Source organism: Phyllostomus discolor, chromosome 7 (genome assembly GCF_004126475.2).
Source record: "Phyllostomus discolor isolate MPI-MPIP mPhyDis1 chromosome 7, mPhyDis1.pri.v3, whole genome shotgun sequence".
In the NCBI taxonomy this organism is placed as follows: domain Eukaryota; kingdom Metazoa; phylum Chordata; class Mammalia; order Chiroptera; family Phyllostomidae; genus Phyllostomus; species Phyllostomus discolor.
In genome coordinates this window covers 114,287,239-115,440,671 of record NC_040909.2, presented here as the reverse complement: position 1 = coordinate 115,440,671, position 1,153,433 = coordinate 114,287,239, and the positions used below count along the sequence as shown (strand labels likewise).

The 1,153,433-nt window shown below is 40.0% G+C and overlaps 10 protein-coding genes, 4 long non-coding RNA genes, 2 other non-coding genes and 2 pseudogenes across 59 annotated transcripts; 8 read left to right on the top strand and 10 right to left on the bottom strand.

Moving 5' to 3' along the window:
• Positions 1-102,727: 102,727 nt before the first annotated feature.
• On the top strand, positions 102,728-102,891 carry LOC114514913. Its single transcript, XR_003686141.1, has one exon. It is a non-coding gene; the product is annotated as a U1 spliceosomal RNA (small nuclear RNA).
• A 70,028-nt stretch (positions 102,892-172,919) lies between these two features.
• On the top strand, positions 172,920-244,456 carry LRP12 (LDL receptor related protein 12). 2 transcript variants are annotated; one of them, XM_028533809.2, is made up of 7 exons: positions 172,920-173,285; positions 209,198-209,254; positions 230,180-230,315; positions 233,855-234,057; positions 235,743-236,847; positions 238,387-238,519; positions 242,158-244,456. In XM_028533809.2, the coding sequence occupies exons 1-7, from the start codon at positions 173,207-173,209 to the stop codon at positions 243,022-243,024; spliced, it is 2,580 nt and encodes an 859-aa protein (XP_028389610.1). In that variant the 5' UTR covers positions 172,920-173,206; the 3' UTR covers positions 243,025-244,456. The 2 variants fall into 2 exon arrangements, with proteins under 2 accessions (XP_028389610.1, XP_028389611.1); XM_028533810.2 differs by lacking the exon at positions 209,198-209,254.
• A 7,215-nt stretch (positions 244,457-251,671) lies between these two features.
• On the bottom strand, positions 251,672-253,365 carry LOC118501757. The gene is made up of 2 exons (XR_004904413.1): positions 253,144-253,365; positions 251,672-252,989 (listed from the first exon to the last, which is right to left on the bottom strand). It is a non-coding gene; the product is annotated as an uncharacterized LOC118501757 (long non-coding RNA).
• A 287-nt stretch (positions 253,366-253,652) lies between these two features.
• Positions 253,653-323,024, top strand: DPYS (dihydropyrimidinase). The gene is made up of 9 exons (XM_028533854.2): positions 253,653-254,056; positions 268,828-268,986; positions 271,061-271,240; positions 272,475-272,664; positions 281,615-281,771; positions 282,984-283,125; positions 286,386-286,528; positions 317,508-317,715; positions 322,325-323,024. The coding sequence occupies exons 1-9, from the start codon at positions 253,793-253,795 to the stop codon at positions 322,385-322,387; spliced, it is 1,506 nt and encodes a 501-aa protein (XP_028389655.1). The 5' UTR covers positions 253,653-253,792; the 3' UTR covers positions 322,388-323,024.
• On the bottom strand, positions 258,871-277,127 carry LOC118501758. The gene is made up of 3 exons (XR_004904414.1): positions 276,783-277,127; positions 265,258-265,267; positions 258,871-258,881 (listed from the first exon to the last, which is right to left on the bottom strand). It is a non-coding gene; the product is annotated as an uncharacterized LOC118501758 (long non-coding RNA).
• LOC114514938 lies at positions 263,780-263,883 on the bottom strand. Its single transcript, XR_003686156.1, has one exon. It is a non-coding gene; the product is annotated as a U6 spliceosomal RNA (small nuclear RNA).
• On the bottom strand, positions 315,801-316,446 carry LOC114514787 (annotated as a pseudogene).
• Positions 323,025-343,101: 20,077 nt separating the features above from the next.
• On the bottom strand, positions 343,102-360,994 carry LOC114514853 (dendrocyte expressed seven transmembrane protein). The gene is made up of 4 exons (XM_028534060.2): positions 360,949-360,994; positions 349,627-350,668; positions 344,617-344,925; positions 343,102-343,479 (listed from the first exon to the last, which is right to left on the bottom strand). Exons 1-4 carry the CDS (start codon positions 360,981-360,983, stop codon positions 343,405-343,407), a joined length of 1,461 nt encoding a protein of 486 aa, XP_028389861.2. The 5' UTR covers positions 360,984-360,994; the 3' UTR covers positions 343,102-343,404.
• Positions 360,995-394,818: 33,824 nt separating this feature from the next.
• Positions 394,819-858,327, bottom strand: RIMS2 (regulating synaptic membrane exocytosis 2). 39 transcript variants are annotated; one of them, XM_028533552.2, is made up of 34 exons: positions 858,106-858,327; positions 775,864-775,896; positions 775,378-775,464; positions 763,161-763,371; positions 752,843-752,854; positions 719,903-720,213; positions 642,329-643,254; positions 626,564-626,772; positions 624,963-625,082; positions 622,675-622,774; positions 621,672-621,795; positions 620,006-620,052; positions 616,751-616,863; positions 605,947-605,994; positions 601,898-602,028; positions 598,634-598,805; positions 596,434-596,587; positions 586,862-586,930; positions 581,112-581,268; positions 579,518-579,634; positions 572,596-572,661; positions 563,507-563,686; positions 562,496-562,605; positions 561,680-561,712; positions 547,222-547,311; positions 524,150-524,250; positions 502,643-502,815; positions 501,555-501,803; positions 463,478-463,719; positions 403,643-403,784; positions 399,890-400,002; positions 399,466-399,567; positions 398,080-398,219; positions 394,819-397,656 (listed from the first exon to the last, which is right to left on the bottom strand). In XM_028533552.2, the coding sequence occupies exons 1-34, from the start codon at positions 858,279-858,281 to the stop codon at positions 397,438-397,440; spliced, it is 5,277 nt and encodes a 1,758-aa protein (XP_028389353.1). In that variant the 5' UTR covers positions 858,282-858,327; the 3' UTR covers positions 394,819-397,437. The 39 variants fall into 39 exon arrangements, with proteins under 39 accessions (XP_028389353.1, XP_028389354.1, XP_028389357.1 ...); XM_028533553.2 differs by lacking the exons at positions 501,555-501,803; positions 547,222-547,311; positions 561,680-561,712; positions 572,596-572,661; positions 605,947-605,994 and adding an exon at positions 538,212-538,244; XM_028533556.2 differs by lacking the exons at positions 501,555-501,803; positions 547,222-547,311; positions 561,680-561,712; ... (2 more) ...; positions 775,378-775,464; positions 775,864-775,896 and adding exons at positions 538,212-538,253; positions 626,889-626,956.
• LOC114514417 (60S ribosomal protein L36a-like) lies at positions 683,657-684,061 on the top strand. Its single transcript, XM_028533592.2, has one exon. The coding sequence runs from the start codon at positions 683,692-683,694 to the stop codon at positions 684,010-684,012; it is 321 nt and encodes a 106-aa protein (XP_028389393.1). The 5' UTR covers positions 683,657-683,691; the 3' UTR covers positions 684,013-684,061.
• Positions 819,849-822,734, top strand: LOC118501756. The gene is made up of 2 exons (XR_004904412.1): positions 819,849-820,271; positions 820,517-822,734. It is a non-coding gene; the product is annotated as an uncharacterized LOC118501756 (long non-coding RNA).
• Positions 858,328-903,284: 44,957 nt separating the features above from the next.
• On the bottom strand, positions 903,285-930,683 carry DCAF13 (DDB1 and CUL4 associated factor 13). Its single transcript, XM_028533838.2, has 11 exons — positions 930,515-930,683; positions 923,944-924,143; positions 923,283-923,390; positions 919,477-919,566; positions 917,687-917,842; positions 914,719-914,796; positions 912,563-912,645; positions 910,438-910,602; positions 907,172-907,307; positions 905,486-905,649; positions 903,285-904,220 (listed from the first exon to the last, which is right to left on the bottom strand). The coding sequence occupies exons 1-11, from the start codon at positions 930,582-930,584 to the stop codon at positions 904,133-904,135; spliced, it is 1,338 nt and encodes a 445-aa protein (XP_028389639.1). The 5' UTR covers positions 930,585-930,683; the 3' UTR covers positions 903,285-904,132.
• Positions 930,684-930,743: 60 nt separating this feature from the next.
• On the top strand, positions 930,744-946,772 carry SLC25A32 (solute carrier family 25 member 32). Its single transcript, XM_028533839.2, has 7 exons — positions 930,744-931,264; positions 935,827-935,977; positions 941,337-941,422; positions 942,791-942,951; positions 943,312-943,425; positions 943,764-943,909; positions 944,946-946,772. The coding sequence occupies exons 1-7, from the start codon at positions 931,111-931,113 to the stop codon at positions 945,079-945,081; spliced, it is 948 nt and encodes a 315-aa protein (XP_028389640.1). The 5' UTR covers positions 930,744-931,110; the 3' UTR covers positions 945,082-946,772.
• A 7,770-nt stretch (positions 946,773-954,542) lies between these two features.
• CTHRC1 (collagen triple helix repeat containing 1) lies at positions 954,543-965,218 on the bottom strand. 2 transcript variants are annotated; one of them, XM_036031335.1, is made up of 4 exons: positions 965,007-965,218; positions 961,334-961,555; positions 959,315-959,531; positions 954,543-955,068 (listed from the first exon to the last, which is right to left on the bottom strand). In XM_036031335.1, exons 1-4 carry the CDS (start codon positions 965,112-965,114, stop codon positions 954,926-954,928), a joined length of 690 nt encoding a protein of 229 aa, XP_035887228.1. In that variant the 5' UTR covers positions 965,115-965,218; the 3' UTR covers positions 954,543-954,925. The 2 variants fall into 2 exon arrangements, with proteins under 2 accessions (XP_035887228.1, XP_028389768.1); XM_028533967.2 differs by having other exon boundaries at positions 964,962-965,216.
• Positions 965,219-992,700: 27,482 nt separating this feature from the next.
• On the bottom strand, positions 992,701-1,023,442 carry FZD6 (frizzled class receptor 6). 2 transcript variants are annotated; one of them, XM_028533966.2, is made up of 7 exons: positions 1,023,263-1,023,442; positions 1,021,948-1,022,280; positions 1,004,018-1,004,214; positions 999,797-1,000,814; positions 997,410-997,558; positions 995,709-996,134; positions 992,701-994,173 (listed from the first exon to the last, which is right to left on the bottom strand). In XM_028533966.2, exons 2-7 carry the CDS (start codon positions 1,022,122-1,022,124, stop codon positions 994,005-994,007), a joined length of 2,136 nt encoding a protein of 711 aa, XP_028389767.1. In that variant the 5' UTR covers positions 1,022,125-1,022,280; positions 1,023,263-1,023,442; the 3' UTR covers positions 992,701-994,004. The 2 variants fall into 2 exon arrangements, with proteins under 2 accessions (XP_028389767.1, XP_035887227.1); XM_036031334.1 differs by lacking the exon at positions 1,023,263-1,023,442 and adding an exon at positions 1,022,791-1,022,878.
• A 39,357-nt stretch (positions 1,023,443-1,062,799) lies between these two features.
• Positions 1,062,800-1,141,351, bottom strand: BAALC (BAALC binder of MAP3K1 and KLF4). Of its 3 annotated transcripts, XM_028533958.2 has the most exons (3): positions 1,141,041-1,141,345; positions 1,076,716-1,076,882; positions 1,062,800-1,064,127 (listed from the first exon to the last, which is right to left on the bottom strand). In XM_028533958.2, the coding sequence occupies exons 1-3, from the start codon at positions 1,141,198-1,141,200 to the stop codon at positions 1,064,017-1,064,019; spliced, it is 438 nt and encodes a 145-aa protein (XP_028389759.1). In that variant the 5' UTR covers positions 1,141,201-1,141,345; the 3' UTR covers positions 1,062,800-1,064,016. The 3 variants fall into 3 exon arrangements, with proteins under 3 accessions (XP_028389759.1, XP_035887226.1, XP_035887225.1); XM_036031333.1 differs by lacking the exon at positions 1,076,716-1,076,882 and having other exon boundaries at positions 1,062,947-1,064,127; positions 1,141,041-1,141,351; XM_036031332.1 differs by lacking the exons at positions 1,062,800-1,064,127; positions 1,076,716-1,076,882 and adding an exon at positions 1,112,219-1,113,095 and having other exon boundaries at positions 1,141,041-1,141,351.
• On the top strand, positions 1,101,532-1,103,885 carry LOC114514785 (annotated as a pseudogene).
• LOC118501754 lies at positions 1,133,243-1,134,587 on the top strand. Its single transcript, XR_004904410.1, has 2 exons — positions 1,133,243-1,133,634; positions 1,133,836-1,134,587. It is a non-coding gene; the product is annotated as an uncharacterized LOC118501754 (long non-coding RNA).
• Positions 1,141,352-1,153,433: the final 12,082 nt, after the last annotated feature.

Here is a 1,153,433-nt window from a genome sequence, read left to right as displayed (position 1 = left end):
CTTCCAACAATTTTGCATCAGGAAGGAGAGATACGACTCTTTCCTAGTTCTCCTAAAAGGCTGGCAAGGCAGTCAGTGACAACAGGGTTAAAATGGAACCTGCGGATTATCTGTGGGTTTCAATTATCGTTGTTACCCTCATTCTATCCTGTACAGAGAATTGGGAATTGGCTATGTCAAGGCTAAGTTGACACACATCACAGAGGCTATACTGCAGCCTATCTGCTCATTAAGAGTTTTTTACTGAGTATGTCCCACTGATCTTCCACTTCTTGCAATGCTTTTGATGTGGGCTTAATTCTAAGTTCTGACAGAGGAAAGGTCTCACATCTACGGTCCCCAATGCAATCTTCACATGACTGTCAAAAACGCGACTATTTTTCCCCGGGCTTAAAGTGCCAGCTCCAAAAAAAGGTCAAGGATTCTCCCTGGGAACATCAACATTCAAGCACACACTTAAGATCTTAATTTTATCTCGCACTTTCTTTGTACCTCATGTTAATTTGTATATCCTATTTCCAGAGGCCCAACCTGTGCTGAGCACATTCTAAAAGCGGAGAATAATAACGCAGTTCTTAGACCCTTTATCAGACCCAAGTCTACCTGCTGTGCTACAGATTTAAACCTAGGCAGTGTATCAAACCAGTCACCTCAACGAAAGTCACTTTTCTTTAACAATTTTCACATTTACAATGATTTTCTTATTTTCATCCTCAGTAGCTTCTGTTTTATTTAAAGAGCAAAATGAAATCTTTTAACAAGTCTTTCCCCCATTTTTTATCAAAGAAATGAAATGTTTCTCCACATGTGACATAGTTTTTCTTTTGGTTTTAAAAATTCTGGTCTAAAAATTATGTAAATAATTTCCTTCCTACTACATATCTTGTTATATGTTTAAAATTATCACTATTGAATTGCTGTAAGAATTAAAGTGTCCTTGAACTTCAGAATTTCTCTAAAAATAACAGATGTAGATAGAAATACCATTGGCAATTAGTTTTTCTTAACAACACTTCTGTAAAATGAAGAACTTTTTTATTATTTTATGTAGTGGTGGTAAATTGAGCAAACTGTGTTTTCACTAGAAGTTCTGCAATTTTTATTGTCATCCTAGGCTTCACCCATAATTCATTTCCATATCTTCTTCTTTTTTAAACTCTAAAACTTGGAATTAAAGCAAGTTGTATCATTTGCTTGGCCCTAAAATGATCTAAAATTGCATAGGACCAGCTTCTCAAAGTGTGGGCTTTTACAGACACCAAATGTGGCTCAATTCTAGTTATGTGGCTAGTTATGCAACTAGTTACACAATGAGCATTTTGTTGCTTTACAGTTACACACACACAGGCACACACACACAACATGCACATCAGGGTACATATGACTAGGAACACATTTAGGTGTCCATAGTTCATTGCTTGTGTGTAAAAATACACCAGATTGTATGAAACAAAGAGCAACTACGATTGTTGTTACCATGACCAGTCTTTAGGAATTCTGTGCACAAGCAGGGTGATATTGTTGAATTATACTGCCAGAAGATGAGACTTTTCACCCCAAAATGAGTAAGGGGAAAGAGCCTCCAACAATTGTTTCTTTCCTCCTCCAAAAAAGATAAATTATTTAAACATTCAATGGGGGATGTTTGCAAAATCCGAGCAGCTATGGCGTGGTGTAGAGCAGTAACCAGAGAATCGGGTTAGAGCCTCAGCTTTGTCCAGAAACAGCCTCTGAAACTTTTTGGACTCAGCTGTTTCCCCTGTTAAAAGAAGTTGGACTTCCATGAGGTCTGGGTTCACATCACCTTTCAACGTTGTGATTCCATTCTCGGTGTCTACAGCGGAGCAGTTAGACCCTCGGGCTTCGGGATCTTCTGCCAGAGAGGAAATTCTCACTCTGATGCTTATTCCGTGTGAATTGGGTGAGTTACTTCCTTTCCAAGGCCTAAGTGTCTCATTGTTAAAAGGGGGATTCAGGGTGTGCCGGAGCTGGCCCACACGGAGGCAGGAGAGGACCGTGCAAATCTCTTCCCACCTTTATGTTCAGTTACATCACCCGAGTGCCTTGAACCAGCCATGATGGGAAAACCGACACCACAGAAAATTGGCCAGAGCCCCAAACAGAGCTTCCCACTTTCCCCAGAGAGCCAGCTGTTAGACATTCACCATTATCTCACTGGCGATAATGAGTATTTACTTATTGAGGGTGTTTTTTAGTACTATAAGAAATAATTCATGCAAATACTAAATCATGTAACACGTTCCATAAGTATTACTTTTATTTTATTAGTGGCCATTGTCTATTTTAAAGGATGTAAGAAAACGTGATACTACTCTCACAAATCTTGCTGATTCTAAAAACAAGTAAAGCTTTTGCTCAAGTTTACATGAACCTAACTTTGGCTCAGTCCCTGAGTTCCTAGGCCAGAAAAGGAATTCCACACCCATTTCTGTTATTCACAGACCCTTTGTTAAGCACTATTCCCAGTAGACAGTTTTTCTCTTTACAATTTAAACGATGACTTCTCCTCTGGGGTTCTACAATCTGCATACGGCCAATGGCAGCCCAGTGATTTTTTTTTCTAATATGGGGAAGGTGATTAAATTATTTCACAGCCAGCCCTGGTCCTCATCCAGTGCTCTCTGACTCAAGTTTACCTTGTTGTTCTAGCCAGAAACCCAGGAAACCTCTTCCATTCCTCCTGCCCCCTCAGTCAATTTCACCTCCGAAATATCTCCACTCTGTTTCTCTCTCTCCATCTCCCCTCCCACCACCCTTGTTTGTGTCCCAGGTAACTGCTATGAGGACTACTGAGAATTTTCCTCCCTGGTCTCCTCCTCTGCCCGGGGCCCTCAGTTCCTCTAGCATGCCCACCTGCCCCTGGAAACTACCAGGGCCTTCCGCCTCCCCCTGGGATAAACATGTGACCTGCCCCTGGTCCACAAGGTCCCACTCGGACAGCTCTCTGCCCACCCCTCAGCCTCCCATTAAGGGCCATGCTCCAACCACACTGACCTTCTATCTGCTTCTGATTTAATGAGTCAGTCTTCCTCTGTCTGCAATGCTCTTCTCTCCCTGGATCCCCCTCCCTGTTCACTTTACCCCTCAGACCTCACACACAGGGCTAGCATCGCCTTGTCAGAAAATCCCTTCCTGAGCTGCAATGCTCTTTCTTTTCACACACCTCTCAAAAGACGTCCCAGTCCTTCAGAGCACATATCTGCTTGTAATTTCCCATTCATTTTTTATTACTTACGTGACATCCCTCTTCCCCACTAGACCATGAGTTCCACAGGTTAAATGTATTTAGCTAATCACAATATTCTCAGTGACAAACACAGTCGCTGGCACATACAGGGTTGAGTGAAAAAACAAATTACTAGAGTAAACTTTGGTACATCCAGACAATGGAATATCATTCAGTGCAAAAAGGAAATGAGCTATCAAGCCCTAAAAAGACATGGAGAAAACCTAAACGCATATTACGAAGTGAAAGAAGCCCATCTAAGGTTCCATACTACACGATTCCAAGTATATGACATTTTGAAAAAGGCAAAATTATGAGCACATTAAAAAGATCAGTGGTTTCTTGAGGTAAGTGGAGAGAGGGGGATAAATCAGAGCACAGAAGATTTTAGGCAATGAAATTACTCTGTGTGATACTATCATGGTAGATACATGTCATTATACATTTGTCCAAACCCATGGAATATACTACCCAATCAGTGAAGTCTAATGTAAACTGCAGACTTTGGGTGCTAATGGTGTGTTGATGTTAAGTTCACCTATTACGATAAATGTACTACTCGAGTGGGGTCATTGATAATAGGGGAAGTCGGGGAGCACATGGGAACACTCTGTACTTGCCACTCAATTTTGCTATGAACCTAAATGGCTCTAAAAAAATAAGTCTATTAAAAACAAACAAAAAGCACATGAATGAATGAGTGATGAATGCATGATCTTAACCAATTCATTCCAATGGTCCCCCTGGCACTTACAGTAAAATGCAAACTCTTTGCCACCACTGAGGGAGCACCACAGGATGAGGCTCCTGCCAGTATTTTTCCCCCTCCTGCTAAACTCAGGTGACCCTGACCCCACTCATGGTCCCCAAACATACCAATTCAGGCTTGGCTTGCTCTTAGAAAATTCTTTTCTCTAAGAACTGTCACATGGCTGCCTTCTTCCATCTTTCAGGTGATTAGATAACTCCTGTGTAGGGCCCCACAACATGGAGGATGCCCCAGTGACCCAGCCCACATTGCAAATCCTAGCCAAAGTCAGCCTGTACTTGCAGGAAACCGAACACCAATGACAGTCCTCTGACTCAGGGTGAGCTACCTCGCCTAAAAATAGGACCTGCTGGCTCCATAAGGAAACCCCCAGCCTCCTAGGCAATCCTAGCCTGTGCTTCCACGTTGCCTCTCCTAACGCTCTGTGAATGCATCTTGTCCAAAATGCCCCAGGAAAAGGGCTCCGCTGCTTGTGAGGCACTGGACTTCTGCCATCACACATTGTTTTCAAACTCGTGACAGAATTGTGTTGGTTTTGTCATTTGACACACGTGTTGCCTCCTAGGAGAGGTCTCCCCTATATAAGCGAATCAGAAGTACCCCCTTTCCCCTGACTACCCAATTTAAAATAGCTCCTTCCACCCTGTTTCATTGTATGTATAGCATTTCCCTACATGAAGTAATCTTAATTATGTATTTCTTTGCTTTTCTTATTGCCTTACCCACTAGATGATAAATTCTACCAAAACAGGGAACTACTTTGTCTTTTTCATCACTGAACACACAGCACCGAGGCACCTGGCACAGAATAGGTGCTTAGTGAGTATTTGTTGAACGAGTAAATAAATGTCCTTTGCTGCTTTTTATTCTCCTGGATTCTTTTACTTCTTTATTTCTTCTCTACCTTCCCCTTTATCCACCAGGCAAAAACATTCAGTGTCTGTATTTATCTCTAACATGGGTTTATTAAACTCAATCTTCTCTTAAAGGTTTTACACCCATTAAAATTTTTTAACAAATCAACTTTCTGTTAATAAAAAAATTATTACAGATATTTATACACTCTAAAAACATTTTTGGTGTGCACTTTTCACAAGTTCCTGGAAATCTCTTGGGTGTAAAGAAGCATCCTCTAAGACGGGACGGGGTACTTGGTCTCACCCCACCATAGGCAGTTGTGCCCCTGAAAATAAAACTTTTGGTTAATATGATCTGAAGTACATAGAGTAATGTAATTGGCTCTCTTTTCGATTGATGCTATGATGCTATTTGGGGAAAGAACGAATGTGTCCCTAACATGGATGAGACACTAGGCTGCAAAAACTACTGGGTCTGTGCGATCTGAGGGAGGGATTTCCACGCTCATTTTCCTTCACAAATACAATAGCAATTTTTCTCCCCTACCCTATCATTCTGCATGTGTTTACATCCATAGCTTCACATGAGTTTCAAAAAAATCAAGGTGCAACTGGACTTAGAAAATGCTTTCAAGGCAGCATGCCCTCCCCTATTTTTTCTCTTTGAGATAATCACATAATCTCTTAGCAACCCAGTTTCTTTGCATGCAAAATTGGAGAATTATTCTTCCTTTCAATTTTGGAGTATTTAAAACAACAAAAAAAAGAACATTTAGAATAGCAAAATCCACCAGCAAGATAGTAGAAAAGGCTGAGGCGTTCTTCCCTTTCTGAGACAACTTTCCTGGGAGTTGTTTTTTTAATTCAAAGAATCCACTGATCTTATCGCCACTTTTTTCTATTTCCAGCTCACTAATAAACTTTTATACGTGTTCATGTATTCACCTATTCAATTGTTGTCCAATTCCTGGGCATTTACCAGGCACAAAAATTGTTAGACTTAAGTTAGCACCACAAAATCACAACTTTAAGTTAGGGTATATTTTAGCCATAAATATGTAAACAGAAGGTTGAAATTTTTCATTTAAACTGATCTTCAAGTAAACACTCAGTTAGGACTGCAGTCCTTGAAGAGGCTAACTTCAGCTGTAATGAAATGCAAATAACTATGTTAATGCGAATGTTAAAGCTACAAATTCAAACATAAAAAAGTCAAGAAATGCAAAAGTTAAGGTTCTCCTAGAAACATTAACTCACTCAAATTGTACATATAGAATATTTCCAATTACACAGAAGACAGCGAAATGTGATCATTTAATGTACTATATGTACAACCTGGGTAAGTTAATGCTGTTATGAGAACGTTAAATTTTACAACCCCTGACTCTGTTTTAAAAGTTACTGCCTGAATATTGCAACATTCCCATGCTCATAATGCTATTTTCTTAAAATAGAAAAAAAAACAGAAGAGGAACAAATGTCAATGTATTGTCTGCCAGTCAATGCAGGGTTCTAAATTTAGGTTATATTTTGGTTAATTGGTAAGACAAATATATGTTTGGACACATCGTAAAGTTTTTTCAATTGAATATTTTTAACTTTGCTTGGATTAACTGGATGGTATATTGTGATATTCTAGGTTACAGATTTATAGAAATGTATAATCAATGTATGTGAAGTTTCATTCACTATTATTTATATATAATAAGTCAATTATTCAAAGAATGAAAATTCCATCCACAGAGAGAGAATTTTTATCAAATGACTTTTTAATGAAACTCCATGATTATTTTTTCCCTGATCTGAAACCACAGCCATTCTTAGTATAGATTTCCTCAGGGCCATATTCCCTTCCACTTTGGGAGGAAAGCATAGTGTTTTTGTGTAAATATTTTTGAAAGCTGAAAATAATATATTTCACTATTTCAAATTTAGCTAGCACCTCCTACAAATATTCAGCAGTGCAACAAAATATTTCATGAATTGCGTAAGTTTTGATCGGGTAAGTCTGCCTCAGTAAAACGGTGGAGGGGCAAATACAAGAGAAAAGCAATATGAAAGAAAAGCAATAAATGTGCAAGGCAGGAAAATCTGCAGGAGTAGATTCACAACGTCTTGCGTGAGGACTGACAGGGGTTCTGTGTTTTGTGCAGGGTCTTCTGGCATCACGTGTGGCCGGCAATCCACGAGGCACCACATGACCCGGGTCCTACACAGCTAAGGCGCTCTGGTGGACAGAGACTTCAAAACCACAAGGGCAGTGAAGGCAGGACTGAGAAAAGCAGGATTCTGTGCTGTGAGCACAGCATGTATGTTCTAGATTGATTAGTCATTTCCAGCTCTTTGCTGAAAGCCTTTGATTGCTGCAATTTTCTACAGTGTTAGTGCCCCATTTAAAAAGTGTCAGGTTTTTGAACTCCCAATGTGAACCTGTATTTTCTTGTCTTTTGACAACAATTATTCAATCAGACTTCTTTTATGAAGACTGGTGAGATAAAGACTTCCACAGTCTGAAAACTATCGTGTCATGCCTGGGCAGCTTGATCTTAGATGGCATGCTGCAGATAAATTGGTATGTTCTTCCGTGAACACAAGGCATTTTGTGTACCACCTCTCACCACGGTTGGAGTGCCCAACATTATCTCCAGCAGAGCCCCCGGGCCCCACCCCAAGCCTGCTGTTTTCTCTTTGAAGGACTCGTGCATCCTCAACACAAAGAACTGTAGTCAGAATCAGGCTGGGAGACAGGAATTCAGGCTCTGAACAATCCACTTCACCTCTTTGTCCTCTGTCCACAAAATCAGTGTCGTCCTATGAATTTACCTCACAGAGTCTCTGGGAGACTGTATTTACCAATGCTTGTTCATGCTTGGGAAATCGCAAAATCAATCAGAAATCCCAATTTGAATTGCATATTAATTGCTTACCTGTTCATTTGCCGCCTCCCTGCCCCACCCCACCCCAGCCCCCAGCCCAGACAGTTAGTGCAGTCTTTTTACAAATGTTTATCCTCGTATTGAGGGGTTAAAGTTAGACCGCCTGGAATGGTTCCACAACTTTAAAGGCTTAAATCAGTGTTGAAAGTGGAGATTTCACAAAGTAGAAGACAAAAAATTAATAAACAAAGAGGTGAAGACAGAAATTCTTTTTCTTCATTTCTAGTTGGAACGGCTATTTTTTACCGCTAACTGGAATATTTCAACATTTGAAAAACATCAAAATAGCTAGAATTCATAAGTCTGGGAAGGGGAAAAGAAAGCACTTCACTAAAGTGAAGGAAGTTCAGCATTTGCAATGTAATTCAAATTGCACTTGTAATTCAGGTCCTGGAATTAACCCACTCAACCAAAGCTTGAAAAGATTTAGATTTACTCGGACTAGCAACAATACAATACTTCCTTACAATTGCACAACCACCCTGTCTTTTGGTGATACATCCAATACACTCTAAATTATAATTCTAAAACTCAGTTTGTTGTTACAAAAAAATAAAAATCTGTGCATCATATCAGAGTCTGTCTTGTGGAAATTCAAAAGGGGGAGGGGAACTCGCAACACACTTTAATCAGGCTAGGATAGCACCAGAGCCCTGCCTATAAATACTTTTTCTAAAAAATGACTTTTACCACAACTTTTAACTGTAGAGAGGTGAATCTGGAATAGAATTCCTGTATTTTCAGCCCATTGACTACCATGAAAAGAGTAACTTTCAAGGCATTGTGATGTTTGAGGTACTATTCAAGTCCTCCGGGCTGCCATTTTATTTTTCTGGGGTTGATTCCACCAGGGAAACATCTCTTCAAAGGTGGGAGGATGAATAGGTCGGGGAGGTGGATTCCTAGCACCACGCGTCCAGGCTGCCTGTCCATGAAATGATGTGAAGGTTTTCCATGCAGGAAATTTAGGGAAATCTCGGCCATTTTTATCTTTACCTACTTTGACAACAGTTCAAAGCACCCAGGAAAAGTGTTTTGTTTTGTTTTGTCTGTTTGCTTGTTGTTTCATTTTGTACTCAGAAAAAAAAATACACTATCAAGCCTTTTAAAGGAGAGTTGTAATTTTCCCCCTTTTCAAGGCATGGATATTTTCTGACAGTAATAAAATTTTGGTAAATTTTATGATATTTTAATTTTTAAAAATCTTTATACAATTTTCAAGCCGGGCTATGAATGGCATTCCTTTATTTTAGCTCAGTAGCGCACACACACACACACACACACACACACACACAAATAGAAAAACAGGCCAATATTAGCGAATGCCGTCAGGTTGATATTCCTATACCAGGCACACCACTCAAGTGAGAAACTCAGAGGCAATATTTTGAACTACCACATGTTGTGGTTTGTTGTTTGTTTGTTTCCTTGTTAAGAACAGCAACACAGCATTTCCTGACATTCTGAAAGACTGACATAGGATAGTGTAAAATGCCTCACCTTACAAATCAGTTCTTTAGTGAGGAATAAAACCTCTCATTTTACCTTTTTAATCCTATGCAAAGCAACATAGTTTCCTATTTATTTAGCTTAGTGCTTTCTTTCTATTTAAAACACTTATTAACCAGAGAGACCTCAATGACATGTAAATTTTATTTTTTACGCCTTGTAGATTAAAATACATCTATTTCAGCCATCATTGAAGAAAGAAATAATTTTTATAGTCCATTGTATTAAAAAAAGATTTATGACAGCATTCAGTTATGACAAGAGAAGGCAAGCAGCTTACATACAATACTAAGAGGTGGCTTTTTTTCTTTCAGAATTTTATTCAAATTGAACAGAACTATGTCCTGAAATATATGAAGGAAGCCAAGTGACTTTGCCTCCCAGTACATTGTGACTGATAGTGAGTCACTAAAACAGCAGGTAAAGTGTTCTTTGTTAAGCTTAATCTGTGATGCTTTGGTATTTGCATTATACTATAATTAAAAAATACAACTCCATTCCAGGAGACTTCTTTCCTGTGTTGAGGCAAAATATTTAGGGACGCATTTTTGAATCTGGCATTTGTTTGCTTCTAATTACGTGCAGTGTAGTTTAAAAGCAAATGGTGTTTATATAAAACGTCCAGATCAAGCAAATCTATAGAGACGGAGTAGACTGTGGTTCCCTGAGGCTAAGGTGGGGGCCACTGAGGAGTAAAGACAGAGCAACAGCTAATGAATGACTGTAGGGTTTCTTTTGTGGGGTGATGAAAATGTTCTAAAACTGATTGTGGTGATGGGTTGTACAACTCTGTGAATACAGTTAAAACATTGAATTGTACATTTCAATGGGTGAATTGTGTGGTATGTGAATTATATCTCAAAATTATTGTATTACAAAGAAGGAGGAGGAAGAGTGGGGGAGGAAGTGGAAAGAGGAGAAAAAGAGGAAGAAGGAGAAAAAGAACAAGAAGAACCTGATCCCATAGCCTGGTCCCTGGAAAAAAAATTAAGTCTTGCTGCATGGAGAGAAAGATGTGTAAAGGCATAATTAGAATGACAACGTAATTTTAAAAAGAAACTCTCTGCCTAGGAGAATCCCTCACAGATTGTTTGAACCAAATCTTAAAATAAGAAAGAACTTTCTGACTGAAGGAACAGTACATGGGAAGATGGGAGGGTCAAGAGGCAGGAGAGAGCTTCCGTTTCTAGAAAGAGAATGCTTTACCTCCAGAAGTCAAGGAGTCAGAACCCGAGGAGACCCAGGGGGCACCAAGAAGACGTGTGAAAAGGAATTACCTGAATATTTCTACCTTTGTTTAAAGTTATAAAGGCAAAGAGTCACCATTCATCACAGTCAAAGGTTAATGATAAAGGCATCAAATTGTAATTAGGTGTTTATTTTCTTTATTATCATATTCTAATCACATATTCTATACAGGACAATAAGCAGCTTTGGCCTATGTTTATGCTTAGTTGTTTTAATAAAGAGTTCTATTTCTTCAAATGGATTAATAACAGTTAAGTGGGGAAAGCCTGTTAAACTCTTTCTCTTTCTTTCTCTCGAAAGCTGACTACTTAACTGCACCCATGCTGAGGTTGGCCACTTGAATCAGGAGACCAGACAGGAGTCACCGAGTCCTCTTTACAGAAGCACACTTTCACAGTGTAAGAGACACAAGCAAACTCACTAAGCACTCAACTCATAAACCCCAAACTATTGCATGATGGCAAATGCTATTTGGGCTTTTATTTTTCCCCCTTCTAATATTTTATTTATTTATTTATTTATTTATTTATATAATCAACAGGGGAAAATGTCCCCAACGGTGTCTATTTTTTTAATGTAACCTTTATTGTATTTTTCCCATTACCATTTAGTCCCCCTATACCCCTTCCCCCAGCAATCGCCACGCTGTGGAGAAGAAATGTCTTCGGCAACAGCAAAACTAAATGATAACATATTGAAAGAATTTTAATGCCCAGATTGGAAAAGGCTTATTACATGCAGATCACTTCAGTGTTCATAGGTCCCCGAGCCTGACTGGTCTCAGTCCCTGGAGACCGCAGGCCTAGGTACAGCAGGACTCCTGCTGTGTCCAGAGCCTTTGTTCAGGTAAGAGTCTTTCCCCTTTCTGTCTCCTTTGTTCTCTTCTCATGGCCTGTTTCTCAGCATTGGGAACAGTGGAAAGATTCCCCGGGGAAACAGAAGTTCACTTACTGTCAAAGGCTTCTCACAGCCAGTCCTGTGGTATGTGCTTAGGTGCACAGCCCTCTACATGAAGCTTCGCTTCTTGAAAGCAGAGAGCCACCTACACAATGTCTTGATCGTTTGGTACTTATATCAGGCACCTCTCGTTAATCCTTCTGCAAGCCAACAAGATACGCATCATTATTATCAAGCCAAAGACACAGATGAAGACAATGAGGCTGCGCTGGGCTAGGTAGCTTGCTTAGGATCAGGTATATCAAGGTGGCAGATCCTGGATGGATGCCCAGATGTGTCTGAAGCCCACGCCCAAATTCTCAACTACTCCATTGTCAGCTTATTACCCAGAAGGCATGGGCTTCATGTCAACACAAGCAGAGGGCAACTGGGAGATGGAAGAAATGTCTTCCTTCCCCCGAAGGAACTGAGAAGCACAGTAACTAGAGAGTAACCGGAACTCCGGGCCATGGGGTGACCCACGAAGAAACTAGACAGCTGGCACGCCCTGCATGGTCCCTGTGTGAGGCCATCCTTCTCACCCACCTCCTGGCCAGAAAAACTGGAATGTCCTTACCTGCTGTGGTTAAAAATTGGCATTGCTTCTCCATTGCTGTACTTTTTTTCCCCTCTATAGCACATTCTTTTCTCTTTTTTTCATTTGATGTCATCATTCCACAAATATTTATTGAGGTCCTACTATGTGCCAAATTCTCTTCTAGGCAGAAAAGAGGACAAGAGCAAGTCAAACAAACAGAGGCTTACTGTCATATACTTTACATTCTCGTGGAGTTAGATCAGACACAAACAAACGACAGGATGTGTCTCTCGTCCTCTGAGCTGCTCCAGGGTCACAAGTCACTTTCAAAAAATTGTCACGAATTCTTGGAAGGTCTGATATCCAAAGGCTTGAGCTTTATAAAGGAAAAAAACTTTTCCAAATATATAGAATGAAAATATAAAATGTATGCTAAAGAATTTTTGTTGAGCCCTGGTTGGCGTAGCTCAGTGGATTGAGCGCGGGCTGGGAACCAAAGTGTCCCAGGTTCGATTCCCAGCCAGGGTACATTCCTGGGTTGCAGGCCATAACCCCCAGCAACCGCACATTGATGTCTCTGTCTCTGTCTCCCCCCCTCTCTCTCTCTCTCTCTCCCCCTTCCTTCCCTCCCTAAAAATAAATAAATAAAATCTTTAAAAAAAAAAAAGAATTTTTGTTGATCATCCTATAACAGGTCTGTAGGTGAGAGCTACCTGTGACCACTACACATGTCTATTCGCTGTGAGCAGAAGAGCAGTTCTTGTGAACTGCTAAAGCTAACTATTCACGTTCACCCACACAGACTCAGAGAGCCCCGTCTTAGAGAGCCGCAAACAGGTTGGTACGGCTACGTCTGTTCCTGCCTTTCCGTTTAAATCAGTTAGCTCGTTGATATCAAATGGAAGACAATTAATTTACATTTCCCCATCATTAGGGCATTTAAATATACCAGTCTTCTAACAACTGAAAGGTACAAAACAGACATGACGTGGTCTCCAAAAATGAGACAATCATCCCAAGCTTAAAAGAGATGGTGTCAATATTTTGATAAGTGATATATGACCAACTCTGAGGAAATTTTGATAAGTAAAATGTAGATAGACAGAGAAAAAGTTTGTATGAGCTCTTTTCCATACAAAATTGAATAGCAAAATCTGTTTATTATGGGGAAAAGATCATTTAAATTCTTTTCCATGAGATAGTCGTAAAAAGAATACTGTTTTTAAAATGTATACACAAAGGAATCTGATGACCTTCTATTCAACAGTACCCATTGTCAGGAAATATTAAAGAAAATTGTAATCCACTTACTTTAAAACCCATTTGCTAAAATTCAGAGCCCATAAGAGTATGACATTCAGAATCTTTTCATGGTTACCCTCTCTTTCCCTCCCCCAAATTTCACTTTCCCTTGAGGTAAACTTTGGCAGAAAACTGCAACTGAGAAAAGATGCTACCAGTTCATCTTTTCTTACACAGCAAGATCGACATTTCAAAAAATAAGAGCATATTTTCGAATGAACAAGGACCTACTCAAGCAACTGGACTTATATAATAAAAGATCAAATTTGATGAAATAAGGTCATTAACTTATTAATAGTTTAGTAAAAGATTAAAGAGTTGCTTTTGAAATTTTACCAATTACCTTCAGTTAAATTTTAAACCAGTTCTTATAGTCAAAATCTATTTTTTTTTTTTGTAGAAGGAGATCAAAATCCAACTGTTCGTGTCTGGAGCCAATTAAGTTCCATTTTGAAGGCACAAGAGACATCCTTGCTTTTCTAAACCTAAAGGTGCTTTATTAAATGATGCTTTAGGCAGCTTTTTCCTATTTTCAATAAGTTACATTTGCTAAAAGCCATTATGAGGAGACATTTGTGATAAGAAGCCATGTATCTCAATTGAAGCGTCATTTGGCTGAACAGATCTGAGAAAAGTCAAAACATCAAGACCAAAGTTGTACGCTTTTGTTTCTGTAAATGTAAAGGTCTCCGAACTAAGTTCCTGGGGCATTTTTAGTTACATGATAACACAATTAATTCTGAAGAAACAGCCTGCAACACCTGCAACTACTCTTACTCACAAGCCTTCTGCGCTGGAGGCGAAAGTGTCGTTTCACCCCTATGGTTTAATGCAACTGCAGTTAGCCAACTTTTTAAAAACTGGTTGACAATTTATTGAACTTTTTTGTGACAGGCAAAATGCCACACACCTTGCATTTCCTCACTTAATCCTCCCAATGTTTTCATCCTTATGTTTAAGGGGAAACACCCTCGGAGGCTCAGCAGCCGATCCCCCAGGCTTACACAGCCGGTGAGGGCAGCCTCTGGAAGGAAGCACGGGAAGTCCCCGATTCCAGAAGCTGCACTGCTGACCGCTGACCTGTATTCTCACGTGAACAAGTGGAAACCACTCACTGTCTTTATTATTGCTTTTGTCGAAACAAACCCAGTATGTGCCATCTGTTTACCAAAAACTCACCAAAGACGTTCTTGTGCTTCAGGAAGGGTAGTTAAAATTTATGACCACTCTTTCCAAAGCAATTGATGAAAATGTGCGCCAAGGCTAAAATATCTATATTTGCATCTTAAAACATCATTTTTAAAAAAATAGAGGGAAAAGAACAAAGGCTATTAATTTTAAAGTAGGGGTAATTTGGAAACCACGATGACAGCACTTCATTCCTGTGTTGGTGAGCTTCAGACAACGGCAGTGCGCTGTGGTGGTATCTGGGGTTTGCACTTTAGACACTGCCATGGGCATGCTGGCTTAGATGGCTTCATTACTCGCCCTCATTATTAAGTAGCATTCAATTTCTGAGTGTTGGAATGCCAAAGAGCATAAAAGAGAGACAAAATATCAGTAAGATCTAAGGGTGAAATGGCATTTTTATATTGCTATGAAGATTGCTTAACTCTAGTGCAGTACTAATGATCATTTCTGTGACTAAAAACATCCCCTGATGATTAAATATGTAAACTCTCATCATTTCAAGCCCAATAAAGACTTTATACGATTTTTCATACATCTTGTATTTCCAGCAATTTTTTTTCATTTACCCACATAAGAATCGACTCTGGTTAGAGTAACTATTTTCCATTTTATCTAAAGCGGTATATCACTTCAGAGTGTTTGGATACATATATACAATTCAGGTAAATATATGTAAAGACTCATAACATAGGAAGGAAAAATTGTATTCTATATAAATGTTGATTTTTGTTCTTCATGTTGTTCCTATAAAGCATCCTTTCTCATAATACTAGAAGGAACCTCTCAGTAGTCAGGTTCTTCCACATTGGATATTTGGAAATTAGAATATACTGTATAAAAGACTCATGGATAAAGCCAAAAGGGGGTAGGATTGAAGGTGGGAGGTGGGGGTGGGTGGGGTGGAGGAGAGTGGTGGGGAAAATGGAAACAACTGTTCTTGAACAAAAATAAAAGAAGAAAAAATCATCCTTAAACTTTAATTATGGTTTTGCTTGTATTATCACAAAAATTAGGAGGGAAAAACCACTGATCAACAATAAGGGATTGTTTTTAATAGAATACAAGGCAGTCATTAAATCTGAACTTATATATAAATGCTTACTAATATAGAGACATGATATAGCATTTGTGAAAACAAATGTCATAAAACAGTATGTACAAAATAACTTCTATTTGTAAAAATTGTACATATATTAAAAATACAGACATATATACATACACGTTAGAGAGCCCATAGACCTTTGATCGAAGGATACACAGAAAGGTATTAACAGAGTTTATATCTAGGGGGCAGGATTACAAATGATTTTCAATTTTTTTCTCTTGACATGCCTGCGTTGACTAAAATATTTGTCTCTAATAAACATGGTTTACTTTTGTTTAAGAAAAAGGAAGGAAAACCACATAAACAAACCAAAATACCTCCCTTGACGAAATAATCATTTCAAGTCTGAAAGTTGAGACCCTTCCTGGACAATGTTCCATAGATCTGAAAACTGGTTCAGAGTGTGGCCCAAATAACAAAGCCCCTTCTTCAGCCACAGCCAGACCCTGGGCCTCTGTCTCTGGCGGGAATGGTGCAAACAGACCTACTGCTCAGGGCTGGAGCCCTGAGATGGGCGGGGCAGCAGCACTGGCCTCCCTGGCTGCCCTGTGGGTAGGAACTGTGGCTGGTAAGTCGAGGCAGTGAGACGTAGAGTCCATATCATTCTTTACGACACAGCTCTCAAGAAGCTGAAAAGCACCACACAAAACAGGAAAGCTGAGCTGGCCTCCACCTGAGACCAAATCATGCAGGTTCACTCATGCCATCGGTTTGAATGTGGAGTCCCTGAGACTCGCAGGACCGCCACCCTGAGTCACCAGCGTCATTTCCTCCAGCATGACGCCCCATGATTTACTTTTTTTTTTCACTTTCTTCTTTTCTCCCCTTCCAACCGAACTCACCTGGAAGTAGGAGAGTGCCTATGTGGAACAGGAATTTTGTTTTCAGGAATGCAGTTCTCTGGGTACCATCGGAACAGAGAGGCTGGCACAAATCCCGAACTGCATGTTTTATTATGCGGGCTTTTTTGTGTGTTTCTTATGAACTGCGCTGAGACACTCAAACTCATTCCAGATAGCAGCCAAAGAGAGACGGCCACATTGTCCCTGAAGAGAAAGTCAACACATCACGGGCGAAACTGCCCAGCTCCTGGGTTTGCTTGAAAACTTATACGCGAGGACAAGCTGCTTCGGTCTTTGTTTTCAGCCAACTGATTTTATTTCTGAATGCCACGACTGGCTTGACAAACAAAGAGAAGGCAGAGTTTTTTTCCACACCTTACTTCTAGATTTCTCTCTAAGGTCAAACTGTGTTTAAGCATGAAATCCCTTTGGAATTTCATCCAGAATGGAGGACAAAAAGCATTAACTTTCACTGCTACAGTTTTATAAATAAAGAGACTGAAACTGCTTATTCTATGGAAACTGAACAGTTGGGTTCACTTTTTGGCCGCCGCAGAGCAATTCCTAGTGAGGATTTCCTCTTTTAATCAGTTATATGTTATAATGACAGTCTCCGCAACCAGCCACACCCTGTGAGGGCAACGTGAACAAACACTGGCGGCTCCTGCCAGAAATGAACTCCAGACCAATGGCTCGCAGCCTGCACATCAGAGGGGCTTCCCCCTGGGACCCCAGACGAGAAATTAATTAAGCGAATACATTTAAAACTAAATCCTTGTTACTCCAAATTACCATCCCCAAAAAAGTTCAGCGAAAAACGTGAAATGCCAGAATTGTAAACTTGCATTATATGTGTATTCAGATCCGTGGTAAATCATTCAAATAAAGAAAACCTGAGATAAAGAAAGCCAGCGAGGGATAATTGACTCAAGATCCCCATCTAGTGACGTTATGCTGAATAGCAGGATGTTGGTCTGCATTTCTGAACAGGCCTGGAAAGTCAAATGCATTAGGCATTTACTGGGTTCATTGTTCGGAATGCCTTCCGTTATTGCCCCTTTTAAAAAAGTATCCTCAGAAACAGTTTACCCCATTACACAATGATGGCGATTCACCTGTGAGCCTGGTTTATCTGTCTTCGACAGGGTCTGTGTCCTGGGATTCATCATTTATTCCCCAACTCTTGTGGTCCCTGGTATAAGAGGCTGGAAACTCTTGACAAGAGTTTAAGTCATCTGCCCTGACTGGCGTAGCTCAGTGAATTGAGCACGGGCTGGGAACCAAAGTGTCCCAGGTTCGATTCCCAGCCAGGGCACATTCCTGGGTTGCAGGCCAGAACCCCCAGCAACCGCACATTGATGTTTCTCTCTCTCTCTCTATCTCCCTCCCTTCCCTCTCTAAAAATAAATAAATAAAAATCTTTAAAAAAAAAGAGTTTAAGTCATCTGAGAAAAATTGAACAGTCGCATGTGACAGTGCACACAGCAGTGAGACAACATTACTTCGTGTCAAAAGTTGCACTGGGGGCCCTACTATGGCAATGAAAAGGAGAGGCAGAGACCAGACAGTGCAACAAGAGGATACCGTGAAGTGAACCAAAGTACTTCTCCCATCAGAGCCAAAGTGTACACACTACACGAATCCCTTATACAAAGTCTAAGAACAGACAAAACCACTCGATGGTAATAGAAGTCAAAATAGTCAAAATAGCTGTCCTCTGCAGGTGGGGACAGGGGAAGGTGGGTGGGTTGGTATTTGACCACAAAGTGGATGAGAAAGTGTTCCAAAGTGCCAGAAAGTTCTGTATCTTAATCTGGATGGTGATTATTACATAGGCACATACATATTTAAAATACTCAACTGTATATTTATGATTAAATTACTCATGTTATACTTTTCAATGCAGAATATATCTCAGTAATAAGTTTTTATTTTAAAAAGACTTTTCATTCATTTATTTTTAGACAGAAGGTAGAAAGGGAGAAAGAGAAAGAAAGAAACATCAATGTGTGGTCACCTCTCATGTGCCCCTACTGGGGACCTGGCCTGCAATGTGCCCTGACTGGGAATCGAACTGGCGACCTTTAGTTTGCAGCCTGCGCTCGGTCCACTGAGCCACACCAGCCATGGCCAGTAATAAGTTTTTTAAATGGCTCCATAACTGTTGTCTTACCCCAATCCTGAGAGGTAACAACCACAGGATAACATTTTTGTAGCCTGGTAAGACGCAGGCACCACACAGATTTCTTATGGATGCTCAGGAACTTAGGTAAGAAGTTGGGTATCAATCAACCTTCAACATCATTACCTGAAGGAACTGGAAGTCTTGTTACTTCTATAATTTGACTGAAAATTTTATGGCAACCCCTTAGCCAAGATCTGAAGCCAAAAAGCAGGGAGCAGTTGAACTTCTTCCTGTTTTTTGCAGGGACAAGCCCGTTTTCTGGGAGGAGCTGCGAGAAGGTCTCTGAGAGCCACTGGTTGGGGCAGAGGGCGGAACAAAGCCAAGTGCAAAACTGAACAGGTGTTTAGATTTGAAACACGGCCACCACAAACAAACCCTGCCTGTCCTTCTTCGGAATGGGTGCACTGTAATTTGCGGGCCATGGCATGTCAGAGCTGAGAGAAAACCACAACCCCCTACTCGTTTCAAGAGGAGGCCCAGGGAGGCTGCAGTTAGTCAACACCACACGGGTGGTGAAGGGCTCACAACACAGCCGGCCCTCCACCCAGCCTTTCTAACTCCGGGTCCTTCGCATTTCTGGGGCCTCAAAAACTCTGGAAAGCACATAAGGAGGTCACAGCTCAAGGCCTTTCAATTTACAGCAGCTTTCAGAGATCATATTGCAAATGTCCCTCATCATTTCCCTTCTAAATTTCTTTCTTACTCCTTGCATTCTTTCATGCCTCCATTCCTTTGGTTCTTCCCTCCTTCCATGCTTCCTTCCTTCTGTGCATGTGAGGGAACATATATAAAGCAACCAGATTTAGATGTTCCCTTCCCTCCTTAGTTCCCTTCTGCCTTTCCTAATTTGTAGCCCCAGTTCTTAAACTAACTCATAACATGCCCTAGCCCTACCCAAATTAATCTACTGTCAATATTCCTTGGGTCACTAGAAATGCATTTGTGAATATGTATGAATGGTATGCAAAAATCTGTGTGCTGGTGGATCACATGTTTCATATCTTCTGCAAGGAACTCCATTAGGCTTTGTAATATTCATCAAGAATTATTAAAAATATTGATGATAATGCTGTATAAACTGAAAGTAATGTCCAAGGTGGCATTACAAAGGATCTACAGTATCATCTATGCTGGGAACAGCTCATCTCCTCTCCTCACAATTCCGTCTCCCTCCCTCCTAATCAGCACCCAGGAAGACCCCAATGAGGGTCAAAGCCAAGGCCACCATCAGGGGCAGGGTTAGCAAGCCGGGCTATAGTCAAGCCCAGCAAAGAGGCTGCAGCCCTGGCTTCTACACAACTAACAAAGCATCGGGGACCTGATGAAGCTTCTCTCTCTGGGGATGGCCCCACCATGGGAAGACCAAAGGGTGAGGTGACCCACTGCTCCGGAGCAAAGAGTCAGAGACCCCTCGTGTTGCCTCCTTTCCCTCCGGGTTCTCTCCTCACCACAGAAAGAAGGGATAAGAGCACAAACACAAGTTTAAGGTTTCGATGTAGGAATAAGAGTTCTTAGTGTAAGCCATGTAAGACTAAGCAGGCCTATTAATAATATAACAAATGAATCAGTAGTTAGTATGCATGGAGCAGTGACTCTGTGCCAGGTGTTGTGTTTAGTGCTTTGCAATCATTTTCCTATTTAATCCTCACCACAGCCCTGTGAGGTTAAGTGCTATGTTCCTCAGAGATCAGAAAACTGAACAGTGCAGTGGATTTTCCTAACTTGGCTGAGATTAGAAAGGTAGGAAGTGGCGGAATCTGGATTTTAACCTAGGTGGTCTTACCTCTGGTATTTCCATGTAGCCCTACCCTGTCCCCCAGAACCAGGGACCCAGCATCAAGGGCCCCTTAAGTGGCCTCTCCTCGCAGCTCCTTCTGGAACTTACAAGGGTGGTGAAGAGCTGTTTGAGGATTCAGAATCCTTGACCCCAGCAACCCCTCCTTCTTTTCCACATCCGAACATGTGACCACTAAACATCTGTAGTCCTGCCACTTTGTGGCTGGGCTTAGAGCACAGTGCTACTCTGGAGAAAATTTCGAGAGTCTCTCGTAAGAAAAAAAATGTCAGGACTCTCTTCATGCCCTGGTTTGCCAATAAATGCAAACATCCCCGTACATCTTCACTATGAAAGGCGTCTTGCAAATGTATTTGTCAGGGCCGAGTGGCTTCCCGAGATGGTCGACACTCACCATGGACCATCTCCCAGTCTGTGAAATAAAATGATCATTTGTATTACCTATCTCTGAGAACTCTGAACTCTCATGAGGAACTTTAAGGAAATATCTTTGTTACTTCCCTGTATATGAAAGAAAACATACAGGAGAGACTTGACTTATCCCTGCCCCACCCCTCCAGAAATTTCTAGAGTTAGTTGGTAGTTAACAAAGACCCAACCCATTCCTTCTTTACTTCTCTCTCAGCCACAGTGACAGGTAAGGCTCGGGCCTCTCACATTTATAACATGGAAAGTTGTCAGCAGTGATTGAGCCTGTAGACTTTCTAATCTGGTGTCTCCCCTCAATCATCCAACAAAGGCCCTTCCCTTACATCTGATCGGGCCATTGTAGACGTTATGACTGCTCCTGAACCAGAGCAATACACTGGCTGGCTTAGGCCTGTGTTATGCCATCTTTGAACCAAAAATTCTATCAAGGAGGTGCCACTTTCTGAAAGACTGAAGAACCATTCTTGGAGGTGAGGTGGGCTGGTTTCGTTCTACCAACCCATATGACTCCTCTCAACGGTTGTGATGGTGGGGAGTGTCCATACCCCTGAATCTGGGTGTAGTTAGAAGGGAAAGAGGAAGGTGTCCGTATTGGGTAGGAGATGAACAACTGTCCATTCAAATACACAAAGACCTGAAAAAAAAAAAACAGCAAAGATTAGGAGTAGTTATCTCAGTGGTAAGATTAGAAGTAATTGTTTGATCCTTATTTAGGCACGTAATTCGTATGCAAATGGTGAAAAATAGTTATTTTTAAAGCAACTTGTAAACAAAGTATTTGTCAAAAGTGGAACCAAGTGAACAAATACCAAGAAGAGGGCAGATCTCTAAAATGTGATCCTGCGAGAGGCAGAAGTATCACATTCAAATACACAGAGAACGGATTTCTGACAGTCTTGCCGACTGGCCTGTGGGAGCGAAGATACTCTAACCAGGAGGTGGGGAAGGAACAGCTTAAGGACATACAAAAGCCAACCTCACGTCGTGTGAGATTGCTACAGCATATCGAACTGCAGCCAGACAGGTTACAGCAGTAAGACAGAAACCAGTCCTCAGGTGAGGATGAACCATAACAATAACTTAGCCAATATTTGTTAAATTTACTCCATGCAAGTGCCTGTGTGTCTGATTGCGTTGAATACCCACACTGGTGCTTTGAGGCGATGTTGCCTTCCCCTGGAGGACACGGCATGGAGGCCCAGCCTGCATTTCCTCAGCACATGTCTTTCCACCGGGGTCAGCACAGGCCTGCAAGAGCCAGCACTCCTCTGCCTCTGGAGGGGGCTGCAGGTGCATGGGGCAGGCAGAACGTTACAGACATCCCATCCCTGGCCGTAACCCTCAACAGTACATCCCATCCCTGGCCGTAACCCTCCACAGTACAGAACGGTACCTGACAAACAAGTGCTTCTCAAGTATCAGATACTTGGACGGGGTTAACTGACAGGCATGCTTCACACAGGCCAGGGTCCGAGGACCCCAGTGTGATCCGGTCTCAATTGCTCACCGTGCCACCAGCTCACGCACACTGCTGCCTTGGTGTCCCTTTTCTCCACGCCTCACTTTCCCATTGCCTTTGCTTCCTCGGATCCCAAATATGTACATCACAATTTTGTCTCAGGGTCTGCTTCTGTGGGAATCCACTTAAGACACACATTTTAAAAATAAAGCAACTGGGACTTAACAAGTGAGTGACTCGCCCAAATCACACTACTAGTGAGCAAACACCAGATTGCAGCCCACACTGACCACCTACTCTACAATGTTCTCCCAACCTCAGCACGTGCACACCTGTGGGTTCTAATGTGCATGGATGGACTGCTTTGTTTTCATTTAAATGTACATTAAAGGTAATGCACTGTGTCATCAAATTTAAGACACTTTCCATTTTAATGCACACCAGTAGTTTATATTCTGCTAAGGAAAAAACAGCTGTGACCCAATGTTTTCTTAACACTTAACATTTTTATTTTATTCTTACTGAAAGAACTCTTTGAGGCTTCCTTGGACATAGGATTTTAAAAATAAATTATACTTGAGCATACATAAAAAATACAAGCAAATTGAATAGGCTAAATATTCCTTAAGTTTCTTTACAATCAAGTGTTGAATTCTTCTGAGCCACTTGTAAACGCAGAGGCAGCCATGTGAGGTTTGCCCCACGATCCCACCCTCTGTGTCGGGGATGGCCGAGGGGAAGCTGCGTGCCTGCGGGGGGCTTGCTCTCCGGGTGCCTTCAAAGTGTCTTCCACGCCACTGCCATCCATTCAGATTTTCACCTGGTGCTGCCACTTCTCGCCAGAAGGTGTCAGGCAAGACAACTAGGTCCTGCCTGCTGCCTGGTCCCTGACATCCATTGTAAAACACATCCTGACTTCAAACACACTAACAATGTAAGAAAAATGCATATCATACATCTAATGAAATAAGGTATGCAAATAACACATCAAATCTCTGATACATGGGTATTTTGCTTGAGATGAGCCTAGAATAGTTTGTAAATGTTTCAAATATGTGTAATATAAGGGAAATTTTTGACTTAAAAAATACATAGGCAAAATGATATGGCAACAATTGTGAATAGAGTCAGTGTCTGAACTTCGCGAAACACAGCATCGCACCATGCCCCGGCGCCTGAGAGCAATGCGCACAGCCGCCGGCAGTGGTCGCTGTAACCAGGAGTGCCCCCTGTTCCCGTTACTGTCCTGACCCCCACGCTGGGCCCTATTCCAAAGGCTCCCAACAATCACACAGATAGCATGAAAGAGGGCTTCAAATTACCATTTGAAACATGATTAAAACTTGGAGATGGGGTAGAAGAACATATCAAAAAAAAAAAAAACCCACAGGTCATAGTTCAAATTAGGATTGTGAATAAGGAACAACTCCTAGCAGCATTTATTTAAGTTCACACTTATTTTCATTGACACTTTTTAATGTAACTGCAGGCCCTTTTTTGGTAGAAGTTTAAATTTCATCATTGAAGAGGAATGGTACATCGTTTTGCCCACAAAGTACATCCACCCAGTAGTTTCCCCTGACAGATGTTTCCATGGCAGAGGGACTTAGACTAATAAATAATTAGTCTCATTATCCCTAATAATTGAACTCAAACAGAACCCCAGCTGACTGGATTTCTTCATAGTTGCCCCTTTAAGACATTAACTGAAGTTCGGAAACAGACATATGTTCAAGTTGAAATCTGAACAGAGCAACTACTAAAACGCGTGGTTATTGAAGTCAGCCGTGATGCTGGAAGGAAGTGAGGGACGGTGAGAGTAAATGATCTGATGTGCGCATGTCCCACAGGCCACCTTCGTTAGGGTCCCCTCCCCAGAGCTAATTAAGGGAAGCTAAAGATGGAAAAGAGAAAGACCAGGCGTCACACCTTCGCATTTCAGGTCGGTCAAATGTTGTAAACTTTTCCAGGCCCCTGAGTAACATAAAAACTTAGTGTTTCTTCTCCACTGAAAGCATTCTGGTTGGTTTTTAAAGATTTCTCCCCAGATCTTCCAACAAATGATAAGAACCACAAAAGGCCTAAAATGGTTTGATGACAGGATGTAGCAGTAATTTTTTTTTATCTCACTTTACTTAAAAAGCAAGAAAAGCAGACAACAGGGGATTTTCTCTGTCAGAGATTGGGCTCTTGTCTTCCTTTCGTGGCACCCACCTTTCTCCTGCCCTGCCCACTGCCATTGAATATTCAGCCATGCAAATGGTTAAACAAATGAAATGACAATACAGGGAACTATCTGAACAAAACTATCCCATATCTAAATAAATTCCAAACCTTTTTCAAAACTATCAACATGCACTCCCCCATGCTGACAAGGGAGGCCAGCAGGGCCAGGTGCCCTGCCCTCTCCAATCAATGGAGGAGACTATTGCTCCTGGGACATTGCAGTACGCAGGCTGCTCTCCAGCTGTCCAGACTTGCCTCTCCTCCTGCGGGCACCGAGCCCCAGAGGATTCTTCATAGATGTACCTTCCCTGCGTCTCCATCCACACAACTCCAGAAAAGCTGAGCCCCCTCTCCCTTCTCTGAGCATTGCGGCCCAAACCCCTTTCACCATGCCAGCGTCACCCTCCCCTGGCTGCTACCAGTTCTCAGCCCCCTTTCTCAGGAGCGGTGCCCTGGGTGAAACAGGAGCCGCCCTGCTGGAAGTTTAGCAACCACTCCAGCTCAAAAGGTGGCTCACAGTTAACAACTAATTAACTGACATGTAAGTTCATCCCCCTGGCCTTAAGGCGAAACCGACTTGGTGGTGCAGTTCATGCTGGGGGCAGGTAGGCCTAGGCTGCTGCTGGTCTGCTGAGACCACATCCTGGCTTAGGTTTCCTGCTGCCCCGTCCTGCTCCCCCCAGCCCCCTTCTTCTGAGAGAGCTCCCTCAGTAAACCCTTCACAGAAGAACCCTGTCTCAGGTTCCGCGTCCTGGGAACCCAGCCTATGATATTACTCCTTCACCCCCAGCTGCTTCTCTTTACCCCCCGCCCCCGAAGAGGACCCACGTGTCAGGACAACGTTTGAGTCCTTGCTAAGCTATCCCTGTCCCTGGGTATTTCAGTTAAGCAAGCTACTGAATTTTTTTTTTGCTTAAACCACTTTGGGTTGAGTTTTGAGGTGCTTGTACTAAAAGGCACTGCTATACTGGAAGACAGTCAGGAGTATGTCCTGGTTCATTTATTTTTTCAATCCAAAAATATTTATTGAGCACCTACCATGTTTCAGTTACTTTGCTGAGATATATGGATATGATAGTAGAAAAGGCAGGGCCGCTGCCCCCAAGTAATTCTCAGTCTTCGAGGAGACCATAACGACAATGCAGGGCGGTAAGTGTAATACAACAGGGTGTGTTATGGGGACACGCAAAAGGAGCGACTAACTCCTTCTGATGGGCACAGGTCAGGGAGCAGGGATACCAGTCAGGGAAGATTTTCTGGAGGAAAGGGGAAGCTAAATATCTTGACCTAAAACTTAAAGGAAAGCAGAAGTCATCTAGGAGAAGAGCCTTTCTGGCAGAGGAACTAGATGGACAACAAGCAAAAGCAAGAGAAAGCCGGGCACCCTGGGGGAGTCCGGGAGGACTGGTATGGCTGGAGTGTGCACTGTTCACCTGCCTGAGTGAGTATTCTGCCTGGGGCCTTCCTGGGGCTGAGACGCAGCTGGAAGCCTGAGGGGAACAGGCAGCCACCTCGGGGTACAGCCCTCCACCCAGTGGGATGAAGCAGCTGACACGTGCCAAACCCCACCCCTGCTGTGCAGTTCTGAGAGGGGAGCCACATGGACCCTCAGATGGTCCCCAGGAGATAGAGCCCCCATTGCCCACCAGAGGAAGCAGCTAAAGCCTGGAATGACTTTTTTTTTAATTTCTCAACCACACTCTCCTGGTTTCCTCACTCTACTCCTGGGGACCACCTCCTAAATAAACCACCTTCACCCACAGTCAGGGCTCACATTCTGCTCTCTGAAGAACCCAAACCAAGCCAGCACGCTGAGCACTTTGGACTTGCTCCCCCGAGCAGTGCGGAGCCAATAAAGGACTTCAAGCGAGAGATTGATGTAATCGCCACTGCCCTTGAGGGAGATCCATCCTGGCTGCCGGCAGAGTATGAATCTGATCAAGAAATGACCATGGCCCAGGCTAGTGGAAAGAGAGAGTCGAGACTGAAAAGAAAAGTGGACTTGACAAAGGCAATGACTGACGAGGTATGGGGACTGAAGGAGAGGACGGAATCAAGAGCAGCAGGTGGGAGAGAAGCGCTTGGTCTCAAAGAAATCTTCAAGGGCAGCTTCACACTCTAAAGAACAGTCAACAGGCATCTGACCTCCAGGGCCTCGCTACTCATTTATTCAGAATCGCCGTTTCGTTTATGTGCCAAGTCACAAGGGAGATTTCTTCCATTCTCTAGTGTGCACAGCACTATAACGGGTTTCATAAAACACACACACACACATAAATGGGCCTGATCTAAAGCAGTTTACAATCTACTTGAGGAGAAAGTTGCACTTGTAATAAATAAATGAGCAAATGTAAGGAATGTAACAATTAAAGGTAATATACATTTTAAGGAATTTGTCCAAAGCAAAAAGAGTGGTGGTAAGTAGGGGTTGAGTTTTAGGGTGTGGATGAGCATGAATTAATAGTTTATTTACTTATTTCCTGGTATATTATTTAATTATTAAAACAGTCCTTTGTAATTGTTATTATTAATACCATTTCTGTGGAAGAATTCCAAGAGAGAACAATAGTAAATGTGAGCGTGTGTGTGTGTGTGTGTGTGTGTGTGTGTGTGTGTGAGAGAGAGAGAGAGAGAGAGAGAGAGAGAGTGTGATTCTGGAGGAAGTACGCTGGGGTATGCTCTTAGAAGGGAAGAGAGGTGGCTGGAGAGTGTGGAGTCCATCATGGATTGTCTAGAGTTAGAATAAGGTGGTATGAATTTTACATCAACTTGACCGGGCTAGGAGATGTCCAGAGAGCTGGTAAAATATTATTTCTGCGTGTGTCAGTGAGCATGTTTCTGGAAGAGACTAACATTGCATGCTAGTAAGGATAATCCACCCTCCCCAGTGTGGGGGGGCATCATCCAGTCCATTGGGGGCCCAGATATAGCCGAACGACAGGAGAAGGGTGAATGCTCTCTCTCTTGCTGAGCTAGGATGCCGATCCTCCCCTGCCTTCCACAGCAGAGCTCCTGTTTCTCAGGCCTTCGTGCTCGGACTGAATTCTACCACCAACTTCCTGCGGTCTTGCAGACGGTGGGCGGTCTGACTTCTCGGCCTCCATGACTACATGAGTCAATTCCCATAATCCCTCTCTCTCTCTCTCTCTCTCTCTCTCTCTCTCTCTCTCTCTCAACTCACACACACACACACACACACACACACATGCAAGTGTATCCTATTGCTTCTGTTTCTCTAGAGAACACTAACCAATACAAACAGGTTGTGTAAAAAGAGACATTTTACATTTCCAGGACAATGGAAGACTGCTAAACATGTTCATAAAATACAGCTCCAGGAGCTTCACGCCACGCACACTGGATTGGGAGCAGACACTCAGGAGACTATTAAGAAACTAGAGCATGGAGTCACGAAGACGTGCACTCTCTGCGTGAGAACATTAGAGACACCCGGAGAAACATCTGAAGAACACTTTGGTGCAGAAGGAAAAATTAAGGGAATATGTAGGTTTAGAATAAGTTTTGGAAGGATGGTACACTTAATGAGACAGAGAGTGAGGCAGTTTGGAATGACAAAATAGAGGGCAAGACGGTGGCTCTCGGAGAGCCTTCCAGGGTCCATTTAGAACAGGAACAACTTTCACCCGCTTTGCCTCTCCTCCAGCTTCCACGTGGGACGTGCGTGCTGTCCGGCCCTGTGTGCTAAAGCCCAGGAGGTTCCTGCTGAAAGAATGGGTGATGCACAAGGAACGGGAAACAGAGACGGACAAACAGCATTTCCCCTCCACTCCATCATCTGTTCACTACCATCTGTTCACTTGTGTCCATGGGGCCCACAGACCAACCTCGGAGATGCTGCGGATTCGGTTCCAACCACCGCAGTAAAGCCAGTCACAGTCTTTGTGCTGGTGGAGGGCCTTGCCCTCGATTTGTAAAGCATGCAGCATCTGTGAAGCGCAGGCAAGTGAGGCGTGTGGGAGGATATCTTACTCACAGGATGCTGCCTGTTTCCTTTCAGAATCAATCTCTCAAAATCTCTATCTCTCCCCTTCAACCTAAGTCCTCTGGGTATTTGCAATAATAATTCCAATAGTTATTTCTGTGTTATATGGAACCACAGCCCAAATCTTCCCTTCACAGGGGGACCAAAACATTTCTTTCTTCCACCTTCCTCCCTCAATAAGCCAATAGTTAGTAAGGGCACAACAGCACTGAGCTAGCACACTTTGGAGGGGCGTCCAATGTTTTGGCATCTCTGGGCCACACTGGAAGAAAAAGAGTTTCCTTGGGCCGCACATTCAATACACAAGCACTAAGGAAAACTGATGAGCAAAAACAAAGGTTTTAAATAAATTTATGATTTTGTGTTGGGCCATGTTTGTAGCCATCCTGGGCCACATGCAGCCCACGGACTGTGGGTTGGACACCCCTGAAAGGAACACCAGTTAGGACTCATTTATTCCCAAGGACAAGTTAACAAAAAGATTAAAAGCAACAAGATAAACAGTGAGGATTTACTTTACTCACTTCTCACTTCATAACACCAAATAAGCATCTTCAACAAAGAACAGGAGTCACAGAATGTGGTGAGGGGCTTATAGAGTTGCCCCGGTTGCATTTTCCCATGGTCCTCCCACTCCTGACTCTTATCACATGTTTTCACAAACAGAAAGGGAGTGTGCCTCGCTCTTCTAACTCACCCAACTGGACTAAACCATCTGAACAAAGAGACTCCGCCTTCCCCACTTTTAGGTCTTTAAAGGCTCCAGGCACACGTCTCTACTCAGAATAAACACTCCATTAGTACATATTCACAAAAGGAATGAGTGGAAGGAAAGAATGAAAATCATCGTTGTTTCAAAATCTATAAAATAAATACTTGAAAGCAGAGGAATGTCAGTGGCCCTTTCCCTTCCATTCTGGCGACTCTCCATGAGATTTCATGAATCTGGACGTTGCATTCTCAAGCTATAAATCTCAGGGCACTCGGCACATTGTGAAATACAGGAGAATGCCTGTGATGGATATTTCTGCATCTCCATTTCAACGTGCAAATTCTGAAGTGGGCAGAATCTAAGAAAACTTAAACTCTCTACTTTCTCCAGTGAATGTGTCTACATCTGCACACAAACGCAGCTTGTAGGACTCGCAGGTTTTAGTTGCAGAATGAGGATGAAGTCCTGTTGACAGCCGGAGCCGTGGTTCACAGGTGAGCGTGCGCTGGAAAACACGCGCCATCCCAGGAATGTTCCTTGTGGGGATGCTGACTGGTGTTGCAGACTCTAAGAATCACTTCCCAAAGTGCAGAAACCACTTCAATGCTCTGATGCTTTTCCCCTTGTCCCCACCACCCACAACAACGTGCCTGTCTCTGCATGAAATTCTACATGGGGGACCCATTTCTTTGAGTCTCCAGTTGTAGATCATCGTCCATTTGTTCCATGAATAGTTAGTAGAATCTACTGTGTTCCTAGGACCATGCTAGCGATGCAAAGGCAAATGAGACGTGGTCCCTGTCTTCAAGTGACTTAAACCTAGTGAAAATACTTTTAAGACAGAAATACCAGTGAGGACAGTTGTGTGTTCAGCTGTTATCAATGCCATCTTGTCGTTTTCTTGTTTTCGTCTTTTGTCTGCGAAAAGAGTGAAACTGCCTGTTAGGCTCCCAAAGAACTTCCTCAGGATCCCTTTACTTGCAGTATAAGGTTTGAAACACCAGATGGCACGATTGAGTATCATACCAAATAATTAAGTTCTCTCAGTTTAGAATATTAAAAAGTAAACAGAGGCCCTTTCAGTTGCTAGATGGGATGCTGCCCAATGCGTGAGTCCTTACTAAAGCCAATTCGATTGTTTTTTAAAGTAAAAAGAGCATGGCAGAACACATGTCCCTTTACGTATCATTTATTAATATACGTTGGATGAAGTCACAAAATATCTGCATATGCAATAATTAAATATAACAATAACAGAATAAAAATTCAGCAATCGTATCCAGTGTTCTTTGGGTGGGCTTTCAGTCTTTCAGTCTTGTGAATGCATTTATTTTTACGTTCTGTTCGTTTGGAAACCCCTGGGTCTCCCAGGTCTTTCCTAATCAGGTGCCAGTCTCTCCCTTACTCCTCCTCTGGGGCCTTGAACACCTGACACTAGTGATGCTGCCCCTTTCTGTCCACCTCCCTGGCCGCCAGTGCCCTCCCATGCTGCTACCCTATCAACCTAACTCTCGTTAAACTCTGTCTCACCGCAGGGCTTGTATTCTCCCTTTCAAATCCAGACATTCCCTGAATCTAAAACATAGACTCTTAAATCAGTGCTTCTCCATTTGGGACAGTTTCACTCCCCAGATGACTGGACAATGTCTGAAGACATTTGAAGACAGTTCATATTTGGAGGCGATGGAGAGGCCCATGGCACATAGAGGCTGGAGGCCAAGGATGCGGCTACATGTGCTGCGGTGCACAGGACAGCCCACCGCAAGGAAGCAACCAGCCCCTGCTGGAGAGAAAGGGGACAGGACTAGTCAAAGACCATGTATGGATGACCCACAGACATGGACAACAGGGTGGGGATTGACTGTGGGAGCTGGGGCGGGGGGGGGGGGGGGGGGTGCGGGCTGGGCGGAGGAGACCACAGGGGGAAATTCAGACAACTGTAATAGAGTAACAGTGAAAAAAAATTTAAATAAAAAAATTTAAAAGGTTGAGACACTCCGCCTGAAAAGAGGCTGGCGGAGGGGCAGGGAGAAAGCTGCAGTCACAGGGGGCCTGTCGACCTGCGAGTCTCGTCTCCTTGTGGCAGAGACGTCCATGTCACGGTCCAGGTGACCTGTCGTCTGTCAGAAGCTCCGTTTTGCAGATTAAAAGTCATAACATAGTTCAAACATAACCTTACAAATACCATTTTCATGCAGATCAGAACCTTAGTGTTTCACACTTTATTAAGAACTAGTGGACGGCTAGCTGGGAGCAGGCTGCCAGCCGCCTGAAAAGAAGCCTTTCACGGTCACGGGAGAGGCGGGAAGCCGCAGCACGCACATCTCTGCTTGGCAGGTCCCCCGGACAACGGCGAGCCCGACCTCAGTCCAGTGTTCCCAGAATGCAGCTGCCGCTGAGAAACCCCCCTCCAGCCCTTGGGTTCCGAGAAACGGCAATGCACAAAGCTCCCCCAGCCCTCTCACCGATTCCTCCTGACTGCCCACCTGTCCTGAGGACTCCTTGTACACTGGCCTCTCTAAAACTCCTGGTCTTCTCCCTCTTCTTTCAGATGGTCCTCGCTAGGGAACGTTTTCTGTACTGTGATAGGCTGCATAGATCATCTTCTTGATGGTCCTTCACGCCCTCCTTTCTAACCCTCTGTTCTTTCCCCATATTTTCAGCAGCCTGGGGCAGGGCTGCTCACAGGAACACTCACCTCCAATTCTCCAGGCTGTCCCAACCCGGCTGAGAGAAATGCCATCTGCCTTCCCTCAGAAAGGTTAAAAGGCAGATACCACCGGTCCCTGAGGTTTGTAATGAGAGTCCCACCCAAGTCCAGATGTGGAGATTCTATCTCACTGTCACTGCCCTGGTAAGAACCTCCCACCCCTCCGGGATGGGTGGGCAGGGGTTGACACACAGGGCGATGAGGATAAGAACCCCAGGGGACAATGCAGAAGGAGGTGAATGGAGAGCCTGGTTGGACCACCCTCCTCCAGGAGCTGTGCGGAATGCAGGGGAGGCAGGGGAGGGGTGGCTCCTCTCCCCTTCCAAGCTCTGCACACACTTCCCCTAAATAGCCGCCCAGGTGGCTCCCCACCTCGTCCCTGTGGTCTTTACCCTTAAGCTCTCTCCTTCAACTCTCTTTCTCATCTTTACTGCTGCACAAACAGAAAGTCCAACCGGCCCTGGGTCTTTCTTTTTTGATTCTCAAAAACATAGTTCAGAAGTCAAACAACAACAACAACAACCGCCCCCCCAAAACTAACTCTTCTCTTTGCATTCCTGCACTGAAATTCCAATTAGCTCCTAGTCTGCCTTAGACAGAATGGGTGCGGGGTTAGAAAGTGTGGGCAGGAAGGTAAGAAAAGCATCAAGATCAATCCTAAGTGAAACTTTCATACTAATTCTTTCAGAGTTCAATGACGCTGACTCTGTAGAATTAGCAACTGGGTGGACATGAAGTGCTCACAAGAAGGAAGAGGAAAGAGGACTCCGAAGTGTGCGCCAGGGCAACCCTGAGACCCCAGGGAATGCTGGAGACAAGGAGGCAGAGTGGATAGGTAAGCCTCTGAGCCGGCTTGCCTTCACAATGGCTCCCCAGGCAGAGAACCACCCGGGAAGTTTGGCAATCGTATGAGGGCATCTTAATTTGCGTGTCAGGGTTAAACAATCTTTTCCCATGACAGCAACTTTTTAAATAAAGGTTGATGTTCACAATCTGGATTTGAAGGGTTGTGTATGGTGGGGAAAAGCACAGGATTTGAACTCCAAGCCCTTGGATCGGCTGATGCTCTCGCTCAGCCATCCACCCACTGGGAGTCCTTGGCCAAGGCAGCATCTTGTTCCTTTATTTCCTCATCCACAGGGGGAAGTGGGGTAGCTGAAGAATGAATGCTCAATAAAAGTGTTTTGTTTGGCTTTGTTTCTTTACTACAGCACAAAATGCATGTATGTAGTTGCCATAGAAAATTGAGCCGAACTAATCTAGACACAGGGAAACTGAGGACTTTATGCCAAATCTCCCCAGTGAATGACGGAGTCCCAAGTCTCCTGAGCTTGGAATAAATAAAATAAAATGAAGATGTGCTGCCCTTTGCACACACAGTGTGCAGACCCGGAAGAAAAATCGATCCTTTAAAATAAAAGTCTCTTCTGACTGAAGGATTTAATCGCCGCTTCTGCCATGGGGTCCCCAGCTCCCCTCCTCCAGGGTTCGTCCTCTGCAATACCAGGAAGCATGCCCTAGGGCACCTAACAAACTCAGCGAGGCTGTCTGGACTTTGACCACGTTCAGATTTTGAGCAGTGGGTCTAGGGTATTTTTATATTATAAAACACAGGTACCGGGTACATTATAGTACAGAATGCAAAATGTGCGTGATGCTTGGGATAAAGCTCAGGACTTCAAAGTAATCTCAAAATCATAGCATGCCATTCGGGGCCGCACAGTCCCAGATGGATGGACACTGTTTTCAACTCTTGTTTGCTGCTGTGTGTACCTCAGTGGGAAAGCCTGAACAGTAAGTACTCTTACTGCGTCCCTCGCTCTCTTTCCACCGGTGAAGACGTAATTGTCAAGTTGGTTTTACCTCTGCTTAGGATTCATATTCGACATACCCAGAAATTGTCTGTTCTCACCGTTAGCTGCTTATGGCACCCCAATAGTTAGGGAGTTTGCACAGGTCGCCTGATATGCTTTTGTTCACATTTGTCTTACTCTCATCTCCTCTCATCAAATCTTATAAACCTCAGTTAGAACCAAGACTGTGCCTAACTTTTCTGGGTCTCCTAGGCGATGTGCACACCTCTATCTTGCATGTAATAGGAATTCAAGTAAAAATTGAACCAAACCAAGGACTGCAGAAAGCTAATTGTTACCACTGGCTTTAACAAGTCACACTGTGGAAACGTATTATTCAAAAGTCCTATTTTAGAGCACATTGCCAAACCTAATTCTCATGAGAACTTAGTGAGGTGGGTCAAAACACAGGCACAAAGTCAGAACTGGAAACCATATTTAAGAACAGTTTTTGTTTAGATGACCAATTAAAAAATATTTATTGAAAATTTACTATTCGCTAAGCACTCTTGCTGGCTTTGGGAAACATGATAGATAGATAGATAGATAGATAGACAGTAAGATAGATGATAGATAGATAGATGGATGGATGGATCTTCTCATGGAGAAAGAAGAGACATAAAATCATTAAGTAATCACCAATGCACTAATTGCTGAAAGAAGTTCAGGAATCCATGGTAACACATGCAAGGAGGCTCTATTTAAATTAGTGACTATTACCTTCCTACCTGCTCTGGACAAGATCTCTTTGAGATGCCTCGCTCCTATTGCCTTAAGTCCATGTTATGTCGGGGGAAAACAATGAGCCTGGGAAAGTGCTAGAGCTGAAGCATCAGAGGAGCCAAATAATGGGAACACATATTTGGCCAAAGAGCTGTTTAACAACTCAGCCAGGCTCACTGGGGGCAGACAAGGTCCAACATAGCCTGATTAACATGAGAATGTGCATCTTCTCTATTTTCCTGCTTGCCATAGGCTTGGATTTTGATGGAGCAATTTTCCGGGCTTAAACACTTGATTGCTACTAATGACCAAAGCAATCGCACGACTGTGTTTAGGCTTCATTTGCGGGTATTTAACATAACTTCAAGTATGGATTTCTCCAAACGCACTTGCTATTTCATTGAAGCTAATCTATAAGAGCATCCAATGCTGGTGGAATAATCACAAGCAACGCAAATGGCCCCATATATACACTTATCTCCACCCCACAGAGCCCTTTTATTACAGAACACGATGACCGACAATTACTGACACCCATTTGACAGGTATTCTTCCCCTGCAGCCTTGCTTCATTTAAAGCATCGGCAGAAAAGGAAAACTAAATTTGATTTTAACAAATTCCCTGGCTTTTTAAAAAGAAAGCTCTCCCCTTAATTTGCTCACTCTAACAGAGGGTGAGTGACGACTGCCAAATGCTTGACTGCAGTTGGGTGAGGGAACTTCTCCTAGGGTCCACCAGGGGCCGCTGTTCTGCAAGCAGTGACTTCAGTAGAGGACTCGCCAACCACCTCCAAGCAGGACGAAGCTGCTGGTGGACGCAACAAAAATATTTCTTCCAAAATGTTTTCTAAACTTGAAAACGCTTTGCTAAGTGAAAGGAAAAAGACACAGAGGCCACATATTGTACGATTCCATTTATAGGAAAGACCCGGAGTAGGCAAATCCATGGAGACGGGAAGCCAGTTGGGGTTTCAAGGACCAGGGAAAGGGAGCGGGGAAACGACAGGGACTGCTTAACCGGTTCTGGGTTTACTTCTGAGGGGATGACAGAGTTCTGGAACTGAAGAGCGACGGTTGCACAACACTGCGACTGTGTACGATGGCAGGGAATTGCACATTTTAACATTAAGATGGTAAATTCTGTGTTATGCACATTTCACCACAATTTGTTTTTAAAAGCTGTTTTCAGGGGTTCCTTGCTTGTTGGCATTTACACCTGTGCTGCTCCTTATAACTGTCTCGTGCATACCTCATAAACGGACCCTGAAAGGCCGTCAGGTCTGTGTCTGTTGCACCTCGCTCCCCGCTCTGGAGGAAGTTGCTGACCTGAGTCGCCGCTCTGACATCACGGGATGAACCTGGAAAGGACACAGGCTTCGGCAGCGCTCGGATCTGATTTCGAACCCTGCGTCCCCCAGTTATTATCTGTAAGGCCTTGGACAAATTCTCCAACCTTTCTTAAAGTATTCTTTTTTAAATTTTAATTTTTTCAATTACAGGTTACATTCAATATTATTTTTTATTAGTCTCAAGTGTACAGTATAGTGGGTAGGCAATCATATATTTCGGAATGGGGGTAATAGCCTTGCTTCCTACGAGGTTTAAATGAATAGGAACTAGGAACTCATGTATCTCTTACACTCAGTGCAGATCCATTTTCATTTTACCAGTGTCCACTGATGCATACAGGGGTCCAGCTTTCTTCCAAGGTCGGTATTAAATACTGCTTCCTGTACGAAGTTGTTTCTGATACTTTCCCTCTTGTTGCACCTTTCTATCTCTTTAATTTCCATAATACTGAGTTGATACCTCTGACGTTTACCTCATTCTACTGCCTCATACAACGACCATAGTGTGCCTTTGACATCGTCCCCAGTCTTTCCTTACACACAACGTGAGTGCCCTAAGTAAGCATGCTACCTTACTCGTCCGTCCTCTGTGTGGCACCTGTCGTTAGGGCTGCCTCCTGGCGCAGCCCCAGGGTGGCATTCACATTGTCCCTGGCAACTGCCGCCTGTAGATGTGTGCACTTCGCAGGCCTGCCAGCAGGGGCGTTAGTTTACCCTCTGTGGTCTACGTATTACTGATCTGTAGATCGGGGCTTTCTGCCTATGGAATCCACTCTCTAATGCACATTATACAACACAGATCAAAATGGAGAACTCCTAGTGGAAGAAAGGGAGGGGACAGGATGGAGTCTGACCTTCCCAGCACCCCACAAACCTACCCCTCCCAACAAAACTTTGATGTACCCCCAAGGAGCCCAGGGACTAGGCCATCTCTGCGCTGACGGGGAGAGCGGACAGTTCCCTCCAGACGTCCTCAGCGCCTACCCGGTGGCCGCAGCAGCGAAGGTATGTGGTTCTCAGAGGCTCAGACACCTGAGATCAGTGGACCCTGTGAGCTGAGTGTGAACATTGCTCTCCTCTTCACCATGAACGGGCATGGGGAATGTGAGATAAGAAATAGGAAGAAGCTCAAGAAATGATATATGACACCCATAAAAATGTGACTCAAAACTTGCCAAAAAATAAAACTGAAGGCAAGTGTAAAGGAAACAGACAGAAAATCTTTGCTCTTCCAGCTCAAAATGTCACCCTCTTAGGGGTGGGATCTAGGTAGGCAGCGGTCCCTGCTGAGTCTACTGTGGGCTAGATCGTGAGCACTAGCTCTGACTACACATTATGACAAATCCAACATCTAGGGGCTCGTCCACAGAGGGGCTCTCATTGTCGCACATCACCACAAGTCAGGAGGCCAGTAGCGTGGGGCTGATATGTTGGCTCCACGGTACTGCCAGAGCCTGAACTTTCTCCCTGGCCACCCTTACCATATATATGCCTTTGTCCTCATCCCTGTAACTGAATGCCGCAATGTCGGCATCATGTCAGTGTTCAGTGCAAGAAGAATAAAGGCAGTTCCCTCAATGTCTGTCCCTTTACCGAGAGGGCAAAGGTGTTTACAGGAACTCCTTAAACACATCTCCCTAGTGCCTTCTTCAGAGTCCACAGTACACCCCTTTTAATAGTCTCACTGATAGCATTGCACGACTTACACGCCCAAGCAGCTGCCATTTATTGAGCAACTACTATGAGCCAGGCACTTTGATGACCACTTTACATGCATTACCTCATATCTTCCTCTTCTGTTACTTCAGGACTATTTATGGATGCCTACTATGTAAAAGTAGTAAAACTCAGCCTAACTGGAGGGAGCCCAGTCATCTCTGACCCAGAACATCTACATTTCTGAAGATTCATTTTGAGAGCTAAGCCATGAATGAATTATAGAGCTTTTCCTAAAGTTTTCTATCCTGAGATCATACGCACACATACAAACAAGTCAGGAACATTCTGTTAGAAAGGAGGAGTTGTTTTTCAGATTTTATTTGAATCAAAGGCAGAACTTTCTCTTTATCAAAGCTGACCCAAAATGTATCTAATCCGACTTGTCAAGTATCATGTCAGCAGTTCCTCCACGCCATTTAGTTATAACATTAATGAGAAGGAAAAAAAAAAGATTCCCGGCAGGGGCCACTGTCTGCATGGAGTTGGCACATTGACTTCACGTCTGCGTGAGTCTCCGCCGGGTGCTCCGGTTCCCCCCACATCGCAGAGGTGTGCACGTGAGGTGGACTGGCACGTCTGTAACTGTCCCGGTCTGAGTGACGAACGTGTGGCTGTGAGCGGCCAGCGCTGGAAGGACGTCTATGCAGGGCGGGTGCCTGCCTGGTGCCTTGAGCTACAGGGGGAGGTCCCAGCTACCCACAAACATAAACTGGAGTAAGCAGGTTGGAAAACAATCGTTTTACTTTTTTTTCTTTATCTTTCTTAAATGTGTGTATGGTTCACACTTACTTTAGTGTTTAATATTATGTGTTTGGGGTCTTTATTTAGAAGTTTGCTGACCAAAAATATGCCATAGGAGCTTAACCCTTGTTTATATCAATTAGCCTACGATAAAACCGATTTTGTTAAACGTTGTTTTGCTTAACGCTGCAGATTCCAAGAACCTATCATCGACATTAAGTGATGACTTACTGTAATAATTTCAGCTACACATATCACTTTCTCTCTTTATTCCGAGAGCCAATTAATCTGAAAGCTCGTCTCTTTGCATATGTTTCACATTTGCAAAGAAAAAAAAAAGAGATGGGAAATTTCCACTGAGAACTCCGACATGTGTGTGTCTGTGGTTTTTCTTTGATACATGTGCCAGGAAGTGAACAAATCAGCCAGGGACTCTGCCCCCCAAGAAGCCTGTATCCGACTGGCCACCTAAATTCTGGTTGCATGTAACTATATTTGCCATCTAGAAAATCTAGTCTTATCTTATAGTCACACCTTGTATATGTCACTACTGTTGTTTATCGCTGCTTCCTGAGTAATAACGTTAGGTGACGGATTTAATGCTCAGACTGGACTCCTTTTAGTTCAGAAAAAATGGTCTCGGTCGGGCTAACACTGGGCCGAGCTGAGCGCAGAGAATCCTCAGGCAATATTTCCTAACAACAAGGATAAGTGGCAGCAAGATTTCAGACACAAGCCACTGTCTTCAGATGTTGAAGAGAAAAGAAGAGAAGATAGCAAGGTTCCGGAGGCCATTTGCTCTGCTGGTTGACCTAGTCCATTTGTATTTCACTGACAGGGCCTTCTTAAAGCTCTCCTCAACGCACCTGAGTCTCACATCCAAACGGGGACATACCCTCTACCTCCGCTCACCGTGCCCTCCTCCTGGCTGCATTTCAGCACTGCTTCCTCTGTTAGCAGGCTTTCTCCACGTCCACACCACGGCCAGAGAAGTCTCTGCTGTGGGGGACCACTCCGTTTGCTGGAGGATTTCCAGTGGCATCCCCGACCTCTGCCCACTACACTTCAACATTACCCTTCCAGCTGTGATAAAAAAAACTGCCTTAGCCACAACCACTTGTCCCTGGGGGAGGGGCAGAGTCTGCCCCAGTTGGGAATACTGGTCTATGCGTGACTAGGAGAGAAGGTGGGAAAGCACCAGTATACACTGGCTTGTCTGCGTGGAGACAGATGGCAACCTGGGTCTCCCCCACCCACCTAGTAACAATAAGGCAATTATGTGAAAACTGAGATTTGAGCACCCACTCTATGCCAGGCACTCTCCTAATGCTTTACTTTAAGCATCTCATCTTCAGCACATTCAGGCCAGAAGCATATTTCCAGCCCTATGCTGAAAGCGAGAAGGAAAGAAACTGTGTATAGTAGTTCCCCCTTACCTGCTGGGGGTATATTCTAAGACCTGCAGGGGAAGCCTGAAACCACAGAGAGCACTGAACCCTGTGCATCCGCTGCTTGTTTTCCTATCCAGTTGTGCACCGCACAGAACCGTCGGCAATGGACTGCAGAGCTGATGGTGGTACACCACGTGGCCTCGGTGCACCGTGGGCTAAACCACCTGGGTTTGCATGAGTGCATTCTAGGATGTTCTTACAGTGACATAATTGCCTAACGGCACATTTCTCAGAACACGTCCCCGTCCTTAAACCGCGCGTGATGTATATACGTACTTGTGATAGAGTTTAATTTACAAATTAGGCAATTTCATGGGCAGAAGTTTTATCATTACCATAGATCTTTGAAACATCGGCATATAATTTTTTCTTTGTTAAGTCAAGAATGTTCATCTTTGCACTTAAAGGAAGAGCTTTACAGTCTTTCCTTGCCATATTAGAATTACCAGCCTCCCTACTCTCGTGCACCAGGGCCCCTGTTAAGTAAAATAAGGGTTACTTTAACACAAGTGCTGCAGTACCTTGAGAGTCAGTCTGATAACCGAGAGGGCTGCTGAGTAACCAGCAGGCAGGGGGTGCGTGCAGCAGGGACACGATGGACAAAGGGGTGGTTCACAGCCCAGGTGGCCCGGGGCAGGACGACCCCATCTGTGAGAGTTCTTCACACTACTCGGAATGAATGCACAATTTAAAATTAATGAATTGTTTATTTTTGGAATTTCCCATTTTATATATTCTGACTGTGGTTGACCACAGGTAACTTAAACCTCAGGAAGCAAAACCACAGATGGGGTGAGGGGGGGGTGGCTACTGTACACAGTTTAAATAAGTTGCCCTGAACTCGCTGAAACATGGCAGACTCAATGGGCTGAAATTTGGGTTGTCTACCTCTAAATCCTCTGCACCTTCAACTACACCATGTGGCTCTAAGTCATTGGTTCTTCTCTCCTGCTTATGATCTGGTGTGCTCACCGCTGTTCCTAAAAGCTGACTTTCTTGCCCGAGTCCACAGTGCGTGCAAGTTCAGTGCTTGGCTGAAAATGTCCTTTGTACAATTCAGCCCAGAAGAAGCTATAAGAATGCAACTTGGGCTCTGAGTTTTCCAGTCCCCGCAGACAGCAGTCCTGGGCAGGAGGTGAGAAAGCAGCTAAGAGAAGAGTGTTCTGTAGAGGGAAGAGCTCTGACTGGGTCTCACGGGCCTGAAACTGATCCCATCTCTGCGACTTTCTAAGTGCACGGGCTTGAGCAAGACCCTCTCTTCGTCTTAGTTTCCTCACCTGTGAACTGAGGATGGTACCGAGTTGATGAAACGAAACAGCACGAGTAAACACTTGGCATGGTGCCTGGCATATAGGAAGCATGAGAAAAATGTTGGCTCTTACAATTAAATTTAACCTTCTATTTCTCCTAAGTGATTCAGGTTTGTCATCAAGGTCCAGAACATTGATCAAAAACTCTTTCCTCTATTCTTTCTCTAACACAGACTGCTCTTTTTTTAATGGTGTTTTCTTTTCTTTTTTTATTTAACTATATTTTATTGATTTTGCTATCACAGTTGTCCCATTTCCCCCCTTCACTCCCCTCTGCCCTGCACACCCCCTCCCACCCACATTCCCCCCCTTAATTCATGTCCATGTGTCGTACTTATAAGTTCTTTAGCTCCCATACTATTCTTGCCCTCCCCCTGTCTATTTTCTACCTACCATCTATGCTACTTATTCTCTGTACCTTTTCCCCCTCTCTTCTCCTCCCACTCCCCTGTTGGTAACCCTCCATGTGATCTCCATTTCTGTGGTTCTGTTCTGTTCTAGTTGTTTGCTTAGTTTGTTTTTGTATTTGTTTTAGGTGTGGCTGTTTTTCCCTATCACAGAAACCAAGGGTTTTCACCACTCTCCCCCAATCTCTGACTCTACCCCACTCTATCCCTTTTGTTTATGCCTGTCAATGGCATTTGCTTCACAAGGCAGATAAAGGCCATGTGGAGTACATTTTCCTTCATTCTTTCCACTCTGAACTTATTTGCAACCCCTTAGCAATTGATATCAACATCAATATATTTATACTTCACCACCTTTGATTCTTTCTTAGAGATGAGATGAATCTCCTCTTTAAAACCAAATCCATTCTCTTTTGCCACCTTCTAGAATTTCTTCCATGGGTAAGCCCCTTCCTCTCTCTCTCTCTCCTCTGTCCTTAATCTTATCCTCTCACCTAGGTTTCTCCCCTCCACCAGCAAATGCAGAACATAAGATATTAGTCTTCAGGCTGAATTTCCATAGCAATCATAAATTTTTACTTGTCTTGTGTGTTTATTTGGGATGGTTTATGAGGATACCCAGACATAGAGAGAGAGAGAGAGAGAGAGGGAGAGATACAGCACCTCCTGAGGCTACTCTCCATGTAAATGAACCTCCACCTTCTTGAAAGAGAAGTGGGCATTCCCCTCTCCTATTCACCACTCAACCTACTGCACTCTGTTTTCTGTTTCTTAAGTAAAGAACATTTGGAATAAAAGCCCTGATTGCAGCTCTTCCCTTAGTGACTATGTTTGACAAGTCCTAATTTTTGTGGAGAAATTTTCCCCCACCCAAATCCTTCTTCACTCCAACACTGGAGCTACCACCTTCTTACACAAGCACATCTACTTGGTCACAGTGAATAATCTAGTGTGCATGAGCTTAGCCAATGATCCAGGCCCCTACTACAGTGATTGGTTCAGTGGGTAGTCATATGACCCAAATAAGACCAATCAAAACTCCTCCCGAGATTTTTATACTGAAGCTGCAAGGGGAAGGGTTTTCTCCTCTCTAATGGTAAAACTACAGGAGTGGGACGCTGAAGTTGCCAGTAGCCTAGTCTTCATGGAGAAGCTTACCGAGAGAATAAAACCGGCAGACAGAGAGAGGCTGAGCTAAGAGAACAAAAGATTGCTCTGCCAGAGCTGCAGTCCAGCCATTTCTTAGAACAGCTGCATCCCTGCCCTATCCGTATTTTGGATATAGAAGCCAGTAACTTAACCCAAACGTTATACCCTTAAAATAGTTTGAGTGGGTTTCTGTCAGTTCTAAAGAGGAAAGACCTGCTTCTCCTCTGGTTACTATTCTTTCCTTCTTTTTCTCCTGGTCCCTAACATTCCTGACATAGAAGTCTGCACTTATCATTTCTAATTTTTCACCCTCCATTCAGTGCCAAACCCATTGCAATATGACTCCCCTCTCTGCAACTCTATTAAAGTGGGATTAGCACAATTGAATAGAGACCTCCTAACTTCGAATCCAGTGGCCTGTTTCAGGTCTTTATCCAATTTGGTCTTACTACAGAGCTGACACAATAACCCTATAGGCTTCTTGTAACCTTCCTTCCCAACAGACCACCCTCTGCTGGATCTGGTATAGCATCTCAAGCTTCTTCACAGGAGGTCCTGCTCTGGCAGCTGTGTGAGGCCTGGTGGATCCCAGAGTCCACCATTAGTTCTCGCCGCACTTGACACGCTCTCCCTGGAACATCTCATCAGTGCTTCAGCTTCTCTCTTTATAACTTCTGTTTTAAGTTTTAGTTTTATTCCTTCCTCTAAGCATCAGATTCACACAGTAAACATTTCTACTTGGATGTCCCACAGGCATCCAAAACTAATCTTATCATTCAATTCATGACATTGCCTGTACCCTGTTCACTTAATAAATATTTATTGACCATCAGCTATGAGCTAGGCACTGTTCTCAGTAATGAGGACATATCCATGACCAAAGTCATTACACCAGTAAACCTGTAAAACCTGGTTTCCTTCTTCTCCCTTCAAGCCAGTAGGTATCCAACTATGTGCATTTTAATTTCAGAAATACTCATATATCCTAAATGCTGCCCCTTCTCTCTATTCCTGCTGCTACCCTCATTCCCTCACTGCCCTCTTTACTTTTTTTAACAGCCTCTTATTTGCCTCTGAAGACCTTCATCCTCCAATTCATTCTCCACACCAATGTCAGAGTTTTCCTCATAAACAGAAAAATTTTATTTTCACTCTTTTTCTTCAAAATCCCTGCTGGCTCACTGTCACTGGATGATAAAATTTAAATTCCTTATTTAGACACATTCATTTCTACCCAATCTTTTCAGAATTTAACTCTTCAAATTCATGTATGCTCCTCACACTACGTCCATCCCTTTGCCTCCCCGCCTCCCCTGCTCCTGGCACTTTCATGTTGGGAACCGCCCTGCCTGGTTTCAGGAGCTATAACCACCCCCTGGCTAAGGCTGAGTGAGACATCTCCAGACCAGAGACCACTAAGGAGACAAGTTTATCTCCCTGGCAGGAGCGCTGCTTCTGCTCCTTGCCTGGCCCCCAATGCTTAATCAGTTAGCCAGTGATGGGTAAGATTCCCCAAGGGAAGAACCACCTAAGATAGGCATGATCATGTGGAGACCCCAGGGAAGGACTTGGGGGGCTATAGAAAGAGGGGGTGATCGACCCTCACCCCTCAGCTTTGACAAAGCCTGAGTCCTCATTCTGCCTGCAAAAAGTCTTCAATCTCTCGGCTGCCTTGTCTCCTCTGCCTGACTCAAGCCTGTAACAATGACAAGGGGTGGTGCAACCCTATGCTGGGAACTGAGGACTTCCCTGGGGTGATTAGACCTGAGAAAGGATACGTAAAATCCTGTGAAACCTGCTTTGCTGAGGAAGCTCTTAATTAGATTATAAAGGCCCAGGCAGGAAATGAGTTTAGTCCCTTAAGTTTTGTAACTTTTTAGGTGATAGACCCTGACTCAGTGTGAGCCCTTTTAGCTCTTTGAACATTATCTATTCATTTGATCCTTACTGCCTGACAATAATTAATGAACTTTACCTGCATTTCTGTGCAATTTAAAAGCCAATAAAAACACTGTGAAGGGAAGGATTGTGTCACTCTCCTTTGAGAGAATGGCCAGGCTGCTCCGAGGCACTCTCCCCTTGAGAGTGTAGCCATGCCGTCCCTTTTCCTCCACAGGACTTGGTAGTCCATGTGAATTTATCTCATGTCTTATCCATGACACGGTGGACACTGTGGGCCAGTGTCTGCATCACTTTCACATCGCTGACCCTCTGCAAGTGCTGAGCTGTCATCTAGAAATGCCTTTTTTCTCCTCCCACTCCTCCCCCCCCACCCCCACCAGTTGATGTTCTACTCGTTCTCCCCAATCCTTTAAAGTGCCACCTGTGACCATGCTCCTCGAGCCATTATTGTTTGCTCCATTTTTTTTGGTTTTGGTTCTTAAAGCACTTTGGTGATAACATATGGGGCTTAGATCATTTTAAAGTATATCCACTTACAAATGTGTCTCTTTCACAAAACAATAAGCTCTGTAGTCCATTCCTTACTGTGTTTCCTATAATCTGTGTAGATCTACAGATATGTTAGCATATGCATGGTCATAATAAGGAGGAGGACAAGCTACAATATGACCACCACTTACTTAATTTTCTCTTAGTTACAGTTTTGGATAACACAAATCACTATCATGAGTTTGAGCATAAAGGGATTTAAACCTGGTATTAAGGGGCTTACATAATTTGCTGGAAGGGCTGGAGGCGCAAGCTCTAGGCTGAGCTCTCGGGAACAACCCCCAGCCCAGAATCACACATAATGAGGAAAGTGGATGCTGTGGCTACAAGAAGCTACTCCCTCAGGAAGCTGATGACAGCTGAGTCACCTTGCATCTGTCACAGTCTGTGTCATCAAAATGGGCACTTAACTTTCTGCCAATATCTCTCCTTAACTCCATTCTGTATTCAAGTCTTTTTTGTGTGCATGTAATTGATGAAACAGAAATCACATCAAGAACTTTCACTGCAAAGGAGTCTGAAAAATGTCCCTTAAGCTTTCCATTCCCTGCAATGAGGAGGGTACTCCATAGGGAGTGTGGGATGGGTGTTAAAGAACCAATTTGTAGTACCCGTAAGTATCTGCTATGTGGCAGGCACTTCACCTACTGGGTAAGATATGTACTATTACCCCCACTTTACCAGTGAGGAGTCGGAGGCTCAGAGGCAGTAAAACCTTCTCCTCGATAACACAGCTGGTAGGAGAGAACTCTAGTTCAATATCGAATATGCCTCATTTCCAGATAGCCTCCTTTCTATCGTGCTAGTTATTTAAAAATGCTTTTGTGAGAGACATCTCACAGAGGTCTATAGGAAATGAAAAAAATAAGACAACAGAAATTTAACAAAGTCTATTTCTTGTTGTTACCATCTTGTCACCATTACTCTAGATTTTAGGGAATATGTGTTTGTGGTAGAAATCTTTGTCTTTTCACTAAGGTCTTTACTTTGTCTTTTTATTAATAATACAGTTGGGTCAATGTGAGATGCACAGAGCCTGGTAAGAAATACTATTCTTGGCTGAAAGTTCATGAATGCCAAGTGCAGACCAAGTGACCACGACTCCTGAAAACAGTCAGCTTATTTCCCTCTTAATGTGCCCTACACACCCTCATTCTGACTCATCAAGACAAAATTACGCAAGTCAGCATCAGTAGTGCACTAAAAGTGCATCTTCTTCCTCTACACTGAAGGTCCTTTCTGGGGCCTTTGAGTCATTTATTGATCACTCTTAGTGTTAAGAAGTTTGTTGAATTGACTGACCCCAAACAGCACAGGCAAGAGAAAATTCTAAGAAATATATTGAAGGCTGAGCTCAAATCACATTACCTAGCTAGAGAAATGCTGAGAAGGAGCAGCAACAGACAGACCACCCCTAAATGCCATCACATCACTACTCAGAGGGTCTCTAGAACCCCAAGGTAGAACTCTAAAGAGTACATGACCGAAGGGTGAAACAGAGCCCTTGGTCACAAACAGAGAGCCAGGCTGCCCTGCGGGCAGAGGAACATGGCAGTGTGTGTGAGGAAGAATGCTGGGCTAGGAGGCAAGAAACCTCGTATCTAATTTTTCTTTGTAGAGGCCAAAGGAGACCCAGGTAGGCTTTTGTCCAAGAGAATCAGTGTTGCTCTGTAGTATAAGGACCAGAGATGCATGTGGGTGCTTCCCTGGAACAGCAATAGGAAATACCAAAGAAGGATAAAAATCTTCTGTCATCAAAGCTGAAGCCCAGGAATGCCAAGTTCTATCAACAGCTCAAGGGACATTTGAATAGTTACAAACTGGAGACAAAAATAAAGGAATTAGAGATTAAGTGGAGACAATAATGTAACCAGGAGGAAATGTAAGAATTGAGTTAAAGCTTGGAGTGAATGACAAATCATTCGACTTTTAGATTATGTGAGCCTCATTTATATTGATTATTGAATTCTTGAGTTATTGTCTTGTCTTTGCAACTTACCCTCCCAAATCCTAATTCAGGAAGGCGTCACACACTCCGCTCCACCTTCCTCTCCTTCCAGTTTAACCTGCAACACCAGCTTGACTCCACTTGTCTGGGACCTCAGTGGGAGCTTCACCAACACTCCCATGCTGCCAGGTCTTCCCTGGCTTGGTGCCTGGCTAATTGGAAAGACATCTTACCAAGCGTCCCAAAAAGCAGCTTCACTACGTTCTGAAGAGGAACGTATAGTAAAAAGAATCGAGCACAAATAAGAACAGACACAAAATGCATACCCTAACCTGAACTGGACTGAGCCATTGGTCAGGTAAATTCCAAGGATTTGGAATGGGGGAAGGGCACTCTAGGATGACTTTGAGGCTAACAGGATCATTCTATGAAGAAAAGGTTGAAAAACATTTGGCAGCATCAGGAGAAGACTGAGCACTCTCCTGCTTCCAATGAGGAGTCTCAAACCTGCCCGACCCCTCACTGTTTCTAACACTAGTCAGGGAATCGGATGAAACTGGAACCTTTCTTGCAAAATCGACCAGCTCCCTTCCCACCACCAATTACCATCTCTCCTTTTTAGACTGGGCATTCAAAATTTCCAGTAGCAATATCCAACACACTTCGGGGAGATTGGCTCTAACTCTGGGTCCATTGACAACAGAAGTCAAAACAGACTTTGCTTCTAGTCCACAGTCAAGAACCAAGCCTTGGCACCATCTGTGCCACTGTGACCATTCATAGAGCCCATTTTTGTGCCAGACTCTTTATTTCATTATCTTATTTAATTGTCACAACAAGCCCATTAAGTAAGTACTAACACTGTCTTTGTTTTTCAGATGAGAAAAATGAAGGCACAGAAAAATTAAGTAACTTGCAATAACTCACAGCAGCTATTAAGTGTCGGAACAGAGGTTAGAGGCCAGGTCTGACTGATCCAGGGTCTGTTCTCTTAATCACAATGCTGCGTTTCCCCTAGTCAGCTGCAGGGAAGTAAAAACCACACTGGAACAGATATAACAGCCCAAACGGGGCAGTGGCCTTCCTTGGAAGGTAAAAGAAATCATAGCTAAAGCAAAGTAAGCCATAGTTCCAAAAGAAGCTGTATATAATTTGCCTCTCTCTATCTACCTACTTCTGGAGTTTTGGATGTTACAAAAAGCCTGTGCTCCAAACTCAGAAGCAGTCAGAAGTGTTTGTCTTCAATCTGTCTTGTAAGTTGATGTGTAGAAGAAAGAAGTGAGAATATTAACAGCTCGGAGTTTGGGGGCACGAACCACGTGGCAGGTGTTACACTCTAGTTTACACATGTTGCCTCATTTATTCTTCTCCCAGCCTGGTGACGCTGGCACTGTAGAATCCCTGTTTTATAGATGAATATGCAGAGAAAATGAATATACAGAAAAGTTAAGCCATGTGGCTAGTAAGTAAAAGAAAAAAGGTTTCAACCTGGGCAGTGTGATCCAGTGCCTTCTTAAGAAGTTTCTGTGGCCAACGCAAACTGGATGTTAAATGACACTGTTTTGTTTTGTTTTGTTTTGTTTTCAGCAGAGGTTCCCACCATTCTCGCATTTTCTGCAGGACCGACTGAGTCACTGTGCTCTGTCACCTGAGTTAGCCCTCCCTCCAGCTCCAGGCTAGATGAAAGACATGAGGAAATTCAGGGAGGGTTTGCAGGGGTAGGGAATGACAATTATTCTGGGTTGCATCACTTTCCTTCCCCATGTGTCACCCATCCTTAGCTGAGAGCTGGGAGGTAACCCTGCTCATTGCCATGTTGAGCCAAGGGAGGAGGCTTCGAAAGAATCATTTGGGGAGCAAAACACACACTTTATGCATTTTGAAGGACACAGGAACCAGGTGTCACTTACACCTGAGCCTCATGTGAGCCTCATTTAGTCTGGGGAGAGTCCGGGACCACCAAACTAGTCCAGTGTTGGGGGATCCCTAAGGGACCTTTGGAGGAAAGAGTTAACATTGGACATTCACCATTCACAGATGACCCCAAGCCATAAGACTTTCCCTGTCCTCCCAACCCCTATAATCAAACCTGAAGAAGCCCACAACAGTAGATGCTGATAACTGGCGAGACACGGGGGCAGTTGGAACAAGGAAGAGAAGCTGACGATTCTCTGCTGGCCCACCACAGGCCTCCAGGCCTGAGGGGGCGCTGTGCTCGGAGAAAGGGGGAGCTCTAAACTTTCTCCAGAAACAAGACCCCAGTAGAGAACTACGACGAGGCCTGTGCTCTTTAGAGCCCACAGTGGAATAAGGTAAATGTAGGGTGAAATTCTGCTTACTCACGTTCTAGTTACATGAGTTGGGCAAGAAATGTAACACAACTTTATGTTTCTTGAACAAAAAAAATGAGAATGTGGGTTTTTTATGAGAATTACAGGAGATACTGCATGCAATCTCTTCTATTGCCTGATACGTGGTAAGAAATCCATAAATAATAGGTGTCATTACTGTGACTGCCTGTGATATCACATTATTCTCCCAATAAGCCTGTCTCTCAGAAGCCCCAGCAGTTTTTTGCAGAAGAGCCTGCATTGCAAGAACAGAGTCACATAATCAAACAGTGTCGACTTGGGGGAAGGACAGACGCTGGGCACAATTTTAGCTTTCTCACTTGTGGATTATGGGTGGTATTTACTTTCTGAGACAGTGTCTTCATCTGGATTCTTCTCTGTCTTATTCACGTTTTGTTTTGTTTTGTTTTTCTCCATAGCCTGGAACACTTTAAGACAGAAAGAATAAATATTTATTGAATGAGTGAATTCCTCATAAAGCGGTAATAACAACACCTATCTCACACTGATCAGGAGATTAGAGGAGATAATGCATTTGGCAAGATAATATATCGGCACATTAATTTTGGTCTTATTGTTGCTTTTTCAGGAAATTTCAAAAAATGAGGAGCCAGCTTTTCTTTTCCCCTCCTCCTGCTCCCGTGTCCTAGTAGAAGAAGCCTCTGTCTTGGACTCCAGGACACAGAGGGAGAAACCTCTTGGGTTGCTTAAGCTTCTCTGAAGAATCCCCACACACAGGCCCATCCGGGCAAAGTGGGTCCTTGGAGGGGAGTTAGGGAGAGGAGATGGGAGCGGGCAGGTGATCTGAGGAAAAAGGGAGGGCCCTGCCTCCAGGTACTGGGCAAACTAGACCTTGGAGAAGAGCAGAAACCTGCTCCCAAAGATGGGAAATGCCCTAATGGAGGTGTTCATGGATGAGTGGGGATTTAATACCAAGCACCTCAAGGCTGGGCAATGTCCCAGGGACTGAGATGACAAAGAGAGAAGATACACAAAATAAATATCTTAATAACAATCAATCAAAGATTAGAGGCCTTTCCCTAGCCTTCTGTTGCTGCAAATCCTGAGATTATGGTATTCCCCCTCGCCCACCCCCCAGGGAGTGGAAGAAGCCTATTCCTCTCCAACAAGAATTAAAATTGAATTTCTCACCAACCCTGGCTGACCTGGGCCAACCCAGCTATAATCTGACTTAATTTAGAGAGGAAATACAGCAGTTGTTGCACAAGAGCATTGTGGACTTCATCCATATAAGTCCTGCATATGCACAGCACCTGATCTAATGTTTGGTGTCCAGTAGAAGCTTAGCAGATGTTAGTTCCCTCCTCTGACTGACTACAAAGTTCAGTGATGGTCGTTTGTTGATCTCGGGGTTGATAGGAGAAGGCTCCTGCATCTCCACTCCTATAGCCAGCTGCATGTTCCCCCAAACTTCTCCACCCACTGTCTTTTTATTCCTTAAAGACATTATGCAAATACCCATCTTTCTGCCCCTTCCTTGAACCTGTCTTCCTGCCTCAATTATTAGACCTTCTTTCTATTCCTCAAGGTCCTGTCCACCCTCCAAATATCACCTCCTGTCTGTATTCCTTTACAAAGACTTTCCAGTGCTTATCAAATACAGTGCTAGTACTTAATAAAGGCTTTGTTTACTCAGACATGTTTCTTTTTAAAATTTTTATTCAATGTATTTAAATTTAAAAAATAAGCTGTTCACCCATTTCTTCCATCTCCTATTCCCTGCCTCTGGCAACCACTAACCTGTTCTCTGTATCGATGAGCTTTGTTTTGTTTTGTTTTGGTTTTTGGGGTGGTTGTTGTTGTTTTGGTTTGGTTTGCTTTGGTTTTCCACAGTGGTTGCACCCATTCATTAATACATTCCCACCGATAGCACTCAGGTTTCCTTCTCTCTACATCCTCACCAACTCTTACTATTTCTGTCTTTTTGATAAGGGCTATTCTAACAGGTGTGAGGCAGTATCTCATTGTGGTGTTGATTTGCATTTCCCTGATAATTAATGATGTCAAGCCTCTCTCCATGTACCTATTGACCATCTGTATGTCTTCCTTGGGAAAACGTCTATTCAGACCTTGAGTGTGTGAGTTCTTTGTGTATTTTGGGTATTAGCTCCTTATCAGATATCTAATTTGCGGTCATCTGTCTCATTCAGTAGGTTGTCCTTTTGTTTTGTGGAGGGTTTCCTTTCTTGTACAGAAGCTTTTTAGTTTGATGTAGCCCCACTTATTCATTTTTGTTCTTTTTTGCTTTTACTTTTGTGATCAGATTCAAAAAATCATCACCAAGACATATATCAAGCAGCTTACTGCCTATATTTTCTTCTAGTTTTATGGTTTCAGGTCTCGAGTTCAAGTCTGTAATCCATTTTGAATTAATTTTTGTGTATGGTGTAAGATAGTGGTCCAGTTTCATTCTTTTGCATGTGCCTGTCCAATTTTTCCAATACCGTTTACTGAAGAGACATGCTTCTTGTTCAGATACTCATTCATTCAACAAGTAGTTTTTTGAGTGCTTACTATAATCTAAATTCCATGAGAGTCCATTTTTTGGCCTAATTTGTTCACTCCATATTCCCAATGCTTATTACAGTGTTCTATGTATTTTATATGTCAAAAATATTTCTTAAATGAATGAATAAACAAATGCTGGGCATACAATGGTGAACAAAAGAAACAGGTTCTTGTTAATAATTATGGTTTTGTCTTATTAATGATGACAATGGCAAGTTTTTCTTCTCCATGACTCAAAAATGATAACATCCCCCAGTTCTGGTCTAGACACTCTTCTCTGTCCGTACCCACACCAGTGGCAACGCCATCCACTTCTGCAGCTTCAGCCACCATCTCTGTGTAAGTGAATTTGTTTCATTAAGGATTGATTTTCTTCTTGCAGGGAAAAAGATAAAAATAACTTCATTTCTGTCTACATAAATGGACCTAAACCAGAGACCTACACATCCTTAGGCTAAGGGTACAACTGGCTTTCAGGTCACCAACTATTCTTCCAAGATACAGAAGAGATGAAAGAAGATCCATAGACAAAGATGCAAGTTAGTGTTGTGCATTTTCACCAATCCAGGTAAATTCAGTTCATGCTGGCAAAGGAAAAAAAATTGTACATAAGCTTTGGGGTGCTATTCACAGCCATGAGATCTGGCAAAGCAGGAAAGGCACTCCCATGAACAGGCCCAATAGTGTAACAATAGCAGGCCAGGCAGACATTTCGTGTGTGTTAACTTAGTTAATACCGCCATCCTTATACGTTATTCATACCCATTTACAGATAAAGAAACTGAGGCTTAGAGAGGCTTAGTAATATCCCCAAAGTTTATGGATTCTGTGAATGACTGGGTTGGACTCAGCTGAAGCCAAAGCAAACGTTTTAACCACTATATCGTATTGTCCTTGAAACTATGAAGTGGTATTTGCCTGGAGGGGCAAAACTCCCCCCACCCCCTGTAGGATTATGTCAGACATACCTTACCAAGACAGCCATGAGGAACAAATGTACATTTCTAGTTCTGACCTCCCTTCTGAGTTCCAGACCATGTTTCTAACTGCTGGGCTCTGAAGAGCTTCACCAGATGGTCCCAGCAGCACTTTTGGCTCAAGCTGGAATCATTGCCTTGCCTTCCACACCAATTTCTCTTTCAGAATTCTCTAGTCCTGTGAATATCATCCATGTATTTTCATTCATCCTGTCTGAAAAAATAAATATCTGTTTTCACTCTTCCCACTCCTGTCCACTCTACCCCAAATTAATTGTCATATCCTATAGATTTGACTTCTGTAATATCTTTTAAACATGACCCCTTAATTCAATTGCTACAGCGTCAATTCTGGTTTCCATCCATCACTGTGTAATAGCTATTAGCCTTCCAACTGTTTATCTTGCATTCTGTCCATACAGCCTTTGAAATCTCTCTGAAATCTATCCAGAAAGCCTTTATTATCATAGTCTTCCTGAGCACAATTCTAATCACATCACTACCCTATTTATAAATCAAAGCTTCCATGGTACTACTCACCCCCTGCAACTGCATACCAGAATTCATACAAAATCCCTCACCTGCCATTTTCCTCCAAGACACCTCCCAAGATTTTTTCTACAATAGTTTCTTCCACAAATAGTTTCTCGCCAAATGACTCTGTATGTACAGATTCTCCTGCCTATGAAGTCGTCTCATCCTTCAAGGCCCGCAGCAGAGGAAACTTCCGTGAAGTTCCCAGGTGACCGCCTGTGTCTGCTTCTAATGATGATGCTGGCCTTAGCCACCACTCTAGACTGCTCTGCCTCAAACTGTGTTTTCACTTGGGGCCCTCATTTATAAACAGCTGTCCCCAATCACAGTCATTTGCATCCATCAGACATGTCACAGAACATTAAACCTCAAATGCAAAGGTAAAAGTTCTCTTTCTCCAAGTAGACGTGTTGGTCCCTATCCTAATGTTCCTCACATCCACGTCATTAAAACGCGCCGGCAAAGTTGGTCCTTTCCAAAAGCACAGAGAGCGTGCTCCATTTCCACCGCTACCTATCAACAGCTTAGTAGCTATTTTCTCATTGTAAAACCCTGTATCTTATTTGGTCACCTCTCAGGAAATGAATCTGGAATAAAATAATGAATTAATAAATCAGTTCTCCTTTAGTTCATGCTTCCTTGGCTTTTTCTCTCACTCGAGGTCTCAGGAATTTCTCCCACATCTGAGTGCTACATTTTGTGGTGTTTTATTAGCAAAAATGCATTGCAATCTCACATTTGGCCTATACATATTGGGGGTATGTGGTTCAAGTCCTCTTGAAATCCAGGCGAAGGAACCTGTATTTAATTTGGTAAGCAATAGGGAGTATTGGAAACCGTGCACGTAATTTCAAAGTAATAAAAGACTAATTCTTTATCAAGGCTACAAATTTGGCATACTATACACTGGTATGTTTTAGAGTAAGGGATGTTCTATTAATTTGTTTTCCTTTACAAGATGCTACTGGTAAGGTTTTCATGCCTACAAGACAGGATCAGTGTTTCCATAAACTCCTGTAAAAAAAAAAGTTCCAGATTGGAGAATTTTCAAATACTCCTCCTCACTTTTGCCAATCGCATTTTTAAAAAGATAGTATTTACATATTCAAGGTGAAATCTCAAGGAAGTATGCCTCATGCCCAGTATTACAGAGTAATTATATCTACATTTTTGAACTGGCACCATCTTCAAAATATGTCAGCTCAAACTGCGCAATAGAAGTAGGTATGAATTAGCCGGCCTAATTATCCAGACTTGTTTAGACTAATCAAGTGGTGAAACTGCTTCAGTCTGTTGGGTTTTCCTTGAACAAATAACAGTAAAACATGAACTTGTTATGACTAGTAAAGTACACAAACACAATTTGCAACAAAGAAAGAAATTCTGTGTTCCCTGAATGCAGGTCTTTCTCATAAAGCCTGGTGCACAGCCGAGCCTGCCTGCAAAGGTACTTTGAAGAAAAGTCTGTCTCCTTCCAGCAGAAAATCAATACTGCATGCTGGAGGGGAAGATGGAGAGTTAAACCGTCCTCCCATGGGTGAGCGAACACCACCTCCGTGCTAGGCATGGCGAAGCACACATCTGCAGGCTGCAAGGCAGACTCCGAATAAACCCTTCTCTGAGCAAATTGGTGAGGCGACGCGAAGGCTCAGCCCCAAGCTCGCACCGCAGACTCAGAGCCCTTTGCCTTATATAATTTCATTTCTGTGCAACTACACATCAGCGTGCACCTGCAAAATTACATAATGTGCCATTTATCCAGCTGTTATTCCAGCAAACCTATTCTTTGCACACCGATTTGCCTGCCTGCCTAATAAATCCACAGGAAGGCAGGGAGGGAGAGGCAAAGTTTTCTCCATCACACTGTGTTCGTTCTTGGCCTCTCCTTTATCTCAAAGTACCTGTCCCTCCCACCGTTAGAGAAAATCACAGGCCTCAAAGATCCAGTGAATAGGAGCTTTGCCTAGGTCATTTACAGGGCTATCACTACTTTCTGAGAAAGATAAATGTTTTTCACATCCTTTGTGTCTTAACCTGGTTATGTCTCCTTCTCCCAGGTCTAAAACAAAGCTTCCCTTCCTCTTGGTATCTCCCTCACTGCTCTCCCGTTTTTCCTGAATTGCTGGGATATTTCTGGCTTCTCCCCACGTTGAGTCAGACTGGAGTAAGGGTTGCAGAAAGCTTCTAACATCATCTCTAAATACTAAAGGTAGGCAGGCTCCCACCGCTCTCAGCAGCCCACATCCTCAGGCTACTATTTTTCCACTACAATGATGATAAAAGATAAGACATTGTTCAAGTGTTCCTAAGCTGGGAACGGCCTGAAAGCAGGGCTTTGAAAACACAAAACATTGCTGGTTCCCAGGCACAAAATTCCCGTCTGTCTTTGTGCCACCAGGAAACTCTTCAGCACCCGGGGCAGAAGGGAGCCCTAATTACTCAGGGTGCGTCAGATGCGCTGTGAGAAACACAGAAGGGACCTGGTGCATGACGAGGAGCTGGGTGAGTCAGGGGGCAGAACATGCTGCCGCTGCCTTTTCCCACCACAGCTCCCGGAGCGCTGCTCAGAGGGAAGCACTTAACTCTTCCTATTGATCTTCTTCACGATTAATTAAGCCAGAATGTAAGCTAATTTCTGAGCTATTAATCTCTCCTAATATTGAGTGATGCCTGTATATGTGCTATTCAGATAATAGCATATGAAGTAAAGGAGAAGGCGCATGTACTTGGGTTTACATAGGAGTCATGTGTTTGTAAATTTTTGATGAATTTTAAAAATCATCTCAAAGCTCTTGGGGGCTTCGCTACTTGAAAACATTTTACTGTATGGCTGCTTAATGAAACACAAAACATTTCTGTTCATATGGTTTTTCCCAAGGTTTTTTTTTTTTTTCAAATAAAACATAATTTTCTCACTTTAAAATGAGCATAGTAGTGTGTTTCTTCAAACAGAAAATCCTGAAAATTTCCCTAGATTCCTGTTCAGCAGTCCTCATTGAGGTTCAATTTTGAATACTCTACAGCCAAATTCTGCAATAATCCAGGCCTAACTTCTGTATCTCACACAAGCCCTAGAGTTTGACATGCCCGGGAGAATGTCGCAGCCCTGTTTTAGGTTGACGCACACCTTTGCGAGCTGCCCTTGCCCACAACTGCAGTCTCTCTTAAGGCACAAACAAAAACATGGGGAATACCTGATATCTTCCGATCCCAATCACCTGGTGCGCGCGCACGCGCGCGCGCGTGCTCTCTCTCGCTCTCTCTCTCTCTCTCTCTCTCTCTCTCTCTCTCTCTCTCTCTCGTACAGATTTTTAAGTCACTTTAATAGTGAGTTCTCTAACCATTAGAACCTCCTAAAAATGAAACGAGTTTACTACTGAGATGGCCATTTGCTTCTTAGTGAGGATATTCTGCTAAAATCTGGATATCCACTCATCAGATGGGTTGCAAAAGTACTTTAGAGATTGAAGGTCATCTTAACCAACTAGTAAGATGATTTCCTTAAGTTTGTGTGTGTATGTTTGTACATATATTTTTATCATGGTAAAATAGACCCAACATAAAATTTACCGTTAGGCACATTTAGTATAAACACTCACAGTGTGGTGCAACTCTCACCTCTACCGAGTTCCAGAACACTGCACCCTGTAAGGAAACCTGTACCCACGAAGCAGTCACTGCCCTTCCTCCCTCTCCTCTTCCCAGCCCCTGGCAACCAATATCTGTTTTCTACCCATCTCTATGGATATTTCATATAAATGGAGCCATACAATCTGTGGCCTTTCTGCTGGCTTCACTCTTGTGTCATCGGCAGCCCTGCTGTACACATCACCAAGTCAATTGCTTTGAGGTCTGTCTTTCATTTCCATCCTCTTCCTTCCCTTCCCAGCTGCTCATCTGTGTTGTCGGCGTGTCATTCTGCGTCAGATCGCTGGTCTGGGACTACTGCCCCCCTCTGCCCCCAGCGCCACATTGCCAGCCTTTCTTGGAGCCGCCTGTGAAGCTGAAAGAGCAGCAAATCACCTTCAAACTTCGCCAAGGTTTTCATATTTTAAAAGGAGATCTGAGAGGCACATTTCCCCTTCCTGACAAATTTAAGTGGTAATTAGCTGGTAACAGAAAATCTCCCCCGAAGTGTCACAATGCGCTTGCGCCTCACAGAGCCACCCTTGCCTCAGCTCCAAGTGCAAGGTGTGCTTAGGGCCGCGGAGCTCGCCTCCTTCCAGACGTTCACCAGTAAGCAATGCACATGCATGGCCTGCATTTCCTGGGGGATAAGGGGAGCGACATAAGGAAGAGCAGACTGCGCTGTGCTGGCGAGAGTGCTGGACTCCAAGCAGCAAGATCCGGGTTCAAATCACATCTCTGCTATTTGTTAGAGACCTCGCCACGGGCAAGTCAGGGAACAATCTGAACCTTAGGTTTAAAAGGAAGGTTGTTTTACACAGTGGCTCACCTCACTAGATTGTTGCCAAGATCCAAGTCCAGAAACAATCCTGTACACAAAAAGCTCCCTGCAGATTGTGACCAGATTCTCCAAATGCCCACTGGTGTATAAGCATCACGCAGGCAGGAACTCTGGCGTGATTTCTGCTTCCAGGCCTAATGCATCGTTCAAGACATAGCAAACACTCACTTCATAAGATTTGAATGAATTAGCGAAAGAAAGAATAGTATTATTAGTAGTCACCAGGACCACACAGTTGGCCTCAAATGAGCATCTCTAGGTAACTATCCAGATCATCTTAGTAACCCAGTTATCACAAGGCAGCATCTTATTCCATTAGAGTTCTTCTAAACGATACTAGACTTAGAAAGGAAACAAGAAACAAGAAATGATATTAGACTTAGGAAGGAAACATTCATTTATGTAATAGGAAGAAAAAGATGACTTCAACTGGAGATGAGCTCTTTTTAGGAGCTAAGAAATGTGACTTGTAGTTTACCTTGTCTGGGACTCGGTCCTCCTGGTGTCTCCCCACGCTGTGATCACGCCTTTACTCCACGCCCCCAACACAAAGCAATTTACTCCCTAGTGGGCGCAACGTCCTTAATGCTATGTTTTCAAGTCTAGAGGCTTCTCCCGGACTGGAACTAGCTAACTTCTTCTTCCCTGCCATCTTTCCCCTCCTTCCTTTCTTATTTCTGCAGTAATTTTTTTTAATTTTTTGTTTTTAAACAAGCTATTTGCAGTATAAGTCACAAGATTTTCATGTAAATCCCTGACATCATATTATTTTAGCTTAAATCATTGAATTGTATACTTTTTTTAAAAAAGACATTTTGTCACACAACCACAATGTCATTGTGAAAACTAATAAAATAACAGTAATTTCTCCTTTCATCTAGTACCTACTCCACATTCAAGTTTCTCAGAAGGAATCAAAATGTTCTTTGACAGTCAGTTTCTTTGATCCAAGGTTCGTTTGCAGACTTTCATGCACTAGCGATGGAAACTTTGTGTTTGCTATTCTGCTTCTTAGCCTTTAGTGCTGCTGGAACTTACTGCCCGTGGGTACCCAGTGAAGGGGTTTGTCCATGACAGATATTTACTGACCCCTTGCATGTGCCAAACAATGCCTTCATTGCTGGTGATGCAAATATAGATAAGACAGACTTTTTTCCTCAAAACCTCAACATTTGAGTGAACCAAAATAAATGCTGAAGTACGAATGAACACAATCAAGGTGAATCTATCAAACCCAATATCTGCTTTTCTCCCCTCTAGAGAAGGCTTTGGAGTGGAGCTTGATGAGCTTTCCTATTAGCAGCATCAACAGATCACTTCCTACAGCTAAAAATACAAATTGCAAGTTCCATTGTATGAGCAACACGTCAGAAAGTTTGCTGAACACACATTATTTTCTGTTGTTGGTTTAGAGCTGCTCTTCATGTTTTATTTTCAGAACGAAACTGGGCATTTGAATAGGAGGTCGCCCTGTCCGATGGCAGAGCAACCCATCGTTTAGTAGCTTTCTGTTGTCTGCAGCGTACGGGGCCTCCTTCTTACACAGCCTGTCAGAACCTGTGTCATCTGGCCTGGCCACTTCTCTGGACTCATCTTCTGCATCACATCTTAGGCTTCACCAAAACTGAACAGTTACTGTTCTACCCCCCAAAACAGCCTTTCCCCATGCACGCCATGACCATGTCCTTGGCCTTCTCCAGGTCTTGTGCCATTCTTCTGCAACCTTCCCTTTTCATGTCCTCTGCCCTCTACACCTGGCCCCTACACACCATTTAAAACTTGGTTCAGCTGTTCCTTCCTCTAGGCAGCCCTCCATGACCCTACTTGGGTTATGACACCCTTCCTTAGGCTTCTAGGATACCATGTGTAAATCTTGTTTAGCACCTAGCAGGCTGTGCTAAAATGATCTGCTGACATTCTGGCCCCTCCCCTGCCCCTGGACCTGACACCACCCTCTCCAGGGACAGGACTCTGTACCCTGTGTCTCTGCTTCCCAAGGGCATGGCCAAGGTCTGGCCAAAAGAGGCCCTCAAGAATTCTCTGGGCAGACTTACTAGAAGATGACAGCAGTCATTAAATAGACAGTGGCAAACACGTGAGAGATCAAGACCATGATGTTCTTTTCAACCACTTGTTGGAACTAAGAAAAAAATGAATGAGAATATTCTGGTCTACCCCTCATATTTGTCAGGAGAGGAAACCAGTGCTCAGAGAGGACATGGGCACGAGTGTTTGTGGGCAGCCAGCCTGTCACTCAAAGTCCCAACAGAAGAGAGACAGCATGCTTGAATGGGATAATTCCAGGAGGGGGTGGGTGTGCTTGTTTTACACAAGGACTATTTACAAAGGTAGGGGGGAGGTATAGGGGAACCACCAGACATAGTTTAGTGACCTGAAGCCAGAAGCAGCAGAGGGGCCGGTGACCATTCTAAGGCTAGGGTGACCAGCTTATTTCCATTTACCCAGGACTGTCCCAGTGTTAAACTCTAAATCCCACATCCTGGGAATACTCTCAGTTCCAGCAAACCAGGATGGTTGACCACCCTTCCTAATGCTGAGGTGGAAAGGAAGAGAACAGTTATTAGAACATGAAAAGACAGGTAAGCCCCTTAGGAGGAAGCACTGACCTTCAGACAGGGAGGAGAAACTGGACCTCACTTTCCTCCTTCCTCCTAAACTCCCACAGAGGCTCCGCATTGGACTTTCCATGAGCCAAAGCCAACCAGAAGCCAGGTCCACACTGGCCAGCCTCCAGGGAAGAGACCCCAGCCCACAGACACTCAAAAGAGCCTGAGGAAGATGCCCAACTCCCTATCCAATAGGAACCTGGCAAATCAATGCAAATAACAAGATGGTGTTACCCAAACCCTCAACCCCTCTCCAGGATTTCCAACAAAGTGGGGACTGGGGGACTTCCAACAAAGTGGGGACTGGGGAGAAGGGTACATTTAAATTCTCATGCTCCTCCCTGGCTCTCAGCCCTTCTTCAGTCAATTGATCACCTTGCCACCCATGGATTTTATCTCTGGTAGGCACCTCACAGATCCAGATGTAAGGTGCAATCCCTTCCTCAAATTCCACACACAAAAAAAAATCCACTCACAGGTGGATTTTTGTACAAAAAAAAGACAGTTTTTGTACTTATCAGACCATATTTGAAATTTGGAGGGAGACCAAACAAGAGTTTACATTGCAGAAAACTTCAAGTTGAACAAAGCGTTCCTGTGCTCGAAAGCCCTGCAGCCCATCCAACCACTCAGAACACTTCCCAGGCTACCTAATGCTCGGTAATCCCTCAGCCTCTTACCACATCTGCATGCTTCTCTCCATTCTTCCACCTCTTCTCTCATGCCCTCTTTTGACAGTACCAAAAAATGCCTCATGTTGGGCAATTTGGCATTGTCTTCTGGGTCTTTGCAGGACCAGTCAACATCCAAGCCCTCCAGACCTCCCGTCTTCCCTAGGGTGGTCTGCCTGCCAGAGCCAGCTCTTCTCCTGCAATGGATTCTGCTGCCATCTGTCAGTCAAGAAGTTTTTTTTTTTTACCTCCTTTAGTATACTATTCTAAAGAAAGCAATCAAATTTTTTTAGAGTTATACAGGCAAAGAAGACTTTATTCAACACTATTGTAATGTTCAAGATGGAACTCAGCTCTCTTGAAGCAAAAGATGAGATGGGGTGAGCTGATGGAAGAGTACTGGACGATAGTAATGTGGGAGGTTGGTCAATGTAATTAGATCACCCGTGTTTGCCAACTGCTGTTTATTAGAGTCAGGCTCCTACCCCTACCACAGACACTGGGACATAGAGGGGCTGTTTCCTTCAATAATCACGTCTCAGAGGAATGACTGCCAGCATCTGGAGAAAGACATTCCTGAGCTGCAAAACTGACAAGAGGCTGAAAGAACATTTACGTACATTTTTTATTGAATTTATTGGGGTGGCACTGGTTAACAAAATTATACCTGTTTCAGGTACATAATTCTACTACACATCATCTGTGCATCCTACAAAGCCATAGTAATCAAAACAGCATGGTACTGGCATAAAAACAGACATATAAATCAATAGAACAGAAGAGAGAGCTGAGAAATAACCCCACACCTATATGGTCAATTAATACTTGACAAAGGAGGCAACAGATACAGTGGTGTAAAAATAGTCTATTTAATAAATGGTGTTGGGACTACTGGACAAAAACATGCAAAATAATGAAACTGGACCACTTTCTTACACTTAACACAAGACTAAACTTAAACGGATTAAAGACTTAAATATTATGCTGAAAACCCTAACTATCCTAGGAGAAAACATAGGCAGTAAAATCTCAGACATTTCTTGTGGCATTATTTTTTTGTGATATATCTCCTCGGGCAAGGGAAACCAAAGGAAAAAAAAATAAACAAATGGGACCACATCAAACTAAAAAGTTTTTCCACAGCAAAGGAAACCATCAGCAGTTGATTTTTGTGTAATCCTTTGAGAAGTTTATTAATCAACTTGCACAAAAGCCTGTGTCAATGGCTTTCTTGTCTCATAGAATTCAGTGCTTCCCCGAACATGTCCCAGTGCACCACCCCACTCAAAGCTGGCACATTTGAGTATCTTGGAGTCCTTGGAGCAGCAAAGCCTTGGCATACTGAGCTCATCGTTTTCTTTCAAAGGCTGATTCAGGCAGCTTAGGGTCTCAGCTCTTTAAAATTGCATTGAGATGAATCTTACTGCATACAAGTTGCCAGTCCAAATGTAATTTTGATTTCCAAACTCTATAAGTTTCCATATCTTAAAGCGTTAGATTAAAAATGCCATCTGCATGCCTAAGCCTTTTACCAAGTTTACTTTTGGCCTTAATGGAAGAGCAATTGTGGGGGGGAAAAAAGGCCAAGTCCTTTCAAGAATGCTCAGGCTGTTAGAAGCTTCCTTTTCAGTTGGCGTGACTTGATATAAAAAGCTAAAGGGAAGTGGATGAACCCGGCCCAGAGCTCTGGGGACCTGCGTCTAGTTTATACCATTTCTTTTGTAGATAATAAGAGAATGTACTCACTCACAGCTTGACTTCAAGGTGGGGAAGGATCTAAAGGGGACTCCAGAGCACTGGGGAGAAGTTAAATTATCACCGAGTGATTTATATCACAGTGTATGAAATTTCAGAGCTTCTGCATTGCTTTACCTTAATTGAGACATTAATATTGTATAGCTATATTCATCTTTTGGGCCTACTCTCAGATTTGTTTTTGCTGTCTTATTTGCTGAATTCAGTCAACTTTAAAGATTTCTATAAGTTAAATACAATTTGAAATTATATCTATTTCTATACTATTATCCACACAATTTATTGTTTAGTAATAGAAGTTTTTTGTTTATTTAACGTTATAATCTCAGTATACAGAGTTAGGCACAAAGGATGAGGTTTGCAATAGAAAGCATCCCTAAGCTTTAGCAGTAGCTCTGTTAATGGGTGTGTGAACTTTGGAGATTGAGCCCCAGCTGCTTTGAGTTGCTTTGAGCTGTAGATTATAGAAACACTGCTAGGAACAGCTAGGAAACAGTAAGTGTTCTTAGGGTTTAGGCCCCTTTTAATTGCTTTCCTGCTGTGTCAGGATGCTGGATCTGACATCCCTACAATTCTCTTGAAAAGAATCCTTTCCCACATGGTCACAAGATGTTTGTGGCCACTGCAGCGCTCTCATTTGGCTATAGCCAAGGGCAGGAAGCAGGTGGGTAGCCAGGTGGTTAGAAAGCGCTGTCCTTGTATATACTACTCTCTTTTTATCAATGAGGAAAAACCCCTCCCCAAGTTTCCCCACCCTCAATACACTTCCTTTACCATCTCATGGGCCTGAACCAGGTCTAGTTTCACGGGAGGCCAGGAGAGTGGGTGACTGTGTCAGACAGCAGACAGGGCAGCTGGTTTTCAGGCACAGCTGTCCCTGCCAGCCTCGCATGACCAAATGAGACCCTCATGGGAAAATCCCGAGGGCTGCTCTATTTGTGCCTCTAGCCGAGCCTCATGACTACAGTAATATAGAAGTACTGATATATATCAAATCGAGCAGTATTCTGCATAATTCAATTGGTGACTATAAGGAACCCCACCCCCTGAAAGAAAAATAGAAAATGAATACGGTAGAAGAGTCAGAAGTGCTCAAAGCTGCCAACCAAATAATATCGTAGGCCTTTTATCCTCCAGGAGATCACTTATTAATAAATCAAAAGAGGAAGAGTGAGCAGCCATCCTTTCACAAGATCACAGCATGCTCTGCATTCGGAATAGATTCTCCCGATGAATTTAAATCAGACAACAAAGTGCTAACGGCCTGTGTGTCTCCCTGCACAGGCCTCGCAAAGCCCTCTCAGTAGCCACTTCCGAGTTCACTTCCTGAGCACAACCAGAGCAGGGCTTGGTGCACGAAGCTGAGTTAGTCAGTGCAGAAATTAAGTTCCAGCTTAACACTAAGCATTTGGTGATGTGTAGAGATATGCATCGTGAGAGAAATGTCACCAACTTGGCAGACATAAATGTCTGAAAGAAAACATTCCAATAGAATGTACTGAAACAAAATTCGAGCAACCAGCCAGGCTTTCCGAAGCGATCCAAGCATATCCAGGGGGTGGGGAGAGCAGACAGATTAAAAATATGAGATACTTAAAATTCCAAACTAATGCCTCTCCACTGATGTATGGAAATGCCACATCTGGGGTTGTGGGAAATGTCACATCTGTGCTAAGCAAATTTAGGTGAGGTATTCATTAAATGCTTTTTGGTTGACTACTTAAAGGATTTCTTTCTACTACCAAATATCCATCAGCTTCTCAACTTGCTCATTCCTATCAGGGTTAGTAATCCAATCAAACCCAGGGTTAAAACATTTCCCCCTGCAGTTTAACAGCCACATACATTTGCTGTTCATTTAGCTAATAGCCCTGGAGTCGGAGGAGAACAAGCGGAGACCTGTCTTTGCTTCCTTTCCTGGACACTTGAGGGAGCATAGGGAATGGAGGTGAAAAGGTGAACAGATAGGAGGCAGCACACCTTAGAGGCAGGGATGAGCAAAGGAGAGGGACTGTGGCAGAGGCAGTGCAGCGACACCCCCACCGCTGCCCCCCAGGCAGAAGATGCCACAGCAGGCCAGCCTGGGCACCCTGGGGGTGCAGGAGCCTCCAAGCAGAGTGCTTGCAGCCCAGAGCCTCCAGATACCTGGCACTCAGCACTGCTGAGTGATGGGGTGGGGACCAGGGGGGTGCTGCTCATAGCCCTGTCCAAACACAGTGGAGACCCTAAACCTGGAACCTTTTGCCACCCCACCCCCAGAGATATCTGGTAATGTCTGGAGACATTTTTAGTTGCCATAACTGGGGTGAGGAAGCTGCTGGCACATAGTGGGTAGAGTCTAGGCATGCTGCTAACCATCGTACAATGCACAGCGCCACCTCCAGCCAAGAATCGCCCAGCCCCTGATGTCTGCAGTGCAGGGTTGAGAAACCCTGCCTCACACCGTGAGAGGGAGAGAGAAGCCGAGGATGGAGAAGAGGGGTAGCTGCATGTTGTTCGTCTCTGGCACCAGGACTCAGTAAGTGATATTGAAAGTTAGAAACTCATTCTAAACCCAGCTTTACTGCTAACACACTTGAGAAGCTTAAACTTGATCACACTCCTTCTCTCATTCTGCCTCAAATACCTAGTAGGGTTGTTGTAAATAATTCATATATTAATTTCTGAGTTTCACTACAGACTCCTGTTGATACTACTTATCTCCCAAAATTTTTCAAGGACAGGATGAAAGAATGCATGTCAATCTATTACGGAACTTAAAACACTGCAAGGATAAGGGACAAAGAATTAGAAAGTTGCACCTGTGCTTCATATACAACTAAATGCTAATATTTCAGGAAAAAAGCAGTGTACCCATTTTCTTATTGACAGTTTTCTATTCATTAGAGTAAGATAATTAAGTTATACAAATATTTATTCTCCGCTGTACTGCTCATAGAAGCGAGTAAAGGTTTTTTTCCTTTGCAATTTTGAAAAACAGGGTTCAGTCTTAGGACCCCTTCTTGTGTCTGTCTGTATCCATCCATAGGAGGACTCATCGTTGTCCAGACCCAAATACCAGCCTACACCTGTTTTCTCCAGCCCAGAACTGTCCGTGAGATACAGGCGCATGGATGCCATTTAAATATGTACTTGGTGTCTCAGACTCAGCATGTTTACATTTAGTGTGTTCAGGTTGTCCCTAAATGCTAACTGTGTCCTTCGAGTTGCTCAGGCCAGAAATGTAGGAGTCGTCCGTGACACCCCCTTTCTCACACCACACATCCAACACGACGGATAACATATCCGGAGCCGAAGTATTGCCTGTGCCCTCCACCATATTAATCTCATCAAAGCTCCCATCGCCTTCCCCTTGAATTGGTGTAAAAGTTTCCAAACAGCCTCGCTTCAGTGGATGCTGAACAGATCAGCCAGAGTGATCCTATTGCAAAATAAGTCAGATCTTATCAGTGCTTTGATGAAATCTCTTCAGCCTCCATCTCAGAGTAAGAGCTCCAGTCCTTTAAACACCCTCTGAGGTCTCACCTGCCCTGCCCCTCCTTCACCTATTTGGCCTTATGTCTCACTTCCCTCCACTCTTCCCCAGCCTCCCTAGCCTTTCCTGAAGGTCTTTGCTTTAGCTGCTCCCCTTTCTGGACTCCCCACCCTCACAAGAGGCTCAAATGTCACCTCTTCACTATTCTAATTAAAATTGCAACCTTTGTCACCCTGCACTCACTCACTTTTGCCCTTCTCTGCTTTGTTTTTTCTCTATGGTAATACTTTGTATCTCACATGCTACTTTTGTTACTTAATTATCGCTTTGATTCCCTTCCCCACTAGAATGAATAAAACCCAACGATGGTAGGATTCCTTTTTGTTCTTTATTTATAGCAACTACATCAGCGTTTGATGCATAGCAGGCACTCAATAAATATTTATTAAATAAATGAATGAATGGACTATTCACACACACAGACACACACACTTCCCAAAGATAAATAGTAATTCTTGGAGGAACAGTCTAATTTTATAGAAGAAACTGTTCACTCATGTAATTTAATCTGTACGGCATTCCCATCTGAGCATGGATATACCAGTTAACATCGGCTCTCAGAGCAGCCTCAGTTCCCCTTTCCTGACTTCACTGTGTCCGGAAACCTGCAGATTCATACAAAACAAGGCCCATGATAATACTTGTCCTACACAAACATTATCTTCTACCACCTTCATTTGCAGAAAAATCTGGCGAAAGTCTGTAGTTACAATTTCCCGTTGCTTTGAACAAATCAAATTCTCTAGCAGAGTGTTTTTACCAATGCTCCTCAAATTCTTTGTCAGCTGAAGGGCTGCAGAGTAAGTGTTTTTAGGTCATCGAGAGGAAGCGTTTGAGGTGTTGGGATGGAAGGTGGGCTTTCCCACATGCATGTAATGTGGCCACAGCTGTTTAGATGATGTATTTGAAATGTTAAAAGACCTTAAGAGATCACCTGCTTCTATCCAGGCTGGTAAATTACGTGGCCTGAGGTCTGTGTGGTTTGGTGGTTATTCAGAATTTGGGATCAAGTTCCTTCATCTCTCAGAGCCTCTGTGTGCTCATTTGCAAAAGGGAAATAGTCATACTATCTCAGTACCCGCCAGGATTGGAGATGGCTCTCTGTCTCGACTGAGCCTTACTTTATTTCTTTTAGTGCAGACAGAAGGAAATTGCAGGACTCTGGGAGTCAAAGACCCGTCAAGAAAGTTTTCTCTCCCTTTATTTGCCAACTGAGAAAATGCTGTAAACATTCCGACATTACCCTCACTGCTCCCATCTCTCTGCCAAAATTGAAGTACTTTTCGGTCTAGCAGCCCTTAAGCCTCTGAACTGGAACAGCTCGTTTGGTCAGAGAGAAGGACCAGAGCAGTTCACCTGCAACCCTCATACACCTCGAACACCATCTGGCAGCTGCTTGGAAGGCAGAGGATGCTCTGGCCCTTTAATAGAGTCCCAGGAGGAAATAGTGGACCACAGGAGACGACAGCCATAGGTCTCTCCTGTCATTTAAGGGGTATTTATTTTTTGCTGTTTGTTCTTTCATAGAAACGTGAAAAACAAGCTAGCATACTTTAGAGAGATTTTTCCCAGGAAATTTGCAAACACTGCATGCTCTTTTTTTCTTTTGTACTATGTATTGCCTATCTTCTGGGGAAGGGCACTATAAATGGATCTTTATAACATCTTTACTAAGAAAAGCAACAACTGGCACAGCCTGTTCACTCTAAATGCTTTCTGAAAAATAAAAGAAAAGAAATAGAAATTACATGGTGAGTATGTGTGGTGGGGGTTTTGGCAGAGAGGTGTTTAAAGCCCATGAAGTGGATTTTACCATAAGAGCTAAATGATAATTGCATATTTCATAAGGGTACTATGAGGGTTTGATAAAATCAATATATTGATGCAGAGACAGTGCCTAAATACTCTGCACTTAATAGATGCTAGCTCCCTCTGTCCCTCTCTCTTGTCTCAGAGGGACGGCTAGTGGAGTGAATACTTCAATAGCTCCCTAACATTTCTACTCCCCCTAAAAAACGGAGCCAAATGCGAGGGTGCCCTTTCTTTCAGGAGTCAGCAAGAGTGAGACCAGTGCTGTTGGATTCAGGATTTGTTCTTTCTGCGGGCTGGTTTTGGCACACGCACATGGAGTCACACTCACAAATTAGAGGAGTGACAAGTGAAAATCAACTCAGACTCCTTTTAACCATAGAAATGATTCTTTCTCATAACAGAGGACCAATTAAATGAGTTATGGTACATTCCTACCATGGAATATCAAGCAGATGTTACCAAGGATGAGATAGATCTCGATGAAGAAATGTGACCCTGTTTTACCCACGTGCCTATGTGTATGTTATATTGTAAGCATGTGTGTGTGAAAGGGCACAATTCAAGCAGTTAAACGTAGGATGCTTGATGGGAAAAGAAAAGTGGATTTTCACTTTTTATGTTACACACATGGCAGGAACTTTAGATTCTCATTGACCAGTCATATGCTCCTCCGTTTCCCCATGCAGTTAGGTGGGACCATGTGACTGGTCTCTGACTTTGAAATGTGAGCAGAGTGACACGCAGATCACCTTCTGTCTGGGACACTCAGAGCCGCGAGTCCTCCAAGCAGTCTTCCTGCCACAAAAATGGAAGGGGCCGGAATCACTCAGTTACCCAAGGAGGACAACTTCCCCGAAGGGTCTCTAACTTAAACTAAAAATGTATTGTGACTTTGTGTGTGTGTGTGTGTGTGTGTGTGTGTGTAGGAACTTCTTACGTAAAGCCACAGAGATTTGGGAGTGAGTTAATGTAGTATACTACTCATATATTGGACATAACATATTACTCCCCAAATTTAGCAGCTAAAAGCAACTAAACCATTCTATCTCAGGAGCGCTTCTGACTGAGGACCTTCATGAGGCTGCAGTCAAGGTGTTAGCCAAGGTTATAGACATCTCAAGGCTCTACTGGGGCCAGGGGGTCTGCTTCCAGACTCACTCGTGTGGCTGTCGTCAAGTCTTAGCTCTTTGGTGGCTGCAGCCACAGACATCAGCGGCCCCGCCATAGGTTTGCCCAAGGCAGGGTAACTTACTTCCCCAGAGGGAAAGCTTTAAGAGCGAGGGAGAAGAGGCTCCGAGATGGAAGTCACAGTCTCTTCATAACCGAACCTCAGAAGCAGCATCCCATCACTTCTGCCTCATTCTCTTTGTTAGGGGTTAGCCACTAAGTCTAGCCCATGCGCAAGGGAATCAGAATTTCAGGACAGTGACTCTCAGGAGGTGGATCACTTGGGCCACCTCGGAGGCTGGCTACTGTGTGCATCACAGCTTAGCCTGCCCCGAACAATGCAGTATTGTTCTCTATTCTTGGGCATCATTTACAGCTAGCATGCCTTCCTTTATAATTTCAGAACCAAAGATTAAAACCTAATATTCCATGTTTTTAAAAAGCTATACAGCTAGGATCTCAGAAGGGTTTTTTTTCTTTTTTTCAAAAAAAAATAGCCACTTAATGTGATAGCCCAATGGTAAAATTACCCATTTTCCCGCTACTCAAAGTAGCCCATTACTCTCCAGTTCTTAAGTGCACATCCTAGGAGTGGCTCATTTCATTCCTTCTCCATTTGTGCTTTTGTCACAGTAAAGAAACTTCCTTTGGTACAATCTAAGCTACTGGGAGGTCCCTGAGCATTTTCTCCAGAAAAACACTTTCCATTTCCTAAGTGTTAATTGTATAGAGCAGTAGCCTCTAAAGTAAAAATACAAAGCGACCCAGACAATAGCTCCCATCCACAGTTGGGTCCCTGAAGTTTACACTAAGCTATGGAGATTCTGCCTTTCAGTAAGTAGCTACAGATCTGCTCATGGCTGCTGCTGTCGAGATGCCTCATGGTCCACCTTCATCTCTGCCATTGATCTTCAAAATCTGGAGACACTAAAACAACCATTAGGAGACTGGGCTACACTAGGACTACACAGCTCACCCACCAGCAGGACTGGGATCATCTTAAGGAATTATCATTCATTGCAGGTACCTGTCTTTCTCGATGGAACCAAAAAGAAAGACAATGAATATAATAACATAGCAAATGTCTTTAAATAAAGGGTAAGGATAAAATTTTTAAGGGGTTTCCTCCGTACTTGGAAGGAGAGGCCTAAACAGGCAACAGTCCAGAGACATTTTTAGTGAGAGAAAATTCCAAGGTACAAAGAAGCTGATGTAGGAGACGGGATGTAGGAGATAGGGAATACGATCAAACAGAACAGGGGATGTTGGAGAGACAAGACTGACCTTGATGGTGTAGTGGGTTTTAATTCTCTAAATCATAGTCATCAAATTCCTTGCCATTTTGAGAGTGGACACGTTTTGACCGTCTACCCTTTTTAAGAGCTTGGTAAGATTCAAGTGAATCAAACAGCATGGTAAAGTTGGCACACGACTGTAAATCATTTTTAATAGTAGCAGTTTGAAAAATAATGGGTCCTGTGGGAAGAGAGTGAGGAGTTTTCACCACAGCTGGGTAGTCCCTATAATTTCTCTCAATTTTCCTCTAAAAATCCCACATCAGCAATGTAATTGTCTGCCTCACTGTCTCCCTTCCACCCCAGATGGAAGAGAGAGAGCAGTGAAGAGAATAATAATGTGACATTCAATAAAGTGTTCTTGGCGAAGCCCCACGCTGGGCTGGGGAGTGGAGGCAGGACCTAGGGGAGGGCACTGCTGGGCACTGTCCTGTGCTTCACACGGTCAGAGTGACTCAGCGGAGCCCCTAAGAGGCGAGAAGAGGGAAGATTTACAACACTGGATTTTGTCACTATACTCCTTTCAGAGCATTTCAACTTGTGCTTATTTTACTTGTAGTCTCGCTCAGGTTCCATTTGAAAGAACTTTGAGATGAAGGAAGGAAGGAAGAAAGGAAGGAAGGGAGGGAGGAAGGGAGGGAAAGGAAAGGAAAGGAAAGGAAAGGAAAGGAAAGGAAAGGAAAGGAAAGGAAAGGAAAGGAAAGGAAAGGACAGGAAAGGAAAGGAAAGGAAAGGAAAGGAAAGGAAAGGAAAGGAAAGGACCCTTACCGGAAAGGAAAGGAAAACATTTTTTAAAGAAATTGTCTGGAATTTCTATACCAAAGACCAGCCTTAGCCTTTTTGTTCTTTCTTCCATGAACTGAAATTCTTTTAGGCACAGGAAGGGGCAAATATCAGAAGTAGTAACAGACTTGTATTTTGATAATAGCCCAAGACCTTCCTGAGGTAGCAAAGCAGTTCACCTGAATTTCTGCATTTGCCTTGCTTCCCTCAAGTCTTTTAGCCTTAGAGTCTGCAGGTGGATTCAGATTTGTTGATAGTATTTGTTAGGGGTAAATGCAGAGGCATGTGGCAGATAATCTAATCTAATCTAACAGTGGTCTAAACAAAATAAAAATATGGCAGTTCCACAGAGTTGATAAGGATCCATGTATCTTTCTTTTTTAATATTTTTCATTGATTATGCTATTACAGTTGTCCCATTTCCCCCCTTCATTCCCCTCCACCCTGCACACCCTCTCCCACCTACATTCCCCCACTTTAGTTCATGTCCATGTGTCATAAGTTCTTTAGCTTCTACATTTCCCATGCTATTCTTACCCTCCCCCTATCTATTTTCTACCTACCATCTATGCTACTTATTCTCTGTACCTTCTCCCCCTCTCTTCCCCTCCAACTCCCCTGTTGCTAACCCTCCATGTGATCTCCATTTCTGTAGTTCTGTTCCTGTTCTAGTTGTTTGCTTACTTTCTTTTTGTTTTAGGTGTGGTTGTTAATAATTGTGAGTTTGCTATCATTTTACTGTACATGTTTTTGATCTTTTTCTTAGATAAGTCCCTTTAACATTTCATAAAATAAGGGCTTGGTGATGATGAATTCCTTTAACTTGACCTTATCTAAGAAGCACTTTATCTGCCCTTCCATTCTAAATGAAAGCTTTGCTGGATAGAGCAATCTTGGATGTAGGTCCTTGCCTTTCCTGACTTTGAATACTTCTTTCCAGCCCCTTCTTGCCTACAAGGTCTCTTTTTGAGAAATCAGCTGACAGTCTGATGGGAACTCCTTTGTAGGTTACTGTCTCCTTATCTCTTGCTGCTTCTAGGGCTCTCTCTTTCATTTTTATCTTGGCTAATGTAATTATGATGTGCTTTGATGTGTTCCTCCTTGGGTCCAACTTCTTTGGGACTCTCTGAGCTTCCTGGACTTCCTGGAAGTCTATTTCCTTTACCAGATTGGGGAAGTTCTCCTTTATTATTTGTTCAAATAACTTTTCCACTTGTTGCTCTTCCTCTTCTCCTTCTCCTCTCCTCCTCCTATAATTCAGATGTTGGAATGTTTAAAGATGTCCTGGAGGTTTCTAAGCCTCTCCTCATTTTTTGAATTCTTATTTCTTCATTCTTTTCTGTTTGTTATTTTTTTCTTCCTTCTGGTCCACTCCATTGATTTGAGTCCCAGTTTCCTTTCCATCACTATTGGTTCCCTGTGCATTTTCCTTCATTATACTTAGCATAGCCTTTATTTTTTCATCTAATTTGTGACCAAATTCAACCAATTCTGTGAGCATCCTGATCACCAGTGTTTTGAAGTGTGCGTCTGATAAGCTGGCTATCTCTTGGTTGCTTAGTTGTATTTGCTGTGGAGCTTTAATTTGTTCTTCCGTTTGGGCCTTTCGTTTGTTTGTTTTGTCGCACCTGTTACATATGAGGGGAGGAGCCTTAGGTGTTCACCAGGGCGGGGCAACCCAGTCGCTGGGTTGTGACGTTGTATGTGGAGGTAGGGCCCAAGAGGGAACAGTGGCATTTGCTCTGCTCTCTATTAGATTTCAGTCCCTTCCACCACTTCCCCCAAGCAAACTGGGCCTTCCTGGTGCTCATTCCCATGTGGGTGGGCTTGTGCACATTCTAGGACCCCATGGGTCTCTCCAACGAACTCTCGTATGAGGCTGGGAGTCTCTCCCAGCACCTCAATCCCCACAGGTGTTTTCAGTCAGTGCCCCAATGCTCTATTTCCTGGCACTGGGCCCTGGGTTGCTCGGTCTGTCTTGCTCCCCAATTTTGCCTTGTTTATTTGTATGCAAATGTGGGACCACCTGGTCAGCCTTTCGTGCAGTGCCTGCTTTACAATCACTACCTCGCTGGGTATGCCCATTGCCACCCCATGCCCGGGGTCTGCCAGGCACTGCCTGTGTGCCCAGGGTCTACCCACTGTGGTCTTGCGTACCCCAGATGCCTTAGGTGCCCAATGCCACCGCTTTTTGTGCCTCGACCCCTCTCCGCCTGGCTGCCTGACTCCGCCCTTCTACCAGTCTGGATGATTGTGTCTATTTTAACTCCTTGGTTGTCCAACTTCCATAAAGTTCAATTTTCTGTCAGTTCAGGCTGTTATTTTGTTTCCAAATTGTTGTTGTCCTTATTTTGGTTGTGTGAGGAGGCACAGTGTGTCTATGCCTCCATCTTGGCTGGACAGGATCCATGTATCTTCTAATTCACTGTTCCACCATCCCTAGGACCTGGCTTGCATCCTCTGCTCAAAAGTGATTAGAGCTTTAGGACCAAATCTGGTTTTTCAGACAGCAAAACAGACAAAAGCGGACACATACCAGTTGTCCTTTGGGGAGGTTTCCAGGGCTGCCTGTATCCCTCCACAATGATGCTGTATCAGATTCCTCTTGTGCTTCTGGCTGTCTGACTGCCGTTGGGCTCAGCAGGTCTGCTTCAGACTGCAGGTCTGACCAGCCTTGGCACCACACTGCAGTTTGGACGCAGGTCTGCTTCACGTGTGTTCGTTTCGTGTCCCAAGCTGACAGAGTCAGCAGCTTCTTGAATCCTGGTTTTCCTATGGGGGATGTCAAATGTTCCTAGAAGGACAAAAAGACATTTGCCATGCCTCCTAGGGTCTAAACTTTGAACTGGCAGGAAGTCACTTCTAATCACGTGTCATTGGCAAAAGCAGGTCATATGGCCAAGTTCAATATCAACTGGATGGGAAAGTATACTCTTCCCATAAAAGTAGAGGGAGAGAAGTGAATAATAACTTCACAAATATTACACTACCTGTGCCAAGAATTCCCAAGACCACTAATAGGTTTGGTGATTCACTAGAAGAACTCACAGGTAATTAAAATTTATTATGCTGGAAGGCTACAAAGCAAATTCAGCAAAGGGTAAACTCCACAGAAAATCAAGTGCAAGCTTCCAAGAGTCTCTTCCAATAGAATCATGTAGACACAACTTAATTCCACCAACAACAAGTTGTGACGACCCATGCAAAGTGTCATCAGTCAGGGAAGCATGACTGAGTCTGGGGTCAGGTCTCCCACATTATCTTTCAGCTACATCACATTGTTGCATCTTTCACGCTCATCACATAGATAGGTCTACAAGCCCTCCGAGGTTAATTTGGGGTGTGGGGATAAGCAGAAGAATGTGGACATCCCAATGACACAGTATGCACATTCAACTGATTCAGAGCATTTATTGAAAGGCCATTCCTTTCCCCTGTACTTCAATATCACCTCTGTCTATAATCATCATTTAAAATACTTCTGATTATTAAAAATACATAAATAAATAAAAGTTTTTGTTATTGGAAGAGCTCTATTAGAACTATTTGATTAAACTTATTACATATCACTGTTTAACATTTCAGATATACAAAAGGAAAATAAGTAGATTAAATATTCCTAAACTTCTGCTCATTCAGAGTGTGACTCTTCACCTTTGCAAATTTTCAACTCAGTCACTGATGACTGTTTGTCCAAAAACTGTGGTCCTCTGTGCCATCAAGAATGTCAGCAATGCAGCAGGAGAATGCTCCATTGTTGTCCCAGAATTAGCTGCATATTTTGATTTCAGTGTGAAGACAATGACAACTTTAGCTGAGGCAACAGTGATTTTAAGATTCATCCTAACTTCAGAATTGTTAAAATATAAAAATATGTGTGGCTTAAAATTACATATGTATATGGTTCTTAGGTCAGATGACTAGAAGCCTGAAACAGACATTCAAGTGCATGGTATATTGAGGAAGTACATCTCGAGGCAGAGGAGAGCGGGGGTGGAATCCTGTAAGGAAGGGAAAGACTCAGGACAGGGAAGGCTGGCAAAGGAGCTGAGCAAGAATGTGATCTCCAGAAAAGTCTGGGTCTACCTTGCTCCATGCTGGAGAGTGAGGGATGGCAGAGAGGGCCCACAGACTTTTGTACCCATGTCAGTCAATCATTGGCTGCCAACAGCAGAGGCCAGAGTAGGCCACAATCTCCCCAGCAAGGTTCCTCTCCTAGACCAGAACAGGTCTTCCAAGAAGGGATTAACTGTGACCTACTATCAGCAGCTGAAGAATGGGAGCACTTATAAAGGGAATCCAGGGTCACACAGCTCGTCTAGTGCAGAGTTGGTTATAGCAGTCTGACTCAAAGGCCCTCGCCCTTAATTTCTATACTGTCCTATTTCCAAATAAACTCAAACGCGTAATCAAGGGCACTATTTATATAGTGGAAAGGCAAAGCCCCTTGAATACTCAAAGCTGGGCAAATAAGCAAGACAAAAAGATGATATTCATTTTTAAAGTATTAATTATTTTTCCAAGCTCACAATTTTGTGTTGCCTTCCATCCTGGGTTGCTTGTTTGTTTATTTTTTAGATTTCTGGACAGGTCTTTATCTCGTCTTTAGGGCCAAGGGAGATTGATAAAAGTAATTATTAGTACTTCTCCTTGCACCTTTAACTGTGAGCAGTGATCCCTGTCTTTGGTTTAGCCCTCTTGGACAGTTACACGTCTCCCTCCAATGTCTGCCACGGCCAAGTAGCACTTAAGACTTTGTCTTGAGATCATGAAGGATCTTTGTAACACATGGCTGATTTAATTATAATGGCAATGATAACTTTGCAATTTTGGTTTTCATTAGTTCCTTTCTTTGACATTCACAACCATTGTCTTCCAACACATCTCAAGCAGCTTTAAATAGCATCTCACAGGCACAAACATCAGAAGGCTGAGTGTCACCTTGTGCCCATTTGATTGACTTGCCCTCAAAACAGGCACAAGCATTGGGTTTTTGAAAAAGTGTTTATTCTCATAATAAATTCTCATCTTGTTTTTTGGCTTAAACAAACCATCACTAATTCTTCATTCTTTCACATGCCTCCCAAACCTCCATAACCTCATCCCCTGAAAAAGAAAGCATGACCATAAAGTGACGAGCCCCATCAAAACCAAGTCAACATATAAATCTACGGCCCAAAATACAAACCAGTGACCAAAGAGGCTTGCATTGGAATCCAAAAATCAATTGTGGGGTACCCCAGACTTTTCTCACAATGAGTCCTGCAACCTCAAGATTATCAGGGTTACCCAGGAACTGTACTAAATTCCAAGGTTGATCTTGTGGTTGCACCTGGAGAAAATCTGAGCCTTGTAACTAACTGTATGCTTCATAACTAAGCCAAGTGATAAGCTATCCAAAACCCCAGTGGTCCCTTGATGGCACATGTAGCAGAAAAAAAAGGTACTAAAATGTTGGCAGGAATAAGCATTAGCAGCTGGTTGGGGTGGAAGTTTGTAGAAGCCAAATCACTCTAAGGATAAAGCTAATCTCCATCTTGAAAACTGTGTTTAGCTTTCGGTTTGTAACTAAGACACCTAGTGAAATGCGTGAACTCACATGTGTGCTTCAGTTCCCCCAGCTCAGCATCTTCACTGTCCTTAGAAAGAGTCAGGGTGGGGGCAGAGGCACTGTTGCCCCGAAGGACAGCTCAAAGGAAAAATTAAAGGGGATATAGTTCATCTCCAGTATCTTCGAGGTTTCTCTTTCAGTGATTTTTTTTTTATGTGACCAGTGCCTCTTCTTCTCCATGGATACCTGCACTCTAGACTTATTTTCCCCATATTCCATGTGACAACTCAAAGGGACTTGAGCAGAAATCAATGCCTCCTGTAAAGAAATAGAGTCTCTAATGGCGGACTTCTAGGCAAGGATGGCAGACTTCTGGAGAGTAGAAGGTCCTTCAGGGTTCATACTGATGGTGATACGGGATAAGCAACACCAATGACAAGAAACACACTGCTGATCTGGAAAGTACTGCAGATGAAGATATTTTTAAAAATCTTTAACTCCTACTCATATTCCTATGTTTCTCCACCTACCACTGTTGTGTTTCTTAATCACCATAGGAAGGAGGAAAGCTGAGGGCTAGGTTTCCCTGTTAACGAATGTAGACACATAAGAGTAAAAGGATTTACTTCCCTGATATGAGGAAATGGAGCAATGTTGAAATTTTTAAATACATTTTATTGAGTATGCTATTACAGTTGTCTTAATTTTTCTCCCTTTGCTCCCCTCCTCTCAGTACCCCCTTTCCTCCAGCAATTCCCCTCTTGGTTCGTGTCCATGGGTCATGCATATAAGTTCTTTGACCTCTCCATTTCTATGCTATTATTGACATTCCCCTGTCTATTTTGTACCTACCATTTGTGCTTCTTAGCCCCTGCACCTTTTCCCCCATTCTTTCCCTGCCCTCTCCCAGTGGTAACCTTCCAAATGATCTCCATATCTGTGATTCCGTTCTTGTTCTGGTTGTTTGCTTAGTTTGTTTTTTAGATTCAGTTATTGATAGTTGTGAATTTGTTGCCATTTTAATATTCATAGTTTTGATCTTCTCTTTCTCAAATAAATGCCTTTAACATTTCACGTAATAATGGCTTGGTGATGGTGAACTCCTTTAGTTTTACCTTGCCTGGGAAGCTCTTTATCTGCCTTTCAATTCTAAATTATAGCTTCGCTGGATAGAGTAATCTAGGTTGTAGGTCCTTGCTTTTCATCACTTTGAATACTTCTTGCCAGTCCCTTCTTGCCTACAAAGTTTCTTCTGAGAAATCAGCTGATAGTCTTATGAGAACTCCTTTGCAGGTAACTCTCTGCTTTTGCTGCTTTTAAGATTCTCTCTTTATCTTTAACCTTTGGCATTTTAATTGTGATATGTCTTGGTGTGGTCCTCTTTGGGTCCAACTTGCTTGGGACTCTCTGTGCTTTCTGGGCTTGTATGTTTATTTCCCTTGCCAAATTAGGGAAGTTTTCCTTCATTATTTTTTCAAATAAGTTTTCAGTTTCTTGCTGTTCCTCTTCTCCTTCTGGTATCCCTATGATTCAGATGTCAGTACTTTTGGAGATGTCCCAGAGGGGCATTATAATACCCTTATTTTTTTTTTTATTCTTTTTTCTTCTTGCTATTCTGGTTGAATGCTTAATTTTTTCATGGGGATTTATACGCATTGTAGTGTCTTTGCTTTGTAAGCTAATAAACAAATCCCCTTGATCCTGTAATAAACTATTTCAATATTTATGAAGCACTTAACAGAGTGCCTTTCCAAATATTTTCTCATTTATCTTTCCACAACTCTGTGAAATAGAATGACCTGTGTATCATTATCCCCACTTTAGAGATGATGGACAGGCCAATGTTTATACAAGAGTTAGGCAGATACCTCAAAAGGTGGCCCAGGCCTCTGGCTGCCATCTTACAATCCTTACACCATGTCTCTTCTGATTTGTGCAGTAGCATGAGGACTTAATGTTTGTGCTTCTACCTATGATTCTGAGGTTTGAGCACATACTGAAATCTGTGACAAAATTTACCTCATCCTCTGTTTTATGATCCTGGCATCAGAAATTGGAGATTGGTTTTATCAGCAAATCTATTCAAACTAATTTCATATATCTTCATTTTTCTCCTTTTTAGTTCCATTGATTTTTTCCTAGGTCAACTGACTTGATCCCTCTTCCTTTTGTTAAGATAAAACACTTAGATGAGTTTTCTTCTCCACCTGGGAAAAGAGTGAAGTGAGACATTGAAAATACAAGATAAAGAGGAAAACAAGACAGAAAAATCTTATTATTTTTGATTACTTACATTTCAAAAGAGTGTTTTTGTGGAAAAGCCACTCTGAATAGCTTCTTTGAAATCTTGGTAAACAATAGTAAATGATTATTTTAGTAAAAGGGCCACTTTGAAGATTTCAAGAGCTGACATGTGAGTAGGAGTTGAATCCAAGGAAAAATATGGTTGCTATGGGAAGTCAGTTTGATGAGGTACACCCTTTCTTTCCTGAAAATACTGACTTAGCTAATAACTAGTACAGAAAAACACGTGTATTCTATGCTTCATCAATAGAATGGGTGCTTTGTGAATATAAAAGATAAATACCCCACCCTCAGAGACAGACAATAATCCATAAAGAAATGAATAATTCAATTTTATACTGTGTTGGTGCTGTAGAAAAAGAGAAAGTAGAGCAGAGTATGAGGAGTTAGGGGTACTAGTGTTTACAACTTACAGTTTAAAGTGGGGCAATGGGGTAGGCCTCAGTAAGAAACTGAATTAAGCGAAGACTGGAAAGAGGTGAGGCGGTTAGCCAGCATAAGCCAGTGCAAAAGCCATGGGGCAGGAGTATGCTTGCATGTCTGAAGAACAGCAAGGAAGGTACGTGTGGCTGGAGTGAAGGTACCAAGGGGGCACATAGCAGGAGTTGAGATTCTAAAGGCAATGAGAGCAGCTTTTGTTGGGAATCAGAAGCCATTGCAAAGATTTGTGCTTTTACTCTGAGTAAGAACCACTGTGGTGAAGAGACACAGGCAGGTTGACTGGTATCACTCCACAGCTATGTTGAGAATACTAGGAAGCAAGGGCAGAAAGGATGAAATTGGAGAGACTGGTGTGGAGACTACTTCAGTTAATAAATTCTTAATCTTCTCTTTTGGTAATAGAACTAGTTTTTATTACTCCTTCTGTAAATTCTTCATAGATGGTCTGACATCTGCCTTAGAGTGTGGAGATACTTGAAAACTCATTTTTCTCAGCTTTGAGGCCTCACACAAAACATCAAGACAGGAAGCATCCTATTTTAACACCCTATTACATTCACCTTATGTTACTGGAAAAGGCTTACCCTCAGGCCTGGCTATCCCAATGGGTCACCCAAGGGGTCAAAACAAGGGTCAGTATGTGATGAGGGCTGAGAGGGCAGTGACGAGGGAAGAGACTGGAGAGTGTGGTGGGTCCAGGTGGAGAGCCAACAATGATATTTAGACCAGGTAGTAGGAAAAAATGTATTTCAGATTTTATGATATAATCTGGAATGTGGAAGATGAATCTTTCAAGTTAAGAGAGCCTGAGCAAAGGCAGTGGCCCAAGAAACAAAAGAAGGGAACAGAGTCAAGGGACATTTTACAGATGGACTATAAGGGCTGGAGTATGATTATCATGTAAATGACCAAGAAAAGAAGAGATAAAAATATGCAAAGAAATTGCAGGACACTGATATTATGAACAAACTAAAAAAATACAGGTTTTGGACCACAGAAGGAGGTCAAGGCTGATGACCATCTTGGTTTTTTTCTTCCTATCAAGACTCTTCTTCAGTTAACTAATGCTTATCACCACGCCACTGCTTCTGCATCTCAAACATATCATGCTAGCAGAGCTTGCACATAAGAAATCAGATGAGTAAGGAAGCAGAAAGAAAAGGTAAAAACTGGGAAAGTGCAGGCAGGTAAGAGGCCACATCCCCCGAAACTTGTTATGATCTTGAGTGATTCTAGAAATGTCATCAACAAGTCAAGCAGAATACCAGAGTCTGAAAGGCCAGACTGAGCACAGAGAATTGTTGCTCTGGGATCCCAGGACAATAGCCCTGTGTTCCCTGCCTTGTCCCATGCTGCCTGCCCACTGCAGATGGTGAGCCCTGGTCTGTGAGTGTCTGTGGCAGCTGAAAGGCAGTCGGGAGCCTCGGGGTGGCTCCTACCCTGCTCCTGCTAAAGCTGTTTTCTACCAGACTTGCTCTTCCACACACCATATTTCATCATGCAATGAAACCATTATTTTCCTTTTAGAATACTTGCACACATATAAGCACATACAGAAAATACAAAACTGGCTTTAAAGGACAAGAGACTTCTTTCTTACACAAGAAGGTATTGGGGCAGTAGAATTCCTTCACTGCCTTTTTCTGTCTTTCATCATTGGAAAGAGAAGGGGAGGGGGCAGAGAGGAAGATGCACTTCAGGGAAAGAAAGGTGTGAGTGGACTAAAAGGGAGGTGGAAGGGCAAATCAGAGAAGAGAGTCAGGAAGAGGGAGGGGAGAGAGGAGAGCCAACAATCTGAGTCAATTAAAACACCTAGGAGCAAATTCTGCCTGATGAGAGGGAGGGAGGGAAGGAGGAAGGGAGGGAGGAAGATAAAAGAGGTGAGAACCATCCTCATACACAACCTTCAGTTTTACATTCCTGCCCCACGTAAGGCCAACTTCAAGAGCCTGCCCAGAGTAAGTGACAGAGGTGGGACGTGCACCTCCTTTCTAATGGTGCCTGGACTCAGAGAAAACAGGTGTCGCCGTATTTATTTTCTGATTTTCACAATCCTGATCCAACGTTTCCAGTGCACATCTGCCTCTCAATTAGTCTAAAAGCACCAGCTCACTCTTCTGCCACCTCATCTCCTCCTAATTGTTTCACTGAGTCCTTCTCTCAGACATTCTGGCTGACTCCTGTGTCCCAGGCCCGGCCACAGTCCATTTCGGATCGTCTGTGCCGTAGGCTGAGCAGTCAGACACATGGGCATCACCCCACCGCGGCGTCCTTGTTTGCTCTCTGTCCTTCCTCGGTCGCAAGCAGCTTGAGACTACAGCGTTATGTCGGGAGTTGAGTGAGTCTCAAAAGGAGTTATGTCTGCATGACTTTATCCCTGAGGTTCCAGAAGGCAGAGACCCTGGGGTTCTACAGGCACCTCCCGGGAGGAAGGACACTGTACTGGGGAGAGGGCGTTTCTCTGTGTCCAGAGCACCTAGGGCAGGTCCCTGCTGAGCTGGGTACGAGCAACCACTTCCTTCAGCTCTCTGGGCCTCATCTCCTCATCTGCAAGACTATGATGGTTTTGTTAGGATCAGACTGGATAGAGGGTTTTGTTAGGATCACACTGGATAGAGGATGTGAAACCGCTGTTTAAACGGAAAACACTATACCAGGAATGTGTAATCGGTGCCTTAGAAAAGCCCAGGATACCTCAGAAGAGCCCCAGTGGACGAGGCAAAATGACTGAACTGGCTGCCTGGCTGCCTATCACCAGCTCGACCCAAGGGGCTGAGCTTTTAGTACAGTTTTCTACGCTATTTAATTCAAAGAAAGGGGGTTCAAAAATTAACCTTAAAAATTTTTAATTTTCAATTTTCAATTTTTAACCTTAAAAATTGGAAAATTGCTGTATTTTACAAGTTATTTCTTTTTTCTTTTCTCCTACTTTTCTCCTGCAGAATATTCCCAGTTAAGACAAACCCCTCCTTCATTCTTGCTTTAAAAAAAAAAAAAAGAGAGAGAAATGGCGGTCCTTCCTCCACTCCAGCCGCCATCTCCCCCATCCATTTCCCTTCCTTCTGTGAGCCCCTCAGAGGGGGTGAAAGGCAGAGGTTCCCCACCCCCCATGAAGGGCCCTATGGAGGCCCCAGAATGTTCCTCCAATCGCCCCTCCACTTTGTCTCCTGTAGGCAGCATCACCCATTTCCTTCCATCTCTCTTCCTGGGGTTCTGTTCCAGGCCTCAGGTCACCGTGCCTGCCTCGGGCCAGCTTTCTCCCTGACAGAGCAGCGTACAGGCATACTGGGTTTCCAAGGGCTGCCCCAAAACTGAACTGCCCCAGGGTGAACTTCAGAGGGTCACAGAACAAAAGACAGGAAGGGTTGGGGAGGAATCCATAAGGAAAAGGCTGAGGATGGAAAGAACGAGAGACTTGAGCAGAAGGCGGGTAGGACCTCATTCTCTGACCACCCTGTCCTACTAACTGCTTCCCCACAGGGGCACTGCCCTGGGCCTGCGCGAGCAAAGAAGCAACAGGGAGTCCCACCCCTGACACCCACCCAGTCTTCCCTCCCTAGGCAAAGCCCTGCAAAAATGTGTGGTTTGATTAGTGGTGTCCTTTCCCACCCCTTTGGACTCCCTCCCCCCAGCGTTACCTCTCCAGATTCATTCAGGCTACAGTGTTAAGTAGCTTAATGAGTTATGTCTCCTGAGAAGATTGGTACTTTTAAGGAGGCAGCTCAGCTAAATGACCTTTTTTTTTTTTTAAGATTTTATTTATTTATTTTTAGAGAGGGAAGGGAGGGGGAGAGAGAGAGAGAGAGAGAGAGAAACATCAATGTGCGGTTGCTGGGGGTTCTGGCCTGCAACCCAGGAATGTACCCCGGCTGGGAATCGAACCTGGGACACTTTAGTTCCCAGCCTGCGCTCAATCCACTGAGCTACGCCAGCCAGGGCTTAAATGACCTTTAACACAAAGGGTGCTACGTAAAACATAAGGCATCAGAATTAGACCAGCAAGGGAGACGACCGGCTGCTGCAAATCACAGCCCCAGAGTGAATTCTGCCTTCTCTACCCATGACAATGGAGTGAAGCCAGCACCCAGCACCAGTTCCTTTGCTGACAATTCTTTCCGTATCCTCAGGTACACTTATGCCACACATCCCAAACAAGCCTCCTTCTAGAAAAATGTCCTAGCTCTTCTTGCAGGGAGGAGGTTGACTGCAAGCCCCCCTTCCACAGCCTCCCCTCTGCCCCCCCCCCCTTTTCTGTCTCTGAATTGTACCAAGTTCTAACTAGAGAGCAGTAGCTTCCGAAAGCATGTAATAAAGTGAGATCCCTTGATTGAACGGGATGGCTTGATTGCTACTTTGATGAGAGTGCCATTCCTCTAATATAGAGAACTGCAGAAAGCATTGGAAGGCATTACATGACCTTCCATCCCGCCCCTAGGACAACGATATAATTAACTTGCTTAGTCACCCGACTTCCCCTGGAAAAGATTTAGAACTCTGGTCTATGGGCATATTTATGGCTTCTATGCCTTGGAATAGAGAGTTGTTATTTTCTGTAAGAATTGCAAACATCTTTATGTTTATTTTAAGCTGTCTGTTCTCTGCATTTGTAACTCGTTAAGTGTTAGTTATGGCTTATCTGGGACTTAAGAACAAGAAAGAGGCTACTACTTCTAAGTGCAGTAAATAATGAAATATGTAAGCTCCAGCTGGGTAAAGAAATTGTAAAGCTAAAGAATTCAATTTAGTTTCCAACTCCCTCTGGGCTACGTAACCTTACAAACCCTCTGAGACAAATCTCAGAATTCCAGCAGGGTTGAAATGGAATCGTTTTTAAACCATTGCTTGAATTAAATAGGGATGGGGTACCCAGGATTCCACAGGATAGTCCAAGGTAATACGATAATTTCCCACCAGGAAATGTATTCTTGATCTAAGAAACAAACTACCCCTAATATAATAGTCTCAATCTATTAGAGAATCTCAGGAAGGCACTTTTCCCCAAACTCAGCTTCTAAATAGAGCCCCACTGACCCCTTGTCTACTATCATTGGAGCTTACAATGCTAAGCTCGTTTAATATTTTCTGCACAGACTTACTCCAGGATGCCTCAAAGTCGATTGTGACCTAGATGCCACTGTCACAATCGACTTTTGGTTGGTTATCTGGGAGACTCCCAACACAGCAAATTGAGGACAAACACAAAATTCTTTCAGTCATCTGGAAGGAGACAAGAGGACCGTCCTGTCCCACAGGGTTGGCGCTGTAATTTGGCATCTGCACCTCAAGCCCAGCTAAGTCATGCCGCCTTGCAAAGATGCCTAATGAAGTGGCCAGAAGTGGAACAAATGCAGTTCTGCCCTCCTGTGCCTTGGATGTGGTTGTGAATATGTCTCTATAGGAAAAGAGCTAAAAATACTTGGAAAGTGATAATAATTGTTTGCCCTGGAACAAACACATAGCCAACAATAAATAACCTACATTATTGTAGTAACTCTGGCATTGCTGTGTACAGCATACAAAATATGTTCACATACATTCTGTTATTCAATTATCACAACAAACCCATGAGGACAAATGTTCGACCCCTTTGTGCACCCACAAAGGGGTTGCACAAGGTCATACAACTACCGAAAAGTAAAGCTCAGTTGAGACTGATGGATCCTCATTCTGGTTCCTGGAGTCAGCTTTTTAAGAAATCCGAACTCAGGGGATAGATAAAACTGTCTGCCATACCACTGGGGATAGAATTAACCAAACGAGAGAAGAGAATTGTCGGGATGTGAAAACCCATAATGGGCTGGAGCAAGTTATATTTCTAGATGCTCAGAAGGAAAATTTGCCTAAATGAGTGAGTGATTCACTGTCTGTTAGGGGCTGAAATTGAATACAGATTAGGTGCTGACAGAGAGTTGCTAAACTTGAAGATCAATCAAAATAAGATCAATGGCTTATGCATTCATTTTAGGACATACATTTTAGGACTTCTGTAGGGTAGGGCCGCATGTTAAAGACACTTTCATGGGGTGGATCTTAGGAGAGAAGATTGGACTAGTCAGATTCAAGGGAGATAGGTATCCTATTATTTGCTTCTAATCTTATCTTTATGATGCACTGATGTGGACCCTGGCTCGTGGAGTCCACGTCATTATGGATGAAATATGAGACAAATTCACATGGACTACCGAGTCCTGTGGAGGAAAAGGGATGGCATGGCTTTTGCTCCCAAGGGGAGTCATGGCCCTTGTTCCAATGAGCTTTTATTGTTTTACTGGGCACATTACAAGAAGATCCTCATTAACTAAGCACAGGCTCACTTTAGGTGGTTACCTTATACAGAAAACAAAGGAGAGGATGCTGGTAATCACATCACAGAAGAGGGATATTAGCAAATGAAAAGGCAAAAGCAGTAGGACTGGTTACACTCCTCCTTGGAAGGTTTAGCATGGTTTTAGGAAGTTACTTTGCATTAAATGTCCTCAATTCAGGGTGAGGGAGTTTTAGCAAAAAGCAAGACTCATAGCCGCTTAAGTACATTGCAGGCTTGATTCCCCATGGGAAAACCTATCCGTGGGTGTGGGCCCTGTGCATCTCCCAGTGGGAGCTGGGTCCATGCCACACAGAGCGGCCTCCCACAATGCACAAGATAAAGCCAAATCTAGAAATGTCCACTAAATGCCAACCTAGAAATATTTACTGCTTGAGAGTTTTACATCATTTCAGGCAACTGTATTTTTAACAGACTATTAAAGCAATTATTTTCTAATAAAAAAACTTTGTAAACTATAATATGCATACAGAAAAGCACACTTAATATAATTATATGAGCATCCGTGTCAAGAATATGACCAACAATCACCTCAGAGGCCCTCTCACCTTTTCTTTAAACCAAAACTCTTCCAAAGGGTCACCTTTCTCCTCACTTCTAGATTTGGTCCTTTTCTGTAAAATACACCAACCAACCTCCTGTTAAAATATTTCATTTTCAAGCACCTTTCAACTGTGTGAAAGATTAGGAAGACCTCAAATCATTACAAGTTTCCAATAGACTGCTATAATAACAATCCACTCAGTAGAGCTGAGGCACATAAGACCTATTTTCTCAGGCTTTTAATTCTTCATGGAGACCGCAGGGGTGACTGAGAAAGGCTGTACGTACATGGAGACAGTCAGATCTGACATCTGGATCGTCAACTTTTTCTCAGAAAGAATTCTTTTGTAAGAAGATAAGCAAGAGTAAATATTTTCAGACCATTTCAAAAAAATGCTTTTGAAATCTCTGCTATAGGAGGTTGGGTCAAGCTCTCCATTTCCATCTGTCTTCACGCTTTCTGTTAAAATCTTGATCTATTGTTCAGCACAAGGATTATTCCCCTGTCAAACCCAGAGCTACTACATATGTGTTGTTAGAAATGTAGTTAGTATTCAAGGCACTAAGAGAAGCCCTTTCTAAATTAAATGAAATTTCAGTGTGGTTATATAATACCAAATCAGATTGTCTGATTTTAACAGAGATTTGCTTAAACTCAATTTTATATGTAATTTTCTATTTGTAGAAACTAATAGAAGGAAATTGTAATAGACATGAAAGAGAACAGGAATCTTATAGAGTTTGTCATATTCTGCTATGTATTAAAATGATAACACTGATTTCATGGTCCACTATTTCATTAAATTTCCTGCTGTTATTAATGCTTTTATAATTAAAATAGCTTTAAATTTAATTCAGAACTTACTACATATTTACAACTTTCTCCTAATGCTCGGCAGTCAGATTTTGGAGAATTTCCCCCTTAAAGGGATGTGATTAACCTTTGCACCAGAGCCTCTATGTGATTTTGACAACCCAAAGAAACAGGAAAGAAGAGCTTATTTGATGAAAATTTGCATAAAGTATTTCCTAGCGGGAACGATTACATATCAAATAAGGTTAGTGTGCTCTAGGGGATTTCCTTTTGCATTACCAGTCTGTTGAGGGGCTATCATTGAGTGCAGCACTGACTCCGAATCTTTTGAAGCTGGCATGTTACATGTATGTGTGTGCATGTATAAATATATATATGTTCCCCTTCTCTATTCACTTGTGATATTCCCTTTATTATTCATTATAAATGTTTGTGTGTATATACTACATATATTTCATTGTATGCATGCATATTTTTGTCTACACACTATATATAGTGCATATATATATAAATTCTTGTGTCTATACCCTATATATGTATATTGTGTGAATATATATATTCATATATAGTTTATAGGCACATTTACATATATACATATAATACCCAGGTGTAGGGTATAGAGACATAAACATTTATAATACAGGAGATATCACAGGTGAATAGAGAAGAGAAACAGAAATGTGTTTTTATATAGTATGTTTATATGCAAACATATGTTACCTTACAAGATTTGGACTCAGTGCTTCATTCAATATGCACACATATGCATATTGAATATGTTCTGTGTTCTCTAGAGTCATCTTTGATATTTCCTTTGTTATAAATTAACATTCTGTAAACGAGTAGTAGGTGAATCAAAGGTGATAGACAGATTCTGATTCACTTTTCTGAATCCTTGTGCCAGTTCTAAATAGCTTTGTGATACATTCAAATATCAGTTAAAACTAATGATAGCCAACACTTACTGAGTGCTAAGTTCTAAATATGCTGCTAAATGCCTTAATCCATACAACCACCTTACAAAGTAGTTGCTATTACAAGGCTCATTACACACATGAGAAAACTAAGACTTAGCAAAGTCAAGTGCCTTGGCCAAGTCCCACAGTTATAAATGACAGAGCCAAGGCTCAAACTCAGATTATTCTAATGACAAAGCCACATGGTCATCCACTCTGCTATAATGCCACCTTCATGCTCTTAACCTCTATACTACTTACCTCTCTTCTCTGTTCTAGAATTTGCATGATAAAGTCCTTGGAGTGTTCTGCCATATTAATTTTGGAATTAAGTAGTAATATCTCCAAACACTCTATTTGGATTTTGATTAAAATTACATTTAACATAGAAAAATATTTGAGAATTGATTTTTCATAAATATTTAATCTTCTTATGCAAAAATATAGCATTGTTTTCTATTTGTCTTCTTTTTTAATCTTAATAAAATATTGCACTTTTTCTTCATATATGTCAAAAGTACTTTTCCATAAGTTACCCATGCATATCATATTTTTATTGCTATTGATAGTAAGATCTCCTTTATTATGATATTAAATATCTACTGTAGTTACTGTCAAGAACCATGTAGCATCTGAGGTTTTATACTAATTACAAGCTAATATGCCAGCCTGTTACTGTTTCATGAATGCTGGAAGAAGACACAAGACTCCTGAGTAAGAAAAAGAACTTTACTGTACACAGCAAAAGCAGAAGCCAGAGTGTCAGCACGATGCTCATGGGGCTTCTCCACCTCCCTATAGGAATCAATTAAAGGACCCCTCATGGATGCTGCACATAATAGGCAGCATCTACAGAACACTGAGACAGTGGTATTCTCCACTTGCAGTGTGAGCAGAAGGAAGTCTGTTCTTTGCCTGAGTGGCAATGTTATCTCATCCCTCAAAGATATTTGCTGCAAACATAAACCTGAGAGATGGCCGGGGTACAGAATGGTCAGGCCAGTGCCTTGTATTCTTGGCATCTCCAGCAAGCATGCTACTAAGTCTAATTCACGTTTCACCTCTAGAGTCTAGCACAGGACCTGGCATAGGGTAAATACATGTAATTATTAGCTTTCCCTTTTTTCAGGACCAAAGAGTTATTACCAATAAGATATTCATGAGCTTTTGACTTTGAGATCTATCTCTTGTGAGAATGTGCATCTTAAAGTTGCTGACTGTGTTCTGCTAATGCTCTTCAGCCACTAGGAAATCTAAAGAAAAGGCATTATACAGCACATGTGAGAACATAGTTGCTAGGGGTGTAGGAGAGACAGCTGGCCACATCTATCACAGGAGGTAGAGCATCAGTAGCTGCACAAAAGCAGAGCAGTGGATATTGTGTGCACGTCCAGATGCTGAAGGCTGATGGCTCAGCTGAGACCCTCTCTAGAAACTGTCACCTTTCTGAAGGGTCATTGTAGCTCCCGAGCTCTCTGTGGGATTGGCCGAGGACTTCTGCATTGCCCCAGTAAGCACCTCCTTCACTCCCTCCCAGGGAGGGGCTGCTCCCAAAACCACTCCCCAGTGAACTTCCTGCTTGAAACTCTCCATCTCAAAAGCTATTTCCTGGAAAACCCCACCATAAAGCACAGGTCTTACAATGTGATAGAATTTTATATTTGTGGGCCTATGGAAAGTACCCTATTAAAATATTTCTCCCTTTGCTTCGTGTTTTGAAGGCTTTGGAATTTTTTAAATTGTGTTATCTAAATGCTTCCAAGAGTCATATCTGAACCTACTATTAGCTAAAATGACCAACTGAATGAACAAAAGGACCCCATATTTTCAAATATTTTGTTTCTTCTTCATTTATCAACAGTGTAATTCCCAATCATAACTAATTCAACATGAATGAACCAATGTTCAAAAATGAGCTGCTACTTATCATTTAAAAACAAAGAAACTTGGTTATTTATTAGTGTGTGCACTTATATTCCAAAGTAAATAAATGATGTTTAATCCTGGTTCCTTTTTCATATACTGAAAATAGCATATAGGATCCCATTATTACCTTCATGTGCCCCAAGAATCTACTCTTATTTCTCTCTTTTACTTCAGAAATAAGGAAGCAAAGAAAGGAGCAGAAGCCAAAATGATGATGTTTCATCAACAGGACATCCATCTGTGATTATCACATCTACAGGTAAGTTGAAATAACCTGCTGATTTAAACAAATGTGTGCATGTTCTTTTTAATAAATTCATTAAGCTCTCTCTTCTTTGTCATAAACTGGCTCTTTAGTCAAACCAACAAAATATTAAGACCAGAGAATCAGGATCAACTTGTTGACTGGTGTCAATATCTGAAGTGCCAACAGGAAAACAAGGATTTCTGCAATGGTTTTGTGAAATTATATTAATAAAGATGGGTTTTGATGAAGGCATATCCCCCACTGGCACAACTAACTTAGAGCACAATGGTGAGGTAGGAATTGCATTTATGGAACCCTCCACTAGCCCCTCTATTCCTTCCTTCTAGAATTTTCATTCTCCCAAAGGACCCAACACAGTTCTGCTTCTCTGCCCTTCTTTTCTTCCTATGAGAACAAATCAGACATGAAAGTATGTCTGGGAGTCTGTAAGAAATTCTCAAGTGTTGGGAACTGCCCTGCCTGGTATCAGAAGCTGTAACCCCCGCCAAGGCTAAGGCTGAGGGAATAACTTTGGACCGTAAGCCAGCAAGGAGACAAAAGCTTATGTCCCTGGCAGGAGTGCCACTTCTCCTCCTTTTACTTCACCCTGCCTGGCCCCCAATGCTTGGTCGGTTAGCCAATGATGGATAAGATTCCCCAAGGGGGAAATAATCTAAGACAGGCACAATCACATGGGAGGCCCCCAAGGAAGGACTTTGGGGGCTGCAGCAAAAGGAGGTGATGGACCCTCACCCCTCGGCTTTGACATAGCCTGAGTCCTCATTGTCTGCAAGAAAAATCTCCTAATTTCTTGACTGCATTACTTCCCTTGCTCCACCTAAGCCTGAAACAATGACAGAGGGTGGTGCAGCCCAGTGCTGGAAAGGGTGGGTTCCCCAGGTGATCAGGTCTAAGAAAGAATATGTAAAATCCTGTGAAACCTGCTTTGTTTAGAATGCTCTCAATTAAATGATAAGGGTCCAAGCAAGAAGTAAGTTTGTTCCTTAAAGTTTTTTACAGCCCTTTCACCCTGACTCAAAATAGGCCCTCAGACTTCCTTGGTATCTATTGTTTGATCCTTACTTCCTAGCAATGAGTAATGAGCTTTATCTGAATTCTTATGCAAATGAACCCAATAAGAGCCTGCTCAGGTGGGAGAAAGGCGGGCTCCCCACTAGAGAGAGTGGCTGTTTCGCCCCTATTTCTCCACAGGACTCATTTGTCCATGTGTATGTTTTTCTTGTGTTTTGACAAGCCATTTGCAGTGTTCTGTGGTCACTGCCAGTTGGTGGTCGTGACACTCAAGTTATTCAAATACCTAAGAAGCTTTTTAGAAACACAGATGTAGGTTCACTTCATTCGAGATTCTGATTCCTGCCCAGGTTTGGGGTGAGGCTCTGGAATCTGTGTGCTTAACAAGTACCCCAGGAGTCTGGGATGATCAAATAGATTTGGGAACCACCAATCTCAGAATTTTATTCTTCTCAAGTGTTTAAAATTTTATGGCTAGAGTTCTCAAAGGATTTTCATTTTAAAGAGCCTTTTAAAGAAAGGCAATACTTAACTCAAAGGAATAAGTCATAGATAAAGCTATTGGGAGGGGGTTAGGGGGTAGAGGGATTGAGCAAAAAGGAAAAAGGACTCGTGACATGGACAACCGTGTGGTGATTGCAGGGAGGAGGAGGGTATAAGAGGGTTAAATGCTAATGGAAAAAAATACAACAAAAAAAAGGAAGACACTTGATGTGGTTTATAAAAACAAAAAAATAAATTAGAGCAAAAGGTGGAGAGAATATTTCAGGCAATAGGACAATAAATATCCAACTTATCCAATGAAACCCCTCAGAGATCATCTACTCCATCTGCCCCGTGAGGTCCACTGATTGGCCTTCACAGTCATTCATGCTTGCCTCACAATGGCCAGCTCGGCAGGCCCGGGACAAAGGGGAAAAGAAGGAAATAGCTGCTTCTCTCTTTCCTCCCCTCAACTCTCTCTCCCTCTCTCTGTTCTCATCCTTTCTCTCTTCTCTCTCTCTCCCCTCCTCTCTTTCTTCCTCTCTCTCTTTCTCATTTATGTACTTGTCCTTTCTTTTTTGAGAAAGAAAAAAATAATCATCATGAGATGCTGCAGCTTATAAAGGAATTCAAAGGACAAAATTAAGTTAAAGAGATCAAAATTAAACTGTTTCCATAAGGACAGCTACCTAAAATGGCCCAGTTATGAAGAGCTGCGAAGGAGGCGGCAGCCGCTTCCTAGTGACTAACACCAGGCAAATAGCTCCCAGGCTCTGGAACTGCCTGTGCGCGTCCTCGCTGCCCACACCCGCAGGCCGGCGGACAACGCAAGGTCCCGGTACCAGCTGTTAAAAATAAACTGTGAGCTCTCCAAGGAAAGACAGTCTATGCATGGAGGACACACTGTGGGGCCTTCAGCCAAGAAACTCTCTGTCCTCTGCACTGAGAACTCAGTGGGCACAACTGCTCCAGTGCTCCGACCAGCCCCAGAGAGACACCCAGCCAGAGACTGCTCCTTCAGAATCTGGAAAGGGGTGAGGGACAAAGCAGCAATAGGTCAGGTTCCCTGCGTGGTAGTCGCTTTTGTCTTGGAATTTTAAGGAGATACAGAGCCAGCCTCTGATTGGGTTAGAAATCAAACACCTGCAATTTTCTTGCAGTTGACACATGGGTTCAATAAATATCCCCACAATATTCCGTGCATATTTTTCTCTGCATCTTGAGCTCATGGATACTTTAAGGGAAGATTAATCCAAGAACTTACCTCGTTAAAATACTGCATTGGAAGATGTGTTTCATACCCAAGAATCCTGCTGATCCTCTTTATTAAAAGAGGATCACTTTATAAAGAGAAAGGAACTCTTTAAGCAGTGAACAGAGCTGAATATCACAACATTCATTTAAGCTCAAGACTCACTTTACCCCCATGGTATTTACCATCAAGGTTAGATGATCCCTGAGGAATTTACACGTGGGCTCTGTGATCTACGAGGTTTCCTGATCTTTTCCAAAGACAGAGAAACTGGAAGGATCTGAAGGGAGAGAAAAACAGCTGAGTTGCCCTACCCCTCTCCTCAGCCACACTGTGTTCACACAGGATTAAAAAACCAAAAGACAAGCACTTTTCATAGGTAAGTACTGTTCTAAAGCACATAAACCAACCACACTGGGAGGTGGGTGCTATTGGGAACCCTGTTTTACAGGTGAGGAAATTGAGGCAAATAATTTGCCCTCGTAACTTGCCAGGGCGCCACCAAAGTCCACCCTGTGGTCATTCAGGATATCGCTTATTTATCGAAACTCCCCCACAGCACTTCTAGTCCTGAATGCCTCTGCCCAGCTCGTCTTCAGTATTCTTCTCTGGCCATACTGAATTTCAGTGTCTCCCCCGGGCTCCCTCGTCCATCTTAAAGGTGTGCATGCTCTAAAGGGGAGTTGGCACGGGAGAGCAGAAACAACTTTCCTTGGCTTCAGAAGAACCTGCTCCTTTCCTGATTTGACCGCATTTGCCTGAGTCATCTTAGGCCAATCTGAGCCTCTGTGTTCTCGTTTTCAATGGGAGTTGTTATGAAGCTCACAGGCGATAACATATATGAAAAGCAAATTGTAAAATGTGGACCAGCGTGAATCATAATTATTCATAAAATGTGAGATGTACTCAATAGGTAGGAAAGAAAACACTACCAGTCGTGACACAGTCAATCTATTCGGTGGAAAACTAGATTATGTTGACAGTTGGGTAAGGCAGTAAAACAGACTAGGATATAAATATATTTCTAGATCCCCAAGCCAGGAATATTGAAAGCAAGTAATGAATAAATCTTTGTGATCGTAAGTTATATCTGTATAATATTTTACAGTTTCTAGAGCTCCTTGGCGATGGTGTTTATTTTATTATACAAAGTTATGTGATACAGGCAGGGTCTTGTCAAGTGCAGTGTGTGAGCCGGGAACGTGACTGTGGTGGCCAGACGTGTCCAGATAAACAGTCACTGCGGTGGCCTAATGACGAGTCCTCAGGGGAGCCTGAGCCCTTGGAGTAACCCGACTTCTTGAAATATTATAGTGAGAGAATGCGAGTAGTGGGGATGTCTCAGAGATATTTCCCCACCCTCACTCCAAACCCTCATTTTTAGATATTTTTGGGAGACAAGGGTCCTCCAGGAACTCTCAGTGTGCAGATTCTTGTTGTCTATGTAATTCAGAAATCACTGGGCTGGAAATGAAGGCACGGCCAGCTCCTACCTGGCTTTCTGGGATTCTTTACCTCTAGACTTCAGGATGCTAGCACAGGTTAAGCGGTTTCACTGAAGGACCCTGGGGGCAAAAAAACATTCATCCCGTGACGGCAAGATCATGAAGAAGCCTCTCAGAGACCTCTGTGACTTAGAGGGCATCAGAACCAGAATCACAAGCCTATTGGGGTGTTTTCAGCTACAGGTATCAGAACACCCAACTGTGAGGTCTGGTTTAAAACAAATATGTATAATCTCACATAATAATCAACTGTGTCTCATACATAATAGGCTCTATAGAAGTATTAGGTGCTATTATTACTGGTAATAATAGCTATTGCTATTATTACTCTCATTATAATGAGAAAGGCAGGGCAAGGAGGCTCCCGGTGCAGAAGCTGAGGGCCCCGGGTGTGTTACTTCTTTGTACCATGTGACGTGGATGCCACCCCTCATGACCCCTAAACAGCTGTCGTGGTGCCAAGGTCACATGAAGACAAATTATATTCAGAAAGGAAAAAAAAAGGGTGCTTTCTCTTTTCTAGGAAGAGAAGTCTTTCTTCAAAACCCTTAGTGGACATCTCTTTTGGTTTCATGGGCCAATACTGAGTTATTTGCCTAGCCACTTAACTTGGTTGTTAAGAGAGACTGGGAGAAGAGTAATTGGAATTTTCTGCAGTGGGTAAAGGGCTTGTCCAGTAAGAAAAGAAACAGGACAGCTCCTGGAAGAGCAAATAATAGGGTCAGCCATCCATAATACTAGGCTAGTTCTTCCGGCAGATGCTGCTCAGAAAGCATGGGAGCTGTGAGCCCTGTACCACCCTGCCTTCCCTTGGAGACAGGGAATTCCAAAGAGAGAAATGGATGCTATTGGACAACTTGGGGTTGTCATAAGGAGCTTCATACTTAGGAGTCAGTCTTTTCTCTTGCACCTATGATAGGAAAGGACAGTAGGAGCCTGGAGAAAAGGCATCACCCATTCCCCCAGCAAGAAATCAACATAGTACGAGGAGCAGAATTCCTTGGGAAGTGGAAACTTCTGTAACAAAGGTTCCCAGAAATAGAGCAGAGGTCTCAGAGCATAGCACCTGCCTGTCACACGGACAGCCCTCAGCTGGATGATGCCGGAGAAAGGGACTCAGCAGGAGGTCACAGCCACTGGAGGACAGGGAACAGTCAACATCCGGCAGCCATAGGAGTCCCTGGTGAAGAGAGTAGCTAATGCCACATCCTTCCCTGCCCCACTGCCTAGTAAGCTCTGACAATGGAGAAAAGGGTCCATTCCAGCCATTGAAAAAATAGAAGAAATACATCAATCTCTAGGAGAAACTGTTATTGTAGAAATGACTGGATATTAAGGCAACCTGGTTCAGACAGGTGATTTTGAGGAAAGAGACATAGGGGTTGGATTCCTGTGGCTCCAGAGTAAAGTGTTATTTTAGTTTATTTCCCCAATACACCTTTTTGGGATTTGTCTGCAGGCAGGCTGAGCACACTAATGGAGAACCTGGACCTCGGCGAGACCCAGGCAAACAGCTGACTGGATAACAGCCAACGATCAGAAGGTAGGAAGGGGTTGCTCACCAGGCTGGTGGGTATCAGAGAACACAGCCCCTGGTTAAGAACTAACACTCAGCCCTGGCTGGCGTAGCTCAGTGGATTGAGCGTGGGCTGGGAACCCAAGTGTCCCAGGTTCGATTCCCAGCCAGGGTACATGCCTAGGTTGCAGGCCATAACCCCCAGCAACTGCACATTGATGTCTCTCTCTCTCTCTTTCTCTCTCTATCTCTCAATCTCTCTAAAAATCCCTTCCCGCTCTAAAAATAAATAAATAAAATCTTTAAAAAAAAAAAGAACTAACACTCTACTGTCAGATAGATTATACTTCAAATCCCACCTACTGGCTGTATGAGCTCTGGTTCATTATTTAACCTGTCTAAGCCTCAATATCTTTACATACAAAAAGAGAATGATGATTATACCTCCTTAGAGGGTTCATGTAAGGATTAAATGAATCAATATATATACATTTCTTAAAACAGTAGCTTGCATATATAAATATTAGTGACTCATTATTAGAGAGCAGATGAAGAGAAGGCCTATGCCATTGTGATATTAAACAATGAATGACAAACTCGACTGAGGAAAGTCAGGTAACAAAAGGATCGAGTGCAGTGGGTGGGGATTGACAAAGGAAATTTGGAGGCTACAACCTTTTTTTGCCCATGATACAAATTGTTTTTAATTGCATTAATTTGGCTTTTGTAAGGCTACATCCCTACACCAGTGATGAAGGTCAGACTTTGGGAGAGGGTTAGATCACCTGCAGTGTTAATCACAACTCCTGTGAACCTCAGCGGAGAGAAGGCACATGTGCTCGCTCAACCCCCTTATACTACCTTGAACAATACCTGTGTAAGGGGAGGTTGCACATGCAAATGAGGACAACACTGATAACTGTGGAACCTGAGAACACCTGAAAGATTTGGTCTCCAAGAGAGGAAATGAAGCTCATGAACTCAGAGACGGCTTGGCATCCTAGGCAATTCTAGATCCCAGTTGCCTTGTCATCCCCTCCACTGAGAGGATGAGTCAGCTTTTTGCAGTGTCTCCTTATACCTCTCCCACTGCTACAAATACCTGTGTTTCCTGGTTTCCTTTTACTCATCACTTTGGTTGATGTATTACTTCTGCTGGCTCACAATTTCTGTTATTCATGATCTTTCATGGCCCTTCTGCCCTATGGCCTTGCTGCCTTTATTTTCTAGATATTGTTGTTGTTGTTGTTTTTACAGAAATTGTGGTCTGTCCAATGTAATCCCCACTCCTCTGCTTGAGCAACGCCCTTGCTCCATGACCTAATAGCTTATAGATCATCCTTGGTCTGTCCACATCAGGCCTGATCAGCCATAGCTAAGAAGACAAGGTCCCAATGGTGCCAACAAGAACATATTTGCTTAAAGAACTGCCTGGAACCTTTCTTCAGCAAGGGAGGAAGGTGGTCTCTGTAAGAAGGTATTCTGAAGCTTGGCCTATCCTCTGCAGTAAGTATCTCAAACTAGAACCTTCAAACTTCAAAAAGGTTTGAGTTTTAACACAGAAAGGACATGGGCACTGGACTGGGCATAAAAGAACACCAGAGGCCCAGGTACACAGACAGGGACCAGACAACACTAAGCCATGTCTCCTAGGACACTCAGAGGGAGAAAAACCATACTTTGGTGCCAACTGTCTCTTAGAATAAAGACCTTTGGAGGGTTAACAAAGTATATTGATATTTCTTTTGGGATAGTAGATACTAAAACTATCATTTAGAGAATTTATTATTATTGAGTTGTTTTCTTCTCACATTTTGAAATTTTCTTCTTCCTCGCCTTTGAAGAGGCACTTGTGAAAATCACAGCCTATCTTACCAATGTTAACAGATGGGCCAAGGTCAGGGAAGACGGTGCATGCCCAGGGTGAGAGCCACGCGGAGAAGGTGAATCTCAGGGTCTCTTGCCCTAGAATCTGTTCTCTGGGGCTCCTATTTGTTTTGGTCTTTGTTTCGCACAATCAAGACTGGCCCAAGGAGACATGACAACTAAATGTACTTGGTATCCTGAGTGGGACCATGGAACAAAAAAAGGGCATGGAGAAAAAATGAAGTAAATCTAAATAAACTACAGACTTTAGTTATTATTAATACAGGAAACGTGACATGAGGTGGGGAGAGGCATATAGGAACTGCCTGTACTAGCTGCTCCCTTCCTCTGTAATTCCAAAACTATTTCGAAAATAAAGTCTATAATTTTTTAAAAAAATAAATATTCACCCCAGCAATACATAAATTAGACACTTACCCAGCCCCTTGCATAGCAAGTAACTTAGGACTCCCAAAATAACCCATACTTCTTTATAAAGATAAAAGATGAAATATGCAACTGGGGAAAAAATGTTACGATCACCATTTGTTGGGCTGGCATTTGACCTTGTGAAGCATCAAGAATCCACACTGTCTTCCTTTTCTCTTTGAAATGCAACCCATAACTTTCTAACAGGGCCAGGAGAGGCAGCACCCTACAATTCTAATGCCATCCAGGGCTCTGACCTTCACATCTTCACTAGGTGACTACTTGACTAAAAAAATAAGTAAACAAATAACAGTAGAAAGTGCCAAACAAGCGGCACGTGACAGAGCGCTGGAACAGAACAGTGAGTTCCTCGTCTTAAAAAAAAACACTAACAGAAGCCTTTTCAGACATAATCAGCTCAGGAAAGAAACGGCAGAACAGAATGAACATTCTAATTCAATTTATATTAGTATATTGATGATGCATTTATGTAGTGCTTGTTTTTGCCAACACTGTCGGGCACATCAGGCTAAGTTCTGCACAACAGAGTTCGGAATGCTGGAAAGGAGAGCTGCGCTGTAAAATTCCTCACCTTCAGACACCTTTAAGGGAACCCACAAACACCACCGTCTTGGGGAGCTATTGCTTGGGAAACATAGCAACCTCTGGAGAAACGTGTGTCAGGGTTCCACTTCTCACTTTTTTCCACTGGTTCTTGAAAGAGGATGGCCACACACTCGTCTTCCCAGTCTTCAAGGCCAAGAATGGGAAAGTAAAAGCCCAGTGAGGTGTCATCCATGCTAGGGGCATCTCTCAGAGGCTGACGGGGGTCCACGAGGGCCGCCCCCGAGGAGTGCCCACGGCTGCCACACCTGCTGCCGTTTCAGAGCAAACCTTTCTGTCCTTATCAAGGTTATCACGGTGGCACCGCTCACTCCAGTCTGCCAGGGGTAAACGGGATTTTTATTTTAAAAACAAAACAACCTCATAAATGTCCTAAAAGCCGGAAATGAAATAAGAGTCCGGCCACGCAGGAACACGAACTGCGGGGCCTGATAGTTGAAGTTACACCTTCCATTCCTCCGCGGGACCCTCGGTCTCTCAGCCCTGCTTCCTGCTGGCATCTGTCCACCGCGGTCCCTCTGCGGCAACCTGGCTCTCCAACAGTTCAGCCCTCATGGGCCTTTGGTCTGTCGCAGCGCCAACCCTGGATCCCAGTCCGCGTGACCTTTCAGCTTAGGCGCTCATCGTTTGCCTCTGCCTTTCAGTGTCTCAATTCCAGACCTCCCTGGGGGGCGGGGAGTGACATCCAGGACATTTGGGGTCCTGTGGCATAAAAAAGACCTACCTCTTTAAGGAACTGAGGGTAGGAAAAAGGTGGCGGGGAGAGTGGGGTCTCTAAGAATGGAATGTGATAAGGGAGAAAGTAATTAAAATTTAATTTATATTATTATAGTCATAATGTGTATTCCTTATAGAAAAGAGAAAATAAGATAAATGCACACTTTTTAAAATGCCTGAAATCCCACTACCCAAATAGAACTCCTGCAAACAATTTGCACAACCTCTCAGAATTTTAAATATATACATGTATTCATAAACACACCAATATTTTTAACAAAAGCAGAATCACTTTATACACATTACTTTAAAACCTGCTTTTTTGCTTCAAATTGCATGTAAATATATTGAATATATTCATGCCAATGAAAATACTATAAATCAACATCTTTTTAAATTGTGGTATAGTATTCATTTCATGGATATGCCCTTATTCAAGCAGGCACCGTTTTTTGACTTTTAGGTTGTCTTGGGTTTTTTTGGTATTAAAAACATTCAGCCCTGGCTGGTGTGGTTCAGTGGACTGAGTGCCAGCTTGAGAACCAAAGAGTCACCAGTTCAATTCCCAGTCAGGACACATGCTTGGGTTTTGTGCCCGGTCTCCAGCAGGGGCTGTGCAAGAGGCAACCACGCATTGATGTTTCTCTCCCTTTCTTTCTCCCTCTTTTCCCCTCTTTCTAAAAACAAATAAATAAAATATAACAAAAAAAAACAGTCAATCAACATCCTTATACACCTATGCCTGTATAATCTCCTGAAACACTCATTATTATAAATTCTTTTAATCTTGGATAGAAGGCATGAGACATATGACCAGAGTATTTTGCACAAATGTGATTCTGATGTACATTCCCAAGGGGACTAAATCTCTATTTGGTCTTAGTCCCATTTCCAGGACAAAGTCCCTAAAGCCCTCGGAATTTACTTTGGCTATGTCAATGAAGTGAGTTTTGGAGTGCACCTGAGGGTAGGGGCTGGTTACCAGTGGAGCCAACCCTCTGATTAGAGAGTTGGAACTTTTAGTCCCCTCCCTGCATCCCATATGTCCTGAGAGTAGAGAGAGGCCAAAGATTGAATTTAATCACCAAAAGCTAATGATTTAGTCAATCATGCCTGTGTAATGAATCCTGCATAGAAACCCAGAAGAACAGGGTTCAGAAAGCTTCCGGGTTGGTGAAGACATGGAGATTTGAGGTTTGGGGAGAGGGGCACATTGGAAGCAAGGTCACAGAAGCTCCACATCCTTTCTCTATACAACTCCCTATACAACTCTTCCCTCTCCCTATACAACTCTTCCATCAGGCTCTTCCTGAGTTTACTCTTTTATAACAAATGGGTCATCTGGTATGTAACATGTTTCTCTGAGTTCTGTGAGCCGCTGCAGCAAGTTCATCAGACCTAAGGAGGGGTTGTTGGAACCTCGGATGTACAGCCAGAAGGTCAGAAGCACAGGGAATAACCTGCACTAGTGGCTGGCTTTTGAAGAGGTGCCATGGAAGGGCAGTCTTATGGGACGTCTCGGTCCTGTGGGACCAGACACCATCTCCATGTAAATAGTTTCAGAATTAAGTTAAATTGTAGGACACCCAGCTGGTGTCGGAGAACTGCTTGGTGGTGTGGGGAAAACACCATGCACAACGGAATTGGGAGCAGAAGTTTACCTGGGAATTACCTTTCTCTTTAAACCACCTCAGTTTCTTCTTATCTGGCTTATTTACACATAACTTGCCATTCGTGTGGCAACTTGATCTAAAATTGTATGGGTTATAGCTCCCTTTAGACCAAAGATACTGTATCTGTGACTCTCCGTGGCCAGATGCTTTATTTGAGACAGTATTATGTTCAGTCTGACCTTTTTCTTCCTCGCTGCCTTTGTAACTTGCTCAAATATTTGTACTGAGCATCTGCGTTTCCTTTACCAGCTGGGTTGAATCCAGAAGTGTAGCTTTCCTTCTCTGTGTGAAGCTGTCAAATATAGCACTACCAAGTTTAACCCAGAGAGTTTACTGAATATTCATCTTTGGTCAAACAGTGCAGATCTATCTACTGAAAGAAATTGACAGAGCCTGGTAATTTACCTGAGGACTTTATACTGGGTCAGGCTCGGCCATGATGGCATCCTCTTTTTCTTATTCATTTGACTACCCATTCATTTATTTGTTCACTTATCCATCCATATTTGCCAAGGAGAATTAAGCTATAATTCTCTTGCTATAAAGACTTATAAGCTATAAATCTCTTAGGGGAGATATTTTGATAGAGTCATCCTGAGATAGAACTTCTAATATTAAGTGGTTCAGCAAGGACAAAGGAGAAACACGTGGGTATTTATTTAATAAATGTAGGTGACCAAGGACAAAATACTTTAATGGTTTTTAATAAAAGCAATACATGTTTATTGTATGAATTTCCTCAGATATAAGGAAAATCATCTGTGATTATATAACCCAGAAGTAATCAATAGGAGTAAAACATTTATTTCTATTTTATGAAATCCAACTTCAGCATGATCCCAAATAATGTCCACCAAAGAATCACATCCAAAAGAGCCTTTAGGGTGTAACTGAAAACATCTTCAAAATGGTTGTTTACATACTCTCCTGGCAGGAGAGACACCATGATCACGGAGGTGGTTTTCCCAGGGCGAGGCGTATCCATTGCACTCCGGATGTGCTGACTCTTGCCATTTCCCCAAATGTGGGAAACTCGACCACGTAATTTGTGCTAGTGGGGCCCTGTGTACGTGCTCTCCCTTGAAAAAAATAAAAACATAAAATGGTTGTTTACATGAAAGGAATGATACTTAACCACCAGGAAGAGAAAAACAGTGGGCATCTGAGCAGTGCTTTTAGGAAGGAAGGAGGAAAGGAAGAAAGAAAGGGTGGTAACATGACCAGGGAGAAGTAAAGATGAAACAGAAAATTATACAAGGGAGAATGGAAATCACGGGTGTTTACAAAAGCAAAGGGAAGATAAAGAAGAAAGGGAAATAAGTGGCCAGCTCAGAGTAGATCCTTCTATTAGTCAGGATTTTGTAAAGGTTGCAAGTGATAAAAACTCAATGTGAAGCAGAACACATAAAAAGGGGGCTATTCTTTGCTACCTCAGTGGTGTATCTCTAGTAACTGAAGGGAAGATTAAACAAACAAATCCATGCAGAGTTAAGCTGTGCCTCCTGAACAATGGGAACCAGGGACTGAGACACCACTAAGATTCTTTTAGTGCATCTCTTACCTTTGCTTTTCTCTTGTATGATGTTCATCATCATATCCCACTGCAGACTGCCAGACGCCGCATGATAGAAAACATAACTGCCCAGAGCACACAAGCTTCGTACCCCAGGCCTCCCACAACCTGTGAGGGACCGACTTCCCTTAGTTCCAGTCAGGAAAATCTCAGAGATTACCCTGATTTGCCCACTTTGGATAATTTGTACACCCCTGAACCAATCATCTGTGAGACTGATTTGACAAATTTGCATCATCGAAAGATAGGTGATGGCAAGTAAGCACACGGAGGCTCCCTCTAGAATCACATGGTTCCAGTGGAAGGAAAAAGAGTGTGGGATTTTTTTTCTGGAAGTCTCTGGACACACAAACTAGAGATTTTCATGACTGTCCTCAAAGCAGCTCGATGTCAAACCATTTGGAAGAAGTTGAAGAGATAACAGCAGATCATTGTAGCTTCCTGTTTCCCTAGAAAGCATAAAACAGTCAGGCAATGGGTCACGCCACCAGTACCTGTTTGGTTTCAGGACATTTCATTACATTTCTAGAAGTATCCCCCTATCCCCCTAGTATAGTGTGTCAAGAAACATTCAGTGCCCAGGTATACAGATTCCTTCAAAGCCAATTGAAGCATTTTGTTGCTCAAGAGTCTTTCACAAATTGCAAACTTTGAAACTGGCCCTCTAATATTATAGTTCATAAGCAAGGCAGACTAGGAGAGGGTGTGTGTGGTGTGGAGTTTTGAGAAAAGGTGGCACCATTGTTGGGTGCAAACTCCCTTGTGTTGAGCAGTTTATGTCAAAGCCTAAGGAGTTACTCCTGAAGAACTGAGAAAGTGAGTAGGAAGTCAGCATGACATTAGAGAGGACGGGAACCAGCCTGTGGGTCAGGTCTTACTTGGAACAAGCAGCCCTGGCTTTTGTGGAATGCTCTGGAATCATTCATTGACCCTCAGAAAAACACTATGCACCCAAATCTGTTCTATCGCTTTCTTTCTTCTCCCTCCCTCCCTTCTTTCCTTCCTTCCTTTCTTCCTCTCTTTCTCTCTTTCTTTCTCTCTCTTTTCTCATTCCCTTTCTATCTATCTATCTATCTATCTATCTATCTATCTATCTATCTATCTCTGGTTAGGCATCTTATTTCCCTTTCATTTATCTAGGATCCGTTGGTAAGTGAAGTAAGATTTTGCTTGAAGGACATGCCAGCTCTCTCTATGACTCAACTTTTTAAAAAACACACCATCATTCTAGTTCATCTGTCTTGCTGGATTATAAACTCCATGAGAGCAAGAATCTGTTCCCTCCCTTTCTAGGCTCTTGGTGAAGTATGGCTAGTAGGGCTCAGTAAGCACTTGTTAAATTTATTTAACATATAATCATAAAATAATTGGACATAGTAACAATGTCTACAACTAAAGGAGGCTTAAAACACATTCTGTAAGTAAGATTTTGCTAATCCACCCTTTCAGTTACTTTTAAATCATATTGAGTTCACGTCAACCAATATTTATTAAGTGGCCTCTTCTCCACAATTAATTGTCTCAGCACTCATACAATGTAAGTTCAATAAAATGATCACTACAGCTCCAAAAAGATGGATGCTCACAAGAAAAGCTTAGACTTTAAGAGAAATAAAGAGTAGGCAAGCTAAAGTGTAACCACTATTTGCTGTCAAGATGTGGGGGATGAAGCTGACAGATTTGGGCTGGCTGCAGATCTCAGCCCCCTTCCGCATCAAGAAACCCAACAGGCGAAACCCAGCATTTTGCTGCTGCTCTTGTGGCTGTTTTAAGAACAAGCAGAGTGAGTCAGAGGGCCATTATTTTTCTCCAGTGTGTTACCCAGAGAAGAGCATGGAGAGCTACTCCATTTGAAGAGTCACAGTTAATGTGGAGGCATTGCCATATATTAACTAGATTATTCAGGAACCATTTGCAGACCATTTAAAACTCCAATGTGCTTAACTGCACATTTGGACAGTTAACAGTATCATCTAGCTTTCATTTTTCCTTAAGTTACTCATTTTTTGTGTGGTTAAAGCCTGTTTCTTCATTTGACAAAAACAAGTTTTTTTTTTTTTAATTTTTTAACTCAATGTCAGATGCCAAAGAAGGAATCCTTTCCCTTCTCTCCAGATATGATGCTCCTAATGTTGAAAAAATTTCAGGGGAAATGTAGCAAAACTAATCTAAACAAGGACCCTAAACTTCCCAGGTCATCCAGCTCCAGAAATGCCATGAGATTGAATTTTTGCTTCTTAGTCATCCCGGGAATAAATAGGTATGACACAGGCTCTGACTTTATGAGAGAACAAACAATATTCTACAGACATATCACAGTCCTGTCATCATCCATGACAGATGTGGGACCTAAGGAACAGTAAACAGAACTGTTAGTCCAGCCACATCTCATGCATCAATTCTGCCCCTGCCTCCCATGGAGGCCTGGTTCTCTTTGCCTCTATTGCACATAAAGGAGCCAGAATTCCTGCAGCCTCTCCTCCTTACCCGTGTTCAATGTTCAAAGAGATGATTATCATCTTCCAACCTTCCATCAGAAAAATAATATCAAATGCCAGTTAGAAATTGAGATTTATATATATATATATATATATAAATGTACTGTATTCACATATATGTATTATATCTATACTATGTTTGGATAGTATAGATATCCAAAATAGGTTAATACACACACACACACACACACACACACATATATATATATATATGTATATATATATGAGTATAGGTATATAAATGTTTTCTTTGGCATTAGATTGTGAACTGCTAAAAGCCCCTGACTACTTAGAAGGTTTATTCCTTCACGCTATTCCTTTGCTTTTTTCCTTTCATTTTCCAATTTTTTCCCCACTCTCTAAGCTTTAGTCACATTAGCTGACTTCCAGCTCCTAAACCACACCAGTGTGTAGCTCTCCTTGGGACTTTAAATGTGTGCTTCTTTTGGACAGGAATGTCCTTCCTCCCACCCATGCCATGAACATTTGCTTAACCATATACTACTACTCTTCGTCATTGCTTCATAACATTTCCTCAAAGAAGCTTCCTCGGAGTCCCTCAGACTCTGTTCTGGTCTGTGACTTTCTTGTTACCCACTTTCTTCAGATGTCCCTTGAGCCTTAGGAATGAGACACTGGAAAGCTTTAGAAAGCTTGAACACATGGTGGCACTTGTCACCTCTGGGCTTTACTGTAGAGTGATCTGACTGGACCATTTTATTGGCCAATCCCAGATGCCAGCATCCATCCAGACGGGTCATGTTCCTAAGAGAAAACCCTTTCAGCCTTCTGCCCAAAGGGGCAGAAGGAATACAGGCTTGGCTGCCAGTATTCCAGAAACCATGTCAACCAAGACTGGTGGGAGTCTTGGCATTTAGTATGTAAATATTTACTCAGTTGTCCTATTCTCAGTAAGTCTCTGTATTAGTTTCCTATTGCTGGTCTAACAAATTACCACACACTGAGTAGCTTAACACAATATACTTTTATTGTCTTACAGTCCTATAGTTAGAACCTGAAAATATTTCACTGGGATAAAATCAAGGTGTCAGCTGGGGTGGGTTCCATTCTGCAGCCTCTATGGAGAATCTATTCCCCTGCCCTTCCCAGCTTCTAGAGTCCGCCCACTCTCCTGGGTGTGGCCCTCTTCCTCCATCTTCAAAGATGACCAGTCAAGTCCCTCTCATGCCACCGTCCCTCTGGCCTCCATTTTCTGCTTCCCTCTTCCACTTATAACACTTGTGATTATATTGGGGCACCCAGATCATCCAGGATGGTCTCCCACATCAAGGCCTACTAATTAGCACCCCTAAGTCTACCTGTGACCTTAATTCTCTTTTACCATGTAATCTAATATAATCATAGGTGCTTGGGATTAGGATGTAGTCATTTTGGGGTCCGTTATTTTACCAACACAGCATCTCAGTCCTCAGTTGTGCTTAGGGCAGCAACAAGTCCAGAGACCTTTGGTTTTATCCTCTTCATGAACTAAATCTGTTTTCTCTGTGACAATATATAAAAGGGGTGGCAATTAATGACTAGAAAGACTGGGGAATAGGTTTTGAGGGTCTAACTAGGATGCTTCTTAAAGAGAATTTCAACAAATCCTCTTGTTTTTATCTCTACCTCTCCTGCTCCATTTTATAAATGCCTAGTATATATACCAAATATACTAATTCATGAGACTTTGGAAGATTTCTGGATTATATTAGTACACTGAGTTGCTTCTGGGCTTTCTCCACAGCCTCTTGGGGGATTCAGCTTTCTCAGCTGTCTTGAAGTCAGTTGCCACTCATGTGTTTCCTTTCCAGCTTCCAAAATTTTGTTACTACTCTTTAGTTCTTCAACCTTGTGGATTTGTCCCTTTGGGATACATTTTTTAAAAATCTCTAAGTATTCCCCTTCTCATAGTCATGTACATTTTCAACTCCTCCGATTAAGATATGGGGCCAATTTTTTCCATCTCTTAAATCTAAGCAGGCTTTTGCCAATAGAATTAGGGAGAAGAGACAATATGCCAGATCTGAGGGGAGACCTTAGAAGACCTTACACATTTCCACTTACTTTCTTGAGATCTTCTCCTTGTGTATATGAACAAGCCCAGTCTGGCCCGATGGAGGATGGTAGCCTGAGTCAGCCCAGTGGTTGCAGGGGAGGCCCTAGAGATGAGGGAGCCCAGCCAAGATCAGCAAACCTGAATTTGACCTGCAGCTGCCTGAAGGAGTCCTGCTGAGACCAGGTGAATCAGCTATGGGAGCCCAGCTCACACTGCTGCTCCATAGAATTGCAAGCTAAATAAAAGGTTGTGATTTTACGCTATTACATTTTGTGGTATTTTTGTTATGCAACAAAAGTTAACTCATATAACCTTTAAAACCTATTTATTATTATTTAGTAGAAATTTAGGGACCAAATGTTGATCCATATGTTCAGCCCTCCATGTTTTTCTAAAACTCTTGCTTGATTTCTCAGTATGAGACCTGTGCAGTAGAGCTATGCATAGAATAGACATCACATCAAAACTTAGTTCTGAAAATTTATCCATTTATTTTTCCTTCATTCACCTGATTTTTATAAAGCAAAAACTTTATCCAAGACACAGCTGACACAGCTTTTTGTTTAGGATGATCCCTGTTGGCCAAAGAAGCAATCACCATGACAATATTTAATATTCCATTTGAAACCCATTTTTATTCCAGATTCCCACCAATAGAAGGCACTGTCTTTCCTTATCTCACCCTCCGGTCATAATCTCTTCTAGTATTCTCAAACAGGAATGGCTTTAGTATCTTTAATCACAGGTTAATATAGAAAATAATTTTGAAATGTGGCTAGTTAACAAAAATTAAAATCAGTTCTCCTGAGAGTTTTTTTGCTAATTTTGCATAAATGGTCCATTTAAAATTGGGTATAAATAGCCCATCTAAAATGGACTAAAGCCTTCTAACAAACTAGCAGTACATAGTACATAGTTCAATGTTTAAAATCAAAATAGTAAGTATTAAGATCTAAAATTTTTAATTTATATTTTTAATATGTATAGAACCTTGTTTTGTTGGCTTTCATCAATTTATTTTATTTTATCAACTCTTTATCATCTTAATATTTATTTATTTTTCCAGTCTGATCATAAAAGAAATTATTCAAAATATCATAGTGAGCCATTGAATAGAACAGGCCTTTCACACACTTAAAGGATGATTGCTGTGACTTTGGCTCTGATGGTCAAAACAAAGCAAGGTATGTCTCTAATCAATACAATAATTATTGTATCCCATCCTAGTTATGTTAGGCTCAGGAATATAATCATCATCGCAGAGGAACTTTTAATAATTCCCCTAAGCACTTAGCTTTTGTTAATTCAGTCACAATTAAATATGCTTATTTTAGCCCTAAATTCAGTAATAATAGCTGATTCACAGCCTTTGTAGCCAAAATAAAGGATTTCTGAGCAATAGATAGCAAAAAATCAAAGTTAAAGGATATGATCTTCTCCGGATCTTGGTTACTAATGGATTTGATGTTTTTCTTGCATCTACCAATGATCATTATCATTTCCTAGATAAAATGCCAAAACTTTGGATGTAGCAACTTTATGGAACACATGAAAGATATAGATATGTAGATACTTTATAGGAAGAAAATACATCATATACAAAGCATATGGAAGAACCAACTGCCAGTGAGAATATATGCTAAAAAAATGGTAAAAATGTCTATAATAAGAGCCCAAAGAGGAAACTGATGAATAGTAATAAAAGCTAGTATGTTGGGGAGCTTTCTATTCTATGCTTTCTCAACAATCCTACGAGATACATGTTATACAGGGTCCAGCAGAGTGTGGTTGGGAGGGTGCATGAATGTCTTGCATGAGATGGACAGCAATTTGAACATTTCACCTAAAATGTCATTTGGTGTGCTTGAGCGTGATATTGTTATGTTACAGAATTACATGCTTATGATTTTATAATAAAAAAGGGGTGTTATTTGTGTTGGACCCTGTAGATAAGGTAGCTGAGAAACAGAGTATTGTATAACTTTTCTAATATTGTATAGCTAGAAGCAGGTGGAGCTGGGACTAACACCCAGGCTTTCAACCACTGCTGTATACTGATGAATATTCCACTGCAATATCAAACTGTATGCACATTGCTTTTCATGGAATTTGACCTTCTCTAACCCAGCTTCCTCTGTTAATGCTACAAACTCCCTACAAGACATTTTTATTAGTGTGAGTGAATGTGGGATTATGTCATCTTCTCTAAACAATTCTTTGCCTTGATGATTCTTCTCAAATGCCCTTCCATTAGCCTGCTTTTCACCTTTTGCTTTCATCTGACTTTATTTTTATAAAATACCAATATCCGTGGCCTGTTTTACTAATTAGTGAAAGGATGCTATGCTTTCATGATTATTGCAGTAGTCATAATCTCTTTTATGTTGTGCAGGTGCGTAGTCAATGCACCTTTTGAATTCGATGGAGTGTGGTCTTCCTTCTAATTGCAGTAAATTGGTTTCACTAATCACTTTGAGTTGTTGGTCAACATAGTTATAGATTTCTACCAGGTGTTCTACAAGAAGATAATTGCTTAACAGTACAGAGTGTCTCAACAGTGTTCATTGTAAAACAAATCCAAAGGTAACCCGGAATGCTGGCCTCATAGTTCATTCACTCATTCATTCATTTACTTGTTCAAAAAAAAAAGATGCAATGTGTATCATGTGTTCCAGGCATTGAACTAAACACTGGGAAAATAAAAGGCATAAGATATACTTCTGCCTTTAAGAATCTCACAATTCAGCAGATATTGTAATGAAATAAAGTATTTTATGAGCCATGAGAAAAAAAGAGATACATAAAAATTTCCACAAGAGCCCAGAAGAGTGAATCACTAACTGCTTTGGGGTTGTGAGGTCAGAGTCAAAAAGGAGATAAAGACATGAGCTAGGTCTTGCGGAATGTGTGAGAATTCACCCATGGTGGGGGATGGAGCAGGTCCTGGGAACATCAGCACATTTTATGTGGTTCACACATAGGGTTCACATGGGGGAAGGGTCTGGAGATGAGGCTGTGTCAGTAGAGTGGATAAAAACTCTAAAGGATCTTTTACTTTAGGGGAAGAACTTAAACTATTGTTCTTATTAACAATGGAGAAGCACAAAACAAAGCTTTAATCAGATGGAACACATATCGCATTGTCTTGTAATTTTCTGTGTACAAGTCTGTCTCCCCCACTAGGCTTGTCAACAGGGCCTTCACATCACAGCTGCTCTACAAAGTTAAATGAATCTCAAATGAGTGGATTAATGAATCAATATTTTTTCAAAGATAACTTGGCCAGCCATGCACACCATAGCTTTGATTAGGGTCAGTTGGAAGGCAAGGGGACCATTTGGAAAACTTGTATTTGTGCAGCTATGACATGAGAGACAAGCAAAACATGACAATGAGAACAAAAACGCAAAGCTATCTAAGCACTGTAGTGAAATGGGCCACCAGCCACTCTCCGTACAGACCTTATGAAATCCTGAGAACAGGTGTGAAGAAAACCTTCAGAATACTGTTGTGCCAGTCACCCAGCTGATAGAGGGGTGGGCACTTACCTGTTCTGCCACCACCTTCATGAATGCTCATTACCTCGCTTGGGACTGACACTGTCAAATTTCCCATAAGTAAATGATACCAACAGGTCTTTCTTGAACTTAAAACTGTGTCCTTTGTTGTAACCCACATGTTTCATCAAATACTTTAGGTATAATCACATTGTTCTGATATGAAGTCTATCCGAACTGTCAGGAATTCAATCTGTGTCTTTTCCTGGTTTAATAATGGTGACTTCCAACATCAGCCAAATTCTGTGGCAGCAATAGCAATAGTAACACTAGGCAAAAAGTCTTATAAATAATAGAGAGGCTGAGAGTTGACAACACATGGAGAATGCAGATAAGAAACCACAGTGAGGCCTCCATGAACATTTAAGTGTCACACTTTATAGTCAGAGCAGGAAAATTTGATGGCCCAAAGAGCTAAGGAATAAATGAAACCATCACAAGGAAAGCCCTTAGAAAATGTAATAGACCAACAGTAAAAACCATTACAAAAGGTTTTCACCTTCTTACTACATTACTACATAACCATTACCTTCTTACTATAATACTATTAGCACTATATATTTTTAAAGATGAATAGAAATTATTTTTTTACCTGACTCTTGGAAACACCTCTTAAAACAAAGGCAGAAGAAACATTTTTTAAGTATACTATTTTCACTCTCTAGAGTTCTTCCAGTGGACACAAATTGTTCATGATTAAACCTTTTTCCTCCTTAAACTCAAACCAGGAATATAAGCAGTGATTTTTCCTCATTCCCCCACCATCTTAGAAGCTCAAAGGGCCTTGAAGTTATACTATTACCAGATATCTTGCCAACAATAAATTTTCTCAAGCATGAAAATGAGGAGTGGAAAAAAATCAAACACGAACAAGTGAATGTTTTACCATTTGAAGCACAAATATGATTAATTCCCATATCATACACTCATAAACAAAAGTACGATCAATATTAGGCCTCTGTGCTGACACAGAGGCACATGACACTTGAAAAATCATCAAGCTTTGAACAAAAATGAAAAACCAAAAGGAAAGAGTTGGTCTTGCTTAGAGATGATGAGTTTGGCCTTGAGCGATGCTATTTCTAATGGAAAGCAATTACCCCTTTGTTGGTAATTGTCCTCCCTCATTCTCTATTCATTTTTAGATAAGAGTTTAACAAGATGAAGCATAAAAATCAAAATGCTAAAAACCTATAAAAACATGGTTTTAGTGTTCACTTTGAGCAATTAAAAAAACAAGACCACTACTAAATAATTCCCTTCAAAATTGCTGTTTCCATAGAGAACTCTTTTGAGCTTTCATTTCAATCTTCATTCTTAGTCTCTACAGGTTAGTAGACCTGTGTCAGAACCACACTCTTGAAGATTCACAAGAAACAGGGTAATTTCATATTTAAAACTTGAAAACTCACCAGCCTAAATATGTACACTGTGATAATCATGACAGCCCCTTCAAGGTGATCAGTAAAACCAGGAGTGTGCACATCTGTCTAATTGCCATTTCCATCCCAGCTGACTCATCTGTGGGGCCAGACAAGCTGAGGTTTGCCAGCAGGGTCACATGCCAGGGTGATACCTTGGCATGTAACCTTCCTATCAGTGGAATAAGCAGCATGTTCAGATTGAACAGAAGTTCAGAAATAGGCTCACAGATTTTCTTATGAAGATCTAGCAGAAAACCATATTGTTTCTCACTGCTCGTCAGCACCAGCCTTTAAAGATGCCTTTAATTATATTTTTGGAGAAAGAGTCACATCGATCAGCCCATAGGTTGGCTTGTTAATTTTACCAGTGAATCAGTTGATATGGAAATGTTGTTTCATTTAAATAGCTGTATGTCAACAACGAACTTTCAAAAATACCAACTGTTCACACACATCAGCTCTCTCTTTCACACTGTCACACATGCACATTCGAGTGTGTCTGTGTTTGCATGCACAGGAGTGAAAGGGGGGTTTGTTTCTACGTGAGATGAGGGTGTGACATTCCGCTAGAGATGTCAAACAAGTGCCTAGACACTTGGCTCTGGCATCAGGGAGAGAGTATGGAGACATGGGAGTCATCTGCACAGAATTAACAATGGGAGATATGTCAATGAGTAAAGTCGTAAGCGGAAGAGAAAGGTAACTTTGTGAGTGCTGTTATTCTAAACTTTGCCTTTATTTCAAATATAGGAATTGAGTTCATAATGTGGTGAGCATCAGTGCCTGTTTTTATTAATGGGGGATGTTTGTTCGTTTGTTTTTGTTTTTGCCTGCACAGCCTCCATTCCCATTGGAGGATCAGGTGGGATAACACCGCCCCGTTTCTCAGGAAGCACACCTGCCGACTCCAATCAGTGCCAATAAAAATCAGTCCAAAGACTTTTGCTATCAGGAAAGATCACCCACTTTTCACAGCAGCTGCTGAACTGGAAGCAGTTGTTCAGTCTCATCTTCTCCACCCCTTGGAGAAAGCGTTCCTGGGGATGGTGTTAACAGAGAGGAAAGGACGGGTAGCTTCCAGGGGCAGACAGAGGGCTGCCGGGTGGCAGCATCTGGTCCAGCAGACCAAGTTCTTCCTGAAGCCGCCATACCTCTGGACTGTTCACTTGCCACTGACAGGATCCTGATTAATACAAACATTAATACTTGTGGAAATGAGTCAGCATCAGAGTAGGAGGAAAATGAATCATAGATTTAGAGCTGTTCAAAGAATGAAGCTGTTTTTTGTCCAAAATGTGAGGTTTCTGTAATTTTACTTGCTTGTTTGCCTGGGGGATATAAGTATTCATCTTTTCAGAGCAGAGATATAAAAACACAAGCGTTCAGAGTTGTGGGGAAGTGACAGAAGATGGAATCTCCCGAGAGAAGCCAAGGAGACAAGGATCTGGGGATCCTCTACTGCAAAGGCCTCTCCTTGCTCCGAAGGGCTGCCTCTTAGCAGCGTCCCCCCAGCAGACAGTCAGGGTTAGTCGGTCTCTACCAAGATCTTTTCTCAGGCTTACTTAAAATACACATAAGAGATTTTCCCAGTTGTCAATATCTCGATTAACATGTTTCTCAATTCTCAATCTATTTATCTATACAACCTCTCAGGCAAAACCCATACACTGCATTAAAAACAGTAATATATAGAAGGTTTGAACTTATTTGGTGTCCGTATTATGTAGTAAATGCTCAGAAGAGAAATGTCAACTTAGCTTTCATGTGTCCTGATGACAATTTAGAACCGTCAGAATCCAGAATTGTAACTGTTATCATGTAGTGAGCCCTACTGTATGCCAGAGACCATGCTAAGTGCTTTAATCCCAGCAGCACTAAGGGGTTGATATCCTTATCCCATTATGCAGGTATGGAAAATGAGACTCGGATAAAGTGAGTGACTTGCCTAAGTCACAGAGCAGTGAAATTACAAGCTACATTACTGTATGCTGAATTCAAACCTGGTGTTCTTAACCGACTACCTCTAGCACCGCGTTAGGGTCTATGAGTGGACCACATTTGCTAGTAGCATTTGGTTTGCAAAGCTTCCCCCAGGACCTAGGCAAACATGAGGAAATGTAGGAAGAGAAACTTACAACATTCTTTAAGCCTCTACATCAGTGGAGTTTAAGATCTTACAAAAAAAAGAATGATGAGCTCAGAATTCATTGCCCCTCACACAGTGTCATATCTTTACCTTAGCACCTATAATAGTACAATAATTAGTTACTTCCTAGTTTTCTTCCTCATTAGGCTGTGAAAACCTAGAAGAGAAATGATGCTCCATTAATCTCTGAATCCCTCGAGTCTGACTAAATTATTCCCATAAAGAGGGAGTTTAATACATTTTTCTTGACTAAGTGAATATACCCTTAAGAGGTCCCTTTCTAGACTGTGTGTGTCAGATTCTTCCTGAACAAGGATGAGGCAGTGGAATTTCCCCTCACCATCAGAGCCCAAGAAAGGACCACTGGGGCAGTTAAATCTAGGATACCACATGGTTTTCAGTAAATTTACTTATCTAATGCAATACCAAAGGACTCACATTTTTATAGCTGTAAAAGTATGACTTGTTCATTGTAGGAAAAACAAGAATAATGAAGAATTTTTTATCCACCCATAATCTTACTGACCAGAAATAGCCACAGTTAACACTTTGTGTGCGGGGGGAGGGGGGGGTTCTTCGCAATCTCTCACATATATGTGTTCATACAACTATACATGTTTATATAATATATTTCCTCTTAACATGATATTATGACATTTTCCATACATTTACAAAATTATTGGAAACCATTTTAATAACTACAGTACATTCTATCATATGGTTATTTCAGAATGCATTTAATTCCTCAACAATAATAATAGTCAACAACGTTCACTGAGGAACTACCCTGTATGGGTCTTCAATGCCGGCTGTGGAGGATATAGCCATCAATGTTGCAGGTGTGATATACATGGAGTTTATAATCTCCTCTTGTTGAATATTCTGTTTGCTATGTTTTATTATTTTAAGAGTGTGATGTTTTTCTACAAAAATATTTCTGGACAATTTTTATTAATTATAAGCTAAGTCATTAAGAAATACATTTTTATCATGAATATGTATTTTCATATATTTGTGTGAGTATGTGTGTAGGTACACACACATATATAAAATAATAGTATTAAAATTTTACAAAACAATACTAATTCTCACCACATACAATGTATTCCTATTTTTCTACTCTAGCCTGTTTACAGTTCTTTTTCAAAATGACTGGTCTTGCCTTACTATGTTGATTTATGGCTCAGTAATAAGTAATGGCCCGCAGCAGAAACACCACCTTGGAGCATGGTAAAGCACCATGGTGTTCACTAGAAGACCTAGTAAGAACTCTAGCATCTACTAACAATCAAACTCAGGTATCAGCTATAGAGGAATCTTGGAGCTTTCCAAAAAAGTAAAAGACTCTAGCAGATCCTTAGAAAAGCCAATGTTAGAAGAATTGTTACCAGCAGCCAAAGAAGCCACTAGAAGCAATTGCTATCTCTCAAAGCTGTCACTTAAGTAATAGGAACAACTAAAGGGAGGAGCCCTAGCTAAGAAGAACACGGCGGATAACCAGCATGCTCCAGGAGGCTTCACCGCCAGGATCCTCCTCTGATGAGAGGAATCATCACGAGCAGCTGAGTCAGCCCTGACAGACGATCTGAGGTTAACAGGAAGGATCATTAAAGCATCACACAGAGAGAGTATCTGGATGGAGAGTTTTAAGTGCCCAGAAATTTTCATAGACTTTGTCATGTTTGAAGTCAGGACAACGTTTGATTTTCTTAATACAATGGTCACCAAGAATGAAGAATAACTATTTTCTGTCTGGGAATCCAATAAGGTTAGAGGCTCAGAAAACCACAGAGACACTGAGCTATAAGGCTTTCAGTTGCCTGGAGCCCAAAGAAGAGGGTAAATGGCCTCCTAGCAAATGCGACAGTGAGCACAACCTGCTCACTCAGCGAATAGACAAAGTAGGGGAGGGGGAGAGTTGGGGTTGCAGGGAATGTGGCGGGCTAAATATTTTAAGGGGAGCTGAATATTTTACAATCTGAAGCAAAAATATGAAAAGTATAGAGTTTCTAAATTCAGACACAGGAACCAGCCATTCTGGCTTGCCTGGAACTGCCTCAGTTTTACCCCAGAAAGTCCCACGTCCCAGGAAGCCCCTCAGTTCCGAGCAAACAAGCACAGTTGGTCACCCTGAGGTTGAATCCAGTTAGTCTGCAGCTTCCTCATTTAGTTAACACATATGGGCTTCAGTTTCTTATCTTTAAAAGCGGAATAATACCGCTTACTCACCACCAATGAAAGGAGATCATTAGTCCTTCTTAGCCGTTCTGGTCCTGCACAGACGCGAGGGTTTGCCTCACAGCCAACTCTAGCCACAGTATCACCTAAGCTCAGGATGCAGGCCCCTGACTGAGGAATGCAGCTCTAGGTGGAATGGAGTTAGCAGGGCTGGAGTACAGGACTTTAGTGCCCATGGCAAACCTTTTGCACCTCTCCTAAGTTACAGGTCATTTGGGCTATACAAAAATTGTCTGGAAGCCAACCTTTCAAAAACAAGGGCAAAATGTAGTTTTTAAAAAGAAGAATAGCTGATTATAATTTTGCAACTATGTTCTGAAGTATCTGTGACAAATACGCAAGCTATCCAGCTTGTTTTGCCTTAAAAACAATAAAAATTGTGCATAATTTCATGAGATGTAGCCTGTCAAGTGTAAAGAAAGGGATCTCATTCCAAGAGAAATGCTGTAGACGATTCACATGTTATTGCCTTTACATTGTCTCTCTCATATTCCAGGCAGCTTCTTGCCTTGTTTGGACTCGCGAAGCCAGCTATTTTTATCTGAATAGTTTCACTCTCAGATTCAAATGTTCCAACAGAGTTAATGGTCCCTGTTTTCATTATTGATATAGGCCATGACTAAGTCACTTTATGTTTGTATTTTTACTTCTTACCACAAATTTTTTCTATACAATGACTATAAAAATGATTTAAAAGTGATTCAAACTTCCCAAAGTAACAAGAATATTCTCTCCAACTCTTATGCCCCAACTTTTCAAAAGTCTGATCTAAGAGAAACTCTTTCAGGGTAACATCAGATGAAGCTATGGCATAGATTCATGATGGGTTAACATTGGTGAAACGTAAACCATTAAGCAAATACTGTGGTCCAAAATGCAGTCTGGGGACATTCAGTGAAGGGCAAAAGCAAACCCATAACAGCCACTGTGATGGCCATGAGATTTTTTCCAGAGCAGTGATGCACAAATCTTAGGAAATACACGAAGATCTTAAACTCTACCCAAGGCAAGAAAAAAAAAAGAAGAGAAATAAAATGTTAACTTAAATACTGGGAGAACATAAAATTTAAGGAAAGAAAAGCTTCAGGACCAAAAAAATTGTCAACCATAACACCTCAAGAAAAGGAAAGCATTCTTTCCCCCATTCTATATGTGCCAGCCACTGAATTAGCTCCTCTCTTTGCAAGAATTTTGTGAGATAGGTATTAAAATCCACAGTTAGTCTTAAAAGGATTTTAAAAAAACAAAACACTAAAAGAGACACAAGTATCCAATGACTGCTGGGCTTTGAATCCATGTCTACCGATCTCCAAAGTACATATATGACTCAAATCAATAAAGATGGAACTGATTTCAAAAACTGATTTGCATAACTTCCATTTATCAGGATTTAAATATTATTTAACTTGACTTCTTTCTTAACTTCTAAGCCAAGTTCCTGCCAAAGTCCCTTAGGCTCACCCTCAGACTGTGAACACTCATTCATAGAAGGCACACGTAATTTTCCCAGAGGCTACATATACCACATCGGAATGGGCCACCATTGCCAATTAGATAGCAGGTATTGTCTTTGGAAAGAGAGCCTGAGCTGGCACCCGTCTTCTACTAGGTGTGGGATCAGGGCAAGTCATTTATTTTTCCCAAGCTGCAGCTTCTTCATCTGGAAAATGAGGACTGTAATAGTATCTATTTCTAGATGTGTTTGAAGATGAACTGAAATGGTATTAAAACAATTAGCATCGTGCTTGGTATTTTGTAGGGTTTAATCTGGTTAAGTGTGTACAGTCATTTGCAGGGATTTTGAAGTTAGGTCATTTTGAAGCAATCTACAAACCTACCCTGAAACAGAAATCCCAGGATTAGTTCAGGTGGATTTCACATCCCAGGAATGATGAGTGCTTACTGAGGCTGCTCTGGCTTCACAGAATCGAGCAATGCCTGTAGGGACCTAGATAAAGATTGCTTCATGTTGAGTCTTGGGCACTTGTTGAGACAGACCAGGGAAGCTAATTATACCCACCTTAGTGGGCTGAGCTGGAAGAACAACAACACAGCAGCTGGCAAAAAGGGAGCACTGCCACGATCTTCCATCTGTCTGAGACTCTGGGCCTTGCCCTTGCCAATCTCTCACTATGTGCAGCTGAGTCATGCCGCTTACCTTAGTCTGCATCTGGAAGAATATACCTTCATTCATCCAGGCACTGTCCCGGGGACCGGGGGTGCTGAGGAGACTAAGGCAAGTAAGGAGCGTTTCCTAAGCAGCTCCTATTCTAATCAGGGATACAAACAAATTAAAAAATGTGATTTTCAATAGCAATGAAAGTTATCAAGGAAATGAAATAGGACATGGAATAGAAAGTAATGGGAGGGGTTAGAATCATCTTAGAAGGCATGTCTGAAGGGTGACATCTGAGCTGAGACCTGAATGTTTGAGAAATTAAGTGGCGATATAAGAAGAAAAGGAGAGGAGGGCATTAAAAGGTCAAATTACCTAAACACCACTATGGAAGACCCTGGAGTGGCTCAGAGACATTTATAAGATTGTAAAATAAATGCATTTAATGCAATTCATAAGGAAACATCTTATATCATAAATAAAAAATTAACCATCAAGATGTGCCAAGTTCTTTTTTGTCCAGACATGTCACTCTATCTCCTTATATTTCCTTCCACCTCTGTTAAAGACCTAAATCCTGTTCTTAACTGAAAAAAACCTTTTATGTCTATAAGCCTCATGGTCTCATCCATAAAATGGAAATAATGTCTCCAAGTTGTTCCATGGGTTTGTGTATAGGGCACTGTTCCGAGTGGTGTGGGAAATGTAGCCCAGCCCCCACTCAGAAAGGCCAGTGGAGAGTGAGTCAGCACACAGGACCCACACCCACAGATAGGTTCTTCTGTGGGGAATCAGGCCTGCATTGTACCTAGGCTGCTATGAAACTTGCTTTTGCTAAAACTCCCTCACTTTGAATTGAGGCGGCAAATGCTTACTGCATATCCTTAAAGTAACTTCCTAAAATCTGTGCTAAACCTCCCAAGTATACAGCATAACCAGTTCAACCACTTTCCCCCTTGATCTGTAACTTTCTTCTCTTTGAAGTAATTAGCAACATTCTTTCTTTTGTTATCTGTAAAAGGTAATCACCTACACAGAACCTGTGTATAGTAAATGAGGACCATCCTCAAGGTAATGTACCTAGAAAAGCAATAAAAGCCTGTCCAGGCAGGGGTCAAGACCCTCTCTCACTTAGAGAGAGGCCATGCCGTCCATTTTTCTCCACAGGACTTCTGTAGTCCGTGTGAATTAGTCTCTCGCAGCCACAACACACAGATCCTGCTAGCCAGGGTCTGCATCAGGGTCTGCATCACTTGTGGTAAGGACTAAAACAGAAAATGTACACAAAATGCCTAGCCCAGAGAAAGCTGGTCAACAATAGCAGCCACGTGTTTCTAATCCATCTGAGAAAAAGGACAAATTTATGCGGCTTTGTATAGACATGGGACAAACTCCTAATGATGTTTTTAGTGTATCCATGTAGGATTTATTAAAAATAAAAGTTTAACCCTGGCTGGTGTGGCTCAATGGATTGAGCACCAGCCTACAAACCAAAAGGTCACCAGTTTGATTTCCAGTCAGGGCACATGCCTGGGTGGCAGGCCAGGTCCCCTGTAGAGGCCACTAGAGAGGCAACCACACATTGATGTTTCTCTCCCTCTCTTCCTCCTTCCCTTCCCCTCTCTAAAAATAAATAAATAAAATCTTTTCAAAAATAAAAAATAAAAATTTAAATACCTGAAATCTTTATATTAACATAAATATAAAAAGACCATAAAACCAAATTTAAAAAACACACAACATGAGCATTGGAGAGTCAGGAATGAATGGGGAGAATAAAAAATAGTGACATCAAGCCTCCAGGGAATAAAAAAAGCAAATCCCAAGGAGGAACTGCACGCTGTCTTGCCATCCAGGAAAAGCACCATGTCCCTGAGTCATAAGTCTCATGGGACTTGTCCCTGGAAGATACATCAAGGGGCCCTACTAGAAATACGAACAGGCCCAGATTCATGTTTTCCCAGGCACAACATTACTTTCCATTCCCCTCGGTTTAAATCAATTTGGATGTATCGTGGGCAGAAATACTATGGCAGAGAACTGTGGTGGTTATTTTTCATTGATTCCACAAACATCCCTTGAAACCCTCCAGTGCCAGGTACGACACAGGCCCCCGGGGTTGTGAGAATTGGGAGCTCCCCTTCCGTCTCTCGCAGCAGTCAGGGCAAGGCTGCTGGGTGCGAGTTCCTGCTGGAATGACATCGGTTCACGCAGGGCTTGTGCACGAGTTCCCGAGTCAACTGTGAATTAGAAGAAATGGAATGTTAAGCCATTGCCATAAAGTTAATAGTTAATTAGTATCTTCCCTTTGGAGTGTGAAAAAGAGTGAAAGCCTGGTTAATTCTCAGCTTCCCAGAGGAGCTTTGAGAAAACTAGTCAGTTACCTAACGAGGTAAAATTTTTCAACGCTGTTTAACATTCAAGAACTGTCCATGGGAGCCAGCTCTGGCTACTACTTAGTGAAACTACCGGGGCGCCATCAAGAAAGATTTGTGGTTTCAACATCATCAAAACATGCATTTCCAACAAAAATAAAAATCAAATGGGAAGAAAGAAATGCTATTTGGGGCTTAGCAAATACCTCGATATCATCTATAATTCACACTACAAAACCTTTAAAAACACAGAGCATATCAAAAAGCAAAACATTCACTCAGTAGTGAAATCAATATAGCGTACAGCATTTCAACATTGTGCATTACAAATACCTCAGTTTTCTTTCCAATGGCCTTACTGTCTGCATTTTAAATGGTTGTTTTCTCAACCAGAGCCAAAGTTATGCATTTTTTATCCAAATTAGTCTTTGGTAAGCTACAACTTCCCATCATTGCCATTCATTTTGATTAAATAAATCTAAACCCAAAACACTCAATATAGACCAGTTTGGGGAGAAAGGGAGTCTTATGCGCAAAATGTGTAACAAAAAGATTCATTCTGGGTTTCAATAAGGGAATCACTTACACAAAGGTATAACAGGTAATTTTAGAACTAAGTCACTTTCACAGAACTTCACAATAAAACAAGAACTACAATTCCACACATAAACACAACAGTAGATTTAGCATGTGGTATTTTACCTGGTCTTTAATAGTGAAGTAGGTATTGCTATCCCTGTTTTACAAATGACAAAACTGAAACGCTGAGGTTAAATAAATTTTGTAAGTCATTTAGCCAGAATTCAAGTGCATGTCTGCCTGGTTTCAACATCTATGTATGTGTACAATATCGTGTTACTCATATGGCCCACAGCCCCCTTTCAGCCTTCCCCATGTGATGACACAGGCTCAAACCAAACCACACCTACCGTCTACATGGTTTATATACAACTAAAGACTTGGATGGGATTCTAGAAATATCTCATTAAACATCTGGCCTCAGATGAATATATAACATTTCCCTTCAATGCTCAAAGGTGACAGTAATTCCACTGAAAACTACAATCTGGTAGATTCTGTTTGCTAAATAATATGTTATTTTTAATGCTGGAAGAAGAATCATGATGTTGTTATTTCAGGATTCTTTTTGTCCCATTGATGGGCAGGAACCACATTCATTCCTCAAATTTATTCTTTTGTATTTATAGCAGTTTAGAAGAGTCTTGAGTTCCATAGCATTAACTTCAGCTTTGGATTTCAAACACCTCGGGAACCCATCTAAAAGTCAAGAATCTGCCCTGGCTGGTGTAGCTCAGTGGATTGAGCGCGGGCTGGGAACCAAAGTGTCGCAGGTTTGATTCCCAGTCAGGGTACATGCCTGGGTTGCAGGCCATGACCCCCAGCAACCGCACATTGATGTTTCTCTCTCTCTCTCTATCTTCTTCTCTTCCCTCTCTAAAAATAAACAAATGAAATCTTTAAAAAAAGTCAAGAATCTTTTGATCACCAAGTGACAGAAATACAACAGAAATTGGCTTAAGTGAAACAGTGAAAGCGCTGGCTTGTGCAGCTAATAGTCCAGAGGCAGTGTGGCTTTAGGCTCAGCTTAGCCGCGGAGGCTCTTCCCGTACCTTGGCAAGATGGCCACCAGCACCTGCAGGCTCGTGCTCAGCCAGCTTAATTACCATAGCAGAAGGAGAGCGTCTCTTTCCGATCAGGGCCAGTGAAAGTCTCAGGATTGAACTTCTCTGGATCAGCGGACTGTTGAACTGATGCCATAACTAGCAACTCAAACAGGCTGATTTGCTACACTTAAGTCGCCTGTGGATGGCATGGACCTCAGAGGCAGCGGTGAGTGGAGGGTTCCAAAGGGAAACTGAGATACATTCGCCTGGAGAACAAAAAAATGGATTCTGAGCCGACAAAAATAGCAAGTGTGTGCACTGCACAGTTCTTACTGTTATTGTTTGTATGCTATTGATTTCTTTGTTTGCTGCTAACATAATGAATCATAGAAATTCATAAAATACTTTCCTGTGAAGTAGCTTCTTGTTCTCAGAACAACAGAATCAATTCAGACTAACCAGTTCAAGAAGTCCTTGGTACACACATTCTCACAAGAATGAACTCAAAATGCATTAAGGACTTAAATGTAAGACTCGTTGACCATAAAACTCCCAGAAGAAAACATAAAGAGTAAAATCTTGAACATTTCTCTTAGCACTGTGTTTTAAATATATCTCCTCCTCAAGCAAGGGAAACAAAAGAAAAATAAACAAATGGTACTACAGCAAACTAAAAAGATTTTGCACAGCAATGGAAATAATCCACAAAACAAAAAGACAACCTACTGAATAGAAGATATTTGCCAATGATACATTCAGGAAGGGTTGATATCTAAAATTTATAAAGAACTCATACAACAAAACACCTCCCCAAAAACAATCCAGTTAACAAACGGGCAGAGGATTCAAATAGACACTCCTCCAGAGAGGGCATACAGATAGCCAATAGGCCAATAGACCTATGACAAGATGCTTAATGTCACTAATTATCAGGAAAATGCAAATTAAAACCCCAGTGATATTTCATGTCATACCAGTCAGAGTGGCCATCATCAATAAGTCAACAGACAAGTATTGGTGAGTAAGTAAAGAAAAGGGAAACCTCGTGCACTGTTGGTGAAATTTCAAATTGGTGAAACCACCATGGAAAACAATATGGAGGTTACTCAGTAGATTAAAACTAGAACTGCCTTATGACCCGGAAATTCCACTTCTGGGTATATGTCCAAAGAAACTCAAAATACTAATTCAAAAAGATACATGCACCCCTATGTTCATTGCAGCATTCTTTACAATAACCAAGATACGGAAGCAACCCAAATGTCCATCAATAGATGAGTGGATAAAGAAATGGTGTATATATATGTACAATGGAATATTACTCTGCCATAAAAAAAGACTGAAATCTTACCATTTGCAACAACACAGATGGACCTAAAGAGAATTATACTAAGTGAAACAGTCAGACAGAAAAAGAAAAAAGATTTTACTTGTATGTGGAATCTAAAAAACTAAATAAATGAACAAACAGAATGGAAACAGACTCATAGATACAGAGAACAGACTAAGGGATGCCAGATGGGAGGGGGTTGAGGGGATGGGTGGAAAAGGTGGAAGTATTAAGAAATACAGATAGGTAGTTACAAAACAGTCATGGGGATATAAAGCACAGCATAGGAAATATAGTCAATAATATTGTAGTAACTATGTACAATGCCAAGTGGGTCTTAGAATTATCAGGGGGATCACTTTGTAAATTATATAATTATCTAACCACTATGCTATATACCTGAAACTAGTATGAAATAATATTAAATGTCAACTTTAATCAAATAAATAAATAAACATTTAATCTTTGAATTAATCACAATGTAAAAGAAGTACTCGGTATATAGCAAACCCTTCATTCAATGAATGCCCAGTTACAAACATTGATAGTGTCGAGCTCTGAATGGTTCCCAATGTCCATGGCCCCGTAAGTATAAGTTCAATCACTTCCTACCTGGAGACCAAGCAAGGCCATTAGGTAAAAGGGATTCTAGGAGTAAGGATTCAACACTCTGAGATTCAGCACCAGAGTCTGGTTTTGGTCTTGCCTCTTTCCTGCCTTGTGTCGTAACTCAGGTATGCTTGACTAGGGAGCATTTTTGAGGCTTTAGGAAAATAGATGAATAGGAAAGAGATAGGCCAGAACCCTTTGTCACAGGAAAAGTTCAGCAGCAGTCTGAGGAACGCCAGCAAACATTGTCTATGTTCATTGTATGGACTAAGTCCTTCACATGCAATAAAGATAAAGACACCGAGACCCACGACAATGAAATAGTTTATTCCAGGTCAAAGAATTAGTCGGCAGCAGGACCACCATTTGAAAGCAGATTCCACACTTCTTTCCAACAAATGTTCCTTATGCCCACCACCTGCCTACTGCCTTTGCAGGCTCCTGAATTCCCCTGCAAGGCTTAGCCTTGGGTCTCTCTAGGGCTGCCTGAACTGTTCTAGTGAGTGAGCCTCCTCGTTCTATGGCTTGAATCCTAGGCCAAATGTTCTCCTAGAATTTTTAGCTGGATTTGTTCTCTTGCTCATCCACCCAGGTTTTCTTTCTAGTGAATCAGGGTGAGCTTCTCAGATTCTATTATCTCCTATTTTGCTGAAGTTAATTAAATTAACCTTCACCAAGTTCCAGGGGGGGTCACTGTGACCCTCCGTTGGCTTCACGGATGATCTAGCCAGCAGAAAAACAGGTCGTCATGCTTTCTTTCTGGTAAAAACCTTCAACTTCAGGCTTTTGATCCACAAATGCTAAGTGTGAGCCCCAGTGTAAAAAGATAAGATTGTAACCTATGTAATTTTAAAGTACATTCTGTTGTTGATAAAATATCCAAGAGTTGAGAATTACAGCAGCTACTCTGGAGAGAAGCCTGGCCATAGAAAGAATTTTGATATACACGTGGCCTTGAACCTGGAAATCCTGCTTCTGGGACTCTAGAGAGACAAAAGCTGCAGAGTCCAAGGATATATTACAAGAATGTTTGTCAGAGAACTGGGAGAGTTGGCAGAAACTTAAAACACCCTACATAGGGGAGGAGTGGCATAAATCATGGTACATTCAAGCTGAGAATGCAGCCCTTGAAAAGAAGGACCTAAATCAATAACTCGCAGGAAAATCTGGCCCCTTACACCAGCCCAACACTCCAATCACCGTGCACTTGCCGGCTGACAAGTGGACCCGAGCCATGGACCATCCTTACATGTTCCTTACCTGGTCTCACCCCAGCTGAGCTCTACCCATTTCTAATTTCCTGGCTCACAGTCTCACTTTGAACCTGTCCTTGACCCTTGGCTGCTTGGTACTTGTTCATCCTAACATATAACTCTCAATGCTCCCCGATGACTCTAACTGCAGCCCTTTAAAAGAAAGAGTTGTGTCTATAAATACTGAGCTACAGAAAAGTCTGGGGTGTTGTAGAGGAATTGTATTATAGGACATCATTCTTGGAAATCCAAACAATACCCAAAGAAATAGATATAGATATAGACATTTACATTTGTATGAGTTTGAAAAAAGTTGTTAAAACAATTTTTTTTTTGCACCAGGTTGTTTTACCTTTCAAACTCGGATGGTGAGAATGGGATTGGAAATGTGATAAGGGTATATTGTTATATTTTCTAAAATTAGAAATCTTTTAATCTATTTCAAAAGTTAAGTGATCGCATATAGTTAATATGATAATTTTGAAAGAAGACTCTAATAACAAAGTTTTAAGGGACAAAAGTCCAGTAAACATTCCCATTAGGCAAAAGAACCATAACAAAAAACACCCCCTTGTTCAACTTCTGGGACACTGTTCACCTTTGTGAATGCCATCCACTCCCACTTCCCAGAGGCCATCTCAAGAACACAGCAGAAATGGTGCTCCCTGGGGTGAGACAGTGCAGCAGCCCAGGATTAGCCATGCCAGGCAAAGGGAAGGGCAACCGAAAGACAGCGGGAGGTGATTCTGTAAGCAGGGTGCCGAGTCTGGCACACCCTCAGAGGGGAGGGAAAGGTGGGGCTGCTCGGGACAGCACAAACATCCAACCCTGGAGTTCGCTAGCAGTTCCCACCCTGTTTTTCTCCAAAAGAAACATGACAGGTATCATTCTCATTCACGACACGCACCCATGGCCACACTGCAATTTGATGAAGCCCAGCATTACAGCAATCCAAAATTACCTTTTGGTGATAACTCTTAGTACATTAGGAAAAGTAGTAGTTAGCAAATTTTCAGCATACCTATGATGGGCCTTGGGTTACATGCAATTCCCCAAGCCCCACTTGTAACACTGTACCTCCCATTTCCACTAAGAAAAAAACCTCAAATGCCAGAGAGACTGACAAAATGTGGAGAATCGATCTGCTGTAATTCATATTGAAAAAAATATTTCACAAACTCCAGCACCTTATTACAAGTAACTGATTTCATGAGACACCCCTAAATGTGCCCGTGCACACCTAGTTGATAGCAACGCACCAGGATGTCGCGACTCCACATCAGAGAGCATTAATTAGGCAAGTCGTGGGGTTCCGGGCAGAATCCTGAACATGTCTGACAGAAAAGGAGTTACATGGTGGAAATGATGTTTTAGACAGTTCCTTTAACAATAGTGGGGAGGACAGTGACATGTCCTGTCCCAGGCCCACCTGACACTTCAACCAGCCTGCATATTCCCATTGGCCAACAGACGCGACCACGGATCATTCCTGTTAGGCTCCTCACCCAATCTCACCCTGACCTAACGACCCAACTTCAAACCCTTCACTCATCCCCCAGCTGAGAGACTGCCTCGGGCCCTCTGGCCTTGGTATTTGGAGCCTCTGATATCGAACTCTCCGCATTCCCCAATGGACTCATGTTTCAACCTGTCTACTCATTTCCTCCACTCGTAGACCACTTTCAGGAGGACAGTCTGTGCTGGTCTTGTCCCTTGATGGAAACCCCAGCTGGGCCAGGCTCAGGCCTGTGCTAAGGAGGTGGCTGGAATAAGGAGGAAAAGCAGAAACCAAAAGCAAAACAAACAAACAAAAACTGGCGAGAGCTTTAAAATTACAAGAATGCATACCAGAGACAATGGGGAATAAACTGAATTTAGAAATATAACACCACACAAAAAAGAGTTGAATTGACAATGACTAATTCTCAGCTTAGAAATGAATTGTGAAAAGTTTACTGAAGTGCTAAGTTAGGTAAATATATACCACATACACACACAGAATAAAGAACATAAAATGAACTTTCAGTATTAACTCTAATCCCTCCACACTTGGGAACTTATTGAAGATAAAACCCCATAGCACACATGCTTTTAAAATATAATTCTGAAATATTCTTCTTTTATCTTTCTTGCCTCCATTAGAAGGAACAATTTCTGGTTTCGGGGCTTTTACAAATTCTCTCACTGCATGCCATTGCTCAAGTTCAAACTGTAAACACAGCACCTTAGGGGTCACAAATCACCCTCAGTGTTTTTTATGGGGTCTTTTTTCTCTTTGCCCAAATTGTACCTTAAAAGGCACCATAAGGCATTGATGGGCACTGTGCATGGTGGCAATAAAGACACGAACGTCTTACCTGCGGCCTGCTTTCCAATTTTATGGGCCCCTCCCGGCCCCTGTTTACACTGATATTATCTGCCCAACTCCTGTATGCATTTCAGATTATTAGCTCTGGTATTATCTTTATAGCTTTATCTATATATCTTTCTATCTGCTACGACTCAGATCTCGACAAGATGGAATTTAAACTGACTTCACTCTCCTCCAGCATTCCCTCTCCAAGGTCTGCTGCGGTGGCTGCCTCTTCTCTAGGGCTTCTCTCCCTGCCTGCTCCTTCCTTCCTCTCTTTGCATTTCTCCCTCCCTTGTTCCTTCCCACACCTCACCCAAAAAGTATTCAGACTGACTACTACCCGAGAAGCACCCCCACAGCCCCAGAGCCGTGCCTCCACCTCAGTTACTGGGTGACACTCTTAGGCACCAGCCTGGGCCCAGGCCAACCAACTGTGGAGGGACACTGTATAGCAGTTTCATGGCCTCCCCTCTACGATGCCTGAAGGGAACTATTTCTCAAAGAGGCTAATGCACTACAGCTTTTGGAAAGTCTTTCACCCAGCTCCGTGCAATTACAGATCACATGACTGTGCAAGATTAGACACATATCTAATCCAGCATCTAATCTCATTGCATCACCCACAAACCATCGGCATCACAAAGTGTTTACATTACTTATCCTCAAGCATAAACTGTTTTTTTTTTAATTCCCAACGTTTTATGTCTCTCTGCTTGGGGAAAAGAAAATGTAGCAGCACTAATAACATTTTAGTTTGGGTGAGAATGGAATGGACACTGTTTGCAACGGCAATTACCCGACTCCCCTGGTAATAAATGTAATAATCATAAAAATCAAAATTAATAAACGATAGTTGCAAACCTAAAGACTAGTCATCAGCACATTGATTTTCCTACGTGCCAAACTAGCAGTGTTGATTATTTGCTGTTGAGACAGGCTGCATTAAGGCAACCATCTGCTGTGTTTGATTTGATAAGTGGAATTAAGACAACAAGCAGCCAGTTTATAGTCAGTACAACTTAAACTTATGTAACAAAAGGCAAGTGATCTTTCATGTGGGGAGAGTGAACAGAATATTCTCCAAGGATATAACTTGAATTAATGCCTTTATCCATAACAATTCAAGTTGGATTTCTGATTTGGATAGTTTTGTCCCCAACTGGCATAATGAAAGCGGAATATTCACACTTTGGTGACTTGAACATTGAATCGTTGCATTTTATCACTCACCCAGGCTTCAGCTGTGATAAGAAGCAAGCTTTCAAGGCCAATTAGGTTATTCAATAATTATTTTTACCTTCCACCCCCATGCAGACTCTCAACGGCTTCTCGTTTCTAGCGCTTCCCATTGATGATGGTATTAGAGGATTCTTTGATTCTTTCATGGCAGGAGCGAGGCCATCCTCCTGCAAGCTCTTTAAATAGATTGTCAGCAGTCATTCTGTCAGAAGTAGAACTTAAAAGCACTGGTAGCTAGCTAGGAGCAGCTGCTCTGCTGAGCCAAACAACACAGAGCTCTCCGAGTCGAAACAACGCTGTACAAGATGTGCTGTTCTTGAAAATGCCCTCTTCCCTGGGACCTGACGGATTCTTCCATGTTTTATGTATGTATGTATACACGGATTTTTAGGATTAACATGGTTGTGTTTCCAAATAGTTGTAATTTTTCCAAAGCTTGAAAAATAGGTCTTTTTCCACTTTTATGGGTAATTCCCTATTACTGCCTGCAAGAGTAATCAAATTATTTTTATCACTTCTTCTAGGTCATTAAAAAGAACATTCATTGCAAGTGGCCCCATCATAATAAAGCCACCAGCATTGCCCTAGACAACCTCTTGCTCTCCCAGCTCACAACAGGACCATCTCTCATTGGGCTTTGTGTGCCTTGCCCCCACTCCGATCCCTTCCCCACACAGCAGTTCAGGGCAATCTTTTAAAACATGTCACCTCTCAGCTTGACACCCTTGATGGGCCTCCCCTTACATGTAGGAGAAAGTCTAATGATCTGTAACCCCTTTTGAAAGGCCCTCCTCGAGCTCGTCCCTCCCTAGAGCTGCAGCCCCATGTTGTGCCACTTTCTTCTCTCACTTGACAGTCCAGGCCCCTCGGCCTCCTTTCCGATCTTAAAACATGACAGAGTCCATGTCACCTGAGGGTCTTTAGATGTATATGGGGAATGGAGACTATATCCTGAAGCTTGAGCTTTTCTAGCTTCACACTCACATCCTCCTCTTCCCTCTGGTGTCTTCATGACATGTAACACGATTAATATTTGCCGACCGGCTCCCTAGTCTGACTCTGAGCTCCAGAGGAGGGCCGTGTTGGTCCTGTTTACCGGTACAGTCTCTCAACGGCTATTTATGGAGCAAGTGGATACGTTTTTTAATAATAGGCTTGCATTTAAGTCATTTAGTATTTAATTACAGATTTTTTAAAAGACAAAGAAAACATTGTTTTGATTGTAGTAATGATAGAAGTTTCAGTTCAGAAAAACATAGCTCTTTCTCCTTTTCAGTCATCTCAGTAGAGCATGTCCCCTCTCCCCAGATTGACAATATATAGAAAATACATTTCAATATAGAGAAAAGCATCTCAAGTTTTAGGCATACCCTAAGGAGACTGCCTAGTTCTTCCATCAACTGCGTACATATCTGATAGGACCCATTAGGTCATCTTTCATTTCTCATGGGGTTCAAAGGACATAGTTTATACAGCCTTTGAGCATGAAAATACTACGGAGTAAAGCAGGACAGTATCCAGTGGTAAGCTAGTAAACAAATGTTTAACAACAGGCCGGGGACAAGGGGAACAGAGCAGTGACCTGCAGCACACACTGGTTTCTGTGACGTAAACACTCCCACCCTGGCCAATTTCAAGCTAGCTGTGTTTAATAAATGACTTGCAAAACTCCTGAAAATTTAACAATCGACTCTGACAAGCCCACATGAGCTTCTCTAGCATATCGCTGGCTATATGATTCCACAAAATGACCCAGTTTTTTTAAACATACACCCACACACTCACACACACCCTCCCACCAACTCACAACTGTATCAGATACGGAATAACTCAGTTAAATTCACTTTCAAAAGACATGCTCTGTGCAAGATAACGTGGAAGACAAAAAAAAAGGAAAATAACTTGTAGGTCCAGAGCATGTATTTGTCAGTTTACTGTGATAAAGTCTATTTTGTAATTATTGGATTTCCTCCCTCTATTCCCATCTAGGGTCCACCCCAAGGCAATTTCACAGCTTAGACCCCACAGGTTTCGCTTTATCCAAAACTTCGAAGTAGTGGGACAGTGAGTGTTAAATATCACAATAACAATGTCGTCCTAGTTGTTAAGATTGACAAAGTTTACCATTCTAAACACCTCCCCCCCACACACACACCACAATTCGTTTATCCTGAAGTATACTTGAGTGTGTCCCATGAGCTACTTACCAGACTGATGGGCTCTGAAGATTCAGACAGACGTAAGCCCCAGCTTCAAGGAGTTCACAGACTGATGAGGAGAGGGACAAGGACAATCCCTGGCAGAAAGTCCTGGGATGGAGGTAACCACAGGGGCCTAGACAACACACAGAATGTGTTTGTAATACCACCAACGGTGAAGAAGCCAGTACTGAAGATGTTGGTTAAAGAATGAATAGAAATTGACTGGGGGTGGGGGGTTAAAGAGAGGGCTGGGAAACATTCCAAGGAGCAGGAAGAAAAGTACAGGTTATGTGCAGGGATGCTGCCGTCTTGATGGACAGAACTGAAACAGTGTAGGAGGAGAGCGGGAGAGAGTGTAGGAGGAGAGTGAGATGCAGAGACAGGCAGAGGCACAGGCTGGGTTTGCAGAGATCCTTGGGTGCCACCGAAGAAGCTTGGCTTTTACACTGAAGACAATCACCAGGGAGTACTTAAGGCTTTTCAGTGAGTGATGCCTTAGGAAGATTATCCCAGCTGCCCTGACCAGCGTGGCTCAGTTGGTGGGCATCATCCCTCAAAGGAAAAGGTCCCTGGCTTGATTCCTGGTCAGAGCATGTGCCTGACTTGTGGGTTCAGTCCCAGGTCCGGGTGTGTTCGAGAAGCAACTGACTGATGTTTCTCCCTCAAATCAATGTTTCTTTCTCAAATGGATGTTTCTCTTTCTTTCTCCCCCTCTTCCCTAAAATATAAAGAAAATATTTTTTAAAAATAAAACCATAAAAAAAATTGTCCAGGCGACAGTGAGGACACTGGATTGGAGTGATTTAAGAAGGTGGGAGACTGCCCACTGGGCCGTGCACTCAGCCCAGGAGCCAACTCTCCCTCCGTCACCACGTTCCCCTGAGTTCTCTGCAGCTCCCACGTCACTCCCTTGTGCATGGAAGGTGCCGGCCTGCGCTCTCCTTTGGTCCCCAGTGCTCTCCCAGGCCCACTCTATGAAACCACTCCTCATTATGAGTCAGCATTTGGCATCATCAACCTTAGAGAAGAAAAAGGCTCAGGCTTCAAAAAGATAAAGGCATCTGCACACAGCACAGACTTCAGTTTTGCCAAGGGACTCTCGTAGCTGTTCTGGTTATCTATCACTAACCCACAGAACCCCTCTCAGAAGATGACAATCATTTTATCTCTCAGGACTCTGAAGACTGACGAGATGCAGCCAGCCACCTGCAGTTCCGGTCCAACACGCAGGTGCAGTCAAATGGGGCCCGGGGGTGGAATCTCCTCCAGGCCTTCTCACGCATGTGTGTGGTGGCGGGCGGCTGCTAACTGTTGATGGGAGCCTCAGAAGGAGCTGTCTCCTAGGCCTGTGTGGCCCGGGCTTCCTCAGAACATGGTGCTAGATTGCACAGTGATAGGAAAGGAAAGTCAGGCCTTTTCTCGTCATTCACAGAGTGTCACAGTTGCCACATTCTATTCTTTGGAAGTGAGTCACTATGGCCACTCCACATACAAGGAGAGGAAAATTAGAATCCACCTCTTGATGGGGGAAGTGCCAAAGAATTTGCAGAAGTGTTTTCAAACCATCACAGCTGCTTTTGTGGTTTTGACCCGAGCAAGGGATAGCCATTTTCTGGTGCACCAAGCAGGAAGTGATAAAATATAGCCATAACCAACAATTTCTAGAATACATTGAAAGGGAGCAAAATTTCCCATAGATGCCCTCTGCTAGAGGTTCAGGTCTCAGAGGATTTGACTAGAAGATAAATACATAAAAGCAAAAGCTGAGACCAAGGACACTCTCAAGAAGCAGACAGCTAAGGGGGATAAGAAAAGCACCCCAGCTGTTCCCTGAGCACTGTGGGAGACGGGCTCATTCGATGTCCAAAGTGAGGAGAATCTGAAGACCAACAGCAGAGTCTTTTTGCTTTGAGGTACGTACATACGTATAGCAAGTTCTGACTAGTTGTCACTATAGATTATGGGTTGAATAATTCTCCAAAAATGCCTTTTATCACATTCACGAAAGTGAAATAGAATGCCACTGGCTCCTGTGTAGATACTTGGACCCCAAAATGAACAAAACTAGGTAAGAAACTTCCCAAACAGAATTTTCTTTCAACAAGATTTATTTCCGTCCAGGTGTAATATAATTTACACATCTACTTTCTAAGCTGAGGAATATTTGAAATTCAGAAAGCTTATAAGTAGGTTACACCCGTGTAATTTATAATACCAAAGCACCCAACAGTGGTTTCATTTTTTTTTAATTCTGAATAGAAGAGAGGAAAAGTGAACACACTAGTCGTGAGAGAAAGGCTGAAGGGAACTATTCCTTCTACCTGGTTTTGGCAGCACTAACGGGAGGTGAAAAGAAAGCACTTCTATTTTTAAGCCTATATAGATTGCCTACGTTTTCTTTCCATTCTTCAAAGAAAACAGTTTGGGCTAAAAAAAAAAAAAGGAGAATCAGAGACTACTCCCTAAATTCAGCAATTCTTGGTAGCCCTATATTTATTAATCTAGTAAGGATTAGTTTGGTAAATGGTTCTCAAATTTTAAAGCCCCTAAGAATCATCTCTAGAACTCACTAGCAGGGCAGACTCCTGGCATCATCGCAGAGATTCTGAGTCAGCAGATGCAGCATCACCTGCGCCGGTCAGTGTTCTAGGCAGGAAGGATACAACCATGAACGTGGCCAAGACATGGACTTCACGGAGCTGACATTCTAGGCAGGGAGATGGGCAAATAAACATGTGAAATAAGCTCAGGCAGTGATGTGTGCTAGAAAAGAAAAATAAGCATTCTCAGTCGGTAGAGAATACTGAGTGATACTAATTTATTTTAAATGTAAGTGTCTTCACTGCTTAATAAATATAACACATCTAAAGAAAAAAGGTAAAACATTATATGTATAAAATAGAAAGTGAAAGGCCCTTGAGAGATAAAAATCATTAAATTTTGCCCATTTCTCTATGCTGCTTCTTGAGAAGAAAAAGATAGGAAATACTTGAATGTAACTGTGCAGAGATCCTCAGATTTATTTGTTTCTTTAGCAGTTATTTATTAAAGACCTATTATGTGCCGACCACTATTCGAGGAATGGGGGACAAAGCACTGGCAGAGGCAAAGACCCTGCTGTCCCAAGGCTGACAGTCTTTCTAGTGGAACAGAAGCACAAATACTAAATAAGTAACTAATATAATTTCAGGTTGTGATAAATGTTATGAGGAAAAACTCAAGCAGGGATGGAATAATGTTCCAGGTTAGATTAAGGGGTGGTGGGGAATAAATAGAACCAAGAGTGAAAAAAAAATTCTTGGCAAATAAAAACAATAACATGTTATACCAGAAACAGGATAAAAACAACAAACAACGAATAGAGAGAGACATCTTCAAGTGAAAAAAGGGAACTGAATGAGCTCTTGTCAGCTGACCTTGGCTTTCCCACTCCAGTGGAAGGTCTTGTCCTAGGGCCTTGACAGCAACCTGGGAAGAGACCTGGGGAGCCTGGGCTGAAAGTAAAGCTTTAGAACAACTGTAGTGAAAAACCTGACTGAGACTCAGTAAGATAGAAACGAAAAGATCGCTGAAAAGCAGGAAAGCATCTCCAGCCTGAAAAACTTGGTGCAAGCTCCTGCCACTTCTCTCTGAACCGCTCCTGCCCCGTCCCCCACACCCCTCATGACCTCCCATCTCATCCCCCACAGGCCCTCCGTTTCCTCTCCACCCTGCAGCCTGAACGCTGTGTTAAATGTGGGTCGGGTTTCACCCATTAGGCTGAGTTTTCACAGGGCTCTTCCACGCTGGAAACTCATGGCCTACAGTTTTAGGAAAATCTTTAAAAATATTTCTCCTCTCTATTTTAAAATCATTTTACTGTGAAATATAACATATTAAAAACCGTAAGTTTACAATGGAACATATTTACAAGTGACAATCTCTGTCCTGCGTTCACCACTCAGGGCGAGACTGGAACCCCACGAGCTTTGAGGACCCCGGGGAGACTAACTGAGACAGGCCACTCAGGAGGGGCCTCTCAGAGAGAGAACATGTGTAAAGACCTGAACTGAACAGGAAGATCTGGGGGAAATGCCATTCCAGACCGAAGGAACAATATGAGTACAGTCTCTGAAACAGAAAAATCTTGACCTGTTCCGAGAACAGCAGGACGGCACAAGAGACTAAAGCAGAGTGCATGAGAAGTGTGGCTGAAGACCAGGTCAGACAAGGGCACAAAGCAGATCCTAGGGCATCACAGGCCAATGATGAGGAATTTGAACTTCATTCTGAGTATGATGCACACCACTGGGAGATTCTGAGTAGTGGATTATGTGATCCGATAGACCTTCTGAAACTACCATTCTGGTTTCTATGTGGGCAGAAGGTACAGTGAGGAATCGGGGAGACTGGTAGTCTAGACAGGAGGTGGTGGTGGCTAGGGAGGGAGTGTTTGAGATTAAAGTGATTGGATTCTAGATATTTGATAAGATAAGACAATAGGATTTGGTGATGGTTTGACTATAGGGTGTATAAAAAAAAAAAGAAAGAAAAGGTCCAGATGACTCTGAGGTTTTGAACCTGAACAATTAAATATGAAATGGTTCCACTGATTGAATCAGGAATACCCTGGGGAAGGAGCAGATTTAAAGACACGGGACATAAGTTTGAAATGCATATTAGGTATTCAAGTGGAGATCTGAGGAGGCCATCAGATGTTAAAGATCGGTGCCAGGGGAAGGGTCAAAGGAACTCGACAGTGGAAATGTTCGCCTGGGAAGTGAGAACAGATTAAGGAGCAGAGGAACAAGCCCATTGGTTCCCCACAATGTATAGATAAGGAAGGGGAAGGGGGAAGTAATCAAGAAAAAATAAGCCACTGAAGTAGGAGAAAAACCAATTCAGCATGCTGTCTCTGAAGACGAATGAAAAATGATGTTCAAGAATAAGGAAGAGGCCTCCTGGGTAAAGGCTGCTGAGAAGGTTGTTAGTAAGTAACCCTAGCAACCTAAAAAAGGTCAGTTTCTTGGAGTGGTGGGAACAAAAGCCTGACTGGAGGTGACTGGGAGATGAATGAAAAGAGAAAGTATAGAGAGCTCTTCGAAGGGTTCCGCTAAAAGGTAAACAAATATGGGACAGTAGCTACATGGGGATAAGGCACCTAGGGAACCACTTTAAGGCTGGAGATACTGTAGCAGGTCTGTATGCTGACGGGAATGATCCAATGGACAGGGAGCATTGGGTGTGGGAGATTCTGCGCAGTAATTGTGATGACTGTCCTTGGGTGGGTTAGAAGGGACAACACTCAGGACACAAGAGGAAGAGTTGCCTTACATAGAAATCAGGACAATCCATCCCTCCTGACAGGAAGAAAGGCAGAGAGATAGAGACTTTTTTCATGACCCCCTGTGAGTTCGATGGTGCTGGACCCCAGCCACATTTTGAGAAATATTGATTTAGAGAAGAACTTCTTACATAAGGAAGGAAAATAGACTCACTCATATGTCACTGTGGGATGAGGGTTGGGGAGCAGGATGTGAAGAGAGTAAAAGGACTTTGCAAAGGTTCAACCTATGCTTCAGCTTCACCCCTAAAATGGAGGTGCAGCATCCAAGCAAGAAGGGGTACAGTGAGGTTTTGCTCCCACCACTCAGATGCTACAGAGAGCGCACTCCAGCCCCGCACCCGCCTTCACCTCCTGAAGGGTGCCGGATCCCTTCCCCGTCGTCCCAGACCAGCAATGTCTAATGTTCTTGGGGGCACTGACTGGAATGAAGATCCAAAGAAAGCTTTGAACCTTGTCCTCAAAAAAGAGTTACACAGTGACTAGAGCTCTGGTTGCAAACCACAGAACCACTTTTGATGACACAAACAAAAATAATTTCTGGAAGCATATGGGAGAGGTCACAGATACAAAGGGGAAGCTGACAAATTGACTTTAAAAATAGGAATCAAACAATTCTAAAGGGTCCCAGTTTTTTACGGGAATTTCTCAGAGCAGCTCTGCTAGAATAAACAAACTCCAAATGATTTTTTTTTCAGTCTTGCATTACTTGGATTATGATTCAAATTCCAAAATGCGACGGCTAAGTTAACTCATCGCGGATCGTAGGCCTAGACCAGGACAGGAGAAGTGTGGGGCACCTTCAAACAGCCTTCCAGAGGGATCCACTCAGGAAGGAGACTGACTCCAAAAAGGGGGTAAGGGTGAGCCTATCACTACAAGAATGTGGAACAGTGTGCTAGAGCACCACAAATATCTCATGTTCCAACTACACGTAAATACAGCATTTTGTATGTACTTTAACCCCAGGAAACCCTTACATGTATCTTCTGGGCGTCTTGCCCCAACAGGTCAAGAATCCCTAGTATAAATATAACTACTGTGCATTCTTGGTTATCACCTCAGTGAATACATGGAGCACTGGATTATTCTGGAAAAGGGAAAGAAAGTGGTGGCTTTTCTTCCCCATCTCCTCCCGCCCCTCCCAGTCTGAACCACTTGGGTTGTTCACACCCGGAAGACGGAGAAAGACGGCGCTCAACTGTCAGCAAGGCTCTACTGTCGCCCACATGACACGGGCAAAGAGCTGGAGCTCCGACACGGAGGATGCGGGTGTGCATCCCATTCCCACCAACCACGTGCCGAGGGGACCCCCGCTGGCCGTGTCTTTGAGGCTCAGGTCTTTGACCCAGAATTTCCCTATCTGCCTGGACAGATATTATGAGGTTCATGTAATTACCCCTGAATATATTTTTTAAACTGTAAAATATAAACTAGTTTTATGTGTAATCAGTATCTATGTAGCTATAGATCTAGATAGAAAGAAAGGTAGATAGATAGACAGATAGATAGATAGATAATAGATACGGTAGTACCTCAATGGTTATCAATTCTGGTTAATAAAAGAAACATCTGGAAACTTTTTAAATTCAGATTCTCAAGTTTCTTCCTAGACCTACTAAGTCCAAGAGTGGGGAGTGTATGAGTGTGCATGCATATGTGAAAGCTTCTCACATTATTTTGGAGTTAGCTAGATTTGAGACCCATCACATTTCAAATCTTAATTACCCAAAGTGATCTGCTATGTGTTGATGATTCAGGGGGAAAGAAAAAGCAATATTACTACTTCTGAGACTATCTAGATTTTGGCTTGACAAAGAAATACATTATTAACTTATTCCACACCATAAATATAGCCAATCATGTACAGCCAGCGAACCCAACAGCCCCACTGAGGAAATGCCAGTATGGTAATAACATGCTTAGAACAAATTCTGCTCTCATTTATATGCTGAGAACCATTAAAGATTTTACAGCTCATGATCATTTTAAGCACCATCAATTTATGACTATGGCTGTTTCCACAGTTTCAAAAATCCTGCAGAGAAGTCTACAGATTCCTGCAGTCCTTTAACATGGAGGGGAAGTAATATATTCTTCAGCTGGGGGAAAATGAGAGAAATTACCATATTTTAGGACTATAAGATGCACCAGACCATAAGATGCACCTAGGTTTTAGAGGAGGAAAATAGAAAAAAAAATTTTCCATAAAATATTTGATAACCTGTGACCCTGCTCCACCACTGCCCACCCCCCACAGCGAGCCAGGCAAACTACATTTGGACTATAACACGCACCTCCATTTTCCTCCCAAATTTGGGGGAAAGGTGCATCTAATAGTCCAAAAAATACGGTAATGAGAAAGTAAAATACAAAAATTTGTTTAAGGTTCTGGGCTTAGCCATAGCAGCATTGTCTTTAACTTCAGATGTGGCTTTATAATTAAAGTATGAGAACTCGTTTTTTCCATCGTTCTTAGAGGAGAAAGAAATTGCAAGGCAGAGGAGACTTTCCATACACACATAATTTCCTCCATCTTCTCCAGTCTTGGCTCTGTACTGGCCTATACTTGATCTTAATATGAATGTCCTCGCACTATTTCACATTTTTTAAATTGCTACATCTTATAACATGAGCTGTAGATAAGCTTGACAGAGGTCCTGTGATCATTCTTGTGGTGAGGACTGTGTTTTCTACCCCAGGGCGGTGTTGGCTTTAGGTCTTTTTCCTGAGAGAATAAAGGCAGCACATTCCCACGTGGAGCTCCTGCATCACCTTGCAGGTGCAGCTTCCAGGCAGGGGCCAGCTCCTTCCCAGCTGCCATCTCCTAGACAGAAGGCCACCTTAGGGATGCCAGTGTGGACTCAGCAATGATGTAAATTAGGATGCTGACCCTCGACTGAAAATGTAAAGTAACAAATGAAAATCCTCCTTGTATAACTAGGCTGCCCCCCGCCGGCCCCTCCTTACAGGTTTAGGTGCAAAAGACGGCCCTCGGAGCTGCACCATACAACACTGAAGCCTCTCATCACAGGTTAGAAAGTGTTCAATGTCTCTTCCTCCTGGATCCCCTCCTGTGAGTGCTCAAAAGCCCTCCAGCTGTTTTCTGGAGTCCAGAGTCCCAAGTGGTCTACTGTCGAATCACACTGAGGCTAGAATTTACAGGAGCTCCCTTGAGGTGGGTAGAAACCCAGCAGGAAAGAAGGTTGGGTTTCCCCAGGGTTAACAAAATGCTGCTTTTGCCACCAACATCTAGATAACGTGTAGGCCCCTGATGTCGTCACTAATTGCTAATACTGTCACTAATACTAGAGTTCATGGTCCCACCTGTAGTGACTTAAAGAGCCACTCCTGGTGGTTCTCACCTTGTTATTAGAACCTTGAAGTTGGAGGATCCTACTACCTCTACAGGAAGCTGGCTGCTCTGGGATAGTGATTCTCGACCTTTACCCTGTATCAGAGTGACTTGAAGGACTTGTTAAATTACAAAATACTGACCCTGCCCTAACTGGCATGGCTCAGTGGATTGAGTGATGGCCTGTGAACCAAAAGGTCACCGGTTGGACTCCCAGTCTAGGGACATGCCTGGGTTGCAGGCCAGGTCCCCAGTAGGGGGTGCTCAAGAGGCACCACACATTGATGTTTCTCTCCTTCTCTTTCTTCCTCCCTTCCCTTCCCTCTAAAAATAAACAAATACAATCTTAAAAAAAAAATACAGACCCTCACTCTCAGAAACTTGGATTCACTAGGTCCAGAGTAGGACGTACAAACATGCATTTCTAACAAGTTTCCGGGCAGTGTTCGTGCTGCTGTTTGGTGGGTCACATTTCCTCGGAGTGGTAGCCTTGCCGAAGGCCTTTCCCAAGAGTGTCTGAAGAAATTCTCCATGTATTTCTGCTGTTACTTCTCTAAGGACATAAACCCCTGCTGGTCCACCCCAAAGAGATAAAGCTGGGCTGAGCCACCTCTGCGGTAGAGACTCCTGGCTGAACTATGCTGGTTGTTCTTGGAAAGAGGAAGGCCCTCCTCTGGCCTGGCTTCCTGGCATTGCAGTTCTTAGAATCAGCCGCCCAGACACCAAGTCTGTCATCTGCACAGAGGTCTGAATAGTTTCCGGTGCCCAGTGCCTCACAGAGCCCAGAAAAATCACTGCTCTTTACCTATCTTGTTGTCCAAGTGAATCCTGTGGTTTTAAGTCTTTCTACCTTCTATAGCCACTTTATCTCAAAATCTTTTCACCGAAGTGTTTATGCCTACTCTGGCCTTACACAGAGACCTCTAAGGCTGCCTCCCGAGGCTTTTCTAATGTTGATCTTTGTGGCATCTCTATCTCTTCTGCCCTACAGAGTCCCTGGCTGGGTTCGTAATGCTATTTAGTTCACCCTTGTCTTAGCAACCTTTCAAGCTCCACGTTTAAGGTGCCTGAAAGAAACGAAGTGTAACTAAGGGTTCTTAATATATTTTATCACTTTGAGTGATAAACTGTAGTTAATAGATACAGTACATTTTTTTAGTGAAGCTGTGTGCAAGCATGCATGCATGCAAACAGAGGAAAAAAGAAATTACAGCAAGAAAAAACATTCAAGGTTTTCCTTTGTGAGGAGACTGCTGCGAACGCCCACAGTTCCGTGAGGAATGGTGGATTGAGCATTAAGTTATCCAATAAACAAGAGCTGTCTGTGACATTGTATAATAGCACAACTCCTAACAGTTGGTAGAGGTAAGCATCACAATGTTAAGCACAAATGTGAGCACCTACAAAGTACATAAGAAGACAGGTAAATCTTTTTTTATGATTGTTGACCTTCGTTATTTCAACATGGTATTTTATTATACATGCACCCCTAGTAGGCTCGGAAATAAATATTAATAACAACAAAAGCCTTGCATTCTGGCCGAAACATTTTCTTATTTGATGTGTATAGAGTTTTACATGCATAACAATGGCAAAATTTGCTCAAGGTTATTCATTATTGGTGTTTACTCTGTGAAATGCCTTAAGGCACTCTCAGCGTAAAGAGTGTTATATAAAATATGTTTCCCATTCCTTTGCTAATCTAATGGCTAGAATACCTTCTGGTATGGTTTAAGGTGAAAATAAATTACTTATCAGCATCTTTCACAGATAAAAAGCAATAAGGTAGCAAATAAAAATTAATAAAATGTTTTTATTGCTGTGGGGTCAATGGACATGGCCCCTCCCCCTCCCACGACTGGGGGCTGGTCAGACAGCCAGTGGCCAGAAGGAATGTGTATTGTTTTGGGAATGGATTGTAACTCCCTCCTTACCTCCTTTTGGGAGTGGCTTCTTGTCCTGTGACTGCTCCTTGCTGCATGCACACGCTGAGGAAACGTAGTTTAGAGTCACATGTAGGACACGTGCCCACTTTGTCTGGGACCCCTTATGAGGAGCCTAAGACCAGAGGAGGTGTGGTCTCTCTCGCACCAACCTGCTGCCCATAGGTGCAGTCCCCAGCAAAGGGAGTAATGAACCATACGTCCACACCGGCTAGTCCTCCGGGTGGCTTTTTTGGAACATCAGGAACACTTAAGCACCTTCCAGGTTTGGGGCTTCTGTGCTACAACTATAGGTAAAAATAATATTTTATTTACTAATTTAAACATTATAATTTCAATTAAAGGTCATTAATAATTTTTAAATTTTATCTTCAAAAATGGTTTTCTTTATTTGTCACATTTTTACAAAGCAAGCTTTGATTTTGTTTTCATTCTATTGTACATGTAGGAGTTAAATTATGCATGGGTTGTGCCTGTATGAATTTTTTCTTCTGTGAAATGTAACAAAGAGTTTTATGCACAAAATAACAATGTAGATTTCAACGAAGTGCCACAAGAGGAAGCTCCATCTAAACATCGTCTGCAAGTACATAGGCACTGCCAACCGCCCACTTGGGGAGACTAAGCACTCCCAACACAGGTAACCACTACCCTCACCTACATAGTGATCCCCTCCCTGCCTGTTTTCAGATTTACCACCTCGGCTCGCATTCCCTAAACCCTAGAATTTAGCTTTGACTCTTTTTTGAACTTTATGTATATAAATAGAATCACACACCATGTATTTTGTCTGGCCTCTTTCCCTTAATATTACGTTTGGGAGATTCATTCATAATGAATTTGTAAATGTAATTCATTTTCATTGCTGAAAAGTATTCCACTGTATGAAGCACCACTGTTGAATCATTCTATTGTGCGTGGACATTTGGATTGCCTTTCGTTTGAAACTGTGAAACACTGTAGGTGTTTGAAACGATAAATTTTTTAGTAAATCAATAGTAGTCAGAAATATTGTACAAAACATCCCAACTCCACACCCTCAGGGTCAAGCATGTGAGGCTGGCACAGATGTGAGCATCATTACTAAGTAGATAAGGAGACAAGTAACCTTTCTACATAACTCTTGGCCCAGACATGCTGGCAGTTCTGTTGAGATATACCTGGGCAAGAAATTCCTGAGTCGTAGAATATGTGTGTCTTCAACTTTCCACAGATTATATTAAAGTGTTGTTAATATACACTTCTACCAGCATTAAATAGGTGTTTCATCCAGATTGCAGTTCAGATTTCATCTCTTTTGAGCATCATTTCTTGGCCATTCTAGTAAAAGTGCGGTACTGCGACCCATCCCCTTACTCTTTAGTCCAGTACTCTAATTTATTTGCTTTAGCCACTTCCCTCCATCTGAAATCATCTTATCTGTTTGTGCTGTCCTCCACTGGGAGGTAAGCTCCCCGAGAGAAGGACTTTCTCCTGCCTGTGACTAGCACATAATGTCTGGAGCATAATAGGCTCTTGATAAATATTTGAGTGGATAGTTGGGAACTTCTTATACCTCATAAATATTCACAATAGTGTCAGTAGAAAAGACTTTACAGAATGTAAACTTGGAATCTCTTTCTTGCAAGGAGTTATACCTTTTGAATAGGAGTTTCATGCTCTATGTAATATATTTAATAGCTAGAGTTCAGGAGAATAATTATCTATTTAGATTGCCCTGTAATATGGCCATCATGACTTGTTGAATAATTCCCCTGTCTTATAAACACAGAGGGCACCAGCATCTCATAGCTACAGTAAGAAAACAGATGCCTACAAATCAAGGCTTCTTAGTTTTTTAAGTACAGTCCATAACAATCAATTGATATGCCTGCTATAAATAATAATGCATGGTTTCTCAAGGAATGTGGTATGTAATTGATCCTCTGCTCTGAAGAAGCTATAGGCCTGTGATTTGTTGATATCTATGGAATCCCTCAACCAACTTTATTGTCTTTTTAGCTGGCACTTGAAACCAAAGTTCATGAATCTTTATTGTTCATCCAGTCTCTCTGGAATAGAGAAGTAGCAGTGTGACTCTGGGATATGCTTGTCCCTGTCTAGGCATTTCTACTGTAAGGCCACGGTGACAAAAACCCACCGAGGTAGCCAACTGTGAGCCACCTGTGTGTCCAGAGCCATGCCCAGGTAAACCCAAATACTCCAGGCAGGTACTGATGTATTAGACTACATTTTCACAATTACCTTAAAAAAGAAAAAAAAAGAAAACCAACACAATAGTCTATCCCCAAAGCCCTAAATAACCAAATACTAGTATGGCCACATATTCGAGAGATATGTTTATAATTTCAGTTCTTGACTGGTCCATAGTTGTGTTTTTTTTTTTAAGAAGAGCTGACCATGTGACCTTACTACTCTAGCCACAGTTAATTGGACCAAGGATGGGTGCCTGGAGCAAGGCTGTCCAGGGACATGTGAAATGGTGTGAGACCTCTGCCAGCTGGGCAACTCTACATAGGAAAGTAAGACACTAAATATTTCATGTTATCTCTCTTGGAGGAGTTTACATGCAGGGCATGTGTAGTATTGCAGGAAGATGAGGGAACATGATAGAATATGTGATTTTAATTATATAAAGGAAATATAAATCATACTTTTATTTCTTCTATAATCCTGCAGATATTAAATTATTCATGAGGATAGAAAATAAAAACTAGAAGCATTATCTTGTTGAGAGATCTACTAATCTCTGATTTAAGAGCTTGTGCACTGAATTCTGCTTGGACAATGACAAAGTCGTCAGTCAAGACAGAAGGCGCAGCAGACAGAAACCCAGAGGAAAAGCAGGAAGTAGAAGCCATGAGACAGTAGTAGAAGCCATGAGATCGTGGAAGGCGTAAGTCAGCAAAAATCAGGAGACAGCAAGTAGGACGGAATGTTAGCTTTAGAGCTAAAGAGGTTGTGACTGAAAACAAAAAAGGCAGAATCATAATGGTGAGATAGTAAGGTAAGTAAGACTACTGCTGAGGAGACGAAAACTATCACTAGAATCACACTAAATCACAAAAGCTCTTACAGTTTTCCCTGAGGTCTGACTGCATGGCTGGAGTGTTTACTGGTCTTCCTTTCATTAAAAATGTGGGGTGCACAACAAATGCCTGAGGCGTAAAGTAAAAGTCTAACTCCAAAGCCTAAGAGTTTCTGATCGGGTGGATCCAGGGCATTGCTTAGAAATTCTCATTTTATATATCTGAACTTGATGAATCACCCCTTAAGAAACATTAATTTAAGGCATCCTGAAGTTGTATCTATTCCTGGAAACTGGAAAGAAAAATCTACCTATTATACATCCCATGTGTGACTTTGGTTTTACAAACATAGATCAGAGTTGGAGCATCTAAAACATATTGCTATATTGGTTTTATAATTATTTTCACATTAAATCTGATTATTAGAGATGCTACTACATTTCAAGCATTTCAAAATAAAAGGCCCTCCCTATCCAGATCTCAACGGACTGTAACAGGCTTGTCTTCTGCTGTTCTCTGGAAGAACTCTGTTCCAACCAAATGAATTGATTCCCAAACACAGATCAAATATTTTTTATGTCTGAACCTATTCATGTCCCAACCATCCTATCCCCACTTAGAGGAATAGTGAAGAAAGAGACCTAGGGTTGGCCTATATGGAATATCAGGCGAGGACAGTGTTGGGTCCCACAAGACTGAGTTTGGGGGTTGTGATGGAAACCAGCACTTCCTGCTAGAGACGCCCATCAGGCCAAAAGTCAAGGCAATAGCGAAGTCCAGGTCCACTGGTAAATACCAAGTGTTAAAAGCAATACAGACACTGGAGGTAGGGATCCGGGCAGAGGTCTCAGAACTAGAAGGATATAAAAGGCAGAAATAGAGTCCGAATAAGAAAGTACTCGGCAACCCCAAGCCAAATGGCACAAACACCACTGGGTAGTTTTTACTTAAGTTAATAGGTTGGGGGGTCCATGGTGAATGGATGACTCAGGTCAGTTTAAAGACCCTTGTATAATAACCCACCTCCTAGCAACTTGCCTAAATCTCAGATCCTCGTAGGCCTGGAAGTTTCCCAAGATAGCCTCTGCCCAGATCCTATTTGAAGGCAGAATTCCCTTATTTATGTCATTTGACTGGAATGTTATCATCTACTGTGTGGATTGATGATTCAATATCCTCATCTGTAAAATGGGGATTACAATAGCACCTAATCTACAAGTTAGTGACAATTAGAAGAATTAGTACATGATATGAGATAATGTTTATGTACCTAGCACTTAGCAAGCACCAGAAAACCGTTCATTACTGCTGCTGCGCTATTGTTTTTTAATTGTCATTGTTAATATCATTAACTATTATCTATGAACAATAAATTATTTTGACATCTTTCTCTTTTATGATATATCGCTTTATACCAACTTCTCACTGAAACTGTAGTTTCCCTCCACCTGCTACAGTGCAGACTGAGCTCCCTTTCAGTAATTCCCCTGTCTGATCCTGGTGCCTCACCCATGCCGTGGTCCGTATGTTCGTGTCCCCACAAATGCCCGATGTAACGATATGTTAAGATGGAGCCTGAGAGGCAATTAGAGCGTGATGGCAGAGCTCTTGTGATGGACATGAATGCCCTCACAAAGGGAACCCAAGGGAGCCCCCTCACCCCCTCCACTTTCTGAGAGTACAATGAGAAGTCTGCATCCCAGAAGAGAGTCATCATTGGACCATGCTGGCACCCCAATCCCAGAATTTCCAGGCTCCAGAACCGTGGGACATAAATGCCCGTGTTTATAAGCTTCCCAGTGGTACTTTGTCATAGCAGCCGAAGTAGACTAAGACAAGCCACTGTCTCCGACTTCCTGACAGACAGTGCTACCTGGCCCCCCGAGTAACGGATCATTCCCACTCACGTCCCCAGGCAGCCGAGATTCCTTCTCCCTTCTCCCTTCCCAGACACTTTGAAGGGCTAACTGAAATATGTCCTTCTTCATGAGCCTTACGTAGCCTAAAGGGTTTTCCTCACTCTCTGGAATGCCTACTATATGTAGTCTGAATAATTAATCTACCAATTAATCACTTACTGCCTTGTGAAACCTTTTCAGCGAGTGTCTTGAATTGTTGTCTAAATTATGTATTATTATTTAATTTATCACACATCTGTCTTGTGTACCTAATAAGATAGTACCCCCTAGATGATAGCAACTATCTCTTATGCATCTTTGTATGCCCCCTAGCTAAGCATCATGCTTTTCACAGACCTCTATAAATATATGTGATTTGATTTGAAATATTTAAGTTTGAATACCTTAAAAGGCTACACCATTCCATATCCTGAGGAAATCTTTAAGATTTAAAGGGTCCATTGAGGACTAATCCTATAACTGAGAGAAGAATAAATTGCTTACTTTTAGTCATAGGTGCTAACTTTCCAGGACACTAAGTTTCTATTTAATCAACTTATAAATAAATTACTTAAGGGATCCAGGTAGCTAAAAAAGGTTAATTCCTGTTACTTCCCCCTATGATCTAAACCAGGCCTCTCTTCCTTGCTCTGAGCAATGCCAGCCAAATCCACCTAGTGCTCATAAGATACTGAGAATTATATTTACACAGAGTAACCACATGGACTGAACTTACATAGCTGGACACAGCAATCCTATAAACTGTGGGACTGAAGCGCAGTGCTGGAACCCCGTTGCTGTTGACTTACCATGACATTGATATCACTCTTCCCTTCCTCTTACCCCATTTTCTAAGATGCTCATGTGTAATGCAGAAGAAAATGCAGAGGAAAAAGAATGAATTCAATTGCATTTGCTATTAATTGATGCTGGAACTGCACTCAGGAGTAGGGATACAAAGAGATTTAAAGCATGAACATATCACACCTGCTTCATGGAACTGCCCTCCTTGTTGAGGGTGAAATGGCAGGGAGGAGAAGAGAATAGGAAACATGTGAGCAATTATGTACAATGTGGTATCCAGAAGGTATCCAGCCATATAAGGTGAAAAATAGAGAGATTTATTGAAAAAAGATACAAGACACAGGAAACATTGTACATAGGACAATGACACTTCAGTCCCCTTCAAAGTAGGCACCTTGGGACCTCACACAGTTTCCCCAATTGACATCAGGTGGCCTGATATATTTTCCTGAATCTCATCAGTGGTCTGTAATCTCTTCCCATTCAAAGATGGTTTTAGTTTTGGGAAAAGCCAGAAGTCACAGGGCACCAAAACCGGGCTGTCAGGAGACTGGGTCACCTGCATGATTTGATGTTTTGCCAAAAAAAAAAAAAAAAAAAAAAACTCTGCATAAGATGTGCTGCATGAGCTGGAGCATTGTTGTGATGAAGCTGCCAATCACCAGTTGCCCATAGCTGTGGCCTTCTGATTCATCTGGATAGTTTCCATGGAGGAATGTTCAAGCTTAACGCAAAATTTGATGCAGATGTGTAGCTCTACTCACTCAGTCACTTTGAAAGCAATGGCCTCACGGTACACAGGCTCACTCACCAGCATCTACAACCCCCACTGACTAGTATGGTGAAGTCGTCCTTGTTCACACGTGCACATTCCAGTCCACTCTCCTTGGCTGCCAGGTTACATCAATGTTGTGCAAGCGGTTCTCATTATATTAACAATGGCTGGACTTTCTCCAGACAGACCTCATACACTTTAATAGTGACATTTGCCAAGTGTTCTGGGAAGGAAAGTGAGGAGTCCTGCAGGCTTTAGAAGTGGGAGCAGCAGATATCTGATATGCCTTTAGGGGTTACTAGGAATTCTCAAGAGGGACAAGAGGAGAAAAGGCATTCCAAACAGAGAGAGATACAGAAACAAAAAAAATAATGGTTTTACTGGAAAATGACAAGGAAATGCAAGACACAGTGAGACCTCAGACGTGGTACTTTACCCCAAGTCTGAATTTCATAGACCAAAAAATAAAAAATGAGGCCAGGGAATGTTAGGTCACACAACTAAAAATAGAAAAACAAATCTTGAACCTGCTTCTTTCTGACCCATGTGAAATCTAGTGCTCAGCCTACCTCAATAAACTGCATATTTAATAGAAATTCAGTGCAAAAGGGGGGATTGGTAAGGGAATGCTGCTCAGCCAGAAGCTCCCCACCACACGTCTCCCCACCCACCACCTGCCACACTAAGCAGTATCTTTGAAATGTGTGGTGAAGAGAATGGTTATTCTCCTAGTAAGATGAACAGCCCCACAGTCTTTTACACGACTCTTCTTCAGTTTCCAAAACTACTGAGCTGTACTTGACTTGTGAGCCCTAAAACTACATGGCACTTCACTAGAGATTAGGTCAGTGGTGAACTCTGACTAGTGAGAGGAACCACCTGCTTCTACCTATGACTAAACATCTTGTTATGACTTTCAAAATATAACTGCACAACATCACTTATGAGATTAGCTGCTCTATTTGGCTCCTCCTCTTCATCTCTTACCATACGTGAACAAAGCAATCCACAGGGTTCTCCTGCCTATGCAGTTACATGTTGTTTGCTTTACATCTCTTTGTGTCTTCTATGAGTTAAGTGCAAGGAATACAAAAATTAACAAGACACTGACCCCACCATTAAGATGCTGAGACATAGCCAGAGAAGCAGACAAGTAAACAGCTACAAGGAACACTAAGATAATGACTTACTTCCTGCAAAGGGAGTCAGCAAAGGTTTTTATCTTGAGAATCAGGCAAGATGAAAATCACAGGAATCCCTCCTAACCTCATTTCATTTTCTTTGAAATAACAACTTCTATAACTACAACACAATAGGGTGAAAATTACAATAGACTATGGGGACACAAAGGAGACGGTATTTAAACTGGGCCCTAAAGAATAAGTAGGAGTTTTGTTTTAGTTTTTTTAATGTCAGGAAAATGTACTAGGCATTTGAGGAACATGGAACATGAGGATGCGTTGCATCCAGACAGACTTGCTTCTTCCCCACCCTCGCCCCCTAAAACTATCCTTTTCCCGGTGTTCCTGGTCATAATGAGCGACTCTCAGTTACACAACCAGAGGTGAACGGGTCAGCCTTGATCCTTTCCTGGCTGCCATCCACGTTCCTTCTGCATTCAGTCCATCAGCCCGTTCTACCTCCCGTACACACATCTGTCTCCACGGCTGCCACCCCAGCCTCGGTCACCGCCGTCTCTCACCTGGACTCACCCATCAACGTCTGAGTGATCTCCCTGCTCCTAATGTGTCCCTCTCCAGTCCAGTCTTCATCCAGTCAAAATACTCTTAGGATATACTCATATATCTGTATACTCATGTAATGCCTTATTTAAAACAAACCCTCTACCTCCCAGAACATTTAGAATCCAAACTCTGCAAGGCCTCACATAATCTCACTCCAACCTCTTGTCTCAGCCCGTCTAGCCCCTCCCTCCCTGGACTGCAGCTGCATTGACCTTTCTGTGCTTCCTAGATCCTGCTAGACTCTCTGTTCACTCTCCTGGGAACCCTCATTCTTTACTTCTTCAGGTGGTTGCTGCCTCATCTTCTCTCTGGATAGTAAATGTGCCTTCTTTAAAGAGGTATTCCCCAGCCTCCATTCTCTATCACAGAACCACTTTTATAATTTCCTTTATAGCGCTTTATAACACAAAATACCGTTATTTTGTTCATGGTTTTGTTTACTTATTTATTCTCTTCCTCTGTTCAAAAGTAAGCTCCACAGGGTCAGAAGCCGTGTCTGACTGTCCATTCCTGTGACCTAGTGCCAAGCACGGTGCCTGACACTTGGGGCACCCAGTACAAGGCTGCCGGGGGAGAGAAGGAGGGAAGGACAGAGACAGGGAAGGAGAGAGGAGGGCGGGAGGATGGAAGGAGAGACGAACTATAGCTAACCAGAAACGAATGGTTTGATTTTCAAGAAAACTTCAGAGCAAATTACATAAGGAAACTAGCTTCAGCTTTTGAAGTTCTTAAAGACACAACAGAAGAACTTCTGTGAGCAGACATTTGGGATTTGCTTATAACACCAGCGCCCGCACAACTGAGAGAACTGAAGCTGGCAATTAGGCCAGCAATCAGGGTTTCTCAGCTCTTGTGGATTTAATAACCCTTAATTTGCAAATGCTTGTGCCAGAAAGACTGCATCTTAAAAAAAGAAATAGAAAACATGAAAACAACTAATAAACAGCACCAGTGTTTGATTAAATATCAGAGGGCTAAAAATCCTGAAGAAAACATCTCAGTGATTCAGTATATCCTAATGAAATAAGAAGGGAATTAACGGACTGGAATGTTTGGCAGGAAGCTTTAGGCTCAGGGTGTCCAATGTTTTGGTGTCTCTGGGCTACACTGGAAGAAGAGTTGTCTTGGGTCACAGGTTAAATACACAAACACTAATGAAACTTTTGAGCACAAAAAGGTTTTAGGTAAATTTACGATTTTGTGTTGGGCCACACTGGTAGCCATCTTGGGCCACACGTGGCCCTCGGGCTGTGGGTTGGACCCTCATGCGAGAGGATGCTTGGAAGAACGGTGGTTGGGCCAAATCTCACCTCCTTGCCCTAAGTCCCAGAAGAAGGGGCCTGCTTCTTGTTCTGGGCTCACCGCTCTACCTGGGTTCCCGAATCCATTGCCTCCCACATTCTCTGGTAACTTGCTGCAAAGGTTATTTTCTCTTTCTCCTGTACTTCAACATCTCACTCTCTCCATAGGCTCCTTTCAGAGTCCAAAGAAGCTCAGGTTCCCCTGTTTTAAACTATTCAGTTTTGGCTTTTAATTCCCCACTAGCAATCCTCTCCCTGGTCAGCAAGCTCTTCCAAAGAATAATCTTTCTTCCCATGTGACTCTACAGTGAATTCTAGTCAAGATTCCACTCTTATGACTCCCTTGACACACTGCTCTGTCAAAGGTCATGTTTGACATCCTAACCCACTGGTCTATTTTTATTCCCGTTCTTGACCTCTCTGCATCACCTGACCGTATTGACATCTCCCCGCATGCAACAACTCTTTCTTTGGTTCACAGGAAATAATTCTCTGGAGTCCCATGCTGTTGCCACTCCTTGGTTTGTATTTCAGCTTTTCTTCTTCCCCAGTCCTCTAGTATTGTTAATACCCATAGATGACTTTTCTATTGCTTTCCAGTATTGACATTCTTCTACGTTATCTTAGCAACTCCTGCAGCTTCAGTCGCTTGATACACATGTGCAAATAACACCCAAACCATGCCTCTGCATGCCTCTGATGGACCTCTCTCACGTGGTCCAGAAGTGTTTATTTTATTGCTTAGATTACTCACAGTCATCTCAAAATCAGCTCTAACCTGAGCTCGATTATTTGTGCCTCTTCCGAACTTTCCCCACCTTGGTGAATGACCCATATCTAGCCGTCACTCAAACAATCCTGGGGCTCTGTCTGCCTCCCATCTGACATCCCTTTTGTCCATCCACCATGTTGGAGTCAGAAATTTGTTTTTCTCAAACTGCAGTTTCTTCGATATGACCGCTTCTTCATATTTCTGTGTCTGCTCACCCACATTCTTTGGCTTGAAGTGTCTTCGTCCTTGTTTACTCACTGATAAATTTCTTCGTGGAGATTTCTGAATGCTCCCAAACCAATAAAAGTGATGGCTCATCCTTCACTCCCACGGCATTCTATGCTGACACCGGTCGCGTCACCCCAAACACTTCATTGCACCTAAAAAGTTAAGTATACTATATTCGAAGTTTTCCTAACTCCATTTTAGATTCCTTGATGTCAGAACTGGAACTTATTCAACTTTCTACTCCCAGTGAAAACACAGTGTGCAGTACATAATTGATGACATATGTTTGCTGAATGAGTGACTAGTCCTTACAGTGTCCAAAGAAAAAAAAACACTCACAAAACGTAGTCTCTTGCGTCTAAAAATGACAATGACATAGCGTGTTAACAATTCATTGCATCAACACTCATCTCTACCTCAAAATGCGGTTCTCTCTTTAAAATATAATCCTAACCATAATAATAATGAACTATTGAATGCCTGTTGAGTAACATTTTCCGAGACAAATGGAAAGCACAGGTTTTCATGGCTGCCTCTAGATGTGCAGTACAACGCAGTAAGGTAAGACCCTCTCATTAGCTACAGCACCTCCGTTCCTGCCCCATATAGAAACAGTGTGCCCTGCTTTCAGTGTTCCCTCCGGCTACAGTTACACACGTGTGGGCCCTGAGCCAACCATGTGCTGCTGGGGCATCAGAGTGCAGAGAGCAAAGAGCAGAAGCAGCACTATTTTACATTGACATTCTGTGCTTTTGAAGGCAGCCTTGGTCTGGAGCCAAGCTCACACTGGGGTTCTACTGAAGATGCTGTTCAGCATTTAAAATCTTGCCTTACTTAACTTTCTCCTCTTTCCTGAAACTAGTTTAACTACCTGAATCTGACCCATTTCTTGCTCTGGCCTTTAGATATTTTATGAGGTAATTCCAAGAGGACATGCCCTGTATCCTACCAGCAAAAGGAGACAGCAGCTCATTAAGGGGGAATTCACTGGAATTTGGCAGGAATAACAAGGACATAGCCCAAAATGAGATCCCCAGTGGCAGAGATCAGACACCAAGACTTACAAGGAACTACTTATAGCTACAGTCAAATCTTAGAACTGGTTCCTTAAGATCAAAGATTACCTGACCAAACGGGAATTTGCGGATAGAGTTTTAGAAGTCGAGATAGGGAGAAGAGACCTGTCAGAATCCGAAGAAGGAGGGCATTGCAGGAATTATGTAATTCCCAGTAATGTGCGGGAATAGAATCATAGCAGGAACACAACTGTCGGATTCTGAAGCCCATGATCACTGAGCAAATACCCTGAATCCTCAAGGGTGCTGGTAAAAATCAAAGTTAAGTTACCTACAGAAAACACCTTGCCCTCAGCCTCTGCCGTGAAGGATGTGGTTACTGTTCATTCATTATTATTATCTCACTTGACCCCACAAGGTCATCAGCCACTTTTCCCCTGAGATTTATCTTAATTGGTTCAACAGTTCACTATCTGAAGAAGCTTTGCAAACTCTTCAAACCCTGCAACTTCACCATGCTCGTCTTCCTTATGAATTTTTTAAAGATGCTGATGGAACGTTGTCATTGCTTTTTTTCTAGGGAATTTCACTGTGACTCTTTCTCTGTGCAGAGAATCTTCTGGTATACTCAGCCTTTCTCCAGTATATTGAAATAATACTACTGTGATTTAAAACTATAGTCATCATTGTACAGTGACTCTGCTTTGTTCTGTTTTGATCATAAGTTCCTGTACTCCTTCCAGATACACCTTCTCCGTGTCCTCGACGGGCTTCTCTTCCCCTACTCAACGTCAACTCTTAGAATTCCAACACTGAGCCTCCCGCCCTCTGAACAGACCTGGAATATGGTATTTTGTCAGAAGCTCAATGAAGTCCTTAAATATTATTTATTAAGTGGCTAAACATTCAGAATGAATCAATTTCAACTCTCTGGTACTAACGAGCTGACGCGATGGTACCTGGGCATTGTTTTCTCCAAACCTCCACCAAAAATCACATGTAAAATATCTTGTTAGCGTATCCATCAAAGCAAAAAGATATGTTTATAGTGAGTATAATCTTACTAAAAGTAAATGGCCTATCCTAAGGAACACATAAAGGAACAAAACATCCTTTAAAATTTTGTCATACACAAAAGATACATACATACATATGCACATTTCAGAGAAGCTTTGAAGAGATCCACAAGAGGAACTTTGTTCATTTTTATCACACTTGTATTTTGAATTTGAAATTATTTATTTCACCTAGGAAATGAGCAACAATTTTAAACCACACTCCATGTGATATATATTGCCACTCCATAATATTCAATATAAATTTAGCAACACGGAATGTTTCAGATACCTAATTGCCTTAATATTTTACCAGACTGATATTCCTTTTTTAAAAATTGGTTATAATATTTGGAGAGTTTTAAAATTGAAATCTGAATAAGAGTATGCATTTCTTCGCTATTGTTCCTTTATCTGTTTCTCATGTGTTGCTATTGTTCCACAGGACACGTGTGCACACGAGAGCAGGGTGTCTGCCAGCCGGACAGACCGTGGCTCCTGGACACAGCAGCACACGATCGGGATAATCAGGACTGAGATCGAGTCCTGCCTAAGTGATAATTCTCTCATTGCTAAAATTTACTCTTCATAGTAAATAGTTACACTCACTTAAAAGAAAAGAGCCAGGAAGAATTTGGAGTAGAAATGGACTCTTTAAGGTTCTTAAATTTGGGGTTACAAATTTCATAGCATTATATGGAGGAAGTCACAATTGCTTGCAACTCAAATGTTGAAAAAAGCTGATGAAGATGAGTTGGTTATTAAATATGGAGAAGAGAATCAGAAGGATGTAGACTCAAAAGGTTATACTTATTTCGTAGATTAAACACTATCTTTGCAATTGCTGGTGGCACTTGTTTCCAAAGAGCAATCCAATTTCTGATTTCTGCGTGCGTGGTCAGACTGTCTTTTATTACTATTTCTCCATGGTCCATAGATACCCTTCATGATGCTGAATGGTTCTCCAGTGTCTTCGGTGTATTTCCTCCACACCCCTTGTCTGCATTCACTTCACTTAATTTTCATACACAGTAAGTGCTTAGAGTTCTCATTACAGAGCTCTCATATCTTTCAAGAGCCATCAAGAACTTTACTCTTTAAGAAAATTTTTATATTAATCTTGTTAAAGCCATGAAATTTGGACCTGTGAGCCCCGATTTTGTCACTTTGTAAACATGAACAAGTCATTAATCTCTTCGAATGTCAGTTTCTTCATCTGTAAAATGGGAATCATAAAGTGGCATCTCCTTTATTTATCCAACCAGTAACTAGTTGGTGATTTGGGCACACGACTTAACCTCTCTGTGCCTCCGTTTCAAATAAGAATAATAATAATACCCATCTTGTAAAGTTGTTTAAGGAATAAATGAGACAATACCCACCAAATGTGTAAAACAGATACATGGTAATTAGTCAAAAAATAGCAACTCTGGTTATTGCCAAAAAGATAAAATGAATGAGCGTATGCAGCATGACCGAGTGGGAAGAGGTACAGCTTCGGAGTTCAACAAACCTGGGTTCACATCATGCCCAGACTTTTATTGGCTGTGACATCTTACACAGATTGCTTCACTTCTCTAAGCCTTAGCTACCTCAACTGTAAAATTCAAAATTATGAATGTCAACAATAGCATGCATGAAGAGTAGAGTGAGTATCCAAAAAACAGTGGTAATTGAGTATTAAATGAAAGTAGCTTGCAAAATAAAATCATTACTAAAATAGTACTTAGAAAGTCAGGCTTCGTTCGCCAGTGGGTGGCCCTCACCATATTCAGAACAAACCTATTCTCTGCCCAGAACTAAACGGGGGCAGACCTCAAACATACAGCATAATGTAATTCCCAAAAGTCAGGAGGGTAGCTTCTTGTCAGCCAGGCCTGACATGCTAGGCCAGGTTTGGGATTATGCAGTAAGATAGCCAGTCCTATCTGCTCCAGTAAAGTTGGTGGAAGTAGGATCTTATTTTAGAAATGACACATCCATCAGTCCATGACAGAATTCATGGTGACCAGAAAACTACTCATGATCATTACCATTGTTTCTATTTTTAAAATCAAATGTCCAGTATTTATTATCACACGGCATTTTTCTAAAACTCTTTTTATATTTTATAAACAAGGAGTAGGAAAAATACAAAAATAGCTCTATATTTTTATCCAACAAATTGAAGCATAGAAGGCCCTTTTGCTCTATCACATGTGGCATATAACTTATTTAATGGTTAAATGTGGTTTATAACTATTAACAAATATAGTCCACATATATAGCTAGAATGCCAATGACTGTAGCTACCATGCGGTAACTTACTCTAACAATTGAAAATTATGTTATGCCTCTCTGTTGGGTTACCTAGGTTTCTGATTCTGGGACAAATCCTACTCCTGTATATCAGGGCAAGAAAATGCTGTCGTTAAGTAGCTAATTGACTCAACATTAATTTGGGGTGGATGAACTCCTCATTCCCCATTGCTGTGCCTACAGCATTCTCCCTCTTTCCTTTATTCCATTTCCCCCTAACTTTGATTCTCATGTCTTCAGACTATTCCACTGTGATGGTGAACTTGGTAAATATAATTAACCTATAATAGTTAATTTGGATAATTAGGACTACACCATCATGATGTGTCACCGTGGTATCCAGATAGTTGGTGAAACACCAGTATGGTTGTTGCTATGAAGGCATTTTTTATATGAGGTTAACATCTAAATCAGTAGACTTTTAGTAAAAAGCAGATTGCCCTCTCCAATAGGGGTGGGCCTCATCCAATCAGTTGAAGACCTTAAGAAAAATGATGAGATTTCTCCGGGAAGAGGCAATTCTGCCTTTGGACTCAAACTGCAACATCATCTCTCCCTACGTCTCCAGGCTGCCAGCCTGCCCTGCACAGATCAGACTTGGACACACCAGCCCTCACAATCAGGCTCAGGGAACTCCCTATTGGTACAATTGCATATATTTGTTCTGTTTCTCTGGAGAACTGTAACCAATGAACCCAGCTTGAGGTGCATGATTAGGTCACATTCAATTTTGTTTAAAACCAACCAACTCAGATTTCTATTTTGATTTATCTCAATAATGCATTTCCTTCCTCAACAGAAGGTCTCTCCCCCATGTCCCAGCCACAAGATAAGTCAAAAACTCCCATTGGCTGGGAAATTGGATCCTCTCCATCTCCTTCAGCTAATGGTCTTGCTTCCTATTTCACTGAGAAAATAGAAGCAAACTCCTGCCATTGGTCCATATACTGTTATCGGTCCATATCCTCTGCCTTCCTCCCAGTGCACCTCTGTCTGAAATCAACCCCTTCACTTATCCACCAATCCCATCCCTTCTCACCAACTCCGGAAATTCTCCCCCTCTCTCTCCTCATTAAGTTCCCTTCTCTTTGGCTCAATGGGAACAGCATGCAAATATACTGTCATTGCTTCCCTCTTAATAAGTTTTCGAGAAACTCTTTAATTACACAACCCCTTTCAGTTAACATCTAAATTCCCTGTTCCCCTTTACAACAAAGTGCCTCAAAAGAGTTGTCTGAACTTGCTGTCTCCAATTCCTTTCCTCCTATTCTTTTCTGATCCACTCCCTTCTAGTTTTTAACGCCTCCGTTCCATTGAATCTACTCTTGTCCAGGTTACTGAAGCCCTCCATGTTGTAAATCCAATACTCAGTCTTCATTTTACGTGATGTACCAGCAGCTTACATCACAGTTCATTGTTCTCTCCAACTTGAAACACTTTCCCTTGGTTTTCAGGATACCAGCATTCTCCCAGTCTTCTTCCATTGGCTTCTCCTCGATTTCCTCTTGCCGATTCCCCCGGTTCTCCAAAATGAGGTGGACCCCAAGGCTAAGATCCCCTCTCTTCCTCATCTGTCTTCCCCACACATCACTCCAGCCCTCTTTACCTTTCTCTCAGGCATCTACTGATATCTGGCTAACTCTTTCTCCTCTCCACAGTCTTGGTTTAAATGTTATTTATTTGTTTTGCTCTGTGTCCTCTTCCAATAAAAGCTACAATCCACAAGAACAGGGATTGGGGTCCTCTTTATCTAATGCTTTATGCCCAGGGCCTAAAGCATTTTGACACATTGTAGCTGCTTAGAATGTTTGCTGAATGATGGTCTGGTATAACTATGTTCCCACTATCCCTGTGATGCAGGAACAAAAATTCCTTGCTCAACAAGCGCCGTGGCGCACACCTGTCGTCCCAGCTACTCTGGAGGCTGAAGCGGGAGGATTGCTTGAGCCCAGGAGTTCTGGACTGCAGTGCTCTGTGCAGATCAGGTGTCCGCACTAAGTTTGGCACCAATATGGTGACCTCCCAGGAGCGAGGGTGCCACCAAGTTGAACCAGCCCAGGTCGGAAAAATGCCTTGCTCAGTTTTCCTACAAATTGGAGTCTTCAAAACCTGTTGATATACTTCCCCAATGTTGAACATGCTCCTGCCACTTTGGCTACTGAATGCCTGCCACCTGGATCGCACCAATTGTGTACCCCTTTTCTGGATAAACAGGTCCTTCTGAACATTTTATTAACAGTACTTATCTCTGTCGTGAGTTGAGTGAACTATTGGGCTGTTCAAAGAACATCGAGGAGGCCAGTGTAGCTGCAGCAGATGGAGCCAGGAAGCCACCATGGCAGCAGGAGATGAGGTCAGAACGGCACCTAAGGGCCACAGAAGGAAGATGCCGATAAAGTAGCAGCTTGTAAACTTGAAAAGCCTTAAGATTTTTCTCGGAATAAGTTGGGAAGTCCTTGATCATTTTCAAGCAAATGTAACATGATCTGATGTGTTTTTAAAAATTCACTCTGCCTGATAGTTGAAAATAAATCACTATTCAAAGTCTTTTAATTTTTCTCTACCTCATTTGCAAAACCAGTAAGCTAAATTAGAGATCCTTTTAGGTTGCACCAAAGTTAAGAAATCAGAAAAATATGAGTAGAAATTTTTTTAAAAAATCACTGGTTTAGTTAAGTGTTTTGTGATGGACTACAAGCAATAAATCAACTGCATAAATTGACATTATTTTTAAATATATTCATGATGGACTAGGCTGCTCATCAAAGTCCCTTCAAATTCTCGAATTCCCTTATTTGTCATGAACCCAAAGGTATTTTCAGATGTCCCCACTAAAACTTGATTCAAAGAACTCCTGATAGAAAAAATGCAGAAATTCAGCAGATGCAAGGTTTATTGTTATTCAAATTTGGACAAAATAATCAAGTCTTGGCATGAGAAACTGAAGTAGGGTGTATTGAGATATCTTGTTTTCCTGATATCACTTTAAATATGCAAATGATACTGACCTAGCCAGACCAAGATACCTCAGATATTGAAGATTTTTCTGCATTTGATTTATTCTCAGTGTGAGAAGAGTCCAGGCTTTAGTCAGGATTCTCCAGAGAAATAGAACCAGTAAGAAAGAAAGAAAGAAAGAAAGAAAGAAAGAAAGAAAGAAAGAGAGAAAGAGAGAAAGCGAGAGAGACAGAGAGAGAGAGGAGAGAGAAGAGAGAGAGAGAGAAAGAAAGAAAGAGAGAGAGAGAGAAAGAAAATCTAAGAAAATTTCTCATGTGATTGTGGCAGTTGTCAAGTATGGAATTTGTAGAGCAGGACTGCAGAGTTGAGATTGCAGTCCAAATTCCACAGGGTAGCAAGAGAAGAACTCAGGCAGGATTCCTTTGTAGCAGTCTTGAGAACTTCTTCAGGAAATCTCTTTGATGTTAAGGCATTCAACTGATTGAGCAAGGCCCACCTGCACATGAATGGTAATCTGCTTTACTCAAAGTCTACTGATTTAAATATTAATTACCTACAAAAAATACCCTCCTGGCACTGTCTTAGCTCATACCTAGCCAAACACTGTGAAATCATAATCTAGCCAAGTTCATGTGTAACTGTAATCATCACACTTTGTTAACGTTCCAGTTCAAAGCCCCTCCACATGGTAAGGCCTCAGTAAATGCTGAACTCAATGATGTTACTTCTCAACCAGCACCAATTATCCCATTCATGTGAAATTTTGCAGGATATTCCAATTACATTATTCTTCACTTGCACTTTTTGCTGGAACAAAAGCAAGACCCACAATTCAAAGTTCTATTATTAAATCCTGCACGAGAACAATCAGTATCATTAATGAAGAAGGAAAGGACAAATTTTCTTCTGCTTCTCTCTCCCTGTGATGCTAATATAAGTTATATTTGAGAATTGCTGGGGAAAAAATTCCTAGATTGGGTTCATCTATTAAATGTGAAATGTGACCTGATAATGCACAAAAGTGTTCTAAATGAAGCCGGGTCTGTGATGTTTGAAGACATTAAACGTATTTTCATGGGACTTAAAGCCCTCTTCTCCTCAAAGCTGGATTCCCACATGCTAGAGTTTCTTAGAAAAATCCCTTAAGAAGAACTAACAGTGTGGGGATTGACTGTGGGAGCAGGGGTGGGCTGGGCAGAGGACGGGAGAGGGAAGGGGACTGGGACAACTGTAATAGAATAACAACAGTTTTTTTTTTTTAAAAAAAGAGGAATTTAGGAAGTTGTATCCTAGCATCTTGGAACACACCATTTGTCTACTTTGCATCTATTAGTTCTCACCCTGTGTTCTGGATAGAAGACAAATAACACAGGTGCAAGTTACCTGCTCAGGATCAGCTACCTACCTGAATTTCCCAGTCCTAGCTGCTGGCCCCCTCCACATAGCTCTGTGCTCTCTGTCTAACAGGCTACTCCTGCTGCCGCAGCCCTTCTAGCTGAGGCTCCTGGTCTTTTTTCCAGAATGTGACCTTTTCTCTGTTGCTATACCCTTCCTATACCATGCCCTTTCCAGGAGATCAGGAGTCCGTTCTGGAAGCCTGTCCCTCTGTACTCCCCCATGTCCACCCAAGTGTGCAGGTCTAGTTCAAGGTCTCCATTTCTCCCAGAATGCCTGTCCTATAGCAGAATTCACAGAGCGTTATTACCCTTGTATAAATGGGCCTGGGTTTTCTCACCTGTAAAATTAGGAGACTGGGCTAGAGATGATCCTTTCAACTCTGACAGTCTTATGATTCTATAAAAGCCTCTTCTATTTAATGGTCCTCGACAGCACCTCGGGGCACATACAATCACACCAGGTCCCGGGTAGATTATTCCTATACCTACATTTCTGCGTCTACAGCTCTCTTTCCTGATGATCGATTTCTCACCGTTCTTTCGGAGTAATGCTTTCATTTCGTAGAGAGTACTTTTTTCCCCTAAATACTCTAAGTTATTATCAGTTCACCTACTGATTCTAATCAGTTCATTAAGGGATATGCTAAAGCTGTTCCTTCTGCATTTCATACTCAACGCAGATTGAACTGAAACAGCTTTGGTCATCTATGACTTCCTGCCCCTGAGAAGCTGGTTGCTGAACTTCCTGGGTGGGACTCACACACACCTCTGGTTCGGGGCTCTTGCCGGCACAGAGATGTTTGGGTGTCTCCACTTCCTCCCCTCTTTTGTTAGAATATTTTTTATACCACGAGTTTATTAGGAACCTTGTTCCCTGAGGCTTGAAAATAGAGGATTAAGAGCAGAACTAATTTATATAAGATACAAACCCATCCATGAAAGCATAACACATTTGAAATGATATATTGAGTAGAGTTAATAGAGTTTTTCATTGCGTGTCAGAATAGGCAAATCCTCCTGTCATTTACTTTTAGCAACAAAGTTCATAACAATCAAATTTTTCACTCACTGAGTTATTCCTTTTTTCCCAAAGAACTTCAGCAAAGACTGTTTCAGGAAATGCGGTATCTAATATATGCTGCATGCATAAACTGAATCTTAAAGAATGATTAATGATTTTGTTTCCCTTTCCTAAACAACTGAATTAAATTAAAGGCATAATCAAGCTACTTGGCTGTACAGGAGTCAGTCATTAATATTGCTTTTAAACAATTCAATAGGAAACAGCTGATTCAGTGGACATGGATATATGGCCTCGGACGAGTTGAACTTGTCTGTCCCAAACCACATTTGAAGTTAGTCCAATAGCTCTGAGCAAAATAGTGATGGAGTAACTGGCATTAAACAAGATAAAGGATATGTGTTCCTTGGCTATTATGTTAGCAACTAAGTACACTGAAATACTATCGGCCAAAAATATAATTTCCAAAAAGAACATTACTGATATAATAAATGTTTATGACCTTTAAGTCTTCTAAAGGTTTGGTATGGTTCTAGGAGGAAAAATTAGGCCTTTTTGCACCACCTTACCTGCTACCCAAGGCAAGGATTGCCTTGTGGTAAGAGGTCACTTTAGCGGGGAATTGGGAAAAACTTCCTGGCCCAAATCTCTCCTGCATCCACTGACATTCCACCCCGAAACATCCCCTAAGGATGTTTAACCTTTCCCCCCTGTACCCCTAGGACAGAAACCATATTCTGCTTCAAGATAAATGAGCTTACAATGTTCTTCCCTGAGGGGCATTTCTGATGCAGGAGAGGAGGGGTGAGAAAGCATGAATAGGTCAGGAGTCCGAAGTCCAAGGAAGAGAATGTAAACACGGCTGGGGAGGGGAGAGGAAGTAAAAAGGAAACATTGGATGTGAAGACAACCTTTTTTGTGTGTTTTCATGTCATGTCCAGGGTCCATGCTGAGTTTAGAAATTCTTGTTTAAATTCAGGATGCATAATGTTGAGAAAAGAAAAAAGGTAAATTCTTGATGAAATAAGAAAATACACAGAGTACCAGAATGCAGCTTTGAACTAAATTAAAAGTCAACCAGGTATCTGTAGAAGCCTTCAGATAAATAAGCATGTTAGATTTCCTGTGTACCCAACTGTATTACTTCCTCTTCACATCTTGGCTTTGAATAGATTGAGCTCTCTTTGGCACTGACACTCTAAAAGCTCTCCTTCCTTCTTAAAATTCTCTTCTGGTTCCTGTAATGCCAGGCTTCTCTGCATCTCCTCCTACCCTCTGGCCATTCCTTCTCACACTTCTCACTGGCTCCTCTTCTGGAAGCTCACCTCCAGTGACGTCTTCTGGAGGAGGGTGTCTACGGTGCAGAGACGCTGGGCTAAGGGATGGTTCGCATGCTAGGGGAGACAAAGTGGGCCTCGGGAGATTTCCCTCATGTGCTACTCAGAATGGCATGCAACTTAAATGTATGAGTTGTTTATTTCTAGAATGTTTCATTTAATACGTTTGGACTGCGTTTGACTATGAGGAACTGAAACTGCAGAAAACAAAACCACAGATAAGGGGAGGGGTGGGCTACTGTACTCCAGACTGGCCTCCCAGCTCCCCTCCCTCCCACTCCAGGACCCATCACAGATCGAACAAGGCTCACCGGCTTACAAGGCTCCCGTCTCCTGCATCTCAGCAGAGTTAAACGCACATGCCTTGGCTTGTTATTTAAGACCCATTATAATGTAAAGTATGATTGTATTTCCTTTCCACCCCCAATACATACTCACACATAACTTACACATCCACAATACCTAACGACTTTACATTCCCAAAACACTCCCTATTCTCTTCTCCTATTTCCACCTGACGTTCTTTTGCCTGGAGCGTTTTTCCATTATTCTTTGCCTACCTCCGTTTTCATTGTCAATCTCATACTAATGTTTTGTTGCTCATGTCAAGTATTTTGGCTTTGTGAGACCTTCTCTAATTCTCCTCTGAGGTTTATCTCATGTGCCTAGACCTCTACCATGAAATTACCATGTTCATTCACTGAGCAGTCCCAGCATCTGCAAAAATGATTGGTGCATGGTAGGTGCTCAATAAATATTCGTGGAATTAGTATTAGTTGTATTTATTGGTATATCTGTTTCTCCACTAGATTATAAGCTCCTTTGTATCAGCAATGACTAGCCTAATGGTGCAAACCTCCACCATTGTTTGAGCCAGCTAATTTAAAGTTCTACATTTTACAATCTTCAATGTGTTTCAAGTATTCAAAACTATAAAGTGAATTATTGTTAACACCTCAACAATATGACAGTTAATTTTCAGGAAATTGACAATTGTGCTGAACAATCGACTTTAGCAAATACATGTTAATGGAGAGAAGACAATTTTGAAAATAAATACAATTTACTTTGGGATTTTGAAGTTGGAAGGTGCTCTTTGTATTTACATTTTAATGTGGAAGTAACCAATGACCCAGAAATTCATAATGCATTGAACAAAAGTTGAATTCATGCTGCAAAGGTCTGGCCATCTGGTCACCTTCTCTGCCTTCTGATCCTGATTTCATACTGGGCTTCACTTTCATTACCTCTTAGACTGATGTTAAGGAAAAACTTCACTTCATAGAATATAAAATTTGAATATCTGTGCACATCTGAAGCAAGAGTGCTGGTTCACAGCTTTCTGAAGAACATTTTGAAAGCTTTCTTTGCTAAGGGGTTCTGCAGGGTTAGAGAACAAAGACCTGTATATTTCAATAGTCAATAAAATAAGTAGTGCCCATCTTATAGATCGTATAAGGCCAGTTGAGGCCATAAAAAGCCCATTTAATTTATAGTGCACTGAAAATATTAAACACTGGCGATAAAGTTGTTGAAAGCTGTGGTTTCAACACCAGAATAGTTTTAAAAAAAAAAAACTCATTAAGCAATATCTTGCATATCAGCACATAAAATTATATGGGCTTTGTCCTGTGGTGAGTTCTACTGGCTCTTCTTGAAAAGGTCCATTTGTGACAGGACTCCAAAGCAAGTGACCTTATCTGAGGGTAGCCTGGGCACTAAGGTCAGGACAAGCATGGGTCCTCTCTGTCCTCAATGTTACCCTGACAAAGAGCTTTGCTTCTTCTTTCCCTTGAGGGACCTATTTTATTCCTCAACTCCCATATTCACTCTGTGTTTACTGAAAATGCACTAGGAGACCAGCTCTCTTCTAGATGCTGAGGATACAGTAGTAAATAAAGCAGACTAAAGTTCCTGTCTCACTGGAGATTTCTCTCCTCCCTTTCTTTATCCGCCTCTCTCAATGGAGAAGGGAGAATCTGAACACACTGGTTCTACCCTTCAGACTAGTGAATGCATCAGTCCACAGGCCACGAATGGGATAAGTGAATTCACAGATCTTCCACCTTCAGGGACGGGTCCAGGTCTCAAGTCTTACCGTGCTTTTTCTGAGCTGATGGGGAATGCCCATGAAGTGGCTTACTAGAACAAATTTGAAACCTCATCTAGGAGTCTGCTGGGGAAATGGGTCCACTGTTACGATGAGGGTGGACAACACTGGAAACAAACTTTTTGGATGACATCATCCCCCGAACAGGGAACGAGGGAGTGGGAAAGAATAAATGTGCACCGCAGGCAGCTGACTTTCTGCTCTGCCTGTGTGAGGCAATAAAAAAAAAAAAAGGGCAAAATGTCCCAAGGAGCCTCATTCCCTCATACCTCAGTCCCCGGAGGACTGAAGGTTAGCGCTGTTGGAAATGAAATCCAGAAAGAGCCCAGTCAGCACAGCTGCCGAGGCTGAGCCCTTTTTCTCTCTCGCAGCAGCTGAAGCAGCCTTCTTATAGCTGGGTCTTTACCTGCTACGTGCCATTAATTGTCCTTATGTCCTGCAGTTAAAGCACTAAAAGTCTTCTATAAAATGTTGTATATGTGAGTATTTATAGATTGGAGTTTCCATCTCAGGAGCGTCTGTACTTATGCAGAGCTAGTCATAACGTGGACAAAAAAGTTGTGGCGAGCCGAGTTGAGTGCCCTGGTGGCTGGAACCAACCTACCGAGTGCTTTGAAGTGTTAACTTTTTTCAGTTGCTTAATTCATTTTTTTGAGTATGAGAATAAGATTTTTATATTGAAATGCTTTCCACGCCATTTCTTTCCCATCCCCTGCTGTGCAAGTGAGGCAGTGGACTACAGGAACTGAAAGGATTAGACTGTTCTTTTCCATCACAGCTGGTACACATTCAAAATGCAAACCCGCCTGGGTATTTCCAAGGAGAATATTCTTTTCACGATGAATTTGGAGTATTCTATTCTTTAGTAGAAATGACCTCTGTTTTCATGGCCTGATAACTGAGCGGTTTCATATTATTTGATGTATTTTGGGGGATCAGAAAAATGTGTCATAGATCTTTGCTGAAGATTAGGGCACTAAGGAACCTAAGATTCTCTGATCTGCAAAAGAAACTGTAAGTAATGACTACGAGGTCACTAGTATAAGCAGCAAAAAGCCAGACTTATACTTCATCTAAATGATACTCACTTGATGTTTTCCAAAATTCAGGAAAATAAAACTTTAAAAAATGACTTTTATCTTATTTAAAAATTTTGTTTATTTATTTTTAGAGAGCAGGGAAGGGAGGGAGAAACATCAATGTGAGAGAGAAACAATTGGTTTCCTCTTGTACACTCCCCAACCAGGGACTGAACCCACAACCCAGGCATGTGCCATAACCAGGAATCGAACCAGTGACCTGTCTCTTTGTGGAACAATGCCCAACCAACTGAGCCATACCGGTCAGGGCAAAAATGACTTTTATTTTAACAAAGAAATTTAAAAGAGCTTATGTCGAACCTAAACCAAACTCAAGGTAGTATCAGTTACTTCCAGGAAATAAAAGGAAGACAGGAAATAATTATATATTTTTTTATTTTAAAATGTGTATTTGAGAATAAGAGAAATGTGTATTTGCTTGTATCATTTATGTTTAATAATAGCAGCTGCCATTTACTGAGTGCATATCCAATGCCTTGCACTATATTAAGCACTTTACCTACAACATGGTAGAATGATTAAGAGTGCGTGCTCAGGACTCAGATTGATTGAGTTTAAATACTGACTCTTGACTATCTGTGTGATCCTGAGAAAATTACTGAGCTTCTCTGTGCCTGTTTGTTCATTTGAAAAGCGAGGTAATAAGAGTATTGACATCATAGGATTGTTTGAGGATGGAATACATAGTATACTATAAGCCCTCAATATATATTACCATTTATTATCTCATTTAAGCCATGCAGATAATTTAATGAAGCTCCATTATGTAGGCGGGAATATGAAGTCCAAAACGTTAAGTTACTTGACCAAGGTTAAGTACCTAGGTCAAACTCAGTTATGTCAAAATCTTAAGACCTATACTTTTAACAACTACTGTCTACTATATTGCCCAATATACAAGAGAACCTCAAATCCACTTTGGGCTTGGGCAGAGTATAAACAAATTTAGCAATATGACCCTATAAAGAGTCATGGAGTTGCCATCAGTTGCCAAATTCACTTCTGATGGGCTCACATAAAATTCCATCCTATGAACATCTCCAGTTCATATGCTCAATCATAGGGAGAAATTGAAAAACACAGTTATGTGTACTTTGAAACCTAGCAGTTAAGCAACAGCAAAGACACTCAGAGTATCTCTTTAAAAATGCCAACATCTGTAGTTAATTTCCCTTTTCTCCTTTCTTGGTAGGTGCGAATGTTTCATGCCTTAGGAGATAGATGTTTTTAGTACTATAAATTTATGCATGCTCTACGGTTGGGTTTTGCAATTAAAAAGTTGAGTTTATGAGGGCAAAACTAAATCTATGTGAATTGAGGCTATTAATATAGAGCTCGGATTATGTCTTTGACTCTTGGTACGATGCTGGGTATGCTGTCAGAGTGCAGAACACAATAAATAATAACCACAATAAATGTGCTAGGGAACTGGTTTAGAAGTTTCCTGGATTGATGAATATCATTTGCTAGGTGATATTATTCAACTCCAGTGGAAATTACAATTTGCTTGTAGAGGTATTTAACTTCAACCTTTTAAAAAAAGTTCTTACTCTTTTAGTTATTTCTATGTGTTTATCAAGTTTATTTCCTTTTTTAAACATAATATTCCTTTAAGGGGAACTTAAAAGATTTAGCTTTGCCTGGCAGCTTGCCAAGTAGAAAAACCACCATCATCAATTTTCTTTCCAAGGAAAAAAATGGTAAACTTAAATTCCCAGCCTACCCTCACAATTTTTATTAGATTCTCACATGCTGCTAAATAAAGCAGGGTCTACACCAGGAAGGAATTTTTGTTGGTGACTAGGTAAAAATTAAACCATTATATGGTGGTGATAACCAAACAAGGAGAAAAGTAAAGTTTAACATCAAAGGGATTATTTGAGGGCATGTCTCCATACATGGAGGATTGTGGCCCCTTTCAGAACATGTCAAGGTAAAAAGAAACCATCCATGTCCTTTCCCACTCCCAAATGCATGGATTTGAGAAGTTTGAGAACCGCTTGGGAAAAAGATTCAGAAGCAGCTCAAATAGTTGCCTCATTTGATTTTTCTTAAACTTTCTTTTTTAATGACTGACACACCCTCTCAGGAATCTGCTGAAAATAATGAAACTTCCGCCTATAAAAATACATGAGCACAAAATTATCATATAATTTCTGGAGTCTTAAGAGACCCCTCAAAGACCATCCTTGGATCCAGGGACCCAGGCTGAGACCCCTGAGTCTCAGTAACATTCTTTATGCCCTGTAGGGTGCAGATCAGAGCGCTGGCCGAGTTAAATCAGCGGGCCAACTGCGAGAGCACTGTTACCAAAACTAACCACTTTGTGTAGTTTTTATAGATTTCTAAGTGCTTTCTCATGTGAGTTATTTTATGATACATCAGCCCAGAAGTAGACATCTAGGTACTCAGCTAGACGGATCAGGTAAGAAAAAGGATAGTATTGAATACCTAATCTGTACAGTGTTGCCTACCAATGTCTGATATTCCATTAGAATCAAATTTTGTATAAATAAAAATGTTCCCTCATGAAACATAAATATCCTTGGCTGGTGAACATTGAATTGCTCAGCAGCTAATACATTAGAAAGGATATTTATTAGATTCTTTCCAAGGAGGAACAAAATACTTAGGTTTTGAAGGCATTAAGATAGAGACCTTGAAAAAATTCATAAACAAAATCAACAGTGTGGTGATTACAGAGGGAAAGAGGGCTGAGTTGGGTACAAGAGGGTAAAGGGGAGGATAAATGGTGATGGAAGACTTGACTTCGGATGGCGAACACACAATACAGTGTACAGATGATGTGTTACAGAATTGCACACTTGAAACCTATATACTTTTATTAACCAATGTCACCCAATAAATTAAATATAAGAAATTTTAAAAAGACACCTTAATCAACAGTTCTCAAAGTTTTATCCGAAGACATTGCAGAAGTACAGGAGGTCTTCCCTTTGCCAATTATTTTTCTGAGCAAACCTAGATTTTCTTCACATACTTCGATGAAAACGACGTATTGCAACAGACTGGGTGCAGAACAGACATGAGAATCCAGCTTTCTATTAACCCAGACATTAAGGATATTTACAAAGATGGAAATAATGCCACACCTCGCACATTTTTTTGGTGTTGTTGGTTTTAGAAAGCAGATTTAACTTGTAATGCATTTTTTATTTTAAATAAACTTACAAATATCTTAAAATTCTGTTTTAATTTCTAAATATTAAATACCAACAGCTACGACCCACATGAAAAAGGCTCTTTTGAGACCTCCTAAATTTTAAGTGTTTTTAAAGAGTTTGACAACTTGGTAACTCCCAGAAGCCAGGTCTGGGTGGCATGAGCAAGTGCAGGGTTGGGAGGAGGGTGAAGGCGTCAGTCAGGGGACTGATAAGAGCACTGGAATGAAAGAGCACTGTCCTTGTTTCAAGGACAGGGGTCCTTGAGTGGTACTAAAAGAGAAGAGAAGGTGCAGTCCAGTCCAGTCTCCCTTCATTTTGTGGCATGTCCTAAAGACAGCCTTCATGCTAGCGCCACTTCTAGAAAAGATCTCAAGAAAGAAGCGAGTCCAGAATCCTGAAACTAGGAAGGACAGCTACAGGTTGTTGAATGAAGAACACTGAAGCTACTCCTGAGAGTGGAAAACATTTTTGGAGTTCTGGGTTTTGAGGGGATTTTTGCGGGGGCGGGCCGGGGGGTGTTTTCCAGATGATACAAGATTTGTGAATTACTGGATTACTATTTGTTAACACATTTTTAAATCTTTTGGAATACCATTTCCTGGGGGAAAAGTTTTAAAGAGGACAAGTCTGTAGGGGATAGAGAGAAGGCATAAATGTACCTTCAAAACGTGTCTTAAAATTTAACATTTACCTACTATGCACTAAGTATTGCACTATAGCACATGCTGCGTATTAGGGAGACAATTTTGAATTTAGAATGAAAAAATGTTTCAAATTATGTACTTGCTACATCGTTTTGAGTAATTTAATCTCTGAAGACTCATTTTCTTATCTATAAAATGTGGATAATAGTATTTATCTCAAAGGGGTGTTAGGGATTAGAGATAACCTGTGTCTATAGGCAGCACAGTGCATTGTAGGTCTTCAATGAATAATGGGAGAGTTCGAATAAAAGCCAATGTTAAATTCAGTAAGGGAGATAAGACTCACAGATAAACACTTTTAAAATACAAGGCGGAAGGTATGAAGTGCCAGTGTCACTACGAACGTATTTAGAAAGTGTAACGGAGATTTAAGGGAAGGGGGGGGGGCACACTTGTTGGGATCCCGGGTATTTGTGGAAATTAGAAAATGTTAAATGAACCCCCACAACGCTACCACTACATCTCCAAGGTCGCCTCCTGCGGAGCATCACCGACCAGCTCCAACCCGCCCACCGCCCCCAAACACACACACACCTCCCCGCTCGGTGTCAAAGTGCTCCCCGCGGTTTCCACGCTAGACGGGAAGCGCTGTGCACTTCAGCCCTGCCCGACCCATCCCCGGCACCTTGGGCGTGGTGTGCAGCCCGAACTCCCCAGCGGCCGTCCACGCTGACCTGCGGCCGGATGGGCCGTACTACCCCGCGCCCACCTACCCCGAGCTCCGCGCTCTTACGGTGCGGAGGAATGTAGGGATAGGAAAGAGGAACTCCCAAGTTCCCAGCCTCCCATCACCCACTCTCCCCTCAGACGCAGCGCTCCTCAGCCTCCTAGCTAGCCCTCGCACCACCCGCAGGGGCAGCGCGGAGGCCCGGGACTGCGGCGGAGCTCCGCAGCGGGCCTCGCTCGGGATCCCGGGGGAACCTAGCTGCCGGCGTTCGCGCGCTCGCTTATCGATTGGCACTGCCTTGCTCCTCCGGCTCCAGTCGCGGGGAAACCGGCTCCGAGCCCTGGGAAGTCTGGCTGAGCGCGTAGGGGACTGAGAAGCAAGGCAGGCGGGCCAAGGGATTGCCGATCGCACGGATGAGCGCGGCTGCCGGCTCGCGTTCTGTCTGGCGAGTGGCGGCGCCAGCCTGCCTGCGCCGCGGAAGGCCAGAGTCGCGCGGCAGCCGCTCCCTCGCCTCGCGCCCGCGCGCGCCTTATCTGTCTGCCCCGGGGAGGGCAGCCCGGCGCAGGGCTCTCACGCCGCCGGGGGTGGGAGCCGGTGAGTGGTGGTAGCAGGGAGGGAGCGCGCGCGGGCGGCGGCCCCTCCCCTCCTCCTCCCGCCGCCGCGGAGAGCGCAGGGAGCAGCCGGGGGCTCGGCGGCGGCGGCGGCGGCGGCGGCGGCGTCTGGCCCCAGCTCCTCCTCTTTTTCCTCCTCCTCCATCTCCTCGCTCCCTCCATCTGCCGTGGTTATGGCCCGTCGTTGGAGCACAAAAGAGTCTCCGCGGTGGAGGTCTGCGCTGGTCTTGCTTTTCCTCGCCGGGGTGTACGGTAAGTGTCCGCGTCTCCGCGCCCCGCTGACCGAACAAAGCTGGGGCGACCCTGGGCCCCGAGGCCTCCAGGACAGGGGTTTCCCGGGAGAACGGGGGAGAGACCCTGGGTGCCGGCGGGACAAAGACCCGGAGAGGGGTTAGGTGCAGCGGAGGGGGTGGCCCCGCGCGGAGATGCTTTCGTGTTCTTGCCCACCTCCAGACCCTCGGGGTGTTGGAGAAGGGCTTGGGTGTCCGGCCGGGGGGAGCCCCGATGGAGCGCGGGGTGGGGTGGCCGGCGGACTTCCAGACCTGGGCTGAAGGGCCCCTTGCACAACCCACCCACACAACGGTGTATGGCTGTGAGAAAGAAGGGGAAGTCGCCCCTGCCGCTGCCGGGACGGTCCTGCCAACCCCCGACCTTTTCTCGGGGTTAGGAAGTTCTCTCCCAGTGAAATTCCCACTGCAGCAGCCCCCATCTTCCCCCCTCCCTGGAAAAACAGCCGACTGCTTTCCTCGCATCTCTGCACTCGGGGGCTGAGGCTCTGCCGATCCCGGGCGTGCAGGATCCTGTTCCTGCCCCCGGAGCAGCACGCGGGAGAAGGCCAGAAAATAGTTTCCAGCCCCACCTCAGTTTCTCTCTCTTAGGGCATACGTGTCTGCCCGACTCCTGGTTCACTTGTCACTTCATCCATCATTGCCCGCTAACGTAGTCACTGTTGCTTTATTCCCATCTGTGGACTGGGTTATTTACCGTGTATTCCTTCGAGGTTAAGAGAACGCTGTAGACGGTGCGTGAGAACTAAACTGTGTATTTCATTGGGGTCCGAACAAGAGCTAAGGAATTAATTGGAAAGAACATCCATTGTATGAGAGACTTGAGTTCCACTACTGACTTAACCGTTCTTAGTTTATCGAACATCGTGGTCGGTGTTTCAGAAAGCGCCGTTAACCTTGACTTTTTTTGAGTGGTGCTTTGATTTCTTCAGAAGGAAATAATCAGAAGCTACCCTTCCACGGTTAAATTTTACTTGTAAGAAGTCTAAGTCATTTGCCACAAACACAACACCAATGGTGGTGGCGATCGAGTTTGGTTAACATGTAATTTATGAGCAAGTATTAACTCCTTTCAAAGCAGTTTGTCTCTGGGATGAAATGGGATGGTAACTTTTAAAACCCGGGAAATTACACATGAAGACTGGAATGAACTATGAAATTAACTGACAGTCAAGAAATAGTTTTTGGGTGTGATTCAGAATGTATTGCTGCCTAAGCTGATTAGTATATTATTTTTTTTGTTGTTTGGTGAGGGGCAAGGTTTGGCCCACATTTGATGTGATAATTGCCAGTGGTGTGCCTATGTGTGTGACCAGAAAACCCAGTGCATGACTTTCGTCACTTACATCTGGTGGCTGTGATCCCTACTTGCCTGATGACTTGTGGGTTTGGTGTACACCAGAGAAATCAATAAGCTGTTATGTTGTTTCTTCTAGCCTGAAGGTGAGTACAGTTCTGCTCTGGGTATAGTAATGGCCCAGGAGAGAGAAGAAAGTGAGAAGGCTCTTTAATCTAAGGTGATTAGGAGTATCTAGCGTTATCCTCTACTATAATCAGACTTGAATTTTAGTGACATCTGATCAGACTGGATAAATAAATGGGTTCTTTTGCTCTTCTCTCATTAAAACCTATGTCATCAGTGTTTGAACTAAAAGTCTTCTTGTCTCTAGGCATAAGAGGCTATGAGCCCCATAATTTGTCTCAGTACATTCTTTTGTATTTGTAAACAAAACGGCTTTCTGGTAGGTACTTATCAAAGATTTATGGTTTTGGAATTTGTGTTTAGGGAAGAATTGTTAGGAGGCAAAGATTGAAACTTCTTTTTCCAACTATGTGGGACCAAATTATGAAACTAGCAAGGGATTTTGCCAAGGGTTGATGTCTCAAGCCACAAGTTTCAAAGTATAAGAAAAAAAGAGGTAGTGAGCCAGGCAGAACATGAAACTGTGAGCAGAGATTAAAGGAGCCCTGTACCCTGCAACTGGGGAAATTGTCTTTACAGCTGAGGTTTTTGTCCTCTTCTGTCTCTCCCACCATATGTGGGTTTATAGGGAGAACAATAGTATGGGGGAGGGGTGCTTCCATAGTAGTAGTGAGGTTTAACTTGAATATATGCACTAGCTGTCATGAGTAGTGGATTCATAGTGAGAAATACCTATCACCTTAAAATAGCTGTCATGTATGATACTGTCCCTTATATATCATCTGTTTTTTTTTAAGTGGCTTTGAAAATAATTAGAAAGCTCTGTTAAAACAACCAAGCATTCAGAGTAACTCTTAACGTAGACCCAGTGAAGAAAAGCAGGCTCATTGGTCAGTATTTAGGCAGTTCCAATTAACTGGCTCTTCAGAGTGACTCTTATCTTTTAACTACAGTATTGAATGGCTCCAAATTGTACCTTGAATCTTTGAAACATTTCATATATCCTCTTTCTGAAATCTTTATTTTGGTGTTTAGTATCTTCACATGGCCATTTTAATGGACTATGTGACTATTATATGCGACCATTTTAGTGGAATAATGTGACTATTATACTCCAAGTTACTTTTCTGAATACCAAAGCCTTATTTGAAACTCTGAATTGTGATAGGGAATACTGTTAATGTCCTCTAGAAGTAATTGTTCAAGGACCAATAATTATCTTTCAGGAGCTGCTACTTTGCATGTTCTTGAGAGTTAGTAGAAAGTAAAGGTTGATTTGGAAATTTGGGGGATAACATTAGTGGGGGCAACCGTGAGCTTCACTGGGCATTGTTTTAGGCCTGCTGCACAAGGAGGTGCTTCTTCATAATTCACGTAGAGATGTCTGGCTTTAACAGATGTAAGGAGGTTTCTAAAAACGGTCTCCTCGTCAACAAAAGCTGTTATTTGGTAGAACGGTGATTTGGTAATTGTTAACAGTTTCATTGCTTTGTCCTTTTCCACTTCTGTTTGTCTCCCACATCAGTGTATTCTAACTTTTCTTTTTTCACACAACCCCTCCTAAAGTATATATTATATTACTCACAGTATACAAAACAAAGTTTGTGAAGTAATACTTATCCTTACTGCCTGTGATGCTGCACCCTTACATTTCATATTCTGTTTAACCTCTCACTCTTCCTTTCTTCCTTTGCTGGTTTGGGCTGGTTAAATTGCTTTTGGACCCACTAGTAGATTACAATCTGTAATTGTAATTTGAAAAACACTGCCCTACATGAAGATTTAAAATGCAATTTAAAATGTTTGTTGTGTTTGTGTATGCTTTACAATAACCTTAGAGAAGATTAGTTTTGGTTACTTGCTGCCAGAACATTTGGTACCAGTTACAACTCTTCCTGGCATATACTGGCTGACCTGTGATAAAATCTCCTTTAAACTGGATTTCAGCTTATTATAGTCAAAGGTCTTTCCTGTACACAGTACTATTTTACAATAGATGCTGTGTAGTATAAGATATTCTTTTAAACTCGTACATTTTATATCTAATGAGCAAATCTTTTCCCATGAGTATTATGGACCATTCAGTAGCATTTGATAAATTTTCAGTTTAAGGATAGACTGAAAGTTCTAATTTTAGAAAGACAATAGAAATAACTGGAGCATGAGGAAAAAGTCTAAACCAGATTCCAGTTTCTTCTAAACAAGTCAAGCTCGATCAAATAAAATATGTTGAATAAAAGTGACTTAACTGCTCAACGTACTCTTGTCCTGGGGTTTATAATCTCAATTATAGCCAGAGCCTGTGGAGAACGTGAGGGTATGCAGCGCGTGTCACCAAACTCTAGGTGGGTACCAGGAGTAAGTGCCCACTTCCCGAGGGTAACTGTGTTCCAGGAAGAGGGTGCAAGAAGTTTGAATGAAGTATATGGTCAATGATGTAGATGGTTCATAGACAGTAAAATCTCTGAAGAAAGCATGAGAGTGATGTCATGCTGAAAGTTGGCATTAGTTAAAGAAAATGTTTGAAAAGAAAAGACTTTTGTGGCTAGAAAATTTAAAGCTTATCAAGAAGATAAGGGAACAATGAGAACTTTTTGTGTTTTCAATCTGAGATGTTTTTGTGGTTGGGATTCGTTGTTTTTTCTTACATGTTATCAATGATATTACAACTTAATGAGTAAATGATTAAAAAGGAGATAAACATTTAATATAGATGAGACATACAAATTTAAACAATTAGAAAATTTTTTATTTTAGAATTTTATTTATTTAAAAATTTTTTTAGTTACGTTTTATTGATTATACTATTATAGTTGTCCTGATTTTTTCCTTTTTGCCCCCACTTCACTCAACATTCCCCACTCCCTCAGGCAGTCCCACCACCGTTGTTCACGTCCATGGGTCATGCCTATCAGGTCTTTGGCCACTCCACTTCCTCTGCTGTATCTTACATCCCCATGGCTGTTCTGTACCTACCCATTTGCATTTCTTAATCCCCTCACCTCTTCACCAACCCTTCCCGCTTCCCTCACATCTGGCAACCATCAAACACTCTCTGTATGCACGCTTCTGTCTCTATATCCTTCGTGTTTGCTTAGTTTCTTTTTTAGATTCAGTTGTTGACACGTATTTTTTGCCATTTTATTGTTCATAATTTTAGTCTTTTCTTAAATGAGTCCCTTTAACATTTCATATAATAATGTTTGGCGATGATGAATTCCTTTACTTATTTCTTGTCTGGGAAGCTCTTTATTTGTCCTTTGATTCTAAATGATGGCTTTGCTGGGTAGAGCAGTCTTGGCTGTAGGTCCCTACATTTCATGACTTTGAATATTTCTTGCAAGTCCCTTTAGCCTGCAGAGTTTCTTTTGAGAAATCAGCTGACAGTCTTATGAAAAACCCCCTGTAGGTAGCTAACTGCTTTTCTCTTTCTGCTTCTATCATTCTCTCTTTATCTTTAACCTTTGGCATTTTAATTATGATGTGTCTTGGAGTGGGCCTCTTTGCATCCATCTTGTTTGGGACTTTCTGTGCTTCCTGGACTTGCATGTCTATTTCCTTCACCAAATTAAGGAAGTTTTGTTTCATTATTTTTTTCAGATAGATTTCCAATTTCTTGCTCTTTCTCTTCTCCTTCTGGCACCCCTATGAGGTGAATGTTGGACCTCTTGAAGTTGTCCCAGAGGCTCCTTATACTGTCATTTTTTGGGGGGGGATTCTTTTTTCTTCTTATTGTTCTAATTGGTTGTTTTTTTGCTTCCTTATGTTCCAAATCATTAATTTGGTTCTTGGGTTCATCCATTCTACTAATGTCTCCTTGTAAGTTGTTTATATTTCAATGAGTGTATCCTTCATTTCTGATTGGATCTTTTTTATGCTGTTGAGGTCCTCACTAAGTTCCTTGAGCATCCTTATAACCAGTGTTTTAAACTCTCATAAACTGCTTATCTCCATTTTGTGTAGCTCTTTTTCTGAAGTTTTGGCCTGTTTTTTCATTTTAGCCATGTTCTTTGTCTCCTTGTTTTGGCAGCCTCCCTGTGTTTGTTTCTATGTATTAGGTAGGGCTGCTTTGACTCCTATCTTGGTAGCATGGTCTAAGGTAGTAGGTGTCCTGTAGGGTCTAGTGGCACAGCCTCCCCTATCCCCCAAGCTGGGTGCTTGAGGTGCATCCTTTGTGTGGGCTGAGCACACCCTCCTCTTGTAGTTGAGCCTTGGTTAATGTTGGCAGATCAGTGGGAGGGATTTACCCAGGCCAGTCAGCTGCTGAGATGGGCTGTGGAGAATCTTCTGTGCAGGATAGGATTTAGGAAGTTGTGAATCATGAACTGAGACCAAGCATTCATATGGAAAAGCAGCTTAGGTAGGCCAGTAAGCTGGATGGGGCAGAGTCTCTGGGAATCTCCAAGGTTGGTCAAACAGTGTTAGCCAGGCTGATGGAGTGTCAGATATGGCACCAGATTGCCAGCTCTTTTGGGGGGAGGGTTTAGAAAGGGGACAACAGCCTCTGTTCTCCTTGATGCCAGACACTTCAGTTCCTCCCTTTATGCCACTGGTGCCTTTCAAGCTCTTACCCCAGTGCTGGAGCTTGAGGGAGTGAGTCTGAGTAGGTAAGTGCATGTGTGGATTAAGAGGAACTGCTTGGGGCTCCAGCAGTTTCTTCCATTGACTCAATCCTGGGTCAGCCAGGATTGCAGCCAGAAGCTGTGGGGACTTATCCTCCTGGGCTGAGGGCTCTGGTTTGGATCTGGGACTCCTCACTCCTGAGACATCCCTCCCAAATTTTTACCCACCACATGTGGGTGAGGGACCACCAGCCCATTCCACACCTGTGCCCCTCTTACCAGTCTCGATGGATGTGGTTTCTTTAATTCTGTAGTTGTTAGACTTCCATTAAACTTGATTTCTGATGGTTCTGAATGATGGTTCTATATTTTGGTTGTAATTTTGATGGGGTCATAGGAAGAGGCAAGGCTTATCCACATGTGCTGCCATCTTGACCGGAAGTCCCAGAAGTGTAGAGTGAGTGCAATTCTTGTTCTTGCTGCACATCTTTATAGGGAAATGAAGGTTGTTCTAAACTTAGGAATTGAAGTTGACTTAATGATCTCCAGTCTCCAAAGTCACCTTTCCGTCCTGTTTTTCCTCGCCATCCTGCCCTACTACTGTTTGGTGAGGGTGATTAGTAAGGTATGTACACCACTTATTCCCATTTTCTAGGGTGTAGGATTAGATCCTGAAAATTACCAACCTATCTGTTCAGATGCATGTCATCTGCCTTTTTAAGTAGATGCCATATATATGTGTGTGTATATGTATATATGTATATACATATATGTATATATCCATCTGTACCGATATTTAGTTTCAGTACTAAATTAGCTTAGGGAATTCTTAACTGTTTAAGCTATAGAAAGAAGATAAGGAAACTAACGTTTATTAAATTAAGTTTATAACATCAAATTCAGTTCAGATATTGTGCTTGGTCTTTAATTATTTTATTGCCAGTTCATATTCATTAGGTCTCACTTAGCTATCCTATATAAGGTATTTGTTTCTTTTTTATCAAAGAGAAAACTGAAGGTCAGAGAAGTCATGACTTAGTTAAGAGTAAGCCACTAAGAAGTAGTAGAGCCAAAATTGCAGCCTAATCCTGCCTGTCTCTTCACTCGTCCATTTATTTAGCAAATACTCATTGAGCTCCTATGTCTGGCAGTTTGTAAGGCACAAGAACCTGATAGACACAGTTTCTGCCCTCACGGGGTTTACAGTCTAGTGAATAAGTTGTAGTAAGCTCTCTGGAAGGAACAAGGATCAGAGATAGTGAATAGCAAACACAGAGTAATGAGAGGACGGCTTGCTTGTTGAGGAGACATGTGTAAGACCTAAAGGACAGCTACCCATGTTACGATTGGGATAAGAGAGCCTTGCGCGTGGAAACAACACATGAAAGACCCAGAATCATGAAAGAAATGTTGTGTAAGAGCCGGTGAGTTGCAGGTAAATGAATAAAATCATTGTAGCTAGAGCACAGTGGTCATAGGGAGAGTGGCAGGTAAATATGGAATCTTAGGCAGGAACTCGGATTTTGGAAAACCAAGGTAAAGAGTTTGCATTTATTTTAAGTATAATTATTAAAGAGGTTTAAGTGGCATAGTTTGATTTCTGTTTTTGAAACGGTCACTTTTACCACTGTGTGGAGGGCTGTTACAAAGTAGGCAAGAGTAGAGATGGAATGATTAGGTTTGGACTATATTCCAGGTGAAAGACATAGAAGTTTGGACCAATGTAGTAATAGTGAAAATAGAAGAGTGTGGATTGTCCTTTTGGTAGGGAAGAAAGGAGTACTTTCTCTCTTGTCACAAGAAGGAAGGAAGAAAATACTGGTGCAAGTGTACTTAGGTCTGTGGGTTTGGAGGTGGGAAGATGGAGATGTCTCTAAATAATCGTACTTGAGATCATCAGGTAACAGCGAAGAGAAGGATGAGAGATTGAGGGTGATCTCTGTTTCCACAATCAGTAGAACTTCCACGTTCAGTAGAACGTCTCAGACCCTTAGGAAGTTAACCTCTATTACATAATCCAGCAAGGAGAAGCCTAAGAACAGTCAGTGCAGGAAGGGATACTATGCTGTAATGAGTGGTTGTGCAACACAGGACAAGAAGGGTGAGGACTTAACTTACAGGGGAGACACTTGAGCTTTCTATGGAGAACTCAGTTCTAAGGACCGTTATTTATGTCAGTGAAATAAGTACAGAACCTAATCTCTATAGTATTTTAAGAGTGTTTCAGGCAGGCAATAAAAGGTGGGGAAAAAGATAGATTTTAAGGACTTTTTGCCTACATTAAATGACTTATACTAAGTGATCAATTAAGGATTGCTTTATAGCTTAGAAAAGAATGCATGGATAGATTAGAGAATTTCAGAAATTTTAGAAAAATAAAGTGACCTTTAACCTTTCCCCAGGATTGTATCGTTTATTTATAGAAGATATAACTTTAGAAGGTCCTGAAACTTGAAAAGAAATGAAGCTGACAGTTTTCTAGTTTTCTCTGAAGTATTTGGTAACTCACTGCCCAGCTATTAGTTTGGTAAAGAAGTTACATTGTTTTAGTTGGTTGGAGGTTGTGGGTTATTGTTAAGAAGTTACATTGTTTTATACTCTTTTTCTTACCATTGAATGAGAGTAACTTGATACCTACCTTTAATTCACTTACATTTCAGTTATTAGAGAACTGGGAAATGGTGCCAATCTTTTAATGTTGAGATTAATTGGAGCATAGTAAGATGTTTAGTGGTTGGAATTTACCTTTCAAATATAAGATGGAGAGAAAGTAATCCTTTCTCATCTGACTCTATTGATTGTTAAGGTGTTGTTTAGGTTTTAAGTTAGTAAATTAAAGAAAAGATGAGGTATATTCTTTGTATCAGGTATATTCTGAAATAGAATTCAGTGTCTTGAAATTATAATCGTCTGTTCCAGAGACACTAAAACCTTTTACCAAGAATTAGAATACAGAACTCCTTTACAAAAAATTGTCTTGCTTAGATCGTCAAAGTAACTGTGGACCCTGAGAAAGAAGATACCTACTAAAAAGGGTGCCTGGTGGCTTACTAGGCTCAAATTGAAATAAACAAACAAAAGCAGCCCAGTAGCCATGCAAACACTTCTTCAGGGAGAAGCCTGCACTGAACTGCCTGCCTGCACTGTGTTTCTGCCATCTGAGCCATCCCTTACCAAGGTTTCCTGGACTCCAGTTTCAACCCATAGGCCCCAGGCTTTCCCCATCCAGTTGGAGCTGCATAGCTATATGCCCCATCAGCTATGTCAGAGTGGCTCCACTCCGACCAATCAGGACAACAGTGCCTTTTGGACCAATCAAACTGCAAGAATTTGGGGTCCTCATTTGTATGAGGACAGACCAGTCAGAGACCTAGGGAGACGTCTGTCTCTATAAGTCAGCTCCTCGCTGGGCCTCAGAGCGGACTTTCCCTGTCCACCCAAGACAGTGTCTCCCCAGCTCGAGCTGAAACAACGAACATGTCTCCCTGGAGCAGAGCAAGGCAGACCAGCCCAGAAAAGAACAAGAGCTATCTACCCAGAGTGGGCGCTGGGCCCAGGGCCCTCCCACAGCCATGCTGTATCGCAATTGAGCTCTTTGCACCGAATAAAGTTCCTTATTCACGGCATCTCAAATTGAGTTGACATAACTCTGTGAAGGAGATATTATTAGAAAACTGAAACTTTGAAAGTAGTGATTTTGCCTAAGGTTCACATCTCTGCTGCTGTTTATTTCTTGTAGAGGTCCATTATTTTTGTCTGTGTTATTGTGACAGCCCCCACCTACTCCGGACTCTATCTAGTCTTGTCCTGATTCAATCATATCACATATAGCAGCCGCCAGAGTGATTTCTCCAAAGTATAGATATGATTATGTAACTTTCTTGCTTAAAACCCAACAATAGTTTGCTATTCTTAAAATACAAGAATAACTCACGAGGCCCTTCATGATCTGCCTAGTTTTTACCTTTCTTGTCCCCTGTCACTCCCTTCACCCACCATTCCCGTCCCTTTTACCACGTCCCTGCCACACTGAACACATTTCTCTGGTCTCCTGGCCTTTGCACACACTGTATTCTCTGCCTGACTTTGTCTTCCTTCCTCCACCACTTTCTTATCTAGGTTAACTCCTGCCTGCTTTTCACCTTTTCTCTATATGCTACCTCCTTGGGGAGGTCTTTCCTGGTTCCTCAAAACTAGGCACCCCTCTCATAAGCATCTCAGACTGTTCTTAAGTGCAGTGTTGGCCGGCTGCACTTCTTTGGTGCAGCCAAAGATTGGCCGGTTTTACTTCTTTTTCCCTGTGGAGCAGTGCTGTCCAGTAGGTGCATCCACTAGTCCTCACCCATCCTTTTTCATGGTTTGCATTCTGCAGTTTCAGTTACCCGTGGTTAGCCATGGTTTGGCACTATAAAGTAAAATATTCCAGAAATAAACAATTGACAAGTTTTAAGTTGTGCACCTGTCTAAGTAGCATAATAAAATCTCGTGCTCTCCTGCTCCATCCTGCCCAGGACGTGAATCATCATCCCTTAGTCCAGCATATCTGCATTGTGTATGCTACTCACCTGTTAGTCATTTAGTAGCCATCTCGGTTTTCAGAGTAAATGTTGCCACATCATTGTGCTTGTGTTCAAGTAATGTTATTTTACTTGGTAATGGCCCCAAGCACAAGAGTAGTGATGCTGGCAATTCGGACATATCAAAGAGAATCTGTAAAGTTCGTCCTCTAAGTGAGAAGGCATGCATGTATGGGAAAAACACATAGTATATGTAGCATTTGGCAATATACACAGTTTCAGGCATCCACTGAGGGTCTTGGAAAGCATACTATAATATGAGTCTCAAATGTAAGTTATATATATAAATTTTCTAGTAACCACATTAAAAAGAAAAAGAAACTGGTGACATTAATGTTAATATATGTAACCCAGTATATCTCAAATATCATTTTGACATGTAATCAATAGAAAATAATTTTTCATACCAAGTCTTCAGAATCCAGTGTAAAATTTATTCTTACAGCCCATTTTAATCAGACTAGCCCCATTTCAAATGCATAATAGCCACTTTGGAAAATAGTGTCTATTAAAACTGAATTAAACATGCCCTGTGATCTAGCAGTTCTGCTCCTAGGTATAAACTCAGCAGAAGTGGGAACATAATGTGCACCAGAAGACTTGTACAATAATATTCATAGCATCCTTATCCGTTATAGTTGCAGGCCAGAAACAGCCCATATGTCCATCAGCAATAGAATGGATGGGTTAATTTTGGTGTATTCGCTTAAGGGAAAACCATACAGCAGTAATTCTCAAACTTTGGGGTCTTGGGACCCCACAATAATTGAGGAATTCAAAGAGTGCTTTTTTTATATGATAGGGGTATGTTTTTAATAGGTATTAAAATTAAAGAATTATTAAATACTTAAGTGACCTAATGGGTTTACATAGGTAAACCCATTACCTATGACCATAAATTGCATACATTAATTATGTTAAGTGACAAATGACTACATATTTTTCAAAACAAAAAAAAAAATTAGGAGAGTAGTATTGCTATACATTTTTTCAAGTTACTGTAATGTCTGACTCAATAGAAGACAGATGATTTCTTACCCCTGCTTCTGAAGTTGGTCTCTTGTAACATATTTTGGTTGAAGTATAGGAAGAAAGGCTGGCCTTACATAGGTGCGTAATTGTAAAGGAGAAAGTATTTCAGTAGCCTTTTTGGATACGTGAATGTTCTTTGATGCTATACTAGAACTTTTAAAAATTTAGTTATAACGTGGAATTGAAATGATACCAGCGAACTTGCTGTATTCTGTGAAACTCTGCAAGGATCTTGGGGACACCCTGGGGCCTACTGGCCACACTTTGAGAACAACTTGCTGCACGGGAATGGGAAAACGAACGAACGAACTACGGGTATAGACAGCATGGGTGAGTTCCACGTGTTGACCAGATGAAGTCAGACACTAAATTATAGGTGCTGTGTGTGATTACAGTCTAAACAGTTAGCGTACAGGAGACCAGTACTCTGTTGGAGGGGCGGGTGGAGTAGTGATTGAAAGGGGTACCAGGATAGCTTTTGGGCTGATGGTTATATTCTTAGTGTTGACCTAAGTGACAGTTTACACAGATACAGTGGTTTTTTTGGTGATAACTTGTAGAACTGTAAACTTTCCATTTGTACATTTTTGTATGTCTATTTCAATTAGAAGTAATAAAACTTTTTTTTTAAGAGCAGTGTTCACAAATGATATCCTTGGAAGGTTTTCTGATCATTTAGATTTTCTATTGTTTTGCTTTTTGTTTTTGTCCTTCTTTGATATTTTTCTATCTATTTGATAATCAAAACCATTTTTAAAATGTTGTACTTCGTAAAATTTCAAACATTTTCAAAAATAAGGAAACTAGTGTAATTAACCTGATGTCCCCAACATCCAGCTTCAAAAACTAGTCATTATCTGGCCAGCCTTATTTATCTAGAATTCCATCTGCTCCCTCGTCACAAGTGATTTTGAAGCAAATCCCAGACATCTAGTAGACTTATATTTCAGTGTGTATCTCTACAATGTGAGCTTTAAAAAAAATCCCAATACCATTATCACATTCAAAAAATTAACAGTTCCTAGTTGTCATCAGATATCCAGCCAGTACTTATGCGCCTGGTTGTCATAAAACATGCAGTTTTCGAAACCGTTTGGATTAAGACCCACATAAGGTCCATACCCTGCAATCGTTGATAGTAGTTGTCTTAATTTAATGGTTTCCTATTCCCTTTCTTTTAAAAAAAAAATTCTAGATGACTTCATACAGCTTTATGGTATTAAATAGCACTAATCAAATTGTGCTATTCCTTAGATTCCTATATTAATAGTTTTTTGAGAATGGATGTTGAAATTTGTCACATAATTTTTTTTTCCTGTCCACAACAATCATGAGGTATTTACGAGGGTTTAAGTTATATAAGTCAAACATACCTAACATAATGCCAGACAGTATTGATTGAATAAATGAATTCATTTACCCATGAATGAAGTAAATTACAGTCATGTGATTCCTAATGTTGAAATGTTTTTGTGTTTATGGAATAGGCAATGGCAAGTTGGTAATGATATGTTATCTTTTGATCTGAAGCACACTCACTAATTACTTTGCAGACTGTGTGTTCATATTTACGAGATCCCTCAGTTAGCCTGTAGTCAGACCTAGCCTGCTTCCTCCCTCCACTTTTTTTTCTCTCCCTCTGCCCTAAACTAATCCCTCTCCTCCTGCCAGATTTTCTTATCTGACAATCCATTCTTTTAGACACATTGGAACCTTTTGGTAGTTTTTGTCCATTTCAGTGGTCAGCACAGTGTAAAAGATTTTAGTGTTGTAGTTGTGGTTATTTCTCCCTTTAAGATTGGGAAAGTAGAGTAAGTGCTTATGAACTCTGTAGGTGCTCTGATAGGGAAAGCAAAAATTAACAACTTTGTTCTGCAGACAGGAGAAGTGCTTTCATTTCTAGTGTAGTTAAACATTGTTTCACTAAGGAAGATAAAAGAGATGAGCATGTAAGAAGAGATCCCTTCTTGTGAATGAGCCTTACCACCAAGCCAAGCCAATAAGACAACTTAGTGGAGATGGATTGGTCCCATGAGAAGTGGAATCTGAAGGACGGGTCTGGGAGGTAGTGGGGCGGGAGCAAGGAGTACCACGGAGATGCTAAATGAGCACGGAGCTCAAGTCAAAGGGTGAGACTGTTGTATTCTATCAACTGGGTATTTCTAGCCCACTGAGGATTACACTTGAAGACCAAACTTACTTGCTGAAAAGATAGTAACCACAGTGTTGGTGTCACTAACATGATTACTTGTACCTAACAGTATTTTTACTCTGGTACAAAGGGTGGGAGGTTAAGGGGAAAGCTACGGTTGGCACTACCAGAGTGAAATCACTGTTCAGGGCTTAGGTTCCAGTGTCAATGAGTAAGGCTAAAATGTAGTTCTTTTACAAATTCTTTAAATCGTCTTTAAGTGCATTGTGTGTGTTTTGGATAGTCACTGCTGAACAGTTTGCTTTCATTGTGTACAACGCATCCAGTTTTCTCTCTAGCATTGGTACAGAAATTTCTTTGAGTACTAGATAAAATGGTTGTATTTACAGGCCATATGAAAAATATGAATGAGAATAGATGAAATTACATAAATTAAGTCTGAATAGTATTCAGCTCCTCCACATTGCTTTTTTCTGGTGCGTTACAGTAAGGGACTGATGTATATCGGAGTGTTAGAATTCAAATTGGGATGCATTATTTATCCCTGCTTTTTATTTATTTTGTCTTTGCTTTTTATTTATTCTTTTATTCCCTGGCCTCAGTAGGGGGCTACCTACAATAAACATAAAAATAATGGAAGTTATGTTTCTTAAAGGTTTGCTAGAATTTTACCCTAAAACTATGAGAGCATGGCCATTTTGGGGAATAACCCTATCTTTTCCATTTCTACCTCTCTGAGCCAGTTTTGCTAACTACTAAGTTGTATTTACCTAAAATATTGTAATTTATCTGTATTGCCATATTCGATTTAAAATTATAAATAATGTCCTCTCAAAAATATATTCTGTGTCTGTGATTATACCACAATTGCCATTCCTAATACCTGTTCATCTGTTCTTTTCTTGAACAGACTTATCACAGGTTTCACAACTTATCACAAAAATCTCATTTTTAGATTTTCTCAAATTTTATTTATTTCAAAATTATCTTAACTACTCTAATTCTCTTGCCCTTCCTTTATAAATTTTAGAGTCAGCTTGTTCCTATATGCAAAATATCCTGCTCAGCCTTTGAGAGGAATTGTATTAAATTTATAGATCACTGTGTTGAGTTTTCTAATCCAGGAATGCAAGTTTTCTCTGTCCATTTAGGTGTTTGATTTCTCTCATTAGTGTTTTGTAGTTTTCAGCATATAGGTATTATATGTTTTGTTAGATTTTTTAATTTATTGTTTTTAAAGATTTTTTATTTATTTTTAGAAAGAGGAAAAGGGAGGGAGAAAGAGGAGAGAAACATCAATGTGGTTGCCTCTCGCATGCCCTCCCCCTTCCACTGGGGACCTGACCCTCAACCCAGGCTTGTGCCCTAACTGGGAATCGAACCCATGACCCTTTGGTTCACAGGCCGACGCTCAATCCACTGATCCACACCGGTCAGAGCACGTTTTGGTAGATTTATACACTGATTTTTTTTAACAGTGGTAAACACATAGTGGTTACTGTATCCTAGGCAGTGTTCTATGACTGTGTATTTGTGTATCTATATGTGCATTTATGATGCATGGGTCACCGGCCAGCAGTGATCACGGAACGCTGCGGATGGCTCCACGAAACACGAGAAAACATGCACAGAGACAGACTAGTTTCTGTGGAGAAGTAGGGACGGAATGGCCACCCCCTCTAGTGGGGAGCACCCCAATTTACTGTCCAAATCTGCTTTTATTGAGCTCGTTTTGCATAATAATTCAGGTAAAGTACAGTACTCATTACGAGGAAGTAAGGAACAATAGATAATAAGGAACTCTGCCGGTCTATTTTGAGTCGGGGTCAAAGAGCTGTAAGACTTTCAGGAACAAACTAACTTCCTCCTTGGACCCCTCTCATTCAACTGAGAGCATTCTAAACAAAGGAGGTTTCACAGGAATTTACATGTTCTTTCTTAGGCCTGATCACCCGGGGAATCCGCCCTTTTCAGCACATAGCTGCACCACCCTGTCACTGTTTCAGGCTTAGGTGGAGCAAGGGAACTAAGACAACCAAGAGATAAGGAGATTTTTCTCCCAGACGATGAGAACCCAGGCTATGTCAAAGCTGAGGAGGGTCCATCACCCCCTTTTGCTGTAGCCCCCAAAGTCCTTCTTTTGGGGGGCCTCCCACGTGATCGTGCCTGTCTTAGGTCATTCCCCCTTGGGGAATCTTACCCGTTATTGGCTAACTCACCAAGCTTTGGGGTTCAGTTATGAATGAAGCAGCAGAAACAGCACTCCTGCCAGGGAGATAAGCTTTTGTCTCCTTGCTGGCTTACGGTTCCAAGGGCGTTCCCTTAGCCTTAGCCTAGGCAGGGGTTACAGCTTCTGATACCAGGCAGGGTGGTTCCCAACACATTTATGTATTATAGATACACACATACCAATTTTCTTCTCATAACCTTGTAGCCTAAATACCTTTGTTATGTTTATTTTACAGATAAGGGACCTGAGGCACAGAGAAGTTAAGGATCTTAGCCAAGGCCACATAATTAGTAAGCGGAAGAGCTAGGATTTGAACCCAGACCGGGCAGTTCTGGACTCTGCACATAATAACAGTGTATCACTTTTGTAGTTTTACTTAGAAACCTCCCTAAATTCAATGCAGCTTGTATGCAAACGGATTAATTCCTGATACATTTGCTGTTTTAAATTCATTACTAGACCTTGTCTGCTTGTGGTGCTGATAGATGAGCCACAGATGCCAGTTCACTAATGTTTCCTGAATTAATTTTGGTTTCCTATTAACTGAGATTTCTAAATCGCAAGATTGCTGGGTTGTTGGGTTTATGCTACCTACCCTCCAGGGTTTTTTTGTGAGGCTATTAAATAACTTCTGCAGATACTTTCTGTCTGAAATGTTAATTTTCTTCCTCAGTAGATGGACAAAAGATAATTATAGGAACAGGAATTGGATGGCTGATAAAATTAGAAACAAAAATTACCTCAAAGAAATGCAAATAGCACATACTGATTTAATAAATATGTAAAAATCAAACTGTTCTATTAAGTGCTTAAAATTGTCAATAAAGACATAAAATAGCCTTGGCTGGTGTGGCTTAGTGGATTGAGTGCCAAACCAAAGGGTCACCAGTTCAATTCCCAGTCAGGGCACATGCCTGGGTTGTGGGCCACATCCCTAACAGGGGGCGCGTGAGAGACAACCACACATCGATGTTTCTGTCCCTCTCTTTCTCCCTCCTTTCCCCTCTCTAAAAATAAATAAATGAAATCTTTTTTAAAAAGACATAAAATAAAAATGTGTCTAGAAGGTAATGAAATGAGCATTAACACTTGACTAGTAGAAATGGTAATTTTTGGCTGATACATTATTAATATTACTTGACATACATCTTGGGCATTTTTTCCTTTCACTTTCTCTTCATAAACTGTTTCTTTAATATTGAATGTTAGGCTGTTTGCAATTATGTTCACATGTATAAATACTGTAATTAATAAGTTTTTATTAATTATCTTAATTTTTATTATTCTCCTTGTGGTTAAGCAATAAAAGTAGAATTATTGGGTCAAATGTTAGAGTATTTTTCAAAGCTCTTAGTAAAAATACCTTATTTTTATTTGCTGCTTACCATATGCTGGTCATTGCTTTAAATGCTATATATACACACACATATGTATATATAATCTTTATATTAAGACTGAGCTGAGTCCTGTTTTAACTCTGTTTTGCAGATAACAAAACCATAGAGAAATTAAATAATTTCCTAAGTTCACTCAATTAGCAGATTTGTTTTCCAGAAAGACTTTACTGCTTTAAGTTTTTGCCCATAGAATCTAAGATCGTATATCATTTTATACCCTTATCAGTGAGATATTACTATTCCTCATTAAAAGGATCCAAGGGTCATGGATGAATGGCTAATTCCAGTCTGGGGTGGAAAGTAACAAAAATAAACCTGAGACATTCTGTTGTATCCAAAAGTAAGGAGACCCCTAAAGACTCGTGGTTTAAGTCAGAAGGACACAGAGGCCAAATTCAAGGGGATCCCACTGGCCGAAGATCAGAGAGCTTGAGTATCAAAAAAAAGTAATGAAGACAGTTGAAATTTACTGAATATAGAAAAACTTTTTGGTTCCTAACAACAGAATTGTAGTAAAAAACAACCCCCCACCACTACAAGGGGTTACTCGATACCAGTGGTAAGATAGGGCACTAACTCCATACCCCGAAAATGAGCAATTATAACGAAAGAATTAAGCATTTGTCCCCCCTTTTTCTGTGCGAACTGCGTTTAAGGGTAAGCAAGTAACATTTGCTGAAGGGAAGTTCTTTGCAGAATTTCAGTTAAAGTATAAAACACGCAGGGTTAGAAAATAATGAAATAATTTATTCAGGCCACGAGCACCAGCTTCATCTAATGAAACTGTTATCCAAATGGTCTTGTGGGAACTTGACGATGGAGGAATCCAGCTGCTCTACTTGGGCCTGTTGATTGACCTCAGTCTTAGGAGTGGGACAAGCAGCAAGCATGTGCCTCCTGGAATACCCGTGAAACATACAGCATCGCCTCCGAAGTATTCCAGCAAAGACGTTAGACCTGTGTCAGATCAAGCTTCTGCCACTGGGGGCAGGCAGACTATAGCCTTTCAGCCAAATCCAGCCCACTGCCTTTTTTTTTTTTTTTTTTTTCATAATGCTTTATTGACACACAGCTACTCTGGTGCATTTAAGTATCTTCTGTGGCTGCTTTTGTGCAACAGTCAGAGTGGAGTAGTTGTGACAGAGACTATATGGCCCACAAAGCCTGAAATATTTGCTCTCTGGCTTTTTACAGAAGAAGTTTGATTAGAGCGAGATGAACAAAGTTAAGTGACACAAAAGAGAGGTGACACCACTGGATGTGGGCCTCTGACAGGGCAACTGATCTGGTTTCTGTAACAAGTCAGCGGTATGGAAAATAAGGGAATATTACTTTAGGTTAAGAGACACTTAAACACAGTAACAAAATGAAATACTGACACTTCCTTTGGAGCCTGCCTTCAAATCAGCCAAATGTGAAAAGACATTTATGACATACCCACGGAAATCTCACCATGGCCTAGCTATATTAGATGATATCAAAAATCATCATTAATTTTGTTGAAGTAATAGCATTATAGTCAAGTAAGAGAGTGTCTGTCTATATCTCTCTTCATTCACTTAGGGAAATACACCTATGTAGTAGGGGTAGGTATATTTACATTAGGTAATTTCTAAAGATCTATGAAAAAGGATAATCCTCAACTTCATATATGATATTTTAATAGGAAAATGTCAGGTTGACAGGGTCCTATTAAGATTCTGTGGACGAGCAGGAAAGTTAAGAGATGAACTTCAATAGAGGTAAGTGAAAAGCTAGTTATTTGCTCAGAGGGGAAAAAAGGAATTCTTTTAATATATTTTATTAAATTGATGGGCTATAAGCCATTAAGAATCCAGGAGTCACTGAAGATCAAAGATGGTGAAAGCATCATGCCTTTGGTTTGGCTCTTCCCCCCACCGCCCCTCCCCCCAGCCCCTGACATGTTGCTGAAGCTAATGCAGAGTTGAGTGAGTCCCTTTCAATCTACAGACTGAAGCTGCTCAAAAGCTTTGAATAGTCACTTACCAAACATTTTATGTTTTAATGGACAGTGGAAAGGAACAGTTCTCTACTCCTATAATCTAAATGAACAATTGGATCTGAAATCAATTCCCCCTGTGTGTTTTTGAACTTAATTCACTGATGAAAGAATGACTGTGGTCTCCCCCCCCCCCCAATTTCTATACATTTTTCCTTCTCTTCTATCTTCTAAGCAAATGGTAACCTGAAACCAAATTGCTAATTATACAAAGGAGGTTTCATGCTTAATTTCAGGATCTGGTTATTTTGACTTACTAAATAAATAAACATTAACTGAGATCTCACTCTTCGTAGGAAACTGGGAAATAGGAAGGCAGGTAGAGAGAGTGAAAAAGAGAGAAGAAACAAAACAAAGGGGGGGAAACTTTTTTTTGCCTTTAAGACACTCAAAATTCGTCATACAAGGTGGGTTGTCAAATTAATAACCTAAAACAGGATGATAAGGGCCGTGGTAGTAATACAGTCCTAACTCAGCACTAATTTGATGTTCTGTTGTTCATGGGGGGGGGGGGTCCGTTTCCCCGAGCTGAGCTGAGGGAGTTAGGTGGGTAACTAGGGGCAGTGCGCTGGACCATTCCATGTAGGGAGAACGTGTTCAAACCCAGAGGCAGGTGCAGGAGCAAATGATATGTAAGAAGCTCCATGAGTGAGTGTAGATTTCTTTCAAAAACTTTAGCTAAGAAGGGAAAAACCAAGATAAAGCAGAACCAGGAGGCGCACTGACAAGAAAGCAGTTTTTTCTGTGGAAGAGGGAGACCTGAATATACCATCAGGGCAGAGACGAGGGAAACAGAAGACAGGACAGATCTGAAGGGGAAGGAGAGAGGGACTGATGAGTGCCTCCGGGATCCGGGGTGCCTTCAGATCTGCCGTGTCCTTTCCTCCCTTGAGAGATCCTCTCATAACGTTGGCAACAGTCTTCCCCGTCAGTGGGAGAGTGATCCTTCATCATTTCCTGTTCTCTGGTCATAGTTGTTACTAGAAGTAGAAACAAACTACGTACTGTCCCATCTCTTATAAATAATAAAGGTAGGAGAAAGACCACAGTGTAGGTGTTCGGTGCAAAAAAAGAAATGGTTAATGTCAAGGAGAGCTTAACATCTACAAATGGTATTGACTAAGATTTTAATGATTTAGTAATTTCTTTTAAATGTTAAAAGTAATATATTTTAAAATTTTAAATTGTTACTGAATTTTAAATTCTGCTTTCTTTATAATTCTACCACTACTAAAAGGCTATTTTCTACCTCTAAGGCATTAAGAATCACTTGTTATTATAAAAGCCAACACTTTCTACTTGTTCATAAACATCACCATGTATTAGTGAAGTCAGCAAGAATACGAAAGTTGTAGCCACACATCAGTCTTCTCTTAGTTGAATCTTACATATAAAAACACTTTTTAAAGTGATCTGTTGCTAGAGAAGAGGGTAACAAATATGCTTTAGTATTTGTATTAAATGATAATTCTTATACCGTTTCATCAATGTTAAGAAAAAACATCACCTGTGATCATTTTAAGCATAATGTTATAAAGAAAAACTTTAAATTATTTAGCTATAGAATTTTATGTTGTGTTAATGTTTTAGAGGGTAGCATTCCAGTATATAGTATTCGATCCACATAAATTAACCTACAAATGTAATATGTACTTTCATGCGTCAGACATTATAGAAATGTATCAAGAACGAAAGCTGATCATTTCTCTCCCTCTTTCCTATCTTAGGGACAGGGGCAAGAAAGTGGGATAGAACATACAGAGGATACAGAAACACATGAAAAGATGCTCAATATCACTAGCTATCAGAGAGATGCAAATTAAAACCACAATGAGATACCACTTTACACCAGTCAGAATGGCCATCATAAGCAAAGCAACAAACAACAAGTGTTGGAGAGGTTGTAGTGAAAAGGGGACCCTAGTGCACTCTTGGTGGGACTGCAGACTGGTGCAGCCACTATGGAAAGCAGTATGGAACTTCCTCAGAAAACTAAAAATGGATCTGCATTTTGACCCAGCAATTCCACTGCTAGGATTATACCCTAAGAACCCTGAAACACCAATCCAAAAGAACCTATGTACCCCAATGTTCACAGCAGCACAATTTACAATAGCCAAGTGCTGGAAGCAACCTAGGTGCCTGTCAGTAAATGAATGGATGAAAAAACTATGGTACATTTACACAATGGAATTCTATGCAGCAGAAAGAAAGAAGGAGCTCCTACCCTTTGCAACAGCATGGATGGAGCTGGAGAGCATTATGCTAAGGAAAATAAGCCAGGCCATGAAAGACAAATACCATATGATCTCACCTTTAACAGGAACCTAAACAACAAAACAAAGAAATAAGCAAAATATAACCAAAGACACTGAAATAGAGGACAGGCTGACAGTGACCACAGGGGAGAGAAGAGGGAATTTCAGGGGGAAAGGGGAAGGGTTTACAGGAAACAGTATAAAGGACACATGAATAAAAGCTAGGGGTGGGTGGAAATGGGAGGGAGGAGGGGAGGGCTGGATGGGTGGGTTGGGATGGGAATAAAAGGTAGAAAATTGTATTGCAACAACAATTTAAATAATTTTTTTTTGAAAAAGAAAGTGGGATAGACAGTGTAAGCAGTTTATTGTGTATCCTTCCATACACTTTTCTACACATGGAACTTGGACTCACAAAATATTCCAGAGGGCACAAATTCAAATGCTGACAAGGACTGGGGAGGTACCACAGGTGAAGAGCACCTGGTGTCAGAGTCTGCAGACAGGAGGAGGCCGTGGGGCTGTTGGACCCCTGAAACAAAGGCAGTCCTCTCCTGAAAGAGGTCCGCTCAGTGTATTTGCATCCATGTAGGCAGATATTAAAATGTTCTCAGGGAAGCCAAGAAATTCAATATTTTTAGGTGAAAACTCGATTTTTAATGTTGGAATTAGGCAGGTATGGATTTGCCTGCCACTTACTAGCCAGAGTCCTGGGTAATTTACTTGAGTCAGTGTCTTCATCCATAACATGGGTATAATAGTCTCTATTCTTAGGACTTTAGGAGGAAGATTAAATAACACATCACAAGCTCAGTACAGTGTCTGACACTTACAGATGTGGATTGCAGTCGCTACTGGTCTGGTGTCAGGAGTGTGGAGAGGGGTGGACTGCAGAGGGGCCCAGAGAGCTGTGTGGGTTACAGAAATGTTCTATGTGTTGATTGTCGTGGTGCTTGCTGAACTGCATGTATTTGTTAGAACTCATTAGACTGTGCACTTGGAATTAATTAACTTTTTTGCATGCAGACTATACTTCAGAGAGCTGATTTTTGAAAAAGGTAACTGCCTTTCCCTTCTCTCTGTACTTCAATTTAAGCAGCTATTAAGGTAGGGTTGACATCAGAGGTTTCCAACATTTTTCTCACCAGGCTTCTCCTACTGCCCCTTCGCAATCCCAGTCCCAGGCCCCACATTGTGAAAGACTTTGCCTTTTGGGAAACAAGAAAATAAAAAAGAAAAACTACTTTTATTTGTCTGTTAATACTTTTCTCATGTACTAAGCTGACCGTGTACTGACTGTATCTGTTCGGGTACTGTGCCTGATAATATTTGAGTAATGTAGGCTACTGATCACTTTTCAGAAGGTTATAATATAATCAACAGCTTAATTACCTGTTGTTCCATAATAATCTATGAAGTTTAATATACACCAAGAAGAAAAAATAAAAGCCAAAGCAATATACTTGGTGATATACTCGGTCTGTCCTTAAAGGGGAATAAAATATGTAAGTAACAACACCTGGTGTGTATGTGTACTTGTGTATGTTTGTATATGTGGACGGGTGTGTATACTTCATTTCAAACATAAAATCTTACTAACGTAGAAATAAAGGAAGCCAAAACATATAAAAGTATCAAACTCCCAAATGTCTATTAAGAATGTGGTTTGAAAATTAGAATGTATATTTCCAAAAGCATGATTGTTACTATTATTTTAAATGGCAGGTAGGTTCAGACCAATTCATAAAAGTCTATTAAATCCATAATAAGTGGCTATAACTAAAAAGCAATAGAATAATGCTTTTAGAATACCAATAATTAAATAAATTGGAAAAATAAACTCTATTTTCCAGGGATTATTAACCTTTCTTTACACAAAACATTGTATTAGTAGGTATTTCTTAGACACTGTGAAGCCTCTCTTCGGAAGACTGGGCTCCCATAACAAAATATTACAGACCGGGTGGCTTACACAGCACAAACTTTCTCTCTCACAGTTATGGAAGTTACAAGTCTCAAATCAAGGTGCTTTCAGGTTTGGTTTCTGATGAGGTATTCTCCGGGCTTGCAGCATCCTTCCGGCTGTGTCCTCTCATGGCCTGTTTTCTGCACGGGTGGGGAGAGAAATCTCTGGTGTCTTCTCCTGAGGAAGCCCATCTTACCAGATTAGGTCCCCACCCTATGGCTTCCTTTCAGTTCAATAATCCCCTTATCGGTTCTCTCTCCAGATGTAGTCGGACTGGGGGTTAGGGCTTCAACATAGGAATTTTGAGCAACACGATTCAGTTTATGAGAGCATGCTACTCTGTACTTTATTTTGATCAGACAGAAAGCAACAACTATGTTACAATAGCTTTGAGAGAGAGAGGGAGGGAGGAAGGGAGATATTGGCACAATTAGAGTTTAAGACCAATAGATTCAAAATTAATTGAGAAGAAAATATTAGTATGGCTTCACAACATAAAAATCTATAAAGATAATCCAGGGAAGTTAATAGCTCAAAAATAATTTCTGGTTGTTAAAATTACAAACAATCCTCAAGAAAGAATGAATGGTAGGGAAATCTAAAGAAATTAAGTTGTTGTTCAATGACTTCAGACTAATTAAGTATATTCCCAAGACAGAAAGGATATTTTATCAAGGATAAATTATAGATATTAGTAACATAGAGAGAAGTCAAGATTGAGTTGAGCAAAAATACCAAGAGCAATAACGTGGTCTTTGAAACATTTGTAGGATAAAGAATAACAAAGTTATATAGGGTTGTTGCTTTGGTGTGGTATAATATTAAATAGATGCCTCTGCCCCCTCTGTCATATATGCTCTTCCAACTGAAAGGATAAGAGTAAACGTTTCTGGAAACTTTCCTAAAGGATGTGGGTTCAGTAATTGTAGAAGTTCATTCAGGTATTTCAGACAACTTTGAGTTTTCACTTAGGTACTAAAATGCTTAAAGGAATGAATGAAGGAAAGAAAGATCAGATGACTGGAAACTGGAAATGCAATTTTGATTTCCCAAAAAGGTTGGGATGGATGAGAATTCCACAAACCAACAATTAGGGAAGATTATAAATAGAGAAAAAAGAAGTGGTTTATGAAAACCTCAGAGAGGAAATAACTCTATAAGCCATATGGATTTGATAAGAACTGTGTTGGAGAAACCTTAGTCCTTTTGTAGGTTGATAATCACACTAATAGGAATGTTGGAGACAAGTGCGTGTTAACTTCTACAAGGGTTTGACAAATTATCTTACACCTTTTGAGCACTGTAGAAAAATTTGGTGTGGATACTAGAGCAATGTCTAGTACAGCATCAGAAATTTCTCAACAGAAATTACTACTACTTAAAAAAAAAAAAGACAGCATTTTATCTGGAGCAGGGGCGTTCTGAAATCCATAAAATCGCCTTAGTGAGCCTGAGCTCAGTAGTCCAAGTCAGAAAACCTGCAGGTGTGTGTGTGAGTGGCATTGTGCTGTTTTTCTTCTCACAGATTTCTCTTCCTGCTGTAAATCAGATAGCCTGGGGCCACAATCTCTCTCCTCCTTTTCACCTGAAGTTAGAATCAGGGTATCTGATTTTAAGTCTTGTCCCTGTATCTATGAGCTGTGTGACATTAGGCATATTATTTAACATTTCTGGGCTACACAGTAGCAATTCTGGCTCCAGAATACCTTTAAACTGGTGATTGCAGCATCAATGCTTCCCTTGGTCTCCAGCCTGCCTCCCTGCCCTGCAAATTTCAAACTTGCCAGCAGCATCTACAATCCACTTCCAGTCAGGGTGGCATAGGTGAACATGACTTGCCTTCTTGCACAACCACAGCAAAAATTACAACTAAACTATGAACAACTGTCACCCAGAATCATCAGAATATCGAGCTCTATGGAAGTCTGACAACCAAGGAATTAAAGAAGTCTTATTCACCTGTATGGGTAGGAGGGATAGAGATGCACATTTTGCATCTTTATCCACATGTGCACCTTTTTTATCCACATGTGGTGAATAAAAATTGGGAGGGATACATCAGGAGCAAGAGATCCCAGCCCCACACCAGGGTTCCCAGGAAGAAAAGTCCCCATGTCTTCTGGCTATAAAAATCGGTGGAGGTTGGGGCAGTGGAAGAAACTGCAGGATTTTCAAATGTCTCCTCTTCAAGGGCCTGCAGTGGGCTTAAGACTTACTATGCAGACTCACTCTCTCTGGGCTTCTGCACTGGAGCAGCGGCTGGAAGGGCACCAGTGGCATATGGGAGCAACTGAAGTGTCTGGCATTAGCTCAAGTGCCAGGGGACAGCTTCCTCCTGGACAAAACTCCAGAGGCCAAGCAGCAACATTGACCCCTTTCTGAGCCCTGCCCCACACAGAGCCACAGAGTAGTGACTCTTAACCTAGTTCACACAGGTTGCCTGCCTTGGCAATTTCCAAGGCTCTGCCCCATCCACCTTACAGGTGCACTTTCCTGCAATAGGCCATGCTACTAAGACGGAATCAAAGCAACTCTACCTAATACACAGAAACAAACACGGGAAGTCTGCCAAAATGAGGAGACAAAGAAATATGGCCCAAGTGGGAGAGCAGAACAAAACTCCAGAAAAAGAACTAAACAAAATGGAGATAAGCGATCTATCAGACTCAGAGTTCAAAACACTGGTTATTAGGATGCTCAGGGAACTCACTGGTACTTCAACAGCATAAAAAAGATCTAGGCAGAAATGAAGGTTGCACTAAGTCAAATAAAGAAAAACTTATAGGGAACCAACAGTGGAGTGGATGAAGCTGAGAATCAAATCAATGATTTGGAACATAGTGAAGAAAAAACATTCAGTCAGAACAGCAAGAAGAAAAAAGTATCCAATAAAACAAAGACAGGCTAAGGAGCCTCTGGGACAACTTCAGACATATCAACATTCAAATCATAGGGGTGCTGGAAGGAGAACAGAAAGAGTAAGAAATCGGAAACTTACTTGAAAAAATAATTAAAAAAACCTTTCTTAATTTCATGAAGGAAATAGACATGCATACAAGTCCAAGAAGCACAGAGAGTCCCAAACGAGATGGAAACAGGACCACACCAAGACATAATTAAAATGCTAAAGGTCAAAGATAAAGAGAGGATCTTAAAAGCAGCAAGAGAAAAGGAGACAGTTACCTACGAAGGAGTTCCCACAAGATTGTCAGCTGATTTCTCAAAAGAAACCTTGCAGGCAAGAAGGAACTGGCAAGAAGTATTCAAAGTGACGAAGAGCAAGGACCTACAATCCAGATCACTCTATCTGGAAAAGCTATCATTTAGAAGGGCAGATAAAGTGCCCAGACAAGGTAAAGCTAAAGGAGTTCATCATTGCCAAACCATCATTACATGAAATGTTAAAGGGACTTATGTAAGAAAAAGAAGGTCAAAACTATGAACATTAAAATGGCAATAAATTCATAATTATCAACAATTGAATCTAAAAAACAAACTAAGCAAACAAGCAGAATAGAAACAGAGTCATAGATCTGGAGATCATTTGGAGGGTCATAGTTGGGAAGGGGAAAGGAGAGAATGTAGGCAAAGGTGCAGGGTTTAAGAAGTACAAATTGGTAGGTACAGAGTAGTCAGGGGGATGTTAAGAGCTATAGGAAATGGAGTAGCCAAAGAACTTATATGCATGACCCATGGATAAGAACTGGGCGGGGGGGTGGGGGGGGCGTGATTGCCAAAGGGAATGAGGCATGTTGGGTGGTGGGGGACAAAGGGGGAAAAATTGGGACAACTGTAATAGCACAATCAATAAAATATATTGAATAAAGAAATAAAAGATAATGCTGGCAGTAGAGTGGGGAATAACCAGATGAAGAGAGGACACTGGAAAGAAACAGAGCAATTGTAGGTTGGGGAGCAGTTTAGTCATTCTGAGTTGCAATGCAAAGGGTTTAATCAGAGCAGTGACCAGAATGAGACAGACAGTTTCAAAAAAAAAAAATCACTGGTGAGAAATAACAATAAGAAAAAACTCCAGCCACAGTTTTATCATCTGTAAGGTAGAAATCATATATGTGGGAATTTTGAGGCTTATTGTATCATATGTGACAACATAAATCATAAGAAATATTTTGAAAACTACAAAGAACCATAAATTTTTTTAAAATCACCATTTAAAAAATTCCCCTCGCTTTGAATCTTGGCTGCATACGCTTTGGTGCTATCACTTGCCTTCACTGAATATGTATAGCAGGCACTCGGGTAACAATACCTTGCAGTTCGGTGATTGCCTCTATGAGGTTCTTTTAAACTTCCGTGGTCAGCATGTTGCATTTTTCAATAAATCACACATACACTCAAGGAATCTGAATGAATAACGGTGAAGATACATTAAGAGGCTTATCTTTATAATTCAGTTGTTAGAAGTTAAAAACAAGAAGAGAATCTTAAAAGCAGTAAGAGAAAATAACTCGCCTTGTACGAGGGAGCCTCCCAAATGCCAGTAAGCAGATATTTCAGCAGAAAATTCGCAGGCTAAAAGACAGTGGTATGATATATTCAAAGTGCTGAAAGAAGAAAAAATGCTCAAATAAAAAAATGTCAACCAGGAATAGTCTACCCAGCAAAGTTGTCCCTCAAAATTGAAGGAGAGAGAAACAGTTTTCCAGGCAAGCAAAAGCTAAAGGAGGTCATCACCACTAAACCAGTCTCATAAGAAATGATAAAAGCACCTCTTCAAGCTAAAAAAGAAAGGGCTCTAATTAGTAACAGAAAAACATGAAAGTGGAAATCTCACTGGTAAAAGTAAATGAATAGTTAAATTCAGAATACTCTAATGTTGTGATGGTTATGGCTAAATCACTTATAAACCTAGTTATAAGGTTAAATGACACTTTAACATTTAAAATAACTTTTATAAGATAACTTTAAATAACTAGTTTTAAAAACATACAATAATTTGTTATGAATACACAAGGAAAATATGTAAATTGTGATGTAAAAAAACATAAGATGAGGAAGAGTAAAAGTGACTTAGTATCCACAGTTATCAGCTTAAAAGAGACTGTTATAAATATATTTTATGTAAGCCTCGTGGTAACCACAAACCAAAAACCTGTAGTAAATACCTATAGTAGATAATACAAAAGATAAATCATACCACCAAAAGTCATCAAATCACAAACAAAGAGAGCAAGAAAAGAAGAAAAGAAAACGATCAAAATGGCTATAGTAAGTCCACTTTGATTCTTTCTGTTCTTGCTAGTGAGAACTTTAGCATCTTGCTGCTCTGTGGGCTGGAAGTTTTAAGCTTCTAGCTTCTGGTAGTTGTTCTTTGCCTATTTTTGTGACGTCTCACTCTATACATGTGCAGCTTATCACTCAGCCTGAGACTAGGGCCCTGGTACAGATTTTTGGAGTCCTTTATGTTTTTACAGTTTTCTCCTTTCCTGATACTCTGAACGTTTCAGCTGACTCAGCCTCTCTGAACTCTAATCTCTGTCTCCCCAGCTTGTCAAGAATGTAGGTTCTCCCTTGATGTTCCAGGGTCTAGAAAGTCTCCAGGTATTAGGCCTGTACATTAATGGACACATCTTAATTTGTTTCCCTTTTCTCAGAGATCAAAGTTTTACACGCTCTTCTTTAGTGTCTGAGGTTGGTTTTTTTTTTTCACATGTTCCAACTTTTTTAGTTGTTCTTAGTGGAATTGCTAATCCATTATTAATAACTCTCTCATGACCCAGAGTAGGAGTTTTAGGTCTGAGTTTTTTTAAAAAAAATTTGTTACTAAAAATGTGGTTTTGTGCTATATACCTTCTTACACGCTGCTGTTTGTATTACAAAAGCTTTTGGGTTTTGTATGCTTATGTTATATCCTGCTGCTTGACTCAATTTTTATATTTTTCTGTTGACTGTCTTGGGTTTTCAAAAATAGATATACAATCTTATCATCTGTAGATAGATTTACTTCTTTCTCTCTTTTGCAATTCTTATGCTTATAATTGTTTTTCTTGTCTAATTGCATTGGCTAATTTAATAACTATAGTGGGAACTCCTATTTTTCCATTCTTATTTTTTAATAGAAAAGCCTTTAGGACCTCCCACTTGAGTAAGACACTTGCTGATTTTATTTTAGATTTTTGTACTGTTTGCTTCTGTTTTATGTATTTTTATTATTTTCTCAATAGATTGTCAACTCTTCAGGGGCAGAAACGGTGCCCACTTACTTATTTATCAACCTACCACGCATTCATTTATTCAAGCAGATACGGACAGAGTATCTCCTATTATGTGTCATGCTCTGTGCCAGTCACTGGATCGCAAAATAAAATAAACCCAGCTATGTCCATCACCACATCACACTCTCCATCCCCAAAAATAAGATCTGGTAGGAAATACAGATATTACACAGATAACACACATACAATACATTTTCAGAAAGTGACAGTATTAGATACTATAGGAGCCTATAACAGGATGACTTAACCTAATGTGGGGGAGTCAGGAGACACCTCCCTCAGGAAATAGTAAAGTCCAAAATCAAGGAAGTCAGCTGACACTTTCCTAAAAGAAATCCAGTATTTCTGGAGATAAGACATAGAATGGAAAAGTGGATGACAAGAGATGAAGCTTTTAAAGTAGTTAAGGAAGAGCCAGACTGTGGAGACTTTAGGATTAGGATCCTATTAGGATTTTGGAGTTTTTCTTTACATACAATAAAATAGAAGTGATGTTTGCTTTTGGGGTGTATATGAGGTCTGTCCAGAAAGTGTACAGCCATGTAATATGAAAAATACAGACATTTACTGAAGAAGATACAAGATACAAGAAACATTGTGCATAGGACAGTGACACCTCAGTCCCCTTCAAAGTAGGCACCTTGGGACCTCACACAGTTCTCCCAGCATCTCTTCCACTGCAAAACCCTGCAAAATCCTTTTTTGGAATTGCCATCAGCTTCCTTGTCGTATTTTCCTGAAACTCATTGACAGTCTGAAATCTCTTCCCTTTCAAGGGTGATTTTACTTTTGGGAAAAGCCAGAAGTTGCAGAGTACCAAAGCTGGGCTGTAGGGGGGCTGAGTCACCTGGGTGACTTGATGTTTGGCCAAAAATCTTTACAGTGAGATGCGATACATGAGCAGGTGTGTTGTGATGAAGCTGCCAATCACCAGTTGCCTATAGCTGCAGCCATTTTCATGATATTTCATCTCAACCGATTAAGAACATTGAGGTAGTACCCCTTATTAATGTTTGACCTGGAGTGGCATACTTATGATGGACAACACATTCCCAATCAAAAAACACAGTTAACATGGTCTTGATATTGCTGTGACTTTACTGTGCCTTCTTTGGGTGTGGAGAACCAGGCAACTTCCATTGGGATGACTGAGCCTTGGTTTCTAGATCATAGACCTAGACCTGTGATTCATGTCCTGTTATGACCTTCTTGAAATCTGGTTCATTGGTAGCAACTCAAATCAAGTCATTAGCAACTGCAGCATGATGTTCCTTTTGCTCTGGCAGCAGAAGCCACAGAGCAAATTTTGCCACAACACATTTCATGCCAAGATCCTGTGTCAAAATCTCAGACGCAGTAGTTTTTGGAATCCCCAGATCAGCTTCTAGTTCTCCCACTGTCAGTTGCCGATCTTTGTGGATTGCTGCCCATATACATTCAACGTTCTCAGGCGTTCTGCTTTTTGCAGGCTTCCCAGAATGTGGATCACTTTCAACAGATTCTCAACCATCTTTGAAGTATTTGTTCCACAATTTTATTTGCACTGCAGTCATTGCATTGTCCCTGAATGCCTTCTGAATCATCAGAATCATTTCTGCAGAGCAGTGTTTAAGCTTAAAGCAAAATTTGATGCAGATTTGTTGTGCTCCTCAATCATTTTTAATGCAGCAGCCACATAGTACACATGCCCACTCAACAGCCTCTACCGCCCCCGCTGACTAGTACAGTGAAGTTGTCCTTGTTCATGCATGCGCATTCCAGTCCACTTTCCTTGATTGCCACGTTACATTGGTGTTGGCAAAGCCTTCTTTTTATATTAACGATGGCTGGGCTTTTTCTGGACAGACCTCGTGTTCATGTTTGATTACTGTTCTCACTGCACAGTGGAAATGAGATTGTAGGATGCTGAACATGTACTTATAACTGCCACTCATTAACTTTTAAACTAGTGATGTCTCCCCATACAGATAGGAATAGCTGTGACTGGTAGGTTTGAACTCTGAAAGTTAAGTACTATTTTTTAATAAACAAGAAATATGTTCATGCCTGAAATTTAAAAAAAAAAAAAAGGTAAGAAACATAGACTTCTGAATGCCATGGAAATTGGTATAGATCCTGAATTCTTTTTTAAAAGTAAGGAACACAAACTTCTTAATGATTGTGGATTTGAATTTTCAAATCATCCAGTTACTAGCTCTCTGAAAAAGTTTACTGAGTTGCTAGAAGCTTTAGCTGTCTTGTCTGTAAAATGAACTGTTTTAAAGATGAGCTAAAGGAAAGCTTGTAAGGCTCTTAGGATTTGACTAGCACATATCTATTAAGTTCTCAAAAAAGCAGAAATAAATATAACAAAGATACAAAGCAACAGGGATGCAGAGACCATAAATTTACATATTTTCTTATTGATGACATTCTGATTACTCAAGTGAATAAACCAAATGTTAGGAGATGTAGTTTAATTAAGGTTCATGACTAAATGAAAATAGTAGAGCTGGGATTTAATTCCAGTTTAAGTCTGGTTCCAGAGCTCAAACTCAGTGCCCTGTGACCCCTTTCCTAAAACAGTATCTCTTCGGGAAGATTCTGTCTCTCATGTTGCACCTGAAACTACAGAACCATGTTTCAGCTTGGCAATGAGAATGTGAACAAATTGCTCACCTTTGTTACTCGGTTAGTGGGACGAAAGAAAGTTGTCATAAAAATTATTTCCTGACTTAGGTGATGATAAAATTTTTTCTTACTTGAAAATTGTCTTTTAGGAATTCTAGTTAATTAACTGGTCCATTAACTAGTCAGCTGATAATGTATAACTATAGGAGTAATGATTTGTGAGACTATACATTTTTCCAGTATGTATAGTTACCTCTACAGCATGACATCTGCAAGAATACGTGATGTGGCAGCCCTGTGCTTATAGTAAGGAGGTGGTGGTGTGTGTACATCTTTATGTGTATGGGGTCTTCTTCTGGGGGAGCGGGGGTTGGAGAAAGCTCTAGGAAGAATGTCTCTAGCTTTGTATCAAGGAAGCAAGTTGAGGGGGGCTATCTGATTATAACATGGAAATAATTGTTAATGTAAGTGGCATTTTAGAATGGCAGTATACCTAAATTGGAAGTAGCCACTTCAAGTGATACTCAGAATAAGAAATATTTAATGTAACCAAAAAAGGGGATGGTTATTTGATGTTTACAGAAATTATTATTGATTTTTTTTTAAAAAAAACTTCTGAATAGAATTGTTTCTAAGTTAAAGCAAATGTATAGGAAATTAGCAGTATCATGTTTTATGTTTTAAAGGATTATTTATTGGTTTTAAAAATCATGAATAATACTTCTGTGAAATTAGCGTGTTTTATAATATCTTGCACAATATTTATCAGACTTTCCATTTATTCAGAATGGTGGGAAAGGAACTATATTTTCTTCACCTGTTCTTATTTTTTGTAATGAATAAAAATGCTTAAGAAATCTCTGCCTATTGTCACATATTCTATTAATGCTGAAGTATGCAAGAGATCTTTTTATTCCCAGTTTCAAAGGCCTTCTTCCACAATTCGTATATTCCTTGAAACTCTCATATAGAAATATATGCGTATGTAAACATGTGTATTAACTGACATCATTTTCAAGTTAAAATTAGGTTATATTCTAATTCATTCTGAAACATAAACTCGATGTGCATGTCTTTCCAAGTTAGTACATACAGAATTACTTTAATGTATTAAATATTTTATAAGGCTGTATTAGCTTATTCCTTTGCATGCTAATGACAATTTAGATTAAATCTATTTTTTTATTACAAAGAATTCCACCAAGCCCTGTAAGATAGGTATTATCGTCTCCATTTTAAAGGTGAAATGGAGGCAGAGACTGTAGGTAACTTGCCCTATAGCACATGTCAAGTAAGTGGTGGAGCTGGTATTAGAATCATAGCAGTCTGGTCCAGAATCCACAGTCTGAAATACTCCTTTATGCAGCTGTTTCCCTCTACCCGTGTATTCTGTGTACTGAGTTGGGAGGAAACGTGTATAAAATACATCTAGTTTTAAGACTTCTGAGAATTAATTTGCTACCTTAAGAATATTGGAAAACTTAGGGACACAAATTATAGAGCTGTAATTGTAGTTGTTTCTAATATAGAAGTAGGAGGTTACACCAACACTTCTGAAATGTTAATGTAGGCACATTTCACTGGGGGTGGGGGGAGATCTTGTTAAAACTTAGTTCTGATTCAATAATGTGGGGTGGGTCCTGAGACTCGACATTTCCAATAAGCTCCTGATGTCACCAGTACTACTGGTCTCCTTCTGAGTAGCAAAGATTTAGGCAATTTATACTGACTTTTGGCAGATTGTGTCACTTTATTGAATCGGTTTCTTATTTTGCTTATGCTACCACAATTCTTATAAGTTGTGCATGTTGAAGAAATAGGTATGGGCTTTCTAGTAGTTTGGATTCTGTCAGTAGCATTAACACTGCTGGAGAAGATAAATCATGGCTTATAATGGTACTAATGTGCAGCACTTAAACAACTACCATCAGATTACTGACATACTAAATATGGCTTGCACACCTAGGTCACAGTTTCCACTGTTTTTTTAATATAGGGAAAAATAATTTCTTTTCATTTTGAAGGCTATAACTGTAGGTGAACTAAAAGGGTTTTATCACTTTTATTTTATTCTTTAGTATTTCACACATATTGTTGACTATGTGCCAGGCACTGTTATCAGGTGCTTAATTGGCATGAGTTCATTTACTCATCACGGCCTCCCTCATTCATTCATCCATCCGCTCTTTGAGCACCTGCTCTGTTCCAGGAACTGTGCACACAGTGTTGAACCAGATGAACACAGGCTCTGCTTTCTTAGGTTCTATACTGTACATTAATCAAGCAGTCATAGAAGTGTGATGGTTGTAAAAGCAAAGTTAATGATAATAAGTGCTACTTTTTTTTTAAGATTTTACTTATTTATTTTTTTTTAGAAAGAGCGAAGGGAGGGAGAGAAACATCAATGTGTGGTTGCCTCTCCCATGCCCCCTACTGGGGACCTGGCCCACAACCCAGGCACGTGCCCTGACTGGGAATGGAGCACTTGCTACTTTCTACAGAGAAAATATGATGATCGAGAAACACCATCAAAGGCAACTCAGCTCTTAGCCCTCCAGGCTTCTCTTACCTACTCCAAAGGCAGTTCTTTTTCTGGCAGCTGCATTTCTGAGCTGTTGCAAAGCTAAACCAACCCTAGGGGCTGCAGAGAGACAAAACTTGAGAAGTAAAGATAAACAATTTGCACAAGAAAAGAAAGAACAGAGGTAGATGGAATTAATTTATAATAAAATAAAATTTAAATTAAACAAAAAGAATACCTGAAGGGACACTTCACATTAATTTGAAGGAGTAAATATCCTCAGTACTTTAAATGGGAGCCTTTTTTAAAAACACTTATTAGGTGATATTCAGTTCAGTGAGGTATTTGAATGGTTCCATGTCCCCAACTCTGTGATAGGAGATACAGAAAATCAAGGGATAGCAAAATAGGATATAATTTTGTCCCTAATGGTATTGGGGTTGTTGATAAAAGGTTGGAAGAGACAATGGAAGGTATTTTTTTTTCATGTACCAACATGTGTGACCCTAGCAATAGGCACATTGGTGGTGGATTAAGCATGTTCTTAGAGAAATGCCACTTTTAAAAGTACATGATCCTCTCTTTTCTAGTAATAGTATGGAGTTCTCTTTTGACTATTAACTTGATAGAAAATTTTTTCTGGATTTAGTTGAATCTGTACATTGGACCTTTATATATTATTACAGTACATTTTTGTTATTTCCAAAATGTTTTCCCTACTACTATTAAAATGTTGGGCTTCATTATATTATTTTGAAGAATATTATAGGAGACTTTAATTTAGTGTCTGAATATTTCAAGTAACTCTATGTAGTTATTTTTTAAGGGAGAATCTGAAAATTTTTAATACATTTTATCTTGGAAATTAGTTTATTCATTATGTTTAATTTTAGGAAATGGTGCTCTTGCAGAACATTCTGAAAATGTGCATATTTCAGGAGTGTCAACTGGTAAGTCATTTTTTGTAATGTTTAAATTTCATGCATGACTTATAGTAAATATTGAAAGCCACCTGGTATCTTACGAAGTGATATTTGGCTATAAAAATTATTACTGCTTTTTGCAGCATGTAATAAGGAATGAAGTAACTGGAACATGGGGAAATTCTCATAAGATAAAATTGGTACTTGCATGCCCATGGATTGATTGTACTTTTCCAAAAGGACTGCATGATTATTTTTATACAAACGTTGAGCCAAGAGAAGTTAGCTCAAGTTGAATTAGTGTTTTCTTTTCCTACAAAGTTACATGAAATGAAATTTAGTAAAATGTAATTTTGAATGTAGCATTAGAGCCTTAGAAATTAAGCATTTTGCTTGATTTTAGATTAGACTAGTACTATACATAAAACTGTTGTACTTGAGGGCACAATTTGCATGCTATTAAAAAGCAACCCAACAACAAATTTGTATCCATGACATTCAGACTCTTGTTGAGGTAAATACACTTTTTTCCCCACTGATCTAAGCTTTTAAAATTTAATGACTACTTAAAGGCCCCTTACTATTGAAATTTTCATCCTTAGCGACTTCCACAGCTTTGTTGCCATTTTTGCTGTATCAGCTGCAGTTACTACAAGAGCAGAATCTTATTTTTGCATATATTGAAATAGTTTCTTCCTGTTATTTTATTATTTCCCTATATTTTTTATGGTTTAAAAATTTGCACTTAGTGTATTTATCAGTCTGATTTCTTCTCATTTGTTTGGTTATGTTTTTTCATATGAAACAAATCTGAAAGTTTCTTCTTTTGTTTATGTCTGACATTATATTCAGAAAACTAATAGACTTAACAAATATTCTGAGAGTTAGTATGCACGAGCCAAACACATCAAGCTTGGTTGTCTGACCAGGAAAAGCAAAGCAAATGCCTTAGTAGTCTGTGTTAATTCTTTCCCAGTTTGTTTCACCATTTTCATGTGCTTTCAAATGGTGTATAATTATATACATCAAGTAAAAATAAGGCTATTTTTAAAATGACTTGAATTTTCTCCCTTCCTATTTCAAATAGCTAATGAAAATTATGATTATTCTTCCAAGTAGTAAATGTGAAGAAAGAAGTTTGTTTAACAACATTTTAATTCATACAAGCAAAGGGTGATTGTCTAATTCAGTGATTTTCAAAATTTTAGTTTTCAAAAATTTTAAGCTTTTAAGCTTTTAAAAATATTGAGGACTTTATTAGTTTGTTTGGGCTTCCATAACAAAAATACCATAGGTTGAGTGGCTTAAATAAGAGATACTTATTTTTTCACAGTTCTGGAGGATAGAAGTCCAAGATCAAAGTGCAGACAGGGTTGGTTGCTGCTCAGACCTTTCTTCCTGACTTGTAGGTGGCTGCCTTCTCGCTGTGTCCTCACGTGACCTCGGTGTGCACCCAGAGAGAGGTCTTTGGTGTCTTTCCTCCTCCTCTTGTGAGGACCTCTGTCCTGTAGGATTAGGGCCCGCCTTACTCTTACGACCTCGTTTAACATGGCTTACCCTTCTAAAGGCCCTATCTTTCAAGTGCAGTCACATGGTGTTTTAGGGCTTCAACTAATGAATTGAGAGACAGACACAGTTGGGTCTATAATAAGGAATTCAAAGAGTTTTTGGTTTATGTAAGTTGTATTTACTGTATTAGAGACCGAAACAAATTATTTAAAAACTAGTGTATTTGCAATTACCTGTCAGGATGGCTGTATAGGCAGATATGACTTGCCTCTTTGCACAACTACATCATAATTACAGTTAAAACATGGAACAGCGATCACTGTGGACTATTAGAAATCGAGCTGAATGGAAGTCTGACAACTATGGAATTAAAGAAACCACATCTATCCAGACCGGTAGGACAGTCACAGATGTGGAATGGGCTGGTCCCACACCCACATGGATAAAAATTTGGAAGGGTATCTCGGGAGTGAGGAGTCCCAGAAAAACACCAGGCACCACCCCCACCCAGCCCAGGATTCCAGTGCCAGGAAGATAAGTCCCCACAGCTTCTGACTGCAAAATCCAGCCAGGATTGAGTCAATGGAAGAAACCTCTGGAGCCCCAAGTAGTTCCTCTTAACTCACAGACTCACCTACTGTGACTCACTCCCTCTGAGGTCCAGCACCGGGGTAACAGCTTAAAGGCACCAATGGTATACAGGTAGAAACTGAAGTGTATGGCATCAAGGCAAGCAGAGGTCATTGTCCCTTTTCTAAGCCCTCCCCCCAACAGAGCTGGCAAGCTGGTGCCATATTTGAGACTCCATCAACCTGGCTAATACTGTGTGACTCACCTTGAAGATCTCTAGAGGCTCTGCCCCGCCCAATTTACAGCCCCATCCAAACTGCTTTTCCATAAGAATGGCTGGTCTTGGCCCCTGAATGCTATCGAACTAGCAACAGCTGGCTTCAGTAAGCCCTAGGGGCAGCCGTATTAGATTAACAGCTTGGCTTTGCCTGGGAATCTCCAAGCCCAGCACAAGTAGCAGCCATCTCAAGATTGCTTCATAGTTCAGGCAGGGTATCCCAGGCAAAACACAGCTGGGGGCTGACCTTGCCCTGCACCACCCTCGAAACCCCAGGGCCAACGCACCCAGTGGACAGCTTACAGACCATGTGGGAACACCACCACCTTGCCCCTGCACAGCAGATTCTCCACAGACAGTAAAGGCTGGTTGTCAGTGGTCACAGCCCATCTCTGCAGCTGACTGGCCTGGGTAAATCCCTCCCACTGATCTGCCAACAGCACCCAAGGCTCAACTACAAGAGGAGGGTGTACTCAGCCCCTACAAAGGGTGCATCTCAAGTACCCAGCTTGGGTGATAGGGGAGGCTGTGCCACTGGACCCTACAGACACCTACTACCTTAGACCATACTACCAAGACAGGAGTCAAAGCAGCCCTACCTAATACATAGAAATAAACAGGGAGACTGCCAAAACGAGGAGACAAAGAACATGGCTAAAATGAAAAAACAGACCAAAACTCCAGAAAAAGAGCTAAACAAAATGGAGATAAGCCATCTATGAGAGAGAGTTCAAAACACTGGTTATAAGGATGCTCAAGGAACTTAGTGAGGACCTCAACAGCATAAAAAAGATCCAATCAGAAATGAAGGATACACTAATTGAAATAAAGAACAGTTTACAGTGAAACAACAGTAGAGTGGAGGAGGCAGAGAACCAGATCAATGATTTGTAACATAAGGAAGCACAAACAACCCCTCAGAACAACAAGAAGAAAAAAGAATCCAGAAAAACAAGGATAGTATAGGCAGCCTCTGGGACAACTTCAAAAGGTTCAATATTCACCTCATAGAGGTGCCAGAGGAGAAGAGAAAGAGCAAGAAATTGCAAATCTATCTGAAAAAAAAATGAAAGAAAACCTCCCTAATTTGGTGAAGGAAATAGACATGCAAGTCCAAAAAGCACAGAGAGTCTTAAACAAAATGAATACAAAGAGGCCTACTTCAAGACACACCATAATTAAAATGCCAAAGGTTGAAGATAAAGAGAAACTGTTAGAAGCAGCAAGAGAAAAGCAGCTAGTTACCAATGGTTGACAGATCGGAGGAGGGGAAGGAGAGGAAGGGGAGGGTGGATGAAGAGGTGAAGAGATTAAGAAGTACAAATAGGTAGTTACAGAATAGCCATGGGGATGTAAAGTACAGTATAGGAGATGGAGTAGCCAAAGAACTTTCACACATGACCCATGGACATGAACAATGATGGGGGGATTGCCTGAGGGAGTGGGGAGAGCTGGGTGGAGGGGGGCAAAGGGGGAAAAATCAGGACAACTGTAATAGCATAATCAATGAAACATAATTTAAAAATGAAAATAACATTCATTTGCAAATAATAGTAATGATTGTTTCATGTTTACATCAATAACATAAGTTTATAAAAATATGTTTCAAAACAAAAACATCAGTAGGAAGAATAGAATTATTTTATATAATTTTGCAATGTTTTCAAATTTGTCTTAAAAGAAGATAGCTGAATTCTCACCTCTGTTTCTGCATTACCTTTTGTAACATGTTGTGCTTTTTTGACATGTATAAAAACAATCCATCTTCACACTGATATGTAATTAGAAAAGAAAGGAGTATTTTAATAGCCTTTTCAGATAATTGTGGGTATTCTTCTTTGATACTATGCCAAAACTCATCAAGTGATCATTCTTAAAGGTTAGTTGCAAGTGAAATCTGAAACCATATCAATGAACGGTTTGTTTTCTGTTACATAAAATTTCAATGGACTTTCTTTCCCTTTAAATTGATTTTTTTTATCATATATCATTTTGTAAGATGCATTAGTTATTTGCAAAATATTGGTTTGCTGAGTTATGGAGGTTTTTATGGATTATGAGAAATTTGAACATATCCAGTATTTACTTAAATTCTGAATCTTGCCTCACTCATCAAGATTAGATTCTACTTACTTTTTCTGTTTGCTTGAAATTAGACTACTAGGCTTTTGTTAAGCATTGAAATTACTATTAAATAAATTCCTATTTGAAAAGAATTTTAGTTTAAAAAATTCAGCATTTAGAATATGTAAAACCTGTGTTGCATATTTTAATCTTGCCTATTTTCTTGTTTCTTTTCTACTCCTGTGTTTCAGAAATACATTTAGAAATGTGTATTAGTTTGCTAGGGCTGCCATAATGAAGCACCATAGACCAAATGACTTAAACAACATAGTTTTATTTTCTCAAAATTCTGGAGGCTAGAAGTCCAAGATCAAGGGTTTGGCAAGGTTGGTTTCTTCTGAGGTCTTTCTCCTTAGCTTGTAGGTGGTGGGTCTCCCCCCGCCATGTCTTCACATGGTCTTCCCTGTGTGTGCATCTGCGCCCTGACCTCTTCACCAGTCATATTGGCTTCGGGCCCACACTTATGACCTCTTTTAATGTCCCTCTTTAAAGACCCCATCTCCAAATCTGGTCACATTCTGAGGTCCTGGAGATGCGGACTTTAACAAGGAGACTTTGGGGGCGATACATTTCAGCCCATGACAGATTTTGTTTTAATTAAATGTATTTTACGAAAAATACTTCGTTTCAGAGGTCAGTAAAACCTTGTTAATGGCTTATTATTTTTTCCTGAAGATGAGTCTTAGAAAATTCTGTGGAAAGAGAAGAATACTAATGAAATCTATTCCAGTTGTACCATTAAAAAGCAAACGGATGCTGTTGTGAAAGGTGCTTTCAAATTCACATCCCTGGCCATTTTTCTTTGGCTAACGTGGAGCTATAGAAGATGTAGTGCTCAGACAGTGTAAGTTCTGAATTCCTTTTATCCCCAGTTGAAGTGAGAGCCCCTTCAGTGCTGGTGTAAATGGAGAACTGGCCGTTGGAAGAATCTCTAAATGCAGGACTTGCCTTCATTTGAGACCAGGCCGCAACAGAAGCAGCAAGGTCGCTCACTGTCCCGTGGGTCCGTTTCCATTCATCACCTGCTCTTTTCACCTCCTCACTCCTTATGACAGTGCTTAGTGCCCTGATTCAGTCAGTGTTTGCATTTGGAAATATTGCTGACTGTTTTAGAAAGAATTTTAACTTGTCTATAATTAGTTTCCAGGTAACTTACTGTTCAAATCAGGACACTTTGAATTAATTATGCTGGCACCACAGACAAAACCAGAGCTGTCCCAGACAGCTGGGGATATAGAGTTAGCCTTCTGTGATGAATTAAATTCATTTAGCATGTATTAAGCAGTTGATATGGACCTTGTGCCAAGAATGGTGGGAGTAAGCAATGAGTAAAACCTTCTTGTCTCAAGGAATTTACCACTTACTGGAGGAAACACACATGTACAAAATGCTCCTATAATGCCTCACTGTGGTAAGTCCAGTGGTGAGGTATGAACATAGTTAGATCATTTATTAAAGGCCTAGTTAAAATGTCTGATGAGTAATGACTTATATTAATTTTATTTTTTATTATGAATAGTCCTGTCTTGTTAAAAAGATTTTATTTATTTATTTTTAGAGAGCAGGAAGGGGAGGGAAAAAGAAAGAGAGAAACATTGATGTCAGAAACACCAATAGGTTGCCTCTTGCACATGCTGCAACCAGGAACGGAACCTGCAATCTAGGCATGTGTCCTGACCGGGAATCGAACTGGCAGCCTTACACTTTGTGAGACAGTGCCCACAAACTGAGCCATACTGGTCAGGCCAAATTGTTCTAAGTCTTGGTTTTGTTTATTCATAGGAATTTTTATGGAATTAGTAGTTTTTGATTGATACTATATTTTTGGTTCTAATGGTTGGGATAATTTGTTTCTATTTCTAATATTCTACAACATTCATCTTCATCTTCCTCCTCCTTAAATCTTTGCCAAGAGAGATATGTTTGTCCTTTTGCTGGTGCTTATGCTACAGGTATTGGCATAAGAAAATGTAAAGTGTCCAAAAAGTATACATCTGGTGATAATATAATAAAAGAGTTATTGGAGAAAATCTTATTCTTTGTACTTTTTTGTTTGGAACTTTTCATTGTTCAGATTTTCATGTATTTCATACATGATATACAGAAAAAAGAAAAGACAAATGGTAGTTTTATAAGTATAATAATATGTGAAATTATGATGAAATTATGTCATAGAAATGGCCAAGTAATTTAATTTTACACATCAGAGAGTAAGAAAGTTAATGTTCTTTTTAAAAAAATGTCTTCATTAAATATCTCACTTTTTTTAATGTCTGAATTCTTAAATAGCTAAATTACTGCTCATCTGAAACATTTTTAGGTCAGATTGACTTATAACAAGACCTTTGCACGCAGTAAAATAATATATTTGATTTTTTAAATCTTTCTACCGTACACTGAATTTTACTCTGATCTGTGATATTATTTGAATCAAAATAATTCTAGAAATAATTTGTCTTTTGTTCTCAATTATTTCAAATCAAGTTTTTTACTTGTTTTCATAAATTCTTTTCATTTATACAGGTTTCAGCAAACATTTAGGGAAACTGGAAAAACAGCAAAACGATTAAGAAAATCATTTATTACATTGTTAATATAAATGAAAATAATATTTTAATTCAGTTTTTTCTCTTTCTGTGCCCCTTAGAAATAATTGTATATGCATTTGAATTCTATCCCCTGTCCTTGCTATTTAACATAGAATACTTTTTCAAACCATTATTCTAATATTTGTATAAAATTTTCACCCAGTGTCTGTAATGTAATATTCCTAAGCACATCAGTGGCTGTGGCGGGTTCTCCCTACTGCAGATGAGGTTGCTGGGACATAGTAATATAGATCTAGCCCTTTTTTATTTCTAAAACAATTTCTTTAGCATAGATATCTAGAAGTGGAATTACTGTATCAAAGGTTATAAGTAATTTAATGACTGTAGAAACCTTTCGACAGATTGCTTTCAAAAAAGATTATACCAATTTACACAGCTGTCTGCTATGTATGAGGACACTTACATTGGGTATGATCATGTTTTTCCTGTTTGACTTTTTTCTTAGCATGTTTAATAGTCTCAAGCTTTTATTTTCCTCAACCTGTTCAGAAATGTGACTTTTTTGATTCATGGCCCAGAGTTGTGACATTGCAAAGAATAAGGGAATGAGATTGGTTTTCCCTTACAGTTAGGCAAAAACTACCCTGAAATTTAAAAATCTTTTGGTTGCTAATAGAAACAGATGTTGGGCCTTGCTGCTTTCTCAAGTATAAAGTTTTTACATATGAGGATTAACACATTATTCTTAGTCCACCAATGATAAAGCTTCTGAATGTTTCTACCTTATAGCATCTATAGCGGAAACCTCCGTTATTGATTTTGGAGAGGAGGTCAGGGAGGGAGGGTGGGGAACATTGATGTGAGAGAGAAACATCAATCGGTTGCCTCCTATATGCACCCTGACCTGGGATCAAACCCACAACCTTTTAGTGTATGAGACGATGCTCCAGTCGGATGAACCACCTGGGCAGGGCAGTAAACTTGGTCCTGGGCCTTCCTTACAATTGATTTGGAATCTTTGCCAGGCAAAGCTGACATTTCTGAGAGCTGAGAAAGAATTCTACTGTAGAATTTTCTGTTTTAAGCCTTATTCATATGAACTGATTAGGAGAGTATATAAAATAGACTTCAAGTAGTTTTTAAGTGTTGTCCTTTCTTTATTCCTTCAGAATGTTTATTCCAACAGAATTATCACTCTTTCTTGCATTTGTGTGTTGCATTTTATAGTTCCTATTCTAGTACTCTAAGACCTAGGATACTGCTGATCCTATCAGCCTTTAAAACAAATAATTTAAGTGGTAGCCTTTTTAAGTAGGATATATTATTTTATAAGTTGCAAATAATTTGCTTACAAATTAGCAACATTTTATGAGTATAGAGCACTTAGGAAAATGGCTTTTGTTTTTAACTACAGTTTTAGGCTTAAATTTGATAACATGGTACAATATTTCAAGTCTCACTGGAAGAACATCAAGTCTGATAACACTTAATATCTTAGAATTTTCAGTTCTTTCAAATAAAGAACCTGAGGGGAAATAAAGTTTAGTTATTTGATAGTAGTTCATAATTATTTTTCAAGCATAGTTGCATGAACAAAGTACCAGGTATAAGTGTTCCTTTGTATCTTTCCTAAGTGATTTTAATGTTTTCAGATATTCAGTCAAATACCTGTACCTCTTCCTAAACTTACTAAAAAGAAAATAAGCAGTTCTTTTGACCAATATTATAGAGTGTCTTCTGTCCATGTTTCAAATGCTGAGAGTAAAGAAAGCTTATTATACTTAGGGTGATAATGAATCTATTAAGGTTTTTAGGATTTCAGAATATAAAAGTAGAACGTGGTGTGAACCCAAGAAAATATCCTTCAGGTGAAGAAAGTGGGTAGAGAATATAAGACAGTACAGTTTTTAGAGAAGATCACATACATTAATTGGTTTATGATATTATTGATTTTTAAAGGCATTGTCTGCCTTCAGAAAAGTTTATTTATGGACCACTTAAGCTTTTGGAGTACAGTGCCCCTTGTAAGTTTCTGGAAGGAAAGTAATGGTTGTGGTATAATTTTATATATTATACTTTCATATATAATGTTATATACTATGTTCTTATTTATAATGTTTTCTTATACAATATGTTTTACGTGAAGCATATTTATATATTGCATAATCATAACATTTCATGTATTATCAAGTATTTCTTGAACAATTATATTTATAGTGGGACTGTTGTGTATTACTTTATATGACATTATAATGCACAGTAAATAAACTCAGCCTCAGCACAGTAAGTGTGAGCACACAGACCGGGTCGCAGTGTGACAGACACGTGCGATGCTGAGCTGGCAGAAGTGAAGTTCCTCCACTGGAGCCAGATCCAGCAAAGGTATAAAAACACGTTGTATTTAAACATTCCACATTTTCTTTCCCACTCTGTAACTTTGAGAATAACCCTTCTTCTCACTTTGAGAATAGTTCTCAAGTATGCTGGCATGTCAGTTACTGGTCATTTTGCTAAGGCATGGGTTTGAATCGGCCGCACTGTGCAGCTGGCGTGCAAAAGCCACTTGGCAGGTGAGCAAACTGGACTTTGGATTTCAGTTGCCTAATAGCCCAACAGAAGTGAGGGGTGATTTGATCTTAAACTGCAGTCACAGAAATATAGTATTCAGAGCAAAGTAGATGCTAGTTTTTCTTTATTCCTCCCTTAAACATGTTCTGAGCATAATGTTTATTCCTGGGTATTACCCTTGACAGAAGACACTAAGATTGGAACACTTTCAGAAGAAGATGTAAATATACTACAAATTATGTTAAAGTTGATAGAGGTGGCTTAGGAAATTGTGAACCCTGAGACGAATTTTATCTTTGCTCATGTGCTGATACCTGCTTTATGTCTTCTATGTTTCCAGTTAGAATCACAGTAAACTCCAAAAATTAATAATTTTTACCATTCAGGAAGTAGAAATAGTAGCTTGCATAGCATTTTAGTCTTTTGTAGTGCATAGTCCTTTTGTAGTGCTTAAAATAGGAAAATATAGGTACCATATCAATAGTTTGTGTACCCTTTCAAGAAAAAGAAATTGCCTTTTTATGCCCTTAAAAAGGGGTATAAAAGGTTGATTCATTTTTATTCATCTTATCTTATGCTTTGCTAGCAAAATTCAAAATTATTCTTACTCCTTAGAAATTTTAGGGTAAAGCTGGTTAGATAGTTCCATTAAGAATACTGTTCTGTCTTCTTCATATTATGCTGCGATGCTATTGGAACTAGGAAAACTATTTTTCTATTTTTCTTTCTATATTTTACCTTATTTTTGCCTCCTTTAAGAGCTATTTTACTGCCATGGAGCCCTGCCTGTCTAATACTAACCATCTTTCGGAGCACTGCTGCCTTTCCCTGGCCGCGCAGCCCTCTCTGCCTTCCCCCCTTTCTCTCCCTCTGTTCTGAACCATCTCCCTCGGCCCTCACTGTGTCCCCGTGTCACTCCAGTTGCACCCAGTGCCCTCATGATCTCACCCTAGTTCATGTACGCATGTCCATTTTTATTAACGGTAGGTCCTAGAATGGTGTTTGTAATGGTTGTTTTTTGTTTTGTTTATTCCAGGGAAACTAAGAAGGATTTTGGTCCTGCCTGCAATTCCTACATAAATTTGTAGCAATAGGACTCGGTCTTGAGAAGCTTTAAATCTTAAGGATACCCTCCTTCTCTGTTATTACAAATTTCTGTCTTTTCTCTCCATGTTAATATAGGACCAGTAGATCTTTTTTCCAAAATAGACCACTTTTATCTTTCTTGAATTTCGACTGAGCTAGTTCCCCCGCCCGCCCCCCCCCACCCTGGGTAATCGTTCAGGGTGTCACCGAGAGCTCCCTAGTCAGCACTGGGCCCTGGTGGCTAAGAGTGCAGCTTCGGAAGCCTGCTGCTGCCTGTGTTCCCATCCCAACTGTGACCTTAGGACAATTACTTAATTTTCTGGTGCCTCCATTTCCCCTCCTTATCTATTAAATAGGGGTAATAATACCAAGAATTAAATGATAAAAGACAGGAGAAAGGAAGTGCCTTACACTTTATGACTTCGGCAGCTGTGGAATCCACAGACCTGACCGCACGTGCTTCACGTTAACTTACAGGCTTTGAGCCTGTGAACCATAAACTTCTGACCTGCACCAGAAATCTCACCTTTAAAACTACACCATTCTTAGCTACCCTCTCCTAAGTTAGCAGTGAGAAAACAGGTATCTGGTTTTTATGCTACTCATCTTAACTACATGTTCCAATTTTTGTGTGTCAAAGTGCCTTTTGTTGCTTGCATAGGCACCGTGCAGGCATGAGCAAAAGTAGGTTTATAATTGTGAGTACGCAAAACAGTTTATTCTTGTATTACTAATTATTGTACTATATTTTTTCTGTTATGCAAGCCTCCTTTTGCCCATCCCGTATTTCAGTGCTCCGCGTGATTCCCTGTTAACCTTCAGAAGCACTCTAGTGCTCATCCCACACGGCTATCCAACAGCTACCATTTTCTTAGGAATATTTTATTTCGTCGCTATTTGTAGGTACTTTTTTCCATTGGAATCAGACCCTTCTTACTAGTATTTTCAACATTTGGAATTGTTTTTGTATTTATCAGCCAATTAGGAGTAAATATTTATAAGACACTCTCTACTCCGAAAAACGTCATAGCCAAATGGTAGTGGCCACCACTGACTATAAATGTTATCCTCTGCTAATGAACAGGGCGAGTTTTGTTCCAGAGTGAAACTTCCATAAAATGTTACAGATAAGTGAGCTTTTCTGTATTTGCTTCTTAGCTGATCTCCTTACCTCATCAGTTTCTCTTCCCACGGGTTATAGCACTGCAAACTATAATCTTTACAAAATATTTGGATCACATTACTCCCTTTTGTAGTAGCCTCCCTTGGCTCAACTGGTGTCTGTGGAGTTTTGTCATTAAATTCTTCTAATTTGGCATGTGCTCTTTACTCCGGCTCTGTCTATTCCATTCTGTGGAAGAAATCCTATGTCAGTAGTCAAGTAAACCCTCCTGTTCTGTACTTACACGTAATGCAGTACGTTTCTTGTTGTTGGGCCTGTGTTTCTGTTTAATGATACCACATGCCTATAGGATACATTGCTGAAAATTACTTTATGCACTCTGTCATTTAGGACTGTATTGTCTTGTATGCTAGAATAATTATGTCTTGGATTCAGTAAATAAACATATCATTATCACAAAACTACAGTTTCCGTGAGAGGATGGGTTCTCTTCATGCTCCTTCGTGCTTTTCATATGTGTGTTACGTACTTGGGTGGTCAGTAAGCAGAGCTAATTTTTACTCCCAGTTGAGTTTTGTGACTTATTGAAACCAAAGGCACATAGATTTCATGTCACTTTCAGTCTCAACTACTTTTAGTCATGAAGTTCAGTGCTTGTCAGTTTTGAAAATACCCAGTTCTTCGTCTATGGAACAGGAAATTGTACTTTTTCTTTTATAAGTAGTTCAGCTCTAATCATTCTGCCTCTTTTTTTAGGCTTTAAACCCATGAAATCTCAAATTGAAGGGAATTTTATTTGACATTGTTTTGAAGTCATCCTTTCTTCTATATGGTCTCTATTTAGAAGTTGTTGGAACACTTTCTGTTTTTAGATGATAGCTTTAAAGATAATAGGCAAGGCTTATTAATCTAGTTTTAAAATTATAGTTCTTTGCTTTGCTGTGGGATTATTGAGATGGTACCAGGATAAACATGGAGGAGTCTTGAGTATTTCTCAATCAGTTTTGGCCTGTTTACTCTAAACTAGGCAGTGAAATCTTTGTACTTTAAACCCTGCAACAGACTTCAAAATTTTATTACAAGCTTCCTCAGAGAAGCTGTACCTAATTTATTCATTTAATTCTCCCTTCCTTAATTGACAACGTACGTGATAAATTAAAAACTGTGTGTTTCATTTAGCCTTTTAGTGTGGCTGAACCACTAGCATTGTGATAATCCCATTTCCCTTTTTTATTTCAGATGTTCTATCTACTAGATTCACTAGGAATTACATAGGCTTTGGGGGCTAGTCAAATAACCTAATCACTACATACTCCTATGAAGAAGATGCTGTCCCAGCTGAAAATCGCAATCTTTTGAATGTATGTTTAGAACCCCTTTAATTTAGGGGTTTCTCCATCTAGACTCAGGGGAAATTTATAAAAAGTAGAGACATGTAGCATCATCATCCCAACCGATTAAGTGTTTGTTTATATCTAAAGATATGACCTAAGTCAATTAGATACGTTTTTTGTAGGTGCTTGTGTTTCAAGAAGAGAAAGTTAATACTGGTTATTAAGAGATATATTAAGAAATCTAAATAAATAAAGACAAAAATATGATCATTTCTGCCATAGTGCTATGTATGTGTTCCTGAAAATCTCACATTCTGCAAAATGAAACACTAAACAAGTTTATGGGAAAAGTAGTGGAGGTACAGGTCCCTTACAAATGGGAAGCCTTGTAAGTGCAGACCTACAATATCAATCCAAACACTAGTGCAGCCCAGTGTACCCAGCGTACCTGTGGCAGGTCGTACTTTGCAGCCATAAACATGGGGGTTCACACTTCCTCCTTGAAGACATTTGCAAATATAACTCATTTCTCATCAATTAAGATGTTTTTGTTTGTTTTCTTTTTGTAGTGAAGAAATGTTTTCACCTCTCTATCTGTTCAGTGTAGCCTCCCAAGATAGCTTAATACAGAGGAAAGTCAAGCAGTTCTTTAAGGCAGTGGAACAACCCCTTCTTGCAATGAAGGAAGGTCCTTCTATCGGGTTTTTATATTCTTTCCTAAACTGACAACTCTTGCCTCTGGTTACTTCAAATCATTAATATGCTTGGAATAAAATCTTTCACAACTTTGTGTTATACTGACAAGATTCCTCTATTTGTCAGTTCCATATAAACTAATTCTCATTGAAGAACTAACCGGAAGGTCGCTGAAGTAATTAGATAAGCAATAGAGAGGGTATGAGTGGAATAAATATAGGTAAAAGTAAGTCAGGCTTGTTATATCCTAAATTGGGAGCATAGTCAAAATCTAAGAAGATGAGGTTCAAACTAGCAGAACCGTATAAACATTTGGGTTTTAAAGCAGAAAGATTCATTTTCTAAAGCAAGGTTTTGTATGTGTCTCAACCCCACTCTTACCTTGGCTTCTCCTCATGTCAGATAACGAGTTAATCACAGTATCATTTCTCATTCCTTCCAGAACTTAGCGGTGCCCAGTTACATAGGACACGAACAATCACTGCCTTCGTTCCCACGCCACTTCGTAGCCACCTCAGTGCAGCATTCCTGTGTCGCTGCCAAGCAGCCCGTCTGATCTGGCAGATCAGATGATGTTATTTATTGACAGTTTACTGTAACTCAGGCAGTGTGCTCAGTCCTTTACCAAATAATCGTTATTTAACCCTTGTAACTCTTATGTGGTAGGGGATGTTTTAATCCCCATTTACAAGTGAGGCAGTGTAGGCTTAACTGTTATCAAAATGATTGCAAAAATAAGTCACCAAAAAATCTTTTACATAAAAAGGTATTCTATAATATAAAATTAATAGCACTGATATAATAAACTAAGAAAAAATGAAATTACAGTTGATGGTAGGTACTTTAGCTGAAATATCATGAGGAGCTGGGAATGGGTGTAGAGGATACCAGCCAGCAGTATCCATCTTGGCTGCGGATGTTCGTCGAAACATGCTAAAAACATACACAGAGACAACCAGGTCCTGTGGGGGAATAGGGACAGCGGGGCCACTCCTCACATGGGGAGCGCCTTGGCCACCCTCTCTCCTAGAGGGCACCATGCCACTCCTCATGTGGGGAGCGCACCTTGTTCCCCCTCCAGAGAGGCTTTTTATTGTTTTGTTTTGTTTTTTTTTTAATAAGAATTCAGGTAAAATCTCATTACTCATTGCTAGGAAGTAAGGATCAAACAATAGATAACAAAGACGTCTGAGGGCCTATTTTGAGTCAGGGTCAAAGAGCTATAAGACTTTGAGGAACAAACTTAATTTTTCTTGGACCCTTATCATTCAACTGAGAGCATTCTAAACAAAGAAGGTTTCACAGTAATTTACATGTTCTTTCTTAGGCCTGATCACCCGGGGAACCTGCCCTTTCCAGCACTGGGCTGGGCTGCACCACCCTGTCATTGTTTCAGGCTTAGGTGGAGGAAGGGAAGTAAGGCAGCCAAGGGTAAGGAGATTTTTCTCCCAGACGATGAGGACTCAGGCTATGTCAAAGTCGAGGAGCGAGGGTCCATCACCCACTTTTGCTGCAGCCCTCAAAGTCCTTTCTTGGGGGCCTCCCATGTGATTGTGCCTGTCCTAGGTTGTTCCCCCCTTGGGGAATCTTACCCGTTATTGGCTAACCGACCAAGCATTGGGGTTCAGTTTGAATGAAGCAGCAGAAGCAGTGCTCCTGCCAGGGAGATAAGCTTTTGTCTCCTTGCTGGCTTACAGTCCAAGGCCACTCCCTCAGCCTTAGCCATGGTGGGGTTACAGCTTCTGATACCAGGCAGAGCGATTTTCAACAAATGGGGAATTATTTTAAGAAACTAGAATGACAGAAAAATAGAGGACTCAAGAGGAAGCCAGTTGGAAGATTGGGTCAAATGTGTAGAAGATAAAACAGGCCTGATTCCCTAAGAGCCACCGAAGGGGCCTCAGTTTCTGCCTTGGGCATTTCTGATTTTAGTCATCGTGGGGCCTGGCTTTACTTTATTTCCTCTGCTTGGAAATCTGTGAGGTTGCCGGTGGTATTCTGAAAGTAGGTTTTGTTTTAATTTGAATTAGGTGAAGTGACTATTCCTTTAACTAAATGATGCAAAGGCCGTTAAGATTCAGAATACAGTAGGTAGGCCCCCCCTTACTTGTGGGCGGTACATTCTAAGACCGCAGATGGTACTGACGCCTGTATATACTGTCCTTTTTCTATACGGTTACACCTATGATAAAGTTTAATTTATAAATTAGGCATGTAAGAGATTAACAACAATAACTAATAAAATGGAACAGTTATAACAATATACTATCATAAAGTGATGTGACTCTGGTGCCAGCCCCTTTCTCCCCACAATTGGTCTGATAACAGGTGTGGCTGTTGAATGACTGATGGGAGGGGGTCATAAACAGCATGGACACATTGGACAAAGGGATGATTCACATCCCAGGTGGCATGGAGAAGAGGGGCATGAGATTTCATCACACTACTCGGAATGGCCCACCATTTAAAACTTATAAATTGTTTCTTTCTAGAATTTCCCATTTAATAATTTCAGATCCTGCTTGACCCACAGATAGCTGAAACCATGGAAACGAAACCACAGATAGGAGGGAACTACTGTATAGAACAAAGAAGGATTAGGGAAACACCCAGTTCTGGTTGCATTGAATTGAGGTTGGAAGGTCCAGTGGGCATTTGACTATGCAAAGTCTCCAAATTGGACATTTTAAACCCGTGAACTATAAGGCATAGTTGTAAGTCTAGGAGTGAGTGAGATTTTCCAATGAGAGTAAGAGCAGAAGTTTTGGGAATGAAATAGGAACACCAGCATATCAGGAACTGACTGAGGAAGGCAGATTAGTGCTAGGGAACTAGCACAGTCCAGAGTTAGGAGGAGAGCCGGAAGAGGTGATGTGGGCAGAGTCAGTGTAGTGCAATGTCAGAGAAAAAATTATTACTCTCTGGTGCTCTAAAGAGATCAGGTACCCTGAGGACTGAGGGTCCAATGGATTCACAGTGAGGTCAGCAATGGCCTTTGCCTCCTTGTAAGATAAGATATTTATGGGGTTAAGAATTGGAATTTTGATTTCATTGGGTCAAAGAAAAAATGCAAAGTAAGAAAATAAAGAAAAATGTAGCAGCGCATCCTGATGAACTATCAAATCAGTAGAAATATATCATCATGGTTGGGGAGGAGGGGTGTGACCTAAGGCTGAAACAGACCTTAGAGATACTCAAATAGCAGCTGCATATAGTTGGATACAAGAGGAATCCAAGATGCAAAAAAGGTTTAGTAATTTGCTCTATAGCAAAGCCAGTAAGTCTAGGTGTTCTGATTCCAGATCTACCAGCATATAGGGGCAAATTATTAATCCAGAAAGGAGGGAAAATTCTTTTCAATGGTTTCAAACATTAATCTCACTCTTTTAACATTTGAATTTATTCTTGGGTAGAGGAGGGAGGAAGTTGCGATTGCACTGGAGAATACCTGTGCGCCCCTACTGTGTGCTACGTGCAGAAACGCGTGATCGACAGCCTCTGGCTGGATCTGAAATGAAACGCCAAATTCCGTCATGTTGCCAATATGTACAATTAATATATCAAAATACGTATATTTATAGCCAGTTAAGGGAGCAATATTATGATGATATAGTTTTGTTTTTAAATTACTTATTGAATTAGAAATGTAAAATACTGAATTTTAAGATAACCATTCTTTTTTCTGGGAGATAGATTCTCCTTAGGCAGTTGTGTGAAAATATCCATAATCGTATTTTTGAGCATTCATACCAAAACATAAATTCTTTAGTTTTTTATAGAAGAGCACCACCTATGGGCTTATCAGGTATTTGAGGGACATTTTTAAAAAATAAAACCTAATATAATTCTTTCTACTTTTCTCCTGTAACTAATCTTTTCATTTATTTAAAAATTAACAATTGTCTGCTTTTTCATAAATTATTCCCACCTAGTTTTTGGATGGATCTTATTGCTGTTAAATCAGCTAATGAGTATTTGAGTACTGGTATGTCGGTACAGTGTTATGTTTCTAAGTTGAATATAATTGCGCTCAAAATTTATTATTCTCTCTAATGTAGATGAAGCTTCTAATGAAAAGCAATTTTCAGAACAAGTAAAAAGGACACATGGACAAAAACTAGGGGGGGTGGAAATGGGAGGGAGGTGAGGAGGGCCGAGGGGTGGGCTGGGATGGGAGAAAAAGACAGAAAACTACTTGAACAACAATTAAAATTTTAAAAAATCAAAAAAAAAAAGAAAAGCAATGTTCTACATTTGAGGGAGGAGTGATGATTATTTGTGTTGTGTTTGTTTATATCTAAGAACTTAAGAATTTCTTCAGTATACAACTCCAGAAAGCTTTGACAAGAGACAAAAAGAAAGAAAAAAGTCTTATGATTTACGATATCTTTTCATTAGTTATTGGAATGATAATTCATTACAGCAGCGGTTTTCAGCTGGTGTGCTGCAGGAGTTTTTAAAACACGCAATCCCCGACTATTGAGTCGGGGCACGGACCTCTTTTCCCTGAGATGGTCAGGCTGAAAAATGACAACAGCCAGCACAACAAGCTGTCTGGTGTGAATGTATCAAAATTATACCTGTTTTTTTTGTCAGATAGGCAAAACATATATCTTTTGATGTGCTGCAGAATTTTAGTAGTTACTCTATGCGTGCCATGTAATGAAAAGGGTTGAAAACCACTGTATTCGAGCATAGTTAGAAGCAAAACTCTAGTACTTCATTGTTAATAGGCTCTTAAAATCGAGTGACATTTGTTTAAAATTAGTCTTTTTCTAAGGGACTATTCATTAAAGTTAAAATTTTTTTGTAAGGGATATTTTACCCTCAATAAAATTTGATAACAAAAGAAGCACTGGAAGCTTTGTGGGTTGGCAGTCAGATTGTGTGCTGGCTTCTTGGTATGGTGCATGCCTCCTTATGTTCTGTGCCGCGAATCTCCACATTCTGAAAGCGACTGAAAACAGTATCCCTTTGGCAATGTACCCTAACTCCAGAATAGACCCATTTTAGGTATAAATACTGTTTTTGCAGTAAAACGTACTTTTAAAACCTTAATTGCATGTTTTATTTTTCAGGGAATGGGTTATTCTATAGAAATAAGGATTGACTAAGCAATATTGCTTGCTTTATTTTGATCATTGTGGATAAAAAGGTTTTAAAATTACATAGTACACTTCTTAGCATTCTAATTTAAATTGAACAGAGTATAACCTGTTACCAAAAACAATTTTTTTCATCATTACAAATTATAATTGTAATAGAGATACTTGCCTTTCTACAAATGGGGTTACCTAATTTTTAAACTAACAGCAGAACTCAAAGAGCATGAAATGTCAGACCACATATTATATCAGGCACTTTGCTTGCAGTGATTCATTTATTCACTCAGCTGCACTGGCTAGGTGTGAGTAATGGTGGTAGACGGGGCGTGCTCTCCGACCACTGGGAAGCCAGGGGACACTGAGCAGGCTCTAAGCTGTCACGGTTTTGAGTTCGGTGAATACTTCCTGTTCTTCTGAAAACTGCCCCATCGCCGCTGAGGACTGTCTGTGTACCCTTGGCAGCTTCTCTTCTGCTTCTGATCTGACGCCTCTGATCTGTTACTTTAAAAATCAAATAATTCAATTTGTCAAAATTATATCAAATAGAACTTTAAGTTTTACTGAGGGCTTAAACACAGATTATATATGTATGTTTTTGTAGCCCAGTGACTGTTTTTGAAGTTGCAGGAGAATAAAATGTCAGAGTTGAGCTGAAATGGGGGAGAGGGGGTTAAGTGTTAACTGTGTTCCCGTGGGGGCTGCAGATAGTCAAGAACACAGTCCGGGGAAGTGGTGGTAGTAGTTTGAACGTCTCTGTTTTTTATGATACTCAGATATCTAACCACATAAGGATATTTTAATTATGACTACGAGGTCTATCCAGGAGGTATCCAGCCAGGTGATGTGAAAAATAGAGATATTTATTGAAGAAGGTACAAGAAACATTGTACATAGGACAAAGGGCAGTGTCACCTCAGCCCCCTTGAAAGTAGGCACCTTGGGACTTCACACAGTTCTCCCAATCACCACCAGCTGCCCTGTCGTATTTTCCTGAATCTCATAGATGATCTGAAATCTCTTTTGAAGGTGACTTTAGTTTCTGAATCATCCTGATAGTTTCTATGGAGGAATGTTCAAGCTTAACACAAAACTTGATGCAGATTCGTTGCTCTACTCACTCAGTCATTTTGAATGCAACGGCCACACAGTACACATGCTCACTCAATGGCATCCACCACCTTCACTAACTAGTACAGTGATGTACCAAACCGTTCTTGTTATATTAACAGCGGCTGGACTCTTCCTGGACAGACCTTGTATTTCAAGCCTTTTTAAAAAAATAACACAGAAATTACTCATGACCCTGTAATACAATTTGGAAGTATTAAAAATAAGTTACACAACTACTTTGCAGTAATTTTGCAATAATGTTTGGCTGTCTTTATTCAGCCATCCACTAGCTTTAACAATCCAGCTTTTTGCTATCATGTTTATATATGTGCTGTCCCATAATAATTTTGCTCAGAAGATTATTTATATGAAGTCTTTTATTTAAAGTATCCAAAAAATACTGGATTGGGAGTAAAAAGGAGAAAACTGTATTTGAACAATGATTAAAATTTAAAAAAAGTATCCAAAAAATAAAATAGTACTCCTAAGGATATAAACACAATAGTTCAGTAAATACTGAACTCTAAGTAGTATGTAATAAAATAAATGTAAAAGGTGAGTTTTGAAAAAAGATGAATGGGTGTGTGGGTGGAGCAATTGATTGATCTCCATGGCTAAAGCTAGCAATTCTGACTCTTAAACTATTATTCAGAGATCCAACATGAAAACCTCTGTCCTCCCAAAAATGTATACTTAATTAGGATATGACAGCTTAACTAAAAGGAAAGAAAATAAAGTGTCTCATTTGAATAATAGAAGCTTTTCAAAGTTGATAATACCATATTTTATTGTACATGACTTATTGTCTGCAATGTTGGGTTTTTAAAAAAAAACACTGATTTACTTAATGCTTTCTTTTAAAGTATAATAATTAGCTAAGATTGCTTTGGCTATCTTCCAGCCTGTGGAGAGACTCCAGAACAGATTCGAGCACCGAGCGGTATAATCACAAGCCCAGGCTGGCCTTCTGAGTATCCCGCCAAGATCAACTGTAGCTGGCTCATAAGGGCAAACCCAGGGGAAATTATTACTATAAGGTAATTCTGGCATCTTTCTCTATTACTGTATGCTACTTTATTACAAAATAATTTCATTTCCAGGTATCATCACTTAACATATAAAAAGATGATTTTCAGAAAATGTAATAAATTACAGTTATTAGTTTCATCTTAAGGGTAAGAACAGCGGCCCATTCTTTCTCTGCTGTTACGGCATGTGTTTTAAGTATCTCCTCCTGGTGGTAATGGATTGGCACTGCGTCATTCATATTTTTCTAGGCCACTTGTTAACAAAAGGTACACATTTATAAAATAGCTTATTAGGTTCTAGAGTGTAATCTTTGGCCATGGGAGATCCAGCCCATAATGTTGGTCACATTAGTAGCGTCCTGTACCTTAATGAGTTAAAACAATAATAGGGTCTGTCTGTGTGTATATACATGTATGTACGAAACTTGGATCAAGCTGATGATGGGTAAATGCCGTGTCTAGAAAAACCTCCATTTTCCTAACTTGGAAACAAAAGAACACTTGTTAGGAATACGAAGTTGAAGATATTCCTAGAGAAAATAGCCATAAGTTTAATATTCTAAGAATAACTATGATATAAATAAGAAAGATTAAGATTTAGTTTAAAAAAACATTTAAAATTGCAGAGAAAAACTGAGGGAATAAGATATTAGGGAGGAAATATTTAACGGAACTAGCTGTTGCCTGCTTATGGAAATCATGTCAAGGCTCTCAGAAAAGCAGTTTGCCTGAGGGGAGGAAAAATGGTGTGGCTGCACGGAGAGCTGGAGGTGGAGCCAGAGCCCAAGTGAGAGGGCATCTCTCTGGCAGAGCCGGCGATCGGCAGCAGCACACAGGTGTCTGCAGCGTTCTTCCATTGGTAACATTTTCATAGGTAAGAGTCTTAGAAGTTTAGAATTAGACTGAGATTATAAAGTTAGCCTGCTTTTGTATCTTTTTTATATCCATTAATTAACGAGAGAACCATGCTCTGATGAGGAACACAACTGTGGTCTATCCCCTTTTTTCTATGGAAGTCATGAAACAGGGTCCATATGGGTTGTTTTCCCTTGGTGCCCTCAGCCCCACCTTCTGGAACATTGGAGCTGAGCTTGCGGAGGCTATTCTGCTCCTGTGAAGAGTGGTTCTCTTGCAGGATCGATCGGAAGGATATGCCTCTGAGGTTTTCCTTCTGCAAATGTACCAGTGCTGGAACCTGAGCAGTATGCTTATTTTTCTACTGCAATATGGCTAAGTATAAATGTGTACACAAAATAGGATTTTTTTTTTACCATAGGGATTCCAAATGTTGGATCTCTCTTCAAAGTAAAACTAGAATTTTTGGAGATATTTATCTTTTAAACTAAAAGTCCGGCCTCAAAATTGAATTTGCAGCTTACCAGCTCAGTGCTGTAAGACTTGGAAATTCCTGCCGGCACAGCGGAAGCTCCGCGGAACGCAGCCATCTGCTTCCGACCGTGTGTTGGATCTGCGAGGTTTCACAAGTGAGCTGCACTAAAAACAAGCACAAGACTGGAGTGCAGAATAAAGTGGAAGCGCACCCCACATCTAAAGGAAGATTTCCTGAATCCTGGAAGGAGTTAATGAATTTGGATTCATACCCAATAAGATCCTAAAATTAAGAGTTCATTAAGGACAAACCTGAACAAACTCACTAACAGTTCACTAACTGTAAAATTAAGCCTCTACAAGTTCAGGGTGATCAGGCAGTAATTTAGTCACACAATAGAACAAAAATAGTATAGGAATCTCAACCTGTCCCTGAGAAGACACAACAGTTAATTCAAGAGAAACCCTAGGGGTGAATGTAAAAACTCAAACTCTGAAATATTACAAGAAATCATTATTGAATATCTTTGGGATCTTGAGGGTAGGCAAAGGTATTTTAGAGAGGACAATACAAGTACTAAACATAAAGGAAAAGATAATAAATTAGGCCCAGTTAGAACTGAAGTTAAAAACGTCTGCTCATTAACAGATACCATTGAGAAAATGAAAAGACAATCCATATAGGCTAGAAGAAAATATCGGCAATACACGTATCCACCACAGGGCTGGACTCCCGCACATACAAAGGAATATTTGTAACTCAAAAACCCAATGTTGTTAAATGGGCGAAAGACTTGAACACTTTGCAGGAGAATAAGAATGGCCAATAAGCACATGAAAAGGTGTTCAACAGCGTTTAGTCTTCAGAGAAGTATGTATAAAACTACAGGGAGAGACGCCGTTTTATTCCCCGCTAATGCCTGTTAGACAGAATGTGTGTGTGTGTGTGTGTACTTTCTGTAACAGACACACCCTAAATAGGAACATGTTTATGCTCTATAAAGAGCTCTTTTAAAAATACAAAAATTTAATGGATAAAGGATGCAAAAAGACAATTCACCAGAAAGAAATAGCTGATGAACATAGGCAAAAGTGTTTCAATCTCTGTAAATAAGGAAATGCAAAATAGAGCAATGATAACCTTTTGCTGACCTAATTGGCAGCAGATTTTTTGACAAACAGAATATCTCATTTTGCCAGAGTTGTGGGATGTAAGATACTTCTCTCTACACACACTATGGAGTCATGACTTGATATAAACATTTCTTTCAATGCCTAAAACCGTTACAGTAGAAGTGTGTCTTTTGTCCTAGCAATTCTACTTCTAGAAAATATGCCCTAGACAGATGAGCATTTATACACGCTCACATGTGTAGAGAGAGGTGCATGTTTAAGGATTCTTTAAATCATTTTTCCTAATAGTGAAAGGTGGAAACAGAATTGTCCGTCAGCCTTTGTTACAGTTTTTCAGAGTATTTAGAGAGGAAACATCCTGCTATTATAATCCTTGGATAATTAATTTTATTACCACATAATTTAAGGCCGAGGCAAGGGGACAAAATCAGGTCTTCCCTTTTTTGTGAATCCGGTCACTGGAAAATGGTAGTGTGGTTCCTGCTTTTCCACAGCAGTGGCTCCTTCTGTGTGTGCTCTTATTTACGAGTACATTTTGCCTGTACTCGTGCCCGTATTTTGTGAACTATGGGATAATGTTCAACTATAAAGTTAACATAAGTTAATATTAAAAAAGTATATTCAAAGGGCTTTTCACTGAGAAGTTTGTTTACTTTTAATTCTTTTTACTTTACTCATATTTGTGCTATTTGCTCTCCTATAAATATAAGCTGTAAACTTTTCACTAAGCAAGCATTCTAATCTAAGAGACTGCTGGCTTTCTCCGTGTGCACTTCAGTTCAGTAGGTCACAGAGTGCTGTTGTGGGTTCAAACACAAAACAACTTAGGATGTCCTGAATTAGAAGTGGTCTTTCCTAAACACACACGGAGAGAAGAAATCAAAAAGGTGTCAGCTATCACCTGTTTTTTAGCATTATTTTGGAATCTGACAGCAGACAGTATAATCTGTTGATGATATGGTTGTATGTTTGGAAACCCAGAACAATATATAGAGACTTATAATAAAGCCCTCGGTTACATTGTATTATGATGATTTTTTTTGCCAAAGTTACCCTTTCTCATAATCTTTTCTTTTTGTTTGTAGTTTTCAGGACTTTGATATTCAGGGGTCCAGAAGATGCAGTTTGGACTGGTTGACAATAGAAACATACAAGAACATCGAAAGTTACCGAGCTTGTGGTTCCACAATTCCACCACCGTATATTTCTTCCCAAGACCACGTGTGGATCAGGTTCCACTCCGATGACAGTATCTCTAGAAAGGGTTTCAGACTGGCGTATTTTTCAGGTGTGTTTTTTAATAAGAAGAAAGATGCTAGACAGAATTGCATAGTATTAACTGCTCCATCACTTGGGGGCTAGTCTTCTAAACACTCTTTTTTTTTTTTTTTATAAAGATTTTATTTATTTATTTTTTAGAGAGGGAAGGGAGGGAGATAGAGAGAGAGAGAGAAACATCAGTGTGTGGTTGCTGGGGGTCATGGCCTGCAACCCAGGCATGTACCCTGGCTGGGAATCAAACCTGCGACACTTTGATTCATAGCCCGCGCTCAATCCACTGAGCTACGCCAGCCAGGGCTTACACACTCTTCATTTGAAACTTATGTTTCCATGGTAGCCGTGATTGAGAAATTAGAAGCTAAAGGTTCACATGCCCTAGAGCTGAGTCTTAAAAGGTGTTTTCATGTAATCCTAATACAATGATTAATTTTCTAAACAAAGTTCAGTTTTCTTTTTAAAAATTTTAAATATACTAAGTTTAAAAGAAGTTTTTCCCTCTCTGCTGCTTACCCATAGCCTGAAAGTTACTTCAGAATATATTTTTGTTTGTGAATTACCATTGTCTTCACAAAAAGGCATACTGGGTTCACCTTCATAGTTGGTAGCATCAGAAGTTGTCTTTTGCTGTTTTTTAACTGTATCCAGAAACAGTGACCAGCTCATAACAAATGTAACTCAGAGCATTTGAGTTATGCATATGTTTTGCTGAAAATAATGTCACATCTCCTGAAATTCCATGGTTGTCTTTAGCAAACATGTTTCTTTTTCTTTTTTTTCTTAAAAACACAGTCTTAGTAATATTTCGGTTCTGAAGCACCTTTTCTGCCCTGCTCACCAATAAATGAGTTGCTAATGGAAGATTTAGCACTGGCCCAGCATGATCGGTTTGGGGACTAGAGGGGATCTGACATTTGGTTTTCTTTCTCTACCTCATTGTTTTGTGTCCACGATGGTACACTAAGATAATTAGAGTATTATGTGCATTTCAGGTCTTTTCTTTCTCTTTTCCCTAGTGTTGTGGTCATTAAATTTATGCCTTTAGTTCAGATTCATGCAATATTTTGCAGTTATGTTAAAACTAGAGAAATTACAAAATGGGAATGCTGTGATATAATTATATGGAACATCATAAACATGATAAAGTTGATCTTACAGTCTTAGCAAAAATCTAGGTAAATAATGGGCTTACAAAATATCCTATGATATACATAACAAAATATTGTGTTATATATATAAAAACAACTAGAAAAGAATATGAAAAGTGGTTTTGAAAAGGTGATTTCCATGGGTGAATTTTTCTTTATTTCAAAATATCTGTCATTCTGCTGTTTACGCAACATAAATGTTTAGGCAGCATATCCTGTGGACTCATGGGTCTCACATCATTTTACTGGACGTTTATGGTAAGATAGCTTTTGGTAAAAACAATTGGTTTCTTCTCTTTAGATCGAACTGCAAAGATCTTAATGGAGCAAATTATAAGTTTCTAATAAATTGAATTGTTGAGTGATTTGCGAGCCAATATTAATTTGCCATTAGAACTCAACCTATTTTTAGAACGAGATTTTTGAAACCCTTTTCCTTGGGCTTAACATTTATTATAAAAATGTCACTGGCTATTACATATCTTTTGAAGAGTATGTTTTTGTCTCCTTACCTCTCCACCTCCCTTCTTCCTCCCCGTTTTCCCAGGGAAGTCGGAGGAACCGAACTGTGCCTGTGACCAGTTTCGCTGCGGGAATGGAAAGTGTATCCCAGAAGCCTGGAAGTGCAACGACATGGACGAGTGTGGAGACAGTTCCGATGAAGAGATCTGTGCTAAAGAAGCTAATCCCCCAACATCTGCCTCTTTCCAGCCCTGTGCTTACAACCAGTTCCAGTGTCTGTCTCGGTTTACCAAAGTTTACACCTGCCTGCCCGAATCTTTAAAATGCGATGGGAACATTGACTGCCTTGACCTAGGAGATGAGATAGACTGTGATGTGCCAACATGTGGGCAGTGGTTAAAATATTTTTATGGTACTTTTAATTCTCCCAATTACCCAGACTTTTATCCTCCTGGAAGCAATTGCACCTGGCTAATAGACACTGGTGACCACCGTAAAGTCATTTTACGCTTCACCGACTTTAAACTTGATGGTACTGGTTATGGTGATTATGTGAAAATATACGATGGGTTAGAGGAGAACCCACACAAGCTCTTGCGTGTGTTAACTGCCTTTGATTCTCATGCGCCTCTTACCGTTGTTTCTTCCTCTGGACAGATAAGGGTGCATTTTTGTGCCGATAAAGTGAATGCTGCCAGGGGCTTTAATGCCACTTACCAAGTAGATGGCTTCTGTCTGCCATGGGAAATCCCCTGCGGCGGTAACTGGGGCTGTTACACCGAGCAGCAGCGCTGTGACGGGTATTGGCACTGCCCAAACGGGAGGGACGAGACCAACTGCACCATGTGCCAAAAGGAAGAGTTCCCGTGCTCCCGGAACGGCGTCTGTTACCCTCGTTCCGATCGCTGCAACTACCAGAATCACTGCCCGAATGGCTCAGACGAAAAAAACTGCTTTTTTTGCCAGCCTGGAAATTTTCACTGTAAAAACAATCGCTGTGTGTTTGAGAGCTGGGTGTGCGATTCTCAGGATGACTGCGGCGATGGCAGCGACGAGGAGAACTGCCCGGTCATCGTGCCCACCAGAGTCATAACCGCCGCCGTCATCGGGAGCCTCATCTGCGGCCTGTTGCTCGTCATCGCGCTGGGGTGCACCTGTAAGCTTTACTCTCTGAGGATGTTTGAGCGCAGGTCAGTATCCAGAGAAAGCTGGAGCGGCGCTGCTCCAGGCAGTCAAGATAAGGCCCACTTACTTGCAACAAGTGCTTTTGTGTGATTGGCCGTGTCTTTGTGTTTTGTATCATTTAGAAATAAATATTGCTAGTGATTTATAAAATTAGCATGAAAAGCTGAAGACTCAGAAGACTAAACATTTTTTAAGTGAATAAATACTTAGGATTATGGGCTGAAAAATAGCCCATCTGTATTTACAAGTTCCTATTTTCAGATTAATCTGTTTTGTAGGAATTTTCCAAGCTGCAACTCTTAGTTTTGTTTCACCTATATTTTTATAAATATTCATTCAGTAATTTTAGATATTTGAGGACATACTATGTTCAAAGGACTATCCAGGTGAATAGAGAAGTGGATGAGACAATGTCACAGGCAGTTCACAGTCTGAGAAAGGAATTGGTGATGGAATAAGATGACGAAAGTGTACATGCTCTAAGAGCTGTGGAACAAAGCGGTACAGAAGTCCAGAGATACCCGCTCTGAGAGGAGGGACAGGAGAGGCCCTCAGTGAACAAGTGCCGTTTGAAATCTATGAGTAGGATGCAGATAGGGAAAAGGTCTTGCAGTTGAAAAAGTAGCCTGGGAAAACACGTGGAAGGAAGGATGCCAGCATTGCTCGGAGAGTAGGCACACAGTTTAATTTGTCCGGAGCTAAGATTCATGTAAAGAACTGATAGGAGATGAGCCTGGAACACAAGGCCGATGCTGTGTAGTGGAGCTCCGTGAGAGCCACACATCCGAGCTCTCGAGTGAGGAAGAAAAGGTGAAACGTAAAAGGGTCCCCTTGGGGGGAGCTGCCCTCCATGTGGTGGCGGACAGACTGAACCTTGGAGAAGCTGCAGAGAGGCCCCCAGGAAGCTGCTGTGGAGGCAGTGGCCCTCCGTCCCGGGAGAGCTGCACATAGTGTGTTCCACAAAGAACCGCGTGTACCGGCCAGCTGGGACTGTAGACGCACACAGGCACCAGCACCACAGCACCACACACTGCGTCTTTCTCTGGGCTAGTACAAATGGCCAGGAAACTTTTACTACATTGCCCCGTAAGACCACAGTGAAGAGTCTGAGGTCTTGAGTTCCAGAACCAGTTACTGCAGAAAATGTATTAGTGACTTATTTCACTCTTCCTTATTCGAAAAATGAATGTGTTGGGCTTGATGAATAAAGTGTCTTCTAAGACCTTTCAAATACTTTCACCTGAATCCTCAAGCTCCCTGTGTTCTTAGGGCCTTAAAGAATCTAGTACCTTTACCTCTTGTGGGATTTCTAATTCCCCAAAACCTAATGACCGAGGCTCCAGGTGTAAAGCCGCCTGAGGCCACACTGTGTCATCTCTGCACTTGCAGTGCAGGGTGGTGTAAACACCAGCAAACACGGGTTGACTAGGCTTTTAAAATTATCCCATATATTAAGATTCACATTGTTTTAATTAGTGATGACTTTTTAAAAATGTGTCTTATCCTCTTTTAAGCCCTTTTAATCCCCTTATTTCTCCTCCAAGATCATTTGAAACACAGTTGTCAAGAGTGGAAGCAGAGTTGCTCAGAAGAGAAGCCCCTCCCTCTTACGGACAGTTGATCGCTCAGGGTTTAATTCCGCCAGTTGAAGACTTTCCTGTTTGTTCGCCTAACCAGGTACGTCGCCGTTCACGGTTTCTGTTTCAGTGCCTCTTAAAACCGCGCCTGTACTTGTATGTGTGATAGTGGGCCCTCGACTCGGAATTTTTGTCACGAAGTCGAGCATAAAATATACGGAATTTGAAGTCATAATTGTTTCGTTGTATTTTAACAAATACCACAACATACAAAAGTATGCTTTTCATTCTTCTGATTTGGTTATGTGCCTCTTAAGCATTTTACTATTTAGGTTAATTTAGTACATTAAAACCAAAAGTGAACTTTTCTAAATTCTTTTCTACTTCAGCTGAACATGTAGAAAATTTGAGAATGAATACCAAAATTAATATGCTAGTAATATATTAGTAACATGCTAGAATAATCAGTAGTAATTAACAGTAATTGAAATGAAATTAACATTTCCTTTCAGCTTGTGGGAAAACTGTTTTACAGCTGGATTTTACAGTGTTTAAGGATTCATACCATTTTCTTTAAATATAACTTATTCCTTAATGTTTCTGAATTCTTTAAATTTTGGTTATGATTTTTAAATTTTCTTTTTCATTGACTAAAATTATTCCAGAATTCGTAAGGGTTTACACTTTCAAAATGTAAATTCCTCCAAAATCATTAATAAAAATTGTTCCCGGTATTAGAGTTAAGAAAAATTGATAAACAGTGTTTTCCAGTGATTTGATTTTGTTCAGAATGGAAGATCATTTTCTTTTTGGTAAATGAGATTTCCGATTACCTTATTTGCATCTTTTAGGAAATCTTTGGTGAGAATTTGTAGCTTTAAAACATCTCTGCATGTAATTTGCTAAGTAAATTCCACTGCTTTAATTCCGCCAGTTGGGATTTTGTGTGCAAAATGGGAAACCCGTAAATTGTGGCTTCCGCACACTGTGTCTGCCGTGGAGGTTTCCCTTTAGCTAGGAAATCAGTCAGTGGTTGGCACCATCTGCTCTCTCCACCACTTAGTAGCACCCACTGCCCCTGCACCTTCAGGAGTTTAGCCAACTGTGAAGGCAGAGGGAGCATAGTGCATGTTAGACAATCCTTGCCGTTAACACCAAGTGCAAGTTCAGGGTTTCCTAAAACCATCCTCAGGTTTGATAATTCGCTGGAAAGACTCAGAACCCACTGAAAGCTATTGTACTCGGTGGTTATAGTTTATTACAGAGAAAGGACCCAGATTAAACCGACTGAAGGAAGAGACACACAGGGCAGGGTTCAGGGTTAGGGCTCAAGACCCTTCTGATTATCCTCTTCCCGTAAAGGCAGGGCAGTATCACTCCTGACACAGATGCAGGATAGGATGTGAGGCATGTTGCCAACCAGGGAAGCTCGCTCACCCGAGACTCAGTATCCAGAGTTTTTACTGGGGCCAAATCCATCACATAATCATGATTAATCGCCACATGGCTGACCTCAAAGTCTAGCCCATGCAGAGGCTGACTGATAATTGCCGACCCAAAGCCTCCACCCAGCATCTGGTTGTTGGTGTGACACGGATCCTCCACCTAAGGTCCAGTTTTACTGTGTGGCTGGCTCCAGGGTCCAGGTCGTAACATTCCTACTGTGGATGGCATTCTGAGGGCTAAGAGGACATCCTGGAAGCAGAGAGTAAAAGTCAGGCCTCCCTTTGGGTAAGGTTTAATTCTTAACTACACACTGTACCATTTAGGGTTATAATTCCCTTGTAATTCCCTATATTCCCTATATAATTCCCTATAATTCCCTTGAGGGAATTCTATTTCAACAAGGCTTTAAAATAAAATATTTAAGAACAGTAAGGTAGATTTTATTCAGCTAATGATACTCAACTCCCAAGTTTGAAACTTTTGCTAACAATTTACCAGGTTGTCAGAGCAGTTCTTAAGAAAATAATCTAAATGACCATTTCATTCAAAATAGAAGTGCTTTCCGAGGAATGCTTTCTTCTGCTTCATAAACTAAATATATGAAATGATTCCTGAAACATTTATGGGATCTCTCATAGAATCTAATGTTAAATTGACCATTATAAATTAAAGAGACTTAAGGAAGGAGTGAGCTCTGCTTCACTGTGGACGACTGTCATGCTCCGGCCAGCACTAACGTGAGCCGGAGGCGTGGCTGACCTCGCGGGCAGTGGCCGCAGGAAAGGGAGGGATCTTGGAGGCGCCCCTGGTTCGCTGCTGCACGTGACCACATGCAGTGCTCACACACAGCCTTAGCACCTGCATGCTGAATGGTGAGGACCGAACCTCTGGAGAAGTTTCTTAGGGAAGTGAACCACTTCTCTTTCTTTTTTTAATAATTAGGTACTACTTAGAGGCGGACAACCTTAGTCACTCGTGTGGCAAATCTACATGTGCTGAATCTCTCAGTGACAGTCTGTGCTTCATTAAGGCCAGACTGTGAAATGTTCCTATCCTAGTGGCTCTCAGCTTTCTGTGAATTATATTCCTGGGGCTATGTTTGAAAGGCCTGAGTGGAAATCACAAATAAATTCAATAGCGGTCACAAAGAGTGACGAAGAAGACCCTGTGCTCTCACATCCTCCGTATTTTTTCACCCGTGAGGGGAAAGGCAGAGGAAAACAGGATCAGCACCTGAAGGGAGTAGTGGACTCTCCGGTGTTCCCTGGAAATACCAGCTGTTCATTGCTAAATGCCAGATTCAGGCACTTCTTTTCTGTAACCACTAGATGGAGCTCAAAGACTGTTTTATATAATACTGTATGTTTTGTTTTTAATAATCTGTAAACTCATTCATCTAGAAAAAAGTAGATATTTCTTTCAGTTGGGAAATATATACTAATTAAATCACTCCCATATGTACTAATTAAAAATCACCAACTGCAAAGAATAAGGGTATAACTTATGCTTAATGCTGTATTGTGGAAAATAAAACTTAATCTTTAAAGATAAGAAGGAATTCAGATGTGTCAGGTACCATTGTGTAGTGCGATAAACAGATTAATTTCTTTAGCCTTTTTTGTCTTCTGTGCTACGTTTACAAATAGGTTAATTAATTCTTTATTCCTGGGCCACATAACAAATATATTAATTCCTTTCGTTACAAATCCTCAGGATCCGTTCATTCAACAAATCCTTGAGAACCAGCTGTGAAATATGATTTTCACATGTTTTGGAAAATCTTGACTTTGTAAGTCAGGTCTCACTTGCTCTGTGTTAAAAACAACAACAAAAAGACCAAAAAAAAAAAAAAAAAAAAAAAAACAGGTAATGGGCCTAGTTTCCACACTGCTGCTGCTTTAGGTCATTTCATGGATTATGGTGGAGATTCTTCTACCTTCCTAGCTACGAGTATCGAGTAATTTTATGTTCTGACTTAGGTGCACTTTTAGGTTTGGATCACTAAGTGGAGTTTTGAAATAAAATAGCACTTATAATCGATATTAATGACCACTTTACAGTTGCATATAAGAAATGAACAGTTAAGAAAGTCTTAACACGGTCGCCATGGTTCAAGTTCTAGATTAGATTCCGTAGTGGGTGAAGCCGTGCAGGTAAGAAAACTTCCCTCACCCTGCATAGACCAACAGGGGCAACAGCGTTTCTAGCCACCACACGTTTTTATTAGAAGAGTGTTTTCATTCTTAGTACTTCATTGTCAGCGGTGTTAAAAGTCTCGTCTGCTCTTTGTAGGCTTCTGTTCTGGAAAACCTGAGGCTAGCCGTGCGGTCGCAGCTCGGATTCACCTCCATCAGACTCCCCATGGCAGGCAGATCCAGCAGCATTTGGAACCGGATCTTTAATTTTGCAAGATCACGTCATTCGGGGTCTTTGGCTCTGGTCTCGGCAGATGGTGATGAGGTCGTCCCTAGTCAGAGTACCAGCAGAGAACCTGAAAGAAACCACACTCACAGAAGTCTGTTTTCCGTGGAGTCAGACGACACCGACACGGAAACTGAGAGAAGAGACACGGCAGGAGCGTCTGGTGGGGTTGCTGCTCCTTTGCCCCAGAAAGTCCCTCCCACAACAGCAGTGGAAGCAACGGTGGGAGCCAGTGGAAGTTCCTCAACCCAGAGTACCCGAGGCGGCCACACGGATAATGGAAGGGATGCAACAAGCGGGGAACCCCCAAGTGTGAGTCCAGCCCGACACCAGCTCTCAAGTGCACTAAGTCGTATGACTCAGGGGCTGCGCTGGGTACGTTTTACATTAGGGCGGTCAAGCTCCGTCAGTCAGAACCAGAGTCCTTTGAGACAGCTTGATAACGGGGCCAGTGGAAGAGAGGAAGATGACGATGTTGAAATGCTAATTCCAGTTTCTGATGGAGCTTCAGACTTGGATGTGAATGACTGCTCTAGACCTCTTCTTGATCTTCCCTCAGACCAAGGACAAGGCTTCAGGCAGCCATACACTGCAACAAACCCTGGAGGAAGGCCAGCTAATCGAGATGGCCCCTGCGAGCGCTGTGGCATTGTCCACACGGCGCAGATCCCGGACACTTGCTTAGAAGCGACGCTGAAAAACGAAACGAGTGATGATGAGGCTTTGTTACTTTGTTAGGTACGAATCACATGAGGGAGATTGTATACAAGTTGGAGCAATATCCATTCATTGTTTTGTAACTTTACAATTGAACTAGTATTAATTTAAAAAGGAAAAAGATGCAGGGTGATTTCTTATTATATGTTAGCCTGCATGGTTAAATTAAACAATTTGTAACTCTATGAACTTCAGAGTTTGCTATTTTAGCAGCTAAAAATGCATTATGTATTCATGTTGTTCAATAATGTTCTTCCATTTGTTTCTCATTGTTTTTATCCTGGTACTGTAGTTCATGTTAGAAAAATGGCTGCTGAAACTCATTTGATGTCAGTTCATCCTACGTTGTAACGATTATTTGTACAAAATAGCTTCTTTTAATTGAACACTTTCTGCTTTTGCCAGTACATCTTGTAACTTAATACATTAGATGTTATGGTTGTTATTGTACTCCCAAGGGGGAAAAAAAGAACCTTATATTCACCTGTGTTTTTATTTATATAACATTTGTCTAAATATTATTGGGTTTCATCGTAATAAGAGCTTGTCAGAGGGAATAAAAAAACCTTGCCTAAAATTTTTTCTCTTATGTTGAACATGCAGTGATATGAAATTTAGATAGAATTAGATTAAATTAATAGCAGAAACAGAACTCTTTTATAGATTTTTCTAATATTGACTTTAATACTCTAATATGGTACAAACCAAATGGTAAATCCCAAGTCATTTCTTTTTTCATCTCTGTTGAGGGACAGGATTAAGCGGATGAAGATATTCTACTATGCATTAAATCTTGAACTTTATAAAATGTGTACAAAAGTTGTACAAGATAAGTTCCAGCCGGTCATGTCTTTCCCTGATGCAGGGCTGTGCTTGCATTGCACCCCAGGGATTTGCACTGAAGCCGTACACGTCTCAGATGAGTTTGGTGCGCACGCACTCTCACTTTAAATACTATTATTTGCTACCACAGTGACTATATATTTCCATAGCTTTGGGGGTCGTGGGGGGCATTTTTATTACAACTTGAAATTGCTTTGCTGGTTTTATATTTATTTTGTTGTATTTAAAGACTGCATTATTATAAGAAAGTGACTTTTTCAATATATTTTATTCATGAGGGGGATCATGCTACACGCTGAAAAACAAATTAAGAAATCATTTAGGTCAGCCCCCTATTTTAAGTAGACGGATTTGCAAACCCCACATTATTTTTATCGTCAGTTCTTGTTTATTTATTCTTTAGGTGTCTGTTTTAGTAGCTTAATGACTGAGTATGAAAAAATGTATTTGTGTGTGATTATTGCTATTTATTAAATTTTAAATACTTTGCTGAATGTCATTTTCAAGCATGTTTGAGGTCTTGTGTATTTGTCGTGTTATGCTGTCAGGAAGAACTGACTGAAATGTTTTAATATGTATCAAAAATTAAACTGACTTTTTTTGTATTGTTTTGGGGTACTTTTTAAATCAGAGTTGCTCTTTATTTTTGTTTCTTTTGGTTCATATACAAATTCAGGCCATAAAATACATAGCATGTCTAGAAGAAAAATAAAAAGGGGGATGATATTCTTCGTCAACTACTTTATAATAAAGTAGTAGTTTATGCCAGTACTGGAGGATTAGAATCCCTAAGACCTGAATATTATTTTGTCTTTGAAAAAAAAAAAAAAACACTGCCTCTGATTGATGTATCTTCAAAGCTGCAGAAAATCAGCTCTCTTGTTATAATATGTAAGGATGCATTTCAGACCCTGTAGAATATACTACTATGTGTAGGTTTGGGGGGGGTTAGTTTCCTGGCATGTGTTCAATTTTGTTTATTAACTCTTAAGTCTTCCCGGGTCGAACGGTGGAAAGTGCACCTCTCACCCTCCCCCGGCCCCCGTCTTTCAGCTCCCTGCAGAGAGACAGGCACCAGTGCCAGCTTCTTCTGCACCCCCCCCCCAGAAGTGCCATGCAGATACATAAGTATACCCATATATATGCAAGTTGTACCATACTGTGCATACTTTGTAACCTTTTCAAGGGAAAATATGTCCGAGTTATATTGAAAGTAAAGTTAGGTATTTCTGTTACTCGATTCTTTGCATTAGAGCATTGGTCTATTCTGAGTGTGTGTCTGCTGTTTCCCTCCTCAGGGTATCCTAGTTACCCCAAAGCTGTTTATCACATGAATCCGCCCTTCCTTTACTATTTGAAATGACCCTTTTGTCATATAGTAAATTTCCATATTATTGGGCTATGCTTTGAGACTCAGATTCCATTTCTTTTTATTGATCTGCCTTTCCTTTTTTTACCAGTCCTAGACTGTTATAATGACTAATTTTAAGTGTTTTGAATATTCACGTTTATTTTTCCATTGGAACTTTGGAAGCCACTTGTTGAGTTCTGCAAAACAAATCCACTGGTACTTATATTTTTTTAGATAGATTTACTTTTATAGAAACAGTGAAATTTGACATCATTATGTTAAATTTTCTAAACCATGGTGCCCATATGGTCCTTTCAAGAAGCCATCTAGTGGTTTATTTCAGCATTACAGTCACTTATTTTGCAACTCAATTAGTTCAATTACTTGTTTTTTGTAACATTCAAATGAACTTCTTTGAAGGCAAAACTGTAAATTAAATTGTAGATGGGGCTGGATATGAGTTTGGAGCTCCAAAGAAATCTACAATAAACTTTTAACTGTGTTCTTATTAATAACGGATCAAAGCTTTAAGAGTTCCTCTGTGGAGTCCTGTGTGATAATGCCGACTAGGTGAAAATGGAATTAGTGGGCTCTTCTTATGTGCCCCTGTGCTCTGTGACAGGCCATCAGATATAAATAGGATGTAGTTTTCATTGCCCAGAAGTTCATAGATGAATGCCCTGAAGTACGAAGAGGGGAAGTTAGGTCCTATTGCTTCTGTGTAGAAACTTCATTCTTTCATAGGAACTTTCCTCTTTTTTCTCCTTTTTGATTCAAACTGGCCTCATCCAGCAGCCCAACTCACCCGCCTCCCTCGCTCTCCCCGATTCCTTTAATCATTAAGCCCTCAGGACAATGATTCTGGTCGGCATCAAATCTTAGAAGCAAAGCCTCAGAGACAGAGCTTCAGTCAAACTAGAGATAATATACAGGCCCAGAAAGGTGGCAAAGCCCAGCAAAGGGACGCCAGGGCTGGTGTCAGGACTGACCAGCTGCCTCCCCCCCTAGTGCTGCCCGACCAATCAGCAGAGACCACGCCCTGACTCCCTTAGTCACCGTGATTCATGACTTCTCCCCTAGGTCATCCATTCCCTGGAAGCCATCACGAGGCTGGGTCTTTGAGCATTAACTCACCCGTGACTTTGGGCGTGGGTGACGTCTTAAAAATAAACCCTTACTCTCTTCACTGCAAGCTTTTGTTTGTGTCTTACTGGACTGTGATGCTCCCAGGCAAACGGACCCCATTGGTCCGGTATCGGTTTCCTTCACCTACGTTTTCACTGCGTTTACCGTGTCTGGCAGTAAATACCTTTTATGTCAAGAAAGTAATTGTCCTCCAAGAAGTATTTCTTTAAGATGAACAATTTTAATGAAGAAGAAACACGCAACGCCATTGCTATGCAGTTATAGTGGAGAAATGACAGCATACAATTAGATAGCTTAGAGGGTGCAGAGGTAAACACGTTCCAGGTCAGAGGAGGGAGGGAGCCGAGGTGGGACTAGTCCGTGTTAGGCGGGGCCACACCCGACAGCTGTCTCTCTCTGTGCCTATGCTTTGGCTTTTACACCGATCTCCTCGCACATCTGGGGCATCAGAGTCTCAACACTGCCATGTCTGCCTGACCACATAACTTTATAAACAGTGTCGTAAGGGCTCCCGAACAGCCTCTGCCGCTCCTGCTTCGCCCCCAGCTGCAGCATGACCCAGCATCTCCCAAGATCCCTGAAAAAGTTGGAGTAAACCCCAGTGAGGTCTGCCTTGAATCCCATTTGCCTTAGGCACTCACTGCCTCGGGGGTTCTGTTTTAAGTTCAGGGCGCAGGGAGACTAGAAACATAGTAGGTAAATTCTCTTGCAGACACCCTGCAGGTTAGTCGTTTGTCACCAAGTCTAAAGTCAAAATGCAAAGGGTGGAAAGGAGATCGATCAGTGGTCGCCAGGGCCGGGTGGGGGGGCGGCGGGGGCCGTGGGGGAGGAATAACTGCAGAGGGGCGCAAGGAAGCTTTCAGGGGTGATAGAAATACTCTCCGTCTTGATCGTAGTGGTTACATGGCTGCGTGTCTCTGTCAAAATTCATAGTGCTGTGCACTTAAAAAAGATCAGTTCTACTCTGTGTGTTGTACTCTATTTAAATGCTTAAAAATACATAAAATATAAAATTTTGACCTTATTTTTGTCTAGAGCAAAAATCTAAACGGTATATGTTTTTTAAGGATTTTTAAAAGATTTTTATTTATTTATTTTTAGAGAGTAAAGAGAGAGAGAGAGACATCAATGTGCGGTTGCTGGGGGTAATGGCCTGCAACCTAGGCATGTACCCTGACTGGGAATCGAACCTGCAACACTTTGGTTCGCAGCCCTCGCTCAATCCACTGAGCTACGCCAGCCAGGGCTAACAGTATATGTTTTTATTTATTTACTTTTGAGGCAGGATACTAAGAAGCTGGGAAAATCCCTTGGTGAGTGGATTGGGGAAACAGAGACAAATGGTTAAGTGGTTGAGCAATTTACAGCCAGTTAATAAATGACAAGTTTGTCTTCCCTAGCCAAGGATATTCAGGAGTAAAAGGTTCACACATTCCAGACCATTCCACGGCAGACCTCCATCCTAGCTTCTCTTTGGTGACATTCTCTGAAGGTGAAACTCACCCGAGAATAACACTGATCCCTCTATACGCTCATTTTGGTTCATCAACATGTTAAAGGACACACCTGGAAAGCTGATGAATATTCCATTTAGATTATTGAGATCTGCCCCTGAGGCCCCCCTAAAATTCCCACCTTTAAAAAAAATAGATAAAAATCTTTAAGACAACAGACCCAGTGTGTGCTCTCTGTGGAGCACATCCCTACCCCCCCCCCCCGCCCCCCACTCATGACAGACACACACACTTCTTTTCTTGGGTGTGTATCTTTGCTTTGTTCTTCCCAATCTCTAAAGGTTTTCAGGAGACTTGCAACCAGGGGAGCAGTGGGCAGCGGCAGCTCGTCCAGGCTAACGAACCCCTTGAACCTGTCTCCAAGGGCCTTCTCTTGCCTCTCTAACTTGTCATCTGAGTCCACCAGGCCAGCTGGCTCACTTCCTCTGCCTCTGAGACTTCCTCTAGAGGGCCAAGGCAGCTTTGGTGACACCCTTGCCTCTTAAGAAAATTGTTCTCAAGACCAGTAGGAGTATTTCATATGCAGTGGATCGCATGCTTAAAGGGTAAAACTGTTAATACGAAGAAAATTGCTAGAATAGAAAAATAAAACAATTGGTTTTGCTAATAACATCTAACAAGCTCTATGCTATGGCCTGACATGCGTTGTCTCATCGAAAGCATACGGCCCCCTGTCCTGGGTCAGCACTACCACTAGGGGGAGCACGAGGCCTCGACAGTTAAGGTACTGAGCTAAGGATCCACAGATGGTAAGCCATCCATCCACCACTCAAGCTCAGATCAGCCTGGCTCCCAAATCCAAGCGCATTTATTTTATTTTACTCCGTTACACTTTTTCTAATTAAGGGAGCACTCTTATGATTTCCTTAAGTATTATTATAATCCTGGAACGTATTTTGCTAAAAAAAAAAAAACGCTCCAAAATAACTTGGGAACCATGGCACAATGCAGGTGAGAGGAGCAGGAGAGTTTCTGCAAGCACGAGCTAGTGCTGCGGGCAATGCGGACAGAAGAAACATTCTGGCCGAGCCGGGTCCCTGTGGCATCACTTGAGAAGGCTGTGTGTTCCTTGTTCAAGGAGAACAATGGTAAGCCTGGAAGTTATCTGGATAACTGTTTTGTTCCCGGGTCCTGGGAATGTTGCCTTATATGGCAAAAGGGACTTTGCAGTTGTCATGAAGTTAAGGATTTCGAAATGGGGAAATTGTTACCAGGCTACCCAGGTTTGTTTGCCTGTACACATCACAGCCCAAGAAGACATGAATAGGAGTTTGCAAGAAAGAAAGTAAGGGTTTCTTTTCAAGAAGTGGAGCACCCCCAGAGTCAGAGCTGGTGAGCTAACGCTCAAAGACCTGGCTTCCAGGGGATGGGTTATATAGCAGCGGGGGGACCACTGATCATGGTGACTGAGGGGAGTTAGGGCCATGGTCCAGTTCGTGGTCTGTACCGATTGGTCAGTGCTAGGGGAGGAGGTAGCTGATTGGTGCATCTGGTCCTAATGTCAGCCTAATGACAGCGTCACTTTGTTGGGTTTTCCCACTTTTCTGGTCCTGGAGCTAAAACACAACTAAGGCCCAGATATCATCTCTAGCTTGTCTGAAACTCTCTCTGGCCAATAGACCTGAGTCTTCATTCCTAAGATGATTCGATGCTGGCATGACCCTCATTGTCCTCCAGGATTAACAGTTAAAGGAGTGGACATCCAAGGGAGAAGGGGGCAGGGGAGTCAGGGTGTTGGATGAGGCCAGTGTGAATCACAAGGCAAAGAACAGAAAATGTCACATAAATCTCAGCTGCTGCTGCTGGTGTGGCTGTTCCAGGCCACCATGTCCCCCTTCTACCCAGACGAGGTGCTTCAGGCAAGCATGCCTTCCGAGCTATGTGGTGGCCCCAGAGTCAGAGGGCTGCTCCCACCTGCATTGCATGTGATTGCTGAATGGTGAGAAAATGCCACCCTGCCTCTCGGCTCAAGGACCCCGAGACCGGTCTGCTGAGAGCAGCCACAGTGATGACAGGTGTCACACACTGCCTGTGGCCGCCTTTCCGAACAGAGCTCAGTGCAGCAAACACATGGAGCAGCCCCAAATCTAGCAAGCGAGCCCCTTGGTCTCCGGTTCACTCACCTTGACCGGAGAAGAGTTCGACACTGAGACTATGCAGGGCACTCTCTGGATGGGCTTCTGTCCCTGTGCCCAGAATCACAGACTGGAAAGGCATGAAGGGTGGCTCTTACCAGCTCTTCTCAAACAGCAACTCACTCTTCAGTTGATGCGACAGAGGCCCTGAGAGTGACTTCCCAAGCCCACACCAACAGCTGGCATCAGAGCCAGGGTTAGGCTGTAATTCCTCAGTTTCCTTTTCCACCCTTCCAGGCTGCTTACCCCCCTCTCCTATTGCTGAGTCAGGTATAATAACCTCATTGCCCTGCCAGAGACTTCAATCCCAGTGTGAGCCTGGGGACCGGGGCTTCCGACAGACCCCAGCGCCAGCATGCAGGCTGGAGACGCTCAGCTCTGCCTGCCGGTCTCTCCTCGCTCACAGGCCATCACCACCCCTTCAGCTTCTCCATCAGGTGGAAACAGCGGGGCCTGGGGCCTGAGTAGGAGTGGGGATGGGCCGGGAGAACAGCAAGAGCAAACTCAATGCCTCCAGGATGGCTGCGGACTTAAATCCAAAAGGGCCTGGTGAGTTTATTTCCCCAGAACCACTCAGCAAAGAAAGTCATGACTTGTCCCTCCACCTTGCTGTCCCTTTAGACCATCAGTAGGGGCTGGGAAGGTCCTCCTGCCAAGATGCTCTCACCTGTGCTTCACAGCAGGTGTGTTTCTCTGTGTTAAGCACTGACAGTCATGGTAACCCTCCCTTAAAAAACTAGCCCACTGGGGAGTACAGTGGTCCTCCCTTATCCGTGGTTTTGTTTTCTTTGGTTTCTGTTACCTGCAGTCAACTCTGGTCTGAAAATATTAAGTGGAAAGTTTAGAAACAAACAACTCATAAGTTTTAAATCGCAGGCCCTTCTGAGTAGAGTGATGAAATCTCGCCATCTCGCTCTGTCCTGGGTTTGGTAGTATCCATGTTTTCAGGTATGCGCTGGGGGTCTTGGAACATGTCCCCCCATGGATTCAGGGGGACTCATGTAAGGTGTCCTCAGACAGACTTCAATCAGTCAACCAACCTGATTGTTTCTCCGGCAAAAACAGCAGGAGTCTTGTTCCCCGCGTCCTCCCCAAACTGAGTGTCTCCCTGATGCTTGTTCCCTTCCCATCGAGGGCCCTGCGTGTCTGGGTGGGGAGGCGGCTGAGTAGGGCAAAGGAAACGGAGACAAGGGTGTTCTGAGGACCCACTTCCCTCTGAGCACACTTGCCCAGGCACAGCCTTCCACCTGGGGTGGGCCAATAACTCCCAGAAAGGGGGACAACCCCTTCCGCCAGCCCGCATGTCTCCTGAAGCTGGCCCACCACTCTCTTCCACTGCCGTGAGAGAATCTCAGTGAGCCGTTTCCTCCTGCTTTGGCGACATCCTCAAACCCCCCTTTCTGATGAAAGTTCACGTTCATTAAACGTGGGAAGTTTGTGCTGTGCTGTGTTGCAGGGCATTTCATGATATACAGTGTCTAAGACAAGGAAGCCTTTGAGATCACTCACCTGGGCAGTTTCAGAAAGGATGTCACGACTGCCCTGACATCCAATCTTATTTCCCTAGGGTGGTGCTTACCGGCAGAGCTTGTAAGTTTTGTTATATTTATAATCACTCCTTTCACCTTCACACAATGGTCTTTTGACAATAATTGCATAACTTTCTTGGGTTTCTTTTCCTTGGCTTGAGAGCCAGATCTATGGAACTTGCAATTATTGGTGCTGTCTAATGTTTAATCATTCTGTGACTTGTGCAACCTGAAACTTGAAGAAACTTGGCAATCATAATACCTTGCATTTCACTATTGAAAATGCCATCTTGAGGTCACATGTGCCCGCCTGGTTTCCAAACTCAAAGGCGTCATCCTGGGCTGTCAGCTGCAAACGACAAAAGATCTCAAGTAAACCAGCTTCAGCAAACAGGAGAAAACCTAGGGGAGGGGACTTCAGGCACGGTTGTTTCGAGAGCTCTAACGAGGTCAGAAGAACCCCATCTCTTTCCATCTCTCCACCTGTTCTCCGTGTGGGCTCGGCTCACTGAAGGGTGGAGTCCCTGGGTTGTCTAGACAGCTGCCAGGGCCTCTGGTTTGCACCCTTCCGAATTCAAGTCCAGGAGGAAGGAACACACTCCTGGGCAGCCGATCTTACAGAAGTCTTCGGGTCCGCTCTCGTTGGGCACAAGTCGTCTGCCTGAGACAGGCACCCGCCCCTGAACACACGGGCGAGGCTATGGGGGTTTCCTGCTGTGACTGGGCAGTCAACTCGGTGGAGAAGCTCAGTCTCAGAGCCAGAGGGCCCAACAGTTGCATCAAGGCAAATGCTCTGAAAACGCCGGTGGAGGATTTCCCACCAAAGACACTGCAGGGACTGTTGGATAAGGACAAGAGACACTGGGACAGCAGATGTCCACCCCAGTCCAACCTCTCTACGGCATTTGATCTGGGTGCCCTTGAAAATCTGCATCACCACCTTCCCTGCACAGTGCTGTCTGCTCTCCCTGAGTGCTGGGAAGGGATGGCCCGTGGCTGTCCAACCCTGCCCCCCCGGAGTAACCACACAGAGTTCAGACTCACCTTGCTGTCACCTCCTCTGTGCCTCTACCTACTCTGTTCCCTCAGCCGAGAACCCCATTCCTCCTCCCATCCCTCGTTTCTGCGTGTTCATGTCCTCCGCATGCTGGTTCAGATCTCTATGAAACTTCATATTTAATTTTCTTCAAGGCAGAAATAAGCTCTCCCTTTCCTCCAAACTCTTATTATGCTCTCTCAAAGGCAGGCTTTTTTTGCATTAGACATTCCGCTATATATTGAAACAGGTATGTGTGTCACATCACCTCTTAGCTCCTGGAGCTCAGGGATGTGATTTATCCTGATCACTTACCCCTCTAAGCAATCCCCCTTTGGGGTGGGTCCTTATAAAGCTGGCATTCGCCGAGCAAACATGGATGGCGCTTCCCATGTTACTGAGGTGCATTCGCGTGCATCAGCAGAAGCCTGGCTGGAGGGGAAGAACAAGTACTATCCCAGTTTCACATGTGAGGAAGATACCAGTTTTGTACCAAGAGGATAGAAGATGTAACTGAAGACTTCTCAACTAGTTTTACGGGAAGCTGGGAGAAAAAAAAACACCTCGATCTTCGGAGTCACATTACCTGTTACTTTCCAAGAAAAACTGGCTGGTATGTATTGTATCATTAAAACCTGGAGAATAGTTGATACCAAGCCGTTTTCGTTTCAGACAGATGAAATATTTCACCCTGAACTTTCAGTCTGCCAGTTGCTGGGATTGTGTGATAATTTGATCCTCGTGTAAAGAATATTTAAAAGGAAATCCAGATCCAGCGTGCTTGCTGGCTGGTGTGGGTGTTGTCACTGTTGCTGCTAACGGTGGTGGTCACCCCCTTGAGTGGTGACCCCCCCGCACCCCCCTCCCCGCCCCTTGAGTGCGAGTTGGCGCAGACACACTGCCAGTGAGGTGGATCTCGTTCCCCAGCGTGGCCTTCGCTCTTAAAACTCCCCGATCTCTCCCCTGCAATGGCGGGATGTCCACTATAAAGCCACATGCAAGGCGACCTAAAGGCGTCTGGGGTCAGAACTGTGCAGATCCGCTCGGCCCGAGCCTCCGGGCGCCGGCCGGGTAGTTCCGGGGTGGAGCCGGCGTCCGTCCGGAGGCCCAGTGACACCCGGGCCCGCTCAGGCACTCCGGACTTGCCCGCGGTTTGCAGCAGCGGGAGGGAGCCGGAGCTTGCGGACCGTCCCTGGGTATCGTGAAGGAGGCCGACCCCCTGCTCGCCCCCCGCCATGGCAGCGCCCTCGCGGCTCCTGATCCGCGGGGGCCGCGTGGTCAACGACGACCTCTCGCAGGTGGCCGACGTGCTGGTGGAGGACGGCGTGGTGCGGGCGCTCGGGCGCGACCTGCTGCCGCCCGGGGCAGCGCCCGCCGGGCTGCGGGTCCTGGACGCGGCGGGCAAGCTCGTCCTGCCCGGCGGCATCGACACGCACACTCACATGCAGTTCCCCTTCATGGGCACGAGGTCCGTGGACGACTTCTACCAGGGCACCAAGGTACCCACCCCGCCCTCCCTCACCCCGACGCCCGGCAGAGCCCTCTGGCCACCTCTCCGGCCGCCTCGGGGTGCAGAGCAGAGCCACCCCGCACCTGCACGGCGGCCAATGAGCTGGTGCAGAGCGGGGGCTCAGGTTCTCCACGCCGAGCTCCCTCTTTTAGGGTCCGCTTCTCGGTGGTATCAGCCCACCTCGGCTACACAAGCTCGAGGCAATGGATTCCCTTGCCCTCGTTTCTTTACGCCTTTACCCTCCTGCTCCCCCGTGTTCACTGGTGTTCCACGGCAATCCACCGCCTTCTGTAATGTGGTCAGCTGGCACTCCCAGACACTCCCCCTCATCCTCGGTTTCCTGCCGGAACCAAACGAAAAATACCTTCACCTAGTAGTTCCTGCCTTGACTCAGGTTAGCAGTGCGTGGCGGGTGGCGAGCTGTGGGGTGGGCTGGCGCCGGCGTGTCCACCCTGTTTGCCTCCACCCTCTAGTAGAAAAATTACAGCGGGGCAAGTGTTTCTGAGAGAAATACTCCAGATACGATCCCCCCAGCATCCAGGCGGCCTGGGCCCATCTCTTCTCTGTCTTGCTCTTCACCCCTTCCTGCCCTTAAATACAGCCTCAAGATTCCCGCTGCTTGGGCACCTGCAGCTCTGCTGATGAGAGGGGAGGGTCAGATCACCCATCTCCTGTGGGAGAGCTTGGGTTTCTCTAGACAGAAGAGCGTGGACTTGCAGGAGTGTCCAGCACATGGCCTGCCGGCTGCACACAGCTCAGGCTGGCTATGAATGCAGCTCAACACAAAATTGTGAATTTACTTAAAACATTATGAGATCTGTGGGTGTGTGTGATTACATGTTATTTAACATGTGGTCCAAGACAACTTTTCTTCTTCCAGTGTGGCTCAGAGATGCCAAAAGGTCAGACACCCCTGGAGAGGTTCAGGTGAATGAAAGAACCTTCAACCAGGGCTCCTGTGAGCAGGGGTAGGAGATGAGTAGGGCAGCCTTACTGGAACGTGTATTTAAAACTCCACTTAGCATTTCCCCTAAAGTGAAGCCCTCACCCTCCTTGAGGCTGGCGTTCTGGGCGGTGGTGAGGGAACTGAAAGTGCTGATACCCTTAAGGCCTGAGCTCTTCACTCAAGGATGTGCCTGAGGCTTCCCCAAACCTCGTGTGTGAAACGCCCACAGCTGCTTGTTCCAAGTATGGGCAGAGCAGGCCCTCAAAGCAGTCCTGACCATTGTTGTTTACCCTGGTGGTTTCTAACAGTTTTATTCTCCTTATATCTCCCTCTTCCACGTTCCCTAAACATCTATGATTGGCCAGAATATGTAACAGAAACAAAAAAGAGAATGATTTGCCCCAGAGAAAGGGGTCCGGGGCAGGCTGCTCACACCAGGCTTTGGAAGTCTTCCTCCCCCAGTGACTAACTGCCAACCTTCGCCCTCGGGGCAACGGTCAAAGTCTTTCTACGACAGACCGTTATTTATTTTGAAAATGGAACATTCATTTTTCCCTTTTGCCAAAAACTGAAATTTGCTAAATCTTAATGAACATATTTTTAAATTGTATGTGAAATGTTCAGACATCAAAGCAATGCAATTATTAAAAATTAGAAAAATAACAGAAAGTAGAAAGAAGAATAATGTTACGTCGTCTCCCATATGACAAGCGATATTGTAGCATGTGGCCTTTATGCTTTTTAATATGCTTTATTTTATGTAACTGAGATTGTACTGTGCATGTGTACATACCTGTATACAAACTTTTGTAACCTGTTTTCAGTTGTAGCACAGGCACTTTCTGTTGTCATAGACTCATAATTAACAAAGTGGTTTGTTGAGGGCAAAGTATTTCATGGACACTCCCTGCCGTTTGCCAGGTGGGAGCCCTGTGTGGCTCCACCCCCTCATTGTTTCCCTTTCTCTCATCAGGACTCCAGAGAAAGCAGCCATGCAGAGGGGGTGGGATCCCTTTCTCAAGATTATCTATGTGTGCCCCAAGGTCCTAGGGGGTGATTCTTAGTCTCCGTCTGCTCCTTGGCCACTCTGGGATTCGCAGCACAGACAGATTCCCAGTGCCATCCTGAAAAGGCAGGTCATTGGAACACGCTATATGGTCTGTTGCCAACATCTTGAAGAACTTAGGGCCAGCTGTTTCTCCAGGCATGTGCATACTTAAAGGTCGTCAGAACATTCAACAAAAACATGTTCGTCACAAGTTCAGGATCTTAAGCAGAAAACAAGGTAGTCAGTGTTAAGGTCAATGACATAGCATATACTGAATTCATGTTAAATTTTAAACTGTACTTACAAAGGGGCTAAGCGACAGAGGTCCCCTCTAAAAGTGGTGGGTTGGATCCCAGGAGATAATCAATCCCACCCCTAGGAACAGCTGAGGCCCCCTCAGAGAGAACTGGATGGGTACCTAGAGGCAAACAGGAGCACGGAATATCGGCGTGTGCCCTGAAGGGAGGGCATGATGGAGTTGTTTTGTCCTCCTTTCTAGAGTCCTCACAGTAGTTCCCAGGTGGTGTTGCTGGGGTTTCTGATTTGGGGAAATGGGGACAAATGAGTCTTTTGCAAATGCTGGTTTTATTCTATATACTAAACTTGAAAACATCTTCTTAATACTGTTAAGTAACATTTATTTTATGAAGCGCTTACTCTGTACCAGGCACTGTGGCAAGCTGTGCATTTTCTTGCAACAATCCCAGGGACCATTACTTAGTTTTTACAGCTGAGGAAACTGAAACTTAAGTCACTTGGCCTTGCACATTCAGGACTGCCTGCCGTCACTAGAGGTCTTCCCTGCCAGCCTCTCTTCCTCTCCAGTATGCCTGTGGAAATATATCTGGTGTTTTGATTTATCAAGTAACAAATGATGGGTGAAACCCTGTACAAGTTATGTGCTAACGTAAGATGGCTTTTCTCAAAAACAGAACAAAGTCATTTTTAAGAAATGCAGTAGCCCTTCACCTTCCCAGTGTGAAGGCAGTTGAGGTTATCGAAATGGACGTTGCAGGGATTAGGTTTGTGAGGCGTTGCTACGTGCATGTATAGCCACATCCTCTCTGAGGCACAGAGACGGGCACCTTAAATACAGAGAGCGATAAGATAAAAATGTTATTTCATGCCGTCGATATAAGAAGCATCCAGATCTATAGAATATTTTTACAAGAGTTTGTTTGAGCCAAACCGATGACAATTGCTAGGAAGCAAGATCTCAAATACTTCAGAGGATGACAGTTTTGCAACTTCTCTTATGAATTTCAGATTGAGGAAGGAACATAAAGAAGATTACATGAAGGTGGGAGAAAGCAAGGCAGGGGTTGGATTGCAGAACAGTTAACAATTCTACTTGCTTTCTTGGGGGTGGTTATACTTATTTCAAAGGTGTGTTAACCTACATGCACGAAAACAATGGACAGGGCTTGCTTAAGGTAAAGAAAAGCCTTTAACTAAGGAAGTTATATACCTGGGGCGTGACGACCTGCCATGACCTGCCCATTCAGGAATTTATGATCAGATCGCCCTGTGAGGTGACTTTCCATAGACCCCCCTTTTTTGTTCACAATCCCCTCTTGTGGTAATGAACCTATCTTAAGGATGCATTGATAACCAACCTTTGGGTTGGATAGTACGGCCTCCCAGCTTTAGGAAGGCTCCTACCTAGGAAGTCTCAACTGAGTTGTCCTGTTGAAAAGGTGGACCATTGGGGATGGGGTAATGCCATAACCATGAGAGGTGAGTTGAGGCCAAGTTTTCAAAAAAAAAAAAAGGGAAAGGACAGGTAAATGGAAGGTAGTCATGTCTTAAGGCCTTCATTGCCAAAACACTGCGGGCTCTTTCCACCCTGTGAACTATCATGATTCAAGTTTGCCTTCTGTCTCATTTTTTCCTGCAGTTTGCATCTAGTATAACATTTACATAAGCCATGAAAATAATATTAACAGTTATCTTATATGTGTTCGGTAATCACAAACAGTGAGACTATATGGAAAAGCCCAACAAACAAGTATAACTATTATTATGACTCGTATGATTAGTAGAAAGGTAAAAATAAACCATTGGTTTCTGAGTTTAAGTATCAGTTGAAAGGTACACAGTCTTTGTCCAAGTCTTGGGAGAGCTGTCCACCTCTGAGGTCAGCAGCGTCGCATCCTAGTGGAGTCTTTGATGTCCATTGTAGGTGGAGGCCAGTGTCAGAGAGAGGGGTAGACAGTCTATTCCTGGTTAGACACCTGTTGAGGTTCCTCCCATCGAGGGTGGAGAGTGTCTTTTAAATGCAAAAAATCTCCAGGTGACAGTCAGTAATCTTTAAAGGCTTTGTCCCCTGGGAGTCAGCTGTGAAAGAAAGCAGTTACCAGTTTGGCTTTTCCTTGAAGTGACTTTATCAAACCTTGGCAATAGGGTACAATGTCTCCTTCCTATAGTGTCAGCTCCTACTTCCTTCATCTAATTTAAGTCCTGCTTAACTGCATTATGATGCATGAGGGAATGCAAAACGGAAAAAAAGGGCATTGCCAGGAGCAGAGCAAAGCCAAGCTGCCCCAGGGGTGCCTCATAGCCCTGACCATTATTTAATGTACAACTATGAAGTTTTTCATCACTTATTTTACAATGCTCCCCGTGTGATTCAACATAAAAAGCAAATCTTTTGAGGGGTCCCAGGGGTCCTTGTGGAACACTGTAAAGTTATTCTTACATATTTTGATATTTTAACCCTTAAAATCCTCAATATCTAGTGAAAACTAAAAAGCATGCAGTTAACATTCTGTACGCTGGCAGATTTATGGAGGTATTGTGTAACCTCCGGAAACACAGGCTCTTTCAGTCACAAATACATTACGTAAGCCCAAATGTTCAGCAGTTAATGATTATTTTTGTAAGCCCGAGTAAAATAAAAACATGTCTGTGTTGTATAAACCAACACACTTAAACTAGCTTTTACTCACTAGAGATTGATCTTAGATCACAGGAACTTGGAAAGCATTTGAGTTAGGTTCCCTATTTCTGAGAATTTTAGGATACCCAATTCTTACCAAACTCTTGCCTTTAAACTAATTTCAACAATACCATTGGGAGGCAGAAAGTCGTCTTACATTTGCAACATGATGTATGACAGGCACAAACAAAGACCTTTACCCATGAGAAAAACCCACTTGGTTATTAAAGAACAGTTGGATTCAAATTTTGTTTTGGAGGCACTTATAATCTACATTTCCTTGACTAGTCAAGTTTCAAATGACTCTTCCTCTTTTAAAATAAAGACAGCCATTTTTAGTTCTACTATTTATTTATTTTTAGACAAAGGGGACAGGGAGGCAGGGCAGAAAGAGAAGAAGAGAAACATCAATGTGAAAGAGACACATACCCACCAACCAGGGACTGAACCTGCAACCCAGACATGTGCTTGCCCTGACCGCAGATTGCCTGACCACAGGCAGCCATTAGCTTTGCAGGACCTCCCCCAACCACCTGACCCACACCAACCAGGGCCAGGACAGCCATATTTAATACCTTAAAGAATTGGGTTGACCCTTAAGTGACATCATAGGTTGATTCACTTATCCAAATCCTCTTTTTGAAGGTTCAAAAGACCAATTAAATATGTTATCCATTCATTCTGCCTAAATTTATAGCCTACTTTTTCTAATTGTGCATGCAAAAGATTAATTTAGAACTGTCAAGGGATCCTCATCCTGGCCATCTTAGTATTAGTGGGAGGCTGATTGTCCCAGAGCTTGTCAGCCTCACAGATGTGATTTCCTGAGTTAATTCCAGTTTTTCCTTTGGGATCTGTAAAGTGAATAGATTTCCAGGGAAAGCCAACCTTTACAGGCACATCTCTGGACAAACCAAATGTGGTGGATATCCCTACAGAATTGCTTCGCGCCCTGGAGGAAGTTTTTCCTCAGGCAGCCCCTCTGAGGTTCTTAGTCACCTCTGAATGCCAGAGCAGGGCCCGAAGGGGGCTCACGAGAAGCTGTCCAAGGCACAGGCCCCACCCCTGTCTCAGGGTGCACCCGTCCCAGGGCACCCTGCCCTTGTCCCTGGGGGCCCCTGCTGGCTTCTCTGGGATCAGTTATCCCACTGGACACCTCATCACACCCATCTCTGCCACTCGGAATTCAGGGATCTGCAAAAGCTATCGTCACCCCACGGAGTATTTGGGTTCGGAAAGCAAGTGTCCTTTCTCTTTTGAAGCACAAGAGAGTTATCTCTCGTTTAAGCAGGGAAGATTTTGTTTAGACTCTCAATAAGCAATCCAATTAAAAAGCACAAATTAAAAGTGGCAACTTGGTTTTTTTTCCTTTCCCTGGGTTATCTCAACCTTTATCCATCTTCAGGATTTTTTAAGAATAGCTCAAATAAGTAATGGACCTATTACTTAAAGTAAGGAGGCCTGGGGTTTGGAGAGAGGACTCCCCCCTCCCCCAGGTTCCCCCACTGTGAAGTGGGGAGCTGGCGGCACACGCTGGGCCCTCGCCTGTCCCTAGCTCCACAGTGTGGTCCTGCTGGGCTTCCTCAGGGTTCCATCGGCCACTCGAGGCAAACGTCGACATAAGGGATGCCCAAGCCTGCAGAGAATTTTTATGAGCTGATTTGAGCCAAAGTGATTGATGGCAATGGCCAGGAAGCAAGACCTCAAATGCTTCGGAAATGACAGTTTTGCAGTTCTCTATATGCATTTGAGATTAAGGAGGGAACGTAAGAAATGCTACCCGAAGGTGGGAGAAAGCAAGGCAGGCCCTGGATCACAGGATATTTATCGAGATTACGTGCTCTGTTGAGGGTGGTTATGCTTATTTCAAGGCATGTTCATCTAAAGGCACAGAAACAATGGACAGGGCTTGCTTAAGGCAAAGATAAACTTTTTCCTAATGACTCCCCACCAAGACCTGCCCAGGTAGGAATTTACGATCAGATTACTTTCTAGAGAAGCCCTTTTTCATCCACAGTGCTTTCAGGAGATGAGCCCCAAAGGCTATACCAACAGATCAATAGCTGTTTGCTTTCTGCATCCAGCAGGCTGATCATTTATAATATCTGACAGATAGGAGGGATACTATGAATGGTATTCTATTTATTGATTACTGGGTCATGAGGGGGCCCAATTTTAAAAATGAAATATATGTCAACCCAAGGTTACATATTTTGTAAATCTAATTCATGTCAGAGGTTGGTTTAAAGCCTATAATTAATTGATTTAATTAAATGTAAAAGCTTTCTATCTGCTATAACTACTCAAAGTAATGTTCTGCTTTAAAGAACTAATATTTTATTTTGTTGGTCTATACTGAATATCTGGTGGTCTTTTAATAATTTAATACTGTGAGGAAAGACAATGGGATTTTTGTTCAAGTGGATATTGTTAATTAGATAAGCTTGGAGAAATTATGACTTTGTTTCTACTATATCCTATGTAAGAGATTGAATTACAAGATCTCAGCCCGTTTTCAAATACTCGTATTTATATTTAGACATAGATGCAGCTTGGAGTGGGTGACTTGTGTTAAAAACCTGGCAGCATCAATAGCTGGAGGGAGAATCTTTTTTTTTTTTAATTGGGAATACACACAGATCACTTTTTTTGTAGAGGACAAAAAGTCCTCTAAGTTGTCAAGAAAGAAAATTATACCTTGCTCTGAAACTTTTTGGTAAAATGCCATCAAGATGATTACTTATAATAAGGCGGTGGAAGGTCTATGATTAAGCACACATTTATGGTTGTATTTATAGAGCTTCCTCACCTTGTGGAAGAAAGAGCTGTGCTCAGAAAACTTGGCTGCTTAGCCAAATCCCTTCTTCTGTCGCTGGCTGGAGCTCCAGGCTAGGCTTCAGAGGCTTTGCGGGCTGGCGGCGTGAACTTGAGCTAGTCCCTTCCTTTCTCGGGGCTGTCATCACGTCCTTACCTGTGCAATGAAGCACTGATAAACAACTTCAATTAAAAATGTTTTTAAAACTAACTAGAACAATATGTACTCATCCTCCAGCCCTTGGGAAAATTCCGGAGCATTATAGCTGCTCAATATATATTAATTGAATGAATAAACTGCTGTTTTAAAAAAGGCAAAAAGTACAAAGAAAAATATTTAAATCACCTATAATTTTAACATTTTGCTTCCTATCCTTTTAGGTTTTTTCTTTTGGGGGGGTGCATGTAAACATTTTTTCTCCTACTCAATTGTGCACACTCTTTGGAGTCAGCCTTGTTCACTAAACATTTCCCCGTGACCTTAACTTCACTGAAGAACCTGATTTCTGTGACCTTGTTATCTTCTCCGAGTGGGGTCTGAGCCTCCAACCTTTTTCTCTGGCCTTGTTGCTGCCCATGAATCAGGCTCTCATGTCTGCCTTTCTGAAGACACCACAGCCTGATGTCCCAGAAGCACCTCAAACTCAGCACGTTCCAAATGGAACTCATCCTTCCCTCCACGCCCCTCACTCATTTTTTTACCCTGTTCCCCAAACTGTGAGCAGCTTTACTCTCTTCTTTTCAGTATTGGACATTTGGGCGGTTTCCAGTTTTGGGGGGTTTTGTCTTTGCTTGTGTATAACAATGTGATGTAAATCATTACTCAAATTCTTGGTGGTTGACTTAGAAATGACCCCTCGGGGTGAAATGACTGGGCCAGAGCATATGAGACACATCTTAAAGGAGCTTAATACAATCGTCCAGATCGCTCTTTAATTTCTGCTCCCATGAGCAATACATTATAATTCTCATTTCTCTGCATCCTAGTTGCCTGTGAATATTGACTTGAAAAAAAATCAATGCAAATTTAATAGAAAAAACATAGAATTTCTTAATGATATTAAGTAAGCATTTCTTTAATTGCTGGTGAGGCTGAGCTTTGAATGGCCCAGCTCTGAGTTTCTAGTTCTATCATTTCCTTGGATGGCTGTTTATTGATTAAAAGTTAACCTTTGCACTATTCATTAGAGGAAGGGGAAAAAAATCTTAAATGTTAACTTGAAACTACTGGATGTTAAATGGGGCTTTGGCCTTATTGAGGGCGTTGTAGTTAGGAATTATTTCACTAAACTCCGCAGAATCTAGGGCATGCCTTCTTTCAGCGTCCCCGCTTGAGTTCTTCATGGTTTTCTATCCCACCGCTGTTTTCTCCCTCAGTTGCCTGAACCGTATGTTTTCAGTGTTTAACAGAATAGTGTAGAAATCAGGGTTTTCATGAAGCTACTCTGGGAGGAAAAACTTTTCCTATAACCTTTTAAGTTTAGTTATCAGGGTTTGCAAATTAAACTGACCAAAGACAGATTAGCAAGAGGAAAGAGAGATTTTTAAAATTCAGATACACCCACCCTGGCTGGTGTGGCTCAGTGGACTGAGGGTCTCCGTTTCTATTTCCAGTCAGGGCACATGCCTGGGTTGCCAGCCAGGTCTCCAGTAGGGGGCACTCGAGAGGCAACCACACACTGATATTTCTCTCCCTCTCTTTCTCCCACCCCTCCCCTCTATCTAAAAATAAATAAATAAAATATTTTTTAAAAAAAACAAAAATAAAATAAAATAAATAAAATTCAGATACATGCAAGTTCATAAAAAATGTGACTCGAGGCGGTGAGAATTTGGGAATTATACACCGACTTTACAGGGGAAAGGGAGGAGGAGAAAGGCACTCATCAGGAAACAAATGACCTTTAGGAAAGTCAAATAAGGCCTTTAGGAAATAGATGGGATATACGATAGTTTTTTTAACGTTTAAACTATGGAACACTTCGTGAATTTGCGTGCCATCCTTGTACAGGGGCCATGCTAATCTTCCCTGTATGTTTCGACTTTAGTACAAGCGCTGCCGAATGGAGCAGGAGATATGATAGCTTGTGACAAAGGCCTTTGGGGTGTGGTGCAAGCTTCTCCTCTCCCGATGGTGGATGGTGACACTTCTCGTAAGGGATTGATGCAACCGATTCTTTCCGGAGGTTCTGCTTTTAGGCAAATAAGGAAGTTTGCAGGGGGTAGGGTGGGGGAGCCTATTCTCAAATTCCTTCAGCTCAGGATGATTTTTATGACACAGTGGCATATTCCAGACCCTGTCGCTGCCGTCTAATACAGAATAACCCTAAACTAAGAATATTTCAAGTTGATGGTTAGGTTATATTAACTCAGTCGACAAAGATTTCTTGGAAACCCACTAAGCTGCCGGCATTGCGGTAGAGGTGGATAAAGATGAAAACGATGGCCTTGGTGCTCAACAGCGACAACTAGAGGCCGTGGGGCTCCAATGCATCCTGGCATTAACGATGCTTTGTAGACTAGAGACTTTTGGACTTGCAGCCTTAACTGTGATGATTGTGATTTTCTGGAGTGAATATTTGAGGTCTGGCATGAAGTCGCCAGTCATAATGCTTATATCACCAAATTGTGTTCCTGAGTGGGTCGTTTGACTAAGTGAGCTTCGGCAATCACCCAGAGTCAACTCCTCACCACTTCGGGCTCCTCCCTTCACATGTCAAGTAACAAACTGAGGGAAGACACTTCGGTATTTCACTCATGTTGCATTGATCTGAAAGGGAACCCACACGTTCTGGTGACACTCACATGTCCCCGAACCCCAAGGATCTGTTCACAGATAAAAGCAAAGGCCTTAACAATTAGCTTAAAATAAGACAAAATATAATCTTTTTTAAAAGAAGAAAGTAGTTCCCCAGTCAGGGCACATGCATGGGTTGCAGGCCACGACCCCCAGTAACCGCACATTGATGTTTCTCTCTCTCCCTCTTTCTCCCTCCCTTCCCTCTCTAAAAATGAATAAGCAAAATCTTTTTTTAAAAAGAGGAAGAGATTATTTGAGACATGGACAGAGAAATAGAGTATAGTCCTATTGTCTTAAAAGTCTTCATTAGCGCTGGTTAGGTAATGGGCTTTGGACAAGACTAGGCATTCTGCTTTCAAATGTGCTCAGAGTCTAGATTCCGTACTAACATTTTCATAGCAGCATCCAGGCCAGGGCTGGCAATGTTTTCGACAAATGAAATCTCAAATTAACAGGCAATTACACTGCTTTTCCATTCTGCTATTGGAACAGGGAACCATCATACTTATTCAGAGCTTTGGAGGAAATTCATACTTACTCAGAGCTTTGGGGGAAACTCAATGGTCCCCTCCTTCCTTTCTCCCTTAAACGTCTAAAGAATATTCATGTACCGGGCTCTGTAATGGGCCCAGGGCACAGAAAACAGAGATGGAACTACATCCGAGATTCTGGGGGATGATGTAAACGTTCCCTGGAAGATGCCTGAGTTAAGCTTCACTGGGCTGAGAGGGGAGGGACTGGGGGGGGAAGGGCATAAGTGACATTGCTCAGAGAGGACCTCGGAGTGCTCCCAATAGACAGAGGGGCAGTGCCACTGGAGTGGGATCAACGAGCCGGGAGGGGAGGGGAGGGACTCAGTACAGCGCTGAGGAGATATCTGAAGTTCAGATCGTGCAGAGACCTTATGGGGCATATAATCATTGTTTTTTCCCTTCATCCTAAAATCAAAGGGAAGTCAGTGACAGATTGGAAGTGGCAAGCATGGCTGGGGACAGGGTGACATTGCAAAGGCTGCTGGTCTAGTCAGAACGTGAAAGTGGCACCGGGCAGGGAGGCAGCGAAGCAGGGAGTAAACAGACTCACAGAATATGTAGGCTGTAGCCTGGGGTGGGGGGGTTGCCGATGGGCTGGATGAGGAGATGTAGGAAAAGAAGAGGTCAAGTTCAAGAGGGACTCTTAAGTCTGGTTCGCACAGCTGGATGGATGGTGGCATGGTTAATATTTCAAACTTGGGGAGACAGGAGATGAGCATGGAGAGATAATGTCTTTACAATGCTGAGTGGGCTTCTGGAGTTGGAATGTAAATCAGGGGTCGAGAAGCTTGTTTTCATAAGTCTTGATGCCTCTGAGAAAGCTGGAGATGCAGCCAGCGCTTTTCTCCCTGGAGCTCAAGTGTACTGTTGGACTCCTTTGCACCTGACTTGGGTTGAGCAAGCTCTGTGATTGATCCTAGTGAAATAAAGTCACTTGTTTCAGGATGAACTTAGAAATGAAAATTCAGTGACACCATAAAAAGGAGGAAAATGCTTGGGATGCTTTCAGTAATGCTGTACGGCTGAATGCATTCCTAAATACAATCTTGTGTTGTGTGAAATTACGACCCCTCCGTTGGTAGAGTTGATCTCGATTTATACGCCTTCACAGTTGCACCTGAGACGGCACATGCTCTCTTCCTAGCAAAGGAAGCTTTCAGATAAACTGGAAGGCTTTCAAGGGAGAACAGCCAAGGTAATTAGGCACTGAAAGAATTGATTTATGAGCCCAGAGTAGAAGAGGTAAATGTATTTTGTTTAGCTAACTACAAATAAAAGGGGAGTGAAGTCAATCAGCAGCGAAGACAAAGGAAACAATTAGGCTTTATGTAGGAATTTGAAAGACATTGTCCCCCTTTACTGCTTCTCTCTCCTCCAAACTCTCTTCTCTCTTCAAATGTTAGGAGGAACGTTTTGTGACACGAACCAAGAAGCATCTGATGTTGAAAGCAATTAAAGCATACTGAAAATACCTCAGGTGGGCTGGGACTGTGGTGTCCTACCCAGCTGGTTTGCTGGACACAGCCGACTCCCCCACGGGAAATAGTTGTGTGAAGGCAGAAAAGCACTAGTATGGGCCCTTCCTCATAAATCTTTCAGGGGAATGTCGCTTCATTAGTGATTGTCACTACAGTGCACATCACGTGAGCTTAATAAAACTGCATTTCAGAGTCTGATGATGGGGCTTGTTTTGTACGACTTTGGTTTCCTAAATGTTTGATTGATTTTGCCAACCTCTGTCCCTCTCCAAATAATGATTCGTTTAATGCCCTGGGGCCCCGGGCTGGAAAGCAGATCACACCAATTGGGAGATCAGAGAAAGGGGGTGGATGGTCTGCATGGGGTGGGCGCCCAGAGCACCCTGAATGTGAGACCTCTGGCTCCAAGTTGAATCTTCTTCCTCACTACCAATGAGGATTTACCAGCTGTGTGACCTTGGAGAGTCATTTGATGTCTCTGAGCCTCAGTATCCTCAACTGTAAAATAGGAAAGCAACTCCTACCTCTCCAGGCTGTGGCAAGGCTGAATTAAATGGACTAATGAGTACAAGATGCTTAACCCAGAACTGGGTATTTAAAGAAGCACCCCTTTTAAAAGACAAGTAACCCTCAAGAGGAGCAGGTCTCCTTCCCACCTTCGGGGGTGGGCGGCATCCACTCTGCTCAGGATTACAGCTCTGCAGGTCTGGATCTTTCGGATCCAGTCAAAAGAAGGGAACGTTTCAGATCTGGAAGTAATATTCGGGGGTTTGAGGTAACTTTGGGCAACCAAAGGACCCTGGGCCACCAGAGAGACCAGAAGAGGAAGCAAGAGGGTCAGGAGGAGGCTGGGGCCAGGCTGTGCCCACAGCTGTTCGCCAAGACCCAGGGTAGCTGCCCAGATCCCTGTAGCTATGCTAGTGGCTAATGTCCCAGTGGTGTGGGGAAAGGCAGGTTCCGTTTTTCATGCACTGGCCCAGGCCCTCCTGTCCCACGCAGTACAGTTTCTCTAAATTCACCCCCGTTGGGAGGGTAAGGAGAGGCAGGAAGGGTGGACAGGAGGAAGGGAACAAGTGGGAACAGAGAAAAGACAACTGGCTGCTCCCGCCCCTCCCTCTCCTGCTCCTAGTTCATTAGGGAGGTGGAGCATTCGTGATAAATCTTATTCAGGAGCGTTCACACTGGAGCCCCAGGAATTTCCGTCTGCTATAGTTTTAGAAAAATGAGCCTTTGGCCATCACACGTGTTCATCTAGTAAGGAGACCATCAACAGTCTGTGTACTTATCCACATGGCATGCACATGCGTGTGTCTGCAAAGCGTTTTTCCTCCTTCCATAAGTTATGCGTTGTTGTAGAAGATTCAGCAAATACTGAAAATAAAATGTAAGTGGAGGAAAACTGAAATAACGTGAGATCATGCCACCCAGAAGCAGCCACTGTGCACGTTTCCCTGCGCTGGGTCCTGCCTTGTTTTCACGCTCCGTGTGTGTTCCGGAGCGTGTTCTTGTGGTTCCTGTTGCCACGTCTCGCTGCCCTTTCCCTGGTCATTCCCACCAACCCGGGCCCCCTGGCGTGCTCTCCAAAGTGGCTGCCTCGCCGTTCTCCTGCCCTTGACTGCTGCTCAGCATCAGGTCTGTGTGTGGTGCTGCCTGCAGCTCGGACGTGTGCCCGAGCTCCTCCCGCCGGGATGTTCCACTTGGAACTCGTGCTCCCCTCTGCTCTCCCCTCATCTGCCTCCCTCTCAGTTGTCCCGGTCAGAATCATCCACCCCCCTCACCCCCATCTCCCTCAGCCACAATCCTTGCTGGTTTTCACAGCCCATACTTACAGGGACTCCTCTTCCTGGCACTGGAACTCTGAGCTGGGGGTCCTAATGTGGTGCTGGGACCCCTCACTCCTCAGAGGGGACCCCCGCAGCTGAGATATCTCTCCTCATTTTTATCCACCATGCCACACGGGGTGTGGACCCAGCCCACTCCAGGTCCCCACCCCTCCTGCCAGTCTCCCTGTGGCTGTTCTTCATGTCCTTAGTTGTAGAGCTTCAAACTTTAGTTTATGGGAAGTCTACGTAGGCCCCTCTGGATCTTTTAAAGGCAGTTTCCCGGGCCTTCTAAGTGCCGGCAAATGCACAACGCTCAAGGAGATAAAGGACGTAAACAGATAACTGACGTCTCACCTGCTGACACCCTCCTGTGCTTCCAGGCCGCCCTGGCAGGGGGCACCACCATGATCATCGATTTTGCCATTCCTCAGAAGGGCGGCTCCCTCGTCGAGGCCTTCGAGACCTGGCGGAGCTGGGCGGACCCCAAGGTCTGCTGCGACTACAGCCTTCACGTGGCGGTGACCTGGTGGAGTGACCAGGTAACTCTCCTCACGGGCTGGTTTCTTCCATTTAGTTCCCTGGTCCTTGCTCTCTGTTCATGATCAAGAAATTTCAAACTACAAGAGACTGGTGGGCGGCTGGAGGTCAGAATAGGGGAGAATACTGTACTGCATGCTCTTCTGTGCTTTCTGAATGTTGATTCCTGGGAAGTATTGTCAATTTTTAAAACTAAAAAATTTTTTAGAGATTTATTTATTTTTAGAGAGGGAAGGGAGGGAGAGAGAGAGAGAGAGAGAGAGAGAAACATCAATGTGCAGTTGCTGGGGGCCGTGGCCTGCAACCCAGGCATGTGCCCTGGCTGAGAATCGAACCTGCGATGCTTTGGTTTGCAGCCCACGCTCAATCCACTGAGCTACGCCAGCCAGGGCTAAAACTAAAATTTTTAAAAAATCATAGACAGATGATAGCAAAAATGCTTCATAATAATTCACAATAGACTTCCCTAATATTTAATTTATGACGTGTAATGTTTTCAAAATTCAAATCTCCCTTTCTCTCAACTCCAACCTTTCCAGCTCTTGTAAATGGTGTTTTTCCACACACTAGAACTTTAATTAGAAATGTGGAATTTTTGGAGAAAAACCAAGGAGATTCCCACTTAGATGCCTCCATTCCCCACTCTCGGCCCTTGCCACCTACCCTCCCGTGCACTTGACGGAGAAAAGGAAAGACCAGGAACGTTTTCAGGGCCTCCCCGCAGCTGTCTCCTGACCTGGGCCTTGGGCCGTGGCACCACTAATCTCATCGCCTGCTCAGACCCTTTCATGATGCAGCTTAAAGCAGCCTTCCGAGTCTGCTAGTTACTGATGCCGCTGCAGAAACGATACCACGGTTGAGATAAGGAAGACAGTTTTGAGAGATGCTAACATGTGTCCATTTCTCCCCGTATACATTTGCATGTGTACTTTAGAATACATTTTCACTTGTGATTTACATCAACGTGTTTTTCCCACATTGGACTTAAATCAGAAATCTCCTTACCAGGAAGCGTGCACAAGGGTGACTTTATTTGACGTTCCCAGGTCACTTTTGCCTCCACCTCCCCCTAAAATCTGGGAGGCGTTAGACACCAAGTTAATATGAAACGAGCCATCAATCTTTAACAGATAGGTCAGCAAATATAATAGCAAGGCTCATAGTCCACAGTTAGAGTTAGTTTTTCCCCAAAAATGCCATTCTGAGTGATGCACCTGATCTCTTCCGTGATTTTAGGGTCTTCCTTGTTTCCACCCTCCCCTCCCTCCCCTCTTACTCTATTGAAGCAAAAGTGATGATGTTTGCCCTTGCCCGCACTTCTTACACTGTAATCTGGAAATGGTTACCTGGTGAATATTGTTAAAATACAGACTTTGTTCAGTACGTGTACTAGTTTCCTGGGACTACTGTAATGAAGTTCCACACACCCGGGCTTAAACAACAGCAATTTATGTTCTCACAGTTCTGGAGACTGGAAGCCCAAGGTCAAGGTGCGGGCAGGGTTGGTTCCTTCTGGGGGGTGTGAGGGAGCATCTGTCCCACGCCTCCCCCCAGCCTCTGGTGGTTTGCTGGGCATCTTCGGCCTTCCTGGACTCTGCCCTGGCCCTGAATCCGTCAGCTTCTAGGAGCTACCGATGGGCAGATCTACACCCTCCAATGCCTCTCTGAGAACTAGCTCATCCCACGGGTTTCTGATTTGAGTCCAAACCCCTCATCTCACACTGGTTTTGATTCCTTCTAGGGACACTGTTGTTTCTGTTGCTGCCTCATGGCTTTCTCTTCACTTTATAAAATAATTTCCTCATATCGGGAGACAAATGCTGGGAATTTATATCCAAGTATAGAAATGAAGTCCTTTGGGAAAAAAGTATGAACTCTTGCATGATTTCAAAGTCTTGCAGCAGCCAATGAAATGGGGTCTAATGAGGAGGAAAGATCAAGTCCTTAACTGCTTTTTATCCAGAGCTAAGCTGTCCTTATTTTACTTAATTCTCCTCCAAAGGCAACATCTCGAAAAATATTGAAATTATCTTTGCAACGAAACAGTGACATTTTCTTGCTATTGTTTCCTTTTAGGTTAAGGAAGAAATGAAAGTCCTCACTGAAGAAAAGGGCGTGAACTCCTTCAAGATGTTCATGGCCTACAAAGATGTGTACATGGTGCGGGACGCGGAGCTGCACGCCGCCTTCTCCCGGTGCAAGGAGATCGGAGCCATCGCCCAGGTGCACGCGGAAAACGGAGACCTGATCGCAGAGGTAAAATTGCCTTCGGAAGCTCCAGTCTCCAGGGACGGGAACGACCGTAGCTTTCTAAGGCGACCATGATTCACCCTAAGCAGGTAGACTTCAGGCAGTGAAAGAGACGCGGTGAAAGAAACTAATTTTTTGAGGTTGGGAAACAATTTTGTTTGCCGAGTCTCTGCACTGAGTTTTATTCAAGTGGTATATGTATTTGAATATGGATTTTCCTTTTTTCAAACCAGCTATTGTATTAGATACCAAACATGTTTTATTAGAAAATACAAACATTTTTCTATGGGTAGCCCAGCACTTTTTTGAAGGGGGTTGGGGGGGCGGACACGTAACTCAGGCTGTTGGTTCAGAATGCCGAAGTGTGGACATCAGCTTGACATGAGGATTTACACAGTGTATTAGGTAGTTGTTTAAAGTTTCACTCTTTTCAGAAACTGGGTATTAAAAAGTGCTCTGGAGGACTCTAGATGATATTTGTTTCTCATGTGAGTTCCATCATCGATGCGGGAAGGGGGCACTGTCTGCCAGATTTACAGAGCTGTCTCTCCCCTTTACACGAGCTGATTTTTTTCTCTCCCCAGGCTCAGTTCCCATTAAAGTCAGTGAGATGGAGGCCTGTGGCAGGTGGCAGTGGAGGATAAAGGGAGGAGAGCGTGAGCTGTAAACTCAGACAGACCGGGGTTTATACTTGACTCTCCCCTTCCCAGCTGTGTGACACAGGGCATGCCCTTTCCCTCCTCGTGGTCTTGACCTCCTTCCTTTTTTTGTAGGGAAGAGGGAACGGACTGGAGAGCAGAAATACTGGTCCAAAACCACTCAGTGGGTGGGAGGGGAGGGCCGAGAAGACTGATTCAGTAACAAGTAGAATTAACTACGTAATACAACACCACGAATCATTTCAACAAAGATCTAATATTGGGGATTTGAGTATTTGTGTTTTCTTTTGTTTTGGACCATAAGAAGTCTTAAATATAAACACTGCTTTTCAAAGAATGATTAGAACTAACCTCTTATCTTTTTTACCTTTTCAATCAAAATAATTTAATTGTGGAATATGTATTTGAAAAATTAGCACACACTATCAGAGAACTGAATTTGTTTTTACCAAATACAGACACACGCACCTATACCTAATAGATCTGAAAGTCAGTCCGTGTACTTCTTTTACAGTACGATCATGCCATTTGTCATTAGTAAGCCTTCCTTGCACATGTGTGTGTTCCTGCTGCCTTCTTAGGGAGCAAAGAAGATGTTGGCGTTGGGCATAACAGGCCCCGAGGGCCACGAGCTGTGCCGCCCAGAAGCGGTGGAGGCCGAGGCCACAATGAGAGCCATCACCATCGCCAGCGCCGCCAACTGCCCTCTGTACGTCGTGCATGTGATGAGCAAGTCTGCGGCCAAGGTGATAGCGGATGCGAGGAGAGATGGTAATTCCTGATCCACAACCTCACTTGTAACTCTGCATTAGCTAGAGAGGAAGGTAAAACACCTGCAGTCTCTCTTTTGTTATCGAGACACTTGCACGTGAATTTCCGTGACTGATCTTCCTCCCTGACCATCCTCCCTTTTCTCTCTTTCACCCTCACACAGGTCTATTGCTGTTCTCCTTCCTGCTCACCTTCATGCCTGCCTCTCTTCCTTCAGGTTTTCATTGTCCTTGGAACGGCAAGCCATTTCCTTGAACCACAAACCCCACCCTGAATACCACTAGTAACCCATTTCCTAGCCCGATGAACAAAGGCAAATGCTCCAGTTAACTTTAAAGAAGCTTTTCTGTCCTTAGGCATCTCCACGATCCCTCCCAGCACCCAAATCAGAGTGGTGCAGGGTATGTAGTAGGTTTTGAAATTTCAAAATCATTTCCAAAAAATTTTTTGAAATGCATTGATTTGTCTCATAACAACCTGGGTGTTGGTACAATTGAAGCAATTATCCAAATGGTATTTTTATGACAACTATGTTACAACTTTAAAACCAAAGGTATTTTTACCCCAAATTGCTTAATTGCCTCAGTTCTTTAGTTCAATTTAATATGTAAATAGTCATGATAAAAGAAAGAGCAAATTGATTTTTGATACAAATTGGGCACAGAAACCATTTCATTTCATTCATATGAATTGGGTACAGAAATAATTTTCATTCAATGAATGAAAATTTCATCATTTTCATTAATTTTCATTAATTTGTACTGGTTGAGGAAGGATGAAAACCAATTAAAGTACATATTATTCCATGGCTTTAGACCCTCCTGGGATGTGCTAGTAGTTTCTATCATCTCCCTTTTCGAAACCCGAATAATCAGATACCATCTCATAAATCATCCTGGCTGTTTGTTTAAACTGAAACGGGCTGCGTTTTTATAATACAGATGATAAAAACCATGAAAATCGATTTAGCATGTCTATAATTGACATGAAAATACACTGTTCAAAATCGGCTTTTGTTGTATGAAGTTTCAATAAGGATTTTGCTCTAAACGAATGCATTCTTTTTTTAATTTTTACCTAATTATAAGAGAAAATGTATTTAGAGAGTTACAGAGGTGATAGAAGTGAGCCAGCTGGGCTGTGTAGGCTCAGGAAACAAGTTACAGAAACAGAAGGAGGGCCCTTGGAGTTTAGGAGACAGAACCCAAGGGTAAGATCAGGTGGGGAGGGGGAGGGGGGGAGGGGGACGTGGGATGGGGGAGGAGCAGGGAAAGGCGGGGGCGTGCTCCCTAGGGGAAAAGCTGGCCAAACGCATTGCAGCCCAACAATATCTTGTATTAAGAGTAAACCCGGTTTCACACAGGAGTTACTAAAGTCTTGCTACCAACCATTTCTGGTTGCAACCCCCACCTCCATTCCACATATAATGTAATTTCAGTGAAAAGAGTGGAACACTTCAAAAAGAAAATTCTGCAGTTCTCAAGTTACGGCATTAGGCTTTCGCCACCAGATGGCACTGTTGCCAGCCCTCTGAAATGGGCCGCTCTATAATCACTTGCTCTGTTCAGTCGTGTACCATTACCGCTTGTCAGACAGGTCCATAGTGTCAGAAAATGATTTAAGAAACAGTAAATTCAGCAGAAATGGTCAATCGTTGCCCACCAGCAAGTTACGATTTTGACAGTTCTGTCAGGAAACAATTTCTTGATCTCGGGTATTAAATTTGCTTTGGGGAGAATTCCGTTAGGAGTGAAGTAAAAGTCTAGGGAAGGTTTCAGAATACCTACCACAGGCAGAAACGCAAGTATGAGCATTTTCATTTGATTTTAAATTATTTTAAAGTTTAATTTTATTTTTTAATATGTGAAACATTTACGTGGTCCAAAAGTCAAAATTATATACTAAATATGTATTCTCGGAGAAGTAATAGTTTTATTAATTTGTTTCAAGCTTATCTTTATAGTGTTTCTCTTGATGAAAAAGTAGAATATCTGTATAATATTTTTTACTTCTCTATCTTTTCTACGTGAAAGATACTACGTGTGTATAGTATACAGAACACTACTATACATAGTGTTCTGTATCTTGCTTTTTTTCTATTCAAAATATGTCCTAAAGGTCAGCTAATGTTAGGTACAGAGACTCTCCTCATTCTGTTTTACCAGTGCCACTGTAATTGTTCAACTAGTCTCTGATGATGGATATTGGGTTGTTCCCAAATTTGAAGCTGTTACAAATAGAACCACAGTGATGGCCTTATGCATGCACTGTTTCATATTTGCAGAAGGTGAATCAGATTTCTACTGCCATTCTAACAAAGCACCGCAAACTCAGTGGCTTGAAGCGACACAGTTTTACTATTGGATGAGGTCAGAAGTCTGGTCTCACGGAGCCAAAACCAAGGTGTCAGCAGGGCTGTGTTCCTTCCAGAGGCTCTGGGGAGAGGCCCTTTCCTTGCTTTTTCTAGCTTCTAGAGAAGATACAAATGTCTTGGTATGAACCAATTTCTTGATATGTCCCCTTCCTTTATCTTAAAAGCCAGCCATGATGGGTGGGGAGTATCACCTTATCCTGATCTCCACTTCTGCCTCCCTCCTCTTCTGTGAGGTCCCGTGGATCACCTCGAGCCCAGGATAATTTCTTTGTCTCAGTGTCCATCATTTAATCACAACTGTGAAAGCCATTTTTGCCATGTAAGGTGACTTCTTCCCAAGGGATGGGGATGAGGACGTGGGACACCTTTGGGGTGCCATTGTTCTGCCCCCCATAAAATTCTACTTCAGGATGGAGTCCTAGAAGTAGGACAGCAGGTTCAAAGGGCAAATCGAAATGTACATTTTGGCTGTTGCTAAATTCCTTTCCAACAGGATTATAGGCATGGGATATTTAAAATGTTACCCCCAAATGTCCTAGGTGAGTCAGACTGATTATAATAGTACTTGTGAGAATACGCTAATGCACAGTTGTCAAAGAGGTAGTAGATCTCTCAGAGTAAATGAACCTGAGAGATTTCACAGACTGGCATGTGATCCCCAGCAGGTGGTCAAGGCATGTGATTACACAGGAACCAGGAGGGAGCAGGGGAGGGCTGGACAGGGAGAACCCTAGACCATTCTCGTGGTGACTGCACCAGCCAACCCAAGGGCAGGTCCCTGGGAGTACAGAGTGAGGAGAGCTCTGGACCACACCCTTTACAGAAGATCCGTTTACCCTGTCCGCACTCGTTTATCATCTAGCACCATTTCTGAACACTAAGAAGCAGTAGAAAGCTGTTCATCGTTATCTTGTTTAAATAAGAAACAGGTTTATAATATGAATATTTCTTATCTGTAAATACCTTTGCCAGCCCATTCTATCACCCAGGGCTTTGCCATTCAAAGGGTGGTCCCTAGAAGGCAGCACCAACATCCCCTGGGAGCTCATTGGAACCACACAGCCTCGGCCCCATCCTGGAGCCACTGAATCAGGATATGCTAGAGCCAGGTGATTCGGATGCATGTTACAGCTTCAGAACCACTGTTCCAGCAGGCATGAAAGATATCCAGTTATTAATTGTCTCTATTGTAGTTGTCTGGAAATACAAGGCTATTGTTTGATTTTATTGCTGAATTGCCAGCTATGCACTCAAAAGGTAGTAATGTGAGGGTCAATGATTGTAACAACCCACATTGATCGTTGAGTGCTTAATCTGTGCCTGGCACATATTTTAATAGCTTGTCTCATTTTGGGTTTTATTATCCCAGCAATGTATTTGAGTATACCTTATCATTTTTTAATTGCCATAGCAATGCTTCAAACTAAATTTTATCACCGTTTGTGACTTATGAAATTGAGACTTTGGAAAGTTTGGTAAATGAAACCCAAGATCACTTCACTAGTAAGTGCTAAACCTAGAATTCAAGCTCACGTTCACATGACTCCAAAGCCCACATTTCTGGTGACTCTGTACTTTGTTAAAGAAGAAATCAGTTTATGAAGTTGGGAAATATGAATATCACGTTTATACTTAACCAGTTTTGTTTTGGGGCCTCATATTTACAATTTTTATCTACAGCACTATCATCATTTTGTTATTTTTCAAACCATTATTAAAAGAAAGGCACACAATAGAGACGGACATGATCAAGGACACATTAAATGGAAAGTAAACATCCACTGTCTCCCTCAGCTCAGTCCTGAAACGGGTGCTTTTTAACCATATCTATCTTTAGATGTTCGGGCAGCTACCTCCAAAATCCTAAACCGCAAATGTGTAAGTAATGACTTATAATTCTTGATACTATCAGTTTGCTGGGACTGCTTGTAATCATGAGCTGGGTGGCTTAAACAACAGACATGTGTTTTCTCACCATTCTGGGCTCTAGAAGCCCAAGATCAAAATGCTGGTGGGGTTGGTTCTCTCTGAGGACAGTGAGGAAAGACCACGTTCCAGACCTCTGTCCGCAATTTCTCGATGACTGTCTTCTCCCTGCGCTCCACATAGTCGCCCCTCTGTGTGTGTCTGTGTCCGAATCTCCTCTTTGCATAAGGACCCCTGACTGGCTATGGGAGTAAACTCATACTAATGACCTCATCGTAACATAGTGATTCTGTAAAGGACCCTGTCTCCAAATAAAGTCACATTCTGAGATATGGGGGGTTAGAGCTTTAACACTGGAATTTTGGCAAGGGACACAATTCAGTCCAAATTGTGAAGTGACTCCTGGATCCCAGGAAGATGCTAGGTACCTTCAAATACATTAATTTACTCGATCCTCCCAAAATTGCCACACTAGAGGGACATTGTGATCCCATTTCATAGATGAGAAAAGCTGAGACTAAGAGCGAGGACTCATCTGGCACAAGGTCACCAACAGAAAAGGAGCAAAATCAGGCTTTGAACCTGAACTTGTGTGATCTACTTGACTATGTTGCTCCTGTGTATTTTCAGTGTATTTTCTCAATGATTATCCTCCTCTGTAAATGTACTATTTTAAATCAAAACAAACCCTTCGAGCTAGAACAAGTAAATGTGTTTGGCTTTCCCTGTGGCACCCAGTGCTTCCGCTCCTGGCACCTTCTCCAGCTCCTCTGCCTCCCTGACCTTCTCCGGCAGCTCTCAGGACTTGATTCAGTGCTGCTCCCAGATCCAGACAAGGTGCGAACATCCGCTCTATCACGTTCATCTAATTAATGGGTTGTCTGGTCAGGAGGGAGTTCAGATTGTTTTGACATGTTTCATTATTTCAAAATCTTTAGAATCTCCCACGGGGCGAAATTCCTGTAAGTGGGAGATTGCATCATAAGCGTAGAGGTTTTTGTTGTTTTGGTTTTGGTTTTGGTTTTGAGCCGAAGGGTGGAGGAAGAAAGAGAGAACATGCAGGGGTAGACGGGATATAACATAATGCGAAACTTGCTGAGATAGTGGGAGATTAATGGTGAAGATGTCCTATCTCCCGAAAGTTGTGAAACCGTCTGGTCTGGAATGTAATCAAGAGGTACTTACTAGTCGAGGACAGATAGAGCGCTTTCCATCACCAACCTGCTAAGAGCAGTAAATGAAACCAGTAAGTGAAATTGGAAAATTGCTCAGCCACATCCACGTATAGCTTGTGGTTGACTTAAACGTTTAAAAATACATGCTCTTACAGCGTTATTTACAATAGCCAAGATTTGGAAGCAGCCCAAGTGCCCAACAGTACAGGAGTGGATAAAAAGGCTGTGTCGCATTTACACAATGGAATACTATTCAGCCATAAAAAAAAGAAGGACATCTTACCTTCTGCGACAGCATGGATGGACCTGGAGAGTACTATGCTAAGTGAAATAAGTCAGTCAGAGATCGACAAACGGCATAAGATTCCACTCATGTATGGAATCAAATGAACAGCATAAATTACCAAACAAAATAGAAACAGGCGTACATAGGACAGATGGACAGCTGTCAGAGGGGAGGATTATTGAGAGCTCCATTCAGAGCTCAGAAGGAGGTGAAGGGATTAAGTAAAACAAACAAACAAATGACAGACAGAGAAGACAACAGTATGGTGATTGCCGGAGGGGAGGAGGGTGAGGGTAGAGGGAGGAGGAAGATGGCAAAGGGGGGACAATGGTGGTGGGAGGAGACGTGGCTTTGTGCGGCTCCTGCACCACGCAGTGTGCAGAGGATGTTCTACAGAGTCGTACACTTGACACACGTACGGTTTCATTAACCAGTGTCACCCTAATAAATTCAATTAAAAAGGAACAGAAAAAGAAAAAATAAAAATAAATGCTCTTGCCTGGGCTGGTGTGGTTCAGTGGACCAGCCTGCAAACCAAAAGGTTGCCAGTTTGACTCCCAGTCAGGACACCTGCCTGGGTTGCAGGCCAGGTGCCCGGTTGGAGGCATAACAGGAGACAACCAATCGATGTATCTCTCACACATTACTGTTTCCCTCCTCCCCTTCTCCCTTCCCTTCTCTCTAAAAGTAAATAAATACAATCTTTAAAAAATGCTCCTTACCAAGAAATGAAAAATAAGATTTTTCCTAGTAACAGACCATACACAGGATATGCTAGCAGAATACTAGGGTTCTAATTCTGGCATGCCACTTACTATCCCAGTGTCTTGGGCACTTTAGTTAGTCTCATTGAGTGTCGGTTCATTGTCAAAGCAGCATGAGGGTTGCCATGAAGGTCAAGTGAGATATATGACCTTCAAACTATATTTGCAAACTATAGGGTACTAAATGTATATTAGCTATCTTTATTATGACATTGTTTTCAGCCCAAATCTAACAGAACCCACAATTATGCAGACTTGTCTAGTTTGAGTCTCTAATTTATGGATTATCCAAGCCCTTTTTTTCTTTCTCCTTTTTACCTCTCGCATGCTGTTTAGTTCTTTGAAAATATCTGAGAACCATTGTGGAAAAGGAGAAAAGCCATTAAGAATTTTTACTCTTTCATTTTTCAATTTTTTGATATTTACAGATGCTTAATGGAGAGACCGTTAAAAATAGCCCAGCTAACGAAGAGCTTGTGGTACATACCAATGAGCTCCTGTCCCATTTTAAAGAAGCTAAGCCCTTCTGATGAAATTGCCTGTTATCTGGCTTCACAAAAGTCCTGGCAGGGCCCTGGTAGATGCTGACACTTTTCATTTTTCCTGAACACTATTAAAATGGTAGAACTTTTGGAACAGTATTCCCCTATCACCTTGATGTGCCAAGTGATGGAATAGAACGTGCGATAAGGACCTTTCCTCGATGATGAAGCACCGTGGAAACTCCTGAGCCAGCAACTTGCAAAGTGACTGCTGATCAAGTCTCTGAGTTTCTCCTTGTCAGAGCATCTGTGAGAGGTTCCCTTGGAATAGAAAGATGTGTATTCGTGCCTGAGAATAGAATAGTGTCCATCTTGGTATCTCTCCAATAATTAACACATTACCTCATAGTTTATATGCAGAACGACTTCTTGTTCCACACACCAGAAAGAGATAGTTACAGTATTTCCCCTCTTCGGGGACTAGGACAGGAACAAGCAGGAGGGGGGTGGCATGGGCCTCATGGGCGTGTGTCATGAAAGTGAAGGATCTTAGCAGTGGCTGAGTCCCTGGGGGTGACTTTGATTGAGCACGGTCTGATACTTGGCTACTTAAGAAGCAACGTTTGTTAGGCTTCAACAGGCCTTGCTTTCCTGGTTTTTTAAATTCCTAGGCAGGCCTGAGGACAGTGGCTGGTCTGAGGGAGAAATGATCTGGGAGATAATAGGGTGCTCCATTCCAATTTAAGATGACTCAGGCAGCTGGTGGCCATCCACTGTCAGTACTCCCTGTGGAAATCAGTGAATTACAGTTATATATCAGGATTTTTAACTAAAATCTGGCATCTGATTAACTGGAGTGAACTAATTTGGTACGCCAGCCTCCCTTTGCTGTGCACTCCCCTTTATGATTGCTTGGCTGTGATCGGGTGGATGCCAGGGAATCTGTTATTCTGACAAATGCTAATCAGAGATGGGATTCTGATTTTAAATTCAAATTCACTTGCACTATTAACTTTTCTAACATTGCGTGTGTTTTTGATGGCCTCATTTGCATGATTTTTAAAATATGCATTTCTGGCTACAATTTTATCTGAGTGTTCTTTTACTTGCATGTCTTTAAAAGAAGTTTTTTCTTTTTCTTAAGGGTGGGAAAAAATGATCTACTTGCACTAGAGATGCTGAGGTTGAACGCCATATGACCGTAGGATGATTGTCATCTGGACAGTATAGCACAGAAGTTAGGGCCGCTGGAGTCCGGTTGCCTGGTCTCAAATCCTACCTCCTCCACTGGGTCTATATCAGGTGCATGTGATGTAATTGTAGAGAAGTGATTTAACCCCACAAGCTCTCCCCTCACCTTTTAATGGAGGTAATAATAGCATTGCCCAGGTAGGGTTTTGAGAAAATTCCATTCAACTGGCACATGTGTCAGCCAGCTTTTGCCAGGTTACACTGCAGTAACAAATGACCCTGCGACGGCCTTGGCTGATGACTACAGAGACTCGTTTCTTGTTCGCGCTCGCGCCCATCAGGGGCTGGCTCCGCCTCCACTCCATAGTCTCATCGGTCTGAGACACAGCTGAAGGGGCAGCCTTGGCTGGCCTCAGGACAGGGGGAAAATGGGGATGAAAGAACTTACTGTGGTTCTCACAACCCCTGCTTGGAAGCAGCACGCGTCACTTCCACTCCTGTTTAATCGGCCAAAGTAAGCCATGGGGCCAAGTCTGGTCTCAGTGCGTGGGGACAGTCGTCTACCCTAACATGCAAGGCACATTGGAACATAGTAAAAAGGTACCTTTTGTTTTCAAATCCTACTCATGAAGGGTTTAGGATTCATATTGTCCTTTACAAAGACAGAAAAGACCAGTATTTATGTGTGTGTCAAATGGTTGTACATGTTAAGAGCAAACTAAGGCGCTGAGCACTTCCTCTGAACTTCCCAGGGGAGGTGGTCTACGGAGAGCCCATCGCTGCGAGCCTGGGCACCGACGGCACGCACTACTGGAGCAGAGACTGGCGCCACGCGGCCCACCACGTCATGGGACCGCCCCTGAGACCGGACCCTTCGACGCCTGACTACCTCATGAATCTCTTGGCTAAGTAATCATTTAGCAAATGATCGTGAAGTGTTTTGCCAAAATAAGGTGCCTTCTGAGGCTCAGGTTTGAGTGTAGGAGATCTTGACTTCCCAGTATTCTGTTCTTCTTGCCCCGACAGGCTCTGGGCACTGTCCCTCATGTGGAGACCTAAAAGCACTGGCTTAATTATCTTGTAACATATTGTCAAAAATCTCTCCTGGACCTAAAGAAATCAGATTCTTTGTACTGAAACTTTACTCTCCCCTGTTTTTTTCCCCTAATCTTTTCTATCTCTTGTCACCTAGAGTCAGGTCTCTTCGTTGTGCTTTATTTTTATCGTTCAGAATGTTCTTGAATTTTTTTCTGTGCTGATATAACCTGGGAGTCGTAGGCACCTGTTGTCCAGGTATCCTAGGTTATAACAGAGGGCAGAGTCACCGCAGGAAAGGCACAATCCTACCCTTAAGTAATTTATCCGCATGAAAGGCCATCTAAATTCTTTTCAGAGACATTACTGCCTGGGATAGTATGATCATTTTTTTTGAGAATTACACCATTCATGGACATCCTATCACTCCCTTTTCCCAGATTCCCAGATCCAAGTTAACAAAGAGTTTTTCACAACAGACTATATACAAGAGTTCACTTGCCCTTCCCTTCAGCTTCCTTCCTCCTTCCTTCACACTCCTACATCCTCAAGATTATTCAGAAGTCGAAGCAGGATTCCTGTCACCAGTGGTGTCCACATCCTCAGCCAGCATCAGGTCTCTGCTCACCTCGCGGTTCCCAGGTGGCCAGGTGCTGCCCAGGAGGCCTTGCCTCTGCTCCCGCGGATCACCACGGCACACCTCTGCACGTGGTGCTCCCCTCACAAGGAATTTTCACTTGAATTACTGGCAGTGACCCTGACATAATTGTTATCAAGTACATATAATTATCAATTTCTAGATGAGAAATTGAACATCGGACGAGCTTGTAATCACAGAACCCGTAAGTAATGAAAGTGAGCCTAGAATGTACCATCATGCTTCTTGTAAGAGCATTCTCCACAGGTGCTTCCTAGATGAGGGATGGGGGTGGGTGAAATGTGCCCTTGAGAAAGCTACTCCTCTTCCACTGTGGCTTCCTACCCTCAGCTGAGAAGGGAGTCAGGAGAGTAGGGGGGTTATGGGAGTTTCCTCCTGACCTGCTCTGTCTGCTCACTCCCGTCACTCTGTGTGTTTTTCTCTCACAGTGGTGATCTGACCACCACGGGGACGGACCACTGTACCTTCAACACCTGCCAGAAAGCCCTTGGGAAAGACGATTTTACCAAGATTCCTAATGGGGTGAATGGGGTCGAGGACCGGATGTCAGTGATATGGGAAAAAGGCGTGGTGAGTTCCACAAGATCCAGCCTGCTCTGCCTACCTCTTTGGCCCGGATCCGGTCTGTTTTAGGATGAGTGCCCCTTAAACCTTCACAGAGAAGCTTTTTCAGTGGCTTTTCCTGTGGTGGAGACTGGGACTCCACACCATCATCACCAACGCCCCATGCCCCAGGACAATGATAAGGCGTAATTGTCTTTTCTGCGTGGTTTGGTTTAGAGGACGCATTGCACCATTCTGCACACGTTAGGAGACAACTGCAGTCTGGGTGTCAATGTAGATTCTTGAAGCCTTTGGTTTCTCATGTTCTTGAATTCCAGCCCCTTGTGTGTCATCAATATAAAGTATTGGAATGATTAAGAATCCATGAAGGAATTTTATTCTGTTTAAGAATACATGAAGCAATTTTTCATGCAATCTTTGTAGCTGTCCCTTTTTAAGAACCCTTGGATGTCCTATTTTTAAAACAGTTGTATGAAGGCACATAAGTAAAAATTTCAAGTCTAGAAAAAGATTTTTAAAAGTCTCATGATTTTTATTTTTATTTATTTTTTTAAGATTTTTATTTATTTTTAGGGAGAGAAGGGAGGGGGAGAGAGACAGACAGACAGACAGACAGACATCAATGTGCAGTTGCTGGGGGTTATGGCCTGCAACCCAGGAATGTACCCTGGCTGGGAATCGAACCTGAGACACTTTGGTTCCCAGCCCATGCTCAATCCACTGAGCTATGCCAGCCAGAGCTAAAAGTCTCATGATTTAAAAATTCCTCCCTGAGGATGGAGAAGAATCAAGTAGCTAAACGTTCATACATTAACCGGTCTGGCTGGCTGACCTGGGTGGTTGTACAGGTTAGCAGGAGAGGTCTGCCCATTAGACCGGAGGGCCCCCGTTACCATGCTGTTCACACCCATCTCCTAGCACCCCTCCTCGTAGGCGACACATCAAGCGACACATCAATCGTCTCATCCCTCAGAATCCCCTACACATACCACGTACTTCTAACTCTAATCACTTACCAGCTCTCATCAATTTTATTTCCGAAATGCCTCCTCATTTCCGTCTCCACGTCTGCCACCCTACCAGAGGGCCAGCTGTCCTGGGGACGACTGTGGTCATCTCTGCAGCTGGTGCCCTGACCTCGAGTCTTTCTTGCTGCAAACTAGTCTCTGCCCCAGGACCAGAGTCGCCTTCCAGAACTGGAGGAGTGCTCATGCTCCCTTCCCCCGCAAACCCTTTAGTTTTCTCCATTACTTACAGGATGTTTGAACAATTTATTTATTTATATATATATTTATATTTAAAACATCTCTATAGCTGTCTTCTAGTAATAATCTTCTTCACCCCTTGCCCTCTACCCTGGCTCTAACCATCCCAGATGACTTCTCTTCTCTTTCTTTTTTCTGAGATTTCCTTGGGAACAGTCCATCCTTTCTCTTCAAACTTGTGTTATTACAGTGAGTATCTTCATTACAACAGATTTTCATAACCCCTTGCATTTCCTAAGTATGTAAATGGCTTAAAAGTAATTAAATATTTCTTAGTAACATACAGAAAACAATGTTATTTTCTTTTTCTTTTGTTTTTTAATAATTTTTGTAAAGATTACATTTGTTTATTTATTTATTTATTTTGGGAGAGAGGGGACGGGAGGAAGGAAGGGAGGGAGAGAAACACCGATGTGCAAGAGGAACATCTATCTGGCAGGGGTGTCCCACCTGTGGCCCACGGGCTACACGCAGCCCAGCATGGCTGTGGATGCGGCCCAACACAAAATCGTAAATTTACTTAAAACATTATGAGTTTTTTTGTGTGATTACACATCACAATGTATTTAATGTGTGGCCCAAGAAACTCTTATTATTCCAGTGTGGTACAGAGATGACAAAAGTTTGGACCCCCCTGAATTGGTTGCCTCTCTCATACCCCTTACTGGAGACCTGGCCCTCAACCTAGGCATGTGCCCTGACCAGGAATCAAACCAGCAACCTTTCAGCTTACAAGTTGGCACTCATTCCACTGAGCCACACCAGCCAGAGCCAGTGTTATTTTCTGAAACTTATTACAGGAAATGTTGAAGGGACTTATTTAAGAAAAAGAAGAAAATCAAAACTATGAACATTAAAATGGCAATAAATTCACAACTATCAACAACCGAATCTAAAAAAACAAACTAATCAAACAACCAGAACAGGAACAGAATCATAAAAATGGAGATCACATGGAGGGTTATCAGTGGGGAGGGGAGGGGATAGGGTGGAGGGAAAGGTACAGGGGATAGAAGCATAATAGGTAGGCACAAAATAGACAGGGGGAGGTTAAGAATAGTATAGGAAAAGGAGAAGCCAAAGAACTTATGTGCATGGCCCATGGACATGAACTAAGGGGGGGGATTGCTGTAGGGAATAGGGGTGCTGGGCAGAAGGGAGCAAAAGGAGAAAATAGAGACAATTGTAATAGCATAATCGATAAAATATATTTGAAAAAGAAAAAAAGATGATTTACTTATGGGAATATTAGTTTCAGGACACAGTTCTTAATTTATGTTAAATAAAGATGCTTTGATAATGAAATAAACCTTAAGGTTGCTTTTACCATATGTATATCTATAGAGATAAACTCCCAATATCAAAATAATAATAATAATAATAATTTTACTGGGATCACAGCCCTCCAATGTCTGTCCATTTAAAAATCTTTTGTACTAGACTTTCCATGATTGTCAAATCATGTAAAATTAATTTCACAAAATGGAAACTCTTGAGCTGATTCTTTCTCTTTCAAAAAGTGTTGCCACCTAATTTAATGGTCTATCTTACCTTAACTCCATAATATCCCATCCAATGTCTGCATCTTGGGTCTACAACAAATAAGTCAGATCATAAGTGTGGTAGGTAGTGGTGGTGAACTTTAAGTGAGAATTGGAAATACCGTTGCTAACATTTAGCTGATTTAGCTGTTGTCTATGTGATTCTGGGAAGGAGAAAAAATGGTGGACATTTTTTTTAAGTGAGTATTTTTGAAAAGAGGCAACTGATCAATGCTTCTCTCTGGCACTGATGTTTCTCCCTCTCTCTCTCTGCCTCCCTTGCCCTCTCTCTAAAATCAATGAACATATCCTTGCATGAGGATAAAAACTTTTTAAAAGAGAAATTAGATGCAATTATTCTATTTGGTTCTCAGAGATACACGTATTGTACTTTGATTGACAGATTTTAAAATATTGATCATTAGAACAAATGTATTTTCTTCCTTGAATGGTTTTGCAGCACAGTGGTAAAATGGATGAAAACCGATTCGTGGCGGTTACCAGCACGAATGCAGCTAAAATCTTCAATCTCTATCCAAGAAAAGGAAGAATAGCTGTAGGATCAGATGCTGACATTGTGATTTGGGACCCAAAAGCTACAAGGTAAGTCTGAGTTCTTGCATTTCTTGGATTCGTGATGCAGAAAAAGTACTAACGGGCCAAGAAATTATGCATTGGCCTTAATCAGCCATTTCTCATTAGGTGATTTATTTAGCCAGGCTCAGGAGTTTTGAGCCTGTGCACAGTAGAACGCTTTTGATGTACAAATATTCCTTTGTTTTTCTTGGCATAGAAGATGCAAAAGTTGTGTTGCTTTCCGCTCCCTGAAAATAGATATATGTATAAAACCAGTTTGAATTTACCACTTCAGTGCTTGGCAAGCACCTGCATTCACTCGGAGGAAAGGTACAGCGAAATGAAGAAAATAAAAGGCTTCGTCTGAAAGGACTGAATTGAAAACTCAAAATAATTACAGCCTCTTTAAAGCTTTCAGATAGAAAAATGCCAGCACAAAGGATGTCACTTTCAGTTAGCCATATTTTCCAGTTGAGTTCATCTGGAGCCTATCATTCCCAGTAGACTCCAGCTTTTTGTTTCCAATTTCCATAATTCTATGTTAATATTGCAGGTCTGGCAAATTCCAGCTCAGGAACACGTTCAGTAGGAGCTGAGGCTCTGCTAATTTCTCCTCATAGCGTGTCAGCCCAGGCAACACCTGCATCCTGATTTGTGTTTTTAAAATAAACTTTGCAGTTGTAATGGAGAAAATTCCAAATACTTTCACATTATTACGTGTGCATGCATGTATAGGTATTGTTTCAAAGCCTATTCGATTTTTCACTGTAGTAAGAAGCAAAAAAAAAAAGTCTGTCATTTCCTGGAGGGTGATATTATATCACAAAGACCCAGTTTCAATTGAAATGCCCCTGGGGTTGCTCTGGGGAAAAGAAGACCACTCGAGAAGCACTAGGCTGCCATTGCTATGAGCTTAAAAACAAACCCCAAAGATTCTCTTAGAAAATATTTGTGTTTTTGAGCTGGACACTCTCCACTCTCCTCTGAGCACTCCTTGTCCCCCACTCAGGGACCAGTTCATGGCTGGCAGCCCTTGGTCCTTGCACGCAGCCTTTAGTGAAGTGTATCACCTCATTACTGGTTTAGGATCCAAGCAGATGCAGTAAATGGTGGTGTGAACATCTTATTTACATAAGATACGAACAAAGGCACAACTCTGAGTCTTTGTTATGTTAATGAGGAACCATTGCCCATTTAAGGATGAAATATCTAGTTGTCAAAAGATTCCAACCTGTCTTCCTGCCTAAGAAATGCATGCGTCATGCAGTTGGTTGGAGCGTCCTCCCACGACGAAGTGTTGCAAGTTCAATTCCAGGTCAGGGCCCATACCCTGATTTCAGGTTTGATTACTGGCCCCAGAGTGTACAGGAGGCAGCCAATTGATATTTCTCTCACATCGATGTTGCTGCCTTCCTCTCTTTCTAAAAGCAATGAAAAAAAAATGGTCTCAAACAAAATGCAGGTAGGTTCTCTACAAGACTATAAAAATTGTCCTTGGAAAGACAATGGAAAAAAATTGCTGGGATTTGGATTGGTCGGTGGATGAATTGAGCATGCTGTGGTTAGAAAGCTCCCAATGTTCTCAAAGTCACTCTGCCAGGGCTGTTTTACACGGCAGGGGTCTGCCCAGGGGTGTTTCTGCTGCAACGAAAACAATGTAGGCAGCCACAAGGCTGGGACCGGATAGGTCTTTTGAAATGATTGGTGATTTAAAGAGCTCCTGAGACTGAATCAGAAAATGGGAAAAAAACATCATGTGGAAGAAAAATTTGCGGAAAACGGTGTTTTGAAGCATAGCATCTGAGAGGGTCATAATAATGGTTATAATTAGTAACAATTTGCCTGTGTGAAGCTCCCAGTAGTCTTACATACAAATGCTTTGGTGCCTAGACTGTGATTTACAAGGCAAGACAATCACAGTCACCTTGGGGCCATGACTGGAGCGCAGGAGGGTGTGTGACAGCTTTGAGATCAGAGCCCTGATCCAGGGTCTTTGACTTTGCAAACTTGACTGCTTTCCTGCTTTCCGTGGGTTTCGGTGCCGCGCTGTCTCCTGACGTCACAGCGGAGCCCTCTGGAGCGTCTGGTACTGGACCTGTTCTCGGTCTCTTTTTGCTTTCAATCAAGTAGTCCAGTACCAAAAAGCTTTTTGGATTTGATTCTGTTCTTTATCCCTCCTCTTCAAAGGTAAGGGAGAAATATAAATACTCTAGTGAAAGATGTGACTGCATCACCATCTAATTCTCAATGTGGAGAGCACGGGAGGCCCTTCCCCGTGGTTCTCTTTTTAACCCAGCACCTGGGTGTCCCCGGCAGCCCCCAGCCTTAAGGTCTCCTTGGCTGTCTTAATTTCTGGGGACAGCCGTGGCTCAGGTGTGAAGCACTGCCTTCCGTAGACAACTGGACAAAGAGAAATGACCTGGACCTAAGGTTATGCATAATTCACTTACTTTTTTCACCACGTGTATTGTTGCTTGGAAGATATTTATAGGCTGCGATTATGTGTCCTTGAGTCATGTTTGTTGACGATATAAATTTAGACCACTTTCTCACGTGTTAGCTACCGGTTCCTATCACATTGTTTGTCTTTCCTTTCCTGTTCGGTTGTTTCTGAATAGCACCTAGTGAAACCAGATGTTTAGTTTAATTTTCAAAGATCTATATATCACCTGCTGTATTCCCCTCACTTCCAGTCTAAGAATAACCAACTTAAGGTCAAAGTACAAAGCTTTTGTGCTTTTAAGTTTCTTTCTATTTCTTTCATCAGTTCTTTGGTATTTCTTACATAATACCTGTCCTTATAACAGTAATGAGAACAGAAAACTAAACACTTACATGTTCATTTATGTGTCTTTTGGGGTGAAGACTCGAACTGGCATTTAATTATCAGCGCTAAGTCTTCTCCCCCTGTGTCTGCTGGTCGTGTGCACCTAGGCGCACGTCGGAAACCGGCACTGCCTGGGGGCCTGACGTGTGGTTCCGGCCCAGCCCCAGCACTGCCCGGGAGGGGGAGAGCCACACAGGTCACTTAAGGTCTCTGTATGCCCACTGTCTCACGGGTAAATCGGGACTACTAATAGTTGTTCTGCCTACTCTATGTTTCTCTTAGACTCTCATGAGGTAATGTATGTGAAGATGCTTTGTACCCTAAGAAAGGGCTCCACAAGCCAGGTGTTTCTGTGGTTCTTTCTCTCAGTCTAGTTTGCCTGGCGTCATTCTTTGCAGCTCCTTTTCACTCCCAGGTGTTCTCAGCTGTTTCGCCTGCGCTGACCAGGGAGGCGGGTGAACCGTAGGGCTGTACCTCTCTGGCCCCCGGGCTCTTTTTAAAAACACCTGGAAACCTTTTTGGTCCTCTTTTCTTTGCTTTAAACTTTTTCTTTTTTGAAAAAATGGGGAAAGATTATGTTTACTTGGCAGAATACATTAAAATAATTTCATCCCCTTTGGATTTCTTTGAGTTATTCCATTTCTTGCTTCTCTAACCCTTCAATTTAAGAATTTTCCCTAAGCCACCATCAGAATTTGTTCCACTGTGGTTATTCATCTTTTTCAGCGTGAAAATTGCAGACTGTGGGAGACAGGAGGGAAGGGGCGGTTGACGAGGAGGCTTTGTAGAATAATGAATCTGAAAGGATGTTTGGACAAGGAGAAAGCGCGTTTGTCGTGGTTCATACTAAAAGAGAGAATTTCGCAGACACTGGGTGCTAGCTCCTTATCTAGGTTGATCACGGGCCAGCCCTCCGTGTTCTTGGCGGTTATAAGAAAGTTGCTCATCCGGGCAGGCTGTTTCTGACCGATGTGTACCCTGCTGACCCCAGCGAGGACCTGCCTGGTGTGCAAGGGTACGTTTAGCTTCGTCTAACTGTGCACACATCGCCCATAGCTCCCCACCGCCTCAGACGCCTCCGCCGCATCGCCTCACAGCCGGCCCCTCTCCCCTCGCAGACTGAGTTCTGTTGACTGCTGTGCACCACTTACAGTACTGTGCCACAGTTTTTTCGTTCTTTCTTGTTTTATTGAATGTATTGGGGTGACACTGGCTAATAAAAGCATACAGGTTTCAGGTACACAATTCTACAACACATCCTCTGTGCACTGTATTGTGTGTTCACCACCCCCAGTCGTCTCTTCCCATCACCATTTATGGCCCTCATACCCTCCTCCCCCTCCCCCCTCCCCCTGCAACTGCCACACTGTTGCTCATGAGCCTTTCTCTTTTTCTCTTTCTGTTTTGCTCAAGTGCTCCACCCCCACCCCAAGCTTCTCCCCCAACCATCAGCCTGCTCTCTACCTAGGAGTCTGTCTCTAGTCTGCTTGTTAGTCCATTCTGTCGTTGGATTCCACGTGAGGGAAATCATATGCCTGTTCCACAGTCTTTACTCAGTGTTTTTGTCTCTCATTACCATTCTTTAGTCTAATCCCATTTTTTTTAAAAAAAGTGTTATATTTTAGACTGGATTTAGAGTTACAGGGAAGTCGCAAAGATGGTGTCGAGTTCTCATATACCTCACACTCAGTCTCCATTGTTCTCTCACATTACAGGTACAGTACAGTTGATGGACCGTGCAGATACATTATTATTCACCAGAGTCCATACCTTACTGAAATTTGTGTAGATTTTTAAATCCTTACCCAAGGGTATGTTTATTGATGAGAGAGAGAGAGAGAGAGAGATCATTGGCCGCCTCCCACATGTACCCCCATGGGAGATCAAACCAGCAACCTGGGTATGCGCCCTGACCGGGAATCAAACCCGTGACCTTTTGGTGTACAGGATGATGCTCCAACAAACTGGGCAACTCGACCAGGGCAAAATTTCTTTAGTTTTTGCCTAGTGTTCCTTTTCCCACTCCAGGAGCCATCCGAGACGCCACATTATCTTAGGCATCCTGTTTCCTTAGGCTCCTCTCTGTGGTCTGTGACAGTTCTGCTGACTTTTTTTTGGTTTTTGATGACCTTGACCATTTTGAGGAGTACTAGTCAGGTATTTTGAAGAGTACCCCTCTGTCTTTTCTGATGACTTTTATGATGTCTTTTCCTCATTGTTAGCCTTGGGTTGTGGGCTTGAGGATCAAGACCAGAGAGGTACATACTCTTTCGTCACAGCCTCTGCACGGTGCACGCTGTAGCTGTGACATCCCACTGCTGTTGTGGGCCGGATCAGCTGGTCGGGGAAGAACCTGCCTGGTTCCTCCGCTGTGCCGTCGCTCTTTTCTTCCCCTTCCCGTGAGGTTGTGCTTTGTAGAAGGAAATCACGATGTGTAGGCCACAGTTAAGGAGTGGAGAACTGTGCTCTGGTTTTATGTTTTAATTAATCCCATATCTCCAAGGTCTGGCCCAGTGCAGCCCAGAGCACAAGCCCAACCACTATGGAATGGGTGGCTGGGATGGGTCCAGCCTTCCACACCGCACGGAAGAATGACGTGCTAAAGAAATGACATGAACTCTAGCATACACGTGAAAGTTACTAAGAGGGTAGATCTTAAGTGTTCTCATCAAAAAGAAGTGGTAATTATGTGACATGATGAGAGTGTGAGGCAGCTCTGGTGGTAATTATTTTGCTATATCTAAGTGTATCAAATCAACACGTTGTACACTTGAAACTCACACAATGTCATATGTCAAGTGCGCCTTAGTAATATGGGAAAAATAAAGGAGAATTGGAATGCTTTTATTCAACACCAGTTATGATGAGGGGAAAGTAAGAAAAGCATTTTCTCATCTCCTGCTTTTTAATGTATTGCAAGTTACCAATAAATGACGTTGTGAGAGAGAATGAATGAAGAGGAATGTGAGCTGGGTGGGTTTCCCAAGGCAAAGAGGAAGGCCTGCCACACTGGACTTGTGTTCTTTGCGTCCCCTCCACGTTTGAGGCTGGGGAACAGTTAGCTTGTTAAGCAGCTCTAATAAGGGAGAAAACGAAGGTAAAAGAGAGTTGGCTTCCTGGGTTCCTTAACTCACCCACCAACTCAGCGCTGGGGCACCCCTGTGAGCCAGGCATGAGGGCCACGGTCGGCCGTATGTACCAGCCAGGCCCTGCGTTTAGGAAGCTGACGGTCAGTGTAGGGAGAGGAGAGGAGACATGAGGTCAAAGGCTCTCCGTCTACGGAATGTGTTAAGACTGTCATGCGAAAGGCAGAAACACGATGCCACTGATGTTCAAAGAAGAAAGACCATTCTTTTATCAGCACAGGCATCTGCATAGGACCCCTGTAGAGGGAAGAATGAGTGAGATGTGTGGCCCTGAGAGTCAAGACTAAACATGCAGGAGGGAGAAACTGAGGCATGAACAGAAGGGTTTGGGGGGAAGTAGTTAAGGCTAGGGATTGAATGAAAGGGAACAGGTTCAGACTGTGCAAGGGAGTGGGAAGGTGAGGAGGTCGTGAGCTGTCTGTCTCCAATTTTAACTTTGTTTGTTAAGATTTTAAACAGAGCTGATCTAGTGAAGAAGCATTATTTCATCAAATTAGTGAATGGATATATCAATAGGATTTTTTTCTAACAGGATATTCCCGTTTATTTTACCCACATGATTTTAATACTAGCTTAAGGCTGGTTATGTGAAGGTTTTCTGTCTGGCCACACCATGAGAGGTTGGCCAACATTTCCCTTCGAAATTTCCTGCAAGGTTTTAGCAAAAGCAATTGCCCAGCTGTCTAGCTAGTATCACAAATGAGAGCAACACGCATTTCACCCAAGAGCCTGAAGGAGGCGCCCACAGCCCACAGTGAGCTCAAGCCCCAACCAGGCCATTAGGGCTGCTGGTTATGCAAGAACCAACCAGCCTCTGGAGAATGGATGCATTTGCTAATGATTTTTGGCTTTGTGATACATAGATGTTTTCATTTTTAAAAATTCTCATTACTTATTAATGGCATGTAGAAATAAGTATGCTTGCAACACCATCTGTAGCCTTACACGCGGACTGTGTTGAAGTTACTGAGGGAGATCAGGGGAAAGAAAAGCAGCGCAGCCCTGTTCTTTTTCTTCCAAACCTGTGAAAAGATGGATGATCCCGGGGTGAGAAACCTGACACGTGGTGATGGATGGTGAGAGAGAACTGGGAGTGGGAGTCTGTGGAGACGGTTTGCACGTCCGGATGAAAGATTACCTAAGACATTACTAGCCTGTAAAAAGTTCCTGCAAAAATCAGCTGCAGTAGCTCTTCTGCGTCATTGCACAATAAAAACAAGCTGCACTCGGTGCACACGGAGCGTTCACCTTTTCCAGAAGCACAGGGAGTCTGCTGTGTTCGGCGTGACGGCTCATTGAGCCCGTGTCTGTCTGTTGCTTGCTACAGAGGTTATGTGTCCTAACACTTCGCTACTTGGGTCAAAGCCTCAAATTTAAGGGCACCTTCCTTATCTAAACGTTTCTGTGGAGTATCTTGGTACTTGGAGACAAGGGGAAGAAATCAAGAGTATGGTTTTCATGTAGCGTCAAGACAGAATCTTGTGATACCATGTGGTGGAGGCAGAGGCTGGTCAGATCGGCCAGCTTGTTGAATATCTGATTAGAGAGGATGGCATTTGAGTTACTTGAAAGCCCATAGCAGCAGCAGTAACTCATGTTCTGGCAATTTAAGACTATCCTGTGAGCTTCGGTTCTTCAGTATTCATTAAATAGCACTTAGTTACTATGGCAACTGTCCGTTTCCAGTATTTATGAGCTCCAGGATATCTTGCAGAATCTCAGGCACACAAACACACAGCGAACACATTGTGTGCACTGGAACATTTAATGAAGACTTTTAGCTACAGTGTATTCTGCAGAGCAGGCACATTTTACTCACAGTTATTTTCACTTATTTTTTTAAACTCAATTATAGCCGGCTTTGACTTTGAATGCACCATTCTCAAGGTACTCTGCCGTCTTTCCTGCTTAATTTCCTCCCTTTTTTCATTGAAGAGGGAGATAAATGAATTTAACTTTACATTCAGCGAAAAGGAATGGCTGACAGCTTCTGAAAGGGCCCCTCGGGAGTGCAGTAGGGGCCTTGTGTATGAAAGAACACAAGGGAGAAGTGACTAGTTCACCCTTGGGTCATGGGGGTTGTGGGGTGTGGGGAAACAGAAATAAGGACCAAGGTGTCCTTTGGTAAATGGTGATGATTGTGGCTTATTATTATAGGTGTATAAGCAGTGGCTATTTCCCAGATGCTACTGGGCATTTTCCCTTGAAGTTGCATACTGTGCCTCCTTTGCCTAACTGATACACTATAACTTTCCTCCCCCTCAAAAGAAGCATATGCACACACACACACACACACCAGCACACACTCACACACGTGCACATAAACGCAGCAGCCGTTTCTGCTTATAAAAGTTGCTGAGCCTGAAGAGGTGGCCTTTAATGTCTGTTTCTGAGAGTGTTTATACGGAACTCCTCTCCAAACCCCAAACCACACACTCCCAGCGCACACGGAGCAGAAGGAGGGGTGGCCCACCCAGGCTGCGTACCAGGTGCCTGGTGGAATGAAGAGAATCTAGGCGGTGATTTGTCACCGTGCCACATCGCCCATGTCCATGGAGGTGACATGGCACCAGGTTAAGGTTTCTGGGTTGTACTTTTGCACAGCTGTGGGGGCGCCCGTCACATGGTGCGCACCGCAGACTCACACAGGAATTATGACAGTTTTCTGGCAGATGACTGCAAAGTGTCTGGAGGAGTAATACATGCTCTTTGCTAACCCATCCCAAATGTAGCCCATCAGCTTGACTGCCAGGGGCAGGAGCAGAGCCATAGTGTAAAGAGAAAAGCTTTGAGGTTGGTTTTCTACTCTGCTACTTGCTCGCTGGATGTGAACTTGGGGAGTTTCTTTCATTTTTCAGATTTTAGTTTTTTTATTGTAGGACAGGGATGATGGTGATGGCATTGATTTCATAGCATTGCAGTGGATGTTTAAGATAGTGTACATAAAATGCTTCGTGCAGTAACAGAAATGGAAACAAAACAACTAAAATGCTTGGTACATAGTTAGTGTCCAGTAGTGCTTGGCGTGCTGAAAGTGCGCAGTTAGTAGCAGTAGGCGGTCAGTAGGCAGTAGTACATGGTCAGTGGCAATAGGAGGTCAAATTTATTAAATAAGTGAGAGCTGGTCTAACCAAAGTTGTGACTCAAAAGTCCTTGCAGTAATGACTTAATTCGCACATGAACAAAGGGTACTAGAATTGAATTTCATATGAAAGCTCCATCTCTTGTATTTCTGGCACCATCCAATTTTCACCAAGAATGGCTAACGTGGAGAAGTTTGGATGGTTTCTTTTGACTAAGATAATCTGATATAATCAGAACTCCTATGTGGCCCAAGATCTGACTCCTTTGAAAAAGTATTTGCAGCCCTGGCTGGTGTGGTTCAGTGGATTGAGTGCTGGCCTGTGAACCAAAGGGTCACTTGTTCGATTCCCAATCAGGGCACATGCCTGTGTTGTGGGCCAGGTCCCCAGTAGGGGAGCACTCGAGAGGCAACCACACATTGATGTTTCTCTCCCTCTCTTTCTCCCTTCCTTCCCCTCTCTCTAAAAATAAATAAAATATTTTTATAAAAAAGAAAAATATTTGCAGTGAAACTATTACAACAAACCACCTAAGATTCATTTTGTGGCCTTCAGAAGACATTTGCTTTGAAAAAGGTTTGGAACATGCATGAAAAGAGCTAGCTTTGCTAATTAGCTAATTACCTATGGGTAAAAATTTAACCACTCTTTATTCCAGGTTGTTTATTTAAACACGTTCTTAGGCAACTGAACCTTTTCAGTGAACTAGAAATGGTTTCCAGTGACTTCACTACTAATGGCTACAATTTTCTTTCAAATTATGAAAGAAAAGCTTCTTAGGAACAGATCACAATGACCCATTCTATCATTAATCATTTGCCTCTGCCAGAGGAAGCACAGTTTATTTTGAGCATTAGGATTTGGGCAAACAATAAGCACCAGGGGGAGGTGGTTGTGCGAAAGGCATGGGTTTTCTAAGCACCTGCTATATTTTTTTTCCTACCTGACATATATATTTTTCTGGCTTTGGCATCTGCTTGTCTTACTTATAGCTGTATTCCTAGATTCCAAAAACAGTGCCAGCCACCTATAGGAGCTCAATAATTATTCATTGAGTGAATAAACCAGACATTAATAGTCTTGGGCCAGTAAATGAATGTGCAACTTAATAATTTTGTTGGGCTTTGTTTATCTGCTTCTGGAACTAGTTCAAGATCCAGATTTTACATCCCCCTCTTTGGATTAAAAAGAAGAGAATTCTTGGCACTCCTGCCTCCCCTTCCCCAGAGCAGTGCTTGGCAAAGGGGCATTTCGGCGTCAGTGGCGAGGAGCATCTCCAGACCTGGCCGTGAATGGGGTTTAATCCAGGTTGGATTGTTTTGTGGTCAAATAACTGTGCATTAGCTGCAGACTCTCTCCTAATCATCTTAGAGATGTGGGCCCTTAGTTATGAAGGAAACAGACGATGGCATGAAAATGAATCAAGGGGAATTTAATGTCAGTACCTGAAAAGAATCCCAGGGTCCTTATATGCTTAAAGCACAGCCAAGAGCGGGGGCTTCCCACTCAACCTTCAGAAGAGGATCACAGTGGAAGTCTATTTGGAGGCAGGGAGCAATTCACAGAAGGACAGTCTTTTGCAAAGGCCCAAACAAAACATTTTTAAAAACTTTAATTTAGGCTTTTTTTTAAAAGAGCCTAAGTTCTCGAAGTATGGCCCTTGAACAACCAATGCCAGCAAAATCTGGGAATTTATTAGAAATGCAAACTCTCAGGCAGGTGCCTCAGAAACCCTGGGTGTGGAGCCGCTGGATCTGGGTTTCAATAAGCTCTCCGGGGGGATTCTGATGCCCACTCAAGTTTAGACTCTTAGGAGTCAAATAAGATGTTGAAACTCATGAAGTCCCATCAGGTCCCCAAACTGAGTTCTCTATAACCTTCCTTGATTACTGCTAGTTTTAGGGAGCTTACTAGCTAACCAAACTTTTCCGTCCTTTTGGGGATGGCTGCATTTGTTAGGATGTTCTTCCCTTGTTGAATTAAAAAAAAAAAACCTTCTTTCAGCTCCTAACAGGTCTGGCCTCTGGGGTTATACAGATATAGCTATGCTCTCATACAAAAGTCTTTTCATTCATTCATTCATTCAATCATTTGTTTATTCATTCACTCACATGCTCAAACATTTGAACAAGGTTATTGGCCCCCATTAAGCCATCCCATCACCAGATGAGCATTCTTAGATCCCTCAACAAATCCTTAGGTCCAGGGTTAACAGAACCCTAATGTCTCGACCACTCTTCTGTCCTCCCTTCTCTTGACATACACTTGTCCATGTTTTATGGACACGTGAGTCCCAGAACTGGACACAATTCTGCCTCTCAGACCACCGCTGCAGAAACAAGTGGGGCTGGTTAGTTTAATAACTAAATGTAGAACTTTGCATTCCTTTATTACATTTTCCTAGCATGCATCTTGTGAACTTGCCATTTGTAGGTTAAAAACCGTAAACTGCAGGCAATTGCATGAGGCTCTAAAATCACGTTTGTTCGTTTGATAATTAAAAATGGGCATTGGATAGTCTGTCTGTTGTTTGTGTTAATGTGACCAGGTCTACAGGCAACAGCTGCTTCGCAACACGACAGCTGTAAAGTGCACTTGGGCAGATAATAATTTACAATGCTCATAATTTTTAAAAGAGGCAATATTTACTGTAAACAAAAGGCACAAAGGATAATGCAGTTAACATTATCTGTTAATATTCCCGATCCCATTCCTTCCCGCCCCCTGACAACCACCCTGGATTTGATGTTTATTAGATCCACGCATTTCTGCATTTCTTTCTATTCATATTGTATATAGATGTATCCCCAAGCCACATATATACACACATATAAAATGTGTGTATTTTATCTTTGTGTGAGTTGATTGTACTATACCTATATTGTACAACTTTATCATATTGTGTTTGTGGTATTTATCCATGTTGAAATACATGGTAGACAGTCGAGGACAAGCATGAATAAGGCACAGTGTCGTGCTTCACCACGCGAGGCGAGGCCAGAGCTGGTCGAGACGTGGTGGTTTTGCTTTTTTCTGCAGTCGCTGTTTTGGGAGTGAGAGTCTGACATCCCAGTGCAGACCAGTGGTTCTCACCGCCAGAGAGAGAGGGGGCTGGGGCTGGGGCTGGGTGGGAGGGGGTGGGGTCAGACAACTTGGGCTCAGGACCCTCCCATCCCCAACGTGACACAGCGAATGGTCACCTTTACTGTTTTGTGAAAGATTTTACTTATTTATTTTTAGAGAGAAGGGAAGGGGGGGAGGGAGAGAGAGAAAAAAAACATCGATTGATCACCCCTCAGATGCTCCCCAACTAGGACCCGAACCCCCAACCTAGGCATGTGCCCTGACCAGGAATGGAACCGGTAACCCTTGGCCTTGCAGGATGACACCAAAACTAAGCCGCACCAGTCAGGGCGAACAGTCACCTTTAGACTTGGGTCTGTCCCTATTCTGTTTTCTACCTGCGTACCCAGCCCCTGAAATACAGATGCTTGGCACCCACCCGAGACATGTGCACAAACAGGCGTGTTGACCCGTGATTTCCTGATTCTATCACATGTAAACTGAGAGTGAAGACTGTAGAATATATAGAATACAATCATATATACGATGAAAGAATATTGAACATATATACAGGGTGAGGTGAATGTAGGTTTTCAGTTCGTATGGAAAAATAATACAATAATGAATAATAATACAAGAAAAAACTTTGTGTTCCATGTACTCAACAACTGTAACCCTACTTTTGCCGCACCCCGAATATTCCTGGGGAGCGATGAGCTGGAGGTGCTGAGCGAGCTTCTGGCTAATTCAAGGTCAGAGCTTCCTCGAGGTTCTGCCTACCGGGCAGCCTGCGCCCTTGGTGACAAGTGCGCACTTGGCCTGGTTGTGGCATGGGTCCCTCCAAATCCGCCAGTGCTCCTGGAAGTTACTTCCCACCACAGCCTGCTAGCAGGGGGATTCTTTGGCCGCCGGAGGGCAGTTGCCATTCTCCTTGGAAGACGTTGCGTGCCTGGAGCACACTCCCCAGCGCCTCCCAGAGGAGTGGCCTGTGCAGACCGGAGAGCTCTAGGGAAGCAGAGTCAGGGTCCATTAGGTTTATTTTGCAGCTGCAGTTGGAGTCACATTAAACCTATTGCCTAATTTCCTTTGTCTAAGTTGATTTCTCTTTGGCCAGAAGGCAAATGGATCAATACTGTTTTTTATGCCGACATTATGTTCAGCCTGAAGGAAATTTTCCACCAGTTCACTGTGCGGGCCTTCAGTCCAGTAACAGGGGCTGCGTGCTGCCTGGGCCACAAGGAGCCTCCCCCGGTGGGCACGTGAGGCCTCCCAGGGTGCCTTTCGGGAGGGGTTGGACAGGCTGCTCCCTCGCGCAAAGCTTGGCCTTCGTGCTGGGGCTTCGTGCCTTTGTTTTTCCGTCCACCCTCTGATATGGAGAGCTCTGCGTCATTGGTCTCTTTCCTGGGAAGCCCTTTGCTCTATACTTTTCTCTGTGTTTGGAATGCTTTCTGCCTCTCCAACATTTCTTATGGATGTTTGTTTGCATTTCTGTATGGTATTTTCTCCCTGTCTTCCCCCGGCCCCCACCCACACTGTGATTCTGCCCATAACTTATCACAGGGGAGGGAAATGTTCATACTTGGCTCCCAGTTCGATTCTCCTACCAGACATTTAAGGAGAGCTAAGTTTCTGGTGGCAGAATAATGAGAAGGCAATTTACTCACAGGAAAAAAATGGGAGCATTTGTCCATGTGGAAGAGTTGCTCAATTCCGCCCATGGTGAAGGGGGACAGCATTAATCGGTTGTGCATAAACATCTATTTATTGCATGTTTGCTCTGTCTAAGAAATGTATCGTAAACAGCACTGCTGAGTGTGCAGAGCACGTACATGTAAGGCATAATAGCTGCCGTCAGAGAGACTTAATCTTGTGGAACAGACGAGATACAAACATGGGAAAGAAAGGCTAACTCTTGGAAGAACAACATGAGTTCAACACATCACCACAAGAGGTGGGCGGGGCCTCAGGGGCTTGACTCTTGACAAATGAGTGGTCCAAATCATCAATCTGAGTGGGGGTCATCGAACTTCACTGAAGACTGGGGTGGGCATGGGAAGGGGCTTTGAAGTAACTGAGTCCTTGGGGGTAGCTCTGGATTAGCAGGAAGGGGACGGTAAAGCCACCCACACGGAGAAGTCAGGGGTAAATGAGGGAAAGTGGGAAAGACACATTCAAGGGACAATCAAGAGACTGGAAAGGCAGAGGGAACAGGAGACCAGGCCGTTGGAGAGCAGTTGAGTCCTGGCCAGACGACCAAGAGCGCTGAGTGTTACTTTAAGTACAGAGAATTCTCCGTTCGACAGCATGAGCTGTTGAACGTCTTTGAGTGAGGGTTTGAACTGCTCTCAATCCATGCTTCCCAGTCTTCCCACGGCACAAGCACAAAGTGATCTTATTTGTAGGCTACGTGGCAATAAAGAGAAAGGAACTGGGGAGACTAGGAGGAGAATGTAGCATAAACAACGTGCCCTGCTTTGCCTGAAACTTCCTTAGTGTTAGCAGTAAAAACCGGTGTCCAGACAAATCCTTCCATCTAAACCTGCACCAGGCTGCTTGTCACCAGGAGGATGCATCAGCGGTGACCAGCCTGTGGGCTCCAACCACACCTGGTCACCTGGGGGTCTGAGGGTCTGGATCTTGTATCTGGGCTCATCAGTTGGGAGGCTGATCAAACAGCATTCAGGGTGATAAGTGTGCAGGGCGGGCTGGAGGCAGGGAGGAGGGTCAGGAGGCTTGAGGGGTAAGTTAATAGCAAGTTAATAGCATCGAAAAGATTGATTTAAGACATTTCTTCTTGTGTCAAGAAAAATCCTCCTAGACAACGTGGTGAGAAAGAGGACTCAGAACTGACTTTAAAACAACTGTGGTCTTGTTCATTGATACCCCAAGCATTTATTGAGTGCCTACTGGGTGTGATACATTATAATCAAACTTGAGTGAGAAACAGCTTCCCCTAAAGTAACTTAGGATGTAATCAGACAAATAAAAATCACTCCAGATAATTAAGATAACCATAAGATAAGGGGAAAGGTCTGGGCGTGCGGTCCAGTGGCTAAGGGGCATGGGATTCGGTGTAGAACTGGGTTGCTGGATTCAAACCCCAGCTCACCCATACGAGCTATATGATCTCGGGCAAGCTACTCACCTTTCCAGGGCCCAGTAAAGAATACAGATGTGCTCATAATAGTTCCAACGTCTGAGGGTGTTGAAAGGAGGTAATGCCCTCAACATGCTGCATGGCATATAAACTTTAAGAAACATTAATACCAATATTACCATTATTTCAGATAAATTAAGACACCGCAGATTTACACACTGGAGGGTATCAGAGGTATCGAAGGAAATGGTATCAAAAGAAATGACCCTTATCATGTGGCATCCTAGAGCACAAAGCTTAGCTAGAGAAATCCCAGAATTCCAAAACAAGTCCCAGAATTCCAGTTTGTTTTGTCCATCATAGTTTCATGTCTGTTTATTCGGGGTGGGGCAAAAGTAGGTTTACAATTGTTCGTGTGGGAAATAATATAATGATTAATAAATAATACTGAAAAATAAACTTTGCTTACTCACAACTATAAACCTACTCTTGCCCCACCCTGTACACGTCTTGTTCCGCACACTTAGTTTGTAATTGGCTTGCTAATGGGGCTCGGCTGTAGCTGCAGTTTAAGCAAACATCCCTGAGGCTTCGCGTCGCCCAGGGCGGCAAAGACATTTTTGGACGTGTGACAGCACGTGACTGTCGTTTCCAGGGAAGACTCTCTCTCTATATAATTTCTTAGTGTTAGGTCTTTTGTCTAGGTTTCCGAGTAATAGGTAACTTCTACAGTTTTTACATTGTTTTGCTATTTTACGTCCAAATTTCTGATTCTTTCCATTGGATGGATACTAAAAGAGGAATCACTGCATCAAAGGGCATGCACATTTCAGGGCTCTCTGCCCATGTGGTTGCCACCGCTCACGGCTCCTTACCAGCTCTGGGAACAATCTTTTTTTTCCTTTGACTTTTGTTACATTTGCCGGTGAAAATTGTTACCTTTCAGCTACAAACTGCATATATTTGAGCACGAAGGAAGTTGAAGATTTTTTTCATGTGTATTAGTCATTGTTTTTTTTCTCTTCTACAAAAACATCTGATTACACCCTTTGTCCATTTTTCTTTTGGTAACATAATATTGTTTGTGTCTCTCTTTTTTTAAGCCTCACCAGACATGATGCTCATTGATTTATCTTTTTATTTTTTTAGAAAGAAGGGAAGGGAGGGACAGAGAGGGAGAGAAAGTTAATGTTAAAGAGAGGCATCGATTAGCTGTCTCTCGTATGCGCCCTGACTGGGGACTGAACCCACAACCTAGGTATGTGTCCTGACCAGGAATAGAACTTGCAACCTTTCTGTTTGTGGGATGATGCTCCAGCCAACTGAGCCACACCAGTAAGGGCTGTTTGTCTCTTTATTTCAATGGTCTGTCATATTTTTTGCAAACTCCCCAAGGTTTATTTTGAGGAATAATGCTATAGTTACCTGAAACTGCTTTGCATCAACTATAAAGCATTTTATATACATATGTACACACACACACACACAGATATATGCATGTTATTATTGAAACATTGACTTTGTTCGTATGTTCCAATCATGTTATAGCAAAGAGGTCCTTGCAAACTCAGGAATAGGTATGACTGGAGTGTGAGCTTAATTGGGGCAGGGATTTTTGTCTGTTTTATTCAATACTGCATCCTTGGTCCTTAGAAGAGTACATGAATGAATAAGTATATAATAGGCCCATAGATGAGTAAGGATTTGCTACAATGTTCCATCGAGATGACTTCTTTATTTCATCTTCTTGTTTGCCTCCAGCCAGAAATGAATAGAGTTGTATGTAGCTGGCAGGCCAGAGCTGTGAAATAATGGTCTTAAAATCCTGATGTTAAGTATCTTTTTTGCTAGAATCTAACTTTCTTTATGGAAGCACTATAAACCTAATTAGTAATGCTACTTCACTTATTGAAGTGACACAGTGGAGACAAGAGAAGTTTAATGATGCAACCATGGCTTTCAGCAATATGATAAAAGATCCAGGTTGTTTTGTCTGCAAGATATCAGGGTTTCTAACTCCTAAATATACGGCAAACTCTGTAGTCCCTCCGCGCCTCATTGTTATTTTCCGGCACCTGTGAGAATAAATTGTACACAGGGTATAAAAGAAAACATGACACTATGTCTTAAAATTGATTCATTCTTTGGCTGCCTATTTTGGGGGAAGGTTTTCACATAGAAATTCGTGCTGGTAGGTATAATCTCCTGGAGAGACCTAAATTCAACTCCCTGGGGCCACCTTCTCTTTTAAACCTTTTCTGCTGTTTTTGTCCCTAATTATGTTTTCCTGTTAAAGTGCTTTAGTATTCCTGAGGAAGTCGGTGTAAAATTTCATATCAATGCGCATTTTCTTCAGACTTGTGTGCTGGGTGGACCACTTATAGTGGGAGGCAACATACAGTGGTTAACACTCAGTATGCATCACATAGACTGTTAATTATGATCTTAGGTGAGTTACTCAGCTTCTCTGAGCCTCAATGTCTTCATTTAAAATTCCTATAAGATAGGTGTTTTTTTTCAAAACCCTGCTTCCATTGCATAGTAAGGAGAATTAAATTAAAATAATATGAAAAGCTTTTACCACAGGGCTTGATGTGGAAGCATGCGGCCAGTGCAAGCTGCAGGCGTGTCTTGCTACTGTCATCCTGTCCATCACAGATGACCTGGCCGTGGCTATCAGCCTCTGAGCTACTGTTAGTCAATGTGAGAAAAGCCAGTGAACACACAGCAAAGGTATTAGTTTGGATAGTACCAGATGAAGAGAGATCCCTGCCAGAAACTATCCTGGAAGTAACCCATCTGGGATATAAACAGAGGGAAGTGGAACGACTTGGAGATAGATAGGTATACAGAGATAGAGATAGAGATAGAGATAGAGATAGAGATAGAGATCGATAGATATAGAAATATATAGGTACTTATATATACATTGATGTATATATATTTGTGTACATATGTAAATGTACACACATCTGTTTATGTGTATGTGCCTTATATATCCATGTGCACATGTACATATACACACACAGGTATACCTATAAACATACTCACGTGATTTGACCTTCCGTGATTGCAGGAGCTGGGTAAGCACTGTCTGCAAGGCTGGCTATTTTTGCATTGGATGCTGGAGCTTAAGTCCAGCAGGCAGGCCTTCGAGAAGGGAAGAGGGGATCAAAGGGGAAGAGCAAGGACAAGGCTGAACCACAAACATGAGCTGGAGATGAGCCTGCAGGCAACGTGAGCTGCCAGTGGGTGGCTGCTTCGGGTCTGCCCTCCGAGGAATAGATGCCATCAGCAATGTGGGGATCGTTTTAAGGGCGACAGCACTGAGGCTCAGAGAGGTTAGTCATTTGCCCCAAATCCCACAGCTGGAAAGGATTTGGAGCAGGCCTGGGTGACTCCAGTGTCTAATCTCTTAAACCCTGCAAGGTACAGCCTCCCAAAAGGGCAGGGAAGGATGCCAGGGGCACCTACAGCACAGGAGTTAGTACTTGCTCTCTGCAGGCAGACCTCCTGGGTTCGTAATCGGGCCTCCCTACTTACTGACAGTGTAACCTGGGACGAGTTAATTTACCTGGGTTTGCCTCAGTTTCCTGGTCTGCCAAGTGGGCATGATATAATGCCCTCAAGCAAAGGTTGCTATGTAGAGTCACCGTGTTAAGGTTTGTGAATTCTTTGTAACAGTGCCCAGGGCTTTAAGCGCCCGGTTGCCAGTCATCACCCAGGTTTGCCCAAGTCAGCAGGTTCTGCTTCTCTGCGGCGGCAGATGCCCGGTCAGGCCCCACTGGGTGTCGCTCGCTTTCCTGCCTCCAGTGCGGATGAGTCCGCCCTGAGGCGAGCGTGGTGGTGCCGCTGAGTCAGTTTCCCGGGCTGCGTTTCTGCAGCTTTTCCGCATGACCACCTTGGACCCTGGGCCTCGTGCGGCTCCAGGCGGACGGAGGTGCCGGTGCAGTGAGTGCGTTAGCCCCGGCGCCCGCGTCCGTGACCCAGCAGCAGATGCCTTGGGGTCTGGTCAAGCGGGAGCTGTGCGACTGTGTTGCTAATTGGGACTCTGGGGCTGTGCTTCGAACTCTGCCAGAGCCTCCACAACGCTCTATTTTAGGAGGGTCGATGAAACGCTCGAGTGCACCGCGGCTGAAGTAGATGATTCATTGTCGCCGAGCTCTTGCCCAGATGAAAGGAAGATAATCACTATTAAAATTCCAAGTTCCGGTAACCTTGCTCAGGCGTGAAGAACACAGCGCTCTCATCCCGTGGGCAGGGGGTGGCCGCTGATGGCTGGGTGTGGTGGCAAGAGGTTGGAGTGGGGTCAGTTTGCCCGTGTGTTATTTCTGACCCTGCCGCGTGCTCATTGGGCAACTCGGTCTCCCTTTCCTCATCAGTTACATGGAGACAGTAATCAGGGTGCTGAGAAACTGAGTGACTGGAGAGCGGCAGCTGCTTCGTGGGCGGGGCCGCGCCCGGAGCTGCTGGGGCAGTCGCCAGGGTCCCTCTGCCTCACCTCTTCCTGTTACCTTTCTTGTCCTCCGTTGCGCTTTTTATCATTTCCTTGTTTTCCTTTACCCCTCCACCTTTCCCGTCCCTCTTTCTCTCCAGGTCTTTAAATTTTTTCTTTTCTTTTTCTTTTTTTTGCTCTCTCCCTTGCGAAGCTTTTTAGGTCTTTCAGTGCTCTCAAGAGCCTTGTTGTTCTCCACCCCTGGAGCATTTAGAGCAGTGGTCAGCAAACTCCTTTTGCAAAGGGGTAGGTAAATGTTTGGGGTTTATGGGCCATAAGGTCTCTGTTGCTACTATTCAACGCTGCCACTGTGGCATAAAAGCGGCCATAGATAATACATAAATGAAGAAACACGGCTGTGTTCCAACAAAACTTTATTTACAAAAACAGGCTATGGGCCAGATTTGACCTGCAAGCCATAGTTTTCCCACCCATGACTCAGAGTTTTGGCAATTACAGGCTCTTCTCATTGAACATCCAAAGTCCACTCCTCTGATGGACATCTGGGGTCTGCGTCCAGGTCCCGGCACGACACTGAGGGAGCCTTTGGTTCTTGCTCCACGTTTCCCCCTGCACAGTCTTTGCACAGTGCACCAGGAAGCGAAGGGAAAAGGGTGCTTTGTTCATCGTAATGGAATACCATTCGAGTCTAGAAGATTCTAAAGAAATTCCCTTCAGACCCTTGGACCTTCAGTGGCTCCATCAGTCCAAAGCCGACTGGCGGTGTTCTCACGGTCAGCATTAGGTGGAGTGTGGCAGCCACGGCAGAAACACACAAGCGTGGCACTGGCACTGCACGCTTCGCGTGGGTGTCAATAGACTGTCTCCACCTCCTTCTGAAAGAGCTCATTCCCTGTGCTGTGGTTGACATGAGCTGCTTTCCATCATTAAAGGAGAAGCCTTTTTACTTCACAGACCTAAGCCCAAGAGCTAGCTTTCCTACCTGTCAGATGTGTCCTAGGCAATGCAACCTCCTTCAGCCTCAGTTTTCTTATCCATAACATAGGAACAACAATAACATGATATCATGGCCTTACTGTAAGGATTAAATGAGACGATGCCTTTAATACCTATGGCAGAGCGACGCGGTCCATACGGGTTTGTTACGGTTTTGACTATACAGTGTGTTCTGATGACTTTGGAGCTTCAGAGAGCCCTCCCAGTTGTGACGGGCGTGGAATCAGGTGACAGGCTCGCTTTGTCACCTCCTCAGGAATGCTGGGCCCCACTCATGTTCTTTACTTTACTTTTTTATTGAATGTATGGGGGTGACAGCATGGGTTAATAAAACCATGCAGGATTCAGGGGTAGAATCCTGTGACACATCCAGCCCCCGTTCTTAGGATTCCGCAGCTGGACATTCGCTCTGACTCTCAGGCGGGGCTGCAGCCCAGCCCACCTCCCAGGCTCCCGTCTCACCTGGCGCAGACGGTGCTTCCCTCTCTCGCCCCCGGGCCTCCCTCGCTGGCCGTCAAGAAGTTACTTCCCAGTGTCAGACTGCATTTCATCTGCCAGTGTTTCTGCTTACTACCCCTTTTTATTCCCGGCAGTAGGGATAGAGGGAAAATAGGTCATCTTCTTTAAAAGGAAAAAAACACCCAGCCAAGTTAAAAGTCCCCCAGACATTTTGGATAACTAACTTTGTCTTTTCATCTCTTTAGTTGAGGACCCTACCGTCTTCCCTTCATATTCTGGCCCTTCCCTTCCTTTCTTGAACTACGGCATTAGAGCTGAACATAATAATAAGTCTCTGGCCTCTCTGAACTTTTCAGGAAGGATATCCTGTGAATTCCACCTGGCATATTTCTGTGCAGAAAGCTGACATCTTGTCCTGCCCAGGCTGTACCCACAGATAGTCTGTCAAACACTGTCATCTCGCTGAGGGCAAGGCAGCCTCCCAGGGCGGGGGACGATATAATTACAAGAATAAATGCATACTCCACCCCAGAACGTGAATCTAACTCTTTCAATACACCAGGCCAGTGGCTCCCCTTCTAAAAGCTAATCCTCCTGCCTCACCTGTGAGCACATCTGTGTTTTACATTCACGGAGCATCATACAGCCCAGTGCCATGCTGGCTGGCTTTGGCTGACTCACGTTCAGGTCCTGTTCCTTCAGGGCTCTAAATTATTTTTAGTTCCCCACTGTCTGAGAACTATTATATAGAACATGCAACATTTATGTTAAGGAGTGATTCTGAAATCTGCTGATAACTTAGTTTCCAATTAAACAAACATGTGTATGAAACACCATCTAGTTGCTCCGTGCCGGGTGAGGCACAGGGGGAGGAGACTGTGGCTCCTGCCTCCAAGGTGAATTTGCCAGAGTCCAAACCCAGTTTCTCTAACCATGAGCTACGCCACCACCCGTGACTTCCACGACACAGCTCCAAGGACAGAACAGTGGGGTTGCCTGGTCAGTTGTTTAAGTCCATGTTGGGTCCGCCTTTTGTGAATCTGCATCAAATGTCTTGTCATTCCCTAAACACCAATACAGTGGCCAAGTTATTGTCCAATTTCAATTTAATAACAGACCTGAAGCAATTCCCATTTTCTCCTCCGTGGGAGGAAGTGGTTGTAGAAGTCTGACTAGAGGACGGAAGATTGATGGGTGCAGTGAGCGGCAACTGTGCTTCATAATGACAATGCACTTGAAGTAGCACCATTTCGCATCTCCAGAGACCTGGCTGCCCTGCTCTCCATTGATAGAGCTTGTCACATCCAAGACGTGACAAGAGAGATAGTTTGAAATAGGCAGTTGGAACACATGCCAAACAAAATATCTTCTATTGTGACCACGTTGAGAATGACCAATTGCGGTTTAAGGAATTTTAAATAACATCCTGAAGCCCTTGCTGCTAAACAGAGAACAGACTAGGAAACATCAGGGAGTCTGGAACAGGCTGCCACTGGTGGATAAAAAATGTTTTCATTGATTGACTGCTTTCCTGGTAGCTGCCTACAGAACTTTCACGGGGCAATATTATCCAGCGGTTAAAAGCCCAGCCCCTGTCTCGCCCGAGCTATATAAACTCACTAGCTCTGAAACATGGCGAGTTACTCATGTTTTAGTGTCTCGCCATCCTCATTTATCATAGGGTTGTTGGAAAGATTTAATGATTGTGGTTCTCTTGTGTCAGATACAAGGTGTCCCGTAACACCATGTAGAGAGATAAGTTACAGTTTTAAAGATGCCACTAATAGTCCTGACATAATCCTATGAACTTTTGTTGGTTCTCATGGCAACCCGGTAAGAATCTATCAGTGCCCTGGACAAACTGGCTGAGTCAGAGAAAATATAACAAAATACTTGAACACGTCATTTCCCGGGGGTCAGGAAGGCCCCCGCTGCTCTAAGCAATCCTTTCTCTCCAGTGTCCTCTCCCCATGCACACGGGCCGAGTTGTTGTCTCCTGCAGGCTTTGCTCCAGTGATTTTTCTCCTCCGTAGGAGCACGCGGCTTTTGAGAGGAAGCTGTTTGCAAAGGAACAGAATGTTTTTTCTGCAGCTGTGATGTGAGCGGTATCAAAGTTATTGACTAAGTTGGAAAACAGCTTAATGTTATCTTTGGGGCTTCTGCTTCCCTGACGGCTTGAGCCTTGGAGAGGGGGATAATTGGGACTCAGCAAGACAACCGTGGCGCCCCCTGCAGAGGCTCAAAGGGCACTCGGCGAAAAGCAGCCTTTCCCCTGGGCAGAGTGATCACTGAGCACCCTGCCTGAGGCTTTGCTAAGGAGGCGTCCGCAGAACTCCAGCCTCACTCACCAAATGCGGAGGTTTAAATCGTTCCTATTCCTCCTGTCACCACGGGGCCTGGCCTGGCCATCGAATCAGGAATTAGAGAGAAGCTATTTCTCATAAATGCTGCTCTCCTAGGCTCACTCACATTTTGTTACATTTGAAATATATTTGATAATGAATCTCACAGCTCTTGGGTTTTGCTTACAAGTGGAATCAGAGCATCGCCCTACATTTGCATCTGTTCTGCAGGCAGATTTGGTTGAAAATTGCTTTTAGGGGTTTTTTTTTTTGAGTCAGACCTTTTGAACGCTCCCTCAGAGACATCCATGGGAGTTCTACTCTTCAAAGGACAAGGTCATTTCAGGGGTTTCTGGCTACAAACCTTAGGAACCACCTTATTCTCACCCAAGCAAAACCACGCTCTACAAAACCCATGGGAATCTCAGAGGCAGAAGGAGCGGTCAGTGCTCCAGGCTTCCCAGGGGTGTGGCCAGGACAGGCCCAGGGCAGCCCGCAGCTGGTCCATGTTCAGGGGTGCGCCCTCCAGTCACTTCACATTCTTTCCTGTCACTCTGCCAAATATTCAAATTCCTGGGGAAGAACAGGGAACATGCCTGACAGTCTTCCCTCCAATGGGGGAGAAAAGCTTCTCAAAGAAAAACTGAGGTGCTGACACCAGAAAAAAGGAGAATGAATGCCAAGGGACAAAACCATTGCACTTGCTGCCCTGCTCGCCTCAGGGTGGGAGCCTGTGTGTGGCCCAAGAGCTAATGTGCAAAACCCATGATGCCTGCCCCAATTTGCCTCCTAGTGTGGCTCAGCCTTACGATGACGGTGGGTTGGTCCACTCACTGAACCTCCCTGTCAGTCAGAGCCTGGGCAAGTGCGTCCTTGCTGCCGCCCCAGCCGGCCCGCCAGCAGCCAAAGCACTGCCTGAGGCCACCGGCTGTGCAGGGGAGGCTACGTTAGTCTGGCTTTGGCCTTCACCCCTGGATCTGTGCTGCATCAGAGGGAGCCCCTTTGGGCAGCTTATGAAAGTCTGGAGGGTGTTTGGTTCTTTTTCTGTGAAGCTCTGAGAGGGATGTGTCTGCTCCTGTGTGCCGTGTGACGGTGCCACTGGTCAAAAATGGGGCTAAACGCTCACCTCTGCCCAGGACTTAACGTGGGAACAAGGCTCGGATGGCCGCTGGGCTCAGGCTTCATGCTTAGGAAAAGCCTCAGATTTGTACTTTTGAGATAACCACAAAAGGAGAGTTTTCAAAAAGTTCCAGAGATATAGTGCAAGTATTAAAAGCAAAAGATGCATCAGGCAGGGTTCTTAGCTACAACCCAGTGAAATCCACTCTGGGTAGTTTAATAAGGTGGAGGGTAGGGGGAGCGTGTTTAAAGGAACCTGGTAGCTCAGAGAATCTCCAGGAGGCACAGGGGATCTGCAGAGAGGCTGCCCAGCTAGGAGCACAGCCTCAGGCCTCACAGGGCAACTCCGCCGGCCCCAGGCTGCCCCTGGGCACAGTCACAGGGTTCCCTTCACTGAGGCGAGGCCTGCACCTGGCTTTCTGCTAAACCTCTGTCACAGCTGGCCCTAAAAGCAGGCTTTGTCCATCTCCACCCTCACCCACATGGATCCCTGAGGCACCTGCTTCTGCAGTCACCATCTTGCCATGCCAAGCCTGGTGCGAGCGCACCACTTTGGAGGTGACCTCGTCACACAGTTGGGTCCCAGTGGCAGAGAAGGCTGGGCAGGCACGTTTCTGGCTTCTGTCCTGGGACAGAAGGCCCTGACTTGGAGGAAATGTGTTCCAAGGAACAACCAGGGTCTTACGAAGGCAATTGTGTGACTTTGAACATGTGCTCATTCCGTGAATGGACCACGTCTCCCATACTGCACTAGCAGCAAATAGATTTTAAACACATTTCATGCTAATTTTATAAATCTTGTGATGATGTTGCCCTCCATTTTTGTTTAAAACAATTAACTCTTGAACATGTACCACAGATTTTTTTAACCTTCTATGGTACAGTTACAAGTGCCCTAGTGTTGTCAAAAAGTAAAGGGGATTCCGAGCTTTCTGCTTCCTTTGGTGTCAGGCTGTGTGGCCCCAGGCAGGCGCTCACGGGGCTCCATCTCAGCACGTTGTCTGGGACTCGGGGCCATAACTCTTAGCTGCGCACTTCTCAGTGCTGATAACCTTAGCGTTTCTAAGTATTGCTCGGTATTGATGAACAAGTGTTCCCTATTATTTGATAAGGTGCAACCAAGACTGGTAGTTATAGCAAGTTTACTTGATTTATTATAGACTGATGAGCTTGTACAGCTTGCCAGAAATGTTAAGTCCACAGCGGAACTTCGGGACTGGATGCTCGCGTCCCATTCAATTCCGTGCTCCGTTTCCAAAACACAGTCAGCCCCAGAGGACAGTGCAGGCAAGAAATAAAACCGACGGGAGGAAAATTGTGTGACTCTTTTTGTTGTTGTTTTTGTTGTTCATTTCATGAATATTTATTAAGCACCTACTGTGTGCTGGGGATAAAACAACATGGCCTCTTTCTTTCTTAAAAAAAAAAAAGAATAGGTAGGTTTTGTTTATTCCAAAAAGTAAGGCAAACATCTGCTACACAGTTCTTTCATTACTGATTTTCTGAAGACTCTAATATATGGAAGTAAAATTGGTTTCTTTGCAATTTCTCCCCATTTACTTTAGTTTTGCTCTATGTAGCCCAGGGAGCAAATACAACCCTTCTCAAAAATAAATGTTCAAATGTTTGGAGGCAGTTATGTTTTTCCAGCTTACATTTGTCATTTAGAGGCAGGTTCCGTAAGTTCCTAGCAGGGTGCCTCTTGGGAGACACACTCCCCCTTGTTACGCTGCTTGAGTGGTCTCTTTCTTCCTGTGCACACGGAGCGGGAGAAGAGGGACTCAGCAAGAGGTCACTGTGTTGGGTTTGGATCATGACAATGGACAGAGCAAAGACACACAGTTTTGTTCTGGGTCTTCAGGGTCAGCTTCTTGGGACCGTGATTTCTGTTTTTCCTTCTCTTTTCATTTTTCCACATTTATTGAGATGTAACTGGCATGAGACCAGGACTCCTGAGCTGAGTGCTAGGGAGGGCAGAGAGGCAGACCCCACAGTGAGAAGTGCATTCAGGGTCAGACGGAAGTGTGGAAGCCAGCGGGTTGGAGAACTGCGGCTCTGGCTGCGAGGGAGGAGCTGGGGGAGGGCCGACACCTCGCCAGACACCTTCCAGGGTGGAAGTAGAGCACTTGTTTTTTGCTCTTGGCGGTAACGTCTAGAATTTACATTTTGTGTTAATTTGGCCTCATTTACATAATGCCTTATTATAAAGAATCGCTTAGATATTGCCTAATTGCCTTCTTGCTCTTGCTTCCTGAGGGCTGAGATCATCAAGGTAATGAGTGACCTTTGTTCGGCTAAGGCAGAGAAATGGATGTAATATCTCGTTGTCACAGACTCTTTGCTTTCATATTTTTTGGATTTTTGTTTTTTCCTAGCCCACAAAGCCATGTTACTTTCTATAGTTCCTTTTGTACTTGTCCACTTGCATATGTGTTTTCCTTGTAGATATGGTCTGCATGCTTTCTGTAACTGTTAAACTTGATATTATATAATTGCTGCTTTCTTTGCTTCTCCGGCATATTAATTCTAGTCGTTCATAGATACCCAATATTCCATTGAATAACCATTGGGAAATTGTTATGCTTCAGTTTTTCAGTAGTTTACATAATATCACAATGATGATTTTTGCATCTAGAGCTTATTTCTTCTGTTAGATCATTTTTCTAAGAGTGTCAGTAACTCAGCTTCCCATTGGGAAAAATTGGGTTTTGTGATTTAGGGTTTTGGCCTCTCATTCTGGTACATCAGCAACGACTTCAGCACGAACTTTTGGGCATTCTCCCGCATCAGTCGGACGTGTTGACGTCACATTCCGCAGAGCGAGCCCAGAAGTTCCTGCCCTCGAGGGACTATGACGCAGAGGGAAGCCGCAGCCGCAGCCCGGACTGTGGAAACAGTCCCAGAGAGATCGTAACGGTCAGGAAAAAGGCACTTGAACCTGAAGGGCTGAAGTTCCTCTCTATTTCCCCCTGGATTTGCTCTGAGTCTGCATCCTCCATCGCCAGCTCAGAATTCATTCTACACTTAGTCATCTTTGATATATTTTAGTCACTTTTCCTACTTTGCTAACATCACTTACTATTTGAGCAGACTCTTCTCTCCTTCTTAGTGTTTAAATTGTTGTTGTTGTATTTGTGCCTACCTCCTATTCACTGCCCATCTTTTAAAGTTTTCTTCTATCAGTAAGTTGGTTCCTAAGGCCCCGGAGAGCTCTCTTTGTCTCCGTATACACCAGCCATATGACCGTCAATGGCAGGCCTGGGGATTTACACTAGAGAATGTTCACACAAACCGTGGACCTGAATTGTGTAAACCTCTGTTCATAGCCATCAAAAACTGGAAACAACCCACATGTCCTTCCATAGGCAAATGGAGAGGCTGCGGTGTGTTATATGTTGAAATACTACTCAGCGACGGAAAAGGAATGAACTGTTAATACATGCAACCACTTGGGTAAACCTCAAAATAGTTATGCTGAATAAAAAAAGTCAGTCTCAGAAGGTTACATACTGTATGAGTCCATTTATACAACATCGTTGAAAAGAGAAAGCTATAGTGATACAGAACAGATTTAAAACTTAATGTTAATTTGAAAAATATTAAAAATACCCCAATTTTATCAAACTATGGAGTCATATGTCTTTTGGCAAGTTACTTCACCTCTGTAAATCTCCATTTATTTTCCTGTAAAGTGTAGAAAGTGCTCCCTACCTTGAAGTGGTATTTAAAGACGAAATACGATGTTATAAAGTATCTGCTTGACACACAGGAGGCTCCTGTATTTTCTTTTCCTTGGTGATATTTCTCACCAGGAGCAGATTTTTTTTTGTTATCGTCATCTGTGTGTGTGTGTGTGTGTGTGTGTGTGCGTGCGTGTGTGTGTTAACAGTTATTTGGGTGTTGGGGAACAGATTGGAGCCACTGAGGGTTTCAAGCAGGAAGGGGACATGACAGGGTTGTAGTTTAAAATGACCCTCTGAGCAGCTTTGTGAAGGGTGGTGGGGAGTGTAGGAGGGTATGCACGGTATCGGTGGGGCCAGTAGAGAGTTGGGGGTCACCCAGATTTGAGACGACGGCGGAGTGGAGCCATGGAGAGGGAGAGGTTTGGAAATTTTTTTTTTTTGGAGATAGAGCCAATGGGCTTGATGATGGTTTGAGAGGAGAGGCAAGGTAGATGCCGGGGTCATTTGCTGCAATGAGAAACTGCAGGGAGAAGCTAACGTCAGTGGTCGGGTGGTGGCGGGCACAGAAGAACAAGAATCCTGTTGGGACGTGTTAGGTATGGAAAGCAAGTTGGCAGCTGGGCGCGGGATCCTGGAGCCAAGGACCAAGCTGCCTGGTCTCCCCGAGTCTGGGCTGCGGCCCACAGAAGCAAGCTGAGCACCTCCCGGCCCCACCCTCCCACGTTAGGCCGGGGGAGCTTTCATCTGTGCTTCCCTTGACCCTGCCTTGGGGTCTTTAGCCAAGTACTTACCTGCAATCCATTCCTGAGAAGGCTTGTAGAAACTTCTAAAGGAATTCAGATCATGCTCATATCATTCACTGCTGCCAGACCACCCCCCAATTTTCCATTTAATGAGCTTTAGGGAGACATTCAACATTTCCAAATACCCTGCCTGCAAGTTGTCAATCACACTGTGTATGATCAAAAACTACAATAGTGACCCCGTTGTTTTTCTTTTTTAAACTTACGAGGTTAATGCCAGATAAATTTTATTTTATTTAGAAAAAAAGGAACAGGAAATAAAAGTCAGTCACCCACAATGAATGAGTGTGTTTAATGCTCCCCACCCCATACTCCTCTAGTAGCAGCATTGGGACCCCCGCCCAAGCCAGTTTCAACCCAACCAAGATGCTGAAAGGCAGGGGGGCACTAGGCTGGGCCCATCAAGCCGAGGAGAGTGATGGAGCCCAGGGCGCCCCTGCTCTGCTTGCTGGGTTCTCCTGTGTAGTAGCCAGAGGCATGAAGGATGCGTCCAATAATGTAGGCCAAGCCCAGGCTGGAGACTATTTGTGGGTAGTACACTCCCCTCCCCCTACAGCCAGGATGGATAAGAAGGGAGGGTAGACTTCCAACGTGTTCTGGTGGGCTCGCTGGATGCAGTCGAAGAGGTGTCTGTTCTCCGGGCCAGAGCTGTACATGGTGGGATGCTCTGCCTGTGCTTCTTGCGGGCCTTGGAGGTGTTGATGGCGAGATGGGCGGCCATGAGGAAGCTGGTGGCCCCCGTCTGAACCACGAACCCGCACTCCTTGGAGAGGACGGCCATCTCAGCTCTGGATCACCTCGGAAGGGCTGGCACAGACCCCAGGTGTGCAGCCAAGTGTCAGTAGTGACCCCTTCTCCACAGAAGATACGGTCCAAGACCCCCAGTGGATGCTGGGAACCACGGACAGTACTGAATCTTATATATACCGTGTCTTTCCTTCTCACTGAAGGGAAGCACCCCCTCTTTGGCGTATCTGAATTGCCAACACCACTGCGCTTATGATTTGTTAAGTAAAGTTAGGCTTCCTTGAACACAAGCACAGTGACACCATGATAACTGAGATGACTGCTAGGTGACCAGTGGGCAGGGGGCGTACACAGCATGGATACTCTAGACAAAGGGACGATTCCCTTCCTGGGCAGGGCGCAGCAGGATGGCGTGAGATTTCAACATGCTCCTCAGAATGGCACAGAAGTTAAAACTTATGAACTGCTTATTCCTGGAATTTCTCATTCAACATCTTTAGACTGCAGTTGATGGAGAGGAATTGAAACCGTGGATGAGGGGGCACTGCGGTGTTCATAAACCAACCAGAGTGATGAGGAATACACAAATGCATTCTGTGCATTCCTCTGTGTCTGGTTCTCTTTGTCATCCTCAAACTTCCGGTTTTGCCTCAGACGAGGGACAGAAATCCCAGATATAATTTTGCCTTGACAAATATCACCTTCAATGTGTTGAGTGTCAGCTAGCCACAGGCCCTGGGAAGGGAGGAGGGGGGAGAGCGTCTGGGGAGAGGTTCTGAGGAAGTCCCAGGCATCTGTGAAAAGTTCAGATTCTGTGGAGCCAGGTACTGGGTCAGTGCCTTCATCTGACTCACCAGCGTTGAAAGTCTTTGATAATTAACGTTTGTCCTTTAAACACGTAAATGCTAATTTTAAAGTTTACACGTGAGAGACCATGCCTCCCCTCCACCCAGCCCATCCTCATCAATCACCATGAAGACCAGGTGACTGGGTTCTTCTCTCAGAAAATGTAATTACTGCGTAATGAAATGTTAATGCCAGGCTCTATTCTGAAAGTCACTTGTTCCCGTGATGAAGCTGTGCCCGGACAGAGTTGCTAAAGTTTCTTCTCAGTCATTCTTCCAGTATTTTCTGTTTGTCAGATGAGCTGACGATGACCTGGGGCTTCTTCGTTTTCACGAACAGGATTATCTCGGCAACGACTCACCATCAGGCCGTCAACTTCAACATCTTCGAGGGCATGGTTTGCCACGGGGTGCCCCTGGCGACGATTTCCAGAGGCAAAGTGGTGTACGAAGCTGGAGTCTTCAATGTCGCAGCGGGAGATGGGAAGTACATCCCTTGCAAGCCGTTTGCTGAGTATGTTTACAACAGGATCAAGCAGCGGGACCAGGTGAGTTGTACCCGAGCGATGGTCACCCTGGGCTGGACTGTCAGCCAGTCCTGGTGGTGGTGTCGCATACCCTCAATTCAGTACATTCCTGGGGCGTCAGAATTGACAGGAAAGGTTCCAAACAAATACCAATTTTCTTTTTTTTAAGATTTTATTTATTTATTTTTAGAGAGGGAAGGGAGGAAGAAAGAGAGAGAGAGAGAGAGAAACATCAATGTGAGGTTGCTGGGGGCCATGGCCTGCAACCCAGGTATGTGCCCTGGCTGGAAATCGAACCTGTGATGCCTGGTTCGCAGCCCGTGCTCAATCCACTGAGCTATGCCAGCCAGGGCACAAATACCAATTTTCAAAGAAAGAACCATTATTGGGTGGTTGCATTTTCCCTTACAGGCTGGCATTTATTCAGATTTCCTGATGGGCCGAGTCAGGTTTTCCCATGCCATTCAGGGATGCCGGGGGCTTTCGGCAGTTGGGTCAGTCAGGGTGCTCTGAGGAGCAGACACCCACGTGCATAAAGGTGTGGCATTTCTCCTGCACGGCAGGGTTCGGTGACCCTCAGACTGGCACACTTACGAGAGGAGCCAGCCCTGAAATGAGGGGGCCCAGTTTTGTTACATTGTCCTTTAGAAGTGCCCCACAGAGTATGTGTTTATCCTAGCCTGAGAAAATGTTTACTGCCTTTAGAGAGAGAGGGAGGGAGAGAGAGATTGATGTGGAGAGAAACATCCATTGGTTGCTTCCTGTACAAATCCCAACTAGGGACCAAACCCACAACCTAGGTATGTGCCCTGACCAGGAATCGAACCCATGACATTTTGGTGTACAGAACGACACTCCAACCAACAGAGCCACAGGTCAGGGCCTCACCGGGTATTTTGATTATTAAATAAAAACTTTTGGTAGATTGTAAAACATTCGCAAAGTATACATTTTCACTATATAGATCACCTCTATTGACCCCAGGGGTGGCTCATGTCCTAGCGATTCACTGTCCCTGCAGAAGTCCATTCAAAGTGTGCCGATGATGCCTCTCCACTCAGCAGGCAGGCCCGGATTCATTCTCAGGGAGTCGCTGTTAACGGGATTGTTTCGTGTTGGCCGGTGTCTGCTGTTTGGTATTTGGAAGTTCTATTGTCTTTATTGGTTCTTTAGCATCTTAGCCTCCGTGGGCAGCATGGCACTAGAACCTTGTTCCCTCCAAACCCTCGGATGCTTCGCCCTGGTCTTCCCGTGTGTTGGATGCCGCACGAATGTCCTCTCAGCGTTAGACAGACATTCAGCTGGGGGACTGGAGGCAGCGTCCTGTTCTCACTGTGGTCATCTGGGAACCCGGGGAAGAAGCCCATATTATATATTGGCCGCAACCACTAGGACAACCAGCTCATACTGAACACTGGTCCCACCAGACGCAGGCACTCCTGTCAGGGCCTGGCAGCCCACCCTTCAGACGGAGATTTGTCCCTGGAGAGAAGCCCACTTTCCCTCCGAGTGGGAGACTGAGTCTAGTTAGAGAACAAATGTGCACCTGAACTTCTGAATAACACAGTGGCGGCGAAGAGTCTGCAGCACCGGCACCTTCGCCGCCTCTCCGTGCTGCCGCAGCGACCACCCACGGAGGTCCTGAGCTGTGCACAGCGTGCGGAGTCGGGGAACGGGCAGCACAGAGGTGGCCAGGGTGTGGGGCTAGCATCAAAGAGCTCGTGTGACCCACCGTGAAGGAGGAGAGAATATCAAAAGGCTAAAAGCACTGAGCAGCTGGAGACCAGAACTTAAACGGTCTTTGATTCCTGTCAATGTACCTATCCAAGGGGAAGATGGTGATGCGTGGAACAGCAAAGGACCCCTCAGAGAGGGCCTGCTTATTTCTGAGGTGGCGAGCCAGCAGCTGCTCTGGCAGGAAGCGCCAGGCTCTGCCCTCCCAGAGCTCCAGGCAGATAAGGAGGGAAACTGGGTGCAGACAAGACCTGGCCAGTCGGGTCAGAGACGTTTGCTGGTTACTGTGACCAGAGCGGCCAGCCAGCCTGGGAGGTGCCTGGTGGTGTTGCTAGTTCAGAGACTGAGCAGTCAGAGCGAGGCTCTCAGATCACCAGGGCAGCTGAGGCCTGCCCAGAGGAGGCAGCCAGCCTCAGAGAGAGGGAGGCCTGGCGAACAGGTAGATGGTGAAGAAGCACAGCTAAGCAGTGTGGGGGAAACTGAGTCAGTCCAGGCCAAGACAACCCACCCTGAGGAGAGAAAGCTCAGGTGGGATCGCGTCCCCGTGGACATGTCGGTAGGAATTGATCAACTGTTTATGAGCACTTATTGTGGAGAAACTGGCCTTGAGCCTGCTGGGGGAGACAGACAAGTAAACCAATGGTTACAGACAACTGTGCTAAGCAGGATGGTGGGAGTGGTGGAGAAAGCTTCCATGGCTGACGAATGCCCGGGCTGAGTTACAGAAGATACATAGGAGATACTCGGGCAGAAAGGAGGGTGGGCAGAAGGAGCCAGGAAGGGCGCTGACCTGCCGCTTGGAGTCCTGTACCACCCCGGAGCCTGCAGCTGGGTTCAGGGGAGGATCTTGGGAGGGACTCACCCGCTCTGGAGCAAGCCCAGCCCTGAGTGAGGAGGATGGGGCTGCCTAAGCCATTGGTGTTGGAGCTCAGATCCTGAGGACACCCAAGGCAAGACAGAAAAGAGACAGCTGAGAACCACAACAGAAAAGTTTCAAAGGAGCCTTGGGGCCAAAGGGAGATGAAGGAGGAGCTGATGAGGGACACGCTGCAGGAAGGCAGGTGACGCAGAGACCTGCCCACTTAGGTCACTCTCTCCAGGGAGGAAGAGGCTGTGGAAACCACTGTCGATTGAACTGAAATCTGCCACAGGATTTCACTGAGTACAAATGCCCAAAGGAAAGGAGAGGAAGGCGAGATCTGAGATTGTAGGCAAGACGAGGGGTAGAGGGAGGGTGGAAATAAATCCTGGTTTGTTTGGCCAGCCCTGGATTTAATTCCATTCAGCACCCTTTATACTCTTACAAGCGTCCCAGTTTGAGTGATAAATTGTGCAGTCACCCTAGGTTTAAAGACACATGATCCAGCCTGGCTTGGAAAGGAAACCAGGGGAGGAAAGAACACAGAGACCGAAGACCTGGAAGGGAGGATGTGGTCACAGTCAGGGCCAGTAAATGAGTCGAAAGTTGCAAGGGTGGATCGGCTCCGGTACCACAATGTCCAGGGGCTGGGGAGCAGAAATGGAGGGCACGTCATTTCCCTTTGTCAATACTCTTCCGGACGATGACAGGATCTAGGATGGAGAGAAGGACTGAGTCGATAGTGAGCCAAAGTGGAAATCCCGCCAAGCATCTCACCAGACACGGAGGGGGGCAGAGGCTCACACTGGCCGGCGGAGGACAGGGGTCCTCCTGCTGACTGAGCGCCCAGTGTGTCTTTTTCTTGGCCTTAGCCTCTGTGCCTGCATTGCGTCTGCTCCATAAATATCTTCTGATGATTGAAGGAAGTGCTTTGTGTCTGAGAAATCTCATGCATCTGAGAGAGGGGATTTAATCCCTCCATTTCAGAGATGCGTGGATGGGCTCAGAGGGGTGTTAGCTCATTGGGGGCCTATCCCTGGTAAGTGGCAAGGCTAGAGTTCAGGCTTAGATCTGTCTTGGTCCAAAGCTCACATTGTCAATCACGACAATATATTAGTTTGGGGGATCAAAATAAGACCTACAGTAATTTGTTACGATTCGTCTGTGTGTGTATGTGTTACACACAGAGACACACATGTATTTCACTGTAAAGAGCCTATCGTGTGGTAGGCATTCTTCTAACTGCCTCATTTATATTTAATAATTTCAATGTTTTTAATCTTCACAGCCACCCTGTAAAGTAGGTGGTGTAGTTACCCCCAGTTCACAACTAAGGAAACTGAGGCATGACGTTGAGTAACGCACCCAGGTGATCTGCTTCCCAAGCCCACCCCCGAGACCACTGCAATTGGCTGCTTCTCGACTCGTCCGTGGATTTGCGTGTGTGGTTACAAACAGTTTGGCTTGGTTGCTCCTCATGAATCCCTTTGTTTGTGAAGTCCAGATTTTAACTCTGCCCATGCAGTGAGTTAATTCTAGCTGAGTCCAGCCCAGGGTTCTGCAAAGATGTGAGATTCTATGGAAGGCCTGTTACACACAGTGGCAATCAAGAAAATGAGGGGAAAAACACACAAAATTGCTAGAATCTGAACCAAAAGGACATGAGTCTTAGCAGAGGTGCAACAGAGCACTTCAGGAATACAGATGTCTAGAGTGTTTGAAAGGACGAGGTGGCAGCAGGACTCAGGGGTGGGAGGCTGTGGCAGAGGCCCCAGTACAAGCTGCAGTGGAAAGATGGTCATTAGAAAGTGTTCCCTGGGGCCTTGTCTGGTGCAGGTTAGCTCCAGTGAAGAAGAGCAGGGCAACGCAGGCACCCAAGGCTGCCGGGAACTTCTGTGAAAGGGCCAGCGTTGGGAGGCATAGGATTGGGTCACGAGGTTCGTTTTTGCTCTAACAATTTGCTAAGGGAACTGCACTTAGCTTTGAATTCAGGAAGTCGATAAACCACAAGAGAAAAATGAAATGTTCTTTTTTCAGACTTGTGCACCTACCCCCGTGGAGCGTGACCCCTACGAGGGAGAAGTTATCGTCCTACAATAGAGAGAAACAGAAGAATCCACAGCTGGCACCTACCCCTGGCTGGAGTGCTGTTGGTGGAGGAAGAAAGTATTCCTGCATGGGCAACATATAAAATTAGCGTCTCTCTCTTCATAAGCATTTGAAGAGTCCACGGTCCCATGGTCAAGGTCAAAGGCTTCAAAGTGATATACAACTCAAGGACTATTGTTCAAAGGGAAGACTGATAAAATACTTCTTGACACAGAACACCCAGATGAGCCTCCAGACTGAAGGAGGCCCTGGGCTAGAGACGCGTTCTCGGGGATGTTAGGACACAGTCGACAGCGCTGCGGGGAATCAGACACAAGCAGGAAGCAGTAGGCTGGTAACGCAGCCCACCTGTTGTTGAGGAACACTGCCCTGCCTAACACAGGGAGTACGATTTCCTGGTCCAATTTATAAATTGATGAAGACTTTGTCTGGAAAAGCCAATCTTCATACTGTAAAGGCAACTTATTCTAGAATTTAGAGTGAATGAAAAAATGAGTCATGTGGCTTTTGGGGGTATAATTGTTTTCAGGAAAATTATTTGATGATACATGATGTACTTTATTTCACACTTAATTTTTGGAATGATATTATAGACATGGTCATTCTTAAATAAGTGTTTTTGCCCTTCGTCAGTTTTCTCTTTGTGTTTTTTGACATTCAGAACTTTCTATTTTGTGAACCTATTACCATCGTCCCTGCCAATTTTCTTCTTCTTCTTTTTAAGTCACTTTCTGGTCCTGCTGTGCCAGATGTCTATTTGACAGTGGCGTTGCTGTGATTTAGGCGTCTCTCTAATGCCATTTTCACCGACTTCATGAAATCTACATGCTTTCTGTTTCACAGTTTCACTCAACTCTACATTTCTAAAACCTGTGATATATTTTCAGATGTTTCAGAAGAGTGCAATCTGCAAACTCTTACCCCAGAGATGACCTGAGGAATAGATGTTTGGGTCAGTTAGGGACCCTGTTTGTCAGAGGACTGACACCCCCAGTTCGGCACTGCACGTTTTTACATGACGACAACCTATGTTTTCCTCCGTAAACCCCAGGACCAGAAAACACGGCTCTGTGCGTTCCAGGCTGTGCCCGCTTTCACGATTAAGCATTGTGAGTCTTTATCAACACTATAGAGCCAAACATTTCAGCTTTTATTGTCATTTCCTGACGATTGAAATTATTCTTGCCATCCAGGAAGACTGTGTGAAAAATTGAAAGGACAATTAGCCAGAGGAAGAAACGCTGTTGAACGCTATCACATGCTTTTCGCAGCATTTGGGGAGCCGGCCATGTTTACTTTGAAGACGGCACCCCTGAGGGCTGGGCTGGAGCCCTGCGTCTGTTTGTGAAAGGGGCTGTTACACTGGGTTCCTTTCATTCCGTTCAAAAGCAGAATCAGAGAAAAGGGCGCTGCTGCGGCCATCGCACCGTCTGCCATGGAGAAGCCGGCCTCATTCCAACTCCCCAAGATCCCTTTGAAAGAAGAATCGCTCGGGGCCTCTTTGGTTTCCTTTCAGACGCAGTCACTGTCGTTCTCACTGTGACTTTGCTGCTGTGTAAAATTGAAGATATAAATGAATATTATTGTGATGGAAAGTTGGTGTGAAAATTCATTGATGATATACTTCAAAATGTTATCTTTGCTTGTACTAGATTTTTTACTTTGAATTTTTAAAAATCCCTTTTTTTGTGCCAAGTTCTTTTAAGGGCGGCATTTGTTTAATATTAGCAAGCTATGATTTTACATTCTATTGTCATTAATAAACACTTAGTTCTTCATTATAACTAATAAACATTTAAACCTTCATTTTATGTCTGAGTTTTCTAACTAGTAGAATTGGGACACTGGGAGGTTGGTTTTGTTTCAAAAGCGTAATTTCCCGCATGACCTTTGCTCCAGCAACTCCTGGAAATCAGGTCCCTCAGTGAACACCACGTAATCCAAGTGGATACTCAACCTTAGGATAACCCCAAGGTCAGTTATACAGTCGCTCCGATGAACCTAGGACCTGAGAGAACGCAGTGGAACCAGGATGGCTGAAAGGGGCCCTCTCCCCTGCGCTCCCTGGTCTATACGGGGATCCTTCAGCGTGTGCGCAGAAGCTGAGCTTACATTTCTCCTCCCAGGAAAACAGGTCAAGAGGGAGTTTATAAAATGTGGATCAGGCAACACTCAGGGCAATTACGCTCTCCTTGCAAGCGTATCTGCCCCCGACTCACTCACTTGGATCAGGCCGTATTTGGCAAAGGGCGGTAGGAATCCACTCACGCAACTGTAATCTGTATTGAACACACCTGAGAAAGGACAGGGACCAGCCCCTGACGAAGAACCACGGGTCTCTCTTTCCTCAGGTAAGAGATATGTAAAAATATTTTATTACCTTTCTCTTCTTTTTTTGGTTGCCAATAGCAACTCTACAATTAACAACTGTAATTGAACAACAATAAAGTAATTTTTTTTAAAAAAAACTCCACAATTAGATGACTGAATCCTTGAGGAGAAAAATAATTAAATGGCTTTCTAATTTAGAAGCCAGTTCTCACTCATCCTTGGTAATCAGCTGGACTATCACCCACTCTCTGAGGCTTTCCCAGATTCAACACAGGGGGCCTGGTCCCACGTTTACGTTCCTCCATAGCAGGGCCCCGCACACACCCAGTCACAGAGCCGCCGCGTCTCACCGCACGGTCAATGCCTGCTTTCCTGTCCGTCTCCCCCGGGAAACGGGGCGCCCAGGCAGGGCAGGGCCGGCCCCGTTCACCGGTATTCCTCCGGCAGGTGGCTCAGTGCCTGGCAGCTGATGGGCACTCAAAGGACAGTTCCTTTTCAAATAAAGGAGAGGTGGGGCAGCTCCTGCTAAGTTCCTGAACTGATACAGATGGAGTTAGTGAGCATTCTCAACAAAAGAAGAAATAAATTTTGTGAGGCATGTGGGTGTGAGGTAGCTTTACATGAAGAACACAGATTCATTATCAGTTTGGTAGATCTATTGGGTAGGATGAAAGAGCTACAGGATGCTGTGACAACAAAGTCATTTGAAATGATATGAGGATCCCTTTATCGCTTTTATTAGGCTTTTGCAAATATTTTATAGGAACATATTTCTAAATAATAATATAAGGCAGCAGGAAAACTATTAATATCTCCTACTGTGGTGTTCAGTGTGGCCTCTGGTGTACGCAGTGAAGGACAGACGGACTGAGTAGTGTTCCTCCCCTAAATTCTCCTTCCACTGGAAGCAAAGAGAAAGGGTGGGGATGGGCTCTAAACTTCTACTTACCAGCTGTGAGGTCTTTTTTAAAATTAAAGTATATGGTGAGTTTATTAAAACATATGAAAAGTACATGTTTAACATAATTGTACCTATGGGCCTGTTATCCCATTTAAGAAATAAATTATTTTCAAGAAATAAACCTTCACCAATACAGTTTAAGTGCCCCGTTTCTTCTCCCTTTCCTTTCCCCTTCTGCCCCCAAGGGACTGGGAGCCGGAATCTGGAGTCTTCGTCCCATGCACGTCTTCTGCATCTTTGCCCTACAGGCACATCTCCGTGAGCACTGTGCTGTCCATGGCTAAACTGCACAGAAGTGTCCTATAGTATGCCTCATTTTCTAATTTGTTACTTTTTAGCATGAATTGGTTTGGTTTCTGCTTTTTTGCAGTCAGTGTGTTGGGGAGCTATTTGTTTTGATAAGTCTGGCTGTCATTACCCACTTTATTACTAGATAATATTTCATCATATAACCATATCCAATCAGTTGACCCATTTTCCTGTTGACAGGCATTTAGGGAGCTCCATCTCCTTCTTGTCACTGAACAGTGCTGCTGTCAGCACTTGTGCACAGGTTCCTCATACTCGCCCTTGGCAGACGGGAGTGGGACCGACGCGTCCTCAGGTGTACGCCTTCTTCTCCTCTTACTTTGCTCCTGACAAATTGTTCTCCTGGGTATAATGTTGTGCCCTCAGTAACAGAGTGTAAGCATTGCCAATGGCTCACGTTCTCACCAACATTAGGTTGTGCCTCAAACTTGTGGAGAGAGAGGGAGATTTTCTCTTTGTTAAACCTCAACAGAAAGGGGCTCAGGCAGGTCTTTCATTCAAGTAGGGAAAGTGAGGGACAGAAAATGGGGAAGAAATCAAGGCCACACTGGACAGTGACAGGAAGGGCCGACTGGAGCACCAACCAGCCACTGGGCTTGTGGACCACAGCTCTGCTCTGCAGTGGGAGCTACAGAACAGGAGAGAAGGCACTCAGTCCTCTTCCTATAGGGAGCTTTGGTGTCTCAGTGATGCATGCCAGGCGTCAAGCGAGGTTTCAGGAATATGCCAATGGAGGGCCAGCTCAAAGTCCCTAGGACTGGACAGATGAGGACGTCGGGGTCCCAGTGCAGGGTGGTAAGGACCATGGCAGCAGCAGGGTTCTCTGGAGCAGAGAGGGAGGGTGCCAGTCAGAGGTCTCCCTGTATCTCCGACCTCTTCTCCATCTTCTGCACCCACCTGCCTTCTGCTGCCCTGCCCCCTGAAGTTTCCTCCAGTCCTACAACTCCTGTGTCACACTGTAGTTACAGTCAGCCCCACACCCAGGAAGAACGCTCCCATGTGTCACAGTGGTTATTTTGCCCATGCTGGGGTTGTCTTCTCAGTACCATCTCCTCATTGCCAAGACCCAGGTCTTCTGCTTTCTTTTCATCCCTCATTGCAACCTCGGTGGGTAAATGTATCACGATTCCCAAGTGTCTAACGCAGTACCTGGCATGTAGTAGAAAGTCAGAAAAAGCTTGTTGAGTAAACACAAGTCAACAAGGAATCACGATGAAACAATTGGTGCAATTAACAGAGACCTCTTGAGAATAGAACCAACCCTTCCCTTTTTGAGATTGGGGGTCCTTTTATGTTTTGTTATGCTTTTGGAATAAAAGGATGGTATGGAGGGCACGTGCTGCTAAATAGTAAGTATTACAGTTCTCCTGGCTTCAGTGTTTATTCCAAGCCCCAAAGCAATCCTTGACTTTCGCAGTTTGTCCTCTGAGTTTCTAAGGCCTCTAGTACATAGTTCTAATTACCAGTCATGAATATTCTGGGGAAGTTCGGAGTTCTAATATCCCGTAGAACTGTCCCTACTACAGCCTTGACAGATCCTCTGAAAGCGTTGAGTCGGTGCAAATGAAGTCACCAGTAAGAACAGTCCTGTTCCTGCGCTAACCACATGCCAGTCTTCCTACCGGGGCTACAAATCCCTCCGCGCAGATACTGAGTCTTTTTCCTCTCTCCGCCTCCAGTGCCTGGCGTCAGCTCAGGCCGAGAACAGACACCGAGTGGAAGGCAGTGTGGCAGGCCCTTGGGAAGTTAACAGAAGTATCAAATGACCTGGGTATATGCCCCAAATAATCAACAACGGGTGTTCAAGCAAACAGGTGCATGCAAGTTGTCTTTTTAATTGAATTAATTGGGGTGACATTGGCTCGAAAAAATATTTATAATAGTGTTATTTATAATAGCAAAAATGTGGAAACAACCCAAATGGCCACCAGCTATTAAATGCATAAACAAGAATGTACTACATCCATACAATGGAATAGTATTCAACGATAAAAATACTGAAGTGACACATGAAAAATTATAATTTGTGCTGCAACAGATGAGTCTTGAAAAACACGCTCAGTGAAGGAAGCCAGGCCTAAAAACCACACACTGTGTGACTCCATGTATAAGAAATACTTGGAACAGGTGGATCCAGAGAGACCAGGAGCAGGTCAGTGGCTGCCAGGGACTGGGGCAAGGGAGCGATGGAGCATGACTGTTCGGTGGGCACGGGGTTCCTCTGTGGGCTGATATTCAGAGATTACAGCGTGGTGACAATGTGCAGATCGTGAATGTGTGAGAAGCTACTGTAAGACGGTCACACTGGTCAATTTGATGTGGCATCTGTATTTTACCACAATATAAAACTTAAAAATACAAAAGGAGAGGTGCACAGAACCTTTTTCAGGTAAGTTGGTTAATGTGAGTGAGGGATCTGGGAGCTCAGGTGGCTGGAGTATTTGAAGGCGAGGTGGAGAGAGCAGAGCTGAAGAGCAAATGTCTCCGAATGACGGTCACACCCTTTAGGAAGCCCCGGGGCAGCACCCCTTAGCTCTCTTCTCGGAGTTTAGAAACCAAGGCTTCCAGTGGTCAGAGACGGACTGCGAAGTGGTCCGAGATGCTGACTTGGCAATAGTCACTGTGAAAAACGCCATTAGAACCAGACCTGGTTTGGAAACAGATCTGTTATTGTGAGTTGTTGAAATAGCATTTTCCCAGATCAAATTCATTGGTTAATTCTACAGAAACCTCTGGTTCACCACCAGCACCAACTCCCCCACCTCCCCACCCCAATCCTCCACCCACCTACACTCCCCCACTGCTCCCCATCTTTACTGCCTCTGGAGTCTCCAGCACCCCGCGCACCCCTCGCACTGAAACCCTGTGGGGTGGGATCCTCGGGGGAGTGACTCTGCCCACGTCATCATCGGATGTGACTAAAGTTAGATTTGTGCTGAATGGGCTCCTGAAATTGTGTCCAAGGGTCTGTGTTCTCCACTCTCCTCTGTCCCTTTCTAGCTGTGTGACCTTGGGCCATGCACTCAACCGCTTTTAGCTTTAATTTCCCCAACTGGAAGTGACATATTCACCCAGTGTAGTCGCAGGGTTATCGTGAGGTGCACGTGAGATCAGGTAGGAGAAACTGGCAGAAACAGGTAAGAGACGGCGCATTTTTACAGAGGGTTAAGGGCACAGGGTTTAGATTCTGCAGGCAGGAGACCGTGGGCAAGAGACTTAACCACTCTGAGCCTCAGGTTCCTCCTCGGTCGAAGGGGACAGCAGCACCGACGTCAGAAGTTTCCCGTGAGGCTCAGAGGAGCCCGTCTGTGCACAGGAAGCAGCCAGCGCAGAGCTGGAAGGCAGTGAGCAATAGGCGAATGACAGTGTTGCAGCCAGCACCGGTTCCCTGAGTCACTGCGGGCCCCTGCGAAGAACGCCAGTCAGCGCAGCCTCCCACGCACCCGTGTTTGTCCCTGTCCTGTTCTGTTCAGCACGATTCCGGCGAGGCCTGCCACAGACTCAGGCGCAGTGGCTGCGGGCCCTGCAGCGCTGCGCAGCCCCGGCGGCTGAGTGAGTGCCGGGCGGTGAGCCTGCTGATAGCCCGGTCCCACCTGACTTCAGGCCTGGAGCTTCCTAGACTCCGCTGCACACTGCGGTCAGAGGTCACAGAGTTATCTGTTCTCCACTCCCCCTCCCCAAGGTCTGTGTTCTTTTCTTAAGTGGCTTACAGTACTCTGAGTTTCTTTACACTCTATGGCCAGCTCACTGTAAATAATTCTCTAGTCTTGGGAATTCCAGTAACAAGACTTCCTGCTTTCTCCGCCCTGAAGAACAGGCAGCAGCCCTGCCGATCAATAGGCACTGGCTCTGCCCTGGTCTGCTGAGAGTTCCGGGGCTTTGCAGCCCAGTGAGATGTAGACTCGGCCCTTCCCCGGGAGGAGTCCACAGGTTACTAGGCTTCTTGAGACTGTACCCATGGATTCCATGCAGGAAGTGTTGTGATTTCAGGAGCTCCTGGATAAAAGTTTTTCTGGTTGTAGCCTTTCTTTCTTTCTTTCTTTCTTTCTTTCTTTCTTTCTTTCTTTCTTTCTTTCTCTCTTTCTCTCTTTCTTTCTTTCTTTCTCTTTCCTTCTTTCTCCTTCCTTCCTTCCGGAGGTAACAAAGGAAAACAGAAATGCCTTACAATAAGAGTGAGGCATGGTGTGGGCAAAGATTCAAAGCCCAAAAGGTGGTGCCTCACACACTGCAGGACCCCTGACACCAGGAGGAGCCCAGAGCTGGGCAGGAAATGAGGGCTCTCATCACTCCTCAGTGTGTGGCCTGGGAAAGTCACGCAGCCTCTCTGAACCTCGGTTTCTTGCTCCCTGTTTACTGCATTGTCAAAAGAACCAAATGAAGTTTGTGAATAATAAAACAATATGCATGTAATGGGTAGAATATGATTGCATCCAGGTTCTGCTCAAAAACTTTGTTGCCCTGGAAAGTTATTTTGTAGTAAAAAAAAAAAGATTCAGAATGAAAGCAATTATAAAGACCATGGAGATTTAAAAATAGATTGGTGAGCTCACAGCAACAACAGAAGGACACTTTGGAGGGGAGGGTGCCAAGAGATGGAGAGAGTAACTGGGACCTCGACAGGAAGCTCAGCAGAGGTGACAGAGGAGGAGGAGGAGTTGTCAGGACCCACTGCAGGGAGCTGGCGGATCTGTTCGCTGATATGCGGTGGGGTGGGGGCGGGGGACTGGGGAACAGTCAGTGAAATGAGTGTTCTCCCTGAGTCATTGTACCATCCATACTGAAGGTAACCTGCAGAAGACAGGGTCAGGAACGGTCGTGCCAGCCAAAGCTAGGACTGCGCCCAAGAACCCATGGAGAAGATGCGCTGGCCCAGGGGGATGGTGAAGTGAGTGGGATGCTGCAGGCGAGTTCAGAGAAAGCCCAGCAGGAGGCTATGAGAGGAGGTCAGAATGAGCGCCCAGGTGTCTGGGCAGAGGAGAATGCTAGCAAGTGTAAGGCCCCGCCATGCCACCAGGATGGGGTTGGAACCAAAAAGACCAAGAAGTCTGGAAGGAGCTGGAATCCAAGGCAGGGTGGTAAGGATGCCACTCATCCATCAAGGAAGGAAGCCTGGCACGTCCCCTAGAATAGGATCAGAGCTGCAGGGCGAGGGGAGGGTCGATCCCCAGGAGTCAGGAGTGAGCCACCAGGGCTGTGTTTGGGTCTGGCTTCTCCAGAGAACAGTTAGAGACAGGGGCTCCTTGTGCCCTGAAACGACGTCTCCTTCCTCTCTGCAGCCTTGCTGCCCAGCACAGCACCGGGGGTTCAGAAGGTACTCAGCCAGCGTGTCTCGGAGTGAACCAACAAGTGCATGAGGCCAAATTCAAAATACCCAACATGCTTGGAATTTGATTCCCCCTTTTGGTGGCTTTTGACAGCCTTCTGCTTCCTTTTCAGTGCCAGACAGCTGATGTGGACAGCACCTTCACGTCCCTCCTGAGAAGTCCTGGCCACTGAGCATGTCCTGGTCTCCTTCCCTCCGCTTTATGTTGTGTATGTTCTCAGGATGGCTGGGTTCCATTTAGGGGCTTGTTGCCATGGCAACTTGTTCCTTCACTGTGTCATACCCAACCTGTCTCTAGTTACCAGGCGTTCCCATCCTGTACCTCAGTCAGTTCCCAGCCACGTTTGCATCCTGTCCTGATACAGAATGCCTCCCATGAAGGGAACATCATCTTCTCAGAAGTTAACTTTAAAAATGCATTTAAACACATTATGGCATGGTGTTTTTTTCAACTAGAAATATAAAATTTCTCTACGGCTTCCTTGCCAAGAAACAAGTTTCCTCGTCAGCTGTTTTCCTCAACTCTTTTCAAAACTTTTTTCTCCACGCGTGGGATAAGCCAGTCCTCGGGGGAAGCATTTGGCTCTCGAAATAATTTGGCTCTCCAACTTGCACCTAGGACTGTGCCCCCTGCCCCCTGCTGGCCACCGTCGTGATCGGACGGCCGGCAGTCCCAGCTGCAACCAAGAGGGTCTGAACCATCTCAAGAAAGTGCAGGCACCAGAGTCACGACACACATAATGGAATGCCTGCATTTTCGTTAGACTGGCCCGTTTGTGTTTGTCAAGGCTTCCGACATGGTTTTCATCAGTTGAATGAAGGAGGAGGGTCTAACTGGCCCATTCTTAGAATTCAGCTTGCTCTGCTCCTGGAGTATGCCTGACCATAGTTCCTTCCTCAGCTATAAACTTGTGAGATTTTTTAGGAAACACTCAGACGGGGCCAGCTAGTGCCAGTTGAAAATCATCTTGTCTTGTCTTTTCAAGATGGACATTCACATCAGCTGACAGAACTCTCTGCTGCTCAATTACCCCTGGTAGCCAGGCGTGGGTAGGCTTGTCCTTGGTCCAGCAACCAGTCCCGTCCACCACTTGGGGCTCCTCACACCACCCTTGCCTTCCGATAAAGCCCCACATTGATTCAGGCATTTGGTAGCTCTCACTTATGAGGCCTCTCATGGCTCACCTCAGTGTATCGCTGATGTTCCTCTTATAGATCCTTTCCTCGGTGCTGAGTGAGCCTCTACACAGCGACCATATATTGTGGCTAAGGTATAACTCTGTTCCTTAGAACAGCTTTCCTCTATCTGTGCATCAGAAACCCGATTCTGATTTCTCCTGCCCTTCTCATGCCTGCATCTAGCACTAACGTGCACCAGAGGACATGTGCAGTTTATCCTGTCTATGCAGCTATGTGATGACCAGCTTGTGAAAGGTATTTTCCCAAGAGCCAAGTCTGCATGCTGTGCATGGGGGAAAGTCTTTGCTGGTCACTCACTGTACTGGGTTGAATTCTGTTCCCCACAAAAATATGCTCAAGTCCTAATCCTTAGTACCAGTGAATGCAACCTTATTTGGAAAGAGGGTCCTTGCAAATGTACCTAAGTTAAGGTGAGGTCATACTGGATTGGGTGGGCTTGATCCCGCCATTGCTGTTCTTACGAGGAGAGAGAATATGGACACAAAAGGAGCGAAGACTGATGTGGGGCGACGAAGACAGAAACTCGAGTGATGCTACCAAGAGCCACGAAAGTGAAGGCTCACCAGCAGTCACCAGAAGGTGGAAAAGACAAAGAAGGTTCTTCCCTAGAGACTTTGGGAGGAGAACAGCCCTTCGGACACCCTGAATTCAGCTCCTACCGCCCACACCTGTGAGAGCACATATCTCTGTTGTTTGAAGGCACCTGGTCTGCAGTCATTTGCTGTAACAGCCCTAGGAAACCAATACATCCACCAGCTGGAAAACTAGATAAAGGTGAGAGGTTCACATCTCTGGACTCTTGTCCTGCCTCCAATATTCAAACCCCGAGGATAAATGGAAATTGTCTCATTTTGTTTCTTAGACAATAACACTTTTTGTACTTCTGGATGTGAGAAAAAATAGAGTTCTTCCTCCCTGATGTTGGTAACATTACTAACCACAATGCATTAAAGCACTTGTTTTTAAGATACTGCTTTAATACTTACAGCTCTACCTGGAGTACAAATGCCTGACATCCTGATGGGAGTTTACTGGAGAGTTCCCCCTGACTGTGCCACACACCAGGGCACCCTCCCCTCGTGCCCAGCTGAGGAATTAAACGGGTCTACCTGAGTCAACTCATTAGCCTGCAAGGGCAGCAGGCAACTGGCATTAGAGGTGACAAGTAATGGGAATTATAAATGGCCATTGTAAAATCTCTTCCAAGGAAAAGCTCTGAACGGAGTACTTTAAAAAATTTTTTTTGTTTTCTTTTGGAGAAAGAGTTCTAGAGCTGGGAGGGGATGGAGACACTGAAGGAGGGGTGGGAGCAAATTCAGTGGTTTGGTAAGAGATGGTGGTGGCAGTCGCCGCTGGGGAAGAGGAGAGAGTTAAGGGCTGCTGTGACAGTAGAGCTGGCTGTGCTGGCCAGAAGCCGACTTACAAAGAACGCTGACTCCCAAGCTGAGAAACTCTGGGCAGTATCTGGGTCAGTGAATGTGTTGGGGAACTGGTTTTTGAGATCACGAAGCGCGAGAAAGAGGGGAATGAGGATGAGGAGCTAGAGAGCTTGTGAGAGCCCTCCACAGTGTTGATTCTACGTGCCACATTTTGCAGAAGAGGAGCTGAGGCCCTGCGAGGTGAAGCCCTTCAACCTCAGATCCATGGCCAGCAAGGGGCAGAGCCGAAGTCACAAGCCTGTCCTTCCACACTGGGAATCCAGAACGGGAAACGGTGGGAGGGTTGAGGGTGTGAGCTGTGTAGAACCCCACTTTATAGCTGGGAACACACGTGTTTCCCAACAGGGAATGTATGGGGCAGAGGCCACACACCGCAAGCTCATGGTTCGACCTCTACTCTAATATTTGAATTCATCTCTAACATTTAAAGATCAGGCAAGTCCCCATAAAAATCTAGGTGCCTGGTTGCTCTGGGGAAAGTCGGCCCATCTGCGAGGAAGTGAGTAAGAGCTGCCCTCCTTTCAGACGGAGTGTGTCAGGCTGGGTGGCCCCATCCACCAGGCCAGCTCCACAACTTATACCATCTACACGGCCCTGTAGGCCCTGGAGGCTGCAAGCCCCTGGGAGGGGGAGGAAAGGCAGAGGCCCTGAGCCTGAGGCTGAGCATTGGGACAGTAAGTGTCAGGGTGTGAAGAAGCCAATCAAGGCCCCTGGAGACAAGCAGGGCCAGGGAGCCCCAGTCACAGAAACAAAGGTCTTGACCAAATACTCAGTGACAGAGTTTTCAACTGTTCTTAGGTAAAGTAACAAGATATGGAAACTAAAAAAAAAGAGGTCAGCTCTCCAGTATTGCACAACAGTGATGACTTATGCAAAACATCCTGTTTCCTATTTTTAACTGGATCACAGAAGCTGCGTCACAGGACTTGCTGCTGACTAATCCAGATGAGGCACCTTTCTCTGAATTGCATAAATGCCGTCTACACAGGCTGGAGAACATTTGAGAAGGAAAAAAATAGCCTGTAAAGACTACCGCACACAGGCAATTTTATAAATAGTGTTCTGAGTGAGATCGGGGTGTTCTGGGCCACGGCTCTCGGGAAGTCGTCTAGGATTTCATGGTTGAAGGATGCAGGTGCTCAAAGAGAAATCCTTTGTTCCTTGAAGCCGAATTAATGATCCCACGATATCTTTGTCCTCTAAAGTTCAGTGAGGACTGGTTTCCAGTGTAGATGACACGGAGAATTAAGACAATTTTTCAGCAAAGCTATGTTCTAGTTGTATAAGTATTCCTGCACCAGGAGCAGACGTTTTATCGTAGTGAAGGAATCAGGACCGAGAACAAAGGGTTCTGAATGCTTTATGGGCAAGAACCATGTCGTGACAGCGGCAGGACACGAGTGTCAGCAAGGACCACGGTGATAACGCAAGCAGCCCTTGCCCGTGCTGCTGAGGGTGAAATGGAGCTGTCCCACTGGGGGGGTGGCCCCGCTCCAAGCCCCTGGGCCGCAGTGCACTGCGCTGCCTGCCAACTGCCAGTCCCTGCATCTCTTTGCCTGGGGACTTCTTTCAGAATCGGGGAAGCCAGATGTGCCAGGGAAGGATACCACCCAGAAGCAGCAGCAGCCGGTGGTCAGCACCTGGCAGGAGCTGGTGTGTAAACACCCCAGTCCCCCACCACCAAGGGGAATAAGTGCATAAAGACCCCTAGGTGAGGGCTCCACCGTGGTTTAGCACAGAGGGAGTGGGCCGCTGGCTCTGGCAGGTGAATATCTCGCTAGAAGTTCATATGCAGGGATATTGCTTTGTTTTCAATGTGTGTGTGCACAATGTGTAGTTTATATGCATATCTGTAAAATGTATATACTGTGTGCATAATATATGTGTCTAATATGTGCACACAGTAAATAATGCAAATATGATGTGTATGTAGATATATATATTACCTTCTATTGATGAAAAGCGATACCATTTTTTTGTTGTTTACAATGATATTACAAAGTGTCCTTTTAGAATAAACTTATTTAAGTAAAAATGCTGCTTTGATTGCAAGAACATTTAAGTAGATGATAGAACATGGCCTATGCCAGTTTGATAAAGCAAACAAGCTGGGAGGCTGTGCAGGAACGACTGGAATTACTCTGTGTCTTCCTGCTTCCTTGCACAGGTGCCTCGGGCACCTCAGGAGCTGCCCAGGTAGGCGGGAAAGGGGTCTGTTTGAGAGGGCAGCTGTATCTTTGCTGGAGTGGGTATTGGTGATTTGAGGGGTGGATTGGAGGAAGAGTTTTACTGCCAAAAAGAATAATAGTAAGTTTGAAAAATTCAAATGAAGTCCAACACTCACTCAATTGATCAAGAGATTGAGGCCCAGAGAGTTTGGGAACCAAATGACAACTTCCGGTTCCCACACGGAGCTTGTGACAGAGCCAGGGCATGACCCTATTTACAAAACTCTCAGCCATGCTCTTCCCACTCTGCTCATTCTCTGGGGTGGCAAGACTTGCCCGAGTCCTCTTGCCCAAGGACGGGAAGGACAGGAGGAAGTGAATGGGGAGAGGGGATGGGGTGTGCTTTACAAATGAACGAGTCCAGCAGAGCAAGAGTGTGAAGGGGAATGGGCGACTCCTGGGGAACAGGTAGAAACAGGTTTTCGACCAAGGGGAGGGTTCAGGCAGAGAAAAAGTGAGGAAAAGGTGGACAAATAGGCTGGGATCTGATCGGAGGGGAGGTCGACTGCCTGCTGCAGGGAGGGGATGAGGGTGCTAATTCACCAGGAAGTGTGGGTCCAGCTCCCTGAGTGGGGAGATGACAGGTTAAAGCCATGCCCTGGGAGGCCACATCATAGGGAGTAACTATGTTCAGTATTGCTCCCAGAACACACTGTGTACAAGTTACGTAGCCTGTCAGTGCCTTGGTTGCTTCATTTATACAACAGCAATAGCGTCAGAACTACCCTCATGAGATTTTGGTAAAGATTAATGGAAATAATACACCCAAAACAGTGTCGGGTACCTAGTACGGGCTCAATAAATATGTAATAGCCATTACAATATTTTCTGTGAAGGACTGAATTGTGTCGAGAGAAGGAAATGCCTTGGCTAAGCTAGTCAGTAGCAAAGCCAGAATTAGAAGTCAGTTCTCTTTTCTAATTGGACACTTTTCTTTCATTGCATCATGTTTGAAACACTGGACTGTTTATTATCTTGTATGTATTAGCATTTCCATTAGCAAGACACAGCATCCTCGTCTCAGTACAGACATCCCTCCACAATGGTTTCTTTCTGGAGAAACAATTCTGATCTGTTTCTTTCACTCCCTAATTAATATGTCACATTTAGTGTGAGTGCCTGGCTCCCTTTGGAAAGGCGAGACTTTTCCATTTCCAGGTCCTCAGCCACTGACATTGCAGCCTGACTTTAAACAGCCTGAAATTACCTACGGCACTTAGAATTTAATAAGCGTTCTGATTGCTTTTGTGTCTGTAGAAAAAAGTACTATTTATTTGGGCCAAATGTTATTTTTTCCTTTTTTCATCAAATCAAATCATACTTATGAGCCGAGAGCTTCTGTTGTTCTTTATGATTCATTGATCAACCATGAAAGAACAAACAAATCAAATGCTGAAACTTGGGCGGCAGCCCACTGGGGATTCTCTCTAGGAGGCTGCCGTCTCCCGGAGCATGAAAGACTTCAGGAGGCGGCAGCTTCCTCCAAGAGCCCACAGCCCGGCTCCTTCCTCTTTACACATGAGAAAGCCAAGCTCAGAAAGATGAAGGGACTTTTTTGCAAAGTCATCTAGCTGGAAGGATTTTGGACCCATTTCTCTTCTGATTTTGAATGGATGTCTAAAAAGGTGTCCTGTGTTATTAGGCAGGCCAGTCCAGATTGCCACTCGTTTCCCCACATAAAGTTTTATTGAAACGCAGTCATGCTCCTTCATTTCCCTGCTGTCTATGGTTGCGTTCTCGCTATAGTGGCCGAGGTGAGTACTTATAATAGAGGCCACGTGGCTGGAAAGCCTAACATATTTATTGTCTGTCTCTTCACAAAAAGTGTGCCCATCCCTGTTGTGTATCAAGCCTGGTTGAAATACTTTTTTAAAAAAATTCTTTTTGTATCAGACCCTGTTGTTAAAAGTGAAAGAAATTGGGGTTGGGCAGGAAACAGTGGGAGAAGAAAAGGAAAGAGCTAACTCTTATTTATCTAATTTGGGGAGACGTTGTATGTGTCATCTCAGTTAATTCTGAAAAAGATAATATCAAGTTGCTATTTTAAGCCCCATTTTATAAGAAAGAACAGAGGCTCACATTGCCTAAGCTGATGTCACGGATACTCAGCAGAACTCAGATCTGAATCCAGCCTTCCCCTTCCCAACCGTCTGCTCTTTCTGCTCTGTCATGTAATTTCCAAGTCAAGGTTAATGTCTATTTTTAAAAATGTGATAGGCCATCCCCTACATTGAAATAATTCAATTAAAAGATAATATTGGGTACCAGATCATGTTTGATAAATAGTTAGCAACCCGTTAAAAGTGTCTAGTTTATGACGCCACCACTGGCTGTGTGCTGCTCGGGTGCTCATTTACACAAGTGTGGGAGCTGGATCGCAGGAGATGAGAACAATGCAGTTTTGACAATAGTATTTGGCATTATTGAAGGAACTTGATGGATTAATAATTCCTTCAGCATCAGCCAGAGGGGGAGTCCTGTGTATCTATCCACAATACTAATTATGTAGATACTGCATAGATGTGGGTTGGTTGTTTTTTTTTTTTTTTTACAATAAGCCAACCATCTCTCCTCTCCAAGCCCTGCTGCAATCTCCAAACAGCGGTTACAAAATCTGCTGAATCATCTCAAGCAACCGTGAAGCCTCTGAGAAAACAGGTCTCCAGGACCCTCCCTCAACCCTTGCAGGGGTGTCCAACTTTTTGGCATCTCTGGGCCACACTGGAAGAAGAAGAGTTGTGTTGGGCCACACATTAAACACGCTGTGACATGTAATCACAAAAAAAATCTCACAATGTTTTAAGTGAACTTGCAATTTTGTGTTGGGCCTCATTCACAGCCACCCTGTACCACATGCAGCCCACTGCCCCAGGATGGACACCCCTGCATGTTACTCAGTATATCTGGGTTTAGGTTGTGTGTCAGTAATTTTACTTTACCTTTCAACCTTCAAAAGGCGATTCTGATGATCAGCTGGCTCTGGGTAATGAGTGGATGGGCATCGGCATCTTCCAGTCAGTCCCCCCTGCCCCTGTGCATCCCCTAAGCCTGGCCTCTTCCTTGGCCCCATGCCGTGGGCCGTGGGCTCAGGGTTCCTTGTCTTTGCTGAACGAGGTGGGGGTGGGGACACCTCCCAGGCCACACTACGTGTTTCCTCGACATCCAGTCAAGGAATGCAAACATGTTCTGCCTTAATTGCAGTCACTGTGGCTAGTTAAGCTTTTGTCCCTATCATTGCCTTTTTTGCTTTCCATTTACATTTGCACGAAGACCTCAACTCAAAAATTCACTGATTTCTTCTGCTTTCTCACTATAAAGGTGAGGTTTATAGATGCCCAAGGTTTAGATGACGAAAGGCTATTATCCTCTGTATCCTGTTATTCATCTCCCTTTCCTGCTTTTCAAAAAAGGTCACTGCAACCAACCATTGGTGATTAAAACCAAAAGAGACTTTGAGTCCTGAAATTCGGTGGTCTCAGCCACCTATTAATTTAAATCTGTCTTCCTCATTGTGTGGCTGTTACATGGGCCCAATATAACAGGCTTTTAAATAAATACATAACCACAGTCAATCCCCATTCACTTTTTTTTAGCCAGTGCTTTTCTCTTTGATAGCATAAGTTAAATAAAACAGTTTCGATGGTCTTTGTCACTATTACTGACTTTGGGTGGGGAAGCTAGTTCTTACTCTCTTAAGATACATTTATTTTTTTCTCTCTCAGGTGAATTAAGACAAAAATACATAATGTGTAAGACATCAATATATCCCATAATATAATCAGGATTGGTTAGGTTCCACCAGAGAAAATGGCAGATATAAAATCTTAATAAAAAAAAATAAAGACAATGTTTAACATCCTGAGTAGAATCATAAAAGAGATGTATGACCATGAAGGTGTTTGGGATGATGGTATTTTACTGTCACAGAGAAACACGACGGACACCAGGTACAGAGCCAATGAGGACAGCAGAATGACACCCGAAAGACTCACAGAACACAGCCACCACGCTGGGATTCATGAAGTGAGAAATAGTGACTTCGACTACAATGCAACGTACTTTTATAAGCCATTGAAATTAGAGGTGACACAGGAAGCTCTATTACATTACCTTGGGCCGTATCTTTCTGCCTCTACCAGATTAACAAAGCACACTTCGCTAGAGATGTCTCAAAAAATTTAACTGACCGTTCATTTAAATCTACAGTGGATATGCTGCAATTACATAAGCATTTTATCTCCCAAGTTAGACTGGTCCTAACGAGCAAGTCTAAATCTTATTTTCAAGATCAAAATCGCCTTCTGTGACAGCGCCTCCTTGCCAGCCTGTCCTTCCAAGGGGCCAGGCACTTTGGTGCAGGGACAAGCTGGCCTCACAGATGGAAACCGGAGGACATTCTGCAGAAGTCTCGTGAACGGGTCAGAGTCAGTCTCTTGGAAACAAAAGATACTTTGCTACTTCAGAAAGTAATGTTAATTTAAAGAAGATTAAATCCCCTTTCCCAACCTCTCTAGTGCCCTCCTTCTCGTAGAAAAGCAGGTAAACTGGGCACCTGTAGCAGGCGGGGGCGGGGAGCCTGGCAGGGTCCCACAGAGGCACCGCCTAAAGCTGCTGTAGGCTGTCCCTCGTTGCCTGAGCATCTGTCAGTCTTCCTGACTGCACTGGAAATGGGCCAAGGCAGGGACGGGGGTGGGGGGGGGCTGTGTGGACACCACCAACACCTTCTCTGTGCTGTTCAAATGTTTGCTGTTGTTAGGCAGATAAGTGAGTTAATTAGCAGAATTTAGAAAGGCAGAAGCATCCAATTTGCTCTAAAAATTGAGCAGTTGATTCTTTGTCTTAGTTAATGTGGGGAAGATCCCTTATCTCTAGGAGGAATAAATACGCAGTGAATGCAAAAATTCACACATTGTATCAGTTTATTATTATATACATTTGTTTAGAAAACACAATAAAGCATAAAATCATCAGAATATTTAAACAAGCCAAAACCATAAATGCATATTCACCTTCTCTGATCCTTTTTTCGTTCAAAACTTTACCAATTATGTCAGCATTTTACCGGAGTGTGGGCTGGAGAACTGCTCCTAAGTGATGATAACAGTTATTACTGGAAAAGTTATTCCACAGTTTAGTAACTTGGGGAAATTCTGCATGAAATGAGGTTAAAAGAAATTTCTCAGAGTTTTTGAGTTATGCCCACACGCTTCATGTTCAAGGTTAGAAGGCAGCTAGATGGTACGGATTTCCTAATATCACACAACTCATTTTGGGGAACAACTGAAGGACTGGGGATTTCAGGAACACACTTTGGGAAATGCTGAATCAGACGCATTTCCAACGTAGGCTCCTTCTGTTAGAGCCATTTCACCAGCGAAGACCTAAACCAAAGGCCTGCAGCTCCCTAAAACTTCCTGGGATGTTGGATCTCCGTCCTGGCTGCCCCATCAGAATCGCCAGGAGCTTTAAACACGAGCGTGCTGGGCCCCACCCCAGGCCGGCTCAGTCAGGGCTTTGAGGGTGAGATTCCTGACCTATAACGTGGAAGAGATCGTACCATGTCTCAGGCCTACCGTGACCCAGAAATGGGATCGCATGTGTGAAATGCGTACTCGGTGCCTGAAACAAAGTTTGGTCTTTAAAAAAAGTTTCATTCTGAGTCTAGTGAAGAATTCCAACCAAGACATGTTGAAGATACAACAGTAGAAAACCACTGCTGCGCGGCCATGGTTCTGCATCACGGACGCTAATGTTGGAGCACGAAGGGGGGATGGCAGACGGGATGTTTGCGTGGTCTCGAAGCATTTCCCCTGTGAGGCCACACTTACTGGTCACAAAGGGGAAACGGTAATTTCACGCTGGGAGAGCCTGGCAGACCCCATCTGAGCCGAGGCCGATAGGTAACCTCACCGGCAACGAGACCCGCCAGCACCGTGCACCTCGGACATCACAGGAGAGAGCTCGCGGCATCACTTCTGGAGTGTTCTTGCTAGCATGCCATTGTCTGGGTGTGCTTCCATGGGGCTTCAGACAAAACCAAGTCCGAGGGCACTTTACAAAATTATCTAGTCAGTACTGTCCAAAAGTATCAAGATAATGAAAGAAAAAGGAAAGAGTAAGGAGCTCTTACTAATGTGAAGAGACTAAGGAACCGTGATGACTGAACGCAGTGTGAGATCCTGGGTTGAAGCGAGGGCCAGAAAAGGGATACAGTGAGATGATTGGCGAAAAATTCAATAAACTCTGTAAGTTATACATTTTTCAGTACTGTTTACTTGGTTTTGACAATTGTGCTATGGTTATGTAAGATTTTAACCTTTGGGGTTGATGGGTGAAGGGTAAATGGAACTCTGTGCTATTTTGAAACCTTTCGGTAAGTTGGAACATTTTCAAAATAAAAGTTAAAAAGAAAAAAAATAATGTTTATTTCTTATCCATTCTTGGACTTGAAAGATAATAAAACCAGCATTCAAGGAGGTTTTTCTCCTGCCTTAGTGTTCAGAGTGCAGGGGAAGGAGGCCCCTGTACATGGGGTATGTACTGATACAGTGAAAAAAAGGCCTAACATGGGCATTTGAACAAATACTTCATATGACTTTGATAAATGTGGTCCCGAAATCACTGTGGCTAGAAGATTGGGTAGGAGATGAAAACAGAGAGATCTAGAAAAGGAGGGGACAGGAGCAGAGGGGGTGGGGAGCAGCAATTAGAAGCTGCTGGAGATGGTTTGGGGAACAGTCCTTGGGTACGGAAGGAGGGGAGAGACCGTTGCAGGGGTAGGGAGTAGCCGTGAAAGACACCCGGGAGGGCAGAGAAGGGACAACAGGCTGGAGATATTTTATTGGCTTTACGCATGCTTATTCTCCTTGGCATTTGCTTGTGAGCCTGCAGTAGAGATGTCGGGGTTTTTCTAATTTTTTTTTGTTTTTTTCTTTAACTGTTACTCCATGCTGAGACTTATCCTCGGAGGACTTGGTTATAGTGCTGTTACATTGGGACCCTGGCTAGACTGTGTCCCTCACTTGGAAGACAGACGACATAACCATTTACCTGCTAGCCCTTTGGCCCTTTTGAAGAAAAGTGGTTCGGCCACAAACTCAGCCCTGAAGGACCATGCAGTATAGTTCGTTGCCTGACACTGGGCATGGGTAGGGACCACCTCCAGTGGACCCGGGAGAGCAGCTGGAGAAGGGTGGCCAAGGCACTACGTGGGTCGCTCATGGATTGTCGCCACCTGCAGTGTCCACTTGCTTCTTTCTAATCACTTCCAGGACTGGAAGCCAGAAATGAATCTGAAGAGACAAAAAGTTGGATGAATGAGCTTCAGAGCCATTTCAAATGCCTCCGACATAAACTTCTCATCGTGGGGCGACTGGTGTCAGGGAAAATTGCAGAAGACTTTGAAATGACCAGAAAACAATCGTCCTGGTGGGTTATCTTGCTCTTTCATTGCCTATGAGCTATTTTCCAACTGTGTACATTGTAGACAGCTGATAGCGACAGCGCAAAGGATTCTCATCCAGGCACCTGCAAAAAAACTTTACCCCCTAGAGTACAATTGGTCCTCCCATCCACCCTTCCTGAAGAAGTCAGTTTTGCATCTATGAAGTGAATTAATTTTGGTATTCTTGATGGCCTGTATGTATGTGTACTTTGAATTGCTCTTTGAATTAGTTGGAATTTTTTACTGTTTTCTCTTTCATTAATAAGTCAAATAAAATCTTTGGCAAACATTTATTTTAAGTGTATGAAAGTCATTATATTACCATATATGTGTATAAACATGCATATATATCACATATATATATCATGATATAGGCATCACTTATATACTTTCATGCTGAAGAATGAGCAAATTCTTTGGAGTTTACCAAGCTATAGGAGATACTGTCCTCTCTGTTATTTATTTATTCTTAACCCAGTAAAGTAACTCCTTATTTGTTGCAAAGGGCCTTCCCAGTAGTCTCTCTATAATATGATTAAATATACTCACTTGCAATCATTGTTTGGACAATCTTATAGAATCCTTTAAACCAGGGGTGTCAAACTCATTTTCACCAGGGGCCACATTGACCTCACACAGTTGTTTTCAAAGGGCCAAAATAATTTTTGGACTGTATAAATATAACTAACTACTCCTTAACTGTTAAGGAGTTGAAATTACATTCAACCCTTTGAAGGCAACCTCGAGGTTGATGTGGCTGCTGGTGAAAATGAGTTTGACACCCCTTCTCTAGACCAGCACTCAAAATCACAAAGCCAGGAGCCTTAGTCATATGTGTCTATTAACTCCCGCATCTATCTCAGTGTCCCATCTGTTGCGGAAGATATAATCCTAATGTGAAGTTGAAGAATGCTTTGAAATTCTGTTTTGCCCTTCAAACTCAAAATGTCCTTAATTGCAGGCCACGCCCTCATCTCGGCCTTACCTTTGTGAAGTACAGGCTTGGCGACCTGTGCGCTTCCCTTCCGGGCTGCTTTGCCCTCTTCCTCAGCAGCTTCGCGTGCAGGTGTTGGATGCGCTCCCCCTGCACGCTCGGGTAGAAAGATGCTGACACCAGGATTTTAAGTTGCATCAGGAAGGAGGACGACAGTCCTAGCATCACTAGTATCACAAGAATAATGCTGAGAGGAATCCAAGTCTTAGACAGAAGGAGCTTCGGTTTAGGGATGCAGTTGGGTTCAAACAGGGATATATTAAAAGAGGAATCATGGATGATGTTTTGAGCTCCTTGCTCCTAAAATAAAAGAATAAAATCATCAAGACCCATGCCATTTCATACTCGTGCCTTGTCTCTGTCCCTGCTGCCCTGTGACACATACCATTTGTCTTAAAATGGGCAGGGGGCAGTTCCTTTTGTGTGCCGTGACGGGAGTGGAGGCCAAGAGGCGAGCCTTATCTGTATCTACTGCAGTGTTCTCCACGTGGGCTTGTGGAAATACAGGTTTCCTTGAAAAGGGTATCAAATAAGTTTGTCTACGTGTCCCTTCTTTGGAAAGCCACAGTGCCCACGAGACCTCTAAAGTCTCTGAGAAGGCAGAGAAATCTGCTTAATGTCAGCCAGCTGTTATCCTAACAAATTTGACCACATAACCTGTTTTTATGGAGCACGTGTTTCTATAGTCTAGGCCATGTGGGACTAATGAAAGACAGTTTTAACTCAAATGAAAGCAAAGACTTTTGGAGCATGGCCCCTTAAGATCCAGTCTTACACCCTCCATGAGACCGCCAGGCCACAAGGAGAGAGGGGCATTGGATTATGTTCTAAGTCAACATTCTGGAGCTGGTGGGGAGGGGGAATTATTCTTAGTGCCAGAATACTAAGAATAGTATTTACTGAAGGTGGCTCTAAAATCCTATTTTTAGAGGTCTCAAAATAGGATGTTTTCTTATCTCTTGGATGCTCCAGAAAGGTGCATCCCTCCCTGCTTACAAGCAAGAGAACGAATCCATTGCTCTCAGCAAACTGACGCAGAGGGCAGAAGATGACATTCAGCCACCCAGCCAAGCCACCAATGGGAGAGGCGTGTGCTGAGTCAGCTCCTTTCTTTTCCCTGACCTGAGAAAGTCATTTAATCTCTCATTGGATTTGTTTTCTAATTTGGTAAAACGGGAATTAATGGACCAGATCCTGCCCGTGGATAAACTCCTCCCAGGGTAAATTAAACACCTTTGGGATGGAGCATTAACCTTACAGACTGGAGTCGTCAATAAGTTATCACCGCTGCACCCCAGTGTCCGGGCACCAGGGCTTTGCAAAAAGAGCCCAACCCACCCAAGAGAACACCAGACACCTTGGATCTACTCTAACACCTGTGCAGACCCTGGAAATCCCAAACCAGGGACCTCTATACAAAAGTGGAGTGAAATCTGTAATTTCCCCAGCACTGCGGCTAAGCAGTGAAAGGCATTTGTGTTACCTCTCCTCTTATTAAGATAGTTTGCCTACAATTAAATAGAGAGATTTCTATCCCCAGAGCAAAGGCATGCACTCTTTTTAATAGTATTGAAGAAACAAACACATCGATTGAGTCAGTGATGAGAAATCCTGCAATAAGAAAGCAGCGGGAGTTCGGTCTGGGGAGAACTTATTTAGTCTAGGAATCCGACTGGGGATTTTGCAGTGGGGAGTCAGGGCTTCATAAAGACTGAGTCAATATTTTTGTACAGGGCTGGCGGAGGGTAATGTGGAAGACGAATGAACTCTCTCGAAATCCAGAACAATATACTAAATGGCACCCTTATGTTTTAAAATGTGTTTACCTCCTTTAAGTAAACAGTTTGCCAAGACAGGGCTGAGGAATGGACAGAGAACCTGCTCCGGCATCAGACGGTCCCAGAAGGTTAATCTAGACAAATGCTATACACAGAGTAGGTGCTCGATGAGTAGCAGCTATGGCTCTTTTTTCTTACAATGCCAACCCATCCAGCAAGCTCAATTCAAGTCATTTCCCATCTTTCTTTTTAATTTAAAATTGTATGAAAGCAGGAGAGACACATCGGCAAAACCTTAAGCTGAGCTCTCTCTTCCTGCTGACTTCTCCTTTGCAAATCTGCAGAGGTGGAGAGACCAGAAGCCCCTGAGGGCATCCTAGGGTGAGGGCAAGGCACTCCCAGTCACGCGGACACTGCTGGTGGCACCACGTCCCAGGCCCCATCAGAGAGCATCTGAGTGGAGCTCCCTCAGCCACCTTGGCCTCGCATCTGTTCCTGTGCCCACTGTCCTGCTGTCCCTGCAAGAGGACGTGGTGGCCTCCCCCTCCAGGACTGACCCCCTCCATGGCAGCTATCAGGGTCCAGACATTTTTGCACCCCCAGCATCCAATACCCAAAAATGTATTTGTGAGGACGTTGCCATCAGAAAGCTTCTGGGCGAGAACTTAGTGTCGCAGGTTCAATTCCCAGTCAGGGCACATGCCTGGGTTGCAGGCCACGGCCCCCAGCAACCGCACATTGATGTTTCTCTCTCTCTCTCTTTCTCCCTCCCTTCCCTCTCTAAAAATAAATAAATAAAATCTAAAAAATAAATAAATAAAAATAGCACAGTATTTAAAATGGCGAGAACTCACAAAACAGGCATGAATGTTGACTGAGAGAAATACATGAGAGAGAAGCAAAAAGTAAAAGGAGGAGAAGGGAGCACCAAAAGTAGAAATAGGAGGCAAACGGAGGGGAACGGGAGGACAGGGGCCCTTTAAACGGCCATCCCCCAGGATCAAGCCTGTCTGAAACTCTTGTTTGACTTCCATTTGAAGCACAACTTCCATTACCCACTCTGCTCCAGATACCCACAGCAACGGGGTTCTTGTAATTAACTCAATTCTTCAGGGGCCGCAGAGGGCTCAGAGTAATCAACTCGGAGAAGCAGCCCAGGGGCAGGCGGGCAGCAGCCTGGACGGACCTGCTGAGCCAGAACAGAAAGGGCAGCAAAGTGTGCACGCAGCAGGAGGATCCCAGCCCAGAGATAAAGAGAGATGGGGACAGTGGGGCTTCAAAGGAGGATTTGCCAGCAATCCCTTCCGAGATTTCCACCACACCAGCACAGGCTATGGTGCTCGATAAAGAGAAGAGAAATCAGACATGAGGAAGCAGCTGTCTGGGCTAGTGCACTCCACCCCTGCGTGAATGACTTTCTCTCTCTCTCTGTCTCTCTGCCATGCACACGCACACACTATACAAGCCTGTGAACACACACATACACAACACATACGTGCACACGTGTATGTCCCACCTAGCTCAGTTTCACAATTTCTGGGTGACAAAAAAAACAAGATAAGTATCTGACACGATCCAGATCCTCTGAAATGACCCCATAATCACAAGTTCCCACAGGGACGAAGGGAACAGAGAAGAGACGAGATGCAGAAGACCATGGCTTTCTCTGTTGGAACACGGTTGCCGAGAGGAGCGAGAATAGTGGGGACAAGGGCAGATGCCCCAAGGCTCGGGAGGCACAAGCTCAGGGAGACAGACTGTCTTGGCTAGTGAAGATTTTTGTGGTTCTCTTCGACGGCGCCATTCTCTGGGTGATGGGTTTGGAATCGTCTTTCTCAATCTTGGCCGCACGTGAGAATTACTCAGGAGGTTTTACAAACCCCTCGCCCAGGCCTCACCCAGTCTGGTTAGATCCGGGGAGGGGGGCAGACCAAAGCATTGGACTGGTTTGCTGTTTGCTTGTTCAGCTCCCAGTGAAGACGCTGCACCAGGGCCGCTGGTCTACAAGGCCTTTGCTCTCCAGCACCTGAGGAACCTGAGTTTTTCCATGTGTGGTCCATAGGCCACCTGCTTTGAAATGAATGAAGTGCTCACTAAAAGTGCTCCCTCATTTAAAACAGAATCTCTGTAAATTGAGGCCTAAGGCTCTGCACTCACCCCAGAAGACTCTTAACAAACTTAAGGTTGAAGGTGCTGACCTCAGCTGTCTAAAAAACAAAAGTGTAGCTGGTTCCATTTTATCATGGTACTAGCAGCAGCTGCATTTTTTGGTTACGTGGGAGCCCTTTTCCAAACACCATCCTCTTAAACACTAAGCTGATACATTAGGGTCATTCCTGTTTGAGAAGGACTCAGGACTGCAAAAAAAAAGTTCTCATTCAGAGCAGGTGCTCACAGCCTACTTGCATAACAGGTCTGAGGGGGGAGGAAGTCACGCCCTGAATCTGGCCTTTTAGGTTCACGCCGGGCACCCTTGCTTGAGGATCAACTTCGAGTTCCCCATCAGAGACCCCTAGTCCCATCTTTCAGTATCTTTGGACTGCAGGAGACTAAAAGATGGGCCCCCAACAGTATAAAATTCTAATCCCTGTATCTGAAAATGTGGTTTTATTTAGGGGGAGAAAAGCACTTTGCAGATGTGAGTCAGTGAAGGACCTTGAGAGGAGAAATGATGATCCTGGGAAGCCCTATTGCAATCACGTGCATCCTTTAAGAGGGAGACAGAGAGATGTTACGTTCAGTGGTGAGAAGGTGATGCGAAGGCAGAAACAAAGACGGGGCGGTGCAGGCACAAGCCCAGAGATGCCAGCAGCCACCAGAAGCCAGAAGAGGCAAAGGGTGGATTCTGCCTTAGAGTCTGAAAGGAGCGTGTGTCTGCCACCACCACCTTGATGTCCTCCTAGCAACACCGATTTCAGACTTCTCGACCTGAGAAACATTAGAGAGTGAGTTTCTGTTGTTTTAAGCCACACACTTTATGGTAATTTTTACAGCGGCCACAGTAAGCTAACACAGTGACAGCCATCTTCAGAATGATACCCTCTAACGTAGGGACTTCAACTGAACCAGCACCTGATGGGCTCCTGTATGTGGCAGGAACCGTGCCGGGCACCGGAGATCCAAGGTGGTAAGACACTGCCCTGCCTTGGAAGGTTCATGATCCTTTGCAAAGAAACCAGCTAACAGCCAGGATGCACCCTGACGAGTGCCTGTGAACGCCTACCTCCCTGTGCAGTTTCAAGTGAACCTCCAGCGCTGGCAAGCTTTGGAAATGCCTGCTCACGGAGAAAATGAGCCAATACAGCAGAAAATCGATGGCTGCGAACAGCACCCATATGTAGAGATGGGTAAGTATGGGGAGGAAAAACAGCCCCAGGTTCTTCCTTTCTTTAGGAGTGAGCCGGAAAGATGGGATGACCACATACTTCTTCCTTTCCTTCTTACTCAACGGGAGGACACAGGGTCTCTGTTGGTGCCTCTCCCTTTCATCGAACTGAACAAACTGTCTGGTGATGTAGATGTTTTCAAACTTCCAACCACGAGGGTCCAGAAAGCGCTTCATGAAAAGGCCAGTGCCAAGTAGCACCAGCAAAAGCCCTGCGAGGGCAAGTAGCGGCTCTCCCAAGGAGGACAGCATCTCTGTCGTGGTCACCATCTTGTACAAGACCCCCAGGACTTCGCCTTTAGTGTCATTTAGCTGTGCCTCCAGGGCTTGGCTGGGACTGAAAAGAGAGACTGCCAGAGTCTGGTTCCAAGAAACAAGATCATCAAATAGGCTCAGGTGAGTGGTAAGGCTGTAAATCCACTGAATTGCTTCAATATACCTTTTCAAAAGTGGCAGATGTATGGAAAAGCTCTTTGCCCTTAGGTTGCAACTCATACTGTCCAACAGGCCCTTAAAGTTGTGAAAGATATTTTCCACATGTCCAAAGATGACCGCCCCTGTGCCAGCTGTGAGCAAAGCATTCCTGCCTTCACGCAGGCCACAGGAGAGGAAGAGGAGGAGAATGAAACACCTCACGTGCTTGGAGCAGCCCAGCAGAGCACATGTGATCACCCAGGAGGCGGCGAAGACAGCAGATGAGGACAGAAACCAGGAGAAGGCCACCGAGAGGAGGCCCACGGAAATGAAAGCAACAAAACAACAAACTCCCAAATGCTGAATAAAGTCCTTCCATCCTGGGCTTCTTGGAGACACATAGATTCCCCAAAGGCTTAGGAAGATATCGCTGCCTGAGTTCCAGACCCCCATGATCCCTGTGGCCCTGGAAATGAGAAAGAGACCAGGATCAGATGTTGCTTTTGAATGTCCTCTATCATTTTGTGAAGGGCATGGTGGCAGATTCATTACAATTACCCTTCTTGGTCCCTGTACCCATTTGCAATGTGACTTGCCACCTTCTCCCATCAAGAAGTGAGAGAAATAGAATCCATCAAGAGGGGAGGTCTATTTCTCTAACCTTTGAGTTTGGAATGAACTTGTGATATCTTTGGCCAATAGAATGTGACAGCAGTGACAGCGTGCCAATCCCAAATTTATGATTCATTCTCGCCCTTCTCTGGGAACCCACTACTAACTTTTTAACAAGTTCAGGTGTATTAGTCTCCTGTCACTGCTGTGAAAAGTTACCACAAACTTAGTGGCTTACAGAAACACATAGTTATTCTCTTAGAGTTCTGGAAGACAGAAGTCTAAAATGGGTCCAGACTTCTGGTCAAGATGGCAGCATAGATAAACATGGCTCACCTCCTCACACAACCACATCAAGATTGCAACCAAAATATAGGACAACCATCACTCAGAACCATCAGAATCAAGTTGAATGGAAGTCTAACAACTACAGGATTAAAAAAACACATCCATCCATACTGGTAGGAGGGGTGGGGACGTGGAACCAGCTAGTCCCACATTCATGTGTGTTGGATAAAAATTCAGGGAGGGATATCTCATGAGCGAGGAGTCCTAGCCCTACACCACATGCCCCAGCCCAGGGTTCCAGTGCCAGGAAGATAACTCCCCATAACTTCTAACTGCAAAACCCAGCAGGGATGGAGTTGGTGGAAGAAACTTGTGGAGCCCCAAGGAGTTCCTCATAAAGAACCCACAAGTGGACTTACTCAGACTCACTCCCTCTGAGCTCCAGCACCAGGGTAGCAGCTTGAAAGGCACCAGTGATATACAGGAAGGAACTGAAATGTCTGGCATGAAGGCGGGAGCTGGAGGACAGTTTTTCCCCAGAAACACAGGTGGGCAGAGGCCATTGTCCCTATTCTGAACTCTCTCCCACAGAGCCACAGAGCTGGCAGATGGGTGCCATATCTGAGATCCATCAACCTGGTTAACACTGTTTGTCCTGCTCTGGAGATCCCTTGAGACTCTGTCCCACCCAACTTAAGGGATCACCCAAGCTGTTAATAGGAACTTATCTATATGAATGGCTGGTCTTGACTCATGGTTCTCAACTCCCTAAATCCTCTCAAGTGAATAACAGCTGGCCTCAGTGAGTCCCCAGCTTCCATACCACTTACTAAGAGGCCCCAGGCCTGGTGATAGCAATAACCAGCCTAGAGTCACCACTTGGCTTCGCCTGGGAATCTCCAAGCCCAGCACAAGTAGCACCCATCTCAGATTGCTTTATAGCTCAGGCAGAGTGGCCCCAGGCAAAACACAGGTGGGGGCTGACCTTGGCCTGAACCACCTGGAAAATCACAGGACTCATGTACCCAGTGGATAGCTACAGCCCATGTCGGAGCATCACCATCCTGCCCCTACACAGCTGATCCTCCATGAAGGGTGGAAGTTGTTGCTCAGTGGTCACAGCCAGTCCTTGCTGCTGACTGGCCTGGGTAAATTCCTCCCATTGACCTACCAAGAGCAAGCAAATCTCAACTACAAGAGGAGGATGTCTCAGCCCACACAAAGAGTACACCTTGAGTACCCAGCTTTGATGACAGGGGAGGCTGTGCAACTGGACCCTACAGGACACCTACTTAGTAGGCCATGCTACTAAGACAGGGAGTCATAGCAGCTCTATTTAATACATAGAAACATGCACAAGGAGGCTGCCAAAATGAGGAGACAAAGAAACATGGCCCAAATGAAAGAACAGATCAAAACCCCAGAAAAAGAGCTAAACAAAATGGAGATAAGCAATGATTTGGGACATGAGGAAGAAAAAAACAACCAATCAGAACAGCAAAAAGAAAAAAGAATCCCCAAAAAGCAAGGATAATATAAGCAACCTGTGGGACAAACTTCAAGAGGTCCAACATTTGCATCATAAGGGTGCCAGAAGGAAGAGAGAAAGAGCCAAAAATTGAAAATCTATTTGAAAAAATAATGAAAGAAAACTTCCCTAATTTAGTGACAGAAATGGACATGGAAGTCCAGGAAGCACAGAGAGTCCCAAACAAATGGATGCACAGAGGCCCACTCCAAGACACATAAGCTTAAAGATAAAGAGAGAATCTTAAAAGCAGCAAGAGAAAAGCAGTTAGTTACCTACAGGGGAGTTCTTATAAGACTGTCAGCTGATTTCTCAAAAGAAACTTTGCAGGCTAGAAGGAATATGAAAAGCAGGGACCTACAACCAAGATCGCTCTACCCAACAAAGCTATCATTTAGAATCAAAGGGCAGATAAAGAGCTTCTCAAACAAGAAAAAACTAAAGAAGTTCATCATCACCAAACCATTATTATATGAAATGTTAAAGGGACCTTTTGAAGAAAAAGATCAAAACTATGAACAATAAAATAGCAAAAAAATATAAATCTATCAACAATTGAATCTAAAAAACAAACTAAGCAAACAAGAAGAACAGAGACAGAATCATGGATACGGAGAACATTTTTATGGTTGCCAGATAAGAGGGAGCATGTGGGGGAATGGGTGAAGAGGTGAGGGGATTGAGAAGTACAAATAGGTAGTTACAGAACAGCCATGGGGATGTAAAGCACAGTATTGGAAATGGAGTAGCCAAAGGACTTATACACATGACCCATGGACATGAACAATGGTGTGGGGTTTGCCTGAGGGAGGGGGACAAAGGGGAAAATTGGGGGACAACTGTAATAGCATAATCACTAGAATATTTTTTAAGTTTTAAATGACAATAAATAAATAAATTAAATTAAATTAAATAAAACAGGCCCAGAGGGCTGCATTCTTCCTGGAGGCCCTGGGGGAAACCCCTTTCTTTGCCTTGCCCGCCTCCTGGAGCCCGCCTGCATTCCTGGCTGCACGGGCTCTCCTCCATCTCGAAGCTGCGATGTTGCATCTTCTTTTTTCTCTGACCACTGCTTCCATCTCTGTCTCTTCTCGCTATGATTCTAATCCTCCTGTCTCCCTCTCATAAAGGCCCCTGTGATTATATGGGCCCACCCAGATAATCCGGGAAAATCTCCCATCTCAAGATCCTTAACTTAAGCACGTGTGTGGAATACCTTTTACCATAAAGGGTAACATTTTCACAGGTTCTGGGCATTCAGACACAGACCTCCTTGGGGTGCGGGGGGCATTATTCAATCTGTCATATGCAGATGGGGCTGCTGGGTAACAAGGGACACATGACCAGTCTATTTCATCAGCCCAGCCAACAGCCAGCTAAATGCCAGGTTGTAAAGAGACCATCCTCGGCTGGCCAGTCCTTTGCCAGCCCAACAGCTGATCACAGATACTTGTTCAATAGCAAATGCTTATTTATTTTAAGCCACAGAATTCTGTGCTGCTTTGTTAGCCTGCGGTTGTTCCTTGGAAGAGCAGCAAAACTGTGTCATGGGTCTTAAAGGTCGCATTGAACCCTAGGCTGATGGATAGGCTGAAATTTCAATGAACTGCATTATTATGTAAGATCGCTTTTTGATAGTCATGTATTTTCTTGTGCTCGATTTTACAGACCAGAAAGAGTATCAGGGGCACCCGAACCTAAATGCGGCATTGGCTCGAGGCCACTGTAACTCTGCTCTGTGACAGACAACCAGGTCTCTCCTCTCCTGCTGCTCCCCCGAGTGCAGTTCTCTCCTGAGATTGTTGCAAAGGAAACAAGAATATTTTGTCACTGAGTTAATTATCTTTGTTTTTTCCCCAAATCTGGCATACTTAAAATACGGGTGCTATGAGGCTGCTACCCCCCTGTCAGTCACACAGATTTAGGTCTGTGATGAAATTGGGTTCATTTGGAACAGCATGATATCAATTGGAGATGTTTCTTTCTTGATTGACATGAAAATATCTAATGAGCATTATACCGTATGTATGGGATTTCAGTGAAGATATTGATCAATTTTAAAACACTCTCAAATAAATGTCTTCTCACATCAGATATGATGGGGCTGGATTTATGGAGTATCTCGATGCGGTCCGAGCCAGCGACTTACTCCGACGGAGGGGGGTGTCCAGGCATGGGCTAGAGGGTGTGCACTGGGCAACCTGGGGTGAGGACATGATTCTTCCTCTGTGTTCAGGGAAAAGGTAGTTAACAAAGCGCAGAAATGAGATGGGGAAGCAGGGAGGTTAGGAACAAACCTGTGGAAATTCCTCCAGCCGTAATATAGAAGGCTTATTGCTCCTGCCATGTAATCTGAATGGAAATGCTCAGCACAGAAGAGAGATACGGGGAGAAATTAAGTGTCGAAGAAAGGACATTACCATGCAAGACTGGCCTTATCGGAGATTCAAGATGCTCCAAGGGAACGTTCTTACTTTGTCAGGGGGAGAGGGAATTGGAGCGGTCATTAGGAAGCTCGCTTCCTTTCAGAACTGGAGGTTGGTTTGAAGGTTGGCAGTGCTCCTGTGCACCCACCCGACTCCCAGACTGCTCTGACCCCGGAACTTACAGAAGGGCCCTGTGCTCTGGGCCCTCCCCCAACATTGCCAACCCACGTGAGACCTGCTTCTCTGCTCATGCAGGAGGACTCCAGCCCTCAGCGGCGAGCAGGGGCCAGGGGGCAGGACAGCCAGCACCAGAGCAGGTCAGGGAGGTGCTGCTACTTCTAGGTTTGTCCTCATTCGCTTCCATTTCCGTGGCTTTGGATTTGACCTCAAACCATTATTTGATTAATTCACACACTAGTAGGTACCAATTGCCTGTTGTGTCCTAGGCACTTTACCTAAAGCATCCCCCTGCAGCTTCTGGAGACAGGTGCTCTTTGGATTTCACCCAGGGGACGCCGAGGCTCAGCGTGCTTGCCCACTGGACTGCGTCCGCGATGGCACAGACAGTGGGTGGCACAGTGGGATTCAGACCAGGTCTCTCTGACTCCCGGCCAGCTCCCTGTCTCCTGAATTATTCTCAGATTCCATGACTCGATTATGTGGCCAGATGCTCAGCACACTGTGCATCTGTGGAAACACACCCCACTGTCTGCCAGGGACTGTGCAGGAACCGACCTGCACATCACAAACCCACTTCTGTCTGCTCACGTGTCCTCCTGCATCGCAGTAGTTGATTCTGTGAGGGTATGTCTCAAATCACCAAATTTTCTCTAAAGCAAATCAGAAATCTCAGCTTTTTAAATTTTTTTCTGTTATCTTTTATGAGGCACCCTTTTGCTTGCTTCCTAAAAAATTAATAATGCACATGTAGGATTCATTTTTTCCCTTCTCTTGTACACTGTGTTCTTAATACAGATATTTCTCTGAAAGTAAGAAACAGATTTATGGACACATTAAAGTTTTAACATTCAGCACTAAAATCTAATATCAATTAAATAAGATCTATGACTGCAATTTGGTCCTGTAAGAGGCCCATGTTTTCTTAACAAGCAACGATTCTAATATTATCCCCTTTGTTTTTGTGCTAGAGACGGCACATCACCAAAAGTCACCAAAACTTCCTTGCGGCGAGAGGACTGAGATCAGTCTCTCCCGTTTTACAGCTCCAGCCAGGGAGGAGCGCACTGGACGCAGACACTGGTTGGTGCTGCAGTCTGCCCTTCCTGTCACTGCCGAACGTGGCCTTGATTTCCCCTCCAATCTCCGCTTCTCGTTTTTCCTACTTGAGTGAAAGACCTGCCTGCACCCCTTCCTGCAGAGGTTTAATGCGCAGAGCTTTAGGGAGCACCGTAACACACCCTGGAGAGAAAGGTGCCCAGTAAATGCAATCCAGCTGCTGCTACACCTTTCCTCTCTGAAGGTCGTCAGGCAAGGATCTAATGCTCCCAGCTGATGAGAGGCGTGGGGACAGGAGCTGGCTGGCACTGCCTTCCAGCACTGACGCTTTGCCTTTAGATGTCTGCGGGTTTCTTTCCTCGTGCTCCTGCGGAGGGCAGCCGTCCTGCTGGTCTTCAGCTTTCTCCATCTATCTTTAGCCCCATGCTTTCATCCTCTGCACATCAGTGAATCAGGGCTTGGGCAAGACGGTTGTTAATTTCTTTCTCAAAGACTTTTTCAAGCAGACACCCAGATTCCTAAATTTCGTTTTTAGAGCTAGAAGGAGTCTTAGCAATCAGAGCTTCTTCAACTTGACTATACAATCGCTGGAGGAATCCTGTGGAAATGCTGATTTTGATTCCGAACAGAGGCATCTGAGATTTCGCGTTCCTGGTGAGTTGCCAGGTGGGGCTGATGCTGCTCCATCAGCTGATGCTGAGGGCCAGGCATGGGCAGCAAGCTCCAGCAGTCAGCATGGTCTGCCCGCACAGTCTGTGATGAGGGAAGTGTTCCACACCTGTGCTGACCCATACGGTTGGCCCTAACCTCACGTGTCAACTGAGCATGTGCACTTGATATAGGGCTAGTGCAACTGAGGAGTTGAATTTTTAACTTCCTTTAGTTTTAATTAATTTGAATCTAAGTAGTCACCTGTGGCTGGTGTCCACGTACAGCTCTGGATGACTGACAGCTAGCCATTGGCTTCCCCCGATGAGGAAGTGAAAACCCACAGAGGCTCAGGGACTCGCCGAGCTGGCCTGGCGTGGGAGGCAGAGCTGGGAGCGAGCCCCCAGTTCTCCACCACTCAGTGACTTCACCTCTGACTTTCTCGAACCCCATTTAAAAATCCTTAACAGGGTCCCTGAGCTCAACGGAGCTCTGGTTCCTGCATACCAGATGTGCCTTCAGGTGCCACGGTCACATCATTAGAGAAGAGAACAACCCACAGCCTGTGCCCCTGTCCAACCAGTAGACAAATGATAATGGTTCTCGCGCTGTTAACCAAGTGTCCGGCCACTGGTTTAGCATCTGATACACATTATTCTTAATCTTCACAACAGCTCTGTATTATGTCTAAACATTGTAGACACGGAAGGTAAGTCTCAGAGAGGTCAGGTAACTTGCCGAAGGTCACACAGGGTAAGTGGAAGAGCCAGGATTCTAACCCATGTTTAAGTGAGGCTGAGGGTTCAAGGTGGGCAGCTTCTCAGACTCTCTTTAACATGACCTTCAAAGAGGAGCTCCTAAGTGTGTTGAAATATATCCCCAGAATCCCAGTCGTGCATGCATCCTGAAATGAGGGTTCGACAGTGCAGGTATACGCTCTCCCTTCATCGTGACCTGCCTCTAGTGCCCCCCACCTCCTCTGCCAGCCCCCTCACCGAACCCTCCAGAGCTGACTGCAGGTGCCCATCCTGGTGTCAGGCCCATCCTGGTCTGAGGTCCAGGCTGCAGAACCCTCCTTCTGAACTGAGCCAACTGTCCCAGGGGTCAGGGGGTGAGATGTTGGCCCCAACTCTGTTGAGCTAGGGGTCAAGGTCGGAGCTCTTCCTGTGCTGGCAAATCAGAGCAGCGCAGGCAGCACTCAGCACTGCAGATGCCCACAGGGGCCACACAGGCACCTTAATGAGTGAAGGAAATCAGGAGATAGTTTGTGGGGGCTGAATAGCATGGGGGTGGGCCATGGAGAGCCTATGCCCCAATTTGAGCTCCAGGAGTGGCAGCTCCCAGCCAGCAAATATTCATCTAGACTGTACAGAGACAAGGTTGTATAATTGCTGGTTTTTCTGAGTTTTTTTTTTTTTTTTTTCAAGAGAAGCCAGAAATCTAGATTTCTTTAGGTGACATCTGATTTTTTTTTTAGGTAGGCTCAAATTATTTTTAAACACTCTGGCTGATTTTGCCCATTGGTTGCCAGTTTGCAACCCTGGGTCTTTGGGGAATCCTCACATTACTTCCTCCTCTTGTCTCTGCTCCGCCTCCCTCTCCACCTTATTCTTTCTCCTCTCTGCTTATCTGAACTACAGCTCCCTCTTTTGATCCCCTGGGATGTTTTTAAAATCATGCCGCAGGCCCATTTTCAGTCACCTGCATAAAGGTTTTTCTCTATGCCTTGGGAATATTTATTTTTGCTCAAAGAGCTCTAACTCTATTTTATTCCCTTCCCTTGTGCTGCAGGGCCAAGCTCCTCCCTCCCTCTCCGTTGCTTGTTCCAGCAGCTTCTAAAAGGCTACCCTGATCCCTTTAACCTGCAATTTCCCTTTATTTTGCCGCCATTATCAATGATGTTTACTGCCTGACTCAACAGCCTTATCTCCCCTGGATCAAGCACCTGCTTCTTGCTTCTACCAAAAGCATATCACAAGAGTAATTGCCACTTTCCTGCCTTGATTCCTAACCTGCACTTTGTACCGCGTCCCAGTCGGGGGAACCACAGCTGGAGTCATCAGGGCAGTATCACAAGCTGAGCCCTGTCTCTCCTTCCCGGGAGTAAAGCACTTTTTGTGTGGCTGAGTGGGAGGGAACAAGGAAGCGGACAGGGCTGGTGATGAGGTGCCCCAGTCCGAGCCAGGAGCCACGCAGAGCCTCGCAGCCTGTGTATCCAGCCTGAGCCCACACTCATCTGCTTTCCCGCAGAGCTAAACTGTTGCCACGGGAAACAGAGTGGCCACGCTTCTCCATCAAGCCTGCACATGCCAGCACACACCAGCTGCGGGGTGCATACACAGCGGCTTCAAGAGTGTTCCCTGGGGGAGGGGGAGTATTACATGTCAGTGGCAGCAACAAAAGCCCTGGCATGGAGTGCAGGGGCTCCCAGCCATCATGTCCACCCCCAAAGCCCCTTGTCCAGCCTCTTTGTTAGGGAGACAAGGAGACCACCATTCCTGAGCACCGAGCACAGGTCAACTCTCAGGGCGCAAAGAACACATCCTTGTTCCACGTGCAAGGCCCCGCTGGCAGCTGTCGAAGATAGGGCCATGAAACACTTCTAATCGAACCTCCCAATGGACAGCCCACCCTGGGAGCCTTCCGGTTGGGGGGGATATTGAAAACGCACGTCACCGGTGCCACTCTGGCACTGGCCGAGACAAACCCAGGGGCTCGCTGCTTCTGCAGGTGCAGGAGAAGTCAGTGTGGCCTTCTTCTGGGAAGGACCTGGAGATGGGGACCCTGGGAGCCATCCTAATGCTCCCTTCTGTCCCCACCTGAGGAACATTCTCTTTGTCTGACATACCAAAATTTCTGTTAAGCGAGACCAACTCATTCTAACCATACACCCCATGCGGAAGCCAACGGCTCATGCTCAACAAACACAGATACAGTCTGCGGACTCCCTGGGGAAAATAAACCCAGACGGACAACCCCTCTGCTCATTTGGTGCTCCTGCCACCTGCTCTGCGGATCCCCTGCGGGCGCCCCTCATCGACACCCTTCAGCCTCTCTCACTGTCTTCAGGGCTTGCTGGGAAACTCATTTTAAAGGAAACTGGATAAAGGGCAGAGTGGAATAGGAGGAGAGCGTGGGCAGGGAGACCAGTGGTCCAGCCTGCCTTTTCCCAGAAGGGCTGTGTGACCTCGGACAGGTCCCTTCACCTCTCCAGACTGCAGCTCCCTGGGCTAGCCCAGTTCTACGGTTCCTGCTGCCCAACAGTCTCTGAAATAAGACAAAGAAGAGTCCAGAGCTGCCTCTGGGTGTTGGCATTTCACAGGAGCCCCGTGCCTGGAAGAGGGACAAAAGAAGAATAAAGCGTCTCTTGTCCTTCTCTCTTTTCCTTTCTCTGTTTAAAAGCTCTTGCAAACTTATCATTGGGTTCTGAACACACTGTTCTCTCAGCCTGCCAAAATAGCTTGAGCCGGCGCGGAGGCCCCCGTCTGAGGTGGAATGAATCCCTCATAACTTTGTTTTAATCATTCTTGCCTTGGGAAAGCCAGCAAATGCCTTCCTCTGTGAAAGCAACCTTCACACAAGAAAGGAAAGATTAATGAAAGCTACCGGGTAAACAGAAGAGCGTTTACGGAACAATTCAGTCTGTCGTCCTGCATCCCGCTCTCCGCAGCAGGACCGGGCCAGCCCTGCTCCTCGCTCACCCCTGCCCCAGGCTTGGCCAGCAGCGATTAATTCCTCAAAGGCTGGGGAGAGGCTTAAGCCTACACTAGCTGCCCCATTAAGAGGATATTCGCACCAAGGTCTTCCCTGAGACAAGGGTATTCACATCCCCTAGGCGAGCGTTAACAAAGAGTTTCCAATATTTCTGCATGTAGGTTAACTGCCAGGGTAGAGGAGAGGGATTAAAGGATCCTCTGGCTTCAATTGTTTATTCCAATGTACTAATATTTAACTTCTTGTTGAAGGAAGACAATTTCAAAAGTAAGATTACTCTGAAAGTTTACTTACAGGTTCGTCTCAGGTTCTTCTTTGCATGCAGACATGCCCTTCCCGAGGGCCGGGAGTCTTGATATAGGACAGAAAAAAAGGAACCGGCGAGACAAAAAGGTCACATCACCATGAATCAACCTGTTTTATTTCCCACACAACGTGACTAAGGCACTTAGTGTTGTCAAAGGGGCAGCCGATGCAAAGGCGCTGCAGGCTTCTTTGTAGTGTTTTCCTCAGAATAGATGTTCCAGAAAATAATGGAATGGGATATTTTCAAACACAAGGAGTAAATTATGAAATCTCGAATGGTGTCTTTTCCTCTTTTCTCTTCTCTCTCATGCTCCCCACCCCCAGGGAGGGGGCGATGACAGGCATTCACGATCCTCGCTCCCGTCCACAGAGGAAGAGGCAGATGGCACAGGGAACCACCTCTGCGGGGGTGACCCGAGACGAGAGTCACATCTGCCATGCCCCCCGGCCTGGCATGGGACGCTCCACCTTGGACACTGAACCTCCAAGGCAAAAGGACCGGCTTGTGTGGTTTCCAGGAACTAGGAAAACCTTCAAGCCCATCCACAAAATAGTTCTCCACCTTTTGATGGAGACCCATAATATAACTGGGAGAGCTTTTATCTTAAAATTCATGGATTCCTGACAAAGCGCAAATATCCCTGAGAAGGGTTGATATAAAGAAAAAAATAAAATAGATAATTGTATAGATGGGACCCTACAAGCTCATGTCAGACATCATGGGGAAGATACACAGACACCTGATGTTCGGGAGACACAGCTGTCAATCAGCAAACGACAGGGATCCAGCGACCGCTGTGAGCAAATTCACATTACAGAAAACCAGTGAGCACCACCGGTTGGGCCGGAGGGGAGTGAGCACAGGGGCAGGACGCGGGGTTAGGAGGCAGGATGCACGCATATTGGTCAGGGTTCCCCAGAGAAACAGAACCAGAGGGGTGTGTGTATGTGCGTGTGTGTGTGTGTGTGTGTGGAGAGGTTGGTTTTAAAAAGTTGACTCAGCTCACTTGTGGGGCTGGTAGCTCCAAAACCTGCAGGTGGGCCATCGGGTGAGAGGCCCACAGGAGAGCTGACACTGCAACTTGAGTCTCAAGGTGGACAGCAGGCAGGTTCTCTTTCCCCTGGAGGGACGTCCATCTTCTTTCTTTTAAGGAGTCTGGTGCACCCACGCTATAGAGGATAATCTTCTTTACTCAAAGTCTACTGATTTAAGTGAAGAGCATGGAGTTTCCTAGGGAATGTGGCCGGAGAAGTAAGGTCCCAGGTAGATGTCTGGATGGAAGTGTCCATCCTGTGGACAGCCAGGAACACGGGCCTGGGCTTGGGAGGAGATGGAAGTGGTAGAGATGGCTGGCGATTAGCCAGACAAAAGCCTGCAGCATAGCATCCGGGGCATTTCTGTTGAACTGAGTTGCACATTGAAACTGAAATCACGTGGATTTTCAGAGGGAGGCTGCAAAGAGAGAGAAGAGCCTCAGAGTGAGAATGTCGTGGTTTATTGTGTACAGGGCTACTGGGTCCCCTCCTAGCACTCCAAGAGTCACGGTGGCTGCTGAGTCACCGGGCTCATACGACACTTTGTGGGAAAGCCCAGGAGGAGCACAGCTGCCTCCGGGGGCCAGAGAAAAGCCTCTGGACTGGGGGCAGGGTGGGGGGAGGGGCGTGGATGTGAATCGGGAAGACCTTCCAGAAGGAGGAAACAGCACTTGCAAATGTGCAGAGAACAATGAGATGGTTGCAAAAGTCTGGCTGTGACTGAACTGTCAGGTGCTAGAGACAAGTGATCACAAATGATGCGGGTAAGTCTCTGAGGCCACACCCTTAACAGCCTCACACACCAAGAGACCACTTTAGCCCTAAAAGTGAGGAGGGCCGTTGAAGCCAGGTGTTTTCACTCAAACAAAGAAGGGCCAGACTGCAGTGGGGATGCCTGACTGGGCAACCCAGATGCAGTGGCTGTGGCTTCCAAGAGAGAGGACAGTCAGGGAATGGAGAGTCCGAGGCAGGCTGGGGCTGGTGAGGGTGGGAAGAAGAATGAGACCTAGGAAATGGCCTTAGACACTGGTGATTGGGAGGTCACCGGGAGGGGGCAGGGAGTAAACAAGAACCTGGGAGGGGGAGGGCAAGCCAACAATGACTCTGGTAGTGTTAGGGGCCAAATGGAGAGAAAGGAGGCAATAGCAGAGATGCAGTGGTTTGGTTTTGGAAGAACAGAAAATCGAGCATATGGACTGCGAAGAGAGAGTGTCCTCACAAAGGAGAAGGGACACAGAGGGAGACAGGGTGAGGAGACAAGGAGAAAACCTGCTGAGGGTGGTCTCCGCCCTCCTGGGGAAGAGAGGGAGCTTCTATTCAGACAGAAGGCAGGAGAGACAGAGGCTGTGGCCCGTGGGAGCAAATCTGGGAGAGGCTGCTAAAAGAAGCACCGGCAAGAAGAGACCCAGCACCCAGGGACCATCAAGGGGGGGGGGGGGCAGTAAGCATGATTTTTTAAAAGGCCCCAAGCTTCCGAGTGGAAGAAAGTGTCCAGCCGGGTTTGACCTTGCCGCCTCCTAAAAGTGGGTGCAGGTTAATGCTAAGGGGCTGGGATGCCTGCGGGGCAGGTAAGATTCCGTTGTTGCAAGATTCTGTTCCTGGGCTTCCAGGAAGCTTGGAGAGTGGAAAAGCTATCCTCAGCTGATAATTTTAACCTGATTCAGCTCAAATGTTCCTTAATGGCTTTGAAAGTCCACAATTAGTGGCTGGACTCGGTGAGAGTGTCTGTGCTCGTCAGATAAAAAGCTTCAGAACAGCAGTGGTGGAGTGGGTCCAGTACGCAGGAGCCATCCTGATTGTAGGACCGGGGCCTGGCGGCCACCAGCCAACCAGAGCTGGGGGCCAAACTGCCAGGGTGTCGCTCGGCTTCTGCCTGAGGTGGTCAGCCATGCCGAAACTTTACCATGTGATCCTTAGGAGCACCTCTCTCTCTCCCCGCCTCTTCCTTCCCTCCCCCCTCTCTCCCTCCCCCTCCCTCCACCTCCCTCCACCCCCCCCAACAGGAGGAACCTCTTTCCCACAGAAGGGACTTTCGAGTTTCAAGGCTCCCTGCAGACATGATTCATCCAACCCCAGGATCCCTCTGAGAACTGAGATAGGGTGAGGGTATTTTTGAGGCCACAAGTGCAGTCATTTTGCCTACTGAGTAGCTTTTAACCCCTTAAACACAGTTGGGATCTTTTATGCACAGCCTATTAGAGGTGACGAGTTTCTTTCACAAGTTGAAGGAACAGTGTGAGAATTCTGTCCCCTGGGGACATACCGTTGTGCCCTCTCTGCTCTGAACGTGTCTCCCTTAAGTTTCAGAGTGACATTCCCAGGTCGGTTTTTCCGAGACCATCCGAGTTAGAGCATTCACAACTACAGATCTTCGCTGCTGTGTCAACAGTGAAGTATTTCAGTGTTCCACACTCCCTTCTTTACTGAAGCTGCTTCCCTCCCCCAGCCCCCGCCCTTGGCCTTTTTGTCCTTTCTGGGACCCCGTGTAGCTCCATCAGCTTGTACGCCCTCGTGTTCAAGGCTCCTTGTCAAGCCTAACTGTGCACCAGGCCTGGGCAAGACCCCAGCTCTCCCCTGCTGGCAGAGGTGGGATTCCAGAAGCTCGTGTCTGGCCGCTAAGACAGATGCACATGTAAGGGAGTCAAGACCCGGGAACAAAGAAAGGTATTACATAGAAAGGTATGTGTGAACGCTGAACCTTCTCAGGGGGAGAGGGTAGAGTAAGGGAGAACCAGAGAGGAGAGAGGCGATGAGGCCAAGGTCACTGGGTGGAGAGAGCGGGAGGGAAATGAGCAAAAGTACAGGACCCCAGAAGTGCCAGGGTCTGGCCCAGGCAAATGCTCTCCCCTCTTTCTCCCCAGCTTCTTTGCAATCAGACCACAGGTATGTGACTCAGCCCTAGCCGATGGGAAACAGAGGCAAGTCTTTGAGGAAGTTGTGTGCCGTCTTAAAAAGACATGCAGAGGAAGAAGGAAGTTCCGGCTTCCTAGACATGGCTGTGCCTCACTGTGACTCCCGGAAGGGCTGCAATCATTTCTGTGGCAGGAGGGAAGGCAGGGGCAACGGATGGGAAGCGTCTGGGGCCTCGGCGGCACTGTGGCCACAGAACAAATCCTCCATCTCCTCTGCACCTAGGCACCTCCTCTCAGAGACAGAAGATACCCCAGTCACTCAAAGCCGCTTTGTAAAAGTAAACCTTATTTTTAGAGCAGTTCTAGGTTCACAGCATAACCGAGCAGAAGGTACAGAGATTTCTCAGGTAGACCCCATCCCGCACCACCTCCCCCACTGCTGACACCCTGCCCCCAGAGGGGAAATTTGCTACAATGGATGAACCTGCATTGATATGTAATCACCCAAAGTTCATAATTTACACCGCAAATCTCTGTCGGTGCCGTCTATTCGATGGGTTTGGCCAAATGTGTGATCTGTGTCCAGCATTACCGTGGATATTCAGCCAAACAGAGCAGTTCCGTTGCCCTCCAAATCCTCTGCGTTCTGCCTATTGATCCCTCCCTCCCCACCACCCCTGGCAATCGCTGATATTTGCACTGTTTCCATAGTTTTGCCTTTTCCAGAATGTCATATACTATGCAGCCTTTTCAGATTAGCTTTTTCCACCTCAGACTATGCACCTAAGTTTCTCCCATATCTTTTCAAGTCACTTTCACATACAGCTTTATTAAGGTATAGTTGACATACAATACACTGCACATATTTAAAATGAACAATCTGACGTGTACACACTCACGAAAACATCACCACAATCAAGATGCTGGCCATATCCAGCACCCCGAAGTCTCCTTGGGCATCACTGTGACAACTCCTCCTTCCCCTCCCCTCCCCCATCTTCATGCCGCCACTCATCCGTTTTCTGCCGCTATAGAGGAGTTTGTATTTTCTAGAATTTCACAGATGGCATCATATAGAGTTGTATACCCTTTTTCTCCTTTTGTCTGGCTTTTCTAATGCAGTATAATTATTTTGAGATTAACCCATGTTGTTTCAGATATCAATAGTTCATCCCTTTTCACTGTTGAGCAGTGTTTCATTGTTTGACCTACTACAATTTGTTTATCCAGAGAGCTGTTGATGACCATTTGTGTTATTTGCATTTTGAGGATATTAAAAATAAAACTTCTAGGAACATTTGACTATCATTCTTCATCTGAGCACATGCTTTTATTTCTTTGGGGAAGACACCTAAGAGTGGAATGGCTGCCTCATACGGTAGGTGGATGTTCGACTTCTAAGAAATGGTCCGAGTTTGCTAATGTGGCTGCACCGTTTCACCTCGTCTCCAGCAGAGTGTGAGTTTCAGCGGCTTCGTGTCCTCACCAACTCCGGGTATAGCCAGTCTTTTTCATCTAACCCGCTCTAAAAACAGGCGTGCGGCGGCGTGTCATTGTAATTTTAATTTGCATCTGTCTAGTGACTGACGGTGCAGAGCATCCTTTCCTGTGGTCGTCTGCCATCCCTGCACCTTCTCTGGTGACGTGCCCGCACCTGCCTCTCACTCACTTTCACACAACAACTGCCACAGTAGCTGCCGCCGGCTTTCTTTCTGTTAAACGATGTATCTTCTTTACAAAACAATAATGCCCATTCATTGTGGAAAATCACCCTTAACTTCACCATTCAAAGATAATTCTCTGTCCATTTTATACCCTTTAAATATTTTTCCAGTTTGTAATTTCCATGTTCAGTTGATTTATAGGGCTATTTTGTTTATATGGATTTTTTAAAAAAGGCTATCACTCTTTGTCTTTGATGCCATACTTACAAATTTCTGCTCTCTTCAGAAGTTTCTTTCGTTTGTGTGTGGCGTTCCCATTTAAATATTTAATCTATCTGATAGTTATGTAATAAATTTTAAACTAGGAATCTATATTCATTTCCTATGGATGCTGTAGCAAACTGCCACAAACTTAGCGGCTTAAAGCAACGCCAACATATTCTCTCCCAGGTGCGGAGGTCAGAGGTCTGGAAGGGGTCCTACGGGGTTACAATCGGGGTGTCAGCAGGGCCATCCTTCTTTCTGGGGGTTCTAGAGGGGCACCTGCTCCTTGCTTTCTGCAGGACAATCCCCCAACGTCTGCATTCCTGATTCAGTCACGTCTGTTCGCACTGTAAAGTAGTGCATGCACAGTCCTGGGGAACAGGACTCGGACCTCTTGGGGTGGGGTGGGGGTGGAGGGTAAGATCATTCTGTCTACCACAGGATCGATAGCTTTTCATACAAATGGCTCACCAGTTGGCCCAACATTATCTGTTAAATACGTAATGCATCATTTCTCTGATTGGAAATGTCAGCTCCATCATATCAGAAAATCATGAGATGTACGAGGAGGGACCCCCCCCCCAAAATGGAATTTATTTATTAAAAATTGTCAGGAAGCTCAGAGAACCCCAAAGAAGTTGGACCCAAGAAGAAACACACCAAGGCACATCATAATTTCATTAGCCAAGGTAAAAATGAAGGAGAGAATCCTAGAAGCAGCAAGAGATAAGGGGACAGTCACCTACAAAGAGTTCCCATCAGACTGTCAGCTGATTTCTCAAAAGACACCTTCCAGGCAAGAAGGGGCTGGGAAGCAGTATTCCAAGTCATGAAAGACAAGGACCTATATCCCAGATTACTCTATCCAGTAAAGCTTTCATTTAGAATGGAAGGGCAGATAAAGTGCTTCTCAGATAAGGTCAAGTTAAAGGAGTTCATCATCACCAAGCCCTTATTTTATGAAATGTTAAAGGGACTTATCTAAGAAAAGAAGATAAAAAAAACAAACATGTATAGTAAAAGGACAGCAAACTCACAATTATGAACAACCACACCTAAAGCAAAACCAAAAGAAACTAAGCAAACAACTAGAACAGGAACAGAACCACAGAAATGGAGATCACATGGAGGGTTAGCAACAGGGGAGTGGGAGGAGGAGAGAGGGGGAAAAGGTACAGAGAATAAGTAGCATAGAGGGCAGGTAGAAAAGAGACAGGGAGAGGGTAAGAATAGTATGGGAAATGTAGAAGCTAAAGAACTTATAAGTATGACACATGACTAAAGGGAGGGATATGGGTGGGAGAGGGTGTACAGGGTAGAGGGGAGTGAAGGGGGGGAAATGGGACAACTGTAATAGCATAATCAATAAGATATATTTTAAAAATTGTGTATTTATTCTTATGTGTTTAAACTCCAGTCACCTTCACAGTACTTTCCATTTGATGCTATACACTTTTCAAGACATTTTTTTGCACTGCTCAAAACAGTTTTTGAACCTGTCTATTTTGATACCTTTTCAGTGCTTCTGCTGTTTTTGGTTTCACCTCTTCCACATCAGCAAAACCTTTTCCTTTGAGGACTTTTTTTCATCTGGGAGAAAAAAAAAGTTGCCTGGGGTGAGATCAAATGAATAGGGAGGGTGGGGCACCGGGGTCACACCATTTTTGGTCAAAAAACTGCTGAACACTCAGCGGGGTGTGGGCAGGTGCTCTTGTAAATCACCCATCATGAAATGGGCAAATGCTTTGAAAGAGTCTTCAAAAAACATTCACTGAGGCCAGGTGCATTCTCTCACAACAGTGCCTGCTGGTGCACCGACCCGGACGGGTTCCTGGAGCCCTCACCTAGCCGGGGGGTCGGCGGGGGGGGTCTGCACTGCAAGGGCCCGCCCTCCAGGAGACAATGCTGCTTTTTCTGGTGGTCCCTCCACCCCCGAAATATTTATTTCAGAGCTTTTATTCTTTTCCTGAGTACAACACACTTTCTAACACGCCCACCTCATCCCTATGGCTACAGGCCACAGTTCAAACTCCTTCCCACGACTCCCAAGACCTGCATGGCTCTCTCCTGCTTTTCTCTCCAGTCTCACTGCCCACGTGCCCGGCAGGCTCCAGCCAGCACCAGAGGAGTCTAGTGATCTTGTGACCTGTCTAAACTGCAGGCGGCGCGGCCATGTGCGAGTCCCACCTTCTGAAGGGACACGGACATGAAAAGGCAAGATCTGCAAAATGCACGATGAGAGGATGCCACCCTGCACTCTGTGAAGAGTGATGAGCTGTATTTCGATATTTCCCAGTGTTGGCCCAAGACATATTGACTGAGAACGAATGATGCACCGAATGCTAAGCTAAGTCCCCAGGGCTGTAGAAGGAATAAGACACCACCTTTGACTTCGAGGCATTCCCAGCCAGGGGGAGAACTCAAACTGCCAGACGAGGATTTTCGCACAGAGAGATGGCTACTGGGATAGAGGCACGTTTTAGTTCCTCCAGCCGGGATGCACACTTGTGTATCTGTCTTGGTGTTTCCATTAAGTTGGCATTTATTAGGAACCACCATGTTCTTCACTTTATCAAATAGCAGAATCCGTTAAAATTATATAGTGTCCTTGCCGGCATTTGACTAGAATGATACCATCTTCCAGTGGTCACTGGTAAAATCACCCTGAACACCCTAAGCTCACTGTGAGGGGTTGTCTGGTATCTGCTTCCTCAGCCACATCAGCTGCCTGGTGGCTTCGTGTCTAGCAGACAGGGTAGGAAATACCATAATCACTTTTCTAGTCATTGCAGACACCTCTGCCACCAACGTTCAAGCTGTGTGTTCTCCAGCAAGGCACATAACTGTTCTGTGCTTCTGTTTTCCATTTGCAACATGGCAGGGGAAAACCAGGTGACCTCTAGGGTCCTTTCTGGGCTTAAAATGTTATTATACCAACTCTCATTCATTGCTGGAGGGAATGCAGAATGGTATAGCTACATTGGGGGACAGTTTGGCAGTTTCTTACAAAATTAAACATCTTTTACCATACGATCCAGCCATCACACTCCCTGCTGTTTACCCAAAGGAATGGAAAAATCTATGTTCCCACAAACACCTGCATACAGGTATTTATAGCAGCTTTATTCGTAATCACCAAAACCTGAGAGCAACCAAGATGTCCTTCAGTGGGCGAGTGGATAAATAAACCATGATATGTCCAGACAATGGAATATTTATCATTCAGTGCTACAAAGAAATGAGCTGTCAAGCCACGAGGAGACATGGAGGAATTTTAAATGCATATGACTAAGTAAAAGAAGCCAATCTGAAAAGGCCACCTATTGTATGACTCCAACTACATGGCATTCTAGAAAAGGCAAGACTTTGGAGTCAGTGCAAGATCAGCGGTTGCCAGGGGCTGGGGGAGAGACAGGCGTGTGGGTGGCGCACAGAGGATTTTTAGGGCGGTGAGATGCTTCCTGTGGCTCCTCGGTGGTGGATACGTGTCGTTATACATCCGTCCAAACCCACTGCACGTACGACAGCAAAAGTGATTTACAGCGTAAGCTGTGGCCTTCAGGGGATTGCGGTGTGTGAACGCAGGTTCGCGGACTGTAACAACGTTTCCACTCTGGTGGGGGCGGGTACAGCGGGGAGGCTGTGCAGGTGTGAGGCAAGGGGTGTGTGGGAACCCGCTGTGCTCTGCGTTCAGTTTTGCTGGGAACCTGAAACTGCTCTAAAAAATAAAATCTACTTTAAAAAAGTCAATTATGCCATGGTCCCCATTACTGAAAAATCTTCTAATGCATGGCTCTACATGACATCAAAAGTCATAGTACTTCCCAATATCTTTTCCCTAAACTCCCCAGACTTGTGGTCTCAAATCTCATTGAGCCGGAAAGCACCGGTGCTCCAGGGCTGTTTAGTCTCGGACGGAGGCGGTAGTAGCCCCAGGCCCCTGGCCTGCGCTGAGCGGCCAGCACTGCAGGTCAGCCCTGCAGCCTGTGCAGGGGGGGGCGGGGCCGGAAGGAGGCTGGGCTGGGGCCCTGCCAAATAGCGGGTCACAGAGGGTCAGCAGCCCTGGGGCCCAGCACCTGCACTGGTCATTCTGAAGCAAGAGCCAACTTGCTCCCCAGCCCTGAAAATGCACTCTGGACCAAAAGAAAGTTCAGTTTGATAGACGATGGAACTTTTAAAATAAATATAGAAAACGAGAGAGTGGAAAAGCACTTGCCTCTTGAGATTAAAACATAATTTAACAGGGTGTCTTCATACCATGGAGCCATAAATAGAAATGAAGAGGCTCTCTATACACTGAAATGGAATAATCTCCAAGAAATACTGATTGGAAATAAAAATGAGGAGCAGAACGATATGTATCGTATGCGGGATTTGCGTGAAAGGAATATACAGGCGTATTATTTTTATCTAGCTCGCTGTCTCTGAAGGACTACACAAGGAACAAATCAGCTGGTTGCCTCTGAGGGGGGCCCCCCGATGGCTGAGGGACAAAGGCTGAGGGAGGGGGACTTCACACTGCGTTCCTTTGGTAGCTCTTGAATTTTGAAATAACATAAAAGCCTTAACAATAACAATAAAAATAATCATTAACAACAAAATTATAATTTAATATATTATACAATTACAGAAGTACATGCAAGTTCTGTGTTGGTTATATAAACATAGTCTTGTAAAGGTGTAAGCCAGTAACTTACTATTAATACAAATACTGGGAAAGCAAGTAAAGACTGAGGCAGATGGACTTGCGTTTGAAGCCAGTCGCCAGTTGTGGGGTCAAGGACAAGCAGTCCACCCTTCCTGAGCCCTCTGCTTGGCTCTGAACACAGTGACATCTATTGCTCCCGTGGGAATTAAAAGAAAGGAGAGCGGTAAACAGTCCCCACAGGGGCTGGCACAGAGCACACACAGAGAGCTGGTGGCTGGTGTGCATCCACTTTGGGGCCTGCCACCAGGGACGCAGGGGCAGAGGACCAGAGGACAATAGGGTAGGGCCCCTGTGAGGCAGGAGCCCCTCCTTTGGGAAGCCGTGCTGTGTCTGAGAGAGAGACGGCTCCCAAACTCTGGCCCGAAAGCCTGACGGGTTAGTCCCTCTCCGGGGCTTTGAGAGTCCCTGGCCTCCTCTCCTCCTCTGTTCCTCTGGGCCACCAACAGGCTAGCACTCAGAATGTACACAACCCCAGCAGCTAACGACTTCCTGGCTGGGGCGGCGACTGAGAAGCCAGAAGGGCCGCCTGGGGCCCTCCTTAGGGTCCAACTTCTCCTCCCAACCCCAGGCGGGCGACCCGCCACACACCCCCCCCACCCCCAGCGGGGCGTGGTAGCCGTGTGGTTGGTCTGTGGTCAGCGCATTCCCTGCAGTTCTTAACTTCCGAGGAGGAGAGGGGTAGAGAATCAACTTATGGGCCATCGAACTGAGAAGTACCTTCTCGTTCCGCTGCTTTTGACTGTAGGTAACAATGAGGCACCAAAAGCCTGAGTCACGAGGGCAGTGCAGGGAGGCTGGGCTGCGGGGAACTCCGGCCCTTCCCCACCCCCACCCCGCCCCCGCTGGAGCTCGGTCTGCGGGCCTCGCAGCGTTTCTCTGGCTCTTTTCTCATTCTGTTGGAGGAAATGAAAGGTTGAAATAAAGATTGCAATATAGGATGGAAATAAAAGATTGCTTGTTTTTCATCCAGTCTCTGTAAGTCCCCCCAACACACACAGTTGTTCACTTGCAACCACTGATTTGGTTTCTTCTCACACAAACCAGCAGGGGGAAGAAATAGGAATGCCCTGATCTGATCAGGCCTTCTCTGCAGGCTCACTCAGAGCGGCCCCTTCGTGCTCTGAAAGCGCCAGATTTAGAAGAAATATTACTTCAGCTCTCAAGATGGAAAAAAATCTAGCCAGGAGGCAGAGACTCTGGAAAATTGCTAATAAATTGTTACTGCCTGCTATTTAAAGGATCGATAAGATAAGGGCAGAAATGACAGATGGGAGGACCTCGCGCTTTGAGTGCTGATGGGGACGCGGCGCCGGACCGCTCAGAACTGAGTCTGGTGGGGCGGCCCTGGGCGGCCCTGGCCCGCTCCGGGCCTTCGGCGCAGCCCCGGAGGCTCCATTCATTGCCTCGAGGACCCGTAGTTATTAATGGCGGTTATGAATAATTAAATCAAATGGTGTGGTGGGGGGTGTGGAGTTCAGGGATCAGGGAGATTGCCTGATGTCCGTGTGCAGCACTGAAAACTCAGCAACATGGCTCTTCTGTGATTTTATTTGTGATGTTCCCTATGGGGCAGAATTAGGGGGGGGGGGGGGGCTGGTTCCTTATGAGGCCGCCTCCAGGCAGGAAGGAGCCCAGGCAAGCAGCTGGCTCAGCCTCCACTGCAGCCCTGCCCGGCTCCTGCATCTTGTGCCTGGAGGCCTCCCCTTCTGTCTGTATGTGGCCCTGACAGAGGCGCCGTGGGCCCCACAGCCACACAGATCCTTGAGGGACCAGGCTCTTCTGTGGGACCAGCCTCTCTTCCAGCCGGCAGACCTCCTTAGGTCCAAGAGGATGAGTCCGTGTACCCAACAGCTTGGCCTTTCCCTTGCACTCATCTCTGCCCGTTTTCTCACTTATTTCGTGGTCGTCAGCTGTGCCCGCAGAGGGGCCTGGGTGGAATTCCAAGGCGTCCCAGGAGCCTTGTGAGCGAGCTAGACGTCCTGCCTGCCCTCCCCCCCACATCCCCATTTTCCCATAGGGCCCCCAGTCCTCGAAACCACCAGGATGCCTTGAAGAGACCACATCTTCCTGCCCTCCATTCTCCCAGCATGCAGGAGTGTTTGCATCCTCAGGGGACAGCGCAGGGGATCAGCTGCCCCTACAGACAGCAAGGCCATGAGGCGATGGACCATGAGTGGGCTGCAAAGTGGGGGGCCAGGGCTGTGGAGGGTGGGTGGGCAGGAGACTCCAGAGTCTGGACTTGCTTGAGGATGAGCCATCTTTGGCCAAAATGACCAAACAAGCAAGTCCTCCGTGATGCCTTTGCCATTTCCTCTTCACTTCCTGTCCCCAATGTCCTTCGATGCCTCTCTCTTCCACTCGGGGGAGCTCCAGATTTTGTTGCTGTCTTTTTCAGTGGGTGCCTAGGCTCAAGGCAGCTCCCTTCCCTTTCGCAGATTCAAACAAGCCCAGCCTGCTGGGCCTCACACCCAGCTGGCCGCTGTGCTCGCCAAGCAGCCTGGGTGTCGTGGGCTTAACGTAAATCATCTAGCAAGCAGCTGAGGAGCAGTGAGAGTGAGCGACGTCCTGAGCTGTGGGGCTCCCTGCCTTCTTGTTGGCGCACGGATGACAGTTCACGGAGCCACTGCTCTCCTGCTGTGCAGGGAGCATCCGGAGGAGCAGAGCTCACAGCACTCAGGTTCTGGAGCCAGGTCTGGCTCCAAAGTGAAGCTCTCTCCTCCACACCTCACCTCTCCGCCCCCCACTTCTGTAGGGGCCTGGGAAGCTGGGTCTCCTCTCACAGGGGCAGGGGAGGCTCCAGAACAGGTGTGGTGTAAGGGCCCAGATCCTTGACCTTCTCTGAGACTGGCAGGCGGGGACTTCAGGAAGAGCCAGGACCCAAGGAGACTGGCTGGAAAACGACCAACATCAAAGGCTCTGGCAGCTTCTTCAATCACCTGGGGCTGCCTGGTCTGCCGGGGACAGTGTAGATGTGCCCTTGATCGAGGGAAATGCAGCCTGAAACACCTGCTTCGGAAACAGAGGGAGAATCACAGCGGTCAGAGGACCTGGCCTCTTGGATGGGGTCTGGGCATGCCTGGACCGAAGGCCCTAGGTTGGCAGGGTGCACGCATGGAAGTCTGCTCACCCCACGGTCCAAGCCCAGCAGCCTTCAGGAGACCCACATTCCTGGGGTTCACCAGACACCATCCAGCTTGTCAAGGCCAAGTGCAGCTTGCAGCCCTGGGGTCAGCATTTCTACACTGTGGAGGAACCACTAACGAGGCAGCTGACCCTGTGCCACAAAGCAAGCGAGCAAAATGCAGAGGAATGGCTGACAGCTGTGTGTCCTCCTGCCTGAGGATGGCATTTTGAGGGGCAGAGGGCATATCCATTCATGCCCAAAAGCGGGACCGTTGAGGTGGTCAGCGGGCACGGGCTCTGGCTTCACCTTGGGCAGGGGCACAATTTGTGAGGCGTTGGGTCCTCCAAGGGCCAAACTGGTGGCTGAGCATTTTAGGAAGAAGCTCTGTCATCCACGCTTGGCCTGTAGGTGGCAGCTCATCCCGTGTCTGAGAGGTCGGAATTTCCCTCTCTGGAGCCTCTAAAGTAGGCCAGCTTCTCTCCCCTGGACTGTCTCCAGCCTTTGGAGGTTATGAAACAGCCTCACCTCTGTTTTCCGAGATTAGCTGGTGGACTCATCCACAGGCTCACAACTCCGCAGCCTGGGGTGGCATGGAGCAGCCCCTGGCCAAAGGATTGCCCCCCTGCCCTGCTCCACCAGTGTGCCCTGGGGAGTCAAGTGAACTTGGATGTGAACTCATGCAATGCCATTCGCTAGTCAAGTGACCTTAGCCCAGTAACTGAACCCTCTAAGGGTGAAAATCAGAATTCCTGTGATCTCCTCCCTGCCTGCCTGCTCTCCTCAAACAACTGATATTCCAGGGGTCAGCAGGCCAGGTGGGTTGGAGGGATAAGGATGGAGCCTGTGAAGGGATGGAAGCACCCAGTAGCCAACGAAATTCTATACGTGGGTGCCAGGCAGCTGGTTTCCAGTAGACTCAGCATTGACAGCCACCCTCTTCACACACTGTGCTGCTGAGGTGCAGGGCGCCCCTGCTGGGCGTGCTGAGGACTGCAGCTCCAGCTTCTGCAGCCAGGCCAGCTCCACAGGTGGAAGGAATAGCAGCAATGAGGATTACAACCACCACCCGCTGAGGCTGACTGCAGTTGTGTGCCCAGCACTCTCCCAGGCACTTTATATCTACTGACGCATTTACTGCTAATAATGGTCCTGGATTGTTGGTATCCAATTTTGTAGATGAGAAACCGAGGTACAGAGCAGTCAAAGAACTTGCTCAAGGTCACCCGGCTGGGAAGTGGCAGTTCTGAGACTCAAATCCAAGGCAAGCTCAGCTGTTGAGAGTGCTTTCAAAGGCTAAACTGAGCTGACTCTTAAAGCTACAGTCAGCACCTCTGTTGGCAGAGGCCAGAGGCAGAATCATGAAGGGACAGTTGTCAGGCATTGGAGTCTGTTCCATGTACAGAGCACAGGTCTCTGTCACTTGGCCACCAGGTGGAGAAGGGGTGCTCCAGAGTCAGGGGGCAGCCCACCTCGGGGGCCGGGAAGGAAGGACGGCTAGGGAGCCGGTGCCTTCCAGGGCCCATTCCATCCACACCTGAGCGCTTTAATTCTGCCCCGGCCCCTGAAATAGAACAGCACAGGACCCGACGGAGCCGCACCCCCTGGGGAGGCGAGCCGTGAGGAATTGGAACGATGAATGCTGCGGCCACGATGGGAGCTGCAGAAACATTAGGATGGAAATTAAGCTGGAGAAGAGAGAGCTCAATGGGCCTTGGGGACTGCTGTTTTCATTCCACAGATTGCCTTTCAGAGACAAAATTAAACACTAAACACAAAGCAAATGTCCAAGGGAGAGGGACTCTGCTGTCCTGCCGGCAGCCTAGATGTCCCCAGAGGGGCCTGCCCCCGAGGCCGTGAGTCCTGCAGCCTGGTGCAGGGTCTAAACGTCCTGGCCACCTTCCACAGACCCTGTGAGTGTGGGGGTGAGGAGGGCGCTTTTCCACATAACTCCCCTTCAGCAGAGGGGGCAGCCATAATGCCTCAGCTGAAACTATAGAGCCACTAATTGCTGCCCGGGATGATCCAGGCTCTAAGCAGGGCTTTGATGAACCTGCAGAATTCCCAGGGAGCCCGCAGGGCTGCGACAGGCAGCCAGCGTCCCCCTGCAGAGAAGCAGCAGTCACCGCACCAATCACAGTGTCCTCGACCTGCCATCCCTCCGCCCTGTCCCCCACCCCCCCAGTTCAGTTCCCAGCATCTTACAGCCTAATTATTCCTAGGGTGGGGGGTGCATGCGGAGGTTGGACTCTCATAATTATATTAAGAGATTTGACAGGACCAACCTTTCTGTCTTCTATTTCTGTCTTGTTGAAATTCTGCTGCACCGCGTTAATGGCAGAAATAAATGTGAGGGGAAGGATCCAGCCACCTTTTCTGGAAACAGGGGAGAGAGCAGAGTGTGTCGTGTGCCCAGCACTCATGTCCACGGGGAGATTTATAGCTTGTTCTCTTGACTCACAGGAGGACCGCCCAGACTTGGGGTGGGAAGGGAGGTGGTGACCCACGTTGTCTCACACTGAGCAAAATTGATATCAGATCATAAAGCTGGAAGGGGCCCTCAGAGGGAAGCTGGCTGCCCCTTCCTGTTTCGTGGGCTGGCTCTCTGCTTGCATCCCTGCTCCTGTCTTGACCTGACCTGGGTCATTTGCCTTGTTATGTACAAAAAGGTTGGTGCTGGCAAAGTCCAGGCCGCTGGCCAGGACCTTCACTGGCATGCTGGCCAAGGTCCTGGCTGCCTCGCATCCCCAGCCACCTGCTTCTCTGACTGCAAGGGGAGCTGACAATCTAAGAGCGTAACGGCCGATATTGCAGCCTCCTGCACAGAGCAGTGCAATTGGAGGCAGTGAGGCCTTCTCAGTGTGCAAAAGGTGAAAGGTAAAGAAAAGCACCGTAGACAAAGAGCCACCTGCCCCCGCTGAAGATCCTAACAATAACCCACGATATCAGTTACACACCATATGCCAGGGCCTGAGTTATGCATATAACATGGCTCATGTAATTTAAGCCTTGCGATGGACAACACTATGAATTAAGCCTTATTAGCCCATTTTGCAGATGAAGAAGTAGAGGCATAGAGAGCTTACATAACTTATCCAGTGTGCTATGAAGAGTAAGTTTCATGAGTGGAATTGTATTCATAACTGAGGTTTGCAGCCGACAATCTGTAGCCTGCACTCGTGGCCTCTGTGTTATATTGTTGATTATACACCCAGGTGGGAAGGACAGTGGGGGAACAAGGTGGGCTCACACAGAGTCACCAGCATCACCACAATTCGTGGCACTCGCTGGGAATTATCTCTTGGGGTTGCCAACTTTCACTTCTGCTCTCCCTCCACCCTCCCCAGGGAGGTTTCCACCAGGGCCCGGAGGGCTCTAGTGGGGTCTCAGAAGGGAACCGCAGCCCCTGACAGCTTGCCTCGCTGAGAGCCCACTGAGGCTAGCTCATGCTCTGGGCTTGCCATCGATCTGCCTGTCACACATTTTCGTTTAGAGAAAGGAGACACCATATTTATTGCACCAGGGTAGTCATTCTGAGAGTTTCACAGTCACACCCAAGAGCTGTGTTCCCGGTAAATGCGTGAATTCATATCACAGTGCTTAACGAATCGACAGACACCACATGACCTGGGGGTCACAGGCCACACGCTTCAGTCTCACCTGCGAGGACCTGCATCCGTCAAGGGTGTGCTGGGCTGCGAGTGACAGAAAACCAGACTCACAGAGGCTGAAACACAAAGGGTTGTGTTGGGCGCACATGCCAAGAAGTGTGTGGCTAACAGCCGCCCACACTGGTTGTAGCATCAGGGCCAGCTGCTCTTGGCTTTCCTTGTGAGGCTGTGAGATTGTCAGTGCTACTCAAGGCCTGTGGCCACATAACCAAGAAGCGAAGGCAACAGCTTCGTTCTGTCATCAGAAAGAGCAAGAACCTCCCCACATGCTTCTAATGAACTGACATCCCACTCCCCAGAATGGGGTCGTGAGACCATACCGGGGACTGGGAAAGGCAGCAATTGTCCTTTACAATGCAGGTGCCGAGAAGAAGGGGGTGGGACCGTCAGTCAAGTCATTCAACAAGTAGTATCCACCGGAAGAACCATTTCTCAAACACCATCTGCAGCAAGGATTCCCACCCAGCTTCTGCCACCACTAGCTATGTGACGGCAGGAGATTCACCTACCTAGGTGCCCCCAATTTCCTCATTTATACAATGGGCACAATAGCACCTACTCAACAAAGCTGTTCTGAGAGGTAAGCCATGTGATAAACGTAAGTGCACCAACTGAGTGCCTGGCACATACTGTCACAGCAGGATCCCCAGCAAGCTAACAGGGACAGATGGCAGAGCTCAGGCCCAAGCCGGCCTTCCCCAGGCCCCTTGCCCTTTTCCTGCTTGTCTTTGGATTCTCCCGACTGTCCTGTGGGGTAGCCCAGGCTGGATGAGCTCCGAGATGAAAGGTGGGAAACCATGTGACAGGTAGTGGCGCACAGAGGTCAGAGGCAGGGCCTCGTGCGCAGAGAGGCCTGGCTTTGGATCCTGGTTCCGCCCTTACAGCTGTGGCCCGCGGATGAGGTGTGGGCGTTCCCAGAGCCCTTGCTCCCTAAAGGGGGGTAGCATTGGTACAGATGTCACTGGATCGTTACGAAAATGAATGCAATACTGCTGGTAAAACCCAGGGTCAGACGTGGAGCGGGAGTTACTATTAGAGACGTGGACTCGACTCACCCAGTGCTGGGCCACTAGGGGGCGCTAACCAACCCCAGCCTTAGCCTCGCAGAGCCAGAACAAAGCCCAGCAGAAGGAGTAGGCCTGTTTTCGAATCCTGATTCTGTCCAGTTGAGCTGCCCGGCTCTTCGGGCCTAAATTCATTTACCTGTGTGACGAGGACAGAGCCTTCCCCGTGGCTGCCTGGGAGGACGGGAGAGAGCATCGGAAGAGGAGCAAGCCCAGGGCCAGGCACAGGGCACCCTCTCCATGCTCAGCCGGGGCTCTCTCTGCTGGGACACAGTCGGGGCTGCGAGGCTGTGTGGAGTGTAGCTCGGGGGCACAGAGGCTCTTATTGTGTCTCCTGAAAGACAGTGTAGATTCCATAGGCAGTCTTTGGCGGGGCACTTGCTCTATGAAACGCGACAACACTGCGGCCTCTGGGGCTCAGCCGCAGCCGTGGGCCAGTTAAGCAGAGAGGAATGGATGCCGGGATCACGCCAGCCCTGCCCTCCGGGGCCCATGCTGGCGTGGGGAGTGAGGCCGAGGGTGTCAGGGCTGCTGGCTGCCGCACAGCAAATCACTTTACGAGTCTCCCTGCAGTGGTCTGGGGCCGTTGGCGGGGAGGGGAGGCAAGCAAGCGGGAAGGCTTGGAGTCCTGTGCATATCTCTTTCCTCAGATAGCGGAACTTTGTTCCGTGGGGAAACCTCATTGTGGATCCTTGTGACTTAACGGAGAACACGATGCTCTCTCTACAGCCGGAAATAGTCTATTCCTGGGCCCTGTGAAAGGGCTGCTGCTGGGAGTTCACACCATCGCTCCGCCCGCCTCCAGGACAGGGCACCAGAGAACCAAGGGGCCTCCAGCCCAGGGACCAAGATGCAGATTCTGCTTGCAAGACACAAAGATTAAAGCTGATGCTGTTTTATGCCACCACCTAGAGACATTATTTCTCAGGTCACCGGTAGTTAGGATAGGGCTTGCTTCACCAGCAGTTAAAACAGACGCCGTTCGTGTGCATGGTGCTTCTTACACAAACTAGGAGAGTTATCAAGGACCTTCCCATCCAACATCACAGGAGTTGGTTGGTCCTATGAAAATTAAAGAAATAAAGAAACTGAGGCACAAAGAATTGTTCTACAAGGTTCCTAAGGTCATGAGTAGAAATTGCAGGAAGGGTTCAAACCCAGGTCCGCAGACTCCACTCGTTTCATTATGCCATTTTGCTTTATTCATTAGCAAGTTTGGCACTCACACCTGGGTTCGCAGTCACATCAGCAGCCTGTGAGCCTTGGCTTCCTCATCAGGGGCATCATGAGCACAGGCTGGGGGCTCTGGTGGTGGCTCTGTCACTCACTGCTCATGCTGTGACCTTGGCACTGCACACAGCCTGTCAGTCTTTCATCCTGATGGGGAGTGTACCTTGTGTACAACATTGTTATCCTGCACATAATAGATGCTCAGTAAATGCTGTCATCGTTATTGTTATTAGTAATAATATCCTCCAGTCCAGTCTTGTTTAATAGTTCAGCTCCAACAACAGGCGTGAGCCTCTTGCACGTGCTGTATTTATTTACTGATCTATGTCAACTTCAGAGGGTTACTTAATTTGAATGCAAGACTCGGGAGTTCAGGGACTCTCATAATTCTTGGGACCCGCTTTGTACATATTTATCAATTGGACTACAATTAGGTGACAAAATGATTGAAACTACTGATATCCATGTGTGGTAACACAATCCCCATGAAATGTCCCCCCCAAAACCCCACAGAAATCTAGGTGAATTCATCCTAGCTCTTGAGTAGAGGGCATGAAGAAAGGGCCGGAGAGGCTAGCTTTGGCTCCACCCTTCGCCTTGGTCTGAAGGGCGTGTCCTCAGGCGCAGCCAGCAAACAGGCCTGGCTGAGTCGCCGCAAAAGGGAAAGGGTGCCTCCCGCGACCCACCTCCCCACCGTCCTGTGGATGGAATCACAGGCAGGCACCTCTTTGGGCAGGAGAAAAGCAACAAATGAAAGCGAAGAAGTTCCTCTTTAAAGTGTGTGATGTGGTGCATAGCTCCTAGAAAACCGAAGTCAGGTCTTCGGAAGAAGCCTCCTTCTGGCACAAACGGCCCTGCCCGGCGACCCCAGCCGGCCTGTGGCGGGAGAGGCGAGACAAACCTAGAGGAACAGGACATGGCACCAAGGCGAGGGAAAGGCGGTGTTTCAAGGGGAAACGACGCTCTCAGCGTGACTGTCCTCACTCAAGTCATGGGCTCCCTTTGCCTTCCTTTTTCTTTTCTTTTATTAGATTCGTTCTTCTGAGCTCGACAGCCATTTTCTCAAAAGGAAACCTTTTAAAACGCTGTACTTTGCTCATGACAATGAGGCAATGATTTTTTCCCCCAAATTGAAGCAACCCCTTTATATTCTGTCTCTCCCTCATGCCTCTGGATGAGCCCTTCTCTCCCCAGCTCCGGGACAGGCCCAGAGATGGCCACCCCAATGGGGAGCCACCTCTGGGTTCCTGTGGCTCATCAGCCCCTGTCAGTCTCCTTGGGCACCGAACAGTCTCAGGGCTGATGCACAGAGGCTGTGAGTGATGGGGGGCACTCGGATGCCTCAGTTTGTGTCCTGGCTCCCCACTTAGCGTTTCCTGAGCTTGGGCAACCTACTAAACCTTTCCGAGCTTCAGTTCCCTCTTTGGAAAAATGGGGACACCTCATAAGGTTGCAGTGAGAGCCAGGAGAATTAAGGCCAACAAAGCAGGCTTCCAGCGGTTCCCAGCACATGGGAAGAGTGCTCTGTGAGCAGCATCTTTTTCTGATAAACATTATTAGGCATGGATTCCGTGGAAATCTCGTAGAGCTCCCTACTCTTGTTATCCCACAGACTGAGGTGCGTCCTGACCACTGCCTGTGACTGTCAGGGATTATGCCCTTTGGGCACGAGAACCGGGCATTGTACAAAACACCCTTCTCTTAGAGAGGGGTTCACTGAGGCCCAGAGGGGTGCCCTTGCTCAGCCACATGAGGGCCAGGACTGGAGGTCAGGTGGCCTCGTGCTTAGGTTGGTATTCATTAGCCACCTTAAGATTTTAAAACTTTGGCGAAGGAGGAAGCGCTGTCAAGATGTAAATCACGTGAAACCCAGCCTGGGTGTGTGTGCTGTGCTTAAGTGAAGCAGCTATGACGTGGGTATTCAATTTCTGTAATCTGTTCTAAATTTAAGCATGCAAAATGTCAAGTTATCTCACTATTTTGCTTGGGTTAAAAAAAAAGATTTCTATTTATGGCTGGATGCTGTAAGAACCGCTGCTTCATCTCCAGTCCTAGCAGGCCCCTCAAAGTGCCAACCAAGAAGTCACTTCTCGAGCTGAAGGTCAGTGTGCTGGCCTTGGAGTGAACCACGCTTGCGCAGGCACAGGAAAGAGCCTGGCTTTCTCTCCTGCCACTTTGGGGTGGGAGGGGCGTCTTGAGGCTCCAGCTGCTCCTGGTACCACCTGTGCTCCCCAAATCACCCCCAGCCCCTCCCCTGCATTTGCTGCCACAAAGTGCTGCCACGGCGCCCCCTGGAGCACCCCAGTAAGACCCTGACGCTGCCTCCCCCTGGCTCTCAGCCCCTGGGCAGAGGTGTGCCCCACGGGGAAAGGCCACCCTGGACTTAGTTCTGGGGTCTGCGGGACGGTGTCTGGCTTCGGGATCCAGAGTCACTTTTCAAATGCGCCCGCCTGTCTGGGACTTAAAGAAGGTACCCGGCTAGGGTAAGTCTGTATCTCCCGGCTTTGTTTTCTTGGGCAACAGCCTTTCACCACATCCCACTTCCTTATCAAAGGCCTGATAAGAAAACTCTTTGAAGTCTAAAAATCCTCTCTAAAAAGACAAAGGAAATGGGACCTGTGAGCCTTTTTGCTCATTTTCTTTTTTTTTTTATTATATTTTAATCATTGTTCAAATACAGTTTTCTCTTTTTTAATCCCAATCCTTTCCCCCCTCCCACGACAGGCTCACGGTGAAGGGAGGGGAGAGAAGAGGGAATTTAAGGGGTCAGTGGGAAGGGCTCACAGGAACAAACTTAAAGGGCACATGGTCATTTTCTAACCACGTCTGGTTACATCCTCTGTCTGGCATAGAGAAGCAATCTTACTGACATTTTTGTAACTTAGAGCCAAGTGGCAGAACTCTGTGGGCACCCAGCGGTTCGCAGCCTCATCAATAGTGTCATTGATCTCCTGCTGTCCATGACTCCCCGCCTCCCCACTGCGGGAGCCACACCGGAGGCCACCCAGTCCAGAGCGCCCCCCACCCCAGTCAACTGTGGTCACGTCTTCCACTCCGATTCCCAGTGCATTGCTCTCCGATCGTTTTCTCGTTAGTCTTCTGCGTCCAGTGCGAGAAGTCAGTCTCGACCAGCTGGGTCCACAGAGCCCAGAACGGATGTCTCACACTCAACGCTCTTTGCAGGGGTAACTCCTGTTACACAGGAAAAGCCAGAAAACGAGGGGAGAACCAGAACAGAAAGAAAAGCCCCACGCGGGAGGGGAACACCTGGATATTCAGCAAGGGAGGGGAGCCGTCTCCAAGTCTCCAGGAGAACCACCGCCCAGAGGTAATGTGGACAGAGAAGAGAGTCAAGAGGGGTGGCTCCCTCCTTCCTCCACTGCCCCACCTACTGGAGGAAATCAACGGGAAAAGCCGCTGTTCATGCTGCCTGTCACTACCAGACCCTGTAAGCAGAGACAGGGATTGAATCTTTGCGGGCGCCTTATTCATGTGGCCGGCGATCTGAGAAGACGGTGGGTTATGTACCCCAACAGACCATCTTCAAGTCCATTTTAAAATGGCTCTTTTTATGGAAGAAAAGTGCAGGTGTAGAAGTGTAGAAGAAAAACTATAGGAGAAGAAGAGTGTATGTAGGCAAGGGGTTTGGAATCCAGGGGAAAAGTTAATCAGATAAACGCTGCAGTAATCTCTCCCCTGTGCCCCGGGCGGTGGTCCTGAGCTGTGTCCTGGGCGGTGGGCCTCTCACCCTGGAGTGCAAAGGCTCAGATTCCACCTGGAATGCTCGCAGGCCTCCTGGGGCTCACAGGTAGGACTGTTTGTGATCTCCTGGAGTCAGGGTGGGTCAAACCTTCAGTTCCAGGAACAACAGCTTTTACATACATTGATTACTAAGTGTATTAGCTGTGACTTAAACTAAAATTGCCCAACTCTTGAGTCCCCCATCATTTCAAGGTTCAACCACACTTTTCAATCAAACTTCTCCTTCGGCAACGTGCTGGATGCGCACTCGGTCCTCTTCCCCTTCTCTGCGCCCGGGAATGGCTGCTGGAATCCCTCCCTCCGCTCCCATCACTCCCCATCTCAGCTGCAGATGCTGTGGCATCGAAGGCCACACCGGTCAGCGGGCAGGAGCAGAACAAACCCTCCATGCCCACCTTCCTAAACCGAGGAGATGGCTACGTGGACGTCACACACAGATTTTCAGAGCTGTCAGTCAAGGAAGAGCCCCCGTGGGGGAGGAGGGAGTGAGGCCTGGGGACTGTGCGCAGGAGCGTTGCCTCCAGCGGCGGGAACTGCTTGGAGCAGCGGATGGATCTGCTCGGGCTGCACAGCAACACGCCGCCACTCCATGGTTTACTCTGCTTCTGACTTGCAGGCGGCCACCTCCTCCCCGTGTCCTCACAAGGTCCTTCCTCTGCGTGTGCACATTCCTGGTGTCTCTGTGTGCCCAGATCTCCTCCCAGGAGGACACCAGTCCTCTCGGGTTACAGCCAACTCGACCTCACTGATCACCTCCCTCAAGGCTCTGTCACCACGCACAGCCGCAGTCTGAAGTGCGGGTTAGGGCTCTGGTGTATGAGTTTGCGGGAGACACGCTGCAGCCCATAATAAGAAGTGCAGGCGAAGGAAACCGTGGACGTCATCGACTTCGGAGGTTTGGTAGGATGGGAGGTGGAAGGAAAAGATGCTGTACTTGTTTAGAAGCAATGGTGAAGTCTGGAGATGAACACCGTCAGTTAGACTTGGGCTTGTGTTATGGGTTGAACTATGCTCCTCCCTCCATCGCGCCCCGCCCCCTTCCCCCCCCCTCCAGTCCAGGGAGAACAACAGCGGGAGTTGGAATCCTAACCTCCAGTACCTCGGAATGGGACCTTATTTGGAAACAGAGTCTGTGTACAGGCAATCAATTTACAAGGAGGTCATTAGGGTACATCCTAACCAACTGTGACTGATGTCCTTATGAAAAGGGGACGTTTGGGCACAGAGAGACAAACAGAGAAACACAGTGATGCAAACGGGAAAGATTGGGGGGAGGGGTGGCTCTATGAGCCAAGGTGTGCCACTGGGCCTCCAGCAGCCGGGAGGAGCAACAAAGGATGTCCCCACGGGGAGCATTAGCTCTTGTTATGACCTCATAACTTAGATATTATTTTTTATAACATTAATGCCAGATTTTTCCACATTTAGAATTTTAAAAAATATATGAGCTCTTTTTTCTTAGATTTCAGACCCATCTTCTGGAATATTTTTTTTTCTCTTTATAGTACAGCTTTTGGAATTTCCATTAGTGACAGCTTGGAGGTTAACTTCCCCAATGTTTATCTGAAAATGTCTTCATTTTCCCCTTGGTTTTGAGAAGTAGTTCTGCGAAGTGTACCAGTCTAGGTTGACTGGTACCTTATCTCAGCATTTTGAAGATATTTTCTCACTGTTCTCTGACTTCCATCGTCACGAAGTCAGTCTAACGTCTCTTGTTTGCAGCTGTCTTTCCCTCCTGGCGGGCCGTCCGAGAGACGTCGTCGCCTCTGACGCCGCGGGCGCACTGCGATGGGACCACGCACCTCATTCTGTCTCACCTCTTGTTTATTCCGCTGGGCAGTCATACAACTTCCTGACTCTGAGGGTTTGTGTCTCCGTGATATTTGGAAAAAAATTTTTTTGATGCAGAAGGGGTATGCTAATAGATATTTCATTTTGGCACAATTTTGGACTCACAGAAGCACAAAGATTGTGCCCAGCACATAGGCCCGTACCACTCTCCCACACTGTTAACATTTTACATTAATAGGGTACAGTGCCATTCTCCTGAAAACTCTTCTCACCAGTCATCTCTGTCCTCTCCTTCTGTAACTCTAATTAGATGTATCTTGGCATTCTTACGCTATCTTAAATGTTTTTTAACCACGCTCACATTTTTCATCTCCTTTGATCCCTGTCCCTCAGAGTACTGTATTTTGCCATGTATAACACACACCCACATTTTGGTCCATTTTGGCCCAAAATGAAAGATTTTTCATTTTTCATTCATTTTAATTTTTAATTCAATTTTTATGTATTCATATTTAGAAACAGAACCAATTACATTCCAAGGTATTATTTTGCATATGGGTATCATTATTGCTTTCTAGAGTTATAATTTTAATGCATAAGCATAAATAAAATAATTTAAAACATTTATATAGTTTTTATATTATTTTTTATAGTTTATACATATTTATATATTATATATGAGTTGTTACGTAGTACTACTCAGGTATAATGTGCATTCTATTTTCCCCTCAGACATTTGGGCAGAAGTGCGCACTGTACACAGTGCATTCATGTGGACCTGTCTTCCAGGTCCCAGATTCTCTCTCCAGCTGTGTTCGAACTGCCGTTTAACTCGGCGATTAATATTTTATATTTTATTCATTGCAGTTGTGACTCCTATAAGTTCTACTTGAATATTTTTCCAGTTTAATGTGGACGTCGTCACTTGGGTGGACTGCTGCTCCTCACTTGGGTTTCAAGTCCCAACTTTGTCTCTTTAAACGCGCTGTGTCCTCCATTTGACAGTCCCGGCGTCTGAAATGTGTGTAGTCTTGTGGTCTACTTCTTACTCTCTTATTCACGAAGTATTGTTTCGTTTTCTGTTTTGCAATTCAGCCACACCTTTGCAAGCAACAAGCAAAATAAGAGACAATGATTTGTCCAGTATATTTGCACGAACGAGATAGGAACATGAGTGAGACACACGTTTCAGCACTCAACACCTTGTTAGAGTGAACAAGGAGAGAAAACTTCCCTTGAGAATCCCAAATGCACCAGCAATCAATTTTAGAGGCCACGGCTGGCACCTAAGCGAGGGAAGAGAAAGGCAGGGCGACCACGGGCAGCTCCCATGTGCTGTTGGCTTTGCCGGCCACTGAGCCCCAATGGGGAGTTAACAGAAAGGGGTGTTAGCAACTCAAGACACGTGGCCAGCAACCTTCCCAGACACTTCCTAATCCAAAGCTTAGTTTCCTCTCCAGTCAACACGGAGTAAAAGTTGCACCTTCACCTTCCAGCTAATTGTCCGTTACCATTGTTCCAGTTCCCCTCAAAATCACTGCCTGATCCTTAGAATGTGTCTCCCCAGCTCTCCTAACATCCCTTTTCATATATATAGATGCATTTCTCCTACTTCTCCCGTGGGCCTGTGTGCCCAGCCCACCAAGGCAACTTTACGCTATGGACATGGGTACCCACGCCTGACGCAGCTCCAGGTGGTAAAGAAAGCTGCCAACAGGACAGGTGGGGGTGGTTAGGCCTCTCATGTCTGGGGCCACAGGGCATCGTGTCTCTATGTGTGCAGAAAATCTGTGTGATGGGAAGTCAGCTTGCTTTGAATGAGGAAGGTCGGAAACATCACTGGTATGGAAATAAACGCTTTGTTTACTTTAAGCCACCAAGGAGCGTTGAGCTCTTCCCTGCTGAGAACGCTGAATCCCTGGGGCCATCAAAGCAGGTTCACCACTGGCGGTGACTAGGAGGCCCTGCCTCGGTGATGGTGACGATGGTCCAGGACTTTAACCTTCCAGTGCTGGCTTCTCAGTGCTGAGGTCCTGGGGAAGTTGTCCTCTTGTTTCTAGGTCCCAGTGAGGAAACCTGGAGCCCAGACTACTGCAAAGAGGTAGAATATCTCCAAAGAACAACATTCTTTACATCTTTCCAAAATACTTGGATCAAAGATGGTGCCTTATCTTATGAAATCACATAACAACCTCAATTTTGCTATGATGTTGCCAAAAATAAACTAATGGCAATTAAAACACAAGCTTATCCTAAGAGACAAAATTAAAGGTAACCATTCTTGGCTATTTGTATTCTGTAAATTTTCTGTCATTTTTCAAATCTTTTTTTTCTTTAGATTGCCTTTAATTTTTTTTTTTACCTTTCTCACTGATCTCTATTTAGTATTGAAATATTCACCTACTTGGTGGCTTTTTAAAAAATACCTTTTCTCTCTTTATTAGAGAGGTTTTTGATTTTATATGCTCAAATCTGTCAGTCTTTCTCTTTAAGCCTTCTGTTTTTTTTTTTTAATTTTGTTTTGTTTAGGAAAATGCTTTTTTTTAATCACAGGATTACAAAGAGATATTCTAACTACTTTTTCTTTTTTCAAGATTTTATTTTTTTATTTTTAAAGAGAAAGGAAAGAAGGGAGAAAAACATCAGTGTGCAAGAAATAACATAGATTGGTTGCCTCTCACACACCCTCAACTGGGGACCTGGCCTGCAACCCAGGCACGTGTCCTAACCAGAAATCGAACCAGTGACCTCTCAGTTTGCAGGTTGGCACTTAACCCCCTGAGCCACACCTGCCAGGGATACTTTCTCTTTTTACATCTCATTCTTTAATCCATGTAGAATTTATTTTTGTGTGTGGTATGACATAGTGATCTAACTTAATTTTTTCCTTTTTAAGAGGATCCCTCATTGCTGTTTTTTTAAAAGTTTTTTCTAGTCTCCTCCTGAGGATATATTTATTGATTTGAGAGAGAGACATCACTTTGAAAGAGAAACATCAATCAGTTGCTTTCAGTAAGCACCCCACAACCCAGGTGAACCAGACGATGCTCCAACCAACGGAACTCCGCCAGAGCCTTCACTGCCTCTCACAGGCCTACTGAGCGGCCTTGAGAAGGAATGCCCGGGAATGACCAGCCCACCAGGAAGCCCTGGGATCAGCAGTAGGATCCCGTCCTGTTCTAGCTGATTCTGTTTAGTTCAAGTGGAAAACGTACAAGTGAAACCAACTGGGAGTGCTTCATTGTAAGAAGCACGGACAATCTGCTGGTTTTCTTCCAGGAGATGCTCTGACCACTGCACTCTACAACCTCAAATTCATTTCCTTTCAATTCCGAAAGGAGTTGATACACATTTATTTTATACTCTATACCCTGGGAATTATCATAAACCAACATGCAGCTCTATGCTCAAAGTGCTTATAGTCTAATGAGAAAACAAATTCATACATGTACAAACACCCATGTACATATAACAAGCATATACATAATTCACATATAAGTATATGCACATACAGATGAGGTAAATAAACACTTGGAAGCAGTGTGTATTAATGCACTGTGAGTGTGCTAATGAGAGCCTGTCTCTCCTCCAAGTCCCCAAGAGGGATATGTCATTGCCATTTTCATTTGCCTGGAACAGAGTAGGGAATTGGTAAATGTTAGCTGAATGCAAGTGAAATAATAGGTAGCATGGGAACTGAGAGAAGAGAGAAATCTTCATAGTCAGTAAAGGTCAGAGTGTTTCCAGAGGCAGCCCAGAGCTGCCAGAGGGTGTGGAGAGACGAAAAGAGAGGCTCGGCTGACACCCTCCCTCCCACCCGGAGTAATTGAACCAATTTTCTCTGTTCTCACATATTCCTTCAGGTTGCCTGCGAGGGAATTTAAAAGCTGCGAACAGGATGCTGATCTCCCTCAATCATCCATCTTCAAAAGCTCCCGGAGCCCCGCAGCTTTTCAAACCTACAGAAATAAATTCCCTGGGAGCGACTCCCCTGCTGCCTGTCCTCTCTGCGGGAGCACGCAGCCGAGCGTGAGGCTGTGCCCCAGAGCCATCTGTCACAGGGCGTTAGCCCGGAGTGCACTCTGTGCTCGCACTGCGGAAGATGCAAGCGCCCGCGGCCGGCTGGCACTGGGCTCAGCCTGGCCTCTCCTCTTTGGAGCCAGTTCTAGTGTCAGCCTCCAAACAGCATGGGGTGACACGGCTGGCCCTGAAGAAGCTGATCCCTCAAGTCAGTACTGAGGGGGACAAAGATGTCAAAGACCAAAGAATATCCCCCAGCAGGCATCCTGAGTGAAAGCACTCAGCATTTGCCTGGCGCACCTTCCAAGGCATGGGGACATGGGGACATGGGGACAAGGAGAGCCTGGTTGCAGCATTTCGGGAAGGATACAGGCCCATGCGGACCAGGCTCGTCTGGGTTCTGCTCTGCTGAAGAGAATGGCGCGCCCAGCCTGTTGGAGCATAGAGCTGGAAAATGTGAGACCCTCCTGGCCCCTCCAGGGGGAGAGGACACTGCTTGGACGGCAGACAACCCGTCCTCTCTCTTGAAGTGTGTCCTTGACCCCCCTTCCTCACCACAGCCCTGCAGAGAACGGGCTCCTTCCCATGCTGACCGCTCACAACTTTTTTTTGTTTTAAATTAGATTTAGCAGAGAGACTTTTGACAATCACTGACCCTATTCTGCTTTCCCTTCTCTGTTTATTGGAATTTGGGGCCCAGTGGGGGTTGTGAGTGAGGCAACAGTTGTGCAGGTCCGGGTCACCCACCCGCGCCCCCCTGCCCAGTGCTCAGCTCGGCTCGAAGTCCATTTCCTTCCGCGACACAGGCACTGAAAGCAGCATTTGCCTTTCCAACCCTCCTGGCCCAAGATTCCCCCAAATTGCTGGCGTACTGAAACAAAGCCGCAGCGTGGGAGACCTAGCTGCAGCCCCTGACCTCACCTTGTCTCTCTCAGCCGCGCCCTCTGCCGGCCCCTCCTGGTATTGCTGGTGATCCTGCCTGCACCCGGGGAGGGCTCCTGGGGCTGCCACCCTTCCCTGGTTCCTTCGCTGCGGTGGCTGCAGCCTTTCTCTCCAGACCACAGTAGCCACCAGCAGCGCCATATTAAACCATCCACTAGTGGCGGTCAACCTGCCTGTAAAACGGGGATGCTGCTTACCCCCAGGGTGTTTGGAGGCCTTGGTGACAAAAGGGTTGACTGTAAAACACTCTACTGCTTCACCACACACACGACAGGAGCAGGAACACGTAGCCGTGGCCTCATCAGCATAATGCATTCTGACTCCCTCCTCTCAGAATGGACCCCGCAGGGGACACCCTTCTATCGCTGGTGCTGAAACGGCTCAGGGAAGGGTGTCCCCCACCCCCATCCTCCTGAGTCTCCACTGCCTTCTCTGGACGTCAGGGCTGGCGGACAGAAGGAAGTCGTTTAACAAGTCCTGAGACCGGCCCTCGCGCATGGGAACTGACTCCCTTTGGGGCGATCCCGAGAGAAAGCCCTCCTTCCTGTCGGGGTCCCACAGCACGCATGGGACACATGGGTTCCCTCAGCATTTACTGAGCACTTTCTCCGCGGGCGGCGCTGCTCTGGGAGCTGGACTGTATGTACTCAGTGCAGGAAGCAGGCAGATGTCCTGCCTGCAAGGAGCTTATGTGACAGCAGGGGAGGGCGGGGGGGGGGGGGACAATAAGCACATAGTAGGAATCAATAGAAATACATTGATGCAGATTAATCTCTTTGCAGCGTCGCAGTCTCATTCCGGCTGAACGGCCATAACGACCTCTCCCATCTCCTCAGGCCACAGGCGCCGGCGATGGAGCTCTGCACTGATGTGTTTAAGCTTCTCCTTTAAAAACCCACGTGGGCAGAAGAGCAGGCCCGGGAACGTGTGCCATGCACCCACAGTGACATGGAGAAAGGTCGAGCTCATACAAATGTTTGACCACGTTCCGCAAACCTGAAACTCAGGAGAATGCAGGTATAAAAGGTATTTCATGGTAAGCCAGTAAGGGCTGGTTCAAAAACTTGAAAAAGGAATAGTCTGCACAATACAAAACACTGAGAAAGAACCTACCTCAGCAGCTCTACCCTGCAGCAATCTTTCCCAAACAACCAAGCTGGTTCTGTGGAGGGTTACCTGAGGGAGAAGGCATATGCTTCTAAACTAAAGAATACTGTGTATTGAGAAGGTGCCTTCTAGAACCTTCGTTTGCTGTATTCTCTCACTCTCTCTCTCTCTCTCACACACACACACACACACACACACACCTGGCAATTTTTAATTTTCCTTTTAATCCCTGCTTTCTGTGAAAAGTTGGCACTTCCTTCAGAGCTCTGCCTGTCATGGAACACTGCAGCTCTGACTCCTTGCTTGGTGACTCCTTGCTTGGTGGATGCTTCTTGTCTGAATGTCAGCTTACACGTCACCGCCTCCTGAGAAGCCCTCTGACAAGTCTAGGATCGACCCTTCAGCCCACACTCCTCACCCACCCGATCACTTCCTTTCAGAAGGAAAGGAAGAACTACATGTGACTGGGAATGATCTTTTCCACTCATTCATTTCTGCGTTCACTTGTTTATCGTGTCCGCCTCCACTGCAAGATAAGCTCCATGGGAACAGAAAATTTATCTTTGCTCTCTCTCCAGCTCCTAAAACTGTGTTTGCAAGAGTAAAATGCTCAATAAACATTTGCTGAATGAACGAATGAAAGCCTGTCGGATTTCATTTAGCCAAGCTGCTTTGATCGTGCTGCCACCTCAAGCAACCATCTTACTTTCCCTTCACTTTTTCCAGTCTTAGGCTCGGCCTCCATTTTTGATCACTCCCTCCTCAACCTGGCTTCATACCTGGTCCCCATGCTCCCAGAGCAGGAGCACCTCTCTCAGAGGTCAGCCACACCTCCTTCAAGGTCAGACCTGATGGCTTTTCCTTGGCCTCAGCTTCTTTGACTTATCTCTAGATTTGACAGTGAGGAACTTTCCTGGGATGCTTCATACAGATGTGGCCCTAGACTAAGCTGGGCCCTTTGCGTTTCTGTTTTTTTTTTATAAGTTTTAAGACTTTACTTTTTTATACTTTCTTTTTTTAAAAGGTTTTTAAAGATTTTATTTATTTTTAGAGAGGGAAGGGAGGGAGAAAGAGAGAGAGACAGAGAGAGAGAAACATCAATGTGCGGTTGCTGGGGGCCGTGGCCTGCAACCCAGGCATGTACCCTGACTGGGAATCGAACCTGCGATGCTTTGGTTTGCAGCCTGCGCTCAATCCACTGAGCTACGCCAGCCAGGGCGTTGCGTTTCTGTTTTTATTTTGCCTCCTTAAATATGTGTTCTTCCTACTGGCCTATGAGAGTATTCCTTGAGGTTCTGTCCTTAGAGCTTTGCTCACACACAAGATTGCATCTACTGCTCCCTCTTGATCCCCTCTGCTCTGGGTAATACAGGACTCAGGATGGTGGTTCACAAGTGGCAGTTCTTTTGCCAGAGGCACATGTAGAATTGTTTCTTTGCATGCACTTTATCTCGGGAATGATCACACGACCTACTATTGCCACTGCAATGTGAGCTAAAGTACCATTTGTTGCTTCTGGGCAGCAGCTTCACGAGCCGGCCCTGGGTTTGTCAAGTGCCTCTCCCAGTCTTGGTGATCAGCGAGACTATGTAGAGATGGAGCCCCCGTTAAACTGCATCCTGGAGAAATTAGGGTGAACAGTCTCACCGCTGAACAGCAGAGGCCATGGAGCATGAACTACAAATAAGCCATTGTTTCAAGCTACTGGGATTTTACTGTGGCTCTCGTTATTGCAGCATCACCTGGCCTGGCCTGACTGATACAACAGGCCAGTCCGACTTTTTTCCCCTCACGCTTAAGCTACACTTCAGCTATCATCAAGGTAGAAACCTTTTTTACTTATAGAAGTATAAGCCCAACATATCTTTACCTACATTCACCATTTCCTTCCTCAGCCCTGAAACATACCTCTCCTCCAACATTTGTTTTGTTTAGTGGCACCAACATTCTTGTAAAAAACTTTACACATGTAGTTACATTTTGTCCCAGCTTTATTTCCAACCCTGCTTTGTTGTTCCCACGGGTGCTTCCCAGGTCCAGCCTCAGTCCCTTCCTTCCTGGACTATCACACCTCGAGTCACCTCACTGCTTTCCAGTCTCTGTGCTTTATGATCCAGTGTACTTCCTGTGTCACCGGCCATTCATGAACATGACGAAGGCGGAAATCTGGGTCCTGTTATTCCTTTGCCCTGCCCCTCCCCCCACCACAGCTGAGCTGACACCTCAGTGGAAACAGAGGGTAAAGTCAACTGTCACCCAGGAAACCAGAGCATGCCCGTGACTCTCGGCGAGTCTGCTCTCTGTGGCGGCCACACTGACTCAGCAATCGCACCCACTTTCCTCACAAACCCTGTGAGCTGCTGAGTCATTTAATCCAAGTACCCCAATCTGGAATGACAAGTTTTTTTTTTAAACTGGCAAGTGTTAACGATCTGAGCAGAAATCCTCCAGCACTTTAAAGAAAGGCTCTACTGAAGGCTATCTGCTAAGACCAGCAGTCTGCTTCTGCTGTGGGAGGTAGAGGGGATCCTCTCGTTGCCGTTAAATGGCGGGGTTCAGGGAGCAAGCTGCAGCAGGCTCGGGGGTGTGTCGGGGGAGAGGCCAGAGAAAGGCATGCATACAACGTCTGTAAAGAAAATGTTTTATTTAAAGTGTTAAATACCATCACCAGAATGAATTTGATTTACATTAGTTGGTGTTCGTTACAGGACTAATCTGCCCTTTTTTTTTCCCCAACTGGAATTCCCTTTACTTTTCAAACACACTATGTACAGGGCAGCGGTGGTCGCCGGAGCGGTGCTATTTACACGACTAAACCACAAGTCGAGGTACAGACATGTGAAAATTAAAAAAAACACCAACTTTTAAATAAATACTGCATAATGACGAGTATGTACAAATATTCCATACAGTCATGTCCTTCTTATTAAAATTAGAAATAATTTATATAGGAATATGCACAAAAGATTATGTGACTGTGCCTTAGTATCAGGAAAATGGTAAACGTTTATTCTAAGGGAGAGTATAGACACTACAGGTCTATTAAACCAATTGTTGCTGGTACACAAGTGTCTAAATTATTTCAGTGAAGTTTTACTCACTCTTCGATCAGCTTTCCCCGGGGCCATCACCGATCTCAGAATGCCAAGACACAGTCTCGGTGAGTTCATATTGCACCACATAAAGAGAAGGCATTTTTCGTGATACTCATTTTAACTTTTGCACCATATCAGGCATGATAGTTTTTAATGGTCAGCACTGAATTTAAAAAGGAAAAGAAAAAGCAGTTTTTGTGCATGGCGTTGGTTTCAAGAAATGGTATGTGGATTTCAAAAGTTATCGCAAGAAACGCAAATCAACTTGTGGGAACATGCTATCACAGTGTACACGAAGAAACAGAAAGGGTGGGCGGCGTATCACGTTCACCAGCAGCTTTTCCTCTAAACAAGGGAACGCAAGAGAAATCTGACCTTGCAGCACCCCCTGATGGTGGTAACGACTGTCTGTAAACTCAAAGGCTGGGGTCTGACTTTGGGGGGATTTGTGCGTAGACTTTCTGTGATGGCTTCAAAGAACTAATAGGCAGATTGACTTTCTTCGAGTCGCCCAAAAATTGGAGCCTTAAAATGATTGGTTGTAAATTCCTGTTTACTACATTTCTTTAGAAATATAACTTGTGCAAAATTGAATTTGCTACAGAAAAATGAATTAATAAACAGCCGTGTCTCGGGGCTCCAGAGTTTTAGCGGTGTTTCTATTCACACAGTAAATGGAAAACGGCTCAAGAAATTGCTTTAATTAATTAAAAAACGCAACCTAAGCCTGTCTAGAAATAATGCTTTGACCCCTGTATGAATGATGCTGGTGCTAAAAACAAATGTATTAGACATTACCATGGCCACGTGAACTTAGAATTTTCCTGTAAACTAAATTGTGAAGGTGAAAATAAAATCACCATGCACTGTACCATAGATTGCAAAAGTTCAAATGTCTTCTTTCTCAAACACATGCTGACTTACTTTAATGCACTCCCAAGTCATGTTGCAAAATCCTTCCCAACATGCTTGAAAGAAAGAAAGCTCTTAAATATTGTTTCCCTTGAGAAATTTGTGAATTCAGAAGCATCTACAGCTCTGAATCAAAAGTGGGGTACAGAGAGTATCAGGTCAAAAACTCGCCATTTTTTAATATAATGTTCACTCTGGTAGGGAGAAAGAAAATAAAAGATTAAGAGAGGGAGGAGGGGAAAAAAGATGTGGACAATTTGCACATATTGAACTTCATTAGATTTGTATATTTAACGTGGAAGAAATTGAATATATACTTATTTGTCACATAAAGAGAATTTTAAGTATTTTCTAGAAAGTATTTTCATTTGTAATGTCTGCCAAAACACAGACTGTGATTTATAGTTTAAAGAATAAACATGGTGTGTCTTTGTATCACCCTGTTGCATTCTCTCCCCTTTTTAAAACCATGCATTAGTGAAATTTACTTTTAAAAATAATATAAATTGTTGAAAATGGCTGATTTTTATTTTTTTTGCAAGTTGCAGCCCCAAGAAAATAATTTAAGTATTCAGCTAATCTGTGTCCATGCAAAAAAAGGTTCATTAATTTCATTCAGTACAGTGTCGCCACGGAGTTCTGTTTCCCAGTGTCCCACACGTCCTGGCGTTACAGAATGACGCGCCCGCTGGAGCTCTGGTGCCGGCCGCCGCTCACGCCGGCCCGGCTGCTCCTGGTCGCCGTCCAGGGGAGGGCTGACGGTTTGTCCCGGACCACTTCTTTGGTCTCCTGCTTTTCACCTGATGCTTCCTAGGACTTTGCTCCTTGACCTGTAACATGGCTTAGTGGCTGTAGAGCTCCGTTTGTGTGGCATAGCAGGGCTTTGGGGTCAAGAGAAATGAAGAAAAAGGAACGATAAAAATATAAAGGTGCCATTGAAAAGGGCTTTTGTTGCATGAAACTGACTGATTCTTTGAGATTAATCCATGGCTTCAGATTGGACCAAAATTTGAGTGTTAACTGAACTCCAGACCTGACAGTTCTTCATAGCTCTGCTCTTTCACCTGAGGGCCTTCTGTAGGGCACAATGTGTGCGACTTCCTCTGAGAACACAGGATCGCTTTGTATCCCTAGAAACGGGCTCAGAAGACACAACATTAAGCATGCAGTGTTACCAGGGTTAGCGACCTGTGATTTTTTTTTGTAACGCTGGTTGCTATGACAACAGTTTTACAGCTGCTATGAACGAGAGTAAGAAGGTCCGGTTGAACTTTCCAGAGACGATTGGGAAGCTCTTCTCGTCAGAGGGGCCAAGGTTGGATCTACCAGGGAGGAAGGGGGGAAAAGTTTGTACCATCCAATCACCATATTGGATAGCTCCAGTTCATCCAAAAGTATCTGGGCCACTCCCATAAAAGATTTGTGATCCATGCGGCCATAGTCTCCCCAGACAATGATCTATTGGCAAAATAGAAAGGAGAGTAATGTCAGTATTACCACGCACACAAAAACTTGTACATTAAACTACATTCAGTTAACGTGCTCACGCCAAACACCAGGTTAAACAGCCACACTGACCGCTGGGTGGTCGTCTCTCATGACTAGAGTGCAAAGGTGCACGAGGAAGACTGTGAAGGGTGAAACCAGACAGCAATCCAGGAAGGCTGGCATTTATGCGTGACGGCGGTTTGCAAGTCTGGACCTCACTTGGAAGGGAACAACACTGTCTACAGCTTTACAGCACTAGCCGGGGCTTCGAAGCTTCCCAGGAATTTCCAGTGTGGGGAACAGGGAAGAATACGGGAAGTAAAGATGCTGGCTGGAAGGTCTGACCCCAGGAAAGTGTTTCCTTAGGTCAGGGATAAACAAGTCAGTCAATACCTGTAAAACCTTCCCTTGGGGGCTTTCTTCGAAAGACAACAGCTGCTGGTATAGGGGTTCCAGCGTTTTTCTTGCCACTTTTGTTTTCTTTTTGGCTACGCAGACTCCGTTATCGAGCAGATACACCTTCACGTACGGTGCTTGGGACAGAAAACACAGGGGAGAGGTAAGGGGTGAGCGGTGGTTAACGAACACCCAACTCTGGGTGACACCTGCGACCAGGCACCCTCAGCCTGGGGGGACCGGCAGCCCAAAGTCCCCAGCCTCTCCGCATCACGTCAGCATCGTTCGGTCAATGCCAGGCCACCACCAGCTACCCGGGCAGTTTTGGGCAGCGCTGGCCTAGCCTCTGAGCTGATTACTATTTTGCCATCAACGGGTTAAATACATTTGAAGTCTGCATTAAATTAAGGTGAAATGCTTCTAGTCCCTAATAACATTCAAGGGAGACGTCTTAATCTTTCATTTTTTAATACTTAAGTCTAATTAAACACACTTGAAGCCATATTGTTTTACTCACCCACACTCATAAATCACTTATTTATTGCTCAAAAGGGTTTTTTTTTTGGATAGTAAATTTGTTTAGTAAACACTAAAGGGTTTGTTAACTGATGGTGGTGTGGGTACAGGGTGAGGTGTTATGTAACATGCCCCAGTTAGCTGGAAAGAGGCAACTAATTACGGATTCCATAGCTAGAAATTTGTCCGACACACTCTTCCTTCATAAAAGCATTTGCATGCATGTGGGCATTATTTTATTCTTTACAGTAGAGTGGCCTATCTCCAAGACCTTCCTACACACACTTGCCTTAATCACCACCGCAAGGTTGTACAATAGGTCATATACATTATGATTTAGAATTTCTGCAAGGATAGCAAAGTTAAGAGATGCAAAATTACAACCAGCCAGCGGAGGTGCTGAGGTGAGAAACCGAGTTTCAGACTCAGGAGAACCGTTCCGTACATCCGACCCGATGACGCACACGTCTGCACAGAGCAGCTGGGCTCTGGCACTTCCCACGCTACCGGCGCCTCGGCGCATGCCTTCCTCCCCGCACGAACTACTTCCTGTGAAGGTCTTATACTGACAATGCCCTGCGTACATCGGCTTATGCTGCTTTGGGCCCCTATCTGTTTTTATTCTAATTCCAGGGCCCTAAGGATCCCAAGGGGAATTCTGAAGTTCCAGGTAAACTGAAGACTACTACGAAACACCAGCTAACGGGAAAAAGAACTACTTCCGGACGTGCCGTGCAAAATGCGGTACCTAAGTGCAGCAGTACTCATTCTGCGCTGGTTTCTACCACACAGGGGCTCATTTAACAACGCATGCCGTGCCCGCCAGTCCGCTTGAGTGGTAATAGAAGAATCTCTGCTGCTTTTTACCTGGCAGTGTCTTGGAACCTGGTTTTACAACAAGGCCACGGGCCCGAATGATCTCCACCTCCAACTGTCCCTTCTTGTCCATCATTCCCACCTGGATGTCACCTAGAGGTGTGCGAGGAAAGACAAGCAGGACTCAGTGGTACATCAGTGAAACACGCTGTGCCCAAGGCCCTGGCTGAGCATCCCTTTCCCCTTTCCCATGTATCTTCCCAAATTCATACTGTATTTACAATTTTACCAATGATAGCTCGCTTTAAAAAGCATATAAATGAAATGGAAAAAAGTTCAGTTGAAAAATTTTTTAACTGCTAAAATATAAAATACTCATTTCTGCTGATGATACTGTGAAAAGTCCTGGGAAACCAGAGAATGTGATTTTCAACGATCTAAAAGAAAAACAAAACCACGAGACAGAAATGCTTACCCATTGCAGGCGTAGCCAGAGTCTGACGCCCCACCAGCTGGGCAGGGCCGAGGCCATCCAGAAAGTCACTGAACTGGCTGTCAGAGGCCAGGCGGACCCCGGGGAAAATCAGACTAGAAGCAAAATGACATACGGGGTTAAACCCTGAACCCCTGCTTGCATTCAGGCAGCCCCGGTTTCCCTGTGGCCCCTTATCGGGGCAGGAGCACTTGGTACCACTATTTTGCCACTGACATTAATTGGATCCCAACACCCCGCTCCACCTCCCGTGGTTCGCCCTCCCGATCCTCCAGCAGCCCGTGTGTGTCACCAGCAGTGCCCGTCACACTGGACTGCAGGCCTCTGTGCGTCTTTCTCTTCCCTGTCCGCAGACACGGACTGTGGTTTCTATCAGTGGCGATCAGTACATAGGGAACGCTTACTGCATAACTGGCGTTACCATATTTAATCATCCTGGCTGCACTATGAGACAGGTTCTATTATTTAACCCATTTCACAGATGAAGACACTTTTTTTGGATCACTCCCACCGTCACGCAAACATACCGTTATTTCGTCCACTTTGAAAGAAACCCCTTCCCCTCGCCCCACTCTCCTCGCCTGCACCACCCCGCTCCTCCTCTCCCAAAACTTCTCGAAAGACCTGTCTCCACGTGCCGTCTTCCGTTTCATTCCTCTCACCCTCCCTCGGAATTCTAGGTTTTCCTTGCTCTTTTCCTTGCTCTGTTTTTCCCTACTCCACTACAATTTCTCAGATCAAGGTTACATAATAGCCGCAGTGGTAAATCGAACTGCTAACACTCTATACTAATTCATACTAATCTAACGGCATCATTTGACACAATCAACCTCTGCTTCTCCCTTGAGACCCTTTCCACACCTTGTTTCCCAGACTCTCCCCTGCTCTGGCCCTCTTTTCGGCCCTCTACCCCCGACTCCTTTACTGGCTCCACCACCAGACACTGGGAGCTCGATCCTTGGACCTCTCGTCATTTCATTTCCGAGCCCCAGTTCCCTCAGGAGTCTCATCCGGTCTCCTGGCTTTAAACACCATCTATGCTGATATGACCTAGGTTGACACCTCCAGCCTGGAACTCTCCCTTGGACCCTGGACCTGTATTCTAACTGCTCTGTCAACATATCTGCCAACATATGTGTCACAGACATACCTGACACAGACATCAGTTTTCCATTAGACATATTAGTCAACATGTCTAATGCGAAACTGATATAGAACTTGTCCCAAATCCCAAACAAACCAACCTCTAACTCTGTTCCCCTCAGAGGGTCAATGTATCAACCTGAAATTTCACCCTATCAATTGCTCAAGCTTGGAGTGGTCCTTCCTCTTTGTTATAGATTGAATTGTGTGCCCCCCTCACCCCTGCTGCAAGTCATATGGTGAAGCCTTAACCCCCAGGATGGCTGTGTGGAGACAAGGCCTTTAAAGAGGTACTTGAGATTGAATGAGGTCCTAAGGCTGGGGCCTTAATCTAATACGACCGGTATCCTTATAAGGAGAGACACCAGAGACGTGCACCCACAGAGGGAAGGCCAAGGGGGGCCTCAGTGAGAAGGCGGCCACCTGCAAGGCAAGGAGAGAGGCCTCAGGAGACAACCCTGCTCATTCCTTCGTCTTGATCCAGAACTACGAGAAAATAGATTTCTGTTGTTTAAGCCATCTCGTCTTGGGGTCTTTTATGGCAGCCATAGAAAACCAATACACTCTCTTTCTCTCATTAGTTACAGCAAATGTATCAACAAATCTTATTGGTTCTATTGTCAAAACACACCTAGAATCTGACCCCACTAAGGCTGCCACTCTGGCCCAAGCCATCATTTCCAGTCTTCTGCATTTCTGCTACAGCTCTCTGATTGGTCTCCCTGCTGCCACCATGGTTCTCACAGCAGTCAGAACCCTCTTTCAGCTGTCAGGCCTCTGCTCGACACCCTCCACTGACTTCTCAGCCCTCTCAGAGTAAAAGCAGTACCTTTCAATAACGTGTAAAGACGACACAGACTGTCCACCCCAGCTCGCCATATCCCAACTCCCAGGCTGTTGCTACTCTCGTCCCTGCTCCACAGGGCCGCCTCCCTTGCTGACGCCAGGTGGCTCCTGCCTCAGGGTCTCTGTGCCACTTCTGCATGGAACGTTCCTCCCGCAATACCCAGATGTTCACCCGCCTCCTTCAGATTTTTACTTCAGTGTGTCCCTTCACTGTCTACCCCCCATGAAACCCCACCTATACCCTCTCACATCTCTCTCCGTCTTTGTTTTCCACCTTAGAACTTATACTACCTGATCTACTCCACAGTTTACTGATTTTTCTTCTTTAAGGGCTGCCTTGCCTACTACACTGAGAGTCTGGTGAAAGGAGAGCTTGTCCCTTTTCTCCTGTTTTGTTCACTGGTCCATCTCCAGCACCTAGAACAGTGCCTGGGGTGTTGTCAGCACTTAATGGATACTTGCTAAGCTCAATCAATTAATTAAAATGAAGCCTAGAAGCTCTCTCAAGTTCCTGTAGTACCACCCCCCTCCCCGCCCAAACAACGGCCAGATGAGAACTGAAGCCCACGTGATGGTGAAGCCCACGGTCTTAACCACCAACTGACTCGGCTCCCTCGTGTGGCTCATACCGCCAGCCCACGGCTCAGTGCCTGGGGCACCAGAAGTTCTGGGCTCCCTCTGGTGAGCGAACCTCTGCATGCTGGTACCAGTCCTCCAATGAGACTGCGAACATCTGAAGTGCAGGGGCCGTGTAAACATTTCGATGTCCCAAACAGGTGTGATGTTGTGCTTTGCAGTGCACATTTCCTTTTTACTTGAATCTCCGTCCCTTCGGAGACATCCTTAACACCAAATCTACTTCTGCCCCAACCTTAATTTCCAAATGTACGGTTAATCCAAACATTTTCCCGTTTCTGTAAGTACCCCACATAACCTTATTCATAAATGCATGGAAACCATACACATCCTTTGCGTTTATATAATCGTGCCAGCCGGATGATCCGGAGGGCTTACCATGGTACTCCGCCCACAGTGCCTGCAGCCTCACCTCTGTGAGCCGGCCCCACAGATGCTGTCTAAACATCTGATGCAACGGGGTGAAGGCAGGAAGCCCCACTCTGCTCTATCAACGCCATCGACGCACCCATCTACTGACCTGCAGCTGCTAACTATTGTTAATTTCTTGGTGGTGAGGCCACACAATCTTTACAAATGCTTTAAAAATATCTCAGGTACAGATGATTCAAGGGGAAGCTACACGATAACCACACAGGAAAGGCTCACCAATTCTCTCTGCGGCATTCCTTTCTGTCTAATTACATTTATCCGAACTGTTTGTTACTGCATGGAACTAAGTATGTACCAGTATTCCACACTTTTCAGTAGTCACTCTTAGAGCAAATATTTTAAAAATCAGCACTGTTCACAGAGTGTGTGGCATGAGTGCTTATTACTTCTGTGCTTTTATGTGTATTATTCAAGCTAGGGAAAATTTTTATTTGCATGCACTGCGAAAGTCACATTTTAGCATCTTGCCATTAAAGCAAGACATTTTATCTGCAGACCTATTTCCCTTGATGTGAAAAGCCAGATACGTCACAATTCTCAGTGGCAGCTGAGCAAAAGTCCCCCTCACGGCATGCGAGCCAGTGAAAACTAAGAAGGTGCTGCAGAGAGTGGGAGCTGGGTTTCGTGAGAGCGGAGAGGCGGGCGCGGAAGGGCGCAGGCACGGCCAGCCCCACTCACTTTCCTTCCGAGCTGTAGCTGTTCATGCTGCCATCGGTGGACTCCCGGCTCGCCTGCCGCGTCATCCAGTTCCTCATTTCCACCGCCAGGCCCGTTTCTGTGCTCCTCTGCACGGTGCTCCGCAGCTTCTTGCCCCCTGCTTCTGCACAGACACAAGACAAAAGGGGCGAGAGCTTTGTCATCACCACCTGGTGACAAAGAGCAGGAGCCAACACTCGGAGGTTCTCGGCAGAAAACAACTGTGCAAACACAAAGCACTTTTATTAAGGAGAAAGGCAGAAAAGGTTTTTCAAACAGTGTCTTGTTGAGTGGGATGAAAATTTTCTAAAAGTCTTCAAGAAGCACAAAATACCATTGTTTTATTTCCATTTAAAACAGTGTTCAAACTGGTAACAAAAGGAACAGAAAGGCTGAACCTACGGAAAATAAAATAAGCTTTGTTTTTATTGTGATATTTAAATGCAAGATTCATTTATACCTGTCTTTTTCTTTTTCCTTTCTCTTTGTCATATAACTAAGCCTTCACATTCTTTCCAAAGAACAGGTGGCAATACTCAATTGCAGCCTTAACTTTCACAAGAAAACCTATTTTTGTAGGGTGACTGATACTGGAAGGCAAAGCAAGCTACACAAAGGAGACAGCCCTGTTTGGTAACAGTTTCACATCTGCTGGAAACTTTCAGAGAGATTCTCAAAGGAATACAAAAAGCCAGAAATGTCATGTAAACAGAGCTTTTTAAGTTTTGGTCAGTTATGTCCTCCAAACAGGAAACCGAGTCAAGGACCGCAGATGGGACAGAGGCAGAAGCGCTGGGACAGAGGCAGAAGCGCTACCTGAGAGGTGGGGAGGAGGGGCTTCTTCACAGAGGACGTGGGGAATTTGAGCGGAGTTTGCAGAACGGGCAGCTCCAGACACAGGAAGAAGCAAGGAGAGAGTGCTTTCACTGGGGGAACAGCACGGACAAGGCTGTGCAGATGAGGATGGCGACAGGCAGCCGAGGGAGGTGCAAACGCTCAGACGAGGTGGAGTGGTAGTGAGGGGGGAGGTCAGACCAGAGACTGAGCCCACATCCAACAAGGCTTTGCGTGTCGGGAGGTGGAGCAGAGAGACTACTATCACCCTAGCAACAGGGCGAGGGTCCCACTTATCGGCAATAACTTACTTTTCGTCAGGTCTAAATATTTATCGGAATTGAGCATGCATGTCATTAGTTTCTAGGGGGACTTAATAAGCTCTTTTAATGCCTAATATTAATCATTTCATTTTAGATCAATAAATATTTGCTGACATTGCCAGGGACTTGTTGAAATCCTTTTCACCAAGCCTCTTCACAGTATTTACCATTTTGAAACACTGCTTTAAATTTCACCTACTCTCCATTTCCAACTCTGATGTTCATCAAAATGCTTTAAAAAGTATGTACAAAATAAAAGCGATGACTCATTTCCAACTCAGTTCCATTATCCAACACTGATATTTTAGATGATTGATCATAAACATGTTGTACTGATATGACCTTAAGATGGTATAAAGCATCCTCCATTGAGGACAGAAAGCTCTTCTTTGCAGAGGAATGCCAGTTACGAAATGTAAAAGGAATAAATAAATTTTCAAGTTACTAATTTGTAACCCCCAAGGGAGAAAAATGATTCAAAACAGGCACACAGATGGATGCAAAAATCATTGGGTATTCATACGAGTCAGAAATAAAATAAGATCATTCTGCAGATTAGATCTTCTTGTTAGAGAAAAACGGACTTTACCCCCAGGAGCCCTGGCCGCCACCATCCCCCTCAGGTGGTCAAACTCAGCACCGCTAGTGGGGCGGACACGCGCTTCCTGACATCAGCCACACAGTACCGCCTGCCCAGTCATCTCAAACAAAAGTATACAACCTGTTTCTCATCAGGTCTTTGGGACCAGCTTCTAGTTTTCAAAAACACAGGAGAGAGAGCAAGAAGATAAATGACACAATAAAAAAAATTAGGCAAACCCAGAACATGGTTTTTTGTTTAAGAGAACTGGCTTAGTCTCTTAAAATAATTACTATCATAAAAACAAACAAACAAACAAACAAGGTAGGTGAATTGTTCCAGACTTAAAAATATCACAGAGAGATAACTATTAAATGTGATGAGTGAGTGATTTATTTTAGGGAAAATAAATAAAAACAAGAAACCATAAAAAGCAAAGTACTTTAAAATCAATTTTAGACATGTAGGGAAAATCTGAATACAGATTTGATATTAAATGGGAGAAGAAAATTACTGATTTTCCTAGGTAGATAATGGCATGTATTATAAAAAAATGTCCTCGTCATTACAAGATATATGCTGAAGTACTTATACCTGAAATGTTATATTATCTGCAATTTATTTCCAAATGGTGCAGCAAAAAAACTCATAAAACAAAAAGAATAAAATGTTTGAAAAAAAGGATAGGGATAAAGAGTAGATCTCCAAATGACCACATCAAAAAGTAAAAAAAAAAACAAAAACAAACCAAAAAATCCCTGGCTGGTGTGGCTGAGTGGAGTGTGTGCCCACAGGTCCCCAGTGGGAGGGCACTAGAGAGGCAGCCACATATTGATGTTTCTCTCCCTCCCTTCCCCTCTCTCCAAAAATAAATAAACAAAAACTTGAAAAAAAGTGAAAAAAAATTTGTCCAGGTGTGAACCGGAATCATGGAAGGTACTAGGCTGGTGTGAGGGAGCGGGGCGAGGGCTGAGTCCTGCCCTCTCCACACAGCTGAGTGACTGCTCCCTTCCCGTGACCAGCGCTGTGTTAGCAACCACCGTCAAGTGCGATGTCCAACTCCCATCAAGTCTGAAAGTGAGGAATGAGGTTATGCGCAGGAACCACGACTTTCAAAAGTGGTGAGATTCCTAGGGGTCTTTGCAATGTCAAAGATCTTTTGCTTTTCGTTTAATGTCTGACTGCATCACAGCAAAAGTGGAGAAAATCTGCTGTGAGAACCAGCCGACATTCACCAAAGAATAACAATATAACGAGTACGTAATTCTTTCGTTTACAGATTGCTGTTTACATGCGTCCTCTTCAGAACAACTCTTAACAATGCCATTTGACAGACACAGCATCCAAGTCCCCAGGGGGTTACACGACTCCCTGAAGCCACACAGGAAAGGGCAGAACTGGAGTTTGTGCACAGTTCTCAGACTTCAAATTCTCTGCTATGCTCGGGTTTGCTGTCAGAATATAACCAAGGGGTAGCCTGTGCCCCAGTCAAGGGAGACGCTGCTAAACCAACTCTGCCCGGCCTGTGGAAGGCCCTGTGAGAAGCAGACGGGGCGGGCGGTGGGTGGAGGAGCAGAGCGCAGTGAAGAGGTCAGGTCCGGGTGTCAAACTGCTTCTTTCTGAACTCCCACCCTGCCATGTACAGGCTGGGCGACACCGATTAAGTTACCCTCTCCTTGACTCAGTTTTCTCAAACTGAAATGGTGATGATAAGAATGATGTCTGTCTCATAGAATTTTTGTGAGGATTAAAGAAAAGAATAAATTCAGAGTGCTTAGGCTAGTACCGGATGCACAGAAAGTCTTCAATTAATGGCACTGTTATTACTGCTAGCAGATAGGGAATCGGTAAACATGCATTCTGGGCGCATCTCTGCCACTAGCGAGCTGTCTCTGTGTCTTCTCTGAGTCCCATCCCCTCTCTGAGACTCTGGTTCCTCATTCACAAAACAAGGCAGGGGAGAGGGAGGGGTGACAGATGATCTCTGATCTCTTTTAGCTCTGGAGTCTCTGAGTCGGTATCATTAGTGCATGGCTAACACCACGATTAACAGCACATATTAAGGACGAAAATGCTACTCACTATCACCTGATGGAACCAAACAACTCCAAGCAATATGCTGGGCACTGATAAGAGCTCTTTAAAACGTGCCTTTTAAATGTACTTTTTTATCAGATACATTTGCAGATACTTAAAAAGTAAAAGTATTTCTCAGCGCCACAAATCCTTTGCATCGCATTAACAGTAAAAATAGCAACCTAAATATAATTCATTATGGTGATTCAGTTAGTGTTCCAAGTGCTCTGTCATGTTACTCAGCCTGAAAACTGCATCTACGAAACACCAAATGTCTCCATAAGGTGGATGCGGCCGGCAGAATTCTAAGATGGCCTATTGATTCTGCTACTTTACGTGGAGAAGGGATTTTGCAGATGTGATTCAGGTTACTAATCAGTCAACGTAAAGGTGTGGAGATTATCAGAGCGGGCCTAACATATCCACAGGAGTCCTTTAAAAGCAGAGTGCTTTCTCTGGAAGGTTCCGGAAGAGTCTGTGGGAAGACCTGAAACCCCAGGAGGAGTGAGCCGCTGGCTTGAAGCTGGGGGGGGGGGGGGCCCTGCAGAAGGGGCTGAGAGGGCCTGACTGACGGCAAGGAAACAGGGACCCCAGTCCTACAGCTGCAGGGGACTCAATGCGGCCACCACCTGAATGAAGCTGGAACAGACTACCTTCCAGAGCCTCGAGACAAGAACTCGACCCAGCCAGCACCTCGATTCCAGCCTCGTGATACCTAAGCAGGAAACCCGGCCACGGCCCATGGGACCTACGTAGCCGTGAACTAATAAATGGAGGTTGTTTTAAGCTGTTAAACTTGTGATAACTGGTAATTAACAATAAGTAATTTTTTAGGTAATTTTTAATGGAGAGACCTATGAAAATAATTTATTGCAACCATAGGAGTGGACCAACTGAAATTATTTGTAAGAACTCAACAGCTGTGATTAAAAAGTGTATATATTTTTTAAAAGTTTATATACACACCCTACACACATATACATGTACAGTGTGTGTGTATGTTTGTGTGTGTGCATCAAGCTGTTTACAAATACTAAGGTAAACTAAGGCCCAGATTGTATGTTAGAGTTCTTGAACCCCTAACTCTCCTAATTTGGTATTTTAAGCCAACGTGCATTTGGAGAAGATGCCTGCAGCTAGAAATCAACTTCTTGACTTGCAAAACATCAGGAGGGCAAGCTGAACACAGAAGGTGTCCTGCCATCTGCTCAGCGTGGTCTGATGACTCATTTACTTGACACCTGCTGCATTCAAAGTAAGCCACTTGGTTAAATAAGCTACCAAAGGGTCAGCTCCCTAACAATATCTGAAAATCGGAAAACCCTGAGTGACTTCACGATAAAAACCAGAACGTCCTCTTTGCTACAATCTGGAAACTCTCCTGAGCCCCAGGACGAGGCTCACAATGAAATGCCGAACTTACAGTCACGGCGACCTCGGTCCAAACCCTGTCTCCACAGAGCCCCTTCCCGCCTGCTCTCACCGGGGAGGTCTCACCGTCTTCTGTCGCAGACACGCTTACTCCAGAGTCCAAATTTTCTTGATGTCAGTGTGGAAAACAATTTATGGAAACAGGGTTCATGGGTTGGTAGTTTCTGAAAACTGACTTTAATTTTTAGTTTTGACCCTAATTTATGTTCCTTGAGTTAATAAGGCACTATTTTTACATTTTACTCAAAATTACCTTTTGCAGTGTCAGTGTAACTTAGAGAAGCTGTTTTGTATTCTATTTAGAGTTTAAAAATGACTTAAAACTAGAACTCCTGAAATTAATGACTCACCGAACTTCAGAAGCTGTCTTAGGGACCCAGGGCACCTTAGTAACTGACATCCCACTCACTGCAGCGGCAACAAGCTGAGGCCCAGAGAGATCACGTCCTCTCCAGCAGAAGGTTTTCATCTTTGAAAACCCGGAATCATTTCAAATTGCACTTCAGCTCTCTTCCGTCATGCTCCTCTAACTCCTCAAACTTTCAAGTGTAAGGATTGCCTCCAGCACTCTCCCCAAGTTCCATGGAGGCCCGTGGGGTTGTAACTGCCCATCCACAGATTGTACAGGTTTTATACTGACATGAAAGCGGCTGATTGATTGATTGATTGACAGATTTACCTGATTTATTGATTTACCTGATTTGTCCTGCAAGATCTCAATATGTGGATACTATTTTTGCGTAAAATAAAAGCTTGTGCACTTATATTTACGTTTATTAGAGCTTCTAACTATAATTAATATAATGCAAATCTCTGAAAGTCTGAACAAAATGGGGACAAATATCTGACAATTTCTTTTGGGCTAATCCAGAATCTGCATCAAAAATTAAACTAAAATAAAATTTAAGAAAAACCAACCATTGATTTTCAAAATTGTTTCAGAGTTTAACACAGGTTCATTTATTCCAATAGCTTTGTTACAACTATTGTGAAAGTTATGTAGTTAAAAGCTATAATACAGTTAACACATTGTATGCAGGAAACGTATTTATACGTTTTACGTTGACTGGTAGTAGAGCTCACAATAAAAACTACCCGCAAACAATGTGTTAACTACAAGCAGAGGTCATAATCATGTAGATATTAGGGCTGTTTAAATATATTCACTTTTCTCCCTGCCTCTAAAGCAAAGTGGGGTCATGTGACTTGCTTGGCCAATGAAGTGTGAGCAGAACTGGGTCCTGCAACTCCAGGGCAGAAGCTTTGGCAGCTGTGTGACTACCCAGTCCCCCTGCTATCTGTGGAACCCGATGGCAACTCGTGCCTCCATCAGTCCGGGTCTCTGAGTGCAGCTGCAAGGACTCTCATTGGACACGCAGCTAAAGAGAGACATGAAATTTTTTGTGTGAAGCCACTGATAATTTTGATTTTTATTACTGCAAACCAGCCTAGCCTATGTAACAGATACACAAACAATAGCCATAAGACAATAGTTCATTTCCATATAACTAGGAGGTTTTAAGTTTTTGTAATTTTTCCTTTTTTCAATGTCATTAAAATATTGCCTACTTTGAATGCCATTCTGTTACTAAAAACTCTGAGTCTGATATTTGATTTTATAATTGCCTCCATGGCTTTTGTCTTATCAGGATAATTTAAGAAATTTTAATAATTGTTTTTACACTTCAGATTCATATTTTAAATACATTAAAATAATTTTAAATGAACCTTTAATTTTAGAACAGTTTTAGATTTTCTTGAAGATGGTACATTAAATTCCACCTAATTTCCTCTATTTAGATTTCCTTATTTTTTACGTGAAGTTTTTTCCCCCGATCCACGATCACGATGTCACGTTTAGTCATCATGTCTCCGTGGGCTCTTTGAGGAGATAGAAATCCAGACTGTTGAATACTCTATTGTGGAAGACACCTTTGTTCTCTTCAAAGGACAGTGTCATAAAAAATGCAAGTACTGCTTTAGATTAAACAAAACAATCAAATACAATGAATGAGCCTTGACTAGATCCTGGATTTACAAGAAAAACAACACAATAGAAAGCTATAAAAACACTTTTGAGACAACTGAAGAAAACTAAATATGGAATATTAGATGATAAAGAGTTTTGGCTAATCTTACTGTTCATGTAATTTGTAAAAACAAACTAGGAGACACACAGCAAGGGATGAGATTGGCAGTGGACTCTCCAACATTCACAACACCACACACCATCTTAGCGCGTCGTCCGTGTACATGTGCATGTGTGAAGGGAAGGGGAGGGCAGAGGTCGGGAAGATGAAGTCAACGCCAAATCCGTCAGTTGATACAGTGGATGTGCATCGTACCAGTCCTTTTCTGTATGTTTAGAATGTTTCATAGTGAAAGTTGGGAAAAATTCAATGACTAAATTGTAAATAAAGGGAGAAAAAAGAGCTATTGTTTCCTGATTTACTACGAAACACCTTGGATATAAAATCCACCTCTCTAGTCCTCCTAACAGTGTGGTATGGCGGTGATTATGACCATGACTCCTCATGTGAGGAAACTGCCTCAGTCACACAGCTGGCAAGTGATGCAGGTGCGACTCGAACCCAAATCCTACCAGTGTCAAAGCCTGTTCTTGTCTCTCAGAGCATGCTGGCTTCCATACGCATTTCATATTTTGGAAACTAATTTTTAATTCAAGAGTATTCAGTGACTTGAAAATTCGCCTCATGTTCTCCTGCATGTTCAAATAAACTTAAATTGTTTCACAAATATTGTTGAAATTCAAATCATTCATGCTTTTTTGTTCTCTCACAAAAGACATAAAAATGTCAATTTTATTGCTAAATTCTGGCTTTATGAACATAATGGCAACAGATATTTATGATAAAATTCAAACATAAAAATAAACCCACATAAATAGAGTTAATTGATGTTTAACAAAGGAGCATAAACAATGGAGAAAAAATAGTTTTTTCAACCAATGATGCTGGAACTGGGCATTCTCATGCAAAAAAAAATTAATAAATCTAGAGGCAGACTTTACAACCTTCACCAAAATTAACTCAAAATGAATCACAAACCTAAATGGAAAATGCAAAACCATAAAACTCTGGGAAGATTACACAGGAGAAAACCTAGATGACCTTGGGTATGGCAATGACTTTTGAGTTGCAACACCGAGGGCATGATCATGAAAGAAAGAACTGATAAGCTGGACTTCATTAAGATTAAAAAGTTTTGCTCTGTAAAAAACATGGTCAGGATAACCAGATGACAAGCCAACTGGAAGAAAATATTTGTAAAAGACAGCAGATAGCAAACTGTTATCTGAAACATACAAACAACTCTTCACACTCAACAGTAAGGAACCAGCCTGACTAAAAAATGGGCCAAATACCCTCACAGATACCTCAATAAGTAAGACATCCAGATGGCAAAACAAACAAACAAACAAACATATGAAAAGGTACTCCACATATGTCATTAGGGAGATGCAAATTAAAATAGTGAGATACCACTACACACCTGTTAGAATGGCCAAAATCTAGAACAATGACAACACCAAATGCAGGCAAGGACGTGGAAGGAACAGAAACCACTCTCATTCTTCGCTGGTGGGAACACCAACTGGTGAAGACCATCTGGTGACTTCATAAAAACAAAGGGGCTACATCGGAAGATCAGAATTCCCTATACCGCATGTGAGTTCCTATAATCATTAAGCCTGATTTTAACAAGAAATAAAACCAAGCTTATCGCTCTTTTGCATATTATTCTATTTTTTTCCCATACAAGTTAAGGTGTATCATTTTGGTATTCTTAGCACATTTAAATATAAGAAATTATAGCTCTCATTGTTATTCTTTTGGGACTTGTCTTTTTATGGTACAGTCATATCTTGGTACTCATGGACTTCAGAACTCATCAAACCCTGTACTTGTTTGCATTTGGACGAGAAAAAAAATGTTTCAGCACTGGCACTTGCTCGGGACTTGCCACACTTGCTAAATCTCGTATGCGTCAGTTTTGGTCCTCGTTGGTGTGGCACCCATCATGAGGTCTGGAATGAATGAACGACGAATACCGAGGTACCACGGCACTTTCTTGTTCTTACTATTTGAGGTTGCTATACGGTGCTAAGGGGAGTCAAGTCAAAGCCCACTAGAAAACCGAGTACTGACATGAAGTTAAATTAGCTGGAAAACTGCTCCACCCACCCATCTTTTTTCCTTTTTAAACGGACAGATCTACCCTTGGTCATGCCTCAGTCCTGTGACACCTCTGCCTGTTTCTCTCCAGAATGGACATGAAATGCCACCGACTTCTTCTTAACCCTCAAGCTAGCTATTTTGAGGCAACATCTGTGGAGAGAGGAGCATGCCATTTTAGAATTAGGTGATATGAGTTCAAGTTCTTATTTGACCATTTTCAAACTCTGGGCAGGTAATTTATCTCAGAGTTATTGTGTGTGAACTCAAGATCGTATTTAGCCTGCATCACAGAATACATGACACACAGTGATGTTTGATGAATAGTGATGGATAAGGATCAGATACCACAATCTGGATAAAAGAGTTTTGAAAACTATAAAATGCTATACAAATCCTTATTTTACAAATTCTTATTTTACAAATGAATGAAATAATGTAAATTTGTCCTAAACTTGCAGGCAGGAACCTGTATAATTGAGTGGGGCCCTGTCATGCAAACAGGAAAGCCTTCTGGCCAACCTGGATGAGGGCTTCCCTTCCTGCCCCAAACCACTGCCTTTGGGTGGAATCAAGGTGGCTGCCATTAGGCCGGGAAGTGGGCAGAGCACAGCGGCTAGAAACTACAAGAACAGAAACTTGAGGCTTGAAGTCGTTGTCCATGAGGTGTTTGGTTGGAGTTACACTTGAAACTGACTGGAACCAAAGAAACTGCAAGCCTACTGAGTTCCTGAAGGACCTGTGCAGAAAAAAGCATTATTGGCCCACATACAAAAGTCTGTTCTGTCTCTAAAGTAACTGAGTTCCCTAGTCTGCACTAGCAAGCAGGCTATGAAAGCTAAGAAGCCTCCTCTTCAATGCAAAACTTTGTGACTATGAAGAATAAAGGACCAAGAAACACTTTCCAGAAAACAGAACCAAAATGGCCACACGAGTAAAACAAGAAATGTATTCTACTTTCAATCTTTACCATTACTTCTCAGTGGGATTTGATCATTCCTTTGGATGACTGACTGCTTCGTGTTTTGTATTTTCTCCTTTCAGAATGAGAGTTTGTATTTTGGTATCCCGTTGCTGCTGCACCGTTTAGACTGGATACATGGAAGGCAGACACCTTGTCTGTGGGTTTACGGGTCACTGTAGCATGAAGAGCCATATCTGGATGTGAGGGAGAGGGCGACACACCCCATATTTCCATCTGCGTGCAGGAAATGTATGACATTTTAAGGTTGTCTTTCTGGGGAGGGATTGACTGTGTCCTCTATGCAAAATAAGAGTGTGCGTGGATATCTGGGTGGCCCAATCAGCAGCAAAGGTTAACATGAAGCAGCCATATTCTTTCCCTTAGGTTTCTTCCATAGCTTCCCCCGCTTTCTGGTCTGCTTATGCTTATTGAACAAAGAGGAAAATAATGAACCGGAAACTAGTACTTAAAAAATTAAAAATAGGTAATTAGGGTGAGCTCAATGATTTTCTCCTGCTGGTAGTTATTTTTTATTATTAAGTACATATTTGTTACCAGCCTTTGAACACTCCTCTTATGCATGAGACATGTCTCATCCTTCAGTTGTAAAAGATAGAATCGGCAAGTGTCAGGGCAGGAGTACGCGGCCAAGGTTCTGTTCGTCAGATACCACTGTCCCAAACTGTGCATCTGAAGCCACTGAAGCTAAGAAGCAAGGCACCCCAGGCTCCCACTCTACTGAGGCTAGTGGCCACAACACATTATTGACAGCAGGGGCCCTTTAGCAGCCGGCAGCAGTTCAACGTCAATGTTGACACTGGTGCACGCTGTGCTGTCTGCGCCAAGCAGAAGGGGTAGTTCGGTGGGGCTAGCGGTGCGGTATGGCGTGGGGCAACATTCCTAACCTCTAGACCTGGACCTCCGGTCTTTACCTAGAGACTCTGTGACCTACTCAGTATCTCTTAGTAAATAAATACCTCTTCCACCTAAATTGCTAGGATCAGTTTCTGTTGATTGCAAATAGACAGACTAAATAAAACATATTGCACATACATTTCATTTATAATTTATAATAGAAAAATATGGCCCTCGTTTATATGGAGCTCAGTACTCCTCGGCTTCTCAGTACTACTCAGGCTTCTAGGTGTAGCACAAAGAACGTATTGCACTCAACTACTCTTGTATCTGTAAGAATGAAAACAGTTATTTAATCGATTTTGTCCCTTCCAGCTCTAACAGCTTCTTTCAGCTTCATGATATGAACACAGACACCAACCAGTTACTTGTTCATTCATTCTTTCACTATGTATCTGTTAAGTACTTGGTGTAAGGCACTTTGGGAGATAATAAATATTGATTATATTATTTTACAAGTTAGTAATTGAGGCAAAATAGTAAATAAATAATGACAATCCAAGACAACATATTCTAAGTGCTATATGAGTAGCATTAAGTATCCAGAGCTATGCTGTGTAATAAAAGTTTTTGTGAATGATGGAAATATTCCACTATTCTGCACAGCCCCATAATGTAGTTACTAGGCACGTGTAGCTACAAAGCACCTGAAATGTGGCTAAAGTCTTAATTTAATTTGATTTCAATTAATTTAAACTTAAATAGCAACATGTGACTAATGCTTTCTGTTTTGGATAGCATGTGTTAGAGGTTCAGAAAAAGGTAAAAAGATTTTGAAATGGGATCATAAAGGAATAGTAGCCACAATAACACTACTTTACAATATCTCTCCAAGATAAGTACTATTATGTACATTTCACATAAAAATGGGGAAACTAAAGATCAAAGAAATTATCTTGCTTATTAGTTCATACAACTGGGAAGAGGTAGAGCTAGTATTTCAAACCCAGGTCTAACTCTATGCCCATTCACTTCTTCCTCTGCCTACAGATTTCTGAATACAGCTTCTGAAGATTTCATAGAGTGGGTGGGATATGAGCTGCATTTTGAAGGGCAGTTAGACACATATGTACAGTGAGAGAAGAGAGGGAAAAAAGACATGAACAAAAATCTGGAGGTGAAGAGCAAGAAGGCTTAACTTGAGTGATTTACTGTGTTCCTAAGGGTCTCAGAGGGCAGGGAATCCATCTGTATGTAAGAACCAAATCGTTATACTTTGAATGTCAAGCTAATGGCTTTATTTAATAGGAGATGGGAATCTACTGAAGTTTTTAGAAGGAGTGGTGTCAAGATCAAGACGATGTTTAAGGGAATTGACACAGAGGCAGTAAAGTGAGATAGGGATGGGAAGACCCACAAGGTAGAGAGCAGGGTGGGAGGTTCTCAGATGACTAAACGCAGCCAGCGTGGTCCTGACTGTCGGGATGATGAGTAGGACGGGGGGGGGGGGGGGGGGGGGGGGACGGACGGACACGGAAGAGTCTGGACGGAAGCATTTCCTTGATAGTGGCTGCCAGCTATATAGGTATGTTTCGTTTGGCCCAATCACTGTCTAAATTTTTTTCATTTAGGTGCCAATAGTTTAAAATGTAAAGATTTTAAGTAAATATCTAGATTTATATCTTCTCTTAGGGGAAAAATTACAGTAAATCTGCCAAGCCTAGGCTGATATTCAATTTGGCATCGATTACTGAGTATTTACTATTCCTCTGTGGACGGGAAAGCTTCCTCCAGCTTTTCAGAGTCCTTGCTTCTCCCTTTTTTGTTACATCTGGCCTATTTCACTGATACATGTTACCGCCCTGGCTCCTGATCTATAGGAGTTATAAAGGAAAAACTGATCACCAACATAGCTAAAATAAATAGTACTTTCATTGGAGTCTCATTAGGCAAAATCTAAATGTTAAGAAATGATACTTCAAAACTAGAATTGATACTATCATTTTATGTTAGTTTTTTCTTCAGTTGCTCAAACAGTATTATACATCCACAGCTGTAGGTAAACTCCCCTCCTCTCCAATCAAACACTAGTACAATATGAGACAGAATAAATAAATATACAGAACGATCTTGTGTGATCAACAATAAGGATCTACGTAAGAACAGCACAGAGCATGCTGTCATTACAACTTTCTAACAGGTTGCTTTTGTGAGTCATCAAATATAAGACGTTTCCATGGGAAAGCTCATTACTTGTTACTAGTTTTGCATTTAGTGAACATACTGAGGATGAAAGCAAACTGGGGTTTTAACTTGACCTTTGTAGTAAAGTTTCAAATTACGGGTACTGTCTGAACACTTGGCAATGAAAGATTCTGAATCTTAAGATTACAAAAGTAATACATGATAAGCACTCTGAGTGAAACTGCCATTTCATTTATTTATTTTCTTTAGCTCCAAAATCTTTTGCCTCACCTTATCTGCCTATACTGTCAATCCAATATAAAGACACGGTGCTATTGTTGAATATGGTATGGACTCATTTATGAAATGTTTAATTACATGCAATCAATCATAATCTAGGGAAAATAATATCCCCTAAGAAAAGATGCATATTTCGACTGGAACTGTCTACCCACGTCCTGCCCCCACTATTGGCATTGTGATGATATGCAAATCTATGGTCAATGACTTTTAAAAAGTCCAGATCACATATCATTTAAAATCAATATAAATAAATGGATATTGCATCTTGTCAGTTACAACGATACTCAGCTTGCAAAGAGCGGTAGGACACTATACCGTTATTACTGAGAGATAAGGGCTACCTACTGTACTAGGTATGATGCCTGTTCTCAGGAGGGTCACATGTCAGTGTACAGAAATGTTTTATTGTAGTAAAACATGGGCAAAATGCTAAGCTCCATTTTAATCAAACAGGGCTGCTTATTAAGAATTAAGTATATTACTTATCATACACAAAGATTAGAATAAGATGTCTGTTACACTTTTCTTACTGCTTGCCCAGCCTCTTAAGGAGTGGGAGAGAATTCCATAGGTCTTTCCATTACAGTCTATTTAGTTCCTTTTATATTTTCTCATAGCTTTACTGTCACATGCAAAGAAATTTTCCCCAGTTTTTCTGGTGATTTTTCAAATCTTTCTGTTTCTTTGATGATTTTCTTTAAATTTAATTTTCAAGCTAGTGGCATGCAAGAAAATTAAATGAGTTAATTTATTCAGGTAAGTATTATTGATAGGATACATTCTGTTTGATTTTCAAGCCATATTTTAAGTAAAAAGTAAACTGACATACAGAATAAAGCCAGAGGCTTACATACATGGAACAGACGGACAGATCTTGAATGGGGGAGGAGGGGTTTGGAAGAAATTAGCCAAAGAATATATGTGCATAGGCCATGGACACAGACAACAATGTGAAGGTGGGGGTGGGGAGGGCTGGGTTGAGGGGGAAAGAAGGGGGGAGGGGGACATCTGTAATAGTGTCAACAATTAAAAATAAATTGATTATTTAATTTTTAAAAAGTAGGCCCTAAAGTCAAGAAAGTCAAATTCATCACAAATGATATGTACATAGCTAAGGATAGCTAGCCCAGAACCACAGGTAACATTAAGATAGTCTCCGAGGAACCAGGTCCCCCAAGGGTTAGGAAATGCGCCCTTTTCCTACATTGTATGATCACACCGCCTGCCTCTGAGTCCACGGGCGGGAAGTTATGGGGTCGCTTCCCCTACTAAGAATGGTAGCTTGTTCCTTGACATGGTCTCTTCTTTCTCAGAATTACCTGTAATGTTTCAGACCTCGATATACTGGAATAGTCTACATTGGGGAAGCATATTCAACGTTTGAGCCAAGTAGTTTATATAGCAAAAATAATACCATAGGATTCACCAATAAACTCAGTAAACATAAAGTGTTAAATACAGTACAGTACTGTTATTACTACTTTTATTTATTTTTTTAAAGTTTTTTTATTTGTTTTTAGAAAGAAGGGAAAGAGAAGGAGGGGGGGGGGAATATCAACATGGACCAGCTGCTTCTTGCACGCTCCCAACCAGGGACCTGGCCTGGCAAGCCAGGCATGTGCCCAGATTGGGAATCTAACCAGTGACCCTTTGGTTTACAGGCTGGCACTCAATCCACTGAACCACACCAGCCAGGGCTGATTACTTTTATTTTAATAAAGTACTAAGAGATTAGGAGGACAGTTATCTGGAATATATCCAAGAACAATAAAGCAAAAACTCAAATCATATAAAAAAATTGCAGGCATACGAAAGATGCTACACAGACCAGCCAACAACCATAAGGTGCTTTGCCTGTAGGAACGCCCCTTGCCGCCTCACGGAAGTCAGCCCACTGAGATAACCCATGGCCATGTTGGTTAGCTTCTCTAAGTCCTAGTTTTCACACGTGTAAAGTGATGAAAATAATGACTTCCCTGAAGAATTAGTATAAAGCCTAAGAAATGTGCCACATAGAAGGTGTTCAATCAATGGCAACTATCATTATTGTACTTGTTGTTTTTTTTTAAGAATATAGCACATTACAAGAAAATCCAGTATAATAGTGAAGTAACAATACCCAGAGCAGTTAGGATTACAAACTCCAGAACCAGGTTTTGGGTACAGATCACAGCTCCACCACTTAACAGCTGCGGAGTCTGGGTAAGTGGTTTTCAGAGGTATGCTGGAGGCACGTGAGAGGCTGAGATCACCTGAATTCCTGTTTAATTCTCACTTTCTCAGGGCACCTTTCTCTAACTCCTAAATTAGGTTTTCTTACAGTCTTTTATTGCACTCTGTGGTTCACTTTTCTAACGCATGAACAGTTATAATTGCAGTTACTTCTATTAATACTTGCCTTCACTAGGCAGTAAACTCGAAGAGGGCAGGGAGCACATCCACCCACTTTAGGGACTACCACAGCTCCTAACACATAAAATAACCTCGATGCATATTTCTGCATGGACAAGTGAGTGAAAAGAACTTGGTCTCTCGATAAATTTCTTGGCACGTCTTCTGCAGAAAGGTAGTACGTCTGGATACACTGTACAAGAATGAAATGAGAGTATGGAGCTGGAAGACAGAGTATTTGAGATTATTTAGCTATCGCACAGTTTCTGAAAAGGAAAAATGGACCAGCTTTAAAATCACACTGGTTACCAGACCACTTCTCTCATTAGACAAGTTGTTCTCAATTGGTGTGAAATTCATGTTATGATGGACTTACCTTTTTTTTAAAAAAAATAAATTAGAGTGGGTTTCACAGTTATGACTATAATAACATGCTCCTGAGTAGGCTCATGAGGGTATATTATCCTCGTGAACTTCATGTGTCCTGCGTGGGTATCTCAATAGAAAAACAACAACAACAAGAAACCGTAGTGAAGCACCGCTCCAGGCTAGTGCTTTCTAACTTTTACAACTCTGCAGGGTGTACTGAAACACCCTCAAAAATCTCAGGATTTTTAAGGGTGGTAGGAGTATTGCAAAATCAAAAAAGAAGGTTAGGATTTCTTCTCTTGGCTGTAAAACGACAATGGAAAGACCTCTTATTTATGGGAAGTGCCTCCTCTCTAGTTACCTGTAAAGAATTATATATTTCGTTTTTAAAATGCTGGCTTCCTTATGGAACATTTTGTCTTGGCAACTCACGAAGCCGTATTATGGGACCGAAACCAGCTCCAATTTGTCCATGTGTAGATGTAGGAATTTCCTTAGGGAGGAGCCTGCAGGAGCCAAGGTTAAATGAATGTATACTTTACATTTTGAAAAATGTTCATATTTATATAAGCTTTTATTGCCTCAAAAAAGGCTTTTAGAATGGTTCTTTTCAAATCCAACAATTCCAGTTACAGCTCAAGGAAGAATAATGAGAGTGTGTCTGAAGCAAACTCAAGGCTGAAGACCTGGTACAAAAAGAAATATTGAGAAATGAGTTTATAATCATTTGCCTTATTTAAATATGCATTTTCAGGCATACGAGGTTTGAGTTCTAGCTTCACTTCTTGCTAGGCACGTGATTGTAGCCAAGTATGTGCAAATACTAATCTAGTACAGCCTGCAGCCGAGTGCATGGTTTGCACTGCTGACTTCCTGCGTTCTCGGGCTGACTCCTACCCACTGTCTGGGTACCCTCGGGCCAGTTTCTGAACCCCTCCCTGTCTCAGTTTCCTCATTTGTGAAAGGGGGACAGTAAAAGTATATACTGCCTCATAAAACTGTTGTGCGCCTAAGGGAATAAATACATGTCAAGGTCTTAGAACAGTGCCTAGCTAATAATCAATACTGAAAATCTTAGCTACAATTATAACCATTCATTTACCCAATTTGATTTTATAATTTCTTGTTTATATTTCCTGACTTTTTAACATTTAATATATAGAAAATAATTGAAATGTAAACGTACAAGCAAGAACAGCAAAGGATTAGTATAAAAATATAAAACCACGTTTGGGGAAGTTCCCTAATATTAACCTCTATTGCTCTATAGCACACTGACACTGCAACAGCAAGCTAGAGGAAACGGGGATGTTCTAACTAGCACATCACTCTGAGGTCCACTTTCAGACATACTGTTAGCAACCCTCCACCTTTCAGTTCCTTGCTCCCCACTGGGTAAAACAGAGAAAACCTTTATTTCTGCCTGTTCTTAGAGCAGGTAGTAGTTTCTTCAAATCAGGACTCACTACAGTTTTTCTAATAAGAGGTCACTGATGGTCACAGAAAGAAAAACAAAGAAGCAAAGTAAACCCTATTATATACAACAATAGAGTTTACATGGTGATGATGAATAACTTACTTTGTATATATGGGTAAAGAGGAACACAATTTACAACTATGCATATCAGTAAATTAATAAACAGTACCTCAAATGTTGGGATGCTATTATTCAGCAGTCAATTCTTACTTTGATTTACTAATTATATTTTTAGTTAGTCGTTAAATCTTAAATGAAAAAAACATATGACTTGAAACCGCTTTGTGAAGTTTACAACAGTGAGTCCCCTTCCCTGTTTTTCTCATTAGCTTAATTATAAAGGCATCGCTAGAACACCAGAGGTCCACAATCAATGGTCAGATTCACCGACCTGTGAACACAGTTCAGACTCCGCAGCACAAACTGCCGTCAGCTTTGTCAACCTTTGACCTGTCCCTTGTACCACCGCCCCCCCCCCCCATCCAGTTCTTCAGTTTTCACAGCTGAGACTCCTTTTTCGAAGTTTTGCCGCTACCTTTAATTTTTGAGCATTTCCGTCCTCGGGGTAAGTCTAATACCAAGACTGCGGTAAACAAAAACTGAGTGAGGTGCACCCAACAGGCGCAGCCTGCCTCCCGCCAGGATACATCCTCATTCAACTTCCAAGGACAACTGAACTTCACTAGGAAAGCGTTCCCCAAGCTGTCGCCTGGGGAGCTCTCCAAACTACCAATAGCCTGAACTTCTCCTCGGCTCCACTGGCGAGCTCTGGGGGCGCCCCCAGCACTGTCCCAGAGGGCGCGCGGGGCAGGGACACTGCTATTTACCGGTCAGTCTCTCCTGGCCAACCCTTCAACCACCGACTTTTCGAGATTCGAGTTGTAAACCCACAGAAATGCCAACTACAGTCTCACCTCCTTCCTCCTCCTCCAGGGAGTTCATGCAGGGAAAGTAGCCGGCCAGTGCCTCGAAGGAGGCGGTGAGGCTGCTCCGGCTCTGGGAGCGCTGCATGGAGCGCCCAGCTGCGCCGGGGCCCCCCAAGCCCTGCCGGCCCATCTTGGACGAAGTCCCGCTTTTCCCGCGGTACAAGATACGAGGCGTTTTGGCAGCTGGAGCGCGGCGACCGCTGCGCGCCGGGGGCGGGGATGGTGCCTCGAGACCCTAGGGTTACGGTCCCTGCCTCCCTGGCACTGCTGGGACCCGACGTGGTTTTCTTGGCTGCCGGGACCTTCACTTTGTTGGAGAGGAGCTGGGAAGAGGAGACCTAAGCGGTGGCAGGCGAAGAAGCGGTTGCTTGCAGTGCAAGTCCGAGGTCTGGCAGGAGGGAGCTGAGTATCCCGGAGGCTGTGGCTGCAGGAGTCTCGCCGCCCCCCGCTCTTAGGGAGATGCCGCTGATGCTGTGGTCCCCGCCAATCAGCAGCCGGAGGGGGGTGAGGTGGGGGAGGCGGCGCACGGCGGGCTCCGGGCTACTCGGCTCGGATTAGCTTCAGCTGTCTCCTCTTCTTACCCTCACGCGAGGTTAAGGCCAAAGGATCGTGATTAATTAGATACAATTACTTCAGGCATCACAGATGGGTCATAGAAAAGGCGCATTTTTGATAGTAACTTTCCCTTTCCTCAGTTTCACATACAATATTAACATTCTTTAAGCATAGCCCGGAAATACTAGAATTTCCCCTAAAGCATTACACGAAGGCTTCCCAGTTTTTAACAAGTTCCATGAAAGCCGAAAGAAGGGTTAAAGCGTTCACTTTTAGCTTTCTTTTATGAAAAGGATCAACAGTCAACAGAGGGGAAAAAAGTTTTTAAAAGAGCCTGAAAAACCACGAGCAATAAAAAGTACTAGGGTATTTATTAACTTTGCTTTCATTTTATGAATTTCTAATGCGTTCTTTCTCCAAATTAAATACTCTGCTACCTGTGTTACTAAGAATGACAATGAACTCCGTAAGGCTTTAACATCTAAATATAAGGTAACATCTTCTTAACAAGAATTTGGAAGCAACACAGGTACATCAGAAACAAAACAGTTTATGTAAGTGAAATAACATGTCCCATTCTGCAAACTGCAAATCTCTACCCCAGAACGTAAAGCAACCGTACTTCCGCTGTCCTAGGAGTCAGAAGGCTGCCCCACTTCTTGTAACTTTAGCCAAGTCACTCCTTCACTGTTTCCTAACAAGTAGGGGCAGGCAAGGTAGGGTGCAATGATCCCAGTGCTACCGGAATCACGGCTTGATTGTTGAGTATGTGTAGTAGGGGATTTCAAACTATTTTGTAGAATGTAAACTATATAATCTAAAATGGTTCTTTCATACAATAAGAATTTCCTGAGTAGTATATATGTACAAGTTCTTTACTTGATATACTGAGAGATTCAAACACTCATTCAGTTAATATTAATTAAGCTCCTAGTATATGCCAGGTACATGTGTGAACACTTAGGACACAACAGTGATCAAAGCAGAAAAAAATCCCTGGGAGCTTACATTCTATGAGGGGGAGAGACACAATAAATCAGTAAATTATATAGTGTTAAAAAGAGATAAATGCAAATGGAAACAAGTTTAATTTAAAGGGTATGGGACAGTCTGCAATTTAAAAAAGGGCTGTCAGCATGGATGGACTTGGAGAACATCATGCTAAGTGAAATAAGCCAGTCAGAGAAAGACAATTACCATGTGCTTTCACTCATAAGTGGGATATAATGAACAAACTGAACTAACAAGCGAAACAGAGACAGACTCATAGATAGAATATCTACGCAGGCAGACGGGTCAGGGGAGGGGGGCGGGGTGGGGCCCTCAGGATACAGCAAAAAGAAAAGAAAAAAAAGAACTCCTGGACACTGACAGCAGTGTGGTGAATGTAGGAAGGGCAGGCAGGAGGTGGGTGAAAGTGGAAAAGGGTATGGGGAGGATAAAAGGTAATGGAAAAAATACAATAATAAATAAATAAATAAATAAATAAATAAAACAATACCAACTATTGTAAAAAATATAAATCCATAATATTAAAAAAAATAAATGAGCTGTCACAGTGGGCCTCATTTACTACATTTGAACAGAGGTTTCGAGAAGCTGAGGAAGCTAGCCATTCAGACGTGAGGAACAGAGTGAGTCTAAGGCCAAGAGAACCAACCTGCAGTGCAGTGGCCAGGAGGTGTGACACCGGTGTGGCCACGGACTGGACCGGCAGAGACCAGGGCAGCAGAGTGAGGAGGACAGGAGATCAGGGAGGGAAGGGGCTGAGGCGGGGACAGACCACACACGGTTTTCTAGGTGTGCTCAGGATTACAGCCCTCGAACATCACAGTTTACAAGGTACAAAAAGGCGTGTAAGTACTAATCCTTTCAAATCTTTATAAAATCGATACCCTTTCAGTACAAGGAAGATTACCATCACATAATAACAACTTTAATTGCTCAGACAGGATCATCCAGGTTTTCTGCCTCTGTTTCTCTGAGAGGCTTTGTATCTTCTCATTTGCATTCCTGCAACTCGGTCTCAGTTCAATTTCCTGTTTATTATTCATCTTCCTAAAATATCAGCATTACAATAGAACACTGATAAAGCCAGAAATGCTATAAATGCTTTTCCACACCTTATTGCTTTGATTCAGAGAATGAAAACTTTCCTATTAAGTAAAATTTTCATTATAAGAAGGAGAATCAAAGAACTTTGGAAATTAAAAGCTCTTTATTGGCCATCTAATTTAAAAAAATGTAGTGAGTCATGACAATAACTTATTAGGTTCTAATCAATATTTTTAAAATAAAATGAAATAAAATTATCAGACTGCAGCCCCTGCACTCACTCATCAATCATAGTTCTGTTTTCTGATTGTGTGTGTGCACGGGCACCTGTGTGGGTACTGAACTATGATCAAGAGGAAAGTACCAAGAAGAGGGTAGGGAAATCCTAGAAAAATAATTTGGCCAGGACTGCAAACTGTTATTTCGGCATCCAGGGACACGATAATGATGCTGAAAGGCATTCTGGAAGGGAGCTCCTTGGTCTCTGTTAGTGACTGAATGGGGATAGGGCACCTAAGAACGGAGTCAGTGGCTGTGACTGAGTAGTTTGGCCAGCCCTCTCGGGCATTATATGACGGGGTTTTATACACCGAAAACAGATCAGTCTGGAATCCAGATGCATCTATGTCTACATGAGCATCACTTCTCTCTAGCAGTTTCGGAACAAGGTTGCCCTGGGAAGCCTTCTGACATTTTTTCCTATGATTAGGACCTTAGAGATATTGATAAGTGATGAAAGAATCGCACAGGAGGAGTAGGGAGAACTAGAGAAGACAGAAAAACAATCACCTTATTTGAGGAAAGAGAGCTTTAAGGACAAAGAAGAGTGTTACACACAGGTGTCAGAGAGACGAACCACAACGATGGCCAGAGACCTCTGGTCTTCAATAGCCTGTGGAATATACTGAACCTGTTGAGAAAATTTACAATTCCTTTCTTTGTCCTATGTGCAAACATTGTTTACCCATGTATAATAAATATTATATAAATAATATTTCTTGCTTATATATTTTAAACAGTTTATTTATTATTCTTTACTCTGTTCTAGGTACTATCATCCCCAAAGAAATCTTAAAAAATCACATAAAATATAAACTACTGACAAAAGATTGGAAATGTTATTGTTCCATACGAGAATATACATTCAAATTGGCTTTGGATGTAGTTCACAAATGATGGTCCACTATACAGTTTCATTAACTCCAGGATCATTATAATCCACAGTATTCACATTATTTCAACTTACTTATTCACTGAAAGATTAAAGTAAAATGAGTCATAAATACACACAAATTGCCTTTTAAAAGCAAAATATGGCCTTGAAAAAGATTTTACCACTAAATATAAAAATAATCTTTTTGAAGAAAAGATATATAGGGATAACTTGCATATAGTGTTGTAGCATTGTGTTCGACGAACATGAAACATATCGCACCAACTATGCTACTTCCTTCTTACATCAACCCTGAGAATGTCATCGCCATTTCTTCTTTATAAATGAGCTAATAGCAAGTCAACAATATAAAATGACTTGCTTAACCATGTTAAATTAGTTTACTCCTGAAACAGGAAGGCTTGGTCACTTAAGTCAATACACAAAAAGGTCATTTCTCAAAGAGGTTACACAGGGTCCAGAACACAGACTAGTTCAATCGGGAGCATGGTGGTGCCTTTGGCAGTCTTGCCCTTCGCTGAGCTAGAAATGGTGTAGGTGATGAGAATGCCAACTACTAACAAGGGGAAGAGAAGAGGAAGTGAGTCCCTCTGAGAATTAGCAGAAAAAACAAATAGCAGCCCCCTGACGTGGATATGCTAAAAAGAAAGAGAAAAAGTACTCTTCTTGCTTGGTATTCTGCCACAATATAGTGCTTTCCAGTCAACCTGGACGTGGCTGGTTGCTGGGAAAGCTAAGAACTGCCCCAGGTAGATTACAGAACCATGCTGCAGACTGACCCAGCTTTTTCCCTCTCAATACACATTTGTTCTTGGTAACATGGGGATTTGTCTCAACCTCAGTTCTCACAATGTCAATACCTTTGCCAATTTGGACTATTCCTCTTTATAGCAAATAATTCTATGCTAAATAAAAATATTTGTGGATATATTTTGGTTTATTTTGTTTAAACCAAGTCTCAGAATCCTAAAATTTATATATTTTTGCTGTAACAAAATATCTTTGCATTTAAGTCTTGAAAGATAAAATCTACATAGTCAAGATTTTTATACTGACTTCAAATTGCTAAAATTATTTAACAGTCTTGGGCAATTACGCTTGATGTGAATATGAAATTAAAAATATGCAATCTTTTCTCCCATCCCCAGATTAATGTCAATATGGTGCAAATAAAGTGTAAGCTTTTGTGATTTCAGTTTTCAATAGTATTTTCTCTATTTACACAGCAGATTTTAAAGGTGAACAGCAGATGTTATACTTTAGCAGTTGGTTAACCCAAGTCAACAAAGTTAACAAAGTCAAAAGATGTTTAGGGTATGAGATGATAAAAAAGAAAGATTAAATTATTATTTATATAATGAAATTTATTATAATATTTGCCTTTATCCTATAACAGGAAATGTCCATGGAAGACAGCAAAATAATTAATTGATTAGGCTAAAAAATAGTGGTAAGATTTGACTGAAGAATGAAGGGGAAAAACTCTACAGATCAAAATTATGAACTCTAAAAGAAGAGCTAGACAATATAGGGAAAGAATTAATATTAGAGTTCAAATTAGTATTATTTGAGCTCTAATGATATTGATTAAACATTAAATCAATATTAACTTGAATTCTAATATTAATTATGGCCCCTTAAGTACAACAATGGTGATAATAATGTTATATTCTTCATACACTTTGCCTCATTTAACCTTCATAAGCGCCCTGTAAAGTAGCTACTTCTCATTCTACAGACAAGAAAAGTGATTATATTAATTCAATAAAGATATGTTAAGTGCCTACCACATGCAGGACACTATTCTAGCCGCTGGGGATACAACACGGAACAAAAATGGACAAAGGCTGTAACCCTGATGGATCGCACGTGCTGGCGGAATAATTTCACAGTTACACCCCACTTACTACAGACCGGGCCCTTCTCTAAACAACTTTACATACCAGCTCATCAACTCATTTCATAAACACACAACCCTATGAAGGAAATATTATTGTTAACATCTTCATTGTGCATATGAGAAAACTGAAGCACATTGAGGGTTAGTTTCCTGCCCAAAGTCACATATGAAACCTATTAATAAATAAAATCAGGATTTAAACCCATAAAGTTTAATGCCCAGTGTTATAAACTAACTTGTCGAATGTTATAAGCGGCAAACCTGAGACTTGAATCCAGGTGCTACAATGCTCTCACTACTAAGTGACACTGTGCAAGGCAACCCACTGACACCGACAAGGAGGCCACGGGCCTGCCAACAAGAACAGTTTGCTCATCTGTAACAAGGAACTTTTGGCAAGAAGTAGTTCTTTTTACTATTAGCAGGGTTTTATTATTTGGCACATTTACATAAATCTTCATGTAGCTATCATCAGGAATCCAAAGCTTTTACTAATGTCCTCTAGATGTTTTAGAAGTCAGTGTACAAAAAAAAAAGTCAGTGTAAAGATATGACATCAGAAAGAACCACGTGAATTCAGCCTCCAGAGAAAACAGTAAATATACAGTCTTGAAATTTGTGGTTTATTGGTACTTGGCCACCCCCAAAAGTATATTTCCAAAATGAAATGGGGTGAATCCAATCATAAGCCAAACATTTTGAATAAAAAATACCAAAATTTAGAGAAAGAATGTTCATACCTTCTACATACATCTATACAAGTTTTAAAACAGTCATGTGAAATACCACTTTCAAAGAAAAACAAAAATAAATACTCATTAAACTGAAACAATTTATTACACTGATAAGATTAAGCATGATCCAATGCTAAGTTAAAAGATCTTCGAATGGACTAGAAAGAGTGACATTTAGAGAAACTTGTTTAGGACCAAAGGAAAGAGAGGAGCACAGAATATCAGTGTGTTTCAGTCATTCAGATATTTCCTTTCCAAAGCACGATGGCCCTCACACTGGCCTTCACTCCCATATGCACTGAGACAGTTATTGAATACCATCTGTCAGACTAGCGGGGTCTGTGGGTAAGGTATACACAAAACATGGGGTCGGCTCTCAAGGAGCTCAGTCTGGTGGCAGGAGGTAGGGAGGATGACACAGACAAGAAAGGCAAATGCAATATAGTAGAATACGCAGTACTACATTTGTGATAGGCTGTAGGCACTCCGGTGACATAAAGTCAGGAGAGACGAACTCAGCTTAGATGGGCTACATAAAAAGGCTTCGCAGAAGACAGCCACTTGAAGGATGCTTGGTAGGCAGAAAATAGGGGTGAAAGGAACTGAAGACAGAAGTCTCTCTAACCTGACCACAGTAACTACTACATATGCCTCTTCTGGATCTTTGGGCGTGGGTAGGGTTGGGGCTCCTCACGAGGGTCTCTCTTTTTCCAGTCCCTTAGGGAGTGGTAGTAGCAAGGATCACTTCCAAATTTGAGAAAGTCCCTGCTCCAGCATTCTGTCCCACTACTCCTACCAATGATATAAATGTGTACAGGGTCTTCACAGTAATGTTAGAAGAACATTCTCAAACATTTGAGAGAAAAAAAATTCTTCTATTGTGATTCCCTTGAAATTCTAGATGATTATCACCTAGAGACTTCATATATTATGAGATCAATAACACTGTAAGATTTTGCGAGAGTAAATATTCTGCTCAAATACACAGTAAGAGCTAAAACTTTTGTGTAAGTTTTGGATACCAATGCCAATATCTATGAAATATTTATAAAAAATATACGATTTAAACTGCCTTATTGACTCATTATTCATTTATGAATCCACTATTCATTTACCCCTTACACCACAGTGTGACAGGAATAACATCAGCTTTGCATGGAAAGCAGAGGGATTCCCTTAGCCACTATTAAGTCTAGTTCCTACTTGCTCCTGTTTCTTCTTTTTCTTTTTTTACTGGTTAAGCTTTATACATTCACTTCAATATACATGGCAGTAAAGAATTCCTTTTTTTTTAAAGATTTTATTTATTTTTTTAGGAGGGGAAGAGAGGGAGAAAGAGAGGGAAACATCAATGTTTGAGGTACACTGATCTGTTGTGGCCTCTCGCACGCCCCCAGCAGGGAACCTGGTCTACAACCCAGGCATGTGCCCTGGCTAGGGCACTGAACCATATATTGGTTGGATATCAATGGTTACCTGGGGGACACCCCCCAAAACCGGAAGTATCTTCTGGAGATCAGGCCCCTTGTAGTACAGGCTTCCCCTGCTAGCTGAGTGTTGTAGGAACCCATCTGTATTGAAGTTCCAGCTGCCATTGTTGTGAGAGGCTGTATTTAGCTTCAGTGATTTTTTTGGGGTGGGGGGGAGACTCTTTCACTGCATTTGCCCATTTCATGATGAGTGATTTACGAGTGCACCTGCCCAAACACTGTGGTGAGTGTTCAGCCGTTTTTGACCCAAACCAGCATGACCCCCATGCCCCACTCTCCCTATTCACCCGATCTTGTCCCTATAGGCTTTTTATTTTGTTTCCCTGGGTGAAAAAAGATCCTCGAAGGGAAATGTGGAAGAGGTGAAACAAAAAGGTGTCAAAATTGACGAGTTCTTCAAAAACTATTTTGGGCAGTATAAAAAACATCTCGATAGGTGTATTGCATCAGATGAAGAGTACTTTGAAGGTGACCAAAGTTTAAACATGTAAAAATAAATACACAATTTTTTATAAATAATTCCATTTTGGGGGATTCTCCCTCATTTATATTATGTGATACATTGCTAACATAAAATTAGAAAATGTAACACTTTTCGTAGATACTTTGACTTAACTGTCCATTTGACTTTCCCTTAACTGTCCCTTAACTTTCATTTCCAGGCACCTTGCTTTTCATTTTTTCTGAAGGCAAAAGATTTATAATAAAGTCATTTAAGGCTGTTACGAACCAAAGGTAGTAGAGAATAGGGATTCTGTCAAAGCATTAAAAACTGCAAGATTTTAAACAGCATTTTGCCAACCCCTCCCCAAATCTTGAAAAATATTCATCTTATACAGATGTAGGACAAACATCACCTAGACTGGGCATAAGTGAACCAATGCCTGAAGGTAGTTCTAGTCACAGCACAGTGTACTTGGTAACCAGTGGCAACTGTGTGCTTAAAAGCACAGTCAGCAACTCATCATAAGCAGACTCCCACTCAGGCACTCTGTCAAAAAATGTCTTATAGCGACAGTCTGTCTGTCTTGTGGACATGAAACTTCTTGTAGGAAATAACATAATAGAAAATAACAATACAGATTAAACATATTTCCCTCTTAAAATGCAATTCAAAATGGTTCCATCTATTATAATATGCTTTATTTATACTCCCACAGTAAGGAGAGAAGCTCAGGTCTTAAAAAGAAAAAGAGGACTATTCCCCTGGGAAAACAGTAGGAGGGAGAGGTACTCTAACCAATATAAGTAATTGTAAAGAAAGGCAATCAATACATGTTCCAGGCAGGGGATTATATTGTAAGGCTTCTCCTTGACTACTGCTTTAGAATTTGGATTCTTCTGTTTGGCAATTCCTACAATTCAACCACCTAATGAAGTAGTATTTCAAATCCCAAACTCCTTCCCCATACTTGACAAGAAATTGTGAAAAGACATTTGGGGCTGAGCTGCAAGTCTTCATGTATGATTTACAGTTAAAAAGTAACCAAATAGCCCTGGCTGGTGTGGCTCAGTGGATTGAGCACTGGCCTACAAACCAAGGGTTGCTGGTTTAATTCCCAGTCACAGCACATGCCTGGGTCATGGGCCAGGTCCCCAGTAGGGGGCGTGAGAGAGGCAACCACACATTGACATTTTTCTTCTCCTCTCCCTCCCTTTTCCTTCCCTTCCCCTGTTAAAAATTAAATAAAATCTTTTTAAAGAGTAACCAAATATGTCAATACATGTATTATATTAAAAATCTGCCAACACTACTCAAAAAGCTTTTCTCTGAAAATGTTTATTTATAGTCTATCCACCACTATTTGCCAGCATTTGGACATAGAGAAAACATGGTATAGAATTTTGCATTCTTTTATTTTTCTCCTATACATTTTTTATTCTTTATGATCATCTGGCATTGATCTAACGTTTTCCAGCTTGCAAAACTGTGAGAAATTAAATGCCTTCTGTTTAAGCCACCCAGTCTGTAGTGTTTTATTACGGCAGCCTTGGTAAAGTAATATAATATGCTTTGAGATAAATTAAGTTGCCCGTAATCTTTATTTTTACATTGCTTTCAAGAGCTTTCACCAGTCTCTTTTCTAAAAATTTAAATAATTTACTTAGCATTATGTAGATCTATTCTACATTTTTTAACATCCCATACAATTTTGCTGTCTCAATAAGCCATATTTTTTTTGTCATGGAATTTTAACTCTAAAGTGATTTTCCATAAATCAAATGGTATTTTCTAATTACTAATTATTTTTACTGTTTTAAAAACTGATGTTTCTATATCAGTGGTGGATATTATGTATGCTTCCAGTTAAAACAAACATGAATTATTTATATAGTCTTTTAAAAAACACAATTGTCACTACATTTTATTTACATAAACTTTTAAGTTTCTTAAGGGCAAAAATTTTATTTCTTCTTGATTATTATTAGAATTTCCAGAGCCTATCACAATGATCAGGGCTTAATTTACCATTTTATCTAAATAAATTCTAATAAAGGAGCTGTTTGTTACCAACAGGCTTACTCTATTCTTTTATTTCATTATTGTTTAAAAGAAAATATTTTAAATTAAAACTGCTAAAATCAGCTTCTGTGGTGAATGTGAATGAATCATCTGACTACTATTACTGTGAATTGTGGCTTTTAGAGTTGATTTTTCTTCATTAGCATTCTAAATCATTATTCACAGATTATAATTTGTGATATTTAAAATGCTCTACAAATGCAATTATAGCTTATCCAATGCACCAAAGCAAATGAGGGCCTGAATACATCTTTCACACCTCCACTTACTAGGAAGCAAATCAAAATGTTTCTTGCTTTCATCACCTGAAGTGTTTGGTACTAGAAGCATAGCTATGTTTTAAAGCACTGATACATTCAAAATTAACTGTCATTTCCTAGCCACTTAACTAAATAGAAGAGAAATATAAAATCTTGCATTTTTAAAAGGTCTTAATCTAACATCTTCATTTAAACCTGTGATGTTGAGTTCTTTACATCTCTTAATCGCTCATTAGCTTTTATGACCATCTCTGTCTCCCAGATATTATTAACAAATCAAATTGAAGTGAATTCTCATTTCTTACTTCCCTCCAGCTGGGTCCATCAGTAGGATGTGGAATGCATCTTCTTGTCCAAAGCCTCCTGTCTGCTACGCTAGAGCTAAGGGCTACCCTGACCGTTCCTTTATTGTGGGGCCTGAAGCTATTCGACTCCTCATACCTTCAGGCCCTGGACCCTTAGCATCACAATACAGCTTCTAGTCCGACCTTGAATATTGCCATTTCTAGGTAGGTGATTTCTCTTGTCATGCCCATCCTCACTCCTCTCACCAAATAGGGCCCAGGTCCGTCGTATTCCTCTTTAAAGCACACTGTACACTGCAAGTTAGGGAAAGGACTCAGCTCTGCAGCATCTCTACCCCATCCAGTTCAAGTTTCCTTCCTCCCAACCCTAGGCTTACGAACCCAGGTCCAGGCAGCCTTGCCAACACAGAGCCTGTTAAAGACACTACTGTATGTTGGTCACAGAATGTTCTCCTGCATCGCTGATTATTGATATACCGCCCATCCCTCAACCTTTGGTTTAATTTCTCTTCAGCCTAAGTACTTCCCAATCTGTCCTTCATGAAGCCAGATGATTTATTTAAACAGCAAGTTAGTCCATGTCACTGTTTTGCTTAAAACTTTTCAGTGGTTTCCCTCCCCTTAGCCTCTGTATCTCTTGCTTCTCCTAGTCCCTCATTCCTCACTCCAGCATCTATGTGAAGGTGGGGCACTGGAATGCCTTCTTCCCTGCTTTTCTCTCACCCAGACACTTTCTACATGTATGTCAGGTATCTCCCGGGGAATAATTCCTAATCTCCTTAGGTAGACACCCCTCTCTGAGACTCGATACATCTGGAGTCTGTTTCCACCACACGGTATTCAAGCTATATTACAATTATGCTCATTCATTCATTCATCAAGTAATTATTAATACCTATCGTGGGTCAGGCACTTTTTGTGTCATGAGCTAGATACTCAATAAATGGTCTTGGTTAATGAATGAGTGAATATATCCAACAGAACTTTAAGAGGAACACTATTGTTTTATTTGTTTGAATTTATTTCCATTCACCTTCATGTCCCCACCCTATGTCTAACAGCATTTTATATGTAGCGATAACTGAAAAACATTTTTGTTTGACTTACTTTTACATTCAGTCTTGATATAAAGATGTTTTAGGGTAGTAAATCACCCTGAAGATTTTGAAAAGTTGTATGATCATACAGTAAATAATGCCCAACAACATTTGTAAACTCTGCAATCTTAACTGCTCATAATTTTGGTAAGCTATGTGCACAAAGCTTGCTCCAAAACACGAATTCAGAACAACATCTGAAAGTTACAGAGGAATCACATGCAACAAAAAAAGTCAACTACAAAAGTAGAATATAGGAGCATTCTGACAATATGAAAAAAGAAAACTCTCATAATATTAATATTTGCTACAGAAATTATTCTAAGCAGGCTGGGAAACAATGCAGCCACTGTGACAAAGGACTTTTTTTAAAGACCTTCACAGCCTGTGGGAACCATGCCCATACTGCCTAATGGTGTTACTTTGCGAGGCTCTGGATTCTTCCAGATTTTACCCAACCCCAATCATAATAGAAAAAAAAATCTTCCAGATAATAGATATGAATATTTTTGTAATATCTCACACCAAAGAAGGGATTAATAATAGAAACTCTTGAAAGCCAAAAAGATAAAGATAGAAACCCTAATAAAAACATGAGCAAGAGTAGTAACAGACAATTGATATGAAAGCAAACAAAAAGATTGGTGAGTATGAAAAGATTTTCAGATTCATTAGTTATAAGGGAAATGCAAGTTAATACAACAATGAGGAATTACTCACTGCTATCATCACTCATGCTGATATCAGAAATACTGATGCTAGCATATTAAACATTAGCAAGTGATACCAATTGTTGACATGGGTGTTGGGATACAGAGACCCTTATGCACAAGTGGTGGGAAAGTGGCCTAGAGCATGAGACCTGGTGAAGAAGTGGGCGGAAGCTGGTTGAATTAATTAAACACACACTGAATGACTCAGTAAATCTAGTTCAGGGTATACATAGATAGATGTAAAAATTCTCACCCAGGCTCATAAAGAAAGATATATGAGGATATTCATTTTAGTGTTGTTCGTGCTTGTAGGAGTTGCAGTGTATCTGATGTTCGGCATTGGAAGAACAGAAAGAAAAACCGTGGTAAGTGTGTGCCATGGAGTACTGCGCAGCGATCTGAACTACAGGACTGAGTATAACACATGGATGTTCAGAAAATCGTGATGCTCAATGAGAAGAGAATGTAAATGAAAATTGCATGAATAAATACGTACAGTATATAAAAACAAGAATGCACATTTTACAAGAGCACATACATACACTGAAGGTATACATTACACATACTAAAATAACTATTCTAACAGAGGGAAGGAGAAAAATGTGGATTAAAGGGAAGTAAATAAGGAGAGAGAGTGAACGAGAGACTGAAACTCTTCACTCAGTGTGGCCTGTGTGACCCTTGTCCACCCTGTTCCTTTGAGTGTTTATTTGTATCGCCTCCTTTCACCCACTCCACAGTGTGATTCCACGTTAAATGCCTCTACAGCCACAAGCCACGTGATGGTGGGTACCACGTGCCTGTCTTTTTCACCGCTGTATCCTCAGTACCTGGTACTGCCCTTGCACACAGAAAGTATCCAAGGAATATTTGTTAAGGGAAGGAATGAACACACAAATTTACATTGGGCTGGCTCATGCTGAAAGAAAGAAAACTAAAAGCTCAACTTAAGATCTTAAAAAAAAATTTTCACATGGATCCTTTCAGTGTTAAATTCCAGGTTTCTCCTCAAGAAAGATAAGGTCTTATATTTTACTCAAGCAAAGTAGGTAGAGCAACAATTTTGTTTTCAATGATACTCATATTTGGCAGTAACTGAACCACTTTTGTATTACATAATACAAGTGGGAAGAATTAATCTTCAACTCTTTTTATATCAGAAGGCTAAAGAGATCCTTTCAAAAGCAAGGAATGTTTTTTATTTTAAAACTTAATTTAAAGTATGTATATTATAATTTTCCTATCAAAATAGATTTTTATGCTCTCTTATATTGAAATTTCTTAGTCTCAAATGTTATCAAGTGAGTTTCCCTTCTGGCTGTAACATTATAAATAATTCAGAATAGCACTTTTCCTATCAGTTTCTCAAAGTATGCATTTTCAAAACATTTCTCTTAAAACTAAATAATGTACTGCCAGAGAGATATATTACACTGAAAAATGGCCCTATCATTTCAATGCAATATTCTTGATCCCTGATTTCTCCATCATAACTCATATATGCCTATTTCCAACTGCCTGCAATTGACAGAACTCTTACCAATGAGTTAACTTGTCAAAAAAAAAAAAAAAAACCACCCAAAAAACCAGCAATCTTTTTACTGCATCAGCACCCTATCTTCTCTTTTACAGTAAAGCTGTATTTTTTGGCTCATACACATTATAATGAAAATTTTCATTATGCTTAATTCCCTTGGCAACAAACGGTTTTCTAGCATAACTGCCCTGGTTGAGAGGTAAATTTATTTTCCAAGTCACAGGATAATTTACTTAAATAGAATTCTGCCATAGTTCTATGTTGATCAGCTCCAAACTAACAAATCTTCATGGCACCATCTGATTGCTTATTATTAACAGGTTAGGGTTAAAGACTGGTTCATGCAAGGTAATTTGCACTTACATAATAATTAATTTGGAATGGTTAAAGCTCCTAAATAATCTTTCTTGGCTTTTAAGTCAGATGTAGTTTTCAATACTGTTCCCTCTAAACCTTTTTAGCTTTTGGTCCTGAGCTCAGCTGTTTCTTGGAAAAGCACAGAACTGGCCCTAGTATGCACTGTGCCTCAATTCACTGAATCCCTCCTGATCTGATGAACCGCTGTCCTGAGACACACATACATGAAAAAGCTGAATTAGAAGATTATTTTTCACATTTAGGAGGAGTATGCTGATTGATAAAAATGGGAATTTACAAACACCTACTTTTTTTTTGGAAGGAGTCTATGCATTTCATAGGCAGAAGCTATGGCACAACCTTTATAAAGACAAGACTTGAAATGATAAGGTTATTACTGTCTTGAATAGCCCACCATAAGTGTCACAGGAATAGAGACTATGTTTCTATTTACAGATTAACATTTTTTAAAAAGATTTTATTTATTTATTTTTAGAAAGAAAGGAAGGGAGGGAAAAAGGGAGAGAAACATCAGTGTGTGGTTGCCTCTTGCACAGCCCCCACTGGGCACCTGGCCCATGACCCAGGCATGTGCCCTGACTGGGAATTGAACTGGCGACTCTTTGGTTCTCAGGCCAGCACTCAATCCACTGAGCCACACCAGCCAGGGCAGATTAACTTTTTTCAAAGTAGCAAGTAATAAAAATTAGATCCTGCTAAAAAAGAGACTCCAAAGAAGCAAAAAGAGACAAACTCTTTGTCCCTTCTGGTCAAGAAATGACTGTATAAATTGCTGGATTAATAAACCGTAGCCCTGGCTGGTATAGCTCAGTGGCTTGAGCGAGGGCTGTGAACCAAATGGTCGCCAGTTTGATTCCCAGTCAGGGTACATGCCTGGGTTGTAGGCCAGGTCCCCAGTACAGGGTGTGCAAGAGGCAACCACACATTGATGTTTCTCTCCCTTTCCCCTTTTTCCTTCTCTCTAAAAATAAATAAATAAAATCTTTTAAAAAAGAAATTAAAAAAGTAAAATAAACTGTATATTACCACCTTTCCCTAATGTTTCCCATCCCAGAAGAGGAAGAGATTAAAACAAAATCACAACAGAAAAAAAAGATTAAATGTAACATTCCTCAAATGTTTGAGAAAGGAAGATAGTGGATGAACAGGCCTTTAAAATAGTTGCAACCCCTACCACAACTCAAAAACGGTAACAGCCACTGTATGTTTCTTATCTTTGACGGAGGGAAACGACCTTCTGAGATGCAGAGCTGTTAAGTGCCCCAAAAGTCAATGTGCTCTCAGGCGGCCCAAACGGATGTGTGATCTCAAATCCATGGGGATCAATACAGTCACTGCACACTCAGAACCTCCTGCACTTTTCAGTCTAAACTGAAAGAGAAATACAGCAAACCTGAATACAGTTGGAAAATTAGAATCGAAGTATTTGAAGGCTCTAATAGTAAAGACAAAAATGGTAAAGACCAAAAAGGAGACTCAAGTAGGACATCAGAACTTTCTTTAAAAATTTGCAAAACTCTCATGCAAGAGTTCCATGAGTCCTAGGAGCAGGACTGGACCAACGGACAGGAGTTATAGAGACCCAGGTCCAAATCGTATTCAGAGCTCTGGGAAAGATGGGTAGGTATCCTTATCTTTAAGTAGGGAGTTCCCAGTCACTGGAGGGGTTTAGCTTAAGCCGATGACCCTTAACAGACACAGTAAGATTCAATCAACAAATGGGTAATTAGATTAGACGGTCCCTTCCAGTGCTGGTATTTTGTGATCTCTGAAGCAAAGTGATTAATTACTCTTTTCTTTTAAGAAATTTAAAAAATTCAATCACAGCTGATATTCAATATTATATTACTTTCAGGTATACAGAGTAGTGGTTAAACATTTATATAACTTACCAAGTGATTCCCCCATGTAAGTCTTGTACACCTGACACCGTAGTTATCACAATATTATCAACTATATTCCCATGCTGTATCTACATTTCCTGACTACTTTGTAACTGGCAATTTGAGCCTCTTAACCCCTTCACCTTTCTTAACCAGCCCCTCAACCCTTCTCCTACCTGGCAACCATCAGTTACTTCTCTGTATTTATGAGTCTGTTTCTGTTTTGTTTCTTCATTTATTTTGGTTTGTGGATTTCACATATAAATATAATCATATAGCACTTATGTTCCTCTGTCTGACTTCATTCACTTCACATAAGACCCTCGAGTTCCATCCATGTTGTCAAAATAATGACTTTTTCTTTTGTCCTCAGAGATTCAGATTAAAATTTGGCTTGTTTCATAATTTAATGGCAAAAATACATATTACCTAAAATTATAATTTTGTAGCCATTATTCAGCATTTTTGGGAGAATTCAGCATTTGTTGATCTAATTTTTAATCATCTTCAAGGGTCATTGGCTTATGTTAAACACCTGCAGTGATAGAGAATTCACTACTTAGAATATGTATATTTTCTTTTTTTTTTTAAGTTTTTTTTAAAAGATTTTATTTATTTATTTTTAGAGAGGGAAGGAGGGAGATGGAGAGAGAGGGAGAGGAACATCAATGTGCGGTTGCTGGGGGGTTATGGCCTGCAACCCAGGCATGTACCCTGGCTGGGAATCGAACCTGGGACACTTTGGTTCCCAGCCCACGCTCAATCCACTGAGCTACACCAGCCAGGGCTTAGAATATGTATATTTTAAATGTGTGTGTGCATTTGAACAATATACATTTGAAATATGTATATTTAAAATATATTTGGAATATACTCATATAAGTGTATACATAGGTTTATATACATATTTGGAATATATATTCCTGAAATATATATACATTTGGAATATACTCATACATTAGAAAAAAATATTTCTTTCTTTCTTGCCTTCCTCTGGTGATTTCATTCTTTTAAGCCTCCAGAGCAATAATGGGTTCAGTTCAACAGTAAGGGTATCAGATATCACAAGTAAAGAGAAGGAACTATGTGCGTGCGCAGTTCTGTGTTATGCCCAGGCCAGGAATATGGACCAATGGTCTAATAACAAAAGCCTGAAGATTTGTCTTCCATCGGAGACCTAAGTATATAGGTGCTGGCACGTTTCTCTAATGCCAGAGCTTTGAATGTTTGAGAAAGAGAGAAGGTGCTCTTTTCCAGTTCCTTCTTCTCCTTTTGAAAACTCACTGGAGGTGAGTTTTCTTTGTTTGATTCTCATAGAAACAGCTATCCTGCAGGATAACTTATGAAAAAGTATGGCTGTTAACTGTTCTTAAAATAAATAATTATTAAGAAGCCAGTTCATAGTCTATTTTTGAAAGATGAAAATGTAATTTCCAAAGAGCTATTAAAGTGAAGGTTGAGTAATTTGCAGACAGACATGGGTAAACTGGAGACACACTTATATACTCTCCCCCCGACACTCTCTCTCATTAGAGGATATATCAAGAAGGCAGCTGTCTGCAACAGTATGCCAGGGGGACAGCCCTCACCAGAGAACCAAATCAGCTGGCACCTTGTGTTGGGAACCACCCTGCCTGGTTTCAGAAGCTGTAACCCCCACCAAAGCTAAGGCTGAGGGAGCAACCTTAGACCATAAGCCACCAAGGAGACAAAAGCTTATCTCCCTGGCAGGAGCGCCACTTCTGCTCCTTTTACTTCATCCATAACTGGCCCCCAATGCTTGGTTGGTTAGCCAATGACAGGTAAGATTCCCCAAGGGGGAACAACCTAAGACAGGCACAATCACGTGGGAGGCCCCCAAGGAAGGACTTTGGGGGTTACAGCAAAAAGGGGTGATGGACCCTTGCCCCTAGGCTTTGACAAAGCTTGAGTCCTCATTGTCTGTGAGAACTCTCCTAATCTCTTGGCTGCCTTACTTCCCTTGCTCCACCTAAGCCTGAAACAATGACAGAGGGTGGTGCAGCTCTGTGCTGGAAAGGGCTGGTTCCCCAGCGATCAGGCCTAAGAAAGAATATGTAAAATCCTGTGAAACCTGCTTTGTTTAGAATGCTCTCAATTAACTGATGAGGGTCCAAGCAAGAAGTAAGTTTGTTCCTCAAAGTTTTATAGCTCTTTAACTATCTGACCCTGACTCAGAATAGGCCCTCAGAGTCCTTTGTTATCTATTGTTTGATCCTTACTTCCTGGCAATGGTTAATGAGCTTTACCTGAATTCTTGTGCAAATGAACTCAATAAAAGCCATTAAGGAAAAGGCTCTGGGCCCTTCTCCTTTGAGAGATCGGCCACCTTTCCTCCCCAAGCAGATCATGTCTTGGTAGACTCATTCTCATCCGTGGCAGCCAGGGGGGCCCTATGGGTGGAGCCTCCCCCCCACCTTGATCTTGGACTTCCCAGCCTCCAGAACTGTGAGATATAATTCATGCTGTTTAAGCCCCCAGTCCACGGTATTTTGTTATGGCAGCCCTAGTAGGATAAGACGACGACTTAATCTATGACATAAACCGCAATTATGGAAAACTTTCTTGACAACCTCACTCACTCATCACATCTAAGGTCTGCAGTGAGGTTAACATTATTGTACCAATGCAGATGCCCTGGTTTTGGTACCAAACTACTGTGTAAATGCAGAAGATACTACCACTGAGGGCAGGTGGAGGAAGGGTACACAAGACATTCCATAGTATTTTTGCAACTTCCTGCGAGTTCATAATTATGTCACAATAAAAAGTTTTTTAAAAACTGTCTACTATTTCAATGTCTAATAATAAGAATGTCTGAAAAAAAGAAATATGTGTGATGTTGGAAGGTATTCACTGTTAGAGGAATGTTTTGTATTCAAGTCCAGGAAATTTTATCGAAGTAAAGCTTTGAAGACTCTGGCTGGCCTTACTTCTACAAAATAACATGGTTCCTAAACAATAAATACTATACCTAAAATATAACTACATTTACTTCTTTAATTATTGACAAAATCATTTAAAGTAATCCATTAAAAAACCCTTCAGCCATACAAATGGATTTTATACCTCCAAATACAACTTTAAGAAATACACAATGTGTTGCTTTTAAAGCGAGAGATTTAGTTTTCAAATAGGTACATATCTAAACAAAAATAGTTACATTTTATGCTAGATTTGAACATAGTGACAGAATAAAAGACTCTAGCTTTGAAATGTTCAGTTTCACCTGCAGATTTATTTTCTTAGGCTATTCTAACTCTGCATTGATATTTCACTAACAGCAGGAAACTATTTTTCTGTCTGTGTTCCCTTAGACTTATTCTTAAACACCTTATAGACTGTCATTATTATATTGCTCATGCTATAAGCACTGAATAGAAAGTCTCACAGTGAAAGGGAACTAGTCCCAAACAATACGCCAAAGCACTAAGTGCCTAGGTGAATTCTGTTGGAATTGACAAGAACGTGTATTTTCCACACTTACATTTCTGCCAAAAGTTTGCCTCATTAAGTCTCTGAAGGAAAAGGCAAGAATCATATAACTTTTGCACAGATTACCTTTTCTCCAAAGGCAACCACTTGATTTCCTCTGAGAAGGCATATTAAAGTCGTGTAACTTGAGACTGGAGACTTGGGATGAGGTTTATAGCTGTGTTCCAATTCTCAGTCTACGAATACTATTTCTCCCCACGCTTTGCTTTTCTCCATACCTCCCTGTGGACAGAGGTTCTGTCTTCTATGTTCTCTCAAGGTACTTTTTCCTTTGATTAATGTCCTTTCCTAAGCTTTGGAAACACCAGCAGATTACTGGAATCGTGCTGAGCTATGGCTTTTTCAGGCTCCAAGGGCTTGTTTTTTATCCTGACTTGGTCGGGGAGTAGGTAAAAGGCCAAGGAGATGGAATAGTAAAAATTCTCTAATATAGGTAAGGAAACCTTATGTGGAGAACCCTTCTGCACTGCAAATCAGCAATCTATGAGCAGGCAAGGCCTAAAAGAACAAAAGGATGTAGGTGGTGAAGGCATTAAGGCCACAGGCTAAAATGTGCCATGACCAGCCCCTGGAGTTGTGAGAATGGAATGACATTGGGAGTCAGCCCTGTAGACACAGGGAATTACCAGTTCTCCCCTACTTCTTCCCCACCCCTGACTCCCTACCCCTGCAATGCTAGAAATGAGACCCCTGTAAATAGAAATAGGCTGACAGATACAGAGAACAGACTGATGGCTGCCAGAGGGGAGGGCAGTGAGGTACAGCATAAAAAGCTGAAGGGATTCAGAAGTACAGATTAGTAGTTTTAAAATAGTCATGGGGAAATAACATATAACAAAGGGAATACAGTCAATAATATTGTAATAATTGTGCATGGTGCCAGGTGGGTACTGGAACTATCATGAGGGACACTTTGTAGAGTATATGGTTGTCTAACCACTGTGCTGTACACTGAAACTAATACAGAATAATATTGAATGTAAACTGCAATTGAAAACTAAAATTTAAACAAAGTGTGGTAGAAATAATTATAACTAAGAAGATATTTAGTGAGGAAGAAAACAAAAACTTGAACCTTTAGATATTTATATCATTTGAAGTTTAAATGACAAATCTCTGTAATTTCTACTTATATTTCCATAATAGAAGGCTCTCCTCTAGTATAATGTTTACTATTTGCATTACTGAATTTTGCCAGGGCTTCGGGCTACAGATAAAACCGATCCAGGCAAACCTAGAATGAATGGCCTTTGGCCCTTTGGAAACAAAACCTATATATTATTTAGTCGTGTTGAATTTGTGCTTTATTAGAATCAGAAAAGAAATGAAGACTTAAAATGACAGCTTTGAAAGGTTACAGACATCAGGGAAAATTAAAAATTTATATGCAACCCATGATTACCAGAAAGGAAAGTCATAAAAATTTAATAAATGATTTTTGTTTACTATGAAATATAATTAATTATTGGTTTAAGCACAATTTTATGCTTTGTTTTCAGGGGCTATTGAGTTGAAATTAGGTTCCTAGCATGAAATGTAAATGTAACTAAAGAAATTTAAACACATTTTCATTTATTCATATGCATAAAATTATATAATCAAGGTAATTATGCTTCATACAAACCAGGATTCACACTGGAAATATTTTACAACTCACCAGTCAGAATAGAGCTAGCTATTATTATCAGTATACCCAAAATAACAGAAGTAAAACAAAAACTCTTCCATAGACTATGAATTTTCTGTTCATTTCTTCCCTATCCCACACTTTGGCTAGAATCTGACTCCTTAGCATATTAAAAGAGTTTCTAAACACAGCACTTTGCAAAGGAGGTTAGATGACTGTCACATGACATATTTATTACTTCCACAAATCCATCTTTGATTTACTAAGGATTTCTAAAAGTATGAGGTCTGTCCAGAAAGTATCCATCCATGTAATATGAAAAATAGAGATACTCATTAAAAAAGATACAAGACATTGTACATAGGACAATGATGCCTCAGTTCCCTTCAAAGTAGATACCTTGGGACCACCCACAGTTCTCCTGGTGTCTCTTCCACTGTTCAAAACGTGCTGCGAAATCCTTTGTTGGAATCACAATCAGCTGCTCTGTTGCATTTTCCTGAATGTCATCAATGGTCTGAAATCTCCTCCCTTTCAAAGGTGATTTTAGTTTTGGGAAAAGCCAGAAGTCGCAGGGTGTCAAATCTGGACTGTACTGGGGCTGAGTCACCTGGGTTGCCGATCTTTGTTGACTGCAGCCCGTACACGTTCGATATTCTCAGGTGTTCTGCTCGTTGCAGGCCTTCCAGAACATGAATCAGTTTCAACAGATTCTCGACCATCTTTGACGCATTTGTGCCACACTTTTATCTGCACTACACTTATTGCATCGTCTCCAAAAGCTTCTGAATCAACTGAATAGTTTCCAAGGAAAAATATTCAAGCTTAATGCAAAGTTTGATTCAGATTCATTGCTCTACTCACTCAGTCGTTTTGAATGTGATGGTCACACAGTACACATGGTCTCTCAACCATGTCTACTGCCCCCACTAATACAGTGAAGTTGTTGTTGTTCACACATGCGCATTCCAGCCCACTATCCTTGGCTACCAGGTTACATCGATGTTGTGCAAACGCTCCTCATTATATTAACAATGGCTGGACTTTTTCTGGATAGACCTCGAATATCACATCATTTAATTTTTTTCTGAATCTTTTAGGATTAGCCAAAATTTAAATAAAATAAAATAAGAAGTCATTCAATAGGAACTACTAGTGACCACTATAAACTTCATTGATCTATTTGGAAATTCTACCCAACATAGATATTAAAAGAGAAACCATGAAGACTTAGGACTACAGTCAGTGGGAGCTTTCATCTTGCTACTATCAGAAAAAGTATTTATGACTAATCAGGGAAGAAATATTTTTCATATTATCCAATAAAAGTACTAAGTACTGTTTTAGATGGCATGAGGTAGGTAAAACAGTTATAACAAATGGCATTTTCTCTCCAGAAGCTTTTAATCTTGCTGAGTTGTTAGTAAGTCAAATTACACAAACAATAATTATACTCAAGGTTAAGTGTAGATGCTTTAAGGATAATAATTAGAGAAAAGATAGAGTCTTTGCACTTGAGAAGCAGATCATCTAACTCAGTGTGAGCAACCTAAGGAGTGCGGACTCTGAGAAAACACAGGGTCTCAGAAATTCCACGTCATAGCACAGGTGCCTTGTTTCCTCTCTGGTGTATAGTTAACCTGTTTAAAACATCACTTTACATGTGTTTTCTATATACCCAAGGTAGGCTACAAGTAATGACATAGATAGCACACTGTTTCTTATTTTTCTTTGATACTTTCCATGTTTTCATAATTTTTACAGATTATGCCCATACACTCTGCAAAGACACTTCAGTACCAGCTAAAGAAACAGTGGTTTTCTCCTTGCAGATCCCCACAACCTAGGACTGCTATTGAGTGTTACAGGACATTTTATCAAAAAATGCTGCTTTCACAGTTTTGAACGTCAGTCTAGCTTTTAAAAGACATAAACACGTATATATCTGCAGAACCTAGACTACTTACTGCTTTCCCCAAAGTCCTCTAATAGTGGAAATAAATATAATCAATGAGACTATCAAATACAGACTAGAGATTTAATTGTATTACAACTGGTTAAACTTTGTTATGGTTAAAATTGTGGCTCTCACCTACAATAAGATCATATTCTTTTATATTTGATGAGATTTCCAGAATTTACTTTTTTAAAGGACTACATGTAGCATTTCCTAACAATTACCACTAAATTCCTTGAAAACTCAGGTTTCTCTCTTGTAAAAGAGTAAGTTCATTTTCAAAATAATTCTTTCCATGGTATTCTGGAACCTTCATGTTATGGTACAAATAATTATTTTAGTATTCAAAATTGTCTAACTTGAATGTCAATGTTATTAACCTTAAAATTCTGTAAAAGAGTTGGACCTTTGTTTCTATTTACTTACATTACTGATTTTATAAAATACATGAATTTACTTAAGAAGGACAATTGAAAAATATTGTAAAGCATGAAAAATTATAAAACATAAATGAATAGAAACAAACTACTATAAAGTCCTATTTAATTGTTATAGTTGAGTTTCAAATTTAACTTTAAACTTCTTGGCAGCCAAAGTCATAGGGAGTTGAGAATTAAAAGATTAGACAGAAAAAATATATCTATTCTTCCATACAAAGAAATCCTTTTGATAATTTAATTCTTTGGGAAAATGTCACTAGTACATGAAAGAGCTAATTTTGTTTAGTTGTCCTCCATCAGACAAAACAAAATACAGAGCAGCAAAAACAATTTTCAATATAGAGTAGAAGTTGTAGTTACTTCTATATCGTCACGGGTTCATTTTTAATGCCTTCATTTATTTCATTTTTTCTGAGGCTTCAAGGAAGAATGTGCCTTCAGCTATAACTGTTCTGGAGCAGCTGCAACTGTTCTGTGACCTATATTAAGGTAAATCATCATTGATATTTGTGAACAATTTATAGGATACCTTCCCATACATTTTATAACGTGATCTTCATATTAAACCACTGAAATGGAGGTTATCGCTACTGTGCAGATGAGGAAGCCAAGGCTCAAGAAGATGTACGTCTACAAGGTGGCAGCGTCTGAGGCTGTGCTGTTCCACGTGGCAGGTTCAAGCCACACATGGCAACTGAGCACCTGAGATGTGGCCAGTCTGAACCGAGGTGTGTATAGGTATAAAATGAACACCAGGTTTCAAATAATTTGTACAAAAATTTGAATGTAAAATAACTCATTAAACATTGAAATAATATTTTAGATGGAGTGGATTATATAAAATATATTATTAAAATTAATTTTACCTGTTTCCTTTTACATTTAAATTAGGGCTGCTTAGAACATTTGAATTTACAAACGTGGCTCACATTATCTTCCTTTTGGACATGCTTGTCTAAACTAAATCTCAGAGCCTTATTTGACTACTTCCCAATATCCTTTACCCTTAATATGCTTATCAATAATTTTAGTTTTTAAATAAATGATCTATTTTGTACACTGTTTTCAATGATCACCTTGGGTAGTTGCAGCTTTCATCACCTGTGCTATAAATCCTACTCTGTGTCCCTCAAGTTTACCCACTGGTTATACAAAAACAACCTTGGGGACATTTGAAAATGAGGTTTCCCTTTTGCAACTATTTGTTTTTAAAATTGCATTTTCTTTAGAAACTTCAACCCAAACAACATATCACAACTGATTGAATGCAGATACATGTACGAGGTCTGTCTTTCCACAAAACTAAAAATTAAAGAGAATCCAAAACTGTAGAAAAAAATAATCACAATAGTCACACTATGTTTTATCATGTATTTCAAATCTACAAGCCCATGATGCCACAGGTACCATTTTATATGAACGTAACTTGTCTCTGGATGGATCACTGCACCTGTACTGCCCCCGACTCCTTTTCTCTGTCATTGCACCTTTCCTCGTCCCACCACGCCTCTCACCTCAGGTACTGCCACCAGCTAACTGTGAATGGGGTCGTCATGAACCAGTTAAAGAGCAGACCACAGATACTTAAAACAGCTCAGAAGACCTTTTAGTTCTTAGTCAATCCATTTACTAAAAAATGCAATTAGAGATATGCAACTAGATATCAATGACGCATTGATATCTACTGAATATTGATACAACTGAATAATCGGAGAACAGTGTTTTGTCTACTTCTTCTAACTCTGAGTTTTCCTAAAAGCACATTCTACAATTTAAATTTGAAAAGGCTTAGGTATTTTCCAAAGTACTCCAAAAAATATTAATTCCAACATATGTTTCGTAGACAAAGGATTACTTGGTCAAAATGAGTCAGGGAGACACTACACAGTGTACCTTTCTTTAGAAAAGTCGCAAAGCACATAAACTTTATGAAGTCCTGCAATTTATAAAAACCCCATATTTAAACTATTTACCTCACATTTTCTATACTTACTTGGCCACAAAATACCTTTTTCCTCTTTAACATATGTTGACATCTAAAGATCTGTGGGATACACTTGGGAAATGCTACTTTAGATGAAAGAGAATTTCATTTTTCATGATATCTCATAGTGTCCATTTTTAACCAGCAACACTGTTAAATGAGAAAAGGTAGAATGCAACAGGCTTAGGAGCCCTTCATAAATATTGTTTCTGATTACTTTTGTCCTTGTTCCTCTCACTTTGTTAATTCATTTTTAAAATTTACTTTCTCATGCTTTTGAAAATATTGATGGCTGGAAATAGATCTTAGGCTGGCAAAAGACCCAATGTCATACAAGTGCATTAAATAGTGCAGTGACCTTAAACAGCAATGACTCACAGATTAAAGTTTATGCTTCAAAGAGCCTCAGAGGATACAGCACAAATGAAAACACTTTTACTTTCTTATTTGACAACATGACATATAAGGCAGACTTCTGGTTGAAAAGGAAAAAAGTATTGCTTCTTCTCCTCCCTCCCTTTTTTAAAAAGCAGAGAGTCATACTGACCCATTTTCTAAAGTAGCAGGGAACAAATGCAATATTATGTCTGAACACATCTCAAGTCACTGCTCTGATCAATCTATGGTAGGTCTGAGGAGACGTACATTGAAAGACGCACACTTGGAGGAAGAGAGAAAATTATTTTAAGAAGATCTGAGGATGCATTTGACAAATCTAAAGGGAAAACTAAAATTAATGAGAAAAAATATTAGAATTAATCAGCAGTCAGTAAGGTGGCCTCACACAAGATTTAAAACACTATTTAAATCAATAATTTAAATAAATGTTAACAATAACCAGTTAGAAAATGTAATAAAAATATGTGGTATTTCCAAGGGTAATACAAGCTACACAATACTTAGGAGTAAAATTATCAACTCTGTCCAGAAGATATATGATGAAAATTGCAAAATGTTACTGAGGACAAAGAAGGCCCGAATCAACGTTAACTGCAATTATCCACAAAGGACACCACTCCCAAACTGCACGTACTGGAAGAAACACTGCCATGATAGCATCATGTTTCTCAAAGACTGCCGAAGTCCTGAAAGAACAATCCTAGGTGCCACTGTCAGACACAAAGGGCTTCCCATAGCATTCCAAATAAAGTGAAGAAACAATAATCAACACTGAATGCGAAGAATTTTCCACTTAGCATATGAGTATTATGTTTGTTATACTTATTTTACAACCTTAAATACTTAGGTTATTTTAATCAAAAAACAAAACAAGACCAAAAACCGAACAGTGAGCCCTGAGCAGAGGTGGCAAACAGGGCAGCTCTCACGGCATGCTGAGCGTGGAATGAAAGTGCCAGACAGCACATGTATGGACACCAATCAGATTTCAAGGGGACCGGAGCACAAAACCCCTCATTCTCACAGCATAGCCCACTCCCCAACTGGATAATCCTGACGTGGTCAGTTTCGCTAGAGTAGCGAGATAGGACTGAAAATTAAGCAGCAGGTAGAAGGCTAGCTGGACTAAGTGGCATTTAAAGTCCTCTCTTATATTTTGAGATTTTAAAATTATCCAATAGAATGTTTGGAAGTCTGTATTTATACTTGATAATTTTCTTCCTTATATCTTCAGTTACTCCGTTCCATTTATGTCCAAGCATACAAAAATTTTTCTCATCTTGAAGGGTAAATCATGTTTGGATCCCCACCTGCATCAAACTAGAATAGGGCTTGGCAAACATTTTCTGTAAAGGACCAGATGGTAAATATTTTAGGCCTTTTGGGTCATACGAGTTTCTCTGGCAACCACTCAGCTGCGCCACTGTGGCACAAAAGTAACAATACATAAACAAATGAGTTTGGCTGTGTTCCAATAAAGCTTTATCAAATAAAAAAATTTTTATCAAAAAAAGAGGAAAAAAAGCCCTGGGTGTGGCTCAGTGAATTGAGTGCTGGTCTGTGAACCGAAAGGTTGCCAGTTTGATTCCTGATCAGGGCCCATGCCTGGGTTGCAGGCCAGGTCCCCAGCTGGGGGGGTTGCGGGCATGTGAGAGGCAACCGATGGATGTTTCTCTTGCATGTCAATGTTTCTCTCCCTGTCTTTCTCCCTCCCTCCCCCTTCTCTGAAAATACATAAATATAAAAAATATTTTTAAAAAAGCAAAGATAAAACAGCAGCATGATCAACTGTGGCCTGTGCTCCATAGACTGGCAACCTCTGAACTAGAGTCTTTTCCTCTTCATTTCTCTACAGCTGATACCTCCAATTTCTACTACCTATTTCCTCCTTAAGTCTTCTTATATCTTAAAAGCTAATATTTATTGGAAATTAAATTAGGTAATGCATTAAAGACGATATATTGATAATGCATTGAAGATGGAGCACGTGAAGCACTAAGGACCTGGCACACAGTAAATACTAATAAATATTTGTATTCATCAGGGTAACCTTATGGTTCTCACTGCTTCTGGTTTGGTTCCCTTGTCTCAATAAATGGCAGAAACATTTGTCTACCCAGTTGTTCAAGTCAGACTTTCAGAAATCAGCTTTGATTCCTTCTTTTGATTCTCAAATCCATCCACGTCTCTCCCTCCCCAACACTACCTGGTATTCCACGCCACTACTCTGTCTTTAAAAATCACTGCAAAGCTCTCCAGAAGCATTTCCCTGCCTCTAATCTTTCTTGCTTTGGCAAAACTGCCAACAGTTGTGGGGTAAAACTTAATTTCTCAAACATGACTTTGAAGGTATTCCATGATCAGTTCTCCACCCAGCTCTCCAGTCTTGCATCTCAACTCCCTCTCTGGCACTCTGTGTCTCAGGCACTCTGACACAGCTCAGTCTCGTGAGCAAGCTGTACTCGCCTTCGAATTCACTTAGAGACTATGTTGTCTGAATCTTCCAAACATTAGAAGAGCTCCAACTGCTTAGAAAAGTGTTTGAAAACCAATATGCTAGTCAAATTAGATCATTAATCTTTCTCCTACCTATTCTATGGTTTTCTGAACTTACCCGATACTGCTCAAGTTTCCTATGCTTGACATGAGCTCCTATACCACTGCATTGAAATGCTATTTAATCTTCAGATTCTCGCTCAAATCATAAACCTTCCGAGAATTCATCCAAAATCTAACTGTAGTCGGAACTGATCTTTCTGAAATCTTACAGTATCTTGTTACTAATTATACTACATAACATATGTACCCTAGTATGTCTTAAGATTTTTGAGAATGTGTTTGTGATTTATATAATGTTTAATAGTTCATAGTACCTGCACAATGCCTTTTATTAAAAACACGTATTGATGAAATATTTTAAATTGATAATACTTATTAAAAATCAGTGCTTAGTTCTAGTTTGATAATCCGCTTAAAATTTGAAGCAATATTTAAATGCCATGAAATTTTAACTGAGCTTAGTATATTAAAATGTCCTACTAGAAATAAAACTTAATGAGAACTCTTTTAAATGAAAATTATACCAAGAGATAAAAAATGAGAAACCTCAAAACACCAAGAAGATAAAGTAAAACTAAATAAACTTACACAATTCTCTTATTCAAAATGAAGCAAAGATATCATAAGATTTTACTGACACACATGAATTTTCTATGAAAAAGTCAGAAAAAATAAGCATCTTTATAATTTTTCCAGTTTACGTTTCTATATGTTACAAATACAAAATACATACACATCCAGGAAATACCAAATATGATTGAGAGGATTAAACAGAAGAATAATATAGTATGAAAAATCTGTGAGGAAATTTCATTACAGTCGAGATCATGTAACTTAGAATAATAAGGCTAGTTCATATCTAAATATATGAAAGATTATTTAGGTATACACAGAATGTGAACCACTTGGTCTTCCTCACTACAAAATATAAAATAAAAAAAGATTTGATTGTAAGTAGAAATTAAATTCTAGAAGGTGACTCAAAGAGAAGACCTTGTATAACTTTAAAATTGTGCATTGTGTTATATAACTTGGAAACAAGAAATATTATACTTTGTTGAAGAAGAAAATGAATTTCAGTTTTGTATTTCAGTTAGAAACAAGAAATGGACTTTCATTTCAATAGAAGCAGAAAGAGCATTTGATAAAGTCTTGTACCCATTTATGATAAAAACAGTCAGCAAAGTGAGAATAGAGGGAACATACCTAAACACAATAAAGGCCATATATGACAAACTCACTGCCAGCATCATACACAATGGGCAAAAACTACCAGTGTTCCCCTTAGGGTCAGGAACAACACAGGGATGTCCACTTTAACCTTTCTTCTTCAAAATCGTACTGGAAGTCCTAGCCATAGCAATCAGACAAGAAGAAGAAATAAAAGGCATTCGAATTGGTAAGAAGTAAAACTGTCATTATTTGCAGATAACATGATATTGTACATATAGAGCCTTAGAGACTCCACCAGAAAACTACTAGAACCAATAAATGAATTCCGTAAAGTAGCAGGATACAAAATAAATATCCAGAAATCAGTTGCACTTTTATATGGCAATAATGAACTATCAGAAAGGCAAATTAAGAAAACAATCCCATTCACAATTGCTTCAAAAAGAATAACATACCTAGGAATAAATCTAACCAAGGATGTAAAAGACCTGTACTTAGAAAATGATAAGACACTGAAGAAAGAAACTGAAGAAGATAAAATAAGTGGAAGCACATAATATATTCATGGATAAGAAGAATTAACATCATTAAAATGTCCATAGTACCCCAAACTCTATGGATTCAATGCAATTCCTATCAAGATATCAGTGATGTATTTCCCTGAACTAGAACAATTATTTCAAACATTTATGTGGAACCACAAAAGGTCCTGAACAATAATAGCTATTGTGAGAAAGAACAAAGTTGGAGGAATCACGCTACCTAATATGAAACTATAGTGATCAAAACAATGTGGTACTGGCATAAAAACAGACACTTAGATCAATGGGACAGAATAGAAAGCCCAGAAATGAACCCATACCTTTATAGTCAGCTAATATTTGACAGAGGAAGTAAGCACTTACAAAGGACTAAAGATATTTATTCAATAAATAAATCAATAAAATTTGACAGGTATATGCAGAAAAATAAAACTAGATCTCCTTATTATACCACACAAGAAAAATTCAAAATGGATCAAAGACTTAAATGTTAAACCTGAAACTATAAAAATCCTGGAAGAAAACACAGGCAGCAAAATTCAGACAATGCTCATAGCAATATGTTTTCTGATTTGTCTCCTCAGGCAAGGGAAACAAAAAAAAAAATAAATGCGACATAATCAAACTAAAAAGGATTTGTGCAGCAAAGGAAACCATCAACAATATAAAAAGACAACCCACTGAATGGGAGAACATATTCACCTTACATTTGATAGGGGGTTAATATGCAAAATTTATAAAGAACTCATAAAACTGAACAGCAAAAAACCCAAACAGTCCAATTAAAAAATGGGCGAAGGACCTGACTGGACACTTCTTCAAAGAGGACATACAAATGGTCAATAGACATATGAAAAGATGCTCAACATCACTAATGATCAGAGAAATGCAAATTAAAACCACAATGAAATGCCATCTTACACCTGTCGGAAATGGCTATTATCAATAAATCAAGAAACAACAAGTGTGGTGAGGATGTGGAGAAAAGGGAATTCTTGTGCACTGTTGGTGGGAATGCAGATTTGTGCCACTACTGTGGGAAGCAGTGTGGAATTACCTCAAAAAACTAAAAACGGATCTGTCTTATGACAGAGTGATTCCATTTATGGGAATTTGTCTGAAGAAACCTGAAATACTAATTAGAAAGAATAAGTGCACCCCTGTGTTCACTACAGCATTATTTATAATAGCCAAGATTTGGAAGCAGCTCAAGTGTCTGCCAGTAGAAGAGTGGATTAAAATCTATGGTATATTTACACAATGGAATACTGCCTGGCTGTAAAAAAGATTCTTACCCTTTGTAACAGCATGGGTGGGCCTGAAGAACATTATGCTAAGTGAAATAAGCCAGTTAGAGAAAGACAAATACCATATGATCTCACTCATATGTGGCATCAAATGAATAGACTGAACTACAAACAAAACAGAGACAGATGCACAGACAGAGAGCAGCATGACAGCTCTGGGAGAGTGGATGGGGGGGATCAAGCCAAAAAGAAAAAGGAGTCGTGGACATGGACAACAGTGTGGTGATTGTGGGGGGAGGGGTGTGGATGGAGGTGGAAGAGGGTACAACGGAGATAAATAGTAATGAAAAATTACAATTAAAAAACTGGACTTTCAGACATGTATGTAGTTATATGCTATGCCTTTCCTTTTGTTGTTCATTACACTTACTATTTTGTTTTAAAAACACTGGTATTTTCATTTGTATAAAGCAGTTGTCTTTATTTTGGGGAAAAACTTTCCAAGTGAATAAGACAAATGAACACAGGTTCTTAAATAGTCCTTGTATTTTTTAAAAGAAATCTATTTTAACATAATGAAGTATAATTCTATCAAATTGTCCTTTCCCGTAAGATAAGTTTACAGCTGACTGGTTAAGTGAAGGACTCAGTCTGGATGACAGCGAGTCAGAGACCTCTGACACGATGGCTCTAATTCCAGAACAAAACGACTGCGGGCAGGGGAGCAGGAAGACAGAAACACAGGACGAGGTACTGAGATACTCAAATACCAACGGGAATGGAAGGGATATAATAGGAGGCTGCTGGCTGCTCTTTTTCCCACCTCTGGGTGCTACACCTCCTTCGGAAAGGCGGGTCTGGTTGAAAGGTGCTGAAACAAATGCCTCAGTTATGAGTACAGCCCCCTTGGGGGTCTCAGTGGTTTTCTCTGATCATTTCCTTGTGTCCACACCTTTCTACACTTTCTTACGCTTCTGTATCACATGTTGCCTCCCATCAATTTCCTCACCAGAATACTCCCCACCCTCATCTCACACTTCTCTACTAGCTCTTGTCCTACTCTCATTTTCTAAGGAATCATGAAGTTTCAAGTAAAGAGCAATAAATTACTCACATATCAGAATAAAACCAGAAACAAACAAAAAAAAACACTTTTTGGACTTAAAAACTACAGAAATTACATTCTTAAGTCAGTGCCGAACTTTCATGCCTAAGAGAAGTGCAAGGTCTGTCCAGAAGGTCTACAGCCATGTGCTACGAAAAACAGAGACATTCATTGAAGAAGACACCAGATACAAGAAATACTGTGCACAGGACAAGGATGCATCAGTCCCCTTCAAACAGGCACCTTGGGACTTCACACAGTTAGTTCTTCCAATCAGCATCAGCTGCCCTGTCGTTTTCCTGAATTTCACTGATGGTCCGAAATCTCTTCCCCTTTAAGGTGATTTTAATTTTGGGAAAATCCAGAAGTCACAGGGTACCAAATCTGGGCTGTAATGGGGCTGAGGCACTTGGGTGATAGGACATTTTGCTCAAAAACTCTGCGTGAGACGTGATGCATGAACAGACACACTGTCACGATGAAGCTGCCAATCACCAGCTGCCCGCAGCTGCAGCCTTCTGAATCATCTGAATAGTTTTTAAGGAGGAATGTTCAAGCTTAATGCAAAATCCGATGCAGATTCGTTGCTCTATTTGCTCAGTCATTTTGAATGCAACGGCCACACAGTACACATGCTCACTCAACGGTGTCTACTGCCCCTACTGACTAGTACAGGTAAAGCCATCATTGTTCACACATACACATTCCAGTCCACTCTCCTTGGCTGCCAGGTTACACTGATGTTGCACAAACAGTTCTTGTTATGTTAATAATGGCTGGACTTTTTCCGGACAGAGCTCGTATATTACATCCACTTTCCCACTATTTCAACTTCAAGCATATACCCAGGTTAAACTAGAATCTATTGCCCTTTTCCCTCATAGTATAAACATAGGACATAAATTCAGATCCTGTACAGTTTTATTTAAATACCTTTTCAAAAGGTCATCTGGCTTTCAATTGTTTTTAACAGAGCACACACACACACTGACAGCACAGGGAGATCATCTGTGGACCGTATTCATAAACATAGGGACTGCCAACACAAAGACAGAAGGGCACTTACACCACGTGCAATGTTTCATACCATTCGAAGGGTATTTGTCGAAACCGTATTGTGTGCAAAGTACCCGACAAGAGCCAGGGTGGATAGGAAATGAGCCAGACCAGGTTAGCACCCCCTATGGTATGCTTTCAAGACACTTAGTACTTTTCCATCAAGGCAAGCTTTGTAATTTTGACTATTATTACTTGATCTGTGAAGGCCTGTCTCTCCCTCCCACTGGAACACAAATACCATCCGAGGAAGGTCTCAGACAATGCATACCCTGGTGTCTCTCACAGAGTAGAGATTCAATAAATATTTACCAAGTAACAATATAATGTTAAGATGTTATAAGGCAATGACTAAGAATGTCAGTTAAAAAAATCAACGTTGTCTAACAGTAAAAAGTTAGAAGAATTTGTCCACTTAGAGCAGCATCAGAGAGAAATGATGAATTCGGCCTTAGTATTTTTCATTCTACAAAGTTTTTGGACCAAATAGCTTTGAAAGCCTAAGGGAACAATGAGCCAACACTCACACCTTTTTCCATATGTTAGAGGACTAAACTATCATTACTCTTGGTGGGATTTTATGTAGTTCTGCTAGAGCTTTATTAAATTTCCAACAAATACATGCTACTGTCTCTTTGGAAGTCTTCCTAGTAGTGAACTGGACCAGGACTCAATTGAATAAAAGCATCTAAGTAGTCTACATACCTATTCAGAATGTACGGAAATTTCATTAAAAATGGATTTACCTTAAAATTGCATTTCTGTTTATACACCAATGCTTAAAAACCTTAATGCATTTACTTTAATAACATTAAAAGACTTCTTTTCGAATGTACATTTCAGCTTATAATTAAACTCTTTATGGTTTAAAGACCATAGGTTTAAAGTTACTAGGTCTTTAGTGATTACTATCAAGTACAATGCCTTTGGCTATTTACATCTTAAAATTCTGTCCAATTAACTTAAATAAAACCTATGTTAAATTAGAAGTAGTTTCCTGAGAAATATTTACTTTGAAGATGAAGTATTTTCCCTCCTAATGATACAAAAAGAATTAATTATAAAAATATACTAATTATAAACGTGTACAGTGGGGTCATGTAAAGGGTACCAGCTCTGGAGTGTATCTCTCCACCACGAGACTCCTGAGATTGTTTTCTGATATGCGGAATGGGGGTGATAATGCACACATATCAGGTTGTGAAGTTAAAATGAAAAAACTCATGCTATTGCTAATTATGTTTTTAATGACTGACAAATGCTTTTCTAAATTTTAAATTAGAAAAAAAGGTTATATCTTAATGACTGGTATGCGTTCTTTGATCAGATAATGTAATCTGTGAAGATTAACGTTTATTTCCATTTTGCACTGACTCCCACAAAGCATACAGGATGTAAACAACTTTTATAAACCATATCCACCATATTTCTTGACTGTCCTCACTTTTCCTTCTCCTCCCACTACGATCACCATGGTGAGCAGAGCGGTCCCCACAGATGACTGTGCACTGTTTTCTAGGCCGTGAAAATATGTTACATCACATGGCAAAGGCACTTTGCAGGTGTAATTAGGGTTAAGGACACTAAACCAGGGAGATTATCCTCGATCACTGCAGTGGGCCCAAACTAATTCCACAATCCCTAAAAAGCAGAGACTCTCTTGAGCTGGAGGACAGAAGAGATGCAGCAGGAGGGGTTCTCAGAGAGATCAGAAGCACAAGAAATGTTCAATGTGCTTAAAGATGGGGGGGCCACGTGTCAAAGAAAAATGGGAGCTCAGTCCTACAAAGGCAAGGAATTGAGTTCTGCCAACATCCTGGGTGAGGTCGGAAATGCAGCCTTCAGGTAAAAACACTGCCTTGATGACTCTGGCTTTGGTCTTGGGAGACACACAGAGACCAGCTGAGCTCACCAGACAGAACAGTGAATTGGCTTTAAGTTTCGAAGTTTATAGTCATTTCCTATGGCAGCAATGGAAAACTAATACCCGTTGATCAGCTGCTCATGATCTCTGCTCTACACGGATAAAACCGTCTCTTATTCTTGAACTCTAGACTTCCTATTGACAAAATCTCTCTAGCTTTGTCATGACCCTGTTCCAAATCCTGCAATAGCTCCCTCCCTCTTGCCAACTCTGTGGTTCTAACTACTTGGCCCGATGTTAAGTTATTTGCAATCTGGCCCAGACCTCTACTGCCAGTCTCATCTCCCACCATGTGTCAAATACTCTCTTGTCTGCTCACACAGAAACCGCATTTCTGTGTCTCCGAGTCTAACGCTGCTCATGTCTGAAATGCCCACGCCTACTCCAGCATCCGCACCGTGCGAACATTATCCGCAACTGCAGGCTCAGACCAGCTGTTATCTTGCCATCAGTGTTAGAAGTGGTCATCCCCATTCTGCAGAGAATTTAACAATGTGCCCCAAGGAGTACATGGGCCTTTTGTTTTAGATCACTATGCCTGAAACTATACCAGATAGCGAGAAGGATATATGAAATAAAAAAAGGGTCTAGCCAGGATATACACAAATAAATAAATGTTACAGTGAGAGTATACGTAAAGTCCTGTGAGAGCTCAGAAATTATTATAAGATGAAAAGAGCACAGATTCCTGAGTGACCACAGGTCGTAACAGCCGACCTGCACTGAAGCTCTGGCTCCAGAGCTCTGTCACCTGTTCAGGCCCCACAGGTATCCCCCGTCTCGTTAAGAAACCAAATCTCTTCTTTGACTCTATCTCCCCCGAGCTACAATCTTATTTCTTTATTTAAATTTTTAATTAAAAAATCCCATAAAGAGTTGTTTTTATCTGTAATGCCGAACACAGTAGTCACTAGTAATATGTGCTTTTTAAAATTTAAATTCATTTAGTGAAAAATGTTTTAAAAAATTAAAAATTCAGTTACTTAGTCACACTAGCCACATCTCGAGCGCTCAACAGCAGCGTGTGGCTATTGCAGCCACACCGCATCGCACGGCAGGAGAGAGCGCGCTGCTGCCATTGCCCGAAGTTCTCCTGGGCGGTGCTGGTCTAAACTCTAGCAGGCCATTTAGAGTGAAATCTTCTCCAGATCCACATTGCCTGGATCAAAATCTCACCTTCTACCCTTCCAATTGGGTGGACTTGGGGAAGGCAGTCCCCCTCTTCTTACTTTGGTTTCCTCATTGGTAAATGACGATAACAGTAACTAATTCCCGCTTCACAACATTGTTGTGAATGCCATCATACATCAAATAGTTTAGAGACTAAATTTGAAGATTTCAGTTTTAGAGATGGTTGGAGCTCGATTGTAATTTTTTTCCTAAGAAAGGAAAACATAGCCCCAGCTGGTGTGGCTCAGTGGTTTGAGTGCCGGCCTGAGAATCAAAGGGTCGCCAGTTTGATTCCCAGTCAGGGCACATGCCTGGGCTGCAGGCCAGGTCCCCAGTGGGGGGGTATACAGGAGGCAACCAAACACTGATACTCTCTCTCTTCTCTCCCTCTTCCTCTCTCTAAAAATAAATAAATAAAATCTTTAAAAAAGAAAACATAAAAATCTTATGTTAAACAAATACACATATAGACACACGTAGAGAATTTAGATACCCATTGAAAGTTTAGAGTCCAGTAATTGCAAAACAATATGTTTGCTATTCTACAGGTAAATATAAACTGGAAAATATGAGATAATCTGAATTCTACTGCCAATAGGCAAAGCTATTAGGTGGATAGGTAAAAATAACTACACATTTTAAGAATGATCAAAATCATAGCCATTATGTTACTGAAAATGACAAATATTAATGAAAATGATAAAAAGAATATTTATTTTCTGCTATACTACATAGAGAAAGAAGCTACCTATATGATATAATAAGGAACAAGACTACATTTCTTAAATCTGCCAACATCACAATGTTTTTGAAGATTAAAAACCTTTACCTACTCATACATAAACACTACATCATTGTTGATATAGAATCTCTGTGTATGGTCAGCTAATATATATTTTTTTCAATAAAAATATTGTTGCGGAAATATATATGAGATATTTACACACGAACTATAAAGACAGGAACTTGGTTCTTCAGAAACATTGACCATTCTCTTCTTGAAATCTTCTACACTCTTAGCTTCTGTGACAGTCCTCTCATAGCTTTCACCCTTCCCTCCTGGTCTCCTTCATCGGCTTCGGACTCATCCCTCTCCTTCTCCCCCAACTGCCTCCTTCTTTTATACTTTCAATAGCCACTGAGAGCACTACGACCATCCACCAGTGACGCACGGCAGAAATATAAAAATCACCTTAGAATTCTCTCTCCTTTACCTCCCCATATCCCAAGAGTCACTAAATTGAATGGCTGACTACTGTTGATAATTTTGCTCTTTAAAATTTCTTTGAAACTGCCACCTCTCTCTATCTTTATTATAACTGACTTAATTCAAATTCATCCAGACTCTTATCTCTTATCTGAATTATTGCACTGCTTTGCTAATTCATTCTAAAATACTCTTTACCAGATGCTGACTTGAGTTTATTTTCTTTATTGGAGCCCCACTAGAATGTAAGTTCGAAGAGCAAAATCTTTTTTCTTGTTCATGTTTTCTTTAGGATAATTCCTAGCATATGGTAGATGCTTTAAAAACAGTTGTTAGATAAATAAATGGCAGCCTGAATGTCCTGCAAATTATGTAAATTATGTCCTACAAATTGTGCAAATCTGACCACATCGATTCTCTACTGGAAACTTTTTAAAACTTCCAATAACCTAAGTTAATATGATCATCAGGACTCTCCATGATCTGTTCTCACTTATCTACCAGCCTCATCTCCAGCTACATTCAGTCCAATATTTCATGGTAAAATTATCCAACTCTCCATCATTCCTGTACCATCATGCCTGCATGCCTTTGTTCATTATAATTTTTCATGGTTTCTAGCTGGAACACCTTTAAAATTGTCCTATACTTGGTTAACCATTGCTGTCCTTTCACATCTTAACCCAGGTATAATCTCCTCCAGGCGCTTATTCCCGGAATTCCGGAATGGATCGAGTGGACTTCCTCTGGGCATCCGCACCGCACACTTTCTAGGCAATTCCAGCGAGACCACTGCCATGTTATCTTGAAGCAACCTGTTTAAGTACCTATCTTCTACCAGATTATAAGCAGCCCCAGGGATGATAAACAACTCAAGTTATAAATTTCTTTTTATTCTTTGTTCTCCATGTTCCTGGTACAGAGTAAACACTCAATATTTGTTTAAAAACCCTGAATGAATAGAATTACTTAGTTTAACACCACATATTTATTATCTTGTAATCTTATTGATGTTTTTTTAGGTTCTTATTTTTTTAATCAACAGACTTTATTTTGTAAAGCAGTTTTTTAGTTTATAGATGTTTATATGTTTTAAAGAGAAAAATGCAATAAATTAAGTTCTAACTGCTAGAGAAATATAAAAAATTTCTAAAGGCTAACACTTATCATATCAGCATAACACAGTTAATTACATATAAATATCAGAAAGTAAAAATCATTTAAATATAAACTTTACATTCATAAATTAAATTTCTATTTCTATATTAAAATGCAAAATAACACTTTGAAACACCAAATGAAAACTTCCTGTAACAATCATATTAAAAATAGTGAGCTACAGCCAGGTTATAAGGAATGCCATCAAATAACTATTTCAAAATAATATTATTGTTATATTGCAATATAACATTAAATTCCAAAATCACTGCTAGGTTGTAAAAGCAAGATTAGCCAGGTCCAAGAAATTATCTATGTTTAAATTCTTCTGTGTTGCACATTTAAGTCTTGACTTTTGTGTACAAGAACCTTAGTATTCAAACATAAACAAGATTTAATCGATTTGCCTGTAATTTATTTGCTGTAAGAGAAACACCATATTATATGCTTTTGTTTGTTAAGTAGAAGATATACTATTATTTCCAAGATACCAGGGATTTAATGTTTAACTACCAACACCCATTTGAAAAACGACACTGCTTTGACTCACAGATTTCTTAATTGCTAAGAGTGGCTTTTCTGAGTAGGAGTGTTGTATCTAATTTATTTTTTGCAGATGTGATTTCGCAACTGAATTTTAAATTAGCAAAGCTTTGAATATCTTCACTGCCAGCAGAAAATTCCTCCATCCCCGCTGCTGGAGAATACTGTTGCTTGAAGTTTAACCAGGGAAATAAAACTGCAGTGAGAAAATTGATACTACAGTAAGTGCTGCTTACAAACTGAAAAAGAAGTTAGGTTGTCAGCGGTAAAAATATATAATTCACACAAAATATGAGATGTCCTCTTCATCACCATAACTTGCTGGGAATGAGAATTAATTTGTCTGGTTCCAACGTGAGAAAGCTACAGAAAAGTAAGTATCTCACAGTTCAGACTATCTTGAGAAAGGCTCAGGGACTGGCAATCGGGGTAAACAGATCTTAACTGCTCCCTGAGGAAGAAAGACAGAAATACGTTTGGAGAACAGTGGCCAAGGTCTGCTTTAAAGCAGGTCCATTCATCACTGAAAAACAAAGTCCTTGTTATATTTTCAGAGAAGTTGACTAGTTTCAAGTGCCCCTTCCCCTCTGAAACAAGTCATCATCCACATGTTACTGCAATAAAATGAGTAAGAGGAAAAGACTGTGTGTTTTCATTACAACTCAAAGATAAAGTCAAAGGTAACGCAGAAATGCCTACCGGTTTGGCTGAGCTGAGAAGCGCTGCGACTCTTCCGCGAGAGCCCCACAATAGCTACCATTTTGGCCCCAATGCTGGAGCGCCGCTTTTGGCCGCCGGTGCCCGAGGCGCCCACCGCAGTGTCCGACTGGCTGCCGTCGTTCCTCTCCAGAGAGCACATGTCTCCGCTGATGCTGGTGCTTTTAGTCATGTTCTTCCCCGAGATGCCCATTTGTCTGCTTTGCATTTTGGATGTAAAGACACTGCAGACCGATGGATCGTTAAAAGTGAAGACAACAGTAAAAAGGAAAAGACAGAAAAGGTATTTTAGATGAAACATCTGAAATGGAATTAAATGGTATCATTTATGGAACATTTTTAGAATTAAAATGAATCAAATACTATGCTCTTGAATGGGCCTTACTGTTCAGGACAAACTTAACACAACTATGGAAAATCAGATACACGATTTCATTTCTGGTGTCAGAGAAGACACGCACTTGCATGGAAAACAATTCGTGAAAAATCAATGGGCTCGTTTAGGAGGACACGCTGTCCGCAACTGCGAGTGGGCTCCAGGGCAGCGGGACAGCACACGGGGTTTCCAAAAGGAGTCTTCTCCGCTTCGGCTCACTGCTGCCCTCGAAAGACATCAGATGAGCGGGAACATTTTCAAAAAATGGCAAAAATTATAGCATCCATTGCTAAGAGTGGCCTTTTAAAATAACTTTTTACGCTATGAAAAACCTAATAAGGTTTATCTAATAGCAGCTGAATTTTCTAACAGGGATTGATGTTTTTATTAGCTTTGACTTAAAAACAATTTATTTCACTTTATGTGATTTCATATTTATTGATATGTGTATGCCCCAAAAGGAGATTTCCCTCTTGCATTCATTTGACAGAAAGAAAAATTATTATCAGTTTTCTAGACAATGGTCAGAAAGCATCAGCGAGTCAGTGAAGCCCGTGAGCTGCCTGACGATCTGCTAGAGGAACGCTGTGAAGGGGCGTCCTCAGAGAAAGGACCCCGGGTTTCTCTACCGCTATTGGCCGGTGGTAGGAAGCTGACTAAGCAGCTGCCCTGCTGGCTCGGAAACCCTGGCCCAACGTGGCAGAAGCAGCCTGATGTGCGAAAACCAGAAGACTCATTTACACAGTACTGATTTTGAAAGTCATAGTTTCCGCTTTAATTTGATTCTAATAAATCTCACTATGTAACACATAATTATAGAAATAAAATTAAAAATAAAAACACAGAGATACATATTTATACTTCATTTACAAGATAAGAATAAGAAAATCGATCCATTGAGGTGAGTGCTTATCTTTAATTCAATTTCTTGGTATTAGTAAAAAAAAAAGTTTCCTCTGTCCTCGAGTAGAATCTGCTAAATGGATAGGATGGCTTGTTAATTTTATTAATGTATGCACATTCTCTTGAAGTATTTAAAAGGGAAAAGGCTCAGTGTGATATTCAAAAAGCACGGTAAAGTATGTTATTTTATCCTTTATGTTAGTTTCAAGGAGAAATAAGAATAGGCAGAGAGAAAGAGAGAGAGTGCAACCTAAGAAAACACAACATATGGTTCTATAAACCCTAGGTCGATCATTTTCAAGTATGTTTGATTTTGCTGTTCAGGTTCTGGAGGCAAAAAGACTGGGTTTGAATGCCAAATTTGCTGCCACTTAACTAACTTTCTCTAAAAGAGTCAACTGCTCTACTCTGAGACCCAGGTTCCTCTAATTTATAGAATTAGAATATTTTATTTTCAAGAACAGAGATAATATGTCACAAGTAAAAATTCAATAAATGGAAATTTTAATGATTATTATCAGGGAATATGGACAATAGATAAAATAAGGTTAAAGCCCCTCAACATGTATTATATAAATACTTAACAGCATCAATACATATTTATAATTAAAAATTTATATTGAAAACTTTGAGTTTCAAATGTCTGCAATGGTTTTCCTATAGCCGCCCAGCATTGTATCATGGAGAGGAGACTACACTGAGTCAGGAATTCTGGGTTTGTTCTTTGGCTTTACTGACTGATCTTGGGGAAGTCGTTTCCCATTCTAGAACCTACTTTCTTTGTTTAATAAGTTAGAAAATGTAAGTAAAGCACTAAGCAGAATGCCAGATGCATAAGAGTTGCAACAATTATTCTCTCCCTCTTTCTCATTATTACCACCACCACCACCACCACCATCATCTGATAAGCATCTATTATAAACATCTTGAACCGGAGTATCTATGAGGTCCCAATGAACAATGAAATGCTTTGCTCCTCTTCCAGGGACTCAGTGCAAATAAGCACAGAAATGCAATGCAAGATTTTCATTGTGCGCTGTCATCAGAAAAGGCATGGCACAACATAGAAAATCAAAGTTTGATTGAGACCAAGGCTTCGAAAATAATCACACATGTCTAGATAGTCACAGTACCCTACTGCTTCTGTTATGCAAGAATTCTTACCCCAAAAGTGTATTTTGAACTCCCCGCCGCCCGACCTAATCTATTATCTACCAAGGAAGTCAAAGATATCCTCACACAATGTGGGTTATTGTACCTTGTGATTTGTGCGTTTTAATTTTCATGGTTGGATATAAAGGGCAAAAAGAACTTGGCCAAAAATCAAGCAGGACACAATAAAATACTAACTGGAAGTGGAAATCAGTGTGTAGATTAATATTTTCATTACTATTTGGTTTTAAAGAAGTACATTTTTCTTCTACCTAGCAACCTGAATAATGCATTATCTATAAAAAGGCTATTAAAATTTTTGTAAGATGGATTTACTTTTCATCTCCCTGCAACTTTAAAATCACTGGGGGATGAGTTTATAAACAGTTGCCCTGGGGTGCCATGCTGAGGGGACACAGACTGATGTGAGGCTCTCACTATTCGTTTTCTTTACTCTCCTCACTGGGCGTCTCCTGCAACTACAAGCAAACGACGCTGCAAGCAAACAAGCTACCAACCCAAACTGTTAAAGTGCTGGGGTCTTGATTTACGGAATATTTGTAATAAAGACTCTGCAAACGGGGCGATCATTTGGAATGCCCATTGTGGTTAAGAAAGCAAAGACCCATTACATTATCAATTACTTTAAAAGACAGTATTTGTAAGAGTCTGGCAATATATTGATAATGCATTTCTAATGTTGCTTGTGGTCTCAGTGATAGATTTCCGAAGGGCAATTTGGCAATATTTATCAAAAGCCTGAAAAAACACAAGCCTACCTTTTAACCTATTGATTCTACTTTTAGGAATTATCCTGAGGAAAAACTTAGCAAAGTGTGCAGATCTAGCAGGAATGATATTTACTGAGAATTGATTACAACAGCAGAACATACACACACAAGGCAAAACCCGATAAATGTCTAACAGTAGAGGGTGTCTGATAAGTTATGTTCATCAGTAGAATGCACTTTTAAAATGCTGTTGTAAATATTTATTGAATAAAATATGTTCCTGACAGGAGGAAAGGGAGAGAGGAAGCAGATACTCATGCTTGCAGCTTAGTTTTACCTGTCACACATACCAAATACCTTGCTGCTAGGGGACACAGAGACAAATTCAAATGCCAGAGGCTACTCAGTGGCGCAAATAGAAAAATAAAAGAAGTTTATGTTAAAAAATAAAGACACATCTCTTGCTAAACTAAGGAGTGCAGGAAACTTGGATTCATGGGATGATCTACCAGTCACCTGCATGAGAAATAAAGGGAATATGAAGAAAAATAACTTGTCTGTTGAGAAAGTGGGAAAAATACAAATGCACATAGCAAAAGATCCAGAAGGGTTCACTGTGAACAGTGTCTTGAAAGTAGTTTTCTTTTTCTCTGGTTGGTGATTACGCTTTTAAAAAATGTTACTGTTTTCTATTTTGTTTTTCCCTAAGTGAACACAAAGGTATTGGCAATAAGAAAAAAAATTAAAAGACAGGCGATGAAACGGACAAATAAGAAGAGCAATCAAGGGCCAGCCCTCCTCTCTCTTTCGCAAAGGTGAAACTCCCCCACCCACACGGTTCACTGCTCGGGCTGGGGACACAGCGTGGCTCTCAAGGCAATCCTAAGAGTTTACTGCACGATAATATGGGTGCTGATGTAGAGAACTCAGTTCAGAAAAAGACACGGGGCGTCTACATTTCTACATACTGTTTTATGCATGTTTTCTAATTTTTGCTTTAGTAAAACAGTGGAAAACCATATATTTACTATTTTCAAAGTAAAATATGTAAAATTGCCAGTGTAAGTTATCTATTTTATGACATACAGTTGCTGAAAATTTTATCTTAGAAGATTTTTAAAACGGCAGATCTAGTATTGTTAATTATTAGGAGAAAAGGTAATAAAAGGTAAGTGAAATACTTGAAAGTATCCCCCCAGAGACTCAAATGGCATCGCAGGGGTTATAGAAGTGTCTGAGTCAGTTAAATGAAGGTTGGAGGCCATAGGGCAAAAAGTGTTCATTAACAGATTTGAATGAATACAGCTAAGTGCTTGGCTGTTAAGATAAAAAGAAAACATGTGACAAAGACAAATTCTGAGTTTGTGAGGATATGGGCATATGAAAGCTGGGAAGGTGGTGAGAAGAGAACTTAAGAGACCGGACACTTGAGGTTGGAAAGGACACAGGCAATCCCAGGAGTGGAGGCACTGGCAATGCTTGGGCTAGGAAGTGGTGCTGGAGAGGGCTTGTAAGGCCCAAGAGTTAGAAGGTAATGGTAATAATGGCAGAGTAGAAAAACCCCAATGAGACTGGCCAAGTTCCCCAACATTATAGAACCTTGAAAGTCTTAATTCCTTTTTCCTTCCCTCTGCTGTGTTCCTGGAAGCAGGTGCCAAAAGCTAACCCAGTACCTCTCGTTTTGGTAACTCTTCCTTGCTTGTACCAGTTGCCGGTCATTGGACAGACACCTGTATTATAAAATACAGTTCCTTGAACTGAAGCTTGTTCTTTGCTCCGTGTGTGTGTGTGTGTGTGTGTAAGAAACCCTGCTACTGTCTAACGTTCCCCTAATTAAAACATTTCTCTAAATTCAATACTCTTCCTTTGCTAAAATGTGGAACTTGAAATTATTACCCTAATTTATGATTTAATAAGCTTTATTTCACTTACCCAAATAACCACCTACAATTTTAGGCTAGTAAAGTAGCGGAAGCCTGCTATCTCTAAACTTCCTTTCCCAACAGCTTGCGAATGACTGAAATTCCACTATGTTATCACAATTTCTAGATCCCAAACCACACTGCTAATGATTTACCAGAAAAGTCTCTTTCACTCATGCCTCTTTTTCCTAACCTAGAGAATAAGGATGTTAGCAATCATTGTTAAGGTACTTTTAACTTCCAAACTTTTATGACATTACTTGTATTAACTTGTCCAGTGGACCATGTTGAAGTCATCAATACTCAAGTTTAAGTTTGTTTTATATGTTACTCATTAATCACCATGAACAAAAAGACAAAACTTCAATGATTATAAGGACAGTAATATTTTGACAAGGTGTCCTTTTGGTCATGTATACTGAGTCTCTTTTGGAACCAAAGGAAGGCTTTCAGCTTGTTTGAAATCTAAACTTTTTTTTTTCTTTTCAGATTCTAGGTCGATCAGTCCTGCAGAGATTGTGCATCTCTCCTCTGGAATGATGTCTCGGCACGCACAATGCTAGGGCTTTTCAACGTTAGGAAGTCCACTGGCATTGGAGCCGTTTTTTAGTTTACTGCATGATTTTTAAAGTTTTCCTACTATTATTATAAATGTGAACTATTTAAAGCACAAGATAAAACCATGCATTATACAACAAAAAAGAGGCATTGGCAGATTTTTCTGGAGCTAAAGTACATGTTTCCCAATGTTCAGACTTTCTAAGATATATGTGAGACATTAAGTATTATATTTTTAGCCTCATTACACAAGCAAGGCAAAATATACTGTGAGAATGTTGGGACTAAAGTTATGCTTCTTTAGTATCAATACTTTCATTTCTCTTTGGTTGCAGTAATCAATAAAATGGTTTTTTAGCTTTTTTCAATTGTTTGCCTCTAAAAGCTAATTTTAAGAGAGTTACTGATAAACTGGCTTCAAAGAAAAACAAACTAGATTTTAAATGGGCTTAATTCTTTATACTTGGGTAATGAAACAGAGTAGTCCCCCTTATCCACAGGGCAGGGGGTGGGGTGGGCAGGATATGTCTCAAGAGCCCCAGTGGACGTCCGAAACCGTGGACATTGTCGAACTCTGTATACATTCTGTTTTTTACAGCGACTCGTTCTCTGAACTGTTTTTTACAGCGTCTGGTTCTCCGAACAGTCAGCATTACTGCTTGTGCGCTCTGAGGCCATTATTAAGGAAAGGAAGAGTTACCTGAACACAAGTCCTTCCACACCAGTTAGTGGGTCTGATTAAGGAGATGGTGACTAATGGCAGACAGGCAGCGCTGTACGGCTGGGACATGGTGGACAAAGGGAGGATTCACGTTGTGGGGAGGGCAGAAGAGGAAGGTGCAAGATTTCATCACGCTACTCAGAGTGGCAAACATTTTAAACTTAGGAATTGCTTATTTCTGGAATTTTCCATTTAATATTTTGGATTAAGGCTGACTACACATAACTGAAATAGCATAAGTGAAGCCACAGATAAGGAGGCTGGAGGCAAGTGGCTACTCTAATTCTTCTATATTTTTAAAATTCTCCTAAATTTGGTGCATAGCCCATCATGGATAAAACCTTATACTTGGTTCTTTGGTGGATAAGCAGTTCAACAGTATCATATGATTTTGTCAAGGCAACAAAAGCTGATAATTTTATCAAGGCAGGAAACCTAAATTTAGGTTCAAAGGCAGTCAGACATGGGTTTCTAGCCTATTTCTATCATTTAATAGTTCACGACTTCAAGAATATTTCTTTACCTGTTCTGAGCATTAGTATTCTCATCTATTTATTACAGATTTTTCCACTTGCAGATAAGCTTCATGGGGCAAGGACTTCACCTCTTTTGTTCACTGTGAAATCTCAGGTTTTAAAATAATGCCTGCCACCTTAAGTACTTGTTGAATAAATGAGTTAATCTAACAAAAATAATAATTCACACAAAGTTGTGATGAGGATTACATGCAAAAATGTATACACAGCATTTAGCATATGCTAAATGTTACCTCTAATTAGTATATATGTTTACAATTACAATCACATTGAGACTTTAGTAAAAACAGAAACTTAAACTTGCTCGATTTATTTGAAGCACTGATTTTACATAAATAGAAAAGTTCTGTGGCCTTGAAGAACTGGTCCCTCAGACTTCATATAGGCGAATAGCTCCCATACCTTTGGTCATTTCAAACTTGAAAAGATATATTTCAATAAAAATATTTGTAAGATGATTTTGTTACAGATATGATTAGTGATTAATACTATATAGACAAGTAAATTCAACTTAACATACATTTACTATCTATAAAATGTCATACCGTGTTTGGTACTGAATAAAAAGCTACACGCTTTTGGCACTAAGTGAAATGCTAAATACAACCATGCAAATAAAATTACTCTTCCATTTTGTTGATAAATAATGAGTCAATGGGAAATTCTCCTCATGTTACAGATCATCCTCCTGAAAGCACTGCCAGGCTCCAAAATTCGAGGCTCCCGTCATCCCTTTTTTGCCTGGAAAGAATGTTAATTTAAGTGCTGTACTGTGGCCTTTAAGCTAACTGTTACTAAGACGGGATCAAAATGCTCAGTGAGATTAGAGACCTAATGACAGCCAGCGAGGTGTTCAAAAGGGAGTCACCACTGTGACGTGGGCACGCTGGCAGCAAAGTGTTCACATGAAACATTAAAGCACTATTTTCTCAAGTTTGTGTCGAAACTAACAGCAGTAATATTCAAGAGTATTATTACTTCCACTACAATTAGTCACTTTATGAAACTAATACTTTCATTTTCAAATGAACCTATTCATCATAATGAAATAATAAACAGAATTTAAGCAAATTGTAAATATCATGTCTCAAACATGCTTCTCGTAGTATGTTTATAGGTTACTTCTGGTTTTATGGATATTTATGTATTAAAAATTCTTTTCCTTTAATAAACATAACCTGCCACTTCTCTTAAACTCACATTTGAATGACTAATAATGAATTAAATGTACAAATGAAAATATAAAAATGTTATTTTCTTCGCCTTTGACATGCCTTACAGTATTCAATTATAAGCCCCTAAGTATGTATTGATACTGTTTTATATTGCACTAAATATATATTTTATTAAAAAATTTTGATTTAAAATTGACAACAATAATGTTGCTGATAGTAAGTGAAGATCCTAAATTTTAATAAAAAAATGTGAATTTGAAATTTAACATTAAATTCTACAAAATCAAATCCTTACATTTTAAAATTCTTATGTTCCAAAATAAAAATCATAATGTCTCAGGACTTTTGAATGATTGTTATAAATTATTATACAATGGATATCAAACGGCCCAATATTTATCATCAGGCATTTAAAATCAAATTTATATAAATAAACACAATTATGTCATACCTATTTTTACAAGTAGTCACATATGAGAGTTTAATGAAAAAAAATTATGGGTTTAAAAGACAGGATTACCAATCAAGTTGTTGTATTAAAAAAAGACCAGGACTTTGAATCAATCTGATAGTCTATTTACTTAAAAAAACTAAAACAACTACTATCCTTTTCTTTCTTCTTTCCAACAAAGCTCTATCTTTCCTATCCAAGGTTTCTTAGACCATACTTCTCTCAGGAGAATGAGACAAAAGGCTTCACTTCGAGTAGTTCACTTTGTTGAATTATACTTTAAGAAGTCCCTAGAGCCGCACTGTCCTATACTATAAGCACTAGAACACGTGGTGAATGGGCACTTGAAAGGTGCCTCATCCAAACTGAGATGCACTGTATGTGTAATAAACACACTCAGTACACCTCTCCAAAAAGAATAAACTATATCACTAATTTTTATACAGATTGATATTTGAAATGAGAAAATATTTCAGATATATTAGGTTACATAAAATATTATTTTCATTTCATTTTTATATTTTAATGTGCCTACAAAAATATTAAGACTTACCTATGTAGATCATATTTTATTGGACAATGCTGCTCTAGATAACTAGTTTAGAATGGCATAGATTACAGTAAAAATGTTTGAAATAAAATTTATTTTCCGATGTAAATTATAATTTTCTATTGATGTTAATTATGAAATTAGTGTTGTTCTGCAAATAAAATGGACTAATGCAGACACCTTACAAAGGCAATCAAATATCACTGGCAAAACATTAAGCTTAATATTAAAAATAATATAACTGACATTCAAATAAAACAAAATAAATACACTGAAAGTGAAAATATAAAGCAGTAAAAGAATACTTAGCAAATAAATATTATAGAGATAAGGCAGACACATGCTCTAACACAAACAATTTATTTTTCTACTTTAATATTTATTTGGGCATATGGATTTCCACTCTTTTAAGGGCATTGACTCTTAATCTTGAACAAAGAATATTTATGATTAGCATAACTAGCAAGAAAAATACTTATCTACTGGGAAGTCAGTTGAATTTAACTCGGAGACTCACATTCATGATTTAGCTGCGTGCTCACGCTGTGAGTGAGTAATCCAACTAGCTTGTTCCTCCGTTGCCCTGTTTCATAAAGTGGGGATAATATTTCTCAGCCTTATTCAGAGAGTTGCTACATGGCTGTCTCCTTTCTTTATAGCTCATTTAATGAGGTATCCTTATCCCTCAATATTGTAATTTTGATTCCCACACTTTTCCTCAAATTATCAGCTTCTTTATCATAGTTACATTTGACTTAGATTTCAGAGCCCTCATTTCAATCACTCTTTTGCAAATACCTTTAACATTTTAGCACGCCTCCTCATACGACATCCAACTGGCAGGCCGTTTGTTGAATGCTTCTCCAATGCCTACATCTCGACGTTTGAGCATTGTTGAAAAAAATCAGTGGGACCGACTGATTCCACTGTAATTCACTGTCATTAACCTTAAAGGGTGTTCTACACGTGCACTTCCCACTCCCCACAATACCCACTGCGCTCCTTCCTCATGCTGCTCAAGCCTCCCACCTGTTGCTTTCCTCCCAGCAAATAACTTCTCCTTTTATTTCACAGGGAAAAAGGGAAGCTATTGGAAGAAATTTCCTTATCCTAAAAATAACATATGAATATATACAACATATTCATATCAATGTACACACACACACACACACACACACACATAGACACAGCAATAACTTCTAACTTTAAGTTAGCTGACTAAGCTTTTCTGAACTCCAGAACTGTCTACCCAATAGCCTACTTGTAATAACCACTCGGATGTGACACAGGATTTCACAAATTTGATGTGTCCAAACTGAACCTAACTTTTTTTTAAATCAAATATATTTCTGTAGTCTTCCCAGTTTCAGTAAAGAGTATCACTTTTCACCAAGTTGCTTAATTTGAAAATCCAAGAGGCACCCTCAGTTTCTCCTCCTCCTTTATCTCCACACCCAGCCTACCATTAGGTCTTACAGATCCTGCCCCTAAAGTGGATCTCTACCTTCCACCTCTCCCATCCCGACTTGCACTACTCAAGTCTGCGCTACTCCTGTCTACTATACTGCAACAGCATCCGAACCGTCCATGTCCCATTTTCCATACAGCAGCCAGAGTAATTCTTCCTAAAACATAAATTGGGTGATGCCACTGGACTGCTAAATGTTTTCAATGTCTTCTCACTGTACTTGGGAAAAACCAAATCCATAAAACAGAAGTTATCTAAAGAAATTTTCTTATCTCCCAACTATCAGTTTATAAATCTAATTGCTTCTGAGCACTACTCTCCTTTTTCTTCCCATAACAGACAAACAAAAAAAATGTCCCTCCTTGTAAACTGCACATCCTCCACAGGACTCAGGGACCCGCCCTCACCCTCCAGGGTGCTGCACGGCCGCATGGTTTGGCCCGTCTGTCTCTCTCACCTCATCTCATTTTTCTTTATAAACTACTTTTCAGCCTCTTTTAAACTCCTGGAAAGTGTTGGGCACTTTTCCACTTCAGGACCTTCACATATATTGTATTTCATTTGAAGTACTCCTCAGAATGACCTTATGAAATAGCAACTGATAAGAACAGAAGATTGTAGAGTGCAGAACGGTGACACAGTTTGCCCAAGGTCTCACTGCTGGTAAGCCGTGAAGCCGGCACTGGAACAGTCTGATTCTGAAACACTTGACCACCACACTTTACCAGGACTGCAAGAAGATGAAAACACATCCCACTCAGTTTACAGCAGGGCTGACAAACTTTGACTGCATCAGAATAACCTGGAGGGCTTGCGAAAACAGATTTCTCCGCCCCATTCCCAGAGTTTGTGACTTAGTAGGTCTAGAGGGGGCATCTGAAACTTGCATTTCTAACAAGTTTCCAGGGGACACTGAGCTGCAGATCCAGCCACCCTACTGAGACTCGTTGGCTGAGTCTTACATAGTAGTACAACTACATCCTGTGTGAGAAGATGGAAAGCCTTCATTTGCAGTTTGGTAAAAAGCATTCAGGTCACTCCTTTTGTTTTGCCCAATTCTTTCCGATTGGCCTTTACTACCTACATACCACTAGCTGCTCCTTGGCCTCACCTCACAGACAGGCATTACATTACGCTGTGGTGACTGTGCTTATCCGTTCTCCTAGATGCCTCAGAGATTTTACAATCCCCCCAGTCAGAGGTTTATTTTGTCTCTGCCTATGCAGTCAACATTTTTGTTTTCTTGTCTTTCTATAACAATAAGAGAAAAGTTAGGATGAAAAATCAGGATTTTTTGTGCAAATAGTTCTATGCTTTTAAATTAATAGCAAAATTAGGTTAATAAATAAGTACCTAGGCCATGAGACTGGAGTTCTGACTAGAAAGCATATGGCTTTAGACAAATGATCTCTCTGGCCTCAGTTCTTCAACTGTAAACTGAAGGGAATGGATAGTATGGAATGGAATGTAATTCTATGACAAGAGACAGAAATTCTAAAATGGCCAAAGGAAGTCTGTAGAGCAGATTTGTTTTCCATTAGAAAAAAGGCTAATGAGCTTAGAATAATATAGAACATAAATATTCCATTTAAGAAAACAAATATACTAAAATGTCCTTATCTTAGTTCTAATTATATGTTAACATAAAAAATACAACAAGAAAATGAATAGCTTTCAAAATTATTTAAATATATACATGGACTTGATGGTCACTGAAACAAAAAATACATTTTTATGAATTTAGAAAAGCAGCCACAAGCCTCTAGCCTTGCCTCTCCAAGCATTAATTATAGTAACATTAGTACTAACACAATACTAAAAGCTACCACTTACCTAATTTTTACTTTGCAATGAACTCTATGCAAAATTCTTCACATATTTTCTGTCTAACCTACACGACCCAGTAAAATATTATTATCTCGATTTTATAGAGAAAACTGAGTTTTATAGTGATCTTCTACAAATGAAATTCCTGAAAAAAATGTCCTTAATGACTCATCTATAGAATAAGACAGAACGTGGCATGGCCTACAACGTGAGTAACGCCTGACCTTGCCTAACTTTCCGATTTCATCTCCTGCTCTTTTCGTTCTTAAACCATACTCCAGAAAGACACAACTGCAGGTCGTTCCCTGGAATACCACATACTTTCGGTTTGCTGTGCCTTGACACCTGCTTTTCTCCCCTCTCATAAACACACTTCTTTTTGCACAAGGCCAGTTGGCAAAACACTATCTTTCACTTAAGTGTCTGCTTGGCTGAGGGCTCTTCTGTGAAGACTTCCCCAATCTCCCCCCCACCAGCTTGTATAACTGATGTGTTTTTCTTCCTGTACGCTGTATACACAGTGGAACCTTACAATAACATTTCCACAACAATGTGAAATCAGATGTAACATGATTGCCTAACACCTATTGGCAAACAGGAGTGGGTAAGAATTCTCATCTTCTGTGAGGGGGTGTGGCTCTCAAGCCCATTTTAAGAAACGGGGAGATGGATGGTAGGTTCCCCCAATTTTCTGTCATGGGGGTGCCTGGACTGTGCCACCATACTGAAAGTCTCAGTCAGCCACAGGGTTCGGAATCACCTACATTTTTGGTATTTTCATTAGATAACTGCCGCCAGGTGGCACCAAAATGCAATGGTATCTGGGCTCCTGGAGCAAGCCTGCAAGCTAGCTGTACAGGTTCACCCGGGTCACTTCATGAACCTGACGATACAGCAACGTGACATTTGACACTGTGAATTTTTAATGTCCACTATAATGTGTTCTTAAGGTTTTATTATATCTCAAATAGAGAAGTTCTATTGCAATTGTTTGCTCTCTTCTCATGAAACTTGGATAGTTCATTCTGTCTGTTATTTTTAGCAGCCTGGTATCTGCTACTTGGCACTAAATAGCTCTAAGGAAAGAACTGACTGAATAAGTGAATTAAATAAATTCACTGTATGAATGAATGCTCCTAATAATGTAAGAATAATTAAATACTAATGTTGAAGTTGCATCTAGTATGTTTCAAAATCATCTTGGTACTCAATAAATATGTATTTGCTGGTAAGGAAAATAAAACTTACTGATAACTCTTTTAGAAATATACAGATAACAACCAATTAACAAATATTTATTTGTACATCTGTCATGTTTAAGACAGTGGAGTCAATGCTGTGCCAGTTATAAGTATAAGACATAACATTTGTTCTAAAACCACTCATAACTCAGTTTGCTAAATAAAATGTAAAGACAGAATAGACTGCAAGACAAAACATGTTATCAATTAATGCAGAAGACATCAAATGATAAAGAATTTCAGGGAATAAATTAAGAAATGCCATCAATCTCCTGTGTCCATTTGTACATTTCACAACAGTCCTGCATCCCATGGAGGCCCTGCAGGGGCTGGTGTTGCCCTTGTTTTTCTGTGCCAATACAGAAAGCATTGCATTACTTTGGAGCAGCTTCCTTCCTGGGAACCTACCAGTGGGGGTTGGGGCAGCAGAAGAAACTGAGGGATTCTCAGTTTCTCCTCTTAAAGAGCCCAAAACTGACTTAGGACTTAGGCAGACTCACTCCCTCTGGGCTGCAGCACTGAGGCAGTAGCTGGAAGGGCACCAGTGGCATGTGGGGAAAAAATGAAGTATCTGGCATCAGAGCAAGTGCTGGGGGACAGATTCTTCCTGGACAAAACTCCAGGCCAGGCAGCAGCCATGGTCCCCTTTCTGAGCCCTCCCCCTACACAGAGCCACAGAGCAACCACATCCTATCTGAGATTCCATCAACCTGGTTCACATGAGTTGCCCCACCCTGGTGATTACCTAAGGCTCCACCGCATCCAACTTAGACAGGTGCACTTTTCTATAACAGGCCACACGCTACTAAGAAAGGGAGTCAAAGCAGCTCTACCTAATACCCAGAAACAAATACAGGGAGGCTGCCAAAATGAGAAGACGAAGAAATATGTCCCAAATAAAAAAGCAAAACAAAACCAGAAAAACAACTAAACAAAATGGAGATAAGCAATTTACCAGATGCAGAGTTCAAAACACTAGTTAATAGGAACCTCAAGGAACTCATTGGGTACTTCAACAGCATAAAAAAGCCCCAGACAGAAATGCACTAAGTGAAATAAAGAAAAATTTATAGGGAATCAACAGTGGAGTGGAGGAAGCCAAGAATCAAACCAATGATTTGGAACATCAGAAAGAAAAAAACATCTAATCAGAACAGCAAGAAGAAAAAAGAATCCAAAAAATGAGGATAGGCTAAGGAGCCTTTGGGACAACTTCAAACGCACACAATCAAGAGGGGTGTTGAAGGAGAAGAGAAAGAGCAAGAAATTGAAAACTTATTTGAAAAGAAAAAAGAAAAAAATTCCCTAATTTGGTGAAGGAAATAGACATACAAGTCCAGGACGCTCAGAAGTCCCAAACACGATGGATTTAAAGAGGACCACACCAAGACACATCATAATTAAAATGCCAAAGGTTAAAGATAAAGAGAGAATCTTAAAAGCAATAAGAGAAAAGCAGATAGCCACTTACAAAGGAGTTCCCATAAGACTGTTATGTGATTTCTCAAAAGAAACTTTGTAGGCTAGAAAGGACTGGCAAGAAGTACTCAAAGTGATGAAAAACAAGGACCTACAACTGAGATTATTCTAGCCAGCAAAGCTATCATTTACAATCGAAGAACAGATAAAGTTCTTTCTAGATAGGTTAAAGCTAAAGGAGTTCATCATCAGCAAGCCATCGTTATATGAAATGTTGAAGGGACTTTTTTTTTTAAGAAAAAGAAGATCAAAACTACGAACATTAAAACGACAATAAATTCACAATTATCAACAATAGAATTTAAAAAAACAAAAAACTAAGCAAACAAGCAGAACATGAACAGAATCATAGATATGGAGACCATTTTGGAGAGTTATCAGTTGGGATGGGGAAGAGGGAGAAAGGAGGAAAAGGCGCAGGGGTTAAGAAGTAAAAATTGGTAGGTACAGAAATAGAAAGGGGAATGTTAAGAATAGTATAGGAAACAGAGTAGTCAAAGACCTTATATGCATGACCCATGGACATGAACTAAGGGAGAGATTGTTAGAGGGAATAAACGGTAGTGGGTCAAGGAGGGATAATGGGGGAAAACTGGAATACTGTAATAGCATAATCAATAAAATATTTAAAAAGAGAATAAAAGAGAAAACTAACCTGAAATAATTAAATGTTCTAGAATTTACACAACTAAAATTTAAATATATATGGTACTATACATTTCTCTACCTTTTACAAAAGCCACTCAGATAGTTTAACTTTTTCTTAATGATTAACTTAGTATCAATACCACTTATTCTGAATTTTGGATAATTTTGGAACTTAAGACTTAGTGAGCATGGACTTCAGAGTGGCCACCACTAAAATTAGCTTGAAAATTGGCACTTCCTCTTTGGTCCCTTACCTCTGAAGACTAATGTAGCTGTATGGATTTGCTGTCTTGAAAATTTTGATGAAATCAAAGACCAAAGCAGCTTTATTGAAGAAAGTTTCTTTACTTTTTTTATCATAACTTTCACTAATGCCATTAATGTTTTCAGCTCCATTCAAAATATCACACTACTTTAAAAGCAGCTTCTAACATATATTGAATGCTTACTCCATATTAGTCATTACATTAAGTACCTCACATATATTTTATTTCACATTCCCAATCTTTTTTTTAATTTCTTTAAAATTTTTTTTCACTTATTGATATTGGACAGAGGAAGGGTGGGGAGAGAGAAACATCAATTTGTTGTTCTACTTAATTATGCATTTATTGGTTGTTTCTGTTGTTTGTTTTATGAGCCCTGACCAGGGATTGAACCCGTAACCTTGGCATATTGGGTTGATGGCTCTCATAAACTGAGCTACCTGGCCAGGGCACAACAATCTTTAAAATATGTAATTATCTCCATGTTGCTGATAAAAACCCTAATTATTTGGAAAGCAATAACCTTATTCGAGCTTACAACCTGGTGAGTGGTTTTGATTTAAATCCACGTGACCTCATTCTAGAGACCATTTGCTTGAGCATCAAACTGTACCCATCGACAAAACCTCAACACGTTTTGCTGTTTCATGGGTTATTTTTAAAATCAATTTGTACCCTTCACTTGATTGGCACTTTTTCTAAATCTAGCCATCAGAGTTTTGATATCCTCCTAGTGAGTTTGAAAATTATGTTTCACTGAAGTTACAAAAAGGTACAAGAACCAGTACAACATTATTTTCCATTTATGAATTACAATTTTATTTTTTTGGTTTGCCCAACATTTTAGTTTGCATTTTGGTGATAATTTACTTTTCAGGAAGTAAATAAAATTGGAGTGGACCTGCTTTTTTCAAGCCATAGTAAAACATATGAAAAAAGTAAAAAATTGACCAAAAGTCTAATTCTTCCCGACCAGTGAAGAAGGAGCCTCAGGATCTGGGGCGTTAGGTGTATACAAAAGTTGGCTTTTATTAGGAAAACACTATTCCAGCAGTAGTTACCCACATTTTTGGAGCCATTTAGCTAAAATGGATTATCTTTAATGAATTCTTTGTATATCTGGAATCACGTTAAATGCTTCTTTGTGTTATCATGATTAGCATACAATTAAGAATGATTTGGGGGAAAATGTGTTTTTCTCTCATGCACAGATAATACTGTATATCATTAATTTTTCTTTTATTTTTACCCTGGCTGATTTTAAATTTTGAGAAGAATAAAATATTATTTTTGGCACATAAATTGCTATAATTGTACAGGTCACCTGTGGTTAATAATTCCACATATAAGATAATCAACTTTGGAATTTTTTCATGTGTTTATGTATGAAAATTTTATTTGGACATTAGCTAATTGTACTTTGTTTATTTTATTAAATTCTGACCACAGAAGATTTTAAACATTTGGCAATTTTGCATTTTGAGCTTTGAAAAACCTTCAAATCACTCTGAATCATCCTTGAGCCTATATATTAAAGTTGGTTAAAAAAACACAAGTTAGTCATTTGCAATATTTTTATATTCCACCAATGTTTCACATTTGGCCATATTCTATTGCTCCATGGAGAAATATCAGAAAGATCTGCTCTGCACATTAAATATGTGATTTAAAAAAATTATCTACTGTTATACCTTAGCCTACTGTCCTCCCTTGATTCAAATAATAAAAATTCAGTGTAAATAATGTCTGTCATACTCATCAATTCTTAAGCACTACTTTACAACTAGTGTAAAATTTCATTCTTGGAGCTTTTTATTTTTTAGATGGGAGAAACCCTGCTCATGCAGAACGATCTGGGTCATTCCACACTAAACTGAAAGATATAGATGATTTCTCTGTGTCCTAGACTTTTCAAAATTACTGCTTATAATTAGAATAAAAGCTCTCTTAGTTGCTAAACTATTGTAAGCTCCCTTAATTTCCTGTGATTATACATTAGCTAAAATCAAGAAATATCCAAGTTGAATGAAAGACAGCATTATAAAATAAACATATTTTAAAAGGTAATTAAATATCTTCTTTCAGATGGAAAAATCTAGATACTCTCATATTAAAATGCAATATTTTCTTTGCTTGAAAATGTCACTCCACTGCACTCTAATTTATCAGACATTTTTGGGAGATTACCATTGCACAAAAATAACATGGTAATAATGCAATGACTGTAGCAAACTGAAAATCAGGATACCAAAGTATAGTGTCATTTGGTAAACCACGTATTCTTTCCTTTTTTTATTTAGTAGTACAAAAAACTTATCTAGATTCATGTTTCTTGGTATTCTGAAAGGAAAAGAGTAATTTGTTGATTACCAAGTACTTTATTCAAAAAGTACATAGGGTAATAAAAAATTTAAACATCTACTGTGGAAACTGTTTACAATCATCTCATGTGGTATAATTAATGCCTGATTTTTATTACATATTTTTAAAAACTGAAGTTAATACTGACTTCAATAACATGGATTGTTCTTGTTTCTGTTCAACAGACTGTAAGTATCTAAATAGAGATATGCAGATTCACTCTATAATTACCTTCATGCCAATTTTGTTCCTTTTAAAAATCTTTTATTCTTCCTCTGCTTAAAAATTATAACACTTGCAATTTCCCAATTTTCCTTTCAACAGTCATAGATACCAAAAATAGAAATACTGAAGATTTTTACGTCTTCCTTTCCCTTTGCTCCCTACATTCAGGTCAAGAGGGAACCCCTGAGCTTCAGCTGCTTTGTGTCAGATCACCCGTCATCATCCCTGTGTGCCTGAAGGAAGTGGGTCTCTGAACGCTCAGTGCTCTGGCAAGACACTCCCACCACCACCTCTGTCCCACTCCAGCAAACAGAGGCTCACCTCCATTATCAGCTTTGAGACTATCAGGACTAATCTCATAATCTATTCCCTTTATCCCTGTTAATTTCAATCACCAAAAAAAGCTCAGAATTCTTAAATCTCCACTTAATTCCCAGACTCAGATCCTCAGTGTGCTCTCAGGCAGTGAGGCCACGCTTCCATCTCCCGTGTCTCTGTCACACACTGTGGCCTTTTCTACTCGCGTCACCTGACACCCTCTATACTTCACGTGTCAGTCTCCTCCATCCAATTATAAACTCCATAATGGCAGGAATGTTATCTGTTAGTTCAATTCTGATCCCAAGCGTACAGAATAGGGCCTGGCCCTTAATAAGCACTTACTAAATGTTTATTGAATAAAGTAATTCAATAAATCACCGAACCCTATTCATTCTTTGTAAGAGTCTTCGATTTTTCCCTTTTTGTTTCTTCTTGCCGCCCTCATGTACTGCTAGTGGGAGTGTAAACTGGTAAACCACGATGGGAAACAGGATGGAGGCTCCTCAAAAACTTTAGAATAGAGTTACCATTGCATCCACCAACCCCACTGCTGGGTATCTACCCACCAAAATTTGAAAACATTCATTCGCAAAGATATGTGCACCCCTAGTTCACCGCAGCATTATTCATAGTAGCCATAGTAGCCAAGGTATGGAAACACCTGAAGCGTCCTTCAACAGGTGATTAAATAAAGATATGGTGCATATATAATGAAGTACTACTCAGCCACAGAGAGGATGAAATACTGCCATTTGCAACAACATCCACGGATCTTGAGAATATCATGCGAAGTGAAATGAGTCAGAGAGAAAAAGTCAGGAACTGTACGACTTCACTCATATGTGGGATATAAAACTCAAAGGCACAAATGAACAAACAAGACAAACGGACAAACTCAAAGACACAGACAACAGGTGGTTACCACAAGGAAGGTGCAGGGTTGGGGTAGTAAAGGTTAAAGGTGGTCAAATATATGCTGACCAAAGATTTGCCTTTGGGTGGTGAACACAATGTAATATACAGATGATGTATCATAGACTTATAAACTTGAAACACAATTTTATTAACCAATGTCACCCCAATAAATTTAATTAAGTTGTCAAAAAACAAACTAAAATAACTGACTTGAGAGATTAAATAATAATTATAAATACACTTTACATTACTGGGTAAAAAGCAAGAGTATTAAGCATTCATTTTTTAAGGTTATAAATTTTGATCTACCCCCTATTGTTTGAAGTTTAAATTAAATGTTAAATATTGCTTAAGTGTTAAAAGAATGTAATGATCTAAATCTGAATTGTACAGGTGAAAGAGACTTCAAGATTATCGGGTCTGCTCTCTATAGGATTGAGGAACCGAGGAAATGCAAATACTTGCCCCAGGTCTAAAACAATGCTCGTAGCCAAATGGAAATAGATTCTAAAAACCAACTGAGTGCTGTTTCTACTCTAACATATGGAATTAAACTAGAAATTTTTTGAATACTAATTCTGCTAATCACAAAATGCTGTATATTTGTTTAGAACTACAAGAGCCATACTATGCTTAAGAAAAATTAGAGCTCTGAAGTGATCCATTATTAAACATCACAGTAAATCTCAATCAAAATTTCTGTCCATACCTGCCTTTGTTTTTGCTGTTCAAGTAACAGGTAAGGGGGTGTTACGTTTGCAGGCTCTAGGATGCTGTAAGTTTCCAGTCACCAGAATTTTATTTTGAGTGAGACTGCAGCACTGTGACGGGCAAGAATGGATAAATGGCCCTTATTCAGCATCACCTCGGAGTGCTTGTTCATAGGCACCAGTCAAGCAGAATTTGGTAATACACTGCCAGAACAAACGTGCTCTGCCTGTATTGTGAATTTAACTTCAGAGAAAACACTGAAAAGTCAAATTTAGAGGTAAACAAAAATAAATAACATATTTTTAACTTAAGATAATCTTTTTTACTAATGTTTGGGCAATTTTAATCTCTCTAATGAATAAATAAATATTTGGACATTTAAAAATTATTTGCAAATTTTACTCTTCAAAATTATGGGAAAAGTGTATTTTGCCAAACAGTTTTCTTTAACAGCTAAATACATGGATAAAATATTGGGCTCTGTTGATTAAAGCACAAGACAATATTCTACATAACCAACTGAAAGGAAATGTAAAGATTATTTTGCTTATAATTATATTCTTTGAAAATTCTTAAAGATATAGTCTCTTTCAAAATTATTTACACAGAAATTTTAAAGTCCCATTACCCTAAAACAGTAAGCCTGTTTGAATACATTAGATTACAGACATCCATGAAATGCAGAATACAAACTAACATACACACTGTGTGCTCATATATTGGGTTGGCCAAAAAGTTTGTTTAGTTTTTTCTGTAAGGTGCCTCTAGTAGTGCTTAGTTGTTTGCAACTTCATTTGAAACAATTTTGTTAGATTGTACTGTGATAGCTGTCATATCAGCATGCATTTAAAAAACATATTAAAATTGGTGAATTTTTGTGCAGCCATTTTAATACTGAAGATGGAAGAAAATAAACATTTTTGGTGTGTTATCATTTCAAGAAAGGTAAAGATGCAACTGAAACACAAAAAATGATTTATGCAGTGTATGGTTCAGAAGGTGCTGTGACTGATCAAATGTGGCAAAAGCGGTTTGCCAAGTTTCTTGGTACTGTTGACATTTTGGCCAAATAATGCTTTGCTGTGGGGTTGTCTTATGCATAGGAAGATGTTTAGCAGCACCCCTGGCCTCTACCCCTAGAAGTCAATACTGGGAGATAGCTGACATACTCAAAATATCCAAATCAATAAAGTTATTGGTGAAAATGAAAAATGTGTCTTTTATTTTATGGAAAAAAACTAAATGGACTTTTTGGTCAACTCAATGTAAATCATTTATATAATTAAAATATTAATATGTACATGTGATGAATTTTGGACAAAGCAGAATTAAACTTGTACAAATATGTTTCAGTTGCTAGATTTGAAAAAAGTTGAAGCATGAGCAGATTTCCAAAACATACTGATTGTAATTCACTGTGCAGGGTAGAACAAAAGTAGGTTTACAGTTGCTCATGTGGAAAATAATACAATACCCTATGAATAACAATACGAGAATAGACTGCTTTGAGTACTCACAACTGTAAACATACTTTTGCCAAACCTTATATATAGAATTTTTCCAAATTCACACATACTTTATTACAGCTAAAGTAATATAAGGAAGACTTTATGATTTAAAAAATAAATATAAAAAGTAAATTACAAGTACTATTTATACTTAAGTTAGACAGATAAAGGTGTTTTTAAGTCTTATCTATCTTTACAAATATAAGTAATATAATAATGTCATGCTTGTTTGACTTTAGACATGCTCTTAACCAGAGCTAAAAACAAAATGGGGAAAAAAAGGTGAATTGAATAGTATCTCCAAACTCCAAAACTACTAGCTGAAAGTATAAAACTCTGTATAACTTCCTGTACATTATGTAAACCCTGAAGAACCAACCAACAATAGTATTTACTTCTGCATTTTAAAGAGCTGCTTTATTAAAACCATTTTTTAGAGCCGACTTAACTGTTTTCTATTTTCTAGAAATTCCAATAAAGCTTATTTTAATGTCCCCTTAATCTAAGTAGTCATATAAAATATAGAAAACAGCTTTCCACATAGGCAATATCATTTATTTATACTCATTTAGCATTTCTATAGTTAGCTCCACTCCTAGATACTTAAAAACCCATCACAGCTCTTCTCTTTGAATCTGTTAAGGATTTCACAGTACTCTACATAACAATTCCATATAACGCCCCATGATTTTGATTGTTACCTGAGGTAAATAGGGCAAAGGGGAAAAATTTAATTAGTTTATGACATACATGCATCTCTCTCTCTAATCATTAAGAGTATTTTCAAAATACAATATTTTGTATAATATGTTGGTACTTACATTACTAAAGAATGTTCTGAAATATATGCGCAGTTTTCTGACTTAGAACAAGATGAAGAAAACTACTTATTCCTGTTTGATCACTCAGAAGGCCTAGTAAATCAGGGTCATTATTCCAATTCAGTAATTGAAATAATTACTATTTCAGCGTCAAACAGGTGGCCCCTCCAGTGGATCTGGCCCACTGTGATACACTTTCTTTGGCCAGAAGAGTTGTTTGCAAAGTTGACATAGGAATTGGAGGTTTTGGTCTCCTGAAACGTCAGATCTGGCAATAGTGCCTGCATTCCTGTGTGCCCACAATGAGCTGATGCTGAGCAGCAGTTTAAAGGGAGCACGTGCTCTGCAGGGGGCCACAATTCCCAACATAACTTTGTCCTTAAACCTCATTTTAATCACTCATATCACCTGCTTGGCACTGTTAGGGCTATGAGTTGCAGATGCCCGGACTAGTAGTAGAACACTAACCGGAGGAGTCATAGAAATTAAACTTAGTCTGCAAAAAATTCTGTGAGAGTTTCCTTCAGAACAAATCTCAGCACCTTTCTGTTGGGATTTCCTATGGTCACTGTCCTACTTCTGGTAAAGCTTTGGAGTAAAATGTGATTAATAGTTCTAGTTTGTTTCTAGTTAGCTGGTCAATACTAGATACACTGAGCAATTGTTTCTATACAGTTAGGAGGAATGATTGAAGATTTTATTCTAATAAAATTAAAAATCCTAGCCTCCTCACCAAACCAGCTAAAAGATCATTAAGGCATCTTTCTTGTATGTGATTTTCATTATAATATGCAAATACTGGAACCTGAGAGAGTTAATGACTCAGTAAAGTCATAAAGCATGCTATTGTAAATCTTGACTTGAACAAAACACCTACTTGAATAGGCAACTATTACTGAAAAAAAAATAAGAAATGAGGGGAGCCATATGCCTATGCAATTTATTTTGCTAAAAGTTTAAGAATTTAATTACCATTATTATCATTGTGTTTTAAGATTTGTAATAAACTCAAGGCAGATTTAAATGCACTTATAGTCTTAGCACTACTATCACTTTTTGTCACTGCAGTAAAATTAGAATAGGCTATTTATGTGATAACATTCTGGGATCGTGCATCTAGTTATTTTTAATTCATGAAGAAATATTGACTCACAGGTGTTCTCATAGTTGTTATAGTTTAAAAATTTGCAATTCTAAACACAAACCTAAAAGCTACCAGGGCTGAAAAGTTTTCTTATAAATTTATATAAATGAAAATTTTAAATGACTAAAAAAATATAAAAATTGAACAAAAAATAAAACACTGAAGGAATATTGAGTTTTTAGTCTCTCATTCTCCACAGCAACTCTGCTGATGATTAAGATATCCATCAATTCAGAAAAAATTAATAACTGTTTATTTTTCAAATAAATAATTTGGTTAAAGAGTCTTCTTACTAGGCTAAGAGGAATATTAGCTATTTAATTTGTGAACAAATTTCTAATGGATTTAGATTAGAACCTACTCACTAATGGATTCAGTGAGTAGGTTCAACTATATTCAAAAGACTAATAAAAATGCTCCCCCCACTCCCGGCTGGTGTGGCTCAGTGGGTTGAGTGCCAGCCTGTGAACTGAATGGTCGCAATTTTGATTCCTGGTCAGGGCACAGGCCTGGGCTGTGGGACAGGTCCTCAGATGTGGGCATGTGAGAGGCAACCGAGTGATGTATCTCATGCACACTGATGTTCCTTTCCTTCTCTTTCTCCCTCCTTTACCCTTTCTCTAAAAATAAATTAATAAAGTCTTTTAAAAATGCTTTATAGCACAATTTATATATTTCTTAAAGAAAATACAGGGTCTGGCACAAATAATGCCCCTTTTTTATTACATAAAAATCTTTTATTACAAAATCGTAAGCACGTGATTCTGTAACATAACAATATCTCACTCAAACACACCGTAATGGCATTTTAGGTGAAATGTTCAAATTGCAGTCCATCTCTTGCGAGATATTCACGGGCCCTACCAACCACATTCAATGGCATTACTTCTGCCGGACCCTGTATATTAACTAATCCTTTCAATAGTTTTTGTTCTTTTCTCCACCATTTTAGCTTCCCTTTTTTGTTTTTTCCAAAGCACTGTTAGAAAGGAACAATGTCTTAAAATTGTGTTAAATAGGAAAATTTTCGCTAGTTTGAAGCTATTTGTAACCTTTCAATGCAAGCTGTATGATGTACTGATTTAAAGTCAAATTGTATGATTACCTCAAATGGAAAAAGTTTACATATAGCAAATGAAATGCATATATAATATAGTAGAGATAAACAGAATATGTGAAAATAAATACTATTTAAAATGCCAAGATAGAATTTCTCCTAGTTATGTGTTGTTTTTGTCTTAAAGGTAAATAATTTAAAAATAACAGTAAGAATATTGTAAACACACCTGAAGAACATGAAAATTACTTTCCAGTAGAAGTACAATTTGACATAAACTAGAAATTATAGTATCAGAACAATTTTATTTGCTAGATACAAGTTCAGATCTTTAATAAACTCGATTTATTATATTATAAAACTACAGAACAGAAAATGTCTACAATCAATCATGAGATGACATTTTTCCTACTTAATTTTATTTTTATGCTGTTATTTCATTATTGTAAATTACATTGTGGTAGAAAGACTAAGAACTGTAAATTTTTAAAAAATCACTGAATTTCTTAAATATGTTATAGAGACCTTCAATATAATTGGAAAGTGGTAGTATTTTATTCTGTTGAAAAAAAATACAATTTGGCATTGGAATTGGAGCATAAAATCATTACAAAAAACACAGACCTGCACCAATCAAAGAAGAATGATCACGTATGTGCATATATATTGACACAGTGGCTATGTGTGTTGTGGGTTAAATAGAACTTGGTTCCATTCTGAAATGATAGGTCCTGACACAACTCTCTCTTCCGATCCTGTCCTTATGTTTTTAAAGTTGTGACATACAGCATAAATACAAAGGAGTACATAAGACATATGTTTAAATAAAATAAAAGTCTAAAATTTTTTCTTAAAGAAGAAAACAAAAAATATTTTATTAAAGTGCATTTGACATGCAATCTTACGTATACATAAGGTATACAATACAGTTATTCAAAATTTATATACCTTATGAAGTGATCACCATGATATAATTCCAAACATTCAAGTAGATAAAAAACTTTCTCATAGGTAGAGAGCTCTGAATTCTTCAGGCAGGGTGGACAATCAGCTATCAGTGAGTGATATTGTACAGGGTCACGAATCATCACATTTATACATAGGGACAGAATTCTCATGTCAAGGGCAGAGAATTTATATTTTTCAAATGCTCCCCTACCTAGTGGTTTCTTTATGATGTTAGTTTTGGAGTCACTGATATAAGAAGAGTCCTACTTTACTTCAGAATCCTAAATAATTGCTATACCTTCGAATAATAGTTATCACTTTCTGTGTATAATAGTTTGACTATGAGAGAGAAATACCACATTAAGGTTTTAAGAGTGAGTCATTATCAAGAAAAATTTACAGTCATGAAGAGAGAATATGATGATTACAGTACTTCATGGCAGTTAAAGGATTAGAGGGTTAGTATCTTTCTTATCTAAGTTTAGCTATTCTAATTTAAAAATCCATTTAAAATAAATTACTGAAATAGGTATTCATTTATCCATGCATTATTAAACAAATATTTGTTGAGAACCTACACATGACTGGTGGACCATGTAGTAATTCATTCTCCACGATAAACAGTAAAATAAAGCTGGTCCTGATAATTGCAATTGTCATCTATTCACAATATTTTGAAAGAAAGATTCAAGACTCATTTACATTAATGATAATCATTGTTTTTCATGTAAAAGTACTGTATGAAGTCTCACAATAGTGAGAGAAATCATAGAAGAAACGTGACAGGGCCCATTTAGTCAGCATGTAAAGGGCAGACAAACTCATATCAACCACTGTCAGTGATCTCCTGAAAAGTTGTGATGTCACAAGCACAGCCTACCACACATGGAAGATAATATGATAGAGAATCAACATTTAATCTGGTAATTTTTCCAAATTTTTATGAGAATAGCTGGTTTAATTAAAACTGAGAATACTTAATATATATAGAGAGAGTTCACCATTTTCAGGCAACTATTATGTTTATGTGCAAAGGATAAATTTTGGACTGTAAATAAAGAAAAATCATGTTTTCATGAAAAAAAAAAAGGTCTTTGTTTTTTATTCATCTTCAGCACCCTGGTGATGTTAAAAATGAAAACAAGAATTTAAAAAAGAGATAAATATTTTAGGAAAAGGTGGCTCTTAAGGTGCATTGGAATAGAAGAAAATATGCTTGACAAACTCAACTAAACAAAATATCATTTGCATTTTATCAACACTATTCTCATAATATTGATAATAATTATTAACAGTAATAATTGCAATTATTAATTATCACCAGTAATTAATAATAATTATTAATAATTAATCATTATTCCCAGTAATAATTATTAGAGAAACAACAGAGATAGATTATAGATTCCCTCCCTTTTCAAAGAGACTTTCTTTTGCACAATTTAGAAGATGTAATTCACATACCATGAAATTCACCCTTTAAAGAATATAATGGCAATAAATCAGTACCTATTAATAATCATTTTAATGTAAATGGATTAAATGCTCTAATCAAAAGACAGAGAGTAGCTGAATAAATAAGAAAACAAGACCCACATATATGCTGTCTACAAGAGACCCACCTCAGAGGGAAAGACACACACATACTGAAATTAAAGGGATGGAAAAAGAGGTTTCATGCAAATGGAAATGAGAAAAAGCTAGCACAGCAATACTTATATCAGATAAAATAGACTTTAAAATAAAGGCTATAAAAAGGCAAAAAAGGACATTATGGATTGATAAAGGGATGAATCCAACAAGAGAATATAACCCTTGTAAACATTTATGCACCCAACCCAGGAGCAACTAAATATGTAAAGCAAATATTAATGGACAAAAAGGGAGAGATCAACAGTAATATAGTCACAATAGGGGACTTTAAAACCCCACTGACATCAATGGATAAATCTTCCAGACAAAATATCAACAAGCAAACAGCGGCCTTAAGTGACACATTATATCAGATGGATTTAATTGATATTTTCAGAGCATTTCACCCCAAAGTAGCAGAATATACATTTTTTTCAAATGCACATGAAACAGGTTCCAGGACAGATAACATATTAGGGTACAAAATAAGTCTCATTTAATTTAAGGAGACTGAAATTATATCAGGCACTTCATACCACAATGGTATGAAACTAGAAATACATTGTAAGAAAAACACACACAAACAAATGAAGGTTAAATAACATGTTACTAAACAATGAATGGGCTAACTATGAGTAGAAGAAAAAGATAAAAAATACCTTGAGACAAATGAAAACAAAATGACCCAAAATCTATGGGACACAGCAAAAGCAGTCCTAAGAGGGAAATTCATAGCAATTCAGGCCTACCTCAACAAGCCAAAAACCAAAGAAAAACCAAACTACTAACCTTACAGCTAAAGGAATTAGAAAAAGAACAACAAACAAACCCTAAAGTGAGCAGAATAAAGAAAATAATTAAGATCAGAAGGGACACGAATAAAATAGAGTCTAAAAAATACAAAAGATCAATAAAACTAAAACCATTTTTTAAAAAGATAAACAAGACTGATAAGACTTAAATAAGACTCATCAAGAAAAAAAGAGCACCCAGTAAATAAAATTAGAAATGAAAAAGGAGAAGCAACATCTGATATCACAGAAAATACCGTGAACAATTATATGCCAACAAATTTGACAATCTGAAAGAAATCGATAACTTCCTAGAATCATACAATTTTCCAAGATGGAGTCAAGAAGAAACGCAAAATCTGAACAGACCAATTACAACCAACAAAATTGAAGTAGTAATCACAAAACACCCCCAAAACAAAAGTTCTGGATTGGCTGGCTTCACAGGTGAATTTTGTCAAATAGTCAAAATAATAATAATTAACACCTACCCTTTTCAAGCTATTCCAAAATATTCAATAAAAGGGAAAAGCACCCCCCACCCAAATTCATTTTATAAGGCTAGCATTCTCTTGATTACAAAGAAAGAAAATTATAGGCCAATATCCCTGATGAACATAAGTGCAAAAATCCACAACAAAATACTAGCAAAATGAATTCAGCAGTATGTTACAAAAAACATTCACCATTATCAAGCAGGATTTATTCCTGGGATGCATGTCTCATTCAATACCCACAAATCAATTAATGTAATATACCACACTAAGTGAAGAATTAAAATCATATGAACATATGAACAAATGAAGAAAAAGCATTTGACAAAACTCAGGATCTATTTATGATAAAAACTCTCAGCAAAGTGAAAATATAGGGAACGTACCTCAACACATTAAAGGCCATATATGACAAACCCATAGCTAACATCATACTCAATGGGGCAAAAGCTAAAAGTATTTCTCTCAAGATCAGGGATAAGACAGGATGTCCACTTTCACCACTTGTATTCAGTATAGTACTGGAAGTCCTACACAGCAATCAGACAAGAAGTAGAAGGTATCCAAACTGGAAAGGAAGATAAAACTGACATTATTTACAGATGACATGATGCTATATAGAGAGAACCCTAAAGATTCCACAAAAAGTACTAGAACTGATAAATAAATTTGGAAAAGTAGCAGGATATGAAATAAATATTCAGAAATCAGTTGCATTTTTATACACCAATGATGAATGATTAGAAAGGGAAACTAAGAAAACAACTCATTTACAACTGAATTAAAAAACCTAAGAATAAATTTAACCAAGGAGGTAAAAGACTTATATTCAAAAAATTATAAGACATTGAAGTAAGAAATTGGAGAGGATACTAATAGATGGAAACTTATACTGTGCTCATAGACAGGAAGAATTAACATCATTAAAATGTTCATACTACCCAAAGCAACCTGTAGATTCAATACAATTCCTATCAAAATACCAATGGCATTTTTCACAGAACTAGAACAAATAATCCAAAAATTGGTATGGAAACACAAAAGACCCCAAACAGAGCAATCTTGAAAAATAATAACAAAGTGGGAGGTATCACACTACCTGAGGGTCCCCTTTATGGTAATTCTATAGTAATCAACTATACTACAAGCCTATATAGTATTCACAACAGCATGGTACTGGCATAAAAACAGACACATACACAAATGGAACTGAGATAAGCCCGTGCTTATATGGACAATTAACCTTTGACAAAGGAAGCTAGAACATGCAATGGTCTATTCAATGGTCTAATAGAACAGTCTATTCAATAAATGGTGTTAAGAAACTTAGATACATGCAAAAAACTGAAACTAGACCAACCTCTTATACCACATACAAGAATAAACTCTAAATGGATTAAAAATTTAAATGTAATGCTTGAAACCATAAAAGCCCTAGAAGAAAACACTGGCAGTAAAAATCTTGGACATTTCCCTTAGCAATATATATTTTTTGACATATCTCCTTGGGCAAGGGAAAGAAATAAAAGAATAAATAAATGAGACTACATTAAAGTCAATTTTTTTCACAGGAAATAAAACCATTAGCAAAAAAAAAGATCACCTACTGAATGGGACAAAATATTTGCCAGTAATATACCCGATAAAGGGTTGATATTCAAATTTTATAAAGAACTAAGATACCTCATTACCAAAAAACAAATAACACAATTAAAAAGTGGGCAGAGGACCTAAAAAGACACTTCTCCAAAGAGGACATACAGATATACAATAGACATATGAAAAGATGCTCAACATAACTAATCATCACAGAAATACAAAATAAAACCACAGAGACACTACCTCATAGCTATCAGAAAAGGTATCATCAGTAAATCAACACACAAGTGTTCATAAAGATGTGGAGAAAAGGGAACCCTCATGCACTGTTGGTGGGAATGCAGACTGGTGAAACCACCATGGAAAACAGTGTGGAGGTTCCTCAAAACTGTAAAACTGGAACTGCCTTACAATGCAGCAATTCCACTTCTGGGTATACATCCGACGAAACCCAAAACACTAATTCAAAAGAATATACGCACCTCCATGTTCACTGCAGCATTATTTACAATAGCCAAGATAGGGAAGCAACCCAAGTGCACACTGATAAACAAATGGATAAAAAACTGGTGGTACATATACAATGGACTATCATTCAGCCTTAAAAAATAATGAAATCTTACCATTTGTAACAGCACAGGTGGACCTACACAGTATTTTGCTACATGAAATAAGCCAGGCAGAAAAAGACAAATACCATATGATAACACACACATGGAATCAAAAGAACAAAATAAACTAACAAAATCAAACAGGCTTATAAATACAAAGAATAAACTGATGGAGACCAGAAGGTAGGTGTGTTGGGAAGGGGGGTGAAATAGAGTGATGGTATAAAAAATACTTCTAAAAAACAGGGATCGGAGCATAAGGGAGTATAGTTAGCAATCTTGTAGTAACTATCTATGGTGCCAGCTGGGCACTGAGTTATCAGAGAGAACACTGTAACTTACATGAATGTCTATCAGCTGTGTTGTACACCTGAAACTAATGCAAAATAGTGTTTAATGCAAACTGTAATCAAACAATTTATTTAAATATGAAAAAAGAGTACCTGGTATGATCCTTTCCAAGAATCTTACTTTTGCGAAACCATTAGAGTGAAACGGACTGTCTGTAAATGACAAATAACTTGAACGTGCCAATTGTTAATAATCTGATGGAAGTTTATCATAATGAATTGACAGGAAACTTGGTTATTTCTGTGACATAAAACATTTTAAGATGGTAACTTGAATTATGACTAATAACATTACACCCGGACACCTCAGATTTCCAGGAATTCCATACAATTTCTGGAATACTTATACTAATAACATGCCTCCAAATCAATATAACCTAAGAAGGCTTAACATCACTTCTCATTTGATAATGCTTCCCATGTGATTTAACATATCAAATAAACCTAATTAGGTTGACATTTTAAAAAATTTGCCCTTTAAAAGTAACCCTTTTAAAAATTTGCCCTTTACAAATGAGCTACCCCAGAGTAACTGACCACTCATTTTTTGTTATTATCACATTGAGCTCAGACTTATGAGTTATTATTTCTGAAGATAAGATGACCTAGTCACCTCCATAAGAAATAACAGCTTAAATTATGAAAGTAGAAATGGGGTTAGGGGGAAATGGACATATTTCACAAACAACTGAGCATTACATTCAGTAAGACTGGGTGATGAGGAATGAACTGAGCTCAGTGGAGGAGAAGGACGAGTCAAGAGCCGATGCTCACATTTCTGTTGGACAAGTGGGAGCATCTGATGCTGTCCACTGAGAAAGACACCACCAGAGGAGGAGCAGGTGATTAATTCTGGTTGTTTGTTTGATAAGGGATATAATGAATTGAATTTTACATGTTGAGCTTGACATGTCCCTGGGACAGACAAGCAAATGGCCAGAGCAGGACAATATGGGTCTGGCAGATGATTAGAAAAAGATCTGGGCTGGAAAAGCGGATTTGGAAGTCATCAACACACAGACGCTACGTGAACCCACGGAACAGAATGCACCAACAGGATGGAATGTGTAGAGTGAAGAAAGAGGGCTTAGGTAGGATCTTACAAAATATTGATACAAAAGGAGCACAGAGAAAGCTCACAAAGACAGAGGTGACCAAAGAGATGCATGAGAATGAAGGGAGTGTGCAAAAACAAAAGCCAAGAGGGAAAAGCATTTCAAGAAGAGAATCGTAATGGGGTCGAACTCTAAATAAGTATGCATGATATAAAATCTGTTACCTACATTTCACAGCATGTATCATTGGAGGCAGTTTTAACAAAAAGTAATATGTTTCACAACTGTAATAAAATAGTAGAAAAACAAAGTTTAAGGAGGCAAAAGAGAAAATGTCAGTTATTATATATAATATAGAATTTTAATATAATATAGTCTAAGAAACTGAATTAAATTATTATGTTTTGGATCACTAAATGAAAGAGAAAATATAATGGGCTACACTGTTTTGTTTTCAGTGAAGCAAATGAATTCTTTAAGAGAGATACTCATAAAGTTTTAAATGAAAGTTTCACACAGACTATTTTGAAATGAATGAATGACATAGGAGACATCCTCAAAAATGCTTTTCTAGCTACTATAAAGCAATTCTATGTGGCTGTTTCTTTTAAGATCTGTCCATAAGCCATTTCCAGTTTATACTGTAGTGGAGATTTCAGCACGGTCAATTAGGAAAGGAAAACAAAGAAAAGTTATTCAGCTTGGAAAGAGAAATTAAAACTACATTCACAGATGAAATGGTCTCCTATATGGAATATCCTTAAGAATTAAAGAATTAAAAAAAAACCTCTTAGAGCTAATAAAATAATACCTCAAGGTAGAAGGATACAAGGTCAATATACAAAAATTAGTTGCATTTCTATACACTACCAGTGAACAATCCAAAATAAAATTAATAAACCAATTCCATTTACAATAATATAAAAACAAAATACCTAGAATAAATTTAATAAAAGAAGTGCAATATGAGTTCCCTGAAAACTACAAAACATCACTGAAAGAAAGTGAAGAAAAACATAAAAAATGGAACATCTCTTTTTCATGGATTAGCGGTAGCCCCCAAATTGATCTAATTAATTAAAAACAATCCCTATCAAAATCCCTGTTACCTTTTATTTTTTTTCAAAAATTGTCAAATTGACCTTCAAATACATTAGGAAATACAAGCAACCCCAAAAAGAAGCTGGAGAGCAGCACAGCTCCCTCCATCATAATACCCTGGGATGTTTGTCAATTTTGGGGTTCCATCCTAAACTTGCAGAATCACAAATCTAAGAGTGATGCTCAAGTATTTTTAAAAAGTTCCCTTTTTATGCACAATCATAGAAGACAGAGGAGAAGTTTATTGGGCCTGTTAAGATTTTCAGTGGTATTAACTAGAAGATATAGCCTCAATGTGAAAGGGAAAAAAATAAAACACAAACCATCAGAAATACATCAGTGGAAGAACACAGTCCATCCGTGTGCCAGCTGGGATGGGTTAGCACTGAAAAATACTTCCAGGCAACCAAAAAACACTCAGTTTGATCAATGAAGTATGAATACTGGCTGCTTAAATTTTAAAAACATTTGCCCAATGACAGAAACTTATGTTGAGCTGTTTCTTCCACTAGTGGTTAGTCATAGAACCTATTATATTTTGAATTCATGATAATAATCATCAGTACAGCTGAAGATGCTTACTTTCCTGTTTTCTGTGCTCTACATCCATCTATGGAAGAGAATGTGAGCCATCCATTCCTCTATTTGACGAGCAAAAAAGCCCAGGCAGATAAAGTGGGTAGGTACGTGTGACAAGGTCAAGATGAGAATTCAGATACCTTAGATTCCTAATCCACAATTATTTTCATGAAACATACTGCTTCCCTTTAAAGGTATAACATAGGCAGACAAATGCCGCAGACATGAAGTTCTGTTACATATACATGAACATGTATTTTCTAAAAATAATATGTTAACAGCAATAAATATTTCATTAACAGTTATTCTGATTGCTCTTCTACAGATGAGAATTTTTGCTTGATAACTTAGATGGCTTAATCTCTTAAAAACAGCTATTCATGAAAATGTAAACCAATGCTGTCTTTTTCCTTTAAAAAATTTCCATCTCAAGGATAATCTCTTCCAAAAGACAAATTATAATTCCATAGCATTTATAAAAATGCCTTAGAACTGAAAATTTATAGAGAATGAGTTTCTTGAATTGTTTTCTTTTGTCTTATGTCTCCAGAAAAGCATCTGGAAGAATGAACTAAGAATCTAGTTGGATGAGAAAGCTACGAACATTGTTGATTTTGACAATGCCCTATTTTCACTATTTGTTTTGTCTACCTTCCATTGCAGATTTAAAATCTCCCCTTTTGTTGCCAATTTTTTTTGTCACAACTTCCTGTGAATTTGTTCAGGTACCCTGATGACATGTTTTGGGTATGCTGCTACCCTCAAACATCCATCCACCCCAGGTTAAGCAACTGCTTCACTCTCAGGCTTAAAAGTATTAAAATATTTAATTTCATTTCCATTCCTGATTTTAAGTACACTGCCTGAGAAGTTTTCTAAGTAAATAGTTGAATGAATAATTTCTTCTTACATCATTACTTCTTCCCCCTCCCCCAGGCCAGCTTACTACATGTATTTGGCATATAATCAGCAAATGTAAATAGATGTAAAATTTAAAATTTTACATCTAAGATTACAAAGAGTGAGAAAAATATTTTAAATGGCAAATATAATTCCAGATTTTCTAGAGTTCACCATGTCATCATTAATGATACAGGAGCATTTTACTAGACCTGTATACATGTGTATAAATATAAATAGCTAAGTATGAATATATTATTATCAACTTAGGACAAATATATTCAAATATTTAATGAACTTTCTTGAGTCTATATTTTGCTATTCATTTTCTACTTGTAAATTCAGAAGATGTATAGTATGTTCATTTGACTTAATAGAACACAGAAAACATAATTCTGTACCATGCAATGAGATCCAAATACTATAATGAAAATAGCAACTATAATAAATTTTGTTCATTGCAGTCACTATGTTAACTTTAAGTAGTAACAGTACTATAAATACTTAAACTCTGAAGTCAGAAAACCTTTTTTGTTTATACAAACTTGGATTACAAGTAAAAGGCATAAAACGTCAATGGTGTATTATAGAAGATGATTTTTTCCGATAATGTATAAGCATGTAATTTGTTTTTAGCATATAAACAATGTACAAATTTTTTTAACAACTACCAAAACAAAACAACACAGGGAGTACTCGAACATATTTTCTATCAGAATACAGATTGTTAGTTTTATTCTAAGAAATGAAAGCAAAATCAAGATCTTATTTGCAGTCTGACACCACCCTTTTCTTACCAAATTGCAGTTGACACTCTTGCCGTCTTATGGAATATATGTTCCCTGGAGAGATCAGCCTGAGCCCCTTCAGTTCAGAGTGCCAGAAATATGCTATAGCTACTCGAACTGAATACAATGCCTTCATAACTCAAACTGTTAGGAATATAGCACCTTTTCCTTCTCCCTGTAAAACAATATGCTCCCTACTTGAAGAATGTGATGAAGAAAGTAATATGAAAAATTGGAAACTTAGGCTCTGGCTGGTGGGACTCAGTTAGTTGGAGCGTCATCCCCTAGACAGAGAGGTGGTGGGTTCAATCCTCGATCAGGCACACGCCCAGGTTGTGGGTCTGACTCACGGTTAGAGTGCTAGGAGAAAGCAACCAGTCCCTGCTTCTTTCTCTCTCCCCTCCCCCTTTCCTTCTCTCTAAAAGCAATGAAAAAATGTCCTTGGGTATAAATTTTTTAGAAATTGGAAATTTAGGTCATAACCTTCTCTAAACCTCTATCCAAGCCAGGAATGCCTGTACAGGCTTTTGGCTCTACGCAAACATCAATGGGCTCGTGTTCTCATTTATACAGTACAGACAAAAGAAAACTGTATCTCCTTCCAAGGATAAATTAGAAAGTTTTTCTCTGTGAATTAATGATAAAATGATCCTATGTCCTGCAAATCAGTAAAATGGTTTTACTAAATAAACTAATGTAGTTATCAACAGTTAAATAAAAAACAAAGAGAGCCCTGGCTGGTGTAGCTCAGTGGATTGAGCATGGGCCTGGGAACCAAGGGGTTGTCAGTTCAATTCCCAGTCGGGGCACACATATGGGTTGTGGGCCAGGTCTCCAGTAGGGGGTGCACCAGAGGCTACCACACACTGATGTTTCTCTCCCTTTCTTTCTCATTCCCTCTCCCTCTCTCTAAAAATAAGTAAATAAAATGTTTAAAATGAATAAAAAACAAAGGTAGACTGAAATTAATAATTTAGACTCAAATCACAAAATATGCCTACATTTTAACATTCATTATTAGGTTTAATATCTGTTATACAGAAACTTTTGCAGAGCAGTGATATAGTTAATATACCAATCTGAGACAAATTTTAAGTATCATAGACTAAACCACTGAATAGCATACTCAAGGGGTAAACATCTGTCCCAATTATCTTTCTCATTAATGAGAATAAAGCACAAACTGATACAGGGTTAAGATATATAATGAAAAATTTGGCTTATAATAGGGTGTGCTTATCAAGCTGACTTGTACTAACACAAAATCAAATTGTGGACTGAATAACAGAAACCCCAATCCCTCCAAAACATACAAGATTTGCAATCCTCAGTCTCAGATAAGTGTAATTAGAGAAACCCATCCCCCCAGGCTCAAGGCTGAATTTCTGTGTACTTGTGCTGATCTGACCTTCAGTACAGCCCTGTACAGACAGCTTCATCTTTAGTGCTTTGTGTTATGAAAATGAAAGCATAGTTGCTTTTTACCTCGCTGTTTCTGTTTTTCTACTTGCCTTTATCCCCTGTTCAAAGTTCCTTCTTTGGTGGTTTCTCTAGCTGAATGAATTTTGAGAGGGGTCTAATCCACTATGTCTGCCTTCTAATGAACCCTGGGGTATCTACCCTTCCTTTTCAGTTGTTCGGCCTTCCTTAGAACTCAAAACTACACCAGAACCGACCAGAAAACTAAGAGGCACGAGAGCTACAGACTGAATAAAGTTTACTTGTTGTTATTTGCTGACTCATTTAAAAATTTCATTCCTAGTATGTAATATTTCTTATAAAGTGAGCTAATTTTTTCAGCCCTTTCATACCTTCATTTCAAAGGTTTTGACTGTACAAATGGGGAAGAGAGATGGTAATTCATGATAAAAAAAACTAAAGGGAAATTTAAGTTTCGTTCAGCTAATCCTAAGAAACTTGAAAACCAGTAATTCAGGTTCTCAGAGCTAGCTGATACAAAGGAAGGATTGTTTAGTAAGTCAATCTATTTGATGATAATTTGCCAACACATTAATTAGTTGTATTAGAATATAAATACAGAAAACACAAGAAAAGGAACCCAGTGCAAGAGGCAAAGCAGTTATCAGGGACAGGAAAAAAGACTACGTTACTAATGGGGAGTGGCTACAAAAACGAGCGTATTTTACCTGTCACCGTTTTGTGAGAATCGCCTTTGCAGATCCTCTTTACTCCACTGGCCTTTGTCTTTCCCTGGCTCAGGTGTATCTTGCGGTTGTTCCTCATCTCCCGCTTCTCTGTTTTTCTCATTGGACGTATTTGTAACCTCTGTCCCTTTCTCATTCTCATCAATTCTTTCTTGCTTTACCTCTTCCTCCTCATGAACTATCTCTTCGTGCTTATCCCCTTCTTTCCCTCCCTCTGCTACTCCCTTTGGCCTTTGAAAGCAACAGAAATCGAAGGAAGGCATGCAAATAAACACAAAAGAAGAAAAAGTAAGAAAAAACATGCATACAAAATTAGACAGAAAGGAAATAAAAACTATTAAAACATAAATAAAAATGACAAATTTTAAATGTTGGAACTATTTTTTCCACTACACCAGAGAAGCACTAGTATAAGCAACACTTCATCTTAATTGTTTTTAAATCACATTTTCCCATTATAGAATTGCATAGAAAAAAGTTGTGGTCTCTTCATTATAGATTTTTTTTTATAAAGTAAAAAATAATTTAACTCGGGTGCCCATAAAATCTATAGGTCTGGTGATAAACACAAATTATACAGGCATGTATATAACATTCATAAATATTGAGGAACTGAGGACTTTTTCCATGTATTTATAATAGTTTCAGGAGGATAAGGAGCAACCTACTAAAAACATAATATTCTTATGTTTTCTGAATCACTGAAATATATTCAGCTAGGAAAAAACCCTCCAAATACTATTTTTCATATTTCTTAGAACATTGTAAAATTCAAGTCTTCACAAAACCGTCACTTTAACCTCAACAAATGTATAACAATTACTTTTGTAAGAAGACATTAGAAAATAACTAATGATATCAATTCAAGTACTCTAGTAAGAAAACTGCTTGTGCAAGGAGTTTGAAAGGTAGACCAAAACAAAGTAAAAAATGATATCTACAGAAGTTCTTACTGCATTAATAACAAAAATTAACCTTTAGAAATAGAGAATATTATGTTTATCCAAAGAAAAAGAAAGACCTCCTAATACATACTTAGAAGAGTTTCCTGCACAAGTCCCCTTACTCACCTGATTTTCTTGTTTCCTCTTGGCCGTTCTGATTGGACAGACATGTAGCTTGTGCTGCTGAAACGAGAAGCACTACTAGTCCTTGAAACCGCAGATATATCACTTACATCACTGTCCGAAGATTTAGTGGAAATATTATCTGCCCCTCTATGAGGATCCCATCCTGATCGATACTGTTAACACAGATTGACAAATACGCAGAAGTTGTCAGTATTACCACACAAAGCAATTATTAGCTTCTCCTATTTCAGTACTTTATTGTCCACAGAGGATACTGCAAAATCCCACTCAGTGGCATATAAAACAAAAGTGAATGGCAATTATCCTAAAACAAAAATTCAATTTATATAAAACCTTTTTTTTTTTTAGCAAAGGCAATTAGAGCATTTTCACCACACCCCAATGAAGGCCATTAAAATAGTTTCAGAACAGCAATGGCCTCAGGGAAGAACATTTAGGTAAAATCTGGGAAATAAACATTTGGCTTAATGTTAGGAAGTAGCATATTTTTATTTCTAGATAAAATTTGAAAAAAGTTATAGTAAACTTGCCATTGTAACTTATAAAAACCAACTTTAGTAGCCATCAATTTCGTCTTTAATCCATTATGCTTCACTGAAAACCTAGAGATAATACAAAATCTAATTATAAAACACTAACTTTTTTTAGGAAAGCCAAGAGAAAAGAGAAAGTTTAATTTTTGAATGACTGCTGCAATTTTGATGAATCCTAGAAATACCAGAAAATGTCATTATTATTTATTCAATTCAAATTTCCTGGAATTGAAATGTTTAGATAGTTATCTGGGACAGCCAGGGTGTAGGGTGTTCTGGATGTACAAATATTCTGGTAAATCGAAAACCATCATAAATGCTTTATGTTAATTACATTGGGATGAAAAAAATAATGGACTATGGAGTCTGGAAAACCTGGAGTAAGGAAACCTCTTACTAGCTGAGTAAAATTAAGCAAATGTTTAACCTTTAAAACCCTGTTTATAAAATAATAGGAATAATATCTTCTTTGCAAGGTTATTTTCAAAAGTAGAAATACAGTCGACCCTTGAACAACATGGAGGTTAGACTTGACTATCCCCGGCCCCTCACCCCAGAAGCAGTTGAAAATCATCATATAACTTTTGACTCCTTCAAACTTAACTACTAACAGCCTACGGTTTACTGGAAGCCATATTGATTATGTTAAGTCGATTAACACATACTTTGTATGTTAAATGTACTATATATGTATTCTTACAATAAAGCTAGAGAAAATAAATTGTTAAGAAAATAATAAGAGAAAATACATTTACTGTATTTGCAGAAACAAAACAAAACAAAACAAAACATGTATAAGTGGACCCTGCATAGTTCAAACCAGTGTTGTTCAAGGGTCGAATGTAATACATGCCTGGCATTGGACACAATATAAAAACATTCAGCCAGTGTTATTATGTTCCTGATAGCTATTACTGGGTTATGAGAATATCTGCTAATAGATTTTTCTTTAATTATGTACACTTCAAACATAATACTGGAATATCCTTATCTGTCAATTTTGTAACAAAGATTTCTCTAATCATAGATAGTGGTAGATTTCACAAAGCTTAGAACATTGTTATCTTACAGAAACCATTTATTGTGACTTAAGAATCATTACCTAATAAACAGGTCTGCATGAACAACAGTTCACTACAAGTGTCAGATATAAACATTTTGGCTAAGATCAAATGAATTGGAGGGCATAGTATAAACATTATTACATCAGATTTTAACAACCTGGGTTTTTTTCTGCAATCTTCTGGTATCTAGGTATATGTTTTTTAATTAACAACTGATGATTTTCTTCAAATGTAAGATGAAGGGATTATTTCTAAGGCTTCATAAAATTTTAATAATCAAATTCTTTATTTAGAAACATACATTCAAATTAGGCCTATCTTCGCCCACTTTAATTGTCCATTTTGTTGAATAAATTCCCAATTAACACAAAGAGTATAATTAAATTTTTCAAAAGAAAAATGCTGCTTTCCGACCCCCAGGAACTATCTATATAACTGGAACTCCCATGTTTTATTTTAAAAGGAAGATTATTTATTTACAATGGATTTATTTGGAGAATATTTAGTCAATGACATTCTTTTTCAAACTAAAAATAATTTTTAAATATTTGAAAAATTTACACTTTGACTGAAAATGTCCTCAGCCACTGCCAGCCATGTCTGGCAGCATTCCAATGGGTGGGTCAACACTCTCTATGGTAATACAGACACACACATACACACCATGTATGTGTGTTTTCATCAGATGTATTAACAGTAAGCTTGATCTCAAGTTGAGACATAAACAGAAGTCTTTCTTTTTATTTATATATTTTTTGAACATTTCATTTATAAGAAAGGTAATGTTTTAAGAAAATTTTCAAAACCATTAAACTGTTCAATAGATACTGTACTGTATTTGGGGGACTTTATCTATCTCATTCTTATCATTTATATTGAAAAGGAAAATCACTCTGACATATCTTTTAAAATAATTTAACAGTGAATAGATAAGCAGTATTGGTATTACATTTTTTTCTTTGCAGCAGTTTTGGTATTATATCTTTTTCTTTGCTTTTGTTCATAGGATTATTATATCATCTAAATTCAAATGAAAAAATGCTAAATGTGAACTCTGGGAGGCAGTAAGGGAAATATTATAATCATTATGAGCACATGCCCTGGAGTGAGGCTGAATCAGTGGTCGGCATCCTGGCTGCATTAATTATTAGGTATATGATCTCAGGATAATTGTTTCTATGATTCCAGTTTCTTATCTGCTATAAAGTGGATAACAGTCGTACCCATCTTCTAAGCTTGACGCAAGAATTAAATAAGACAATGTATGCAAAGCACTTAGAACAATAACTAACACATAACAAGTATTTTATAAATGACAAATGACAATGATAATGATGATGATGATGATTATATAGTGGCTACATACTGGCTTAGTATCAATTCTAGGAATGTCTTTAACAAAAGAAGTATTGAGTAAAAATACCCCAAAATAAATTTATTACTTTAAGATTGCTAAGCTACAATTAAAATATAACTACTTCTACATAAATCCAAAAGATGTGTCTCAGAGAGTATTTGTATAAAGCAAAATTTAAATATTAAATCAAATTTTTTCAATAACTCCCAGTGTGTCCTCGGGTCTCACCACCTGTCAGGCCAGGTTCACTCACATCCCATCCCCTCATAGGGAAGTACTCATTCCCAACTGCGGGATGAGGAAGAGCTGTCCCTCAGCAGGAGATAAATGACACTTCTTGGCTGACACAGATGCTTTATTTTTCATTTTTCTCTGTTATTGTATCCTGATATGCAAGGGCGCCTGGTGCCTCTGTATCCCATTTCTCCCGGATTAGTTCCTGACCCATTTGTTCTGAATCCTAACTGCTTGCTTGGCTTCTGAATCTCAGTAGTTAGGATCTGACTTTGCATTCTCTAGCCTTTGTCTTTTTACATGACTATTGAGCCCATTGCTACAGTTCACAGGTGCACAGAGGCTAGTCTAAGCCTCAGGAATTTTCTAAAACACACATGGCGGCGTTCATTGCACATATCTTTGGCTAAGACCTCTCATATAATCTAGTTTGCTGAGCTAAAATGTTAGATATGCAAAATTTAAGGAAAGATTCCATATACTATAGTTTAATGGATTTTATATAATTTATCACACAATACCTGTTGTTATAGAGGGTGTTATAGAGGGTGTGTGTGTGTGTGTGTGTGTGTGTAAGAGTATTCATGTTTAATTTTCTAACTCTGTATGGGAATAAAAGCTCCTCAAGTTCAGGAGAACATCTTCCTTATCTTTAGGTGGTAAAAGCTCTCTTACCACCTAAAAGTCAGAGATTTAATTTAATTGAAACTCAGGTTTAGCCTTTGAACCAGTAAGATAAGGATAAATCCCATATCAAGGATTATTGTGAGGAGAGAAATGACTCAAAATACCTAAAAGTGTGCTTAGCACACAGCAATGCCTAAAAAGTAGGTTATTAAATAAAGACAGGATGAAAAATTCATAAAAAGAAAAAATGCAAACTAGCTTCAAAATCTCTAGTTTGATGAAGATTCCGCTGCCTATTCCAGGCTTGCATCAGGTGCATTTCTTTGGGTGCTTCTGAGTACCGAAGCAGTTACCTTTGGAATACAGTTCAGGTTTCCATTACAGATAGACACAGGAGCACCAGAATGAGATATATGGAAAGTAAGAAACAATAACAAAAATATTTTTATAAATAAAACTTTAGAACTTATTTTAAATATTTAGAATATGACACCTGCATATATACAATTCACAAAAAGCCCAGAAATCAAAGTAATAAATGACCTAACACTGGAGTTTACTTTTAAAATGGTTCTTTTTTTTTTTGCTTTTCTTAAATGTGTTTTTTGCTTGTCCTAAAATATAATAAACAAAAAGTGAGATAGAAGCAGCTAAATTATTATTATACCAAGGTAATGGGTCATAAATGTAAGTTCATTTATTTAGGAAATTGTTGGTGTTGTCTTGGTACTGCACAATAGACAGTGTTTTAAAGAATTAGCATGTATTAGTTTATACGTGACAGATGAACATGAACGATGTTTATAGTTCTCTTTAATTGAAAAAAAGAAAGATTTATTGCATAGGATTACATGATCCCAGCTGAAAAATTGTGCTCTGATTGGAGGTCATTAAAATCTTGTAAGAGAGTGAGGAAGCTCTTCCCGACAACATTTTGATGTTTTGTCCATTACTATTAAGCAGATCATGAACTAGAAAAATTTACAGGAAATTATTCTTCAGGATGTTCCAGACTCTAAGGAGTTTCTAAGTGGCTGGGAAAAGTTAATGTTCTCCCTATTTACCTAACATTAGTGGAAAGTATCAGCCTATCTGCAAAGCTCTACTGAAAGTTTTAATTAGTTTTAGAATAATATTCCTGAGAAAAAAAGTATATTCAAATTTCTAAAATAAAATTTTTATTTTCTCCAGTATACTCATTTAAAATTTTTAATGAGGCTATTACCTGGTGACTTCTTTACAGCATCTCAGGTTGGTTGAGCTTTCTCAGACAAAACATGTGGGTGGAATTATAAGAGTTCCCTGAAGCATTTCTAGTCTTCAGTTTAATAAATCTCACCAGAACACTGTAGTTGGCTGTCTACAGCTCTAGTTCAAGAATTGATTATTGTAAAATACTGGACAGTTAAGAAAGTCCAGGTTTGAAGAAAAACAAGTTTTATATCATCAAGAAGACTTGTAGGATTATTCATATCATATTCAGAGAGAAAACACAATGAACAGATCAAAAGAAGGGGAAAAAATTGGGGCAAACATAATCTTCGGAAGAGAAAGGAGAGGCTGAAGTTCTGGGCAGGGCTTATACCAGCTCAGGGGCGGTACACAGAGGAGGTAGGAACAGAGCAGAGGGAGTCTTGGTGCTGCAGTCAGTTAAAGAAATCCTGTGAACGAGATGTTCTCCTCCTTTTGACACCCCACTTTTATTGCATATCATAATTTAAGAGAAGAGCTGTTGTCTGTTGACAGCCACACCATTGTAGATAATCTCTCTGATGAATTACTTCTAGATAATTTTCTTCTCTGTCTTAGCCAAGGCTCTTCTCAGTGTCTGATCTGAATGCTGCACTGTGCAAAAATCTGTTGGTCAGAGATAATTGTGTTTAGATAGGTCTCCTAATGAGGGTATTGTGGGGTAAGGTCTCTGCTTGGGAGAGAGAAGACAGGAAAGGCCACAGAATATTGAGAGCTAACTTAAGGTTTAGCCTTATAAACAATATTCTTCGAATGAAGTCCCAGCTAGAAAAATCTTAATTCCTTCCAGGAGAATTAATCACTACCTTGAGTGTTCCTAAACTAATTTATTCATGTCTTTCTTATAGTCTTATCATATATCTTCCTCCTATCTGTCTATCCATCCATCTTCTACCATCCATCCTGCTAGATTATAAACTCCCTGAGGATAATTGTTGTCTTACTTATTTTATATTCCCATTATCTAGATCAGTGTCTGGCACGTAGTAGGAACTCAATAAAAATGAACAGCATGCTTATTTTACCTGGGCTATATACTGGAGTATTATCTCCAGTATTAAGTATCAAATAAGAGCATAAATCACTGTGGTGGTAGCTGAACAAAGTTTAGTCACCTAACTCTTTCATTCCCCATGGGGGTATAGTCAGTGGTGTGCTAGTATTTGTTTAACAACCAGCTATCCAAGGGGGAAAAGTTCAAATTTATAGTTTGCTGATTTCTGAGGAATAAATACTCCATCACGGCTGGTTTCAAGTTACCAAGTGGTCACTGAACAGAGTTGATGCACGCCACCAGGAGAGGGGTTTAGAAATACATGCACTGTTTATAGGACTCACCCAGACTCCTAAGGACATGATGAGTAGAAGACAATAATATATCATATCTGTAAATTAGTCATCCAGCAAAATCTTGTGAAAGGTGAACTAGCAAGAACAGCTTAAGGAAAAACCCACAATTGCAGAAAGGGTAGACATTAGCCTAGAGGCCAACAGTTTTGTCTCTTGGTCTGAAGGAAATTTATAAGGTTAATTATTTTTCCTGGGGAATTTGTAGAGGAAGAATTCTTACTAGTAATCAATTACGACTTTCCCAAAGTCTTGGCTCAGTGGGAACTCTATGGCTACTGTTAATAAGCTCTCCTTGAGAAATGTCACCTTTTATTTATTCCCATTGATTTCTCAGAATTTTCAGAGATGGAAATGTGAGTTTTGCAATGAAATCCCAGGCTTAGAGATCTAGCTCACACTTTTGCCTTTAACAAATGCATTTACCACTTTCCTCATCAGAACCCGTAACTTTTCACTTATTCTATTATTTACTGCAACTGTTCTCAAAAACAAACAAAAAACAAAAATAATATCCTAAATTACTAGACAGTGTCTTTTTAGTTTTCTCCTTTCTTGATTTTGCTAGTACCTCTAATGCTGCCAAAGCCCTCTCTCTTCCTGCAACTTTCCCACGATGGCTTCTCAGGTACCGCCATTCACGGTTCTCCCCTGTCCCCCTGACTACCCCTCTTAATCTCCTTTGCTGGCATCCCTTCCTCTAACTTGATTTTCAATTATATTTTCCAAAGATTTTAATCTTTAGTCCTCTTTTCTTTTCACTATACAAATTCCCCCAGGGGGATCTAATCCATCATTTATCCATTTAAACTACCACGTAATGACAAATAAATCCTTATCTTTCACCCTCCCCATCTCCCAAGCTTCAGATCTGTATTTACAGATTCTAACTGGACATCTCCCATAAGTTATTTGTGCATCAAATGTAAAGTGGCCAAAACCAAATTTATTCTTTCCACCTCTGGCTAGCTGTTTTTATATTGCCTGTGTTCCCGCATTATTTAACAGGCTCCATATGCAAGTAAAACCTGGAAAATCTGTGAGTTCTCTTTGACTTCCCCTCCAGTATTCTATACTCTACTCAGTTCAGAAATATTGCACACTCATTTTATGGAAACAAATATCTTAATTTTTAGCTATCTGAGACTGTTGAGTGGGTTCTTGGTCTTTTATGCCGGTAACCAGAGTCTACTACACTTACTTATTTGTCACAGTTGCTTCTGAATGCCTACTAATATTCTTTCTCTCTGTTTACTCTTCACACACACACAAAAAATACAGATTTATTTTGGTGGTTTAACAAACAACAACAACAAAACAAAATCATTTCAGGATCTCTTGTGTAACTAGAGTGATCATCTGACTCTAGTCTGGCCTCTGAGATATAAGCAGACACCTAGGGGAGGGGCTTGGAGAGAGCAATTACATTTCTGAGTACAGAGGGCTGACTCATCGGGTATGGCCATTTGTCTTTCCCTCTGGGCTTTTCTTTGGTGTTGGGATCTAAACCTGAGCTCAGGGCTGCAGGAATCATTCTGTGACGATGGGGATGAATGTCTTACTCTAACAACAAGGAGCAGGAACACACACTCTAGAAACAGGGAGTAGTACCAGCTGAGGCTGCTGTTTATACCCCTTGTTTGTGAAAATAGGATATTTATTCAGATAATTTTGTAGGGTTTTTTTTGTTGCGAATATCTGAATGTAAACCTGAATGATATGCCACTCATTCTGTTCTGTGTCGGAAAAATATTTTCTGTCTTTGTGGTATAAAGGAACATTCTTAGTAATACTGTTGAAAAACACAATATAGACACCTAATTTTAATGATAAGAGGCAGTACATCATAACGACCATGGAATAGAGAGTTGAAAGACATAAATGTGTAACTGCTCTCCCACTTACGGGAAGCTATGTACTCTTGGTCGAGTCTCTTCTCTGAGCCTAGTGTAAGTTCTCAATGAGATCACAGGTCTTGAGACATAGTAAATATTTATCACGATAACAGTTAGGCATAGTCCGTGATAAAACGAGAGCAGCTCTAGATTGTGAGACTCAATTTTCCTCATCATTTGGCTATAATCTAACACATTTCATCTTGACTTAAAAAAAGCTATGAAAACCTTGTAAGTTCCTAATTCCTTATTCCATTTAAAGAATAAGTCATTGTTTTTTGATATCAGATTGACTGATTTACTTAAGGTGGGATAATACCAAACCTAACTTGGAAATTTTTTGTTCTTAAAGCTGTTAACCTACATTAGGTTTTAGAATTATATTTATAGTTGGCATCAAGAAAAGTTAAACCAAGGAATGTAACAATCCATGACCATAACACTAATAATGATTAAAAGCTCAATCATTTTTATAGTTTACAAACAACTTTCAAATATTTTCTATATCATTTTTCCCAATATCTAAGACAACTGTTATCTTTAAATTTACAGATAACATGTATTAACACTCAGACATTTATTAATTTAGATGTATCCACATAACTTGAATAATTTTTTTCTTTTTCAATAGCTTTAGTATTAGATTCATTTTTTAAAATTTATTTAATTTTTAATTTTTAAATTACAGTTTACTTTCACTATTATTTTATATTGATTTTGGGTGTTAGATTCATTTTTATGCCCTTAATTACTCCTGAAATCTCTGCCTTAGTCAAGAAGTGTTCTCGACGTTGGTTCTTCTCAGATCCTTTGTACTAATTAGTGCTTCATTCTGATATATATAACATTTCATTCACATCCAAGCTCAGCAAGAATAGAACAGACTGTCTCTTGCTAGTCCGAACCAATGAGCCCTTCATTTTTCCAGAAGATAGGAGTCACTGTTAAAACAATTACACCCTTATTATGACTAAAAGCTTCCTTAACCCCTCAAATTAGAAACCTGTAAAATCTACCTAGAATTAAGAAATATCATAAAGAAACTCTCCTTACCCATAAGAATTCCTCATACTTGGTCTTTTATAAATACCTTTAAATACTATGTGGCTTATCATATGATTTTTGTATTTTGAGAATATTTATATCTTTTATTAGGATATAGGGCAGAGACTTCACAGATACTGAATGACAAGCTATCATTCCAAAAGTAGACTCCAGGCCCTGGGAATCTGAAGCAGGTAAAAACACAACAAAGATTAACGGGTTGGGAATATAAAGTGGGGCTCCCTTTCAAATATTAATGCTTTAGAAAATAATAGAGTAACTCAAGGTACTCTATTACCAGTGCTGAAAAACTAGAAAGGGCCTGCGAGTTACAACGACCCATCAAATTTAGGACAGGGCAGACATCTGGACGACGCCCACTACTGTCATTTCTTGTGGGAGAAGAGAGAGCAGCATCAACTGGGTTTGCATTAAAACCATTTGGGATGGAGCCAACAGTCAAAACACGGCAAGGAATAACAATTAGGTCTTGTTTGGACCACAGCAATAGCCTCTAAATGGGACTCCTGGTCTTTAATCTCCATTTCAAATGCATCTTAAGTACACCATTAAAGTTATCTTTTGAAAGCACAAATTTAGTCATATTGGTGACTTCTTTAAAGCCCAGGAGTGTAAAAAGGAACATTCTAGATTTTTAACTGAGAGATTTAAAGCCCTCCGCAATCCTGTCTCAGCCAACTTCGCATTGTTATCTCCTAGTAAGTATCTCAGCTTGTTCTACATTTCCATTCTAAAGAACCACTAGCTAGCTGTTCCTTAAACATGGCTTGTGCTCATATGCTTCTATAACTTTGCTTAAGATCTCCCTCCCCTCTGCCTGACCTTTCCTTTGCCTCATGCATTATTCTACAATGCATTCGCAGATTTCTCCAAGCAAAAAGAATACTTCCCTTGTTACTCTTCCTTTGCAGCATTTGCTTTTATTATATCACTAACACAGGCTATTTTGTATGAGCACTGATTACGTATGTGTCTTCCTGATTTGATTATGAATTCCTGAGCTGAAAGAATTATCACTCCCTCCTTCCTTTCTTTTCATCCTCTCTTTTTTCCATTTCAACCTCCCTTCTTTATTACTTCTTCATTCACTCAGTCCTTTGTTGTATTGTTATTCATTTGATAGTTTCTCTGGCATTTTTTTCTTTTAATGTTCAGAACCAGAATTCAGAATTAATAGTTGATCAGCTGCAGAGACACCCCAGCTATGCGGTTCTGAGTTGTAGCAAAGGGAAAATTACTAAATGTCCCCTGAGGTTACAAACTGTGTTCAGATATACAAAAGAGGACTCATGTAACCACCCTTTAAAAAAAAAAAGCCAAAGAATGTTATCTGATGCTGAAGCTTACCTTTCATTATTTGCTCATCACTAAGTCATTAAAAAAATCACAGTATTTTACAGGTGAAAGTGACATCCTTATTGGCTTCCCCATTTTATAGATGAGAAAACTGGGAGTCAGGTAAGTGAATTGACTAAACTTATACAAATTGTTAATATAAAAGTCTACTTTGTTTCATTTAAATAATTTTTGTGAGTTATAATTTCACTTTTAATGGGCTACTAGGCAAGCATGTTCCTAAGTAGAACCTAAATAATTTCTTTTAAAAATATTCACATATTGCCCTGGCTGGTGTGGCTCAGTAGATTGAGTAACAGCCTGCAAACCAAAGGGTTGCTGGTTCAATTCCCTGTCAGGGCACATGCCTGGGTTGCAGGCAGGTCCCCAGTGGGAGGCATGCGAGAGCCAACCACACATTGGTGTTTCTCTCCCTCCCTTCCCCCTCTCTAAAAATAAATAAACAAAATATTCATATGTTGTTTTTTCTTTAAATGTAAACTTTAAAATAAAGATTTTATTTCTTTTTTGGAATTTCAAAAATTCTGTCTAAAATGACATGTATAATCGGAATATAAAAATAGCATGAAAATAACACAAGCTGGATAGATTTTAAACAAAACTTTAAAATGATAAAAATACAGTATTATATAAACTAACTTGAATAATAAGGTGTTAACATTATGTCCTATTGAATTAACCCTTTTATATTCAATTTAAAATTCAGGTAATCTTTTATTTACTTAGTTTTGGGGTAGGGACAAAATGAAAATGAGCTTAAAATAAGAAGTAACATGTTCTTACATGACTGGACCCCTGCAGACTTAGCCTGGCTGTGCGCATTCTTGGTCATGAAAATGACCTGAAAAGGCCATTTCATAGCCATTTTCTTTGTTACTCAGGACGCTGTATTGAACTAGTGCGTTTTGGTTTGTCCATCAGAATGGAATTCTGCTGTCAGTTTTTTTTTATTACTCCTATCTCATACGTTACAGTAAATAATAAACATGACTATCATTACTGGGTGCTCCCGTGTGCCAGGCTAAGTTCCATACCCTTTTACAACAATATTTCTACCTCCTGAAGTTATCACCAACCAAAAGTTCCTTTTTTTATATGAGATCTATTTCAAGGTTAGCTATATTATTTCCAGACTGAAGTATTATTTTACAATCTCCAAAACTGATGAAATGGGAATTATCCAAATCCCATGTTTAGAAAAACATTAGTAAATTTATTTTGCTAATAGATGATATCTGTAATCTTTCTAGTTGAAGAACAATCACAACAAATTTTTGTGCTCATGAACAAAGCTGTCACATAATGAAAGTATGGATATGTTCAAATTATAATTAGCCCAATTAAACAGAAATTATTGATGGAGATGGCTCCACACTGTCCTAGTTACATAATTGGGCTAACTGACTCAAGGTTTTGACTTGTGATGATTCAAACTTAGCTATCAATTATTTCATGAGAGCAACAGCAAAAATATTATGAACACAAATTTATTCTCTAAATCATAATTATCATGCCATAAGTTAATTTTAAAATGTGCCGATTCAATCATTTGTAAGAATACATCCAGTTGGGAGTCTGACACTGATCAGACATTTCGGAATTGATGAATAAAAAACAGTATTAGATGAAGGAAATGAAACACAGAAAATCTAGTGCAAATCTAATTTTAAAGAGTAAACTATGAGATTAAACAATTTTCTTAATTAATGTTGAGGCTGCCTAAAATCCAAGTATTAACAGTAATTTTTTCCAAAGCAGCCTTCAAAATACCATGTATCAGTGCAGCACTTTATATATTACAGGGTTCCCTCAATTTGTACTCAGAAAAAGTCGGGCTGTAAAGAACTACTGGGCAATTTACACAAAGTTTTACCATCTAAGTTGTAGAATCAAAATTAGAATCCAAATCTTTTGATTATTTCTCAGTATTCTATTACAATTAACTCCAGACAGAAACCAATAATCACATGCCCACTAGGAAATCTGCAATAACCCACCCATGCTTTCCCCTACAGTTTACATCTTGTTCTTATCTTGGTACGAAATGCTTAATATTCGCCTGCTCTAAAACCTCTCCCAAACATCTGTCCCACCACCCTGCCATTCCAACACTGCTGTTCATGCTCATTTACACACACAAATGCACTGAGTGCTTATTGTAGCTCAGGCAAAATGCTTGCCACTGGAGTGACTACAAAGATATAAAATATAAAATAAAATATAGTCCCCATTCTCGAGGAGTACATACTTGAATACAAAAGAAATAAGTAAATAATCACTATATAAGACAGAATATATGTATTTTAGTAGGTGATAAATGCCCTAGGTTCAGAAAGTCTGTAAGTTTTCACAATCCCAATGCTTTGAATATTCATATATTTGTACTTTTTATGTCTATACTTAACCCTTTTATATTATATGAAATCTGAGTTGGAAAGAGTTCTTCTGCCCTATTTATCACATTTATTCCTTCCTTATTTCCCACATCCTCCCTGATTCTACAGAGCAAGATCCCACTCCCCTGGGTGACCAATGTACTTCACCCCATGTATCCCCTGTAGGGTATTCTAGTTGTTAGCAAGCCAGTACCTCTGGATGCTTGATGAAAGCAAAGATGAATGCATACATCCCCTTTTTGCTGGAGGTAAAATAAAATGTCTCTTCTTGTGTTCTCAGGCAATAGACAGGCAGAAATGGCTGCTTCCAGCCATAGAAGCTATTGTCTATTGACTGGCCCTTTAGCAGCAGGTGGCTGAATGCAACTTTAAAATTCTTTCTTTAGTCAACTCTTAGTAACATATTTACTAAAAGCAGCCATTTTACACCTTTAAAGAGGTAATTAAGGTAAAACTAGGTCATGTGCATGGGCTTTAATCCAGTATGGCTGGTGTCCTTATAAGAAGAGGAAGTTTGGACACAGACACGCACGGAGGGATGACCATATGAGGACAAAGCCAGAAGGTGGTCATCTGTAAGCCAAAGAAAGAGGTCTGGAAAGAAACCAAACCAGCCAACACTTTGATCTTGGACCTCTAGCCTCCACAGCTATGAGAAAATAAATTTCTGTTGTTTTAGCTAGGCTGTGGTATTTTGTATGGCAGCCCAAGCAAATTAACATGAAATGTTAAGGGGAAAAAAACCCCCTAAAATTAGAAACTTTTACGTTCACAAAACAAGGTATATGGAATGGACAAAAAGGTATATGGTATATGGACAAAAAAGGAAATGAACAGTTTGCTTCTGTCAGCTAGAATATGGAGGAAAGAAACTCGCCCTTGGCTCAGAGCGCTAGGGTATGTGTGCATGTGTGCGCGTGTGTGTGTGAGGTGTAGGTAAATTATGTGTAAATACAATTTTATCTATTTTTAAATTAAAGTTTAAATACTACCAGTTGCTAGGGAGTAAAAATGGTAAGAATAATAATTTGGGGAAGATAAAAACTTGACTAAACTAATAAAAATAAGACAACCCAAATAAATTTTTAGACTTTTAAAATTATCATTAATTTTTACGCTTTTCTTCTCTTTCTCTTCTCTTATTTTTATATTACCTTAAATATATATTTATATACATGTAGTAGATTGTTGATGGAAACAAATATAGACCTGAACCCCCAAGAACTTTGGTAATAACTGGTTACCTGTTGGAAACAATTTAGCAATTTTTGTTTTTCTCCTTTCCCAACATCATCATCATCATCACCATTATCATATTACAGCTACCATTTAATTATTCCTTATTATATTCCAAAGTCTGCTTAACAGTAATACATATATATATATATATAAATAGATTTAACTTTGAAAACAATCCTATGAAGTACTATTATTAGCATATCCTACAGAATAAGAAACCTAGGCATAAATGTGTTAATTAACCTGCCCAAGGTCATACAAATAGCTACAGAGGTTAAGATTTGAACACAGGCAGTTTGGTTCTGGAGTCCATGCTTTTAATACTATTCTTTAGTCCAAATTTAATTGTAATCACTAAAAATAAATGGAAGCCTGATTAACAAAACTGCCTCTATCTCTATGATTGTCATCCAGACTTCAGAGGTTGTGCTGTGCATGCGGCTGCTGCTATGGTTTCTGTAATGCAGCAAGAAGTTATACTTGCAACAGATACTTCTCCCTTGACGTACTGACTATCCCCTCCTTCACTTATCTCAAAGATAAATCAAGAAATTATATAAATACATATGGAAAAATTTTAGTTACTTTTAAATTCTAGTTTTGTGAATTTTAGTGTAATATAAATGAGAAATCTACCTTCACAAACATGAATAAGGAAAACCTTAGAAGAAAGAAAATAAGATATAAAGTATTTTAAAATATGACTGTATCTAGTGTCTTTTTCATTTCAATCTATGACTCACTTTTAATTAGGCAATACAGCCATTTATAGATTGTGTAGATGGGACTAAAGATTTTTAAATCAGGCCTTGATAAAGATTACCACTAATATCTCTTGCACTTCGAGGGCTATATTGTATGTTGCTGCTCTTACTTAATAGTTTCATTATCTAGATTTTAAAATCTAGTTTTATTTCTTGTCATAAATACACTTGGTCAAGGAACGATCTTGGAATGATGTAAAAAAATACACAGCAGGTGAGTACTTCAAGGCTTGAAGGCTGGTTGGTTTAGATAAGCGGCCAGACAGTCCGGCAGAGTGTGGCCTCGTCTGTGGCCAGGACACGATCTGCAGTGTGCGATACTTGGCCAGAACATGTCCTTGCACGGTGGAGGAGAGGTGGGCTATGCAGAGGTGGTATCAGCACCTAGGAATCAGCATACCTTCTCAGAGCCCTGTAGGCTAAATCTGGCAGTAAAAATGCTTCTGGGTGATGTAACTAGTCTTTTTTTTTTCCTCCCTGTGCTCCCATATCAGCAATTTCACAAAATTTCTCTTGAGATTTTGCGACAGAACGTGAAGCTATCTGATTGCAGGGTTATGTAGAAATGAGCACAAGAACAGAAAAATTTTACAAAGTATAATTGAAGTTTAGAGGAATGGTGTGTTTCATTGAAGAAATCCAGGTGCAGCCACTAGAATTCTCTCTGGTATTTTCATCAATACGATTGACTGGTAATATTTCTTGATTTGGTTTGGGATGAAAACTATGAGCAGATGATCTTAATTCCAATGTTTTTTAAATGAAACCTTTCTGCTGGACATCTGGCCAGATTAAGTCTAGCAGGAATTTTTTTGAAAATCTGAATCTTACTTCTGTTCATGAAACAGTACACTGCCTATACCAAGAAAGGATGCTTCATTACTTCTGTGGGACATCTTAACCTACTCCTGGAGGACCTTGCAGGTTAGACATCGGATTACTGAGATGGCGCCTGTTAGAATTCTCCAGTTCTATTCTTCAAATGCTTCCATCTGACACTGGCACAAAGGTATGTTTCATGTGAACAGCGACTTCTCTTGGTGGCATGGGAGCGGATGCAGCAGCAGCTCTCCCTGCAGTGGGCCCTGGGCCTAGCTCAATGGCAATGTTCCTGGGAGGTGTTACATGCTACCTGCAACTCAGCTGCTCTGCTTAGGCAAAGCTGTTTTCCCCAATGTTTTACTTCAATTGCCACTGTAAAATTATAGCATATCTTTCATTTCTTCACTTCTATAAATACCGGTGTTTTCATGTATCTTAGTAATTTGTACAAGGCCACCTAATCTACATTTTAAAATTTCCTTTTTATAAATTTAATATTTCAGGTTTCAGGTCTGTTTATGTCACCACTATAAAGGAGCATTTCTTTTTAAATACCCATCCCCATATACATGCCTGCTAATGATTTCCCCAAGGGCTGGGCATGTTTAATGTCAACCTCAATAAGATAATTGCTTAATTTTAGTAATTTAGTTTGTAATTTCTCACACACACTGTGTTCCAGTCTCCTTTTATTTTTTAAATCTCCATATCCCTTGAAGATTCACAAATTCTCTCCCCCTAAATTTGATTTTTCCTTTTAGATCTGTGTTGCTTGAATCTTTTTGAGAATAAAGGAAACATTCAATAATAGTTAGGTTACACTAAAATCCTTTTCATTAGCTTAATGATTTCTTTACCATTTCTTTTTGACCTAATCATATTCATTGCTGGTACCTATTTGCTGGTACCTATTATAAAATAATAACAATAATAATAATAAACTACTATTGAGCATTCTACTAATTTCATCCTAATCATCGCCCTATGAAATAGATCTCAAAGCCTTGTTCAGTGCATAAACTGAGAGTAAGGTTGACCCATCCAAAGTCACCCGGTGACGTCTGCCTGACTCCAAGCTGTGTTCTCATCTACTGCGTTATGCTCATGTGCTGCTGCCACATTTTGATGACACTGGAGCCTTCAAGTTCTCTTGACCGACACACATCATGCTTGTGAATGGCCACTGTGAATGAGCTGCAACCTGTCTCCTCTCCACTCTTCTGGTGTCCCTGTTGCCTGTGTCTTAAAAGTCAATTTAAAGCACTTAAGTTTGGCATTGAATGGGTATTCTCAATGTTGAATACATTAAGGTCTAATAAAGGAAACAGCTTAGTTAACAGTGGCTATCTACTTGACAAAAATACTTTGTCTTTAGCTGTTTGAATTTTTAAAATATTGATATGGCCTACAATTCAATCACATGAGTTTTATTTCTATTTACAGGGCTTAAAAAGGACACTATTGGTGTGTTGTGTTATTCACATTTTAATGTAAATTAGTTTGATTGCTTTCTTTCTAATGTCTCTTTGAAATTGGCCAATAGGTCCTTAAAAGACAAAAGCCTGGGTGGGAAGGTGACTGCCTAGGAACAAGCCTGCTGATGAATGGAGATAAACTCTTTTCCTTCCTTTTGTTATGTTGCCCTCTGGCCCCCAGCACTAACTCAGTCTATTAGATTATGGGTTAAAGGAATTAGTGTGGGTTTATGGTCCACATTTGAAAAGTTTTGCGCAATTTATGGGCTATATTAATTATAGAGAGGTAAATAAGAACATAGAAAATTATAAGTGATATAATGGGATAAGATACTGTTGTGATGATTCTGTAGAAACATTACTGGCATTTTCCAAAGGACATGGTTTCTACAGAGAACTAACTTTTGAGTTCCAAATAAATACCGTATCAATGAACCGTATAGCATTCTCTGTTGAAATATTATGGACTATCCTTTTAAAAATATATTCTGGGATCATTTAAAAATATTAAATATGACTAATTAAAAATTAAAATCATATTTCAATAAAATTACCAATTTTTCATATTAATTTTCAGACATACTATCTACACTGATTTTCAATTATTGCTCATTCTATTAATAAAATATTATATTACTCCCAGAAAGATAGTTGGTCTATGACGAATTATAATTTGATCTGTTAAATTTAATAAATATATCACACTTTTCGGAACCAATGAAGAGCAGAGAATATTTATCTTATAGAAAAAATAAAAGTTCATCTTTAAGCTTCTGCCAAGAGTAGGATAGTAGAATGACACTTAACTGGGAGAGGGAGCATACCAACAGACATGAAGGGTGCACTGGCTACACAGTTAAACTATTTTGAGGGAAAAAAGCCATGAAATTACCCACTGATTAAAAAGAAATCACATCACATGCCTTTTACTGCTTTTATTAAATGTAAGCTCTCTGCTTTTAAATTTCCTAATATATTTAAAATATTCTTAGAAAGACAGTAACAACAGGAATTTCTCTACAGATGCTCTCAAAGTGAGTTACTAAAAAGATTTTTTTCAAACTAGCAAGAATCATTTACAAGCTGTCAGTGCAGAAGGCTTGAAAAATTCAGGGAGGCAATGCCATTTAAAATGTGGAATGTGCTGTTAAAAAAGAGCTTCACTAATACTCGATTACATTATATCAAAGCTGCTTAATAGCTTCACTGGAATTTCAGGAAAATATGTCTGAGGCTTTGCATATAATCTCAAACATTTCAAATTTGAAAACCAGACTTGCTGCAAATATTACCTTCCATGACTTAGTCACTATGTAAATTTGGATAAATTACATAAATTTTCTATATCTATGTTCCCTTATCTGTTAAATGATTTTTTTCAAGAATCAGATCTAATGTACCAATGTACATTGGTCAATAGCAAGATTTTAATTGACATATTATCAAAATAAGGAAGAAAAGAATGGAAATATAAGCTAAGTATTACTAATTAAAAAGACAGTGCTGTTGAAAATTTTAATTGAAGGAACTGTTGGTATGGAAGTTAATCACACACACACACACACACACCCTGCTTGATGAGAAAACCTCTATAATTTTCTCTTTGATCTTATGCTTTGAAATTATGCTTTGAAAGCATAATTTCAGCAAGAGAAAACAAAATGGTAAGTATTTGACAGTCAGATGATAGGATTTGTTAGAAACTATGAGAGGCCTGGTAAAGGTGCCAGATTTTCCGTTCTCAAAACAAGTCTCCATTTTTTAACAACATCATTCACGACTGGCTTCCAGTTAAAACCCTAATAGAGGAAGGCAACTCATTCAGTTACCCAGAAGTAAATTTTACAAGCTGCTCACCTTTGAGCAGTAGTTCTTAAACCTTAGTGGACATCAGAATCACCGGGTAGACCTGTTAAAACTACAGAAACACCACCCCAGAGTTTTGTTTAAGTAGATCTAGAAGGAACCAGAGAATTACATTCCCAAAGTCCTCAGGTGATGTTTATGCTACTGGAAAGCCATTTGAAAACCACTGCCTGAGAGAACGTTTAGGAAATTACATGGCTTAATATAATCAGTCCTTTGCCAAGACTAAAATTTCTTCTAACCTAAAGTAAACGGTATCAAAGTTATAAAAGCCTGAAGCCTCAAGCATTCATTTATATATGAATTGAAATGGAATAAAAACTTTTTTTTCTGAAAAATATTTTGAGTCATGTCTATAGTATTCTTTAGTCAATCCTTCTGCAAGAAATTTCTGTTCTGTATCCACTAGAAGAATCATTGCTATTGCTTCTGAGAAACATTTTTTTATTGTGTGAACTATATAAATCATACGACCAACTCAGTTTCTCCCTCTGCCTTTGCGGCTTGTTAGGAAGCTCACGGTCAAAGTAAATGGCCCACGTTCAGCAGGGGGACAGGGTGCTGCACTATGCACTGTGCTCACAAACTTTACCTTGTTTTGTCCTGACTTCACTTTCCCTTGATACTCATTTTTTTCATTGATATTATTATTGAGGGTATCATATGTATTTTTAAAAATTAGTATCTATATTCCTTCTGAAGTATAGTGGGATATAAATAAGGAAATAAAATGAATTTGTGTTATCTGAAGACATGTTAACAATGTTTTAATATCCTATTTTATGAGGACTCATGCCTTGGTCTTTGGCTCATACAGAGTGAATAAATGAGAGACTAGAGCATAACAGAGGCCGCATAAGATCAGGTCTATCTCTACAGCCCAAGGCAGCAATACCAAAAACAGATGTGGGCATGCACAGATATCATTTCTGACAGCAAGCTCAAAAGGCTAGTGATGGGTCTAAAATATTCTATCGTTACAAAACTTTTCTATAAAATTGACTAAAACTATTTGAAGTTATTCATATTTTTATTTTACAGAAAAATTTCTAGAAGTTCAGAACCTGGTGAGTAAAGGCAAGGCTATGTTTGTCTGTCTGAAACTGACCTCTCTTGGCTTTGGGCCTGTGCCATTTCCAATACGCCGTAAGTCTGTGATGAACAATCCTATGCTCGCTATGTCAGTATTCAGTGTATTTGGGGAAGATACTGGTGGTTTGAAAGATGATGCTGATGTAAGAATCTCCGCTTCCTCTAGGTTATACAGTAGAGAAACTAGAAAGCTGGGCTACTTGTCACATATGCATATCCAGCGTAGCCGGTTATCCTTTACTTAAGTCTTGACTTTATCCAAGGATGGAGTATAATGGAGAGAAATGGGAAGTTTAGTAGGTAAGGATAAAATATACCTAAGACTATAAAAGTCCAAACTGCTTTTCTCTAACACACAGATAAACAGAACACAAATATTACATGATTGCAATGATTAAATTACTAAGTGATAAAGTGAATAATAACTAAATGTTATTAGTAAGGTTTGTGATTTTCATTCTTTCATTAAATCTTAAATAGGTACATTAGAGCAAAGTCTTTTCATGACTTTGGGTATGAATAATATCATGTTATTAAAATGTTTTGAAAATTTAAAGGCAATGAAGAGCAAGAACATTGAAATAATACTTTTTTTCCTATCATGGTAAACCTCATACCTCAACTCATTCCCAAAAAAGCAATTTAAGAAGACTGTTGCTAAAAAAACATTTTGAACTATATACAATAATACCTCATGACTATGTATTTTTGTGTTAATATGTCATTAATACACCAGATTCAGTTAAAATACTATAAAGTCAAAAATTCTATGTATAGGAAAACCATAAAAAGATAATAGTGCTTAAACATTTTGAGGGTGTTAGAGCCTTTATACTTTTCATAAAATGAAAAATTCTAAAAGATTTGTTTTTCAGATTATTTATGAGTTTCATTTCTTTAGCCTCCTATATAATGATTTTTTAAATAAGGCAAATTCTATACCTAAAAGTTGGTAGACAAATGCATTCTAAATTTGAGCATTTCATAATATCACAGGGCCACTGCATTATATGTTCGTGTTTGACTAATCTGCATTCAGCTGAGAATCTACTGGTTTGATATGATTAATTGTTTTACCACTTTTAAAAAGAAAAATGTCTTGCCTTTGAATGGTACTCTTGTTCCAGTCTGGAATCTGATCCGGCTACCTGTTTGTATTTGTTAATTTTCATTTGGCGGTTTCTCTCCTCTATATCCATAGCACCTATCGAGTAGAAAAAAACCCATAAAATTAATGTTCAGTTCTTATTTGTGAGCCCTACTTATAGTCTGTATAAAAGAAGAAATGCTAGACTGTTATATTACTTTCATTCAAGGCAGTACTTACAAATCAATGTATAATTTCTTGATATATTTAAAGTATGCAATTTGGCGAATAAAATCATGATTATTAACTATGTAAAATAATTTTAATCTGAATAAAGTGTAAATGAAATTTAACAAAAGACAACAAATTTTCACTAATATAAAACACTTTCTGGTACATGTAGATAAAGGAGTATGTATTTGACAACACAGAAATTTGACAATGATATTATAAAAACTGTCTTGCAATTCATCAAGACTTGATTTATTTACTGAAGAAAAGTTGTTAAGTTCAAATGGTCTCAAATACAATTTTACAATCGCATTTAGAAACTATTTCATAAAATTAGTCCATGTATTAAAACAGGTTGCCCTAACATACATTTGGATATAGTTTCAAGGCGTTTTCAACTTGAACTTTCTAGAACTGGGATCAAGGAAGAAACACTTAGAATAGTACTACTCAGAAGGTACACAGAGTATTATCAAAGTAATTTCAGAAAAAAAGAAAGGAGGTGATAAAGTGAAATGTAAGCCTATTAAAAATTAAGATTAATGCTCACTATAATAGATGCTACTACAAAACATAATGATTATAGATACCAAGAGAGTCTTTAAAAACTTTGGTTAGAACAGTAACTAAATTCTGTTAGCTAAACTTAGCAAACACAAAAAGTGCTTTAAAAGTATATTTATAATTTTTAAAAAAGATTTTATTTATTTTTAGAGAGAGGAGAAGGGAGGGAGAAAGAGAGGGAGAGGAACATCAATGTGTGGCTGCCTCTTGCATGCCCCCTACTGGGGACCTGGCCTGCAATCCAGGCATGCATGTGCCCTGACTGGGAATCTAACCAGTGACTCTTTGGTTTGCAGGCTGGCACTCAATCCACTGAGCCACACCAGCTAGGGCTACTTATGATTTTTAAATACATTTTACAGGAAAATTCCATTTCTCATAAATAAAAAACAAAATCTCAATTATACACTACAAATCTTCAAACTGGGAAAAATAATCACAGCTTCACAAGCTCCAGTGGACATCTATAGTAAATGTCATGTAAATGCACAAGCACTGAGGTAGGAATGTAAATGTACTCATATATGCTCCTTGCTTAAGACCATAACTTTAAAATCGCAATAATGATATCTGGATAAAATTATGCCCATTTAAAGGCAGGTATTTTAGTATTCATTCTAAAAAATTCATTGTATTAAAGTCTTCATAGTAACAAATATTTAGTGGAAGTCAATTAAATAGTATAAAGAGGAAAGAAAAAGTTTCAAAGAGGAGTAAGAAAATCTTGAATAGAATAATGTATAAAGACCTTACATTTTATGGCCACTAAGTATAACAGCAAATTTAAATCAACGCTTCAATAGCAAGACAATCAGTTCTTTTAAGAGTAACATTGTAATAATAATTTGATTAGTTGATTATGATTATGTCTCCAATTATAAAATGGAGAATATGCATATCATGTTAATAACAACTGAATGACACATAAAATCAAGTGAGTGCCTCCAGGATATGAATGTGAAATATAGTCAAGTCAATATCACACCTATCAGTCGATTAAAATACAAGCTTGGAATTGTTTGTACCTCAAAAGTATTCTCAGGTAAATATGTTTATTTTATCCAAGAGCAAGGGAACAAAAGAGCCATCCTGGCATCAAAAAATCTGTGTACGGAAAGAATCTGAGCTAAATAGAGGGTCTGAGAAGTTTCTTTTAAAAAGTTTCATTTTGATATCATAGTTTGAAAATAGTATTTTAAATACAAATAACACCAATTAACAAAAGTTGAAATGCATTATATGTACATATACACATACACAGACATATAGATCCATACATATACGTACATATATGTGCATTTTCTAAAATTTAGACTGTTTTTAGGAAATCAATCTCTTATGAGGCTACATTAGACCCTTTCTGATTACAGGTACTGTGGGATATATACACTGGCAGGAGTTGGCCAACTTTTTCTGTGAAGGGCAAAATAGTAAATATCCTTGGCTTTAGAGATCATATGGCTTCTGCCAAAACTATGCCACTGTAACATAAAGGTAGCTACGGATACAGACAATTCAGATACAAATGAATGTGGCTATCCTCTAATAAAGCCTTATTTACAAAACAGGCAGTGGGCTGGATTCTGTCTGTGGGCCATAGTTTGCTGATTCCTCAGTTAAAATATGTTGGTTTAATGTTGCTTCGCTGCCCCTCCCCCAAAAGCCTTTATCCTTAATAATGGTCTAGCAATTTTGTGGAATCAAGTTTATGATTTTCCTTCAGAACATCATTTACAATAGATAACTAGGTGGAGGACAGGGTGCTGGTTCTAAAAGTATATTAACCTGCATTTGCTATAAGCAAGTAAAGATGCTTTAAATATGCGATCAACTAAATTCCAATCTCAAACACATCTCTCAACTCCAGACTCAATCATGATCTACAGATGGTCCCTAACTGAAAAAACACTTTGTTAGAGCCTTAACCAATGGAATCTCAAGGTACCACCTTAGTGGATGAATAGGCAACAAATGTGGGTAAGCGTACTTTTAACTTACAACATAAAATTCTCCTATCAGACTAATCCTTAGGGGAGTGACCCAACATGTCTCTCTCCAAAATTACTGTGCTCATATGATGTTTTCCATTCCATTCATTTCCTGTGTTTTATCAACCTGTGTTTTTCTTTAGTCTCATAAAGAAAACACTCCATAAACAGTAATATCTTGCCAAAGAAACTATCCTATTGATAAAGTATCCATCATAAAAAATTCTTCACCAGCAAGTTAATTTTTCTTTGCTGGTCCTTTTTTTCTCATGAAAATAACCTAGAAATAATATTTTCAGTAACATTATTTTGGTTTCAACCAAACTCAGTCTTCTTTTTTCTTTCCCTGAGGAATGAAAAACAATTTAGAGAAATCATTGCAGGTAGAAGAGCTGTTCACTCTCTGGCTGGAGAAAGAAATATGTAATTTCTAAACTTTCAACACCGATGTCCAATGCTGTACTTATATAAAAGGAAAATAAATGAAATTGTTAAAGAGGCAGATTTTTGTTGAATCTTTCAGATTCACACAGCAAATTTGCATATAAAAGGTCCTGAAAATTCTACAATAAAGAATAATGATTTCATCACAGAAATCTAACCCCCTACCTATTATCTGTGAATATCTTGCTATAACAATGTCAAAAATGCATTGTGGGAAACGCTGGCTTCTGGGTTTAGAAGGTAAATTTATCTAAGAATTTCTAAAATTCATATTCTTATATGTAATGACATATTAATGGTTTCATTTGATTTTATAATTTGAGCATGCTAAAAATTAATTTTATGTTCAAAATCAAATTAAATATCAAAATTTTTAAAAATTATAATAAAAAGTCAGTAGGAGGTTAATGCAACAGTCACACTTCTTAAACACATTTGCAATGAAATTTGCATATATTTGTTTCTATTTATTGAGGAGATAATCTATTTAAATGTATTAAACTATAATATTCAAATTGTCTGGCTTCCTAATAAAGCATTTAAATTATACAAGGCTTTGTTTTATCTACTTGAAATATTTTAAGGCAGAAAACAAAAGGAAAAGTAGAATGTAAATGTGCTGAATGAAACGGATAAATATCTCAAAATATTTGTTTTTCTCAAATTGGAAACTCCTGGTGCATTATGTGTCATTTAATTTTGAAAATCCAATATTTTGATACTGATTTAATGCATTTTCTCAAACTATATCACATATTATGTAAGTTATTTATTTTGATATAAGCCATTTAAGAGTTTTACTTGTTTTTAAATCAATAAGCTTAAATTAATCAACGGTTATTCTGAATTAAAAAAACCTACTTAATCTGTCCAGAAAGTTAAGTCATATGTATGATGTTGGTAAGACAATCAAGTTAAAAAATTTAAGTTATAGGGATTTTGTATCCAGACATGTAGTAGAAAATGGCCAGATTAACAAGCAGCAAGCAGTGGTGGCTTAGGTTTTACTATTTATGTGTGTGCTACAGAGACCACTAGTACACCTTCAGAGATTTCTGTAGTACACTTCAAACAGGATTAGCTTAGTTTTCTTTACCAACACACACATCACACACACTTTTGGGGCCCCCAAACTTCTCTGAAGGGGGACACGGATTTGTCAGGAATGTAATTCCTAATGAAGCTGAACAGTAGTGATCAGAGATGATAGGAGTGCCAATTTGGTGATCTTGTGCTTGTAAATGAAATGCTCAACCCTAGGGATTTAAGGATAAAAATCTCTTAAGCCTAATATCAAAGCTCCAAGAAAGAACCCCCAAATTCAGAAAAATATGAGTGAACCTGTAATTACAGTTATCATGGAAGTCGAAGATTATTACTCTTAACTGAAATCCAGAAACTACATCAATTAATACCCCAAACTTTTGTAGCTAATTTAATAATTTTTAAATATCCTCCCATCTCCTCACCCCATTCCTTTCTACCTCTATGTAAATAATTCAGCTTTAGCCTAAAGAAGTCTTCCTTTAACTGGGATAAAAAAATGTATCATGAGGGTTTCTAATGAAAATAATCTGTAATGCCTTTTCCTTTGATTATTTATACCTTCAAAAACTAAGATATGTCTCTAAACAATTTTGAGATTAGAAAACAAATTTATATTCTTATATTTAAAAAATACATCAATAACTTGTGAAATGATCATTACACATTAGCATTTAATAACTGAATTATGAATTTTAACCCTTTAAAGGGTATGTGTTAAATTTGTTTTCTAGTTAAATTTAAGAATTAAAGGCATTTGTGCAATATTAAATTTTAATTAATAGTGAAGGACTTCTGCCTTGGTCATGCAGCTCACTTGGCTAGAGAGTTGTCCCCAGGTGCCAAGCTTGAAGGGTCAATCCCAGATCAGGGCACGTATAAGAGTCAACCAACAAATGTATAAAGAAGTGGAACAACAAATTGATGTTTCTCACTCTCTCTTTTCCTCTCTCTTTAAAATCAATCAATAAAAAAATAGTGAAGGGTTTTCAACAGAAACTTTTCTACTGAACTATCCAAACAATTGATAACAATATAAAGTATAGCTTTAAGAAATCTAATTGATTTTCATAAAATATATACATATAAATGTAATCTGCACATTAAACAAAAAATTATCAACAATATTTTTCTGACTGAAGCTACAAAAGTATATTACTTATGTAGTAGAAACATTTTATAAATTAACTATTTTTTGCCAAACTATTGAGAGGAAAATATTACATTTGATAACTATCCTATTGAATCTTAGAAAACAAATTTTTCTTTGAAGAAAATACAAACAATGTGGAAGAAGGACAAAACAAAATAAGATTCCAGACAATAATAATGAGACTGACCGAAATCACATATCCCAAACAAAGTTAAAAGGGCCAAATTCACATAATCATCATTTATGTATACACCAAATTAAATGTAATAAAGAAAAATGTACAATCAGTGTATGCTGCTATTTGTTCATTTCAAGGTGATATGATAATTACACAGGAGAAAACATGGCAATTTATTTTTAAATTCTAGATCCAGTAGGATAGACTATAAAAACAAGTCATTGATGTCTTTCAATGGTCAAAGGAATAAGAATAGAAATTGTTGAAATGACATTAAATAAGTATGAATCTAATATTTTGTCATAATATAATTTTATTTTCAAAGGCAGTGCAATTCACTTTGACCACCTGTCAGAGAGGAAAAGGGAGGGAGGGGCTGGATGCAAGAAGGTGAAGAGATTAGCCAAAGGACATATACATGTAACCCCCAGCCAGACAACAGTGTGATGATGGCCAGGGCGGGGTGTGGGGGTGTGGAGAGGGGACGGGGCTGGGCAGAGGTGTGCAGTGGGACGGGGAGGGGAAATGGGGACATCTGTAATACTGCCAACAATAAAAATAAAGTTAAAAAACCCACTTCAGTCCTATATGAGAAAAACAATAGCTCACAGTTTTTTGTTTCCCTTTTTAGGCATTTATTTGCTTATTCTTGAAACAGAAAATTTTATCTTGGTAGGTCATTTGTTTTATTCTCCTCTTGATAGAAAGTAAACACACACACATACACACATGAATTATCAACTCCCTTTCACCAACGAATAAACTGAAACTTGAAGAGATTAGTAATACTTAAGATCACACAGGCCTTTGAATTTCCTACTTTATGCTCACCAGCAAGCTTCCTTTATTTGGCAATAGAAAGTAAAACATCACTTGTTCAACTGTTCTTCAAAAAAAGCATAAATTTTTTAAAGTATCTGGAATTAATTAAGTAGTGTCTTGTTTATAATGCTACAAATAAATAACTAAATTGGTTGATAAGTATAGTCCAATGCTCAGCTCTACCATTAAAATTATTTTCTATGTTTAAACAATCCTAGAGATAGGTAGATTATCTGAACTCATTGTTTATAGATTACGGACATAGTAAATTTAAATTCAAAACCCTCATGCAAAACCCATGGTTTTGCTAAAAATAAGTATAAAGAGCTAAATAAGATTATCTGCATGTTAAAATAATCTTTTGGTATTAGTGCTTTAATAGTAATTAATTAAGAGCTACGATTTTTTGATTATCTAGTCTGGACAAAATCTTCCAATAAATACTTTACAGATATTATTTTCACTTTTTTTCCAAATTATAAAAAAGTATAGATGCACTGGTTTGTATGACAGCTATTGCTAAACTGGTAGCCACAAATTGTTATAAATATTTGGACTGCATATAACATAAAGAATTAATTCTATACTATAGAAAGAATGCCTATACAACAGAACGCATGGGTTTCAATAAAGCTGATCCAAAATAAAAATTGTTTTTCAAATATATTTTATAAAATAATACCCTCAGGTATATAATGCTTACTATATACCAGACACTGTCCTTAGGTGCTTTGCATATTATATATTAATATTAACTAATTTAATCCTTATGACAACCCTTTGAGGTAGCAGTATTATTGTAACCATTTTTATAGATGAGAAACCTAAGGCATAGAAATTCACAGCAAATAAGTGGTGGCCCTGATCAGGGAGTCTAGTTCCAGAGTCTGCTCCAATACAGCTTCGGGGACTAACATTTCTTACAGGAACAAATATTTTCTCTATTAGCTGAACATTTGAGGAAAGAGAGTTAAGATGGACAATAGGCCTAGATAATACTGAATGCTATAGTGTTCACAGTGTGTGAATAATATTTTGAGAATTTAGCATTAACACCTCGAATTTAGGACACATCTTCCAATGAAACTGAAATCTTATTACTAAGTGCCCATCAGTAAATGAGTGGATCAAAAAACTGTAGTACATTTACACAAATGCAGCAGGGAGAAAAGAGCTCCTACCCTTTGTTACAGCATGGATGAAACTGGAGAGCAATATGCTAAGTGAAATAAGCCAGGTGGTGGGGGACAAATAGTATATGATCTCACCTATAAGTGGAGCCTAGCCAAACAAAACAAACAAGCAAGCAAAATAGAAACAGAGACATGGAAATACAGGACAAACTGACAGTGACCAGATGAGAGGGAGGGAAAACAGAGGAAAGAAGGGGAAGGGTCAAGTCAAGGAAGATGTATAAAGGACCTGGGGACAAAGAGGTGGGGAGGACTGAATGTGGAAGGTGGGGGGTGGGTAGGGCAGGGGAGAATAATGGGGGAAAATGGGGACAACTGTAATTGAACAACAATAAACATTTTTTTAAAGTATTGAAAAATAATGTATTCCAAATCCCCATTTTAAAGATGAGATAGTTAGACCTGACTGGTGAGACTCAGTGGATTCAGTGCCGGCCTGGGAACTGCAAGGTAGCCAGTTCGACTCCCAGTCGGGGTATATGCCTGGGTTGCAGGCCAGGTCCCCAGTGGTGAACACGTGAGAGGCAACCAATCAATGTATCTCTCACACACTCTCTTTTCCCTCTCTCTAATAATAAATAAACCAAATCTTTAAAAAGAGTTAAAGATAAGATAGTTAAAGCCAAAGACATTAAATTATGTGTCTAGAATCACATAGCTCAGTAGAAGGTCTAGGGCTACTGAGGTGTCTTGACTGACTCCTAATAATCTTTCCAATTTCTTCCACAACACCCACAAAGGAAGAAATGCTCAAGAGAACATTTATTTCATGTTTGAGTATTGCTACTATTTCAAGTTCCAAGAACTTTTCTTAACTTTCTTCTATTTGAGTATTTATAGGCTTTAGAGAATTAAGTATAAGTATTTAGCTTTACCAATGGGAGCTTTCTACAAGATGTAATATGTGTTTTATATATGTACATATGCATATTTGATTTGAGATATTTGAGGTATTTTTGGTTGAAATATTATAATATTATTTAAAATGTTAAGCTGACACACATATAAAATATTGTTCTAAGGTACCATGTCTCTTGCAACATCTAAGCTATCTAGCACAGTGCTGAGCGTAGAGTTGACATTTCCTTATGAACTGAGATTTATATTTTCTAAGAATATCTATAAAAGGGATAAGATAAGATTGATAATAAATCAACAATTGAAAGATGTTGGGAAATTTCAGTAACAGCTTATATGTGCATTTATATGTGTACACATTAAATTTCCCCTAAAATGAATGTTATTTCTCTTTATCTTTTAGGATACAGCACAAGTGAGCAAAATGTCAAAGAAAAGCACATAGCACTCAAAATATGGCACATATGCCTAGCAAATCTGGTAAGAATTAAAGTGCAAGTTTGAAGTAACACAAGTCAACGTCAATATTCAGGTTAATTAGAGAAATAAACAAGAGAAACTATTTTTATGCGAATAATAATAATACAATTTTACTAATTTTGAAAAATTTGCCTAGCTTTCCCTAACAGAAAGTGAAGTAATAATTTTATTAAGACTTATAAGATATTTACTAGACTTATTATGGTAATCATTTCACCACATATACATATTCAAATCATTATGTTGTATACCTGAAACTAATACAATGTTATTTGTCAATTATATCTCATAAAAACTGAAAAAATTCTTTAAAAATTAAAAAAATTAAAAGCATTATAATTATAACATAAAGTATATGTTACTTATTTCTCATTGTATATTTACTAAGTTGTGTTTGAAATCTATTGAACTTAAATTGTTAAATTTGTCAAATTAACATTTGTACCTGGCAGATTAATGGACCAGTCTGAAAAAGTAATTTTTGACATATTTTATAAAACTTGGCTATAGCAGTGCACCAACTATGAAAATAACATAACAATTAGTCAACATAATAATATAATTGCTATTATAATATAATAATAATATATAAGGGGTTACTAAGAAATTGCTGACAAAATACCTTATTTTTGAGATCTCCTTTAAGAATAAAACATATGTATTACACAAGCACTTAAGATTGTCAGATGCTTTAGATCAGGTATGAAGGTAATTCTGAAAATTTGTGTAGTTGAAACTTGAATATGAAAACACGAGCAGATGCCACTTTCTAAAACTTACCAAACAGTGTTTTAAAAATCTCTTGTATCACTGGCTCTCTTTTAAAGGGTCTCTAAGGCTTGTATAATTATCTAAAAAAATAATATTGTCAGATGAAATTTCATAAGAATAAGAAGAAAAAGTGTAAACCTTAATAAAGCTCACTAGTTTTTACTTAAAAGAAACTTGATTAAGAAACTTGATTAAGATCAATGATTTTTGATGCTTCAAAATGTGTGGCCGACTCCGTTCCCCCATTCATCGTGTAGGATTATGTTGCAGTGACTATATTAGGACCTCTGAACACAGATGAAGGTCCTAAGACTGTGGTATAAACCATAAACATACACCTTAATATGTCAGAGAAATGATTGGCCTGATCAAATTATGTTTCTATCACATTTGGATTGAATTATTAACAGGTTGTGTTAACAGAAAAAATGCCAACTTACATATTCATTAGAGATGTGATAGCTTAATAAAGGTATTACATTTTATTGGTCACATGCTCCAGTAAGGTTTTGAAAAGCCTTAACACATATAACTTTTAAACAAGTGAAATCCATTCTAATTTGCTTGTTACAAAATTTACTGCTTTCTCTTCTAAAATTAGTTCCTTCTTTTTTTGGAAGCTCTTCTTAATACCGTCTCTATCATTCCTTCCTTACTCTAATTTCCTTTGAAACAGAATGCACTTGTCTTCATTTCATTTATCTCTAGACTCAGGAGAGTGTGTGGAATCCTAAATTCAGTGTAGTTAAGCCGAGCAAGTCCCAACTTAACAGTATTACAGGTCTACAACTAGAACGGAGAAAACTCACTCTGCAGCTTCCTCAGGCCAGGAGAAAAGGAAGTGTGGAGCTACAGCTACACCTGCAGTTTTGAACTTGATGCTAAGAAAGGTTTCAAATCTTGTTTAGTTAACAGTGGGAAGTGATTTAGGGCCTATTATTTGAATAAAATGAAGTTCTCTTCCCTCTGTAAATTTAACCATTTCATCTATGACCTAGATACCATTTATATTTCTCTTAAGAACGGTTGCTTCCATTATAATCTCCTGTTCCCATCTTCAAACTCCCTCAGCTACTTTCCTGTTGTTTTTATGCATGCACATCATGAAGATTCCTTTGTTCAACCTGTTGAATTTACTCGCCCCAAGCTTAGCTTAAACTCCTTATTTTTCTCCCTTTTCCTATCATCTACCCCCTTTTCTTAAACATTTCCAATCTGTACTGTCAATGTACCTATCAGAGCTTCTTTCTCTAATTCTCCCCACATTACGTAGGGACAGACATCCGAATCTTTTCCACTGCGGATTCTGAATTCCTATTCCTTCTATTTAAATCTTATATGCTGTCAGCATCATCACAGGATGCTCATTTCCTCTCTTACGTGGAAGGAAAATTTGACCCTTCAACAAGAATACTACCTCCCTCAGAAACATTTTAAGGGGAAACCGCTCAAAATGCTACAACTTAACTACTACTGAAAGGGATTTTAAGCATTCTTCCAGGTCTGCATTGCTGCTTCCACATGTTTCCTTTCCTAATTTCATGTAAAATCTACTCCTTTATGCTCATACTATTATATATCCTAGTTGTTGTTGTCTACTTCCTAGGCAATTCTCTTCATTGGTTTTCTATCAACCTTAGGCCTTCCGTGGCTTCAATACCTGTATAAAAACCCTAGTACTGAAGTGTGTGGCTTTCCTTGACCTCCCCAACTGTAATCCACGCTGCACCTCAGAAACCCACATCCCAAACCAAACCCTGCATCTGTATATTATTTGGAATTATCTAACATCTGAGAATTCCAAACATTGTTAAATCAATCTCTGAAAATAAGCTCCTCCATTTGCTTCTATTTGCCTTCAATATCTCCACAAATTCCAGTTCTTTCATTGAAGTCCTTCTCTCCCAGTTCATGGAAAACTGAATCTAAACAATATTTAACAAGACAACATGAATTAACATGGAAAGGATCTTCCCTAATCTATCTTGGATATCATGTTAATTAATCACTTCCCTTGCCAGCCACAATGAACATCCTCATCTTCTATTTCATACTACTAAAACTGCCCACAGACTTCCAACCTTACATCCACAATCCTAGAGAATCAATGCCATCACAAATTTAAGTTTTTCACTTAAACTGTCACTACACTGTATGTCTTTGGTGAACTTCCTGTCCCACCCCCAGGCCATCAGGAAACCTGTTCCACACTCACCTTCACTTTTTTTCCTTTTAGACCTCCCTTACCTTCTCTTCAATGGGATTGCTGGCCTCCACAACTTGACTGAAACCAGTCAGGCAAAAATAATTAGCAATTAGTTTTATCATTTGACAACATATTTGTCTCTCCAGAATTTTTCTCTGTTGAGTACACCCTTCTTAAAACATGTCCCTTCCTTGAATTCTGTTCTTTTCTGGATATCTTACTGTCTTTGAATGGTTCTTTTCAGTATAGTTTTCTGGCTCTTATCATTTCATCCACTCTTTTAATGTAAATAAATGATGAGCCCAGAATGTTGATCCTTGGCATTCTTATTCTTCCAATGATTTGGGCAATTCCATTCACTCCTAGGAAATTAGTTAAATGCTGATACTCTAGTTTTTAATGTTTCTAGTCCAGACTTCTCCACTGAGTTTTCAGATTCATACATCCAATCCTATCTACTAGCTATTTATATTTGAATTTATCACAGGAAACTAATCCCCAAACTGCACTTTTTATTTTTTATTTTATTTACTTATCTATTGCAATTACAGTTTACATTCAATATTATTTCATATTAATTTCAGCATACAGCACAGTGGTTATACAATCATTAACTTTACAAAGTGTTTCCCTCGATATTTCTAGTACCCGTCTGGCACCATACACAGTTATTGTAATATAATTGAGTATGTTTCCTGTGCTGTACTTTATATCCCCATCACTATTTTGTAACTACTGAACTTTTTACTTTTCCTCTAAAATTTATATTTCCTATCTTTTTAAAAAATTGTTTTTATTTTAATCTTTGTTCAAGTACAGTTTTCTCCCTTTTATTCCCATTCCAGCCCATATATTCCCTATCTTGATAAAATGTACCATCATCTAACTAAACATTTCAGTCACTTGAAATTTTTATCTTAATGGCTCCTTTTCCTGCATCGATAATATCTAATAAGCCTTACAGATTCTACATCTTTAAATAACTTCTCATGTACCAATTGTCTCTGTTGATTCCTTAATTCAGTCCATTATTATCTCTTAACTGATTGATGCCATAGCTCATAGATGATTTTTTTGCTTATATTGCTCAGGTACATTTTTTAAATATAGCTTCTAATCTTTCTAGAAACAAATATCTGATCTTGTTCTTCCCTATTTCATATGCTTCAATACCCTACATCTTCAAAACTCTCTCTGACTACTTTTCTGAACTTGTTTGAATCATTTTGCTTCTATCATTCCTTCTGCCTGAAATGCTCTCTACACACAAGGCCAACACCTATCTAGTTTTCAACATGCAATTCAAGGGCCATCTCCTCTATGAAGTCTTTCTTAAACTAACATCTACCCCTTTCAGGTAGAAATGATCAAGCTTTGTGATTCCATTTTTATATATCACAGTACTTGTAATATTATTGTGTAACAATAATTGTTAGACCCACACTAGAAAAGTCCACAGGATAGGGGCTATTTTGTGTCCTGTTATTTCCAACACCTAGGAAAGTACCACACAGCATGTGCTTAAATAAGTGAGTATTGAATGAATGTTCAAGTTTCAAGTGTTACTTTTTTCATGAAGCCTTTCTGGACATCTAGTTAAAACAAATTTTATTTGGCTTTATACCTTTGTTAGAGTCATCCATATTGGCACACAAACATAACATATTACCCACATATTTTACTCCTCACTGATATTGACAGCTTGTTTAGTATTTTTCACAGTCCAGCACATTGCTGAACTCATGATACAAATAAAATACTTTTGTTATTATGTAAAAAAAAGTTGAACGTAAGACTTAAGCCTAGAATAAGCTGAAGAACAAATTTTAATTAACTTAATATAATCTAGTTGACTATGGCTAGATTTATATACATATAACTTGTACCCAGTTATGGAAAAATACATATATTGAATATATGTATCTATCACACAAAAATTAATCATTTTATTTTCATCCATCTAATTGGAGCAGTTGTCGCTAAAAGATGACTATACAACTACCTAAAGTGAAAGTGGCTGCAAGATTTAACACTTGTTATAGTAGAGAAGAATGAAAAATTAAATAAAGAAAAAAGAGTAAAAAATTTCTAAGACAAGTTAGATAAATAAAAAAAAGTAACAAAGAAAAGCAATAGAAAGACAGACCTGCGTGTCTTCTCCTTGTGTAGTCCACTTCTTCTGTGACCACATCGTGTAATGGACAGACATAGACAAAGGAGATGGGTGTGAGTGGATGTACTCAAAAGGTAAAATGACACCGAAGGAAAGAGCCCCAAATCATTTTGAGAAAGAATCCTGTGCATAATGGTAGGGGAGATATAATCAAACACATACCATATTAAAAAAAAAAGAACTACAGAAGAACTGATGGTGAATTGGTTAAGCTACTATGGGTTAGCAGAATCAGAAAAATAAAGTTAGTGTGGGGAAAAAGAAAGGATTCAAAAGTTTATCATTATTTGTGGACAGCCAATCCTGAACTCTGATGCTGAAGAAAGATACCATTAGTAAATACCATGTTACTTGCATGACCATATTGTTTAAGACATTACTGATTCTATTTAAGATCTATGAAAGATGCTTTTAAAAATTTTAGTTATTGTCTATAAAACAAAATTTAATTGAAAAATCTTCAAAAACAGCAATAAAAATAGTTTCAACAGATTTGATGCCCTCTAAATTTCCCAAATTGATCAGTGAACACATGAAAATAAAGAATGGTCACCAAGCCAATATTTCACTAAATTACTTTGGCACAGCAAATATTATCATAGCAATATTAGGGAGAGTAACACACTTAATAAAATTCATTATAAGAAGAGAAGTTGAAATATATGGCCTTATTTAAATATTAAAAACTCAAATTCACTTTCAATTTAGGCAAACTCTCTATAATCAAATTCCCTTGTAATTCTTATTAATTAAGAAAGTTCTTATAGACATCACATAACAGATCGTTGATGTTTCTATTCAAATTTGCCCATCCAGATCCAACATCTACTGTAACAGATATGGCACACATTTTGGAAACGCTATTTCCCCATTGCCAGTAGAACAGTTCAAAAGTCTTTTTATACAGTAATTTAAAGCAGAAAATGTATGCTAATTTCATCATCAAAATAAACTTATTCCAAAGATACAAGTGAGTTAGTACTGGTATGATTGACACAGATAAACAATGCAATACAAAACCAGAAATCTCCTATTTTAATTACCAACTTGGCTTTGAATCAGGTACCACCAAATTCTTAAATAAAAACACATTCACTTCTGCAATACTTCGATCGTAGTTTTTAAATGGTTTATAGAAAACTATATCAGTCTATACTTAGAATGTTGATATACTGGAATTATAAATCTTGAGGGTATTATTTCCTACAACAAACTTATCTCTTTTCCTGAATAGTGAGAAAAATAAAAACATTCCGCTAGGAAAAAAAGTACAAACATGACCAAAATTTCTTCCTTAGGAAAAGAGAGAAATCCTAGTATGAATTACAGAGAACTGTCAAAGGAACACATTTTGAAACTTAACAATGCATTTTTTATTATTATACAAGCACATCTTTGACCTCTTCAAAATTAGACGCTAAATCTCATCATAATGATAGTACAACCCAGGCCTGGTAATAGGATTGATCAGTAGGAAAGTACTGTCCTCCTGAGATGCCCGTATACATTAATATGATATATGCCATATTTCCTTTTCCCTCCTCAGTCCACCCACTTCTCAAAGAACAGACAAAAAAAGAATCACAGATATATAAATATCATAGGTTAGCTGAACTGTGTCATACCTGGCATTATTTCTTCTATGCAAAAGTTTTCTACAAACATTTATCATACTATTAAAATAGTTTCCTCACATGTTAAAATAAAATTGGTATAAATTGGATAAAATAACTGCTCACAAATATTCCATCTCTAAGAAAACATATTTTTGTAGAAAACAATAAATAAATGAAGTTTCTCTACCTAATATGTTCCTGTACCTTGGATTATTTTATAATGGCACTGTAGCAATGTTTATATTATATGAATTCAAAAAATTCAAAATTCTTCTCAATCCTTTTATTAATTTATTATAGAGAATAAGTGAGACACAGAGAGTTCAAGTGACTTACCCAAGGTCACAAACAAGTTCAGTGGCAGAACCAGAAATAGAACAGAGGTCTCCTGATTACCAGGTCAATTTTCTTTCTACTAGATGCTATATGACCCAATAAAAACACGTGAAATAAAAAGTCAAACAGGAAAAAAAACAAAAAATCTTTTCTTGGTGATATTAGAATTTGACATTTTATTACATGGTACTTAATTAGAATATTTTTAAAAACAGGTACATGCTACAACTAGGCAAGTCATTCACCAATGCTATTACTCTTGTGAGAAATATGGTAATAATTAGCCCTAATAATTCCATATTTTCAAAACTATACAAAATTTATATTGCACAAACGGATGAAAATGAAAGATTTGGCAATGATCTCATTACTAAGTGAAAGAGCCTATTAAATCACTTCTCTATCACTTACGTGAATATGATCCATTAATAGATCTTAACTAATCTTATATAAAAATGATTTAACTTTAATTAGTAGATTTAATACTCATTTAAATAATAAAATCTCAATGTATAACCTACAGTTATATCAAATATATTTATTTCTTTTTCCTCTTTATTGAATTTATTGGGGTGACACTGGTTCACAAAATTACAGGTTTCAGGTGCACAGTCCTACATCACATCATCCATACACTACATTGTGTGTTCATCACCCCAAGTCAACTCTCCATCCATCACCCTTTATGCCCCCTGTACCCTCATCCACCTATCTCCACCCTTCCTGCCTCCACCCTTCCTCCCTCCAAGCCATCACCACACTGTTGTCCATGTCCATGATTTCTTTCTCTCTTTTTAAAAATTTTTTGCCCAATCCTTCCACTCTCATCACCCTGCCCCTCCACCTCAACAGCTGTCAGCTTGCTCTATGAGTCTGTCCCTATTTTGCTTGTTAGTTCATTTTGTTCATTAATGCCAAAAATATGTTTTAAATGTTCTTGGACTTTTTGTCTTTCTTGTGGTTACAGTTTTTATTATACACTATTTGTATTAAAACAGCCTTTTAAAAACAGAAACATAGTCAACTAATACTATTTAAATAGCCATATCTTTAATTTAAATAGTAATAAAATATAAAGACTTATTTCACATATATTGTCATAATGAATCACAGACTTCAGTGAAACTTAAGAAGTTAAGATTACCTCATCTTAACCCCCAACTCTTCCTAGTCCCCTACTCTTCCTTTAATCCTTTCTCTGCCACAAACATTCTGCTTTTCAGTGCTGTTAATGGTAGTTCCAATGAGAACTCTCCAATGGTTCATTTAACCAATAACCAGTTGGAGGAATTAAGGATAGTAAAAGTATAACCTCCATTCGATGTCCATTACTGTCACAATTATGGCTGGACCTTAATTTTAGACTTAGGAATTTATAAAGACTTTGTAAAGAGAATGTACAGTTTTGTGTGTTTTTTTCTTGCGGGGGGTGGGGCAAGGGTTCAGAGCAGAGGGCTGATCCTACAATATGAACTACAAAAGAGAAATAAAATATTTTCAGATAATATGCTGAAATAAATGGCACTTATAAAATATAATGAATAACAAACATCATTTCATAACTTATAGTTATTTTTGAACAAATATTTTTAAATGTAAGATACTATCAAGGTGCAATCTATATGAAAAGAATGTGCCTTTAATCAGCTAAAGAAGTATAACATTTTCTATATATGAAAGCTGTCTGCATTAGTCATTAAAATAAAAACAGTATACTGATGGTAAATTCATACATAAAATAATCATTTTCATTAAGATATTTGGTTAGTTCATGAGAATATAATGTCAGATTTTATATAATTTTGTGTGAATCAAAAAATTCCCCTGCCAATGTAATGTATCAAATATTATATTTCAGCTGAACACATCAAACTTAAGCAAAAATAATAATCTGTAATCAACTTAATTTAAAAGGGCATATACAAGGAGTATGTTTATCCATAAGCATGGTTTCTAAACAAGCACGTATGATATTATTTGAAGCATTGTTGATTTGGCTAATGTTCCCATTTATCAATATTTACAACAGACATATAATTGGTCTTATCATTAGATTTAATTGTACTGGAGTAAACATATGGCCTAAGGAGTAAGGAGCAAGCATTCATTAAAAAGATTTCTGAAAATGAAACAGAAGCCTAAGGCCTTTAAGTGTATATTACAACTTTTGATATAATTAAAAGCTGATTATATTATGAGGGCTTTTTAAGGTCACAGGAGTCTTAGAATGTTTACCTTGGGGGCAGGAGATACCTTTAAAAATGAAGCCTAAATAAGTATCTACTGTATTTTGCAATATATCATGTGCACCCACATCTCTGTGTGCATTGTACATGGGACTATTATACCCATTACTATAGCCATGGCATATAATTATTATACCCATGTATAATGTGCATCCTTATTTCTCCCTCAAAAATTTGAGCAAAATGTGCAGATTATACACAGAAAAATATGGCATTTAGTAGGAGACCCTCAATGATACAAAGATCAGGATACACCTAGAATACAAAAAATGTTTACCAAGTTTACTGATTTCAAACTGAAACTTCTCTATTGAGACAAAAATCTGTTGAAAAATACCTCAATCCAAGTATTTGAATTTATTTTTAAACTAATTAAAAGTTTCCATAATTTGTTAGCAACCACAAAATTATTGAACATTCATAATAAATTATATCCATTAAAATAAGCAAAGTATAATATTTTTTAAAGCTCACTAAAAAGTTATCCTTTAAATTTCTTCATTCCTCTTCTTAGCTGCGCTTTTTCTGATTCTATTCTTGAAGTCTGATATGTAATGCAAATTTAAACACAGAAGAAAAATAGAGTATGTATTGCAGGAATTTAAAATAATTGATTTTCAAACTATAGCACACAATTTATCATAAAAATAGTCACTAGAGTACAATTTTGGACTTATAAACTTATCTGTATGTTCAGAGGAACCTGAACCAACTTTAAATGAACAATTAAACTCATAAGTCATGAATTTCACTTCATTTTCAAGAAAATATGCTAACAAAGAATGCTATGTTTATGTCTAAGGGTAACAGTAGTATTTAGTTACAAAATTCCAAGAGTTAATATGTGTTATTTAAAATATTTGTTTTGTTTTAGATCACATTTTTCTGTAAAAAATTAAAATACATTCATTCTATAGCAATCCAGAAATAATTTGAAATTACCAACCTGCTAATATTGACCTGGAACAAACTTGATTATTTTTTCTAGGTAGATGGTTTAGAATAGCATCTAATTAGAAGACTAATTTAAAATACTGATTAGACTGGAATAAATTGTTTCTACTTCTAAGATATATCAAACCATCCAAGAATAAAAGAAAATGGGAATCCATTACTTCAAAATTCAACAAAAAAACTTTTAAGCATAAAATTCACTAATAAAGTACACCTTTGAATATTTACTTTTCCTTAAGATAAATTTTATAAAGCATAATTTCAAAGGTAGAACTAAGAAAAAAATTCCCCACATTCTCAGATCCATACAGAATACAACATGGAAAAGTCCACGTTGAGAAAAGTTAAAGATTAATATATTAACTAAGTCATATAATGCCAAATCTATAGTTTATACACAGAAGTTGTTTTAGTAAGTAGAACACAACTCATTACTTTGAATATTTTCTATTTCCAAAATACCATGCAGTCATATGGTAACTGAGGAAAGTGTTTCCCTTTTTCTGAAAAACTGAGGAGTTTTTCAGAAAAACAGGTTTTCCAGACAAGATGCAGCAAGGTAAGCAGCACTGTGACGGTTTGCCGCAACGACAGGAAGGGCAGCTAAGTCAATACAGGATTGTCCTAAATACAGCGTAACTTACACTTAGTAAATAACAAATGAAAGTGATAGTCCTTTTATAAACAGGAGCAATTAATCATCAAACATACTAGAAATCATTTAAATTATATCTCAAAGTAGATTCTTAACTATTTAGTTCCAAATGTTTAGAGGAACATTTTAGAGGAACTGAGAAACTGTATCAGTTCTAAAACATTCCATCAATCTAAGTTAGCTTTCTAACCAGACTTTTTTGTAAGATGAGTTTGAAAAAAAATAAAATAAAATATTTACGTACAAATATGCTCTTTTCTCATACATATTTCTAACTACTATAAGAACGGGTAAACTCAAAGTGCAAATTATAATAAAATTCAATATTAAAATTGTTTCAATGTTTACCAACACTGCATTATTACAGACTATAGCATTCTAGTTTAGAATCAGATTGCTCGTTGAATAAACAACAGATTTGCCATGCTCATATATCCCTGATTTGCATTAAAAAATATTTTGTTAACTTCATGTCCAAAACAAAATCTAATTCACATACCACATGAAGAAGACATTTTGTGATTTACTTATTATAAATATTATTCATAAAACCTGGGGTTTAAAATTACTTGGTTTTAAATAAGCCTATATTTTATGCTCACACCAAAGATGTCAATATGATAAATATCATTATTTTTCCCACAGAAAATAAATCACCTCCTTTACTGATTATCCTCTTAGGGCAGCCTAGTTCACAGATCTCAAGATCCTTCCTCAAAATAAGCAGATATTTTCTAGTCTATACAATGCCATTTAGACCTTCAGTTCTATAGTGTATATTTAAAATAAAAGTGTCAAATGAATTTTTTTTACTGTTAGTATACATCCTAAAAATGGCAAAATTCTCAGGTATTGTTCTTGCATAGACTTGCATAACACAGCAATGGAAAAAGGAAATATATGCTAGTGATACAGAGTAAACTGCATATCATGTTTGGGTTTAAATCCTTCCAAACTTTTCTAATACCACAAGCTCAACTAAAACAATCCTCTGATTAAAACTCATTGACAGTTAATGAAAGATAACCTTTTACATTTCAGTAAATGAAAATTGTTTTACATACTAATTATAACTGAGATTTTTGAGATCATAGATGTAATTAAATACAAAATAAAGGATGCCTCCAAACACATCTCCATGAAGCCCAGGTTCCTAAACACATTATTGAAATGTATTACCTCCCCTGATGTCACACTATTTTCCTCCCATTATATCACTCCAAAGTTTCAATAATTAAGAATATTCTCTGCATACCCTACCTTTATTTTAGGAATAAACAATAATATTTATGGAAAACTAAAGTTTAACATAGCATTTATAGCCTCAGGATACTGCATACTTACTCATCACATTAAGGCTTTGAATATCCGGAATCTCCTAGTATATAGGAAAATGCACAATTGGCAAAATAGAAAAATCTATAAACATTTTAAACCATAACATTAAGACATTCTCATTACATTAATTTTCCTCTATTGCACACACAGTTTATTTAATTATAGGACTTAAATGATAAAAATATATATATGCTATATATAAGAATACATAAATTAACATTACCTAAAGGAGATCATCTCCTTTTGTGAGATTTAAAAATATTTTTTAGCCAAACATTGCATTGTTTCATAATTTTTATATACAATATAATTTCTTTGCATAGATATATACGGCCACGCACATATTCATGTAATCAGACATGAGGGCAAACAGGACAAACAAATAAATAATAGCCCATGATTAGGGATAACCCACATCACAGAATATACCAAGGAGAGATTTTTACAGTAATGATATTCATCATATAAATCACAACACGAAACCTAATTTTACATATACTTTGTGTACTTTTTAAATCACCTTAAATATACTAATATATAATATATAATAATAAATTACCTTTCCCAAATAAACTAAGTGATTTTTAATTGAAGGTCTGAAAAAACATGTAAGATATGTTCTTACAAATTTAAGAGTTTATTTAAATTCTCCATACAAAATTCAATTTATTTTAGTAAAATTTCAATATGTAACTGTTTCACTAGAAGAGAATTCACAATTTAAGCCCTTTTCACTATGGTATTTTTCCTTTTCCAGACTTGTGGGATGTAATACTTTTTCTCAAAGCACCCTATCACTGTTGTAATAACTCAATCATTTGTATAATTATTGTCAAATTATGCATTTTTACATAATGTAAACTCTATGAGGGCATTTGTTGCATCTATCTTGTCTGTTCCAATAACTCTGTGCTGACCACAATGCCTGGCATATAATGGGATAACAACTAGTATTCATTAATAAATTAATTTATACACTGGCAGATTTTAAAATACAGGTTTTTAAAGATCTAACAGGAAATAAATTGCCACAGAAAAGTACATTAACACTGTTACTATAGATTCATCCACTTTAATATTGTTATCAGAAACTCCATTTGCATTCTAAAATTTTGAATGAAGTTTTTGATGGACTCTCTCTCATTCAATTAGTAATTAAAAGCAATATTGATTACCCAGTTCGCTATGTTATTAGCACTTTGCTTCTCTTCCTTTTACTCCTGGTTCAAGCTTTTGTTTTCTACTAATCATATCTCTCCAAACAAAAGAAGGGAGAGGAAAATAAAGTCATTTCATTTCAATTCATTGGTGGAATTAATGGTATGAAGAGATTCTATTAAATTCACATGTTATGCTGTTATTCCTTAATTGCTGCTGGCAATATTTTTAACTTCAGAAGTTGTAAATAAATCATTACCAATGTGATATAATATCTTAACAGCATTTGAAATGAAAAATAAGAAATGGTTTACAAACAAAATTTAAACAATATATTGAGCTTACTATACTACTTTTTAAAAAGCCAAGTGTCTCCTCATTAAGATACTTGAATTTGAGTCAAAATGTTCAAATATATAAATGACCATTTGTGCCTATATTTGTCATTTTTCCTAAAGAAGTACTGTTAATAATGAAATAATTGTTCTTTTCAAAATGTGTAGAATTATTTTAAATACATTTTGAAATAAAGTGTTCACCACTCTAATCTAAATCAGCGCTACAAACTAAGTTCACACCAAAATGAGAAAAACGGGATGCAAGCACACACATATTTAAAAAGCATGAAATGCCATGCTTATCCTCTCATGCTTTCAGCGGTTTTCCAAATCCTGACAAACCTGGCTCAGATTGGTGTTTCTTTTGCGGCAATGGTATGTCATCAATTACTGTACCATTCACCTTTTTCTGTTCGTCTTCCCATGTAACTTCTGGTACAAACAACAAAAACATAATCAGAGCTTGTAAGAAACATTAGATAGGGTTCACAATGAGAATCTAAAAACACTTCAGGTAATTTTAAAAAGATTTTCCCCTAAATTCTCCCATAAATTTTCAGTAATATGTAGTTAATGTTTTAAATATATTAATGTAACATTTGAATTTTGTAAAATGGAGTTCAAAAATCCAAAGCACTAAAATGTACTTCCAATAAAATAAGTGGGGTGAAGGTATGAAGAAAATGATCATGAAATTGATTTGACAAATACATTTTTTCTTAGTTGATATCAGTAATATTAAATTATTTTAGAAACGAACGTTTTGCTAAACTTTGCTTTCTGTGGTAAATTGAAATGTATATATGAAATTAAAACCCATAAATTCCATACCTATCAAGAGAAATTAGATTTTAATATATAAGATAAAATGACTACTTTACTACCATATTTAGTACTTTCATTAAATGACAAAAGTTTATGTGCTATGGGATATGGTTTCAAAAAATTAGTAATAGTTTGGTATCCCCCAATGTGAGTTACTTGGCTTATTTAAGATTACTTAGAATTATTTGTAGTATGACATATGCTCATTAATTCAACAATATATATTCAGCAACTATGATAATCCATGCATGTGTAGGCAATGGGGAAAAAATAACTATTAAAATAAGTAAACATCCATGCTCTCACAAAGTGTATATACTAGTAAGAGAGGTAGCTGTGTGTTTATTTGGGGAGAGGGCAGTATATGCAGAAGAACAACAGCACTTGCAAATATCCTGAGGGGGAGCATGTCTAACATGTTCTAGGAAAGCATTGTTGATTTGAATGGGAGATCTCCATGGCTAAGGCAGAGTGAACAAAGGGAAAGTGGTAGAAGACAAGATTAATAGGCAAGATTTGGAAGCAACCCAAGTGCCCATCGGTAGATGAGTGGATAAAACAACTATGATACATTCGCGTAATGGAATACAACTCAGCCATAAAAAAGAAGAAGATCCTGCCCTTTGCTACAACATGAATAGACCTGGAGAACATTACCCTAAGTAAAATAAGCCAGTCAGAGAAAGACAAATACCATATGATTTCACTCATATGTGGAATCCAATAAACAAACTGAACTAACAGGAAAACAGAGAGACTCAGAGAGAGCAGGCTGACAGCTCTGCGATGGGGTGTAGTTAGGGGGTGGAGGGATCAAGCCAAAAAAAAAAAAAAAAAAGACTTGGACCACAGTGTGGTGACTGAAGAGAACAGAGGGGTGGTACATGGGGGATAAATGGTAATGGGAAAATATAACAAAAAAAGGCAAGGAAATGGGGAGTGGGCGTTACAGATCATTACAGATCAGTGGGGGTTACAAGGTAGGGTCTTGCAGGTTATGCATCATATCAAAAGGTTCACTGGTTACCATTTAATCTTACTCTCATAGTAGCATTCATAAACACTTAAATATACACTTGCCTATATTTTTATTCACATGTTTCTAAGGCTACACTCTAAGTCAAACAGATGGTTACTACCTACCTACATTTTTATCTCTGGTAGGTACCTTGTCCACTTCTTGGCCCATAAGTAATGAAAAACTAACATTTTATAATATTAAGCCAAAAACATAACTAGGAAGATGAAATCACTGTCAAAAATGAAAAAAAAATGTTGTATTGAAACATTAAACCATTATGAGTACAGTTACTATTTTTTTAAGCACAAGAAACCTTTTGAATTAAAACCAAACTAATCCCACCACCATTAAAGTAGAAGATACAGAGATTAGGGTGACTGGAACCGGCATGCACCAATTTGAAATGCATGGTTCAGTGAGCCCCCGAGCTTGGAGAGAAGAAACAGTCACTGTGCCTCTTGGCCACTTTCACAGTACGTTCCACCTCTAGGACACACTACTACTTTGGGTTACTTATACTGCTAAAATCGAACGCAGTAAGTGCAGTATAAGGTTGTCCCTTGCTTAGATTTTAAATAAATGCTATTAATAAGACTCTTTATACTGGTCCAACATCAATCCCTACTGCAAAAAACAAAACAAAACAAAACAAATTTCTTGCAGTGGGAGTATTACAGTGACACCTGGGTGTGTATCTGACACCCCAATTTTCTAATTAGTGAATAACCTGGTAAAGATGCAATACAGGATTTCTAAATGGTAACCAGTCTGGATAAAGACATTATATTTCAGTCAATTGTTAGTGGAAAGAGAAATCTTAAAACCTTTAAGGAATACACAACTTTTCTGGTAAATTCCAAGACTCTAGTATAGCCTTCTTTAGTTATGAGAACAAGGAAATCACCTGTTCCTTAATCAAAGTTAATCTGTAGTAACATACACAAAAAACCTAACAGACCAATTTTCTGATGTTAGGGAAAATAATAAGCTCATTAATAATAAAGTACTTTTAAATTTTGAATGACCTGCACTTTTGATTACCTACCTCCCCAAAACTCCAATATGAAAGATTTTACAACTATTACAAAGTTGTTCAAAATCAAATTTTCTAAAATCCTACATATTTGTCATTATGAAAACTGCTTCACGTTTCACCATTTGATAAAGTTAGTGGTGTTCCAAAAATAGAAGGCATGCCACCCCTTGAAACAAGGTAGAGCCTATAGAGCATAAATGGTTTGTTTTGAAATAGTTCGGTCTATCTGTAAATTAGAAGAAAGCATCTTCTGAAGTGTGAAGAAAAATTCCTTAATACACAACATTAAAAATTTTTAAACATTTTCACTGAGTTGACCAACATTTAGTTGAAGATAAATTTATAGTCATTTCTCTTGTGTTAACAGTGAAATTAGTAAATATTTGTTGAAAATACTATGTGCCAGTGACAAAAAGGTCCCATAGCCATAAATTTACACGCACCAAACAAAACACCAAAAAAGAAGACCAAGATCAAGGCTATCAATGATTGATAGAAAAGGCAATAGATATTTTACCGGTCTGAGCGGGAAGTGATGGATTTTAGGAACATGACTGCCTTTATCTAGGTGCAAAACATCAGGCAAGTTTCCTAGCCCCTCTGGCCTGTACTCTGTTATAAGTGAAGGAAGAAATTTGGTCTTGAAAATATCTAAGGTTATTTCTGCCCTGAAATTACGGACTTGCTCTTGCTTATGATTCTAGAATGATTAGTCAGATTTTGTGGAAGAGGATCTATACCCAAGATGAAATTAGGACACTTAGCATTTAGAAGATTTCCCAGAAGTTCTAAATGTGGCTATTATTAAACCACATATCAAAACACTTGTTCTATTTTAGAACAGAATTAAAATCATAAAAAGAACAGGACTACCCAATTATTAATTCATTTATCACTCTAAAAAAAACACTGTTAAGAGCTACCCATACCTCAGTCTCTCTGAATTTATATTGTAGGTCATTGAAATGAAACATTTAAAGTAATTAAATGCAACCTAGTTTTGTATCAGAAAAAAGTTCAAATTGTTTGAAAGTTGCTTTAGTTACATTAAACAAAAATAGCAAAAATATCACTGAGAGAGACAATCTTTTGTATTAGAGGACCATTGTGGTAATCTTAAAAATAAAAGTTTTCTTACTGTTAAATGCTAAAGATCTTAAAATTAAAATCTAAGTATATAAGTATAAAATATAAGTGGATAAAAAGTAAAAATTACAGATGTATAATGTAATTTAATTGGTAAGATTACTTTGAAAGAATATATATCAAAGTCTTCAGATACAAACAATGAACTCATTCAGGTATAGGAAAAAAGTTTGTTCTAGGGATAAATTTTTTCACCAATATTTTTATTGAGTATTTTAAAAATGCATGTAGTAAATATTCAGTTGTAAATTTAATTTGTAGATAGAAAAGGTAAAACATTAATTTAATACATATTAATTTGAAGAACAATTTTACTCATTTAGACTTAACTTTGAGGTGAACTTTTAAAATGATATTTTAAAAACCCTACATTTCTACAAAATAACTGTATACCAGCTAGTCTTCATTACTTACACCATCTAACTAACACTATGAATTAAAAGAGAACAAATTCCTGTATTAGCAAGATTATATTTATATAACACTACATGTTTCGATGTGTTTTCACATAGAGCATCATATTTGATCCTATAAAGCACAGAAAGGACCTTTGTCAGGTGATGTCTACAGGTAAGAAAAAAAGCTGATTAATAAGGATAAGAACTGAATAGTCATACTGGTTTACAAACAATTTCACATGAATTACCTCATTTGACTCTAAAAGGAACATACTGAAAATGAAAGAACTATGCTAAGATTCCTTTTCTCACATGAACTAACTTGGATCAAGGGCCCAGAGTCACACTGTCGGTACATAGCAAAGGCAGGCCCTGAGCCACAGTTCTGAAACCTGTGCTCCTTCTCTAGCACCACACCACCTTCTGAGCCTATGTTAGTTGTTTCCAACAATGAACAGAAGATGGCTTTAGAATTGTACTTAGGAAGTCAGCCATGAAAAGGCTTGAACAATGGTGAAAGTCTGCAGAAAGGAATGAGGAAAGGGGTTCTTTTCTGAATAAATCTGCCAATTAAGGCTTTGGACATACAGAAAAAATAAAGTGAGCAAAAGGGGAAAAAAGTAAAATCAGGAGGCATGGGCTCCAGGAAGGATAGGAAAAGTTAGGAAAAAAATTAGAAAATATTTGTTTAACAAGAACTTACCATAACTTCTACAACCGATTCACTTAATCTTATGGATTTGACAGAAGACAGAAAATTTAAAATCCATTTGTTCCTCTTTATTATAGTCTCTGCTCTAGTTCGGGCCATCATATGGTGGAATACTGAAACACGTAATGGCCACGTGCCCTCAGTCTCCTGTCTCACACATCCATCTTGCTCACTGGCACCGAGTTACTATCCTATAACACAGATTTAAGTGAATGCTCATCCTGCTCAAAAACATATGATAAATCCCGGCCATTTTAAAGGATCCCTCAATCTTTTCTAGATTAATTTTGGTTAAATGGTCTAAGTTGGCAGAGAAGTCTGTATTGAAGAAACATCTACCAATGCCACTATAAAATCCATTCCTACTCAGGTATTAATCCAATTAGGGAATTAAGACATGGGCACTGGTGCTCTCCTCATTCTAGAAGCATTCATGAGAATACAAAGGCAGCAAAACAAGGCCTGGATATATTATTCCACGCCAAATGCTATCCTATTCCTCGAATGCCCATGGAAGCAAGGATCCATTACAAAGACTGTCATAATTACTTTATTACTTTTGGTTCCTTGGTAATCTGTTTCTCCCCCCCCCACTCTCTTCCACCTTTCCTTTCTTCCTTCCTTTCTCTCTTCCTTTATTTCTTATTTATAAGGTTATTATCTATATTTGAAATAATGTCAACAACCATATATTGAGGCTTAAAGGAAGAAAATATTTTTCCTTTAGTCTCATTATGCATCTTTAGGGACAAGCCTTTTTAATAGGCACTATGGTAGGGGTTAGTCTATAATCCCAACAAATTAGGAGGCTGTATCTATTAAGTTTCTAAAACCAACAAAAGAAACAATAATAAAAACATAAATAATAAACTGGAAATAAAACTAGTTGAGACTTTAGACATTATCAGCCACATATTCCAAAACACTTATTTTTGTGTTAAAATCATTACAGAAGAGAAGCTGAGGTCCACAAAAATTAAAAGCCTTGAGGGGTCATAAACTTGGGAGTAGAACTGAGTTTATGACCCAAGTATTGACTTCCAGTGTAATTCTCATTGAAAAGACCTAATGATTTATACCAGCAATTTTCAACCTTTTTCATCTCATGGCACAAATAAACTAATTACTAAAATTCTGTGGCAAACCAAAAAATATATTGTTTACCAGTCTGACAAAAAAATTGGTATAATTTTGATTCATTCACACCAAATGGCTATTGTGTTGGCTGTTGGTATTATTTTATTTGGCATTCTAAGGGGAAAAAGCTCAGTGCCCAAGGTTAAATAGTCAGGTATTGCATGTTTTAAAAACTCTGGTAGCACACCAGTTGAAAATCACTGATTAAATAGTTCTGTTACTTACAGAAAAGTACTCTAAGTATTTTCATATTGACTTTTTACACATGTATTGAAACATATACAATTGTATTAGCACATTATGCAATACCTTATATTACCATCCAATTCAACTTATTTCCCCAAAGTATTGTTTCTTATGCGAGCTCTTTGATCAAGAGTACTAATTTCCTAAAAACTACTAAACAATATGTATTGAATAATTGGTTCAGGGGGATAAGTATAATCAAGTTTAATCTGACTTTAAATCTAAAGTTTTCAGATTGGGTGTTAAAAATACAAAATTATAGCAAGACCACTAAGAAATAATAGCAATGATAGTAATACATATAGTACTTGTTATGTGACAAGTACTGTTCTACACAATTTAAATGTACCAACTTATTTTATTTTTATTATTTTTTAAGATTTTATTTATTTATTTTTAGAGAGAGGGACAGGTAAGGAGAAAGAGAAGGAGAGAAACATCAGTGTGTGGTTGCCTCTCGCACACTCCACACTGGGGACTTGGCCTGCAGTGTGGACCAGGTATGTGCCCTGACTGGGAGTCGAACTGGTGACCCTTTGGTTCACAGGCTAGTGCTCAATCCACTGAGCCATGCCAGCCAGGGCACAAATGTAACAAATTATTTTAAAAAGGAAATATTTAGCATATCTGTACAGCAAGTAATGTTATATATTTATAGTAAACTTGGGGCTACTTCAAGGCAGAGTCTGTCATTTTCATCCTTCCAAGGTCACCAAGGTGCCTAGTGTTCTATCACATTGTTTAGCATCCCTTTCCTCGCATCTAGCTTTCTCCTCTCCTGTGCTCTAACTTGCCTCCCAGGAAGAGGTGTATGTGATTAACAGCTCAGGTCAGTTCCCTCAGGAATACTTACATTTCAGTGTTCTGGAAAGCTTAAAGCTCTATATTATTAAAATAATTAAGCCACTAGAGAATAATAGAATATAAAGTACTATAACAAGTAGTGGGAGAAATATTTGAGCTGAAAACCTACCTAAACCCCACTTGAAATGTACCTGCTCTTTATAAAATTAACTCCGAATATATTTCACAATCTTAAGACACTTTATGTAACTGACAAGTTACAGAATAATTTTACCAGCTATGTTTTATTTGCTATCATATTATTATTGCTTTTGGGTGGGCTCCCCCAAAGCAGGGAATATATCTTATTCATCATTGCATCTTTAATTCCAACCTAGTACAATACATTGAAAAGAGCAGATAATGATTAAATTGCACTAAACCATTAGCTAATATCTAAAATAAAATAAATGGTTGAAATCAACACAAGGGGAGTGCCATTGATCTGAAGAGGCATGAACATAAAACCCGGAGATTGTGAGTCAAGACCAGAGATCTGCTACTCTGTGCATTAGAGGAAGTTAATTATTCTCTAGAATTCTGCTCTTTATCAACAAAGAAAAGCAATTTTATTAAAAGATTTATAAGATACCTTCCAAATCTAAAAGTCTGGATTCTAAATCTAGGAGCTAAGCCACAGAAGGCCAACTGACAGATTGGTTAACTACAGGCAGATGACTTGGGGCTAGATGGCTCCACACAGGAAACTGGCAGGTACGAACTTAGGAGACAGAGACTGAACACAGCTTCCTTCACATATTCTGTTCCCCTGACCTCCCCTCCCCCCCCCCCCCCCCCCCCCCCCCGCCCCGTCCGGCAACTCTGGATCTTTATTTCTTTTCCACCTTTTACAGCCAGGTTTTTAAAGTTGTCTATAATCACTGTCTCCATTTTTCTCTTCTTTTAAATCCACTCTAATCAGCCTTTTACTTCCTGTAACTCCTTCAAAAGCGCTAGTGCAGGTTAACACGATGATTTCCGACTTACTAGATCTAGAGATCATTTCACACTCCTGCTAATTCTCTCCTGCTTCAAGTACTTTAACTGTATTCAAAGTCGCTATACATGGTTTCCCTCCTGTCTCTCTCCCTTTGCATTTTAAATAAGAGAGGATGGTAGTAAACCCACCATTCAATCCAATGGTTGGGCATTTCTAACACATGGTTTCAGCTGGGACTCAGTTACCTTTTTGTTTTTTCTCTGAATACAGAGTAGATGTAGGAACAAGGTAACATCCTTTAAATCTCTGGAATTGTATTCATGATTTCACTGTATGAGATTCGAAATAAACAGTAAATTTGTCTCTTCCAAAAGAAAACAGCAAGAGTATATTAGATACCTTAGTTATAGGTAGACCTCAATCATAGGTAGATTATGAAAAGATCACACTAAGTAAAAACAAAAACATGTATAAAACATAAAAAGTTCTCATCTTTCAAATTTTTATTCATTACTTCCCTTCTAGTCCAACTATATCATGTATAGGGTTTGTCTACATAACAACAGAATGTTTTCAGGGGACAGGATTTTGATATAAATCACAAAAAATAAGTCAATAATGAGTGTGTGTGACTGAGGTACCAATAATCATTGTCAATAGAATCTTTACTTGCAAAATCAAAGGAAACAGCAAGACAGCAGAAAAGTCTAGAGGTGAAAAACTTAATGGTATTCAGGGCCAGCTAGATGTCAGAAAACCAAAACCAACCAACCAAACAAACAAACAAACACCCTGCTGAGAGTACTTCATTAGTTAAAATCGTTAACTTAGTGGCCATTTGAAGCAGATAACAGATTGATATATTTAAATGCACTTAAATATAAAATGGCATTAAATGTTCTTAAAACTTGTTGAATCCTAATAATTGATTGAACACTTAAGAGGATATAGTTACTATTTCAGATATTTGACATGTATTTAAGAACAAAGGAACATATTCTTTCATAAGTACTAAGCAAAAATTACTGTGGTCAAGAAATAGATAATAAGGACAAATATGTAAATACACATTGAGAGCTCTTACATTTTTTGTTTTATAGACAATATTCATATTTTATAATGATTTAATTTTATTTATTTTGCTATATTATTTTTGCCTTTATAACATCCCAGAATGTTTTAAGAATTTTATACATGGGGGAATGTTAATGTATAATTAACACTCTACAATTAGAAAAATTATAAAATTATTTTAGTGCTAATTAGATCTTATATGTAACATTGTAGACATTATTTATAAAAGATTAAAACAGGGAACAAAAAATGTATTCAAGGCTGAAGGACATTTCAGCTACAATTCTAAAGTACAAAACTATTCATTTCTTGATTTGGCCCAAACAAGAGCAAACTATTATAGAGAAATTTTAGAATGTTGATTTTTTTTATATAACAATTTTAAATGCTGACATTGTAAAATCAATGTGTGTGACTATATTTCATTACTAATCACTACAAAACATATAAAGTCCTACTTTTTTGACAACTTGGGTGTGATGGGTTATAGAATTAAGTCATCAATAGTTATAGGAAAACTAAATATAAGTATTAAAACAAATCCTCTTTCTTACTCTACAAATCTACAAATCTACAAATATTATAAAATTGTTTAATGCTGTTGAACATATAAAGTTCATTTCCTTATCTACTTTAAAATTCTGCCTTAAGATATTTTTAGTTTAATTTTAAAACAATTTCTGAATTTAAAAAATATGTTGCAGTTTTGTAAATGCAGATAACATGACTATTACTGTTTTCCTCAGAATCTGATTCCTTAACATGACCAACAAAGCAAAACTTCTCATTTTAATGCCATCAATTTCAATAGAATAGGACTTTACCAGATTGTAATAATAAGGCAAGTATTTTAAAAACAAATTTCATATTCAGAACTATACTATAAAAAAGGAGGCAATTTAATATTAACTTAAATTGGGACTAATACTTGTATTTTGCACATTTAACTTAAGAAAGCATATTCATGCACATCACAAAAGTCAATATTGAGTGTTTAATATATAAAAAGGCACTATTAACTTCATATTACACTTGCCTTTTTTCCCATTATTAGGTGGGCTTGGTGTCTCTCCCTCATTGTCTTTATAACATTGAAAATAGACAATAGTGGTTAAGGATTAATACCATTAACAAGCCAAATAAAAATCAAGCACACCACAAAAGCCGACCTCACCCACTAGGGAAACAAATCCATGCACTAAACACAACATCCCACACTAATGAACATAAGAGTCAAGTACATCTTTCCTACCATACAAGAAAAGTAATACAAATAAAAATAAAATGAGGGACAATTAGTCATTTTATAAAGTTAGGAAGACTATAGTTACTTCTAATTTGAGAATTGATATAATTCACTAACTTAATTTTGAGAATAAGGTATAGGCGACAAACTGGTTGAACAAATGGGCCTCTTTGTCTTAATGAAGTTAAAAAAAGTGTTATTAACTATTGTTGAAGTTCTCAAACTAACACCTAAAAAACAACTTTACGGTGGAAGCTAATTCATAAACAGCGTGAAACCTTTCACTATTAGCATGAACTAGTATAAAATATTTAGGAATGAGCAATATGAAAATAGTAACTGCACAGCTGAAGTAAAGTTCATTCTTACAGCATTCATAAGAATGTTATTCCTATGGCATTTCAGGAAAATGAAAGAGGGTGTCATTCTAGTAGTATGCTAGAAATTCGTAAGAGAGATAGTTATACATATCTATGAACATGCATCTAAACTTGCCTTTGTTTTCATTATCAGAAGTATTCTGATGACTTTTCTCATCTGTATAACATTAAAAATAGTTACTGTTAATTAGCAACTGCAGCTTAAGAGGGTTCTGTCTTACGCTGCATACACCATTGAAAAATGCATCCACGAAAACACAACCCATGCACAACTTACACAACAGTATGGCTTTCACACAATGTTAAAGGGCAGGATAAAAGGAACATAAAATATAATTTAGTATTCATGAATAAGAAATGATAATGATATCTAAAGTTATTCTGCGTTGTTCAATGAAATTTAATTTTTTTTAAATGACAGCTTTGATAAGTTTAGGATTGAAGTCGGAGCTTCAAATGAAATAGTAAAAGGTGGATAAAAAAGTCTCTATATCTACTGATAATGTAATATTTTAAGTTTTGAAATCCTTTCAAGAACATTCTGAAAGAGAAAGTGGAAAAATTATGATATTTAAATATAATAGGGACTTAAAACACCAAAATGAAATTGTCACCAAAACCATTTAGAAAGAGCACTCTCAGGAGGAAAATTATGATGGTCAACAAATGTTAAAGCAATATTTAGTTGGGATGAAGAAAAGGACCCTATAGTTAATTGTTTCTATCTTAGGAATAAAAATTTATGGAAGAATGATGATAAGAGTGTTAAGAATTAAAATTTGGAATTTATACTCTGCTCTATATTTACTTGTAATTTGCCCCTACAAAATCAAAATTCCTGAAAGAGGAGGCAGGGTACCTTTACTCAGTGTAACACATGGTAAAATGTAGCATTTTAGTAGGTACTCAATATTTTTGAATAAAAAAGTAAACTGAATGTAAAGCTGAGGTAAAAGATAAGTGTAAATTGTGGTTAGAAGCATTGTCTATACTTTTAGTTTGATTAACCACTAGAAAAACGTTCAAATGGGTAAATTAAATATTCAATTAAGTTACCTAGATAGCTTATATAATATCTCTCCATTAAAAATTAGGTAATTTATTTTAAAATTAGTACTGAAAAATAATGTCCTTTTTATACACTTACAAATTTAAAACCTGTACACTTATAAATGTAAAATTTAAAAGTGAAAAGTCATGCTTCTGAAACATTCAATTATTGAGTTCAGCACACAGACAGACCTGCCTGGACCTCTTCACCCTCCTTTTCTCCCCCCTGCTCTTCCACATGCCCAGTTTCTTCATTAACTTCTGTATTTGCACAAGTAAAAGTAAAAAAAAAAAAAAAGACGAGATATGTATACTTATTACTTTTTGTATTAACTTAAGTGAAACAAAACAAAACACTGCAAATTATTTATGATATATTAGTGATTATTAAAAGACTAACAGGTAATTTTTAACAAGTTTCTAAAATGTTTTGGAATCAAAAAGTATACCTTAATAAATGATCATATTGTTGCCTTTTATAATGACTTTGATTTATAAAAGAGAAATTGTGGCCCCTAAAATATTTGCAATATGTGAAAACTGTGTAAAGTATACAAAAAACTTTTGTCTATGAACTTGGTACATTTTTATAAAACTAAAATTACAAAATGCCACTACATCAAAGTTAGAGGAAAATTTTAAAATATTAATAATGCCTTACAGTTGCCTAGTACATTATGCTTTCATTGTATTGCTCCTATTTTCTCTGGTTTTCAGACAAACGGGGATGACTAACGTTTTACCACCATCAAGATCAATATATATAAGGCTTTAAATTAGTTTAATTAACAGACTAAAATATAATCAAAACAAAAAGGTATTAAATTAGGAGTTGCTCAGTTTTTAGCCATTGAACAGGATTAAAAAATAAACATGTCATTACTTTTATTCCAAAATAATAACTTCTGATAGATCTTTAGAGACAATCTAAACATAAGTTGATTGAGACTATCAATTAATAGTCTAGTCTGGGTTATGTACCACCTTTAATTTCAGCTACAAGTTGAAGACTCCTAAAGAAATGTTATATATCTCCTTCATATATAAACTCACTAAGAAATTTACTTTGTGAATAAATTTAAAGCTAAAGAAAATTACATAACCATGTGTCTACTGATCTCCGTATCAACATTTATAAAAACACTGTTAAAATCATTTACAACTTTAAGTAAAACAAACAAAAACCAAAAAATCCTTTTATTTCACACTGGAAAGGACAGGAGAGGTTTTGGCTCTCTCTTATTTGTAAAACTGGAAAAGTCACAATCAGAGACATTAAAGGAAAACTGGTTTTAACAGACTCTATAGGGCAGAAGACAAATAGTAAATAGAATGTTGGCTGAAAAGCCCATTAAAAACTTCTCAATCCTGATTTTCAGTATCAATACTGGGTCAGTTTTCTGGTATATTTATTATTACAAAGTATTTACATACTCATATTTCAATAGACAATTGCTATAAAACATATTAAGATTGAATTCACAAAAAATTGTTATATAAAGTATGTTTCTGACTTCACATGCCATTAAAAAACATCAAAATTCTACCTTGGAATAAAAAAAATTGCATACATACTACACAACTTTCCTTCTAGAAAGTACTTCTAAAATTATATACCCCATTATAATGCAAATAATCTAGATGTATAGAAACGCTGCTAAAATCTTTTTATCAGGCCACATAACAGACCATGAGTCACTATAGCACTAAGCTGTTTAAAATCAAGGCACATAGCAAACAGAAATAACCACAAAGTAGAAGTTGATAAATCATTCAACTGCAACTAACAAGAACAAAACTTGTTCCAAGTTATATAAGGCAATAAAAGTATTGCTTTCCAAACGCAATGCAGTTGAAAATTTTTTACAAATAGGTTATAGAATACGAATTTGAATATAAATTTATAGAATGACAAGATTACTGTAGTGGTGCTTTATACACTACCTGAAGTACCTTTTCAGTTTTTAAATAAATATTTCATGCATTCATTCAACAAATATTTATTGAGGGCCTATAATATACCATTCTTCTGTGTGCTGCAGATTATTTAATAAATAAAACAGTTAATTCTTTAAAGTTACAGAGTTGATTTCTGAGTTGTATAATTGGCAGAGAAATTTTTATAGTCCTAGTAAATGACATACCCTGTATCACGACTCAGTGTTTTCTGAGTCACAATGTACTGTGGCAATGAATCTGTACCCATTTAACTTTGATATGCTGTCAGCAATCTTGCTACAACATGAAAATGATGGAGGAAATACAAACCACAATCACTATCTAATTCAACAACTTCCTTTTCTAGAAAGCCAGATCTAATCATTAAAAGATCATCATAAATACAAAATGAAATATATGATGATAACCATAACTAGACTAGGTGTGCATCCTCAACGACATAAACACAGACTGCAATTGATATCTTTGGTCAAAGTCTTGCAGAAAACATAGAATTCTGCTTAAAAGGCAAATGATATTTTTAAAAAGAGAAAATTTTATCTCACCATTTAAAAGAAATTAAATTCTTTGCATTCTTACTTGACTGAATCAGAGAAATTTAACTCCTTGGCATAATTTCCAAGTAAAAGAAAAGATGAACAGTTTACTAAAAATCATGAGACAAAATTATTTTGCTGTATATAAAACTATTCAACAGAAGAATATCAATTGCAGTGGGTTTATTTTTGCTTACAAAGCCCCCCAAAAAGGCTGTCAGCACAAAACAAACCCTCCTTAATGTACAGACCTTCATAAGGTTCTATCTCCTTGACTCCATTGTCTAGGAAAAACAAAATAAAAACAAAACAAAAAAGGGAACCAAAGCACAGGGGTTAAAAACAACAGAAATTTCCAAAGGTAAAAAACGTATCAACTATTAAAGAAAAGTTAAATGGTGATTTAATTTTTTTTTTGGCACAGCACATCCAATTATCACATAAAGAGACCATTTCCAAAATAACAATAAAAATTACTATATCCTATCATCACATGCTTTAAAGGTCCTTTAACTAACCAAGAATTTATAGATGTTTGGGGAGTATGTTCATCTGTGTGTAAGCAAATAATGCTTTTTATGCAAATATTTGAAAGTATTAAAATTATCAGTACAACATGCATCTTTTTTTGCATATTCATGATTACCTTTTTCTGGCACTCCAGTTTTGAGAAGGGTCACCACTGTTGTGCATCAGCTAACCAGTCCTTTGCAGTGTGTGAAAATTGATTTGGCTAGTTACTAATAAACTTTTTGTAACTATCAACAATTACATAAACTTAGTTGTAGCAAAAAAATATCATCCAACTGCTTATTAAATAAGAGCACTAAGTTTACTTTTAAAAATGTATTAAATCAAATGTATAAAATGCACAAGATCAATAATTTAGGTTATTTTACGTGCAAATATTAGAATTTTACATGCAAAATATATAATAATTACTGGCAAATGCAGCTAAGGCATTTAATTAATGAAAGAAGAAATCTAACAAAGGTAGTAAAAAAATCTTGATTCACCTTATGTTCCATGTGTATTTCCTATATGACATAATTAGAAATAAAACTTACTTCTCTCCAGTGTTCCCTTTGGTGGAAGTTGTGGAAGCTGCCGGCCCCTTCGTCCTGCCACTGGAGTGCTTGATGGGCTTGTCTGAACAGACCCAGTACAAGGATGAGACCTACAAGACACACCATTAATATTCACTTTCAATAGAATGAGTTAAATACTTTAAATACATTTGGTTTATATGATAGCTGTATAAACACAATTTTAAAAGAAGTTTGGCTGCCGATTAAAAGGTTAGGAAAGTAGACACAATATGGATATTTGGATGATTATCTAAATAGCCAAAGACATTTAAACTTTTGTGTAATATGTATACATACACAGATACATGCACAGGAATCCTACAGTAAAATACATGGAATTATTAATGTAAATTAATATTCTATCCATACAAAAGCAAGAGGAGAATTCTGCAGCTCAAAAAACAAAAGGTAATGCTTTACATTGTTTTCTCTCAGATTTCAAACTCTTAACTCTAAAATCTCTCCCTTGATCCAAAGAGATTTTTACTCAGGCTTATAACAGATATCCCTTTATTAGAAAATATCTGATGAAACTACAAATAAAGCCCCAAATAATTCAAAATTTAGCTAAAGAAGACAATGATCAATATATGATATTAGTACTGATAAAAGAAACTAAAAATCTAGTTTATTTGCCATTATGATGACTATTCCAACAGTGATGTCTAATGAACACAAACAATTTCTCATTCTGTAGGAGAAGAACATGATAGTTATGAGGTGCATTATGTGGGGATTTCCCCAGGACTCCTGATAAATGAGAAATCACAAAACAAATGCAGTCAGGACAGTTGTTAAACATTTTACAATGGTAGCCACACACTATTATATCCGCTGAATATAAATAGTGTGCTTACACTGAAAAGGTTAGTATCAACCGTTATTAGTGATCAGCCAGGGATGATAGAAGAGACCATTGAGCTGTTGGGAAAATAAAATGGTGTGTCGGTGAGGCACAGGGGAAGTTAGTCTGAGTGATGTATCTTTCACCTCGATAAGGCAGGTGAAGGAGGGGCAGATCTTCCCGTCATTAATGAAGGCATCGACCTCATGAGGTTTGTGTCGGGACGCTCAGTGGATCTGGAGCGGGTGGTGGTCCGCTCTAGCAGAGGCCGCTGTTCTGTTGATCTGGATCTGTGATATGGCTGTCTATCTGCTGCTTCACAATCCCTGAAACGTTAGTCAAAAAGCAGCTCAGTTGATCTTTTGTGCCCTTCTGCTGTTTGGTTATGATGCATTAAACTGATTTTGAAAAAAGTAATTGCTTAAAGTCACTGAGTATGTAAGAAGAATTCTCTTCCCCAACATATTCTGAGAAAATTCTCACTAAACTTTTAAGATTTTCTAAGGAACCCAAATCTGTCTTTAATAGCAATTCTCAGTGAAGATAACAGAAATTGTTCAGTTATCATCAACGACAAACCAAACTGCCTGCTTTCCAAAGGGAATTGCCTTCGGAACATGTGAAATATGTAAAGTATTCTATTTTAAAAGAGTTCAATGAGTTTTTCTAACCATTTCAAAGGAGTGGAAAAAAACCATACAAGCACTATTCTCAAGTCCCTAAGGCTGTTTACCAAATAAGATATAAAAAGGCTTTCAACACAATCATAGCATACTGATACATTCAAACAGAAACTCAAAAAGTTGTAAGAAAACAGAACTACTTTGCAGTCTGTAGCCATATTTAAACACGGTCCACAAGAAAAACCACTGTAGGGAAAACTGGTCGATCAGCCAGTCCCTGCCTTCTGTCTCAGTGCGCTGTAGTGGTGATGTCAACCAACACAACAACTCAGAATGGGCATGAACTGAGTGAAATAATAATGGTTCTGAAACAATGTGATCTCTTTGACCACAAATAAACCAATATCAAATCCTAGTCCTTGTTGAAAGAAGTGTACTAAAATTTAAGTAATCTATCATTATTGTTTTTTTTTTTATCTGTGGAGTTTAGCCTAATGCTTTTACACCTAACATGTGGCCCATAAATGCTCTGTAATACAGGCCCATTATCAGTGAGACAACCCTAAAAATACCAGCTTTGACTCTAGAACTCCAAAGTATCGCATGATCCAACGTATCCTTCAAATCAAACTATCACCTCTCCACCTAGTTGTAACCGCAGAAATGGAAATGTTCATGTACTATAGACAGATGGTAAAGCAAGACTAATGTATCAAAGATGTCCACTTTACCAATACATTCTCTCAATCTTCTTTTTGATAATAAAAATGGGAACAATTAAAACAATAAGAAAATACAATTTCCCATATGTAATTAATTGTATGGCATATAATTTCAAACCAGAAGATTAGATGATATTAGAAAGTAAATTTATTCTATGATGCATCTTATCATTATCTTACACTTTAAATTCATAAGGTAATATATGTCAAATAATTTTTAAATATTTTAAGTCCATGTACCATAGTGTAATTGATTACCTAAGATAATTTTAGTGTTTTTATATAAGTGTATCCAGAATATGCCAAAAAATTGAGATTAAATGTAAATACATATACAATATTCAATTACTGGTCAAAGAGAAGCTAAAAGGCAACTAGATTGTTTAAAAACTCATGGTTCTGCCCTGGCTGGTGTGGCTCAGTGGACTGAGCACAGGACTATCTACTGAAAGGTCACCAGTTCGATTACTGGTCAGGGCACATGCCTGGGTTGCTGGCCAGGCCCCCAGTTGGGGCTGTGTGAGGCAACTGATCTACATTTCCCTCACACATTTCTCTTTCTTTCTCCTTTCTCCTATCTCTAAAATAAATAAATAAAAAAATCTTTTAAAAAAACTCATAGCTATATTTTTATTCTCAAAAAATGATTTTAGAGAAAACACTTTTCTTTAGAAATAAATATGTTCAATAACTTGTTGAATGTTCTCAGTGTACATATCTTTGAATATCTTCATTACAAGAGCTAATCATAATCAAAGGGATATACATATCTTAGAATCCTTAAAACCCATTTTTGGAGAGTTTCAATATTTATATTATTTTCAGGTTTCTTATCTCATTAGAGAACACATAGTAACAAAACTTTATGGAATATCTATGACTACCCAAACAGAAATTTAAGCTATTTCTTTCATTTATACAAAATTTGATTACTTCTGATCCCATCAAGCAATTTTCCCAAGTGGAAAGTGAAATGTTAGGATATACACTTTCACTTCTTTGACACAATTTTTAATAACTGAAATATATAATTGTGAGCGAAATCCACAGAATCATTTGAATTGTGTTACTATGTTCTATGTCCTTTAAAAGGTATTGTTATTTATAAAGCAAATGGGCCATTCCTTAGGAAATATCCTTTAGAAATATATCTTTTCAGTGAAAAAGGTGTTCAAAGACTACAGTCAGTTTTAACTTTTACTTATGTTGTCTCTCCATTTCATAAATTACAAGACTTCCGCAGTGTGAAATTTTAAAAATCTGTTACTAAGTAAAACATGAAAAGAACCACAGAAGGAGGCAGAAATTTCCTGAAGCGCTCCACCATAGTTAAGAAGAATGGAGAGCTACTGTATTTTAAATTTTGATTACACAGTAGAAGGTCAAGATAGTTCCTGCTCCCACAGATGCATAAGCACAGGTCTTACTAGGTAAGAACTAAAGTAATTGCTGAGATTACTGAAAGCAGCCAACAAAGCCTAAGTCTCGTATACAATGCCCAGTGTCATAGCGGGATTTTTAAGGGATTGAGATATAAAACTTGACAACCTGCACCTAATTTCTTAGTGCATTTTTAATTTTAATTTTAAGCTAATATAAACAATTCTGAGTAGTAGCAGCTGGGATATAGGAAATACTAGATTAACCATTTATAATGTCTAAAATACTTTAGTGCCTACCCAGGATTCTTAACTTGGAGTCTGTAATTTAATATAAGTAATTTCTTTTGCCACCCTACTTATTCACTTTATCTTATGCATTTTAAAATAGTATACAAAAAGATAGTCATATGTTTTAGAAGAATGCTAAAGGGTAAGTCATTTAAAAGTTTAGGAACCATTCAACTATGTATTTAAATCTTTCTTAGGTAAATAATTAGGCTGCACTTCAAAAAGTGCATTAATATATGTCATGATTCTATCTTTTTAATAAATAGTTTATATTTTCTAATATATGTTTGAAATAAAGTTCACTTTTTAAAAATTATTTTATTGTTGTTCAATTACAGTTTTCTGCATTTAGCCCCCACTACTCCCCCAAACCCAGCCATCCCCATCTTTCTGCCACCCCCCCAACCTTGGTTTTGTCCATGTGTCCTTTGTAGTTGTTCCTGAAAACTGAAATAGTTCACCTTTTATATGTGCCAATTACCTGGATAGATGACTGCTCTGCCACATTTAGTGGCCACTATTCCAAATTACAAGCATTTGGAGAGGATACGGCTGAACAGTCCCTCTGCAAATAGAGCTAATTCATTCTGACTGATAATAATATAGTAAGAACCAGTATTTGTTACATTAGCTTTAAAAATATATGATAGCACATGATTTTGAGATGAGAATTTCTAAAGAAAAAATAATTTTTTATAATCTTCCAGTGAAGTTGTCCCTTTGAGTCATTTTTCCTCTCAGTATAGCTGCTCTTGAAAGATTTAAAAAATTTCCAAGTGCACTGGCTGGTGTGGCTCAATGGGTTGAGGGCCACCCTGTGAACCAAAGGGTTGCTGGTTCAATTCCCAGTCAGAGCACATGCCTGGGTTATGGGCCAGGTCCCCAGCTAGTGGCACGCACACAAGAGGCAACTGCACATTGATGTTTCTCTTCCTCTTTCTCCCTCCTTTCCCTTCTCTCTAAAAATAAATAAATAAATCTTTTAAAAAATTTCCAACTATATGACACAGCTTCCTACCTATTTCTTCATTTTTGCTACTTATTTACTTTTTCTAAATCAAAGTACAAGGCAGTTACGCAGTCTAACAGGATGAATAGGCCAGTGGACATTCTTTTCTATAATCACTTATATCAGCCATCGCAAGGATACAACTTCAAATCAACATAAGCTCAATATAGAGTATATTTCTCTAGACATGACAGAAAATAGTAATGTACTCAAAAAATAAAAAACAACCAGTACAATGCAAAATTTCAAAGTAATACTCAGATATATCAATGAATAAGTCACTGAATGTAAATTAGATCTTCTAGTCTATGCTAAAGCAGTCTTACTTCATGTTTATATTGTAAATAATGTCATAAGTAAATCTAATTGGTTTTCCCAAAAAATAAACCTGTAAAAAGTAAAGATGTTTAGGATTTTTCTTTTTATAAAGAAATTACGAGTTTATAAAGCTGAAGTCTTTTTAAAAATGGATGTGTCTCTGGAGAACAATAAATATAATCTCAGGAATGGGCTAAGAAATTCCTTCCCTGTATCTGCATTGTATATGGTAAACTGATTAACACCAAAAGCATTGTAATTTTGATAAGTTATCTCGAATGTCTAGAGATTTTCTGAACATCAGTTGCATAATATAAGAAATAAATGCATAATACAATTTTTAAAGGAGACATTTTAGGATAATTAATACAACATGGCCTCTTGATGTCTTCTATCAGTTCTCAGCAGCCTCACCTGGGAATTTGGTCTTACACAGTTGTTAACTCTGAGCTTAGGCCATTCATTTAATGTGCACTGGGTACGTTTCTACTAATTTTACAGTAAGCTGCTTTTTGACCCTGTAGACTGACTCATCAGAATATTGGCTAAAAAGGTCATGTTTGGAAGCAGCAGTGCTAGGTCACTTCGCATGTAGAATTTTTTGTCTTGAATAAATCTGATTGGAAGAAAAAATGTCAAATGAAAGCGCTAGAAATAACAGAAAATAGACCATGGCAAAATGTTAGTTGGAAAATTAGCCTGGAGTCATTTTATGGAGATCTGAAATGCCTAGTTAACAGGTTTAGACATTTCATTTAATTAAATAAAAATTAAACCCATTTAATTTTCATTTAATTATTGATTGATTCATTTAATTTTCCATTAGAGTCACCAAAAACTTCTGAACAAAGGTACTTTTACGTAATGAATTAAGAAGATGAATTCAGTTGTAGTATATAGAATGAATTAGAATAGGAAAAGGCTGATGTGTAGTAAGAGTGGTAGAAATCAAGAAGGGATAGATGAAAAATATTATAAATAACAATGTACAAAATATACAATGTACAGTATTAGAATATACACACTATATAGAGTTATATAAACAGAATGTTAGGGTTAGAAGGAATCTCAGAAGTCACATAAACCACTCTTTCATTTTAGAAATAAGCAAACTAAGGCTCACAGAAACAAAGCTACACAATTAGATATTTTCTGAGCAAGAACTTGAATTGAACTTTCTGATTTTAAAGCCTGTTAACTTCTTTGATAGCAAAAATGTTTTTTTCCCTCACAATAATGTTTGACAAATCACCATATGGATTAAATGTAAAAATGAATAAACCAAAGAAAATACCCCTGAAATTCCCAGCCTCCAAAATAAAATGATGATCTATGATCAGAAATAGAATTCTTGAGAGGGAATGACAGTAACTTAAATGTCACATACAGAAATTAGATAGTTTGAGAAGTAACTGTATAGTATTAATATTTCACTATTCATAGATTCATTCATTCGATACTATTTATTGTGTTCATATTATGTGACAGGCACTATATTAGGAGTTAGACGTTTTGGTCAAAGCCATGGCAATGATAGGAGAGAGGATGATGTATGGTCGCTAAGTTGAGGACATGAAAAATAGAGGAGACAAGAGCAGTCAAGGAGTAGAATGAGAATCAGAATAGTACTTCATTAGAGAAGAAAAAAAGAAGTGATTAATAATGACAGATGCAATGAGGCAACAAGGAAAATATACAAAAAAGATATGGTAAACAATAACCATGGATGAAATAATTTAAAATAAAGTGCTGGGCAAAGGTCAAACTATGGAGGGCTATAGCTTAGGAACTGATGGAGTCAAGGATGCATATGTAAAAATACATATCCAAGAAACACAATGAGAGAGAGAAAATTCTCAAGGTAGCTTAAAGGTGTGGCAAGATAGAAAAAAAATATTTTTTAAAAGACTTCAACAGTAACTTGAAACAAAATCATTAAAGAGAGATTAAAATGCAAGAGAAAAATGAAAAAATTAATGGAGGAAAATTCCAGAGCTATTAAGAAAGGTTACAATGAAAAACAAACAGAAAATGAGCCATGATGGAAAAGAAAATAGTTATAGGAGAAAAGAAAAAGATTAATAGTAATGCAAAGGAACACGGCAAAATGGAGTGTAGTTCATGAGATGTGCTACTTGAATCTGATCACATTTAAGGGCTCTCAGTAATACTTCCCTCATAGGGCACCTGTAGGAAACATCTATAATCCATGCAGGAATCTCATCCTTTCGTGACTCCACCAGCTTTGTCAGAATCCCTTCTCTAATCAGGGTCCTCCTAGTCATGGCTTCAGATACCTTGAGAGAGATGAGACCATTTGCTGCCTGTCTTCAAACTCGTGGCACCCTCAGCAATACTGCAGATGTATAGATGTAGGGTGTATTGATTAAACATCTATTAATACATGTTTATTGTCCAAAGGGGAGTTTTCAGACCATGGTAGTACCACGGTAGTAATGTCACCTTGAAATCTAGGCTGGGAAACTGGAACTTAGAAAGTTGTAACTTTCATTCTTTTTCTACAGCCCTCAATAAAAGAGGTCACCTTTCCTTCAAGTGTTCTATTATTTTGACTCGAGTAGATGAGTTAGGGAAAATTTGGATAATTTAGTTCAAAAACAGTTCTGCAAGAGAAAAAGATTGATCTAGATTTGAACTTTGCCCAAGAGCTACAAGAACAATGTAGCCTAGAATTGATGATATTTCTGAGAATAGATTAAACCTCTGGATATGTAAGTAAAGAAAGTGGAGACAACTAGGGAAAGATAAAGGGTCAAGAGAGTGGAGTTCCGCTATTAACATAAAAGAACTAGTGAGGTAGAAATAATTCAACAAAAAAAATGAAGAAGAACCATGTAGTGTTCTGGTCCAAGAGCAGAGTATTTGAATTAAGATTTCAAAGGCAGAACAATCTCAGGCGATGATAAGATTCAGAGTACGACCATGGGAGTAACTAACTGAAGCAAACTGCAGGTAAAATTCACCACCTCCAATTTGAAATAGTCAGGGAAGAAAGTGGGTGCTGAATAGATCATTCAGGTGAATTCTAACATGAAGCTGATGGCAGAAATTGTGATGAAGACTAAAGGCAGGTGCTAAAATCTTCAGTGATTGAAATAGCATAACCAAGAGGTCAAGACATGACACCAACATGGGAAGGGTAACAGGTGGTTGTGCTCTGCTGCAGTACTTGGAGAGGTACAGAAGTTAAAAACGAGAAGCACAGAATGCTGTGGCAATAAGTATAGGAGAATGGGGAGATGATAGGGAGATGATAGGAGATAGGCTCATAATTTGAATCATTTAAATGACAACAAATCTTACAGTTAGATATTCAAAAACTGGTTTTCTAAAACTGATTTTCCTACTGGGTTTTACTTTAACACAAATATTAACAATATGTTTACTGGCCACAAACAAATTCATGGTACCAGGAAAAAAAATCAGAAATGTGTCCTTCAAAATAGGTCAGCCAGGTTGAGAATTTGGTATTATGAAATTAATAATCAACCTAGAGCTGATCAAGAACTGATTCTACCCATGTTGACTTATTAAAAGAATAAGTAATATGAAGCCCGATAAAACATGTGGTATATGATTTTAACTTACACTGAAGTGCAGAGATACTGGAGTAAGTAGAATAAGCCTATAATCAGTAATGTCTCATTCATGTCACCCAATTTAAGAAAGGTTTCAGCCAATTATAAAAACAATTATATAACTACTTTTTCATATATTTTAAGATAAATGTATAATCATTGCAAACAAAAAATACAAAGTAATACTTATTTAGTATTGAAGCAAAATAACAGAAAAGAGATGGAGAAAATGCAAAAGAAAATTAAACATAGTAATGACCACTATAACATGATAAACTGAAAGGCATTACATTTCAATTACATTTACTGAAAGACATCACAAAACTTGAATTATTAGGAATATATTGTTAATGGTATCTCTATGTTCCTGCCACATTAATCTACTTCATTTCAATCCTTAGAAATTTACTCATTAGTTTTTTCTAAACTATTTTATTATTAGCTCTTAATGAACTAAATTAATAGCATAAAAGCGGTTATACATAACTCGAACCACTTCAAAATGACAGTCAGAGTGAGTACAGCATCTGTTTCCTGTCCTATACTACCTGAATCACATTATCACTGCCATTCTCTTCCCTACCTATAGGACCTCGAAATGCTTTCACTGAACTGACTCAAATCCCTAATGCTACATACAGGCCTTCTTTCCCTTCTTTGTCTAGTTAATCCTCCCTTCAGTTAAATGCCATGTAATTTATTATTTCCCTTCGATGTAAGGGGAATGGTGGTAGATGAAAAATGAGCAAAGATCTTCCCACAGACCCAGTATTCTCCATGGATCCAAAATCATCTACAACAATGACCACAGAGCAGATCACAGCCACCTTTGACAAGGTAACTGTAAACTGATCGGTTCAACCTAAGCACTTTAAGCACTGACTCCTCGACTATGGAGGAAGGGAGGGAAGCGGGTTGTCAAGCTGTGTACACGAATCCACCAGTATTGTCTAAATATCTAATCATGAACTCTGCTGAGAAAGGTGGACAGTCAAATGTAATTAAACTGTTATTCTATCCTTCTAGGAAATTAAAAGTTAAATCGTAATTCCTGCAGAACTAAATTTTTAGATCATCACGGAGATAATCTTAACTCAAAAGGAAGTTGTATTTTTTTTATCATACTACAATTAAAGGCTTTATACATGTTTATTTTCTACTACTTTATAAGGATAACATATCTATATTTCATTATTATTGTATATATAAAAACAGAAATAGAACTGAATTATATCATATCAATAGACAGACACATGCAATCCTATGAACAGACTCAAGTGTAAGAAAAATATACCTGCCGTCCCTGTGATGACGTTCAATGGTCTGACTGTGTCTGGAGCGAGGTAGAGTAAGAAAATGACTGCAGGCATGGCAGAAACAAGAATACAGATGAGACTCAGGAAAGAAATGAAAGGCATAGTTTAATTTTTAAAAGCGAGAATAAAAAAAGATAAGCAGATAGTAAGCAAAGTAAATGAAAATTGATACTGGAAAGCTTGCTCCTTTGACCCAATATCCATTATAATAGGTCAGTGATAAAAGTTAAACTAATCTAAGTATTCTAAAATGCAACAAAATGTAACAAACTGAGATTTAAACAAATTATATTCCAAAATAAAATCTTATCAATAATTACTCAAACATCTTCAGCACAATCTATAAAATGTTATAAAATATAAATGCTTTCCAATTTTTAGGAGGAAAGATAAAGAGAAAAATAATAAAATAACCAGAGAGTTTAGGAAGAAAGTAACGAAAGAGGCAATTTCTAATACTTATCATACTAAGGAGATTTATTTATAAGGTAATTATTTCTTCTTCTATCATTAATGATTAAAAATAACTAAAGGGCTTTATAAATTCCATTTAGTAAAGAACAAACTGATCCAAATTATCTCTGGTTATTAATTTTATTAATTAAATTTATTGGATACTACCCATTTTTCCACTCACTATTTTTATTACATTTATTACGTGCTCTTGGCTCTGCTGCATCTCACGCCTCGTAGCCCCCAGAGCCGTCAAAGCAGCGCACTGACATTTTACCCATCTGTAGTTGGCTTTCTTCTTTGCATAACACTTTAAAATTTTTTTCCATTTTCTTAAAAATCTTTATTGCTGAAACATGTAATTCTGGCAGATGACTGTTGTCTTTCCAAAAAAATGGAAACCAACCTTGAACTCTCTCAATTTCCATTCTTCTCCCTCCAAATATAGAGAAAGTATACATTTATATCTTCACTTGTCCTTCTCTTCTTCACCAAAGGAACTCCTCTGCTTGTAATTCTACTTCGCACATGGCCTTGCTTCATTCATTGTTGCCCACAATCCCTCAAGTGCACTTAATGCTAAAAATAAAACCTTAACTAAACTTGACCTTCCTCTCAAGCCATAGTATCTGACCCTCCTTGATTACTGCCCTCTACAAATCTCTTGAAGCTATTTTGTGAATATTATCTGTGAAATCCCCAAAAAGCCTTTAATCTCTTCTTGATCTTCATACTACATGTATCTGTGGAATTAGATAGACATTGATTTTCCACCTTTATTTCTTGACACTTCTCTCTTTTTTTCTGACAAATTTTTTTCTGGTTTTAACAATAGTACTTTTTAACACTTACCTATGTGTCAGGCACTCCACTAAAACTTTGTCTACTTTATCTCATTTACTTCTTGTAACAACTCTTTGAGGTAGGTTCTAGTATTTCCACTGACAAGATATTGAGGCTACGAGTGCTTGCCCCTTAGCCATATAGTAAGCGGCAAGACTTGGTTTCAAACTCAAAACTTCCTTAATACAAAATTCAGGATCTTATTATTTATACATATGACTTGGTTTCTTGCCTAACTGCTTCTTTACCCATTTCATTTACTAAATTCCCTTTTTCTGTATTCCTCTGATGGAGTGGTTTCCCAAGGTTTAATCCTGGACTTTCTTTACATTCTTATTGGACAACATTTGTTTTTATAGTGTAAACCCTCACTATGCTTTAGCCTTAATTTTTCCTTGGGTTTCACGGCATGTGCCCAGCTGCTCTGCGGGCTGTCCACGTGGCTGCTTTAGTGTCACGCAGACTCTTCTGAAAACAGGTGCTGACTGTGGAGTTTGAGCAAGACATCTGCCCATTTAGACTTCTGGTTCTACCTTTGTGAAATGACGGGGCTGGAGCAGTAGTTCTCAAATTTTCTTTTTGAGCAGAAGAGCACTTGTTTTTGCAATAAATATTGTCTTGAACGTACACAATGAATTAAACAAATAAAGTAAGTTACATTAAAAATGGCATTTAATCCAATGTGTTCTAAATTTATAAAAAGTTGAGCAGATTAGTTTACTGTAAGAAAAAAACATAACTAAAAAATTACTACATTTTGAAAAGCAAAAAAATGAAATCACACATTCTAAAATTATGATAAAAATATCACTATTCAAAGAATTGAATTAGAGCACTAATCAAATTTCTTTACACACTTTGATTCTTATTAAGTAATTAAATCTTTAAAGACAGAACAAAATCATATTTATAATGCATTATCCTTCCATAGTATTAAATTAGCCCAAATTACCTATTTTAGAGACCACCAGACACATAAAAAAAAGACTGCAAAATGAAAAGATAAAATATAATACCCTTAAGTAACTAACAGTTTTTGAAAGCTAAGTTTCAAACAATCTCAACTTAATATAAAACTTTTTGCTCTGTCTTTAATATTGGTAATGTTTTGCTACTCTATAGTTCCTAAAATATATTCATATGATTTAACTATGTTAAAATATATTTCTAAAATGTATTAAAGTGTTGAATTATTTTCATAAAGTAATTTCTCTTTACATTTACTTTTTTTACTTTCAAACTTTCAGAGATATGTTTTTGCCTTATATTTGATAACTGAGGGGCCAAAAAGACTATAATTAGTCATAGGTTTGAGACTTTCAGTTAGCTGGTTGCTTAATAAAGAATACATAAATCTTAAGTGTGTCAGGTATTTCAGAGATCCATTTAGTAGGGCATTTTTCTTTTTAAAGTATAAGCGCATTAATTGAATCCACAGAAGAAAGTTTATGAATATATTTTTTGCTGGTGTTAATTATATGTTTTCTTATGCTAAAAGTATTGACAAAATCATTACATAAATTATAGTGGGCTGGGGGGAGTAAGAGAAAGAAGAATTTTTTAGAGGTTTTACTGATCCTTATCTGAGGATACGCTTATTGATTTTAGAGAGAGAGGAAGGGGGAATAGTGGGGGAGGGAGAGAGAATCAGAGATGTAAGAGAGAAACAGACACTGATTGTCTCTCGTACTCACCCTGTCTAGGGATGAAACCCACAACCTACATATATGCCCTGACTGGGAATTGAACCTGCAAATTTTTTGTGTGCTGGACAAGGCTCCAATGAACTTAAGCTTCCAGTCCAGGACAAGAAGCAAGAGTAGTCAACCCATTAAGAGCTGTAGGCTTACTAAGGGACTGCTCATTGGCATGGAGCTTTGAATCAATTTTTGCAGTGACTACCAGACGTCACAGCATCCTACTTATGCAGAAATTTTCAGGACTGTTTCCCACAACCAATCAAAAGTAGCCTAAATAGTAATGTCACTGCCTTACAGATTATGCACCTATCCTACAACTGTCCCCATTTCACTTCTTCCTACCCCCTTATCCATATCCCCTTATCTGTTCTTTCAAGAAAAACCTTACACCTTTCTTCCCTGAAACATAAATCACCTGTCACCTCCAGGACAGTGAACACGTTTGTCTTTTCTACCCAGCCCTGCTGCTAGTAGTTTAGACCTCATACTGCAGGACCTGGTCCCTTTCTGGCTAGCATTTGGCTCGATAAAACATTTCTTTCAGAAAAGATTTTGGCCATGAAAGTTCTTTGTTTAACTCCATGCACCCAAAAAATTCTGGCCTCTAAAATACACATAATAATTCTTGCTGCAGGTAATCTCTGACATCTTACAGGAGTATTATCTGGTACTCTATACTTATTCCAATAGTAAATTAAGTCACATAAACAAATAAGCTCTTGAAATGATTTCTCATACTAAAGCCACATAGTTAGCCACAGGAAATTATGTTCCTAGGGATAGTAGTTATTGCAGTTTACTAGAGAAACAATGAAGAGGAAAAATGCCATTTGCAGTTCATCTTTCTGGCTAACACCCCTGCACCCAAGTTTCTAAATTACTTGTAAAGAACTTTTTTTTCCAAAACAAAATAGGATTTTGACTAATGATAAAAGAGTGAGGTATGCAGAGAAATAAAGATCCAATCAAATTTTGATACATGCATTTTTTATGTTACCCATAAGAAAAGGTATGAATACTGTCTCTCCTTCTTATACCACTTAAGTTAACCATAAATTAATGTCAAATAGCATCAATTCCCAACCACTACAGTCAATGGAAAAGCCATTATCTACATGCATAACTTTTCAACATGTCCCCACGTCCTGCATCCTGCATACTGGGTCTTTCTGATATATGTACATCTTCTGCCTGTGTCTTTGCTCTTGTCTTTGGCTGAATAAACATGCTCACATTTCAGGGTCCAACTCCTGTCCTACATTCTCTACACAGCTTTTTAAAAAATATCTGAATTGGCTCATTTCTCTTTTTCTACTTAACTGATAAGCACATAACATGTAAGTTATTTGTAAGACAAAAGATCCTTTTGAATATTAAGGATGTCATATTTTCAGAGTATATACTATACAATTGGAGGCACTGTCTCAATCATTGTGCCTCCAAACCCTGTAAAATTGGTACTTATATTATAATTATATAGATAAGAAAATCAAATTCCAAGGAGGTTAATTTTCCCAAAGATACATGGTTAGCAAGTAGTAAAATACCTAAATCCCAACCCAATACCATTTGGATCCAAATCTTATGAAAAAGTATTCAATAAAATACTGTTCTAGTCCAGTGCATCAATTCTTACTGACAAGAAAGGTTAATGCACCATGCAAGATGCCTAAATATACTTATTATTTCAAAGGAAATTTTCTTTTAGACTTTTTTACCAACTGGTTTTAAATATTGTATTTTTCCTATTTACCATTTATCCTCCTTATACTATCCCCACCCCCACCCTTCAATTACCACACTGGAAATTTTCTTTTAGAGTTTTTAATCAACAATGTGATCTATTGCCTCTATAAAATGCTGTTCATGTAAGTTCGCTGTAGAGTATTCTTAGCAATTACATAATACATAAAAATTACAATGCCTTCACATACATACTATTAAAATATTTTAGAATATTAGGATAAACAGAAATTAAGAACCCACTGTTTAATGTTTTGATAGACTATGTGGATCATACTGTACATTTTTATTTTTGATTCCTTATGTTAATGAATAATGATGGCACAGATAACTCAAAAATAATATATTAGACCTGGTTATGTAATCCTGTTTAAATTAATTTCTATTTTACTTCAAAAAGGACTTAAAATAGTTCATAATTAGCCATAATTATGATCTGGTAATATATGGCACTCTAAAAGAGTAATAAAACCACATAAATCAATTTCTCCAAAACTCTGAATTACTTGAAATTTTTTTCTAAACTAGAAGACTCATAAAGTTATAAAGGAAACAAAAGGCTTAGTCAATATTTTTTCATGAACCCTAAGGGCCATTTGCCTTATTGATAAAATATTATGTGTTTGCATAATAGTGATACTCCCTGTGTTCAAGTATAAGTCTAGAGGCTAATTTTATTCCACTCTTCTCTGCAAGATTTAGACCATTTTGTCTTCAGAGATAATATCAAGTCCAATTTTCATTAAAAGAAAAACTTAAACTTGAAGGATTTAAAATCATTTCAGACTTTCCTGTCTCATCATTTCCTTAAGCTTCCACTAAACAAGGAACTTGAGAATCACTATGTAAATAGTTTCCAGAAATGATCAAACTCATTAATATTCTATTGGGTAACAGAGTACTCATTCACATACCCTAATACGACTCTTTCCAGCTTCTAAACATGCCCCATAGTTATCTTTCATTCACTATTATTGTTTTTGGTAAGCATAAATTTCTATACATAGAATATCTACCATTACACCTAAAGACATAAATAACTATGAAAAAGTCAAATTAAAATTAGTAATATACTATATTAACTTTCATTCAATGCTGATAAAGATATTAATTTGGAAACTTTCTAATTTCTTCTTAGATTTCATAGTCAATAGCCAAGACTGGTATGATACTATTACAAACTGAGATCTTCCATATCTTTTCTTTCGTAAGTGTGCTAAAAGACAACAAAATTATAAGCATGAATTGAGTATAACCCTAGATTTAGACAATACAATTAAATTTATGGATATTGACAGCAATATCTCAGATCAGTTTATTTAAAAGCCTCCAAGTATTTCTGTTAAAATTAATTTAGGATATATACAGAAAGATTTTTGAGTTCCTTGTTATTTTATCATAATGCTCTTTAAATGGTATATTGTTTTCTTTCCTTATCTCAAACCCACTTGTTAGCATTTTTCATCCTTATATACAATCAAACCATGAATTAGAAAGTTAATTTGCTTAATTTAAAAAATTAGTCATAATTAATGTATGTATTGAAGCATATCATGTTACTTCCAAGTATGTTCCATTTAATAGAGCAAATTCAGAGAATTCCTCCAAACACAGCAATCAACAACATGATTCTTTAAGATGCTTAAAAGTTTACTGAAAGCCATGAGGAAAAACCTCTTCATGAATCAGTTATTGTGTTTGTTTCTTAAACAAACCAATTTATATCAACACTATTATACATTAAAAGTCACATTGATTTCCCTGATGAATGCAACAGACTAAAATCTGTTATCGCATGAAGTATTTTTATAAATAATAATTGTGATAAGGTAAAAATAATAAAACATCTTGTTCTCATTATATCACTATAACCTCATGTGCAAATTTACTAACTTACTGATTTCAATTAACAAAGGATCAAAACTGAAAGAGCAAGATAATTTTATTTTTTTCTTACCAAAACAAAAATAAGTTGCTTTGTTTTATTTTTATTAGTGGTGTAGTGGTTGTAAGAATAAATGTAGGCATTGTACAGGACACACTGGGTTTTAGAAACTAAGATAAGAAGTACCCAAGTTCAGGAGGAAAACATTTTATGGTAACACCTTTTCCCTGAAGGCAGCAATTATTATAAGGTACAAGAGTATTTGGTCATATTCACCTGTCTCTATCCGGAGAATAGTGGTCATCCATGACACGATGCCTATCCATCCGGCTAACAGTGTTATAATGTCCGGTAGTAGAGCGTGTCCCTCGGAGTCCCTGCTCCACATTCCGACTGAAACAGCAAGATCTATTAAATACTTTAAAACCACAATCATATAGTATACTAATAAATAAGGGTTATTAAAATAAAGATAGTAGAAAAAGACAAAAATTACTATAATGTTAAGTCCAAGATTTCTGTTTTAACTAATTGTACCTCTGGTTAATGGTATAAACATCCATTGGAGGTTAACAGTGAAGTTAGGAGGTTAGTTCTAGAACAGATATGATGTAAAATTAAGACAATATCAATGGGGACAGAGATGAGGACTATCAACACTATTAATATATGACTCTCAGGTCCCCAGTAGTAATACTCAATGATAAAAAAAACACAGCCAGAGGAATAGATTTGTGTGGAAAAAATGAGTTCAGCATGTTACTTATAGATAATATATTGATAGATCTTATTTTTAGGGATAATGAATGTTTGTTTTCTGATCTCTAAACTGAAGTCTTTATAACTGATCAGTGATGATTTTTTAAGCTACCATTCTTGGCCTGGATGTCTACTTCTCATTCATGACAGAATAAACTTTTTATGTAAGCTACTATTCTTATTATTCTATTGACAGGTCTACCACATTTAAGAAAGTACTTTTCAGAAAACTCAGTAATTTTAGTCCCATTGACAAGCTCAGCTAAATCAACATTTTCAAAAATTTTAAACCATATTTATAGTTTTAATATATGTTCTTTTTAATTTCTTGTGTCTAAGTAAACACTTCTTAAGTGCTTAGTATTCATATAAATTAAATAAAATTATACTTTTAAATATAATAAATCTCAAGTTCTCTTAGATGTTTCAATACCATGCATCAAGTTAAGATTACATTTAAAAATTTCAAGTCTGAACCTAACTCAATTATTCATTTACAGTAAAAGTTATGAGTATATAATTCTAAGTGCTCAAATTTCCTAAACATTGCAAGTATATAAACTGTGAATTATGCACATATTTCTTATTAGCAAACATTATTTCCACGCCTCTTACTCCATTAAGCCTTTCCGTACTTAACTAGATTGATCAGAGCTTTCCACTAGGGATAAGACCTAGACTTATAGATTTGCTAAGCCATTCATCCCACTACCTGTGCATTCCTTTTACTTCTCTGCATATTGTTCCTAATTTTAAAGCCCCATCCTATGTATACTTTTTCTTATTTCTTCAATTATCAATATCTCTATCATTTATGATTACAACAATTAGTTGGTTATAACTAAATCTGCTTAACACTGATGTGATTTAAAGCTAGATCCTGTTTATAATTTTGAACTCTTACAACAAAATAATATATAAGTCATCCAAAGTCACAAAGTAGTCTCTATTTTATATTACTCTCACTGTGGAGGTTATCCAAGAGTGTATTTGCTTTTCCTGAAGTAACTTTCTCCACAAGAATTTATTATTTTTAGAGGATATTAATCGCATTTATTGATAAATAGGCTGGTAATACTATCCTACAAATAAAATGTGTGTGCGACCTTACCTTTGTGGAGGAGGGACACTGGGTGACCATGATCTAGTCCTTCCTATAACATCTACTCGGTGGCGAGACCCTGATGGTGAACAATGGTTTGATGACATTACTTGTTCTGGCACTGATAATGTTGAGCTTTGAAGATCTCGACCATTGTGACGATAATCTAAAGGTGGAAAGAGTAATATTATAGTTAACTATACACTAAGTCATTTTGTATTTCATGCTTTACTGAAAAACATAAAATGTTGGTGAAGCTGAAAGACTTTGACTATATTAAAGGCATAGCATATACTAAGACATAATAATATTTTGCAAACATTTAAAAAAAGATGTCAAATATTCAGATATTTATGTAGCTACTATGTCCAAGGCACTGTGCTTGGTAGAGTAAAACATATACAAATAACTTCAATAAAATACTCGTTTATTCTAAAAACACATTCATGTCTTCAATGACCTAGGGGAGCTTCAAATAGTCCTCAAAAACTATGTCTGTTTAAAATTATTAGCCACAAAAATGTTCCTAAAAGTGCATAGTTATTTCTTTAAGAAATAAACAGCATTGGAAAACACTCTGAATACCATGGAAGTAGCTGTATGAACTGCTATTCTTGCAGTGTGGGACAGGAGAGAGGTGAACAGAAGCCTGAGAATAAAAACACGACAAACTGGAGGAGGAAATCGCCCCATGATTTGATACACTTACACGAAGTATATTAGCAGTGATATTACTCAGATGAGTCCTCAAGAGCACTGACACTCGGCAGATGGAGAGAAAGTAAAAGAAATTTTAAGTTGGTAGAAAAATAGCACTTCAATGTGGGGCAGCAGTGGGGAAATAAGTAGTAAAGGTGAGTTTGATCCAAGTTATACATATCTAAAATGTCATGAGGTCTGTAATGGAAAGGGGTCCGAAATTTCTGAGCAGAAAGTGAGAGTATCACCACCACCTCTACTCATCATGCTCATCACGACGACTACTAACTGAAACTGATCTTTTACTATGTTCCAGATCCACTGCAGGCACTTTACAGTGTTCTGTTTCAGCACATTTCAGAAATGAACTTAGATACAGTATTAGCTTACAGGTGATTTTTCCCAACATGTTAAAATTTTGTGGTATTACCTCAGGTTCCCTAAAAACAGAGCAAATGAGTTAAACACTTAGATGCACATAAATAATCAGAGGACACTCTCAGGAGAAAGGAATCATAAGAGGGTATGAGAAGAAATTAAGCAAAAACGTGGTCTCAGTCTGATCCCGCTGGAGGCTCTAGAACATAAATATAGCTAGGGGCACAACTGTGGAATATGACAATTAGTAATGGTAACAAACTACACAGAAAGATTCAGTACATTCATTGATTCAACAAATATGTATGAGTACATATACATGCCAGATGTTATTCTGTGTGCTACAGTGAGCAAAACAAACAAAAAGACTTGCCCTGCCCTGGCTGGTGTGGCTCAGTGGTTGAGTGCTGGCCTGCAAACTAAAGGGTTGCTGGTTCAATTCCCAGTTGAGGCACATGCCTGGGTTGCAGGCCTGGACCCCAGTAGGGGGTATGTGAGAAGCAACCACACACTGATGTTTCTCTCCCTCTTAAAAAAAAAGACTTGCCTTTATGAAGCTTAAATTCTAGTTGATGAGTGATAGAGACAATTAAAAGCTCAACAAATATTATATAATATCCTTGAAGGTGATTAGGTGCCATGAGGGAAATAGAATAAGGTAAAGGGAGATAAAAGAATTCCAGAGATTCCAAGATGGCTGCAGAGTATGTGGAAACTGCACTTGTTGGTCTTGGAGTCAACCAGATTTCCTGCTAAATTATAGAGCAATCAACCTGAATAACCAACTGAAGGGTAGCTGAACTGAAAGATAGCCATGGATTTACAGAAGCAGCCACAGAGAGACAGGTAAGAAGGGCGGAGCCATGGAAAAGGGCTGGTCCCTGAACTCATGGTGCCTTGGCAGCCGGGGAGCTGGAGAGGGATCTCAGCTGCAAAACTCCTTCCCTCTATGAGTGTGGGGTCTCAACCCCACATAGGGATCCCGAACCCAAAAGAAGAGAATTGGAGGAAAAGCCTGCATAGCATCTGGTGGTAAAAATCACTGGGGACTCAGTTCATGTGGGAGAGAAGAGAGTCTGCTAGAGACTCAGGTGCCACCTTCCCAGTGTCAAGCACTCCTATTGTTACAGCACCTGCCTGGGGAGTTTCTTAACTTTTGCTACATCCCCTAGGAGGTTAAGGCTGTACCACTTAAGAGTAAGAGAAGTAAGGCAAGGTTTACCAATTCGGAGAGGGGGAGATAACAGCATTTCAGGCAAATAGGTAGGCACACAATTAGATATGCAGTAAAGAATCTTGAGACAGCCATTAGAACTGTTGATAAAGATTTAAGAGTCATTTATATTATATACAGTGTAAATATAAGAGTATATATACAGAGAAAGGCATTGACTATAGGGTTTAAGGGGGACTAGGGAGAAAAGAAGGAAGAAACAAAAGACAACTAATGCAGTCACATTGGAGAATAAAAAGAAATAGAGAGTTTTAAGATAATATTCATGATTAATAATGTAAAATACTACTCAGAAGTGATATAAAATGAGTACTGGAGATAGACAATTAACTTAGGAAATCAGAAGTTTGTAGTGATTTTTAAAGGCTAATTATCAAAACCCTTTTCTACCTTCCCAGTGGAAAATAAATTATTTAGGTTTATATATTGTTTCAGGTCACAGTGGAAAATAATAGTAAAATGTTATGTGACTATGATTAATATTGTATATATTTCACTCATTCACATTGGGAGTGGTAAGTCAACTGTTTCAAAGAATAGTTGGGTTATAACTATTCCCATTCCTCCTACTCTGTATACCATGGCGACAAAATCCAGGTGGGTTACCAGAGGGAAACATGGCAGGAGGTAGCAAAGGGTAAAGGGGGTCAAATATGTGGTCATTGAAAGAGATTTGACTTTGGGTGGCAAACACAATATACAATGTACAGGTGATGTATCAAAGAATTGTACACCTGAAACCTATGTGATTTTACTAACCAGTGCCACTCCAATAAATTAAATTTAAAACTTTATATTCCCTGAGAAACTTAAATTTCAGTATCAATCAAACTTTCAATTTATGTTGAAGAATAGTATTAGCAATGCAAATATCAAAGTTACTCTTGACTTGAGTTAGCCAGAATAAACAAAATACAGAGCCCTTGGAAAAGTACTATTCCTGGAATAGTTAATTTTCAAGACATCTGTCTTGCAAACTTGAAAAAAATAAATAAAGCTGCCAAAACAGTTAATTATTGAGAAAAGACAGCATAGGTTAAAAAGGGTTATGAATAGTTATAACTGACACTCTAAATCTGACAGATATGAAGTCTGCAACTAGAAACAATCATTGAATATGGGCAACAGAGTATTAACACATTTGCTGGTGTATTAACTTTTACTAGTTGTATAAAACGCTAATTAACGTGGGCAAAGAGGGGAGATGGTGCTGTGCGTCTACATATATGCAATTCACATTTTAAATGCCTTGAGAACAATTTCACACAAAATATAGTTATTTTCTTGATCTGGTAGTCAAATTATTTGATAAACTACTGACTGAAGCATTTATTCTCTATTGAAACTAGTTTTAATGATGGGTCTTAAAACAAAAGAAACATAAAATGTGAAAAAATTCATGAGAATTAGCACATATTTAAGTCCTAGTTATCATGATAGTTATGTAAATGTAATTGGTACATCACTTACCAAAGTTACAAGCCTATGAAAAAATACCATTTCAGAAACCACAACACCATAATTACAATTTTGGTATTCATACAAAGAAAATTAAGACGGCGTCAAATTTCTACATAGAGACAGAATCCAAAAATTTGAAATCATCACTGTGTGATTTTTATGAACCTCAAAACCAGGATTATAGTATTGTAGTTTCTGAAATGTAAACTTTCAAATGTACTATTAAAACTGTCTCAAAATAACACTGCATTTCAAATTGGCAAAATATAGGAAATCACATAGCAATCTTTGCTTCTCAAAGGATTATTAAATGATTTGCTATGTAGTCTCTCCATAGGCATAAAGTATAATGTTGAAAGAAGAAAGAATAATTTTTTATGATGTTGAAAAATAATGAATCTGAGTAAATCCTTTGATTTATTCAGGCTTTCTAAACACTATTTGGCAGCAACAACAAAAACAACAAAAAATTCCAAATAACAATAGATACCTATAAAGCTCTTTTCCAAAAAAAATGCAATTCCTTTAACAGAATGGAAAAATTATAAAATGATCTTATTTTTTGCATTCTGAAAAGAGAAAATGAAAGAATTGAGATGTGCCATAAATGGCATTAAGATGAAAAAGTTAAATTATCTGAAGGAAATTTTTTAGAGTAAAGAAAACATAATGTTATATTTAGTAAATAGAAAAAGTGGAAAATTAATTATTGAAGATATAGAATACAACAGGAAAAAAATTATAATGATCCCCAAGCTAGAGACCAGAGGACATATTTTTCAAAATCATTTTATAGAGGTTTAATTCACATACTATAACACATGGAAATGATTTCATAAAGTAAATTAATATTATTTATTGTGATTTATTACAATAGTAAGTTAATATATTGTTCACCCTTAGTGAAAAAATAAGTGCTAAAAGAGAGTTAATTTTTTAAAAGTAGTACCCTGCCCTGGCTGGCGTAGCTCAGTGGATTGAGCGCGGGCTGGGAACCAAAGTGTCCCAGGTTCGATTCCCAGCCAGGGTACATTCCTGGGTTGCAGGCCAGAACCCCCAGCAACCACACATTGACTCTCTCTCTCTCTCTCTCTCTCTCTCTCTCTCTCTCTCTCTCTCTCTCTCTCTCTCCCCCTCCCTCCCTTCCCTCTCTAAAAATAAATAAATAAAATCTTAAAAAAAAAAAAAGGATTTAAAAAAAAGAAGTAGTACCCTGAAAGTATGTTGACACAACTCTGATAAAAACTGCTGGAAAAAAAAAATAATTCTAATTTTTAGCAATCACTGATGCAACTGTAGCATGTTTTACATACAACAGAACATATTTCTTCAAGGTAAAAAGTCATACACTTGAAATTTTTTGAGCTAGTTTTCTTTCAAGAATAAGAGAAACATTTTTACAATATTAAACGTACAGTAATATATATTTTTTTCAGAATTTATTTTTTTAAATGGTCACTTATCTAAATTTTAAATCATCAGGTAATACACAATAATAAATTAGTAAATATTTTAAATGACAATACAATAATTTCAAAATGTAACTGTACCTGATACTTAACAACAAGGAGAAAAAGTTTTCAAAATAGCTTATTCAAATATCTGCCATATTTGGGTATGCTAGTGATGTCAAAAAGATTTTATTATTTTTCACATTGTTAGTACAGTATATAAAGAAATTTCAATTACTATACAATAACTCCTCAAAATTATAGTGCACTCCTTATTGTTTAGTAGTTTAAAATAGGAAACATACAAGTATTCATTTATCTGAAATATTTCCACAAGAATAGTCAACCTAACAATTGGTCCAGGTGTTCCAGCAACTGGACCTATTCAGGAGTTTGAATTACCATAAGGTTGTTTTTGGAGGGATGAGGAGACAAACTATTTCTTTCTCATTTTATCTATCTATCTATCTATCTGCTAGTAAATAATAATGAGTTCCTTCCTTTTTATTAGTATAAAATAATTTTGAAATTCTTACCTGATACTACACCAATTCCATCATCACAGTCATAGTCAGACACTTCGCTATCACTGATTCTTTTTGACCCTAGAAAGCAAACAGCAATAATTAAAATTGCTGAATACTGATGAAAAAAATACCTTTATCAACCTGAAAAGTAAATGAAATGACTTTCAATGGAATTTAAGAATAAGAAACTTAAAGAGAAGTCACTATGAGCTCACAAACATCTTTTTTTACATATTTAATGATGTACGTATATTATTCTTGAGATATATAAAATAAAGCTCCTAAATGACTCAAAGCTTGAAATGATATAAAATATCAAATAATATATGTAAGTGATTTGATACTGATTGATAAAATCTATTGGACAAAAGCTAAGTCAAGTAGCTAAATCAAGTTAAGTTTAAGACACTTTTAGACCAAGGTACTTAAGTCTAGGTAAATTTCAAAGCCTCAACATGTTATTTCAAAAGCATTAATGTATCTTTTTCTAATATGCATGTCTAGCAAATTAAGTATACCAATTATTTATTTTTCACACTCAGGGAGAGGAAGCATAATTTAAGACAACTCAAATGTTCCTTTTGAATTATTAGTTTAGCTGTTTTCTATTGCTTTGAGAAGAAAATTTGAAATAAGCAATCGACAAATGGACAAATATATCTAGATTTTGAACTATATTATGTTTTCTAAGGAATAGCCTAAGACAGAACAGTAAAAATTATTATAATTCAGAAGCTCCATGTGTGTGTTTTCATTGCAAAACAAACCTGTAACAAAATTTTCAAATGATAATCATGGTCTGGCAAGAAGCATTAATCTGAATTAAGTAGAACTTCTCTGGCTAAAGCAGATTGTCTCCAAACTTAAATATGAAATATACCACATATATAAACATGTTATATTTTACTTGTTAATGTCTCTTCTTTCTGCATGTGTCTCAGCAATAGGTACACCCAACACAATACAATTATTTATTAAAGCACTTAATCAAAGGAGAATACATTTAGTGATAAACAAAAATAGTGTTGCTATTTAAAAAAAATAACTTGTTTTGTCTACTTGCATTACATGTTGTACATTAAACAGACTAAACCAGTTATCAGAAAATAAATGTTTTCCTGTAGGTTTATGAAACATTGAGAGCTCATATTGTGTAAGATATCTAAAACAGCAATATTTAAACGTTCCAGAGATGACCTCCATTATTAGAAATACCGCCCTGGCTGGCGTAGCTCAGTGGATTGAGCTCGGGCTGCGAACCAAAGTGTCGCAGATTTGATTCCCAATCAGGCTACATGCCTGGGTTGCAGGCCATGACCCCCAGCAATCGCACATTGATATCTCTCTCTCTCTCTCTCTCTTTCCCCCACTCCCTCCCTTCCCTCTCTAAAAATAAAATAAATAAAATCTTTAAAAAAAAAGAAATACCCTACACACTTTTTTCTTTGTTTGAAGCCTTACCCTCTTGGGAGAGGAAGAGTCTTGTTGCCAGGAACTGAATCCTTATTCTTCTCCTTTTAATAGTTAGATAGAAGAAACCTATCTGTTTTTATCATGTGGTCTCACTGAATGACCTCACTATTTTCCTTCTATATCCTTATGTCCCTAAACTTTATACCTAATCAAATATGAAGCATTTTTAACTCCAAATAATTAGCGAACTACAATTATCTGACAACAGCCCAAGAGACAGAGCATATGAGGGCTTACAGAATTAGGACATACATTCTAAACAGACTCAGGAGTGAGGAGGGATAACACAGATGAAGCTATTGAGACAGGAACAACTGTTACATTTCTATCAAGGTTTCACCTTGTAAATGTTCAAGAACAGGATAATGATTAGTTTAATATGCTGCAAACATTACAGAGCATAACAATCACATGATTTCGATATTGGTCAAGAATCGCATTGGCTTCTGGTATAAGATAACAAAGACACCAATAAAAATTAAGTTCATTTTAGCAGCTTTTGTGAGTGGTCTGTGGGCATGCAAGCTTGTAGTTGAGGATAGAGAATGTATGTGGATTATAAATGTTTATTCCTTCCAAATCTTACTTATTACTCTCCTAATGGAAATCTTGATCTACATTGCTATTAATTCTATCAAGGTTAAATATATTTCAATTCTTCTGTTTGGATCTTATCTTTTCACATTCTGATGAATTCAAGAAGTAAAGTTTAATGTCATTGAATGTACTGATCTTCTCTTTTAAAGGAAGTGCTTTCAAAAGAACCATGAGGTTCCGGCCATGATGGAGGCATAGGTGGATACACTTTACTTCTTGCACAATGAAAAAAAGGGTAACAACCAACTTAAAAACAAAAACCCAGAACTGCCAGAAAGTTGGCTGTATGGAAGTCCAACAACCAAGGAGTTAAAGGAGAAACTTTCATCCAGACCAGTAAGAGGGGAGGAGATGGGGAGCCAGGGCAAAGAGGACGAATGGCAAGGCGGTGGCTGGTGGATTGGGAGGTCCCACATTCACACGTGGATAAACAGGGAGAAACAACTGGGAAGCGAGACAGACCACACAACCAGGGTTCCAGATGCATGACACTGTAATTAAATTACCCAAGATTAAAGATAAGGACAGAATCCTAAAAGTAGAAAGAGAAAAGGAAACAGTTACCTACAAAGGAGTTCCCATCAGACTGTCAGCTGATGTCTCAAAAGAAACCTTCCAGGCAAGAAGGGGCTGGAAAGAAGTATTCAAAGTCATGAAAGGCAAGGATCTACATCCAAGATTACTCTATCCAGCAAAGCTTTCATTTAGAATGGAAGGGCAGATAAAGTGCTTCCCAGATAAGGGAAAGTTAAAGGAGTTCATCATCACCAAGCCCTTATTATATGAAATGTTAAAGGGGCTTATCTATGAAAAAGAAGAAGATCGAAACTATGAAGAGTAAAATGCCTTCAAACTCACAACCATCAAAAACAAAAACAACCTAAGCAACTAGAACAGGAACAGAATCACAGAAATGGGGATCACATGGAGGGATATTAGTGGGTAGGGAGAGGGGAGAGAATGGGGGAAAGGTACAGAGAATAGAAAGCATAAATGGTAGGTACAAAATAGACAGGGGGAGGTTAAGAATAGTATAGGAAATGGAGAAGTTAAAGAACATATATGTGTGACAAATGGACATCAACTAAGGGGTGGGTGCTGGAGGGAAGGGGGGCACAGGTTGGAGAGAGATGAAGGGCAGAAAAAATGGGACAACTGTAATGGCATAATCAATAAAACATATTTTTAAAAAGTATTTTCATTGTCTTGTTTATGAAATTTTTCCTAAGTTTATGAGCAGAGAGATATTCTTTTATATTTTCTTATGAGTTTAGATTTTCCTTTCAGCATTTAGATCTTCATCCCTCTTGAACAGAGTTTATGTAGGGTATGAGAAATGACACAACCTCGATTCTTCCAAACAGATTAACACATTCCAGCATTTTTTACTTAATATTCCCACAAAGCCCCAGTGATCTGCAATGTAACCTGTCATAAAAACAAATGTACCCTGTACCCTATCTGCTAGGATGTTTGGTGCTCTATTTTTTTTTCTTGCACAGGCTACCTATCCATAAACCAATGCCTGTCTTTGTTATTATAACATTACACTATTGAAAAGCAAATCCATCATGTTCTGGATTTTATCCCTTTGTTCTTGCATATCAATTTTAGATTAGGTTGTCAAATTATACAAATATATCATATTGAAATTCTGATTTTAACAGAATTCAGAATTCTGAAATTCTGATGTCAATCAATTCCTCAATTTATGAAAATTTACCATGTCATATAGCACTGTATTATTAGACATCAACAAGGCATTCCCTCCACTTAATTATCTATGAAATTTTTCATTTTGGTCACTCAAACTTTCCCTATTTGCTGGCTTTATCTTTTGTATCTTATGATTTCCATTGCTATACAAAATCCTGTTAAAAGTATGTTTTCTGTCCTAATCACTCATGTAAAGAAATATAATTTTATTGTAAAATAATATTGACCATAATGCTTAACTCTGTCTCATTTTTTACTTCCAATATACTTATTGTGGTTTAATTTGAATTTTTCTATGTAAACAATCTTTCTTCCCAATCTTAATGACTTTTTCTTTATTTTTCTTGTCTTTCTATGCTGATAGGTACAATACTGGAAATAGAGAAATTTTACATTCTCTTCTAAATTCTGATTTTAATAAAACTTTTCTAATATTTCCCCACTAAAAATTATGTCTGTTGAAGTTACATTTTATCAGATTGAGACAGGTTTCTTACACTTAGTGATATTTCATTAAGGACTTTGCATTTTTATTTACAGTTCTACTGGCCCAATGAGAAAATCAGAATTAATTCATTTTTTAAAATTCTCTGGGAGAATTTGTGTAGGTTGTAAAAAATTTGTTCTTTGACATTTTGATGGAACCTGTCAAAAACTATCATGGCCTGGTATTTCCTTTGTGGGAGTATTTTAAATTACTCATTCTATTTTTTCAGTAGATGTAGAATGACTTATTGATTCAAAGTCTATTGGTCAGACTAATTAAATATATGTCAATTTTATTGAGCTTTTTGAAGTACTGTCATGGGTCTTGCTTTTAATGCAGTCTAACAATCTCTCATAAATTTTTCTCCACGCCATTTGAATCTCTATTATTAAATGTTTAAAATTGATATTCTCTTGGATCAATGTATCCCTTTATTATTACAACATAACCTCCTTTATCCTTGTTAATATTCTTTGCTTTAATATATAATTTGTATATATAGGAGGGACCCAAAACTTACAGACAATGGCCCCTCAGATCCTTGCCTGAATGGTGAACTGCAGAGGAAAAACAAGAAACCCAGTAGAAAGCCAATAGTTCAAAGGCTAAAGAGCTGCAAGGACACTTCAACAACTTCCTGATACACAGGATACAGAGTTTGGAGTTTAAGTCCCACTATATTATAGGATTTGGGCCAACAACTTAGACTTCACATAGGAAGTTCATACCTTAGAAATAAGAACCACAAACTATATTAAGGATTATGCCTTAGAACTATGGAAAGAACAAAAATATAACTGCCCTAACATATATTTCATAGACTTTAGGTGATCCTTCAGTAATTTCACTGTCTGTTAAAATAAAACAAAACATTCTTCAAAATGTATGACAGAATCTCTAAAACGTATTAAATACAATGTCCAATACACAATAAAAATTAGTAGATGTATAACATATATATATATGTGATATTCAAAGGAAGGAAAGAGAAATAAAGTAGACCCACAGAAGACTAAAATATTGGAATTAGCAGATTTTAAAATAAATACTATCAATATATAAAGAGTTTATAGGACAATGTGCATATATACAATGTATATTATATATTTAATGTATCTAAAATGTATGTGTATATGCACACACACAGATATGTAATAAAATGATAATTTCAGAAAGAATATAGAAACTTCCAAGAAAGCCAAGTATAAAAAGAAAAAGAACAAAGAACATAAAATAAAAAACACCAAATGTAATACTTAAAATGAAAAAATACAGTTTATTTGATAATATAATTCATAGAGTGGTTTTTACAGAAAATTGGACAATGCAGAAGAAAATATCTGTCAACTTGAGAGACGAATAAATATAATAATCAAAACTGAACACAAAGGATTAAAAAATAAACAGAGACTCAATAACCTGTGGAACAATGTCAAGAGGTATGTATACGTATATGTGTCGTCCGAGAAAAAAAGAAGTCAATTGGGTAGAGAATTAGAAGGAATGTTGGCCCCAAATCCCTCCAAACAGCTGGAACCCTGAGACAACTGTGCTATGAAATCACGCAGCTTGGATCTCACACCTCTCTCACCGGCATCATTTTGGTTTTGTCTCAACAATTTGTTTCAATTCACTTTTCTTTGCAGACTTCTGGTCAAGGGGCTGAATGAAAATATAGTAGTCAGGATGTTTTCTATTTTAAAAAGTGAAAGGGTTACCTGGCTGGAGTAGCTCAGTGGATTGAGCGCGGGCTGGGAACCAAAGTGTCTCAGGTTCGATTCCCAGCTGCGGTACATGCATGGGTTGCAGGCCATAACCCCCAGCAACCGCACATTGATGTTTCTCTCCCTCTCTCTCTCTCTCTCTGTCTGTCTCCCTCCCTTCCCTCTCTAAAAAAAAAAAAAAAGTGAAAGGGTGATAATATTAAATTTTACAAAGTAAAGAATGAACATCAGAGAATTTAAGAAGATGAATTTGATTGAGATGAGACAAAGAAAAAATGAAGGATCAAATGAAAGAAATCTCTGGCTGAACCTTTATAGTTCGAATGTTACAACAATGATTAATATCAAGTAATAAATTTATAAACAACTTCAGTTATGTTATAAGGAAGATTTTCCCCTTAAGATACTATACAACTTTAACTGCAAAGAGTAAAGAATATAAAACAATAAAAACCTATACATTCCAAAATAATCAATGTTCCAGTAAGGTTAATGAATAACATTGCTCATCGATGAATCAAAAATAAAATTATGTAAAAATGGGAGATCTTTTGCAATCTGTAAAAGCAGCCTTTACTGCTCTTGGATGCATTTGAATTAGCCTGTCTCCCTTATACATTTTCCAAAATACGCACTACTCCTCCATTCCCTTGGTAATATCAAAATAACACTGGGGATGGAAGCAAGCGAGAGTAGCCCAAAGAAAAGTGTGGTAGGAAATGTTACTTCCTCACTAAAATTTTGATTTCTCATCATCTAATTTCTTTCAGACTTTTGAGTAATGAGTATGTGACCATTTCTAGAGATGTTTAAATGCATAAACCTTCTTATTTCGCCACATGCAGAAATAATGCTATAAGAAGTCATCTGTTTCAAACACTCCATTTCTGTGGGGAATCATTCAACTTATAATCAAAGTCGTCTGAACTTCATCTCAAAATGATTTTTAAAAAACATTTATATGAAACAATTACTTTTAGATGGTTTTAATGTATTTCCTCATATTAATAAAATTATAAATTACTAATGCACATGTAAATGAAGTACTGCTTTGAACTATTTGATTCTACAAATTTAAAACAGGAAACCATTGAGTGGAAATAACAGAATTCCTTTATTACCATTTATTCATTTTAAATATCAGTAAATATCAAGTACATTAAAAAAAGTCATAGCTTCATAATGATATTCACAGCCTCAAAGATTAAATTACTAAAACATGTGGATTTAAGAAATAAATATGGGATTAGTACCCATTTAAAAACTTAACATACATTATATACCATCAAATATGTTAACCATTATCTTTGGCAATACAAAACATATTTATAAGTAAATATAATATTTTACTCTCTATATAAGGAAAAACCATAAAAAAAGGTTCTTGTCATCAGTAAATCTTTAAAATAATTAATACATTTATTTATTCATACCCTAACTGAATCTGTCATTGACAACCGATATATCCTTAGCCAATGATAATGTCCTTAATTTGACTATTCCTAAGTATCATTTCCTAATCTTTGTTTCTCTTATGCATATATACCTATTTCTACCTATGTTCAGATCTACATAGCTAATAAATTATAATAACATTTTAGATATAAAACCACATTTAGCCATATGTTCAAATATTGAGAATTAATTAGTTCTGGCATTGTACAACATAAAGCTATTATTAATGATTAAATAACAATTGTCATTTGAGGATGGAAAATGTTAAAAGTTGCAAAATGTCTGAATTAATTGCATGGGAATCCATGATACATACAGCTAACTAGAAAATACTCTCTTCTCATCGTTCCTTACATACACTATTCTTAATTAGCTAGGAAGGGAAAAATAATGAAATCTGTTGGCAAATTTAAGTGTCAGATATTGAGAGTTATCAAGCCTACTCCTTACTGCAATAACAGCTAAAGGAAATGGAGGTAAGGCCAATCTTGTAAGAAAGATCAATGTTGGCCAGCGCAGCAGCCTGTAAAGTTAAACTATAAAAATTAGTACACAATGAATTAATTAGTTAGCTTTCACATAGTAACCCATCATCCTACATTGTGATTTAGTGAGAACTGTACTGAGTACAGTGCCCAGAAAGACTGGAATTCTAAAATTAATACACATAAAATTTATAGTAATATAATTATTAAATTAATACAACCAATGATGCTGTAATGACAATTGCAATAAGCATGGGTGGGTGGTTTATTATGTGGGAGGCTGAAAAAAATGAATGCTGTAAAATTTATGCTCCATTGATACCATCCAAGTGTAAAAGACTATATCTAATGAAAATAAAATCTTAGTCATATACAAGAACATTTTTAAAATGAAAGAAGACAATTCTTTGCTCTAATTCTCTATTTGCCTAATAGCTGAATGATGTATAATTTAGTCCTCTATTCAACTATTTAGTCCTCAATTTGTTATATCCAGGTATGCTTCCCATGATTGACAAATGGCATGACATCCATGCTTACAAATTTACACTTCTGAAATCTGGTTAATGTCAACCAGTTCTCCACTGCTTGGTAACAATGTTGCTAAACCTGGAACAGGCTGACTCCATGTAGATAAAATTATCCCCTGAACACTATCCAAAGCAACAAGCAACCCATCTCACCTTCCAATAACAGACACATCAGAAAAAAAATTTGAGTTATAAGAGCAATAAGCCAACAATTTTCGAATGGAAAACACTTCTGAAGTTCCTTTAAGATTCTGTGGATTGATTTAATTCTATTTTATGGTTTGGATTATGTATAATTCAGAGTAAAATGTAAACACTGACAATAACAATAACAACAATAAAATCAGTTTATACCTTTGAGATTAACTTATAATTATCCTGTAAAGAAGGCATTTTTTCCATTTTTTAAAAGATTTTATTTATTTTTAGAGAAAAGAGAAAGGAAGGAGAAAGAGAGGGAAGAAACATCACCGTGTGGTTGCCTCTTGCACACCCCCACCAGGGACCTGGCCTGCAACACAGGCATGTGCCCTGACTGGGAATTGAGCTGGCAACCCTTTGGTTTGTAGCCCACACTCAATCCACTGAGCTACACCAGCCAGGGCCATTTTTTCCATTTTTTCCATTTTTTAAATGAGGAAATATAGATGACCTACTTCAAGTCATACAGCTTTCAAATGAGAGAATCTAAATTTAAACTCGGGTTTGTCTGAATAAAGTACGTGGCCATGGTTTCAACCACTATGCTATACTGTCTCACATATTCTTAAAGTACTTGGCACAATGAAGGCAGAAATCATAATTTCAAATGATAACTATAATATCTATAGTTACATGACCAACTTCTACTATATTACTTATCTCTTTCACATATTTAAGATTCTAAGAGCCAAAAGTAAAAAATAACTGTGTTTCATTTGGAGTCAAACTATAGTGAGTGAATATTATAGGTGTAACCTTATATTAGTGTATCGGACAATTTAAAAGCATCAATAACAGCTGTGAAAACACTGAAATACATGTTAATACCCATAATGGTATCTTCAAATTTTATGTCATATAAAGCATTCAAGATAATTCAATAAAGACGGAACAAATTTTACTGAAGACTTACTTTGCAGCCTCCGTGTGGGGCTCTCTCCGTGGAGCTGTCGCCGTGGCATGTGTGGGGAAGGACGGGGGAGTGGCAACGAGGAGATGTCGTGGGTCTGAAGTTTGTACCAGTGCGGCTCGTCATCTAACAATGCTGTTTCTAACTCAATCAAAATCTACAAAGCCAAGAGATAAAAGACTGTTATATACCAGTAACACAGAAATTCTCTTAAATGGTCTCATAACCTTCAAAATAATAACAGTAATACTATTAGATCAAAAGCAAAGTCATGTTGCAAAATTTTTCATGTGTTTTGACAATAATTAAATTAAAGGTGTTTATTTTGTAGACCCTTGACCAAACCACCTACTAGAGGCTGCTGGATTGCCATAAGAGAAACAGCACTCATTGTTAGAAGTCTGTAATAACAACTAATATATGTACATCATTTCATAATTTAAAAATCATTTTCATTCATTAATTTAGCCTTTTAAAAAAACTCTAAATGAGGACAGAAAAACCAAATTAGAAGTTGTTTAAGATGCATTAAAAACCATGTTATCTATTATCTTAATTTTCAGAAAAAACTACTAGTTTGGTCTTGCTAGTCAACTTTTACAGATAAAAAAATGTCAAGGGTCAAAGGTTAAAAAACTTGTCTGAGCCCACATCAGCTGGCAGATGAAAGGCTGACTCAAATAAAACTCTGTTCAACATCTCATGTTGCTACGAAATCAAAACAGGAAAAATGGATTTTTAAAGTTAACCATATTATAATATGGATTTTATAATATAAATATTTAATAAATTTAAAAAGGAAATCAATCCATAAAAATAAATGGCACTTTTTATTTGCAGGGCCATGAGCAAACATGACAGTGCTCGTACTCAGGTACAAGAGAACTGCTGTGTAACAATAAAGCGTTATTTGCTATGGGGGGTAACAAAGTAAAACAGCTAAGTTCTTTCATTCCTCCTAAGTTTTCTCTAGTCATTTTCAAAATTATAGGCACTGCAATCCAAATGTTTACACACACACACACACACACACACACACACACACTTGTTTAATCCTCATTAACCCTGAGTTGCATACTACTATCATTCCCAATTGGTTGAAGAGGAAACAGAAGCAGAAATAGATTTAATAACTTGCTCAAGGGCTCAGGTCAGGAAGCAAGTATCCTAAATGCAGGCCCAGACAGTTGTCCTAGATTTTGCTCTGCGCAACTGATTTACTATTCTTTGATTCCTTAGCTACTGATGTTCAATTTAATATTTCTATGTTTTGTTGGTTTTCCCAAGAAGTTACCATTTAATTAGTAAAACCAATCATATTGAAAAGTGCTGAAAGCAGGTAACTTAGTGTGTTAATAGCTGAAGAACTGCCTGTTATCTTGCCCCTCTGCAATTAACTCATTCTCCACATTACACTAAAAATGTTTTTCTCTAATACAAATGCAACGAAGCCATTTTCTTTCAAAATCTATCATAGGTTCCAATTATCCACAAGATAAAACCCAAACTTCTTAGTGTTTAACCTTCAAGACTCATTTCTTACCACTTTCTCTTTCAATTTCAATACAGTTGTTCAAGAGCCCCTCAACTCTGGTGTCTTTATTTCTTCTACAGAAATTTCACTTCCCTTGACTTGGCTAAATTCTGCTTTCTCTGTGGAGCAAATATGTACTCCTATTGCATTACCCTGTAACAGCACCTGCATACTATATTACAACTGCCTAGTCACTCGTCTGTATCCCCAGCGGATTACAAATTCCTTGAAGGAAGTAACATACTGTTTTCACCTTTGAAACATCAGTCCCTAGCATATTATGGATATAATAAAAGATAAATTATAATATTATAATTTTATCCCTTAAAAAATACAGGGATAAATGATTGAGCTAAATGTAGTAATTGGTTCAGTAAATTAATGATATGCACACATTATAAAACAGCAACTTATTAGCAAAATATAAACCAACCTCTTATTCAACAATGAGACCTCTACAATAAGAATAAATGCAAAAATTGTCACAGAGTGATAATTGTTTTTTATGACATTAGTAAGTTTTATCTTAAAGCTGTAGCTAAATTCATTCCATTAAAGAAATTATGTTTAGTTTTCAGATATTGAAAACATAAATTTCACTGACAGTCATATAAGCAAATGTATTCAGGATGACACGAACAGTCAAAACTTTAAAGTTATTCCAGATACCTCTCCTAAGAATTCGCTTTCTTCCTCTCGAACTCGAGCTTGATCCCAAAGGGTAATTTCCAGCATTCGTTCCCGAAATTCTCTTCGGTGGACTGGAGAATAAATGAATGTTTGGTTCCATTTGGGTTCCAATGTTTTCTTTACAGTTTTAGTTCTTCTCTTGTTTTTATCACTATGAAAAAAAATAGAATACACTAACTTATGTAAACCTTTATTTTAAGTTTCCCATAAAATTATTGATGCAAAATTTCTCAGGAAAAGGGTCAAGTGAATTTTTGCCACAAATTTACCATACGTTAAAAATATTATAATCTTTAAAATTACTATTAAAATGTATAAATTGTATAATTATATCATGTTATATGTATGACTTAATAACAGCAATAGTTCAATAAATCTGAAAATTTTCTATGATAGATAATTAAAAACTTAATCTTTCTCAAAATATAAATAAAACCAGACTAAAGAAATTTATTTCTATTTTTTAAAATATATTGCCCTACTGGAAACCTTCCAAATGCTAATTAACCAATAACATTACATATGCTATTCACTTATACTACAGAAGTCTTATTATACAAAAAATTTAGTGTATTGTGATATCACAACTTCACATTCATACAGTTTAGCTAATGAGCAACTGTAATTACATTCTATCAAGTTACTTTCTAACGTACAAAAAGTATATGCTTGCCTATTTGGCATTTATCAGTTCTTTTAAAACATTGTAAAATTATTTCTATGTCAGTTGGCTGCTAAATGTGAGCTAGAAATGGAAGCTGGACATCCTTCTAGATGGGATTTACACCTCAAAGGCTACCCTGCTTTTTATATCTGTAAGTGAATGTTTTTAACTATGCATCCCATTATATGCACATATACTTATGAATTACATGCATTACTATACTGTTGTACTAAATATTGTATACATTTATACATATATAAAATAGAAGTTAAAATAATGAGACAAAATAAATAAAAATTCAAATATTTCTTTTTTTTAAGATTTTATTTATTTATTTTTAGAGAGGGAAGGGAGGGAGATAGAGAGAGAGAGAGACATCAATGTGCGGTTGCTGGGGGCCGTGGCCTCTAACCCAGGCATATACCCTGGCTGGGAATCGAACCTGCGACACTTTGGAAAGCAGCCCGTGCTCAATCCACTGAGCTACGCCAGCCAGGGCAAATTTAAATATTTCTTCTTGAACTCCAGGGCACTGTCTTACACATCCCTGGGTGCATTCATTCTTTGTGCAGCTCATTAAGATCAATGGCTGAACAGTAATAAAGAAGATCACCCATGAAGGAAATCTGATTAAGTTACCTAGAGAGCCTATTTGATGCGAGAGCTGGGCAATGAACTCCAAGTCAAACTGTGCTAACCGCTATGAATGCTCCGGGCACAGCACAGTGCTGACAGTGCTGGGAAAGCGAAAGCAGGGAGGACTAAGGGACAGAATGTCTCTGAAATGGGAACTGAGTAACTTTTCCAAGGTGAACACAGGGCTTAATGTTTAATGTAAATATGATTAATCAAAAGCAAATGTTTCCAGAGCTTATATATTTAGTGGAACAGAAAGCCACCTTAAAACCATGTATCTTTATTAATTTTTAAGGCCTTGGAAAGAAAAGCCATGTGGGAGATTTTATCTCTATTCAATTTTATTGAAGAGAACTGGTATAAATAAAAATAATTAACAAAGTAATAGAAATAATAACAGGAACTATGATTTATGACTTTTCTCTCACCCCCAGCCTTCTAAAATTTTGACTAATATTTGTAAAGCATCTACTTATATTCCATCCATTAAAAAAGAATTTGGGACCCTGTCAAGAGACAAAGGTCTTTCCATTAAGCCAGAAAGCAAGTACTTAGTGGGACCTTGCTATCTAATTCAAGAATGGTTTACACCTCAATCTGAGAGGGAACAGAAGAATAAGCCTTGACTTCCTCTTAAAGAGTGAGAAAAGCTCTGAAAGAATAACTATTTTACAAGGGATTTCTACACTGGATGGGAGGGAGGCTAGATACACCTGAAGTTCTTTTCAAACCCACCATATATAATTACAATTTAATAAGGCAAACTGAACTTTAAGCAAGAGTTATCAGTCTAGTCATGGATGTCCTCTTCCCTCTTCACAGTACGAAGTGTATCCCTATCTAAAAGACAGCTTAAGTTGTTAGAGAACAACTGTCTTCAAGCAAACTTTGTAAAATAAAATTATATAGCGAACAGTTTCTAATAACTTTAGATACTGTGCCACCTCGATATTTTCTAGTATAGTTTCCACTTCAAAATGTGTATCAAATAAAACTGAAGGTCTTTGATAACTTTCTTTCCTTTCCTTTCTCTCTCTTTTTTTTTTTTTTGCTGAAATTGTTCTTCAGAGGATACTTTGGCACTCAACTTAACCTGAATGACTTTAACTTAAACTAAGTAATAAAGGGTCCATAAGTGTATAGAACATATTTATGATCACATTGTGTCCCAGCCAGTTGCAACCTGAGAAAAGAAGGACCAGAGCTGTGAACACCCAGCCCTGACAGCCGGGGATGCAGAATCGCTGGGGAAAGGGCAGCTGCAGCCATTACTTCCTTCTTTTTTATGGTGCTATTGAACAATGTCCTTTATTTTCATGTGCCTGAAACTAAGAGTGATTCGATAATTTTTGATAAGTTGTCTCCATCCCTAAGTTCTCTATTTAAATCAGGGTAGAATCAAATATTTATTTTATAGCAAGGACACAAAAAATATCTTGAAGAAGCTGATTCTGGACCCAATGGTAAATTTCCTTGGTGATATGGGGCAATGAAATAAAAAGTACATGCATTAATTTTACAGAATTTAAAGAAATAATGTCTTAGGAAAACAAGGTAGGAAGTGTACAGGAATATGATGAGTACCTTTTACTACCATTTCTACTATTTGCCTCTGTAGTTTGTATTAAAAATACATCTGATTTAAAGGAAGATAATTTTAAATAATTTTGATAAATAGAAACATACATTATTTAAGATATAATAATCCATACAACCTAATAAATATGCAAGAAAATGATGTATTATGAACACTTGACGTATTAAAAACAATCTCAAAGTATTTACTGTCACTATTTTGATTCCTAAAATCATTATACTTGTGTTAAACTTTGCAAGTGTATGATAGGTATGATAAAAATAAATAATACAGAATCAAAACACCCACTGCTATTAACATTTCTGACTTATTTCCAAAAACATTCATTTTTGTCTTATATCCCTACCTTCTGTCTGGAAGAAAGTAAATTTTAACATAAGGATTCCTTGGCCTCCCATCTTCCCTGGAAGGGAGATCCTTTGCTCCCAAAATTGTAACTATTAACTGGTGACCAACCTTGTCAAACCATAGTTTTATCTGAAAAGCAAAAATATTCATTTATCAGCTCAAACATTTACCACCATAAGATAATTTTTATATTCCAATCATCACTCACCACATTCCCTTACACTGATACTAGCACAGAATATAAATTTCACTTAGTAAATTGCGCTTAGTTAAAATAAATGGATATGCTTTAATAACTTCAATGAATAGAAGAATTAATTCAAATATTTCATTTGATGTATTACTTGGACTTTTATTATCCTAATTTGATTGCTTATTAATATGCACATAATAATTATACTACCATAATGAAGACTTTCTATACAATGATTGCTTCCTTTATCTTTATGCAAAAATCACTGTAGTTCATTTTGGCCCCTCTACAATAATGAGTTCAAAATACATGCTCAAAATGAACTGAACAGATAGTAACTTGTTTATATGGCATTCATAGCAAATTTATAAGGAAATGTTTTATGTTATCGCACAGCAGAAGATGTTTCAACGATTATAAGCAATGGGGAATTACTAGTAACTTTAGTCAATAAAATTCTTATGTTTGTATTTAAAACTATAATAAATTCCTATTTTTAAATTTCTTGAATAGATATAAAGTCTTTTTATGTTTGTGATACAAATGTATCACAGTCCTTAGAATAAGGGGGTATATTTTATAAGGTGAGATGAGAAAATGTGACTAATTTCCCTCTGCCATAATTAGGAACTGAAATGTAACATCCAGCTACTGAATTCACTTGATTTAACAACCGTCACCTCCCCCACACACACCTCACACTCCCTCCCCTCGCTAGCAGATGTGACGATATCAGGATCTGTGATAGCTGTGACTGTGACCCACAAGTTGGCTCAGAGCTCACCTGACTACTATCTTGAAGTTGAAATTGAATCAAAAATTTAAAATTTGGGAATAAAATTGCATGTACAGAACATGTATTTTATGGTTTATATTTTTATGGTATATATGTATATACACGTTAATGATTTAATTTTTCCTTTAATCTGAATAAACAATGTTCACAAATTATTTTGGAGGCAGAAAAGAGGGTATGGGAACATAAATGGTGGTGGAAGGAGACTCGACCTGGGGTGGTGAACGCACAGTACAATATACAGACAATGTATTATAAAATTGTAGACCTAAAAGCTATGTAATTATATTAACCAATGTTACCCACATAAATTCAATAAAAAAGTAAAAAATTTAAATATACATCTCATGCCAGTCCTTCCCTCTCCTCCAATGAGGACAGGCAGGTCCAGGCCAGGATAACAGGGCTTTGTTGAGTCCCTGATTTTGTATCTTAGAGAATGAGAAGCTGAGCAAGAGAAGAGGAAGACTGATGGTGCAAAAGAGCCTATAAAATTATTTATACACTTTTTTTGTCAAATGGAATCAGCCCTCTTATAGAACAACAGCAAGAAATATTTAAATTTTTAAAATTATAATCACTACTCGTTTTGTTGTAGTCCGTATGTTTAATGCAGGTATTACCTTGCCGCTGTGTAACAAAACATTTTCCTAATAAAGCTGCTCAGTTAAAACAGACTACAAAAGTCTGTTGTTCACAAACCTCCTGCATCAGTGTGAAGAAGCTAAAAATTCCTGGGGCCCACCTCTCACCTACTGAATCAGAATAGGGTCCAGGAATTACCATTTTTTAATTTTTTAAAGATTTTATTTGTTTATTTATGGACAGAGGGGAAGGGAGGGAGAAAGAGAGGGAGAGAAAAATCGATGTGCAAGAGATAGATACATCAATCAGTTGCCTCTTGCATGCCTCAAACTGGGGACCTGGCCTGCAACCCAGGCATGTGCTATGACTGGGAATAAACCTGCGACCTTCTGGTTCACAGGCTGGCAGTCAATCCACTGAGCCACACCAGCCAAGGCAAGAATTACCCTTTCACCAGAGTCCTCCAGGTGATTGTCATGGACATTATACTTTGAGAACCATGGCCTCAGATTAGGGGATCAACCTTAAAAAAAAGAAAGGCTCTTACATTTGAATGGAGAAAAAAGTTCCAGTATTTGCTCGCCTAACAATATTTAACATACATACAGATGAGGGTAAATGGAAAAGAAATAGACTGAACTATTCTGGCAAAAGACAAGAGGGGAAAACAAAAACAAAAGGTAAGAAATACAAGAGTATCCTATATATAAGATAAAACAGAGATGTTATCATAAAACATGCATCATGGGTCCTCTAAACTGTGTGAGCAGAACCAGAGTAATTTCTGGTACTCTCTATTGTCTATAGAAATAAAAAAGCTTATTTTCCCATGATATGAAAAATCTAATATTAGACACCATAAAGAGAAAAATATGTAAAAGGCTAATTTTTTCCATTAAAATTTATAGTTAAGAAATAAAGAAACAATGATCATTATTAGACTAAGCTCATAATTAAGAAAATTATTGATTTCTGTGAGGTTTTAAGGGTTTAAGACTAAGCACTTGTAGTTAGTTATTTCCACAGACAATATGGTTACTCCTTTGAAATCATTACAGCGAAGTATCTGAGATATATATATTTCAAATATATAATAAGGAGTATTGTTTTTAGATATTCTTATGCCATGGAAAACCAAAAATATCAACTTATTAATAATATTCTTTTCTTATATAAACATATTAGGCATATAGCTTTCACATTTTCATAATACTTTAATAGTTTATTAGATTATACTTCACAAATATATAAATGTAAAAATATAGATATAAAATATATATAGGCATATTTTTATTTTAACTTTTTATCAAAATTAAACTTTTTAATAAACTGTCTTAAATTGGGCATCTGATCAATAGCTCCAATTTTCATTTTATGTCACGGACTTCCATTGAAGTTTTTAACAGATATCCAGTTCATATTATCAAAGCATAATCATTTTCTTAGCTGTCTTATTACATTTCAAAATTGTTTATCTATGCTTTTAAAACAAGTGGTCAATATATCTGCTGATTTCCCAAAACATAACAAATGCATCTCACAATTCTAGATACGACATACTTCTTTACATTTACCTCATTTTCATTAATAGAAATCTTGGTATCATTTTAATTGTTTGAACAAAACTATCAGTCCAGCTTCACCATGTAACCATTTTTAAATCTCCTAAGCAGAGCCTTAGCAGCACAAGTAAATATTTTACACTATATAATATTAACTAGAACAAGTTTAATTTTTAAAATTCAACTAAATTAGTATTATTCAAAACCAGTAACATAAAAAAAAACATGCAGCAAAGCAAGGAAAGCAATACTACTACTTTTTAAACAAACTATATTGGCATTACCATATAAGGGTTTCCTAATGAAAAGAGGCAAACAACTTGTACCCAATTATTACAGTAAAATTAAATGAAATTACAATTACAAAATATAAACAAACCCATTTTATTTGAATTTTGATCTTCTTTTTTCAAAGTAATATACTTTCCAAATGTTGAACCTTATACATAATATGGGTAAAATTCGTGTTTTAGATAAGGTACAAATCTATTTGCCAATCTCCTCAAGGGGATATTGCTTGGAAAATGCAAAAGAATGTAGATGTTAAGTGATATAATGAATGATTTAAAGAGACAGCAACTGTGCATAGTAAAAGCAAGTATCAAGAGTATAAAATTAGTTATTTCTTCCAATGCTACACATATAAGTAGAATTTACATTAAATACCACTAAGAGTTTTAGTATTCAGTACATCATATAAAATCACTAACAAAAATTGTCTCTTTAAATTTTTATTTTATTTTAATCCCCATGCAGAATTTTATAAGTTGGCTCATAAAATGATCTGAAAGTCAATAATATGATTTGGAGCAACATACCAAAACAAGTTTACCTACTACGCATTTTCCAAAAGCATACAAATAAGGGTTAAGACACAACTTTAGTTTCTATCAGGCAGACAAGGCCTTTACCTGAACCCTAGGAACAAAAGGCGTTGTTCTTCTACTAAGGCTTTGGCTCTGGTAAGCAAAATTAAAGAAAAAAGCAATAAAACAAAACCAAAAGGACAACACACTGGAACTAAAAGACCAAAGTAAAAACAAACACATACAACTACCCCTTAAATATAACTTTTCCATGACAATATACATCTAAAGTAAGTACATCAATGTAATGGATAAATTAATTTTGTCAAAATGCTGAAATATGTAAAATCTTAGAATTTCTCAATCAGGTTTTTAAATATAATCAATATAACAGGAATTAAAACTGGATTTAAGATAACATATTCAGGCTCGTAATTTCTGAAAGTATGAGTGTAAATAAAACAACAGCCAAGAAATTTCAGGTTTCCCCTCAAACACAGTACAAAGAAAAAAATCCCAGTACAAAATGAAATCAGATAAAAATGCATTATAGTTATTAGCGAAAAGACATCTGAGGAAGTAATTGTGTAACTTCTCCAAAAAGATATCTCTAACAAAATTCTAAAAAAATATTAGTCAAGTTGACTCAGTATTAATTCTTAAAAGAATAACACAGTATGCTGGAATGCACAGGATTAATTAGGTGATTTGTAGTTTAAGAATTTATACCAGGTCCTAGTATTTAAACAACATTTTTAGACATTTATTGTGTACTGCTCAAGATAACACATTTATTTTTATATTTACAGTTCTTTATATTTTTTCAAGCCTTTACTGACAGTTTATTGCAACTTTATTGCCTCTGACAACGCTAGGCACTAGTTGGTATTATCTCCAATTCGTAGGAGAAAACAGAAACAGAACAGCAACGAAAACTGACTACACACTCAAACAAAATTCAAAACAAAATTCGATAAGACACTGTGGAAGGAAAGGGGCCACAAATTAACCTGACAGCTCAGGGAAGGCCTGCTAGGCAGCCTTACAAACTCAAGAGAACTAAAGTAACCACAGAGGATGCTCTAAAATCAAAAATTATTAACTAAAAGCAACTCATAGCAAGTAGTCATGTCCTAGGCCAGTATTTTTCCCTAATAAAGGTCAATCTTTACCTGTCTATTGTCTTTTTGCATCTACAATAACTTACCTTTGGAATGTCAAGGTAACTTCCCTTTTTCCCAAAGGCTTTGGGCACAAGCTGAGACCACAAATCCTCTCATTGTTATTGTTATTGTGTTAATTGTTGAGTGTTAACTATCCTTTACCCACCGAAGTACAAAAAGTATGTATCTATCATTTTACCTTTTCTCCAATCCCAGAAGTTTCCTAACTTCCTTTCTCCTGCCTCCCTAATCTATCACCAGTGGACTTCCTGTAATCCTTTTATGGCTCCTTCTTTGGTTCTGACATATAGAACAGGTGCTAAACTGCCATTCTCTGGAGCATTTCCCAATCAGTTCAGATACTGCTTCCTGGCAATTGTCGTCCGTTTGCCTCAAATAAACTTAACAAAAATTCTCTAAGTTTTGAGTGTTTCTAACATTGACATTAACTTGGCAACCACAGCAGGACTTAAAAGCAGCCCACCCAGGACCACCTTGCAGACCAGGTCCCCTCCTAGGTACCAGCAGGGGCCCAGTGTGCCTCCCTGGCTCCTCCTTTTGCAAAGGGTGAACTTGGGTAAATTTCAGCTGGAATTCCGGACCTCCCCATTGTAAGGTATGAGGTCCTGACTTTATTTGAGCTGTTTTCTTAAATCCTTGAAGTAGAACCCAGGCTAAGGCAGGACTTAAAAAAAAAAAAAGAGTAGCTGGTTTTCAACTTTGGCTTTTTAATTGGTATTGCTTTCTGAGAATGTGAGGTGCACACTCTACAGACCTCAAAACAAAACTAAAATTAACATGGGAAATTGTGCCTCCAAAGCCAGAAACTCCCAGACCCCAGCCCTCAGCAATACTCCTGGTAAGAAGCTTTGACTTGCAAGTGTATTACAGAAATGGAGAGATTTAACTAAAAATAATATCAACTTAAAATGTCCAAAACGCAGTTTTCCTTTGACACCTAAATTAATTTTTGCATGCAAAATTAGAAAATGCCAGCTCTAAAACTAAACTGAATGAATGGGAAGTGTATACTGATTTGGAAATTAAAAGCTTCTAGAAGAATCACATACACATTTTTTAAAACCATTAATAAATAAGTCTCTGAGCTGGAGAAGGCTTCTGAAGCTAATAAATGCCAACAACCCATTCTCTCCCCTTTACAACTCTGAAAGCAAAGTCTGCCTTTGAAATGCAAATACCGGGTCTCCAAGAACTCTTAACCTGGACCATCCTTAAAATGCAAAGTTTTGGGAAGGTAAATCTTATCAAAAAGGTTGGGGAGGAGAACCTTAACCATATCTAATGAAATCAATTTGATTTATTTCAGCTACTCCTTTCTAAATGACTCCATTTTAATTAAGGTTATTGAATATCCAAATATTTCAAAATGCTAAAACATTGACTGCTGGACAAGTCTTGGGTCCCCCTGCTTTTGGCTTTTGTTGAAGAAAGGCTATGGAGTGGATTTGGAGCTGTTAATGAGAATCTTGTTTACAGATGCCTTTGTTAAAGGAGTGGTTCTTGCTACCTGGCTGGCGTAGCTCAGTGGATGGAGCGCGGGCTGGGAACCAAAGTGTCCCAGGTTCGATTCCCAGCCAGGGTACATTCCTGGGTTGCAGGCCATAACCCCCAGCAACCGCACATTGATGTTTCTCCCTCTCTCTCTCTCTCTCTCTCTCTCTCTCTCTCTCTCTCTCTCTCTCCCCCCTTCCCTCCCTAAAAATAAATAAATAAAATCTTTAAAAAAAAAAAGGAGTGGTTCTTGAAAGTAAGTGTATTCGCCAATAAAGGGACCTATGTTTCTACAGGTTATGAAATATATTCATAAAAGTTGATCTAGATAATACCGGCTGCTCATTTTTTTATACATTTTTTTTCAAATACAGCCTTTTATTTTATTTTAGTTTTTTTAAAGATTTTATTTTATTTTTTTATTTTTAGAGAGGGAAGGGAGGGAGATAGAGAGAGAGAGAGAGAAACATCAATGTGTGGTTGCTGGGGGTTCTGGCCATCAACACAGGAATGTACCCTGGCTGGGAATCGAACCTGGGACACTTTAGTTCCCAGCCCGTGCTCAATCCACTGAGCTACGCCAGCCAGGGCCTGGCTGCTCATTTTTGGTTATTATTGGAAATTGAGGTTTCTGAAAGTTAAGAATTCAAATTAAGTCACAAATAATTTGCATGGTTTTGGTAATAGAAGGCATAAAATAAAAATACTTTTAAGGGAAAGGAAAGTAAGTAAATTATAAAAATAGTTATTTCTGAATGAATAAGGTTTGTGAAAATACGAAAGTTTCTCAGTTTTGTAAAGGTTATGAAAGTTGTAGAAGTTGAGGTAAGTTTTAAGTTTATAAGCTAAAGTGGCTAAAGTTGCCCTTCTCTAGAAAAATTAGTAATTTAGATTATGTGTATGGTCTAAATGTGCATGGTTTTAATATAATATGCGTTCATCTATATAATATGTGTAGTGCACGTTTTTTTCTGCCTCTGGATGGCATTATTAGGGTGTAATATTTTATTGGCCTAAAGAAATTAAAATACTTATATAAATTAAACCCAATCCTGTGGTCTGGTCAAAATATTTAATATTAAACCTGATTTAAGTTTAATTAATGTCCTTTAAAGTTATTACCAAAACATATGTGTTTATTTTATCCAAATTTACAAAAAAATAAAAGGCTTATGTTATGGTCTTTTAGTTAAGTTTGTTTAAATTTTAAAAGACTTTTAAACCAAGAAATGACTTTGAATTATTCCGATGGGCCCTGGAATACCTCAAGGATTTATTCTCTCTCCTTATAAAAAAAAAGTTTTAAACTAATTAGGCCTATTTAAAATGCTTGATACATGGGAAGTTTTGCCAAAAAAAAATAAAAATACCTACATTCTATTTATATACCTCTTTGCTTTCACCTGGAAGAATTACAAGTTTACTTGGACAATAATGGCCCAGGAATATATGGGAAAGTCCAACCTATTGCCTTAAATACTAAAAGCTAATTTAAATAGTGTTAAATGTCCTAGAAATTCCACTGTGATACAATGTGAATAATTTAGTTTATACTCTAGGAACTTACTAAATTCCCCAGGAAACACAATATTAAAAAAACAAGTTCTGATTCTGTTCACCCCATATAAAATACTTTGGTTATCTAATACATAGGAATGGACTACTAATTAACCTGAAAGACTCAAAGGAATCCTATCTTTTTCTCTTCCAAAAAAAATAAAAGAACAGCTTAAAAGATTCCTGGGTTTTACTGAATGTGATTAATGGCCCAGCCACAATATGTCTTACTAAAATCAAACGATCTGACCACCCTCTTGTTCCTAGGAATTCTTTCAAAAAAAAAAAAAACCTTAATGATGCTGATTTAATTTAGTTTACAAGATGTTTGAAAAATAAACAAGAATGTCACCAAGCTGAGTATGCAGTACCTTCCATGGTGGACATAACCAAGTTCTCATTTACCTGAGTAAAATCTGCCCAACAAGCCTAATTACTTATTCTAGCTGGCACTTGTCAACTGGCCAAAAATTAAATAGCCAATTACTTACACTAATAATAGCTAGGCTTTTAATGTACCTCACAACTTTCAAATATTGTTAAAACAGAAGGGTTTCTTAAATTTCCCAGGGCAGCCCATAAAAAAAGGAAATTAAATTGCAAAATTATTAAATGTAATACAAAAATTAAAACAATTGGCAATTATCAAATTTCCAGGGTTTACTAAAGCTGCCACTATGGTAGCAAAGCAAAATACTTAGCCAATGCTGTGGCTAGACAGGCAGCATTAAATAGTTACATTATCCAAACCTAAGAACGTCCCTTGTTTCCATTAAACCAATAAAAACTCTCATTTATAGTTCTAATGGACAGCTGCAAAGGGAAAAAATGACAACAAAAGGGGGGACCTTTGCCCCAACCAACGAATAGGGCTTGGACCCAGTCAGAAACCAATCTTACCTATAACAGCTTAATTACCAATACGGCACTTTAACATGTACATAAGCTAAAAATAAAGTCCTCAAAAATAACTTCATGAAGTAAACAATATTACTGAAAACTTGCTTTTACTGTAACTCACAAAATATAAAGCAAATGTTTTATTTGTCCAATATATAGCCCAGGAAAATCATTCTTCTGGACCAGAGAACATTTCTCACTTCCCTCAAATCCAGATATGGTAATTGGATTTTATCCAAATGCCACTATCTCAAAAATATCAAAAATGTGTTAGTTATAATTTTGTATGGGTTAAGGAATTCCCCTGCAGAAAAACAACAGCTTTAATGGTAGGTAAATTACTTCAAAAAATTAATTCCCAAATCAGAGAATTCCAAGTCAGTGACTAAGGGACTCCTTTACTAAACAAACAATATAATCCATTTATAATATATGGCCTATTCTACAGTATTTTCATTGTGCCTATCACTCCCAGTTCTCTGGATTAATAGAGCACACAAATAACACAACAGAGCACACAAAACTCAACTAGGTAAATTTTCGGAAGCTTTAAATCATCATTGGCCAAAAGCTCTCCTCATAGTACGCTTCAACATAAAATCCATGGTAAACAGAGCCTTTCTCCTTACAAAATAGTGACTAGCCACCCTATAAATCTAAATAAAGAAACATATAAATCAACTTTACTAAAAGAAGACATTCTACATTATTATTAAGGGCTCATTAACCAGCTTTCAGGGACTAATAAATTAGTAACATTTCACAGTGCACTCCTAGGAAACAAAGACTTCAAAAACCACAATTTACAACAAGGAAATTATTGTCCACTGGAAAAGACATTAAAGACTCTCGAACATAATTAAAAGGGACCTTATCTGAGGCCTAACTGCAATTGTTTCCTTTCTCCTGCCTCCCTAATCTATCACCAACGGACTTGATGTAACCCCCTTATGACTCCTCCTTTGATTATATAATGTATAAAATAAGGTGCTAAGCTGCCATTCTCTGGAGTATTTCTCAATCTGTTGAGATATTGCTTCCCTGCGATTGTAGCCAGTTTGGCAAACTCACCAAAAATTCTCCACAGGTTTGAATGTTTCTTATGTTGGCAACGGTATTAAAGGCAGAAAATACAGCCCACCTCAATTAAATCATTCTATTTCATATTCTTTGAGTAAAATCAAATTTCATTTCTCTTCTGACTTCTTTTTTTGAAACGATTTCCAACAAAGATATCAAAATAATCAGAATTTTGTGCCTTTATTATAAGGCATGCCAACAGTTAATTCAGGAACAGAATAAGAAGCGTATTTCTGGGTTTGGGGATGCATTTCAAGATATTTAATTTTGCTTCTTTCACCAAAATTCCATTCCATCCCTTACATTTCCTATGGATGTCTATCCTGTCTAACTCAAAGAGTTGTGTATATTGTACTTAATGGCTTCCAGCTGCTACATGGAAAGCCTTAACAGGTATTAAGACTACTGCCGATTTACACTTTGTAACACATAAATCTAAGACATAAGGGAAAGCAGACCTTGAAAAAAAAACTATCATTCAATCATGAGCCATCATTCTCTCAAATCTAAGCTATCTTTCTTTTTGTATGGGAACATACCAAAGGAAGAAAGAAATGTTTCGATATGAAGTGTGTTACTGACATCTGTCTGCATAACTCCAGGTGGGTAATTCTCTAGCAAGTGGGGAAGGGATGTATGAAATGTATACAGATTAACGAGGCATGCTATACAGGAAGGAGCTAACCAAGTCCTCTATTTAGAAATAGATTTTATTTTCCTTGCCCTCTCACTTGTTCTATCTGATTCAGAACAAAAATGCCAAGATAATAGAAGTAAATACTACTCCCATTCATAAACTAAAAGATTACTTTAAAAGAAATAGTACTTTTAAAAAATTAATCTTTTCAGGCAAAGATTTTCAACCTTCTAAAACAAATGAGCAACTCACAGACTTCTGAAGTCAATTGTCTAAAATCTATGGCAATTTAAACCTAATCTTCACTCATAAGTTTATACATTAAATGTGGCTATAATAACATTAAATTATTTTTTAAACTTGAGGTGAAATTCAAATAACACATAAATCATTTAAAGTGTACAATGAGAGGCATTCAGTGCATTCACAATGCTGTGCAACCATCACCTCCCTCTGGTTTCAAAGCGGATTCAACACCCTGCAAGAATATCCTGTGCCTGTTAAGTAATCGCGCCCCAGGCCCCCATCCTCCCAACTCCTGGCAACCACTGAGCTGCTTTCTGTCTGTATGGGATTCTGGATCTTTCACATAGAATGGTGAAGTATTACCAGTACGTATTTCATTGCAACTTGTAATTAATAATACTTCACTTATTTCAAATGTGAAATGCCTGGTATCCATAACAATTCAGCTTCATCCAAATAAAGAATTTGAATTCCTACAATACAATTTATTTTGCATTTTCAATGCCACTTTCTACTATATACTGCACTACTATCTTGAGAACATTCCTTTTAAGCAATGCTTCTAAAATAACAAAGGATGTGACAATAAAGTATGAAGGATAAACACCCAAAGAAAAATCTTTATAGACTTTCAAAAACTTTCTGTAAATTCGAGTTTCTAAGGGGACATTAAGGATGCATGCCTATTCTTCAGTTACTTACTCCCTTTAAATGGGCATATAAGGTGGATATGTACAACATTTGCAAAGTCATCACTAAAAATGGTGTCAAATATATTAAAACAAAGTTATAGAAACACTGCAACTATAAATAAACCACAGACCCTAAAGTAAAATGACTGTCAAAAAGAATCAGTGTATTCCTTTAGAATTTCTCACTTTTAAAAGGATTGAAGGCTATATTTTATCTTAACCCTATCAAAATAACTAGCCAAAAACTGCAACTTACTTTTAAAATATTGAGAGAATTATAGAAGTAAGTCTCTAAAGAAGGAATCCGCTAACTTATGGAAGAGTTCTAATTTTTAGAAAAATCAAAATATGGGAGTACTGACTGTGCCAAGGCTAACAAATAGTCTAGGCGTCATAAACGTGAACTCGCACTTACAATCTCAGTGAGTACACTAAGGGCACTTTGAATAATCACAAGCAACAGCACAGTTCAAGCATGCAGAGGAAATATACTACATGATTTTTTTTTAAATTATCAAAAACCTTGAGATGAAAGTTTAAACACCAATTTGCATTATAATTATATTTTCTATTTGAGGAAACAGCAGTCCATAAATGACATATTATAGGAAGGTTGGCTCATAGACTACAAATTATCTTTGTTCTCAAGCATTAGCATGTCATGATTTTGTTAAGTTATGGGCCCAGGTAAAATCTCATCAACAGCAAAAAAACTGCCCAAAGATAAAATAGAAGAATATAGAGATTGTAATGTTGCCTTGTGACTTCCTAGGGGTGTTCCCCTAGGAAGAGTGATATACGTGGGCGCACATTCTCCCAACCTCTGCAGCACTATAGCAAACCAGAATTGTCTCCAGTTGGCAGGAGTAGGATTAAATATAAAGGGAAATACTATATCCAAAGGGTATCTTGCTTATGTTTTCCTGCGTGCAAAGATTAAATATAAAATTAAGTTTCATGAGGGTAAAATTCATGTTTCTCTTGATCACTGTTGTATTCCTAGCTCTAAGTATCATGAATGAACAGGAGTTAGACCTTAATGTATATTTATTAAATCGATCATTCGAGTTTAGTTTGGTAAAAATATTTCTGAGGAAATTTTAGGCAACAGATTTCAAGAGCTTAACATTTTCCTTTCCTTTCATATTCTAATTTTACTTCTGGAAAGTTATCCTGACAAAAGAATTTTGTCCTAACAAAATATGCAAAATCCTTTATATTAAAGGATTTCCATGGCAGTGTTCTTTATAATAATATAAATTAGAAATAAGCAAGATATCCTATTTTAACATATTGTTAAAATGAAGTATTAAATAGCTATTAAAATAATTTTAAGCAGAATTTTCTTAAAAGTTTAAAGAAAAAAGTGCACAAAGTAAAGGAAAAAACAGATTTCCAAATCATGAGGAAAAACTGTGGAATCTGAACTTTGTCGCAATGCCTGCACTGTGCTTGCTTCTCCTCACCCTCCCTCCTGTCCAACCTGTAATAGGGCCTCAGGATTTTAAAAGAGGTAACAAAGTTGTACTCATCATGGAAGTCTAACTTTCACTCCTTCCTCCTCCACCAACAGCACCAACTACATACACACACACACATTTATTTATACACTGACATCATCCAGGTACCCAGGACATTACTTAACAAAAAAAACATAAACTATTTAAATAGAGCTATAAAAAAAAGAAAACAGCTAACATTTATTACCACTTCCTAAAACGGTGGACAAAAAAAGACACATACATTTGTAACCATAAATGACAACATCTGTACTATCAATATATGTATGTAAGAGAATAAGTAGAAAGACGCTACTCATTGTGGAAAAATGAAAAAGACCATTGTCCTCAAATGACAAGTTTACTCTGTTTATAAAAGAGAAAGGAAAAGAAAATAATAAAGAGAAGAAATTCATTTTAGTAAGACATTTACAATCTCCTAACAGTATCTCAATTTTCTTTCTTGCATTTTTTATAATTGTAACCTTTTTGATCAAAATAGTCCCAGAATGCACGTCTAATGACTTTTTCAACAAATATGAATATGTTAATTTTATTTATATACTCTATATCTCCTTTAAGTTCATGAAAATTCAGTATAAATCAAATACTTCCTCTTCCCCCCAAAATAAAAGGAGATATTTTGTACCTTATGTAATAAAGATTTTTTTCTATTGCTCTTAAAATATCAGCCCAAAAATAGTTTGGTTTTTAATTATAATTTTTATCCAAAATTCAATGTCTGGATTTTGAGAATCTAAATAGTTCTTAATAGCCATAAAGTTTCAAGTTCAATAATTTACTGGCATTACTGTCAATGTTAACCCATATGTTTCTAAAGTATGACTGAATAAATTTTAATATTTGTAAATGGTTTAAAAGGGAAAGAAAACAAGAAATTAACAAAAAGTGAGGGCTTATATATTCAGAGCTCTTCTAAAATGAAAATAAAATGCATAATTGAACTTTTAACTATTTTATTCAAATTAGAGATCTTTTAATATGAAATCATGTGGTGTGTTCAGTAGTCAATTATCTATTTACCCAGGTACTAAGTTTTGTCTGTTGATAAAGCATCTCAAGTTTCATTATATTTCAGAGCAATACTCATAACTCACCTAAAATTTCCTTATGGTTAAACAACAGGGAAAATACATAAATATTTACTTCTGTTTCAAATATACCATCTTTCTATAGTGCAGAATTTTTATATCCCTTAACAGTTTATAACATATTCTAGTCATTTCAGGGTACTGAGCAAAAGTCATGTTTGAATTTTAGAATAATATTACTAAAGTAAAAAAATTAGGAATCTTCACAAATTCTATTGCTCATTAAATTCCAGAAGACAATAATAAAGAAAGCACTATGGTAAATAATTAAAACTGAGTTTCTTTTTTTGTTGTTCAATCCCTGCCCTCTCCCCCACACACAGCCTAACTGAACTTCAATTAATTAATTCCCCCCTTGCTCACTCAGTTTACTAAGAATGAGAAAGTTGAGAGTTAAAAGCATAGTTATATTCTAAGAAGAACTTGGTTTACAAAAAATAAAAAATAGCAACATATGATAAAAATACTACTTGATACTCCAAAAGGAGAAATTAATTTAGTGATTACATACTGCAAGCTGTCCAGATAAGAACTGTGGAGCGTCTCTCAGCATGCCAGGACTCATGGGAGAGGTCACGGAAATCGAAGGACGATCCATTTTTTGAGATTCGAATGAACTAGAACCTGAAATGGTAATTATATTAAGAGTAATAATAACAGTTCTTCATTAGTAGCTAATAATTTTCACCATGTAGCTCTTAAATTTTTTTAAATGTCCACAGAATGTAATTATATAGACCATTTTCTTAGCCACAATGTCCCAAATACATTAGAGGATTTTACTGAAGCAGATGTGAAGCTGAGGGATTTTCTTAGGACCAAGGGTGAACCACTTTCTGTGCCAATAAGAGTAGAGACAGACATCTTCCTCAGGACTTACATTACTTTGTTAATGTGAACTCAACTCGTATCTTTCAATAATGTTAAGAAAATTGTAAAATAAAACATCAGGTATGAAAAAAACAAAACCTAAATCAATAAGGCAATTTGAAGATGCTCTGAAAACGCAATAATGAAACATAGTACTATAATGTGAATCACAAAAAGGTTTGCAGGAAGTGGTGTTTAACCGTATCTGGAAGACTATAATAATTAGATGGGCTAAAAGAAAGTCAGGGACTATGAAAAAAGAAAATCAGAAAAAGCAGAACTCAGAAATGATATGCATGAATTTATTTATATGGAGGGAAGGGAAAAATTGGAAAGTGAACAAAAATAGGACTAATGGGACACTGGGGGCATTCAGTGCCTGGAATTCTGGGTTACACACTTTGGCACTAATAAAATATCCACGTTAAACTCTTAAGCATGAGGTAATAAAAACCACATTTGAGGAAGGTAACTTTAACCATTTACGTAAAGTGAGGTTAAATTGAGAGACAAGGAAAACAGTCAGGAACAAGTGGAATTCAAAAATAATAATAGGAAAGATTGCAAAAGTAAAATAGAAATAATTCAGGTGATATAAAATAAGAAAATGAGGACTCAGAAACTGATCAGATATGCAATATAGAGGAAAGAGAGAGGATAACATTAAGACCTCAAGTCTGTAGCTAGACATGGGGTCAAGAATGTCCCCTGTGTTTCCGTCTTGTTCTCTGCACAGGCCCGTGCTGATGGTCCCTGGGAGAGAGCCCACTGGAGAAGTCCTGTGTTTAAGGGAATTAGAGGAAAGCTAATTTGGAACACAGAGGCGGCGTGATACTTCTGAGACATCCAAGGAGAGATATAAAACAGGTAACTGGCTGTACGGATGGAAGCAAATGTAGAGTAGACACCAGCATTAGAAATTAAACCGTGAAGTGTCTCCCTAATTGGAGACACAGGCAGATAAAATCCACCTCTACAGAGGGAGCAGATAAAGTGAAGGGGAAACTCCAAGTCTCAGGATCAGAAGCAGCAGTGATACCTTTTCTAACATGGAGAAGTGAAAAGAATCCTGACTTTACAGTAAAAAATAAGCTCAGCTTTCCACAAGGAACAAGAAGACACTTAAAAAAGTGTATTTTTCAAATATGCAGGCATGAAAAGACAATGGTAGAGAATTTTATATGTAAACTTAGGAGTCATATGACAATAAAACCATATGAAGAGAAGAACTGAGGAACTAAAGACAGAGGGCTAAGAATTGCTCCTTGGAGAAACCTATTCTTCAGGATTTATAGAATAAAGGATTAAATCTAATTTGAAAAAGGACCCATCTCCTCAGGAACAATGTTGGAATTGTTCCACACTGCTCACACAATATCTGAATGATGTAACATAAATAAATAATTGTTTTAGGAACTCAAAAAATGGGAGCAATGATAATGATATTATACATCACTATTATCATTATACTAATATTTATTTATTATATTAGAGTTTCATGTAATCATATTACTTTGGATAAAGTGATTCAGTAAGTCATATGATCATATTTTAAAGTATAGAGCTATGACATTTCAAAGGGATTTCTCCTATCTGGTAATTTTTTAAATTTTATACTTATAATTAGAATATAAAATTAAAAATAGATCTATTTTGATAGGACATTCTCAATTATTGTGCATATAGAGAATCTGACCACTTCTCACCACCTCAGTGCTACCAACATGGCCTAAGTAACATCATTTTGCCACTGAAATACTAAAACAGTCCTCTCACTAGTCCCTCTGCTTTCACTCTTAACTCCATTTCACATATCTTCAACATTGTAGCCAGATTTTAAAACAGAAACCTCATCAAAACTGTCCTATGTAGTCTTCCATTTCTCTCAGAGTAAAAGCCAGTGCCTGTGCAGTGGCTTGTGGAGTCTGCAGTTCGGCTGCCCGCTCCTCTTCTGCTCCCTCTCCTACCGTTCCGCCCCTCGCTCACTCAGGTGCAGCCAAACTGGCCTTCTTCCTTTCCCCTACTGCATCTTCAGCTTTCTTACCTCGGAGACACTGCGTGTCTGGTTCCCGGACCTGGAAAGCTTTGGCCGCAGACAGCCAATCTTTCAAATCTTTGTCCAGATCCTTCCTTCTCAATGCGGTCTCTACCCTGAACACTATTTCAAATTGCAACCCTTCTCTCTTCTTTCACAATATCCCTTATTATGTTCTCAATCAATAAAGAAACTTAGCTCATTAGGAAAAAATCACTAGTTTAACATCTAAAATAGCACTCAAACACAATAAAAACTATTTACATGTTTAGCATTACTTAAAATAAATTTATACAATATGTCTATTGTCCCACTACAACTCTGATGTTAAATCAGAAATATTCTCATTTTCTAAAAATATAAATAAGAGTATATATAATTACTCAGTAGATTGTCCCAAGCATTGCCTATTTACTGAGGGTTAGGTTACGCAGTAGTAAATTTTAAAATTAGGGAAAATTTTGGCAGGAGGAGAGGGAAATTTTGGGAGTGACAGTATGTTCATTATTTTTTTATTGTGATGGTTTCACACATATGTCAAAATGTATCTAATTGTGCATTTTCATTATGTACAGTTTATTGTAATATACCCTAATAAAGCTATGTAAAAATATATAGTAGTTAAGACAGTGTGGTTAAAAAAAACCTATCTTAAAGTATTATAGACTATTGTACCTTTTCCCATGACATAAAATAATAATAAATTTCCCATCTATATATATGTTCCATCTGTATATGATTATATACTTGATAACAAGATCATTGTATTTCCTACTTTGTATTAGTAGATGAAATACTTCATTTAACCCCCGATAAGTGGCATTATTAATAGCATTCCCTTCTGTAGTACATGAAACTTACTAGACTCCAGCTGTGCGTGTGTGCTGTCAGGTATTCTCGGTATATCTCTGAGAAGACAGAAAAAGAAAAGACATTTTCGACATAACACAACTGCTGTTTTGATCATTATCAACCTATATTAAAGCAAGACAGTATAAAATGAACAAAATTGTGTACAATAGCAGCATTATGTGAACAAAAAAACAATCCGTCGCCCTCTATTTCTAATAAAAGTATTCTTGGTTAACACAAAATACTTAAAAAATACATTTATACATATTTATAGCAGATTTGTAAAAACAAATACTTTACGTTTCTATATGCCTCACTACACAACTGTCCATTCTAAAAGATTTCTACATTCAACAAGTTATACAGATACACTGTAATTCTATTTCACTCTTTTCACTTGCTATTGCTCTAAATCAATAATGTTAAAATGCAAATGAAATATCACCAAGACAAAAATTAAAAATTTCCCATTTTCATTGAAATTTTTAAATGTAATAACTCCAGAGAAAAAAATGCAAACACATTCTTTATTGGGACTTACAGAATTCCTTTGTCTTATACCAAAAATATGTACATTTTGTTTGAGATTTGCCAAAAGCAGTAGATATTGATGGTTAAGATCATTCAGAAAATTATATAAAAGAATATTTAAGGCATTACACAAAAATGTTTAGTGTCTTTTAATATGAAGAAATACATTTGATTAATACACTAAGCTGATACAGTAGTTCTACCATAATACAAAACTTTGAAAAGACAAAATGAAGAACAGACACAATTTCATGTGGCAAATTCATTACTTTGGAAAGAAACACTTCAACAACTAAGTTACCAACATTAGTTATTTTCTACATCATAAAAAGAGAACAAAGTAATATAGTTCAACCATTTCCTAATGAGTGAAAACTGGGCATTATACTCTACAACTAAAAATAATTTCTATAGCCTCCACCCTAGAATGCTCTTAGCATCAAACATATATTTAATAAATCACTGTCAGTTTATAGTATTTAACTGCTTTTTCTAAGTATATCTTTTACATTGGCTTAGAATATAGGCTTCTATAAAAGAAATACTACTGTTTAATGAGTAATTTTCATAATATAGATGCAAAGGACTATAATACCCACTTTTGGAAATTGTCATTTAATGTAAAGCTAAAAAATTATAAAAACAAGGCTATTTGGCATTTGCTTATTTTTTTAATCTGTTTTTTAAAGATATTATGTTTTTCCTTAAATTATCCCCTCTATCTGGGAATAATATCTTCTTAGGCCCTCTCTTTCTTATGTTGAAATCTCCATTTGGAAAAAATACATAAAATCCATAGAATATAGTTGATCTTTACTTTTATAATATAAAAAGGACCACAGTTACTGAAACTTCCTTTAACAGTAACTGTTACTATGGTTACAATGGCATTAGCCCTTCTACTGATGGCATTAACCATCTACTAAGTAAGCTACTAAGAAAACAAAAATAATAAATAGCTAAATATTTCTTTTTTTTGTAGTTAACTATATAATCAGATAAAGAGGTACCATGCTTTTTGGTGAAAAAAAGTCCTCAAAATAATTTAATTTTATAAAGCAAATGAGACATTTTGGATTGCACACCACAGATTGTTTAATGGTAGTCAATGCCATCCATGTGAAAAGTGTGCAAACCAACTTACCCAATAGGCCTTGAAACAACAAGCTCCACTTGTGGTTCAGGTTTGGATTCCAGAATGATGTTGTATACTTCTTCAAAGGTGGCTCCTTGCAATAGCCTTCCATTCCATTCTAACACTTCATCACCTAGTGTGTGTGTGAATGATAATCTTAGAAAGAGAATCTAATGCCCAAAAATGCACAAGAAACAAAGCAATCTTAAACTGCAATGAACTCCATAGAATGAAATCGCTATTACAAAATAGTGAGAATGGCTCCAGTGACACAAAATTTGGTGGCAAGGATGAACAATATATTTTACCCAAAAAGGAAGAGTCAGAAAAAAAATAACATAAAAGTTATCTCTGTGATTTCCAGGATATTCTTTGTGGTGTCTCGTCCATGAATAGTTGTTAGTTCTTCGTGTGAAGGGGAGCAAAGTCAGGAGCAACCTATGTCAACATCTTGGTGACACAGATATTCTAATTCTAATAAAAATTCTAATTCTAGAAACTATCAAGATCAGGTACCACTTTGTAGATTTCATTACTCTGAATTCTACTTTTTTCAAAATACATTTGGCTGAGCACCTTGTCTAAACTGTCTTGTAAAAAGCTTTATATTTAGTATCTTATTGAATACTCGCCAAGGCACCCAAGGATCTCCCCTATCTATTACCAAAGAGAGAAGGAGTGACACATTTTAGGAAATATGTGTTTGTCCATGAAATTTGTTTCCTAAATGATGTGGGAATTTTTCAAAAGAAGAGCAAAGGCTTACAGAAAACAAAGTGGGTTAATACTAGATACAGAGTAGGAATACCCATAAAAAAGATCAGTAACTATAAAAATCTTTTCATCTGATGTGATTCAAGAAATAATACTACAAGTTTCCATTAATGAATAAATCTTATTTAAGTGAAGTGAGCTTTTTGTTACTGGTCAAATCACTTCTAAATGAGGAAAACTTTTTCATAAGTACTTGAGCTTAACAGTTTAAACAAAATAAGCAAAGATGGAAACCTACCTGGTCTAAGATGTCCTACAGTATCCGCTAAACTTCCTCTTTTCACTTTGGTAATAAATGCACAGAGCCGACCTGATTCAGTCATCTTACCTCCTACAACCTGTTTAAAAGAGGAAACTTTTAGGAGACATATTGTTCCAATGAACGTGGTTGAAGATTCAAGTAAAAAATAACTAGACAAGTTATAGCTTTTAAGCTATAATTATTATACTAAACATATTTTTAAGTAATGTAGTATTGTTATTAAAAACTAAGCATATTCCCTATAGTAAGCTTTTTAAATATTCCAAATGTTTTAGAATTTAATCCATTATTTTTTAAAATGTTGCATACCTTAGAAATAATTATTCATAATTTCTTTATTACAGAATTCTTTTGTCATTACTTAAAACATGTTATTTCAGTACTATGTAATTTATATATCTACTTACAGATTTCAAATATCACAATAATATAAATACTTGTTACTTTTATTATTATGATATTCTACCAAATTTCATTAGTAATCTTCTAGGCACATTGATAATATGCATAATCATGATATATTTTTCCTGAGAAAAATCACAAAATTTGCATAATTTCATCAGAATCAATGCAAACTTTTTACCATTAGCATCCCAGTTTTTTCATTTTATGTTTCTATTAACGGACTGGCTGAGGCAAAAGTAGGTTTATCGTTGTTTGCATGGGAAATAATACAATAATTAAAATAATAATACAAGAATACAAGAATAAACTCTTGTGTGTTGCGTAATCACAACTGTAACCTTTTGCCCGCACCCGTATATCCTTCAGAAAAAATTTAAAAATAAATACTGCCAATAATGCCGTGGAGCCATAGAGGTACCTGCAAGAGTGGCCTCCTACAAAAATCAATGCTTCGATTGTCATCAACTCCCATTCAATCAATGTCAGCTTTATAGCAAGCTAAGCAAACAATAGTAACTAATTCATTCACTAAAATAGTTTTGTTTCTCTTATAAGTTGAGTGAAAGACATACAAATTTAAAAAAAACATTGACTTATCTTATTCCATGTACTTATTTCTAAACTGCAGTGAATTAAACTCAGTTGCAGTTCAGTCAATACTAATTATTCCACAATTTATTCTGAAAATTAAATGTATAGATATTTTGGACATATCCCTATGTTAATTTTTAGAAACATTTTTATTTTTTGACTTGATAAAAGTTAGTAGTAGTAACATTACTGACTATAATTATTATTGAAATCATATATTGTGTCAGGCACTGTATTAAATGCTTATATATTGCTTTATTTAATCTTATTATAACAATTCAGTAAGCATTATTATCTCCACTGCACAGACGAGCAGTCTGAGGCTAAGAGAAGTTTAGCTGACCCATGCATGTACCTAGTAACTGCTGTAACTAGAAATCAAGCCAAGACTTCCTAACCTCCATACTACACTGCTCTCCTACTCCACTGGGCAGATCTGGGTTTCAATGCCACCTTCACTACCATTCTGTGACCATGAGCAAGTTATGACAATTCTCGAAGCGTATTTTTCACCTGTTGTGAGTGTTAAACAAAATGAAAGAATAGACGTAAAATGCTCAGATGAGTGTCAGCCATGTGCCAGTCACCCAATAAATATTAGTTGCCCAACACTTACACCCAAAATTTTCTACTATTTCTCACAGGAAAACTGCAATGGCTGAACTCTAAAACATTACTCTTTTTTTCATTCCTGTTTTTAATTCACCATACAAATAAACAAGTTAAAAAACACCAAGCGAACAGAACTCTATTGGGTGTAATTATCAAGTAATTGTTTGGAACTTTACAGTAAAGTATAAATCAATATTTTTATCAAACCTCTTTTCTGAAATACTGAAAAATGAGTATTTTTCAGTATCCAGACTTCAAACAGTATTCTTTCTCACACAGACACACATATTTTGCTACACTAATACAAAAATTATATTCCTATATGACACAAATGTTACATACTTCACGTCTACATATTTAGTAACTAAATGAAACTGTATAGGTAAAGTAAGTTTGAGCACTGTATTTAGGACTTGAGTAATAACTCATAATTGCCAAAATTATATATATGAGTTTGATCATAGAACAATGCCAACTAATTAAATAAAACTTGGAAAATAAGAAATGGATAATGAGGGCAAATATTTGAGAATTCTTGCAAATGGAAAGAAAATTCACTAAATTAGTATAGGCAGAAAGAGTTATTATACATTTTGCTTCTCTGATAAATCTGTAAAGGAGTATAGACCCAAAAGCTTACATATTTCATCACATACCTTCAAGCCAAGCATTGCTCCTGAATCTCGAGGTACACTTCCATCTTTTAGACGTTTGTTTAATAAAATACGACCAATTAAACAATCTCCATCTTTAGATGGCTGCCATGTCACAGGGTGCTGACATATTGCATTGAAAAACAAAAAAATTAATGTTTTTTTAAAGACAAATGACCCCTATTATGCAATCTCTCTAAATTTCAGATTTCCAAAGTATTATGATTACACAAACCAGTTGGCATGCTGAAATTTGATCAAGAGAGCTTACTACTTTATGCTTATAACCTCAATTTTATAATCTCAAGTTTTTTCAAAAGCAAATTACCTCAAGTTCGTACAGTGCTCTTACATAATATTGAAGTTATATAGTTCTACAAAATCCGAAAAATCTTGAAAATATATTCAAATTCTAATTTAATTACAAACATGCTAAAGATTAATAAATTCACAGGTAGAAAAGACAGACTCATTTAAAAATGAAAATATAGTCTTCAAACATGTTTGGAAGACTTTGAAAGCCCTTATTACAATAAAAGTTAAAAGGTCAAATTAAGCATAAAATTCGAACCTATGATGAGGGCTTTCTTGACATAAATTTCTAGATTAAAATAACAAAAAATACACAAGCTCCAGGAAGTTTCTAAGTGATTCTGGGAGAAACAGGCCTAATTCAATGATAAGGACAGATTACATTTCTCACTTTTTGGAGGTTCATTGATTCTTTCAGGTCTTTAATCTATTTAGTAAATTAATTTTATTAGATAATTCAACGGCATCTATTGTTAAAAAACCTTGAAAATATTAGGAGTTTATCTCTTTCTCAGGGCAGAACCAAGCCCTTTATAAATCACAACATCATTCCATTATGAATTACATGTCAAATAACAAAGTAAATGATTTGTGTAATCATAGTTTCACAGTTATTTTAAAGTAACATGCATATCTTCATGCAAAATTTAGCAGGCAAAAGACAAGTTTCAGTCATCACATCTATATGGTAATAAGATTTCAAAGGTCTCACTACACTAATAGCAAAAATAATAAATACGAAAGCAGATGGCAATGGTTCTAATACTAATTAATGCTACATTGAAATGCTGTGACAATAAAACAAAAGAGCAAAATGACAGTGAAAGGGAAAAAAGAAAAACAACTTTTTCTGTGCAAACAGACCCAATTATCTCCCTTTTGCCTGGGATTCAAACTATTAATAATTTAATTTTCATCCCAAGGAAAATATATATAAGCAATCAAATAAGCCAATCCAAAAAAATTCTTTGTATTTGTTGTTTTATAACATTACAAAATTATCTCATGCGACCATAAACAAAACATTCCTTTGTTCCTAATTTTTATTTCATTTATTTGTTTATTTATTTATTTTATTTTTGGTATGCCGTCAAACAACAAAAACAGCAAAGCAAGCAAGAAATATTTAGATTTGTTTGTTTTGGTTTTGTTTTTCTTTTCTGCACCTTAAGAAATGCTACATTGACCCTTGCAACGCCCTGTCCTTTCATTATGTTCTGTTCGAATGAGTGACAGAGAGCAAACGAAGACCAAATGAGCAGGTTAAAAGGCAGGCTCCACAATCTCAGTACCTTATCACTATGGCTATGCTCCTCGTTAAGGGTTGTGCTACTACAGGTATCTACCCCAGAGTCCTTAATTTGAGGCTCAGACCATTCCAAATCTTCTTCCAAAGAGTGGCCACCAAAGTACATCATTTTCTTTTGTCTCTCAGACCTGGTGTTAGAGTCCGACAAAACTGCCTGCTCACTAGTTTTTCTTTTTCCCTTTTGACTGTCCCCTATAGGTGTGGGATAAAAAAAAAAAGATACAAAAAAGAAAACATGCAAAGGTGTAAATAAAAAGGCAAAGTGAAATGATAACAGAAATTAAATAGTAAGGCTCCACATGTCTCACCAAAGACATTGGGGACGCCTCACTGCTATGCCAAGACGCATGGTCCAACCAGTTGTAATCCATGTCTCCTGTGAGAGTCAGACGGACAAAAGAGTGCGGTGAAAGGAGACGGCGAAAGAAAGGACAGAGACATTATAAACACTTTAAACTGTGTGGGACTGTCTGGTTTCCAGAACTTTGTCTGTAGCACTCACTATACATATCAAGAGAAAGCTTGGATATCAAATGAGTAAAATTTACACAATGCAGAATATAAAGCTCATGGTCTCTAAACAGGCCCTACAGAACAAAAGTCCTTAAAGAATAAAAAAGGCTAGTAGTAAACAAATCAAAATGAAAAAAAAATTATATATTCTGGAAAAAAAAAGGCTATTGGTTATGTCTGCTACTCAGGTTATATTTTCATGCTGGCTTACAAACATGAGTTCTTTTCCAAAGATTAAAGAATATTTTAAAGATTAAAAAGTGGTTTGCCAATAACCACTGTAACAAAAAGCCAAGTAATTAAATGTTGTTTCTGGAATGTAGTATAATATGCTTTTTAATGCTGAAACCTCCTAAAAATATTTGAGGTGTTAAAAAAATTGGTTACACACACAAAAAAGTGTTTGTATAAAAGTGACAAAACGGATGCACTAAAACTGCTACTGGTAAAAATAAAATAAACTTTACTTATATCATAAATTACTTAATATTATTTTGAAATAACTTTTTAATTTTCAGCAATTGCACTCTCATAAAAAGTAAATTTTCTCTTAAAATAATTTTGTCAGATAATTTGTGTAAATGGCAACTAAGAATGAGTATCTATTTCCCCAAATTATACATTCTTTATTTTACATTTAGAAAAGAATTCTTTTTATCCTCTGTACATACATATGTATCTTTTAAAACTTTATTTGTGCTTTTGTTTATTTAAAAATATTTACTAAACCCCTTCCATTTGTTATGCATTGTGCTCAGCTCTAGCGTATTGGATAAAACAATGAGATATACAACAGAGTGGTGATGGCAATAGACATGGTAAGAAAAGAGGGAACTCACAGGTGTTTTGGAGATAGAATTAAGTATTAAGAAAGACTGAACAGTCAAGGCCAGCTCCCAGGATTCTGCCATTTACAGCTAAATGTAAGGAAAGACCACTTATGAGAGGGAGACAACTGGAAGAAGAACACTGTATTAGAGAAAGAGTAGGAAGAAATTACTCTATTTCCTAGAATCTAAGTTGACAGTAAGCATGAGATTCATAGATATTAAAATAAAAACATGCATTTTAAAATTTATTAAACATGGTGATTAATTCTGGATATGTTGTTTGAAAAACCCATGAGTTACTTAGGTGGGAATATAAATCAATTGGCTAAGCTATAATAAAGCTTAGACAGAAGGTCTGAGCTGGAGACACAAATTTGGCTAGTAAGCATACAGACAGCATTAAGTAGGTCATTTAGAAACAGAGAATAAAATAAGATATGGAGAGGATCCAAATTGAACTGTAACATTTAGTTTGATTTTTTTAAAAAAAGAAGAAGGAGGAGAAAAAAGAGAAGGAAGAAAAGGAGGAGAATAAAGATAAGAGAGAGAAGAAGTGGGAGAGATTAAGAAAAACACTGAGAAGTAAAACAGGACGAGGGAGGGTGATAAGTCTCAAAACCAAACAGAAGAGATTTTTCTAAACAAAATAAGAGGAGAAATCAGCTATACTGAATGATTTCTGTACATCAGGTACAAAAAGGAAGTAAAAAGCTTGCATTTTTTTTTGATTTGGCAACACAAAGACCAAGAAAGATGTTAGGAAAAGCACTCTAGATAGAATGATGAAAATTAAAATTAAATTGAAGTAACTGAAGAGTAACAGAGAGACAAGAAAGTAGAAAAATGTGTGTTGATTCACAGTTCATAAAGTGAAATCCCCAAGATAGTGTAACAGAAAATTTATCTTACTGTAGTCCCAGAAGAAGAGAAAGAAAATGGGGCTAAAAAAATACTTGAAGATAAAATAATGGCTGAACATTTCCCAAATTTGCAAAATATGTAAGCCTACTGATTCAAGAAAGCACATAAACCCCCAAGCAAGAAATACATAAAAAAATATGTGCCAAGAACATCATAATCAAACTAAGAACTAAAGACAAACTGTGTTGAAAGCAGCCAGAAACAAACCTTACAAGGAGAAAAACATTTCAAATGCTAGTGGATTTCTCATCAGAAACCTTGGAGACCAAAATGAAATGGCACGATATTTTTAAATTACTGATAGTGAAAAAATTATCAACACTGAATTCTAAATATAATGAAATTATCTTTCAGAAATGAATGAGCAAAAAAGATGTTATGAGACAAAAAGAAAACTAAGAGAATCTGTCACCAGTGGAACTACCCTAAAAGAATGGCTAAGAAGGAACCTAGAAATGAAGAGAAGGAATAAAGATCAAGGTAAGAAAAAATATGGGTAAATACAACAGGCTTTCCTTCTCCTCTACATTATATCTGATGCTTGACGCAAGAAGTAAACGTTGTCTGATGTGCTTTTGACATACATAGAAGTATTTTAAATAACTGCATTATAAACAGGAAAAGATAAAATAATCTAAGGTTTTTACATGTCACTCTGATAAGATGTCAATACCTGTAAGATGTGATGAGTTGTGCATATGTAATATAATACCTAGAGCAACCACTAAAAAAAATTACCTTTGCGAAGAAATACATTCAGAAACACTACAGATGAATATAAAAGCAGTTCAAAAATGAGTTCAAATAGCCCAGAGAAACTCAAGAAAAAAATGAAGGAGAAAATGGAAAACAAAAACAAAAATGTAGACCAATATCCTTCATAAATATACACAGAGAAATCCTTAACAAAATATTAGCAAATACAATTCAGCAACAGCATGCAAAAAGAATTATACAGGCTGACCATGTGGGGTTTACTGATGGAATGCAAGATGGGTTGAAAATTGAAAATCAATGTAACCTATCATATTCACAAGGTGCAGGAGAAAAATCACATGATCCTATTCATTGATGCAGAAAAACATTCATGATCAAAAAAAAAAAAACAAGAAATAAAGGAGAACTTGCTTAAGTAATTAAAGGATATCAACCAAAACCTACAATGATCATACCTAATGGTAAAAGGTGAATGTTTGATGTGAAGAGAAAGTTCACCAAAAAAGATACCTTTATTTTTAATAGCCCAAAAGTGGAAACAACCAAAATGTCCTTCAGTGGATGAACAGATAAACAAATTGTGGTATAACCATACTATGGAATACTACTCAGTAATCAAAAGAAAAAAAACACTCTCGATACATAAAACAGAGATGGACCTCAAAGGGCAACATGATGAATTTTTTAAAAATCACAAAATGTTGCATACCATTAGATTTCATTAATACAATGTTCTCTACATAATAAAGTTAGAAATAGAGAATAAATTAGTGGTTAGCCTAAGTTAGCAATGGGCAAGAGGGTGTTACTATAAAGGGGTAGCATAAGAAACATCTTTGGGCTTCAGATCAAGATGGCGGCATAGGTAAATGCAGTACTTGCATCCTCCAGCAACCACGTCAAATTTATAACTATGCTACAGGAAAAAACATCATTCAGAACTGCCTGGAATCTAGCTGAACAGAAGTCCTACAACTAAGAATTTAAAGAAGAGGCTACATCAAGACTGGTGGTAGGGGTGGAGATGAAAATGGGCTGGTCCCACACCCACGTGAGATGGATAAAAACAGAAAGGGATGTCTAACTAGCAGAGGTTTCCCCCGAGGAGCAAGAGGTCTCAGTCACATACCAGGTCCCATCTCCCAGGGTTTTAGTGCCACGAAATCCCCACAAAACCCAGCAGGGATTGTGACTGAGTGAGGCAGAGGGCTCCTGGAGTCCCAGGCAGTTCCTTGAAAGGGCTGGTGTTCTGACTTGAAGTCAGCTCCAGCACTGGGGCAGCAGCTTGAAAGGAACCAGGAATATACAGAGAGGACCTAAATTTCCCAGCATCAGGATGAGACTTGCAGGGGGCGGGGGCAGCTTTCTCCCAGACAGAAGTGCTGGCATAGATCATTTTCCTTGCTAGCCTTCCCCTCAGAGCCATAGAGCTGGCAGGCAGTGCCATATCTCAGTCTCCATCAAACTGGCTCATGCTGTTCACCCCGTCCCAGCCAACTTTCAGGCCCACCCAAACCGCTTTGAGAAGCTTTTCCATACAAATGGCCTCTTTTGCCTCATGCTTCAGACTTTCCTAAAATTTCTCAAACAAGCAACATCTGGCCTCTGCATACCCTGTACCTCCTGTGAAGTGGCCCCCGGCCCAACGCTAGTTGCAGCGGTGCTGGCTCTCTGCTTGGCCTCTGTGGGGCATCTCCAAACCCAGAGTATGTAGTGATCTACAGATCACTCTGTAACTTATGCTGGGCAGCCCCAACCCGCACACAGGCAGCATCTAACCTTGCACCCCCAGGGAGGCCCAAGAGCCAGTGCACTGAGTAGACAGCTTCAGACCACGCCAGGTTACAACCCCACCACCTCCATGAGTGACACACTAAAGGGACAGACTCAGCACCAAAGCCCCACTGAAGCAAATTCTGCTCCACATCATCATCCCTGCACAGAAGCTCCTCTGCTGTAGTTTCAGCCAGTCCTGAAAGCTGATTGGCCTGGCAGTCAATTCATCCCAGTGATGCCAACATCAATCAAGACTCAAGTACAACAGGACACTATACACATCCACACGGGGGCGCACCTGGAGCACCCAGCTCAGGTGACTGGGGAGGCTGTATCACAGGGCCCTACAGGACACATACACTACACAAGCCCACCCTATCTAAAGTCTGGAAGATGTAGAAGCTTTATCTAATACATTAAAAAATAGAGAGAAAAGCATCTAAAATGCAGAGACAAAAAAACAGGTTCCAAATGAAAGAGTAGGAGAAAGCTCCAGAAAAAAAGAATTAAACAAAATGGAGGCGAGGAAGGACCACAGCAGAAATAAATGAAATAGTCTGAAAAAAAATACAAAAGATCAATAAACCCAGAGACTGTTCTTTGAAAAGATAAACAAGACCGACAAACCTCTGACCAGATTCATCAAGAAAAAAGAGAGAAAAGACCCAAGTAAATAAACTCAGAAATGAAAGAGAAGTAACAACTGACACCAGAGACATACAGAGGACTGTAAGAATATATTACTAACGACTATATGCCAATGAATGGACAATCTAGAAAAAATGGACAAATTCCTAGAAACATACAATCTTCCAAAATTAAATAAGAAAGATTTGCAGAATCTGAACAGACAGATCACAACTAGTAAATTGAAGCAGTAATTAAAAAAAAAAAAAAAACCTCCCAGCAAACTAAAGTCCTGGGCTGGATGGTTACACAGGCAAATTTTACCAAACATTCAAGGAATAAATAACACCTATTCTTCTGAAACTAATCCAAAAAATTTAAGAGGAGGGAAGACTCCCAGGCTCATTTTGGGAGACCAGCATTATCCTAATTCCAAAACCAGGCAAAGACACTAAAAAAGAAAGAAAATTATAGGGCAATATCCCTGTTAAACATAGATGTTAAAATCCTCAACAAGGCTGTGGGTTCAGTTCCTGCACCAGGCACAAATGTTGCCTTGTCCGGGCACATGCAAGAGGCATCTGTTCGATGCTTCTCTCCGATCGGTGTTACTCTTTCTCCTTTCCTTACCCTCTGCTCTCTCCCTAAAAACAATGGAAAAAATGTCCTTAAATGAAGATAAAAAAATTTAAAATTCTCAAAAAATATATTAGTGAACTGGATCCAGCAATACATTGAAAAGATCATACATCATGATCAAGTGGGATTTATTCTGGAAACAAAGTTGGTACAATACCTGCAAATCGATAAATATAATACAGCACATAAACAAAATGAAGGATGAAAATTACATGGTTCATATCAATAGATTCAGAAAAAGCATTTGATAAAATCCAGCTCCCATGTATGATTTAAACTCTCAGTAAAATGAGAATACAGAGACCATACCTCAATGTAATAAAAGCCGTATGTGTGACAAACCCACAGCCAACATCATACTCAATGGGCAAAAACTACAAGCATGTATTTCCCTTAAGATCACGAAGAATACAGGAATGTTCACTCTCACCACTTGTATTCAACACAGTGCTGGAAGACCTGGCCACAGAAATCATACAAGAAGAAGAAACAAAAGGTACCCAAATTGGATAGACAGAATAAAAGTCATTATTTGCAGATGACATGATACTGTATATAGAGAACCCTAAAGATTCCACCAAAAAACCACTAGAATTGATAAATTCAGTAAAGTAGCTCGATGCAAAAGAAATATCCAGAAATCAGATGCATTTTTACACCAATAATAAACTATCAGAGAGGGAAACTAAGAAAACAATTTTATTTCTTTGAGAAAACACATCCAAAGTTCAAAATTAGAAACATGTATTTCCTCTTTCCCAGTGATCAGCAGTGTTTTCACACTTCTTATCTCAAGATCAGGACATGAGATGCAAATCTTAGGTATCCTTAGTTATAAAGCAAAGGTCAGCAGTCCTATGGGAAATAAACTTTTCTTTAAAAAACTCCCAACACGTACAGGCCAAGGTGTGCTGAAATAAAGACTTGTACAATTACTTGTAAGAAAAAAATTTAACTCTATCCACTGACTTTCAAGATACACACTTCTGAATATCTGTACTGTTTTGTAAAATATAATCGTATCTAAAATGTATCTGGGTTGAGGAGACTGTAAAGTATGCCCTTCATAAGCATTTATTGTTAACTCGGAATTTTAACATCCTTTTATTCTCTTCTAGTTAATTTATGTTTTTAATATCCTTCGTCTTGTGCATAGTCTAACTATTTATCATTTGGTCATTCATTAAAATTCACAGTTTTCATAGATTTTTACTATTTTATTCAACATTCCATTCTACAAACTAATTAATATAATTACATATTTAAGATCTGGACAAAAGGTAAGTATTAGGAGCATTTTGGATTCCTATGAAATAAACTTGTATTTCATTAGATCATCTGTTAAAAGAATCAACATCAGTCTTGTGTTGTAGGAGCCCACGCATGAATTTTACTATGTCAGGCTGACTTTATTTACTCCTGAAAGGGTTCTTAACTGAGCTAAACCCCACAGAAAGAGGCAGATAGGCAGTTCTAGGGAAAATGGGCTTATGAATGACAATAATTTGAGCTGTCCTTCCACTTTGAAACACACCTTTCCACTTCTCAAACATTTCCTCAGAAAGCCCTTCTCATGGGTAAATCCTAGAAGGGAAAACAGACAGCCAGATCCTAGGACAAGCTCGGGAAAAGGCAAGCCCAACACATGTATCGTTTTCTTGGATGAGTCAGCCAACATAAATGTAGTCAAATTTAACAGAACAGAGAGCTCAGGAAAAAAACCCACGCCTATATGATCAATTAAATATTATAAAGGAAACAAAAACATACAATGGGGTAAAGACAGTCTATTCAATAAATGGTCTGGGGAAAATTGTACAGATACATGCAAAAAATTGAAACTAGGCTACCTTCTTTTACCATATACAAGAATAAACTCAAAATAGATTAAAGACTTAAATATAAGACTTGAAGCCATAAAACTCATAGAAAAAAACAGACAGTAAAACCTGTGACATTTCTCTTAGCTATATATTTTCTGATATTATCTCCTTGGGCAAGGGGAAAAAAGAAAGAAAGAAACAAATGGGACTACATCAAACCAACAAGTTTTACAGAGCAAAGGAAACCATCAACAAAATGAAAATACAAGCTACTGGATGGGTTAAGATGTTCACCAATGATACATCAGATAAGGGATTCATATCCAAAATGTATAAAGAAGTCAGACAACTAAGCACCAAAAAAAACAAACAATCCAGTTAAAAAATGGGCAGAGGACACAGGCATTCCTCCAAAGAGGACACACAGATGGCCAACAGACATATAAAAAGATGCTCAATGTCACTAATCATCAGTGAAATGCAAATTAAAACTATTTATATAATAAGAAATCATCTAACATCTGCCAGAATGGCTATCACCAACAAATCAAACAAGTGTTGGTGAGGAGAAAAGGAAACCCTCATGCACTGTTTGTGGGAAATGCAGATTGGTGCAGCCACTGTGGAAAACAGTATGGAGTTTCCTCAAAATAAAATGAAAAATGGCCCTGGCTGGTATGGCTCAGTGGACTGAGTGCCAGCTTATGAACGAAAACGTTGCAAGCTCAATTCCCAGTCAGGGCACATGACTAGTTTGCAGGCCAAGAGGCAACCACACATTGATGGTTCTCTTCCTCTCTTTCTCCCTCCCTTCCCCTTTCTCTATAAATAATACAATCTTTTTAAAAAATGAAAAATGTAACTGTCTAATGACCCAGTGATTCCACTTCTGCATACATATCTTAAAAAACCCAAAACACTAATTCAAAAGAACATATGCATCCCTTTGTTCATTGCAGTGTTACTTACAATAGCCAAGATATAGAAGCAACCCAAGAGCCCAATGAATCTTACCATTTGTGACAACATGGATGGACCTACAGGGTATAAGGCTAAGTGAAATAACTCAGACAGAGAAAGACAAATACCGTATGATTTCACCTACATGTGGAATCTAAAGAACAAAATAAACAAACAAAATTAAAGTGGGCTCACAGATACAAACTGATGGTTGCCACAGGGGAGGGAGGTTCGGGGCCCAGGTGAAAAAAGGGTGAAGGGACTAAGAAGTACAAATTGGTAGTCATGGGTATATCAGCCATTACAAAATAGTCATGGGGATATCAGCCATAGCATGGGGAATACAGTTAATAATATTGTAATACCTATGTAATTACACTATGTAATAGCGCCAGGTGGGTACTGGAAATATTGGAGGGAACACTTTGAAAAGTACATGACTGCACTAGGCTGTGCACTATGCTCTGCACCTGAAACTGAAACAAAGTAACACTGAATGTAAACAGTAATTGAAAAATAAAATGTAAAGTTCTTACTCATGTTCCACAAAGGTTCAACTACAGTGATAGAAAATGTCTTATTTCATGTTTTATACTCTACTACTATAGATTATTGACATTTAATATATTGTAGTTGAATGAAATAAAGAATGAATGAAACAATCTACAGTTTACTTCTTGAAATTTTTAACTAGTCTTAGACTCATTTTTTCATCCATTTCAATGCTTTTTAATTAGAATATAATTGGCTTATATGACATTCATATCATCATTAGGGCATTTATTCTGACCTGCCTCATCAATTAATAACAATATGTTCTTTGCAAAGCTTTCTATTTTTCTATCCATTGACATGTTCCATCATCAAATTTTTCAATTAAATTTATTGGGATGACATTGAAATTTTAAAGCTGCATGAAGTAACAATATCCAGTTATCATCTACTAAATTCTATTAAACAGAAACATCATTTCAAGTTAAAAGTTAACATTTTCTGTGTTCCAAACTAACTACAACAATTGGCTCATAGTTAAATTTTGATTTTAATTTTTTATTCAACTAGCTAAAGCACCCTCTCAAATATCCTACAAACTGAAATCTGTAAGATTTTTTTCTTGATACCTACTTGGTAATTTTCTTGGGTATTAAGGTCCATTAAAAACAATCATTTTCCTTTAAGCAAATGCTCAACATAATGTTTCATCCATAATCAACAAGAAAATATTTTTGTAAAGAGAGTGAATTACCATCATAAACATTTTAACTGCTTCAATTTATAAGGGAACAAAATATTCTCTTTTATTCCCATTTATAAATCTGCCCTCTGGCTATGTGCTTTACAAATTAAGTTAGTTTAGATTCTTAATCAGCTTACATTTATGTTATATAATTTTAAGTCTGGAATCAGCTTTATAATACATATTTGCAACTTGATTTTTCTGCCTATGAAAAGTATTCTATTTTTAAAATAGATATGATGAAATAATTTCATAATGTTGCCTAATTTAGCAACACAGTAATTATATCCATGTAAATTTGATGCAATTAAGTCCTTTTTATTCTATAAATAAGTTCTAAAGCTCATGCTACAATTGGAATAATTATTTAGCATGAAATTATTTTACCAATAGATGGAGTAAAATATATGAAAAGTCATCAAACTTTAAATCTCTGACTTCTAAATATTTTACTTGAGAAAATCTTAGTAATAAAATACCTATTTGAAAAATTTTATATATTCCCATTATTATAAAATTGTATAGTTCACTTGATTCAGAATTCTTACATGTGTGACTGGCCTCAAATGCCATAATCAACATTTTCCTCAAATTTCTAAAGTATATTGTCCATCATCACTCCGATAGCCAATTTTATTTATAACAAATACTGTAGATTAATTATTTAAAATTATAAGAAACTTGAGATTATACTAGGAGATAAATTTCACTATTAATACATACACCTAAATGCAGACATATACAAGTTGGTATCTTCAGGATTTATTTTTAATATTTAAGACCTATGTTTTGATCTGGAGGTTTGCAGTCCATCTTCTCTTCCTATTCTGTCTCTGCTCTCCAAATTGCTCCACTCTGACACCTCTATTCACCCTCTCCCAAAAATAAGCACAAGGAAGCAGTGTACTGTGCTATCGAGTCTACCTGAATCAAACATTTCACAACTTACAGCCTATTGAGACCATCATACACATGTGTTCTTGCATTTACTACCCCAGTGTCCCAAGATTTTACAGAGAAAAAAAAGACCTGCAACTACAAAGTAAAGTCAGTCCGATTCGGACCTGGAAGACAGGGAAAAAACTAAAACACTCCACAACTGACCTTAATGCTTAAAAAAGATCAAACAAACTAGGTATGTTTTGTGCAATTCGGCAAAACTGGTTGACAACATTAACTATTAAAAGAAAAAATATGGTGCATTATAATATTAAGATTAAAATATATTAAATTAGAAAAAGTGTAGTTTCTACAATACATCAATTAGCCACCGAACATCATGTCTAGACCTTTCCCAGGTATAGAAGTGGGAAAGGCGGGAAACACTAGCATCACGTGAGTCACAAAATCCTAACATAAGAAAGTAGCTTCAAAACATTTTTGGCCATGATCCACAATATGAAATATATACATATTGTGAGCCTATAAAGCGCATACACAACACGAAAAAAACATGTTTTACAGATTAATTACCCTTCCTTGGTATACTTCACTGTTAAATACTCCATCCTATTCTGGTCTATTTTTTTAGTAGGGTTATGACTCTCAGTGGGTTCTGAAAGTGAGGAGGGAAGAGGAGTAACTAGAGGGACTAGAGATGGAGGGTGGAAGAGTAGTGATAAGGGACTTTGTCCCACAGTGGATATTTGGCAATGTTTGAACATATTTTTAGTTGTCACAAGTCGGGTTGGAGATGCCATGGATGCTGCTAAACATTTTAAAATACACAAGACAGTCCCACAAACAATCCAGCCCCAAATTTATTATTTAATAAATTGGTATTGGATAAAATTATAAAGGTAACTTTTAAAGCTTATGAAACATATATTTAAAACTTTGAGAGTCATGTCCAACATTTAAATTCAGAGATACTGTGACATCAGTAATCTAAGACATTTCCTTCCATAATACAAAGATAAAAAAACAAAGAAGAAAAATTGCAATTTGGGGAAGTGATTAATATAGCATTGTGGAACGCAAACTATATCATAATGGTTTAAGGGAGAAGTGTTACAAAACATACAAATCACTACAGAGACTATCCTAGTCTCGAAACAGGTACTTCTCACAGAATATTACAATTGGGGGTGATATTAAACAGGAAAAGGTTATTTTATATCTATTTCTTCTACAATGAATTAAATTATGGTTTTTTACTGGGAATACACGTTAGCAGAAACCATACTCAGATGAATCATTAAAGAGATGAAAAGGAGGACTACCTCCGAGAGTATTTACTAAGAGCTCAAGTTAGGGAATAATACAGATGGGAGAGACCTGTAGTTTCCTTCCATATTTGATAAATGTTTTAGTTCTGCTAAATAATATTATGAAGGATTTTAATTTAACTCATATATCACTTTTTATTTATGTGAGATTTTTATGTGTACTTCAAAATCCCAAAACAATGTATAAGACCTTAGAAAGATACCACATGTAAAAAGCTTTCAAGTATTAGATCGATGCATTTCTGGGGTTCTTTTTTGGGGGGGTGCTTTATATATATCTTTATGTGGTCAAAGTGAAAGCATTATTTTAGCAAATAATAGAAATATGTAACAGAATCTAAACCAAACCACTAAGAATAACGAAACTATCTTTTTGTTACCTTTTATTATACACCCAGGCAAATATTAAAAATGATCAAACTGAAGATTATTAAATATACTTAAGAAAATATTGCAGCTTCTGGAAAATGTCTATATGCTGTATGGTAAAATTAAGACCTACAATTTTTCTTTATAGAACTTTATATTTTTACAAGCATAAGTTTCTAATTATTTATTACTTAAATGCAACTTGTATGAAATGAGACTCTAACTTGACTTTTTCCCCATTGTATATGCATTTCCCCCGAGTCTATGCATTGAATAATTTATCTTTCCCCCTTGGCTTGTGGTGATTTCTATGTTTTTATCACTCATTTTCTGTAATATGCCAGTTGGGCAAAAGAAGATGTTTTGAGATGAAAGCAACCGAGGAGAAGCAGATACAAAAATGTCTCTGCCTTCTATCTGCCTAAACACAGGACATGTATTAGGAAAGATGATCCCCTTTCTTCTCTGTCAGGAGTGCTGAAGTTAACTGCTGGAGATAACTCCTGACCCTTATAAAAGCACCTACAGAAACTGCAAAATAAAACTTGCTAAAACTAGCCCTTATCTTCCATTAGTTTCCTACCATTTGCCTCCCCTAGAAGCTCAAAGTCCTCTTCCTTTGTCTTGTCCCCTCTCTAAAAATGTATTGTTCTTTTGTTACACAAGCTTGAATTCTAATCACCCCTTTGAGGTTTTCCCTGCTGAATGTTCTCATATGTATGTGCAATGTACATGATGGTAAATTCGTTTCTCTCTTGTCAATCTGTTTTTGTCAGTGTAATTTATAGGACCCCAGCCAATGAACTTAAGAGGCATAGAAAGAAAGAAGAGTTAAGTTTCCTTCCTCTTACACCTTCCAGTATAACTTTAGAAATAGGATACTTCAATGAACCAAGTAAGATTATGACTAAAACGTCATTCACCTCTAGAGAAGATCTGAAAGGAACACGTGTCATTATGGTATTCGGCCTTCCCAATTAGGAACATGAAGTGAATCTCTGCTCAAATCTTCCTTTCTGTTACTCAGTCCAGTTTCATACCTTTCTTCATGGAGATACCCCTCATTTCTGATAGTTTATTTTTAAATCACATTTTCTGCTTTAGTTCAGAATGGAAACTGTCTCTCATTTGTAATTCCTAATTATTTTTCATACAATATAAAATAACTCTATATTAACTTCACATGCAGTTGCCTTCTTGAATTCCTTTATTAATTTCTGTTCATTTTTATGTACAAGAAATCAATTATTCCTCAAATATTGTCAGAACACTGTGTGTGTGAAGCAAGTGGTACAAGGCATTCATGTTCAGTCCTCACCTATCTGGTGTATTTTGGCACACATCAAAATAAATTTGGAAAGATTAAGAACTTATAAAATCATGAGAAAATATACAGTTAAATATTTAACTGATTTGGGAATGAATAAAGAGTTTCTGGGGGTAAAAGGGAAAAAAAAAGCACCAAAGAATACAAAGACTTAGCTACATTAAGTTCAATATTTCCAAATGACCAAAGAAAATTACTAGGTAAACATCAAAATGGGAAATACATTTGAACAGATGACAGTTAAATGGGTAAAATCCTAAGCACATAAAAACCTCTTATAAGTCAATAAGATAAAAACTAATTAATACCCAATAGGAACATGGGTAGAAAAAATAAAAGGAATAGATAATTCAAAGAAGATATCAGACACCAATTTACATAGAAAATATTCAACTTCACAATCAAATTAAAATTAAAATGACAGATAGCAAATTTTTTTGTGGTCTATTCAAAAGGCAAAAATTTGGTGCACTTAGCCCCAAAGCTCAAGCCTATTTGCTTGATGAAAGCATGTGACAGGGGAATGGAGTGTTATAACCTTTTTGGAAAGCAGGTTGGTAATCTGAATTAAAAGCTTCAAAAAAAATCAAAGCACGAATATGTTGTTGTGAAATACTCAGAGATATAGGCAAAAATTATGTATATAAAGATGACATTATAATACCATTCATAACAACAATTGGAAGCAACTGCAACATTAGTGCAGCCATTTAAAACATATTTCTGAAGGCTATCTAATGGTTTGGAAAGATCTAATGACATGATGATATCAATTGAAAAAAATCAGAACACATGCACAGGAAAAAGAGAAGAAATACAACAAAATGTTAATAATGGTTATACTTGGGGAAAATGTTATGGATAGCTTGTATTGGGTTGACCAAAAAGTCCATTTAATTTATTCGATGAAATAAAAGGCACATATTTCATTTTCACCAATAACTTGATTCATTTGGGTATTCTGAGTGTGTTAGCTATCTCCTGCCACTTACTATCTTCTAGTGGGTAGAGGCCAGGGGTGCTGCTAAGTATATTCCAAGGCATAAGACAGTCCATGGCAAAGAATTATTTGGCCAAAATGTCAAAAGTACCAAGGAACTCTGCCAACCACTTTTGACACATTTGATCAGTCACAGCACCTTCTCCATATGCTGCACAAATTTTTTTTTGCATTTCAGTTGCATTTTTACCTTTCTTTAAATAAAAAAGGACAATATACCAAAACTGTTGCCTATGTTCTTCCATCTTCAATATTAAAATAGCTACACAAACATGCACCAATTTTGACAAGTTTGTTTTAAATGCATGCTAATATGACAGCTGTCACAATACAATCTGACAAAACTGTTTCGAATGAAGTTAACAGGCAACTAAGCACTACTAGAGACATCATACAGAAAAAACTAAACAAACTTTTTGGCCAACCCAATACTTTATTCTTCATACTTTGAGGAGTTTTTCAGATGTCCTATAGTAAACACATTGTTATTTTTAAAATGAAAAACAAAAAAGATATATGACCAATAGTTTTTTTTTAATAGACCATCAAGTGGTGCAAGAAACTTTTCAGAAACAAAGCAAAACACAATTTTAAAAATCAACAGATGTTCGGTTTTTACAACTTACAATTTTCTTCATATAATCAATACCATTAAAAACACTTGAAATAAAGGTAGCACTATCTAACTTTTAAATGTTTACTCAGAAATTCAACCTAAAACAAAAACAGTCTTCATCTAATCAATTGCAGGGAATTGTGTGATTGGAATAGAGTAGCTTACCTTTCTCACTTACACTCTCACTTTCAATCTCGACATCATCACAACTTGTATATTCAGGTGTGGAAGCTAATTCCTCCTCTGAACTGCTCAATGAAACCTGGCGCATTTTACCTCCTTTCTTTGATTTATGAGGCTTTGGTGGTGGAGGTCTCACAGACTCTGACTGGTCGGAACTTAGAGAATCATTCCTTAACATGGTTTCCATTTTTTCCCGTTTCGTTTTCCTGACAGCAGAGCTAGGATCTAAGTGGTGTTGTTTCCTTAGTGAGTCTGTACGCCTCATATCTTGTCTATCAATGGGTATTGGACTCCTCCGGGGGGTAGGAGGACTATGGTTTGTGGTCCTTTGTGGATAAGAACTTGGTCCCTGAGCCTCTCGAGTTCTTTCCATTGAGTAAGATCGCTGATTTTCCATGGCAGCCCTACGTTCAGATACAGATCTTTGCCTTGATGGTCGTTCCATCCTTAGCATAGAAATCCTGGAATCCTCCAGTTCAGCATTTGCCAAAGAGACATCACTATGCCTTCTCTCATGCCGTGCTCTGGACACTTCGGCATGAATACGCATTTGTTCTTCGTAGGGCTGTGGCTTTACTGGATAGCGGGCCAAATTTGGATCACTTCGATAGCGTGCCTGGTATTCCTCCTCTCTCCTTTGTCTTTCATATTCATCTCTGCTCTCCACATCTTCATCATCTACAATATATTCTTTGGAATGCTTATGGCTTCTCCTGTTGGAGTCCCTATAACTTATATGATCAGATTCTTCATAAAACTGAGGTTCACGTTGAGACCGCCTATCAGCATAATCTGACGGAGATCTAGGCATTGCGCTATCTGAAGTAGCATACTGTGAATATTCCTCTCTTTCTTCCCTTTGGTCGTATCTTCTCTTCTGATCTCTGGACAATGATGGACTTCTTTTCCTAAGTAATCAAATAAAAGAAATGATGAGAAGAGCAGTATTTAAATAATTACATATTTTATTGATTCACTGACAGGTTGATGAATAAAATCAAATCATTCTTTTGCTTCATTTTTTAAAATTTCATTTTAAAGTCTTGCTAAAACAAAAGCCTTACATTCATTGTATTTACAAGTTAAAATAGAAAATTTTAAAGGTACTTTTGATGTGGTTATTAAATGCCTGATACACTATATATGAAATAGACTTATGTTCTGAAATCAGATAACCATCAAGTTCTGCTGCAAACAGAGTTCATTATAATTTCTCTTGCTTGGCCCCCAACTTCAGCTCATCTCTCAATTGTTATTCAGCATCTTAAAAAAAAATTCTACCTTCTATTCTTTCTATTTCTAACACCTTTCTGAAAGTTACTTGAGAACATAATGAAACCAAACTAATTTGGCTCAAGAGTTGAATACTTTCTGACTAAAGCTAAGTGTTGGCTCTTAAAAATCAGTTTTCACTCACTTACTTATGTAAATCATCCCCAGTATTGGTTCATCTAAGTCTTCATCTTATCATCATATCTCCAACCCTTCCTTACTGCTCTAACTTGAGATAAGCAATTTGAGTAAATACCAATGATTTATTCATCACAAAACCCCTACAAATTAGAAGGGACTGCTATTCTTATTCCATATTCATTAAGATTAAGGCCAGCTCAATGGCACTTCTCTGGCTTCACATCTGACCCCTCCTATTTCCCTACAAACTCAAAGGCATATACTATATATTGTTCAACCTGCCCCTCCAACACTGCTATAACCTCATGGGCCTTACAGTCACACTTAGTATTAATTCTCTTTGCCAACAAAATATTCACATTGTCCTCTTCTCTGGCATGAACTCAGACGATGTCAACCACCAGCCATCAGAAGCAATGGAACTGGGATGCTGAAGATGCACAGGGAAGGTTTAGAATAACTGTTAGGAACATTTTGTTAGCACACGAACAGGAGAAGAGGAAATAGTAGGATCAGTTGAATTTAAGGATGGCCAATATTAGACAGCTCAGCAGTGAATTCCTTAGACAGCATTTTTTATTTTGATCCAAAAGCAAGAACAGAGAAAGGACACAAGTGGAACAATGTACTCTAAAGTCTCTTCTGTGTCCCTGAATCCTTTACCCCCATATCTGAATACAGTATGTCAAAGTATCAATGAAGGTTCATTACGGAAAACAGAAGTCTCTACATTTTCCAGGTAGGAAGGGTTCTACTGCAGGAATCAGAAGCTATACAACTGGTATCTCACTGTAGTTTTGATTTGCATTTCCCTAATAGCTAGTGAGGTTGAGCACCTTTTCATGTATCTGTTGACCATTTGTATGTCTTTTTGGAAGAAGTGTCTGTTCAGTCCTCTGCGCATTTTTTAGATTGTTTGTTGTTGAGTTGTATGAGTTCTTTATATATTTTGGGTACTAACTCCTTGTCAGAGCTATTTGCAAATATCTCTTCCCATTTGGTTGATTGGCTTTTTGTTTTGTTTGTGGTTTCTTTTGCTGTGCATTAGCTTGTTACTTTGATGTAGTGCCACTCATTTGCCACTATCAGAAGTAGTGCCTTTACTTCTCTTGCCTTTGAGGTCAAATTTATAAAATCTTCTCTAAGACCAAGGTCCATAATAAGTTTAGTACCTATGTTTCTTTTATGTGATTTATTGTTTCAGTTCTTAGATATTTAGGTCAATTTTGAATTAATTTTTGTACATGGAGACAAACTGTAGTCCAGTTTCACTCTTTTGTATATAGCTCTCCAATATTCCCAGCACTGTTGATTGAAGAGGCTTTCTCACAGCTGTTATAATGGCTGTTACCAACAAGACAAGTAGTAACTAGTGTTGGAGAGGGTGTGTAGAAGAAGGAACTCTCATTCACTGCTGGTGGGAATATAAACTGGTATGGTCACTATGGAAAACAGTATGGAGGGAGGCGCCTCAAAAAATTAAGAATAATGTTACCATATGACCCAGCAATCCCTCTTCTGGGTATCTACCCCCAAAATTTGAAAACATTTATTTGCAAAGATACACGCACCCTTACATTCATTGCAGCACTGTTCGTGGTGGCCAAGACATGGAAACAACTGAAGTGTCCTTCTCTAGATGAATGGATAAAGAAGATGTGGGACATATTTACAATGAAATACTAGTCAACCATGAGAAAAGATGAAACTTGGCCATTTGCAACAATATGAATGGGCCTTGAGAATATCATGCTAAGTGAAATAAGACAGCCAGAAAAAGCTTAGAACCACATGATTTCTCTCATACGTGGAATATAAAACTGAAACTGGTAGACACAGATAATAGTATGGTGGTTATAAGAGGAAAGTGGGGGTAGGAGGTAGTAAAGAGGAAAGGGGGCCAGATACATAGTGACGGAAGATGATCTGACTTGTGGTGGTGTGCACAAATGCTGATGATGTATCACACAAATGTACACTTAAAACTTACATAATCTTATTAACCAATGTCACCCAAATCAATTTGATAATAAAAAAAAGTTTATAAATAATCATCCAAAAACATAGAAGAAGGAAGAAGAAGGAAAAGGAGAAGAAACACAACTGTTGAACAAACAAGGGAAATGAGGCCAGAGAAGTTAATACTGCTATTCTAAACCTGAACAACAAATAAGGCAGAGGTTCTGAAAATGGTCATTAGGAAGTGGCTGTGAATCTCAAGAGTCTTTGGAATTTGCCACCAATTACCAGCTGCCTACCCATTAGGGTGGTCAACGAACAGGAGCTTGCCCAGGCGCCACTAAGACTCGCACCTGCCTATCTGCCTGCCAGTAACTGATGCTTGACAATGACCTGTATCTCTTCCACCTTTCAAATCTCACACAAATGCATCACCAGAGAAGACTCTAACCTGGAACCATAAAGGGAAAAGTGCTGTAATAAATGAAAGACGAGTCTGCTCCCCTAAATGTTTTATGATTAAGGAAGTGGATATGATTTCTTTTTTACATTTTGCATTCTTACACATACATATAAAACATTTAGCACTAAGTTACAAGTCTTTTATATTACAATTGTTGGATAAATCCAGAGACTCCTGCAGTTTAAAATATACAACCACAAAATGGAGCACTCAAATTTTACAGTTTAACCTACATAACATCTGTTATGCATAACTTATTTTACTTTTTGTCATTATTTGTATACATTCAACTAAAGAAAAACATATGTTAGCATGGTAGCAATGTAGCAGAACACTGAAGTTGAGGAATCTGGGTTTCACAGCCCTACATTTGACATTAACCCATTATTTGAACCAATATAGCCATTTATGCTTTGAGGATCTGTACTGAAAAGTGGGAGACATAGATTATACACATTAACTCATATATCATTCTAAATGATTCTAAAAGCTTCTTCCATTTCTTAGGGACTACTGTATTATTGATACCATAGCTTCATCGAGTTAATATGCCTAAATGAACTCTTAAAGAATAGAAAAAAACAGTAAGCATACTCCTGTCAAGATGTAATTAACTGGTAGCAAATTTTAACATATCTCACTAGCTGGCTACTTTTATCTATTCACTGAAATACTAAGATTGAAGAGAATTTCTCTAAAGAACTCTAAAGAATCAATTCCTTCCCAAACTGATCATGTAGCCTCCATTAGATGCAGACTTTATATTCAGAATTCAAATATATTTTGTTATAAAATATGTTACAATATTTTCAAATGTAAATTAATAACATTTCTCTCTAAAAATACAAGTTATTCATAAGCCTTATTTAATATCAAGAAATTGATTCTGTTGCAAGAGTAAAATTCTATTTTTACTTTTCACTCTGTTTCTCAGATTGATTTGATACATAAGGAAATTATTTTTTAAAATTTTACTTAGAAATTGTTTAATTAAATGAATTCTACTTTGTGTAAGGTTCAATGGGGGGGCTGAATATGAAATTATGTCGCTATATATGAATTTTGGAGACATACAAATGGAAATAAAATGTGATTTGTTGAATGAAAGCAGTATTAATTACCTCATCACCGTGGACCAAGAGATCAGCTCACTTCTGTGCCTTTGTATTTCCTCAACATAATACTAATCATTCTATTCACAATTACCTAATTAGTATTCTCTACTGTTTACTAGACTTTAAATTTTTGAACCAGAAAGACTGTGTCAAATATACCTTTGTAGTTCTACTATGTATTCATTCACTCAACCAATATTTATTCAGGGCTTACTATGTGCCAGGTGTGACTCTAGTTGTTGGGAGCACAGCAGGGACAAGGCACAGAAGGTCTGTGCCCTCAAGAAGCTGTCCTTCTAATGGGGAGACAGACAGCAAGCATATAAACAAATAAATTAAGGTACTTTCATATAGTGATAAATACTATTAAAAAATTGAAACAGTGAAAATTCCAAACAGTGACTTAGCATACATAAGGTCTTCCTGAAAAGACACATTTGAATTAAGACTTGAATATGTAGTTATACTGAATAAAGCCCATTTATTAAAAAAATATACAACTTCACTGGAAATATTTTGGGTTTCTTACTAAGTTGCTATTATTTTTAAAAAACTTTTATTCAAGGCTGTCTATAAAATACAAACCAACTGAACTCTTAATTGTTGTTTTACTAAATCAAGGATTTTCCAAGGTAGTTGATCTCTAGCACCCACCTAAAAGCAGCCCACTAAAGCTTTTTCTCATACTCCTCCATTTCAAAATGTTTCATGTTCCCAAGTGGGGTAAATTCCAATTCCCCATTATACATGATCTCAGTTGAAAGTCAAAAGTGAAACACACATATTAAATGAAAATGAATACAGTTTAATCATATTATCGAAATAACTTAACATGCCATAAGATTGTTTATACAAATTAATCTGTAAAATGTGAGAAAGCAAGACCATACAAAAAAGTCAAGTAAAAGTTTTCAGAAAATGTTAAGGAGAATACTGGCTACTTTGAAGGTAATTCCACACAATGGTGACCTTCTTCCTACTGCAGTTCTTCTCTAGGTAATCTTATCCATTTCTACCTTCAAAATGTGAGGTTTCATGGGGATGGGCAACCCCTGTCTCAGGGGGCTGGAACATAGCAGGTGCTCCATAAAACATCCATTAAATTAAAGAATTGATTAATTAATTCTCCTTTAAATTATCTCTACTTTTCATGGCTTGCTCTTTTTTCTATACTGAAACCCACTGATGGCTAAAATAGTCCAGTTCTTTCTCCTATTGCTCCCCTCGCAGTAACAGCACCTCAACTGAAAGGAAGCCACTACTTTTATTAGTACTGTAATTTAGCTCTCTTATATGTTAATTTGGCTTTTGTTGTTGGTCTGCAAAAACCAACTCTGGTTTATAAAATGACTTATTTGGCAAAATATATTTTGAGTATCTATCACTTTACAACTAAACATTTAGAATAACACCTCTTTGAAAATTAGGGATTTCTAGTAATATGTGTAATATCACATTGGGTATTACAGGACAGAAATAAAATAAATTTAAAAAGAAAAATTCATTCCTTGAGGAATTAACATGAATTTTTGAAAGTAAGTAGGGTATAAAGTGAATGTAATGAGGCTTTATAATGCAAGCAATCGATTCCATTTTATTGATAAATAAGAATATTTACTTATAGAATTCAGTTCCAGTAAAAAGCATATTAATAATTAGTCTTTAGCAAGCCATATAGGCACTTTTCTAAAACCATGTCTTCAATAAATTGAATTCAATATTAAATCCAGCAATCACTTTGTCCTAGAGATTATGAAATGTGCCTGAAGCATGTGAATTATACCATAGACACTGATTTGTACTGGATTTAAGTGAAAACAGAACAGTGGTCATGATTTCTCAAAGTGGGATAGCTATTGTCACTGTTACTTAACATGGAATTAGGTTTTTAAAAATATGCTTTAAGGTACCTTACCCTATATTAAAGGTATGCTAGAAGTAAGGCAAGATTTTATTATAAGAATGTTCTTACCAAACAATGAAGAATCTAATATTAGTTACTCCACAATATTAAAATACCCCATCAAAACAATTTTTAAAAACTATAATGTGAATTATTGCATGTATACTCTCCTTTGAAGTAAAACTGCTATATTTCTTAGACATTATATTTTTCAGGAACTGATGAAAATTCAAGTACAATATTTCTAATCTCTATCTTCACCATTGGCCTTATAAACAAACATTAGCATTTATTATTATTATCAGTTGGAAAACATTTCATAGATAAAATAATATAATGATAATTTGTATACTTCTCTAAACAATCAAGAAGCATTTACAGTATTTAACCCGTAAACTATAAGTCAGAGAAATGAAGCAATTCATCTATGATGTTATATTTCACTTAATTCTTCAAAGGCCCTGAGAAATTAAGACGCAGAATCCAAAAATACAACTTTTTTTAGAATAAAATGTATTTGTCACATTATATAGTGCTTTAATTTTTGCTCCTAAACATTTTATCAATTCCTGCTTCTTACTGATGATACAATGTCACTGTATCCTATACTTACTTTATAGTAACCTAGTATCTGTTCACCTCTTTATTGAAACCTAGATTGTTAGAATTATTTCTCTTTTACTCTGTTACAGTCATCCTAATTGGAACGAGTTTATAGGAAATCACATATAGAAATATCCTATTTCTACTTTAATCAGTAGCATTTCTGTTCATTACTTATAATTTTTTTGTAATGTGAATTAACCAATCTATTTCTAAATATTCCAGCCATGTAGTCACACACTTGATTGGGCATAATAGTTTGAGCAAGAAACTACCAATTAGTCTCTTTAAAATTCCATGCCCCAAAATTATACTGACTGATGAGGAAACTCCAAATAAAAAGATTCTTTCCCAGTTACAGTCACTTTCCCAATTTCCCAAAGGCAGTCTCAATTTACAAACTGTATATTAATTGATCATGTTTTACCATAGTTTCTATTTTAATATTTACAACTCTACCATTGAATGTGGTTTCTGTTATTATACCATTTGTATACATCAATAATGACCATATATTATAGATTAATCAAGTTACTAAAAATACAATCCAGTAAACATTTAAAAACATTTATAAGGACAGCAAATGGTCAGATGGAAACTTAAGTTTTAATGTTTATATATTTTTAATTCTTAAGACCTATGTAATTTTTTTTAAAAATCATGAGAGTGAAAGCAAAGTGAAGAATTTGAAATTACAAATTTCTGTAAATTCAAATTTTATATTATAGTTAAGCACTATGGATAATGAAAATCTCTACTCATAATCTTTATTATAGATATTATTAAAGAATTGTCATTTTATAAATCAAAGAATATAAATAACATTTAAAGAATCAATAATCTGAAAAAAGACCATCTTTTATAAAGCTTTATAATGCATGGATATTGCTAAATGCACTAAAATTATACCTCATTAATTCAATTAGATGTATTAACCACACAATTTAAACATAATTGCAATCAAATTGTGAAATTTGAAACTGTTCAGATATTAAATCAAGGATTTAACAGAAGTAGATGGTCCTGTAAAACATGAAATATATAGTTTCCATTCCTATAATTCTTACAAAAAGCTTTTAACAAGTCTAACTATTTATATTCATTAAAAACCATAAAATAGTTTATCTCTTAGCACATATCACAATATTTAACACATTATTATAGTTTTACCTTTTGCTCATCCAATGCACATCTGTCAAGCACGAAGCATCATGTTGACAAAAATACATTAACACAGTGCCAGGCAGCGCTTTCATTTAATCCCTCTAGCTTTAGCAAAATCATAGGAGCCATCCTTAATCAGATGATTTGAATATCTCTGCTTGTTTACAATCATTTTATTTCAAAAGTCAATTACTAAAAAGTTACCTATAAAACAACATTCATTCACGGATGGAGTCATAAAATCCTCTAGGAATGGTCCTGTTAGGGAAAAGGTTCTTCCTGAATGCTATTACTATGTGGCTGTATATAGCTCCAGGTCAAGTAAGAATGTACCCTGAAAGGAGGATTATGGTACTTAGCTGATTAGTGCCTCACAACACTGAACACCACATGCATCCTGTATCCGAGGCCTCTCTGGACACTACACTTAAAAAGGGCAGATTCAGAAACGTGTAAGCCATGTTCTCCTATATGAACTACATCATTTTTAAAATATCAAAACACAGTTTGTTACTGACAAATCTACTGTACTGTTTAACCATGAAATGTACAATGATAATGAAAGACGATAATGGTTCTAACAGGTCTATCCCATAATTTCTTTTCAATTATTTAGTACGTTTAAGTTTCTTAACCTTCCCTAGAAAGAGAATGCTCCCCCAAGGGGATTATGGGACAGAAAATAGCAGTTTCTGTATAAATGTTGTTAAAAATGTATTCCGTGAACTGAGAAGTTGCTTGCTTTAATTTATCACTTAACCTCTCCATGTCTCTACTCAGTCATTCAAAAAATTTAAAAATAGAAAAGAAGGTAACACCACAGACACCGCTCTATCAAAAGCCAATTATCTAGATGTTACTATTACACTTCAGAAAATTACATTTAAGTGATTAAAAATAAACTTAAAACAGAAAAAAGCCAATGTCTGAAGAGTGAGGAGAGACACTAAAGTACTGTTGTGTTTTCTGGTCTCCTGAATTTCAAGTTTAAATGAGGGTCTAGGGATGTGTGGCAGTACCATTCAACTATCTGTGCAGTATTCACAGAGAATTGTATCCTAAATTAAGTATAGATCTTGGGGAGATTGTGAGGGGCATGGGGACAAATAAAGGCCTGTCTCCCCTCTGAGATTCCTAATGACTTGTAGATTCTTCCAGCAGAAATGCAACAAAAATTCAAGATAATCCATTTTCTTAGGAATGTTAACCAATGATAAAAGTCAACCACTTACACCCCAAAGTTCATAAGAAACTGAAAAAAAATTAACAGAATATTTTGATTCTTCCAAGCTGATAAATTCAGAAGATTTTAGAAACAATAGAGCTGATGTTATCATAGCAAAACTACTCCTTTACTTTTCCTTCCATTTACTCTTCCCACCTCAGTGAGTGCTCCTGGCAGTGTTCTCCCAACTGCAATGCACACTGGCTGCCGCCAGCCATCTCCTCACCATTCGCCTTGTTTCTGCTTCCTCTTACCTGTCCACCCAGACTCTCATGTGTGTTTCTAAAACCACTACTGCCTTCCCTCTGCTCTCTGCAGATCGTGCACCAGGCCTCCAACTTCCTCCTCCCTACCCTTTGAGGGTAATGCTGTCCGTTGAGGACGGTTTTCTCCATTTTTAACTCTTTACTTCTCCTTTTTTGTTTTTGAATTGCTGGGTAAATAAATACTCTGATGGATTCACATTTGTTAGGACCCAATTTTGGATTTTAAAATTTTTCATGAAAATAATTATGTCTTTAGTATCCACTGACTTCTTCAGAAGTGTAAGATAAAAAGATTCTATGGATCAGAAACCAGGATAAATTAATTTTTACTGTGTTCATGCCAATATTTTCAGCTTATATTTAAATGTAAGACCTTGTATATACAAATCTTTAGAAAACAGTGTGCAAATGGTGCTCCCTACATTAACCCATTGTGCCACCCCCTTCTCACTAGTATACCTCCCGAAACGGCCATGAAAAATAGACTAGGGAACCATTCTATATTAGAAGATAATTTAAACCTATAGTGACTTTGTTTCTCCCTTTTAAGGTGCTCTACCCGAGTCTACGGTGGCCTTAGACACAATCCTACAATAAAAAAGATTAAGATTTATTAAAAATTATATAAAGAAGATAAAAGAAATACAAAAGGAAAACAAGTATAAGTTTAACCAACAACCACCTTATACAATCATTCCATTCTCTCCACCACCTTTATGTTCTTTTAATATTACAGTTGCTTTATTGAACTCCAATTATTGGTTTAATACACCTATCCCATTATTTCCTCCCTTTTCAATTCATTCTAAAGAGACAACTTAAAGATTTTTGGTTAGGGGCTAAAACCACAGTAATCAGAGAAGAGAACCTCTTTGCATGAAAGAAAACAAACATATTTAGAGGTATATACCAAAGGGAAAAAAGAGGTTCTGCTTATCTGCAAGCCAAACATTACACAATTAATTTTAGTCTTATGTGTTTATGTCCTCATTGGGAAAAAAAGAATCATGCAGTTTATTAAAACGTAGGAAATACAATTAAGTGGGTTTAAGTGGAAGCAGCATATTCCATCTCAGTTAATAGCAATTCTTTCCCTCCAGTTGCTCATCCAATCCATGAGGAAATTCTGCTGGATGTAGATTATATACAGAATCCAAACACCTCTCATCACCTCCATTAGTACAGGCCTGGTGAAGTCCCCATCATTTCTTGTGTGAATTACTGCAAACGCTTCCTAATTGGTCTCTCTGCTTCTTCTCGTGCAGCTGAGTCTCAACACAGCACCAAGACTGTAAATCAGACTATATCATTAACACGCTCGGAATCCTTCGGTAACTCCCCATTTTGCTTACAAGTCCTCTGGGATCTGGCACCCATTCGTCTCTGGCCTTCCTCTCGCCAGCAGAGACGTCTTCAAGCCTTCACTCACCTCTACTCTCTCAAGGCCCACCCTGAACACCGTGTTCAATATTTCAGTCTGAGTCCTTGATTCCTGCACTCTCAACCCCAACCCCCTAACCTACCTGCTTCACCTTGTTGTCTTTTTCATATCATTCATCACCTTTTAATTATGGTATATATTTTATTTGTTGTGTTTATTGTTTCATGCAGAAATCACGGTTTTGGTCTCTTTATTTCCAGATGCTTGGCACATAGTAGGTACTCAATAAATATTTATTGAATAAGCAAATAAAGCTGTGTAAACAGGATTTTTTACACTATATTAAAAATAAATTGTATTTGCCCAGCCTATCGAAAATATAAATTTATGAATATTAGCCAAAACTCAAACTACTTATTTTTCTTATTTGTATTTTACCATGAAAAATAAATTCACAAATTACACAAAATACTGCTCTTAAGTAAACAAGTAAAAAATGTGCCTCCAACACATGAATCTTGAGAATATCAACCTTGTCACTCTCCCAACTACTGCATTTTTTGTGCTAGTTTGTTAATTTGTAAGAGTGATGATTTCAGAATTTAAGTGGCTGTTTTTCAGAGATGTAGAGATAATTGCATTGCTTGAGACAGGGAGAGCTGAGGCATTCAAGAAAAGCTGTTTCTTAGTAACAGAACAGAAAGAATCTTTGAAAAATAGAGCTACAGCTCTGCCAATTAGCCTGTCACTAGCCTGCGTGAGAACGCAACTGAATCAGATTATCTCAGGGCGTGACAGATAGAAGGCAGCAGTCACTAAACAAGACTTTTCCTGGAGGAGAATTCATGATGCAACCCTAGGCAGTACTGTTGGAGCAACTGCCATGACAAAACAAAATCCAAATAAAATGTATTTCACTTAAGTGTTGGAATGTTCATTACACCAGTATTTGTGGTTAAAGACTTTTTCCTATACAACTCCTGTATGTTTATGTGCCAATCAATACACACGTATCAGGTTATACATCTTGATACAGAGCTGAAGGAATTGATGTAAATTATTCCTACCTAATCTGCAATTCTTATCTGGCTCCATTAAATCAATTAGAGAAACCAAATTTATCTTCCAGTTAACAGAATGTTCTTTCTCAGGCAGAGAAAACAACACTTAATATCTGCATGCCAGTGTGGCATCTCAGGGTTCCTTAGCTACCTCTTCCAATTATCGCAGTGCTTCAGTCAGGCATCAGTCAGCCCCACGGAGTACGGTGCATTCTCTTCAGGACAGATATTTTGATTCCTTAATACTTTAAGACCAGTAGAATACTATAAAACGGGTTTTTTGGCAGATAGCCTTCAAAAGTGGCACTCTTCAAAAGTGGTGCATGTACACTTATATCTTAGGGTACCATTGTTTTCACTCCACTCCCAGGTTCAGAAAGCCTCAAACCTATGTATCTACACTACAAAAATATTAAAGCATGATGACCATTTTAAGGAAGGTTTACTGAGATAAAGAAAATAGCATTGTACCCCTGAGAGCAAAACTTCCATAAAATATCCTCTTTTTAATAATTCTGTTCTTTCCTTGAAGTAATTCTCTGCAATAAAGCCCTAGTAGCCTCTTAGAAGCTTGATCCCTACACTCTGTTACCTGCCCCCCCAAAAGGGGATGGTTGCTGAAGCAAGGCCCCAAATAAATAGAAAGAGAATGTGATGGAAGACACTGCTGGGGCTAAGCTTTGTTAAAGAAGGCTGTTAAATTTCATTGAGTGTTTTTGTGTGGTTTGATATTTAAAACATATGATCTATTTTAAACACCACACATTAAAAGAGGGATATCAATGAAGAGGCCTGTCTGAGACCATAAGGATGGGAAGACACTCAGATAAGACACTTGGAGTTAGGACTTTCTTTTGAATGTAGCCATGTTTTTAATATAAATACCTCCTAATATATTATGCTGTTTTAAAATCACTGTTTATAGCAAAGTTTCTTCAGCAGTCTTATAAGTAACAGATAGAAATTAATACTACATTGTGAACTTACTTGTTTAGCCTTTAATTTATGCCTATTCTCTAAAAATGTGTTACATAACATGCTAAAAATAGGTAAATTTGGGGGTTACTTAAAGTCTTCAGAATAAAGAAAATAAAACGTGTACTCTGGAAACAACTATAATGAATGTCTGTTGTTGGGCTCTCTACCGTCTATCTTCCTTCTTTCCTGGAAGAGAAGGAACGTCTCCTCCCTTCTCATCCCTGAGGTTGGGAGGGAGCGGGCTTCCCTCGCCCCAGAGGCGAGTCACGGTTGGCAGAGCACCATCCCCGAGTGACCACCACAAGGACCAAAGCTGATCCAGTCACCTCGACTCTTAAGGACATTTGCCTGACAATGCTGAGACACAGAGTTCCCGTCATACGACTGAGGATTCAAGTGACTCGCAGAGCTACTAGAAATCAATTTAGGGTCATGAATGGGAGGAAGCTTCCCAAAATGGAAGAACTATCCACTTAGTGACAAGTAAAATAGAAAGAAAGAAACTAGGTCCACATTATATGAAATTCAGGATCAACCCTCACCTGACACAAGATGTGTACCTGAGTTTTCAATCGGGTAAACCAATAAAATCCCTTTATTTTTAAACTATCTTCTTAGGGTTTTCTATTGCTTGCACCTGAAATCTTGGCCAACAGAATCTGTGATGCAGACTCTAAAGTCTACATGTAACTTTCTCACCATTTCTCATAAAGTCTATGAACTCTTTCTATACAAATTGGTTTTTTCTTTGTGAAAAGTACACACTCTGGGACCCTTATGTATTCTGTAGTCACACGGTTTCCTTCAAGTTATTTCCAGTTTTACACTAAAACACAGTAATTTAATGAGATCAAAATATTTTCTGAGCTCAAAAATCGTAAAATTGCATGTTTAACAATAAATTTCAATAAGTCATAAATAATTATGACTTATACCATTAAAATAGAGAATGATAAAAATAAGTCATACTCAATATGTCTCAGGCAAGAGCAACAAGGTGCTTTTTTAATTTTATTTTTAAAGATTCCATCCATGTATGCTTAGAGAGAAAAAGAGGGAGAAAGAGAGGGATAGAAACATCAATGAGCCAGAGAAATGTTGGTCACATGCCTCTCACATGCTCTCGACCAGGGACTGGCCCACAACCCAGGCTTGTGCCCCAACCAGGAATCAAATTAGCGACCTTTCAGTTTGCAGGGCAATGACCAACCCACCAGTAAGGGCGACAAACTGCTTTTTAAAACTAATTTACGTTAAACTATTCCCCCCAACTTCTAAGCTAATTTGGAAATAGACAAAACAGACAGATGACCGACGGAAAACTATCTCTACTGCGGGTAAAACTGAAGCTAGAGAACTGTCCTCTGTCTCTGTGGAAGTCGGCTGCCTAACACCAAGCCTCACACTCATACAGACACTCCCATCCAGGCACAGCTAACACTGGTCTATTTATTTTACAGCCTGTCCCTATAAAAATTAAAGCAAGTTCTTTACAAATAGTGGGTATTAACCCGTTGTCAAATGTATCAGTGAATTTGTTTTCCCATTCAGTGGGCTGTCTTTCTATTTTGTTGATGATTTCCTTTGCCATGGAAAACCTTTTTAGTTTGATATAGTCTCCATTAATTTTTTCTTTTATTTCCCCTGCCTGAGGAAATAATCAGAAAAAATATTGCTACTGGCAACGTCCAAAATTTCACTGCCTATGTTTTCTTCTAGGAATGTTATGGATTTAGGTCTAACATTTAAGTTTTTAATTCACTTTTAATTTATTCTTGTGTGTGGCATAAGAAGGTGGTCTAGCTTCTTAAAACTCAACACCAGAAAACAACCAACCCAATTACAAAATGGGCAAAGGACCTGCATAGACATTTCTCCAAAAGGAACATACAGATGGCCAACAGGCATATGAAAAGATACTCAGCATCACTAATCATCAGAGAAATGCAAATTAAAACCATCATGAGATATCACCTCACACCTGTCGGAATGGCTATCATCAATAAATCAAAACACAAGTGCTGGTCAGGATGTGGAAAAAAGGGAACCCTCATGCACTGTTGATGGGAATGCAGATTGGTGCAGCTGCTGTGGAAAGCGGTATGGAGATACCTTAAAAAATTAAAAATGGATCTGCCTTATGACCCAGTGATTCCACTTCTGGGAATTTATCTGATAAAACCTGAAATACTAATTCAAAAGAACACATACACCCCTATGTTCATTGCAGCATTATTTACTATCACCAAGATTTGGAAGCTGCCCAAGTGTCCATCAGTAGATGAGTGAATAAAACAATTACAGGACATTTACACAATGGAATGCTATTTAACCACAAAAAAGAAATTTACCCTTTGCAACAACATGGATAGCCTTGGAGAACATTATGCTAAGTGAAGCCAGTCAGAGCAAAACAATTACCATATGATTTCACTCATATGTGGAATCTAATGAACAAACTGAGCTAACAAGCAAAATAGAGACAGACTCATAGAGAGCCAGCTGATAGCTCTGGGAGGAGGGTTGCGGGGGTGGAGGGATCAAGAAGAAAAGAAAAAGAACTCATGGATATGGAAAACAATATGGTGCTTGTGAGGGGGTAATTGGAAAAAATACAATAATTTTGTTTAAAAGGCAAGAATAGGAGAGGATGTACGTTGTCTGTGGGCAGCCTGTTCCCAAGAGAGAGGGGTGCGGGGGGGAAGAAAGTGCTACTTATGCCCACTTCCCTGTCCAAGGGTGCAGTAGAGCAGGGACTACAGGGGAGCCAGGAACAGTATTTCAGTGTACCTTCCTCCACACGGAAGAAAACACAGGAGTAACAGAAGGAAGTTTTCCTACCAAAACCCTAGAATTACAAGTTAAAGCAGCTCTAGAGAACACAGGACTTGATGATTTAATGTTCAAAATAACACTTCAGTGAAACACTCTGGTGAATTGATGAGACAAAAGTAAGGAATTACAGCTTCATAGACTTCATAAAACTGAACCACGACCAAAAGCAAAAGAGAATGTGGCAGGCACTGTTGTTTGTCCACTGAATATATAATCTCTTTTCTTTCTTACAAATAGAATTGTAACTTTATTCTGAGCAACAGTGTGTCTAGTCTAAAAAGTTTATTCTCCAGGCTCTCTTGTGGCTGGGAGTAACCATGTGACATAATTTAGACCAATGAGATTTAGATAGAAGTTTACCAGGTATAGCTTCTACAAAAGCTATTTGTTCCTAATGAAAAGAGACAGACTAACAGCCATACACTTTTCATACTATGCCCTTCACCCTTTTTGACTGAATGTGGTCCTGCTACCTATAACTCAATAGCCCTCTTTCAACCATGAGTTTGAAAGCCACACCCTGTGGGTAGCAGGACAGTAATCAATAAAACAGGATCCATCTCCGTTGACTTCACTGAGCAGGAGTATCATCCTTGAGCTATCTCCAGATTTGTTTTTACATGAGGAAAACATAAACTCCTTCTTTATTTAATCACTGTGGTTATGAGATACACAATCACATATGTATTGCTACAAAAGCCAAACGCAATGCTGAGGCCAGAGAGAGACTTGTTCCCAGTGAGAATTCTAAGGAATCTATAGGGGAAAAAACAAGTAAATAAAAGGCTACCATAGGTGAAAAAGGTCTAGAAACAAAAAATACATGCAGGCTGTGTAATAAAGTATGAGTCAAGGGGAGAGTGATTTCAAGTGAAAGAAGCAGAATAGTAAGTATAGCACAGTTTGTAATTCCTTATCTAGTGGTGCACTGGCACCGAAAGGCCATTGTCAGCACCTACCTCCTCCCAACTCTGTGCTCCGTGGCCTCATACTGTTAGCTTAAAATGAGCCATGTTGGAAGTATTTATATCATGAAAATTTGCAAATGCTATAAATCAAGATTCCCTACCCTCTTTGGAGAGGTGATTAGCAAATATTTACCGGCATACAATTACTTATACCTCAACTGCTCAGCTAAACTTCAGCCTAAAAAGAATGCAGTGGTTAGCCAAAGAGCTATGACTATTTTTCTGGATACTTCCGTTTATTAATTCAAAGAATACCTAACAAAGAGCCTGACATTTATCAGGAGCTCAGTCACTGTTTGATAAAGGAAGAGAGTGAAGGAGGAAAAATAATTCTTTCTCACTCATTGATAACTAAAGAACTAAAAATAGGAGCACAAAACTCAAGTTTTAATTTAACGACATCTGAAAATCTTTGCGATTCTTTGAATATAGCATTCCACCCCCACATCTTACACTCTTTTGTTTGAGTTGCATGCTCTGACGGAGTTTAAATGTATTTATAAAATCAGAAAATGTTAGAGCTTTAAAAAACAGTGTTAAGTATGATTTTTCAAAGATATAATGGTCAGAGTGACAGTAGGCAGGAAAATGGTGTCAAATTGCCATTTAAAGTTCCCCAATGAGTCAGTCACATGGAGAAAAACGGAAAATAGTTACCACTAGATGGCACTAGATTATATAATTGAATCTACACTTTGAGGTATCCACAAGAAACTATTCTCATTTTTTCATTTTTCTAGACTTTTGTTACACAAAATCCCTTTTACATTATTCATTTATTATAATCATTTATATCGTAATTCTTTGAACAAAGAATTTTAAGTGGCACAAAAAATAAACTACAGGAAACAATGAAGTAAGAGCAGAAAATCAGGATCAAACTCAGGGAGTGGCAGAACAGGCCAGAAATGAAAGTTCAGTCAAGATTTAAAAAGGGCTCATGTGCCACGCTAACCATTTTGAACTTATATCCTGTAGACAAAGGGGAGGTCATCAGATGTTTTGTGTTAGCAAGTTAACTCATACAACAATCTGCTGGATAAACCAAGGGATAGGAGCTACTATAGGAAGAGCAACTGGATTATTCCAACGATCCTGGTAAGAAATGATCAAGTCCTTACCTATGGCAGTGGGAGGAAATGAAGCAAAACACATTTAGAAGATTAAATCTGTGAAACTTCTGACAGAGTAGATGTAGGAGGTAAGGAAAAAGAGCAAAAAAAAATTGACTGTGTCTTTTTTTTCTTGAAGGATCAAATGAATACAATTTAGAATAAAGAAAAAGGAAAAGGCTTGTAGGAAAGTATATGTGCTCTTGTCCAATATTTCATAAATGACACAAACAGTAAGAACCTGGCAGTGCTTCCTCACTACTGAACAAAAGGGAAGACATCCTGACCAGCCACCAAGAGCACCTTTGTCAACTCAGGAGATTGCATTTCTGTAGTGGATGTAAGCGCCTGAATACATATGCCATAAATTAATGTGTGATAAAGAGTATTATGAATTATTGTTTATAGTGATGATGATGATGATTTAGCTAAACTGAGCACTGGCTATGTACCAGGTAGTGTTCTAAGCATTTTACATGTAACCACTCATTCATCTTTCAAAATAAAATCCCATAAAGAAGGTATTATCATCATCATCCCCATTTTTCAGATGTGTAATCCTAATGGTAAGTCCAAAGTTATTTATATTGCATAAAATTACACAGCTGCTAAGTGACAGAGGAGGAACTTAAAACTATTGAGAGAAAAGGCTGTCCTCACAGCTGTCATCTTTGTGGCTGCCTGAGTTGTTAACAATTAGGTTCCGGAATGCCCCTGATCAATGTAAACAACTTCACAGAAAGTCAACACCAGACAAGAATTCTCTGGGATGGTTCCGGAACAAGGCAAAAACAATGCCACTCCATCATCACATCTAAATAGAATGAAGGCAAAGACACTGCCGCACCCCAAATGACCAAGCTGCAAAAGTGATTACTGCTTCTTCTCCAGTAACAACTCTACCGCTCTTCCATTTGTCCTGCCTCCCAGAAAAACATTAAGATACTCAAATTGCCCCTGCTTTCTAAGAGGTTCAATTCGACCCTGATTCCCACTTCTTTTAGTCTTCCCCCATATTAGCTAATACCTACCCACATCTTACAGCAAGCTTCCCTCTGCTCAGATACTCCACGTTTCACAAATACTAAAACTCAACTTTGTTTGACTAGAGATGAGTTCCTGTTTGTCTGGAGGACATCGACACCACCTCTTTAGACTCTTACACACTGTGCTATAGGTGAGCACTCCTCATATAAGGGGGGATACCCCCAAAACTGAATTTATTTATAAGAAATGTGTTTATATTTACATGTTTAAACTTTAGTCACCTTCAGAGTACTCTCCATTTCATGCAATACACCTATCAAGACTTTTCTCCACTGCTCAAAACAGTTTTGGAATGCATAGATTTTAATGCCTTTTAGTACTTTTGCCATTTTTTGTCTCATCTCTTCCACATCAGCAAAACGTTTCCCTCTGAGAACTTTTTTTATCCAGGGAAATAGAAAAAGTCATTCAGGGTGAGACTGTGTGAATAAGGAGGGTGGGGCAAAAGGGTCATGCCATTTTGGGTCCAAAAACTGCTGAACACCAAGCACAGTGTGGGCAGCTATGCTCAGTAAATCAACCATCATGAAATGGGCAAATGCATTGAAAAAGTCTTCAAAAAAGTTCACTGAGGCCAAACGCAGCCTCTCACAACAACAGCACTTGCTACACTATACAGATGGGTTCCTAGAACACTCACCTAGAGAGGGAAGCCTGTACTTCAAGGTGCTTATCCTCCAGAAAATAATTCCAGTTTTTTTGGGGGGGTTCCCCTCTCATACATGAAAGGTACATGATACAACTGTCAATTTTAGAGCCAATTAAACAGCTGGTAAAACTAACAAATAAAAAAATAATGGATTTGGTTTTAAAAAAATAAGTACTTGCAGTTAAGTACTTAACCTACAGGGCTAATTAATAATGATAATACATGGGATGTTATATGTTACATTTGTGGGTTTTTTGGTCTTACTTCACCATGAAACTGTACTATATTCACAGCTGCTTATAAAGGAAGAAAATCTGATTAGCACTTGAACAACAAAATACATGCAGAGTAATTTTAAACACAGCTCTGTGGTCAGGAGTTGTGTAACCTCAGTTCCCTATCTATCAAGGGGAATAAAAAATGTAATAAAAATTAAGTGAGATACTATATGTTCAGTGCTTAACACAATGCCTGGCACACAATAAGTGCTCAATGATAAAAAGCATCACTTTGAGATACTTCTGCCTACGGGTACTGCAGAGGTCACATGGCATAAAAAGCAAGTTTACTTTACTTGAACCCAGAAGAAATGTTACATTAAAAAATAGTTCTCAAGCACATTTTCCTCCATCTTTTTCTTTAGCCTTAGTTTACTCCTCGTGCACCCTTTCTCGAAGCCCCTAGATGCCTAACAAAAACAGTGGCCATTAACATTAACTGAATCCTTACTATCTGCTAAATGCCATGCACGGTGATTTACTGTATACTATCTCTTTAACTCTCACAAACAGCTCTATGAAGAAGGTTCTATTATAGTTCTTTTTGCACAAATAAGGAAAGTAAAACTTAGAGAGCTTAAATAAAATTGCAAAATTAGGAATGACAGAGCCTGAATTTGAGCCCAGTTTGTTTTACTCCCAACCTGTACTCCTGAAACACTCTCTACTTTTATGTGTGCAGTTTAGTGAGCTGTCTCAGCTTGCCAGGAAATAAATATGAGATGTTATTATTTTTCTACAAGTATTGTATTCAACTAAGTTCTGTTGAATCTACCTTTCCCATTCTATAATGATATCTAGAATCGCTCAAGTATAGCTACATTCAATGATGTCAACTTGACCTGTAGGAAATTCACTGTGGTAGGTATTGCTACAGTCCTATGATATCCAATTTTCTTCTCCTTCTGGGCATACAGAACATTGAACTTCTCATCCGCCTTCCAAATGGCAGAGGCCAAGAAACTGATCCTGTCCAATGAGCTATGAAGGTAAGTTTATCGTTTCTGGGCTGAGGCAATAACAAGCCCACGTCCAATTCTCCGGTCTCTCTTCTGTCCACATGTACTAGACGGTACAGCTGCAAGATGACAGGGTTGCCATTGCTGAACCACATGGGAAGCAATTGCTCTGGAGAGTCAGTCACCCTGACCACAGTATCACACTGTGCCACACTATCAAGAGCAAGACGTCAACTTTTTTGTTAAAGTTTCATATGCTAACCATTGAGATTTTAGGGCTGCTTGTTACTGCTATACAACTTTGCCAATCATGAGTAACAGACTTACACATCCACCCTGCACAAGGAAATGCAGGCTGCTCTATACATGCATCCCCTACTTATTCCAATTATCTTTTCTTCTGTTGAAACAGGCACGAGGATAAATAAATCAATAACTCTACTACCTAAATAGATGGATTACCAGGGAATAGGATGGTATCATCCTCTTCCTGTCACAACCTCTAATCACTACAAGTAGCTCAAAGATTCCCTTCACTTGGTTTTCAATGGAGGATAGAATATTCCTTTCCAACGTGGTAAAAAAAGGAGGAGAAGGCCACTATCCACTCCTACCCCACTTCCCTTTCCCCAGTCCTACTTCATATTATGGGAAGTGAAGATTCCCCTAAAGGTGACGGAAGAAGGTAGCTGACAGTTTCTCTCTTTCTTAGGTAATGCCAAGAGATGTGCTGGGTCGCAATTACTGGCAAGAGTTTTGTTTATTGATGGTGAACTTAATGCTTTTGGAAGGTTTTTTGTTGTTGTTATTCAGGCTCCAGTCTCTAATTCCAAAGCAACAGGAAAAGACACTTGCATATCTTATTACAATTATTTAGAGTCTCATGTTATCCTAACCTATCATTTGTAGTAGTTATTTAAGCTTATTTGGTACGGAAAATTTCTTCAAGCCACAATTATCTATTTCAACTGAAGGTTATACAGACCTATTCAGATTGAACCCATTCATACAAATGCACAAATGACAAAAAATGCCCTTCTAGAGAACTTCTGTTTTCCATTCTCTGTAAAATGAAAGATTCAGATTAAAAAATAAGATGCCCTCTAACTCTAGTCTACTGTGATCGTACAACACTGTATTCTATATTGTCATAAATTATGATCCTATGATACTATATATATCATTGTAGAATTTTTACTGTACTATGCAGCTAGGAGAAATAAACCATAACTTTTGGTACCTAGGTTCTGAGTTCAGGTGAGCCTAGCTGTTCTCTGTGCTAAGGTTCTTTTCAACTCAATTCTCCTATTTGTACATGATAATCCAATGCTTTCCTATATCCTAACATTAAAACAACTTGGAAAGCTCACTTTTTTATTTTAAAATTTAAAATTTAAACACCCTTTGCCTTTATAATTAATAAGGGTACACAGGATCCAAGACTACTACCAAATTTTATAAATACATAACACAAACTTTAAAAAAATTGTTTAACACTAATAATTGATAAACATAATAATGTCATCAGCAATCTTCTTTTTGTTCAAGGGTTCTTGAAATTCCTACTGTGTGATAGGAGGTTGACAATTTTATAAACTAATATTCTTCTGACTATGTTGAAATAGAGTCTTAGGTTATTTTTGCTTTTCTGGAAACAAGCATCTATACAAAAATAACAAGAATAATTATATTATTTGGGTTATCTAATGTACTCTTCCAGAATTTTTAACTCTTCATTAGTAATATTTTATCTAAGAATATACAACTATAAGCAATGTACAAATGTTACTTGCTGTCCTAATATAAACCTATACAAAAGGATTTTAGTAGAACTAATGACTGAAAACAACACACAAATTTTTTATTTTTTTAAAAAAGGATTATGTTTAACCCCTCCTAATAAATCATCACAGTTTTCCTTCTTAGTTTTCATGCACTGGCTAGAATTCTTGAAACTGAATAAAATACTAGAATTAGTAGACTTTGTGATAGTAACAAATTCTTAATCCTTCAACTGACCCTGTATTTCTTCTTAATACAAATTATCAACAAGCTGTAAAACTTTCAGTCCTAATTTTTCTGATAAAATAGCAGTTCACTAAAAATACTGTTCCTATGGTAGGAACAGTTCAGTAATTTAATTAACGTGTTTATCAAGTCACTTTCTTAATACTAATTTTTTAATATATAATATAATTTCATTTCAAAAAGTAGAATCTGATCTGAGTGTACAATTATACAGGTAAAATACGCCTTAATGTTTAAAATCAAAATCAGAAAGTATACATTAAAATGTATTGTAAGCAGTGCTCAACAATTCATACATTATTTTTCACTCTATTTTTGTATTCCTTTATACATGTCCTAGTTTTCTGCTAGCCAAAAAACTCACTATGTCTCTTAATGTTTTATTAAGGTTACATAGGCCCAGCTAGGACAAGGTCTCATCCCTGTTTTAACAGTAATGCACGAATATTTTTGAATCTCATCTCTAAAACCTAAGCTAATAATTAGTTAAAACTGCATTTGGCTGCAAGTCCCAGGAAATCATTCAAACAGCAATTTCGACAGGAGAGGTATTTCTTTGACTCACACAAGAAGTCAGTCCAGGGCTGGTACAGCACTAAATAATGCCAGCAAAGCACTAGGCTCTCCATAATGTACTGCTCTACAATTCTGGACCCTGATACTGCAGCTCAGGCATTTCTTGCATGTGCCAGGAAGGAAAAACAAAGAAGCCAGAGAGGCTGCACTGGAGACCTGATCTTTGTCCAGAATTGAGTCACAAGGCTACCTAAAGCTACAATTAAAAAAATAAAATTTAAAAATGAGCTTTTCATTTCATAGCTACTATAGCAGAGAAGAACCTATCTATAGTAGACAAACAGAGTGGCAAGAGCTACGGTGGATATTTAGTGAGATCACAGAGAGTGTCTACACACCTTGTGATCTGTGGACTCCTGTTTTGTTTTTCCAATTAAGTGTAATTCCAAAATAATAAATTGAATAAGCATAATAAGAACTTTATAGTAAAATTTAAAAATAGTAAATATTCAGACATCTAGATGGGAAACTGAGCATCATCAAATACTATGAAATGAAAGTAAAGGCCAAAATACAGAATTTTATGTAAACATACATCTTAAAATACACCAATATAACCCAGAGCAAAACTTAAGCTTCACTGGTAAATGAAGACTTTCAGGTAAGTATTATATTAAAAATGAGTTAAATCTTAAGAAAACAATGTTATAATATGAACATAATGTTGTGTAAGAGAAAAATAAATATGAAAAAATGTGAGCACAATTATATACAATTGGTTGAAGGAGCATTTCAACAAATCGTGTCCTATCTATTTCAAAAAAAGAAAAAAGCTTAATAAAAGATTCTGAGGCACTAGCCATGTCCTCAGAGTCTTCATTAAAGGCAGCATATATTTGTAAGCTTGGATTTATATATTAATAAATAACTACTTACCTGATGTTTTGTCTATTAACTTTGGTAACAGAATCAATACTCATGAATTCCCCTGAGTAAAATTTTATACAACACTGTAAAGTACTCTGTTAGCCATGATCAAACTTCTAAGAAGAGAGTGTGCAGATTGGGAGGGGAAAAAACTCCAAGTTTAATGTAATAATATTGCAAGTCTCCACTTATTATATGAATACCTACTGGGAAAAAAACTCAGCTTAAACTACTTGGGAAAGCTTTTTAAGAGACCTGACTTAAAGATGGTAAAGAAAACTATTAATGGAAATATTTAATGATCATTGTAGGTGCTATGAGATATATGCCATATTTATCATAAGCAGAATAAGCATTTTGGTTATTTAAAAATGAATGCTTTTAGACATATCCTGATAAACTGTAAAATTTTCAACTTTCTTCATTTCTTGTGCCCTCTTTTATCTCTTCTTTTCAAAATGTCATGTGAACTTGTTCCTAAAAAATTTATTAGTTACAACAAAAATTATTATTGCAAAGCAGACATGACAATTTCTTCTGAATAAAAATGTCTTGGGATGCCCTTCCAATGTAAAAGTCACAATACAGTGACTTTGTAACTGTATTGACAATGTAAAAGTCACAATACAGTGACACAAGATAAAATACAGTTTTGAATTACTATATGCCATAATACTGAGTTAAAACCTGCATGTAAAAATGCTTTGTAACTAAAATTTAAATATCACTAATGTAATATTACCTATGATCTTACTTTGAAAATTCAAATAGAGAAAACCATTTTTGTATGTATTTAATTCATTGATACTTAAACTGTTCAAGTTAGTTCCCAATTCCCTACATGAGTCTTTTGCTATTCCACCCACACTATATATTCTGTACGTCACTTGCTATGGCTCTTAATTCTAATAACACTGAGTCCTCTCATGCAAACCAGCTATATGCCATAAGGAAAAAAACAGGATTCAGGCTTGCTGGAAGTTGCAACCATGGTCTTCCTATCAAAGTAGCCTCTTCACTCTCTAAGGAAATGTTTTTGGGGATAAAAGGTCATTAGCATCTCTCTTATCCTAGAAAATGCAGTGAAAGATTACTCTAAATACCCATCTGCCTTGCAGCATCCACACAGCAGGTATAGGGAGCTACAATCCAGATGTCTGATCTTTTCTTGGCTCCTTATGGTACCAAATCATGAAAGAATTAATGATTTCCCTAACAGTACATTTACATTTTCATGTTTTATTTATCCTTAAAGTATAATCAATAATATATCATATGATTTCACTTGTATGTGGAATCTAAACTGAGCAATCAAAACAGAAGCTGACAGATAGATACAGAGAACAAATTGGTGGTTGCTAGCTGGGAGGAAGGTTGGGGGAACAGGCGAAAAAGGGGAAGCGATTAAGATGTACCAATTGCCAGTTAAAAAAACAGTCATGGGGATGTAAAGTATTACATAAAAATATAGTCAGTAATACTATAATAACTATGTATGGTGTCAGATGGTACTAGACTTTTTGAGGGATCACTTTGTAAGTTATATAAATAACCAATTACTATGTTGTACACCTGAAACTAATAGACTATTGTATGTCAACTGTAATTGAAACTTTTTTTAATTTTAATAATAAACACAGAAAATGAAATCACAACAATATTAAGTCCCAAAATTGATATCCCTGCAAATAACTTCTTTGGCTTCATTTATTTAAGACCAAACCCACACCATCCTTTTGGGTTGTATTTGTGTGTGCACAAGCACCATATACACACAAGCATGTACACAAATATGTAAGTAAATGGTCTGCAGTTAGCAACTGGAAGAATATTACAATCAAACTATTTTCTGAATATGCAAAAAAAGAAAATATACTCAACATTTAGTCACAGTTTTAAAGCTCAATGCTCTATGCAGAATACAACTTTTTATTTACATTATTTTTCTTCGATTATCTGTTCTAATCTTATTTCAAGGAACATCCTCATAACATTACCAATTTTTTCATATTTTACAGGTATTACAAATTTTTTGAATTGTCAAAATTATAGGGCAACTTACAGAGAACTAGCAAAACATAACAAAATAGCTTATAATTCTTACTAAAAATATATTACACATACCAATAGAAAATTTGCAACCATATTAAAATCAATTTCCCTGGCTCTAAAAAATATCAATAACAAAAGTGACATATAAGTATTTGACTGTGACTATGCACTTTTTATTTCCCTTTTGAATTAACACATTACTTCATAAAAAAGAAAACTTTAAATGAATATTTAAAAAGTTGTTCTCTAAGCACCCTTAATGCCTGAATATAAAAATTCACATCAGATGTGACAGGAAACAATTTATAAACTATAATGAGACTTTTGAAATTAATTTTCTAAAACTCTGACAAAGTGAATAAATAACTAGGATATTTTTAACATCTATCTAAAAGTCTTATACTGAAAGCATGCACCACTCAAAGACAACATAGATTTAATATAGAAAATTATATAATTAATACACTTTATGCTCAAGAATTAGTTGCCTTACATGGCAGTGGTTACCGGACAAGAAAAAAATATATAGGATTCTAAAAATACTTTCAGATAAGAAGTCATGTGCAACAGGGAAGATCCAGTACATTTCAGTCATTCACATTAAAAATATATGACTTACCTACTAAACTCCAAGCCTACTTCCTTAGTTCTGCTCCCTTAGCAGTTAACAGGAAACAAGTATAAAATACAATTAGAAAGTCACAGTGATGAAGAAAGAATAGGTGTCCACAAAAGAGAAAAAGATCAAAATTAGGATGCTATCAGTTTCTTCAGCCTCAATCAAAAACCAGAGCATTTGGTCTTTGACATTCATTGGAGAACTAAACAGGTACCAGGGAATGATACTGGAAGATGATCCTTTCTCCAAGATATGCACTTAGCAGCCTCTGTAACAGGACTCCAAATGGCACATGCACCAGAGGAAATCTACTGAGTTGTCAATGACGTAGGGACCTCAGGTATGATGAAATGAGAAAGCTGTTTAACAACTGATTACCAACACCAAGCATATATTACTACAAATTAAATTTTCTAATCTATTGATTTTAAAGAGAGAGAGGGAGGAAGGATGAGAGAAAGAGAGAGAGAAACATCCATTTATTATACCATTAATTTATGCAATCATTTGGTTAATTCTTGTATGTACCCTGACCGGGGATTGAACCCACAACCTTGGAGGATGGAGACAATGCTCTAACCAACTGAACTACCTGGCCAGGGCAGCTGTTACATTTTGAAACTTATAAAATACCCATTTTATAAAAATGTTTTCTTAAAGTGTGACAGCATTTTATTTGTTTGTTCTACAAAGAGACATTATAGATGAAAGTTTTAGAAATGTTTCCATTTGTGTAGTATATAGGCATATGTGATTAAGTAACTACATTTAAACAGTGAGTACTCCATCAGTAACATTATCTTCAACTATAAAGAAAAATTCTTAGAAAAGTGAGTAAAAAGAAAGAAATGTTAATCCCTTATTAGATAAGATATTGGCAAATTCCCCAATATTAAACAATTGATATTGCCCTGCCAGGTAGCTCAGTTGGTTGGACTGTCATTCCAGACACCAAAAGGCTGTGGGTTTGATTCCCAGTCAGGGCACATACCCAGGTTGCATTACCATGCGTGTGGGAGACAACTGACTGATGTTTCTCTCTCACATCTCTCCCACTCTCCCTCTTTCTCTCATCAATAAACATCCTCTGGTGAGGATTAAAAAAAAAACTGATATCTTTACAGTACAAAATCCATTCAATATTTGTCTTTTTCTACCTTCATCTTCTTTAGCAAAGTTATATGTAAACACTTATATTTAGATCATTTTTCTCTTCAACATTTTGTCTCACTATGAAAAATATAGATTCCTTCTTCTCCAGCAAAATAGCTAATACTTATCATACAGTAAAATACTGAAATCTATAGGCAGTCCTTGAGTCTCTTCATTCCAAGAAGATATACATAATTTCATCTCCTTATGGTAGACACTGTTAGCGTCCTTCCCAGATCCCCTTTACCAGGCTTATCAATCATTCCCCCAGTTGCTACGAGTGCTGGCTACTATAACGGCATGGACTATCCACCTTCAGCAATGTCCTCTGCAACTAACAGGATTTTAACCCATGAAGGGACACGACAGATAATATGAAAATGCAACTAGATAGCTCCTGAAAGCTGAAAAAGTGGTGGTCTACATAAAATGAAATAGAGATGCTAGCATTATCCTGGAAGATTGTGAAGGGAGGGATCAAAAGACTTAGTGAAGAGTATATGCTAGAACAGTTCCACTGTATAAGACCAGAAAACACCCTGGCTGTGTTCCTCAGAGAATTCAGGGGCTATTCCATTTACCAAGTTGGTACAAACACACTGGTGAGGGATGAGGGGGCACATGAGCATAGCTGAGAAGCTAGTGGTGGCTGTGCTCTGTAGGCCAGGCCCGTATCACCATTGCCAGGCAAGCACACCCATCTTCCAGCTCTGTGAGCCCTGACTGGTATTGCTCAGAGCTAACCCTGTTCACCAAAGAAATGTCCTCAAATGATGATAGCCTTCTTACCCAGGAAGTTGCCCCATCCCAGGACAGGTGTTAACCAATGAGTGACTGAGATGGAAGTATACAGAAGAGAGGAAAAACTCTAAGGCAATATTCCTGCTCAAGAGTCTCCCACCCCCATGAGGCGGTGGCTGGTGGACAGGGGATCCCATATTTGTGTGCGGATAACCCAGAAGAACAACTGGGGAGCGACACAGACCGCACAACCAGGGGGTTCTAGTGCAGGGAAATAAAGTCTCAAAACCTCTGGCAGTGAAAACATGTTGGGGGTAGTGGCAGGAGGAACTCCCAGCCTCACAGGAGAGTTTGTTGGAGAGACCCACAGAGTCCTAGAATGTACACAAAACCAACCATCCAAGAATCAGCATCAGAAGGGCCCAATTTGCTTGTGGATCATGGGAGAAGTGACTCAAAGACAGCTGAGAGCTGAGCAAGTAGCATTGTTCCCTCTAGGACCCCTCCCCCACATACAGCATCGCAATGCAGCAATGTGGGTTGCCCTGCCCTGGCAAATACATAATGCTCCACCCCTCAGTATGTAACAGGCACTCCGAGACATAAAAATATGGCCCAAATGAAAGAACAGATCAAAGCTCCAGAAAAAAATACAACTAAGCAATGAAGAGATAGCCAACCTATCAGATGCACAATTCAAAACACTGGTAATCAGGATGCTCACAGAAATGGTCCAGTATGGTCCCAAAATGGAGGAGAAAGTGAAGGCTATGCAAACTGAAATGAAGAGAAATGTACAGGGAACCAACAGTAAAGGGAAGGAAATTGGGACTCAGATCAATGGTTTGGAACAAAAGGAAGAAAGAAACATTCAAACTGAACAGAATGAAGAAACAAGAATTCAGAAAAATGACAAGAGGCTTAGGAACCTCTGGGACAACTTTAAATGTTCCAACATCTGAATCAGAGGGTTGCCAGAAAGAGAAGAGAAACAGCAAGAAATTGAAAAGTTTTCTGAAAAAATAAAATTTTGCCAACCTTGTGGAGGAAATGGACATACAAGTCCAGGAAGCTCAAAAAGTCCTAAAGAAAATGGACTCAAGGCGGAACACACCAAGATACATCATAACCCAAGATTAAAGATAAGGAGAGAATTTTAAAATTGGCAAGAGCAAAGGAGACAGTTCCCATAAGACTACAAATGAGCTCCCATAAGACTAGCAGATGATTTCTCAAAAGAAACCTTACAAGCAAGAAGGGGCTGGAAAGAAGTATTCAGAGTCATGAAAAGCAAGGACCTATACCCAGTATTACTCTATCCAGCAAAGCTATTATTCAGAATGGAAGGGCAGATAAAGTGCTCTGCAGATAAGGTCAAGTTAAAGTTTATCATCACCAAGCCCTTATTACATGAAATGTTAAAGGGACTTATCTAACATAAAGAAAAGGATCAAAACTCTGAACAGTAAAATGACATCAAACTCACAACTATCAACAACTGAATCTAAAAATCAAAAACAAAAACAAACTAAGCAAACAACTAGAACAGGAACAGAATCACAGAAATGGAGATCACATGGAAGGTTATCGGTGGGGAGGAGGAGGGGAGAGAATGGAGGGAAAGGTACAGGGAATAAGAAGCATAAATGGTAGGTACCAAATGGACAGGGGGAGGTTAAGAAATAGTATGGGGAATGGAGAAGCCAAAGAATTTATATGTACAACCCATGGACATGAACTAAGGGGAAGGAATACATGTGGGAAGGGTGGTGCAGGGCAGAGGGGCATAAAGCGGGGGGAAATGGGACAACTGTAATAGCATAATCAATAAAATATATTTTTAACAAAGTCTCCCACCCCCATGACTAGATGTAATCTGAGGCTACATCCTTGAATAGCTCTTCCCTGCCATGCTTCGCTCCTTCCCTTACAGTTTTTGCTGAAGAGCACTAGCTCAATAAGGCATATTCACTTGAATGGCTGTCAGGCTCTGTGTCTAAGCAACCTGCACCAAGATGCTCCTCTTTTTCTTTTTCTAACTCTTAGCACAAATGCTAATGAACTGGACTTTTCAAGTGCAAGGCAGCAAGGAGACAGTAGACATCAAGGTTAATATAAATATCAAGATTCTGACTTGTAGTCTTCAGGCCCCAGAGTCTACACAAACTTCAAAAATGAGTCAGTCACCTCAAGAAACTTTTCAACTAGGGCAGAATCAAGGTGAGACCAAAGGCCTAGTTTAAGAATGGTTCCTTTGAACACAAATTTTCCTCGTGGTGAGTTGACATGTCACAGTAAAAGTTCTCCAAGAATAGAGACTCTGACCTTCTTTTCCACCAGCTTCCCCCTCATTGCCTTTACAGCACTTGGCAAACTGTAGTTACTTAGCAAATATTAGTTGAAAGAATAAATTAAAAGTACTTGATAGCTGTCTGTTGAAATAGGTGCTTTTTAACTTGTCACAGGAAGAAAATCATGCACACTCAGTGTACTAGGAAAGGATTTAGCAAAATTTAATACTTACACTACGGTCAAGGTAACAGACTGAAATTTAGAAGATATAGCTAGGTTTTGTGCTATAGTTGTGCAATCCTCAACAAAGGTGAAAAAGAAAAAGAAAAAAGCATAAAAAAGAATGTAGAAGGAAAAAGTCAGGTAACATTTTAAACAACAAATTAGAAAAGACAGGGAAAGGAGAAAAGCAGTAGATAATAAACTGAGAGAAAACATCAAAAATATTAAACTTCGGGGGGGGGGGAGTGCAGATAACATTCATGTCATTGGATTGCATCAAATCCCTCTGTTACCCTTGCTATAATGGAACCATATTTGGGACCAAGGGTTGGCTTAAAGACAGGACAACAATTACCAAACATCCTTGGCAAAGGCTACAAAGTGCTCTCTCTGACCCTGTGTGCTATCTCTTGCATTTTTGTTTAACTTTGTCATATGTATTTTCAGATCCGCATTATCTACCTTCTCCTCTTTCACTTAACTAATCATTATGTTGCCTTCTGGCCAGGCTTCCTCCACTATCAACGTGCTTGCAAAACAGTGCCTGCCATTCAGAAATGTCTGAATTAGGAACAGGGCTCTAATTCAATCTCACTGGTGTCCTTATAAGGGGAAATTTGGACACACAAAGACACACCAGGGATGCACAAACACATAGGAAAAACCATGTGAGGCCTCAGCAAGATAGTGGCCAAACCTGTCTACACCTTGATCTTACTTCTAACCTACAGAACTATGAGAAAAATGTCTGTGGTGAAACCATTCAGTGAGTAGTACTTGGTTATGGGAGCCCTAGCAAACTAATACAAATGAGTAAATATTTTTAAAACTTTTTTGAAAACTTTTATAAACCAATGAAATTAAAAATAGAACAATATGAAAGCAACCAGTGCTAATTATAAAAAAAGCAACTTTATTTGTTCATTGTGAAAATGGAATTAATTTAATATTTTAGGAGAGCAACTTGACAATAATAGGATTCATAGAAAAGATAGCTTTTGACGTAGTAATTGAACTTTAGGGAATCTTTTGGAGTGAAATCCTGAATAAAAACGGTATAATCAATAATCACTATTATTTAACTAATGTTTATTATTTTTCAGGCCATGTTCCAAATGCTTTACATATTGAGCTCACTCAATTCTCATAAAGTTCACTGTCACATGATTTGTTTTTAAGTTATATTTAAAATTATAAAACCCAAAGCATTTATTGTTACCATTTTGGTATATTTTCTTTTTTGTGTGCTTTTATATTTTACTTGTAAAACAAAAACAAAAGCCACATCTATGTTGTTTTTTTACTTGACATGGGTAAAGGAAGTGAAAAAAAAAAACATTATTATTCTATTATCAAATCAAAGAGCTTAAAATATAATGAAAGTCAATAGAAAACTAAGATTCTGCTTTATGTGAAGATGTTATGAACCCACATAAAATGAAGCTAAGCTCTATTCCTTTAAATATCCTAATCTCCAACACTTTGGGGCTTTGTTTTTGTTTGTTTTTCACTTCAATTACAGCTGCACTAGAAGTAATGTCAGTATCCGATAAGACACAAAGCTATTTCTCAATGCCAATCCACAAATGTCTACAGATGTACAATCAAGTGTAACCACAAAAAAGACTCAAACAAATTTGGTGAAAGCAGTTAGAGAATTTTAAGTAGATGCTGAGAGAGTTCCGAAACATCTGAACCGTCTATAAGATCTGATGGAGGAAGATGTCTACCCGATTGGGTTAACAGGCTTCACCTGCATTTCTGCAGCTACAGGCAATTGGACAGAACAGCCACAAGCTGTGAGGATTGAAAATCTTACTCCAATTCATGTGCTAGCATCTTGTTGCTGATAATGGAGATTTGTACCGAGAGAGAAAATTGTCAAATCTAGTTTTCTCAGTTTTTTAAACATCTAGTTTTTGGATGTTTAACAATAAACATCCAAAGGAAAGACATAATTCATAAAGTAACATCATGTATGAGAGAGAAAAAAGTAAGGACATTTATTCTTCAGAGCTAATAAGAAAAAAGGCAACAACTTCAGATGTGGAAACAAATTTTAGAGATTTTCCATGTATTCTTTCTAGAGATGAAAATCAAAATGAAACTCATTTCCTCATAGAGGTGTATATAAGGGAGGGCACAACTATGGTAATTAACTAAATGAAAATAAATAAATTCCCAAGTGACAGATACCCTAATTTAATATCACTACAGACAATGCAGTTTTTCCTCGGCAATCTAGAGATTTTTATCCATGAAAATACTAGACCCTGAATTCCTTAAGGCCTATTTTACACCTGTTATTCCTACCTATATCAGAGGTCTTCCTCCACTAATGTAAAGAAGTTTTGTACCTTCCAAGAAAGACAGGAGAGGTGGAAAGGCGTGGGGAGAGGGGAGAGAAGAGGAGAGAGAAAGGAAGGAAGAAAAAAACAAACTCCTAAGTGTATTCATTTAACACACATTTATTCTATGACTGCTGTCAAATTAACAAGTGCACCTTCCAGAGGCAGCTATGGTTAAAATTATCCAACTTTTAAAATTAATGTTTTGCTCTTGAATCATTTCATTCCCACTTATGAATTCACGGAACTGTCAATAAAAACCTTATTGGAAAACACTTTGGCATTGTCTCTTAAAAATGAACATATGAATGGAATATATACAAGAGAAACTCTTACACATGTACAATAAGAGACATGTTCACAGTAGCATTTTCACCATAGCAAAAAATTGGAAACACTCCAAAGGCCCATAACTGGGAGAGTGCATTAAAATCTGTGATATAGTGCCACTATGGAATATCATACAGCAGTCAAAATAAATTAACTAAAATTAAATGAAAAACAGAATACCTTTTATGAGGAAAAAACAACAAACTCTTTTTAAATATATATGTATGTATACACATATGTAGTAAGGAAATGATGAACATAGGCTTCAATATAATAACTGCCACAAACTGTAAGAGTTGGGAGTAGGGGATGAGGAAAACAAATGGTCAGATGAAAATTATTGCCAAGGTTCCAGCTCTTCTTTGGGATGGTAGGTACTTGGGTGCTTATTATATTATTATAAAATAATTAACATTTTCCTGAGTAGCTAGTATAAGGTTTCATGAAACTAGGCAGAATAGATGAAACAATCACTTTAAGGCCCTGGACATGTCATAATGTTGAGAATCTTGACACAGGAAATGCACATACAGTAAACTTCAAACTAGCTTTCTGATTGCAAACAATTTCACAACCATAGCATGAGGAAATGAAGCCCAAGCAGAGAACATAGCACTTACTGAGCATAAGAAATGGCATAAAAAACAGAGATGAGAACTCAGGCTTGCCAATGCAGCACGTGACGCTAGGCTAGAGAAAAGGGAGCTAAGAACTAAATTCCAGAAATAGACATACAAATTTAATCAGGTTCCTGTCCACATCCTAAGCTGTACATATGCAAGTTTTCTGGAACCTGGTAGAATGCACCTGCTGAGACCTGCAAAATAAGTAGAAACTTTAGAACTCACATAATATCATGAAACTCTCTGATCAACCAGGCATGTGAAAATCTCAGGCATTCAGTTGAGATGCTAGAAAGGCCATGTATTAAAAGTAGGAAACTATACCCTCGGAGTACAGACTATACCCTATGACAAAGGAATAGAGTAAAGAATATTATCCAAATGAGGTCTAAAACCAAGCTTTGATAAGATCAAGATGGTCCTCCTTAATATAACGAAAAGACATTTTTTAAAAAGGATTTATTTATTTTTAGACAGGGTCAGGGAGGAAGAAAGAGAGAGACAAACATCAGTGTGTGACCGCCTGTTGCAAGCCCCACACTGGGGAACCTGGCCCACAACTCAGGCCTGCATCCCAACTGGGAATCACAGGCCGGCTCTCAATCCACTGAGTCACATCAGCCAGGGCCTTAAAAGATATGATTTTTTAAAAAGCAATCTTTAGATGGAAACCATTAAAATCTCTACAATGTTCAGCATACAATTAAGTATTAAGAGATATGCATGGAGGCAAAAAGTGAACCCATAATCAAGAGAACAAAAAGTCAACAGAAACAGACATACAGGTAGCCAGGATGTTAACAATTAGCAGACAAGAACATCAAAATGACTACAATGAATATGTCAAAGAATTTAGTGGATCAATGGGATACAGTAGGGAAATACCAAGAATTTCATCAGAATACTGGAAGGTTGGAGGAAAAAAACATGCAAATTTTAGAACTGAAACATGGAATAAGATAAGTATAGAATATAGGACACATGGTTAAGAGTAGAATAGAATAAAAACAGTGAAAAGTGAATTCAAAATAGATTGTTAGACCAACTGTCGAGCATAGAGAGAAAAAAATTTAAGAAAAAACAGAATATGTAAGATTAGTAGGGCAATATCAGATAGCCAAACATATATGTGATTGGAGTAATTGAGGAAAAGAAACAGATGAGGCAGAGAAAATATTTAAAGAGATAATGACCAACATTTGTAATACTGATGACTGATACCCACTCATAAATCTAAGCACCTCATTAAACCACAATGAGAATAAACATAAATACATGTAAATACTTCAAATCAAACTGCTAAAAACAGATGATAAAGAAATACATTAAAAGCAACCAGATAAAAATAACACAATACCTATAGCAGAAAAAACAATAAGAATTATAAATGACTTCTCTCAATAGACAATGGAGGCCAGAAGGCAAATGTGAAACATATTTAAGTACTGAAAAGGAAAAAAAGTTCACCTAAATTTATACCTAATCCATAGTTAAATACCCTTCAAAAAAACTGAGATGAAAATAAATATTTTTTAACCTACAAAGGTTAAAAGAATTCATTACTAGTAGACAGGTACAATGTGAAATACCAACACAGGTTCTTCAGATAGAAAAGAAATCATGACTAAAAAATGGGCCCATATCTGAAGAGAGAAACAAAGATAATAAAAAACAGTAAATATGTAGATAATCATAAAAGGCTCTTTTTAAAAACCAAAAAAGTTGATAATTTAGAGCAAAATTTGTGAATAGTAAAATATAAAGTAACAACAGCACAAAGAGGGGTAAAAATGAAATTATACTATTATAAGGTTCATATATTATAATGATTATACTATTAATTTATGTTAAAATTATTAAAAATATATAACCCCAAGATAAAACGTTTTAAAAAGTTAGTTAAAATCTATTAGAGAATTTAAAAAATGAAGTGCTAAAAGCTTATTAATAAATCAGATAAAAAGACATGAATAAAAGAGAGAAAAAGAAGCAATGGAAAAAACAGAAGGAAAGAAAACAGCAGGCTGATAGATTAAGTCCAGCTACACCCATACATACATGAAATGTAATAGATGGAGCAATCCAATGAAAAAACAGCAAGACAAGGGAAAAATCAGAACCCATTCATATGCTGTGTAAAATGTACACACACACAACACATACACACTTTACATATAAGAAAACCAAAGGTTAGAAGAATGAGAAAAATATTCCATGTGAATAGTCATCATAAAAATGCCAGTGCAGCTACAATAATATCTGACAAAATATAATCCAAGAAAAAATATTACCAAAGTCAGAGGGAGATTTCAAAGCAATAAAAGAGTATATTCATGTAAAAATAATAAGAATTATAAGTATCCAAAACTGAACAACAAAATAATGAAGCAAAAGCTGAAAGACTAATCTAAAAAAACAAACAAATATTCAATCATAGCTGGAAATTTTAACCCTCTTTTCTCACTAAACAATAAAAAACAAATAAAATCAGTAGGGATATAAAGTTTTATAACACACACAAAACAATTATAGGCCAATATCTTTGATGAACTTACATTAAAAAATCCTAAACAAATTATCAGTAAACTGGCTTCAACAAACATTAAAAGGATAATACATTATGGCAAAGTGGGATTTATTCCAGGAATGAAAGATGGCTCAACACCCACAAAGCAATCCAAATGATACACCATGTTAATAAAATAAAGGATAAAAATGATAAGATCATCTCAGTACATGCAGAAAAAGCATTTGATAAAAATATAACACTTATTCATGATTTAAAAACTCTTAGTAAAGCGGGTACAGGGAGGACAGACATCAACATATAATAAAAGCCATATGTAACAAGCTCACAGCTAACATCACTCTCATTGCTGAAAAACTGAAAGCTTTCCCTCTGTGATCAGGAACCAAAAAAGGATGCCCATTCTGCTACTTTCATTCAACATAGTGCTGAAAGACCTGGCCAGGTTAAGTAGGCAAGAAAGATAAATAAAAGGCATCCAAATAAAAAAGGAAAAATTAAAGCCGTCTCTATTTAAATATGACACAATCTTACCCATACAAAATTATAAAGACTCCACCAAGAACTGTATTAACTAATAAACAAATTCAGTAAAGCTGCAAGATAAAAAATCAATACATAAAAATCAGTTGCATTTCTATATATTAATAACAAACTATCAGAAAGGGAAATTAAGGAAACAATCCCATTTACAATTGCACCAAAAAGAATAAAATACTTAGGAAAATTTGACCAAGTAAAATACCTGTACAGTGTATTGAGGAAAAAATCTGAAGACACAATTAAGTGGAAAAATATTCCATGCTCATGGATTAGAAGAAATAATATTACTAAAATGCCTCTGCTACCCAAAACCATCTATTGATTCAATGCAATCCCTGTAAAAATTCTAATGACATTTTTCACAAAAATAGAACAAAGAATCCTAAAATTTGACCTTTCTGTGGTCAAAAATTTTTGGCTTTTTGTGGTCTTTTGTGACCACAAAAGCCAAAGCAATTTTGAGAAAGAAGAACAATGCAGGAAACATTACACTTCAGGATTTCAGACTATATTATAAAGCTAGAGTAATCAGAGCAGTATGGTATTGACATAAAAACAGACAAATAGATCAACCAAACAGAATACAGGGCTCAGGAAAAAACCATGCATAGTAGTCAATTAATTTATAACAAAGGAGCCAGGAATATGCAATGGGGAGAGGACAGTCTCTTCAAAACACAGCATTGGGGAAACAACAATTACACACAAAAGAATGAAGCTAGCCCACTATATTACACCATACACAAAAATCAACTCAAAATAAATGAAAGACTTTAACCTACGACTTGAAACCATTAAACTACAAAAGAAAACACAGGCAGCATGTTCCCTGACATCAGCCTTGGCAATGATTTTTTAGATATGACACCAAAGTAAAAGCTACAAAAGCAAATAGAAACAAATGGGACAACATCAAACTAAAAATGTTTTGTACATCAAAGGAGACCATCAACAAAAATAAAAAAGCAACCCATGGTGAGAAAATATCTGCAAAATCATGTATCTGATAATGGGTTATTACCCAAAATACATAAAACTCAATAACAAAAATACTAACAAGCCAACTAAAAGAATGGGCAGAAAATCTAAATAGACATTTTTTCAATGAAAACAACAAATGGCAAACAGGTAAAACAAAAAAAAAGACATTCGACATCACTAATCATTAGGGACATGTCAATAAAACTACCATGAGATATCACCTCATACCTGTCAGAATAGCTATGTCAACAAAAAGAAAAAGATAACAAGTGTTGGTGAAGATATGGATAAAAGGAAACCCTTGTGCACTGTTGGTGGGGTTGTAAATTGGTTAGGCTGCTAAGAAAATTAAAAATAGGATGGGACTCAAAAATTAAAAATAGGACTAAGAGATGAACAAGCAAGCAATTTTACTCCTAAGTATTTATCCAAAGGAAACAAAAGTAATAGCTCAAAAATATATCTACACCCCCATTTCACTGCAGCATTATTTATAATAGCCAAGATGTAGAAATAAGCTAAGTGTCTATGGATGGATAATGGATAACGGAAATATGATTTATGATAGATGATTATATATGTATGCAGGCATATATATTCAAATATGTATTATTCAACCATAAAAAATATTAAAAATTGTCATTTGCAACATGAATGTACCTTAAAAGTATTATGTTAAGTTAAATAAATCAGACAGAGAAAGACTACTACTGCATGATCTCGCTTATACGTGGAATCTAACAAAAAGAATAAACACAAACTCACAGACAGGTATAAGAAGAAATGGGTGACATATGTGGGTGGAGGATGAGATGAGGGAAGGTGTTCAAAAGCTACAAACTTCCAGTTACAGACAAGTAAGTTCTAGGATATAATGTCCAGCATGGTGACTATTGTTAACAATACTGATTTATATATTTGAAAATTGCTAAGAGAGTAAATCTTCAAAGTTATCATCACCAGATAAAAAAAATATTCAAGAGAAAAAAAATCAATGGAGACTGAGAAATAACCTGAATATTAAAATTAGCCTGAAAAGATTTTAATAAATATGCTAAGAGGAAATAAAAGCAGTATGCTCATTATAAGTGAAAAATCCCAACAGAGAAATAGAATAGGGAATATAAAAATAACTGAATAAAATTTTTAGAACAAAAGTTAAAACATCTGAAATAAGATATTCACTACATGAATTTCTGTCTGACAGTAGATTATGAAAGAATCAAGGAAGTTGAAAGTTAATCTAAATAACAAAAAAATTGAAAAAATACAAGAATTTGGGGAGTAATTTATAAAAAGTCTAAAATATACATAATTAAGAAAAAAGGAGGGGAGATAGAAAAAATGTTAAAACAATGGAAAAATTTTCATGTTATATAAAACACAAATACAATAAAAACCACATATAGACACATCTGAGCAAAAGAGCAACAGAAAAAAGATAAAGAGAAAACTCTGACAGCAGCCTGAGAACAACACATTAAATATAAAAGAAAAATGATTTAAAGTTCCACTGACTTGTCATCATTAAGTTACTTCTCATATGAAACTATGGAAGCTTCTTTCAACAGCAGAATTTTAAAAGAAAAAAAAAAGAAAAAAACATTGTCAACACAGAATTCTATAACCAGAAAAACTATTCTAAAAAGAAAGACTATAAGTGGATACCCACACTCCAAGAAATGCTAAAGGAAATTCTCCAGGCTGAGGAAAAGTGTATCAAATGGAAACTTAGATCTTCAGGAAGCAAAATGATTACAATGGTAAGAAAGGAAATAAAGAGCCCTGGCTGGTGTAGCTCAGTGGATTGAGCGCGGGCTGGGAACCAAAGTGTCCCAGGTTCGATTCCCAGCCAGGGTACATAACTGGGTTGCAGGCCATAACCCCCAGCAACTGCACATTGATGTTTCTCTCTCTCTCTCTCTCTCTCCCTCCCTCCTTTCCCTCTCTAAAAATAAATAAATAAAATCTTTAAAAAAAAAAAAAAAAAAAAAAAAAGAAAGGAAATAATTAGTATGAAAACATTAATCAGCTTTTTTTCCGTGCTGTTAGCGCTCTCGCAAACATGGTGAACATTCCTAAAACCCACCAGACTTTCTATAAGAAGTGTGGCAAGCATCAACCCCACAAAGTAACACAGTACAAGAAGGGGAAGGATTCTCTGTATACACAGGGGAAGTGGCATTATGACAGGAAGCAGAGTGGCTATGGTGGGCAGACTAAGCCAATTTTCCGGAAAAGGGCTAAAAGTACAAAGAAGATTGTGCTGAGGCTTGAATGTGCTGAGCCCAACTGCAGATCTAAGAGAAGGCTGGCTATTAAGAGATGCAAGCATTTTGAACAGGGAGGAGGTAAGAAGAGAAAGGGCCAAGTGATCCAGTTCTAAGCTTCATTTTTTGTTTTATTATGTGACAATAAAATCATAAGGATATGTTAAAAAAACATTTATCAGTGAAATACTAGATAAACAATAGAGAAAATCAACAACACTAAAGAAAAAATATGATAAATCCTAGGTAAACTGATCAAGCAAACAAAAGAAAGATCACAAATTACAAGCTATACCAATATCAGATATAAAAGATCATCAATATAGATTCAACAGACACTGAAAAGACAATGAAAATAAAGAAATTTATAACAACAAATTAATGAACTTAAAGAAAACTATTTCTTGAAAAACACTACTTACCACAAGTAACGAAGATTAAACAAAATTTAAATAGCCTTATTTATCAAACTTAATTCTTTATAAGAACTTTCACAAAAAGGAAACTTCATGTCTGTATAGTTCCACTGGTAAATTCTATCACTCATTTAAGGAAGAAATAACACCAATCCCACACCAAATGTTGACAAAATACAGCAGAGGTTAAAAAATCCCCAGCTCATTTTATGAATCAGAAAACCCAATGCCAAGACCTATCAATGATATTTCAATAAAAGAAAACAATAGCTTTCATAAACATAGATAAATAAATCCATTAAAACAGTAGAAAATCTAAAAAAACTATTAATAAATTAATAGACTCACAACTATGGTTTAACACTGTTCAATTGGTCTTAAGCATTATAATAAGAAAAAGAAATAAAAAACATAAATATTGGATAAGAAGTAAAACTATTTGCAAATGACATAACTTTATAAAGGATATCATAACAAATCCATACAACAGTTGCTAGAACTAATAAGTACACCTAGCAAGGTCAAAAGATACAAGGGTAATATTAAAAATAAATTATATTTGTATACTAGCAAAAAACAACTAGAAACTGAAATTTACAAACTCAGTTTATAGTAAGACCAGAAACTTAAAATACTTAAGAAAAAAATTAACAAATGGTATTTAAATTTCCTACACTTACAGCTATAAAACTTTCTTAGATAAATTTTAAAAGACCAAAATAAATGAAAATATATACCATTGGGAGACTCTATGTTAAGATATTCATTCTCCCCAGAATAATCTACAGAAATACAAAACAATCTAAGTCTTAATCCCAACAAACTTTTAAAGCAAAATTATAAATTGATTATAAAATATATATGAAAATGCAAAGGACCTACAACATTTAGAATATCTTTAAAAAATAAAGGTGGAGAACTTACACTACTTGGCAAGATTACTTATAAAGGTAAGATATTGGGGTATTGCATAAAGATAGACAAATAGCACATTAAGACAAAATAGCCCAGAAATTGAACTACATGTATACCACTATTTCTTTATAAAGGTGACAAAACAATCCAACAGGGCATAGAAATTCTTTAATTCTATTCAGCAAATACTGGTGAAACACTGAAAATCCATCTAGAAATATATAAATCTTGACCTCTATCTTCACACCACACACATAAAAATTAATGTGTGTTGGATCATATACTTAAAATGAAAAGCTAAAACTATAAATATCTAGAATATATAAAGGAGAATAGTTTTATGACTGACGTATTGGCAAAGGATTATTAGACAGCACATAGAAAACAAAAACCATTAAAAATAAGAAAACTAAAACCATAAGAGAAAAATATTGATAAATTAAAAATTTTGCTCATCTAAAGTCATTAAGAAAATAAACAAGCAAGCTACAGACTGGGAGAAAATATTCACATAGCATATATCTGACATATATCTACAACTCATTAATAAAAACAAAAGTAACCTAATTTAAAAATTTTGGGGGACACCTCACCAAGGAAGATATACAAATAGCCAGTGAGCATATTAAAAAGGTGCTTGACATTGTTAGTCATTAGGCAAATACCAAATAATATTATAAGGAGATACCATTATAAACTCATATGACAAAACTTTAAAAGATGTATCATCATTTTAGGGAAGTATGAGGAGCCACCAAAACTCTCAAACATATTTGTGGGAATTCAAAATGTGCAACCCTTTTTTTTAATGGTCTGGTATCATAGAACCAAACATGTACCTACCCTGTGACCCACTTCCTCCTCTGGGCAGATATAGATATAGATATAGAGATTAGATATAGATATGCATACATATATAGATGTAGATGATATAGATACAAACGTAGATACAGATAAAGAGATAGAGATAGATACAGATACAGATATAATCTCCACAAACAAGAGCGTGAGGAGAGTGCAGTATGCTCATAACATGGAATACTACTCAGGAATAAATATAAGGGAAAAAACTATCCATACATGCCACAACATGGATGATTTGTTTAAAATTATGCTGAGTTAAGTCTTTTATAAAAAAATATATTCTATACAGTTTCAATTATATGAAATTCTATAACGTAGACAGCTCATTTATAGGAGGGAAATAAGCAGAACGATGTTTGGTTGCAGAGGCTGAGGGAAGCTGGTGTTCACCGGAAAGAAGCCCTAGTGGTTAAGTGTGGAAACTCAGAGGCTAATGAACATATAGTCCCTAACTCAAGAAGCTCAATGTAGTGACTTTACCAATATCACATAACCAGTAAGGAGTCGCCCCAATATGTGAACACAAGTCCTGTGTTCAACACCACGCACGGTAAAGCTACCACATATCTGTAGAAAAGTCAGGCACAAATCAATCCTTCTTCAAACATGGCAGTTCCCCTTGTCATTTCCCATTACTTCTATCTCTGACATTTCAAAGGTCACACAATGAGATGGAAAATTTAAAGGAGTTTAATTAGAAGTCCTGAGTTTGATTTAAGAAATCAGCTAAAAATTGTGTTTCTTAGAGCCTATGTGGGTCTCACGTCCCAATTTCTAAATCAGAGCTGTTCCATTTTTACCTGCTTTACATACTGAGTCTGTTTTTGAAGAAAAAAGAAGCAGAGCTTAAAAAACACTTGGCAAAATAGAGAGCCTTTAAATTTTAAGGTAACTACAATTTTAAAGTTCAATGGCTTTTTCCATTTTGCCCAAAGGAAGTGTTCTGATACACACATTTCTGATGTACTTAATTAAAACTTCTCAAATTCAGAAGCCAAACTCAAATTGTGAATCAGTCCTACTTGTGAATTCTTTTGTTGGTTATATGAATCTTTGAAATTCACAAGTGGATATGAGGACAGCCATGGCACATATGAAATGAATTCATTTTCTATTCACTGAACAGTGCCAGAATTGAACATAAGGGAGTTAACTAGTAATTATCTTCTCTGAGTTTCTGAAGATCCTTTATGATCATCCAAAAATTTACAATAAAAAGAATAGTTGCCCTGGCTGGCATAGCTCAGTGGATTGAGCGTGGGCTGGGAGACAAATTATCCCAGGTTCGATTCCCAGCCAGGGTACATGCTTGGGTTGCAGGCCATGACCCCCAGCAACTGCACATTGATGTTTCTCTCTCTCTCTCTCTCTCTCTCTCTATCTCCCTCCCTTCCCTCTCTAAAGATAAATAAATAAAAATAAAAATAAAAGAATAGTTAACATGTACCCATCAGTCATCAACAAAGGCAACAGCTTTATAAAAAGTTATTTTTGATAAAGAAAATACTTAAAGACTATTTATCAGTATCAGATTAAGTGTGTATGCTAATAATTGTGGTATATAGCTAAGGCCCACATTAAAGATTCAAATGAAAATATTAATGATATAAATCTATGACTTGAAAGTTGTTTTGATTAGAAATATAGAGATAATTGTTCAGAGAACCTTTTATCTCTACAATACATAACTTTTATATTTATAATTATTATACATTTAACAAGGTTTATATACATAAGTAATATGTGCACATGTGCGCACACATGTGCATGTGTATCAGACTAGTGGGTGGCTCTTTTCTTCCAAGTACAGTAATGAAATATGTTCCTATCATGATGTATTAATTGTGCTGTGCTCCTGCCAACTGCAAACAATACACACCGTCAGCATGGCACTGTCAGAGCTATGAAAAGTATGCATGCTATTCTTTCAATGTCAATGTAGCCGTTAATGTGTCATGATAAATAACAGGTGTCTGTGCCAGAAATCCTGAACACATACCGATAGCTTATTATAAACTAAAGCAATAGTGAATGGTATGTACATGACTAAATACTTCTGACCAGAAACATGACCAGGCTAAATAATTAAACATTTATTTTACAAATTCAAATTTTTTCTTAAATAACATTAATGTTTTAGAACTGTGGGAAATGTTTCAAGGGAAAAGAATCCATTTACACAAGGTAATTTCAAGCTTTCCATTTTCTCTTTATAATTAGAGCAGCCCTGTAATTATTGTCAAACACTTTTAAGAGAGAAAAGTGGTACTACTTATCAATAGTGGAACACAGCAGGCATAAACTAGGACTAGTTCAAACAAACCAGAAATTGCTTGGATTAATTTACTTATAATTAAAAGCACCAACAAATCCAAATACTCTTTAGTCTACCGTTCTTTTATTCTTACATTTAACATAAATTCTGTACATCCTTTAATGTGAAAGTCTGCACCTGTATATATACAGCAGGGAGAGAAAGACTGGCTTTCATACCCATTCTGAGTAAATCCAGTCCTATTATGCCCCTGTGTGGCCAGCCAACATAGCAATTTCACTGTCACACATTTAGTGACAAAGAAATAATTACATCTGAGGGAAAATACATTATTTCTTCACTGTACAAGAAAAATTCCTAAAAGTCAGTAAATGGAAAAACTTAGGAGATAATAAGTACACTTTTCCAGAAACTTTATCAAAAAAAAATAGTAATCATCTTTGAATACTGTTCAAAGCAATTGGTTATTCAATGCAGTGGACTCCATTAAAAATATTTTTTCTAGCATCCTAATATTTATGTTTCCTTCCAAAGACAAGATCATAAGATTTAGATTTCATAATAAATTTAGTATTTGAGGACTTTTCTACTGGCAACAAAGCAATTATCTTTGTATCCTGATTAATTTAATATGGGGAAATAAGTTTACAGTCAGAAAACTTGATAACAAAAATTTAAGTTAAAGTGGCATTTCATCAAAACCTATCAAGTGAATTACACAGAATGCAAACAGTGATTTTTTTTCTTTCTGAATCTTCAGTTGTTTCTTTTAGCTGTAAAAGAGGATAACTTGCCACTTCTTGCATGCACTACAATGTTACTCAAGAACCACAATGGTAAGAGAGTAAGTTAAGAACTTTCAGTTTAGAACATAAAGGTTGTGCTACATGAGTTCCAGCAAAAAGCTAGTTAGTCTAAAAATATTCGAATGATTTTCACTCACAAATAAATTTCCATTATTTATTAGATAATAACATGCTTAGACAATCTGTATTAATCTCCAGTTTAGTGATTTATGATATAAAAAATATTATTGATGTCTTTAAAATCTTTGCTCCTGTGACACGTTGAACCTGGAAATGCTTTTGGAGTAATAATATTGGGAGATTTTCATTTTTAATCTTTTATTACTAATATGTCATAGAAGTAAGCTGCCCTAACATCTGACAACTTATGAAAGTTGAGTTGCAGCTTTAGAACAAATAAGGTACCTAGAAAAAGTCTCAAGAAAACCACTTGAAGGGGTCCCCTTTAAATAATACATTGTCTACAATTGATGCACAATACTATTTTAGTCATTTCTCCTAGAAAGCAATTCAGAAGAAAATCTAATCTAATTGTCCATTTCCCTGATGTTATTTTCAGCTTAAAGATGTAATTTAATGTCACAATACAAATACTGAATATTCCATTGAACTAGTCCAAACAATTACTACTATTCATGCGGTAACAACCAAACTGTTCTTTCCAGAGGAGATAGTTATGTAATTGATGCTTCAAATCTCAACAGCATAATGCCTAGCTCAGGAAGTTGAAAGGCCCATTTTTTAGAAAAAATATTTAAAGTTGTAAGATAACATCTCCTGATGACACACTCAAGTCATTCTTTTACCACTTTTTTTCTTTGAGATGACTTTTTATTTTTTAGTCTACAACCTTCTGATTCAATGCTAACTAATATGATGCTTAGGTATTTGTATCCTTTTAAAAAAACTAAGCAGAATAATAATTTTCAAAGACCATTGTGCCTGATCTGAACACAAAGTAACCAAAACATTAAAATATGTAGAAGGAGGCATTAATTGTACATTCTTATAAATTTTTTTTAAAAATTTATTTTTACTCTTCATATTTCTAAAGTAATAGGTATTTGTAAACTGATTTTAACTGATTTTATAAGTAAACCAAGTACTTGACTAATTATGAAGATCAACAGATCTATCTACATGTGAAAAAATGTCATGTTTTTATGAGACCAAAAAGTTAAGAACATAGGCAAGGATTTTTGCCCCTAAAACAGAATAAATTCTTTATTGATTTATTAGTAATTTCCGATAATGTAGGTAAAAAATAAAACTAAGTGAAATAAGACTGGTCTTATAGAGTTCTTAGAAACTCCACAATTTAACGTTTAATTACAGCAATATAAAATTTCAGATTTTTAATAATGAGAGCATTACATTATGACAACAATAAAAGAAACTTGAGGTCAAAGCAAATGTACAGTAATAGGGATACATACAATTCCCTCAAAATAGATATTCTCATATTTTAAAACTAGTAAGATTTAGTTTAAAATTAATTCCATACCAAGGAACTTTCCATAAAATTAATTCCATACCAAGTAGCATTCCATAAAATTAATCCCATGCTGTTAACAGCACAATTCCTAAAGTTAATATATACCCAGCCCTAATATTAATATTTTAAACAAATAAATTTGGCCTTAAAAACATGAGAAAGAGAGAAATCAAGGAAAAGACATGCAGAGGATGAGTACAGACCCTAAAACTCTGGTAGCTTCAGGTCACGGAATTTTTAAGAAAGCCATACTGCCTCTTTTATTTAAATCAATACAGGATATTTTTATCATAAATCACACACTAAATGTATTACTAAACAAGAAAACTATCTTAAAATATAGATAGCTCAACATAGAATATCATAACATTTCACACTATTATATATGTTACAATAGTCCAAAAACAAAATGTAAGAAAATCAAATTAGTTAATTGAACAAAACTGCACTGAAATTCTATAAAAAAGGAGATATGCTGTCCCACACTCAATGGAAAGGTCGGAGATATATTTATCATTGGTTAACATTTTAAATGTCTACAAATTTATAGAGTCTTCTTTACATTTGCTAAATTAAAGCACATACTGTTAATAGGTATTTTTAATATCTAAAATAAGAAGCTGCCTCACATTCTGCAAAGATCCTAAAGAGAGGAGACAAGCAAAACCATTCGATATTCTATGCACTCTTAGTTTTCCCTCAATTTCCAGAAGGTTTCAATGCATTATCATTTCTTTCTCAGTCTTTCTCTGTATATTTGGTTACAATGGGGTTTTTGTCTATACTAGGTATATAACAGCAGAAATTCTTAAAAGGCAAACAACCCAAGGAGGGAAGAAACTGAATGATAAAACTGCATTTTAAAAGCATTTTTCATAGGCTATCTCTTTTACTGTAAGCTACAGAAACCATCTAAAACACATGTTCATAATTTAAGAATCTTCACCACAAAAAAAAACTGATCAGCCTGAAAAGCAATAGAATTTATAACAAAACATCCTTCCAAACTAGCCAATCCAATACAGAGCATTATTAGCAGTTCCATAATATAGCTTGTTTAAAAGTGATTACTGATCTACCCTGCATAGAGAAATATCTTAGACCTAGAAAATATCTTCCGCATGTTCTACAGAGAGCATGCATGACTGCTAATTCACATTTTCCAGCAAATCACGTATGATTATACAGCTCCATCCCTATATATGTAATATAATCACTGCCCTGATCACAAAGAAAAAAAAATGTCAGGCATTTTAAGTTAGTCCTTTTACTTACTAGAAAATTAAATCATTGAAACTGTATGTTTCAGAGGTCAAGCTAGTTAAATTTAAGATGCTTTCTGTGCTTTGAAGTAGCTTGTTTTCTTCTTAAAATCAATTAAGAACACTACACAAAATTTTATATTTCTGATTAAAATCAACACCCTTATAATGCCAACATTTCAATACAGAAAAAAATGTACAGACATATGAGATTATTATTCTGAAAATACCAATACAGAAAGAAAATATAGTTTAGCTTTACTCACCTTGCATTGTTGTTCAGTGTTTGTCCAAAAAGCTCATTTTGTAAAATATTTGGTGGGGATGAAAACACCCCATGAAAATGAGATAAAACAGAATTGCAGACCTGGCGCAATGTCTCAAATTGCATTTTCTTTCTTTTTTTTTTTCTCCCTTCTCTTATTTTTCCTTACCACCTGTCTTTAAAGTCATCTATTTGCAGACACCATCACATAAAAACATGCCAATCAAGTTCCATATTTCTCCTGAGCTCTGTAAAAACTGTGCTTAAATGAGCAGAGGTTGATAGTTAATTGTACAGTCATTATTCTTCTAATTCAGTCGTAGAAGATTCAGTACCCGTGCAGCTTTCGGCTTTCTCCTGACTGTAGCAAGAATTCTAAACAGCAGTGAGCTTTTTGGGCATTCCCAGCTGAAGTGTGAAGCTGAGCTGCTTTCATGTACTCTACTCATATTTCTCTAAGCCTATTAAAAACACGCAATGAATAGATGCTGTCGTCAGGAGTTTCAGCACATCTGGCTGCCAGCAATAAAATCTAAGAAGTAGTAAAAATGGGGACAAGGTATCTTCTTAATGTTACTATTAGGTAAAAAGAAAAGAAATTATGCATTTCCCAACCTTTTTTCTCTTTCCCTGAAAAACAAGCAATTCCAGCAACAGAATATATAGGTCTCTTCAATGTTCAAGCTGCTGCATAGACTAGAACACTCTAAAAATAAGTGGTATGTCCTTCTTTTGATATCATGAAGCAATAAAAATATGCTAGACCATAGAGCTTTAATTGCCTGCATTTGTAATGCCATGTTTCTAAAGAAACATTTGGAAAACATGTACTTTATCATCTTAATTTCTTATTTAATTTTAAAATATATTCATTTATTTTTTTAAATCAATCATATTCAATCTGGTCCCTTTTAAAAGGCTATACATAGTGACTACATGGGTTTTTTTTGCACTAACGCCCTCTATTCCCTTCCACACACATACCACTGTCAATTAATAGGCACATAGATATACTAAGAATTTTTTTTTAATAGTGAATTCTGTTTTGACATGAATAAACATATCACAAAAGAATAACACAAAACAAACATGCAATAATGTAAATTTTTAAATGGCTCAAAAATAAATATTCTATAAGATAAATTTTTAAGCAACTAATTTATTTCTTCTATAAAATAAGATGCTCAATCATGAGTTTGTCCTGAACTAAAAGCACTCCTATTTTGCTCATTATTTAAGCAATGATTTTACAGATGCACACTAATCTATTTATGAAATACATATACACACATAAAGTATTTTGGTTTATAAAGTACCCCTAAATTAATTTTTTTCATATCCAGAAAACACTGTGAGTGGGTGATAATGTTGCTATCACTTTTTAAATTTATTTTTTAAATTTTTATTGAATTTATTGGAGTGATGTTGGTTAATAAAATTATTAGGTTGCAGGTATACACTTCTGTAACACATTATCTGTATATTGCACTGAGTCTTCACCTCCCCAAGTCAAGTCTCCTTCCATCACCATTCATCTCCCTTCGACCCTCTTCTATCTCCCCCATCCCCCCTTTTCCTCTGTGATCACATACTGTTGTCTGTGACTATGAGTTTTTGGTTTTTGTCTGCTTAATCCCTTCACCTTTTTCACCCAGATGATGTATCATAGAATTGTAAACTTGGAATCTGTGTAATCTTATTGACCAATGTTACCCCAATAAATTTAATTTAAAAATAAACAAATCAACACTTGAAAAAAGTTCAATCTAAAAGTAATCAAAAGATTTCAAAGAGAAGTAAGAACATAATGTATTTTTGTCCAATTGGCCAAGTATTGACCAGTGGGTCAGAGAATGGGCACTCTCATACCACATGCATTGGTAGGACTGTACACTGGTAGACCCCTTTGAGAAATATTGTAATATGTAACCAAAACTTTAAAAATGTTCAAAACCCAAGAGGACACTAGAAGAATAAACACCAAAATGTTAATATTGATTATCTTTGGGTGAAAACATCACATATTTTTTCCCATTATACTTTTGTTATATATTTAGCTAAAAGAAAGGCCCAAAGTTATCTATGATAGAGAACACTAAAGTTACAATGAAATCATTAATCATAACATATAAAGTGTTGGCTTTCACTTAGCAATGCTCAAGTGAATCAAATACCAGATTATTAGTTTTCATGTCCTTAGCTATATCTATTAGTACTGGTATCCTCTCCTTTGTCAATAAGTTATTAAAATTCTGTAAAGCTTTGAATTGGTTTATTAGTACTATGAAACATTCAGATAAAATGAAAAAATAAAACAGCACTAACATCTTTACAATATCCTCAAAAATATATAAGCTCTTATATTAAAATTATTTAAGAGTCTTGGTTTACAAATGCCTAGTGGCTGAAGCTAAAGATGAGACACAAACTCAAAAATTAAATTTAAACAAATTTGGAAAATTATGCTCTTCTAAATTAATAAAAACCAAGCCTGTTACTTGTTAGGCACAATCACTCACAGTATATTTAAATTTTACAGTTTTAAAAATGTCTGAGTTCATTTTGAATTTTTAAGAGTATCAAAACTTTTCTATTAAAATGCTCTGTGCCCTGGCTGGTGTGGCTTAGTGGACTGAGTGCCAGGCTACAAACCAAAGGGTTGCAGGTTCAATTCCCAGTCTAGGGCACATGCCTGGGTTGTGGGCCAGGCCCCCAGTGGGGTTGCATGAGAGACAACTGCACATTGATGTTTCTCTCTCTCTCTCTTTCTCCCTTCCCCTCTCTAGAAATTAAATAAATAATTTTTTTAAAAAAATAAAATGTTCCTTACATGCAAACATCTAAATATAGCTAATCAATTAAAACCATATAACATATACGTATAATCTATAACAAGTCCTGAAATTCTGCAGAAATTTTTCATTTTATTAAAATACAGATCTGTAATTTTACCTATACAGTTGAAATAACTGCACTATTTTTCCATTGCATTATTCTTGTTCCACTGACTATCTGAAGCATCTGTCTGATTAAAATCTAAGGGTTAGAAGAAATATGGTCCAGAGAACAAGTTTTTTAATATGTCTTACAAATAGTATTTCCCTAGGGCAAGACCACAGACCCATTCACCTTCAGGATAACAAATAAGCAAAGAAGTAAAAAGCAGATGACAAAATTTCAACAAGAAGAAGGAGAAGAAAAACAAGAAAGAAGAAGAAGGAAAAGAAGGAGGAGGAGGAGGAAAGGGCATTCAATAAAGGTAACTATATCCATTAGCAATGGTATATAGCTGCTTCAACTAAATAAACTGATGAACAAAATAGAAACATAGGTGTGGATACATGGGAAAGACTGGTAGCTATCTAAGGGTAGGGGAGAGAGGAGATTGGATGAAAGTAGGTGAGGGAATTACCCAAAGAACATGTATACATAACCCATGCACACAGACAACAGTGTGGTGATGGCCTGATGGAAGTGTGCAGAGGGCCAAATGGAGGTGCACAACAGGATGGGGGGAATTGTGACATCTGCAATAGTGTAAACAATAAAAATAAAGTTCAAAAAAAAAGAGAAAGAAAATGGTTTAGTTCAAATAATCCACAGCAGTTTTCATATGCTTTAAAAACACATTGATTCTGTTATTTTCTGGTGTACAAAAAAAAAGTCTGTAGTATTTCCTGGGGCTTGAACTTTATATCTAGTGTTGACCATTGCTACAGAACAGACTCCTTACAGTTTCTACCACCCAATGCAGAAAGGAACAGAGAAAGCTCCACAAATGTATGAAGCCCCATCATCATTATCATCTCCCTGACTCCCCTTTCCAGACCAGAAAAGTGAGGGCTAATCCTGCTGTGCTATGGCTTCAGCTGCACTGTTAGAAGTAGTGCAGAGTTGCTTCAACAGCCCAGGGCCACCGCAGCTCTTACTAAAGTAGTTCCCACACCTACAAACCGGCAGCAGCAGAAATACCTTTCCCATTGAATGCAAGAGTTAGGCTATTAAGGACCAATCCTAGATTGAATTCAAGAACAAAAATATCCAGTGAATACTATCTACTCTGACACTAGAGGTTCCATCTTTCAGAGGAAAGAGAACCAAGATCTCTGAAAACACAATTTGTTAAGTCCATCCAGTCTTAGGAGTGCTAGTTCTGAGTATATATTCCCTTGATAACTGTTAAGAGAATCACTGAAAGCAACACTACAACTTCAGGGAGCTATAGGAATATGAATAAGATCCAACTCCATCTCTAATAGCTACATTTACCAAGAACCACAGTATAAGAAATGTTTATAGCCTTGGGACTCCAGGCACTCACACACAAGCTTGCAAACTCCCTCCACAAGATACTTCAGCTACCTATCTTCCAAGTGTCTCCAGATTTTTCAAGGAAAGAAATATTGACTGCACATTGTTATCTTAAGAAAATTAAAAATAATAATCATTGGCACTACTATAAACGTATTTAGCAAAATATGGGGACAATAAAATACTATGTAATAATACTGGCCACCAAGAGTTCTCATCCACAATTTCTTTCTTTCATGCAATTCCCTTGTAGTCATTATATCTTTAAAAAATGGGAGAGTGGAGACACCATAAGTACGCCAGAATATTATTTCACTACAGGTGGAAGCAGGGAGAACAATTAGAAAGCTACTGCAGTAGTCAAAGCAACACTGGCTAGCTTGGATTAAAGTGACCACAGTGAGATGGAGATAAAGGAGCACTAAAAAAGTAGATGTTGAATAAACAAGACACAATGATTGATTTGCCACAGGGGTGGGATGTGGTGTATGAAGGTCAAGAGCAAAGTCAAAAATGACTCTCGGATTTCTCTCTTAAGTAACCAAGCAGATAGTCTTAAAACTTGCTGAGACAAAGAATGTTAAAGGAGGAGCAGACTGAGGAAGAAGGAAGGGGAAGATGATGAATTGTAAAATTTAAGTAGCATGCAAGATAGCTAAAAAGACATGAGTATGCAATTGAGGATGTCACTCTGTCGTTGAGAAGAGAGTTCTCAGCTGGAGATAATAAATTCAGGAAGCATCAGCATGTTAGTAATGATTCAACCAAGCGAGAAGATAAAATCACTCAAAGAAAAAGTACAAAATTGGGGGCAGGGGGAAGGTGGTGGTGAGGGTGGGGTCCGCTGTATTAGACAAAGCACCAGGGCCCTATTCTCCATTAAGCCACCAGGTGAAGAAGTCAGTACAGGAGAGAGAGCAAGGGCAGCCACAGAAGTAGGAGGAATCAGGAAAATGTGATGGCCTAAAAGACAGAGTTTAAGAAGAATGGTATGATCAGCTCTGTGTTATACAATATATTCTGTCATCTGGAATTTGAATAAGTGCTGCTTGTGACCCTGTGCTTCAAAACAATTCTGAAAAGTAATTCTAAGAGTAATTCTCAGCCTCTCTTAGACTAAAATCATTCATTCCATAGGACTCATGAAAATGGACTGAGAGCAGGTATCTTCTACGTTTCTGTTATCAACTTCCTTTCCTCCCTTGGTGAAAAGTAAGCAAACAAAATTTTTAGTCTTGGTTCAGCCAAAGAAGAAGACCTTATGCAAGTAAACTATTTACATGTATTTTGATCCAATCCTTCCAACTTAAAAAATACAGTCAGACATGCCTGGCCCTTAAAAATGGACACAGATCAAAAGTAATCACAGAACCCAACTACTTATAAGTGAAGGTAATTAAACACCAAATATGAAAGTAGAACAAAAATAATGTAAAGAAGACTTATTCTATCAATTTTCCATGTAGCTTAACACTTTTTTGTTAAAGCTTCTTCCTATAATACCTAATTTATTTATTATTGAATCTATTTTAGAAGCCTCTTAGTTCTGTGTGACTCAAGTAACCAGTGATTTTATTGCTATATTATTTCCTATCTTTAATAAAAACCCTCCCTTTACCCCACATTCCCTTCTAGGTACTGCCCCCATTTTTATGCCCTTTTCTACAGCAACATTTCTTGAAGAAGTTGTCTACACTTGCTATTTCCTCTTCCTTAATATCACATTTTCTTCTTGACCTATAACAATCAAGATTTCATCTGTAATTCTCCACTGAGATTGCTCTCACCAATGACATCCATGTTGCCAAATTTGAAGACAATTCTCTGTTCTTATTCTTAACATGATTTTCCTCGAGCACTTAATGCTGATGCTATGTCATCCATGGGTCTTAAATCACTTTTATTCTTTGTTCCTGAAACATATCGCCCTGATTTTCCTTTTGCTCGGTGGCAATTTTTTCCCTCAGTGTCTTTTGCTGGCTTTTACTCTTCTCTTAGATCTCTCAATGCCAGGAATGTCCACGGGTCTGTTTTGGCTATATTAGAAACTTCTGTTTTATAATCTCTACGTTCTCCCTAGGTGACTTACATCCCATAATATTAAATATCTTCTATATGCTATATCTTTCCATACTCATCTCCTACACTCTAAACTCATATAACTGTCTGTCAACTTCACATTCCCAAATGGAAGTCAAAAGGTAACCAAACAGAATTCCTAATTTCCTCATCCCAAGTAGTATTTCCACAGTTTTTCCTATCTTGGAAAAACCACCATGATTTATCTAGGAGGTATCCTTGATATCTCTTTCTTTAACACCACAACAAACATATCCAATCTATTAGAAGTAATTTCTACTAACTCCATCTTCAAAATGAAGTACAAATCCATCAATTTTTCTAGCTTCCAGTTCAAGTTACTAATAACTCCCTTCTTGACTACTTCAATGGCCTCCTAACTTCTCTCTGCATCAAATCTTCTTTCCTTCTCATTGAATTTATTGGGATGGCACTGGTCAACAAAATTATACAGGTTTCAGGTGCACAATTCCACAATATATCATCTGTACACTGTACTGTGTGTTCACCACCACAAATCAATCACCATTTATCCCCACATCTCCTCCTACACCTCCCCGCAGTCCCTCTCCCTCAGTAATCACCACACTGTTATCCCGGTCCAAGAGTTTTTCTTTTCTCTTTTTTTCTCAATATCTCCACCACCCCCCACCCAGCCTCTTACCCTCTAACTTCCAACAGCTGTCAACCTGCTCTATATCTATGACTCTGTCTCTATTTTGCTTGTTAGTTCATTGTGTTCATTAGATTCCACATATGAGTGAAATCACATGGTACTTGTCTTTCTATGACTGGCTTATTTCACTTAGCTTAATGCTCCGCAGATCCATCCATGCTGCTATAAAAGGTAAGGTGTCCTTCCTTTTACAGCCAAGTAGTATTCCACTGTATAAATGTACCACAGCTTTTATATCCACTCATCTACTGATGGACACTTGGGCTGTTTCCAAACCTTGGCTATTGTAAATAACACTGCAATGAACATAGGGGTGCATATATTCTTTCAAATTACTGTTTCAGGTTTCTTCAGATAAATTCCCAGAAGTAGAATTGCTGAGTCATAAGGTAAATCCATTTCTAATTTTTTGAGGCAACTCCATACTGCTTTCCACAGGGACTGCACCAGTCTGCATTTCCACCAACAGTGCACAAGAGTTCCCTTTTCTTCACATTCTTGCCAGCACTTGTTGTTTGTTGATTTATTGATGATAGTCATTCTAACAGGTATAAGGTGATATCTCATTGTGGTTTTAATTTGCACTTCTCTGATTAGTGATGTTGAGCATCTTTTCATGTCTATTGGCCATCTGTATGTCCTCTTTGGAGAAGTGTCCATTCAGGTCCTTAGCTCATTTTTTAATTGGTTTGTTTGGGGGGGGGGGGGCAGGGTGTTGGTTATATAAGTTCTTTATCAATTTTGATATTAACCCCTTATCAAAAGTATCATTGGAGACTATGTTTTCCCATTCATTGTGCTGTCTTTTCATTTTGTTGATGGTTTCCTTTGCTGTGCAAAAACTTTTAAGTTTCATGTATTCCCATTTGTTTATTTTTTCTTTAGTTTCCCTTGCCCACAGAGATATATCAGAAAATATATTGCTATGAGAATGTCCAAGATTTGACCGCCCATGTTTTACTCTAAGATTTTTTTTATGGTTTCAAGTTTAAGGTTTAAGTCTTTAATCCATTCTAAGTTTATTCTTTTGTATAGTGTAAGGAAGTGGTGTAGTTTCATTTTTTTGCATGTAGTTGTCCAATTTTCTAACACCATTTATTGAATAGACTATCTTTACCCCATTGTATGTTTTTGCCTCCTTTGTCAACTATTAATTGACTGCAAAGATGTGGGTTTAATTCTGGGCTCTCTATTCTGTCCCACTGATCTATATGTTTGTTTTTATGCCAGTACCATGCTATTTTGATTACTATGGCCTTATAGTATAGTTTGATATGAGGTAGCATAATTCCTCCATCTTTGTTCTTCTTTAAAGACAGCCATTGCTATCTGGGATCTTTTGTGGTTCCATACATTTTTTTGAAATATCTGTTCTAGTTCTATGAAATATACCATTGGTAGCTTGATAGGAATTGCATTGAATCTATGAATTGCTTTAAGTAGTATGGACATTTTAATGATTAATTCTTTCTATCCATGAACAGGTCATAATTTCCACTTATTTGTATCTTTTTTAATTTCTTTCTTCAGTGTCTTATTATTTTCCAAGTACAGGTCTTTTACCTCCTTGGTTAAATATATTCCTAGGTATTTTATTCTTTTTGTAGCAATTGTGAATGGGATTGTTTTCTTGATAGTTCATTATTGGTACATAAAAATGCAACTGATTTCTGAGTATTTATTTTGTATCCTGTTACTTTACTGAATTCATATCAGTTCTAGCAGTTTTTTGTTGGAATCTCCAATGTTCTGTATATACTGTATCATGTCATCTACAAATAATGGCAGTTTTACTTCTTTCTTAATAATTTGGAAGCCTTTTATTTCTTCATCTTATCTGACTGCTATAGCTAGAACTTCCAGTACTATGTTGAATAAGAGTGGTAAGAGCAGACATCCCTTTCTTGTTGTGATCTTAAGGGAACACTTGTAGTTTTTGACCACTGAGTATGATGTTGGCTGTGGGTTTGTCATATACAAACTGTATTACATTGAGGTATGTTCCTTCTATCTCCCACTTTGCTGAGAGTTTTTATCATAAATGTGTGCTGGATTTTATCAAATGCTTTTTCTGCATCTATTAATATGATCAAGTAGTTTTTATCCTTCCTTTTGTGTCAGTAGTGTGTAATGTTTATTGATTTGTGGATATTGTACCAACTTCACACCCCTGGAAGAAATCCCATTTGATCACGGTGTATGATCTTTTCAATATATTGCTAGATCTGCTTTGCTAATATTTTGTTAAGGATTTTACCATCTTTCTTCATCAGGAATATTGGCCTATAATTTTTTTTCTTTGTAGCATTTTTATCTGGTTTTGAAATTAGGATAATGCTGGCCTTGTAAAATGAGCTTGGGAGTCTTCCCTCCTCTTGAATTTTTTTGGAATATTTTGAAAAGAATAGGTGTTAGTTCTTCTTTCAATGTTTGGTAAAATTCACCTGTAAAACCATCCAGTCCAAGAATTCTATTTGTTGGGACTTTTCTGATTACTGCCCCCATTTCACTAATTGCAATCTATTCCGATTTTCTGATTCTTTCTGATTCAGCTTTCAAAGATTATATACTGCTAGGGATTTACCCATTTTGTCCAGATTGTCCATTTATGGGCATACAGCTATTAATAATATTTTCTTACAATCCTTTGTATTTCTTTAGTATAAGTTCTTACTTGTTTCCCATTTCTGATATTATTTATTTGAGTCCTCTCTCTTTTTTTATTGTCAGTTTTGTTTATCTTTTCAAAGAAACAGTTGTTGGTTTCATTGATTTTTTGCATTTTTTAGAATTTTTTCATTTATTTCTGTTCTAATCTTTATTATCTCCACCCTCCTACTACTATGGTCTTTGTTGTTCTTTTTCAAATTTCTTTAAGTGTAAAGTTAGATTGTTTATTTGAGATTTTTCTTCTTTCTTGAGATAGGCCTGTCATGCTATGAATTTCCCTTGTAGGACTGCTTTCACTGTGTTCCACAGATTTGGGGTTGTTGTGTCCTCATTTATTTCAAGGTACTTTTGGGTTTTTTTCTTGACCTCATTGTTAACCTGTTCATCATTTAATAACATGTTATTTAGCCTCCATGTCTTCTTGTGACTGATTTGTTTTCAGTTTTCTTCTTGTGATTGATTTCTGTTTTCATGCCATTATGGTCAGAGAAGATGTTTGATATGATTTCAGTCTTCTTAAATTTACTGAGACTTGTTTTGTGTCCCAACATGTTGTCTGTCCTAGAAAATATTCCACGTGTCTGCATCAATTCTTATCTCCTATGAACCATTCTCCACACACTGAATGACCATATAAAAACATAAATCATATAATAACCTTTCCATATTTAAACAACAGTATCCTATCACATTTAAAATAGAATATTAACTCCATCATTTTACAGAAGAAAGAAAGATACATTTTGTCCATGTGTTTGGTCACAGAGTTAGAACTATCATACACCTCTCCTTCTCACAGGCCAGTACTCCTTATATAGTACCACCATGTTTTTGACAGTTACCAACTCCTTTTGGATGTTCTCATTTAAAATGTAAACTAATTATATAGTTTATAAGCGTCCCAGAATGTAAAAATGAAAGGATGCTGTGAAAATACAAATAAGAAGACCAATGTAGACCTTGAAAGTAAACGTAATTCTCAAATCCTGTATTTTTCAAGACAATAAAACACAAACGTGGCCTAAAGCATGAGATCAAAATATACTTAGGGAAAAGGAGGAACTACTGCAGTGAGAAAGACCAAATTTTCATAATTCTTCCCAATCACATGACTCTAATTCTTATAAGCAAGATCAACCAGAAAAGAAACAGGTTTCTTATCACTTTCCAGCTGTAGATTTTAAATCATATTTCAAAACTTTTAACCATGTCAAATAATTTATATATGTGAATTTCAGATATACAAGGTCTGCCCAGAAGGTATCCAGCCACATAATATGAAAAATAGAATCATTTACTGTAAAAGATGCAATATACAAGAAACATTATATGTAGAACAATGACATCTCATTTTGAATGCAATGGCCACACAGTACACACGCTCACTCAACAGCGTCTACCACCCCCACTGACCAGTACAGTGAAGTCATCATTGTTCACGTATGTGCATTCCAGTCCACTCTCCTTGGCTGCCAGGTTACATCGATGTCATGCAACCATTCCCATTATATTAACAATGGCTAGACTTTTTCCAGACAAACCTTGTATATCACAGAAGTTAAAAAGTTATTTTAAATCACAACAATTTTGAGTTTATATATTCCATAATCTTGGTTATATGAAAAATATAAACTTTTGCTAAGAGTTGTAACTAAAATGTGTTAATCTTGCTCTATCAACAGCAATCAATTCTCATGCAGAAAAGAGAAGATAATAGTTAAGGAAATAATATAAATAGAAATTTCAATAAAAACTCGAAAATATTATTGAAGAAAAATAAATTGAAAACTATTATCTAGGAAACAGCCCTAGCTGGTGTGGCTCAGTGGATTGAGCATGGGCTGTGAATCAAAAGGTTGCCAGTTCAATTCCCAGTCAGGGCACATGCCTGAGTTTCAGGCCAGGTCCCCAGTATGGGGCACTCGAGAGGCAACCACACATTGATGTTTCTCTCCCTCTTTCTCCTTCCCTTCCCCTCTCTCTAAAAATGAATAAATGAAATCTTAAAAAAAAAGAAAAGAAAAAGAAAAATACTATCTAGGAAACAAACAACAAAAAACTGCTCAGGCAGAACTATATTTAAAAAAAGAAGAATTAAAAAGAAAAAATGGAAGGGGGTTGCATCAGTAGAGAAGGGGAGGTCACCCTTAAGTTTAATTTTCCAGTTCAACCACTGTGTAATTAGGTAAGCACAGTGAGAATTGTTCTACCAATAACCTTCAAACCAACCTTGAAATACTCTTTCCAGACAAAATGCTCCAAATCATACCTTAAAACTTCCAACTGTGTCAAATGATACATAATTATATATCACAGAAATAAAGACAGTTGATTATACATAACAACAATTTTTATTCTCTATGCTATTTATTTTTGCTACATTATTTTTTGAAAAAAGTAGTGAAACCATAGATTACTAAAGCAGAAATCCTATGATTCTATACTAATGTTCCTAACAACAAAAATAACTGCACCCCGAATCTTAGGACAAAAGCAATTTATTATATATTAAGCTATCTTGAGAGGCATGAGACTAATTCATTCTTCAGGATTTCTAGTGATAAAAGAGATCACACACTATTAAAACAAAAACACTTGAGAAATATGCACTAGTGTCATTACTAAGTAATGTGTACATACACACACACACACACACAAATGAATATACATAATTTAAAAATGATACCATTTCTATAAGTTTCTTACAAATAAAAAATGCATTTTAAAAACTTCTCTAGTGTTTTAAACCAAATTTCTCAATGGCTCAACCTTTGCGAGGATCATTTCAAGAAAAACCTTGTCTTAATCCACTACCTATTAAATATAGTGCTACCTATTTCTCCCAGACACAAAAGTCAGCAAAGATCTTTTGCCTTTGCTTCCATGAGGAGCAGAGGAAATAAACCACACAGACAAACTCAAGGACATAACCAGAAATCAAGTGAAAAATAAGCAAGGAAGCTGAGAGTTCTGAATAGATTAAGTTATCTTATATAATCCTGTCTGTACACAATTAAGTACTCTGTGGTGATGGTGCAGTAGACTACTAAAAACCCCTAATCCAGCAATTCTAAAAAATGTAGTCTAGTGATCACAGGAAGGTCCCCACAACTCTTGCAGAGGATCTGCAAGGTCAAACCTATATTCATAATAACACTAAAAGACTATATTTGCCTTTGAACTCTCATTCCCTCATGAGTATACAATGAAGATTTCCAGAGGCTACATTATGTGTGATATCTCAAGATACTGAATACAGGATATAAAAGAATCCAGCTGTCTTCCACTAATCAGACATTAAAGGGATTTGTAAAAAATGTAAAATAATGCCAATTTTCTCACTTAAGTTTTCTTCCCTTTTAAAAATATGCTGTTTCCTACTCCTATAAAACAACTCACCCTGGCTGGCGTAGCTCAGTGGATTGAGCATGGGCTGCGAACCAGAGCATCACAGGTTCGATTCCCAGTCAGGGCACATGCCTGGGTTGCAGGCCATGGCCCCCAGCAACCGCACATTGATGTTTCTCTCTCTCTCTCTCCCTCCCTTCCCTCTCTAAAAATAAATAAATAAAATCTTAAAAAAAAAACCATTACCTTCTTTAAAAAAAAAACCCAACACTCACCACAACGTTGGTGACATAAAAAAATACATTTATTATCTTACAGTTTCTGTCATCCATGCGTGATTTAAAGGGTGTAACCAAGGTGTTAGCCAGGCCACATTTCTTTCTAGAGCTACATGTCCTTTTCCAAGCTCAAGTGATTAATGGCAGAATTCAGTTCCTTCTGGCTCTGAGACTGAGGTCCCGTTTTCTTGCTGCCTGTCATCCAGAGATGCTTTCAGCTCCTAGAAGTTCCTGAAGTTTCCTGCAATGTGGTCCTCTCACAGGCCTTCTACAGCATGGTACCTTACTTCCTTAAAGCCAACAGAATAGTCCCCTGATTCAGATTAAGTCCACAGTCTCACATGATGTACTATAATCACGGAAGTGACTATCTCATCATCTTTGCCATGCTCTGTTAGCTAGAAGCGAGTCACAGGTTCCATACACTCCGGAGGTCAGGCTAAACTCACTGCAGGTCAGCTTAGAACTCTATTCACTCGATATGATTAGTTAAAATGCAGTGGGTTTATTGTTATTTTTATTCATAATGTAGTAAATATAAATAAACATTACCCATATAAACAAAAGCTTTATGAGGTCCTCAGTCATTTTTAAGATTGTAAAGCAGTCCCATGACCAAAAAGTTTGAGAACAACTATTTAAATCTAAGCTGCCTCTTAATATGACACATGATAAAAGAAAAGAAAATTTACTTTCTGCAAGTGGTGTTCCTATTTTAAAACACATAAGCAGTAGCTGTGCTCCCAATATAAAAGGAAATTTTTAATTGAAGAAGTCATTCAAGTTATTCAGCTTTCCATATCATTTAGCTTGAAATTTTGAACTATAATCATTTATGTTTGTAAATGTTGAAACAGTCCCCACCAATCCCATACTTTCACAATTTCAGGGAACTGCAGGAGCTATGAGCTTGAGTAGATAAAAAATAGGAAGGTTCTATGCAAACCTAGATCGGGGATGGTTTGCCTATAGTGACATGCAGAAAGGCAGAGAATATAAGTACAGATGCTTCAATGTGTATGAACATAAAGGAATTCTAAGGCTCCACCATAATGCTGACTACTATTATTCCTGTTATTATGGACTGACAACTTTAGATGCCAGAATCCTTAAACAATGAAAGATATCAAATAAGAAAATGCAACTCTTTATCTGTATTTATTGTAAAATTTGATCCCAACTCCCTATTTTTTAATTCTAGTGAGATACACTAAACCTTATATGAGCCTTGAAGACTATTTCTGTATCTTAAGCTTCAATACTCAACAAGACAAACCTAGCGTCTGGACTCTTTGAGTTTCCAAAGGGTACTTGCCAATAGTTTCATCCCAGGCCTGCCCTATCACATCAGCTATAAGAGATGAAAATATGCAGTAACAAACTCTGGCTGGCGTAGCTCAGTGGATTGAGCACGGGCTGGGAACCAAAGTGTCCCAGGTTCAATTCCCAGCCAGGGTACATTCCTGGGTTGCAAGCCGTAACCCCCAGCAACTGCACATTGATGTTTCTCTCTCTCTCTCTCTCTCTCTCCCTCTCTCTCTCTCTCTCTCTCTCTCTCTCTCTCTCTCTCTCTCTCTCTCTCTCTCTCTCTCTCTCTCTCTCTCTCTCCCCCCCTCCTTCCCTCTCTAAAAAAAATAATAAAATAAATAAAATCTTTAAAAAAAGAAAATATGCAGTAACAAAATGGAAGTAGGTATTCGCCTCAAACCAGTTTCATATATTACCACATTACTCACTTTACTAGAAGATCTAAAAAACAGTTTTACACACACCAACCCTCACCCTGACCATTATCAAAACTGCTTCATTTGGTGGATATTGGGAGAGCCAAAGGGTAAGGGGATAGGTGGGTAACATCCCCTTAAAAGTCAGTCTGTAGCCCTGGCTGGCTTAGCTCAGTGGATTGAGCGCGGGCTGGGAACTAAAGTGTCCCAGGTTCGATTCCCAGCCAGGGTACATTCCTGGGTTGCAGGCCATAACCCCCAGCAACTGCACATTGATGTTTCTCTCTCTCTCTGTCTCTCTCTCCCTCCCTCTCCCTCCCTCCCTCCCTTCCCTCTCTAAAAATAAATAAAATCTTAAAAAAAAAAAGTCAGTCTGTAACATTAATATTGCCATAAAAGCCAAACTAGAAGCAACACACCCCCACGGTTCACTCTGCAGACCCACGCATATGCTTCTGCTGCCAATCTGTAAAATATCTGTGGGAAAGGACTATATGAGCATATATGCTAATACAACTTAATAACTTGTTGTAATTTATTAAATTTTATTCTTTTGATGTATGAGTGACTTGAGTAATCCAAAATACATATTAGTGTTGGAATAAATTAAAGAGTTTCAAAAATGGTCATTTTGCTCTTAACCAATAATTTTATCAGCAAAAGCTTAAAAAAGAGAGCTGCCAGCTAGAGAAACCACCACCATTGGCCAAGAAATTACCCCCATCTTAACGTCTTTCTAGCTTTCCTCACCTCCTAATTTTACTTCTGAAGCATTTTCCTTGATATAATTATTAATATCAAAACAAAACTATCTTTACAAGTGAGTATATGACACTCAAGAGAAGCTTGTTAAAAATTAATTTATGGACAATTTAAGAAATAGTAATCAGCAGAGTCTCAGTCAATGAAATGTCATGGGTTAGGAGAATGGATAGTGGCTTATAATATTTGAAGTACGACTGAAAAGCAACTAAAGCAGGTTCTCAAACAATCTCATTTCATTCAACTTCATTTCATTCAACATTGTTTCATTAAAATATTGAGGAGATGCCAAAGGAACTTGACTTGTTTATATCAATTAGCCTATGGTAAAACTGGTTTTGTCATGTATTGTTTCCCTTAAAGTTGCAGAAGCTATCAACAACATTCAGGGAGATTTAGTGTACTTTAAAAGTGATCAATATATTAAAGTCCTATCTAAAGGAATTAACTTCCTTAGACTTTGAATAGGAAAGACAAACCAAGTGGACAGGAGGCTAAAAGGTAGAAGTTCTGCGAGCCAAAATAATAATAACACTAATAACTATGATCAAATGTCTCTGCATAACAAGTAAAAAGTCACCAAATACAGCCAGAAACATAGAGGAATGGTCACTAAAATGATCCCAAATATACTGGCAGATATAAAGGTGAGTGGCAACTGGAATAAAATATAGTTCTAAGATATAGATCATGTATGGAACATGCAAAAGGTTAAGTTGGAAAGAAGTATTCTATCAAAATGTCTGTCTCCAGCATGTTAAAAGGAAGAAGGTAAAATTATTTTCAAATAATTAGTGAGACATCCCCAAATGAATGCAGCGGCCACTGCCTATAAAACTAGACTAGAAGAAGATCTACATGCTCAAGAACAAGTAGCCTGAACATTCAGTTCTATATCTATTGAATAATTTATATTATTTGTTATTTAAAAAACCTACCCACATGAAAACTCCAAGCCTCTGTCATCAGAGGTAAATTTTATCAAACATTTAGAGGAAAAAAAATAATAGTTCTATATAAACTATGGCAGAAAACTGAAGATAAGAAGATCACTTCCACCATTCCCTGTATACCAAAACCAATAATGTTACAAGAAAAGGAAACCATACATCAATATCCTTCATGAACATAAATTTAAAAATTCCCTAACAAATATTAGTAAATAAACTCCAGCAATATATAAATACTCATAGAATAATACTATCATGGCCAAAAGAAGTATCCTAGGACTTCAAGGTTAATACTACATTTGGAAAATATCAATGCAATTCATTATGTAAACAGACTAAAGAAGAAAAATCGTATCATCCTCTCAGTACAGACAGAATAAAAAACAAGTGTCAAAAATTCCACAGCCACACATGAAAAAAAAAATTCTCAGCAAACTACTAACAAAAGAGAATACATTCAACCTCATAAAGGACATTTGTGGAAAACGTACATTTAACATCATATTTGATTGGGAAAGACTCCAAGCATTCACCCTAAAACTGGGAATAAGGCAAAGATGTCACTTTCATCACCTCTTTAATATTGTGGGGGAGGGAGGCACTAGCCAGTAAAGTTGTACAAGAAATGGGAATAAACAGCTTACAAATTAAAAAGTAGGGGATAAAGCTGTCTTTTCTACAGGTGATGTAATCATCTATAAAAATCCTCAAAGAATGTTTAAAAATAGTGTGGTAACATCACAGGATAAAGAGACTAATATGACAGAATAGACAACTCAAAAATGGCCCAACTATATAAGAAACATATAAACTGAGGCACTGCCAAAAACCAGTGGGGTACAAATGGATTGTTTAATAGCTACTCTGAGAACATTGGCTCAATACGAGGGGAAAGTAAATTTTATTTCATACTTTGTCATATCCACAAGTGAACTCCAGGGTGACTAATATGAGAAAGGTGGAACTAAAAGCTAGTAGAAGAGAATAAAAGAGTATTTCTAGGATCTTTGAGTAAGGTTCTTAATCATGACTAAAACACCACAAACTATAATGTAAAAAAAGTAATGAATTTTACTACATCAAAATAAGAATGTATGTTCAACAAAGACAATGTAGAAAAAAATTATGGGAAGCTATTTTTTTTTCAAATGAGCAAATGATATAAATGAACAATTCACAGCAATAGCAACCCAAAGATCCAACAAGTATATGAAAGAATGCTTGGCTTCAATGTAATCAGAAAATGCAAATTAAAATTAAAAAATGCCCCTTAATTTCCACCAGACTGGCAGAAAAGCAAAAGACTGAATAATATCAAATATTAGCTATGATATGGGGTATCACCCACCCTCAAGCATTGCAGGCAAGAGTATATCAGAGCCATTCCTGAGAACTGAACTAGTGAAATAACTAAACATATCCTGTGTCACATTAACTCCACATCTAGATATACAGACTACAGACTACAGAGAAAATCTTGCATAGGTCCCTAAGGAAACATGTAACAAGAACGCTCACTGATTCAATGTTTATAGTAATGAGGAGCTTTCAAAAAGCCTAGGCCATCCATCACTAACAGATTGTGAAATAAAATATGGTAAATACACACTAGGATATATGTATTAGTTTTCTATTGCTGCCATAACAAATCACCACAGTTTAGTGGTTTAAAACAACTACTAAAGCTGCTGAAAGAACTCACAGCCCCGTTCCTTCATCTTCAGACTCTCCAGGGGCCATTCAAGTCCATCTTGTGCTTTGAATGTCTCCTCCTCCTTCTCCATCTCATCTCTTTGAACCAGTCAGGAAAGGCTCTCCACTTTTAAGGACTCACATGATTAGACTGAACTCATCTAGATAATCCAGGATAATCTCCACACTCAAGTTCCATAACCTTAATCACACCAGCAAAGTCCCTTTTGCCATGTGGGATAACATATGTGCAGGTTCCAGGGATCGGGATGTGGGCATCTGTGGGGATCATTATTTTGTATACTACAGAATACGATGCAGCAGTCTGGAGCAATGACCTAATATTCCTACCTAAATAAATCTTTAAAAATGTGGGATCTAAAGTACCAGACCACATCATTTATGTAATTTTAATATATACAACGTAAATTCTTTTTATTATTCAAAGATCTTGTATTTCAAAGACTTGAAAAAATAGCACAATAGAGAGGCACCGCACAGTTCACTTTAGTGCTATAAACTGATAAATACGATTAACAAAATTCACAAAATCTGAGAACAAAAATAAAACAAAAAGTAACAGAAGATATATGTATTTTGCTGTGTATAATAGTACTTTTTGCCCAAATTTCTGAGGGAACAATAAGGATGCGCATTATATACGTGTATAATGATTGCAAACCAGGGGTATAATGATCCCGTGTGGAAAGCGCACAAAACTATGGGTGCACCTTCTTCACAGGAGCACATGATGTGCAGCAAAATCTGGTGCTTACCGTCTAGGGATGTCTACGCTACACACCTTGTTTTCCTACTCTTTTCAAATCACACTGTATCTTCTGTCTTTTAAATTCCTTCATTAAAATTCTGAAGTTTCAACAAATCTATAAAATCTCCCCTAAATTTCCCTGTTGGTTCCATATATTTCTATTTTGTTATGTTTGTTTTCACCAGTTTCAAATAGTTATGTTTATATAACTGTATCATTAATCCTGACTTATTAAATTCTTATGGCACAGAGCATCTTCTACTGTCTTTGTACTTCTCTTTATAAACTAGTGTTATAAATAAAGTGTGCACTCCATAAATACTGTAGGCTAAGTAACCTGGCGTAACATTTGCTGTAATATCAAAAGTTCCATGGGGAACTTTCCGTAAGTCTGAGAATTATTATGCAGTAGTTTCACTGGGTATCAAACAGAAATCTTCCAGGAGAGTGCAATGTATTCTGTTAATAACTATGCTGGGACAACAGGTATAAGCCAGGGCTAGCCCTGACGAACTGGAATATAGGTCACCCTACCCAAAAATAGATTGAGGAACATGGAAAACAGCAAGGTATTAAATCAAAATCTTTAAAGTGAAGCTAAAATATGATAGGTCAAAGCAAAGAGGCATAAGAATTTCTTTTGAAAAATAGTAAAGCACTCACCACGCCCATCATCATTGTAGGTGTCTAAGAAACAACAGAATTCTAGAGATCAATCTTATCTGTAACAACCGGTAGTTCAGTTCTATTACACAGGTTAACATTTTTACAGAGACATTATGAAATACATTGGCCTAGGAGGTAGAGAAAAATACAGTACTGGATTCTGTAAATAAGTTCAACTATAAACACAGGACAACTGTAACAGATGAAAGACAAAAGAAAGAATTGGTTATCTGTCATTTCAGTGATTCAATTTCTTTCCATTAATATTCAATAAGTACCTCCAATTTTTAGCACCTAAACTAGGTATGTACATAAACAAAGAGGTAAATGACAGTATGCCCTCAAGTTGTTCAAAATTTAGTAAGACGAAAAGAAACATTGACAACAAGTGTACTGAAGGGCAGACAGTGGTAAATGCTGAAATATATCAATATAAATAAAGGACATATACATAAAGGTAACTTTTATAAGCAAACAGTATAATTCTTGCTGGGAAAAATTAAGAGAAGGGTTCATGTAAGTAGGGACAGTTCAGCTGGACTTCAAAGGAAAAGTACAATTTAGGAAGACACTCCAAGGTGCCCCCTCACTTAAGGATCTTGACACTTGCTATTTCCGTGCCTGGAGTGTTCTCTCCTCCGACAGCCACATGACTGACTTCTTCACCTCCCTCAGTGTTAAGTCCTAACTCAGTGTTAAGGTCTTCCCTAACCTCTAATTAAAAGTCATTAACCATCCCCCTCCAAAATCCCTTTCCCTCCTCCCTGTATTATTGTCCACCACGGCACTTATTGCTAAGACACAAGAGGTACCAGCTCCAGGTTGAGTCACTCACATCTAAGTGAATGGCACCCCCTGGCGTCTGCAGATGCTCAGCTTCACTCATGTATGATATAAGAATAAAAGTATAATGTAGTATCATTTTTGAACAATTGGACTGGTAAGGGTCAAAAGTTTTAAAGCACCGTGTTGGCAAAAGAGTTAAAAAACAGGAATACTAGTAACTGTTGATAGAAATATAAATTGTAACTTTATAATATAATTGTAACTTTATAATATAAATATAAACACTCTCTACAGTAAGCAATTAAGCAGTCAAATGCACAGGCCTCAAGTTATATTGCTATCCAACATACCAGTTACTTTTTATTCTTTTGTCTTCTCCAACTAAAATGCAATCTACTTGAGCGATTTTGTATATTTTGTTCACTGCTATCATTGCCGTAATCTCAGCATCTTGTAGTCTGTATGGCAAACAATTAACATTCAATATATATTTGTTGAATTAGTGTAAGCATAGTTAGAACAAACTTCTAGATAAGAGGAATAGCATGGGAAAATACTTATATTTTAAGAATGAATGAGTGGGTGGGCTGGAATGGGAGTAAAAGGGAGAAAACTGTACTTGAACAAAGATTAAAATTAAAAAAAAAAGAATGAATGATGTTTTTGAATTCATTAGTTATCTGCTGTGGCTAGATTATAGGTCCGGTTGGAGCAATGGGGAAAAAGTGGTGAGAGATGAGCTTGGGAAGGACAGGTAATAGAGAGCCTCAACACGCAGAATGACAGGAGTTTGAGTAAGAAAATCCTGTTTCAGTTGAAAATCTTTCTCTAATTTTTGAATCTTAGGAAATTATGTCAATATACAAAATGTATCTTAAACCCCACCTTACACCTTTGTTATGTAAATTAAAATTATAATGCCTGAAAATTTTTGTCACAGAGCCTAGAACAAAGTAGGTACTCAATAAATGTTAGTTTCTTTTAGAAAACTAAGGATTTAAATTTTAAGTAAAAACAGGAAGGCATAAAAAGTGAGCAACAGAATAACTTCAGCATATTAAAATTTCTTAAAATCATAAATTTGGAAAGAAAGAATATGAAGAAAAGCTAATAAACTTAAAAGCAGGAAGCCAGGGAAAAACCTAGACATAATTAATGCATAAACACAGCGGTGACAATATCCACATTGGAAGGAAGGGTGGAATACAGAAGATACAACAGAGATGGAATTTACCAAAAACTTAAGTAAACAGTCACTGAAATTAAAAATAAGAGGAAGAGAATTAGAAAATAAACACCTACGGATCTTAATTTAGGAAGCAGGATGATTGGCATGGCAATCAGCAAGGCTAGGGAATACCATTACTTAGGGAGAAAACAGACACTTAGCCTCAGAATTATGTTGATTCTGAAGTACTCGTGGGAAAAGAGGTAAGACTGCAACCTCCAGCTGTAAATACAAGTCTGTACATGGAGATCTCAGCACAAAAAATAAACATTTGAGAATAAATATCATATTTCAATATGAGAAGCAATTCTACATGAAAAGTCCTGTTTTTTACAACCTCAAGTGCCAACTTAATCCCCTTGTTGGTCTATAAGCATCTCTGAAAAATAATTCAATTGAAATAATCACAAAATTAAACAGTTTTGCTTTTAGGGTGCACCTTCGCCATCTGGTGGCAAAAATAATAAACACAGTTTTGTTTCTACTCATTTTAAAAGTTGAAATGATCCCTCGTCCTTTGACTTAATGCCATTTCCTGCAAAATTTTATGGAAAGGGGATCTTTCACTCTTCCTTTCTATCATAATTGCTATTTCTCTTCTCATTTCTTCATCTGGCCACTAATACTTTCAAGCTATAACTGGAAGAACTACTATTGTAAAAACATCAATCTTCCCCCTCTCCAGGACCTTCCTACGTCTTCAAAATTTACTCGATGCATAATCCAATATACCCCACAATGTATACTGTAGTTAAATAACTACGAAATTAAGTTCATTACTAAAGTTCATGTTGCAAAGTTTCTTGCTTTCAACAACTAATAGTTTGGTTTGCTTAAGTAATAATGGAAATGGGATTTTTGAAACTATATATAAGCTTTGAACAGATTGATCGATTGAACATTATAGAACATCTATAAAATATACCCTAATATATAATAATGAATATGTGATTTAAAAATGGCATTCGAATCAATGGGAAGAAAAGATTGCTCCCTCAATAAATATAGTGAGACAGGGGGTAACCATGTGTAAAAAAGTTAGGTTTGGATCTGCACCTCACCCCATGCCCTACTAAATTTCAGACAGATTGCTGTTTCACCAGGTAAAAATAAAATAGCAATAATAGTAGTAGTATTAATAATAGTATTACAAGAAATCATAGGAATACTTTTATCTTAGTGAAGGGCCACGACAAAGCATTAGACTAGACATTCCTCCAATGAAGATATATAAATGGCCAAAAAGCAGAAGAAAAGATGACCAACATCATTAATCACCAGAGAAATGCAAATAAAAACCACAATGAAATAAAAACTTCACACTCACCGGGATGACTATAATCAAAAATACACACAAAAAAATTGAAAACAGCCTGGCTGGCATAGCTCAGTGGATTGAGCGCAGGCTGCGAACCAAAGTGGCGCAGGTTCAATTTCCAGCCAGGGTACATGCCTGGGTTGCAGGCCATAACCTCTAGCAACCGCACATAGATGTTTCTCTCTCTCTATCTCCCTCCCTTCCCTCTCTAAAAATAAATGAAAAATAAAATCTTTAAAAAAAATTGAAAACATATATCCACATAAAAACTTGCATTAACAGCATTACTCATAATAGACAAAAAGGAGAAAAAACTCAAATGTCCATCAGCTGATGAATGGATAAACAAGTTGTCATATACTCATACAATAAAATATAATTTAGTCATAAAAATAAATTACTGATTCATGCTACAAGATGGATGAACCTTGAAAACATGGTACACGAAAGCACCAGACACAAAAGGCCACGTATTGTATGGTTCCACTTTTTTATGAAATGTCCGGAATAGGCAAAGACACAGGGATATAAAGTAGATTGGTGGGTATCAGGAAACCGAGGAGGCAGAAGAGAATGGGAAATGACTGTTAACAAGAACAGAGTTGCTCTTGGGGGTGATGGAAGGGTTCTGGAATTAAACAGAGGTGATGGTTTCACAGGTTCATAAATACACTAAACCCACTGAACTGTATACTTTAAAAGGGTGAATTTTTTTCTCCATAAAAAATTAATATATCTCCCTAAAAAAATGAATAGTCATAAAAAGAATTTCCACCACAGTAAAAAATATGTTTGTTTAAGCTTTGGAAGAAGAATAGGCAAAATCAAAAATATTAACAAACTGGGGAAAAGCATCTGCAATCTGAGGTAAGGAGATTTCTAAAAAGACCTCACTTTCTGGTGTACATGCTTGTGTGATCACCCCCTCCCACCACCCTAACCTATGACTATGATGAGACATAACCCCCACGGTTAGATTGCATTATATGACAAAAGTGAGATGACTGTGTGGATATAATTAAAGCCCCTACTCAGATGACTTTAAGTTAAAGGGAACTGCCATAGGTGGGCCTGACTGAGCAGGTTAGCGCTTTAAAAGACAGTTTACAGAGGTCAGAGACAGAAGTCTGCAAGACTCAGAGCAGTGTAGATATTCCCCTGTCGGTTTTAAAGAAAAAGAAGAAAACTGTCACATTGTGAAGAGGGACACTTGAGCTGAGGGCTTCAGTCATACAACTGCAAGACACTGAATTTTGCCAACAATCAAAGAGCTTGGAAAAGAGCCCCAAGCATCAAATGATATCACAGCTCCAGCCAACACCTTGATTTCGGCCTTGTGAGACTCTGAGCCAAGGATTCAGCTAACCTGTAGCCTGATCTTGACCCACGGAATCCGTGAGATAATACATTTACATTGTTTTAACCCACTCGATTTATGTAATCACAGCAACAGAAAGCTAATACACAATCCATTCCACAAAAGGTTATTCTCCATAATATAAATGGAGATGCTAAATATCCATTTAGATGAAGACTAACAACTTCATAGAAAAATAGGCAAGATATACAAAGAGAAAGTTCAGAAAGAAAAAAGAAATATTAATGTAAAGGCTCTTAAACATATACAAAAATGCTCAACCTGACTCATCTATGATATGAAAAAGATTAAAAGTGTAATGCAGTATTGTTTTCCACCAATCATATTGGTAAAGATTAAAAGATTATCATTGGTAGTATTATAAATTAGTACATTCTCTATTGTAGGCAATTTGGCAATGCCTATAAAAAATTAAAACTGCACATATTCTGACCAAGTGATTTCACTTCTGGAAATTTTAGCTTATCTTATAGATTTGCCCTTATAAAAAATTGTAAGTATATACTCTTATACAAAATTATAAGTATATACATGCATTTGTATATATGGATATATATAAAGGCATAAGCACGGTATACGTGTATACCTACATATACACATACACATGAGATTATTTATTGCAAGTGTTTGTAATAGCAAAAAAAATTGGCAATAATGTGTGTATCGTTAGGGACTAAATAATTTTGACACATCCCTTAAATATAATGATGGTCCTGGGTAGTGTGGATCCGTTGGTTGAAGAGTCATCCTGTAAACCGAAAGGTCACAGGTCCAATTCTTGGTCAGGGCCCATGCCTGGGTCACAGTTCAGTCCCAGTTGGGGTGAACGAGTAGGCAACCAACTGATATTTCTCACACCAATGTTTCTCTCTCTGAAATCAATGATCATATCCTCAAGTAAAGATAAAAATATAAAAATAAAATAATGATGAAGCGAACCCATTATGCACTGGTAAGGAAAGATCTCCAACATATGTTAGTAAATGAAAAAACAAAAATAGAATAATATATATATGCTATCATTTTAAAGTAATAAATATATATAGATATTACACTCCCATACTTGCAGAGAATATCAATAAAATACACACAAGCAAAAATAACAACAGTAATTACAGAAGGCAAAGAAACTGAGTGGCTAGGATATGGAGTAGTTACACAGAATAAGGGGATAACACACAGAAGAAAAACACTCCTTGAAGCATAAGAAAATCCTTTGTTATGAGCTCAGGTCTAAAATTTACTCCCAGAACAAGAATTCAAAAGCTGATGGAAATGAAAAAATTGGGATATTTATGGAACAAGCTCTTAAACCACATCTTAAATCAGCAAAGTGAGTTTTCAAGTAGCTACCAAAGCCATCTCTATAACAATAAGAAGTCATTTTGAACAAAATAACTTTTAACATGCTAATAAAGAAAAAAATTAATTTAACTTAACCTAACTTTCCTAAAATATGTACTTTTCAAATGTTATTTCATTGTTTAACTTCTAACCTATAAAAAAGTTAAACTTTTTTAAACTGTCAAAGTTGTAGTAAGCTTTAATATCAGAAGAGAATAATACTTCAGAATTATATGCTATGAGTGAGTTCAGAGGTTGATACCTACACCTCTGTACCCAGTTTAGGAGGCACTGAACAAAATTCTGTGTATATCCTTTTTAGACAGGATGATTTTTTTATGGTTCACTGGCAAGATCAATCTTGATATTCATTGTCAGAACAAAATGCATACAGTCCATCCTAAAACATTTTAATATATACACCAGAACAGGCCTAGACCTGTAACAGCAGACAGGTAGGGATAAGAACCCCAGCCTCCTAGCCAATCACTTGGAATAACTGAGGTCATGACACCCTGTGTGTCCTGGAAGTCCCAGGAAGATTGATACACAATTGCCAAAAGAGGTACACTGCCCTCTGATGCATCCAGTACTGTGTTCTTTCTCTTAACTGGGTGGTTTTCCACTCCCCTCCTCAGCTCAGGTGGTTTCTGGCCTTGTCATCCAATAAACCACCTGGACTCAAACCTTTGTGTGCTTAAGTTCTCGACCTAAGATGATTCTTGAGTCTCTGAGATTCTGCACTGAGATGTGTTCCCAGTATTCCAGTCGTGAAATCACCAGGGTTTTGCCCAAAGATAGAATTACATTATCTGTTTCACTTTTGCTAGTTTTCCAACAAACAACAACAAAACGGTGCAGCCATCATCTTATTATTCTTCCAAGGCATTAACAACACATCTGTTATGATGGCTTTAGGCACCATTTTCAGTGGTTCCCAGGCTCTTACCTGTCCTCACTGGCTGCTCAGAACCCACCACTTCTAAGTACAATTTAGATTTGTTTTTCCACAAATGCATGACTTTATATTTGTTCACACAGAACATATCTGCCAATTCTGGACAATACATATAGCATAAACCAGATTTTCCTTAAATTTTTTAATTCTAAAGAGAAATATAGAATAGAAAAATAATCTTCCCATGAAAATTTTTCATTCTCCTCCTTTCAAAGGTAGGAAATTAAAAAATCTAACCATTTTAACATGGAGGAGGCCATAAAGTTGAGCCAAAACAGTGGTAACAGAGTTAGTCCGTGGACACATCAAACTCATTAAACTCTTTTATCTGTATTTACCTGCTTGGAAAACCACTTCGTCCTCCAGCTAGAGCAGAATCTTTAGAAACATTATTAGGCTTCCCCATTCTCTTAATTCCCACTTCCAGTTCGTCCTATCAATCCAGCCTGTCCAACGTGTCTCAAAACCGTCTCCTCTTCATTCCCGCTGCCCAGTTTCTTTCTTGTGACGACAACCCCCTATCAAAGTTCCCTGTTTTATTTCACTTCTTTATTCTGGAAAACCTGATAACCTGACACTCCCTCATCAAATCTAAGATTGTCCAAACCTGCAAATAGCTCAAGTCCCAAACATCCCTTTCAGCATTTATATAAAACAGACATGTGCATTACATTTAGACAGCCCGTTGCCTAAACATTTCATGTATTTTTATTTCTATTTGGAATGAAGATTAAAAATAATGTTTACCTAAAGATTAAGCAAAATGTTTACCTGTCTGAAGCTATGTCACTGGCAATTTGGTGCTTCACTCCTGACCCATTTTTAATAGAATCCTGTCTTGTGAGCCCATGAGATCGACTTTTCTCCACTGCAGGGACAGATAAGTCACCTGAGGGTCCTTGGAACTGGGCCTGCTCATGCAGTTTTGCTTTCTTCTCCTGAGGCGCCTCCTCATTCCGCAGTCCTCGGAGAGCCTTTTGATCAGGCTGCTGTGGTGTATTAGATCCACTATTATAAAACCACGCTCCTGACTTAGTGAGGATTTCTTGTTGTTTTCGGCACAAATTACATACCCACATAACCTGCACATGAATACACAGAAAGAAGAAATCAGTGCTTCCAACAGTTAAAAACAAACAAAGAGACAATCATTCAAGTCAATAAAACAGTATACGGCTATTCTTTCTGAAGTTAAAATGTAATCCAGGTTAATAGCTACCATTAATTAAATATCCTTTATTTCGATTTTGACAGAATAATTATAATAAAATAGACAATGTTTACTGTTAGTAGAAACACCACATTATTAGTTGTTCTTATATATTCTTTAATTATTTTTTATTTAAATTAGGAGCATGGTGTAGTTTACAGAAAATGGACTTTGACGCTAAACAAACAGGTTTAAATATCAACTCCAAGATTGGAAACTATGCAACCTTCAACAGCATGCTATAGATATGAATATTCAGTACTTAGTTTCCTAAATGATAAAACAGGGATGATAATACTAACTTCCTGGATTGTTTTGAAGACTGAAGAAATGATTTCTATAAAATGTACAGATGATGTATCACACAATTGTACACTTGAAACATAAGTTTATTAACCAATGTCACCCCAATAAATTTAATTTTTAAGATAAAAAAATTTTAACTAAAAAATAAATGTCTAGCACAATGCCTAGTATTTGTTATACTTTCAGTAGATTACTACATTAGTATATTAGGTTAATCTTCTGTCACCAATTATATTACAGGCTTCCTAAGGAAGTTTTATTTAAGTAGCTCCTAATGGCTAAAATGAAGCTAGAACATTTTTTATCTTAAATAAAAACCTATTAATTGCTCCTAGTTTCTAGTAGGACACTTTTTTAAGTGCACAGTTAATAGGGTCAGTATATTCACACTGTTGTGAGACAGATCTCCAAAACATATTCAGTTTGTAACACTCAAAATCTATCCCCATTAAACAGCTTATCACCTTTATTTAACCCCAATACCCTGGTAACTACCATTCTACACTTGATTTTTTTAAATTTACATATGGTTTTCAGACTCCAGGAATCCAAGAATATCATAGTTACATCTGTGTGACTAGAAAATCTTCACCATCTTTTGAAAAATATTTTCAATTAGTCAGAAAAAAATAAAATCACATATCCACAAAATAAAAGGTGAGTTCATAATTCAAGTGAGTGGTCCTGCTGTTTTATTTATGTCAAATACTGAATCTTACACAGTATTCCATATTGCTGAACAGTTCATCATAGTTCAAATAAATTATAATAACATAGATAATCAGAGTAAAAGAAAAATTCGATTGTGTTTTCAACTAATACAAGGATGTTTTTGTGAAATATCATTTGAATTTTTTGCCTAATTGGTCATTATTCCAGTTCATATTGTTTGTATAGTTAATATCATACAACATTGTATTTGAGCACTTTTTATTATTTTGCTTTCTCTTTGAATTGTAGATACATTTCTTTTTTTCTAACTAAATTTAAAGCTCATTGCAGGCAGGATATATAGCTTCGTATACATAACAAGACCTTATAAATCATAGAACAGTAAGACCTTCTAAATGCTTGCTAGCTTGAATTTATTTGAAGTTCTCAGGGGAGACATGATAATAAAATGATATTATTACATTAAGATTTATGTTTCATAGATTTCCAAAAGAATTAGTCATCAATAATGTCAATATACATGACTACTCTTTTTATAACTAAGTAAGAAAGTTTTACATGAAATACCAAAATCTCATTCAATTTTTTAAAAAATACCTCATAGTTCAAATTTCTTTTGGTTTGAATACACATGGAATATACATACATCTAACCATTAATAGTTTCAAAAATCAAATTTCAAACAAAATCTTCAGCCCTTCAATGCCATCTTGTGACGAATGTAGGTACTGCAGATCTCTTTTAAAAGTGAAAGGCAAAGGAAAAAGGACGCACGGGCATGGACAACAGTGTGGCGACTGTTGGGGAGAGGGGAGTATAAGAGGACTAAAAGGCAATATAAAAACCACAATAAAGATTAAATAAAATTAGACAGTGAAAATAAATAACCACTAAACAATGTTCAAATAAATTGTCTGATATTCAACTTTTCTGTTTATTTTCAACAGTTACTACGCATGATACAGTGATAATATATGCTTATATGATTCTGCGATATGAATTTATCTAGATAAGTCACACAGAATATTCAAGAAAACATCCCTTCCTGCCTGATAATCGACAACGAAACAGAAATGAGTCTGCGAGACAGATTATTAGCCAATCATAATCACCTGCAGAAACAACCTATTGCTGCTTCTTCCTTTATCACAAAGTAAGCAGGTTACTTAACCTCTCCTAGAGCCGAGATTCTCAAAGAATATCCCTGGAACAGCAGCCCCAGTATCACCTGGGAACTCATTACACGTGCAAATTATCAAGCCCCCGCTCTAAACTTAATGAATCAGAAACTTCAGGTGGGAACAAAAATGTTTTGTTTTGTTTGTTTGCTTTTGCAAAATTCTACTGGTAATTCCGATGTTTCATAAAGTTAGAGAACCATTGGTTAGGGCAGAGATCCCCAGCTCAGTATGTGAAATGAGTTACAAGTGTGTTCCTCAGACTAGCTAGGTAAGGCCAACAGAAGTCATGATCCGCTTTGCCAGTTTACCTCAGTGCAAACTAGGTAAACCTATGGTCTCTGCGTAGCCCAAAATGAGAAAAAGGCTTGGAAATGCTATGGCCTTCATGACCCTCACATGTTAATACCCAGTGGGCAGTAATGTACGATAAATAGAAGGCAATGATGCAGGATGTTTGATTCCAACTGAAGACTATGCATTAATACTTTTCCCATACTCCTTGAGCTATACATGTTAGTTGCTCATTCTCTGACTAGTGTCTGTGTTCCCTCTAAACTGCTAGCTTAGTATCCTCATATCCTAACACCCAATTACCTTTCTTTTCTTCTTTTTCTATCTCCTCCTACCCTTGGATTAATAGTTGACTAATCTTTAAAGCTCAGGAAGCCTAAATCTATTCACTTCACTTGAAGGCCTTACACACACAGCAACTGAACTTACAAGTCGATGATACAGAACTATGGTTCAAATACAAACACAGACACATGCTATGAGATGAGTTTTCACTAACTGGCTGTGAAATAACTAGTGTCTATCAGAGGCAAATTCTGTATCAAAGAACAAACTTTAACTTATATAAAAATAAAATAGCAGGAATTTTCTTAATGGAACACTTTAACCAATAAAGTTAACCACCAAATGCATCTTATGGTAAATGTTATTAAAAATATCTTAGAAATTGTATATGCCTATAAATAACCATGGTTAGAACCTATTAGTTTTGCTGGTCCTCATAAATATAAAAATGCCTAGACCCTATAATTACAAAGTCATATGCAATTCAAAATTATAAGGTATTATTACATTCAGTTCTAAATATGCCAAATTTTTCAAAGTAATATAGCAATATAAGACATGGGATGCTCATGACCTGAAACTGTCACTTATTACCACATATTCCATTCCACAGTCATCCTTGGTGGAGTTGAAAGGGGAAAAAAATTAAGGAAAATAAAAATATCTCTTTAAAACATTAAAAATGGTAAATTCAATAGCTAAACTGGTCAAAAAAAGCAAAACCAAAATCACGTTAAGTGCATACAAGAATTTAAAGGAATTTAATGCTCTCAAAACTCTGTGATTTTCATCTAATAATAGATGACAGAAATAATAAATAATAAAGTAAGTCTGAGAAGGGTAAGATTATTAGTTGTGGACTGGTGCTAATGAGACCATAGGTCAAGCCCGTAAGATATAGCTAACTGCGTAGAGAAAAAAGAATTTTCTAAATTCTACCTCTATTCATTGCCAGCCTGCTAATAAATGTGTACATTTGAGATAGGAGAGTGTAAATTGATCACCTTAACCCTATCAGATGACTAGAAAACTATGGAAGAACCTGGCTAGTTATTATACTTAATTTCCTTTTTCTCTTAGAAATCTACATTTCCCAATCTGCCGCCTTGCAGCTAGGGATGGCCATGGTCATATGACTATGCTCTGGCTAATGGGTTATAAATGGAATGCTGTGGGCCATCCTCATGATTATCAGAAAACTCTCATGCTACCAGCATGCTCTTCATTCAAGGCCCTAGTGGATAAAGGAGCCACACACAAAATGTAAGCTGGGCACCTGAATGAACACTTGGAAGACAGTACTCTGCTGATCAGACACACCAGTGTGGGCTTGTGTACGTGAGAAATAAACACCTACTGTGTTAAGCTATAGAGACTTTTGAGTGTATCTTTTACAACTGATAGCATTTAACTAATTCAAAATCTTTTCAAAGTACATGTTTTATTGAATGTGTACCACCAGCACAACTTCGTATGTGAAGAACCATCCATTACTAAAACTAGCATGTAAATGTGCTCACTGTTGATCCAGGGCCACCTTTCACTAAGTCATTAAGAATGAGTTGCACACATTTCCTCCCAACTCCACATTCAATGAAGAAATGTGGGATGCTTGAAAGCATCCACGGTAATTGTATTTAGATTACAGAAATTGGATAATGCTACAAATCAGGGTTTTTTCTTACAAAAAGCCAGTCACTAACATTTATCAGCATATCATTGAATATAATGTATCTACTATATTCTACTAAAAGATTGATACTACATTCAGTACATAAACTTGGATGAAACTGTAGCTTAACTAATTCAGACCATAATATATCTATTTATTTATGGATGGACAAACAGCTGTTAACATTAATTCACTAATTATTTATTCAATCATATAATAATTAAAAATTAATTCAGACAATAATATATTTATTTATAGATGGACAAAAACTATTAATATTAATGCATTGATTATTTATTCATTCATACAGTATTGACTGAATGCCTGTATATGCCAGACTATACAAAGAGCTGGTGAACACAGCTCAATAGACACAGATATTGCTGTGTAGTGTAGAGTGTAGTGGGGGAGAGAATAAGCAAACAAATAATTACATGAATATTGTTTATACTACAGTTATGAGAAGTGCTACACAAGGAATACATCCAGATCATAAATCCCTTGATACCTTCCTTTCCCCTAGCTGTGTTTAGAAAAAAAGGATGCAGAAGAAATCTGCAAGAGGCCTGGAAATTCAGGGAGGTTCATCACAGCATTGCCCTAATGTGCTCCCATCATCAGATCTAGGGTGTCTCTCTCTCAAAAGAAAAAATTCTGTGTTATTTGGGGCTATTAACCTACAAGTTTCTCCTCCAGCAGTGTCTTGGTGGATTTGGAAAAGTTGAAATACTGGCCTATACCCTGAGAGTGTTAAAATTTTCCAAGTATGTTCCTAAAGCAACAAAGAGATCACGTAATCTCCATATAATAGGCTTCTGGATTACAAAACAAAAATCAGAAATTTTGCTTCACCTGATACCCCAAGACAATCAGCAAGATTCTCCCCTCAGATTCCCCATGAACTGCAGGCATGGAATCTCTAGCTGTAGCCACATTTGCAGACCACAGCAGGAAAATTTGATGGTGTCTTCCATGAGCCTCTAGCAGACAGTGCAGAAGAGGCTTAAACATGGAACATTTCCAAAGCTAGGTTGTTACAAACTCTTCTGTTTGGCCACTGTGGCTTTAAAACATACTCACAAACAAACAAACAAAAAAAAACTTCATAGACATGGACAACAATGTAGTGATTGCTGGGGAGGTGGGGAGATAAATGATGATGGAAGGAGACTTGAAGACCGCTTGGGGTGGCAAACACACAATATGCAGTGTACAGATGATCTATTGTGCAACTGTGCACCTGAAACCAGTATAATTTTGTTAACCAATGTCACTCCAATAAATTCAATAATAAGGAAAAAACATACAAACAAATGTAGCTTGTGTATTTCTCTAGTTTTTAACTGATTTTCTACAGGTAAGAAAGGGCTAGAAAGAAGTATTAAAAGTCATGAAAGGCAAGGGCCTACAACCAAGATTACTCTATCCAGCAAAGCTACCATTTAGAATGGAAAGGCAGATAAAGTGCTTCCCAGATAAGGTCAAGTTAAGGGAGTTCATCATCACCAAGCCCTTATTATATGAAATGTTAAAGGGACTTACCTAAGAAAGACAAGATCAAAAATATGAACAGTAAAATGACAACAAACTCACAACTATCAAAAACTGAACCAAAAAAGCAAAAACAGAAACAAACTAAGCAAACAACTAGAAACACAGTAGAATCACAGAAATGGAGATCGCACTTTCCATTTGTGATGGAGGAGAATAGGGGAGAAGGTACAGGAAATAAGAAGCATAATTGGTAGATACAAAATAGACAGGGGAGGTTAAGATTAGTATAGGAAATGGAGAAGCCAAAGAACTTATATGCACGACCCATGGTCATGAATTAAGAATAGGGAATGCAGGAGGGAAAGGGGGATGGGGCGGGGGGGGACTATAATAGCATAATCAGTAAAATATACTAAAAAGAAAAAGAAGACAATGATGTTAATGGCAAATCAGAAAAAGGCAGTAAATTGGTTTCCTATGGCTGCTATAACAAAATTACCACAAATTGGAGGTTTAAAACAACGGTAATGTATTCTCTCACATTCTGGAGAACAGAGTTCCCAGTTTGAATTCAGTATCACAGGGCCAAAATCCAGGTGTCAACAGGGTCACGCTCCTTCAGGAGGCTCTAGGGAAAATCAGTTACTTGCCTCTGCTGACAATTGGCTTCTGATGACTACCTGCATTTCTCGGATTGTGGCAACATCAATCCAGTCTTCAAGAACAGCATCTTCAGACCTCTCCTTGCTACATCTTTATATCACCTTCCCCTCTGTGTATGTGTGTATACCTGTAAATCTCCCTCTGCTGCCCTCTCATAAGGATACAAATGATTACATTTAGGGCCCACCCAAATAATCTCCCCATCTCATAATCCTTATTAAATTATATCTGCAAAGAGGTGGTTGTTTGTGGTTTTTTCTGCCATAGAGGGTTATTCAGATTCAGGGATTAGAAATATGGATGTTTTTTGAGGGCCCATTGTCAGCCCCCACAGACAATGTGAAGATAAAATGACAGGTCAAAAGCAGGTCAAAAGCAGATACAGAAATGGATGCATAGAGCTGAAAGTCTTAACAAACTGAATCCTAATGAACAACAACAAAAACCTATCGTGACAAAGGGAAGATTACAACAAATGCAAAAACAGTTCAGTATTAGAAAATGTATCAATGTAATTCATCACATTAACTGATTAAAATAGAAAAAAGTGATCATATCAATAATAAAAATGATTCAGACATTCATAAAATGTCAGACTCATTCATGTGAAAATAAAACCTAGCAAACGAGAAACAGAAAAGTAATGCATATGCCTGATAAAGGATACCCACATGAATTCTATATCCTATTTTATACTGAAGGTCAAAAGGGAAGAGCATTTTGTTTAAAGTCTGGAATGAATTAAGGATCCTCTGTATCACCACTTCCATTCAACACTGTCCTGGAGACACTAGCTTAGTAAATCTCTCACACTAGACAAGAAAAAAAGATAAAATAAAACTGTCCTTATCTTAATATTATTTGATTGTGAATATCATTTGATTATGATAGAAAATTCAAAAATTTTTATCAATATTAAAACTAATAAGGGGCTTGATGAGTTTCCTAGATCAAAAATGAACAAACCAAAATAAAGAGTATTTCTATACACCACTAATAACTACAAACATTTAATAAAAAATTAAATACCCGTTACAAAGAAAAACAATATACAAGAGTCTAAAAGAAGATTTACGTAAGTGGAAAGATACCGTCTGTTGGGACGAGAAGACAAAACATCACAAACATGTCCATCTGCCCAAAGTAAATCTATAAAGTTCAATGAAATTTTAATCAAAACAACTGTTTTTCATGGAATTTTGTCTAGCTAATTCTAAAATGAACATGAAAGAGCCAAGATTAAAAAAATCTAGATAATTCTGAAGAGAAGTAAGAATTTGAGGTGGACTTGCTATACTTACTATAAAGTGACAGAAACTGAGACAGTGCGGTATGGGAATAGAGATGGTGAGGGAACACGGAGCACCCCATGGCTCTAGATACAGACTCGCACATATGTCAGAGTTAACATTACAGGTCAGTGGGGGGAAAGGCGCTACTGAAGCAACATGTGGGAGAACTGGTTCTTCATACTGCAGAAAAAAATTCATACCTCACACCACATAAAAAAATCCACATCAATGTTTTAAACACTAAAACATGGCCAAAACTTCAAAGCTTTCAGAACTGTCAAGAAAATTTTTATGAAGAAAAACAAAAAATTTCTTAACTCAAATATAAAAGCACAAAGTAAAAAAAGATGAAATTGTACTGTATCATGTTTCAACATTTTGAGTAGTATAATAGTAAGACAAAATAAACAACGTAAAAAGAGAAACCACAAATGGGGGGCACTTTTATTGCAATGTATACAGTTAACAATGGATACGCATTAAGAATATATGAAGACTGGCATATTTACATAAGAAAAAAAACACTGGCCTCAAGGCAAGCAGGGTTCACTGTCCCTTTTCTAAACCCTCCTCCTACAGTGCCACATCTGAAACTCCATCAACCTGGCTAACACTGTTTGCCCCACTTTGGAGATCCCCAGAGACTCCGTCCCACCCAATTTATGGGCCCACCCAAACTGCTTTTACCATAAGAATGGCTGGTCTTGGCTCATACAGCACAACTTCCTAAATCCTCTCAAATAAGCAATAGCTGGCCCCAGTGAGCCCCAGGCCTGGCACTAGAAGCAGCCAGCCTAGATTCACAGCTTGGCTTTGCCTGGGAATCTCTAAGCCCAGCACAAATAGCACTCATCTCACATCACTTAAAAGCTCAGGCAGGGTTGCCCTGGGCAAAACATAGGTGGGCGCTGACCTTGGCCTGCACCACCCGGGGAACCCCAGGGCCAGAACACTTAGTGGACAGCTACAGACCATCCCACAGCACCACCACCCTGCCCCTGCACAGCTGATCCTCCAGAGGGCAGAGGCTGATGATAAGCGGTCATGGCCAATCCTGGCAGCTGACTGGCCCAGGTAAATCCCTCCTACTGATCTGCCAATAACAACCAAGCCTCAACTACAATAGGGTGGTGTACTCAGCCCACACAAAGGGCACACCTCAAGTACCCAGCTTGAGTGATGGGGAGGTCATGCCACTGGACCCTATATGACACTTACTATAGTAGGCCATACTACTATGACAGGGAGTCATAGCAGTTTTACCTAATACACAGAAATAAACACAGTGAGGCTGCCAAAATGAGGAAACAAAGACACATGGGCCAAATGAAAGAACAGATCAAAACCCCAGAAAAAGAACTAAACAAAATAAATATGAAGCAATCTATCAGTTCAAAACACTGGTTATAAGGATGTTCAAGGAACTTAATGAGGACCTCAACAGCATAAAGATCCAGTCAGAAGCAAAGGATATACTAATTGAAATAAAGAACAATTTACAGGGAAGCAACAGTAGAGTGGATGAAGCTGAAAACCAAGGCAATGATATGAAACATAAAGAAGCAAAAAACAAAACAATCAGATCAAGAAGAAAAAAGAATCCAAAAAAATAAAAGGTAGTATAAAGCAGCCTCTGGGACAATTTCAAGAGGTCCCACATTCACTTCATAGGAGTTCCAGAAGGAAAAGAGAAAGAAGAAGAAATTGGAAGTCTATCTGAAAGAATAATGAAAGAAAACTTCCCCAATTTGGTGAAGGAAATAGACATGCAAGTCCAGGAAGCACAGAGAGCCCCAAACAAGATGGATGCAAAGAGGACCACACCAAGACACATCATAATTAAAATGCCAAAGATTAAAAATAAAGGGAGAATCTTAAAAGTAGCAAGAGAAAAGAAGTTAGTTACCTCCAGGGGAGTACCCACAAGACTGTCAGCTGTTATCTCAAAATAAAATCTGCAGGCTAGAAATTCATGAAAATGAATTCATGGAAATGAATTACAGCCAAGATTGCTCTTCCCAGGAAAGATAATCATTTAGAATTGAAAGGCAGATAAAGAGCTTCCCAGACAAGAGAAAGCTAAAGGAGTTGATCATTACCAAACCATTATTATATGAAATGTTTCAGGGATTTATTTAAGAAAAAGAAGATCAAAATGATGAACAATAAAATGGCAAAAAATACAAATTTATCAGCAATTGAATCTAAAAAACAAACTAAGCAAACAAGAACAGAACAGAATCATGGATATGTAGATCATTTTGATGGATGCCACATGGGAGGTGGGTGTGAGGGAATGGGTGAAAAGGTGAGAGGATTAAGAAGTACAAATAAGCAGTTACAGAAGAGCCACAGGGATGTAAAGTACAACATAGGAAATGGAGTAGCCAAAGAATTTATATGCATGACCCATGGACATGGACAATGGTGGGGGAATTGCCTGAGGGAGTAGGGAATGCTAGGCGGAGGAGGCGCAAAGCAGGAAAAATCAGGACAACTGTTATAGCATAATCAATAAAATATCATTTAAAAAAAGAAAAAAACGAACATCACAAAAGAATAGTAGGTCAAGGAATGAATATACAATTCCACAAAGAAACCTAATTGGACTAAGCAAGTATAAAGGTGCTTCATGTCATCAGTCAAAAAATACCAATTTAAAACAATGAGTTACTATTCACACTCATCAGTGTGGCAACATTTTAAGTCTGACCATACCAAGCATTAGAGAGGAAGTAGAGGAACCAACACAAGCATTCCTCTCAGAATTGTAAACTATTTTCAACCAGTTTGGAGAGCCAATCTGCAAGATCTAGTGAAACTAGAAATGGCTACCTATATAATTTATGACCCATAAACCTTAGAGAAATTCTCACGCAGGCACAAGAAGACAAGAACAGGCATATTTATTAAGTATCATTTCTCTTAGAAAAATAATTTAGGTGACCTAAATCAACATAAAAATGAATAAACTATATACCATATTCATACAGAAGAATTATGTTCACCAGTCACAAATGAATTAGATTTGGATAAATCTAAATTTTGAGATAACTCTCAAAATATAGTGAAAGAAGTTTCAGAAAAATAAACACAGTGTGCTCCATAATATAAAGTTAAAAACCTTGCAAAATAATACTATATATGGTTTAGCAGCATATATGTAAAAAATTAAACTATACAAATAAAAATGTGTGGAATGATTAAGTATTCAAGATAATTGCTGTATCTCTAGAAAACCATATATGAAAGTTTAAGATTTGTATAACTGTCTGGTATTATTCTCTGAATGTCTTGACATATTTTAAATATTTCAAAATGAACAAAAGAGAACAGAAAAAAGTGGAAAAGATTGAAATGTATAACTAGAAATGTCATAGTGACCAAATTAATTAAACTAATGAAAATATTTACTGATACAATTACACTGAACATAAATGTGTACTTAACATGAAAACATTAGTTAACTGAGAAAAAAATCATTGAATTTTCACATGAATATAATTTTTAAAATACAATGTGGCATACTTTGGGGAGGTTATGGATGGGTATGTGTAAAGTAGGCAATTATATCAAAAGTAATCAATTTACTGTACATATTTTGTAGTGTGGGTTTTATTTTCCTTTTTATCAAAGTATGAGATACATTTAAAACCTTTCTGTTCTAAATTAAACTTTATCAGAAAACTATTGAAGTAGCTGCCAAAGCAAATTAATCACTGAAAAGAATTTAATTATATAAAGTTATTATCAGAATAAGTAATTATTGCCTCTACACTAAACATTTGACTTTTAAAGTTTATTTTAATTCAGAATTGCATTTTAAGCTTAAATTTCTATAAGTTATTTTTTAAGAAAAGATAAAACAGCAAGTACATGGAGCAAGATTAAAAACCATGAACATTTATGCAGTAATTATTTTTTTCCACTAGTCTGTGCTATACCACTTTGTTCAAAATGGTCCCAAAGGCTTGTTCGCGTTTTGTACTACTTTGTTAACCTACTTTTTTCCCCAAAAATAAATTTCAGTTAAAACTATAATAACTTTAATAAAATAAAAAAGTGAGTTGAAACAGTATCATTATTCACATTGTAATATGTGATGATATTAATTAGAATAATTATTTCCCATTGGGTATTGACCAACTACAGATTCAATAGAGTAAATACAAATGTACTATCAGTTGACAGTTTTCTTTTTCATCATTTAGAAGAATTTACAAGTTATGTTTACTATAACTTGTTTACAAGTTACTATAAAAGTTACAAGTTATTATGTTTACAAGTTACTATAAAATCATTCCAATAAATTTAAAAGTAAAATTAAGCAAATTTAAGTCTTCTTAAAATAGAAAGCATATTCACCTAGAAGATTTCATTTAAAATGAAAAATAGTTGCAGTGGGTGAGTGGAGGTGGGAAAGGGTATAAGCGGGACAAGTAGTAATGGGAAAAATACAACAAAAATTTTTCAAAAAATAAAATGAAAAACTGGACATGACTATTCCTGAAGAAGATATTTCATAAAAAGAAGGGAGCCAAAACATAATTATATGAAAGTTAACAGATGATAAAGATGATGATACATTACCCAAATTGAAGAGAACTGGAAGTGTAAAACTAGAAGCAACACAAAAGTAATACTAACAAAAATATGGAGATATGGAAATCATGAGAACACTCTGGGGAAGGAGAAATTTTTAAGAAGGGGTTATTTTTTAGAGAGAAAGTTCAAAGTATAAAGTTTCATTTACCTGTTTCTCAGATTATCACTAGTGATAATTTAAAACTTTAAAGTTAATAGACAAAACTATTTGGGATTCTCCATGGTTTCTTGCGAGTATATTTTCAGCAGCCGTGGACTATTACATGGACTTCTTTTTGCAAACTGTGTTTCTTGCTTCTGTAGCTGCTACAAGGCAATAACATCACTAAGCACATTCAGTAGTCTGACCTACTTTAAAGCAGACTCAATGTAAAGCAAGTCCAACTTGGCCAACCCAAGAGAGATTTACTATTCTAAACAAATAACCTCTCACAACACTATCACAGCACGAAATCAAAAGCAAAACCTATATATAAGCTTCAGTGAATTTGTACTTTAACTCTTCCCAAACTTAACATGTCCAAAGCTGCTTCACCCTAAAACTTCTCTATCCACACTCTTACTCATAGCAGTTAAGGGCAACTCTCCATCTTCCCAGTTTATCTCTGGCCAAACACCATGAAAAAAATCTTTGTATTCCATATGCCACATACAAGGTCTGTCCGGAAAAAGTCCAGCCATTGTTAATATAACAAGACTGGTTTGCACAACAGCAATGTAACCTGGCAGCCAAGGAGAGTGGACTGGAATGTGCATGTGTGAACAATGACCACTTCACTGTACTAGTCAGTGGGGGCAGTACATGCCATTGAGTGAGCATGTGTCCTGTGTGACTGTCACATTCAAAATGACTGAGTAAGTAGAGCAACGAATCTGCATCAAATTTTGCATTAAGCTTGAACATTCCTCCATGGAAAACTATTCGGATGATTCAGAAGGCCGTAGCTATGGGCAATTGGCAATTGGCAGCCTCATCATAACAACACCCACTTACGCATCTATGTCTTGCACAGAGTTTTCTGATGAAACATCAGATCACCCAGGTGACTCAGCCACACTACAGCCCAGATTCGAGGCCCTAAGACTTCTGGTTTTTCCCAAAACTATACTCACCTTGAAAGGGAAAGATTTCAGACCTTCAATGAGATTCAGGAAGATATGATGGAGCAGCTGATGGCGACTGGGAGAGCTGTGTGAGGTCCCAAGGTGCCTACTTTGAAGGGGACTGACATGTCACTGTCCTATGTAGTGTCATGTGTATCTTGTATCTTCTTCAATAAATGTCTCTATTTGTCCTATTACATGGCTGGATACCTTCTGGACAGACATTGTGCATTCCATCAGAAAATCTTTATGATTCTACTTTAAAAACATGTCCACACAGATGACATCTCACCACCTCTGCCACAAACCACCCTAGTCTAAGTCATCACCATCACATCACCTGCCTAAATTATTACAATAACCTGACAGCTAGTATCCCAGACTCCATCCTTTTCTCATTGTCCTTATTAATCTGTTGCAACAAAACAGTCAAAATAAACCTTTTAAAGTGTCTTAGAATAAAAGTTACATCCTGTCACTTTTTTTCACAATCTGTAATAGTCCCCATTTTGCTCAGAATAAACTCCAAAGTTCTTACAATGATCCCAAAGGTCCTCTGCAGTCTCACTCTAACCGTGGTTCTCACTACTCTGACCCACTCACTGGCTCTGCTCCAGCCACAGTGGCTTCCTTGCTCTTCTTTCAAACTGTCCAGCAACCTAACACAAGAACTTTGTATTCACTGTTACCTCAATCTGGACCGCTTTTACCTTAAACATCTGCAATGCTAACTCCTCAGCTCTTTCAGGACACTGTTCAACTCTCACTTTTCAGGGCCATACAAACCAAAGTATCAATACCATCCAAAATTAAGGATCTCACATTTTAATTTTCTCCAGGACACTTAGACCTTCTAATATTTATTAATCTCAGTTGTCATGTGCATCTTTTAATTAGAATATATCCTCCAGGAAGGTAAGAGATGTTTGTCTATTTTAGTTTATTGCTATATTTCAAGTGCCTGGAAAATTCCAAGATGTGCCAAAGGAAAGAGTGAATTAATATATTAACAATTAATAAGTACATTACAATGAATAATTGTTATATATCTGTTTGATTAGCACATTTCCATAATCCAAATACCATGAGCTTCATAAAACTGTCTCTAAAAAATGATCTTTAAGAACTTCCCAAATTAAAATCTCAAGAACACAGACAACAACATGATGATTTGGGGGGTGGGAGGCGAAGTAGAAGAGGGTATGGGGAGATAAATGGAAATGGAAAAAATACAATAAAATATAATGTAGAAAGGTAATAAAATATATTAATAAAAAATTAACAAAGAATGTTCCAAATTCAAATATTATAAAACATATTTTGATAAAATATTTGCTTAGTAAAATTCAAAATGCAGAAATAAAGTATTTTAAGATTATTTTTATGTTTACTAAAATTGCTTAAATATTTAAATGAAAGTAAAATATGTTTTGCTTATCTCAGAGATTTCCAAACTTCTTCAATAAAGGTCCTACTTTTGCCCTGGCTAGCATAGCTCAGTGGATTGAGCGCGGGCTGCAAACCAAAGTGTCGCAGGTTCAATTCCCAGTCAGGGCACATGCCTGGGTTGCAGGCCACGACCCCCAGCAACCGCACATTGATGTTTCTCTCTCTCTCTCTTTCTCCTTCCCTTCCCTCTCTAAAAATAAATAAATAAAATCTTTAAAAAAAATAAAGGTCCTACTTTTGATGTATTCTAATTGATTGTAGAATCTTACTAGGTCTCTTATGGAGAAGGGAGGAGGAAAACCACATTTATTTATATCTTTGTCTGTTTTGGAGGCGATAGATATGTTTATCACCTTGACTATGGTGATATTATTTTCATGGGTGTATGCATATGTTCAAATCCATCAAATTGTATATATCAATTGTGCATGGGTTTTTTTATAACAATTACCTTCAATAAAATTTTTAAAAAGTTAAAAAAAATTATCATAGCTGTAGTGGACAGTGGTCACATCAACTAAACCCAAAAAAACCTCACACCCACTGGAATGAATATAATTTTTTAAAAAGGAAGATAACAAGTGTTAGCAAGGATGTGGGGTATTGTAACTAAGGCTTGTACATTGGTGATAGAAATATAAAATGGTATAATCACTGTGGAAAACAGTTTGACAGTTCTTCAAAAACTTAAACAGAGAATTACTGTATGACCCAGCAATTGTACTACTAGGTAATACCCAAGATAATTGAAAACATATGCTCACAGAATGACTTGTAAATATATATTCCTAGCAGCATTATTCACAATAGCCAACAAGTATAAATAATACAATGTCCTTCAATTGGTAAGTAAATAATGTGGTATATCCATATAATGGAATATTATTCAGTCAAAATAAGGAATAAAGTACTTACTCTTGCTATAACACAAATAAATTTTTTAAGTATTATGCTAAATGAAAGAAGCCGGACACAAAATGCCACACAATACATAAACACATTTATATGAAATATGCAGAATATATAAATCCATACAGAAAGAAAGCAGATTAGTGCTTGCCTGGATGTGGGGGACAGAAGGGACTGCTAACAGGGGCAGGGTTTCTTTCCAGGGTGTTGGGAAAGTTCCAGAATTAGTGGTGATAGCTGTACAACACTGTACTAAAAAACATTACTGTATACTTTAAAATAGTAAATTTTATGTCATGTAAATTATAAATTTTAAAAAATATTTTAAATATCTCTTCTTCTGCAGAAATCTCGGGCCTAGATGCTTTTTGTCTTATTCTGAGTTTCTCCACAATCATACCGTAGGCCAAAGATTTAAAGGCAAAGTAGTTTATTTGTTAGACAATCCCAAAAAGTACAATGAAAGAGTACAGAAGTGAAACATGGAAGGGAGAAAAGCCAAAAAACAGTCAGCTAAAGAGGAGATTATTTCTGGGGACAAATGGAGCTTAGTCTAGACGGAAACCTCTGAGCCATCCGGCTAAGAGGCAAGGAGGAAGGGGATTTAACTAATAGATCATTGGCAGTCCTGTCTCTCTCCTTTAGGTTAAGCCTAATCCTTTGACCATCAAATGCTTAGTAAGACAGATGAAAAAAGCTATTGGTATGTTCAGGAACCATTTCCATACATCATATGGGTTGAGCCATAAGCATGTGAAAAGGATGCCTATGTCAACTGCTACAATTGTACAGGAAAATTCTACCAAACTTTAAAGAAACCACTGATTCATATACTATATAAATTGTTCCATAAACTTAAATTTTAAAAAGAATAAAAGCCATTTAGCTCACTATTTGAGGCAAATGTAATTTTGACAAAAGGCAAGAAAAGCATAGGCCAATTCTACTCGTAAGTATGCAGAGCCAAACATAACCTAAAACTTAAATAACAAAATCCAAGACAACTAAAAATAATGTCATATCATAATCAACTACCATGTAACCCCAAGAATGTAAGGATAGTACACCATCCAAAAATCTAGTTAAGTAACTCAACATAAGAGACTAAAGAAGAATAACCATATGATTATTTCAATCAATGAATAAAATCATTTTGACAAAATTCTATACCATCTTATGGCTCAAAGTAACTCTTAGAAAACTAGAAATACAGGTGTATTTCCTTAACTTGGTAAGAGAAGTAGGAATAAAAGGGCACTTCCTAAGGTTGGTAAAGATTATATATAAAAAATCCTGAGCAAAGGTTTCTACTTCACAGAGGAGCTTTAGATCCATCTGACCAAATAAAACTGTGTTTTCTCAAATACCTCCTAAAGCATATAGTACTATGTATGCAAGACAAAAGTAAACAGAAGAATCTGAGAGATAAGTACTTCCTTGGAGCACACACTACTATGTTTGCAGATAAAAGTAAACAGAAGAACCTGAGATATCAACAAAACAATGACAAATAATCCAGATATATAGATGCTGATTGTTTATAGGAAATGATACAAAGGAAATTTCAGTTCAGTTATGTTATTATTGATCTTGTAGCTGATAAATTGCACATCAACTATTATGCGAGTTTTCTTGTGTCAATAATCTAGAGTTAACAAATTTTAGAGAATATTTACAAATCAGACACAAGCATCACCTCAATGGAATAGAAACTGCAGATGAACAATTTCACTTGCCTATATTTTTCTCTATATAATAATGATTTTCTTAACTTATTTTCTAAGTACATTTGTAAAGTATTTATTATAGGTAACTGGCAAATGGCTTGAGAAGACAGAAATATGTGACTACTTACTGTTATATATATATGGAATATACCATACACTTACAGGTTACATATTTACATAAGTAGAGTTGCATCAACAAGTAACACCAATAATTGCTTATTAATGTGCACAGTTTTCTTCTGTGTTCAGAGAACATTAGGAATGCTACAGTTATATACTCATGACTAAACAAGGTACTGCCTAAACAAACTGAGAAAAGGTGCATCAAGAACTTAATTCTCATTGCAATAATACTGAAAAATATAATTTGAGGGTGAGAAGCAGTTGATATTACCCCTTTTAACTGATGTTTTTTATAAGAATATCTTAATTGCTAATAAAGTAGGTCATACCTTATAAAGCCTGTTCATGATATGCTATCCAATAATAAACTCATACTATTTAAAAACATGCAATTTGTTAAAACCCATACAGAATTAATAAAGGAGGTATGAGAATATACAAATAAATACCCTCAGACATATACCCCTCTGGGAAAGTGGCTCCAAACTCTGAATGCATGCACTGTTCCGGAGAGACCCTCAGAGATTCTACTCTTGAAACACTGTCAAACGACTGTATGAAATCATCTCTCCTGCAGCATAATATACTTGTAAAGCATTCAAATCCTAAAGAAAGCTATTAAAGTTATAAGAGGTAAACTGAGGATATTAGCAATTTACAAACAGTAATTAAGACTGGCTTTGGAAAACTTTTACAACTTAATGTCGCTCACTGTTAAAACTAGAAAAATCTTACATGACAAAAAAGTTATTATTCTATTTCACAAGAGAATAGCTAAAAAGATGTTAGCTGGTAAGTTAACCTTTATAGATACCACTATACTCTGAGAGTTCATAAACTCACAGGAGGCCTTGTTCAGCAGATGATGGCAAACACTGTGATAGACAGAAGATACTACTTAACAACTGAGTAATCTATAGATGTTTCCAATCATTCCCATAAATACTAACAACAGTGCAACTGATTAAAATACAGCACACTGAGATTTGCCTAGGAAGTAATCAGTGAAGAGATTTCAGAAATGTGAACATCCATATTCAGGTTATTTTGGACGTAGTTGGCAATGAATATAAGGATCTTAATGAATTGATTCAGTGAATTATCACCAAAAAAAAAAAAAAACAGCCTTATGGATAAGACCTGAATTTTAAATCTTATATTGAGAACACTCGTATTAAGGAATGTCCCCAAAAGTTGAGTCCTTGTTTGAATATCAGATGCCATCATTAAAATGGGAAATACTATTATACTATAATATTAACATATAACATTGCATATTTTCAAGTGAGGCATGAGTAATTGTGGTCTACTCATACATACCTTTTGTCATATTAAGAAATCACATTTGGATTGTCAAAGGAGGTGTATTAACATGTTTATCCGAATTGAGAAGTGCGACTTTTTCAAAATGTTTCATTTGGCTTATTGGTTTGAAGACAAGAACTACCTTTGCCTATTAGCTCATATGTTCCACATTTTCTATAAACTGAAAAAATTAATATGCAACTTTAAGATAGTTATAAAAATAATTTAAAGCATGTGAAAAGGCAAAATAATTTTATCTATATAAGCTGTAATTGGTTATCATGAATAATGCTGCGATTAATACAAGGGTGCATATATCTTTGGGAGTATCTGTCAAACAGAAAAAGTCAAGAACTACATGATTTGACTGAAAGCAACAAATAAACAAAAAACACAAACAATGAAAAACTCAGAGACATAGACTACAGCATGGTGGTTATCAGAGGGCAAGGGGGTGCGGTGGGGGTAGTAAAGGGTAAAGGGAATCAAAGATATGCTGACAGAAGGAGATTTTACTTTCAGTGGCAACACACAATGCAATATAGAAATAATGTATCAGATAATTGTATACTTAAAGCTTATATAATTTTATTAGCCAATAAATAAATAAATAATAAATTGCAAGGGTACTAAAAACCAACATTTTCAAAATCCTTTTTAGTGTATTGGTTTAAACAAGGTGCCTTTAAGTGAAAAAAATAATAAGAATAATAGGCATTTGATAAGTTTCAGTAAAGGTTTTGTGATATGACTCCTGGAAACTGAAAGACTGAATCACTAACTGGGTAACAAAACATTTTGTGAGCTTGGTGTCTTCAATTATCTGCTTTTAATAAATTATAGAAAATTGTAAATGAAAAGTCATCTAACTTAACAATATAGAACTTAATTTTTGATGATAGATTACTATATCCACTGTCAGGTCCTTGCACAAAATTCAAAGAATTGAGTGAATTGTTGCAACAAAAGCCATATTCATATTTAGTCATTAACATGAACAAATTTCCTCAGTACTTGCTTCTATAAAAATAAAAGTAATAGATATAGAATTGATGTTGAATTCTATCTTGGTCTATAATAAGTAATAGCCATACATGGATTTATGAACAAAGTTTAAAAGAAAATGAGTCCAATCCACCTCACTAAGCAATAAATTTCTAGTTAAATTTTCAATTTAAATTTGTATTTGTTATTATAAGCAATTGTATCATTTCAATTTCAATTTGTATTTATGTTATTTTAGGCAATTGTGAATTAATAATAGCCTGAATGAGTGGTAAGATGATATATAATTTAAAATAATTGTTGAGGATAATTTGTTATTACTATTAATAATTATAATCAAACTCAATTCATTAAAGAATTTTTAAAACTTTAAGCCTTATAGCCATTAGAAATTTTTATATATTTAACTTGACATATATACTTTATTGAAATAAAATAAGGTGATTTTTAAAAGATTAAGATAAAATACCAAGGGGAAAATGGAATATAAATGTATTTTCAAGAAAAATTAAGAAAGGAAATTTCCAACTGCTACAAATGAGTTCACTGTTTGTTTGATTTTTAAGGATAATGGAAGTTATCAAACTGATGCTCTTTAGATTCCACTGTACAAATTTTTAAAGGAGCTATAACAGCTGTACTGTAAAATGTCAGTGTTAATAGTATGCTAGAAATGATACCATTTGCAACCATTTACAAATATGATGAAAATGTTAATGTTATCTTAAAAATATGTGATGAGGCAAAAAGTTTTTAAAAGTTAATTTAGGGGCTCAAAATAAATACTTTTTAAGATCAGTGTCTTAACTGCCATCTTTGCTATTGCTTATAACATTCAGCCGCCTTCACTCCTGACTGCCAGACTAAGCAAGTTCAAAAATGGTCAAAGGACTTGAATAGACATCTCTCAAAAGAAGATATATGAATGCCCATAGGCACAGAAAAGCGTGCTCAACTCACTAATCATAGGGGAATGCAAACCAAAACTACTGTGAGATACCACCTCACACCCAGTAATTAGGATAGCTACTATAAAAAAAATAGTAACTGTTGGTAAGGATGTGGAGAAATTAGAACCCTTGAATACTATTGGTGGGAATATAAAATGGTATAATTGCTGAAATTACCCTATGAGCCAGCAATTCCACTTCTGGGTATATACCCGAAGAAACCAAAAGTAGGGCCTTGAGGAAATATTTGTATACCCATGTTCACAGCAGTGTTACTCACAATAGTTACAACACGGCTGCACCTATCAATGGCCTATCACTGGATAAATGGACAAGCAAAATGTGGTATATAAATATAAAAGAATATTATGCAGCCTTAAAAAGGAGGAAAATTCTGACATATGCTACAACATAAACCTTGAGGACTTCATGCTGAGTAAAAAAAGCAGTCACAAAAATACAAATACAGTGTGATTCGACTTATCTGACGTACTCGGTCAAAATCACAGAGACAAAAAGTAGGATTGTGGTTGCCAGGAGCTAAGGGAGGGAGGAATGGGAAGTTATTGTTTAATGGGTACAGATTTTCAGTTTTACAAGACAAAAAACATTATGGAGATGGGTGATGGTGACGGATGCACATTATTAATTGCTTTAATACCACTGAACTGTACATTTAAAAATGGTTGAGATGGTAAATTTTATGTTTGTGAATTTTACCACAATGAAAAAAATTTTAAGAGGAACATAACCAAAAAAATTCCTGTGATGAATGGTCTCATATGCTATATGGTAACTAAATCCCAATAGCAATTATTAGCTTTCTCTGTACCCTGTCTTCTCACCAAATGAAATAATTTAGTCAAGTCAGTGGTTCTTAGATTTTTATAGTCTCCGTCTGGACCTTGTATGGGCTACTTAAGTGCCTTGCTAGTGAACACTAACTTCTAATCAGTCATTTCCCTGCTTTTTCAACATCACAATAAATTCTAATGCTATGCTATTAAGTTCAAACTAGCCTCACTTGGTGCCATCTTCAGCTAAAATAAGTACACCTTCAATTCCAAGAAGCACAATGTGCTGGCTTTTTTAAAAGGCTCACAAACAACTCAGCAAATTCTCTTATGATAAGTACCTAAAAATAAATTCTGAACAAAAAGTTAAGCCAGCTACCAGAGCACATCCTGCCTAGCAGACCTAAGTCCCTGAGGAGTCACCACCTATTCACTGAAAACCCAGGTCAGGCACTCTGGCCGTGGCCAGGGCTATTCTTAGAGATCCAATTTGGTCAGCTACCAGGTTCATGACACTCTGGTGGGCCCTTAGGTGGTCTGGATCCACAGAGTCCATCGTAATGAAGCACCCAAGGGCTCCACACAGGGGCATATATTTCTCATCCATGCTCACTTTAATCTAGTTCCCCCATCCAATACAGCAAGCACATCCCTCAAAAATGGAACAGACCCTAGGATAAAAGATTATGGCACTTAAAGACCTAGTCTGTATAAATAAATAGACTCAGAGCCAGCAAGCACTCTGCTAGACTTATGGAAAACACTATATTTTGTTTCTGGAGACAACCAGTCCTTGAGACACACACAAATAAAGAAATCCTTTGAAATACACAGTGAGGAGTGGGGACCTGCATAATAAAGACATGATTGTCTCATCCTCTAACTACACTGTTCACTTTTAATTTCTAATTTCTCATAATACCAAATGATTGGAGTAAAAATTTAAAAACTGTTACCAATAGAGGAAGAATCACCTAGCCCGAGGCAGCAGGTTTTATCTAGGCTCATCTGACATGCAAAACACAAGTTTTAAAATTTTAAATAATATTGAAGCTTAAATCAAAGTGACAAATTTAAAATCTTTTCACTTCCATTTTGCTTTTATGATACTGTTATTTCTCTAAGAATAGCAAAATAATTAACTCATTTTATGTTTTTGTATTTAATCTGCTCATGCTGGGTTGAGAGCAGAAAAAATTTAGTAATATCAAAAACTGCTTATTTCATTCAATCACTTAATTATTCACATAGTGACAAATAGTTATTGAATACCTATTCTATTCACCAAGCCCTTTGATGCTTACTAGACATACAGTGAAAAAAAAAGACCAGTTCTTTTCCTTATAGGGCTTACAGTCTAGTGTGGGAGATAGACAATAAGCAAGTAAAATAAATAAATAAACAACAGATGTGGAGAGAATTTAGAAAGTGATATACTAGAGAGTAAGTGTTGAATGGGAGTAACACCCTACAGATGGTAATCAGAGAAGGCCTCTCTGATGTGATGACAGGTGAATCGACGCCAAAGATGAGAATGAGCTCTCCATGTGAAAAGCTGGTGACATGCATTCCAGGCAGAAGAAACAACATATGCAAATGCCTACACGTAGGAAAGGGCTTGGTGGCTTCAGGAACAGAGATGCCTGGGAAAAAAGCAATGACGTAGAGACTGGTATGAGATGATGTTAAAGGGATAAAAATAAGATCCTGTATCCCCTTCCCCGTATGCTCCAGTAAGAAGTTGTGTGAAAAAGCAGGTAAGGTGTTTAAGCAAAAGAATAACATAATCCGATTACATTTTGAAAGTTTACCCTAGCAGGTGTATGGAGAGGAGGTTAGATAAAGGAAGCAGAGAGACTAATTAGGAAGCAACTGCAGGAGTCCAAATGAGAGATAATGACAGCAATAGAAATAGAAAGAAACGTTTTAAAAGGAGAAGCCAACAGGACTTGGTGATAAGATCAAACTGTTGACTAAGGACAAAGAATAATGCTTAGGTTATTAGCTTAAGGAACAGGGTATCCAATAATACTGTTTTGGGGGCTACATAATAAGTTTGAAATACCTATTATATATCTAAGGAGATATGCCAAGTAGAGAGTTAGTAAGATATATAACTCCAGAGTGCAGATCAAGACTAGAAAACATCATTAGCTATGGACTGAATATCAATGTTTCCCCAAAATTCATATATTAAAATCCTAACCCCCAAGGTGGGATCTTTGGGAGGTAATTAAGTCTTGAGGGCACAGCCCTTGTGAATAGGATTAGTGCCTTTATCAAAGAGACCCCAGAGAAATCCTTCACCATTCCACCAATGAAGAGGCACGGTGAAAGACGCAAAAAGTGAGCCCTCACTAGACTCAGAATTTGCCACTGTGTTGTTAGATTTCCCAGTCTCTAGAACTGTGATTAAAAAACAATTGCATTGTTATAAACCACCCAGTCAATGGTATTTTGTTAGAGCACCCTGGACAGACTAAGACATTAGTATATAGATGATATTTAAAGCAATTGGAGTGTCCCATATTCTGCTCTCTTTTTCTTAGAATTTGGTTTACATTCACTTGATCCTATAAATGAAAGGGAGAGGTGATGTGAGGAAAACAAACCCAAAATTCTTAATACAATGTATTAAGGCCAGGTCAGAACAGCCTACAAGATTTTGTTCAAACTAGATACCACCCCTAAAACACCTTCTTAGAAGAGGAGTCATTTTTAGTGAAAAAAGTTAATTTTAGGCCATTATATTATGCTTCAAAAATCCCCTAACTTCTCCCCAAAATATACCAAAATGTTGTTTCCATATAAAAACCCAGCCTCAAATCAAAGTCAGTCAAAAACTAAAACTGAGCCAAACCTTGAGTAACACTCCACAGAGCACTTGACTTAGTTGGCCTCACTGGTGAATTCTACCGTATGCTTGGAGAAAAAAAATAATACAAGTTCTTTCAGAAATACAGAGAAGGAATGAAACCATTTCATTTTATGAGGTCAAAATATCATTAAAACCAAACCCATAAAAGAACATAGAAGATCACAAAATAAGGACTAATATCTTTCATCAACACAGATAGAGAAATCCTTGGTAAAATATTAGCAAATAAACTTCAGAAACACATACACACATATATTTTTAAGAATATTACATTATAACCAAGTGAGTAGTATCCTAAGGACACAAAGCTGCTTATAAACACCAAAGATTTTGATTTGCCATGCAACACATAAAAGGAGAAAAATCCTGTAATAATGTCAATAGATGAAATGAAAAAAAAACCTAAGTAAAGGTAAAAATCAGTATGAAAAATACTCTGTTTTCATTGTCCTCTTTTGTCTCTATATGAATTTTACAACACATTAAAAACATCATTTCCCTCTTTATCTCCATACTCCAACTCTATCTTAACCACCTCCCCCATTTAGTGGCCAAATTCCTATAACAAACATGCCTCAGTGACTATCCTTAGAATTGGAGCTAACCAAAAGGTAACAAAACAAGAAAGAGAGTTGGATTATTTATAACTCTTAAAGATCATAAAATAGGAAATTAGTATATCAAAAAATCTCTAAGCAATACTGGGAAAATCTGTAACAGAAATGGAAAACATGTTTGCACAGGAACAGTGGGAAAAACTGGAAAGTAATTATCCCATTGTAAAATCCTGTGGAACCTCAATTCTTGAACTTAAATCGTTCCAGAAAACTGTTCAAGAAGCAAACTGTTCACAAACTGAACCTCCTTTGTTGTCTGAGAGATGCATGAATGATCATACAGTTATCAGCATGAAATGGTTGTCGGACAGAGAATCAAGACCCAGTTTTGTTAGACAACCAAGACATTATTTTCCATGAACAACTTGGGCAAGAACTGAATTGTTCAAGAACAGAGGTTTGACTATATTTTAAAATAAAACAAAATGACAACAGATTATTTTAATTATATAAGTAAATATATTTTTATTTCAGGCCAGGTCATGAAGGTTATGACCAATGCAACTACACAAAAAAAAATAAATAAATGAGAAAGAAAGAGGCAAATTATTATTTTCAGGTCACATGGTTTTAAATTGTTAAAATGCAAAAGAAACAACTGGAAAACTATGCTAATATAGTTTATTTTTTACTATAGTTTGTATTGTACTCATTATGCTATTACAGTTGTCCTAGTTTTTTCTCCTTTTATTCCCCTCCACCCTGCACTCCCCTCCCACCATCATTCCCCCCTTAGTTCATGTCCATGGGTCATACATATAAGTTCTTTGGTTTCTCCACTTCCAATATTATTCTTAACCTCCCCCTGTCTATTTTGTACTTACCATTTATGCTTCTTATTCCCTGTACCTCTTCCCCCATTCTCCCCCTCCCCTTTCCCGCTGATAACTCTCCATGTGATCTCTATTTCTGTGATTCTGTTCCTGTTCTAGTTGTTTGCTTAGTTCATTATTGTTTTTGTTTTTGTTTTTTTAGGTTTGGTTGTTGATAGTTGTGAGTTTGAAGGCATTTTACTGTTCATGGTTTTGATCTTCTTCTTTTTCTTAGATAAATCCCTTTAACATTTCACATAACAAGGACTTGGTGATGATGAACTCCTTTACCTTGATCTTACCTGGTAAGCACTTTATCTACCCTTCCATTCTGAATAATAGTTTTACTGGATAGAGTAATCTTGGATGTAGGCCTTTCATGACTTCAAATACTTTTTTCCAGCCCCTTCTTACCTGCAAGGTTTCTTTGGAAAAGCCAGCTATAGTCTTATGGGCACTCCTTTGTAGGTAACTGTCTCCTTTTTTCTTGCTGCTTTTAAGATTCTCTCCTTATCTTTAAGCTTGGGTAATGTAATTATGTTGTGCCTTGGTGTGTGCTTCCTTGGGTCCAACTTCTTTGGGACTCTGAGCTTCCTGGACTTCCTGGAAGTCTGTTTCCTTTGCCAGAATGGGGAAGTTCTCCTTTATTATTTTTTCAAGTAAGTTTTTAATTTCTTGCTCTTCCTCTTCTCCTTCTGGCACCTCTATGATTCAGATGTTGGATTGTTTAAAGTTGTCCCGGAGGTTCCTGAGCCTCTCCTCATTTTTTTTGAATTCTTGTTTCTTCATTCTGTTCTGGTGGAATATTTATTTCTTCCTTCTGCTCCAAACCGTTGATTTGAGTCCCAGTTTCCTTCCCTTCACTGTTGCTTCCCTGTACACTTTCCTTTATTTCATTTTGCATAGCCTTCACTTCTTCCTCTATTTTGTGACCATACTCAACCACTTCCGTGAACATCTTGATTACTAGTGTTTTGAACTGCATCTGATAGGCTATCTCTTCATTACTTACTTCTATTTTTGGAGCTTTGATCTGTTCTTTCACTTGGGTCATATTTCTTTGTCTGAGTGCACCTTTACTTTGTAAGGGGCAGAGCCTTCAGTGTTTTTCCAGGGCGAGGCAACCTACTTTGCTGCATTTTGGCACTGTATGTGGGGGAGGGGTCCAAGAGGGAACAATGCCACTTGACTGGCTCTTGGACGACTTTCAGTCACTTAGCCCTCTACCCACAAAGAAAATGGGCCCTTCTGGTGCTGATTCCCAGGTGGGTGGTTTTGTGTATGTTCTAGGATCCTGTGGGTCTCTCCAACAACTCTCCTGTGAGACTGGGAGTTTGTCCCACCACTGCAACCCCCACAGGATTTTTACAACCAGAGGTTTTGAGACTTTATTTCCCTTAGCTGGAACCCTGAGTTGCACAGTCTGTCTCACTCTCCAGTTATTCCTCCCAGTTTATCCGCACATGAATGTGGGACCTTCTGGCCCTCTAGCCGCCACCTTGCCTTCCCAGGCCTGCCAGCCTACACCTCACTGTGCATCTTCTCAGCCCTGGCTGCCCATCTCCCCGTCTCCTATTGGTCTGAATGAATGTTTCCTCTTTAACTCCTTGGTTGTTGGACTTCCATAGAGTTCAATTTTCTGGCAGTTCTGGTTATTTTTTTGTTTTTAAATTTGTTCTTGTCTTTCTTTTGGTTGTACAGGGAGGCAAAGTGTATCTACCTACGCCTCCATCTTGGCCAGAAGTCAATGATTTAAAAAGGTCGCTGTGTACAATATTAATATACAAAAATTAATATATTCCTATATAAGAATAAATAGAAAAAGTAATTGAGTATTTCAATTTATAATTTTAAAATAAATTATTGAGAAATACGTGCAATTAATATATATAATGCTACTGGGGGAAATAATGGAAGATAAAGAAATCAAGCCCTGGCTGGTGTAGCTCAGTGGATTGAGCACGGGCTGGGAACCAAAGTGTCCCAGGTTCGATTCCCAGCCAGGGTACATTCCTGGGTTGCAGGCCATAACCCCCAACAACTGCACATTGATGTTTCTCTCTCTCTTTCTCTCTCTCCTTCCCTTCCCTCCCTAAAAATAAATAAATAAAATCTTTAAAAAAAAAGACTATTAAAAAAAAGAAAAAAGAAATCAAAACTCATATTCTAATTTAAATATGTAAGTGTAATATAATAAAAATAATTCTTCCCAAATTCATCCATAATTAACATGACCCTAATTTTTTTAAAAAAGTACCTATGACTTATTTAGAACTAAACAAACTGATTCTAACATACAGAAAAAAATAAGCAAGTATGGCAACAAGCATATCTTTGCAACTTTGGAGTACACAAAGATACCTTAGGCCACAAAAAGCATTAACTATGTATAAAAGAAAAAAATTAATAAATTGGACTATCAAATTAAAACTTCTCTGTTCTCCAAAGTACATCATTAAGAAATGAAAAGCCAGGCAATAAACTAGGAAAATATTCTTAATACATATATGTGGTAGTTGTATTCATAGTCTATGTAGGGAAAACTCCTGCAAGTCAATAATAAAAAGGCAAAAACAAAATATTAAAAATCAGCAAACATTTAAACAGGCATTTCACAAGTGAAATAACATGAATAGCCAATAGACAACAATGATGTGCAATAGCACTAGTCACTGAAGAAATGAAAATAAAAACCAAACCCTTTCACTCTCAGTAGAATAATTTAAACGAATAAAAGACTGAAAACACCAAATGCTGGTGAGGTTGTAACGTAACCAAACTTTCATATATTACTGATGAAAATATAAAATTGTACATGAACTTTAGAAGCTGTTCGTATAAAAGCTAAACATACAAGGGCTGTCTGGAATAACTCCAGCCTCTGTTAATAAAACAAGATCAGTTTGCATGACACTGATGTAACCTGGCAGCCAAGGAAAGTGGGCTGGAATGCCCATGCATGAACAATGATGACTTCACTGTACTGGTCAGCAGGGGTGGTAGATGCTGTTGTGTGAGCATGTGTACTGTGTGGCTGTTGTATTCAAAATGACAAAGCAAGTACACCAACAAATCTGCATTAAATTTTGTGTTAAGCTTGAACATCCCTCAACAGACACTATTCGGGTAATTCAGAAGGCCGCAACTATGGGCACCTGGTGACTGGCAGCTTCATCACAACATGCCTGCTCATGCATCACATCTCATGCAGAGTTGTTTGGTAAAATATCCGATCACCCAGGTGACTCAGCACCCCTGTAGCCCATATTTGGCTCCCTGTGACTTCTGGCTTTTCCCAAAACCAAAATCACCTTTGGAAAGGAAGAGATTCCAGACCATCAATGAGATTCAGGAAAATACCACAGTACAGCTGATAGCGACTGGGAAAAATGTGTGAGGTCCCAAGGTGCCTACTTTGGAGGGGACTGAGGCATCATTGTCCTATGTACAATGTTTCTTATATCTTGTATCTTCTTCAATAAATGTCTCATATATTTTTCATATAACATGGCTGGATACTCTGTGGACAGCCCTCGTATATGAGCAGATGTATTAAGTGAGCTTAATTCTTCAAAGATTATGTACAGCAAAAGCAGATAGCTGAGTACCAAGGCAATGATCAAAATGTGTATCTTTACTTCACTTCTATATTTCTAAAGAACTCTAGATGTTTGTACAGTTTCCCTGTTGCACATTGGAAATCCACTAATGTTTCCATTAAGAATGTTTTCGACTATAAGCAACAGAAAATCTGACTACTGGTTGCAGAAACAAATTGGATTGCATATTTTTCTCACATTGAGGAAAGGTGTTCAATGGTGTTAGATCAGTGGCTCAACACAACAATGTTATAATTAATGACTCAAGTACCTTAGCTTTTCCCTCATCTTCACAAATGGCTTGTGAAGCTCAAGACATCAGTTGTGCATTAAAAGGCAGTCCCAGCTACATCTTTTCTATCATAACTTCCCAGGAGCCCTCCCAAATTTCCTTCATCTCATTTGCTAGAACTAAGCCATTTCCAGTTGCAAATAAAACTAAAAATATAATAACAGAGAAGTTGAGACTGTCTGTTAGAATAGCCACTGAGCAGGGTCTAGAGCAGTCTGTTCTTTCAACTACTCAACATTCTGTACATATATTGTATATGTAACACATTCACCCCTTCCCGAGGGAGATAATCCCAAAATCTCATGTAGTTATAAAATCTAGCTCTGAATCCAGGATCTTTGAGGTAGAGCAAATCTTTCCACCATGGGTGAGTGTGGATCATTGTGAACTTATACCCTGAAAGACAAAGTATCTGTTCCCAACACATCCAATATACAATGATAGAGCACAAAACAACAGGGGACGGCAACAAAAACTATCATTCAGAAATAGGAAGAATGAGAAATATATAGTGGTCAACCGTCTATAGCACACAGTAATCCTTTCATGAACAATGGTTTAATTTCCTTAGTTATCCTATCTGTCTGGCTCAAATTCAACTATTTAGGAGGTTCTCCCTGGAGTATTGTCATTGCTATTCCCTAATTCTGCCCTTTGGGAAGATGTCCTTTGTCCATTTTCCTCCTTGGCTATATAAAAGACTGGCATTGGCAAATGTATCTTTCTTAAGTTCTACAGAGTTTTAATCTCCACTGCCAGTATGAGTGCAAGATTTGCCTTTGTGGGTAAACAGTCATAGATAGAATGTTTGTTACCCAGGCTTTGGAGTTTCATTTGCCACTAGCCACAGATGGCTATTTAAATTTAAATTAGCTAAAATTCAATAAAATTAAAAATTCAACTCCTCAGTCACACTAGCCCCATTTCAAGTGTTCAATAGATACATAAGACTATATCAGATGGTGAAGATATAAAACATTTTAATCATCACAGAGGGTTCTGTTGAAGAATACCACTTAAAAAAATCCCATAAAAGGCCTGTTGCATTTTATTTGCAATGTTCCAAATCCACTTAAGATTAGTACACTTTTACCTGTTAGTCAATCCTTGTTTTAAAATGTAGACTGTTGATTACAAAATCTTGTCAGAAGACATGACTTGGGGTGGTGAACACACAATAAAATATATAGATGATGTATTATAGAATTGTACACCTGAAACCTATAATTTGATTAACTAATGTCACCGCAATAAATTCAATTTTTAAAAAAACTACAGACAATAACCAAGCCACTATGTATTCTGTATTAACTCCGGACACAAAAATAGCTCTACAGATTCTAAATGTTTGAACTGCCTGAGCTGCACTACTTGAGAGTCACCTAGTAAGGTAAGCTGGTAGTAGAAGGCTGGTAGGTTCTCTAGAACATCTGCCCTGGATTGAGGACAATGCACAGTCTGGGGCATGTCTACACAAATTAATCTTTAGTCTGCCTCAGAAGACAGAATTCCTGTAGGTGAAAAACAAAGAAAGAAAAAGCAACCCTGAAGACCTTTTCTTTTGCTCAAGAGATTTCATTCTGAAATTGCCTCAATATTTACCACCATCTACATTATCCCCAACCTAGTAACTCAAGACTGAGAATATAAAAAGGGTTCAACTGGCAAAAAACAGAAGTCACTGTTTAGAAGAGCTGAGCTAAACGATATCCTCTTTGGGTTTTATGCCAATTTAAATTTGGGGATACTTGAAAAGGCCTCAAGTTTAGTTTGACTCATCAAAAAGATTCAGAATAGAAAGATTTTATCTATGTTTGCAGGAAGTCACCAGTCTCTAGAGCAAATCCAAATCCAAATTCAAATCAGATCTCTACAGGCAAGAATTGACAGAATGTAAAAACCTAAGCTAGAGTTGAACCCTCTAAACCTAAGGATTTTAGAATCATAGTTATGTCTAATATTTAATACAAGAATATGAGATAGACTTTACCAATTTCTAAAAAATATTAAAAATTAAAATATATTAAATACTTATAATCAACAATGAATGTATACTTAAGAAAAATCCATGTTCAATATTATTGTGGTTCATTTGTTATTACAAATATTAAATCTTTATACTAACTCAGAATCTTCTTTTAAATACTGTGACCAATAAAATGATGAGTTTAGGAAAACACTGTAAGATTAAAAGAATTCTTAACAAAATGAATAATGCTATAAGATCTCCTTAAAAATGCTAACTTCTAAAGAGGTAAGCTTCTTTAAGAATCAAGTAATCAATTTTTCATCTATAATATGTTTTTCAGTAAAATCTAATATCATGCTTAAAATATCTTAACATATAGTGATTATCATGCACTACAACTATAACAAAACACTTAAAAGTATGTAAATTAAATACAGCTCTAAAATTAAAATTAGCAATAACAACAATAAGAAAGAAAATAATATTAGACAGAAAAAAGACTCTAACCACTTTGTCCTCCTGGTGTGAATATCCACGAAAGCAAGTTCGAAAGGACAGAAAAGACAAAACAAAAAAGAAATAATTAATTCCATTCTCAACACAAATAAGAATTTTTAAAAGCTTACTAGTGAAATAAAAATTCTAAAAAAGTCTAGTTACATTTTGACTGAAATCTATACATTTTAAGAGGAAAATTTAAGAGTATTCTATATACTATATATTTTAAGAGTAATCTATAAAAGCAATTAAACACCCAACATTAGAAAAAAGGAGAATGTTCATTCCACAAATGAAATCCTAATTAAATATTCAATTAGCTGAAAGAAAAACTGAAAAATGTTAGGGAAAAAAGCTTTATGCACAAAGAGTAAAACACAGCATCACTGTTCATCTTTATTTTTATCATATACTAGCAAAAGTAGACAAGATGTATTTTATATAAATTATGCATATTGCTTCTAAAAGTCATCTCTGTCCTATTAATTTGTCTCCTAAATTTATTACTAAAAAGAAAAAATCATAGAAGTGATTAAAGATAAATTACTGATTAAAATTGATAATTTTGGGTCATAGCTTCCTAATATTATAAGTATGGAAAATAAAAATGGTCAGATATATGATTTGGTCAAAAGAACATTTTAGATATAATAAAATTAAACTCAGTTATTGCATATGTCTATTTAAATAATGATACTATAGCAAAAGTGATAATGTAATAATAATAATAATCTACTATAAGAACTTTTATAAATTAAAAGTCAAAATCATGTGTTTCGAGGTTCCCTTTCTCTAAAATATGGGTAGCAGTATGTACTTGTGACTAAGAGGACAAATTTTGCAATCAGAAAGACCTATCTTGAAATTCACCTTTTAAATAACACCCTTAGCTGTATATCATCTTGTGCAATTTCCTTAACTCTGCAAAACTTTGTAGGGTTTTTCAAGAATAAAATAGAATGAAATAAATAAATAAAATAGAATGAAAAGCTCTCAACTAGTGTCTACAATAGTTCTGTATCTTATCATCTAGCCTATTAAAACACAGGATATATTGCACAGAAGAGACAGAATTGCATTCTTCACAATACTGTACTCTTGACTGCTTGTTACAAGTGTTAAAACTAAAGATCATATAAAAGCTACTGCATATAGTCAAGGACATCTATCTATTGAAAACAATTCAGTCCAACAAAAATCACTTTTGCAGCACTCATTATATATGTATCAGACACAACACTAGAAGTCTCAAATGTAAAAAAATGAGTAAGACAGTTTCTGACCTCAAGGAATTAAATGTAATGAGAGAGAAATAAATCACTGCAGAACAAAGAGATATTCTGAAAGTGAGGGAACAACAAAACATTATGGAAAATGAAAATAAAAGAGGAAATACCAGGACTTAAAGAAAGCATTAAGAGAAGGTTTCTGTGACATAAGCAAGGCTTTAAAGAATAATGAAGAGAATGTCAGTAAGACCAGTGAGAGAGAACATCTTATGCAAAGAATATAGCATATGCAAAAAGCACAAAAGCAAAAACAAAACTAGCATGTTTGGAATACAAGTAGTTAGTAATATGTAACTAGAGTATAAATGATATGTTGGAACTAAAATAAATGTTCCTGGTTAACTACACTGATATCTGACAAAATCTCAGAAGCATAACATTTTCACAAGATAACTCACACTACAGAATTTTTTTGAATTAAAAGATAAAATTGAGCCCTGGCTGGTATCGTTCAGTGGATTGAGTGACAGCCTGAGAACCAAAAGGTCACCAGTTCCATTCCCAGTCAGGGCACATGCCTGGGTTGCAGGCCAGGTCCCCATTTGGGGGTAGGTGAGAGGCAACCTATCGATGTATCTCTCACACATTGATGTTTCCCTCCCTCTACAAATTAATAAATAAAATCTTAAAATAAAAAAGTCAAGTAAAATTCTAAAAAAAGACAAAACTGACATTATAACTAATAAATTTGCAAACAGTTAATCCCTCTTAACAGATTAAAACAACTTCAGTTTTAGCTATGATGTATACATGAAAAAGTTAGCTAAAACATATCTTGAAATATTACTGCCATCATTTCTTTATTATCTTTCAATAGAAAGAAAAATAAACATAAAACCTACCATATGATTTGTAAATAAGACATTATATTAGCTATTAAATGAACATTGAATGTTCACAATGCTACAATGTTCAAGCCCATTGGAAGGAGACAAGTCTGGAAGCAGAGAGAACTAGGAATTGTTATAATATTTTGGGTAAGAAACAAATGTTAGAGTAGTATGAATTACAGTACTAGCAAGAGAAATAGGAAGAAGTGATTTAGAAGATACTTGAGAAGTCAGTCGCCTTAAGACTTCATAGAGGAAGAAGTAGAGAAGTTCCACAGTCTGGCTTAGGCAACAGGGAGGGTAACAGGACAATTCTTTGGGGCAGAGGCAGGGAGGGGAGAACATGTAAGAAGCAGATTTGGGGAAAATAATGAATTCAGGCATAGATAAGGTGAATTTGAGGTGCCTGTTAAGCAGAGATTTCAGTAGGCAGCTATAGAAGTGGATCTGGAACTCAAAAATAATCTGGCTAGCAAAATAGTATCTGCAAATGATCAGCGTATATGTAATATTTGAAGTCATAAGAGTAAATTAAATAACTTTAGGAAACTGTTAAAAGAAAAAGAAAGAATGAGGACAATGACCCCAATCAAAATGGTTCTCCTCTTTGAACTTGCATACCTTCAGAAGAAAAGAAATTCAAAACAAAAGGATAAATATATCTTCTAATCAGATTTTAAGAATACAATCAAGTCAGAAGTTCCACTGTATTTACAAAAGTGATATTAAACTTTTTAACAATTAAATTGGAATTCAGTTCCTTGAAAATCAAAGGTAATGTACAAATATAAAATATTATCAAGGACCTTAGGACAAAGACTGATTAAAGTCTCATGTAAATATAAATAATAACCTAGTATGGAAGAATACTTTTATTTTAAACATATGGATAATTTGTATTTAAATGCATTTTCTTTAAGAGCGCATTTCTGTACTTTTTCTGATAAGTTTTGCACTTAAATTCTAGTAAGTTTTCCTGCTTTATGTATTCCTCAAATTCCTACAAATACAGTTTTCTAAAACAGTGGTGCCTCAACACTCCCATGTTATATAAATGCGGGAAGGGATATTAAACCAAAGCTTAACACACAATATCCTAGACACAGTAACAACAGAGAATTAATGAAGTTTCTCAATCACTTTTAAAAAATTGTTTAAGTGGTAGAATAGTTGGCTATATAAATATACTTTTCAGGTACTTCAAGAATTGCATAAGCAATCTAATATTAATTTTAAAAATCATAAAATATTAAACTACCCCCTAAAAAACCCTTACAAATCAGTTAGAATGATGCTTTCATTTTATAGATTTTAACACAGAAGCACTAAGACATGACGTAACACATCAAACAAAAGTCACATGATACCAGGGCAGGAACTAAACTTGGTTCTCCTAATGTTCTCAAGCGAAGCCACCCTTTCCCTGGAGAATGTCCAATTTCTTCCCAGTATACTGAGGGATAGTAATTCTATGAAGTCTAAAAGAAAATTCATACTATATGCTTGCCTTTGATGTAAGGGAAATTACTGCATATTGCACCAACATACTAACTATCGACTTGCAGGTAAGCACAGTAATTTGAAATTTTAAGAAAAGAAAGGAACTCAGTAGAATTCTGAAAAATACTCTAGTCATTATTTTATCTCTCAATGTACAATTTAAATATTAGTCATTAAAACCACTCATATAAATGATACTTAATGACTCATTTACTTCATTCAGAAGCGTATCAGTACTATTATTCCATTCTTACCAACTGATATACTGAAAACACACATACCAATATATTTTAAAGGACTTTCTGAAGCATTATTCTCTGTTACAATCACTATAAAGTTATAATTCATTCTGCTTCAAATCTGATAATTCATGATAGAAAATTTGTATCTAACACTTATAAATTAAACAGTACAATTCTAAAAAAAAGTGTGTTCTTTATCAAAAATTAGATCAACCATTAAGCAGCTGGTAATTTTTCATGCCAAAAATGAAAAGAAACAAAAAAATTAATGATGCCACACAATGAAGCTTAAAATAATCCTTATTGTAAATTATCATAATGTCTTTCTTGCTAAAGTCAGCATCCTATGATTATAAAATAATTTCTCCCTTATAAAGTCATCATTTTAAAATTTGACTAAATATATAGCTTTTATTAAAGGGGCATCATCTTAAAAGGAAGTTAATGGAAGCAATATTTCATAAAATATTGTATTGGAATTTCTATATGTCCCTTAAGAATTAAATAATTTTTAAGGATGGCTCCACATCTAACAGCCTCAAAATTAAAACAAAAGATTATTTTATCTTGATTCTTAAAAGGTCACTAACCTAATTTTAAATAGCTTTATAATTACATTTTCAGCCATAAAATATTTGTATTCTTATTATTCTACTTCATTAGAGTAGCATGACCAAATTTCACTGGGCTTATTCCATTGGGGCATTGATAAATCAAAAAATGCATTCATCATATGCTGAAAGCAGAAGCCTTCTATTACATAATGATACAATTTGAAAAGAGAAATTGAACTCATTATTTTTTTTCATTTAGACTGTAGACAAGCTTTATACATATCATTAAAAGGAACACTATCCCAAGTAAGTTATGACACTCTTTTTTGTTTTTAATCTTTATGGGCGCTTTATTCAGATGGCCGGTGATCTGAGAAGATGGTGGGTTCATACCCTACCAGACCATCTTGCCTTCTCTCAAATTATGACACTCTATGACAGGTTTCTTACCTCAATGAAAATGTACAAAAATAATCTCAAAATCCAGGCTATCTTTCTTGAGCTAAACTATATTTTTTATGTATTACTCCCTTGACACTTTCCTCAGATAGATATATATATAAATATATATATCTGTGTGTGTGTGTATATGAAGGGAGCACTTCTTCTATAAACCATCTCCATCAGACTAATCCACAACATATAGAATTTATAGTAAATTAAATTGCAACCAATTTTCAAGGGTTCCAATTTTTCACTCTACTTAATTTATTGATTAAAACTTTGCTCAGCATAAATGGACCTGTGTTAGAAATCAAGAAAAATATTTTCAAGCAAACTATAACCCGATACCATTAGAGACTTCTGCTTCTGACTTAAATGGGGTAGCAAGGGCTTGTTTTCTCCACCTGCTTATAACAAACAGACAAAATACATGAAAGAATGGCTTCCAACACATTGAATACAGGCAACAAAAGACAGTGATAGATGGGAGACAAACAAGATAAACTCTACAATTGCCCCAGCTTACTGCTTTGAAGATTTTTTAGGCAGCGGAGCAGTACAGAGGAACTGAAGTTCAGCTCAGCAGACACCTTGAGTCTAATGAATTAAAACTGAGAGTCTGAGGAGGGCAACAATATGTCATAAGACAAGTTACCAGAAAAAAGAAAGCTACACTGTGAGAGAAACTCAGAGATCTGCAGAGGGTCAGTGAGCATGCCTGTGAAAAAACACCCAACAGTGGGGGGAAAGAATATTTGGAAAGATTAAAGAGAACAACTGATGTTCCTTCCTACCAGTAAGACTAGAAAAACCTCTGAATTCATGGGGCACTGGCTAAAGTACTCACGAAAGCTTTGCCTTAGTAGAAGTGAGTAATCAGTGTTAAACTGAGCCCTACTCCATATCAATCCAACAAATCACAAGAGATGCAAAAGTGTCAAATTATTTCCATGTAACTGCACCCCAGACAAAGCTGAAGAAGAGTCGTAGAAACACAAAAAATATCCAGCAACCAAGAGAGTAAAATTTGCAGTACCTGGCATCCAACAAAAGATACCAAGCATGCCAAGAGTCAAGAAAATGCATACCATAATGAAAATAATTAATCAAAACCAACACAAAACTGACAGAGCTGGTAGAATTAAGAAAGGAGAATATCAAAACAGTTATTATAGTGAGTCTATATGTTCGAAAAGTTAAATAGATTATAAAAGCTATTAAAAAGCCCAAAACTGAGATTCTACTTTTTTTATCCTCACCCAAAGACTTTTTTGTATTACTTTTAAAGCAAGAGGAAGGTAGAGAGCAAAGGCAAGAGAGACCGATGCAAAAGAGAAGCATTGATTGGTTGCCTCCCATATGCATCTGGACTGGGGATCGTATGTGTCCAAACCAGGGATGGAACCCACAAGCCTGGTATGTGCCCTGACTAGAAATCAAACCCACAGCTTTTCAGTTACAGGAGGACGTTCCAACCAACTAAGCCCTACCAGCTGGGGCTAAAATTCTAGATCTAAAAACTACAATGTCTAAGATAAAAAAAAATACACTGAATGATAACATCAGATTTGGCATTGCCAAAGAAAAGATTAGTAAATTTAAAGGCATAACAACAGAAAATTTATAATATAAAACACAAAGTAAAATCTGACTTAATGAAAAAACGTAAGCAAACTGTAAGACAACTCTAAGCAGCCTATTATATAAATAACAGAAGAGAGGACGGGCCAGCAAAAACACATGAAGAAAAATGGCCAAAATCTTCTAAAACCCTTTAAAACTACAAATTGACACACCCAAAAAACTCCAAACACAAGAAGCATGAAGAAAAATCTATCAAAGACAACAATGGTATCACACTTCTCATTGGAAAAAGTGAAAGGGAGAAAACATGAAACATCTTTAAATTTAATGAAAATAATTGTCAACCTAGAATTCTATATCCAGCAAAAACATCTTTTTTAAAAACCCAAAGGTAAAATCTTCAGCATAAAAAGTTGAAGCTGTTCGTCACCAGCAGATTGCACTGCAAAAAAAATGGAAGGAAATCCTCTAGGCAGATAAAATATATACCAGATAGAAATACAGATCTGCAAGAAATAAATAAATAAATGAATAAATGTCACTAGAAATGGTAACAACAAAAGCAAATATCCACTATTTCCCTTATGTAAAACTCATTGAAAGATAAAATTTTAAAACAAAAGGAATGACAATGTACATGAGAGGTTTACAAAATAGGTGAAAGTAACAAAATCTTTTAAAAAAATAGGTAAAAGTAATACATAAGAAACCAATAACATGAAGTCCAAAAGTAGGGAAATGGAAGTACACTATTGCAATATTCTCACACTATACATATATTGACACTATAGTATAATACCAGTTGAGGTTGACTATGATAATTTAAAGATGCATACCACGAACCTGAAACAATTATTAAAATAACAAAACAAAAAGCTATAGGTAAAGAGCCAACAAAGAAGTTAAAACAAAATGAAAAAATATTTGGTTAATCAAAACTAGAATGAAAAAGAAAAATATAAACAAAAATCAGAGGTTACAAGTAGAAAAAAAGGAAATGTTATAATAAAACATAACTATGTCAATATTCACATTAAATGTAAATAGTCTAAACACATCAACTAAAAAGCAGAGATTGTCCAACTCTCTGCTTTTAAACAAAGCAAGACTCAATTATATGTCATTTATAAGAAAGCACTTTAAATATGAAGGCACAAATAAGTTTAAAGTAAAAGCACAGAAAAACATAAATCATGTTAATATTACCCAGTACAAAATTGGAGACACTACATTAATATAATACAAAGTGAATTTCAGAACAAACAATATTACTGGGAGTAAAGGAAGTCACTTCGTAATGATAAGGAGGTTAATTAATTAAGAGGATATGATAATCTTAAATGTTTATGCATGTAAAAACAGATTTTAAAATTGTATGAAACAAAAACTGATAGAACTGCAAGGAGAACTAGATAAACCCAAGTATAGGTATATATATTTCAATATACCTCTCATTATAGATAGAATAGGAAAAAATCAACAGGGCTATTGTAGATTTGAATAATTCCATTAGCCGACTTGGCCTAATGAACAATTAAAAACAGTTTGTCCAAAATTAGCAGAATATATATTCTTTTCATGTAGGACATTTATCAAAATAAATCAATTCTAGGCCATAAAATAACTATCAATACATTTCAAAAGATTCAAGGCATACAAAGTATATTCTGAGCATAAAACAGAATTAAATTAATAACCATTAACAGAAAGATCTCTGAAAACCCCCAATATTTGCAAAACAAATAACATAATTATAAATTATCCATGGATCATAGAAGAAAAGGAAAATTATTTTAAAATGGCTGAAAATTAAAAGACAACACAATTTACAGGATACCACTGAAGTAGTATCTCAAAGAAAGTACAGCATATGATGACTATATTAGAAAAGAAGTCTCAAAGCAATGACCTCAGCTTCCAGCTTAAAAATCAGAAAAAGAAGACTAACCTCAAAGTACAAAGAAATAATAAAGACCAAAGATGTAATCAATATTAGAGAAAAAATTAGTAAAACCAAAAGCTGGTCCTTTAATAAATAAACAAAATTGATAAATATCTAACCAGACTGGGAGAGGACAGCAAATTACCAATATCAGGAATGGTGGAATCACTACCAAACCTACAGAAATTAAAAGAATAATAATGCAATCCTGTGAAAAAGTTTACACCAATAAATTTGACAGCTTATGAAGAACTGTACAATTACCTTGAAAGACACAAACTACCAAAGCTCATTCAAGAAAAAATAATAACCTGAATAATCTTTTTATCTTTAAAAACTAAAAATGTACTTTAAAACCTTCCCACGAAATAAAATGGCATGCCAAGATGGTTTCACTGGTAAAGTCTGCCAAACATCAAAGAATAAGTAATACGAATTCTACACAAACTCTTCTGAACATTGAAGAGAAGGAACTACTTCCCAACTCATTCTATGAGGCCAGCATTACCTGACATCAAAACCAAGAAAAGACATTACAAGAAAAGAAAACTATACACACTAACCCTCATGAACATAGAAGCAAATACTGTACACAAAATGTGATCAAATCAAACCTATTAATACAAAAAGGGATCATCCATCATAACCAAATGAGATTTATCCTGAAAACAGAGTTGGTTTAACATATCAAAATCCATCAATGAAGTTCACATTAACAAAGAAAGAATAAAACACATTCCTAATCTGTACAGATTAGAATCTCTCTAGAGATTCCTAATCTCTACATGGAGAAGAAGCACTTGAGAAAATCCAACATCTATTCCTGATGTTAAAAAAAAAAGAAACCTCTCAGAAACTATGAATACAGCATCTATGAAAAGCTAATAACTAAAATATTTAACAGTGAAAGACTGAATGCCTTTTCCCTAATATCAAGAATAAGACAGGATGTCTGCTCTCACCACTTCTATTGAGAATTGTACTGCCATTTCTAGCCAGTGCAACTAGTGGGGAAAAAACATAATCACGTAAACTAGGGTGAAAAATGAATAGATAGAAACAAAACAATGAGAAATGGGAGCAAAAAAAAAAAAGAGAGAGAGAGAGAGAATTGAAATCTCACAGTAGAACAAAATTAACACTATTATGCCTAAGTAATGTATGTACAGATATCAGCTTACTATGTAAAAGCCATCTAAGAAAAGGAATGATTGATAAGATACTAATGAGGAGATAAAAGCAAATTCTAAAGAACTTATTAAGACAAACACTTTTAAAAACTGTTTTTACTAATTTCAACATTCATTCTTTGGGTAGCATTAACATTGTCCTAAAGGGGTTGGATGACCTACAAAAATCTAGTAGAAATGTGAAACACCTCCTTAACATTTCTTCTTAAAATTCCATAGTATAATGCTTATTTCATTAATGTTAAGACAAAAATAAAAGGTAATGTAGTTTTAAAAGCTTTAAAATTATGGAACACAGTATCTCAAAGCTGGAAAGAGTCTCTTTCAAAAGGAAATAAAACAGGAGCCAAAGGAAGAGTATATCTACAAAGTTTATAAAATTATGTGTGGCAATGGAAAAGGCTATGTCACAACTCTAATATTAATCAGTTTTGTGACTTTAAAAATGAACTTTCTGCACCTGTAAAATAAAGGAAGTAGACCATTTGGTCTCTAAATTCTATTCATCATCTTTGAGAGCCTAAGATTCTATGTTTCTAAATAAAATCATAAGCTAAAGCACATAAACAATGAAACAAATATATTTTTAACCCACAGAAATAAATAAAAATTTCTTCTAAGTAGAATGAAGACAATAGAAAAGGTTTTTGTTTATTGGTTAATCTGAATATTAATTTCAGTTGTCTTTTCCATTTTACTCACAATAAGCTTAATCATAAGAGAATTATTACGTGTGATTTTCATTTCTGTACCTTGTTTGAGCGTAATGACACTCGACCTCCACAACGCGCACAGAACTTTGTTTGGCAATATGAACAGTTATGGCCACATCCATCAGCAAACTTTGTTTTGTGGCAGATACCACATGTTGGAGCATCACCCTTCTGCTCTTGCTGCTGCTGTGATTCTTCTCCCATCTTCTTTACCTGTTCCTTATACATTTCAAACTGCTGATGAAGTTTTCTGCAAAGAAAACAGATAAGAAAACATTGGTTTCCTGAAGGTCTAAAAAAAATAACTATCACTACAATGTGTAGACACAGTTTCATATCAAAAAATCCACAGAGTGAGAAAAGAATAAAAATTTAATTTTCTGATGATGGAATAACATCGTAAGTGATGCAACCAATTCTGCCTTCTGACATACATATTAATTTAAGAACAAATGAATACAATATATGTTATGGAGATATTTCTCTGAACATACTTGTAAAATTTCTACCTACCATTTGCAATATATTTTCAATCATACACTCTAAAGTATTTACCATGTTATTTTTCAACAGTTTAATTTCAAAATAAAGGGAGCTAATTTGACTTACACAATGAAGCCAAAACTTATGAAACTCAAATCACTGACACAGAATCTCAGCTTGAGTGAGCTTAAGAATGTAGACAGAGGGGTACACACTGAATGAGCGCTCCAACCAACTGTTTAAACCTGTTCAACAGTCTGGACATTAGTCGGCTATAAAAACACTGTGAAATATTAGGATCCTACAAAATAAAGATGGGCAAATAAAAGTAAGGCCAATTTTACTTTAAAGATAAAGGATAAGAAAAAAGACATCTTCTAAAGAACATCTTTAGAAGGTATTATTTATTCTAGTTAAAAATAGTGGCATAACTTTCATTGTTTTTATAAGAAAAGTTGAAAATGTTTTGAAACTACAATTAGGTTCACTTAGGATTTACAAAGATATAAATAATGTCACTCCCATTCCAACCCTATCTGAATTCCTGACTTGATTGGAGATTTAATCCCCAACACTAATGGTCTGACAGAAAAGGCATGTCCACTTTAAAACATAAATGCTGTGCAAAACCATGAGACTTGGGGGGAAACAGCAAGGATTAAACAACCCACTGTCAAGAGTTAAAATAACCAATATAATTACATTCCAAAATGACAAGGATAATGAAATTATTAGACATAGACTTTTCAATAATTAAAATTGTTAAGGCAAAAGATATATAGACAAATGTGGATGATACACATAAACAGATGGGGTATTAAAGCAGAAAGATGAAACTGTTAAAATGAAATTCTAAAAATATAAAACATGCATCAGAGATGAAGAATTTATTCAATGAGCTCATGAGTATGCTTGAAAAAATGTAAGGAAAAGATCAGTAACTTTAAAGTAAGTCAATAAAAATTATTTCAACTAAAAAAAATTATAAAAGAGTAGAAGAAAAAAAAACAGAGCATCCAAGAGCGATCCAAGAGCTAAACTGATCTGACATATGTGAGATTAGAGCTCCAGAAGGGGAAGAAAGAAAAAACACAACAGAGGAAATATTTGAAGAGATGATGCCCATGAATTTTCCAAAACTAATGAAACCCACCAAATCACAGACACATGAATCTTGGAGAATCCTTTGTAGAACAAATACTAACTAAATACACACACATACACACACACACCCACAGACACATCATAGTTAAACTGATAAAAACCAAAGGTAAAAACTATGAAAGCACCAGAGAAAGTGACACATTATGTGAAGACACAAATGATAAGAATTATAGATTATCCTTCAGAAACCATGCAAGTTAATAGACTTTGGAGTAACATCTACATAAAGTACTAACAGAACTGTCTACCCAACACCCCATATGCAGTGAACTTATGCTTCAAAAGAAAATAAGGGCAAAATAAATACTTTTTCTAGCAAATAAATGTTGAAATAATTCATCGTCAGAAGACCTTAGATGCAAAGAATTTAAAGTAAGTTTTTTAGATCGAAGAAGTATGATACTACTTATATGTATCACATAGAAACATTTTCAAAAACTACAAGGAGAAAGTTAAACCCATAAAAGTAGAGAAATGGAATAAAAAAAGATTAGGAAAGAAATCAATGAAACCAAATGCTATTCTTTTAAAAACTCCAATAAAATTAATAAAATTCTAGGCACAATGATCAAGAAAAAGAATGAAAAACAAAAATTACCTATAGAAACAATAAAATATCACTATAGACTCGATGATTAAACAAAATTAAGTTTAAAGGATTATAAGAGAATGCTGCAAATGATTCTATGCCACAAATTCTACAACTTACATGAGAAACAGACCATTTTTTTGAAAGATAGAAGTTACAAATTAGCATATCTCACTCAAGAAGACGTAAATAGCTTGACAAGTCCTGTATCTATTAAATAAATTTAATTCATACTTTAAAACCTTTCAAAAATAAAACCAGTTCTCCATGACTTCATCAGTGAATTCAACCCAACGTTTAAGGAAAAATAATACCAATTCTACATAATCTTTTCCAGAATATAGAAAAGAAGGAAGTATTTTCTAATTAATTTCCTAAGACCAGTATTACTTGGATACCAAAACCATACAAAGATATGACAAGAAAACTATAAATAATATTCCTCATGAGAAGATGTAAAAATTCGCAATACAGTATCAGCAAGTCAAACCTAGAAATAAGTTAAATAATAGTATATCACATATAGATGATGATTATCCTGGGACTACTAGGTTCATTCCAATTTCTAAATTTAAGCAACACACAAAGGAAGAAGGACTCATTGACATGGACAACAGTACAGTAATTGCTGGGGGAACGGTGAGTGCAGGGGTGTCCAACCCACAGTGCATGGACCACATGTGGCTCAGGGTGGCTGTGAATGTGGCCCAACACAAAACTGTAAATTCACTTAAAACCGTTTTTTGCTCATCAGTTTTCATTAGTGTTTGTGTATTTAATGTGTGGCCCAAGACAACCCTTCTTCTTCCAGTCTGGCCCAGAGACGCCAAAAAATTGGACACCCTGTAAGAGGACTAAATTGCAATGGAAAAAACTACAACAAAGATTAAATTTAAATTAAATAAAATAAATGTAAGCAATGTAACTCACCATATTAACACACTAAGGGGAAAGAAACATAATTATGTCAAAATATGCTAGAAAGCACTAGACTCAGCAAACTAAGAATAGACAGAAACTTCCTTAATGCAACAAGGGTATCTACAGAAAAGTCTACAAATATTCAGTATTGTAAAAGACTAAATGCTTTCCCCCGAAAATCAGACACAAAGAAATTGTCCTCTCACCTTCTCTTGCTACTCATAATTGACATTGGACTGAAGAACCTAGCCAGTGCTTTAAAGCAGGCAAGGAAAATAAAAAAACTATGCAGATGGCATAATTGTCTTTGTATAAAATCTAAAACTAACTACAAAATATCTCCTGTGATAAATGAATTTAGTAAGGTCACAAGATACAAGCTGAATATGCAAAAAAAGTATATTAGTGTGTACTAGCAATGGACAATTGAAAATGAAAATTTTAAAGAGTAGTCTCACATTAGTTACAATAGCCAAGATATGAAAGCAACCAAAATGTTCATTGACAGACAACTGGATACAGAAGATGTGGTACATACACACAATGCAATATTACTTGGCCATAAAAAAATGAGTCCTGGCTGGTGTGGCTCAGTGGACTGAGTGCCAGCCTGCAAACCAAAGTGTTGCTGGTTTGATTCCTAGTCAGGCACATGCCTGGGCTGTCAGCCAGGTCTTCGGTTAGGGGCATGGGAGAGGCAACCACACACTGATGTTTCTTTCCCTCTCTTTCTCCCTCCCTTCCCCTCTCTCTAAAAATAAATAAATGAAATCTTTTAAAAATGAATGAAATCTTACCATTTGGGACAACATGAATGGAACTAAAGGGTATTATGCTAAGGTAAATAAGTCAGAGTAGACAAATACCATAGTATTTCACTTACATGTGGAATCTAAAAAAAAAAAAGATAAATGAACAAGCAAAACAGAAAGAAATTCATAGATACAAAAAAGAAACTAATGGTTGCCAGCTAGACAGAGTGTTGTAGAGATCGCTGAAAAAGGTGAAGGGATTAAAAAATACAAATGGCAGTTACAAAATGGTCATGGGAATGTAAAGTACAGCATAGGAAATATAGTCAACAATGCTGCAATAACTAGGTATGGGGCCAGGTTGGAACTACGATTACTGGGGGATCACGTCGTAAGTTATATAAATTCTAACCACTAAGTTATACACCTAAAACTGACATGATATTGAATGTCAATTGTAATTAGAAAACTTTCACAAAATTTCAAATAATAAGTAGTCTGCAATGGTATGAAATAAAAGACTAGGGTATAAATCTAAAAAAATATGTATACAGGCTTTTTATGGTGAAAACTATAAAACACAGATACAAAGAATCAAATAAGATCTAAATAATATAAGAAATATGCTGTATTCATCATCAATTCTCAACAAATAAATCTATTCATTCAATGTCATTCCAATCAAAATCTCAGCATAATTTTTAAGTAATTGACAAGCTAACTCTACAAAAAGCAAATTTCTTAAAATAGGCAAAATATTTTGAAAAAGAAGAGACTGAAGGACTCACAATACCTGATTTCAAGACTTACTATAAAAGCTACACGAATAATAAATCAATATGGTACTGGCAAAGGAGAAACACGTATACCAATAGAACAGAATACAGTCCAAAAACAGTCCAATACGTGAATGGTCATTTTTAAAGTTTCCAAGATAATTCATTGGAGAAAAATAGTCTTTTAATCAATGGGAAATTCATGTGTAAAAAAGTAAATGGAAATCTATGTGTAAAAAAATAAGCCTCAATTCCTACCTCACACCATATATTAAAATTAACTCAATATATAACAGAATCATAAGCTAGTCCACTATAATGGACTAGAGAAATAAATATAATGACTGAAACTATAAAACTTCTAGAAGACAACACTGAAGAAAATTCAATGCTCTTGGGTAAGTAAAGGCTTCTTCAACGGATATAAAAAATATGAGCCATAAAGCAGCCACTGATAATATATAAGTGTATGAACATAGCTGTGTTCCATTAAGCATTTTTATGAACACAAATTTGAATTCCATGTGATTTTATAGTGACAGAATACCATCATTTAAAAAATTTTTCATCCAATTTTAAATGTAAACACCATTTTTTTTAACTTAGTAGTTATACAAATAACAAGAAGTAGGCTAGATTTGGCCCATGGGCAATAATTTGTTCACTTCTATACTATATGATTTCATTTATATGACATTCTGGAAAAAGCAAAATTTTAAGTACAGAAATCAGATCAATGAGTGTTAGGGGCTGGAGTAAGACAAGGGGCATAAAATTACAAGTGAGTAAAAGAAACTTTTAAGGGTAGGAAATATTCTATTTTAATTATGGTGACAGATATACTACTGTATATGTTTTTCAAAATTCACTGAAATGTTTATCTCAAAGTGGTTAATTTTACTGTAAATAAGTTATACCTCAAGAAACCAGACTTTTTTAAAAAGTTAGTTTCACAGTGCTAACCCCTTAAGTCATGTAAATTAAAAGAAGAGCTCTGTGAATGAGTCCTTATATCTAGTTAATCACAAAGCATACCTCCCTTTTTCACACATACCAATAAATTCAAATAGCCGTGCCAGTTTTATTAACCTTTTTTGTAACTTCAGCTAATATGCTGTTTTTCCCTGATGATCTCCAACCAGGTTTAAGTAAAGCTTTGCTAACACAAAACAAGCACCAACCACTACAGAAGGTTCAAGCCCATGGAACATACACAAGAATATCCATGATTTTAACTGGACTACTGACTGAACTCTACATCAGAGCATATCTTTCAACACGTGAGATATGTTATACATTGCTACTGCATAGCTGTTGATACACTTATGATCTCTAGCATACCTCTCAGGAAATGGCTGACCCTCACCGAGAAAAAGAGGAAGAAGGCAAGAAAAGGAAAATTAGAAAACGCAATGCTTTGTTTCAGTTGGAGAGACACTGGAGTACTTACTGGGTGAGATACCAAAGCACACAGGAACAAAAGGCAGAAGTCTAGCTAAGTGAACTGGGCTACGGTACAGTGCCTCCAGGGAAGTGGAAGTCCTGCTTCACATAGGGGAAGATGGCCAGGCACATTAGTAGCAAAGTTGGTAATAATGTTTTTCCAAAGTGGTAGATTACAACTATTTAAAGTCCTTTAACATATGAGCTATAGTAATTCTGAGACTACGGCATCAAGGTTTCAGGGTGGGATCAAATGGTCCCAATTGTGGGAAGAACAGATACAGAAACTGCACTCCATATAGGGCCTGACTATGATCGTTTGAGCAACCTGAAACACTAATTCAAAAGAACATAAGCACCCCTATGTTGATTGCAGCGGTATTTACAATCGCCAAGATATGGAAGCAGCCCAAGTGTCTGTCAATAGACGAGTGGATAAAACAACTACAGCTCAGTTGTACAATGGAATTCTACTCAGCAGTAAAAAGGAAGAAAATTTACCCTTTGCAACAGTATGGATGGACCTGGAGAACACTATGGAGAACCAAACTCCAAATACAATGAAAGGTCTAAAAGATCTTAAATATGTAAACTCAAATATATAACCTTCCAATGAGGTAAATCAGAAGTCAGATAATATCTTCTGTAAAGATCCAGATGGTAGATATTTTAGGCCTTGTGGGCACAAAGTCTCTGTCGCAAATACCCAAATCGTCCGGTGGGATGCGAGAGCAGTCAGAAAAAATATGCAGACAAATGAGCTTGACTGTGTTCCAATAAACCTTTATTTACAGAAACAGGCAGCAGGCAGGACTTGACCCACAGGCCATATTTTGCAAATCCCTGATTTATATGAATAAAAGAATCAAAGATAGACTCCTATTTAATTTAAAACTTTTATTATAAATGTTTAAGAGACATATACCATAATATATTAATTTAGAAATGTGGCCTTTTCTACTTTATTTCATAAACTCTACTATAATCCAAATTTTTAATGTATATTCTCCACATCAATGTCTCCATCATCACCAAAGCAACTCACTGAACTCAATGTTGCCCAAAATAAATTTTCTTCACTTCTGAGTTCTTTGACAAAACTAAACTTTTCAATCTGTTAGTTCAAGTTAATCCTGCTATTCCTGGAACTTTTATACCCAGACACATAGATTTTTTGTTGCTATTGTTTCCTCATTTATCTAATAGGTGTACTTTCACGATCTCCTTAAACTAACAACTTACATTATTACTTTTTTAAAGTAATCTTTAAAGGTTTGTTTACTACAGCTTCCAACACCAGGCACCGTGAATCTCTAGACTGATGCTAAATTTCTTTATCTCCCCTATCACAAACTCCATCAGGTACAGTATTTCCCCCTATCCACAGTATATACATTCCAAGGCCCCCAGTGGAGGTATGAATCCACAGATAATACCAAACCTTATCTATACTGTTTTTGCTATATATACCTATCTACATGATAAAGTTTAATTTATACATCAGACACAGTAAGAGATTAAGAACAATAACTAATAACAAAATAGAATAATTGTTTAACAATGCACTATAATTAAAAAGTTATATTTCTGTTCAGGTTTTCCACCCACAAATTTGATGAGTTTTCCATTTTAACTAATCAGCAATTATCACACACAGTAGCCATAACTTCTTTAGTTTGAAGTGAAACAGCAAAACTAACACAAATGTTTTTTGCCTTCTTCACAATTTAATAGAAGATTCATTCTTACTGTGGACATTAGCAACATCAACATATGATTTTCTTCTCTTTCCTGAAGTCTACAACTCCCATACTTTCATGTAAAGAAAGCACTTTTTGGCTTCTCTTTAGCTATCTAAAATACCAGCATCAATGCTCTTGTACTTTAGTACCATTACTAAGTAAGGGTTATCTGAATACAAGCACTGTCATTCCAATAACTGACACGGCTACTAAGTGACTAAAAGGGTGGGAAACACACACAGGGTGGATGTGCTGAACAGAGAGATGATGCACACCCTGGGCAGGACTGAGTGGGACAGCATGAGATTTCATCACGCCACTCAAACTGGTGTGTAATTTAAAACTTACAAATTGTTTATTTCTAGAATTTCCTATTTAATATTTTCAGTCCATGGTTGACAGCTGGTAGCTGAAACCGTGGAAAGCAAAAACATGAATACTGGGACTAGTGTAATCTCTATATGCAGAGATATGTTTGTTTGAGGTCTTTTCAGATAACGTGTCTTCTCCAAGAAATACTCTGTAAATAAAACTAAAGAAATTGAGGGCTTCTCATAATAAGATAGATTTTTTATAAGATCCAAAAATAAAGCAACTTCCTTTTATTAGAAGGATGATTTCACAAAAATAAAGAACTCCATGTATCCAGAATATAGAGCACTTTGGCTTTGTAGTTTGTTTTGATATCTGGCAAAACGGATCTTCCTCCTTGTTCCTTCTGTTTGACTATTTGTAAACATTTTTCATCCATATAAACATTTTCATCCTTTTACCAAGTTCTCTTAAAAATCCTGGTAGAATTTTTATTGAAATTGCATTACATTTATATATTAGTCTTAGGAGAATTGACATATTTACAATGTTGAGCCTTCAGTCCTACAAGTACGGTGAGACCATTTATTGACAATCCTCAAAAACAGTAACTGCCTATACAGCCAGGAAAATTTTTAACTAAAATTTTTCCACTTTAACTTGCAATCCACCCCAAAAAAGTCCAGGCATAGACTTGTATTTCAATTTAATTTAATTAATCGACTCCCTTTGTAACTGCTTCTATTACATTATATTTTGTATTTATTTTGACTTCATTTCAAAACATTATTTTGAGACAGAGCCTATAGGGTTCATCAATTTGTCAAAATACAGATTAAGGACCTCTATAAGATATTCTCATGATCTATACATTGTTTCAGAAAAAAGTAAAAGCAAGGGTTTTTTTACTGGCATAAGAAAACAACTGCTAACAAGCGCATAAGGCCAATATAACCATAATACTTTGTACTTTGTACTTCTATAACTCCCCATCATTCTCACTGCACTTCAATATCACTTCTTTGGGAAGGTATCCCTTAACATCTCTGACTATGTCAAATTCTTCTTTTAAATAGTTTCAAAGCACTACAGTATATTGGATTTCCACAGCGAGGCCTTTTATTAAGATGTATGATTATTTGACTTATGCCTAATATAATCCATGGGGATTATTTTAATTTGTTTCTGTTCTCTATCTTATCCCATTGGCTGACTATAGCCAACATCCCTATAAATACTTACCAAATGCTTGAATTAATGAAGAATAAGTAAATGTGTATTGTACATGTATTATTTAATGTGATGGAACTAAAACATTAAATAAAGTTAAATATAATCCAGTCCTGTCATAAGTAAGAAAGGATAGACAAATATAGACATGAGGTGAATGTAAGCAAATTATAATATAAGGCAAAATGAAAGAGGACAAAATAAAATTAAAATTATGCCCTGGCTGGTGTAGCTCAGTGGCTTGAGCGCGGATTGTGAACCAAAGTGTCACCGGTTCAATTCCCAATCAGGGCACATGCCTGGGTTGCAGGCCAAGTCCCCAGTGGGGGCCACGTGAGAGGCAACCACACATTGATATTTCTCTCCCTCTCTTTCTCCCTCCCTTCCTCTCTCTCTAAAAATAAAGAAAATCTTCAATGTAGAAAAACAAAATTAAATTAAATTAAAATTATTTAATTTGTAATGTTAAGAAATTTCTGCAATGGTTGAATGAACTTACGACTGAAACAAATAGCTCAATCAATTTCTATGCCTCAAAACTTATGAAAAGTCAAATTTGGATACATTTATGATTATAATTTCACATGAATTACCCAAATCAAATTAGTAAATCTTCCTCTTACATTAAAAAACTATGAAATAAACAAACTCCAAAAAATATAGACCTCAAGAAACATACATTATTATAGCTTTGAAAAACCATGAAAACCATGGGATTTATATAGATTATTGTGCAGGAAATGTTAGATTTTTAGTACTATCTGAAAAAATATTTATCTAATTGTTCTGCTACAGAGATGTTTATTCAGAATACAAAAAAGTCCTTTTAATATTCACAAATTAAAATAAATACTTGGAATTCGGCTCTTAGAAATAACTTCATCAGATCAATTAACAGAAAGTAAGCAGTTAAGAAGGTATTCTACAAAATGTCAGTCAAAGAGAGAAACAAATGAGACGACTCAGAAAGAAGCTTTAGAACTCTAACCAGAGAGAAGATGAAGACTCAAAGATAACCCTGCTCTGTGGATCAGAAAGATAAAGGAAAGCTCCTAGAAAATTATACACCAGAAATCTTCAACATAACAAGAATTTAAGATAAAGAAAGTAACTATTGAGAGAATCTATTAAATCTGAATTTTTAAATCTGCATAAATTACAGAGCAACAGGAATGAATGAGTTGTCCAACAAACTTTAATGGAAACAATCTCTACTAATCAATAATTATTTTTTAAAAACACCTGAAAATACATTTTTTCCCCAACCATCTTCTATCCACTTATCCCTTCCTATTTATTATTGAAGTAAACCTCTTTCTTTTCAAATTTGCCTTGATCTTTGTTTATGCCAATCAAATGTCACTTTGTTTCAACTGAGATCACTTTTTACAGTTACTAACAAAATGACTATTTAATAGTCATTGTAATCCACTAAATAATAAACCTTAAACTTGATTAGTCTCTAAAACTCAAAAACACTATACTATATATAACTGGTCATTTAAAACCGAAGCAAAGTTGCATCGAATTATATTTTGCCATTGATTTTACTATATTATTGTATGATTCAGGGCCTTTGGGGAAAAAATCAGCAAAACAATGACAATGTGTGCCATTTTGATACAATTTTTGCTAATTAGAGAAAAATCCTTTCTATTTCTTGGGGCACAGTATTATTATGTTATAAAAAAGATAAAATGTAAAATCAGTTGGCACCCACTAGACGCCAATGATAAAGGAGTAGACAAGTCAAACAGGTCTTGACTTCAACCAGTTCATATACAGCAGCAGTTCCAATTTTAGAACTATATACCAACTACTAATAGTATATCACAACACAGTTTTATTTCAGTTGAAATTGAAACAATGACAAAATTTTAAGTAAAATGCGTACAAGGTAACAAAGTATGGGGACATTACTCTCTTGGTAAAAGTGAATATTTTTCTGTTGCATGTTAGGGCTTCTAGTAGTCATTCTCGCTCTCTTCCAGAGTTCACGTCCTTCTCAATCTGCCCATGCCTACAACCAAACCATCTTTTCTGTGAACATAACTCCTACTTTACAAAGTGCAGAGGCTGGGTGGTAAGAGCATTTCTGAGTAAGATGGATGTTTTCATCAGGAGACTAGAATTTAAATATATGCAGTCTTTCTCACATTCTGAGTTACTTTCAAATCACAACATAAATAATACGTTCTGCACAAAGTTAAAAAGATACAAGTGTGAACAACTTCTTAAATAATAACAAAAATAAAAGGAATGAACCTTTTTTTAATGTTTCATGTCAACATGAAAATAAATTGCTGCTTTCCCAAATGATGATACATCGTCCTAATGAAATGTTCAGTGAAAAGAGGACTCAGTAGTCAAGAAAGTTTATTAAACATTGTATGTTCTAACAGCTCTGGAACTCATTAGAAACTCAGAAGTACTGCAATAAAAAACACTGCTTATCCTTTTTTAAAAGAATCTTTCCAAAACTATTGACCAAAGATTGAATTTGGGAATTAATACTTCTTAAAGTCTTCTGGAATTATTTTTGAAAGGAATACACTTTGCAATATATTGCACTATTGGAGAAAAATATTTTATTGCATAAATATATTTTACATTATTTATATGAAAACTAGGGGGAAGTTATCTCTTTGTCCTTACTATCCTATAAATTATCCTTGTGTTCTTTTTAGATTTCTATGGGACAATTAAAGATTAAAGTACCAAACTTATAACCTAACCATTTTCATTTCTGCGGAATAGTATTCCAAGGGCAGTATTTTAAACACACTCTTTTTCATGTTATACTATCAGAGATAATATTTAGTCTATACAGATCAGCTTACTTACGTCTGGGGCTCCTTTTCATTTTGTTGTTTTTGCTGGGGCTGAAGAACGTTATTTACCAGTTCAGTGATCCCACTAAAGGGAAACCACCTGTTTAAATAAGCAAATAATGTGACTGAATAACCAAATGAATAACAATGTAGGTCAAAGGTTTTCTTATCGATAATAATAAAAATACACAGGCACAAAAGCTACAGCCAATGGAAATGTGAGCTCCAGTTACCATCCAGGCAGTCAGAAAGTAGGGAAATCAAGTTTGAACACTTAACCAGTCCAAAAGCAGGCAGCAAAAAACCACATCCAGTCAGTATGTGGATGAAGTAAGAAACTGCAGGCAGCTCTCTTACAAGCCAGAGAGTCAGAAAGCAGAAGACACACTAGCTGCAGCCTATCCAGTATTAGAGTAAGCTAATACCATCCAAGGTGCAGAAAGCAGAGTATGGCAAAGGTACAGAAGTCAAGCCTACTGCACTCAATACATTTACTTACTGTGTCGGTTGTGGTTTGTGTTCTTCTTTGACCCTAAAAAGATAAGTTTGCACAACTGAGTGCACTGTACTAGCAAGAAATGTCTATCTACAGATTTGTGATCATACAAAAGTGAAAACTGAGGTGTGTTACATGGAAAAGATCAGCACTTTGCTATATATTGGAATTATACATTTGAATTAATTTGGCACAAGAACAAGGACAAGTTGAATCATTTGATCCTAATAGAGGACTAATATTAAAACTCTACTGCTGTTCTAAATGATTTCATGATTTAGTCCTCAAGTTTTCTGTATAGTTTATTGACATTGATATTGGTGCTTTTAAAATAATTATTTTAGGTACCACATTAAACACAGTTACATTTGGTTTACTAAAGATAGATTTCCTCTTTATTTTTAAAATTTCTTCATTAATATAAATTTAAGCAAAAGCCTAATACTTTAAATAAAATATAAGAATTTATAAATGTATTTTTAAAGCCTTACAAATGACTGTATTTACTGATTAAAGGGGCAGGTAAGGGAAATGGGGGAGAAAGGATGAATCCAATCTACCTAAAAATAGCTACTAAAATAAGTACGTATATTAAAGTTAAACCATTCATAAGCTAAAGTAAATTATTCATATAACTATAACAAACTAAAAATGCATTTAAACTATAATGAACTCAGTGCTTCACTGAAAGAGTACTAAACATTTAAAAGGTGGAGGAAGGTTATTTACAAGAGTAGTGATGAACCTGAAATTTGGCTTCCCACACTTTGCTTAGGACTGGTCCTGAGGGTAATGAGTTAATTAGCTTTTACTTTCCCAAAGAAAGACTAAGGATTTATAATTAAAACTGGTCACCAAAAGCTAGGATTTTCTTTAGGAGGTTATATTAATACTATAAATTAAATTCTCTTTACATCAAATTGATTTTTTCCAGTGTATTATTTTTAATGATATAAGGAATAAATGAAAAGGTATATACCCTTATACATCTTTATACTGCAATGAACAAAAATAACTAGTAATTATATATCTCTATATTAACCAAAATATCCTGTTCTCTTCATATATTTCCAAAGGTACATTATTTTTAGCTTAAAGCTAAAGCCATTTAATATGTAAATAATTATATAACTGATTAGTACAAAAGGTTATATTTAACACCAAATATCATATTAACAAACAAACACAAGTAAACTATAATGATATTGGATTCTATCTTGAAAAGTTATCACTGTATTTCTCTGAGAATAAGACAAAAAATTTCTTAACATTTTAAACAAAAGCTGTCACATATAGATAGTGACAAAGAAAGATTATCATACCAGTTCATCAAAATAAAGATTTCAAGTTTACCTTTCACCAAATAATATATTTAAAAAAACAAATATTTTTAAAAATGTGTAAATGAGAAGACATTTGTTTTTTAAAAATCCTAAGTGAGGAGTTTTTAGGAATCATGTTGCTTTTAATTAGTGACAGAAATTTTTTATCATACATAGATATTAATCTACAAATCAGTTTTCCATTTCAAATCTTTACTTGAAAAAATTAATAGAAATAAAAATTTTGATTACCAATCAGGAATTATTACTGGCTTTGTAAAATATCTATATATAAAATATGCAAACATTTGCTTCAGATTCCTGAATATCATAATATGGCAGTATAAACATTTATCCTGTCTTTAAATAAAATCACAGGTGTAAAATTATTCTGTTTGTCCAATATTTTCGATAAAATCAAACCTCAAAGTATCTGACTGTAGTTAAAATTCATGTTGAGATATTATCTTGAGAACTGGTAATATGAAGAAGCCTGTACTTCTTTGACAATACACTAATGTTATTTTTTGAAGGGTGGGGGTCAAACCATTTTATTGAGGGTCAATGGGCTAGGAAGACGAGATCCAGTGTGCTCAGCCTGCCCAGAATCTCCCCAGCTTCAAAGCCACACAAAGAATACACTAACATTATTGACAATGAATACGTACATTTCTGCATTCCAAAAAGTGTGTAAGGGATATCTAGTTTCCAGCCTGATACATAAAGAGCTTGGAAATCATTACTCCCACCCTTATAGAGAAAAAAGCTGAACAAACTGAAAATCAGTAATTCTTAAAGAATGGAGGTCACAGGACAAAGTGCTGCCCTGAAAACTAGAGAAACAGACAAGCACAGTCTCACAATTTACCAAAAGTACAGGCCCAGGAACAGAAGCCCACACCTGGAGCCAGTATCTGTAGGAATACTTTTAACTATAATTGACCAATTGATGTGGACTTAGTGTAAACTAGAGGCAGCGTTTAAAATTCCAAGGTGTCCCAGTCTTAGGCACATCCATAAATTTTACCTACAGGAGCCCTACCAGTTGCTCACTGAAAAGATCAGATAAAAATCTCCACTAGGAGGAAGGGAAAGTAACCGACTTTGAAATATTCCCAGACCTATCTAGTCTCCTAACAATCTTAGAATCTAGGGAAAATACTTGACCAGCATGTAACCAACTGGGGTTATATCAAAACCAAACAAGCCCAAATAAGGTGACTACCCAACTACATACCCCTCTGGTCATCAATGCAGGAGAAGGAAAATACCAAACTACAACCGCTGTAGCCTTCTACATGGTGGGGGGGGGGGGGGGGGGGGAGGGCGGAGAGTAAAGACTGAGACCTGATTATAGGACTATCAAGTGCTTTTCGTGTGTCAATGCCTTCCCACCAAATCAGTAGAGGTCCTGAATAATAATAGGGAATTACAACTAAAATAACTGCAAGCTTTAGATACTATTTATTAAGGAATCTCTAGGGAGACACAAAACACAAAGACAAAAATAAATACAATAGGAAGCAGTATTCTGGAAAGTTGACTGAGTAAAAAGTAACAGAAATCTGTCTCCCCACTTAGGCAATGGCAGAATCTGTCTGATTTAATTATTTTGGAAATCTGGAGTCTGTTGAAGGTTTTCAACTTCAGGAGAAGGCTTGAACTGCTTGCAATTAGTTTTGGTTAATTTGAGATTTTATCACACTAGCAGCTACCCATCCCCCACCCCTGGCCCCACTGCAGGTAGTTGTGTACCTGCTCCAGGAGCAATCTGCACACAGTTTACAGGAGCCAGGGAAAGCTAAGATGATCCTGTCCTCCAACAGAAAACAACAAAACTTGGTGACGGTGGAGAATCTGAACTCCTAAGTTACCAAATTATTAGATTCAAATGTCCAGTTTTCAACAATGACAACAAAAAATCACAAGGCATACAAAGAAACAGGAAACTACATTGTATACAAAGGAAAAAAGAATCAACAAAAAAGTGTTCCCAAATAAAAAACCTGATGGCAGATCTATTAGACAAAGACTTAAAAGAATCACTTTAAACGTACTCAAGGAATTAAAAAATAGAAGTAGAGAAAGTCAAGAAAACAATGCATAAACACAATGGAAATATAAATAAAGATATATAAAACCTAAAAAGAAAACAAAAAAAGAATTCTGGAGCTCAAACGTACAGTAACTGGCATAAAACATCCACTAAAGGGATTCAAAGGCAGATTTGAGAACGGGTAAGAACTCAGCAACCTTGAAGATGTAACAATGAAAATTACTGAATCTGGGAAACAGAAAAAGAAATATTTGAGAAAAATGAACAGACTCAAAGGGATCTGTTAGACACAATCAAGTGAACCAACACAGGCTTGATGATGACTGAAAACCTTCCAAATATGATAAAAGGCATGAATATAAATATTTAAGAAGATCAACAAACGCCAAGATGAAATCACCCATAGAGACATAATAAACCAATTAAATCTAACAAATATATGCAGAATATTCTATTTAATAAGAAGAGTATACTCATTTTTCTCAACTGCACTCAGGAAATTTTTTAGGACAAGCCACATGCTATGCCACAATTTAAATCTCCACAGATTTTAAAATATAGAAATCATATAAAGTATCTGTTCTGTCCACAACCAGATGAAGTGAGAAATTGATAATAAAAAGACAAACAGAAAATACACAAATTTATAAAAATTAAATACACACACTCTTTTAAAAACAATGAATCAAAGAAGAAAACACAAGAAAAATCAGAAACAAGTGAAGACAAAAATAATAGTCTACTAAAACTTATAAGATGAATCTAAAGCAGTGCTCACAAGAAATTTATAGCTATAAACACACTGAAAACAAGAAAGGTTTCAAACCAACAACCTACCTTTAAACTTAAGAAACTAGGTGGGAAAAATTAACCCAAACCAAAATTAATGAAGGAATAGAGATTAGAGCAGAAATAAATGAAATAGGAGAAAACCAACAGAGAAAAATCAATGAAACTAAAAGTTGGTTCTTTGAAAAGATCAACTATATTCACAAACATTTAGTTAGATTGATAAAGAAAAAAAGAGAAAACTCAAATTACTAGAATCATAAACAAAAGTGGGAATGTTACTACTACAAAAAATTTTTAAATGTGAGAGTACTATGAACAATTGTATGCCAACAAGTTAGATAACCTATATTAAATGGACAAATCCTAGAAACAAAAAATCCACCAAGAAATCATGAAGAAATAAAAGATATCAAGCAACAGACCTGAAACTAGTAAGATGTAAGAAAAATGAATCTAATAAAAAAATTCCCTGACAAAAAAAGCCATAATCTTGATCTCTTCACTGTTAAATTCTACCAAAGATGAACTAATACCAATACTTCTTTAACTTTCCCTAAAAATTCAAGATACACTTCCTAACCCACTCTTTGAGATCACCATTACCATATCAAAGCCAAATAAAGTCAGCATAACAAAATTACAGGTAAATATCCAAATAGTACACAAAGTGACCTACAGATTCAATTCAATTGCTATCATAACCCCAATGATGTTTTTGTAGAAATACAAAAATTTATCTTAAATTCATACGATATCTAAAAGGACCCCAAACTGTCAAAACAGTCTTGAAATGATGAAAGAAAGCTGGAGGAGTCACACTTCCTGATTCCAAAAATTACTACAAAGCTAGAGTAATCAGTGGAGTACTGGCATAAAGATGGACACAGACAAATGGCATAGAATACACCCTAGAAATGAACCCTCACATGTAAAGTCAAATGTTTTTTCACAAGGTTCCAAGATCATTCCACGGGGAAAAGACAGTCTTTTCAACAAATGGGAAAACTGGATATCCACATGCAAAAGAATGAAGTTGAACCCTTACTTAACATGTATGCAAAAATTAACTCAAAAATCAAAGATTTAAACGCAAGACCAAAGTTATAAAATTCATAGAAAATAATATAGGGCAAAAGCTACATAACATTGGATTTGGCCATGATTTCTTAGATATAACATAAAAAGCACAGTTTATAAAAAATAGATAAACTCAGCTTCACAAAAATTTTAAAATCACGTACATCAAATGACTATTGAAAGAGTACAGAGGCAAGCCACAGAATGGGAGGAAATGTTCACAGATCAATTATCTGATGAGTGATTATTATATAAAGAACTTCTATAACTAAAGAAAAAAATAAAAAATGGGCAAATTGGAAAGTAGACATTTCTCAAAAAATGATATACAAATGACCAATAAGCACATGAAAATATGCTCAATCTCACTAATCAAGCAAATGCAAATCAAAACTACAATGAGAAAGCACCTCACATCCAGTAATTAGGATAGCTACTATTTAAAAACAAAAACAAAAAAGCAGAAAATAACAAGTGTGGACAAGGATGTGGAGAAATTAGAAGCATTGTGCACTTTTGGTAAAAATATAAAAAGGCCCAATTGCTGTGGATAACAGTAGAGTGGATCCTCAAAAAATTAAAAATTACCATATGAGCCAGCAATTCCACTTATGGGTAGATACTCTTTTTTTTTAGTTTTTTAAAAGATTTTATTTATTTATTTTTTAGAGAGGGAAGGACAGAGAGAGGGGGAGAGAAACATCAATGTGCAGTTGCTGGGGGTCATGGCCTGCAACCCAGACATGTGCCCTGACTGGGAATCGAACCTGCTACACTTTGGTTCACAACCTGTGCTCAATCCACTGAGCTACTCCAGCCAGGGCCGGGTATATACTCTTAAAAAATAAAAACGGGACCTCAAGGAGATATTTGTACAGCCATGTTTACAGCAGCACTATTCACAATAACTACAGAATAACTACATCCACAGGGTCAATCTATGGATGCATGGATAAGCAAAATGTGATGTATACATACAAGGGAAAATTGTGCAGCCTTAAAAAAGAATGAAAGTCTGACATATGCTATAGCATGGATGAGACCTGAGGACATTATGCTAAGTAAAATAAGCCACTCACAAAAAAAACAAATACTGTACAATTCCACTTATATAAGGTAGTTAGAGTAGTTGAAATCAGAGAAACAGATAGAATGATAGTTTCAAGGTGCTGATGGAAGGGAAAAATGAGGAGTTATTTTTTAGTGGGTATATGGTTGTAATTTGACAGCACAAAAAACATTCTTGATATAGACAGTGGTAAAGGAAGCACATTATGAATGTATTTAATATCACTGATCTGTACACTTAAAAGTGGTTAAGATGGTAAGTTTTATGTTTCTGGATTTTACCGCAACCTTAAAAATTAGAAAAAAATATAAGGATAATAGAGGAAATTTTAGCCTCTGAAACCACAGCTACACCAAAGAGTAACCACAGCCTAAATCCTAGCAGGATAAATATAAAACCTGACTCAAAAGTGTTATCTACACACATTCATTTTCCCTGACAAATAAAAGGACATTCTAAAAGGCAAAATAAATAAATACATACATAACCCCAAACATAGTCTGAACAAAGTATGCATCAGAAGCAGACTCAGAGATGGCAACGATTTAGATTTTTCCCTATCTGACTGGGAAACATAACTAATGTTAATACGTTAAGAATTCTTATACAAAAAGTAAACAACATGAAAGAACACATGGGTTGTAAACTTTAAAAAAGGACAAAAGGAAATGATAAGAAACAATAGTACTTAGATGCAAAAGCCTCAACAAATTATTAGCAAACCAAATTCAGCAATACATTAAAAAGAGCATACACCATAATCAAATAGACTTATTCCTGAAATGAAAGAATGGTTCAATACCCATAAACCAATTAATGTACTATGCCATATAAACAAAAAAATAAAATTCATGAATATATTAATAAATGCAAACAAATTTGACAAAATACAGCACCAATCTTTGATAGAAAATGCTCAGCAAAGTAAAAATAGAGAAAGTACACCTCAATGCAATAAAGGACATGTATAACATACCCACAGCCAACATCATACCCAATGGGCAAAAACTGCAAGTGGTTCCGATAAACTTAGCAAAAAGACAGTGATGTCTGTTCTCAGCACATTACTGGAAGTCCTAGTCACACCAACCAGACAAGAAGAAAAAATAAAAGGCATCCAAATTTGAAAGGAAGTAAAACTGTCATTACTTGCAAATGACATAACACTATATAGAGAGAACCCTAAAGATTCCTTTAAAAAAAACCTACTAGAGCTGATAAATAAATACAGTAAAGTAGCAGGATACAAAATAAATATTCAGAAATCAGTTGCATTTTATATACCAATAAACAATCAAAAGAGAAACTAAATAACAATGCCATTTACACTTGCATCAAAAAATAAAAGAAAATACCTAGGAATAAATCTAGCCAAGAAGATAAAAGACCTATATTCAAAAAATTATAAAACACTGAATAAAGAAATCAAAGAAGATACAAATAAGTGAAAGTATATATTTACCGTGCTCACACATAGGAAGAATTAACATTGTTTAAATGCCCATACCAAAAACCTATTAGAAATATAAACAAATAAAGTAAAGCTGCAGGATATAAAATCAATGTATAAAAATTGACCATTTTCCAATATACTAACAAATAAACCTCAGACAAAGAAACAAAAAGAAGAAAACAATTACTTTCTACTGCAACCACGAGAATAAAAATATATAGGCATACACTTAACAAAGGGTGTGAAGGACCTATCTACTAAAAAGCACAAAGGATTATTAAAAGAGATTGTAAAAGACACGATGAAATGGAAAGATATTTCATGTTCACAGATTAGAAGAATCAACATAATTAAAATGACTCTATTACCCAAAGCAATATACAGATTTAGTTCAATCCCCATCAAAATCTCATGTTATTTTTTAAAAGATAGAAAAAAATTATCAGATTTGTATGGAACCACAAAAGAACCTGAATAGTTCTTTCAATGACAACCCAATAAATTTAATTAAAAGAACCTGAATAGTTCTTTCAATGACAACCCAATAAATTTAATTAAAAAGTTTTTAGAAGTTTTTCTTTTAAATAAAAATAAGATCACATCCTACAATTGTAGGATGTAGAATACATCCTACAATTTCTTCTTTTCATTCAGTGATGTATTCATTGTGTATATTTTTCATTTTAGAATATTCAAATATACTTTCTTTCTTATGGCTGAAAAAAAAGCTTAATAATTAGACAGACAACAAAAATATCTATCTTTCTACCATTTAGGGATATAAAGGTTAATATTTTGTACACTTTTATTTCACTATTATTTTTGATGTAAAAAAGTACTAATTTTCTTGAATATTTTACAAAGTATATATATTTTAATATAGACTTTAAAAAAACTACCATTGAATTTCTAGAGACTTAAGAGAGAAAAATACATTTCTCAAAAATATAAAAATTGCTCACAAAGAAGAGGGTAGTAATTACTTTTTAGAAATAAGTAAACCAGGTGAATCATAAAGATGGAAAAACTATTTTTCCATAGTACATTACAAGAATTAATAGTTCAGGTAGACAAGGCAACAAATCCATCCATGTTAGAAAGGTGTCTGTATCTGATTAAATAAATATATGCAGTGACACAAAAATAGACATTTTGAAATTCCTTGTCATCATCACTATAAATCATATAGTCTACAGTCTGGAAGAAATGCTAAGATAGTATCTGGAAGAATAGGTCTAAGTTGTTTTGCTTTTTTTTTTCTCATGCATAAGATTAAAAAAAGACAAGCATGAAATACATCAAAATATTATTAGTATTTCTATTAGAGTGGCAAGACTGTGAATGATTTAAGTCTTCCTGTATTTTACAAATTTTCTGTAATATAATTACAGTTAATCATAATTAAATGTGTAAAATATTTTTAAGATACCATCTGGATTAGTTCTAGCCAAGATGGAGGCATAGGTAGACACACTTCCTTTCCTCACACATCCAAAAGAAAAATAACAACCAATTAAAAAAAACAGAACTGCCATAAAATCAAACTATATGGAAGTCCAACAACCAAGGAGTTAAAGAAGAAACACTCATCCAGACTGGGCGGAGGAGTGGAGACAGGCAGTCAGGGGTGGAGAGAATAGCATGGCAATACTGCGGTTGGCATACCAGACAGGTGAGGTACAGCTGGCAGATGGGGTGGTCCCATATCATCTGCAGATAAACCAAAAGGAACAACTGGGGAGCAAGAAAGACTATGCAACCCAGGGTTCCAGCACAGCAACATAAAGCCTCAAAACCTCTGGCTTTAAAAACCTACCAGGGCTGCAGTGGCAGGAAAAATTTCTAATCTTACAGAAGACACTGTAGGAGGGTCCCACAAGTTCCTGAACATACACAAGCCCACCCACCTGGGAATCAGCACCACGGCAGCACCTAAAAGGGCACAATTCACTTGTGGGAAGTTGGGTAAGTGGATGAAAGCAGGGCAAGCCAAACAAGCAGCATTGTTCCCTCTCTGCCCTCTCCCCTACACACAGCACCACAGTGCAACCAAGTGGATTGCCGCACCTTGACTAATACCTAAGGCTCCACTCCTAAAACATAACAGGTGCTCCAAGACAAAGAAATATGGCCCAAATGAAAAATCAGATCAAAACTCCAGAAAAAGAACTAAGTGACAAGAAAATAGCCAACCTCTCAGATGCAGAGTTCAAAACACTGGTAATCAGGATGTTCACAGAAATGACTGAGTACAGACACAAAATAAAGTAAGAAGTGAATCCATACAGAGTGAAATAAAGAAAAATATACAAGGAACCAAAAGTGAAGGGAAGGAAACTGGGACTCAAATCAATGGTTTGGAAGAGAAGGAAAAAATAAACATTCAACCAGAACAGAATGAAGAAACAAGAATTCAAAAAAATGAGGAGAGGCCTAGGAACCTCTGGGACAACTTTAAACATTCCAACATCTGAATCATAGGGGTGCCAGAAGGAGAAGAGGAAGAGCATGAAATTGAACACTTATTTGAAAAAATAATGAAGGAAAACTTTCCCAGTCTGGTGAAGGAAATAGACATGCAAGTCCAGGAATCTCATAGAGTCCTCCCAAAGAAGTTGGACCCAGGGAGGAATACACCAAGAAACATCATAATTAAATTACCCAAGATTAAAGATAAGGACAGAATCTTAAAAGCAGCAAGAGACAAGGAGACAGTTACCTACAAAGGAGTGCCCATAAGACTCTCAGCTGATTTCTCAGAAGAAATCTTGCAGGCAACAAGGGGCTGGAAAGAAGTATTCAAAGTCATGAAAGGCAAGGGCCTACATCCAAAATTACTCTATCCAGCAAAGCTTTCATTTAGAATGGAAGGGCAGATAAAGTGCTTCCCAGACAAGATAAAGTTAACGGAATTCATCATCACTAAGCCCTTATTATATGAAATGTTAAAGGGACTTATCTGAGAAAAAGAAGATCAAAATTCTGAACAGTAAAATGACAACAAATTCACAACTATCAACAACTGAACCTAAAACAAAAGCAAAAACAAAAACAAACTAAGCAAACTAGAACAGGGAGAGAACCAGAGAAGTGGAGATCACATGGTAGGCTATCAGTGGGAGGGGAAACAGGAGAATGGAGGAAAAGGTACAGAGAATAAGAAGCATAATTAGTAGGTACAAAATAGATAGGGGGAGGTTAAAAATAGCATAGGAAATAGAGAAACCAAAGAACTTCCGTGTACGATCCATGGACATGAACTAAGGTGGGGAGTGATGCTGAAGGAAATGCGGATACCAGGCAGAGGGGGATAAAAGAGAAGGAAAAAACTGGGACAACTGTAATAGCATAATCAATTAAATATACTTTAACAAAAGATACTACCTGGTTTCAAAAAAGAAGAAACCATCGAGTACACCCTATGTTTATAGGCAGTTTAAACGTTAAACGTTCACATATAGATATAAAATCCATTTTTACAGTCCCCAGGAAAAGAGATTTACCATTACCACCATCCATTCAGCTACTCAAGTCCTTTCTTGCCTCATCACAATAACTTAGAGGTTTTCAAAAAACAGAAACAAATCTTATATGTATGTTCTCTGATCCTTTGATATGCTTTGGCAATTTCCTGTGGATGTAGTTAGAGTAGAAATGCTGATGAGATTGAGTATACGGATCTTATTTGAGAAAACTAATTTGTTCTCATATCTTCTCTTCCCTGCTATCAAATAGAGCACTGTCCACAGGCAGTTGGCCAAGCAGCCAGGTGAACTGTTCTAGTCACTCAGGCATTTTCACATGTCTAAAACACTTTATATCCTCCTGATAGAATTACTCAAAACATAAAGAAAGGAAGTAGCAGCAATAAATCATGCTGGCATAGCACAGGCTATTTATTCTGAACAGGATGGCTGACAAAGGAACCTGCTGTCACAACATATGAGAGAACTCAAAATAATGAGGCTTCAGAAAACCTTAAAAGGAATAAAGACACTCTGTCTGTATTCCACCTACAAGACACCCAAAGAAAATGAGGATGCATTTGACATATTGGAGGTTAAGAAACACTGTGATCTCCCAATTTAATTTTATAGGGAATAGTATAGGCTTTGGAGTCAAGAACACTGAAGTTCGAATACTACTAGTTCCAACGTTCACTGTTTGGCAAGTCACTTAATCATTTTATAATCCATTTGTTAAAATGTGGACTAAAATAACTACCTCATGCAGTGGTAGTTAGGATTTCAAAAAGTAACAGATGAAAATACATGACATTTGTTTTATTACTCTCTAAATTTCTATATGCTTGGAATATTACAAAAACACATAATGTAATGAGTGGCATATAATAAGCTCTTAATGTTGATTCACTTCCTTGTTACAATCATGGAAATTACACCACAGGCTTTTTTTTTAGCTTAAATTAAAAAAAAAAAGAAGAAACAAGAGGAGGTCACCAAATTTAGACCTATAACTCTAGGCAGACTTATCACATTAAATAAATATCATGCGATGACTTTCAGCACAAGGGTGTGAGAGGGAGTTTCCTCAAAGCCTAAGAGAAAAGAAACATAAATAGAAAAATAATGATCAAGTAAATCCAGAATAGACAAAGTTAAGGCAGACTGCAAAAAACATACCCACTTCTAAGGATCCCTGTAGTTTAATTGCCAAAACGTACAAAGCCATAGTGGTTCAAACATATAAAACTCATAGAATAGAATAATTTTGGTTCAAACATATAAAATTCATAGAATAGGTTGTATTACAGATCAGTAGAAGGAAAATAATTGATGTTTTGGTTGATTATACCATAGAAACTCATTATAAAGGGAAAGCTAAAACTGTATCCTTACTTTACATTAGGGATCAGCAAATTTTCTGTAAAGGGCCAGATAATAAATATTTTATGCTTTGCAGGCTATACAGTCTCTCAACTACTCAACTGTGTCATTTTAGCACAAAAACAGCCATAGACAATACATAAACAAATGAACATGGCTGAGTTCCAGTAACACTTTACTTATAAACACTAAAAACTGAATTTCATATAATTTTCACATATCACAAAATATTATTATTCTTTTATTTTCCATTTAAAAATATTGAACCATTCAAAACTCATCAGCTGTACAAAAATTCAAATTTGAGGCAAATATGGCCCAGGGGTTGTAGTTTGACAAATCCTGCTACACACCAGTTAAAAAAATGATGCAGGTGGGGGTGGAATAGAAAAGGGTGAGTAAGTAAATAAATGGTATAAATGGTAATAGGAGAAGACTTGCCTTGGAGTGGGAAACACACAATACAATACACAAATGATGTATTATAGAACTGTATACCTGAAGCCTATATAATTTTACTAACCAATATCATCCCAATAAATTCAATGAAAAAATTGAAATTAAAGTACTCAATGTGAAAGATAAAGCTATAAAATTAACATAAAAATAAAGAAAAGCATCTAATTGACTCCTGGAATAAATAAAGATTTTTTAAAATCACACTGAGGTAAAAAATTGTGCTTTAGACAACATTAAAATTAAAGATGTCTGTTTAATGAAGGACAACATAAGACACCTATCATTAACAGGTAGGTAATAGTGGAAGAAGAATCTGCAACAGTAAAAAGGCACTAGTGTCTAGAATATTCAAAGAATTTCTACAAATCAACAAGAAAAGAAGAAATCCAATTAGATTTGAATGCTCATTAATGTAATTTGCTCTCTAAATAACAATGGGAAGATTATGTTCATGCTTCACTATGTAATATGGTTCATTATCTGAATCTCTGTTCTTCCTTACCAGCACTGTAAAAATTTTTTTCTAATTGAATTTATTGGGGTAATATTGGTAAACAAAATTATACAGGTTTTGTAACAAGTGTGGAATAAGATTCAGTACAGAGTGTTTTAGCTAAAGGTCTCCCGTGGAGAAGCCCCTTGCCCGTTCCCCCAGATAATATAGGAAAAAAAATACCATTGCCTCCACAGCCAGGGATGGGGCGGGGCTTGGAATAAGGAAGTGGAAGAACAGGAGAGGTATTTTGCATATTAATAACAGCTGGCCAGTGTTATAGTTATGTTGAATAGTGAGCTGCCTGGGCTGAGGGAGATACATTACTTTGACTTGGTGATGGGTGATACCGCCTAAAGGGCTTGCTGTGGCTGCAGGAGAGCTTGGAGAGGGTTTGCTCCGAGTCACAGGGCCATGCCTGCCCGGACTAACAACGGCAGCCAAAGAAAGGCATAAGATATCAGAGGACTGGCAGATATAGAGCTTTGTGGGAGGAGTCGGAAATGGGGTTATGGAGGAGGCCCCGGGATTTAAATTAGGTGAGGCAGCCCTTATCCCGCTGCTCCAGACCCTGCAGCTCAGGAAGGAGGGCTCCTGGCCACGCGGGTAGTAGTGAGGGAAGAGACAGGCTGTCGGTGGTAAGGGGTTTTTGCTATACGGTTTCAAAGAGAGCAGTGAGAAGGGAGAAGTAAGCAACAAGCTATATAGTTTATAGTGAGAAAGAAGGCCATGTGGCCTGGACTAAAAAGGAGATGCCGCCCCTGTGATCATGCCTGCTCTAGCTAACTCCAGAGCTTCAAAGGACTTCATAGCAAGATCCTGACCTGCTACACTGGGATTTTATCTGGACTATTAAAACCTATGCCTTTCCTGAATTTCACCACGATCCAGAGTAACATGACACATGCTTTTCTGGACTATTATACAGAGGTTGATGGCAACACATTCCAAAACCTGCACAGATAAGAGCATGGGAAACTTTGGGGGATGCTTTTGGCTCATAGCCTGGTGGGAAGAATGGGAAGTGCTGGGTCTCATGGGAAAGGAGGGCTCGGAGCTGAGATGCTCTTAAGTGTCCCTAAAGTTGGGATGTTGTAAATAAAGATCTGCTCCTTCCAGCTTTAATTGTTGAGTCACCACAATGCACCAAGGCACCACATGGACAGGCCCCAGTCTGCTCAATAAGTTTTGTTACAGGGTGCAGCAAAGAGGGGGGCCCCCAAATATGGATTTGGAATAGGGTCCAGAACTCAAGGTGTCCAGGAAATATTAGGATGTCCTCAACCCCTTCCCCTACAGGTGTGAGTTGGGGGAAGGGACACATGGAGCAGGAACAAGTAGGGCTGTTTTGTACAGCAATGGCTTTGCAGCTAACTTCTGGCACGGTCATTTAACATATCTATAACCTTTAACTGGTTGCACAGATATGTTAAATAGCTGTGGCCAGGCTTTGAGCTAGGGAGAAGGGAGTGACTTACAGCGGTGCGTGAGAGCTTGGAGAGGACTGGCTCCATGACATGGGGCTATGCATGCCCAGACCCACTATGGCAACCCAGTTGGAAGGATACAGGAGTGCTGGCAAGTGTAGCCGAGTGTGGGAGGAGTCAGAAATGGGGTGCAAAGGAAGATTGGCATGGGGATTTGAAATGAGACCCAACAGCCATTAAGGAGAGAGGACCATGCGTCTGTGGCCGTGCAGAGCACCCTGCTTTGCTAGAGTAGGAATCCCCGCAGCTTTAGTAGGGGGAACCACCATGCGGCTTTAGCAGAGAACTGCCACTCGGCTTTGGCAGAGTGGCAACCCCCATCCCCCAGCTCTGCGGAGAGATCCAGGTGGTTTTGCCAGAGTGCAGACCCCTGAAGCTTTGGTAGAAGAGGATCACGTGGCTCTGGGGTGCTCCCTTTGACCAAGTGGCCTGGGAAGCAGGAGAGACTTTGCCTGGAAGAAGGTGAAAGAACTCTTGCCAGTAGGCCATGAGAGGGTGCCACATGGCTTTGGATTAATTGGAGATCCTACCCGGACGGCGACACAGCTGATGGTGCCAGTGGCCTGAAACAGGGACATTTGCTTCTTTTCTGAAGTTAAAGTACCCCGAATTAGGGCAGGGGGAGAAAGAAGCAATGTGGGAGTCTGTGGGTATCCTAAAGGACTTTGATATTTTAATGAAGACATTAAGTCACTACTTTAAGTCTGTATAGCTTTAAATAAACATTTCCTTTCCTTTTCACAAATCTCTGGCATTGAGGGATGTCTTTCCTATAAGGCGGCAGACATAAGCAAACCTGTTGGGGGTCCTTTCGATAATTGTATATTGTCCTCACCCCCCTCGGCCCCTTTGTTCTATAACAGTTTTTGGCATCCCTGGGTGGGCCAATGCCCCCCCCCCCAACTGCCGTCTGTTCGGTAACAGTTTCAGGTACACAATTCTACAACATGTCATCTGTACATTGTATTGTGTGTTCACCATCCCAAGTCAAGTCTCCTTCTAACACCATTTATCACTCCATACCCTCATCCACCTCTCTCCACCCATGACTCCCTACAGCAATCACCACACTGTTGTCCTGGTCCATCAGTTTTTTGTTTCTTTTTATTTTTTGCTCATTCCCTCCACCTTCCCAGCCCTGCAACCCTGACAGCTGTGAGCCTGCTCTCTATCTAAATCTGTCACTATTTCGCTTACTAGTCATTGTGTTCATTAGATTCCACATATGAGTGAAATCATATGGTATTTGTCTTTCTCTGACTAGTTTATTTCACTTAGCATAATGCTCTCCAGGTCCATCAATGCTGTTTCAAAATAAAGAATTCCTTCTTTTTTATGGGCAACTATATAAATATTCGACTGTATAAATATACCACAGGTTTTTTATCCAGTCATTTCCTTGGGCTGCCTCCAAATCTTGGGCTATTGTAAATAACACTGCAATGAACATAGGGGGTGCATATATTCTTTTGAATTAAGGTGTTTCAGGTTTCTTCAGATAAATTCTCAGAAGTAGAATCACTGGGTTATAATGCAGTCATATTTTTAATTTTTTGAGGTAACTCTATACTGCTTTCCACAGTTGGCTACACCAACCTCCATTCTCACCAACAGTGTATGAGGGTTCCCTTTTTTCCATATACTTGCTAACACTTGTTCTTTGTTGATTTATTGATGATAGCTATTCTGACAGGTGTGGGGGTGATATCATTGTGGTTTTAATTTGCATTTCTCTGATTATTAGTGACAGTGAGCATCTTTTTATATGCTTATTGGCCATCTGTATGTCCTCTCTAGAGAAGTGTTTACTCAGATTGCCCATTTTTAATTGAACTGTTTGTCTTGGTGTTGGTTTTGTAAGTTCTTTATAAATTTTAGATATTAACCATTTATCAGATATATCAGCAAATACATTCTCCCATTCAGTGGGTTGTCTTTTCATTTTGTTGATGATTTCCTCTGTAGTGCAAAACCTTTTTAGTTTGATGTACTCCCATTTTTTTCTTTTCTCTCCCTTGCCTGAGGAGATATATCAGAAAACATATTGCTATAAGAAATGTCTGAGATTTTACTGTGTGTGTGTTTTCCTCTAGGATTTTTATGGTTTTGAGTCTAACATTTAAATTTTTAATCCATTTTGAATGTATTCTTGTGTATGGTATAAGGTGGTCTAGTTTAATTTTTTTGCACAGATCTGTCCAATTTTCCCAACACCATTTATTAAATAGACAGTCCTTACCCCATTGTATGTTTTGTCTCCTTTGTCAGTTAATTGACTACAAATATGTGAGTTTATTTCTGGGCTCTCTAGTCTGTTGTATCAACCTATATGTCTGTTTTTATGCCAGTACCATGCTGTTTTCATTACTCTTTATGCTATAGTTTGATATCAGGTAGCATGATTCTTCCGACTTTATTCTTCCTTCTCAAGATTACCGTTGCTATTTGGGGTCTGTTATGGTTCCACAGAAATTTTTGGAATATTTGTTCTAGTTCTGTGAAATACACCATGGGTAACTTGATAGAAATTGTGTTGAATCTACAGATTATTTTGGTTAGTATGGACAATTTAATGATGTTAATTCTTCCAATCCATAAATATGGAATATTTTTCCAATTCTTTGTCTTCTTCAATTTCTTTCAAAAATATCTTATACTTTTCAGTGTATAGACCCTTCACTTCCTTTGTTAAGTTTGTTTCTAGGTATTTTATCCTTTTGGTTGCAACTGTAAATGGAACTGTTTTCTCCATTTTATTTTCTGATAATTCATTGTTAGTGTTTAGGGATGCAACAGAATTGCATATATTGATTGTATATCCCACAACTGTACTGTATTTTCATTGTTTCTAGTCTTTCGATGAAGTCTTTAGGGTTTTCTGTATGTAGAATCATGTCATCTGCAAATAGTGAGTTTAACTTCTTCCTTCCCAATTTGAATGCCTTTTTTTTTTCCTCTTGCCTGATTACTCTGGCGAGGACTTCCAGTACTATGATGAATAACAGTGGCCAGAGTGGGAATCCTTGTCTTGTTCCTGATCTCAGAGGGAAAGCTTTCAGTTTTTTAAACAAGATTTTATTTATTTATTTTTAGAGAGGGAAGAGAGGGAGAAAGAGAGATAGAAACATCAATGTGCAGTTGCTGGGGGCTGTGGCCTGCAACCCAGGCATGTGCCCTGACTGGGAATTGAACCTGCAATGCTTTGGTTCACAATCCACACTCAATCCACTGAGCTACACCAGCCAGGGCAAGCTTTCAGTTTTTTAACACTGAGTATGAGTCAAAGGTTTGTCATATATGGCCTTTATTAAATTGAGGTGCTTTCCTTCTAAACTGATTTTATTGAATGTTTTAATTATAAATGGATGTTGCCTCTTGTCAAATACTTTTCCATATCTATTGGTATGATCATATAATTTTCATTCTTTATTTTGTTAATATGGTATACCATATTGCTTTGTATATATCAAACCAGCTTTGGATACCTAAAATGAACTCTACTTAATCATAATGTATTACCTTTTTAATGTAAAGTTGTAATCATTTGCCAGTATTTTTGTTTAGGATTTGAAAACACTTATTCATAAAGATAATATGTGTTGTACCTCTATGTTCACTACATCATTATTAACAACAGCCAAGACACAGAAACCATATTTAAGTGTCCTTCAATGGGTAATTGGACCAAGACATAATATATATGTAAGTATAACAGAATACTACCTGATGACAAAAAAAATGAAATACTGCCATTTGCAACAACATAGGTGGATTTTGAAAGTATCATACTAACTCAAATAAGTCAAACAGAAAAAGACAAGAACCATATGATTTCATTTATGCAGGATATAAAACCAAAAATAACAAATGAACCAATAAAACAAACTCACAGACATAGACAACATTACAGTAGTTACCAGAGGGGAAGGGCATTGGGGCGAGGATGAAAGGGTAAAGGGGGTCAAATACGTGGTGAGGATCAGACTTAGGGTTGTGGGGACACAATGGAGTATACAGATGTTGTATTTTAAAGTTGTATACCTGAAACTTAGATAATGTTATTAACCAATATTATTACCCCTAATAATTTTAACTTAAAAAAATAGTATCCACTTTACAAAGTTGACATTTGAATAAAATACAGACAATGCAGATAGAAAAGTCCTGGTTCGCATGAAGTGTTCAACAATTGGTAGTTGTACTAGTACTCACTGTTCTTGTTGTTTTTAAGAAAAAGAAAATAAAGAAGAGGAGGAAAAGGTAGAAAAGTATGTTTTTTAAAAAGATTTTATTTATTTATTTTTACGGAGGGAAGGGAGGGAGAGAGAGAGAGAGGGAGGGAGGGAGAGCGAGCGAGCAAGCGAGAGAGAGAAACATCAATGTGCAGTTGCTGGGGGTTATGGCCTGCAACCCAGAAATGTAACCTGGCTGGGAATCGAACCTGGGACACTTTGGTTCCCAGCCCGTGTTCAATCCACTGAGCTACGCCAGCCAGGGCTAGAAAAGTGTTTTAATGTGCCTTTGAGACAACTCCTGCATATCAGCTGTCTCTCCTATAGCTCTTGGCAAAAATTGGAAGAACGAAATAATCAAAGCCCAGGTAGCTAAGAGTAATTGAAAGATCAATACATTTTGCTATCAAATACCTAAATGGTAAAGATAGCAATTTTTGTAAAAGCCCTAGATCCTATCTTAGATGTCACACTTCACAGAAGCAGACAACAGAACTACAGAACTACCTGTAGCTAAAGAACTTACCTGTAGTTAATTACCACTTAAGAAGGAGAGAATGAAAGTGGGAGGGAGAAAGGGAAAGAGGAGAAGGAGGAAGAAGAGGAAGAAGCAGCAGCAGCTTTAGCTCAAGTTTTAGAACAAGTATTTAGTAGTGAACCCCCAGATTTTTTCTGTACCTTAAACTATTAAAGAGATGTACTTGCTCTGGACGATTTTGAGAATAAGACTTACTGCTGAAAATCATGTTCTATCGTGACAAAGAACACTTCCCATTCAGGCAGGTGACAGTCCTGATCCCAGGACAGAGCACAGGAACAGGATTTTGCTTCTAACACTGTTTGTTCTTAATGTGTTGGCGACTGCTGCCACTTGAGTCAGATGAAATTTCTAGTCCTAACAAAGTATACAGTCCCCTAATGCATATTTTTTCTGAAAAAAATTACCTGAATAAATTCAATTTTTGTAAGATCATAAATAGAAGACTAGAACTTCAATATCTATGAATCTTTCAGTGCATTCCTCTTAGCCTAGTCACTTCCAAATGTAGCATAGGACCGAAGGAGCTACACAACAGAGCTTCAAATGCTTATATGCTGCTGAATTACACTTTGGAATCCACAGTGGCTTCACCAAAGGAAGTTCTGAGCCAGCCATCTCAGAGAGAAAAATGTTGTTCTGGGGCTCATGCAAAAATTGTGATAGAATTCAAGAGTTTCTGCTGTAAATCTGATTTAGTTCAGACCCACTCTCAAAACTCTGTATGTATGCTTCTAAAGTTGATCACAATCATATGGAGTAGTCTCTTTGAATATGTATCATGTGAAAGCAGCCAAGGCTAAAAGTATATTTTTACACAATGATAGTCACACACTTTTAAGTTGATCCACAGGAAGAAATACATCTTATACATTTATATAAAGGCATATAATAAAATTACATGAAACAATTCTTACTGGGTATAATATACAATGATACAGTCTATTCTTTTCCATTTACACCTCTGTTCTTAATTGCTAGTTCTACTCACAATAAACTGTTTTCATCACCCACAGTCTAAAAAAATACTCCTGTACAGTAACTACAGATAAACTATACCCTTATAACCTCAGGCCAAATCCACATCTTCTGAGTTCCTCATGACTTTCAGAATATGCCTTATTTTTAGGAGAGCAGGTTAAGACTTAAAAATAGCCAAAGAACCTGAGGTGCCTTTATAATCACCTTTCATACATGCAGATGTAATAGGCTGTTGGGTAGCCCTATAGGTTTCAAATCACTGTAATTCTATGTGTAACGGAATGCAAAGATTAAGTCAGAAGAGGGAAGTTTCTTAGGGCCAGAAGGTAAGCATAAATATTGAGCAAAGAAAAGGAAATGAACATTAAGTGGGCAGAAAGGCAGGAGGTGTGAGACCTACTGGGCTGACAAAGGAAGCAGAGGGTGGAATATAAACACAGTCTGAGCCAAGAAAATGAGCAGAACCTGAAGCAGGAGGCTAAAGGGAGCCAGAACCAGAAGGGAAAGCAGATAGAGGCACCCAAAAGAAAACAAGGCCAACAGAAAGTAGTATGCTGTGCCAGAAAGGAAAAAAGGCTGATGGCATTTGGCTACCTCATGCATGAGATCAGAAAGGCATGGAACGGTGCTATTATGTGTGTTCTCTGGGGCTATCAGAGAACTAGGACTTTTTATGCAACTACAACTCACAGTAGTTAAAAAATATATAATGTTTGTTTATTATGCTCTATTAATTAGCATTTCTTTCCTACCAATTATCCTGACCTATCTTTATTAAAATGCTCTTTAGAGGAAATAAACATGTTCTTTATCTATTCGATAACTTTCTACTGCCAGAATTTAGAATAAAATTCTGCCACATTGTTTTCTAATTCTTTGCAGATCTGAATGGTTCCCTAATGTCTTTAATATGTCATGCACAAAACTATACTCTGGAAATATTTATGTTGTTTTAGTTGAAAAATAAATTAAATACATTAATATAAGAATACATTATGAAATATATATATAATGTATTACAGGAAGCTAACTTTTAATTTTTTTCTTATTCTTTACTAACAAAAAATTATTTCCAAGATAGCTCAGAAAATTAGTTATGCAATTACTACAAAGTAATTATCATTTTGCAATGCTTAAGCTACACATTTGAAAAATCACTGTTTGTTTTCTTTTTTTCTTTATTTTTTTTTATATTTTTTAAAGTTTTAATCCTCACCTGAGGATATGTTTACTGATTTTAGAAAGAGAGGAAGGGAAAGAGAGGCAGACAGAAAGAAACACTAATGTGAGAGAGAAGCATTGATGGGTTGCTTCTGTACCCATTCTAACCTGGAATTGAACCCATAACCTAGGTATGTTCTCTGACTGGGAAGTGAACCCTCAACCTTTTGGTATATGGGACAACACTCCAACCAAGTAAGCCACCCAGGCAAGGCAATTGTTTTTAATTTTTTTAGAAAAGCGTAAGAATCTGTAATTATGTAACAAATTAAAGGAAAATTCAAATAGAGTTCAGATTCAAATTTATCAGAATTAACTAGACATTTACATTTATGAGCAGAACAAATTCACTACAGAATAATTCATCAAAACCTATTGGATTAATCCAGTTTGTTCTTAGGCAAATGTACCACAAAAACAATTTTTTAAAAGGCCTATGTGATGTTAACTGTCCTATTAATTGGTGAATACCTAAACTAACTGGCAAAATATTAGTTACAGTTAAATTTCAGTAACAAGCAAGTTAACAGAAAAAGGAATACCAACTTAGATGATCAAACATTTCATAAAATATATATAGCACTCATAATATACTCTACAATTTTGAAATTTAGAAATTTTCCCTAGTTAATTGACTTACTATTAAAGTAAGACATTACAAAGACTTTTTAGTTTTACTAAAAGGAAAAAGATGTGAAAATAAGTTCCATTAAAGATAAATTTCAGATTATGAAGCATCTAAAAAAGGAATAAAAGCTGCAAAATGCCCTAAAATCAAGAATGTTGCAAGCATGTTCACTGCAATACAGTTTGTGAAAGAAATACTGAAAGTAATGTGTAACAGGAAACAGGTTACCAAAAACAACCACCACCACCTCCCATTTTTTATTGCTATATAATTGACATATAACGTGGTAAAAGTTTAAAGTATACAACTTGCTGATTTGATACATTTATATTGCAATATGACTACAACTTTCTATCACATCACATAATTATCACTTTTTTATGGTGAAACATTTACCATTCAGTCTCATAGAAACTTTGAAGTATGTAATACAGTACTAAGTTTTATGCTTTCAGCTCTTATGTTCAAGTCTTTAATGGATTTTGAGTTGATTTTTGTATATGGTGTAAGATAGGGACCGGTTTCATTCTTTTGCATGTGGCTGTCATGTTTTCCCAACAGCACTTACGAAACAGGGTATCTTTTCCCTATTGTATATTCTTGGTTCCTCTGTTGTAAATTAACTGACCATATGTGCATGGGTTTATTTCTGTGCTTTCTATTTTTTTTTTAAAGATTTTATTTTTTTAGAGAGGGAAGGGAGGGAGGGGGGAGGGGGAGAGAGAGAGAGAGAGAGAGACATCAATGTGCGGTTGCTTGGGGTTATGGCCTGCAACCCAGGAATGTACCCTGGCTGGGAATCGAACCTGGGGCACTTTGGTTCCCAGCCCGCGCTCAATCCACTGAGCTACACCAGCCAGGGCTGTGCTTTCTATTGAGTTCCATTGATTTATTCTCTTTTTATGTCATTAACATACTGTTTTAATTACTAGAGCTTTGTAATACAGTTTGAAACCAGGAAGTATGATGGATGCCTCCAGCTTTGTTCTTTCTCAAGACTATTTTAGCTGTTTTTGTGGTTCTATATAAATCTTAGGGCTGTTTATTCTACATCTGTCAAAAAACTGACATTGGAATTTTTATAGGGATTGCACTGAATGTATGCATGGCTTTGGGTGGTATAGACATTTTAACAATATTAATTATTCCAACCCATAGGCACAGAATAATTTTCCATTTTTAGTGTCTTCTTCAACTTCTTTCATCAGTATCTTATAGTTTTCAGTATACAGATCTTTCACCAACTTGATTAAACTTATTCCTAGGTATTTTATTCTTTGTAAATAGAAATATTTCCTTAATTTCTCTTTCCAGTAGTCTGTTATGAGTATATAGATACACAACTGGTTTTTGTATATTGATTTTGTATACTGTAATTTTACTGAATTCTTTTTTCAGTTCCGACAGTTTTTTTGGAGGGTAGATCTTTAAGGTTTTCTATCTGTAATATCATGTCATTTTCCAATAGAGACAGTTTTACTTTTGTCTTTCTGATGTGGATGTCTTTTGTTTCTTTCTCTTGCCTAACTGCTCTATTTCTTCCAGTCCTATGCTGAATGATAGTGTGAGAGTGGGCATCTTTGTCTTATTCCTCATCTTAAGGAAAAGCTCTTAAGTATGAGCTTGTCACATATGACCTTTATTATGTTGAGGTATCTTCCCTCTATGCCCAGTCTGTTCAGAGTTTTTTTTATCATAGATACAGAATTTCATCAAATTCTTTGTCTGCATCTATTGGGATGATCATGCTTTTATTTTGTTAATGAGGTATATCACATTTATTGAGGCAGATGTTGAACCATCCTTGCATCCTTTAATAAATCTCACTTTGCCAAGGTGTATGATCCTTTTAATGTAGTCATGCACCATGTAACATTTCCGTCAATGACAAACCACATATACAACAGTGACCCCATAAGATTATAATGGAGCTGAAAAACTCCTATCACTGTAGCTGTGTAACATCATAGTGCAACTCATTACTCACGTGTTTGCAGTGATACTGGTGTAAGCAAATCTACTGCACTGCCAGTGCTTTAAAAATACAACACATAAAATTATGTACAGTACATAATAGTTGAGAATAAAAAGCAAATATGTTACTAGTTTGTGAACTTACTATACTATATTTTATCATTGTTTTAGAGTATACTATCACTACTTAATACATTTTGAAAAGTCTGCTGTAGTACAGTATTGTCATGTTACACTGGTGGCACATCTATTCATCATACATCTTTACCATATCTTTTGATTACATCACTTTCTCTTATGTGTGATTTAACCTCATGTTGTTTCATAAATTTAATGTAGCCTAAGTGTACAGTGTTTAGAAAGTCTATGGGACTGGGCAGTAATGTCCTAAGCCTTCACATTCACTAACCACTTACTCACAGACTCACTCAAAATAACTTCCTGTCCTGCAAGCTCTATTCATGGTAAATGCCCTATATAGGTGGGCCGTTTTCATCTGTTATACTGTATTTTTACTGTACCTTTTCTATGTTTAAATGTTTAACATGTGGTACAACTGCTTATAGTATTCAGTGCAGTTACATGCTTTACAGGTGTGTAACCTGGGAATAATAGGCTATACCATACAGCCTAGATGTATAGTAGGCTATACCATCTAGGTTTGTGAACATGTACTTTATATGTTCACACATTGACACCATCCCCTAACAACATATTTTTCAGATAATATCCCTAGCATGAAGTGCCTCATGAATATACTGCTGAATTCAGTATGCTAATATCTTGTTGAGAATTTTTGCATCTATGTTCACCAGGGAAATTGGCCTATAATCTTCTTTTCCTCTAGTGTCCTTTTCTGGTTTTTGATATTAGGAAAATGCTGGCTTTGTAAAATGATTTTGGAAATATTCACTCCTCTTTAATTTGGGGAGGAACTAGGAAGAATTCACCAGGAAAATCATCTGGCCCTGCACTTTTGTTCATTGGAAGGTTTTTGATTACTTATTCAATCTCCGTACTAGTAATTGGTCTGTTCAGATCTTCTATTTCTTAATGATTCAGTCTTGGCAGTTTCTCTGTTTCTAGGAATTTATCCATTTCTTCTAGGATGTCCAATTTACTGGTAATCCTTTGTATTCCTGTTCTATCAGTTGTAACATCTTCTCTTTCATTTCTAATTTTATTTATTTGAGTCCTTTCTCTTTTCTTTTCTTCCTTTTTTTATCTCTAAAAAATAGCCAGTAGTTTCACTGATTTTTTCTATTGTGTTTTTAGTCTCTATTTTATTTATATGAGCTTTAATCTTTTTTATTCCCTTCCTTCTGTCAACTTGCAGCTTAATTTGTTCTTCTTTTTCTAGCTCTTTAATGTGTAAAGTAAGATTGTTTACTTGAGCACTTTCTTTTTCCTTAATGCAGGCATTTATCACTATAAACTTCCCTCTTAGAACTGCTTTTGTTGCATCCCATCAGTTTTGGTATATTGTATGTCCATTTTCATTTGTCTCAAGATTTTTTAAATTTATCTTTTGACTTTTATGCTTTGACCCACCGGTTTCTCAGGGGCATGTTTTTTAATCTTCACATTTTTTAAATTTTCCAATTTCTTTCCTGTAATAGATATCTAGTTTCATCACTGTGGTCAGAAAAGACACTTGATATGATTCCAATCTTCTTAAATTTATGAAGATTTGTTTTGTGGCTTAACATATGATCTATACTGGAGAATGTTCTATGTACACTTCAGAACAATGTGTATTCTGCTGCTATTAAACTGAATGGTCCATAAATATCTATTAGGTCTGATACAATGTATAGTTTAAGTCCATTTTTTTCTATGTAAGTTCAAAAATAAATCCTCTTTTGTTCCTTGAATAAAAGTATTGTTACTTTTTTATTGTATTTTTTCTATCACCATTTAGTCCTCTTATGCCCCTCTCCTTCCTTGCCCCATAATCACCACACTGCTGTCCATGTCCATGAGCCCTTTTTCCTTCTTGGTTAATCTCTCTACCCCCCATCCTCCACCCCAGTTTTTTAATTAGCTTTCTGTTTGGATGATCTATCCATTGTTGAAAAGGGTGTACTGAAGTCCTCTGCTATTATTATATTACTGCCTAATTCTCCCTTCTGACATTTTAATATCTGATTTATATATTTAGGTGTTCCTTTTCCAACTTAAGATTCTACTTTTCCCTTTATTTCCCAAACCATAACAGAGGGTATCAACATAAATCCAACTTTCTCATTACACCTGACTTCTGATATTTAGTCAATTCTAAATATGATATTTCCATTATATAATTCCCTAACCTATCCCCTCTTATTGTTATCCTGCTTTATTTCACCAGAACTGTTAAAAATGCCTGTTAATTAGTAGACTGTGTACCTCTTTCTAGTGAATGCTATGGTGGCCTGCCTACATTGCCCTTCAGGACAAAGGCCCACAATCCCCCAGGGCTGTGAAGAGTATTACCAGCTGACAGCTTACAGTGGAACGCCTCCCCAGAAACTTCCCTCAGCTGAAGAGCACTACCTCATCCAAGTTTATGAGCCTCCCCAGGAGGTTTCCCCATCCAATGACCCAGACATGGGGACACACAAAATCTCAGTTCCATTGCCTCAAGTCAGGGAAACCCTGAAGGGCCATCCACTTCCAGAACTCTCTCCTTGGGAGAGTTCTTGGTTAAGGCCTTTGTTGCAGCTCCATCACAATCTAACTTCTCCTTCTCCCTAGGTCTGTTTCCTTCACTCCCATTCCCCTCTCACCCTTAGTACTACCAAGAACACTTTCTAATAAACTTCCTGCAGACAAATCCTCATTTCAGAATCTATTTCCTGGGGATCCCAACCCAAGATACTCTTTCACTGCTTTCCTCTAGTTATTCTGCCACTGTGTCATCAAAATTACTTTTCTAATTGAATCACATGTATGTTCTCTTTCTCAATATTATTTTCAAAGAATTTCATTTCATTACTCCATGTAACTCACTTTTCTCATCCCCTCATCAGTAAGCATTTAACTTCATAAAGTTGACTGGAAAAGAGATGGCAATTTCCCTAAGTCAAACAGTTATAATTTGAAGTCATAGCTACTCGGGGTTTCCTTACTGGAGCATAATATGCTTACAGGAAATTGTACAAATCATATGTGTACAGCTCAGTTAAGTTATACAAAATGACTACACTTGTATAATCAGCACCAAAATCACCAAATAGATTACAACCAGCACTCTGAAAATCCTCGTTGGATCTCAGTCATTAACATTTCCCAAAGTTAACTATTTTACTGACTTCAGTAACTATAGGTTAGTTCTGCCCATTTTTTAACTTTATATAAAGGAAATCACAAAGTATATAGTCTTTTGTACCTGTCCTCTTTTGTAAACATTGTTTTTATGAAAAATTTACCCATGTTTCTGGGTTTAAAAATAGTTCTTTCATTTGTGTTATTTTTCAGTGTTCAATTATATAAATAGACTACTATACAATTATCCATTCTATCATAATGCACACTTTTTTGCCCAGATTTTTGAGGGAAAAATAAGGGTGTGCATTATACATGGATAGTGCTAAGTCCATAGATATGTAAATGTTTTTATTTATGCTTATGAGTTAACAGTGTAACTCTAGAAAGCAATAACAATATCTATATGCAAAATAATACCCTGTAATACAATAATCAGATTTATATATTAAAAAAATTGAATTAAAATATTAAAGTGAAAGATTTTTCCCCTGAAAGTTTGGGCCAGGAACATGGGTGCACACTATACATGGCAAAATATGGTATTCTCAATGAACATTTAGGTTGTTTCTAGTTTGGTAATAGTGGTAGGCCAAATAATGAGCCTTGAAAGATGTCCACATCCTAATCCTCAGAACTTGTGAATGTTATATAGCAAATGGAACTTTACTGATATGATTAAGAATCTTGATGTGACAACACAGTCCTGGACTATCCAGTTTGGCAATGTAATAACAAGGGTCTTTATAAAAATAGTGCAAGACAGTCAGAAAAGAGGGCCATGTGAAAACAGAAGCAAAAGGAGAAAAGACAATGAAATATGGGGCAACACACCAAGGAAATGGACACTGTACAGTAACTGGAAAAAACATGGAAAGGGATTCTTCACCAGAGTTTCCAAAAGGAAGCAGCATGCCAACACCTTGACTACACATCAGTAAGACCCATTTTAAACTTCTGACCTAAACAACTGTAAGAGGACAAATCTGTGTTGCTTCAAGCCACTAAATTTGTGGTAATTTGTTACCGCAGCAACAGGAAACATACAGAATCATTACAAATAATGCAGGTATGGATAGTTTTGACTCTTCTTTTGGTTTGTGCATGTACTCATGTCTATTGGGTAAATTCCTAGGAATGGAATGTCAGGTCATAAGCTATCCACCACATATTCAGTGTTAGTGGATATTACCAATTTTCCAAAGTGAAGGAATTAATTTAAACTCCCAGAAATAGTATATCAAATTACAGTTATTACATATCCTACAACACTTGGTATTGTTTTTTTTTAAATTAGTATTTTAGCCACTCTGGTAGGTACACAGTACAGTTTTGTTGTGTTTATAATGTGCATTCTCATTGTGACTAATGATGTTGAGCACTTTTCACGTTTATTGCCCATTTGTATGACCTCTTTTATCTAGTATTTTCACACATGTCTTATTCATTTCTCAACTGAATAGTCTGTTGTTTTATTGATTTGTGTGAGGTAAGTTGTTTATATAATCTGGATGAGTCCACATTTTCACCTAAATTAGGAATTCTCAATAGTTAAAAAGTCCTACCGTTCCTTGTAGGTACTTTGATAGCTACAATGCTGACATTGTGACTTATCAGGAGCCTTTAATACAATATGGCTAAAAGTCTAAATTAAAAGGTACTTCAGAGCAGGGGCTAAAAATATCTCCTAACGACTTTGTATCCTCTACAGATGCTAAGTATACATTTAGTGTATACTGAGTACACATTTAAATGAAAGAGTCCCCTAGGTAAACAGAATTCATTTATCTTCCAAAGTAAGGACTTCCTGGTAATCAGCCAGTCACAATTACTAAAGCTCAAGCAAATGTGTAACAGCCAAGTAGCAGAAAGTGGCAGGACCCAGGTGGACCACGTAGCATATTTTTACAGGGTAATCAGATATCTTAGAAAGAATGAAATTGTCCTAATTGTCTCTTAGACAGAGAATCACAGCATCAGAGTAGTTACATATCAAAGAAGTAAAGAAATAAATAGGAAAATGAATCTCTAGAAATAGGAACAAGTCAACCATAACAAACTTGGAGAAATTGTTCAGGATAAGGCTATGAACAATATTAGGCTGAGACATACCTGTTTTTATATAACAAAGTCTTAGTGTAAAGTACAGGAGGGAAGACTGGTATACAAAAGTACTGTCTTCAGATTCACTGCTCTAAGGGTAACATGAGCACTCCACAGCAGAATTATTATGGTTGTTAGAAACACTTTCTGTTCAAATATCTTTTTAGTTAATGAATTGGGAGAGCCTAAGGCAAATATGATATCCAATTTCTCCTGGAGTAACATCCAACAAGTATTGTCTCTTAGGTAGTTTCATACAGGTAAGCACCTCAATAAAGAATGAAGCCTACCTATAGTAAGCAGATGAAAGACTTCGATAGGGTAAAAAAGAAGGAGGAAGGAAGAAGGAAGGAGGAAGGAAGGAAGGAAGGGAGGGAGGGAGGAAGGAAGGAAACAGCTTACTATAGTCAATGGTCAACTGAGAAAAATTATGAGAAAGATGCAATAACATGAAATTAATAAGCCCAATATTGACATACCAGGGAAAATAACACAAATACCTAAAATTCAATCTGTTCAAAGGCAAAAGAAATTCTGGCTTAATCACTTATGTTTTTCTAGTCATTTCCTTTAATAAGCTTGGTCTTACCTAAACTAAATTTAAATATTTTTTAAAAAGAAGGCTAAAAAACATTTTGAAAAGTATCTTTTGTCATTATTTTATCTGCTTCATTTTCCTTTTTTCCAAGTAAGATTCTCAAGATTATTTTTAAATCAAATTTCTTTTAAAATGTAGATAAATAAAATACAGATGAGTTTAGAGTACTTTGAAGCTGCCAAAAGTAATTTGTTTTAAAAGGTTGTAATCTAAGATTTTCATAAATAATCATTCAAACAATGTATTACCAGCAAACGGTCTCACCTACAAAAACAACATTTAAGTAGTCTATAATCAAAACTGATAACACTTGGCCTCTGACAGTTACAACTAAGTCTTTCAATGTTTAATATGAAACTCTGTTTCTAAGCAACACTGTCAACAAAATCTTTGTTTAGCGGATATATTTGTTTTTTTATATGCCTGAGATCACTTTGTTTAGGGAATCACCATCCCCCACGCTATGTGGTTCCAATAAAGCTGCCAGTGGGGTCAGGTAGATAACTCAGCTCTAAGTAAACACGGTACCATTATTTTTTGCACATAGTAATTGCTCTGAAAATGGGCATGTGACTGAAGCAAAGATAGTAAGAGTTCTTCCCTGGGTTGGTTCTGGGTATACAGCATAACATAGGGGTAAGCACACAGAGTCAGCCTAGACTTTAACTCGTGGCTCTACCACTAACAAGCTGAATGATTAAGCATGTTATTTAATTGGTCTGTCTCTTAAAATCCTCATCTGTAAAATGTAGCTAGTAATAATACCTTCTTCATAGAGATATTATGAAGATTAAATATAGTAAAACACATAAAGAACTTAGCATAGTAACTGACACATAAAAACCATTAAATAATTTAATAATACTTATTAATACCATTACTATTATTACTGCTTGTTATTGGTGTTATAAATGCATGTTAAGATTGATAAATTGGGACATGTGGCCTAAACATGCAAGTGCCTTTGTCAGTTGAAGAGCAGACAGAAAAAAATTCTGAAGTCAACAAATAAAAGAAAGCAGAACCAAGAGAACAGAGTAAAGAAAGTCCTAAAGAGAATTTCTGAGACCCTAGTTACAGTCACCTACTAGACTTCCCAGGTATATGAGCCAATTTTTTTTTCCTTAAACTAATTTAACTTGTTTTTTTTAACTCAAAGAAAAAAAGATACTAACATAAAATTTTATGTCTATAAATCACAAAATAAATGTACACACATACCAAACAGATAGATTTTCATAATTTGTTGATGCAGTATACACACATACAGAAAAGGAAAGCAGCTTTATTCTGTATACCCAGAGGATAAAGAGCTAAATATAACTCTACTGGGTGGTAATATGTGTTGCCTGAGAATCTTGGTCAAATCTTCAAATTAATATCCTATTTCTATTAATGTCTTATTACAGTATTTTCAAGAAACCTCAAGCAGAAAAGTAGAAAAGAGGAATAATGTGGAAGAAGTTGGAAAGGTAAATTGATCAGATTATTGTGAACTTTTATACCATATTGAGAAATTTAAAACTTGTTCTGTTAAAAACAGAGATATATGATATTTTTAAGAACATAAGTGAAATTCTTTTATTCATTCAATTCCTGTTTACTGCATACCTCTTACGCATCAGGCACTATGTTAGAGTATATACACACAAGAGCTGCTTTAGTGGCATTTATAATATAGTGATCATGTCTGTGTTCTTTAAAGATAATACTGATGACAAATAAGAATGGATAAGAAAATGGATGAGAATAAATAAGAAAAAGGAAAAATCTAAAGCAGACTGAATTAGTCACTAGTATGAAAATAGTTAAAAATGACTCAAAAACATCTATTTTGCGTAATTAATATTAGGACCAGAAGGAAGAAATAAACATTGAACCAGAACAAAATAAAGAAAGAAGAATTCAAAAAAATGAGAAGAAGCTTAGGAACCTCTGGGACAACTTTAAATGTTCCAACATCTGAATCATAGGGGTGTCAGAAGGAGAAGAGGAAGAACAAGAAATTGAAAACTTATTTGAACAAATAATGAAGGAGAATTTCCCCTATCTGGCAAAGGAAATAGACTTCCAGGAAGTCCAGGAAACCTCCAGAGAGTCCCAAATAAGTTAGACCCAAGGAAGCACATGCTAAGGCACATCATAATTACATTACTCAAGATTAAAGATAAGGAGAGATTCTTAAAAACAGCAAGAGAAAAGGGGACAGTTACTTACAAAGGAGTTCCCATAAGACTACCAGATGATTTCTCAAAAGAAATCTTGCAGGCAAGAAGGGGCTGGAAAGAAGTATTCAAAGTCATGAAAGGCAGGCACCTACATCCAAGATTACTCTGTCCGGCAAAGCTATCACTTAGAATGGGAGGGCAGATAAAGTGCTTTCCAGAGTTCATCACCAAGTCCTTATTCTATGATATGTTAAAGGGACTTACCTAAGAAGAAATTCAAAACCATGAACAGTAAAATGACAACAAACTCACAACTATCAATAACCAAACTAAAAAAGCAAAAACAAAAACAAACTAAGCAAACAAGTAGAACAGGAAGAGAACCAGAGAAGTAGAGATCACATGGAGGTTTATCAGTAGGGAAGGGTTGTGGGGAGAACAGGGGCAAAGGTACAGGGAATAAGAAGCATAAATGGTAGATACAAAATAGACAGGGAAGGTTAAGAATAGTATGGGAAATGAAGAAACCAAAGAACTTATATGTATGACCCACAGACATGAACTAAGGTGGGGGGGGTGTGAGTTGGACGGGGGTCTGGGGGAAGGGGATTAAAGGGGGGAAATAGGACAACTGTAATAGCATAATCAATAAAATATATTTTAAAAAGGTATAAAGCAATAGCTTGTATCAATAAATACTATAAGCTTTATCTGAAAATTTAAGTACTTCCTACTAGAAGGTAATGCTCCATGAAAGTTGTAATCACTATTAAAACTACAGTAGTAGATCTAGAGTAGTGTTTAGTCCTTAGTATGTGCTCAATAAATGTGTTCTTTTTCAACAAGGTATCTTTAAGATTTGCAAGTAGAAATATTTATACAATAGTGAATTTATTAATAACTATTATGTCAAGTACTGTGCTAACTATAAATTAAACACAATTCCTTGCCTTAAGAAATTTATAGTCTGTGGGAGTATTGTTAACCTTTTCCATCTCTAAACATTTTTGCATCTCCTGCCCAAATTTCTTCCTGGGAAATGTTCACTCAAGTCAAGCATCAGAGAATTACTGAATTAGGAGAGGGTTATTCATAAAATATTAAATGTGCATGTGAATTTAGTCAACTCATTTAAAGAACAAAAAATGTCACTTCATCAGGGTATCCTTCATTTCTTAATAAAGGATAAGAAATAAGATAATTTTTAAACTTGAAATTTATTTTTTTCAAAATTGGTCTTTTTTTTTCCCAAAATTCCACTGTATACATATTATAAGTAAGACAAGGGAACAAGTACCATTGAAAGACAGAAAAATAAACTTTATTTTGTTGTTAGAGTTTTAGATTTACAGAGTTTTAATGTTAGCTATCATTAAGTAGCAAGTAAATTCTTCACAAACTTCAGCACTTCAAGAAATATTGGGGACAAACCTTTTCACTAAACTTGGCACACAAGTATGTTACAACATCAGGATTGAAAGTAAATTTCATAGTTTAAATAAGAGGTCTGGAAATAAACCCACGATAACAAATATCATAGAAGTATATTATGTAATGACAGTATGGGTCAGGATTTATAGCAACATAAAGAAGGGTTTACCTCGTTCTCTCCAGAAGGATCAGTGAAACTTCACAGAAAAGTTTTTAAGAGGAGTCTTAACTGAGTAAATTATAACTCATTGTAAGATATAAGACCAATATACAAAAATCAATTGTACTTCTCTACACTATCAGTGAATACTCCAAAACTAAAATTTAGAAAATAATTACATGTAAAAACAGTAGCAGGAAGAATTATATATTTAGATATATTGGACAAAAGAAGTGTAAGATTTGTACACTGAAAACTGGAAATCATTGGTAAAAGGAATTAAAGAAGATCTAAATAAGTGGAAATACAGCCCACATCTTTAGACAAGAAGACTTAATATTGTTAAGAGAGCACTACTCCCTAGTTGATCTACCAATTGAAGGCAAAGGTTATCAAAATCTAAGTTGGATTTTGTGGATATTGTCAAACTGATTCTAAAGTTCAGCTGGAAATCAAAGAATCCAGAGTATTCAAAATAATGTTGAAAAAGGTGAACAAGTTTGTTCACTTCCCAATTTCAAAAGTTACTACAAAGTACAACATTCAAAAGAGAGTAGTACCAGCATACGGAGAGATATGTAAATCAATAGAATAGAACTGAAATTCCAGCAATAAATCTTTTTATCAATGATGAATTGATTTTCAACAAGGGTGTCAAGAAAATTCAGTGGAAAAAAAATTGGTTTCTCAACAAATGCTGCTAGGAAAACTGTACATCTACATGCAAAATAATGAAGTCACTTAATGTAAAATTAACTCAAAATAAATTAGAGACATAAGTGTAAGAGCTAGAATAATACAACTCTATAAAACAGAGAAGTTAACTTTCACAACTTTGGGTTAGGCAATGTTTCATAGAGATGACACTAAAGGACAAGCAACAACAAAAAAGATAAATTGGACTACACTGAAATTTAAAACTTTTGTCCATTAATGAATATCATCAAGACAGTGAAAAAACAATCCAAAGAATGGGAGAATATATTTGTAAATCACACACCCAATAAGGTATTTATATACAAAATACACAACTTTTAAGACTCAATAATAAAAACATAATTCCAGTTAAAACTGGGCAAAGGATTTGAATGGGCAATTCTTCCATGAAGATTTTAAGTGGCCAAATAAGCACATGAAAAGATGCTCAACATTATTAGTCATTATAGGGAAATGCAAATCAAAACCATGACAGAGAACTTCTATATACATACATGTTTTTAGTTTGTCATGTCTCACATGACAGCCCAAACAGGACTCAGCCAGCCAAATAAGACCCAGCCCAAGTCCTTAGTATGAGGCTACTCTAAAGGTGTGGCTAAGAATCTGAAGAAGGAACTATACCACGGGAAAATCAGTCTCTCTCTCTCTCCCTTTCCTCCTTCCCTGCTTACTTCCTCCTTCCCTCTTATTCATACTCTCTCATTCCCTCTCTTGTTCTCATTCTTACAAAAATATGGCCATGCCTAATGCCTAAATATGTGAACAGCAATGACCAGATAGTTGTAATAAACCCATCATCTCCCAAGCTAACTACTTTAAAGTATAAAGTATTTGTTCAAAAGTACAGGTTCTGATACACTTATTAAAAATCAGTTTGTTTTTCCCTATAATCACATTTCAAATAAACACATGGGAAGTGAGAGTTGAAAAACAAGATTCACTTTAGTGCATGTGTTACAAAAGTGTTATCCTTCCTCTATAAAGCAGAAGTAGGACCAAAAATATGCAATAGACTTAGTCATTGCAGTGTAACAGTACAGGCTGTGATTTGAGGTCATAAAAACAGGCCAGGAGAAACACTTACTATATAAAGATTTTGAGTAACCCAGTCAGGTAGGCACTAACTCATTTTTACTGTTATCAAGTAGCTAATATTTATTAAGTCAAGAGAAGCGTATCTTTTTGTTTTGTTGCTAATATGAATAAGGAACTGGTTCTCGGTGGATCAGGACTAGTAATTTATGTATCTCTTGACTTTCACTATAATCATAATAGGTAAATAACTTTAATCATTACAAAACCAATAAGTCAGATGTCAAGACATAGTGATTGGGTTATATATCAAATGTTTAAGTAGCTATCTCTCAGTGAAAGGAGTAGTATTTCTCTTATTGACATATGCCTCGATTTTTTACATTGATACAAAGAGCATGTTTTTTTTTATTTTAAAAATACATAGTCATTTGGAATTCCTATTATTTTTATCTATCCAGATAAAAGTATCTAAAGTAAAAAGTATATGAAAACTGCTCTTCGTAAGACTAATAATTAGGTTGTTATTCTTAAATATGAACCACTGAGATAATGCCTTAAGGTGTGAATATTTTAGATTTTTGATTACATAGAGGAAAAAAAAGCAGGAAGTTATACTCTGTTAAATTAACACAGGTGGTAGCTGACCTTGGATGCACCAAAAGCAATCAAGGGTCAACTACAACAAAAGGATGTACACAGCCCACACCAGGGGTGCACCTCAAGTACCCAGCTTAGGCAGGAGGGAAGACTATGCCACTGGATCCTACAGAACACCTACAATATTAAGGCACCCTACCAAGCCTAGGAGATGTAGCTGCTCTATCTAATACACAAAAACAAACATAGGGAGGCTGCCTAAATGAGGAGGCAAAGAAATATGACCCAAATGAAAGAACAGAACAAAACTCCAAAAAAAAAAACTAAACAAAATACAGACAATCTACTAGATGCAGACATCAAACACTAGTTATAAGGATGCTCAGTGAACTTAGTGAGAACTTCAACAGCATAAAAAGGGCATAAAATCCATAAAAAAGAATCAGTCAGGAATGAAGGATACACTAATTAAAATAAAGCACAATTTACAGGAAATCAGCAGTAGAGTGGATGAAGCTGAGAATCAAATCAGCAATTTGGAATATAAGCAAGCAAAAACACCCAATCAGAACAGCAAGAAGAAAAATGAATTCAAAAAACTGAGGCTAGTGTAAGGAGCCTCTGGGACAAATTCAGGCACACCAACTTCACATCATGGATGTGCCAGAAGGAGGACAGAGACCAAGAAATATTGGGAATCTATTTGGAAAAAAAAACAAAAAACTTCCCTAACTTGGTGAAGGAAATAGACATATAAGTCCAGAAAGCACGAAGTCTCAAACAAGATGAACCCAAAGAGGCCCACCCAAAGACACATCATAATTAAAATGCCAAAGGTGAAAGATAAAGAGAAAATCTTAAAAGCAGCAAGAGAAAAGCAGTCAATTACCTACAAGGGAGTCCCCCTAAGACTCAGATAATTTCTCAAAAGAAACTTTGCAGGCTAGAAGGGACTGGCAAGAAATATTCAAAGTGGTGAAAAGCAAGTACCTACAACCAAGATTACTCTACTCAGCAAGCTATCATTTAGAATTGAAAGACAGATAAAAAGCTTTCCAAACAAGAAAAAGCTAAAGCAGTACATCACCACCAAACCAGCATTACATGAAGTGTTGAAGGGTCTTCTTTAAAAAAAGATGAAAAATATGAACAATAAAATGGTAACAAATACATATCTATCAACAATTCAATCTAAAAACAAAAAAATAAATAAATAAAGCAAGCAAAACAGAAGAATCGTAGATACAGAGAACATTTTGAGGGTTACCAGATGGGAGGGGGATCGAGGATGGGCAAAAAAAGAAGGGATTGAGAAGTACAAATTGGTAGTTATAGAATAGTCATGGGGATGTAAAGTACAGCATAGGAAATAGAGTAGCCAAAGAACATATATACATGACCCATGGACATGGACAATGGTGTGGGGATTGCCTGAGGGATGCAGGAGAGGCTGTGTGGAGTGGGGCAGAAAGGGAAAAATTGGGAAAACTATAATAGCATAATCAATAAGATATAAATTAAAAAATAAAATAATAATTTAACAAACAAAATAGAAACAGAAGCATGGATACATAGGACAGGCTGACAGCTGCCAGAGGGGAGAGGGGTTGGGAAGCTGGGTGAAAAAAAGGTGAAGGGATTAAGCAAAAAAAAAGAGAAAAAGAATATATAATATATATATATTGTGTGTGTGTGTGTGTGTGTGTGTATGACACATAGACACGGACAACAGTATTATGATAGCCAGAGGGAAAGGGAAGTAGGGGAACTGAAACTGGGCAAAGGAGGGGATAAATGGGAATGGAAAGAGATTTGACTTTGGTAGTGAGAACATGATGCAGTATGCAAATTGTGTCTTATTGAATTGTAGACTTGAAACCTGTATGTTTTTATTAACTCCAATAAATTCAATAAATAGAATTACTTGATCTTTGAGTCTCATCAATCAAATAAGCATGGTACGACCTCACTCCCAGATTTTTTCACTGTAATTTAATAAAATGATACATGTAAAGCATCCAGCACGAAGTCTGCTGATGGCTCTTAGGTCCTTCCACATTTTCTCCTTCATTCTAAGCTTATAGTATTCAGAAGACTGTTACTCATATTGTCACATTTAGCTACTCAAAAGCCCCTTGCTAAGCCTATCATTAATCAAAATGATAGGCTCACTGTTTGGTAAAATCTGAAAGTGCAGAAGCCAACCAGATGACCAAGGTTCACCACTGGCTCCTGCAGCCTAGTCAAAATGTTGAATTCTGGCAAAGGTCTGCAGGTACCACAAGCAGATCAATTCAATGATGGGGTTAAATATTTTAATATTAAAAATCCTGACCATGTATTTGAGCCTGATGTGACACTTGCAGAATGAATAATCACATTTATCAACAAGGTTCTTGGTAGTTTCTAATATCAGAGTCAAAAGTTTAGAATATGGGTTCAGACAAGGCTTTCTACAAATGCAGCTCATTGCTAGACTATTTAAAATAATCAGAGTCAACTGACAGGCTGTACGCCAAGGGAAGACAAAGTATTTTCTACTATCCTCCACACCTACTCTTACTCCTATTATTAGCATAGGTAGTTAGCTACTTATTAATAAAGGAAGGAAGCAAGGGAAGCTGACATTGTTGAGCCTATTGGGCTGGCGGAGCGCATGGGCCTGTTTGCTTAGCCAGAAGACTACAGCTCCACACTCCCCACAGAAGCATAGCATTGCCCTGACAAGGATTAACACCGCTCCCTTCCACTCTCCAGTACTGCAGTGCTAGGGGGAGCCAGGGGAGGTAAACATATGTGCAATAGAAGTTAAAATGGTAGAGGATGGTGCTTGACCATAGAGGCCTGTCAGCCTAACCTGGGAAAAGAGCTAGGGGGTGGCCCCATCAGAAGCCCATGAAAGCTTGGGAAGGTGATTGGTTATTCTGCAAAAACTCCTGGTCCTTCCCAAGACCAAGATAATATAACCCCAGGGAATAATGAAGAGCTCTCTCAATGACCTGCATTCACTCTCTGTGCTCTCACATTCTCTCCTCATAACCACGTGGCCCTAGCAGTGGCATGATCATCAGCCCTTCAGACTCAAAATACAGGCTCCAGGCAGGAGAATGGATACCACAACACAGCAATCAGCTGCAGCCAGGAACACAAACTAAACTAGGTGGATGGAGAGAAAGGGAGGGCTAGAGTAAGCTTTAATATGGCACAGAAACTCTGGACACCAGCCTTTGTTTTGACCTTTTTGAAGACATAGTTGTACTTTTTCCATGGTGGGATGAATGGAGATGGGACACAGGACAGTCTCCCACTCAAAAAAAATCTAGCCACACCACAATCTCCCATGCATGAAATATTTTTCTCAGGATCCATGAAATATTTTTCTCAGGATCCTATGAAAGAGCCCACTTCAACGGGTAACACTACTGGTCTCATCTCTCACAATGCTAGAATAAAATTTCATTATGAGTACGGAGGTCTGACATTCAGAGCTGATGATGAAGACAGTTGTTCTAGTTCTGTCCACAGTTTACAAAGCCTGTTTCTGGCAGGCCCACTTCGCAAAGGATGGAAAAAAGAGAAAAAGGATGTGATGATACTGAGACCAACCATATAAAATAATATTCTGAAGTTGTAAACAAATTATATTCAAAAGTTCCTCAAAAAATTACATTAACCAGGAGACAATAGTAAACTGGATATATCAAGCAAGGAGAAACAAATTCCTCTAGATTACTCATAAAAAGAAAACTAATACGATGTACAGATCTCAGATTAGTACCTCCTGGTATTTATTGGCCTAAATCAAAGGTCAGCAAAGTTTTTCGGTAAAAAGCTAGATAGTAAATATTTTAGGCTCTGTAGGTCAAAAGGCAAGACTTAAGGATATCTACTACTAACATAACAAGAGAGGAAACACATTTCCACAAAATTCTTATTGACAAGATTCATATAATTGAGTGCAATAAGTCTATTAAAAGAATATAATGGAATCCTTTGGGAGGGAATAATATTTTACTTAGTGTACAAAGTTAGTATTCCAAATCATCCAAAGAAATTACAAATGTTTTTCTGTTAATGGCAATCTATAACATGACTTCACATATTTCATCTTAGAAATGTCTTTTCACACAGATAAGAAATATTAAGTTCTGGCATTGACCATATTCATCACTCAAACACTTATAGGCCTGAATTAGACTCTTCTCTTGATCTTTGCTTTCTAGCATGTCATTACATTGAAAATTAAGGTTCAATGATAGCTTTTCCATTGAATCTTTAAATATGTAAATTTTTGACACCTGCCTCAAAGCCTGAAAAATATTATTGGAACTATAGTTGGAGGTGGGAAAATACATACACTGAAAGTTTATGTGGGAATGGAGAACTTGCTACTAGTTGTTTTAACTTTTGATAGCACAGGGAACATAAAAGCAGCTGAAATCATTTGTGATAAATATCATTGAAATGACTGTATCACAGTACAATAAATTCAACAGATAAGCACAGTTTTGCCTTGGAAGTAATTATAGGTTGAACTCAGAAATTTCACCAATTCTGCAACACAAATTCCCAAAGCCATGCAGTATTCAGTAACAGTGGTTAAGGGGTTTTTCTCCTGTAAAGACAGATAAAATGTCGGCCCTGAGCTCAAAAACTTGTGAGCCATCAAACTTCTATGTGATAGAGCAAGCCATGATACTCAGTTTCTGTTTCTGACAAAAATGCACATAACTGATGGTTAAGTCCAGAGAGAGAACTAAGTTCACTGTTGACACTACTGTTTTCTGCAAAGCACTTACTTATCAATAACATAGTGCGTAACCAAGGGTGTTAAAAATCTTATATTTCAATAAGGCTTGTAAATTTATCCAAGTTAGCCTTTTTCTACTCCATACAAATTTTTATTGCCATCAGTTTTAACACAAATTAGAAGATTCTACTTCAAGTTGTACTAAATTTGTGTTTTCTTAAATTCTTTAAAAATGGTCTTACCTCCTGTTGTTCCACACAGACTATTCATAGAGGCAAATTCTTCAGTCACAACTCAGTACTGACTCCTCAAATAAACAACAGAGCAGTACCAATAATACCTGTCAACTCAGCAGGACCAAGGTAAACTATTCAAAATCATTTGCCTTGTTTTTTAATTGACAGTAAGGTGTTGCTCCTAAGGTCCTCAACTCTTTGAAAAATTATTCTCATTGAAAAGCTTACTGTCTGTAAGCTTTCAGATACTTTCAAAACCTAAATTGCTTACTTGAATACAATAAAGCCAATCAACATTACAGCAAATATTATGTTGTTCAAAGTGTGATCAATTTTTTCTTAAAGCTTTTAAATAATTTAAAATGATATTAAGTATTGATCCTAAATGTATCTTCTGTACCACATACAATTTTAAAGACATAACCATAGAACAGAGAATGTTAAAATAATTAGCAGAAATCGGGCATGTACTAGTAAAGCTCAAGTTTTATATTTCAATAATCATTAAAAATCTAAAGTATAATTCACTTGCTTCATAATGCAACAAGTAGGTAAAAGTTAAATTCTTCTAATACTAGAATTATAAACCTTAAAAGTGGGAAAAGCCAGAGATAGACCATTCAGCCCCATCTCTTAATTTTACAAATGAAGGAAGATAGGAAACTTCAAGAACACAGAACTGATGGAAGAGGTAGGACTGTTGCTACCTCTTGTTTTCACTTTTATTAAAATATAAAAACTGACTTTTCAATACGTGAGTAAATTGAGGTGGCTAATCAGAAATGGCCCTGAATTTATCTTTTGTAATATTAAAATAATCATGTTTATGGCTCGAAACTAGTATTATCATTGCCAACCTAATCAATACTGTTCATTTATCCATCAAACAATAATGAGTTCAAACTATGCAATAAAAAAATACAGCAAGTATTTTAAATAGCTCAGAGACTAGTGGATACACAGACACATACAGATCATTTTATTATAGTGTCACACATAGACTATAGGAAAATGCAGTCCTTTTGGACTAATTATATTAAGTTATTTAATATAATACTTAAATGAATTAGATCCCTTGCCAGCAAAAAGAACTTTCTAAGATCCCATTAGAGTAACTGTACTAAAAAAAAATGTAAACAGCTCAGTAGATAAAGTATCTGATACAAATGCATACTATACACACACACACACACACACACACACACACGTAATAGGTATTATGACTGTACTTCCAGTCATGTTATGATTTTTATCCAAATTTTCAAATACCTTTAACTCTCTGGCTTGCTTTGTACTCCATGATATTTTTGATGAACAGAAATTATCTTCAATATAATACAATATACCAATCATTTGCTACATGGTTACTGCTCTTTTATTCCCGTTTAAAAATTCTTTCCCCATCCCAAAATCATTGAGATGTTTTCCTGAATTGTCTTCTAGAAATCTTATTATTTTGCTTCCACATTTAGATCTTGGATCGATATGTGAACACAGCATATAGTAGGAGAAAAATACTAATTTTTTCCACCAGAATATCACAATTGGCCCTGTACTGTTCATTGAAAACACAGTCTCTCCCTGCTGCTCCTGCTGTGTTCTTCCATCATAAACCCAGGTGTCCACACATTTATGGTTTGTTTGGGTTCTCTGCTCTGTTACTCAGCTGTTTACTTTTGTACAATTAGCTCAAGGTCTTAATTATGGCAGAATTATAATAATTCTTAACATCTGGTAGAGTATTTGCATTTCCATATAAATTTTAGAACTAATCTATCGGTTTACTTAAAAATTAAAATAAACTGCTAGAATTACTGAATCAGCAGATAAACTTGGAGATAATTAACATTTTAATAACACTGAGCATTCCCACTTACCAACATTGTTTAATTCTTATTTGTCTAAATAATGTTTCATTGTTTTCAGTGTGAAAACCTTACATATCTTTCCTTAGATTTATTTCTTGTTATATGATGTGAATCATTATATTTTAGATTTACTTTCTGGTGTTGTATTTATATCAAAATATACTTTTCTATATAAATTTCCATATATTAACTTTGCATCCAGAAACCTTGCTAAAATCCTCATTAATTATAAAAGTGTATCTTTATTTTTAATTCTCTCTATACCAACATCAGCAAATAATGGGGTTTTTTCCCTTCCAAATTCATAAATGATATATTTCTTTTTCTCACTGGCTAGGCCTCAAGAGAAGTGTTGAGAGGGGGCAATCCCTTTCTCTGTCCATAAATATGGTATTTGCTATAGACTCTTTGTAATATTTTATCAGATTAACGATGTTCCTGTCAATTCTTAATTTGCTGAGAATTTTTATCAAAAATGGATAATGGATTTTATCTAATATATTTTCTACATCTGATGGCATTATCACAGTTTTTGTGAATTACATTGATTTTCAAATGCTAAACCAACCTGACACTCCTGGAATAAACACAATTTAATCATGTTCTATTATCTTTTTTCTTGATAGACTCCTGCTAATTGTTTTTTTTTACAATTTTTCTTATACATTTCTAAGGAAAATTTAGCCATAATTCTCTTTTATAATAAGTAATATCAGGTGTTGGTACCAAAGTTTTGCTGACCTTACAAAATGAACTTTAAATTGTTCTCATTTCTTTCTATTCTCTGAGTTTAAAATAAGTATTATTTCCTTTCCAGGGATGTCTGCTAAGCCATCTGATCTTTAAGCTTTCTTTGTGAGAGTTTTAAAAGTATAGACTCAGCCCTGGCTGGCATAGCTCAGTGGATTGAGTGCGGGCTGCAAACCAAAGTGTCGCAGGTTCGATTCCCAGCCAGGGTACATGCCTGGGTTGCAGACCATAGCCCCCAGCAACCACACATTGATGTTTCTCTCTCTCTCTCTATCTCCCTCCCTTCCCTCTCTAAAAATAAAAGTGAATAAAATCTTAAAAAAAATTTTTTTAAAAAGTACCAGAGTCTTTAAAAAAAAAAAAAGTATAGACTCAATTTCATTAAGAGTTACAAGGTAGGTCAAGTTTCCTATTTCTTCTTGTAGCAATTCTGGGAAGTTTTATTTTTCTAGACATTTATCCATATCAATTCAATTTTAACTATATTGTTATAAATTGATCATAATATCCTTTCATTACTTCTAATGTCTATAGGGTCTATAGTGATGTCGTCTTTCCCATTCCTTGATACTAGTTAGTTGTACCTTCTCTCTCCTTTTTTTTCATCAGTGATATCAGGTGTTTACCACTTTTTATTATTAATCATTTTCATTGTTAATCTTATGTTTGTTTTTCTTTTCATTGATTTCTCTCTTGCCTTTATTATTTACTTCCTTCTTTCTCTGGGCTTAAGTTGCTGAGGGTTTGATTTTACTTTCTTGAGATAAATGCATTAGATCATTTTCACCCATCTTCTTTTATGACATATGGCCAGCAAGCCATCAAGTACCTCCAAAGGAACTTAGCTGCATTATACAAATTCTGACAAGTTGTACTTTCATTATTACTCAGGTAAAACTATTTTTAAAGTTTCTTTGTAACTTCTTTGTTAATCCTGGGGTTATTTGGAGGTAGATTTCTTGTTTCTAAATATATGGGAATTTTCTAATTATACTTATGTTACCAATTTCCTGTAATGTTCAGAGAACATACTCTGTACATTTTTATTATCTGATTTTTGTTGAGAATTGCTTTATGATCCTGGATATGGTCAATTTTGGTGTTCCATGTGCACTTAAAAAGAACTTATGTTCTGCAGGTACTGAGTACAGTGCTCTATATATGTCATAAGGTAGAGCATATTAATCATTTGTTCACATATTCTATATTATTACTAATTTTTTGTCTACTTGATCTATTGAGTGTCTGAAAAATCCATTATTTGGCTCTCTTTTCAGTCTTCTGCTATGGTCTTTGTTTTGCTTAGTTTCAGTCATATGAGCTTGTCTCCAGAGTGCCTGGCTATTTTTGTGTGCATGTAAGACATTTTATGAAAAAACTATAAAAATTATTTGGGCCTAGAAGAGCATTATCTTCCTCCAAAAGGAATTGATTTCTGTTTAAATAGATGGCTAGAGTCGCTAACAATCCTGGCTATCCTTAATCCCATCAATGATTCTAGATTAGGTTTTATTTATAAGTAGACCTTCCTATTTTTGATTTACCCTAACTCCTAAGGCATAGCCCTTCAGGGCCCCAACCCCAAGCCTGGGGGATTTGGCAGGAAATCTCCCTTCTTGGTGGACCCTAACCTCAAACTGCTGCTCCTTTAGCCCCAATCTACAAGTGTGTCAAAAGCTCTACTCAGCTTCTTAGCCTCTCAGACACCTCTACTGGTAACAGAAGTTTCTCCTAAGGGAAAAAAGCCTCACATGCCCAGCTCACCTCTTTGAGTTTCTTTCTTCTCCAGGATCTTGTCCCCACAGTCTTCACTGATGTGTTAGCTCTCTGATACCTTCAAACAGATGATTTTTATACATGATCCATCTTTTCTAGTTGTTCTCAGTGGGAGAGTTAGTCCAAATTGCCTAATCCACCATCACCAGAAGTGCACCTCTCAATTCCTCTTATCTGTAAAATGAGGATAATAATGACAACTTCCTCAAACATATTATTAAAAGAGATTAGGGTGCCTATTACATACTAAGTGCTCAAGAACTTTTGGCTATGGTTTTGAGCTACCTTTCACTAATCCAAAACAAGGCACAGTTAATACGTATGTTGTGGTTTTGCCTGCCTACAATCCATTCTCCTCTAATACCTGAAAATTCCTTTGACAAACTAGTCCTGAACTATTGAGTGATCTCTATGTAGCTGTCAATCAAGGTGCCATGTCCTCCTCTGATGAAAGGTGGGCAACTAATCAAAGCTAGTGCAGATCTGTGTCTCTACTGGTAATGTGACCTTTAAGAAGGAAGTGGTAACGCTGATCCACACAAACAGCAAGTGGCACCATGAACAGGCCATCCATTAATTTTGACAAACTAGCTATCAAGAGCTATCCAAATTTCTGTCTTTTCCAGGGACTAGTATTCTACTTTTCTGAGAGCTACCATACTCTTATCATAAATACATTTTCTTCTTAAGTTAACCAGGGTCCATGTTTTGTTGCTTGACACCAAAATATTTAATTGATACCCAAATGGAGATCTCACTTTCAACAGTTTTCTACAGGTCCCTATACTTAATCTTTCTGTCAACCAGAAAAAAAAAAGAAGAAGAAGAAGGAGAAAGTCTTGACATTACTCTGGGAGTTGCAAAAATGCTTCTTCTCTATTATGATTAAAGAATCAGTACTGTATAACTTCTCTCTGTGCTGGTTCTTTGTTGGCTCTCGGCTCCATTCCTGCTCTCCCATGCTCTCCTTTTATTTCAGCAGGCAAGAAGCCTATAGGCTCCATTTCTCATACTCCCTTGATAGCTGGTTTCCTTAAGTTCTGCCTCTGGAAACACTAGTAAAAATTTGATGCCAAGAAAAGATATACTACTTTATTTTCTTCCTTCTGTTTCTAGTTCCTGCAGACAGCAGCAGTATTCCAGGAACCTCAGCAGAAGTATGATCATGGGTTCTGTCTACAGCAGCAATAGCAGCACCAGATAACTATCTTGCAAATGCTGGTGACTGCAACAGCAGTGCAGTTGCAGTAGAGGTAGCAGTGGGTGACTGCTGGCTCTAGAGTCTTCTAGGGTGAATCCAGTATCATCAACAAGACTATAGGCTTTCTACATCACTAGATCCACAGGCTTCTAGGCTTTCTACAAAGCAGTAGCAGCTCCAGGGGTAGCAGTAGTACTCCAAGAATCTTAGCATCATAGTACTTATGGGCTCAGTTTAACGCCATTTTCATTTCTTGTCTTAGAAGTGGTAATGGCTTCCTATGGTTGGTGATCTTTCAGTAAATTCAACACCCACTTCTTGCTTCTCCAGCCCTTACTTTTTGTAATAAATTTCCTATGTTAAATTTCCTTTGTTTGAAATACTTAAAGTAACTTTTTCTTTTTTAATTATATAACTTTCAGTGTCATGGGCATTTTCTTTTTCTATCTTTCCATTTTTGTGTTTCTTTTGTCGACTCATTTTTTTCATTCATCCACTCCACTTCTCTGCCCTCTCTCTTCATTTCTTTTGTTGTTGTTGTTGACCCAGTTCTTAAGTATACTAATAGCATCTATGTCATTTTTTTAATTATAAGGGCACTCAGGGCAAAAGAGATTGAAATGTTTTCAATTTAAGTAATCAGTAGTTCAAGTACAAAAACAGTAAGTTCCTCAGAAATAATAACTCTTTATTAAAATCCTATTTTTGTTATAATTACAAATGTCAATACCTGGAAAAAATGAAAACACTACCATAATTCACCATTTGAGTGGCAACATCTTCTTAGCCCAAAAGACTCAAGACAAGTAACAACTTTAATTAAAATATAGGTTATAATTAATAGCCTTAGGTTATATTTCATATATGATTTCAAAAATATCATCATTATCCCATAATAAACAAGAAAACCTTGGCACATGTTTCAGAAGGTAACAATACGACAATGTCAAGATATTTAACTCACCTAACAGTTTTTCAAAACTCCACTAGTTGTGTCTAGAAGACACAACAACTTCATCTGTTCACTTGGGATCACAAACCAAACATTTGTTCAAAACTAAATTCTTATTTGGACCAGAAACCTGGTACCTCTCTTGCACCACTCTAAAACACTCTTTACCACCACTTCCCCTCCCCTACATCAATACGCTCAAATCCTGTACCCTTAAATTGCCATTATATTTAAAATAAAACCAAACTCTTTGCCACATCATATAAGTCTCTGCCTAATCTGGCTGGCTTCTGCCTACTGGTCCATCCTCAATTTATCTACTTTCCTTACCCAACACATACAGATAAGGAAAATAATCAATGGTCACAGAATTAACCTAACTCAACATACACAGACACACATGCATGCACAAAGTCCCTTTCAGTCCTTGGGCAAGACCCTCCTGTGCAATTTCCCCACATACTTTGTCTCCTGTCCTCTCTCTTCTTCCAGAGAAGTGGCTAAAATTAAATTTAATGACATCTTTCCTAGGCAAATCATAGGTAGCAAGTAAACTGATGCTCAAGCAAAAATTGAAGGTGGAAACTGCACTGTTCAGCAGGGAATACATTAACATAGAATGGATACTGAATATTCAAGAGATCTCCCCGTTCTCCTATGTGGTAAAGAGTAAATCATCTTCCATGTGCTTCCCCCTTCTATCTCTCCCCCTCCCTTCCCCTCACCTCTCTCATGCACATGCATACTTACACCCCACATCCTCATTTCTGGCTACACCAAAATGATTAACTCAGGTTTATCTTCAGGTTCAGCTTTTAGAGTATTTCTAATACTATACTAAAATTCCCTGACATTGTACCCCTTCATAATTCCTACAGTACTGTGAAATGCTTTAAATAATGTGTCTTTAATTCCTTAAAAATTCATTACTGAGCACCTACCAGGCACTGTGCTAACCTCAAAAAGGTTACATCACCACACACAATTCCTGTCCTCAGTCTCCACATAAAAGTAACTTCTTAATAACTAGTTTAACCTGTAAATAACTATCTGCTTAAGGTCATAACTTTATTTAATCAGCCATTTAGAAAATTTAAGGTTATTTTATTCTCATTTGCCATTTGGGAAAATATAAATGATTGATTATTTTTTTTCTAATGTGCTACAGATTGAGGAAAGAAGATTAAAGAGTAGGAGAGTTGTGGATGCCCAAAGAAGTCATTCGCAAATGGGGAAAATGTATCAAATGGTAAAACTAGGATAAACACATGACAGGTTCCACCAAGTTTATTATTTTACTGAGGCCCCACCCTTGTTCTCATCAAACCTGGCACACAATAGAAACTGCCTTGTCATTAGTTGTCTTTGGGCCACAAGAATCACAACAACCCTGTTTCAAAAGACAACTATTTTTTTCTATTTTACTGAGGCTATTATAAAAAAGCTATGTCTTAAGAGGGTCTGTTAATCAAGGTGATCATTCCATATAAACCCTAGGAAAATACTGATGAAATTTAATTATAATGTCATCCTACTGTTCCTTAACCTTTCTCTTAAGTCACTACCATAAAGCTCTTACCCACATTTTAATAATACTCAGGTCCAAGTGAACTGATAGGCTAAAGAAATTCCCTAAAGACAAACCAGAAGCAACTAAACCACAACTTATGAAAAAAACCTATGCAACAGAGTGGGAAAAAAATTCTTAAATAATATTGGAGTTTTTTCTTTGGAAAAAAACTGTACATTTAGGAAAATACCTTGATAAGCTACTTCTAAATGGAAGGAGAACTCTAAGGGAATAGTTTAGTATGTATAAAAATTAACAGAAATTGGAGAAAGAAGAAATAGAGGAGAAAAGAAAGAGAGAAAAAAAAAGGTGGGTTAACATTATGCCCATAAGTTGGAACCTGAGTGCTCAGTGACTTTTAAGAGGGGAAAAGTATAATTCCATTTCAATTCTCCACCTCATTATCATTATCCCTAAATCTCCAGAGAAATGCTATAAACACTATTGCCTAATATGAGTAAAATTTTAGAATCCAGAATATAGGGCTGTGTTCCACATTTGGCTTGAAGACAGAATAAAGATAAAAGCAAAACATACAGCAAAAAATAAACAGTGGAATGTTTAATTTATTTTGTTATAATTGTAATGATATGTTCTGTAAGTATTAAAAAACAATAGAGGAGAACATGCCATGAGTATGCATGGCATGTTACAGGTGATGAAGCAGATGATCAAGAAATATATTCATAAAAAATTATGATATCCTTTTAGGTAAAAAAAAAAGTTATAAAAAAGTACTAAGCAAAATATGAAATTGTATATATATAAGGCCTGTCCAGAAGGTATCCAACCAGGTAATATGAAAAATAGAGACATTTATTAAAGAAGATACAAAAAACAACATACATACATAGGATCATGATGCCTCAGTCCCTTTCAAAATAGGCACATTGGGACCTCACACATTCTTCCAGGGTCTCTTCCACTGTTCAGAACACTTTGCCAAATCCTTTGTTGCACTTACCATCAGCTGCCACATCATATTTTCCTGAATCTCATCAATGGTCTGAAATTTCTTCCCTTTCAAAGGTGATTTCAGTTTGGGGAAAAGGCAGAAGTCACAGGGCACCAAATTTGGGCTGCAGGGGGACTGAGTAACTTGATTTGATGTTTCACCAAAAAACTCTGCAGGAGACATGATGCATGAGCAGGCACATTGTCATGATGGCGCTGCCAATCACCAGTTGCCCATAGCTGCAGCCATTTTTGTCATATTACATCTCTCAACTGAAGAAAAATGTTGAGGTAGTACTCCTTATTAATTGTTTGGCCTGGAAGGGCATGTTCTTGATGGACTTCTTTCCAATCAAAAACACAGTTAACATAGTCTCGATCTGGCTGTGACTTCGCCACACCTTCTTTGGGCGTGGAGAACCAGGTGACTTCCATTGGGACGAGTCAGCATTCATTTCCAGATAAGCTGTAGACCCTCCATTCATCTCTGGTTATGGTCGTCTTGAAGAAATATGGTTCACTGTAGTGGTTTGAAACAAGTCATTAGCAACTGCAGCACGATGTTTATTCTGCTCTGATAGCAGAAGTCACAGAACAAATTTTGCCAGGACATGTTTCATGTCAAGATCCTGCATCACAATCTCGGACACAGTAGTTTTTGGAATCCCAGATCAGCCTCTAGTTCTTGCACAGTCATCTGCCGGACTTTGTTGACTGCAGCCTGTACACATTCAACATTCTCAGGTGTTTCGCTTGTTGCAAGCTTTCTAGAATGTGGATCACTTTCAACAGCTTCTCGACCATCTTTGAAGCATTTGTGCCACACTTTTATTTGTGCTGCACTTATTGCATTGTCCCCCAATGCCTTCTGAATCATCAGAATAGTTTCCATTGAAGAATGTTCAAGATTAATGCAAAATTTGATGCAAATTCATTGCTCTACTCAGTCTTTTGAATTCGACAGCCACACAGTACACATGCTCACTCAATGACATCTACCATCCCCACTGACAAGTATAGTAAAGTCCTCATTGTTCACACATATACATTCCAATACACTCTTCTTGGCTGTCAGGTTACATCTATGTCCCGCAAACCATTCTCATTATATTAACAATGGCTGGGCTTTTTCCAGACAGACATCATATACCATAACAGGATATATGTAAAGCATATGATGTATATATATGGAATATGTAAAAACAAACAGTTGTGTAAGGTGGTAAGAGATTAGAGAATTTGGTCTTTTTTTAAAGAATGTATTATTGTTATTAACTTTTATACTACTAATTGAAATAAATGAATAGTCTTTGAATTTTCTATTTCTATATAACGGAGTCAATGCTCTAGGTAAAAGAATCTGAAAGATGGTGATTTCAGCACCTAAGATGGTAAGAGAACTAATATAAATTTAGAAGTATTACTACTCAGAAGGTTATGAACAGCCTTGAAATATACATTTGTCAAACTACAGATAAGTCCATAGCAGGGCTTATTTGGGCAAGCAGTTTGCAGAATTTTAAGAACAAAAATTTTTTTTAAATACTATTATTTGTCAGTTACAACAAAACTTTAAAAATACAATTGTTAATGACAATAGTAAAGTGAAGCTGAGATACAGATTAACTATTTTCAGCATGTTGTTTAAAAAAAAAAGACATCCCACTTTCCAGGCTCAAGAGGGCAATTTGCTATTATCAACAATCTCAAAAATCCTTTAGTGAAGAAAATGTTCAGGGACAAATATTCAAATGAATTTCACCTGTGTTCCTCTTACTTCCTCTCACATTATTCTCATCATCTAACCTCAACATTGACCTTCACATAAGCAAATGAATCTAAATTCAGATAGGGATAGCAAGAACAACACTGGTAGCAGAAAATGTAATCTAAAATTCATAATACCTATTTTTTTCCTATTAAAGTCTATTGCATACCTTCTATGTCAGGTGTATTATGTTTGCATTTCACCATAATCCTATGAAGAAGACATTATTGTCCTTGATTTATAGATAAAGCAACAGAGTCCAAGAGATTGACTTACTCGAGATCACACAACTAGTGACTAACAAACTAGGATATGACCCAGAGTTGCCTAATGCCAAAGCCTCTCCTTTATACTTCTTACACGTGTTGTACTGCCTTGACTTCTTGAACCAACTAAGGAAACACAGGATTAGGAGGAAAATAAGCAGAAAAAGCAGTATTTGCAGTCGTAAAGATACAGCCACTTACAAAGCTATTTTAACTGATTAGATTGAGACTATAGAAACTCCCCTAAATTCTAACCAGATGAAAGCAAGAGGGAAATTTTTACTAGACCTAGTATCTTATATTGTTACAAAAGCCAGCCCAACCCTAAATCAAAATCCCTCTGACCCTGGTAACTTTAAGCAGAAGTAAAAGTGAAGTAGCAAAGGCATAAAAAACAAGTACTGAGAACAGAGTCCTGAGCCTAGGCCAGATATGAAGAGTTCTAAACTGAGGATTAAGCATTGCTTATAATAGTTAGAAAAGGGTCCAGGAAAGAGAACTAGATTAGAAACTGACTCTAAACTGGAAGGCTATAACAAAGATTATTCATGAATCACAGAATGAATGAGAACTGTGGGGTAAAGCCAGGATAAAACTAAGAAATGTGAACTGGAAAGGGTGGGAAATAAGAGAGTGTTTGAAAACACTGGAAATACTGAAACATATGGTAAATTGTGAGACAGTAAATTGTGAGCTATGGCATGGTTATATAAATTCCTGCTGCAAAATCTGGTGGCAGATTGGAAGCATGTGTTCCAAAAACAATTCCATAAGATTCCTATTAAAGTTGAAGAAAATGAGTAATGAGTTTTGTGCCTTTAATGTTATCTCAGTCTCTTCAAAGGTGTATTTAGCATAAGTTTTTACTTTTCTTATTTTTGACTTAATCTTTATTGTATTTTTTTCCATTACCATTTAGACCCTTATACTCCCCTTCCCCCAGCAATCACCACACTGTTGTCCATGTCTATGAGCACTTTTTCTTTTTCTTCAATCCTTCCATCCCCTAACCTAACCTCTCCACTAGCTGTCATCCTGTTCTCCATCTCTGAGCTGTCCCCATTTGCCTGGTTAGTTCAGTTTGTTCATCAAATTCCACATATGAGTGAAATCATATGGTATTTGTCTTTCTCTAACTGGCTTCTTTCACATAGCATAACGTCCTACAGGTACACCCACACTGTCCCAAAGGGTAAAATTTTCTTCTTTTTTATGGCTGAGCAGGATTCCATTGTGAAAATGCCCCATGGTTGTTTCATCCACTCATCTACTGATGGAAACTAGGGCAGCTTCTATATCTTGACAATTGTAAATAATGCTGCAATGAACATAGGGCTCCTTATGTTCTTCCAAATTAGTGTTTTGGGTTTCTTTGGATATATTCACAGGAGTGGAATAACTAGATCGAAAGGCAGATGCATTTTTAACTTTTTGAGGTATCTCAATACTGCTTTCTATAGTGGCTGCACCAATCAGCATTCCTACCAACAGTGCAAAAGGGTTCCCCTTGCTCCACATTCTTGTCAGAACTTGTTGTTTGTTGATTTATTGATGATAGACATTCTGACAGGTGTGAGGTGATATCTCACTGTGGTTTGAATTTGCATTTCTCTGATGATTAGTGATGTCGAGCATCTTTTCATATGTCTATTGCTACCTGTATGTCCTCTTTGTGAAAGTGTCTATTCAGGTCCTTTGCCCATTTTCTAATTGGGTTGTTTGAGTTTTTGGTGTTGAGTTTTGTTAGGTTCTTTATAAATTTTGGACATTAAGCCCCAGATGTAAAGATGTATTGGCAAATATGTACTCCCATTCTGTGGGCTGTCTTTTTATTTTGTTGAAGATTTCCATTGCTGTATAAAAACTTTTTAGTTTGATATAGTCCCATTTGTTTACTTTTCCTTTTCTTTCCCTTGCCTGGGGAGATATATCCAATAAATTATTGCTATGAGCAACGTCAGAGATTTTGCTGCCTATGTTTTCTTATATGATTTTTATGGTTTTGGGTCTAACATTTAAGTCTTTGACCTATTTTTAATCTATTCTCATATGTGGTGTAAGGGGTGGTCAAGTTTCATTTTTCTGCATTTAGTTGTCCAATTTTTTCCAACAACATTTATTGAATAAACTACCTTTAGTCCATTGTATGTGCTTGCTTCTTCTGTCAAATATTAATTGACTATAAAGGTGTGGGCTTATTTTTGAACTCTATATTCTGTTCCATTGATTTGTATATCTGTTTTTATGCCAGTATCATGCTTTTTTGATTATTATGTGCTTGTAGTACAATTTCATATTAGGTAGCGTGATTCCTCCAATTTTGTTCTTCTTTCTCAGGATTATTGTTGCTATGTGGGTTTTTGTGGTTCTATATAAATTTTTGAAATATCTGTTCTACTTCTGTGAAATACATCATTGGAATCTTAATGAAAATTGTACTGAGACTTACAGCCAAGATGATAGCATAGGGTAGATACACTTTGCTTCCTTGCACAACCAAAAGAAGGACAACGACAAATTTAAAAACAAAAAATAACCAGAACTGCCAAAATATTTAACTGTATGGAAGTCTGATAACCAAGGAGTTAAAGAGTAAATATTATTTCGGACTGATAGGCAGGGCAGAGATGGGCAGTGAGGGATGAGAGGATGAGTGGCAAAACAGTGGCTGGAAGACCGGGTAGGTGAGGTGGTGGCTGGTGGACAGGAAGGTCCCACATTTGCTTCCAGATAAACCAGGAGGAACAACTGAGGACAGAGATACACTGTGCAACCCAGAGTTCCCACTTGGGGAAATGAGATCTCAAAACCTCTGGTTGTAAAAACCTGTGGGGGTTGCAGTGATGGGAGAAACTCCCAGCCTCACAGTAGTGTTTGTTGGAGAGACCTACAAGGTTCTATAACATACACAAGCCCACCCAACCAGGAATCAGCACCAGAAGGGCCCAATTTGCTTGTGGGTAGTGGGTAAGTGACTGAAAGCCAGCAGAAAGCCAAGCAAGTGGCACTGTTCCCTCTCTGACCCCTCCCCCACATACAGCACAAAATCGCAGTTAAGTGGGTTGCCCCCCTCTCGTGAATATCTAAGGCTCCACCCCTTAGAACAGGCATGTCAAGACAAAGAAATGTGATCCAAATGAAAGAACAGATCAAAGCTCTAAAAATAGAACTAAGCAATGAGAAAATAGCCAACCTATCAGATGCAGAATTCAAAACACTGGTAATCAGGATACTCACAGAAATCGCTGAGTATAGACACAAAGTAAATGAAGTGAAGTGAAAACTATACAAAGTGAAATAAAGCAAAATATACAGGGAACTAACAGTGAAGAGAAGGAAACTGGGACTCAAAGCAACAGTTTGGGCCAGAAGGAAGAATTAAACATTCAGCTGGAACAGAATGAAAAAACAAGAATTCGAAAAAATGAGGAGAGGCTTAGGAACCCCCAGGACAACTTTAAATGGTCCAACATCTGAATCATAGGGGTGCCAGAAAGAGAAGACGAAGAACAAGAAATTGAAAATTATTTGAACCAATAATGGAGAACTTCCCTAATCTGGCAAAGGAAATAGACTTCCAGAAAGTCCAGGAAACTCAGAGAGCCCCAAACAAGTTGGACCCAAGGAAGCACACACCAAGGCACACCATAATTACATTACCCAAGTTTAAAGATAAGGACAGAATCTTAAAAGCAGCAAGAGAAAAGGGGACAATTATCTATAAAGGAGTTCCCATAAAACTAGCAGATTTCTCAAAAGAAACCTTGCAGGCAAGAAGGGGCTGGAAAGAAGTATTCAAAGTCATGAAAGGCAAGGATCTACATCCAAGATTTCTCTGTCTGGCAAAGCTATCACTTAGAGTGAAAGGGCAGATAAAGTGTTTCCCAGATAAGGGAAAGTTAAAAGAGTTCATCATCACCGAATCCTTATTACATGAAATGTTAAAAGGACTTATCTAAGATAAAGAAGATGATCAAAACTATGAACAGTAAAATGACAACAAACTCACTATCAACCAATGAACCTAAAAAAATAAGTAAGAAAACAACTAGAACAAGAACAGAATCAGAGAAATGGACATCACACAGACAGTTATTAGTGGGGAGGGGAAAGGGAGAGAATGGGGGGGAGTGTAGGGAATAAGAAGCATAAATGGTAAGTACAAAATAGACAAGGGGAGATTAAGAACAGTATAGGAAATGGAGAAGCCAAAAAACTTATATGTACAACCCCTGGACATGAACTAAGGGTAGTGTTGAGGAATGTTGGTGGGAGGAGCGTGCAGGGCAGAGGGGAATAAAGGGCAGGAAAAAATGGGACAGCTGTAATAGCATAATCAATAAAATATTTTAAAAGAAACTACATTGAATCTATAGATTGTTTTGGGTGGTATTAACATTTTAATGACGTTAACTACCCATGAACATGGTATGTGCTTCCAATTATTTTTATCTTCTATTCCTTTCCTCAGTGACTTATAATTTTCCAAGTATAGGTCTTTTACATCCTTGGTTAGGTTTATTCCTTGGTATTTTATTCTTTTTGAAACAATTGTGAATGGGATTGTTTTTCTTAATTTCCCTTTCCGTTTGTTCCTTATTGGCATATAAAAATGCAACTGGTTTCTGGATATTAATTCTGTACCTTCTACAGTGCTGAATTTACTTATCAGTTCTAGTCATTTCTTGGTGGAATCTTTGGAGTTCTCTAAGTACAGTACAATGTCATCTGCAAATAATGACAGTTTTACTTCTTCCTTTCCAATTTGGATGCCTTTTATTTCTTCTTCTTGTTTGACTGCTATGGCTAGGACTTCCAATACTATGTTGGGTAAGAGAGGTGAAAGTGGACATCCCTGTCTTGTTCTCAATCTTAAGGTAGATGCTTGAAGTTTTTGCCTGTTGTGTATGATGCTGGCAGTGAGTTTGTCATATGTGCCCTCTATTATGTTTAGATATGTTCCCTCTAATCCCACTTTGCTGAGAGTTTCTATCACAAATGGGTGCTGGATTTCATCAAATGTTTCTTTTGTGTCTATTGATATGATCATGTGGTTTTTATCCTTCATTTTCTTTTTTTTCCCTGGAGCAAATTTTTTTACTTTGCTCTCCAGCATTCAAAGAGATGTGACCTACAAAAAACTAGACACAAAGGCCTTTTACTTAACAACTCTGTCAATTACCAAAGAAATGAATTTGCATGCCTTACCTTTATTCCAAACAAAAAAAAAAAACCCACCTTATTTTTAAATGTATTTTATTCATTATGCTTTTACAGTTGTCCCATGGGATGGGAGTTGCAGGGCGGAGGGGAATAAAAGTGGAAAAACCCCATCTTTAATATAGGTTCATACAACTAATACTTAGGTATATGAAAACATAACACAATAAACATTAACAATGTTGGAGGAAGGAGCAGAGGGTAAAACCCCAAGATAAAGAATCTTTCCCAAGCAACTGGCTATCTTATAGATGTCAATAGTTGAATGAGGACAAATAGGTTGCTTTTATATACTGTACTTCACTTATCAATGAGAACAGTTTACTCCTGGGACTCCTAAAGGCTTTGATAGACCTACTGATAGCATGCCATTAGATTATTCCTCAGCTACCACTCTGCTGTCTCAAGCCACAGCTTCCTCATTTCAAAATATCTCAGGAATTTATAAAGGGGAATATGACCAAAATGTAATACAATACTGAAATTTGGAAAACCAGCCTGGAAGGAGTGTTAAGTCACAACTGTGAGATTTGAGATTACATTTGATCTCTTTTCATCCAGAAAAGTTACAAACAAAATACTTTCTGTAATTAAGCCTTCTTATAAACATATTAAATCTTCACTCTGTGGTTCCCTTAGAATCCATCTACAATCCCTCTAGATTCCATTATATTAACTTTATTGTTATAAAAAATTTCTCATTTAACTAAAAAATAGTGCAAAACAATGACAAAGATGAACCAAATGAAAAATCATGGACTCTAATATCTGCCACTTATTTACTGTATAATCTTCCAAGTTTGAAATTAATAAAACAAGGATAAAAATAACCTCCACTTTATAGATCCCTTATATGTATTCTACTATATTTTCAAAATCCTTACAAATTCATTTTAAACACCTCTATATTCTTAGATGAATAACTTTATATGAAGTTTAAATATGTGGCAGAAACAAGACAAATATGAGTGATGGAATCAATGTATTTAGGCAAGTTGAGCTTCATATCCTAATAAGAAACTAAGGAATCCAAAACATTTTGAAACTATAAAAGTTATTTATTCACTATATACAGAATATGTCCCCTATAAAATGTACATGTCAATCACTAAAAAGTGTAACTTGGTGAACATTTTCTCAATTACAGAACATACTAAATCAGCTGAGATAACAGCTCCCTGTCTGCCTCCAAATAATCTAATTATAGCACTAATTACAGTGTTCTTCATATCTAATGCAAAATGAAATACTTTCAGGGGATTGTTTCCTAATGTGTTTGAGGAGGCAGAGTTAACAATTTAATATAATTCTAGTATATTACAGTCACTACACAATAAACTAGTTTATTACAGATTAAACATCATTTTTTCATTATTTGTACTAATGGGATGCAAACAGAAATAAATACCAGATACTTTTAAATGGCAGATAACCACAAAAATTACTTATCGTTGATAGTATATTGGGTTTTACAATTATATTGGATATGAATAGTGTAAAACAGTCACAAATAATACACCTCAAACAAAACAATGAGGCCATACTATAATGTTATTCACTAGATTGTGCTTGGTAGACATTTATTGAATAAGTGAATTTTTAATCTATTTCCCCCCAATTACCTAGTACAATTTTTCCTCACAGTAAGGGCTCAGTAAATGTTTCCTGAATATACTGACTAGGAAAGAGGTGAGAAGAGATGGAACCTCTTAGCTGGATGTCAAGTATTATAATTGGAATTTACCTCTGAATGAGTGTTTAAGGAAGATATAAACTGCACATGGCATACAGGTAAATAAACTCAGATACCAACAAAGCAAACCATTAAGCAGAAAATAGTGGCACAGTGGCAAGATTTGCCAATAGCAAAAACTGTAACTGACTTTAAGAGATAACCAAGAAAAAGTTTATACTGGACCATACCTTTTCTCACTCAATTCAGTTTGAAACAGACCAGTAGAGGCACTGTAAAGAGACTCCAGCTGCGTTTCTTGATATTTGGACATCCTAGTTTCCAGTAATTTATTATGGTCCTGTTATCCATGAATCGATATAAATGTATTCAAATCTAGGGATTAGTTTCTACAAGTACAAAGCTGAATTTCCTTTTATTTTTCCTAAAATTCTTATATTCATACTTGGGATTTCAATTATTCCATGTAGTTTCAATAACATTCTTTTATCTTTTCGGACCAGAGTCAAAATATTCACATCGTATTCATACTGCAGCACCTTCCACCCACCCTTTGGTCACTTTAAGTACCCTTCTTTGTTTCTTTTTCCACTTCCTCATATCTTTCTTGAAGTGTAGTAAGCAGAACTGTACTGGGTATTCCAGCTGCCATTTGATCTATCATTGTTGGAATGGCTTCTGCTATGCTGGGGTCTTCTAATCAGTCTACTGTTTCTAGGGCTATAAGATCTTCTACAGTTGTAATCAAAGGACCAACTTCTTGATCTCCTTCCATAACTTCAACTTCTAGAACATCTATATCTGTCATCATCATAGCATGAAGAACTGTACACATTCCTCCCTTCTTTGGCTTTCATCTGATTTGGAGTCCTTGGCTGGCATCTGATTTGGAGTTTGGGGGGCTTCCAGTCCCCCTGTGCAAACTGTACTTCAATTTGGCAACCACGAATGCAATTTCTGTCCAAATTATGTAAATGTAAAGCACCTTTGGTGTCATGAACATCTTCAAATTGAACATAAGCAAATCATCTTGGCCCATGAATGTAGAAATCAAGTGGAACATACACATACACTATAGGACCGTAATGACCAAATTCATGTTGTAAATCTTCAGACCTGGTATCATCGGCCACGTTCCTTACTAATAGAGATATGTTGGAGGGGAGCACAGATAGCAGGACATGATACTGTGTGATCTCCACAGGGGCACTAACAGGCTCAGCAAACCAACCATGGCTCCACTGGTGGCTCCTCCTATCCTTCATTTTCTTTATGTGGTGAATCACATTTATTGATTTGCAAACGTTGTACCAAGCTTTCATTCCCAGAATAAATTGCACCTGATTATGGTGTATGATCTTTTTGATGCATTGCTGTATTCAGTTTGCTAATATTTTGTTGAAGATTTTAACGTCTTAGTTCATCAGGAATATTGGCCTAGAAGTTTCTGTCTTTGTAGTGTCTTTATCTGTCTTTGGAATTAGGATAATGCTGGCCTTGTAAAAAGAGTTTGGGAGTCTTCCCTACTCTTGAATTTCATGAGAGTTTGAGGAAGAGAGGTGTTAGTTCTTCTCAGAATGTTTAGTAAAATTCACCTGTGAAGCCATCTGGTCCAGGGCCTTTATTTGCTGGGAGTCTTTTTTATTAGTGCTTAAATTTCACTAGGTGTAATTAGTCTATGCAGATTCTCTGATTCTTCCCGATTTAGTTCTGGAAGATTGTATGTTTCTTGGTTTTTATCTATTTCATCCAGATTGTCCAGTTTGTTGGCATATAGTCGTTCATAATCTGCTGTTTTGTGGTGAAACGCTCTGAAGATGTTATTAAATCCATTTGATCTAGTGTGTGGTTTAAGGCCTCTGTCTCCTTGTTTATTTTCTGCATGGAAGATCTATCCATTGAAGTCAGTGGGGTGTTAAAATCCCATGCTATGATTGTGTTTCTGTCTATCCCTCCATCTATATCCATCAAGATTTGCTTCACATGGTTGGGTGCTGCTATGTGGGGTGCATAAATGTTTACTAGGCTTATACCCTCTTATTGGATTGTTCACTTTATCATTATGTAGTATCCTTCTTTTCTTCTTACTATAGCCTTGGTTTCAAAGTCCATTGTGTCAGATATAAGCACTGCTACCCCAGCTTTTTTTCTCTCCATTTGCATGAAATATCTTTTTACATTCCTTTACTTTTAGTCTGTGTGTATCTTCCAATCAAGTCAGCATATATATGTGTTTTGTTATCCATTCACTACCCTGTGTCTTTTGGTTGGAGCATTTAAGCCATTTACATTTAAAGTGATTACTGATAAGACACACATTTAGTGCCATTTTATTGCTAGACTATTTTCCTCTGTTTTTTCCCCCTTTCTATTTTTTTCCTTCTTAAAGAAAGCCCTTTATCATTTGTTGCAGTACTGGTTTGCTGTTAACAGAGTCCTTTAGCTTTTTCTGGTCTAAGAAGCTCCTTATTTCTCCTTCAATTTTAAATGATAGCCTTGCTGGATAAAGTAGTCTTGGTTGTAGGCCCTTGCTTTCCATCACCTTGAATATTTCATGCCACTCCCTCTGGGGAAATATTTCTATTAAGAAATCAAATGGTAGTCTAATTGATACTCCTTTGTAGGTAACTAACTGCTTTTCTCTTGTGGCTTTTAGGATTCTCTCCTTGTCTTTAAGCCTTATCATTTTCATTATGACATGGCTCGTTACAGGCCTCTTTGGGTCCAACTTTGGGACTATCTGAGTTTCAAGGCTTGTATGTCTTTTTCTTTTACCAGATTAGGGAAGTTTTTGTTCATTATTTCTTAAAATAGGTTCTTGATCCCTTGCTGAATGTCTTCTTATTCCCATGATGCATTTGTTGTTACATTTCATGATGTCCAAATAATTTATTAATCTCTCCTCATTTTTTAAAATTCTTTTTTCTTTATGCTGCTCTGCCTGGGTGTTTTTTTTCTACCTTGTCTTCCAAGTCACTGATTTGATCCTCTGCTTCATCTAATCTGTTTATTTCTTACAATGTATTATTTATTTCAGAGATTGCATTCTTTATTTCTGACTGGTCCTTTTCTATGGTTTATATGTCTTTTTTCATACTGTTGAGTATAGGGAGCCATTCCACGTGGCGTGGGAATATAGCTCAGCCCCCACTTGGAAACACCAGTAGGGAGCGAGTCAGCACACAGGAGCCACACCCACGGATAGGTTCTCCCATGGGAAATCAGGCCTGCATTATACCTAGGCTGCTATGAGACTCCCTTTTGCTAAAACTCCCTCACCCTGAATTGAGGCAGCAAGTGCTTACTGTAACTTCCTAAAATCTGAGCTAAACCTCCCAAGTATGGAGTGTAACCAGTTCAACCACTTTTCCCCTTGATCTGTAACATCCTTCTCTTTGAAGTAATTAGCAACATTCTTTCCTGTGTTATCTGTAAAAGGTAATCACCTACAGCAAACCTATGTATAGTAAATAAGGACCATCCTCAACGTAATGTACCCAGAAAAACAATAAAAGCCTGTCCAGGCAGTGGCCAGGGCCCTCTCTCTCACTTAGAGAGAGGCTATGCCATCCCTTTTTCTCCACAGGACTTCTGTAGTCCATGTATATTTGTTCACAGCCGCCACAACACACAGATCCTGCTGGCCAGGATCCGCATTAGTCAAGTATCCTTATAGTCATTACTCTGACTATAGGGTAGTCTATAGACTACTTTAGTCAGACCCTGACTAAAGTCTCTGATAAATTGCTTGTCTCCGTTTCATCTAGCTCTACTTCAGGAGAAATTTTGTGTATTGGCCCTTTGAGAGGCTCTTCTCAGTGTCTCCAACTGTTTCTCCCTGGCAGACAGAAACCCTGCTTCTTTTCATATCTGGATGTTATCTAGGTTCCTTTCCAGCTCCGGTGCTGTAGACTAGGGAGCCTAGCTTGGGGTTTATACCCCACTCTTCTCAGGGGGAACCCCTAGCAGCAGAACTATTCAAAGTTCCTTTGGAACTTCAGCTGCAGCCCATGGGAGCCCAGCCAGCCCTCTTGTACCTCCTGTGCACTCCCTACCAGTCTCATTGTGGTGAAGTAGTTTCTTCTGTCTGTTCATGGATATAACACTTCTCTCCAGCTAGTGTTCAGTTGGTTATTCAGGATGATTTCTCTACAATTTACTTGTAATTCCAAGTTGGTCATGGGAGGAGGTTAGTATAGCTTCAACTTACTCCTCCACTATTTTGAATACCAGCACAAGTTTTTAATTGAAAGCACCACTGATATGGTCCCAATATCAAATATTTCAGGACATATAGTATATCTAATATGTTACTAATTCACTGAATTATTTATTCTATACATATCCCCCTTATAAGAGGGACTCCTTCCCTACTTCAATTTTCCAGAAACAGTGAAAATCTTATATTATAACTAAAAGAAAACATTTATTAAGCTAAGAGATGGAAGATGAACCTAGAAAAATATGTTGGAAAGAGACCTGAAGGACCTTATAAGCAAAAATAAGTTGTATAAATTTTATCCAAAGCATCAGGAAGCCTAAAGAGGCCTTTAAACTAGGGAACGAATTATATAAATATGTTTTTTAAGAAGGTACTCTGCAGCAATACAAGGAAAAGCCCAGTATAGAGACATGTGATCCCAGAATACAAGACAATGGCAGCACCAGTGGAAATACACTGGTGACAATTCTTACACTAGTTAGACTTTCTGACACTAAATCAATAGAAATTATTGACATAACATACCTTATCATATGCTTATTTCAAAACCTTTCACTCGCACTGGCTGGCATAGCTCAATGGATGGAGTGCAGGCTACGAACCAAAGCATCGCAGGTTCGATTCCCAGTCAGGGCACATGCCTGGGTTGCAGGCCACAGCCCCCAGCAACCACACATTGATGTTTCTCTCTCTCTCTTTCTCCCTCCCTTCCCTCCCTAAAAATAAATAAATAAAATCTTTAAAAAAAAACACCTTTCACTCTAATCAAATATGCCAATGATATAAATTCAAATTTTTAACATGGCATAGAATCATAGGTGATCTAAATACTTATCAACTGATAAAATCATATAAAATTAATAATAAACATTACGTTACTTACAAATAAATTACAGATATAGACATAGATATATGTTTATTGCATAATAAGAGTTGCAGAGTAGCCCTGACCAGTGTGGTTCAGTTAGCTGGGCATCATCCTGCAAAGTGAAAGGTCACCAGTTCTATTCCTGCTCAGGGCACATCCTGGGTTGCGGGTTTGGTCCTGGTCAGGGCGTGTACAAGAGGCAACCAATCAATGTTTCTTTCAAGTTAGTGTTTCTTTCCCTTTCTTTCTCCCTCCCTTCCTCTGTCTCTAAAAATAAATAAATACAATCTTTAAAAAAAACTGTTGCAGAATAAATTATTCATATAGTAATTTTAATAATTTCCAAATTATTTGTTGATTTTTAGTCTCTTTAATGGGACCACAATTTGGTACTTAGAACCATGCCAAGCTTCTCCCAAAATTTTCCTGATTAAAATGACAGTCATTGGCCCCTGGTACCCAGCAGCACTTTGTTGCAGCTGTAAGGCAGCTAGATATGCCACCTGCATGTCATTGTCACATAAGCACATACACAGATGCCAGTGTTTCTCAAAGGGCATGAACCCTTGGTGCCTCAGGACACCTCCCAAAAAATGGTGCCACAAAACTACCTGCACTGCTGCCTGCTCCATTGCTTCCAACAGGACACTCTGGAGTATCAGACAAACACTGACACTCCAGCCACCACATGCCTCCCAAGGGCCACATTAATCCATACCAGCAAGGTCACCAGAACCCATAATCCTCCTCTACAGATTATTACATTGGATAATATCACTAGGTAAACTATTCTCTCAATAAAATTTACCAATCTCCATGACAGTTTTTCAGTACAGGGTGGGGCAAAAGTAGGTTTATAGTTGTTCCTATGGAAAATACAATAATAAATAATAATAGAGTAAACTCTGTTTCATGTACTCACAACTGTAAACCTACTTTTGCCTCACTCTGTATTTTAATAACTATGTACTGGTACATATCAATTAAATACCAGCCCTATATACAAGGCCCTTTACATCTGACCCTCGCTCCATCCCTTCTCCCATGTTCCAGGCATCTAGCAATAGAGAAATACTGGCCATTCCCCCAGAATGCACTTCTCCTCCACATACTGAATTATAATTTTCCTGTAAAGCCAGTTTGAATGTTATCTTTGTTTATAAAGCCTTCTCCTAAATTCTACATATTCATATAGCAACTTTCCCTTTTTTAGTTCAAGTCATACATAATACTATAAAGCATTTATAATGCATTTAGTTATTCATTTTCATGACTCTTGCCCAGTAGACTTTGAGCACATCAAGCGCAGAGACTATGCCCTATTCTTCTCTACTTCCTAAATGAGCACAGTGGTTATTGTATAGCAGAGGTACTCACAACACACTTATTTAAAATAAGAATGAATAAACACTTCAACAAAAAATAATCATTGTCTTTACTATACTGTATGCTATAATGGAAAAGTATACATGCAAATTTAACCATGTACAAGACTACACCTATTTTTTCTAAGTTAGTTTAGAGAGCACAGAGCATGTATGGCTTTGTAAAGGCAATACCATGTAGCATCTCTCTCTGGCCTTCCCAATGGATCATCTCAAGTAGTCTAGTCTAATTAGTACTTTTACCACAATGGGGTTATTATTAATGAGTTCTTTGTTTTACACAATGTTATTTAGTTTTAATTTAATTTGTCCTTATTTTCATATTTTTAGCATATAAATTTTGTATGATTGCTATCACTATCCTCATCAGCAGCATCATCTCATATTAGATGTCCCTATTAGAACGTAAATTATTTTGTCATTTTTTATTGTTTGTCCTTCCTTCTTTTCTTTTTCCTCCTTCCTTTTATTTTTTTCTTTTTTATTGGCTTTTGATGCTAACAATTAGCAAAAGGATCACTCATGACAGAATTTCACAGTGAATTTCTTTAATTTCAAAAATAAAGATAATTTAAATAATTTAAAAAATTTAGTAAAGAAACCCAGACTTTTTAAAAAAATAGTTTTAATCCCTCAGGAAAGCAACTGTGAATTTTCTGAAACTATTAGTTTCACTGAAGTGAAAGTTTAAATCACTAGTTAACAATATAATAAGGATCTCAATTTGGATTTCTGTACCCTGAATTCTTCTCTTCCTCAAATTTAATGTCTTATTTGCATGAAAAAAAAGTTATCACAAAGCAATGGAGCCAAATAAACACTGCCAGTACCTTACCAGAAAGTAAAATATTTTACTTTTCAAAGTGTCTGCAAGTGAAAAATAACAAAGCACAAGGCAGAATTGCTTATTTACCAGTCTGCAAGGAAATTGCCAACACTATATTTTAAATCAATAAACCAAAAGGGAAAAAACAAAAAGATAAAATGAGTGGCACTTTCAACAACATTATTAGTATTTGAGAGGACATTAGTATTATACAGCATTTGAGAGGATATAAAGACAACCTTAACCAAAAAGATTACTCAGTACTGTTTTTAATGCAGATTAGTGAATCTACAGCTAGTAATCTTGTTAATAACTGATATTACAGCCCCTGAAGGGAAATAGCTAAAAAAATTATTTGTCCTACAAAGTATCCAAAAAGTGAAGTATTCAATTCAGTAAATGAAGATTTTAAAACAAAGTATTATAGCAATATTGTATAAATTTGCAAGAGAAGTATAAATTCTGAAAAACTTGAAATTCAAATTACACCATTTTATTCCTAGGAATCTTCTTGTTGTAAAATCTTGCCTGTAGATAAAATTTCACATTAAATAATGTCTTCAAAAGGAAGAATATAATCAATCCCAAGTTACTACAATACCAACTACTTTTGGCTATATACAAAAAAATGTGTTCAGAATACTACTCTCCGCTGTTCCAAACTTCAGTGTGTTGTCTATTCAAAAGGAAAATATTTACTTTAAACATTTCACTTATTTATTATTAGAAAGAGGGGACAGGAGAGAGAGAAAGAGAGACAAATATCCACGAGCTGTCTCTCACACACCCCCCAACTAGGGACCTAACCTGCAACCCAGGCATGTGCCCTGACCCCAACACCAACTGGTGACCTTTTCGGCTCACAGGCAGGCACTCATTCCATTGAACCACATCGGCCAGCGCTGAAAGTGTTTATTTTAAAGTTTTTGGTTTAACACTAAGCATCAACATTGTAATTCTTACTTTACAGATTTTGTTAACGGTTAGTAATTGGTTTCAAACAATAGTTTATTTAACCAACGGTTTCAAATATCTAAATAAACTTAAAAATTTTCCACAAACCATGCATTTTCTTAATGAGTATGACAAAGTGTATAGGTTCAAAGCAATAATTCAACCTCATAATTAGGTTAAAATCACTCACCAGGGTTAGTAAACGTTATCATTGGAGTCCTAAAGCCAGCAGAGTATTGTACATACTTTAAAAAGAATATCAATGTTATTTTTAAGTAACAGATATTCTTCAAAAGTTCAAGTGGAGTCCTGACCAGTGTTGCTCAGTTGGATGCCAACCCACAGAGCAAAAGGTTGCTGGTTTGCCTGGTCAGGGCACATGCCTACGTTGCGGGTTCATCCCAGTCTGGGCGTAAATTGGGTAGGGGGGGCAACCAGTGGGCTTTTCTCTCATATCATTGTTTTCTCCCCTCTCTTTCTGCCCTCCTTCCCTCTCTCTAGTAAATAAATAGATACACAAATAAATAAATGTTTAAAAGTTCAAGTGACTATGAAATCCGTTCACAATATAAAAAGAAATTACTTCACACTTGTCAATGGAAGAAAAAGAAGGGTGGTTAAAGAATATTACCACCAACTACTGAAGTAAAATTTAAAGAGGATAAATTTTCAAAATTCTGGCTAATAGCATAAAAGAGTTTCCATCAACTTTTTTTTATTTAAAAAGAAATGAGTTCTTTCCTGTAATTTGCTACCAATTACTTATATAGTGTTTTTTTATCAGTGGTGACTGAAGAGAACTTGAAGAGATCATCGTTAAACAGCCTTGATCAAGAATTATGTGTATGTTTCAAAAATAAGGAAATAAACCTGATTTTTTTAAAAGTTATACTTACAGAGGCCAGCTAAGTTTCCCATTTTAGATGTCAGAAAGATATTATTTAAAAGTTTTTACAATTCAACATGTACTATCTTCCATAATGCCTTGCATTTGTTTTGCTTATAATTATATAATAGAAAATGAGATTTATTTTCTTAGAAAGTCCCATATAAATACCCCCAAATCTTTTCCATTTTACCCCAACATGACATACTTGTCTATTATCATTTTCTGTGTGTGGCATATGAAAAAGGTTTGGAAGCACTAAATAAAGGCATGTAACTATTTAGCTAAAATATGTAGTGGAAGGGAAGAAAACAGGACTGCAAGTAGTAAATAAATAGAAGACAGATCATTATGGGTCTTGTTTGCCATGTTAAGAATTATATACCTTTACCTGCCTTTGTCAACTAGAGATCTAGAAGAGAATTAAGCTGTAAAGTCCTAGGGCATCCATTGTATGTAATTAGTTAAGTCTTCTTTTATGCATCTACAATGGTAATAGCTATGCACTCATACCTGGGGAAAGTGAAAAAAGAATTACTCGTAATTTTGTGTGTTCCATGGTAGAGAGGATGAACACCAGTTAAAGGCTGCATGAAGATAGCATTGGAAAGACACTGATATTTTAAGCAAAACAGTTATTTACATGATCATATTTTTCACATGTGAAGCTTTCTAACAACAGCAGCATTTAAACCATTTTAACTAAAAATTCAAATGATCTGAAATCAAGACCCCAATGCTGATCTAATTTAAGTGAGCCAATAGCAGCAAAAATCTAATGTTCAGTTCTTCCCTTTAAATATTATTTTAAATGGCTGGTGAGAATGATACCACCAATGGCCACCATAGGCCCATAATTACTTCCCCATAATTCCAAAGTCCAAAAAGCTCTGAAAACAAATTTGTAATTCTGTCCTAATTTCCTGATGTGAATTAGCATGAGGCTTTCAACAGTCTTTATTTAACCCACTTACAAACATTCTTGTGTTTCATTGGTGATACATAAACATGTTTGATTAGGAGCTGCTATCCTGATCCTGCTAAGAGTTACATATTATGGCAATTTACAATATGGTATATGTACCTTTACATTTCTAAAATCCAAAACAACTGTATTCTGAGACACATCTGGCACCATGAGTTTCAGTTAAATGATTCTGGACCTGTGTTTTCAATCTCCATTTCACAGAGCTTAGAGAGTTTAAGTGATTCTTCAAGATAATATAGCTTGTGAATGATGGAACCAGAAGTTTAATCCAGATCTCTAAATCTGGTTTTTTACCCCTATTCAAGACTCACCATAAATGAAAAAACTTTTTTCTGCATAAAGGGACATTCCATATTTCATGTATCACATAAGTGTAAGTTAATATAAAAAGTATTTAAGTGCAAAATTAATAAAGTCTATTTGTATCAAACCCTCAAAAATATTTTCCTGCTGCTTTAATGCTTTAATTTGTTTTCAACTTCATTGTTTTACACAAAAGAATAACTTCAAAATCTGGCTTGAGGTCAGTAACCTCAAGAGAATCATCAATTATTATACTGATATTATTTTTCACTAAAGTTCATAAAAACTGCAAAGCAAATAAAACAAAATTTTAAAGGGAGAATTTTATCCTAGGGATTGCCAAATTTTTTAATGCCAATTCTGTCAATCTTGTGGTAATTATTTTTTTTAAATATTTCTGCCTCTCTTTCCATATATGGTAGAATTACACTTCTCTACCCTAAGGTAGGCTTAATCATGTAACTTGATTTGACTTGATTTGGGCAACGGAATATGAGCAGCCATAGTTAATATAATGAGATCAGTCTGCATGACATCCATGTAACCCAGCAGCCAAGGAGAGTTGACTGGAATAGTGTATGTGTGAAAAATGAGGACCTCACTGGTCAGTGGGGGTGGTAAGTGCCATTGAGTGAGCATGTGTACTGTGTGGCCATCGCATTCAAAATGACTGAGCCAACAAAGCAACAAATCTTCATCAGAATCTGCATCAAATTTTGTGTTAAGCTTGAACATTCTTCCACAGAAACTATTTAAATGACTCAGAAGGTCCCAACTATGGGCAACTGGTGATTGGCAGCTTCATCAGGACAATGTGCCTGCTCATGTATCAAGTCTCCTGCAGAATTTTTTGGTGAAATAACAAACCACTCAGATAACTCAGCCCCCTATAGCCCAGATTTGGTGCCCGGCGACTTGTGGCTTTTTACAAAACTAAAATCACCTTTGAAAGACAAGAGATTTCAGGACATTGATGAGATTCAGGAAAATGTGAAAATGCGATGTGGCAGCTAATAGCGACTGGGAGAACTGTGTGGTGTACCAAGGTGCCTACTTTGAAGGGGACTGAGGCATCATTGTCCTATGTACTGTGTTTCTTGTATTTTCTTCAATAAATGTCTCTATTTTTCATATTACATGCATAGATATATACACACAGGGTTCAGCAGAAGTAATACCTGCTTGAGTGTGATTGGTAGGGTAATGAGATGAGTCTAATAATTCATAGTTTTAATTTGAACATTTCACCTAAAATACCATATGGTGTGCTTGAGTGTGATATTGTTTGTTACAGAATTGCATGCTTATGATTTTATAATAAAAGATTTTGTGATAAAATGGGGGTGTTATTTGTGCCAGACCCTGTATTTCACCTGAGAGGAAACTTTAAGAGACAACTTGTTATTCACCAGTCTCTCTTTTCACGTGCTCTCAATGTTCCAGCTAGTGTCTCCAACAGCCTATGTGTTCCAGAATAAGGATGACATGGAGTAGAGATCCCAAGTGACCCAGAGAAAACATATTGCAGGAAGAAAAATAAACCTTTTTAGTTTTATGCTACTGATATTTTGGAATAACACAGCCTACTGTAAATTTATAAATTACTGCCTCCTAGCTCCAAATCCACCCTTCTTTGTCCTGCTTTGTGATACTGGATCTGGACTCAAAACCATTTCCCTTTTACCAGATAGCACATTAAGCTTTGTCAGTAGAGGGAGCTAGAGGGACATTAAAGGAAGGGGCTACTCCTCGTTCTGGGTGCTTTGGTGTTTTCCAGAGATACTTGGCTGCCAGGAGCTTAGAGAACACCCAGTGACACTCACCCTCCTAGCAGGGTTCATCAGCACCCCATACGGCATCTTTCTAACAGTTTAAGCAGCACTCCAGCAGGCAGTACCCTAACAACTCCCACTGACAGATGATTTCCTGCTTGTTTACCCCAGATTGTGACAGCCATGAGCCATAGCCACAACCTCCTACGAGGGCTGAATCTCAGCCTTAGCCATGGAAGAAGGGGTCTCGTACAAGTTTGTTCCTTGCTTGGGTACTGGGCCTCAGCCCTGAAAGCAGTAGCTGCTCCATGCTATAGGTTGATAACCCTTTATGTTAAAAGTTTCTTGTTCAAACTACTATTTCAGTTTGTCTCCCGAATGAACTCTGATATCTAGTGCACCCTATCACATCAAACCATATACTGCAGCATTAATTATTAGTAGTAGTTTTGAAAGACAACCTTGGGTTACTTTTTTTCCTACTTTATTTCACAGCGACTTTTAATGTTTTATATACTTAAATTAAGCCAATTTATTATATTTTAAATACTAACGTAAGTTTAAGACATAATACATACTACATCTTCTTCTTGTCAGACTTCTAGGCTAATAACCATAAAAAAGGGCACACACTGTAGGATAAGAAATGGCTCTTCAACCAGCCATTCCCAGACAAACCACATGCTTCTCAGGAGATTAAATTCAAATCTTTATTTAGTCATACTGCAATATAAAGTTTATGATAAGTCTCTTAGGTGATAAAGTACTGCATTTGGAAAGATTTCAATAACTTCATGATGTCAGTCACATGGCAATATTATTTGTTCTTCCCTCTATAAAAAATTGACACAATTATTAAATAAAATTACTAGTTAGGAAAAGCACTTATGTGCAGATCCCAGAACAATTAATACTTTTGGTCCCCAGACTCCCAGTCCTACACCTAGTTAGAACAAAATTTTAACTCAGGAGTAAAATGTTAAATTAAAAAGTGAAGATCACCCTGGCTGGCGTAGCTCAGTGGATTGAGCGCAGGCTGCGAACCAAAGTGTCGCAGGTTCGATTCCCAGTCAGGGTACATGCCTGGGTTGCAGGCCATGACCCCAACAACTGCACATTGATGTTTCTCTATCTCCTTCCCTTCCCTCTCTAAAAATAAATAAATTAAAAATACATTTAAAAAAAAAAGACCCAATTTCTCCTACAAAAAAAAAAAGTGAAGATCAGATTAGCAGTATGTGAGGGCAATAAAGTATCACGAACCCATGGAAAAGTGCATTGTACAACATTATCTCAAAGATATGACTCTGGAATTTGTGTCTCTGAATACAAAATACACTTTCTTAAATAAGAACACAATGTCTACTTTATAAAAAACATATATCCAATCATATCTAGCTGTACTCACTAGAGAAATGTAAGAAGAATGTATCCCCCCTCCTAAAAGATGTTCACATTCTAACTCCAGGAACATGTAAGTGTGTATCCTTACACGGCAAAAAGGATTTCACAGATGTGATTAAGAGGGAAGATTGTTCTGAAATATCTAGTGGGCCCAATGTACATATGAATCTTTAAAAGAGAAAAACTTTCCCAGCTGTGAGCAGAGAGACACCCACAGAAGTGGGGTCGGAGAGATGGCATCATGGCGATTCAATGGCCCATTGACTTAGGAGGCTGCTTTCAAACACTAGAGAAAGACAGGCCTCTAGGAAGTTAGAACAGCCTTCAGCTGATTCAACATAGAAATGGGAATCTCAATCATCTAAATTCAAGGAAGTGAATTCTTTCAACAACCTAAATGATCAAGGAGACATCCTCCACCTTTTGCTTCCAGAAAGAAATGCAGCCAATTACTTTGATTTTAATCCAGTGAGACCCATGTCAGAACTCTGACCTACAGAGCTGTCAAAAAACACATTTGTGTTGCTTTAAGCCATTAAGTTTGTTAGTAGTAGAAAACTACCCTGGCTGGCGTAGCTCAGTGGATTGACCACGAACTGCAAACCAAAGCATCACAGGTTCGATTCCCAGTCAGGACACGTGCCTAGGTTGCAGGCCATGGCCCCCAGCAACCGCACATTGATGTTTCTCTCTCTCTCTCTCTCTTTCTCCTTCCCTTCCCTCTCTAAAAATAAATAAATAAAATATTAAAAAAAAAAGAAAATTAATCCAAGAAGTACTATTTATAGCCTTGGAAGATCTAGGTCTTTATTAAAGAAAGTAACAATGTCCTTTCAACAAGCACTTAGAAATTGGACGTTCATAAAAATATTTATTGGTGATAAGCTAGATTGATAGTCTCTATGGCTATCAATACTTTACCCTTCCAGCTAACTTACTTATTTAATAAACATTTATATAGTATTAATTATGTGCTAAGAATTCTAAGGACTTTACAAATGCAAACTCAATTAATCCTTATAACAGCTTCTCAAGTAAATGTTATTATCCCCATTTTACAGATTAAACATACTGAGATACACAGCTACCAAGTAAAAGAGCTGGGATTCAAACCCAAGTTTATCTGAGTCCAGGTACTTAAGCACTAGGTTCTTAACTTTTCCAGAAGACTAAAGAGAGATATGGTGAACAGAAAATGAGTTTTGGAGGGAGAAAGATCTAAATAGAAACCTGTGTTCTGGCATTTGTAAGCTTTGTGCCCTGGATCTTGGCACATAATAGACACTGAATGTTAGTTCCTTCCTTCAATTCCTGCTACAAGTCCAGACATATATTTAAATTCAAAAAAAAAAAAAAAAAAGCCTGTGTGGAACAGGAACAGTCTTAAGATAAAAACCTAATAATAGTCCCATACTCCTGAATTTCCACTTCTTTCTTCCAGTTCCACATTTTCTCAGATCTCAGCTAAGACAACCCATGGTACTACTACAACAAGACTGTCTCTAGGGGTACCATAAGCTCTCATTATTATATCAACAGAAATAGACTAGAGTTTACTGTAAGAATAACACTAGAGAGTAAGGGGAACTATTTTAAGAAATTGAACACGAGCCCTGGCTGGTATGGCTCAGTGGATTGAGTACCAGCCTGTGAACCAAAGGGTCACCGATTCGATTGCTAGTCAGGGCACATGCCTGGGTTACTGGCCAAATCAGGTCCCCAGAAGGGGGCGCATGAGAGGCAACCGCATATTGATGTTTCTCTCCCTCTTTCTCTCTTCCTTCCCATCTAAAATAAATAAATAAAATTTTTTAAAAAAGAAATTGAACATGGGATATAGGTAGAGCAAAGGCTCTTTGATTTAATCTTAGCCATAAATTATCTCAAAAGAAACAGTTGATTACACACACCTTCTGGTTCATTTCTTTTTTTCTTTTAATTTTTTTTATTTATTGATTTGAGAGACAGAGAGAAACATCAATTTGTCATCCCACTTACTTATGCATTTAGTGGTTGATTCTTGTAAGTGTCCTGACTGGAGATGTTACTCACTAACCTTGGTTTATCAGGACAATGCGCTACCAGGGTGTCCAAACTTTTGGCATATCTGAGACACACTGGAAGAAGAACTGTCTTAGGCCACACATTATATACACAAACACTAATGAAAACTGATGACCAAAAAAAAGGTTTTAAGTAAATTTACAATTTTGTGTTGGGCCACGTTCATAGCCATCCTGGGCCACGGTTTGGACACCCCTGACCAAGCTACCTGGTCAGGGCCTTATTCATTTCTTTGGCTCAACTTCATTACCATGTTACCTTGTTCTTGTTAACATACTAGAAGAATGGTACTACCCATTCTGTTAATATTCTTTACATCCTTTATTAGCTAGATGGATATCAACAATGAACCCGGTGAAAGATGCTTTGTCCTGAAAGGTGCATACCCTCCACACCAGATGACCATTTAAATATCTGTGCTGAAATTCCATTGATTTTAAAATTCTGGGGTTTTTTAAAGCATATTTACAAGATTATTCAACTCCACATATTGTCTCTGAAGATCCACCATTGCCCAAAGAATTTTCTGTTGGTGATAGTTTTCTAAAATGTTAATAACTACTATTTCAAATAGAAAAATACTCCACACCATAGCAAAAACAGGGGTCTATCATCAGGAAAGGTGGCTTAAACTCTCACATCATTGAACAGATGTTGATTAAATGAAAAGTATTTTAAGTGGAAAAAATAATATTCATTAAATGTATTTTGTTCTCACTGATTTCATATTTGTTGCCCACAGCTTGATTAGTTTAATTTATACCATACATCATAACCAATAGCGCTCTTGTTCAGGAGAAATAAACAATGAAACTTCTTACAAAAGTGGCCACTAAATCCCAAACATAATCATTTCTTGAGGTATTAGCAGCTATTCACTCAGGCGATGCCAGATTTAATCATTCATTCAAAAACCATTTATATCCACTTACAATGAACCACCCACTGGAAACACGAGATTAAATCCAAATTGAAAGAAGAGAATATAATTCTTTTAAATCCAGAGACAGACTCATAGATAGAGAGCAGGCTAATAGCTAGGGGTGCAGGGGTGAGTAGTGTGGGGTAGAGGGATCGAGCAAGAAAAAGAGAGAAAAAACTCATGGACAGGGACAATAGTGTGGTGACTTTGGAGAGGGGCATGGGGCAGTGGGGAGGTGGAGGAGGGTATGGGGGCATAAATGGTGTTGGAAGGAGACTTGACTTGGGATGGTGAACACACAATACAGTGTACAAATGGTATGTTGTGGAATCATGCACCTGAAACCTGTATAATTTTGTTAACCAGTGTCACCCCAATAAATACAATAAAAACCAGGAAAAAAAGTCTTAAGCTCTGACCATTGCCATGTCTCCAGTCTCTTCTACTAACTCACCTCCATATTTAAACACTATTCCCTTGACCTTCTCAGCCACTTTGAGCAAGTTTCTTGAACATGCCCTCTCTTTCAAAAATGAAAGGTAAAGTCTGCAGGGGATGGAGACTTGGGAGTTTTAGTATTACTCAGATAACACAAATGAGGAAACATGGGCCCAGAGGGTTTAATAACATAAGCCAGAGCTTACAGTTATTAATAAATAGTAAAGTAAGGCTTCAGGTCAAAGCCCATCTGATCTATCACTCTTGCCTCCACTACTCCCTCTTCATCACGTAATATAATCAGTTCTTTATCAGTATTGTCAACAAGAAAGTATTATTTAATTGTCCTAGTTCATTTAAAATATAGAATATATATAAAGAATTTATTAGGTACTTTCTTATAAAAATGCAAATTAATATTTTAGAATGCATTCTGAATCCTTAAAAAATATAGGTTTTTAATTCTGATAATGGTAATGGCTATGGTTATTTACATATATAATAATTTTTATTTAAAAGTCTGTATGATTAAATTGCATCATTTATCTGACATACCACATTCTTAAATTTTCATTTAGCTACAAGAATATGGTAGGGTTTTTTTAATATTAGAATGAGGAAGATCATTCTATCACCAACTGCAAGTCATAAAACAAAAAGTAATAAATTCAAATACATTTTTTAAAATATTGATCAGTAAAAAAAATGGAACAAACGAGGTCACAAAACAAAAAACATATAAAGAGCATCTAAGATCACTAAAAACGACCAACAGAAAAAGAAATACAAAAGACTCTACACAAATGTAAAAGGCTCTCACCCCCAGCTGAGAAAACAGCAATTAAATCTACCATGGCATATTTTTCACCAAAATATTGGCAATGATTATTACACACTGAGTTGGCAATTACGTGGGAAAGTCTCCCTAGTATATGTCACTTATGTATACTTCCTGTATGAAAGTAAATTTAGCAATATTTATTAAAATATAAAATATACTGACTTTTGACCATAATTCCATTTCTAAAAATTTATCCAGTGATATATTCACACATGTCCAAAAATGGTATTTGTACAAAGATATTTAAGTGTTCTTCCTAGCAGCAAAATAATTAGAATTAACTTACCCCAAAATATGGCACTGGTTAAAGAAATTATAGAACATTCCTAAAATGGCATATAATGTAGTCATTAAAATGAAGAGGCAGCTATATTAATGAGTGTGAAAATTATCTCCTAAAAAGTAAACTTCACCCTGGCTGGTGTAGCTCAGTGGATTGAGCACAGGCCTGCAAGCCAAAGCATCACCAATTTGATTCCCAGTCAGGGCACATGCCTGGGTTGCAGGCCATGTCCCCAGTATGGGGTGTGCTAGAGGCAACCACACATTGATGTTTCACTCCCTCTCTTTCTCCCTCCCTTCCCCATCTCTCTAAAAATAAATAAATAAAATCTTAAAAAAAGTAAACCTCAAGACACATTTGTGTTTTTTTGTTTATACGTACATTCATGCATGCATGTACACACACATACACAAATATACAGACACAAAATATTTGATATATATACATATCTATTCTTGTATATAGGATTTTCTGGTGAACTATACAATAAACTGGCAACAGTAGTTGCCTCTGACTAGGGAAAATGGTTAGAAATTTTGTAAAAAAAAGTAAGAAATTTTATACCATTTATTTATTACCTATTAAATAAAGATTACAAATTGACTTTGGAAAGTACTTTTAAAACTGAATCATCGAAATATGTAGAACTGTGCATCTGTTTTAAATATAAGCTAAGTTATAACCTTGATCTATCAGGGAATTTTTTTTATTATTTCCTGTATATAATGGGAGCAAATCACCCCTTTGACATTAACAGAAAATCTAAACTGAGACTGAAACGATAATTTATACGTCAAGAAACACATAATTTTTAATTCGTGACAACATCCCACCTGAAAGAGTGGGATGACTACGATATGCGCACAGTAGAAATTTAATAAATATTTACTGAATGACTACCTTTCTATTTTCAGTGGGTTTGTGTTCCTCATATTTTTTCCAAGTACCACACCAAAAAAATAAAAAACAGGCACACAAAAAAGCCTCACTGGAAAATAGACATGTTTATGTCACGCTTCTCCTTCAAAAAAAAAATCATTTTCCATTTACCCAACAAAAATGGTAAACTACCTTACTAACATTACCACAAGATAAAACAACATTTATTAGGTAACTGCTATGCACAGGTGTTAAGGAACTGCAAAACACAAACTCCAGAGAAGGGTACATTTTTATTCTTGCCCTCAAGAAGCTTACAGTCTTGAAAGACAAGGCTTAAAATTAACATTAATCAGTAAAAGGGCATTATAGAATTTACTGATAGAGTTATCCCAACTAAAAATTTTAATGGAATTCATATAAGAATAAACAAAAGTAATTATTGATCTACCTAAGGATCTTTAGGTATATAAAAATGCTTCCAAAATTCTAGTCTACTCATGTAAAATGGTGTTTGATGGTAAAAGGTTCAGCTAAGCTTAGAAGAAATTGCTAACAATTAAATATAGTTTTTTAATTGTTCCAGCTCCTAAGACAAGAAATTACCATAGTGGTCTCAATCTGTTTTATCATTGCTCACCAGTCTTATTAAAAATATGTCAGGCATGAACCTCCTAATACAGATATATTTATTTGTAAATTATATATATCTTAATACTGTCAACCTATATAAAGTATCGGTAAAGCTTAATTTCTTTTTCAAATAAAAATAGAAATGTAAATATATTTTCATATTTTTCCTATACTCCAATATATCATCTTGTAATGCACACCCACTTTGTATGAATACTTAACATGAATATTGATCACACAAAAATATTTTCATCCAAGTTTCAATTTTTCACACATCAAACTCTTTTCCTAACATGGTTGTTAAAAGACAGCAGATATGAATTTGAATTTCAGTTTATTTCTCTCTGGCCATGACCTTTCAGAACAGATGTTAACATGCAATTGAAAAGACATCACTAAAGAGAAACAAAGGATAGTATAGTCATAACCAGATTATTTGTCCCTTAAAAGTTAATGGGAAATAGTAACCACTGAAGAATAGTAGTGGTTTTTTCATATATAGCATGTGAAACTTAATATCCAATAGTAATATTACTTAATAAATTGTCAAATTCTTGAAAATGCTTCATTTCTCACTATAATTCTATTAAGCCTATTGTTTTCCTCATACTCATTGCCTATTATTTTATTACAAAAGACAAAATCATTTTCAAAGAACATTTACAATTAAATTTTCAAATATATTACATTTTAACCTCCAACTAATTTATTGTTAAAATGAAAACAAAAAATAATTCTGAAATGATATAGGCCATTTGGAGCTAAGACCCTTTCCAAAGCTAGGGAAGAAATGCAAATATATATATTTAAAATAAATATGAATAGATTTTTCATCAATGTAAATTCATAGGCTATTTGAGTATGTTTAGAGAATGTTTGTTTCTACCTAAATTGTAAACATATGAATGCACAAATAGTATATGTATTTGCATAGTATATAGGTTTACATAGAAGTGTAATTTATTGACATGTACTCACCTGAATAACCAAACCTTTCACAACATTTTTCTAGCATATTGTTCATTCTGAGTAATTTTTTATTCAGTACTCAAAAGTTCATTTAATTTCTATATATTAGAATAAACAGATTTGAAACTATAGTGAATTTGCCAATAAGTACTATTATTTGACATACTATAAAGAAATTTTTAAAAATCTACATTTAAATAGTGGGCCAAAGAAGTAAAACAATGTTTTATTTGAGCATCACTTTTGCAACGCTAATTTTATAACAATATAGTAAAAATATAAGTTAACATATCTAAATATCAGACTCTCAGTCATCAAAAGCTTGGTATTGTCAGTATACACAGTAAAGTTAGGAGTACGCTCAAAAGCGTTAAAAAATAATGCTCTATTCTTCTATTTGTTGAAATAAGTTACTTATATCTCTTAATCTTTTTTTTTCATTTCCAAGCCTACTAATAAACCACAGTCCCATAAAGAACTTAAGCCCAGAAATTATCTTTGAAGAAGCAATTCTTCATTTCAGTTAGTAAGTCAGAAATATATTTGCTCTCTAGTCCTTCCATACTTTGGTAAGTAGTATTTTTCTTAAACATGTACAAATATTTTATACTTTTATCATAAATTATTAAAAGTAATATATTTGTTAGAGTATGGAAAGATACGTATTGACAGAGAATATTTCTTTGTTAAGTGTATTAAAGAATACTCAATTCAACAACCTGTTTTTAAAATTTACATGATTAGAGGTTGGTGTGTTAGTTTCTTCACAAAGAAACTCTACACTTTCAATTGTGTGTTTCTGTGAAGAATATGGGAAAATATATTTAATGACACAAAGGGACCATCCCACTTTGGCATATAAACCGTACAAGTTAATCTCTTAGTGAATAATTCAATTAAGAAGAGAAAAGGTGAGTTGGGAAAACATAAAAGGGTTATGCATCTTCTGCACAATCTCTTTCACACAGTAATGAGAAAACAAATCACCGTAAAACATTTACAAGAAACTAACAAGAAAGCATCTCAACGCCATAGCTATCAGTCTGGACAGTTCCTGGTGCTGAAGTTACACCGCCGCTAAACCGCCGTCTGGCTGCTGCCTTCACTCCCACCCTCGACCAAATCCCGGCAGCCTAGGCTGTGAGCCCGAACAGAAAGAACTTCACAAGGTAAGGAAGACTCCCCAACTGCAGCAATGGTAGGAACTGGAGTCTCTTCAGGATTAACTAGATTTACTAGTCGCAAACAGGAAGAGCAGCAGAGTGCAGGGTGTTAGAACCCGCCGAGGGGGAGGGGCTGGAAGATGGCGGCGGTCGCACACCCACCGGAGACCCGGCAGAGTACAGGCCCCTCGCCCGCACCGCTGTCCTCCGGCCCGAGGCGACCGTGGGCAGCTCTGCTCGTCTCAGCGCTGGGGGCAGAGATGCCCTGTGGAAGCGCCGGACGTGCGGCCCGCGGCGGCGCCCGCGTCCCCGGCCCGCGCGCCTTCGCCCGGGTCCGGACCGGGAGCACCTGTGCACGGCCATATTGGATGCACTGCCCCAGTCACTGCCTCCGCGCAGGGGCGGCGGCGGAGAAGAAGGCGCGCGCGGAGCCGGGGCTCAGCCCCTGCCCCGGCGGGGCCCCCGGAGCCGAACTCGCCCGCGGGGATATCGCCAAGGACGCTCGGGAACATTACAACGCCCAAAGACTCGCCAGTCTCGCTTCGGCCGGTCTCGCGCCCTCCCTCCCCGACACACACCCCCGTGCTGACACTCAGAAAGCAGCCCCGGCGGCCGGCGCCGGCCGCAGCCCTCGTGGCCCAGGCGCCGCCGGCGGGAGGGAGGGCGACGATCGGGGCGCGCAGGCGGCCGCAGGGCAGCCGCCGAGGGGGCGGAGGGCAGGGAGGGAGGCGGGAAGATGGAGCTGCGTCCTTACTTGAGCACTGACTGCTCCTTCTCCTCTTCTTTCTTCTGCCGATCCATGACAGCCAGGATGATTTTCCTCTCCTCCTCCGTGAGGTGGCTGAGGTCCGGCATCTCGGGCTGCAGAGGCGGCTGAGAGGCCGCCGGGGTGGGAGCCGGGCGGCCCCGCGGCCCGACCGGAGCCGACATGTTTGGCGGAGCCTAACCACTCCGGGGACGCTGGGAGGCAACTCCACTGGCGGCGGCGGCACCGGCTCGGGCGGCTGGGGCAGCCTCCGGCGCCGGGACAAATACATACAAATCAATGGCCTTCAATCCCAGGCGACAGCCCCCCTCCCCCAAGAAAGAAGGAGCGGGGGGAGGGGAGGGCGAGCGCCGAGTGGGGAGGGCGGGCTGAGGAGTGCGCTCCGGGAAATGTTCCCTCAGCCTCCGGGGGCGAAGGGCTGGCAAGTGAGCGGTTTGGGTTGAGAGAAGAGCGTGAGGCCCGGCCGGGACGTGGTGTGCGCGGAGCGGCGGGGGCGGGTGGTGGAGTAAGGTGGCGGGGACGACTAAGGGTGGGGTGACTGGAGGCGGCGGGCGCGAGGGCGGCGCGCGGGCCAGGGCGCGAGTGTGTCCGGCCGCGGCGGGGGCGAGGGGCGCGCGCGCCGCCTCCGAGGGAACCGGGGTAGCCGCCGGCCAGCACCCCCGGGGGAGTCCCGGCAACTCGCTCCCGGCGTCGGGAGGCGGCGTCCCGCGAGCCGCAGGGGCGCCGAGGCGCAGCGAAGGTGGTGAGGCGGCGGGGGCTAAGCTCCCGGAGAAGCAGCCGGGCCGTCCCGACGGCTGACGCGTCACCGGGCTCCCGGGCGCCGCGGAGGAAGGACCCCTCCAGGAACGGCAGGAAGGGGGCCGGGGACGGCCGCGGGAGACCCCTCCGGGCTAGAGCGGAGAAGCGGAAGCGGGGAAGGGATGACTAGGGCTAGCGGCGGAGAGTGCCGGGGCCCCTCGGCTGCCGACGCCTATCCTCCCTCATCACCCGCGGGTTCAGGGTCCCTAAGCCGCCGTCACCCCTTGGGTCCGCGGAGTCAGCGCCTAGAGCCCGCTCGCCGCCGCCGCCGCCCGTGGCCGCCGCCCGCGCCTCCTCCTCTCCGCTTCTCGGGCTCCTCCCGCGGGGGCCGCGTCACCTCCCGGCAGCCCAGGCACCGGCACCTCGGGCGGGCGGCGGCCACCCCTGCGGAGGGCGATCTGTGGGCTGGGGCCCCGCGAGGCGAGGCTAGGGGGCAGGAGGCGGGCTAAGGGCGGGCGGGGGATGGAGGTCGCGGGAGGGGGCGTCCGAGGAGACGGGCGTGTGAGCCGGGTGGAGGGGGGCACCCAGTGGGTCAAGTCGGGAGGTAGAGGAGTGGGAGCGTGGGGACCGGAGTGGGGAAAGTATCAGATCCAGAGATGGGTGTGACCGGAGGGGAGGGGCGCCCGTCGTTCGGGAGGGAGGGAACGGAAGGGGAGGGGGCGGGCCGGGAGTCGGACGGGAGGTGAGCGTGTGAGCGGCGGGGATGGGGGGGGGGGGGGGTGCTCCTGAGGCCGCGAGCCAGGCCCTGGAAGGAGGGAGAGCGTAGGCCCTGGGCTGTCAGGGTTGGGGGGCGCAAGGGGTCACTTGAGTGGAGGGGAAGGGAGGTGTGGAGCGAGTGGGAAGCTCAGGTGATTCCAAGGACCTGAGGCCCCACAGGAGGGGGCGAGGAGCAGTGAGGAAGTTCTGGAAAACAGGGCTGGTGGCAGAAATACACTCCCGGAGCCTCCGGGGCTGAGTGTGAGCGGCGAGGGGCCAAGGGCTCGGTCTACGGGTGTTTAGCCTTGTTTGGCGGGCCCTGTCCAGGGAGACGAGGCGAAGAAGCTCGAGGGTCGGGCTGGAGTCGAGTGGGAGTCTGGAGATGGGTTCGGTGAAAGAGGTGGAGGGTAGCCTGGGAACCAGCTTTATTCGAGTGGGGTGAGTGCGGTCAGGTCGACTACCCTCCCGGTGGGGGCGGGGCAGGGACGGGCTGGGATGGACCTGGCTGGGGGTGGGTCCCCAGGGCTCGGCCCCACTTCTGGGTGCTCTCAGCCAGCGCAGGGGATGACAGAGTGGGTGAGGGAAGGTGCCCTTACATGAACACACCCCTACTCCGCCTCCCACACTCGCCAGTTGAGTAGCAGACCAGGTTATGGCCTGATGCTGGCGATCGAGGGCTTTGGAGTTTGTGTTACGTTTACCCAACTCCGTCCCTCCTGCCTCTGTCCCCTGGTACCGTGTGACTAGCTCCCAGTTTGAGAGAGCTGGGGGCAGACAAAGCAGCCCTAGAAGTCTCTTGGGATTTCTAAGCTTACATTTCTTTTCTCACGTGCCTTGTAATTGGGAAGAGGGAAGAAAGCTTTATGTGTATTTTATTTTTTATTACTCACCTGATTCAAACCAAACTCTCATACTCCTAATAATTCAGTTTCCATGTCTTTGGAGCTGAGTAAACTAGATAGCACACGTTTTATAAATAAATAAATAAATAAATAAATAAAATCTCATTTTATTTCATTTTCGTTTTAGAGTTAGAAAATTTTTGTAACTCTCTAATCCAACCTCATCCACCTATGGGAAATTGGGTACTAAGATCAGCCCGCTAGTACAGGCAGCACTGCATCTAGAACCTGGTATTTTTACTCCAGTTTGAAATCATTGTGGTTTTCAACCCTAGCTGCACATTACAATTACCCGAGTCACTTTTTATAAATACCACCAGGATCCCACCCTAGACCTGGGGTTAGGACCCTTGTCATGGGTGTATTTTTTTAATTTTCCAAGTGAATAATGTGTAGTGAAGGCTGAGAATACACTGTGTGCATTGCAAAATGGGTCACGGAGGGGAAACTGGGCAGCGGAAAACAAGCAAAAAGAACACTTGCAGGGAGGCTGAACCTTTTTCAATCTAAAATTGAAACGTTGAGTTCTCTGATAGTCACACTTTCCCTTCTCCCTACATGCAATGACAAGTACCAGTAAGTATACACACTTCCGACTTTAGGCAAGGAAACCTTTTGTGCCACTAAAATAGCTAAGAGCTCCTTTGAAGGGGAGGAGAGGAGAACTAAAAATAACCAAAAGAGATGGGTGGAATATTCTACCTTATTCAACTATTTCTGAGATTTAAAGAAGTAACACCACCTCCAACCAACTATCAACCCAAGCAGAAACAGTAGCCAGAATACACATACTACTCTGAGGCTGAAACTATGAGGTTAAAATGGTGTGGTTATTTCGAGTACATAAAATGTGAACTTAAAAGTAGTTGTGCAAACTGGGCAATTTTGGCTTCCGTTACAGCAGAGAGGCATATCCTGGGCCCTGCACTGTTCTTGGCCAGTCACGTAGCATGCTGGTTCCCTGCAGCTGTGTCTGCCTGCACCCCCACTGGCTCTCACCAGCTTGGACACAGTGCCAGCATATGAAATACAGTGTGCATGAGCAGGTATCCCTGGGACACCCCACTTACAGGATCGGAGCAGAACCAAGTGTGCTTGCTGCTATACTGTTATTTGCTTTTCACATTTCTTCACTACAACTATTTGTGTCTTTCCTACTAAAGGGAATCCTTAGGAGTGAAAATATCTTAAGAATCATCTTCCACCCTGATTCATACACCATTTCAAAATAAAAATTTATATGTCATATAAATAGAATATCACATAGAATTTTTTAAGATTTTATTTATTTATTTTTAGAGAGGGAAAGGAGGGAGGAGAGAGAGAGAGGGAGAGAAACATCAATGTGCAGTTGCTGGGGGCCATGGCCTGCAGCCCAGGCATGTGCCCTGACTGGGAATCGAACCTGTGATGCTTTGGTTCGCAGCTCGCCCTCAATCCACTGAGCTACGCCAGCCAGGAGTCACATAGAATTTTAAATGGACTACTTTTCAAAGTTATGGGCCCAATTTAATATGAGATTGCTATGCTCAGAACTAAAGAAAGTAAAATAGCCTTCAAAATATCTATCGTTAGATCTTACCACAATGTGGACCTTAGAGATGTTTTGTTTGTTCTGGTATACTCTTTTACCTAAACTGTTAATCACATCTCACTGTGTACTGTACGGCATTATGTTTTACTTGGGCATATCCCTCAAAGGTACAAACACATTTGAAGTTAAAACCGTGTTCTTATTTAACTTTGTAAGTAATGAGCTATCTTCATTGAATTCTCAAGGTCTTAATGGACCACAGACTAATTCCAAAATGCAAGTCCTTTTCCAGTTCTTATAGGTACACAATCTTCTGAAGCCTGTGAGTCTATGGATTTTCATTTTTTCACGAGTAAGGGCTACTCACTAGTTATCTTCAAAGGAGACATATCTAAACTAAAATAGTCATATCACTAGACTTTACTGAGTGCTCAAGTATCCTTGCTGAGATATCTGGCTACCTCACAATGCTTGGAATCATTACAGCTCTTCTACACACAAATAAACATGGACGGTTGGCATTTCTATGGTTTTTCCTAACAGATCTCTCTGCTTCTTTCCTTGCAGCTCTATATTCCTTTTCCCAACACAGCATACAGAGCAAGCCTCCAGAAACATTAGTCAGGTCATATCACTCCACTGGTCACAACCCTGTGGTGGCCCTGACTGGTGTGGCTCAATGGATTGGGCATCATGCTGCAAACCAAAAGGTCTCTCAGTGGAGTCCCAGTCAGGGCACATGCCAGCTGGGCGTGCGAGAAGCAACCGATTGCTATTTCTCTCACACATCAATGTTTCTCTCCCTCTCTTTCTTCTTCCCTTCCCCTCTCTCTAAAAATAAATAAATACAGTTTAAAAAAAAAAAAAAAGCCTTTGGAGCATTTTTGACCTTTAAAAAATCTCCATTTTTCACAGAGCTAAACTCCTTCAATGACTTCCAAGTCCTGCATGAGCTCCCTGACCTCATCTACTTCTTTCTTTTAGACCTTCCTCTAGCTGTTACCACTACCTCTAACACTCTTCAATAAGATACTCACTTGGTTCACTTGTCAAATTTGTGCTCAGTTATCCATCCTATTTAATACTCCAGCCTGCCCCACCTACTTTCTGTTCATTCGAATCTCATCTACTTTACCCAGCCTCCTTTTTTCCCCATAGCACTTACCACTTTCTATGTTAACATTATTTATCAGCTGCCCCCTACTAGAATATAAGCAGATAGAGCAGTATGTACCTAATGTATCCCAAGCACCTAAAACTACATGGCACATAATAGGTATTCCAACAAATACTTACTGAATGAATTTCTGGGGAGAGGATTTGTCATCATTATCGGTTTCAGTTGGGCAGGAGAAAGAGAAAAATCTTACTTGAAAGACAGAAATGGGTACAGAGAAGTAAGATCTAAACTCTGTCAGGGAATATAGAGTCATTTAGAATTAAGCTCTTGCCTATATCTAGCCTTATCTCCAGCCCAGCCTACCAACACATCACCCCCTTAAACCATGACAACCTACTTGTACTTCACTGAATGTGTAGTTTCTTATCTCTCTGATTTTTCCAATCCCTCAATTTATAGATCACCTTTTCTACTCTCTCACATAACCTTCCTCTCAGTTACCTTCTTTGTCTTCGCCATGTGTTCCTCCCTCCCCTTCTCCTCCTTCTACCTGTTTGCCCCAGGCATTGTACACGTCTTGCTCCCAGATAGCACTTGTCACTCAGTGCTGTTGACATTTATTTCCTTGTCTATCTCCTCAGCTGGACGGTGAATTCTTTCAAGGGCAGGGCAAGGAATATGCCTTTTTCTCCAGTTTCCCCAAGGCCTATTAAACTGTCTCATGTATTATAGGGACTCAATAAATATATGCTGCACAATTACATGAGCAGTCACAAAATAATGAGAAAAATTACTATTACTGGCATGTAAAGAAAAGGAGGCAGGGCGTTGTAGCAAGAGATAAGCCTGGAGAAATAAGTTACAGCAAGACTATGTTACAACCTTGTATGCTATGCTAAAGAATTTGAACTTGTCCTATAGTCAGTCACTAGACAGGCAGTGGAGAGTTTTTTTAACCAGAGGACAGACATGATTAGCTTTGATATTCAGGATAATATACTGCCTTTGTTTCTTCATCCATATCCAAACACCTGCTAAAAGAATTACCAAAAGGACACAGATGTGCATGTGTAGGTTTGTAGGTTTGGAGCCACAAATGCAGAATTTCTGCTTCAGAATTCATTTTACTGACTCTTGCTCAGTAGATTATAATAGCATGATAATGAGGTCAAGGTCGTGGTTTAGATCCCTGGGTGAGTCAGCCAGTGCAGTGGCCACAGCTGACTGTTAATCTTTGCCAGTTGTCATGATAACATGTTATTTCATGGCCAAAAACTGGGTGCAAGAATATGACTGGTTCATCAAAAATTAATCACTGTTATTGGAAAAGTAGTTCAAAGTGCTTAGGTATGGTTATAGGACCATACTGTCATTTTAAATTAAAATAACAGTATTTTATTAGTGATAACAAAAGAGCACAGCATCAGAGAAAGTATACATTGTTTGTTCCTAGAAAAGAAGCTAGACACTAGTATGATTTAATTATTGGAATTTGAAGCCAAGAAGTAATTAAATATTTAGTGGATGTTAATGTAGATAAGCTTTATTAATTACTTTTTGTGTATTTAGCAATATAGGAGGCTATTTCTTATTTACTATGTCATAAAACCCATACAGCCATTTATATTAAAAGGATCTGGGGAAATCATAATCATCTTTCATTTATAGCATTATAAAGTTATTTCTACTTTTGTTCCCTTCTAGCAATCAATGAACACATCTTTCAAGTAAAAGAGGACAGTAGTAGAGGTTGGACATATAGACATAACTACCATTACTATTTTCTAATTAATTACTTTTTCATCTTATTTACAACTCTGACCACTACAAAAGTAAAAAAAAAAAGTGAATTTTATGATATCAGAAATAAATTAAAAACCATTAATGAACAAATGAATCTAGGCCTTAAATATCAATTAAATAGTGCCCTAGGTGGGTGGCTCAGTTGGTTGGAGCACCTCGTACACCAAAAGGTTGTGGGTTCAAACCCTGGTCATGGCACATACTGGAGACCACAGGTCAATGTCTGTGTGTCTGTCTCTCTCTCTCTTGCTTGCACTCATGCACAAATCAATAAACATATATCAATTAACTAGCAACGGCTGCTAATATCACAAAAGATAATCAAACCAGGCAACATGTGTTTCACAATGGAAGAACACCACACAACCTGTGAAGTTATCTTCCCAAAAATAAATAAAAAACTGATTTGAACATCTTCTAGATTCATGTACCAATTTATAGGAAACACTAAGTACACCAAACCACATCAAATAGTGCCATGGGATTGCAATCTGTGGAATATTATAGAACATTCTATGGGACAAATTCCAGTTTTCTCAACAATTGTAATGCAAGGAAAAACTAAAAGATGGAAGGGGGAATCTATACTATACTTTAAGTGGAACTTAGAAGACATCGGCCACATATAAGGATTCATGAACCTCATTTGGACCTTGATTTTTAAAGAAAAAAACTGGGGAAAGAACTTAATATAAGAAAGCTGGAAATTTGGACAGTAACCAGGTACTTGAGAATAATTGGAAATTATTGTTTTCTTAGATTAATAATGATACTGTAATGATATTAAAACATAAAGAATCCTTAGTAACACTGAAATACCTATGGATGAAATTAGCAAAATATTTAAGATTTATTTCAAAAATAATATCCACGGGTGTCAAACTCATTTTCACCGAAGGCCACATCAGCCTCACAGCTGCCTTCAGAGGGCCGAATGTAATTTTAGGACTGTATAAAAGTAACTACCCTTTAACTGGGGGCAAGGAGCTCGGTGCTGCTGCCAGGTAGAAACAAGGTGCCAGGCCAGATAAAACAAGGTAGAGGGCCAGATTCAACCCTCGGGCCTTGTGTTTGCCACCTGTGATATAGGTGGAGGTATGAATGGGGCAAAAGTGGCCATAGAAGATAGTAAAAAATTCTTTCTGATGAAAGTTCTTAAAAAGAGAGTAAGTCTCTAACTTCCGCTCTGGCTGCCTTTCAGTAAACTAGGAAATCGACAAACTCAGCCCTTTATCAAGCATCCATTTATTTGATAGATACTTTTGTTAGCTGCTGTCACATTTTTCGCCCCCTTCTCATACCAACCATCTTATGAAGAATTAGTATTATTTCATTTGACAGGTAAGAAAACAGCTTTTGAGAGGTATTCTGAACACAGGAAAAGATTGAATTTCAAGACAAATTTTCAGATCTAGGTCTCCGGGCTCCCTGTCCAGTATTCATGCCACTATAATGCTTACAATGCTTATAATGCTTACAATGGTTATATGTATTGTTATACACATTTATTCTGTTTCCCTGACTAAACCAGAGTACACTTTTACTTCAGTGTCTGGCATATAATAGCCATCATAAAATAGTTTCATTTCATCAAAACTTCTCCCTAATAACTACCATACTTAAAATGTGAAAAGCAATTATAACCGAAACTGATGTTTAGTTATGTTTCAGTCTCCTGACACTACCTGGGTTTGCTCAGGACAGTCATTTAATCTGTTGATCAGGTGCAATTATTTATTGCAATTCCTTTTACTCCCCAAACTATCCCAGTGGGCACCTCAAATGTTATGGTCGTGCTATATTTAGCATCATATGGATTAGGCCCAGATGTACAATATGTAATCGGTATAGAAAATCTGTAAAATTAAAATAGTGTGTTCCTAGAGGGAAAATCCATGTCATAACCATCATGTAATTATCATACTGCATTTAATAAATTTGGTTGAAATCGAGTTACTGAATTCTCCACTACAAAAGAGTAAAGCACTCTGATTAGTGTATGTTTTTCCCAAGGACAAGATTTTGATCCCAGCTAGAATTCAGAAATAACTAATCAGAATACCAGGAATATGGAGCCCATCTTCTAACGAAGACTTATGGCAAAAATGGATCAAACTGCATAGGGTTTGTAAGATAAGCATAATAATTTATATAGATGTTATTTACATAGGCTGACACACAGTGAGAGAAGATAAAGTCATAACAAACTTTCCAACTGTAAGAAAAGATAATGGTTGTTTATTTGAAAGCATGTGGGAAGTGATTGTAGAAGTCTGTCAAAAATCTAATCACTTAGGAATAGTTTGCAATTCAAGATTTCCCACAAAATTGTGGCTTTTGGTGACAAAGGGTAGGTTTATTTTCCACAATATGAACTGGCTGCTGTATACTTTAAATGTCCCCTTCTGGCTATGAGGATCATTTTAGTCTTATCTAGATAGTGCCTGATCCAATTGCTTTAGTTCGTGTTCTTTACTCCGCCAGACACAGTGAAATTCAAGAAACCACATCCTCGATCTGATGAAAGGAGATGCAGAGCTTACTATCAGCTGTGTAGTGATGGTACTGCATCCCTAATTACTTCACTATCTTTCTGATTAGTGTCATATAACACTAAACTGAAAGGGAGATAGAAAAGAGTCCTGTCATTTCCCACAAAGGAAAGGTGAAGAAAAGATTAACAAAAGAGATCAAGAATAATCTGACTTTATGAGAGCCTGTACTTAGTCAACAGAAATTTAGATCATTTAAATATCAGAGAAAGAAAAGTGAGTGTATCATTTTTATTGCCTGGATATTTTGTGGGGTGCCTAGTATGTTATAACAGAGAAAGTGTCACCTTGCCAATTATTTTGGAAAAGTCATCCAACTTTGGGGACTTCAGTTTTTCTCTTGTAAAATAAAAATTCTCTAAAGATGATCAGTAAGATTCTCTATACAACTGTGATGATTCTATGAAATACTACCATTAGCTAATACTCACTTCGGAAACATAGTCAGACACCAGTCATATACTGGGAACTATTGAGAACATAACTGTATAAGAAATAATGCCTACCACAAAAAGTTCAGTATAACATGAGAGACATACAAATACTTATAATCCATGATGGTACGTGCTACCAGAGAGGTATCTATACAGTTCTGTAGGAGTGCAATGAGGATACGCCTAACTTATGAGAACCATAGTAAGAAAAATTGTGAATAGCTTTCTAAGACCAGGAAAGAAAGTTATTTAGGCAAAGAGACAAAACTGAAAACACAGAAGTGCAAATTATTTTATATGACTTGGAGTATGGTTTTTAAGAAATTGGGAAGGGGCCACTGCTGGAGATGAGCTGGAAACTAACCAGAACCTCAAAGATATGCTAAGGAATTTGGACTTCATCCTGCAACAGTGCTTCTCGGACTTGAATGAGCATGAAAATCACCTTTGTAGATTTCATTAAGATGCAGATTCTGATTCAGTTAGTTTGGGGGGGAGCCTGAGATTTTGCATTTCTAATGAGCTCTAAGTGATGCTTCCCATACTGTTGACCCATAGACCACATTTTGAGTGTGAACTGTATTCTAAGCGGTGAAGTGACATAGTGAGATTGTTTTTAGGGAAGATTTCTCTATGAACAGGTAGGAATTGAGATGGAAAGGAGCAGGAGTGGTAGTAAAGAGAAAAATTGAGAAGTTATTGAAATAATAAAGGTCACATGGAACCTGTACAGTGATGGTGGAAATGGAAAGGAGATGATGTCTTTAAGAAGCTTTATGATATGGGATGAAGAGGACATGTCACAATCAGTTGTGACATGGGAGGGAAAGGAAAGTCCACACAAGCCTCACTTAATTTGATTTAAATGAACAAATTCTAATTAAATCAATGTAGAACTGCATCCCAAAGATAAGAAAAGGCTATAAAAATACAGCCAAAGAACACAGCTGCATAACTCACAGACACAGACAAGAGTGTGGTGATGGCCAGAGGGAAGAGGGGTTGGCACTGGGTGGAAGCAGGCAAAAAGGGGGGAAATGGCCCCTCTATAATAGTATCAACAATAAAAATAAAGACAAAAGGCACATTTGTTTGGATACAGCAATCTTTTGCCATTGTTCTATTTAACCCTGTAATAGTCTAAGGTTGATCTAGAGATGTACTGTCCAGTAATAGTAGCTCCTAGCCATAGCTGCACTAGCTATATATGGCAATTTAAAGTTATATTAATTATTATGTTAATTAACTAACATTAAAATTTTAGCCCTTCAGCTACACCAGTCACATTTTAAGTGTTCAATAACTGTATGTGGCTAGTGGCTACCATTTTGCATAGCACCAGTCTAGTACATTTCCATCTCAAAAGAAATTTCTCCTGATAGAGGAATATTTAGGCATCTATATAGCAAGAAGTCAACATTATGAAAAAATCCCATTGTCTTTATTCTTCCTTTCTTTTCTTCTTAGAAGATATTTTAATATTTTTTAAAAATTCAACAGTCACTCTGGGCAGTGTGTCTCAGTGGATTGAGCACTGGCCTATGAACCAAAGGGTCACTGGTTCAATTCCCAGTCAGGGCACATGCTTGGGTTGCAGGCCAGGTCCCCAATTGGGTGCATGCAGGAGGCAACCACACACTGATGTTTTTCTCCCTCTCTTTCTCCCTCCTTCCCCTCTTCTAAAAGTAAATACACATATATATAAATTTTAAAAAATGCAACAGTCAGTGAAAATATAGTAACTTTTAAAAACCATATTGAAGGTGAAGACATCTTAGCAGACTCATAACATCATTTTCCTTTGAGAAACAACACCAAGGTTTGGAAATCCCAGAAGACGTCTCACAATCATAACCCCCTTGAGAAAATGAGCTCATCTGTAAGTAGGTCCATGAGAATAATAGACACATTCCTCATATGTAAGCAATGGATAAATAAGGTGCAATTTTAAGCCTTGTGCAAATGCCATGAGTAGTTCAGGCAAGAAAAAACTGAGCACAGAGCTTTAAAGATAGAGTCTGTTCCAGGACTTTCCCCATAACAACAGTTTACCAACAGGGAAAGCATGCTTTACCACTTAGGTTGCTTTCAGTGATATCTAAAGGAAATTTCCATGGAATCTGACAAGTAATAAGGAAATATAATGGCTCATTTAACTAGAAAACCCATAAGTAGATAAGGTTTCAGAATGGGTTGATCCAGTATCTAGTTACGTTTTATCAGGGACTGTTCCCTTCTGTATCTGCACTTCACTGTCCCTGGTGTTAACTTTATTTTAACAATGATTCTTTTCACTGACATAATATGACTCACAACAACAATCAGGTTCCATATCTGAGCCAGTCTGCTCTCAGATCTAGTCAACCGGAGTTGCAAACTGTGCACAGAGTGAAGAGGCACTTCTAATTCATCCCCCAGGGAACGGCAGGCCGTGCTCTGACGTCTTAGGTCTGACTAACCTGAAACCCTTCGTAGTAAGTGAGGGAGACTACCTGACGTGCGCCGCCCACCCAAACCACGTGGTTGCCACGTAGTGGAGGAAGAGTGGAATAGATGTTGGGGAAATAGCCTCAGGATATACTTACTAGGTCAGCAGAAAAAGAATTTATATCAATTTATGATATATATAAATGTTTCCATTTATATCAACTTATTTTTTTAATCTTTACATTTTAAGTAATATTTTCATGATAAGAAAATACACTGAAATGTGAAAGTGAGCGAATAATGTTTCAGATTCACAGGTGAAAATCACTTACCAAGAGCATAAAGAAGAAAATGGTGGCATGAAGATAATAAGCTTACTTTTTTAGTGCAGCCACAAAAAGTGAGGGAAATAGACTCAACAGAGGGAAATTGAAGGTATGCTAAAAGGATGACTGGGATATACCTAGAGTTTTTCTACCCTAAAACTCTAGATGACAACCTTTGGAAGCAGTACCAGAAGGACTTTGGCCGTGCCACTGTTAAAATACATACATAGGTATTAACTGTTATAGAAAATTTCTAATATACAAATGTATAGTGAATTGATTACCATGATAAGATATAATCTCACACATGTTATTGCTTATATTTTCTCCACTGTTGATTGGAGTATTTTTATCCAAGTTTGGTAGAAGCATTGCAAAAGTTCAAAGTAACTAAAAGTTTATTTCCCTAAAGTTTTTTCAAGTAACTGAAGGGACCCCAGGTGGGTGCAGGAGATTAAAAAAATAATAATGCCCCCACTTTGTTTTACTCACTTTATGTGTATTGATAAAGTGCTGGTTTCAACTATTATATCAATGAATATAATACCTAAAACTGTACCTCCAGTTTCAGTCCTTCATTCTCAGCTGTCTATACAGTACTTAATACTTGAGTATTGCACTACCACTTTCAAACTTAATGTGCCTAAAACAGAATTCATCCACTATCCCCTTCCCCAACAACAAAAAACACAATTCCTTTTCTTTAAAATTATTTTTCAAAGATTTTGTTTATTTATTTTAGACAAAGGCAAAGGGAGGGGGAGAGAGAGGGAGAGAAACATCAATGTGTGGTTGCTTCTTTCATATCCCTCCTGGGGACCTGGCCCACAACCTAGTCATGTGTCCAACTGGGAATCAAACCTGCAACCCTTTGGTTTGCAGGCCGGTGCTCAATCCACTGAGCCACACAAGCCGGGGCAACAACTCCTTTTCTGACTTCTATTTTTCTGTCATTAGAGCCATCATTTCATCCAAAATCTTCTGAGTTATAATGTCAAAAGCATCTGTGATTATTGTTTTTCTTACATCTAATCAGCCCCTATATACTATCAATTATTTCTTGCAATATCTCAGAGACAGCTCCTAAATCATGCTAACTGCCACCACTTTAACCTAGATTACTACCACATCTCACTCAAATAATTGCCCTGTCCTAGGCATCAGTGGACTTTACAAGTCAGTATACCACTAATTAGTTGTTTCATTTTTGGTATCACAATCTTTGAGCCCCAAATTCTGCTATAAACTGAACAGAATTGGAAAAGATTATCACTATGTTCTCTTCAGTTCTAAAATTTTGTGGCAGAACTATTTTCCCTCAGTCACTTCTACTCTTTCCCTTTAAATCATTCTATATGCTGCTGCCAGATTAACCTTGTTTAAAAAAAAAAAACCCACCACTTTATGACATGAAAAAGGCAGACTAAAGCAACAATAGTTACAGAGTGCCAGTTCTAAAGTCAGAATGCAGATTCTAATCTCACCTTTGCCACTTACCAACCACGTTACATGAAACATGTTCCTCATTTGTCAAGTGAGGGAAAAAGATAGCATCTCATTAAACATTTTAATGATTAAATGAGGTAATACACATCTAATGCCTGGTACATTCTTATTGTTCAGTACATGTTTGTTATTCGTACATTTCACAATCAAAATCCATTCATTGACCCTGCCTGCTAAATGAAGCCAAAAATCATGGCCCAAATTTTAAATTTTTCTACATCTGCCTCTGAACCACTTTTTATTACACTTGCCCTTACTATTGCATTCTATTGGCCTTCCACCCCAAACACACTGGTCTACTCTTTATCTTTGAGAGGTCCCTAACTTATTTGCATCTCTTCAATATCCCTTATGCCTGGAACACCCCAGCCTCTTTACTTGTTTGAGGTGTACCCATTTAAGTCAAAAGGCTTTTATGCTCATATGTCATTGTAATAACTAGCGCTGGTGAGAATGTTGGGGAAAAAGCACTCTTACACAGCAGCTGGGAACCTACTGTCAGTTTGTGTGGCCTTTGTTGGAGGACAGCATTTGGCAGTCAATAAAGGGTGTGGCCCTGTCAGCGTGGCTCAGTTGGTGGGAGTGTTATCCAGTACACCAGAGGGCAAGTGCCTAGGTTGTGGGCCTATTGACTGTGGTTTCTCTCTTTCTCTCTCTCCCTTCCTCCCTTCCCCTCTCTCTAAAATCAGTGGGCATGTCCTTGGGTGAGGATTAAAAAAAAAGGTAACATGCATCTACCATTGGACCTAGAAATTCTTGCATGAGTACACAAAAATGTGTAAAAAAGATGTTCGTCTTAGCATTGTAATATCAAGACAACTGGAATTAACTTTAATGCCTATTAATAAGGGATTGGTTAAATAAACTATGGTGTTCTGATATAAATGGAGAACTATGCAAACCATTAAGAATGATGTAATTATATAGAACTGTACACCTGAAACCTATATAATTTTATTAACCAATGTCACTCCTATAAATTCAATAAAAATTTTTTTAAAAAGAATAACTCTTTTGTACTAATATGTAAAGGGCTCCAAGATGTATATTAAAATAAAAACACAAATTAGCAGAACAGTATGTATGTTATGACCTCATTTCCCTTAATTACATGTTGTATGTGCATAGAAAATTTCTAAATGGTTTTGAGTAAAAGTGTTAGTAATGGTTACCTCTATAGAGTGGAACTGGGAAAAAATGGCTGGGGACAAAGGGAAAAATTTTTGAATTTTTTTGCTATGACATAGTTTATTTTTCAATTATTTAATATAAATTATAAAAACACCATGCAATATAAATTTCTAAATTTGTACAAATGCCTAAAGATTTTACCTAAATCATAGCCCTTAATTTTTTTTTTTAGAAAATTTTTATAAGAGTTTATTTGAGCCAAACAACATGTACTGGGGAGTAAGATCTCAAATGCTCGCAATAATCTTCAAATGTAAATTTAAGTTTTTCTGTGAGTCAGAGATTAAGGATAAACACAGGCCTAGGTCATTTTATATACTCCTGGAGAAAAAAGAACTGAAAAACATGATCCATCACCTAAGTAGCTCACCATCGTACTATTAAAGCATTTAAAAATGAAATGGTTTTTATCTGCACTCTAAGGATAGAAGGATTTCAGTAATAAGAGGCATCTGTGTTGTAAAAGCTAGAGTAACTGGAAAAGGCCTCATTCTGGCAGTGGGATTTTACTGAACTGAATATGAGACAATTTAGAAAGGGAAGACGCAAGGTCACTTCAGCAATATACTGGCACTAGCACCAGCATTAAAGCAAATGTGCTTGGCATTGTGGGGGAAGCGCCTAGATAGATAGATGTCTCTGTCTGAAACGCCTGTGTATTTTAGGCAGTACTGGGAAGTAAAATTTGTACAAGTAGAATGGAGTTGAATTGTGGAGGGCTCTCATTTCTCAGAAAGAGAAGTTTGGCTTCGACATTCTCAGCAATGCAGAGTCTTGAGAGGATGAGTTGTGACATGATAAAAATAATTATTAGAAATATTAACCTGTAGGCATATATAATATAGATTGAGATAAGGTGACCAGTGCTGGGGTAATAGTAGTGGAGAAGGAAAGAAGAAAGTGAAAGTAGAGAAAATGGTTAATACAGGGGGATGTAGGGATAGTACAGATATAGTATAGATAGGGCCCCAGTGGAGCAAAAAATCAAAGGTAGTTCTCATTTTTTTCTAGCCTGCAAGCCTAGGAGAACTGATACCAATGCTCTGGGTGATGCTGTTAATTGGTTGATTGAAGCTAATGAGAACCATACTTCTCCATCCTTTATGTTCCTCCTGGGTATAATCTTCTATTCTTTTCAAATACAGGAACATTTTATGTGCATTAAGGTTTTTTCTCCCAAGTCATTTCGTGTTATTTTTTTCTCAATTATATTTGTAAAGACCCAACCCACAATTCCCCCGATCTCAATGCTATTTCTCTTTTACATTTAACTCTTCTAACCTTTCCTCTAATTGAATTTTTATATTCTTTTTCTATTTCTCAATATTATTTCAACTCTGTTAAATCTCCTATTCCTGATTATTACTAAATACTTAAGCCATTGGGGAGTTATCTTTGTACCAGCCCAGCACAGCCTCATGTGGAGCAGAAGTAATCACCAGGCACCATGGGGGTCTATAATTAAATTTATGATAATGGTAATAGTCAAGGATCTTCCCATGTCTTTAGTCTGGTTTTACTGAGATTTTCATTGTTATTTCACTATCTCCATCTCTTAGGGAAACCACAGAAGTTGATATGTTTAAGAGTAATCTTATAGCCCTGGCTGGTGTAACGTAGTGGATTGAGCATGGGCCTACAAACCAAAGGGTCACTGGTTCGATTCCCAGTCAGGGCACATGCCTGGGTTGTGAGAAGCAACCACACATTGATGTTTCTCTTCTTCTCTTTCTCCGTCCCTTCCCCTCTGCCTGAAAATAAATAAACAAACAAACAAATAAACAAAATCTTTAAAAAAAGAATAATCTTGTAAACTTTGTAAAAATATTACAAGCTGTGTCACAACACCATGATGCCCTTCTCTTCCAAAAGCTGAAACACAAAACCATCTGAAGTTCATTCAGTGAAAATGAAACAAGGAAGGAGAAATCTCTTGGAGGAGAAGCCAAGTAAATTCTTTCACCTCCATTTTTATCTTCCCTTGGGAAGATTTTTCCTGCCCCACTTTGAATTATGCTGGGTACCAAATTCTGGTCCAAATGTGAACAATATAGCCTTCCTTAGTTCTCCATAGGAGAGAAAAAATAAGGGGTCATTTTGAAAACTTTACTAAATATTAAGATAGAACAAAATAATTAAAGAAAATCACAAAAAATCAAGCAGAAAACATAAGTTTTTGATGAGGTAATTATAACTGTACAGCAACCTTAAAAGATTGGATCAATTTTGCAAGTATGGTTTCCTTCTCTTTCAACTCCCTGCCTCTACATGACAGGGTGTCTCATTTACCATTCATTACAAAAGAGCTGTTTCCATGTCATTCTTGGACCAAGGTTTAAGAGACAAATTTTAATGTTTCAGAGTAACTAGTCTCATGCACTTCAGGTTTCTACTCTGAGATATATACCTACCTTATCCATTAGGGATATTGGGATTTTTACAGTTCACACAATGAGTTATCTTTCCGGGTGAAGTTGATGGAACTGCCAACTTTTTGGATAAAGTCGATGGAACTGCCAACTTCTTGAGTCTGTGGGGAAGTGATCTAAAGCATTACTATCATCATCATTTAAATTGACTTTAATCACGTCACTCGACTCTTGCACATAACAATAAAGTAGTCCTTTCACAGAAACATGTAGGGAATGAAGGAAAAAAATGCGAGCAATCCTATAGCAGAAAAGTATGACCTTCTATACAATAAGGTAGAATAGAGTTTAATCGCTTTCTACAAAAATTAAATTAAAAGACATTAAAACTAAAATGAAGGTGAGCTAGAATTTTAAAAAGTGAAGTGATATTTCATCAATTTACCTAACCAGATAATTTAAAAAATTTTCAATACTTATGCTAACAATAAAGCTAAAAACGAAAGTGAAAAAATATTCCCCAATATTTTAAATGAAGAAAATCACATTGCTTAGCTGTTTTTCTTTCAAGTGTCAGGATTTTAGAGTCAAAACATTGTTTATGAATTGTTGTCTTATCAGCAGGGCTTACTGATTTTAAATTAAATTCAATAAATATTCAGTGGGGTAGAAGGCGCTATGCTAAATGATAAGTGAATAATAGTAAGAAGAAGGCTTTTTACATACCTTCAGGCAGTTCATAACCCAGTAGGGACGACAGACCAATTATTAGACACATTACCTAGGAACGCATATTTTAAGGTTTGAGAAAGAGAAACTGCAAGTTATTTGCATACTTATTGTTTATTGAATCTGTCTTTAGAAATTAGTTTTTTCTTAACATTAATAATTCTCACCTCTCTACTTTGCTATGTTGCTCTGGTAAATTGAAATTTATAAAGCATATTCATTTCATTTAATATTATTAGGAGCACATTTAAGAGAGAAAAAGGCATTAGGTGTGTGCTAATGATCTCCATTTATAAACAAAAGATTTGTGGTAGCTGGATTTGCTTTCTTCTTTTAAAGTGCAATGATTCAAGGAGAATTTTTTAAATCAGTTATATTTGAATTAAAAAGGTGAATTAAAAATTAAAATGCCAGACAGCTGCAAAACTACAAGCAACAGTTGTACTGTGAAGCCTTTATTATAAGAGACATATTAGATACACAAATTTCAAGTCATAACATTTCAGTAAAATATACAATATGTCGTTTCCATTAATAAAATATTTTGCACAGAAATAGCAAAATATTTTTGTCCAAGTAATGGGCCTGTCATCACTTCCACTTGCTAAGGATGAAGACTGTCAATAAGTCCTGTTTCTGAGAGCATCCTGGGTTTCTAATAGAGAAGCAGTAAAGAGGTCAAGGGAACAGTTATGAAATAAATGAATAGAATATGCTTTCTCTGACGTCACTTAAGGGAAAACACTTTGGAAGATCCAAAGGAAATAAAAACCTTAGATTGAAACTGTCGAGCCTAAGAAAGCCACTTGTGGAAGCAAAAATACAATTATTGAACACAGCAATTAGAAGATCATATTGGCCGAAAACTCACTGAGAAAGCAGAAATAGGATTCTGCAGGCTTCTGTTTCAGGCAGAGAAGCTTGCTGGGTTTTTTCCTTTTTGTTTGTTTGTTTTGTTTTTAAAACCCAGGAATCCTTTGTTCAACTTGTTACTCTCTTTTGAGGGATGTTCTGAGAGCCGAGACACTCTTTTTCACCAATCCCACTTCTTTCTACCACCCAGTTCCACTTTCCAAATATATGACACTAAATCCACCGTGAAACTATTTTATCCTCCACTGAGTGCTCTCTCTATGCAGCTCAGTGCTGAATAGGAATATAGTGTTTCTGATTTCAAGGAACCTAAAATATCCTTAGGGAAGCAAGACATATAAGCTTAAAAAAAAAGAAAAATTGTGACTAGAAATATTAAATCCTAATGTACAAATGAGGAAAGAGAAGCTTCCAAATAACCAATGTTTTTCTAATTAAAGATCAAATTGACTTGTAGTTTATGTGAAGCAATAAAATATTTTTATTAATAATATGCTAATGCATTATTATAAATAGAGCTGAGAATTTGATGAAAAATTTCAAATGACTATACTAATTGTTATTGGTGTATTTTTTTTTATTTAGGATTTCTTTACTTCATTTCATCAATGTTCTCTAAACATTAAGAATACAGATTTTGTATAACTTTTATTAAATTTGTTCTTACTTATTTTTATGCTATTGTAAATGGAACTTTAAAAATGGCTGCTGGTATATAGAAATAGAATTAATTTCTGTTCAGTTTTGGTGATTTGCATACTTCATTTAAGTTGCCAACTTTATTTATTTATTTATTTTAATATATTTTATTGATTATGCTATTACAGTTGTCCCATTTCCCCCTTCACTCCCCTCCACCCTGTGCCCCCTCTCCCACCCACATTCCCCCCCTTTAGTCCATGTCCATGTGTCATACTTATGAGTTCTTTAGCTTCTACATTTCCCGTACTATTCTTGCCCTCCCCCATCTATTTTCAACCTACATTCTATGCTACTTATTCTCTGTACCTTTTCCCTCCTCTCTCCTCCTCCCACCCCTACTGCTAGCCCCCCCTTGTGCCCTCTATTTCTGTGGTTCTGTTCCTATTCTAGTTGTTTACTTAGTTTCTTTTGGTTTTGCTTTAGGTGTGGTTGTTAATAATTGTGAGTTTGCTGTCCTTTTACTATACATGTCTTTTCTTTATCTTCTTTTCTTAGATAAGTCCCTTTAGCATTTCATAAAGTAAGGGCTTGGTGATGATGAACTCCTTTAACTTGACCTTATCTGAGAAGCACTTTATCTGCCCTTCCATTCTAAATGAGAGCTTTGCTGGTTAGAACAATCTGGGATGTAGGTCCTTGTCTTTCATGACTTGGAATATTTCTTTCCAGCCCCTTCTTGCCTGTAAGGTCTCTTTGGAGAAATCAGCTGACAGTCTGATGGGAACTCCTTTGTAGGTGACTGTCCCCTTATCTCTTGCTGCTTCTAGGATTCTCTCCTTCATTTTTACCTTGGCTAATGTAATTATGATGTGCCTTGGTGTGTTTCTTCTTGGGTCCAACTTCTTTGGGGCTCTCTGCGCTCCTTGGATTTCTTGGAAGACTGTTCCCTTTGCCAGTTTGGGGAAGTTCTTTATTATTTGTTCAAATAACTTTTCCACTTGTTGGTCCTCCCCTTCTGGTACCCCTATAATTCGGATGTTGGAACGTTTAAAGGTGTCCTCGATGGTCTTAAGCTTTTCTTCGATTTTTTGAATTCTTATTTCATCATGCTCTCCTGCTTGGTTGATTCTATCTTCCTTCTGGTCCACTGTGTTGTTTTGAGACTCAGATTCCTTCCTTTCACAATTGGCTCTCCTCCGTGTGTCTTCCTGCATCCCTTTTATGGTAATCTGCATTTTTTCATGTAATTTGGATCCAAAATCAACCAGTTCCGTGAGCTTCCTGATCACCAGTGTTTTGAACTGTGCATCTGATAGATTGGCTATTTCTTGGTCACTCAAAAGTCCTGGGGAACTGATCTGTTCTGCTGGAAACATGTCTTATGTCTTTCTCTGTCTCTCCTATTATTTTACTTATTTATTTATTTTTTCTCCGGTCTGGTCACTCTTGTTATGGTGGGGGGCGGAGCCTTAGGTGTTCACCGGGGCTGGGCGCCCCAGTCACTAGCTTGTGACGTTATATGTGGGGGCAGGGGCGGGAGCGGGGACAGGAGGGATCAATGGCGACCCTTCCGTTCTCCTGGAGTCAGACACTTCCCTGGGCTTCTGGGCCGTGAGCTCTGCCCTGGTCCACAATCGCTGCCCCACTGATTCCCCCAGCTGCTGCTTGCGTACTCAGGGATCACCGCTGCACCGCTGCGCTCTTGCGTCCCAGATTGCTGTCGCGCTGATTTTGTGCCAAATTTCCCCCGACCTACGCGCACCTGCAACCTGCGCCAGCCCCGCGCCCGCTGCTCGGCTCGTCATCCCCTACCAGTCTGGATGTACGGGTCTACTTCAATTTCTTGGCTGTCCGACTTCCATTTAGATAAATCCTCTGACAATTCTGATATTATGACTGCAAATCATTGTTGTAAATTATTGTAGTTCTGTTCTTGGTTGTGTGAGGACGTACGGTGCGTCCACCTATTCCTCCATCTTGCCGGAAGTCTCAATTATTGGTGTATTTTTTTTTAATATCTTGTCAGATTTTAATTCATTTTAAAATAAAAAAATTTTAAATTAAAATGCCTTTAAAATATTAATATACTTTTTATAATCATATAACTGGAAATATGAATTTGATGATTCCTTCAGAATCCTAAATACACTAACTTTATGCTATATTTGCATATGAAAATTTCCACATATTTTCCCAAATCATTTTATTTATCAAATGTCACATTAAAAATAAGCATTTGTTTTAAAAACAAATTAATATCATAAAATTTATTTGGCTCTATTATTCAAAAATGAAGATTCCTTGGGGAGACGGGAGTATAAGAGGACTAAATGGTAATGGAAAAATATGTAATAAAGATTTAAAAATAAAGATCCCTTAAAACATATTAAAATTCATCTTTTTTATAAAAGAATATTTATAAATGAAAAAGGATTTTTTAGTATTAGCCTGCTTGATACAAATCCATGATATGAACCTTTAGATTTGCATAAAAGACAAATTAGGGCATGATAATTTGCTCTGCAAAAGACACTTTTTCCACAGAAAGTTCAGATTCAAGTAATGTCTTTAGATTTCTTACTATATGACAATTACTATGCCTAGTGCTTTCAGACACAATACCTCATGTGATTTTCATGAGTCCGCATGAGACTCAACCTTTCGTGTATCTTTTCATATGATTTGGACATCTGCCAGCCCCTACTTAACATTAGCAAAAACTGAAACTCAGGGAGAACAAGTAATTTTTTAAGGTTACCAGCTAGTAGGTCATGCAGTGGGATTTAAACCCGGAGTCCACAGCCTTCATCACTTTAATTAGCACACTGGATTGCCACTGCTAGAAAATTGGTGGGATCCTGCAGATGTTTGGAGCCTTACCTCATTCTTCGGGGTGAACACTGGCTTTGTTGTCTGGTGGGTGTGTACGTGTATGTATATTTTAAGAGCTTCATCAGAGCAGAGTTCTTTTCAACCTAATCTGCCCTACCTACACCATACTTAATTTTGCTCAAAATACCTAATTCCCAATCAGAGAGCCAAATTCTCATCTGTTATTCTGTATATGCAATCAGTGGGAGCTCCCCATCCAGAGGAGATGAGCAGTGAAACTAACAGTTCTCAAGGAAGCAGCCTGTGATTCCAGAATTAACCTCATGCTGCTGCCATCCTGAGCCCTTGGGCTGAGATGTGGCTCTGGCGGAGGAAATGAATGAATCACCAGTTGGTTTTTTTAATTAGTCTTTAGCTATTTGGAGCAGCACCACTTTAAATAATTAAGGGAATTTAAAAGAAGACCATAAAAGAAATGGTGATTTCTTTCTGTGCTGATAAAGCCAGAAGGTATTAATATCAACTAACCGAGAAAGAAGAGAGGAAAGACTTTAGATGATTCTCTAGGAAGAATTTTGCTTTAACTAAAAGGCATGGATAGCAGGAAATCAGACATAGGACTGGAATGACAGAAGACTATAAAGGAAGTATAATTACTAATTTGCTCAACCATCCACTTCCCATCAAAAGCATACACAAACATTATCTTTTTTACAGTAAGTTCAATTATTTCATTCTGTGTCTCCAACCATCAGCTCTTTTTTATCCAGTTTACTCTGCCCTTAAAGTCTCTATTCTTTCAACTTTGATGATCAATCACATCTACAAGTAAAACCTGAATTTTCATGTCTTCTGTCTCACATATGTAACTACTGGTTAGAAATATCTGCATGCTTATTCTGCCATCAGCCCAAATCAAATATATTTCAAAGTAAACATAATTCCGCTCCCATCTAGGATGTAGAGAACTAGAAAGAACATTGTTTTTACCCTAACAAAAAGAAAGGGCAGGGTGATCAATACAATCATACTTTTCCTTTAACTCATCCAAAAGCTGATATCACTGGGCAACAAAGTGCTTTGAAATCCAAGGAAAGACAGAAACTTCTTTCCGAGGAGAGACGGGTGGGGAACATTGACTCACTTGGCGCAGAGCACAGGAGGGGGAAGCTCCAGGTGCCGTATGAGGCACCTAAGAAGAATAGGACTAATTTTTTAAAATGAATTGCTAAAGGCTGTGTGTGGCCTTGTGACAGAGTTTAGAATCTCTGGAAGCTACAGACACAAGGGAAGATCTTCTGCATGAATACCCACTGAGTGTGTATAAATAGCTGCTCAGTTTACGTGTAGAGCAGAGAGCATGGTGTCTGAACAGGGCCGTTCCACAGGGACAAGGAAGTTACAGGTGAGCATCAGGGACACCGTGGGGTGGGGGCGGGGGGCAGTAGTCGCTGAGGACGACAAAAGAGCCTAAATATCAAGGACACACATGTTTGTGTTTGGAAAGAAAGATGGAGACAGCAGGAGGGGGACATGAATTCTCAATTTGTTTTGGACATGAATAGTTATAGGTATCCATCAGAGTGTGGCTCCTTTTCAACAATTTCCTAATGTGAGACTTGGCAGTTGTTAATACCATGATGGGAAGATGTAGAGGAAGCAGTGAGAAATCAAGACTGAGAAATGGTTCAGAAGGAAGTGAAAGTGTGGCAACTTTTTAATGTGGTTTTAGTTGTTCTCTTCTCGAAAGAAGCCCTACCCATCCCACCTACCTACCCCACCTGCTGTCTCAGGCTTGTGTATACGATCGGTTAATTCTTCCTGCACTCTGGGGCCAAGTGCCTGTTTAGGAAACTCTCACCTCATTGCCTGCCGTATGAATCATCTTTTTCTCTCCTTTGTTAATTCCCCCCTGAATTTTTATCCCACCACAGGATAAAATAAATAGGACACTAAATAAAGAGCCCAGGATAGGATCCCCAGGTTTGTCTTATCTGGCTGATGGCTGTCCCTGAGCCAGGTGCCATCTATTACTGACACTCGACACGGGTCTCCCATTTCTAAGATAGCCCAGTGTCATATGCCCTGTTTTCATTTTTTCACTTAGAGATCTGATTCTACCACCAAGTCACTTCATTTGAATACATTGCGCAGTCTCTTCCACATCCCCAAATGAAAATTTTGTGCTGTCTATGATAACCTCTCGACTCAATTTTCTAATCTCTAATTTGTTTTTAAAATAACAACAAAAACTCTATTTAAAATAAAACTGGTCTTTGTGGTGGGAGGTGGGGAGCTCTAAGAAAAATGTGTTCAGAGTTTTATCATATCCAAAACAAAGGAATTTAAAAGTAATCCGAATCATAAGAAATCAAAAACACGCCATGGCACACCAAACCTAAGTGATAACGGTAGGGAAGAACAAAGCCACTGTGGTAGAAAGGTAGAGAATAAAGGATTTGGTCATGTGTTTCTTTGGTTTAACTCTGACATGGGGAAAATCTGATTTGAAGGTAAATGTGCCTACACTTCCCTTGTGCTTAATTATGCTTCAGTTATGCATAGGATATCAGTGTGTATTTTTAAGTGTATTTTTTAAACCATCTTAGTTAATTCTCAGGACCAGACATGGAAGGATTTGAGGATTCTAGAAAGATATCATACCTCAAAATAATCCTTTTTATATGCTGGGACTAAAATATATCAGAGTAGTCCCAGAAAGGATCTCCCTAGAACTCCATGCCTGGGAAGTTTCCTCATCGCCACCTGCCATATGGACAGTGGCTTTTTCCTTTTATTTTATTACTATTTCGTCTCTATTTCCCATCCTTTCCGGGTCTTGTTATTTCAGCCTAGTCAGTCACTTAGATTTCAATGTGGTTCTGCAATGAGGAAATTTTAGCCTACAAATTATCCAGAGTGACCAGAATACATTCTGGCCTCTTAAATCAGCTTGATGATTCTTAACTCATTAAACCCAATTTTAACCCAGACTGTTTCTCAAACTTCGATTCCTGGTCAGCTCAGTTCTAGCCAGTAGTTAGTGTCCTTGATCCCAAGATGGCTTTCTTTCTGCAACCTCCAGATATTGCTTGAGTAGTTAGTTCTATTTGGATTCCATCCTGAGCTCTTTTATCAAATTTCTCATCTCTAGATCTCTTTTGGCAGGGGTGGGCGTGGGGGGAGGTGGGCATGGGGGGAGGGTTGAGCAAAAAGGAAAAACGACTCAAGGACATGGACAACAGTGTGGTGATTGCTAGGAGCAGGGGATTATAGGGGAACTAAATGGTAGTGGAAAAAATAAAGCTTAAATTTTAAAAAATGAGAACAAAAGAAAACAAAAAAAATCTCTTCCATCTGTTAGATAAGTGACAGAATTGATAGAAGCTGCTGTTTCCTCTTTTCAAGCCTTTTCTAGATAGGTTATCTACCTAAAACTAGTGTATTTCTTTTCCCTCTGGGCTCACCTAACATCTTTGCAACCTCCTATCCCTACTATAGTTTCCTATTTTTCTAGAACTTTCTTCAAATGTCTCTTTAAGTAACATCTCCAAAGCCCGTTTACATTTGTTATTCTCAACTCCATACGGACAGGCATACTATGCCCTTAAATCCACACATTCACTGGGGAAGGATATTCTTGTTATGGCCACAAGTTTTAATCAACAAAAACCTCGTTGGCCAAGATCCCTTTACAAATGGGCACCAAATTAAGACAGGAAGGCCCTACAGGAACCACAGTAATTCACTAAAGCTTCAAATAGGACACAAGTCCAAAATTTGGGGATAAGGTCAAGGAAAGGTTAGCTCTGATATCAAAACGAACAAAAATTGGGTAAGACTGCATCTGCAGAAATGACTCACTTTAAGTGGTTTGTACCAAATGGAGCCATTGTCTCTTAGTTCCATTAAGGAAGTCATGGGTTTCTCGGAGAACTGAAGCGTACTCAGTGATAATGTCTCCTCCGATTCTTGTCGTGCTGTCCTAACAGCCGAATAGGAAGTCTGCCTCAGACGTAAGAAAAGGCAGGCAGCAAAGCAAGATAACATGAGTTTTATCCAGCCTCCCCGGAAGGGAGGACACTTTGACTTCAGAGGACCAATGTCAATTATTTAGTTAGAATATACCTAGAATAGAACAGGGGCAAACTACACTTAATTTTATAAAAGTAGCCAGTAATTACATCTAACTATTTTCGTTGTCATTATTTTCTCCGAGTGTTGCAGTAGGCGGAAAGAACTAGGAAGAAGAGTGGATAAAAATGTCATGGATAAAGCAAATAATGTACATTTAGTGCCAGATAGAAAAATAAATTGCTAGATGGAAGTTTCAAAGACATGCAGCTCGGGAGCGGCGAACAGAAGGACTAGGAGAAAGGCAAGGCTGACCTACTGATAAGAGAAAGTTAGGATGAGGCATAATCACAAGGGAGTGCATTTATAGATAAATGCTGAATCTGAATGCTTGAATGAGAAGGAAAATTGGGAGAAGATGTCCCATGTAGAGCTTGCCACAGTAAGCATTTTTTCCCACAAATGAGGCTGATACTTTGTAACGTTAAGCAATTGAGTCAGGGTTGGCATTTATAACCAGTCAAAGTAGAAGATAGGGAATAGAATGTGATTGGTTGGATGTATTAAATCAGCTATAAAGACATACAAAATAAATGCTTCTAAAACTGTTAAGAAATAAACTGTTTCCCAAATTTCAGTTTTTGGGTACTACCTTATCTTAACGTAATTCTTTCTTAATGTAACTTAATTCTTATCTTAGTGTAACTCAATGTAATTCTTTAAAATAATTTATTAATTTTTTCACACTTTAGCTTCATCCTAAGCAATAGTATCTATGAGATCATGAGATTGATAAGCGAGTTTGAGGTTTTTATAACTCACATTACCATAAATGTATAAGCTTAAAAATAAAAGCTCTCCATCTGCATGAGAGCCAAATCAACAGGCGTTCCACGGTGATGCACAGCTCCCACTCCGGGAACCCCAAGATATATGTTGTTCGTCCCCAGAAATGTTATGGTTTGGTGTGTGAGAAGGAATGTACTAAACACATTCACTCCCCCGCCCCCACGTTCTTCCTTCCTTTTTGGAAGAGAGAAAACAAAAAAAGCAAGAGAAAATAAGGCACCATTAACTTTCTCCTGCTTAGGTGGCTCTAAGACTTATTTTTTAAGTTACTGAAACTACTGGATTACTTGCGTGTAAACTGGGGGTAGCCATTTGTGGAGAGGGCTTTAGATCATTAACAGAAGAGTAAGATCTGCCCTGGTATGGAACGAACTGTTGGCAGAGAAGTGTAAATAGAGCAATGATCCTCAATAGTCTGAATATGCTGTTACTCGGGCTAAAACCTACCAAAGAGGACAGCTGTATGTGGGAGTGAACCGTGTACCAGTTGAAAGACAGAAACTTTGGTCGGGGGGAATGAACTATATTTATATGTAAGTTCCCTGATACTGTGAGTGGAGAGGTTCAGGGAAATACCCGTACTACCTGGACTTGCCATATACAGTTTTACTGAATTTCTACCAAATTGTGGCACCGACAACTTGTTCTCTGAGGGAGATTTACCACCAAGAGGGAAAAGTCAAAGCAAAGAGCCAATGGGGGCATCTGGGTAGATATACATTCTGTCCACCATACATTCTGAAATTGGCATCCTTTTGTAAAGCAGCCTCTTGGGAGTTAGGTTAGAATGAGTTCTCCCTAAACATGAACAGTTTTCTAAGAAGTAAAAAAAAAAATTCTCAACCTGCAAATTTGAAAGTCTTTTCTTCTACCAAGAAATCATTCATATGGGGCCCGGGTTGGTTTCTTTGAAACCTTAGTCAGCACAATAGATACTAAAGGCAAACTTAGTCTCCAGCCCAGTTCTCCAAAGGCTGGCCCTGATTGTTGTGCAGCATTATGAAGGATCCTACTACCCATTTAAAAGCTGTGTCTAACATTTTACTGGCGGAGGCTTTGCCTTGATAGTCAATAAAAGATATTCACTAATGGAGCTGTTTAAGAAATGAAATGAATTTATGTGGTAGGTAAAATGTTTTGAACCACAGCAGAGACTGCTTTGTGCTGTACACCTTCCTTTGCCAAGCTTGCCATCTTGCCACCAAACCATCTGCCTATCTTCCAGGGGCTATCCTGACCTTCCTGTTGTCTTTTTCTCACTTTTGCTTAATGATCTCTGTTAATTAGATACTAAGAAGACAATGTTGAAATCAAGGTAGCAGAATCCAGGACCAGCTTCTAATTATATAGTGAAAACAAAAAGTCTTCAGCGTTAGATAAGCTCTCCCTGTGCAGGTTAGTCCATAAACTTTATTTATTTTTACTTTTCTTTTGAGCCGTCATGCTGTGCTAATGTCACAAAAGCGCTGGATGCTATAAAACTCCTAGAGGACAACACACTGGTAAATCTTCATGACCTTGGATTGGGTGATGGATTCTTAGATATGACACCAAAGGTTGAGCAACAAAAGAAAAAAATAGATAAGTTGGACTTCATGAAAATTAAAAACTTTCATGCATCAAAGGACATTATCAAAAAACTGAAAAGAGAGTCCATACAACTGAAGAGAATATTTGCAAATCACATATCCAAAAGAGGACTTGTACCCAGAATATATAAAGAACTGTTACAACTCAACAACAGAGAGATAAGCAACCCAATTAAAAATGGGCAAAGAACTTCTAGACATTTTTCCCAAAAAATGATACCCAAATGGCCAACAAGTACGAGAAAAGATGCTCAAGATCATTGATTGTTAGGGAGATAAAAGTCAAAACCAGAATGAGATGCCACTTTATGCTTACCAGGATGGCTATCATTACAAAAAAAAAAAAAAAAAAGGAAACAAGTGGTAAGTACGTGAACAAACTGGAACTTGTGTACTTTGCTGGTAAGTATCTAAAACAGTGCAGCTGCTGTGTCAAACAGTGTAGTTATTCTCGAAAAGCAAAACAAAAATATACCATGTGACCCAGCAATTGCACGCTGAAGTATATAGGTCAAAGAATTTAAAATGTACTAAATAAATAAATAAATAAATAAATAAAAGGTACTTGAATATTTGTACATAAATGTTGTAGCAACACCATTCACAATAGTTTGAATATGGAAACAACCCAAATGTTAGTCAATGAATTAATGAATAAACAAAAATGTGGTATATGAATACAACAGAATATTATGTGTCCAAAAACAGATAAAGTACTGATACATGCCATGATGTGGGCACACCTTGACAACATTATGCAACATGAAAGAAGACAGGCACAATAGGTCACATGCTGTATGATTCTCTAGATATGAAGTTTCTAGAACAGGTAAATCTATAAAAGCCAAAAGCAGATTGGCGGCTGTCTCAGGCTGAAGGGAAGGATTAGTGATGACTGCTTAACAGGCATGGGGTTTTCTTGTGAGGTGATGAATGTGTTTTGGATGATGAAGATGTTTTGGAACTTGATGGAAGTGGTGGCTGCACAACACTGTAAATATACCAAATGCCATTGAATTGTATGTGCACTTTTAACTGGTTAATTTTACATTATGTGAGTTTAACCTCAACTTAAAACAAAGAGCAGTTGATGATTGTTATTGAGTGATCTGACATGCAAATTTGAAGCCGGGATCAACAGAATGCAACATTATGCCAATGACTTTTGATGATGGAAATAGTCCATTGAATTGAAAGAATTTTCCAAAGAATCATATAAGGTTATTTTTTAAGGGAAATCATTTTTATGACTGTGTATGCTCAAAGTTTAGCTGGTATCTATTAAACAGCAGCATAAATTATTTAGCTTTGCTTCCCCATAACTGATGGTGAATGGGTTCAGAACAAATGACATTAATTTGAACACGACTGCCTATCTGAAGTGACTGGGAGATCATGGGGAACTTGATAGTGTCGAGTGATGAAGGTGATAGATACATGGCATGGCAGCTGACAGCGCAGAAACTATAGAAGCACATCTACCATTCTGTGAGGGACTGATTAGGACCAAGGAGTCAACTGGAGAAGCACTGCAGAAGTCAGACATCATTCTACTATGAATAGATGAGTCTGCTAAAAGAGCATGTTCTATTCCTGGAGATACAGAATCTGGGTAGAAAAATAGAATCCTTGCATGGAAGATGTGCTTTTTTACTTTATGGAAATTAGTTTCATTAACTTCCATGGAAAGTGTCTTGATACAAGCCAACTGAACCCCTGATTAAAAGGCATTGACTTTAAATTTGCTCCCTCCTGGTCTGCAATTGGCCTCATTTCTCAAACTGGTTAAATGTTGTTAGCACCCTAAAAATGATTCTCCAACGGTGTTACGTGCACATCTCGATAACATGCTCATGTGTGCCTAACAGCAAACTCTCACCTCTCTTCCACCTTTGGAAAGGTCTGACTTACTTACCAACTTTTTTTTTAAAGTGTAAAATGAGTACTACAGATGAATCAACCTCACATAAAATAGACAAAGAATAAGAGGAAAAGTATCCACTTATCCTTTGGGGCAGGAGGTGGTTTACAGAATGAAACTCAAACCACGTCTTATATCAGGGTGTTTTCTTGTCTTAAGAATTCAGAAAATCAAACTGACAGTGGCTTAAACCAATAGGGATTTATTTGTCTCATAGTTAGAAAAGAGGAGACAGGAGGTAGGATTGCCTGCTGAATGACATCATCAAAGACCCCAGAGTTTGCTCTCTTCCTACTCCACCATACTTAGCCTCATACCTTGGACTCATGGTCATAGTATGGCCACCACAGGACCAGACATCGTGTTCACACTAAAGGCAGAAAGAAAAGGGATGGAGGGCATGTGTGTGGAGAAAGAAGGTGGCAACCATATCTGTCCCTTTTTGGGGAAAGAAAAGCTTTCCCTGGAAGCTTCTGCTTATGCCACATTGGCCAGAACATGTTCACATGGCCACCCTAATTGTCAGGGAGGTAGAAAGAAAATATTTAGCATTTCTTGCCTCTCTAGTGGAGAGTTTGGAATGGAAAAGAGGGTGGGGAATGGATTTTAGGCCTGTCATATTTCATCGTTCACCATGCTTTTCCTGTACACACATTAAAGAGATTCTTAGATAAAGAAATAAAATAACCGATTTTATGCATAATATACAAGAACATGGACAACACATGACTCACATTTCAACCTTCTTTGCCTAGAAATTATGATGTTGCTTAAGTTTTCACTTCATCTCAGAAATCAAGAAAACTGATAGTCTACCTTAAATGATTTGTAGCCTTTCTTTTCTGGTTCTAAAAGATCTTCATGCATATTGACTCATTGGCTTTTACTACATTTAAAAGAAAGACAATGGAGGTTGGAAGAAAGAGGAAGATGGAAAATGAGCTACATGCTCATTTACTCATCCAAATTTAGAACTTTAAGGGGTTTAGAGTTTTGGATATTTAGCAAGGTACTTTTTCTCTAGTATTCTTTCTCCCTCTCGATGTCCAATTAAACACATACACTCACACACACATTGATATAAATAGTCGCCACCAGCATATGGAAAGGAAGCAATTATCTAAACCTTGGCCTGGGCAAAGGAAGGTCGTCACTGAATACCCAATGCCAGGAAAAGGGGGAAATTATTATTTCCCTAAGGAATACAAATCTCTTTTAAGTTATCACACCTGAAAAATTAGATTTATGCAGCAATATTTCAGGGAACAGTGGTCAGATTTATGATGACATAAAATTCATTCAATTTATAAAAAATATCCAGCTTCCTCTTTGTTACCCAGAGAACCTATCTTACCCAACCAGGCAAAAGAAGTTTGACCTTGACAAATTTTCTCCCTGCAGCAAATGCTTGCATCAACGGGCAGATCTCCCCGGCAGTGGATTTATAATGACTTTCTTAATTTTGAAGAACAGATTAAATGAGTACATAAGGATCTGAGCATTACCATCCACAAATCTTTCTGCTAACTGATTACTATGAGTTATTATTAAATGGGTTTTCCATGTTTCAAAAGCATTTCCTTTGCCATACTACATATTGCCTCTGACAAATGATTCAAAAGTAAAATATGAGCTTCAAAGAAAATGAAGCCAACTATGTGGGAAAATGGATTTTGAAGAAGATTTTTATAATATTGTAGGGGCAAGAGCTTTAAATTACATTTCCCAAGGCTAAAACATAGTAGCTTTCAAGGTTTTCATATAAATGTTAAAATAAGTTTTACCAAAAGTACAAAATGTCTTCATAAATTGCAGTATTTATAGGTTTAACATTTGAGTTTTAATAACTTGTATTGCATCTGTGATTTTAAAAAGTCTGTGAATATCACTTAAAAGCAAAATCCATTCTCTTCTCCAGAGTTGAAATGGACTTCTAATCTACTAGCCAAAGGGCATAGTTTCACTATTGCTATGGCAACCTTTTTTTTTTTTTTTTTCATTTATCAAAGCATCTGAAGAAAGAACATGCTGTGTACAGCTGGGTAATGCAGTTGTCCTAGACTTTAATAAATTTGCTTTTATATGCAATTTGCAGATTTCTATCATATCTATGATCTTAGACATTAAGGTTAAGAGATACACAGGGTCTTTCATAAAGTTCTTGTACAGATATCTGGCTATATTAATCCCCTTTGGCAAATTCCTGTAGTACAATGTTTTATATTTGGAAAGTACACTCTAATCATTTCTGTTTATCTTCTCAATATCCGTAAGACAGAGTAAGCTCTGGATAGAGAAAGTGTCGGCTCATACTGAAGCCAGAGGAGTCTGCTGGCCTTTCATAGAGATTTTATATCAATAATCAGAGGCTGAGAAAACAGAAGATCATGTTTTCACCAATGCTATAATAATAAATAATAAAAGAACCCAGTGAAAGAAAGAGACCTACTTAGTCTCTATACATGGAGAATAGCCCATAATTGGTGAGTTTACTGTGCTAGTTACTGGAATAAGTCTTTTACATAATTTATCATTACTGAAATCTCACAGCAGTCCTGTGAAGAAGGTATTACTGCCATTTTCATATAAGGAGAGGAAGTTTATAAAAACTCTCCATAAAGGTAAGGTCCCTTCTCTGCTATCCTCCACTATGATGATTCTAACAAATGACCATTCATTTACAACTATTAACTATTACAACTATTTAGTGCTAGGGACTGTGATAGCCATTGGGCAAACCAAAATAAAAAAGACCAACATAAGCCCTACCCTCCCAAGAGTAAGTTTTCTAGTTTTAATGTGGCACAGAGTCCGTGTTTAAGAAATGATAATGGACAATATTTGCATAGCATATATTATACACTAGGTACTGTTCTAAGTGTTTGATGGATATTAACTGATTTAATTGCCCCAACAACCCTACCACTTTACAGAGGATGAAGCTCATTCAAGGACAGAGGTTGAGTAACTTACCCAAGGTTACACTGCTTATGACTTTCAAAATGAGGATTTGAACTCAAGCAGTGTAACTTGAGGGCATGATCTTATCTACTGTGCTACTCCATCTCTCTAAAATTACTCATTGAAATAGGTTAATCAGAGACCTGTCGCACTGACTCCAGGCCTGTAGGATGTTAATTGTTGAATACATTTCTCTAAAAGAGAGTTTGTAATGAGGAGAGGGGGAGCTTTGTGGGCTACGACAAAGCAGAGAGGTCAGGGAGCTGAGACTCTAGGTGAGGACGCAACAGACATGGTCCTCGTCGCCTCTGAGCTCGCAGTTGGCAGACAAGTGCTTACAGATTCGTTAAGGAGGGACCTACCTGCCCTGTGGGGTCAGGAGAGTTTTCTCTGAGGGAATGTTTGAGAAGGCCTAAAGAATGTTGGACAAGCCGAGGGTAGAGGGCACAATTTGTGGCAATCCTGAGGCAGGAGAAAGTACAGTGTGATCAAAGAACTGAGATAAGTCCAGTTGGCTGAGCATAGAGGGAGGAGTGTGGCGTGAGATGGAAGCGTAATGGTACTGGAGAGAGCGGACCTTGAAGAGCTTGTGAGCCATAGTAAGAACTTTGGACTTTATTCTAATGGCATAGGAAGCTCTTGAAAGGCTTTTAAACACAGGAGGAACATGATGAAATTGGCTTTTAAAAAAGATGATCTGGCCAAAGAGTAGAGAACAAATTAAAAAGGGAGGAAAGTCATGTAAAAAACAACCCGTTTTTACAATGTAGGAGGCCATTGCATTAGTCTGACTGAGGTCTGATGGGGGCGCTAGATTGAAGTGTTGGCAGTGGGGAATACAGAGCAGAGGGGAGAGTCAAAGATGCTGTACTTTGCCATGTATAATGTGCTCCCATGTATAATGCACACCCACATTTTTAGTCCAGACTTTCAGGAAAAAAGTCTTTCATTTTAATTTTTAATTCAATTATGTATTTATTTATATTTAGATACTTTTTTGTATTATAAAGGAATTTTAGCCTTTATTTTTGAACATATAGATATCATTACTGCTTTCTAGAGTTAACACTTTTAATGCATAAGCACAGATAAAAGAATTAAAAACATTTATATAGATACAGAATTAGTACTATTCATATATAACATGCATCCTTATTTTTCCCTCAAAAATTTGGGCAAAAAAGTATACACTATGCATGGCAAAATATGATAATTTTAGGAGATATTTAGGACTTGATGACTGATGGAAGGACAGGGAGGGGCCAAGAATATCTAAAAGTAGTACTCTGGTGTCTGGTAACTATTAAATCAATTACCGGAGCAATGCCGGCATGTTGCAGGGCAGGCAGAAGAAGCCGAGAGGTGGGATGTAGGATGATGGTGTGGCAGCTGAAGAAGGCAGAATGGATGCTGAGGACAATGGTAGGAGGAGCAGTGTTCGTGGCTATGGGCAGTCAGTCCTCAAGCAGGGGAGGCTTCTGAAGCTTTTCAGTACTTTCAAAACACTTTTTAAATATTTTCACAGAAATTCGAGTTAGCTATCTGGTGTCGATTTACTGCTGAAGACAGAATTTGAGTAAATATTTTAAAATGGAGAGCAGTTATTAGCCAATTCATTTATTAAAATCATGTGTTTTCTTTATGAACACAAATCACCTTTGAGCTGAGGTCTCCTTTGCTTACCGTCGTCACTGCTAACATTAGCACCCTTCCACTGGAGGGCCAGTCCCTGAGCTACCTAAAATTGCCTACATATGTTTATTCATAAGACTGCTATTTGACTTTTGGAATATAACTTTTAATAGAACAAGTTACAAATTGTGGATGGGTTCTCAAACCAGCTCCTAAGAATTTATTTCAAGCCTTAAAATGGCTAGAATAAGAATCGATATAAATCATGTTGAAGAGGTCCATCTATTTATTTAACATACTCAGTTGCGTATCTATGATACAATGGATTCTGTTTATGTGCTGAGAAATCAGCAGTAATCAACACCAAGTCCCTGCCGTCTATTTGGAAATAAGGGACTGAGGATAAAAAAGTTGCGACAAGAAAGTTTTATCTCCTCTTCTTTCTTTACTCCCTTCATTTCTCTGTCCCAGGAGTAGAAAACAGTAACTGCATGGAAAATGTGGAACAGTGAAGTCCACTAAAGCAGACGTGTGATGGAGCCGTCCTTCCTGGCCCTTCTCCTGCTCCCAGACACTGACTGCGTATTCCCGTCCCTCGGGCTCCTTCTTTGTGGCATCCCCTTTCCTGGACCAGCTGGGACTAACCAGTGGTTCAGTGGCCAAAATGTGGGAGGTGCTGGAATTAGAAGATAAAAAAAAATGGTCTTGAGAACAAGACAGGGTTACAAAGGAATAGAGAGGGGGAAATGTGCAGCCCCAGTAGGAGAAAAAGTCCCCATCCAAACCAGAAGATGAAGTTTTTAAGCAAGATACCCAGATCAATAGATTGTGTAGGGCTTGCCATTTTTTGTAGGGTTCCCATTCAAATGTTTTTTAAAATAGTTCTCAGAAAGGAAAAATTTAACTGAAGAAAAACTAACAAATAGAATCCTTCCTAATGTAGTTTCCAAAGGTAATTTCCTAATGAATTGGCCAAAGACCAAAGGAACAGAAGTTGACTATTGCTAACTTCAGCAGAAAAGGAATTTGTTGAAAATGTGCAGAACAGACCACAGATTGGATTGGAAGGCTGGACTCCAAGGCTAGAGATTTGACAGGAGCCAGGGAAGGTTCTGGAGCAGGCACCAGGCCAAAGCCCCATTGCAGGCACAGTCTATTCGGTGTGTCTCAGTGGATACTAGTGCCCCTGTGACTGCCGGATGCATCTCCATGTGTCAGTTCAAAGCCGTCCCTGCGTAGCAGCTACACTAAACCCAGATTCAAAGCACTGGGCAGGAGCATCCAATTGGCTTTTTCCATAAGGAAATGGGGAATGGGGAAAGGGAGTGTCTGGCTAGCACTTCCAAAAAGCATGCAGTACAGATTCCATCAAAATGGACACTGGGCAGCCATGAAAAGGACAAATGCTCGGTGCACACTGCTTACGGTAATTGACTAAAGTGTTATTTTAATAAAGGAATAGAATCTCAGCCAAGGGTTTCAGAAATGTTCATAAGGCCGCAGAGAAACTCTGCTCAAGATATATCTCCATTGGCCAACACAAACCACCACCACCACCCAGGTCTACCCTTAACTTTGATTCTTAGGCCTTGAAGCAAGCATCTTCGTCAAGACTGCCGTTCGCACAGGGTGTGGCACTGTCTCATTAGAAACCCTCCGCTCTGTGAAGGTGTGGGTATGCCCACCCTCTAAACCACCTTAAATGGTGAGTCTCAGGAAGAATATCACACATTATAGTCATTATTGGTTGTTACGGGATATGAACAGATTGGAGTAATTAATTTCCTCTACCTTATTTATTCCAAATTAAGCAAAAATAAAACTAGTAAAATTATTTTAAAGTATATATTTCCTCTAGAAAAAAAATCATATTTCACATTTTTCCTCATAAAATGAATGATAGTAATTTGAACAGTGCTGATGGAGAAATAGGAAATTCCTTCATTACAATAGAAATTGAGTTTAGTAATTATACATCAGATTGGATAATGCTATACAATAAATGTAAAACTTTACATTGAATCTAATTAACAAGATTTCTTTTTTATAATTTCCTGACCTATTTCCTTATAGAATTGAAACTAACCCCAAATATATTTGTTCTACTTAATTTGTTGTAATATTCGAGCTTGAAACTAGTATATTCGGGATTCTGTATACTGTGACAACAAGTTGACATAAACCCAAATGAACTTTTAAACTAAAATGACAAGATTTTAAATTAAAATCTTGAAGAATGTATATTAGCATCACACCAAACTCACTATTGGGGCTTATATTCCCTAAGAATTCTAATTGTTTAATGGAACTTTTTTACAAATCTAGTGCTGTGATGTTCTGATTAAGGAATCCTTGGGGGAATAAGTTTCTTCATGAGTAAGTTCAAGGTGTTAAAGCCGACAAAACGAGGCTTCCTGAAAGTGTTAGCAGGACAACACCTCTGTACAGAGCTTCTATTTTATCCCTGCTAAGGTGAAAATAAATTTCCCTTTGAGGTAGTTATGAAGTCTGCCGTTTGTGTTCTTCTCAGGGGCAAGGCATGCTGAACCCGCGGCAGCCTGAGATGAGCTCTGGCTTGGCAAAATAGGGGCTGCATCCGCTGGTAAGGGACACAGTGCTCTCAGCAGTTGCAGTGGTTTTGCAAGCTTGGACAGAATTCCAGGGCTCATCCGTGGTTGGTCAGAAAGCACAGAGACAGGGTTTCAGAGTGAGGTGGTTCGGTTTAGGAGCCAGACAAGACAATTACCAGTGTCCATTGTGCCAGTAAGCAGGGCATAGGCTAGCGGGATGAAGCCATGGGGAAGCCAGTTTAGTAGGGACTAGAGTTCCCTGGCACTGCTCACCACCCGAAGAACAGGTGATTGGGATCTACTCCCAGACCCAGGGAGCACTGAGGGCCCAGGGAGTCTAACTGAATCCCGTGCTCTCCTTGTACTTCTTACCTCCATGAGGAGCAATGGAAGCAAAACTCAGCCAGGGAGGTGTTTGGGGTGAGCCTCAGGAAACCTGGAGTTGTGGAGCTGGGAAAACAGAGGCAGTCACAAGGAGTTAAGGTAGACATCTGTCTAAGGAAACAGCCATCTCCTTCTGTGCCCTTACATCAACTCAGGAGTGACCAGTAACTGCCTCCCACTTTGAACTCCCAAGTCCTTCCTGTTTTCTTCATCTCTTGCCAGTATCAAAATACTGACATGATGTTGATATTTATGTTGATGATTAACTGAAATGTGGTAAGCATTTTGGTGGCTTGCTTGCACGGAGCTCATTCTGAAGATGTTCCACCTCTAGCCCATGCTATGCAAGTGGTCCAGGGCAGACCTGCTATCCAGGGCCTCCACGTGACTCTGCCACAAAGGACTCTGCCCCCAAAAAGGCAATCCCAGCTAAGGGGTTTCTTCTCCCTCTGGGCAATTGAAGTAAAAAAACATAGAAGTAAGTAGCCAATTAATGGGGCATTGGAACTGAAAAATCACGTTGAGTCAGGCTGGGGCCACCATCTGGGGACAGGAAGAGCCGAAGTTATGGAAGAGTAGAAACTAGGAGTAGGAAGAAGAGCAGACACAGGACTCTCGTTTCCTTGTGGCACTCCAACGCCAGCTCCAGAGCCCTGGCGTCCGGCTCAGGTGTGCGGGGGCTCCTGTCCTCGGATTTCTTTGACCCCCCTCTCCACAAAAATCTCAAACTGCCTAGAGGGAAATATTGTTCCTTCCAGCAAAATAATCCTTAATCTACAACAAAACTATAGTATGTTCACACCAATGTATTATTTCATTTTTTAATCTTTGTGTTTAGTTGCAGTAAAGAGATGTTTTATTTAGTGAGGGCAGGAGACTGGGAATCACAGTATTTTTCAGACCTCTTTTTAAAGCTGGCCCTAAAGGAAAGCTGCTTCCCTCCTCTGTCTGGGTGAATTATGGGTGCAAAAATCAGAAGAGATGTCTCCCCTGTCTGCTGCCGCCAGCCTTCTCTCTCTTTCAGGTATGAGGGTGCACCTGCCGGAACCCTGTTTTCTGTCACTGTTGACTCATCTTGTCATGGCCTGCCCACCAGGGTCTGCAGCACACCCTGCTCTGGCTAGGTACCTCCACTTCTCACACTTACCCTCGTCTTCCCTTAACACTTGCCCTTCCTGCCCTCTGCCCTAAGACCAATTGATATATTTTGTTTTTTTCTGATCCACTAATTTTGAGTACCTAATGAAATTTCTATCCCCAACTTCCTTATCTCTCTGTAGAATATTAGCCCCAACTTTATATGTTACTTGACCTAGGGCAATAAGTTTCTGATAATACAGCATTGCTGCAACAGTTTCTTTCATCAATAGTGACCTATCTGAATGAGGGATCAGATTTATTGGGAAAACAAACTTGCTGTATTTCTACTCACCCATGCAACACGCTAAAACCAGCTGGCATTTGAAACCCTCACTCACCTCTGGAGGGTTTCTTCTTTCGCCAGCAGGAAGTTAGGCTTTTCCTCTTGGGTGCCCCTACGGTGCCCTGCTAAAGCATCAGAGAGTGCTGCAGTTACTTGTTTTCATGTCTATCTCCTTTGAGACAGAGCCCCCTTTAGAATCTTTGTAGATTGACAGCAGAGTACAGAGGCTAAATATGGATTACAATAGGGCCTTCCTTTTGGGGTTATTATGACGATTAAAAATAAATTTGCAGTGCTGTAATGACTTCAATAAACATTAGCAGCTATTGCTATTATTATGATCATTATTACTAATTTGCTTCCCTATGCCCATGTTTCTGTCTTGGTATCTCTGTGGGTGATGTGCCATTCAAAAATAAGGAATACAGAAGACGAAATTTGGGAGTTGGAGCAAAATAGTAAGTTCATTTTGGGGACATTAGCTTTGGTGCTTGTGAAGAGACACAGGCATGAAGCTGACTTAAGAACACGCCCCCACCCCCATAGTTGGGGTTCAATAAATGTTGACTAAATGAAAGAACGCTCATTCAGTCATCCCATTAATTCATCATTCATTTATTCACTGAAAGCATTCTCAGCCCTGGTCTTACTCTAGCTATTCAATAACTTTAAGGGAAGGAGTCAAAGCAAACGATGTTTACTTTAAAATGTATGCACCATTATCACTACTACAAGTGTCACAGTAACCCAAAACTGGAAAACTTTGATTTATAGTATGGTTTTAATGCCTTTCACCAAATAATCAAATTAGGAACCTTCTATTACATGGGGCTTTAAATTACCCATTTCACTGGGTTGCAACCAATTTTGGATTCATTGCTCAAACATCCAAACTGACCATGAATGTTCTATAAGGACTTAAGATGCCTGATTTCCTGATTAGCCCTTCTTGCCTATGACATAGTCCTTAAGTCTCCCTAGTACATAGATACCGCATCAATTTTAAAAAATCCCTCTCATCTGTTCTGTACAATGTAGGAGGAGGAGGAAGTGAAGGAAAGGAAGGAGAGAACAAAGAAGAGAAGGAAAAGACAAAAAGACTATTCTGTGCCCATGTCACCAAGTGGGTAACAGGCGGTTGGGCGGGGGGGATAGCTTCCTCTTTTCCCTTCCTTTTTTCTGAAAATAAGATGATGAGTGGGTTACAAAATCCCCAGACTGAAGAGCTGCCTGCTTTCTCTGGTTCTGTCAAAGGTAAGGGCTGTAGCAGAAACGAGTGATAAGACTCGGTAGGGATTCGATGCAAATTTCCTTTCTGAGGGACTAGTGTAAATCCTTTGTATTTACTAATGTTTCTGTCTCCTTAAGCAACTCTTTCCCATCACTACCATCCTTGCTTCCTGCTTCAGGATTCTACCCAGACAGACACCCTTACTTCTTAAAATACATCGTGCATTTTATTCCAAAAGATTTTGACTGGGTAAGTTACATTTCAAAATGGTCAAAATCATGTCCCCATTTCTAGGTTAGTAAAAAGCTCAAATCATAAGAAACTGCTCTCATCTTTAACCAGTCAGGTTCTGCTGAGTGCAGTTCCCTGAGATATCACCATGGAAACCACAGGTTGTAGCAGGGGGGAGTACCAGTGACTCCACAGGAGGTGCTTCCCTTGAAGTCAGCAGTCCCATCATCATTTCATACTTTTGATAGTATATACACTGACATTCACCAGGCAAAGATACAAACGTATTTCAGGTCAGCCAAAACATGAGCAGGAAAAACAGCAAAAGAGAAAGATCAGAATCAAGTGGTGAAAAAGAAAAATAAACTTCCAGTCAACTTTGTAATTCACTGGAAAGTTGGCCTCAGTGACGGAATTAATTACTCAGAGGAGGCAGTAAGGGAAGGAGGCTCCGCCCTGTTCAGCTCATTCTTACCGCCTGCCTGTAAAGGTGAGGTGTTGCTGGGTACTGAAAGTTTCCTACCTGGGATTTTTTTCTTGATAAATTATAAACTGCTTCAAGTTTTCAGTTTTGAATTTTGATTAAAAAAAAAAGGAGGATCCCTGTTGTTATTTCATAGCGGCATGGCTAAACTTGACTAAAACAACATTGGCACAATGGACATTTTGGACCAGAAAATTCTTTGTTGTGCGGGTGCTGTCCTATGCGTTGTAGGATGTTTAGCAGCCTCCCTCCCTGGCTCCAGCCCACTAGAAGCCCCTACCTGCATCCATTCATAACAAGAAAAAAATGTCTCCAGACATTTGTTAACTGTCCCCAGGGAGACCAAACTGCCTGCTTGGAAAACCACAGAACTGAAAATAAAAGGCCCTACTCCCAGATAACTGGGGCTTGAATACAAACTGTTCTTAATCATTTTAAAGGCAAAAAGTAAGTTGTTTAAATTGAACTTTAAGCTTCAATACCAGTAGAATAAGACTCATTTCAATGTATGTGCCAAGTGTTCTTTTAAATGCTTTTTAAAGTATAAAAAAGTATCATTTTGTGTTTTTAAAAAATGCTAGATGACACAATTCTACATGTAGAAAACCCTGAAGATTCCACAAAAAGAAAAATGTTAGACCTAATAAATTTAGTAAAGTTGCAGGATACAAATATATAAAAACCATTTATGTTTCTGTACACTAATAACAAAGTATTAGCAAAAGAAATTAAGAAAACAACCTCATTTACAATTGCATTTACAATTGCATCAATTACAATTGCATCAAAATAATAAAATACCTAGGAATAAGTTTAAACATGGAGGTGGTTAACTATATTCTGCAAACTCTAAGACATTGATGAAAGAAATTAAAGACACAAATATATGGAAAATGAATAGTGTTTGTGGGTTGGAAGAAATAATACTGTTAAAATGTTCATAACAACCAAAGGAGCTACAGATTCAGTGCAATTTCTATTATAATTCCAATGGTATTTTTCAAAGAACTAGAACAAACAGTCCTTAAATTTGTATGGAACCACAAGAGACCCCGAATAGCCAAAACAATCCTGAGAAAGAAGAACAAAGCCAGAACTATTATGTGCCCTGATTTCAAACTGTATTACAAAACTACAGTAATCAAAAGTTTGTTATTGGCATAAAAACAGACACACAGATCAGTGAAACAGAATGGATAGCCCAGAAATAAACCCATGCATACATGATCGAGTAATCTACAAGGGACGTAAGGATATACCATGAAGAGACAGCAGTCTCTTCCATAAATGTTATTGGGAATAATGGACACTCATATGCAAAAGAATAAAACTAGATCATTATCTTATACCATACACAAAATTAATTCAAAATGGATTAAAGACTTGAAAATAAGACCTGAAACCATAAATCTTCTAGAACAAAACATAGGCAGTAAACTCTTTGATATCTGTCTTAGTAACATTATTTAGGATATTTCTCCTCAGGCGAAGGCAACAAAAACAAAAATAACACATTGGGATTATATTAAACTAAAAAGTTTCTGCCCAGCAGAAAATAAAGTATCAACAAATGAAAAGGCAGTCTGCTGAATGGAAGAAGGTATTTGCCATTGATATTTCCAATAAGGGGCTAATCTCCAAAATGTGTAAGGAACTCATACAACTTATCAAAAAAATTAATGCAATTAAGAAATGAGCAGAGGAGCTGAGTAGACGTTTCTCCAAAGAAGACATACGGATGGCCAACAGACACATGAAGGAATGTTCAACCTCAAATTGCTCATTGTAAAAACAGTCATGGGGACGTGAAGTACAGCACAGGGAATAATACTGTAATCACTATGCATGGTGACATTGTGTAAGTGAACCACAGCTCTTCTTTCAGCCAACCATGGGCACCTGGGCTGCTTCCAATCTGTGCTATTGTACGTAACACAGTAATGACCTTAGGGGGTGCATATATTCTTTCGAGTTACTGTTCCCAGTTTCTTTGGATACATTCCCAGAAATGGAATGTCTGGGTCATTAGGCAGTTCCATTTTTAACTTTTTGAGGTAACTCCCTACTGCTTTGCACAGTGGTTGCACCAACCTTCATTCCCACCAACAGTGCACAAGCGTTCCCTTTTCTCCACATTCACACCACTTGTTAGTGGATTTAGTGGTGATAGCCATTCTGACAGGTGTAAGGTGGTATCTCATTGTGGCTTTAATTTGCGTTTCTCTGGTGACTAGTGAATTCAAGCATCTTTTCACATGACTGAATACAGTGAGGGTACTAGCACTGGCCCAGTTTTACACAACATGGGAATCCTTTGACAAGCTACTTTGGTCTGAGGACACCCCATCAGCCTGGCCCACCTGGTTTTAGAAATGCTCAGCAGTTGGAGGCTCTTCCGACCCAGGGACCCCTCCTCCCTCTCTCCTGTCACGTCTACAGTAGTACAGAAGGCAGGCTCTCCCTGCCTACTGCTCCCTCTTCATCCTTCAGACAGTTCCCTTCTAATAATTCTCTTCCTCGTCTTATCCTACTTAGGCCTCTGCTTTTTAAAGGACTCAAGCTGCCTCATGTTTACGGGTCAGTGTTTGCATATTGTCTTTGAAACCACACCCAAACCAAAGCTGTACATGTTCAGGACAGAATTTGGTTTGCCTTAAAAGTCAAGTAATTGAAGGCCTACCACAGACCATAATCATTAAAAGAGAGATGGCTGATCTCCTCTCAGCCTAAGAAAGATAATGATGCCAAGGAAGCATAAAAAACAGAATAATCCAAGTTTAAGAAATAAACACCAAAGAGTTGAACTCACTTGTGTAACCCACCCTAATCCTATCCTCCTCCCACCCTCCAGATCTAGACCTTTATCAGCCCTGCACATCCCTTAGTTTACGACAAATGTATTATTCTTAAATACATTTTTCCTTTGGGTTTTTAAAAGTGTCTTTACTTAAAATTTCCTAAAATTTAGGTTTATATATATTTATAAGAGTTTACTAAGCTGATGATTTAAAAAAACAAACCCAACCTATGTCACACAGAACAATTTATGACTGAGACTGAAGAGAAATTATTTAGCAGAAATGGTTACAATGCTAAGAAAAATGATGTTTTATTAATGTGACTTGACCCTAAGTTATCATTTATGAAAGTTACATAAATGCAAGCTGATCATCTTTAAAGTCTCAACAAGCCAAATATAAAGCACAGAAAATGTACTGAAAAATGTACAGACATAATTTTTCTACATGTTATGTGAAATCCTAGGAAGAATCACTGCAATAATTACTCAAATAATATTAAAGGTAACACAAGAGATGTTTGGTCTTGTATGTCAATTTAACTGTACAGTGTCTACAATGATAGATCAGAGCTAAAGTACGTTTGTAATTTCTAACAGTAAAAATAAGTTTGCAAAAACTCTGCACACTTCAATGAAATAAGAAAGTAGATCAAGGATATAATGTTGGACAGCCTTATCAACCAGGCCACCTTTAAAAGATAATTTTTCAGGGTAGCTAAAATGAGCAACAATAAAGGCTTACACATATAAAACTAAACTGTTACACTAGAGCCAATACTGCCGACCCTTTAAGAATATGGGGGTTGGGGTGCCTGCCCCTTGAGCAGTTGAAAATCCGTGTAACTTCAGTCGGCCCTCCATTTTCATGGATTCCCAGCCTTTGACAGAAAATACTTTTTTAGTCCCTTGGTGGTTCAATCCATAGATGCACAACCTGGGAATACAAAGGGCCAACTGTGTATTTATTGGGGGAAAAAAAAAAGAAAGAAAGAAAAAAAACACCCACATTTAAGTGAATCTGGCCAGTTCAAACCCATGGTGTTAAAGGATTAACTGCTTTCTTATTTGTAGAGTTTGCAAATCGAAACGTAACAAAGAATCACACATCGCACTGGCAGGAACACACCAAGGATTACTTTACAACCGCCACTATGTGTTTCTTCTTCTCCGACACGATGGGCACAGACCCAGGCTTGCTGTGTTTGAGGCGATTCACTTCCCTAGAGTAAGACGAAATACACACAAAAATTAGCGAGTTTACAAACGAAGACTTTTTCAAAAAAAGACAAGGCATTTTCTTTCACTGGAAAACTACTCATTGAAAAAGAAAAGATTTCACAATGAGATTAGGTAAAAAATAGAAAAAACAAACTTTCATTAACCTAATTACTACTTCTCTTATTACAAATCAGTGTCTTTTGTAAGTTAAAAAAATGTGCTACAGTTGATAAAATATTTAAAAGGGACTCAACCCCAACATCTATTCAAATATAGCAAAAATAATAATCATTTGTATAGTATAATTTTTAAAAAAAGAGCTCCATTTTAGAATTTCTATAATACTTTGCATGAAGTCAAGAACTGCAAAGACTATTCCACAGGGGATATAGTCGTGGTGCTTTAGAGTCAAAACTGTTAGATCCAAATGTTATGATGAAGCATATTAGAAAAATTTTTATTTAAGAAATGTGCATTATGAGTTCTTTGCACATAATATTTCTATATTCTAGCTACACTAGAAATCATTTTTAGGAGATTACATGGAGGGTTATCAGCAGAGAGGGGGCAGGGGGAGAATGGGGAAAAGGTACCAGGAATGAGAAGCATAAATGGTAGGCACAAAACAGACAGGAAAGGTTAAGAATAGTACAGGAAATGGAGAAGCCAAAGAACTTATATGTATGACCAATGGACATGAACAAAGGCGGGGGGATACTTGGGGGGGGGGGGGGGAGGGGCCGGGTTGCAGGGCAGAGGGGAATAAAAGGGGAGAAAAAAATGGGACTACTGTAATAACATAATCAATAAAATACACTTTAAAAAATATAATAAAGAAACCGTTTTTAAAGCATTATTCACAATAGTCCTCTAGTATGAGAGGCATTTTTTATTTTGATAAAAATAATTTTCATTGTCCTTTTTTTTCATTGTCCTTTAAACATAGTCTCAAAAAAAGGTATTAGAAATTCTCAAAATCTGAGGGTGGAAGCAAGGGCGGGAGGTGGATTTAGAGGGGGTTGGGGGGAGGGGTGGGGAGAAAATACAGACAACTGTAACTGAACAACAAAATAATTGAAAAAAAATTCTCAAAATCTTATATGGCTGTTGCTCCCCCTTTAGTAGGGGAAAAAAACACACATCAAAGTAAAATAGCACATGAACTATTCCCTTGAAAGGCAGGTTTCTGGTTTGTTTTTGGTGACACGGGAACGAGGGGGGAATTAGAGAAAGGTACTGAGATAGAGTCAAATGGCCCAAAACATACTTTCGCCTCCGAGCTTCTTTCATGATGCGCTGTTCTTGAATCTGACTGTAGATAGATTTTGGTAGATGTCGGTGACGAGAGATACGTTTTATATGAGGATGATGCTGAAATTTCTCCTTCAACTTCTGGTTATAATCTTTGGCTGCCTTTTCTCGTGATGTAAGCTGAAAAAAATAAAACAAAAATGCATTTTGATATTTTAATGAACATAGTGTCCTTTGTTTTGCTTCAGTATAAACAAAGTTAGAAGGACCCAAAACTACACTTTTATGATATGCAACCCAAAATGCAACCCTCTGCAAGGTTCTGACAGTAGCACCAGACTTGGCCCTGACTTTGCTCTCGGGCAACACGCCTATCATGCAGGCAAATGCCAGCAAGGAAGGCAGCTGTGCCGAGGGGAACAGGCCTACGTGGGCACTGAGCTGGACCCTCCCTAGGCATGAATAACCCAGAGAACCGCCTAAATTAATCACTTAATTTTTTTACTTTTGTAGAAATAACCACTGAAACAGAAAAGATTAAGTGTTCAATGACAACAAACTCACAACTATCAACAACTGAACCTAAAAAAACCCCAACAACCCAATAACAAACTAAGCAAACAACTAGAACAGGAACAGAATCACAGAAATGGAGATGACATGGAGGGCTATCAGCCCTCCAGTGGGAGGGGGGAAATGGAGGAGGAAAGGTACAGAGAATAAGAAACATAAATGGTAGGTACAAAATAGACAAGGGGAAGTGTTAAGGATAGTATAGGAACTGGAGAAGCCAAAGAACTTATATGTACGACCCATGGACATGAACTAAGGGGGGTGCAGGGATGAGGGGGATAAAAAGGAGAAAAAAAATGGGACAACTGTAATAGCATAATCAATGAAATAATACTAAAAAAAAAAAAGAAAAGATTAAGTGTTCAATTTGGTAATAACTAGCATTGGTTAAACAATGTGAAAGATGGTAAGATTTAGAAGAACATTTAATGATGAAGTGAAACCAGGGCAGGGAATAATACTTAGCAATCATTAAACCTAAAACAGAATTGTCTTTACTGCTTATCATCTCGTGATTTTCTACCAAGGCTAAGCAGAAAATAAATCACCCTTAACCTTTCTTTCTTAAACTTAATGTTTCTGATATAAACACGCCATATATTTCTTAGATAAAACATGAGATATTTAGGAAAACACCAAAAACAAAACAAAAAGAGCCGTAACTCCACAACCTAGAGACAGCTGGCCAATGATGACATCTCTTACATTTTCACTGAATCTTTTTCAAGTCTGAAGTTTCCTATACTTTTTTCAAGTGCTCACTGTGTCTTAAATATTAAAAGACCCTGAAGAAAACTGCAGCCTCTAATCTGCGAGATTACTGTCCAAAGAAATGGGTGTTCTAAATTCTCAGCTTCCAAAAGTCACTACATCTCACCCCACCTGGAGGGAAGCGGGAAGAATCAAGGCTCAAATTACTATCAAACGTGTGAATTAACAAAGGCTTCTGAAGGTGCCTCCGACATGAAAGAAGGTAAATTTCACTACAGCCTCGTGTGTTTTGCTGTTAACATTTCTTTTTATTACAATTATGCTATTTGATAAAAATACCTAAAGCACTTCAAACAAATTCTCTTTACAATATAATGATATCCAATAGAACCACATGAAAGAAAATGGGGTCTCTTACCACACCCAGTTTTTCAGAAGCGTTAGCTTTCCAGAGACGAATGTTCATTTCGTCGGACCCACACATGATGTACCTGCTGTCAGAAGTCCACCTGACACAGATGACATGTTGCATTCTCTTCGTGTGATACACTTCCCTAGGAAGAGGAATTCAGTTAAAACCTTTAGGATTCACTCGGGTACACATTTTCTTGAACCACTCCTACCAAATGTCAGAATACCGTTTTTGAGTCCTAAGAGAGTATAAGAGAAATTAAAACTCATTTTAATGTATTTTTATTGAAGCAAACTAAAAAGATTCTATGCCATATGCCGGATAGTTAAAAATTATTCCTGTCCTCAGAGAAGTTACAATCCAGTAAGAAAAATATAAACAAAGCAAAACTAGATGCCCAAAAAAACAACTGAAGGCATATCAAACAAGTAAAATATGTTGAAGCTGATGTTTGTAACAGTAAGATATGGATTGTTTTCAATAAGCTTCCATCCACCCTCCAAATCAATTCTGGTCAACCGTCATCCTTTCTTTTTTAAATTTTACAGGAAAACAAGATAAATGCAATGGAATTCAAGGAATGCATCCTGATATGTTCATCCTAATATCTTGATTTTTATTTTGGCCAAATTGTTTAAAAAGCTTAATTAACTGAAGTGAGAGTTGATTTAACAAGTGTGAAATGAAAGGGAGGGCTAGAGAAGTGTCTGATGAGTTGATGTAAGAATCGTTTAATAAAAGAGAGGTCAGATACCAGACCTATTTGGAAAGGCTGTGAAACATGCTAAGTGAATTCATGGAAGATACTATATTGGGAAGTGTGAAGAAGAGCATTAAAAAGCAAGTAAAAGACTAGGCCAGAAAAAAAACAAAAAGGAAGAGACTTCTGGAGAAATAAATTTTCCATATCTGGATTAAAAATGATTCAAAATGCAGACTACTTGAGAGACAGGAAGTAAGCTCAGCACGCTCGCTGCACAGCAGCAGAAATCCTATACATGATGACCGAGTCAGAGTTCGTCTAGACGAAAGCATCTCTGAGGTCCACTCACAAAGCTAGTCTTTTACAGTTTCTAAAAGATACGTTTTGAGCTCTTAAATGAATTATTTCTAAAAGTGGGGAAATGGTTAGAAAGAACAACCTATTAAAATGAAAACAGATGAGACAGAATGCTTATTCTTATCCTCCCAATGCTCTGCTTTTACAAGACTCAATTCTTACAATCTCTACATATTTAAGAGACCCCTTTTTTCCTACAGCCATGTAATGAATTTAAGTATCAGGAAATTCAATCAAGCATTAGTAACCACTAAAAATAACCTGTTCATATATTAGACCAGTCAAATCCAACGGTTAGTCACTTAACCAACTTAGAATCCTCCTTACTGGTGAACTCTGCAGAGTTTTAAATTTCTAGGCATGTTTTTGCTCATACATATGACAGAAACTAATTGCTCCATGTGAATGCCACTGATTTAATCTTGGTTGCTTAGTTACTAATATCTATTTAACTGCACTTTTAAAAACAACCTACTCAAAATTTACTTGAAAAGTACACTCTAACAATTTTAAGGTCATTCAAAGGAAAATGCTTTTAAGACATAGATCATTCAAAGCACTGCCTGTGTCATTTGACGTCTGTAACAACAGGGGTCTGCTGTAGCAGACCACACAGAAACAAACTAGAACCAGCTTTCAAAAGCAAATGAAGGCAAAGGTCAGAGGCAATACCATTTATGTCTAAACCCAACAGGAAGTAAGACATACTCTAAAACCTCCAAATGACACCAGCAGACAGTTCCCTGAAAATGGGGTGTAAAACATGTCACGTCATACAATTTTAGAAAAACCTGAGCTCTTTAGCGAGATCTGCATTTAGATGTCCACATTAGCTTTGGAAAAACTCAGACTGAATTTAGCTACTCGGCTCTTGGGATTACAGGTGCCTCAACAGTTCCATTTCTTACTTTTTCTTCGTTTCTTTACTATTTTGTCTTGTGTGTGTCTACTTATCCATTCTGTTGGGAAAATACTGTCCTACTACCTTGGAAGTTCTGATGTGAAGAAATGATGAAGGGCCATATTCTCTTGATTCTTAATATTTACCAAAGGTGAGAAGAATGTAAACTATTAGCCCTGCCTTGGGCCTGACTGAATAATCCCAACAACCATTCATGACAGTTTGAATGGTATCAAGTCAACTGCAACAGCCATTTAGAAACCAACACCAGTTGTTCTACGATGAAGATGATGGAATGAAGATTTGGGAAAGGAATGAATATCAAAGTCACCCAACACTCCAATCAGTATGCCTTTGACTTAATCAGATACACAGTGTTAATGACAACTATTTGCTGGCAATCAATGATGATACATTGTGCTTTAGGAATTCACACGGCTTTCTCAAATTGGAGAGGAGAAAAATGCAACTATATTAAGTAAAAACACCAGAGAGCAGCAGATTGGCTATGACCAGAAGAGGTATGGAGGAACTGCTCGACTCGCAAGAGTCTGTCTGAAAGATCTTTGTGTTTTGGTGAACACAGGGCTGGGACTAGGGTGAAGCAAATGAGGTGCCTGTAGTGTAAACTCTGAAAGAGGCCCTGCTCTCAGGGCTGTGCAGGTGCAGGGCTGACATCCGCACAGCCCTTGATTCTGCACCCTAGGCATCTCACTCTGAGGCACTGAGTACTGGCCCGGACGGAACAGAAAGACACTGAGTCAGAGGAAGGACACTACAGGCCTTTGAAAATGAACACCAGGAGTGAACCCTAAGGTAAACTACAGATTTAGTTTTGGGGTGACTGTGATGTGTCAATGTAGGTTCATCCTTGGTTAACAAATGAGCCATTCTGGTGAGTGATGCTGATAATGGGGGAGAAGCTAGGGATGTGTGGGGGAGGGGTTTATGGGAAATCTCTGTTATCTTCTCCTCAATTTTGTTAGGAACCTAAAACTGCTATAAAATAAAGTCCTTATTTTAAAAAGTTTACTAAACTGTTCTAAAATAAAAGGCTTTGCCCTAAAGCAAATGCTAAAATTTCACATCAACAAATTATATGAGTACAATATCCTGCTTAATGAAAGGAACTGCCCAGCAGGCTGATGTTTCACCCACAGACGATACAGTGAAAGTTGGTACCCAAGTCACAATGCCAGGGTGTGAGCCCCACCAAACACACACAACCAAACGACCTTTCAACAAAGACAAACGATGATCTAGGCCAGGAAAAAGTAAATAAAAACAAATGGTTTACTGGTAGTAACATACCTGCTTCTACTTTTGTCCACGGGAAAGATTCGAATCGACTTATCAAAGCTAGCGGACACGAACTCTTTCCCCGTGGGAGAGTAATCCACGTCCAGCACGGCGGACACGTGATCCATGTGCACCATTACAGGGGTGTCCAGTGCACGCATGTCGAAAGTATACAGGCTGTAGAAGGATTTTTAGTTATTAGATACAAGCTTCCACAATGCAGCATATGCAGTACTAAGGGACACCGGTGAAGGTGACACCGAGAGCCAAATAATGCGCGTCTAAAGAAATAGCTCAATTCTTCACACAGCAAGTAAGAGAGAGGGAAAAACACCAATTGTTTCATTATTCCTTAAGATTACACTTACACACTTTTATCCTTATAAACACAAATCTCCTTGTAGAAAACAGGAATTTCAAACGAGTACAGAATACGAAACTTATCTTTATTTCTACCACCCAGAGAAAGTCAGCACAGTGTAATTATTTCTAATCTTTTTACCATGAAAATCAAATGTATACTTTAATAAAACTTAGATAATATTATATGACACTCTGTATTCTGGTATTTCATGTAGCATATTATAAAACATTTAACCATTAAATAATGGTTAAATGGTTAAAATAGTTTCTTTAAATGAGTTAAAATAATTTATAATTTGTTTAAATTCATTTATTAATAAGTAATTCTTAAATGAAATGCCAATACTTGAATTTCTCTCCCTTCATCTTTGACTGAATGAGATGATTTCAGTTGAATCTGGATAGATTCCTGTACATAGAAATATTAAGTCCAAAGGCATGAACACTTCTGACACTTTGGAGTTGACAACTGATTTTTAACAAAGTTGCACTACTTTATACTCCTATCAGTGATACATAAGAGTGAGCACAGCTTTTCAAAGAGTGTGCTAAAATTAGAAAACTACACTTTGCGCACAATTGGTAAGAACAATAGATGCATGACTGCCGAGGTTTAAAAATTCTTCATGAACAGCTGAAAGAGCGAGTGCTTCAAATGAGCCAATACGGACAAGGGACAACAGCAATGCAGTGCTACTGTGGCCGGGTTCCTAACATCACAACACTTCCAGACACCGAGATTGGTGAGCAGAAGTTTGAGAAGAACAGGATATCTACATGATTTCAAAGTTATCTCCCCCAAATATGTGTTAATTACAAAAGGGAAAAATAGCAACTTTGTAGCAGAGAAACCTGGCATATGCCATCGTAAGTGACCAAGGTCAACATCACCAGTAATGGGACATACTGACATCATGTAACACTGATTCCATGCACCAAGAAGGGCATATCACTTTTGTGGTAGTCTTACCAAAAATGCATCATAACGAGAAACATCAGTTAGGCCCAAATTAAGGGCAATCTACAAAATAACAAACAAGTGAGTTCTTTTCAAGAGAACTCAGGTCATGAAAGACAAGGGTAGATTGAGGAATAGTCAAAGACTGAGCAGACTAAGGACACAAAGCAATCAAATGTAACAAGGGATCCTGCCCTGGATCTTAGAACAGAAAAGAACATTAGACTGGGGACGGAATAAAGTCTGTAGTTTAGTTAATAGCACTGTACTGATGCTAGTAAGTTTCATGAGTTTCAGCTACCTGAAGAGCTACAGATTTTGTAGGCAGATGTTTTTAGTTTCTACTGAAACATGCATGGTTCAGCCGCTATACGGTCTCCATCAGAGATCAGCCAACTCTCTCTGCAAAGGGCAGATAAACACTTTGGGCCCTGTGGGCCACACAGTCTCTGCTGCAACTGCTCAGCTCAGGCACCACAGCACAAAAGCCCCCGCGGTCAGTACATAACTGAGTGTGGCTGTATTACAACAAACCTCTACAAAGACAGGTGGCAGACAGGGTTTGGTCCACAGGTCACAGCTGACAATTCCTCATTTGTATCACTTTGAAAACTGAAAATACTTTTCTAATGAAGCTCTTCTTCAACTTTCTTCAACTTGGGAAACGTGTGTGAGCATGTGTGTATGTGTATTCTAGCAAAACAAATGAGTTTTCTCACGTACATGAAGGAATTCTATATAGGAAACACATTTCATTAGTTAAACATACAACTGAGCCATTTCTGATAGAAATAAGTTTTAAGGAGGGAAACTTACTTGTAATCTTCATTTGCTGCAGTGAAAATGAAAGCTTCCATAGGGTTCCAACAAAGTGTATTTGTTCTCATATCTAAGATAACCTGAGAAAAGAAGCATATACTAACCTATTACTATGAAGTCAACTCCCTCTAAAATAAATTTCCCATTTCCTTTCCTTTCCTTTTTTGTCATTGACTTAAGCAAATATTTAGTAAGTACCTATTATGTGCTCAGTGCAACATGAGAAGAAATCAATTAATAGTTGCTTTCTGAGCACACAGGCATGGTGGTAAATAGTGAAAAATATAAAAATATTTAATAAATAGTCCCCTGACCTCAAATAACTTATAGTATAATCAGAAAAATAAGACATATATAACAAAGTTAAAATATAAACAATGAAGCAGTAAGTAATTATCAAATCAGAGGCAAAATTAAAAGTGAGTTCAGAGTTAAAAGAGAGAAGTTTCAAAAGACAGGCATGACTGGAGCTAACCTGTGAAGAATCAGTACATCACAGAGCTTCTCTCAACAAGAACATTTTGGGTAGACAACCTTCTGTGGTGTGTGACTGTCCACTCCAGGATGTTCAGCCTCCCAGGCACCTACCTGTTAAATGCCAGTAGCAGAGCCTAAAATGACCCTCCCACATCTCCAGAAATACACCTGGTGAAAGAGTAAAATCTGACTGAGGACTACTGCGTTTAGGAGAGAAAGGATGAAAGAAACACGGACAGTCTACTAGACAGAACAAAGAAAAGCAGAAAGATTTCTGCATCCATCAAGGGGACCTGCATGTGACAACCCCTATTTATGTTTCCTTACCACTAAAACAGGTAAATAAATGGAATACACACTGGGACCAGGTTTTGGAGGGCTTGAGAGCCAGGCTGCAACTCTTTTCTTCAAACTAAAAGTACTGGGTCACCATTTAAAAATTGAAAATGCAGGGGCAGGAGGGTGGTGGTGCAGAAATTATTACTTATTAAACTAGTACTTCATGTTGGCATTCTGCTAACTGCTTAAAGTACCATATTTTATTATCAGCAATATGCTGCAAGGTTGTTATTAATACCACCATTTTACAGGAGGAACACAGATTAAGTTATCCACTTAAAGTTTAAAACCAAAGCTCATGTAAGATCTTTCCACTACATGACAATGAGTGAGTAAAATGATAAAAGTGGCACTTTGGAAAGGTTACCATATTTATGAAGTTCAGACTTCAATGAATATACTCTACTTCTTTTAAGATTTTATTTATTTCTTTTTTAGAGAGGGGAAGGGAAGCAGGGAGGGAGAGAAACATCAATGTGTGGTCGTCTCTTGCGTGCCCCCTACCAGGGACCTGGCCCACAACCCAGCATGTGCCCTGACTGGGAATCAAACTGGAGACTCTTTGATTCTCAGGCTGGTGCTCAACCACTGAGCCACACCTGACAGGGTGAATATATACTATTTCTAAGATGTCTAAATTTATTACATGTTATAAAATGATTTGGGAACAACAAAAATAATAAAAGCTTTTTTTTTCACATGTGGACTCTTTGACAATGATCTCGTGGTACATCAATGACGTCTAGCCCTTCGGTATGCTCACAATTCTTCTGTTAGCACTCTCCTCTTTACCAACAATATTTCTCTCCCTTTAGAGCTAGCCTAAGGTTGTGTTAGCTTTGAAAGCGAACTCCTGGAATGACTGCTTAGCACTGTTGGGAAATCTGTCACTTTGAACAGGACAGTGTTTGCCTAAACAAAATGCCAAATTCGTACCTGTCAGCATGTAACTGAATAAATAAAGCTAGTTAAGTAAATTAGTTATAAAACTTTCTGGAATACTGTATGTGCCGTATGATGATCATGGGCCTGAAGTGAAGGGATGCAATACTTTTAATTAAAGAACTTTCAATTTAACCAGATGCCTACAACTGGCATTATGGGAGCCACAGAGATGACTAGGATCCAGTACCAAGCGTAAATGCAGGTCTCTAAAAAGTAATAGGGAGCTGAGCAGATGTCACTGTGATCACTTTGCAAATTTATATGTTCCAATAACATCTCTATGAAAAAAATGTGTTTTAACTCTGAAGAAGCATTTGCTCCATATTCTGTCACTCAATCCACCAAGGAATGCATTAACAATAGTACAGAGCAGAAGATACACAGAAACTCACCTTTTTCAGAGGAGTAGCTTGCCTCATATCATATAGTACTATGTTCCTGTCAGAAGCACAGCTTCCCAAGAGAAATGTCTAAAAATAAGTACAACAATCACCAGTTAAAGCCAGGCTTGGCAGCAAACCATGTCCATTCAGTGAATAACTGATTTAATTACCCTTAATGTTTACACATATGATGCAAAGTTATAGCATTAAAGTCCATTTTAAGAGAATACAATAAATCACTCATAATCTCAACAACCTAAATATTTTCCCTGTTAAATCCCCATTTATGTTTTAGATGCCAATGATGATAGTGTACAGATAGTTCTGTACTCCATAACAGAACATATTTTACTTATCCATTCAACTTCCATCTGTCTTCTGTTTTTCAGTATTATAATTAACACTTTAATAAACACTTTCATACACTCAGCTCTTCTCTTTCTACAGATAAAATTTCAGTAGTGGCATTACTGAATCAAAAAAAAAACATTTAAAAATTTATTGCTTTTGGTATTTAGGGCTAATTGTTTTCCAGAGAATTGTGCCAGTATACACTGTAATGTGGGAATTTGTCAATTTTACTGCAACCGGCAACATTAGGTAGTATGATTTAAAAGTTAATATCTATATGGTAGTATTTTCTAATTTTATAAATTATTACTTTTATTAGTAGTTAAACATATCCTCAGGGAATATTAACTCTGTATAAATTAGACCTGTCCTTTGTTTAATTGTTTCACGATGTTTCAAATATGTATTTCTAAGCCAGTTATAAACGTGCAAGGTACTTACAAAACCCTTGGTGTTTGGTGAAAAGAAGCCCTCTACTACAGTGGAGCCTTGAACTCTGCTTTGTAGCACCATTCCTCCACACTCGGAGTTCCTGACACTAAGTAACTCTTGGCTTCTGCCTACTAGTTATTTCCTACTGCAAATGTAAGAGGAACAAGGCTTATTTACTAAGTATCTGTATGGCCAGCCCCTACTTGCGTGTGTACAAAGTTCAAATAAAACATCATCATGATCCCCAAAACTCTTCTTTTAAATCACTTCCTCTCTGAGACTTTCTCCTAGTTAGTGACTCCTCTCAACCTTTCTTGGTGTTTCATTCTATCACCCTGAGGTCTGACCAGTTTCAATTTCTAGATATAAAGACTCTGAGTAAGCAAAGCAAAACTTCCACCTGGACTGAAAACTGACTTCCACACTGTAAAATTTGGCAATGCTTAGTATAAACACTTGGCTTTATTAGAATTCTAGGTTCAACATTTTAACAGAAAATTTATTACTAATAACTAGAGGAGACAAATACACTCCATTTGTGCACAGCAACACGCCCTTTCCATTAAGTTTAATACAGGATGAGACGTGCACACCATTTGCTTTTACCACTAAGTCAAGTTCATAAGGTTAAAAAAAAGTAAAACCCCACACACAGCTGAACAAATACAGTGATGACCCACGCAAATTTGAAAACCATGGTTGTCAGGTCATCACCAAGGATTACCACTTTGGAGCTGCCCCATCAGTTCTCCTGACACAGATGTTCACCAAAACACAGAAACAGAAGATCTTCCCTCAGAGAAGAAATCAGTATCTGTCTTCCTTCTGTTCTTAATTTTTAAAAATTTATTGATTTGAGAGAGAGAAGCATTGATCTGCTGCTCCACTTATTTATGCATTCATTGGATGTTTCTTGTATGTGCCCTGACAAGGGATCGAACCCTTACCCTTGGCATATGGGGACAATACTCAACCAACTCAGCACCCAGCTAGGGGCTGCTTTTTGTTTTTTAAATAGTAATAACATCACATGCTAAACTTGAATAGCACCTCCTAAAGATATTCACGTACATTATCACATTTTACACTCACAACAAACCTATGAAGTACACTGAAAGATATAATCAATCTTATTTTAAAAATAAAGAAAGAAATATAGAGAAAAAGTTTGGACTGTGAAAGGTCAAAGGCACGCTGGCAGTAGGTTACACGCTAGGGGCAGGAAGAGTATCCTCTGACTGACTTCCCAGAGGTGCTACAAGGTCAAGTGCACATCACAAGACGGCACCTCATGTGCCAAACAGCATACAATTTTTATACCCTGCCACTTTCACTTGGCCTTTCTACCCTCCCTCTTGTCAGCGTGGGACTCCCAGAGTATAAAACCTGCAAATCAGGATTTTCTCTTATACTATCTACCATGATAATGTCCCGATAACTTTTAAATCAGCTTACATGTGCCGCAATTTCCTTTTCTTTCTATAGGAAAAAGCATCTCCACTGGAGTCTTCTGGGCAAGGAGTTCGCCTCTAGTTACACGTTCAGAAAAAGCTCCTGAGAAGATCTGGAGTCCAAGGACTAGCTTAGTGTGCAGGGCAGCCTCTTTTCCTAAACCCAGACCCGACTATAAAGTAGCAGCCTATCTCCACCTCTTCCCCCACACCTAGAAGAATGAGGAATCACAGCGCATACTTCTTAGAAAAGAAAAATGTCACTACTTAACATGAAGTACAATAATCAAGTGTATTATTAGGAAGCTCTGGTGCCCTTGCCACTTTCAAATAAATACAGAAAACAATGCTCAATTCCCCCTCTTCTGACCTCCAGGAGAGTGAAAACCAACACTGCCCTGAAGGTACCATGACATACTCGGTGGTGTGTGAGTGCTGAAGGCGGGAGTCAAACTGGAGTGCCGCAGCACAGCGTGTGTGCGAGTCCTACCCCGAGCACAAGCACACACCCTCCTCTAGCAGGGCTCACACTGGTGTCCGGGCCTGACCCAAGGACAAATAAGCTGAGATCTCACCAAGGGTGTCAGAACTCAGATATAACCCGGAAAATTGACCAAAGGCCAGAAACACAATGAAAACTCAGAAAAACTGTATCACATGTTTAAAAGTTTCCTACGCAGAGCTGAAATTATTAAATAATAAGGAAACAAAGAGTAAAATATATTTCAAAAAGGAAACATTACCTCAATTGGGTTAAATTTAACACTACATATACTGTCGAATCCCCAGGTCATTGAGCATATAGGGCTGGTTCTTTGTTCATCCCAAATGTCTACTTGCTGTCCACACGTGGCAAAAACAGCTTCTTTCCAGTGATGATCAATTCCTGTATACACTGTCTTTAAAAGCAGAGCGACTGTTACAAATGATCTTTCATTACTACTTCAAGTCTACAGAATAATATTTTAAATATATTCATCCTCCCTCCCTCTCTCTCTCTATATTTTTTGAGAAAATCCCTGTTCACAAAGAAACTCCTTTGAAGCCCTTAAAGGAGAAAACAGTCCCAAAGGAGTGATTCGGCCTACCACACATTTTGGGAATAAAAAGAAATGCTAACACAGGATGCATTTCATTGTGAAAACATATCACTGAAGCAATTTTTAAATCATCCCTGGGTTATTGAAGGATCTAATGAAATACAAAAGTAATTTCTAAAAAACTTCATTCCACATTTACCATGTGACTCCCAGGACAGAAACACATACATAACAAGTGGATTAAAATTTAGAGAAAAAAATAAAACCATTGAGGGTAGATGCTAATATTGTTAAAAGCAGTAAAATCTTATAAGGTTGGAATTATCCACTTAAAATAGGTGATTAATCTAGTCAGGTCCAAATTAAAGTCTGCCTTGTACTGTATCGTAAAAACCGTTTGCAAAGCAAACAAGAGGGAACACAGGGTCTGGCAGAAGTAAGGCCTGCTCCAGTGAGGTTGGCAGGGTAATAAAATGGGTGTGATTATTTATAGTTTAAAAGATTTTGTGATAAAAAGGGGGCATTATTTGTGCTGGACCCTGTATTTAGCTAATACTTTAAGCTTTTAAGAACTTTTAGCAGCACCTACAGGTTTTAATTATTTTCTATTCATAAAGGCAAGTCCTACAAACTTTTTCACAATTAGAATTGCCTATACCACAAAGGAAGAGGTAAGACTAAGTATTTCAAAAAACTTTTGGAACTTCTAGAGAAAAAACATTCTGCAAGTATGAAGCCAGTTCTGTTTCAGACATCACCAGCCATTTTTTTTACCACCTACAGGGATCTTTCTACCTCATACTCATACCCCGCCTCCACGTCCCTTTAAGAACACTGAGAACTTCTTGAAACCTGAGAAACAGCACCTAAATACATACTGACTATACTAGTGAAATTACAAAGTGAGTTTAAAAAGGCATTTTTAAAGATTAAATCTAATTTTACAACTTTGCTTACTATCAAACGTAAGCATTATAAAACATGGGTAACCAAACATTCTGAACTGTACTTAAGCTATAACTAAACCATATCATCTGATATGCAGAATAATGTTTTAAGAAATATGAGATTTATACAAAAAGCATCACCATATTATTACATTTCTTCATTTCTTAAAGGATTCTGTCAAGTTAGACATTCTAAGCTTTGTATAAGATCTATGACAATATAAATCAGACAGAAACTGAAGCATTATTTTTTCTGATCTTTTTACCTTACAGATGCCCCCAAGGGCCTTGCCAGAGAAATGTCTCACTGCACCCTCTAGCTAAAAACAGGAACTGAACCCAACTACAGCAAACACTGAAGAACTGTTCAAATTCTTTAGCTGCAGAGGACCAAAACTGCATTAAATATTGATTAAAACAGGTCAATTATTACAGTCTAAAGTCTTTAATTTCTTATTTACATCTTTTTTGGAAAGATAAATTATGAAATAATTTGAAAAGAGAAGATTTTTAATAGACAAAGTATGGGTCAACTTATTTTTGTACCTTTCCTAATATTGTGTGCAGTGGCTCCTCCTCTTCCCCGAAGCCTGGGCCGTCCATCTTCCACTGCTTCACAGTTTTGTCATCACCGACCTAAAGCATTTGTTATGGTGATAATAACAGACAACTGTTATAAAGTATATACTTGCCAACATATACATCAAACTACAAACATCTCCAGTTTTAAAAATAACACAGATGGTATCTGTCCAGTATAATTATTCATGCATTTATCTCACCTTGTTATAAAGATCTATAACAAATACATATAGTACATAAAATTAAAAATAAAAAAGCATGAGTAGAACAAAAGCAAATGAGAGTAGGAACAAAGTTAAGTCATATCTAATGGCAGAAAATGCATATTGCAATAAGGATAGCATTTTAAATTAGGGAGAAAAACAGATTTTAATAAAATGAGCTTGTGATATCCAGTGGTCATTTAAAAAGCTGAACTAATTTGATGCCTGACATAAAAATAAAATGCCAGATAATTTTAAATATGAAAAATTAAAAAAAAGAACTAGAGAGGAGACATTTTTATAATCTTAGCATGAATAAAGTCCTTCTTCGCCTGACACAAAAGTCTAGAAACTACTGAGCAGAGGGTTTTCAAACTGAACTACAGAGCTCCGAGGTACCCTAAGAAATTTTCAGAGGTCCATGAGGTTAAAACTATTTTCATAATGTTAGTAAAGACCTCATGTGCCTTTCACTGTGCTCACGGATGTGCAGATGCAATGATGGGTACACCTGTTGGCACCTTAGCTCAAATCAAGGCAAGACAACAAACTACGGATTTTTAGACTTGGGTATGTGGCAGATATATTCAAGATATTATGTGAAGCAAGCTACAAAACAGAATGCCTAATATAACCTGATTTGGGTTTAAAAACATGTATTTTATCTGTAGGAAGAGCATAAAATCAGCTATTTTTTGCAGCAAATTCAAAAAGGGAAACACTTCCTACAAAACAATTCACTGTACTTGTGATACCAGAATAGGATAATCGGTCAGGAAAGAAGTTTGGGTACTAAGGTCAGACAGGAATTCTTTTGTTGAGGATGCTAACAGGCAACCCTATTTATTAATAGGGTTATATTTTATTAACAACCTGAATCTAAGTTACTGGCATCATACCAAAACTCAACTTTGGAAACCAGTGTTAGGAGCCAGTAAAATGTAATCAAGGTACCAAGGTCTTGGCTAATCTGGCTTGACCCAATGGGATATTTCAGCATTTATGGAAGACAGGATAAACAGTTATTAGGAACACCCTCCCTGAAAACTGTTTCTTTCAATCAAGCTTTTGATAAACGGGGTCTGCCAGCTCAAGACTGAACCTCCTTGTAAATGTCTGAGCTACTCTGTACGAGTCTATTGGCGCACAAGCCTCGGCAGACCATAATCCTGAGAAAGGTTTAACATCTGGTAGAATGGAGGAACCAAACAAGAATCTGCCTGGCTAGAAATACCTCGTCTCCAGGCTTAGTGAACCGAAGGAGGACCTGCTGGTACCACAAAATGGGATATTACAGATACTATGAAATTTAGGTAATATAGGTTTGTCTTTTGCAATGCTGTACATTAAACATTTTTTGAAACATTAAGTGCTGAAATTATGCCAGTGTAAGTAGTTTTCACATGCGTCTCATCTCTAGCCAGGCACACATTACTTAAAAAATATCTAAAGGGAGAAATGAATAGTGAATGTAAAACATTTTCAGCTTTTATTCATTTGTAAGCATTAAAAAAGTAGTAAATCCTCTGACTGAAATATTAAACTACTCAATATATCCAGAAGAAGAACCAACTGGAAGAATGTAGCTGCTCCAACTTCCCTCCTAACTCCTTCTACAACGTACACATGTGTACAGGGTCACGAAACTTCTCTGCACCCCTCTAAAGAAAAGCTACTAAATGCTCTGCAAGTTAGCCTATTTTAGTTGTTGACAGCAAATAAGTTTTTCCTTACTGTTAACATTAACAGCTATTCCTAATGTTCCCATATGAAACAACCGGTCCGTTTTTGTCTTTCACAAGACAATCTTTCGAATATTTAAAGGTAGCTCTCAGGTTTCCCACATGTCATCTCTTTCCTTCATTATTCCCTGTTTTTGCACCCAGCATGCTACTCAACTTGCTCTCTGAAAAACCACCTCCGAATAAAGAAGAAGAAAGATTTACAAGTTGGTGAGTGTTTGTAGAGACACGAAAGGTTGCAGATAGGTCAAAATATTTGTAAAGATACACATCGAACTTCTAACGAGTAGAATTATAGGACCTTTAACTTTCAATTTTTTGCAGGTCTACATTCCTGAAATATTCTTCTCAGTCTTCATTCTCATCATCCTTCATAGTAGCTCACATAACCTACTATCCCTTCCTTCTGGGACATTAAGCTCACGCACAGGTTCCAGTTCTCTGGCTATTCCCAGAGTTTCTCCATTCTTAGGAGGTGGGCACCCCTCAAGCTAGTTCCCTGACATCTCTGATTTCTGTATTTTCTACCTCACTTCTCCCCAGTGATGCCATACCATGGCTTCAATAGTTATTTCTGTATGGATGCTTCCAAGTTTAACACGGACCTCCCTCCCGAGCCCCAGGTCTGTATCTGCAAAGGTCCGAGAGACATCTTCACTGGAATAGCGCACAGCAGCCCAGCTCATCACACTGTACCCTTCCCAATCTCACTCTCCTCGCCTGTTTCTGACACTCCTGGCTTCCCCATTTCTGTAACAGAAAGTACCATCTTCCTAGGCATCCCACAGTTATCAAGCCTGTCAAACTTCCAAAATGTTTCTAAACCTACAGATTTCCACTGTTTCCACTACCCAGTGTTGACTCATCACTGCTTAACAAGATTATTAAAACAGCCTCCAACTGTTCACTCACTGCTGTCAAATTAATCATGTCAAAGCACAGCTTAGATTTTTGCCATTCCCCTGTTAAAAACTTTCAATGAACTCAGACATTTATACACCAATATTAACAGCAGCATTATTCACAAAAGCCAAAAGGTGAAACATCCGAATATCCACTGATGGATGAATCTATAAACAAAATGTGGTATATATACACAATGGAATATTATTCGGTCTTAAAAAGGAAAGAAAATTCTGACACATGGATAAACATTCTAAAACATGGATAAACCCTAAGGACATTATGCTAAGTGAGGTAAGTCAGAAAAGAAGGGCAAATATTATGATTCCTCCAATATGAGTTTCCTAGAATAGTCAAATACACAGATGCAAAGTGAAACAGCATTTATTAAGGCCTGAGAGTTACAGTTTGGGAAAATGAAAAAATTCTAGAAATGGCTAGTGGTGATGGTTGCACAATGATATGTACTTAATGCCACTGAAACGCATACTTAAAAATGGTTAGAATGGTAAACTTTATGCTATATAGATCTTACCTCCCCACACACACAATAATTTATTTCTTCAAAGATTTACGACCCTGACACGGTACAATTTACTTTTTCTTAGCACTGAAAATCCTCCAGAATAAATAAAACACCTTTCTAGCCTCACCTTGCATTAATCCTACTTCTCAGTACCCTACAGGATATTAGTTTCACTATTACATTAAGTAATTACTCATTCAAAAATTACATACAATAGCATGGGGAAGGCTGGATTACATTTAAAAAACTAGTTCTTTTTCAAGGTTTCAGTAAGTTATTTTGAATTGTGAAATTCTACAAGAGCCTTGGAAGAAATAAATAAACTCAGAAAATATTCCATTAGACCAGTCTTATATATGTTGAAGAGAGTTAATAACTTAATTGCATTATACTTACAGTAAAAAAAGAACTCCCACAAAAACGGGTACATATTCCTCGAACAAAACCTTCATGAGCCTGTATTGCACGGACACAGTTTCGTTTAGTCAGGTTCCATATCCTAACCTATGATGGGGTATACCAGGAAATGTCAGTAAGCTGTTAAATATAAATGTTCAGGCACAGAAATACTACAGCCCAAGAAAAATAAATTCGACACTGAAAAAGCTGTGACTCATTCTACCAGACAGCTAAAGGCAAAATCTTCTGGATTAAAATAATGCAGTCATTAAGGATAAGTATACCAACAAGCAGAACATTCAATCTGTTAAATACTCTATTGATTCTGGTTTAAAGCGTTTCAAAGCTTTTTCTTTGCCAGAGTGGGAAATAAGTGTTGAATCATTACTAACATCCTGTTACTAATAAAACTCACACTGAAAATCTTTATTATAAACATGTTTTATTATTTACTATCAAATTAGGCCTAAAACTATTACATTTTTAATTTCTTGGGTTTAGAAAAGAAACAACAGAAGTTACTGAGCCTTGAGAATGAAAAGAAAACAACATATAAAAATGAAATCAAACCAATTAAAACTCACTAACTCAAAACTAAAGAACATTTGTAATATAACTATTTTTAGTTTAAAATATCAACATTTAGAGTGACACTTGCCTCTCCATCACATGCCCCAGAAAGGACAGTAGCCAGGCTCTTTGGATGCTTTGCCAAGCAATTGACTCCATCTCGATGACCATCCAGGGAAGCAAGGAATGGCTTTGCAAACACCCGTTCCAGTTTGGTAGCATTTAAAGCTCTTACGTATTCTCGTGGGACCTCAAAGGGATGTAAGGTTGGATCATAGTTTCTTGGAACTGAAATAAAAATGACTCCTCTTAATAAAAACAATTCACATTTAATATTTCCTGTAGTCTTCCTTAACTAATCATTCAACTTGTTATTCAGTAAGCTGCTGTTCTATGCCTAGCACTGTAAATAACACAAAAGTAGACCTCCTGTCCAGAAACTTTCCAAAATTGCCAAAAACTCATGGAATGCATATATTTTGCAAAAGACTTAGACCCTATATATACACAGCTTTTGCTTTTTAAGAAAAGATTTTATTTATTTATTTTTAGAGAGAGGGGAAGAGAGGGAGGAGGAGGAGAGAAACATCAACTTGTGAGAGAAACATCAATCAGTTGCCTCTCACCCGCCCCCAACCAGGAACCTGGCCTGCAAGCCCGGCACGTGCCCTGAGTGGGAACTGAACCTACAACCCTCTGGTTTACAGGAGGACACCCAACCCACTGAGCCACACCAGTCAGGGCAGCTTTTCCTTTTGTGTGTCCTACCATTCCTTTCAACCACTTGTAAGCGTTCACAGGCAGGGCTTCCATTACATTCTTCACTTGTACTCCTATGCCTAGCACAGTGCGTGGCACAAAACAAGTGCATGATAAACGTTTGCCCAACTGAATTCTAAGCAACCAGTGGGGCAAGGAACATTATTAATCTCCAGTGCTAATCACTGCAGTAACAAACACTGTTGTGATTATGATTATAGCTACAATTTATTGAGCACTTTCCATGTTTGTTCACTTACTTTAAAAAGAGTTTACCTTGTGCCAGGCACTCTGGCAAACACCTGATATATTTTTTTAAGTAATTTTAAGACATTTTATTTATTTTTATTTTTTAAGTATATTTTACTGATTATTCTATGAGACGGCTGTCCCATTTTTTTCTCCCCTTTATCCTCCTCCACCCTGCACCACTCCACACCAGCATCCACCCCTCTTAGTTCATGTCCAGGGTCATACAGGTAGTTCTTTGGTTTCTCCATTTCCCCTAAACCTCCTCCTGTCTGTTTTGTACCTACCGATTATGCTTCTTATTCCCTGTACCTTTTCCCCCATTCTCCCCCCTCGCCCTCCCCCTTGATAACCATCCATGTGATCTCCATTTCCATGATTCTGTTCCTGTTCTAGTTGTTTGGTTAGTTTGTGTTTTTGAGGTTTGGATGTTGATAGTTGTGAGTTTGTTGTCATTTTACTGTTCATAGTTATGATCTTTTTCTTAGATAAGTCCCTTAACATTTCATAGAATAAGGGCTTGGTGATAATGAACTCCTTTAACTTGACCTTATCTGGGAAGCACTTTATCTGCCCTTCCATTCTGAATGATAGTTTTGCTGGATAGAACAATCTTGGGTGTGGAGCCTTACCTTTCATGACTTCAAATACATCTTTCCAGCCTTTTCAAGCCTGTAAGATTTCTTTTGAGAAAGCAGCTGACAGTCTTATGGGAACTACTTTGTAGGTAACTCCTTTTCTCTTGCTGCTTTTAAGATTCTCTCCTCATCTTTAACCTTGGGTAATGCAATTATGATGTGTCTTTGTGTGTTCTTCCTCGTGTCCAGTTTCTTTGGGATTCTCTGAACTTCCTGGACTTGAAAGTCTATTTCCTTCACCAGAATGGGGAAGTTTACCTTCATTATTTGTTTAAAAAAGTTTTCAATTCCTTGCTTTTCCTCTTCTTCTTCTCCTTCTAGCACTCCTATGATTCGGATGTTGGAATGTTTAAAGTTGTCCTGGATGTTCCTAAGCCCCTCCTCACTTTTTTGAATTCTTGCTTCTTCAATCTGTTCTGGTTGAATGTTTATTTCTTCCCTCTGCTCCAAATCGTTGATTTGAGCCCCAGTTGCCTTCCCTTCCCTGTTAGTTCCCTGCATATTTTGCTTTATTTCACTTTGCACAGCCTTCACTTCTTGCTCTATTTTTCGTCTGCATTCAATCATGACTGTGAGCACCCTGATTATTCATGTTTTGAACTCTGCATCTGATTCATTTAGTTCTTTTTCTGGAATTTTGATCTGTTCTTTCATTAGGACCATATTTCTTTGTCTCAGCGTACCTGCTATGCTGTAAGGGGTGAAGCCTTAGGTATTTGCTAGGGTGGGGCACCCCACTTTGCTGTGTTGTGGTGCTGTGTGTGTGGGAGGGGTCAGAGAGGGAACAGTGATGCTTGCTTGGCTCTCACCCTGCTTTCAGTCACTTCCTCCGCTACCTACAAGCAAATTGAGCCATTCTGGTGCTGACTCACAGGTGGGTGGGTTTGTGTATGTTCTAGGACCTGGTGGGTCTCTCCAATGAACTCTTCTGTGATGCTGGGGGTTTCTCCTGCTGCTGCAACCCCCACCGCTTTTTACAGCCTGAGGTTCTGAGGCTTTAGTTTCCTGTGCTGGAACCCTGGGTTCCATGGTCTCTCTCACTCCCCAGTTTATCCTCACACAAAAGTGGGACCTCCCAGTCTGTTGGCCGCTATCTCGTCTGCCCAGTCCCACCCAGTCCACTGCCTTGTTATGCACCCACTCCACCCCGGCTGCCCATCTACACCCCTCCTACCAGTCTGGATGAATGTACCTTCTTTAACTCCTTGGTTGTCAGACTTCCATACGGTTTGATTATCTGGCAGTTCTAGTTGTTTTTTGTTTTTACATTTGTTTCTGTCCTTCTTTTGGTTATGCAAAGAAGCAAAGTATATCTACCTATGTTACCATCTTGGTTAGAAGTCCAGATTTTATTTGTTTTTAGAGAGAGGGGAAGGTGGGGCAAAAGAAAGGGAGAGAAACATCCATCAGTTGCCTTTCATAGGCCTCCAAACAGGGATCTATCCTGTAAACCCAGGCATGCGCCCCGACCAAGAATCCAACTGGCAACCTTTTCATTTGCAGGCCAGCACTCAATCCACTGAGCCACACCAACCAGGGGGCTGATACCTTGTATTAACTCATTTAATCTCCACAGCACCTTATGGGTTAGGTTGTACTATTACCTCCTACCGTATAGATGGAGAAACTGAGGCACAGAGTAGTAACTTGTCTATGAAGTGATGGAGTCAGGATTCAAACCAAGACAATCTGGCTCCAGAATAAATGTTTTTAACTACTATGCTATGCTGTCTAACACGCTGTCACAGTTAATACTCTGAATATCTAAAAGTAAACCCATCATCTCACCCCATGACTCCACCTTGCTGTCTCTTCTTTCTGATTCCCTGTCAAAGGATCTGTGGATGAAAAAGAGGTTCTACAGAAGCAACCTCACAGGGTGATCCGATCACAAATTCCGAAATGGACAGGTCATGGAAGGTAATTATACCTCTGGCATATAGTTTCTTTAGTAAAATGTTCATCTTTGCCTTAAGCAAGCTCTTTCCATTGTTTCTGTGCTTCTGGGTTAACACACACCTTTGAAATACGCTTAACCACTCTCAAAAGAGCACAAAATCTTTTTCAAACATATAAAAGAAACTGCAAAAATGTCATTCTCCTGAGCATTTGAAATCCTGCTTTCCAGCAACTGTCAGTTTGGCTCAAATACATTCTTATAAAAATTCTCTACAAGTTTGTGAGATGCTGATATTGACAGTGCTATATTCAACATTCAATCAAGCTTATGAATCCATCATCCTTATTCCCCAGTGCCAAAACTTACAGTCCTACTTATACTCTCTCAGAAACACTTCTTACTCATTTTTCCCTTTCTCTTCCTACCTCTAGTAACTTAGTTTTGGTCCATATTACTTTATACTTGAACTACCGTATTATCATCCCTACTTTATTTAATAGCAGTTTACACTATCACCAGATTCACTGTTCTAAAAACACAGCTTTTTGCATGTCACTCCCATGCTCAAACACTCTCAAAGTCTCCCTACCAAACTCTTGGTAGTCTCTAAACTCTTTTGATTGTATGCCCCATCAGGAAAGGAGTTTTTGAGCAGATCTCTGCTGCTCACCTATACATACACACACACACACACACACAGAATTTATTAAGCAAGAGCATGTGATTAAAGATGCTGTTTTTTCAAAATCTCAATCTAATACTATTCAAAGGTTTTAATTACAATATTTGGTTTTAATTGCTACTGCAGTTGCAAAAGATACAGGCAGAACTTGCTAACCCATGGTACTGTGTTATTGAAAACAGACATACTGGAAAAAACTCCTACCGAGGATTCACAGCCACAGAAAAGCTCAGCAAATTTTACAATGCTTAATTCATCATTATGTTCCACAACTCTTTTAAGAACTCTGCCATATATTACCAAGGAACCTCTGGAGAAAAATGGATTTTATGGCCGCCCCCCATCATTTCATAAATTACTATAAAGATTCTATTATTTAAAATAATAAAATCCCCCACTTAATGTAGAGCATGGTGCACTATTCTGAAGGTAGAAGCAAGCATACATACCATGTCAAGCCTCCAGTCTTTTCTCAGGATGCATCAAGTGACTATTCAACATACTGCTGAAATGACAATATCGGTGCCAATGCAAGTATTATCTAAATAAAGATTAATTTATCTTTTAAGAAAAGAAATGTAAATTGAAGTATTATTTGTTTTTTCTACTCCACAATGAATAGCCCAATATATCAGTTTTAGAGATCTCTGAACCAATGGCATTAATTTCAAGCTCCTTTCTGGTATTCCGCAATATGGGCCCAACTTACTTCTCCAACTTCATGTAACTTTGAAACTCCAATTTTTGGCACCAGCCAATCTGGTCTATTCATTGTCACCTAAAACTGCCTTGACCTTTCCCACTCTCGAATACTTGTAGAAATCATTTCTTCCCACCAAGAATGTACTCCAACTTTCATCCTAACTTAAATAAACCCTATGTATGCTTTAAAAATATTCAGCTTAAATTTCATGTCTTCTATAAAAGGCTTCAAATCACTACAATCATTCCAACCTCTAAATTCATACATTCTGTCAACAAGTCAGTAAGTATACAGGGACATCTGCTGTATGTCACAAGCACCAAGGATACCATAGCTGACAAACACATGACATATATTTATGTAAGTTTTTATCATACATCTGTATATTAACCAATGTATCAGAATAGCCAACGGAATTTTAAAACTATAGATTCTCTGATGTCCTCCCCCCTAGGTCAATGAATCAAAGTACTCAAGCATTTCAATACTGCACAAAATTTACAAGGAAATAACAGCTAAATATTAATAAAATAATAAAGGAAGACAGCAAATATCTTCCTTATTTTGTTTTACTGAGCTCCAATACTTCTATTTTTCCATTTTGCTATTAACACTTTCATCATCAAGTATAAAGATATAGAAAGTTGTTATAAAAAATAAGTAAGACCCTTAACACCAAGGTCAGATAACTCATCACCTTCTAACCTTGAGATTCTTTGACTAGCCGGTCATTCACTCATTCCTGCATTAAGAGAATGCCTGAAACACACTCAGATTGGCAAGGATAAATATAAGGTAATTGTGAGAAAAGTAATGACTAGCAAAACTAGGGAGGAAGATGGGACCAGGTTCAAGAAATAGAAATGTCAAATCCAAGTGATATAACCTAATGCATATTAGAAACATTACCATCTTGTTACTTAATCTGTAAACATCTTCTGAATAGGTATTTACTTCATAGCAATTCTTGAATATGTTAATAACCTCCAGTGCTCAATTAAAATGATGAAATATTGTTCCAGCCTCTTCTATCACTCATCCCTTACTCAAACTCTGATAGCTCGGCCCCCAAGTTCATTTTTGTCTAAAGGCCTTTGAACCTGTTATTCTCTTCATTTAGAATAGTCTGTTCACATATGGTTGGTCCCTTGTGATTTAAGTATCATGAGCAATTATATGATTAATTCATAAGCAGTCACCATGTTAATGAGGGAACAGGCCAATAAAGGTAAGTAAAACTAAATTTATTTTAACTATTTCCAATTCCAAGAGTTGTTGATAAAACTGATGGCTTTAGGTTTCACCTTTGTCTCTTCCTACATTCAGATGTACGTAATTTTAAGAAGTAAAGTGGCCAGAAGTTAGGGAAACGGAAAGGTTTTAAGAAGTCAGTTTAATTGTTAAATTCTTCAACCCACGAGTTTGGCTCATTCAACTTGAACTTTTCGGCAGGAACCTGAAAACAATTCGAGAGAGGGGCAGGGGAGCTTCAAACATTCTCCATACAGCTAACTTGCCCACAGACCACTTGGGAAAGTTCTTTTTAAAAGGACTTCTGGGGAAGTTATCTGCTACTCAGTCCCGTCTGGCCTGATCTGTAAAAAGTTTGCCTTGGCGAAACGGAGCAGTGAAAGAACACTACGAGACCGCCAGTCTCCCCGCCAACTTCACTCGTGGGAAGCCCAGGCCAGACCCAAGGCTGGAGGGCTCTCTACTAACTTGTCTCACCTCTCTGTAAATCCAACTTGGTTTCGCGGACATAGTGGTCCGGGTTCCGACTCAGCATCTTCACCTTCATCTTGGGGTCCACCTGGGGCCGATTCCACGAGCGTTTCCCTCCGGGTTCCGGTTACCGCCCCCTCCGCCGGCACATGCTACTTCCGCTTCGTCCAGACTACTTCCTGCCACGTGACTTTCAAGAAATGGGAAACCGGCTGCGTAGCCTGTACCCCGCGGCGCACCGTAGTTTCGCGGACGAGGGTTGACCGGGGGCGGTTCCGTGCGCTCGCTTCCACGCCCATCAGCCCCAGCTTGCAGCAACAGTGGGCGAGGCTGGGCGGGGACTCGGTGGAGGCGTGCGACCCACCTCCCTCGCGTTCTCTTCTGGCGTCACTTGCGGCTGCCCCTTGTCATGCCCGGCTTGCTGCAGGGTTTGCTGGCTCAGTGCAGTGGGTACGCGCTCCTCGTCCGCCCGCCGGTCCCGGAAGTGGGCTAGCGTCCTGCAGTTCTGCTTCAGGGTCGCGATTGTCGCCACGCTGGTGGCCACTGCCTCCCCTCTCACCGCCTCGGCCCTAGGCGCCGAGGTTTCAGCAGGCCCCGAGTCAATGACAAGCCAGGGCCAGTCGGCTCCCGGGTCGTCGGCGTGGAGCGCGGTATTCCGCCACGTCCGGTACGAGAACCTCGTGGCGGGTGTGAGCGGCGGCGTCCTGTCCAACTTCGCGCTGCACCCGCTGGACCTAGTAAAGATACGCTTTGCAGGTAAGCCCGCTCTGACCCTGGGCTCTTTCTGCTTGCTGTCACCCAGAACTGGGTGATAAAGATGCTCAAGGAGGCTTTGGTTTTTTTCCTTGCTCCTTCCATACTAAGAGGCAAGCATTGAAGATTGCTGTCTGTCCGGGCTCACCTGGAACTGGATTTGAGGAAGGGGGCATGGCACAAGGATCTGGCGGAGGTCACCTGGATTCCCCAAGAGTAAGAGTTGGGGAGCATTGATAGAAAAGCCCTCCCTGGTGTAGAATGTGGGACTCAAGGCCTGATTTGTAAATAAAAAACTGGTTGTCACATTTTAGGCTTAGCCCTGAGCACGTGGAAAACATTCGTGGTTGAAGGTAGTTTGAAGTCTTAGGATAGTCACGTGTTTGTCAACGCCGCTGAGGAAAATGCAAGTGCTTAGTGTAAGGTGTAATCTCCAGCAAATATGACATAGAATTCTCTTGGTTTGTTTTTTAGCGTTTATAGTGTGGTACAAGGTCCTGTGAAGGAATAGGTAGCTGGAATCCAAATACTATACTGCTTTTTATTTAGGTTTATTGATTGAAGCGCCTTGAGTTAAGTAAATTAAGTATGTTGAAATGAACAAAGTAAGGTAATAACAAATTCTGGAAAAGATAGTTTCAAAGAAGATCTTATATAATTTGCGAACTTTTCTGTCATTTTAGTTCTCTTATCAGTAATACATTACTGTAAGTTCTGCCTTGAGAATTAGATCTGCAGAAATGGTTTATCTTAAAGAGTTTAATTCTATCCTAGTCACTCAATACATTTGTAGACTGCTGTAGGGGATACAAAATCACCTAGACAAAGTTCTTGCGAGGAGAGCTTACTGTCTAATTGTAGGTGTGAGACTTAGTCATATAAAAGATCATTCTAGACAACATATAAGTGGAAACAAAAAAGTGGAATTTATAAAAAATTGTGTATTCTTACATGTTTAATCTTCAGTCACCTTCAAAGTACTCCATTTGATACAATTCAACTATTGAGATTTTTTTCCACTGCTCAAAATAGCTTTTGAACTTGTGATTATGATGTCTTTTAGTGCTTCTGCCACTTTTTGTTTCACCTCTTCCACACTAGCAAAACATTTCCCTTTGAGGACTTTTTTCATCCAGGGAAACAAAAAATGTCTCTAGGGGTGAGACAGGGTGAATAGAGAGGGTGGGACACAAGAGGTCATCATGTATTTGGTCAAAAACTTCTGACCACTCAGCATGGTGTGGGCAGATGCGCTGGTAAATAACCCATCATGAAATGAGCCACTGCATTGAAAGAGTCTTCCGAAAAAAAAAATTCACTGACACTAAACCACAGCCCCTCACAACAGTGCCAGCTGGTGCACTGATCCAGATGTGAATCTAGAACACTCACCTAGCGGGGCAGCCTATACTACAAGGGGGCCACCCTCCAAAAGATAATTCTGGATTTTTGTGGTCCCTTCCCCTGTGGGGCAGCCTATACTACAAGGGGGCCACCCTCCAAAAGATAATTCTGGATTTTTGTGGTCCCTTCCCCTGTAAAGCCAAGGGGAAAATGAAATAAATCTAAATTCCAAAATATGAGCAGAGGTAGACTATCAAGAAGATTATAGGTTGCTGATAGCCATATGTGTCTGTATCTGTAAAGGTTCCATCAGATGTTAAGTTTCCCCATAGAAGGACTATTTCAGCAGTTGCAGGAGGTAAGCAGCCATGCTATGAAGGAAAAATAAGTGAAAATTATGAAGTATTATCCATCGGAGAAAACCCACAAAGGCATATTATTTCCTTGGAGTGTATGATGTATGCACAAATAATTTATGATGTAACATTCATTGAGCATTCACTAGGAGCAAGGCAGTGACCTATGCACTATTTTACTGACTAGTCTGAACAACCCTATGGCTTTGTTCTCCACACTATACAGATGACGATAGTAGAAGTTAACTAACTTGCCCAAACCACAAGTCTGTAACAGTAGAGCTGAGATTTAAACCCAGGTGGTACAATCTAGAACCCTTTGGCACTTAAACACTCTACTACATCTAGGAATCTGTGGTGTACAGTGGCTTAAACATGAAGAAAAGAATTCTGCATTTGGCTACAGGCGCTGGCCTATATGACTTGGTGTCTCTCTTCTGCAGTTTTTGTCTAGGAACAGAAGGGATGTCAGCTGAGATTGAGGAATAGTGTGATTGGCCTAGTGAGTTTCAGAGTGTGAGATAAGCATATGATGCCTGAGGGAAGGGAATTCTTGGTACCTGAGAAGACTGGTAATTTTGATGAAATGGAGAGAGTTTTAAGAGACCAGTAGGGTGAAGGTGACAGATAAAGCAATTAAAATTGGGTGGGAGGACAGAATTACAGATCTAGGAGTTGACGCAGGGCTTTGTGATAACAAAGCTGTGAAATGGTGATAGAAAAGAAGAAAGTTTGGCAAAATGGATGGATAACTGAAATCAAAATAGTTGGTTGGCAATAAGCATTAATGCTGTAGTTTTTATGCTTTAGTAAAATTAATTCCTACAACTAAATTGTAGTATCTAGTGATTAGGGGTGTTAGTCTTCAATGTACCATTACATGAAACCTGGACTACTTCAGTAAGCCAAGTGCAAATTGGAACTCAAAGGTGTCCAGAGTAGAAGAAAAATTAGAAATCATTTCATATGAGAAATGATTGGAGGAACTAGCTAGCTCAGTGGGAGCATGGGGAGTAGGGGTAGAATCTAAAGTATTTAGAGAACTGACATGTAGGAAAGGGAGCTGCCTTATTGTATGTTGATCTAAAGGGCAGACAGAAGTTAGGTGGAAATTACAGGGAAGCAGATTTTGGCCCAGCAAAGTAGTGGTGCCCAGAAAGGAAACCATGATGACTAGAAGTAGTTCAGTGGCTGGATGATAGAGGTTAGAAGATATTCTTGTATTGAGTGGAAATGTTGGATAAGGTGATGGTTGAAACTTCTTCCAACTTGAAAATATACATCCCATGGTATCTGCAGGGGACAGGTTCCAGCATCCCCCTGTGGGTACCAGAATCTCCAGATGCTCAAATCCCTTATGTAAAATGATATATTTGCGTATAATTTACACACAGCCTCCTATATACTTTAAATCATCTCTAGATTAGTGATAATACCTAATATCAATACAAGGGAAATGCTATGTGAATAGTAGTTGTGCTGTATTATTTAGGGAATAATCACAAGGGGAAAAAAAGTCTGTACACCTTCAGTACAGATGCAGCCATCACACACCTAATTACATAGTACACATCAGCAACATAACTTTTTTTCCTTAAATATTTTGATCCTTGTTGGTTGAATCTGTGGGTGCAGAGGGTGGATTGCAGTTTTAAATCATCAGGAATGATGAGAGAGTCTCAACAAAGAAGAATGTAAATGAGGTGTAAAGATAATGATTTTCTAAAATAACCTGAAAATCTAATCATCCACAGATTAACCAAGGAACCAAAGTGCAGAGTCCAGTAACAAGAATAGCATGCAGTTGAGTTTTAGCATATACTATTGCAAGAGCCAGTAGCATGAATAAACTGAACCAGTTGTTGAATGATTGCTATGTGCCAGGGAGAATTTTAAGGGCTTTATATGTAATCCTTTGTAAGTTTTAGAGTTAAGTTCTATTATTTTTCTAATTTTATGGCTGAGAAAACTCAGCTACGGAATAATCAAATAATTTAGGGTCACATGGTAAGTGTTGGAATTGGGATTCAAACCTAGTAAGTTTGATTCCATAGCATAAGCAATTAGTTTGAAACCTTAGTGGGTAGTTTGGTATAGCTAAATGGTAAAATGCTAAAGGTTGTAAATGAAAATGATTCCAGAAAGTTAACAGGCTGCCAGATTGACATAATTTTTATGCTGTGTGAAAACGGAAGCCAGGTCTGGGCATTAGGAATGAGATCGGGACTAGAGATCGGGAACTAACACAGGGACAGCAGCTCAAACTACTTAGTAATTAAGAGACTGTGTCCGTTGAGTGGAAAGGTTGCTGATAAAAATCAGCGTTTGAAAGATGGGCAGAAGACGAGGAGGCTGCAAAGGAAATTTAGTGGTCAAAGAAGAAACAAGGATGAAGAAATAAGAGGAGGATCAGGAGAGTGTGGTGCGAAACTAGCCTGAAGAAGAGTGGTTTTGGAGGTAAACGATGACAGGAGCTACTGAAGTGTCAGTAAGTTCATTTTTTGAGTAATATGTTGATCATTTGAATCGTTAATCTTGGGTATCTATAACAAAAACAAAACTTGTGTTGAAACTTACTTATTTAAGAGACTTTTGGATATTTAAGAGCGGCTAATCCAGCAGTACCTTCAGTATTACTCGAATGCTCAGTATGCCCTCAATAAAAACTTCAATAAATTCACAAGTGTGTTTATTTTAAAAACAATCCTGGAATGTTTATTTTAAAACAATCCTGGAAAATAATTTCCTCTACCTAAATGTTTTTCTCCTGAATTTACTTCCTTTACATGATTGTATATCTATGTTTATATGTGATTCAGAACTTGAATTTTGCTCTCACCTGACTCTGTGTATCTTTTACTGCAGTGAGTGATGGATTGGAACTGAGACCAAAATACAAAGGAATTCTGCATTGCTTGAGTACCATTTGGAAACTTGATGGACTACGGGGACTTTACCAAGGAGTAACCCCAAATGTGTGGGGTGCAGGTTTATCCTGGGGACTCTACTTTTTCTTGTGAGTAGATCTAGAAGATCTTCCAGTGTTAAATGAAAGCAATTTTTGTGTTTTTTTTGTTTTTTTAATATATTTTATTGATTATGCTATTACAGTTGTCCCATTTTCTCCCCTTCACTCCCCTCCACTCTGTACACCATCTCCCACCCATACCCCCCCTTAGTCATGTCCATGTGTCATACTTGTGAGTTCTTTAGCTTCTACATTCCCCATACTATTCTTACCCTCCCCCTATCTATTTTCAACCTATAATCTATGCTACTTATTCTCTGTACCTTTTCCCCCTCTCTCCTCCTCCCACTCCCCTGTTGCTAACCCTCCATGTGATCTCCATTTCTCTGGTTCTGTTCCTGCTCTAGTTGTTTGCTTAGTTTCTTTTGGTTTTGCTTTAGGTGTGGTTGTTAATAATTGTGAGTTTGTTGTCCTTTTACTATACATGTTTGTTTGTTTTTTATCTTCTTTTCTTAGATAAGCCCCCTTAGCATTTCATAAAATAAGGGCTTGGTGATGATGAACTCCTTTAACTTGACCTTATCTGAGAAGCACTTTATCTGCCCTTCCATTCTAAATGAAAGCTTTGCTGGATAGAGTAATCTGGGATATAGGTCCTTGTCTTTCATGACTTGGAATACTTCTTTCCAGTCCCTTCTTGCCTGTAAGGTCTCTTTGGAGAAATCAGCTGACAGTCTGATGGGAACTCCTTTGTAGTTTACTGTCCCCTTATCTCTTGCTGCTTCTAGGATTCTCTCCTTCATTTTTACCTTGGCTAATGTAATTATGATGTGCCTTGGTGTGTTTCTTCTTGGGTCCAACTTCTTTGGGGCTCTCTGAGCTTCCTGGATTTCCTGGAAGTCTATTTCCTTTGCCAGAATGGGGAAGTTCTCCTTTATTATTTGTTCAAATACATGTTCAATCTGTTGCTTTTCCCCTTCCCCTTCTGGTACCCCTATAATTCGGATGTTGGAACGTTTAAAGATGTCCTGGAGGTTCCTAAGCTTCTCCTCATTTTTTTGAATTCTTATTTCTCCATTCTTTCCTGTTTGATTGTTTTTTTCTTCCTTCTGGTCCACTCTATTGTTTTGAGTCCCAGTTTCCTTCCCTTCACTGTTGGTTCTCCGTGCATCTTCCTTCATCTCTTTTATGGTAACCTGCATTTTTCATCTAATTTGCGCCCCAAATCAACCAATTCTGTGAGCTTCCTGATCACCAGTGTTTTGAAATGTGCATCTGATAGATTGGCTGTTTCTTAGTCGCTCAAAAGGATGAGTCCTGGGGGACTGATCTGTTTTGTTTGAGACATGTCTCTGTCTCTCTCTTTTTTGTTTTGTTTTGTTTTGTTTTTTGGTCTGGTCGCTCCTGTTACAGTGAGGGGCGGAGCCTTAGGTGTTCACCTGGGCTGGGCATCCCAGTCGCTAGATTGTGACGTTGTATGTGGGGGCGGGGGCAGGAGGGAACAGTGGCAGTAGGTCCATTCTCCTGGGACCTCATTCCCTTCTCTGGGATCCTGGGTTGCGCGCTCTGCGCTGGTCCACAATCGCCGCCTCACTGGGTCCGCCAGCTGCCGCTTGCGTACTCAGGGTCCACCCGCTGAGATCTTGTGCGCCCCAGATGCCTTATGCGCTCCCAGTTGCCTTATGTGCCCAGTCCTCCTGTTCTCTGTGCACCGAAACCCGAGCCCGGCTGCTCGTCTCCGCTTCTCCTACTGGTCTGGACGAATGGGTCTACTTCAACTTCTTGGCTGTCCGACTTCCATTCAGATAAATTTTCTGTCAGTTCTGGGTGTTATTCTGCCTCTAAATTGTTGTTGTTCTAATCTTGCTTGTGCGTGGAGGTACAGTGCATCCACCTATGCCTCCATCTTGCCAGAAGTCGCAATTTTTGTTTTTAGTGATTTTTAACATATGAGTTAATAATACAAGGTGAGTCATTTAGTCACTTTCTCTGAATTGAAAGGGTCAGAAAGCGCACAATGGCTTATTTCATTTTGTTGGGTATTACCAGCGGCATTTGGTCTGGAAGTAAGTTCTTAGTAGGAAGAAGGCAAAGGGATAGAATGGAGAAGCACTCTTGTGGATGCCACTTCTATGAGATGAATTCAGGAAAATGGCTTACCAAAATACATTTGATTCATAATGAAGTTGGAAAAGCACAAGAGAACAGATCTCGGGTTCCTATAACATTATGTACCCCAGGAAAATCCCTACTGGAAACAAAGCGGAAGCCAGTGTATAGCTGAAAGAGTTTGAGACATGGTCCTTCTTACCTCTTATTTGACCTGCTTCATCATCTTCTTAGTTCATTCATTTTCTTTATCCTTACCTTGTAAGATACCATCACCATTTGAAATAACTGTTATTGCATGCTTACTGAAGGAGCCACAGAAAGCATGTATGGCAGGTGCATTCAACCTACTGAGAGCACAGGAACATGGGGACAAGGTATCACCACACTGCAATGGGGGAGCATGCACTGCTTTAAGTGAAAGCAAAATAAAATTCAGCTTCAGTATCATGTAGGGTTTTTTTTTTTTTTCAGTTCTAAGATACACTTAGAAGGGCGAAACCATATGTACAAAATTCATGCTATTAATGAATTTCAGAGTTGTGTAGGTTTTCCAAAGACAGTTTCTAAGAACAAGCCATATAAGGTTCATGTGTTGAAAATTTTTAATGATAAAATAGTATATTTGTTTCATGTTAGAATGGTGTTGGCAAAGCTTGGGAAGATTTATTTACCTGAAATCTTCTTTCAAGAGAAAGTGGAGATTGGAGGTAGAGAAAATAGGCTGATTTGACTCCCTACCCAGGAACACATTAGTGGTTTTCTGTTTTCTGCCAAATAAAGCCTAAATGCCAGTCTGCCACTCAAGTGTGGCTCTGTTTGTCCTGCCTTCCCCATTCATCCTTATTGTAACTTCTGCTTATGCTCACCTGTTTCCCTGCTGTGACTGTACCTGCCTCTCCGTACTCAGCCCGGGCCACTTCCTACACAAAGCCTTCTGTGATCAGTCATAGTTTCTCAGTGTTTTATGATACTGTCTGTGTTATCTTTTGTTATGATTATTTGTTGGCTGCCTATGGTCTTTAGTCTGTTATGAAGGGTTACAGAGAGATTTTATCTTTTTATCTACTATACTCACCAACCACGATAACCAAACGCAGATGTTCACATATTTGTTAGGTGCCTCCCCATCCCCCACCCCTGCTGGCCCTCCACAGCATCTTCCCCCTCCTGGTTTTCCCTGCTGTTTTTATTCATTGTTGAGTGTGTGGTTAAAATATTTTGCATATGTATTGCTAGCCATATCTATTTGGGGGGAGGAAAGGTATAATCTTAACAGCGAACCACTCCAGTACATCCGTTCTTGAAAATGGCCTTATTTGGTGGCTGCCTTATGCATTGACTTTTACTTTTGAGGCATTATCGTTAAGTTACACACCACTTTAAAAGAGACTTTACTGGACTTCCGGCAAGATGGAGGAATAGGTGGACGCACTGTACCTCCTTGTACAACCAAGATTAGAAAAACAGTAATTTACAACAATAATTTATAGACAGAATAACGCCCAGATCCGGCAGAGGATTTATCTGAATGGAAGTCGGGCAGCCAAGAAGTTGAAGTAGACGCGTTCATCGGGACTGGTAGGAGAAGACCGGCCGGGCCGGCGCGGGGCTAGCTCGGGTAGGCGACGCGGAGGTCGGGGAAAGTTTGGCGCGAAATCGGCGCGACAGCTATCCGGGGGCGCAAGAAGGCGCGGTGATCCCTGCGTACGCAAGCTGCGGCTGGCAGACCCAGAGGGGTAGCGATTGTGGACCAGGGCAGAACTCGCGGCCCGGAAGCCCAGACAAGGGTCTGAGTCCAGGGGAACAGAACTACCGCCATTGTTTTCTCCCGTCCCGCTCCCGCCCCCGCCCCACCCCCACATATAACGTCACAATCTAGCGACTGGGGTGCCCAGCCCCAGTGAGCACCTAAGGCTCTGCCCCCCCACCATAACATGAGCAACCAGACGGGGGAGAAAAAAAAAGGAGAGATGGGAAAAAAATATGTTTTCAACAGAGCAGATCAGTCCCCCAGGACTCATCCTTTTGAGTGACCAAGAATTAGCCAGTCTATCAGATGCGCAGTTCAAAACACTAGTGATCAGAAAGCTCACGGAACTGGTGATTTTGGACAAAATTTAGATGAAAGGATGCAGGTTACCATAAAAGAGATGCAGGAAGATACGAGGAGGAGAGCCAATAGTGAAAGGAAGGAATATAAGTCTCAAAACAATACAGTGGACCAGAAGGAAGATAGAATCAACCAAGCAGGAAAGCATGATGAAATAAGAATTCAAAAAATTGAGGAAAAGATTAAGAGCATCCAAGACACCTTTAAACGTTCCAATATCCGAATTATAGGGGTACCAGAATCAGAAGGGGAAAAGCAACAGATTGAGCACGTATTTGAACAAATAATAAAGGAGAACTTCCCCAATCTGGCAAAGGGAACAGTCTCCCAAGAAATCCAAGAAGCTCAGAGAGCCCCAAAGAAGTTGGACCGAAGAAGAAACACACCAAGGCACATCATAATTACATTAGCCAAGGTAAAAACAAAGGAGAGAATCCTAGAAGCAGCAAGAGATAAGGGGACAGTCACCTACAAAGGAGTTCCCATCAGACTGTCAGCTGATTTCTCCAAAGAGACCTTACAGGCAAGAGGGGGCTGGAAAGAAATATTCCAAGTCATGAAAGACAAGGACCTACATCCCAGATTGCTCTATCCAGCAAAGCTCTCATTTAGAATGGAAGGGCAAATAAAGTGCTTCTCAGATAAGGTCAAGTTAAAGGAGTTCATCATCACCAAGCCCTTATTTTATGAAATGCTAAAGGGACTTATCTAAGAAAAGAAGATAAAGAAAAGACTTGTATAGTAAAAGGACAGCAAACTCACAAATATTAACAACCACACCTAAAGCAAAACCAATAGAAACTAAGTAAACAATTAGAATAGGAACAGAACCATAGAAATGGAGGGCACATGGAGGGTTAGCAGCAGGGGGGTGGGAGGAGGAGAGAGGGGGAAAAGGTACAGAGAATAAGTAGCATAGAATATAGGTTGAAAATAGATAGGGGGAGGGCAAGAATAGTATGGGAAATGTAGAAACTAAAGAACTCAAAAGTATGACACATGGACATGAACTAAAGGGGGGAAATGTGGGTGGGAGGGGGGTACAGGGGGGAGGGGAGAGAAGGGGGGAAATGGGACAGCTGTAATAGCATAATCAATAAAATATATTTTAAAAAAAGAGAGACTTTACTGCTTAATGACGCCTACTCAAATATTTACTAAATTGCTCACGGTTTACTCTTTTAGTTACAATGCCATCAAATCATATAAGACAGAAGGAAGAGCCGAACGGTTAGAGGCAACAGAATACCTTGTCTCAGCGGCCCAAGCTGGTAAGACAGTGTGTGAAATTTAAAATGTCAAATTTTGACTTTTGTTTTCAATTTTATTTGCCTTTTTTCCTTTGAGCACCAGAGTTCACATATGCTTATCTAACTGTACTAATCAGTGATCACATGAACTTTCCTTAAGAAGTAGGTATTCTTACTGATTTCTCTGGATGTATTTCAAGAATTTTACTTTGTACAGGGTAATAAAATTCAGAAAAGTTATAAATCTCTAATAGCTTAAAATGATTCAGTATGGAGATTATTCAATTAAAGTATAATCTCAGTTTTCAAATTATATGAGTACAATTTAGTAGCCTTGTTTAATTGCCTCATGTGTATAATATTCAGAAGGGGAGAACAAAGTAAGACACATAAGTCTTTAAAGTTCCTACTTTGAGCCCTGACTGGTGTGCCCAGTTGGATGGGCATTGTTCCAGAAAGCGGAAGGTGGCCAGCTCTACTGCAGGTCAGGACACATGCCTGGGCTGCGGGTTCAGTCCCCGGTCAGGGCGTGTGCAAGAGGCAACTGATTGATGTTTCTCTCTCACATCAACGTTTCTCCCCTGAAAATAAAAATAAAAAATAAATTAAATTTTTACTTTGATATTTTGTGTGCTTTACTTTTTAATGTTGATTTTTAAGGCAAAAACTATCTTACTCATTTTTGAATACCTAGCTGCTAATAGAGATCTGAATCACACAAGAAAAATAAATATTTGTTGAATAAAAGACTATTTAGAAAACTCAGCAAATGAGAGACTTATCCAGATATAGGTTTTTGGTTTTTTGGCTTTTTTACAAAATTGTCACTTCCTGTAAAGAATGTAAAATAATACTTATTACATTGCATAGTTCTTTAATTTGGAACATAGTAGCTACTTTGACTGGACTTTGAGCAAGATTGTGGTACAGTTGAGGTGGATATATAGGCACACATCACACATTATTAAGGTGCTAGATTCCCGGTCCTTTCCCCCTGGCCTTCCACCCCTCTGGGTTACAGTGTGTCCCGCTCCTAAGTATCTATTTGTTTATCAGAGTCTGCTCCCTGTTTGCCGTCTGTTGTCTTACACCAGGTCACGTTGTTCAGGAGCTAGGACATCTTCATCCTCACACCTCAAAGGGAACTGTGTCTCACATTTCCATCTTCTTTTTAATTTACCTCGCACTTACTGCAGAAGGAACTTTTTGTAACCACCCAAAACTTTTTAGCTCTAAGTCTGTGTCAGAGACCGCATGTCCCTATTGCATGTACAGCCCCTGGGCAACCCCATTCTTTATATAAATTGACTCTTCTTTATTTGGGTTGTCATGAGGGAAAAAGTGACTAGCTGTGATTAGCTGACTAATCGTATTTAAATCTGCTTTCAGGAGCCATGACGCTCTGCATCACAAACCCATTCTGGGTGGCAAAAACCCGCCTTATGTTGCAGTATGAAGGTGTTGTTAATGCCCCACAACGGCAGTATAAAGGGATGTTTGGTACCCTTTGGAAAATATATAAGTGTGAAGGTGTGCGTGGATTGTATAAGGTAATGAATTAGTATCAATACATTTTTAATCATCACTGACTGTTGTAATTTTTCTTGGCTCTACCGTCCAAGTTCTGAGTGACCTATAGTCAGTCATAAAAAGAAGTCAAACTTAGGCAAGAAACAAACTAATGAAAACTGGAATCTGGTTTACAGTGTTGGAACTGTACTTTAACCTGTGTATCCCTGTTACCATGAGATGTATTATCATGACACAGTGTGGGTAAGAACTGTCTAAAACTTTGTCCATTTCACATTTGTCAAGTCATCCATTCCGTTCTCCCCTCCCTGGACGCTGTGGTCCTTTGGGAATTTGCTTACTTAGTTTAACTTTTTGTTCGTTTGTTTCTTTCAATTTAGGGGTTTGTTCCTGGGCTGTTTGGAACATCACATGGTGCCCTTCAGTTTATGGCATATGAGTTGTTGAAGTTGAAATACAACCAGCATATCAACAGATCACCAGAAGCCCAGTTGGTAAGATAATTCTTGGAAAAAATATACAATATTATTGACTTTTGGGGGGATATAGTAGATGGAAATGTTGCCATGTTTACTTTGGGAGTATTGTTGTGATGATGAGTGATGATGAATATGGGCTCTGCCAGTAATTTATAGTTCAATGTTTTATAGGCTAATGACACAGATGTTAAAAAAAGAACCCCTTAATTGCTCAGACCCTGTGTTAAGAGAGGCAATAGTATTTTTCACTTACAGATTCATTTAAATGTTTTCCTACATACTTTATATATACTTACATATTTTTAAAGAAATCCTGTCTAACAGAAAGCACGTATTTTGCATTGTCATTTTAGAGCACAGTAGAATACATATCTGTTGCAGCACTATCCAAAATTTTTGCTGTAGCAGCAACGTACCCATACCAAGTTGTGAGAGCTCGTCTTCAGGACCAGCATATGTCTTACGAGGGTGTATTGGATGTAATCGCGAGGACGTGGAGGTGAGTGCATGTGGCATGGCAGAATGGCTTTTAGGAGGTGCCTTCAAATCTTCAGCTGTCTAGGTGATGTTGGCTGTGTAGCACAGGCTGGTGTGCGGGGATGAAAACATGGCTGGTAGCCCCTGCTTTCCCATTTCCCACATAGAGGAGCATGGACTTTCCCTCCCTAAGGCTGGATTTGTAAAATTAGAATGGCTAGGCTGACAAGGTTGTTTTAAAAATCAAATGAGATATGTGAAAGTGCTTTGACAAATTAATAAAACAAAATTTAGATGTTAAAAAAATATTTGAATGGCCTTGAATATAGGAAGTCATAAAAGACCTGGTTTAATACCATCAAGAAGGCGCCACACCTGCTGGGGCACCATAACTTTCACAAGTGTAGCAGGTCCTGGGACGACATCGTTTCCTTATAATGTTAATGAGATGCCATAGGACCTTAACTCGAGTCCGTATCAATTAGCCTGTGGTAGAATTGGTTTTGTTGTATGTCATTTCACTTAAGTCGCAGAACCTATTGACTACAATTAAATGAAAACTTACTGCGCTGGTCTTCACATTTGGGAAAAGTGTGTATTTCTTAGCATCCCCATATTAATCTTTAATTATAAAAGGCCAGAGCAGAATATTTAGAATCTTTAAATTTAGTTCAGTTTAGTAAATATTCATCAAGAACCCACATGACAAGTTCCAAGGCCATCTTTCTGTTCTAGGCATTAAAGAAATAAAATTTTGTTTTGGCATGTGATATTTAGTGTTGTCTCGCATTTGTATAATATATGAGGTTTTTAATGCATACATTAGATCGGTTAATAGTCTTGCATGTTTATACATTTAAAGGTATTTGAAAGATGGCTGTCATTAAAGCACTTTTCAGTTCAGTGTTGAGGTGTCCCTACCCAGGACATTGAAAACATGGAGGTTTGTTTTCACAGGAGGTTTGACTGCTGGCTCCATGCCCTATGTCAGTTAAACTTTTGTATCTTCAGCCTAGCTGTACAGGAAATTAAGCATCTATCTATTTTTCTCTCTAAAGGAAAGAAGGCATTGGTGGATTTTACAAAGGAATTGCTCCCAATTTGATTAGAGTGACTCCAGCCTGCTGTATTACCTTCGTGGTATATGAAAATGTGTCACATTTTTTACTTAACCTTAGGGAAGAGAAAAAGTAAGCCAAAAGAAGATAAGTCCAGCACAGCCGCCCAAGGCACCACATGCTCCTTTGTGTTTGAAACGTAAAACTCAGAAGAATACTACACGGCAACATGGCTCATAATCAAAATTGGTCTATGATCATTAGAAGTCAGAAAACTGCTAATTCTCACAATGTCTGTCTGTTTTTTGCCTTCCCCATGTAACTGGGACTTGGCTACCTCTGCCTGAACTGGCTGCCATCACCACCACAGCAAAACTGACACCACGTGGAGAATTTCATACATTTCTCCATTTCGTTGTTCAAGTGGAAGCTAATTTTCAGCATTCGCTAAGTGGATTAGATAAAGTGCTTCTTTTTCTGAATTCATTTGCCTGGATTAGCTTTAAAATTGACTTCTGTGCAATAGCAAGAAAATGATTTCTTATAAGAATGTCATCAGTGTTTCATGGGTAAATTGAACTTTTAAGGATTTGCTGGAAAAGATGTTGCCCAGATCCAGACCATTTTAGAATTGGGAAATTTTGGTGAGACAAATTTTGTTTCAATTCAGTTGGAACATACTAAAGAAACTGAGAAGTTAGGTATTCCTGTGAACTTGAGAAATATCTGACATCTGTTGCAATTCCACCACTGATTTTATTTCCAGAGGTTCTTCCATAATTTAAAATGTAATACTGGATCCCATTATGTTATGGCATGGGTACCTAGTGCCTTTTAAATTTATAAAGTCTGAACTAGAATCCAGCTGTGTCAGCCCTTATTTAGCACATTTGTCGATAAGTCATACACTGGAGTTGCAAATAGGTCACCTTATGCAGATACCGGAATGACTGAGGGTTGACAAACAGCATGGAGCTGAGAAACTTTAATTTCATACTTCAGTTTTCAGATATATGGGTCCAGATCCCAAACAAATGACTAATCTACTTTGGTTATTCAAATTCAGGTTCTAATACAAATTTCATTAATGGCCATTATTGGTTTTACTCTCATGAGTCATTGTAAATATGAAGTTCTGCCCCAAAGGGATGCCAGAATAATGCTAATATTTTTATTTATCATAAAAGTCTATCACTGCTATTGCACTACCATCTATTGGTTGTAAATAAAACATCGTGGTTTTTCAAAGCCATATTTAAATGGTTCTTTGAAAATAGGTATAGGTTTTATATTTTGCAAATGGCATTGTTTTAAAAATAAAGGTGAAATGATAAGTACCTAATTATACTTACTATAGTTTCTTGTAACATGTGCAGGAATACTTTATGAATTACATGTGATGTATTTTTTCATACTTCTGAATTATACTATAATTCATATGAAATGCTGATTATCGTCACTATATGTAGTTACTATCTCGAATTTTAGAATTAGTGTCATTATTTGAATGCCTTCTATGTACCCCAAATTCATAAAACATAGTTTCTATCCTTTAAGAGCATACAAGCTTACAGAATAAACAAGTAAACATAATAACTATAGTTCACAAAGATTTCTACAAAGGTCTGTAAGAGTTCTGAGAAAAGAACTCATTTCACTTCTCCAACAAATAGTAGCTGAGCTCCTGTCCTTTGCCGGGTGTGTTACCAAGCATGGAGAGGATGGCAGTAAAGAAGCCAGACAACATTCCTGCCCTCAAGGAACTTTCATTTTATTGTGAGTGACAGAAAACATACAATATAAGCATAATATGATTCCAGGCATTAAGTACTATGAAAAAGCAGGCTTGTGAGTAGTAGTGCTATGCTAGGTTAATGGTTGGGGTCAGGAAAGGTCTCTCTGAGGAGGTAATATGAGACATTTTGACATAAGTGAGGAAGTAAGCCACAATGAGATAGAGGAAACACTGAAAGAATAGGAAGTACAAAGACCCTGAGGTAGGAATTAACCTGGCTAGAGGGGATGCCTGGCCAGAGGAGATTGGATGAGTGGCCATTACAGCATGGTGAGAAGAACGCAGGTTAGTAAGCCAGAATGGCTTCAGGTTTCAGCTTTCCCATTTTCTGCTTGATCTTAGGCAAATCACTACCTGTTTGCCTCAAGTTTTCTCATCTGTAAAATGGTGTGTTGGATCAGTTGCTTGGTAGCAACTCCTGAGACAGGGATCCTTGGGCATGTAACATTTATTGAGGGAGTGCTCTTGGGAGAAATCTGTAATGGAATGAAGAAAATGGGAAGAAGAGGTTTCCAGGGTCAGCCTCAGCCTGACTTTACAGTGTACTCTGTGTATGGATGAGACCACCTAGGTTGTGCTACCCAGAGGTGTGGGGTAGAGCCATTACTACCTGCAGTGGGGGAGGAGCTGTCAGCTGAGGGCAGTCCTCTAAATAAGGCGGAGGTCTGAGCCGTTAGCAGCTAGTACCTGCTGCTGCTGCTGGGTTGTGGGTGCACCAGCCCTATAAAGGGAATCTGGGTGAGTCATCAACAGAATTTGCTACAAATCAGTATATTAAAAGTGCGTAGGCATAGGATTACTGGCAGGATTCAATGCATAAATCCAAGTAAAGTGCTTAGCACAGTCTCTGAGCTGGTAAACGGGTCCGATCTTACAGGCCATGGTAAGGGGTTTAGATTGCATAAGAGGTCATTCTGTGGTTGTGTGGAGAAAGGAGACGGGCAAGAAGCAGGATACTAGTTAGGAAGCTAGTGGCAGTATGACCCGGTTGATGTTGGAAGTAGTTTATAGCCTGAGGGGAGCCAGAACAGGGTTCATGGGTGGGAAACATTGAAGCTTTGAAATATCTTGAAGGAAGACATTCAAAGGGAACCTTGGAATGATGGGGAAGAGGCACAGGTGACATGTCTTGAGCAGTGAGTTGACAATGATAATGAAGTGGAAGACAAAGCTGAAAGATGGGGACTAGATAGAGTACGAGACCTCTCAGAGCTTTGCTAAACCTGTTTGGGTTTTCTGATGGGTAAAGAAGTGAGAGGAATTAATGGAACAGAGAGAGGTGGCCGCATGTTCAGGGTGACAAAGGAAGACCAATCAGATGCGAGCAGCACCCTGAGAAAGAAGTTATCAGCCATGTAAATATTTCTGGGAGTCTAGGAAGGAGGGGAGGTGGGGCAGGATGGCAAAGGGAAAATGAGAACATGATTGTAGGGAGGATGTCTGAAGATTTAAGGTACAGGCAAAACAAAAACACTTGCTGGAGTTCAACGTGGTGGGACAAACGTGACCCGACGATCCAAGACAACGATGGGTGCCGTGCCTTGTGAAGAGAAGGCCGTTACGTTTCAGTATGTGCTTTCGTGGTCTGGCAATTTTAGAAAGTTGTGTGTTTTTTTTAAACACACTAAAAAAAGGGATATCAACTGAAAGGTATGTTAGAATTCATGAGGCATCAGAGAAGATTTTTTTTGGATATGGACACATTACCAAATATAAAATCATCCAGATAAAGCATGTATTACCACTTACATAACAAAGTCTTTTTAGTGATTATAAAATTATTATAGAAATAAAATACTGGGAAATGATTTATTTAACCTTTATGTCTGTTTTCTAAAAATGTGTCAGGTAACAGCGTGTATGTGAGGTAAGCTGGGTTAAAGTGTTAAATTTCTTTCTAATTGAGTAAACAGGAAATAGACTCTGGAAGTATTGTACCTATAATGAATACCTGTTATTACCTACCCAGCATCTAGTTCTCCTCCTTCTAGTAGCCTGAGTTTCTTACAGAATCTACCCTCTCCCTTCATTCTCACCTTTGTGATTTAGGTGGGGTGGGCCTCCCCTGCCCCAGAGGAAGGCCCTGATGAGCAGAGCCAACCTGCGCGTGCGGTCTCTGATCAGAATGAATGGTTTGGAATGGACACAAACCATTCCAGCCAGACCGACTCTCGAAGACATGATTTTCTGAGTATACTGACGTAGATTCTCTCTTTGATGTTTCTTGAATGAGGATTCATGTAACTCTCAGAGCTCCTCAAATCCAATTTAGGGTCATAAATCGGGGGAATGTGTCCACCAAGAACATGACAGTAAAATGTTAAATTAGGTCCTACTTCAAACACAGGAAAAAAAAAAGGAAAGAAAAACTCAGTCATAAGTCACAGTATATGAGATTCTGGATCAATTCTCACCCCTAACACATGGATGGACCTCTGTAGTTTCAACTGGGTGAACCATTAATTTTCCTTTATTTTGTAAGCGAGACTCCTCTGGGTTTTTCTGTTACTTACTGCAACTGAGAGCTTCCTACGTGATGCAGAATCTAAGACCATAAAGTCTGTCACTTTCCCATCAACTGTCATAATGCTGGTGAACTCTTGTTCTATGGAAATTGATGTTACCTTTATTAAAAGTGAGCACTTGGGGACCCTTATGTATGCTGTGTATGTTCTTTAAAGTGTTTTAGTTTTATAGAAAAACATTTCATTCTTTAATATTTATAAAAATTAAAGATTCAACTCACCATGAAAAGAGTTTGACCAGAGACTTAGACAAATAACTAAAATCTGCTTATGGTAAAAGACCCAACTGTACAAAAGTTGGATGATTTGGCAGTGCTCCCTAGATATTTTCTGAAAACAAATATTACAGGATTGGATGTTTATATTAAATTTCAATGTACCAGTATGTTAATTATGACATTGGGCATGTTCTACTAAAAGCTAGAAAGTGATTAAACCAGTTCACACTCAACATGTCAAAAGAAAAGACAGCAAGCTGCTTTTTGGGGATTCACATTAACCTCTTCCCCACCCAGGGTCTAAACTAACTCAGAAGTAGACAAGAGGTAAGTGGAGCAGGAAATAATGATCTTCATTAGTGATAAGGCTGAAGTTAGAGAATGAGGCTTACATCTGTATAAAAATGGGATTCCTTATACCAAGCACCAGAATCGTGCAGACATACCCATCCAGCCACAGACAACGTGTTGTTGGCTATTAACAACTATTTAACTGCCTGCCCCTTGTAAAACTTGCAGCAAGGAGGAAGGAGGCAGAATGCATGCTCTCTTATTCCCTAGGAGAGAAGAGAAAGTACTAGTCGTGCTCACTTCCTTGTCCCAGACTCACCAAGTAATCACAGCTCTAGCAATCTAGGTATGATCAGGAGATAGAACACAGTAAATTTAACCAGGAGAAGCTGAAATAATTGTTAAGTTAGGATACAGTAATATAACTATGTTAAGAGAACTCTAAGTGGTACCCTAGGGCTGAGGGAGAGTACCCAAGGAAGGACAGGCTTGGAGGAGGGCCCTGCTCTGGCACTCAGATGTCACTGGGGAAGGTGTTTGCAGACCACTGGGTGGTGAGAAAGTGCTGGTTTGCCTGGCCAGGGCTGGTTTAGAATCATCTTCTAAGCAGGAAATGACCCTCTGGGGCACAAGCAAGACAAAGGCTGGTGAGCAGGTTGCAGAGGAAGTTTGGACGTTTCTGCAGGTGCAAAGTCAGGAACAGACCTTTTCCACATTGGAAAAGCCTCAGGAGCAACCCTATAGGGGGCTGGCAAGCTAAGACTAGTGGATAGGCATGCCAGGGAGTTTTAGCTCTGCTAAAGCATGAGGCCGGGAGCATGTGGTGGCCCTCTCAAGAAGCCTGCGGTGATGTGATCACCAGGCCTCCCAGGGTGGGGCTTCAAGGTAGCTGAGGGACTGTGCATTCTGGGTATGTAAACAGAGCAAAGCACCATCAGATGTCTACACTAGGACACATACACACACCACTGACAGGTCATGAAACAAGAGGAAGAAAAAAAACTAGTACACTGAAATCAGGAAGAGAAGCTTTTTTCCTCCTACAATGTCTCTCCAGTATCCTCTACTTAATGTGCTCATTCTGAAGGAGAAATGCCCAGAGTCCAGTCCATTATCCCAGAGCAGGTACTGAAGGATGAGTTGGGAGCTGATATGAGGCTTCATCAACCCCTTTGACTACTCTGCTTCCATATGCACCCTTCTACAAGATTTGAATTCCAGTACAACAAAGCAATTAACCATATTTTAGCCTATCCTTCTGATAAAGGAAGTTCTTGCCCTTTTCCCAAATGAGAAGACACAAAGCCCCAACAGTCATTGAATCCACTGCTGGCTATGTTAGTTACCACTCAGATTCAGTCAAGGTCCCAGTGCATATTCTATTAATGAAAGACTACTTTGTAAAGTTGACATCCACCAACTTTAAAAATATAATACTAATCAGCTATCACAGTCCTGATTTCTGTAATTGGACATGCTATACTTGATAACTCTAACTTCCACCTTCAACTACCCGTTCCATACATTCCTTACCCACAGCCAGAACCCACAGCTCTGGGTTCTTCACCTACCTGGTAAAGTGATGCAAACATTTCTTCTCGAGACGTCTGAATCCTTAATCATCCTGACTTTTTTCTGGTTCCTGTAGTTTTCCATTAACTTTTGCTGTTGGCATGGAAGTTTTAGGAGAAACCTTATAAAATTTCCAGATTTAGAATCATTTGCTGGTTCAGGCAAACCAGCAAACTCCCTTCTCACCACTCAATGCCCTGCCACGGCGCCTTCTCTAACTAACATAGGGCTCTCTCACATGGCCCTCCTTGCTTCCACCATAGCAGCAACCAGTTCCCCTTGGGAACTGGATTGATCAGTACAGCCAACTGATTGCCCTTCTGTTTTTCACCTGTTGCTTCAGTGGCATAAGGAGAGCAAAATGGCCAGGGGTCAGTCTGCAGTAAGCAGAATTCTAAGACAAACCCCTGATGTACATACCCTGCACAATTTTGCCTTGTGGATTGTTGGAACCTGTAAATATGATTGGATATCACCTCCATGATTGTGTTATATGTCAAAGGAATTTTGTAGGTGCAATTAAGGTCCCTAATCAGTGAACTAAAATCCAAATGGAGATTATTGTGGGCGGGTTCGACCTACCTAATTAGGCAAGTCTTTAACACAGAAGAGTTCATTCCCTGGCCAGTTTAGAAGAAAAACAGCCCTGTTGTGAAAGGAGGGTCTACGTGGAAGGGACCTGAGAGCACCCCAGGAGCTGAGGGCAATCCTCCGCCAACAGCAAGAGAGCAGGGACTTTCCTCACACAGCTGTAAGGAACTGACGTCTACTAACAACCACGTGACCTGGGAAGAGGCTCTGGACCCTCACCTGAGATCACAGCCCCCATCAACACTTCAGTTTCAGCTGAAGTGGTGACACTCTGAGCAGAGGATACTCCCAGGTGATGGGTTATGTGGTGAAACCAGTTAATTCCATGGGTGAGCCCCATTGCTGCACATCCTCACTGTGAAATGAAACTTCCTGAGCAGAAGCAGTGTGTGCAGAATGCCATGGCAGTGGATAAGACTTTCTGTGAGTCTGTGGATGGTAGTGCTGGCAGAAGAATTATAGTCAGAAAAGGCACATCTGTATCCAGAACATACGTCAATTTCTGTGAGAATGAATCTCTGCCCTTCCATGATAGAAGTCCAAGGTAAGCCAGGTAGGTAGCTGGCTTGTCCCCCCAGGAAATGGTGCCCTATCTGGGACTCAGGTTGGTCCCTACTCAACAGTATCACTAACATTCCACATTGGTGAATCTATACACAGCCTCCATCCTCGCCACCATGGCTTCTCTGTCCAGGGTCCACTGAGCTAGCGCTGCAGTGGCTGGGGAAGGAAGCCAACTGACGTCCAGAGTATTGTTTTTCCACCTCATTATTAAGAGTCTCCTCTGCAGCTGATGCTCTTTGGTAGGCGCTCTCATGGAACACAAATACCTTCACAGTCTACAACTATTCAAAAAGGTCTTAGCTAGTATTTTTGTTCCCACCCCAAATGTCTTTAATCCCAGTCTCTATTTGTCAAAAAATTGACCCATCTTGGTTACCTTCCACCTGTCTTCAACACTTTTTCATCTCACTCACTCGTCATTTCCAGATTGTTTTGAAGCATGTGCCAGATATCAGTATCACTTTATCTTAAATATTTCAGTATCTCTAAAAGATGAGCACTGTTTACAAATAACCACAAAACCATTATCACACCTAAAAATACATAATTATTCAATATCAAATATCTAATGTTCAAATGTCTTCAACTATCGTAAGCATTAAATAAAGTTCAAACATTGAAATGGGTTGATATGATATGAAATCTCTTTTACTGCATATATTTTTCCCTCTTTCTCTTTTCTTGCAGTTTGTTGAAGATATCAAGCTGTCTTTTGAGTTTCCCAGTCTGGATTTGCTGAATTATAACCCTGTCATGTCGATGAACATTTTCTGCTATCCTCTGTATTTCCTAAAATTTAATGGTTATATCAAGCAGCTAAATCAAACCCAGGTTTGAATGTTTCCTGGCAAAACTACTGTTTGGGTAGTATTTTCTACTTTCCTTAGGAAGCATACAGCTTGGTCTTTCTTTTTGAAATGCTATCACTCATTGATGATCACTACTAGATCCCTTAGTTCATGAGGGGGTGAGTACATGCACATGCGTGCACGCACACATACACACACACTTCTCTAAGGAAAAATTTCCCTTCATCAGTTTGGTTACCCAGAAACATAGTTCACATAGAGAAAGCAGAGTAAATGCTGGTTTTTTTTAATGTATTAATACCAATTTCAAAGTAACAATTTCATTTACTGGTGTCCTTTAAGTTGACCAATGAATTCTATGTTAATATCATTATGAACTCATGTATTTAAATGCAGTTGGTGTGTTTCAAACCATTGCAGTTATTATCTTTATTTGTGCTTAAATTGTACCATCTTTGCCAGTGGGAACCAATTCAAGTTACCTCATAGATCCTTTTGAGTTGTCTTTGACAGGTGCCTTTTTTCCCAGTAATGTCAGGATGATCTGGGCCCACAAGGTGCATTTCCTGCCCAGGGCTGAAGTCCTCCATTAAGTCACGGAGCCTCAGTTCCTTCGAGTAGGAAATGGCATGCCGAAATGGCAATCTGAGCATTACTTAATTGGTCACTGTTTCTAGGCTTTTTCAGTAACAAAACTAGAGTTTGTTGTTATTGTTTTATAACTTTATTTAAGATAAAATACTTTATGAATTTATATTGGTACTTCCAACTCAAGCACAGGATTTGCTTAACTTTATCAGTCTCATACCTGAACTTCCTTCATCATGAATTCTTTCTGAGCAGCACCTCAACCCAAATGGATAGCACATCCTTTGAATTGTACTGCCCCTTTCAACAACTTTCATGGCAATCAACATATAATCTTTGATTTGTTGCTATTTTTATATAGATCTTGTCCTCCCTACCAAAAGGTAAGCAATTTGAGGCCAGAATTCACACCTTTTTCCTCTTTCTTAAATAAAGATAAAATCCCTAGAGTGCTAGAGTATTTCCTGACACATAAACTTCTTTCTCTTTGTATCCCTCAAAATACGAAACAGTGCTATACATATACTTTAAAGTTAATATATCATCTTAATATAAATAAATACAAAATTAGGTTTATACTCAATTGTTCAGATATAAAGCACTAGACACTAATTTTAGTAAGAATGAGGTTAAAGATATTGAGGTTGTCTGAAATAAGTTTTATTTCACAGATATAAAACAGTTTTGAACATTTACAACTTGTACAAAGACTAGTAGCGTTTATACTTTAAAAAGTGCTATACTAAGAGAGTAGGAAAAAATTAAAGACTACCACAACATTCTAAATTATAGATTCAGAGAATGAGAATAGGAAGAAAGCATTCTATTCAACTACGAAATCCTAAAACCATCTTTGATGGAAGGAAAATGCATAATACTGGACTTAAAACCTGTGTGAAATCACACTGTGGTCTGTAAACACTTTGTTTGTCATTCAGATATGTACCTAAAAATTATATAAAATGTCACTGAAATGAACCATTCAACGGTATACTCAAAAAGAGGTAGGGAGTGAACGTTAGAGAATTTATTTGGGCAGTTCTTCGATGATGATGCGGGACACGGAATTCCATCCTGTGGAGGCGTCCCCTTTGGGGTAATCTGAACACGTGCCGACCCAGATGGCAACGTCCACTAATCCGGCCCCGACTCCCTCGCAGAGTCCTTCCACTGCGAAACAAAGGTGAAGGGTGCATCGTTCTTTAGAAAACGTCAACCTTTAGTTAAATTTTGTTACTTTAGCAAGCCAGATAATAAATCTATTTAATGTACAGTGAATTAAAGAGTCTAATACTTGATAAGTGTTTCTCTTAGCACATAAGTAGTTTTAAAAGACAAATATATATCCTTTCTGTGACATAAGTTTAACAGGCACTTTTCTTACAGGTTTTAACTAGAAAACCAGAATTTGTTTAATTAAAGATATGACCTAAAACAAAAAAAGCAATTTATTTGACTAAACAAAGGAAGACTATACTTTTAAAAGCCAAGACTTTGATTTTCAAGTCTTTTTTACTTTTTAAATTTTTATGTACAATTCCACACCACATCATCTGTATATTGTGTTGTGTGTCCACCACCCAAATTCACATCTCCTTCTGTCACATTATCCCCCCTTTACCCTTTCTTACCTCCCCTGCCCCCTCTTTCCCTCCTACAATCACCATATTGTTGTTTGTGTCTATGAGGGGGTTTTTTTCTTTTTTTTGCTTAATTCCTTTGCCGACCTCCACGCCTCTGACAGCAGTCAATCTGTTCTCTGTACTGATGAGTCTGTTTGTATTTTGTTGGTTGGTTTTATTTTACTCATTAGACTCCACATATAAGTGAAATCATATATTTGTCTTTGTCTGACTGGCTTATTCCTAGCATAATACTCTCCAGGTCCATCCATGCTGTTGCACAAGGTAAGATTTCCTTCTTTTTTACCTCCAAATAGTATTCCATTCAGGGGTGTCAAACTCATTTTTGCTGGGAGCCACATCACCCTGTGGTTGCTTTCAAAGGGCTGAATATAACTTTAGGACTGTATAAATGTAACTATTCTTTAACTAGGGGCAAGGAGCTCAGCGCTGCCGCCAGGCAGAAACAAGGTGCTGGACCGGATAAAACAAGGTGGAGGGTCGGATTGGCCCCCAGGCCTTCTGTTTGCCACCCATGGTAGATGCACCACAACTTTGTTACCTACTCATCTACTGATGGGTGCTTGGGCTGCTTCAAAATCTTGGCTATTGTAAGTAACACTGCAATGAACACAGGGGTGCATCTATTCTTTCAAATCATTGTTTTGGGGTTTTTTCCTGATATATTCCCAGAAGTTGAATCACTGGGTCATAAGGCAGCTCCATTTCTAATTTTTTGAGTAAACTCCATGCTGTTTTCCTTAGCGGCTGCACCAATCTGCATTCTCACCAACAATGCACAAGGGTTCCCTTTTCTCCACATCCTCACCAATACTTGTTTTTTGAGTTATTGATGACAACCATTCTGACAGGTGTGAGATGGTATCTCATTGTGGTTTTAATTTGCATTTCTATGATCAGTGAAGTTGAGCTTCTTTTCTTATGTCTATTGGCCATCTGTATGTCCTGTTTGGAGAAGTGTTTATTCAGGTCCTTTGCCCATTTTTAAATTGGATTGTTTATTTTTTTTGGTGTTGAGTTGTATAACTTCTTTGTACATTCTGGATGTCAGCCCTTTATCAGATGCAGACATGCTCTCATGCAAGTCCTTTTTAAAGAAAGCCCCTTCCAACACTTAACTTGTTCACTTAATAGTATTCAAGTAGATGAAAGAACTTTTATAACATTCAAAGAAATTCTAGCATAATCATTATACCTATCCCTCTATTTGGGAATCCCATTTTACACAGAATTCCCTCACAGTGAAAAATACAAATAAACAGCTCTGCTCTTCCTCTTCTGCTATATAAATATATATATTTATATATTTGTTTTCTCAGCATTTCTGAACTTTCACATACTAACACAAAACTTGCATTTCATCTTCTTCACTTATATTACAAAAAAACAAAACAAAACAAAACACACCTCCCCCCAGTGGTCATTTTAACAAGCAAAAAGATACAATGCTTTTGATATCTATGTCAGGAAAAGAAGGAACCAGAGTTTTGGAGTTTCAGATTCTTTAAGAAAATGAATCCTGACATACACGGACTGCAGGGGTGATGTCAGGTGACTGTTGGGGTTTCCCTGTTGGCAGGTCACTGCCTCCCAGCTGTGCCTCAGGGAGGGAGGCCTGAAGCAATCTGCTGAGGCCAGACCCTCGGAATCCAGGGACCTGGCTCTGGTTCAGGCCCCTCTCTGAGTTGGGAGAACTCAGCAGTGTGCCCAGAGTCCCATTAATCTAGTATCCTCGGTGCCACACCAGGAGAGAGTGCCCAGAAACCCTCACGTTTTCCCCAGGCCGTGCTGCCCACGGCTTAGAAAGTTGTTCAGTTAATCCTACAGGATGTCAGACAAGCTTGGTTCTAGCCTGAACTTCACACAGGAGAGTCAAATGGTCGGTTTTTAACAAATGAAAAAAACGTACTTTGAATGAACATTTTTGTGATGATTAGATACTAGTGCAGTTTATTAAGCAGCTAAAATATGTTGGATTAGAGGTTCCCAACCCTATTTCCCTTCTAGACCCAGGTAACAAGATGGCATTTTCACACTCCCCTGGGCATATCCAAGGTGTTAAGTTATCCTCCGATGTGCTAATGTAAGTGCATCCCTTTCCCTTTTCCTCAAGAAAGAGTATCAGTGTGCAAGGGCAGTGATTTTACTATAGGGCTTACCTTCAATCCATCTTAATGGATTCTGAAATTCCACCAACTGGTCACACTAAATGAGGTTTCACACCATGGCTGGTTAACGCTGTGCTAAATTATTTATAAAGTATATGTGTACATAGGTCACAGTTCCTGGGCCCGAGGGCTTTTATTCTAGCAAGATATTAACACTGAGACCTTAAAGATAATACAATAAAGAGTAAGTTGTTTATATCAACTACTATCTAACATATCACTTCCTAATCAAATTTTAATTTTATATCTAGATTTTTCTTATTTTAGAGACTTCTTCTCTGAGGGGAAGCACATCTTCCTCTCCAGCACATGTATCTAAGGACCTAGTGATGAGGTCTTTTAACTAATCAAGGAGAGGGCTGGGGAGACAGGAGGGTGGGGTCTGGGTTCTGCCCTCCTGAACACCATTCTGCCATTCTGGGTGAGACACGTTATTTGCCTGGGCCTTCCCTATGTGCACAGAGGTGCTTAAAACATCTCCGTATCCCGAGGATATTGTGGGGATTTGAGGCAGAATGTAGAAAGGCTGCCCTTGATTTCTTAGAGATAATTGGTTTGAGCAGGTTAAGTATTTGACTTTATCCCTGAAGCATGTTGTAATATAAATTCCTCTGGTTCGCAGTGAGGAGGGGGTTGTGTATTCTTTTCTCTCTGCCAATTTTGAGTACAAGAGTAGTGAGAAATCCCTTCAAGAAACCAGAGAACAAAGCTGACGACACATTTCCTGGGACTCTCCCAGCATGTGTTGTCTCAGTGTGTGTGCCCCTCCACAGCCACTCGGGACGCCCGAATGGCCAGCAGCCAGATAGTAATAGTGGCGTGTCTGGCTGATGATATTATAAGACGGTTTTTTTCCCCTCTCTACTTTTTGGTATCTTCTAAGCTTTCTTTAATGAACCTTAAAATAGAATAAAATAAAACAATACATTTGTTTTCTTAGAGCTTAAATGACCACTGGTTTAAGGGAACGTCTTTTCTCTCATACTAGGTGGAAACAAACCGAGAATGCAGGAACGGTGTAGAGATGTTCTCGCTCATGAATTCAGCAGACCCTATCTCCTCTTTCAAAAGACAAGGCAGAGAACTCAGTCTCCTCATCAGTCTAAGCTGGAGGTTCCCAAGCTCGGCCAGACGTGACAGTTACCAGGGAAGAGTTTGGAAGTCCCACTGCTGAGCCTGCACCCAAGTCTCCCCGAGCTTGACTCCCTGGAGGGGCGGTAAGCAGGCACCGGGAGGTTTTACAGTTCCCCAGCTGAGCCCAATGTGCAGCCAAGGCTGAAAACCACTGCTGTATGGTGTTATTGGCACAGCTTTGCCATTTCATCTAAAGCAGTGACTTTCAACCATGGGGAACTTTAAAAAAAAAATACAGTATTACCTGTGTAAAACACAGAGATCCTGATTCAGTTAGTCAGAGATAGGACCCAGGCACCTGCATATTTTCTAAAAGATTCATTTCAAGAAATTCTTAAATGCAACCAGGGTGGAGCATCATGGGCTAAAAACTTGCTCTCTTAGTGACCTGACATGATAGTAGACTCAAAACTAACCTTGGGTCTCTCAAGATCTGAGACACAGTCCGAGAGATGTGACTGTTCTACTTACCAGAAGAAGTGCGATGGATGTTAATTGTTGAATTGAGTTCAGGGCTTCCTTGGTCCAGATAAATGATGGCTTCAATGGGAAGAGGCCCTGAACATTCAGCTCCGTTGAACGTGAAGTACCAGCGCTGACAGCACGCGCTCCTGCACTTCAGCCGCAGGGAGCCGCTGAACAGGACCCGCAGCGCGCTGTTGGAGCGCATCTTCGTGAAGGTGCACTCCTGCGGCAGACACGGAAACGCGGCGCCGTGGGCGTTTTCCCGTTTCATTAAAGAGACGCTTTCGAACCGTATTGTGAATTTTAACTTTCCTCTACCCCAACCCACATTTAAAAAGCTTCACTTTTACAGAGGGAGAAGGATGTTCTGCTAGAGAGATAAGTGACTCTGATATTAGGAACTCTAAAAAAAATCAAATCGTGGCAGTCTTAGAATTATCCACCCCACTGAAGTATCTATCAGTTTTACCAGAAGAGATGGTCTTCAGTATTTGGAACAAATCCACTTACTATGTTTACCTTTGTTTTTCTATCCCCAAAATGTTTCCTGAGCCCTATGTGCGGGGAGCCACAGATAAAGCAGTAAACACAACAGATGCTCTGCCTGCATGGAATTCGCATTCTAGACGAGGACTGTCCATGTATATTTAGTCTTCACCCATTCTGATCGGATCAACAGCACAGTGTACCCGGGGTTCAAGCATGGGTGGGGTTCTTAGTCTTGACCTATGTGACATGATTATAAGGCCCAGTTCTTCTTTTTTTTTTTCCTTTTTTCTCTAACTGGTCTGCAAACTTTATCTGCCAGCTGGGTCATGGTCCTACTCCTTTTACTTGCAGCCAACTCCCAAACCCACTCTGATCACTGCTAAAAGGACCTTGAAAACATGTGAATAATTCAGCATCCATAGGGAGAGCTTCTAGCTAGAACTCAGCAACTTTGGATGAGCCATAAATAAGCAATGAGTCTATCAATGTCAGACGTTTAAAGATGTAAGCAACACTTCCACAAAATGCTTTCTAAGAAACCACAAATGAAACTAAACGTGGTCACAGGCACAAAAAATATGGACGAATATTTGTGGAAATTCTATCACATAAAAATCAAACCAAGACAGTCGCAAATTTTCTATGGATAACAGAGCAGACATCAAAGAGCAGAGATAAAAATTGGGGGTAAGACACATAAGATTAAAACCGTAGAGTTTTATGAAAATAAAATATCTCGTATTTGCCTGGCGATGGTAGCAGTTAACGTCAGAAAGCAATACATTGTGGATATGGAACCATGTATAGAGTTGGTCCGAGAAGGAAGAAAGGCTTAGGAACAGGAGCAACTTCCACTCTATGACGTCCCGGTAGACTGGCCTATCACCTTTGAAGGGATCACTGATCAAAGCAAATGAGTCAGTAATCATAACGCATTGCCAGCCAGGCTGTTTTGAGTAACTCACCCCCTAAGGGTTGAGGAATAGTGTCAGATGGTCGCTGTAGTACATTGCTGGTCATCCCACTTCTCTCAGGCTGAGCAGTTTTATGCTAGGCCAGCTCCCCAGGAAAAGGACAAATACCAACGGACTCGCCACTTCCAGATGATTCCTATCAGGTGGTCACATCTTTGAAATGTCTTCCCACCTTTATGTCTGGAGCCACAGCAGAGTTTTTAGGCTAATTTGAATTTCCTTTAGGATAAGATTGGAAAGTTGTTCACTGTCCAATCTTGTGGACTCATTTGCATTAGCTTACCTTTTCATTTGCATTAAGAAAAGTAACTATATGAGGTATTAGGGTTAAAATAAGATGGTGATTTATTTGTCTTAGAAATACCTTTATAAAATTAACTGAAATGCTATCAATTTTTTTCTCATTAACTTTAAGTTAAAGCCATGTTGCCTGCTCCTTAATTTTTTAAAAGTCTTTTGGTAAAAAATAAAATACAAATAAAATCCCACCTAAAAGTAACACTCAACTACAAAAAACCCTTAAGTTTTGCTTCAACTTCAAAATAAATGAGATTTCACTTACCGCAATTTTCCCAAGATCGATGCCATAATTCAGTGAATTCCAGGAACACTGCTTGTAGTTAGGTGTCCAGGACTCCTCAAAGGTTTCCCTCAGGCATTCCCCCTTTTCTCCTTTGAATCCATCCCGCCCTGGGATCCCAGGGGTACCAGGAATGCCATTGGCCCCAGGGCTCCCATCTCGACCAGGCACCCCCGCAGGCCCTTGTAAGCACATTCCGTTATACTGCAGTGGAAAAAGGAAAGGGAGAGAAACTCTCACTGCTTAACATTCAAAGACTCTGGTCTGATTGTAATTGTACTTATTTTGAGCCCTTGGAGGCAAGAATCCTTTCAAACCACTTGCTCATGTTCTAGATGAGTTATTACAGAGAACTGATTTTAAAATCATTGCTAAAATACTGTGCTTTCTTCCCTATTCTTTTAATTGCAGACTTGACACTTTTTATGTGGAGGACACAACACTAGGGTACATTGCTGACCAGCCAACACCACTGCTCCTCCCTGAGAAGGAGTCAATGACCTTATTGCAGGTGACTACTCATCTTCAACAGGGTGGCAGGGCCCTAGCAAACATCTCGAGTGCTAGGAGTCTGTTTTTCCAGGTGGGGAGGGGCTGCAGCAGCAGCCATCATGTAGAAGTGAAAAGCACAGATTCTGGAGCCATGCTCTCTGGATCTCAATCCTGACTCCACCACCATTAGCTGTGTGAGACAGAGCAAGCTGCTCAGCTGCCTCCTTCCTCATCTGCACAACGGGGAAAACACTGCCCATGCCACCCGTGATTACGCCTATCATTCCCCAAGAGCACGGGCCTTGGGCAAGCGACCCTGGGCCAGTGTGTCCACTCCCTTGGGTGGACCTTACCAGGGAGAAGAGAGTATTAGCAGACCCTCCAGTTAACACACTAAAGCCACACATATCACTGTAGTTAGATTAGCGGAAAAGGTGATATTTTGATTCCCATCAGGCTAATTCCTGGTTTAATCCACTTATTAGAGTCTTCAAATCCCAGACCTGATCCACTTAAAAATTTATTTTAACATTTTTCCATTTGTGTAGATAGTCACAATCTACTACTCTATATAAGTATGCTATCATTCTATATAAATATACTGTCCAATCAGAATAAAAACAAGGTTCCTTATATATTAAAGTAACTTCAAAGCTTATCTTTTAAGTTCGCCATCTGGGAATCGACACGGTCATGTTGTAAAATCCAATAATAACACCACTTAGGCAGGACCCTATGTCTCTAATGTTCACCAATCAATTCGCTTTTCACATCACCACTTTGACCTTTATTTTGAGAAATGCTCTTTGTGACTCTGACCAGTGCTATTTTCTTGATTGTAAGGGGGAAAGGGACAGTGCCATGTATTCTCTGATGGTAGGAAAAGCAGCAAAACTGCCAAAGGATTAGAAGACCTGCTGAAGTATAAAGTACTCTGAAGCAGTCTAGTTCATGTCAGACTTAATTTTTCATTTTAGAAGTTTCATTCACTCACACTAGCAGATGGTGCAATGTTTGGACATAGAGTTCAAGTGGAAAAGGACAAATGGTAGCACTGATGGTATTCTCAGATTTCTTCATCATTATTCCCGTCGGGACACGATGCTACACAGAGCTGTATTTTCCTGTGTATTTATCAGGACTTCTCAGCTGGGGCCACTTTTTTCCCCAGAGGACACTGGCAATGTCTGGAGACATTTTTGGGTGTCATAACTGGGGAGGCAGAATGGCTTCTAGCATCTAGGGAACACAGGCTAGGGATGCTGCTAAACAGGCTACAACGCACAGGACAGTCCTGACCACGAAGAATGACCTCGGCCAAAATGTCCACAGTGCCATGGATGAGAATTTTTATTCACCTTTTAATCTAAAAGGCCCCATAATTTTACCGAATTTGGTTTCACAGATATTCCATCTGCTTTTTTCACTTTAAAATGCTAACTCAGCACATGTTTTGGTACCTACCAGATAGGGGTAAAATATGTAAATGTCTGTGGAATGAACCCCTCTTTCTTTCACTGGCCACCAGGGGGCAGAGCTAGCTGGAAGCTTGAAAGAAATGCTTTGAAAGATCTGTACAAAGAAGTTGCTTTATAGAATCTGTTGAAACTTTTTTAACAACTGTGTGGACTTTTTTCCCCCAGCAAAACCAAATCCAAGCTCCAGGACGCACCTGAGCCTGGTTACAGTAAGCTTTGCCAAGTCAGGCTAGAGTTGTGGGAAACCACAGGTACTGTAAATCTTTGCAGGGAAAGAAAAAAAAATGCTAGCTTGATGGGGAAAAGGGTTATTTTGTGTACCATAACTGCAAATTCACAAAATGCAAGCTTGACATGAACCACATTCATTTGGTACAATTTAAAACAATTTAGACACTTAAAATAGAGCAGCAGCCCCGAACACATATTCTGCTTTGTGGAGCAAAATTACATAGCACATCCCCAAAAAGTGCTATGTGAAATGGCAGGAATGTTTTTCCAGAGACTTTGAATCTGGCTCTTGAATCTGCCAGGGAGCTTGGTTTATTAGCTCGATTTATAAGGGCAGCTTAACATATTCGAAACAGGTTTTTTTCTTAATAAAAAAAAATGCCCACTCTCATGTCTGGCAATGCCTGTAAACCATATTTGTGAGAGATTAAGATTGGCTTAAGGATTGAAGACGTTGCGTGCCAAGGAATATGGTAGTTGTGACAGCATCACTCTTGCCCTTCCCTGGGTCTGCTGACTTTCCGAGGGAAAGAGCTTTAAGCAAACAGAGTTTCCCATAGGTTAGCCCCTCAGAACGCACTCGGGCTCTTTATTTGCTCTCCTGGAAACTGTCTCCTTGCTCAGCTCAGGTCTGAGGCTTTCCCCTGGTGACCACAGGCTGAAAACCCAGGGCGTTTGAAAGGAGTGACTGCCTATCTGTCTAAACAGAACAATAAAATGGGTCCTCGGATGGGTTAGCGTGGGGGTCTCCATTTCCCCTTCTGGCCATAAACCCTCTGATCCGTTCCTGCCCCCAGCTGTGCTCGTCCAGCAAAGTAAATTGCAGCCCGCACTCCCTAGGAAGATGACCCTACATGACTCAGAGTCTTCGAGTTACAAAGCGTTGGATGGAGGCGTTGTAAGGGTTGTTTTTCTCTCCTGCGGGCAGACGTGGCCATCAGTCCCAACAAAGGACACGTTGCACGTCCCTGGCCCAGCCCGCCCAGGCGATCGGCTGGTCTAGGGTCTCTCGTGGGCAGCTCCCACAAGTTCTAGCCCACCCAAGCCCCTCATTCTACTCTCATGGCTGCTCTAACCCTCTCCATCCTCACAGGGGGCCGAAAGGGTGGGGGGCCTCAGAGGCCAGGAATTATTGGGCAAATCCTGTACTTGGGGCATCCCACCCGTCCTACACCGCACCTATGCCCCACGATACCTCCCTCATTCTGGTCCCAGGACACCATTACACGCACAGCCCAGGTCCTTCCTTACACATAGACTCGGACAAAGCAGGACGCCCAGGTGCATGCAAGTAAGACACAACCCCCTAGCTGCAGACCCCCCAGCACCTGGACTTAGGCTGGCCGCGTGCTGCCTGCGGCTCTGCCCCCTCCACCAGCTCAGCAGAGCGGCAGGCTCCCTGCACTCACCAGATCCACCACCTCCCTCTGCCGGAGCAGCGCCTTTTGCTTCACCTTGGAGGTCTCGGAGGCGCTCGACGGCACCCACAGCTGCAGCAGCAGGAGCAGCAGGAGGCCCAGGAGCCGCTGCGCGGAGGCGCCAGCCGAGCCCTGGGGGCGCATGGCGCGCGGCAACCCGGAGAAGTGCGGAGCGGGAGCTGGAGGAGCCGGGAGAACGGACGTGATCAGAGTCTTGCCGGGCCCGGCGCAGGCTGCATCAATGCTCCTTTCACCCGTGCGCCTCCCTCCCTCCTCCTCCCTCCCGCCCCTCTGGACACCCGGAGTTTCCATCCAGCAATAGGCCGGAGCCCCTACCCGGAGCTTGATGCGAGGTGGGCGGAGAGCCAGGCCCGCCTCCTCTGCGGCTGCTGCTCAACCGGCTGGGACCCTCGCGGGGCTATGTAGACCGCGTGGAGAAGCCTCCTGCAAAGTCGGGGTGAGGTGGCTGTCCTCACGTAGCCACAAGTGGAGGCTTGGAGGACGAGATGAGAGGGGAGATAATACCGCCTAAATGAACATTGTAGAGGCTCGTGCCTTCCCAAGTGTCCAGGGACCTCCCTCAAGGGTTGTCAAACCCTGGCACCTCCTGCAAGCTCTTTTTTGGGGATGGCCTTTTGAGGGGGCAGGAAGAACCATAGGTATCACCAGGTTCTCCCAGTGGCCCACGGCCCAGATGATTAAGTAACACTGTTCACTGATAAGTGCTAACGTTTGTTACCCTCCAGGAACAACACAGTCTTTGACACATACCCTCCATCCTCCGGGACAGTGGGGGGTGGGGGTGGGGTGGTATTTCCTCTGCTCGGCTGTCCGCAGGTGAGGAAGGTGCTGCTCAGGGAGGTTAAGCAACATTCAGTGGTGGAAGTTTACTTTTGAGGAATCACCCTTGATCTCTGATTGAGATCTTTTTCTAACCCCTTCTTTTCCCCTTCCATTCGTCCTTTGTCCGTTCTGGAAGGAAGCATCCTCTGGAACCCAGCCCACCCACCAGGTAGGGCCAGGTGGGCTCCTTTATGCACCACTGGCTGGCATCAGGCAGGACAGAGGTCTTGCCACACTTGGAACAGCATGAAGGCTGCTGACAGATTGGCGATGCTGCTGAGGTTAAATTCAACTCAGTAGGGTTCTCTCGGGAGATGCAGCCAGTTTCTGCAAGTTACAGTGGACTCAACAGGTGGATATTAAAGAAAGAGAAGGAAAGGTTTGGCGGGGTAGCGGGTAGAACAGTCCTAGAAATGCTCACTCTTGGGCCAGTTTCATTCCTGCTTATTAGAAGAGGCAAATATGCAAATGGGTTTTAGAGCCAGAGCTGGCTACATAATTTGCCCAGCCCAATACAAAATGAAAATGCAGGGTCCTTTGTTAAGGAATTATTAAGAATTTTGCCCTGGCTGGTGTGGCTCAGTGGATTGAGTGCCAGCCTGCAAACTGAAAGGTCACCAGTCTGATTCCCAGTCAGGGCTCATGCCTGGGTTGTGGGCCAGGTCCCCAGTTGTATGAGAAGCAACTGATCGATGTTATCTCTCACATGTCAATATTTCTCTCCCTCTCATTCTCCCCTTCCTTCTCCTCTCTAAAAATAAATAAATAAAATCTCTTTTAAAAAAAGAATTTCAAAACTGTCAACAGAGTAATATACCAGGTGTGGGACCCTTCTAACTGCAGCCACACAGGTCACTCACACATGAAACCAGCTGCGTGTAAAGCTAAACAAGGTCCCAGCTGGTCCCTTGTGCAGCCAAACCACTGTGGTGGGAGCAGTCTACAGGCTGGATAGGAGAGGAGGCACCACCACAGAGTCTGACTTCTAGCCGCTCATAATTCCTGCTACTGCTCTGATCACCCAGTGGCTTCAGATGGGCGCACTCTGCAAATTGGGATCCAGATTGCAGTTTTAGCAAACAGCTGATCCTGTATTAACATTTATGCATTTTTAAACTATGCATTCACATAATTAATCAAATTAGTATGCAAGATAAGTAAATAATATATCATTATATCTTATTGATATTTATCTTATATATGTTTCAAAGATAATCTATAATAATCTACATGTACTTATGAGGTCTGTCTGGAAAAAGTCCAACCATTGTTAATATAACGAGAATGGTTTGCAAAACATCAATGTAGTCTGGCAGTCAAGGAGAGTGGACTGGAAATCGCATGCATGAACAATGACAACTTCACTGTCCTTGTTACTGGGGGCAGTAGATGCTGTTGAGTGAGCATGTGTACTGTGTGGCCATTGCACTCAAAATGACTGAGTGAGTAAAGTAACACATCTGCATCATATTTTGCATTAAGTTTGAACATTTCTCCATGGAAACTGTTCAGATGATTCAGAAGGTTGTGTCTATGGGCAACTGGTGATCAACAGCTTCATCACAACAATGCATCCGTTCATGCATCACATCTTGTGCAGAGTTGTTCGGCGAAACATCAAATCACCCAGGTGACTCAGCTGCCCTATAGCCCAGATTTGGCACCCTGCGACTTCTGGTTTTTCCCAAAACTAAAATCACCTTTGAAAAGGAGGAGACTTCAGACCTTCAATGAGATTCAGGAAACTATGACAGAGCAGCTGATGGCGATTAGGAGAACTGTGTGAGGTCCCAAGGTGCCTACTTTGAAGGGGAGTGAGGTGTCATTGTCCTATGTACAATGTTTCTTCAATGAGCATTTGTTTCCCATATTATGTGGCTGCATAATTTCCAGACAGACCTCATATTTTTAGCATACAGAGGACTTGCATATGCCCAGCCTCCCAGGTCCAAGAAATTATCACTAAAGCACTCCCAGGATGGGTTTGATTGACTTCACTGTCTCTGTTCTTACTTCTTTGCCTCTGGGGTTTGCAAAGCCACTTATCCTTCTGCCTCTGGAATTCACCACCTTAGCCTAGTTGAGTTCGCTTGGTCTAAGACTTATGCCCCTTCTGCCATTATAGATGTCAGCTCCAGTTAGAGATTACAGATCAGATTAGGATCCTGGGTGCTCTTTCCAGAGTGATCTTTTCCAAAGATTTTCAAATGTTCTGCATATTTTCTGTTCAAATATTCTACCTTTTTTCTACTGAACTATTAATGCATTTCTTGTCTGTCATAAAGCTCCTTTAAAATGCATATCTTCAAAACATTCCATCTTCCCATTTAGGGTCATAATATATCTCTATTTTTCAAAACCCTCTTTTGTGCATTTGTGATATTTTATAATTTTCTTTATATAGTTCTTCTATATTTCTTATTGGGGCTATAATGGATTTTGCTGCTGCTACAAATGGAATCTACTCATATTGATTCCCCTATTGGTTATATATTTTTTATTATTGTGTGATGAATTACCACAATTTTAATGACTTAACACAAATTTATTATCTCCCAGTGTTGTGGGTCAGGAGTTCAGCACAGGTCAGTGTCATACAAAGCTGATGTCAGGTGTCAATCAGGGGAATCTTCATCTGGAAGCTTGACTAGAGAAAGACGCTCTTCCAAGTTTCCTGCAGTTGTAGAACTGAGGTCCCTGCTTTCTTACTCTCTGTTTTCTGGGGACCATTCTCAGCTACTGGAGACCATTCTCGGGTGCATGCGAATTGGCCTGTTCTGAAGGTCCTCTTGGTTACAATTTGAATCTTTAGCTTCAGGAAGGCTGCAGTCCTTTTTAAGGGCTCACCCGATTAAGTCAGGCCCACCCAGTATAATCTCCCCTTTGATTAATTCAAAGTCAACTGATGAGGGAACTTACACCTGCAGAATCCCTTCTGCCAAGTAAAGTAACACAGTCGGGGAATGACATCATCATATTCACAGGGTCACTCACCCTCAAAGAGAGAGGATTACGCACCACAGGCAGAAATCTTAGGGCGCTGTCTTAGAATCCTGTCTGCCACACAGAGCAATGGGCTGTGGCTGGAAGCTTTTCTGTTTCATCACTGCCTGCTTATAACATAAAAAGTAATCTGTTTGGAAGGAGCAAGAAGATCAAGATGGGCAATAAATACACATATTCTAACCATACTATCGATAGGCATCTGCCAATAGAGTTCTATTTATTTATTTTTCAGGAAAGCAAATAGAGAAGGTCCTTGACTTTTAAATCTTTAAGCATTCACTTATCTCTCAATCACCCTTTCCATGACAAGTGTATCTTGTATGTATCAGTTGCTAATGAACTTCAAAGTATCCCCTAGTCACGGCCTGCCAGTCAAAGATTCTGTGCTGCTATGTTTGTAAACAGTACTTACGCTATTATTTGCCCATGTTTGTATTTGTTCTTATTCTTTTCTAAAAAAGAGCAAAAAGAAGGGTAAAGGAAAAGTGATATAAATGATAGGAGCTCATAAACTTAGTATAGTTGAAATAAATACAGAAATAAGTGGGCTGAAATTGCCAGTTTTTGAGAATCAGTGTGAGACCCATTGGAATTGAGGTAGAAGGACCTATGTACCCATCTGTATTCAGAGTAACATAAACCATGCTAGATGTTTTGACCAAAGAAGATTGAATAGAAGAGACTGGTTTCCAGATGCTAGAAGCCAGGATGCCGAGGAAAACCAGATGATTACTCAGAGGAGGAGCTACCACCCCTAGGGCTGGAGCCCAAAAGAGAAGAGGTGTCTCTGGGGCAGGTCCTAGAAACTAGAGCTTGGAGCAAGTCCCATCCCCATCTCAGGGGACACAGTTGGTTCGTGGACTTCCGGCCGGAGCACCAAGTACACAGCATCCAGACCACTAAGGAGTCCGGGGCAGCTGGTGCCTCTGAGGGAGGCAGCGCAGCTGCTGCCAAGAGAAGCTGGAAGTGAAAACTGTAATTACCTTCTGCTTGGTGACTTCCTGAGTACTTTTACCTGATACTTATAAAGTCCTCTCTCTATGCACATTAGCTATTATTATTTTTATTATAAAAGGAGGGGCTTCCACATAAAATTAAAGGAAGCCATGATTCAGCAGGTGACAATTAACTTATATGTACATCAGTTGTGTCATTCAGGGTCTGATTAGGAGACAGAAACCACTCTGAGAATTTGAAACAGAAGGAACTTAATGTAGGAAAATGCCTACAAAGGCTAGAAGCTCAACAGAGGACAGTGAAGCAACTCCAAATTTTCCATAGCTGTAAACTGCCACCATCCTTAAAGCCAGAGAGGTATAAGGTGACCAGTCAAAGCTGGAATCATGCTGGGCTTGTCCAACGGAGATGGGAGCCAAGAAAGAGAGGAAGGCGCTGTCAGAGAAGGAAGATAAGCAATACCCTGATTTTCCCCTCCTCCCACCCTCTGATCTCTGATTGCCCAAAGGCAGCTGGGGGCCTGTGAAACAGGAGCCTGGGAAAGAGCCTGCAGAGGTTCCTGAGACTCCTGGGATGAGGAGCCGAGCAGAGCAGAGCAGCAGCACGAGGGATGGGTCTAAGGGCAAACAGCGCTGTTCAGCCCTGCTGCCGGGGAACTGAATTTCTCCCTCCAGGGGCTTCCGTTCACACACAGCTCTGAAGTCCCACAGGATGGTGGCTTCACCCACATTCCTAAACACCTAAATCACCAGCTCGCTCAGACTGGTACTAAATGGCTAATCTATCCACATCCCACACTAATAAACATTAAATATACAGCACACTTACCATCTCATGAGTGAGTGGAATTTTTATAGTTCCAAGGAGAATAAAGTTGATGGAAAATTATAGAACCTACATGTCATTCATGAAAGATGAGTGGAAGTCCCTTGAGGTGATCATGGTGTGTCTACTCTACACGCATCCCTTTTTAGCTGGGCTTATTTATACAACTGGAAGCTGACTCCTTTGCAGTGGTCGCTGTCAGACCTGGAAGAGTTACATTTCATTTATTCTGAGTGGTGGCATGCTACACACTTTCAAACTGGGTAGTCTTTCACTTCCCACAGAACTTTTTCCTTTTTCTTAAGTTACCCGTAGCCGTGCACTCTGCGCCCCTTCATTGTGCCCTGTGTACAGATGTTCTGAAATAAATCAGCATCCCCTGAACAGACTGTGCATTGTAAGAAGTCCTCAGAAAATTGTTCACCACGGAGATCTGTGTTTGAAAATGGTCAAGATTAAAGGCATTTCTGGGCAGTTCAGATGACTTTTTGCAGTCTGCATGTCTCTGGCAAGGCACAAAGAATGGCCTGTTTCATGATAAAAGAACGCCAAAGTAAGCAGGATACTTGGAATTATATCTTAAAACGTTTAGGTTTACAAAATACATCCAGGTCTCCCATCTCCCTAAACCACAGTTTCTGGCTATTTCCCCCACTGATAGCTCATCCTGAAAGTTACAGGTATAATTGTTTTTGTTGATATAAAGTCAGGTCATTGCAGTGGAAATTGGAACAAGCCAATTACATAATCTCCTCTCTCACCTACCTGAGTTTTTATTAAATGGTAAAGCAAACTGAATGCTACTTCAAGTCTCCACGAACTGTCTGATAGAGAATGCTAAGCAGTAACAAAATGGGACTTGGCTGGTGACAGGAGGGAAAAAAAAGATCAAGAGGTTTGGATACAACTCAAGAAATGGGCAACTGTCCAAAGGAAAAACAAGAGTTAATGAACCGATTCATTGTAATTATGGTGTAGAAGTTACCAGTTGTAGGACTTGCCAACCACTGTTTATAAAATTAAAATTAAGCCCAGGCATATCCCTTCCATATTCCTTACCATGATTTAAAATATTGTTTTAGCAATATTATCAGATACTTTGGCAGTATGATCAGAATTACCAGTATTACAGAATTACCAGTATTAGAAACATCTCTCACCGCTTTTACCCTCTAACTCTTGGTTAGATTAATGACTCCTATTTTTATGGACACTATTGACCCCTAATTTATTTATGGAGTCTATAGAGGGCATGCTTTGCAACTTATCCAACTTATGACCCAACGCTGGAAGAGATAGCTCCAGCTGTTTGCCCCAAAACCACGTGGGAAAGATCTGCTTGGCAGAAGTTTCTGAGAAAAAGATCAGGATGGTCAGGTCTGGGGTGCTGGAGGGAGCAGGGCAAATATTGAATTAGCCACTTGCTAAATGAAAACCAAAGAGCTATTATACAGAAGAAAGTCACCTGAGATTGAATAAAGGGAGTTAATAAAAATTCCCACCATCCTTTAAACAGGTGTAAATATCAAGTGACCCCCAGCCATATGCAAATTTTCTTTTGGATCTTAAATTTGGTGGCTAGATGCTGCTGTTAGTTCTGTGTGATTCGTACACCAGGACTGATAAGATACACTCTGGAGTTTGGTCCCCTCATGGTTTCATTGTGAAATTTCTTCATCGGGTAACTGGAGTCCTTGTCCTGAGCCTTGATTTTTTTTATCAAGATATAATTGACAGATAACTTACATGAATGTCAGGTGTACAATAGGATGTTGAAATATTTGTATATATTGTGAAATGATCACATTAAGTCTAGTTAATATCTGTCATCATACAGAGTTACAACACTTTTTTTCTTGTAATGAGAATTAAAAATATATATATATATTATTTATGTATAGGAAGAAGGGAAGGCAGGGAGAAAGACAGGGAGAGAAGCATCAATGTATGAGGGAAACATTGATCAGTTGCCTCTCGCACGTACCCCAACTGGGGATAGGACTGCAACTCAGTCATGTGCCCTGGCCAGGAATTAAACCAGCAACCTTTTGCTCTGCAGCATGGCACCCAAACAACTGAGCCACACCAGTCAAGGTTGTAATGAGAACATTTAAGATCTACTCTCTTAGCAACTTTCAAATGTATAATATAGTGTCATTAACTATAGTCACTACGCTGCACATTACAGCCCCATGACTTATTCATTTCATAACAGGAAGTTTGTACCTTTTGACCACCTTTACCCATTCCTTAAGGTGATTGTTCCTTTGGGTATGACAGGAAATTTGCATCTGTGTCCTTGTCCTTCTTCCCTTGTCATTTAGGTAGATTCCTTCTAAGAACCAGGTCACATCCTCAGCACCTGCTTAATATGCCTCCAGAAACTTCTGCTTCTTAGTAGCCCTTTATTAAATATATGAGGACATGTCAAGGTTATGGCTGGAATATTACCTTCTGGGGGTATCTCCCAGTCATCTTGAAACCCTAGCCCATAGTCATGCACAGAGACAAATGCAAAGTCCTGCATCTCTGCTATGATTATAATTATATTGCTCCATATTTCACAGTTATCAAGGTTGCAGTGATATGGCTTCTAAATCCTAAGGTAATCTTAATGGTATCATAACCAGTATAAGAAACAAAGCATTGACAGACAGGAACTGTCCTGTATGGTTAAGAACACTGCTGGAGATTAAAGGCAAACCTTGGATCCAAGATGGTGGAGGAGTCCAAACTACACTAACCTCCTCCCAGGACCAGTCTGGAATTACAACTAAATTGTAGAGAGAGCATCCTGAATAGCCAACTGAACACTAATCAGTGAGAAGCCTTATAACCAAGAACAGACCGAAGAAACCATTTCATCACAATGAGACTGGTAGGGAGTGCAGAGAAGGAATGAGAGTGCTGGCTGGGCTCCCATAAGCAGCAGCTGAAGCTCTGGAAGGATATTTCAGCAGCCAGGGGGTTCCCCCTGAGAACAGTGGGGTCTAAACCCCAAGGCGGGCTCCCCAGCCTACAGCACCAGAGCAGGAAAAGAACCCAGATAACCTCCAGCTGTGAAAAGCAGCAGGATTTCTGCCTGCCAGGGAGAGACAGCTGGAGACTCAGAGGGCCTCTTAAAGAGCTAATGTACAAAATTTCATTTGCAACCACTTACCCTGGGTTCCAGCAGAGGGGGGGCAGAGTAGACTAGAGATGCTTGAGGAGAGTCTGGGGTTGGTGGCTCTATGGAGAGAACTGACGGCACAGCTACCGGGATCCCTATGCTGAGCCATTCCCTGTACTGCTGGAGCCATCTTCCTCAGGCAGAGCAATCCCCTCCAGGTGGCATCAGCCTGAAGGGAAGCAATAGCTCCACCCACAGGAATTACTCTGCCCCACTCTGTGGAGCTTAAGATGGGCTGCTGATTACAGCTTCATTAGTTTAACAACTGATTAGTTTAGCAACTAAGGCAGAAAATACAAAGCAGCAGTCAAAATGGGAAGACAAAGAAACAGACCCCAAGTGAAAGAACAAGAGAGTTCTGTAGAAGAACTAGCTGAAATGGAGGCAAGCAATTTATTAAAGAGTTTACAGAAAGATTATAAGGACACTCAACAATGTGAAAAAAGACACAGAAAATATTAAAAAGGACCAGTCAGTAACAAAGAATGCAATCTCTGAAATAATACACTGGAAGGAATAAACAGTAGGTTAGATGAAGCAGAGGATCAAATCAATGATTTGGAAAATAAGGTACAAAAAACACCCAGGCAGAGCAGCAAAAAGAAAAAAGAATTTAAAAAAATGAGGAGAGCTTAAGAAACATTTTGGACAACACAAAGCATAACAACATCCACATCATGCAAACATCAGAAGAAGAGAGAGAACAAGGGATTGAGAATCTATTTGAACAAATGATGACCAGAAACTTCCCTAATCTGGTGAAGGAAAAAGACACACAAGTCCAGGAAGCTCAGAGAGACCTAAACAAGTTGGACCCAAAGAGGCCTACAGTGAGACACATTATAATGGAAATGACAAGGCTTAAAGAGGCTTAAGGAGAGAATCCTAGAAGCTGCAAGAGAAAAGCAGGCAGTTACCTACAAGGGAAGCACCAATTAGACTGGCATCTGATTCCTCAACAGGAATGTTTCAGGCCAGAAGAAAATGGCATGAAATATTCAAGATGATGGAAAGCAAGGGCCTACAACCAAGGCTACTCTACCCAGCAAGGCTATTATTTAAAATCAAAGGAGGAATAAGGAGCTTCCAAGACAAAAAAAAAAAGCTAGAGGAGCTTATTAACAGCAAACAGTACTGCAACAAATGTTAAAAGGCTTTAAGGAGAAGAAAAAGAGAAAGAAAAAAACAGAGGAAAACACATATCTCTTATTGATTCTGTCACTTGAATTAATACTATTATTCCTGGAAGTCATTTATTTACTCATCTAACATTATGGGGCACCTACTGTGAATTAGAATACTGTGCTAGACACTGGGAATGTAAGTTTTGAAGAGGCATGGTCTCTGTCCTCAAAAATCTTTGAATCTAGAGAAAAAGAAAGTTTTGTAAAGATATGCATGCAGAGGGAAGTGGAAGAGACACTTTCCTGGAAGGCTTCCTGGAGGAGGTGATATCTGGCTGTTGTAAAGAGTATGACTCTGTGAGTATAAAAGGAAAGGCTTTCAGTCAGGGTGGCAGCACAAGGACTGGCACAGAGGTAAGGGAAATTTTCAGGGAACTGTGGAGTTGGGGTGCCAGAGTTCATGGTGCCAGGCAAGAATTGTCCAGCAAAGAGGCTGGAGAGGCCAGCAGGGGTTGGAGAATGGTGAGCTCTCTGTTCCTTGTGAAGATGGTAGGGTTTTATTCTGTGGTCGAGGAGAAGCTTCACATGGTTCGTATGCAGGACTGGCTTGGTCGGGTTGTTGGGCAGAGCCTTCTGGCCACACGTAGACACTGGACTTGAGCAAGCCAGGTTGTCTCCTATCCAGGGGATACTTCAGAAGGCCACTGCAGCCATGCAGGCCAGCAGCTCTCAGCAATAGCACTGGGGCCTGGTCAATCCGGTAACCATCTGTAGGTCCCACTTGGGGCCAGGAAACTACCCCGGATCTGAAGCCTCCTTTATCTGTGCTGAATCCCCATAGACCTGGGGCCGTCCTGCTGCACTTAGGCACGACTGCACTCTTCTCAGAATAAAAAAGGTGGGGCCCACTGGTATAGCGGAGAGATGACAAGAATTTGAACTTGCATTTCTGTAGCTAGGTTGGTGAGGAGGGGGTAAAAAGGAGAAAAATCTAGAAGAAACAATCAGAGGATATAGTGATTGATTTTTCCTGGGAGGTATGAGAGAGCGAGACCACAATGATTCTCCCTCCCTGCCTGGATTTCTAGCATAGGTGACAACTCATGGGCTGGGATGCCACCGACTGGAACATAAAGTCCAGCAGAAGGAACAGTTTTCAGAAGGCACAGGGGAAAGACCTTGTGAGGACACAACCAGAAGGTGGTTATCTGCAAGCCAAGGGGAGAGACCTCAGAAACAACCAAACCTGCTGACACCTCAGCCTCAGACATCTGTCCTTAAGTGCTGTGGGAAAACGAATTCCTGTTGTTTAAGCCACCCAGCCTGCGGTATTTAGTTACGGCAGCCCAGGCGGACTAAGGCAGTTCTGCACCCCAGAACTGAAGCCACGGCCCCTGGAGACAGACCTGCATTCGGAGGACCTAGGATGCTCGAGTGTTTCCGCTCACCCTGGAAAAAGGGTGGGGGGTGGCTCTCCAGCTTCCGTGAGCAGGAGTGTCACCTGGAGGCTCCTCAAACGCTCATGCTGTCCCTGCCCCCCCTCCCCACCCCATCCCCGCAGAGCTGCTGAATCCATAGGTCTGGGGAGGGCCCCGAGAATCCGAATTTCTTACAAGCTCTGATGCTGCTGGTCCAGGTGCCACACCTTAGAAATTGAAACTGAGAAATTTAAAACATAATTTTATTTCTTAAAAGATTTTATTCATTTATTTTTAGAGAGAATGGAAGGGAAGGAGACAGAAAGAGAGAAACATTGTTTTGCGAGAAACAGTTGCCTCTCACATGCCCCCAAACAGGGACCTGGCCGGCAACCCAGGCATGTGCCCTTACTGGGAATCAAATAGGCAACCTTTTGGTTCGCAGGCCAATGCTCAATCCACACCAGCCAGGGCTAAAACATATTTTTAAATAATTCATTTTAAAATAGCAACAACTAGCCCCATTATATTTTAGGATAAATAACATATTTTAGGACATCTGTAGTAGTGTCAAAAATAAAAATAAAGAAAAATGTATTTTTTATGAAAACAGCTATGTTTTGTAAAACAAAATAGTTAAGGAGAGTGGCATTATTTTGCATATTTGCAAATGTTTTTTAAAAAGATTTTATTTATTTATTTTTAGAGAGAGGGGAAGGGAAGGAGAAAGAGCGGGAGAGACATCAATGTGTGGTTGTCTCTCACATGTCCCCAACTGGGGACCTGGCTTGCACAACCCAGGCATGTGCCCTGACTGGGAATTGAACCGGGAAACTCTCAGGTTTGCAGGCTGGCACTCGGTCCCCTGAGCCATAGGAGCCAGGGCATTATTTTTATAGATAGAATCTCACACTCGCTTCTATCTTCAATCTGTTGTCATATCGCACATCATGTAGCCTTTGGAAAACTCCACTGTGTACTTGTGAGAGAATGAGAGTGAAAAAGGCAAATAGCATCATTATATTATACAAATAGTTTTAATGTTACACCTTTCCTGAAAGTGTCTTGGTCACCCCCCAAGAGTCCCTGGACCACACTTGGAGAACAGATAATGTATGGGATGGGCAGAAGAAGAGAGACCCAAGGAAGAGGCTAGAGACATAGGAGGAAATCCAGGAGAACCTTGGTCTGTGCTGGAAGCAGGATCCACCCCGCCGGGTCAGACTGTTTCTCTCTAACCACACACACATGGATGAGCAAACACGTGCTTGTGCAGTGAGGAAGTTAAAACCACAGACAACAGCCAACGTCCCTAGGATGAATCAGAAGTCTCACCCTGATGGTCTTCCAGATTCTTAGATTGTTAGTTCTGCTCCTCAGTTTAGGACTCAGGCACTACATCCTCCTATGAGTCTTTGGTGACCTCCTGGGTGTTGCAGTTGGTCGATGTCCTTAAAACCCTGGTGCTGTTCTTCTTCCTCTCTCTTCACCTTTAGCTTTTGACCACAGCATGCATTTCCTCCTCCCAGTGTCTCCACAAAGCTAGGCCTTTAGAACTGTTCAGCTAGAGACCCAGCGTCTGCTATTTCCCTTATAGTTCCACTCTATTTTTAAATTATTGGGTTGGCTAAAAAGTTAGTTCAGTTTTTTTGGTAAGTTGACGTTGGTAGTACTGAGCTGCCTTTAACTTATTCAAGACAATTTTGTTAGATTCTGTTGGGACAGCTGTCATATCAATGTGCATTTTTAAAAAAAACATTGAAATTTGTGAATTTTTGTGTAGACACTTAAATATTGAAGATGGAAAAAACCACAACATTTTTGGCATATTATACTTTATTATTTCAAGAAAGGTGAAAACACAATCGAAACACAAAAAAAGATTTGTGCCTTGTATGGAGAAAGTGCTGTGACTGATCGAATGTTCAAGTGGTTTGTGAGGTTTTGTGCTGGAGATTTCTCACTGGATGATGCTCCACGGTCGGGTAGACCAGCTGAAGTTGATAGCGATCAAATGGAGACATTGATAGAGAACAATCAACACTATACTACATGGAAATAGCCAACATACTCAAAATATCCAAATCAACAAAATTACTGGTGAAAATGAAAAATGTGTGTTTTATTTTATAGAAAAAAAACCATACAAACTTTTTGGCCAATCCAATACAAGACTTTATTAGAATGTGCCTTTGAAACTTACATATATAAATTTTATCCTCACCCAAGGACACTTTTTCATTGCTTTCTGAGAGAGGGGAAGGGGAAGGGGAAGAGAAAGAGAGGCATCGATGCAAGAGAGAAACATTGATTGGTTGTCTCTTGTAGCCTCCCCAATGGAAGATTGAACCCAAAACCTAGGTATGTGCCCTGGCCAGGAATTGAACCAGCAACCTTTCTGTGTACTGCATGGTGCTCCAATCAACTGAGCCACACCAGCCAGGGCTGAAACTTATCTATATTTTAAAGTAATTTCTTTCCAGTTGAAGAACAGGCAGACTTGGGATTTCAGGACACATGCTGATGAGCAATAAATATTTATTAAATGAATGAATAAATTATGGATTAAATTAAAGAATAGATTACCATTCTTCCAGAGGCAAAACTGTGAAATCTCCTTGTCATGTGTCCCCTTTCAAGACTGAGAACATGCTTTCCAGAGTTCTCCCTGCACACTTCCCTCCTGTCTGACTGGCCAGGATCGTCACACATGCCTGTCACCTAAGACAAATCACTTGGCAAAAGACGTTAGCCACCTGGGGCTAGAAGGAGACTGTGCATCCCCGGAAAGACGTGGCTACTTGGACCACACTGAACGATATTTGAGTTCTGTTAGCAAGGGAGGATGAGTAGCAGGCATAGTTGGTTGAATGTCTGGTAGACAACTCAGAGTGTTTTCCACAAAATAAAATAAAAATAAAAATCGTCATAGTGATAATTTTCCCATTTCTCCATTCCTGGAAAGTCCTCAGCTTGTTCATCTAAACTACCACCAATTATTTCAGTTCTGGTGTCTTTTGGATATCAGAGACCTCCAGGAGATAAACTTGGCAATAAGCACCAGGGGAAGTAAACCTAAAGTTTAAAGGATGGAACAAAGCTCCATCGCAGATATTAACCCATAATACCACTCTCCTTTTGTACCAACCGTTTTCTGGCACAAAGGCTACCCAGAGGACCCAGTCCTGTCTCCAGCGAAGTGGCCCCATGGTGATTCCAATGGAGTTTTCCTGAGAAGATCTATTTTCACAAGTGCTTTACGAAAAGCTGGAAATCTTACACATATTTCTCTGCTGAATCAGTCTCTTGTCTGTACTGTTTTCTTCCTCTCTTCCCAGGGACGCTAATCTCAATGGAATGTGCTTTTTTTTTTCCTTCCTGGGGTGATCACTTATGGGTTCTCACTTACTGAGGGGTCTTGGGTAAGTCTGGGAAATGTCGCTGACAAGCTGGATTTTCTGGCCAGTCATTTTTCCACAGGCACTTTCTCTCTTGATAATTCCTCAGACAAAACTTAGGCTCTCTCACAATTCTGATATTCTTTCCCAGACCTGTTACAGTTTCCAGGGGCCCAAAGGACTGGTCCACTGGCAGAAACTCAAGTATTAAGCGTGTGTTTCCAAATTGCTGTTAATGATTGCTACCTTACCTCTCCTGTATTGATCATTATTGCACTTGAGCTCCCTGGTTAGTTGTTTCAGCACTGGCTTTTATTTCACCGGTGTGGTCTTTACTTCTACATCAAAGAGGAAAGTATGAGTTCTTGCGAGTATTTTTCTCCACTGACAGAGTTCTCCACCACTTTATCCGTTTGAAAGAGGTACCATATAGATGATTGTTCCATTTCTTTGTCTATTGCGCCTGCCATATTTCAGGGCAGCAGTAAAGATGAAATGTACATGCAGTTATAAGTTTATAGATTAATAGTTCTCAGTAAATTGTCTGCCTCATCACTCATCACCTCTCAAATAACTTTACAATGTATGTATATAGAAAATTTGTTTTAATTAGATTAAAAATAATGTCATGGGAAGTGCTTAGAAGGGATACCATACATTTGGCAGTTAACTTTTTATGTCCTTTGGTATTGTCGAATTTTGTTTCATTGCCATATTTTTTATTTCCCTAAAGATGGCCAACATCACAGGGACTGTATCTGATGTTTCTTTATATCTTCCACAACACTCAAACCAATGTGTTGAGCATATGATAAATGTTAAATAATGTGCATTGCACTGGACTGAAATTGTAGGCTTGCCTTCCTGTGAGTTTCAGAGCACCTGGAACAACTGGATGCAGTCAGGCTGGAAAGAGGATCAATCTCTTTAGAAACCTGTCACCAACATGAAGTTAAAAGTCTGGCTCCACGGTGGGAAAACAACACGATTCAGAAAGGAGCCAAAGAGACTGAACAGATACCTTGCCAAAGATGTTCAGATGGCATATAATCATATAAAAGCATATTGCATATTTGAAAGTTGCTAAGAGACTAAATCTTAAGTTTTCATCACAAGAAAAAAGATTTTGGAACTAGATGTGGTGATGAATGTTAACTAGATTTATGGTGGGCATTTCAAAATATATACAAATATCAAATCATTATGTTGTATGCCCCAAACTAATATAATATAATGTTGTATGTAAAGTATGACTCACTCAATTAAAACAAATAAATAAAGATATGGCAACAAAGGTAACAAAAACACCAAAAATCTAAGAAAAATATGTAAAGATACTTTATACCACGTGTCACTAGGAAACCGCATGGTGAAACCACTGTGAGATGCCACGGCACACCTGTCGGAATGGCCCAAATCCAGAACACTGACAGCCCGAATGCTGACGAAGACGCGGAGCAACTGAAACTCTCATTTATTAATGGTGAAAGTACGAATGGTACAGCCACTTTGGAATACAGTTCCTTACCAAACTACACACACTTTTACCATATGGTCTAGCAATTATGCTCCTTGGTAGTCGCAAGAGTTGAAATGAGTTGAAAACTTACATCCACACAAATACCTGCACGTGAGTGTTGACAGCAACTGTCATTTATAATTGCCAAAACATGGAAGCAACCAAGATATCCTTCAGTGGGTGGGGAGAAATAAACTGTGGTATCCAGACAATAGAATGTTATTCAGCTCTGAGAGGAACTGAAAAGACCTGGAGGAAAATTAAATGCATATTATTAACCAAAAGAAGCCAATATGAAAAGGTTGCATACTCTAGTGTGATTTCAACTATATGGCATTCTGGAAGAGGCAAAACTGTGGAGACAGGAAAAAGATCAGTGAACACCAGAAGTGGGGGTGGGGGGAGGGGAGAATATGCAAAACACAGAGAATTTCCAGGGTGGTGAAACTAGTCTGCATGATCCATAATGATGGACACATGTCATTATGCATTTGTCAGCTCAGAACGCACAACACCGAGAGTGAGCCCTAATGCGTAGACTTTGGGCGATGAGACCTGTCAGTGTGGGTTTGTCAGTTGTAATGAGTGTACCACTCCAGTAGGAGACGGTGCTGATGGGCAGGCTATGCATGTGTGGGCCAGCAGGCATGTGGGGAATCTCTGTATTTTCCATTCATTTTTGCTATAAACTTAAACTACTTTTAAAAAATAAAGTCTGTTTTTTAAAGAGTCAGGTGTGGTTGGGTGGAGCAGTGCAGTCTTGAATAAGGCCCCCCTGAAGCCATGGCACTGAGTCACTGTTTGAACAGAGTCTTCCTGGAATTACCATTCCCCCCGTGGCAAAGATCACTTTGGCTTTGGTAATATGCAAAAAAAAAAAAAAAATCCTTATGGAGTGGCATCTCTTTAAGTATAAAAGAGTACAGGAACTCAGGTCATACATAAAAGCTTTAAACCAGAGGTGTCCAACCTTTTGGCATCTCTGGGACACACTGGAAGAAGAAGAGTTGTCTTGAGCCACACATTAAATACATTGTGATATGTAATCACCAAAAAAATCTCATAATGTTTCAAGTAAATTTACGATTTTGTGTCGGGCTGCATTCACAGCCATCCTGGGCACAGCATGCAGCCCGTGGGCTGCAGGTTGGACAAGGTTTAAAGTTTAAACCTTTTATTCTAGAGGCTTATTATCCGTTTCATTTGTCATCATCCCCAGACTTCAGGGGGGGAAGAGCTATCAGCTTTTCACTCACTGCCCTGCTGCACCATCATCCCTCCAGGTCGACAGCAGAATTTCAAGGATTCCGTTCTGAAGGCTGAAGGCCCTGTGGACGTCGATCACACATCCCCAGCCAGACGGTCACTGTGTCGGTCACTGCATCATTCCCTGCGGAGTCTCCACCGCCAGCGACCCCCAGATGTGCCCAGATGTGCCCATAAATCCTACCTTGCCCTTTTACATTGCTTCTCAGTTGGCAGAGTAAATGAGCTCCAAGTCAGGCTTACTTGGACGGAATGATGCAAATCTGCTCGAGGTCGTCAGAGGGTCTGAGACATGCATTGTTAGTAATATTTCACCAAACATTTACCGAGTGTCTTTGACATGACAAACACTCTGTGTCGGAGGCTGTGTATCACCCGCAAGGAGTTGATTGTTTTATCTGCTAAGATGCTTTCAGTAGCAAGGAACAGAAAAGTCAACTCAGTGTGGCTTAAACAATGAGGACGTTTTTTTTTTTCTCTTAACATGTAGTTCAGAGGGAGGCGGTGACCCAACCACGTTGTCAAGGATTCAAAGTTTTTCTGTCTTTATGTTCTGCCACTCTTAGGGTTTTGGCTTGGTCCCCAGGTCATCATCCTCTCCTAGGGAGACAGCCGGTCCAGGTGTCCCTGCTGGATGCAACAATGTCTAGAAAAGAAGAGGGCCATCTCTTTGAAAGAAAAAATTTTTCTTCTTTTATTGATTCTAGAGAGAGGGGGAGGGAGGGAGAAAGGGAGGAAGAGAAACATTGGTGTGAGAGAGAAACATTCGTCGGTTGTCTCTCGCACACACCCCTGCCTGGGGACTGAACCCACAACCCAGGCATGTGCCCTGGCTGGGAAGCAACCCCTCGGTCTGCAGGATGGCACCCAACCAACTGAGCCCCACCCGCTGGGGCAGGAAGAGGACCATCTCTTGTGCTAGTGGGTTTTTGTTAAGAGGAAGAGAATCTTTCCCAGAAGCCCCCTGTCCTTACACACCTCATTGGCCAGAGGGGGGGTCACAGACCTAAACCTAAAATAATCCTTAACCAGGGGAAGGAGATGACCACAATAGACTTAAGCAAATCTAGAAGAAACTCCACCTGCAGTGGAAATGCTTCTTTAGTGAACTGGGGTCCCAGACTGCAAAGGAAGGGGGAATGAATGCCGAGTCAATCACCAAGGGCTCTGGTTCAGGGCGAGGACACAGATATGTGTAACAGCACGTGAAAAATAACTGTTTCTTTTTCCTCAGAACTTTGGATGAGCCCAGATGAGACCCACACATTCTGCAGAGAGGTGCCAGACGTGCCTCTACAACCCTTTGACCCTCCAGCGGTTTCTAGCCTCCTCTCCCGCTCACCTTTAGCATAGGGACTCTTCACATGCTGGTTTGTGTCTGGTCTCCTTTTCTGTGCACCATGTTTTTGAGATCCATTTATTATTGCAAATGTCAGTAGTTTGTTTCTTGGTATCACTGAGAAAATTCCAGAGTGTGTTTATCTGTTTATCTGAGATTGCATTGTTATTAGCACTGACAGTTTAGGGTGAGTGAGTGTATCAGCTCCTTTCTAGAGAGTGGGGTTTGATGCCGGGGAGTTGGAGCTTCGGGATGACACCCAAAGCCAGGAATGTGCTGAGAGAAGGTGCCAGTGCGCCAGCGAGTGCCCCCCCATGCATCCACTGGGGGAGGGGGCCCAGGTTCACGTAGGACTTTCCTGGGGGATCCCCGGGGATTCCCTCTGAAGCTGAGCGAGGACAGGTTTCCCACCCTTTATAACTTATGACCAGACTGCTTTTGTTCTTTAATTCTTGGACTTTGCATCAGAAGCAAGAATCCAAGTTGCACCATGGGCTGCTGCGAAAATATTTTCCCCCTTCTACCAGAGAGAATCTTGGAAAACAGAAGGCAGAAGAGACAGGGAGGTTCCCCTCCTGTCTGAGCCCCGCAGGGCGCATCGTTAGCAAACTCTTGGCCTTGATGTTGGGAGTCACGTCCAGTATGTCTAATTCAATTCCAACTTTTTGTTGGAATTATAGTAACCCTAGACCTCAGTGCAACCAGAACTAAACGTTTAAGTCCTCAGTATATTTAACTCATGTGGTTGTGAGTCATTTTTAATATGTTCAGCAGATATGCTGGCTGCCAAGCTCCACATCCAAAGTAAGGGTTTTAATTGTTTTTCTTAGTGATTTGCTCATGTCTGCATTCCGCAGTCAGGCATGGCTGACCAGAGCCATCTTGAAGTACTTAACTTAGAATTCAGTATAGGACTGAAACATGTCAAATATTCCTAAGATCTCTCTCCAGAGACACAGGTCACTCATCAAAGTGAAGTTCCAAACCAAGTTACAGTAGGTGGTAGTATCAACTATGTTTTACACATTAACATCGTATGTGGAATGAATTAATATTATATGGAATGAAATTGTACAAGTCTTATTGGACAGTCTTATGTATGTAGGAACAAGCATACTGTGTCTTTTACAAAACTTGAAAAAAAGGGAAATATTTATCGGGTGGGGAATCATTTTGAAAATTGTAGAATAATATTAAAGATAATGAGATTCATAAAGCTGCTTGTCTTCATACAGATGTATATCTTGAAATATGCTCTTATTTCCTTGAAATGTCAAATTAAGCAAGTAATAGAAGTTTGCAAAACAGACTGTTCTTTCTTACCACTTTGAGTAGCTCCCCACTCCCACAATTTGGAGGTAGGCGGGAAATAGCATATGCTCATTTTGAAATTAAACAATATAGAAATGCATAAAGCAGAAAGTGGAAGGTTTTCCTGCCATTATACCTTATTGCAATCTCAGTCTTTCAAACTAATTATTGCCCTTAGTTTTGTACACATGTTACTAGCCAGTAAATGCACACACACACATGACAGCATTTGAATATAAATGAAATAGGATTACTGTATACCTATGTGATGTTGTGATTTATAAGAAATATGTATTTGGTCTTTGTCCCCATTTCTGGCACAGAGCTCCTAAAACTCTTCAACTTTTAGAAGTGAGAACAGCAATAAAGATGTCTCAGATAGTTCTAGATTCTTTCCGTGGTCCAAGGGTAAATTGGGGTGAGGTGGCTACTTCTGGCCCCTTCCTGCCTGGTTCCACGGCTTAGCTACTTAGAACATCTTCCCACCTAAGGGTGCCCTTTTTGGGATTCTGTTTCTCTAAAACCTTGAAATCTTTGAAGTTTGACAATTAGGAACCAGTTCGGGTCTCAGAAACTCCACCCCCACTCCAGCTTCTTTCCTCTTTGCAAGGTACCTGGTGTATGGGGGGCGGGCGGGAACCAGGACACGCAGTCCCTCACATCCCCTAACACCTTTGCTCTTAGCAGAACCCGATGGCTAATTTGCCGTCTGTGTATCTTCCTCAGCGAGGTGGCTGTTAAGGTCTTCAGCTCATTTTTCAACCAGGTTGTTTGCTTTCTTATGGTTGGGTTTTAAGGGTTCTTCATCTATTTTGGATAACAATCCTTTATCGGGTATATCTTTTAGAAATGTTTTCTCCAAGATTGTGGCCAGTCTTCTCGTTCTTTTGACATTTTCTTTCACAGAGCAGAAATTTTTCATTTTAATGAAGTCTAACTTATCAGTTACTTCTTGTATGGATCACGTCTCTGGTGTTGTATCTAAAAAGACATCGCGAAACCCAAAATCATCTGGGTTTTCTTCTGTTATCTTCTAGGAATTGTGTGGTTTTGTATTGTACATTCAGGTCTATGATCCATTTTGAGTTAACTTTGGTGAAGGGTGTAATGTCTGTGTCTAGATTCCTTTTTTTCATGCGAATGTCCAGTTGTTCCAGCACCACTTGCTGAAGTATGTGTTGTTGTTTTTTTTTTTTCAATTTTTACTGTTACCCAATCAACTGAGATTATACCACAAGGCTGAGAACACAGCACAACCAGTTACATAACATACAGATGTTATGTTGTTATGTTGTTGTCATGGGCCCTCGTTCTTTGCATGAGACACATCATTTTAACTCCTCAGCACACCTCCAGTTCTGCCCCCCGAGGGACCTGCCTGCAGCCTGAAGCACAGAAAATGGCTGGCTCGATCGCCTCCCCGCCCCCCGCCCCCCCAGTCCCTGGAAAATGACAAGGAGGGACTGTAGCACATGCTTCAGCTCATTGGAGGAACACAATCCAGTTTGAACACCAGCCTCTAGTTCTGCAGAAACTGTAACATTGACCCAAAATATACAAACAAAATAACCATCGGGAGTCACTGAGTTCTGTATCTGCAGTGTGTTTGTTATCTTGCCAAAACATACCTTACCTGTTCTTGGCTGTGTTCTAGAGGCGAAAGGCAGATCCAGTTGTGATAGAGGCATTGCTCTAGGGGGCTCTGCCTGGTGGTCTCCCTGGCCATGGGAGGGCCTTGTCTTTGGCTGATGTATACAGTATTCTAATTGGAACATTTGGTCCTCTTGGTTAAAAATAGTGAAAATTTGGTTTGTCAGGTGGTTAAAAACGCTATTTTTGCTCTTGACAAACACATCAAGAGAAAAAGTCGACTTACCTGGTCTGGAGGGAAAGGGGTCTAGGTCAATTTCTAAAATTAAGACCTAATCTTTTAGCAGTTTAGGCAACAGGTAGGTACAGACAAGAAATGCATTCACTTCACAATTCAGCCTAAGCTTGGAACAACTTAACCAGTTGGAAGCTCTTGAGCAAAACAGGGTGGTCCCTGAGAATACCTAGTGTTGGCTGTGAGGACAGAGCCCACCATGAACAGCCAACTTCCTCCTCAGATCCATGGGCCCCTATCCCTCAAGTCCAGAGTCAGGAGCCTGGGCCAGCTGCCTCGCTCTAAGGGGTGTGGGTGGACACTCTGGGGGACCCTCTCAAGAACAGGGGTCTGCCTTTGGCGGAAAGCCACACATACCTTAGACTCTCCCTGGACTTCAGACCTCAGATTCTTGCATTCACATTTCACCAGTTTCTCAACCCGAAGTTGATGAATATGGAAGCAAATTGTGTTGATAAATTACCCTCTGCTGGGGCCACTTGAGGTGGTGATGTCAGTGTGTGTGTTGGGAGGTGCTGGGCTTGGTGAATAGAAATAATTTGACATCCTGTGTGTTCTTGGATGACCTTGGCCTGCCAGAAGCCTCTCTTCCTTCCCTACATCGTACCCTGGGGGCTGCTCCTCTGCCTCCCAGGCCCCATCTCTCAGTGCTGGGATCAAATCAGCAGGTGTGGGCTTTATTCATGAGGATGCGAGTAGAGTCTGGGGAAGGGACTGAAGAGAAAGATGCCACGGAGGTTCTCAAAACACAGATGGTGACTGCCAATAAGACAATGGTTTGGGGACTGAGAATCACAGGACAGAGGCACCAAAGGGAGTTTGAACTGGATGAGCTGGTGGTCCTTCCGGATCTGGGGGGGGGGCGGCCCCCCCCCAACCCTCCCTGCAGGGGTGTGGCTCCTATCAGTGCAGGAACAACTGCATTCAGCTGAGACCCTCTCAGGAGGGTGTGGCTGGACCCACTGAGTCACCACAAGCTAGATTTGTACTGAGCAGATTTAAAAAAAAAATGAGTTCTTAATTACACCGTGTGACATAGTAATAGAACCTCCTTATAAAAATTTAGGCGTTACATATCAGACACAAGTCTGCTTTGATCAGCAGCTCCAATGCTGATTCCCACCCCAGAGACAACTCATGCTGCCGCATTTGCCCCAGCCTTCTCCTGTGCATTTGCATACTTATCTTTGCGACTACTGGAAATATGCGGCGTGCTTCTGTGTGGTGGGGCTTGTTCCCATACCCGGTATTATTCTGTAAGTATAGTTTTACCACTTGTTCTTTTGTGCTTAACAATGCCATGTCTGTGCATTTAGATTTCATTCCTTTTAACTGCTAATTATTTCGATGCTCTTGCCTCTTGCACATGTGAGTTCAGTCTCCTTCACCACTCTGCACATTTTTTTGAGTGGCAAGAACAGGTTTTTATATTGTTCTTGGTCTCTGCAGGTGTCCCGAGTAGCTTGACTCTGCCCCGAGGCCGAGGTGCCAGAGCAGCCTCCTCCTGGTTTTGGATGGGCCCTAAGCCCCTTGCCTGGCCTTTGCTTTCATAAATAAACCATTTGGACCTCTCCGTGTTTTTCAGGCAGACCTGGAAAGCCCTGCCCGGAATCTGAGGACTAGTGACAACGGGGTAGTGATGCCTATCAGTTGAGAAAACACAGTCCTCCTGTTTTGTTTTACTGCACTTTTTATTTGCCCACTGCCTGCCAACCGGGTCAGCTCTGGAAACACAGTGTGCCATTCTTCCTCGTTCAGAGTCACACGCATAGAGTGGCAGTTGAAAGGGCCAGCCAGGGTTTTGCGGGTGGTCAACTTTGTTTACGGGCTCTGGAAGGTTATTTTAATTGAAGTTTTCAGGGGGCCCCTGGACTGGCCATTCGGAAGGACTAGAACCACTAGGGGCTCATGCTACTAGGCTGGTGAATTTTTCCAGGTAAAGTCTGGAGACTACAGAGTCAAATCTATCTTTCTTGATAGTGAAATGAATTAGATGCCAGAGTAACCCTTGAAGGAAATTAATCCACAAACCAGACAGTTTTATTTGAGTTAGCAATCTGGAAAATAAGAGGGAGAAGATATTAATATATTTTGTTTTGAGTTTAGGGAAATCTTTTTATCTAATGTCTATTGATTTTGTGCCTCTCAATATATTTTAGATATAATTGTATATTTATGAACAGGTATTAAACACAGGGTTTAGTAGAGTCCTTGCTTTTAGGTATGTCAAAACCCAGTAGAAAATAAATGTGTTTAACGTTAATGAAGGTGAATGATGGCATGTATTTGGAAAATGATTTATTTGAAAACCTTTCCCTAACATGTTTCTATTAAAGCGTAAGTATGCTCACCCTCTCTCATCCCCTCCTTTTGTGGTGGAAAATTTGAAAACACGTCTTTAGAAGTTTTCCCTGATTCTCCCTTTTTCCTTTTAAAGATGGAAAATAAAAACCACAGATATGCCTGCTCAAATTTGTTCATTTCAGCAGTCGTTTTCTCATTTATTTTCATTTCTTTTTTAAAAAAAGATCTTATTTATTTATTTATAGGGAACGCGGAAGGGAGGGAAAAGAGAGGGAGCGGAGCATCGATCAGTGGCCTCTCACACGCCCCCAGTTGGGGACCTGGCCCCGCGACCCGGCCCTGTGCCCTGACCCGGAATGGAATGGTGGCCTTTTGGCTCGGCTTGTGGGGCAACGCCCTGCTCACTGAACCACACCAGTCAGGGCTCAGTTATTTTCATTTCTAATTAGGATTTACCATTTCCAGTCCTTCCTTCCTTTAATTTTCTCGCACTTCTTTTCTCCCCACTCTATTTTGTTTCTTCTGGTCCTCTAGGAATGGCCGAGACGGGCTTTGCATTACTGTTGAGTGCTGGGTCCCAATGTCTTTGGGTAATTTTTGGATTGGCCTTTTAAGCTTTTCCTCTCTTTTTTCTTTGTTGACACACTGCCATTGTGAGTTAATGACATTTGATTTTTTTGCACATGACGGATCACAGTGGCTTCTGTTAAAACCTTCAGCATCTGCAATTTTAAGTCTTTGATTTGTGCTATGGGCAGTGAGGTATTAACGATTATGCTTTCCATGCAGAAGGGGAACAGCAGGGCTTCTTGTGGTTATTAAAAATTATATCCTTCATTTCCTGAGAGTAGCAGTGCCTGCCTTGGCAATGTTACAACTTTCCAGCAGCGGTAGCTAGAAACACCCACCAGTGGTAGCTGGGAACACCCCCCAGTGGTACATTTCGGAGACGATGAGAGTAAGGAAGAACTAAAATTGTGGTTTTTGATGATGGGTGGCAATTGCAAGGTATTTTTGTCTAGTTTTTCGAGGAAGGCCTAGGGAACAGTTCTTTGGTACCATGAATACCACGGCAGTAATGGGTCCCAGTGGATGTACTGAGTCTTTTTGAAAGAAGGCATTCCATAAAATTCTATAGAGGGTTTGTGGCCGACTTCCAAACTGAAATGCTGTTTTGTCCCATCTTTACTGCTGTTCGTTTTAGCTGCACAATACTGATGCCAGCCTTGTTATTACACATGTAAATATGTAATTTAGGTCAAATTTCTTGGTTAAAAATGCTATGAAATTCTTATAGAAATTAATGTCAACCACTGCCTCTGAAATAGATTTTTCCATCAAAGATTATGACCCCATGAAAAAGAGAAACTGCTGCTTTCTTTTCAATTGAATGGTATTTTTGAAGTGTGCTATTACAAATGAACACTTCTAAAATTCAAGCTTACTGATGGTAAATATTATGCCCATGATCGAGAAATCATTTCACAGGGGTGTCAAACTCATTTTCACCGGGGGCCACATCAGCCTCGCAGTTGCCTTCAAAGGGCTGAATGTAATTTTAGGACTGTATAGATGTAACTCCTCCTTAACTAGAGGCAAGGAGCTCAGCATTGCTGCTAGGTAGAAACAAGGTGTTGGGCCGGGTAAAACAAGGTGGAGGGCCGGATCCGGCCCACGCGGGCCTTGTGTTTGCCACCTGTGCTTTAGAATATAGGCGGATATAGATGCAAATTTTTATTCTAAATATATAAGAAATCAAATCAAGCAATATATTAAATGATACACCATGATCATTTTTGAATTATTCAATGAATTAAAGAATGACATTAGATTTGAAAATGTATGTACTACATCCCATTTGTAGATGGAAACATCACTGGCCAATTGCTCACTAAGCCCATTTCATCTCCCTGCAAGGCGCACACCTCGATTACATTTCTTAGCCTCCCTTGCAGTTCAGCATGGATCTGTGTCTGGATTTAGGCAAAGGGAACGTACCTGGAAATTATATGTGCCATTTCCTCCTCTGACCCATGAAATTACTGTCTCTTCTTCCACCTGCAGGCTGGGTCCAGAGAATTCTGCAGAGGAATCTGAAGCCCTAACAGATGGAAGAGTTACAAGATGGAAATGGTAGGTCCTTCAAATAATTACTTGAAAGGTTACTTCAAGAACACTTGCACCTCACTGTCACTTGATAGTTATTTAGGCTACTAAGGATTTTGAGGATTGTTTGTTACACCAGTAAGCCAACCTTGGCTAATACTGATAGCAAAAAGATAGATAATTGATAGAATTCAATACCTACTGCTAACTTTCAAAAATTGAAATAGAATTCTTTATTAACTTGTTAAAATGTTTACCTTACATCAAATGTTAACATCATTCTTAATGGTTATGTGCTGTAAGCATTTTCATTAAAATAAACAAGAGGAGGATCCAAAAGAGTTGCAGAGTAGGTCGATGTTACACTCACCTCCTCCCAGGACTATCTGGAATCGCAGCTAAAATATAGAACAATCAACCTAAATAACCAGTTGAAGACTAGCTGATCAGAAGTCTTATAACCAAAGATTTACAGAAGAAGCCACATCAAGACTGGTAGGAAGGGCAGAGACATGAAAATGGCCAGCCCCACTCTCATGGGTGATGGCTGAAATTCTGGAGGGTATCTCAGCTGCAAAGGTTCCCCTGAGAATCATGGGGTCTCAACCTCTGGTGCTCCCCAGCCTGAAGCACCAGAACCAGGAAGAGGCATCCGCATAATACATGGCTATGAAAATCGGTGGGAGTTCTCTCTGCCAGGGAGAGACGGGCAGTCTGCTGGAGACACGGGTGCCCTCTTAAAGGGCCAACACAAAATCTCACTTGCAGCACTCACCCTGGGCAGAGAAAGACAAATAATTTCACTTGTGTGTGTAATCTAAAAAACAAAATAAACAAAGTAAAAAGAAGCCAACTCATAGATATAGTGAACAAATGGATGGCTGACACACAAGAGGGGGGTTGGGAGAAAAAAGCGAAGGGATTAAGAAGTACAAACTGATAGTTACAAAGCAGTCATGGGGATGTAAAATATAGCAGAGGGAATGTAGTCAACAACAATTAATAACTCTATGAGGTATCAAATGGGTACTGGATTTATTGATGTGATAAGATATATAAATGTCTAATCACTATGTTGTATTACCTGAAACTAATATAATATTGTATGTGAACTGTAATTGAAAAATAAAAAAATATTAAAAAATAAAATAAAATAAAAAGAAGCTTCTGGCTTATTTGTCATGGAGCCATTGATCTGAAAAATTACGCCACTTCCTGGGCCAGAAACACAATACATAACACAGAATATTCCACAATCTCTCATGTAAAGAAAATTTTATTACTGAAAAGATCACATAAAACAAATTGTATATAAACTTAACAAATGTGGAAAAGTTAATATTTACATTTTTCCATACAGTGTATGATAATTGTATTTTTATGCTTTAACAGAAGCTAAAGAGAGAAAAAACCAAGAGCATCAGAAAACCTGTTCAAGGAATAATGCTTACTTGGGAACAAAACTGAGAAAATTCTTTAGTATTTTAAAAGTATGTTATATGAAAGACATTTTATTTTATCAGGACTACATTTTTTCCATTTAATTGGCACTAATTTGCTAACACACTTTTTAATGTTCAGAAAAACCCTATTTAGCTGCTGAAATGAATTCTACATAATATCTGAGAAAGATATTGCACAGATACAAAGCATTTGGAGTGTTCTAAATGTTAAAAAAAAACAAAAGTATAGGCAACTGTAAATGGTCAAAATAATACAATATTGGGTGGTCATGAAACATTAAAAAACAAGAAAATTGATTGCCCTTGGCTTAATTTACAAAAGAGTAACATTTCATCTACTAATCCTTTGGGGCATTTTATTTCTAAAATGCAGAAGGATCAGCAAGCAACATAATACAATGGACATTAGATACTCAGTCAAAAAGCACCTTATTTCAGTTGCACAATAGAGCTGTAAATTTCCTAAAATAATAAGACTTTATAAAATTCACACATTGAAGATGATAAGGTAAAGTAAGTGGACTTTTTTAGTTGAATTATTATAACAGCCAACTATTTTTTTATACCACAAAAGAATACTATTTTTCAATTTTCTTAGAAATTCAGTGTAAAAGCTACCAAAATAGTGTGAAAATAAAATATCAGAATAACATATTAAAATATTTGAAATTTTCCAGAATTTCTAATAGAAGTTCAAATACATATAAACTTATTTTCAAATATATAAAAAAGATACAAAGATAAGTTTTTAATACTTCAGCAAAAAAATCTTGATTTTATATCATAAATGGGAAATAACATAGTATACCTTAAAATACTTTTAAAAAGAATAGAATCTTCATAAATAAAAGAAGGAAGACTCCTCTCCCCTCTTCCTCCCAGGCAATTTAAAAGATATTATTAACCTGCACATTTCTGGTTTTCAGGCATATTGTGTGAAATGGGTCATATTATTCTCAGCATCTATTGTTTCCAGTGTAACAGCAGGCGATGTAGCTTTAAGTACAAAAGAAGAAAATTACAGTGATCCCTATAAGACAGTGTACTGCTCACCTCCAGTGTAACACAAATCTCCTTCTAAGAAATGAGATAACCTAGTTTTCAAGTATCTGAGTGACTGCCAGCGCCCGGCTCTTTTCTAACCCCTGAAGCCGAGTGAACAAGCAGTGATGTGGAGCCTTTCAGGCTGCTTGGCTCTGAAGAACTGGGGGCCTGCAAGCCGCTGCTCTGCACCAGGCCAGTGTCGGGAGCATCGCTTCTTGGAGTGACCCTGGTAAAAGAACAAAAGTTGACATACACACATACCAAGCACAAATGTGAGGCCAGATGTCCTTAAAACTGCTACCCACTTTCCATGAGTTTTACTTCCAACGAGCGTCCACTTTTAACACAGGATAATTAACTAAAACTCCAGGTCTGCTCTAACAACTCAAAATGCAAATACTTCATTTTCAAATGATTTTTGCTAACTTTGGAAACTGTCAGGCACCACCCATGCACAGGCCGAGTGTGGTATCTCATGGGGAATACAATTAATAAGAGCATTCCTGCCCTGGGGTTGGCAAACATTTTACTGGTTTCCCGCCGTGGATAAGACACTATGTAAGCAGTTGGGGATACAAAGATAAGTAAAACCTCAACTCTGCCTTCAAGGAATGTACAACCCTAGTGGGGGATAAAAACACGTATCTAATTACAATCCAGGTGTGCAAAAGCTGCTGGAGGAACACAGCGAAGGTGCACTCGGCCTCCTTTGGGAGGATGATGTAAGACAACCTTGACACCTTCCAGCAATTGTTAGCATTCTGGCCAATTTCATGTTTACCTGTGTCTGCGTCACCTGTGACTATATAAAGATAATGTCGATATCCTTGCCTGCTCAGAAAATACAAACATCTTATAATCATCTTTGTCTAAACTGACAAGTACCTTTCAGACACTATTTTAATGCAGTACTAATTTTTTTAAAGATGCCATTTATCTTTTAGAGATAAGGAAGAGAGCGAGAAAAACATTGATGTGTGAGAGAAACATCAACTGGCTACCTCCATACTAGGCATATGCCCTGACCAGGAATCAAACCAGTGACCTTTTGGTTCACAAGACAGCACTCAACCCACTGAGCCACATGAGCCAAGGCTGTAATACAGTAAGTACTAATTAAAACTTAGCCTGAAGATGACAGCAGAGTAGGTGGAAGTTACACTCACCTTCTCCCAGGACCAAACTGGAATTACAACTAAAAAAACAGATCAACCTTAATAAAACTTAGCCTGTATGTCTGATGAATCTTAAACATCTACGTAAATATACATGCAACTCTTAACAATATACATAGAAATGAACATTACTGTTCTACTTGAACAACATACATGAGGGCTCTTCTCAATGCTAAGACTTAAACTACAAAATAGTATATTTATAGGCTGAACTTCAACTTCTTAAACCCAAACTTCCTTGGGTTAGGTGTGTAAACATGTCATCTTGTAGAATGCCCTCTTTCCAAACATGTTACGTTTTAATAAACAATTATAATGCAGCTCTGACTGGTATGGCTCAGTGGATTGAGTGCTGGCCTGCAAACCAACGGGTCACTGGTTCCATTCCAGTCAGGGCACATGCCTGGGTTGCAGGCCAGGTCCCCAGTAGGGGGTGCACAAGAGGCAACCACACATGGATGTTTCTCTCCCTCTTTTGCTATTTCCATTCCCCTCTGTCTAAAAATAAAAGAAATAAAATCTTTTAAAAAATTACATGGCAGTATTCAGAATACTCATGATTTAAGACAACACCACCAACACTCACCTTCCTTCACTCCTCGCACTTTCACTCTTGTCATTCACGGTGCCTGGCCGGCCCTGGCCCTTCCTGTCGGCCTGCTCCCCGCAGAGCTTGGAGCTGGACGCCGCTGGGGAGGCAGGTCTCGCGCAGTCCTGTCCCCTCGGTTTGGGAGTGCTCGCTCTGTCTTCTCTCACGTCCCTCACCGATGTTTCTGGAGAGGTCTGAATTTCGGTCAGAGTTTCTTGTCCTACATAATCGTGGCTAGTAATTGCTACCGTAGAAGTGCCATGATTTGGTGACGTTCCTGTGCTGGTTCCCATGGATTTGGAAATGACCTTCAGCTTATGTGAACTTGGTTTGTAGTGCTTCTTTTTGTGTTTAACTTTAGAGTTGTGCTTCAAGAAAAACTCACATGACTCCTGGAGTACTCTTCGACTTTCACTGATTGGACTGTAAGAAAATCCAAGGAGAGGATTTACTTGTAAATGTTAAGTGTTGTGGCAGAAGTCATAAAGCCTATCACATAGCTATGCTAACAATCCTAACTCAATAAAGTTAAAAATTTTAAGATATTATAATATTTACAAAATCTGGAATCCTAAATACTATGAAATATAAGCACGTCGTCATAAAGTGAAGTCTTTATGACAACTGTTTGTTGCCTGTGTCAGCGTAAGTGGTAGACTGGTCAGGACCCACACGGGCAAAATCAGAGGGCGAGGGCAGAGAAACACTCCCCGCCTGAGGCAGAGGACTGACGGAACGAGTACCACGTGTAAGCACATGGAAATAAAGGTAACCCGGGAGAGAGAGGACACGGAGGGTGACTAGTGGTCTTTGCTTAAATCTAATTGTTTTCTTTCTAACATTAGAGAGAGCGAGTTATACGGAAGTTATATAAATATGGTATATAAATATTTATATAAATATGGAATGTTTACATAACATTCAGGTATATAAACATATACTCAGGTATATAAATATGGAATGGACGTATAAAAGTGCAAAAAAACTGAAGTCCAGTTAAGTGCAATTCTTCAGATTTCAAAAACTTATTTGTGAAAAAGTCTACAATTCTGAAGCTTTTACCATACAAAATTCTTTCATCAAAGCAATGAGGAAGAGTTTAAAAAGCTCCATTGTACACTGGTGACAGTACACAGTATGCAATGGATGAAAGAGTGGAAGTGAGCTATGTGCTCATAACTGTAAATCTACTACGTTGTTACAGAATATTCCTTAAGTCTGAACTTTTACCATCTTAGGCAAGGTAAATAAGTGAAATTATAACTCAATATTGTGTGTAATAAAATTTAAATTTGTAATGATTATGACACATCACATTTGAATCATACTTCATAGATTTCCTTACATATATTTGATCCTACTTAATCCTTTATCATGGACAAAAAGGGTAAAATTATTTAAAGTGCTACACCCAAAATAATGACTCCAATGAAAGCAGTAATAACACTGGATATATTATAAGCCATGGAAAGAAAATACACATTTTACACATCTTTCATTCATATTTCAATGGAATAGTATATGTCCAAGACTACTGTAACGAATGCCAAAGTAAAGCATCTCTCTCCGTGAAGATTTCAAAACTTGAACAACAGTTGCTATAATAAAGCTCCGGGACAGTAACGATTTTTAAATAGTTCCTTGGTATCAGAGCTATTTATTTTTAAAACAGTGTGAGATAATTCAACAGGTTCTTACTCTCTCTTGCGGTTTCGTTTAAAAAACCCAGCCCATTCTGTGCACGTCTTTTTGCTTCCAACCCAGAAGACGGCAGAGATACCAACGATTAATGTCATCAGGTATTTTATCATGAATAAGGCTAATTCTGGTCGAGTTTTTGTTTTTACCTGTAAAAAAACAGTGAATAATAAAAATTTTAGTGATACATTCTAAATGAAGTCTATATAGTCAATGCACAATGTGGACAAAAAATATATTGTCTGTTTTATTACAAAATATTTGATGCAACGTATTATATAATGAGCAGTGCCTTAAGTGTGATACATTATTTACCTAAGTTCTGAACAAACAATCTCACATGTGTCGTAACATATAGCTAGAAAGGGAAAAACACTAAAATACACTGAGGAAGGATGTCCTTCCTACTTTTGGCTTGATTTCCTGACCTTTTTTCCCCAAAGTATAATTGCTAAAGATATGCCTCTAAATATTCATCTATTTCCTTCACTTTACCACAAAAAAAACACATTTAAACTCATTATAACAACACACTCTTTTAGAATCTTTACACAATATTGATGTTTATGTTATAAAAACCTGACTAGAGCAAAATAAATATCATGAAAGTGAAAATGTGGCAATTTCATAAAAATTAATAATACTTTCTTCAAGTATAAACTTTCATATATTACTTTTTACCTATTATTATTTTGTATTTTTTAGGTGAAGCATAATTTATTCAAGTACCCTTATTAGTGGATATTTAGGTTACTTCCAATCTATTGCCATTGCAAATAACATCCCAGCGACTGTCTCTGTTTGTATGCAATCACTCACATTTGTGAGACTTGTCAATAAGTTCTCATAAGAGCCAAATCAAAGCGTGTGTACATTTTAAATGACAGATACTGTCAAACTGCTTTCCACAGAAGACTGAACTCACGAAGTAACAAAGAATGTGTATTTTGCCACAGTTTCACCTTTGCAGCGAATACAAAATCTTCAGATGTTTGCCATGTCATAAGTAGACATATAATTGTATTCTAATTTTAATTTGCATTTCTTTTATAACATTTTGCACATTTAAGAGGGTCCTTTTCCATGAACCCTCTTCATATTTTTGCTCATTTTTATATCAGATTGTGGGTTTTTTTCTTATTGATCTACAGGAACTGTGTTTAACTTAAGGAAAAACGCCCTTCAACGATGATGTGATGCATCAATCAACCTCCCCAGCTGGTTCTCTGACTTTGGCTATCATAGGGTTTTTGCCATGCAAAGATTTTTTTTAGTCAAATTTAACAATCTCTTCTTTTATAGTTCCTGAATTTATACCACACTTACAAAGTCCTACTCCACTTTAAGTTTAGAATTTTCTCATTTTATCTTCTAATACTTTATAGTTTTTTTCTTTACTAAAAATGTAATTTTGAAAAATCATAGATCTTAAGTTTTTTTGTAGTATATAATAGTTGTATTTTCCTCCTACTTTGCCAAAAACACTGAAAATAGGAAACATTTAATATTTTAGAACTACTTTAAGACATACTTTAGCTCTCTTATTTAAATATATAGAAAAAGCAGCCTATTGGTAATAGACTATGGATAGTAAGGCAAGTGAAACTATTATTCCCACCCATCAGTACATAAAATAGGCCCCACTGTGTTAAAATGTAGTAACTTTCTAGAATATAAATTACTATGTAAAATAATTCAGCCCACACATGGCTTGATTTGATACAGTATGATGATAGTACCTATAATCAATGTAATTTATATATTATGTCTAAATATTCAAAAATATATTGTCAATTAAAAAATTCTATTAAAAGCTCAACTAAAATGCTTTTAAAACTTTTCTATTTTCAGAAATTTATTGTTTTAATCTTAAAATCACCACCTTTATACTGATCATAAAAATCAGGATCATATGAAACACATTTTGTTTCAACTGTACTTTTTTCAGTTAAGAAATGACAGGATGGTTTAGGCAAAAATCAGGTCTGTTTTTATAAGTGATTGCTCTGTAAAAAACTGTAAGACAATGTGATAAAATTAAAAATACCTAAATAACGTCTTCCCCTATTAACTGAAGAATTTAAAACAACTCCCAATTCAGAAGTTACAATATTTTTCTTTTTCTCCCTATGCTAAGACCTGTTCTGACTCTTTTCTTCATTACTATTAACCTGTCCTCATAACCCCATGTCATTTTTAAAAGAATAGCTAAAGGAGGCACTTTACTATTGTAACAAACTAAAAACCTTACCACGCTTATCCCAGTTGCAACTGATGCACTCTCATATGAAATCTTAATTTATTCAAAACTAATTCGAGCATATGTCTAGGAAACATCTTCTAAGTTAAAGTTAAATCACAAAACAATGAAAACGATAGCGTTTTACCTGATAAGGACATGGGATGTGGTATTGACGGCAGTGGTCCGAGACCCAGCCCATCTCCCAGGCGGTCCTGTTCACCTGCTCATAGACGTAACATCCAAGAAGTGTCACCAATGGCACGAGGTACAGGCCGCTGAAAACTCCAATTCGAATCATAAATTTCTTGAGTTTCTCTTGGTTGCGGCCATCGTGTTGTATAACTTGTCGAACATGATTCAGGGAAATAATGCCAGCCAAAAGAAGAGACAGCCCGACAAACACGCAGAGGCACAGTGGCAAGAGTACAAAGTAGCGAGAAGCGTTCAGGTCATAAAGGCCCACAAAGCAAACTCCACTAATGTTGTCTCCCTCAACTTTGTTCATAGCAAGGAGCATAACAGTCAGAAAACCTGGTATTCCCCATGCAACAGCATGAAACCACACTGCTTTCTGTTCAATGGCTTCGCAACTCCACTTTCTCCCGGCAGCTAAGAACCATGTAATGGTAAGGATCACCCACCACACAGTGCCTGCCATGGTGAAAAAATACAAAAACATAAATAAAATGGTACAAGCCTTATTTTGAGAGCCCAGGACAACTGTTTCTCCAACTTCCAGCTTCTCGTCTGCCTTATTGCAGGCTGTGCTATTGCCTAGCAAGAATCCAATAAAATACATAAGAGATACAATGCTGTAACAGACAGAGTAGTATATAATTGGTCTCTCTGGGTATCTGAATCTTCTAACATCAATTAAGAACGTAAGGAATGTAAACAGAGTTGCACAAAGACAAAATATTGAAACTATTCCGATGAAACTTTTTGCAAACTCTAACTCATCGCTTTTAAAATACATGTTGGGGCATGGAGGTGCACACTGGTCAATTCCCAGAAACTTGTAGCCTTGTCCCCCAGAAGTCTTAAGATGCCTTGGACACCAAATTCCAATGTCTCTTTGGACTTGTTCTATTTTCTTCTGAGGGTCAAGAAACTCTGTGTGTGGCTGAAGAGTTACAGGAAAAGTCTCATCACAGTACTGTAATCTGTAAAAGATTATAAAAATTAAATATATAAGGTCAATATTTTTATTGAGTCACTATTTTTAATGCTATGCTTTCTGACTACAAAATATTTCCTTATGTATTCATAACTGATAGGAAGACACACAAACCTATCTACACAGATTATAGGTTAGAGTTGGGTAGAAAGTTTTGGAGTTGGCTAAAAATTTGTGGTTGTTAATGAGGCCATAACACACCAACATACAAGGTCTGTACAGAAAAAGTTCAGCTGTTAATATAATGAGAATGGTTTGCATGACATTGATGTAACTGGGCTAAGGAGAGTGGACTGGAATGAGCATGTGTGAACAATGACAACTTCACCGTACTACTAGTCAGTGGGGGTGGTAGATGCTGCTGAGTGAGCATGTGTGCTGTGTGGCCCTCACATTCAAAATGACCAGGACAGTAGAGCAACGAAATCTGCATCAAATTTTGCATTAAGCTTGAATATTCCTCCATAGAAACTATTCTGATGATTCAGAAGGCCACAGCTAGGGGCAACTGGTGATTGGCAGATTCATCATGATAACACGCCCGCTCATACATCATGTCTTGTGCCGAGTTGTCTGGCAAACATCAAATCTCCCAGGTGACTCAGCCCCTCTACAGCCCAGAGTTGGTGCCCTGTGACTTCTGGCTTTTCCCAAAACTAAAATCACCTTTGAAAGGGAAGAGATTTCAGACCATCCATGAGATTTAGGAAAATACAATGGGGCAGCTGATGGCTATTGGGAGAACTATGTGAGGTCCCAAGGTGCCCACTTTGAAGGGGACTGAGGCATCATTGTCCTATGTACAATGTTTCTTATTTCTTGTATCTTCTTCAATAAATGTCTCTATTTTTCATATCACATGGCTGGATACTTTCTGGACAGGCCTCATATATATTAAATGCAAGGCAAGTGAACATAAATATTCCCTTACTTAGAAATCAATCAATTATTTTAAAATAATGTTTGCTCTCAAGACTAAATATTTAAAGAAAATTTATCTCGTTTTGTCTCCCCCAGAAAAAGAAGTACTGGCTTGTCTGTTTATAAGCATATGAAATACAAGTCTTAGGAAAATTAATTTTTATTACCTAATGCCCACGAGCAAAGTAAATAAACCACATAATTAAGGCGATACCTGAAATAAAATCTTTCCCTGGATTAGTAAGGTAAAGTTTAAGTGATCTCTAAGTTATTAAAGAAGGGCAAGAAGACCCCTGAGAGGCAGCCTGAGGACTCGCCTTACTCACACCACTGTTTCGTTTTGGTTTGGCTGCTTGCCTCCCTGTTTGCAGGTGTTCCTGAGTGATACACAGGAGTATTTGTTTGTGCAGAACTTGAGCACTGAGTTGAATGTCTGTGTTCCAGTATTATGCTGAAAGATCTATATGGTTTAAAAATTTGTAGGGATTTTAATGAAAAAGAATTTTAAATGTGCTTTTAGATAATGTCCTGGCTGGTGTGGCTCAGTGGATAGAGTACCAGCCCAAGAATCAAAGGGTCTCTGGTTTGATTCCCAGTCAGGGCACATGACTGGGTTTCGGGCCAAGTCCCTGGTAGTGGGTGTGTGAGCAGCAACCACACATTGATGTTTCTCTCCCTTTCTCCCTCCCTCCCCCTCTCTAAAAATAAACAAATAAAATCTTTTTAAAAAATAAATAAATGTGCTTAGATAAGACTAGAAAATAATAAAATGGATGCCTATAAAAAGAACATAGTCTCCACCAGCTTTTTCAAAAATTAATATTATGTCAGTTTTGCTGTATATCTTTTAAAATAAAGCAATATAACATTACAGAAAAAATTAGGACCTATTTCTGGTTTTATTCTCCTTTCTCTCCCCAGAAATATTCGTTGCCACAAGTTCAGTTTTTATTGTCTTCATGCATTTTCTTTTAGTGTTCTTACAATGTTATTTTCTAACTACAGTGTTACATGGTTGCTTTACAGGTTTTGGACTTTATATAAACGACATCATGCTGTATATACCATACTCTAACTTCCTTTTTTACTTAACACTACAATTTTTAGGTTTACCCATATTGACAGATGTGAGTCAACTGCATTCAGCTTTTCAATTGTATGGCAGCATTCCTGCATGTAAGTACATCATCAGTTACTCATCATTTTTACAACAGACTTTCAGACTTTTTCCCATTAAAAAATTAAGAATAATGCTACAATTAGTATTTTTCTTCATGGTTCCTGGTTGGTGTAAAGCCTCTATGTCAGAAGATGTCCTAGGACATACGGTACAGGCATCTTCAGCTTTACTGTGTACTGCTGACCCTTGGACAATACGGGTTTGAAGTGCATGGATCCATTTATAGACATATTTTTTCAATAAATAGTTTAAGTGTATTTTCTCTTCCTTATGATTTTCTTAATAACATCTTTAGCTTGCTTTAATGTAAGAATACAGCATATAATACATGTAACACACAAAATATCTGTTAACTGATTGTTTATATTATTGGGAAGGCTTCTGGTCAACAGTAGGCTATCAGTAGTTAAGTTTTGGGGAAGTTGAAAGCTATGCGCGGGTTTTCAACTGCATAGGAGGATGGCACCCCTGACCCCTGCACTGTTCAAGGATCACCTGCATTACTCAATTGCTCATGAACATGATTGTGGGTGTGCTAGAAATGTATGAGTCCTACAAAGTTTCTTCAGTTTACAGACAAAGAAACAAAGAGACAGCTTCCTTCCCAGATTTATTATGTGAGTTCTCACTGTATCAGTAGAACATTTCAAATTACAAGCTACCAATATCCAGAGAAAAAGAGACAAAAGTACTTAATCAAAGCTAATGTGCAAAAAGGTCAGTGAATCGGTAAGGTTCATTTCCCCCCAGGTAAGGTCAAAGGCACCATTACATGTTCTCAAAGAACTATCCACCTCTCCTTTGCTATCTCTGCCACAGTTGTAAATTTGCATTTCTTTGTATAATTATTTGATTACTCTCCTTTCCTTCCAGCCCACTGTATGTGCCCCCTAAGAATAAGAACTAAGTCTGTTTTTGCTCATCACTGTGCCTGCAACACTTATCGCCACAGTGCCTGGTGTGTATTAAGGTGTAATAAACATGTGCTGAATCAAATAATGAAAGCCTGTCACTAACGTTCCAGAAAGCTAACAGCAATATTAAAATACCATTATCATGAGTAGCTTTCAATTGAAAACATAACTTACCTGTCACATTTAAGTTCCTCAGGCCACTGGATCCCAAAAGTGTCTATTAATTTTTTGCAATCAGAATATACTTTCTCACAAAATTTACGGCAAGGTGGAGCCACATGAATTTGCTCTGTGCAGGTTGGTACAAAAGCTTTGCAAAGGAAAGTTTCAACGTTTGGTGAACATTCCAGATTTGCAAGAGGAAGAAAGTGCTATTAAGAAAAACAGCAGGATAAGGTTAGAAAACATTTTAACAACAAATGGAAAAGTTAATTCATTTACTTTTAAAGTCTACACATTTTCACTTATACTCCAAGAGAATCTTTAACTGTCACTCTCAACACAATCAAATTTTGAGATCATTTTGTTTCATTTGGTAGACTTAGGAGCCTTCACACACATGCAATAGTATTTTATTCAATTAATAATTTTTCAAGAAGACATGCTAAATCAAAGCAAATCAAAAGCATGAGTTGATTGCTAACTGAAATAAATCATACAAATGTTCAATTTACAAGTAGATGCTGAAATATCCAATACCCCAACACTGTACTGAGTACTCCAGAGAATAAAACAGTTTAGGGGGTGGAGGGAGCAGCATGAAAAAGATGCGATGACCCCAAGACCATGGCGCATTCAGGGCAAGAAGTTCAGTGTACCTAGAATACAAGGTCAAAGAGGTGGAATCAAGGAGCTACTGGAGAGAGAGATGAGACTGGAGTATGCTGGACCTGATCATGGAGAACAGAGATGACGTGTTAAGTTGCGTGGATTTTAAAATAAAGAAACGGGGTATTATTGGAGAGCTTTAAGCAGGAAGTGACTTTACAGCCTGACAGCTGAGTGTGAATCCTGGGCCCACGCTTACTGGCTGTGTATCTCTGGCAAGTTACTTAACTCATGTGTTTTAGTTTCTTCATCTGTAAAACGGCAACAATAACAGTAACTGTCTCGTAAGACTGTGTGAATCTTATGAGATTAATATATGTAATACGTGTAAGCATTCAATAAATGTTAGTTATTGTGATGTTTCTACTTTAGAGCATAGGGGTATAGAGGATACTTTAGAGCAAAGGGTCCCGGATAAACATATGTTGACCACATACATGTATCTTCTTTCCCTTGTTTCCTCACTAAAATGCCAACTCCCATTAGTAAGTGAACAGGAAAGACTACATCACTGAATTTGAGCTTTCCAAAGAACAAAGACATCTAAAGAGAAAGTCCCCAAACTTTGAATGACAGAAAGCTATTAGAGAAGTGAGAGGTGACTTCACTGGACATGGGAGTGGATTACAAAGTAGGAGTGGAGGGATTCATATGAGAATAAACTGATTTTCCCTAGAGAACCTGAGAGTCTCAGCTCTTCCAGGCACAAAGTAGCAGGCCAGGCTGAAACTGAAGGAATGCTGACAGTCAGTTCTCCTCCACGTTACTCCCCGCACCCCAGGCAGCCGGACGGATGCCCACCACACTCCACCAGGGTTGTTCCCAGGGGACATAGAGCTGCAGATGTTCTTGCACTCGAGCGACCCGACGCCAACCCGGGCAAACACCCAGCACAGAGTGAAAAGACACTGACCTGAGTGACTGTCTGTCCAGGGAAATGGGAAGCCCTCACCCTTGTCCTGCCCTGTTCCCGACAGGTTGGTAGACAGGCATATACCACCCTCCCCAATTTTTTAAAAAACTTACATCTTGGAGGAAAAAACCTCTACATGTTGACAATGAAAACATCTGAGTTCACCTTACCATGAAGCCCCCCAGTAACAAGCCCCGTTAGGGCACATGGAGCTTTTCAATGCACACAAACACAAGTGGGCAGCCAGGCATCATCAGGCATTTGAAGAAGCCTTATGAGAGACAGAGACCAAAACAAGCAAGCGGGTAAAAGGAAATTTGGAGGAAAGAGATTATGCAGAGGACAGAAAAAAACAAAATAAATCACAAACAAATGTGATTTATCAATAAATAAAAATGTTAATATTTTAAATGAAGAGCTATTACATTCATTAAAAAAGAATAGGATGCTACAGAAAATTAAAATGATAAGATCGCTGAAATAAAGAACTCTATAGAAGGATCAGAAGACAAAGCTGAGGGAGGAGATGGACAATTAGAGAGAAAATCCTCTTAATCAGGGGATCAGTCTAAGTGTGCAACATCTGAATAAACGAGCTGCAGAAAGAAATAACAGGGAAAATGGAAGTGGGGGGGGTTGATAATCAAACACAGAATAAGAACATTCTCAGAACAGGAGGATGCTAGTCTTCAAAATGCAAAGGCCGCCACCACACTTTGCAGTTCTGCTACTAAAACCTTTCTGGGCTAAAGCTTCGATGAACGCTCTTTTAAAGAGATCTCTCTCACCTTCTCCTCTCTTTTCAGACCCTCAATTCCATACCGCATTAGTTGATGACTTTGTTTCTAGTTCACTGAGAAAACAGAAACAACCAGAATAATTTCCTCATCCTCTAAATGGACCAACATACCTGCAACTTAATCCACATTCTCCGCAGCAGGTGAACAGCCTGAACTCTGAATCAGCCAAGTCCACCTGGACACTGGATTCTGCACTTGACTAGCTAAGGACTTTGTTTCTGCAATTGTCTGCTACCCTGGCAATAATTCCCCCCGTCTACACTACAGTGATTCCTCCCTCAGACGAACTTGCTCTATTACCTCCCACTGCTAAAAAAGAAAACCCACAAAACAATACCTCTTCTTGACTCTACATTCCAATCCCCATCCAGCTGTTGTTCCATTTTCCTATTCCCCTTCATAAAAAAAAACACAACTCCTTAAAACAGTTGTGTATGCTCGCTTTCTCCAATTCCACTCTTCCCATTCCCTCTTGAGCCCACTCTCCAATCAGGTTTGTCCCCCATAGACCAGTGAAAACTACTTTCAGAGTCAAAATAACCTCCTCATTGTCAAATCCAATGGTCAATTCTGAGTCATCATCCTACTCAAATCTGAACACCATTTGACATAGTGGAGTGCCCTCCTTCTGAGATGTGAGTGCTTTTTTAACTTGGCCTCTAGAATGCCAGTTCTCCTGGGATTCTACTACCTGTCTCACTGGCTGGTCCTTTTCTTTCTTTCAAAATTGATTTGAGAGAGAGAGAGAAAGACAGAGAAGAGGGAGAGTGGGGAGAGGGGAGGGAAAGACAGAGACAGAGAAACACAGAGACATCGATTTGGTGCTCCACTCATTGATGCATTCACTGGTCGATTCTTGTATGTACCCTGATCAGGGAGGGAACCTGCAACCTTGGCATATGGGGAGAATGCTCTAACCACCTGAGTACCCAGCCAGGCTGGCTTTCCCTTTCTGACCCTCTTCCATTTCCCAGTTCTAAATAATGAAGTGCCCCAGAGCTCAATCCTCAGACCTCTTCTCCCTTCTCAGGGGAAACTCATCCACAACCACAGTATTAAATACCAACTATCCATGAAAGATTCCCAAATTTACCTCTGGCACCCAACTCTCCTGCCAACCCTGCACGTTAATGACCACCTGCCTCCTGGACAATTCCATTCGCTGTCATCATGCATCTCAAAACCACGTCCAAATCACAACTCAGTCCCACTGCACGCTATCCCCCAAACACTCCCTCAGTCTTCCCCATCTCAGCACGGTGGTACCACCCACTGTTCACCAAACTGTTCAAGCCGAGAATCTAAAGATTCATTGTTTTCTCTCTCTCAACCTATATCCAATCCACCAGCAAATCCTGTTTTTCTTCCTTCAAGAGCTATTTCAGGTCTGACTATTTCCCTCTTTCTATCCAGTCTGAGCCACCACATCTTTTACATAGACTACTGAAACCTTCTAACAAGTCTTACTACTTCCTACTCTTGCTAGTTTCAGTCAATTTTCATACCAATCCATACTCCCACCAAAGTGATTGTTGAAAATGTTAAGTTTTAAAAGACTTACATTGTCCAAAAGACTCCAAGAGAATAAATCCCCAAGTCCTTACCAAGTCCTGCAAGGCCTTACACTCCCTGACCCCTGGCTATGTCTCCAATTTCACTTCCTACCACTCTTTCTCTTATTCGCTCCATTGCCACCAAACTGGCTTTTGCTTCTTATCATTCCAAGTATATTTCTGTCTCAGAGTCTTTGCATTTACTGTTCCCTTCACCTAGAACCCTCTTCCACCAGAGAGTCACATAGCTTATGTCCTCATTCATTCGGGTCTCTGCTGAACTGTCACCTCACAGTCATTCCCTGGCCACTCTGTATAAAAGATTATCCTGTCATCCTCTGTTCCATTACACCATTTTGTATTTATTTATCACCATCTGACATTTAATTAAATGCTAGTTTATTTCTTAATTTCTGCCTTTACCACTGGAATATAAATTCCATGAGGGACGAAATTTTATTTTTTTCTCTGTGACATCCCAGTGTCTAGAACACTGTGTGTGTATACACATATGTATTTTTATTTATTTATTTATTTATCATTTTTTAATCCTCATCTCAGGACATGCTTATTGATTTTTGAAAAAGGCAATGAGAGGAAGAGAGAGTGGGAGAGAAACATCAATGTGAAAGAGAAACATCAACTGGTTGCCTCTCATATGTGTCCCAAACAGGGACTGAACCCACAACTTAGGCATATGCTCTAAGGGGGAATAGAATACGTTTCCACAACCTTTGGTTGACAGGATGATGCTTCAATCAAGTGAGTCATACTGACTAGGGCATTTATACAGAAATTTATTGAAAAACTGAATGACTATCCAGAACAATGAATGAGCAACAATAAGGCTTATCCATAAAAAGTTTTAGAGAATCATGATAAAGAAATAATGTTTCTGGAGAGGAAAAAACAGATTACATGCAAAAGAATTAAATTCTGAATATTTGATAATATCAAATGCTAGAAGACATGAGGAAATAACTAATATTCTGAAGGAATACTGCTTTCAACCCAGAATTCTATACCTAACTAAACATCCAGGTAAGGGCAAAATAATGACCATTTTGGCCCTGTAAGGAGTAAATTTTAACTTTAAAGAATCACTTTTAACTTTAAAGGAAGCCACTGTAGGATGTAATATGTCTGAAACAAAGCAAAAAACTGTATGAATAAAACAGAAAGAAAAATGACACAGGACTCAGGGATTAGTTAATCCAACACGGAGAATGGCAGGAGGAAGCTTCAGCATGGTAACTACGTATTAGGTAGGAAAGCAGCCAGAGTGTATTGATGGGACAGACAGCTTAAGGAGAAAGGTCTCCAGAGGATGGAAGTGAAGAATTAGAATGCCAGATTATGTATTTTGAGCATTTGAGAAGATTGCTGCTAGATGTCTAATAAGTCTGTTGGGAGATCTGAAAAAAAATTAGGAATAGCTACATAGAAAACAAAGCAAATGGGGAAACATGCATTACTGCAATAACTATGGGGCTTAAGGTATTAAAGAAATTAAGTAGAGTATGTACTTATCTCTGTAGAATACAGTATTTAATATTCCTAATAATGTTGGCACTGACTATTCATTTAACCAAAAATTGTATTAGGAGGTTAGGAGGAGAAGTAAAAGTGGTGGTGTAAGAAAAATCAATTATCAACTACCATAATATAAAAGAATAAACAGATACTACCTGAAGTTCTGAACTGATGAATAAATAACAGAGTAAGCATATTAGTTAGAGTACAGTAAGTGCTCAGCTAACATTGTTGATAGACTGTAAGTAAAATCATGTAAGATCAATTTCTACCACAGGCTAATTGATATAAACAAGAATAGGGCACTACAGAATCTCATCAGCATTACAATGAAATGATGTCGAACAAAACTGTTATTCAAGACATTAATATTTGTTGCTGTATAGCCTACATATCAGAGAACACCTGAAGGAGTTCAGAGTGGCTTCTTTTTGGGGAAAAACTTCAGTGAGAGTGGAGAAGGGTGGGTAGGGACTGCTGTTTTTCTGTTAAAAGCCTTTAATATGGAGAGCTTTTTCAGCTTTACTCAAGTATAAATGGTATATGAGAAACTGAACATTTATAAAGTGCACACTCTGATGCGTTTCGAAGCATTATTACAACCAAGGTAATAAATAAATCCATCACTACAAAAAGTTGTTTCTCGCCCCTTTACAATCCCTCCTTTTGACCTCTCCTCTCACACCTCCCCCCACCCCAGGAACCCCCCACGTCTGGCAACCACCGACCCTGAGATCACTATAGAGTTATATTTTCTAGGATTTTACATAAATAGAACCATATAGTATATGCTCTTTTTGTCTGGTTTCTTTCACTTAGCATCATTATTTTGAGATTCACCATGTTGTTCCCTGTACCAATAGTTCATCCTTTTTAGTTGCTGAGTAGCATTCCATTGTGTGGCTCTACCATAATCTGTTTACACCTTCGCCAGTTGATGGACAGTGTGAAGTGCCCACGGGACATCTGAGTGTGCACAGCCACTAGTGGGCAGTTAATAAGGACAGCTATGCAGGTGAAAGACTTAGGTTAAGGATTTCGAAGTCACTATTACAAAAATGGCCACTGAAATATTTTATTACATTACCTAAAGAGAACATGTAGAGAAAGAGATGAAAATTCTGATTCAAGGGGAATGCACTGAACTTACCTATTAACATCTCCTTCCTTTCCAAATGCCATTGAAAGGAGAAAGTTTATAAATAAATAAAATAAAATCTATAGCTGCACACACACAAATAGGAAAATGTCTTTTAGTGAACTATAAACTTTACAAAATTTTTGAAAGATGAAAAAGAAGGAATAAGCACTTCTACTTTTAACAGTATAAGCAACTATATATCTCCTTCCATAAAACATTCAGACTCTGACTAAACTTCAACAAATGTACTTTAAAATGCACTGCTGAGCACCCTACACCACTAATAAAATAGTACAAAACCTATTAAGTAAAAGGAAAAAAACTATAAGGAGAAATGGGCGGTTCCATGATCAGCATAGGGGCTTTCAGTCAATGCACGTTTCTCAGTAAATGTAAGGTCAAGCAGACAAAACGTAAGTAACTGTGAGATGTGACTAACGAGTCTGATTTAAAGGGCATGTACTGGCATCTACATCCAACAATGAGAGGAAAACACCTTTTGGGGACACTGGACCAGGGGAGAGTTCGCCCTGCCCTGATGGGGCAGTGACGGAGCAGACGGACCTGCCACCGAGGCTGCACTATCACATCTCTCCCTTATCTCAGCAATGCTGAGACCTGACCTTTGCCACCTAACAGGGGCCTGCTGCAGAGCCAACGGCAGAGCACTTTCTCAGTGTCCTCTCTCCCGAGGGGGAGAGTGCCAGACCTGTGAGTGTCCCTACCTGGGACCGAGGTGGAAAAGGGGAGGCGTGGGAAACTGGTAGCATTTTCTTTGTTGACTGTCCCAAATAAGCCTAGTTTCTAAAATTTTTGTGTGTCTGGTAATTAGATCCTATATTAGAAATAATTAAAACACACTGTGTTTAATATTCTGAGTCAGAAGCCAGTTCTCAATAGCTATGATAAACTCATGGTCAGCACTTAAGAACTGTTATTGTCCAGTTTAAGGGCAGGCAAAATAAAGGTAACACACATAATTTTGCTGTATTAAAATAGTTTTCTTACAGGGCAAACATGGCAAGTGACATCCTTTGTTTAATTCTTCCAAAGTGCCCACACTGGTTAATTCAACAATGTTGAGATTCATGCAGTGTACAGAGGATAAATCAGATGTTGAAAACTGAATAACCTCAGAGGCCAGGCCGGTGAATTCAAGGGGGTATCAAGGGGGTACAGGACGACAGGGAGCAGCTGGGTGGCAGCCGCTACTCAGCTCCATCAGATGCTATTTGGGAATGTGGTTCCAGAACTGTCAAATATATCAATTTTCAAAGAACACAAAATCTGGATTCTTATGTGAAATCTCCAAAATTTTTTATTTTGTCATTTTATTTTTATTTTTTCCAAATCACAACATTTATATTTTGTTTTGTCATACCCTGAAATCCCCCCAAAAGCTACCAGGAAAAAATCTGTGGGTAATGAGCCATTTCATCCAGTCTTCATCATAAGCAACTGGGTATTTTGCTTTGTTTTTTTTTTTTTTTTTAAGACGAGAAGGTCACAAGATATGTTGTCAAACAGAAATCTTGTCACTTTAATGTAAACATTTAAAATACTGTACAGGACAAACGAAATGTCTTCAGGTCAATCCATTAACTTTCAAGTTCTGTTACAAAGCAACAGACATGAAGAATTACAGACTTGGACGGGATCTGAAGGGACTTTAAAGTCTATTATTTTCAAAGACTGTGTGTGTGTGTGTGTGTGTGTGTGTGTGTTTTGCCAAGGGAACTGTTCTTTAAATAAAGAGGTCACAAAGAGCCTGATATGCTGAGTAAATAAAAGCACAGCTGCTCGGGGCTGAAGAGGAAGCCCTCCCTCTGAGACACCCTCACTGCTCCCCAGTGACCTCGAAGCACCTCCTGAGATCCCAGTTTGTAGCCAATGATCTCGCCCAAACCCTCAAGTTACAATGAGGAAAGGCAGTTCCCCAAATCTAGTCTGAAGTAAAATTTAAGTGCCCAGACCCACCGCTACTTTTACCAATACTATAGCTCCTGATAATAAATCAGAGGTTTGATTTATTCAACACCTACCATGAGCTAGGCACTGTGCTTTTTCATATACTGATTCTTCGTACAACAGTCAGGTGAGAGAGGTGTTCTTATCCTCACCTCATAGACAAGGATGCTGTGACTCTAACAGGTGAGGCAACCTTTATAGACTCACACGTGTCGTCAGTGGCAAACTGGATGTGAACCCACAGCCTGTCCTCTCCAACCCTGGTACTATGCTGTCACCCAAACTCCCTGAAAATCACCCTCCCCCAGCACAAGGCAGTCACGAATGCCAACAGGGATGAAGGGGGAAAATACACCAAGAGAGGCTTGGGAATCTCCTACATAACACAAAACTCTTCAGTTTGAAAAACAAATGTTCATAAGAGGACACATAGTCAGACGACATGTTTAGAACATTCCAGATATTGTGTGTATCTCCTGAAGCAGGTAATTCTGGAACAAATAATTTTAGAACAAATAGCACTTTAAATAATGGCTAGTCAGCCTATTACTGAACTCATCCTAACAGGTTAAAAACATAAGCCAAATGAGCATATTTCCCTAATCTTTTGAAGTAAAAATCTTGATTGGAATCTTTTATGTGGTTCCACAAAATGTCCTGAGTATCATTCTCAGAAACCAAACTTTGAGATGAAAAGGCTTACTAACTGCGCTCATTGTGGTATTTCCTATGGCCTTTATCTTACACTCAGAATTGCTGACGGGTGCAGCAATCACATAAAGAATGGGTCATAAGTGACCTCAGTAAGAGGAATTCTTGAACTGGCTTTCTAGCCTATCTGGGGCTGAAAGCAGTAAACATTCTGTCAGCTCTTCAGCTCTGTGACTCAATTTCACCATCAGAGGCTCTACTGATATCACTGTTTAACAGGCCGTTATACTGGCCCATTATATTTACGGCACAGAGCTGAGGAGGCCAGTGAGATTAACCCTATGTAAATAAAAGGGACCATCCACCTTGGTTTTGCTAACACTCCCTGGTACCCACTGGACACAATTAGGGGAGACCTAGAGTAATCAACCCAAGCTACTCTCACGAATGGGGTGTTACCTAACTCCTGCTTATGACATCAGGTGTCCTCAAACAACATTCCATCCTTGAGTGGCCTGAGCAGGACCGAAGGCACGGGGAAGAAGTGCAAGCACATGCCTCACAGTCTCCGACTGCCCACTTCTGCCACACCACCGCCCTTCCCTTGCAGTACACCAGCCAGCCCCCCTGCTTCAGTGACGAGATAATGCAGGAACCACAACATGGGCCTGCGGTGTGCAGCAACGTAAGACCCTGAGGGAAGGTCTAGGTTAGAATTCTAATAGACAGAAATCAAAAGAAGGAAGTTATTTTGATGTTTTAAAAATATATAAAGCCAACCCTAAGCGAAATGTTTCTGCAGCAGTGTCTTGGCAGTGCCTTGCTTCCTTTAGGACTAAAGGCACAAGATATACAAACACTTGTCACCTTTCTGAAGCATGAATCAGAACCCCACTGAAACACGGAAACAGGCAACTGCACTGGTGACCAGTGAAGGCCAAGAAACGGCAAAGCATCAGATTCTCACTGCAGGATTTGCGTGTTCTACTCATGGTGGCATACACAGTAACTCTCAAAAGTTACTATGTAACTCTCAAAGTATCTCTCAAAAGCTTCATTTCTTACTGTAAAATGGCATCAAAAAGAAAGATAATTTCTAGTGATTGTAATGAAAATAGAAAGTGTTTGGAAGCGATTCCCTGACTGGGAATTGAACCAATGACCTTTCAGCTTGCAGAACAATGCCCAACCCACCTAGCCACACGGGTCAGGGCTCAACATCTATTTCATTTTGAATGACTCAATAGCTTACTTTCAGAATAGTTAGTTATTTTCAGGATGCCCTCCTTGAAAATAAAGAGGCCCCTCACACTAACCATGTTCTTGCCTGTGTGTGTGTGTGTGTGTGTGTGTGTGTGTTGGGGGGGTATAAGAGTAGAGGAGGAGGAAAGGAAGGGGTCCACTAGACTCTTCTACAAGCAGAAAAATGAAAATGTTTGAAAACCACTGCCCAACAGAAACAGATTTTTCTTAAGTTTGTTTACGCAGTGTTTCTCCATTCCTTTCTTTTTAATTGAATAGAAACATTTTAGTAGTGCATATTAACAGGTGGAAAGGAAAGGGGTTGGGTTTTTTTTTCCCTTTGGCTCACTTCCCTTCAGACTTTCAAAAGCGAAATGGCCACATGCTGTTCCAAACATAATACGTGACTTTGCTTTTGCCTAGAGCTCATTGAAGGCAATTCAAAAAGAAAAACAAATATTCCTCTTTCCATTTTTCCTAGATCAGCCTCAGCTCTTTTTGGATGAAATCAGCCTCTCAAGGGACATTGCCCCAACAATCGGAGAAACACCACTCCAGAAATGAAACAAAAAGGCACACAATGGAAACCCCACATCCCTTTGTTCTTGCATCTGGGAAAATGAGACTGCACAACGTCCTTCTGAGAAGCCAAGCTGCTGTTCAGAACTGCAAATTAACTCTTTGTAATACAAATTAATTTAGCTTCGGTTAATAAAATAAGGAAAAAAACCTGCAGTCCTTGATTTCAAGCAATCTCTGAAACAAAACTGAAAAACCAGGATATCCCCAGAGTCTTTTGATTTGTGATAAATTTGACTTAAAAATTTTCTGCCCTGGCTGTTATAGCTCAGTGGATTGAGCACGGGCCTGAGAGCCAAAGGGTCACTGGTTCGATTCCCAGTCCAGGGCACATGCCTGGGTTGCCAGCTGGGTCCCCGGTGGGGATGGGGGTAGGAGGCAACCACACAGTGATGTTTCTTTCACTCTCTTACCTCCTTCTCTCTCTCTAAAAAAAAAAAGAAAAAGAAAAAAGAAATAAAATCTTTAAAAAATTTCTGTGTAAATAATATAACTCATGTAACATTAATAAGAATGCACAATGTTTACTTATATGTTATACATGTGTAATACTTAAGAATACTTGCAAGTACTTTAAACCCGGGTTCAGCAAACTACAGCCCATGAGCCAAAACACAAAGAACAAAAACAACCCCTTCTCAAATGGCCTACTGCCTATTTTTATAAATAAAGTTTTACTGAAACACACCTATACTTATTTGTTTATATATTGTCTATGGCTGCTTTTTGCTGCCATTGCAGAGCTGAATAACTGTGACAGAGACTGTATGGTTTGCAAAGCCAAAATATTTATTATTTGGGTCTTTATGGAAGAAGTTTGCATTCCCTGCTCTAAACAAGTGGGTCTCAAAAATCAACATTCATAAGAAACACCTGCACGACTTGTTAAACTACAGTTCCTTGGGCTCTATCTTCACAGGTCATCATTCTCTAGGTTGGGATGGAGCCCACGAGCTTGCATTTCTAACGAGTTCTCAAGCAGCCGGTCTACAGAACTAAACTGTGAGAACCGCTGTTCTAAGCCTCCTCATATGATCATCGATCTGCAATGACTGTAAGAGCTGTGAGGTCTGTAAACCGGGAGAGCCACCCATCGCACAAGATGAAAGCTGAGGCATTAACGAGGAGTGAGAGAGATCTCGAATAATACGAAATTCCTGGAAGCTGAGAAAGCACAACATCAGAAAGCACAACTTCAGCTCCTCATCCCAACACTGATTCAGAGTGAGCACTGGGCATTCAACAGGGACCAGCAGAAGCCAAAGGCTGTAGGGTTGGGGATGTAAAACCCACTCTATTCTTTAGAAAAGCTATAAAACACTTTTAAAAAAAGGGAAAATCAAAGTATATGTAGTTAATAATTTAGTAGTTGTCTGGACTATAAACTTACGTACTAAAATACAATGTTGGAAAAAATCTGACATGTAGTTTATAATACAATGGTCTAATCAAAAGATGAATTCCCTCACTCCATAAAAATAAATGTAAATGGTTAAAAATGAAATTCTTTAAATAAATTCTAACATACAAGTGGCAAGCTAATATGGAAAAGAACAGAGGATGCCAACTGCTACATTTTATTAGAACTCGGCTCAGGCAGAAAGTGGGCAATACGTAACCACCTGAACATGCTAGAATGCATCTTACTCAGACACCGCAGAAGACGAAGGTGGGAGGTGAGGGTCTGAGCTGTTCTTTTTGCTGGTTCATTAGGACAGGAAACAGCACCTTTTTCTTTATTCAGCCTCCACTGAGCATCTACCGTGCTCAGAGGCACTGTGCTGGGCATCAGGGATAGAAGTGAAAAAACCCACCTCTAGTTCGCAATCTAGTGAGAGAGCCATGTAAATAATTGCAACACAGTGTGCTAAGAATAACAGTTGTATATACTGGGTTGAACAAATGTAGGTTTACAGTTGTGAGTATGTAAAACAGTTTTTTCTTATATTATTACTTATTATTGTATTATTTGCCATATGAACTGTAAACCTACCTGTGCCCAATCCTGTACTAAGCACTACAGAGTGTAAAGAGTGAGCTGATTAAATAAGCGTGGGAGAAAGGCGAAAGAAGGCCTAAGCACAGAGTTGCTGCTTTCACTGAGCCCGGAAGGAGCTGAGCAGGTGAATACGGGTAGGTAGGGAGGCAGTGGAGACGAAACTATGTGCAAAGGCACAGAAGTGAGAGAGAATAACACGGATTTGAGCTCTGCAAACTGGTCACTTTGACTGTAGCAGAGTGTGTGCACTGGGTGGGAGGGTCCTGCGTGAAGAGTCACGTGGATGCTACGTTAGAGTCGGGTCTTTACCGTTTCAGCTTTAGGAAAACAGTGAAGAATTTAATCCCCAAGTGGACTGCGTGGATCTTCATTCTAGTAATATCACTTTGGTCCCACAGAGAGGAGCAACTGAAGGCTAACAATTTTATTTTATTTATTTATTTATTTTAAAGATTTTATTTATTTATTTTTAGTCAGAGGAGAAGGGAGTTAGAAAGGGAGGTAGAAAAACATCGTGTGTGGTTGCCCCTCACATGCCCACCACCAGGGGCCTGGCCTGAAATCCAGGCATGTGTCCTGACTGGGAATCAAGCCAGCAACCCTTTGGTTCACAGGCAAGTGCTCAATCCACTGACCCACACCAGCCAGGGCATGATTTTATTTTTGATTGAAAAGTTCTAAGGAGACTTTGTATGCGTGGCACAGATAAAAGGGAAAATGGTAGAGCCAAATAAAAGTAAAAAAATACCCTCTCAGTTTAACTTTTGTCTAAATTTGCAAAGAAGCAGCAAAGACTATATGAACACATCATATTCTGAATCCTAGGAAATGTTTTCTTTTTATCCTCCAAGGTCAAGGGACAGAGGTAAAGAAGCCACTGTGGTCCATGTTCACAAAGAGTGTCAAGAAGTGCTCAGACCTTGAATGGGAGCTTCTTTGGGCTTCAGTTTCTTCACCTATAAAACGAAGGGTTCAGGTGTTCTTAACCTGGGCTATGAATAGTATACTCCAACGTAATTGGTTTCCTTCGTATTCCTACTCATTTCATCAAAATTTTAAAACATACTTTTATTCTGAGAAGGGTCAATGGCACAAAAGAAGTTAAGAAGCTCTACATGACACTTATGGTCACTTAGAACTCTCAAATTAGAGAATGTCGGACATTCAGCCCTGACTGGTGTGGTTTGCCTGGGCGTCGTTCTGCAGAGTGAAAGGCTGTGGGCTGATTTCCCGGCAGGGCACACGCCTACCTAGGTGCTGATTCGGTCCCTGGAGGGCATGCCTGAGAGAGGCGACAAATTGATGTTTCTCTCTCGTATCGATGTTTCTCTCCCTGTCTTTCTCCCTTCCTATCCCTCTGTCAAAAATAAATAAATAAAATCTTTAACAAAAAAGAATTCTGGACATTCAATACACGAACTAAAAGAGAATGCCACTGGCTAAGGATAAATAAAGATGGGGCAATAAGAACAGCACAAAACCATGGACTAAAAAGAATCAGACAGAGGGATTTAAAGTCAGACTCAGGCTGACATTCTGCCTTCCCATCTCCCTTTCTTCTTTGTAGACTTAAGTGAATGCTGTACGGCTTTCTTCTTTTATACCCTTAGACCTTCTGAAGTATGATTTATACAATAAAACTTAATAGTAAAAGCTATGAAGAAGTTTAGTATACAAGGAAGACTATATAATGAAGATATCCTTAAATAAAGGAGGTAAGAACAAAAATGCCTTCTTGATAATGTCCAGACACAAAACTACCTGGAAAAGAAGCTAGGTAAGTAAAAATGAGTAATATTTTACAAAGAAACAATTAGTTTTAAAAAGACATGGGTAGAACAAAAACTAGTTCTTACCATCTTATAATTATAGGCATTTATTAACAGGATGCATTTCTCCCCTAGGAGCCCTAAATGATCTGTATTTATAAGGTTGATGTTGGCATTCAAACTTAAAAATGTATGTAGCTAGTACACAGAAAGGGAACCAGATTTTTTTAAAAATTAAGAACACAATAAAACATGACTTATAAAACATATACTATGATTAGAGAAACTGTGAATGAATGATATAATTATTCCTTGATGGTATCCCCACTACATATTTTATTTTAATCAAATTAAAAAATCAAAATTGTTCTGATAAATCAATAAAAGTCTCACTGCATCATCTGTTCAGTGTTCAAAATCACCTCTTGCACTGGTTTGAAAGACCACTGAAAGATAACAATATAATTTGTAATGCCCTTTTAAAGTACAACGGCTTAGTATTTAAAAGCCCTCCTATTTTACACATGAGTCTACAGTGAGGTAGTCCAACAACTATTCAACCAAACAACAATGGAAGACTTTTGAAGCTGCAAAATCAAGTCTAGTTAGTTTTTTAAGTAGTGTCTATATTAAAATTATAGGGGTTTCATTTCTTAGCAACAATCTGAGGGGAGAAAAACCTTTACCATTCTTGGACAGTTTTTCTGGAGGAAAACTACAAGAACACTGTCTTCTTTCCTTCACGAGACTTATCAGCCTAACAGACCTGTACAGGAGTCTCCACAGGGAACTCTTCCTTCCCACACCGCCCTAGCAATCTGCGTGTCTCTGCACCAGAGGCAGGTAACTAAGGCACCCAAGGCAGTCTTTGGTGTCACTCTGTTCCCCAGTCCACATGTGGTTTCTTTTAAAAAGTATCTTACAAAGAATATTTACATGCCCCCCAAAAAGGTCACTTTTAGCAAAACACTACCTACAACCCCCAAATCTTCCAATAATTGATTTGCTTCAGAAAACTGTGCCAAGTGAACATGACAACCACTTACGGAAATATACCAGATTTTTGTTCCCTCTCTGACCCCTCCCCCACATACAGCAGCAGGATGCAGCAAAGTGGGTTGCCCTGAGCTGGTGAATACTTAAAACTCAGCCCCTTACAGTGTAACAGGTACGCCCAAAGAAATATGGCCCAAATGAAAGAACAGTTCAAAGCTCCAGAAAAACTACTAAGCAACAAGGAGATAGACAATCTATGAGATGCCCAGTTCAAAACTCTGGTAATCAGGATGCTCACAGAAATGACTGAGTATGGATGCAAAATAGAGGAAAAAGTGAAGGCTATACAAGTGAAGTAAAGAAAATACACAGGGAACCAACAGTGAAGGGAAGGAAACCGGGACTCAAATCAATGATTTAGAACAGAAGGAAGAAATAAACATTCAACCAGAACAGAATGAAGAAACAAGAATTCAAAAAAATGAGGAGCGGCTTAGGAAACTCTGGGACATTAAACAATCCAACAACCAAATCATAGGGGTGCCAGAAGGAGAAGAGGGAGAGCAAGAAATTGAAGACATATTTGAAAACATAATGAAGGAGAACTTCCCCAATCTGGCAAAGGAAAAAGAATTCCAGGAAGTCCAGGAAGCTCAGAGAGTCCCAAAGAAGTTGGACCCAAGGAAACACATACCGAGGCACAATGTAATTAGATTACCCCAAGATTAAAGATAAGGAGAGAATCTTAAAAGCAGCAAGAGAGAAGGAGACAGTTACCTACAAAGGAGTTCCCATAAGACTATCAGCTGATCTCTCAAAAGAAACCTTACAAGCAAGAAGGAGCTGGAAAGAAGTATTCAAAGTCATGAAAGGCAAGGACCTACATCCAAGATTACTCTATCCAGCAAAGCTATCATTTAGAATGGAAGGGAAGATAAAGTGCTTTCCAGACAATGTAAAGTTAAAGGAATTCATCATCACCAAGCCCTTATTACATGAAATGTTGAAGGGACTTATCTAAGAAAAAGAAGGCCAAAACTCTGAACAGTAAAATGACAACAAATTCACAACTATCAACAACTGAACCTAAAAAACAAAAACAAAACAAACTAAGCAAACAACTAGAACGGGAACAGAATCACAGAAGTGGAGATCACATGGAGGGTTATCAGCAGGGACGGGGGGTAGAGAATGGGGGAAAAGGTACAGGGAATAGAAGCATAAATGGTAGGGACAAAATAGACAGGTTGAGGTTAAGAATAGGAAATGTAGAAACCAAAGAACTTATATGTATGATCCATGGACATGAACTAAGGGGAGGGGAATGTTGGAGGGAGGGAAGGTGCAGAACAGAGGGGGGATAAAGGGGAGAAAAAACATGGGACAACTATAATAGCATAATCAATAAAATACACTTAAAAATTAAAAACAAAGAAAATATACTGTATTTTGCTGTGTATAATGTGCTCCCACTTATAATGTACAGCCATGTTTTTGGCCCAACCTTTCAGGAAAAAAATCTTTCATTTTAATTTTTTAATTCAATTTATTTATTTATATTTAGATACTTGTTTTTTGTATTATAAAGGAATTTTAGCATTTACTTCTGAATATATTATGGTATATGAAATTTTACATATCAATCACAAAACACAAAAACAGACACAAGGTATTTCAGGTACTGCCCATGTATAATGCACATGTTTATTTTTCCCTCAAAACTTTGGGCAAAAAAAAAGTGCACTTTACACATAGCAAAAGACAGTATGTCGTCTAGACAATACAGATCGTATGTCCAATGAATTAGGAAAAATTCAGAATTTGCATTATTAGAGGAACTGCCACAATTGATTCAGGAAAGCAAAATATTTGCCAGGTACAAGATATTTCAAAATCATTCACAACTATATATAAAACAAACACTACATTAAGCAAATCCGCTAAACAGGGCCACAAATGTATACAAAACATAAATTCTTAGCGGGATTTAATTTTCAAAAAGATTTATTCGAAATATGACTTGTACACAACTGAAAGAATCCCTTACTGTCTTTGAAAAAAGTCACACTTATCGTTGATTCCAGAACGGAGCATAAAATAGTTTTCGATACAGGCATAAAAGAACTACTCACCTCCATTTCCACAGCGGCAGTGTTCTGGTCATAATGGCCCATCAGATTGGGGAAAAACGTCATGTTGTAGGTCATTTTCATACACCTGGGGACGACGATTGGCTCACAGGTGAAAAGGCTGTGCCCTCTGATGAGGGGTAGAAAAGCACATGTCCACAGAAACGGAAACATTTCCATTTTCTTCAAGTCCCTGCTTTTACCACATGGCTTGGATTAAATTGCTCTTTTCATTGTCAGATTTCCACCCGAAGGTAAAATGCTCACCCTTCTCATCTCATTATTTCACCATTTTGAAAGAAGTTCTTTTCCTGAAAATGAGTTCCGGGTCAATTACTGTAAAAACAACCAAGAGGCAGTTTTCAGCAACATTTGTCACAAATACACACGAGAAAGTTCAAGGGCAGAGCTAAGACTTGCACCATAGGTCACCAACACTGGAAAAACGACGGCAAATTCCATCCTAGCGAGACACTCTTCCACCTGCCTGGGCCCACACTGTTATCGTTTGCAGAGGAAATCTCATCTCTAGGGAATCAATGACAGAAGGTCTGTGCAGCACGGAACACAGGCTAAAAGGGAGCACTGGATGAGTGAGATGGAGAAAAAAGTAATGCAGGGCGTGAGGAACAAGTTAAAAAGGGTTTACAGAACAATAAACTCGTAAGACTCTGCTGGACACCTTAGCATGTATAAGAACACTGGGTCCCGGGGAAATTCTGGAAGACCTAATGAGTTCTTAAGTGAACTCTTTAAAGACTAAGAGGCAGTTTTTGTGGCAGTGGTCCAAGGGTCTAATGCTTTTCCGTTTTTTTTTTTTTTAAAGGCGACTCCCAGGACTCCTACCTGCGGAGGAGCGAAACTAGCTTTCCTGAGCTGGGGAGCAGTGGTCCCACCGAGAGGGAAAATGGGCAGCTCTGGTCCCGGAGGGCGACGGCAAGTCTCTGGGAGGGAGACTGCGGGCCCAGCGGCACGATTGACCGTATCGCCCCCACCCCTCGCCGAACTCACACGCCCGAGCCCCAGCCCCCAGCGCCCGCGCGGTGACGCGCCCCGAGCCCAAGCACCTGCCCCCGGCCTGCAGCCAGGCGCGGCGTCCCCGGGCCCACGCCGACTCGGCGTCGCCTTCCGGGAGCTGGCCCCGACTTCCTCGAAAACTTCGCCGCGCGGACCGTCCGCCGCCCGGCTCAGCGCGGTCCTCCCCGCACCTGCCCGTCCAAGCGCGCCCCCCGCTCCTCCCCGCGCCCCGACCTCCACGGCCGCCCCGGAGTCGCCGCCCGCGGCCGCCCCACCCCAGTGCGCGTCCGCGGAGCCTCACCTCGGGCGAGGGTCGAAGGCAGCTCTCACTCCCCGTCCCCGTCCAGCCCGCCGGACACCCGCGACCGGAGCCGCTCCGGGCTTGTCCCGGACGCCAGCCGCCCGGAGCCGCACGGGGAGCGAGAGCTGAGCGATCCCGCGAGACTGCGCCGCCGGGCCGGCGGGCAGGTCCGGGCTCGTGGTGGCAGCGGCGGCGGCGCTGTCGGGCCTGGCCCACCGCCCGAGCTCCGCCCGCACCCCGCCGGCCGGCCCGGCTCCGGGCGGGCCAGGGCTGGGCCGGGGTGAGCCGTGTCGGGGTGCCCCTGGCTCCTTGCCGTCTGTTGCGGCACCTGAACCACTGGCTGCGTCCCAACTCGCTGTCCCGTCCAGAGGGGTTCAGCCTAGCAGCTTTTGTGGAAGCCAAATAAAGCACGCCTTTAAAAAAACTACTTCATTTTGGATTTCAGAAGCTAAGACTTTTTAAAAATTTTAGTTTTTCAATTACAGTTGACATTCAGTATTATATTAACTTAATGGTGTATATGGCTTAGTGCGTAGACAATCATATTTTACAAAGTGATCTCCCCCCAGTATTTCCAGTGCACACCTGGCACTGTACATGGTTATTACAGTATTATTCACTATATTCCATACGCCATATCCCCATGACTGTTTTGTAACTACTAATTTGTACATCTTAATCCCTTCACTTTTTTCACTCTGTCCGCCAACCCTTCTGGCAAACCATCAGTCTGTTCTCTTTGTTTCTGGTTTTTGTGTGTATTTTGTTCTTTAGATTGCACACATAAGTGAAATCATATGGTACCTGACTTTCTCTGGCTGACTTCACTTAACATAATACCTTCTAGGTCCATCCATGCTGTTACAAATGATAAGATTTCATTCCTTTTATGGCAGTAATATTCCATTCTATATATGATGTTCCACAACTGTTTTGATCCACTCTTCGATTGATGGGCACTTGGGTTGCTTCTGTATCTCAGGAGCCAAGATTTTTAAAACAGGGCCAATTTGTTTTATAAAGTCAATTGCCCAAGTGATCAGAGCTGGAAACTAAGTAACTTCCTGGATAACCCTACTGAAAAAAAGCTTGTGTTAATTCCAGGAATCAATCTGGTCATGAACTCCATGCATAGGTGGCAACAGAATTCCAGCCCAGGCAGGTCCTACAGTTTTATTGATTCAAAATCATAATAGAAAGTTGAACTGCTTTAGAAGCTAACTTAATTTTCAGTACCAACTATGACACCCACAAGCTCATGTCCTCAGCTAGCTTAGTCATCCCTCCTGCCCTCCTAACACCTAACAAACAGCTTTCTACTGTCTCCCTAGTTTTGTCTTTTCCAGAATGTCATAAAGTTGGAATCATACAGATGTAGCCTTTTCAGGTTGGCCTCTTTCGCTTAGTAATATTCTTCCGTTTCTTCTCATGGCTTGATAGCTCATTTCCTTTTAGTGCTGAAAACTATTCCTTTGTCTGGGTGTACCACTGTTTATGCATCCCTCCCCCCACCACCAAAGGACATCTCGATTGAGTCCCAGTTTTGGCAATTATGAATGAAACTGCTGTAAACATCTGTGTGCAGGTTTTGTGTGGACATAAATTCTCAACTTTTCTGGGTAAATACCAAGGAGTACTATTGCTGGATCCTATGGTAACAGTATGTTTAATTCTATAAGAAACTACCAAATTGTCTTCCATTTTGCATTCCCACCAGCAATGTTTGAGAAATCTGGTTGCTTCACATCCTTGTCAGCATTTGATATTGTCAATGTTCCAGATTTTAGCCGTTCTAATAGGTGGGTAGTGGTATCTCACTGTTGTTTTCATTTGCATTTCCCTGATGATGTATGAGGTGAGCATTCTTTCATGTGCTTATTTAGCATCTGTATATCTCCTTTGATGAGTGGTCTGTTAAGGTATTTGGACTATTTTTTAATCAGGTTATTTGTTTTCTTATGGTGGAGTTTTAAGAGTCCTTTGTATATTTTGGACAATAATCTTTTATCAGATATCTATGTTTTGAAAATATTTTCTCTCAGTCTGCAGTTTATCTCCTAATTTTCTTGACATTATCTTTTGCAGAACAGAAGTTTTAGATTTTAACGAAGTCCTGCTTACCAATTATTTCTTTCATTGATCGTGCCTTAGGTATTACATCTGAAAAGTCATCACCAAACCCAAGGACTTTTAGATTTCTTCTTATTTTACTTTCCAGGAGTTTTATAGTTTTGTGTTTTACAGTCAGGTTTGTCATCAATTTTGAGTTAACTTGTATGAAGGGTGTAAGATTTATAACCAGATTCACTTTTTGCATGTGGACACTCAGTTGTTCCAGCACTGTTTGTTGAAAAAGAAAATATTGCCTTAGCTCCTTTGTCAAAGATGAATTGATTTTATTTAAATGGGTCTATTTTGGGGCTCTCTATTCTGTTCCATTGATCTATTTGTCTGTCCTTTTGCCAATAACACAGTGACTTGATTACTGTAGCTTTACAGTAAGTTTTGAAATTGGGTAGCATCAATCTCTAACTTTGTTTTTCAATATTGTATTGGCTATTCTTTTTCTTCTCTGTATAAACTTCAGATTCAATTTGTTGATATTTACAAAATAACATGCTGGGATTTTGATTGTGAGCACATTGAATCTATACATCAAGTTGGGAAGCACTGATGTTTTAGCAATATTGAGTCTTCCTATCCACGAAAATTGAGTATCCCACCATTTATTTAGATCCTCTTTGATTTCTTTCAACAGAGTTTTGTAGTTTTCCTCATGTAGACCTTGTATATTTTGTTAGATTTATACCAAAATGTTTCATTCGGAGGGTGTTAATGTAAATGGTTCTGTGGGGGTGTTTTGGGTGTATTTTTCCCAATAGGTATTACGGTTTTTTTCATCCATCACCATTTATTTCCCCTATATTCTCCTACACCTCTCCCCACTACCCCCCTCTCCCTGGCAATTACCACAGTGTTGTCCATGAGTTTTCTCTCTCTCTCTCTCTTTCTCTTTGCTCTGTCCCTCCAGGTGTTATATAGTTAACTTCAAATTCCACTTGTTCATGACTGGTATATAAGATGTTAACCTTGTATTCTGCAACCTTGCCATGATCACATTAGTTCCAGAAGTTTTTCTATGTCTCCAATTTTGAGAGCAGCAAATTGCTGCTTAAATCTTTGACAGATCTGAGAGTGTTTGCTTTTCACTTTATTCAGCCTTTTACTTGTTAGGATGGAATGATGGCTTCTATGCTCTTTACATGTCAGGCCAGAAACTCCAATTCTTCATTTTTTAAAATAAATGTTACTTTAAGAATTTGATTGACAATTCCAATTGCTTTGTCTTAGCAGAACAAAGTTTCTCCAAGTTAAAATTTGGCGTTATTGTTAACAGAACACTGATTATACTAATACTTTGATTATAACAACATTATTAAGTGATTTTGCTAAAACAAAAGGAAGACAATAAATTTTATGGAGTACATATATAATTTTTTTAAACTGTAAAAAAATGTTATTTATTTTTAGAGAGAGGGAAAACATGGAGAAGGAGAGGGAGAGAAACATTAATGTGTGGTTGCCTCTCACGCACCACCCCCCCACCCCTGCACCAGGGACCTGACCAACAACCCAGGCATGTGCCCTGACTGGGAATTGAACCAGTGACCTTTTGGTTCACAGGCCAGCACCAACCAGTGTTGGAAACCGTCCTGCCTGGTTTCAGAAGCTGTAACCCCACCAACAGGTGAAAAGGCCCCATGGCTAGGGGACCTTGGGACCATAAGCCACTAAGGAGACAAAATTTACCCTCCTGGCAGGGGCACAGCCTCTACCCCCTTTACTTCACCCTGCTTGGCCCCTGGAGCATGGCTGGATAGTCAATTACAGATAAGAGTCGTCAAGAAAGGAACAACCTAAGACAGGCATGGTTGCAAAAGGGCCATCAGGGAAGGATTAGGGGATTGTGGAGAAGGGACAAAAAAACCCTCATCCCTTGGCTTTATCATAGCCTGAGTCCTCATTCTATCTGTAAAAAGTCTCCTAATCTCTTGGCTGCCTTGCTTCCCCTCCCTGATTCAGGCCTGAAACAATGCTGAAGGGGGTGCAGCCCTGTGCCAGAACCGGCAGTTCCCGGCGTGGGTGATCAGGCCTAAGGAAGAATGCATAAAGTCTGTGAAACCTGCTTTGCTAAGAATGTCCTCAATTTAAATGTTAAGAGTCCAAGCACAAAATAAGTTTGTTTCCCAAGGTTTTGTAGCCAATTGGCATCATCCTGTCTACCAGACCCTGACTCAAAAGGACCCCCATGATCCCAGAAATGTTATCTGTAACCCATACCTCCTTTCTTTGATGTGCAACCCTATGCAAGCTAAACTCAATAAAAGCCCATTGAGAGAGAGGCTTGACACCTTTCTCCTCTGAGAGACTGGTCAGCCTTTCCTCCCCAAGCAGTCTTGGTAGAATTATTCTCATCCACGGTGGCAGGGGAGCTCTGCAGGCAGAGCCCCTCCACAAGCTAAAGAAAAATATATACTTTTTAAATTGTGTAAGTTTTTATTTTGTTGCTTATCTAAACATCTCCAGCTTATCAACAGGCTATGTGACCATATAATAATACTTAAATGTACTCATCTTTGATAGTTTGCCCATACTCACTAAAATATAGCTTTATACATGAAAAAAATTTTATCTCGGGATAAAGGTAGGAGGACAGGACATATTTTATTTAACAGTTCATCAGCTTGATTTAGGACTTTTAACTAAGTAGATATAAGGTATGGTGTCCTCCTTCATACTCTGGCCTGAAGTCTGCAGTCACACGTGGGTAACCTGCTTGTGACCACTGGCATGATGGCCAGGCATCAGTCAGTGGCTTGGGGAGCCAACAGCTGGAGGGAAGCTGAGCTGACCAGAGGCACAGACAAGAACCGAGGGAAAGAGAGGAACCTGGCTGCATGGGCTTCTTCCCTCCTGAACTTCTCTCCCAAACTCTGCTTTGCCTGGCCCTTGAAAGCTTTACCCATGCCTCTAGCTCCTCCAAGTGACACGTGTGAATTTTATGGCTTATTGACTTAATTTAGGGGAGTCTGGGAACACAACATAGAGGATGGCCTCTACTTAAAAACTTCCACTTGAAGTACATTACCTGTCGCTCCCTGCTCTGAAAGCTAATTGCTGCCCTGTTTGCAGCATAGCAATTAACCTTTGGCTGTGGTTGTATCCATTATGGCTGGCCAAAAATAATACACCTTCTAATCACTACCTCCAGTATTACTGGAAAATAAAAATTTCAGTAACATGACACTGCAGGAAAGAGCCACATATTTTAGTGACAGTTTGATGTATAAGATTGCCCCTTTGGAGCTCTGCTATTGTCATTTGTGAATAGATTCATCATCTGTAAAGAAAAACAGCTTCAGCTTTGCTAATGCTTTGAGCTGCATTTTGGGTCTGTGAGTATACCTTTCTTGATCTTGTTGTTAGTGCCTTCAATCTACTTTCTGGTTATCTTTAATATTTAATATCTTATCCCTTTTTCTAGCAGAGTAGCCATATTAAGTTGAATATTAGAAATGGTATTTTTCCCTAAAGCTTTTAGCAACTAGAGAAAGGCTTTTGCCTCAAATTTACTGGTTTAAATAACTAAATTAATTTCTTTTCATATGCAAAACCAACTTGACACCTAATTGTGCATTAGAGGCTGCTAATGGCTATATGAGATTTTTTTTAATTGACTTAAAAACAAACAGGATAATGTGAAAGTGAAGGAAACTATGGAATTAAATTTTAGAGGAAGTGGAATTAAAGAAATATTACTATTTTTGCAGTTCAGTAGGAAAAACTTTATAGAAGGAGTAGGGTTTTTGAGAGATCAGGTGTTCCAGACACGGTGTGTGGATTGGGAGGCAGTTTAGGGAGATAGCTCAGTACATTGGGTCTCATGTGTTTTTACCTAAAGACAGAGGTAGATTCTCCATGAAGCTAAAGAAGTTTAAGCTTCAGGAACCTTTCCAAAGCTCTGTGTAATTTTATCTTTGAACTCTTACATTATTTTTCTTTAAAAGAATACCTAAAATTACCTAAGATTTGAGAACCTCACAATCAGAATTCCCTTCTCTCGAAAGGAGGAAAGTGGTGTAATAGAGACCAGGGAAACAGAGTAACTCAGGTGGATTTCGAGGCAGTTAAAAACTATTAAAATAATTGAATTGGTTTTCTCTAGGAAAGAGTGAATGGTGGTAGGGAGGCTGCTGACCTATGTTCTTATTAACAACAAATCTTGCAGAACAGGCTAACTTTTCTTCGTGTAGCTTTGACAAAACTTTAACATTTATTTATTTCTTTGAGGGTAAGTGGAGCACTGGTCAGTATATGCACTGCTTGCAAGGTCTTTATTGCAGAAATGTTCACACCAGGGAAACCCTGCCAGCCTTTGTCCCTCCGATCTGCAGGCCCTTACTGCCAATGGGAGAGTTCAGGAAAAGAGGAAAGTCTCTACACTGCTCGCTCTGACCCTTTACCTTTTCTAGTAATGATGGGGAGTTTTTTTTCTATCATCAGGAAGGTTTCTTCATCATCCTCTCGCATGGCCTGAATTTCCAGCCCCTTACCCTGCCACATATGAAAATAGAATTCACCTTCAAGGTGGATTCAGACTCCAAATAAATCTACTAATGAACAGCTAGAACCACAATAAAAACTTGGGCCTACTGTTTTCTCTTTTAAAGTATGATTTTGGATGATCACTTTCATTTTTAATTTTAAGATACATCTTTTGCTTAAATGACTATACCTTTGTTCAAATGGAATAGATTATAATCTTAAGTATTATGTCAAAAAGAGAGATGATTTAAACAGGAATTTTATGAGTAAAATATTTCCATTTCAGTAAAACCTCTGGATAAAACAAACTGATTTTAATTGGATAAAGAAATTCATTGTAGCAAAGATGACAATAAGAGCATCGCATAGTCAGTTCAGCAGCTAGAGGCAGCTGAGAGTGGACCAGCAACTCTCCCGGCTCTCTCCAGCTGGAAGACAGACATGAAAGTGACAGGATGTTTTCCTAAATAGATTTTAATGGGTTAAAAACAGCAACACAGTTGGCAGGTCTAGGTTTGAGTGTGAGACACCAGGATGTGGTAGGAGGGACAGAGATGGAGAGGAGAGATAAAAATATATATATATTTCCAAGGAGGTATAAGAAAGTGTGGCATTATACTTTCTGTGTGGCTGGTGGGAATAAATAGCATCTAAGGCCTCAGAGGGTGATATGCAGAGGAGACTCTTGCTTATTAAGCATATATTACTTTTATAAAAACATTTTGAAAGAGAATAGAAAAAATCTCACACTGTAGTACATGCATAACAACAAAGGACAAAAATGAAACGAAAACCCAAGGCTGAAAACAGCAATGAGATAGCACCGCACACCTGTTAGAAAGGTCCGTTCCAGCACACTGGCAACACCAGGTGCTAGCCAGGGCGCAGAGCCTCAGAGGCTCCCACTCAGTGTTGGTGGTGAAGTAGGATGGTACGGTCACTTCAGAAGACAATGTGGCCATTTTTTACAAAATTAAACATACCTACCATATACTAGCATGAAATCCAACAAAAAAAAATATCACTCAGTACCAAAAAAAATGAGCTATCAGGCCATGAAAAACCATGAAGGAAGCTTAAGTGAATATTACTAACTGAAAGAAACTACTCTGAAAGGGCTACATGCTGTATGGTTCTGACTATACAACATCTGGGAAAAGGCAACACTATGGAGACAGTAAAAACATCAGTGGTTGCCAGGGGTTGAGGGGAGAGAGGGATGAATGGGTAGAGCACAGGGGATCTTTAAGGCAGTGAAACTATTCTGCATAATATGGTAATGGTTAGTACACGTCAAAATCCACAGAATGTGCACCAAGAGTAAACTCTAATGTAAACTATGGACTCTGGGCAATAGTGAGCTGTCAGTGTAGGTTCTACAGTTGTAACAGATACCACGCTCGTCTGGGGTGGTGATAGTGGGGGAGGCTGCGTGTCTCTGAGGGCAGGGATATGTATGGGAACTTGGTCCTTCCACTCGATTTTGCTGTGAACCTAAAGCTGCTCTGAAATATGAAGTCCGTTAAAAAAAAAAAAGGGTTCCATGAAACTTCCCGGAACAAGACTGACATTTTGCTTTTGGGAGCCTGATGGTTGACTTAAAGAGGTAGGGGAAGTGAGGGGTCCCTATCAGGAACTTGAAAAAGCTATAGGTCAAAAGGAGGTGAGATTACAGGAATGCTTAAAATAATTAGACAAATAGACAAAATAAAAGGAAGGTCTGTAAGCAGATACACAGGCATTTATACATTTCTGCCTAGAGTCAGTGGCCAATCCCTAGCAGCAGGATGGTGGTGGGGCAACGGGGATTCCCACTAACTCCTACCATGTGGGGGGTGATGTGGGCAGTGCCGCACCTGGGCTGCTAGAGGTGTCAGGAAAAAAACCCGCACAATGGTAGAGAAATAAGGGTAAGTGATGCTGCCTGCCCTGGTGGAGAAATTAGACTAGGCAGAGGAAATTTCTATAAAAATGTGTATGCCTTGGTCATGTTTCCCTCAGTTTGGCAACTGGAGTTCCCATTTAACAGATCTTTTAGCAGAGAGCTGTACAGGGTGGGGCAAAAGCAAGTTTACAGTTGTCCACATGGAAAGTAATACAATAATTAATAAATGATAACAAAAGAGTAAACTGTGTTTCATGTACTAACAACCGTGAACCTGCCTTTGCCCCACCCTGTGTATGACCAGACTGCAGAAAATGCTGGAATGGGTGGGCTTCTTGGCTTTTCTCCTGTGGGGCTGGTTTAACTCCAGGCGAAGTGTTGGCAGTTCATCATCGTCAACAAGAAAACCAGCAGGGAAACTGCATCAGACATGAGAGAGACAAACCTATCTGAGACATGAGGAAGGATCATCAGATCTGCTTTAAATAAACAATTTTATTTTGCATTTGATTCTCTACTTAACTCTTTTGCATTATTAGCCTATCTCATATATTTTTCTAAAACTAACTTATACACATTTCTTTTTCTAGAAAGGATGGAAACTCTCATACTGGCAAATTGATTCTCTTTTTGAAAATAAGTTGTTATTTTGTAATTGCTCTCGTACTTTTTGGTAATGAATCTTTTAAAACATTTCTCTTCATCATAGTTTTAAGCTTCAAGTATAATAGTGAGGTTCCTTAGCAACAGGACCTAGGAACACCTACTCTGAAGTGGGAAAGGCCTGGACAATGACAGCTCCAACTTTTTAAAGAGAGGCTGGTGAAAGGCATTGTGGGAATACTCACCACTACCAGGTTCTGTGATGATAAGTATAGTTCCTGCAGACATTCTTCCCCATTATGTCAGGCAACAGAGGCAGTGAAATGTGGCAAACAGCAAGGGCTGTAGCTTTAGACTTCCTGGGTTCAAAACCTGGGCTGGACATTTACTAAGCTCTGTACCATGGATACGTTCCTTCAGTTCTCTGCCATCATTTCTATATCTGTCAAATCAGTTCAGTAATAATGCTAATAGTAATAATAATAATACATGTCTCATTGGTTGTTGTGAGGCTTAAGAATTAATATACACAAAGCATTAAAACTATTGCCTGGCAAGTAAGTATTAAGATGCCAAATTCACATTGGCTCCTAAGTCCTCTGAGAAGGGCCTCGGGGGCCGTCTGGAACCATGGCATGACCCATTCCGACTGGACATCTTCCCTTCATCTCAGTTGGTGTTTCTGAGATTCACACAACAACCATTTCCTATTGCCCCTGAGTGTGCAGGTTAACTGAGTGGTTTCCAGGGCTCAGCTATACTCTCTCCTGCATCCGTGGTCAGCTACAGCCCAGGCAGATGGCTGGCTATTGGCTGGGGCGCTTCTCTTCTCCACATCGTCTGGCATGCGCCAGCAGGAGAATCTGGCTAGGGCTTTTCCACAAGGGTTTCCGGAAAGAGTGGAACTGTGCAAGGCCTTCTGAGACCTAGGCTCAGAACTGGCATAATATCGCTTCTGTTGCACTATTTTGGATAACATGAATGACAAGACTGACTCAGATTCAAGGGGCAGGAAGATGCCGTCTCTCAATGGAAGGCACTTCAAGGTCATCTTGCAAAGGGAAAATACGGGAAGGGGACAACTGCAGCCATTTTTGTAAACAATCTTCTACACCACCCAATTTAGTAGTTTCTTTTACAGCACTCCCAGCAGGTGGTCCTGTGGCTGGAGCACCTTCAGAGGTGGGCAGGTCATTGTCTTACAAGACAGCTCTCACTGTCGCAGTGTTCTTTATTACAATGCCTCTAAATGACATCGAACTTCATAGAACCATTGAACCATAGAAATGAAGGTGGTCCAGGCAGTGAACTTTCCGAAGGCAGAGTCCTGTACAGGAAGCCACAGGAAGCCTGCAATTTCCAGTGACTTGTCCCAATTCTACCGTTTGGAGCAAAACAAAACATTATGCTTTTAAGAGCATCTAATCAAAGCCTACTTGATAATAGGCACAGACTCCATTCTAGCTCCCATTTATTTATTTTCTGTTCATTTATTCATTTATTCTATATCTATGAACTAGATTCCATGGTCCAGACTTTCATCTAAGATGAATAAGAACATGGTATTTCAAGTCACTTAGATTTAACTCTAAGTTTTATTTTAACCACCTGCCACTGTGTGACTTGAGAAAGTAATTTCTCTAATTCTCAGTGTCCTCATCTGAAAAATGGGTACACAATGATCCCCATTATATATCCGTACCAAAATAGGTATATAATCATTTCACAGGGTGGTTATGATAATTACATGAAATAACACATACGAAGTGCCTGGCCTTTAGCAGGCACTCAGTTAGCGGTGGCTACGACCATCATTAACATTATGAAGGAGTGGTTCCTGCCCTGGGTATGGTCCCTGGGACCTCACCGTCTCCCTGGGCGCTGAATTACTCCTCGTGTCTTGGCCACGCTTCCTTCTTTAGAACAAGCAACATCGTATGTAGACAATACAGGGTCGTGGAGCAGTTTGAATGATGGGCCTTTGCAGTTGGACACACCTGGGGTTGAATCCTGGCTCGGCCACTTGCTAACTCTGTGACTCAAACTCTCAAAATCTCAGTTTACAAATCTGCAAAATGAGAAGAAGAATAGTTCCTAGGTTTGGGATGAGGATTAAATGAGAGAATGTACTTACAATAAAACCCTTTGCATGGGGCCTGATGCTTAGTAAGCCCCTCCGCTGCCCACTCTCAACCGAATGGAAGCTGTGAAGTGTATTGGACACATTTCACGGTGGGTAGCATGGTGTTGTGGAAAGAATCAGAGAGAACTTGGGTCAAGTCACTCCAGTTCTTCAGTCCTCGCTCAGTGTTTAAGGAGGGGATGTGGATTCCGCGGTCCCCAGGAGGGCTCCGATAGCCCATGATTTGCTTCCTCCGGGTGGTTCTCTTACTCCTATTACTAGTATTAGAATTTTGTAGGAGTGTTGGGTGACTGCAGAGACTGCCAGGAAAAGGAATTTCAAAGTTATCCTAGGATTAAATGGTCTCACATTGTGGGAGTCTCAGGTCCCCAAGAATGTGCCAGGCCACCCTCTTCTTGACAGTCAAGGATGATGAGGTTGAAAGCCAAACAGAGAAATTGCCCTCTTTTGTCCAGGAATCCTGCCAGGAATTGCCTATTGTGCTTAGAATGTGGGCGCCACAGCAGCTGTGACTCGGGGGACCAGCAACTAGGTAGGGTCTGTGTTGGAGAGCAGTAATAGCGCTGTCAAATGTTACAGGGAAATGCGTAACAAGTTTGACTGCTTTTCTTACATTTCCCTTCCTGAGTGCTCTAAACTGTAGAAAAACAGTTTGACTACCTCTTCATCTGCATCTTCGCAAGTGCTTTCTTGTGGTTTTTCTACTTTTACAGTCTCCGGTGTGAAATCACTGGAAGTTAAAAGACAGCACTAGTGACCAGGAGCTGATTTCCTGTCACTGGCTTAAATATCTTTCAAGGCAGAAGAGAAGATTGCAGCAAATTACTTACTTCCATTTTTCTAGAACCTTAGAGTGCATTAACAAAAATTAATCTAAGCCCTGGCAAATGATGGCCTTAAAGAAAACCCTCCCAAGACACAAGGATAGATCTAATATGAAAGGGAGAGGGTGGCAGAACCACAGTGGGCCCGTGATAGCTTTTTCTTACTTAACATAAGGAGCTCTCACTGGTGTTAATAGCACATCTGCAGGAAACACATCGCAGCAATGCCTGACTCTGGCTGGCGTGGGGGAAGGCCTGATGTGCCCATGGTCATGCTCTCACATCATGCCAAGAGCAGCCCACTGCAGCTGCACGCAGGTTAACTCATTGCTGGGTTGGCTTTCCTTAAGAACTCCACATTCCTTTTGTATTTACCCTTTCTTCAAAAGGCCCTCTGGTGAATTATCTAAGAAATGGGCCATGTGTAACAATGTAGCTGACCCATAAGAAAAAGCTTTTTACCCCCACCCTAGAACTGTGTCACGCCCAGGTGTGTCTCATTAATGCTGTTTCTGGCTTGAATCCAGACTTGACGTTCTCAGTTGGAATCGTGTTCTCCAAGCAGCTGACAAAATGTAGGCCATATCAACATTTCTGGTGTAAAAAAAAGTATCCAGATGCTAGTTTGCTCCCCTAACCCATCAAACAAACAGAAGAGATTGTGGGAGAGAGAGCTAGTTTGTGCACAAAATATTTTAAAAGAAATTGAGCTTTGTGATGTATTATAATTCTTATTAAACATTTAGAAATCTTATCTTTAAGAATATGATAAGAAGAGTCAAGCAAAAACATACAGTGCAATGTGTTACGGTGGAAGCCTCCTAGCATGTCATAGTCGTATCAGAAATTTCCCCCCGGGAACAGAACAGTAGATGGCAAGAAGACTTCCCAGGTTCGACAAATACTGTGGGGCCATGGGCCACGGCTGCTGCTAGACAGTGGGTGGCAGCTGTGGCCGCAGTGGGCACAAGTGGCATGTCAGCGGTTCTGGAAACAACAGTGAGTCTCAGCAGTGTCAAAGCGGAATGCCTGGCAGGTCTGGTAACATCACCTTCCTTTTTCCTTTTTCTTTTTCTCTAACCTTGGGGTGGTAGCAAATTCCTGCAGCTACTAAGCTCTCAGTTATCCCACTGTCCCCCTTTTGCTCCATCAGCCCTTCCACACTTATGTAACTATCCTCTCCATTAAAACCCCTTTTTGAAATACCTGGAGTGTTTCTGTGTTGACTCTGATTATGAGTCTAAGCTCTTAACCAATAAGGGGTGGTGGAAAGGAAATGAAGTGTTAGAATTCAGCCAAAAGCAGAGTGATAATTATCTAGACCAAAACTAGAGTGAATATTAACTACAGTTAGTGCCTAAACAAAATAATCAGGGAACAAAAGAGAGAGCTGTTTTCCTATGATTAGGCGTTATCACTCACATAATTCAAAAAACATTTAAAAAAATTTCTGGTTATAGATCTCTACTCTTAACCTCAATTTTTGTTTACCAACATAAAACCAGATTTCTTAGGAATGCCAAAACAATTAACTAGGCTAATTCTATGATCAAGCAGTTGCTCTCAATCCAAATAACAATGACAACTTATACATACTCTACTAAACAAATTCGAAGTTACACTATTCACTAACAGTTAAAGGGACTTGATATACTGAGGAAGGGGGAAGATCTTGGAATGTGAAGTCTCCTCTTATTTGCTCCAGAAAACCTTTACAAAACAGGAAGACATTTGACCACTCATTCCCTACTTACTCATGTTCCTCCCTCCACCAACCCTGGGTTAGGGAAGAAAAAGTAAAGGAGGGTAAGGAAGGACTTCCAAAATCGTGGGACGGGAGGCTCAGTGAACCCTTTCTCCAGCATAACAGCAGTGTGGCTGGTGATGTGACCCCTAGCTGCTCACAGCAATAACCTGATGACTAATATACCCTGTATTTGCTAATTTTAAAATTTATGAAAAATGGTCACAAAAAATACAATATTGTATATACAGAACAATTTCAATTATATGCACATGTGCACACACACAAGAAATATGGAAGGAAAGATACCAAATGTTTATAGTGCCTATTTCTGAGGTTGAGATTTTAGGTGATTTATATTTTCTTTACAATGAGCTCCATTTTCCACTTTCCAATATTCCCTGCATTGCTTTTTAAATTTAAACAGATTATTATAAGTTATTTTTAAGTGCTTATAAAACTGATGAATGCTTGGCTTTCATCACTTTTAAGTTTGTTTGCACTGTCTAGAGCAGTGGTCTTCGAACAGTGGTCCCTGGGCCAGCAGCATCAGCATGGCCTGGGATGTTGTGAGAAATGGGAATGACCAGACCCCGCCCAGGACCTCCTGAATGAGAAACTCTGGGGTGGGACCCAGCCAATCTGTGTTTTGAAGTCCTCCAGGTGATTTTGATGCACTCTGAAGTTTGAAGTTTGAGAACCACTGATCTAAAAACAATTTTTATTATCCATCCCTATAAATTCCCCTAAAGTTCTGTACATGGGGTCCCAAATGTCAGTCATGTAAAATGCAGGTTTGCATAATTGTGGGATTGATGAACTCACTGGGGTTAGCCTGCTGAGGAGAATGAAAGCTCATCACACTTATGCTATGTCTGCATTCCATGTGGGGCAAATTATGCTGGGGTTTTATGATGAATATATTGGTCTACAGAGTATATACACTCTGTTTTAAAACCCCTGGTGCATTTAATGGATGAAAGCCTAGATTAATTTAGATCTAACTCAATGTTCATGGAGATCACTCGATACCTGTGATATTTCAGAGGGTGGGAGGAAACTTGCCTTTTAAAAAAGACCCCTACCTCTACCTGCCTGATGGCTTCAAGTAGTTCCAGTTTGATTTTTCTTCTGTAATTCTTCCTTCTCTCCTCCACTCCTGTAAAGATGGTGGATTTCAATATTTTGCAGGAAAAACTGCCATCTCCTGGATTGGGGAGTTCCCTTTCTCAGTTTTCCCTATGGAGACTCCCACTATTGAGGACCCTAGCCTCTTGTGAACAGGGACAGTTACTCACACCTCCTTCCATCCCTGGTTCTTACCACAAGGCCTGGCAGACAGCAAGAGCTCAGACTATATTGGTTGAATGAATGAATGTTATAATTCATGAAACCCATTTATTTATTCAGCATCAAAATGTTTTATATAGCAAACTTTAATATGAGAAATGCATCCCTGAAACTTTACCTACATTAATTTTTAATATGTAAGAAATACATGTACTTAAAATACAATGTGGTATGCTGCTTATCATTTTATTCATCTTAACCTCATCAATTTTTCAGAACTTCCAGCAGATGGCATCAATAAATACTGTCATGGGACTGAATTGGGAATTGGTTGGTTTTGACATGAACTTTTTTTAAAAAGCTAAAGTGAAAAAAACTTTCTCAGTTCATTTATTCAACATTTATTCAGCATTTCACAGTTAATAAAGTGCTTCTATATCTTTGCCTCAATTCTGGCTCAAACACTGTCAACATATTGAGAAAGTTTTATTAGGTACTTTAGATGTTTGTTGACTATTATTTAGTCACAGTAGCAGGATAATTTGGGCCAGTTAATGAGACTAAAATTTTCCATGGAAAATGTGGGCATGATCTTACACATGAAACTGAATAGTAACTCAGACTACTAATAATTTAGTAAACTGCTTCTCTGGCTTATTCAACAGTAATGATCCCTTTCATTATGATGTACTGTGCATACAAAGCACTCTTTAATTCTTGCAACAGCCATATGATGTGGGCCAGACAAATATTATTTTGTGGGTGAACAGACAACAGTTCTCTTCTCCTTCTTGCCCATTCCTCATCACTCCCCCTGAGCCCCACTGTTGCCCTTCCTGGCTTGTTTGGCTCAGGCTTGATATGTCATAGATCTTGACAAAACTCCAGTGATGCATAATGGCAGTTAATACTAGTTTCACTTAGAAAATTATAATGAATTGCTTAGAAAGATTAAAACTCACTTCGAAGGGCACAGAGTTGTTAGATAATAGGATCCCAGGAATGTCTCCTTTTTCTCTCCCTGCCCAGCTAAACAACACCAGAGCTGGGAAAAGGTGGTGTCCCATTCTTTGCTCATTGTTTGGGGTCTGAAAACTCAGTCATGTGAATAGACTTCATGTGGCAACTACCTTTGAAGCAAACTATATTTTAAAAGGATGCAGGGACATTGCAATATCTAATATAAAAAAAGAAATTTATATCCCAATTTTTATATCTAATTAGCACATACAATCAATTTTTGGAACTGAAATAGAAAATAAAATGTCAGTCCTAATTACTTCATTTAGCAAAGTAATTCTTAAAGATGGCAATAATTTTCATAATAGGCAATTAATTTAATGGTAATGTTACATGTGAATAATTATTTAAACTCAGCTTTTCATAGGCCTTTTTATGACAACACAAGAATATGCAAAAATAAAGATATGGATGCACAATCAATAAAAAAGAAATTGATAATTGCACTATTTTGGGCATATTGAAGAATATATGGTACATTTGTAGATAATTCTTAAGTGAATATAGCTGAAGGTGGGTTAAGACACGAAATTATTAACTTTCAACCCAATATAAATTTTACTAATTGAGATTAAATTCACATACTACAAAATTCACCTGTTAGTGTACAATTCTATCAATTTTAGTACATCCAGAATGTTGCGCAAATGTTGCCATGAACTACATCCGGAACTCTGAAAGAACCCTCTGTCCATCCGCAGTTCACTCCCTCCACACAGCACCGGGAAACCACCTTCTGTCTCTGTGGGGCTGTCTGTTCGGAACAATTGCTGTAAATGGAACCATACATTATGTGCCCTTGTGTGTCTAGCATTCATTTAGCATTGTATTTCCAAAACGCATCCATGCCTGTTAAGTCTGGTTGGTTTATAGTGTTCAATTATTTTATTTACTTATTGATTTCTGCCTGGTTGTTCTATTATTAAAAGTGGAGGTACTGAAATTTCCAATTACTATTATTAAATTGTTTTCTTTTCCTTCAAATTTCATCAGGTTTTGTTTCATGTATTTGGGCTCTGTTATTAGGTGCATATACATTTATTACTGTTATAGATTTTGCTGGATTCACTATTTTAGCATTATATAATATTTTTATATAACATTTTTTGCTTTAAAGGCTATTTTATCTGATATTTGTATAGCCACTTCAGCTCTCTTTTGGTCTCTTTTGTATGGTACAGACACTCCTTAATTTGCAGTGGGGTTCCATTCCGATAAACCCTCCATTGGTTGAAAATATCATGAGTTGAAAATGCCCTTAATACACCTAGCTAGCCAAATATTATACTTTAGCTTAGTCTACCTTAAACATGCCCAGAACACTTACATTAGCCTAGTTCGAAATTACCTTGCATTTCTATCCCAAGAGTAATTGCACTTCTCTCCTTCTCATCAGAAGCAGGAGACATAGATGAGTGTTAATGCAAAAACACACAAAACACACATTCAAAAAATGGTGGCAGCATAGTACACTAGGTAGAGCATCTGTCGTTGAATGTGATTGGTGGCTAATTGGGAACTGGGGCTCCCTGCCACTGCCCAGTATCACAGGAGAGAAGCCTACCATACATCGCTAACCTTGGAAAAGATCAAAAGTCAAAATTTGAAGTATGGTTTCTACTGAATGGTACCACTTTCACACCATCATAAAGTTGACCAGTGTGGATGCAACATACTGAAAGTGAGCCGGGGAGTGACTGACAGCAGGGGTGAGGCAAGGGACAGACCACAGAGAGCCTTGTCATGTAACAGCGTGGAGGAAGAAGAGGGTGAGGAGGGCTAAGATTTACTGAGCACTTGCTACATGCTGGCACAGTTCTAAGAGTTTTACATTTATTAGCTTACGTGAGACTCTAGACCAGAGGCCTGTTATTGGGGCCATGTAAAGGGGTTTGTTTTTGTTCTGAGTACAACGGGGAATGATTGAGGGATTTTAATCAGTGAGAAACAAGACTGAGTTGAAATTACACAAAGGCCCTGCTGCTATGTTGAGGAGGGACCACCGGAGACAGACGAGGGCAGAAAGGAGTCGTTACACTCTCAAGCACCCTTTCGCTCTTACCCCACAACTTGAAGAGTTGCTGTGTATGAAAGTGCTTTCCAATACATGGATGGAACTATTATCGTAAGTTTCATCACAAGTGCAGCAGGAGAGAAAAGCAGAAGGAAAAATGTAAAAACTGCAACATACGGTGACCTCGTATATAGCTTTGTAGGTGAAAAGCCTCTAGTGGGATAAGAAGTCAAGTTTTGAGAGGGGAAAAGGATTCTATTGATTCACTGGTCTTAGAAGGAAAGCATCTTGCAGAATAGTGATCAAGTTTACATAAAGAGGGCCTGTCGCCATTATTTTGTGGATCAGAAAAGGATGTTTTTAATGAGTGAAACATGGTGGTGTAAGGTGCCCGCAATGGCCTAGGAGAGTCAGGCCCGAGCAACGTGCAGTGTTTCTGGGGTCCAACACACAGCATGCTGCCCACAGCCGGCAATGCTGGATCAAGAACTTGGAAGCTGCTAAGAGAGGAGATCTTAAGTGTTCCCACCACACACACACAAATGGTAATTGTGTAAGGTGACAGAGGATTTAAGTAACATGATTGAGATAATCATTTCACTATATGTATGTATATATGCATATCAAATCAAAACTCGCACAGTGTTATCTGCCAATTATACATCAATAAAGCTGGAAAATTCAAGTAAACAAATACGTAAGGTAAAGAAGTAACGTTCAGTTAAATGTAAAACTGTGCAGTACTTGCCCGAGTGTGTTGGTGCCACTGCCGACCCACTCGCCAAGCCCCGGCAGAAGTTCTGTGTCCCCGGGAGACACGTTGACTTTCACACCTAACACTGGGTTGGGTGTGAAAGTCAACGTGCACGGTCCAATTCTGAGACTTTAACTGGCCTGTCTGAGTTACTGTCAAGGCCTGTCTACATCAAGACTTCATCGCTTACTGTTTCCCCTTCCATGCTTGATTTAGCAAATTAGTGACCTTGTGGTTGAGCGTATGTCTGCCATCTTTTTTTCCTTTCTACCTTAGAGGATGAATTCCTTTTTAAAGGACTAAACAAAAAGTCAAAAGGAATGTCTTTATAGTTGATTTCTTTGGAGATGTGTGAGAATTTGGGGGACTCTTTTCTTCTGACTGTGTTTAAATCTCTTCGCATGGTAGACAAGGGCCCCTGGTTCCAGCAATCTTCAATGGACTCAGAGGACTTTGCCGCGTCCACCATTCAGATTTAGCAGGGGTGTCCAACCTGCGGCCCATGGGCTGCATGTGGTCCAGGATGGCTATGAATGCGGCACAGAATTACAACATTTACTTAAAACTCTTTTTTTGCTCATCAGTTTTCATTAGTGTTTGTGTATTTAATGTGGGGCCCAAGACAACTCTTCTTCTTCCAGTGTGGCCCAGAGACACCAAAAGGTTGGACATCCTTGCTAGGGTAAGATACTGGACTGGGGGAGGCTAGTTAGACAACAGAAAGTTCACCGTGAACTCAAGCCTGTTTATTTCCTTCTGTTAGAGAAACGCTTTTGTTGTGTACAGAGTTAGAGACAGGCTTATTGTTTGGATTGAGAGGACCGATGACGTCATTTCCCCTGCTGCCTGCAGTAATTGTTCGGGAATGTACAGTATCGACATGGTCAGCTGGGTTTCTAAGTGCTTTGCTCATGAGGGGCTGGGGTGTGCAGGGACATCCTGGCTTAAACAGGCTTTTGCAGTCGGGAAATCTCTGCTTTTCCTTCTCCCCACGGTCCCTGAAATGTACACTAACTCCTTCCCCTTTCCTTTACTGTTTCTCAAACCTGTGTTCAATTGTCTCGTGATTTATCAGTCAAGATTCAGTTACAGAAAACAGAACTCTCTTTCACTGGTTTTAGGAGGCAGGGATTTCATACAAAGCAATGAGGGCTTGAAGAACTTCTGGAAGAGCTGGAGGGACAGGTGCTATGCCTGGAGCTCCCCCAAAACGAGCTCCAGATCAGCTGCATGGGCCAGCCAGGCCAGGGAACTCTGTTTAAAAAAAAGGAGGAGAAGAAGAAGAAGAGAGACTTAAGATCTTGGTCAAAGCTTTTTGCCATGAACTGGTCATTGATTAAATATATGGATTGATATAATTGCTTTATGTTACTGCTGGCGGGGGCAGGGGGTGCGGTACTGAACTGTGACCTTAGGCCAGGGCAACAGGGTCACAGACCCATCACATCAGAGTCTCTGGGGGTGTTACAAACGCACAGCTCGGGCCTCCCCACTGAACCAGACCCTCTGGGGTGGAGCCCAGGAATCTGTGCTGTAGAAGTTCACAGGCTGATTCTGGTTCAACAGCGGCAACCAACCTTCCTGTTTTGCCCAGGATTGTTGAAAGAATTCCTGCTGTAACGCTCCTCCCTCCCCCTGGGCAAGACAGGACAGATACATTTCCCTTGGATGCTGCTAAATTTTGGGAAATCCATCCTAGGCCATCCGAGGAGGCGCTTGTCAGCAGGGAGCAGGGAGGGTGTGTGTGAGTCACAGATGTGAAGTACAGGGTCATTAAGGCAACGTGACAGTGAAGTTCTGCTCACTCCAAATAGCTTCAGTTGAAACAGCAAAATGCTCACTTGCTACTATTTTTCATACACCATTAAAAAAAGAAAGTGGCAAAATTCAGAGCTGAATGACTTTCAAGTGAAGATATGACAAACTGAGAAAGCCTATGTTGCAGATAAATTTTTGCCAAGTCATCCATTCAGTTATACAAAAAAATAATAATAACTTTTCTTTGGTATAACTGAATTTAATTTTAATTTCAAGTACCCAGTCTCCTGCTAGCATTACTTAATCCTAGCTGTTTTAGAGAAAACTCAGTCAAATCATACTTTTCTGATTTTTCAAATCAGGATTATTTTTTCAGCCAGTTCAGGATTTTCACATTCCCCGCCCCAATTCCCTGGATTCTGTCCGAATCCCAGGGAACTGTCACAGAGCTGCAGTGTTGGAGGAGGGGGCAGCATGTGGAGATATGTGCATCGTCCCCACAGGAAATTTCCAGGACGTCTGGGTTTTCCACCTGGTGTCTAGTCATCAGTCCAGGAAGGTCACCCTACATCCCTCTCATCTCAGGCTCAAAGCATCTTCAGATCTGCTGGCCTCTCTTGGCTGCTTTTGAGACCCTCATAACGCAGCAGGAAGGGCTTGGGAACATGCATTTGGGATGCTCCCCCACCCTATTCTAGGGTTGTAGGCCCCCACATAGGGTTGTGTCAGGCTGCCATTTGTATTAGTGATATCTCACTACACAGGCCTGGGGAAAGTCCACGAGGCTGTCAACTTCCCGATTTTCACCAGGGGCAAGGCACAGAACCTCTGCTTTCAGATCCCCCAATCTGTCTGAGAGTTCTCTGGAGGATCTGTCTGGTGATGAATCTTAGGGCACAGGAACCTGCTTGGGGACCCACAATATCGATTTGCTCCTCACTTCCTTCCTCGTCCTCTCTTCATTGCCCAGTCCAAAGGATGTTTATCTCATCTGGGATTTAAAAAAAATTGCTCTTACATAATCAAGGACTAGTCTCAATGTATGTTTATGATATCAACTTTATACCTTGAGTCCTTCAGGGATATGGCAGAGACGGCTGTTTGCACCCTGTACCCATTCTCCCTTTCCACTTTAATGACAGTGTTGATTTTATTTAGGTCAGCTGTGTGCCCAACCAAAGATTATATTTTCTGGGCTCCCTTGCAGCTAGGCATGTCCATATGACTAAATACCGGCAAATGAAATATAAGTGGGAAATATTGCGGGACTTCTGTTGTGGCTGCATGATCCAGTTCAACAGGAAGGGATACACTTTGCATTTTCCTGGTTCCTGTTGCCTCAGATGTGGATGCCATGGTTTCTGCTCCAGCAATCGTCTTGTACCAGGAGGTGATCTGGCAGCTGCAAGCTGGTGCCAGGAGGAAACAAATTCAGATGGAGTCTCAGTATCTGAGGACAAGGTCAAGTCTACACTGCCAGACTTCTTTTACAAGAAAGAGAAACAAATTTCTATACGTAAGCCTTTTCGTTTCTATTTTATGAAGAAGCCTTACTGACTCTAACAATACTAACAAGATTAATAAGAGTGTTTTTGAAAACCCTTTTCTCTCAAGCTATTTTCTCTGCCACGCATTTCAAGGTCTACATTGAAACCCAAAAGGTAAAACTGGACTCCTTTTGTTTCTTTGCATTTATATTCCAACAACCCTTTTCTAAGAACCATGAGGAGGACATCTTCTTGCTGCCTGAAAGAGTAGAGAGGAAAAAAAAAAAAACAATGTTAACATTTCAAAATGTTGTCCTTACACAAGAAATTTATCCACATAGTCACCATGCCTTGCACTAAAGCCTGGAATTCAGAGCATTGGCGATCTAAGAGAAGCCCTACGGAGATATGAAAAGTTATGAATGAATTTGACGATATCTTAAAGCAGCTCTCCAGGAGTTTGTCTGAAAACAGTGGCTGCAAACCACGTATTCTGAGTTACCTCTCCCAGCCGCTACTCAATACCTGAGTGTTCGCCCCCTAAGAGCTGAGGAGCCAACATCAATATCATGTTTCTTTGCATCTCCTATTGCATTTCACATTATGCCCTTAGTTAACATTCACTTATTGATGTGGAGCTTGTCAGGTTGCCCCTTGGATGAACGGCCCAGCTCATCCACTTCATGGGTAACTCACTGCTCCTCTGTGTGGACACCTGGAGCGAATTCTTCCACCTTAGGGAAGTAAGGGTTATTTCACCATGGTTTACTACATTACGTTTCTGAACTAGGTGTATATCCCAGGCATGTATGTCTACCTTAATTTTATTTTTCTTGCAAGGTTGTGATTCATTGGCTTACCTAATTTGGTGGTATAGATGTGGATTAACTCCAAAATCTAGAGAAATAGAATTAATCCCAATAAAAATTCAATTTACATTATAATGCATTCAAATAAAAGTGAAGGTATTTATGTTTCATTTTCGAGAGGATACTATCCCTTTGAAGATTTACTTTCTCTGTTTATTAAACATTCACAAGACATAATGTCAGGCTTAGTGGTAAATAAATTTGACCCTTTGATTACACATAGGAACAACCATGTTGACAAGGAGGCCATGTGACTTATTTTTTCTGGGATAGTCTTGATTTTTCATTGAATTAGTAAGTTTATGTTCCACTCATCCCACAAAGACTATAGTATCACTCAAAAGAATTGGGATTACACAATAATCCCAATAAAATTCAAACACAGAATTGGGATCAAAAAATAAGGAGGAAAATCAAGATCACATAAAGGAAAACATAAGTACATAAAACCCAGGACCCCGAGCCAGCAATTGTTGTTTCCCATTTGTCTCCGAGCTTCCGCAGAGCCAGAGCAGAGGACAAAGCACCGTGTCACATAATTCTCATTATTAGGAAAAAGGAAGCAGACAGCTTCCTCAGGAGGCCCATGTTTTGACGTGGCAGCAAATTCTCATAGATATTTATCATTTGGGACTTTAGGGGGGCCCTGAGCTACACGGTGGGGAAAATCCTCGACGAAATTCACAAAGTAGCAAATTGTGACTCACTTTTACTTTAAATCAAAGCTGAGGAAATAACTCTTCCTCAAAATTCAGCGAATGACCTCCCAAATTGGTGTTCTAAGGAACAATGCTTTGAAGGAAATTACTATGAATGTCACTTTAGAAAAAATCATGTTCAAACAGTTTGGGGACCACGGAGTTAAGTCAAAGCCAAGGTTTTCTGTTTGTATGTTTATTTCAGGATGTCTTGGAAATGTTGATATGTTGTTGTGCATTGAGGGGGCTGCGTGGACTATATGATGCAGTGTTTCTCATTTTACCACAGAGTTTTTCTTCTGAGGTGCACTTGTGAATCATCCCCGAACTCTCTGACACAGTTTGGAAAGGCAAGCTGTCACAGTAAACTTACTGGAAAGACAATGAGAGGGCAGTGCGGATGCTTTTGTGTTAGAAGCATATGCATTGGTGTTGGGCACATCTGGGTACAAATTCTGTATGGGATTTATCAGTTGCATTATACAAACTCACTGAGCTTTCATTTCCTCATTCATAAAATGAGGTGCATTTATTAGAAATGTGTGTGATACAAGGAATAAAAGTTTTGTCAGAGTTAGGTAGGAGCTTGTTTTCTGATATAATAAGAAGTCCAGGGTCAAGCCATCCAGAGCTGATGTAGCTCTTTGTGAATGGTGCCTGGGTCCAGGCTCTCTCTGTCTTTCTGCTTTGACATCCTTAGCAAGGAGGCCGCTGTCTTCATGCTTGCTGACTCATGGTTGCAAAATGGCTGCCATACCCTCATCCTCACATCAGCATTTCAATCATGGAAAAGGAGGAAAGGGATGCAAATTATTTTTGAATAGCCAATCCACAGTGTCAGCCATAGGGGGATAATGTGAGATTCTCCCTCAAATACTTATTTTGAGAATTAAGTGAGATAGTGAATGTAGAGTATTTACATAGTGCCTGGTACTAAGGTTCAATAAATATCAGTTATTAACATGCAGAGGTAGCCTGGACTCAGTGTGATTCAACTCTAGCATTTAGAGTACTTGCAAGAGGGAAGAAGAGTCTTCAGCCAATGACCACTAAATCTCCCTCTCTCAGTGGGGCTTCATAGAAGCAAAGATCAGACTCACACTACCTATCATTCTTCTAAGACTCGGGAGCCCTGGCAGGGGGAGATGCTAGTTCAGAGCAGCTGCTCTCGGGAAGCTGGTGTCCTATTGCACCAGCGAGAGGCTGGCAGGACCCTCCCCTGGGAGACACTCATTCCATCCCCATAGGGAGGCATGCTGTCGGGTTCCTAGGCTAGAATTTGATTAGAAAGCAATTTTGATGACAAAGCTTGGTCAAATCCAATAAATTTCTATATCATGAAATATAAGCATGATGATTTTGAAAAGTCTCAATTCTATATGTTCTGTCCCATGGTCAGGCCATGGGTACAATGAATAACTGTGTATAGAGATAACATTTTGAAATATGTATTAATAATTTATTAAAAATCATGTTCAAACATTTTGGGAACCATAGAGGGATAAATTACTTATTAATAAGATATTAATAAATCTATATAAATCCAATATTGTCTTGTAGCCATGTAGGTTAATGCTTTTTTGAGTCTTTGGGGGAAATATTGGAATAAATATATATATTAGGAGAAATTCATTGGCAATTAGAAAGAAAAGAAAAAAAGCATCACAAAAATGACTTAGGACTAAACTTCATCGTGGGTAATGAAATCCAGGGGATGAGGAAGGCAATGATATTGATGATGATGGCTGAGGCTTAATCAGCCCCTACTATGTGCCAGACACTGTTCTAAGAGTTTTGTATACCATATGCCATCAATTCTAAATGGGTCATCTTCCTCACATTTTTAACATCAATAGCTCACTTAGAGTGACCCTTTCCTGTCCAGCACCAGCACTTCGTCTTGACATCAAACCTATATCACTTTGCACTGTGATCCTTCTCATTCCACAGACAAGGAAATGGAGCCTCAGCGTGCGAGCTACCTGGCTGGTCCCTGAGGAGCTGGGATTTGGACAGACTCCGTCCTCCTCCTGATGCTAAGTCCTTAGATCACACTTTATGACATAAAACATATACTTGTATGTACATAGCCTTTATAAGAAAATTTTAACCTCTTTTCTTTAAAAAAAGATAAATTAGGGATTTGTTTCTAATGAGTCGAACACTGCTCTATGGACAGATAAAGTCTGGACTAAATGACCCAGGTTCTGTTCTGGCTGCCCAGAACAGGGTTGCCAGTGTTTTTTCACTGCAGTATCTAATATCTATCTCCTTTAACAAGGGGGAGGGAAAGCGAGGCAACAATGAGTCATTCCCGGTGCCAGGCCAGCGTCTCATTCTTCGGTGCTGAGAGGAAAAAGATCTGACCCAGAATCACCGAACTGTTTGACTCTCTCCTCCAGTGATTTCCAGCAAAACAATCGGCGGGGCCATGCTCCACAGCACCCGATTGATCTCAATGTCAGATCACTTTCTTTCTTCCCACTCCTCTCCCTGAACCCATTCTGACCCCTTTGCCTTTTGGATGCTTTGTTTCTACCTCCTTTAGCCTGTCCAGGGGGTTTTTTGGCACCTCGAGTTCGCTCCCAGAGAAGGTCACGCTGAGCCCTCAAAAACTTAATGTGGAGCGTGAGTCATGTCCTCGCGAGTGGGGCTTTTGTTGCCTCCTGACGGCCCGGGTGACATCACCTGCCTTCCCGGCTTTCATCCCACGACATTCAGAGAGCAACCTCAGAGCGGTGTCCCCTCAGGGGGACAAAACAGGAGTCTGAGGGAATAGGTGCCGTATCTGGGTTAAACTACCTGTTGCCAAAATAAAAGAATGAAAGTTATCGTGCTAGACTCAGTATTTTCAAATGGCATTTAGTTCTTTAAAGTCGTACACTTTCTACTTTTGGGGACCCAGGGCAAACTGCCCCCAAGATATCCCACAACGGGATACAGTCATTTCAAACTGAAATCTCCTGAGAAGCAGCAGGAACGAGAGGAGCTCTCTGACTCTCCTCTGTCCCGGGAAAGCCGGGATCAGTCTCACGTGAAGGGTGCCCTCCCCACTCCTGACGGCTGGAGAGGGCCACCGTTTCACAAGAGTTATAAAATCCAGAGTCAGAAAGACCCCATGTAAACAAACCCGGTAGTGCCTTTCCTGACTACCTAAACCCAAACCTGACCAACTTTCTTGGTCCTATCAATTTCTCACAGAGTTACTGCTTCTTTGTCTGGAAACTATAAAAGCATGCCTGGTTTTATGACCTGAGCTTCATTTTACGACCCGAGTATTGGACTATGATTCTCCTGTACACAGGTATTACACTGTATTTTTTCTCCTGTTAATCTAGCTTTGTGTCAATTTCATCATTTTATTATTAGTAAAAGACCATAAGAACTAAAGAAGGGGGGTTCACCCCCTCCCCAACACCACTGATAGCTACCATTGGAGAACAAGCCAATAAAAAGTTCAAAAAGAATAAAACCCAGGTAATTTATGACATCTAAAAACACCTCAGAATAAGTTAAATATGTAATTTAAAATACAGATTCTATAGTACGGTGTTACAAGATTTAATAATAAGGCCCAGAATATCCTGAGAGCTGATCATGGAGTTGTACTTTGCAAGCTTTAGATATTACCCACCGCAGAGCAATCTGAGGTTCGCCCTGGTCTTCTCTGCCCTGATTATTCCAGGACCGCCCCAAATCTGCCTTCGCTTCCTTTCTTTCTTTTTAGAGAGAGAGGGGAAGGAGGGAGAAAGAGAGGGAGAGGAATATCAATGTATAGTTGCCTCTTGCACACCCCATACTGGGGACCTGGTCTACAACACAGGTATGTGCCCTGATTGGGAATCGAACTAATGAATGACCCTTTGGTTCACAGGCCAGCATTCAATCCACTGAGCTACACCAGCTAGGACTCACTTCCCTTCTAAACAGAAGGTCTCTAAGCTTTGCCCTTCTTTTTGTAAAGCAGTATCACTCGAATCTGGTCAAAAAAAATGATCTAATATAAAAGAGTGGAAGAGCACAAATATTTGTAACAAACTTATTCTATGCCAGGGAATTTCACATTTTACATGTCCGTTAACCTCGCTTAACTCCGATACAAGCCCATTAAGCAATACCGCATCTTCCTTTTGATGGAGGAGGAAATTTAGGCCTAAAATCTTTTAGGCAATTCACCCCAAGTCACACAACCGGTAAATGGAAGAATCAGGATTTGAGCCAAAGTCTGTCCAATTCCAAAGCCTGTGTTCTTTCTTCTCTATCAGGGTTCTCAACCCTGGCTTCAGAGGACTGTCCCCTGGAGAGCTTCTAGAACTATACAGACACCTTGGCCCCACCCTAACCCACTTCATGAGAATCTCTAAGATTGGGCCTGGTTACAGTATTTTTTAAAGCTCCTCCAGTTACTATGATGTGTATCAAAGGCTGAAAAATCTCTGCTCTCTGCTGGACTTAGTATTAAGTATCAAAGCTGGAGAATGAACGAACTACTCCAGAGTCCAAAGTAGGTATGACTAATGTGTAACAACCTGTGGGTTAGAAGAAGTTATTTTGACACTTATCCCAAAAAGGCTTGCCTTCCGATTTTATTTGCTGCTGCAAGAAATGCAAACAGCATAGGTTTTTTTCCAACTTGAATTCAGAGTAGGAACCTGAGCACAAAGACCCAAACTGTTTTCTCCAGGTTGCCTCGGTAGTAAACAGAGAACTTGGCAGGAGAAGAGAACTCTCAGCCCTTTGTGCAACCCCAGAGCCTCTCCGCTTCTGCTGCCCACTGCCCGCTGGGAGCTAGCAGCCTGACTCCAAAGCACCAGGGGTGAATGCATCTTAAAACTGGGGCAAATCCGAAATTGCTTCCCAGGGACAAGTGGAAAATATCTTCAGCACCTTGTTTCAACACCCACGTTTCTGAAAGACTTAATAAAAGTGAAGGAAATGATGCCCCAGCTTGTAACAGCAATTTACCAAGAAGGAAGAGAGAACTAACAAGTTCTACCAACTTTGGACGCATGGATTTGAAGGCTGGTTGCAGGAAAACCTATCAAGCTGTGAGTGAATCCTCCGAGGCAGGAAGGTTTGAAGTTTCTCCCGTATCATCCTCTTCCTAAGATCTTCCAAAGGTGTCAGGATTAGGAGTCAACAACCTACCAACAGTTCTGCAGCATGGAGACACCAGGCATTGAGAGCTTGGAAGAGGAATTACTGTGGGGAAGGGAAGAGAGCCAGGAAGACTCTTTATGAAGGGGCAGAGAGCACTCTGCCAGCATCCGTTTCTCTGCTTGCCCTTCCCTCTGCAGGTGCCAACAAGGGATGAAAAGCATTTGAAAGAGCTTTGTCTTCACAAGGAGTAAAGACAACGCCCTTCAACTTATGTCTCCTAAACTAGAGAAGTAATCTGAGGAAGGGGAGAGCCAGACAACAGGAGGCCAGTGAGGAGCAGGGCTGGTCTCCTAATTGCGCTCCAATCACCTCAGTGAGGCAACTGCTTTTCCTCCTTGGCTAGCCAGGGCGCTTTCAGAAGGTCCAGGGGCTGCTGTCTTCCCTCTTCTCCGGGTGAAGGACAAACACACAGGTGGGCAAGCCGAGTTAGAGCCATTCAGCCTGTCTTAATGTGCAAGGCAAATGGGCCTCCCCTAACTGAGTTTGTGTTTCCAAATGTAAGTTGTCCCCGCTCCCAATATCTCAACCTAAAACATGCCAGAGACTCAAAGCATCAGCATCTTGATTTCCCTAAGAGAAAATTAGTATTTGTAACTGTCAGAAATACAACAGGTCATGAAAGCTAAATAAATTGGGCTGTAAACAAACACTTTGAAATGTATCTTTGTCATTGAAAAGGCCCACTGGTTTTTGTTTGTTTGTTTTTAGAAGAGGAAGTAATTTAGACTCAAGGACGAAACAAAGACTGTGAGTCCATTTCTGGGAGGGACCTACCTGGTCTTTTCCTGCAGTCCTTGCCAGTACCCCACACCCTCCCACCCCTTTAGTCAGGCTTTGGAGTTTTGGAGGGGCGATCCTGAGAGGGACCCCTCAAGAAAACCTGAGGACACATTTGTAGGATTGAAGTGAGATGACGACAAGGGGACCAGAGGCTCTCCCCAGGTCAGCCCCGGAGGGAGGCGGACAGTGACGGAGAGGGAGCAGCAAGGTCTGTCGGGGCTGGAGGGCGGAGCCCATGCCTCCGAGCCCAGCCTAGCGCAGAGCAAGGAACCACCTGACAGCCCCCAGGCTGCACCAAGGCACGCGGGGTCTCAGCAGCACAGAGTTTCCAGCGCCCAGCATGGCTTCGACACCACAGAATGCTTCCCAGGCGTCCAGGAGGATGGATGCAGGGGAAGCCCTGGGTGAGACGCGACCTTGCGGACTGGAATGAGAAACCGCGCAGCCCAGAGCCCCCGCGCTCTCTCACGTGAATTGACGGTGATTGCATTTCTTTCACCTGGATGAATGAAGACTCAATTGTAGCAAAAACTAGAACTGCATTAAAAAATTATTACATTTCTTGAATATCTCAGTGAGTGGACTGATCTTCATACCAGCTGCGGTAACTCAAAATCTATCCGTGCATATAGTCGTTACAACATCCAGCTAGTCTGGCCGCTCCCCGCCGGCTCCTGACAGGGAAAACACAGGTTTAGTGGAATTTAGAGGTCTTTGGGTAAAGGCAGAAAAATACGAAGTCTGTTCTTTAGCTCCTCACATTTTTATATACAAATGAGAAAACATTTTCACATCATATCATTTGTTTCTGTCTATTTTATGGTGTAAACATCTGTTTTAGGCATTATTACATTTTATTCCCAGAAATCCATCTTCATAATCTTTCCACGGAATCTTAAGAATGTTTTGCTGCTTTTTCTCTTTAAAATCACAGCATGATGCTCCTCTGAATGAGACTCCAAATGGCATCATTTTGAGCTTACACTTTCCTTGCATTTCCTTGCCCTAATGGTTGGATGAAAGCTGGGGTTGGTGGATAAAAATGTAGCCCAGGAACAGGCCACAAGAGGCAGGACTTCAGGGAGGGCCCTTTGTGTTTAGACTTCAAAATGGTCTTTCTTTCCTGAGTTGTCACCTGGAATATCGTACCTGTCCTGGTGGAATAATTCCTCTGGGTCTTACTAACTTTCTCCAGGCCAAGAATCCCTGCCTTACCCAAGTTATGCAACAACTCTCTTTTTGTATGATTTATTTTATTTATTTTCAATTACAGTTTACATTCAGTATTACTTTGTATTGGTTTCAGGGGTGCAGCATAGTGGTTAGACAACCATATACTTCACAAAGTGCTCCCCCTGAGACTTCCAGACACACCTGGCACTATTAGGCAACAATTCTAGTGGATCACTGCCACGAATAAGGCAATCTCAAACACAAGGTTATCTCCCATTTCCCAATGAGAAGATTAAAAGGTGCTTTTCTGATTTGCTAGAGAAACTGACTAAAGGTGATGGGAGGAGCCAGATTCTGAAGCAGGCATGTAGCAAGCCAATCTTGCTAGAGTCTGTTTTGAGGGTAGTGAGTGCTCTTGAGGCAGCATGGGAAGGAAGCCAGGAAAATTCCTTGGCTAGTGGAATGGGGAAACCGAGACAGATAGCTAAACAAACTGACCGAGCAGTTTACAACCAGATACAGAAAGTCACCAGGGTGGAAAGCCCCAGGGGGCCCAGCAATGGGCAAAACTGTTGCCTTTCCTCCACTGGTGTATCGCTGGGCATTCAGGTTAAACCCCCTGACCTGACCTTTAGAACACATCTAGGCCTTGGTCGTATTTCAACCCCAGGCCCCAAAAGCAGCAAAAACAAGTGGGCAACACCCAGAACCAGCTGCAGTGACTGATGACCCCCTGCCCACCCTGCAAAAGCTGATGAGTATTCTATTGAGATCCTCCCCCAAGACTTCTAAATCCCAGGCTGTAAAACCCTCAAGACAGAAGACCCAAGCGTGGCCTCCCTCCCGGGAGCATGCCTACACCTTTCCCTCCCTTCTCTTCTTCCCCAAACCACAGGTGAGCATCTCCTAAACTCTAAGGGACCCACGAGACTTGCAACCAGGGGAGCAATAATGGGCAGCGGCAGCTGGTCCTGGGCTCAGCCCGTGAGCCCCTCTCCAAGGCCCGCTTTTCTCTGACTTTCCACTGAGTGGACAGTCACCCACCTTGGCTCACTTCTTTCCCATAACGTTTCTAAGGAGCCAAAGCAGCCCAGCCTAGGCCATCCTATTGCTTCTTCTATTCTAGGCCCTTTCTTGGTCCACTGTCCCCAGCAAAATAAACAAACTCTCCAAATGACCTGGACTCTCATTGTGAAATCTTTCCTACACGAAGTCAAGAACCCACATACCACAGGCTGGCCTGAGGCAGACCCTCTCTGGGCCTGTCCTTGTCCAGCAACGCTCCGATCAAATTTGCATTTTAGAAAGGCAGTTTTGTCAGCATCGTGGGGTCTGAAGCAGAGGCAGACTGGGAGGCAGGGAGGTAAGGTGACTTCTGCAGAAATCCAGCTTGAGCGAAGGTGGTGGTTGTGAGGCAGGAGCGGAAAAGGCAGATGTGGAGACAATTGGACAGTGTATGAGGCAGGATTTGATCACAGAGGGAGACAGAATAGTCAAAGGCAACTCCAGGTTGCTGCTCTGAGCCATTTGGTGGAGAGTGGGCCCTTGACTGTGAGATGCAAGGCAGGTAGATGAGAACAAACTTGTCGAGCTAGAGGTGGTGTGAGGAAGGCAGAGATAGAGGCAAGGGGTGGGAGAGAAAGGATGAGGCAGCAGGAGCAGCAGAAGGCTCAGGAGGAGTAGCGGAGGGGGTGGGGAGTGGCAGCCGTGTTTGGGGAATTTGTTCTCTCCCGCCTCTCTCCTGCTGACTTAGGCTTCAATACTGTCAGGAGGGGTAACGTGCAGTACCACCAGAATGATTCTCTTTGTTGCTCTGATTATGCCAGGAAAACATGGCAATTGCTGCTCCGCAATTTCCTCTCAGGGAAAGCCATATCTCCTTGAAAATGAACATCGTATTTCATTGACAGAAAAAAATAATGGAACAGAATGAAAACTATCTTCCTTTGAAGACAGGAATAAACAAAGTCACGGCCCGTGATCCCTTCCGTCTCAGAGGCCCTCACCAAAGGAGGAAGCCGATAGGAGACCATGGGTCCGGGCATGAGGTGACCAGCTGGTCCTGGCTGCCTGGGAGTTGCATGGTTTTAGCCCCAAAAGTGCCACATCCCCAGTCCGTCTGAGGTCACCCTCCCCAGGAATTAGACTTGGATTCTAATCCCGACTCTACTGCTGACTGGCTGTGAAAACTCGGGACGTGATTTTTCCGAGCAGTTTTTTCATTCTTAGAGTGAGGGGAAGAACTCTTTGTGCAGTCTCTCCTGAGACGAGCTCATGTAGCGCCATGAACATAAACACCACGTTCTGCCAATGTGATATTGTGGCTTCTAATAAGAAATATACATTTGGTCTTTGTCAGATGCTTGGCACAGAGCTCCTAAAACCCTTGGAATCTCCTAAGAGATGACAGCAGATGTAAAAAGTGTTTTATATTAAGCTAATGAGGTGATATTTAGAAAGTCCTTAGGTACCCTAAGGTTGAGGGCTGGTTTCCAGGGAAACCAACCCTGTGATTAGGGGGTTAAGAGTTTCTGGTTCCATCTAATGACCTCCTGGGAGGAGGGAGGGACTGGAGGTTGAGTTTAATCACTAATGGCCAGTGATTTAATCCATTGTGCCTGGGCAATGTAGTCTCCATAAAAAGTAGGGTTCGGAGAGCTTCTATGCTGACGAGCACGTGGAGGTGTGGGGACAGCAGTGCCCCTGAGAGGACAACAAGCTCCATGCCCTTCCCCCCATGCCTAGCCCGCTACACATCTTCTGACTATTTTTAACTTACATCCTTTTATGATAAATTGGCAATCTAGTAAGCAAAATGTTTCCCTGAGCTCTGTGAGCTGCCCTAGCCAATGAATGGAACCCAAAGAGGGAGTGATGGGAACCTCTGATCTATAAGCCTTCAGTGAGAACCACACAGGTAACAACCTGGACTTGAGATTGGTGTGTGAAGAGGGGGTGGGGGGGGTGTGGTGGGGCAGTCTCGTGGGGCTGAACCCTTAGCCTCTGAGACCTGGAAAGAGCCGAATTTTATTCGCCAGGCCTTGCCTGTGTCCTGACAATTTCAGGGCGAGATCACAGTTCAACAACAACAAATAACCTCACCTGTATCGTTACATGCTGGGCACTGGGCTAAGTGCTTTACATGCACGCTCTTACTAAACCTCCCCGCTCCCATGAGGTGCCATCAGCAAACAGGAGCATGGCAAGGTTAAATGAACTCTCAAAGGTCACAAAGCTAATAAGTGGTGGAACTGGGATTCAGATGCAGGGAATCTGATTTAGGACCCCACCGTAGAGTTTTAGAAGCACTGACTCTGGTGACCTGCTAAGCCAGCGGTCCTCCACCCTGGCTGCACACCAGACCCTCTGCACAGCTTTGAAACATCTTGATGTCCGGGCTGCACCCTAGACCAATCAAGCCGGCATCTTTGGGGCTGGGCCCCAAGTGTGAATCGCTGCGACAGCTCCCCAGGTGATTCCAGTGTGCGGCCATATTGCAAACTGTAGTGCCCAATGATCACAAGCATCTCCAGCTGCTAATTGTTTTTAACTAGAAAGCAATTCGATTCCATTTTGTTCCTTTCTGCAAGCAGTGGTTGGAGAGGTTACTGTGTGCAAGACGTGGTGCTGCCCCCTGCACTGACATGTCCCTCCTCCTTGGGGACCCAGCCAGCCCAGGTCTTCATTTTCCTATTACACGGAGGAAAGAGTGACCACTCTGGTCATCATTGCTTAATCACTTAGATTACTGTTACTAAATTACATAATACTTAGGTTTGTAATACATTTTAGGAAGACTCAATATTTTATCAGTATTACCTTCAAAAGGATTTTACTATTGTGACATGATTTAAAAGACAGCTCTTGCCTTTGTGGTTGTTCAGGGAAAAAAGTTAGAAGAAACAAAGGCGAACTCTGGCAGATTTGTGTCGAGGCTGCTGTCACCGACCCTGACATTAGCGTTGATGACTGGGAAGTACTGAGACACGATGCTGTGAAAAGAGCTGTGGAATCCCTTGCTACCCATTGTGGCAGGAAGGCGATGGACATTTACTGAACACTCAGAGCATGGGTTTTTATAAACAGGCAGACATGGGCTCAAATCCCAGCTCTGCCCTGTAGTAGCTGAGTGGCCTTGGGCCTTTAAGTCTCAGTTTCCTCATCTGTGAAGGGGGCCTGACAAGGCTCACGTGGCAGGACTGCCTTACTGATTAGAGAGAATGTGTGAAACACCCAGTACTGTACCTGCCACAGGACTGTTGTTACTATGATGGCAGGTGCTATGTTATCTACATTTGTTATCTTGCCTAACCCTTACAACCCCCTCTCAAAAAAAAATGCTGTTATTTCCACCAATAGAAAGTGAGGCTCAGAGAGGTCCCTCTATTTGCCCTGGGACACACAGCTGTTAGAGGCCAGGTCAGGATTAGCCTCCTGCACCTGAAGCCTCATTCTCTGGTTGTCCTGGCTGTCTGGCTGCCACCTCCTGTTTCATAGGCCACCCCGCCGCTGACTTATCTAAAAACAGAAGGAAATATCCTCTGGATAATGACATACAATAAAAAAGGGAAACAAAAATCTTCGGCTATCTCCCTGGCACATGGCAATGTTCTGAAAAGGGCTATTTGGATCAGAACGGGAAGAGTTTCCCTTCCCCTTGTGAGTGGAGTTCTGCCTGAGAAGGCCCAGCAGGTTGCTGAAGCTGCAGAGCTCACTGTGGCAATGAGTGTCCACACTTAGCTTTTTGCTGGGTGATCTGCTGTCTGACCATGTCAGAATCTTCTAATAGTTCCATACTCCCAAGAGAATTACATATACATTCCTCCTGATTCTGGCTTTATGCTCTTCTATTGGGGTGTGGGCTGGGGGTGGGGGGGAGGCGGTGCGGGAGGCTCTGGAAACAATATGGAGTAACTTAAGGAGAATTAAATATTGATGAAATGGTTTAGGAGCTCACTGCAAGGGAAACTGGGAACAATATACAGCCCAGCCGGGCAGACCGCCCTCCCCTCTTGATCAAACCAAAAACGTAGAAACCCCACTGAGCTCTCCCTTCTCTTCACTTTCCACATCTGATCTATTGACAAATGTTAATGTTTCCATTTCCAAACTGTACTCTGCACCTGCCCACATCTACCCATCTTCACAATCGTCACAAACCCTGTTCCTGGTCACTAACATCTGTCCCCAGTGCCACTGTGGCAGCTTCCTGAAAGGTCTCCTTCCAGCCCAATGGCCTGTTGACATTGTTTTCAGTGTCACCATCTTACGTTGTCATGGTAATTTACGTCTCTATGTTGCACGTGTTGGGACCAAGTCTGTTTCATTCGTCCCGTTATTCCAACTGCTGACACATTGAAGCTTCTTGAGAAACATACACAGGGTAAATGAAAGAGGGTGTCAATACATTGTTTGAAATATTAAGTTATACCTGAAATTTGCCGGCTCAGAAGGTTCTCCTGAGATTGACTTCCTAGACCAGTGGGGAAGGACTCCTGAGAAGAACATGAAAACCATGTATTGGGAGCAGTCTGGAGCAGGGCTTACAAGCACAAAGGTCTCAGGGCTCAAGCAGGAAACAGGAAGGGGGAGGCTGCCTTGTGTAAGCCACAATGATTAGGGGTGAGGGATCTCACAACCTGGAGACCCCCCAGCTTCAGCTGATGCAGCTTTATCAGCTCCAGCTGACTGTATGTGAGTGGCAACAGGGCCTAGGGGTGAAAGGTGCACCAAGTTTTGAAAAGAAGATGGAAAGTTTATGTATCAATTTGAATTAGGTTTAGCTATGAGTAATGAGGCAGCTTAAATGAGGTCAAAGTGTATTTCTCTTTCTCAAAACAATGCCTGGAGTGTGCAGTCCTGGGCTTGTAGGGACTCAGTGGAATCAGGGACTCAGGCGTCTTCTAATTTGTTTCTCAGCGTGGTATGTCTTCCATTCCAAAGTCACCTCATGGCCTAGTGTGCTGCTGTGGATCCAGCCATTGCCTCCCCATTCCAGGAAGCAGGAGGGAAAAAAGAAAAAGAAAGGACCTGATCATTCTTTTATAAGGAGACTTCCTGGAAGCTTTCATGCCTCACTCATTTCATTTCACTGGCCAGAGCTTAGTCATGTAGCCACTCCTAGCTGCAGAGGAAGCTGAGAAGTGTACTCTTTATTCTAAGTGGGCATGTGCCCAGCTAAGGAAGAAGGGGAGAATGGAGTTCTAAACTAGGAGTCTGTGCCAGAGCAAGTTTTTTCTGTAAATCTCTCAAGTTTTAACACCACTACAGCCAAATAAAGCTTGTCTGCCATCTGGTTTAGCAGAATGGAGTTTTGTGAACCCTGCTCGCAAGAGCAAATTTAGATGGGGTTCATTTCCGCAGCATGTGGGCAGCCAGTGAGTGCAGCTAGTGAGGATCATACCCAGGTAGAGGTCAGCATGGTTCAGACAGGAAGGCCAAACAGTTCAGGGACCCTGGGAGGTGAGGGCGGGGTAGGAGTGTTGGGGGGCAGCAGGAAAAGGGTGAAGATATAGTCCTTCCCCTGCACATCCAAGAAGTGCTTGGGGTGCTGGCAGAGTGGGGAGGCCCTGGCTGCCATGGCTCCCTTCGCCTTTAGGCCTTAGCAGCATTTCTGAGGGGTGCAATTTCAATCTCCTCTGAATTGTGTAGAAGTCTTTCTTCTTTCTGACCTTCACCAAAGGTGCCCTGTCACAGGTCAGAGTCATCCCTCTGGGGGAATGAGCCACACCCAAACCCCCAAGAGCTCACTGGCCCTTTCTAGTTATGGCCACCACCTTCTTAGACTTGGGCTCAGTGTTGTCTCTGGCTCCAGGACAATCCCCCTCTGAGTGACTGCGTCTCCCAGCCATGCTAGGCCTTCTTGCTGGGAAAGGTACCATGTGACATTGTGGGAAAAGCACTGGATTTGCAGACCAAGTTCTCTCGCTTGAATTGCAGTTCCCTCACTTGCGGGTTGAGTGGACTACAAACATAATACTTTTATGACTATAACTTGATGCTAATAGGGTTCTCCTTATTTGATGAAACTTTTTGGAGAATGCATAGCACCACTTATGTAAAAGATCTTTGCTTAAAAGAGAAAAAAATCTAAGCAGTTCTACATATAAATTTAAGGCCCTAGTAAAGATTCATTGTAATTGCCTGTATGTTTGAAATTGAGAACTTTATTGACATAAACTTTGCAATAGAAAGTGTTATGCTAATAAGTAAGAATTAAGTCCTATATCACATACACATGAAAATTTGCCAGATAAATTTCGGGTAACATTGTTTAGCTTCTGGTCACTGTCTCGGTGAAATCCAGGTTCTGCAGAGGTGCAGGCCACATATGTCCTTTATTCCCTTCTCCCCCAGAAGTGAGAACCTGTTTCTGTGTATTGGGGTGGCCAAAAAGGTCGTTTGGTTTTCCCCAAGATGGCTCCAGTAGCACTTAGTTGTCTTTAATTTTATTCAAAAGCGATTTTGTTAGATTGTATTATGACAGCTGCCATATTAGTGTGCATGTACAAAAAATCAAAGCTGGTTCATTTCCGCATGCCATTTTAATATTGAAGACGGAAGAAAACACGTAACATTTTTGGCATGTTATGCTTTATTATTTCAAGAAAGGTAGACATGCAATTGAAATGCAAAGAAAGATTTGTGCAGGGCATGGAGAAGGTGCTGTGACGGATCTATCAAGTCAAAAGCAGTTTGTGAAGTTTCGCGCTGGAGATGTCTTGCTGAGCGATGCTCCATGGTCGGGTGACCAGCGGAAGTTGACAGCCATCAAACTGAGACATTAATTGAGAACACTTAACATGAGACCACACAGAAGATAGCCAACATGCTCAAAATATCCAGATCAATACAGTTATTGGTGAAAATGAAAAAATGTGTCTTTTGTTTTACGGAAAAAACCATACAGACTTTTTGGCCAACCCAATGAAACAGAGACACCCTTTTAAGTCGATAAATTCTGAACAACATGCAGCAGCTAAGTGATGGAAAACAAAGCTGTACAGAGAAACGAGGCTTGGCCTGCGGCTGACAGCAGTGACCAGTGAAGGAACCACCCGACACAAAAACACACGCACGTGCCCTGGGAGAATGAGCCCTTGACCTTGCAGGAGCAATGCTAAGCTTTGGCAGTTGGGAGCTCCTGCTAAGTAATGCCAGCGGGGACATAGGAGTATAGGTTTTGTTCTTATTTTATTATTATTTAAAAGTTCAAGACAAAGTTCCTCAAGAGCCCTTTCTCAAAGAATCAGAAAATGATAGAGGGTTGGGAAAACTGTAGTTTTGTGCAGGGTAAAAGCCTTGTACGGTGATTAGGAGGAAACCCAGAAGTTAAGGCAGAAACCTGCCCTGAATATGAAAGTGAGATTACGCCGCAGGGCAATGCACAGCGCAGTGCCGCAGTCAGTCTCCTCGTCACACAGTCCACCGTCAGATTCAGGACACACAGTGGCGACTAGCCGGACTCCAAATCTCTCAGCATCCGCGTGGTGCCTGACACAGGGTTGGCATTTCATGTTTTATGAACAAATAAACAATCTACTGAAAGAAGGAAGGCAGGAAGGAAAGAAGGAAAGGCGGGAGGGAGGAAAGAAGGGAGGGACACTCCCTACTTGTGTTTGAGGAATAACGGAGTCGGCAGGTGAGGAGACGGAGTGTCCGGGCTGTGACCTGCTGCTGTCAGTTCTCTGGACTCTGTGGATAAGCACACACCACCAGGCTGCCTGTTTCAGCTACACATGAATTTATTGGTATCATTTGGTACAACTCCAGTCCTTCCTTCCCCAAGCCCATGCTACATTACTTTAGAGGAAAATACTTCTACTTTACCGTGTTTAAAGAAATGCTAGAAAAATTTATTTCTATTAAAACATATGGTTGGGATTTTTTTTTCTGCATCAGCTACCTGACTCCCAACACAGTGCATGTCAATCTAATGTCAGTGTGAATGCACATCTGCCAGGCACTGACTTTCCAAAGCGATTCCTTTGCAGATGCCAAAATGGCATCATCCTGGAGCCGTGCACAGAGAGGTTGAGGGAAGCCATGTGTGCCACCAGCCAGCATGTTCTGAATTTCTCTCCCTCTCCTGAGCAGTGCCCACTCTTGGACTAACAGTTGCACATGACCTGACCAGAGAGAGAAAATACTCAAGAACACAAGCAAAGGGAACTGGACAGCTATAAAGAATGCAATGTCTGGCTGAACTGCTGGGGGCATCCCTGACTGGATGCACTGACCACGACCACTGTGGTTTTATGGCTCAGCGGGTGACATGGATGCCAGCATGGGGTGGGGTCATTGGAGGGGGAGGAATGGATGTGACTGCATCCCACAGACCTCCCAAAGACATGTGTGCCGTGGGTGTTGGCAGGGTTAGTCTGAGCTCAGGAAACAAGAATAACAGGGAGTTTTCCTGCTTCTTGATGTCTCACATATCTGGGTTTAAAGTTGGGTGAGAGCCAGCTTGTAAGTGAACACAGCAAGCTTTGTGATGGCGGCATTCAAAAAAGAAAGGATGGAGGAACCAGCCGGCCTGAAACGGTGTGTTCCACGGTGGCCAGGAGAGCACAGAGCTGACGTGTGACTCTTCCACCCCCGGAATCCACCGCTGCTGCTTTCTCTGCATCGCGTAAACTGGCCTGTGGCTTTAGCTCAGCTCTCCTAAGTCACACCTAACTGTGGACGTTGCAAAGAGGCAAACTGAACTGCTCTTTTTCAGTTTATGACCATATGTGAGTACTGTGCCCATACATTTACGTGAAAAACCAGAGGCTGAGAATGTCCCAGCAGCTCGGGCAGCCGTTGGCTGCTGGGTGAGACAGTCAGTCTCTCAAGGCACTCAGCAGCGCTCACGTGCGGCACACACTTCTTCAGGGCTCCTTGGTGGGACCCAGTATGTGAGGGGTACCAAAGACGTCCTCTGCCCTTCTAGGTAGACGCTCAGCTAGTTGACGCAGTTCTTTGTGATTCTTCGACTTCTGTCCGCCTGCCGGATGCTGTCCGTGACATTAATGGTCACTTCTTTCGCAGGCATTCGCTTAGCGTCTCTTTTAGCCTGTTAAACAAAGTTAACATGGTGAATTCGTTACAGAAGGTATTCAAAGGTCCTCACATTTGCATCAGTCTCTTGAGATTGCTACACACATGTGGATGGACACACACACACACACGGAGGAAGAATGACTCACAAGAACACACGCACCTGTGCTGCTTCTCACAGGCTTCTCGGTTGAATCTCTAATATCAAACACCAAGCTTTGCACACAGCCTGGCATAAGGCATGCTCAGTAAAGCTTTCTCAAATGAATGAATGAATGAATGAACGAATGAATGAATGAACTAAGGTCCATCAAAGTGTAACGTGAAAGGTTTCACAGTTGGTTTCAATAAAGTAGTTAAGGGTTTTTGATCTTTGGCGTCAGACAGATTTGGTTTAAACACTGACCATATAACACTATGGGCAAATTTTTCCAAACCTCTCCAACCTATAGTTTCCTCTTCTGTAAAGTGGGGAATAATAATAGTACTTTCTCCATAATGTTATTATATTTAAGGATTAAATAAGATAATGCATATAAGGTACTTAGTGCAATCCCTGTAATTTCATTTTTAAATAAAAATGAAAACAAAGAGACTTAGTAAGTATAAGTAAAAAATGGAAAAGAGTATCTACTCCTAAGTGAAGGTACACCAAGGATAAAATTCCAAGGTTCATATTAAATCCTAAAGCATTGACTAAACTGTGGGATTTTCAGTCATATGTCCCCAACTCCCCCACACTCCACCAAGGGGGAACAGCTTCCACTAGTGAGGGCCGATTCTGTGCTCCTTCCACTCCAATGACCACAGGCTTCATGTGAGCCTGAGGTGTGCCCTGTGAGTTGTCCCCATCGTCGCTGGACAGAGATGTGCCACCAGCAGTCAGCAAAGAGCCTCCAGCTGTCCCTTCCGTGTGACTTTAGCTGCAGAGAGCCACCTCACCCAGGGCCTTGACCTTCCCAGGGTGGCCCAGTGAGGGGGTGTGAATGCAGGGGTACAAAGCCTGGCTATTTGGCCCAAAGCAGGCCGCTCCGTCAGGCCGTTTACCTTTAGAGCTCCGCGTGGGGTGTGGTCAGCCAAGGCTGTAGTCAGGCCTGGACTGTGGCTCAGCTTCTGCATCTGCTGTGTCCTGCTTCCAGCCCTCCCTCCCACAGGGGCTGACAGGGCACTTTCAGTGGACACCCCACCTAGTGAGATCTCAGAGTCTGCTTCCGGGAAACACACCCAGTCTCTGATCTGCAGGAGCAGCTCCCGGGGCATGAGCATCTCCCATGCTGGCTGTGAGTCTACTGATTACAAATGCAGATTTTCAATATAATGCAGCCCCCGAACATAAGGCAACTGCTTCCTCTGTAGTGCCTCCAAAGAAATGGTGGGCTGTCACCCCAATGAAGAAAAAGAAATGGCTCTGTTGTCTTTATCAACAGATGACATGCAGGCTTCTCCCATGTCACACAAGCCCTGTGTAGTAGCTGCTGGTGACACCCCTCACAGATTTCCTTTACTTGGCTGGCGCCTCCATCCCCCAGCTGCTGGGAGTTTGGTAGCTAACTGCTCACAGCAGCACCCTTCTTCTGAGAACTGTCTTCATCTGATTGGAGTGACTTTGCCAGAGATGCCCAAGAGGTTACATCTTAATTCCTGGAGGCAGCCCAGTGCCAATACCTGATTGTAGGGGACACAAAAGGCTGGCCCTTTTGTCTCGAGGGGGGTATAAATCTAGGAGGCCACTCATGCTGCGGAGTTCCCTTGGGAGCAGGCTGAGGCCTTACTCCAGCTGTTCAGCTGGGCCGATGTGTTTGCACAGCTTGGCCCTCAGCCCCACCCAGCTTCCCCCACTCCTCGTGGGTTCCACCTGAGACTCTTTCAATCACTCGCTTGTATGAGAACCTTGATGCAGGCTCTGCCTCTAAGGAACCTGATCTAAGGAAATACTCTCTGGGTAATTTAAGGAATGTTTAAAATAATTTTGAATAGATGCAATTTTAGCCTTATTCATTGACTGCATGAGATAGAATTTCCTCTTCATGTTCCCCCCACTGCCTAGCACTGTCGGAGACATAGCAGGCTCTCAGTTTAACTTTGGCTGAGTAAAGAGATGAATGAATGCAGAGCACACCATGTTTGTCCTTGTCCCCTTGCTTTAACAACCTACAGTCAGTGCTAAGCCATCAGTCTGACACTCAGCTCTTTCAAGCCCGAAGTGGCACCAGGGCTAGCAGCGATGTAGATGGGGTTAGTTTTCCCTAAAAGCAGAGAACTCATAACGTCCCACAACCAATCTGGTTTCCTAAAGGAAAGTGTGGCAGTTGTGAAGCTAATTCCATCTGATTCCAGGTGTTTTGCATACAACCTTTGAGGACCGGGGATGGATGGGAGACACAGAGGCCTTATTGAACTGAGCCAGGTTGACGGCCCCCTCCACTGAGTGGGGAGGGCAGGGAGTGAGAGAGCTTTCCGGAATGGAAATGTAAATTTTCCAAGCTGCCTAAATGCTTTCCTTGGAGTTATTGGCAAGCTTTCACAAACAGTTATTAAAGATTATACACAGAAAATGTGCCGCTCTATATTTCAGTCTGCTTTTCTAAGCTTAAAAACTTAGGCAAACATTCAGTCGTTGGGTGATTCTTAATTTTGCAAGCTGTGTAGGTAAAGCGTCAAAGGCTAGAAAATGGGCATTCCCGGAACAGCCACAGAATGTGTATGGTGTGCATCTCAAGCGCAAGGGGGCAATTTCTTAAAGCTGTATATCACAAGAACCATTTGGGGGCCAGACAGACCTAGAGTTGGCACAAGGCTTTGCCACCCACCTGTTTGCCGGCACAAGACCTGTTGCTTTGACTTGTGGACCTCAGGCCCCTTCCCTGAGATTGGGGAAATAATGCTTGCTCCTTAAATTTTACCGAGATAATGAAAGTGTCAGTTAGCATTGATAGGGTGACCAACTGTGTCCCGGTTTGCCCAAGAATGACCTGTTTTCAAACAACGTCCTGCATCCTGGGAGCCTCCTTAGGAAGGCTGCTCACCCCAGTGACAGCCGTTAACATTAATTCTACTCACAAAATGATGTCAGCCCCACATACCAAATTTACAGAGAAAACTGTAATTCTTCTGAAACCATAGCTATCTCTACTTCTTTTAAATGACGTCACTAATAATAACCCTGTAAGACATGCACGTGGATAAGGGACAAACTGGAGTTCTGTCTTCCAGCGATGGGCACAGGTTTCCTGCCCCAAGCAAATCCGTTTTCAAATAATGAAACACTATTACATTTAGAAAAGTAAATAGTTGGAACAACAGTGTGTTTGCTTGGGAGCGTTTTAGAAAAGAGACGCTTTCAAGTCTGAGGCATCCGTGGGGAGGAGCCCAGCCCTTTGACAGCAGCTCTCATGCTCAGGGGTCAGGGGCACTGCACTGTAATTAGCACTTGGAGACCTCAGGTTTCCAGCCCAAATGGGAGGGAGATAGAAGGCAAGAAGGAGAACCACAATGCCAGATTATTTTCTACGGAAGTTCCAAGGAGTCACTTTGCCCTTCGATGAGAAAAGAGCAGTGTGGACACACAAGGCAATTATGCCATTTTCTTCCTCAGGGTCTATGAATATTTTAAAAATATGCAGGTTTTTCCCTTCTGATGTGGCTTTCAACCAGCCAAACTTTTTTATTTAACCCACTCTCTTTATTCAATGGCAGGGAAAATAAACAAACAAAAAGTGTCCTGATTGCAATTACTGGCTTTAAAAAAATCTTAGGGTTCTGAACTCAATGATGATAGAAGCCTGTTTGGCACCTTCAGCTTTCTTGGCTGCCTGCTGAGTCAATTGCACTTCTCCCACGTCTAAAATTCTGGTTTTGTGAGTCTTATCACCATTGGCTCTCGTTAATGGGCTTCCTCTGGTTTCTCACCCAGTTTTACAGCTTTTCCGTTCTCCCCTTGCCTCATTTTAATTTCCACAGGTTTGGTACTCTGTGAATCATTGATTTTAATCCTCTTAACTCTGCCTCTTTAATTAGAAGTAATTTATTGGCTGCCATTTCTCAAGGGTAAGCAGATGGAGGGTGATAACTTCCTGGCAGCCTCCAACGCAGATGGACTTGTTTCTCTTGGGGTTGAAAGTCAATGCTGCAGGTCATTCCCTGCAGAAGTGGGGCCAGCCGGCCGCTCCAGGGGCGTCAGGACCCAAGAGCACTGCCCAGTCTGCTCGGCCTTTTCTCACTCCCCTCCCAAATGGAAACAGAGATGTTTCCACAAGTGTATCTATACCTAACATAAGGTTGGATGATTCTTTTTACAGTTCCTTGCAGACAACAAAGAAAAAACAGCTGAGATTAAGATTTCTCAGACACTGATTTCCTGTATAACTAGTATTTTGAGTGTGCAAGCAATACATAATTATGGTCAAAGAAATCCAGAGGAGAGAAGGGCACAGTGGACAGCAACACGGGCTCCCATGCGCTGGCCGCGCCTGGGCCTCTCCCAGAGGTAATGGGGGAATGATTCCTTATGGAATGTGGCTGCACTTCCTGAGCACATTCGAGCAGACGGCTACCTTCTTCTCTCTCCCCGCACTAGGGACGTCCTTCCTGGCCTCGGATCGTGGCTGGATTACATATCTATCTGCTTGCTAACTTGCTTATTTTCTACGCCCTCATGAGATTATAAACTTTAAGAAAGTAGGGACCCAGTCTGTGGTGGTCACCACCGAACCCCCACAGTCTAACTTAGTGCCTGTCGCATAACAGATAATCTGCTGAAGAACACATGTGTGAACATAAATCTTCAGAGAGAGAGAGAGAGGAAAAAAATCTCTGGAGATAGAACCTGTTTCCATTGCCCTGCCTAAACCCCAACTTTCCTACAGGGTTCACAGTTATGTTCCTAGCTGACTGTCCCTTGCACTGTCCCTAGGAGGTGACTGGGACCGTTACTGTGCTCCCCTTCCTGAGAGGGAGCTGAGGTCACTCAGGCCATACAATTTGCCCAAGGTCAATGCCAATATAGGTGGTGTGCTGAACCAAAAACGGTGGCCCCAGCTCCCATACCCGGCCTCCCACAACTGTCACAGCTCACCCAAAATCCTCCACCATTTGGGTTCAGGTCATGGGAAGGAAGATCATGGGGTCCTAGGCAGACAGACCCGGGTTTCTACTCCGACCCAGCCAGGTCTCCACTCCAGCTGCCATGTTGCCGAACACTGCCTTCCTTTCCAAGCGTGTTTTCCCAGGTGGGGAGCGACACCTCTTACCTCTTGTAGAGTGTGTCTGGCTCCTAGCAGACACTCTGAAAATGCTAGTTTCCTCCTCTCCTCCTTCCCAGAAGATTAAAGACTGAGACTTCTCAACTGTAACTCAAGACATTTTGCTTCTTTTCAGTCAAATCCCGTTAAAGAGAGACAGACAATAACAAACTTGTAGCTGTTCCTGATTCCCATGATTAACTTGCTGCTGCTTCATACATTTTATGGCATTCATTCAAGGTTAGTCAGGAAAACATTTAACCTCAGCGAGCCCACCAACAATCAGGTTGCTGCCTCCTAAGGCAGGGATCAGGACACGCCTCAGGCCCAAAGCTGGAGAATGCCCAGAGCCTGGAGCAAGTCCGTGCAACCCCCAGTCCCACGTGAGATACTCACTTGGGCGGGCTCAGCCTGGGGCTTTTACCTATCAGGTGTCAAGTGCTAAAAGCAGGTGTTGCTTTGCAACTTGAACCTCAAATAGATCAAACACTAGGGCGGTGGTAGAACCTGCTCTGGAAAAGCACTGGGCTCCCATGTGTAGTCATCGATCATATGACAGTGGTGCTGGGGCGGGGGCAGGTGGAAGGGAAACCCTTCTCCTTCTGGTGAAGTATTAGGCCAGACTCATTCAATCAGCAGGTAGTTAGTGAATGCTTCTGAGGCCCCTAACCCTGAAGCCAGCTCAGGGAGCAAGGGAAGAATACAAAGAAGGAAGTTTCTGCCCCAAGAGGCTTCTGATAGAATGGGCTTTTCTGCAGACCCCTAAATGAATAGTGAGTCTTGCCTTTCTTCCCCTATATACGGTGGTAGCCAATACACAGATGCTTGGTGGAAATCACTACACGTGCTCACGCACACACATCCCTAGCCTGCCAGGATCGAACTAGGGGGTACCTCTGGTACCCTCCTAAGAGGTCTCCCTCTCTTGGGTTTTCCCCAGTAGTTTGTTTTATTCTCTCCCTCCTTTTAATGTCATGTTTTCATTTTTTTGAGGAGAACTTCATAGTTACTTTGCAAACTCTTCTCAGAAACCTCATATGGCTGCCGTCCAGGAGAAATTCTGGGCGGGCCCTCGCCTCCTTTCTGGGTCAGGCGTCCTGCTCCGGCCACAGCCGTTTGTGTGACAGGCTACACCCGTCATTCCTGGACTGGACCAAGCCTTGCCAACAGTCAGACACGGCGGGGAGGGAGCAGAGAAGGAGGAAGCTGAGCTGAGAATCAGCCCAGGCGTTGGCTCATTCCCTGAGCGAGGTCTGGTCACTTTGCCAAGAATAATAAAGCACCTCGAAAAGACGCAGCCTCTGAAGACATGAAGCTCCCTGGGAGGCCAGCCACATGCTGGGAGCTTCAACTTCCCGGAGCTGCAGCCACATATAATTTCCACCTTAGCCGAATGCTCGAGGAGGGAGTTTGGGGAGAGAAAAACACGAGTGCCAAGCCTGAGGAAAGGGCACGTGGAGGCCGGAGAGGGGAGGTTTGGAGGCAGCCCGAGTTCCCAAACGACTGCGTAGCGGGAGGGAACAAGCAGCTACAGAGCTTCCTTTTGTGTCGTTTGCTGAGCTCAGGAAAGGAGCTGGGGAGAGCAGACGGAGTCAGCGATTTGTCCTGATGCAGCGTGGAAGGGGTCCCAGGTGACTAGCGGGAAAAGGTGCCACAGGGAAAGAGAGCTCCCCGCTAAGACAGCCAGTTCCAATTTGTGAGAGATGGCTTTCGTCACATCGTTTTTGCCAGTTAGCACCTATTAACACCAGGCAAACGGCAGGGCCAGAGGGAACTGAGAGAGGGAAGGTCCGGTTTGTCTGGTGGAACAGAAGAGAGACCTCCCACTGGGAACACCGGATGCTGCTGTTTGCCAGCCTCCCCGGCCCCTCCGCACCCTCCAGAAAACAGCCGGAACTGCGGGGCGATTCTGCCCGTGTGAAACGGAGTGGTCGCTACCACCTCCCAGTGGCCTTTCATTTCTTTCAAAGCATCATTTCTTTCACATTATCTGGGTTCCCACCCTCGCCCACATTAGTGTTGGCAGCTGCTTCAGAGCAAAGGATATACGTGCCTCTTCCACTCCCAGATGGCTGGTGCCTGGTACCTAGACGGTTCTCAATAAGTGAACAGTAGGTGAATGACCCCAAAGACTGCTCCTGGGAACTGAGGAGGAAGTTTCCAGGCCTAGCAAGGGTCCGCTTTAATGCACAAATGCTTTAAATCTGAATGCGGATACCGCAGCCGGCATGTGCATGACGATGCATGCTTCGTGAGCCAGTTCTTCTGGAGAAACGAAGCTTTAAAAAAGGGCCAAAGACCCATCAGCCAGGCAGCCTGATGACATACAGGGAAATGCTGTGCCACGCTCATAGATCATCCTGGGGGAGCAAAGGAAGACAGGAAGAGGTGACGAGATACTGCCCGAGCCAGACACTGGAGATGCAGGGAGCTTTAGCCCAGAGCATAAGAGACAAGCTAGGTAGAAGCAGTACGTCAAAGCCCTGGAGGGAGTAGGAAGAAAACTGACTTCCTTGGACAGAGTCCAGGCAGCTGAGAGCTGCGTGGGGGTGAGCGGGCTCTGCTGACCAAACCTGACATCAGAGGGAAGCTTGTGCTATAAACCGATACCTCGGATAGAAAGCCTTCCCCACAGGGCCCCAGGGCATCTGGTGGCTGGTGGGGGGCGTCTCAGCATAGGAAGCCCACTGATGTGCTTCAGCAACAGTCTGAACACTTACCATTAATGTGATCTGCTCCCTGACCTTATTTTGGAAACAGTTACAATGTAGCCCTTGTTCAGTGAATCGTGAAAACGAAAGCTGCAGGGATGGCTTATCCACATAGGCCGTCTGCCCCCGGTGCTCGGTTGGTCAGGTGTGTGTGGTCCTCACTCCCCTGCGACACAGTTTCCACTGCTGCTGGAGTTGGGGGTCTGGATCCCCTTTAATTGCCACCCAAGACCCCAGAGCGTGTGTGAGTGTGGACAGAGGGGGTGCCTTCCTTAGCTATCTACAGGTCTCCATTTTCACTTGTGGACTGCAGACAACAATATCAACATTTCAGTCATTGGGAGGATTCAATGAGATGATAGAACAGTGTGCTTAGCACCCCACGCTATGCCTAGGCCAGGCCTGAGGAAGAAGGACTAAGCACAACTAACTGGCCTGAAATTCTTACGTTCTACAACCAGAACTCACCACCTGCTGGTCAGCATGTAAACTGGTATAACCGCTTTGGAAAACTATTTGTCAGTATCTATTAAAGTGGCACACATCCTCGTCCTATGAGCCAGCAACTTCGCTCCTACATATCAGCCCCAAAGAAGAGAATTTCCACAGACGGGCCTCCACCAGAGTGTTACATGGAAACAACCTCAGTGCCATCCGACGGACGATAAGATAGAGAAGATGCGGCACACACACATAGTGGAATACCACTCAGCCCTAGGAAGGATGAAATGCCGTCGTTTGTGACAACATGGGTGGACCTTAGGAGCATCAGACTAAGTGAAGTCAGCAGGATGGAAACAGACAGGAGCAGAAGGATTTCACTCACACGTGGGATACAAAACAGAAAGCAACACAAACGAACAAACTCCAGACACAAACAGCAGAACGGTGGTTAACAGAGGGAAAGGGACATGGGCGGGCGGAGAGGATGAAGGGAGGGCCACATGCATGGTGACGGTGACGGGAGGAAACCAGAACTCGGGTGGTGAGCACAACGGAGTATACAGATGTGTATGTTATAAACAGACGGTACGTTACAAAGCTGTGCACCTGAAATATAATGGTATTAACCAATGTTGTCCCAATCAATTTAATTTTTTTTAAACTGAACTTTTTTTTTTAAAGATTTTATTTTTATTTATTTTTAGGGAGGGGAGGGAGGGAGATAGAGAGAGAGAGAGACATCAATGTGCGGTTGCTGGGGGTTATGGCCTGCAACCCAGGAATGTACCCTGGCTGGGAATCGAACCTGGGACACTTTGGTTCCCAGCCCATGCTCAATCCACTGAGCTATGCCAGCCAGGCCAATCAATTTAATTTTTAATTAAAAAAATTTTTTAAACACACATACAACCAAAAAAATGTTAATGGCTGTATTGTTCACAATCACCCCAAACTGAAAACAACCCAAACGTCCTGCCAGCAGAATGAAATATGCATCATGAAAATGAGGAAATTTCTGCACCTCACAGCAACGTGGACGAGCCTCGCTAGCACAATGTTGAGCAAAAGAAGGCAGACACAAAAGTGTACATGCCGTGTAATGCCATGGATAAGACTCTTGAGAATAAACAAAACTAGTGTGCAGTGCTGGATGCAGGAAAGTGGTCACGCTGTGGGTGACAGGTGGTGACTGGGGAGGGGCACAGGGAGGATTTCTGGGGTAGTGATGATGTTCTAGTCTTCATATGGAAGACAGTTACATGGGCGTGTCACTTACAGAAATTCATTGAACTTAGGACTTGTACCTTTCTCTGTACGTATGTCATATGTGGTGGATTGCATGTTTGCTCCTAGCTCTCTCTCCACTGGGGAACAGAGAATACTTCCTTGCCCTACTGATGGAGAGCTTGCCCACGTGACTTGCTTTGGCCAATAGGAGGTTGGTTGTTGTGATGTGAGCAGAGACATGAAATGTGCCTTGAATAGTTAGGGTATGGCCTCCTTGGGTGTCCGCTGTTGGGGAGGAAAAATATTTCTCTATGCCCTTCAGAGTTCCGCTGGCTGGTTTAAGAATTAAATTGACATCAGCCAGATGAACAGGAGAAAATCAAGTTTAATTTCATACCTTCTGAGGTCTCACAGATATGAGACCTACGGAAATGACCTAAACAAGCAGCTTTGATACTTTTTAAAGAAACCATAAATTCATGAAGAATTGACAAGACTAAGAAACCGAGGCTTAGGTGCTTAATTAGCAAGGAATCTAGGTGAAGCTGGTTTGCACGGCCCTCCCAGCCCCAAATCTCCTGTCTCCGGAGATAAAGGGATCTCTCATACAGGAGAGTTATTCCCTGCTTTCAGAGACACAAAGAACAGTCAGGGTGTCCTCTTTGCACCAGCTGTTTCTTAAGTAACTTTAATTCAAAATAATCGATATGCTCAAGTGGCACATTTGGGAGCAGCCCGCCTTGAGTCCCAGCGCCGTCATAGTCATAAGAAGAAGATATTTCAGAGTGCCGCTGCCCTTTTGGCCCGACTCCCAGGATAATACACATGGGGACGAAGGTTCTGCTCGACTTGGAACGGGAGCCCGGAGCCTGAAGTCAGGCCTCGCTCATTCAGGTTGCAGCGGATTTTGAAGGGGGAACAAAGATTGCTATTTTAAGTCAGTGAACGTTGATGTTTTTTCCAGCATTATTACGACAATAGCTAATACACGTAATTCTTCTATAAAAAAGTACTTTACCATCTGTATGTTCCCCCTTTGAAATAGTCACCAGTTTCATCTTAAAGTTATTGACACCCACGTCCAGCACTTAAACAGCCCATTCATCTCATGCAATTAAATGAGCCTCAGTTTCTCTGTCTATAAAATGGGGATGGTGTTTATTTCCCAATGCTCTTGGGAAGATTTAATGAGCCAGGAGACTTAGGAAAACTCTGTAAATTGCAGAACACAGCTTTAAAGTGACGGATGACGAGGGCAGGAAGTGAGGTGGTAGGAAAGCAAACGTGAGGCCCATGTCACGCACCAGGCAAGGCTGCGTCCTCCCTACCACGGCGCACCCTGGCTCAAAGGGCAAGGTCACAGGTGAGGAGAGTAGGCTAGAGGACAAATGTCAGGGCCCATACTAGCGCTTCTGAGTGTAGTTTTGTGGGGCCCAGTCTGCCTTGGGAGATAGCCACAATTAGGCTTCTAGAAGGCCAGTTATGCACAGGCAAAGTGGGCATTAAGAATCCCAGGAGGGCCACTGAAATCTTCCAATCGACTCCCCACGCATTACCTCCTACAGCATCGATCAGTGTTTCATTTAATTGAGTTACGGCACGGCGTGCATAACCATCCCTGTGAGTCCTTGCTGCCTTTCTTTTTCTTTTTCTTTTTTTAATCCTCACCTGAGGGCATGCTTATTGATTTTTTTTTTTGCAGGGGGGTGGGGTGGGAGGGAGAGGGAAAGAGAGAGACACACACATTAATGTGATATAGAAGCATCGATTGGTTGGCTTCTATGCTCCTCGATGGGGACTGAACCCACAACCTAGGCATGTGCCCTGACTGGGAATCGAAACTGCAACCTTTCGGTTTATAACACGATGCTCCAACCGACTGAACCATACTGGCCAGGGCCTTATTGCCTGTCTTATGGCACTTGTCAATTTACAAAGAGCAGGCCCATCTGTTCTCTCATTTTGGTATTATTTCCATTGTGTAGATAAGGAACTTGAGATTCTGGAGATTAAATGATTCCTGTAAGTCTACTTAGTTAACGAGCATTAGAGCTGAAGTTGCAACAGGTGTTTTGACCAAAGCTTTGAGTGGTAACTCACTGACATGAACAGGAATTCCATCGTTAGATGACCAGCTGTACCCTCAGAAAACTGGTGGTATAGGCCTGAAGGGACAGGACCAGTATGTTTTGATAGGGAAAAGGGATAGGGGAGAAGGGAAAAATGGGTTTGGAGTATCCAGTGAGCAGTGGACTTTGAATGGGGGTGGGGCATGGGCAAGATGAGGAAGAAGGAGGGAGAGATGGAGTGGACAGAGGGGGAGCCTGCAGAGCCTGAGCTGGCCTCCTAAGGGCGTTCGTCCCCACGGGGGTAGCACTTCCCAACAACAGCTCTGGGAGCAAAGAAAGGATCAGAACGGATGCTAACGAGGCCAATGACACCTCATTCCTGCTTCCTTTCTAACAGCAACAGTCTGAGGGTGAGGCGGCCACCACGTTCTGCCGCGAGAGTCCCCCTTGGGGATTCCCACTGCCCACCTTTGGGGGGTCTGAGGTAAAATGCCAGGCTTCATCCCACCACACGGTCATCTCTCTCTCCTTCCCTGCCCACTCCCCACCCTGCCAATAACTCCTGAGACTGGCGGACTATCTGGCCTGAGGCTGGTTGCTCTCACCAGCCCAGTCCTCATTATCAAGCCGGCTAGACCTGAACAAAGCTGTGTTTAAGCAAACACACTTCCTTCAGAGTGCAAATATCAAGGACCCACTTTAGCCGATTCAACAAACAGAGCAACCCTCAAGGCAGGGGTTGCGCTAGGTGTCGGGTCTTGCTGTTCTGTTTGCACCAGTTTTCTCATGGGCGAGGCAGAGAATCTCCTTTGGCAAGGTGAGTCCTCTCTGCTGGGCACCAGCAGGGCCCTGCCCTGAAGCCAGCTTCCCTCCCTTTGTCCGGTCCCAGGTTGGTTCTGTGTCTGTGACCTACCTCTGTGGTTCGAAACCCGTTCTGTTTCTGGGTCTGGGTGTCAGAGCTGAGGCTCTGAGGATTCGGGCACTGGGTCCCACAGCTCGTCTTCTTCTCTGGGTTGGACATCCCACCTGGGGCCATAGGCCGGGGCGCACCATTGGGCGGCAGTCCGTCTTCCAGCACACCTGGCGGAGGGAAGCAGAGAATGTGCTAGAGTCTTGCACGTGGCAATGGCTACAAACAGTCCCCAAGAGCCTGAAAAAAATACAGCCAAAGAGAAGAAAGAAGAGTCGCCAGAATTCCTGCCTTGCCAAGTTACCCTTCCCTAGAAGAACGTGTGTTTCTTTTGTTTTGTTTTACAAAAATGAGATTTAAGAAATAGTTTTGCAACCTGAAAATTTTGCTTACTACCTCAGTGGCATTTTCCCACGCCATGAAATATTGTCGTATTATTTTTTATACATAGCCTACTGTTGTGTGGAAGGGTCACCATTTATTTTGCTAACCCCTTCTGTTTGGATATATGTTTTCACTTTTCCAAAATAAATGTTACTGGGGTGAAACTCTTTGTAGTTAAAGCTCTCCTCTTAATTGCTTCCTTAGGATGAATTCCTAGGAGTGGATTACTGGTTTGAAGGTTACACAGTTTTTTACCAGAATTCCACCTCAAGGTGTTGGACTCTGTCCCTCCCATAACGAATGCCAAGAAATGGTAAAGTAAGGTTTAAATGGCCGTACTGAAGCACAAGAGGGGGACTACCGGGAGGAATTCATGCACGAAGAGTGTCTGACGGGAAAGAGAAGCACAAGAGCACGAGGGTGAGCACTGAGCGGGAGACCAGACGCAGGCCGAGGCCGCACGACCGCCACGGGGAGGCCGGGGCAGCCAGGCACGCCGGCTGCTCTGCTCCACCAGAGGAGGCCATCAGCACGGAGCAGCCTGTGAGGGTGGGATATCGTGATACCATAATAACCATATATTTGGTCCTCATCCCCAGTTCCTGGCACAGAGCTTCTAAAACCCCTGTAACGTCCTGAGTGATGGGGTGATAGGATCATCTTGAGTCACGACCTTGGTCTTTCTTTGCTCCTGGTATGGGACACAGAGCTCCTTAGGTGTACCCTTAGGACTTTGTGAGTGACAGGAGAGATAGGAGCACCCTTTGCTCTAACAAGGCCACTCGTGCCCCTCTTCCCACACCCCAGACAGCTTCAGGGGGAGGGCTGGTTGCCAGGAGGGCTTCACCTCAGTGAGAAGCTTGGGACTTCCTGTCTCATCTCCTAACCTCTGGGGAGGGGAGAGGAGTGAGAGATCGAGTTAGTGGTTGATCATACTACATGATGAAGCCTCCATAAACCCCCCTAAATAACAGTGTTTAGGAAGCATTAAGGCTGGTGCAAGCACCCCATGTGCGAGGAGGGTGGTGCACCCCAACTCCACGAGACCAGAAGCTCTTCTGGGCCTCACCCTACGTACCTCTTCCTCTGGCTACTCATCTGTGTCCTTTGTAATGTCCTTCACAATAAATGTAAGTAAAGTGCTCCTGAGTCCTGTGACTCATTCTAGACAAATCCGGCTTAAGTATTTCTCAGAACAGAAGGATAATGTGAAATTGAAATATCCTCCCAAGTGCTGAGCAGGATAAATAAAAAGAAAGCCAAACCTGGATAGAACTTAGTGAGGTTTCAGAATGTCATTGATAACAAGAAAAGCTTCAAAAAAGGGGGAAAAAATCAAGAATGAGATTGACTTCAGAGATTTTATCAACAGCCAATGGACGTAAGACTGAAGTGATGCATTCAAGTTTCCAAGGATGTGTACAGTTTAAGGTCTTTTGCAATGCACTGCCGAATTTATCCCTACAAATCTCCTATCACCCTATTGCCCTTCTGCTAACAGTATACAAAAGGACAATATTCCCCCAATCCTCACAAACACTGAATATTTTCTTTTTTGTTTCTCATCTTTGCCAGTTTAAGAGACAAAATAAGGTATCTCATTGCTTGGACTTACACTTCTTGATTTCCTAGAGATATTACCTTATTCACATGCCTGTTGGCTGATTGTGTGTGTTTTTCATTGTCAAAGTTGTTTGCCTGTCTTTCCTTTTGAGGTGTTTGCCTGGATTCGCTTTTCATCAAACATAAGGAAAACAAACAAAATCCTTCCCCAGTGTGTTGGGAAATCGTTGGTACGAGGCGCAGCACCGCGTATCAGGTGTGCTAAGGGCGGGAGGGGTGGGGGACAAGGCCCAGCACAGTTGAGGGAGCGGTGAGCCAAAGGAGGCGTGTCCACAGGCCACCCACCTACTCTGCAGACTGCAGAGAGGCTCCCGCCTGTGGCCACAGACAAAAATCAGAATTCAGAACGTTGAAAGTCACGACAGAAAGTACCTGGTTCCGTCCTTCCCGACTGGCAGGCCCTAGTGCGTGGGCACACGGTCAATGGGTTCCAGATATGCAGAGAAATGGGCTCCTTCAGCTGGGCTGACCCCAAATCTTTGTGCCCCCTTCCTCCACCAGCTGGGAGCCTGCACCCCTTTTCTTCCCACCCCCCCTCCATCCTGTACCAAAAGGGCCTCCAATGCATGTGTATGACACTCCAGCACACACACTCAATCTTCATCTCCCCTCCTCCCTGCGAACGGTGGCCCCCGGGCCGTGGGCAAAGCTGGAGAACCTGAGAATAGGCGTGGTGTCATTTGGGCTGCTGATTCCAGGGTCCTGGCACCCATATAAGAGTCTAGAGCAGAGCTTCTCAGCGTGGTCCAGGCACCACACAGTTGTTACTGGCCTGCTGTGGGGTAAGAATAAGAAACGCAAGCGCTCAGAAATTTCTAGGGCAACTTGACATTGCTGGAATGTCCAAGGGTGAACTTGTTTGGCTGAACTCCTCAGGCTGAATAAGGGACAGACCAGTGCTAGCGCCATCCAGCGCCCGTGGTGAGTCACAGTGGTGTGAGCCGTGCATTAGTCAGGCACGTCGGCCACAGGCTCGTCTGTGATGACGGGAAGGGAGAAGCAACCGGCCCCGAAGGAGGGCTGCGGGCTTTGGTGGGCGTGTCCCCTTGGCCCCTAGATATCTTGTGGGGAAGGGGGGGTCAAGGTGGGGACGGAGAAGGGGCTTCTAACACACAGACCAGCTTTAATCAAGTCTAGGGCACAGCTGCCTTCGGCCCTTGGGTTAGCCAACGCTACCCTGGCTGTTTACCTTGTGCTGTATGCATTTTCCCCTTTCCTTTTCCTTAAAAAAATGTTAACTTACTGCTACAGATTTATTTGATAGTTGAAGTGAATCAACGAGTACAGACCCCCATGTGCAGATTGCTTCAGGGTTGTCAGAGGAGAATGTTACCATTTTCTATGTGGGTCATGACTTGGAACCTGGGTCAAGGGTGGGTGAGAGCCACCTAGTGAGTGCCCCACAGTGCTTCCAGCCTGGGTGAGGACGGCCACTACCTTTTCACCCGGAGACACTTCAAGACACGCACCTGGCCCCAACCCTCCCTATGCCCATGGCCAGGCCCGTGGGGGTTGGAGGACAGGGATCGGAGCTCCCTTCCCGGTCCCCCCATCAATGCGACCCAGTTTCTGACCCAGGGTGAGGCCAGCAAGGCGGGAAGGGGAGGCCGGAGGCACCAGGGGCCAAGAGCAGGAGCGGAGAACACCTCCCAGGGAGTGGACAGACAGCAGGAAGTGGGACGGACCATCACTCAGGGCTGCAAGCCCCAGGCACACACTCCAGACGTCACTTACCAAACACAAACTCAGAGTTCAGTTATTAAGAATTTCAAGGTGGTGTCTATGAGCGTTAACTCACGGAGCCCCTTGGAGCCCGGGAGGCAGGCCCTGCGCAGCCGCACCCACTGCAGACCCGGGAAGGCGGCTGACACCGGATGGAGGTGGAGGAGAGCCGCGGTGGTCTGGTCCCCAGGCCAGTCCTCCCCTCTCGGTGGCACTGCCTACCTGCACCTCCCGGCTCAGCCTCAGGGCGCCGGGAGGTGCGGTTTGACCAACACTCACTCACTCCGTCCGGTGGTTTCAGTTTTTCACTGGCGGCGGAACAAAAACCAGAGCTCTAGTCTCCTAAACCCCAATCCAGGGACCTCCTCATCGGTCATATATGAGCAACCAGGACTACTGCATGGGCTGCTGCAGGGATTAAACAAGACGCCGCGTAAAGGTCTGAACCGTGTCTGGCACATACATTATACTTATTATTGTTTATGGCCCAACACCAGCTGCCTGGTCTCATGGCACCCCATCTACCAGCCACAGTCCTGATTTATGAGTCCCACGGTCAGCATCCCTTAAGTGCTTCAGGGCTAACAAAGGGCCCCTCAGCCTGATGAACAAGAAGAGAAGCTCGGATGACAAGTGCCACTGCCCAACAGTGAGCGGGGGGCCATCTGCCCAGTGTCAGGTGTCGGCAAGAGGTCACCCCAGGGGGTCAGGAATGGGGGGTCATTTACTGTTACTCTGCCTGCGACGAACCAGGTGATTTTGCTGCATGAATTTAATTAAATTTGCTTTTTTTCTAATTCCAAAATCAGTAGAGGCAATGTTAGAAAACTTGAACAATACAGAAAAACACTGAGGAAAAATAGTTTTTACATCATCACCCAGAGAGATATCCTATTAGCCAGGAGGCATATGTCCTGTCCTTCCAGCGCATGCTACCGGTGCCTGCCACGGTCCACCTACCTGACCCCTTACCCATCCCCCAGCCCCCGAGGGACAGCCCATGGCCAATGACTGACTAGAAGTACATGTGTGATTGGTGAGGGGGGGGTGGGGTTGTGTGCATAGCAGCCCAGCCCCCTTGCCTCTGAGCAGCACAATTTCTGTTCTTCCACTCCGAAGTGCCCCATGAGATCAGGCTGAGCCTGGACTAACTCAGAAATCACATCTCTGCCTACTTCCTTCCCCTCGCCCACCCTGCTCCCCCCCCCCCAACAGTTCTCCCAGGACTCTCTCCAGGAGTCATTTGCATAAAAGGCCCATCTCAGGCTCTGCTTCCACAGAACTGCACCTAAGACAGTGTATACAGATACCCCACGTTGCTGGAATATTCCTTCTGCACCTCCACACTCCCTCTCCCCTCCTCTCTCCCCTGCTCTGTGTCTCAGGACGCTGACCTGAATGCACCTTGTCCACGGGCTTCTTGCACACTGGCTTCCACTTGGGTTTGCCATGGCCATCACCACCTATCGAGGGGAGGGGTCTGCAGTAGCGGACTGAGGTCATCTTTATTCCCCTGGTTCCCTCCCTGCAGTGCTGCCATGGGCGCTGTGTTCTCCATACACTCCTCCACCAGAAGAGGGCACAAAACCAAGAGAGGCTGTGAGATGAGGAGGTTCCTGATGGCTTCAGGGAGGGCGCAGAGGAGGGGTGGGGACAGAGGACAGATGGCAAGTTGTTGAGTAGGGAGTCACAGATGCTGTATTGACCAGTTCTTAGCGGCAAGCAACAGAAATTGAGACCAATGAATTAAAGCAGAAAAGCAATTCTTTTAAGTGATCTGGGAAGCTCACAGCCTTTCCAGGAGGGCTGGAAGTAGAGGCATGGAAACTGTCTATCAAGGAACAATGTCCCAAATTCCTCCATGGAGCCTGGTCCCCTGCCCCTGGACCCTGCAAACTGACCGCAGCATTGCTGCTATGCTTATTCCACAGAAGTTAGAGTTGTTTTTCTGAAATTCAGGTTTAATTGGGTGTCACGATTTTATCCAGCTACCCATCTGGGGGAACATGGTAGTGAAAGCCACACTGTACTAGGCACCAAGCTCCACCTGCCTCCCTACCCCACGCCACCCCTCTCACGCCTGGCCGGCGGGACAGTGGCCTTTAATTTAGGGAGAAGAAACTGATGTTCAGTCCAGGTTCTGTATGTTTCCAAAGCTGGTGGTTGTAGCAAATGGTTACAGCTCTTTAGAGAAAAAACTCCCAAGTAGGCAGTTTTCAAATTTAATGTGCCTGAGCCCCACCTGTGGTCTCTATCAAAATGCAGATTGCTTCATCCAACCCCCAAAACTTCTGATTCAGTAGGGGCCTGGAATAGGCATTTACCCAGTTCCCTCTACCCCAGTCTACCCCCTGGGATGCTGAGGCAGGGGATTCTAAGGACTGCTGTCTGAGGCTTCCACAGCACTCAGGCAGGTTTTGAGGGTCGAATGCAAAGTGCCATGTACATGCTTCCCACCATGAATCCAGCAGCAGGAAACTGAGGGACATTTGTGCGCTGCTACAGTATGTCTTTCTTTGATACTCCTCACAAAATTTTCATTCCAGCCAGAAGACAAGCCAAGTCACTGATTCTCCCAAAAGATAGGAAACTGCTGTGTCCAGAGCATGCTGAGTTTTTTGCTATTTTGGAAGTGGAGCTTGGAGGGGGCAGAGAATGGAAATTAACAATGACAGCTGGAGACCACGTGGAGAGCAGGCCAAGGAGCGATTCCTCCTTAACTCTAGCACCTGGCTTTTTCCAAGGAAGGTGATCACAGAGTCTGTCCAAAGTCACTGCAACCACCTGAAAGTCACTCCCCTAGTGACCGAAAACCAAAGTACAAGACATTAGCAATCTGTCTGGGGAGAATCTCTTAAAGTCAAATCAGACAAAACTGTGGCTCATCCAACAGTCTCTAGGCTCAGGCCCCGAACGAATGGCTGATGACAATTTTGTCTGAACTGAGGTATGGATGGAACAAACTGCAACTGCAGCCAAGTGCTGAGAGTTTGTCTCCTCATTTTTCAGAATGAACTAGAATGGGAAGGTGTTTGCCATTTTCAATCTGATCAGTAAGTTTTGAGCACACACTGTATAAAATGGTGATGTGTTGCTTTTGGGATGGCTAGTATAAGAAAATTCTTTAAAAATTATGCATAACCTTTACACTTATGGTCAGTTGACTTTGGACAAAGATGTTGAGATGATTCAACAGGGAAAGAATTGGTTTTTCAACAAGTGTGGAACAACCTGATATTTACATGAAAAATAATTAAATTGGACCCCTCCCTCACACTATATACAAAAGTTACTGAAAATGGATCAAAGATCTAAATGTAAGACCTAAAACTATAATGCACTTCACAGAAAACATGAACATCAACCTTAATGACCTTGGGTGAGGCAATTGTTTTTTTAAAAATGACTTCAAAAGCACAAACAACAATAAAAAAATAGATAAATTGAACATCATCAAAATTTCAAACTTTTGTACTTCCAAGGACACCATGAAGAAAGTGAAAAGATAATTTACAGATATATAATTTGCAAATTATATATCTGATAAGGGATTCTTATTCCCAAAGAGCTCTTACAGCTGAATAATAAAAATATAAATATCCAAATTAAAACATGGGCAAAGGATCTAAGGAAACATTTTTCCAAAGAGACATGAAAATGGCCGATAAGTGCATGAAAAGGTGTTCAACATTCTTAGCTGTCAGTGAAATACAAATAAAAGCCACAGTGAGATACTGCTTCACAGCCACTGGGATGGCGATAATAAAAAGATAGATAATAACAAGCATGGGCAAAAATGTGGAGAATCCGAAACGCTCATACATTGCTGGTGGAGATATAAAATGGTGCAACCAGTTGGGAAATCAATCTGGCAGCTCCCCCAAAGGTTAAACATAGAGGTACCATATTACCCAGAGATTCCACTCCTAGGTATCTACCAAAGAAATGGCAAAGCCTATACATGAATGTTCATAGCAGCATTACTCAATCACCAAAAAGTAGAAACACCCTGAATATCCATCAACTAATGGATGCATAAGTAAAATATGGTATATAAATACAATGAGATATTATTTGGCAATAAACAAAATAAAGTTCTGATACATGCTACAACATTGGCAGGCCCTGAAACATTACACTAAGTGAAAAAAGCCAGTTACCAAAGGCCACGTGTTGTATCATTCCATTTATATAAAATGTCCAGAAATGGGCCAATCTACAGATAGAAAAGTTGATTAGTGGTTGCCTGGGGCTGAGGTTGTTGAGGAGAAAATAAGGAGTGACTGCTACTGGGTAAGAGATTTCTTTTTAAGGTGATGAAACTGTTCTAAAATTGATTGTGGGGATGGTTGCACATTTAATTGCACACTTTAAATAGATCAGGTGTATGGTATGTGCATTATAGCTCGATAAAGCTGCAATTTAAAGAATGGTGAGCAACACATTTTGGAGTGTTATATTGACTCAAAAAGCACATTAGAACTTGAACAGCAATAGTTGGGCAGCGAAATTGGCTAATGGACCGATACAGTCTGTAAGGACAACGGCGGTACTAGCCTAACTGTCCCCAAAGGACTCAGGTCCTAATGAGGAGGGCTGTGCTCACTGAGATGAGTCACCAGTCTGTCACATCTGTACTTGGCCTTGGGAGTTGGCGGTGGAAAACGTTTCCCCTGGTACCCAGCAGCGAGCAAGAAAGACGCCTGCTGAGAGCAGCAGCTGGAACAGAAAGGGCGGCAAGAAGAAGCACGCAGAGTCCTGTCTGTCCTTGGTGAAATCGGGCCTGAAGTCCTTTTTTCCCCCAAAGAGACACCCAGGAGGCAACAAACAAGCTAATGGCCTGGGAGGCAACCAAAAGGTAGAGTCAAACTCTCACTTTCCTTTTTCCTACTGATACCCCTAGAATCTGACGGCATTCTCGGAGGCCTCACTTACCCTTCCCTATCTCCTCCCTTTGATGGGCTCAGGGGCACCTTGCCTCCTGGAGGTTTCCACCTCTGCTGTGAGGTCACCACAGAGCGGGGCAGGTACTGGCCATATCTCCGTGTTGATTTTTGAGGGACTACCCTACTCTGTGATGAAAATTCAGCTGTCTCCCTCATCAGACATGCCTCCTGGTCTACCGTTCCCGGGGTCGGCAACACTGCTATGGGGACAACGGTACCTTCTCCTCTTCCAGAACCTTCCTCCCGCCCTGCTCAGAACGCTTCCTATAAACTTTATCAGTATTTTTAGCTTGTGTATCTGTTTGTAAGTCTGCCACAAGGAAGTACCACAAACCGGGTGGCTTACACAACAAAAGCGTATTTTCTCACAGTTCTGGAGGCTAGAAGTTTGAGACCAATGTATCAAGAAGGTTGGTTTCTTCTGAGGTAAAACCTCAGCTTGTAGAAGGCATTTCTTCTCCCTGTGGCTTCAGACGGCCTTTCCTCTGGGTACCTGTGTCCTTACCAGCTCTTATTATAGGGACACCAGTCATACTGGAGTAGGACTCACCCATCTGACCTAATCTTACCTTCATTGCGTCTTCAAAGGGCCCCTCTCCAAACCCAGCTGCATTCTGAGGTGCTAGAGGTTAGGGCTTCAGCATACATCCCTCCCCACCCCCCAGTTAGGGGGATGTAGCTCAGGCCACACCTTGATTTTCGTTTTATAAATCATGTTTGTGTCTTTCTTCTATAAGAAATAGATGTTTTCTGCAGGAAACCTGAGTTCTGGTAAGAAAATAATTAAAAAGTGAAAAGATCCATAATAGCACCAACAAGGGAAAACTGTTCGCTGACCCTTTGCCTGTGGTGCCCCCAAACCTTTCCCAATACACAGACACGCACGGTTCTAAACAACGAAGTTATACCACAACGCTGCTCTGCTTTCCCCTTTATCCACCCACATTTCTGCTCGGCTTCACTCCTCCCTCACCTTCTTCTTCCTCGGCATAGGTCACGTACTCCTTCTTTTAGCATTTGTTTTCCAATCAGTCACCTGAAAAGCATTTATGCAGCACCTACGAGGGGCCAGGCATTGTGTTGGGGTTGCAGGCTCTGCTTTCACTCACCGTCTTTTTCTTCCTGACCGTCCCCATCTTTGCCTCGGTCCCCCCATATCACACCAGAGAGGATGCCAGGAGACAGAGGGCAAAGACTGAATTCTCACCACAGGGAGAAGGAAGACAAGAATGTGAACAAGCATTAGAGAATGCTCTTTGAGAAAGGGAGAGAGAGGCAAGGCAGAGAATGTTAAGATTATACTTCTTCTCTGTCCATGTATTTGACTTCTCCTTCCTCTTTTTTTTAAATTTATTTTTATTGATTTTAGAGAAAGAAAAAGAGACAGAGAGAGAAACATCTATTTGTTGTTCCACTTACTTGTGCATTCATTGGTTCCTTCTTGCCTGTGCCCTGACCGGGGACTGAGCCCACCGCCTCGGTGTATCAGGATGGCGCTCTAACCCACTGAGCGACCCGGCCAGGGCTCTCCTTCCCCTTTCACGTGACTCCGTTTGGACTCCCCCTTCCTCCTCAGGCAGTCACCGCCTCTCCAGGGGACTGTTTACTGTGCCATCTGAGGCATTCTGACAAGCATGCCATTATCAGTGAATGCTTTCCAAGGGCAATGCATGGGAGGCGAGGAGTGAGGTGGGGGGAGAGGTCCCTGTGGGTCACACAGCACCTCCCGTGGCTTGCATGTCGTTGTCCAAGGCCCAGTCCACCACGGCCCCGTTTCTGCTCAGATGGGGAGGCTTACTTTGATCTTTTTTCTTATCCCACTTCCTTCTGTGTCCAGACCAGGTATCCTGCTCTTGGGGCCTGGCTGCTTTCCCTGAGCTCATCAGATCTAATCAGTCAGGGATTTAAAATCACCCTCACACAGCTCCAAAGGCGCCTGCCCCTCTGCCAGGCTTCACGTCTGCCCTTTAGACTCATTTGCTTAGTCACTGAAATTTTTCCATAGGGAAAGAGTCTTCCAATGCAATCTTCCTCCCTGTCTTCTTTTATTCCTTGGTTCACTTGCTTTGGTAGGGGGGGCGGGTAGCCCTTTAAGAAAGTGGCAGCTGGCATCCTGGTTGTTTTCACTCCTTGACATTTTCTGAGTTCAGCACAACCAGCTTCTGCAGCAGGCTCTTTCCACGGACAGCTGTGGCCGGCACTGGATTGTTCTCTTGGGTGGACACTAGACACCAGTTGGTATGTCTTTGTTAGATATAAGAAGTATATTTGGGTCAGTCAGAATTAGGAGAATTAGTTGGATTGAATTATCTTATTTCTGGAAATTTAAGAAATCGTCCAAAACAACCCAATCAATCAATCAATCAATCCTCTATCTACCCTGTGCCTAGCACTGTGTGTTATTAGAAGATACAAAACGCTTATCCAAATTCTTTATGCTTCTGTAATTTAATTGGCAACTTAACCGATTATTTAAGAACTACTGAAAAATGGAGCCATGCAAAATTTCAGTAACAAGGTATTTTTTTCATCTATCAGAATGGCAAAAGTTAAGAAGTCTGATAACATTAAATTTTGAAAGGGTGCGGGTTGGCGGATCTCTCATCTGTTGCTGGCGGGAGCGCACAGAGAACTGTCTATCGGGGGACAGCCGGCAGACTCCATTCAAGCTTAGTCTGTGTGCACCATCGCGACCCCACAGTTCGGGCCCTCGGTGTCTACCGCAGGAAACCTCTCACCGTTGGCAGAAGCCGGTGGAGCAAGTGCTTTATCCCATCGGTAGTGAAGAATGGAATCGACGCAGCCATTCATCAGCTGGATAATTAAATAAGCTGTGGTTTACCTACACTATGAAATCGGATTGCCAGTGTCCAGAGCAGGGTCCCCCAGAGTATCCCACAGTGGGATCCGATAACCTCGATTCCAAGTGACCTGACAAGCAGCCGGTAGGAGAGTGCAGGCTGACGCTCCCTTGTGTCCTTGGACGCAGGAAATAACTCTCCCCGGTGAAGGTACCCTCCGTGCTCCAGGGCCTCAGGGGTCACCCTTGTTTCTGGAGTGGAGGAACCCAGGGCCAGAAAGCTGACATAAACAAACCTCGTTGCCCCTTTACTAACTTACTCCCCAAGCCTGTGCTTTGTTTAGATTCCTCACTAATGAGCGCCCAAGCCCAAGTGTCTCAGTCCCATCAGTTAGCGCCCAAGCCCAAGTGTCTCAGTCCCATCAGTTCCTCACAAATGTATTGTTTCTGTGTCCAACAAGGATACAAGATAGGCTGGTTCATCACTTCTCTGGGCGTGATTTATGATCCCCCGTGTGCGTGCGTACCAAACTGGGTTTCCTCACGCTGATTTGGTCTTCTGTAAATTTTATTATTAGTCCAGCCATAAGAACTCAAGGAGGGTAGAGGGGGGACTTCCCCCTGCCCAACACTATACAGCAACCTAAAAGTATAAAGTAGATTTATATAGATAGATGTCCAATGTATAATAATGAGTGAAAAAAGCAAGTAGGTGGTAAATATGTACAAACGGGAGCATTTATATAGGAAAGAAAAACTACATCACATGCTATGCTATAATGGCTATGCATTTTCCACAGGAATACATACATACATGTGTGTGTTTGTGTGTGTGTGTGTTTTTGTGTGTGTGCATACATGTGACAAGTTGACAACTACATCTCTGAGGAAAAGGCAGGGGACCAAGGTCGGAGGGGGGCCAAGGGGGCCTTGTCTATAACCTTTCTACTTTTGAAATATGTTACTTATGAAATAAAAATGCTTTTTAAAAAATAAAGCTGTTCCATTCTGCCTTTTCTCATTAGTCAAGGCCTTGGCCCCACCCAGAGTGTTTGTCTCTGCAAGTTTTAGTTATTGGATCACATCTAATCACCACATGCGCTATCAAAATTAGTCATGGAATATAATGACATACAAGAACAAGAACATGCAATAATGAACACCTGGCTCTGAGCTTGTCTTACAAAGAGAGTTCAGTCATTTTAAAGGGAGAGATGCAGGCCTGACTCTCGGCACGCCAGCCGGTGGTGTGCACTGAGACAGCCCAAGAGCTCAAGGGGATGGGATGCACTGCAGTGGTCCGTGAGAACCCGGGGTCCCGACGTCACTGACATCAGGGGGGCTAGTCCTCCCAGGGGAGAGAGTTCCTGAGTGGTGGCGCTTCAAAGGGAAGCCTGGGGGTGGCTGGCGGGAAGGCCGTGGAAGGAGTGACATGAAGGTCACATGTGTGGGCTCCTGCTGGGTGCCAGCCCCAAGCACAGAGGTGAGGACACAAGGAAGACTCCTGCAGAAACTGCTCCACTGCGTCGTCCCTGCCACCTTGTAGGTAAGTGATGCTGTCCTCCTCCTGCTCCCCGCCCCCTTATTTTTCAGAAGAGGAAACTGAGGTTCAGAGAGGGTGGGTTGCCTGCCCGAGATCCTACAGCTGCTGCCAAAGCCAGGCTCCCACCCAGGTCCCCAAACCTGAAACCTTCACCTTTACAGGCATTTGTGTTGACTTGCATCATTAAAAAAAAAAAACTTCCACAAAGCATACACTCCCTTTTCAGGGCTCGGCAATAATGAGGAGAGTCATCAAAACAAATAGAAGACTTTTTGTTTGTTGTTTTAAAGGTAATCTGCAGCGCAGAGGTCCCACTCCCCAGGGCGGGGCAGATCTTTAGAATAACTGAGGATCCAAGTGACCCGCCAGCAGGGTCGGGGAGGCCACAGTGAAGTGCAGACAGTGAGGTGGGCGTATTCAATTCAACTTCCTCGGTGCGTTTTGTGCCCTTCAGTGCCCTCACACTGTCCTCCTGCCAGGTGCTCAGCCCCTCGGGTCACCCATGAAAACTCACCGCTTGTCCCCTAACCCTCAGAAGCCGCTGCCAGGCCCGCTTTCCCAACAGCTCCTGCCCCAGGGGTGTGGCAGCTGGCCTCTGCTCCAGGCAGGATCACGACCGCTGCTCTGGGGTGGAAAATAATTCCAGAGAAGCTCACAAACCCAGCGTGTGCAGACAGTCGGGGACCCGATCCAGGGGACGGAGGGAGGCTGCCAAAGTATGAGAAAGGAAGGCAGATGTGAATCCCGGTCTCCCCCAGGCAGCGGGACCATCTTCTGGCACTGTGAGTCTGACCCTAGCCCCAGCCTTCACCGACTCCTCAAAGCCCTGAGGGTAAAATCCCAGCTCCTGTGTGCACTGCAAGGCTCTGTGACCTCTCCTTCTGCCTCCTCCTTCCCGGGTCTGCGGTCCCCCTCTGGTCTGTATGTCCCAGTCTCACTGGACAGCAGAGGCACCTCACTATGTTGGCCATGCAGTTCCTTCCACTCAGAACGCTCTCCCCTTGGCCTGGCGACTCTCTGTTTCAACACAAACATGACTTCCTTAGGGGCCCTCCCCAGACCCCTCCCTCATGTGAGTTGGGTCCCCTGGTCCCCTCCTATAGCACTTGTCACCCATCACTGTTGCAACTTTTGTCTCATGCCCACCAACCCCACTAGCCTGGCTGCTCCACGACAAGGAGCTTGCCGTGTTCACTACCGTGCCTGGCATGCATTAGGCATTCAAGAAATGTTTGCAGAAAGCCTTGAACCACCGAGCGGTGGCCAGAGCTGTACATGGACCTCTACGTGTGAAGTGTCTTCCCCCTTGAAGTACGAAAGGGCCGGAACACCAAGGGCAGCCGCGAGAACATGAGAGGAGCTTGCTGTCCTGATCTCTGGGGTGTCGGGGGGGTGAAGGGAAGAGCTCACATAAACAGGGACGTCTGCCCCCAACAGAGACCTGTCCTGTGCCTCCAGCCACTTGCCCCATACACCTCTTCAGGTGGCTGCAACCCCCAAAGGCTCCCAGTCAAAGCTGCTGTATTTCCAGGACTCAGGGCTGAGTGCAGATGCGACCATAGCTCTGTGGTCTTCCCAGATTTCATTGGCCCTTTGGGAGTTTGTGCCGCAGGAAGGAGGGGTGGCTTCTCGTGGTGAACATCACAGCCCTCTGGCAAAAGCAGTGCAACAACCTGGGCTCAGTGAAGGTCACCCTGAAGCCGGCTACAGAAAGGGCTGGGGGCAGTGCTGGGCCTTGCTGTCCGTTGGAAATGGGTTTGGCGAGAGGCAGTCACTGGGCCTTCCTTTCCTCCCTCCACAGGTGGCTGCACCACTGATGGGAGGCGGAGGCTGACCACAGGGCACCGGAGAGCCGGTGCTGAGAGCCGGACGCCTGGGCCTTCCACCCAGGCTGGGAGGTTTACAGAGCAAACGTGCTCCCTCCTTCCCACTGATGCTCAAAATTCCTAACTGGGGAACAGTATCTTTACACTATGATCACACTAAGGTTAAAATTTAGTTAGGATTCTTGTCTGCTAGGACGACCCCACAGCTTACTTCTGGGTGGAAGAAGCCAGGTAATTAACCACTGGCAAGGAAGTCAAAGGACAGGGAGACATTGAGACGATTTACTTCAGAGGGTTTTGGTAGGGAAAGGGTGGGAAGTAGGAGAGCGGTGTCAGGGGAAGAAAGAGGAGGGACAGCGACTCTCAGGGGCAGGGGTGAGGGGAGTCACAGCCTGGTCTGGGAGGAGGTCTCAGCTGCAGGATTTCAGAGAGGTTTCGTGTGTGTCAGAAGGAAACTCCTTCCAAAATCCCATGGGCTGTGACAACAGGGATGACCCCGGAGGGCAAAGTGAAGTAAATCAGACAGATAAAGACAAATACCGCACGGGACCACTTACTGTAGAATCTTAAAGACATAAAGAGATTAGAAAAGTGGTTTCAGGACACGGTGAGGGGAGTAGGGAGAAGCTGGCCAAAGGCAGACATTCCAGCTGTAAGATACACAACATCTGACGATCAGTGAATAACACCACGACTGTGTGTAGTTGATCACCGTTATTATATAATGAAAGTTTGTTAAGAGAGTAGAACATAAACATTCTTACCAAATATCAGTCAACGAGTGGCGATGGTGGATGTGTTAACTGGATTGGGAGGGCGGGGATCCTTTCACAAAGAGCACAAATACCAACTCACAGGGCACGCTTTAAATATCTTACGATGTTATTTGTCACGTAGGCCTCGATGAAGCCCCCAAATAGTGAAACCCTTCCTTCGTGATATCCTCCTTGGGAGGGGGCAGGGTTTGAATCACTTCTGACTTTTCATCCACTGTCTCTGAATCTGACTCCATGCTGAGACTGAACCTCTGGGGGCTCTCACTGTCAGTGAGTCGAACGATTCACACTCACGTTCGTTCCTCGAGCACCACAGGTGGCCGGCGTGCTGGGTGCCTGGCGGGAGGGTGCTCCGGTGAGGCAGGCGCTGCCCTTGGCGCCAGGCAGGCCTGGGATCCCGTTCCAGCTCCAACCCTTGCAGGCTCCCCGACCTTTCACACGTGACTAAATAATAACATTTATCTCCCCTCCACCTCAGTCTACCATGTGTGAAACAACTCTCTGCCGTGATCACTGCCATTTTACAGACCAGGACACAGTGTCTTAAACCGGCCACAGGGCTTGCTCAGAAGCAAGCAGTCAGGGGTGGAGCCAGGACTTCAGAACCCAGACCTGTGCGACTCCAGGGACACCTTGTGCCCATCCACCGTCTCGGTCGCTGCCCCACTGCTTGGAATCACTATGATTCCCTCCGGTATAAAATGGGAATCATGCTATCCGCATCGCAGACGGGCGACCGAAGGAAAACAGGTGAGCCTGGCTCTGAGCCCGGCACGCAGTCAGGGTTAATTTCACTGCGTCCCTCACCAAGCAGGGCAACGTGCAAAGGACCAATTTCAGATCCTTTCGTGACAGCAAGGGGAGGGCAGCAGGTGGGTGAAAGGAAAAGGAGAAAGGACACAGGAGCAAGTGAGTGTCAGCAAAGATCAGCTTTGGCAAGTCCACAACTCTGTCCCAGGTGTGGTCAGGGTGCAGCCACTCTGGAAGGGGTAAGACCCAAACACTGAGGGGCCCCGGGAGGCCAATGAGGATGTCAGAAGGTTGGGCTGAAGTGGGAGCCCCAGATGACAGAGCAGGGCGCTGCTACCCAGCGTCTGCTCATCGCATGTTACCCGAAGGCTGCCATGTGTCAGGGACAAAAGATAAAGCATAGTGTCCATGAGCCTTCACGGCGTCTCACCTTTGTTAGAAGCACAGGTCATCTGGAGCTTACCGGCCACAGGGCCTTTGTTGGGCCGAAGAGAAACAGACCGAGCCAGAGAAAACTAGGCCGTGGCAGGACAGTTCACACGGTCGTGAATATCTATTCATCTCTCAGAGGTACCCGGCTCTGTTCCAGGGCTGGGGAGGCAGGAGTGAAGGAGAGAGACTCCGTCCTTGCCATCTGGCAGTGACACCTGGGATGGGGAGGAGAGAGACCTCCAAGAAGTATTGCTGGTGGCAGAGTACAAGACAGGCCAGAGAGGGGCAGAGGCCAAACCCCGGGCGGCCTTAGGCACTTTGTTAAGGGGTTTGGACAGTGGCCTGTGGGCAATGACGGCCTTGGAATGGTGTGGAGGACCCATTTGAAGGGCTCACACCTGAAGGCAGGGAATCCAGCGAGGAGAGAGCTTTGCCCTCAGGGACCTGCTCCATCGAGCCTCCCTCAGCGGTCTGCATGCATTTCTGAAATGACTGTCTTCCCTGTTGGAGTCACCAAACTGGAAACCACACTCAGAAGACTGCGACTGGAGATCATGTCACTTCAGAAAGGTGGTATTTGCCAAAACACACACCTGGCAAGTGCAACGGGGTATTTAGAAAGAAGGGCGGGAGAGGGGAGAAAAACAATAGTAAATTAGGATAATCATCCGTAACCACAATCTAAAAGGTTTTCCGTGACAGTTTCAAAAGGACACGGCTGGAATGAATGGGACTAAGCTCACTGTGCAGCTCACTCCTGATGGTTAGGTAGCTGTGGCATCCAAAACCCCTTCTGAGGCAGCTGCACAGGGCAGAGATGCTGTGGGGTTTCTACTGGAAACATAAATAAAAACTTCAGTTGGACTGATCTGATTTTGTTTCTGTAATGCAATAATTGGCTCTCACGTCCCCAGTTCCTCTCTCTGCAGCTTTGGCTGGATAGGTTTAACAGCAGGTTTAGGCCTCCTTTTTTTTTTTTTTCCTGAGAAGTCAAGTTCAAGCTCCCCCCTTTGACAAGTTCCTGCAAGGTTCTGGGAGTAGGCACAGTTGGCTTTGATCTAAGTCACATTACCGTTCTTGATATTTACGAAAGGAGGTGGCCGTTCTAATGGAAGAATTTGGACAACGTGATCCGGAACGTCAATAGCCTGCTCGTGAGGCCTGGCCCCACGCCACACGCACAGGTTCCCTCGTGAAGCAGGTCTGCTGGGCTTGGCTTCACAGACCCAGAGGGTGGGAAGCCTGAGAAAAGTCAATATCCTTTCTGGGGATTTTCCTCCAAGGCAGCTTTTCTTCAGTGTACAAGAATAGCAGAAGTGATTTTCTTCAAGTTGCCCATTCTAAATACCTACATCAGACCTTAGGGCCATACAAGAAGGTAGGTAACCCTGTGGAAAACTTCAGGAACCCAAGGTCAGGCACAGATTAGATGATGCTCACACTACTGGCCCTTGGCTCTCTAGTTCCTATCCCGAAAAATCAGGACAGGGTGCTCAAACGTCGCTGAGAAGAGGGCCAATCGAAAAACCTTGTTCCCCCCTCTTTGTTCTGATGTCACCCTCCCTCAGAGAACACAGCCATCTCCACTCACGAGCTCGCGGCTGATACCCAAGTCTGTGCTCCTAACAGTTCATCTCAGCCAGCATTTGCCGAATCCCGACACACACTGGACGCTTCACCGGGCTCAGGTGACTCACGGCGGCACTGAATACGGTCTTCGCCCTGCAGGGATCCCATCTACTCGAGTCAGAAACAGGGAGCAAGGCAGTCCTTGTAAGCCAAGTAAGCCCCGTGGTCCAGGCTCAGAAGTGACACGAGATCGAAGGAAACAGTGTTCAATGCTCATACATTGTCAGAGAGGAGTCTAAATCCTTTATGTGCTCTTCCTGGAGAAACCCAAAGGGAGTTTGATTCATAATCCCCTGCCACACTTTGTAATATCCCCAGATACATATTGAATTACTGATCTGGAAAACAAAATTACGGGCATGATGAAAATGCAAGGAACGATCTGAAGACATGGTGGGGGGTGGATCGAAGAGGAGCAGACTGGAGGAAGGAAAATGGGTTAGGGTGATTCACTATCTGAAGGCAGGAGGCTGCAAGGACCTCAGCTCGGACAATGGGAGGGTGGCACGTTGACCAGGACGGATTCAAGAGCCAGGGCGGGGAGCAGAAAGGGGAGATTTCGAAAAGGCTGCGACAGTCCTGCAGAGCAGCCTGAGACTCGTTTTTCCACCAGAGGCCTCTCACGTCCCTCTGGACTCAATACGTCCAAACTCATCATGTTCCCCTCGACCCAGTTCCCCGTCCTGCATCTCCCAAACCTCGCCAACAATGTTCTAGCCTCTGGCCTTAAACACTCGTGAGTTGTCATTTCCCTTCCCCGCTCCTTCATGCCCTAGAATCACGCCCAAGCCCTGTGCTTCTTCCTTTCCCACGTCTTCCCAAAGGGCTCTTCGCCCTCCAGCGAGGCTCTGTACAGAGGCCCAGGTCACCCCGCTCCAGGTCACTGCAGGGGCCTGCAGCTGGCCTACTTGGTCCCCTTTGTCCTTTATCCGAGGTTTTAATGGCCCTAAAAATAAGCCAAAGGGAGTTCTATTTACAGAGCCCGCTACGTGCCAGCACTGGACCGGTTGCTCTGTTTTATTTAAGCTTCACTACTGGATGGAAGCAGGCACACAGGCATTTTTCCCCTTGAAAATGGATTTTCATTTAAAAGTTATGCTTAGACACAGCACTTGCGTATGAAGTTGAAAGGTACTTTAAAGTCTAACGGAAATTAAACGTACTTCCGTGGCCATATATTTTGACTTTTCCGAGAAAATAATGCAACATTGTTTTAGAAAGTTGCCGGTTAAAGAGTGAGGTTTCATAAGCACTTTCCAGGAAAACTCTGATACAGGAATAAATTAAGATACAAAATACCATAAGTGCACATCACAGTCGAATACATCTCAGCACACTGTCAAGCAAAAATCAAGATGTGATAAGTTTCAGACACTGAAAGGCTGAGGAAGAGGAGGGTGGGCCTCTGGGGGCCATGGAAACTGTAACCGGGGGAACGCAGGCAGTGTTTTCCTAGTAGAGGTCCCTTTGGGTCCCCCTGCACTTCCCAGCCCTCCTCCTGCCCACACCCTGCAGTTCCGATTTGCTGAAATGCACAATTATCCATCTTTTCTCTTATTTTGAAAGGACATTTTCCTCATTAGGGACTCCCTTCCTGGCCTATCTAATAATGCCACAGCCCACTGTACACAGCCTAACATTCTCCAACCATACGCCCCCCACACTGGAGAGTCTTTTGCCCAGTAACCGGCCTCCCACTTTCAGACCCAGTGGCCTGGGTTGGAGCACGGGACCAAGGGCAGGGCCAGCCCCCACTCTGCATTCTCGGACCATGTGATTGGTTCAGGGTCCTCATCAGACATGAGTCACCAAATCTCAGGACCTCTCAGGGGCTCCTGGAAAAGAGCCTCTCTCTTTGCCACTGGACTTAAGCCTGGCAGCTGTGAGGTGGGGCTGTGCTCTGCAGTGCTCTGGCCCCCATGAGGGGAGAGCCTCTCTGACAATGGAACCCACACAGGAAAAGGGGTTTGAGAGATGAAGAGGGGTCAGGGTGTCCTTGACAGCATCTGAGCCTTGAACTCTGCCTCACCCCGAGCCAGCCCTACCCTTGGCCTTTCTGTTCCTTGGGCCAATACAGCAGCTGCTGCTGCTGCTTCTTCCTCTTCTTCTTCTTCTTCCTCTCCTCCTCCTTCTTCTTCTTCTTCTTCTTCTTCTTCTTCTTCTTCTTCTTCTTCTTCTTTGGCTGACAGTTTTGTTTAGGTGGCTGTTGATTAGTTCATTACTTACTAACAAGAAAGTCCCCACTGACACACAATGCAAACCACAGCTATGACCTTCAGCAGCTCTCATCCAAGCCTTCTAGTACCTGGACATCAATTCACAAAAGATTCTCCCTCTTGTTGGAGCTTAAGCTGGGATCTGCCTAGAATTCAGACATGTCAGGGCAAACGGGTGGGTGCCAGCAGCGTATTTGCATTGGGAGCAAAGGAGCCTCCCCAAAAATAACTTGTCTTAAGGGAAGGGAGCCGGGCCCAGGAGGCCGCGCCCAGTGGTGAGGACAGCCAAGCTTCAAGGTCGGAGGAGAGTAATAGCTCTAAGGAGAATCAGTGTCTGTCCCTCAGATCTGTCTTCTGTCCGCAGCCTGACCCCAAGGAGAGGAGGGGGCCATAAGCAAAAATCTCGAGAGCTATTGGGCACAGATTATCTGAGACATAGGAGATAGGCAACACGATTTGGGGGTCTCCTCTAAAACTACCACATAAAACGAAAAGGGGGGCAGAGGTCTTCTCCCTTGTTTATAAGACAGCCCTGCTCATTCTGGGCATGTGGGTTCTAGCTCAGGGCTTCTCACCCTCAGCACCATTGAGATCTGGGGACGGATAACTCTTCGATGTGGGGGGCTGTCCTGAGCATCTCAGGATGGGTGGCAGAACCCCTCACCTCTCTTCTCACTAGGTGGCCATAACGGGCACCCCCAAGTCATGACAACCCAGAATGTTCCCAGACCTTGCCGAGTGTCCTCTAGGGGGCAGACTGGCCCGGTTACGAACCGCTGCTCTGGAGCCGCGGTGGCAGGAACGAACAGGGCTGTGACTCCGTGCCCACTGGAAACGGGCAAAATACATGCTGCAGGAGGAATAAATGTGCCTGGACCACAGGCCAGTGCCTGGAATGTGCGGGGGGGGAGGGGAGGGTTACCAAGGGAGGAGGCAGTTTTTTAAGCACAAAGTTAAAAACCAAAAAGTAAAAACAGGACCCCACGGTAGCAGAACAGCCATTGGTGGGACTTACCTGTGAGTCAAGCCCTGAGGATCCACAGAATGCTTTGGGACACTGTCAAGGGCTCGGGTCCCGAGAGGACCAGTTGTGGCCAGAAATGATGCAACACGCACTTCACTTTCCTGGGGAGCCCATCTGTACCCAGAGGCCAGTGAGACCCGGCAACGCCTGGACTGACTTTGGAAAATCCGTTAGCCTGGAACGGCACTCAATAGCCTGATCCTTCATTACCCACTGCTGTTCTCTTAGTCACAAGTCAATTTACCAATGGCCACAGGGCGGTAAACTCCAGGCTCCATTTCTGGGGCACGGGGGACAGAGAAAGCAGGATGGTGTCACCTGGGCAAATGTGATTGACAGTCCCCAGGGCGGCAGGAAGAGGAGGCATCGAGACAGACAGAACTGAATTCCTGTGGGCAACCAAAGTGGAGCATGGTGACAAGAGGCAAGCCGTCGGAATTCTTTAAAGGAACTACATTCATTTAGTCACCACATTTTTTAATAATTTGGCCTCTTCTGTCTAACACTGAGGTGCTAGAGTATAATGAGAACCGGCTTTGCTGTCAAGCAGAGCTGGGGTCCAAGTTCCTCACCGTCTCCTCCTTGTTATGAGATATTGGGCAAGCTGCTTCTTACAAAGCGGCAAGAGCAGGCCTAACACTTAGTAGGTGCCTTACCACACTAGCTGACCTTCCACAAAGGGAAGCAGGAGGTGACTCCAGACATTGGCTGAGTGGACAGGGATCATTTTGTGCTGTTGCCTGATGGACCCTGTGGGGGAATCACAGACAGATGAGGTTTGGTCCCTGCCCTGACGGGGCCTGACATTCGTGTGTCAATCCCAGCCAGCAAACCTTTAGATTGTCTGCAAGTACAGACCCCGGCACACGGGCCTTGGTGAGCCAAACACAATTCCCTGGCAACAGGTAGAGAAGAAAAAAGAGGTCTCCTACAAAAAAGAAATGGAAGGTCTCTAGGCATGTACCAAATAACTGAGGAGACAAAGAAGCAAACCCAAGTTTCCCGAATATTCACTCTCACTGTGCAGTGCATCTCACATTCAAAGCCCTTTGCACACTTGTGACTATTTCATTAATGATTTGGTCAACGTTTTTTCTGGGGTTAGAGGGCAAGCCCTGTGAGGGCAGGGACTACGTCCGACTTACTCTCCATTACACCCTTAGCAACAGCACTTAGAAGACACCCAGGATAGTGCACAGTCGTGCGCCACAGAAGGCTGTTTCAGTCAAAGACACACCGCATTTGTGGTGGTGATTTCATAAAACCGTAACTTCAGTATAATCGTTTATGCCGCATTTTTACTCTGCCTTTTCTATGTTTAGACACACAAATGCCCACCGTCATGTTGCAGTGGCTGCGCTGTCCTGTACAGGGACTCGCTGTGCTGATTTGTGCCCAGGAGCAACGGGCTCTACCACACAGCCCGGGAGTCCGTGGGCCGTGCCGTCGAGATCTGTGCAGGCGTGCTCGGTGGTGTCTGCATGACGATAAAATCACCTAGTCACACACTCTTCAGAGTGTGCCCCCATTGTTAAAGTAGCGCATTGCTGTATGCCTTGAATTTCAAACATCACATTTTTGTTTCTGAAATTAGAGCATAGTTTTAACTTGATGTGCCTGCGTAACCTCCTCAGTGTCTTTCCTCCTAGAAGCTGTTATTAAAATGATTTCACAGCCCACAGAGTTCCTGGAATCACAGAAAGGGGTTTTCTAGCTAACTGAGCAAGGAGAGCAGTGGCTGATCCATTGCCCTGGGCACCTCTGCTCCCATCAGAGATGAGGGATGGGTTCCCATTCCACTTCTAGGGCCCAGAAAATTCAGGGAGTGAGAAGCCCCATCACTCAAGCATGTCTAAGGAAGACACAGTTTGCCACAGGTGTAACAGGAAGGTGAGCAAAACAAACACAAGTTCAAGATAGGTGCACCTGATAAAATATGTCTCTGGGTGAGCACAGGTACCTATGGAACTGCAATACAAGCTACCCCCAGAAATAAGGTGACTTCCATGGAAATGCAGTGAGCGGGGCACACCTGGCACTTGGTGGAGGCCACAGTGGCCTCCGCTCCCCTGTGGGGCAGTGAGGCAGGCCAGCTGGCTGCGGGGACCTCAGCGTAAGGTGTAAAGCTTTCTCGGGGGAAAATAGTCTCTTCAATAATGGTCTTAGGAAAGCTGGATATTGACAAGTGAAAGAATGAAACTGGACCTCTCACAAAACTCAAAATGCATTAAAGATCTCAGTGGAAGACCTGAAACTGTGAAACTCCTAGAAGAAAACATAAAGAAAAAGCTCTCTGACGTTGGTCTTGATGATGGTTTTTTGGATTTGACACTAAAAAGCATGAATAAATAAGCAACAAAAGCAAAAATAAATGAGTGGGAAGTATACCAAACTAAAAAGGCCAGCAAAGGAAACCATCAACAAAATGAAAAGGCAACCTGTGGAATGCGGGAATCATATATATATTTTCAAATCGTACATTTGATAAGGGGTTAATATCCCAAATATTGAAGAAAGTCATACAATGCAATAGCAAACAAATAAGCAAGCAAGCAAACAAATAACAACAAAGAAACCCAAACAACCCAATTAAAAAAATGGGCAAAGGACCTAAACAGGCATTTTTCCAAAGAAGATACACAAATGGTCAACAGGTACCTAAAAATGTGTTCAGCATCACTACTCACCGAGAAAATGCAAATAGAAACTACAATGAGATATCATCTCCCACCTGTCAAATGGCTGTCATCAATAAGTCCACAGATAACAGGTGCTGGAGAGGAGGTGGAGCAAGGGGACCCCTCACGCACTGTCTGTTGGTGGGAATGTAAATTGGCGCAGCCACTGCAGGAAACGGTAAGGAGTTTCTGCGAAACATTAAAGCTGGGACTGTCATGTGATCCAGCAGTCCCACCTCTGGGTACAGAGCCAAGGAAAATGAAGTCACTGTCTCAAAGAGACATCTGCACCCTTGTGTTCACTGCAGCAGTATTTGTAATAGTAAAAATGTAGACACAACCTAAGCGCCCATCAATGAGTGAATGGATAGATAAAGAAATGTGAGGCACACATGCCCACGATGGAATGTCACTCGGCCATGCAAAGAAAGACACCAGGGAGGCCACGGCGTGGCACAGCGAGGCACAGCATGGGTTCCACCCTGGGTGGGTGCGGAGTGTCTCTGGGGCAGCCGCTTCCACCACCCCCGCCACCAGGTGCTGTCTCTATGGTGAGGAGGAGGAGACACGCGAGCTCAGGAACACAAGCACACAAATGAAGAACAAAGCACTTAATGAAACATCTCCACCAGAGTAGAACAAGTGGATGCTTGGCAGCTAGACTCCTTGTGCTCTCGCTGTGCCAGTAGCGGTGGTAGGTCACAGCCAGGGACTCTGTGAGGTGAGGGCTTGCAACCTGGATGAAGGCATGAAGACAATTCATCAAATTATTAGAAAATATGATTACGTTACTGTGAACAGCTGGTTTATAGGTGTGGCTGCAAGACCCGGTGGAAAACTCAGGAGCAGTGCTGGCTGCCAGCACTGGCTACTGCTGTGTAATGCGGACTAGTTCAAGATAGTGGAGCCAGGACCGACATTTATGAATGAGCAAGAAGAATACCTCCAGGAACTTCAACTCCCAGTTTCATTTTATATTTACTTTGACAGAGGACACAGGCCCAAGATTCTACAGAGCTACGAACATCTGGTATCCAGTTGAAAAGAAGATGAGGAGGAAGGAATTGAGACCCAGTATTTTGCAGAGCTTCTCGGGACATCCAGAGTGGCCCTCTGTGAAGGGGTTGATTCAGTATCATTTCGTAATGATTATGATTTTGGCTACTTCCAAAAACTGGTCAGGATTTTGATCCTGACCAATGCTAACTTGCCTGAAGAAGAACTTGACTTCTTTGCAATCCTTCGATTGTTCACCCCCCACCCCGCCCCCCCCAATTAGGATGTGAGGTGCCTCATGCAGAGCTGCAAAGTCCCACAGGTGGCTGGCAGGAAGTCCCCGACCAGCAGGAGCTGGAACAGACAGGACCACAGACGTCGGGTGGGATCTGATTCCTTGCTCCCAGGAATGGCCTTTTTCAAGATGAAAGAAATGTTCTTTGAAGATCATGTTGATGATGCCACGTATTGTGGTCATTTGTGTGGCCTTGGTTCCTGTCACCCCGAATACAGAATGGCACAGGGAAGGCACATGAAGAGAAAGCCCACCAGCTGTCATGACATGAAATAGCCCTTTTAGTTTTGTTTTACTTGAGCTACACACACGCTTGTATACAGCTTTTAGTCTCTGGTTGAATCCCTTGAATGACAGATGGTACTTTTTTTTTCCTTTCGTAGCTCATTTTATGTTTGTAGTTCAGTTCTAAATATGACCACTTCTATCTCAGAGCTTAAATAGAAAAGTGTTCAGGTTAAATTTGGCCTTAACCTAATATACTGGTTAGCAGGCACGTGGGAAAGCTGCATCACATGAACTTGAACAACTTGCGCTTGGTTGGCGCTTCCCCTTTCCAAGTTAGCTGGCACTGCCTGTAATGCGGTTCCCTGTTGCATGCTCCCTTCCATGCTGCAGGAGGTTCAGGTATTTGAGGTTATGGGCCATCCAGTGTGAACTTCAGAGAGTGATTCTGACTCAGATCCTCTGTTGTATCAGAAAATTTGCTTTTCTTGCTGGAAAAATGACCATCTGCCAACTTCATATGTGCTCATTTCTGACCCATGGAGTATATAGCACATACATTGTGCAAAGGGTTGATTCAGCAAGACTACGAAAAAAAAAAAAACCACAAAAAACTACCGAGGACCTTCCCAACTGCTGTTTCTGCAGCAGTGTTTAATCTTCCAAGCACACCCAGTGTCTGTCAGCTTCTGGTCGGCATGTGCGGTCTGCTCCATGACAGAAGGACTTTTTCCAACCAGCTTCACATCCTTCAGGAAAACCCCCTTGTTTGCGACTGGGTGTTTATTGTTGGCCGGGAAACTGGTCTCCGAGATGTTGGAGCTGCTGTTGTTTTAGGGTGGCACACTTCCCTGACCCGCTTCTTTTCCTTCCATCACGGTTCACTCTTATTTTAATTTTTGAAAAATTTATAGACATACACATGAGCTCTTGATTTGTTGATTATACCAATCAATTTCAAGATAATCTGAAGATAGCAAATCTTTAGGTATATTTTGTACCAAATTAAGTTAGAAGAAAAAATGTGCTTTAATAGTCGTTACAAAGATAAAGAATGGAGAGGTTCGGTGGATAGCAACAACATACAAATATATATATATATATATATATATATATATATATGTTAGCTATATGCATGTGTGTATGTACATACACACATACAGCTAATATATAGTTAATAAAGTTGCCTGAGGAGTGTAATGTTTGTTTATTTTTTGTACATGTCTTTGCAATCTGTTTGTATATATTGACAAAAGAGACTGTAAACTATTCAGCCACGCAGAATATGTGACCAGACCAGCGCATGTGCAGGAAGACATTGTGGTAACCGTTCCAGGTAACCAGTTACCTGGAAATGTGGTAAAACATTAAATGTGGTAGACATTTCCAGGTAACTCTGCCTGGAAAGGACGGGCTGCAGGTTACTTACGCTGTGTGTGACCTACACTTCAGTCTGTGATGTTAGCAAGTCTCCAGAGGCTAGCCACATCGTTTCGTTTTCCTCCTACATTTTTTATTCTTAATGTTACAGGGCTGCAACTGGGTGGTCCTTATTAAACAAAACATTGTTTGCAAAACAGAGGGTATTATGTCTTTAAAGCTTTTGTAAATAAAAGCTTCAGAACTGTTTACTTATATATAAAAAAAAAGAAAGGAAAGAAACCAAGAAACCCTACCATTTGCAACAACACAGATGAATCTTGGAGGAATTATGCTGAGTGCAGTAAGTCAGACAGAGAAAGGCAAATACTGTACGATCTCATATGTGAAATCTTAAAAAAAAACAAAAACAAAAACTGAACTTGAGGATTAAGCCTTAGTCCGCTCTTGCAATTATTCAAACAACCGAAGTTTTAAAAGGTTTGCTTTTATAATAACAATAAAAATTGTCATCTACCCTTTTGAGAAAATAAAATAAAAAATAGAAATAAAAAAACTGGACTCACAGAAACAGAGCATTATGCTGATTGCTAGGAACTGTGGGGTGGGGGTGAAGGGAAGGGGGTCGACGTTCCAGTCACAAGAGGAATAAATGCTGGAGACGCACAGTGTGGCGACTGGAGTCAGCACGGCTGTGTGGGTGCTTGAAAGTTACTGGGAGAGCAGGTTGTAAAAGTTCTCACCACACACACACACCACAGAAAAGTGATGGAGGTATTAACTAACCTAACTGTGTTAACATTTTGCAATATATTTGTATATCAAATCATCATGTGGTACGCCTTAAACTTACCCAATATTATATGTCAATTATATCTCAATAAAACTGGGGAGAAGATACATTATAATGCTTTATTAGCACCACTGGGGTTAAACCCTTAGGTTCAAAAGTACCCTTTAGATAACACTGTGATTTTTTTCCACTAATGCATTAGAAAGTAGTACTTAGTGCAATGGGTTGTGTCCTCTCAAAATTCATATGTTGAAGCCCTAACTCCCAGGACCTCGATAGGACCTTATTTGGAGACAGGGTTGTTCCAGATGGAATCAGGTCAAATGAGGGCATTAGGGTGGGCCCTAATCCAAGAAGACTGGCTTCCTTATAAAAAGGAGAAATCTGAACTCCGATGCAGACACGTAGGGAGAGGCCACATGACGGCAGAGATCAAGGCCACATTCTATAAGCCTAGGAACCCTGATGTTCGCCAGCAAACCCCAGGAGCTAGGGGAGAGCGTGCAACAGTCTCCCTCACGACCTACGAAAGGAGCCCCGCCCACACCATCATTCTGGACTTGTAGCCTCCAGAGCTGGTAGGGAATACATTTCTGCTGATTTAAGCCACCCAGTCTGTGATATTTTGTTACAGCAACCCTAGGAAACTCACAGCTTAGGGACCAAAGAGAAAGGAGCAGCAGGGACCAGAGGGGGACAGTGGCCGAATCCTTTCCCCCTGAGAATGGCTGTGTCTGGGGAAGGAGAGAAGCCTGCTCTCACACAGACTTCCGTTTACAATCCAGTCCCTCCACCTCCCCAGGGGTTCTTGGGAATCACTTACCTTTGAGGTCTGGGGCAGAGCACCCCCCACCCCATTCCTCGCAACCACTAGTGTCTTTTTTTATAGGAAGGAATTAAAGTAACATGGGAACAAGAAAAGGTATGGATAAACTTTAGGTTTTGATAAATTAACTATGTATGTGAAAATTTCAGAGTAACCACTAGACTATGCAAAAATTCCAAACTAGTATAGATAGGGGAAAATAGCAGAAACGAGAAAAAAATCCTAAAGAAGATTAAAACACAGAAAAACCCCCCAGAAAAGTTTGAAGGGTAAATGTGAAGAATATATGTGTCCGTTTCTCAGCAGAAGGCAGCGGGCTCTCCGAGGGGACAGAGACAGTGACAGGGGAGGGGCCTGAGGGGCGGGGGAGGCTCCGAGTGGTTGAAGAAAGGCAGTGGGAGGAGACCGAGCCAGACCGAGTCACATGGTCACCCTGCAGTGACCAGGGCCTGGCCGAGGTTTAAAATCCTGATTTTGCAGAACAGCCAAGCAGCTATATATAAAATATCAAATCAGGCACAAAGTTGCTTAGTGAGCATAGACTCAGACCAGAAGGAGAATAGAAGGTTTGAGGCTGCTCCAGCCAGGCTTCAGAGTGGCAACACGGGGGACAGCGAGACTGCTCTGCTACCTGTCCCTGCACTCATGCCCTCCCTCCGTGCAGGGCTGGATAAAAACCGAGACCTCATTACTCGGCTCCCGCTTTGCCCAGCCTCCGGAGGTGCCCCTGCCTACACCGGGCAACTTGGGAATCGGCTGCGTCACTGAGAGCTGCCTGTGGTTTAGCCCAGGTGGGCCTCCTGAGTCTGCACCCTGACGGCCTTCTGTCATCAGCTGCGGGTCGCCTGTCCTCCTGGGACGAGTCACCACTTCTGGTGGCTGCCCTCACCTATTTTAGATGGAAGAGTCTCCTTGGCTGCAAGTTCAGGAGGTGACTTCTCACTATGTTTTCATTCCTCACCCCCACCTCCACTTACAGGTGCTCACAGACGGTTTGAAGCCCCTGGGCCTATGAGGGGAACAGAAGGCAGCATGAACCGGAGGACCTCAGTCACCAGCTGTGTGACTTTGGGTAAGTCACTAAACCTCTCTGAGCAGCACTTTCTCACTTATAAACGAGGGATTGAATGTGAAGAGCTTAAATGAGATCATCTCTATAAAGCACCTAGTTCACTGTCTGATACAAAGTAGGTGCTCAATAAATGGCAGGTCTCTTCCCCTGCAGCTCTCTACACTTCGACCGCAACTCTTACAGGAGACATCGTGTGGTGGGCAGAATAATGCTCCCCCGCAAAACCAATCTTAACGCCCAGAACCTGTGAATATATTAGGTTACATGGCAAAGGGGAATTAAGGTTGCCGATGGATTAAGGCTGCTAATTCCAATTAAGGTTGATATTTTAAACTGACTTTAAAGTAGATAATCCGGGATTATCCACAGAGGTCCAATGCAATCACAGGAGTCCTTAAAAGGGGAAGAGGGAGTCAGAGGAGCCAGAACCCAAGAGCAATGTGACTGCTAAAGGGCCATGTGACACAGAGAGGCAGTGTCGCTGGCTGTGAAGGCAGAGGAAGGGGCCGTGAACCAAGGAATGCAGGTGGCCTCGTGAAGCTGGGCGGGCAAGAAAATGGATCCTCCCCTCGAGCCTCCAGAAAGGAGCACAGCCTTGTCGACACCTCAGCCGGGCCACACGGCATCAAGCTTCTAGCCTACAGAACTGGAGGATAATGAAGTGCTAAAGCCACTAAGTGTGTGGTCACTTGTTATAGCAGCTGCAGGAAACCAACACATCTGGCCTGATGGGAGTTTTCCTACCCTGCCTTCCAGGATCACCCACAGGAATTCAGTTAGACTTCTGTGCCTGGGGCCAGTGTGAGCAATCCTGTGCAGTATTATTCATTGCAGGTAGGGCAGGATGGAGTAGGGATGCGGGGCTGCACAGCGATTCATTCCAGCCTCTGCTAGAAAAGAACTGATCCTGCTAGCAGCTCTGTGGTGGCTGCACTGAAGCCAAGATACCCACCTGCTATGGGGAAACATGCCTCGTGATACCTGGGCCAGAGAGGCTCTCCCAGGGTCCGAACTACCTGGTCTGTGCTCCCTCCCCAGATCTAGTCCACCCATCTTCTCCTCTCTCCCTGCATGTGGTGTGTGGCCGTGATACCTGAGCAGCACGTCTTGAGCCAGCAGGGCCTTTGGATGGTTGTGTCCCTGTGTGTGTACAAAGGCAAGAGGGCAAAGGGCTGGTGACCAAAACCAGGGGAATAAGGACAATGGGATTTGGTGATGGAAGCAGTCTGAACGTGTAAGAGAAATAAGACATTCCCTTTGTCCCCCACTTCCCAGCATCTTTGGCTTCCTTGCTTTTTGCCCACCCAGCAGCCATCCCCTTCCTTCTTGAGAGACCCCATCTCCTGTGGCAGAGGCTGGGATGCCAGCCCCTGCCCTCCCTGCTCCTCAGCAGCACCCCGAGGGGACAGAGCACCTCTGGCTTGAGATAATCATGGTAATATCTTCTCCTCTCCCAGTGATTTGTTCTGGGGCGAGCATACGATTTTGTTCCGTCCCATGAGATGTAAGGGTCATCTTCTGGGGGGCCTCTGGGAAGGAGACAAAGGGGGAGACTACACCCCCTGCCTGTGAGCGCTATAGTGTGAGGACGAGTGAGGACCTGTCCTCACAGCGAACGGGACCCGGAAGGCTGGCTTCGCTGGGCCGGGTAGTTAATGCACCCTGCAGCAGCCCTGCCTCCCAGCTGCTTGCTAAGGGAGATGACCAATTCCTCACAGGCCAGCATCCCTTGTGGGGATTCTGTTACTTGCAGCTGAAAGCTCTCTCGCAGATAAGCATTTGCAGACCTCAAGGATTCCCGGTCACTTAGCTCCTCCTGATGGAGACACATGCACAACACAGTCGATGAGATGGTGTCCCTACCCTCAGGCCCTCGTAGTGCGATGCTGTGAGAAGAGAAACCCCTTCCTACCCGCTCCCACCTCCGGATTCCAGAGTCATGAGAAAGAGTGAGAGTCCTGCCGCTTAATTTTCAACCCACAGTTAAGTCTCACGAGAGAACACTGATTTTGGGATGGCAAACTTGTTCTCTTAAAAGCCTAGAAAGTCCATATATATTCACCTGCTTAGCCCTCTCTCCCTCTTCTCCACACCACAGAATGACATAGAGTGCAAGAAAAGCCACGTGGGCATAACAGCGGCTGAAGGAGGCACTTTGCAGAGTTCACCTCCAAAGTCGGTAACCTTCAAACACTCCAATGTTGGGTGGACCTACACCACAGCACGCTGGGAAGGGAGCAGGCTGGAGCCTCACACAGTAGCCTCAGAAAACGTAGTTAGAGTGTGGATGTTGCACAACTGCAGACAAAGAAGCGCAGAGTTCTCAGATGTTAATTAATTCTATGGCAAACCAGGGCGGGACGTGGGACAGCAGAGGAGGCAGAAGGAGGACGAAAGGAGGCAAGGCTCTGGACGAAGCAGAAAGGAAATGCCATGTTTCATTCTCAGCTCAGAGCTCCACTCACAGTCTACGTGAGAAGGAATCAGGAGCTGGCCCCAGAAGGACACTGGAAAATGCATCTGGTATATAAGGTCCAGTTATATGTATCCATCGCCAGTGAGCAGCACGGGTTTACTTTCTAAGACAGCTTTGGAGTTTCTCAGCTTCGCTTAGTTGCAAAGTCCCAGGTTCATGGAACACGACTTGAACCTGACACTAACGTGGGCCCTGCCACCAGTGCAGCACAGGGCCACGTTAGAGCAAGGCACGTCCTGGCCTGGGGGGCGGGGCCCAACCGCACAGCAGGGGCACAAGCTAGAGGTGACTTCAAGCAGCAGGGAAGTCACGGTTCCTGGGAGCCTGAATTTCACCTCCTGCAGTTTCCCTGCGGGCCTTTGGGCAAGCTGCTCGTGCTCACAGCCCTGTGCTCCCTGGTCTGTGAAATGAGAGGACAGCACCTATTTCACAGGACAGCCGCGGGAATCAAGTGAAAAAACCCATGCGGCAGGCCTGGCCCATAGAAAGTGCTAAGAAGGGTTAGTGTCTGTAATAGCTATTATTAACCAAATTCTCTTCTATTCTGTAAGGGCCATTAGGTCCAAATCCTCTGCAGCTGTGGACTCCCTAGGTCCTGAGGAAATCAGCATACACGGAGACTGGTATGATTCAGCTACGGCTCATGAAGAATTTCATTAGTGGCATCGAGTTACCTCGAACCACTCATGCTGCTCCCAGTCACAGCCTGACCCCCGGGAACTTGTGCAAAAACTAATGCTCTAAAATTACAACTTCCCACCAACCCAGCCCTCCCCTTTCACCCACACCCTTTGACCAGGGCAGTGGTACGCAGGGACCCTTACGGAGAGCCAGTGGCTACTGTACCTCCACTCTCTGTCCTGAGAATGTCTCTCTTCCTTTAAATCTTCCAAAAGGCCCTAAACCCCAGGGGCAAACCCCAGGGTGGTTTTCCTCTCTTCCTCTTTTATCCCAGGGGGAGGCAAACCACCTCTCTTCCCCTTTCCCTGTCAAGCTCTGTTTTTGGGGGATGCTCTCACTGAGATTAGAGAGTTGTAATCTAATTCTCCAGAAAAGAAAGGAGAGCAGAAAAGCCACAGATTTGGGGTTATCCAGAGTCACTTGTCTTAAAGAAGCTGGGCTGACAATAAAATCTGAAGACCTGAACATCTTTGTCTTGGTTCATTTTTAATATTATCTTTATCTTCGTATAATCTTTGCGATTACACCTCAGCCTATTTTTCTCCTTTCCAGAAAGGGATTCCCCAGGAAAGCTTGCTGAACTCCAAAGACTTCCAAGCAGCACCCTACCTTGCCCCTCACTCTCTCCCTTATTTGGTCCGATCCTCTCTGAAATCCCATTGGTCCATAGTTTCCATGTTACCTCTCCCTGGATCCTGCCACGAATCCCAGGAGGGGGGCGGGGCTCAAAGGACGCTGAATTGGAAGACTCCTTCCTGAAGCTGCTCCAGTGTGTGAGGCCGATGCTCTGCACTGGAGGCAGCTCCTGTGCCAGCCAGGCCCGGACTCACGCTCTGCCAAGATTTTATTCGGAGGTTAGCATCCAAGTCTCGGTTCCAGAGTCCATTTCCTCCGTGGAGCCAAGCACAGGGGCCCTGGGGCAGCCAGCCTGGAGGTCCCTGAGTCAGGGTCCTGTGTAGTCAGCTCCCGGAGAGCCATAATGACTGGTACCAAGGCGCCGCTGGCGCCACCATGCTCTGGACTAACCAGATTAACCCACCCGTTTTCTTCTTCCTTGGGCTCCGGCTGTCTTCCCTTCTCTGTCTTGCAGTTACATTCCTCTCACTAGCCCGCCTGTCCTAGCATTGCTCTCCTGGCTATCCATCTGCCCCCTTGGTTTTGCAGCTCCCCATTTCTGCCGACCCGTCCCTTATCGTCCTCTCCTGGGCCTGCCAGGAATCTCAGAACCTGGCCGTAATATAGAAGTAATGCTTGTGAACGAAGTTCCATACAACATAGACTAATAAAGACAACTTTAGTAGGTAGAAAAGGGATGTGAAGGTTGTTATTTACATATAAATTAAGGCCAACTTTTTCAAAAGCGATGCACACAAGGACCTGTCCATCTGCCAACACCCTTTGGCACACCTGAAATGCAGAGTTTTTGCTTTTTTCATGTTATTTCCTCAATCCGCTATTAGAGTTCTAATTTGGAAAGATGTTCACAGAAAAGGTTTTAATACAGTTTCTTTTTTCTAAAGATTGTTTTGTTCTTATTCACAAAGAAAATTTTATTTTCATGCAGGTAAAAAATGTATTTATGCTCTGCCCTGGGCCATGAGACTCCCCTCAGCCCTGAGGCCCTGAGGCCACACTGACCCTCCACCTTCCCCCGCCCACCTTCCCACGGCTTCCACTCGCTACTGAGCATGCATCTCCGGCAATGACCTGCCCGCAGCCTCATCTCTCCAGTAAGGCCACCAATTCTTTCAGGACACAAACCCACTGTCAGTCATCTTCCGAGCCTGAAGCCTAGTACAGCACCTGGCACATAACTGGTGCCCAGAAGTTTTAATGACTCCAAAATGACCACCTCAAATCTGTGTTGGAATAAGACAAGGTTTAACCAAACACGCTCCACCACGAACTAGCTGTTTGCCTTTAGGGAAGCCATCTGCACTCCCACTGCTCAGCTGTGAAACGAGGAGTTTGGACCAGGGGTAGTGAATCTCTACGGCTCCTGTACTGCTGAGCCCGTGACTCCTCCTAGGGTGTATTGCATTTCTGCCCAGCACAGCAACTCTGTGATTGGTAGTTTTACTTGTAAAGAACAATTATCTGAAACTTGGGAAAGCCAAAAGATGATTCATGCCATGTTCCGAGCGCTTCCTAACGAGCTCACCGGAAAGCCTTCTGACTCTGTGGGCCCTCCCCTCTGGTCTAGAATCGTGGTTCTCAGCCAGGATGACATTACCCCAGCAGACATCTGGAGACACTCGGTTGTCAATTGGGGGCAGCTATTGGCATCTAGTGGGGAGAGGCCGCAGTACCATTGAACCTCCTGTAATGCACAGGACAGCCCCCACACAGAGTTTTCGGGGCCACAAGTGTTGGCAGTGCCAAGGCTGAGAAACTCCAGAGTGTTTGTGCAAACCCCAGAGGCTTTGTTTGTGCTTTTGATTAGGGCCCAAACATTTTACAGTTCTTCGGACAGGTGATGATGACTCTCTCTTCCATCTGATAGAGAAGCTAACCCCAAGACCGTGGGGTATTTCCCCCCCTCATAGGATATAACAAGTTTTGTATTTAATTTAGCAGTCTTATCTCATCCTTCCTTCCACTGCCTCCTTTAAAGAGTTCCTAATATTCTCTTTTTGACTCGAGTTATTTATTTTGTTTTTAAATTAAGCTTTTTATTTTGAGATCATGTGAAGATTCACACACACCTGTAAGAACTAATACCAAGAGATCTGTGTGCCCTTTCCCAGCTTCCCCAGAACTACAGCACAAGGTCACGTCCAGGATGTTGACATTGGTACCCCTGTTCAGATTTGCCCAGTTTTACTTGACTCATTTGTGTATTTGAAGTTAGTCCTACACAATTTCTTCCCATGTAGAGGTTCACATATCCACCACCAGTCCAGACACCGAACAGTTCCATCAGTACCGGGATCCCCGGTGCCGTCCTTTTAATAGCCATGCCCACGAATTCTCTTCTGACCTGGCTTTATCATCCTGCTGTAGCCCTCATTAATGAGTGAACAGATAGTTGCACCTGCTGACTCTTTGTATGAGAATTAAGTTTTTAATATTTTGAAACACATACATTGGTATGTTCATTTGGCTTATGAAGTTATCCAAGGATGTGACAGCTCCTGGCTGTGCTCTCATGACAAGGGTAGACCAGATGGTTCCTAACTTCTCCACCAGAGACTATATCAGTGATACCATCATCCTATGTGATGGAACACAGGGAACACAGGGTGACCTTCAGAAAGCTTCTCGTTTTCTTTGTGGTTCAGCTTCTTCTTCTGTAAAATAAAGACAATGACAAATCCTATTTCAAGGAGTTCACAGAGAAGTCAACTACAAATGCTTCTCAACTTACAATGGGGTTACGTCCTTGTAAATCCATTGTAAGCTACAAATGTGATTAACAGACCTAACCTATGGGATATCATAACTTAGCCTGCTTTAAATGTGATCAGAATGCTTACATTAGCCCACATTTAGGTAAAACCATTTAATACAAAGCCTATTTTATAATAAAGTGTTGAATCTCTTATGCCACTTATTATGTGTATCACTTTTGTATCATTATAAAGTCCAAAAAGTCTAAGTCAAACCACCTTAAGTTGGGAGCCATCTGTAGTAAATACACAGAAAGCACTTAGAATAGTATGGTGTGTTCTCCCATTTAATACCTGTAACAATCCTATGAGGTAAGGGCACTCGTTATCCCCAAAACAGATGAGAAAACCAGAGTTAAGGAAGTTCAAGTAACTCTTCCAAAGTCTTGATTTAGTAATAGGCAGAGTCAGAATTATAACTCTGGACTCCGTGACTTCTGGACTCCTACTCACTTCATGAGGACATTGGGCAGCTACACTCAATAAGAATCAGAAACTAAGGTCCCAGAGAACCAGGTTGCTGAGAAGGTAGGAGATTTTGCATGGAATAGGTAGCTGTCAGAGAGACAAATTCTGAGATCTGAATACCCTCACCATCTTATTTCTGGAATTTGAGAAATATCCCTCTGAACGACACATCTGGCAACAAAAATATACAAAGGAAAAACCTCGGTAAATTGAGTGAAAGAATGTTTTGCCTGCATTTTCTTCCCACCCAAAGCTGGAAACACGTAGGGAAGAGAACCCAGGACTCATCAGCTCCAACTCACTTAGCAAAGAGGAAGGCAGCACAGTGGAGGGGCAGGTCGGGACGCCCCAGAGCCTCCACCCTCAAAAAGCCAAAGTTTTTGACTCATAGTTCTTCCTTAAAAATATTAATTTAAGTGGAGGCACAATGAAAAACTTCCTGGATCGTGTCTTAGGGAAGATAAAACTTCAGCCAATCAACAACCCAGAAATGGAAAGCCCACAGCTGGAAAAGGCTGGGATAAAACCAACCAGGGACAGAACTTGAACTGTCCTCCCCAGTCCTTCCCATCTCAGTGTCTGTGGAGCTAGGGTCACACAGGGTGAGGTCTCCAAAGGCTGGGCCACAGAGAGGAGTGGGCACCTCAGGACTGGTGCAGTGAGAGAAACGAGTGAGTCCTGGGGCATGTCTGGGCGCTAAGATGGTCCACGTCCTTTCCTAGCAAGATCGGTGTGCCCTCCACCTCTCTCAGCGGCGGCCTCTTCCTCCGCACACTCCAATCCCTCTCCCCTTGGGAAGCAAGGAATCCCTTGCTTCCTGTAGCACACCGGGTACTTTCCTTTTATTTATTTTTAATTAATCGTTATGCCTTAGTTAGGATTTAAGTATGAGGGCGGGGATTTTTGTTTAGTTTGTCACTATTATATATTCTGCAGTGCCTGGCATGTACAATAGGTGTTCCATAAATACCGGTTGAATTAATGTAGAAGTGATTTTTCGAGTGTGTGTGAAATACCATTTCCCATGAAATGGCCTTGTTCATGCCCTGATGGCAAAATTTAAAATTAGCAAATCTACATTAGCCTGCGCACACACACATTTTTTCCTTTTTAATTTTACACGATTTTTTAAAAGCTTACCGGCCCGCTCTGCCTGATGTGGCTCAGTGGATGGAGTGCCAGCTTGTGAACCAAAGAAGGGTCACCAGTTGGATTCCCAGTCAGGGCACATGCCTGGGTTGCAGGCCAGGTCAGGCCCCCAGTAGGGGGCACAGGAGAGGCAACCACACATCGATGTTTCTCTCCCTCTCCCCTTCCCCTGTCTCTAAAAATAAATAAATAAAATATATATTTCTTAAAGTTTGCTGGCCCACGAATTCTAAAGAGCCTGGGACTCTGTGGCCTCAGGGAAGGGTGTTGGAGTAGGGCAGGCTTGGTCTGAATCTGGCTCTACCAGCTGTGTGATCTCGGGAAAGTTCCTTTGTATCCACAAGCCTGAATTTCCACACGAACAGAGCAGGACTGGTACTTGAGAGGGCGGCTTGTAGAAAGCGGAGGCCCGGTATGGACTGAGTCTAGTTCGGTGAGTAAGTGGCGCGCAGCACTGCGGCTCAGTGACGGCACAGGCCGGCCTCCACCAAGACCCCGTCTCAAAGGCCCCCTTGGGGTTTGCACTCTTTATTCCTGCGACTCTGCCAACCACTGGGGCCGAGCCAGACCCGGGGCACCCAAAGGCAGTTTCCCGGTATTCAGAGGAGTCAATCTTGGTTCACTATTCAGCTCCTTCACTATAAATATGAGTGATTAAACCAAAAGGTTTCAAGGCACTACTTTCGAATTGCACAACTCCATTTGCCCGGGGAGGGTGACTTCTAAGACCCTTATAAATGAAGAAGTTGATAAATGAACTCCTCCCCTCAGCATGACCAGGGAAGGGAGGATTCAGACCAGGAGCTATTGCCAAAAGGACATCCCTCAGGAATGATGACACAACAGTCCTGAAACGAGAATGTAAGCAAGCCAGCAAACGAGGAGCATTTCACAGCAATTTGATTTGCACACATTTTCAACTTTATATTTTTTTGCTTTTCTTCAAGCACAGCCTTGCCTCACGTGAACTCCAGTTCACATAACTGGAGAGTGATGTTAATAAGGGAAATGGAGTTGTGGAGACAGGGAGGGTGAGGATGGCGCGAGGTCTCTGCTGCTTCGCCTTGAGGAAAATAGAGCTGAATCACAGCAGAGAGAGGAGTCTCTGGGCTTGCAACTGGTTTGTTGTTGTTGTTGTTGTTATTGTTTGTTTGGTTGTGTTTTTTTGGGGGGTGGGTTGCAGATACATGAGTAAGTGAGGAGGGTAAGGCAGTCTGTGGCTCTCTGACAGGCTCTGTCCGGAGCTACGCTGGGTGGAGAACAACCTGCACAATTCCACGCAGTGGAGATGCAAGGGGGAAATTTCCTACTTTAGAATTCTTGGCTTACGGACCCTGACGGTTTTTCCCTCTTGAAGGTGTACTTTCTAACCTATTGAGAGTGCTCTGTCCCTCAAGGATTCCCCTGGGACATTGTCTTTGGTGAGACCTAGCGGCATTCGCCCACGGAGGCTGGAATGGGGTGGAAGGAAGGCATCTCTGTGGCGCACGGAAAGTGAGCTGGCTGGCGCCCCGGAACAGAAGCCGAGCACGTGGAAGAGCAGCGCCTGTGCTGTGAAGGGTGGGAAGGGAGCCCACCCCAGGTCTTGGCACCAAGTTGCTTTGCTCTCAGGCCCCTGGCAAAGCCCGTCCTGGGCAGCTGCAGCCTTGACGCAGTTTGTTCTCACCAAACACACAAATGACTTTCTCCCTAATTCCCAGAACACACAGGCTCTTTTTTTTTTTTTTTTTTTTTAATGCTGGAGAGGTTTCCCTGACAACAAAATTGGAATTTGCGTATTTGTCCTTTCCTGTGAGAAGTCCATCTTGATGCAGGAGGCTGGGGGAGAGGATGTGGGGCCCAGTGGCCTTTCAGCATCTAATGAGCCATCAGTTTGTGGGGCTTGAACCCTCCAAAAGCAGCGCTGTGTCCTGGGTGCGTAATTTTCATTTTCAGGATTGTGGCCGGATCGAGGCCACCAGTACTCTCTGCAAGGACAGCTCTTGCTCATTGTGAGAATGGTGTCTTTTTCGTAGCCTCTTCCTTCCTTGTGTGATAGCTTTTTGAAAGCAGTTTCTCAAGGGCCTTTGGTTCCTCCGAAAGCTGCAGGAACGTGGCTCCAGGGGTGTAACTACCTCTGCACTCCGCAGGTTAGTTCCCCCACTTCCAGCACCACTGTTCCTAGTTACCTACATTCAAATGCAACTTTGTCATGGTCTCTAAACTGAGTAATATTTTTCCTAATCCCTTTTCAGTATGCTGAAACATGAGATCACTGATACCCAGTTGATTTAACTTTAAATATACAGGTTAGAAATCTCTGGCCTTTGTGAATAGTTTTAACATATATTTCATATAACTTCTCTTTACCAGGTGCCTACTACATGCCAGGCACTTGCCTGCACTGGGATCGATGTGTCTAGAATATGGGGTCAGCGAACTCGTGGGGGGCTGAGGACACCCTCTCACGCTTCCATTTGGAGAGTTGTGCTCATCAACTTCATAGAATCCCGTGATTTGATGCCCATGTCTGTGTTGTTTTGAAGGCTGTGTTGGCACCGACTCCTTTAACAGCCCTCAGAAGTCAGAAAAAGGAGTATATAAACAAGAGCTCTGTCCTGTGTGAGAGAACGGGAAATGACACCGTGGACGAAGACTTCTGAGTTATTGAAATGGAGAAAAGGGTGGGAGACTTGAATAATCAATCACTCAGCACAAAAAACTACGGGAGGGCTTAGCTGGAGATGATGGCATCCGCGCTGCACGCAGATGGGCACACAGTCCCCATCCTTAGGGGACCAACTTACAGCAAGTGCAGGGAGGGTAAAAGATGGGTCACAGTTAAAATGAAAAATAACTGCAATGAAGATGATGACTCCAATGGCAGGTCACTGTGCTCCAAAATCAAAAGCATCAAGTGGACAAAAGTGAAATGGAAAACCAGCAAACATATCTCACTAGCACGGAGCCAACAGGTTGCCACTCAGTTTTTACAAAATTATCTATCAGATTAATGTTATTGTTCAGAATGTTGCTGGCTTTCTAGTTTTTGGGTCTCTCCTTTTATATTGTTTTTTGTTTAATGGCTGTTTATGAGCTATAAGAAATAGCCTTATCTAATTTAATGTGTACATTTTAAAGTAGATTATAATTTAAAAAACAAACCCACCCTGGCTGGTGTAGCTCAGTGGGTTGAGCATGAGCCTGTGAACCAAAGGGGCACGGGTTGGATTCCCAGTCAGGGCACATGCCTGGGTTGCTGGCCAGGTCCCCAGTAGGGGGCGCACGAGAGGCAACCACACATTGATGTTTCTCTCCCCCTTTCTCTCTCTTACCCTCTCTCTAAAAATAAATAAAATCTTTTTAAATAAAAATAAATAAAATATAAAACAAACCCTGTTTAAGTTATCTCTGGGATCTATGAACCTTTATACCTGGGAAGTTGGCACTAATAGCCCCATCTCATTATTTATTTGTTTGTTTGTTTACTTATTTATTTAATCCTCACTCGAAGATATATTTATTGATGAGAGAGAGAGAGAATGAGAGAGAGGCATGGATCGGTTGCCTCCCGTTTGTGCCCCATCCAGGGATTGAACCCACAAGCGAGGTACGTACCCTGACCAGGAAGGAACCCACAACATTTTGGTGTACAGGACGACACTCCAACCAACTGAGCCACCTGGCCAGGGCAAGAGCCCCCTTTTATAGGGAAACTCGAGTTTAAGAGATACAGAAATTTGCCTGGGCAAATAAGAAGCAAGCCAGAAAAGAATTCAGAGTACCTAATCCTCACAACCTTCTAAAGATTTCCTAAAGTAAAAGATGCTCTCTTTCATAGGATGTCTGGCCTCTGGGTCACTTTGTCAAAAAATAATTCACCCAAAACCGATTCATTGAAAGACCAATTTGTCAAAAGCTAATTAGTCAAATACTGTTTTCATGGCGGGGGGGGGGAGCCACATGATCAATCACCACCCTAAGCACTACTGAACCATTATCTCCCAGGTAGTCTAGAAAAGTGTGCTCCAACTGTCCACTGTCTCCACACGAGGAGAAGCAGACCACGGCGGGCCGGGGCTGGAGCGGGAACGGGAGCAAAGCAGAGATCCAAAGAGAAAGCGAGGACAGCAGAAGTTTTCGTGAAGGAAAGCCCAGCCACTCCCACCTAAGAGAATCCTGGATTCACACACTGAGATAAAGCAGTTGCAACAAAGCTGAGGCAGCACCAAAGCTGGGTGTATGTGGTAGATTTGCTAACAAGCAAATCAATTTATGGAGAGTCTGCCTTTGGGCCGATAGTCAACTCTAGTCTCGTGTAAGTCTCAATGTTCAGTGGGAAGCCATCTTGCCTAGGCTTCCTGAGTCCACTCAGGTTTTCCCTCTGACCTGAGAGAGATGGGGGAGATGGGGAGTTTTCTAGTGAATCTTTCCTCAAGGCTCCCCTCTTCTCACCCGGCTCTCTCCTCTCCTCAGGTCCCTATGGTCACCCAGCATTTAGTAATGTGCCCTTTAGAATTAGTGTTCCCAGCACAATTGAAAAAGCCTGGTGATGGTGGCCAGGTAGGAAGGGACTTAGAAGAATCCCTGCAATGAGATGACAATCTGGATTGCATAGGAGGATTTGGGGGACTCAGGTTGTATTCTGGGGGCGGGGGTGTGGGGGGAGTCCCAGTAACCTCAGAAGGAAGAGGCAGTTGGAGATAGAGAAGGAAGTCCTATTGGTTTCATTGTTGCTGAAAGATTTTCCAATGTTTGGATCTAAACAAATGAAGATATATTTGGATGTTCTCTCTCTCTTTTTTAAGATTTTATTTATTTATTTTCAGAGGGGGGGAAGGGAAGGAGAAAGAGAGGGAAAGAAACATCAATGTGAGAGAGAAACATCAGTTCGCTGCCTTTCACATGCCCCCAACCATAACCCAGACAAGTGCTCTGACTGGGAATTGAACTCAGGACCTTCCCGTTCACAGGTCAGTGCTCAATCCACTGAGCCACATGAGCCAGGCCTCACTCTTCCCCACTCTCTCCCCTTCTCTCTCCCTCTCTTTCCTTCTCCCCACCTTCACCTCTCTTCCCCTCCCTTTCTACTCCCCTCTCCTCCTCCCCCTCTCTCCCTCCTTCTCTTTTTTAAAATTCCCTGATTGGTTTTCCTAAACTTTAGCTAGCTCTGTTTGGCTTGATGGTTTTCCAAAGATATCAGACAGGCATTTTTAAAGCTAGCCAGAAAAATAGGACACATACAGACATGTGCTGCACTATGATAATTTATAGTATTTGAGAAAACTTAAGACAAATACTCAATGAAACTGCTGGATAAATGATACAGAGGAAAAAAATCTCTGTTTCAAAGAAAATCACCTTCCATTTCTTTAAGCACATTCAACTTCTAAGGAAACTGAAAACTTCTCAAAGCACTTCCCATTTCTGAGAACACTAAATCACATAATTTGATATCCGTCTGTATTACCTTCCTGGAGCTGCTATAATAAAGAACCGTGAGCTGGGTGGCTTAAAGCAAGAGAAATTTACTGCCTCACATTTTGGAGGCTGGAAGGGAAGCCTGAAATCAAAGTGCTGGCAGAGCTGATTTCTTCTGGAGGCCCTGACAGAAAACATGCCCAGTGCCCCTCTCCTAGCTTCCGGTGGTTGCCGGCAATCCTTCACGTCCCTGACTTGTAGATGCCTCGCTGTAATCTCTGCCTCTGGGTTCACACGGTGTCCTCCTCTCTATGCCTGTGTCCAAATTTCCTTCTTCGTATAAGGACATTAACAACTGGATTAGAGCTCATCTCCACCCCATATAATCTCATCTTAACTTGTTTACTCCTGCAAAGATTCTGTCCACATAAGGTCACACTCACAGGTACTGATTAGGACTTGAACATATCTTGCTGGGGAACAAAATCCTATCCACTACTTCATTCACTAAAAACCACCGAAACCATCAAATCAATTTTCCACACCATAACCAAGGTGCTTTTTGAAGCACAAACAAAAACCAAAACAGACTCATTGAATTCCAATTTTTAAATGAAAATATGTATAATGTCATTGCAATTAACTCTGTTCCACTCCCAAATCCCACCAAAGCACATGTAAGCAATCTTTTAAGGATACAAACCCTCAAGGACAGACAGAAGGGGAGAGAAGACATGCTACCACTTTCGGAAGCCAGAAAGGTTCCTGCCCTAGCAGTCCAAGAGAGATGAATCATAGGCAGAAGAGGCGAAAGCTGAGAAGCAACATGGTTCATGCATCTCTATCACCACACAACACAGGGATCGGACACTTTTACAAGTGGAAGAGAAGGGATTTATGGAAAATCAGCCTGAAAAGCAGTTAGAACCCAAGATTCTCCCAATTAAAAAATGGGCAAAGGACTTGAACAGGGACTTCTCCAAGGAGGACATACAGAAGATCCAAAGACACATGAAATGATGTTCAATATCACTAGCTATCAGAGAGATGCAAATTAAAACCACAATGAGATACCATTTCACACCAGTCAGAATGGCCATCATAAACAAAGCAACAAACAACAAGTGTTGGAGAGGTTGTGGAGAAAAGGGGACCCTAGTGCACTGTTGGTGGGAGTGCAGACTGGTACAACCACTATGGAAAGCAGTATGGAACTTCCTCAGAAAACTAAAAATGGATCTGCCTTTTGACCCTGCAATTCCACTGCTGAGACTACATCCTAAGAACCCTGAAACACCAATCCAAAAGAACCTTTGCACCCCGATGTTCATAGCAGCACAATTTACAATAGCTAGGTGCTGGAAGCAACCTAGATGCCCATCAGTAAATAAATGGATCAAAAAACTATGGTACATTTACACAATGGAATTCTATGCAGCAGAAAGAAAGAAGGAGCTCCTGCCTTTTGCAACAGTGTGGATGGAGCTGGAAAGCATTATGCTAAGCGAATCAAGCCAGGCAATGAAAGACAAATACCATATGATGTGACCTTTAACAGGAACCTAAACAACAAAACAAAGAAACAAGCAAAATATAGCCAAAGACACTGAAATAGGGGACAGACTGACAGTAACCAGAGGGGAGAGAAGAGGGAATTTCAGGGGAGAATGGGAAGGGTTTACAGGAACAAATTTAAAGGACACATGGACAAAAGCTAGGGGGAGGGTGGTAATGGGAGGGAAGTGAGGAGGGTTGGGTGGGTGGGCTGGAATGGGAGTAAAAGGGAGAAAACTGTACTTGAACAATGATTAAAATAAAATTAAAAAAAAAGAACCCAAGATTCTCTCCCCTACACAGCATACAGGGGTGAGCAAAAGTAGGTAAGAACTCTGTGCCAAAGTGTGGTTGAGTGTAGCAAGTAGGTTCCCAGAATGTGTAAACAATGAAGGCCAGCAGTTTGGGAACTTATAAGACTGTACCTAAGTGCACTGTCCCACTGTGACATTGATTAATAAAGATATTCTAATAATTGTAACCTGCCTGTCTTTTTCCATACGACTTAGCAGTACAAGTAAACCATACCACTTGTAAACCTGCATTTGCCCACCCCTGCATTTGAATGACCACCTTTTCTCTGATCTGAAAGAGGGTGTAGTTTTATTTTCTGGCTCAGGTTTCTGGGCTAAGGATCCCTAAGAACAATGGAGGTCAGGGCTATTGTACCAAAAAGGGAGCGTGTAGATACAAGACTTCTTCCCCTACTCAGACTCAAAAATGTCCTCCAAGTAGGAAATTGGAAGAATCTGTTCAGTGGAATGTAGTCACCCCCTCCCTCCCAGGAAAGGCCTAAAAAATACAAACATCAAGAGTTCTTCAAAGGAATGACCCAGCCAGATACTTTACAGTGAAGACTATTAACCCTCAACCTCGTGTGCAGACTTCCAACCAACATCTTCGTTCCCTCTCCTTCTACACAAGCAAACAGCCAAGGGCCAGCAGACATTTGAGGGAAACCTCCAAAAGAGAGACAGGAAGAAAAATAAACAGGGGAAAAATAAACTTCAAGTAATGAAAGCTACACAGGGAAAACGACCTAATTAAAATTATCATCAGAGAGCTACTGCATCTAAAAAGTGAGAATAGGGTGCTATAAAAAGGAACATTCTGAGAAACAAAGGACAGTTCTTAGAAATTAAAAATAAGGTAGTGGAAGTTAAAAAAAAATCTAGCAGAAAAGTTGGAAGATAATGTTAAGGAAACCTTCCAAAAAGTAGAGCAAAAAACCAAAGAGGTGAGCCCTGGCTGGCGTAGCTCAGTGGATTGAGCGCGGGCTGCAAACCAAAGTGTCGCAGGTTCGATTCCCAGTCAGGGTACATGCCTGGGTTGCAGGCCATGACCCCCAGCAACCACACATTGATGTTTCTCTCTCTCTCTATCTCCTTCCCTTCCCTCTCTAAAAATAAATAAACAAAATCTAAAAAAAAAAAAAGAATGTTGGTTGTTTAAAAAAAAAAACCAAAGAGGTGGAAATCAGGAGAGAGAAGAGGACCAGTCTAAAAGAAAAACAAACTTTTGAGAAAATGTTTGCATAATTGAAGGCTCTTAGGTCCCAGATGAAGAAAGGCCCACGGGAGGGAGGAAGGAGGTTAGGGTGAGAGGCAGGGGCTGGGGTGTGGTAGGGGGTGGATTTCACACAAAGGATCACGAATCACGATGACATCAACTTTCTAGACAGCAACACTGGAATCTAGGAGACACAGAGCAATATCTTCAAAACTCTAAGAGAATGTGATTTCCATCCTGGACTTTTATATCCAGCCAAACTATCAGTTAAATAGAGAAGGCATAGAGACATTTTTGAAAGTCAAAGACTCAAAAAAATGTCACCTCCCACACAGGAAGCTACTGGAGGCTTCTGGTTCTTGCCCAAATAAAAGGAACAACCAAGCAAGTGGAAGACACAGGAATCAGGAAATACGGGATCCATTCAACACAAGAGAGAGGCCAAGGGGTCTCTGGGCTGATGGTGAAGACAGATGTTGCGGCAAACAGCTGTGGAGCCCGCCTGGGGGCGACCGTCCCAGACAGTAGTGGGTCAGAAAGCTCCTGGGCAATTCTTCAAAGAGAAAAAAACTGATACAATACCTAATGCGCTTAAACATGTTGAAAGGAGGATTACATGACCACAGCATCATTTAATGTGAATTAGTGAGTTCAAATTTTTAAAAAATTCTTAGTGTAGCAAAGATAAAACTACTCGTGAAAGGAAAAGTTATAATGGTATATCATATGGTTCCGCTGTGAATAGTGTTTCAAAGTCATCATAATACAAACATGAACAATGGTCTAACCAAATTATGATGCAACCATATTGGGAATCAAATCACCGCCTTCCATGTGAGTCAGCAATAGACCAGGCCTTCAACTTGGAACATCAAGAGGGAGTAAGAGTTGCATATTATTCAGGAACATGGACAGAAAGACCGGGAGAATCAGCTGGAAGAGCTGAAAGTAGTTACCTCTAGGGAACTGAAAGAGTAGGAGGCATACCAGAGAACTGTTGATTTGCATAGGAAGCCTTTTAGAAAATACTTGTATTTGACTCTAAAGTCTGTGCATGTGTAACTGAAAAATACTTACATATTTTTAATGTAATTGGATCAAGTTACTTTCCTGCTCAAAAACCTTCCAAGGCCTCCCTTTGTCATTAGGATAATGTCTAAAGATCCTTAGCATCGCTTGTAGGGTCCTATGGGATCCAGCCTCCACTCCCCACCCTACCACCACCCCCAATGCTGCCTCCTTTCACTCCTGCTCTCAAAGTGCTCCAACCACGTTGGCTGTCTTTGACTATGTTTTCCACTTTGTAAGTGCTCTCTACATAACTGTTGAATAAATAAATCCATTCATTCAGTGATTTTCAACTGGCATGCCACAAGAAATGTTAAAACATCCAATACCTGACTATTTAGTCAGGGGCACTGACCTCCTTTCCCTTTGAAAAATGACAACAGTCAACACAATAGCCATCTGGTGTGAATAAATAAAAATTATACCTATTTTTTGTCAGATTGGCAAAATATATATATATATATGGTGTGCTGTAGAATTTTACTGATTAGTTTATGTGTGCCATGAGATGAAAAGGGTTGAAAAATCACTGGTTTAGGGTAAAAAGTAAGGTCACTTCCCCGAATGGGAGGAGACTAACATTTGGTTTCTCTCAGTCTCAAGTCTTTTAATAACATCTATTTCTCTGTCATCCCAAGAGTAAAGCCTGCATTAAAGAAAATTAAAAGTTAGGTAACACAATACATAAATACTCATGGCACTATTTGGGGTATAATAGTGGAGTTAAGTGGCTTATTAAGGCAAAAGGATCACATTTCACCTCAATTACTACTCACAGAGTTAGAGTCTCAATCATTAGAAATAATCTGTGAAACGTATATTTTCAGAGTCCATTGAGATTGAAAACATCCTGATGTGTCCTGTGACGCTGGCAAGCTAAGTCTCTGTGGGCACTGTGGAGTAAACATCCAGTTTCGACGCTGTACTTAGCATTACACACAAAGGAAGATTGAATAGGTAAGATTTCCTTTTAAGAGGATTATTACCAGGCTTTCAAAGAGGCACAAGCACCTCATTAATTGTTAATGTGTTCATTGGGTTTGAACAAATTCAACAGCCCAGAATCACACTCAAACATATTTATTTAAGCACTATGGAGATTTGTTTTGTTTTGTTTTAAATAGAATCAGGTCTTCCAGGATGATAGGAAGTCACGCTCCCTCTCCCCAGTATGCTGGCTATGGGAGAACCTCCTTACCAGAGTCCTGGCCCATTCCAAAAAATGGTACCTGCCCTCAAGCCCCACCCCCTCCCTACCTGCACATATGTTCATGTTCAAGCCCTGGTTTAAGGAGGTCCCTGGCAACACAGGAAGTATTATTGAGCCAGGTGGGGGGTGGCGGAAATAACAGTTTGGGGAGGCAGGGCTCTGTCCTGCCTCTCTCTCTCTCTCTCTCACTTTTAAACATTAACAATTATAGTGTGTGATTTCTTTATAAAAATATATAAAAAGCAGTTTGAACGGTGCCTGCTTTCTTCTCATAACATAATTTACCATATGGCGTAAGCACCTTTTCTATCTGGAAAATCATCATACTCCTTTCAAGTGTGGACCAGCTTCCGACCTGCATCCTTTGTGCTTTCAATGGCAGGAAGTATCTCTGAGAGTTCCTCTGACGTGACATTTGTCACCTGCATCACTCCCTCTGCAACACAGTCATCCTTCACAGCACAACCACTTACAACTACATATATATATATATATATATATATATATATATATATATATATATGTTTGCCTTCACTAAGTTCTGCTGGCTGTGCACCCAAAACCAATTCTTGAACAGAGGCAGTGTCTACATTTCCACAACCACCTACCTCTTCTGTAACTCCAAGTGCATTCCACCCCAGTCCTGCAAAGTGTTTGGCACAGTACAGTCTTGCCCTACTGTGCAAAGCCAGGAATGCCTGTGAGTCTTAGAACCTGAGTGCAGACTTCACAGTAGCATCCTTGCCTGGCCTTGCAGTTTCACCAGATGGTTTGGCATTAATCAGTTCGTGCAGACTTGGGAAATGAGGAAGCCAGGAAGCCCCCACCTCACTCTGGGTGGTGCCCCATACTGCCTTCTTCCCAAATCCCACTCAGCTCAAGGCATGATTTGCATAATAAAATATCTAATGCCTTCACAACCTAATATAGTCAGCAATGCTTTAAGAACCTTAAAAATTGCCTTCAAATGAGAAATGTGCCTAACCCCATTTATTTGTTCTTCAATATTTTAACATTGTTTGAGGGCTCTGTGTGCTGAGCTATTTACAGGTGTGTTCGAGGGCTGGGACTAGTAACTGCACGTCCTGGGCTTTCCTCTCCTCTACACTTGCGTTCCGGTTTGAGACAGTGGCTCCTAAACCTGCCTGTCCTGTAGAATCGCCGAGGCCAGGAGCAAGCACTGGCACACAACCACACTCATTCATTGCTGTATCGCCTGTGGCTGCCTTGGAGTGAACGACAGCAAAGTGGAGCAGTTGCAACAAGGAGCATGTGGCTCACAGAGCCTGGAACTCTGTCTGTCTGGCCCTTTGCAGAAAAGGCTCACCAGCCTCCGATCTAGGAAGGGTCTCTGGGCCAGTAGCATCCGCATCCCTTAGGAGCCCATTAGAAGAGCAGACTCCTGCGCCCTGTCCTAGAACTATGGAATTCCACTCCGACCTCAAGGACAGGCAGGTTAAACAGGCAGGTTTTTGGGACTCACCCCACACTACCATCAGAGGAGCCAGAGAGGGGCCTTTATGTTCCCCGAGTGCATCTGACAGATGAATAAGGGGCATGGGCCCAGCCTGCCAAGGTTGCTGTGGTGCCTCTTGGGATCTCCCTGCAAGGCTGACAGCAGATCCTCCAGTTGCCAGGAGAGGGGGGCACCGCTCTGGGAATTGCCATCTCTGGAAGGAGTCACTTCCCCTGGCCAGAGGCAGCCTGCATCTCACACCTGGTTGATTTGGGGGGAAAAGCCTCTCAATGCAATAGCTCCAGAGCTCCCCAGGTGATGAGCTGAGACCCTTTGCAGCAGCAATTCAACTTCTCCCTCTGCCCTCTCCTGCCTCCCTCACCCCTCACAGGTGTCCCCTAAACCTCTCCCCAATAACAATCCATCTCAGAGTCTTCCCTGACACTGCCTTTAGGAGTATAGAGTGTTATGGCAGAGATAAGCTGTGGCCATAAACAAGAAAATTCAAAACACAATCAGCTTCCTAGAAGGCAAGCGCTGGAAGGGAACAGGTAACTGAGATGGACGTGCAGGAGCTCCAGGACTCTCAGAGGTGGGGGAGCAGGCGGTGGGACAGTGGGATAAGGCGCTTCAGACGAAGGGCAGCCCCAGTCAGGCTGAGCGGAGCAGACTTGCAGGCAGCTGGTGGAAGACAAAGCTAGAGAGAAAGCCTTAAATGCCAGGCTAAGACATTTGCATTCAGTGGACAAAGGGAAATCATGAAAGGTGCTGAGCAGAATAACACGATAATGACACCAGCTGTGCCGCAGGATTCTTCCTGGCAATGGTTTGAAAGGGACTGGAGTGGCAGTGACCGGAGGTCGGGGACCCATCAGAAAGCTGTTGCAAGTGACTAGGGCAAAGGCAGTGAGGACAGGAGCTAGTGATATTCTCAGGGGCTCGCTTAGAATAAAGACCACGGGTCTCAGAATAATCCAGACCTGCCTTCCGAACCCCACTCAGCCACTTCCAACTGGCATGCGCTTGGGCAAGCACCTCACCTCTCCGACCTCCCCCAGCTGTAAAATGGGGTAACAGAACCAGGTACTGAATGTGTAATGCCTGCCACGTGCTGGGCATGCAATGAACGAACCACTGTCAGAGGCCGTGGCGGCGCTCATTTGCATCCGCACACACATCACTCATCACCCCAGCGGGCAAATCTGAGCCTGGTGGCTCTGAAGACTGCCCTTGAAAAGTGATTATTTTTGGACACAATGATTTAATGAGGCCTCCATTTCCAACGCGCCACTTGTTTACTGAGGTGCTTAAGCCTGAATCGTCCCTCTCGGGCGCGGGGGCGATCTCCACTTCCACTGCAACTGCGCCTGCCCTGTTGTTATGACGACCGGTTTCCCAAACGGCCCTGCACGTTCAACAAACCCTTCAGGATTCCTCATGCCCCAAAGTCCATAAGCCCTTGAGACAACAGCAGGGTGATGTTTTTGAGCTTCCACGGGAAATACTGACAGCTCTTTAAATTAGCCAATTGGCTATCTGCTGCTTCTCCAGCAAAGGCGCCGGCCTGAGCATGAGCGTGACCCTGCACAGGGAACCCCATAAATGTTCCTACTGTTTGGAAATCGGTGCCACCGTGTATCAGCTGTCACCGACGTTCCCACGGACGTTCACTATGCGGGAAAATGAAGCAGAAAACAATGGAACGTGTACCCTGTATCTTGTGTCAGAGTCTGACGTCAACAGGCCATTCTGAAAGATTTAAGTTTAGGAACGGCTGTATTATTCCTTAAACTAGTTCAATCCTAGTACATGCGCTTTCCAGCAAACAGTCACCTTCATGAAGTCACTTAACACACGGGAATGTTAGAAACACAGTTATTATCATTAATGTTGCAAAATCTTAACACCAGTCATTATGTCCCTGTGGCTTCTGGCAGATCGTCTGTCCCTCCTCACTTACCTATTTCCTCTCCTCCTCCTCCAGTCTCCTAACCTCCTCTCCTCCCTGACATAGCCCCGGGGTCAAAGGTGCAGTCACCCTGCTGGCAGCCTACCCAATATCTGTTTTGTCTTTCTTTTTAAACTATTTTATTGTTCAGTTACAGTTGTCTGCATTTCCTCCCCATCACTCCCCCCAACCCCAGCCAAACCCACCTCCCTCCCTTGCTTCCACCCTCCCCCTTGGTGTTGTCTTTGTGTCTTTCATAGTAGTTCCTGAAAACCCTCCCCCCATTGCCCCCCCCTCCCCCCGTTGTTAGATTGTTCTTAATTTCAGTGTCTCTGGTTACATTTTGTTTGCTTTTTTTTCTTTTGTTCATTATGTTCCAGTTAAAGGTGAGATCTCTTTTTCCCCCCTGCCAAAAGGACTCAATAGTGTAAGGGTGGTATGTGTCCCCCTAATGTGGCGGTGTCCTTCACTCTTGCAGCCAGACAGCCATATAACATAGTCCTGGCCAAGAAGACTCAAGCAAAGCTTGCTGAATTTGGGAAAGCTATTGTTTTACAGATTAAAAAATAAAAAATAAAAATGCCAGGTAGATTGCTCTTTTCCACATTTCCTCATCTTCCTATCTACAATAAGATGCTGCAGCCCTGGCCAGGTAGCTTAGTTGGTTAGAGTGTCGCCCTGATAGGCCAAGGCTGTGGGTTCAATCCCCAGTCAAGGTATATACTGGAAGCAATCAATGAATGCATAGATAAGTGGAACAACAAATCAATGTTTCTCTCTCTCTCAAATCAATAAATAAATTTTAAAAATAAAATTAAAAGATGCTGCAGCATCTTGCAGCTGTGAGGGAGAAATCTACATACCAAGGATGGAAAGCAATACACTCAAAGAGCCTGGACCCTTGAGAGCATCCTTGAGCAGCGCAGCTGCCTACCTCCAGACTTTCCGTTAAGTGCAAAAATAAACCCTGTATTGCTAAGCCACCTATGTCTGCTTTCTGTCCATTGCCACCAAACACAATTCCTGCCTGCAGCAACAGGTGAGGAGGGTTCCCTTCATTCAACAAATATCCCCTGAGTACTTACTCTGTGCTGGGCACCATGCTGAATAAGGAGATAACCAATGAATGAACAAGACAAGGACAGGCTGTGGTATTAGGAAGGAAATAACCAGACAGTAACAGAGGAAGGCTGGTTTCTTTAAGGAGGTGACATCTGACCCGACAGCTGAAGGGTGAGGTGGAGTCAACGCTGTAATGAGTGGGAAGGAGAGTAACATTCCAGCAAATGCAGAACCCTGGTGACAGGACAGTGGGGGGGGGTGGGGGGTGTTCAAAGAACAAAGAGGAAGCCAGTGTGGCCAGGACACAGAAAAAGAAAGAGAAGAAGGGAGGGAACGAGAAAGGGAAGGAGGAAGGTACTGGGTCAAGATTGGAATTTTATTCTACCCATAACAGAATGGAAAGCTACCAGAAGCATTAAACAAGAGAGTGACAGGACCTCATATATGTTTTTAAAAAATTATTCCCCCTGTGACACGATGAATGACTTGTCAGGACAAGAATGAAGGCAGGCCGCTGCAGAGGTCCCCGTGAAGACAAGGGTGGCCTGGGCTCAGGCGGGCCAGTGGAGATGCAGAGCAGATCAGCCCCCCAATGGGACTGCCTGCGCTGTCCTCACCTGGGGTGACAAGGAGCAACTTGGTCAGTGCACTTAGGCTCCAAACAGGTGGATGTGCAGAGGCATGGAGAGAGGTGTTCTCAGAATGCTGAGGTGGCAGGAAGGAAATACAACTTTAAGGTAACTGGAGGAAAAGATGGATGGATTCACAGTGAATGTTTTGATGTTTTTAGTATTCAGAGGGAAAGAACAGGATAGTGTCGGGAGCTATTACATGGGGACTGTCACAGCATATTAATGACAATTAATAGAATTTCCAAGAGGTGGTAAGAACACTGAGGTCCTAGATCACTGATGTCATGACTTTCCCCAGCAATGCCAGGCAGCTGAGAAACAGGATGTGAGGAGCAGGAGGCAAAGGTGACCTAGGCTTGTGATTGGAATGACGATCTCAGTGCAAGACTGAGGGGTCGGGGGTGGGGAGGTGTCCTGGGTGCGTGCTGGGCAGCATTGAAACCCTTCACATTTGTGAATATACCAGTTCTTCTATGATTGCCATTCTATACTGCAGCAACTGAAACCCAGAAGAGCTACAAAACTTGCTCACTTTCACACAGTGCGTACATGTCTGTTGTTAAAGTTTAATTCCTTAACCACTGACCTATGCCATCTCCAAGCAAAATAACAAGGAAGATGATGCTGGACAGAGCAGGAAAATGCCTAGGGACTGGAGGTCACGATGCACGTGAAAATCTGTTGCTGAGGAAGGTCTCACTGCCTGATGCACATAGAAGCCAATATAATACAGCACTGGCTTTTGAAAGGGGAAAAAAAGCTTTTGCTGTGGTCACCCAGCAAGGAGACAGAAGTCAAGGCTCAAATCTGCTCCCCGCCAATCCAGGGTTCAAGGTGAGATTTAAGGGATTTCAGCACCAGATCATCTAGGACAATAGACCCTTCTCTTGTGAAAGAATCCCAGCACTCGGGTATTGGTTGTAATCCCACTCCCTTGGTCCCATGGAGGAGAGCAGTTAAGATTCCACAAGTACTACTTGTGAGTGGTGGTCACAAGTGTTATTCATAAACTTTGGTTCTGGATCTTGTTAGAAACAGCATAGGACCGTTTGAACTGGTTCTACGGTTACAAAGCTGACCCGCTGTAAGAAGTGTATGAAGGTGTGAACTGAGGGCCTAGATCTGGCCAGGTGGCCCCCTGGTGTGGCTATACCACAGGGTGTTGAGTGGCTTGGAGAAGGTTGCAAGGCTCTGAGTTGAACTTCTGGGCTGAAGGGCTTGGGGCTAGCTGTTGGGAACCACCCTGCCTGGCTTCAGAAGCTGTAATCTCCTGTGGCTAAGGCTGAGTAAAAAAGACCTTGGGACCATAAACCACTTAGGAGACAAAACTTATCTTCCTTATAGGGGCACCACCTCTGCCCCCTTTCACCTCACCCTGCTTGGCCCTGAGTGGATGACTGATTAGCCAATGAGGGGTAAGGTTGCTCAAAGGAGGAACAACCTAAGACAGTCACAGTCACCAAGGGGCCCCCCAGGGAAGGACTTGGGGGCTATAGAAAAAGGGGATGATGGACCCTTGCCCCTCAGCTTTGACATAGCCTAAGTCCTCATTCTGTCTGCCAGAAGTGTCCTAATCTCTTGGCTGCCTTACTTCCCCTGCCTGACTTAAACTTGAAACAATGCCCTAGGTAGGTGTGGCCCTGTGCTGGAAAAAGTGGGTTCCCTAGGGCGACCAGGCCTAAGAAAGAATGCATAAAATCCTATGAAACCTGCTTTGCTAATACCCTCAATTTAAATGATAAGGTTCCAAGCACGAAATGAGTTTGTTCCCCAAAGTTTTATGGCCCTTTAGCTATCTGACCCTGACTCAAAATAAGCCTTCAGAGTTCTTTGAATGTTATCTATTGTTTGATAATTACTGCCTGACAATAATTGATGAGCTTTACATATAAGCCCTGTATTCCTATGCAAATTAAACCCAATAAAAGCCCATTGAGGAACAGGCTGTTTGCCCTTCTCCTTTGAGAGACTGGCCACATTTCTTCCCCAAACAGATCAGGTCTTGGTAGACTTACTCTCATCAGTGGTGGCCTGTGGGGCCCTGCAGACTGAGCCCCCCACCACAGCTAGCAGCTACTGCCTCAGACTTGCCCAGCTGCCCACTAAAATGCACATGAACTCAGAAGACCAAGACCCACAACATCACCCAAAACAAAGACTTATTAATAGACAACCTAGTCCCAGATTCTGGGAGAAACTGGCACCACTTGTGAAGCAGATGGATCTAGATTAAGAAAAACCTAGCCAGGCTTCTGACTTTGCCTCATTACTCAGAAACCACATGGCAAGATGTAGGCAGACACTCTGTACTTAACCCATGTGACACAGACCCAGAGCTGGAAGCACATGGGGCTGAGAACACTGGGCGGTCATCCGGCATGACCTCAGGGGCAGCTGAGACTCGGACAGAGAGCTGGTTCCCAAATACACAGACACACGGACACCACACACATTCGCATCCCATACACACACTCATGCACCACATATATCACACTCAATTTACACACACTCACACAACCCTACACACACCACATTCATACACATTCACACTATAGTCACATCACCACACACTCACACTCACACCTGACACACATACAACACTCACACTCATACCACACATTCACACATACTCACACATACCACAGGCCAGGTTTCTATATGCATAAAGCAACAGTAAATTCCAGAAAACAGCTGGGCAGAATATACAATAAACAGCATACTCAGCTGAGCCAGTTGTGGAGAGTGGAAGGTGGTAAGAGGGGGTCACAGGGAAATTATTATATGCAGTGGAGCCACAACGTGCATTTACCTGGTATGTAATTTACCTGCACCCAACTAACAGTTGTTCAGTGCTGAAAGAGGAAAGGGAGAAAAACCCTTTACTTCGCAGGGCCTTCCCCCCGCTCTTCCTCCATTCAAACCAGACTTTAGCTTTCGCAGCCTCCAAATATTTCCCTAAACACAAAGAGAAACAAAAAAGTTTTGTCCAGCCCTGGCTGGCGTAGCTCAGTGGATTGAGTGCGGGCTGCGAACCAAAGTGTCGCAGGTTTGATTCCCAGTCAGGGCACATGCCTGGTTTGCAGGCCATGGCCCCCAGCAACCGCACATTGATGTTTCTCTCTCTCTCTCTTTCTCCCTCCCTTCCCTCTCTAAAAATAAATGAATGAAATCTTAAAAAAAAAAAGTTTTGTCCTTCAGCCTTGAACTTCCAAGCAGTTAAAGGGCTTCTCCCAGACCCCTCCACACCTAAACAGGGCCCCCAGCGAAGATGCGACACGCACCCTAGACGGGACCCAGGGAAAGGACGTAAGTGCTCACAGAGGCATGGTTTTCCCCCGTGTGCTTCTCCATACACTGTAAATCTTCTGTAACCAACGTGCATGACCTTGGGAGCCAGAACACAGCACTACTCTGCTCACACACAGTTCACCTTTAAGTTCACCATCAGGTGCCCGGGACGCAGGTGATGACATGCTGAGCACCCCCTGCAGCGCTGCTCAGGCACCCGGCACAGGGAGGGGCCGTGTGAGCCCAGGGGTGTCTCCTCGAGGACCGAGTCCTCAGCCCTGTAAATGCTGGCCGGAGGCCCCCGCTCCCAGTGGCTCATATTTTCAAGAAAGAGTAAGGTGGGTGGGGTGGAGGGGGCACCACACGCGTGCTCAGCAGTCATGGTAAAGTAAGTGCACACTGCCCGGGGTGTAGAAACCAGAGACCTGAATTCTGAGGCAGGCTCTTCACCGCTTAGCTGAGTGACCTTGCCCAAGAGCCTCCCCTCACCGCACGTGTTTCCTCACCTGGTACGTGGTGATAATAATGGTTTTTGAGGTTATTTTAGAGTTATGTAAACTAGTGTCCAAAAGAAAAAAAAAACCCTCACCCATAGCAGATGCTCAATAAGTGCTGTTTGAATTTAGATGATAAACAGACTCAGTCTCAGAAAAAAGGGTGAGGCAGTGACCACAGAAATCCTCTCATTATTTCCAAGCGTTCACGGTGTTTGTGCTCATAAACGTGTTTCTATTCATTTTCTAGGCTGTTGGAACAAACCACCAGATGCTGGGGAGCTCAAACAACAGCAATGTACTGTCCCACAGTTCTGGAGGCAGAAGTCAGAGGTCAGGGGGTCGGCAGAGCGGGTTCAGAGAGCTGCAAGGGAGGATCTGCCCCAGGCCTCTCTCCCAGCTCCTGGTGGCAACCCTAGCCTTCCTTGGCTCGTGGAAGCATCCGGATCTCCTGATCTCCGCTTTAGTCTTCAGGCGGCATTCTCCCTGTGTGCCTGTGTCCAGACTTCCTTTTTTATGAGGACACCAGCCCACTCGAATGACCACATTGAATGGATTCTCTCTGAAAAGACCCTCTCTCTCCACATAAGGTCTCATTCTGATGTACTGAGGGTTAGGACTTCAACACATAAATTGGGAGGGGACACAATTCATCTCACAACAATAATTTTAAAAAGTTTTATCTCCAGAGAGATGGAGGGGTTGGCCGGGGGAGTGTGGGAGGAGAGCAAGTGAGGAAGTGAATTCTGTTAGTAGCTAAGCTGGAAGGAGCTGGACCACGACGTGGCTCAGGGCCCACTCCTCCGGCCTCCTCCACAGATGGAAGCAACGATGGCACTCAGACTGGCCAGAGAACCTCTGTAGGAATCCCACCGGAATAGGCTTTTCAACAGAAGCCAAATGGTCTTCCAAGAGTGGTTAGAGGCCATGGAAAAGCCCAGGTACCATTGGTGCCTGGACCAACAGGTTCAGACACCAAACTTCACTAAGGACAGCACAGCCTTCTCCGCAGGAAGGCGCTGTGGATGTAGGTGCACAGGTCAGGGGTGAAGGAGGGGTCTCCCAGGGTCCAAGCCGGGCGGACTGCTGAGTACAGGATAAGCCAGGAAAACACACTTCTCACTGACTGAGAGGGAACCAAGCCTGGAACCCCAAATTCATCTGACAGCCTGGTTAGAGTCAGAATAACTTTATCTGGTGTCCAACAAACAGTGGGTCAGTGGACTGAGGTCGAAGATAAGACTTGGGAAAGAGGGTGCAAGACAGACATAGAGAACTGCATTTGCATAGCTGGGCCATTCACCCACTTCTTCATTTTTACAGCCATTGGACAGACGTGTGGTAGACGGCAGGCATGTGGCTGTCAAGCACGTGGTCCCCAATGCCGCAGGGCTCCCAGACTGACTGGAAAGCAAAAGGCATGGACGAGCCCCAGCAATACCACGTGGCCAGTGGTGAGCCTGCGACAGGACGTGGCCCTTGTCTGTCCAGGAGACAAGGGTCTTGAGAACATGAGACTTCCTGAACTTTATAAACAGTCTAGGTTTGCTACCACCTATTTCTGTAGTGAGTTTTGCAAAAACCCTTCTAACAAAGAGGCTTGCGTTCGACAAAGCGGGCTGCAGAGAGGTGGGCATGTTTTCTCACCCTGCTGCCCATCGGGCAGACAAGAACCCAAAAAGGAGAAGCAAGTGGAACTTCTGAGGAAAGACAATGTCACCTCTGGGGACCACAGGAAGACAATAACACACACACACACAGAAGTTTTAGGAGATTCATTCACGCGAGAGACGGCATGTGACATCCTGCTATAACTGGCACAGCATCAGGATAGGGATCCAGTGGTGAGGGGAAAGACCCCTTACCTAACAGGGCTGGTCCTTCCTGGGGTGGGGGGCACAGACATTTGTCAGTAATTATCTGGAACTGTAACCACAAGTGGACGAGGTGTGTACGGAGAGCTGGGGAGAAGGAGGAGGCTTCGCCATCAGGGAGCCCCAGCTGGTTCTCCACAGGCACCCTCATCTCAGGGAGGGGATCCAGATGGCCTTCCTCTGCCTCTTCAGGGCACCCGCAGAAACCGTGTGGCTCCCTCGGGCTGCTGCTGCCTGCAGGGGCCTGTACACACACTCTGCGGACACACACCGCTGGGTCCCTGTACGGCCCCTGCGTCCTGCCCTCCTGCTGTGCCTTCGTGTCTCCCCTGTATGACCAACTTACTCGTCTTTGCACCAAGTGTGCAATGAATGGACAAAAGCAAATAATTGTCTTTTATTTTCAGTCTGTCAACACAGGGTAATTAAGACCTGGAACTTTTTTTTTTCATGGCATTTTTATCAAAATGAATCAAGGTCAACAAGTTTAAACATTAAACTGAAACCAACAAAAATAATTTTAACAAGAATAAATACCAAAATCCCAAATGTGGTTTACTGCAATCAGTAGTATAAATGCAGGATTCATGGGGGGTGGGCGGCAATTCATTCAACAAACACTTATTGAATGCCATCTGTATTCCGGTCACTGTGCCAGGAGCTGGGTATATAGCAGTGAAAACACACTGTCCCTGATGTCACAGAACTCATTTGACTGGAAAGAAAGATCTAAGGGCTTTAACTTATCCCACGTGAGTCTTCGGTATGTAACGTGGAGCCGGCCCTGGGTGCCCTTGTATTGAGAAGGACGCTGACAAACCGAGCAGTGTTTGGAGGCATATGGGCAAAGCCCACGGAGGTCTGAGAACTGACCGCAGGACCAACCGTGAGAGGAGACGCAACAGCGGTTTTCAAATATTGAGAGAGTTGTCTGTGCATCCCTGATCCCGAGGGCCCAGGGCTCCCCAGGGAGAGATTACCGCACAGCAGGAATAGTTTCTCACAAGGGAAACTGCTCCACGAAGGTGTGGGGCAGCCTTGGTTCCTAGGGAGAGGTGTCCCATCCTCAGAGCTGCTGCAGGAAAAAACTGTGCTAAGACCAAACTAGAATATTAAGAGATCAGACTAGAGTCTGAGTCCTATCACCAGTAAAGCCAAGAATTCTAGTTAATCCCCCATTCGTCAGGAAGGCAGTGGTTAGGAGAATAGGCTTTGGATTCTGGTCCTGGACTGGGGCAGATCACTGCACAGTCTAAACCTCAACCCTTGCTTGTAAAAGAGGGATAGGAATAGTTCCCACCTATTTCAGCCAGGACAATGAACCCAGGTGATTTACGTAAGTGCCGTTGATACAGCGCCTGGCCCCGGGCAAGTCATCAACATGCGGTAGCTATCAGTGATGTTAAGTGCCTGCATTTTATTTGACATTTCCATTTATTTAGGGAAATCATTTTGCTGTGAGTCTCTAATTTTGCAATCTTTTATGTCACATCTACTAAATCAATTATTATAGCAATTTAAAACTATAAAGTAGAAGCACTTTAGAGAAATTTGAAATGTTTTATTCTCTAGAGAAATCAGAAAAATAGCAGCACAAAAGGGGGTGTTTAAGGATGTAATTAAAGGGACTTGTGATCAAATCAAAGGGAAGCTGGGAAGCTCTGAACGTATGGAGTGGCAGAGCGAGGCTGGGGCATGACGACCTGTCTCCCTTCTTCTTTGGGAGACCCCCATCAGACAGAGGCAGTAAAAATCAACCCAGCAAACTGACTTTATGAGGACTAAATCCTGCCAGGCCAATTTAATTTCCTCCTGTGACAGAGAGACAGGCTTCGGAGACATGGAGAAGAAGCAATGGATACCAGAGACTGTTGGCTTCAGCTAAGTCTTTAATTCCAGCCTACATAATAGCTGAATCTAAAAACTTAATTGAATTCTGCTGTCTCGTGGAAATGATTTCCAGAAAATGGGAACCTCAGAATCCCTTTTTGAGTGAGGAGGAGGCAGGAAGCTCTTTCCTCGGTGGGACTGACAGGAAAACATGCCCCCCTATATTTACTGAATACCTGTCAGGCGACACGCCCTCCGCTGTAAGACATGCCCCCCCACGGTGCCAGCACAGAGCACGCAGAGATGATGAGTCTACTCCCACATAGCTCCTGAGGTTGGGGGGGCCAGCAGACAGTAACTACAATTTGACACTAAAGGAGTGACCAGCTGGCTCAGAAAGAAAGGACCTTTGGAGGCAGAGGGAACTGGGGGATAAGTAAGAACCATGAAGGGGCTGAGAGAATGTGTAACCAGGGCAATTTAACTGAGTCCCATCTACTTTGAATAGACAACCTCCCAAGATCCTCTCTAGCTTCAGAACTCTAGTGATGAAGCCATGTTTGTGATTTTTACAATCTGGACTCTCCCGAATCCAGCCCTTCTTTTTGTCCCCCGTCGGAAAAGGGTTGATGGAAACAGGGGAAATGGCCCTCTGTCTTCCTATCTCAGCACGTTCACTGTGGGCAGTAGGTGCCCCTGAAGCCTGGGACTGAGTTCCTAGGCGGGCACTGGTGGGGGTGGGTGAGATGGGGGAACGGGGAAGAAGAAAGGAAAAAAGAACCCTGGCTAATCCCCCGGGGTGGCTGAAACCCAGGAGATTTGTTGTTTTCTCCAATGACCACGCTAACTAAAGATGTCCAGTTCCCAGTCTGAAATATTCACAGGAATCAGGCCACTTTTCTAAAGGCCGAGGGACTGCCAGTGCCCCTCCAGGGGGGCCTGATCCCACCTTGATTTCAGAAATCTCGCTCTCCCCTGAGGCTGACGGAAATTTCTAGGGAGTTGAAGTGACCCTGCCCACCTAAGAGTCTGGCCAATTTTAAAGCTGCTCGCTGTCCTGGGACTGGAGCGGAGCCCTTCCTGGGAGGGATGCAGGTCTTCAGGAGCACCTGCCCGGCAGGGCTGCCCACGTCTGGTACCCTGGCAGGGTACTGCAAGTGAGCGGGCTTGTCCCAGGCCCCACCTGTTTGCAGGGACCAGATCTCATGACGGTTGATGGGATCTGACTCAGGATGGCAGAGTAATAAATAATAAGCTTTGGAAATTAATAAATATGTACATATTTAGCCAGCACATAATAACTCTCTCATACCCGTAAATATGAACACAGACAACACACACACACTATAGACTCTCAGTCACCTAGGCAACCACTCCCTGATGCTGTACTCCGTTCTTTTTCACACTAGATCTTTTTAACCTTCCTTCCTCTGAGTGCAGCTCTGGCCTTTGACTCCACAGAGGAGAGGCTGTTACGTACAACACTAACCAGGTCCACTTTAGAGGCTTATGTCTTATCTTCACTCTGACACTGAATTCGGGCAACACATCATTTGGAAAGTTGCTGAAAGCATCAGCGACACAAAATCACCGCTTTGATTACTACTGTGAGTCAGAAAAATTAGAGATGAACATGGTGTTACGCCTCGAACCGCTCTCACTGATGGTTCTCGCTTTTTTAAAAAAGGAATCACAAAGCTCATGTGAAAGGGAAGCAGCTTTGGTCCTAAAAGATGGAGAGACCGATTCTCAAGATTAAAGTGACAGCTTTCATTTAGGAGGCATTGACTGAGGGGTATTGATTTTTCAAGAGTAGTTCACATTTCTTTCCTCCTTACACTATACAGTATACTTCAAATTAACCTTGTTTTCTATTTTAGATTTCATGATTCAAAAATGCCAATAACATTAAGGAGTCAGGAAAGGGTTGGAAACATTTTCATCCAAATGGTGATCTGGTTTTTGACAGCATCCCTGTAATAAGTAATGAGATTTTGCCTTTTTGCATCACTAACAGGTCTCACACCACCAAAGGCCAGCCTGTGGAAACATCAGTCTATTTTCATCTCTATCCTGCGATTATCAGTGTCTGCTAAGACATTAATAATAATGATAATAATAATAATAATAAAACCTGATATCGTGACTGGGTCAGAAAGCTCTTTGCACACCCTCCCCTCGGAACTCGGCCGAGGGAAGGACCTAGGTAGGAGGATGGAACTTACAGTCCTCACCAAGGCTGTGCCCTGCCTCGTGCAAGGCGCCGAGGCACCTGGGTAGGGAAGGAAGTCCTTCCCGGTGACACAACTGCCTGAAAAGTGAGCTCAGTGCAGAAGCGATGGAGCCAGAGGGTACTTATTTTGCCCTGAACTAGGGTTCTGGTTTGGGAAGCTGTGGAGGGGACACCTTCCCAGCAGGGAGAAAAGGGGAGGCGAGCAGGAGGACTGAACCCAGACAATCTGGGTTCGTGCAGCACCGCTAAGTCCAGGGAGAGAGGGGCCAGGTGGCCAATGCATGGAGAAGTGACCCTGCTGGGCACACAGGAGGCCAGACGCGGCATGGACAGAAGTGCGGGAGGAGGCGAACCCGGTGGGCCAGGAGCGTGGGTGGACTGAGGGGTAGTTGGTCGTGCCGGGGGGGCGGTCCTCCCACCCCAACCAGCCTCAGCAGGGAGCCTGCCCTCGCGGAGCCCGAGAAGTGCTGGTTTCCCCAGCCTCTGTAAGGGTCCCTCTCTGACCCTGCTCCCTGGGCCTGGGTCCGTCAGCCTGTGCAGGCGCTTACTCTCTTGTCCGTCCGTCCGTCCGTCTGTCTGTCTGTCTCCCTCCTCCCCTCACCCCCACCTGCTTCCTGCCGGTGCCCCGGCCTCTCGGCGCCTGGGGGTCTGCAGGAGCAGGGCTCACTCACCCGCGTGCAGGCCGCCCGCCTCGGGGCCGCTGTCCGGGGCGGCGTTGCTGGGCGGCGTGTCCGAGTCGGTGTAGGTGAGCCAGGTGGACTCGGTCTCTCGTGTCCAGCTCTCGTAGTAGCGGGGCTCAATGGCATCGGCCCTGCTCCCGCCGCAGCCCATCCTCCCGGGCGGCGGGCTCACCGGGCAGCCACTGGGCTCGAGGCTGGGGCTGCGGCTCAGCCCCCGCGGCGCAGCCCGGGCGGGCGAGACGGCGGCGGCATCGCGTCCCCAGCCCTCCCGCACCGCAGAGAGGCGCCCGCCGCCGCGCCCTCTCCCCGTGCGCCCCTCCCCTCCACCGCCAAGGCCCTCCCCTTCCCCACCTCCCCTCCTTCTTGCCGCTCCCCCCCCCACTCCCCTCTCCCCGCACCCTCTTTCTCTCCGCCGGAGCGGGGGTGGGGGGGGGGGGGGAAGGACTGTAGGGGGACACAGACGCAGCGGCCGGGGGTGGGGTGTGGGTGAGTGAGGGATTCCACCCGGGGTTCGACCCCGCGGGCCAGAGTTAGGACTCTCAGGCTCTTGCACATCCGCCCATTTGCCCATTCACCCACCCACCCACCCATCCGCCCTCCCTCCTTCCCCCCCTTTTTTCCTTCTTTTGTCCATTCGTCCATCCTGGGGTGAGTGGAAGTACTTAGCAAGAGACCCCGAGCTTTCTGCCACTTGTTTCCATAGCAGAGCCTATTGCTCACCTCATTTCCTAGTTCAGACAGAAAGAGAGCCTGGGTCGGGAGGTGCCAGGCGGTTCTAGAAAATGAAAAAAGGCCCCGGAGCTGGTTTCCATCTGGCACAACTAGGGGGAATTATTGCCGCTAAGAATTCAGGCGTGCGTCCCCGTTGTCTAAGCTGGTCTGGGGACTAGGGAGTGGGACCTAGGACTTCTGAAAGAGTTGGACCAGACTCTGTCACGAACGCCCTTTCCAGGTCCGAACTCTGCTCTCAGGAAAGCAAAGGACCAGGAATGTGTGACATCCGGACACCCTCCCTGGACGGGGCTGGGAGGCAGAGCTGGCTGGGCCGCCCTCGGTCCTTCCAGGGTACAGGGCCCCAGCGCTCGCGGCCTCTCGTTCCCTGGTGCACACCGGGCCAGACTCGGGCGGGCAAAGGAATTCACGCACCAAAGGAGAGAGCTGAGAAAGGAGCAGGGTTAGAAGAATCAGTCCCCAATGGCCAGGCACTGCCAGAGTACATGGTGCTGAATGTTTTTCCCCATTCAACACTTAGTACATACCTATTATGCCAAACCACTGATAGTAGATATAATACCCACATAGTATACTGTGTGCATTACCCATTGTCTATAGACTGTAGTGTGTTGTGTTTAACACATCTTATAAAAGATACAAAATATGGGTGTGCTATTCATTATATCCTATATAATTACAGAATGCAGACTAAAACACATTGTCTGTAACATTCAGTATGTAGCATCCAGTAGATAGGCCACGCCTAGGGCATTGCCTGGCACACAGTAGGCCCTTGAAAAATGTCCACTGAAGAAATAATCTTTTGTAGTAACTCAGTTCATTTCAATTATTACCATTGAAGCTAAAGAAGATCCCAATCCCGTTCAGGGCAGAGCTGTCAGAGGTCCCTCTGGCAGGCACCGATCAGAACCCGTGAGGCAGAAGTGAGTCAAGGCTCAGGGACCCTGCTCGGAAGGCCCAGCAGGCTCTTCCTCTCCTTTGAAGATGGCCCCAGCAGGTGACCTCCGCTGGGCTGTGTGAGCTGGTGGCAGTGCGGTCATCCAGGATGTCCTTGTTGCCCAGCCCAGTGAAATTCAGGTGTCCTGTGCCTTTTATTCTTTCTGCCTGAATATTTTGGTTTAAGAAGAACCAGCTGTATGGGACAGAGCATTCTCAAGATTTCTAGAGGAGCCTCTGCTCCCCTTGGTTTTAGGGTGAAGTGCTCCTTTCATAACCAGCTACTTTGTGATGTCACCACCTGCAGTGGAGTCCAGACAGAAGGAGAGCCTGAGTAGGGAGGTGCCAGGCAGTTCTAGCATATGAAAGAAGGCCCCCGGAGCTGGTGAGCAAGGGAAATGAGGTGAGCGTGAGAGGAGGTGGGAGAGCAGGCTGGGCCAGCCCCTGCCTGGAAACAACCATAGCAAGGGGTTTGGACCTTGTCCTGAGAGCAGTGGGAAACACAGGAGGGCTTTAAGCCACACACTGCAAGGGTCAGCTCTGCTTTAGCAAACTGTCACATTGGGGGCAGGCGCAGAACAGGTGGGCAGATTCTGGGAAAGAAAGGCAATGATGGTGGGGGATTCGAGGAGCTGGGTTGATGGGGTTGCCAATTATGAGGCGAGGAATGCTAGAGGCAAACCGGTATTGTATCAGCATGGAGTGGTCTGGGGATGACAGGCCAATGAGGAACACTGTTCTGATTGAATTTGAGATGCCTGTGAAGTCTGAGTTTACATTTGTAAAGCAATTAACTTTGTTACCGAAACACAGCAAAAGTAGCTTTATAAATGCTAGTTTTCATGATCACATGGCTCCAAATCCAGAACTCAAAAGAGAGGTCGCAGCTAGAAAAATACATTTGGGAGGTATCAGCGTATGAAAGATATGTGAAGAAATATCTCTTTTTGCAAATATCTCGGCCTTTCCTATTTGGTCTCCTAGAGCTCAATCTTCCCAATTCCTGGTGCCCCATTTCCAGCTCAGTCTCTCCTGCCCCCAGTCTGGCCCCTTTCTTAGGAAAGGCAACTGTTCTCTGTCCCAGTGTCTGACTCCCAGTTTGATACTCCAATCACTGCGTGGCACTTTCTTCAGGTACGCCAAAGACTCCGTGGATGAAGTATCGTCCACACTCAGCTCTGAAAGATCCTCCAGGTCCCCCTGCTTCCGTTTTCTCGTCTGTGAATGGGAATAATTATTTGTGTGAGGATGTGTAAAGAGTTGGAAGAGGGCCTGGTGCACAGAAAGCCCCCATCAGGATCAGCAGTTGCTGCACTTTTGGAGCAAGGAGCAACCACGACATCTGCCTCTCTTAAGGAAGAAATATCTGAACTTAGCGTTGTCACATGTCTGTGGATTTGCTTAGCACACAGCAGATGTCTGGTAAACGGTAGTCTTTTCCTTTTCCCTCCTTCCTTTTTCCTGCCTTTATGATGTTACTACTGACAGCCTTTCTGCAAACAAAATTTCTCACTGCCATTGCTACATAAGCACTATCAACGGAACAACCCTCTGGTGTTTTTTTTTCCATGGAATCTCTTCTTGCTATCACATAACACCATAAATTCAGTGAAATTTTGAGCCCCAGAAAACTCAGAGATCAGCTGAGCCAGTCCTTTGATTTTACCAGGTGGGAAATCACAGCTCAGAGAGGCCTGTGGACTCACCCAAAGTCACAGAGCCTCTGGCTGATGGCTCAGCATTCTTTTAATTACAACTTTTAGTGTTGAATTTCCTCCCAAAACTTCAGGGGTAAATGTAATAAATTATCTTAAACCATCTCTTCAGACTCTGTATCTTGACTGGCATGAATTGGTTATCTTTTTCCATCAATTTTTAAAGCAACCAAAAAAAAAAAAAGGAATTATTCTAAAGGGGGGAAGGTCATAACAGGGAATTGAAAAGCCTCAGCCAAAGCCACCAGAGCAATACAGTAGATTATGTCTTTAAAAGTGATTGTTGAGTGGTATTTGTCACCTGATAGGATTCCCAAAATTATGTATCTGTGACTTTAAGATGCTTTGTGGTGAGTACCACCCCTGGCTCATTGCTATGGAAACCGAAGCAGTGGGCTAGGACCCTGAAGCCATTCCACCTCCAGGTCTTATTTCTGTGTCTCTGCCCAGCTGCAGTAAGCTGAGAAAGGAGCCCTTCAGTGAGGCAGCCGGGGTCCAGGACAAAACAGAAGCCCCGCAGGACCCTAAACCTACTGTCAGGATCAGTATCTGAAAAAGAGTAAATATAGATTCACTATATTTTTCCAAGTGAAAAAGTAATACAAATGAGCAGTAGCAGCAATAATTCTGGCCAACAGGTGCAGACCCCAGGTAAGTCTCTCTAGTCCTGAATGCCACACCTCTGCAAGTGCCCCCCCCACACACACACTTTGTGCAGTTTCCACTGAGCACCCCGCCACCCACCGCCTCAGTCCCCAGTCCTGGCTAGTTGGCACATCCTTGTTGATCTACAAATTGTAATTTTGTGGTAAAGGATGAGAGCTCAAAGTTAGCACCCCAAAGCATAAAATGTGATTCCACTTCCCACACCTGGGTAAGAAAGCCAGCGAGTGTCATTTGACACAGGTCTGTTCATGCATGTCTGGCCTTTGAAGAAGGACTCCAACCCCTGAGGGGGGGAATCGCATGGTACACCTGGAATTCAGGTGTTGCAGGCAGACGGGGTACACAAGGGAAACTGAAATATTAAAATGGAAACAGGTTGAATGGGTTTTGACTTGGTTAAGAAGGTAGAAAAGGTGAAAGAAAATTTATAATAAAAAAGTAATTGGATACGTTACCACATAATATTTACATAGGAAATGAAATTTAAATGTGAAACTAAACATTATAAATTCTCCCTCCACTAATCCTTAAACCAAATAATTCTCCTGAGAAGAGAGGTCTGTTCCTTTGGGTTAATTCTAAAGAGACTCAGCAAGTGTTTTCAATGTCCTCAGGACTTGTCTCAGTGCCTGCATTAATGTCCTGTGGCACTTCATCCTGCCCCCGACGGGACCCAGGACAAAGCGGCTGCTGCTGTTTCCAAGTTTCTGACTTCAAGACAGTTCCTTTCATTGACACGGCGTAGTGAGTAACTGGTTTGGTCTCTCGCAAGGGAATACGAGCCACGTTCTACCAGAAAGGGTCTGGAGAGAAAAGTCTCCGGTGTTGATGAGGTGGGTGGGTAATTTTTTTAAATGACAGAACAGTTTCAGGTTGTGGGTAGTAATAGGAGAAAAGGGAACTGAATTAGAGGTGAGAACAGAAAGCCATATTCCCACAGACGAATTCCAAAAAAATTCTGAAAACCCAGAGAAATTTTGATAAAATATCCCACATAGCGTTATATATTCTTAAGGACCTTCAGAGCCACTCATTGCACGTCTTCTGTCGTTGCACTGGCTGAAGTCCTCTGCACTTCCTTCTCACCTGGAACAAGGACAGGTTGAGAAATTTGCCAAAGGTTACTCTAAATGTCAGGGAGAGAATGATTAAAGTCCAGATCTCTTATTCCACATGCATGGACCCTTACTTCTACTTAGAAAAAAAGGGAAGGGCAGATTGTTACTTATTCCCAAGTTTGGAGGAAGAGGGTTTTCTATAGATTTGAATAATGCCTTCTATAATATTAAGACCAATGGTCCCATTCCCCTGCATCTGCTTTCTCTGGGTACACTTTCACCTTGAACCCATGAAGATTTTGGCAACACATGAAGCTGAGGAGTAGTTTGAAAACGAGCAGGCACCTGTAAGAATATATTCTGATAAAAAGAACTGAAATAGATGGCATGGATTCGGGCTGACACTTTTGGCAGAAGACCGCTCGTTTACAATGCCAGGAGCCCAGGCTTGGGTTTCTAAGGCAAAGCTCAAGCTGTGGAACAGAACGTTCTTGCCCCTGACCATGTGCATGGAGACAGTCTGTTTCCTGGGGCTTCTGACGGTTCTTAGAAATGTTCACAGAGCACAAAGTAGGCCAGGTAATTGAGATTCTTTCTCAGAAAGGAAAGAAAGCACTTTCAGACCATTTTTATTTGCTGTTTGCTTCATTATACGACAGTTAACCTGAACCTCCACTCATTAAAGAGATGTGATACATCTTATTAATTTCCTTTTGCAAAGAGTTGTTTTGCATATAAAAATGAGTCCCAGGCAAGTGGAAAAAATACACGGCTATTTTCATGTTTATTATACAGCTCCTAGGGAGGGGCTGGCTGTTAACTGTGCGTAGGTATAGAGTTAGGCCACACTACAGTGAAGCTCAGAGGAACCGATGGTGACTTTTATTCACTGTTTTCCAGATAGGAGGGAAAGGAGCACAGCCATGCGTGCCATGGACGCCATTTGGCCGTTGCTGTTGTGACTGATGCCGTGGTCAGATAAGGTATAGATGTGAGGAGAGAGGTGGAGACGCTGGGAGCCAGCCTCTCTCTCAGTCCTGTCCCCGTAAATTCCTGTGGAAACGAGGCTCAGTCTGCTTTCTGCTAGTCGTCAGTCAACAGAAAAGTAATTGCCTTATTCTAAATGAAAAACATGATTTCCTGATTATAGTAAATAGGGGGAAGAAAAAAACATGAGCAGAGCAGACAACCAGGTCTTTCATTTGTAATTACCCGGTGACAGTGCTGCTCCCGGAGGGGGCTGGCAGCTCTGGGTGGAGGGAAAGGAAGACGAGGCACCCGCGGCACAATGGGAGGGCAGGCGCTGGCCACGTGCTCGGAGCGCCCTGGCCACTGACTGGTGGAGGGTTGACCTGATGCCACCTGTGTAGGAGGGTAATTAAAGCAAGGATTTAGATGGGTTTTTGCATTGTCCCCCCCCCACACACACACAAACCTGTGTTCAAATTCTGGCTCTGATGCTCACCAGCTGTGAGGCCATAGGCACTGTTCTGTCTCTCGGTCTCATCTGTGAAATGGCAGTGAGCATGGTACCTGCTTCACCGAGTCGTCAGGAAGTCGGGGCAGGGCAAGGTAAGTTCTGAACACGCTAATATTTTCATCTTTTAAAATGTTTTCTTCTTGTCATTGTTATTCCTTGACCGACTGGGATAGACAGATGTAATTTCTGTCCTGCTTTTCACACTGCATGACTGTCCTTACCTGTTGCCTCACGATGTCCTTGAAGTCCTGGCATCCTCAGAGCAAGACGGAGAGTTAGCCCCCTCCATGGGTCTTCAAAGTGTAGAGCAGCTCTCCCCTTCTTTGTGTCCCCACCTGTGGCCAGAGAAGCAGAGGTCACACACAGGACAGGTTTCTGCAGACTTGCAGCTGCATTTTGTGCCCAGAGTCAGCCGTGGAAACCAAGTGGAGGCACTGGAGGGAGCACATCCCTGCAAGGTCGCCCCTTCGGATACACAGTGAATCAGCTGCCCCCTTGGTGCACGCGGACAGGCTTCCCAGGCTGAACGGGTACATGCAGAGGGAGGCACGGCTCTCCACCGGCTTGATGACTAAGGACAGCTAACCTTTACGAAGCACTTATATGTCCCAGTCTCTGTGTAATAAGTACTTTGAACACAGATTAGCTAGCTTATTTCATCTTCACAGCAACACTAGGAGAAAGGTGCTATTAAACGCCCATTTTCATAATGAGAACACCAAGGCTTAGGGAGGTTAAGTGGCTTGTGATTTGTCCACTGTCAACCATAACACCAAAGCCAGGATTTAAGCCCAGGTCTGTGTGACACCAAAGTCCATGCATGGGTCACAATGCCCATCTCCCACTTGACAGCTGTCCCCATGGGGCTGCAAACCTCTAAATCACTGTGCATGTCACTGACCCAGGTAGAAAGCCCGTGAGGTCTTCTCCAAGGGCAGCCTCACTGCAGGGGGGCGCCATGCTCTCTCCTGCTCTTCCAGTGAGGAAAAATGAAAAGTATTAATGCCCTTGGGAGAAATTTTCCACTTCCAAGCAGTGTCTATGCTGTGAGTAATCCTATTCTGAATTGATAAAAATGAAACAGTTACTGGAAATAAGGTGAAAAATAGAACTCCCTCATAAACATATGACCAAAGCCATGACTAGAAGAGTGATGCTTTGATTGTGTTTATTATCTGTGTTGCGTAGGGTGTTATCCTGGCAGTGCTGGGGGAAAATGAGCCTAGTGAAAATTGCATGGGCTGGTAGAACACTTGAATTATCTGCATTGTTGATTTTACCTCCAGATAGATTCTTTCTTAAGGCTGAATTAGCTGACTGATGTGCAGTTCAAGTTCTCAGCTATCAGCAAGCAACAACAACAAAAAAGGACCTTACTGAACAAGCCCTATCCAGGAAACAACAGCGTATCTCTTTTGGACCCTCAAGAATGTGTGCAGGTACTCAAGAGGGCAAATGGCGGTAATTAGAGAACCAGAGAAAAGTAGGTGTTGGTATACACCTACCCAGGCAAAGGTTCTGGTGGGCTGTATCCGCCCGAGAGACTGAGAAGACTCTGGGAAGGAAGATTTGGGGAAAGCAGGCTTGCTCAAAAAGCTCAGGTCTTGGCTGTCAGAGAGAGGGATGGTTCTTAGAGCCACACGGTGTTGTTACTCAGAGTCACGTTCTGCCCCCAGCCTCCCGAACTCCCCTCCTCTGTGAACCTGTGTCCAAATCCTATAGAAAGGAGGAGGCTATAAGCAAAACTAGAAAATAGTTTCACTCAAAGCTGTTTGCTATGAGGGCATCCATTCCACCCCCTGAGCACTCTACAGCCAGGTGAAACATATACAAAAACAGGAGAGATCGGTGCTTTGGCGCCCCCAGGGCTCCATGGCCTGGCAGGAGACTGTGGTACCCACAGGAAGTGGTGGCACCCAGGGAAACATCAGGTGCCCCATAGAAAAGCCATGGTGTCTGGTGTAGATCATGGTAACAAGTCTGCATTTTAGGAACAATTAAAACATTTTTATCAGAAAAGAGAATAATCCGGTTTGGGGGGTTTTTAAAGATCACTTGTGTGGGGAACAGATTTTAGGGGACCAAAAGAAAAAGTAGAGAGACCAGTTTGGAGACGGTTGCATTAGTCAAGGCAAGAGATGATAGTGGTTTATAGACTGAGGTAACGGCAGTGAAGGTGGAGAAAATGGATGGAGGAGCGACACACCACAGACATGGAGGCAAGAAGGCTGGCTGGCATTTTGGATGCCGGGCTAAGGAAGGGGATGAATACAAGAATGACTCTCTGGTTTCTGCTTGTACATCTGCATAGGTGAGGAAGACTTGATGAGAAATGAGTGTAAAGAAAAAAATCAGGAGTTCTGTTTTGCAAATCAGCAAAATTATAAATGAAAAAGGAGACATTGCAACTGAGGCCGCAGTTCGTAAGGGACTACTAGACACAACTAGACGCCAACAAGTTCCTGGACAACCTAGAAGAAATGGAAAAATTCTTAGAAACATAAAACCTACCAAGACTGAATCAGGAAGAAACAGAACATCTGAATAGACAGATTGCTCATAAGGAGATTGAATCAGTAATCAAAAGTCTCCCAACAAAGGAGTTCTGTTCTACATACTTTGAAGTTAAACATGCCTGGGAGAGAAACACAGGCAATTGGATAGAAAAGATGGGAAATCAAAGGAAAGGCAGTGTTGGTGCCACGAACAAACGTGAGAGATGCCGTAAAGAGGAAGTGTTGAGTGTAGGAGGGAGAGGAGAGAGCATGGCTTGGGATCGAGCCTTGAGGAAACTATCACTCTGTAGGGAATGGGTAGAGGAAAATGATCTTGAGAAGAAAACGGAGAAGGGGGAATAAGAAAAGGGGGAATCAGAAAAGCAGGAAGAAAACCAAACAGATGTGTTGTTCCAGAAGCCAGGAGAGGAGAACCTGCCAAGAAGGGAGTATTTGGTTTTAACTAAGGCTGCTGAGGGTCTGTGCAAGTCAAGGATGAAACACAGCCTGTTGGACTGGAGAACGTGGTCACAGGCGACTTGGTGGATGGGAGGAGGGGCAGAGTCAGACAGAGTAAGTGGGTTAATGAGTGAGCCCATGCATCTAATTTTTTTTAAAGATTTTATTTCTTTTTAGAGAAGGAAGGAGGGAGAAAGAGAGAGAGAAACATCAATGTGTGGTTGCTGGGGGCTGTGGCCTACAACCCAGGCACGTTGCCTGACTGGGAATCAAACCTGCGACACTTTGATTCACAGCTCAAGCTCAATCCACTGAGCTACGCCAGCCAAGGCCCCATGCATCTAATTTTATTCTGTCTTGAAATCCCACAAAAACAGCAATAAAACGATTGTCTTTAACATAAACCCATGAGGATGGTGAGATGGGGAGAGGGAGGACAAAACAAACACAAACTTTTGAGAGCTAGACACCATTTAGATCAGTTTTAACTGATCTAGCAGCCTGAAGAAAGCTGAATCCTAAGTCGGTAGTGAGGAAACTAAAGGCCAACACGATTTACACTTTTGAAGTCTCAGAAATTGGTAGCATCAGGAAACCTGAAAAGTGATGGTGAGGCAAGAAGGCTGAGAATTGGCATTAAAACCAGGAAAATTGGTTGAAAGCAGTTTAGAAAGAAATTACATTGCAGAAATCTCTACCATACTCTGGGTAGTCTTTTAATGGCTCTTCCCTGTCGGGCAGAAGGCTCTATTTATTATTTGCAACACACACACACACACACACACACACACACACACACACACACTGAGGCCCTAGAAGGGGATACCAAGCGGGAGGCTAAGAAACTGTATGCTTACCTGGACTGCGACTCCTCAAGGGTTCTGCCCTGCATCACCTTCCAAACCATGAGCAGAGGAGTCTCTTGGCAAGCTAATCAGTCCAGAGGGAAAATACTTATGTCAGGGTTACCCAAGGAAACAGCCAAGCCAGACTGCCCTTCTGTGAAGCTCACAGCTGATAAGCTCCTCTCGTGTTAACAAAGCTTCAGACCAGCTTTTTGGTCCCCACTGTCAAGTATAAGCAGACAGCAACTATTGCAATGTATCTAAAAATATATTTAATATGAAAGAGCTACTTGGAGATAACAAGAGAAAGAAAACTTCCAGAAAATTATTTATATTTAATATCCTCAGAGAGATTAAAGAAGATATTGCAACCACAAAAAAAAAAAAAAAAAGAAAGAAAGAACAGAATGCAAGTAAAGAAGGCCTTCAGAGGGGGGAAAAAGCAACAGCAACAACCAACACCCTTAGGAATTAAATATTTGATGGCAGAAATTAAAAAGAAAAAACTCAGCAGAAGGACTGGAAAAATAAAACCGAGGCCAAAATGCCAAAAAGATGGAATATGGGAAAGAAAACATAAGAACATTAGAGGACCAGTCTGGTCCAGGAGGCCCCACACCCAAATGATAGGAGCTCCAGAAAGAAATAAGAAACACTGAGGGGTGGAAATTGTCAAGGAAATAATTCGAGAACAATTTCTAGAATTGAGCTATCAAAATGGACGGAGGTAAATCCATCCCAGAGCACTTCACTGGAACACTGCAGAGCACCAGGGGCACAGAATAGATTCCATAAGCTTCTAAAGAAAAAACATGCAGAGAATTAATCAGAATGTTTCTGGACTTTTCAATCACAGCAATGGAGGCTAGAACACAGTGGAACATTGCCTTCAAAATCCTGACATTATTTTCCACCTAGATTTTTCTGATTCCCAACCCAGCCACCAATTAAGTAAGAGGTTCAAATGAAGGCAGTTTGACTGGCAAGGTCTCCATAAATCGACCTTCCAAACACTTAATTCAAGAAGTAACTAGAAGATGTGTCCCACCATAACAGGAAAGAAGAAGAAGAGCTTGGAGTCAGGGCCCAGAAAAAGAGATAAAGAGAATCCCCAGGACGATGGCAAAGGAACCCCCTAAGAGACTGTACCACGCAGGGCTGGAGAGCAGACTGGAGAAGACCTCAGTTGGAAAAGGTCCGGGGCTCTGGAAGATCCTTCTTCAAGAGGATAGAATTGATGGCGAGGTCGAAATACCTTCAGAGGAGAGTTAATAATCACAGCTGAAGATGCACTGGTGATAAGTACATAGACAATTAAGCAAAGAAAATAAAACATTATTCCCAAGAAAAATTATAAGCTGTATAAGAAAGAAGTAGTAATCTTGATTTACTACATGGCTCAGCTCTCAACATCACTATATAATCACAAAGAAGTAACCACTGACTTCTGAACTAAGCAAATCGGTGACGTAACCATACCCTTCCCCGGATGTAAGGATGGCAAAGGAACAGGAAGAGTAGACACATACGCTGTAGCGAGAGGAACCGCTAAGAAAGGCTTCCCCTCATCCTCTCTAAAGGGAAGCTCATAGATGCTACTTAAAACCAAGGGATCAAGGAGTAGAATAATACTAGTGTTTTGTGTAAAAACACAGCTAAGTGCCTCAAAAATTAGCAAAAAGGGTTATAAGTAGCTGTCTGAAGGGGGGAGTGGGGCAGGGACTGCTGTTTTCCACACGGCTCTGGCATTACTTGACTCTTTACACTGCGTGTGTGAGTCACCTCGCTGAAAATAGAAACCAAATAAAAGCAACCGAAGGAGAGAAGGGGGCATGCACAGACAAGAGTTTTGTTTCTAAAGGGGAATGGGAAAGTGAGTTGGGGTAGCTTCGGTCAAGGGTGGGCTTTTCTAAAGACGGAAAATAGAGCACATTTGGGGTGAAAATTGTCTCCCTGGTGCAGCTCGAAGGGAGGATCCCAAAGGGGGCACAGTCT

Excerpts from the sequence above, each read along its gene's own strand:
- DCAF13 (XM_028533838.2), bottom strand. The coding sequence starts at position 930,584 with ATGAAGGTGAAGATGCTGAGTCGGAACCCGGACCACTATGTCCGCGAA. Across the intron at positions 910,603-912,562 it reads GCAGCAAATGAAGATTACAA|CCTGTATACTTTCGACATGC; the intron begins GTAAGTTTCCCT and ends ATCCTTCTACAG. Across the intron at positions 905,650-907,171 it reads CTTCTGAAAAACTGGGTGTG|CTTACATCACGAGAAAAGGC; the intron begins GTAAGAGACCCC and ends TATTTTTTTCAG.
- BAALC (XM_028533958.2), bottom strand. The coding sequence starts at position 1,141,200 with ATGGGCTGCGGCGGGAGCAGGGCCGATGCCATTGAGCCCCGCTACTAC. Across the intron at positions 1,076,883-1,141,040 it reads GGCGGGCGGCCTGCACGCGG|GTGTGCTGGAAGACGGACTG; the intron begins GTGAGTGAGCCC and ends TCCCTCCGCCAG. Across the intron at positions 1,064,128-1,076,715 it reads ACGGGTTTCGAACCACAGAG|GCTAAAAGAGACGCTAAGCG; the intron begins GTAGGTCACAGA and ends TTTGTTTAACAG.
- LRP12 (XM_028533809.2), top strand. The coding sequence starts at position 173,207 with ATGGCCCGTCGTTGGAGCACAAAAGAGTCTCCGCGGTGGAGGTCTGCG. Across the intron at positions 230,316-233,854 it reads GGGGAAATTATTACTATAAG|TTTTCAGGACTTTGATATTC; the intron begins GTAATTCTGGCA and ends TTTTGTTTGTAG. Across the intron at positions 238,520-242,157 it reads CTGTTTGTTCGCCTAACCAG|GCTTCTGTTCTGGAAAACCT; the intron begins GTACGTCGCCGT and ends TGCTCTTTGTAG.
- SLC25A32 (XM_028533839.2), top strand. The coding sequence starts at position 931,111 with ATGACAAGCCAGGGCCAGTCGGCTCCCGGGTCGTCGGCGTGGAGCGCG. Across the intron at positions 941,423-942,790 it reads TGTCTCAGCGGCCCAAGCTG|GAGCCATGACGCTCTGCATC; the intron begins GTAAGACAGTGT and ends ATCTGCTTTCAG. Across the intron at positions 942,952-943,311 it reads GTGTGCGTGGATTGTATAAG|GGGTTTGTTCCTGGGCTGTT; the intron begins GTAATGAATTAG and ends CTTTCAATTTAG.
- FZD6 (XM_028533966.2), bottom strand. The coding sequence starts at position 1,022,124 with ATGGAAATGTTTCCGTTTCTGTGGACATGTGCTTTTCTACCCCTCATC. Across the intron at positions 1,000,815-1,004,017 it reads GAGGAACTTAAATGTGACAG|ATTACAGTACTGTGATGAGA; the intron begins GTAAGTTATGTT and ends AATCTTTTACAG. Across the intron at positions 996,135-997,409 it reads AAACGAAACCGCAAGAGAGA|TCCAATCAGTGAAAGTCGAA; the intron begins GTAAGAACCTGT and ends ATTTTCTTACAG.
- LOC114514417 (XM_028533592.2), top strand. The coding sequence starts at position 683,692 with ATGGTGAACATTCCTAAAACCCACCAGACTTTCTATAAGAAGTGTGGC.
- LOC114514853 (XM_028534060.2), bottom strand. The coding sequence starts at position 360,983 with ATGTCTGCATGCAAAGAAGAACCTGAGACGAACCT. Across the intron at positions 344,926-349,626 it reads ACTTGAAACTGCACAGGGAG|GAGCAAGGAGCTCAAAACAT; the intron begins GTAGGCGTTCAC and ends CTTTTATTTTAG. Across the intron at positions 343,480-344,616 it reads CAAGCCTGTACTTCACAAAG|ATTCATTTCTGGCTTCCAGT; the intron begins GTAAGGCCGAGA and ends TTGTCTCTTCAG.
- DPYS (XM_028533854.2), top strand. The coding sequence starts at position 253,793 with ATGGCAGCGCCCTCGCGGCTCCTGATCCGCGGGGGCCGCGTGGTCAAC. Across the intron at positions 283,126-286,385 it reads TGATATGGGAAAAAGGCGTG|CACAGTGGTAAAATGGATGA; the intron begins GTGAGTTCCACA and ends ATGGTTTTGCAG. Across the intron at positions 317,716-322,324 it reads GGATCAAGCAGCGGGACCAG|ACTTGTGCACCTACCCCCGT; the intron begins GTGAGTTGTACC and ends TTCTTTTTTCAG.
- CTHRC1 (XM_028533967.2), bottom strand. The coding sequence starts at position 965,114 with ATGCGCCCCCAGGGCTCGGCTGGCGCCTCCGCGCAGCGGCTCCTGGGC. Across the intron at positions 961,556-964,961 it reads AGAGGGAGGTGGTGGATCTG|TATAACGGAATGTGCTTACA; the intron begins GTGAGTGCAGGG and ends TTTCCACTGCAG. Across the intron at positions 959,532-961,333 it reads TCGATCTTGGGAAAATTGCG|GAGTGCACCTTCACGAAGAT; the intron begins GTAAGTGAAATC and ends TGTCTGCCGCAG.
- RIMS2 (XM_028533552.2), bottom strand. The coding sequence starts at position 858,281 with ATGTCGGCTCCGGTCGGGCCGCGGGGCCGCCCGGCTCCCACCCCGGCG. Across the intron at positions 598,806-601,897 it reads TACTTTCTTCCAGACAGAAG|TGATAAAAACAAGAGAAGAA; the intron begins GTAGGGATATAA and ends TTTTTTTCATAG. Across the intron at positions 563,687-572,595 it reads CGTCATCACAGGGACGGCAG|GGATTGTGAAGCAGCAGATA; the intron begins GTATATTTTTCT and ends CTAACGTTTCAG.